Source organism: Cydia pomonella, chromosome 9, assembly GCF_033807575.1.
Source record: "Cydia pomonella isolate Wapato2018A chromosome 9, ilCydPomo1, whole genome shotgun sequence".
Classification (NCBI taxonomy): domain Eukaryota; kingdom Metazoa; phylum Arthropoda; class Insecta; order Lepidoptera; family Tortricidae; genus Cydia; species Cydia pomonella.
Genome location: NC_084711.1, coordinates 4,382,221 through 5,390,367, shown reverse-complemented (window position 1 = coordinate 5,390,367; position 1,008,147 = coordinate 4,382,221). Strand labels below are relative to the sequence as shown.

The 1,008,147-nt window shown below is 37.2% G+C and overlaps 27 protein-coding genes and 2 non-coding genes across 59 annotated transcripts in view; 9 read left to right on the top strand and 20 right to left on the bottom strand.

Moving 5' to 3' along the window:
• LOC133520987 (uncharacterized protein K02A2.6-like) overlaps window positions 1–3,573 on the bottom strand; it is a 3,761-nt gene extending 188 nt beyond the window's left edge. Inside the window, exon 1 of the mRNA XM_061855707.1 lies at window positions 10–3,573. Within this exon, the coding sequence (XP_061711691.1) occupies window positions 10–3,573 (3,564 nt within the window). The remainder of the gene's footprint in view (window positions 1–9) is intronic.
• Window positions 3,574–77,982: 74,409 nt separating this feature from the next.
• On the top strand, window positions 77,983–115,059 carry LOC133521200 (nitric oxide synthase-like protein). Of its 2 annotated transcripts, XM_061856036.1 has the most exons (22): window positions 77,983–78,653; window positions 84,044–84,180; window positions 84,424–84,586; window positions 99,077–99,168; window positions 100,674–100,815; window positions 105,619–105,758; window positions 107,270–107,444; window positions 109,089–109,270; window positions 110,344–110,458; window positions 110,711–110,950; window positions 111,030–111,134; window positions 111,220–111,275; window positions 111,371–111,483; window positions 111,647–111,876; window positions 111,958–112,206; window positions 112,332–112,485; window positions 112,577–112,746; window positions 112,830–113,040; window positions 113,122–113,209; window positions 113,297–113,567; window positions 113,649–113,840; window positions 114,079–115,059. In XM_061856036.1, exons 1-22 carry the CDS (start codon window positions 78,195–78,197, stop codon window positions 114,187–114,189), a joined length of 3,795 nt encoding a protein of 1,264 aa, XP_061712020.1. In that variant the 5' UTR covers window positions 77,983–78,194; the 3' UTR covers window positions 114,190–115,059. The 2 variants fall into 2 exon arrangements, with proteins under 2 accessions (XP_061712020.1, XP_061712018.1); XM_061856034.1 differs by having other exon boundaries at window positions 113,122–113,567.
• A 7,855-nt stretch (window positions 115,060–122,914) lies between these two features.
• On the top strand, window positions 122,915–170,216 carry LOC133521193 (nitric oxide synthase-like). Its single transcript, XM_061856023.1, has 22 exons — window positions 122,915–123,291; window positions 148,459–148,592; window positions 149,800–149,962; window positions 153,346–153,437; window positions 155,649–155,790; window positions 157,463–157,602; window positions 162,007–162,181; window positions 162,587–162,768; window positions 162,971–163,085; window positions 163,361–163,585; window positions 163,931–164,035; window positions 164,739–164,815; window positions 164,912–165,012; window positions 165,096–165,322; window positions 165,463–165,705; window positions 165,790–165,940; window positions 166,224–166,393; window positions 166,472–166,682; window positions 166,773–166,863; window positions 167,061–167,334; window positions 167,951–168,142; window positions 168,618–170,216. Exons 1-22 carry the CDS (start codon window positions 122,992–122,994, stop codon window positions 168,735–168,737), a joined length of 3,630 nt encoding a protein of 1,209 aa, XP_061712007.1. The 5' UTR covers window positions 122,915–122,991; the 3' UTR covers window positions 168,738–170,216.
• On the bottom strand, window positions 170,111–173,495 carry LOC133521199 (cilia- and flagella-associated protein 299-like). Its single transcript, XM_061856033.1, has 4 exons — window positions 173,213–173,495; window positions 172,082–172,259; window positions 171,295–171,492; window positions 170,111–170,396 (listed from the first exon to the last, which is right to left on the bottom strand). Exons 1-4 carry the CDS (start codon window positions 173,380–173,382, stop codon window positions 170,226–170,228), a joined length of 717 nt encoding a protein of 238 aa, XP_061712017.1. The 5' UTR covers window positions 173,383–173,495; the 3' UTR covers window positions 170,111–170,225.
• A 3,152-nt stretch (window positions 173,496–176,647) lies between these two features.
• LOC133521196 (15-hydroxyprostaglandin dehydrogenase [NAD(+)]-like) lies at window positions 176,648–182,536 on the bottom strand. Of its 3 annotated transcripts, XM_061856030.1 has the most exons (5): window positions 180,532–182,531; window positions 180,160–180,393; window positions 179,904–180,077; window positions 179,087–179,244; window positions 176,648–178,290 (listed from the first exon to the last, which is right to left on the bottom strand). In XM_061856030.1, exons 1-5 carry the CDS (start codon window positions 180,628–180,630, stop codon window positions 178,146–178,148), a joined length of 810 nt encoding a protein of 269 aa, XP_061712014.1. In that variant the 5' UTR covers window positions 180,631–182,531; the 3' UTR covers window positions 176,648–178,145. The 3 variants fall into 3 exon arrangements, with proteins under 3 accessions (XP_061712014.1, XP_061712012.1, XP_061712013.1); XM_061856028.1 differs by having other exon boundaries at window positions 180,160–182,533; XM_061856029.1 differs by lacking the exon at window positions 179,087–179,244 and having other exon boundaries at window positions 180,160–182,536.
• An 11,009-nt stretch (window positions 182,537–193,545) lies between these two features.
• LOC133521192 (15-hydroxyprostaglandin dehydrogenase [NAD(+)]-like) lies at window positions 193,546–198,383 on the top strand. 4 transcript variants are annotated; one of them, XM_061856020.1, is made up of 6 exons: window positions 193,546–193,822; window positions 194,469–194,622; window positions 196,620–196,859; window positions 197,235–197,408; window positions 197,817–197,971; window positions 198,202–198,383. In XM_061856020.1, exons 2-6 carry the CDS (start codon window positions 194,527–194,529, stop codon window positions 198,350–198,352), a joined length of 816 nt encoding a protein of 271 aa, XP_061712004.1. In that variant the 5' UTR covers window positions 193,546–193,822; window positions 194,469–194,526; the 3' UTR covers window positions 198,353–198,383. The 4 variants fall into 4 exon arrangements, with proteins under 4 accessions (XP_061712004.1, XP_061712003.1, XP_061712002.1 ...); XM_061856019.1 differs by having other exon boundaries at window positions 194,434–194,622; XM_061856018.1 differs by having other exon boundaries at window positions 194,426–194,622.
• A 1,985-nt stretch (window positions 198,384–200,368) lies between these two features.
• On the bottom strand, window positions 200,369–207,647 carry LOC133521190 (15-hydroxyprostaglandin dehydrogenase [NAD(+)]-like). The gene is made up of 5 exons (XM_061856017.1): window positions 206,767–207,647; window positions 205,563–205,802; window positions 204,411–204,584; window positions 203,240–203,400; window positions 200,369–201,269 (listed from the first exon to the last, which is right to left on the bottom strand). Exons 1-5 carry the CDS (start codon window positions 206,863–206,865, stop codon window positions 201,125–201,127), a joined length of 819 nt encoding a protein of 272 aa, XP_061712001.1. The 5' UTR covers window positions 206,866–207,647; the 3' UTR covers window positions 200,369–201,124.
• Window positions 207,648–211,553: 3,906 nt separating this feature from the next.
• LOC133521189 (15-hydroxyprostaglandin dehydrogenase [NAD(+)]-like) lies at window positions 211,554–222,653 on the bottom strand. The gene is made up of 5 exons (XM_061856016.1): window positions 222,458–222,653; window positions 217,838–218,077; window positions 214,286–214,459; window positions 213,223–213,383; window positions 211,554–211,791 (listed from the first exon to the last, which is right to left on the bottom strand). The coding sequence occupies exons 1-5, from the start codon at window positions 222,554–222,556 to the stop codon at window positions 211,647–211,649; spliced, it is 819 nt and encodes a 272-aa protein (XP_061712000.1). The 5' UTR covers window positions 222,557–222,653; the 3' UTR covers window positions 211,554–211,646.
• Window positions 222,654–233,421: 10,768 nt separating this feature from the next.
• Window positions 233,422–235,602, top strand: LOC133521188 (uncharacterized). Its single transcript, XM_061856015.1, has 2 exons — window positions 233,422–235,206; window positions 235,301–235,602. Exon 1 carries the CDS (start codon window positions 233,603–233,605, stop codon window positions 235,061–235,063), a length of 1,461 nt encoding a protein of 486 aa, XP_061711999.1. The 5' UTR covers window positions 233,422–233,602; the 3' UTR covers window positions 235,064–235,206; window positions 235,301–235,602.
• Window positions 235,603–259,648: 24,046 nt separating this feature from the next.
• On the bottom strand, window positions 259,649–284,445 carry LOC133521194 (annexin B9-like). 3 transcript variants are annotated; one of them, XM_061856024.1, is made up of 9 exons: window positions 284,187–284,445; window positions 283,578–284,054; window positions 272,291–272,467; window positions 268,476–268,680; window positions 266,209–266,288; window positions 264,838–264,910; window positions 263,925–264,098; window positions 263,089–263,270; window positions 259,649–262,272 (listed from the first exon to the last, which is right to left on the bottom strand). In XM_061856024.1, exons 1-9 carry the CDS (start codon window positions 284,202–284,204, stop codon window positions 262,216–262,218), a joined length of 1,443 nt encoding a protein of 480 aa, XP_061712008.1. In that variant the 5' UTR covers window positions 284,205–284,445; the 3' UTR covers window positions 259,649–262,215. The 3 variants fall into 3 exon arrangements, with proteins under 3 accessions (XP_061712008.1, XP_061712010.1, XP_061712009.1); XM_061856026.1 differs by lacking the exon at window positions 283,578–284,054 and having other exon boundaries at window positions 284,187–284,437; XM_061856025.1 differs by lacking the exons at window positions 283,578–284,054; window positions 284,187–284,445 and adding an exon at window positions 282,372–282,725.
• A 1,393-nt stretch (window positions 284,446–285,838) lies between these two features.
• LOC133521187 (vesicle transport protein SEC20) lies at window positions 285,839–289,743 on the top strand. The gene is made up of 5 exons (XM_061856014.1): window positions 285,839–286,046; window positions 286,234–286,406; window positions 286,890–287,047; window positions 287,884–287,987; window positions 288,712–289,743. Exons 1-5 carry the CDS (start codon window positions 285,900–285,902, stop codon window positions 288,874–288,876), a joined length of 747 nt encoding a protein of 248 aa, XP_061711998.1. The 5' UTR covers window positions 285,839–285,899; the 3' UTR covers window positions 288,877–289,743.
• Window positions 289,744–291,178: 1,435 nt separating this feature from the next.
• Window positions 291,179–296,316, bottom strand: LOC133521186 (15-hydroxyprostaglandin dehydrogenase [NAD(+)]-like). The gene is made up of 5 exons (XM_061856013.1): window positions 295,390–296,316; window positions 293,767–294,006; window positions 292,921–293,094; window positions 292,300–292,457; window positions 291,179–291,495 (listed from the first exon to the last, which is right to left on the bottom strand). Exons 1-5 carry the CDS (start codon window positions 295,507–295,509, stop codon window positions 291,351–291,353), a joined length of 837 nt encoding a protein of 278 aa, XP_061711997.1. The 5' UTR covers window positions 295,510–296,316; the 3' UTR covers window positions 291,179–291,350.
• A 28-nt stretch (window positions 296,317–296,344) lies between these two features.
• On the bottom strand, window positions 296,345–303,960 carry LOC133521185 (15-hydroxyprostaglandin dehydrogenase [NAD(+)]-like). The gene is made up of 5 exons (XM_061856012.1): window positions 303,305–303,960; window positions 301,275–301,514; window positions 300,056–300,229; window positions 297,942–298,099; window positions 296,345–296,818 (listed from the first exon to the last, which is right to left on the bottom strand). Exons 1-5 carry the CDS (start codon window positions 303,401–303,403, stop codon window positions 296,674–296,676), a joined length of 816 nt encoding a protein of 271 aa, XP_061711996.1. The 5' UTR covers window positions 303,404–303,960; the 3' UTR covers window positions 296,345–296,673.
• A 1,622-nt stretch (window positions 303,961–305,582) lies between these two features.
• LOC133521198 (15-hydroxyprostaglandin dehydrogenase [NAD(+)]-like) lies at window positions 305,583–313,767 on the bottom strand. Of its 2 annotated transcripts, none has more exons than XM_061856031.1 (6): window positions 313,673–313,767; window positions 311,762–311,890; window positions 308,431–308,670; window positions 307,830–308,003; window positions 307,228–307,385; window positions 305,583–306,146 (listed from the first exon to the last, which is right to left on the bottom strand). In XM_061856031.1, the coding sequence occupies exons 2-6, from the start codon at window positions 311,858–311,860 to the stop codon at window positions 306,002–306,004; spliced, it is 816 nt and encodes a 271-aa protein (XP_061712015.1). In that variant the 5' UTR covers window positions 311,861–311,890; window positions 313,673–313,767; the 3' UTR covers window positions 305,583–306,001. The 2 variants fall into 2 exon arrangements, with proteins under 2 accessions (XP_061712015.1, XP_061712016.1); XM_061856032.1 differs by having other exon boundaries at window positions 311,762–311,887.
• Window positions 313,768–314,324: 557 nt separating this feature from the next.
• Window positions 314,325–317,391, bottom strand: LOC133521195 (odorant receptor 30a-like). The gene is made up of 5 exons (XM_061856027.1): window positions 316,495–317,391; window positions 316,316–316,415; window positions 316,003–316,110; window positions 315,778–315,933; window positions 314,325–315,561 (listed from the first exon to the last, which is right to left on the bottom strand). Exons 1-5 carry the CDS (start codon window positions 317,205–317,207, stop codon window positions 315,508–315,510), a joined length of 1,131 nt encoding a protein of 376 aa, XP_061712011.1. The 5' UTR covers window positions 317,208–317,391; the 3' UTR covers window positions 314,325–315,507.
• A 51-nt stretch (window positions 317,392–317,442) lies between these two features.
• On the bottom strand, window positions 317,443–332,928 carry LOC133520986 (NADPH oxidase 1-like). The gene is made up of 9 exons (XM_061855706.1): window positions 332,925–332,928; window positions 331,182–331,332; window positions 328,355–328,469; window positions 325,886–325,981; window positions 322,171–322,305; window positions 321,444–321,550; window positions 319,024–319,146; window positions 317,852–318,292; window positions 317,443–317,616 (listed from the first exon to the last, which is right to left on the bottom strand). Exons 1-9 carry the CDS (start codon window positions 332,926–332,928, stop codon window positions 317,496–317,498), a joined length of 1,293 nt encoding a protein of 430 aa, XP_061711690.1. The 3' UTR covers window positions 317,443–317,495.
• A 26,467-nt stretch (window positions 332,929–359,395) lies between these two features.
• Window positions 359,396–366,406, top strand: LOC133521180 (protein downstream neighbor of son homolog). Its single transcript, XM_061855999.1, has 10 exons — window positions 359,396–359,641; window positions 359,787–359,902; window positions 361,024–361,216; window positions 361,772–361,905; window positions 362,042–362,267; window positions 362,688–362,838; window positions 363,066–363,295; window positions 363,831–364,034; window positions 364,627–364,816; window positions 366,140–366,406. The coding sequence occupies exons 1-10, from the start codon at window positions 359,558–359,560 to the stop codon at window positions 366,316–366,318; spliced, it is 1,707 nt and encodes a 568-aa protein (XP_061711983.1). The 5' UTR covers window positions 359,396–359,557; the 3' UTR covers window positions 366,319–366,406.
• A 576-nt stretch (window positions 366,407–366,982) lies between these two features.
• LOC133521177 (chromodomain-helicase-DNA-binding protein Mi-2 homolog) lies at window positions 366,983–388,188 on the bottom strand. Of its 4 annotated transcripts, none has more exons than XM_061855993.1 (21): window positions 388,009–388,188; window positions 387,517–387,587; window positions 387,107–387,229; window positions 385,635–385,776; window positions 380,275–380,420; window positions 379,613–379,786; window positions 378,917–379,093; window positions 377,268–378,134; window positions 376,731–376,856; window positions 376,004–376,179; window positions 375,568–375,691; window positions 374,770–374,919; window positions 374,331–374,500; window positions 373,690–373,864; window positions 370,314–373,472; window positions 369,668–369,955; window positions 369,256–369,450; window positions 368,795–368,957; window positions 368,141–368,289; window positions 367,560–367,610; window positions 366,983–367,266 (listed from the first exon to the last, which is right to left on the bottom strand). In XM_061855993.1, the coding sequence occupies exons 1-20, from the start codon at window positions 388,043–388,045 to the stop codon at window positions 367,602–367,604; spliced, it is 6,621 nt and encodes a 2,206-aa protein (XP_061711977.1). In that variant the 5' UTR covers window positions 388,046–388,188; the 3' UTR covers window positions 366,983–367,266; window positions 367,560–367,601. The 4 variants fall into 4 exon arrangements, with proteins under 4 accessions (XP_061711977.1, XP_061711978.1, XP_061711979.1 ...); XM_061855994.1 differs by having other exon boundaries at window positions 377,268–378,119; XM_061855995.1 differs by lacking the exons at window positions 385,635–385,776; window positions 387,107–387,229; window positions 387,517–387,587; window positions 388,009–388,188 and adding an exon at window positions 385,510–385,611.
• A 2,218-nt stretch (window positions 388,189–390,406) lies between these two features.
• Window positions 390,407–393,189, top strand: LOC133521184 (uncharacterized). The gene is made up of 4 exons (XM_061856010.1): window positions 390,407–390,573; window positions 390,721–390,856; window positions 391,253–391,402; window positions 392,968–393,189. The coding sequence occupies exons 1-4, from the start codon at window positions 390,497–390,499 to the stop codon at window positions 393,178–393,180; spliced, it is 576 nt and encodes a 191-aa protein (XP_061711994.1). The 5' UTR covers window positions 390,407–390,496; the 3' UTR covers window positions 393,181–393,189.
• Window positions 393,190–394,093: 904 nt separating this feature from the next.
• LOC133521181 (TRPL translocation defect protein 14) lies at window positions 394,094–431,204 on the bottom strand. Of its 7 annotated transcripts, none has more exons than XM_061856000.1 (10): window positions 430,990–431,203; window positions 430,712–430,779; window positions 430,158–430,195; window positions 429,153–429,190; window positions 422,056–422,142; window positions 401,516–401,644; window positions 399,324–399,460; window positions 397,586–398,133; window positions 397,116–397,321; window positions 394,094–395,935 (listed from the first exon to the last, which is right to left on the bottom strand). In XM_061856000.1, the coding sequence occupies exons 1-10, from the start codon at window positions 431,051–431,053 to the stop codon at window positions 395,727–395,729; spliced, it is 1,524 nt and encodes a 507-aa protein (XP_061711984.1). In that variant the 5' UTR covers window positions 431,054–431,203; the 3' UTR covers window positions 394,094–395,726. The 7 variants fall into 7 exon arrangements, with proteins under 7 accessions (XP_061711984.1, XP_061711987.1, XP_061711991.1 ...); XM_061856005.1 differs by having other exon boundaries at window positions 395,792–395,935; window positions 397,157–397,321; window positions 430,990–431,204; XM_061856001.1 differs by lacking the exon at window positions 394,094–395,935 and adding an exon at window positions 395,942–396,156 and having other exon boundaries at window positions 430,990–431,204.
• A 967-nt stretch (window positions 431,205–432,171) lies between these two features.
• LOC133521183 (DNA repair protein RAD51 homolog 4) lies at window positions 432,172–433,876 on the bottom strand. Its single transcript, XM_061856009.1, has 5 exons — window positions 433,393–433,876; window positions 433,107–433,317; window positions 432,839–433,016; window positions 432,583–432,705; window positions 432,172–432,502 (listed from the first exon to the last, which is right to left on the bottom strand). Exons 1-5 carry the CDS (start codon window positions 433,677–433,679, stop codon window positions 432,249–432,251), a joined length of 1,053 nt encoding a protein of 350 aa, XP_061711993.1. The 5' UTR covers window positions 433,680–433,876; the 3' UTR covers window positions 432,172–432,248.
• Window positions 433,877–433,940: 64 nt separating this feature from the next.
• Window positions 433,941–448,855, top strand: LOC133521178 (FACT complex subunit spt16). Of its 2 annotated transcripts, XM_061855997.1 has the most exons (18): window positions 433,941–434,119; window positions 434,191–434,301; window positions 435,602–435,763; window positions 436,651–436,950; window positions 437,272–437,687; window positions 438,658–438,802; window positions 439,469–439,628; window positions 440,917–440,925; window positions 441,492–441,731; window positions 442,170–442,368; window positions 442,816–443,213; window positions 443,764–443,977; window positions 445,058–445,312; window positions 445,755–445,902; window positions 446,412–446,547; window positions 446,877–447,156; window positions 447,927–448,088; window positions 448,648–448,855. In XM_061855997.1, the coding sequence occupies exons 1-18, from the start codon at window positions 434,054–434,056 to the stop codon at window positions 448,652–448,654; spliced, it is 3,408 nt and encodes a 1,135-aa protein (XP_061711981.1). In that variant the 5' UTR covers window positions 433,941–434,053; the 3' UTR covers window positions 448,655–448,855. The 2 variants fall into 2 exon arrangements, with proteins under 2 accessions (XP_061711981.1, XP_061711982.1); XM_061855998.1 differs by lacking the exon at window positions 440,917–440,925.
• On the bottom strand, window positions 448,836–456,224 carry LOC133521182 (protoheme IX farnesyltransferase, mitochondrial). Its single transcript, XM_061856008.1, has 8 exons — window positions 456,068–456,224; window positions 455,688–455,811; window positions 454,450–454,657; window positions 453,198–453,393; window positions 452,488–452,663; window positions 451,398–451,577; window positions 450,714–450,848; window positions 448,836–449,669 (listed from the first exon to the last, which is right to left on the bottom strand). Exons 2-8 carry the CDS (start codon window positions 455,775–455,777, stop codon window positions 449,431–449,433), a joined length of 1,224 nt encoding a protein of 407 aa, XP_061711992.1. The 5' UTR covers window positions 455,778–455,811; window positions 456,068–456,224; the 3' UTR covers window positions 448,836–449,430.
• A 1,935-nt stretch (window positions 456,225–458,159) lies between these two features.
• Window positions 458,160–480,271, top strand: LOC133520985 (uncharacterized). Its single transcript, XM_061855705.1, has 18 exons — window positions 458,160–458,443; window positions 458,512–458,771; window positions 459,218–459,428; window positions 461,194–461,402; window positions 461,903–462,010; window positions 466,140–466,349; window positions 466,895–467,074; window positions 467,756–467,870; window positions 468,306–468,668; window positions 468,739–468,871; window positions 469,294–469,414; window positions 470,823–471,043; window positions 471,511–471,674; window positions 472,181–472,286; window positions 475,825–475,998; window positions 476,474–476,695; window positions 477,551–477,690; window positions 478,645–480,271. The coding sequence occupies exons 1-18, from the start codon at window positions 458,390–458,392 to the stop codon at window positions 478,765–478,767; spliced, it is 3,114 nt and encodes a 1,037-aa protein (XP_061711689.1). The 5' UTR covers window positions 458,160–458,389; the 3' UTR covers window positions 478,768–480,271.
• Window positions 463,074–463,146, bottom strand: Trnak-cuu (transfer RNA lysine (anticodon CUU)). The gene has a single exon. It is a non-coding gene; the product is annotated as a tRNA-Lys (tRNA).
• On the bottom strand, window positions 463,428–463,500 carry Trnak-cuu (transfer RNA lysine (anticodon CUU)). Its single transcript has one exon. It is a non-coding gene; the product is annotated as a tRNA-Lys (tRNA).
• Window positions 480,272–483,860: 3,589 nt separating the features above from the next.
• Window positions 483,861–901,959, bottom strand: LOC133521156 (rho GTPase-activating protein 23). Of its 12 annotated transcripts, none has more exons than XM_061855949.1 (25): window positions 901,785–901,959; window positions 896,569–896,824; window positions 841,964–842,331; window positions 593,803–593,976; window positions 592,672–592,935; window positions 592,180–592,418; window positions 591,336–591,887; window positions 590,957–591,171; window positions 590,469–590,573; window positions 589,895–589,975; window positions 589,218–589,406; window positions 588,586–588,639; window positions 587,935–588,046; window positions 586,906–586,995; window positions 585,028–585,130; window positions 584,370–584,453; window positions 492,445–492,600; window positions 492,073–492,229; window positions 490,772–490,983; window positions 490,435–490,645; window positions 489,516–489,775; window positions 489,275–489,401; window positions 488,582–488,828; window positions 488,302–488,390; window positions 483,861–487,435 (listed from the first exon to the last, which is right to left on the bottom strand). In XM_061855949.1, the coding sequence occupies exons 2-25, from the start codon at window positions 896,609–896,611 to the stop codon at window positions 486,471–486,473; spliced, it is 5,097 nt and encodes a 1,698-aa protein (XP_061711933.1). In that variant the 5' UTR covers window positions 896,612–896,824; window positions 901,785–901,959; the 3' UTR covers window positions 483,861–486,470. The 12 variants fall into 12 exon arrangements, with proteins under 12 accessions (XP_061711933.1, XP_061711932.1, XP_061711935.1 ...); XM_061855948.1 differs by having other exon boundaries at window positions 896,569–896,697; XM_061855960.1 differs by lacking the exon at window positions 901,785–901,959 and adding an exon at window positions 487,954–488,015 and having other exon boundaries at window positions 487,305–487,435; window positions 896,569–896,935.
• A 53,090-nt stretch (window positions 901,960–955,049) lies between these two features.
• Window positions 955,050–978,743, bottom strand: LOC133521162 (protein scarlet-like). Its single transcript, XM_061855967.1, has 14 exons — window positions 973,846–978,743; window positions 970,768–970,954; window positions 969,809–969,857; window positions 965,546–965,595; window positions 964,296–964,432; window positions 962,233–962,403; window positions 961,773–962,011; window positions 959,899–960,094; window positions 959,515–959,649; window positions 958,946–959,173; window positions 958,452–958,587; window positions 957,985–958,090; window positions 957,591–957,691; window positions 955,050–955,772 (listed from the first exon to the last, which is right to left on the bottom strand). The coding sequence occupies exons 1-14, from the start codon at window positions 973,951–973,953 to the stop codon at window positions 955,597–955,599; spliced, it is 2,019 nt and encodes a 672-aa protein (XP_061711951.1). The 5' UTR covers window positions 973,954–978,743; the 3' UTR covers window positions 955,050–955,596.
• Window positions 978,744–985,683: 6,940 nt separating this feature from the next.
• On the bottom strand, window positions 985,684–1,000,714 carry LOC133521161 (protein white-like). Its single transcript, XM_061855966.1, has 13 exons — window positions 1,000,528–1,000,714; window positions 995,002–995,224; window positions 994,318–994,556; window positions 993,444–993,515; window positions 992,151–992,330; window positions 991,660–991,817; window positions 991,068–991,248; window positions 990,542–990,715; window positions 990,180–990,311; window positions 988,718–988,946; window positions 986,753–986,858; window positions 986,258–986,429; window positions 985,684–985,814 (listed from the first exon to the last, which is right to left on the bottom strand). The coding sequence occupies exons 1-13, from the start codon at window positions 1,000,609–1,000,611 to the stop codon at window positions 985,713–985,715; spliced, it is 2,052 nt and encodes a 683-aa protein (XP_061711950.1). The 5' UTR covers window positions 1,000,612–1,000,714; the 3' UTR covers window positions 985,684–985,712.
• Window positions 1,000,715–1,008,147: the final 7,433 nt, after the last annotated feature.

Here is a 1,008,147-nt window from a genome sequence, read left to right as displayed (position 1 = left end):
TTTCCCTACAGATTGACTTGGTTCAATTGGAGGTATTCCCAGCATAGCAGCCCATTGATTAGAGCTAGGTATTTCAATGATAGTATCATCCTGATAATCAGCATCACTGGTACTATCCATCTCTGTACACTTATCATTATTATCTTCATCTGTTGTACCTTCTCCCCTTATCACTTCATCTTCAGGCAACACTCTGTCAGTTACAGTTGAGTCCTCTGCTGTAGTTTTAATCAATTGATCTATATGTCTGTTTACTAATGAACCATCTGTAGCTTCAACTTGGTAACTAGAAGGACCACCTTTACTAACTACTGTTCCTGGTAACCATTTAGCACCCTTTCCATAATTTCTGTACATAACTTTTTGACCGATGTTACCTTCTCTTCGTTTCACTTGTGCATTTCGATCAATTTGCTGTTCTATATTTTTATGTACTATATTATTGGGATGAATCACGTCCAGCAAAGTACGTAGCTTTCTATTCATAAGTAGTTCAGCCGGGCTTTTGTTTGTTGCCGAGCAAGGAGTGGCTCTCAAACCTAAGAGCATGTTAGTAATCAACACATCCCACGGCAAATTATTCATTTTTCGTAATTTATTTTTCACGGTCTGAACCATCCTTTCAGCTAAACCGTTCGTGGCAGGATGATAAGGTGCAGTCTTAGCATGTTTTATTTTATTAGCCTGAACAAATTGCTCCATTTCTACCGATGTAAATGCTGTGCCGTTATCAGACACAATAGTTTCACATAAACCATGGGTGGCAAACAACCCACGCAAGTGTTTGATGACTGTAGCCGAGCTTGTATTAGGGACCATGAACACTTCAGGCCATCTAGAATAAGAGTCCACAACTATCAGAAAAATCTTTCCTTGGAAGGGTCCCGCAAAATCCATGTGTATTCTAGACCATGGCCTTGTAGGTGTAATCCATTCGTGACTGGTCTTAGGTGGCATGTGCCGATGTTCCAGGCATATGGAACAGTTCCCAATAAGCTTTTCAATTTCTTCATTGAGTTGTGGCCACCAAACATAACTCCTTGCCAGAGCTTTTGTTTGTACAATGCCATTGTGAGTACTATGAAGTACTTGTAAAGTTGCTTTACGCAATGCAGGAGGAATCACCACTCGACAGCCTAATAGTATACAGTCCTCCTGTAGAGATAATTCTGTACGATGAAGCCAATACGGTCGTAACTCGTTGTCGGTTATTTTAGCAGGCCAGCCACGGTATATGTGATTCATGACAGCCGCCAACGTAGTATCTTTTTTTGTTTCTTTTGCTATCTGATCAGCATCAAAAGGGAAGTCTTGAGGTGTTTCCGCTATAAGTAAAATCTCGCTGAGATCTTGTTCTGGTTGGTCAGGCACTGGCTGTGGCCATCTACTTAAACCATCGGCATGTCCGATCTGGGACCCTGGCTTGTAGATTATTTCATAGCTGTGTGCGGTTAAAGCAAGAGCTATTCTCGTTAGTCGAGGTGATATCATGCCAGGCATTGGTTTCTTCGGATCAAAAATACCTAGTAGCGGCTTATGATCTGTCACAATAGTAAAGTGACGTCCGATTAAATAATTATGGAATTTTTGAATGCCAAACATTATCGATGCTGCTTCTTTGTCGAGTTGAGAATAACGCCGTTCATGAATATGTAGCGTCCGCGAGCTCATGGCTATAGGGCGCTCCTGACCGTCGTCCATCACGTGCGCGAGTACTGCGCCCACGCCATATTCCGAGCTGTCACATGTCAGCAATAAACGTTTATTTAAATCATAATGAACTAAAGTCATATCAAATGATAGAAAGTGTTTAGCCTTTTCAAATGCCGTTTGTTCGATCACTGTCCATTTCCACGCTTGAGTTTTGTCGAGCAGTCGATGAAGAGGTTCAAGCATCGTAGCTTTATGTGGTATGAACCTCTCATAGAAGTTGTAAAGACCGAGAAAAGCCTGTAATTCGTGCACGTTTTGCGGTTCTGGAGTGTTTATAATAGCTTCCACTTTACTTGGCGCTGGATGAATACCTACTGCATCAATAACGTATCCAAGGAATTCAACCTTTTGTCTGGCTAACTTACATTTGTTGCGGTTGAGCCGAAGTCCAGCTTTGCCAATACGAGTGAGTACCTCGTCCAGACGTTGCCACATTTCGGAGAGAGTGCGACCCGCTATGATGATGTCGTCTATGAGGACCGCTACCCCCTGAATTCCGGCTAACAATGCTGTCATCAAACGCTGAAAGATACCCGGACTTGCCTTGACTCCAAATGCTAGGCGATGAACCGAGTACAAACCTTTGCAAGTATTCAAAGTAAGTAATTTAGCCGTCGCGTCGTCCACGGTCACCTGTGTGTATGCTCGGTTCAAGTCTAGTGTTGAGAAATACTTGCCCCCTGCAATGGTAGCGAAAACTTCATTAGCAGTCGGCATCGGATAGGTATCCGATTCTGTAGCTTGATTTACCGTACTGCGGTAATCCCCGCACAATCTTATGTCACCTGACTTTTTTATAATGGGTACGACTGGAGTCGCCCATTCAGAAAAAGACACCGGGCGAAGTACCTCTTCGTGGACCAATCTGTCAATCTCTTTTTCGACACGATCTTTAATAGCATATGGTACCGGTCGCGCTTTGATATATTTAGGCGTAGCGCCCGGTTTCACATGAATGGACACTGGTTGGCCTCGGTAAGTACCTAATCCGTCTTTGAATACCTCACTATGTTTCGCAATGATCGTATCCGTATTATGATCGATGTCTAAGTTCAATACACTGTCAATGTTCAGTGAGAAATTAAGCGGTGCAAACCAATCGCGGCCTATAAGGTTAGGGCCTTTACCCTTAGCGACAAAAACATTTAAATCACGAGCAATGCCTTTATACTGCACATGAAGAGTTGTCTGCCCGAGCATCTCGAGGGGCGCGCTCGTCCAAGTGCGCAGCGCGATCGGCGGCTGCCTCAGCGGCGGCCGCGCCAGCGCGCGCCACGTGCGCTCGTTGAGGAGCGAGTAAGCGGCGCCCGTGTCGACTTGCATGCGCTGCAGCGCGCCGTTTAGCGCCACCTGCACGTCGAACGGCGGTACGCGATTGTCCGTGTCCACGTTGTAGATACCACCGATGTACTCATCTTGCTCCTCATCAATGTGTGTGTAGTTAACGGTCCTGTTGCCCCCTTTTTTCTTAGCGAGGCAAATCTTTTCCAGATGTCCTTTCTTCCTACAATAACGACAGATTGCGTTAGCGAAACGACATTCTCCTCCATGGTGATCTCCACATCTGTAGCACAACCTGGTGCTTGTACCGCCGGAAGTGCGCTTGGAATGTACAGCGTTGACATCCATGGGCTCCGGCGTAGTGGACGCCGCCGCCTGCGCGAAGGTGCTGGGCGTCGCGCTCGATGTGGATTCGTCGGAAACGGAGCTACCTATCACGATCATACGAACGTCTTTTTCCGCACTCTCAGACGAAAGTATCGCATCGACAACGTCTTTGTAACTGAGTTTATTCTTTTTTAATAGTTCATATTGCAATTTATGATCGTTCATACCACACACAAGACGGTCGCGTAGCATCCGTTCCAAGTCATTGAAATTACAAAACGAACCAATTTTCCTCAAAGCCGTAATATATTCAGACGCTTTTTCGCCTTGTTTTTGGTCTCGTTTATAAAACTTATATGACATTGATATTTCATTGGGCTTAGGACTGTAATGTTCCGTTAGAATAGTTACAATGTCACTGAATGTCACATCACTAGATTTTTTTGGAGTTATTAACGCTAAACACGTCTCAAACACTTGTGAGCCACACACTGTAAAGAAATTAGCCTTTTTTGCATTGTCCGTATCAACACCATTGGCTTCAAAACAATAGTTTAACCTATCTAGGTAATTTTCCCAACAGTCTGTCTTAGGGTTAAACTCATGAAATTTCACTGATTGTCTTGACATCTTGATAAAAATATATCCACTTTACGTACGTCGCCACTATTACGTCCAATAAAACACTATTTAAATGGAAATAACTTTTAATATGCTAGGAAGCACATATTGACACGACTTACATAGGAATATAAGTGAAGTACCTTCAGTTACTTTTTATCATAGAAAGTAAAAGAGTCTACCCACATCATTACATATATATGACAAGTAGGGTCTAGTGTTATTTGGCTGCGGTTTTCTGTACGGTGGAGATACTTCACCAGGTGGGCTCTGTTTTAGATCTGGAGTAAAATCCGCTGTGCTTTGCCCTACCACACTAAGCGAGACGACATTCACAGTGCCCATACCTCTCTTGAACTAAACTACATTATGAATGGTTACCGTTTGTGAAAAGTTGCAATATCTGCGATACAATATCACTAATATCAGTCTTTACGCATTCGGTATGTAAAATGCATCAAACTCAAGCAGATAAGTGAACTTTTTTTATGTTGCTGTGACCACAAACGTATACACTACAGAAATAAGTAAGCGTACAATATTTTTCTATCGGGCAATAAATATTGCACATCGGTCTTTGGAAAGATATTCGGCAAATTTTGGCTTTAAGAGCGTTGTTCCACACTATTTTTATGATAATAAATAACTCCGACAACGATATATATATATATATATATATATATATATATATATATTCCACCATCGGCTGTATAGGCAGGGTCACTAGCTACTAGGCCAATCCGGTCGTCAAAAAATCTTTGTGATGTTTGTCGTAAGTCTCATAAGATTTCATACCTATTTAAAGTTCACACGTCATCAATTTGACCTCAAACTAAGAAAGTTCATGAAGTGCAGTATTTATTTAATATGAAACTATACTTACTAAATACGATGATTAATGGACGGTTGCCAGTATTAGCAAACCGTCGTAAACAGCCAATTGTCTCTTTCCATTGTTTCTTTCTTTGCCCCGATCTGCAATATTATTCGCAGGATACCATACCTGTACTTAAAACCGACAGAGTTTTGCTATTAAATTCCCGTAAAATTCTTTTACGCCCTCCAGTATTCCCCATATACATTACAATCATATGTCAAGAATCGATTGAACACAAGTCAATATTCTGCGGAACGAGTATTGAGACAAGCAAACGGCATCAGTGTTTGATATGAGATGTAATTTGACTGTCAGCTCCAAACAATCGAAATGAACCTGCCACGTAATGAAAGGCGAGTTTCAATTCTATACATCCGGTTACGATGAAATATGGCTTAATCTTTACAAGAAATGATTGATATTTCTTTAAACAACAGTCTTCTTTTCCAAAGTAGCTCGTCACAAAAAACTAATCGTTTCCTCAACATTCACCAAAATCAGCTCCTACAGTATACACACAGGATTTAAGTTCTAGAGCAGAGCCCAACTGGGGAAGTACCTCCACCTTACAGAAAACCGCATCCAAATAACACTAGACCCTACTCATAGTGTTATGTTTCAGAGCTAAACGAGGGTGCGGAGTAAATATTATAGAGCAAGATCCCAGAGCCGCCAGACCTTACTTATTTTCTCATGAATCAAATGTATGGGATAATGTAGTGTTAGTATGTACTTTTAATCTACATACTTGCTAGATTGGCGCGATGGCCATTTGTCCAATACAAGGTGCTAAATGTAGGTAAAAATAATACTAACTTATCTTAAATTCTCATGGCTGATTTTTATGTAGGTATGTTTTAGAAAATATTGTTAAAATTGATAATCAACATTGCCAGACCATTTCTGCCGGCGGTAAGTTATACCAAACGCTTTAAAGCTGTCAAAAAAATTACTCACTTATAAATCTCCCTCGTAACCTGATATGCACAATTCAACTTTATAGCTTTTGTAGTTTCGGCTATCTCATAATCAGGATTGTACTCGTACTCATAGCGAAACTTATTGTGAGTCTGGCGGTTGGTTGGGCCCCTGCAATTGAGTATCATATATAAAAATCAGAAGTGAGAATAGGTGGTATAGGTAGTTACAATATTTTTTTGACAGCTTTAAAGTGTCTGGTATAAGTTACCGCCGGCGGAAATGGTCTGGCCATGTTGATTACCTATACATTTTTAATAATATTGTCTAAAACATACATAAAAATCAACCATGAGAATTTAAGAAAGGTTAGTAAGTATTATTTTTACCTATCTTTAGCAACTTGTACCGGACAAATGGCCATCGGGCCAATATAGCCCGTATGCAGACATTAAAAGTACATTCTAATACTACATTATTAAGGTCTGGCGGCTCTGGGATCTTGGACTATAAGGACTTTTGTCCTTTAGTATTTTTGTCGAAATCGATTTTTTCTACTCTATTCAGACGCAACCGAAGTTAGAACTTACGATTTTCGACCACAAACACATACGAAAGATTAATACTAATTTTTACGCGCAGCAACGAGCGAGTTTTTTTATTTATTTCTGGCTTTTATTCGGCCACTAAAGTGTAAGAAAGTACCGAGAAAATTTCGCTTTTTGGATCGTTTTTGTTGAATACAAATGTATAGAAACCAGACCGGCTAGCATGAGTTGCGTTCTCGCGCGCGAACAGCATAAAATGTTATACAGGGTTGTAGCAGCTGTATTCAGCATGTAGCCTCGACAGTGAGTCAAGGTGGTTAAACCTTTCACGCTACACGTTTGTAGCATAAGCGCGCTACGTGCCAAGACGCTACAAACGATGCTACGTGTGTGCACGTACTGAAAGGTAACCCTTTGTTTATTTCGTTCCAAAACTGGTTGATGGATTTACAGGCCAATTCTTACGTACACTGACATCAGAATGATATATAAATAATTTGATTTAGTTATCGTGCGTCTCGCCTGCGTCAATACAATATATGTACGGACAAGTACGAGCGAAATGCACGATAACTACCTACACGACATCAGTTAGATGACATTCGGTACCCCTAGTGTAAATTTGATCGACATCATAACGTGACGAACGTGTTTTCGTTAAGTCTCATTTTGTATAGGATTTTGAGTTTCCAAAACGTCCCGCTTGGCGCGCTCTTTCTAAATCCAATACAAAATGAGACTAAACGCAAACGCGTACGTCACGTTTCGAAATCGAATTTATTTACACTAGGGGTACTGATATCAATGTAAGTTCGAAATGGTCTGTTAGTTGTGATTCTTTGTAAAAGATTTGTGAGACATAGCTTCTGATGATATAAAACAAATGCTTTTGAATTGATATATCTACTCTTGGTATTAGGTACGCAAAGTGCGCCTGACTCATATTTAAATATTATAATATATAGATGTGCGCAGAATGTTAGATATGTATTTTTGTAAGTTGCAATTCCGTTTTTGTTTTAAATACTCCGATAACTTTTATTATACAAACACATCCAGATTATGAAATTGCTTTTAATCTCAACTCTTGCTGGAATCAAAATATAATAAATACTGCCAACTTTAATAACGCGAGAGAGAGTTCGTGTCTAATTAAACTTTTTAGCGGCTTGTATTACTATGAGCGGTTTTTATATTGCAATATTTATTCGTCAAAGCAACAAAAAATCTACAAGATAAGAATTTTTTAGTACCTATCAAAATTAAAATTTTATGGTAAATTAAGGTTATAATAGAAAGAGAAATTTAAATTCAATTAAAACGTAATTATTTTAAACACGATTACATTTCCATAAAGTAACAATGCAATTATAGTTTTAATAATATCAATAGTAGATAATAATATACCTTTTTTTATTGTTACCCTTTAGTAAGATGTACGTTGCAATAATTTCATTTTTGGTACAAGCTTTGATTGGTCACTACTTTTCCACAGGCAACTAAATACTCATTGAGACAGTTCTAAAAACCCCAAACACAATTAGGTTGCGATGTTTTATCACAGAGTTCCTATGGCCACCTCCTGTCTCCATCATCAGATCATCTCAATGGTTCCATAATATTGCATTGTCACCCGAATTACCTACATATGTATGCAAATTTTCAGCTCCATCGGAGTACGGGAAGTGGGTCAAATTTAACTTACAAGATTTGAGTACAGTACCCCTAGTGTAAATATTTTCGACAGCGAAACGTGACGTACGCGTTTGCGTTAAGTGTCATTTTGTATGAGATTTTTGACTTTCCAAAACGTCTCGCTTGGCGCGCTGTTCAAAAACCCATACAAAACAAGACTTAACGCAAACGCGTACGTCACGTTTCGCTATCGACTAAATTTACACTAGGGGTACAGATCAGCTTGTAAAATCCAATTGTAATACTTAACTGGCGACCGGATTCGAATTTAAGATAAGTATACGATATGGATCGGATATATCGATGCTAAAAGTGACGTTTTTGTTTGAAGAAACGTCACTTTGGACACTGACATATCCTATTGTAATTCTTAACCTTAAAGTTCGAATCGGGCCGTGGGTTGTAGTGACATGCATTTTTTTTTTCATTTTTTCATAATAAAGTAATATACATTTCATAAAACTCGCCAAACTGTGACGTTTGATGGTGAGGTACGCTAATAACTTAACCTATTTGGGTTAGACACATTTTATAATATGGTTAACTCGTTCGCGTTTTTCCTGTAGACATCGTAAAGTCAAGGGAATCTAAAGCTTATTTTTATGCTGCACCCTGACAGTCGGGAAGTTATAAAGGCTTATTGCACTTCATGTCTTAAGTTCCCTAGACGCACTGGTCTAAAGCGTAACTTCCTCTAAAGTGGCCTTTCTCTTCAATTAATTGTACTTAATTTTATGGATACTGGCCTTAAGCCACTAAAAGCCCATCCGAGTTTCAAACATTAATGATCAAGTCGTGTCCGGTTGCTAACCCTTAAGAAACCCTCAAGATTTAACCAAAGATCGTTTACTCACTAGAAGGTGCATTATGGCGTCACACACTCCATCCCATCAAGTATGCGATCGTGACAGCTGTCAACAGTGTCAGTCCACCCGTGCATGCCATTGATCGCATCATTTAGTAGCATCTCAATTACCTGTTGATTTGTTTACGCACACAGATTTAGTGCATAGTCCAACAACCCGTGTGAGGAGAGCATACGACATTATACATGCTTTATAATTCGGAATGTACTTCATAGATTAAACCTAAAGGAACTTCAATCATTATGAATCGAGGGCCCGTACATTTCATGCCGTTGACGCAATAATGACGTAATTTAACATGCAGGGAGTTTACTTACTTACTGCTGTGGCGTAGCGACCCGAAGTGGATCTTGGCCTCCGACACCAAAGACCGCAATGCTTCTCTGTCCAAAGCCGCTGAAAAATCTGTCCGCTGGAGAGATGAAGTGCAAAAAGACCTTAGCGAACTCGGCGCCGTCGACTGGACAGAAACGGCAGGGAGTTTACAACACTAAAAATTTAGATAACTTACCTTTAGATATTTTTTACGTGAAATACATCGTTAAAAAAATGTATTATGTCGCTCTGTAGCGATAAGGCCATCACCTGTTGTTTACCTCTTCTTAATTTCCTGTATTATTTGTATTGCTCCTGTATTGAGGTGTGCGATAAAGAATATTTGTATCATATTCTATTATTTAATAAACTCTATAATTATTTGGATGACAATAAGATGAAAGTCAGAAGTTTGTGTACTGATTGTCAAGTATCTATATCAGTTAACTAAAGAGGTCGACAAATGATTATTTATTACTTAAATACTAATCATACTCTATGTAACGTGACGTCATTTTTCCGTCAACGGCATGAAATGTACGGACCCTGAATTTATGATAATACCTCAGCCCGGAAGCGGTTCGAATCAGCAACAGAGAATTTTGAGGTTAAAGTGTCAATCGGCCACGTCGACCGTTTGACAAGTAGATAAACAAAGTTTATTAATACAAACAGACAAGTTTAATTCAATCCGGGAAATACCTACTTGAGACTTGAGGCACAGAGTAGATAAAATTATTTACGTACAGATGGCTCACTTCCTTACGTTCGAGATGAACACCAAGAGAGCGTTGAGATGCGCGTTGGGATTATACCGACTATCTAAAGGATTTTAATTAGGTAAATTACCTTTGAATCGCGGGGAGATATTGATTATCGATTTTAAAACAAAAAAAGAATGGTTTCTGAACACTTTCATTATGTATTTCTGTTAAGGGTGCTAACCGCATCATAAAATTCTTAAGCTTACCTACAAAAATACTTCATATTTCTCAAAAACGATGATCAATATTGTGTAATTCAATTTACAGTATTTAATGTGGTGATAAATATCAAATAACCTAAATGTCGATAAAACCATTCGTTCACTACACATCACGATTAGGACTCCATTTATTGAATAAACAAGACAGACACCTGAACCGGTCATCAACACTTAGGTCAAGGAAATTATACATTTATATTGAGTTGATATTTCCATTTCTAAGTACAATGCAGTACGGTACTGAGATGAATTGTAAGCGTGTTGGGAAAGACGTCAGTGCAACAATTTATTAAAGAGATGAAACTGCACGAACTATTTCCACGCTACAGGGGAGATAAGTTACACTTACAAACGGCCCGATTCGAAGAATGAGTTACGATAACGATCAGTTCTGGTTTAGATAAGTTCTCATTTAAATATCGTTTGTATGTCGTATACCTAATTGACAGAAGCAGCTCGATTCGGGCAACCAATGTCACTTTGACCTTAGAAATATCGTAGATAGATCTTATTGGGATCACAGCGGAATCGAAATAAACGTAAATTTTGACAGGTCGTTTAGTTATCGATCTTTTAAAGATCTTTCCAAGATCTTAAACGTGTCTTCATCATTCTTCGAATTACGCCGAAATGCTCATTCCCGCTCTTTCACCGTCTTCTAGTTTGTAAACGGTCACCTTCATTAAATTTATAGCATAAAAACAAAGTTTGCGCAAGTTATGTCTCAAGGTATTTCTTCATTGCAATCAGTAGAAGTTACTGAAAGTTTAAAAGTGTAAAAACTGTTAATTAGCAAATGAATTTGAATTGAAAGAGTTACTTTGAATTTATATAAGATTCTACACTTACTATTTTAATGATAGAAAAAATATAATTGACAAAAAATTTGGTCTATATAAGTAATAAATATCTATACTTACAGAGTGACCTTAGCCATTGGACAAACCCTGAAATCCCACGTAGGGTTACTTCTCAGGAATGCTCTGACGTTAATATTTTTTAATCAGAACAAAAGATAAAAAAATAAATTTTTCGAACAAAAGTTATTTGCAATAATCAACAACAAAAAGAAACACACTGTGTTAATTTTTGACAGTGTTTTTGACAATTTGTTCGAAATATTTGATAATGATGACATTTTTCAAAAGTCAAAAGCTTTATTAGTGTCATAAATAAAAAAGATAATCAAAAAGGTCGAAGTAGGTTCCATACTATCCTTTGAGAATACATACATACAGGCTGCTTCAAAGTAAAAAATGGTAATTTGTTAATTTCTTCGAAACCGCTACACCGGTTGTTATGATACTTTGTACACTGGTTCTAAATACCCTAATGCATATGTACATTTCGCCTTTGTCCAATGGCTAGGGACACCCTGTATATTTCAGCTTAATATAAATAAGAGCGTGCGACTTGCAATCCGGAGGTCGCGCGTTCAAACCCCGACTCATCTATTTTTGGGAACTTGTGTACGAAATATCATTTGATATTTACCAATGGCTTTTCGGTGAAGGAAAACATCGTGAGGAAATCGGACTACTTAATCCCAATACTATAAGGCCTAGTTTACCCTCTGGGTATGAAGGTCAGATGGCAGTCGTCAAAACTAGTGCTTACGACCTCAGGCTCCCATAAGCCATAGAAAACTGTCGGAAAGCGCGAGGAAGATGATGATGACAATAATGACTTAATACGGCCTTTCATAAAATAATTTAGTGTACGTCAACGTGCTAAAGTGTTAACTTATAAGACTAAGTATATGTACATAGATAATTCATGATGTATGCAGTGCGTGATTAACGAAGCTTGGACGCTCAAAATAATATGATTAGGTACTCGGGACTTGCGGCGACAGTGTCTTTGTGAATATAGAAACGTTTCCTTTGTGTCTATTAATTTGTTAATCCCGAAGTGACATAATTAGTATTCAGAAAGAGCAAACCGAGTGATAGGAGGAACAAATGCTATCACTATGTAATAATTTATGAAAATTACTTGAGTAAGGGCCAGTTGCACTAACCACACTTGACAGACTGATCAACGTCAATCAGCAGTGAACTATGAAGCTTCCTAAACAACAAAATTTAGCGAATGTTTATTCGCGATTGTCAGCTTTTGCGAATAACTGACAGGCCGATATTGTCCGGCGAACCAGCGGGCCCCTTTAACGGTGACAGGCGGTTTGGTGCAACTGACTCTAAGTATGTCTTTCTCACATGAATATAATTATAAGTAGACGAAAATACTACAATATCAAACCACTAAAAGAAAGCACATATAAGAATAGATATGACATACGTAGTCGCGGGCAACAGCTTGTATTTTATAACCTTGCTTACTTAATGGGCACTGTAAGTTGAACAAACACATTTCAAATGGGAAAGAAACAAGATGTAACATGCAGATTCTGCCAGGATTCAGAGGAGACTGCAATGGACGTTCTCTGTTCCTTTGGACCACTTATGTCAAAAAAAAGTACCTAGCATGTATTGCAATTGCAACCCTATGAGGTGCAGAAAATTACGGCCCAAAGAATCTGGAATTCCCTGGATTGGACCAATGGGCATTAGTAATGAACTTTATATGGTGGTCACAATAGATCACTGCTTGGTCGACGTGGCACTCAAAGGCTCGTAACACCCTAAAAATAACCTTGCTTATACATAATCATAAAATAGAAGTAGCGAAACACGATCGTGTAGACAATTTACATTACGCGTTCTGTCACTTCATACCATTTAGTTTGCCATATCTCAGAAGATCAACATTGTACGTTACTACATCGACAGTCGTTGATGGCGTCGTCAATTCCGTACGAAGCATTAATTAAGGTTGTGACGTAACTAGGTACTCCCATTAGCATGTGGATCATTTCTGATGCAGATCAAGGGATCGAGATAAGATACAATCATATATTATTTAAATGACTTGACTATTATTTATTTATTTTTATACCTTATTGCACATAAAATATTGAGCACAAACGGAGGACTTAACGCTTTAAGGCATTCTCTACAAGTCAACCACTGGGTCAAAAAGAGACGTTTGTTAAGTGCAGGCTTTGTACTTGAGAATAATTAACCGATATCACTACCTACTCGTACTATTTACAAATTGAGCTTTTCTGATTATGTATAAACTAAAGAAAAATGAATATGAGTCGTATTGTATGAAAATTTTAAACTGAACTCTTTTCTTCGATATTGAGTAAGTAAGCTCTTTTCAATATATGTACTGAGGTGTGTTCATCTAATTTTTAAGATCAAAAATTACTTAAATAGAGGTACAGTCAACTGCAATAATATTTCATACAAAAATATCTGTCACGATTATATGTGTAGCGTAATAAGGCCAATCACATATTTGTGATTGTACTATAGTTATCATAATAATTTTCCTAAAATTAAAGTACACATGAATTTAACCAGCTCCTTTGTAAATCAAATCTTGTTAAACCAATATTTACTTTCATCCGTCAACTCTCAATTAGTCTTTGAGAATTTTTCCCCAAAAGGTAGAACATTGCACTGGCACCGTGTCCGTTTCTAAGCCTTGATTTGCAGTTTGACAGAGATTTGGGTGAAGCTAATGCCAATTTAGTCCAATTTATATTCATGGGCTATAATGACTCGGGTTTTAATAAATCTAATCAGAAGAGCAGACGAGTCAAATGTTGGAGAGAAAGTAAACAGCAGGTGTCACAAGAGATTTGTTGAACTTAATTTACAGACAGGGATATATTTTTTGGGATGACACTACGCCCTTTAAGAAGATAAGGTATATTAGAATAACTTCAAAAGCGAAGTAATTTTGAAAATGACAAATACCTATGAAACCAGAAGCATACCAGATACTGCAAGACTTAGTAAGGCATTTTACTTGTTGGCGCTGTTGCAAGCCACTGTTGTTATAATCTAAAGTGCTTCTAGTTTAGTGCATATTTGCTATTTTCAAATTTACCCAGCATTCGGAATTTCGAAGAAGAACCCAGTGCACCACTTCTCTCTCTCCTGCGGTACTTAGGGCGACCAGACGGTCCTCGGCCATTTGGAACTCCAAAGTACGCCCTCCAGACTACACGATCTTCATCCATCCGGACTATGTACCCAAGCCATCGGAGTCTAGCAGCTTTCGTTTTGGACACCAGATGTTCAGTTCGGACACCAGATCTTGAAAATTGAGTTTACGGTAGCATAATTAATTATTCACCTGTATGCCTTGTACAACCGTTCCACTGAAATTGTGTCAAATGGCGACCGTCCCGTTGTCACATCCTGGGAGAGTCGTCATCTGTTACACCGGATGCTTCAAGAAAATTCGCTTAATTTGCATGCTCTTAAAAAAAGCGGAGGAAAGGTAAGTCCGATTAATTATGTACAGAGATAAGACCTGACTTGAGACGAAGGACGAAGGTATTTGCTTAAAGGTTGCGTTTCGGATTCCTTAAAGGGATTTGGACTAATGATTTGATGATGATTTTTTTCGAGCAGTGACTATAACTCATGCCTAAGTCGATTCTTAGTTTCTTGCCTATATCGGCGGAAAATTTGACGTTATTATGAAAGCTTGCAAGATTTGCCGCCTTGAAAATACGTTCTCCGTCATAAAACTACGGTATATACATAATCTCATAATATTTTATGTTTTTGTATATTCTATGAATAACAATAAGTTTTTTAAAGACACATGCATGCATACATACATGCATAATTCACTTATCAACGTAAGTATCAACCGATCATACTTATACATATTATAATATATTGACTTGATATATTTGACTTAATTTAATTTAATTTAGTTTAAGTGAAACTTTAATCTTACGTTTTAATAATTTAAATGTAATATGATCCTAAGTTGGTCGAAATAAATGAATTTATTATTATGTCTTTCCCATCACGGAACAATGGTGGTGGTGGTGGTGGTGGTGTGGTGGTGGTTGGTTGTTGGTGTTGGTGGTGGTGGAGGCGTGCGCGGAGCCGAAGCCAACGCGTGGCCTCTACGTTTGACACTTTAATGAAATGTAAGGGGTACACCTAGCGGATGTTGCCCTTGCCCGTGTCATGGGACGCACGCAGATGCAAGCCTGCCAGGGTGTAAGGACTATTTCAGAGTTTATGGAATCTAAAACGAACTGGGCTATTGGGTGAAAGCGATGGACTAAATACTGGGCTATGGGATAAAAAACCGGACGCCTGCCTAATAAAACGGTAATCAATTTTATTTCCGGCAGACGGTGACTCGCCCCCACAAGATGGGCCCCCACAAAAAGCGACATCTAGGATGGCTCAAGGGCAACACCGGTGTGAACGGCTCAGGGGTGTCGAGAGATGTACGCCGCTTTTTACCCAGTGGCTGTGAGCAGCCACTGTGCCAACTCGCGTCTTATGCAATTTTTCACTTCCACCCCTGGAGCTTATAGCTCTAACGACTCCACTCTGGCCGGCCGGCTAAGGCAAGCCAGAGGCAGATAATCCTGTCCCACCCACCCTCCTTGCGGGTAACAGAACTCCCCAGGAGCACTCGGGTGCGTGAGGTCGCTACTCCCCAACAGCTCGCCACAAGCTGCCCTGCGTTGACCGATTGCACTGGTAAAACCAGCGGGCGATGGGGTCGTCACATCCCTACGCCTATTATTATTATTATTACAATCACGATTGTGTTCTGAAATATTTCCACGTACATTTTATTATACATACTAATATTATAGTAGAAGTAGACATTGGGTCTATATGCGTGCAAATACATACCATTACCACGCGTGTGCCAACTCGGGATAAGAATACTGATGTTATGATTATTATTAATTTATTACCTTAAGAGCCCCGATTTTAAACATGATATTGAACTTTTTATAGTAGGTAATAGAGGGTTTTCAATTAGCAAAGTATACAGATACATTAATAAACTTCAATAATAAACACCACTTTAGTACTTATTCGTGCCCCGAGTTAGCCCACGAACTCGTGTGTACATTACTAAAAGTATCAATCCAAGTAAGGTAACACGTTAAGTACCTCAAACACTTCATTCAGGTACTTTGTAAGCCCGCCCGTGTACGTTTTCATTCCAAGAGATCCGCACCTGTAGTGTACGACTATTGTAAGTGCACACATAAATAACAATGAAAGCCCAAATGAAGCACTTAAGAGCAATTATTAAGCGATAAATCAAGATTTAGGGATTTTTGTATCTACTCTGAGAGAGAAAATATTTTAAATAGTTTGTGAAAACAAAGTGACAGTGTGTTGTTGTTTATTTGCTCTTTGAAATATGTAGCTTTGAAGTGAGCATAATTTTGCATTATTTTGATATAGGTACAGTCACAAAACTATTAGCTTAGCACCCCTGCATACATATTTGTAGGGTAAGATCCGGGATCTGGGTCGTCGCCTGCTAGAAAGAGGCCTTGACCCCCGCTCTGGATATTTCCTGATGCAAAGGCTATACATCGCATTCCAACGCGGCAACGCAGCGAGCGTAATGGGCACCTTTGCATCGGGGGCAGCCCGGTAGTCAGTAGGTAGGTAGTTATTTTATACATATTTAGTTTATATTTATATTTAGTTCTGATACATTTAGGTTTAGTGATTAAGTTTAGTTTTTAATTAGTTTAGTTTATTTCCGTGAAATAATTAAATATGGATATATAGTTTTTCTGATTGTGCTTATAAATATAAAATAATACACCCATAAAATTAACACAGTAAACAAAAAATCAGAAACGTAAATTACAAATACTTAGGTGCGTGTCTGCTTACAAGATAAATATAGTAGATCAACATTTATTTTTTAACAAATATGCAATAATTTCTAAAGTTACGTAAGTTAAGTAAGTTTATAGAACGCTTATGATAACTAACACGAACCCGCCGCTAAAAAGTCGCCCCATGGTATCGAACTTACGCTCCCATTTTAAAACGATATTCTGAAAAATACAAAAAATATTTTTTAATACAGTTGCTCAAAAAGTGCTACTTTACGTAGCTGTTTAGCATGCTAAAAGTTGGATTACGCCAACTAGTGCTTTTTTACTTTTCCACTTTTTCCAATTCATGACTACTTATTGATGAGTGTTAATGTTAGTTTCCTTTAAAAGTCATAATCAACATAAAAACCTACTGTTAATGTAAAAATAATAAATATGAGCATATTTCATATTTTATTACTTACCTCTTCATCATTATAACACGTTTATTTTTTAATATTGAATATTGAATAACTGTTTTTAATAAGTTGTTGAATGGAACGGAATAGCTGCCGAAACGCCTGTCAAAGCAGAGGCGTTTTTTCTTACTGCAATAATGTTTTAAGTTTCCAAAGGCAACATTCGATATTGTTTTCATACAATTTTAATATACCATACACAAATAATCGTAAATAACGATACTTAGGTATTAATAGTATAATATTTTATATTTACAATTGTTTCTGTTAAAAAGCGCTGGTGGCCTAGCGGTAAGAGCGTGCGACTTGCAATCCGGAGGTCGCGGGTTCAAACCCGGCTCGTACCAATGAGTTTTTCGGAACTTATGTACGAAATATTTATTTGATATTTACCAGTCGCTTTTCGGTGAAGGAAAACATCGTGAGGAAACCGGACTAATCCCAACAAGGCTTAGTTTACCCTCTGGGTTGGGAGGTCAGATGGCAGTCGCTTTCGTAAAAACTAGTGCCTACGCCAAATCTTGGGATTAGTTGTCAAGCGGACCCCAGGCTCCCTTGAGCCGTGGCAAAAATGCCGGGACAACGCGAGGAAGAAGAAGATTTACAATTGTTTCTGTCTTATAGAACATGCATAAAAAAAGTACTTGTTGATTTTCTTATTTTTTCGCAACTGTATTAAAAACGTCGTTCGATACACGTGCGGAAATGCCATTAGGCGAGTGGCAAGATATCTCGGTACTCGTGAAGTAATGATATACTTTCCGCACTAGTATCGAACTACTATTTCTAGTATGACAATTTTTAGCAACAAAAATAAATGACCAGACATTAGTAGATAAATGTTACTAGCATGTTCATGTTATTTCAAAATGTTTTAGTAAAGTAGTTAAGACAGGTTAATCACTGTCAGTTTTGTGATGACAATTAAGCATGAAATCATTAAGGAAATCAACTTTTGCCTTTTTACAACCTTTTATTTAAGTGTTATTTAGTTAGTGTGGGTCAAATCTTTGAAGCTAAATTTGACCCACTTTCCTATTTCTGATTAAGCTGAAATATTGCATACATGTAAATCGATTGTGATGACATGGAGCTGATCTGATGATGGAGAGAGTAGGTGGCCATGGGAATTTTGTGATAAAATAACGCAATTATGGAATATTGCATTGTCACTCGACTTACATATGTATGCAAAGTTTCGGCTCAATCGGAAACCGGGAAGTGGGTCAAATTTAGCTTCCAAGATTTGACCCACACAAACAGATACATACCTACATACCAACAGGGCAAGTAAAATAAAAGTTTTTAGAAACACTTGTTAAATACAAAAAAAAGTGTAAATAAGTGAAATGGACAAAAAGTTTCTGGAGTGGATGTCATGTAAAGTTATTTTGTCGCAACGGAGCGGCGTCCTAGATGCACTTAACTTAAAATATGCAGACAAATTGTTGTCCGACATGACATGAATAGCTGCTTTGTTTTATTCATGTAGTTTTTGTTACTATGTTCTCCAATTTTACAAACTTCAATGAAATGAAATTATTTGCATATGAAATACGAGTAAGATCACTTGATTTGTTAAATACTAGCGCTCCTTGATATTAAAAATATAGCCTAACCGTTTAATATTTAAAATGATAACAACATTATTCAACAGGCAGCGTCAAATACGCAGTAGACCGCAATCGATTTTAATTGACCCCAAACCGATTCAAAGGAATGGTACTATTACGTTACTAAACGGTACTGTGCTAGTTCTACAAGAGGGACATAGGGTAAGATCATAAAAAACCGGCCAAGTGCGAGTCGAACTCACGCATGAAGGGTTCCGTAACATTATCTATAAAAATCCCATTATCTATAAAAATTATCTATAAAAACGGCAAAAAAACATGTCTATCGTAAGCCCCCTTAAATATTTATTTTAATAGAAATACATCATCTGTGGAAATTTCAACTATCTAACTGGTGACAGTGAGGTTCATGAGATACAGCCTGATGACAGGCGGACAGACGGACGGATGAACAGCGGAGTCTTAGTAATAAGGTCCCATTTTTCCCTTTAGGTACGGAACCCTAAAATCTACACTTGATTTGATATTGAATAAGGCATTACTTACTAACACATTAATTTTTATATGTTTTTGTGTTTCAAAACAAATAGTAATTTCTGTGACTATCTTCTGCCTTCATAATACCCTGGTCCTCATATGAGTCGACAGTAATTGACAATACAAAATTAATAGGCCCAAACACGACCGAGTTCTGATGAGTATATTGAGTTCACGTCCTTTCTTCAACTCCATGGTGATACCCTGGACCTCTTCTTGGATGACAGTAACTTGTACAAAACTAATGATCCCAAACACGATGGAATTCTAATGTATATTGAGAGTTCTTATCACCACCCCCTGAAGTCAACGCCACCATGTTACTCTGGACATTACAAAACCAATAAGCCCAAACACGAGGGATTTCTGATGAGTATAAGCAGTTCCCGTAGCGATGTTCTGACTTAAGTTGAGAATTTAAATTTAAGTGCGTCTTCTTGCTCTCAAGAAGAATCTTTCAAACGACTTCAAAATGAAAGCTCGGCACATCATTCTCAATACTAATTGTTTGACCAAACCAAAGGTAAGATCCAAATTCACCTCAGCTCACGAAACATTTTCCCTGTGCATATTTAAGCAACTGCTATTGTATTTCCTTTTGAACACATTTCCTATTTAAATTTTGGACTGGTCGAATTTAAATGAATAAATCTCAACTTTTCTTCTGCTGTAATACTAAAGCCGTGCGATTCTTTTGTATTCGTGCAACTTTTGTAAATTATTTTGGAGCTCCTAATAAAACCAGTGTTTTTAAATTAAAATGAAGCTTTATTTAAGCTACAAGCGCTGTTTGAACGATTTAAGAAAACATGGGTATTGTTTGTTTACGATATAATTTGGCTTTTCAATATAAGCATTATTTTGTACTTTTTCATATTTGCCAACGTTAAAACTTTTTTGTAAACAGTATTAGATATAACAATTATGAATTATGTTAAACTATCATTCTTATAAATTGTTACCCAAAGACAGCAAAATCAAAAAGAAAGGTGAGCAGTATATATCCTACCTATGTATTTCTAATATATTTATATCTTAATTGGGGACGTAGTTATGGTCTACTGTAGAGGCGAAACCAGTGATCCTTTGACCGAAGCGTTAGCGGAGAGACCTCCGCTACCTAACGGAGACCCGTTTTAATTCAGGGAGCAAAATGCTTTCGAATTTCCGGATGTTCTCCTCTACAGGTTGCAATTCTTAACCGATTCTCATGAAATTTTGTGACCAGAATCTATGATTAAGTTGTTTTTTTTATCCATCCCGAATTTTTAAATTCTACTATGGTGCTTAAGCAATATTACTACTATTATGGTGCTTATTACCATTGAGACTTCACTGTGATAATGACTATGTGTGTTTTTAACCTTTACATTTTTCTAAACTTAACGCGAGGTCTAACAGCTCACAGAGCCACTAGTTTATTTAATATGAATTTATTGCTGTATGAAGTTTTTTTTTTCTGTGGGTGCCTTGGTGAGACATTCACAAAGACATCCGAAGCCACATTCGTTTGGTTCCGAGTTACCTCAAGATCTACGGACGTTATAGCCAGTAACTATCTTTAACTTACATTTCACAATCTTCTAATAAGCTTAACTGGTGGTTGGTGGAGTTTTGTAGGAAGTTATATCTGGTAGTTAATTTATTTGTTAATTAGATATCCAATACTTTACTTGGACATTGTTAAACAGGCCCTTATTGTATATACATTTCATTTTATTGTTACATTGTTTTTATCTTAAGAACCTAGTTTACATTTACCGCTCTAGTTAGCCGGCTACACTTCCAATACTTGCTACACTTCCAAAATTTATCGCAATTCAGATAGTTAACACCCATGGCCTATTTCTTGACAGATAAAATATAGAACTATTATAGATTTAAGGTATATACAACATCTGGGGTACGGAATATAAATGAGTATTCCTGATATTTCCCACATACGAGTACGTAAGATTACTAAGCAAGGTATCACGAAATAATCCCCCAATAATTTAGTCATATGGCACGCGTGATCTTTAATATGAGACGGCTTTGAAACAATATAATTACAACTTCGATGGCTCACTACATTATCTAGTCACGAAATATGATTAAAATGGTAAACCGACATGATAGCTGCCGCCCCGGATTTGATTATCTTAGATTACAAACATCCTTGTTAATAAGATTTGTAGTTGGGGATATGATTTTCACACGTTTGCTTATGGAAGTTATGGGTAGGTACTAGGTACTAAGATTGCTCATTCAATAGGTATGTTAATGAACAAAGTAAACTTGCAAACTCGCCTCTTCAACCATGACCTACGGTGCCGAGAAATGGACGCTTCCCTAGATACATTTGTATTGTTTGCAAGTTGGACGATTTATCCTTTGAAATGAGACACAGCGACACGAGTTAAATAAGTGGGAAATGTACGACGGAAACAGATCTGACCAACTCTTCCCGACAAAACGTAGAACCGTGACCGTTTCCTGGCAGTTTCAGCTACGTACAACTGCTTTCAAGCCCGGTAGGTTCATGTTCTTCTCTCTTTTACTGTGCGATAGTGTGAGTGAGATGGATGTGCGTACTCTGGACTGATGTCATGTTTTTGAAACTTAATGTTTTGTGTTTTTAAATAATATAAAAAGTAATCGCTGAGTTCCCTTAAGAATAATATTGCTGATTTTTTAAAATTAATATTTCATACTTTTAGTTTTGTGTGCCAAATTTATTATAATTTTTAAAGTGCATTTTAGACCTATGTTCGTAATTTTTTCTATCGAGTGAAAGTCAAAAACTCAGGATTCAATCATTGAAGACCCTAGATATAGGCCTCAAGATTGCTAATACATTCTTTGGCAACCGTATTTTGATCTAAAAAAGACAACAGGCTTTCAAATTTTGACACCTACAATGAATATAAAGCAATAAAATTGACTTGTAATGTATGGCTGATCAGGTGTCGATGTTTTTTATGGGATAAGCAAATACGTTTTTGCGGGGTTGCTGCCAAAGTAAAAGTTGCTCAGTATGATATATATTTTCACCTAGCATAATTTGGTTAAGGTTTGAAAAAATACTCCGTATTTCTATTTTTCGTTACTAAATTTATAATATTGAACTAGATATCAAAAAGATTTTAAATTGAGATTGCATTGCGATACCGCATTACTGCCACCTTCACTTGTCTGATTGTCTGTCTGTCTGTTTCCTCTTCACTCTCAAACCGCTCGATTTAGATGAATTTTGAGGTCCAGGGACAACCGTAAGGTAGTTTTATAAATCATCATCATAATTCCACGCAAATGAAGTCGTGGGCAGAAGCTAGAACGCCATAACCTCTAATCTCCATACAATGTTTCTCCATTGTGTAAACAGTGTTAGATTATTTCCTCCAACTCTTTTGTTCTGCGGAAGTTTTGTCGCTCTAAGTTTAACAAGACAATGTATTCAAATCTAAAATTATATTCCTACCGTGAATGTGTTGAAATTAAATAGTAGTAATTTTGTTGAAGAAATATTTTGAAGTTATTTCAGCACTGTTTTGAAGCGAGGTTTGAGAACTTGTTCCATGCGTGCCTATCATAGTTTAATCCTGGGATTCGTGAAAGCAAAAAATAATACCAATGAAATGTCAGTTTTGATATGACTGCATCGTAATTGTACTCCCGTATTGTGTTTGTTAGAAAATAGTTTGATTCCTGTTTTTATGATGAAACAAACAATCCAAGCAAGTTAGACAAAGCGAGTTTTTTGAAACAGTACGACGAGGAAGAGTACATTGAAATTGACATCATTTATTTCGGGCATAAAACCCAATAAAAAAGTAAATTTTCAAAATTTTTGTGTACATAGTAACACTAATAAGAGGTTTAATTTTAATTGTACAGTATGGAATCATGTTTATGGATTTATTTTTTTGAAAATGATAATTCATTGCATTTTATTGTCAAAAAGTAATTTAACACTATGAATAGATAGTATTGCCCGTTTTTTAGGGTTCCGTGGGTAAAACGGGACCCTATTACTAAGACTCCGATGTCCGTCCGTCCGTCTGTCTGTCTGTCACCAGGCTATATCTCATGAACCGTGATATCTAGACAGTTGAAATTTTCACAGATGATGTATTTCTGTTGCCGCTATAACAACAAATACTAAAAAGTATGGAGCCCTCGGTGGGCGAGTCCGACTCGCACTTGTCCGGTTTTTATTAAGTACATTTCACAGTTATCAGACAGCTTATAGCGCGTAGCGGCGGCTTTATTTTGCCGTCTTGTTATATCTAAATGTAAAATGTAACCAACAACTTGTGCCAAGGACTGCATAGCAAATTGTTTAGCTCAAACAACATTGCTATTTCACCCGGTCCGCGTCCGTAAAATAAATATGCCAGGTTTGTTTGTTTGAATTACGGTGTTAGTTTATGTGAAGTTGAGTAATATTAACACTTGTTCTACATAAAATTTTACTGTCCAATCAACATTCTGGACGAAACAAAGGAATGAAATAATACAATTTATTATATTATAAACAAAAAAAAAAACAATATTAGGTACAGCCAAAGTCCTAATAGCGTGACTGCTATAGTTATTGGTCACTCCATAGTAATTGGCCACTCTTCACAATTAAATAAGACTTCTATTGCCATGTTTCTTTCTGATTTTAATAAAAATACAACATATTTTACTATAAAAAGAAACAATATTAGGTACAGCCAAAGTCCTAATAGCGTGACTGCTATAGTTATTGGTCACTCCATAGTAATTGGCCACTCTTCACAATTAAATAAGACTTCTATTGCCATGTTTCTTTCTGATTTTAATAAAAATACAACATATTTTACTATAAAAAGAAACAATATTAGGTACAGCCAAAGTCTTAATAGGGTGACTGCTATTAGTTATTGACCATCCATAGTAATTGGCCCCTCTAACACTAACATTAGACTTCTATTGCCTTGTTTCTTTCTGGTTTGTTAAGAGTGGCCAATTAATATGGAGGGGTCAATAACTATAGCAGTCACCTTATAAGGCGGCCAGCATCGTATGGAACCCAGCTGAAAAAACTTACGCTCTGCTTCTGGAAAAAGTCCAAAAAACTTTTCTCAGGTTCCTTTATAAAAAAAACATACGTACTATCCCTTCATATATCCGACTAAATATCTGTTAGGGTCACTTGAGCTCAATTTCCTTGAGGTATGGCGCAATTCTAGCCTTCTCCTTATAACATGCAGCGTCTTACGTGGTGACGCTGACTATCCAGATCTGGAAGCACGAATTGTTCAGATTGCCATCCCATTTGTGCCCAAAACTCTCCTGAGGCCGCGAACTTACAATCTCTAGGCAGTCCCAACCACACGCAATATAGCACACAGAAACTCTCAGGCCGTGCGAGCACTAAGACTCTTGAACCCGCTTCTGTCATGGGCACCAGAAAGTGATATTTTTGCAACTCCCTGGGCAAATATTATGTCGGACATGTCAGATGTATTGTGAAACTCTGGATGTCACTTGAAATTATTATTATGTTTTTGTTATTTCTTGTCTATACTTTGTCTTTTATCAATTAATTTGTATAGTGCCTTAGTTTTCACTGTAATGCTGTACAAATTTTGTATGTAACAATAAAAAAAAATATGTTAGTCAATTTAAAAAAAATGCTATTTTCTAACCATTTGTAATATTTATGTGTGTATCTGTTATAAGTGGCAACTGAAGGTGCATTCACACCACAGTTACTTTTTGTAGAACAAGATGTACAAGTGTTACTGCTACAAAATATTACCATCTGTAGAGACAAAGTTACCTAATGTTACCGTGTTGCACAGTGTTCTAATGCACGTTAAAATATGTGTCAAACACTCTGACATTTACAAAATAATTCAATGATCTCTCTAAAAAAAAAAAAAGTATTCACAAAACCTGAATTTTCAAATGATATCTGTGACGATTTTAATTCCGCGGTAAACGTCGTTAGACTGATATGAAGATGAACCATGATACAATGGATTGTCGTATAACCAAGCTCTCACTAAAACAAACTCAACTAACACATCTCGTTCCGCAATAATACCGCGCACGTTGGATTTACTACCTTCATCTCAGCCCTAAACTTAACTCTAGGCTGATATTCCTTCCGCCTGAGTCAAACCAGTATTATTGTTATCTTGCATCACGCAAAATTGTCATAAAACTCGAGGTCACGCTACAATGGGCCAGGCGAGTATTTGGTAACAGATACATAAAGGCAGCCTGCGGCATAACATGAGTCCAACAACTATTTTATTGTTCCTTCTAATATTAAAATTACTGCCCAAGTTCAGCAATTCACGTAAAGGGGTTACTGGTTTAAATACGCAAACTTTAATACTTCGCTTTTAAATGGTGATCATAGACATCTCCGATTTCAGGAAACTGAATAATCATGTTATACAAACTTTACTTTGACGTTACGCTATACTGTTACTACTGTAAGCTTTTTGGTAGAATGAGTGACGTCATCTGTGTAATTTATCAAGAAAATTTGCAGTAATATTGCCCATGTCAACGGTGCAGCAGTAATGTTGCAAGAGTAACGCTGCTGCAGTCGCCATCCGAATGTAACTTTTCAATTTCAATTTCAATTCCAATGTCGTTTATTTCACACAAGTTTACAGTAAAAAAACTAATTCACTACACGGTAAATATAAAATAAGTACATTTTTTAACAAATTTAGAATTCAAATTCAAATAATACAATAAAAATCTTACAAATAAAACAAATACAGTAGAAATACTAAATCTACACGTGATCATTAATTACTACTCTGAATAAAGTTCAAAGCTGATATGGCGGCTTTGATAATCTATCCTTTAGATTAAATGATGTCATTGTCAATGCACACACGAAATATTAATAGGTTTCAGCCGTTGGGGAATAATGTCAGTTTGTAACAAAAATATTTTCTTATTCAATTATTCTCAACAGTTGTCTATTTTTTAGAAGTGGCTGTAAAATGAACATCATTATTTTTTGTGTTTTTACCCATTACGGAAAAAAGCACTAATGCATGAAATTAAGGTGATTTATAGAAAACCGTGGGGATTCGTTTAAGGACATATTTCGTATCATGATTTGATTAGGAAAAATTAAGATTATTTTTATTGACGCGAAAAAAAAAAACATTTTTTCTATGGGGCAGGTCGTCCAAGTAGGTCAATCCTCCATACAAAGGCCAAATTTTTTTAGCGTATTTTTTTTTCTTGTACTTTTTCCCAATCAGAACACGATATCCGTATTATAATATTCCCTTAAACGGATCCCAACTATTTATGTTACACCTTGTATAATACCTATACCTAATTAAGTTTACGAGTGCTTTCTCCTTCCTCGACTATAATTTATTGCCCAGAAATCACAAATTCAAGCGCACCATTAAAATAATCTCACTAAGCGAATTACTCGCGAACATATTGTATGATTTATGTACTCAGCTTTCATTACTTCCTTAAGCACATAAGCCGGGTAAATATAATCATCATTTTCAGGCTTCGACAAATATACTTATATGGTTCTGTTTACTATAAGCCGCAAGTAATAAAACTAGTATGTTTCGTGATTAATCTTATGACGTTATGCCTTTTTAGAATGGCATGCTCATGTTTATTGTGTAACTACTTGCATTATAGTAGAATAAGGCGTGGTGTGACTATACAAATACAAAAATACAAAATACAAAATTCTTTATTCAACAAAAATACGTAAATTATGATCAAAGGGATGGAGTAAGGGATGTAAGCAAAATAAATGCTTGTGTTGGGAGATACCGCTCGTCCTTTGGTAACTTTTTTTAAGTATAAATATGTTAGGATAACCATATAAACTATTAACTAAACTAAACTAACTAAAGAACTAAAGGAGCGATAATACATTCTCTGAATACAGATAAAGTGCCTTACTGTACTAACAACAAACTATCTTAGAGATAGTATGTGTGTGTGTGTGTGTGTGTGTGTGTGTGTGTGTGTGTGTGTGTGTGTGCGTGCGTGCGTGCGTGCGTGCGTGCGTGCGTGCGTGCGTGCGTGCGTGCGTGCGTGCGTGCGTGCGTGCGTGCGCGCGCGCGTGTGTGTGTGTGTGTGTGTGTGTGTGTGTGTGTGTGTGTGTGTGTGTGAGTAAGTTTCGTAGGGATATCAGAGGTGTAAATATTTTAGTTGTAGTTAGCAAGGGTCGTTAGATCGCTAAGGTTAAACCATGTAATTGAGACCTCGCCTTAACTTTGTGTAATCCGAGAGCTAACTTTTACCTTTTGGTTCACTTGGACGTTCTACTCGGGATAATGAATAGTTGTTTTTTAACTATAGGAAAAATAGAAAATTCGTCTTGACAATAAGGTTTTCAAAATGTTCCTTACTCGGCGGTGAGACAATAACTACCGCTAACGCTATACTAAGCTACTAAAATAAAAGTTGGCAAATAGTTACTTCTATTATAATTATGTACCTTATCATCACATGGCCTTGTTATATCTATCGTACGAATACTAGAATACCTATGTTAACCCCATAACAACCTATGTGCGGTTTTAAAGACCATTGATTATTTAAAGTTGTCCGTAACTCAACGCAAGTACATTGCACAAGCGTCTTTGACCTTGTACCTTTCCCCGGGACACCCTCATTGCCGGCCATGAGATCGACGCTTCGACCAAACATAACACTTCAATAAAACCTGAAGCAAAAAAACGAATATAACTAATATCTGTAAGTATTGACTATTAATAATGAGAGTTCAAGGTATTCTGGTTTGTCCGAAGCTAACTCTCGCGTTGATGATCCTTATTTACCTAAATGTTCCCAGATGTTCATATATACAATTTGGTACTTACGTCATCTATCATGTTGAATGTAGGGTTTTGTCTTGAGTTGTCATATCACGACGTGAGACAACATTAGCTATAATGACGTGAACTAATATGGGATAAGTGAAATGTTTCCTATGGTTTAATTATTGAATATGTAAATTACCTACTGGATTTGAATTTCACTCAAATTATATATTATTCAACAGCATGACAGGGTGCAATTAAACGTTAAAATTGTTGAATACCGGAAATCGGAGTTAGAATAGATGAATTTCAGTTACCATGAACTTCCAAGAAAAAATAGAGTAGATATAATTCCCAAACGTAGATAAACGGCCCGATTCAAAGAATGATTAAGACACGTTTAAGATCTTGGAAAGATCTTTAAAAGATTGATAACTAAACGACATGTCAAAATTGACGTTTATTTCGATTCCGCTGTGATCCCAATAAGATCTATCTACGATATTTCTAACGTCAAAGTGACATTGGTTGCCCGAATCGAGCTGCTTCTGTCAATTATACGACATACAACAGGTATCTAAATGAAAACTTATCGTATTCGTATCTCATTCTTTGAATGAGGCCGTACAAGTATAAAAGCGTACAATTAGTGGTAGTTGCAGCAGATGAAATACGGCGTTTCGTGAATTGAAGATTTTGCTTTGATTTTTTACTACTGAACTTTTCAACAAAAATTTTTTCGAAAACTTTAATAATTATAATTTGTCCGTTACATGATCTCTCTTACATTCAGCGTCTTTGTAATGCATATTCTTTCCAAGTTAATTTTTATTAGTCGCAGCACTGAATTTTTATGAGACACGACAACTTAACGTGGAAAGGTAATCCGAGAATAAGAAAACACTTGGGGAATAAATTTATAACGTCACCCAAAAAAAAATTCTATTTATCATTTACCTCCGGAGATTAATGTGAACTGAGGTTGTATATTACTTTTGTGCCATTAGAATAATATCTAGACAAAGGTAAATATATATGCTTTTCTAAATTCATTTTATGAATTACCTTTTTAAATGAATTTAAGTAACATATTCACTCGTCGGTAATGTTCGAAAATTAAATGGAATATTGGGATTGGCATATTCAGATTGAAATAATACGATAATGATTTGATATTATTTATTTAAATACATTACTTTCACGCCTTTAGTAATTACTAAGTGAAGTATATATTAAACGTGTCTGAAATCGCTTTGATGACACCGAATCGCACTGAAGAGAAAACTTCCGCTAAATACAAAATGCGTTTTCAAAATTGTACTACCTGGGAATCCTGGGATACCCTCCTCCAATTAACACGTTGAACGCCATGGGGGGCACCGGCGACCTCACGAAGTCAACTGCAACACGCCATGGGGGGCACCGGTGACCTCGTGTTAAACCTGTTTTTAAGACGCTATCCTGCGCCGCGTGTAGCAGTTATAAGCAATGCGTTGTATGCAAGGGACCGGCATGGCGCTCGTTAGTAAAACGGTGGCTTGGGACGTGGGTGCAGTTAGTGACATAGTAGATTTGTTGAAAAAATGAAAAAAACAAGGCATTTTTTTCAAATCACAGCTTTAATTCTATAATTTATATAATTAAGTATTTGCAATAATTATATAATTAATAGAAATTAATTTCAATTATCTGGAGATACACGACAATTATCAAAAAATAAGAAAAAATAAATTTCCCAATGCAGACACACACCTGATACATGCATTCCACAAAAAAAAAACATCATAAAAACCCAAAATTAACAAAAATAAACAAAAAACAGCGTATCTTCTTGAACCAGTAGCAGGAATTGCCAAACCAAGCTATTGTCACACAATGCCAAAGCAGTTAAATTTTATATTATAAGCATATTTTAGCGGGTGCGAATGTGACAGTATAATGACCGGCACAGTGACCGGCGTGGCCGGCGGGGGGACCGGCGTGGCGTCATGGTAACGGTTTTTGAAATATGAACTTCACAGCGCCACGGGGGTCATCGGTGACCGCGAGTTTTTTTTTTTATTACTTTTTAACTAAACCTCCAATAACAAAATAAAATAAATATCTATATACATATCAAAGTAATAATTGAATTTACATCAAGTTTTTTTTTAAGAAAAAATGAATATTTTGGTCTGGCGTTTAACGTGTTAAGAGGGGATTTAAATCTTCTCAGGTCAGAGGTGTAGGGTTAGAGCCGGTGTAGCTTTATTTGACGTTCATAAGCGCATCTAATATACCTACTTGAATAATAAGCTATCTTTATCTTATCTTATAATTTGTTAATAATTACTTTTACCGAACCTGTTGCGTCCTCCAGATAATGAGATCAAATATCACCATATATCTTTAAAAACAAACATGCGACATTAAACATGATATAAAAAATACTTACTAACAACAGCTGGAAATAAAATGAACACCAAATCTCGGTAAATGGCGTCGGATTAACTGACGTAAGCTTAAAGATTTCTCAGCAATTTTTCTACCGGTATTGAAGTGCCCACTTTGCTCTTTATCGGTTTATCGTGTATTATTTTGAGAAACATTATTTTGAGGCAAGGGAGTCAGCAATTACTACCTATATTTAACTCGAAAACTGATCCGCATTACGTTAACAGAATTCAGCCATAATATTTAACACTTCAATAAAATATTTGACTTAAAAATAGAAATAAAAATTTCGAAGCGAAAGAAACGGCAATCATTTGCTCACCATTATTTTTGAGAAGATAAACTTGTTGTATTGAGAAAATGTCTTCCGTAACCACAGCTACTGCAAACTAGCAGAAACGTCGGAATGAAGATAAAATAATGAAATTTTATCGAGGTAAACCCGTTAATGTCATTAAATTCTGTTTACAAAACGCGAGAGTTTAAAGTATTATAAAATATACTTGTTTGTATAAATATACTGTTACCTCCTTTACAATATAAAACATTTTAAGCTACTTGATTTAGCACTCCCTGGCCCTGCAATCAATCGTGCGTCCAATGCAGTCCAGTCCACTCAGTCTGTTCAGAGTTCAGTGACATGGGTATCAAATGAGGGTTGGTGCGAAGAATACAAATTTTCTACCCAATTGTTGTGGAAATAATATACGGTTATTTAAAACCTAATAAATATTCATCTGGTACTCAATTGAATCAATCTATAGAAGGACGCAATACATCTTACGTAATGGTAATCCCACACTGGCTGTTATATACATATTTAACGTTAGACAACATTGTGTGACAGGGACAATACATAATAAGACACTCAATATTATCATGTTGCACCTGTCACCTGATGTTATATAACGTCATATAACAGCCAGTGCGGGATAACCATGAGGTAATTAAACTGTCGTACTCCCACTTGCCTATATATATTTTATTCTTACAGTCTATTGAATAAGGAAAAAAAACTAGATATGTTACGAACCTGTGACATTATAACCTTAACTACTCATCACTAACTAATGATCACTTAATACATCTCCAATAATCTTGGTCACAGGTTACTGATATGTGCTTGTAACAAGAAGCCACACAAAGTTGAACCTAATATCTCACAACATTAGGTTGTTTACAAGTTGCTTAAACACGTGTAACCGGCCGCCGAATCTAGTTTCAATTACCGACCTGAGGTAATTTTTCTGCCTCAGTGCTTTGAGGTCGATCCGTTTACCACTAACCGGGTCACTTAACGGATATCAGCTGATAGTTTTTACCACCTATCCTTCAAAAGTAACTATTACCTGCTTCATTAGGATATCAAGGGTACTTTTTGACACTTTAAATACAAATACAAATACTCTATTCGTCGAACATAGGTGTACATAACATGATATTTCATCTAATGGTTATATATTTCCTTGTTCCTCTGTCTTGTACACAAGGGAATACGAAATTATGTTTCATTAATGATATCAATTAGCATGCACCATGCACTAAATTACAATTTACAAATATAAGTGAATGTCTACAAAAACAATTAATTAAATCTACGTGTAATGTCACCATAAAATAACAAGAATAAGTTTTTTTTGTATAATTTCGAGTTTAAAAAAATATTTATGTACAAATCAGTTTTTTCAGGAAGAAATTCATAACAGGAGTATAAAGCCTTCCTGGCCAAAAATACTTTGACAGATTTTTAAATATAGTTACATCACACATTCAGGTAATTTGTTGTACACTCTAGGAGCCATACCGAGAACGCTTTTTTATTAGAATTGATATTTGAAATGAGAAAAGTCCGCTGGCTACTCAAACATTATTTTCTAATCGTTGAAATACTGAGGCCTAAACTATGAAATATAATTAATATATAAATAATGCAAAGCGAATTTTTAATAAAATGCTGCGTTATTAAAACACGAATAAATAAATATCGATTACGAATTAATAATCGTGTAAGTCTAAATTCAATTAAGTATTTCGCCCTCTGAAGAATACTTATCGTTCATTTCCTTATGCACTATTACTATTATATACAGCGTTATATCCGCACAGCAAGATAAGATATCCATCTAACAATTTGGTTCATGTGAAATTATTACCTACTCAAAACTTAAAACAAAGGAAATAAAAACCCAAGCTTGGGATCCTAAGCTCTCTTCATTATTCATGGGTAAGTATAGCAAAGACTCCAACTTTCTTAAACGCGCCTTTTTACCGAGTTCACACAAATTCCAAAAGTTATTAAAATTAGACGAACAAATTCCGGTATTCATTTTAATACTGGAGCAGATTAATTTGGAGGCGATGATTCATTGCCGAGGCAGCCTTAGCGTCTAAATATTAACTAGCTTGTTTGTCTGATTTTAGAAGTTCGTGGAATTTTACTTTAATTCCCAGTTTAATCCAGTAACTAATACGGGAGCGAAATGGGCATAAGATTATTTTAACAATACAACATCTATGACATTGACAGCTTAATTTTGTTTCGAAAACAATGATTGCTAGAGTATTTGCATAAATTTAAAGCTTGTCTTTTTTTTACTATTCTATTCGTTTATAGATATTATATTATAAGCCTATACGGTGTCCCATTGCTGGGCAAAGGCCTCACCCCTCGATTTCCACTCGTCTCGATTTTGAGCAATCTCCGGCCAGTTCACAGACGTAGATATGACCGATTTAGGCGGCCGATTTTGCAAAAATCAACATATTGATAAAAAAAATACCACGTGGAGGTAGTCTATAGACCCAGGCATATTATATGACCCTCCCCACTCCTTATCATCAAACCTGAACCGCATAACAGGCAGTCGAACTCTGACTATCGCTCAGCGCGCAAGTTTCTGTTCTCGACGCTCCAAAATATTGCAAGTTTTCCCAAGTGTTTAATTGGTTTTTTCTGACGTTTTCATAAAGTTTTTTTGATGGATTCCAGTTATTCAGGTAAGAATTTATATATCTCAATAATTTTATATTACATTTTTGACATTTATCATATATTTTGAGCTCGTTAAATATGACCCTTCACAAAATGTTGTTTTTTCATAGATTTTGATTTTCAATGGTATTTTTGTTATACTTCAGGGTGCGTCCCTGTCTTGTATTGTATATGCCAATGCCAAACAGATTACTTAGTCGTCTTTATGGTGTCTCAGAAATTAGCCGCCCCTATGTGGTCTTAGAGGCTTTCAAAGATAACCTATGAAAAAAAAAATATTTTCGCACATTTAAAAAAAAAGTTGTTAATTTAGTTTTATCTTTTTACAGGTGAACCCAGTGCTTCGGGGAGAAAAGTATTTGCTCAAAAATATATTTTTGAGCAAATACAAGAGCAAAATTTGCCAAGTTTAAGTGAAAAGTGCGATTATTATGAAAATTATCTTGTGCTTACCTACGGAACATCGGAAGAGCTCAAAAAATATATAAAACATGAATTTTCTTATGTGAAATCACAAATAAAACAAAGATGACTCCAACCATGCATAAAATTTTGATCCATGGGGGACGCGTAATAGAAAACGCTCTATTACCCATTGGCCAGTTGTCGGAAGAAGCAGCAGAAGCCCGAAATAAACATTTTAGGGCATACCGACAAAATTTTGCAAGGAAATTTTCAAGAGAACAATGTAATTTTGACGTTTTTACTAGACTTTTACTAACATCCGATCCACTCATCAGCAGTATGAGACCAAAAAAGCAATCGCCTTGCAACAAAGCCTTTCTTCCTGAGACCATATATACCAGTGTAGATTTGTGTATATTTTAATTTTGTATTAAATAAATTTAAAATATTTTTTTTTCATCATTTTTTTATATATATTTTTTGTTTATTCAATTCAATTCAATTCAATTCAATAATTTTAATTCAGAAAATAAATTCCATACATTAAAATACAATATAAATTAAGATAAAAATTAAAATTAAAATTATAATTAAATATGTTAGTGACAATGGGTAAATCCTTAAGAACTATGTTAGTAATAAATTGGCCTAATCAAAAAAAAAAATATATTATTTCCCCGCTGTGGTATGGAGCTGCATCCATCGCCTAAGTATCGGGGAGTCCCACCTCTCGGCCAGCGTTTGTAGGATGGTGTTCGTGGAGCCGCGCACACGTTTCATCATCGAGGCGGCCCGCTTCCTGATAACGGCATAAAAGCCATCAATTTGCCGCTCCGCAAACATCACGGAGGCGCTGCAGTGTCGCGGCAGCCCGAACAGCACCCTACACGCATCATTATACTGGACGCGCAAGGCACTGTATGTACGCTGCGTATGTCTGACCCATAGGCTACACGTGTAAAAGGATTGGCAGTACGCCCTGAAAAGGGTTACTTTGACTGCATCAGTACAACGCGCGAACCGCCGGGCCAGCATATTACAACGTACAGCCAGCGCCCTACGTTCCCTCTCTATATCAAGGTTGTCACTTAGGTCATCGGTGACCCAGTGCCCTAAATATTTAAATTGCTGTACCTGCTTTAACGGTGCTCCACACAACCTGACAGGTGGTACATCATGATATGTTTTAGTGCCGGCCTTGAAAACCATGAATTCGCTCTTTACTGTGTTATATTTAAGTCCATAGGTCTCCGCGTATGACTCACAGATGTGCAACATTTTCTGCAACGCACTAATCGAAGGGCTGAGCAACACCATATCATCGGCATAACTGATGTTATTTATGCAAACTCCATCCACTGAGCATCCTAGGTTGGTGTTGCTCAGCTCCTCGATGAGTCGGTTCATGTACAGGTTGAACAGTCGGGGCGAGCTTAACCCACCCTGCCGCACCCCGCACTCCAACCCATACACTTCCGAGTGCGCCCCTGCCCACTTAACATTGTTTTTCTGCCTGCTATACCAGTACCTAATAATGGAAATGACTTCACTAGGTATGTCAGTCTCTTCTTTCATCTTCTGCCATAGCCTATTGTAAGATACCAGGTCGAAAGCCCTTGACAGGTCCAGATAACAGGCAAATACAGGAGTCTTTCTAGCTGTGTAATACTGAACAGTCTGCTTGAGACTCAGGATGGCACTATCTGTGGATAGGCCAGGGCAGAACCCAAATTGAGCATCATGTAACTTTATGTGCCTATCCAAATGTCTGTCAAGCAGCCTGTCCAATATCTTAGCTATAACGTTTGCTAGCGAGATAGGCCTGTAGTTGGACATGTCAGAGGGATCGCCGGTCCTATCTTTTAGAATAGGTACAACAACTGTGTGCATCAGATCATCTGGCAGATAGCAATGACTAAGACACAAATTGAAAAACATAGCCAGGACCCTCGGTAAGTGAACCCCGGCGTACTTCAGGTGCTCGATACTGAGGCTATCCTTACCTGGTGACTTTCCTCTTGCCATCTTTTTAATTACGGAAGATACTTCTTTGGCAGAGAAGGTGACACTGTAATCCTCGGGAGAACTATCAGCGTCGGGCTCCTGCACCGGGGCCACTAGGGGCGACTGAACACGAAAATGACCACGAAAAGCATTCGCAATTTCGATAGGCTCATGACAACCGGCTACGCTCACAGGGGTACCCGGCCTCGGATTTAATTTACTTGTAGCTTTCCAGAAACTAGAAAATTTCCCACACGAGTGATGTTGAGCAATTATTTCCATTTTTATTTTTTGCTCATTGTTTTGGCAGTATTTTAATTTAGACTTAAATATACGCCTGGTCTCACACATATTATTATATATATGACCACTATTAGGTTTCCCACACGATAGCCAATTAAGATAAGAGTGCCGAGCCTCCCTATGAGCGTTACCGACATGTTTATTCCACCCAGTTACATATTTGTGTTTTTTACGAGCAGACGATATTCGAGTATATTCGGCCGCCTCTCTAAGTGTACATGTTATACTGCTATACATATTATCCAGTAATAACTTATGATTATGATTAAAACATCTCTTATTAGCACATTGAATATAATCACTCGGAAAATCAAAGTCCCTGAACTTAGAATTACATAACTCATGATATTTGTCTATTTGTTCCTTGTCTCTGTCACCCCATATCACGCCGTTGTCAATATTATCCGAGCATGGCATTTTAGGTGTTACAGTATTAACATTGCACTCAATACGTAAGGGGTAATGATCTGACCAATAGACGTCCTTTATAACATTAACGTTCACTATAGACTGCCTCGCCGCATTAGTCACAACGCAGTGGTCAAGCCAGCGCCGACACCCGTGCGCATCACTTACAAACGTATAAGTGTCAATAGGTAAAATATCCATATCAACGCACGACCACGATTGCTCTGCACAAAAGTCTAATAGTTCGTGGTTAAATAGCTCACCTGGGTGCGCGTTGAAGTCCCCGAGTATGTAGACTGACTCCACACCACAACTATCAATTATTGCACTTATCTCACTTAAACATTCCGTAAACTCAATAAGATTATCGGCCGACGCGGTAGGCATATACACAGATACAATTAGAATGGAGCGATCATTAAAAACAAGTTTAATAGCGGCTAGCCTTACGCTGTTGCACTTAACCACCGATACACACGGGCACGTAGATTTTCGCCATATAAGAGCAACTCCTCCGTAAGGTCTACCTCTTAGAATGCCAGTAGATGTGTCTACTGCCGAGGTGCCCGTAAACGCGAAGTTATCGTCGATGCCCCCCAGGAAATGTATATCATGAGGCAGCAGCCACGTTTCCTGCAGTGCAATCACATCCGCAGTACGACACAACTTCCTCACGCAGTCCACGGAGCGGATCACATTTTTGCAATTAAAACTAATAAGTTGAATTTTATTGCTATTCATTTTGCTTCAATTATTATTATTATTATTAACCGAACTATTTCACTTTGTTATTATTATTATTATTATTCCGACTGAAATCAACATAACGGCGATATATTACACCGTCTGGCCAAAAGTCCTCCTTTAGGAAAATATCCGCTTTATGCTTCGGGACGTTTATATATATATTTTTTTGTTTTTAATTGACAGAATACAATTGATTTTAGTATAAAACAACGTTTTTACATTTTTTATCCCATTTTGTACCGAATTATACCCTAAAATAATTTTGGCCGCCTAAATCGGTCATATCTACGTCTGTGCAGTTGTTGAGATATGCGTCCAGGTCGTCCCACCATCTCCGTCTACCCGATCCTCACCCGCGCCCCCTTTTGCGGCACCCATACCGTGGTTATTTTGGCCCACCTCTGTGGGTGCATGCGGCAAACATGGCCGGCCCAGTCCCATTTCAGCTTGGCGGTCTTAGCTTCAATAATGCTTGTTTTTGAGCGCAGCGTAGAGTTACGGATTCGGTCAATCCGTTTTACTCCTAGTATGCAGCGCTCCATAGCTCTTTGGCAAACTTTCAATTTGATCTTTTGTGCCTCGGTGAGTGACCACATTTGAGCACCGTAGGTAAGGACAGGCAGAATGCACATGTTGACGAGTTTCCGTTTTAAGGTCAGAGGAAGGTGGCCCTTCATCATCTCCTTAATAGACCAATAGCTCCTTCACGCTTTTTAGATCCGTCTTTCGACTTCTTTATCCTGTCTATTGCGCAAGAAGGCTAATTGGCCCAGTTACTGGTACATTGTCTGCCCGTCTACCTCGACCCCACGTTTTGTGCCGATGGTCATTATTTGCGTCTTGGCCCTGTTCATTGTAAGACCAACTTGAAGGCTTGCTGAGTTTAGGTCTTGGAGCATTACTTGGAGTTCTCGGACTGATGTGAAAAACAGTACAATGTCATTGGCGAACCGGAGATTTGTTAGTCTTCGGTCATCGATGACAATGCCCTTGTTTTCTTGTTTATCGATTATTAAGATTTAACATAAGTTGATTCTAAATATTAGTAACAATAACATGTTGTTATTTATTAAGCATTTCCCTTTTTGAAACAAAAACCCAGGCTAATCGCGAGATCAAGTGTAATTACAAACGAGACGAGACCCATCAAACGTCGAACCGAATCCGTAATTTTGTTCCGCGAAATTAGTAACCCAAACAATTATTGAGACACCTGGAACAAAGGAAATTTCAATGAAAAACGTGTTGTCTGCCCAGTTTTGTTAATTAGATTTTGCCAAAAAGGTATTACTATGACGGCGAAAACAATCACACAAAACAAAATTAAGCACCCAGCTATTTGCACGCAATCTAGTATTTTGTTTTCTGTTATTTATTACTTAATATAAGCACTTTTTTGCCTATGTTAATGAAAAAAGTTCAAATTCTTTATTTACGTGTAACGGAACAAATAATCAATTGAAACCTGTTCGCTGAAAACAAATTGCTTGCCGTGAAAACACTTATTGTAAGCGATTACCAAACCGAAAATATTGGGAACATGTTACCGCCGAAATTCTCATTAATTTGTTCAGGTTTGTTAAGCAGCCAATTCCGCTAGACCCTTGGGGATTGTATTTCGAACACTTTAGTCTCTTATTGCAAATGAAATGGTTGTGTTGTAATAGGTCACAGTGATTGGTCAGACACATGCGAGGAGATCAAAGAAATACGCAGCATTATAGGAGGAGGCGTCAGTTCCGCCAGTCAGGGGTCGTAATTACATTAACATTACACTTTTACACCCTGCTGATTCGCATCACAAGTGTACATTTTACGAGTGTTTTTCCAATGGCTTCTCGAGTCGTACTGTCTTGTGACACCAGTTTATTCATTCTTTAGGTCCGTTTTCCTTTCACGAATTCCCCGGCTATGTATTCCCCCTGCTGAACTTTTCTCACGAGACGTATGGGATACATCATATAATGAGTGTATAAGCATGCAGGAGGAAACGTAACACCTGGAGAAACAAGCGTCCATAAGTTAAAGTAACAGCTCAACGATGGCAATATTTTTTTACTGGCGTAGTCTGAATAATTGCCCAAGTGAGTATGAATTATAATGGATCTTGAGGTTATAGTTACGTAGGTTCGTCCGAGCGTTCGACTGTGTGGCCCTGGCTTAAGCAATAGGAACATGCATTCATAGAGCAAAGGTGATACACATTATGTACATTCATTCTGAATTGCCAGCAAAATAAGTATATACTAAATAAATGAATATTCTTCATGCTGCTAGTCTGAAAATAATGAGCGAGCGTCTGCAACGATGACGTAATTTTGTGTGCTATTTGAACCGTCATCTTGGTTTACGTAAATTATTATTTTACTGATTGTTTCACGCAGCTTTTATCTTTTTTATTTAAGAGAACCGCAGCCCTTTTCAATATTTTTCTCCGTTTTGCTTAATCTTCGACAACCTCTACTGTTATCTAACTATTGGGTTGTTTACCACCCTATGCGATAACAAGTCAGGAACAGATTTACTAACACCCTTTGAGCAGAATCTTAAGCCATGTTGTACAATCTGCACTAAAGCGCTTCTTTCCTAATAACAAAAGATGCCTGTCTAAGAATTTAGGGAGCTCGTACCATTTTCAGCGCTCGCTTTGCATAATGATTTTATAAATCTCTGTAAAAACTAACAGAACGGAGGGTTCTTAAGCCTTATTTGATTTGCTCTGTGACTGACCCATGACTTGTAAATGCCGCTAACGAAATACAAACAGACGCTCGAATCCCGAAACAGATGTCAATCCTTTTAATCCTCCGTTCTCTTTTAATAATAAAGAAAATTAGCTTCATTTTATTTCGCTTAAATCGTAATCTGGTTAGGTTTAATGTCAATACCATTTTGTACCAAAACGAAAAAGGTACTGCGCTTTTAACTGTCTACACAAAATGGGACTTTAATTATACAGTGTTTTCTATTTTTTGTCTTTAATAAACTCAACATTATACGCTCTTAAATTTTTGTATAAGGTCATGAATAAATAATTTATTATCTTCCCTTCCGTATCCATTCCGTGAATTAAGGTAAAATGTTATACAAATTGGTTTAGTCTCAAAATTTTGATAAATGCAATACATTTTTTTTTATTATTAAGATATACTACGGATTTTGACAATCACTTGAGGTTAGTTTGAGACCAAAAAAATGAATTGTTTTACTAATCTATTTATTACGAACCTTGTGAAATAACGGCAGCCATGTTTTGACATTTGGGATGTTACCAGCTGTCAAAAATCAAAGTAAAATTACGTAAGTACAGTCAACAAACCTATTAGACGTAACGAATTTGTATTCAAAAAACAAGTTGGCAGAAAGCGAAGCACAGTTTACACGGCTTGCCACAAAGCCGTATTGAAGGGCAAACAACGCACCGCTTGCTAACGCTCTGCTGCATAAACAAGACATAATTTGCGCAATGGTTTTTTCTTCTGATATTTTAACGACGAAACAATCAAGAGAAGATTCTACGGTTTACTAGTCAGTTCAAATATTCATCAAGCATGTAAAGATAAGATGACAAAAATCTGTTGTGTCTACGTTGATGACGGCATGTGGTCAAAACTAACTGTAAAACAAATTATGTACTAATTAAAAACTACTTATTTACGAACTTTAATAAGGAAGTACTCTTATTGACATAATGACTTTTTTCACTCGAAATAAATACTTTCTAATTTGGTTTGATTATCTTACATGCGTCGTGAATTTCTTCTTGAAAATATATTGAATTTAATTATATCAGGTTATTCAACCCAATACCACATTTATATAATTAAAGTAGTACCAGGAGCTGTATGAAAATTGTCGCTTATTTGTATCCAACTGACGATTCCAAAGTATATAGTAAAACATTACTAGCCCATATAACATTATTATTCTCAGAACATTGTTCTTCTAGTGTGAGGTGGAAACGAGCAAACGCCCTCTTTTCATTTCAACTTGAACGTAATTTTGTTCACTGTCAGTTACGATAAACATTTGTAAACTTTAGAAACAAATGTTAGAAATGAATAAACGAAAGTTCTCTGCTCATTTTTGATCAATAATACGTATTATTCATGTTACTACCCCAGTGGTGATTGGCAAAATTACTTCAACTTGCAACCATGAAGAATGTAAAGAATCTGACGTATAACATCGACACTCAAGATTTATTGATCGTAAAGAACATTGCTCTGTCTCAAATTCTGACGAATGAGGCCATCAGTCTAAACAAAATGGTGCTATAATACGAGTATAGTCCTCCACCCGCATCCTTTTATATTACCTGCCTTCCATAGATAGTTTAGTAAAACTATTTCGTTTTCTCCTCCTTGCGTCAATATCCTGAATATGCTTCAAGAATCAGTTTATCGTATGCAAAGTTTGCTAAGTTCGATCACAGTTCTTAGTTCGGTAAGAGAAACATGATTTTCTATAAGTGTTTCTCTAGTCCCGGTGTTTTTCTTACCCCCACCTGACCTTGTATCACTTTTTCAGACTTCAGACCGTCATATTTTAGTATTTATGGCGTAACTCGTTAACTAACGCACCTATCTATAGTCGATTGTTAACTAAGGGATGAAAGATACCTACCCATTTCTGTCGAGGTAGTTTGCGCTCGAACGTAGTGAAAGCGCCAATACTCCGAGGCTGAAATGGTGCTTTTTAAACACTCTACTTTTCATTTCGAATGCGAGGAAAGTAAATTAAGTGTGCATTAACAAATTACGGCTTAGTATAAACTTCAGTAGTATATCTTGAGGGTTCCTTCATTTAATAATTTAGGTTAAATATCAGTATTTATGGAATAGGGAGTTAATTATCAGAATGGATATTGTACAACAAATCCATTTGAAACCAATTTTTTATTGCTTATCGTAAGAGCAGAAATGTATTATTTTCTGCACACCTTTTAGAACAACAAAGACCCACTTTCAGAGCGTGAGAAATGAAAAAGTATCAAAACTTTACTTAGCAAACTGCAGTAGACAGTAATATTCTAGATGCAGTAACCTTAAGCCTTGGTCCATTTATCTACAAAGCTGCAGGTATATTTGATTGTGGTCCGCAAACTTGCGCTAATGGTTCACAAATGGAACAGTAATTTCCTCCGAATTGAATACTGGAACAACGATGTTGGCGGCGCTTAAAAATTGCAAATCTGAACGAAAATGTTGTTCGGTGGTTTTATTTTTCGGCGTGTTTCATTTGTTTTAAGTTTTAAGTTTATTTAATGGATGTTTAATGACACACGTAGTGTTTTTAAAGTACCACTTGTGCTTTTAATTAAACGAGATAGATAATTTCCATCACATTTTTTATCATATAACTGCCTTGTTTACTCGTAATTTCGTATTTTCGAACCTTCAAGAGTGTTAAGGCACTAATGAAACATATTTATATATATAGAAAAATGAACTATATTTCCACTCATTTATTATTACACTACATTATAGATGTAAAGTTAAAGGTTCGTATACCGTTAGCGCTTGTGGTTAGTTCTGTACTGACATTGAATTGACCCTTTTGACAGACGTCATTATCACTCACTTTCACTCTTTTGTCTATGGCTACCGCGCAGTTAAGCACAATTCTGCCAAAATCGAGTATCGAGCTTCACACGGCTGACATGAGGGAAGCTCATAAGAAGTCCAACATAAAGATATCGGTAATTTGTGTAATACCTGGAAAAAATTACAACGAACACAATTTAACATAAACCACCACCAATTTTGAACCATTTGATCGAAAAATGAGACATTTAAAGCACATGGAGCATTAATAATAATAAAGTGTGCATATGTATTTATAGTTTTATGTTGTTATTAGTCATGAATTTGCTTACGGCGCACATATTTTTTTTGCTATCAGTTAGATAAAAAAGTGAGGCCATATTAGCGGGTAACGGTACGTTAAGTCTTGGCAGACATGAATACAGGTTCCCTGACCTGTTTGTTATTAATCGGTCAATTAAAGAAAATATGATCGGTATTGCCTACTTCGTTTCCACAATCGCACATGGGAGAATTTTTCTTTTTAAAAATATATAATTGCTCGGATGAGCAGACGCGGCCCAATCTAAGTCTAATGATGATACTGGTGTGCCTTTTAGAGAGAGCTCTATTTTTGAAAAACCATGGATGGATGAAAATATTTTGACAGAATTTGTTGTATAACTACGAGAGCTGTGCCTCTAGGTCTGTTTTTTTTTTAATTTTTATAGGAGTTAGAAGCATTTGAAATTTTGTATGAAAACTGTTTTTCGCTCCTAATTTTTATAATAATATAAAAATCGAAAAAAGTCAGAAGTAGGGGCATAGGTATGGTTAATATACATCAAATTACGTAAAAACATTTTCCAAAATGTCAATATCCAGAAAGGAAAATAGGGACTACGTTTGTATGGAGAACCATCCGTCCTCTTTCCTCTTAAGTATTTGTATAATAAATATATCGTTGTCTGAGCACCCACAATACAAGTCTTCTTGGCTTAACGTGGGAAAATTTGTGTAAGAATGTCCCTACAACACTCTTCCTTTTTTTTTTTGTTCTTGTTGTTGTATGCACATATGCTGCAAGTCTACTTTTAAGGAAAATTTCCAGTGTTATATATAACTTTACTAAAAAAGACTGATTGTTTCTTAAATAAATAAATAAAATAATATTTATATATTTTATTTAAGGTAATATTTATATATTTTATTTATTTATTGGACTTCAGAATTAATATTATTGAGCAACAACTTAACTAATAACAAATAGGTTATATTGTGCGACAGAAAGTAAGCTAAAACAATATTAAAAAGTTTAATTATTGGCTAATAATAAAAATAATTAAAAATTTACATACGTTATTGGAATTCCTGTTTAAAAAAAAACTTCTTGTCTAAACAGCTAATTCCGTTCCTTTTCAGTACCCCTAGTGTACATTTAATCGACATCATAACGTGACGAACGCGTTTGCGTTAAGTCTCATTTTGTATAGGATTTTGAGTTTCCAAAACGTCCCGCTTGGCGCGCTCTTTCTAAATCACATACAAAATGAGACTAAACGCAAACGCGTACGTCACGTTTCGAAATCGAATTTATTTACACTAGGGGTACTGGCAGTAAGATAAAAACGAATCATCAAACGGTGAAAGTGCTCGTTTGCCCGATGAAACTTTTATCTCTAGAAAACTTCTGAAATTTGAAACTTATTGGGTACAGTAGTCAGTTAAAATTGCTACGAAGAACGTTAGACGCGTGAAAACCGGCGCATGGGCAGATATGTTTTAGTAAGTAAGTAAGTAATCATTTATTGTCAGATTGTGCATGTCAGTTTACAGATGTAATAATTGTAAGTGCCACAATCAACTGGTATACGGTATATAATGGACTTATTCTTAAAATGTAATAATAACGTACCAATACAAAACGCAAATTTAATAATTGTCAAAAAGACAAAGTCAAGTCAATATTCAGTATAATTTCCATGTCAATCGATCGATTTGTTACTTTCTGAGTAGGGATTGCAAACCGGATTGATTTTCAATCCGGCCGGATCCGGCCGGACTGGATCCGGATTGGTATAGGAATATTTAAGTTAATTAAATAACATATTTTTATAGTTTTTAAATAACTTCTTAACAATAAAATAGAACTTAGTAGTAAAAAGTGTTACAATGTGAATATTACTTTAAAAACAAAATTTGAAATCGGTTTTTTATTATATTGAACTATTTGCAAGTGCTCAAATTTTCGTGTACAATTACAAATTTGATTAGTTTCTAAAGCCTGATGATGGGATGTGGGGTGGAAAATGAAACTTCTTGAAAGGACAAATTTTCGTAACTGTTCCCTGATTGAATTATTTTTAACGTTGACATCCATTCTAGTAACAAAAGAAGATATTTTACTTTTAATGCGCTCCAATATTACCTTGTTCTAATTTTTTGTCCGAGAAAGTCGTGAACTGTATGATGTAAAAAAAAATTACAGAAAAGTATATTGGTCAAATTATAGGTAACGACGACACGACGATCTCATGGGAAAAATAATAGAGTGTAGGATTAAAAACCATCACGGAAAGGGACTTCCTAAGAAAAGTTACATGGATCAAGTAAAGAATTGGCTAGACGTAGAGTAGCACGTATCAGCAGATGAAAAAAACTGCATAAGATTGGATGAAATTGTAAAGACAAAAGATAATCTTTTTAACATTAACCTTCTCTTTAGCATAAATTAAAAATGCCTTCCATGGCATCTCCATCCTTTAATTTTTCCTTCTATTACAGAATTTATGTAATCGTCATATCATGCCACCAATATGAAAGAAGAAGAAGTCTTCTCCTGTTCCCAGTCATCGTCATAATAAATATAGTTTTATCTCACTAAATTTAAACTTTTTCATTCGTTTTCTGTTCTGTTCAACTTCATACCTCTCATGCGTCGCCTTTTCTTCTTCGAAAACGCACAGCGCGTGCTGTATTCAGGCATTATTTTAATTTTACCGAATCCGGTAGCTCCTGAAAAGTGCCGGATCCGGCCGGATTACCGGATCCGCCGAAAAGGATTGCAATCCCTATTTCTAAGAGAAAAATCATTGAGATTGAAAAAACACGTTAACAGAAAAGTTCTTAACTTAGACCAAAACTTTACTTCTCTTATTGCTAATAAAAAAAACATGCAATTATAAGTTAAATTTAATATTAATTAAAAGTTCACCGCTCTCAAGAAAAAGGTCCCCTAAATCACTTATCTAATTTTAGCAAATCATGTCATTTCACCGCCCAGCCCCCGACACTTCGCGACTTAATTACGAAACGGTGTAACTTTAAACGGCACTTACCGTACGCGGGCCATACATTATCACTTCACATGTTTGCGTAACAAGGACCTGCCGCAATACGTATCGGTAAACGCTATGGACTAGAAATGGTATTCATAGTAAGGTCAATACTGGTACAGTCAAGGACTTTAATTGTTGAGCCGTATCGGGTTTACATTGGATATTTTATACCGTTAGTATTAACAACCAAATTAACTTGAAGCTTAGATAGATTAAAGCCTGCGACCGTACTTGTGGTAGAGGGGTAAGTGCGTCTGGCCTTCACATTGGGGCCTGTTTAGTATTTACCTACGCATTCATTAGCGTTTATTGTGAGTTCATACATTTGCTACTTGCTACTTGCCGCACTAAACACTAGACTATTTTTGAAAAAGCCGCGGCTTGAAAGCCAGTTAAACTTACACCACAGCCACAATTACCTCAGTTAGTTCTACGTCAAAGTTCCTTTTTTTATCAGTTTAACGACACAGTTTTCCAGTGCGTCACAGTAAATAGCTATAGGTTTAGTTACAAACTAAGACAGTAAATACACAAATAAATCGTCATTCAGAAACAAGTACACATTTGTAGGGAACAATTTGTACGTTTACCTGATTTAATACTGTAGCTGCATTTTGTTTCTCTCACAAGCCTAGCATTTTTGATAGTAAAAAAAAACAATCAGTATAATGGCTTACTCTGTGATGATTTCCAGACATCGCAATCCCCTTAAAAACATCTTTTCCTTGGCACAAAATAAAAATCTTAAACCAAATTAAAATTTTAATGTATTATCTTCCCTTCTGAACTTTCAAATGTATTAGTCAAATGCACATTATATTTTGTATCCAAATACTTTTTTTTTATTAAAATATAAAAAAAAAGTATTTACATATTTAAGTATTGTTTTTTATTTAAGTATTGACATTTTAAGATGAGGGTCTCTCAGAGTAGGTATATGTGATTTTATAAATAGTTTTATTTTGAGATATTATATCATAAAATTTAGTTAGATATATATAAGGTTTACATCTATATCATTGGGTACCCGTTATCTAATCATATGAAATTCTAGACCCAAATATACCTTTACCTTAAAACTTATTTCTTATTTCGCGCGTATATAACTTAATCAAGAGACAATTGTATCAAAAGAAATACCAGTGTTAGCATCAGCAAAGTTGGGGAAATATTATTGTATTGAAAAAACGCGTACGTATATTATTAGACCAAAATTAACGAAATTCACGAGTAAGAGCGGTTTCGCACTACGTCCGATCCGAATCAGATCCGAACTATTTCTATGGTAAGTTACGCACTAGGTCATCCGATTTCTTTCGGATCTACTACATATTTTCACGGGTTCGGATCGGATTGCTGTGCCCTTGCAGGGCGTCACATGTACTTCTACACTTTCTGTTCCATCTTATGTGATTTGTGATATGCAATAAAGATTTGACTTTGACTTTGACTTTGGATTCGGATCGGACGTAGTGCGAAACCGCTCTTACTCGTGAATTTCGTTATTTTTGGTTACTTTCACGTCCGATTTGTCTTAGCTAGAGGCAGTCTTTATACAGTTATAAAGATTAACTTAAATATATCGGAATCACTCACGCGGTAAATAAAATGGTCATTCAAACTTTGCAAACAATTTTTAATTTTGTCTAGTCACATCTCGCTCGCACTAATACAGCGTGTATTTTTGATAGGACCACATAATCAAAAGGCAGTTAGTTTAGGCTGTAATTAACACACTTTCATGGGTTTTATAAAAAAAGGACGACTTTCATTTTTTCATACAAAATAATTCAACAAGCAATGTATCACTACTTTGTTTTAACTCAAACGTCTCATTAATGACGTGACGTCACAACTGTCACAAGTGATCATGATGTACGAAATACATTGCCGCTCGAAAAAGATTCAAATATTAATTATGCTCCGATAGTGAAGACTAAACTAAAAAAATCTTTCAGAATTGTTTTATAGCACTAAAACCTACGTCTAGTTTAAGTTTGAGGTTATATCAAAAATACATACTTTATATAAGCGATTATAGCATTCAAGCGACATGTACTGCAAAAGATGTCAAAACGCAATCAAATTGAGCTTAACTTGCTAAGTTTCAATGCCGCTCCAGTTTTCAACCGTTGAAACTCATCTTCAACTGTCACCGATCGCGACACATACCTAATACGCCCCCGTTGCAGTGATGAAATACATTAGACGTCCCGGCACATTCGGAGGCGTATCGCGCGTAATGCTGACTAATGGGTGGCGTGTGTAATTATTTCTCGCTCATTAACGGCTACTGCTGACGGCTCAAGTGAGTCGTGATTACGATTACAAGAATACAGAAATGAGAGGTGGTATAATATTTATTAGATCTACCTATATTACTTTGTGAATTTTTGATATATCTATAAAAAAAAAACTAGATGTAGTTTTTAGTGCTATAAAACAATTCTGAAAGATTTTTTGTACTGTAACCTTAAATATCAGAGCATAATTCATTTTTGGAAGTTTTTCGAGCGGCAATGCATTTCGTACATCATGGTTACTTCTCACAATTGTGACGTCGCTTCATTAAATGCGACGTTTTGAGTGAAACATATTGCTTGCTGAATTGTTTTATATGGAAAAATAATAGTTGTCGATCTGTTATAAAACCTAGTAAAGTGTGTTCATTAAAGCCTACACTAACTACGCTTTGATTAGGCGGTCGATTAAAAAATACACGCTGTATAACAATTGTTTTTCTTACTCATCTTATGCTTTACGCCTGAGCCTCCTCTAGTTAGGAATTATTTGAAATCTTCTCATAATATAATCATAAAGTAGAAGTGGAGTAGAGTTGGTAGTAGTAGTAGAAGTAGTAAAACTGTTATTATAAAGTAGTTAGGGGAAAATTAAAAACAAATCATAATACATTTCTTGAAAACCATTTCAGGTCGAAATGAGACGTCACTTAACTCACACGATGTCCGATAACGTATAAAAAATATTTATTTATGATTCAGAATTTTGCGGCTATCGTATTTACACCATTACGCACTAAAGAAATATTTATTTATAAATGTTTTCAGATCTACAAGTAGATAATTATTGTGATGTGTGTGACTTAGTAGTTTTTGTGACTGCTACATAATGAAAAGCATTAAAATACGAGTGTGGTACTTATGAAACGAATGAAATGATCATAATTGTGGCATCAAGCTGAGCGAAGACCTTTTAGCAAAATTTTCTGTTCCTTTATACATACATTAATTTGTGTATAATGATTTATGTTATTTTTGTGCTTTAGGGTACTAGGCTACTAGGTACATCCATATCATAAGCTTCAAAATAAACGAATTAGGGTTCCGTACCTTGACAGGAAAAAACGGAACCCTTATAGGATCACTTTGTTGTCCGTCCGTCCGTCTGTCTGTCTGTCTTTTTTCTCAGGAAAGCGTGGAGGTATCAAACTCGAATTTATATCAAATACTCAGGTCTACTGTCCCTTGGAGCTATGAAAAAATCAAACTTCTAAGCCAACGCAATCAAAAGATACAGCCGTTTATGCCGAAATTTTCCGCAAATTTTCGACACTCGTAAGGGAATCAAATCCTACAGGGTACTTCCCGTGAACTCAGAATTTTGAAATTTGGTACGAAGCAATATCTTATAGCACAGATAAAGGAAACATTGCGGTAACAGTAAATTTTTAGTTACATCATGTAACAAAAATATTTTTAATAATTGATATGACTCGATTGTCGTCATGGGTGAACTTTTACTTATATACCTACAGGTTTGTACGGAATCCTCGGTGCGCGAGTCCGACTCGCACTTGACCGGGTTTTTTTTTATACTTACAAAGACAAACAAAATGTCAAATGGCGGTAAATTATACCTTATTTACGCATCCGTAGTATTTTTTTATTCAGAGACAATCTAGAGTCGGGGGTCGACTGCCACATCGTTCGATATCAAGTAACATGCCAAATCCGTCCAAAAAGTTAGCAACTGACATTTCACTTCGAATAAAATACGTCATCTCGACTGATATTAGAATAGAGCTCAAATCAAATTCCTTTGTTACTCAGAGAAGTTCTAAATTTGAATGTAATTAAAATATCGGCTATCGATAACGCAAAGTAAAAATTACGATTCAACTACAGATGAAAGTTTGTTAATATAGGCCATTAAATAAATAAATAAATATTATAGGACATTATTACACAAATTGACTAAGTCCCACGGTAAGCTCAATAAGGCTTGTGTTGCGGGTACTTAGATAACGATATATATAATATATACATATTTATAAATACTTAAATACATAGAAAATGTCCATGACTCAGGAACAAATTTAATATCCATGCTCATCACACGAATAAATGTCCTTACCAGGATTTGAACCCGGGACCATCGGCTTCATAGGCAGGGTCGCTACCCACTAGGCCAGACCGGTCGTTAAATCATTTCAACGCATCGCTTTTTATATGGATACACGGAGTACACCGCGTTTGTTCAATGTCTGGGCCAACTTCACGAGGAAAATAGGACATACTACTTTTAATAGAATAGTGTGGTAGTGACCATACACTACTCACAAACCAATTATAAACAACAGCATTTTTTAAAGTACCTTAAAGTAAGAAGTATTTATGGTAGATTAATTAAACATATTTTAACATCATATTCATCATGTTTAAACACTAAATATGATAATATTTCGTTATTTACGAAGAAACATTCGAAGACTTTAAAATGGTATTAAAGCCTGAATTGTCGTTTTTTTTTATTTAGACCGTTAAAGGGTTAAGCTAATTATTAAAATTGTAATTGTGACTTAATAAAAAATTACTTATCCTGTTTCTATGGACAAATAGGTTATATTACAATACAGCCAAATCTAACAACAAACAATACTTAGGTACTTTACTAATGCCACAGTCTGAATACTGTCAATACGCCTATCTTAGTCAAACACCCGTTATATAATTTCAGACCATAAACGGATGCACCGATAGCGCCGTTATGAGGTTTAATAACCTTTATTTACTTTTGATTTGTTGAACTCCAGCTCACGTTAGTTCTATTCATATCGCACTGTTCAAGCCACCACAGTATCCTGGCCGCGTATTCCGTAGTGATCGAAACGCAACTGTCACTGTTGCACTATGGAAGAGTGATAGAGAGACACAAAGCGTTTCTTTGTCGTAGCGATAGCGATGTCACCTGGTGTTCAATCATAAAATGCCGTATAAGTCAAAAACGAATACTCCCGGTCTATTGACCACCACCATATTGAATACCCCCGAAACATTGCTCGGACCCGAAATTGTTTTCACGCTTACAATTTGGCGATAGCTAAATAATATTATTGTTAATGCTAATTTATTCATAAAAAAATCTTTTAGGCGTTAATTCCGATATTTGTTGTAGTGAAGTTTACATAATTAAATAGCTTACTAACTACAACATTTACATAATGAGAATTAGTTTCAACCAGTCAGTGTTATTTATCGACTGTGTAATATATATTTTTTTATACTTTCAGGAGGTATGTTTTTGGCAAAAATGTCATCTTCGATACAAGCTTTTATCGCTGACTGTACTTTTCTTTTCGCATGCAACTAATACTCATCGAGACAATTATAACAACCCCAAACACAACTAGTTTGCATTGTTTTATCCCAGAGTTCCCATGAACACCTCCTGTCTCCGTCATCAGATCAGCTCCATACCACCATAATATTCCATTGTCATCCGATTTACATATGAATGCATAATTTCAGCTCAATCCGAAATTGGGAAGTAGGTCAAATTTTGCTTCCAAGGTTGGACCCACACCTAACAAAATAAATAACAGAAAGCTTGTATAAAGAACAAAGCCAAAAGTTCAGAAAGATTTATGTTAAAAGCTCACTTAAAACGTTGTTTACTTCCAAAGAATTTGTGTGCAAAGCTATGCTCTGACCGCAGTCGATCTACTTGCGGTGCACAGCTGCGTAGTGGCTTACTCCGAAATGGCACGCAATTGTGCATTCGGCTCAGTTCGGGGCAGGCCTTGTACAATACATATTTCCTTCGCTTCCCGATCATTGGCGTGTCAGTCGCACCGGCAAATCAGCAACTATGTAACTTTAAAATAATTTGCGTTTTGAATACTTGATACTAAATCTTTAAGACGTCAGTTAAGAGTATAAACCTGCCAAATCCATATTTGAAAACAGATAAATTTTTCGACATTAAAGTTAAAAATAAAAAAAATTCAAAAACGGATTAACCGACGATTAGAAATTTATTCTGATTGTAATAACTGGATTGAATTAGGTTTGGTTTTATTTTTGATATGATCTGTTAACTGACAACAGTGACATTTCTGGTGGAAAAATGTCATCGTCTCTCGTGTCTAATTTACCACCAACTTCAGACGTTGAAACCAAAGGTTGGTAAGAATAAGCTGCCGGATGCTGATAAAAAGTGGTTCAAATTGAGATGTCTAATCCTAACATTTATTCATAGCTAGGTTTACTTTTGGCCAACCATTTTACTTGTTACTCTGTTTAATATTACGTTTGATTGATATATGTGAGGAACTCGTGTCAAAACATTTGAAACGTTGGATTTAAAGCTACAAACTATTTCACAATACACCTGGGGAAACTTCTATAAACAGGTTAGTTGGGCCTCTGTAAGTAAACAGAGGCCCAACAATATGCCTACCAAAATGCTACCAGGGTGGCAATGTCAATATTTTCTCAATATTTACAGTCGCAATGTATGAAATTGGAGATAGAACTTATGATTTAGCGTCCTCTCTTGTAAACCTCACCTTTACAAATGGTTTCATAGCAATAATAATAGTCCTCTCTCTGTGGAATGAGCTCTCTTCCGAAGTTTTCCCGAGCGAGCGGGTTTTTCAAAAAGGGAGTACAGTTTTAAAGTAGTAATGTCCTGGATTTGCAGGCGTCCATAGGCTACGGTGAACGCTTGACATAAAGCGAGTTGCATGCTTGTTTGCCACCGACGTGGTATAAAATAAAAATAATGTAATAACGAAAGAGGCGACGTCGGAAGACTTGCAACTAGACCTGAGTATACGAGTCGTTTGCTCTTAGCAAGCGATGGGATTAGCAGCTCAGTTCTGAGGAACCACAGCACCGCTTGAGTTGAGCTCACTGCGGCTGGAGATAGATACACAATCTGGCTGGATTGCTGGCTTACAATTATCTTCAAACAAGGTGTGAACTTCCATAATTTCCGAGATAATATGCACAATTTAAAACTTACCACTTATTGTTTATCTTTACTATTTCGAAAAAAAACAACGTTTACAAGGTTAAACCTCCAGTGTGTGGCATTAGTAAATCCAATTTCATAAATATTACCTAAATTCCGTTCATCGTAACTTGATCGTGGAGCTAATGTCCTAAAACTAAAATTATATTAATCTAACCCCTATTCTTCTTATAACTATTCAGCGGACAATTAATTAACAGGTGTATTTGAATTGTAGTTATTCGATCTGTTTTCGATATGATAATAATTTGTTGTATGTTTGACGTGTTGTACGTTTTGGATTGAACAAAATGTCACTATTGACGCTGACATATCAGTATCATATCGGAAACAGATCAAATAACTAAAATTCGAATACGCCTACGAATGTATGTTGACATTTGTATTATATACTTAGATAGAATATGTGCCATTAAAAAGTAACATAATAACGCGCGCGCGCCTCTTCGCAGGCTCCTTACTACGTATAACCAACTCTGTACCCACTTAGATATATGTCACCTACCCGAGACTAAATTTAGACGTGCTATCTTAGATTCCTTTAAAACCCCTAATAGAAATTCAGGTTTACTTAATATGGTTATTCTTATTTTTAAACAGCAAAAGAGCTTAAGTTAAAGATTGAATCTGCATCTGAATTTGGCAAGAATGTCCCACGAATGCACATACTTATCTCAGCAAACACTTCATATCTTTTCATTACCTGTTTGTTATATAAGGCATGACGTTATTAACATAGCATACTTTTTCCCGTGTTTAAATAAGCACCTACATAAAATAATTAACTGATTTTTTTGTGCCAACCATTGCATATTTTGGTTGTAATTTTTGTATAATGTCGTTGGCTATGCATTGCCTTAATTTTAATTGTACTACTAAATGTAACATTATATTGTATAGTTATTTGTTATCCCTAAAATGAATAAATAAAATAAACATAAAATAAAATAACATAGATACTGTAGCGGTGATGGCCGAGTGGATATGACGTCCGACTTTCAATCCGGAGGTCGCGGGTTCAAATCCTGGCTCGTACCAATGAGTTTTTCGGTACTTATGTACGAAATATAATTTCATATTTACCATTAGCTTTTCGGTGAAGGAAAACATCGTGAGGAAACTTGCATACATCTTCGATGAAAATCAAAGGTGTATGTGAAATCTCCAATCCGCATTGGGCTAGCGTGAGGACTATAGCCCGAGCCCTCTCGAGCATGAGAGGAGGCCTGTGCCCAGCAGTGGGACGTATATAGGCTGAATTATTATTATTATATTAACATAGATACAGCCTAGGATGTCCAGCGATCAGTACAACTAGGTACTAGTGTCCGACTCGGTTCGAAGAAAAAGCATGTAAAAAAGAAAGTGTGTAACCCCTTCGAGCCACTTTTTTGATACCCGTAACTTTTTTCAGTACAGGCAAGGGTCTTTGGATAAAATATATATATTTACATACAAATACTATTATTAAACAAAATGTACGTAGATTAATTAAATGCATTTAGATTATCGCTAAATAGACTGTAAACCAGCAAAGATAACAAAAGGATTAAATAGGACACAAACTGAAACGAGGAATTAACTTCTTGCCGTATTAGGTTAAATAAATGTTTGTGTCAAATATTTTATAAATAAAATGTCTGCTTCAACTAGTTGCTGCAGAGATAAGATGCATTGTTTGCTTTTTCGTTTTACAAATATTCATTTAGATTAATCTTGTGTACACAATGGATGTATGTATGTATATAATTTATTGTACAGTCAGCAACAAAAGTAGCGGATGAAACAACGCACCAAAAGAATCTGATTTTCCGGAAAAAAATTCTAAATGTAAGTAGATAAATCTCTAAAATTCACGTTTAGAAGTATATACTTTACAGTCTAAATTGTTCTACATATAGAACTATCACTTTTTGTTAAGCTGGTACTGAGTGGTAGATACTTTTGAAGCGTTGTTTCATCCGCTACTTTTGATGCTGACTGTACATATAAATAAAAACACGAAAAATACAGTCACAGAGTAGATGTAGAGAGTGGATGCAGTACGAGTACAAACACATGTCAATTACATTTAGCAACAATTATTTTAAACAAAACTAATTATATATCAAACAGTAGGGCTAAGATGGTCGACTCTTTATCATTTGTCACCATGTCTGTCACGTTCTAACAAATAAGTAAGCGCGAAAGTGACAGGCATAGTGACAAGTGATAAAAATGGAACCATGATGCCACCGCAGATAGAACATCGCGACAGAAAAACAGAAGAGATGACGATTGATTTGGCCTAGTGGGTAGTGACAGTGACCCTGCCTACGTATGAAGCCAATGGTCCCGGGTTCGAATCCCGGTAAGGACATTTATTTGTGTGATGAACACAGATATTTGTTAGTGAGTCATTGTTGTTTTCTATGGATATAAGTATGTATTTATTTATAATATGTATATAGTTGCCTAGCACCCAGAGTACAAGCTTTGCTTTGAATATAAATTATAAAGCCGGTTTTTGTAAATGTGCATTATCAATGAATTCATTCATAATTTCTCCATTCAGTTTCGAAGCGCACCTACCTCGTTTTTGCATGTTAGGTTTTATATAGCTGTAAGTCTTAACATTTATTTTTATTTTTTACATTGTATGTTACTAACACACATATGGGCTGTAAATGCCTGAAATAAAATGATTATTTAATTTAATTTAATTTGGCTAGGTCGATCTGTATAACACTTTGTCCATTTTTTTTTTAATAATGAAGTGTTATGATCATTCAAAAGAACTGCACCTAAAGTTGTCGTTGCTTCGTTAACAATGTGTAGCCATTTTGTACCTATGCAACAAAGCCAACACATTTTCCAATTGATTCACACAAATCGTTTCTTATAGTTTTTCCGATAGTTAGACAACATTAACTCTTAAACAAAAGGTCCACTTTTGATGTTATCTTTTTGAGACAATGTAATGCGAAGATTTTTTCATCGAACAAGCCCTTGGAAGGGCGATACGTGCCTTATCTCAAATCTCACCTCTTGGCACCCGAAATTGCTTATTAATACCCTGACTGCCAATGCGCGAATAATCTGGATGAATTAAATTCTTCTGCATAGTATGGTGTATAAAGATAAAATGCTGTTGACCAACAAAGTGGAATACGTGAGCCGTGGAAAATTTAATTCGACAATGTTCTGCCTCTTTGAAATCTTTCCTAATGGACTGAAAGATACCAAAATGTATTTATCGGGTAAATTCATTATTTTATTAACTGTACCAAACAAATATAATTTTATAGAAAAATATAAAACCTCAATATTTCAACAAGTGATGAACAAGTGGGTAGGTATCTGTTACAATTCAGTCCGTATAATATAATGTGAGAGCCGCTTGAAATAGTACATTACGATACAAGTGCGAAAAATAGGAAATTGGCAATGAGTGGTAATAAATTAAAACACGACCGAAGATGTAAGATGTAGCCCTATTATTAAAGCGTTCAGGCTAATTCAAAAGTACACTGACATCCTAATGATATCTGAATGTCATTTAGTTATCGAGCGTCTCGTCTATCCAATACATGTACGGAAAAGTACGAGCGAAATGTATGACATTATTTCGATGTTACTATGATGTCAGGGCACGTTCGAATTGGCCTGTTCTTCTTTTCCCGGAGGCCAATTCAAACTTACAATGTTATATCTATATGAAATCATTTTAATATCGTTCGCCCGTGCTTCTCACTTGCGCCGATACATGTACGGAAAAATAGGTACGCGACATACACGCGCGAAAACAAAATTGCATAATTTAGACGTCATTATGACATCAAAATATAAGTTCGAATGGGCCTTCTGTACCCGTACCACGAGTCACTTACAGTGTCAACACTGACATATACGCTAACGTCTACGTAATTTACTTTCTATAGATCTCGATCGCACTAATATATCAGTACGAGCGAGATACATAGAAAGTAAGTTACGTAGACGTTAGCGTATATGTCAGTGTTGACACTGTCAGTAACTCGTGGTAAAGGTACTGACTATGGTTGAACACACTGTAGCACTGGGCTAATACAAAATATACTATATTACAAGTTACACTAATTGCCGCAACGAACATGTTAAAAGTAGATCGAATAACATTTGTTTGGTAAAAGATAAATTTATTAAAAAATATATACATTTTTGTAATAAGAATACCTACTTCAAATGTTACTTACTTAGGGTCTCCCCAAACTAGTCGACGCCGTTTCGGCAAATCGCGTACGGAAAAAGCTTTATGTCAGCGCAATAAGAGCGAATAATTCGTAAATCGGCTCGGCCCACGCGAAACGACGTCTTTCGACGGGAAAACGGCGTTTTGCCGTAAAGCTGTTCGCATTCGTACGACGCTGTTTGCAGCCTACCGCACACGTTCGCATTCATAAATCTCCTTATACAGCCGTACGGTGCCGGAAAGAGTTGAACGGCTCCGATCACGGCCGAGTACCTAGGATAAGGACCGGTCAGAGCTGGCGGAAGCCGATCAGCGTCTTCGACGGCCGAACATAGCTGACGACGGCCGAACAGAGCCGATGACGGCCATAATATTTGTAAAACATTTTTGGATTAAATTCACCTTCACTTAATCTATATTGCCACAAAGAATCAACCCACGGTCGCCTCCGCTTTTTCTGGTGTAGGTGCTTTTCTCTTCCAACAAGTAGGCTACGATAAAAATGCTGGTAAGCCTTTTTTTTCCATGCCCGTCTACGTAAAATATCCATCCTCACAGGTTATTATATAATATGTAACAATTACCAAGGAAAATAATCTTACAGGTCTGTTCAATTTCAAACTCAGGTTGTTACTAACGACCAGTCTCCAAAAATGAGATTTACGATTGCCGATCACCCGCTGTCCTACATCTGTTCGTCGGACTCAACGGCTGTACGTGTGCTGTCTGACGTCTCGACGGCAGGACGGAGCACGGGAGAGCCGACCGTCGCTTTACAACTGTTGCGATAGCAAGTCGCAGGCGATCGGGCGTCTCTACGGCCGCAAGGAGGATGAGACTGCTAAACGCAGGTGTCCAACCGCGGAGACGGTCGATCGGCTAAATGCGAATAGTGTGGTGTAAAACACTCGGCGAAAGCCGACTCCGCGTCGACTGGTTTGGGGAGACCCTTAAAGACCACATTCGCACCCGCGGCCTGGTCACGGAAGGGACAAGTGAGTTAGCCATGTTTAGTGTTTCCGACCTCATCCTACGCGTGGAAAACCTATACGGCGAATACGTGGAAGAATTTGCACACGAAAAATGTGTTTTTAGCAACCAGTAAACTTGCTTACAAAGGAAAGTCCTGCGTTTATTGCCAGTTTATGGTAAGCGTTTATACATGAGGAAAATGTACGTACGCATTTGGTTAAAATAAGCGAGAAATAGAAATACATTCACTACCTCACAAACAAAGAACACGTTATGAATGTTATCCAAAAGGAACAATAAGAAAACGCACCGACTAGTAGATCAGTTATGCTAAAAAAAAATCTAAATCTCTATACTTTCGGAGAAACCTAATCTTAAGTCAATTATTGTATATTTGTCATTGATATCAGCTGTACCTTATACAGATAAAATTTGAAAATTTTTTTTTAATATTAACAATTTGGTTTTGCCACGTAGCCATTCATTAAAACATAAAATTCGGCCAAGAGTATGTCGGGCCATGCTCAGTGTAGGGTTCCGTTGCTATCCGTCCGCCATAATAACGTTGTCTTGAACGGAGGATATTAGTAAGTATCATATAAAATCAGCAAAAGGGAGTACCTTCGCGGCGCTTTGTACGTCTTTGTCCTAAGAAGGAAGACTTTTGCGATAACTGCAAAACGGCTTAACCGATCATGTCGCTATTGGGAGCGTGCACGACTGTCACGCAACCTAGTGTCCGCAATTCTAGGGGAAAACGTCAATTCACTACATCTTATAAAACTACTCCAAAACTAAAAACTACTGAACGGATTTTCATACGACTTTCATCTATCAATAGAGTGATTCTTGAGGAAGGCTTAAGTATATAACTTGTTAAGGTTTTGTGTAAATTGTTTGAAATATAACGATGTTGTCGGAAAAAATCACGCTGGCTAGGAGCTTTAATCCAAAACGCTGCCTAATCCGTTTGAGCTATAACAACACAATGTATGATGGGGTTGTTTCTCATTCATAGGTCTACAAAAAAGTCCGCGATGTGAAATGTCTATCTTTTAAGGATAACTTACTATATCCATTCTTAACTTCTAGAAAAAGATCACGTAATATGTGGCATTTGCAAAGCTATTTACATGGATACATTATTAACAATTATCAAAATAAATACATTAGTTATATTAAGCATTTCATACAGATTACAATGGTCCCTTACACCATACAATTTAAATGAATATTTCAGGAGTAATCGTAAATCAAAGTTTCATTTTGAGCCATATAATTGTACGAAATGTTAAAGACGCTATCCGCAGTTAGTTCACATTTTTACCACCTTATGCGCTCGGATCGCTTTACTTACCCCCACCACGCACTTCGCACGGTCCCAATAGATTTCATTGAACGTATTTTACCGAACGTATCGTACTTACCATTACTTTTACGATTGTTTTCATATTATTTGGGCCGATGGTTAAAAGTTCAGTTAGTTTTTCGTTTTCTATATTGTCACCAAGATTGAATTATTTATGCTATACCCAAATGCAGCTTTCTAGCACTAACGATCACGAAGCAAAGCCGACAGACAGATGGACATAGTGAGACTATGTGGGTTCCTAGTACTAGACTACGGTAACCGTAAAAGATACTTCTTTGTTTATCATACATACATACACTGAAATACGCTTTATTTAAAACTTGAGTAAAAATCTCATTTCCCTCAAACATCTGTCATTTTAACAAGACCGTGAAAATATTAAGCACACCATTAATCGCGTCACTTAGAAAGATCGATGATATCTTCGCCGATGAATATTTATGTAAGTAACCTTCGGGATATCTGCCGGATATTAATTAGATCTCGCAGAGCTTATAGAACTATCTGACACTGAAAGTTAACGATGCCAGTGAAACTCGTTTATTGACTATCCGTAGGAGATGAAAGTTCAGAACGATATTTTTTTTTTATATTATATGACATTATTACACAAATTGACTAAGTCCCACAGAAAGCACAATAAGGCTTGTGTTGAGGGTACTTAGACAACGATATATATAAATATTTATAAATACTTAAATACATAGAAAACACCCATGACTCAGGAACAAATATCCATGCTCATCACACGAATAAATGCCCTTACCAGGAATTGAACCCGGAACCATCGGCTTTGTAGGCAGGGTCACTACCCACTAGGCCAGACCGGTCGTCAAAATGCCAGTCTGGTAAATTATGTAGGTAATATTTATTTTAGTAAGAGTAGTTTATGAAATGCTTCTTCTTCCTCGCGTTGCCCCGGCATTTTTTCCACGGCTCATGGGAGCCTAGGGTCCGCTTGGCAACTAATCCCTAAAATTAGCATAGGCTCTAGTTTTTACGAAAGCAACTGCCATCAGACCTTCCAACCCAGAGGGTAAACTAGGCCTTATTGGGATTAGTCCGGTTTCCTCACGATGTTTTCCTTCACCGAAAAGCGACTGGTTTGACGAGTGACTTGGACTGGTACCGCTAGACCACCAGCGCTGTAGCTTTTGAAATACAAGTTTTTTTATGATGTGAGTGTGATGTGTGAGTCCCTAAGCTACTCGCGACAACTATGCGGAGTTGTGCTGACCGCCCGGGACGGTTACCGGGGGGCCAGGCTGATGGTATAAGGATCGGTTGTATCGAAGGGTAGCGTGCTGGACGCGTGCCCACGCTTCGCACCGTTCTAGCCCTTCGAAGGAGTGACAGGAGGTAAGGACCGGGATATGTGCTAGTGCGTCTACCACTACACTGCACCGTCTATCCCTTTTTCGGAAAAGGTAGAGAGACCTCCACCAAAGGTAATGCGCAGGCGCGTGACCACATGCCGCGCGAAAACCAAGGGTGAAGGGGGAAAGGAAGCTCCGGATGCTGGTGCGTGCCCACGCACCGCAAAGTCAGAGTGCAGTGCCCCTAGCAGCCTGTCCGAGACACTCCCGCGTCGACTTGAGTGATCTGTCGATACCCCCCGTCAGGGGGGTATGAGGGGCCGCTACCGCTCCATGGCTGCGGCGGCTGTCGCGGGTCGCTTCCCCACCGACTGGTGGGGTGGTCGTATGGCCGTCGTTTTGGGGACGGTGTGGGTAGCTGGTGTACCTCCCGCGTCGCTGGAAGCGCGCGGCCTTATATACGGATCGGAGCGGTGAGACGCGCGGGGGGCGGACGCCTCTAGTCGGCCGGAGGCCGTGGTGCGGTGCGCTTGCCGCGATGTCGCCTTGCTGCCTTGCATTGTGTGTGCGCTATGAGCGCGTCATCACATGGTTATATATCTTAGGACTTATTGAATGGAAGCACTTTTTAGACTTGGATAGACGAGTACAGTCAGTTGCAGAGAGAGATTACCCCCCTGGATGGACTGATTGTATGCAGGGGGGGGGGGGGGGTCACCTCTCTCTGCATCTGACTGTACATGATGGACGGAGTTCGTCTCATCACCTAGTGTCATAGTTCTGCGAGTCACCGCGCGTCGGAAATTGTTCAAGGTTACCTCTCACATACTTGGCTACGTCGTATATTAATATATATAAGCTCGGAAGGGTGAGGATTTTGGTATCCTTCTGAGATCTTATCCCGAGAATTTTTTGTCAAGTTATGAGGGTTCAAAAACACAACAGAGCGCTTCGAGAAAAGATAGCAAAGAGTAAAGTAAGTATATAGGTACGATAGGTAGTGCCCTTGCGCTTCACTTGGCTCGTCATAGCGAGGGCACTATTACCTTGCCCCCAGATTATTAATGATGATATATATACATAGTGGATATCAGAGGATTATTATAACTAGCTTAAATCTAAAATAGGCCGTTGCGTGGCATTTCGTAGTTGTATCGCATTACGTTGTGCAAGGAAGCCGCCAGCTCTTTGGTCATCAGTTACTTCAACCAAGCGCTTTGCGATTTCTGCAAAAAACTTGTGCGCGCTGGGACCTCATGGACCTAGAGTTTCAACGCCAAATGGTACAAAATGGTACCCTCTACCGAGGCTCTTATATTTATTACGTTTTAAAAATTACAACGCTTTCCGCCGCTGTACCCGCTTTTACTTTAGTCCGTTATAGGCGGGACGGTGCCACTGTGTCGACGCAGGTGGCATCCCACACTAACATCCATCCCCGGCGCCAAGGAACAAAAAACACCCCATCAGGCCTCTTGCCATCATCCCTGATAATGCAAGTCTGGTAATACGGCCCTATTCGAAGAATGAAATACGGAAAAGATAAGATAACGATAAGTTCTGGTTTAGATAAGTTCTCAATTAGATATCGTTTGTATGTCGTATAATTGACAGTAGCAGCACGATTCAGGCAACTAATGTCACTTTGACGTTAAATATCGTAAAAAGATCTTATTGAGATCACAGCAGTATCGAAATAAACGACAATTTTGACATATCGTTTGGTTTTCGATCTTTTCAATCTCTTTCCAAGATCTTAAGCATCTCTTAATCATTCTTCGAATCGGGCCCTATAGCCCTATAGGCGGGACGTTCGAACTTTATCCTTTAGTGGCTATTTATAGTAAGTAGTTACAGAAAAAGTTTGAGCTCGGGATTATTAGACATTTCTGATAACTGCCTCGGCCTACGCCTGATAGATATTTATACCTGATATACACCATGTTTTATTGAATTCCGTTATCTTCGGGGTATGGCTAAGTACGTTGAAGGAAACTCAATAGCGTAGGTAATTTTCTACATCATTATCGTCTCCTAGCCGTTTTTGGCCACAGCGACTGCTTTCTACCGCTTAGAGTCTAGCTGGTGCGCTCTCAGGTGACTGACGTAGGACGTAGCTAATTTTAGCAGCGAATGTGCGGCCACACTCGCTGCAGGACAGCACCCCTCCGACTGATTTATATGTCATGGCCTTAGGTGGTGTGGCCTTTAGCTCTTCACGCTTAGCGTCGAGTACAACTTCAATTGAAACTAAATAGTAATCAATATGTAAACATCAGGCCTTTGTGTTACACTTGCTGTATACGTTCTTAGGGGCCTTATCAAATAAATAAAAAATGATACTTGAAACCCGTTCTGAGCCTTGATTAAACCCCTTTAGATTCCTGATAACATATGACTACAAAAGATAACCACACCCAACCCAACTGCCCAACTGGGGAAGTACCTCCACCTTACAGAAAACCGCAACCAAATAAGTGTTGGGTTCCTGCCGGTGAGTAAGGTTGCCAGAGCTCAACGAGGGGGAGTCGGCAACGCGCATGGAACTCTGGAGTTGCAGGCGTACATAGGCTACGGAGACTGCTTACCATCAGGCGGGCCATATGCTTGTTTGCCACCGGCGTAGTATTAAAAAAAAAACGTAAAATCACCCAACTATGTTCGCTCAGGCGTGAATATTGTTTCTTTGTCGCACGAATTTCTGGGGAAAATTATGAATAAAAAAAACATAAAACGAAGAAAAATCTTTGGAAAGACAACAAGAAAGCGGGTATTGATACCAGTTCTTTGTGAACCAAGATAAGTTGGCAGCGATTTTGATAGCCCAGATGTACGTGTTATTTTAAACGTCAAACTTCTTGGTCTAGTCTGGTCTGGTCTAACTCTAACTCTGATTCAGTTGTACAACACTCCAAAATTATACAGTCGTAATCACAAAAAGGAAGATGGACCAGTGGACCTTTATTTCATTACAACTTCGGTGCACAGCGAATAAAGTCCAAATAGGGTTTTATGACAAATTATCGTTTAGGAAAATACTTTTATTTGTTGTTTATAGCTTTGATAAAATTTATGACCACTTAGGTGGGGATCTCCGCTGGTACGGTTAGGCAAAACAGAGGGACATTATAGCCCATGGAATTGGTACATTTTACCTAACATCAAATGAGGTAGTTCGGTTAGGTATGTTAGTAGTGATGAAATGGTATTAACAAATACAAGTTTTCGACCTCAAAAGCCCTTTGGATCATTGAAAAGTACATGAAAATCGATTAAATTTTAGGACTTTTTTCATTTGTTGTATGTTTTTCCACCAAAATCTGGGAGTTACGGCAAAATAGTCACTATGCACACTTTTAAGAAAAAGAAATTTACGATTAAAGGATGACTCACGCTACACAGTGCCAGGACCGGGCCGGGGCGGACCGGAGCGAGCCGTCACACGGACTTTCAGGAGCGCCACCGTCGCCGGACCGTTCCGGGGCCGGGGCGACCGGGCCATCATCTCTATATTATAGTATCTCTATGCGTTGACACTATCGTTGAGTCTCCGAGCGCGAGACAGGCCGGGCCGGGCTGTCCGAGCTCACCGAGCCGTCCAAATAACGGACTGTTCATGACAAATGTCACAAATGTCAATCATATTGAAAAAATTGGTTCGATGGGAAGCAAGTCGATATAGAAATAAATAATAAAATCAAAATATTGGCCCTGGCTGCCATAATAGCTGATGAAGAGAATACTGCATACTCTGGGCAATTGTGCATTTGGACATTTCGCGACACTTTCGGAAAAAGGAGAATTACACAACATTATGTGAAGAGCTTTATTTCCACATGACCCGAGACTCTTTCGAAGCCACCGTGTTCTCTGCTTAAGGTAATGGAAATACAATGCGTGTATATTGTCTCAAATAATCATGTGCCGAAGCATATTAAACTATTAAAAGGAAAAGGGATGACCGGTTCTCCATACAAACATAGTCCCCATTTTCCTCTCTGGATATTGATATTCCCTTCGTTCTACATCCAATTTTGTAATAGTACATTACGATACAAGTGCGAAAAATAGGAAATTCGAAACAAGTGGCGATAAATTAAAACACGACCGAAGGGAGTGTTTTAAATCGACACGAGTTGCGAATTACTTATTTGCACATGTATCGTACAACGTTTTACAGTACATGGCTCTTTAAATGTTCGACACAGTAACGTAATATGCTAATTTTCGCACTAGTGCGGTAAAGTAGCAACATATGTACTGTAAAAATATTATCCGTAATGGGGACTACGTTTGTATGGAAAAGCGGTCTCGTTTTGAGGTAGGTAACTAGGCAGATTACTTAGAGATTGACTCATCACAAGCTGCCCTAAGTGCTTCTTAGCGAGTAGACAGGCCTATTGTTTTTCAGTATTATTTTCTTCTATTGAGGTGTGCATTTGTGTTGTATTGCAAAAATATATCCGTTGGGGTTCAGTGATACCCGATAGATATTAACCCTGAATCACAAATGATCATTTTGCTTAATGCCGCGTTTTTGCTTTATTTTCTCCCATCAATCCTATCATAGACTTGTTCCGTTTCAGGAATGCATGAAAAACTTAAGTTTAAAAGAGAAGATATTTAAAATGGCTGTTAGGAATACCACAACATTTTAAAGTATCGATATAAGATAATCATCTACAAACATTCAGCTATAGAGAAATACGCGTACACCACTAAGAATGTCGGTGGTGCGCTCTCAAAGTAAAAAAAATAACCTTTAAGTTCGGTACACTAAGATAGAATTGTCTAACAAGTACAAAAAATAAACTACTTACTGGCTTACTTACTTCTTGCGGAAAAGGAATTTTTGATCTATAATACGAGTGGGTTAGGTAGTTGAAATTTACAGTGTGCATTTTATGGTTCCGTAGCCAAAATGGCAAAAACCCTTACAGTTTCGTCATGTCCATCTGTCTGTCTATCTGTCTGTCCGTATGTCACAGCTATTTTACTCAAAAACTATAAGATAACCAAAAGAGAAAAGTGGAAAGTAGGTATTTTTTATACTACGTTGGTGGCCGGCCTGATGGTAAGCTACTACTTAGTTTAGAAGTTCAAATGTATAAAAATATAATTTTTAGGCACGCCATACATGTAACTAAAAGTGAAAAGGTTATTCAAGTAAAAGAGTATTAAATTTAAGATTTTTTGTAAGTACGTGAGATGGCAAAGGAGTCTTGCGTAGCCCGTCATGCTAGCCCGAAATGATATGAACGCTCTGACGTCGGGCTACAGCGGCGGCCTCATATTGAGAAAGTCGGGCGTAGCCCTTGTGCTATGCGTGCTCTAAGGCCGAGGGCCCCCTCATAACAAATGAATCGGGGGTAGCCTTACGTACCTAAGTAGCTTCCTCATACTAAAAAGTCGTGCAGAAGAAGATAACAATATAATTTTTTCAATATGTCAATTCCAGATTTCCTGTGTTTCTTAAATGTATAGTAACATGGCAGCAGTTTTCATCTTTAGGGTTCCGTACCCAAACGGGACCCTATTACTAAGACTCCGCTGTCCGTCCGTCCGTCTGTCACCAGGCTGTATCTCATGAACCGTGATAGACAGTTGAAATTTTCAAAGATGACGTATTTCTGTTGCCACTATAACAACATAGTATTGTGTTCCTGCCGGTGAGTAAGGTTGCCAGAGCTCAACGAGGGGAAGGAGGGTTGTTAGGCTCGGCAACGCGCATATAATTCCTCTGGAGTTGCAGGCGTACATAGGCTATGGAGACTGCTTACCATCAGGTGGGCCGTATGCTTGTTTGCCACCAACGTAGTATATAAAAAACCAAATACTAAAAAAATTACGGAATCACGTTGGGCGAGTCCGACTCGCCCTTGTCCGGTTTTTGTATTTATTCGTAAGCTTGCATTAATTGCCATGGCACTTTAGGCTTAGCTTGTAAGTACAGTCGAGGAAATTGATTCTTTAGCAGTTAACGTGTCACGTTACAATGGACAGCTCTTACCATAAGTATGTACAGCCAAATTTACTTGAACCGCAAGTTGCTAATAAAGAATCAATTTCCGCGACCGTACTAATAGGATATTCTTTGCTAATAGGTCTAATAAATAATATGTTGCGGACTCTTTTCTTAAACCTTTTTACTTGTATACTTTTTACGACATTTGACGCTGTCATGTTATTCAAATAGTAAAATAAATCTGACAAGAGAGAAAATTGTGATCTTATTTACAGAAAGATACTTAATGTGAAAAAATAAGCAAAAATAAGAATGAATGTTTTGTGAGTGTGAAACAATTTTATTTTCTTTGACAAATAGAGCACTGCATTGCATTAACGATTATTATTATTTTAATTTGTATGTCTTTCCCATCACGGAACAATGGTATTCCGGACCTTTGAGAAGCGTGCGCCGAGCCCTAACCTAACGTAGAGGCCCTTTTGACACGTTCATGAAATGTAAGATGTACACCGAGCTGATGCTGCCCTTGCCCATGTCATAGGACGCACGCAGAGGCAGGCCCGACAGGGTGTAAGGACTATTGAGAGTTGTTGGAATCTAAAATAAACTAGGTTATTGTGTGAAAGCGATGGGCTAAACACTGAGCTATGGGATAAAAAACCAGACGCCTGCCTAATAAAACGGTATACAATTTTATTTCCGGCAGACGACACAAAAAGCGACATCTGGGATGGCTCAAGAGTAACACTGGTGTGAGCGGCTCAGGGGTATCGAGAGGCGTGCACCGCTTTCAACCCAGTGGCTGTAACAGCCACTGTGCCAACTCGCGTCTTGCACTTCCACCCTTGGAACTTATAGCTCTAACGACTCCACCCTGGCCGGCCGGCCAAGGCAACCCAGAAGCAGATAATCCTGTCCCACCCACCCTCCTTCGAATGACAGAACTCCCTAGGAACACTCGGGTACGTGAGATCGTTACTCCCTAACTGCATGCCACAAGCTGCCCGAAGTTGACTGATTGCACTGGTAAAATCAGCGGGCTATAGATTATTAGTTTGCAGTTCCTAAAAGCCATTGCTGAAAGGATGTGTAGCTGTCATATACAAAAACAATGGGTAGACAGTCTCAAAGGGTATGTCTTATGATAAATAGTTTCATGCCGCAGTAAAATAATGTGATTTGTAGTATTTAGTTTTAAAATATATTTTTATAATGTGTATGCTAATCTTAAGGTATTTATCTATGGGCCGCTAGTTGCCTGAAATAAATTATGATAGATAGACGGATAGATGGGGTGTTCTAAGAGAAAGTCGCTTTGAAAATGCTTTTGTCTTGTATGGCAGCTTCCTCAATCAACTGCGTAAAGCTCGAGAAAATACTGCCAAAAGGCTAGGCTAGATAATAAGTTTTTATAAAAGAAACATGTCTTATTGTTTAACCCTCGTGTCTTCAAACCCCCGAAACGCTCAAGATTTCCACTTCTCTAAAATACATAACTGTTTTAGCCAAAAATATTAACTGTTGAACTATATTGAAGGCCCGGTTCACATTGAGTGGCTGCACCACTATGCACATACAAAGTTTATTCTAACTGTAACTTTTTTGACCACATTATTTTCAATATTTCTCGATTTTTAGCGAGGTAAAATTTTTTTGATGTCATGTACCAAATAATACAAAAAAGGTACTAAAACTGGGAGTAAGCGTCAGGATGTCAGGACCATGATAGCTATTTATATCGTTATAAATAGCTATCATGGCCCTGACATCCTGACACTTACGATACTACAATACAGTAAGGGCTATAACCTCGAACCACTTCATTAGTTCATCTATTCGCCTCTCTATCACTGCGCGATCTTTCTTTGTGCGAAAGAGAGGCACATAGGCTTCCCCTTCCCCCTGACGAAATTATGCGTTCCACGTCTTAATCATTAATTTAAGAACAATATAACATACGAAGAGTATTATTGTATTATTTCAGTAGTTACAGTAATAATAGGCATAAAATAGGGAATATTACGCAAAACTCTGCGTAGAGGGCGTTACTAACGCACCGCGAAATGGAAAATCTAAATTGTGGTTTCTGCCTCCATCATTCTTGCATATTCGATAGACAGAGAGGCAGATAGGTAACGAAATTTCGTTTCGCGTTAGACCATCTGTAACCAAAACGCCTTGATGCATCAATGCCATAGTGAAAACTTGTCAAAAAACTGTTTAAGGCATAGTATGCATAAGTTACTCTCAGGTTTATAATACATGCTAGTGCTGCTCTCTACAGCCTGAAAAAATGTATGGCCTATCTATTTCAGGAGAATGCATCGTACGCGAGCAGTTAGCAATAATATCGCCAACGACAGATTGCAAATGAAATATAGGCACCTTTATGAGTAATTCAATAACTGCACTGAAATATGATGTTCGTACTCTCTGCAGGCAGATTTACAGAAGATCAGTTGGACTTTAAATTAAGTAAAAGAAATAGTTTCCCGTAATCTACAAATTTATTAACGAGATATTTCATTATATATAACTTCGTACGAAATGAAAAGTAATACGTGGGAATATGAGAAAAAATTAGTATATTTATATTAATTTATAACCTACATGCTCATTAATGAATAATTTTTACAAGCAGTAACATTACTAGATATCTCATTTAATATAATCCGACTAAATTACATTTCCGCAACACCTCCGTATTTCACAAAATAAATCAAGACATTATGCAACTTATATAATTTTGACGTATATATCCGAGTCGCCCGTGTTGCGACCGTTGCGACTTTCATGTAGTAACACCTAACATGGAAAAGTAAATAATAAAGACTGAATCTTCACGGATACCGCGTTGTTCGGGAAATATATATAGGTCAAATAAATACTTAACTAAGTCGCTTGTAATAAACCTTGCGTAGATAGATAGATAGATAGATGTATAAATAGAATACTGTTTATTGGAACACCTCAGTAAAAAGATACAAAAGAAAATAAAAAACAAACAATTGATTAAATGTAGAGGCAGACAACAGGCGGCTACGTAACGACTTATATATACTTATAGTACGTTATTCTTTTGTTATATAATTTATTTCATTGTCAATAATATGATAATCCGACAATATGTACGAAACGGCAGTATTTAGTTCTTAAAGCTCTGCTTCTTCTGAACATTTTTTTATTCCACTTCATTTACTATTAAAATTGTTAACAAATTCTTAGGCAACTTGTCTGGCGCTATCAACTATCTCAAGTAAAATGTGGAGCCAGCGTGACTAAAATAAATATAAGTACTATTTTTTTATTGCTTTCCACAAAACCGGCAATATGTAGAATTGTGTAGCTTTATTTACAGAAATTTGGTTTCATATAGAGATTGGCAGTCATTGTTAATTAACTTCTCTCTGCGCCGAGTAAAATATAACCCGACCAAGTAATGTATTGGCTATACCATCCATATTTAACAAACAAATTTATGACGTTTTGTAACCTTCTTATTTTGGCAAATATATACCGACACATCCGAGCATGCACATTGCGAAGGGTGGTATTCTGGTTTTTCATCTTGGTCCAATGTGTATTTGCGTCTGACATTTTGCTTAATGAGAGAGTGAGACGCAATGCACATTGGACAAAGATCTTAGACTAGTGGAATATCACCCGAAAGGAAGAATTGAGTCACCGGGTGGCCCGGAGGCTCCGGGAAGTCCGATTTTTGCTCATAGCATGACCGGCTAGTCTCCGGTCCGAGCCCGCACCGGGCCACTACAGAGCTCCGGTGATGACGTAATGCTTTCCATAGAAAACGAAGCGCCGGAAGCTCCGGCCCGGCCCTGCCCCTGTGTAGCGTGAGTCAACCTTAATTGTCAAAAAAAATTTCTTAGTAAGCCAAATAGTTCATAAGATACGGCTTCTTTAAAGTTTATAAAATTTTGAAATAACTGTAATTCAAAAAAGGTTGTATCAGCAGCTGTGGTTGCAGGAAAGCCGGACTCAAATGCTCAGCTGTTTGCAACTACAGCAATGGTCAATCGTGCGAGAATATACAGGACCGGAGATGTGTGCCGACATTGAAAAATTCATTGATAATCCACCATCAAATGACAATTTCGACCGGCCTGATCAGGTTGACGAAGAAATGCTATCACACACGCTGGTCCCAAAAGGAGTGCTGTGGATTCAGAGGACCAGCCTGATTCATCAAAGATATACAAGAGATACGAGTTATAACAATTTCCCTCACTGGACTGTATATTATACACACAATGATCCGAAGGGCTTTCGAGGTCGAAAACTTGGATTTGTCATTACTATTTCATCACTACCAATATATATAAAAAACAGAACTACCTCATTTGATGTAAGGCAACACCTCTTTTTTGGTATGATTTTCATGTATTATTATTATTCCCAGAAAAACATCGTATCGTACTTGCAGTTACTTATTTGCAAAAAAGGAAAACATATTATAGTCGTAATGAAGCTATAAATATTAAACAAGGCTTTATCGATATATTTGTACTCCCTGTCATATATCAATTGTTTTCGCCGTAGTGCTACCTAAGGAATTATTTACAAAAACTATTAAGTAAACAATATCTGTTTGTTTATTCCTGAAAATATCAAAATTAAAACGGCACTTTTTACGTCTCATTTGATTAATGAATGTTAGAGTTGTTTTTTGATGTAGATATTCACACTTATCTTAAATTATATTTGTTTCAACCTAAGCCTTTTTAGTTCATTTAAGGTTTATTCAGAAAATTACGCGTCACATTCGAATTGTGATTATTTTTTAAATCATCCATAATTAATAAATAAATAAAATAAATAAATAAATATTATAGGACATTATTACACAAATTGACTAAGTCCCACAGTAAGCTCAATAAGGCTTGTGTTGAGGGTACTTAGACAACGATATATATAATATATAAATATTTATAAATACTTAAATACATAGAAAACACCCATGACTCAGGAACAAATATCCATGCTCATCACACGAATAAATGCCCTTACCAGGATTTGAACCCGGGACCATCAGCTTCGTAATGCAGGGTCACTACCCACTAGGCTAAACCGGTCGTCAAATCCATCATAATACAGTCAATTTTCGGAATCACCTGCGATCCGGAAATGGTTCCAAATTGCTCGAATTCACTTTCAAATTGTCCCAAAGCTTTTATCCTACCAATTAGTGATTGCATAAATAAAATGTAAGTAATTGACAAAGTGTTCGAATTACAAAAATATGCTTGGAGATATTTTTATTCAAGTCTTCTTAAGTTTTGACCGAAAAAAAATAAAAAATGATAAAATTAATTAATATAATAATTCTAATAATATTAGATCTGATATCGTTTTTCATGGGGGCCATCTTGTGGGGGCAAGTCGTCGTCTGCATGAAATCAAATTGTACACCGTTTTATATAGTCCATCGCATCTATCCAATATCCTAGTTCAAAATTCAAAATTCAAAAATTTATTCTGCAAGTAGGCCTCAAGGGCTCTTTTACAAGTCAGTATAACATTATAGTAACATCATATAGTGACATGAAAAATACATAACAACATTTATAAATACAACAGCCAATACCTGGGTAAACATTACATTATAATAATCTTAAAATAAATAATTACTACAATACAATAGAGATGTATAGTCATTTTAGATTCCATCAACTCTTGATATTCCTTTCACCCTGGAGGGTACTGCCTCTGCGTGTGTCCCATAACACGAGGAAGGGCAGTGTCTGTACCTAAGCTAGTACCCCTTCAGAAGGCTACAGCTCACACAGCAATATTGTTGGGTACAGCTCATTAAAGTGTCAAAAGAGACTTTACGTGCTGGCTTCGGCTTCGCGCACGCCTCTAAATGTCAAGAACAACATTGTTCCGTGATGAGTAAAGATCTGACAAGACTGATCAACATAAATAAACACATGGAAATCTATTTAGTTTCTTAACCGTACCTAAAAAAACTGTTAAACGGTTAACAGTTACTGTTTCTTCGTATTTTAAAAAGAATACATTGTGTCCAATATTTAGTTTAAAAAAAAATTATGACAAACCTGCCAGTATTGTATTACGTTACACATGAAAAAGCAGATATCGATGTCACACATTTACTCCACACGGAATGGAAACGTTCGGAAAACATCTCGTTTTAATTCCGCTTTTCTTCCTGACCCTATTCACGAGCGGCGGGTGGCAAATGAGTTCATTGTTTGTCTCAGTCCATTTTTTACTCCCACACAGAGCTAGTTTGAACCGTACAAAGCAAGCTAGGAGACTAAATTTTTGGCAAAATGAGAAAGCTATTTGGAAATTTTCACATTAAAAACACAAAGGGAGAGAAAATATCCGAAAAATTGCGTAGAACTTGAATCTAAATTATGCGCTTTTATTAATATACTGATAACTTTTAAAACATAAATTATGGTAAGTTTATAGAATTGTTATTTTGTGTTAAGCGCGTGTTTTTATAACACGGCACGGTGTAGATAATAAATTATGTTTACTTCCGGCAACATTAGTTAAAAACTAAAAACAATCTGAAGCACAATTCCAAAAAACGCGACTAACTACATTGATGTGCCAGATTTTCTGTAACAATGTAATAATAATATTTATACAAGAGAATCATATGACCAGAGATCACTAGTCAACATGATGAGCGAATTCAAAATGCATGACTTAGTACAAATATTGTTTAAGGCACGTGATAAGAAACCACGAGGGAATTTGTTTGTCCAATGTATGAATAAATATATATTTGATTATGTTGATAACTTAAAGGGTCGATCAAAGTGCAATGAACCTTGGCATTATTTCATTTTGAGCAAATTACACAGTCATGCATAATTTCAATGAAGTACCTAGATCTAAAATGTATGAAATGTAGTAACTAACAGCTGGAAAATGATTCTTTCACAGTTTAGATCGTGTCATTCACAAAGACGCGTGCCTTGATTCGTATTGACATAATATTAAAGGATAGAATTGACAAATCTGCGCGTCATCGTGATTGACACGAACTATGTCACTAATGAGAGCGGCTTGCAGATATGGGATAGTGGGGATCCGTTTAAGTATAATTTTTGTTCTGATTAAGAAAAAGTAGAAAAAAAATTTGGTCTTCATATGGAGGGTTGGCCAAATTGGATCTGCCCCATAGAAAACAAATCCCGTCAATAAATGTTTCCTTCTACCTTTCCCTAATAAGAGCACGATATTGAATAGGTATGCCCTGAAACAGATCCCCATTATTTTTGTTACACCTTGTATTTAGGGGAATTTAAATTATCCTCTCTAAATCTGAGTGCGCTCAACATCGATTACTAAATAATGACATCAATTAATAAACACAAGTGGCTCTCTGACATGCATGTAGACGTTGACGTGGCAAACTAATCCACAAAAAATGATAAAATAAATTTAATATCAGTCACGAACCACATGACGCTTTACGTCATTAGCTACAGTGCCATCTATGTCCGGATAGCGGCAAAACGCTTTTGTAATTTGACCATCAATGGCGTCGATATACCGAATGCTCTCTGATCTATGCGAGTTCTGTTTTCGAGAATATTATTTTTGTGCACGTGCGAGTTGGCTCTACAAATTGTCTATAAAAATAGAGGTTTCCAATGTGTTTTTACAAGTTCTGCAAAGGTGAGTCGCATATTAATAGCCTATATGGACCCGGGTATGTCCTTAACTTACCCTACATCCAAAAGAGGTATGGGCACTGTGAATGTCATCTCGCTTTGTGTGGCAGTGAGCAAAGCCCTACTCGGGAAGTAACTGGTCTCCACCTTACAGCAAACCGCAGCCAAATAACACTAAGCCCAACTCATATTATATGCTTGTTTGCCACCGAAGTAGTAAATTTCATTCATCACATTTCATCTTTCTATGTCCCTTAATCCGCACATGAAGCATAAGGACCCTTTTCTAATGGAAATCCACAAATAACCCCACTAAAATTGAGATGTCAGCTAATATACATTTTTGGTAGTTGAATTTATCCCTCCATATTTTATATGAAAATGAACAAACACTAAACTATTACTATTGCATGCGCCCATTTAGAGAAAGGCTAATGATAAAGTGTCCAAACACCTAAAAGTATTTAATATTATTAATTCTAAAGCACTAATTTAATAACTTTTATGATGTACCTAAAAATCTTCTAAAAGTACCTGAAAAAATGAATTGTTTATTACTTTTGCCTAAAATATATAAACTTACGAGTTACTTTTACTCACAATGACAAGTACAGTGACGTCTGAAAACATCGATATGAAAAATGTGCCAAAAATATGTATACACTACCTTAATATATGGGCAATAAAGTCGTGTATACATTTTTTGGCACTTTTTTCGTATCGATATTTTCAGACATGACCGTACCATTGATTTTAAAAAGTAGGAATACCAAAAATTTTGCAGTTTTTTATGCATTTCCACATACTACATCCATTTTTTTAGACCAATCGAATACTAACTTTTTTGTATATTACACTGGGGACACGTTTATGTTTTTTTTTAATCACTAGTCCTCGGGAATCTGACCAGAAATTACCCAAAATTTGGTAGTAAAAAAAGTAACTGGTATTTTTTTTCTGATAACTATTACGAGTTCATATATTTTAAACGTGACTGGTTATTGTTATTTTAGTTTAGTTGGTGCGCATCGCCAAAAAACTGTTTTACAGATTGGCGAATTTTAATTTGTTAATTAGTATATCTTTTAGTTTTATTTAATATTAGTTTTATTTTATGGCTTGTTTAGTTTTAATTTTATACCTAGTTGATTTTTACAACCCTTATAAATGAACTAATATATTTATATATATATTTTTTTATTTTAATTTATTTCACAAATTACAATCAAACCACGGGCATTATTAGGTTATGTCACTTTTTTTAGTTTTTCGTAAATAACTCGTAAACGGTGGCCCATAGCAAAAAAAATCCTTATTAATAAATAATTTACAATTTTTTTTTTAATAACAAGGTTTGGTACACTTTTTCACTAGGATCAATATTTAAAAATATATTAAAGCGGAAGCCTCTGGAGTTACAGGCGTTCATAGGCTACGGTGACTGCTCACCACCAGGCGGGCTTTATGCATGTTTGCCACCGATGTAGTATATAAAAAAAAATTAAAATAAATTATATGATAAGTTTTTTTATATATTTTCGTTAATAACTCGTACGGTGGTCAATAGCGAAAAATGTTGTTAAACGTAAATAATTTACACAAAATTGTCAATAAAAAAGGTTGAGTACACTTTTAACAAGGATCAGTATTTAAAGAGGGAAAGGTAATTATAATCAATTGTAAGGTTTCTTTTTTGTTTTTCGTAAATAATTGGTAAAGTATGACCCATAACTAGCAAAACGTTTCCTAGACATAAATAATTTACATAAAATTTCCTATAAGAAACATGTGTAGCACTTTTCGATAGGATCAATTTTTAAAAAGAAATTAAAGCGGGAAATTTCATTATAATCAATACTGAGGTATTTTTACATTTTTATTAGATTTAATTTAGTTGTTATATAAAAAATTCTTTAACGTTAAGATATTATCTAAAAATTGACATCAAAATGATAGCGATAATCAATACTAACCTAACTTTTTAGTTTTTGATAAAGAATTCGTAAACGATGGCCCATAGCAAAAACTTATACATAAATAATATACATCAATATTTCCACAAAAAATATTATGACCACTTTTCTCTAGGATCAATATTTAAAATGGTAAGGTAAACGGTAGCCTATTGCAATATATATATATATATGTTTTTTTATGAATCTGTAACTCTACTTCTTCTTTAAAATTTTAGTTAAATAATGAACATAATATTTTCTACAAAAAAGGTTCTCTACACTTTTTCGCTAGGAACAATATATAATGAGATATAAAAGGGGGAAAGTTCATTCGGAAAATGGCGCCCACGTATGAAAAAAGGCAAATACAACAAAAAATTTAAACCATACAATTCAAAGACGTACCCTAAGGTGCAGGCGGCAGTGGGACCTTGCGGAGCTTATGAAAGCTGCCAATGTAGTAAGGGCCGCAAATGAAGGCGAATCGCCTGACTATGCGCATAGTATGCATAAAGCTATAATCCCATTCTTATTTTATCAATAGTTAGTCTCCCCATAGTAAGTACGATTTTATTACTTTTAACGTGCGATCATTTTAACACAAAAATAAATATCGTAGTTCCTACGAGAAATTCGTGCCCCTTTTGAGTATTAAGCAAGATTCTATCCTGCGAGGTCGTTCGTTCCTTTTACGAGATATGATTTAATTGTATTCCCAAAAATCCTTAAAGCGTAAAGAGGTAATCAAAAAAACCTAGGTGCTTATAGAGGATGGTATGATCTGATATATTTATATATCTATGACGTAGCTTACTCATTAACCAATTTAATGCAATCATAACATACAATCGCCATAATGTGAATCACCACGAGCACGTACCGCTAACACAGAACATCTTTGTTGGTGTGACAATATGCAAACAGACCTGGAAGTCCGCAAGATAACTGAACACTTATAAATACGTCGAATATCAACTATTCGAGCACAGTGTATCCTCGCCCATGCGCCTTGCGTACTGTCCAAACGTTTTTCATTACTAACTATTCTACTACCTTTCCTACTAATACTTTCCTAATTGAAAATGGCACCCGGTGTCATTTCCAATACTGATGTCATCCTTAACAATCCTTTGGAAGAAATTTCTTCTGTCCACGGCGAGACTCTAATCAGTGCTCTGATTGCTCAAAAAGAGCTTTCCCCTGAAAAATGTCCCATAGATCATACCAAGCTGATTATCAATGAAGTGTTTAGTGGCGGTAAAGTTGAAAATGGTGTCAAGGTTAATGGAGACGCGAATGAGGCTGAAATGAATGGGAGTGTTCATATCAGCGGTGAGAAAACCTGCCCCATTGACCACACCGATGGTGATGTATTATTGAAAGAGCAAAACGGCGTGAAGAATGATCTAAATGGAACAGTAGTGACTAAACAGGCAACTAAAATGCCGCCTCGTAAAGTTGTAAAACCGAAAGTGTTGAAGAATTTTGAAACTCACGATTATCTTTACGATCGCCTGTATGACAGTGGTTGCCCTATGGCGGTAAGTAAAAATTTAGTACGAAAAAAAAAATAACTACATTAACTTTGTAAACATTATGTTATTTTAACAAAACTTTTTCTTACATAACAGATTTCATCTGATGGTTCACATTATAATATTCCCCTTAACTTAAAATTCTTGGTTTCTTAAAACATTATTCATCATAGCATTAGAAAAATAAATTAATATTCTAAAGAATTTTTGCAATCATCTTTCACCTTAGTTCAACAACAATTTTTCGGCTGCCAAAAAAGTATCAATTTTATTGTTAAACTTTCTCTTTAATATTTTCGATATAATTTGAAACATTGTGTTTCATTGTTTCTAAGTTTCACTCATTCCTTCAAATATCAAATATAATATTACTACATGTACGTCACTTAAACATTAAAATCCTTATTAACATAAGTTTTGTTAAATTGACTATATTATTTGCCGAACAAAAGCAATAACACTACTAAGTAAAATAAATATTTAAACATATGAAACACATTTAGCTTAGATTTCTAGATACGACAGCATGAGCAGCGTTTGGTTCGAGATAACATAACCAACGACATTATGGAACTCATTTCAACTTTGGCAATTAAAGCGTTTTAAGCTAAATATTAACGTTATCTTAAATATTGCTCATTTACTGTATCCTAAGAAATTGTAGTGTCGACATACGTTTACTTTCAATGAAGGGTAATAAACTGGTAATTATGAACACTGAACTTCCTAAGATGTCTTGTCCTTTTGATCGCATAATCGTTGCGTAGAGTAATTTTGAGAACATTATTTGTACCATATACTTACGTTTATTTGTACCTTGTCCATTTATGTCCATTTAAAGGTCTCAAAACAGACCATACTATTGGCGAGAACAGATTGGCGATAAGGCTTGAATTGAGGATTTTTTTCAGTCTTGCCCGTTATAGGGTTATACCTACCGTTTATACAGTATGTCTCCCATCATTGGGCTTTAAATGCAAGGCTCTATTTTACTTACTAAATCGAGTTACTTTTACTATGGGACCAACCCGGAAATCGCGAACTTTTTTTTGGTTTTTCCATAGAAAACACTGACATCCTGATCAGCTAAAATGTATGAAAATGCCAATTTTTTTATCGTGATTTCGGCGTTGGTACCGAAATAAAACTAGCTTAGTGTAGTGAGTAGAATCGAGCCCTGCATCTAAAGCTCCGTGATGTGAGACACCACGTATGACCGAAGAGAATACATTATTAGCGTTTCCAGTCCCTATTCTCTATGTATATGTTATGAACGTACGTTACACTGATTACATTCAACAAGCATGACGGTGTCTCTGATTTTATTACCCCACCGATTTGTGTGTTCCACACGTCAATGTTTACTCCCATATCCAAATAACGCAGAAACCTATTTTCTATACAAACACAAGATTAAAAGAGCTACAACTATGATGGTTTTTGTACTTAGTATTTAAAAAATAAGTATAGGAAAATATGGTCACGTTTTGGTACCTACAACACAGTCTCACTAATGTAAAACCTTTATTTTATTTTTAATGAAGTCAGTATTATTTACTCTGAGCTCACGATGAATATTTTTTTACTCATCTAGAATCCAGTATCATTAAATATTCTAACAATATACTTAAATATCACTGGAAACTTAAAATCGTTCGTATTGCTCTAATAAAACCAACAACATTTCACACCAATAGATGCGGCGCAACTCCTAACTATTGCATTTGGATTGGAAAGATACATTGCGAAGCCTTAGGCGGTTTCGAACTGAGCGGGAATGAATCTCGAACCAAGTTTGTTGGGTAGGCGTAGGCGATAACGCGATATAGGAAATCGAATGTCGCCGCATGATTTAATGGTTGAATATTTTTTGCTATTTGCGATAGATTTAAATACACTGAAAATGTTCCATGCTATAAGATAACAGGTTGAATTTTGAAAAACAGAAAGCTGCACGCTACTTAGGAAGAAATGAGGAAAATAAATTGGCATTCGCTTGTATTGTCTTATTTGTTTTTATGATTCGTCTAGTGGTCTATTACTTAAGGTTGAAAAATCGTACCGCTTTTTTAGATAACAATACGGTTGCCAAAAATGTAATTAGCAATGTTGAGCAATGTATTGGCTGTTGTATTTATAAATGTTGTTATGTATTTTTCATGTCACTATATGATGTTACTATAATGTTGTATTGACTTGTAAAAGAGCCCTTGAGGCCTACTTGCAGAATAAATTTTTGCATTTTGAATTTTGGATTTTCTCTAGGGGTATCAGTGATTCAAATCCCGATGTTTCGACTTTCACTCGATGGACAGAAATCAGGAACATAGGTCGCACGCAATTTTTTAAAATTTGTAAAAATTTATGCACAATAGCTAAAAATATTAAAATTCCTTGTAAAAATTAGTAATTTTTTTGGGGGAACTCTACGATTACTTATTCTTTTTTTAACTTCGAACTATTTAAAATTTGCTCTTGAATTTTAAATAATTCGAAGTTAAAAAAAGAATAATATATCCGCGGCCTCGAGCTCGCACCATCCGTCTCGCTCACTCTTACGCTCAGTGAAGGTGAGAGAAGAACAAGAACCCACGGGGCCTTAACTGGTTTACACATTTGACTTTATTATTTGCTACCAAAAGACAGTAATTTTCAACGACTTGCTATTTATATTATTTGATGTTTTTCGTTTTATATTAACTTTTTATTTTATTTTAGAACATAAATTATAAATTTCTCTGATTCTATAGCCAAAGTCAAGCTGCTCATCACACTGATATTATATTTTCTTTCCAAAAAAAAAAGAAAATATACACATAAATTCTAAGAACTAATAAATCAACAAACATATTAACATAAATTAAATTAAATGAAACAGAGGAGATGATGTCAAACTTAAATTTACACACATTTAAAAAAATATGTCATTATTCATCCGTCAATAATTTTTCTTCGTTTCATACTAAAACGAAAATTTTCGTTCTTTATATCATTCTCAAACGTTTTCCTAAATACCCATTACCTACATTTTGGCCATCTGTCTTTGCGAAGTTACGATGTTTAACATTTAGCTCACGAAACCATATATTTATTGATAGCGTGTGTAATTCCTCTTACCATAATTGGCTGCACAGTATTGGAGATATTCATCTACAAGTAATATACTCGTAAGTATGTATTTATTTATATAAGAGTGCGTTATATCGTCGCCTAATGGGTCAAGTACAAGCTAATGCTTAGTTTGGGGCTAGGTCGGTCTGTGCAAGATTGTCCCCAAACTAGTGTTGGTTAAGACTCAAATCCTTTGAGTCCTCTGTTTTAAGACTCGACTCAGCTTTTCAGACTCTTATAATTAAGACGAAACTCGAGTTCTTTTCAACTTATTAGAGACCCGAGTCTTTTGTAGAGACTTGAGTCCTTTTCGGAGAACTTGTAATTTTATTACAAATAACTTCGAAATGCGTTGTCTTTATGTAAAATTCATGAATGTACATGACATAAATCATACAATAACGCCTATTTCCTTTACTGTTGTTTAGGTAAAACCTATAAAACTGTTGACTGTCTTTATTCGGAGACTCAAGTCCTTTTGAGTTGCGCTTGAAAAAGACTGAATAAAGGACTTGACTCGAGACTTAAGAAGATTTTTAAGCTCCGAGTCTCGTAAAAACAAGTCGAGTTCTTCAATTTAGACTCAAAAGACTTGAGTTCCTACCAACACTATAATTTATGAAATAGATAATAAATACATGTTTGGGGCCCAAACATGTATCTATTATTTATATAATAAATTACAGTTATTGTTTTTAGTCTAATAATATTGGAAGGTGGTTTTAATTTTGTAAGATTCGGAGGAGGCATATTTAGGTTTACTAAATACGATACAAATAACATACGAAACTTGGAGTAGTCTCTTGCTATGTATCGTATTTGTATTTGTTACAAAACATGACATCCCTCTAGTGTTTTTGTTGGTACAGTCATTGTCTCTAATTGTTCCGTCATTTAGAATTCACTTTACATTGTAGATTAGTATTGACAAGCAAATTAGCTTAAACCGTCAATAATTAAGTAAACTATGATCGTACTTGCAAAAATATACTAACTTTGAAAGCGCGTCCAATTATTTTCTTTCAAGTAAAACACAGTATAATTTATCAGCGTTATTGGTTTACGTCTCTGAACTATAATAAGTAATAGTATTCATGCACTATATTATTTTACCATATAAATGGAACTGCATTTAACATTCGAAATGGAATCTGAATAAAATTGTAATACAAACGCTGAACGCATAGTCAATTCTTGTATAATTTATTATAAGAGTTTTGCTTCGAACAGGTTTCTAAAACTATGAATATGGTAGAGAAACTAAATATTTAGATGCCTTACAGGATTTTTTTTTTTTCGTTTCAGGTTGTGGTTTTATTACATGTTTTAACTGTAACATTTTGATTTTCTAAATATGAAAATAATACGACCCAAAAATCTTAAAAGTTTAAAATAAACAACGTTTTAACTATTGTTTGACTGCTTTTTACGGGAAAGCTACAAAAATAAAAATGTATAATAATATCAGTAACAGGTGAACGATTCCAACAATATCATTCATGAAATTGAATTAAGAACCGAATATGGAACGTAGTCGATGTTCGTTGTGTTTAGTAATTTTTTGAATAGATTTCAATCAGTCGCAATGCGGGTCGGTATGGGTTTCTGTATTTGCCTTACTATCGAAAATTGTTAAGCTTACATACATACACCTGATATTTATAGAAGCTCAATCTTGCTCCGAGTAAAGTATATTTGACGATACCTATTCGCTTTCTCAAAGTCAAAGCTTTGATAAGTGAACTTCCGTGAAAACGACAGACGAGAGCCGGAATATTAGTGAAATATTTCTGTGAGTCTTTAACATTCGTTTCCGTAATGCGTATACGCTGCGGCAAATATTGGTACAGTATCGGTTTGAAAATAATGCGTTCTTTAACCAAATATTAGCGATATTGCATGTGAAAGCCATACATATCCATATTAATGAATGGTTAGTGCATTTATTCAAGACATAAATAAAAAATCAATAATTATTATTCTAGGTGATTTTGTGGTCGTGACTGTCAAATATGTTTAAAGATGGTCATCTGGACAAGGTTTCCTATGGAATCGATATGACAATCGTGAAAAACTATGCACCTGGGCCCCTACTTCGGGGCCTTAAGGTGTACTTTAGATTTTTTTTCGCAAATTTATCCCTTGGCACAAATGGTACTGCATTTTTCCTTCACAGTAAAACTTTGCTCGTGAATTGCGTGCAGGCAGTCTTTTAACACTTATTTGATACAATTTAAACTTGAATATGATGATTATAATTTAATTTAATAATTTTGTTGTTACAGCCAACACTATGCAACGAGAAGTCATGTCTGGGCAGCGTCATGGCCATACCTGGCCGCGGGGATGTGCCAAGAGTACCAGAGGAAGTACTCAACGACGCCAAGGACTTCTTTGGCCAATACTTTGCTTCCATCAGAAGGTAATTTTAAACGACTTGACCCCTCGGCCCATACGTACGGGACATACTTAAACGTATGGGACGTTTCGTCAACTTGACTTGAGTAAGGTGTCCATTAGATTTGTTTTCGCGACTTTGCAGTTAGTCCCATGAAGAAATTTGTTTAGTATGACCATCTTAATACATTTTTTACATTCAGGATATCAAGACAGCCCCAAAATCACCCAATATGAAAATACACTCACAAGTATTTTTTTCATACAGGGCAAACACCCCAGCCCACGAAACGCGTTGGAACGCAGTCCAGGAGGAAGTTGCGAAGACCGGCACCTACCAGCTGACCACCACCGAGTTGGTGTTCGGGTGCAAGCTGGCCTGGAGAAACGCCAGCCGGTGCATAGGCAGGATACAGTGGTCTAAACTGCAGGTTCGTACTTATTCTATAACCCAGTGTACTAGGGGCGTGGGAATGTGGTACAGGTGGTGGTAAAAACCGGCACATTACCAACTGACCACCACCGAATCAGCGTTTGGTTCAAAGCTGACCTGGACAAACACCAGTTGGTGCATAGGCAGAATATAGTAGTCTAAATAGCAAGTATATCATATTAGCTATCTGTATCAGTATACCCAGTCTACAGGCATCTACTATCACTTCAAAGTCACCTGAAAAGCAGATGCGGATAGAGGCTGGTAATTCTGTAGCCGGCTGGAAATGCTGTGTGGAAATGCTTCGAAATCATGAACTGTTAATAGCCATGAAGTTGTTTTCAATTCACGAATACTAATTTTAATTGCCTATTCGTTTAATTTATACAACCGCTTACCGCTCCTATGTGTAAAAATATAAATTTGATGACGCGTGAGTAAGAGTAATAATAAAATTCAATAAAATTGTCATATTACAATTTTGTAAACAATTATATTAATAAAATATAATTACTATTTCTATTTACAAATACTTGCAACAAATAAGTAATTTGTGTTATTTATGAGGAAAACACACGCAAAATATTATAAGTCTAACGATGCACTTAGTCCAATGTCAACATACAGGCATCTGACGGAATATCCTTAATGTAATTAGTTCATTACCTCTTATTATCCTTATTACTATAAAATAATAAGGAATAAATAACACTAATTACAATTATTCATTATAAACATTAATTTCAATATTTTTGTATGTCTTTCTCGTATATAATATGGAATACTAATAGTGTCCGGGATATTTGGGAGGAGCCAATGCCAAGACGTAGAGCTGTTTCGAAATTATTTAAATGAAATGTAAGGAGTACACTGAGTCATAGAAAAATAAGAAAGCTTAGAGTGCTCACTCCATAGGTACATAGGTAAAAACTTATGTATAATTAGTTTTAACCAAGCTGTGAGCGAATTTATTTATGATAAACAGACAGAAGTTTTTGTGGCAAAAACGAGTGCTTGAGTGCTTGAAACATCGATAAGTCAGTCATAGATTAATAATTAAAAAATTAAATTCTACTTGTTGTAATTTACCGGGAAATTTCAAGAATGCAAATCAATTACAAATCCGACCATAATTTCTTTATTACATATATTAAGTATTTAAAAATAATAACGTCAACTGTATAATACAGTATCAAAAAATAAGAAAACTACCAATGGGTGTATCAAAGAAGATATCGAACGTGTTGTGTATTTCGCGGTAGCTATCTTTTTAAATATACAATGTTAAAAATATTTATAACGCTAAGGTAACACTAACATCGATAATAAACATGTCGATATTTGATTTTGTCAATCACTTTATTTTGCCACAAAAACTTCGGTTTGGTGATAAAATGTTAGCCTAGTAAGTGCATAATTATTAAGTTTAAGCGTGTTTAAAGCTTTTCAATGACTCATTTTATCGGACAACAATTCCCGTGCTCACAACCGGATGTCTGCCTAATCAAGCAACTTCCATTTATTTAAGTATTTGCTACAAAGTTTTACGTTGCATAAAACTAGCAATTTAAAAACTAATTTCATCTTTGAGAAAAAAGAAGCCAGCCATGCTAAGTAGAACACTCAAATCAATTTACCTTGTTCTTGGTTAGTGGCTCCTAAGTGGCGAGAGCAAAGCAACTAAATGAATTTGCCGACTGTAATGAGAAAACTCCCATTTCGCACTGCAACGGGGAAAAAACATAAGCAATTAACTAGTAGTTCGTATTTGGGTACCGCTGGATTAGGGAAGGACCTTAGGAAAATGTCCAAAGAAAATGTATCGAAGGGTTTTTTTTTCGTACACTCTCTAAAATTATAATTTCGTATGTTGTAACATAATATTATTTTTGTTTTACCTAGCATAAAGGGTTTCATAACGCCATTTTTAGAAGCTTTTATTTAACTTGCAATGTATGTATCTATGTTGTACGGGTTAAATCTTGCAAATTAAATTAGACCAAAGTCCCGGTTTCAGATGAAGCTGAAAATTTTAATACATATGTTAAGTTGGGTGACATTGCAATATTATGGTACCATCAAGCTGATCTGGACAGAAGATCGCCATATGAACTCTGTGATAAAACAACGCAACCTAATTGTGTTTGGGGTTTTAAGAATTGTCTCGATGAGTATTAGTTGCCTGTGGAAAGAAAAGTACAGTCAGCGATAAAAGCTTGTACAAAAAAATATTTTCTAGTCCAAAACTTATTTATTTACCTGCTAGATTACAGCTAACACTCAACCTAGGTGGCAAAATAAATACAGAATAAAATAAATGTTTCGTAAATTTCTTAAAATAAACGACACCCATATATAACTATTAAATAATTACACATAATGATACAAGGCATTAGAGGTAAATTAAATATAATATATACGTGACTTTCGACTAGTATTACTTCAAAGTGTAATTAAATCAAGGCTGTCTGTTATCTCTGTTTGTCTAATCGAGCAGAGTATTTGTCTAAGAAAATTAATCCTCTATAGTTGCTATAACAAAACGTCTCAAATATTGAATTTAAACGGCTTTACTTATCAATCCACCATGATTTACTTTGTTAAGTGAGCAAGCTTAGTTCAAACCGACAAGAAACAATTCAGACAGTAAATAAAAAAACAATTGTTCAGGACGTTTAATGTTTCAAGGAAATCTAGATGGGCTACGGTAGCCACACCAAAAATGAAACACGAGTTGCCGTAAAAGTATTTATTTTTGTTTACCAAACTTCACTTTATTCTAAATCACAAAGCGTAAATTAGAAGGAAACATTTTTGACCGTTAATGCTTATAATGTTATATCTATTAGCTTCAAAAAGAAACAATATTTAGTGGTATAAATTATGTTTTCACATCATCTAATTGGAAAAGGGCTTTTTCTTCCCTGCTAGGAGGAATCAAAGTGGCACTTTTCTGTTCTAGGACATTATTAATAATAGTAATAATGTAGTCTATCTTAACTTTATATGTGTAGTATATGTATTATATTGTATTTTTAATACTTTTTTCTTTATTTTTATATTTTTGCACCACCCGTTAACTTCGTTCGCCATCTCACTATCTGAAGGTTGTCTGGAAGAGATCGCTGTTTAGCGATAAGTCCGCCTGTTGTTACCTACCAATGTGTATATGTTATCAATTTCTGTATCTGTTTTTTATGTAGTGTGCAATAAAGAATTTTATTATTATTATTATCTCTTTATTTATCTTGTGTCTTAGATTAGGCATTTTATAATATGAATATAAAAGTAAAATACAACAAATCATACAAAAATAATACAAAATACATATAAACACATTATAAAAAACCTAACCTAGGGTGCCGCCAGCAGCGGGGCAGGGCCCAAGCTGCCGGTGGTCAGGGCCGCAGAGAGAGGAACCGCCGGACTATCCGCGCCGTGTCCAAGATCACCGCCTTCTGCATCTGACCCTTGATCCAACCACCTAGCGAGAGTCTCTCAAGGTGTTGGTCGAGACTCTTCGCTATGAGACCATTCGCTGAAACGACTATCGGGACAATGATCGTCGAATCAACATCCCACATGGCGGTTATCTCGTGAGCCAAGTCTAGGTACTTACTGGACTTGTCCTTCTCGGCTTTCACGAGATTCTCATCATGGGGGATGGTGATGTCGACGAGCACGGCCCGGCGTTGCGATCGATCTATTATCACGATGTCAGGCTTATTGGCTACAATAGTCCTGTCAGTGATAATAGATCGATCCCAATAAAGCGTGGCACGACCATTTTCGAGAACTGGCGCAGGTGAGTACTTGTAGTACGGTACTTCGCGGTCCACAAGGCCGTATAGAAGAGCAAGTTGCTGGTGAATAATCCTGGCTACGAGATTATGTCTGTGCAAGTACTCGCCGTTAGCAAGATGAGAACAACCGGAAATTATATGCCTGAGTGACTCTCCGGGACGGCGGCATGCCCGACAAATGTCGACCGTACCGTCCTTCAGGATATATTTCCGATAGTTGTTCGTCATCATCACTTCGTCCGCAATTGCACAGGCAAAACCCTCGGTTTCTCCGAAGAGGTCCCCGAATCGTAACCAGTTCACCGACGCGAGCAGGTCCACGTCGGGTCCCGTGAGGGCCTTGTAGAACCGCCCGTGTAGCACCTTACTCTCCCATGCCGCCTTGCGATCCGCAGTACTTAGTACCACAGGTTTGCGCCAGTTCTCGTTTGCCAAGGAGAGCGGCGTGAGGTTCCTGTCTACTGCCACCACATCACGATGCATCCCACACTCGTTGTTAAGGAAATAATTCCTGAGATTGCACACCTCGCGGTTGTGGAGATCTTTGGCGTTTAGGAAGCCTCGACCTCCACACTTCCGTGGGATGTACAATCTCATAACTGACGAGCGTGGGTGTAGCATACGGTGTGTGGTTAGCAGTAGTCGGACCCTCCGATCCAGGGCGTCCAGCTCGGTCTGAGTCCACCTTAGTATGCCAAAGGAGTATGTGAGCAGGGGCATTACCCAGGCGTTGAAGGCTCGCACTTTGTTGCCTCCTGACAAAAGACTGTTAAGGACTTTTGTGAGCCGACTGAAAAAGCGTTCCTTCACCGACTGTCTAATACCCTCATCCTCAATACCCAACGACTGTGACATACCAAGGTATTTGTAGGTTTCTGATTCAGAGATAGATCTGAAAGCCATTGCCTCAGAAAGTTGTAAATTTGTTGAATTTACAACCTTCCCCCGCTGTACATGCATAACTGCACATTTATCGACACCAAACTCCATGTTGATGGCACTACTGAAGACTTCGGTGGTTTTCAGTAGCTCCAACAAGTCTTGGCTATTTGGTGCAAATAATTTGAGGTCATCCATGTACAGAAGGTGAGAAACGACTTCACCCTCTCTCCGAAGCCGGCAACCTAGTCCCGAATCCTTCAGCAGGGTGCTGAGGGGATTCAGAGCTAGGCAGAACCACAGGGGACTCAGACTATCACCCTGGAATATTCCTCGCTCAATCCTTATAAAATCCTGCGGGCCAGGGTGGTCATCCCCGCCTCCTGGTTGACGAAGGACTGTGGTCCACTGCCTCATACACGCGCTTAGGAAGGCTCTTAAAGCTGTATCAACTTTATACAGCTCTAAGACCCTCCCCAGCCATGAGTGAGGCACCGAATCATAGGCCTTCTTGTAGTCAATCCAAGCGGCCGAGAGGGCCCTCCCGTTCCGCCGGACTTGTTGGCAAATGGTCATGTCTATGAGGAGGAGCTCTTTAGTACCACGGGACCCAACCCTACATCCATTTTGAGCAGTGGCCAAAATGTTATTAGCGACAATATGCGCGTTAATTTTTGCTCTCAAAATGGATGTAAGGAGCTTGTAAAGTGTAGGCAAGCACGTGATGGGTCTGTAGTTCTTCGCTTCCGTGGTACTACCGGACTTGTAGAGCAGGAAAGTTACTCCAGTTGTTAGGGAAGGAGGGAGGGAACCAAGCTCGAGGGCTTGTTGGAACTGCGTTGCCAACCGTGAGTGCGAGCACCGAAACCATTTTAGCCAGAAGTTGTGCAATCCGTCCGGTCCAGGACTTTTCCAGTTCTGGACCGTACGGATGGCACAACTTACATCATCGGGGCTGATGGTGATAGCCCCCATAGGTTCGATATTCTCGCACTCACGTTCGACAACGTTTATCCACTCGCCCTCCGTGTGTTCAACGGGCACCGACCAGATGCTACGCCAGAAATCAGTCATGGCAGTAGCATCCGGCAGCCGCACGTCGGACACATGAGGGTCGGTTTCCTCCCACCTTCTGTATACCTTCCTTTGGTCACTTTGAAAAAGACGATTCTGCTGGAATCGGTCCACACGCTCTCCGTAGCGGCGAATACGGTTTGCCCATGCATAGACTTTCTGCTTTAGAAAGTCGATGCGCTCTGTGACATTGGCCATGTAGTCGCGGGGCCTGATATCCGTCCCCGCGAACGCCTGGTTCACAAAGCGCATTACTCGGGGGCGGTTGTTGCCCCCCCTGAAGCAGGTCAGCTTTGCAATGAGAGTCCTAAACGAGGTGATACGTCGCTCGATCCGCGCTTGCCATGCAGGCACACCTCCGACGGTCCTAGGTGCACGTTCAGCGTCCGGAAACTTGACTCGAGCAACACGGCACGCCGCGATGGCTCCGCAGTACATGATCGAGTGCGTATCATCTAAATCTTTACTAGTCCGTATGTGTGGCTCTAGTAAAGCGTTCAGGGCTCCCACTAGCGCTAGGTTGCGTCTATTCATAGGCAGACGTGGTAATCGTGGCCTAGAGTGAGTTGTGGAGCGATACTGCTTAATTGCCTCATCCAAAGTCCTCCTCAGTTGCTCATTAGCAGGGGTGCTCATGCTCTGACTCGCAAAATCCCCCTCGTCGGTACTGAAATCGACCCGCGGCGCCCCCGGTGCCAGGTCGGGTGCGGGCACCGGATCCGGCGTCGTGGCGGGCAGATCCCGCACAGAGGTGGAGGCCGCGCGAGCAGAGAGAGCCTCCAGGCGAAGCCGGTCAAGTGTCGCGTCGTCCAACCGCTTTAACCGTTGAATGACGCGTACCTGATCCGATAGTCGTTGCTCCGACACGGTGATGGTAGGTTCAAGAGCCTGAAACAGAGGCAGTATTCTTGAACGATACGCAGATAATTGTGTTCCCCCCTCTGTAGCCCCATAATAGGCGCGCATGACATTCTCATTAATGGACGGAGACCATCTCATGCGACGCACTATACCACCGGCAGCGGGAGCCGTGGGCGGGGCAGGATGTCCCGCAGGCCCCAAGCGTGCCGGCAGCGGTGGCCGCCCTCGTCGCGCAGGTGGTCGTGGCGGCGGCGGCGGCGGCCCGCTCTCGTCACTGGACCCGTCTGTGTCAGGCGCCGTTGCAAACTCGTCGCCTGACGACGATGTGGACGAGGAACTGGACGAGGCGGGCGGGGGTGGTGGTCGTGCGTTTTTCGAATCCGCTGCACGTGCTCGACTCCTCGTTATCATTGTTTTATACGTTATTTACCGTATATATATTGTGTTGCGTTATGTCATGCAAATGACACGTCAGTGGCGTGCGTATTAATTTGCGTCCCACATGTTTCAGACACATTTTTTTCATGGTTCCACATAATGCGTAGGTGAATTATCCGCTTGTTGGTAAAATACACAATTGGTTAACAATAAAAACGTATAAAAATATATTTTTAGCAATAAAATTTTAACGAGACGTCTGTCATTGTCAGAGCGGTTTTTTTTTTTATTATTATTATTATTATTATTATTGTATGTCTTTCCCATCACGGAACAATGGTGCTCCGGACCTTTGGGAGGCGTGCGCGGAGCCGAAGCCAACACGTAGAGGCCCTTTTGACACTTTAATGAAATGTAAGGGGTACACCTAGCGGATGCTGCCCTTGCCCGTGTCATGGGACGCACGCAGAGGCAGCACCCGCCAGGGTGTAAGGACTATTTGAGGGTTGATGGAATCTAAAATGAACTGGGCTATTGGGTGAAAGCGATGGACTAAATACTGGGCTATGGGATAAAAAACCGGACGCCTGCCTAATAAAACGGTATTCAATTTTATTTCCGTCAGACGGTGACTCGCCCCCACAAGATGGGCCCCCACAAAAAGCGACATCTAGGATGGCTCAAGGGCAACACCGGTGTGAGCGGCTCAGGGGTGTCGAGAGGTGTACGCCGCTTTCTACCCAGTGGCTGCGAGCAGCCACTGTGCCAACTCGCGTCTTATGCAATTTTTCACTTCCACCCCTGGAGCTTATAGCTCTAACGACTCCACTCTGGCCGGCCGGCTAAGGCAAGCCAGAGGCAGAGAATCCTGTCCCACCCACCCTCCTTGCGGCTAACAGAACTCCCCAGGAGCACTCGGGTACGTGAGGTCGCTACTCCCCAACAGCTCGCCACAAGCTGCCCTGCGTTGACTGATTGCACTGGTAAAACCAGCGGGCGATGGGGTCGTCACATCCCTACGCCTTGTTATTAATTATTATTATTATTATTATTATTTATTATTATTTTTGTTTATTGCATACTTTTTTAGCTTTTTAACTTAAATAATATTTTGACCCAGTGGTTGACTGGTAGAGAATGCCTTAAGGCATTAAGTCCACCATCTGTACTTAATATTTTATGTGCAATAAAGTATAAATAAATAGTTTGGAACATAATAATTTCCTCATAGGTGACATGAGAAACAGTATTGTGTCGCATGGTAGCATAATTATTTTCACCTTGTGCGTTAACACTTGTATCCCTCACTACGCTCGGGATTCTATTTTAGTATCCCTCGCTACGCTCAGAATTCTATTAAAGAATCCATCGCTTCGTTCAGGATTCAATGTACGCCCTCGCTGTTAATATCTCATAAAAAAAAAAATAGTAGCATAATTATTTTCACCTTGTGCGTTAACACTTGTATCCCTCACTACGCTCGGGATTATATTTTAGTATCCCTCGCTACGCTCTGAATTCTATTAAAGAATCCATCGCTTCGTTCAGGATTCAATGTACGCCCTCGCTGTTAATATCTCATTAAAAAAAAAATTAAATTTAAATTTTGCTCCCTTGTGAGACAATCTACTATTTAACAACAGTACTTAAGCAAAAGTTGTTATAACATTACCTTATTTAAGATTTTCAAATTTTTATCACAATCAAACTACTGTGTTTATGAGTTCACTTATTAGGATATCCTTTTCCCTTGTTGTATTTTCAAGGGAACCCTGTAAACAGAACGTAATTAGCAGCTTGCCTGCGAGTAACAATATTATTTTGTGACAAAATAAACTATGATGTTACCGCAATTTCCACCCGGATCTAACACGAGTTTTTTTTGTGTACGAGTTATGAGCACAGCTACTTGCAAGTAGAAATGTTTAGATACAATCATAGTTTTATGAGTTTTACATATCGAAGATAGTGGACTAGCGGCGGTATCATGGTCGCCTTTTTATCACTTGTCATGTCATGCGTCACTTTTGCACTTACGTACTTGTTAGAACATGACAGGCGTGATGACAGATGATAAAACACCGACGATCTTAATTAGCCCTACAGGTTGACAGAGCCATGGTAATAACCATATATATACTCGTATTTGGAATGTCAAAGGCGAAAAATCAATCCAATGTAAAGGTGTGACAATATCTTAGATGACAACTAGATTGAGGATTTATATAACACAGAATCGCTCAGTTAACCACGGACATGCATCGAATATGTGACCGCAGCCGATATTGCTTTGCAAAAATTCATGTCAATAAGCATCTCCTACAATGCTGCTGAACAATTTAATTGATGCGGATAATTATTTTTATTTATCGCTATTTACCTGTGTGGCCTAGTGGGTAGTGACTTAAGTGACTCTACCTGAAGACGATGCCGATGGTCCCGGATTCGTATCCTGGTAAGGGCATTTATTTGTTTGATGAGCACAAATATTTGTTCCTGAGTCATGGCTGTTTTCTATGTATTGAAGTATTTATAAATAATATAATAATTGCTGGGCACAGGCCTCCTCTCATGTGCGAGAGGGCTCGGGCTATAGTCCCCACGCTATCCCAATGCGGATTGGGGACTTCACATACACCTTTGAATTTCTTCGCAGATGTATGCAGGTTTCCTCATGATGTTTCCCTTCACCGAGAAGCTAGTGGTAAATATCAAATGATATTTCGTGTATAAGTATTTATAAATATTTATACCTTATTTATATCGTTGCCTGAGTACCCACAACACAAGCCTTATTATTAAGCTTACTGTGGGACTAACTCAATTTGCGTAATAATGTCCTTTATTATTTATTTATTTATTTTAGTAAAATTTCATCTAAAAGTACCTATGAAAAGTTTATATTTTCCAAATTAGCATCCCAATTGGCTTTTAACAATATTAATTCATCCATTCACTTCCATTCACTCAATCGGCTGTGGTTAAAAGCTTAAATGAGCGTTCCAGGGCTTAGTGTTAAGTCGTCGACATGATAGCGAGCGATTTGTAATTACCGCTCATGATTGCCGCTAATCGGACCGATTTGATGGATTTTGTAGTGCCTATTTCGGCGAGCGAATTAGTGATTAAGCGAAGTAAAAACGCAGCATTGCGTTAATAATCATCTTTTCTTCTTTTTTGTTTATATGGTAAAGCAGATATTACCTTGCTTTCTTTATCATTAGGTACAGATATTTCTTAAGTATTTTTGGTGAAACATGTTGTTTTAAAATGCTCATTTGCCCAGCAGTGGGATAATAATATAATGATTATACCAAGCCTACGTGTAAATACATCATATGTATATCCACTGGGATAATACAAAACAGACACTTAGAAACTAATGTAGTCAGTATTTCCTTTTACATAATTTATTATATATTATTTATTATAACAATACTATGCTAAGTAGCTATGTAATCTTGCGCAAGCGCGGGTAAACAGAATCCGATCACCTAACGGGTGAACTTCGATTAGGGTCCCCTAGAATGCAAGTGAAGACTGAGATTTTTAATATATACATATGTACTTCACAGACCGGCGTATAAATATTTGCGGTAATCGTAGTTGAAACATTGGGACCGTGGTGCCCAAGTGCGCACACAAAATAATTTGGCAGCTCTCAAAAAAAATCATTGTATTCACCGAGGACCGTATGGCTGGCTCGTTCCTTGGCATAGCGATCCAAAACGGGAACGCAGCAAGCCGTTTGTAGGAATCAGACTTGGGTGATCTAGCGTAATAAAAACATTCGACTAAGTCACAGTGTGTTTATTTTTCGAGGTATTAGTTTAAAATTTGTAGGCAGTTTCAATTTTAAGCTAATTTGTGAATAATTATTTAATATAAACCCATTTTAATTTGTAACAAAAATCAGAATAGGCCCCCAAATCCACCGCGTCGTAATAAAATCGTCGTTAATTTAACCAACGTGCACTTGACGTGATGAGCTCGGCGGCGATCAAATATTTACTCACTATTAGCCACTTCACTGAGCTAGAACGATTTAACGTAAGTCGTAAACTACAATCATTTTAATAGATTCAATAGATACATTCATATGAATAAACGTTTTGAAATGATAAAATACTAGAGGGACAAAAAACTGTTATGAAAGATGATTCGGAAGTTAACCCCATACTAATAATATACACAATACAAAAAAGCTGTTTACGAAATACAAAGCTAAAAGGTTTATGAATTATAAGCTTAAATCGACAACAAGAAATTTTCCTTTGACAAGAAATAAGAAAATATATAATCATTAATATTATTAACTGTCATTACACCGTGAACAGGAAGTTTAAGCTCAGGAGCGACCTTCCCTAATTTATTTACTTGTGATAGGTCTGATTGATCAGGCTGCTGCACGGTTTGTTGGACCTATGTGCGTGCAAAGCATAAAAAATACAATTTCGTTTGTTGAAATGGTGTGTTCTTATTCAGGGTTGAATGGATTAGAATCCTACAAACTATTTAACTAGTGATGTTTATTTTGATTAGAATTATATTCAATATCTTTAATGTGTTATTAAAAAAAACGCTTGTACAGTATAACAAGTCCTTCATAATCGTTTATCCTAATCTGTCATTTTGACATTTGTGTTTGTTAGAAAGAGACAAAAATTAACAGATATTTGCTAAGTTTTATGATACTATGGTATATAATTAAGTAGATTAGGCAGAATTGCTAAGAGCTAATATAAGTGCACCACGTTTGCTGAAAATGTTTCGTTGATCAACATTCCATTTAGGGCGAGAAACTCGCGCTATCAATCGCGGGAACCCCAAAGTTGGTTATTTCAGCTGACGTTGCTTTAATTACATCACATATTATTTGTGAATCCGCTACTTATATGTCAAGTAAGAACATAAGTAGGGCACAATAAAGCAATACACAATTATCATAGTTTAGGTTCGTGTAATTCGTTTTAAGGACAATATTTCCTTTAAACGACACTATATCTGTCAAGGATTTTAGTGTTATATATTTGTTATAAACTGAAATAGATATCATACACTAAAGAAAAAAGTGACCAAGTCCACTGGTGGCCGAGGATGGAATTGAACCCGTGTCTTCAGCTTACGTGGCTATTGTCCTAACCATTAGACCGACCGGCCACATTGGTTGCCGTTAATCCAATTATTTATTTATTTGCAAAAATACAGTAACAAAAGGTGTTAGAACTATTCAGGTACAATGTATATTAAATTTTGCTTGCAAGCAAGCGTGCAAATATAATGTCAAACCTAAGCATGAAATAACTAAATTGTAATTAAGACATTAACGTAAATAGTTAGAAAATTATAAAAAAATTAAAACGTCAGTCAGTTGCCATAAAACAATAAAAATTATTCGAAATAATCAGGAGAAAATAAAATTATAATAAATTAGAAAAAATTGCATAGTCGAAAATAATAAATTAAAATAAAAAAAATTTAATGCTATAAAAACATTTGTGAAGCAACCAGTTTGTTGATTTTAGACTAAACTCATTATCTTATAGCAGCTTTAGTGTTCTGGTAAATGGTTAAAAATCTTTATGCACATGTTGTATACGTTTCTTTCGTACATGGCCTTATTAGAAACTGGTTTAAGCATACGAGACAGTTTTTTGACGAGTCTGCATTGGAGTAATCTCGTGTCTCTGTATGAAAAAATATTGGTGGGTTTTTATGAATATACAATTTATTTAAATATACATTGGGAGTATTTGTATTTTTTTTAAATACCAATACACAACTATCATTATGTCTCCTCTTGCAAATAACCCACATGCACTTTTATCTTAACGATTCGTCCCAATTTCTCTGGTGTATGCTATCTTTGAAAGGCTAGGCGCCTTTGACCAACTCTATAGGCGAGCAGTGTATGCTTGCACTTCCTATACCAATCCTTTACTGTATTACGGTATAGCGAGAAAGATGGTGGTTATATATTTGCATAGATTGTACACATATGACTTGCCGAATATCCTACTAGACAATAGTGAACTTTTTATTTGTTATTATTTTTTATTTGTATTACCTAATTAATAATATGTGTTCCATCCTAGATTTAAATTATTTGGGTATTTTCAAAACTAAATAGTCTAAAGCTTAACGAAAAGTACAACTATTCCCGCGACTCTTCCACATGTATTTCAGGTAAATTCGCTAACGGGTTAAAGAGTAAAAGTAAACCAGTCACGTTAAATATTGACACAAGCACAGTTCATTGGAGAGCGTACGTTAGTCTGCTCACGGGAGCACACTCAATTATCCTTTGCCGATTTCTTTGCATTTCCACTTGCAAGTTGAGTAACGATCAAAGTGCTTGTTAAGATTAGCTAGCTTACAGCGCGGCTTACGTGGGCGATGACTCGCGAATGCGACGCGGCGCGGCGTGGCGCGGCTCGGCGGCCCAACGGCATTCGGAGATCGCCCACGTAGGACACTTCCATAGGTATCAAAGGATTTGAATTCACCCGCGCCGCTCCGCACCGCGCCGCGCCGTTTCGCGTTCGCTTAGGTAAGACACTGCCTTAAGGCCCCGTAGAATCGTATTCTTGGAGTATTCCTATCTGTGCCCGCCCCACGTGACCACCGCCATACAAGAGGCGGGCACAGATGGGAATGATTTGTATGTAGCGCCTAGGGAATACACCGTGTTCTTCTCTCACTCTCACTGAGCGTAAGCGTAATATCATGTTTTTAAATTCTAATTTGTTGTTAGTTTAAAAAAAGTAATCGCTGCATGGGTTCCCTCGAAAATAAAATTACGCATTTTTATAGAAGCAGTTTTCATATTTTTAGCTTTTGTGCATAAATTGTTACAAAATTTTAAAGTACGTTCTAGATCTATTTTCCTGATATTTTCTAATGAGTAAAAGTCAAAAAATCAGGATTCAAAATGATGTTCCTAAAAAAACTCTGGTCTCAGAACCTACGGCACGTTAAGAGGAAATTATACCACGCGATCGTCCATAGAAAAAGAGGTTTTCTCACTTCTAAATATTTTCCATTTTCCATGATGTTTTAGTATGTTATTGACACAATAAAAATCTAGATTTAAAAGGTTTCCTTTTTTTTTCAAAATTTGCAATACAATTTTTTTTAAGTGAAGCCTATAATGTTGAATATATTATGCTGAAGCGATCAAATCAAAGTGATTTGTCAAGAATTAGTTAGTGGAAAACGTTTTCTTCCAAAATGGAAGTTTTATAGAAAAAGTACCGTTATTTCGCTAGGATCGCAAATCTATCCTTCCCTCTTCAGAACATTGCGTATTTTTTTTATGTGAATCAAAATAATATAAGTAATATGTAAAATTTAGACACTCATTTTTAGTCACAAATTGTATTTCTGGTCCCATTTTTATATTTGAACAAACAAGGCAAAACATCAATCGCAGTGACTTTACATTATGAATTAAAGAAGTTCATTTTCTAAAGTATTAAAATTTTTCCCAACAGGTTTTCGACTGTCGACAAGTGACAACCACAAGTGGGATGTTTGAAGCGCTGTGCAACCACATCAAATACAGCACCAACAAGGGCAACATTAGGTTCGTTTTCACAAGCTTTTATTTAACTTGCCCTGTTAGTTTAGTGTGAGCCAAATCTTGGAAGCTAAATTTGACCCACTTCCTGATTTCCAATTGAGCTTCAATTTTGCATACCTTCATATGTAAATCGGGTGACAATGCAATATTATGATGACAAGGAGATGATCTGATGATGGAGACAGGAGGTGTCCATGAGAATGGGAACTCAGTGATAAAGCAAGGCAAATTAATTGTGTTTGGGGTTATTAGAATTGTCTCGGTGAGTATTAGGTGGTGGAAAGTATAGTACAGTCAGCGAGATAAGCTTGTTTTTTTTTCAAACACTTATAATTAACTTATTTTACTATAAAACAGGCGTTGTCAATCTTTTAATAAACCATGCTAAACAGTACACATTTCTAATACCTACAAATAACGGTTACTTCTATGAAACCATTTCTTTTCGAAAAACTAAAAATTGCGCAACATCGTTAAAAGCAACGTATTTAAATAGCGAGCCAAAGGTTGTAGTAGGAAAATTAACTCAATATGAATACTTTTCCTTTCCATTTGCTTTGCTTATAAAAAAACACCAGACTTCTATAGACTTGATCTAAGTTTAGGTTATTTTGATTTCACGTTATATGAACTTAGTTTTTGTGCACTATGGGACCTACTGAATTCTCGTCAAAGTGCTAATTAAAATGAATTGACTACCATTTATTATTTTATCATATGGTAAGCACATCACACTTGTTACGTTAGTAACTTGAATGAGCTGCCAGGTTAACTTACCAGGAAAAAACTATTTTATTGTGCCGATGGCTTCGACTTGTTATGACAAGCAGGGTTTCCAGGTTCCACTCATTAAGAAACAAGGAAGTTTAGGTCAGAAAATAAGAACAATGAACGTGTAATCTTCCCCCCTAAATACCTACTACTTACTCATTATTAATGGGGTATTACGAGTACAAATTACAATGCAAGCAAATGCTAAGTACGTTGTTAATATTCAAATCAAAGGTTTCATCATATGATGTACAGTGAGCTGCGAAATTGCATGGAGAAATGATGAATTAATTTATTGATAAAGTCGTCATGCACTTTTACTGCTGATGGTATAGTGTATAAGTATATCTGATCAATTCCCAGTTGAGTATTTTATGAAAATGTCGATAAGATAAATGCAAAGAGAATTTCAGCTCGACCAAAATAAAAGTAAAAACTACACTACGTGTAGATTTAATTAAAATTCAACTGAACAAGCTCGTTTTAGACTTTTCTTTATCTCGATTCACGTATAACTTACGTATTTACTTTTACTCAAAACTAAATCGATTTAACTTTCGTTTATATTACAACACGTACGCTGTTTTGATTTACTTTACGACTGATTTCTCAAAATCATATTATTTGCTATTGAAATTGAACTTTACGTAATACGCCGCAAGGTCGATATATTAACAAATACGAGATATGTGACAGCAATTGTCGTTGAGGTATTCTATACCCGTAGATATTCCCAGGTCCGCCATCACGGTGTTCCCGCAGCGAACGGACGGGCAGCACGACTACAGAATATGGAACAGCCAGCTGATCAGCTACGCGGGCTATAAGCAGCCAGACGGCACCGTGCTGGGCGACCCGATGCACTGCGAATTCACTGAGGTGAGTTTATAGCTGTATAAAAGTATTATGGCTTTGCCTCTCGAGACTAAGGTCGTCGTTTGTGTCTCGGACTTGACTTTTGTAGGAAACTTTTTTACATGTTTAATGCCTTATATTCTCTGAAATATGGGTATTTTATGATGCTAATTAGTTAGAAAGTATCAATATTAATTTTTATTGCAATACCGATTGTTTCTGAGCGTCGATATAAACAATACGAAATATTACAACGCACATTGAATATATGAAATATTTAATTGAATATCTCATGGAAAACTAATTTGTATTACTTATTGAACCCTATTAGGAAATGACAAAAGTACAAAAACAAAATACTTAGTGACCATTGTAGCTCATAAAATACTGCGTTTCGGGAACCAGGTATGGTCCTATCCCAAAAATCATGCCTTAAAAGTGTGAAAAGGGAGATGGAATTCTGTATGAGTAATCAATACCCGCTGAACCGATTTAGATGAAATCTACTTCTACACCCATGATTTAGTTGAAAATGATACAAAACTTGACTTAGACCGTAATTTAAATTAAAATAGTTATTAATAACAATGTCTTACAATACAACTAGCTACAAAAACATATCTACAGTCTGAATCAATTATTAAGCCTACATCACAAAAAAGATTGACACAATAACACATCGCATCCTCTAACACCTGAAAGCAATTAATCGAGACAAGCGCTTTAATTGCTTCAGCAAAAAATATCGATTTAAAATCGAAACACTTTCAAAACTGCAATTTAAATTAATCTTTTATTGAAACATTTTTAGCATTGCATTTTACGCGATTTAATTATAACGTAGCATTTCCTTTAAATAGTTAGGGTATAGGGACATACCTATTTATTACTTTATGACGTTTGGTTATGAATCCACAACAAAATACATATTAGGTAATAAAGGTAAACTTCAATGACACAAACTCTGTAGCCAACTACTAAGAGATCACCGCAAAAATCAAAAATATTTATTTTGCTTAAAACATTTAAGAGGTCATAAAAAAAATATTATTTTAAGCTCTCATGTCACTAACAAAACTACTCTATTCTCGCCATTAAAACTGTTGCATATTAATGCCGATATTGCCACTTGAACTTAAGAGGCTGTCAATACCTAAAGCGCGCACACTATCTATTTGACCTGGGCAAGGGAATAATAAAAAAAATATTTAAATAAAAAAAGTGGATTATTAGTGTAATATTTTACTCAATAGCGGTTTAGATATAAATGTTTTGAAATTGTGATCTTAATTGCAGACCCATAAGTCAAAACAATAAAGACATAGAACCGTTTAATTGTGATTTTAAGACCAATCTTTGCAATTATTTTCTATCGAGCCGATTTCGTTCAATCATGTATCGAGTACAACCACGGTCTTTGAAATATAATTAATATGAACATATATTTTTCTTACTTGACTAAAACAAATATTCTTTCTTAAAAAACTGTTTAAGTAACATCAATTTCAAGGACATTGGGTGTTGACAGCCTCTTAAGGATTCTACTTGGGGAAGTACAGAATACCTTCCTTTAAATTCGTCAGCCCTTCTTGCATCAACGTTTTACGTCAATTTATTTAGGTAAGCCCCCTATATAAGCCCTTATTTTAACAATGATTTTTCTACGTCAATTAAAACAACACTTTTTCATGCGAAACTAACATTATGCGGTTAAGTCGTCATAATCAATAAGAAAAAAATAACGATTTGTTTCATTGGGATTTCTGGTTTGTGACTTACAGGTATCTACAGTTGAACGTTTTACGTTTAAAATGTTTTCCAGGTGGGACGGTTTCAAAGACAAGTGCGAGTCATACTCGCCCACCGAGGGTTCCGTACAAATTTAGCTTATTTTTTTATATTATTTTTTACAAATTTATAATTTTCAGATTTTCTTCTGTATTTGTACTGTAAGACAAAGTTACTTGCCAAATTTCATAGTTCTAGATCAACGGGAAGTACCCTATAAATTTTGATTCCCCTGAGAGTGTCCAAATATACGTTTTTCTACTCGTCGACTGTAATGGTTGAATTAAGATTTCGTATACCAAACTATAATTGCGTAATTTTCATGTATGGGCTCCCACTCAACTATAAGATTCCTTTCGATACGCTGTAGTCAACTGACAAAAAATTCTTTCCGGTGGCGAATGCACTAGTCCCAAAACGCACTATTAGTCAATACACTCTAATTTCGAAAGCCCCTCTTCTCATAAGAAACTAGGCCCCAAAACACCATATTTCCAAAAGGGCCCATTCTAGATTTACACCAGAACCATTGCTAACTAGTCCCAAAATACACCTTTCCCAAAATACCCCAAATTGTGTTTACCTACAGGTGCCTACAGGTAGCGAAATACTTTAATCTCATAATGCATAGTTCTCAAAACACTCTAGTCCTAAAATACCCTTTTTTTTTCGCATGTCTCTTTGTAATTGCTTTCAGTCGTTACCGTTACCCGTTTGACGCCAAGAGTCGTTTTTGCAAAAACAGTTTTTATTGAAATATTAGTTTGAGCTATATGAAGCTGTTTAAAAACTTCTTGGCCGCTTTCAGTTGTAATTGAACAAAACTTTAATCTCTCACCCATAGACACTTGCTATCAAAAATAATTCAGGCCATATAAGTTCGTCATTTTGAAAGCAATAACAAAGAGACATGCGGAAATAAAAGCAAAAAATAGGGTATTTTGGGACTAGAGTGTTTTGAGAACTATGCATAATGAGATTAAAGTATTTAGCCGCCTACAGGTGAACACAATTTCCTATTGAGGCATAATACCCTAAAAATTATATATCTGTTTCAATACATGCATGACGTTAACATTTCTGAACCTCTTATTCCAGTAATGTCAATATAGACGCCGCCTAACCGAGTTCAACAAGTCGTTAAACACGAATAACATATCATATACGATCCAGGTTTTATATTCCCGATACGCCCTTAATATCTCCAAAGAAAACATGCTCGATTTATGTCAACATTATTATGGAGCAAATAGAAAACATAAATCTTATTCGGGCATAGAGGCATACATTAATAATCAGCCATAAAGCTTTGGCAGTTTTTTGGCATTAAGTATAAAACATGGACAAATAAAATAGGAGATGAACATAATGAACAACGAAAGTGAATTAAATATGTATATCAACGAAAATAAGCTTTGGTACTCAGTGAAAATTCCTAAAGGCTTATAGTTTTTTTTTGTTTAAAGTTTAGTGTCTGTCAAAACTTTCTTGAGTTCCAAATTCTACTTCTACCAATTATTACCAATAAAGATTTTCATTTTCAACCCAGCCGCGACATTATTTGTTCCTGGTTATAACCAATTAACTTACTCAATAAGTATTACGTACCTACAAAAGTTCTTATTTTATTAGGTGTCAATTATTTTATGAATTCAAATTATATTATGAATTATGACATATCATACTGCACTTATAATTAATTAATATAAATTAATATTGATAAAATAATTGCCTAACAATTTTGCGGTAAAAGTAATAAAAATTGCTTACGAGTATTTATATATAATTCTACATGTATAAAAGTTTAAAGGAAATAATATTTCCTGTTTCTTGTTGTAATTAATTACCGTACTGAAATAATTAACAAATAAGGTAAATACTTAAACAATAATTCAGACTCAGATTTGTTTTTCACCGAGTTAGTTATTAGTTTTTTGTATGCAATTTATAAGGAAACAATAAAATTGTGTAGGTATACATTTATAATGCACACTGAATTTATTAAAGATGCACGAAAACTATAGGTAACTTGTTTTTATATGAAATCTACTGAACATATATTCTCGTGAATTAAACTTTCATTCATTCATTTATTCATTCAATACTTTGTGGATAAAAATATTGCTTGAAAACTTCATTTCTATCGCTAATAAATACATAAATAATTAATCATATTAGTTTCCATCTGCGTGCAAAAACATGATACGTTCTATCGAAACCACACTATCTAGATAATGGCTAGCCATTGTTTGCGGTATAAATAAATCACTCTATACACCGTGTTTTTTGATTTGCGTTAACTTCGGGGGTGCATTCCTGAGCTTAAATTGAGTAACTTTCTCAAAGATACCGATATTCTAACTAACTCCATTTCGGAGATAATCAATCATATTTTTTTATATTATAAGGCCCTTACGAGCGTGTACACTTGCCTTAGGGCCTGTTTACTTATTGATTAGTGTTTAGAGTTAAATAATAACCGCAATACTATTTGCAAATACCTATACTTATAAATTTTTTTTTGACGACCTGTCTGGCCTTGTGACGACATATCTGGCCTAGTGGGTAGTGATGCATTTAACGCCGATGGTTCCAGGTTCGAATCTCGGTAAGAGCATTCATTTGTGTGATGAGAATGAATATTTCTTCCTGAGTTATGAATGTTTATCATGTATGTATGTATGTATGTATGTTTAGTATGTTTATCGTCGCTTGTCGATCTGTGTAAGATTGTCTCCAAATATTATAGTAAAAACAAAAGTAGCTGTATCCGTAAGCTGCACTTCACTAGCAAATTTCAAGCAAAAGTTATCTGTTTAGCGAAAATGACAAAAGACGTCAGCATTGTTAAGCGACTAACTTAAACAACCTATTAGTTGCTATAAAACGTGGCCAGGCTTTGGCATAGCGTCTCATTTTAAACTTGCTAATTAAACCCTTAGGGCTTCATTAACCGCTCCCCGGTCTCCTTTAACAGACTATAACCACCCGGATTTCCCAGGAATAATATGCAATATTAACTTTAAAAAATTGTTCCAGCTTTGCCTGAAACTGGGCTGGAAGCCACCTAGAACGGCTTGGGATATTTTGCCCTTGGTACTGTCCGCCAATGGGAAAGACCCCGATTACTTTGAGATCCCCAGAGAACTCATCATGGAGATTCACATGACCCATCCGACGTAAGTATGTTGTATTCTATGAATAAGCACATTTAAGGTCAAATACGAGTACATGCAGAAAATATGAGTAACATGATTGTTGCTCAGTTCTCTATTAAGTACAGACTAAATATTTTAGTCAAAAAATTACATGTAATGGAATCTAACCAGCGTCCTATGCTATCGCGGCAGGTGCCTAAGCTCCTCGGCCACCCAGGTCGCGATGGTATGGGTCGAAATTTTCTATGTACCCCCAGAAAAAGCAGAAATTAAAATAATTTCATGAAATTAGTTTAATTTGTTTATAATAATATAAATATATCTGGTCTAAAATATTACTAATTATATTGCAGATATATAGTTTTTAGTGCTACTATATGTAGATTCTATCTAAATCTCTCAGATATGATAGTAAAAAAATGCCCTTGCTGTGAAAAAAGGTTTAATAAACTCGCAAACTCTATGGAAGCATCTATGGAGTGCGTATTGGCATAATAGAAAACAAATTTTCTTCTAAATCGCAACAAGGCCTATTTAGATGCCTCCATGGAAATAAAATGCCGGATTTGCATACACGATGTACGATTTACGACAGCAAACTATGTATTACACGGCTACTCACGAGCAACACGTCGCCCTATCGCCTTCCATCACAGATTTATGCCAACATAAAAAGTCGGGGAATGCATATTGTGCCTCACGAGTAAAGGCCTGCAAATAGGCGAAAAGAGCGGCCTGCCCATACAGAGCAGATTGCTTATCGTAAAACTGTGGTCCAGTGATCTCCAATCTGCGTTTATGGCCTATAAATCTGTGCCCATTCAATAATCTATTGCTTTGATTATAATGTTATCGGGTGTTAATGCAAGTATAAATTGCGCGATATCTCATAATTGAGTGTTCGGCCGTAAGTGAAAAGAGGCACATATTTTCGAGGTTAACAAGGTTATCTTCTTGAACATTTGGCATAGCCGTTATGGTTATTTGAGTTTCATTACTCTAGTGAGTAGTGACTAATACGGATTCTCTTTGTGATTAAATGTTGATAGATTTTTTGATAGTCTTCGGTTTTAATTAGGAGTTTCATCTGATCCACATTGCATAGGTAACCTGCTTTTAGCGATTAAATGTAATTCGATTTCCCTTAGGCATTTTCTAAGCCGTTTTTCCGTCTTACACGCGGAAATCGTTCCAAATGCCTTATTTATCCCTTCTAAATCTTATTAAGCGCGTTTTAAAATACGACAGAAATACTCTTGTTGCACATTTTAGAATTAAAGCACAGAAAATATAACATATGAATGCTTAAATGATATATGTACGTAGAGGAAGGTTCCTAAGTAAACAACAGCGGTCATCTTGCTAATTAACGATATATTCTAAACAACAAATTACATATATCCTTCCGTCACTAATATCAATAACTCACAATGACAGACTTGTGGATTGGAACGTTTGTGCGTAACTACGTCCTAATATCAAAATGCAAACATCTAACCACTAATTGCACTAACGAAATGTAATTGGCGCAGGTACGAATGGTTTGAAGAGCTAAATCTGCGCTGGTATGCGCTACCCGCGGTATCGAGCATGCGTTTCGACTGCGGCGGCATCGAGTTCACCGCGAATGCTTTCAACGGCTGGTACATGAGCACGGAGATCGGTTGCAGGAATTTTTGTGATGTCAACCGGCTTAATATGCTTGAGGTAATTTTTAGAATGCCATACGCAGTAAACGCACCCAACTGTAGATAAGACCTACAGTTGGGTGCGTTTACTTATGTTACAGTTGCCTGATGCCACATAGAAATAAAGATTTGTTCCCATAAAAGGTCTCATTTTTGCGATATTGGCGACCATCACTTTTATATCCTAGCACTTCGCACATAACCAATACACGTAAAATAATCGTCAAACCTCGCTTACTGCTATATAGAAATATATATAGACACGATGTCTATATGTATTTTTCTGATCATTTTATGGCAAGCTAAGTAGCGGAATAATAAAAGTTAAAAGAAGCTTGTTGATGTAGCTAAAATAGTATTATAGATGTATAAGTTGGTACTTAGAATGCCTACGTAAAAATACATAAATATAATTATGACACTGGGGATTGAGTCTCTGTATTTTCACAGCCCGTGTCTTTGATTATCACACGAATAGTCCAAATATTTCGAAATCTCCTAATGTTTGTAATGTTAAAAAGAACCTAATTTTTGTTTCCTGAGTATGTATGTATATTTAGGTATTACTTTTGTTTTAAGATACGAGCATATTATATTACAGGTAAATATTTAACTATTTCTCCCTATTATTCAGAAAACGATATAATCGTTAACAGCAATCACGTCGGGATAAGCAACAGACGTGACCGGACCCTTGCAGTAATAAAATCACATAAACGGGCGTGAGGTTATTAGCTTGTAAGGAACCATGACTACGTTCCCAACACGTTTTGAAATACGTGAAACTTTGATCTTATTGTTGAAGCTTATCCCTTTTATTCCAACGCATAATAGTTCATTACACGTGAAACTTCACCTGCTTTACTTACAATAGGGAGCGGCAATGAATATTGTTAATGGAATACTCATTTCCCGAACTTGGAAAAAGTTTTACCTAAGTAGGTAAAATACAAACAAAGCAGTGTAAAGTAAAGTTTTTTTTTTGTTTTACCTACTTATAGTCGTACATAAATATTAGAAAATACCGGCGCCTATATTACCAATTTGCAATGGCACCTAACACAGAATTTGGGTCGCTAGCTTAACGACGGTAGAGAGCGTTAATTTTTACTTATTGGACCAGCAACGTACGATGAATTGTCAATTTCAGGTGATTTTGTCGGCGTGGTAAAACAGGGGCCAGGTATTCCAACTAAGATTGCGGTTTTGAAAGGTCTTGACTCGAGATTGAGCCCTCCTTTCTTCTCTAACGAGTTTCTCAGAACTTATGTTCAAACATTTTATATTTACTTATCTCTGTTCGGTAAAAGATAACATCTCGAGAAATCTTTCATACACCTTCAAAAACCATAATACATCTTGAGATTTAAAGCCTGTGAGAGGTCAGCATCTCGAGTATTATTTAAAATGTATTTTCTTTGTTATTTACTGATTGAAAATGTATTATTTTTTCTTTAAGCTTCTTTTTGACGTGTAATGTTAGTTTGCATTTTAGAATATGAATATGTAGCAGTGGGATTGAGACTATGCTGGTGATAATGCTAAATTTATAAAAATATGTTTCAAAAGATGCGAAATATTTTTGGAGAAATATTATTACTTCGCTAATATGCCTTGTTCCAAACTGCAATAAAATTGTAATAAACGTTTTTTTTTATATCAGATAGTGGCCCAGAAAATGGGATGTGACACCAGAACGCCAGTGACCTTGTGGAAAGACAAGGCTCTAGTGGAAGTGAACGTGGCCGTGCTTCATAGCTTCCAGCAGCATAATGCCACCATCGTCGACCACCACACTGCTTCTGAGAGCTTCATCAAGCATCTTGACAATGAAAACCGATTACGGTAAGAAATTCACGGTCTAAGTATAATATTTGAATTCGTTTCGGTTGTAACAAATTTGTATGACTACTTCCGTATAAAATCATAATGAACTCGTTTTTTAGTTTCTTTTTGTTATCAGTAAAAAGGCAATATAATATTACACTGTCGATATAAGTATATTCTCACATAGTCATTTTTTTTTAATTTAAATTATAATATTATTAAGGCAAAGTGTTAACTAAAGCAAAGTCAATTGTTGATTATGTTTAACAATTATAACGATGACGCGAGAATACTTAAGTAATACGTTACATTCAACACTTAATTTTTTCTACACGATTTCCGGATTCTAAATATCCGTATATCCGTCTATTATGTAGGCCTCAAAATGACCTCGCTAGTAAACACAGAAGAATCCGCGGTTTCACTTAACTCCAGCCATCGCACTGTTTTAAAACTATAAATCTGTCATTATGGTTGTCCTTGCAGTCTTGAGAACTGAGCCAACTATAAACAAAATAACATTATGCACATGTTCACGGACCGACATGTAAACATAATGTCGTGTGATCGTCTTGATTGAGAATTATATTTGAATCCGGCTCCCATGGAACAATTAATAGTTTATAAGTATAATTCACACCTTGTTCGGTTTTTATGACTGGATATGACTTACCGGCCGCGAAATGTGCTAATTAATACCTACAAATTTTAAAAGTGATAAATCATTACTTTTCTGTTACTTAAAAAATGGAAGCGATCAAAGAATACGAAAATTTCACAACATGCCATGAAATTAGTTTTATTGAAAATTGTTTATTGCTTTTTAAAACTTATTTTCTTAAACTACTGGGTTACAATACGCAATTCTACTATTCAAATGAAATTTTACTATACCATAATAACTTTGAAATAAAAAAATCCTCTCCGTACAATTGTCAAATTGAACTTTACTGTGAACACCTCATCTTTTTTGCGTTTTCAGGATTGGTCTCTTAACAAAGAATTCTCACAGTAATAAGTACAATCGCGTATATATAACTTATGTGATCTAAAAAATTACACCCCGTATATCATGAATATTTTTGCTGCAGATCGGGATGTCCAGCGGATTGGATATGGATCGTTCCGCCGATGTCGTCATCCATCACACCGGTATTTCATCAGGAGATGGCGCTATATTATCTCAGGCCTTCCTACGAATATCAGGTCTGTCTCCAGTTATTTTAGAAATCGCTTTTCATATGTACGTTTGCTTGAAGTTTCACTTAAACATTTAACACAATTACCTGAAACTATATTTATGAGCCCATTTCCTAATCAGAAATAAACGTTAATCACTTCCTAACATACATTTAACCTCGACGTAGTTAAAAACGCCAATCCCTCCACTATCTTGTTTGATTAAGAAACAAAAGCTTGCCAACAATTCACCTATTAACCTCCATCTGCGTAAATTAGGAACCAGCGTGGAAGACCCATCAGTGGCAGAAGTCAAAGCCAATCACCGGTAAAAGGCCGATAAACAGAAAGTTCCACTTTAAGCAGATAGCTCGAGCTGTCAAATTTACATCCAAACTGTTCGGCCGGGCGCTTTCGAAGAGGATTAAGGCGACGGTTTTGTATGCGACCGAGACCGGCAAATCTGAGCAATACGCCAAGGAGTTAGGAGTCATATTTGGACATGCCTTCAACGCTCAGGTACTTTGTTTGTTTGCTAACTAGATAAAGTTGTAGTGAAACACCGCAGTAGCTAACTTCAGAACTTGTTTTGTTTTAGGTCCATTGCATGGCAGACTATGATATAACCTCAATAGAGCACGAGGCCCTTTTGTTAGTTGTTACATCTACTTTTGGAAATGGTGATCCCCCAGAAAACGGTGTGGTAAGTAACATTTTAAATCACAGCAGCGTGTTGTCTCCACTTCAGATTTACATTATATACCTATATGTATAAATTTTACTTCTAGGCTTTCGGAGAACATCTTTGCGAGATATTGTACGCAGATCAAGTTGAAGATGCCGGGTAAGAATCAGCACAACATAAGTATAATACCTATATTCAAATCTTAGCATTGGTAATATCGCAAAAGAAAATAATATCATTTTTACATATTTTAGGGCTCAAAACATGCCGACACCAAAGTCTTTCATTAAGGCTAACAGCCAAATGGAATTGCAAAAAATTACGGTGGGGAATCCCAAACAGTTGAATCGATTGGAATCACTTAAAGGTAAGATACTGATGACTAGCACTATTACAAATTACAATAGCCCAGTCCATTTTTTATTATTGTACATAGGTAACATTAACTTCACTTATTTGATGAATAAATGTTGTATAATCACAAGTAATATCGTACATTTGGTTAAACAAAAACTTCACGATTGTTTTAGGAAGCGCCACTGACACGGTGTCCATTGATAGTTTTGGGCCACTCAGCAATGTTCGTTTTGCTGTGTTCGCTCTGGGTTCGAGCGCATATCCCAATTTCTGTAATTTTGGAAAATATGTGGACAAACTGCTGGGTGACCTCGGTGGCGAGAGGATCCACGACGTGGCCACTGGTGACGAGATGTGTGGACAGGATCAGGCATTTAGAAAATGGGCTTCCAGTGTGTTTAATGTAAGTATTTGTTCGTTTCGAGTTTATACCATATTAAAATTAAAAGGATAATTTAACTTATTAATATTTACTTATTTGTAGGTTGCTTGTGAGACGTTCTGCTTGGATGACGACGAAACACTACAAGAAGCAAAGAGAGCGCTAGGAACGGTGGCACTGAGTGAGCAAACTGTTCGGTTTACACATCCAGAAAACAAACCACCTACTTTGACAGTTGCGCTACAGTCGACTCTAAACAGACAACTTCTGACGTGTGTTGTTAGGGCCAATAAAGATTTGGGCGATGAATCAGCTGAAAGATCTACTATCTTCATTGAGATGGAACCAAAGGTAGGTAATTGAACAACATTGCAATTGTTATTTAAATTGCGATTGAAATTGAAAAAACTTGCTGTATTAGTGGCACGTAAAATTTGTCAATTGTTCGTTTTATAGCAATCAATTGCTGCTTTCAGGATGAAATCAAGTACGACCCTGGAGACCACGTTGGGATAATTGCTTGCAATCGTAAGGAACTGGTGGATAGTTTGTTAGCACGTTTAAAAGACATAGATGATTACGACGAAGCATTGCAGCTACAGCTTATGAAGGAAACGCATACATCAGCTGGTAAGATAACTCACGCAAATCAACAAGAAAAAAAAAAACAAAAAAAAAACTATTATACTAAATATTTTAACCACTTTAACCGTCTTTTTAGGACCGGTAAAATCTTGGGAGCCACATGAAAGATTGCCAATAGTTAGTGTGAGACAGCTGTTCACACGCTTTCTAGACATCACTACTCCTCCAACCACGATACTTTTACAGTATTTGGCGACAACCTGTGAGAATGAGGATGAGAGAACACAGCTCAACTTATTAGCCACTGTAAGTAAACAGTCTTGTGATATAAGTTTATTTCCTTGATCGATGTCATTTGATCTTTAAGTGATTTTATGCTTTTTGTCTAGGATCCTGGAGCATATGAAGATTGGCGGCACTTCCACTTCCCTACATTGGCTGAAGTATTGGAACAGTTTCCTTCAGCTAGACCAAGCGCATCCCTATTGGCTGCCCTGTTGTCACCTCTGCAACCGAGATTTTATTCCATATCGTCTTCACCTATTGCGCATCCCAAACGATTGCATCTTACAGTGGCTGTTGTTACATACAGAACTCAAGGTGAAAATTTGTATCAATCTTATGATGATTTAAAAGTTTTGACATTTTACAAAAGTATTTATTAATTACATTTGTTAACAGAGGGCGAAGGTCCTGTTCACTACGGCGTTTGCTCCAACTACCTTATGGACCGAAAGCCTGGTGATGAAGTGTACTTGTTTATTAGAAGGTATTTTTTTATCTTTAAATCCCGGTTATTTTCATTAAACTCACTGAGTTTACTCAATGAAAATATTAACCAAATATTTATTTCCAGCGCGCCAAACTTCCATCTTCCCGAGGACTTGTCAGTTCCATTAATTCTCATCGGGCCTGGTACTGGTATTGCACCTTTCCGTGGCTTCTGGCACCATCGAAGAGCACTACTTAACTCTCGCACTCGCAGTAACACTGGCCCTGTTTGGCTTTTCTTTGGGTGTAGAACGAGGACTATGGACCTGTATCGAGAAGAAAAGGAACAAGCTTTGAGAGACAATGTCCTTACCAAAGTGTTCCTTGCTTTATCACGGGAAAAGAACATTCCAAAGGTATTATAACGGTCACACTTTTGAATATGTAATTAATTGTTATTTTTTTAGTCCTTTTTTAATTGTGTTTTTTTAATGTAGATGTACGTTCAAGAGCTAGCTGAAAAAGAAGGACAGGAAATTCACGATTTATTAATAAACCGGGGAGCGCACTTTTACGTGTGCGGTGACTGCAAAATGGCCGAGGACGTCAATCAAAAGCTCAAAGGAATCATAATGAAGTACAGCAATATGACTAAAGATCAAGTTCAAAGCTTCATGTTTAAGTTAAAGGTTAGTAAATTCCTGTAACAAAATTTAATATCATTTAATGATATTGCTTAAGTTGATACGAAACGATATTAAAACACTTATCCAATATCAATAAGGAAAACAACAAATCGTTTTAGAAATATCGTTCTAGATAGGTATACAAATCTGTGAAATATCGCATTGGTGATGATAATGCATTAACCATTCGAGACATTACATGTGTTTTTTTGTCGAGATAAACTGACTTATATGCTTTAAGGAGGAGAACCGCTACCACGAAGACATCTTCGGCATCACGCTCCGTACAGCCGAGGTGCACAGCGCGTCGCGGGAGTCGGCACGGCGCAACCGAGTTGCCGCGCAACCCTGACGCCGGTCCTCTCGTTTTCGACCCAACTCGCTCATCTAGCAAGTACTCCCCACGACTAACAACAACTATGTTATTGCTATATCATACTTCAGTCCTTTACTAAGTACAAGCATTGATGAGTCAAATATACCAAATCAAAAATATATGAAAATTTTAACGGTGTAAAGTTTATATTCACACCAGTGATTGTGAGAAATTAAATTCTTTATAAAACTCCATTAATACAACGTATAACATATAACTGATCTAATTGCTAAATCTGATAGCATTTAATAATAGCTCATGAGGGCTTCGACGTGGCTAATTAACCTGTTCTCTGATTTGGCATCTTCTTGTGTATTATTTTTATGTTCAATTTGCAATTGTGTAGGTAATTTTGGTCATTTCAAACCCACTGAGATTTTAAAGAAAAATCTTTCATGGGTTTTTCTAACTTACTTATTTGGAATGTCAATGGGGAAAAGACCGTCTATAAGGGAAGATCGTCTACAAACTAACTAGTTTCGTCGCTTTTAACTCCTGAGTTTGTACACATACTCCACTTACAGAAGGTAGGTAAAGTAAAAGGAGTGGAGCTTTTTCTTTCTGACCATGTCTGAGCGACGGGCTAGCCTAACGGAACTGCCCGCGTAGCCAACGTGCATATCGTTCTCGCTCAGTGGCGGACGAAACGCAACTGTCATCGTCGCACTAATATGGAAGAGTGATAAAGAGAGATAACTACGCTACGCTACGTAGCGCTAACAATTGGCATTGGCAATCGTTAACGCTTCTTAGCGTAGCGTAGTTATCGCTCTCTCTCATTTCGTTTGCTACGGAGCGTTAACGATTGTCAAGTTGGCTACGGTCCCTCGTCAGCATAGCCAGATCTAAAATCTAAAAAGATCTAAAATTGATATCATACACAAAGTTTTATATAACGAACGTTTAATTCATTTTACTGTTTTGCTATCAGATGAGCTGAAATTTTAGTTTGCGTCAATTATAATTATAAATACCAGAGAAACATCTAAATAACAAGTTTCGGTCAAACGTTTTAATGATCTCTATTTAAATAGGTTGTGCAAAATGAGAAATATACTTACTTAGTGTAAAATCCTATATTGCATTATAATTTACCTTGATTGCAATTATTCATGTGATTGTCACTTGGTTTGCTAAATTGTAGCAATAAATGACCAGTTACCATGTCTAAGTGAAATTGTAATATTTTGGAATTAAGTAAAGCAGGGTGTCTGTAAATGAATAACGCACAATGCATTATATTTTCTATATTTTTAAAAAGCTATCTACTACTCTAATTAATAATGATCTATAAACATTGGTAGAACATGAACGTTATTTACTCGTAATATTTCAATGAAATAAAGTGTTTCAAGCTAAAATTTTGTCCAATATACAATACTATGCTTGCATTTAATTTAGAATATTAAAAGACAAGCTATATTTTTCACCTTTTCTCCGTAGATAGAATAATACAACGATACTTATATTTTAAGCAGATCTTACTAGTTTTTAAGTTTTGTACAGATTATTATATTAATTTATTAATTACTATGTATGTAAATAAAAGTAAGTTAAATTTTATATTTTAAGTGTACATTATTTCAGCGGTCAGGGCTTATTCATGTTTTTTGTCGCAATTCATAATACATTGTTAATTAATTGAAAGAAATATTTTATATCTTAAAATAATAATAGTACATACTGTTTAATAATCATGGTTGTTGAAAAATATCAAAAGTGGTCATTGCCAATAATCTTATAAAAATATCACGTCAAAACTTATAAAATAGTTATAGGTATAGATCGTGTCATTCACGAAGACGCGCGCCTTGACTTATAGTCATGTTATTAAAGGTTAGATTTGACAAATCTGCGCGTTATCGTAGATGACACGAATTATAGTTACTGACTACTTTTGGCATTTATTTTCACATGGCGATTTAAAAACTTGACTAACTTTAATAATTGCGACAATTTGTCTCCATTCTGTGGTATTCCAAAAAATGTTCTGTCCTTTTATGCTAGGTGTGAGTGTTGAATTTGTGATCTTGTAAACTAGATGTAAGAAATGTATTCATATTTTCTATTATTCATGTTCCAAGAATTTAATATACAAATAAAATCTTTTTCTGATACCTAATATTTCTATATTAGAATAAAAATCCTAATTATATCTTATTATTGTAATAACGGGATATTTACAAATAACTGAGTTCATATCTTATAATAGAGTGCACGAATAAAATAATAATAATGTTACTGTCTAAATCATATCACGCAAATGTTAAATATAATTATGCACTATTTGAAATAATAAAGACTAAACATGTTACGCTGTCGAGTATTAAACTTGAATTTCAATACATTTGTCTGTAATTGATCAAATAAAGTTCCTTCATATTCGAAAATACCCACATTGTTTCATTCTCTTACCCTAAGCTTTCATTTTAATTAGTTATCCATCGAATTTTGTACATTCCTACATACATTTATCTCCTAAGGATCAACCCATGTTCTTTTAAACCGCAAAAATAGGAAATGAATTGACTATTTAATTAGAACTAGAGTTGCAAAGGCACAAACGATTAATGACTTTTAGCTCTTGCTTCAGAGTGTGGATTCTCAAGTAAACTTCATAATGCAAGTGCCCCGAAGCCCAAGGCATAGTATATTATATGCTTTTGAAAAGCACATTTAACAGGTACTTTAGCATTCAATACATACTACGTACACTACTGACCATTCCTATCAAAGTTTCTGACAAACCGTTACTTTTTTTTCTTCAAAATAGTACAGATCATCTTTCTCGCGTTGTCCTGGCATTTTGTCATGACTTATGGGAGCCTGGGTCTGCTTGGGAACAATTGCCGTCAAAATAGTACAAAATTATTTTTTAATTCAAAAATCTTGTGGATGAAGCTTGAATGAAGGAATACCATGGAAACTAATGCTTTATAAGAGGAAGTCTTGCACTCCGTTATTCATCTCTTTAAGGTAAAAAATAAGGAAACCCGTATTTCTCATCGAGTTTGTTAATATTCTGAAACGGGATTTTCCCTACATATTACTAAATAGACGTCTTCGTTAGATGCAACTCATAATGTCTCATTCTCAAGAAAACGTTATCGTATAATTCATAATTACTTATTCTATTAATAACGTACATTGAGTAAATGAGGTTAAAGATCTAGGCGTAAATATCGACAATGACCTGCAATTAACTCACCTCACTTTCACCTAATCAGCTTTGGGACATATTCTTTCGATGTCCAGACCGTCGAACGCATTCCTTTAACTTATTCTCAATATCTTCCAACCAAACTTTGTACGCGAAGAACCGAGATCTTGTAAGAGCATGCAAAAGTTATAATGAGAAGTACTCTGATATCGATATGTGGACCCGTCGGAAGACCGGCCCCTTATTCACCACAAGAGCGACAATTGTCAAGCGACAGGTGACATATTACAATTTTATAAAATATTTTCTATAGAAATGCTTACAAACTTGACAGGCATTTGCTATAATTGTATGTACTACGATTATGTTGTGAACCAAGAATGATTTTTTCTAGTCGAGATATATCTGTAGAATTGTCGGTGCATCTTGATATGAGGTTAAAGCTGTGTCGAATTGCGTGACAATTGTAGTATTGTAGTACTTAGATTATTATTGTTACTGTGAATATTTTTTGATAAAATACATTTACTTATTGCTATTTGAGTTAACTATTTTTAATTATTTGATACATTCCCTATGTTTAGTCGTTACAATTGTTTTCTACAGTTATCGCACCTATCAGCGTGGTTAAACCGATCATTCTATCATATTTTGTGACAATTGTCGTACCTGTCACCGATGTGAAATTGGGGCCAGCGCTATCCCAGCCAGGCTAGCACCATGCTGAGTCGGGGCGATTTCGTGGCTTATATGTTATGTTTTGTTACTTGTTGTTTTCTTCTTTTATTTTGCCACGAATAAACGCTCTCTATTCTACTCTATATATTTAATTCGGCCTTACCTAAGTTGGTTTCCGCAATTAAGAAAATAAATAAATAATGTTAATAAAAAAGTAGTAAATATTAGATCAAATGATTTGTATTCTGTAAAATAACGAGCTGCATGTAAATTACGTATAAGTAATGTATACCGTATTTTTTTTGCCGTTGTTGAAGTTTAATAATCTCACCTAAACCTACTTTACAAAATCATAGAAGTTGAGCCAAATTGTACCTATAACTTTGGTTCGAGTAACAAAAAATGTTATTATTCTATAAGTGGAAACTGCTATGTCTTGTATGTGTTCTAAATGTGTTTAAACGTATGTATTATTTTTCGGTCTTTGTTTTCGAAAAATAAATGAAAAACCCGAAACGAATTCAGTATCCTTACCACGAGTTTGACACTGACATAATTATTCGCTAGCGACTGGGTAAACTCACTCACAATGCATCTCCCTCGTACTGGCATGGGTGCAAGCGAGATGCACTCCATTTGAGCTGAGTCATAGAACTCATGATGAGGGTACAGGGAGATTAAATCCAATTGTGATAAGGAAAAAGATATGATTATATGTATATTAAAATACATATTTTTTTATTAGGAACCAAGCTTCAAATTTCGAAGTTTCTAAAAAACTATTTTTGTGCAACGTCAGTGACAAACATACATACATACAAGTCTAAGAGCAAACAGTTCCCAAACTCTGTGACGCCTGCAAAATGACTTTTAGAAACATTTTACAATATTGGTGACATTACACTTAAAGCACGTTTACATTCTTAATAAAATACATTTCAACATAAAATTAATATGAATTGGTTTTATACAAATATATTTAAAAATTACTTACCTAAAAGTTAATTGTACTCTGATAAAAAAATTAATAAAATCTTAAGGTCAAATTTTAAGAATAAATATACAGATGAAACCTACATCCTACATTTGTCCTGTTTTGAATTTTAATGTGCAAATGTTATTTGCTTTATATTATTGAGACGATTACCAGATCAGAGATACTCGTATATCTTGCCATCGAACCTTTTCAAGGCATATTATTCTTTTGATGTAAGGTTCGAAACCTTACCATCACAGTATAGGTAAAACATAATTTTGTGAGAAGTCATATTACCCATTATGCTTAACGATATTTCACTTCGCGCCTTATCTGGGGGCACGGTAGTGTTCTCGCCAAGAGCAAAGCAAAGCGCAAAGGCACTATACCTACCTTTTCTCGAAACGATTCGGTGTTTTTATGAACCCTCATAACTTGGGTTTGGATTATACTTCATAAACAAAATTCTCGAGATATTATGATGATGAGATTTTATTGATATCTAAAAAGCTCCGATTTCATCACTGACTCACTGATAATCATCAAAACTCTTAGGATACTACTTGAAGCTAGTATTAGTACACAAACAACAAAAAAATCTATAACTTGGAACTTTTACCCCTTAACCCCTGTAACTAGGGATGGAAGTTTGTATCAGACTTCTGAATGTTGATGCTAGAGGTCTAAAAACTGATTTAGCCTCAAAAAAAAAAGAAAAAATAATAACTGAACAATTTTTTTTAGTCATAACTCACTAAGCAACTTAAATTCATAAAGAAGTGAAATCCTGCCAAGACCATTGTCACGTAAAATGTGCCAACAATCATTACCAGAATATGTGGCTTTGCCGTTTCTTTACTTCAAGAAATAGGTATTGTATGACAGAAAATAATGAAGAGTAAATAAATTTTTCACCTCAAGCCAATATGACGAGAGCAAAACAACCAAGCCACATATTTTGTTAAGGTGTAGAGTTTGCGAAGTTAGGGCTTGTAGAGTTACCAGCTAAGCTTTACATGAGAGCTGATAATTGTTTGACAATGCTAGCCATATGGTCTCATCTTGGCAACATTTTAAATGAAAATGTTTTTGTCGATGATATTGTTATCATACAGTATTATAATATTGATATTATTTATCAACCTGGTTATAGTATTTTGAAATATGAATCATTACTTTTAAAAATATCTTATTCAACCATTATGTGTACCTACACAATAATAACGTAAACAAATTTAGGCACTATAAGAAAGTATAAATTAAATACTATTGCTGGTCTTATATAGGTATAATAAAAAGAAACCTCATTTTATAGAACATGCTAAGTGAGAATACATTCACAAAAACTATAAATAACAAATAATACTCTTAAATAATATACTTATACACGACGGCGTCATTAATATTCAAGAGCACTATTTTTACATGTGTATTCCAAACGAATGTTATTTCTAAATATTATTTCATATTTACTTTGGCAGCATTTCAGTAAAGAAAAATATCATAAATATCGTACCTAATTAACAAATCCTAGTTTCATCTTTGTCTTAGTAGGTCAGATGTTAATCGCTTTTGTAAAAGAGCTCCGTCAATTTTTACAAATCCAAATATGTAGTGTGTGATTCTTTAGAATTGTTCAGTGAACTGAAAAAGAGTACCTTATAGCTTTTTGGAAAAATTTACAAATTTGATGTTTTAGAATAATATGCAGTAAGATGTAGATTGTACAAGTAAACGCCTGTTTGTACAAAATTCACATACTTATACATTTGCAATGAATAATTGTCAAAACAAATACTGCTCGAATTCTTCCGAACATAACTGCGGGCGTTTTCTATTCTTATCGGCAACCCGCATTTAGCTGTTCAACGGCCTTATTTGATAACTGTAAATTCCAATAATAAATCATATTCAAAAGGAAATCAGGTATCATCCCGCTAATCTGTGAAGATTGTTATTATCTCGTTCAAACACGATTGCAGCCAGATTCTGATTATAGACCAGAGCAAAACGTGACCATGATAGTCAGTAGGTAAACAATCGGTCTCTTTGGGATTGTGGAAGTGAAAGGAAAATATGTATTTGTTTTAAAAGGTTGTTTAACATCTCGTGCTAATATTGGTGGTTCGAAAAGCGGAATCTTCAGCGTTGCGAGGGTTTTAAGGCAAAAGGGTTAAACGGAATTTGCTGACGAGTGAAACACAACTTTTTTTACTATTATAATGATAATACTAACTGTAGAACATTACAAATCAAATCTAAATGAACGCTATTAAATATGTATCCTTCAAAATCATAATTTAAAAGTCTATACAGGGGAACATGAGGACACAACTTTAAATTTGCATCAACTTGTTTTTCCACTCTTGTGGATAAAGAGAGCCTTCACGAGCTGGCGTGATGAAAAATATATTATTTGAACTCTGTACAAGACGTTGTTGTAGATGTAGTTTAATCTTATAAGAACTGAAATAGTTTGTTTATATGTAATTATTAGGCATCGGAGTTTTTATCGCACGGTAAGACTAATAGCGAGCTATGGAGTCGACATTAGCAATAAAATTCAACTCATATTCATACTCTTACTCATCCATCTATTTAATTACTAATTTTAATTTTATAGTCAAAGACAAGAATATTAACGAGTTTGTTAACGATCCTTTAATTTTTTCTTTCAGGATACAAATATAACAAATAAGAATAATGACCATTTTTTTGTATTGATTAATTTATATTCATATTATTTTTACCTCTTTTAATAAACAAATTCGTTTTTTTATGAATGTTTTTAATATAATTAATACAAACATGATCATTATTCTTATTTGTCCTATTTATATATTCAAAGATAAAATTATAGGATCGTTTATAAACTAGTCAACGTTCTTGTCCATGATTATAAAAATAAAATCAATAATTAAATAGATCAATGAGTTTGAATATGAGTTGAATTTTATTGCTAATGTCGACTCCATAGCTCGCTATTAGTCTTACCATGCGATAAAAACTCCGATGCCTAGTAATTATTATTTAAATTAGTAAGTTTTCTATCAACATAAATAATGTTTCGCCTTTTAGCAAAAATAAAACACTATGGAAAGACCTCTAAGTTCACCCGTTCGATGATTATAGTTGTTAGATTTGTAGCTGGCCCCCAACGGCTTATCTTTTGTCCATTGTTAACTAAAACGGCGCGTGCCACTACCTGCAAAAAAGGGCCCGGTGACTTTAACCGGTTATTTAATTACACCTCCTATAGTAATTAAAATAAGATTCAAAATGAACAAATGGAAAAATAATTTGCGATTCCTTGTGTGGTCCCTATACGGTTACTGAGTGCCGGCGAGTCGAACGCTACCGAGCCAGTCTAAAATGTGTCCTCGATATGCGTAACAAAGGCGCGTTATCGGAGACCATAACTACACTGGTTTTTTGAGTGTTGTACTAGCCCGCGCTCAGGTGCCAATTAGAATTATAAGCCCTTTTTTTTTGCAGGTTTTAGTTAACAATAGACAAAAGATTAGCCGCTTCGGGCCAGCTACAAATCGAACGACTATACACACTACGTACACACTTATTCGAACAGGCGCATTAGATAGTCGCATGGGCGCACTTATCTAACACAAACCAGATTTTAAGAGAGTATAGAAACAAAACTATTCGATAATATAAAACATTTAAAATACAACATCTATACTAAAATCAAACCATCAATATGGTTGTCCATATGCCTCAATTTTTTTTCCCTAATCGATCATGATAAAGTTCCAGTGCAGTTCCGTCGAGTACTACGTAACTAGTGACGTTACAACTTGTTGATATTTTTTGCGCTGTTTATAATGACGGCGTTGCCGAGACAACGTCCACTCAGTATGGCTCCGAACGCCGGCAAGCATATATACTATGACCGAGTCAAACATCTTTCAGTTTAAGATATTCACACGTGCGGACGGTGTCTAAATAAATGTCAAATCCATTACTTTGCTGTGGTAAGGGTCACTTGGCCCTGCATGACTCGGAGAAAGAGACGTTAAAAACAATTAAAAAAACGGAAAAAAAATCGGCTAACAAAATGGAACACGTCGTTAACGGGAATCATATTCCCGCGGTTTGTCCCTTCAGTGGTAATAGTGCTGAAAATGTGAATGACAAGAGAAATTTGCGAGTGAAATTGAACCAGCCAATGAAGCTGCGAAATTATTTGGACAACTCGTTGCAGACCTTAGATACACTGCATACCAGGGAAAATGATATCGCTCTCATTGTAAGTATTTTAATAAAAGTATTTTTGTTTGCTTTTAGTTTTAAAAAATACTGATGAGAACAGAAGTTATTGATGGATGGTTATTAATCGCTAGTACTACAACTTCACATAATATAGGCACTAGTGTTTTTATATACTTATATGTATATTTAAGAAGTGCTACAAGTATTAAAATATATTAAATCTCTTAATGTACACTTAAGAATATATTTGCAATCTCGTTAGAATAGTGAGGTCATTTTAGTGAGGAAAAGCCGGCAAAATATTTGTATACATATGGTATGTCTTGTGATCACGATAATTTGTTTAACAAATAACATAAACATAGGTTGACAGGTGCCATGCGCACTAACATTTAAACAGTGTTGTTTTACAATAATCGGAAAGAGCAAAACGATATAATAGCTATGGACAAGTATTTGTGATTAGTAATAATGTTAAGCAAGTTTAGGTACCTTTAAATAGTGACGAATAAACCTGTTTTCTTCAAAAGTATTTGTAACTAAATTCGAGTAAAAACAAGAATCGTATACTCGTACTCATACTCATACTCATAATATTTATTGCATATCACATTGTATCTAAACCTATTACATAGAATTGTATACAAGATGACACCCTGTAGGGCGCAGCAAACAGTTTATTCAAGAGGAGATCGACTTGTTTGTACAATATATTATATAATTATTATTTATTTATAATTATTATATAATTATTATTTTATATATATATGTGCATGTGTCATTTATGTTCATTGTAGTTATAGATGCAACTAAATAAGAAACAAATCAAATGATTATATAAAAAAAATGATTTGTGTTTAGTGTTTTTAATTAGTCACACTAATGTGTAAGTACAAATTATAAACTGCTTTACTTAACTGTCATATGACTAAACAAAAAGTGACCCCCTCCGATGGCCGAGGCCAGAATGAAACTGGCGTCTTAAGTAAACTGATAAATTGCGGAGTTCTGATCTGAGGCAACAAACATAAAAAATAATAAAAAGACATACCACAGGATTGAGAACGTCCTTTAGGGATTTTGGAGTCGGTTAAAAACACAATCACTTGGGATACAACGCTTTTATTTTACTGCACACATATATGTCAAACATTTGACTGATCTACATTCCGGTTTGCGCTACTTTTTTCCTAAAAAAATAAACGACCGTGTCAAATTCTTGCCACAAATCACCGACCTGATGATTCGTGTAATAATAGATCATAAAATATATTTAGGCATGACGAAACACTACCGAAAATCTATAAAAAACGGTCACAGCCGCGGTCCATCAAAAGGTGATGTAATGCTAATCATTGTGCCTAATCACATTGTTATTATCGACTTGTCAAATCTGAGTCTCGTGTTTATGGCAACGTGAACTAATTTATGAGAACACTATTTGACACGTGCAAATTAGTATTGCGATGGTATGAAAAAATGATGGTTAGGAATATGGTAGTTCATGGTCATGGTGTACATTCTCCATAGTAGTCTAATCTAGTTACAATCGTAATACGTAGTAGTCATAGTCAATCAAACCCACGATATCCAGTTCGAATGGGGTATGTACGTGTATTTATATGGACATATTTTTACTTTACTGTTATGTTACTTAAAAGTTCATTTTTTGTTAAATAAGTAACTTGCCATATTTAATTATGTAGAAAAAATAACTTAAAAAAAAGTTCAATAACTAATTAGCATTGTAAGTTAGCTAGTTACTTACATATAATTATAATTAGTTAAGAATAGCATTCTAAAATTATATTATAGGTTATTTTTATTTTTAGCGCTGAATATAACTTTGTATGAAAGAGCGTATACCTCCTAACACAAGGTTTAAATTTAACTTAAAAGGAGGATTCGGCCTATGACTGTAAACATTTGTTAAAAATAAATAATTTTGAATATCAGGAAGCACGAATTTTCAATACAAAAAGGAAGTTGATGCTAGGTACGAGTATTTGTAGAGAAATTTATTATAAAGATGTAAAAAAAACGAGCATTAAATCTGCTGAGTCGATTGTGATAATTGAAATTTTTAATCAAACTACAACTAATTAAAAAAAAATCTTTGGCTTCGATTATTTTTAACTTTGTTGTTTTTTTGGCTCTAGAGCCGTATCCAAAAAATTAAAAACCTTACTCGAAACATTTCATTTGTGGTAAGAGCGATATATACTGCGAGTTATCTCAAATCAATTTCAATACAGGTAGATTTGAATGCGGCTACTTTTACGTAATAAGAATAAAATATTATATCTATATTTACGACTAGATGAAATATTTTCCATGACCGATGAAGTGCTTTTTAAACATAAAACATACATTATTAGTAATATTTTATTCATCTTCTAGAAGTAATATTAACAATAATTTTCTTGTCACTGTAAGTAATAGATGAATAAGTGGGCGTAGTTTATTACGCATACATAGAATACATACTTTTAGTAAGTAATCATTATTAAGCATAATTCTACTAGCACTTTAACTTCTAGCCACCCAGAGACCTATAAAAGGTCTTCCATTCCATTCAATTGTGAATTTTGATTTTGACAGATCAAAATAAATTTATACTTTAAGGCTAATGTTCTTATCTGAACTTAGCACATATTAATTACATTATTCTTGGCAAGTTTTGATGTACGTACATACGTAACCTAATTACAAACTGCAAAATTTTCATTTGATCAGCTGGTATTCACTTTTAAAGTTTCCGAATTGAAAATGTCAATGTGTCACTAATGTATATGTGACTGCAGCCGGAAAAATGTTTCACTTTGTCGCTTGCCATAAGGACGAGATTCGCTTGTATCTTTATACGAATAACCTGAGTAGGCATCCTTATTGCAAGCAACAAAGTGGGACGTTTGCCGGCCGCGGTAACTAATTAGCTTTTTATTCTGTAGAATTTGTATGTCTACTCTACAGGAAATACGTAAAAGAGTTCGCACATTATTTCCACTTAAACCAATAGCAGTTATTTAACCCTACTTCATAGGTCTATTAAGTACTTAATACATTATCATATGTGGATATGAAGGTGCAGTTAATTAGATAGCTAACCTTCATTTTTTTTCCAAAATAAGCCAGGCGTGAAAACATCTCTTAACATTTACTTGATGAATAATTCGCAGAGGGGTGTGAGACGACGTATGAAGCAATTTAATAGCCCGTGACTTGAGTCCGCAGCAAACTCGACAGAATTTTACCTTTCCATACAAACGGAGTTTCGTTCTCATTTTAAAACTACGTGTTTGATTGTAATGTTGTAATGAAACTTTGCACATAATTGGCATCAGGTCTTTCAAGGCCTTTAATTAATTTATCCAGTACCATTATTCCCTTTATTTCATTTTCTTTTTTTACGTTACATTTTTTACAATATATATATAAAAGTAAAATATAAAAACACTTACAAAACAATACAAAAGATATAAACACATTATAAAAAAACCTAACCTAGGGTGCCGCCAGCAGCGGAGGAATCGCCGGACTATCCGCGCCGTGTCCAAGATCACCGCCTTCTGCATCAGACCCTTGATCCAACCACCTAGCGAGAGTCTATCAAGGTGTTGGTCGAGACTCTTCGCTATGAGACCGCTCGCTGAAACGACTATCAGGACAATGATCATCGAATCAACATCCCACGTGGTATCCATGCAGTACCATTATTATTATTATATTGTGTATTAGTGTGTCCAGCTTATAAAACAAATGAAATAGAGCAAAAACAAATTTTGTATGATAAACTTAAATTCGCTAAATTTTTTACAATGGTATTTGAAGCTTTATAAACTAATTACAGGCATAGATATACCTTATACTATTGTAAGTACAGAGTTTCAGAGCAATCTAGTTAGTTGTCTTAAAAAGCGAGCGTAACTACGTTTGTATAGAGAACCGAGCTTCCTGCGAACTCTTAAACCAGCATGGTTCACTAAAAGCCCGTTTCGTATTTTTCTTATATTATTTATTGACAATAACAATATACATAATGGATATATACAGATGATTACTATAACTAGCTTATATCTAAAATAGGCCCTTGAGGCATTGTACCAAGGGTGCTGGCGGCATTTCCTCGTTGTATCGCAATACTGATACGTTGTGCCAGGAAGTCGCCAGCTCTTCGATCACCAGTTACGTCAACCAGACGTTTCGCGATTTCTCCAAAAAACTTGTGCGCGCTGGGACCCCATGGACCTAGAGTTTTCTTATATTAGTTTTTATTATTATATATAGTACAAATGAAAACTTCGATTAACCCTGTACACAAAGCATGAAAGATAAATCTTGAAGAAGTTTCATCAAAGCATCAGTACCCCTAGTGTAAATATTTTCGTCAGCAAAACGTGACGTACGCGTTTGCGTTAAGTGTCATTTTGTATGAGATTTTTGACTTTCCAAAACGTCCCGCTTGGCGCGCTGTTCAAAAACCCATACAAAATGAGACTTAACGCAAACGCGTACGTCACGTTTCGCTATCGACTAAATTTACACTAGGGGTACAGGTCCTCCATACTAAATGATGTTTTATAGATACTACACTTTTTTATATAAATTATCTTATTTTTATCGATATATTTATTTGAGAAGTTCTCTCAATGGGTTCCAAGTTATTAGTTTAATAAAAAGGAGACAAAGAGTTATGAAATAACCAATTCAGGACCTTCTTCTTTTTAATGTCAGTTAAAAAACAGCTAACAAAAGATTTTTGATAGTTATCTCGTTTTGAAACACAATGATGCAGATAAATTGCACCCAACCGCGAACAACTTAGAAGTGAACTTTTAATATACTCGCTCTCCAAGTTATGGATCAGGAAACAGAAAAGCAAAAACTAGACATATTGTTAAATGTAGGTTTCTTAAAAAACTCAGCCGTGCAGAAAAGGATGATTGGTAAACGTCTGAATAAAAAACACCGTTTTCCTGTATTGGTTACAAACCTTTGGCATTTTGTATCATACCTTTTTTTGTACTATATAATAAAACCGGCCAAATGCGAGTGGGACTTGCCCACCGAGGGTTCCGTACTTTTTAATATTTTATGTTATAGCGGCAACTGTGAAAATTTTCACTTTCTAACTATCACGGTTCATGAGGTACAGCCTGGCGATAGACGGACAGACAGACGAACGGACGGCCGGATGGACAGCGGAGTCTTAGTAATAGGGTTCCGGTAGGGTCGTGGGGTAAAGTATATTTGGGTTTATGCGTACAAGTTTTATCATCCGTTTGTATACTTTAATGTATTTTTTATATTGTAAACGTCAAACATTTAATAAATTATGGCGTTTAATTAATACTTGCACAGGCTGGGTTATCAAAATCTCTGCCAACTTAGCTTGGTCTGATCTAGCTGTGATTGCAACTCCATAAGAAGCATGAAGAACATGCATTATAATTATCATGATAAAGCTCAAGAGCATGTTAAGAATTTAAGATACCAACCAATTACTTAGGACATTATATTCATATAAAATGGTCTTTGCTTTGAAATCATAAGGTATATCATGCCTAAATATTGACAACGTTTAATAAACAAAAACAAACATTACTACTTCTTAAAGTCTACATTTCGGCATTATGATCAAAGTTAATAATGACGGGAAGTAGTTGTGTCCACTAATGTATTATTTACGTGCAGAACACCGATAAAAATGTTTTCGTGGATTACCGGCGACTAAGGCAAACTTAACTTAGAGGCTAATTCTGATTTCACAATTATAAGGTTTCGATACTGCTTTGAGTCGTGTTATCAGGCATCTCACGTGCAAGATTAAATGTGAGTGAAATGCCTTATGAGACTATTCCTGTTTACATTTCATCAGCACCGACCAACCTTAAGCCCCATGTAGACCGGTTCAAGAACTAGCATGCGATTTATGCTACAATTTGGTATTTGGTCGATCGATTTTTTTGTACACTGATATTTTACATTGTATCATTGTATCTAATATTTGAGTAATATTATAGACAAGTTCATGAACAGTCTAAATGGGGCCTTATCGGCTAATGCTGATTCGTGCTCACGATCAAGGTCATATCAAAACAAAATAAAAGCCATATCAAATTGTTAAAAAGAATTGGGCTCCTAGAAGTTGTAAGTAAATACTAAACTAGTTCCAAGCGACTTTGAGTAAACTATTCCTTTATAACATAGAATAGCTAACAGTTGCGTAACCTCTTCGCAAACAGGATCATTATTCCTTTGCTATTCTAATAAATTATTTAGTTTACAAGTCGGTATTAGGTGTTTCATCTTCAGTCTAGTAAATTATTCAATTTATAAGTTCAAATTGACCAGACTCATAGGTCATACATATAATATAATAATATTAAATTTTAATTACACGCTTTATTTGGAAGGAGTTATTCTTGTATTTATTTATTTTTTACTCTTTATCTATTTCCAAATAATAATAATTTGTTATAGTGAAATTACCTTGGAAATTTTATTAGTAAACAAAATATCAGCTGCAGCATTCTCTCGTTCTACTACAATTGAGACCTGTTGAACGAGGTACCATCCTTTGCCATAGGACCGCTTTCCAATCAGGCTGCGACCCTCACAGCCTGTAAAATTTTATGAACCTTTTCTAGGCAACAAGATAGTCTTGATATAGTGATTTAACGATTTTTTATGCGAAATAAATTCTAAATAGGACAGTCGCATATGACACAATGGCAAACAGGGACCATCGGTATTTGACTTCATTTGCTTCGCACACATTTATGTTATTTGGAATAATATTGATGCTGCATTTTAATGACTGAGATGATATTGTAGAATAACCTTCGGCGGTAGGTAGTAGAGATTAGAGTAGGTAAATATAGATACAGTATATTTTGCGTAAGACTAAAAATTTTATTGTAGAATTATGGTGATTTATAGACTTTTAGATAGTTATTTTTTACTCGTATTCTAATCGAAAAAGCTTGTGTTTCTGAGTAGAAATAACATAAAAATATCCCTAAATTGTACAAACAGCAATTCTTTAACTGTCCATAGGTGGACCTTATGCCCTTTGTAATAAGGTCCACCGATGGATATTTAACAGTGTGGGCGATGGTACAACCACAGACCACCTCAACAAGTAGACGGAGCACATAAGACAATCGCGGTCACTACACAGAAGCGCTCCCATACAAATTTAGTATGGGACCACGACCGCTTAATTTAGTTGCGAGTGTTGCGACAGGTACGACCACTACTCAAGTAATTGAAAAATACTTACAAAACTTAAGCTTTATGAGTATTCCTAGGCTGTCATAATAAAAAAAGGTGTAGAATACAACTTAGTTATGCTGCTCAAATAGTAGCATATTATAAGTAAAATTGCACCTATGCGTAGTGACCTCGTGCTCGTTGTAAACGCTTCGTAATGCGGTGTCTGTATAGTCTGTGTATACAACGCAAAATTAAATGGCCTAGGTATCGATATTTTGTATAGTCTATCAACATGTAGAATATCCTAAAGAATCACTCTGTATTATAAAACCATTATTAGTACATTGATAAATTACCAATATAATTAATTGTTTGCAAACAAAAACGCCAAAGCAATCTCACGTCTTTTATTCATTATCAAACGGATTTAAACCTTGTCAAAAACTTACTCAACCAATTCATATGCAATGTAGTTATTAAGCAAAAATGGACTTAATATCAATGAAAAGCCTTTGGAAGATCAGCAATAAAATGGTCGGTGGGTGAGAAATACATGCTCTAACATATCGTATGGGACCACTTTGATTGAACCACGGTTGATGGTTAATGTTTTTGACTTTTTCGCTTTAGATTCATCAACCCGCATCAGGTATTCTCGGCTTCAAAGGCCTTATCTCGACGCTAAATATACTTTTTATGTCAACAAGCGTGTATGTCAATTGATCATCAAAATAATGTCATGTCATCACTTATCAGCACTCACAGGTAACTTCACGCCCTGATTAAATGTAAACAATATTAGAGTTTGGGCGTACATTAGCTAAACAAAATAGGCTTATTATGTCCGGAAGAGGTCAACTAGCTCTATAGAGTGCCAGGGTCAATTAATGTCAATTTTAAAAAATCTTAACGAAGTTTGGTGGCCATTGCATTGAATAGGTTTGAAATGTAAAACGTTTACAAAATTAATGTGTAAGTACAACCCAATTGTCTTTTTCCATCCTTATGAATCAAATTTAAAAAGGTATTTCTTATCTTTTCCTTGACTCATATTTGCTCTTGTACTTTTAAATGAATATTTGTTCCTCTACCCAAATTACTTTATATTGTTAAGTTAAGACACTCATTAGTAAGGTCCATATAGGAGAATAGAGTAAACAAAGTTTTTGGAATAGGAAAACGCATACAGAAAGACTTACTCATTCCTAATAGGAATAGACAATACAACACAAAAATACAAATGGATGCATACCTCAATACAAGGTCCATATTAGAGTAAACAAAGTTTTTGGAATAGGAAAACGCCTACCGAAAGACAAACTCACCTCATAGGAATAGAATAGGTTACAATACAATACAAAATCACTTTATTGCACACCTCAATACAAGAACATAATACATAAAATACATCAACGCAGACAGAGGTAAACAGGACGTCTTATCGCTAAAAGCGATCTCTTCCAGGCAAAGTGATACATTCATTTAGCGACCTTGGCCTATGTGTAAACCAGGATTCCAATTAATTTCAATTGCAGTGATGCTGACATAAGCGACTATGATAGACACATTCCGCGCTAAGCAATCGACTGTGGTTGACTCTAATTTGTTTAGAAAATGTCTAAAACGTCATTGTTTGTCGATTATACTCTGTTACCGGTGCGCTGACTAGGATGATATTAGGAGTGACTGGCGATACGAATCAAAAAAAGACAAAGTGGTATTTACGTCCATATAGTTCACCATCGCATGCATTTGTTTCTTCGCCGAAATTTATAGTTCAACGTACTTCCCTGCACTCGTCTGTGAGAAAAGATATTTTTTATAAGTCAATAAAGAAGATTAATATAGGCCGAAGGTTGAAAATTATTCAACGGAATGATTTCTATCGACAACTCCTAAAGTCAATTAATCAAGCTGTCAAGCGACAGTATATCTATGAGCAATACAAATACTCTGTATTACTCAGTTGTTTGTATATTGTTATGTATTGGGACCGTGCGAAGTGCATGGTGGGGGTAAGTAAAATGATGACAGCGCATAAGGTGGTAAAAATGTGAACTAATTACGTGATCTTTTTCTAGAAGTTACGAATATGTATAGTAAGTTATCCTTAAAAGATAGACATTTAACATCACGGACTTTTTTGTAGACCTATGAATGAGAAACAACCCCACCATACATTGTATTGTTATAGCTCAAACGGATTAGGCAGCGTTTTCGATTAAGGCTCCTAGCCAGCGTGATTTTTTCCGACAACATCGTTATATTTCAAACAATTTACCCAAAACCTCAACAAGTTATATACTTAAGCCTTCCTCAAGAATCACTCTATTGATAGATGAAAGTCGTATGAAAATCCGTTCAGTAGTTTTTAGTTTTGGAGTAGTTTTATAAGATGTAGTGAATTGACGTTTTCCCCTAGACTTGCGGACACTAGGTTGCGTGACAGTCGTGCACGCTCCCAATACCCGAATAGATAAATATAGAACACATATTTTGATAATTACTTTTTATTTTTTATACATTATAAAACCGGCTCAGTATCAATGCAATGTCAATTCATTTCACACCAATATACTTTAACGATATACGGTATAATAGTTTTATAAATTATATCGTCATAATTTTCATACGAACAGAGAAGGTATGAATCATCAAGTGACCGTAGATTATTTTTCATCGCACTTGCTCGTATTAGTCGTAGGTAATGCGATCCGTAAATCCTGTAATGTATTTTTTCATTTCTGATGCTCTAAAAGTGGGTCGTTGTTGTTCTACAAAGTGTGCAGAAAATGATGCGTTTCTGCTCTAGCACACTACTCACTGCATTTTCGCATTTTTTCTGCTCTAGCACACTACTCACTGCATTTTTTGCTACTCTAGCTCACTGTATTTTCCAAGTACGGTTTTTTTCTTTTTTTTACAATAGGCAATTAAAGTTTGATTTTAAATGGATTATTAACTCCCCATTCCATAAATAACTATATTTTTACGTAAAGTACCCTCAAGAAATACTACTGAAGTTTATACTTATCCGTGTTTTTTTAATGAAAAATTTGCGTGTTTAACTCGGGTGAAAGCCACCATTTCAGTCTCGGACTATTGGTGCTTCTACTACGCTCGTGCGCCAAACAACCTCAACAGACTCTTGGTTAACAATCTACTATTTCATCACACATGCTGCGATGCTATTCGTAAATCCTAAATTTTGACCTAGGGCTCTAATGTATATATAATGTCGTGTATGTAATGTACGTAAGAAATTTTATTTATTTCTCCCTTTTCCTCACAAGTGTAATGAAAAATATTGTGTGTGTACCGGACAGTATATGAGTTGCGAACTTGCCTTCGGCTTCGGGCTTCAATTCACACTCGTTCGTGAATTCTTGTTTAACGCTCGTTATACGCAATGTAGGTACAGTCAGCATCAAAAGTAGCGGATGAAACAACGCGCCAAAAGTATCTGATATTCCGGATAACTTTACCAAATATAGATAAATTTCTAAAATTCACGCTCAAAAGTATATCTTTTACAGTCTTAGTTGTTCTATATTAAAGACATCACTTTTTGTTAAGCCGTTACAGAATGGTAGATACTTATGAAACGTTATTTGATCCGCTACTTTTGATGCTGACTGTACTATTACAGTAATTACTGTTTACAAATGTCTAGGAATCTGCAGTTGTACTGTGGTCAAGTTCGCAATGTCATGTAATCAATTAACTATACTAACATAAGAGCAAGACACGTCGAGTAGTCACGACGTTTTGTTTTAAAAATACATCCGAAATGCAACTCTATTTTCATCAAAATAAGTACCTACTTGACTTTTAAACACAGTGTTATCACTGCTAGATCTGCATGGCGAACCAGTATTATACATTTAATACACATAGGTATATCCGACATAACATTTACTACTAATCCCTGATAGTAAATGTGCATAAACGTTTGAAGGGATCAAAGAATCACTGGAATACTCCAAGTATTTATGAAGAATAGGGACTGAGTTACACTATTCTGATAGCGACGGACCTGTTGCTGTCTCCACAGAAAAAACTCACTTTTTAGTTAATATGGGCATATGATCGGTGGATTATGATCTTCGTACCATTAGACAGCCCTTGTATGTAGGCTAATACAGCAACACCATCCTGAATGTCATTAGTGATAAGTCGGATTGCCCCATTATGCGGTACTGGGTACTACCTGGTTTCGGCAAATACCTAAATTATATTAAATGTTTGGATTTAAGATATGTTTTAATGATATGTATCTAATATTTGCAATAAAGTGTTTTTTTTTATACTGTGATATTATAAAAACACTTCTAGAGGAAAATATCATTGCCTTATTTTATTGTTGTAAAAATATAATACGTACGTCCCACTAAAACGTATGTCAAAATGTTCATACTAATGAGTACCTATCGTCTAAATGATAATTCATATTCCAGGCACACGAAGTCTTTTCAACCTTCAAACCTTTGTCCAGCGTTTGACGGAAATAATCATGCATAATGTGTTGACATTGATATGCTCAGGTTGTTAAGTTGGCATTATATTGACGAGTTCATGTGATTTATTCTTTTTTGAAAATGTGTAGTGCAATTGTAGTGCTTGCAGAAAGAATAAAAAGGTCAAATACGGCGTTGTCTGAATAAAAGATATCCTTTGACTGACTACTCGTAATCACATCTATATCATTAGTAATGTCACAAGCTTTCAAGACATCTCGACTAGAGTCTGTGCGGAATGAGAAGAGTCGTGGAAAGTGTGGGGCCCGATACAATCCACGACTCTTCTCTTTCCGAACAGACTCTAGTGTCTCTTTAGGTTTCAGTTGCAACGCCTACGCCTACCCAAAGCCATTAGAGCGAGAGGAGCCTCAACTGTGTGTCACGTGTGTATACATTATGGACGATGCAGGTTGTGGAAAGCGGATTGGTTGCGCTTTAAGTGAACAGAGAGTGCCCTGCGCATTATGCATGTGTATCGGGTTGTCTGTTTACTTGCGGTAGAGGCACAAGAACTGTCTAGATGAAGAATATTTACATGTCACTAGGAGTAATATATGTTTTTTTTTTTAATTATAAAAGTTTCTTAATTAATGACAATGACAATTCACAGACTTTCGATGAATAGCAATTTTAAACATTTTGATGTTATCCTCGTTTATTTCTCAATCAGAATACCTAAGAGTATTTGGTAAATCCCATTTCTTTCTGAAGATTACAAGGCATGAGGTCGATTTTAATTTAACGATTCGGTACGGTTTTCAATTGGTTTTGATATGACCTTGACGCTCGTCTTGGTGATTGGCGAGCACTCACACACGCCTTTTACTTCATTTCGCATGCACCACTCGGCGTGAGCTATCTTGATGGGCGTATCGAAACCGTAACGCGTTGTTAAATCGGAATCGGATAAAATAGACGCCCAATAAATGTACCTAACCATTGTTGTAATTTGTGATACTTTACAGTTCTATTGTACCGATTCGGTGTCAAGGCAAGGGAAAAAATCACAATGCCACTATTCGGTGCTTTAACCATTACTTTAGTACCAACAATTTATATCAATTATACCATATACATCAATGTAAATAAATTTAGAGTGAATACTCTAATCATTCTCCATATCAGTAGATATGGAGCCATTTTTATACTACGAATAATATTCAATATTTAGGGATTTTGCTGATTTGTTTCACTTATAAGTTGATGATTTTAAATATTGACAGATTCTTCAAAAGAGTTTTTACTAATACACCTTGGAATTTCCTGCAGACGGATTTGGCTGCATTGACCTATATGAACTACTACTTAGCGCTCTGATCATAAATTCCATCTAAATGGTCAAAAACGTTGAAATCGAAAAGAATAACAAGACTAACAAAATAAAACATAGTAGGTCGGTATTATTATGAGCTGCTTTTTGCGGCAATGGGCTATTTTTTTCAATTATCATTTTTATCAAAGTTTCCTTAAACCGCCAGACATTTTACTCAGTATCGGCAACCGTCTGTACCCACGTGCAAATTCCTCGTACCAATAAATTAATAATAACTCACTAACAAGCCGTTCGGAAACTCGTGCGTATTTAACTTGAACGTTTGCTACAGGCCCGCTTTGTTATTAAATTAACACGTGAAGTTCTCACGGCCGTCAGACGACGCCTAAAAGTACTTTATCATCGTTATGCCAACCACCGTCACCAAAGACGAGTCAATAATAAAGACTATCAATTTAAATGCAGTCATTCACTCCCATCTGATATCACAACCTTATTTCCTAAGCTAACGGGCGGGAACAGTCTGTGTCAACCCGACCGCAGCCTTATACCTACTTCTTTGAATTCGAAATGTTGTCTACGTGTTAGTTTGGTCTGCATACTCCTTTCATAATGTCCGAAGTTACTAATCATCAATCATCAAATTGCATGTATCTCAATCCAGGTATAAACATGAACCTTTTCTTATTCTTGAATTGTAAAATAGGTATCTTTATTTACATTTATAGTTTTTCTCGTTGACCTGCACGACATATAAATGTACTTGTACTGCTGATCTGCCGCGCGATACATTCCTAAACTAGTGCGGGAGGGAGGGAGAACTCAAGATGGCGAATCTTATCCCATGCCTGAGAAAGACTGGTATGTAGTATTTATGAGTCATCATTAAGTTATGGTCATCATTGTTGTGTACACGGTGTCGGGTTTAGTATGGATCAAACGAAAGCTAATCAGTTTCGACCAATCTGTACGTTCAGCAAAAGTCTATCGTTTTGGAGACACCTTGTAGTAATAAAATTAATATAAAGTTTACAGTTCTTATTAATTATTCGTCTCTGGTAATACGTTCCATGTTACGTTAATGAAGGGCAGAAAATTGGCCCTTGTGGTTAGATATAGGTATGTATAGTATTGACACAAGTTATTTAAATAACTTCATACATCAAACACCATACCTTAAATTATGCTTAAATGGTCACTAAATATTTAATTTCACACGGTACTTTAATTTAATTACTTGAATAAATATCCGAGTATAATCTAGATTAACGCATGTGAACTTTGATCAGAAGTTAACAAACGTTTACTAATCTGCTCGAATTTATCATACCTAATGTAAAATGGTAAATATTTAGGAAACAATATCACCCATAACCCATTACAGTCTTTAGTAAAGAAATTGAAAAGGTCAATACAATAACAGTTTTGAATGTTTCACGGTTATTTTCACTAGACTTAAATCTACCGGGATATAAAACAATATAAAAGGTAATCACGGTTTATATCCCAGTCGATTTAAATCTAGTAGGGTCAATACAAATGTCACATTTTATTTAATAACAAATTTACTATCAATATTTAAAGCTTATAATCATAGTTCGACGTATTTCGAACTGTGTCGAGGATGAAAATCCCGTCTTTACAACGGATGGTTGACCAGTATGATATACCGACTACCGGTTTTTAACTATTCATATAAACTATAATTTCTAATTATTATATTATACATTTGAAAACCTCCAACGTAATGAACCAATTTTGATAAAACATTTAAGAACCACCGCTAGAAACCTGCTTTCCAAAAAAAAAACCGCACCTTCACATAACTGTCAAGTTTTTAACACTCCTTTTTTTGCAGTAGGGCTAAGATGCTTTTTATCATTTGTCACCATACCTGACGTTCTAATAAGTAAGTAAGGGCGAAAGTGACGGGCATAGTGACAAGTGATAAAAATGGAACCATGCTGCCACTGGATCTGGGTTTATAAATACCATTTAGCTAACCTAAAAACATAAGTAGCTGCGCTAAATTTATTGAGATGATTGTGCGATACATAACTGGATTTCGACTTGCTTAGAAAAACAATTTTAATTTATGTGAGAACACGATCAATCTATTTTTACGAAATCAGATTAATCGCTAAAATATACCAGAAACTTATTAACTTGTGTACCAAACGCAAATATTATTTATTCATAAACCACTAATGGGTTTTTTAAAACTAATATAAAATAGTTCACGGTTATATGCTTAATTACATCATATCAACGCGTTGGGAATACTTATTTTATTAAGTTAAGTATATATAAATTATTAAATCTATCTGTTCGACTTCATAATTATACACAGCAATTTTGCATGGCCCTACACCCAAGTAGCGAAGCGTCCAGCGAACTTGATTCCCGACTTGTAAGTTTTCAGAATCTTGAGTGGGTAATTTTTTGAAAAGGGAAAAGAGGTCCAACTTGCATACGATTATTTTTCAGTTTCCGCTACTACTTTATCTAGTCCTGCGGCGGTATCATGTTTCCATTTTTATCACTTGTCACTATGCCCGTCACTTTCGCACTAACATACTTGTTAGAACGTGACAGGCATGGTGACTAATGATAAAGAGACGACCATCTTAGCCCTACTGTATTGTATTTTTTATTATGCTTAATTTATAATAAACTTACTGGCGTGAGTATATCAGTCATAAAAAATTCAATTCCCTAGAATTGTTATTATTTTATGTGACATACTAACACTGTTTTTTTTTATACCACGACGGTGGCAAACAAGTATACGACCCGCCTGATGGTATGCAGTCACCGTAGCCTATGGACGCCTGCAACACCAGAGGCATTACATGCGCGTTGCCGACCCTTTAAAAACCTGTACACTCTTTTTTGAAGAACCCCATACTGTAGCCCCTCGGGAAAACCTCGAATAATATATATATATATGCTTATTTAATGTCGTTTACTTTATATACATATTATCAACACGAAAATAGCGTTTATTTTTCGAACAGCTTAACTGGTATCGCGGGCCAAACGGCGTATCCATATTACCATTTCTACTTGACATCCCGCGGTGTGGCATCCAAAACCGGAATCACTAATTATGTCCTAACTGGCACCTATAGATATCGAAACAACTATCATATTTTTCACTTTTAACTTCAACCTTTAAATAGCATGACAGTCCTAATACTTACATGAAATGTTCAATAAAGAACCAGTTATCCAATAAGTATCTATTAAGCTGATTGGCAATCTCATAATTATATTTTTTCTACCCCAGTGCTCTTATTTGTCGATTAAATGACTGCCAGTTGATCGAAATGAACTTCATAAGAAGTACAGCGCGCGGCGCGGCGCCCCGCCGAGCTCCGGGCTCCGGCCCCCCCTGTCTGAAGAATCATACAAGCAATGCTCTTAGGTGTATATTAAGCAACTGTTCTTCTAGGCAAAGATCTTAAAACCAACATTTACTTTGATTTTATTTATAAGTGTAGGTGTAATAGTACATTATGATACAAGTGTGCTAAGTTGGCCACTACACACGAGGCGATATTGTGCGCGCGAGCTTTAAGCGAGCGCGCAATAATAAAGCCGATGTGGGTAATGACCAATGCACACGCGTTTCATACGTCGTTTTTCAACACACTTGCGAGAAAAAAAAACAAAACTTATAAATTAGTTTAGTAAAAGTACAATTTTCAAACTGTAAGCCACCAGTCTGAACATCGAATAATTACCCCAAGGCGTGCTGGGCTTGTAGGCACTTATTCGCCAGTTCATTGAAGTAAGCTACCAACACGGTTTCCAAGAAAGAATGGACGTTTTTGCTGATCTTCCATTGAATAAAAGTTTCATATGCCGCCAAATATTTTTCACCAGATTTTGATGGTAAAAGGCTATCGTTCTCGGCTCCTCCCTCTATTAGTATCCAGCTTCAAATGACATTTTCGTCAATATATAAACTAAAAACATGCAGAACTATTCCAATTTCACGACAAATACGAAAAATGGCAGGCGCGTTTTATTTTACGCACGATTCCAATGCGCGCGCAAGGCAAAGGCGCGAACGAAATCGACAAACAGCCAATTTAAAAAAAGCTAATATTTTCGTATTTCTATTCGACGGATGGAGATCAAATCGGTTAAATGTTATGTTTATTCATTAATGTAATTTAAGAGATAATCTAATCTATAAATTATGTGTGGTGTGATAAAAACCTCTTTGAACTAACATTTTAAACCAGATAGTTAGTCAAAAAAATGTATTACTCGACCAAATGAAAAAGGCTTCGTTACTCAGTCGGATAATATAATGAAAAAGCACGAGTGTTCTAATATACTGAAAAAGCACGCGTGTTTATCTAGGATTATGAGCCAAAAATAGGTGGAATAAAAACGTCGTTTTTAACAAGTGTCTTCAAAAAATATTGTGTGCAACGCTACATAATTAATAATACATAAATAATAATAATAAATAAATATTATAGGACATTATTACACAAATTGACTAAGTCCCACAGTAAGCTCAATAAGGCTTGTGTTAAGGGTACTTAGACAACGATATATATAATATATAAATATTTATAAATACTTAAATACATAGAAAACACCCATGACTCAGGAACAAATATCCATACTCATCACACGAATAAATGCCCTTACCAGGACTTGAACCCGGGACCATCAGCTTTAGGCAGGGTCACTACCCACTAGGCCAAACCGGTCGTCATAATTAGGTCTTAAAATTCTCGGGCCTGTCCTTATAAAACTAAACTTCGTTTCGTTCTGTTCCTTTTAAGATCCCCTATTCTTGTAATGTACCTGTTGCACAAAATACCATATGTTTAGTTTTCCCTAATTAATATTTACTATTGCTAACTAATAACCGTAATTTATTGAGGAATTTTAGATAATATTATTTTATAATATAAAACGAGTAATACTCGTAGTATTAAATAATTTATATTATAAAATAATTGGTCGGAAAATACCTCAGTATTATACCTACATCAGCTCTTCCCCGTAACAATATAATATGTTATATTTACATAATTTGTAAGACACTCGGGACCGTATTCGGAAACATAGAATATAATACCCACTTGATGTCAATGACAAAGGGATTCATGGAAGGAAGCTTTATTTTTAAATAGTTTTATTATAAACTGATATGCGCTTGAACTTATTATTAATTTAAAATTTCATGAACGGACATCTTACTAATTGCGCCAGCTTTATCAAGCAGTACACGTGTGTGTACGTATCATATGTACAATAATTATTCTGTATAATTTTATTCAATCTATATTGTTTCTGAATCGAGCAACGGCAACAGGTTTCGTTTACAAAGTCAAGACCACCAAGTTCGAAGTAACGGAGTTGCTTATGACGTCACGCAAAGCGATCAACCAATCAGCGGCCGGCTCGAGACGGATACGGGAAATACCCTGCGTCCGCGCAACAGTATCAGCTAAACAATGAGCGGCTTTCCAACTTAAAAAATCTAATATAGATCTGATAATGACTTGACATTACTCTCTGCTTAGTGCAGCTGGCTTGCGCCTATACAGCGTGTAATTTTGACAACCGTATTTAATCTTTAATGAACACACTTTAATTTTTCCATATTAAATAATTGATCATGCAATGTATTATTTATTATTTTGTTTTAACTGAAAACATCGCATTCAATGACGCGACGTCACAAGTGTCACAAGTGACTATGATGTGCGGACTACACTGCCTCTCGATTTTCAAAAATTTATTAAGCTTTGATAGTTAAAACTAAATTTAAAAAATCTTTCAGAATCGTTTTGAAGCACTAAAAACTACTTCTAGTTTAAGTTTGCAGTTATATAAAAAATACACACTTTATAGGAGTGCACGCGAAATGATCTGCCAATAATTTCAAATCTATATCAAAACAAGTTTAGATTTTAAGCTCGAATGCCACTGAATGCCTTCTAATTCGATCAAGATAAGAACTCTGTGAAATTTCCTCACCCGGACTTCATTTAAAATTAGATCGATGACAAGTCGTTCACCTTGTATTAGTCATGCTGTACGCACAATTATAAAATAGCGTTCATAATTAGGCAGTGCCCGTACTCAAGTTGCGGCGTTTGAGGAGCTAAGCTCTTTCTAAAAAACTAGGCAAAGTTGATAGTGGAACTGGAAATATATGGTTTATTTATTTATTTTATTTATTTAAATATGAAACAAACGGCCATACAAAAAATATTATTACAGATTCTTCTCTTAATCTAGACCTTATAGTTTCCATTTTGTTAAACATATCTTTATATGGAACAACAAAAAGTACCTATCTTCGTTTAGATTCAGCTAAATAGTAAGAGGTTACACAGAATTTGAGAAATCACATTTACAAAACACTCAGTGAAAAGCACAATGTAAAACACGTTATACGTTTTTAACAATTTTTGAATAATTATTAAACATCGACAAACATAACATATAATAATACTTTAAAATATCGACAGATCGCGTTAAGATTTATATGCTACTAGTCTTGAATATTGTTTTCAATGAACTTATGGTACAATTAAATATGTCTACATTTCTTACAATGTTATTATCATTATTGAGTGCACATGCTCGTTTAATAAACATATTTTTAATAAACTTTATACTTGAGTCTCAGGTTCAGGAATAATTTTACCTACATACTTAGATATGTAGGTAAAATAATGGATTCCGTGGCAAAATGTAGCAGAGGGTATTTAGAGCATACAACATACTCAGAATTTCTCTGCGGAATTGTATCAGAGTAGAGTCACAGGAAAACTAATATGACCGACATAGCTAGTAGAATCGTGATAATGGGCTGTGGGCATGTTGCATGTAAGCTAGTACTATAATAATAAATAAATATATATGATTGTGTAAAGCTGACCAAGTACTGGAAAAGGTTTGAAGGGTATTGGAGGAGGCAAATATCTAGAAAGAACGATTTCGTCGGATACGTAATGATTGACTAGTACTTCTATCTCTGTATGAAACCTCTCTTCGACGCGAACTCATTTACAAATTATCATTTAATTTTACATCAATTAGCCAAAAATACGAATATACGACCTTAATAATACTTAATTATGCTTAATAAACACATATTTATGCTGAATTGGTCGCACAATTACATGGTACAAGAATGTTCAATAGTTGAACCATATTTTAGGGTTCCGTAGCCAAAATGGCAAAAACAGAACCTTTATACTAGTTTCAGCATGTCCGTCTGTCCGTACGTCACAGCCATTTTACTTGAAAACCGTAAGATATATTTTAAAGAAATTTGAAACGTCGGTAAGTGTATTATGTGAGCTGATTCTTAGTTTAGAAGCAAAAATCATTAGTTTTAGGGGCGGCACTCCACACATGTAACAAAAAGTTAAAAAAGATCAAGTAAAATCGACGTGTGGCATCATTTGATAGGTCTTTAAAGATAACAATAAAGGCCTTACTTAAGCAGCCGAACGATAACAACGGGTTTTGATTCAGTGAACAGGTTTGGAAATAATCGCTCCGAATGTCAAAATATTGTGTTTTATATTGTATGAAGAAACTGAACCCTCTTTTATGAGAACCACTCCCACTGCCCCTTTTTATTTTAGTTTCATGGTTATCAAGCTATCCAACGACAAGAAAAATAAAACCACTTGGGCTCAGTCTGCCCTTTACTTCGATGTAATAAGAAACTTTTTTTAGCATAGTGCAGCCACTAATGAATTTCTGGACACAAGCTTGTATATTACTTGTTTCTTGGTCGCAACTTCACAACTAACAGGCAAAAGGTCCAGCAAGAATAGTCAGAGCAATATGTAGGAATAATTAAGATATCATATAAGTAGATTATATATAGACTTGGAGAATTTAACAACTAGAGACGCCTTGTCTGTAATTTTCTGTACAAAACAGTCTGCCGATTTCTGCGCGGGAGGGGCACGTCAAATAGCCATGTCAGATAAACGTCAGTCCATACAATACATATGACCATTGACCGAGGTTTCCAACAGAGGGGTAGAGGGGGGGGGGCTCTTAAAGGGGACTTCGGTTGTTAAATCTTCTAAGTCGAACTATGAAGGCATTATTAAGTTAGATCATCATCTCCTTCTTATACACGATGTAAGAGATCTTGCTAAGATGTCTACTCAGTTTTACCAAGCTGATATCATAGGCGATAAATCAACTCGTAGATTTGACATCTTAATAGAACACTACTGAGCATAAAATATGTTAAAATATTTTAGTATAATGGCGAAGGTAATCATTAAACCAACAACAACATAATCAACGTTATCTGCTACGCGTTTTGTTTGCGGTGCGTTACCACAAAATGCTTTTAACTAGGAGATTAAAATGTAATCGACATACAATATTGCACTCAATATTAATTTACGTAAATTGTAAGCTAGAAAGGTACTTTTATTAAACTTTGTACTTAGTTGTTTATAAATAAAATAAAAAATAAAAATATTTTTATTCAGTAGCTTAAAAAACAAATTACAATATCTATAAGTGAGAAAACACTTGTGCTAAGAGAGCACCGCTCTTCCACGCGGTTAATTTAGAGTAACTTAGATGTAGAAAGTATGTTAAACTATAGAAAAGTAACAGATACCTAACAACATTTTTTCATTTACAAAATTTTTAACAAGACACTATTATGATACAAGAGATGCATTGGGTACTTAATATAAAATAGACGTGTGTGTGTGTGTGTGTATGTGTGTGTGCGTGCGTGCGTGCGCGCGCGTGTGTGTGTGTGTGTGTGTGTGTGTGTGTGTGTGTATGTGTGTGTGTGTTTACCTGCCGTACTACAAGAAATCAATAAATTTACTCTAGATAACACTACGAGCATGTTTCTTTTTCCTGTATTTGAGGACAGCTATGTCTTTAATCATCTCTTAATAAAATAATATTAAACCTTCTTGATAAACCAATATTAATTATTCTTGATGTCTAATGACTAGTTGGTGCCTTTGCCAATTCTTGGGGTGAGATTGCCAAGCGAACGCCAGAGGACCTACCGCGAAAATCTAAAATTCTTTAGCTGCTTCTCTCTTACATATTCGTGGGATAGAGAGGCAGGTGACGAACTTTCAATTGTTCGATCTTTGCGGTAGACCTTATGCTCAAGTGAGCCTTAGCAAAATGCCGGGCAACGCTAAGCAGATGATAACTCTTCTTGGTTTTATTCACCAGTATCATTCTACAAATCTATTATTATTACAGCAATCGTGTAGCAGTTGTCGAAAATTTACATTAACCATAATTACTTATCGATAGGGGTTCGAAGGCATTGTGTCTCCGACTACGCGTGTAATCAAGCTTCTCGGCTTCAATGAGTCTATGTATGTATGCCGGTAATATGTACGTTACGTGACGTATTGTTGGATAGATATGGGCCGGGTGATCAATTGCGGCCAGGTAGTTATACCGTTATACTTAAGATGCTCCTCATGCGGTTCGATTTTATGTTAATGTTACTGGTTTAGTATTTACGATGTGGTTAATTATTATTATTTTCTTTATTCATTCAATATCTTAGGTTAGGATTTTTTATAATATGGATATAAAAGTAAAATATAAAAACACTTACAAATCAATACAAAAGATATAAACACATTATAAAAAACCTAACCTAGGGTGCCGCCAGCAGCGGGGCAGGGCCCAAGCTGCCGGTGGTCAGGGCCGCAGAGAGAGGAACCGACGCACTATACGCGCCGTGTCCAAAATTATTATTATTATTAAATCGTTTATATCAGCTAAAGCCCATAAAAGTGTTAGTATAACACAAAACAACTTACAAGACCATTGTTAGTACATACAGAAATCAGAAAAACCGGAGGAGCATAAAAATAATAAAATGTTATAATGTTAAGCTGATGGTCCCGGGTTCAAATCCTGGTAAGGGCATTTATTCGTGTGATGAGCATGGATATTTGTTCCTGAGTCATGGGTGTTTTCTATGTATTTAAGTATTTATAAATATTTATATATTATATATATCGTTGTCTAAGTACCTTCAACACAAGCCTTATTGAGCTTACTGTGGGACTTAGTCAATTTGTGTAATAATGTCCTATAATATTTATTTATTATTATTATTTATTAATACCTTAAGGTCTGTTTTTGTATTTAATAAACCTACATACTACTTTGATGTTTAGCGGTTTGCTACTAGAATAATAAATATGGTATATTTAAAAAATAACTGCTACCAGTCAATTAGTACCCATTTTACTCATAAATATATCTAATTACTTGATTTAGGTGTATGGATAACTTAAACAAAATTTATCTTATCTTGGTCTACATATATTGGTTTAGACTGAAATTTAAATAAGCTGTAAATTATTCAAATGATTACAAAGATTTAAATATAATAGGTACGAATTCATATATGTGGTGGTTATAAATTAGCTTCCGATATTTTAAGAGATGGTACTTATCATTAACACAATTAAGTTTAAATAGAAATAAAGAAAACATTTCGTATGATATTCTTGTTTTTATTTACCGAACAATATAAATAAATTATTAATCATCCTAAAAATAATCATCGTGTGCATTCATTGTGCATTTAAATGATGCTTAACAATTTCCGTCATGTCAACAATTTTATCAACGTGAAGTGGCCAGTAAGTAAGTAAGAGTAAGGTAAAAGAGGTTCTAGAATCTGTTCAATGAGGTCTTATTTAATTATCTCATTAACAAAGTGTGTTAAGTAGCAATTTTTTTTTAAGCATTAAACCTATTATGTTTCATACTTAAATATGTTCCAGGAGATGAATACTATCAGCTTTAAAAATATTGGTTACTAATTTGTTAGCACCTGATACAGTGTGTATTTTTGATATAACCACAAACTTAAACTAGACGTAGGTTTTAGTGCTATAAAACAATTTTGAAAGATATTTTTAATTTAGTCTTAACTACCAGAGCATATTTTTTTAACGATAATATTTCGAGCGGCAATGTAACTCGCACATCATTGTCACTTGTGACAGTTATGACGTCACGTGACGTATTTAATTAAATGCGACATTTTGAGTTAAAACATAGTACTGATACATTGCTTGCTGTATTATTTTGTATAGAAAAATAAAAGTCGTCCATTTTTTCTAAAATCTATGAAAGTGTGTTCATTCAAGCCTTAACTAACTGCCCTTTGATTATGCAGTTGTATCAAAAATACACGCTGTATAAACTTGGAACTTAAGTACCATATCAATATCACAAAATATTTTCAGTAATTTGTTTTTTGTATTTTCATTCATTGGCGAAACAGTATTTAGTAAAGTATTTTTCAGTAAAACAGACACAGAATTATGCGTTAGTTATGTTTGTGATACCGCTTTTATAATTCTCTACTTACTCGTATTGCATTTCACATACAGCATAAATGAATATCTTTACGTAAGTGTATCAGACCTTTATAAAATCAAACAAATTTAATATTAACTACGGTTTTCGAACTATTAAGTGATAAAATTGCACACCCAATTTCATCATCTAATTGTAAGCCTGTGGCCAGTAGTGGGATGTATATTGGACTGAAGTAATGTTGAATGACATAGGTATTCGTAAATTAATAACAGTTCATCGAACAGGTAGGTAGCAGCTAACTCAACAAAAAATATTACAATGGATCTACGAATAATTATATCAAGGTCCGTCTTTTTTTCTTTCGTTTTTGCGAGATTGAGTTAAGCATAGCGTGTGATGCAAAGGGAATGATAATTGATCAGTAGTCAGCTATTAATGGTAGAGTTATAATTTCTCAATTAAAACATGCTTTTAAAGGTCCATACCTACCTACCCATTTACCCTAACGTTTTTATTCTCTAAGAATAATAACTACTTAAGAGTTTAGTAACCTGTTTGTGATCGTCACTACCGGCCTAGGTGTCAATAAAGTCATACGGCTACGTCTGAAAATGAAGATACGGACGACAATATGTAAACACCTTAATATAGCACGTGTATTTTTGATACGACCGAATAACCAAAGGGTAGTTGGTTAGAGCTTTAATGGACACACTTCGATTGGTTTTGTAAATGGGCATTAAAGTTGTGTAACTAGAGTATACATATTTTTGGAACTGTGTTCGTATCGATATTTTTAGACGTGACTGTACATTTACATTTACTTGGTACATTTTAGGAGTCCCGCTGCACTCGCGTCGTGTGCTCGGGCAGCGTCATCGACATCCCGCGGCCCGACGCCGTGCGCACCCCCGACGAGATCTACTGCGACGCCGAAAAGTTCTTCAAGGAATACTACGCGTCAATACGCAGGTACGGATCAACATTGATAACCCTAAGCCACTAGAAAATACACTAGGGTAAATCAATTTTTTTTTTATTTCTCCTTCCCATTTTCCAACACACAAGAGGACAACTCTTAAAACTCTCAATCTCGATATTGAAATTTAACAAAAATGTTTTTTGTGGTAGTTATAAGCCCTTTGAGCGTGATGAAATATTTCTTCTAACAAACTGGGCCCCTACTATCCCTTGGACAACGGAACAGAATAACAACAAAAAATGTTGATTCCGGTATATAATGTTGGTTTGGCCTAGTGGGTAGTGACCCTGCCTACGAAGCTGATGGTCCCGGGTTCAAATCCTGGTGACGAGCATGGATATTTGTTCCTGAGTCATGGGTGTTTTCTATGTATTTAAGTATTTATAAATATTTATATATTATATATATCGTTGTCTAAGTACCCTCAATACAAGCCTTATTGAGGTTACTGTGGGACTTAGTCAATTTGTGTAATAATGTCCTATAATATTTATATTTATTTGTTATTATTTATTTATATAGGGGTGGATCAAAGTCAAATCAAGCACATCGTATTATGGTGTTATTAGTGTTGAAAAGTTAACTATAAAAAAAATTAATACCGTCACTAGTTTAAGAACCTTTGTTAAGAACTCAATCTTGAAACGTTGTAATATGTATGCATCTTTTTGCTTGACAACAGTATAAGCTAGTTTTTTTCGCAAGCGATAACTTCAAAATAAATCGTTTGGGAAACGATGCATTTGACAAATCTTTGACGAAATTCGGACAGTATACAAAAGTGACACCCACTGAAATGTACTCAGCCTTATTCATGCCTTAAGCCATCCTAGTGCAATATAGTGCAATATATTCTATGATAATATGTTCCAAATGCAGTAATGCATCCATGAGTGTACAATCTGTGCATGTGTCACACGTGTGCATCAGCTTCAATTTCAACTCTAAATTGAGATGAGATGGAATAACGTGCGTTCAAAATATTTTCACAAGCTTTTTTCCATTAAAACACTGCTAAAGATAAAAGCAAAAACTTAAAAGAAACAGTGCGAAACGTTGCGGAAAAGCTATTATTTGCATAGTGATTAAAATACGTTTTATGAAACCATTTGCAGCCGTTATTCACTCTTTCAACTTTAAAATCACGTGTACAAGGTTTTAATTACTTTGATAGTTAATAATGTTATATGTTTGCAGAGAAAATTCGGATGCGCACATGACTAGGCTGCAGGAAGTTAAGGCGCAGTTGGAAACAAAAGGCACGTACAATTTGAAGAGCCCTGAACTGGTGTACGCGACAAAGCTAGCATGGAGAAACGCGACGCGATGTATTGGCCGGATACAATGGAAGAAATTGCAGGTTAATATGATTTTATTTAAAATAAATAACACAGATTAAAAAAAATCATTCGTTTCATATTTAGTCATTTCGACTCCTAACATTGAGTGCGAAAGAACGGTTGGAACTAATAATTTTCCAAAATTGCGAAATTTCAACATGGAAACATTTCGGACACTTCTCATATTTTTGTATCGGATTCAAAATCTTGCCATCTCCAAAGTTTACTTTATTTCCTGCGTAATTTTCCTAAAATTTCAGGGAAATTTTTCAACTAAATTTAAATTAAAAATTTTCAGCAACTTGTATATTTGTAGTTAGAACGTTGTTATAGACTAATATTACATTTAATACGATTACTGCCCCCACCTAAGCAGAATATTATTGCCATCATTTTATAAATTACAAATACGCGTATGCATTTTTCTAAAGTATATTCCGGGCAAGTAAACTTCGTATACTTCAAAAGTATGTAAATTGGGTTGAATAAAAAACCATGTCACGGCAATTTTTCCTTTATTTATTTTTCTCAATCAATACGAGATTGTGAGTAGAAATAATCAAAAAATTTGGATATACCTAATGTAAATGATACATTTTTATTATTATAAACATTAATTATACACTTTCTTCCGAACACCCATACATTATTATTAGTTCGATTCGACTCACTCATGCTCGATATAGTTACGATTTGAACGGCATTCCAGGTTACTAAGGGTTCTGAGGGGAACCCGAGAACCACAAGAACCGCAAATCATGACAACCGGGCTGATACGTGATGCCTTTATAAGCTATCAGAGGGCCTACCACGAACAATTTATTTCTACCGTTCGTGTATTTACCTGTCTATCGCTTGAAATGCAAGTATGACATATGCAGATAACGAAATTTCCAATTCCGATTTTTGCGGCCTGGCCCTTATAGCCATGGTACTTATACTCGATTTGATCTCAACATTTGTTACATGCACTTGCCTGCCTTGTACCTAATTTGTATTTTAGTACGTTACTAAACATGTGCGCAGTTTATGCAAACCTCCACAAAATAGATAATGCGGCATACGTAAATAAGGCGGACTCTCTAGTAAACCAGATACTTGAGGAACAAAAACATTTATTTATATATCTGTTCCTTTTTTATAGACATTAATCATTATGCCTACATACACACTAATCATCCGGGGATTCCTAGAGGAAACGAAGAAATAAATCTTCTTAAATTTTGCTTACAGGTATAGCGAGAATACAAAACGTAATTCGATTTCTGTCTCTTTTTAAGTCCCGGCATATCACGTAATGCAGATAATTTTATCGTTGTCATTCATAATTTACAAAAACCTAAATTTTCAAACATTCGTGTCGTGTCTTGCTTTGACTGGCGCCGATTTCCTTTGGACATAAACAAGGTAACGTTTGAAATGTAAATTACTTTAGGGATTTAAAAATGGGATTGTTTTAACATCGTTTTTTTTTCGTACTCGTTGAATTCAGAGAGGCAATCTGCACTTCGTGAACAGAAATAATAGAGCGTTGATGATGTCTCTACAGCGTTTTCATCCAAATAAAAAAGAGCTATCGTAGTTCATAATCATAAATTCTTTGGTTTTCGTTCAGCCGGAGCCATGTTTGAATACAAGTAGCGTGAAGAAACGCATTGGGGGTAAAGGTATATTAAAATTTTAAGAAAAAGAAGTAAAGATACGTGCGTTTTGTAAAATACAGGGTGAAATAGTTGATTGACCATACGATGAGGGGTGAATATACTGAATATGTGGATCATACTGAACAACTTTTACTATGGGGCCAGCCACGAATTCGCGAAATAAATCAGCTGTTTCATAGAAAACATGGACATGTGATTCACCAAAATGTATGAGACAGCAGATTTTTTTTACAATTTCGGGGTTGGTTCCATAGAAATAGTTGTTCAGTACCCCTAGTGTAAATAAATTCGATTTCGAAACGTGACGTACGCGTTTGCGTTTAGTCTCATTTTGTATTGGATTTAGAAAGAGCGCGCCAAGCGGGACGTTTTGGAAACTCAAAATCCTATACAAAATGAGACTTAACGTAAACGCGTTCGTCACGTTATGATGTCGATCAAATTTACACTAGGGGTACAGAATCACCTACATATCCACTCCTCGGCGTATGGTCCAACATAACAATTTCAAAGTTCTGAAAGTGTATAATTTACACCCAAAAATCGAGATACACGAACTATTGAAATATTATAATTGGTCTGATGATATATTCTGAACAATTAATTAGATTTTTTTTTTATTAGCATAAATTTTACATTATGATCAAAAAGGTTAAAATACAAATTGAAAAATTTTAGGGTAGAAAGAGGGGTTTCAATCCATTTGTGGATTAATTAGATTGGTGCTAGTTGTTTACTTTTAACTGGAATTTTAGGTGCGCTTAAACCGTAAATATAAACCAACTTATTCGTAATATTTCTTTGAGTTCACCGCAAAGAACACATGTAAACTTTTAATTAGGGTTACAAAGTTAAAGACCGGCGTCAACTTATAACGAGCCTGAGATGGGACGCCATTTGTATCACGTTAGGTTTAAAATGGGACATTTTGTAGGTACTTATTAACTTTTTATGAGATTTCGTAATCAAACTGACTGTAAACTAGCTTCAAAGTTTAGTGAGGCTATAAAAAACATTGTGAGCTCACTGCTCTTATTATACTTCTTTTAATTAAGAGGAACTGCTTTCAACCAACCTTACCTGTACTATGATTTTTGAGGAGGTGGACAACCGCTTTTCCATACAAAAGTAGTCCTCCCTAGATGTTCACAAAACGAAAAACATTTTTACACAATTTGATCTATAATTGGTACCATAGCAATGTCCTTTGTTTGAATTTTCTCAATTTTTTGACTATTATTAGATTTAGGAGCGTAAATAAAAAATCATAGAACGATAAAATAAACGAAGGGGCATAGCTGTGGTTATTATACAATAAATTGTGTAATAGTACGTTATAGTGCCAATTACATCCACACTCCTCCAGGCCTAATATCAAACGATATCGGGCTCGATATCGGAAAGTGTGGATGTAATTGGCGCTTATGATACAAGTGCGAAAAGTAGGAATTCGAAACGAGTGGCGATAAATTCGACACAAGTTGCGGATTACCTTTACGCACGTGTATCGTATAACGTTGTACAGTTCATATTGTCCTTTTAATTCCGCACATGTATCGTAATATAATTTTCCATAATGTCAATATCCCGGAAGGAAAATGGGGACTACGTTTGGATGGAGAAGCGCTCGTCCACTATCCTCTTAATACTGTCACGACTCCGCTGAGCTTATTTTAACTCGAATAAATATCATGAGAAAAAATAAACAATGTAACATTACAAAACCTTTATTTTTCCAGGTCTTCGATTGTAGAGAAGTAACAACTGCAAAAGGAATGTTCGAGGCGCTTTGTACGCATATCAAATACGCGACGAATAAAGGAAATATCCGGTATGAACTCCATTCATCTGATCCAATGTCAGAGCTCACAAATCACTTCTACATCTAAAGATGCCGAACGGAGATCATGATAAAACGCCATGCTGAGATAAAAAAATGTGATAGTATCGAATTGGGCCGTAATACCTTTTATTGCAAGCGTGTTACCGTTTTATACCAAGGTGACTAGTTTATCAGTGTAGGTATTCGTAATGGTGAACAATCGTTTCACAAACAACAATTGACAAATACTCAGTTTACAAACAAAGTTTGACAAAATAATGATTTCTAAAATCGTTTTATAAATTTATTTACTAACTTATTTTAGAAAAGATGTAACTGACAAAAAGCTTTATTTTAAAATATTCATCGAAAAGCGATCCTATAATCTTTTTAATTTTTATTTTAAAAATGCAAAAGATGTCTACTTAAACGTACTAGTTAGGGAGGCGAGGTAGCTAAATGGCGTAATTCAACGGCGCCGTCGAGACCTATCAAAATCGAAAGATAAAATAATTTCGAAAAGAAAAGCTCTTATGGTAAAAACCATTATAGCGGTGGGTTTGGCGTGTACGGTTTTTCAAAAATGTTAAAAAAAACAGTTACTTGGGCATTCTCGAGCGCGTCAGATATTCATACTACGTATGCCCCAAGTGCCTCTGATAACAACGGTATACTAATCTGCCGCTTTGCGTGGTGGGGGTAGGAATTTAAAGTAGTCAAAAATGCAAAAATAAAAAAACACTCGAGCGCGTCAGATTTTCGGAAGGGGTGTTAAGTAGGCCCCAAGGATGCTCCCTTTAAAAAAACTGACAATTTCGGCGTGACGATAAGTTACGATGAATTTTTGAAAATGCAAAAAAAAAAAGTTTTTTTGAAATACTCGAGCGCGTCAGATTTTCATAGGGGAGGTTTATCTCGGTATCCTGAAAGCATATTTTCTTAATCTGACAAAAATGTTGGTGGGTTCTCTTAATCTGACCGAAAAAGGTTTTTTGGTTTCTTTTTTTTCCTTTCTTTCTCCTAGATAAAACGGGGATTTTAAGAATGACAATAAAGCGATAGATGCAACCAACGTACGGTACGTCCAAAAAACAATTTGAGGATCAACAGGCTATTGAATAATATACATACATGAAACTGTACATGTTAATAATACTTTTGTATACAGATACGCGTAACTTTTTCCGAACCCACGAAAATTGTCGAGAAGCTTTAACACCCTCAGTTTTCGAGATATACTCAAAAAACCGGGAGTTTGAGTTTTTATGATGCTTCAAGTCAAAAAGTTTTAACTTTGGACAAAAATGTAAAGAGACCTTTTTTGTGTAAAATAAAATTACCTTTTTTGTTTATTTAACCTTTTTTTTGTAAAATGTATCGTTCGCGACTTATATGCCGCAACGCGTTTTTCGGAAGACGAAATGGCTCCTCCACACTTCCGGTCATGCGGAAACCGGCAGATTTTGTATTTTTAGTAAGTTTTAGATTATATTCTTCAAAATAAAAAAATAAAAAATAGCGCTCGAGAATGCCGGATTAACGTTTTTTTTTTACAAGTTCGCGACCCTATAACTCGGCGGCGTCAAGGACTTATCGTCAGATTAGTTAAATTTAGTCTTAAAACACTAAAATCAACCCCCAATATCTTAATCTGACGCGCTCGAGTATTTCAGACTATCGATTTTTTTTTTTACTAATCTGATCGTCTATCCTAGGCGCGCGTCACTACATATACTAAATACTTTACAAGGTTGTTCTATTAGGTCTAAGGTATCTCTCATATCTTAAACTGCCACGCTCGAGTATTACCGAAAATTCCCCTATTCGCCTCCCTTCCTATACCTATTGTTTGGTAAAAACTTTGGGAAATCATTACCTACTGGGTTAGGTTACGTTAGAACTGCGCCTCTCAAACTTAACCTTATCAATCGAATGTCTCACAATTTTATTTTGTGATTTTGAAAAATTGTTATTTGATCGAACATATGACATAACCTTTTCTAAACGAAATTTTAACATCATAATCGCTTACAAATTAGAGCTATGTAATGTCATTAGCTTGGTTACCTTGTCTTTACGTACGGTATATTAACTGTATAAGCATTACCAGTTAAATATGATAATAAGTACTATGATTATTGTAATTTTTGCAATCATGGGTTTCAAAGATCGTGAATGATCACCCGTCATTACATAAAACTCCTTATCATCTGTCAACAGATCGGCAATCACCATTTTTCCCCAACGCACAGACGGCATGCATGACTACAGGATATGGAACCCACAGCTCATCAACTACGCGGGCTACGTGCAAGAAGACGGATCAGTCTTAGGCGACCCTGGCAGAGTCGAATTCACAAATGTAAGTAAAACACTCAAGGCATTTTCTGTGGGCAATCTTATTTACGGATGCTATATAGTACAAATAGTTACAATACGTCTGCGGGATGGAGCATTTTCTCTGTTTTTTAACTCTTAGCTATACTTTGCAAGGTGAATATAATATAATTATATTATAACGAGCAACTTTTACTATGGAGTAGGATGGTTGCGAATAACCTTGCCTGTTTGACAGATTTTTGCAAATCAGATGTCGATATACATATTAATATAGATTTGGCGACTTTGGCCATCACCATCTATTTGATGCTGACTGCACAAATCTTGAAATCCCGAAACAAGATCTCTTTAAGATATACTTGCAACTGGAGATACTATCTATAGAGAATGAGCTCAAAGAATCAGATCAATTCTTAAAAATAGTTGCTTACTCTACGCAGTGCCAAACAAATGAACGCTACGATGTTACCGTTGTTATCCATTGTTTACCTGCGAATTGAGCGTATCCTATAAATATAGGTCATTAATTCAAAACTAATAGTTCGCCCCGAACTGAGAACTCGTGGTTCACCAAACATTATATAGAGTAGATTCATAGACATCAATTTAACTTTTGACACGATTAAATAAAAATATGGAAATTCAAGATGGCTGCGGTTTATTTTATAATTTCGACTACGGATTTTTGTTACGCCTTTCAGATCCTCATACATCAATTTTCATTATGATTATTCTCTTCGCTTCGCTCGCTCGTAGAATAAAACTTAAAACTATTACATTTAGGCTGTTGAATAGATAAAAGAGGAACCGGCAAAATGAGCTGGTGGACCTAAGTCGATTAGATGCGGTTGTAGACGAGTCAAATTCACGGATGTGATCTAATCAACGTGGTCATTTCCTAGCCAATGTGGTTCGGGATTAGGAAATGAACCGAAATAGGAATTTCCATTTCGCCGGCTTCGCACGACTAATCATTTGACCAGTGATTGTAGTGTACGTTTCACGTACACTGTTAGTCCTGACCATACTATGGGAATTAAAAAAAGTTATACCGTTGTTAAGTAATTTATGACAAATTCGTTGCATAGATGCTCCCATGAACTTGGTTATAAGTACCTACAGTTGAATTCACAAACATCTTTACAAGCCAACATTCCAAAAATATATTTACACGCCTCTAAGACACTGGTAATAAGCTCGTTTAAAGATATTTTTGGAACGTTTGGCTTGTAAAGACGTTTGTGAACTCGACCTTCATTAGATCTCACAAGTCACAACTTTTTAGGTGCGAGACTTTTTATTTTTTTATATTTTATTTGTTACGTTTTTGATGGAATGTTTTTTAAGCAATAAGTGGAGGGTATGGGATTAGTTACTTAGTTTCATTAACGTTCCATCTAGTTTATATTATATGTTGTCTCTGAAAGTGATTGTTTGTAAAAACTTGATCCATATTGCATAAAAAACCTGAAGGTTCAAAATTGGTAAATCTTTATTTTTAGAATGTGTATATTAGTAAACATTGACTTAAACACTCACTCAAACGGCAAAGAGCCAAAATCTGTTCAACATTTGTACACGTCATCCGTCTATCCCACGAGATTTAACCGCCAATTATACTTAAAAATTAACTTTAACTTCAGTTTTGTTAACTTGTCATCAAAAACTCAAGTTTATTTTTAAATTTCGATTAGATCTGCATAAAGCTGGGATGGAAGCCGCCATACACGATGTGGGACATTTTGCCGCTGGTGCTGCAGGCCGACGGCAAAGAGCCAGAGTTCTTCGATTTACCCCGGGATATTGTATTGGAAGTCCAGATGGAACATCCTGAGTAAGTACGAGTATTATATCAACCCCCATATTCATTTAAACTAGTATAATGAGAATTCCTAATACTAGTCAAAGTTTCCTTTCTAGAACAGTTAAAACGAATTTTTATAAAATAAAAAAACAGTTTTTATGCCATCACGGTCACATCACCTACTTTTTTAGCTCTATTCTATTTATTATATTGAAAGTGTCTAAATATACGTGTTTTTCTAATAATTCTCTGGTACTTTATTTCGTACATGGTGTGAAATAATTTATTTTAATAAATACAAGAAAAATCCCTATTAGTGTACAGCGAGCCTGACAGAAAATACATAAAGGCAATATAACTAAAGAGAATTTGAAATAGAGGTGGACTGTCAAAGAAGAAGAGTTAATTTACTGGCATTTTTAGACACATGATTAAAAGTTTTAAAACGCCATTTGTCTGTCTGTCTTTGATCCTTATTCTTTGACTGATATGTGTTAAATTTGTTAAATATGAATAAGTGGCGCCATCTTACCGGGCATAACCCAAAGGTTGTGGCGCCGCCACTCGAGATGATGCCGCCATAACTTTGGCGTTTGATCTAAGTATTAGATGGCGCCACTTTTTGATATTTAACAAAATAAAAGCGGCCAAGTGCGAGTCGGACTCGCGCATGAAGGGTTCCGTACCATTTAAGGCGTATTAAAAAAAAATCTACTTGCTAGATCTTGTTCAACATTTTACCACTTTGGACACACATTTTACCACTTTGGAACTGTCTCTCGCGCAAACTATTCAGTTTAGAAAAAAATGATGTTAGGAACCTAAATATCATTTTTGAAGACCTATCCATAGATACCCCACACGTATGGGTTTGATGAAAAAAATTTTTTTTTAATTTATTGACGTATTAAAAAAAAACTATTCACTAGATCTCGTTCAAACCAATTTTCGGTGGAAGTTTGCATGGTAATGTATATCATATATTTTTTTTAGATTTTTCATTCTGTTATTTTAGAAGTTACAGGGGGGGGACACACATTTTTTCACTTTGGAAGTGTCTCTCGCGCAAACTATTCAGTTTAGAAAAAAATGATATTAGAAACCTAAATATCATTTTTGAAGACCTATCCATAGATACCCCACACGTATGGGTTTGATGAAAAAAATTTTTTTTTTAAATTTTTATGACGTATTAAAAAAAAACTACTTACTAGATCTCGTTCGAACCAATTTTCGGTGGAAGTTTGCATGGCAATGTATATCATATATTTTTTTTAGATTTTTCATTCTGTTATTTTAGAAGTTACAGGGGGGGGGACACACATTTTTTCACTTTGGAAGTGTCTCTCGCGCAAACTATTCAGTTTAGAAAAAAATGATATTAGAAACCTAAATATCATTTTTGAAGACCTATCCATAGATACCCCACACGTATGGGTTTGATGAAAAATTTTTTTTTTTTAATTTTTATGACGTATTAAAAAAAAACTACTTACTAGATCTCGTTCGAACCAATTTTCGGTGGAAGTTTGCATGGCAATGTATATCATATTTTTTTTTTAGATTTTTCATTCTGTTATTTTAGAAGTTACGGGGGGGGGGACACACTTTTTACCACTTTGGAAGTGTCTCTCGCGCAAACTTTTCAGTTTAGAAAAAAATGATATTAGAAACCTCAATATCATTTTTAAAGACCTATCCATAGATACCCCACACGTATGAGTTTGATGAAAAAAGATTTTTTGAGTTTCAGTTCTAAGTATGGGGAACCCCCAAAATTTATTGTTTTTTTTCTATTTTTGTGTGAACATCATAATGCGGTTCATAGAATACATCTACTTACCAAGTTTGAACAGTATAGCTTTTATAGTTTCGGAAAAAAGTGGCTGTGACAGAATCGGACAGACAGACGGACATGACGAATCTATAAGGGTTCCGTTTTTTGCCATTTGGCTACGGAACCCTAAAAAGGATAAGGATCAAAGTCAAATGGCGCCCTAAAAGTTTGGATCATGTGTCGAAAGATGACAGTAAAACTGTAGCTCAATGTTTTCTTTGTTAATCCACCACTATTACAAATTCTCTTTGATATAACTAGACTAACGTAAAGGCAATATAAGGAGACTGCAAAGAATACGTGTTCATACCTACATACTATATTTATTTTGCTTTTCTATCTGTTTAATCGTATTGCATAATGTTGGACAGAAACAAATAACTATAAATATACATTAAGTCTTGTCAGTCACTTTATTGCCGACATAAATTAAACCTATTATTTTAAATAGTTACAGGTACTTACAAAGTTGTTACCTAATTTTCATACCTGATGAAACAGAATAATGAAATGATAATTTATTGATGTGTAGGAAGATGAATACCGTATAATGTTATACTACCGAGAAGTAATCGGTTGATTGTATATTTTATGGATCAATGATCATAAAGGGGAACGTCATTGTTCTACATGGGTGATGTGTAAGACATTACGTATTGATGTCAAACGTAGGCGAAATGACGATGGGATAACACACGGGATACGCGTACGTAAATAAACTTGGTAATTAAATTGACGTTAGAAAGGTGATTCAGAAATTAATTTTGTAGATGTTTTCTTTTACAAGATTCCGCGTATGTCCGTACTGTAAACAAACACATTTCTATGGTAATTATCCAGATTCGTGAGTACGTGGGTACATTCATTCAAATGCTGGCATTTAATTTTAAATTGAATGAATTGCATAGACTTCTGTGGGTACTTCGTTTGTTATCTCGTAAAACACTTACTACTCTTCTTTCTCGAACATGAGCGTGAGTTCGTCACACTTATATTAATAGAGCAACGGCCCGATTGGAAGAATGAGATACGATAACGATAAGTTCTGGTTTAGATAAGTTTTCATTTAGATATCGTTTGTATGTCGTATAATTGACAGAAGCAGCTCGATTCGGGCAATCAATGCCGCAATTATTGGGATCACAGCGGAATCGAAATAAATGTCAATTTTGACATGTCGTTAAGTTATCGATCTTTTAAAGATCTTTCCAAGATCTTAAACGTGTCTTAATCATTCTTTGAATCAGGCCGCAAGTTGTTTTATCTGTTTTGAATTAAAAATATAATTCCAATTACACTACATGATAAGTTACAAGCTTTCATGAACCGAGCCACTGATGTTATCCCGCAAGGAAACACTCCCGTACCCTTCCGCAAACCGCACCGCAGATTGCCCGATGTTCCCCATTGGCATACCTTTGATACAAACTTTACATACCTATCAAATGCCGCTAATATGTTTGTGACACTGACTTGAAACATTTCTCAATTTGTACATAGATAAAGCGTTACTCATGATATTTTTTTAAGAAATATACTTTACTCTTTTAAATTTGGCATGGTCGTAGTAATTTATAATCCGATGATTTCTGGAACTCGGGGGCTAATTCCACTTTACATTGTGACATTAAAATGATATCTAAATATCAGTAGCGCGGGCATTTCACTTGTACCTTATCTGTTTTGACGCAAGCAAGACGCACGGGCGACTGATTTAAATATCATTAAGATAAAATAGGCCTCCCGGTCTAATTGTAGGCATGCATGAAAACGAAGTCATCGCCTACGCTAGAATATAGGTAGGTACTGGATAAAAAGCTCAGCTCAGTCTCTATTCAAACATTGATTGGGAAATAAACGTAGATAGTTAGAGAAACGCTGCTAGAATTTTACGATCTTTATTCTAAAGTGCATTACGTGAGACAAACCACGATGAAGAAAGAGATATTGTGTTTATCATATTCCAAGAAAATAACATTTCAAGTTCAATGACACCAACAACAACATGCTTCTCAATGTTTTTAGAAGACAAGCACTAATAATACCTCTTTTGTATATACTTACATCTGCCCATTTGACGTACTTACTAACCCTCTTTGAAAAACAGTAAGAACTTAATTTTGGCAAACGAAACATCGGAGAACACGTTTTCGGAACATCCCCGCCTGCCCGAGATATGATGTTTCGCAGTCTATTTATCAAGGTAATATTTCCGTACATGTTCGAGAAAAATAATATTACCTGCTGTTGAACCTTATATGCTGTCCCTTAATGTATATAAGGCGAGCCGAGGTCGACATGTAAATTTATCGATTTAAGTTTCTATTGAGGTAACTTTATGCAATTGTGCATGAGGAGTGGCACCACGCGCGGGGTTACATGCTTTTATCAGATGGTTGTAATTGTGCAGTAAAATTAGTTTTATTTATATGGTAAATATATATAGGGTGGCATTTTTCCCTTTTGATGCATATTACATTTTATAGTCTATCACACTCAATTCTATGAACGGGAACTTTACCTAACTATACTAAGTATTCTCCCTACAGATTTTAAAGTCCTTTTTTAAATGTTATTATTAATTTGTACTTTCCCAGATTGGACTGGTTCAAAGAGCTCGGCCTGCGCTGGTACGCGCTGCCTGCCGTCGCCAACATGAGACTGGACTGCGGAGGCATCGAGTTCACCGCCACCGCGTTCAACGGCTGGTACATGGGCACCGAGATCGGCTGCCGCAACTTCTGCGACGCCAGCCGCTTAAATATATTGGAAGTGCGTATATGTTTTTGAACACTATACTTCTATTAACCTGCAATAGACACTGTAATGTCATGAAGAATTGAATCTTAGTAACAGGAATAATTATGACCCGGACGTTTGGACAACGTTTAAGGAAATTTGCAGAGTGGATACTCGTGTCATGGATGATCAGCGCATGCAGGAAAGATTTCGCTAGAGTGTTAATCGAATTTAATGGAATCTTAAATTCACTAGGCTATTGGTTTATAGGCGGGACTAACTACCTACTGGGCTATCGGGTATAAAACCAGATATTAGCCTTTACCAAAAGTTATTACATTTTTATTGCAATCCAACCAGCAATTGACTCTTGGCTCTAAGCTATTCCTCTTTATTCGTAACTTTCGTGCTTGTCTTAAAATGTATACAAATTCGCAGAAAGTAGCGCTGAAAATGGGCCTCGAGACTACTTCGGCGGTATCCCTGTGGAAAGACCAGGCAGTGGTGGAGATCAACAAAGCCGTGTTGCACAGTTTCCACAGGGACATCGTGTCCATCGTGGATCACCATTCTGCCTCCGAGCAGTTTATGAAGCATTTGGAAAACGAAAACAAGGCTAGGTTGGTTAAATCTATTTCTAAACCAAATAATGTGTGGAACAATTTAAAGTGAACTTAAGCCTAAATATTATCCCATAAAAGAACTCCCATATTTTAAGCATATACTTAGACTTTGACTTTGTGGTTTTCCTTCGTGTTTACTGGGTCTTTATTTGAAATAACTTTGTGTTTGTTTGTAAGGTAATCTATATTATTTTTTCAGGGGTGGGTGCCCAGCTGACTGGGTCTGGATTGTTCCTCCGCTTTCATCGTCCTTAACACAAGTGTTTCACCAAGAAATGGCTAATTATTACATGAAACCGTCTTACGAGTATCAAGTAAGTTAACGCTTTATCAATTTACTTTAAAGTTGAAAATACATATTAAGGATCGAACTCCTTAGTGCAACGGAAGCTTTTGTGCAGGCTATGGCCAGAAATCAGCACTTATAGTAAAACTTATCTATAAACTCGGTTTATCTTTGTAACAGCTTTGTCAACGCCAGCTTCGTGCTAAATTATTTATAAGCCAATTTTATGGAAATTATGTTACGTTAAACCAATGTATTTTTTGTTTTTCTTATCCTCATTACACTATCCTATTTTTTACGTAGACTGATCCTTGGAAAAAATACAATTGGGAAAAATCAGGAGAAAAGCCACATCGAAAATTCCACTTCAAGCAAATAGCACGAGCCGTCAAGTTCACGTCCAAACTGTTCACCACGGCGTTGTCTCGTCGCGTCAAGGTCACCATTCTCTATGCCACAGAGACAGGCAAATCTGAACAATATGCCAAAGAATTAGGGACTATATTTGGACACGCTTTTAATGCTCAGGTGAGTTGGCACTAATTTGTAAACTGTTACAAATTGAATTGTTCGCCGTAAACGAAGCTTAAAATTTTATGTTTGACCTTACGTACGTAATCCTTATTATAACGATGGCATTATGTAAGTCTACAAATGGTCCCTTCAGTGCACAGGTGTGTAACCATTAGTATGGAACATAATCCGCTCATTGTACTATTTAATAGTAGTAGGTCAAAACTATAAAATAGAGATCCTCTCAGAAAGTTGTTGATGATACGGTTGGCTGACTGGTCATTACTAATAAGTTTATAACGAAAATTAAATTTGATAAATAAGGGACAGCTCATAATTATGATTGGTAATTTTTTCTAGGTTTTCGCTATGGATGAATATGACATGTTCTCCATTGAACACGAAACGCTGATTTTGATCGTTACCTCAACATTCGGTAATGGAGAACCTCCTGCGAATGGCCAGGTAAAAATAACATATTTTTTTAAATTAAACTTAACGCGTCTTAATTTTACTCTCACTTTTACCTCAAAAGTAAACAACATAATTAATCAAGGTTAACGTAAGTATAGTGTTCGAGTGGAGAAGACGCCGCCCCTCGTCTTCTTTCTTTGCTCAGCAGTGGAACACTATATTTTAATAATTTTTACAGTACATATGGTGCTACTTTACCGCACTAGTGCGAAAATTAGCATATTACGTTACTATGTCGAACATTTAAAGGGCCATATGTACTGTAAAACATTGTACGATACATGTGCGAATAGGTAATTCGCAACTCGTGTCGATTTAAAACACTCCCTTCGGTCGTTTATCACCACTCGTTTCGAATTTCCTATTTTTCGCACTTGTATCTTAATGTACTATTAAGTGTCCCTATTTATTGCTATTTTAACTGTGTACGTTATTTAAATAATTTTATTGTAATATGGATCATAAAGTTATAAAGATCAGAAGTTTCTGTAATAAAGAATAGAATATGAATATGAATATGAATATAGTAGGCTAAGAAAAAGAAAATGTAAGTCTACCAAAATGCTAATTATTTTCGATGAAAGGAGTTTCATTGATTTCAATAATTAGACCATTAAAAATTGGATGTAATGTTTACAAAATATTAACCTAGTGTAAACTTTCAATTACTTAACGTGAATTCTTTGTTTTACAGGATTTTATAGACCATCTTTTCCAAATGCAAAACATGGAAAATGAACTAGATGGCTCTCAAAGCGCTCCCAGCCCAGGGTAAATATTATACAAAATATTAAATAAATGATTTACTTCGATCTATAACATTACGACCCGACCATCAAGCATTCTAACATGTTTCTTTTTTGACAGTTTCAGAACACCAACACCAAAATCTTTAATGAGAACTAACAGCGTCATGTCACCTCCACCGACATGCAAAAGACCTCTTTCGCGCGTGGAATCCAATAGAAGTAAGAAATATTATGTTAAGGCTTTTATAAGCTTAGGATATTTAAACAAGGGTTGTTTTATATCTTTACATTTTTACACACAGGTACAACCGGAGACTCATCTCTCGAACATCTTGGTCCGTTGAGTAATGTCAGCTTCGCAGTGTTTGGTCTGGGATCCAGCGCATATCCCAAGTTTGCGAATTTTGCCAAAACTGTCGACAGAGTTTTGGGTGAATTGGGAGGAGAAAGGATCTTGGAAATTGCCACTGGTGATGAAATGTTTGCACAAGAACAAGAGTTTCGTGCTTGGTCTTCTAAAATATTCCAGGTATACCTCGTTGTATACGTGTAAAAATAAAAGTAATTTAAGGACTAAAGTTGATCCTGACATTTGAAACTTGAAACACTCAGTTTCCATATACCTAGAATTATAAATATTAATTATTTACTAACATCAAATAATTGTAGGTTGCTGCCGAAACATTCTGCGTAGAAGAAACTATGCTAATGGATGCCAAAAACGCAATTTCTAAACTGCCGCTAACCGAAGAAACCGTCAGATTCGGAAAACCATCTACGACTGTATCTATGAAGCAGGCCCTTGAGAGTACCTATAAAAGACAAGTTATTCCTAGTATGGTCAAGAAAATCAAACGTCTAGGCGATCACACTGAAGACCGAGAAACCATATTTGTAGATATGCAGCCAAGAGTAAGTTCATTCATATAATAACCCTTTTAATTAAAATTAGAAAATACCATGTTTATAAATAATACAATTTTTATAATCTTTCAGGATGAAGTCAAATACGACCCAGGAGATCATCTTGGAGTTATGCCTTGCAACCGTGAAGAAATTGTAAACTCGGTGTTAAAAAGACTAAAAGAGACCGACTTCGACGTCCCTGTACAACTGCAAATGATGAAGGAAACACTTTCGCCTCTTGGTAAGACCAGACGTTAACTTGTACCGTAAAACCACTTAACTATAGTCCAGTACTACAACTGTGGTCCATAAAGTTTACAATGAAATATCAATACCAATCTTATTTTTGGTGTTGTCTGGGTTTTTTCTTCGATTTATGAAAATATTGTGCTTAAGAAGAAATTAAATTCAATTTTGTTGGAAGGTTTTGAACTATAGTTGGATTGATTTAAAATAGAAAAACGAAATGTATGAACATACGTATTCATAGAGTTAATTAATAATAACTAAGATCCATTTTATAGGTTCATCAAAGACGTGGGAGAAACATGAACGCATACCCGCCGTGTCTATCCGAGACCTGTTTACTCGTTTCCTAGACATAACAACTCCACCACCTACAACTGTTTTGAAGTACTTAGCCAAAGCTTGTTCTGACGAAAAAGACACGTTGAAAATAAATGAGCTAATTCTGGTAAGACATCTTAAAGCAAAGCCTATAAATTATTCTCTTTTTTTGGGAAATAGAATTATTTATTATTTTTTATTTCAGGATTCTGAAAAGTATGACGAATGGAAGCATTTCAACGTCCCCCATTTAGGGGAAGTTTTAGAGGAGTTGCCATCTTGCAAGCCTCAGGGTTCACTTCTAGCAGCGCTTCTGCCTACCTTACAACCAAGATTCTATTCTATTTCTTCGTCGCCACTCGCGCACCCGAAACATATACATCTCACTGTAGCTATCGTATTTTACAAAGTTCGAAGTAAGTTCTTATTTACCCAACGCTAGTAATGCACTCTGACTGCTCTTATCAGCTCATCGTAATTTTCATTAATTTCTTGTTATATTTCAGATGGTGAAGGTCCAGTCCATTACGGAGTTTGCTCAAACTATTTAAAGAATCTCAAAGAAAATAAGGACGAAATATTCGTTTTTATAAGACGGTAAGATGCTGTTTCCAAAAAAAGAATATAATACTTATAGTGCAGTGTAAATCCTTGGCGGATACAACCATATTTTTAATACCTACCTGGTAGTTGTAGGTATGGTTACATGAAGGAACTAAAATAATATAGCTTTAATTATGTTAAGAAGAGTTAACATTACGGAATCAATCCAATTTTTATTTTTATATTTACAGTGCACCAAACTTCCATTTGCCAAAGAGCTTGTCGGTACCTCTCATCTTAATTGGGCCCGGTTCTGGTATCGCCCCACTGAGAGGATTCTGGCATCACAGAAAATACCAAATAAAGGAACTAAGTAAAAAGGAGAAGATCGGACAAGTTTGGTTATTCTTCGGGTGTCGAACTAAGGGAATGGATATATACAGAGTTGAAAAGGAACAAGCTGTTAGAGAAGGGACTCTTAACAGAGTGTTCTTGGCTCTTTCAAGAGAAGCAAAGAAGGACAAGGTTATCTATTAACTGTATTTGAACTTTTTGTCTTTCCCATTATGAATATCTGGCATTTTTTCTCTTTATATTGTAAACCGAACACACTATTTGTAGCCATGATCTTACTCGTACTCTGGTTGTCTCGCACATTCGGGTTACATTGACTCTGGAGGGTAACTTTGTAAACAGGATTCATTCAGATTCGGTTTTATTATTGCATTGAAATTATGTCATCTGGTACTTATAGTTAACCATCCACATTTTTTTATATTTTATTAGACCCTTGCATTTTTCGTTTGGGGCAAAGCTACCTTTTGTCGGGTCTAAGTAATCTGACGGCTGGTATTTGGACACAACATAGCGTGTTAAATAGTAGTAGCGATTCGATAATTAATATAATAAAATAGTTAAAACCGTCGGCACAATAGCTTAAGTCACACCATTTAAATTATGAAAGCAATTTCCTTCCCCGAAATAGACTCTTAAAGAACAATCTCTTAAAGGGTTGTCAACATGGAGTTACAAGCGGTCATAGGCATCGGTAACCGCTTACCATTGGGCGGGCGTATACTTTGTTGCCACTGACGTAATATTAAAAGAAGGTATCACTTCAATAACAAACATTTTATTGCAGAAATACGTCCAAGACCACTTAAGAGAGGAGGGACAAGCAATAACCAGAATGCTCATGGAGGAGGGCGGACACTTCTATGTGTGTGGAGACTGCAAGATGGCGGAAGAGGTGCAACAGACGTTGAAGCAGATACTGCAACAGCACACCAACTTCTCGGAGCTCGAGGCGGAACATTTCATAATGAGCTTAATGGTAACTTGTTTCACAAAGTACATTTTTACGCTCATTCTTTAAGTACGGTTTTAGAATATGGGCACTTTAGTACTCAGTCGTATAAACTTTAAGCGTTGTAGAACGAGTTCTTTCCTTTTAACGACAAATTATACTCGAAATTCAAGATGCCTATTATCAGATTATGCCTTCCACTCCAATTCATAATTTAATTGAAATGTTTTACCGAAAACAAACACTGGAAATAATCATCAACATTTTTGATGTTCAGAAGTTTCAATACTACTTCTAATGTAATATGTACTTATCAAATTTTACTACATAAATTATAGGTACTGGGCATGTCGTTTGTGATTTGAATCTAACTAAAACCATCAAACTGTTTGATATTTTCACACTGTATTTAACTGTGCGATGGCTCATAATTTTCCGCGAATGCACAATTTTGTATCTTATTATGATTACAAGTGAACTAAATTTTCCGTATTCATTTCAGGACGATAACCGATACCATGAAGACATATTCGGCATCGTTTTACGAACGGCAGAGGTGAAGAATGCTTCCAGGGAAACCGCTAGAAGAACCCGACTGGAATCAGGACAATCTCAATGTTAAAATCAATTTTGATTTAGCTAATTTATCATTTTAACTAACTAACACGCCGCAAAGTTCAAGTTGTGATAAGGGAACAAATTTTAAGCATGGGGAATCAAAGATTGTATTTAGTTTACAAATTGATTCAGAGAAATTCTATGGTATGCATTTAGATATAGAAAAGCGATATTGGTACAACAGCTTTTCGCTTACCTACTGATTAATTGGTATTTAATGGAATAAATAGGATAGATGATATTGACTCGGCGTAACTTCCTATTCCACTTTGGGAAGTTGGGAACACGAAGGTAATATGGCAAGTTATTCCAGCCACGACAAAATTCAGTGACGGACCAATAAAAAAGTTTTTATGTAATTTTTAAGTTTTTAATTGTTTATTACTTCTTATATTTAATTCTTGAAATTAATTTTTTAAATAGTATTTTATGCAGTATTAATAATGAAATTGTTTACACTGTACATTAAAAGGTCTCCTTCAGTATTTTTTTAAATATCCTTGCTTAGCAAAAATCGCAATTTGTTTTTGTAATTGGAGAATTGATTGAAATCTTAATTTGACTACATTAAATGTGTCGTACTGTTGTAATTTAAAATATAAATTAGTATCTTATTATTTAACATAATTAAGGGACGTTTACTTAGATTTATACATATTTATTAAGTGCTTTATTTTATTGCAATGACTGAAAAGCGTGAAGCAAGCCAAATAAATACTGTTACGGTGTAGACATACCTACACATTGTGTATCTAACATTACTCACAGTTCATTCATTATGTACACAGACAATAACACGTATGTGCGTAGCAATGTACCTACTCGAAACACAGGCTACGTGACAGAACTACAAAAGTTTGTAACAGTTGTAAATAAGTACCTAGACCGTCTTCAAAAAAGAAGTTTCTGCGCGAATTCAATATGAACACCAGGGACCCTAGCCAATCGTATGCAGTAAATGGCATATTGCCTAGGCCCTCACTGCGCCACGGTCTTGCAAAAGTTGCGTTGCTGTGCGAACGAACGTAGCCTTTACAGTTCGTGTCATCCACGATGACGCGCAGATTTGTCAAATCTAACCTTTAATAACATAACAATACGCGTCAAGGCACGCGTCTTCGTGAATCACACGATCTTTATGTCTTCAAAATGATTGTGTTAAACTTACACTAAGGCCCAGGACTGTAGTATAATTAATAACTGCAAAAAATTAACATGGAATGATAATGGACAATGTACGTTTCCTAGGTATATTAAGTTGAGAAAAGAGAAAAAAAGCCCGTATGAAAATGTATGACATGCTCAGCTTGTCATTTCGTGAATATTGTTTTCAATGACAAACATAAAAGGAACTGTTGTATTTAGAGATAAAACATATTAAAACGTTAGATTATTTATTTGTAAATCTTTAAAATTATTTTTGATAAACTTGAGTAGTTTGGTAAAAATACATTTTTGATTAAGAATAAAACTGTACCCAGTAGCCAGTTGTTTAACTCTTTCTCCTGACTACATGGTCGTAAATCTCAATTTGTGTGTATCTTGGGGAAAAGATCCTCTGCTTCATGGTGTTTTGCCCGGGGTCCTGCTGAGGGTCTGGCCAGATGATCTTGTGGTCGTGTCTGTTTTGGAACAGCAGCCCTTTTTCCGGGTCCATTATAGGCTAAAAAGGAGGAATCTAGTTCATATTTGATGATCAAACGAACTTCTTGAAGTGAAGTTCGATCGATATTATATGAGTCAATAAGATATGCGATTTTTGCGAACATGCAAGAGCTTTTTCTCTCTGGGAACGCCGGATTATTAGAAAAACTCTGACGCCACATGGAAAAATAAACCCTTAAATGTTACTCTTTGTACGTGTATATTTCATAGTATTACGTATAAATATGCAATTAGGTTGCGTTTAAATAGCTGCGTTCTTTGAGCAAACGAAAGGTTATTTTATTCTTCAATTAAATGAAAACAAAGCAATAATGTACATAGACGTACAAACGTTTGCTTTGAAGATCTTTTTGCCTTCTTTTTTATTTACCTACTTATTGAAACTAGTAAGTACTTGCAAGTTGTTACTAAATTGGTTTTCCGCAGAGAGAAAGAACCATATGTGTCCCCTTATTACCATAGTTGCATTAAAATGAAAATAATGGCATTTGCATTGTCCATAAACTAAATCTGCATGAAGGTATACCTATAATTCAGAATCAATATAGCACCCCGTTATTCTGCTAGCAGAATGCCAAAGATGGGACATTTAACTCACTAGCGGTAGTTGAGCACCACCAAATGTCGCCACAAAAAAACAGCCTCAAGTTCTTGTTCACTTACCTTACAATTTCGGTTCGAGCTTTTATTAAACTTTGGAACGCCAAGAACAAAAGGCGTCGTTACTAGTCGTGCCCACAGCGCCAAGGACAACAACTATAAGTGTTATGGCGGACGCTGTCAAAGTAACCTTCACACTTTCGATTAAGGTTTACATTAGCTCTCGTGCGCCCGGGAGCTTGGCGTTTGAGTGATGTTTGTGTTTATGACATGAAGCGTTCAAAGGGTTAACTTACCTTATAATTCCTGCTCATGTTGCTCCTGACAGTACCATGACGCCAATGGTAGTAACCTAGGTCACTATCCCTCGGCCACAGCATCTTGTTGGCTCTGAAGAATGGGACCCAGTTCTCCGATATAAGCCGGTGCGCGTAGTCAATATAGCCGGAAATTTCGAAACCGCCCTTTGTAAAATGCCGGATGAATATGATTGACTGTTGAATAACAAACGCAAGTCAGGAATCGTTTATAAAAGTAAGCTGAGGTTTGGCTTATACGTAGCTCCCCTTGTACACGTGCCATCATGATATTTTTAACTCTAAGGTTTAATATAAGTCTCGACACGATTCCATAACGTCGGATATGAACATCTGACCAAAATTATATTTTAACATAACGGTAATTAATAGTAAATTATCTGTGTAACAAACTGACTCGTATTTCTATAATTTTTCGTTCCCGAGATTCAGAAAGTGCATAAGGTCGGATTTCATGATTTTCTTTATTTTCGTGAAGCCAAAAGGCTTATTTTCACTTCCGTCTCTTTCCATACTTTTTCCTTTCGACTGTTAAATGTTGTGGTTGGCGCTAAGTGACTTGAGATTTTATACATCTAAAGTGTAAGCACATTGTGAGGTGTGTTTCAGTAGATACGACGTTTTACCTATAATTTTAGTAATAATACTACGTTTTGGATCTGAACTTGAGACCTTATAACTAAAATATTGAACGTGTTGAGTGTAAGCATGTCAAAATACGATACACGATACATATACGATAGGGCTAAAATTTCAAATTCCATACCTGCAGTATTCCAAGCCGATTGGCTCTCTCCCGAACTGCCAGCTCACGGTTGAAGGGATCACTGACATCGGCTCCCTCGCTAGCCAGCACGTACGGTTTCACCGTTGGGTATACGATCTCGTGGATCACTGCGCGCCGCTGGTTGAACTCTTTCTCTGATAGGGTGTCGCCATTAGCTCTAAGGATAAAAACGGTTAATTTTCCTTGATTATCTTCAACTTATTCCTTTAATTTTGTCAAAAGCGCCTGCAAAAAAATAATCCAACACGTCTCTCTGGTGTTTTAGCAAGAAATTTATAACACAAACGCTTTGAGTGGATTATTAATAAATCGCTTTTTTTTTTCGGTTTTTAATAACATACAAATGATTCAAATATGTACCAAGTATTCTGAAATAAGATTGAAGTATTATAGTAATAATGAAATACCTTTGAAATAGAGAAATCTTTGTCACTTATTGGAAAATATAGAAATTCCAATACTAGGTATTTGATTTGCACTGTTTGTTATTTTCAGTTTTATTGCGAATGTAGTGTCGAAAGGAAAAAGACTCAAATTTGTTGGTTTATCTTTATCGTTTACTACAATATCGCCACATCATCTCACTCACTCCGATTATTACGTAAAAGGCACGTATATATCTGCTAAATTAAAACCATGAAGGGTTTAAATTATATTGTTAATATACTTAATACTTTACATCGTTCAACATCGAGAGAAATGTGCAAATGATACCAAGTGGCTTATCAGCAGGACCTCGCCCGTTGATAGTTACTTTTCACCAATATTTAGCGTCGCACAGAAAAACTAGTTCGTAAAAACAAGTGTCTACGACAATCGTTGGGATTGGTTGCCAAGCGGACCCCAGGCTCCCATAAGCCATGGCAAAAATGCCGGGACAACGCGAGAAAGATGATAATTGCGTCTAACAGCCCTGCATTGTAAACCTCGACAAAAGTTCTTATCGAATCTCCGTCTTTTTCTAGATATAATAATGTTGTTAAATACCGTGTCACCAGCCTACATACATGTAAGCCTAAGAAATTACGTTATTAATTGTTTCACCTTTGGCAGACCATAGTAGTCGGAGAGGATACCTATATATTATACTACTCTTTGATAGGATGTTACCTATATCCCAAAGCAGCAACAGTACGAGAAGTCGTTATGCTCCTGAGGTTTCTCAGATCCGCTATCTCTATTAAGGAGTCCAAGTAGTCCTCCCAAGACTCGAAGGCCAGCAGCCGCCTGTCGGCCTCCACGGCCACAGGATACTCATTCTTCTTCTCCGCCATCGCCATGATTGTTATTTTTTATAAAAGTATTTAAAAATAAGTTAAAAAATAATAATTGTAACTACAGGAATATGAACAGTCGATAAACCATGATTGACGGTTGACGTTAAACGTAAAATGTAAATTTAATGGATTAAAAAGTTGTTGTCGCTGGTAAATAAAAAAGTTTTATATTGTCTTTTCATAATGATACTTTGAATTTGCTTGGAACTCTATCATGGGCCGATAAAAAGTTAAAATACTTAGAGTTAATCTCGTAAAAACCCGTATTAAGTGAAAACGCGTTTTCACTAGTTAATACTAGTTTTCGCAAAGTGCCTCAGTGAAAACTAGTTTTTATTGGAATTTTTCAGCGAAAAATATGTAGTTTTTTTACAAAATGAGGTCTATAAATTAAAGGTTCACACGGCAGTCGCACTTTTCCCGCCTTGGTGAAAACTAGTTTTCAATAATAGTTTTGATTAGGAAAAACGCGCTTTCACTAGTCCACGGTAGTCTGCTATCGAAGCGAGGACGAGCGTGTTTGGTTAACGGTTAGCCGTGACCAAACAGCGCCAACAAATTAATTATCGCTTGGGTTCAATTGAGGTACGGCGCAATTCCAGCCTCCTCCGTATAACGTGCAGTGTCTTACATGGTGACGCTGACTGTCCAGATCTGGTAGCACGAATTGTTCAGATTACCATCCCATTTGTGCCAAAACTCTCCTGAGGCCGCGAACTTACAATCTCTTGGCGGTCCCAACCACACGCACTGTACAGAAACCCTCAGGCCGTGCGAGCACTAAGACTCTTGAACCCGCTTCTGTCATCGGCACCAGAAAGTGATATTTTTGCAACTCCCTGAGCAAATATATGTCGGACATGTCAGATGTATTGTGAAACTCTGAATGTCACTTGAAATTATTACGTTCCTGTTATTTCTTGTGTATACTTTGTCTTTTATCGATTAATTTGTATAGTCCCTTAGTTTTCACTGTAATGCTGTACAAATTTTGTATGTAACGATAAATAATAATGCATCCTCACATATCTCTGGTGGAAACGCAGCCTAAGTACCACGTCAAAATAGCATATGCCCACCAAAGCTGGTGGGCAACAATGTGTTTTTGTTATATTGTCAGCAATTTTAAAACGTAGGTATTTTTAATTTCCTTGCATTACATATGTTCTGTCCCTCACGGCCATAGGTACTTACTTCCGTTTCGCCAGAGATTGGGCGTAGGCACTAGTGTTTCACGAAAGTGACTGATCTCCCAACTCAGAAGGGGAAACTAGACCTTATTGAGATAAGTCCGGTTTCGTCACGATGTTTTCCTACAGCGGAAAGCGACTGGTAAATATCAAATTATATAATACACAAATTCCGAAAAACTCATTAGTTAGAGCCAGAGTCTGAAGCCACGACCTCCAGATTGAAAATTATTTCACTAACTAGTATTTACCAGACAACGTGAACGCCACATTGACGCCCATAGTCTAACGGCCCAATTCGAAGAATGATTAAGACACGTCTAAGATCTTGGAAAGATCTTTAAAAGATAACTATAAACGGCATGTAAAATTGACGTTTATTTCGATTCCGCTGTGATCCCCATAAGATCTACGATATTTCTAACGTCAAAGTGACATTGGTTGCCCGAATCGAGCTGCTTCTGTCAATTATACGACATGCCAACGATACCTAAATGAGAACTTATCTAACCCAGAACTTATCGTTATCGTATTTCATTCTACGAATCGGGCCGAAACGAAAGGCCGGACGCAGCTGAGCCGAAAACGCGTGTTTTGTTCAAGTGTAAAATTAGTATTACTACATTCACTACCCGTTCTGTCAAACAGATTTCGGTTAGGAAACAATGAAACCCTATTTTCATGCCGCACGTTTAAAACTTTATGTCACATCCTAATACGTTATTGAGTCCACAAATATTTCAACTCTACTCAAATTGGCATTTTGAAACTGTTAGAGGTATTACCGACCAAATTCAAGTAGCATCAAACTATTTCCAATACACGCAATCTCAGGAATAGTTTGTGGGTGAAGTATGTCCTCTGTTTAAAGCTGCTTAGAGTGAACAGAGTACTGATCCTCTTAGGACAGACGTTATGTACTTATGGTATAAGGACGGTGACCACGCGCACGATTTTCTAAGAAATTACCTTTTGTTAGAGGTCCCTTAAATAGGGAGTAGAATATTTTACTTTAATGTTTAGTCAGTGGGGACCAGGGGGCCTACCGGGAAAATCGAAATACGAACATTGCGGGGATCTCTCTCTTTTACTCTCACTAAGGCGTAATTAGAGTGACTGAGAAAAATGCCCACAATTGACGAACTTCGATTTTCGCGGTAGGCCACCTGGACCTTTCAGACGGCCTCGGCTCCGTTCGGTTTAGCGTTGCTACGAGCAGTTATTAGGGTTGGGAAGACTTGATGTTCGTTTGCGTGCAAAACCACAGATAAGATAATGACTTGAAACATGACAACCCTAAATAGCCGAAAGGGATAGTGCCATACATTACATAGGGACAACATGATTAATCCCTGAATCGCTGAAAATCGCGCACAATGCGCTGAACGTCAAATAAAGCTACACCGGCTCTAACTACACCTCTGACCCGCGAAGATTTAAATCCGTCCTAAATTGGAGGAGGGTATCCCTATATGGAACCGGCAAGAAACTCGGCGGGACACATTTTTTTAAAACATTACATCTTATAATTAACATGCATTAAATAAACAAATACAAATTTCAAATCGCCTTCGGTTTTGTAGGAAGTTTCATTTCGGTACGGTAGTACTATTATTTATTATGTGGTTTAGTTAATAAGTATTAAAACTTATTACATTCTGACCTAAACAAAAAATTACCAATACGAGTAGTAAACTTTAACAACCTTTTTCAAACGTAGTGTTTTAAAAACTGTCTGGTCTTTAGTTTACCTTTTTAATAAAATTGTCAGTGCCAATATATGACTCGCTCGCGATGGAATCGCGAATAAATAAATAGGACGTAGTAATTGTATGCTCTTTGCGAATAAAAGTTAGTGATGTTATTCAGTGATGATTATCTTTGACTCGCTAATGTGAGTAGTACAAATAATCCAAGAATAATCAATACTAAGTGGTGATATTTTAATTGATAAAAATATAAATAACAAGAATTTGTGGTGCAATAAATTAGTGATGGACAATAATGTTTGGCAGTGGAAATTCAATTACATGTGACGTACACGTACATACGACAACTGTCTAAACAAAACAACCACATCCATCCATGTAAGTCAGTATTTATTCATATAAAATACACCTATTAAGCTAATAAAGTGATTACACACTTATATTCTAAACTCAACGCTGCAGTTAATTAGACATAAAAAAACACATTTTTCATTTTGAGTTTAGTCCTACTCATTACTTGGTCACATCAGGTCAAAGAGGTTTCTTAAGGCTACTTCAGTGCGTTAGGCTTGTTACTGGCCCCAGCTGTTGCACAAAAGGTCACTGGTCAGCATATACCTACATCAAACCTCACGTCGGAGTCCCTGTACGTACAGTGGAACTAAGCTGACGAATCTAATTCATACTTATAATCTCGATATGGGATAATGGTGTGAAAGGCACGAATTGTTCCTTTATGTAAGATCCCCGCCGCGTCGGAGCGCATTTTCAATGTGCCTGTACATTGTATATGGCAGAAGCGATGGAATCCATCTGGACCCGTACGCGTCCGTGAGCAGCCGACCGGATTGCGGCCGTATAAATGTGCAATGCGCTCCGACTCCGCCCGTTCGGTCGGAATCGTACTTTAGTCTGTTTAATAGTAATTTAAATAATTTACCTATACAATAACACGCGACTTAATTCCGCTGGGACAGTACATATATATATTATACTCGTATAATTTATATATATTGCCATTCAAAATACCGAGTTATCCACTAAAACGTTCCCCTGAGTACTTCGACCGTATCTCCAAAATTCACCAAAATTAAGAAGCAAATCGACTCCACACGTAATGGTGCGCAGGTAATTTTTCCGATTGCTATTGAAGTGGCTGTCGAACGCCGGGTGTATTCAAAATAAACTCAACATATTGCCCCAGTGTAGTACCCGCGTAATTCGTTTCTGCTTGCGGTTAATTTTTAGGGAAACATTTTTCCTGAGAGGGTCCTCGAATTTATTTGAAGCGTCAGCTTTAAATGTATCTAAAAGACGTTTTTTCCTTAGGTAAAAGCATATATGGTTCGTTATTTGATTAATACTAATTTCTGTTACCGCAATTATTAAAATTGGAACTTAACGATCGCAGGATCGGTAAATCGGTATAATGTTAAATACAAAACATTTGCTTTAACTGTACTTTTGCTGATTGGCTTATAATTTTATATATATATTTTTACAATTTTAGTACAGAATAGAATCAGGTATATAATCAAATCTGAAAAAGAAGTAGTCACGAGGAAGGTGGCTGCCGAGGAAGAGAAAAGTGTGGACTGAACGAAGATGTAGTGACAAAATTGTGAAAGGGATGTTGAGATGGTGTGGACACGTGGAAAGTATGAGTAAAATAAGGCTAGCAAAGAGAGTGTATAAGGAATAAGTAGAAGCGGAAGCTGGAAGGGGTACCTAGACCTTAGCGGACTTTCTCTGATCAAATCGGGGGGTACTTTTTATTCAACAGCGTACCCATTAACCTATACTTAGTCTTCTTGGAGGGTGTTAAGGACACATCTCACGACTTTAAATCTTCTCAGCGTTAAAAGGGCTAATTGTATTCGCCAAGGATCTGGTATGCTCGGACGACGTTGTCGGTGATGTCTCGTTCGGGCAGATCGCGCGTGGCCAGCCACGTGCTGCCGCTGGCTCCTTGCTTGTACGCCGACACCAAGCCCACGGCCGCGGACTCTATTCTGAAAATTGTTCACTACTTCAATAATGCTATTCAATTTTATCAGGCGCTGACTTTTTATAATAAGGAAACAACAATAGGTACATTTGTTTTCTTTAATTGGTACATTTTAACCACCACAATATATCAAACATCGTGAGGTCATGTCAGAATATTTCTGCCTGGCACAACATCGACCAATACGTCGGGATAGCCAAATAATACGACTTAAATGTTTTATTCATAAATACGGGTAATAGTATCGCAAGAACAATAACCAAATCTTCCGTGGTCGTAACAATTGCCTTGAAGCTTCAAACTGCTGTTGAAAATACCTTGAAGATTGCTCATGTTGATTGGTGCATGCGAAATAATGTGAAAGTCGTGCGTGAGATGCGCGCCAATTACAATGACGGTGGTCAAGGTTTAATCAATCCCAATTCAACACCGTAACGAGTTGTTGATTCTGAATCGGTCTCCCGTACTTCATTTGAGATACACGCGTTTTGAAAGTATCGGGGCAGGAGCAGCGTACAAACTGATGAACTACGTACATTTCCAATCATTTCTAGTCCGCAGCGCACTTTCAAGTTTAAAGTTTAATCTCGGCGCCCTAACCTTGCTTGGCTATTCAAAATAGATAAGTACATGGTGACTAGAATTGCCACACGGTGCCCCTCTTTTCTGTCTACGGCGCACCAAGGCGCCACGGCACGCAGTTTGGGAACCTCTAACGTAGATAATTAATGCTCGCGTTCCGCGCAGCGAGATAAACTTTCGCAAGCAGCCTTAGACGCCATTATGATCTTATTAACTACCTCTGGTGGGTTTTTGTAGCCAGCGCTCCAGCAAGAATCTCTGGCGAAATGTTTTTATCCAACGAGCCCAGTTTGGTAGGCTTAACCAACTCAGTAGCTGTAGGTCCAAAACATACAGTCAACAATCGTACGCCTGTTTTCGCGAAGTATTTTTCTTTCTGTAAGTTAATCATTAGTTAAATTTAAACAGGTTTTCATTTTATACCAGTCAGCCAGTTACAATTGTGGGTTACCATTGTAAAAAATCAATTAGCATAAGTTTTAAATGAATAAATATTATCTTATATTATTTTTACTTATATAATTATGTAATGGATGGTTAAACAATCCCAATCAACATAAGGTCTAATTATTTTGATACACAAGGTAGCGGAAGCAAATAAGGCTCACTATGTAGCTAACGATAGCTGATAACATTCTCCAAACGGAAAAGTAATAAGTTTTAGTCAACATATTAATTTTTTATGTAAGCTTTTCTTGCTGACTGTACTTTTCTTACCACAGGCAACTAATACTCAACTAGACAATTCTAAAAACCCCAAACATAATCAGGTTGCGTTGTTTAATTACACAATGCCTAATATGGTCACAGTGCCTGATCTGATAATGGAGACAGGATCCATTATCAGATCAGTTCGATGGTACCATAATATTGCATTGTCACCCAACTTACGTATGTATGCAAATTTTCAATGCAATCGGAAATGGGTCTAATTTAGCTTTTAAGATTACACCCACGCTATAACTAAAAAACTTCTATACAAAGACTTCAAGACAAAGATTTCATCACCAAGTCCACAGAATTACTGTCACTTACCCCGATACAGTTACTGAACTGTAGTACTGCAGCCTTTGTACCAAAATATACAGGCATCAAAGAACTCTGCTTAAGCGCCGCTGTCGAAGAGACGTTTATGATAGTCCCCCCTTTGCCGCCTTCGTCTACTCTCATCAGTTCCAATGCCTTCAATGTGCTCGTTACTAGAGCAGTCTGAAAATAGTATACGCCTTTCATAAAAAGAATTGCAACTTAAAGCATTACATTTTACAAACATAATAAGAAAAGTACATACCACATTAATTTCGATTTCCTTCCTATAAACGTTATCATTCATAATTGCCGCGTTGTTGATTACCACATCAATATTCCCTTGTTCTTTTACCAGTGAGTCGAATGCGGTGATCAGCTGATTGTCATTTGTCACGTCGCACTGATAAAACGTCGTCTTGCCGGACCCATACTTTGTGTTAAGTTCATATTGAAGAGCCTTGCCAGATGTCTCGTCCACGTCAAGAACGGCTATATGCTGTAGACCAAAGATAAAATTGTTTAGTGTAAACGGATCTCGGACTGAGTAGTCGATTGCTTCTCGTTTTATCGCCACAGATCGCCTTAGAAATATTGAGCGGTTCATTGAAATATGTTGACACAATATATGTCCTACCTTAGCCCCCTCCTCGAGCACTAACCGCACCACACAGGCTCCGATGCCGTTGGCGGCCCCGGTGATCATCACTATTTTATTCCGCCACTCATACGACATCTTAGCAAGAAAATAAGCTTAATACTAACAGAATTGCTACAAAGTCAGTAACACCTGTGTCAATATTATAAAAACGTGTATACTTTTCTCACCCTATTTTTAGCTGGCATTAGTGTTGGTAGGAACTCGAGTCTTTTGAGTCTGAATTGAAGAACTCGACTCGTTTTTACGAAACTCGGTGCTTAAAAAACTTCCGAGTTTTTAAGTCCCGAGGCGAGTCATTTATTGAGTCTTTTTGTAAGAGAGCTCAAAATTACTCGAGCCTCCGAAAAAAGACTCCTTCAACAATTTCATAGGTTTAACCTAAATAAAAGTCAAGTCATTATGCGTTGTTGTATTATTTGTGTGCCTAATCCACGAATATTACTTAAAGATAAAGCATTAAGAAATTTTGTAAACAACAAAAAAAAGAGTTCTCGGAAAAGGACTCAAGTACACAAAACCTACAAAAGACTCGAGTCTCTAAGAAGTTGAAAAGAACTTAGACTTAGTATGTGAGTCTGAAAAACTGAGTCGAGTTTCAAAGCAGAGGACTCAAAGAACTCGCAACGTTTTCATTGCAACGTAGCTATGCCGTTCTGTATGTCTCCTTAATAATGAGTAACTACATGTTTTTTTCTGTCGATGACGATATATAATATGAAAACGTATTGATACCGTCGCCATTTTTAATCGGTCGAAGAGATCAGAACGGAAAATAAACACATGCTTTTTGTGTTTTGTGTGGCATGGCCACGTGGCCGCTACTGTATATATTTTTTTATTTTATTTTATTTTATTCGGAAAACCAACAGCTTAAGTAAACTAAAACTAGGTTAACATAAATATGTATCAAGGAAGTCAATTACAGGTTTCCACAGATAGGATACAAAAGGTAGTCATATTACAGGTTAGCACAAAATTAAAGACTTTACAAACGCCAAAACATGCTATGAGAAAAGAAAGAAGTAATTTGTTTCTTATTTAAATCAATAATTAAAATTAAACCTATCTATGCTAATCTTCTGCAGGCCGGGGAGCTAAGAAACTAGATGCCATGAGGTTTTTAATTATAGCAGGTTTCATTAGATGTAAATCCAGTTGATCGTTACTATGACATAGTTCATTCATTGACGTCGGAGCTCGGACAAAGTATGAATTTTGACGATAGTTGGTTTTGGTCGGTGGAAGTGACAAAGGTCGGTAGTGTCTAGATGAAGCTATTTTTACTTAAGTAGACTAAGTCAGTGATTTTTCTTCTCAAATCTAGGGGAAGAAAATGGTGTCTTACGCACCTATCACGATAACACAAGTCTGTAGTTTTAGTTTTGAATTGAAGGAATTTTAAAAACTTTCTTTGAATGGACTCAATTCGTTTATTCGTAACAAGGATTCCACACAACGGATACATATTCGAGGATAGATCGCACAAACGAGCAGTATAATACTTTTATAGGCTTTACTTTTTTAAATTTTGATGTTGATCTCATGATAAAGCCTAGAGACCTGGAAGGCTTTCTGTACTATTTTGTTTATATGGTTATCAAATAGAAGCTTGGGGTCTTGATAAAGACCTAAATCTCTGGTTGAATGAGAATTGGCGATGCTAGTCGAGTTAAGTGTGTAGTTGAACAAGATTGGGTTGGGTTTGCGAGTAAACGACATGGTATGACACTTTGCAACATTAAGGTCTAATCTGTTTTCGATACAGTATTTAGAAAATCTATTTAGGTCATCCTGTAATAACAAGCAGTCGTTAACATTCTTAACAGCTCTATATATTTTAGTGTCATCAGCATAAAGAAGAAGAAAAGATAAAGAATAATGATAGTACCGTTACTTGAGCCAACTATATGCTATATGGTAGGCCCTCAGGCGTGGTCCTGGTATGCTCCAACCTTTAGACGATACGTGATACCCTATTTAAGACATATATTATAGCATTAGGGTCTCCCCAAACCATTCCAACCAACTCCCCAAAGAATTGGGGGTTGAAGCCGGGAATGATCTACTGGATCTACAAGGCGGTCATACTACCCAGGGTGCTATATGGGGCCGTGGTATGGTGGCATAGGGCCCATATCAAAGAATACCAAAGAGACCTAACCAAAGTACAGAGATTAGCGTGTCTAATGATGACGGGGGCCATGAGAACGACCCCGACACACGCGATGGAGGTAATGTTAGGTTTGAAGCCACTCTGGATTGAGGTAGAGAAAAGAGCCACAGAACAGTGGTACAGAATGAAAGCATGTAAAGAATGGAGAGGAAGCTGCGTGGACAAAAGGCACGCGCTGATACAAAGAGAGGCACTATCAAGATTTGAGATGTTGATGGCAAACAATGACCTTATAAAAAGGCAGGAGATATTTGACAAGAAGTACAGGGTACATATAGGAGAGAGAGACAACTGGAAAGTGGAAGTCAGACACCCAACGACAATCTGCTTCACGGATGGCTCGAGAAGAAGCTCAACGAAACTAGCAGGAGCGGGCATTGTGATCCCTAAACTGGGAGAGAAAGTATCAATATCATTGGGTAGATATGCGAGCGTGTTCCAAGCTGAGGTATGTGCAATAGCGCGCTGTGCACGTATAATCAAAGAGAGCGTGAAGCAAGAGGGTGCTGTTGTAATATATACCGACAGCCAGGCAGCACTGAAGGCACTGAAGAAAGTATCAGTCACCTCCGCTCTCGTGAGAGAATGCAGAGAGGAGCTAAACTCGATAGGCAAGCAAAGAAGTGTCACGGTGGCATGGGTGCCGGGGCACCAGGGAGTAACAGGGAACGAGAAAGCGGACGAGCTGGCGAGGATGGGGGCGGAGACGGAATACATGGGTCCGGAACCGGCTCTACCTATGTCAGCGGATGTCACGAAGGGAGTTATAGAAAAGGTAAAAGAAATGGAAGCACAGAGAGAATGGGAAGAAGAGACTAGCTGCAGACAGTCCAAGATGATGGTCAAGGGCATTGACCACAAAAGAACTAGGTATCTTCTGAAACTAGGTAAGAGCAGTCTGAGAATACTGACAGGTATCATTACTGGTCATAATACTCTCAACAGACATCTTAAGGTAATGAAAATAAACAGAGACGCCTCCTGTCCACACTGTGGTAAGGAGGAAACTAGCTTTCACCTACTAGCAGAATGTATTATGTACGCGGCACTGCGATATAATATATTCGGTAGAGATTCACTAATAGAAAATGAACTAAAGGACGTCGAACTTAAAGATGTCCTTCTGTTCTGCAGGAAAACAAGAAGATTTGAGGAGATTGGTATGGGAATGCCGCCGGGACAGTAACCTGCAGCTCCAACTACAGGGAACTGGGCTGAATGAACGCAACATGCGATCGACAGCCCGCCTGCTTCCGGCCGGGCGTCCCTACACTACATCTACATCTACATCTCCCCAAACCAGTCGACGCGGAGTCGGCTTTCGCCGAGTGTTTTACACCACACTATTCGCATTTAGCCGATCGACCGTCTCCGCGGTTGGACACCTGCGTTTAGCAGTCTCATCCTCCTTGCGGCCGTAGAGACGCCCGATCGCCTGCGACTTGCTATCGCAACAGTTGTAAAGCGACGGTCGGCTCTCCCGTGCTCCGTCCTGCCGTCGAGACGTCAGAGAGCACACGTACAGCCGTTGAGTCCGACGAACAGATGTAGGACAGCGGGTGATCGGCAATCGTAAATCTCATTTTTGGAGACTGGTTGTTAGTAACAACCTGAGTTTGAAATTGAACAGACCTGTAAGATTATTTTCCTTGGTAATAATTAATAACCTGTGATGATGGATATTTTACGTAGACGGGCATGGAAAAAAAGGTTCACCAGCATTTTTATCGTAGCCTACTTGTTGGAAGAGCTAGAACAGCAGCAAAAGCGGAGGCGACCGTGGGTTGATTCTTTGTGGCAATATAGATTAAGTGAAGGTGAATTTAATTTACGATATCCTCGTTTGTGACTCGATCCAAAAATGTTTTACGATTATTATGGAATGACCGCAACAAAATTTGACTTCTTATTGGATTTGCTAAGACGAACACTTCAAAAACAGAACACAAAATTAATGTGGGTTATTACCCACAAACACAAATACAAATACAAACGCATCAGTAGCTACTTCGGCCGTCATCGGCTCTGTTCGGCCGTCGTCAGCTATGTTCGGCCGTCGAAGACGCTGAACGGCTTCCGACAGCTCTGACCGGTCCTTATCGTAGGCACTCGGCCGTGATCGGAGCCGTTCAATTCTTTCCGGCACCGTACGGCGGTATAAGGAGATTTATGAATGCGAACGTGTGCGGTAGGCTGCAAACAGCGTCGTACGAATGCGAACAGCTTTACGGCAAAACGCCGTTTTCCCGTCGAAAGACGTCGTTTCGCGTGGGCCGAGCCGATTTACGACTTATTCGCTCTTATTGCGTTGACATAAAGCTTTTTCCGTACGCGATTTGCCGAAACGGCGTCGACTAGTTTGGGGAGACCCTTATACTCGTATATTATATACTTTACAGTACATATGGGGCTACTTTATAGCACTAGTGCGAGAAGTAGCATATTACGTTACTGTGTCGAACATTTAAAGGGCCATATGTACTGTAAAACGCTGTACGATACATGTGCGAATAGGTAATTCGCAACTCGTGTCGATTTAAAACACTCCCTTCGGTCGTGTTTTAATTTATCGCCACTCGTTTCGAATTTCCTATTTTTCGCACTTGTATCGTAATGTACTATTTCCTACTCCTCTACTGTTATCTGTCATTTATGCATTCATTAACACGAATATAAGAACATACATAAAAGGTTTCAAGAAAAGTCTATATTGTCTATTCCTCATAAAAGCTCTTGTGCTTTTAATCGCTATAACGTTACTGCGATGAATGGCTACCAACCTAACAAAACCAAAACGAATACAGTTTTAAACTAAGTGCATTGCTGCCAACTTACAAAATATTCATTTGGTTACACAGTAAAAATAATTACTTCATAAGTCAGAAACACGCATGTGACACCCGTAATATAGCAACACCCATAGACTACGAAGACCGCTTAGCATTGCTTGTTAGTCTCCGTAGGCTACGGTGGCCAAAATTGAGAAAAAACTATCCAAAAATTTAATTTAGTAAGTAGCAACTAGCAAGTACCAGGGCCTCATGAGTTACGAGGTGTCGCTGACCGGCCGGCCGCGGCCCGGGGCGGGCTGGGCGCGTAACAAGGTATGCTCGCTCGTCTTGGCTATATACTTTTGCTTTGTTTACTTAAATTAAGATTTATTTTTGTTGACTCGTAGGAAAAATATTGTATGCAACGTTGTATAAGTAGGTCAAAAAAAGCTCGTGGCGTATTCCTTTACAATGTTCGCCTACGCCTTCGGCTCCGGCTCACATTGTAACTCACGCCACTCGCCTTTTTTGACCCTTCTTATACAACTGTTGCATAAAATACTATACCGTATTTTTCTCAAACTCCGTTAATTTCGGGGTACATTTAAGGAAACTAAATGCCATAGTTCATTTTATAAAAGTTTTTTTTATTTTTTTTATAAAAAGTAATTAAATGCTTCATATATAGTAGTAACATCGGTACAGTCGACTCTCGGTTATTCGAAACTCGAAGGACTTTTAAAATATTACGAATTATAGAGAGTTTGAAATATCAAATCGTTCGAAATTTTTTAGAGAAAAAATATAAAATTGCGTATTATTAAGTTATAGGTATTGGTGTTAAATACATCTCTCCATGCCTTGACAATCAGTAAAAGTCAAGCATTTATACTTTTTAGGACTCATAACTAACACAAACTTTTGATTTGTATACGTAACTAACGAAAGAGTATCTGAAACTAAACTAAGCAAACAAATTAGTGCGGAAGTGTGTGGCAAACTAATAATTACAGTAACAATTAACAAATGCTCATGCCACGATGATACATGTCTAAACATGACAATTTGAATTGTCGAGTGTTTGACGCCTATGAGTTCGAATTAACGCATCGTTTTGTTACGTAGCGATGATTTTTTGTTCGAATTAACAAGTGCTTAAAAATGTATTGACTTTTTTCGAAATATCAAGAGATGTCCTAGGGAACTCGTGATAACTTCGAATTATAGAGAGGTTCGAATTATCGCGGGCTTGAAGTAACGAGAGTCGACCGTATTATATTATATTTAACTTAACCAAACAATTCAAAACTTTGATATATCAATATCATTTCGAACATCAAGTCGTCAAAGATTTTTAATGTCAAAGATGCGCAGGGCGTTTTTCAAGACATCACAATTATGCGACTGACCGGGCAACATCCCGTGTGCCTTGGAGCCTAAAGGGCTGTCTCGTACTGATGGCAAAAGGCTGGACGGACTTACGTTTGTTCCATGGCAAAAGGGTCGGTGCCTCTTGTCAATGTTGGCCGAACGTTAATTAGAATTGAACATACTTATTGAAAATTAACCATTACAAATTTAACCGTACATTGTAACCGTCCATTACGGTTAACGGTTTAATTTTTAATGGTTAATTTTTCATATTTTCAATTCTAATTAACGTTCGGCCAACACTGCCTCTTGTAAGACGCCCGTGTATCAGCACGTTTGCACTGTCCCACCTTAGCCTCACGCTTAGATCTACTGGGTCAGCCACGGAATATGCGGCCAAATTCAAACACGCTAAGTACTGTGCCCTGGAACCAATATATGATTTTGTGCCAATTTCCCTAACAACAGAACACACAACAGAACAGAACAGAACAGGGAACAGAGGCTAAAGCTTTTGTATAGGAACTTGGTCGCCGACTTAGGAACAGGGGCTGTAATCAACGCTCCGGGTCGTATCTGGTGCAGGGGATTTCATTGGCTATACAACGTGGAAACGTTGCTAGCATAATGGGAAATTTTGGACCGGATGAGATTCGGGGTGCTCCTTTTTAAATGAAATGACTTTGTATTGAAAATGACGATGCCTGTTGCTGATTTATGGTTGTATCCTCCTGACGAACCCTGCGTTACGGGTATAAAATTGTCATTATTTAAAAAAAGCTTCATTTTGATTTTTAAAAAAAGTTTTATATTCGAACTTTGTCCATCTGAGATAGTACTTGCGTTAAGTAGCAAATGTATACCAACACATGCTAATCATTAATCAATCAATCAAGTGTACACGCTCGTTGGGGCCTTATCAGATAAAACATAATTATATATTATCTCCAAAATGGAGTTAATTAAGACACCGATGTCTTTGATATTTTATAAGTTACTTAATTTAAGCCGAGGAATGCACCCTTGAAATTAATAGACTTTGAAAAAAACACGGTGCATAATTTGGACAGAAAAAAATCTGTTTTATTTTTAAATGACCAGATTATACATAGGTCATCACTTCCGTATAAAAAAGTTATAGGAGAAAAATATCGAAGTAGAATAAAATAAAATTATATATCATATAAAATTATAAATAAAATAAAAAGTTATAAGAACCTGCCCTCTATAAGGCGAAACGAATAACCTCGTTAACACGAAGTTTTTGGCGTTTTTCTTGAGATGCGTGTTATCGAGGTTCCACTGTATATAATATATGACGGAGGACGAGACGGTCGATGAGGCATGTTGGACTCATCAGACATTGTGAGCGCATAAGGTAGGTGCGGGCAAGATGAAACATTCAAGAAACAATCAAGTGAGTTTATAATTCGACAATAATTACAAAATAATTCACTAGGTACGAAACGTAATACTGTTCCTGGCCTGATACGTCTGCACGCCAGGCAATCTGAGCAAATAATGACCGCTCCGGTCCAGTACACCTGGTTTTGTGCATCCCCCTCCACCGGTCGTGCACGAACGTCAGGCCAGACTCAGTAGAAGCACGCCAATACTGCGCTTGCGTTTCGTTGTCAATTGAGGATCCGTACTAATGACTTCCCGACACGGCCATCCTACGGGACACACGTCCCTGTGTGTTAGCCTGTAACAAAATAGCAAGCACAGTATCACAGAGTTCGGTCATTCCTGACCCAACATATGGGGTGTTATAATTGAAACTTCATGGAAATTTATCTTTAATTAATTTAATCCATACAAAAACAATTCGTGCCTCAGAGCTTTACAGACTACTAATTTACATCTTAAAATGCGGATTTGAAAAGTACTGCAACTCACAACAACGATTAAGTTCTACATGTGATCTGGCTACACTTAGCCCGGCAACTTCCAGTTGCACTCACTTAATGCGCGTCCCCCAAGGACCGCCAAGTCTTTCCCTAGACTCCATGGTTTCCCACGAAACCCGACCTCCGCCAGAGCTGATGGCCTACCGCGTACTCACGGTCTACTAAGTAAGTAGATACCGATTTCTACCGAGCTACGGCTACACATCAACCTCTGGTACGGTCCGATCATCATGTAAACATAATCTTAGTTATCAGATTCCTCATCGTCTGAACCAACTTCTAAATCAACTTCCATTTCGTCTGTTAAGCTCTGATCCCCTGGCATCTTCCTCAATCTATCGTGAGCGTATTTGTTAGTACGTCTCGAATTCAGTGATTTCAGGTTATAGCGATCGCCGGCTAATACCTCTATAACCTGAAATGGACCTTTAAACTTAGGATCTAACTTAGATTGATTTCGCTCTTCATTCTTTAGTAAAACAAAATCTCCGACTGAAAATTTATTGAGTCTTGCCTTCGTTTTATCAAATCTTTGTTTTTCGTAAGATGCTGCACTCTCTATACTACTAGCCGCCTGGTTTCTAACTCTATCTAAATCTACCTCAGTATCTACTTCATCACAAGTCATCATAGCCAATGGACGTGCTACCTTGCCTATGAAAAGCTCCAATGGGCTTGCTTTTGTCGTACGATTAACGGTACAATTGATCGCGAGCTGGACTTCCCCTAATGAATCTTGCCAAGAACGGTTATCGCTTGTTTCGACAGTTGTCAGCATGGATTTCAAAACCGACATAACGCGTTCCACTTGACCGTTTGCACGGGAAGACCCTGTCGCTATGAGATGCAAGTTAATATTATTAGAATCACAAAATTCCTTAAACTCCTTGCTTGCAAAGCAACGACCCTGATCGGCAATGATACGCGTTGGTGCCCCAAATAATGCTACGCTTTCTTTAACAGCCCGGATACTATTCTTGCTATCAATATTTTTGCTGTGAAACAAGAGGACATATTTTGTAAATGCGTCAATCAATACGAAGACGTACTCCTTAACATCATTTTTGCCACTTAACTTGCCAGTAGCATCTACATGTATAGTATGCCATGGCGTGGTCACTTTAGGGATTGGGTGCAATTGAGCTTGAATTTTTCCGGATTGCGATTTTGCAACTTTACAAGTGACGCAATTATCGACAAATTTCTTTACGTATCGAGACATTCCATCAAACCAATAATAATTGTACAGCTTTTCTAAAGTTTTGTCATAACCAAGGTGGATAAGAGACTCATGGATGTTACTAACTACCGACCATTTGAGAGCCCTAGGAAGGATCGGTAAGCATTTTGTCCGGCCGTTGCGCTGAATTTTGCGATATAGGAGACCTGCACGTATCTCGTAGGTATTTGCAACCTCGCCATTCATCTCACCACTGTTGAAATCTAAAACGAGCTTACAGATATCGCTATCTCGTTTTTGTTCAGCCAAAAGCCAATTGTCAGGCAGTTCAGTGATGTTAATACGTCTTTGTTCTACTTTACTGAACCCTTTCCCTACAGCTTTATCTAACCCTACTTGAGAGGAGTGGGGGTTTTCGACATCAGGTTGAGTCAACGGCAAAAGGTTCCGAGAGAAGAAATCTGCGTGTGCCATATCTTTTCCTTTGTTATAGACAACGTTAAAATCAAAACACTGTAAGTAAGCCCACCACCTGTGGACTCGCGGCGTCAAGTCAATCTTTTTACTAGAGCATTTGAGAGAATTGCAGTCTGTCACTACAGTGAACTTACGACCGTGTAGGTATTGCCGGAAATACTTCACTGCGTTGACAACCGCCAAAGTCCCAAGCTCATAACTATGATACCGCGATTCCGCAGGACTGGTTCGTTTACTATAATATGCGACAACGCGACGTTTTCCTTCTACTATTTGAAATAGTATGGCACCATAGCCCTCTGAGCTCGCGTCTGTATGTAATTCAATCGCATACTGAGGGTCAAAGATCATTAAAACCGGTTCTTTAGTTAAAATTGAGATAATTGTCTGGCGAATATTTTCGTGACGATCTTGCCAAACAAATGGAACCTTTGCTGCTGTCAGTTTATAAAGTGGCCCCATAATACTGGAGAATTTTGGTACGAATTGCCGGAAGTAGGTCGCTAATCCTATGAATTGCCTTAACTGGGATACGCTCGTCGGTGGAGGCAGAGAGGAAAGTGCCTCAACCTTACGACGATTTGGCCTAATCTCTCCTGCTTTAACTTCATAGCCCAAAAACTCAAGTTCGGTTTTCAGAAACGAGCACTTTTTCAGGTTTAATGAGAATCCGGCTTTAGCTAATTTATCCAAAACTATACTCAGTCTTTCAAGCCCTTCTTCGACAGTTTCAGACATGATCAAAATGTCATCTACGTAGACAATGACATAGGTGTTTACTAAGTCACCTAAGGCTTTCACTATTGCTCTCTGAAAGACCGAAATTGAATTCCTGAGCCCAAACGGCATTGTAAGGTAATCATACTGCCCGTCAGGTGTTATAAAAGACGTGCGCTGAATAGAATCTTCAGAATTGATCGGAATAAGATGAAAACCGGAGGCACAATCTAGTTTGGTAAAGTACTGCGCACCGTGTAAACGGGAGATTTGGTCTGAAATTAGTGGTAATGGATATCGGTCCGACACGGTATTCCTATTCAGCTCCCTATAATCTACAACTAACCTATCAGATCCATCACGCTTCTTGACCAAAAGAGCTGGACTCGCAAAAGGTGAACTACTAGGTCGAATTATATTCGCATGTAACAACTCATCTACTCGCTCGCGCATTACTTTTCTTTCCTCTGGACTAAGACGATATGGTCGCCTTTGCACAGTTAAGTTAGGATCAATTAAACGAATTTCAAGCTCTCCCGTTGTTACTCGAGTTTTAGGCATACCGGTTATAAAATAATCCGAATAACGATTTAAAACTTTAAGAAGCTCATGTTTTTGTTCTTGAGGGATGTCAGTATCTACAACCGTAATATCATTTGATAAAAGTTGATTAGTCATTAAGACATCACTACTAGTTATCGAATTCAGCGAGGGTAGTTCAAGCTTATCAACCTTGACTTTAAAAATGTTGAACTGTGTTGCAGTCATAATAACACCAAACCCTTGATGTAAAATCTCACGTCCTATCATGATGTCACTACGTAAACAAACGTCAGGCAAAACGTGCAATAAAGTTTCAATCAGGTGGTTGACAATGTTTACAACACATGAAACCTGTTCGCTACTTGAAACACTTGATTGACTGATACCTTTTAAACTAACAACATTGTGCTCACGTTTTCCACAAAATTTAGATGCTATACTTTCTTTTACTAGTGAGCACTCTGCACCGGAATCAAAATGAAAAGTAAAACACTGACCTTGATGGTTCAAAATCCCGCCCGGAGGGTCCACGCTGCACACGTCGACACGAAGCTCCTTGTTAGTCGTCGCAGCTGCGCCTCCTCCGCTGGTGCAGCGGCTTGCTATGTGGCCCGTTGTACCGCATTTGAAACAGACGATAGTGCTCGATGTGGTTTTTTGTTGATTAGGCTTCGTCACTGTGGCAGGGTGTTGTGAGTTCACAGGTTTAGCTTTTCCATCCTTTTTACGATGTAGACAATCCGATTGTTTATGTCCATTCTTACCGCAATGAAAGCATTTGATTGCGGTGGAAACCTTCATACGTTTGCTGTCGAATCCCTTATGATCACCACCAGCATAGAATTTGCGTTTCAGATAGGTAAACGCCTGTAGCTCTTGTTGCAAATGTTGACGATTATTTATCTCCGTCGTAAATGCCAATCGTTGTAATCGTGTATCAAATTGTGCCAGATGTGCGAGCGTTTGTGACACAGCGATTTGTTCGACAGTAGCATTTTTCCAACGATTAAGCAGTGACGTCATCACTCGACTCCCGTAGGCCGCTAAGGTCTCGTTTTCTTTAGGTTTATCCGAGTTAAGATTTATCAGGGTACCCGCAGTTGTTTCAGGGCACACAAATCTAGCCACAAACAACTCCTTGAATTGTGGCCAGGTCATGCCCGCATAAGATATCTGGGATAACCACGCCGAAGCCGCTCCCTTCAAGGCTTTACTTATTACAACAATCAATTGCCCCCCTTCCACAGGGTTGTCGGCGAAACACAAGTCGGCTGTTGCACACCACGACTGTGCATCCACATCGGTCTTGTCAGGGTCGAATTCCGGGAGATTCACATGTTTGTCAGAACGCTGAGGCTTATTAAGAGCCTCAATTAATGCTTTCATGTTAGAATTTTGCATTTCAAATAAAAGCCGCCAATTTTGATCATCACTTCGTACACTTCGCGTTCCATCTTCGCGCTCGATGGCCCGCTCTAATCCCACATCTGATGACGGAGGACGAGACGGTCGATGAGGCATGTTGGACTCATCAGACATTGTGAGCGCATAAGGTAGGTGCGGGCAAGATGAAACATTCAAGAAACAATCAACTGAGTTTATAATTCGACAATAATTACAAAATAATTCACTAGGTACGAAACGTAATACTGTTCCTGGCCTGATACGTCTGCACGCCAGGCAATCTGAGCAAATAATGACCGCTCCGGTCCAGTACACCTGGTTTTGTGCATCCCCCTCCACCGGTCGTGCACGAACGTCAGGCCAGACTCAGTAGAAGCACGCCAATACTGCGCTTGCGTTTCGTTGTCAATTGAGGATCCGTACTAATGACTTCCCGACATATACATATTTACTAGGCCAATTGAATGTGTTAGACGTGCCATCGCTTTCGCTTAAAAATGTTATCATGGTATATATCACCTCCAATGAAGTAGATAAAACTCATATTTGTTATTTACTGATTCTAAATCTAATCTATTTGGCTTACTTATTATTATATGACGAAGGATTGATCTAGTTGTATTTTGCACACGGAGCAAGAAAATTGTGAGTTGTTGTCATGAGTGAAAAATATTTTTTTATATACAACGTAGGTGGCAAACAAGCATAGGGCCGCCTGATGGTAAGCAGTCACCGTAGACTAAGAACGCCTGTAACACCAGAGATATTACATGCGCGTTGCCGACCCTTTAAAAACCTGTACACTTCTTTTTTGTGGAACCCCATACTGTAACCCCTCGGGAAAACCTCGGCAGGAAGCTCATTCCACAGCCGAAGCGTCCACGGGAGTAAATTTTTCTTAAACCGCACAGTACGCGACCATTTAGGTTCTAGGGTGTGAGGATGAACACGCTGCCGACGGCGAGCGGTGCGGTGATAGAAAGCGGCCGTTGGCATCATGTCAAACAATATAACCTCCATCATAAAAATATCATAACCTCCTAGATCCTAGAGACTTTGATGTTCTAGGAATCCTTATACGTGCGTCATATTCGTCTCTTTGTCTGCACTTCTTCAGCTTAGCCCAGTGGTAGTTAGGTAATACTAGAAAAACTATTTTTTTTTCGCTGCAATCCTTTAGTGTCGTTGGATAGGTATTTCAAATACATTAAAAATCTTTATATGTGCTTTTTTTTTTGTAAACATGTTTTTGGAATTCTATCCGCTCTAACGTTTGAACAAGAAAGACTTTCAATTAAAACTTTTATTAATATAATCGGCTAAGTTGTATAGGGCCTGGGAGGTTACAGTGAAAATCAAAATCCAAGTCGTCGAAGGGGTTCTCGAATATAATACCCTGATACCGACGTAAAATCAAAGATCAAGATGAATGACCTTGAAGACAAGGTAGTGTTAATCACCGGCGGGGCCAGCGGCGTCGGCTCTGGCGTCGTAAGACTACTAATGGAAGAAAAAGTTCAGGTAATATAACAATTCATGTAAATTAGCTAGACAATGACAACACAATCCCATTGCATAGTCATAACGGAACGTTGCCGATACGAGTATACCTATAAAACGCGCTTAAATGTTCGATACCCTACGGCAAGCAACATACCTAACTTAAGCCATTTTAATTTTACCGGAGAGAGGATTTTGACCAGATCGTCGGCCCATCCTGTGGCCCTCCCACGCTGCTCTGTTGTCACTACGTACTCTCTAGTCTCTACTCCTCCGTCGTCCTTGATCGCTACTCAAGAACCTTTCTGCCCCCACGGCCGCAATGTGCCCTGCCCATTGTCATTTAAGGATTGTAACTCTGAGCTATGTCGAAAACTCTAGTTCACCTGCGGATCTCATCATTACTGATTCGATTCCACAGAGAAACTCCAAGCATAGCTAGCTCCATTGCCCTTTGAGTGGTTTCCCGGAGAGTGCGACTTGTTAATGTGGAGATTACAGTCAATTATTTTTTTTAGTATTGCATTAGGTACGATCAACTGCAATAACTTTTTTTATCCGAAATAAAATCATTTTATTATTATTATTATTAATAATATGTTAAACAACGAAGATTGCGAGTCATCACAAATTCAGGTTTAAATAAATGGCAAAATCTAAACCAGCTTGTCATGAAATCGTAAGCAGGAACAATCAGCTAATGACCTCCAATCAGTTTTAGTAGTTCTACGGCTGTAGCAGGGTAATATTAACTGTTTGAACTTCACTGCAATGTAGTTCTCATATCGGCCGATAAGATAACCAATCTCTAGTTTACAAAACTATAATCTGACACAACACAATATTACATGACTTGCTCCTATGGTATCCGTTATTTTTGTGAGTCCTTGTTCGTTGTATTTACTCTGGTTCAAACAACGCTTAGTTATGTTAACCTTTCGTCTACCAAATGTGGATATTACCGGCCAAACCAAGCCAAATACATTTGTCAACATTTTGAGAAAAAACGTAGGTATCCCCTGTCTACCGCGGCCGGATCTCCGTGCAGTATTTTGAGTCCCATATTTGTCACTTAAGTAGATTACCAGTCTTTTACAATTACAATTTTAACATCGGAGATAAATGGATGAAGGAATGGAATTCCAACCTGCCTACAACTTGCAGCGACTACAATCCCACTGAAAGGCCCAAAGGCTTCTCGGCCCCAAGACGCGAATGGTGCCAGCTTAATAGACTTCGCACAGAGCACGGCCGATCTGGCGATTTCATGTTTAGGTGTGGATGGAAAAACACCCCGGAATGCGATTGCGGAGCGCCTATACAACCTATCCACCATATTATTAACGAGTGCCCGAACCGAATGTACCCTGGTGACCCTCTGGACTTAATAGCGTTTAGTGAGAACGCAGCCCAATGGGTAAAGAACCTAGATATAAATCTGTAAAAATAAAACTGTAGAACGACTCATAATCATAATGCCATACGAATAAATAAATTACCAGTCTTGATACTCGCAGTCGAAAAGCAGCATTATTTACATCAAAATACGTGTATACGGTATATATGGGTATATACGATAATCTCCGGCCTCGGTAGATAGAGGAGTGCTTTTATGGACAGTAGGTATCGTAGACGACACTTTAATATGTAAAGTCACTTAAAAAACGATATAAAAAACCGTGACCATAACTATCTTTTCTTACCTAATAATCAAGATGTAATACGGACCGATTCTAAAAATGATTAAGACACGTTTAAGATCTTGGAAAGACCTTTAAAAGATCTATAACTAAACGACATGTCAAAATTGACGTTTATTTTGATTCCGCTGTGATCCCAATAAGATCTATCCACGATATTCCTAACGTCAAAGTGTCATTGGTTGCCCGAATCGAGCTGCTTCTGTCAATTATACGACATACAAACCATATCTAAATGAGAACTTATCTAAACCAGAACTTATCATTATCGTATTGCATTCTTCGAATCGAGCCGTTAAACACCTACGTATATTTCAGCATGTAGCCATACTAGATATAGCCAAAGATGCTGGTGAAGCTTTCCAAGACGAATTGAACGCGAAGTACGGGCCCGACAAAGTGAAGTTCCACCTGTGTGACATCACCGATGAAGAAGTGTTCTTGCTCATCATGGCCGAGGTCAAGAACACACGTGGCCACATTGACGTGGTGATCAACAATGCCGCGATCATGAATGACAGCTGGCAGACTTATAAGAAGGAAATATCTATTAATGTGGTGAGTACCTAGATTTCATATTCAATATCTATTTATTTTCCGCTGACCCTAAGTCCACCTGTCTATCTTATTAACACCATCAAGCTAATCTTAATGAAAGTGATTAAGGACACCTATGTTGGCGACGCTGGGAACTGTACCAACACGACGCATCCGGATATCCGGTATCCTATTGTATTGTACTAATTTCCATCATCGGCCTTGGACCCATTTCTAGAACGGTATATTAGTAGTTATAATATTAGTCCAAGAACTGTCAAATCGTATGGGTTACCATGACAACACACTAATAATATTAGACTCATACTGTTCGAGAAGGTACCCTGGAGGGCGGACTAATATTTGTCATAATCTTGACCAACAACTGTTTCTCAGATGGCTCTCGTAACCGGTTCTCTTCGAGCCTTGGAAATGATGCGTCGCGATGAAGGTGGGAAGGGTGGCACCATCATCAACATGTCATCCGTGGTCGCACTGTGTCAGCATCCAACGCTGCCAGTCTACTGGGCTACCAAGAGCGCGGTCCTGCAGTTCAGCAACTGCCTTGGAGTGAGTGCACATAGCCCGACTTTCTATTGCCACTACATCGGATTCCCGCTTAGACTTAAGTATACACTCATCATCCGATATATACGATCAGCCAAGGGGCTCAAAAATATGTAAACATGGACTTTAATGTCATGGTAATAGAGGCTTTGTTCACATATTTGTGAACACCTTGGTCGCTCCAATATATCTGATGGTGACTGGACTACACTTAATTCTGCCAGATATGACAAACTTGAGCGTATTTTGAGACACCTAAAGTCTACAGAAAATAATATTAGGTAAAAATCTACATTCAATGGGGGGAATTAACCCATTTTAATATAAATTTGCGTTCTTCAAAATGACAAAAAGATGTATGTATAGAAACGGTAGTTTCAATTAAAATCGCATTCTACATCCTACTTTCAGATGGAGGAGCACTACAGCAGATCGGGCGTACGAGTGATTACTGTATGCCTAGGCGTTACCGATACGGGCCTACTCAAGCCGCAGAAAACAGGCCGCTTCGACAAGTATTACGATGCTCAATACGGGGAAGCATTTCCCACGATGAGATTACAGAAGTAAGCACTAAATATTTTTAGATCAAGATTTCAGAGACAGCTTAAACAAAAGTGATGCTGTACTTTGCTGATGCTGCGCTGTAACGCTGTGCAATGAGAGTTCTGTTGATTGGTCAAATCTAAAGTATGTTAAGTCAAAACGATATTATAAAATATCTAGATTAAAGAGGAGGTTAGTATAGACAATATTAATGTGTGAAAAACCTAGATTTGTATTGTTTTATTTTCAGAATGGAATCAGCAGCCAAAGGAATTGTGGAAGCCTACAAACGCGGAGAGAGCGGCAGTACCTGGTTGGCTACACGAGATGAGCCCGTTAAAGATATCACTGGGGATATCAGGAAGGCCTATGACATACTCGCTGTACATGCCATGCCATAATTTTTAATTGCAATAAAATGTTTTATCTTAATGCTCTTTTTATAGCATAGAAGTAAATAGTTCGCGAATTTGCTTTGTCTATTATGACGAGCAAATAAGTATGTGTATTTTTTACAACAGGTACATAATAAGTGTTCTTAAAATTCAATAGCCGAAGTTACAAAACGAGACGAAGTCATGTTTTGTAAATACAGGCCCAAAAATTAAAGATCTTAGTATGTACCAAAATCGAAGTAAATACCTATGGAGATACAAGAGTAAACCAAATTTGTTTTGTAAATATATATATGCATACAAGTTAGTCTTTAAAGTAACAACTGTTGTACTATACATTATTTAATTTACAGAATGAAGTGCTGGAGTAAAAAAAAAACAATATAATGCTTGTAATTGTGATACGGGCGATTTTCCGCAACTCGACGACTGGCGCCTATTTTGCGTAAAATATAACCCATCAAAAACAATACTTGTCAAAAAAACCAAGTCTCGCAACTCAGTTGTTCTGCGGTAAAAAGTTGTGAGATCCATGTAATACCAAGTCGGTTATTAATTTATTCAGTCTCTACTTAAGCGACTTTCTGTCTTAATACGTCCAGTCTCTAAGACCACGATCGTGGTCCATAACAATTGAAAATCAATTGTGTCTGGAATCTCCGTACTCGAAGCATTAAGTTGTTACGTAATGATTAACAGCATCTTATAGTGACGCATATCAATATTAAAATTCTTTAATGTTTTATATAAATATATTGAGACTTGGCCATCGCACTAAATAATTGAATTTACATGTGTTTCCAGGCGATTGAATTTACACATGTTTTCAGGCGATGGCCAAGTCTCAATATATTTATATAAAACATTAAAGAATTTTAATATTGATATGCGTCACTATAAGATGCTGTTAATTATTACGTAACAACTTAATGCTTCGAGTACGGAGATTCCAGACACAATTGATTTTCAATTGTTATGGACCACGATCGTGGTCTTAGAGACTGGACGTATTAAGACAGAAAGTCGCTTAAGTAGAGACTGAATAAATTAATAACCGACTTGGTATTACATGGATCTCACAACTTTTTACCGCAGAACAACTGAGTTGCGAGACTTGGTTTTTTTGACAAGTATTGTTTTTGATGGGATCTCATTTCTTTTTGTATTTTGTAGACAGTTCTACTTTTTTCCTTTTCGGTACCTTCTACTTATTGTATATATGTATATCTACCAGCAACGAATTTTCTTAAAGCCCTCTCTCTGACTTATGAACTTTTTTTCATGACAGGAATACCCATTTTTTTGCTCGATTTGGCAGGGGCACTACCATGCGCCTATATTTATATGGGACTAGCTTAAACCCGCGGCTTCGCACGCAATAATAATAACTGCCGTAAAACATAAATAAAACATCGTTACGAATAAAGCCAATATTGAAAAATTTAACTGAAGACTTGGCTGTATGGGCTTAATTTTTTTTTGCGGTCTTTTCTAGATTTTTTAGTTTTTCCTTGATTCATACACCAAACACTACTTATATTCCAAATTTGAAGCTTCTAGGTCTGCTAGAAGTGCCTTAGAATTTTGATGATCGGTGAGTCAGTGAGTGACAAAATTAAGAAATTTGACCCGTTATAATTCTTAAAATACTGGTTCAAATTGAATGAAATTTGAAATATACCGTGTCTTTACAATGCCTGCATGGTTACTGAAAATTTCAGTCTTCTAGTTTTATCCACAACGAAGTTACAGGGGGTCGAAAATGGTCTGAATTGCTTCGAGAAAAGGATGGTACGGCCGTGATGCTTTTTTGCTCGACTTGGTGGGGGCACTGCCGTGCCCCCAGATGCTTATAAGTTATTTGAAATAAGTCAATGTTGTCAATGAAACATTTTTTAATGTAATCGGTAAAATTACGTTTTTGGAAAACAAATTAAGTGAGCACTTATGGTGCTTTACGCACACAACAAACAGTAATTTACATTCTGTATATTGTGAAAAAGATCAAGTAATAAAGATATATATTTTAAAATTCGTGTAATTAACTAAAAAGTAAACGCAATTACAAAAAGCTGTTTTGGATTGGCGTACCTATGTGAGATATATTTCAGATACTTAAGTCCATAAATACAGGTACTTTTTAAAACGCAATAATAGTTATTTGTTTTACAAAGAAACACAAACTTTTTCACCGCACCAACACGAGGAATCTACTAACTATGAAATACCAAAAAAAAAAATGAAATCAAATTCAAATGAACATAATAAAAAAATAATCATTCAAAGTCATTATTTAAAAGTCCATTCTCCTACGAGTAGCTAACATAAGGAAACAACTCAAAATTTGCATCTGATTACTTTGCCCCACATGTGGATAAAATGCAACTTTCTCATTCGTTTAGCCTTTTCGTAGTGCCTTTACCAGTTGGTGTGGTGAACATTCTATTTTTTTAATTATTTCTGCCTCGCTCAGCTAAACTGTGCAATGAACTGTCGCCTACGGTATTTCCGAACCGATACGACCTTCACACATTCAAGAAAAGAGCGTACTCCCATCTTAAATCCGGCAACGCACTTACAACCCCTCTGGTGTTGCAGGTGTCCCTGGGCGGCGGTAATCACTTCCCATCAGGTGATCCGTCTGCTCGTTTGCCTCCTCTATCATATGTAAAGTCACGTACCTAGTTTCTTTTACTTAGGCAAGAAAAATAGTATGAGGATTCCCTTCAAATGTTCCTTCTCTTGTCCCAATGTTTGTCTTACTCCATCTAAACATATTTAATTGAATTCGCCAAGAATCTGGTATGCGCGGACGACGTTGTCGGTGATGTCTCGTACGGGCAGGTCGCGCGTGGCCAGCCACGTGCTGCCGCTGGCTCCTTGCTTGTACGCCGACACCACGCCCGCTGCCGCCGACTCTGTCCTGAAAATGGTTTTATACTGCATTGATGCTATTTCATTCTATCAGGCGCTTAGAGTTTATAGAATAAGAAAACAACAATAGGTACATTCGTTTGTTGGGTACAACGCACCACATTGTATTGACTGTAAAAATCGGAGGCGTAACTTAACTTGGCGGACATAACTTTGTGGTGGTCGTGGACAGTGGCGGTCTTTGGGGGTGGCGAGCGGGGCAGTTGCCCGGCGCCTCGCGCAATCGCAACAAGCCGCGTGAAAAGTGCTCGAGTAAGCGTATTTAAAAAGGATTCAAAGGGGTTGTGGCACATTGCAATCTCAGCGAAATTACTTCCAATTGAGGAAAGCAATAAGATACGTCCAGTACACGTTCATAAACAGACTTCAAGATTTCAAAACTTTTTTTTAAATGTTTGTTACATCATAACTCCGTCATTTCTGAATCGATTTTGAAAATTATTTCTTTGATTGAATTTGTTTATATACAGATTGGTCCCGTTTTTGTCAAAACTCAGTTCTGATGATGGGATCCATGAGGAATCGAGGGAACTCTTCAAATGTGAAAGGCATACATATAATGATTTTTGTATTTTCATCTACAAATCAAGCATTTACATTTTAAAAAGTGACATTTGATGAAGTGGAACTGCTGATGCTGATCAGAATGGAACTCTTCAACGACGCATAGTTCACGTTTGGCGATCTGTCGCCTTCGCTGTGTTTGTTAAGCAAATTAGATTTTCGAGACAAATATTTGTCAAGTTCGAGTTCTGACGACGGGGTTCATGAGGAATCGAGGTAACTCCTCAAATGTTAAAGGCATGTATATAGTTATCTCAGTATTTTCATCAACAAATCAAGCATATGAACAAATTCATATGAAACATTACACAATGACGTCACAGTCAACTCACCTACTTTTTTATACTTCTATCCTATTTATTATATTATATAGAACTTGTGTTTAAAAATAACTGCTCTCTATGTTTTCCTAATAATTATCTGGTGCTTTATTTCATGCATGGTGTGAAATAATTTATTCTAAATACAGTCGAATACCCTATTGTGGGTATCTTACCAGTCAAATCATCATAAAGGTCATAGGGCCAATCTGAAATGTGTCAAGGTGGGTGCAGTGACAAAAAAATCACTTTACCTCCTTTTTTACATAATTAGGCGTAGGTCTTTTTAGTTTTTAATTCTCTCTCTCTCGTAGGTCTTTTTAAGTCTTTTTAATTTCATTGTATGAAACCCAAAATCAACAATCTTCTTTCTTTCACCCGGTCTCCCTCATTGAAGTCGTTTTTTTTTTCTTAACAATTATTTATAAATCCGATGGTTACCGCTTAGTATTAATAAGTTGTTTAGGGATCTATTCTTTACAAAAATGCAGATAAACTGAAGGCCATACAACAAACAACAACAAAACATAACTTTTAACATAAAAATGAACTGACTTGACAGAACAGTTTAAAATTCCATCAATGTAAATAGGTACTTATAGTATCATCAGCAGTACCGCTTCACCGAATGATAATTTCGGAGTGTAAACACAAAAGTAATTATAAAAAATATATGTATACGTATATGCTTTATTCGTACATAGAAGAGAAGCACGAGAAATGCAGTTACAGAGTAGATAAGTAAATTAAATAACACAAAGTCGAACAAATTAATCTTTGAGGTTTTGGGGTCAAATGTATGACTATAAAAAAACGCTGTTAATATATGCATTTCAATGAATAATTAAGTCAATATTTTCTATGAACCAACGACCCCAAGGTTAGCACCAAAGTGGAGATGTTCAGTATAACCCGCCAACATTTTTAAAATCATCATAATCATAATATCGTTTATTGCACCATGGCAAAAAGTTGTTCCAAAAAATACAAAGTAAGTACCACATGGACCCCAAAAGGGTGTTGCAAACCAACCCGTATGTTATATAGAAGTATAATATTATATTGGATTACTTACTTCTGAATATACAGTTTCGCTTCGAACGCTTCAGACATGAACTTCGGCGTAACGTTTTTGTCGAGGGATCCCAGTTTGGTTGATTTAACCAGCTCAGTGGCCGTTGCTCCAAAACACACCGTCACCACTCGCACGCCTGTTTGCGCGAAGTATTCCTCTTTCTGGAAATTGTTTTTGAGTTAGAAAAAATATACCATCTGTCATTGTCACAATAACATGGATATCTGATAAGCCGAGCCTCATTCAAGTCTAGTTGTTTTTATTACACCTTCTGTCTACGGCGTCATTTTAACTGTCATTCAATTTACATAGTAGTCTATCTTTTCACAAACAATTGACAAACATTCATGTTACAATTTTTTTTGTCAAAATTATGATTCTTGAGTAAATACGAATACCTAATATTCCGGCTCATTTCTCACGGAAGAAAACATGAAACTGAGATGCATGTAGCTTTTGTAACCAAAAAAACCGACCAAGTGCGAGTTGGACTCGCGCACCGAGGGTTCCGTACAAACCTGTCGGTATATAAATAAGTTCACCCATCACGACAATCCAGTCATATCAATTATTAAAAATATTTTTATTATATGATGTAACTAAAAATTTACGGTTTTCGCAATTTTTAAACGGCTGTATCTATTGATTGCGTTGGCTTAGAAGTTTGATTTTTTTACAGCTCCAATGGACAGTAGACTTGAGTATTTGATATCCACTCACGTGCTTGATATTTTTCAGTGACTTATATTATTATTACAAAATAAGGGTGACAGCTGGTAGCTACATCTACCAAAAGCATGTGAGTGGTTATAAATTCCAGCTTGATACCTCCACGCGCTCCTTAGAAAAAGGGTCTTAACTAACAGACAGACGGACGGACGGACAACAAAGTGATCCTATAAGGGTTCCGGTTTTTCCTTTCGAGGTACGAAACCCTAAAAATTGAAGTAGTTTCTACTTCAACTTCTCAAGTTGTTGTTAAATTATATTAATAGAATAAGAGTGAAACTCGGGTAAACCCAGCTCTCTCACTGCGTTCGAGCGCAAAACTACCTCGACTGAAATGGGTGCGTTTCATCCCTTACTTAACATCTCCTACTTATGTGACATTCATTGTTATATCTATTGGCATTGTGCTATCTACACTTATTATACCTACTTATACACTTACCCCGATGCAGTTACTGAACTGTAAAACAGCAGCCTTAGTACCAGCATATATGGGTACCCAGTGAGACTGCGACAGCGCTGTTACCGAGGAGATATTTATGACGGTTCCTCCTTTGCCACCTCCGTCTACTCTCATCGACTCCAAAGCTTTCAATGTGCTTGTTATAAGAGCAGTCTGAAAATAATAAATCATTTTAAAAGCACCTTTTCTTTGTGATTTATTTTGTCCAAAAATGTCACATGCACGCAATATAATCGACAAAAGCAGCTTCCTACAAAGTTTCTTCAGCTTTTTATATATTGTATATGTGTAAGTATATATATATATTGTATATTTATTAGTGTATTAGGTATTGTTTTAATACTTATATAAGTAGTATGTAGTGTGTTTGTATTTAATAGTCTCCATATTTAGCTCCTTGCACTACCTGTTGACTTTTGTATGAGTTCTAAATTTTGTCTCCTAAAGGTTTTCTGGAAGAGATCGCTTTTTAGCGATGAGACCGCCTGTTGTTACTTGGTACTTGAAATTATGAAGTTTACTTTAACAACATACCTAATGGAACGTACCTAAGCCATAAAAAAAACACTTATTAGCATTTTAACGCTATGGGTATGTACGACAGCTCAAGACGCTTTTAATGATTCAAAATTTCACTCGAGATAAAACAAAAGGTAACATAGCCAAGGTACTATATATGGTTACCGTGTCGCATATTTACGGAATTTAATTTTGCCGCAACAGCAGATGGGTCATTCTAAAAAATCTCATTCCTCTGGCCATACCTATTCGCAAATTCCCAGGAGATGCTGCTTTATTATCATCTCGTTATTTTTTGGCGACTGTGAAACCAGTGCGTAGTTCCATTACAACCATAACAGCTGAATCTCTTGGAAATTCGCGAATAGGTATAGCCAAGGGAATGAGATTGCTGTAGCCAGATACAATGTCATTATTTTCAAGATAATAGTTTGTTGAACGTATGAGAAAGACAACACGCGTTTTGATTTAAAATAAAATAAAAATTTACTTATAAGAAGATACTCAGGGCTTTGATATGAAAGTTACCATTTTTTTGATAGGTACAGTGTATTGTCATGCCATATTATAAGCTTGTATATTTGAAAAAAAACAAAAGTTATCTGTTCTTACCACGTTGATATCGATCTCTTTCTTGTAAACATTAGGAGTATCATTCATAATTCCCGCATTGTTGATGACCACATCGATAATCCCCTGTTCTTTCACCAGAGAGTCGAACGCTGTGAACAGCTGATCGTCATTGGTCACGTCGCAGCGGTGGAACTTCGCTTTGCCGGGCCCGTGCTTTGAGTTAATTTCATCTTGGAGAGGCACACCAGACGTCTCGTCTACGTCGAGAATGGCAATGTGCTGTGGGCCAAATAATATTTGTACATAAATATCTAAATATATACACGGTGTATCACGAGGAACGCGAAAAATTTAACCACGCTTTTCTGAGGCCAAAAGAAGGAAAAAATGTTATATGAGTTTAGGTCAATTTCGGCATTTTTTTTTTCCATATATAAATCTACATAAAAATCAAATATTATTAGTAAACCTGTCATTTGTAATGATTTATTTTTTCGTATAACCTAGTTAATGTAAAGTGTCATTTCTCAATTTTGTACATCTATCAATAAGGATAAATAAACTTCAATTACCCCTCTCAAAGCTAAAACTAGTTACATCCAGCCCTCACTATATGTTAATTAAAATATACAACCACTTACCGAACTCCCTAAAAAATATTGAAAAATTACCGATGTTTAATAAAAATTTAAAAACCTTTTTAGTCAGCAAATGTTATTATAGTGTACATGAATTTTTGAATGATAAATTTGATTAATAATGTTAATATATGCATGTTAGTTTTAAGTATATTGCTGTGCCCTTGCAGGGTGTCACATATGAACCCACCTACTTATAAGCTCCACCTAATAATGTGTAATGTGATATGCAATAAACATTTTGAATTTGAATTTGAATTTGAGGATATAGACCGCGGGCCAGGAGCATATTTCGTCAGTCATCGCCTTCTGGCTGATACTTTTTCAGATGATAGTTTAGATGCTGTTTAAAACTAAAAAAAACAGTCAGCCCGTTCTATCGCGGTGGAATAACCGTCAGCTGTAAAATTAACATTTAAAAAATATGCGTCTTACCACTTTATGTGCGGCAAAGTATGCGTAATGTGTAAATTGCGTAATCCGTTGATGGCTTTTCGATGGCTTGACGAGCCACTTAAGTATTATATAAAAAAATATAAATGCACTCAATTGGGCGAAAGATGAAAACTTTGATAACAGAAATTGACAGTAAAACCTCGACATACCTTTGCACCTTCCTCGAGGACCTGACGCACCACGGCCGCTCCAATGCCGTTTGCGGCCCCCGTGATCAAAACAACTTTGTCCTTCCACTCGTACGACATCCTGCGTCTAAACACAACACAAAACTAACAAAAAATTGCTTTACTACATATCATTATCTTGCCATTATCATTACGTTGGGGAGGGAGGCCTAAAGTGGGTAAGGTCAGGAAGATGGCCTAAAAGTTTTAGTTTTGAATTTATTTTACAAACAAATTTTATTCTACTTGACAGAAGAGTTATCCAATTTCTAAGATAAAACTACCTAATAGTTATTAATAAAAAAAAGGGACTCGCCGAGAATCCGCTTCTCCCTACCCCCTAGCTAACCCAAAGCGGGTAATTACTACAAACGAGGAGAATTTAATCACAAAACTATTTTTTTTACTTTAGTTGTACTTGTTTATATTTATACAAATAATGAACTTAGACCTATTTTATCAGCCTATAGCAGGTGTGGCCAACAGGTCGATCGCGATCGACTGGTCGATCGCGACTGTTAGTCCAGTCGATTGTGGCAAGGCAAAAAATATAAATACGTAGACCAGTTTCATTGAAGGTTTCAAGAAGTATGTAATTGGTAGATCGCACAGGGTTTCGTTAGTAAACAGGAGATCTTGGGTCTAATCAAGTTGGCCACCCCTGGGCCCTATAGCATTTTTTTTTGTTCTGACTTTGGTAGATTAGCCAATGTCAAGTTGTAATGGTATTAAAAGTTAGGGAAACTAGGAATTAGGAAGTACGGATAAGACGAAAATTTGGAAAGGGAAGGATTGGATTTACTGTAATATATATAATTATAATTAATATAATTATTATATACTATATTTTAATATCATTCATTTCTAGAAATAACTATCGCAAATTAAGGGTATTTCTTTGCAAATTCACATAAACGTCTCAATGAAAATCGTATCCGTTTATTTTTAAATTTTGGACCCATGGTTCAAAAGCTAGACGGCCGCACATTTATTTTCCTTACGAAAATATTCATTTTATCATAATATAATTCTTATAGACCCCATTTTTTTGAAAGACCTATCCAACGACACCCCGAACTATAGGGTTGAAGTGAAAAAAAATCATCCCCACCTAACCTCCTCCATACCCTATTGTTTTTTTATTTTTATTTTACTACATTGCCGGATTGATTAATTTATATATCCATGCCAAATTGCAGTTTTTAGCACTAACGATCACGGAACAGATGGACATGGCAAAACTATAAGGGTAGGAACCCTTGACTTACGGAACCCTAAAAACTCATGAGTGTTCACATAATATTTCCATATGCATACTTTGTCAATAATCGCACTTAATTTGCTAAAACAGCGCCTACCCGCTTTAGGCTCCTCTCCCCTAATGTAACGTAGTCACTGACACATTAGACAATCATCAGATCCTAGCAGATAAGATGTCTGCCCTTGTACCAAAATTACTTTTTAATAATAACCTGTAATACATAAATAAATAAAATATGATACTTATCATAGCTCCTTATTCATGACCTTCACTATGCAGTGTATAAGTCGGCGGGCGATCGTAAGATCAGGTAGATCGCAATGATCCTGTAATTTTTTGAAGATAGTCACATTAAGCCAATAGGTACGTAGGATAGATTGCTTCAGATGCCCGAAGGGCAAACTGTCCAGAAATAGGAGCCCCGTACGCGGCGGCGGCGGTCCATCGACTCAGGGAACGAGGCAAAGATCACATAATATGTATATTGTATGCTTCATCATCAAATTAAATACGTTAGTTATATTAAGCATTTCATACAGATTATAGGAGTTATCGTAAATTAAAAAATCCATTTCGAGCATATAACTTGTATGAAATGTTTAAGACGCTAACCTTCGTTAGTGCCCATTTTTACCATGACGTGCGCTGCGAACGCTTTACTCTATTCTGTGCGGAAAGAGAAGAGTCGTGAAATCCAAGGGAACCCATACTTTTGCTTTCGCACGTAGCATCGTTCTCGAAATTTCAGTCAGTATCATTATAATACACAGCCACCCTTATTTGTGTATGATAAGGATGATCCGAAAACACTGAGCATGTTCAGTCTGCTGCAGAGATAGTTCACTCCCCTTCCCCCCTGAAAACAAATTTCTATGCAGGGGGTTATATATAAGAGAATAATTGTAATAAAGAAATATTTTTTGTACACCCGGATTTAATCGAATTTATTTATTAGCTTAATGTAAATTTTTGTTCGTCACTAATGTACACAAAAAAATTATCTTCCAATATTATCAGTACACAAAAGTCGAATCTTAATTTGAATCATACAACTTTGTATACTCTTTGTTTGTGAATGTGATGGAGATAAGATATCATCATTCATGACTTTAAAATGTTATTGTACAGTTAAACAAATTAAATTACGGAAGCATATCGCAATGACAATACCAGACAATACTAAACAATATTACTCCTTGAGATAAGTTTTCTGAGTAACTGCAGATGTAAGATGTATGTAAAACGTCTCTTATAGTTATAAGTCCAAACTCGGGGTTTGCCAGAGAGCCATGGAGCGCAGCATATTAGGTGTTAAACTAAGCGATCGCATCCGGAACACCACGCTGCGCTCTAAAACTCAGATTATAGATGTAGCTCGAAAAGTGGCCAAGTTAAAGTGGGACTGGGCTGGGCATGTCTGCCGCATGCCGAATGACTTGTGGGCCAAGATAACCACGGATTGGGTGCCCCACGAGTCAAACCGGGGATCTGGCAGACCTCGTCGGCGATGGCGGGATAACTTAGACTCCTTTTTGAGGGACTGGTCGGTCGTTGCTCAAAACCGGGATGAGTGGAAGAAGAGGGGGGAGGCCTTTGCCCAGCAGTGGGACACAATGGGCTCGTTATAATAATATAATATAATAGTTATAAGATAAATTGTACATGCCTACATAGACTGTAAAGAAGTATGTATGTATAAGTATACTAGCTTTTATGCATAGAATTAGTATATTCATAAACTACCATATTAAATTCCACCCCCGTTTTCAACTCCTTAACGGATGGATTCCGGGACGAAAACTATCCTATGTCCTTCTCCGGGACTTTAAATATTTCAATACGAAATGTCATCTAAATCCGTCCAGCGGTTCAAGTGTGAAGAAGTAACTTTCTCATTAACAATAGTAGTAGATCCACATGCTGCCCACCTAGTTTTAAGTGTAAAAATGTGTATAGATTGTATGTGATTATGGAATAAACGAATTCTGAAATAAACTTATATGAATGAATTAATTATAAACAAAGCCCGGATGACGGGAGAAATTGTGTGTTAACGTCTCAATAGTGCGAGGACACACATTTTATAAGTCGATGTCGATTAAAAAAGCACGATGTACTGGACCACCGTTATGAAATTCAGTAAAATTGACTGTTTGTATCTTTTTAGTATTTGATGTAATATAAAATTAACATTTATTCTAAATTTTCCGATTTTAAACTTCTTTGCCGTGGTGTATAATCCATTGCAGCCAACACGTAGTATCTTCTTAGTACTTTGTGCAGTCAACTTAAGGACCGTTCTAAATATACTGTAGTAGTCGGGGCTTTAAATAATTCATAGTGTTTATGAATTACTTTTGTACTACGCAGTTCCACTTCTTTCCAGATATCAAATTATTTAAGATTTTAAAAGTTCAAACGCCAACGTTTGATATTTATTGTGAATAACTTTACCTTGAGGATGAAAACGTACCTAATCTTGACAAGTGCACTTTTGGACGATATTTAAACTGATTGACTTGAATCAATGTCAGATAGCGGTTGTTTATAATGGCGATAAGCAAATATGATATGAAAGAGGGTTGTAAGTTATGAGAAAAGTATCTATTTAGAACTGTCACTCTCATTTTACTATTACGATCATTCCCGTGATAATAATATCGTATGTATTTTTTATTTTATTTTTTATACTACGTCGGTGGCAAACAAGCATACGGCCCGCCTGATGGTAAGCAGTCTCCGTAGCCTATGTACGCCTGCAACTCCAGAGGAAATTAATTATTTTTTTGTAATTAGTTAACTGAAATAATACATAATGTAATATTGCCTGTAGTAATATTGTGTAACAACTTGGCATGTAAGATAATGAGTTTGATCAATAAATTTCTAATTAAAAATTGTTCGTATGTATGTCGATAGAGTAGTCGATATTTAATTAAGCACTAAGAAAAGTGCATCTTTGCTTCTGTCATCCGGGCTTTGATTATAAATTAGCATTCAATAAAATTCCTAAATATTATATAAAATACCGAATACCGAGAGGGTTGCCAGTAACTTTTTTTTTTCTAAACTCTTCTATTTTTTCTTTGTTTCAATATAAAAATGCTGTACATTTTACTTACTTAACATAACAGAAAGCAGCCTAGCCTTCAGCCAGCCGGCAGCTGACCATGATTAGTAAGTAAGAAAATATTCTTTATTGCACCAACCATTATACATTTTTCATACATGTAAAGCTACAAATATATTTTAAAGGAAAATAGAACCAGGTAACAACAGGCGGTCTAATCGCTAAAAAGCGCTCTCTTCCAGACAATCTTTAGGGAGCAGGAAATAACTTAATACCTAAAATAAAGCAGGCAGCTAAATCGTAGGGCAGTTAAATCAGGAATAAAAGTACCCACCGAGTAAGTACCTTGGTAGTTAGATAGGGTAGGTGTGACGGTCGGGATTAAAGCTTAGTTTTAATGTCCCAATACGAGGAACTCATATACTCAATGAAACACGATTAAAACTTAAAACTACTAAATAATGTTTTATTTAAATCTTATAAGTAAGTCTAATACATATGTATTTAATCATATTTGCTTAATTCAAAGAGTTAGTTGAATTCGCCAAGGATCTGGTATGCGCGGACGACGTTGTCGGTGATGTCTCGTACGGGCAGGTCACGCGTGGCCAGCCACGTGCTGCCGCTGGCTCCTTGCTTGTATGCCGACACCACGCCCGCCGCCGCCGACTCTGTCCTGCAAAACATGTGTTGACTATGAAGACATGAGTCAGCGTAACTTGGTGGTGGTCCCGGTAAGTTTATGAAAGCAATAATCTCATAGTAATTGTTGTTGTAATCACACTCGACAATTCATTCATCTGATGGCTACCCCTAAATATATGTCTGTGGAATCTTGATCGTTGCGAGGTTTTCCAGGCCCGAGGGTTAAAACTTAACGCTGGAGTCAATGGAGTAGTTTATCGGTGGCGTCTACTAAAGACAATCGGTAATTTCCCCAACAAAAAACATCCTTTTACGACGAGGCGGGAGGTGGCTTTCGCATAGTATAAAATACTACCTATATGCAGCGATACAGAAAATTTTACTCAACCACTAGCAATTAACCGAAAAGTATATCTGTAACTGTAATGTATTTAACACAGGTATTTAACTACTTATATGGAATATAAATGTTAATATAGAGCCAACCTCGAAAACCTGCAAAAACAAATTTTATGATGTCAATATTACATTGCATTAGGTTTATTTATTTCTTAATATTAAATTACAAAATAAATTATTTTAAGCTAATATACGAGTACACCGTGTTTTTTTTGTTTCCGTTAATATCAAGGGTGCATTCCTGAGCTTAAATTAAGTAAATTTCTCAAAGACTCTAATTAACTCCATTTCAGAGATAATCAATTAAAAAAAATCTTATAAGGCCCTTACGAGCGTATACACTGGCCTTAGGGCCCGTTTACATATTGATTAGTGTTAAGTACGAGTGTATACATTTGCTACTAAACGTAAGTAGATAGTACTTACGTATGATTTATGTACGAAATGACATTGATATGTCACCGTTTTCAATTATTTAGATGAATTAAATGTAATGCCCGTGTTACAGCAACGCTATATGCAGCATTTAATTACTTTTTATAGAATTAAAAAAATATAATGTTTTTTGCATAATTAACTATGCATTAAGCATTTAGTTTCCTTAAACGTACTTACCCATACCCCGTAATTAACGGAATTCAATAAAAACGCAGTGTATAGTAAACATAAACACCCCTATGATAGCACCAGTCATGGTATACCAATCCAGTGCAATAAGTATTTATCATTAGTTTTTAAACACTGGCAACATTTTTCCATAAAATAAGAGCCACACTCGCTGCTTAAGTTTGATTATTCATTTTTATTTTGTTTGTTTTAAAATGAATGGCGCCTTTCTGACCATGACTGGAGCATAAATTTTTCATTAAATACATCGAAAACACAAAGGACGATAGGACATTCAACTTTTAATGCATAAAGCGTTAGAAATTTTACAGGTGTCGGTGAAATATCAAAAAAGACTCCAAATTTTCCCTTAAGTAAATGTCCCATAATTGGTGCCGTTAACATATATGCATTTATATATAATCATCAACTATTTATTATATATTGCACTACTTACTTCTGAATGTGCAATTTCGTTTCAAAAATGCCTGACACGAACTCTGGCGTAACGTTCTTATCGAGGGATCCCACTTTGGATGGTTGAACCAGCTCAGTGGCCGTGGCTCCAAAACACACCGTCACCACTCGCACGCCTGTTTGCGCGAAGTATTCCTCTTTCTGGAAATTGATATAGTTGTAAAAAAATTGCATCTGTCATTATAAACACAAATACTCTTATCCAAGTCTATAAGTTTTTAACCCACCTTCCGTCTGCGGCCAACTGCGGCCTCTGGTCAGCTATACGAGTATGACACAAATAGGTTAGATCAGTGGTGGGCAAAGTACGGCCCGCGGGTCAGCTCAAGCCCGCGCAAGGGGCTTTATCCGGCCCGCCGCCGGTCCTTCGAAATACTCGCGACGTAACGGTTTCAAACCAAAATGCATTTTATCTGCAGTTCCGGACCTCCTAGGTTTTTTATTTATTTTCTGGCCCCCCATGGAGAAAGTTTGCCCACCACTGGGTTAGATATTACTTCAAATAATTTATTTAATAATCAGATTTTTAATAGTAGGCGCAACTAAATCATCTCAAAAGTACAGGGGACGAACTATTAAGATATGAACACTCGAAATCGAAATCAATGGTCAGGTGAGGCCAACCCAATCGAGTGGTCAAAAATAGTCGCATGTTATAAATTTTCACGACTTTTTCGTATGAACTTTGTAATACGTATTTTTTACTTCACTCGTAAGACCGCACTACCAATAACTAGTATAAAATTGACGCGCGGGCGCTTGTAGCTCAGCAGTAACCGTAGCTGGTCGCGTAGCCAACGTGCTAATCGTTCGCTCCGTAGTATATCGTAGTCATCTCTCTCTATCACTCTTCCATATTAGTGGGACAGTAACAGTTGTGTTTCGTTCGCAATGGAGCGACGATTGGCACGTTGGCTACGCGGGCTGAGCAGTAGCCCCCAAATATTTTTCATTTACTAATTCATGTATCAAAATGTAACATGCCCATAAAATTATTATATGTAACATTCATTGTTTTATTTATACAAAAAAAATATACTCACCCCGATGCAGTTACTGAACTGTAAAACAGCAGACTTAGTAGCAAAATATATGGGTAATAAGGGAGACTGCGCCAGCCCAGCTATTGAGGAGATATTTATAACGGTTCCTCCTTTACCACCTCCGTCTACTCTCATCAACTCCAAGGCTTTTAATGTGCTTGTTACAAGAGCAGTCTGAAAAAAAATCAAAATCAGAATCGTCTCGAGGATATTATTTGTATTTTACTGATTAATGCTGTTTAAAGTAGGGCTCGCGGTCATGTCCGGGTTTCGTGTACACGTGTTCGGTACCCGTTTTCTAACTTAACGTACACGGTTTTCTGACCCGTTCTACACGTGTAGTCGGGTTCACATGTAATTAAGATCCGTGTATCCGTGTACCCATGTACACGGCGAAACAGAGCTTAAATACACGCGGGTCTAACCCATCCTTGCCGTGTAGCGTAAATTAATGTCATGTTTAGCTCTACATAAAACATAGATTCAGGTTCAGAAGCTCCGATTGTTTAACAGTTTTATCGGATTTTCAATGTGAAAGATACCACTACATTACTGTTACTATCTTGGAAGGGTATCTTTCTTTAGTTAGTTGTTTATTGTCGTAGAATAACATGCACAGATAAAATAAAGACCATACCGCTCGTGCGTCGCTCCTTTTGTTATTTATACGACGCGTTATACCACTTCTACCTGAGCCTTGTTAGATTTACTGAGATTACGTTGCAATTAATACAATTAAAATGTTGCTAACTACGATTACAAACATCTTGAGGTAATAAATTATGTTTTATTATATATATGTTTATTATCAGACGTTAAAATAAAATGGAGTCCATATAAGTTGAACGGAACGAGGATCTCATTGATGTTTACACATCGATAGAAACACTATTTTGCAATTTATACGCTTTTCATTTTTTTAACAATAAAGTTTATAACGACAAATTAACAGTAAACCACAATTTAAAACAAACAACAAAACAAAAACTAATAATAAAACAACAAAACGGTACGCTTAACGTAAAAAGGCTAGTAGTTATCCAACTGACCAAGCGGCGAACTGGAGTCTAACTAGTTCTATGAGATACATTATAAATCTTAGGCATACATATTATTCATTGTTTGCTGTCTCTGCCATTAGTAAAATGCTTTTTAGTGCCGCGCGACAACAAATCAATGGAATAATCCTACCTTAAGTGTTAGTTGTTGTATTTTTTTGCAGATGTGTTGAGCTTATCACAAAGAGGTAAGACCAAAAGCGCCAACGCATGTTGTAAAAACAACACGTTCTTTTGAATGAAACACCTGCACTTTGTTTATTATCCATGTCATGTATTTTGTTTTGCACAGGATATGGCCATTTAAAATACTTTTTTCCACTTTATTATTACCCCGTTTGTGGTAGTTTCAGTAAGCATAACTATCTATATACTTTTGTCTTAGTCGTCGATAATATTTATAAATTTAGATTTCATTGTTATAAAATGCATGTACCTACTAAGACTTAAGAAATATTGAAAGCCCTAATAGGGTATCATGTAACTACCTACCTCAAATTGTATAATGAGCATGATTGCAATATTATAAAGAACAGGTTTCATTATCAAAAAACTACATCAATGAAGAAAGTGATATCAATGAAGTCAGCGGTTGCTAAGATATTCTTAGTATTAATCTCATTTAGAGTAAAGCAAAACATATGAATTATTGAAACAAAGTCTACGTACCTACTTATTATTGACATTACCAATCAATCCGGTAAAACTGCAAAGTAATCGAATGTTACTAATCTCTCTTATATTCAATTGTATCTCTTCATAGCACAAAAGCTACAAGATGATTTAAACAACTTAGTCAGCTACTGTGAAATAAATAATTTGTTTCTTAACTTAGATAAATGCAATGTTATCACCTTCTCAAAAAAGAAAAATGTAATTAATTATTCTTACAACTTATCGGGTAACACCTTAAATAGAGTAGCCGAAATTAGAGATCTTGGTGTGATTATGGATAGCAAACTTACTTTTATCCCACATATTGATAAAATGCTGACAAAATCATATAAACAGTTAGGATTCATAATGCGTGTTGGGAAACCATTTAAAAGCCGCTTGACATATAAAATTCTCTACAATAGTTTTGTGCGTAGTCACCTTGAATTTTCTTGCTCAGTGTGGAAACCTTTTTACAAAGTACACATCGACAGAATTGAGCGACTTCAAAAAATATTTATTAAATCACTGTGCTTCAGGACTGGACTAGCTTATACTGCTGACTATACCGATACCTGTAAACGTTTAAATATTCAAACTCTTAGTGACCGTCGAGATTCCACTGATTCCGTTTTGCTTTTTAAGATTTTCCATTCACAATTAGAAGCCCCTACTCTTTTACATAAAATCTGTTTTAGAGTTCCGCGAAGACGTGAGCGCTGTTGTCGTAAAAGAAACTTATTTTTTATTCCATTCAGCAGGACTGGTTACGATGGGAATGTATTTATCAAACGCGCATGTAAACTTTTTAATGAGAATCAAAAACTTAATGATTTAGACATTTTTAACTGTTCACTAACACAACTTAAGAATGCATTTAAATATTGATTATAACTGGAATTTGTTATTTGCTTAAATTTAATGTATTACGAGACTACGATGTATATGTAACTTATTTTCTGCAGACTTATCAAATCACTGATTTACATATTTCAAGTATTTGTTATTATAAAATACATATTTAAGTATTTTTGTTTTTTTTAATAGCCGGTCCGTGGCTATTAAAAAAAACAAAAATGTTTATATTTTATTTCTACATATGAAACTATAGGTCTATTTTTTGTCTATAAGTTTTGATCAAAAATTGTGTATGACTGTTTGTTTCTAAATAAATAGAAAAAAAAAAAAAAAAACTCTGCTACACGAAAATGAAGGGTCGAACCCGCGGGTAAATAAGATCCGTTATTTCGTGTATCTGTGTACCCGTGTGCCCGTGTACATGGGCACCCGTGTAAACGTTTCTGAATCCGTGCGGGTTCGTGTAGTTCGGGTTCTTAGTACCGCCGGGCTTAAGAACACGGGTACCTGTGTCAGCGTGTAACACGTGTATCGGGAGCACTAGTTTAAAGTGAACTAACCTAGAAGCGTACAGCTAATGAAGAATTAGTCTTGAAACGCATAAAATCGCACCCGGCAATTCATCGTAGATCTTTGTAAAGTCTAACTGTGTCACACTTTAATAGAAGCAACTACAGAACAACGTCATACTCTACGAGCACATTTTTTAACATTGGCGAAATCATCATCAATTTGATGGAAGCCAGTTTTAAAAGAAGAATAAGTTACAAGGTTAATATAAATGTATACCTTCAAATGAAGTGACTCATATAATATCGAACGAACTTCACTTCAAGAAGTTCGTTTGATAATCAAGTATATAAACAAGATGATCCGTGTCGAAATTATTTACAACATTATTTACACTGATAAAATTACACATGCTTCGAAATTTAAAGCTGAATATTTTAAATAAGAACAAAACTAGTGGGCATGTTCTTACCACATTGATTTCGATCTCCTTCCTGTAGACACCAGAGGCATCATTCATAATTGCCGCATTGTTGATGACCACATCGATATTCCCTTGTTCTTTCACCAGGGATTCGAACGCTGCGAACAGCTGATCGTCATTGGTCACGTCGCAGCGGTGGAGCTTCGTTTTGCCGGGCCCGTGCTTTGAGTTAAGTTCATCTTGGAGAGCCACGCCAGACTTCTCGTCTACGTCGAGAATGGCAACGTGCTGTAGGACAACGAAAAAATGTGTTAAGATAAATATAGCCACAAACGGTTTGTTTAAATAATCTTTGGCAAAACAAAATAGGATTGACTTCATATAGATTATAGTCATATAGATTACCCTGTCTGGCAATAATTTTATTAATGGCCATATAGATACCTAAATCCTAATCCTAAAATAAATTGTCGATAACTGCGAAACGATTATCGCGTCTATCCTACGGATTATCGATAGGAACTTTAGCATGTAAACTGATTTTAAAAAAAAACAAGTTGCTGCTTGCATTGTTAGTGCCTACCTGCCTACCTACAGGAATACGATAGCTAGACCCATTTCTTTCATATGTTTAGTTGATGAAATACAAAAAAGGCGGCCAAAAACCTTCATACGACATGAACAAGTATGTCCTTTTAATAACAAAAGGCTAGTTTTTTGGAAAAATAGTATAAATTGCTCAACCGTTCATGTTCAAAACTACGTAGTAAGTATTTATTAATAATTAATGAAAGTATATGTTTCCTTAAATATTAAAAAAAATTATACGGCCAGTTCAAAAGTTCGAAGGGAAACCATTTTTTTGGAATTTCGAATCGTTTACTTTTTTCAGAAGACTTGATTTCACTCGATCAAAATTTTTTTTGAAACCTTAAAGTATATTTTAACATATATCTAGGTTGACAAAGATGGACTGTCAAACTTCAAAAGTGAGACCAAAAATGAAATGCAAGTGCATGTGAGATAACCGACCGTTACCGGTTTGGATTTGGACTACTATTATTTGTCCTAATATGTTACTCCCTAATATATTATTTATCCAAATGGTAACTTTTCCTACTTTTGAATATCCTAATATTATGCTTTTGGCAATAGTTTGTTTTCTTAGTACAGTCGGGTCGGGGGTAGAGGCTCGCAGTTCTAGCCTAACCTACTATTCTCCAAAAAAAATCGTTTAACCTAACATACTCTTCTGGCAACAATTCTTTTTTGAGAGGTTGCTAGTCTAACTTACTTCCCTTCTCGTGACCAACACTTTGGAGCTTCTTGGTCTAAGTTTAAAATCGAACTTAAACTTCGGGTGGACTATTGAGTCCAGGGCTAAAACTGTTGCCGAAAAACTTGCTGTCCTATTTAAAGTGAAGCGGTATTTCACGCCGAATCGGCTTCTCTCCCTATACCAAGCACAGGTCCTCTCGTGCATAAAGTACTGCTGCCACCTATGGAATGGTTCCGAAATATGACCGCGAGCTGGCTACCCTAGACTCGATAGAGCGTCGGGCTCATAGACTCTTTGGCGATGACCCATCTATCAAGTCAAAATTAATACAGAGCCTTGAGATTCGGCGTCGAGTCGCTAGCTTATCGGTGTTCTATCAGGTACATTTCGGTGAGTGCGCACAGGAACTGCACGACCTGATCCGACCTTCCCCTTTCCATCATCGGACATCCAGGCACGGGGAGCGAATGCACCCGTTCGTTGTAAACGTTCTATTTCTTCGCACGAAACGATTTGGCCCCTCTTTTTTGGTACGGACGGCTAAAGAATGGAATGCGCTCCCGCCATCTGTATTCCCTGATAAATATGACCTAGGTCTCTTAGCAAGAGTAAACCGATGAACTTCATCTTAGGACCTGTCTTCACTTTCCATCAGGTGACTAGGGCTAATCGCCGATCAGTTTATAATAGTAAAAAAAAAAAACTTAACCTACATTTCGTTTTATAGGGGTCGCAGTTCTGACCTAACCTATTACTCTACTGGCAACAATTCGTTTTCGTGAAGGTCGCAGTTCTAACTTAATCTAACATACTCTTCTGGCAACAATTGCTTCTGGCGTGCACTGCTAGGTCTCGGCAGAATACCAGCGCTGCGGCAGAAATGCTGCAGCACATGCTGAGTCGGCGCCTTTTCTCGAATACACAGTCACGACAAAAAAATCCTAGTACCTACCTAGTTAGTAGTTAGTTTCTTTAGTATAGTAGACCTAAGTTTTAGTTTTATTTTTATTATGTTTGTTATTTTTTTGTCACGAGAATGTTTTTGAAATAAAGTTTTTATCTATATCTATCTAACAATTCGTTTTTTGTGGGGGTGGCAGTTCTAACTTACAATACACTACAATATAACTACTTACAATACAATACATTACCGTTACATTGGGGCTTTGGAGCAGGCAACAATTTGGCACACAAAATGAGACTATTGTTTGTTACGGCAAAAATGCTTAAGTCTAATATGTTTTAGGACAATCAATACAACATTATGGCAAATAATCATTATGGCTATTGAACATTGGGGCAATATATATATATATATATATATATATATATATATATATATATATATATATATATATACATATACCCATTAAGCAAAATAGTTGAGTACAAAAGTTTTAATGAAAACCTATGTTAATTTAACGAAAATTAGTATTTTGATCATTATGGTAACAATGTTTAGGACAACAGAATATAATGGCTTCAATTACGCTATGGCAAGTGACTGTTATTTTAATTGATCAAAGTCATCGAAGTTATATACCTATTAGGACAAAACGGTTAGGGCTAGTGCTTTTAGGACAAAAGTTATTAGTAATGTCGAGAGAGACCCTTCCGAGAGCGCTCGGTCAGGGAGAACCCTGGCTTACCTTCATTGGCCGTCCAGAGAGAAATGTCATAGAGCTATATGCTCCAGGAAGGAGTGAAAGTAAATCGGGTATCGTACGAGTAGTTTAAATTTAAAATTAAATTAAGCAATTTAATTTACAATATATAATCTATCTTTAAAAAAGTACAACAATCGTTATTATTTTTATTCGGTTATGAAAGTTAATATTTCTTGTGGAGAAATAATTATATATGAATATACTGACAAGATATTGATACTAGTCATATGAAAAATTAGTCAAGCTTAGCGCATCAATTAAGGTTTTTAAAACGAACTAGGGTAAAGGCACCAGTGCTCAGCCATGCACCAGTGGGCAGCCTTTCTTGCTTATTTTTGCTTGTAAATATAATTTTTTTTCAGATTTTCATGCCAAAAGTAGGTGTTATTATAGATTGATAAAGTATGAATTGAAAAGTAAATTAATTTTTAAAAGAATTGTCTAGCATAAACCACAACACTACTTCAAAGAAGTGCTGTCTTCTGACATGAAGGGATATGTGATATGCGCCATTTTTTTTGGAGCATCACATGGTATTTTGATCAGACGTTAGCAGCCGATATGTGATTTTTTTTTAATGTACACTATTTCACATAATTAATACTTAAATTATCTGGAAAAAGTAAAAATATAATATAAATCCATATTAAAATAACATTTTTAAGGGGGCTGCCTATTGGGAACTACTTTTTTGTACAAAATCCAATAGTCAGCCACCTCTGGCCGACTACTGGGTTTAGGGCAGTAATTTTAAAAAGGTCGTAAACCCAGAAGTCAGCCGAGGGAGGCTGACCATAGGTTTCAAGATTTTTTATTATTTTCAAATGCAATGTAAGTCGTTAATTCAAGCACCTTTAAATATTTACATTACTATGATTTTATTTGATTAAAATACATCTAATACCCAGTAGTCATCCTGTGGCTGACCACTGGACACTGAAATCACGGAACTCAGAACCCAATAGTCAGCCGTTAAAATGGCAGGGGGCTGATTACTGGCAAAAAATCCCTTTCATTATATTTAATGAAATATTTCCAAAAGCTTAATTAAATTACGTTTTATTCTTTATAAAAATTAAACTTTATTAAATTATTGAAGAGTAAAAACATTCATCATCAAATCACAGCCGTCTCGCTTACGCTTAGTGAAAGTGCGAGAAGAACTTGTACTTGTAGCAGTTTTTATGGTTTAAAAAAATATATATTCTACACAATAAAAATCCATCAGCCTCCGTTATAAATATGTACATGTGTTAAAATTCATACACGGTCAGTGTAACTGTGTAACCTAATTATGAGGTTATGAAATGTATAACTTTACTGACGTATTAAAACCGGTTCGTAAAATTACGCATACATCTTGCTATATCAAGGAGGTTTTATAATCAAAAACAATAACAAACACTCCTACTAAAAGAAAAAGGAAATATGTTTGTGATTGAACTACAACAGGCAACTAGTACTCATCGAAATAATTATAACACACGCAAACTCTCTATCATCAGATCAGCTCGATGGTACTAAAAAAATATACATCAAATTTTTAGCTTCATCGGAAACCAGGAAGTGGATCAAATTTAGCTTGCAAGATTAGACCTGTTCAAACCATAAATACTTTGTGATTGTAAGTGTACAATGTAAGTTAAAAAAAAAAACCTTGTAAAAAGATCGTATCAATATGAAAACGTAAAAACCTAAACACTACAAAAAACCTCGACTTACCTCAGCACCTTTCTCAAGAACCTGTCTCACCACGGCCGCTCCAATGCCGTTCGCGGCCCCCGTGATCAAAACAACTTTGTCCTTCCACTCGTACGACATCCTGCGTCTAATTCCAATACAATACTAACATAGAATCGCTTTAACTATCATTAACTATCTGAATTCTTGTCATTAGATGATGTAGTGTAGTCATACCTATTATCATCAGGTCATATCGGATAATATGTTTGCCTTTGTTACCACAATACTTTTTAATCACCAGTCTTATTGTGGGCTTTATCGGGTGCAAACAATGTCTGCACCCGATAAAGCACACAATAAGACGACGACGGAAGACGTGTTGACGAATATATACTCGTCATATGGTGCTTATCATTACCAATACCGTCTTTACCATAAGGGCACACGGGGCCGTACCCAGGGCCTCAATCCTCAGAGGGCCCCGAAGAGACTAGGTTTTACTGTGGCCTACAAGCACTGTAGTTTGTATGGTGTAATACATAGATATAATGATTTGAGATGTAATACAATTCTCATGATGATTTAATTGTATTTTTCGGAGGAATAAATTACATGAAAAAAAATTGGGCCTAACATTAACATAAGTTCTTTTTACCGTTCAAACGAGCGTTGTATTATTATGTGTTCAAAACGCGGAATTGCATCGCTCTCGCACAAAATTATTTCAAATAATCTAAGACTTAATCAAACGTCAAACTTTGTCGTAGGAAGTGGCAATTGAATTTAGTATTCACGCTTTAAGAATTAACAAGAGAAGTGTGATACCATCGGATGCTACATTGTTCGTACCCACAATAACCCAGCCGCTAACCTTTCCATTTCAATAACAGTTCGTACAATAAGCTACTCATAAATTCAAACAGATTCCTTCAATATCCCGTCCGCTGCTGAGTCCTCACCGCGGGCATAATAAAATATTATGTATATCGAAACAAACTTATCCTTGCAGCGGCCAAAAGTGAAACTAAAGTGGACATATGTAAATTTTATGCGTGCTCTTGACCTACAGCGACACTCGCGTAGCTTGAAATAAGTTTGTCTGTAGAGACCTTCTCCCTCAGCCAGTTACCCGAAACTACTAAATCATTCTGAAACCAATTTTTCAATACATATTGTATAATTTAAAAGTGGTACCAAAACGCTTATTATTTTCGTAGTCGACATCTAGCATCGAGTAGCGAAACTCTCAGTACTGCTACTCGACAATAGATATCGCGGCAATAAAAAAGTCTAATGCTCAACGATTTTCAGCTAATTTTATAACCAGAGTAAGCGTAGGAGTTGAAAATAGAGTTCCGGTTACTCTGGTGACTACGAAAATAATAGTATTTTTGGTAACAAAACCGTTGTGAGCACTCTTGGTATTCTTAATTCTCTTTGCTAATGTAGATGGTTTGATGAAGAAATACCATAAAATCGGGATTTTAATAGTGGTTTTTCACCTGTATAACTAACTGTAACCATGGCAACAAGTGACACTAAAAAGTTGATTCGTCCTCCTAATAAAATAACGTTACGTCACGCCATAGCCAATATTGTTTTAATGACAGGAACATTTTAACCTAATTTTAAAACCACCCTACTTTTAGTCAACACAAAGGCCCAAGGCCGGTTATTTAATAAACTTTGTTAAAAGTATTAATTGGAATTCTTTCAAAATATTATAGGAAAAAAATTGTTTGCGAAGCAGATAATAATTACTTAAAATTGGACAAAGTATCACGAGGCGAGTCAAAAATAAACGGGTACTGGGTAGTGACCTTCCCTATGAAGCCGATGGTCCTGGGTTCGAATCCCGGTAAGGGCATTTATTTATGTAATGAACACGGATATTTGTACCTGAGTCATAGGTGTTTCCTATGTATTTAAGTATTTATATATTATATATATCGTTGTCTGAGTACCCACAACACAAGCCGACCAACGCTAATGCAACATTTTTATAAAATGAAAAAATGAGATATGAAAACAGTGTTATTATATTGTTAGCCTTGTGCCATTTTAAGGATTGATTATTTTCGTTGCATTTTTTTCCATAACTATTTTTTACTATAATGAAAACAACTAAAACGGCTCCAGAAATGACATAGTATCCTAAGTATCCTAACCTTTCGCGACAAATATTATACGAATCGCTCTGTTGTTTACTTGCGTTCCTATTCTTATCGGAACAACATGCCTCCGGCACTTTTAGCCCCGATCTCCCCTACTCAATAATGAAGAACGATTTGGGTATAAAAAATACAATTACATTTCCAATAATACAATTTTCCCCATTTATATTACAAAGCAGCACTCGGTTGGACACCCATTGTTCCGCCAATTTTATTAGTTATCTAAATACCTTTTTTGCTAAAATAATATTGAAATGATAGTCTTCCGGTTTGAGCGCAATCTTGATAGGTAACCTCGTGATTAATTCCCTTGTTTTTTGCTCATTAATATTATTTAAAGTTTAATATGTGGTAGTGTGCAGTTATTGGAGAAAACGCATTTAACTACCATTTTGGAGTCAACTGCCGGTAGTCCACGTGCTACTCGTAAAGTTCAGCTATCGCTTCACAAGAGCTAATAAAATCACCGTACACTGTCTTGTACTAACTAAAATTACAATTTTATTTTAGTCGTATTTAAAGCTCCTAATACCTTGATACTGGCGAAAGAGTCCCACTGGACTGAAGCCATAATTTTATAAGAATGAATGAATGAATATTGAAATGATACTTAATCCACAATATTTTTTTACAAATCCACTTTAAATATCCCAAAACAATAGGCGATTGAAAAAGATTTATTTATTTATACTTTATTGCACATAAAATATTAAGCACAAATGGCGGACTTAATGCCTTAAGGCATTCTCTACCAGTCAACCACTGGGTCAAAAAGAGAAAAGATATGAAAGATATTCACCCCATTATTGTTGCGCATAACCATAGTAACTTGGAAGTCAATTATGAAATTTATCAATTTTATCATTCCACATCTTGTGTCAAGGAATTCACATTCTAACACTTGCTTCGAAGATCTTTTCTGCGATTTGGGGCCTGTTTCAGAATGTTCAAGTAAAGTCCAGATAAGCTACTTGTAACTTATCTGACGAATAAAGTCATCATTCGTGTTTCACAATCTTCAAATAAGCTTAAGGTAGACAAAGTGCTAAGTTTTGCAGGAGGTTTTATCTGGCAGTTAATCTAATCTCTTCTTCCTCGCGTTGTTCCGGCATTTTGCCACGGCTCATGGGAGCCTGGGGTCCGCTTGACTACTAATCTAATCCCAAGATTTGGCGTAGGCACTAGTTTTTATGAAAACGATTGCCATTTGACCTTCCAACCCAGCGGGTAAACTAGGCCCTGTTGGGATTAGTCCGGTATCCTCACGATGTTTTCCTTCACCGAAAAGCGACTGTACATAAGTTCCGAAAAACTCATTGGTACGAGCCGGGGTTTGAACCCGCGACCTCCGGATTGCAAGTCGCACGTTCTTACCGCTAGGCCACCAGCGCTATTGGTAGTTAATCTAATATTAATTAGAATAATTAGCTAATTAGGTATCCAGTACTTAACATTGACATTGTGAAACAGGCCCTTTATCATAGTCAAATAAGTAATAGTTTGTAATTTATTCGCAACGCTTAACAATAATGTTATGGATTAGTAGGATTGTTTACTAGGGTATCGATGTTTGAGTGTTTAAACGAGAAAAGTTATATTACACTTTTTACACCGAAGAATTGCAGGAATATGCTAATGCTTTAATAAAATCTCCCTCAGATTTTACAACAACTGGAAATTATTACAATGCAGAGCGTTCGTCGGTATTGGAGCAGAAACGGTGTGAGATAAAACTGCAGGCGTTTTCCAATATACCATGAAGCACAATGCTAAAATAAAATAAGCTAAGAAAAGAAACTACGAAAGGGTTTGTAGACGGTTTTGCCTTATAGACGGTTTCCCTTTGACATTTCTCGACTAAGATTACCACCAAATGTACAACGCGGCAAACTTGTTTCAATATCATTACTTTCCCCGGGAACTTTGCCTATTTCCCGCTCCCGGTGTTGCAGGACAGCGGGCGAATGCAAAATGTCGCAAAATTATTTGTCAACGTTGTGTGGTTGACCGACGCGGGTTTCGCGTTGGTAGAATAGGGAAAATCCTCAAGTGAAGCTTGCTGTGTACTTATAATTAAAATTTGTTTGTTTCTGTTGATTTGTTTCTTTTAATTAAATGTGTTTTAATTAAATTGTGGTAGGTTCATTCACATTCATTTTGCAAAGTGATAAAAAGCACTTAAGTATATTAAATAAGTTACCATTATTTCCGGCTATAACATTATTACATAAATCTAATCAATTAGTGAAATTTGTCATATTTTTAAAGAAAGGGTTAAAGCTTAGCAATCTACGTCTGCATATTATCATGAATGGTCTACCGTAGGTAACCGTTGAAACTTCTGAGCTAATCTTGGTAAAAGAGATTTCAATCATTATATTTGACAAAGTAATGTTCATGCTTTCAGGTAAGCTTAACCATTAGACCGCCAAAGACGCCCACAGACGCGCACCGTTATAGCCCAATAATCAGCCCTCCTGCATTCCGACAAAGTTCAGGACGGCGCGCTGCATACGATAGACGTAATCTTTAAAGGGCAAAGCTGGCTTGCACGCATGATCTTGGTGTGTGACTGACTTTTTTGATCCACTATGACGTATGGCGTTCAAAGCGCTAAGATGTGTGCATCTTAAGCCGACGATGATAAAAGAGGTAGAAGTTGGCAAAGGTAGATTGAGGACACAACACAATAGCCGATGTGCCTCGGCACACATGAAATTCAATACAAAACTGTTATTGCACACCTCATACATTTTAAATACGAGTAATTTAGTGTATAGGTTGTTTGATCTAAGTATATCCGTTCTACATGCTTTTATTAACTAACCAGTATGTTTTTTGTACTGGCGGAATTTTTCCCTGCATTATAGTAAATATGTTATGCCTAAGTGGAATGAGCAAAAACATAGATGACTCTATAATTCTTATCGCTCCCGACGACTTTTTCCAAACAAATTATCCTATTTGAATAAAAATTATATTAAGGTATAAAACAATCTAAAAATCCCCTCTAAATCCGAGCGAGTTGGCAATTCCCGCATTGTTTTCAAGAATTGTTATGAAAACAATAAAAATTACACAAAATAAAGAGAATGTCTAGAGTTTTTGCCTCTCGTCAGAACTCTAAGCGTAAATAGTAGGTAATAGATAAGTACATATTTTCTTATAGTGCTAATTATACAACATTCTTCACAAAATTAACGGGATAAAATTTATTAAAGGACAGTTTGAATAACATTCATACAAAGTGCCCCGTTCTCCTTGCAAGAAAACTTAATAGAAAAAAAACTACTTTTGTAATATTTGACCTTGTATAGCTTTTGGTCTAGACACGGGATTTTTTGTGACTTTTGAGACATCTTTTAGAACTATAATAAACACGTAAATAAGTTTCCAATTATATCTCTCTCCTCTTATTATTTCTATCTCGCATTCCGAGATGAAACCTTTTACATATTTGACTGGGTCAATAAGTTACTATGGTATAATGGTTGAACCTTTAAAAGGTAAATATGTCACATCGATGCTATATTATAGTATGACTGTACTACACAAATAACTAAAACTTTCACGATTTCAGTGGTTTACAAACACTCGTATATGTGTTTCCAGCACCCCCGTAAGTCTACTTAATGATACTCGCCTCACGGCACCTTTCAAAACTATTTATTTATAGAATTTCTGGCTTAATAACTGTACCGAAACCGAGATCAGGCTTATCCTGGTTTGAAGTTTAGTGAATGAGACTTATTCCGATTACTTACAGAGAACGGGCTCAAATATTCCTGTGAAACAATATCTGATTAGCTATCTATTATTGCAAATCTAAAGTTAAACTGGTTTTAGTTACACTGGTTTTCCAAGAACTCTCGTCCCGAGAACGCCAATATCCTTTCTACAAGCGATACGCGGCCAGTGCTGACCAAGCTTGAGTTGAATATTATTTTGCATTCAACTTCGTCACGGTTCAAATCGGTCAGACTCTGCCCTGAGGTGCTATTATTTGAATTCAAATCGGTCCAAGTGCTTTGAATTGAGATATATTTAAACATTTCTATTTATAACTTTGACCAAATTGAACGTTTTCTTCTGCTATCAAATAAATTCATAGTATTTCTTAGTTAACATCAATTACACAGCACAATACTGATATTTGCTGATAGGTACTATTTGTAAATTATTTACTTATATCTGACTAAATTTGGATATTTCAATGTTTACGTTTATTTGTTGATCAATCACGTAACACTGTTAACTGGGAATAAGACTCCTGGAATTCATGCCCTAAACGAATAAAATGCAATGGAGGCTAAAATTGTGAATCTGACGTTGGTGTTAGAAAATATATCTATAAAAATCGCGAACGGATTCCAGGGTACGTAGTGATTTACACACTGCAACTTCAACATTGAAATAACAGATGAGATTTGAACTCCTAACAAATGCAAGTGTAAATCAGGGGAAACTTTCAACCACGAGAGTTCGTGCGGCGGATTGTCGACGACAGCCAACTTAGAGGATGGGTGACAGGTGAATGGGATTCACTAGTTAAACTCGGCTCATATAACACCGTGCCGAGCCAGACGTGTCTCTAAAATAAACAGCATGCCACTCAACCAATAAGTGTTAATTGCAAAATTAATACCATACGAAACAGGGAATTTTAATTAATATTATTTCCTACTATTTATGTTGTTTACGTACATTCCAGAGTACATGGTAATTTACAAACTACAATTTACCGTGCAGTGAAATAACAAATGAAATGTGAACTCAGAACTAAGGTTTAACAGCGAGAGTTCGCACGGTAGATTGCCGATCACAGGCAACTTTGAGGATGGGTGACAGGTAAATGGGATTCACTAGTTAAGTTAAGGGTGGCACATATTACACCCCATACCAAACCCGCCACGGTTATATAATATCTCAATGAACAGGATAAGAGCCTGTTTCTGACCACGCTTCTGCCCACCCCGCCAATAAGTTTTTCGTTCGTTTAAAATTAACCTCAAACGCTCTTATTCTCTGAACGAAAAATATGTATTTAGTTCATTCTAATCATGTTGCTGGCCTAGCAACTTCTGCTGCGAACTATACCATACGTAACAAGATACTTAATGTTATTTAGCTGTTAAATTGATGGGTTATTCCCACTAGTTACCACCAAGTTGTTACCAGTGGTAACTACTGGGATTTTTTTCCTCCTTTTACCACTGGTAACTACTGGGAAAAAAAATCCCACTAGTTACCACCACAATTTGGTTAGCGTTCAATACTAATAAAAACAGTCTAAATATAGAGTGATTTAATCAATAATAAATTAAAAGTCGAATTCATTATAAGTTAACTAGTTATTCTTTTAATTACAAGTCGATTACTGTTTCAATAAATTGCCTAAAAAGTGATCAAAAATAGTCGATCTTTGACTGATTTGTTTGTTTGTTCGTATAATTGTAACGTTATTTATTGAAACGGACCTTATTCTCGATGGCGCTTACGCCATTATCAGCGATGCTCCTATATAAATACAACGCTGCGCTACGCAGTGCAGCGTAAGCGCCCTCGATAAAAGATCCAGGTTTCATAGATAACGTCACAATTAATTCAATTTACAATTAATAAGATAAATTTTAATCAAACGTTAATTTTTCTTTAACTTTTAATTTTATGCACTTGCACCGGCTTTCATATTTTTGATCACTTTTAAAGCAGTTAACTGAAACACTAATCGACTTATAACCAGGGGTCGGACAAAAAGTGCGGATGACGTAAAAATGACGTACTTAATCTTGCACACAGGATGATGTTTGAGTTTGTATTTAAACTTCCGTGTGACATGTAGTAACAAAGTAGTATTAATGAAGTAACAAAATAATCGTAAATAAATCCATGGAATTAATAATACAGGTGGTAGGGTGATGTAGTGAATAAAATAAATTTCACGAAACTTGTTACCATAAGGTATAATTATTTGAAATTAGTTAGAACAAGTCTGTGGGATCCTCAGATAAATAGGTTTAATAGTCAAAAGTGGGAACAGTAGGTAAGATTAGCAGTATACGTGTTTGTCACGTACCTCCAAAAACGGAAAATTGCCACAATATTCGAGTAAAGATGACATTTTAGAGCGTTTTCTTATATATTAGTAAATATAATCGTGAGGATACAATAGCTAAACAATAACGAAGTCAATTTATTGTTCAGTCAGCGTCAAATACTTCGTAGCAGTCAAAGTAGCCAAATAGTTCGGTACACCATATATTTAGTATGGTGTACCGAACTATTTGGCCACTTTGACTGCTACGAAGTATTTGACGCTGACTGTTCATCTGATTGACAATGTGTCAGTCAAAAACGTACTTACTCATTTCAAGTGGCGATATCGTTTAATAAAGAGGTCAATAAAGAGATTGATAAATGATACGTGATAATTGTTTATGAAAATCAAAAATACTATTTGAAATCATCCTATAAGTGGTTTGACGTCATTCGCACTTTTTGTCCGACCCCTGCTTATAACTATTTATTAAAGTACTCTTTATGTATACTTTACTATTTCTACTGTTTTTATTAGTATTGAACTCTAACAAAATTTTGGTGGTAACTACTGGCAAAAATGTAGTTACCACTGGTAACAACTTGGTGGTAACTAGTGGGAATAACCCAAATTGACAGATACATAACTAATCCTGAAACATTCTTACATAAGAACTAAAAGAGTACTCGCAATGATATTGGCATACATAATTGATATTTAGCCTGTGTCTAAGTCACATTTTTTGAGTAAGTAAGCCGTTATATAGATAATTTACGTCGTAATTAAGACTAAACCAAATCGCAACGTAGGTTTCGTCAAAATAAAATAATATTGATTTTATTAATCAACTTTTTAGTCTCGTTAAAACATTGTGTTAAAACACAATGCGTAAGTATTTTGTTGTGTTCTGACATAAATCATTCAAAATTGCATATATGGCTAACTCAGAAAGAAATGGCTGACCCAGTACCAGGGCTATAATCGCGAAAATCGAAGTTCGTCATTTTCGAGCATTTTTTCTGTCACCCTAATACATCTTAATCAGAGTAAAAGAGAAAGATCCCCGCAATTTGAGAATTTCGGTTTCCGAGATAGGCTCCCAGTAACTCTACTCGTAGCTGGTAACGGTGTAACAGGTACGTCATCCCTAACCAGATTAAAGCTACCAGATCCATTTAGTGACATATGTTTACCAAGTTAATGTCGATGTATTTAATATTATTTGAAGCAGGGCTATTTTTTAATACTACGACGGTGGCAAACAAGCATACGGCCCGCCAGGTGGTAAGCAGTCTCCGTAGACTATGAGTAGGGTCTAGTATTATTTGGCTGCGGTTTTCTGTAAGGTGGAGGTACTTCCCCAGTTGGACTCTGCTCTAGATCTGGAATGGCATCCGCTGTGCTGTGCCCTACCACACAAAGCGAGACACTAAATCGTGTTCTCCTATCCGTTTTTGGCCACAGCGACTGCGTTCTGCCGCTGAGCTGAGAGCGTCGCTGGTACGCTCTCAGGTAACTGATATAGCCAATTTTTGCAGCGAATGTGCGACCACTCTCGCTGCGGTCAGCACCCCTCCGACATAATTGTTAAGTATGGTCAAGGCGGTCTGGCCTTTAGCTCGTCGCGCTTAGCGTCGAGTTATGTGTACGAATAGTGAAATTTTAAATCAGAAAATCCTTACAATGTATTAAATTTAAAAAAAAACATCAATAACACTGATACGTATAATATATGGAAATCGTACCAAAAAAGAGGTGTTGCCTTACATCAAATGAGGTAGTTCTGTTTTATATATATATTGGTAGTGATGAAATAGTAATGACAAATCCAAGTTTTCTACTTCGAAAGCCCTCCGGATCATTGCGTGTATAATATACAGTACAGTAAGGTATTTTTTTCATATCTCTTTATATCTTTGATGGACCAGGCTCTCCATCCACAGCACTCCTTTTGGAGCCAGCGTGTGTGGTAGCATTTCTTCAACAACCTGATCACACAGATCGAAATCGTCATCTGATGGTGGATCATCAATGAATGTCTTTTAATGTTGTTATTTTTTAATGTCGGCACACATCTCAGGTCTGGTATTTTCTCGCAGGATTGACCATTACAGTAGTTGCAAGCAGCTGAGCCTTGAATCCTGCTTTCCTGCAACCACAACTGCTGGTAAAACTTTTTTTTTCAGTTACAGTTGGTTCAACATTTCTCGGGTGTCTTGGCTGAAGGTCTATGCTGGGTGACGTTTGGGCTACCTCCCAGGAGGTGACCCTTATGACGCCCAGCATTGGAACTTCTACCGAGAAAACACGCTGTCTCCAAAGCGACCGAGCGGGTGGGCAGGTTGCGGATAGCCCCTTAGTCCTGATAAGGACCCGGACAATGGAGGTTGAACCCGAGCAAATCCCAACTCGTGGTACAACTCCTCATGAACCATTCCCAAATCCTTAAAAATGGGTCTTAGCAAGGCACTCTTTAAGCCGCCGCCTCGCGTGGACACACTTCTGACGCATCGACCGGGGAACCAGACGTTACTCTCCTAAAATCCGGTAAGAGACTTGTTCTTAGACCGGATGAAGGGAGACAACGTCAAGGGGCCAAGGTCGATACAGCGGAAAGGTGTCCTGCACGGGGAGGCTCGGAGATTGAGGGCCATGAAAACGACCCATTTATCCCTTCCTATAAACCCCCAATTTACCCATAAAACCTTACCCAGACCAACCCTCCTGTCCCCCCTTCCCATATTAATCCATTTATCCACATCCCCCCTTCCTGGAGGAGAAAACCTCGACTCCAAAAACCCTAATCCAAGGTGTAACTGATCGTGCCGATGGATGCGTGGCTGAGAGGGAGCTCAGTCGCGAACGATAGGCCTCGGGTACCGGGCGAAACCCGTTGTAATATAGCCTTGTCTACGCAAGCGGGGCTCTGCGTAGTACTGACCCTTTATATCCCTAGCTACTCGTGGGAACCATATGTATAGCAATAAATCAAAAAAAATAATCAATAAAAACCAACAAAACCAAACGACCTCCTTAGATGAGACGGCACATGCTGAAGCACTAAGGGGGGCGAAACAAATAGAGAGCGGGAAGGCTAAGGAGGAGCCATCGAAGCTGGAGAGGCCGCTGAAAGCCGGGGTACCTATCGGAACCCCAGCCCAGGTGACTAAGCCAGAGACGATGGAGCTTTCAACAGCTGGACCCTCGACTGACAAAACGATGGCGGCTGAGAGTGGGACGACACCTGTTGAACCCTCGAAGCAGGTCATAGATCCCGGCTGGGAGATCAGGTGCAAACCAAGAGGGAAGCCTGCCCAGACCGAAGAAGACGCACCTATGCGGAAAAAACTTTCGCAGAGGAAGAGGCAGCGGCTCCAAAAGCGAAGAGAAGCAGAAAGCCGCTCCTCTGGAAACAAACAGGAGGTTGACGCCCCGGAGGGACAGGGCGAGGGAGCGACGACCCCTGCGGAACAAACCCAGGCAAAGAAGAAACCAGAAGGGAAAGCCAAGAGGGCACGCCTGGATGAAACCATATCCCCCAGAGGCGACCACAAAAAACAACGGACAGACGCCACCTCGGGGAACAGAGAACTACCCTCCTCCTATGCGGCGGCAGCAGCATCAGATCTGACGGTGGCGATTACCAATAACCGCACGGGCAGACTGACGCAGCAAGATGCTGCAGAGGTGGAGAAGAAGATCGGGGACGCTATCTTCCAAGCAGCCATCGAAACCGATCTGGACACCGCAGCGGAGGCCCCAGCGTTCTCAGGTAGACCCAGTTTTGTGGATGGGTACCTGAAGCTGTGGTGCCAGGACGCGAACACCAAGGCGTGGCTGATGAAGTGGCTGGAGTCGGCCACCCTTCAGAACGGAGACCAGCTCGTTGGAAAGAGGGAGGACGAGATGGTCCGGAACACTAGGTGCGGTATCCTGATCCCGTCCCTGGAAGACAACCTCACCAAAATAGGCAGGGTCCTCAACTTCCAGAACCCGTGGGCCATGGTGAGGAAGTGGACACTCCACCAGGCGATCCCCCTGAAGAAAAGGGCCTGTACCCTACTCCTGGTGGGAATACCTGAAGACGTTGTTCCTGCTGTGATGGAAAAGGGAAGAAGACTGAACTACCTGTGTGGGACAGTCTACATCCGTTTCCAGCACGGCGGAGGACGCTTCAGAGATTCTCCACCGGAGAAAAACGCAACAGAGGCGAACACTGACGGAGGGGAGAACAAATCTGCAGAGCACGCGCCTGAAAAGAACACCCCCTCTGCAATGGACACCGACTGCGCGGAACCACACACCTCAGACATCGAGGAAGGCATTTTGCTGGACTCTGAGGACGAGGATGGTCTACCAAAGGGGATCAGTCTCCTGGACCTAAAGGGAAAGGCAGCGGAAGGGATATCCCCAGATGGCGCCTTCCCACTGTAAGGTCCTCCAGGTTAACCTCCAGCACAGCGAATCTGCAACGGCTCAACTTCGAAGATGGCTGGAGGTTAACCCAACATCCATAGCCCTGATTCAAGAGCCGTGGATCAGGAACACACGCATAAACGGCCTTGGTAATACCGGAGGTAATTTATTTTACAATACACATTTCAAACCAAGATCTTGCATATACATATCTCGTAACATAATGGCACAACCACTAACTCAATTCTGTTCCAGAGACGTGTGTGCCATAAAACTCCTCAGAACACAAAACTCAAGTCTACCGGAGATAGTCCTGGCGTCCACCTACATGGCGGCGGAGGACGAACCACCTCCAGTGGAGATGAACAACCTCATACGCTACTGCGAACGAGAAAGGCTCGAGCTGGTCATATCTGCAGACTGCAACGGCCATCACAACCTATGGGGAATGGAAACCAACAACAAAAGAGGTAACGATATTGTTGAATACCTTATGTCAACTAACCTAGATATATTAAACACAGGATCCAAACCAACTTTTGTCACTCGTAGGTATACTAATACTGTCAGACAGTAAATCAGTACTACAAGCGCTATGCAGCGACAAAATGAACTCAGAGCTCATACTCGAATGTCATCGAAGCCTCACGGAAGTGAGCAAAGAAGGCAACAAAGTAACAATTCAATGGATAAAGGGGCATAGTGGATCAAGAGGAAACGATGCAGCGGACGAACTGGCCAGGAAAGGCTCAGAAACGACGGCATATGGACCCGAGCCCATCATACCCCTACCAATATCCTATATACACAACCAGCTAGACCTACATCACAGACAACTGCACAATAAATACTGGAATGAAATGGACACATGCAGGCAGACCAAGGATTTCCTACCGGAACTGAACCACAAACTCACCAAAATACTACTGAAAACACCTCGACACCAACTACGTAAAATAGTAGGATTAATTACAGGACATAACACACTTAACAAACACCTACACAATATGGGTAAAACAGACAGCCCCATGTGCAGAGCGTGCATGGAAGAAGAAGAAACAACAAAACATATTCTCCTAGACTGCAAACAGGTAGAAGTATACAGGAACAAATACCTAGGGAATCCGTGCACACTAGGAGAGGCAATTAGCAGCCTGAAAACTTTGCTAGGCTTCGTGGAGGAGCTGGGGTGGTTAGAGTAGCGCTACCTCGTTTCACGCAAAATAGGCACAATGGTTGTCGAGTTGCGGAAAATGCCCAGAAGCACTAACTAACTAACTAACTGGTTCAACATTTTGCAAACCTCTGTGAAGCCGAATTTTAGAAACTATTTGGCTTACTAAGACTAAACGAATAATAAACGAATTTTAATTTTAATTTAATTTAAACTATTGACAATTAATTGCAAATTTTATCTTTTTAAAAGTATGCATATTGACTTTTGCCATAAATACCGTTCTTGGTGGTAAATTTCTACATAAACTGAAAAAGTCCTCAAATTTAATGGATTTCCATGTACTTTACAATGATCCCAAGAGCGTTGGAGGTGGAAAACTTTGATTTGTTATTACCAACATATAAGAATAACAGAACTATAGTAAACACCCCTATAATGGAACAGGTACCAGTTATGGTATGGTATAGACAATTCCTGTAAAACAAGTATTTACCATCAGTTTTTAATCGCTGGCAACATTTTACCATAAACAAGAGCCAAAGAGCTGCTTAAGTTTAATTTTTCATTGATAATTATTTGTTTGAAAATGAATGGCGCCATACATCCCGTGACTGGAGCAAAAAACCACAGTTTTAATTCGATAATAATATTGAAACCAATTGCAGTAGCTTTCATAAAATACATATACAACATAAAGGACGAATTGGACATTCAACTTTTAAAGCGTAAAGCGATAGAAATTTTATAGGTGTCGGTGAAAAATCAAAAATACTCTAAATTTTCTCTTAAGTGTCCCATGATTGGTGCCGTTAACATACCTCAATGTTAGGTAAAATGTACCAACTCTATTATGGGTTATTAGCAGCAATCAGTCAATCTATTCATCGTAAAAGTTATAAAAACACTAAACTATACATAACTCTTCATTGTTTTGCGACCTCTGATTCACAACGACCTCCATAAAAAACAGATAAAACTAGTTACATTTATCCTAGTAATCCTAGTACCGAACATAACATTTAAATTTCGTTTATTCCAAACTTTATATTCGTAATAAAAATAAGCTAAACGTGTATCTATCAAAAGTTAAGTAGTAATATTAAGGTAATATAACTGTAGAATATAGAAGATATAGAATACCTCGGATAGTTCGCACTCTTGCTTTTAGTCAGGAATGTGAAAATGGCATTAAGTACTATTACAAATAACTTTACCGTATGTTTCTTTTTTTGCATTCGTAATAAATGCAGGCAATATAATTGTCTATAATATTTGCGCAAATAAAGCTTGACTTTCTCTCTAAGAATTCTGTAAGACACAGACGATGATTTACGGAAACCCGTCTGTTCGAGCTGATATGAAATATGTTTAGTTTGTTGTTCAAATCACTCCAAAGATGTCGTTGTTTCCAACGCAAACTAGATAATAGTAGTATGTATTACTTAGAGCATATATAAGACGATGTCATATCTCAATAAATGATTGGGATCGTAGCAACATCCTTAAACACCGCCATTAGGTATACCTATATAAGCCGTTCTCCTGTGGTGTGTAGTATGTTTTCGGTTGTAAAACCTCGATTAAGAAAAACTGACCTATTTTTTAAATCTGAATACACCCACCAATGTCCCACCTGCCCTTTACAATCACAGTAGCAAATATTTTATATTTATGCAATACGCTTGGCGTGGGCAGTTTATCAACCGGTTCAATTCGGCCCCGAATAAATCATTGCCATCGCCGTGTTTGCGCTCTTAATTAAGGTTTCCTGCAAATTGTAAAAATATTGTTTACTTAGTTAGCAAAGGGCTTGGACATCTGGCATCTCTTTTCATTTAGAACTGTGTCAAAGCATGGTATTTTAGGTGTAAGCTATTTATAGTAATTAACTTAACTTAAATAGGTATTATTACCGAAAGATCAAGTCGTAGGAACAAATAATTGCTAAGCATGAGCATATGAGACAATATCAAAGAAAGGACTTTATCAAGCGGACTTGCCATGTTAGAATTAAAATAATATTTAACATAAAATAAGGTTTGAATCTCACCCTTAATAAAAGGTAATGCATCCACTTTAATGAAATAAAATTTAAAAAGTTAGATTCAGAAAGAAACGTTTCGATTTGTAATTCAAACGAGTTCAAAGAGTACCTACAATCAAATGTTAATAAAATAACGTTTTCATTATTAACGCTGGATCGTTTTTCTCGTGGTCCTCTCCGAGGGTCTCCATAAATTAGAACGTGTGAAAAGCTCTCGCCCTTATAAAAATAATACGAGGCCTTACAACAAGGAGCTACGAATGCTGTGATTTATTTGCATATACTCATTATACCTAGACAGAAAATGACAATTTTTATTATTTTAATTTGTATTATTTTGCTTGGGTTTGCTTTCACTGCCGTGTAGTGGGATGTGTGTCACACGCGTTCCATATTGTTTTAAAACATTACATTGGGTTTTGCTAAAAAGCCATAAAAACTATGCAAAAACCTTACCTATTCACAGGCGATTGCAGCCAAAAAACGTCTGAGCACAGTCGTCCCAAGGGATATAATCTCTAAAACATTCGTCGTGTCAAACACACAAGTAGCCCCTCGCCCTAATTTCATACTACCGTCTCTGTTCCGTGGGGATAAAATCATAGCTCACCGATTTTATAGAAATCAATAACGTAAAATAAAATTGAAAGGTCTGTTACCCAACATATGTTACCTTCATAATTACCTTCTAATATTACGTGGACAACATTTCCAGCAGTGTTTTCCCCGAGGCAAATAAACTGAAAACATGGGGACAGCTGCATGATTTGCGAGTCTATTTGCCGTTCATAGATAAATAGCCTGCGACAGGCGACTCTGTGATAGATTCCCGCGTTTGTCAACTTGTCAACCGTAGTAATTCCTGTTAGCTATTCGGTATGTGGACTAAATTCAGTACGATTTAGAGTTCAGGCACACACACGAATGTAAATTTTGATTTTAAACTCAGGATACAAGAGCGTCCTAGTACTTATTTTCTTAACACTGTAATTCATTATGAAGAAGATTAGGAGAGTATACCGTACATTGAAAGCTTATCTCACTCGAACCTGGAGCAGCCTTATAGACGAAATACTGTCAAATAATTTGACATGGACAAAGTGCCAAAAATATGTACTTAATGTATGGGCTAGAAGGTCAGTATTTTGGCATATTGTCTGTGTCTACTTTAACTGCATTTCTGTAGTTAGGTAGGAGTTTTTAGTGCAGAGCGCAGGTTTCTTGATGGCCTAAACTTTGCTAAAACTACCGAGGATGATATCTATTGTTGTGCGTTGTGCGGGACCGGCGGCGTTTCTTTATTAACATGCTCGAGGACGGCCTTTTTTCTAAAAAAATATAATCCAAAGCGATTTATTTACATATTATCGCGCACTTTGTTGTGCAAGATATAATTGTAGGTGACTGTACCTATGATCATTTGTATTAGACATTCCTACCGTAACAAAATAAAGTAAAAGTCAACAAAATGTTTTGGGCACTTCTTACCTCTAGGATCTTCTATATAGCGGGTTGTTTTCACAAATAAATAATGGAAGGAAGAGCTTATCCCACTCGCAGTTATCCCAAAACACGTATTGTTTAAACAGCAACTACGTGATGTGCCCGGAACCGAAGAATTAAGCTTGCTGGTGAATTATGGCTCTTAACTAAGTTAGGGTAGGGTCCGTTTTCAAATGAAGGGAGGTAAAGGGTTTTGTTTGAGGACAGGAAGCTAAGTATTATGTTGACAATTGACCGCGAATGTGTTTATAATCCGTTATAAGTAAGTGTTTGGAATGTTTGGATACGTTTCCTGTATGTTTAAGTTCAGGTGACTTAAAAATGTTTTAATATTCCATCATTTAAACAATTATATTTGACTAAGGGCCTGTTTCACAATGTCCAAGTAAAGTATTGGATAGCTAATTAACAAATAAATTACGTTTCGAACAAAATATTAAAAAGAATCCCATTCTTTTTCTATTTTTCAAGAATCTTCTCCTTACAGTAACACCACTGTATATATCCATAATAAATAATTAATTAATATTGTGCTCATCACACAAATAAATGCCCTTACTGGGATTCGAACCCAGGACCATCGGCTTCATAGGCAGATAGTCACTACCCACTATAACTCTGTATCTTTAGGTATTTAAATAAAAGTATACAAAATCTACCCTCAAATGGCTCCTTAAGCTAGTTGAGGGTAGATAAAAAATTACATGATCAATAGATTAAAGTCAGGTCGTTTAGTGACAGATCCAGGTGGCTTTGTATCTGGTTAGTTAAGCAATAAATGTTATATCTACCCGAAAATATACAAATCGTTTGTTTACTTTTATTTAAATACCTAAAGATACAGAGTATAGGCCAGACCAGTCGTCAAATTTATGCATAATGTTATTGAAAATAAAATACGTTTTAATTAAAGAATCTCTTAACAAATACTAACAGGAGATTTATTCAGATAAATGGATCTGTAGATAATTGCTAAAAATAGTCACATTTGTCACTGTATCCCTCGGCCGATACCGAATCGGTTTGCGGTGGGCGCCAATTAATGATTGGTTAGGGCTGCTTGGTACAATCGGCGACATAAGCAGCGAAGCGGGTGAGGTGTTCAAGATGACCTGCTCGTGTTCTTATTCTTTTGACAGTAAAGTTGTGTTCGGATCGTTCTGCACACTTCGCTTGTACAGCAACTTCTGTTACCGACTGTATTGTGTAGACCTACTGATGCGAAAAAGTAGGATCATGTCTTATGTCCTAATGATAAATTGGAAGCACTCATAATATTAATAATAACTTTGTTAAAGCATACAAGGGGCCCACAGATTACCAGTTCGCCTGATGATATTAGTATAGATCGTGTCATTCACGACGATCCGTGCCTTGACTCGTATTGTCATGTTATTAAAGGTTAGATTTGACAAATCTGCGCGTCATCGTGGATGACACGAACTATATGTCAGTTAATGGCAAAAGGTCCACTAACAGTTCTCTTTCAAGTTTCGGCCTAACGACTAATACGAACCGAGAGTGTGTGGCCGCTTGATGCTTCTGGTCAGTGTCGACAGATATCGGTCGGACATTTCGTGGTCTTGGGGCGAAAACTGACGACTCACAAATGCTAGTGTAGTCGCGGAGGCGGCAGCAGGTCATTGCCGGCACACATTAATCGCTTAAAATGTGTGTACACGTTATTGGCCTGGGACGTCGGGCCGCCCGGACCAGAGACTACAGGCAGACTTTATACATAACTATTATTATTAGCTCTTTATTCATCTTTCTTCTTAGGTGACGAGGTATTTTACAATATTGATATAAAATATGTATAAAATAAAAGTTAAATGTAAATATTGATACCTACATTCAATTTAGTTCAAATATATAAGACATACAGTTTTACTTATTAAAAAAGAAAGGAACTGGAGGAAAAGAATTAGGGGGAACCCTCTACTTCCTCTAACTTCTGAACCATGAGGCCAAAAAATATAAAAAAATGTTGGAAGTATACTCTTGGCCGATTTTTTTTATATTTGGTCCGCAGGTGACTAAGCTTGCTTATTCTAAACAAAAATTGAGATATGATGAATAAATAGGAAAAAACAACGTTTTCTTCAATCGTCTATTTTTTGTCTCTCTGTTAACTTAAACACCCTGTAGCTCCTAAAGTATTGATCGTAGAGTAAAAATAAACATCACCAAATAGGGAATTTCATGGTAAAACTTTTATCCGTAGTAATCCGTAGAATCACAAACGCTCACTTATGGAGAATAACCGGACAAGCACCCGTACATAAGGAGATCCAAACGCGCAAATGGCATTGGATAGGGCATATCCTCAGGAAGCCTGACACCCACCTATCCAAGGTGGCCCTGACCTGGAAGATGCCCGGAAAACGGAAACATGGTCGCCCTAAATTTACTTGGCGCCGTTCCGTGGAGCAAGAGTTGGGTGTATTGGGGATGGGGTGGGAGGAGGTTACCCAAGCTGCCCAGGACCGGAGTCAGTGGAAGAAAATGGTTCGAGCCCTACACCCCAGCAGGGGGTAACAGGATGAAAAGAAAAGAAGAATCCGTAGAATGAATTACACACGGTTGCGTCGCCAGTTCCATTTTCTTTGAACTTGGCTGGACACGCTACCGCGTGTCTAGATTACCCATGGTTAACTGACCATGGGTAATTCAAGTATGTTGCCATTAGTATATGTTTCAGGAGCTCACGGAGGGCGGAAAACCAATAATGAAATCAAGCCAATGTTGTCAGCGAGTGTACATTTTCCTCTTTTTAATTACCTATGTCAAAATCTTACTTTCCTCGTCAACTGTCAACCCAATAATTACATACCCAAACTGACAGACTAAATTAAGCGGAAATCGAATAAAGCGTATTTTTAAGGGACACCATCAAGCCGTATCGCATTTCATCAATATTCACCCTTAATATTAAGGAACAAGGGTTAATATCGTGTGGTTTAATAAGGGAAAGTAAAAGTTTCCGGTGTTTGCGAAGTCGTTGTTTCTACAAGTCGCCGTAGAGCGCTCGGCAAATACGACGGCCACAATACCGTTTAGACGTTATTCTAGATTATTGTTAATAGCTTGTGATATTACAATCTTTAGAATTGATTTTTAAATTCCGTGTATGGATGCCAGGTCACATTCGAACAATGCATTAAACCGATATGACGACAATAAAGGGCATATTTAAAACGTAAATAATTAAGACTAATCATGATTGTGAGATTATATGGTTTCTTTCAAACCAGAAGATATGTACAAAACCTTACTTTAATTATTATTTATTAGCTCTGCCACGTCTAATAAACGTCACAGTCAGTGGAACACTAATTTCATTCCTTACCGCATTTTAGTGTGATAAAATGTATCAAACTACGGCGGCAGCATGGTTCCATTTTTATCACTTGTCACTATGCGCGTCACTTTTGCACTTACTTACCTACTTGTTAGAACGTGACAAGCATGGTGACAAATGATAAAGAGCCGACCATCTTAGCCCTACTGTTGTTCCAATCGCTGTCAGGGCTTTTATGTCTGGTGACTTTGTCCACGAGGCACAAATAAAATTAACTATTTCTAACAAAGGCCCGCATATGTATTAATTAGTAGCAATTTATTAGCAAAATTTGACGGTTCACCGGTGGCGAAATATATCTCGAATTATTTATAGACTACATGACAATTTTTTATTAATGGTATCAATCGATGAGGTTTATTTATGGGACCCAGTTTTTAAAGCAATACAAAAGTCAGAAATGATAGTCAAAGTCCGACAGTCTTACTTCACTCGCGAAACGCTCCTAACAAAATGATAAGTAATCGTGACGTCACGGTCACTGAGAGGCCATCTTGTACTTTGAAGTATAGAAAACAATAAAATTGCGATTTTGTCGGTGAAATATTGCGTTCATGTGTATAGTTGCTATAAAGTCTTTTTTGGATAAAATGTATCCCACTACCCTGTTTGCAGATGACATATCTCATGTCATAGGTACCATGTAATAATGAAGCCAGCCTGCGTAACTTACTGGATTTCTAGTTAGCTGAACATAACTTACTGGTAAATTTGTCAAAAACCAAGCTTATCGAATTTAGGCCATACAACAACGACGTGCCTTAAATTTATTATATTTATAAAATATAAAATTAGAATTGCTGTACCCTTGCAGAGTCCATGACATTGTACTAAAAAATATATTGTAACACCTTTATGTAACAACGTGGAAATGCAATACATAATAAACAATGTAAGGCATCGAATTGGTACCCTTACTTTATTCATTTTCGGAGGTTAAAAAAACTTAAATTTTGAAAATTTCAGGTCCTGCATTGTTTTATCATTTTCATATATTATTTTGATATCCACTTTAAATTTTGCAATAGATTGCTTATTTGCTATTTAAGTATTTTAAGTACTAGATTTTGTTATAAAATACAACATATCATCATCCCTATTAGAACATATCGAAGTTAGCTTCTATTCCAAGCAAAATTACTTACATTCGTAGAGACGTAAGTGTAATAATATTTCGATGAATTTAAGTCTTTCAAAACTTGCGTCGTAAAGCAAATATCCCTCAAGACATTTTTATTGTGCTTTCCACACCACTTCCCGCTTTTCAGGTGTAATTCGAAGCGTATTGGGCAAATATGACGGGATTTACTAAAGTAAAAATGCTGCTGTTTAAATATAACTATAAGTTTAAGTATAATTAATAGTACATTACTATACAAGTGCGAATTACCTATTCGCACATGTATCGTACAACGTTTTACAGTACATATGGCCCTTTAAATGTTCGACATAGTCACGTAATATACTAATTATTGCACTAGTGCGGTAAAGTAGCACCATATGTACTGTAATAGTACATATTGCAGAGGCGGGGAAAGAGCAAATCGCGGATGAGTTTCGATTTTGTTTTCGACGACGCGAAGCGGAGTCCGACCAAGAAGACGAATCCACGAATTGCTGTTCCTGCCGAGGCATATATATACATAGTGCTTTTCTCCAAACATGTGAGGAAATAAGGATTTTTCATTTTTTCTATGGACAAGTTTCTACTCGAACGTCTTGGATATAATAGAGAAAAAAACACAGTACAATAATTAATGCTCTCTTATCTATCAGTCATCTGTAGGACAACACATATGTGGGCGCTGCCGGTTCAACAAGTGCAACTTATGAAAAAAGAAAACAAAATTTATTTGCATTCAACTACATAACCAAAATGTCATGAACATTAAAAAAAAATCGAAACAGTCGAAACGCAATATGAATACGAGCACTTGCAATTTATATGACCCTATCTCTGTCTACTTACAATATTAGAATTTACCATTGTATTACTGCTGTTCTATAGTTTCTAATGGTTCGAACTTGTGAAGGGGTGTTGATGAAATTATCTATCCTGCACAAATATTTGACAACCCATCGCTGCCCAATTATTTAGGCAGTCACTTAAAAAAAATTAAACGTACGATCTATGATAAACTGATAAATAAGCGCAAAAAGGTCCACACTTTAAACTTATTTTTAAAGATACTTTTCAGCAAACTTGTTCGAAAATATTTTTCTCGTTCAGACACTAGAGGCCCGATTTCGAATCGTTAAGATACGTCAAAATTTTCCTAAAGATACGATATGGATTGGATATGTCAGTGTCATGTGACGTTTTTTTTATCGTATCTTTAGCAAATGTTTGACGTATTTTAAAGTTCGAATCGGGCCGTAGGGCACCAGAAAATTGTGATTATTTTTTTAAGTATCTTCCCAACTTACAACCGGCGACACCTACATCTACCATCTACACGCTATTTTCTTGCGCGAGAGAATAGTCCGAAATATTCTTACACGCTGGTCAGAATGCCCGTCTCACAAGTCTATATCACATTTGTCAGGCAATCCCTTCCTTCCCGACCTTTATTAACGTACTTACGAACTATTGTTTGACGCATTTGTTGCATATTTGTTATAATTTACAGCGAGGGTCACGGACTGGATTGTTATACAAGTTCGGGACGTGGCCCAGAGTTTAAATTAACAACTTCCGACTCCGCGGCATGCCGCTGACGTGTTCCTTTCAATTTGTTATTATAATAATCTTTTGTGTTTGCTTTTATTTTGATGATACTTGAAAAGTAACCGTAATTTTTAAGTGAACAAAGACATTCATCTTAAGTTGTTTTTTTACATATTTTATTTACAATAACAGTTTAATAGATATATACAGTGGTGTTACTGTAACTAGCTTAAATCTAAAATAGGCCCTTGAGGCATTGTACCAAGGATGCTGGCGGCATTTGCTCGTTGTATCGCAATGCTGATACGTTGTGCGAGGAAGCCGCCAGCTCTTCCAGACGCTTCGCGATTTCTGCCAAAAACTTATGCGCACTGGGACCCCATGGACCTAGAGTTTCAACGCCAAATGATACAAAATGTTACTCTCTATCTATATTTTTTTTATTTATTACGTTTTCTTTATTAAGTTGTTTTGGATATAAAACCTGATTAAATAATTAATTACTAGGTATTTATAGGTAGTAACCTATACGTAATAACGAGGTATAAATTCATATAAGTATGTAATATTCATGGTTTAGTACAGTATTCCACAGAAATAACGTTACGATTAGTTAAACAATTCAAATCATAATAACTTGTATGTTTATAAAAAAACATAGTTTTTTTTGTTATTAATACATTTTTGGAATATAAGGAGAAAACCAATAAAAACATATTGAACAAGAAATTATAAATATTTTAACAAGTATATGATTTTGCAGTAATAATTTAGAAGTTTTTCGAAAACGCGCCTAATAAATACACAGAACAGCTACTGTAAACTCAACTAATGAACTATAACATTGCATTTTCCACATTAAAGGATTTATTATTATATATTCGTTCAACACGTTAGCATACGTCAACGTTCGCACTCACTGGGAATAAATTAATTACAGATTCAGTGAATGCGAAAGCAAATATGACGGGATGGATTGCCAATAATGTAAATGAAACGCAATTAAACTGCGTCCAGTGGAATATAATACAAATACGTAAATCACTATAAATGTAGGTACGGCTTAAAAACAAAACTACCCTGAGACACAGACATATTAAATATATTAAAACGGGTCACTCACGTATTTTAAGTCGATGACGCTCGACATGTTTCACTCCGCACCGAGGAGTGCCAGTCAACGCAAGCTCCTGACGACACTTCTCGGTACGAAGTGAAACATGTCGAGCGTTTTCGACTTAAAATACGTACGTGACCTGTTTAATATATTTAATATGTATGTACAGTCAGCATCAAAAGTAGCGGATCAAACAAGGTTTCAAAAGTACCATTCTGTAACAGCTTAACAAAATGTGATGGTTCTATATGTAGAACAATTAAGACGGTAAAAGATATACTTTTGAATGTAAATTTTAGAGATTTTTCTATATTTGGAAAAGTTATCCAGAATATCAGATACTTTTGGCGTGTTGTTTCATCCGCTACTTTTGATGCTGACTGTACCTACGGCTACTATGAGTCGTGTGTTTATTACTTACCGCAGTGGATATATATTCTCGGACTTACTATTTATATTTACTACTTGTTGGAAAGTACAAGACGAATGTCTTTTTCTTAGGTAAATAATAATAACCTTATATATACGATACTTCTTAGGGAAGCCAATTATAAGTCTCCCGGTTTTTTCTTATAGATTATTTTCGATAACCTTTTTAGGGGATTCGAAAACGGCAAATCAAAATCAATAAAACTGATAAAGTAGGTACGTTTTTGAATAGAACAATTTAATTAAAATTATTACTTAAATAAAAGAATATGAAAATACTCTTGAAAAGAAAAAAATCACGAACATAGGTCTAAATCTAAAATGCACTTTAGAAATTGTTAACAAATTTTGTACAAAAGCTAAAAATATTGAAATCGCTTCTAATAATCAGTAAAATCATGTTTAAGGGAATTCAATGATTACTTTTTTATTTCACCGTACAAAAAATTTAAATTAAAAAACATGATATCCGTGCTCCCGGGCACGCACATCCATCTCTCTCACGTTTACACTCAGTGGGAGGGAGAGAAGAATACGAACTTACTAACGTTATCCAGAAACATGGACATTACACAGTCGAGATAAAGGTAGAGATTTAATAACTGAGGAAATGTGTCTTATTACACAACTCTTGAAAATTTACCCCAATTTTGGGTCTAAAATTTGATTCATCAAGAACCAGGGTCGATTACCAGTTGGAAAGTTTTTCAATTTTGACTTGTGACGTCACTTGATGTCACTAACTTAAACAAGCAAATTGTGATTTTACTCAAGGTAAAGCCTTCTTTGAACATGTCTAAGTTAAATAAACGTTTTACTTTAGTTTTTAGTTTTTCCTTACCTATTTACACTTCTGTAGGTGCACACCAACTTAAATAGTCAAATGTATATTTCTTATAGTTACCTACCATTTTTTTGATTACTTGCTGACGACCGCCTAAGTTTTGCCACCTCCTATGCCTACATAATTTTAGAAATGTTGACACCTTATGATTTTAAACCAATATTCATTTAAATTGATAGTACTCGTAAATAAGCGAAAAACTTAACAAATCGACAAAAATAAAAATAAAAATAAATGTCACATATTTAGAAAGAACATGTCATTTGACACATAATACTTAATGGAACCGAAGTTAAAATTATACTGTGAGCGCTATAAGTCAAATTTTAATAATATTTAATACTATACGAATGAAATGTATACCTTATGCGGTGCCTACGCTTGTTTACCAACTAAGGCTAGGGTTTCGATACGTTAGAAATTTAGCTAACATTTGTTAGTTTTAGATCGAGTATCGATCAAGATTTTCAAAAATCTTAAGATCATTTTCGCAACACCTAAAAAGAGCTTTCGTTACAACCAAAATAACTGTCATTAAGTACAGTCAACTCAATTTCATGCATCAAGCGTGACCTCGGGCCTAGTCAAAATTTGATAGAAACCGCCAACCGTGTCACGTGACTTATCTGTCATCCCGCCCATTTCTTTTTGCTCCTCTACACGATGGCCCATCGTAGGCCAGTCCAAGGGACGCATTTATGCGTTAGAAGGAGCAAGTAATATTGCTATCTCATTCCACCACATAGCTGCGTCCCTTAGACTGGCCTGCGCTGGGCCATCGTGTAGAGGAGCCCTTTTTCGTATGCCGTTTGTCGATCTTGGGTAGACCCTCTGTATGTTGTCGCGCCAGTTGCGGTAAGAAGGGCTAAAAGTGCAGATGCGAATATTAGCAAAAATATCAAGATTTTTCAGAGGACTCCAACCGGTAACCCTATGCCTAGCCTCCGACTTGATCTTATTATAATCTAAATACCTAACGGGAGCACGGCCCGAGGCCAAGCTCCGAGCGTAAGAGGTTTGTCCAAAATGCAAATACTCAGAGACTGCGGCACAATAGCTGCCGGCTGCTATTCAAGCGATCCAATCACTAAATTCTGGTTGCAAATTTAATGCATGAATTTCATATTTACGTATAAATTACCAGAAATAAGTTAGTATGTTGATAATATGTTCGTTATTCCAAAAAATATGTCGTTTTAACAAAATTTAAAGTTGCGTAAGAATGTTCTTTTGTACGAATTCTTACTAAACTTTAGTCCTATAGTTGAATTTTTATAAGCTGACCGTTTATCAGAAACGAGTTATTTATAGCCTTTAACTAAACCTAAACCATTTAATATTTTAGTTATTTGAATTTCTAATTTGTTTCGTTGTTTGTGAAAAATCTACGCTTATCTGTTTTTTAGGGTTCCGTAGTCAACTAGGAATTATTTTTTTTAGGGTACCTCCCCTACACGTAAATTGGGGGTGAAAATTTGCTTCAACCCTACAGTGTGCGGTATCGTTGGAAAGGTCTCTCAAAACTAATAGGGGTCTTTAACAAACATTTTTTGATAAAGTGAATATATTCGGAGATAATCGCTCCGAAAGAAAAAAAAAATGTGTCCCCCCCCCCTCTAACTTTTGAACCATAGGTCCAAAAAATATGAAAAAGTCGTGGAAGTAGAGCTTAAGAAATACATTAAATGAAAACTATAGCGGACATGATCAGTTAGCTGATTTTGAGTTATCGCAAAAAGTTTCCCCTTCATAGTAAAAAGACTTACTTACTTTAATAAGGTAATAATACTGATTATGCAAATTTGCCTATTTGTTTAACTCGGGTGAAAGGTACCGTTTCATCCCTTGGTTAACAATTTACTATACTTCAAGCTCCAGTTTAGCTTATTGTGACGGAAGAGTAACTACGGAACCCTACACTGAGCGTGGCCCGACATGCTCTTGCCCGGTTTTTATGTTTAATTAACTTTGAAAGTAAGGGGAGACTTTCAAGTGTTTTATTTTAACACCTCACAGTTTTCAAGTCGTTTACTTCTTAACGTAAAAAGGCCAGAATATCTTCTATTCTATTGGTAGAAACAAAAGAGTAAGTATTCTAAAACGACTTGCCGTGAATGTATATACCTAATACTTTTCAACCAATGTTTCCATCCGTAAATCTGTCAATGACTCGCCAATAGTCAACAAACATTCAATTTGCGTACCCCTAGTACATTTGACTGAGAAGTGACCACAATTTCGCTTGCTTAATCCCATAAAGAAGCACTACGTAAAACACTACTTTTGAATTTGAATCATAAGTTAACGTACATAAGGTTGAAATGAACAATAGACCTACTTGTAAATCGGCCTCTGTATTATTAACAGTGCGCTTTGTTTTTTGTACGACGTGTTTGTTTCCTCAATACAACCTCTCCAACTTTCAGCCAACTTTTTGTAAAAACAAATGAAATAGGTCACGCTATTGTACGGGCGTGTTCTAGGTCTCTTGTTTAATAGGTCATCTCATTATGTGACCTGTGAGTGAAGAGTGACTCTTTTACTTGCCTCCTTGTTGTTTAATCAGATGGTTTAAGAAAATGTTTGGTTACTCATTATTAGCCCCCTTACTACTTAGTATCCGCTACAAAGAGTTTTCGCAACGCACGGATAATAATGGTACAGTCACGTCTGAAAATATCGATACGAACAAAGTCCTAAAAATATGCACACACCCATATATTAAGGTGTATACATATTTTTGGCACTTTATCGTCCGTATATATATTTTCAGACGTGACCGTATCATCCACGATATGACACTCATAGATCGCCTGCCCGCGTAGCCAACGTGCCAATCTTTAACGCTCCGTAGCGTAGCGTAGTCATCTCTCTCTATCACTCTTCTATATTACTGCGACAGTGACAGTTGCGTTTCGTTCGCTACAGAGCGTTAACGATTGGCATGTTGGCTGACATTGTAATATTAAGTATTAAGAATGTGGCTATATTTATGACGATTGACGAGGCCGCGTGATGCGGCTAACGCAAAATTGTTGTCTTTACGATATTTATTTATTATACCTTTAAAGGAGTAATTCTTGTATATATCTCTTTATATAATTCTTGTATACGTCTTATACCTGGGAAAACGCGCATTTTTGAGTTTTTATATTATTATTTTACGCCGGGCGTCCATACCCAAAATGACGCGTGGAGCCGAAGACCTATGTTCAGCGCGGAATAAAATGTACATAAAAATAATTAAGATACTTTCTGTAATCAAAGACTTTTTGATTAAAAATTTCCCCCTGTTTAATAATATTCTATTCAAATTTCTTAAATATTAATACTTTTTGAGATATTGCCGAACAAGGAAGTATATTATTTTTTCCGCCTTTTTGTAGTCTACAACTTTTGAAATTTTTTGTGTGCACACGTATTTTTAGGAGTAGTATCTCTATTTCATATAAAAAATAAAAAAAAATAAAAAATATTGCTTATTTGACAGTCGGCAGCTGCCACACAGTATAAAGATGTCGCACGTGATCGACATCGCTTGTATTTCACCTACCATCAACTTCGCATATACATAAATATAGTATTTTTCAAACACGACGGGTAGGGTAACAGGTGTCATTTCCATACAATTTATAACCTTAAAACGCCAAATATCGTAAAATTGTATTGAAATGACATCTGTCAGCGAAGCCTTCCTGTTTGAAAAATACTATAATAGCCAAGTATGGTCACAAGCAACATTTTCAACAAAAGTAATTTTTCGGAGCTTCTTTTGCGCTATATCTCTATCTCCTGTCGCAAATTTAGCGCGACGCGCGATATTTTTTGTTTTCTACAGACACATTTCATTTTCAATAACTAAACTAGTAGTCTCTTATTTCAAGTTATTACGATCTTCTACGCGATGGACCGACCTTTGAAAAATAGTGACGAAGTCACACGTGGTCGAGTCATCGAGTCCACTGACAACGCTATCGAACATCAGAAATGGAGAGACATCGCACGGGAAAGTTTTGAAGTCCAACATCAAAACCGGAAATAAAGACAAGCCATGTAGGTCATCCAAAACAGCCACGATGCGCATGCGACACGAGTGTACAACGGAGAAGAAGATAATGTTTATATTCCAATTTTATAAAACATTACTACATATATGACAATAATATCATGTATATACGTGTTCAGATTTACACCGGCACGAGTAACGCATAAAATGATTTGCGTTCGTAATCCGTAACGATTGTCAAGTGTTTCTTTAGTGACGCCGTATTATGCTTTAATACATTTCGTCAGCAATTTACTCGGCTTTGTGAGTAACAGTACATATTAAGCTAAAACAGTAGGGACCGGATATTTTAAAGACCGTTATGTAAATGCAAAAGAAATTAAACAATTTCATATTCTAATTATTACTTTATAGTTATTTAGAGGAAAAGAGGTACTTTCCTTGCCTTGTTGAATTCATAGTGTAATAAGCAATTAAAAAAAATGTTTAGCACCTTCATTCTGTATAACAGTGTTCATTTGGTTACATAAGGATAGCATATGTATACAAGCCGGACCATGACGTTTATAACGTTGTCCAGTGAGATCTTTGCTACCATCTTGTTTCGAACAAATTAAAATCTCAGGAACTTAAAATGTTTTTAATTAAAATTATGACGAAGTAGCAAACACCAACATTGTTCTCTCTAACTGCGTATGTAGTTTGCACTTTTTAATTTCATAGCGGCAACGCCAACAAATTTTAAAACCATATCCGGAGGCCGATTCAGATTTTCAAATTGTTACGGGGTTGATTGGTTTTGATATAGCCTTCAGATCACTCACGCATATAGGTGTAATTGAAATGAAGTCAAATAAATATTGAAAACCTGATTGTTACAAATCTGGACATTCTCCATCCTACCATTAAAATAAGACGTCCCAAAAAGTCCGTTCCTTTACGTCGCGTTTTAGTGTGAAAAAAATTTCACTTGTATATGTGCGTGACTTAGTGGAAACTAAAATTTTTTTAGCTTCATGATTGAATATGCTAGTAGAACCACCAGGATCTATGAGAATCGAGACTGTAATATTTCTTTTAAACAAAGCTCTAATGACGATCGGCAAGGACATATCAAACCATACCAAATGGTTAAGCCTGAATCGGGCTACTGATTCATCTTACTGTAAAGCTGTGTTTACTATGTCCATACTGAACGTGTATCAGTTTTAATTAATGCGATTCGCGGAGTTGTCTCGTATGTTGCTATAAATTGTGTTGTAAACGTTCGTAGCAGCGGTATATCAACACACTAAGGGCGCCTACGCGTGCTCCGGTGCTACGGCGCTACAGGCGTTAGGGGCAGTGCATACTGGGGAGGAATCCGAATGTGTTTTCAATATCGTTTAATCCCAGTTGCTAAGGATTGATTAATGACATTTTTCATTAGTCGTTCACGTAATAAATTGTCAGGATTTCCTTATAAAGTAATTCAGCACGCAATGTATCATTAGATCATTACATAGTTTTTTTTTAATTCAAAACGTCGCACTTGCTGATTCGAACTTTAAGATACGTCAAAAATTTGCTAAAGATACCAATATGGATTGCATATGTCAGTGTCAAAAGTGACGTTTCTTCAAACAAAAACGTCACGTTTGATACTGAAATATCCGATCCATATCATATATTTAGCAAATTTTTGACGTATCTTAAAGTTCGAATCGGCCCGACAGTTGTGACGTCGCGTGAGCAAGTTTTGACGTCGGCCCGTGTCTCAAATGATGACTACGAACGCAATACAGTGCGGCTCGAAAAAAAAATGTAATAACAGGTATACGCGGACGACATTTGAGTGACAATTATATTATTTTTAACACATTCGCGGGTTCTTTGTTCGTAGGCGCTTTTCATACTTACGGTTTACATGTTTTCGGCTACGCTCGTAGCGCATAACTCGCGCTGGCACTGAATGTGTTAAATACAAACATTGGAAAAGATAATATTGTTAATGTCATTCTTACTGATTGTATATACTAGAATTTAGTCCACTAACACATCCGACGAAGCACCATACAGCCAAAGCCTTAAAGCATGTAAACACACACGCAATTTGGTAGTGAATATTTTGTTTACTCATTAGTGGTGACGTGAATCAAGTTAACGAGCGTGTGGAAGAGCCCTTAGCCAAACATCTTCGATAATACGGGAATTTTGTTCGCCACAATATTCTGGCTGCTGAGACAGTCAATTTCCTTTCTGTTTTAACTTTGCTTTTTGTTTGAACTCTTTTGTGATACGTATTCGAGAATTTTATGCGTGTTCCCAATGAATGGGAAATACTTCATCAAACAGATGAGTGTAAATATAGAAGCAAACAGAACACGGGGTCAATTCAATCAAACAAGCAAATAAAAACCAAAAAGCATATTCTTCTACATTTATTCATGCGATATTTTTACGTTTAATAGCAAACCGCTACTTCGTCGGACTTTGAAAGTGCTAATTACAAACGGTAAGAACCAAGGAAGCCGATTCTGGAACAATTTCATATGGTTTTCATCTTAATTTGATACGACCATGAGTCGGCGTGTGCAGCTGCACCAACCACGAAATAAAATCAGAATTCGTATCATCAGGCATCTCGCTCTGAGGTACTTATTGGTGCGCGTGAGATAATTACACGACTGACGGTCAAATCAAAATAAGACGAAAGCTATATCTAATTGTTCAATCAAAATCGACTTTTATTAAGTTCTTTTAAAAACAATCCCTGTCATTACCGCGCTTGAAGCTTCCAAGAAAGTCTGTATCTTGTTACCCTCCTTATTAAAGCAGCCGGCAGTAACTGATTGGTGCATTTTGTTTGCATATCCGATGCCTCATTCATCAAGCCCGGTGTTTCTTTGATGAAATTTTTATTATACTTGCGACGATCCATCACTAATGTCGAGAAGAATTTGGAAGCACAATTGAATTTCTTAAGGTACTCAAAGACTGGATTTTCACTTCCATTTTCACAGTATTTTCCATTTCGAAGTAGGGAATTTGAAACCGCTAAACTTCAGATATATGTATTTATTTTATTTTGTTTCAACTTGGGAAACAAACAGGTAAAATAGTACAACTAAATAATTAATTAAACAATTTACAGCGAAAACTGTTCCCACTTATTGAATAATATGTTGCCCAGACAAGACATATATAGAACTCTAAAAAAATTAGCTATCGGGCTTCCTAATAAAGTTTTCTTTTTACTTTATTCCAAACGGCGGTTTGTTCAGGCGTTTAGTAGATGTTTATGCAAAACCAGTAGGTACTTAATTATTTGTTTTGTATGATTAATGAGCTACGAGCTCTGGGAATAATTAATTAACGTTTATTTCAAGCAGGTAAACGAAATGAGCGGGAGAAAGAAACGTTAGCAATACGTGGAATGTACCATTGTACCTATGTACTGACATTTCTGCCGACTAAAACCTCGAAATAAGTAAATTCTAACAAGTGTTTATTATTATTTTGATTAATATGTATTTAGGCGTTACAAAGTTAAGATTTATCTCCTAAAAAGATAATAATTTCACGGCTTTATTTTCCCCTGGTATGCAACCATCAGGCTTAGAATTTGGAACATGCTCTTGAATGTGCACTATCGCGTCATTTTACGACGGGCACTATTTCGTACTGTACGACATTTTATTGTTGCTGCGCGGTATATGCTTACAGTATGGCGGAAATAAATCAAAACTTTGACCTGATTAGTTGCTTTTGTTGGATTCCAGTAACTTTAGAAAAAAATCCTTAAATAGATGAAGTATTGTCGATAAGGAATGCTCGCATTAGCAGGCGCAAAAGTTAAACGGACCGGAAGGTTAAGTTTAAACGGACGACCTTGGGATGAATTCGTACCTATGCAACATTGCTGATGTTGCAAAAATCAAAACTGTTTGTTTTTTACTGATCATAAACTATGTATGTATATGTATGTATGTATATACTTTATTGTACATAGAAATAAAAACACGAAAAACACAGTTACAGAGTAAATTAAATACAACAAAGGCGAACTTATCCCTGTATGGGATCTCTTCCAGTAAACCTTTGAGGAAATGAGTAAAACAGAAGTAACGGTGAATGAATGACAAACACAAACAAAAGTGTACAATCACTGAAATTAATGAAATGCACGTTTTGAATACACATTGATACCAATATACATAGATAGAAAAATAACCATAAAATAATGCATACATATATATATATATATATATATATATATATATATATATATATAAATAAAAATAAATAAATATTCAATATACACCGTGTTTTTTTTGATTTGCGTTAATTTCGAGGGTGCATTCCTGAGCTTAAATTAAGTAACTTTCTCGAAGATACCGATATTCTAACTAACTCCATTTCGGAGATAATCAATCATAATTTTTTATATTATAAGGCCCTTACGAGCGTGTACACTTGCTTTAGGACCTGTTTACTTATTAGTTAGTGTTTAGTGCGAGTTCATACATTTGCTACTAAACGTACGTACTATCTCGGACGATCGATGTTAGAAATGACATTGATATGTCACAGTTTTCAATTGTTTGGTTGAGTTAAATGTAATGCCCGTGTTACAACAACGCTATATGCAACATTTAGTTACTTTTTATAAAAATAAAAATAGTAAAAAAAAAACAAAAAAAAATATTTTTTTTGAAAATTAACTATGCCATTTAGTTTCCTTAAACGTACTTACCGAAACCCCGGAGTTAACGCAATTCAATAAAAACACGGTGTATAATATAAATAAATATGAATTCGAACCAGAAAAGTAAAGGAAATTAAAAAAGTAGAAGTACTCAATGGAACTAGGAGGTCGTAACCAAAGTATCGGAAAGCCACAATTTTTTAAGCTTCTCCTTGACTATGCACTTCGTCTCCTAATTTTAATCCGGCAAAGTCAACCATGCAGTCCACTTTTGAGAAAAGTATTTTTAGAGACACTTTTGCGAACAGTGCACAGGCTTTGTCTCTTATCATAGATCCATCTAATTATGAGTAGCAACATTAGGGTCCCTGCGTTTACCTGCAATATCTACTGATCATAAGGTAGGTTTTTATTTATTTTTGTATAAAAAATATCGAAAAAAATCATTTCATTCTCAATTGAACATGACGGAAATTAAAATGTGACTTTGGGAATCCAATTCATTTAAAATTGTTACGTCTCCTCCTTTCATTTTTCATTTTAAATTTTTTCATTTTACAAAGGCGAACTTATCCCTATAAGTGATCTCTATCCTTGTTTCATCATAATCAACTGGCAACGAATATGGCGGTATTAGCATTCCCTTGGTTAACAATTTACCACACGTATTATCGTAAATCGGCTTAATACCCGTCCCGCATTACCGTGATTCCATGCCATTCCATGCACTCCGCGGAACGATGGAGCATACAAAGTCAGCAGTCGTACGGGTGGAGTAATTAACTTGCCAACTAATTGTAATTTCTCTCCCGCTTCGTAAATAACGCTTGATTTGTTGTGTGGCGCTTTAAGTTATTCCGGTTATGTTGTTCGTTGGTATAAAATTGTGGAATAGGTAATTAAGGCTTACTTGGCTTCATTTAATACCTATAGGTCGGGAATATCGATGTTTAAATAATTAACATTGTTAATTAATGTTGGTAATTAGTAATCGAGTAATGGCTAAATTTCTAATGGATTTTTTAGAGTTCCTTGGACAACAATGTCTGTCCGTCCATGATCAGTGATTTTACGTTATTACCAGAAAGCTGCAATTTGGTAAGGGTACACATTTTAATCACGTCGACAAAATGCTAAAACAAAAATTAGAAAAAAACAACGGGTTGAACTCCGGGAGTGCCGGCAGAAGTGAATACTTCATTATCGTTGTGCATTTTCGATATTTTGGAATGGTTAGGGAATAATTTTGCACGAATTGCTTTATCAGTAGGTATATGCAGAGCGCCGCTAAAGAAGTTTTCACTTCAAAAATTGGGTACCTAATACCTCCCATGCCTGTAAAATGGGAGTGTTTTTTTTTTTCGCTCCAATCCTAGTGTTTGCTATCGGTACGGTATGATAGGTACTTCACAACTAATCTTAGGAGCCTTCAAATAAAAAAGGCCGATATGGATTCCTTTCTACAATAAGTACAAAAGCTCAATAGACTGTTCAAAAAAATTCTTGCGTGCCATGCATTTCAGATGTTGCCGTTCGCGTTTAAGTTACCACCAGCTTCTCGATAAGTACAAATTACTCAACTTACAAAGCCGACGCCTCCGTCTGGACGCGATGGTCCTATATTTTTTTTTTGCAATGTAATTAATAAGATTAGTTTTAAGTATAAGTACTTATAGTATAAGAATAAATTGCTGTGCCCTTACAGGGTCTGTATTCAATGTAATATATGAGCAATAAAGATGTTATGAGTATAACCTCTGCCATAACAAATTCGACTGTCCCAGCCTGACCGGGGCTATTTGCTACCGTGTACCGACGCGGGCTCGGAAGCGCGCTGCTCGCAAGCACCAGCTGTTTGCGGACTCGCGTTGCCGCACCCATGCTGGAGAACGTGATCCCCTATACAGGCTGGTTAAGTGTTACAATTTGTATTTTAATGAAATTGACATTTTCAAGATGTCTGACAATATGTATAAGAAGAATGTGATTCAGTTGCTTCAAACAAAACATTACTAAAAGTCGCCCCGGTGGACCTTGCCGTTTTTACTCGCTCCTTAAAATGTATCTATACAAAACTACTTCTGCTAACTCGATAATTAATTTGTTACTGTATCTATAAACCTATGTTGTAACCGTAGCTGTGTTAATTTTAGCTTTATATCCTTCATATTGTTACCTTGCGCTATATATTGTAGATTTATCAGTAGATTATCTACTTAGTAATCTGTGGACGATGTTGTTTGTCTCACACTTTATTATTCTTTGTATTCTATTTTTGTGTCTAAACCTGTGTGTTATTGTTTTTTTGTCCCAAAACAAAAGAAAAAAAAAGTCCAAATAATCAATCGGTCACCTATCAAAATAATTGCTTCCGTTTCAAGCCACAATCATTGTTACTTTGCTGTGTCAACAGGTTTATTGACTAGTGTCTCTGTCTGCTGTAGACCTTGCGATAAACTTATTTCGAAGTATTTTAATTTACATTATATAAAAATAAAAATATTTCGTCAAGCCGTTATCACAGCGGACTCATAATGGTCTTAGCGCCATATACCCTAATGGTAATTCATTTCTTTGGTAAAATTTCCGCCATTTTGAACTTTAAAAAAAATAACGACATAAAATCAATGTATTTAACTATCGAAACTGCTCACAACATTTCACGAGAGAAATGAGACTTGTAGATGAGAACAGCCAGACATACGAAAGCATTTTACCCAAGCTGAAACGGAGACCTTCGCTTTTGCTCGGTCAATAAAACGAATAATAATGTTCTCATTAGACCATTTATTAAATAGGCACATGACCAATTTAAGTGTATACTTAAACATTTTATAGCAATAATATTTGAGAAATGTTGGCCACATGTACTATTTTATTTTTAAGCCAGTCACATTGAAGCAGTATATAGTATAAAATTACTTGTACTTATGTCTAAAGGCGTGCTCTTAAGGCCGATACAGACGGACTACAACCCGACTGCAATTTGTATGGGAACTGCAGTCGGGTTGCCGTCAGTACCGGCCCTTAGCATGGAGGTGGGCTGTAGAAGAGTACGATATCTGAATACAAGAGATTTGTGTTTTTAACGTAAAGTATATTCGACATACATGATCATGATCATAACTGATTGTATGTTGTAGTAGTACATTTACAATCAATCCATCGTGTATGTCCATAGCCAAATATGCCTAATGTAGTCAAACACAAATAATCTTAATCGTTAGTGGCGAAACGGTTTAATTTGTAATCAATCGCACATCGCTTGTATTCAGGATATCTATGGTATAAATGCTTGACAATATGAAAGGAATAACATCAATTAATAAGAATTTACGATTGACACGACAATTGACAGGAACTGGTGTTTGTTAACAATAAATTTTTATTTTTTAATTTGTTTGTTAAGAAGAAATCTGTGGCAAATATTTATTCGAATCTTGATTTTATATTTGTGAGATTATGTTTAATGTTTCAATATTCAATTTAAGCAAGGCAAATCAGAAAAAAATATTTAATTAAAAGAATGAAGCTTATCAAAATACAATGTATAATTTTACAAGGTTAAAAACAACTAATGATATAAACTGAGAGGTTCATTATCATTACCAATATTAATGAAATATAATGACAGATGTTTTGTTGAACAGTTTGGCAATAGGTACCGTGCGCGTTGAAGGGTCTGCCATCTTGTGGCCTGAATTGGAACCATAAACATGTACATTTACACGTCACGTGTTTTCTTGTGCATAGTAGATTCTGCCATCTTTTGGGCTACATCGGAACAATAAATATCACATTTACGCCTCGCGCCAAAAATCTGACAGCTCCCGTGCTGCCTCCTACAGTTCATGCACGCTCCCTATAACGGTAATAGTACCTACCTAAGCTATAGCTTATTCAATATGTATATGTATTCCTCATTCTCTTTAAGGTTCGCTGGAAGAGATCCCTTAAGGGATATATTTTCACCCTAGTACTTTTTGTTTATGATGTACTTTTATAAAATAGGTTTATAAGAAATATGTACGATTTTAAATAATAATTAATGAAAGAAAAGATATTAGTAGTCTTTCAAAATAACATTTTGCATAGAATTCAATATATACTCGTTTTCAGCTCATTATTTTATTTATGTATTGTTTTTATTATTGTATTTATGTGTCCTGCTTGAGCTTTAATTGTAAACGGAGTCATACTCATGAGCCTATTTTTATACTCGACGGAGCAGTTACATATAACCAGTCATAGTTCGAGTAAAAGTTGTAAATATATATAACACTTCGAAATATCATACAGTAGTGGCAAATAATTCATCATATTTTTCACATGCATTTGCATTTTTTTTTGTAACTTCTCAAAACCGGCTGTAGCGATTTCGGTGAAATTTACAATATTCCCTATATTGAAACGTATGAAAACGACTATTCGTACAACCTAGGGTACATTTTTAAATCATTAGTTTGCCCGAGTTTTCGCGGTAGCCCGTAAATTGAGTATTCAATTATAATAAAAGGTAATAATTCGATTTAATTTTCAAACCAGAGGTAAACGAAGGCGAAACATCGATACATCTAAGTTTTATTGTTGGTAAGATTCGCTTTTGAGTGTTTTCAAATAAGAAATTCAATATTTATAACACAGGTACATTCATTGGTGTGTGTAAGTCCCCAATCCGCATTGCCTGTTGCCACGTGCAGTGGGACGTAGGTGTATACATTTAAGGTCGCGATGATGATCATTCTTTATATGATATAGAAGTCTAATTTCTTAATTATCGAATGAATGCTTTCATAAAAATAGCAATATGATGGATTTTTTGTCGCTATTGTATATACATATAGGTAATACGAAGGCACATAAATTGAGGCAACGCGATAAAGTTTCTTTTATGTCAAAAGACAGCGATAAATAATTCAAAAATGTTTAAAATTAATAGTAAAATCACGTTTACTTTAATATTCTATAAAATAGCTATATATGTAATAAAATTATAGCGACAAACTAAGTTTTGCAAAATTTTAATTTGTATAAATATTTATAAAAACAACAAATATAATTATTCTTTAATGCCCTGCAAAAGCAGAAAAGATTACCATACAGATATAAATATATAATATAATATTACGTACGAAAATTAAGATGAAATTTAATTTAAAGTACGCAATAGAAAATCATTCGAAGATGTACTTATCATTGAGATTCTAGTAATACAGCAAATTTTTGAAGATTATTAAATCAATAAGGCTTCCGTAGACGCTAGAAGTACAAAGGTACAACATACAGATGTTTTTATTTAAAAAAATGATGCTTAATAAGTAGGTTTGTTTGAGATTAATACAAGCCGAGCAGGCCCAGGAGAGTTTTCTTGTAGTGCCCAGAGCAATCACCCTGAAAAAAAAACGTAAATAATATGATTAGTTGATAACTTGCACAAAATTTGTTTTCCCACAACTATCGGTCATGGCTAATGACGGATTGGATAGACGATGCAATACCCTACACAAACACCTACTTTCTACAGTTCCTAGACTAATTCTAAGATTATTTTCCAACACATACAAGAGTCGGTTTGTGAACGCGTTGGCTTTACAAAAAAAAACGTTTTATGTACCTTAATTTCTTAAGAAGTTTATGGGTATAACTAAATATATACCGTCAGGTGACAACCAAAATTCACTAAACTAAAATCAATTATTACTAGTAAATTTCACTATGGCTCGTAAATTGTGGTAGTAATTAGTGACTTTTGGTTGTTACCTGACGATATATTTTGGTCTTAAATATTGTATCTGAAGACGTACCAAGTTCGACCTCACAGCTCGTGGCCATGCCTCGAATAAGCTAATTTTTGACATTAATTTTGAGCATCTATTAAACACAAAAAGATGGTTGTATCGACTTTTTAAATATTGTTTTGCAGTTGCAGTTGCATCTAATGGCATTGCTTACTTTATGCACCCATAAAAAAACCTGTATTTGCCAAAAGGAAAAAGAAATACTATATAACATAAGCGACACTGATATGACGTATCACACGTCTCCGCCATATTGTACGTTATATTCAATAAGAGCCAGTTGCATCAACCACAATTACCGGACTGATCAACGTCACTGAGCAGTGAACGCTTTAACGGTGACTTTGGTGTAAACGACCCTAAGATTTATGAACTTCTATAACACTGACTTCTCTTCTCCTGATCTCACCTCGATCCAGCTCTGCAGCGTCTCGCCGTACTTGGCCTGGAACATGTCGGAGATGTCCCCCAGGTCGACCTCGCAGCGCGTCACCATGATGCGGATGAGCTGGCGGTCGTTGGTGCCCATGCCCTTCATCGACTTGTGCAGCCGCTCGGCGAAGAACAGCGGCTTGTTGCGGACCACTTTCACTGCACACACAAATTGGGAGGTTAGTTTCACATTCAAAGCATGGTCTGACTAGATTCTTGACGTCGTCATCCATCTTCAGAAAATTTTTTTTTGAACGGGACATCAATTCGAGGAATGCTTTCGCTTTTTGGTTTCAGCTGTCGTGTCCACCGACCCACTGATAGAAAAGCTTGCATCTCAATACTATCTCTAGGAGTTTTTCTTCGAACTTCGAATTCATAACTAATTAATTCTTAGAGGCATTTTTTCACAAAATATCCAAAGTAACAGAACATTAATATTGTAACTATTTTATCGATCTTTTAGACAGTCTACATTGGATACGGACGGTATATGGCGATGTCCCCCCGCACACAAAAAGAGAACTCAGCCTTGATGACGTCGTCGATATCATAGCCAGTCAGGAACTGGTACTGAAAAATGGCGGCCAGCTGCGCGAACGAGCGTGATTAGAAGTATGTAGAGCGTTCCGCATACTATTAGCGCGTACAGCCTTTTCCATATAGCCAGAGAATTCAACCTTGAAGGTGTCGTCGATGTCGTGGCCGGTGAGGAACTGGTACTCTTGGAAGATGACGGCCTGCTACGAAAACGACCCAACCAATACCAAGAGAAGAAGAAACCAATAGAAGACGAGTATTAGTTGCACTTACCGATAGCGCGAAGAGCTTTCTCCATATCGCCCGAGAACTCAGCCTTGATGGCGTCGTCGATGTCGTGGCCGGTGAGGAACTGGTACTCTTGGAAGATGGCGGCCAGCTGCGAGAACGAGCGCGAACACAGGACGGCGTTGAACACCGACTCGTCCGTGCCGAGTCGCAGCTCGCCTGTAACGTCAGGTACAGGTCAGTATTGTATGTGCAGTAAGTAGGTTCAGAAAACTTGAGTTTAAAAAAAGTCGTAGCGCCTTTTTGGGTCACAATACGACTGCCATAAATTTAACTAGCAATTTTGAGGCCTTTCTCGAGGGACAATCGATTCGAATCCTGAGTTTTTGACTTTCGTCGATATAAAATATGAAAATTGATTATAAAAATCGGCAAAATTATATTTGAAGGAACTTATCGGTTACTGTTTTTTTTATTTAAACGTATTTATAAAAAAAAAAAAAAAAACTTGATATCCGCGCTTCCGGGCACGCGCATCCATCTCGCTCACGCTTTAGCTCAGCGAGAGTGAGAGAAGAACACGGACTAGCATGCCTTAATTTACAGCAGACTTAATATGGATGGCTTTATCCTTATGCTAAGTGTGCAATTTTAACACCATGCTATTGAAAGAGACAGACACTGTCTTACACACTGTCCCGTAGACATCTACGATCATCATATTCATATTATAAATTGCGTTACCACGTAATAAACACATGTCACTTCTTAAACCTGTGATTGAAGAAAACATACACTGTCATCTCGTACAGGAGCACGTATCATAGAGAGTAAGAAGTGGTTTCAAAATATGAGTACAAATTAATCAAATGTTAATTATTACTCAAATCATACGTCAAAGTCAATCAAACCATGGGTTCAACTTAATATGAGGGTCATTAGAAGAGAACAGACATACCGGCTTGTAGCAAGCTCCTGGCATCCTCTCTCGCTCTATCTTGGTTTACGTGGAACTCCTCAGACCTGTTGCCCTGCAAATAAAATACATCGGTATGTTTCATTATCTTACTAACAATAATATCTGGCTTACTTAAATCTACATGATGAGAAACTAAAATGAAAAAATCGGTAGGAGGCAGATAAATTGCTTGAAGGAACCACGTCACCGCTTTTCTTGATAAAAATACGTATTCGGTTAGTACCAAAATCTATTTCAAGAAATATATATATTTATTTGTAGTTTTACATGTATGTAAAATGTATAATTGTTGGTGCAATAAAGAATATTTACTTACTTACTTACTTATATTTATTTTGTACCAGATAATAAATCAATACGATATATAGATACTATACAATATATGTGTACTTGTAGTACCGTCAAGGTTAGGTTAGGTTAATATACCATATATTATGTAGGTATCGTTAAACAAATCACTTTAATTATGTTCCGGGTCATTCCACGACAAGAGTAAAGCAAGTTACAATTCCATTGCGTGCAATTTTTTTTATCCCTATACATATATATTGAGACTAACGTAAATTTGTGTCATTAATTTAAAAAACACGAAATCATCTCGCGTTACTTTTCCGTGGAATCACCCTTCCGGTTATCAGTATCAATTTACGATGACTCAAATATAATGGGGATGAATATTTACAAACATAAATTTCATCATCCGACTTAAACGGGAGCAACTTCGTCATCAGCTCGACAGCTAGCGAGTCATAATGCGTCACGAGGTGATTCCGATCTTAATCATCGTGTTTGGCATTGACTTTTTATTTGTTCTTTTTTTTATTTACATTATCAACGCTGTGACGCAAGTGACGCAATCATTTTATGCCGTACAACACCATTTTTTCAGCTGTCAGACTCGGGGGCACGATTTTTTTCTTAAGGGGCCCACTGATTAACAATCCGCCGGACGGTATCGGCCTGTCAGTTGTTCGGAACTGTCAACTTTTTGTTCTAACTGACAGGCCGATACCGTCCGGCGGACTGTTAATCAGTGGCCCCCTTTACACTTTACACATCTTATACAACAATGAATCTTTGATCGAAGTAGATAAGTCTTCCAATTTGTACTTCATAAAATAATAAATATTCTAACTTTAATTGAGGAAAGAGTTAAAATACATAATAAATTTCCGTATAATAATGTGGAAGTATTTGTGGTAACGTTTTCGAATTGATTTGGGCCCTTGACTTGATTTGACTTTAGGGACTTATTAGAATTTCAACAAAAAATTGGTCAGTGGCACTAAGCACAGAAACTAGTACAGTAAAGTTTTCATCACTACCGAGTGTAGTTTACGATATTCTTACCATGCTCAGCGAGGTCATTAGCCTCTTGAAGTTTCCAGACGTGTCTCCGCGGAGGTCGTCTTCCAATAGAGTTCCGTACACTGTAAAAAAAAAAGATTAATTGAAGTGCTTGGCCATGAAGCGCGTTTATCTAGTCAACAAGTCTATTACATAATTAGTCGTCGCCTAGATCTGATACTATGGACATCTTTTGAGTGTTTCCATAGTCTACCATTTGATTCCTGATTTGGTTTCTGATCAACTGATACCTATTTGCTGCAATGCTTGGCAATAACTGGTTTGGATAAATAATTAATAAGTAAAATATAACTTGAGTAAGTAGGTAATGCAAACAACTACATACGTAAGATAACAACATGATAAGAAAATAACGAAAAGAAACCTCCCGTTTTTCAGTTATTATCATATAATATTTTAAATTTTAACTAATAAATGCATGGTTATTTATTATTTAATTTAATTAATTTAATTTAAGTATTTTATTAATTTTCGTGTGCAATATGTCTAATGTTTTAATTATGAAAATTATACTCATGCGAGTTATTAATAAATTATATCAAGTATAATGAATGTCTATTATCAAGTTACCCCACGTCAGCTCACCCTGTTACACTTATCAATATTAGGTAAATAAAGTAACCCAGCGATATCTAAATGGGGTAATGCTATCCATTATCTGTAATTAAGCCTACACCGTTTCGCAAGATGGAAGATAACATGACAAAATAAGTTCACATATCATACGTCTTAGTTCTGCGGCGGTCGGAAGCAATTCATTAAGAGCAGGAGCAACGGGCCGAGGACAAACTAGAGTTTCACACAATTTTAATAGTGTTACAGTCATCAGGAGGTGATGCTTAATTTGTTCTATAGGAGAACAGGGGGCCTAGCCAAGATGACAATCCTTGATAGTAAACGACAATCGAAACTTTAATAATGTATGGAAAAATCACGGAACTTTTGGTAGCATCTGTCATTTCGATACATTTTCTCTTGGCGTTGTCGATGTACGATTTTCATTTTGGCTAAGCCCCCAGAAGACGTATAACTTAAGTTTTATTCCCTGGCCGATCACGCATCGACTAACGCGTAAATCGTCTGTAATAGACGCAAAGGAAAATGATGATGATACTCCCAATCATCTTTATAAATCACGTGCCTACATACACATGCATTTACATGATGACGTCACTCAATCTAATTTTGATTGGGAATACGTGGTACTAGCACATCGAAGGGAAATTTAGTAGGAAGTAAGGGAAAACAATCAGAAACGTTATAATATGAACATTCAGATTCACTCCAATGCCGAAAATTACGCTTCAGTATCCCCAAAGTTTGAGAACAGGAAAAGGCAAATAACTGGAATTTATTAACGTGGAATAACTATTTTTTCCTTGTATAACCAAGTATCACTTATGATAAGTATAATGGTGTGCAGATTATGTTTACCATTCTGTACGCGTTACTGTTTCTTGCTGACTATATTTAAAACGCTACGTCGTGCTACAACTGTGTTCTAACCTTGATGCTTGTTTTAAGCACAGGTTTACTGAAATATGCTGTTACTAGGATATCATTGCAATATAATAAGCGCAAAGAATATGGTTTGCAACTGCTGTAGTGGTATTGTAGCAAATAATCATATTGTTTGACCCAACCCGTACCTACTGTAACACAGGAGGAAATAAGGATTGATAATTCCATAAATAAATTGTGCAAAATTTTGCATGTTGTCATGTGATTATTATGAATGTGTACAGAGACATTATAGGCTTATTTATTTAATAATTAAAAACGAAACGAACGAACATAAAAAACGAATCTACGATCAAATCAAATTCAAGTCGGTTGTTGCGTGTCTATTCCATTCGTAATATCGATCATTTGAGTTTGACATGGTTGTTAACTGTTGTAAATGACATTGTTATGGCCTAAAAAAAACAATAACTCATCACGAATAGAAGTAGGAGGCTCAGGATATCCTCGCGTGTCAGAGCAAGAGAACCGCGCTAAAACAAATACCAGCGTTGGAGTAAAATACTGATGTCAATGAACTTACATGACAATGCAGGTAATGATTTTAAAAGTCACTCGATTCTCGGCACCTGCGCCCTTTTCATTAAGCCTAAAATTTCAGGTCCTCTTACGTCTCTGAATTTTACTACCTAAAATTACATTAAGTGCCCGATCTCGACATGGGCTCGCTTCCTACGGTATCAGAAGTGGGATAGGTGAATACCGCCACGAGAAAGTTACATACTCACTGGCATTATAAGCCTGCTTGATGACCTGGATCTCATGGTTGGACATGGTGCACATGACCTCGATGAGCACGTCCTCATCCGTGCCGATGCCGGCCACGGCGTCATGGAGCTCTTTGGCGTAGAACTGAGGCAGTGGAGTCATCAAGGCCACTAGGATGTCTTCGAACTTGCCGCTGGTTTCGCTCTTCAGGTCTGAGATTAGGTCCTGGAAAGAGGATAGACAAACGTTAAGTAGATTGCATAAAATTGTTGCAATTTTAACACTTTACGAGTAATCGGAGTAATGGACCCGGGTATGTCCTTAAACTACGTCCAAAAGCTAAATATTGGCACTGTTAATGTCGTCTCGCTTTGTGTGCTAGAGCACAACAGCGGATGTCATTCCAGAAATAAAACAGAGCCCAACTGGGGAAGTACCTCCATCTTACAGAATACCGCAGCCAAATAACACTAATACTGAGTAGGGACTCAGTATTGTGTTCCTGCCGGTAAGGTTGTCAGACCTCACCGAAGATGCGGAGTGTTAGGGTCGGCAACGCGCGTAACACCTCTGGCGTTGCAGGCGTCCATAGGCTATGAAGACTGCTTAACACTTGGAGGATTTAACAACTGGAGACGCCTTGTCTGTAATTTTCTGTACAAAACAGTCTGCCGATTTTTGCGGGGGAGGAGCACGTCAAATGTATGACTATTTGTACGTAACGTACAAATAGCCATGTCAGATAAACGCCAGTCCGTACAATAGATATGAGCATTGGCCGAGGTTTTCGACAGAGGGGTAAGATCTTAAAGGCCACTCCAGTTGTTAAATTCTCCAAGGCTTAACATCAGGCGGGCCGTATGCTTGTTTGTAAAAATCGGACAGGAAAAGATTTAAAATAAGAGATCAACAGGATTCAAAATACGATTATGTAGTGACCAAGCATTCCCAACCGCTTTTGTGTTCTACAGTGGCAAAAATCTGTCTGTAAATGTAAATTTATTTGACAGATTGGATATTTTTTATGATTTAATATAAACGTCTAATTATGGCAGCCAAATCACAACAGTCAAGTAGGCCTCCAATTGCTTATAAATTAAATATTTCTACTATAGTTTAATACAAAGTAACTTAAGTAACGATCTCATGCTAATACAAATTTCATACAATATATAGTAATTTTCCAATAATATAATAGAATCAGAACCAATAGAATCACTTCATTTCTTTTCCTCGCCCAGCGTGTCGTGATTCTATTGGTTCTTAACAAACACATCCCTCGCTACGCATCCTCGCGCATCTCTGGTGTAAACACAGCATAAAGAAGCCAAGTAATGCATTACATTATTCATTACTAGGTATGAAAATTATTTCTACCTGAACCAGTAGCCCCAGAAAGAATTGATTTGTAAAGGTTTATACTAATTATACATTTAGCTTGTTATGGTTAATTAGATAATTAGTAACATTGACTCAAAACACGCCCAATTTCTAATACATGAATAGTTCATAATGGTAACCCAGTTCTAACAAAATGTCGTATCAAACCGGGTTGGCAAGCAGAATCAAATAGTAAAAAAAATAAAACTGGCTTCGTGACCAAAGAGTAAAGTAAGTATATAGGTATTCGTGACTTTCTTTCTTTGCCGTTGTAACGACAAAGCAATTCAAGATGGCCACCGAGCGGGAAAAAAAGGTTTAATCACTTTTCATAATAACAATCAGTAGTTACTTATAACTTTTCCTTGACTAGAGTTCAGTATTGATTCATCAACGTCTCATACATTATGAAGCGAAAGTCTTTGGACGCATGCCAAACTATTTGAATGTTTTCTTGGTAATACTATTGTGCGTGTCTCCCATGAAAGTAAAATGGAACCCTGGGATCGATGAAACGTTACGAGTACGTTATTTGAACCGTTTGTTGGACTATTAAGTTCAATTAGGTTAATTGGGAACCGTAATTAAAACTTAATGTGCATAACGTAAGGGAAGGTCATAATTTAAAAATTATACTGATTAAATTCTTAAACTTTTAAAGAATTGGCGAAGGGCATAAATATAGATTAATAGTACGTGTCGGTGTCACGCCTATTTCGGCTAACACACCTACATTTCCGGTTTGTATTTATATCATCTCTTATTATGACGCAATCGACAAATTTAAAGTGTGGTGTTCCTTCCGTAAAGCCGACACAAGAACACAAACAGAGATAGAATCCCCGTTTTTTTTATCAACTATTATCATGAATCGTTTCCGCGCCTATATAATAAAGAATAATAGGAATTGCTGCTAAGGTTGGGGCGTATGTCAACGACCACTGTAATAAACAGCGGTATTTAGATAAACGAACGGTATTTAAATGCATTACCTAGGGACATTACTCGTAAAACTAATGTCCGAAAGACTCGACAAGTCTTGAAGTGAATGCGACTAATACGTACAGAAAAGAAAGGCTCTCTTTTGTTGTAATTAAAAAAACAACCACGTGCGCGCAGCCAACGTCGACGACTATTTTTTGAGCACGAAGGTCGCATTTATTCTTCATAGACGAGCCCGAAACAGAGAATAACCACGCTTTTGACGACCGGTCTGGCCTAGTAGGTAGTGACCCTGCCTATGAAGCCGATGGTCCCGGGTTCAAATCCTGGTAAGGGCATTTATTCGTGTGATGAGCACGAATATTTGTTCCTGAGTCATGGGTGTTTTCTATGTATTTAAGTATTTATACATACTTATATATATCGTTGTCTAAGTACCCTCGACACAAACCTCATTGAGCTTACTGTTGGCCTTAGTCAATTTGTGTAATAATGTCCTATTATATTTATATTTATTTATTTATATTTATGACAGCAGAATAACAGAACCAGCTTTGTCCACATTCACAGATGGTGCTGACTTGGCTTCTATATGTATATGACTCAATTCCTAATTTAATGATCGTCTCATCAATCGATCATGACTATGATCACTCCCTAGTACTGCTTTTCTCTCCATAAACAGTACCGAAACTGGGAAATCTGATACACTACCGGGATCATTGTGTACCTACCTAGTCATGACTGGTTTCAACGACGCGTTGTCGCTGCTAGATGCTCGTACTACTGAACGAAAAATAACTGAACATGAGCACCTAAATGATGGCCTTCTATTTCCAAAAGCTTGCAGCAAACGAAGACCCCTCATTGTCATAATGGCCGAGTGGACCTAAGTAAGCCGAGTTGACTGTATCTCGAAAGGTGGTGGACGAAGACGCGTCGCCGTCATGATAGCCAAGTGTTAATGAACCCAACAGCTGACTTCATTGAATTGCGTTTCTGCTAACGGGATTGTAGTGCTTGTACTCTTACCTTTCCGTACAGCACAGCGTCTTGAACTCAAACGCAATGCGCAGCCACCGCTCGTTACTGCGGCGTGTGAGCATACCTGGATGATAGCCTTCTCGTTCGATCCGAAGCCATTCATATACTGTGCATAATAATAGTGAATGAGGACGTGTCGCTGTCATGATGGCCAAATGTTAATAAACCCAGCATCGGAATTCGTTGGATTGCGTGTCTGCTAACGGGATTGTGAGTGCTTGTATCCTTACCTTTCCGTACAGCGTCTTAAACTCAAACGCAATGCGCAGCCGCTGGTCGTTGCCGACGCGTGAGCACCTGGATGATGGCCTTCTCGTCCGATCCGAAGCCCTTCATATACTGTGCATAATAATAGTGAACGAGGACGCGTGACGCGTCGCTGTCATGATGGCCAAATGTTAATAAACCCAGCATCGGAATGCATTGGATTGCGTCTCTGCTAAAGGGATTTTAGTGTTAGTACTCTTACCTTTCCGTACAGCGTCTTGAACTCAAACGCAATGCGCAGCCGCTGTTCGTTGCTGCGGCGCGTGAGCACCTGGATGATGGCCTTCTCGTCCGTTCCGAAGCCCTTCATCGCCTTGCGAAGCACGGCCGCGTCCTCGCGGGGGTCGAAGGGGTTTACGGGGACCACCGTGGGTTTTGACTGAAATAATTGGAATGTTTTAGGAGGTGACATAATTTTATTAAAACAAATATAAGCTTAAATATTGTAACAATGAGTGTTCGTTAGGCATAAAAGATTCGTTAATTTATCACCATCTTACATGAATAACACTGAAAGGGCTTTTTGATATTGTTATATTGTTTCCGTCAAAACAGGAAGAAATACCCCTTTAGTTAGTATATAGAGAAGTAGAGGTAGGTGTGCTTTATGATTATTAATGTACACAGTTAGTTAGTGTATAAATTTAGGATAAAAAAATTAGTTCTTATTGTATTTTTTTTACAACTCTGGAAACGTTTTTAAAATTTACCTTAACTCACGTTTATTTATTTTTACTTTATATTATCATCACATTTGCCTATAGGTACAGTCAGCTGCAGGGAGAGATGACACCCCTGCATATAATCAGTCTATGCAGGGGGGTCACCTCTCTCTGCATCTGACTGTACCTATACTTTTACCTATTTCACGTAAGTAGCTAGAAAATACATCTATCTACACTAATAGTATGTGAGCGTAGATAGAGACTACAATGAATACGGTCCAATGACTCATTTATTGCCACATAGATAAATGATCTCCAAACAAAACTCCCAATAAGGAAAATTTTCATCCTTACAGCCGTATATTTAAGGTATTAATTTAAACAACATAGTATTCAAGGTCAGAGTTAGTAGGCCTTTGTTGTTTGGTGCCGACAGCCAAGGTGAGGGTCAAACCTGTGCAGTGTAAACAGATCCTTAGGCCTAGTACCTACAGGTAATGGGGACTGATTTTATGTTATTTGATTTAGAGGGGGACAGGGGTCGGCTAACTGCGGCTCGCGAGCCACATGCCACTCTTTGGAGGTACAACTACGGCTTTTCAAATCACTCAGGCTTCAAACCAAACATTAAAACCAACATTCAGCTCTTTCAAAAACTAGCGATTTCAACTGCAGATGGTTTTTATTCTTAAAAGTTTGGCGACCCCTAGTGTAGGATAATGTGCTTAGGATGGTATTCCACCTATACAATTTCTTAGTCTAATGTGCATTGCATCTCACTCTCTCATTAAGAAATTGAGCACACACATTGGACCAAGAAATTGGACAGGCAGAATACCATCCTTAGACATCTTATTGTGGCATGTATGGGACTGAGAGGTGAAATCAAACACAAGTGCTTACTCGCGAGCGTCTGTATTGTAACTAACTCAACATACATCGTCAACTTATGTATATCTATATCTTACACTACTACACACACCTCATCTGGGGGGTTGTTGAGAAAAAAAAAATTGATGTAAATTAATTTTTTTTTTTATATAAAACTATGTATACACTATCAAACATTTTGTTTTATTTAAAGAAATCTAAACATATCGATAGTACAACAAAACACAATTATGAAATATGTTCACATAAAGTCAAACTATTAATGTTAACACAACATGACAAAAAAAAAGAGCAGTGACACATGAGTCACTGGTTAAAAATCTTAGTCCTATTTTTATGAACAAGATCGATCTTACCATCTATTTCTAACTTAACATTTACTCCATCGTCCTCAATCACTTTAAAAGGTCCTTTAAAAAGATTATCAATTTTTTTTCCAGTTTCTGACTTAATCAAAACTAGATCATCCTTTTTATAAGTCACTGAGTTAGATAACTTATCATAATATTGTTTTCGTAATTCCTTAGATTTTAACAAATTTTCCTTGGCATCCTTATGAGCTATTTGTAGTCTGTATTTTAATTCTAGAGCATAATTATCGGGATTATACAGTGGTTGTACAGTTTTAATCAGATTACTAGGGATTTGACATTTCTTTCCGAAAACCAATTCAAATGGGGTATACTTTGTAATTGAATGTACTGTTGTATTGTATGCAAAGCAAGCTCCATGTGTCCGGGTGACCATCGCACTGAATTCTCATAAAAGCGGCTAAATGTTTGTGCATATTTTCCAAAGCACCTATTGATTGGTGGTGATAAGCGGTCGAATTAATCTTATTTATTTTTAGTAACTTACATACTTCTTCCATAGTGGATGACATAAACTCGGTACCTCGGTCCGTTGATATCATACCTGGAATACCGTATCTTAATATAAAATTACTAACTAGAGTTTTTGCTACGCTAATCGCATCCTTGCGTGGCAATGGGTAAGCTTCAATGTATTTCGTTAGCTCGCATTGTAACGTTAGAATGTACTTATTACCTTTTGTATCGGTGTCTAGCGGTCCAAGCAAGTCGAGGTATATTTTCTCGAATGCTGACGACGCTGTTGTCGTGATAACCATAGGTTGTCGTATATTTTTAGAGTACTTTGTTACTTGACATTTACTGCATTTTTTCACGAAGTCTCTGACGTCACTCTCTAAAGTTGACCAATAATATTTAGACTTGATGTTACTAACCATTCGGCGAACGCCGGCATGTCCGCTGGTTGGTAGTAAATGATAGTCGTTAATGATAACTCGTCTTTCGTCTTTGTCATCTATTCGGATTATATTTCCTAGGATTTTTATTCGCGGTCCGGACCAGTCTTTCATCGTTTTTATTTCATTTAACAATGTTTTTATAAATAACGCGTTTTTATCATTTTTTACCATACATAACTCGTCTATATTTATATTTCTACAGTAATCACTCAACATATTCACAAATACGGCTCGCGTGAAATGAGACATATAGTTAAGGTTTATGTAGAGACGTTTTTTATCCCTTGCGTACGCGAAACAATCTTTTTCTCTAGTTATTAACTTATTTTTTCTTAATTTTCTTAACTCGTGTTCTGATTCAAACAACATTTCTATTGAGTCATTAGGTTTTCTTAATATTTCCGCAATTCTCGGCTGATCAGACCTTGAATTCTCGGGTATACTAAGATCTCCTACACTCTCGTCACACAACTCCTCCTCTTGCCTCAACTTTTTACTCTGTTTCCTTGTCATAACTGTAACTTGTTCGCTCATACTTTTTAATTCGTCGGACGAAATTGAAATTCTACTTAACGCGTCTGCCACTACGTTCGAACTTCCTTTTATGTATACTATTTTATAGTCATATTCCTCTAATTGCAATCTAAATTTAATTAATCTACTTGACGGATCCTTCATGCTGAATAGGTATAAGAGTGGTCTGTGGTCCGTCATTATTGTGAACTGTTTTCCAAATAAATAAGGTCTAAAATAGCGTACACTCCAGACGATTGCTAAAAGCTCCTTTTGAATGACAGGGTAATTTAACTCGGCTTTATTCAAGGGTCTACTAGCATAAGCTATAGGTCTCTGATCTTTGTTACATAGTACCGAACCGATTGACCTTGAGGATGCATCTGTTTTCAAAATGTACTCATTTTCTGATGAAAAATCTGGGTATTGTAAGATAGGGGGAGTAATAAGTTTCTCTTTTAATTTATTAAACGAATTTTGGCATTCCTCTGTCCATTGAAATGGTATATTTTTCCTACATAATTTGTTCAATGGTAATGTTATTTCTGCGAAATTTGGAATAAATTTCCTATAGTAGTTGCAAAAGGCTACGAATCTCCTAACTTCATCACTGTTTGTTGGTGTTGGGTAATTCTCTAAAACTTTAGTTTTTTGCGGATCTGGTAACACGCCTTCCGCTGATACTACATGCCCTAAATAAAGTAGTTGTTTTTTCAGAAAATCACATTTTTGTGGGTTTACTCTCAAGTTGACCTTACGTAATCTTTCTAATACGTCGATTAAGTTTCTATTGTGTTGGTCCATGTTTCTGCCGAAAACAACTAGATCGTCCATGTAAATAAAACACTTTTCATATGAAAGTCCTGACATTGCTATTGACATTACCCGGGAAAATGCACTGGCGCTGATTTTGAGGCCAATTGGGAGCCTTTTCATACGGAATTGACCTTGACCTGATGAAAACGAAGTTATATTCCTACTGTCTTCGTCCAATGCTGTTTGATAATAAGACTGCTGTAAATCAAGATGGCTAAAATATATTGCACCTGACAGAGAATCTAAAATATCGGTAATATTTGGCAGTGGAAATTTATCGTCCTGGATAACATTGTTTACTTTTCGGTAGTCGATGACTAAACGCCATTTCTTTGTATTGTTGTCAGACTTTTTCGGTACTAATAGTATCGGACTATTCCAATCGCTTTTAGATTCTTCAATTATATCGTCTTTAATCATTTGATCGACTTGCCTATTAACCTCCGATTTCATTGACGCTGGCAACCTATACGGTTTCGTATATATGGGTTTCGTGTCCGGTTTCACAGTGATACTTTGGGTCGATACATTCGTAGTTCCTAATTTATCCCCATCTAAATAAAAAACATCGGCGTATTTGGCACATATTGACTCTATAAGTTTTCTGTCTTCGTCATTTAAATGATTTAACTTTAAAGACGACAATAACCTTTTAACCCTTTCTACTCCGTTGTCGCATTTTTGAAAGTTACAAATGTTATAATCACTCAAATTATCTAAAATAGGTTCAAAAATAGGTAATTTTATGTTTTCGTCACTTGTATTTAAAATTCGCACTGGTATTCTACTTTGCTTAACTCTACTTATACTTCCCGCCAAAAATACATTTTCGGCCAATTTTTCGGAGTTTATAACGTAATCCTTTCCTAAATCGAATGATTTTACTTTAATTAAATGTATAGACTCACTTCTCGCTGGCAAAGATAAACAAGTTTCGTTTTCATTACTTCTTTGTATTCGTAACACACACCTTTGATTTCCATAATGCAAAGTAAGCTCGTCCTTTGTTAAGTCTATGATCGCATTATAAGTTCGCATGAAGTCTAAACCAAGTACTCCGTCCGCATGACACGGCATATCCTGATCTTGCAAAACGTGAAACCTATGCCTAATCTGTATCGTATTTCCGTCATGTAAAGTCACGTCCGCCACTTGTTTACTAGTAATACTGCCACCTACTCCTGATATAATAGTACCCTTCTCATATATCTGCGATTCTGTGGGAACGTTACTTTGTTGTAAAATTGATATACTTGCGCCATTGTCAATCATAAGAATAAGATTTTTTCCACCTACAGTAAAATTTACATAGTCTAATCCGTCACATATAGTTAAAACTTTATGCTCGAAAAAACTGAACTCTGTCTGTCTCGTCACTTGTCGAACTATGAGGGGTCTGCGGCTCGTGTGTATATGTATACACGTTTCCGCGGTGTCCACGACTCCTGCGAGTACTGGGATGTCCCCTAAAATTCGTACGTTGTCCACGGCCCCTGTGAAAATTATTACTAGGTACAGTACCTCTATTAGTGGGATAGCGTGGTATCCATGGGCTGTGGTAGGCTCTGGCTCGATTGGGTTGGTAGCTGGTGGGCCCGCGCCCACGCCGGCCGTAGCGCTGTGGCTGCTGGAAACTTCTTCTGTAGCCGTAGTTCATGTTCATGACTACTGGCTCGGGCTGGGGTCGCGCCAGCTCCTCGTCTTGGGCAGCTCTGACAGCTTCTTTTAATTCTGTGTATTCTCGGGCTGCTAAAATGGTACTAAGACGGCGGTTTCTCAAACCGTCCGTGAATTTCTTTATAGCTAAGGACTCGTTGATTGGTCTAAGGACATCGCGCGCCTCGGGCTTCCCGTCGGCTTGCGCTATCGTTAGGCCAATGAACAACTCCTCGATCTTATCACCATATTGAGTAATAGACATATCGCGCTGTGTTATGTTATTTAATTGTTCAAGTAAAGAGACTGCGGATTTCTTCGGCAACAAATATTTTTGTAGATCAGTCACTAAATCGACAACAGTTTCATAACTCGATTTAAGTTTTAGTTGCGCAATTTTATTAATTCTTGTTTTAAGGACAAATGAAATTAGTAATTTTTTCTCGCAATTTTCGTTCAATATACTGTCTAGCATTTCAATACCGGAGATCATTTTTTCCACGGTCTCCTCCTTGCCGTCCAAAATAGGTATTAAGCTGTTCGCTTCTTTTATTTCGAATTTTTTCTCCATTTTAATTGGTTTTTTCGGTTACACACTCTAAGACTTTATATTGTAAAATTTTACTATAAGCTTTATCTATTTTTTCACATAATAATTCTAAAATATAACACTCCTCGGACTCAGACAGATCATCTAAATTAACAGAAGTGATTAAAGATCGGTAGTCCTCATATATCAACTGTGCATTGTCAATTTTTTCCTGACCTTGTTTTAGTTGCCTTCTAGCCTCGCCTAATTTTCGTAGGTATATGCGTATATTTTCTAACTTATTATATATAGTCTGTAATTCTAAATTCATACCCTTAACATTTCCGACGCTTTTCACTCCCGACACTTTTCACTTCACACACACACACTATACGTAGAACGCCGCGCTTTCATCCACCGCTTATGCGCCTTCCTCCTCGTCGTCCTTGGCCGGAACTGACTTCCTCATGGACAGCCTAGCTTGCAATCGTGCCCAAACTTCTCTCCTGACTTCTTTGTGTATGTATTTTTGCTGTGCCTTCTTGAAAAACTTGTACAGGACGCAGCAACCGATGAGGGCGAGTACGACGAAAAGAACGCTTATAAGGATGTTATTGACCTTTGTGTGATGCTCGCTCGTGCCCGTCGCATCATTCGATCCAACCGCATTCTGGGTGATCACAACCTCTTTCTCCTCCTGTTTGCTGTATCCTTGCCCCATCACGCCTGAGTTACTGTATTTTTTCTACACGAAAATTGTCCATAATCGTATTAATAGTCTGCAGTACTGTCGCTTACGCAGCCCATATTGTAATAATCACGCTAACACTGAGGCGGCGAAAACGCTGACACTAACATCGTGCGGCCCGGCGGAGCCCGCGCTCGAGGTCACGGTCGCCATGTGGCATGTATGGGACTGAGAGGTGAAATCAAACACAAGTGCTTACTCGCGAGCGTCTGTATTGTAACTAACTCAACATACATCGTCAACTTATGTATATCTATATCTTACACTACTACACACACCTCATTATATACTCATTATGGTAACCAGTGTCATAACAGGTCATGGACTATTTAACAAACATCTTTTCACAACAGGTGTCACAGACAGTCCCCTGTGCCGAGGATGCATGGAGACAGAAGAAACAGCCTCTCACGTGGTGCTGGAATGCAGCGGAGTGACTCCATACAGGGCTAAACATCTCGGATCTCCGAGAGACCTCCCCGAGGTCCTACTTAACATGAAAGGTTTGATAGGATTCCTCGAGGAGCTGGGCTGGCAGGACTAGCCCACCCCCAACATTTCACGCAAAATAGGCGCAAGTCGTCGAGTTGCGGAAAATCGCCCGAATACAATACAATACTCATTATGTCATCAATAAACTAGCCGATGGATTCCTTAGACTGGGTATTATTGCTAAGGAATTGCATTTTAAAATAATTTTCTCAATAGGAAAATTACATAAACTATCTGCTAATTAATGTTAAATTAAATCATTGATGGAAGGAAATGGAAAGACGAGTTAATTACAGATTCAGCAGGCTTAGCACAGGAGCGCTGCGACAGTATCTCGCCCGCGAGATAGACTACCCGTCTCTTTGTAACTGTACTAATTAGGAAGGGACGAGTAGACTTGTACTGTCGCGACGCTCCTGTGCTAATACAGATCAATGAGTAAATCCCCGAAGTTACCACTATCCAGATCGAATCAACTAGAGCAGATTAGCAAGAAATAAAATCCCATTAGTCACACGCCAACAACTCCTACGTAATCGTTTGTGATAACTATACTTGGTTGATTCAACCGGAAAATCCCTTATTTGGCAGGAAAGGAGAAGAATATTGAGGGGACAATAACGACTGTTTGTGGTGATAATCGAGAAAGATGCGTTTGTAATCTTTATCATTTGTTACAAGTAGACAACCATTTTTTTTTATTCGGCGATTAACCCTAGTCACACCTAATGAAAAGTGAAGACAGAGGGCCTATGATGGAGCTCACCGGTTCAGTAATAGCTTATTCACTCTTACTTTAAAGAGGCCGAGTCAATTCATTCAGTCCGATGTGGTTTGATATTACCTAGCTATCTTTAAATTTATCATATTAATTAATAAATTAATGTACCTAATTACTATTTGGGTAAGTAAACATCGGACCACTTAACTGATTGACGAGTGTATTAGGTATATATATAACAAGACTACCAAGTACTTAGCGTTATGTAATTATAAATTGCAATTGCTGTAATTAATAGTTATATTTGTGATTGGTATAATGACTTTTATATTTAAATACTTTGAACTCCATATGTCGTTCAACAATGCGGCAGACCAGCAGACGTAGGTATGACAACTACTTAGAAAATTGCATAATATAGCGTGATGAATAGTCGTCTTGGTGACGACCAGCCTATGTATATACGAATTTTTTTCTCAACTAATCCATTCAAATCGGACCCTTTGATTCATAACATACATATAAGTAATCAAGGGTCAGACTTGTACTGGTTGGCAGTAGCGTTGCCTTCTGCAAGTGTTATGAACAATCCAGTGTTTGTACAAGAAATGTCGCAGATAATGTCAAGTGGCTGTTAGGTAGATAAGTAAGTACTATACTATTATAGAGATACATATATTACAGATAACAAGATTCATGTTGTAATAACCTATTATCCGATAATCTTGTTTGTACTCGAAACTTTCGCGATAAGATGAAAAGAGTAAATCGTTTTTAAAAATGTAGGCACCGACCTGCCCAAAAATGTTCACTTAGACCAATTTTTGGTTGACATAATATATATCATGTCTTGATGCATTAAGTCCTATCTTTATACACTCTACGGATACATTATAAGAGTATTCATCATCAGGCCTTGAGCATCTTTACAGATGATTCAAGCAGCATCTATGATCTAGCGTCAGCGCCGCTCGTATAGTAAACATAACATGGAAAGACAGGGTTACTAACGAAACTGTGCTGAAGGTAGCTCGGCTTCCTAGCATTACCGCGCTACTCAAATGGAGACGCTTGCGGTGGCTAGGGCATGTGCAGCGTATGGACAGTGCTCGTTTGCCCAGACAGACTATGCTGAGCCAAATTGCATTAGGCAAACGCAACGTGGGACGCCCATTACTTCGCTTTAAGGACTGCGTAAAGCGCGACATGGTTGCATGCAACAAACCGCGTTGAGTGGAGGAACGGCCTTTTAAGAGGTCGCAAAGCCCATGATAGGTCCTGGTTTCAAGACTTGGCCCGAAAACGGGCAATAAAACACAAGCTCGATGAGGGTCGCCCCGGTGCGGACCCTCAGTTTATTTGCCATAAATTTGGGCGATTATGCCGTTCAAGAATCGGTTTATATAAGAGTATTAATGAAGTCTATTTGACCGCGGCCGTCAAAACGTCCCACTTTATTGCTTTCCATAAGGATGTCTTGTCTGGATATTCATATAAAAATACAAGCAAATCTCGTTCTTATGGCAAGCGCCAAAATGAGACGTTTTGCCAGCCGCGGTTACATATTCATTATTGACATTTTGATGTCACCCGAATTCAGAAACTTTAAAAAAGAATACCAGCTGGTCAAATTAAAAGTTCGTTATTTGTAATAAAGATGATTAATGCCATTTACTACTTATTTACTTTTCAAATGTTGAGCAATATAACATATTTGCCTTGGAAAGCATATTTGGATAGATACACTAGGTATACGCGTCTACCTTTGAGGATTTCTTATCGCATCCTTAATAAGCCTTTTAATTTAGCAACAGAGGAAAGGCAAGAAAGAGCGTTATACACCAATATATCGGCCGCATTTCTTTCTAAAGTGACAAATAAAGTAAGGCATGACCATTTAAACCAAATATCAGGAGACTGCAGATAGTCAACAGCGATGTTTCTCAAATCCTACAAGAACAAAAACAGAACAGAACAAGTACCTTATAACGAAATGACTTGAACCCACGCCGTACGCCAATTGTCGCTCTATAGGCACTACGCATACTTGAATTTGATGTAACAGAGGACATATCAATAAACCGCACTGACTTTCACTATTGATACTTTTCTCTACCAAAACCAATCAATAACATCACACTACTTGAACAAGTGTTAAACTTCTCAAGGTTTGGACAAAAAGGTTTCTATTAAGTTTGAATCGGCTACATCCATTGTAGCGGGGGCCAGAGTTGAGACTGAATTATTGACTCGGTGATAAGTGTACAGTGGAGATGAAGTGAGCATAACAATGTAATTGCAGTCAACTACTTCTTGAATAGAGCTGACCATGTATTCCTATAGCTAACTGAGTGTTGGCAAACCATCTTACTGTGACCTAATCATCCATAACAACTACAAGTAACTAGAAATCACTATTATTTTGGTAACTTGTGTGTTCAACTCGCATGTACGCTGTGCCTCACTTGCCTGATATGTCATTTGAATAAGTCCTGTATGCTTGTAGGTATTCTACATGTTAGTCAGAGTTCTCCAAGTCACATGTGGCTAGTTATCGCTTGTAGTGTTCAATGAAATCCAATTGTTAATATTAATTGCAATTATTTGTAAGATCTCTTAATTCATTTGGAACCATAATAGTTATAAACATAAGCTGGTTGAAGTAGGTATTAAACCTTGGGAAAAGAATGTGGGTATGACTAAACTATGCTATGTGGGTATGAGCTCCTGGATTTTCACATTTCACTACTTAAATCAGAAGTTTTATACGGGCTTAATAAACTATTTGTGTAACATTTTATAATAATGTGAAAGTTAGTTACAATGATAGAATGAAATTAAAAATTATCAGCACATTAAATAATTATGTTCTAAAAATTTCTGATTACATTAGGAAAAGTAAATATAATACATTGATGTGTGTAATTAATTACAGGATAACATTCCGCCAAAAACAACTGATAAGAGCAATGGAAATGATTAATGTAAATACAAAATTTTATATTTTCAACTATAAAAGAAAAATTTCAAAGGAAATTATTTAAAGATAAAACAAACTTAACCCAGTTTTCATTGCTCTTGCATATAAATAAGTAATAAAAAGCCCTTGTTTTGCTTATCACAAATAGAAAAAGCCATCAAATAAATGAAAGAATGAAAAAGAGGTGATAATAAGACAAACAACATACCTTTGGTGTTGGTACTGAGCTTGATTGACCATAAGCATGTTGACTATGTGGCTGAGAGTGACTTTGAGCGTACCCCTGTTGCACTTGGGGTTTTTGGGCAGCTGGCGTGTAGCCTTGGTAAGCACTAGGGTACACTTGGGCACTTGGGTACCCTTGAGTGGCACTGGGATACCCCTGATTGGCATTTTGGTGGCCATGGGTAGCACCTGGGTATCCCTGATTGGCAGTAGGATAACCTCCTGGTTGTGGGTACCCAGTTTGAGCAGATGTTGGATATTGAGCATTAGACTGTGGGTAACCGGGTTGCCCTGTGGACTGGGGATATCCAGTGTTAGACTGAGGGTACCCTGAAGGTGGTGCCGGGTACCCCATGGTTGGCATGCCAGGCATAGGCATAGGATTGCCGAACGACTGCGGAGCGGCATTGTTAAATCCTATATTATGCATATACTGCTGCTGAGGATATCCCGATTGGCCCTTGAAATGAAATGAAAAAGTAACTTTAATGCAATCCAGTTCTAAACGTGACCTTCATTCATTGTGATAAACATAACAAGACTCGTTTCAATAACTAGAGCCAAGGGAAAGTTGATAAACCTAGGTACTTACTTGCTGGTAGGGATTCATTTTGGATACAAAAAGCACTTAGGTCCGCACTTCTAAAAAGCACTTGTTAAACTATCGTAACGGAATGAGGCTTATTTAAGAAATTTCGACACAATTACTTCCCGCGATTTTTCCGGTAATTCGGTACGTGTCGTGGGTTTCACCGAAGCCGCTTTTGTGACGTGTGACGAGATTATACGTTTTGTCTAGTGATTCACAAGACTTCTTTGGTTGTCATCCAACTTGTAGTATTCTACAAGCAAGTAAAGCCTGTTTGTCAATGAAATAAGATTTGTTTTATTTTAACATCAGAACCTGTTTGGATTTGTCAGAAAAATGACGTCATGGTGAATGTTCGTTCGAAAATCAACAAACATAATTTAAAAAAATGTAGGTGCGTTACTCAGAGATTTTTATTTACTCAAATAAATTACAGTAAGAAAATAAAAACTTAAAGATACTTAAACATATTACAGACTAAATTAAATAATAAAAAAGAAAGAAAATTAAAGGTTGTCTGGAAGAGATCGCTTTTTAGCATAAGACCAAAGAGTAAAGTAAGTATATAGGAAAAGAGAGCCCTCTTTAAGCATTGTAAGGAAACTAATTTTTGAAGCGCTATCTTTATTTTGTATCCGAAACTAGCTATGTATGTGTTCTTGCACATATACATTATGCATCTGTATATGTAGGTACTTTCGTACTACATAATTATTAGGTCTACTTGGGCCGTTTACAAGTTAATTTTTTGTTTGTTTTCTTGGAACTTTCATAGTTTTTTTGTTTACAAGATATCAAACAAAATACTAACTTGTAAGCCGCCCAAGTAGATAATCATCGTTTGTTTTCATCGCTGCATGAGCGCTAAGGAGGACGGTATTTTCTTCTTACCTTCGAAAATATCTAAACCTCCCTGCATTGCCTGGAAGACTATTAAAATCCACCTTCAGGTTTTGTAACATTGAAACTATTGGAATTCTAATTTCCCTATTTGAATTTAACTCGTGTTTAATGCTTGCTCCGATTTTACTCTGCTCTGCGCTTTAAAATTAATAGAGAAATAATAAGTTCATATAAATCATATATTTGTTTACATTTTTCGACAGTAAACAACAGTTGCTATATAACAACATTATGAATTAAGATAGGTCTTGACATACGAGGTATATGCAACCTTCTTAAAGTTGTATTCATGCCTTTAAATTGTACCAATTTTATGCTGACATCAGGGCGGCTACCGGGAAAATCGAAATTCGTCAATTGCGGGCATTTTTCTCTGTCACTCTAATTACGTTTTAGTGAGAGTAAAAGAGAAAGATGCCCGCAATTTGCGAATTTTGGTTTTCGCGGTAGGCCCCCTGGTGATGTAGTTTGCACAATCGGTAGTCAACTTTAAGCAAAAGTAGGTTATCGGATCACATTAATAGAAATCGCCGCTATCTTTACTATATTATATATATATATATATATTATATTTCTAAGTGTCGCCCCCCTGGAATACAATACTCACTGTTCCTCATGCCTGCATTGTTGTTTTTTTTTTTAAGAATGGCTTACACTATTAATTCTGAACGTAGCCCCACAACAAATGACATTATAGCTGTCAGTTGATATTGTTGACAGTTCAATATAGATTGACGTGTGATTTTTGTACTATTGGGTATTGGACTGAGATTGGGCTTTATAATTACTAAAAAGTATTTTTTTATTAATGAAATGCACAAAATGAATATTAAACCTGATTTAAGCAGCATTGATAGTTATCAAAAACTATTTTCTAAGTTAGATAACCCTGACGTGGTTTTTCAAAATTTTGTAAAGAAGTTGGCCAAATATCACTTTCAGGTCAAAGCTACAATACAGGTAAGAACCGAGTTATTTTAACATTATTTTTACCTCAATAAATAATTCACATCACAAAGTTTAATACCCTTAATTTTCTTTAGATTGAATTTGCCTGGAATCTTTTGTATTTTAATGTTTCTTTAAATATATGAAATTTTATTTCTCTTTCTTTTTCTAATCCTTTACGCTTATTTTGTATTTTCAGGATATATTAGAATGTAGAGAATCCATGGAGGCGTTGAGTGAGCTCAATGAAAAGGGTCGGGCAAAGATAAATCTATTGAGAGATGAAATAGAAAATATGGAATTATATGGGAAGGAAGCCTCTGATGATAAATATACTGCGGAACTGGCTTCCCAGAGGCAACAGCTGGCTATGTATGTGTTTTATACCTACCAATGTATCATAACTTGCTTGGTGACCACAGTGAGTGAACACATTTGGGTGGTCTTGAATTTGCTTAATTGGCCTACTTTAATAACTTAGTTCTGACAAAGACAATTTTTTCCCTTAGAATTAAAAGATTTTATAGTATCTATGCTCTTTTTGTAGAATCTATGCTCAAATCTTGGTACTATGTAGCCGAGCAAATTATGCAATCCACTAAAATGCAACTGACAAGGTTCTAAGATGAGGAAATAGTTCAATCTCATAATATTATAATAATGACTCTTTTAAAATAGGTTGTTTTTATCCCGTTGTCTGGCAAACTTCTGCAGTGGTAATGCAAAATTGAAAGTTAATTAATTGACAGAAGTTTAAAATTCCAACAATTCAAAATGATGTTTGCCAGGTAAAGGGTTCATTGATTGCACTTTTTTTTAAATATATTTCAACTTTACATATATCTTTTATTACAGCCTTCTTAAAGAGTTCAAAGATGCCAACATTTCTAGCATGTTTGCAATAGAGAAGGCTCAGCGGGAGGAGCTGCTCAAGCCGCCAGAAGGAGATGAATCAGCTCTTAGAAACAGAAAGAAAAAAGTTGACCGTGATGCATTGCTTGAAAAATCTTCAGGTATGTCTTACACTCTCAAAAAATGTTTTTTTCATAACTAGGACCATGTGCATTTAGCCTTGCAGTCTACCTTTGGCCTTAACCAGAACTTAAACTTGACATATTGTACAAATGTATTTATTTAGCCTATTTATTCCACTCTTAAGAAACATTTTCAGTTTACACATTAATTTCTGCCATTCCATTTATGGTTGTTGGCACTTAAGATGCGTAACGAACGGGCGCTTACGACAAGGAATTTTGTGAATTGACCTGCCTGTGCCTATTTCTGTCGCATTGCATGCACATAATTATATTGCTATCCTGATCGCACAGTGTAATTTCAAATCAACATTAACACCTGGCCTTATGAGCGGGACAGCAATATGATTATTAAACAAGTGCGATAAAGATAGGAACAGGTGGGTCACAATGTACGAAATTCTTTAAGTGCTAAGCGTCCATTCTTTAGCACCGCAATAGTATTGGAACATCGTTAATAATAGCGTAGAATGAAACGCCATATTTATACACTATAAATTGTCTCTCAATCTGGTGTGCCAGTTGGCAAAGGCCTTCTCCAAGGATTTCCACTGTTGTCGGTCTTGGGTAGTTACCAAAACTTCTTGAATCTGTCTTGTCACGCATTAAGTGCCCTGTCCATCTCCACTTCTGTTGGGCAAGTCAATGTAGTGGAGATGGACAGACTCATTGTAAAAATAAATAAGTATGAAGGAAGGTTTTAATTATATATTGTCCTGTTCTTCTTTTCTCTTTTCAGTAACACTAGCAATTAGCATGCCTTTGGATCCTGTTTTGACTTCAATCATTCTCTAGGAATTTTGTTTTTATTTCAGGTGTGACTGAGCAGCTGCTACAAATCAGCAGACAGTTAGCTGACACAACACAAAGAAGTCAGAATACGCTCGACAGTTTAGTTTCATCCAGTTCTACTGTTCATGTAGGTGCAAGTTATTGTTGTCCAGTCCGTGTTGTAGGTAGTTGGTTTTTATGTGAATAATCATCACATCCATGTGTCTGATAACCATACATCGGGGTTTTCGGTGCGGGAATGTTTTACACTAGCCAAAAAAGAGGTAAAAACTATAAAAACTGATAGTATTTTAATATTTCTAAGCACATTTGGAGCTTACTGTCTATTTTTAATTCATAGTTTGGTAATTATTTTACAATAAACAAAGTTATAAATACGCAATAACATTCCCGCACCGAAAACCCTGATGTATGCTGATAACACATTGATCCGGATCCGCATCCGGTTCGGTGTGTAAGCTAGACAGCGCTATGCACATATATGTATAGCGATGTTTCGCTTGCACACTGGAGCAGCGTCAGGATCCGCATTTAACGTGAAGGCCGCCTTAAGTAAACCTCAGCATAGTGCATTCCACAGCCGTAGCCGGAGCAATAAAATTTCCTTTGAAACCGCATATATAACCAGCAGTATATAATAATGGTATTTATTAGAAAACTAACAATCTCTTGTTTGACTGTACAAGTTTACATGTAGGTCTACATTTTAAAGCTAGTTTGTAATTGACAGGTGGATTTTGTCGATTTGATTTATATCTGTCAATCACAAACAACACAAAATTATATTTGATGTTATTGTATTGTATATTGGTAAATACATTGTATGACCATGACCAATTGTGTTATTGCAGGGAACACAATCAGAGCTTCAGAACACAGCGGGATCTATATCAGAATCTAGCAAGCTGTTGAAGAAATACGGACGCAGGGAGTTCACAGACAAACTCATTATGTTCTTTGCATTCCTTTTTTTCTTGGCTGTGTGTCTATACATCGTTCAGAAGAGACTGTTTTAGTTTTAACATGCCATGACTGGTACTATACTGTTTTATAGACAAATGAACAATTTTGGTACTATACTGTATAGACAGACTGTGATTAGACAAATGAAAAATGGATAGCTTATGTTTTATGTTGTTTTTACAGCTGAGCATATGAGTGACTTAGATTAGCACGAACCGTGTTTTTTTTTTCTCGGGACCTTAGAGGAATTTTGTAGTATTTACTGTTTGTTATTGTTTATTTGTCTATGATTGTAAGTCTAGACATGGAGAAATAAGTAAGGATAGAGTACATCATCATACATCAGTTTTCTTACCAGAACGCGGGTTATTTCGTAGTCGACATCTAGCGTCGAGTAGTGGATTTATCAGTACCGCTACTTGACACCGAGTCACGGGTGTCGCGACTAACGGAAAATGTATTGCTGAAACAATTTACAACTAATATTACAAGCAGAAGTTGAAAACAGAGTTCCGGTTAATTCAGTTACATTATTAGCTGAAAATTGTTGAGCATTTGACTTTTTGTTCGTCGCGACACCTATTGTTAAGTAGCAGTACCTACTGATAAATTCGTTACTTGGCGCTAGATGTCGACTAGGAAAATAACCCTCGTTTTTGTAAGAAAACTATGTATGGAGTTATAGCACTCTATCCTTACTTATTTCTATATAGATGTATAGGTGAAGATGATGCTGATGGACGACTGTATTTAAAATATTTAATGTGTGCTTGTAGAATGTATTTTTTCCAGCATTTGCTGAATTGTTTATATAATGGACTGCTATTTTAATTTGTAATGATTATTATGCCTAAGTTTTGCAATTTATTTGTAAATATTTTGTAAATATAGGTCATTTAAATAAAATATGTTTGAAAGGATTTTCATTTTCTTTTTACAATTTTAAATAGAGTTACCAAGTTACACGCTAGATGGTGCTCGTCCGATTGAAAAACATCGCGCTATTACGGATTAATGACATCGACTACATACAGTTGTGCTTTAGTATTTTATGCAACAGTTGTATAAGAAGGGTCAAAAAAGGCGAGTGGCGTGAGTTACAATGTGAGCCGGAGCCGAAGGCGTAGGCGAACATTGTAAAGGAATAAGCCACGAGAATTTTTTGACCTACTTGTACAACGTTGCATACAATATTTTTCCTACGAGTCAACAAAAATAAATCTTAATTTAGGTAAACAAATTACAGCAAAAGTATATAGCCAAGACGCGCGAGCATACCTTGTTACGCGCCCAGCCCGCCCCGGGCCGCGGCCGGCCGGTCCGCGACACCTCCTCGTAACTCATGAGACCCTGGTACTTGCTACTTGCAAAATTAATTTTTTGGACAGTTTTTTCTCAATTTTAGCCACCGTAGCCTACGGAGACTAACAAGCAACGCTAAGCGGTCTTCGTAGTCTATGGGTGTTGCTATATTACGGGTGTCACATGCGTGTTTCTGACTTATGAAGTAATTATTTTTACTATGCAACCAAATGAATATTTTGTACGTTGGCAGCAATGCACTTAGTTTAAAACTGTATTCGTTTTGGTTTTGTTAGGTTGGTAGCCATTAATCGCAGTAACATTATAGCTTATAAAAGCACAAGAGCTTTTATGAGGAATAGACAATATAGACTTTTCTTGAAACCTTTTATGTATGTTCTTATATTCGTGTTAATTATGAAAGGTGGAGGTAAGGAAAGAAATCTCCATATACCAAAAAGTGTCATCAAAAAACCTTAAATAGGTGGCGCTACAATACCTAGAGTACTTGAACAAAAAATCAAATCATAGACAGCGCACTTCACTCCGTCAATAACGCCGAGGTTCTTAGCTACTCTAGCGCTACTGTGGAGATATTTGGAACTATTATTTATAGCTAACAGCTGGACACTTTTGCAACAGTTCTACCATAAGAGATGTCACTCCTCTTAATTCCACACTCCATAGTGTTAATGAATGCATAAATGACAGATAACAGTAGAGGAGTAGGAAATAGTATTTTATGCAACAGTTGTATAAGAAGGGTCAAAAAAGGCGAGTGGCGTGAGTTACAACTGTATTCGTTTTGATTTTGTTAGGTTGGTAGCCATTAATCGCAGTAACGTTATAGCTTATAAAAGCACAAGAGCTTTTATGAGGAATAGACAATATAGACTTTTCTTGAAATCTTTTATGTATGTTCTTATATTCGTGTTATTGAATGCATAAATGACAGATAACAGTAGAGTAGGAAAAATTTATAATACAACTTTTTATTTAGGTACATAATTAATAAACGAATATATAACCCTGCATTCTCTGTGGATAGCTTCCAAATTTCCGGTTTTTTTTTCACTGTATTTAACTAATTTGAATTTACGAACCCCACTGATTTGATTGCTTACCTACATATATGTACACCCAGCTGCAAAAGGGCATGGCCACTTTATGAATAAATTCCTTTCACAATGCGTCCATGCAATTTTGCAGCTCGCTATAGATGCGATCAAATATGTTCGCCGAAGATCTCATAAGCCCTATTGACGTTGTCTGTTATGTCCTTGGCGGGGAGGTCCCGAGTAGCGACCCAGGTGCTTCCACTGGAGCCTTTCTTGTACGCATCGATCACACCCTGGGCTGCTGATTCCATCCTGTAAACAGTAAAATGTAAGAATGTCACAAATCTAACCAATTTTTATGACAAGCGTTAGTGTGGTTATTTGGCTGAGTAATTATGGTAAAATAACTATTTAAAATAAACGTTATTATACAAAATTTATACGAAATCAAAAATCTTGCCGTTCCTATATTTACCCCGAAACCCCATGGGGTAATTTCCAATTACGCGGAGGAAATGGAGACACTGAAGATTTTCAATCTAGAGACAATGTTCAGGTTTTTTACATCAAGACATACCGATTACAAAATTAAAAACTATTTCAAGTTCAATCAGTATGTGATAGCAAAGAGAATTTGAAATAGAGGTGGATTATCAAAGAAAACTTTGTACCCACGGTAAATTTACTGCCATCTTTCGACACATGATTAAAACTTTTAGAACGCCATTTGACTTTGATCCTTATTCTTTCACTGATGTGTGTTAAATTAGTTAAATATCAAAAAGTGGCGCCTCTCGATGAGCTACATTCATAAACTTAATATTGATACACCCAGTCAAAGAAGAAACTTTGCGTTCGATTTGTTTTACACTGCTTGTGTATTACTATTGGTGACACGATACTCCATTCAGATGAATTGCACTCGTCGTTGACAGGACTTTTATCCTTCATCGTCACATTACCTTGGAACGTGCCTAAATTTCACACGCTGATGATTTCGGCAAAGCCCACACAGTTTCACCGGAACCAGTCTTTCTTCAATATACCTTTAGGAAATTACAATAGACAGAACCTATTTTGAACCTATAGAATATAGTGAGTGCTTAAGGTACGTACCGTTGTAAAGGGAATTCGTGAATTACGTTGGAGACGCTTTCGCCATCCACGTTCTTGTCGAGCGATCCTAGCTTCTGACCGCTGAGGAGACTAGTGTCGGTGGCTCCAAAACACATTGCCAGGACGCGGACGCCCGTCTTCTCGTAGTAGTCCTCTTTCTGAAATTATTTTTACGTAAGGTATGAAGAATAGGCACCTAAACGGTCTTGGCGGTCGTAAAATGTTGGCGGAGAAGGGAAAAAAATAAGCTGGACAAAGAAAATCACAAACGAAAAAGAGTAGATAAAGGGAAAGCAGAAACTACCTACATTAGAAAAGGATATCTCTGACTAGTCTCACCACTGATTATCGTGACTTCGATGGAAGCGTTGCAATAAGCTTCTCCAAATGAAGAATCAGCAGCAGTCTAAAATTCTGTCTTCTTAAACACCAGCTGGCTTGTTCTCCAAAATATTATGGTTTTGTCACAAAAGCTGAGAACGCCTAGGCCTAGGCCGGTGCACCGCGGCCCCATCCCGCCAAGATGGCATCGGATCAAGAGCGTGATGGACGTGTGACACGACGCGCATGCGCATCCGAGCAGTGTGACAGTACATAGACATTTATAAAAAAAATACATACGCCTATACAGTTGCTGAACTGGATAACAGCTGCCTTGGTGGCCCAGTAGATGGGCATGACGGACCTCTGGCAAAGGCCGGCGATAGAAGCTATGTTGATGACGGTACCACCTTTACCGCCTTCGTCTATACGCATCAGCTCTAGGGCTTTCAAGGTGCTGGTGATCAGAGCAGTCTGGAAGTATATTATGTAAATAAGTTTGGTTTGAATAATGGCAACTAACAGACAATAGCAAGAATTACTAGCAGCCTGAGAATTTCGTGGTCGGAGGTTCAAACCAACGGGTTTCTTAGATCGTAAGTAAGAAAACTACGAAATATGGGTATCATCTTATCTAGTTCGGATTCCTACCTATTAAAAAAATAATAAAAACAAATAAATATTATAGAACATTATTACACCAATTGACTAAGTCCCACAGTAAGCTCAATAAAGCTTGTGTTGAGGGTACTTAGACAACGATATATATAATATATAAATAATTATAAATACTTAAATACATATAAAACACCCATGACTCAGGAACAAATATCCATGCTCATCACACGAGTAAATGCCCTTACCAGGATTTTAACCCGGGACCATCGGCTTCATAGGCAGGGTCACTACCCACTAGGCCAGACCGATCGTCACCGTTATATTAACTTAATAATCCTTTAACCCATACTCATACTCATTTATTCATAAGGTCAATTTACATAACCATACGCAGACTTCAACCACTCCGTAGCCAATGATAATCGGACCTGTGGAGCGCGAAATCCGACTCACATTGAGGTAAGTATTCGGTTAATTTTGAATTCCCGTTTGAATTTACACACAATGAGAGTCTTAAACAGGACTTACCACGTTAATCGAAATTTCTTTCTTATACACGTGTGGGGCATCGTTCATGATGCCAGCATTATTGACTACCAGGTCGAGGCCCCCATGGCCCACTACGACGGACTGGAACGCTGCGAACAGCTGATCGTCGTTCGTGACGTCGCACTGGTAGAACTTGCTCTTATTGGCGCCATATTCAGCGTTTAATTCGTTTTGGAACGCTGTTCCTCTAGTCTCATCGATGTCCAGAATGGCGACGTGCTGCGAAGTATTTTTAAATTTGCTAAGTATTCAGTTGGGAAAAATGTAGAGTCAATGCTAGGAAGATGATGATCACGTAACTTGACTCAAAACACAAAAGGTTGTGTGGGTCGACTCCTCGGTGCTCGATAGTTGTAATGACTATGATTAAGAAAAAATATTATATCACTTTGTCATCTGTGTATATGCTCCAGCCTTTAGTCCGTGGTCTACACGACAAAAAATGCGATTTACGGCAAATGATAATGATGGAATTTCCTTTTGCACAGTTGCTCCTTTTGACTCACATATTGATTTAGAATTGGGAGCCAATCGAATTCTTAATGCAATTATTTCCCAAAATTTTTGTAAAAAGAAAATATTTCTGATATTTAATTGATATGAAAAGGTATCATAAATATAAAACATAAAATAAAAATGTAATATTAAAATTTGGCGTTTAATTTGTCGAATAATACCTATATTTTTTATTTATTTTAATATATATAATACAAAAGTAATAATTTCATGAATAACCTTAATATTCCTCTTTACAAATACAATGTACTTATAAATATTAGTCCATAAATGTTTTTTCCCTTTCATTTACTCGATAATGATACCAAACTTAATACAGAAACCTACACAGGTGCTTTCTTTAAGTTACGAACGATTGTATGAGACAAATAACCCCCTCCCCCTTTGCCACGGTGCCAAAAATCAAGGTGGTTCTCCTTTCTAAAATGATCTAAGAGTTCTACGGACTGTCTACGCAAAAGGGTATCTCATCATTATCAAAACCAAATAGCGTAAGTCGCAGAGCTGTAGCTCACATCGATCGTTGTAACCTATTCAGCTTGTGGTCAAAAGTGCCCCCCCCCCCCCCAAGTCAAAATTTCGATTGACTCCCCTTCCTAAATCAATTTGTGAATCAACAGGCCGTATAGGTAATTAGGTAAGTGTAGACCAAGGACCTAACAAAAATACGGCAGATCAATGAGAGCAACACATTCGTCGATATTCTTAGCTCTATACAAGCACTAATTATGTTGCAGTTCGAATATGGTCCGAATACCTGTCTTTGTTTACGAACCGAATCTTAACCGATGAGGTGATGCAGATAAACACGTAAGTAGATAGCCACGCAATCGTTGTTGTTCTAGCTGCCAGTTTTAGTTCTAGGTTTGGAATTTGAGAACAATATACCAATAATTTTTTATGGAGTGAGAAACAAATCCCTCAATATTTGACACCTAAATAGTTTGTGAACATATTTAAAATTCAACTATAAAACGAAAACATCAGATAACGAAAGAGATAAGCAATTTTATTTGTTTCCTAACTTTAATTATCTAATCTGTAGGTTTTTAATCCCATTAGCAAAGTTCTCCTCACACCACCTACCTTCGCTCCTTCAGCCAGCAGCAGCCTCACCATCCCTGCGCCCACGCCGTTAGCGGCGCCCGTTACAAGCGCGACCTTGCTGTTCAAGTCGTGCGCCATGCTGCGTGCGCGCCGCTTCATGAACTGCTACTGAATGCGCAAGATGTCTAATATTTTTACAATCTAATCTAATACGCACAATCACCTGATTGATAAATTTGGGTAAGTGCGTGTCGGAAAGCAAAGGTTGTTATTTACATTACACGACGTATCTACTTGACCGAGACGGGTAATTATGTAAGAATAACATTATGCACTTTCCGAAATAGAGTTCCGAAGTGTGGATGTTGTCGGTACCAATCGGAAATGTTTCACAAAATTTTCTTTTCGCTAGTTAATGTTTCCGACAGTTGTAGGAAAATTAGTTTTAGAAATGAACCGGAACTACCTACCCTACCCAAGGGAAGGTGTATCTATAATATATCTTCGATGGGAATAGATTTTAAATAGTTAGGTACATGTACCGATATGTACCAAGACGCAATTCCAAGAATCTAAGGTTCTTTTGAATTTAATCTTTAAATTCGTGGGTGTATCATCTTTTTCTTATCACTCGAACCATCAAACTGGTGACCGAAGAAAATGCTCGAGTTGCTTAAGAAAACACCCAAATCACCATACACGAGCCTTTAAAAAATAAGGAGTTCCCTCAATTCCTCATGGATCCCATCATCAGATCAGAACCAAATTAAAATGGGACCAACTTGGAGGTAACTCCATTCAAACAAAAAAAGAATTAAGTACTAAAATCGGATCACGGGTGTCGGAGTAATCGGAGAATAATAATAATAACCACAACCGAATACAGAACCTCCTCCTTCTATGAAATTGAAGTCGGTTTAAAAAATCTGAATCGCGCTATTAAAAGTTAATAACACCGACTCATAGGTATTAGGTATTAGTTATTTGTAAGAACACCTTCGTCTTACACGCAAATGGGAAAAACAATTAGAGGCTAATAGAATGCTGAAACTTCTTAAAATTAAATAATTAATGTTTTTTACCGAAATTACTTTATTTATCTTAAAATAAAACGAATATATTTAAAACTATTTATTTAAATAATTAAATAAATAACATTAAACCCTGTAACCTCCGTGTGTCGTTTTCAGCTTTCACGATTTAGACACTTATTTTAACTAAATAGGATTTATAATCCTCACTTAATTTGGTTCCCTAACTTTATGAATGAATTCCATTCCTATATGTCCATACAATTTTGCAGCTCTAGCTCGCTGTATGCGGTCAAATATCTTCGCCCAAGATGTCATATGCTCTATTGATATTATCAGTAATGTCCATGGCGGGGAGGTCCCGAGTAGCGATCCAGGTGCTACCACTACAGCCTTTCTTGTACGCATCGATCACACCCTGGGCTGCTGATTCCACCCTGTAAACAGATGGGCAAATTCAATAAACACGGTGTCGCTTTCAGTGCGGATCACACCCAGTGGCAGATTTGCCCTACGCCCCAGTAGGCCTGGGCCTAGGGTGGCCCAATATTATGGGCAGCTACCCATATGGTAGCTAAAAATGGGGCGGCTAGTACTTACTACAGGCCCTGAGGCCTAGGACGGCCAACACTGCAAGTGCGCCACACCTACGTAGGCCAAATAGGCCAATCATAGGGAAAAGTGGGGGAATTGAAAACGCTTAACTTCCAACGCTCTAAAATAATATAAAAATGTCACAAATAGAGACAGTTTGGTTATCTGGCTAACTAATTTAAATAAAATAAGTATTTACAATAAACGCTATCATACAAAATTCGGACTATATTAAAAACCTTCCCGTTCCTATTTACCTACCCGAAACTTCCGTAGTACTTACTATCCGTAGCTTCCGAATCTTACAGGCACATTAAGGCCTCTTTATGTTTGTGTTAAATATACTCTAGATTTTGTGTGCAATTAGAAGTACTATATATGTCACTGTTCCCAATTACCCGCCGTTCCCAATTCCCATACCTACCCCTATCATTTAACCCGCAGTATCTATATGCAGCCTGGCCTAAAGCAAGTTTCATTCATAACTTTATCATGTCACGCTAACTGTGATAGGTATATTCAAAGTCATCCAGTCAGATTCGTCTCCTTCCAGGCTGGTATCCATTATGCTCGATGTGCTCAATAGAGAACAGGAGCATCTAGATGCTTAGACCCTTTGACCCAGCGCTCGTTGTGCGAATCTTCAACGATCTGAAGCTTACAATGATAAACTTAATATTGATCCCCCGAGTCTAAGAATAGACTTTGCCTTCGATTTATATTTTACCGCTTGTATAATTATGGGTGATGCTCAATTCAGATGAATTGTTTGGCATGATGCCGATGGTTGCTCTGCACCGCTCATCGTTGATAGGACATTCATCCTTCATCGTCACACCTTGGAATGTGCCTAAATGTCACGCGCGGTGTGGTTGTGCGAACCAGTCTTACTTCAATATTTTTTTAGGAAATCACAATAGGTTGGGTTAGAGAATATATGTAGTAAGTACTTAAGGTTGTACGTACCGTTGTAAAGGGAATTCGTTAATTACGCTGGAGACGCTTTCGCCATCCACGTTCTTGTCGAGCGATCCCAGCTTCTGACCGCTGAGGAGACTAGTGTCGGTGGCTCCAAAACACATTGCCAGGACGCGGACGCCCGTCTTCTCGTAGTAGTCCTCTTTCTGAAATATTTTTTACGTAAGGTATGAATAATAGGAAAGTACCTAACGGTCTTCAAATGTTGGCGACGAAGGGAAAATAAGCTGGACAAAGAAAACCATAAACGAAGAAGAGTCGATACAGGGAGAGCAGAAACTATAATGCTTAACGTTTGTTTACCTGTTTTTATTTTTATCATAAGTAAGTTATAAGCCTGGTAATGTCGTCTCGAAGTTTAGTAGAGAAGGTACCTTACGGTGGAGTGATTGAAAATTCCCAAAAAGAACTAGTCAATATGGTAAAAGAAGATTGGTAGGGAAGTGTATTAGCTAATAAGTTCGTGTAATACTAAAAACTCTATACTTATGGACAACAAAGTCTAAAATACAAAAAAAAAAATATTTATTTTATTCAACTATTTAACTAACTAATGTGGCTGTAGCGCACGCCACGTATAAGCATTCGGAAAGAAAATAATAATAATTTCAGTTCTATGCTTAGTAACGAATTTTGTGACACTATAAATGCCAAAATTCATGACTATGTGTTTAAAACACCAAATCCAAGTAGCCTGCTATTATCCCAAAGTCCAAAAAAAAATCTCCATATGATTCAGTTGCATGCATGGCCATAGGATTTCTGAAAAAGCGGCCAAGTGCGAGTCGGACTTGCTCATGAAGGGTTCCGTACTATTTATGACGTATTAAAAAAAACTACTTACTAGATCTCGTTCAAACCAATTTTCAGTGGAAGTTTGCATGGCAATGTATATCATATATTTTTTTTAGATTTTTCATTCTGTTATTTTAGAAGTTACGGGGGGGGGGGGGGGGGGGCACATTTTACCATTTTGGAAGTGTCTCTCGCGCAAACTATTCAGTTTAGAATAAAATGATATTAGAAACCTCAATATCATTTTAAAGACCTATCCATAGATACCCCACACGTATGGGTTTGATGAAAAATGTTTTTTTGAGTTTCAGTTCTAAGTATGGGGAACCCCCAAAATTTATTGTTTTTTTTCTATTTTTGTGTAAAAATCCTAATGCGGTTCATAGAATACATCTACTTACCAAGTTTGAACAGTATAGCTCTTATAGTTTGGGAAAAAAGTGGCTGTGACATAATCGGACAGACAGACGGACATGACGAATCTATAAGGGTTCCGTTTTTTGCCATTTGGCTACGGAACCCTGAAAATGCCAGTGCCAATACACGACGCATTGCCATTGGTAATATATGAGGTAATCGAACCTCAAAGCCGCTTGTCTTCTATAGCAACCATAATAAATAATTATTGACGGTTGATACCACCTTAACTCCAAAATATCATTAAGTAGTACTATTATTTATTCTGTGTACAATAAAAGCAAAAAATATTCAATTTTGTGGTTTAACATAAACTATCAGAAATAACATTTTCACCTCTAAATCTGTATCGTTTTCTAAGAAATAAATTTAAAACTTGCAATCAATCGTGAAAATTAAACAAAACTTTATTTTTAAGAAATTGATTGGTATCACATAAATCGATCGATAGGTATCAAATGTTTCGATTAATCGAATATAGCAACCATAACCGTAGTATTATTAATTAAAATGAACTATGTAACTTATTTCAGCAACATAGTTTTTAGGTAAACTTAAAATGTTTGTTTCGTAAAATTACTCATATTACAACATTACTTTCAACAAATAATAGCTCCGTAACTACACAAATCAGGAGGCCGATTTTTTGTGTTATCGATTACTGGGATATGCTTAACTCCATCCCAACCATATGGTACCTTCACCCATGGAACCTCACATTTATCATCGGTTATGAGTGTAAACCCGCTAAATCCATTTTTGACATTTATTTATTTTTAGCTTTAATGTCTATAAAAATACATAAAAATTTGTCTGTTTTCAAAAATGGATTTATTAGGAATAGTAGGTATACCTACACTCTTAACCAACGTTATATAAAAAATACATACACCGATACAGTTGCTGAACTGGATAACAGCTGTCTTGGTGGCGCAGTAGATGGGCATGACGGACATCTGGTAAAGGCCGGCTATAGAAGCTATGTTGATGACGGTACCACCTTTACCGCCTTCGTCTGTACGCATCAGCTCTAGGGCTGTCAAGGTGCTGGTGATCAGAGCAGTCTGGAAGTATATTATATAACTAAGTTTGAATAACGGCAACTAACATACAATAGCGAGAAGTACTAGCAGCTGAGAATTTCGTTGTCAATGTTCGAACCAACGGGTTTCTTAGAGCGTAAGTTAGAAAACTACGAAATATGAGCAGGCGTGGCGCACTGCTTTGGAACGGATCATTTTTTATGCATTTTTATATAGCTTGGATAGATTTTGAATTAGGTAAATTACCTATGTATTTTATATTTCCTGTAGTAATACAGACGACTGCAGCAGTATTGCAGCACGACAATACTGCGGACTGCATTACTTGCGGACAGCATGGAGTACACTCTCTGCTCTGCTGCCGACTGTTACTGTCTGTACTGCTGCTGCAAAATGTCAAAATCGACATCGACGAGCAGCAGCTTTACTGCTACAAATGTCAGATGGGCCGCAAGTAATGCAGTCCGCAGTATTGTTGTGCTGCAATTCTGCTGCAGTCTATGCTTTAATATATGTTAACCTAGTAAGTTAAACATAACATAATAATAGATGACGTTACTCCCTTCGGATGGTGTCAACCCTAACGGTAGTCACGCTCATACCACGCCTTTCGAAAGAGCTCGATCCAATTAGCAACGTTTAGGCACGTTCGGTATACCTAAACTGGGTTTTTTTATATAGTGACGAACCTTCTATACGTAGTACTATTATGTATTAGTGATATGATTATCATCTGATCTAGTTCGGATTTCGTTTCGACCTATTACATTTTAACTTCTTCTTCCCTGTCGTATCCTCATGGCTGAGGGACATGACGACTGTGGACACTCTTCACCAGTGCTCTCCAAGCCGCTCTATCTCTGACATTTCTGTCCGCCCAACGAATGGCCATACGTGGCCATTTTAACTTAACGATCCTTTAATCACACGCAGAGTCCAACCACTCCGTAGTCAATGATAATCGGACTTGTGGAACGCGAATCCGACTCACATTGAGGTAAGTATTCGGTTAATTTTGAATTCTCGTTTGAGTTTACCAAAAATGAGCGCCTTAAACAGGACTTACCACGTTAATCGAAATTTCTTTCTTATACACGTGCGGGGCATCGTTCATGATGCCAGCATTGTTGACTACCAGGTCGAGGCCCCCATGGCCCGCTACGACGGACTGGAACGCTGCGAACAGCTGATCATCGTTCGTGACGTCGCACTGGTAGAACTTGCTCTTATTGGCGCCATATTCAGCGTTTAACTCGTTTTGAAACGCAGTTCCACTAGTCTCATCGATGTCCAGAATGGCGACGTGCTGCGAAGTATTATTCATTTTTAAATGAGATAACATTTAGCAAAATAGAAGGAATTGTTATGTAACATGACCCTTAGAAAGTAAGTCATAATGCTGTAAGGTGAATTACCCCTAAGATAAAATCCTGCCATACATTTTAGCGCATGTGACAAATAAAAAATACAACTGATGGCAAAATGCGATAAGGTAAAAACTAAAAACCAACCGATAATAAATAAATGCGCAAATTTTGCTATTTTTTTTTAACTTATTTAGAAACCAAACCTTCATATAAACATATCAAAAATGCAATACAAAAGATGTAAGGCAACAAAAGGAAAATACAACAAAAAGATCTTGAGGTTCACTGAAATAAATAAAATTATAGCTAATGCATGTTTATATCAGATAAAAAAATAACTGTTATCTGTACTTTAGGTACTAAAACAACTTGCGTTTATCTATATTTTAAGAGCGATTTCTATAGTAAAGTTGACTACCGATTGTGCAAACTACATCACCAGATGTCATCATAAAATTGGTACAATTTAAAGGCATGAATACAACATTAAGAAGGTTGCATATACATCGTATGTCAAGACCTATCTTTATTCATAATGTTGTTACCTAGCAACTGTTGTTTACTGTCAAAAAATGTAAACAGAGATTATTGATATGGACTTATTATTTCTCTATTAATTTAGAAGTGCAGAGCAAAGCAGAGTAAAATCGGAGCAAGCATTAAGCACGAGTCAAAGTCAAATAAGCAAGTTAGAATCTCAATAGTTAAAATAGAGGTTTAAAATTTTAACACTGATTCAAGGCCGGCATTGCCTTGATTGCCATATTTTTGATTTTCCAACGTGTCAGATATATACTTAGGCGGTCCAACTACCATCGGATGTATTTTCTTTCACAGTAGATAGATATTTATGCCAGGTCAGAGTAATCACATAATTTTGATTTTCATGAGTAATCAAATATTTTTAAGCGACCCGATTCGATATTTATGCGGATACATTATGTTTTTGCCGGCCACAAAGCATCACATATTTGTACGAAGGTTGTTTCGTCATATATTTATAGCTCCAATGGAAGATCAGATATTTTTGCACGGCTGCCCACAGTCATATATTTATGCTGGTGACTGTACACAAAAATGAACAAAGTTAAAAAGAAGAACAATTCATGTACTTACAACAGCTAGTCTTGCTTTACTATAAAGTGTCTCTTTGGATTCCATTCTTTTAAAACCTTCCTACATAATATTAGGTCTACTTGGGCGACTTACAAGTTAATATTTTGTTTGATATCTTGTAAACAAAACTATGAAAGTTACAAGAAATCAAATAAAAACAACTTGTAAACCGCCCAAATAGACCTAATATTATGTAGTATAAAAGTACCTACACACACGGATGCATACGTAGATGTGCACGCACACATACATAGCTAGTTTCGGATACAAATTAGAGATAGCGCTTTGAAATTAGTTACCTTAAAATGTTTCAAGAGGGCTCTCTTTTCCTATACCTAATATACTTATTTACTTTTTGGTAAACATACAGCATGCAGTAACATAACTCTCCGCAGGCGGTATACTCGTATCGACTAATAAGTAGTTAAACTCATAATAGCATACGTTATGGAAAATCTCCCGTACCCGTATCTGCCAAAGTAAACGGTTGTGCCCCCCCACTGCCACAAAATTCCTCAATATTTGACACCAAAATATTGCCTCGGATAAAAATGGATCGCTATATAATCTGTAGGTTTTTAACCATTAGCAAGGTTTTTATCATACCACCTACCTTCACTCCTTCAGCTAGCAGCAGCCTCACCAACCCCGCGCCCACGCCGTTAGCGGCGCCCGTTACAAACGCGACCTTGCCGTTTAACTCGTGCGCCATGCTGCGTGCGCGCCGCTTCGCGAACTGCTGAAGGCGCTAGATGTCTAATATTTTTACAATCTAATCTAATACGCACAATCACCTGATTGATAAATTTGAGTAAGTGCGTGTCGGAAAGCAAAGATTGTTTTTTACATTACACGACGTATCTACTTGACCGAAACGGGTAATTAGCAGGTCCCACTCTGACAGTAGCTCCAACACCATCCTGACTACCCTGAGCTTCTTCGCTGAGCGCTTGGACGGCCTTATGACAAAACACTGGGTAGAAATAATCACTGGCCAAACAAATTGATGATTATTACCTAGTGTCGCTAATAATAATGCGTAATTTGTATGATAAATAAATAATTATTGTTACATAATATATATAATAATTATGTTTGTAGCGTATCTAGTAATTAGTTTTAGTGTTAATGTATTTTTTATATCATTTTATTTTGTAATGTGATGTAATATATTATTATATTACTTATTTATTTATTAATATAATATGGGTTTTTAGACATGAAATGAATGATTTTTTTTTTTTTTTTTAATAGTAGCGTAACGTGAAAACTGAAAAGTGGCGTTGTTTTGTGTCGGAGGCCAAGTCTCATTTTGGGGCGCTGAGCCAACGGAGTAAGTAAGCAGTAGTATCACGTAGTTTAACATTTCTTCTAACAAAATATGCTACTGTTGTCGCCTGGCTGACAGCTGACAAATTAAGAACAAAAAAGTTGATCCACCCACCTTATAATTGGCTAAATCATAAAAGTAGACAACCCAAAATGAATATGTTATCATATTAATATTTTGGTTCCTATAGGTATCGTTCACATCGAGTTAAGGCCTATATCCCTCAATAATATTATATGAACTACCATTTAGCTCAGCTTAACACATTCTCTGCCAGCGACCCACTAAGTAGGCGGGTTCTCTGTTTGTAGACGCTTTTCGCTGCGTACGGTTTTACACACGTACGTCACTCGTAGCTCGTAGCGCGTAGCTCTGGCACTGAACGTGTTAAAAGTTAGTTAGCTAGTTACTAATTCGAAATCACCCTAACTCCGTATCTATTTAAAGATTATAAATATGATAATTAGTATTAATATGATAATTATAAGTCTTGATTTATTACATGGAAACCATTATCTATTTTGTTGTTGTATTTTGTTATATGGGGTTTGTCATCTCATCATATGCTAATCAAATTCCGAAAACTTTTTGATATGAAAACGGCAAACACGTCAAATCGGCCTATAATATGATACAATATAATACATCTGCCGACCTAGCACAAGTGAAAATCGCTTGCGCTACGACAACGAAACGCTTTGTGTCTCTCTATCACTCTTCCATATTAGTGCGACAGTGACAGTTGCGTTTTATTCCCTACGGAGCAGAAGCGATTGGCATGTTGGCTACGCGGCCTGACCGCTTAGAATGATTTTTGTTTTGCGACAACGCAAGTCATGCTAAATTTAGGGAAATATCGAAAACAATAAAGGTTTATTATCGTGGCGTTGTATAATAAGTAATAAGGGGTCTGATCTTCTTCGTTGCGATTGTCTCTGGGGAACATATACAGCACCTTGCGTATCTTCATAATAACATCGTAATTTCGAACATCTCTGAAATATAAAGGAAGTATCAGTTGAGATGAGGTTTTATTAGAAATGTAAGAGCGATATAACAGTTGGGGCCAAGTTGGGGCTGATTGTGAGACTTAATTTGTCACCGAATAAAAAGAAAACTATGCTGGTTGAGTGACACGCGTGAAAAAAGTCTTTATTTACCACCGTTTGACGTTCAGTTTATTATTTTATGTCACTTACTTTACTCTTTTATCATGTCGCTGTTTGTGTTGTTCTTTAGAAACTGACTATCGCATCGCAACACTTTCGTGTAAAATGAGCGATTAATTACTTACTGCTTGACTAATCATTGTATTATGAGCGAGCTACATTTCGTTCTAACGATGCCGCCATACCTTTGGCCTTTGATCTATTAGACGGCACCACTTTTTCATATTTAACAATTTTCCATAATGTGATATGAAGTGATTAGTTTTAAAATATATTTTTATAATGTGTGTGTTAGTTTTAAGGTATTTATTTATAGGCCACTAGTTGCCTGAAATAAAGGTTTTATTTCATTTTAAATACATATCAGTGAAAGGATAAAGATCAAAGTCAAATGGCGTTCTAAAAGTTTTAATCATGTTTCGATAGATGCCAGTAAATTTACATCGGCTACAATGTTTTCTTTGACAATTTACCTCTATTTCAAATTCTCTTTGGTATTAGGTACAGTTTTTTTAGTTACCAAAGAACACCTTCGTTTTACACGCAAATGATAAAAACAATTAGAGGGCAATATAATGCTGAAACATCTTAAAATTAAATAATTAATGTAATTTACCGAATAACTAAAACTATTTATTTACATAATTAACTGTAACCTCCGTGTGTCACTTTCAGCCTTCACGATTTTGATACTTAATTTGACTAAATAGGATTTATAATTATAATCCACACTTAATTTAGTTGCCTAACTTTATGAATGAATTCCATTCATAATATGTTCATACAATTTTGCAGCTCGCTGTACATGCGGTCAAATATGTTCGCCCAAGATCTCATAGGCCCTATTAACGTTGTCAGTAATGTCCATCGCGGGGAGGTCCCGAGTAGCAATCCAGGTGCTTCCACTAGAGCCTTTCTTGTACGCATCGATCACACTCTGGGCTGCTGATTCCATCCTGTAAACAGATGGGCAAATTCAATAAACGGTGCCGCTTTCAGTAAGCGTCATATCATACGATACGAGGGCCAATTAGTGAGGACATAAAGTAAATGGTTTCGCTAAAACAAATGTACATACTGTGCGGGACTATAGCCATACCACTAGTTGACACTGTTAGGCGCTAGAAGAAAAAATATTATTTAATATTCGGCGTCCTCTCAAGGCGGCTGTACTGATTTTTCTTTAATAAAACAAGTGTACGCAGTTTGTGAAGGGCAAGAGAATCTACCGATATGCCAGTTTAAAAAATCCGGCCTGTATCCTAAGCTACACGGTGTTCTGAATCATCAGTACTTAAACCCATAACCCTACTTTCTGGTGAAGTCGCAGTCGAGTAAAATGTGTGTGTGTGTGTGATTGGGATAGATCATGTACAAATGTTTAGACAAAAGTCGAATTCATATTCTTCCGGGTTTCCTATTAAGAGAATGTCCCTTGGAAGTGTATAAATAAGCACTAAACCTAGATTCAGCAAGTATTTTCTATAACAAGATGTATTTTTTCGCAATGATGTCTAGGACTTTTTTGTGTAGAATTTAATAAGCTTTAATGTTGTATGTTTTCCTAGATAACGTAGATTTAGAGTAAAATACAGATTTCTCCAGGATGGCTGCGATTCCTCGAGGTCCCCAAATGGCGTGGACATGAAAAAGGGGCCTTTGATTTACTCACCTACCAAATTTCAGGACTGTTCCAGAAATTTCGAGGTTTGTTATATTCCGATTGCGCTATATATACTTATCGAAAACTAAGTGGCCAGTCAAGTCGTAAATCATTGGTATCTTTTTTGCACTTGCGCGGCCTTATGGAGCGGCACTCGCAACAGTAGTGCAGGTAGTATTACGAGTGAAAGGTACCTGGGGGCCTAGCCATGTTGACAATCCTACATTGAAATGTATATGGATGACAGACGCTACCAAAAGCACACACACACACACACATTATTTAAGTTTGGATTGGTGTATTCTATCAACCATTGTCATCTGAGCTTGGCCGCCACTTAGTGCTGCGGTAAATATAGTGCTTAAGGTACGTACCGTTGTACATGGGATTCGTAAATGAAGCTAGAGATGTTTTCGCCAGCCATGTTCTTGTCGAGTGAACCCAGCTTCTGACCGCTGATGAGACTGGTGTCGGTGGCTCCAAAACAAATCGCCAGGACGCGGACGCCAGTCTTCTCGTAGTAGTCCTCTTTCTGAAATTGTTATTATGTAGGTGTCAAAAATACATATAAAACTAGTCTTGGCAGTCTTAAGAGTATTATCGGATAATGGAAAAATAAGATGGACCAAGAAAATCACAAACGAAAAAGAGTAGATAAAGGGAAAGCAAAATAGATGAGATGAGAATGTCTCTCACTGGTCTCGCTTCTGACTATCGTGACTTCGTTGGAAGAGTTGCAAAAGGCTTTTCTAAATGCAGCATCAGCATTCAGCATCTGGAATTCTATATCTTACTCACCTACTTGCTCATTCCGTTGTTCCTTAAAAGTGTATGGTTTCGTCACATAAGTGCGGGACGCGAGTCCCTACGCCTGTGCACCGCGCACCCTCGGCCTGTCTAAGAGGGACCGGATCGACAGCATAATGTAACCTTTACAGTTACTTACATAGTACAGATACGTAAACAAAATACATACACCGATACAGTTGCTGAACTGGATAACGGCCGCCTTGGTGGCCCAGTAGATGGGCATGACGGAAAACTGGCAAAGGCCGGCGACAGAAGCTATGTTTATGACGGTGCCTCCTTTACCGCCTTCGTCTGTGCGCATCAGCTCTAGGGCTTTCAAGGTGCTCGTGATCAGAGCAGTCTGGAAGTGGATATAGGAGTATATATTATATATATATTTTAGTAATGGTAACTAGCAGACAATATAAAAGAGGGTGCAGTTCTGTATATAGAACTAGTGAACCTAGAACACTTCGATGTCCTAGAATGCTAATATTTGCTATGAATTGATTTATAGGGCTATACAAAGATCAGAAAAACTTTAACCCTCCATCCCCTAATAAATCTATGGCCAAGCCATATTTTTAAACCAATGTGTACCTCTTTCGGTTAGTAAAGCCAGGGTTTAGGGGCTTGGCTTTTGCTGAGATCCGATAACTTTTTTACAGTAAAAGCTAGTGAGTCTTTGCCGACAATTTTACATTAAATATTTTTAGTGGGATTACATTTTAACTAAATGAGCCTCCGTAGTGGAACATGCTTTGGTTTACCCACAACGAGCGACTTACCACGTTAATCGAAATTTCTTTCTTATACACGTGCGGGCCATCGTTCATGATACCAGCATTGTTGACTACCAGGTCGAGGCCCCCGTGGCCCGCTACGACGGACTGGAACGCTGCGAACAGCTGATCGTCGTTCGTGACGTCGCACTGGTAGAACTTGCTCTTATGGGCGCCATATTCAGCGTTTAACTCGTTTTGGAACGCAGTTCCCCTGGTCTCATCGATGTCCAGAATGGCGACGTGCTGCGAAGTATTATTCAATTTTAAATGAGATTACATTTAGCAAAATACAAGGTATTGTTATGTAACTTGAGCCTTAGAAAGTAAGTCATCATGCTGTAAGGTGAATTACCCCTAAGATAAAATCCTGCCATACATATTAGCCCATTTGACAAATAAAAAAATACAAGTCATGGTAAAATGCGCTTAGGAAATAACCAACCGATAATAAATGCGAAAATTTTGCTAATTTTTAAGTATATAACGTATTTATTTTATTTATTATTTCATTAGGTACCTAAGAATTACCTAACTCAAAGATCAGTTTCATTGGTCGATAACTCAGTCGACATACAGCATGCGATGCGGTTACTCCCCGCAGGCGGTATATCGCTTAATACTCGTAAGTAGTGAAATTCATAATAGCATAGATACGTTATGGAAAGTCTCCCTATCCACCAATGAAACTGAGCAGGTCAGCCGAGCCTTGCAGGTCAAGTCTATCTATATAATCCTATTGGATTTAAAATGCGACCGCATACCTACTTCAATTTTCCGCAACTATATTTTTATTGGTTTTTCAACCAATTTTAACCTTAGTAAAAAAACGTGAAACAACTTCACAATGACGCTATCTACAGTAATGCGAAAGATAATAAATATTTCGACGCGGCATTTAAAGTATTTAAACCTAGAATCAGCCTCATTCTGATTATCAATCGCAGTCCATATGGCATTATTACAAGTAGGTACGAGTAAGATGCTGTGTGGGTTGTGTATTAGTGAGACCTACTTTATATTTTTATCTACACACATATCATATCATGTCATATCATAAACCCTCTATGATGCCTTCAAAATCCGTAAATAATGGCCAACATTATGATAAACTGTTTTGTTACACATTACGATAAATTGCTTCATAACTACATCAAAATCGATTTGGTTATGATTTCAAATTTGGAACATCCCTGTAAAAAAAAGCAATTCCATTTGACCTCTATTCTAATATCAGTCGAGATGCCTTTTTGTTCGAAATGAAATGTCAATTGCATACAATTTTGACATATCTCGCATATTAGTTTGTATCGAATGATACAGAAATAGGCCCCCGACTCTAGTTTGTCTCTGAATTAAAAAAAACTACGAATGCGTGACATGCGTGAAGAAAGTTTTAATAAAAATATTTCGGTGACGCCACCACATATCCGCGAGTTCCGCCAAGAGAGCAACGATACCCTGTAATTTGAGTTAGTGAATTTATCATAAAAAGTGTGTAGTGTATATGTGTGTAGATAAAATAGTGTATGTAACTGTACATAAGTAATTAAGCATTAAAACACTCGTGTATTTTAATGCCTTTTATTATGTCGCGGTCACATAAACTACTATTATGAATGCGAATTTGTTTTGAGAATGTGTTTATCTTAAACCATATTGTTTGTTTTCTTTCGCCCAATCTTGTATTTAAATTAACTATTTACTGATAAATCGAACACACGACTGGCTAGGGTCACGCTCACGTCCGGCATTTCGTGTTTTTTAATTAAGCTATCAGAGGATAGTGTTGTTACGCAAAAACTTCCAATTTAAATAAAATTGGGTATCGTGTAGTTGAGGGCATTATATGTTTTTCATTATATTATGAACAGGCTCGTTCAAGGGGTTATGGAGCCAAGACGGCTAAAAAGCTATTTATGGGGGTTCTTTGCTATTCTGGTGATTTTATTTGCAAGAAAGTAAGGTCGAGTTTGGTATCAAAATAATATTATAAATGTGTAAACCGAGCACTTTTAGCTGGGTTTACAGATTTATAATATTGTTTTTAAAACCACTTTAAATAGAAAGATAAAAATTAAGTACAAAGTTGGAACATCCTATAATGTAGGTCAGTGGTTCCCAAAGTTGGTCCCTGGGCTCCGAGGCTCCGACCCATCTAACAAAAACTATTGAATTCGGGACCCACCTCTTGGCTGCCTTAAAAAGGGGGCATAAAGTTTGATAACGCTCAGATAGCTCGATCGGTCGGAACGTCGTCTTATTTTTCAGGGCTCACTCAATATTTGCTCGCGGCCCTCCAATGGGTCGTGACCCATAGTTTGGGAAATGCTAATGTAGATATTTGGCATTTGACAATTTGAGGTGTATTGTCACTTTTGGCCTATGCTCTAGTAGAAGGCGCCACTTTTTGATATTTATCAAATTTAACACATATCAGTGAAAGAATAAGGATCAAAATCAAATAGCGTTCTGTATGTAATTGCATGGTTTCTATAGTAATCTAAATTGTATTTTTTTCTTATTTAATGCGTGTTAACTATAAGATGTAATGTTTTGAAAAGATGTGTCCCGCCTAGTTTCTTGGCGGTCTATATTGGAATACCCTCCTCCAATTGAGAGGGGATTTAAATCTTAAGAGCCAATGTAGCTTTATTTGACGTTCATAAGCGCATTGTAATATGCCTACTTGAATAATAAAATATTTTTATCTTATCTTTATCGTTCAAAAGTTTTAATCATATGTCGAAAGATGGCAGTAAATTTACTGTGGCTACAAAGTTTACTTTGACAATCCATCTCAATTTCAAATTCTCTTTGCTCAGATACAATTTAATTTAATCTCTATGGTGACTAAAATCTATCAGTTAAGGGCTCCATAGACCTTGCAATAAACACAGACTTGTCCTAGATAATAAGTTTTATGTAAACCTTCATGGCCCTTTGCGCACGCATGGTTTCCGATCCGGTTCCGACTAAGTAGGTGCAACAAATTCAATCGCTCTATATAATTTTTGGCGAATCGCGAGTTCTCAGTTCGGGGCGAACTACTAAGTATTTATGTTAGTGTGGACACCATCATGAATTCAGCTCGCCGATCCCACTTGATTTGATTTTAAGATTTTGTCCGATCAAATCAGTAAATCAGGAGGAGCGGGTGCAAAAATGTCAAATGGTTTGAGGTTTGGTTGGTTGATGGTTTTTCATTTTCGAGCGCTCAACTTTCACCACTTTAAAATTGTTGATTAAATTTTGCAGTGTGGAAGGTCAATCAGATGTCTGGATAGGCCTTGTAATCCGAGGACCCCATTAGCAATGGTCTCCTCACACTACCTACCTTCGCTCCTTCAGCCAGCAGCAGCCTCACCATCCCCGCGCCCACGCCGTTAGCGGCGCCCGTCACAAGCGCGACTTTGCCGTTCAAATCGTGCGCCATGCTGCGTGTGCGCCGCTCCGCAAACTGCTGCTGAATGCGCAAGATGTCGAACATTTTTACAATCTAATACTGCAATCACCCAATTGATAAATTCGGGCAAGTGCGAGTCGGAAAGCAAGGGAACGTTAAATTTACACATGGCATCATCCACTTGACAGAAACGCGATTGTGCTTTTGAGAGATTCTCACTTATCTCGAGAAATACTTGATAGACATTAAAAGGACAGAAAGTATAGTCGGCAATAAAAGTGTGTAGCAAAAAAATATTTTTGAAAGTCACTTGTTTCAATTTGGACTGATGCAAACTAATATGACCGAAACCTATCATATCATATCATTTATTCGTTGTAAAGTCATGTTCATAGTAAATCAAGATGTTATACAATAAAAATACAAGTCAGACCGTGACACCCTGTAAGGGCACACAACATTAACTTAAAAACTAAACAAAACAAGTCTTCTCATTTAAAAATAACAATTAATAATATTTAAAAAAAAACATGTTATAAACTATCGTCACCTATTGCGCCTATTCACATAGGGCAGTTTCAGACTAGCGTTTTATACGAACATACGCGAACGTGTAACCTCGTATAAAACGTAGGGAAAAGTAACGCGCGCGTAAGCTCATAAAAACCAATTGAATGAATCAGTGGCTACATCTTAGGCTCTGTTGTCGCTTTCCACCAATGAGACTAGAGTCAATCGTTGATCAGTCAATAAAATAATAAATAAAAACGATAATTTAGGCATTTAAAATTAATACGAGCGTGAAATAACTTAATGCTAATATGAAAAAACTACATGAAGATAAGCATGTATGAGAATTTACGACGACGTAGGTACCTACAAGTGAAAACTTGCTCTAAGTATGAAAAACAAGTTGTGATGAAGATCTAATACCCTAATGCGCAATTATATTACAATTAGTTTGAATTAAAGGATACCATTTCCAACCCGAATGTCGGAACAAGTAAAACGGTAGTGCAAGGCTCTTCCGAATGACCCTGCTATATATGTATGTTCTTGCAATGTCCTGACATTACCTAGGCCGAATTTCACGCCGTACGGATGCTTAATCAATGTTGCGTTATCGTTGCGTTACTAGTTGTTATTTACTTAGGAGTGTTGTATATAGCTAACACATACGAGGTAAATTCAGTAGATTATTTTATTTTATAAGATATACCAACAGTACATAAACAAAGTTAGTAAAGTAAAATAAAATAGCGAAAAATTGTACATAATCTTTTTTATTGGAAACAATTTTATACAGATTTATCATCATCATGATCATATCAGCCTTTTATCACCAACTGCTCACACTGCTGAGCAGGCCTCTCTTCCAGTACGCCACATTATGCAGATTACTTATGTATCAGAACATTTTTTACTATAGTCCACCGTTTAAGAGTTATTTACTAATAAAAGGGACCTTCCCCTCTACCCGTTAGCCCAACCCCCATCCATCAGTACTTTCATTATGTTTCAGGCACCTTTATCTACAACTGTGCCAAAATTCGCTTATACACGAATTATTTCCCCCAATTTTCCTTTGTTTGGTGGCCTAAGAAGCATTGAAGTGCAGTAAATTTAGAACTAAAGGTATACTAGCTACTGGCTTGGCTACAGCAGTAAAGTCAATTAAAATTGATCAAAGCTCATTAACTGATCGTTCCTGCTGACCCTGCATGTTTATGATTGCTCATAAGAAGATTATAACTGGAAGACCTGAGATTGTGATAACTCGTACTGCACTAAAGAAATAGCACTAACATTCCAAAATACCATATTTCAATGTTAAGTACCTACTCGTCCGTTGTAAATCGTACCAACAGGGCATTAAGTACGATTCCCACCGAAGGGGTGGACGGAGTCGGCGCGCATTTCACGTTTGAGCCCCGCAAGCCGGTCGGCTCCTCGCGGACGCGACCGGCTCCGGACGAACGCCATCGCTTCTGCCACACATAACGTAGGTATGGACACATTTAAAATGGGAATAGAACAGTGTATGAAACTGTACATAATTAGACATTAAAATACTCGTGTAATCCTTTTATGAAACTCATTTCATTCGTTTCATAAACCGTGTTTTAATGCCTTTAAATGTTGATTTATCGGGTTTGACCTCTCAGCCAGAGTAAAGTAAGTATATAGGTAAAGAGAGCCCTCTCGAAGCATTTTAGGGAAACTCATTTGAAAGCGCTATCTCTGATTTCATCCCCAACATAAGTATGTATGTTTGCGTGCACAACTACATTTGCATCCGTGCGTATACTTTCGTTCTACATAATATTAGGTCTAGTTGGTCGGTTTAGAAGTATTTTTTTGTTTGGTTTCTTGTAAGAACATTGGTTACTAGAAATCGAACAAAAAAATTACTTGTAAACCTCCCAAGTAGACCTAATACTATGTAGAGAAAAATTTAAAAGGATGAAATGAAAATTAAAAAAAAACCTAATAGTAACGTAAGTAGATATGTTTATTGCTTTCAATTTGGTATACAAGATAGTAGTAGAGTATTAGGTGTAAAGTACTTGCAGTTCCTAATCTCGTTGGAATTGTTCTTCTTTTTAGCCTTGTTCATCTTTGTGCACAAAGCTGCATTAGCCTCATCTTCTGTGACTTATGTATCTCAGTCTGACTTTGAGTTCGCATAACTGACTTGCCAGGTTCTCAACTGAGCGTGCCTTCTTTGACATTGACAGCTAACTGGATTTGAATTCAAGATATTCCGGAGGTAGTGTCTAGGATCTTGCACATTAGGAGACTGGGGTAATTTCGTCCAGCTCTGTATCTCTGTAAGCAGTTGGCTCCAGATATTCTTTAAAATTGACACATGGGTAATGATGTCGTGATTCGGGTCATTCTTGTAGCTGATGAATTTCAGGCAAAGGTCGTATGTCTTGTCTACGCACGTATCTCATACCATACTCGTAGATGCGTTCTAGTTTGCCTAAGATTTCTTTCGTGTAATCAAATCGCACAAATCTTTGCAGATTGTATCATCTTCTTACCTTCGAGCCTCCCGGCATCGGCATTACCTTGAGGACTATTAAAATTTGGAACCTCCAGGTTTTGTAAAAGAGTCTAATTTCCCTATTTGAATCTACTGGAGTTTATGCTTGCTCCATTTTTACTCAGCTACAACTTTTAAATTAATAGAGAACAAATAAGCTCTTGAAATCTGTTTACGACGTTTATTTATTTTTGATTGACAGCAAACAACAGTTGCTAGGCATATTATAAATAAAGAAAGGTCTTGACAAACGAGGTATATACAACCTTCTTGGTGTTGTATTCATGCCTTAAAATTATATCCATGTGTAGTGACATCTAGTGATGTAGTTAACATAATTAGAAGTCAACTTTACGCAAAAGTAGGGTCTCTGGAATTAATTAACACTTCAACTTCAATCAACAGAAATCGCTATCATCTTTACTAACTTTAACTATATTGCAAGTGTCATCCCCCTGCTCTCAGCCCTCGATTTAGAATTTTCGAATGCAACTTGAGAAGAGCCAAGATGAGAATCATGTAGTTATATTGATACTATTTTATATTTTTTAATGTGAACCTTACCACAGGCACTGATCTACATACATTTATTTATAAGTGCAACTACATTTTAGAAGTATTTATTCGCTTAAGCGACAACGTCGTTTAATACGGCGAAAATGGAGTACCCGTTGTACAGCGTCTGAAAACGATAAAATAATACCATTTCTTGTAAAACAGTTTGCAAACCCAAATTATGACCACAAGGGTGGTGATAATTGGATGAGGTTACTTATAGACTTCTTATAATATTTGCAATTGTTTTTTTCGGCTTGTGTATATTAAGGAGAATCTGCGGCCAGAGAGAAAATGATTCCAATCCAATCGCGTTATTTACACGATCGCGGTTATGCCTTACCTGACTGTAAGTCTGTATAGACATGGCGACCATGCCTCCAGCACTTAAATACAGCGGTTTCTGGGCTACTCTCAGGAGGATTACCAAATCTTTCTGCAGGTCCAATGGCCATGATATCCACGAAGATTCGTATGCCGCCAATGCAAGATTTCCACTCTATAATAAAAACACAGATGCAGGCTTTGTGCAGGTGAATAGCATTTAACAACCAAACAAAGTACCAACCTGAATAATCATCTCATTACCCAAATAACAGTAAATGTAAGCGTTCATCAGAGCAACACACAAAAAGGCAAAGAAAGTAGCCAACAGAGTTTTTTGCTCGAATCCTATCTGAAACAATTATAGAAAGAAATATATTTTCAGAGGAGTATTCTTTTTTTTATATGGACCGAAATAGAAGGTTTGCCTGCCTCGTATTTATAAGACGACCCCGTTGACGCTGCGCTGTCAATATTACACTGCTGATGTAATCTCTTCCTTTCCTATCAACCAATATTTGATTTAGGTGTCTATCACTATCATGGCAGGTACCTACCATTGTGGCCATCAGAGCATTGAGACACAATTCTAAAGTGACCGCTAAGTTCTGGATCAAGAAATACTCTTCGAAAATTTTATTCATATCTTGAGTGTACCTGTGAAATTTTGCATTCATATAAGTTTGTTATATTTTATCATGATTCTAAACTACAGTAACTAAACTAAACAACTTACCCCATCAACCGAACATGTTTTTTCACAATATTTTTAAATTCTTCTCTCACAGCCCTTTCAGTCATAGAAGTGAATTCCAGCGACCTGATCCTTTCTTGCAATTCCACCAGCTGGTCACACAAGTACATTATCAAGCTACAGACTATACCTTGCATTGCTATAGCTCGCCAAATCACTGGTACCACAAAGGTAATGGCCAACAGTTGAGATGCCGTCAACAAATTCATCTTGCTTTCCATCGGATCGAAAGGCATCCAAGCCTCTACAGACAATTCGTTGTGATACAAAGCTAAAGCACTAAACGCACCTACTATAGATGTACTCAATCCAGTTACGACTGTGATGATCATCAACATCATCTTTTTACGCTCTTCAGTTAACTGATCGCCTGAATTGACAATCTCCGAAATGAGAATCTCAACTTGCCTGCGTTTCCAAACGAAAATACCCACTTTTGCGACAAAATTATATGCTACCAGGCACTTGTCCAAATTGGTCATGAGCAGAACTACATCATCTTTTATTTGATAGGTCCCGATGCCACTAGTAATCAAGAAAATAATTGACAGTACATGCGTAATATTTTCGTAAATTTTGTACAGAGATGGGTGCGTTTTGGCCCAAGCATCGTCAGGCCATAATCCAACAAGAAACAAATATTTCAAATTATAAGCAAAGAAATCATCGCTCAGCTCTAAAAGTGAACCAAACATCTTGAAAGTCTTTTAACTTGTAGATTGAAATCAAATCGATTTGAATACAAATTGTCTTGCAATTTTAGTTAGTATAAGTTTTAATTTGACTTTTACTAAGTTTAATGCACTAGGCAGTTAACTGTATAACTCGGCGAAAGCTCATGAAGGTCAAGAATAACTGCTCCATAAGTACTCAATTAGAAAAGTTTAATATTGGCTTGGTTTTGTGGTTAGTAGAAAAAAGGGAAACTGCTTTCATTAAACAATTTTAATAGCATTTCAATACAAATGTAAGCACAATACTTATCAAGAGAAACCTTCGTGTACGAATGTAAATTTTGTTTTGCCTCTTGAGTTCTGTTTACATTTGTTTCTTAACAATTTTACTAATTTCTTTGGTCCACAGCAATATAAGTTTAGGTGATCCCTGTAAACAAATACAACATAAGTATTATTTTGTCATACCGGAGGAACATTCATTTTGTTTCGTCAGGGTTTTATAATAAACATTTGAAGTCGTAATAAATATTGAATAAGTTTAAACGACGAAAAAATATATTGAGTTGAATCAGAGGGCCATCAGTGTCCTAACAATTAACGAAATTTTCAATTAGTATTTTACGTAATAGAGAGTATTCTTAACTTCTTAAGTTGGAACTTACTCTGGGTATAGATGCACCCAAGAATCAAACAGTTGATCCCAATGAGGCCTGCCTCGCCTCACCCTGCACGCCAAATGGGGAAACTCTTTTGCTATACTATAATCTTCACTTACTCCTTTCGTATCATTATGTAAATAATCTCGTCTCTTTATATTCGGAGTGAGAAGAGTCGCTTTGTCATTTGTAACTACACGAGTTAGAGAGCTTTTTTCGTCGAGCAGTACAACGTGTGTTGAAATTTGATCTTTATTTGTATTAAGATTTGGTGCGTTTTGGACTGTACTCGTAACGTAGAGTTGTAAATGCAGCCGGTCAGGTTTGTTGGCATTTCTGAGTTCCATGAGGGTTTTGGTGGCGAGCTCTGTGACCCATGTCAGTTCTTTTTCGTGTCGTACTATCCATAATAAGTGAATTCGTCCGGGTAAGCGACTTCTTGGATTCCTGAAACAACGAAAATTGGATAGAGAAGAGACAATGTGGCACCGACTTAGACTGGAAAATAGGTATGTAGAATAGAATAGAATAAATAATAGAAAATATTTATTCGGGCAAAATAAAAGAAAAAAACAACACGTAACAAACTGATAGGTACCAGTATCATCATAATTGTAAAAAAAAACGCTCGGCTCGAATCAGGCGCAGATAAATCTCCAGCACCATGCTGAGTCGGGACCATATTGTGCCTTATATTTTATGTTTTGTTAGTAATAAAGTAGATCTACTTTATTATTTTATTAATGTTGATAAAAATGTGTGCTCACCCAATCATTAAATATAAAATGAGAAACAACAGGATAGGGGAGACTAACTACCTATATATACCAATACATGTAACGTGTTTTGTAGCTTTTAATTTTAAGACATTATAATTATTTTCTATAATATGTATGCGAGTTTTAAGATATATCTATGGGCCTGTTGCCTGAAATGAAGATTTTTCATTTCATTTCAATGGTACAGTCGCCATCAGATATATCGGAGCGGCCAAGGCGCTCACAAATATCTGAACACGCACTCTATTGTCGAGGCGTTGTTCAGATATTTTTGAGCACCTCGGCCGCTCCGATATATCTGATCGCGACTGTACGTAATGTAATAGGTAATGTCGCAAAATATAAACCACGCCTGTATCTCTGGTACGATATCTTTATAAAATATAGAACAGTTCTTACAGCAGCATGTGGTGCAGCAGCGCCACGAAGGGAGTGACGCCGACGCCCGCCGCCACGCACACCGCCACGCGCCGCCGCCGCGCCGCCTCCATGGGCGACGAGAACGGGCCGTCCACTAGGATACTGCAATCATACGAGTGTGAGTTGAACGGCCCAGGTCAGAATGAAACTTTGTAGGGTTTGACTTCAGAAATACCAATTTTGTATGAGAGGCACGACATTAGTGATACTGAAATATTTATTTAACATCTTGTAACTTAGGTACCCTATGTTGAACAAATAAAATCTTAAATTTACGATACTTAATTAAGGCAATGCCCTATAATCTATATTAACACACCGTAAAATTTACAAAGCGCTAAAATGTTATACTAAAAATAATAATTGAGTCAACAATACGGTTAAGGTAAGGTGGGTCAAGATAGAATGGTTTATTATTAATGAAATGAGTAGTGTTGTATTGGAATTACCATAAAACAAAGTATAAAGGTTTGTATTGGACAATTGTACATTAGGGGTTAGAGCAAATAATTGACTTTCCTTTTTCATATACTCCGCTAACGGGTAAAAAAACCTTGTGATTAAAAAAACTAGAGGAAGTTGGAATAGTGACTGGTTAAAATCGATATAGTTTCTAAAACCGTGTACATATGGATATACTTACTGTACGTTATTGATGATGGGCAATAGATAGGTATTCGAATTCAAACATTAAAAACTCAACATTGTTTGTTGTCTAAATCATCCTTAAATAAAGGAGATTTTTTTTGCTAAACATGTATTTTACTCTTACCCCGCCAGAATAATGCAGTTGACATTAAGGTATTTTTTGATATGAAAAACTACATACATCTTATACCATGTTTTCGTTCTGGGTAACGACGAAAACGTGTTATAAATGATGAACAACAACCTCATTTAGATTTAATAAACGAAATCAAATTTAAAAATCTCAGTTATTATTCGTAACTTTTATGATAGAAGTTACAGAACAGACCATGGGGTAAGATTGAAAATCGTCTAGTAAATAACGATAATACCACCATTGGCAAAATTCGGCCGTAGCACATGATTTCGCTCTTCAAGTGAGAATTGACCACTGATCTACGGGCCCCAACTAAATGGCAGTTGTAACAATGATGCCAGCACTAAAAATATTACACGTGATTCAGAATCACGGATGACTTTTTACCTTATTCCTGTTTTCAACTTTCCCCACCTTACCTTACAAAAGAATAAACAAAAAGAATAAACAAAATTCAATTAACCCTTCGCGCCTACAGTTTTTTGTCGCCTTATTCTACAGACGGAAACGGCTTACCGAAACTATATATAACTTTAGAAGGTACGAGTAGTAAGGTAGGAGTTTAAGCTCCATTTTATTTATTTAAGATAAATCATTATCCACAAATTAATATACAGGGTTATTTTTGAGCAGTGAGCCATACGGTAATATAAGTTGCGAAAAGTTCCCAAAAAAATGTTAGTGAAAATGTGTTATACATTTTATTATATTTTTCAATTTGTAGCCGCTTTTTGAAATCCGAACATTCTACACGTGCTTAGTCACCCTAAGGTCCGGTTCAGACGTCGCTCCGAAGTTGAGCGAGACAACGCTATACGCGTATTAAGGGACGTCCCGCTCGCACGTCGGAGTAATGTGAGGTACTACCTATTGCACATTTAAGGAGTGCGCTAGCTCATACTGATTTTCCTTAGCGTTGGTCACAGATGCACTTGATAAGCAAGTGGACTCACATTAAAACATAACAAACAAGGCGTTTGCGATGTCCTAATTGGCTAAGATTCTAGCATCCCTTCCTAGTGTATCCATAGTCATACTATTGCACAAATCGAAACAAACGAATACATTGACTTTTTTTATTTTTGATGGATAAAAATGTCAAAAAAACTTTTAAAAAAGTACCACTTTTTTATGTGTTTGCTGATCTATAATGACATATTCATATATGGCTTACTGCTCAAAAATAACCCTGTTAAAGGAACAGAAAATTATGCTAAAAGGTCTTCACTCAACTTGATGCTACGAAATAAGCTAGGACACACTACTAACACTAAAGCTAGAATTAGGTGATACTAATATCCAAGGAAACATAACATAACATATTTGTGTTATTTTCTCAAGGTGCACTGCACAGTGGGGGGAAACCACAACCACAACTAAGATAATCACTTGAATTTTGACAACCCTAAATAGCCTAAAGGGATAGTGCCATACATTAGAAAGGGACAGCATGATTCGTCCTTGAATTGCTGTCAAACTTCGGTTTTGTAGGAAGTTTTCTTTCTGTACGGTAGTATTATTTTTTATTATGTCACTAAACGTACTGTTGTGTATAAAGTGATACCTAGGTATAAAATAAATATGCACATACGTAGTTGCGATAACACAAATTCACCTGAGATTGTTTGGTCCGTTCTGCAACAGTAGCCTCTCTAACGCCTCAGTCCAATCGCCCTTTACTCTAATCCAAACAATAAAATTTCTCTGACTAGATGTAGGAACCTGTAACATAATAGTACATTACGATACAAGTGCGAAAAATAGGAAATTCGAAACGAGTGGCGATAAATTAAAACACGACCGAAGGGACTGTTTTAAATCGACACGAGTTGCGAATTACCTATTCGCACATGTATCGTACAACGTTTTACAGTACATATGGCCCTTTAAATGTTCGACACAGTAACGTAATATGCTACTTCTCGCACTAGTGCTATAAAGTAGCCCCATATGTACTGTAAAATAAACATTTGATCCCCAATAAGTTTAAAATATTTAAGAATTTGTACATCATACATATGTGATATTAAAATGAATAACACTCGATTAAAATTCGTTTCACGTTTTGGGTCCAGGTTACGTGATATAAATAAATTATTTTTTTGCACGTTGCCGGATTAAGCGTTAAAAATCAGAAGAGTTAAATCAGAATAAAAAAATTAAAGATTTTTTTATTCGCGTACGGAACTCCTATATAATCTAAGTTTGTAGGTGGTTATCAGTGCTAGGAATCCCTAGGAAATATACAATTAAAGTAGGCATTAACCACATATCGCTAAATCCGAGCAAAGAGCAAACAGATGACTACAGAGAACAGAAGTGTTTGGCTACTCAGTACTTACTTTAACAACAGTAAACGGGTGCCATTCGAGGCGGGAGATGTCCGGACACTGCAGCAGGACGTACTGACCCGCGCGGCAGCTGAAGTTATCGTAACCCAGGGTCAGGCTGAGCGTGCGCCCTGCCATGTGCGCTACCTGAAAAATATGTCCGATATTCTTAACAACTGTTCAAATAGATGACTCATACGCAGATTAAGCTCCTAACGTGTAGGTTCGCATAGTTTGGTAGATATTGAAGCTTAGTTTAGATTTTGTCTTATTTATAGTTTAGTTATAGTCGGATTTAGTGTAATACCTATTAAGACCTTCATTTGTCTTTTCTGTTCCCCAAATTTAATATTGGTGACACTACTTCACTTTACTGGCTTAGAGATCCAAAAAGAATCTGAAGCTGAGGCACTGCCCTATTCTGCTCCACTTCACGCCAGTTGGTTACTCCGAGGGCGGACAGGACTTTTAGGACTTCGTCACTCCAGCGGTATCTGGGACGCCCGGACGGACGTTTTCCACCCGGGTGCCCCTCATACGCTCTTCTCACAGCTTGATCCTCTCCCATTATCTCCAGGTGACCAAGCCAGCGAAGTAGTGTTGCTTTAATCTCGACAATTACGAGTATATACTTAATATTGGACACTGCCATCAACTCTAGCTCCCTATTCTTCCTGCGCCTCCAATCTTCACCTCTGATCGGTCCCGTAATCTTCCGCCAGATTTTTCTCTCCGCCACTAACAGCTTACCTTCTTCTTTCTGAGTCAGAGTCCAAGCTTGATCTAATTACTGTCTAGGTAGGATATTAAACTTGACTCTCATTTACCTGAATTGAATTTGAATATGACTGTACACCTCACTAGCAAAATATCAACCTACAACATAGTTGCGGTATTGGTTTAGTTATTATTTAGTACCTAACGGGTACCTAACAATTTATCTATCTCTGACGCACGTATTTTAGGTACCTAATACCGCAGCGCAGACTTTTCCTCATTGCCTAGGACCTACTCGAAACTGGTCAAAAAACCGAACAGAAGCGTCAGGCTATTAAATCAAAATCAATAAACGAAACGCTAAGTTTCATATATTAATAATTTGCATATCTTTACATATGACTTATGACTATAATGCTTAGAGCGATTCACTGTTGTCCCAAAAAGAAAAGGAATTGCAACCTTTCGCATCACCTACCCCCACTTATTGGGACAAAATTGTAATAATTTAGGTTTAATTTCCGTCAATATTTTCAAAGCGGCTTCCTGTTCTACGAAGCATTAATATTTATCCACATACCATACCGGCGTCTGTATTCCTGACCAATATTATCTCAGACATTAGAACAGAGCGTAGTACACATGTATCATAATTTAGTTTTCTTTAGTAAAGTAAGAAACCATTTCGGGTACATCCACTTAATCTTAATTTTAATAAATGCTTATAATAACTAAATTTATGACGGTAGGTATATATAAAAAAACTTCATTTTATTGTTTCCAATATCGTACCTAAATAGCAGTAAAGTGGTGGGAAATTATTCTTAATTTATTTAAGCTACTCTACAAACACAAAGAGCGTAATAGAATTAAATGCACTTCCAGTTTCATTGTTACCACTGTTTCCTTACACTACTGGGAAAATAGCACTTTACCCCATAAGCGCTTTTGTTGATCGAAAGTCACACGACTAATTCATTTTCATAACTTTTAAAATCCAATATTAATGCGATTTCAATTTAATATCACGATCCAGAAGCCATACAATGTATTGAGATCTACGTAGTTGGGGATTATGCAAAGTTTAATCGGTTAGTGGACCAAATCGCGGAACGTTTGCGACTGATGGCGGGATAACTGCCTGAAGCTGCATTCACACTTTCAATATCTGATAATGATTTGACATGTATATAACATTGTTTAAATTAAACATGAACTAGTAATTATGGCGGTCGGCGTCAAGCAAGCCCGCTTGAGCTTTAACTTCGGAGCGTGTGTTCTGTTGTGGGATTCTAGTGCTTTTAACTCGCGCTTATTTGCTGGTTGAAGTGCGAAACAGAGAATTGAATCATATGCATATGAAATCAGTAAAAAAAACATAATTTGAATGCCGCTCCTGTATATTCACCAAGTAGTTTGTAGGTTCCGTGTCATGGGGCTATTAGGAACAAAGAGAATTATTGGTCTGTATTGGTATTTGTATGAATCTATGAATATTTTTGGCAGTCGCCATAATCAGACAAATATTGCGATGGTCGAAGTTAATAATTCTTTTCAGGCGAGATAATTTTATGAAACGGTAACCGTGAAACGTAGTAAATCTCACAATATTAGTAAGGAATAATACTGAATCAGAGGCTAGTAAATAATTAAATATAGAAGATTCACAACCTCCACACAACACTGAACACTGCATGCGGCATGCAGGCATGCAGCATGCCTCATCATTATTGTAGATGGGCTATTCACTATTTTTGTATTTTATTAGCTTTGGGTGTTACGTTACGAAGCCTGTAGATACTGCTATTTGTTACATCGAGCCTGACCACATGCATAGGCCCAAAAGTACAATTAAAGTATGAGACTTATTTATTACCGACATATTGACCAGTATTGTAACTATTTGGCTTGGTGCCGACTTCAAACATATGAGTTCAGAAATGACAGAGTTCCGAGGTAACAAATTTCTCCCCCTTTTTGAAGTCGGTTAAAATGCGTCACTAAATACAAATTGACCCGAATTTAATACTTTTAATTAATTTGCTACTGTATTACTGACTAGACATACCTAAACCCCGTCGTGTTAGCAAAGTCTAGTCTACCTCCAGCGGATTAAGCTTTAATTGCCCCCCAGTGTAACTGGCATGGCGGCTCATACACTTTATCAAAATAATGCCGGCAACAGCACCATTTATTTACTAATTTCATTTAGACTATGTACGATTATTTATGAATATTAATTGCTCGATAAATTGTGCCGTAATGTTGCGCCGTGGATTTTTAAAAACATATTTCTATTAAGTATTGGAGGTAGGTAATAAATTTATATTATGCATTAAGTATTCTGATGCTGCTTTACGCCGACAAATAGCAATATTATATAAAACACGAGCAAAGCGAGTGTTTCACAGCCAGTCGATTTAGAGATTTCCTTATTGTTGCCGTTTAACCTTATAAAAGAAGGGTTTTGTGAACCATAGATTTGCTTTGGCAAGTTTGGCAGGATTGGTCCTTAGGATGGATTTAAGAAGTGGGGCCAACAAGATTTTCGATGTAATTTTTTAGTAGCTAGTGTAAGTTAAAACGCATTACGAATATTAAAATTTCAAGAATCTTTGAAATCGGAAAAACCTGCAGGGAAAAGTAGAATGATCCTTCTGATTTCTAATTAGGTACTCATTTCTTTTCTGCGCGTTTTACAAATTATCATGATACGTATCATGTGGGTAAAAACTCCAAAAGATGTAGCATTTTTCAGCGACAGTTTTCATAATACAGCTCATGTTCTTAAATACAATCCGGGCTATACGGAAAGAAGCCATCTACTTTCAGGCACATCTCTAACCCGCTAAGGGCCACTTTTTAACTGACAGGTCGATATCCTCCGGTGAACTGGTGAACTGGCCCACTGGCCCCTTTAGTGGGCTAACCATGGAACGCGTAGGTGGCCCTAACATCCGCGGTCCTTCTTTTAAACAATATTGATTGTAGACATTGTTTTATGACTCACCTGTATAATGTCCACTCTCGCTCGGTTTCTGGACAAAACCCGCCACAGGAGATCAAGGAAAAAACACGAAAGAGGAAAGGCCATCCAAATCCAAGTCTGAAATTAAAATAGAAAAGATTCATATAAAAAAAGTTTCTTAATTACTGATAACAAATCATTATTTATTTAAATCCTAGTGTTTAAACTTAGTAGACGGGACGGGACGTGCACAGCGGTGTTTATGTTAAATGGCTGCTCTACACGATGGCCCAGCGCAGGCCAGTCCAATATGCGTTAGAGGGAGTAGGTGATATTGCTATCTCATTCCACCGCATAGCTGCGTCCCTTAGGCCTTAGACTGGCCTACGCTGGGCCACGTGTAGAGGAGCCCAAAAGATGAACGTTGAAAACAATACACTCCTGTTTTGGGCAGTCCGTGTAACAAATGCAAAAGTATCCGAGCGGCCTCAGTGCCCTACTCAAATCTGAGAACACATCCGAGGTAAACGCAAAGACGGGAGATGAGAGTAAAATAGTACAGTCAGCCTTCAATAGTAGCAGGTGAAACAACGCGCCGAAAGTATCTACTCTACCACCCTCGAACACTTCCAAATATAAATATTTCTTGTTCAAAATATCTGCAACAGTTTTATTTCTAAATATAAAGTTTTTTGTTGGAATAAATACTAAATAGTAAGACAGAATGGTAGGTACTTTTGACGCATAATCTGAACGAATAATACTAAATTACAACTAAACTTTTGTATTAACGGAAACTGCGTAATCTAGGTGCTTAAGTTCAAGTTAGTTCAGAAACTAAGAACATTTAGGCCAAGAAGGTCCCAGACAAAAGCTATTAGGGACTAAGTTTCGAAACATTTCCCTTTCCATTACCTTAATTTTGTCTAGCACGCACCAAGAATACATTTCTACGTGTACGAGGGTAGTGTAAAGTTATAGGTACTACTACTACGGTACGGCTACTAGGGTTTACTATTTACGCGCTTCATAATGTTGAGCGATGTCATTTGTAAATTAAAAAACAAACACCTTTTTCTTTAAATCAAACTTTACTTGGGCTGTGGGCCTGAAAGGACATTGTCAAATGGCATTATAGTACAGTACAAACATACATATATTATAATATATATGGGCCTATTATAAAGCCCAATGCCGAAATGCAACAGTTAATAGCATTTTTGATCGATTCGCCATTTAAAATAACTATACGAGGACACGGATGAATAATTTTAATGGGAGGCGTGGTAGGAACCATCACCATGTCTAACGCTGGTATTCCTATTCCTTTAAGAGCACAATCCTCTATAGGCCATTAAAGTGTTAACTCTACTGATTCTTAGGATACCTTCCCAATGAGGCGGAGATGAGAGTAGACGTGCGGGAATCAACCAATAGCATTGGTTGTAATCTGGACGAAGAAAAGATGTATCATTTTTTTTCTTTTACCACCCAAAAGTGGTCCCATTGAAAAAAAATTACGGTACACCTCCGCCTTTGGGCCTTACGTATGTGTACCAAATTTAAATAGAAGCGTTCTTTAGTTCCGGAGCAAATTGACTGTAACAGAAAGCGTTTGGTAAGCAATGGCACTAAGAACGCTGCTCCAAAGTCCATAGGACGAGCTATTATTGAAAACCGTAACTAATTTGACCAAAATAGTTCCAAGACCGTTTTACTGCAATCACAAGAATTGAACTAGGTGCAGTTAATAATTTGATTAGTTGAAAGCACTATAAACGGCATTGTGAGAAGCATAATTTCACACCTGCAGCCTATGCGTTAACTATACGCAAAAGGCTTACAACGCTCTACGCGTGCAATTTAACAATGCTTACAGGGTTCTGATGGGGTTGCCTCGTTTCTGTAGCGCCTCGGGGATGTTTGCCGATGCCGGAATAGATGGATTCCATGCCATCATGCAAAAGAGGTGTGCTTCAACCTCGAACGGATACGGGACAGCACCAATAGATTCTTGAGCGTTGTCTCAGAAACGGGGATAGCCCCCTAATGAGACAGCTCCCTTATGTAATGGGTCATAGGCTAAATTAATCTTGTTATTATTATTATTATTTTTAATTGTATTATTTACTTTTAAATAATATTAATTCTAATTTTAAGTACTTTGTAGTAATAATGCTAACCCCGATGGACTTACGCCTGAAAACCCCGATTTTAATTTATTTATAATTTAAGGCAAATCACTAATACACCGCTGCCTTCGTGAGCGGCGCGACATACTAAGTTTTTGGTTTTTCATGTTGTTGCTTCATCACAGAGTTCCTATGGTCACCTCCATCATCAGATCACGTCGATAGTAACATAATATTGCATCGTCACCCATTGTAAATAGATAAATATGTATTGAGATGACAGCTGTCACCGTACCCAAGCTACCTATGCAAAAAAATACTATACTAAAAATTAAAGCGACTTCCAAAGTAAATATTGGTATTTTTCAATAACACTCACCGTTGACTGTATAGGTACGAAAATAGGAGAATCCCCGGAGGAGTTATACGTATTATTAGTTTCATAGTCGTAATTCAGTCTTTCTTCTGGCAGTAACTCTCTTTTCAGCACGCCGCTGAAAACAAAAGTGATCTCACTGAGAATGTTCAAACAAACTTAACACTGAGTGCTGCAGAGAAACATTCAATAAATAATTTACTGAAATGTAAATATGTTATACTAACAGTGCTGCCTATTTCGGCATCGAAACACTACATACTACATATATCAAAAAGCTACATGTATGTTACAATAAGGACTAAGTGTGACCACGTGCGTCGTACGTGTGAACAATAGATGTCTTCATATCTTCAGTGAATATAAAACAAGTAGGTTACCATTAAATTAAGTCGCATATTTTATTTAAATTATTTCGACTATCGTAAATATTTTAAGTTCTTATAAAACCATACAGTTTTTAAAGACCTGAATCGAATGATGTGCCACAAGTTAATCTTCGCCTATTTTTATTTTACATGTAGATAGATACATATTTTTCATCACACTTGCTCGAAAAAGATCTTATTTCATTCAAGGCCTATATTGTTCCCGTAGTAGTTATGGATTGTCAAAAAAACTGTCTGTGCCTTCGATGCCTAACGTGTCAAAATATGACTGTTTGTATTTAAGAATAAGTCCGCTTAAAAATTAGTTTTTCTTCGTAAGTGCGGTGAAAAACATTGTGTAACTCTGGGGGTAAGAATATTGCAAACTCGGGTCTTTCATTCCCTCCAGCCTGCGGCTGTTGGGAAGGTAATTTTGCTTCCAAAATTTCACTTACCCCCCTCGTTGCACAATTTAATGTACTATTAAGTCCTCTTTTAAAGTATTGTATAGTACCTCCGGTAAATATTACGTGCGATATAGTAAATTAAAATAACCGGCCAAGAGCATGTCGGGCCACGCTCAGTGTAGGGTTCCGTAGTTACTCTTCCGTCACAATAAGCTAAACTGGAGCTTAAAGTATAGTAAATTGTTAACCAAGGGATGAAACGGTACCTTTCACCTGAGTTAAACAAATAGGCAAATTTGCATAATCAGTACCTAATTAAAATAAGTCTTTTTACTATGAAGGGAAAACTTTTTGCGATAACTCAAAAACAGCTAAACTGATCATGTCCGCTATAGTTTTCATTTAATGTCTTTCTTAAGCTCTACTTTCACGATTTTTTTCATATTTTTTGGACCTATTTCAATTCTGCAATTTCCTATACCTATATTTCCTTATATTACACTATTGATAGGTATTATGTACCTATTTACCCTAAAAGTAAAATTAACACACATTGCATAAGGTCAAGCATCAATTTATTTATTAGGAATTACTTATGTAGTTACCCAGTTTTTGATCTCTCTATTTATTGTAACACATCAATGGATTCCAGTTAAAATTATGAAATAAGCCTTTATTAAGGTCATGGCATTGCGTAAGAGGATTTAATACTTGGGCGCATAGTTGACAACGAGCGTTAACGAACGTTCGAATTCGAATGATTCGACAGTAGGCATTGATTGACGTGTAACTTAAAAACGTTGGAATCAGTGACACGTAAAATAACAATATAAAATAACAATAAACCCCTGTAGATTTTTATAAGAATAAAACATCTATTAGTCACTATTTGTGAGAAATAAGTACTGTAAGTACTAAGGACCACATGGTAAAGTTACCGCGGCAGGTACCACGTAACAATTTGATGTCGACGCAAAAGCTTGTACTTCTACATTATTATAAAAGATGACCTTAAAATATGCACACAACACATTAAACGGCAAGTACTTAGAGCTGGTGCGTCCACCAGAACACATGGTAGAGCCATCAATGTACAGTCAGCTGCAGAGACAGTTGACCCCCTGCAAACAAATTTATATTCAAGGGGTCAGTAATCTCTGCAGCTGACTGTACACTGCGTAACACTAAATAAGAAAACACACATAGCATCCTAAACAATGCGTGAAAGCAAGTTGGATGGTGCATATTTACTTAACCACTGCAGTGCTGCGCTCCATATAATAAATAAATAATAATAAATATTGTAGGACATTATTACACAATTTGACTAAGCCTCACAGTAAGCTCAATAAGGCTTGTGTTGAGGGTACTGAGACAACGATATATATAAGTATGTATAAATACTTAAATACATAGAAAACACCCATGACTGAGGAACAAATATCCATGGTCATCACACGAGTAAATGCCCTTACCAGGATTTGAACCCGGGACCACCGGCTTCGTAATTCAAAATTCAAAAATAAACACTTTAGATAAGTACTAACATTGACATGTAATTTTGGTTATTGTATTATACTATAAATAAAATATACTATTATATTAATTATGGTTGTCGTTTGTTATAATTTATGATACTAGTTGGTGGAAATAAAAATGAATTAATAAAATTTTCTCATAAATGGACGGCAAACTCGATTTTGCTGGTTAAAAATAGGTCGCGAAGTGCATAGTTTAAGGTCAGTCAAAAATTAAAAAGTCATAAACATTTGCAGTCAATTTCGGGACTGCAATGTTGCATACAAATTCCATTTATTTGTCGAGTTCCTAACTTTTTGAAAAGTTGAGTTGGTCATATCAAAAGAAGGCATAGGTCCATTAAACAGCCAAACAGATGATCAGTACTTATTATTCTCTGCTCCCAACGTCGTCCGTTTAAAAAGAATCCTCGGCCAGCAAGTAGCTCGTTCAGAGCCTCGACAGCAACGTAGGTACTATTAATTTATAACGATTTGCTAGCAATATTATAACCATTCATCTGATATAAAAGCCTACCTTAACGGATGAACTATCAGCAGAACCATAAATGGCAAGTAGAGCTGATGCGTGTACCAAAACCAGTTGTAGAGGCGCCTCCGTACCACTCGTAGCGACGTCAGGCCCATGGAGACAGTGATGACTAGCATGGCTGCACCAGTAAGGCCTGCTGGGTAGACATGCGCGAAACAGTGCTTCAAAAAGTAATGCTATATCACATCACTTTTTCGAAAACGTAATGTTACACTGAGATATCACATCACTTATCACTCGAAACGAAACATTTACCCGAACGAATACAGCGCGCGGGCGCGCGCGTGATGGCAACATCACACTCATCACAGTCATCACAGTACTAACTACATTATGCAGCGAGTGTTAGGACACTTAGGACTCTAGGGCGTATCATATCGGCGCGTCGATCTATTACGCATTGCGTTTTGTCACCGCCATGTGATAGATCGTTTTTGTTAATGTTTTTATTTTTATAGTCGTAAAATATGCATCATAGATAAAAAATAAAAGAAAATATCTGTTAATTAATGAGATAACGCCATCGAGAGTCACTAGGTAGTATTTTTATTTGGGTATATCAATAAAATTATGATATGATACTGATACGAGAATGTACTGTAAACACTAGTGTTTACAGTACCTATTAAATTAAAGATAAATAAGAAACTTCACTCGTGCTTAATTTAGTTTGCCGCGAAAGTCAACCAAACCAAACATTTCACAACAATAATAAACAGTAAATACGTTTTTGTTCGTCAAATTCAAACTCGCAAGCGAATTATCATTTAGCCGCATCCTTATAGGTAAAATACTAAAAACATTGTAAGCTCTATGGTAACGCATTACAGTTTTAAATCGATTGCAGGTGCAAAAATCCGTTATCGTATCAATTTAATGAAATTTGCAATAACTCAAATGCGACTCCTACCGACCGGCCGAGCGGACCGATCCGAAGTGTTCCGAAAGCATTGCGGAATGAGAGCGAGCGAGCAGTGAGTGCGGGTGCAAGCGGGATAGCAAAGTAATGATAGCATGGCAAACAAACATCACACATCACACCATTACGTCTCATTGCTCATTATACATTACGCGGATTGTACTTGAACGGACCTTTCGTACCGACTACCGGCGCGTCAATCTATATTGATGCTTTACGAGTTTACGCGCGTTTCGGCCAGTCATGTGCTCGAGTGATGTTTGAAGTAATGCTTGGTTTCTCGGAGTGATGCGTAATGCAACATTACGCGTTTGAGTGATATCTCATTTGTGATGTTACGCGCATTACTTACACATGTCTACTTGGTTTCTCGGAGTGATGCGTAATGCAACATTACGCGTTTGAGTGATATCTCATTTGTGATGTTACGCGCATTACTTACACATGTCTACCGGCCGAGCGGACCGATCCGAAGTGTTCCGAAAGCATTGCGGAATGAGAGCGAGCGAGCAGTGAGTGCGGGTGCAAGCGGGATAGCAAAGTAATGATAGCATGGCAAACAAACATCACACATCACACCATTACGTCTCATTGCTCATTATACATTACGCGGATTGTACTTGAACGGACCTTTCGTACCGACTACCGGCGCGTCAATCTATATTGATGCTTTACGAGTTTACGCGCGTTTCGGCCAGTCATGTGCTCGAGTGATGTTTGAAGTAATGCTTGGTTTCTCGGAGTGATGCGTAATGCAACATTACGCGTTTGAGTGATATCTCATTTGTGATGTTACGCGCATTACTTACACATGTCTAAAGGATAGACCCGAAGGAAAATTAAATTAATTGTCTAAAAATATATTTTCACACAAAACATCGGAACTTCTCCGAGAACGTTTCTTATTCACAGTTGTCTCACGGCCAAAAAGGCGTGTTCAGGCCAGTCTGTCCAGTGGTCATAACTCTCAAGAACAAGATACTTTTTTGCATGTAGGTCTGAGAGAAGGTTCTTTATTCTACAAACTACTGAATAGGTACTTACACAGTACCTAGCCTACCTTCCTATACGAGCCGTAGGTAATATTTCAAACGGGTAATTTTTCAAAACCTATTTTAAGATGTCTTCTATTACGTCATATCATATGTGATGTGTTCGGACTTTGGAGTAATCTCCGAACGTTCTTCCTTAAGAGGCCTTATTCCTACAGACGAGCGTATTTTGTAAAATGCTTCCTTTTTCATTCAAGATTACGACGTAACTATTAGTATTTATTCAAAAACTGATAACGTACTTAAATAATCGTTTCCTAAACTAGGGGCTCCAACAGTTCAAATTTTCATTTTCTCTTTTAAACCTCTTTTTTAATGAGGTTTTTTGGGAGTCTTTTCCAAATTTTGCAGTGAGATGTGGCGTTTCGGTTCTCAATTTTGCTATAAACAAGAATCATTTGGTACATGAATGACTACAATTTGATTCAACATATCTCGTACGAGGGGCTGGAATGATTAACAATCGAAGATTCTTTTGAAAAAACTGATAAAATACCTTCCGAGTTTTCTTCATTTTTTTGGCGAAAACAGGGTTTTATTATATTTTATTTCCGAAAATTGTACGCATATTTTGCTTTAAAAATAATATTATAGCAAACTGTAACTTTATGTTAACCTATAAAAAAAAAATCGTAACTATGGGACCTACATTGCCGTAAATTTATATTTTTTTAAAACACGTATAAATCACGCAGCAGCGACGCCCCGCTCTCAGTCCGCGCGGAGCGCGCTTAGAGGACGGACCTGTGCTCGATTGTCAGGCATTCGTTGCGATCGTAATCACCTACGGAGTTCCGAGAAGTGCTATATACTGCGATTAGAAAATCTTAATAAAAGTTCATTTTTTACAGTATGCCTAACAGACTCGCTTATTGATGGATTTTCAGTGTTACTTTTTTTTTAATACTAAGTCGGTGGCAAACAAGCATACGGCCCGCATAAGTACGCCTGCAACTCCAGAGGAGTTACTAGACATGCGCGAAACAGTGCTTCAAAAAGTAATGCTATATCACATCACTTTTTCGAAAACGTAATGTTACACTGAGATATCACATCACTTATCACTCGAAACGAAACATTTACCCGAACGAATACAGCGCGCGGGCGCGCGCGTGATGGCAACATCACACTCATCACAGTCATCACAGTACTAACTACATTATGCAGCGAGTGTTAGGACACTTAGGACTCTAGGGCGTATCATATCGGCGCGTCGATCTATTACGCATTGCGTTTTGTCACCGCCATGTGATAGATCGTTTTTGTTAATGTTTTTATTTTTATAGTCGTAAAATATGCATCATAGATAAAAAATAAAAGAAAATATCTGTTAATTAATGAGATAACGCCATCGAGAGTCACTAGGTAGTATTTTTATTTGGGTATATCAATAAAATTATGATATGATACTGATACGAGAATGTACTGTAAACACTAGTGTTTACAGTACCTATTAAATTAAAGATAAATAAGAAACTTCACTCGTGCTTAATTTAGTTTGCCGCGAAAGTCAACCAAACCAAACATTTCACAACAATAATAAACAGTAAATACGTTTTTGTTCGTCAAATTCAAACTCGCAAGCGAATTATCATTTAGCCGCATCCTTATAGGTAAAATACTAAAAACATTGTAAGCTCTATGGTAACGCATTACAGTTTTAAATCGATTGCAGGTGCAAAAATCCGTTATCGTATCAATTTAATGAAATTTGCAATAACTCAAATGCGACTCCTACCGACCGGCCGAGCGGACCGATCCGAAGTGTTCCGAAAGCATTGCGGAATGAGAGCGAGCGAGCAGTGAGTGCGGGTGCAAGCGGGATAGCAAAGTAATGATAGCATGGCAAACAAACATCACACATCACACCATTACGTCTCATTGCTCATTATACATTACGCGGATTGTACTTGAACGGACCTTTCGTACCGACTACCGGCGCGTCAATCTATATTGATGCTTTACGAGTTTACGCGCGTTTCGGCCAGTCATGTGCTCGAGTGATGTTTGAAGTAATGCTTGGTTTCTCGGAGTGATGCGTAATGCAACATTACGCGTTTGAGTGATATCTCATTTGTGATGTTACGCGCATTACTTACACATGTCTAGGAGTTACATGCGCGTTGCCGACCCTAACCCCCTCCCGCCCCTCGTTGAGCTCTGGCAACCTTACTCACCGGCAGGAACACAACACTATGAGTAAGGTCTAGTGTTATTTGGCTGCGATTTTCTGAAAAACGCATTTTCACTTGAAATTACGTTAGGGTTTGCATTATTATTTTTGACCCGGATGAAGTCCAAGTTCTCATGATGGAGTCAGGAGTTGGTCACCAGAACTCCTAATCTAATAATTATAATCCCATCGTGTTTGGGCTCAAAAGATTTGCCCTGACGAACACCATCGATCTAGATGAGGTCCAGGGTCTCATGATGGAGTCAGGAGTTGGTCACTAGAACTCCTAATCTACTCATTATAATTCCATCGTGTTTGGGCTCAACAGAGTTGCCCTGACGAGCACCTTCAATCTAGATGAGGTCCAGGGTCTCATGATGGAGTCAGGAGCTGGTCACCAGAACTCCTAATCTACTCATCATAACTCCATCGTGTTTGGGTTCAATAGAGTTGCCCTGACGAGCACCATCAATCTAGATGAAGTCCAGGGTCTCATGATGGAGTCAGGAGTTGGTCACCATAATTCCTAATCTACTCATCATAACTCCATCGTGTTTGGGTTTAATAGAGTTGCCCTGACGAGCACCATCAATCTAGATGAGGTCCAGGGTCTCATGATGGAGTCAGGAGCTGGTCACCAGAACTCCTAATCTACTCATCATAACTCCATCGTGTTTGGGCTCAATAGATTTGCCCTGACGAGCATCATCAATCTAGATAAAGTCCAGGGTCTCATGATGGAGTCAGGAGTTGGTCACTAGAACTCCTAATCTACTCATTATAATTCCAACGTGTTTGGGCTCAAAAGATTTGCCCTGATGAGCACCATCGATCTAGATGAGGTCCAGGGTCTCATGATGGAGTCAGGAGTTGGTCACGAGAACTCCTAATCTACTCATCATAACTCCATCGTGTTTGGGCTCAATAGATTTGCCCTGATGAACACCATCGATCTAGATGAGGTCCAGGGTCTCATGATGGAGTCAGGAGTTGGTCACCAGAACTCCTAAACTACTCATCATAACCTCATCGTGTTTGGGCTCAATAGATTTGCCCTGACGAGCATCATCAATCTAGATAAAGTCCAGGGTCTCATGATGGAGTCAGAAGTTGGTCACTAGAACTCCTAATCTACTCATTATAATTCCAACGTTCCAATTGAACCCAAACACGATGGAGTTATGATGAGTAGATTAGGAATTATGGTGACCAACTCCTGACTCCATCATGAGACCCTGGACTTCATCTAGATCGATGGTACTCGTCAGAGCAAATCTTTTGAGCCCAAACACGATGGAATTATAATGAGTAGATTAGGAGTTCTAGTGACCAACTCCTGACTCCATCATGAGACCCTGAACATCATCTAGATTGATGGTGCTCGTGAGGGCAAATCTATTGAGCCCAAACACGATGGAGTTATGATGAGTAGATTAGGAATTATGGTGACCAACTCCTGACTCCATCATGAGACCCTGGACTTCATCTAGATCGATGATACTCGTCAGGGCAAATCTTTTGAGCCCAAACACGATGGAATTATAATGAGTAGATTAGGAGTTCTGGTGACCAACTCCTGACTCCATCATGAGACCCTGGACTTCATCTAGATCGATGGTACTCGTCAGGGCAAATCTTTTGAGCCCAAACACGATGGAATTATAATGAGTAGATTAGGAGTTCTAGTGACCAACTCCTGACTCCATCATGAGACCCTGAACATCATCTAGATTGGTGGTGCTCGTGAGGGCAAATCTATTGAGCCCAAACACGATGGAGTTATGATGAGTAGATTAGGAATTATGGTGACCAACTCCTGACTCCATCATGAGACCCTGGACTTCATCTAGATCGATGGTACTCGTCAGGGCAAATCTTTTGAGCCCAAACACGATGGAATTATAATGAGTAGATTAGGAGTTCTGGTGACCAACTCCTGACTCCATCATGAGACCCTGGACTTCATTTAGATCGATGGTACTCGTCAGGGCAAATCTATTGAGCTCAAATACGATGGAATTATAATGAGTAGATTAGGAGTTCTAGTGACCTACTCCTGACTCCATCATGAGACCCTGGACTTCATCTAGATTGATGGTGCTCATCAGGGTAAATCTATTGAGCCCAAACTCGATGGAGTTATGATGAGTAAATTAGGAGTTCTGGGGAGTTCTGGTGACCAACTCCTGACTCCGTCATGAGATCCTGGACCTCATCTAGATCGATGGTGTTCGTCAGGGCAAATCTTTTGAGCCCAAGCACGATGGAATTATAATGAGTAGATTAGGAGTTCTGGTGACCAACTCCTGACTCCATCATAAGAACCTGGATGGACTTCATTCGGGTCAAAAATAATAATACAAACCCTAACGTGATTTCAAATAACACTGAAACTCTATAGCACTAATGTGCGCAAACGATTGGCATCTTGACTAGGCAGCATGGGTGAGTAGCCACCATGCCAATCGATACGACAACGAAACACTATCTGTCTCTCTCTCGTACTAATATGCACAAACGATTGGCATCTTGGCTGGGCAGCATGGGTGCGTAGCCAACATGCCAAACGTTTACGATACGACAAGGAAACACTATCTGTCTCTCTATCGCACTAATATGCGCAATCGATTGGCTTCTTGGCTAGGTATCATGGGTGCGTAGCCAACATGCCAATCGTTTACGATACGACAGCGAAACACTACTCTCTCTCTATCGCACTAATATACGCAAACGATTGGTATTTTGGCTAGGCACTAAGCAAGTGTGTGGCCAACATGCCAATCGTTTACGATACGACAACGAAACACTATCTGTCTCTCTATCGCACTAATATACTTTATTTATACCTGCAGTCATTTACTAACTTCTTCATTTTCCATTGGTGTGAAAGAGACAGAATAAAGAGCAAGCGTTATAGTACACTCTGTAGTCTGTACACTTAGTAGTAGTGTACATAAAAAAAAAACTACTGTGCATATACAATAAAATAAAGAGTGCCCATATGATATCATATGACACTAAAATTAATGTTGCTTGAAATTATATTGAAAACTATCAAGATTATTCTAGTCTGTATTGAAACGCGCGTCGCGTTGCCGGCGCTCGCGTACCGAGCGCCAACGCCATCTATCGAGCGTTATTTCGTGAAATCGGAGAACGCTCCAAGGATTAAGGGCTCTTAATTTACACGTACAGTCACCATCAAAAGTAGCGGATCAAACAAGGTTTCAAAAGTATCTACCATTCTGTAAAAGCTTAACGAAATGTGGTGGTTCTATAGGTAGAACAATGAAGACGTTAAAAGATATACTTTGGAACGTAAATTTTATGGATTTATCAATATTTGGAAAAGATATCCGGAATATCAGATACTTTTGGAGCGTTGTTTCATCCGCTACTATTGATGCTGACTCTACCTAGGTAGCTAGTGTAAAATACCGTTTTAGGTTTTTAGGAGCTACTGTCGGTCAGGGGCAATGTGGAGTAACCTCAGTATTAGAACTCATATAATAAACTTTTATTCCGTAGGTCAGAGCTCGGCAAACTTTTGAGAAGAGCGAGAATTTAGAAATGACTAGTTTATGGAGGCTCAAATAGCTCCGACTGATGTTTTCACTACACCAGCTCGTAAAGCCTCTCTTGACAGTTCACATACTGATGAGAAAGTTGCATTTTATCCACAACAGTGGATAATTAGATGTAAATTTTGAGTTGTTTCCTATGTTGGTTGGTAAAATTTATAAATATTTAGTAACGTTCATTTGGATTATTTGATGTTTTACAGTCTGTATTTTCCTCGCGTTGGTGTGGTGAAAAATGTAGTGGCTCGGTGACAAAATTTATTTAACCCTCGTGCCTGAAACCCTCGCAACGCTCGAGATTCACTTTACGAACCACTTGCTACGCTCGTGGTCCAATTTTAGTATCTTTCGCTTGCTCGGGTATCAATATTTAGCATTAACACGAGCAGTTAAACAACAATTTGTAAAAGAAACAAATTTTTCAGTAGTCTCATTAAGGATACAAAGTGTGATTTTTTTAGGCCGCGGCTTGCCGCCCCTGTAATACCTGTAGGTAATACCTACTAGATCGAAACAATGTTTTAAATAAAGCTTATAAATGGTGGTAAATATATAAGGTACTACCCCAGTACCATGAATTCGAAAGGCGAAAGTAAACATTATGGCTCCTTAAAGTTCAAATCGCCTCCGACGGCGGTATATTACCTAAAACCTTGTCCTATGTAAAGTAAAGTAAAGTAAAGTAAATCATTTATTTTGCCAAACATTATGTGTAGTTGGTGGATTACAAAGTTATTCAGTATCAATAATGTTTGTACCTTAATTTAGGCATGCAAAAGTTTAATTACATATTTACCTAAAACTAAACTATTATAACATTATTATACATTATCTATTTACAATACAAACGCAATACTTATTATTTACTTTTATAACATTGCCTAGTACTACTAATAGGTACTGGTATTTATTTACTGTACACACTGTTTTGTCCATGTCCAGTTAAGGTGGTTCGATTTTCATACAAAAAACAATCGCTATTAATTAATTAATTACACAATATTATTACATAAATAGTTGCGCATCTATCTACTTTCGAATATTCATTTGCGCTAAATTAATAGAAAAACTTTGTTTCATACAGAAATCATGCAATAATCAACGTTATATTTTTATAAATTTTACTCATGTGTGTGTGACAAATGTCGTGTACAAATACATTGCGGCGTTGCCACTCCATGCCTCGGCCGGCCATCGGCGCGACGTTGCGATGTTTGACGCGTTTATAGCTGACTTTGTCGACACTGACACTCAGTGTGACCAGGCGTACGATAATTGTCGTACATGTACGATAATTTGGGCCCCGGTATGACGTAATGTTCCAAAGAGCATTATCGTACACTAAAGTACTATACTTTCAGCCCTTGGATGATGCCACCTTAAAACTCTAGTAATTTGAAGCAAAATATGACACTTTCTCTCAGAAATAGGCTAAAATTAGTATCTTTTGGGTGTTCGGCTCCTTGGTGTAAGTTTAAAGTTTAAAATGTCACAATTTCCTGTATACCGTTTGAGTCTATCCCAAAAATACACAAACATAAACAGATCTTTTGCGCAATTTAGACGAAAATTGTCTTTTTTTTATTATTAATTGGAAATTTAAGCTTATTTTGCTAGACATTTTTAGGGGCTGCCTTTTTGATTGGCGTACGATATTTTTTTCAACGGTACAATAATATTGACACTCAAGTACGATAATTCTCTTCCGCTCACCTGGCAACACTGCTGAAACTTGACAGGACTTGGGGGCCTACCGCGAAAACCTAAATTCGCAAATTGCGGGGATCTTTCTTTTACTCTCACTAAGACGTAATTAGAGTGACAGAGAAAAATGCCCGAAATTGACGAATTTCGATTTTCCCGGTAGCCGCTCTGGTGCTTGAGGTACTTGATAGAAAACAACGCTGCCGCATGTTCTGAATTGTGATTTTATGTGTTTTTGGATTGAAAATGATAGCAACGTCTAAATCAAGTTACAAAAATCATCGATATTCTGGTCCGCGAAAAACCAGGAAAAGTGTAACTGTAATTGGAGTCTACAAAAATGACCAATTCATAGAAAATATGACCTAGAAACTAGTTCACTTTTATAAAACTCAATTTTGCCCGAGATTGTACTTAGGCGAATACCTAAGGGAGCTAAGTGTATTGATCTTGAATAATTAGTTGGCTAATACATATATGACTCCAACATGATATGGACATTTACATCATAACTATTATACTTAGTTGGTTACTAAGTTCTGTTACTCGATTTCTTTCTTTCTTCCTAGCGTTGTCCCAGCATATTGCCACGGCTCAATGGAGCTTGGGGTCCGCTTTGACAACTAATCCCAAGATTTGGCGTAGGCACTAGTTTTTACGAAAGCCACTGCCATCTGACCTTCCAACCCAGAGGGTAAAACTAAGCCTTTTTGGGATTAGTCCAGTTTCCTCACGATGTTTTCCTTCACCGAAAAGCGACTGGTAAATATCAAATGATATCTGTTCTGAAGTTCTGTTACTCGATTTGCAACCTCTTTATTTCCGTTAAAACAAATGCTACCGAAAAAATAAAAAATGACATAATGTGGTGGATTTGTGAGCTATAATTATATACCACACATAACGCTTATCTCGTCGTATCTATAATGAATTGGGGCCTAAAAGAGAATCGTATTCCAATTTTTTGAAACGCTTGTATTACTTTCTATATTAACTAAAAGTTGCCTTAAAATTCAGCTTTTATACTAAAAACGGCTTTAAATATGTTAAATTAACAAAATATATTTTGACAGATGCTTTCGCGCCCAAGACGCTCTTTGAAAATTGTTGACGTCACAGTTTATGGTTTGACACATAACTACATACATACGTAGAAGATACGAACTGTCAACTGATATTTGTCATTTGTTGTTAATCGCCTAACTGTCAACAGTGTCAATCCGAGAGTTGTGACGTCATCAGAATCTTCAATGACGTTTCGAGTTTGGTCACGTGATGTGTGCCAAAAGTTATTTTAAATTCAATTTTTATAAAAATATGGTCATTACAGGTCCCCTAAAAGCAGTTTAACATGTTCTTATAATCCAAAAGAATTTATTTGGATACAATTATGCCCTAAGATTTGTAGATGGAAACAACCCTATTGCGTTGCACAAATGTGGGCACCCGCCAAACATGATTTTGGGTGTGTCATACTCAGGGCTAACACAGATTCATTTCTGTGAAAAAAGTGTGAAAACCGGAAACTGGAAACCGTTCTCGAACCAATAGTGAAGCCCTTAAGTCACACCCTATTTCAAAACCAGCCATGGATCTTTGAACAGGACTCAGCTCCTGCACATAAGGCAAAAACAACTCAAGCCTGGTTTCGAAGGAACAAAATTGACTTTATTGCCCACGAAGACTGGCCGTCCTCCAGCCCGGACCTTAAGCCCCTGGATTATGCCATATAGCAGGTTATTGAGGAGAAAGCCTGTGCTAAATCCACACAAATCTTAACTCCCTCAAGCGGGCCATAGTTAAGACAGTGACGGAATTAGACATGACAATCGTGCGTGCCGCTATTGATGACTGGCCTCGTCGTTTGAGGGCCTGTGTCAAAGCCAGAGGAGGCGATTTTGAATGATATTGTCATATGTAATTCCTGATTTTGTGTACTTCATTTTAATATATACTTTTTTAAACTTTCGTTGGTATATTTTATGTAGATAAAGATTATTGCAGTAACAGAATTTAATAACCAACTAGGTAGAAAATAAATTGGATATGATGTGATCCGTTGAATGAAATTGACAATAAATAAAATAAATAAATAATTTTCTATCTCTAGGCATTGTGTGAAACTTCTAGTTGTGTCAAAATATCGGGAAATCAATAATATAAACAAACATGGTAAATATCTCATTTCTTTTTATAATGGTTATAAATAGAAGGCCATGCAATTATGTAACTCACTGTAATTTAATTTAATGTATCGTAAAAAAATGTTTTAATTATTCTACTGTAAAATAGTACCTACTTTTTTAAAGGCTGGGCAGTAAGGGATTGCTTTAATTTTAGAACAAAACAGCGTTTTTTTTTTTTAAAAATACCGGAAAATCTGACTTACAAATTTAGACTTTCTTAGGTTCATTCTACTTAGAATCTTCTCCACCCTAGCATTAAAAAAAGATATCCTAAAATATCCATACCATTACGTCACATTTTAGTGTGAAAGAAATTACAATGTAAAACTAAAATTTCAATACAAATTTTCGGGTTTTTTTAGCACGAGGATTGATTATGCTAGTGATTCTGAGTTGGAAGAACCCAAAAATATCATGATGTGTGAGAATCAGATTTTTAATATTTTCATGGAAAACGCTCATATTTCTCATAAAATAATTTAATAATAATAGGTACTTGATAATACTGATAACAAAAAAATTTCTAATGAGTCTCGAACCCACATCCTATTGCATGTATTTCCACGTACATACCGCAACGCCATTGAAGCTTACTCACGCTGTGCCAAATTGTCTACTACATGGATCCCAGTAAGACTGTTTCAATGTGTGAGTGATACTTAGAAATAGAGTCAAGAAACATTCTGTCGACATTAAGGGGTAGTTTTTGTACAATGAAGTGTTCAATGTTTGTTGTAATAGTTCAATATTTATTTAAAGAGTGCGCTAAATATAATTTACAGTATAGAAATACCAAGACTACTCCACAAAAAAATTAAAACTCAAAATTTGCAATTGTGGCGCCATCTAGTGAGGTTTAAGCTTTGGGTAACCTAGTCGAACCACCTTAACACTCATTGGCTTTACATGTAAGAAATTCGGATACTGAGTAAAAATTTTTTTGCCTAGCCATTTATGGAATACTTTTTGGAACTGATTTATTGGAAGACCAGCTATACAAGACGGTAACTTATTATACAGTGTGATTGCCATTCCCATTACATTATTACGATAAAAAGCAGTTTGGCTTTTACATCCAATTAATTTGTGTAATCTATTGCTTCGGGCAGATGGATTACTCTCAGCCACCGTTTTAAATAGTTCTGGGTGTTTTTTGACAAATATGCACATTTCCGAAATATACATAGAGGGCAAAGGAAGAATGTTAAGCTTTTCAAATATTGGCTTACATGAATGTCTTCTTTTTAGGTTGCCTAATGCTCGTATACATTTCTTTTGAGCCTTAAAAGCTCTGTCTATAGATACCGAGTTTCCCCATATAATTATACCATATCGTAGCACAGATGACACATATCCATGGTACGCTTTAAGAGCTGTCTCTAAGGACGCAATTTTCTTAATTTTATTATGCTATAAGATACATTTATATATATATGTACCTAACCTACCCAACCCCTTACGTTTTACGATTTTCTCCGGTATATTTACCTATAGACCAGCGGTTGAACAAAAATGGGTTTCGATAATATTAAAGTTTTTTCTTTTTTGATATGTCATTGGGAGTATGTTAAATAATACTTTGGTAAAAAGTTAGAAATTTTAAGGTTGAGCTTTCGGTTATATTTAAATATTTTAATTTTTGCTAATAACTAAGTAAATATAGAATTAAAGTTACAGAAAACTTTAGCATATCGAATAACACTTCAATTTATGTACAATTTTCAGTTTTTAGAAATCTGGAACAGCTGCTTTCTGGTAAACGTAAAAACACGAGTTATTTTGTAAATATAGAATTAGAGTTGCTGATATTGCAAAATTACGATATTATCGATCAACTTAGTATTCTAGTAAAAAGTTAGACATGTAGACAATGTGCTTGTCTAGATATTGATTTCAGGTTAAGCAGTATAGCTAATATTGAATTAAAGTTTGTAGAGTTAATAATAATCGATCATCAACAATGATCTCAGTTACTAAACAAAAATTTAGAAATATAAAATCACGGCGACACTCATTACTGATATGTATGCATTCCTTGCTTATATAAATACGTTAAGTTTCAAACGCGCGGCAAGTTTGCGCGCGCCGCGCGCTGTGGCAGGAGGCAGCGAACAACGGTAGTGGGGAGCGGGGTGCCCTTGACTGCGTTTACGGTCCATCAAAAAAATTCCTAAAGCGTGTTTTAAATTAATAGCAATAGAAAATTGTTATTTTGTTGTTACTATAATAGGTATTGCCCGCGGTTTCGTTCACGTAGAATTCGTTATCGCGTTACATGAATATTATTTATTTATTTAAACTTTATTGCACAAACAAAAAAAAACACAAATGGCGGACTTAATGCCAAAAGGCATTCTCTACCAGTCAACCATTGGGTCAAATAGAGACAAAAAAAAACACATTCTCATACAGATGACCACCCTTCCTTGTACCATTTTAAAAGCCAGTTGCAGCTTTTCTTTCCCGATTTTTTTCAGATGTTTGGACTTGGTATTTTCCTCGCGATAGTTATTTGTTTTAAGGGGAATGTTGTTGTTAACCGCTAATGCTAATATTGATAACCGATAGTTATATAGAGATACGTTATAAGGTATATGCACCCTCATGTTATTTATTTCTGATAAGAAATAAATGTAAGACAAAATTCACAGTGATACATTTCAAGTAGGTTGCCTTGTAAGATTGCGTACGGATAGTTTTTTTGTTTGTTATTTCATCGTATGATATATCAAATGAAAGCTTATTTGAAAGTTGCCGTATTAAAAAAGTTGGTCCAGTTAATGGTCGCCTAGATTAACCGATTTTTATATAAAATGTAGGCAACCATGGACTGGACCAACTTGTTAAAAAGGCAACCTAGTACAGTTAGTAATATAGTACCTGGGCGACCGAGCTTTGCTCGGTTATAACTATTTATTGTAATATGGTGGTGATAATCTACATAAACATAAAAAGTTAAATGTGAACTGACAATTATTATTATTTACAATCTAATTTAACCTTACAGCACTTGTCACAGATTAACGCCATCTATTGTCGATTTCTCTTATTACATAGATCTTTTTTTTTACTAAATTAAACTTGTGTAAAACAATAAAAATTAAAAAATTATATATAAACTTGAACATATAAAAAAAAACAAAAGTTAATCACCGGGCGAGATTCGAACCCGTAACACTCGTTTAGCAGTCCGCGTCTTAACCCGCTGGACCAGACGGACACTGGCCGGCAACACGAAATTAGTGACCATATTCTGCGTCGAAAGAAAAACGCATGAAAACTCGAAAACACGCGTTTTCCCAAACATAAGACTAATCTAGATAGATTGTATACCCTCAAAAACCCCCTATATACCAAATTTCAGCGAAATCGTTAGAGCCGTTTCCGAGATCACAGAAATATATATATATATACAAGAATTGCTCGTTTAAAGGTATAAGATAAAATAACTTTTCTTTTGATATATCATGTGACGTTTTCGTTTACACACTAAAAGCACAGTGTAAAAAGTAACAGTGGGCCGACGCCTTTGATGTTTGCGTAAATGCCGACACCGCTCAAGGTCTCCGTACCTACCTAGGGTTATCACAGACTTACACAACTGCCCAAAAGAGGATGGAAATGTTTTTAGTTTTCATGTTGTATGATGTATGTGTACTAATTTTACAAATGACGTCCATTTTGGAAATAAAGATGGCGGACGTCACTTTTTTGAAAAAGTCGTCATGGGTGTTATTTTCTGGGTTTTTAGGGGTGTGGATTTCAAAAATGGCATCTATTTTGAAAATAAATATGGCGGACGCTACTTTTTGAAATGGGTGTCGATGTGTGTAGCCGTGATATCAACCACCTTTAATTCTAAAATGGTCTCTATTTTTGAAATCTGCACCAACAAGAACCGCCAAAATTGACGTCATTTTTGTAATTGGAACCCCGAGGAACCTCGGAGATGACACCCATATCGATTTTTAAGAAAAATTAATGTCCGCCATCTTGGATTTCAAAATAGACGTCATTTTCGTAATCGGAATCCCGAGGAACCTCGGATATGACACCCATATCGACTTTTAAGAAAAAATAATTTCCGCCATCTTGGATTTCAAAATGAACGTCATTTTCGTAATCGGATCCCCGAGGAACCTCGGAGATGACACCCATATCGATTTTTAAGAAAAATTAATGTCCGCCATCTTGGATTTCAAAATAGACGTCATTTTCGTAATCGAAATCCCGAGGAACCTCGGATATGACACCCATATCGACTTTTAAGAAAAAATAATTTCCGCCATCTTGGATTTCAAAATGAACGTCATTTTCGTAATCGGAACCCCGAGGAACCTCGGAGATGACACCCATATCGATTTTTAAGAAAAATTAATGTCCGCCATCTTGGATTTCAAAATAGACGTCATTTTCGTAATCGAAATCCCGAGGAACCTCGGATATGACACCCATATCGACTTAAGAAAAAATAAATTCCGCCATCTTGGATTTCAAAATGAACGTCATTTTCGTAATCGGATCCCCGAGGAACCTCGGAGATGACACCCATATCGATTTTTAAGAAAAAATAATGTTCGCCATCTTGGATTGCAAAATGGACGTCATTTTCGTAATCGGAACCTCGAAGAACCTCGGAGATGACACCCATACCGATTTTTAAGAAAAATGAATGTCCGCCATCTTGGGTTCCATAATGGATGTCATTTTCGTAATCGGCACCCTGAGGACTTTCAAAAATAATGAAAACATCAAATACTACATGATACATATACAAACAGAAGCAAGAAACAATTTCTTGCTTTTTAAAGTCTTAAAATACTCATAATTTCTTAAAATAAGTTATAAAACATGTCCGCCATTTTGAATTTGAAAATTGATATCATAATTATGATATATTTTTGTTTACACTGAGACAAATAATTAGCACATGTCGTATGAAATATTTTAATTGTGTGTTTTTTTTATTTTTTTTTATACTATGTCGGTGGCAAACAAGCATACGGCCTGCCTGATGGTAAGCAGTATCCGTAGCCTATGTACGCCTGCAACTCCAGAGGAGTTACATGCGCGTTGCCGACCCTAACACCCTCCCACCCCTCGTTGAGCTCTGGCAACCTTACTCACCGGCAGGAACACAACACTATGAGTAGGGTCTAGTGTTATTTGGCTGCGATTTTCTGTAAGGTGGAGGTACTTCCCCAGTTGGGTTCTGCTCTAGAGCTGGAATGACATCCGCTGTGCTGTGCCCTACCACACAGAGCCAGATGACATTTACAATGCCCATACCTCTCTTATAATGCCTGTGCTAAAAATGTGATTGCGAACTACCTGCAATAACTATACAGTACCTGGGCGACCGAGCTTTGCTCGGTTATAACTAACTATTTATTGTAATATGGTGGTGTATAGCTGATAATCTTAACTACATTCTTTTACTAAATTAAACTTGTCTAAAACAATAAAAATTAAAAAATTATATATAATATTGAACATATAAAAAAAAAACAAAAGTTAGTCACCAGGCGAGATTCGAACCCGTAACACTCGTTTAGCAGTCCGCGTCTTAACCTGCTGGACCAGACGGACAGTGGCCGGCAACACGAAATTAGCGACCATATTCTGCGTCGAAAGAAAAACGCATGAAAACTCGAAAACACGCGTTTTCCCAAACATAAGACTAATCTAGATCGATTGTTTACCCCCAAAAACCGCCATATACCAAATTTCAGCAAAATCGTTAGAGCCGTTTCCGAGATCCCGGAAATATATATATACAAGAATTGCTCGTTTAAAGGTATAAGATAATTAGGCATTAAAACACTCGTGTGATCTTTTTAAGAAACTCACTTCGTTCGTTTCCTAAACCCACACTCGTGTATTTTAATGCCTTTTATTATGTAGCAGTAACATAAACTACTAATATATGTTGAAAGTAAGTACAGGCGGCTAACACAATGGTAACAAAAGACAAAAGTTTTGAAAATGTAATTTTCATCATCGTCACTTGGCTGTACATTTGAGGGCCTATCGCGAACCACGTTCGACGTGTTACCTCTCTGTCGCACTTGTAAATTCGTACGTAAGTATGACAGGGAGGCAACACGTCGAACGTGGTTCGCGGTAAGCCCTCTGATGCCACCTCCATTAGTCTTTTGTACGCCGGTATAGCCTTCGACTCAATGTATAATCTACACTTTTTATGGAAACGTAGTTCCTCCTTCCCGTAGAAATATTTAACTTTCCCATCACCAAGAAAGATTATTTGCTCGCTGTTATTAGCTGCTCAATTCCTCGTTTTTTCTCTGTTACTAAGTCAGTACAGTAGACATATCAAACATTTTTCACTTATTTTGAAGTCATAATAACTTTTATTCTATAATTAAATTCATGTAATGTCCGCATCTAATTTATGTGCACGATAAACAAACAAATGAATGATTTGAAAGAAAAGACAAACAGCGCTTGCGAAGCTGAGCGGGGGGCGCGGGCGGGGCGAGGTATCTATCGCTCACTAGGTCGGCTACGATAGGCTCCCGCGCGCCGAGCCGACATGTTGACGGACCAGCGCGGCGTGGTTATGAATTTCGCGCCTTTTTAAGTTGATTTTACTATTACAATGCAAGCTACACACAGATATTTCTTACTTTCCATAAAATGGCTGCATATATTATTTTATAGTAATAGACTTATCTCTACGGACTTTAATTCAATATTAGATCTTACAGGACAAAAAACGCATATTAATTGTAAAGCACATATCTTTTTCTTCTAATTTTTTGCCTTGCCTATTAACTTAAGAATTTAGATATGATATTGTGGATTTTTCAAACTTTAATTCAATATTGACAAAATAATAAGCTAATTTGAGTTTGACAAAGTAGCACGTTGATTTTTTTTCTAAAAATTTGATAGCATAAAGCCTCATACATATTATAAAAGACGATGCTTAAATTTTGTACTTTAATTCAATATTCAAAATTCATCAATAAAAATACATAAATACCCTATTTATATCTAACGCTCGTTCTAAATTTTCTTCATATATTACAAATATGCTTAAAAATATGTCCCATACCAGATAAACATCACTTTTCACTCTTTAGAATTATCGAAACTTATAGGGCAAAAATCCGGTCCCACTATTGGTCTACTACTCATAATAGTCGTAATCACCGACGCTATGATGAATGAAATGAATAAAACCATTTATGCGCGTAATTAATATCAATCAATATTTAATTTTGCTGACAAAATGAGTACCTATTAGAGATGTTCCGAACCGAATATTCGGTAATTATTCCATATTCAGCATATTCTACACGTTTTTCAATGTTCGTATTCTGTTGAATTATTCGGTTAAAGTATTTGTCTTGTTTCCGCACTGTACGAGTAAACAGATTCAAAATTCAAAACTCAACAATCCAAATATATAAAAAATATTCTGCAATTAGGCCTCAAGGGCCCTTTTACAAGTCAATACAACATTTATAGTAACATCGTATAGTGACATGAAAAATAAATATAATCATTTATAAATACAACAGCCAATACCTGGGTAAACATTACATTATTTAGGAGGTGAACATATCAAAAGCCCCCGGTCGTAGACCTTGAGCCAGGGGGAAGAGGAGGTTTGAAGATCCCATTTTTCGATTTTTCTTCTTTGTATCTTGGAAACTTTGCATCTTAACGACATGACTACTCACACATAACGAAAGATGATTAAATTATCTACAAGTATAAGTTTGTCAAGATTCTCGATATCTTGTATAGTTTTCTCTCTTGAAAGTTTATTTGAGGCTCTCAATTTTATCTTTAGACAGGACATAAGATAGATTTATTTGAAAAATCATCCCTTAAAGGTGTGAAATGGGGTGTGGGGCGAATTCGCTTCTTCGCCGAAGCTGAATTCTTGAGGTTAATACTGTTTAAATTTAGGTTGAAGTCATATTTGGTATAATTTTCAACTAAATCAAAGATGTAGACCATCCCAAATTCCATCTAAATCAATTCAACGGTTATTGATTCTCCATACAAACTTCCATCCCACTTTTTACACCCTCAAAAGATGATTTTGGTTATAAAAAATGTCCTGTCCCGGGACTCAAACTATCTCTATACCAAATTTAAGCGTGAAGAGGAGTTTAATTATATTTGTTTTTACTTCAGAATGGTGTCAGTAATGTGATACCATAAATGAATTCAACACCCCCGATTTATACGAAAACGATAATACCAAAAACCGCCTAGCAGCTAGCGGGGACTATTAATATGTTCTCCTCCTAATAACTAGTCCAAAGTTACGAAAATTGTAATCCAGGCATTTCCCTTTAGTTATAACTTTTTTTGAGCAGTCGTTGCCTGGCCTAAAGCTACTTATGCAAATATGAGAATGTATAAATAACTCCTAAGTACTCATTGTTACAATTTACGCTACAACATACAGAATGAAAGGATACTTAATTAAATATGAAACTTACAGGCTTGAAAGTTGCCTTTTTCAGTAAAACAATTCAAATCAAAGTACATTAACCTAAATTTGAACATTCTTAGACATCAAGACAGGAAACGTCCTTTCGCAATAATGCATAATACATTGCCGGTTTTATAGGTGTTCTTATTATTATGTGTATACTGAGGTGTATGCGTCATTGAATACTGTGAAAGGTCGCTGGCGTCACCGTGCGATTCTTGGAAAGATGACCGATTTACAAGTGTGAGGGCCTACCGCTAGGACCGAAGTTCGCAAATTGCGGGCATCTTTCTCTGTCACTCTGATTACGCCTTAATTGAAGTAAGATAGAAAGATGCCGGCAAATTTTCGAACTTCGGTATTCGCGGTAGGCCCTCAGGAGTCTGACTGAACTGCTGCGAGTTTTTTTATTTAGTTAAAGATTTAATTTTGTTCTATTAACTAAATTCACGCATTGGTGGACAGTCGATGCAGAGACAGATACCATATATGTACCTGATATATCTACCTACCCTATGTACCTACCAATATATTATATTGTTTGGCGTAGTGTCCATTAACGTAAAAAGTTACAATAAATTCAAAATTAACTTACCAAAAAAAAGCGCCTCATTAAAAATTCGTAAAAAACACGGAGTATTGTTGCCATTGTACAACAATTATGCCCATTAATTTTGCAGTAATTAAACTTAATCATCACATTTTAATTTATTTCCAATTTTGTCTTTTAAGTTTTCCCCGCGCATTTGTTTTTTAGAGTTTGCGTGTGTCGACGTTGAATTCCATTGTGAAGTTTAAATTTCAACCAGCGTGTGATAACGTCCGGCCAATGAGTGCCGTACGGCGGACACGAGCGGCGATGGCGGCGGGACTCGCGAACTGAAATGCGCTGAGATTCGGTAGGTCATCTCATCTCGCGACATTATTCATAAACACAGCTTTATGTAAGGGCGATTTGCACAGTGGGTTGCGCACGGCCTACCGTTCACTTGCCAGAAGATTGAATATCCACATGACAGCAAACTAACTAGGTAGGATACCCCTTACTAATAATTGCTAATATCTAACATAAGTAATAGGTACTGTTCTGTTATAATTACCTATAAATAAATAATATCTTTCAAGTGCTATCCGGCGCATGTGATGGTACCTATTGCACGAATCAAAACAAGCAAATAGATTATCCATATTTTATGTTTTTGTTGGAAAAAAATTACAAAAACTAAAAAAAAGTGGCACTTTTCTTTTCACAAATTAAAACAGACTGTTAAAGGTTATGGCAGGCTAAATAAAGCTTCAAGACTTATATTTTTACAATCTCCGAGTCGTGCTCTACAACCACTATATGGAAGCCAATCAGTAGGAAATTTGATAAAATTAGGCCCCCGTGGTTCTATTTCTAAAGCCGGTCAAACAAGTTTGTCAGCAGAAAAAGACGCGAATTTCTAATTTTCTATGGAACGATAACCATACTACGCAACTTTTGCTATGGGACCAATCCTGAAATCACAAAAAATTGGTTCTCCCATAGCCTCCTGAGAATTAGAGAGAATTAGAAAAAATAAGGGCAAACGATTGGTGGAAGTTCGTAAAAGGACAAGAACACTCGAAAGCTCTAATCAAAGGGTTCAACAGCAAAACTGCTAGGGAGCTTCCAGGGCTCAAAAGACACAAAGCCTGCGCAGTGACCAGAATATTGACTGGACACTGTAAGTTGAACAAACACAAACACACAGAAACAAGATGCGAGATGCAGGTTCTGCCGTGAGTCAGAGGAGACTGCAATGCACATTCTCTGTTCCTGTGGACCACTAATGTCAAAAAGAAGTACCCACTCAGGGCGGCACGTACTGCAACCCTATGAGGTACAGAACATTACGGCTCAAAGAATCTGGAATTTCAGCATCTGGCATCAGTAATGAACTTTATAGGGCTGTCACAATAATAATAACAATAGCCTCCTTAGACCCGGGAAGAAGTTTTTTTTTGTAAGTATTTAAATTTGGAACCTTTCGTTTTTAGGGTTGAGATTTTTTTTGCCGGATTTATAGATAATAGTACGGAACCCTTCGTGCGCGAGTCCGTACTTGGCCGGTTTTTACAAATACAAATACGTTTATTTCATTACTTTTTACAGCAGTTCATAGGTACAAATATGTATTTTTTTTATTTTTTTTAATACTACGTCGGTGGCAAACAAGCATACGGCCCGCCTGATGGTAAGCAGTCTCCGTAGCCTATGTACGCCTGCAACTCCAGAGGAGTTACATGCGCGTTGCCGACCCTAAATCCCCCCCCCCCCCCCCTCGTTGAGCTCTGACAACCTAACTCACCGGCAGGAACACAACACTATGAGTAATAGGGTCTAGTGTTATTAGGTAATAAGTATTTATCTCAACAATGTGCAACAATTTGATTGTGTAAGTAATGAAAAAGGTGCGGGTAGAGTTTGCTGGATTTAAACCCGCCCTTGGTCAGCTAATTGAAGAGGTATCGGTAATCGGTATTATTTATGATATAGAAGGTAAACAAGCAAACGGATCGCCTCTTAGTAAGCGATTACCTGCACCCGCAACACCAGATTTATTCCATAAAAGTTCAGAATAGATTGTGAAATATGTACAAAAATTTTACGCGGGGTCTCAGGAGAATAGAAAACATAAAAATCAATCAATCAATTTTTCGTGTTATGATGGCTCCATCAAGGTGTTAATGATTCTGCCATGTCGAGGTTGGATAAGACCTTATCATATTACGGCCATACACAGTGTTCGGTGGAGTATCCGATCAATCTGCAAAGAAATACAAATTACCACTAACTAACAAGACATCAGTCTGATCAACCGAAATGTATAACAGTGTCATAATGACACTGTCATACATTTCGTACGTGTACGACAGTGTGATAATGGCACTGTCACACTCACATGAAAAAACACCTTGTATACATTATATGTGTTTCCGAAAACACAACATTTGATTGAAGAAGCTATTCGAGTTTTATGCCATAAATTATGAAAATGCCTCTTACCGTAGTATTTCTTCGATGATTTTGTTACCTTAAACGTCCCAGCAGTGTTGACCGCGTGAAAAAACACCTCTTGATAAGCACGCCGTCATCCTACTAATTTCATAGCATTTGAGTTACGCCATATTGAATGACGAGAATTTTAATTTCCGATTAGAAATTTTCAAATACTTAAGTAAAAGTGATTAAAAAGTGTTGTGTCGACTTTCTCAAGAGAGATGAACGAAGATGCAACTGAAAATCGAGGTAAGAGCGAGGTTTCTGACCAGTCGGACGTAGAAATTTTGATCGTTGCCTCGGACGAGGAACGGTCGGTCCGACAGAATTCGAATTATTTCGATGGTCAGAATGAGAGTTCTCGCTCGTCTTCGGAAGGCGAAGAGGACTCCACATCGCTTCCACCTAATAAGCGTAGAAAATTTAGTTCAGACCGTCGGTTTGAGGCTTTGGAAAAGCAAATGACGTATTTATCAGGTTGCTTGTCACAACTGCCTCAATATTTGACAAATATGAATAACGACAAAACAGCTCAGGCTGCATCGGACAATTTAGCATCTAGTGGACCAGGAACGAGTTCCTCAAACCAATATTTAGTTAAACCTGGTTCAAACAAAATAAACCTAGGTACACTGAACACAGACTTTGATGAGAAAAAGATAATAGCGCCAGCAAAGGAGGAGAGACTAGAAGAATTAAAAGAATTACAACATTTTAATACCCAAGGTTGGAAGGGAATGAGATATAAGAAAACTTTGCATGAATTTTTAGCCACCCCAGGCTTTGAAAACCTGAAAATAAATGAAGAACTACTCCACTTTGGAACAATCAAAGATTATTTGGCAGGAACTGAGAACCTTTTGGCGGGCCTAACTAATGCAAATTTAGAGCACAGAGAACTGTTACAACAAGGTCTACAGGAAATATTGAACTGGTCAGAAAGAAATCCAGAGCTAAACTCTAATTCATTATTTGAGAAAATGATGAAACTCCTGGGACCTGGCTCACCTGTCCAAAAATGTTCAGAAAAAATAATGCAAATAATCTGTGGAAAGCGGGGAGAATGCATTGAAATAAGAAGAGAAAGAATTCTCAAAGAAATGCAGAACAGCAATCTGAAAGCTACCTTAAGAAACATTCCACCTAGTACAGAACATCTATTTGACAAAGAAAAACTACTACCAGTGACCCAATCACTAGGAGGGCTCCAAACTTGGCTTAACAAGCCCACATATTTAAAAGAGAAACAGTACAAAGGAGAACATTCCAAAAAACCTAACCGGTATTCTCATAAAAATTCTGGGAAAGAGAATAAAAATAAAACAATGGACCAGAATACTTTTCGGAAAAGGAAAATTTTCAGAAGCAAGAAAAATGGATCTGATGAATCTAATAAAAATAAATGACTATACCAAGACAGAGACATTCAGGGGAGGCTGTTTAATGCACAAAGCTCACATATGGAAACAACTAGGTGCCAATCCAGTAATTATGAATATAATAACAAAGGGGCGAATACCATTCACCCAAAAACCTCCGCTGATACAATTTACCAAGAATTTGATAGAAAAATACACAACCAAAACATCACCAACAATGACCATGATTATAGAGGACCTGAAAGCTCAGGATATCCTGGAGATACCTCCATCACTGGACAGAGGATTTATGTCAAAAATGTTTTTAAGAAAGAAATCAGACGGAAGTATGAGACCAATATTCGATCTAAGAGGCCTCAATCGGTTCATAACAACAAAACACTTCCAGTTGATATCTCCCATAGACATCTCAAAATTCCTGCAGAAAAACGACTGGATGACAAAAATAGACTTGTCACAAGCTTACTTTCATCTTCCAATTGCTGTAAGCCACCGTCGTTTCCTCAGGATCTGTTACAACAATCAAGTTCTGCAACTAAAGGCACTGCCGTTCGGGCTGTGCTCAGCCCCACGGACCTTTGCAACAGTGTCAAACTGGATAGCAGAAATTCTACGAGCAAAAGGCATAAGGACAATTGTATACCTGGACGATTTTTTAATTGCCAACCAAAACAAAGGTCTGTTAGCAACCCAGATAACACAAGTCTTACAGATCTTAAAAGAACTGGGTTGGCAAATAAATTTCAAGAAATCAGTTCTAATGCCCAGCCAAACAATAGAATATTTGGGACTAGTCTGGAAAACTCAGGAAGGAACCTTAGCTTTGCCACAAGAAAAAATCAAGAAAACAAAAGATATATTACAGAAGACTTTAAAGTCAGGAAAGATTACTCTAAGAGGAGCACAGAGTTTACTTGGCCTCCTAAACTTTGCCAGTATAACGACGCCGCTAGGTCGTCTACACTGTCGCCAGATGCAGAGATTCTTGAGAAAATTCAACAAAAAATCCAGAACAAAGAAAATGGTTCCAATCCCTGCAAAGAAAGAATTAATCTGGTGGCTAGACGCCATAGGGAGCAGCTCAACAACAATGTTCAAAAAAGAGGTAACACACTTTTTGACAACAGACGCAGCGGATGCGGGCTGGGGAGCTCATCTCAACGACCACTACTTAACAGGACATTGGACAAATCACCAAAAGACATGGCACTCCAACATGAAGGAACTATATGCTGTATATGGAGCAATAAAAAGGAAAAGTCAGATCCTGAAAAATACACACATATTAGTCCAGTCCGACAACCGAACTCTAGTAGCACATATCAGAAACGAAGGAGGGACAAGGTCCCTAACCTTACTGGAACTGACATCAAACCTTCTAGTGCTAGCCGAACATCTGAATATAACACTATCAGCGGCATACCTTCCGGGAAGGTACAACGGCATAGCCGACCGCTTATCAAGGAACAAACCAGTGCCGGAATGGCACCTGTTGCCCCAGGCTGCGGAAGCCATATTCAAAAGGTGGGGTGTGCCCGTCATCGACCTGTTCGCGTCGGAAAGAGCGAAAGTCGTAGCGCAGTACGTAACCTGGGACTCGCGCGATGGGTCCGCAGCTTTCTGCGACGCATTCAGTCGGAGTTGGAATTACAAATTGGCCTGGGTATTTCCACCACCGAACCTAATTCCAAGAGTCCTCCAACATCTGAATACAGCAAAGGGCACGTTCATTGTGTTAGCTCCAATGTGGACTCAGTGTTTCTGGCTAGCAGACCTACAGGCACGAGCCTTGACAGAACCATATGTGCTGGAGAACTTACACAGCAACCTAATCGACTTGACAACAGGCAGATCGCCGACCCAGGTGAACAACATAAAACTCCAAGCATGGAAAATTGGGGGTGGGCTGACCAGGTCGCTCACTGGTCTGCATCAGAGAGACAACTCCTCAGAAAGAGCTGGAGAGACTCGACCCTGACAACTTACAAAGCTCCAATCAATAGATGGACTACATGGTGCAGACTAAATAATATAGACCCTAAATCACCTAAGGGAAATGACCTAGCTAGATTCCTTGCTAAACTCCATCTTGAGGATCATTTGGCTTACAGAACCATACTGCTGCATAAATCAGCAATTATAACTTACTCAGCAGCAGAAGAATTGACAAAAAACTTCTTTGTACAACAAGTGCTAAAAGCCATATCAATCATGAGACCTATAGAGAGAAAAGAAAAAATTTGGGACACAGAAATAATATTCAATTGGCTCAAAGAAACTCCTAATTCAGGAACACTTTTTGAAGTATCAAGAAGAACTGCAATCATCTTGTTACTAGCTTCTGGTCGAAGAGTACATGACCTTACACTACTAGATATAGCAGAAGAGAATCTAATAGAAAAATTGGATAAGAGCCTGATTCTATGGCCAAAATTTGGGTCAAAAACAGATAACGCCAACGCAAGGCAATCAGGATGGCTATTGAAACAACATTCAGACTTGAGACTATGCCCAGTAAAACATGTAAAAGAACTGATCAATGTAACCCTGAATAGGAGACTATCTGAAAATACAGATATCAATAGTCTCTTTATATCAATTACAGGGAAAGTAAAATCTGCTACCAGGACTCAGATAGCAGGATGGATAAGAACAATTTTTAAAGAAATAGACATTAACGCCCCTCCAGGTAGCATTAGAGCAGCAGTAGCCTCTAGAAGCTACTCGGAACAGCAACCTATAGAAGAAATATTAAAAAGAGGTAACTGGAGGAGTGCGGCAACTTTTAAGAAACATTATTGCCGGGTAGTGGAAAAGACAAATACAGCTACCCAAGTAGACCATTTGGCAAAACAATTTCTAGAAGTATAAAGGTTACTCTAGAAATTTAACTATTATTCGATTGATTATTTAATATGATTGTAATCATTGTACCTTATTCTCATAGATAGTTAATGAACACTAACATCTAGTGAATTAGAAGTTTTGTTTTTAATTTTTACTTCGATCTCAACTGTTCGAATAAAGAAATAAAAAGTACTATTGAAATTAGTAATAAAAATATTTTGTTAAAAATATAATATTATAATAAAATATAATATAACATAACCATGTTATAATAATAATGTTGTGCAAACATAAAAATTTAATCTCTATATTTAAAGGGCTATTGCTACTGAGTATACAGGTTGATTACATATATATAAAAGGTGTGATTAGATACAATTGTTTTATTAAGACTGATCACATAGCATTTAAGTTCCCATTTTGTCACCAGCAGAGAACAAACAGGTCTTCAATCAAATGTTGTGTTTTCGGAAACACATATAATGAAGCTGTTTTGCACTCCAACAAAACAGCTATTATGTGTGTGGAGAAAACACAACATTGCAGCAAGCTTCTTGCTGGTGATTGACAAGACTATGAAATTAGTAGGATGACGGCGTGCTTATCAAGAGGTGTTTTTTCACGCGGTCAACACTGCTGGGACGTTTAAGGTAACAAAATCATCGAAGAAATACTACGGTAAGAGGCATTTTCATAATTTATGGCATAAAACTCGAATAGCTTCTTCAATCAAATGTTGTGTTTTCTCCACACACATAATAGCTGTTTTGTTGGAGTGCAAAACAGCTTCATTTTAAAATTTATACTTTTGTCCTGGCAATGGCAGCTATGGATGTCAATTTGTCAAATGGCAACCCAGTCTTTGCTTTGACAGCCAAGAGCCAAGAAGATGCGTGTTTCTATTGTTTTCTTTATCCGTCCTATTTTTTTAAATAAAGCGGCGGCTTTTAGTATTCGGCCTAATTAACCATGTTTTAGTAACGTGATATACAGTAACATCTAATTTAAAGATAAGGAAAATGAATCCGCCTCCATCGCCATGGAAAAGGCCCAGCGAAGTTATGCAGCTGCACAAGCTGAAAAAACGAAAATTAGCTTTACAGGTATAAAATTACACTTAATATTATATATCTTATCTCACGGTTCATTTCGCTATTGTATTGTTTTAATAGGTGTATTATTTTGATGTACACGCATGCCCCTAATACAGTGGTGTTTGTTTATTATTATTCATGTTGTCTAACGCAGGAACGCATGAAACACCCTTCAGTATCGTCTAGTGAGGAACCCAGTAGTCAAGAAACCAGTGCCTTAGATTTTTCAAGGCTCCTAGAAGGAGACAAAAGGAAAAACCCATTTTCAAAGTAAGTTCATGCTGTTTCTAGGCTTAAATTAGATTTGATTGCTTCTATCCTATAAGATATTGACCGTGTAAAGTATACTATTCTACCTTTTCAGACTGAACTTTCCATGACATGTTTTGTCTTAATCAGCTCAGACATTTATGTAACATCCTTATATTTACTGGAAATTAATGATAGTAATATCTAATCAAAGTCTGTCTCAAAATGGTGTTAGACACATTATATTGTTTATATGGAGACTCACAGAACATAGTGTCCTTGGACTTAATTATACTATAATGCTATTCTATAAATAAATAACATGACTTGTTTTAACACCCTTTCTATGAATCTTATTTGGAAACAAGTTGCGCTGGCCTTAACTTACTAATAATTATAAAATGTTTTGTGTACATCTGAACAGATGGAATGTTTACCATCTATGTTTTGTTAAAGTGTATCGGCAGATTTTATTTTACTGTAATATGTTTAAATACCCTCTATGTCGTTAGTTCTTTCGCTAATTTCATGCAAAATAAATGTATTTGTGTAGTTTTAAGTTCTCATGTAAGTAAATTGTCAAATTCTTATTGAGAATAAAGAAATTTAAACCTACCTTATTCAACAGGGTACTAACTCAACTCTAACATTAAAATAAAGCATTGTAAATTTTGGCATCATGTATCTTGATTTATCTCAGCAACTACAAAATTTGTGAAAGTATTTGGTGAACTGGTTAGTCATGGCATCAAGTTCATTTCTGTAGTTGCCTAATTTTAAACAAACATTTTTACTGGACAGCCAAATGGTACAAATTCAGGCCTCTAATTTTTCCATGTAGATTAGTCTAAACACACTTAAATTCTGTAGTTGTGATTTTTGATTAATTCGTGTTTTTTTTTTTACTTTAAACAGTAAAACCTGTTTTGCTGCATACAACCTTATAGAATAAAGCAAATTCACTACTCGCAAAGTATCAGGGTGAGCGCGGGTTTCAGGAAGCAAGCAAGCACCTTAACCTCATTTTGTCACACTGAAGTAGACGGAGAAAGATTACATGAACCTTAGTCAATTGAAAAACAGGTCATGCTACTAATCACATTAACCTTTGACCATTTTATCATGATACATTCTTCTTACAGGTCAAATCCTCAGCAGACTAAAAAGGCAAAAACTGACTTTGCAGAACTAGACGAATCAAATGACAAAACACTGTTTGCTCTTTTAAAACTACCTGCAAAGGTAGAGAAGGTGCCACAGGAGTTGGACACTAACAAGCTATCTACATTCTCAAATCTATTGCAAAAGTTCACAGCAGAACATTCTGTAGAACCGGTAAGTACACCCATGTTTTTATTGAATTCCGTTAACTTTGGGGTATCAGTATGTTGATAAAAAAAATTGTTTAGTAATGTAATGTTGCATATAGTGTTGTTGTAACATGGGCATTACATTTAACTTAACCAAACAATTGACATATCAATGTCATTTCGAATACCGATCATCCAAGATAGTATTTACGTTTAGCAGCAAATGTATGAACTCGTACTAAACACTAATCAATATGTAAACAGGCCCTAAGGCAAGTGTACACGCTCGTAAGGGCCTTATGAGACAAAAAATAATCATTAATTATCTCCAAAATGGACTTAATTAAAATACTCGTGTCTTGGACAAAGTTACTTAATTTAAGCTTAGGGATGCACCCTTGAAATTAACGGAAATAAAAAAACATGGTGTATAATCTTGTATCCTACTGTGAATTAAAGTAAACACATTTTTTTAAATATATGATTGAGTGGTTGAGAAATTGACCCCGTTTCATTGTTCTTCAGTGTATTACCATACTTGATTATATAAATTATACTTAGTGGTCATCCAAACTTTTAGGATATTGCTGTAAAGAAGTGCAAGCACCTGCCAATAGACTGGGCGCTCAAGTCAAAGCTTAGGTTAATGTCACCAAAGCCTTTTGCGTGGACCGCAAAACTGAAAGCCAGTGAAGAGGCATCTGGGATCACAGGGTATGCAGTTACATATATATTTTTATTTTTAAGAAAGTTAAGGTATGGTTTTTCATTGCATTTCTACTAATGTCATTATTTATCAATGTAATGTTCTCTTAAGAATCTGTAGATATCATGCACTGCATTATATCAGGTTCGTCCGCTGCCTCGACACAACCACCTCATCCACTCTAGACACCTCACCGCGGGCGCGCTTTCACCAGACATGTCTCTACTGGCAACATCCGCAACTCCCATGGCTAGAGTTGTTCCCCCGATCATCGGGCCGTGTATCTGCTACCAGCTTTCTGGCCGGCAATGAAGAAGTCAAGCAGGCACTGCATACCGAGTGGACCGAGAGCTTCAGATCACTTTTTCAGGTGAGAAAGACTGTTTCGATGATATAGACCAGGGGTCTCCAAACCCCGGCCCGCGAACACCCTATGCGACAGTCAACATTCCAACCCGCGGGAGGTTGCGAAACGGATAATCTCAGACTCCAGCGGTGGCATCACGGTTCCATTTATATCACTTGTCACTATGCCCGTCACTTTCGCACTTACATACTTGTTAGAACGTGACAGGCATGGTGACAAATGATAAAGAGCCGACCATCATAGCCCTACAGGCAGTCTAAAACTTTATAAAGTGGATGATAAAAGTTCACATCAAAACTGATTTTAAATTAAATAAATAAGGAGACAGAGAAATTCTGTTACAAACATTTTTCAGTGTTGTGTTCAATGTTCCATGGTTCGAAAGGTTTAGAATTTTATAATTTAAACAATAACTTGTTACAGTTGCTACGCGCACGCCACTGCCCATACTTCTACGTATGTGCGAATACTTTTACGTGTTTATTTCGCGCCGCTGGACTGTGCGGCGTGTCCGAGCCTTGCGCGCTCATCAGCCCTACCACGAGGGGCTTCAGGCAGACGCTGCGACAAGAAGGTGAGACTAGAACACGTTCTTATCAAACTCTACATAACTATAAAATTTATGAAGTTGACTTTAAAAAATAACAATATAAAAATGCTTCCCAACCTTGCTTTAAGTGCAGATATTTTTGAAAATTGTGATGTGAACATTTTGATCCTTTTAGTTACTTCTGCTGCTAATGAAACAAGATGGACTTAAAAATAGAGCAAAGCGATTAACCAAATTATCTTTTCTTACAGACGTAGAATTTACAATGCCACTCCGCCCTGACAAAAAGCGGCTAAACACATCAGACGAAGACCGGCCAAAGAACTCCTCGTTCGACAGCTGCTATGACACGATGGACGACACTAATGTGAAACAAGAGGCTCAGGAGCAGGAGGAAGGGTCGGGGGACGAGGATCCTGATGCGTTCCTGTCGCAATTGGGTTTGGAGGCAGAGATGCTAAATAGGATTAATAACCAGCAGGTTCGTGTTTTGTCTCCGATTTCTAAGTATCACTGAACATCAGCGTCGCGAAACCTGCCATTTGGATTATTCCGTGATGAGTGATTTCCATTGTGTGTTTATTGTATCGTGCTAATAAAGATCTTCCTACGCTGCTATCTAGAGTAAATTGACAGCAACTGGCAATAATGTTTATACGGGCATAGTTATGTAAAATACGAATTAGACATCGTAGGACTACGAAAATAAAACTAAATATGTGGTTATAAAAGCTGTTCTCTATTTGTGTTATACCAGTGGTTCCTAACCTGGGGGTAATTACCCCCGTGGGGGTAAAACTGGTATTTCACGGGGGTAATAAGCTTAATTAAAGATAACAAAGATTAAACCTATAAGAAAGACTATTGATGATTATTGGGAGGGGTAAAATCAGGATCCCTATTTAGTCTTAGGGGTAACCGGACTGAAAAGGTTAGGAATCACTGTGTTATACTTTCCGTCTTCTTATCGAAGTAACGCGTTAAGGACGATATTTAGTGTAGTGCATTATTTTCAGGCGCGCATCGTCCACACCGCCGAGAGCAGCGTGGACAGCGCGGCCGAGTCGCTGGTGTTCGCGCGCGGCGCCGACGCGCAGGCGCTGTTCAACTTCCTGCTCAACTGCAAGAGCATCGTCGCGGCCACCGGCCCGCTCGCCGGCGTGCCGCCCACCTTGCTAGCGCCCACCGCCTTCCATGGGGGCACGCTACAGTCGCTAAACGTAAAGAAAATAATACAACTACGTAACCAGCCTAATAGTTCGCGCCTGGAAACGAAGAAGCGCTGTTCAAGTTCCTACTCAGCTGCAAGTCTATTATCAGCCACCACCAACTGCGTTTCATGGAGGATGGAGGGACACTAGTTGCTCAAAGTATGAAAAACAATTCTTAAAATCTGGCCAAACTAGTAGGTACGGTACATGATACGATAAACGAAAATTATTATGTGAATAACCACTACATAATACTACTAATTATAACTACAGCTCTCGAAGAAAAATTATGCTCTCCAGAGGCTGCCGTTTACTACAGTTTTGCTGTCTACCATTCTCCAATTCTCCCTCAATTGCTCAAAGGTTAACTGGGAGAGACCCCCGAAAGGAATAAGTACGCCTTGTACAAATGATGTGTGTTTTTTTCTACAATAAAGTGTTTTACTGATGGTGAAAGTGAACTTTCAGATATGTTTCACACCATTTTTCCAATGTGGCACCATGTTTCAAAATGTCATTGAGGTTCCTGTCTCAAAAAAAGAAGTCACTCCGCTCCAGTCGCTATAAGTCGCTAATTAATAGTATCATGTTTTGTGTTTAGGTCCGCGAAAGTGTCCTACACTCGGACAACAAGAAGTACTTCTCGATCGAGCTGCGCGGGCCCATCCTGCCGAGCACAGTCCACTCCCTGTTCGACGTGCTCAAGGACTCCGGCGCGCAGTTCAGCGCCACCTTCGCGCATCATTCGCCGACGGTCGCTTTTTCGTGGGCGGCCAAGGCCATCGCGCAAGGTGACCCTTCCATAAGCTATGATAATCTGAAAACAACTCTATTGTTATGGGAATAAGATTGTAACATAGAGTTAGACGAAGCTAATTTGGCATATTTTGATAGCCCAGGCTGTGCAAGTGTTATTTAAAAACTTTAAACTTTTACCTCTCGTAATAAGACAACAACCATCGATAACCCAGTTTAGGCGGCATCTATTTACATGGTTAAAAGAAAAATGTTTTTATACAATGAATGAATTTTTAGAATCTGATAACGAAGAATAACATGTAATCCTTATTTACTTATGCTATTTAACATGAACAATATGATTGAAATTTGTAGTATAATGTTGTATTAATTTTTAAATCATTTCATGTTTGTAAGTATACTAAATATAGTTGTTAGTGTGTATAAAAAAAATTTGCATGCTTATTATTAGCTAAGTGTGTGATCTAATTTTACATATGTAAAGATGACCATTAATGTTTACCACACTTAATGCAAATAAATATATTTAATTTTAATTTAAACTTCTATGAAATGATGACATTTAAATAACACTTGCACAGTCTGGGCTATCAAAATCACTGCCAACTTAGCTTGGTCTTAGTTGGTGTTCATAAACATCTATGCCAATGGTTGCGACAACTGGAGCGATATTTTATCCAAGATAGACCTAAAACTCGCAAAAATAAAGTTAGACCAAGTTGGCAGCGATTTTGATAGCCCAGACTGTGCAAGTGTTCTTTTAAAAGTTTTTAATAACACTTGCACTGTCTGGGCTATCAAAATCGCTGCCAACTTAGCTTGGTCTAATAGGGAGTATTACTGCAATGTTCTGCCGCACTAGCACCTTTCGTAAACCATAGAGTGACTTATACATACTGTGCCTTAAACTGTTTGACAAATTTTCATAGATAATAAAATTGACATTGATGCATCAAGGCGGTTTGTTTACAAAGTGCCTACCGGGAAACGCGAAAATCGAAATGTAGTTAACTGCCTCTTCATCGCTCAAATATGCAAGAGTGATAGAGGTTAGATAACGAACTTTCCATTTTCTTGTTTCGCGGTAGACCCTCAGATTGTGATGGATTGTGGTAGTGGCGCCCGCTACGCAGAGTTCCGCGTAATATTCCCTATTTTAGTCAGTTCTGATTATGACCTGACAAAAATGGAGTTTTTTTTAATTAAGTATGCCTTGCTTTATCTTATAAACGTCGTTGACATTTTTCCACTCCGTGACTTTTGTGGTATTCTAGTCTCATTATTGTTTACCTACACAAGTTTTATCTCGGTTTTTAATTCGTTGAACAACGCATTGACATTATTTACATTTACAGATGAGTCTTCAAAGGAGAATGAGCCCAACCACTTCGCCAAAGCCTTCAACAAGGAGAACTTATCAGACTGCGGGATCAGCGAAGAGATGTTGCAGCACTTCTGTTCCTCGGACCCCAGCATAGTCAAGCCGCTGGACAGCGTCAAGTATAACGCCGAAGACAATACTTACACGTGGTGACCTGTTTCTTAATGATTTATTTTTGACTGACTGATTTTTGTGTGAATTGTATTGAAATTATCATGAATGTAATATATTTTTGTACAAATTACTTCGTTTCTTTTGCAAGTACTCTTAAGGCAGCTGGATTATTTTTAACTGATCAATCTTTTGGCTATAAAATGCAAACTGTAGCAGGTCAGCACAACAGGATATAGGCAAAATTCGTTCAGATGGTCGGCTTTTACAAGATTCATATAGAATATAATTTAAATACCTGTAATTGTCATAGCAAGGCAGTATAGATAGAGCAGTATTCAATAAATAACTCTTGATTAACGTTGTAATACAATCTCTATGTACCAAAAAGTGTCTGTCAAAAAACCGTAAATAGGTGGCGTTACAATACCTAGAATTATGGAAGGTAGAATCAATCAATTTTTCGTGTTATGGCTCCATCAAGGTGTTGATGATTCTGCCAAGGTAGAGTCCAGGAATAAAATCTCCATAGGCAGAACTGTTGCAAAAGTGTCCAGCTGTCAGCTATAAATAATAGTTCCAAATCTCTCCAGAGTAGCGCTAGTAGCTAAGAACCTAGGCGTTATTGACGGAGTGAAGTGCGCTGTCTATGATTATATTTTTTTCTCAATATAATTGTTAAGACAAGTTAAATAATACAAGAGTATCACTTAATAATATGATTTATTCATTTCTCATTTTTGGTAAATCAAAAATAATGAATTCATAAAACAAAAATTCCACAATCACTTATTACATAATATAATATTATCGACAACATACAGGTCAGGATGAAATAAATAGTATTGTGAGTCTGTCAAAACGCCATACAATATGTTACCTAACGCATAATGCACTAATCACTATAGTTATCACTTCAACCCAATATGGAACAGGAATCTTGGAAAGCTTACATCTAGAATATTTATCTATTCGACCATAATTTGCTCACTGAAACAAAAAAACTTTGTTAGAATTCTTTAATAGAATAAAAATAATGAAAGTACACTTGCCACCCTAAACATAATTACAATATATATATATATATATATATATTTCACTTAATTGGTCGGAAAAATAAGTAACATATTATAACAAAAAACAAACAAAGATTTTATACTTTCGATATAAATAAATTGTACAATTCAATTTGATTTTGTAATTAGGTATTGCAGTATTCTGGGTGGCGGTACATTTTTGTGAAAAAAAAAACTATTTATATCATATAATTGTGTGATAATTACCTGAATTGGCCAATTTGATTGCGGTGGATAAGTTACGCGGGTTTATGATTTCTGTAAAAGAAAGTTTCATGTTAGCATTACCCATATCATTTCGTCAACTATCAAAAAGGGATTTCGATGATATTACTTGTGTTCGGTCAAGCGTTAATAATTGTTTTAAATATTATAAATACAAAAGTTACTCTGTTACCTCTTGACGTTTAAACTGTGGATCCGATTTATATGAAAATTGATACGGTGACTGTCTTGAGTCCCAGAGAAAGACGTGTGATAGTTTTTGCTGTGGAAATTTTCATTCTACGCAGACGAACTGCGAGAAAAAGCTTATGCAATTATATATTGAATCTTATATATTATTAAGTTCAATATATGTTACATAAGTCATAGTTGCATAAGTCCATATTGGATACGGTAAAGTGCCGATACACTTGAGCATTCACTCGAGCACAACATCGAGAATACGCAGTTTTTAAGCAGATTCGGCGTATTTTTCGACGAATACATGCTTCTCTTCGAGAACGCTCATTGCAAATGAAGTCTCCAGTTTATCAGCAGCATAGATATTGAGTGGTGGTAGTTACGTTGGAGCCGGAGGAGGCGCCGGCGGGCTGGCCGGGCACGGAGTACTGCGGCCGGAAGTTGGCGAAGTTGGCCGCCGCCGCCGCCGCCGGCGCGAAGCCCGGCAGCGCGCCCGCCGCCGCGAACCCGGGGGGGAACGCCGCCATTTGCGCTGGTACAAGAGAGGCGTTGGAATTAAAACGTAGCCTGGTTATAACACTTAAATCATGTGTGTGTTCTGTTTTATTATCATTCAAACTGTGATATATTTTTAAATACTTGACATGTAAAATAACATTGCTTTTACCAATAAATGTCTGAGTACTTCGACAACTGCCAAGACTTCCAAGAATATCTTTAAAGTTGCAAGCACATTTTGCATAGCAGTCGTAGTATAACCATTTTTGAGTTATCTTCGCAGAACTTGCAATATGCGAAAAAAACTCAACAAATTTTGGCCATTTTAAGACAATCACTTTTACAGCAAATTACAAGTTTCCGAGATCTTTCCATAATCGTCAGGTTACAAGAGAACCTCACTAATTACTAAAAAATAAACAAAAATCGCTATCGCTCGAATAAGCAATAGAAAAACAGGTCCTGGGAGGTCCAGGATTAGTAGGCCCCCTTAGCTGTTTACTGTCCATGTAAAAGAAATAGTGTTAGATGTGAGTTACCGGCGGGCACGGGGTTGCCGGCGGTGGCGGCGAGGCGGGACAGGATGGAGCGCTCCGACATCTGCAGGCGCTGCGCCACCGGCGGGATGCGCGCCAGCGTGGCCGGCAGCCGCGACACGTCCGACTTCATGTCCGACAGCAGCTCCTCCAGCTGGTTCAGCACCTGCCCGAACACATACGTACAATATACAGACGCTGACAAAATAGAGATTGTCAATCAAGTAGATAGGAGGCTAGCGACCCCAAGGACTACAGTATGGGGTTCATCAAAAACGGAGTGTACAGGATTTTTAAAGGGTCGGCAACCCGCATGTAATAATGTGATTAATGGTGATTAATCATTTAACATGTGGGGAATAATGGTATATAATATCAATATTTCCCACATGTTAAATGATTAATCACCTCAAAAGTGACGAGAGTATCTACAAGAAATGAAGTCAGGGGTGTAAAGCACGTACCTTGTGCAGCACGGCGTTGGCCGGCTTGTTGCCGGCGAGCGACTCCTTGCTGAGGTGCTGGTGCGACTCGGCGAGGCACTCCACCTCGGCGAAGCGCGCGTTCAGCGACATGGCGGGGTGGTTCGGGTCCTGCGTCAGGTTCAGGTACGCCGCTCGCCGGAGTTGCTCCTCGATTACCAGCGCTTGCTCCAACAGCTAAGAAGAAATATATAACAAAGATTACATAATATTCTAAGATGTTCTGTTTGTTCTGCTAAAGACTATCGAGACCATCGAGAAGCTAATAAATAATTGTATAATTTATCTACCAATCTCACCTTAACCTTCACTTGACCTTATTCTTGATCTGCAAGATTCCTTCAGAACGAGTCTTAAACAATCAAGTAGGTAAAGTATATACAGAAGGAGTCACCTTAAACCTCCTCGCTAGGAACTTGTTCTTGATCTCGAGGAAGTTTCCTTTGCCGACATCCATCTTGAAGGGCTCGTTGATGATGGCGAAGCGCAGGTCGTTCTGGATGTCCTGCCAGCGGCCGTAGCCGTGCGTGACGATGCCGGCGAGCAGCCAGTAGTCGTGGCGGCGGTGCCAGATCTCGTACTCGCGGCCGGGCGCGGCGGCGCGCTCCTCGTTGAGCCACAGCGTGTGCAGCTCCGTGAAGCCGCCGTCGGCGATGTTGAACATGAACTTGCGTCGCTCCACCTGGGTACATAAATTAACGAATATTAACTAACTTACTCTTACATGCGACAATCCGCTTTGAACAAATCTTGAGCTAAATGTAAGCTAAAAACTTCTATTGAGCGCTCGAGCTAGGTGATTTGCTCGGAATCCATATACATCTTGAGAGGATTTAAATCCTCAAAGGAGGTTTAAGCAGATCCCCCATGTTTAATATATCACGCTAAGAGCTGAGAACCGCGATAGTCACTCTGGATAGACACTCGCTTAGCATATTGTTTCACAATATTTTATCTCTTCTTGCGACCTCTACAATCGCTATTGTAGACGTAATCTGATATAAAATTAGTATTAAAAGTAAGTTCTCTTTACTACTAACCTTGAGATCCTCCTCCTCCTTGACCAGCACGACATCATCATCGTCGTCATCCTTCTTCTCATCTTTGCTCGGTTTCTCGGAGGCCTCAGAGTCCGCCTTCTCGCTCTTCTTGTCATCCTCCTTCTTATCGTCCTCTTTCGGCTCCTCCTTAGGCTTCTCCTTCTCAGCTTCATTTTGACCTTCCTCTTTAACCTCCTCCTTTTTCTCCTCCTCCTTAGGAGGCTCCTCGTCGACGGACATGCGACGCTCCGGCTCGGCTTTAGCCTCAGCCGGCTCTTCCTTAGGAGTTTCTTTTTCTGCAGATTTCTCGCGCTCCTCTTTGTCACTGGTGTCCATCGGCTCGTCTTTAGGTTCCTTTTCAGGTTTTTCCTCCTTCGGCGTTTCTTCTTTTTCTTTGTCGGCGCTTTCGACAGCGGGAGCGGCCGCCGACGACGGCGCAGGTGAAGGCGCGGCGGAAGTGATAGGCGTGGCGGTGGAGGGAGCGGGGCTCGGAGCGGCACTTTCACCGGCGGCTCCTGCAATCTTCACCGGCTCCACCGGTTTGCGGATAAGTTCTGGCATGCTGTAGTAACCGTTGATGTGCTCGAACTCCTGCACCTTCTTCCTTATCAAGCTCATGACGCCGATCCTCGTCAGCACGTGCTGCCGCGACAGGCCCTCGCGAGGCACACCGTCGGCGAATGTTTCCGCGTTATCCGCACCGGGCTCGCACAGATGCCGCATAAACAGTGACACGTAAGCCTTGAAGTTCCTTTCGGATTTGCCTCGGAGATCGCGCACTAGCCATTGCGAGTTGAACGCGTCCTGGGGCGGCATGCCGTATCGCATGATGGCGTTGAGGAAGGACTTCCTTTGGCGAGCGTTGAAGCCGAGAACTTCCATGTTTCCTCCGACGCGAGCGAGCAGCGGCGGCAGCGGCCGGTCGCGCTCCTCCCGTCTCTCGAGGCGTCGCTTGCTGCGGCGACTGAGCAGATCTCCGTTGTCATTCTTCTCATCGAAATCGTCATCTTCCTTATCGTCCTCGCTGCCCTGGGAAAAGTCAGAGTTGTAATCCGAGCCGTTCTCCTGCCACGTCGAGTCCTCCCTGTTCTCTGTTTGCGCGACGCTGCCGTCGTTGTAGTTGACCTGTTTGCGCACTCGTTTGCCTTTGCCGAGTGTTCGCGCCTGGTCTTCCTGGTGCTGCTCGTAATGGTGCCGGAGCAGTTTAATCCAGTACGCCGGGTCGGTGTTCTCTGCTTCCTGTTTGATAATCTCCGTGTCAACTTCCTCCTCGTTTTCGCCTTCCTTTGTGGAGTAGCTGGCCACTTTGAAGGAACTGAGATATTCGTTAGCCCATGATTCCTTCGATTCGATACCCTCCTTTGATCGATCGAGCAGATCTGATACTGCTTTATCGTCGTAATGGATGGCTTCTTCTTTGCCCTCATCTTCTTTGAATAACTCTTCGGTACCAAATCGGAGAATATCGTCCAACTCCTGTTTGGTGAAGTTGGCGCCTTTGCCGCCCATGCCAGGGCGTACGACCAAGTGAGTCAACATCATCTTCCTCTTGGCGACCTGTGTGACTCGCTCCTCGACACTGTTGCGTGTGACGAAGCGGTAGATCATCACTTTGTTCGCTTGACCGATACGATGGGCACGGGAGAACGCCTGGATGTCGTTGTGAGGATTCCAATCGGAGTCGTAAATGATGACAGTGTCGGCGGTGGCCAAATTGATACCCAGACCACCTGCTCTCGTGGACAGCAAGAACACGAACTGTTGGGCGCCTGGAGCGTTGAACCTATCGATGGCTTCCTGACGGGTGGGTCCAGTGATGCCGCCGTCGATTCTCTCATACTTGTAACCAGTGCCTTCTAAAAAGTCTTCGAGGATATCCAACATTTTTGTCATCTGTGAGAAAATAAGAACTCTGTGGCCTTGCTCCTTGAGCTTCTGCAACATTTTAGCCAAAAGAACGAGTTTTCCCGAAGCCTTGATTAGAGCAGACGTGTCGTAGTTTCCGTGAGCTCCTAGCGGCGCTTCTTCGGCCGCCACGGGGAAGAGATAAGGATGGTTGCAGCATTTCTTCAAATCCATCATCACGTTCAACAGAGACACTGTTTGACCTCCACTCTTCGGGTTTAGAGCTTCGTAATTCCTCGTCAAAATGTATTTATAATATTTCTTCTGCATGGGAGATAGCTCGACGCGCACGATGAACTCTGACTTGGTGGGCATGTTCTTCAGCACGTCGGCTTTAAGTCGTCGCAGCATATGCGGCCCCAGCATTTCGTGAAGCCTCTTGACTTGCTCCTCTTTCGAAACGTCTGCGAACTCGTTCTGGAACGCGGCGAGTTCGTTAAATTTGTCCTTGTTCAAGAAATTCAAAAGATGGAACAACTCCTCGAGATTGTTCTGAAGGGGAGTACCAGTGAGCAAAAGTTTGTAGTTGATGTGGTAGCCAGCGAGCAGCCTGAAGAATTTAGACTGGTTGCTCTTTAGTCTGTGGGCTTCGTCGACGACTAGCACGGCCCAGTCGATGGAGCCGAGACACGTAGCGTCGATTGAGATCAATTCGTACGAAGTCAGCAAGACATTAAATTTGACCTGAGACTTAATTTTTGACGGTCTGCCGCCTCTATTAGCGCCATCGTCGAACGTCAACTCGTTCTCTCTAATGACCGCTCTCGAATCCTTGTCACCGACGTAAGTGATGCAGTATAGATCCGGCGCCCACAGTTCGAATTCTCTCTCCCAATTGATGATGGTGGAGAGAGGGACCGAGACCAAGAACGGCCCCTTGCAGTGTCCCTCCTTGAAGAGGGAGTAGAGGAAGGTGACGGTCTGGATGGTCTTGCCGAGCCCCATCTCGTCGGCGAGGATGGTGTCGATGCCCTGGCCCCAGGAGTAGCGCAGCCAGTTGAGCCCCTCCAGCTGGTAGGGGTGCAGCTGCATGCCGGTCTCGTAGAGGAAGGGCGGCTGCTCCTCGTACTTCTTGTTGAGGTTGGAGACGGGCTTGTCGGGCGGCGGGCAGTACTTGTGGCCGGCCACCTTCACCTGCTGGCCGCTGCTGCTCTCGTCGTCGTCGATGGGGTCGCGGGTCTTGCTCTTGCGCCCGGCTTTCTTGCCTTTGCTTCCCTTCGATTTGCCTTCCGAAGTGATGTAGGAACGCATATCCTGCAATCAAAAATACGTTAGTCAACATAGCCGAAGCGAAATCGAACTCCTATATTCCCTAACGCTTATCGATGAAATATTAATGTCTCACTAAATAATGGGACTTAATAATCGTTTTTAGAAGCCAACGCGTTTTGTGCGTTATGGTGACGGTAACAGTTAGTCTCGGTACGGTACGGTAAAATTTATCTGGAGTGAACGGAATGAACATACTAACCTGATAATACTCGACGGCCTGCTTGAGGCCCACGATATCGGCGTGCTCGGACTCCCAGGTGGCCTGGTCGTAGGACAGGTCGCGCCACTTCACCAGGAAGTACGTAGTGCCGTCGCGGCTCGTGCGGTGGTTGATCACGCGGTGCACGATCAGCCATTCCGGCTTCACGCCGTATCTGGACAACAAACATCTCAATTCAAAACACTACTTTTGTAAGATAAACGAGAATTTTTTTGCCAGATCTAGCGAATGCGCCGCTAGTCTACCGTTACGGCCCGGCGACGACGGCCATAGATGAGACCATAGGTCGGATCGCTGTCGTGGCGTGCAGTCGTGGCCGGACCGCTGGCCAGGTCCACACAGATCTAGCTACCTCGCACGGAAATTGCCGCGAGAAACGACTAAATTTTTGTAGCTATAAACGTGTCTCGTCCAAGGCATTGAACTATTGGCAAATAGTTCGCTTTGCGTTAGGATCACTAACTGCTCACGTGTACTTCGAGCAATTGTATGCTCATTTGCCGCCAAAACTTTATTGACTACTATCCTGCCGTTGGAATCCTCTCTTGAAACGCTTGTATCGTTCGATTAGCTCACCTAGCGGCTCTTCTTGCTTCAGTGGTTCATCCTTGTCTACTAACCTGTAGTATTTCTCCTCCAGTGCCTTCTCGTCGGAATCCTGGCCTTGCTTGCTCTTGATGCGCTTGTATCGGCCATCTTGTTCGTCGAGCGGCTCTTCAAGTTTCGGCGGTTCCTCCGTGTCGTATTTGCGCATGTAGTAACGATACATCAGTGGATGGAACACATCCAACTGTGAACAGAATTTGATTCAATTAATCAATGGTAAAAAAACTTAATATCATCCTATTATGGCAATATATTATTTCAACTAGGTAGATAAGTTTTTGAGCCATTAAGAATAAGAGAAGGTTGTAATAAAGACTATTGCCAAATTTTGAGATTTTATACGGAAATTCAACAACCAATAATAAAGCGAGAACAGGCATCAATAACTTTCCGGCCTCTATTACTTGCAAATAAGGTTTGCTTTCGCTTGTCCTATTATTTATTACAGTATACCTGCAATTCTGAGATCCAGCTGCAGTGCCAGTAGGAGCGGTCGTGCCACTTGACGAAGAACTCTCGTTCCCGCGGCGCCTTGGACTTGGCCGAGTGCTCCTTCCAGCGCCATGTTAGGATCTTGTTTACTTTGCCGTCTATTGGAGGACACTGCAAATAAAAAATAACTTGTCACAACATTACTGGATGAACGATATATATTTATAAATAAAATAAAAGATGTTATTCGGTATTAGAACAATAAATGATGCCAAGGTATTTAAAGAGTACATTGAATCGAAAAAACAATGCTGAAACGCATACACACTATGCTTGCTGGCATAAAAAATTAATAGATTTACAAAACCTAGCGATAAATGATAATTCGGGCTAATGTTGCGCCGATTCCTACGATAATAACTATTAAATAAAATAAACCCCTATGCATTATGCCAAAATCTTCATTGTATGTATGCTCTTCAAACTGCTGAATCGATTTTTATCAAACATAGCTAAGAATCACCGTAAAGAAAACCGCATCGAAATCGGTCCGTTGGAGAGCTACAATGCTACAGACAGACACACACACATTGGCATGAAACTTATAACATCCTCTTTTTGCGTTGGGGGTTAAAATAGACTTGTAAATTGTGAACGATTGAGGAGTGATTTTTATGACAATCCTTGACACAGCGTTAATCATAATCATCTGCTCAACCTTACCCCCTTTTCTTGAGAAAGCACTTCCTTTTAGTAGTAGTCTATCAAACAGTTCATCCGGTTCAAGGAAAAGCTTGACAGAAATGGGCATATACTCACACTGCACCGCGGACATTTCCACTCCCCGTCCGGCACCTCCTCGAGCGGTGGGTTGAGACAGAAGCGATGGTAGGCCGACGGGCACGAGTCGCAGCAGAGCAGTTCGCCGCCGTCCTTGCAAATTCTGTGTAAGATCATCAGTACTTTTAGAAAAGTAAAATTGTATATCTCACATACTACAATAAATTACAGTCGAATTGGGCAGACTGGGCAATTGAATCGAATAGAATGTTTGTATCTGGGACAGAAAAAGAGTTGTCATATTAGAATTGTATATATGTAACTTATGTATTTTGGGGTAAATCTTGCAAGCTAAAATAGACCCCCTTCCCATTATTCGATTGAGCTGAAACAAAGAAGGGCAAACTAAAAACTAATGGCGCAACTCGTGTCGTGTCGCAGATAATGTCGCTTTGTTGGTACTGTTGATACAGACCTGCAGAACTCCTGATGCTCGTCGTCGTCGTCCTGGTCCTGGTTGCCCTCGGCCTCGCAGTGCGGGCACGACCAGCGGCCCTCGGGCGTCTCCTCCAGCTCGGGCTCCAGGCACACCAAGTGGTAGGCGCGCGGGCACGTGTCGCAGAGGATGATCTCGCCGCCTTGTTGGCACACCTGTTGGTGAACATTGTGTCATGTTAGAACGCCACGCCTATCGTTTGAGGCGCGTTATCGTGAATCTTGTCGGTCTTGTCGGAATGCACAAAGATTGATATTGGGGTGAAGTCAGTTGACGACTTTAACGGACAAAGGGTTAAAGCAGGGGAAAACTTAAAAACGAAGGTAAAATTCAGTCTAGAGGAACAGAATACTAATTACTTTGCAGTGGAATAAATTCGGCAAAAGCACAGACAGACTAAAATTTAGTCTAAAAGACAGCTAATGATAGTCAGTAAAAAAAACGGCGAATGTAAATAAAATTACTAGGAAATTTTTGTGAAAAGCTACTGCTAAATAATCATATGATAAATCACAAGGAAGGCTTTTTATTTTAATGTTAAGGCTTTAAGGCCCCTTACTAATTTGACGGTGTGGAATCCATGCAGTACACAGCACTTCTTCCTTATTGGCGCGGATGGGACTGCTTCCTCGCCTCTGCAGCAGCGCTTGTGATACTGATACCTTATCGTCAAGTCAGTGGGGTCAAGTATGACTATAAATGTTACCTCGCAATAGTCCTGGTGCTCCTGCTCGCCCTCCGCGCCGTCGGGGAACTTGTTGGTGGTCTTTAGCTTGTTCCTCTTCTTCTTGCTCTTGTTTCCAATCTTGGTCTTGGCTTTCTTCTTTGGCGCCTGTAAATTAATGTGTCATTTATAAACATTTTGCAGCAGTTATCTAGCAGAGAATGCCCTTTGTCATAAAATTCGTAATTCTTACATTTACCTATCATGTACAAACGAAATAAATTAAACACAGGAAATTAAGGAGAGATGGGAGATATAGAAGTCTTGTTCAAATTTACGATTATCTACAGTATAACAATTATTAACAATTCGTAAACTTTATTGCAAAGTTTTAAGGTTCACCAATGGTACGAAAGTAGTGGGGCACAAGCATCCGTCCATGGCACAATACTCTCTGACTGTCAATCAGTACATAATCTGCCGCCGTGGAGTGAGGTTGTTCAATTCGGGGCTAGGTATTGCGTGGCCATTCTTTCTGAAATATTATTACTTGTTGTGTGCTGGTGGTAGTGTACATACCGGCGTGCCGTCGTCAGCAGGCGCGGCGGCGTCCTCGGCGGCGGCGGGCGCGGGCGCGGGCTTGGGCTCCTCGGCCTCGGCCAGCATCTGCTCGAACTGCTCGTCCGACTCCGAGTTGTGTGCTGGTGGTAGTGTACATACCGGCGTGCCGTCGTCAGCAGGCGCGGCGGCGTCCTCGGCGGCGGCGGGCGCGGGCGCGGGCTTGGGCTCCTCGGCCTCGGCCAGCATCTGCTCGAACTGCTCGTCCGACTCAGAGTTGTGTGCTGGTGGTAGTGTACATACCGGCGTGCCGTCGTCAGCAGGCGCGGCGGCGTCCTCGGCGGCGGCGGGCGCGGGCGCGGGCTTGGGCTCCTCGGCCTCGGCCAGCATCTGCTCGAACTGCTCGTCCGACTCCGAGTTGTGTGCTGGTGGTAGTGTACATACCGGCGTGCCGTCGTCAGCAGGCGCGGCGGCGTCCTCGGCGGCGGCGGGCGCGGGCGCGGGCTTGGGCTCCTCGGCCTCGGCCAGCATCTGCTCGAACTGCTCGTCCGACTCAGAGTTGTGTGCTGGTGGTAGTGTACATACCGGCGTGCCGTCGTCAGCAGGCGCGGCGGCGTCCTCGGCGGCGGCGGGCGCGGGCGCGGGCTTGGGCTCCTCGGCCTCGGCCAGCATCTGCTCGAACTGCTCGTCCGACTCAGAGTTGTGTGCTGGTGGTAGTGTACATACCGGCGTGCCGTCGTCAGCAGGCGCGGCGGCGTCCTCGGCGGCGGCGGGCGCGGGCGCGGGCTTGGGCTCCTCGGCCTCGGCCAGCATCTGCTCGAACTCCGCGTCCGACTCCGAGTTGGCCCCCGCGCTGCCCTCGGGGTCCTCCTCCTGTGATGAATGTATCTAAATAATTTGGGGAAAGCGTTAAGTATTGTTTGTAAGAACTGGTTCGACCACCACACGTTATTAGCTGTATAAAAAAGCGAATTGTCCACCACCGTGCAAATTTCGTCCTGAAAAGCGTCAAATGAAAGCGTAAATTGCAATATTTAAGTATGGATGAGTCAAAATTATTTTCGTTGTTTTGTTTCTGACCACTCTGTCACGTTTGTATATCTTCTATCAAATAAATAAAAAGAAGTCGTGTGCTATTGTATGTCTTTCTAGCTGTAGATTATATTTTACCTGAGAAAAATTAAAAACAAAATTTCATCTCATACAAACTCCATTCCGTCACATTTTTTGGTGACAAAAACAAGACAATGAAAAGAATTTTGACCTACATCTTATAAGAATGCAGATTAAATAAATAGTCATGATGGTCATGAAAATTATTTAACAAAACTTTTTTTTTAGCATCATAATTTTTTTATTTTTTTTTAAACCAATTGATATTTTTGTAGGTTCGAGAAAGCCGTATATACAATTCAAATTAAAATGGGTTTGGATTAGTTGAGCAAGTAGTATAGCCGACAAGACAAGCCGATAAGATATAAATACATGTATTTATACTGGCCTATAAACAATAAATCCGTTTTTCGAAGTTCAGAGTTAGCTTTATCCGACTACACTTCTATCTTAGCAATAATTGACTGACAGATGTAAAGATTGCAAATTAAACTGATATCGCGGTAGGCCCTCTGTGACTACAGTGTCAACATGAAGTACTATGCACGCGTACTCACGCTGCTGGTCCGCTTGCGCTTGCTGAACTTGATCTTCAAGGTGGGTACTTTGGGCTTGCGGCCGGGCTTGCCGCGCGCGGCGTGCTTGGCCTTGCGGCCGCGCTTGCGCGGCGCCGGCGTGCCGTCGCTGTCCGCCTCCTCCTCCTCCTCCTCCACGTCGTCCACCTTTTCGTCGTTCTGACGTAAAACACGAGTTGTTAATACCAAACACCTTTTTGAAAAATTCCTTCTTAGAATAAATAACAAATGATCCTTTCACCATGGAACTAAGAACGCTTGGAGCCTCGTCGTTGAGACAGGGTTGCGATTTGATAAGCTGCCGATTTCGCACGCACACATACTAAATTATAAGGTTTAACCCATTCTAAGAAATGAGAATGAGTTACTGTGTTTTAAACCGACGTGTTTTAAAATCATACTTTTGTGTTTGCGGCGTCGTATCTGTGTGTTCTTAGGTCATTGCTTTTACCTATTCAAGGGGCTATTTAACAAAATAGTAACCGCTCCGAAGCCATCGTTTCGCACATTCGCATTGTCTCACTCGTTTGTCTGGGCTGGCTCATTCGAATCATGAGTGGTCAATCAAGCAAGTGATCTAAGTCACTCACTCGTGAACGAAACATGTCTACTAGGTTGATCTGTGTAAGTTGTCCTTGTCCCCTAATATTGATTTATTTATTATTATTATTTATTTACCTTTGGTTCCTTAGGCGGACGTCCAGCCCTAGCTTTAGGCACGTAGTCGGAGGCCGTGGACGTGTTGGTGTTCTCCTCGGAGCCCATGTTGGAGCCGCCGCCCAGGTTGGGGTTGCTCTCGCAGAACAGGCGCCATTTGGCGGCTACCAGCATCATCAGTTTCGAAACTGGCACCTAATAAACATATAATTATGTTATTAAGGGTCGGTCAAGGTGGGATGGGTTAGGGTTAAGGCTTGTTTACACTTTGCGAAGCAATTGCAGGTGAGAAAAATGGGGGTTTAGAGATGGATGACTTCAAGAAATTGTCTATTGACTCTATAGTGTGTATTTTTTATAGAGATATCAGTCAGAGTAGGCAGTGGTTATTTAAAAGTCACAACTTCGCTGATACGCGTTAATACACGAAAACAAGCGCTTTAGTGTAAAAAAAAATGCGGACTCCAGATTTATTTAGGATAAAATTAACCCTTTATAAGGCATAAGGGTGTCAGGAATTATGCAAAATCGAACCCTATCAGTTTGAAATAAAGTTCAAAGTCAGATGGGAAATATATATCCTCTGCCTTAATGCTTAACGAATTATTGTGTCTCCTCGGGAAAAACCAGTTTCAGTAATGTTTAGAACACATTCTAGTAGAAATAAACATAATAATAATGACCTTAGGATTCTCTTTAACCAGCAATGGTCGGACATGCTGCTGGAAAAGCTTGTAGGACGTCAAGTTCTCGAAGTCCGCGTCTGTGTACTGAATGTCCACGTCTGAGAGTTCGAACGAGGAGCAAACTTCCTCGACTGTCGGCATGCCTGCAAAATAAAAGCATTTTAGATGCCATAAAATTGAAACATGCCAGAATGAAATAATTATTTGTTTTACAAGGGGGAAAAGTTGTTGTTTAACCGCTCGTGCTAATATTGATGCCCGAGCAAGCGAAAGATTCCAAAATTGAACTACAAGCGTAGCGAGTGGTTCGAAAAGTGGAATCTTGAGCGTTGTAGGGTTTCAAGGCACGAGGGTTAAACAAATTTTGTCTCCGAGTGAAACACAAAATTTCTCACCACACCAACGCGAGGAAAATACTAACTATGAAATACCAAAAAAATCAAACCAATGAAAATCCAAATGAACGTAATAAAACATTCATTCAAAATCATCATTTAAAAGTCACTTCTGCCAGCTAACATAAAGAAACAATTCAAAATTTGCATCTGAATACTTTGCCCCGATTTGCCTTTTCGCGTTCTCATTAGCTTTTGACCAATCAAGAGGGCCATTACCAGTTAGTGCGGTGAAAACAATATTACTACTAGTTGGCTGCCATCAGTTCGGGGTTCCCCAGATTCGCCCTTGTTGAATGCCTAGTAGAAGCGAACGGGTAAAATCCAGAAAATTTTGGTCAGAGATATTCCTACGATTTTATTTTGATCAACTAAAGATAAAATTGTGAAAAACTATTAGGCAAATTGGCGTTTTGTATGGAGAACTTTACGAATTTAGATTTTTCATACAATGAATTTTGTGGATTATTTTGTGATGGCATTTTCAAACCAAAAAAAATTTTGCCAATAATCTGAGACATTTTTAAGGCACATTTTCTATCTCATATATTTTTTAATCTGTCCCGTCAGAAAAATATAAGTCATTTAAATACTCGAGCCGACAGCACATGAAAAGAGCTGTTTTCAGGGCGGTATTCTGAATGCATAAAACAATAAAAGTAGCAAACAATTGTATGTATAATCGTTGTTATGTTGTGACTAATGAAATTAGAAAATACTTCGAAGTTACTGTTAAAATAAATAAACTATGACATGACTAATACTTGTGAACAAAAACGCCAATTTCATAGGTAATGACCCAATAGGGAGCGTGCATGAACTGTAGGAGGCAGCACATTTTTGGCGCGAGGCGTAAATGTGATGTTTTTGTTCCGATGTAGCCCACAAGATGGCAGAACCTACTATGCGCAAGAAAACAGGTGACGTGTACATGTGCATGTTTATGGTTCCGATTCAGGCCACAAGATGGCAGACCCTCCAACGCGCACGGTCCCTATAGTTAGTTGCGTAACTGACAAAAATATGTTTTAACTTTAACAGCTGTCCATTTAGAAACCGACGTAAATTAACAGGTACTTAAGAAGCAACTTAGGAAGTCGATGAAGCCAATTTTTTAATGGCCGAGCGAAGCGAATGTCACAGCTTGGGCAGAAACGCTTTCGCATGTCTACTCGTAGCTGATATACACGTGGTTGCATTTCTCAGCCGATTTTAGTGAAATTATGCGAGCCGAGGGCGGATAACGTTATTACGAATACGGTATTTCGATTTTCGTGTTTTGCGGTATGATTATTAGGATTTTTGTCGCTTTCGTTTTTTTTATAGTGCCTGGGGTTCGCAAGATCTACATTAGTATTATATTATAACAAGTTTTATTTTACCCGATAAATTAGACAATGCACCAAAATTAAAAACTTAATGCTTGTTCCTATTTTGATATTCCAAAAGTTAATCAACTTTTTCAATCCCTAATGATACATAAACTCTAATGAAACTTTCGTTTCGATTATATTGTTTTTGTCAAAAAAAAAAAGTGAGCATCCCAGCCAGTGAGAGCGTGGAGGCTACGCGGGTACAATACCAACGCTCTATAATTGTTACTTTAGTCTCGTCGCGCGAGGTCGATGACCCCGACCTTCGTACGCCAATACTTCCATTAGGTTACATTGCGGGAGCGAATCGGTCATCATAATTGCTATCTAATGTTGGGTGAAATGGTATTTGGTATGATGGGAAAATAATTGTGTTTGATTTTAGTAAACATACGCAAACTATCCTGTTGTATGAAGGAGCATGGATTATAGTAATATCTCAAATCATTAGTGATCAAATCAAACCGAACTAACAAAAAAGACCACAGAGGACCAGCACTGCGGTATTTATCACCAAAGCATATGCTTTGTAGCCATTATAGCAGTGCCAATATTTCTTTTATAGTTACTCCTTTTTTTTGCTGATGTGCTATCAAATTTTGTGTAAAATATTATTTTAAGAATTACCCAGTATCTAGTTTTAAGTGTTTAGTGAGTAAGTTCTTTTTTGTAACTGAAGTGGCGCTGTATGTAGGTTTTTACAATAAATGTATTTCTATCCTATTCTAAAGACAACATGGTTGTGAGTACTAGAATCTTCAGAATTAAGCTTCAAAATGTTATTACTATTACATACACCAGCTGTGCAACAACTATGCACGACGTCTCTCTGCCCAATGTCTTTTGAAAATATATTAAAGCAAAACAGAAAATGTGAAATTTTCAACTGTTTCATTTAACTTTTTTTTTAATTCATTAATTTTCTTTGTTTTTAACCCCCAAAAAGAGGGGTGTTATATGTTTGAAGCTTATGTCTGTCTGTCTTTGGCATGATAGCTCTCCAACCGATGAACCAATTTCGATGCTTTTTTTTCCTTGCGGTGCTTCTTAGCTATGTTTGATCTCTTTTCCAAAATGATGTTAAGGCATTTTTGGCCTATAGAGTAGGGGTCCGCTACTTGGTAGGCCAACCCTTATTATAACATACATAGTATATAAATTAGGGATGTACGGACTAGTCGGGAACCAGAATATCCGGCCACATTTGTAGCCAGCGATTAGTCGGCCGGCAAAAAGGGTCGATTAGTCGGCACTTCATAAGTGACAGAAAAGCTGGACAAAAAGAAATTATTAGCCATACCATAAACTTCATGCCTATTTCAATCAAATGCCTATTTAAGGTACGTAAGAAAAGTTATGTTCATATAATTGACCATTTAGCCGCTTTAGTATGTCCGGCTGGCGGGCGTTTTCCTCTAGAGGTCGCATTTCTCTACCGAGTCTTGTGCAATTTTTTGAGCAGGTTTTATAATTAAATAATTTGTTTTGTTTATTCAGTATTGAATTTTATTTTTATATGATTCTTTTACTGAGCCATTAGTCATATGAAAGTCAGGTAGTTTTGTCACCGCAGACCGGATAATATTTCCTAGTTGATTACAATTACAATCGTAATATTGCAGTACGCATTGTATACAGAACGGGCAGGTTTCTGTAAAGTAAGTACTTAGTTTTATTTCAATGTGAATAGTTTTTTTATGCTGCTTGGACTTACGGTACTAAAATATCGACATTACAAAACACGGGTCTCTTAAAGAAAATCTGTGTTGCTCAAAGGGCTATGGAGAGAGAGTTTTGCAGCAATGAATTTTCCTGCGAGAATAAAGACACGAAAATAAGACCATCCGCAAGGAAACCGTTAATATTATTGCAAAATTTAGGGATGGAGCAAATTGCTCGTAGAGCCGCTGACTACAGGGAATGGGTTCTTGACTGGTGAATACGTACGGGAAATAAAACCTTGCAAATGCCCTCAACAAGCAAAATAAATGAATGATAGAAATTGAACGAGGATCCTTTGAACCTGCAGAGTACACCTCGTCGTCGATTACTCTGTTCGTGTGTAAAGGACCATTACAAATCATGAATTAAGCATTGTTAATACCTAGGTTTTATTTACGTACAAACTACCTACCTATTTAAGAAAGTTTGAATCATTCACACCAAAGATAGAATAATAATTATTAAACTAGACTGTTCTGCTTTATTTCCCCAGGTATAGACAGTTTATCGAGACGGGAAATAATATTTTAATATAATAATATTTAAAAAGTAAGTAATCACAGTACAAATTATGTTTATAATATACACGTTGTAACACGAGGAACCCGAAAGATTTTAACCACGCACTTCCGAGGCCAAATGAGAACCTCCTCCTTTTTTGAAGTCGGTTAAAAAGGAAAAAAATGTTATATGAGTTTAAGTAAAATTTCGCCTAAATGTTTAATGTATTTACTTTAACATTTATTAGTGGCACTATCAGGCCGTGATGGGTATGCGATCGATGTGGAAAGAAATGCCGCGCTGCTATAGGACTTTATAGCCACCAACGGCGATGCCCAGCCCCATAAACCCAGCGCCGCAACAAGCATCTACAACAGATGGTGTGGCCAATGATGATATCAGGCCGCAATAATACCACACGAAACTTCAAGAATTGACATGGGCTATATCAAACACAGATCATTTATTTAATAGATGGACTTAGTGCTAGAGCATGATTGCTAACAGACTGATTTAGTGCTAGAGCATGATTGCTAAGGCTGCTAATTTCAGTTGTGACTAGGTTTATAACCTATAGTCATCAATTATTGATTGCCAGAGGGGGTGGACCTACTATAATATAAATACAAAATGGTCTAAGCGTTCCAGGACTCAACTAAGTCATCGGCTCGTGATTAGCAAAAAGAGCACCTAACATGGTGATATTGTGGTCTTCGCCAACGGTTTATGGAGCACAGTGAGTAGACGTCCATGGTATCAATTCACCATAGCCAGGTGCAGCATGCATAGAGGGTGTAGTGTTGTGCTTGCTGCCAAGGCCCTTGCACATCCTTAGCAGGCACTTCAACCAAGATCATGCATCAACTCACCAGAGTCCGAGTCAGATGCAGCAGGTGTAGAGGGTGTAGTGTTTGCCTGCCGCGGACCTTGCGCGTTTTCATGCTTGTTATAACATTTAGCAGTCACTTCAACCAAGATCATGCATCAACTCACCAGAGCCCGAGTCAGACGCAGCAGGTGTAGAGGGTGTAGTGTGTGCCTGCCGCGGACCTTGCGCGATTTCTTGCTTGTCATAACATTTAGCAGTCACTTCAACCAAGATCAAGCATCAACTAACCAGAGCCCGAGTCAGACGCAGCAGGTGTACAGAGTATAGTGTGTGCCTGCCGCGGATCTTGCGCGATTTCTTGCTTGTCATAACATTTAGCAGTCACTTCAATCAAGATCAAGCATTAACTCACCAGAGCCCGAGTCAGACGCAGCAGGTGTAGAGGACGTAGTGTTGTGCCTGCCGCGGACCTTGCGCGATTTCTTGCTTGTCATAACATTTAGCAGTCACTTCAACCAAGATCAAGCATCAACTCACCAGAGCCCGAGTCAGACGCAGCAGGTGTAGAGGGCGTAGTGTTGTGCCTGCCGCGGCCCTTGCGAGATTTCTTGCTTGTCATAGCACTTAGCGCATAGTCACTGTCACCTTCTGCTTCAATCTCTAACCCAAACTCGTCATCCTGGACAAACATACAAGCCCTCATTAATTCTATTTGATAGTAGTTCTTGGATCTTTAATGTGTGTGCTTTTACTGACTGTACATATGTATGTGACGCGTGCCTTGGCTAATGAATAAATGAATAATCAAAATTCAATGCAAAACTTAAAACCTCAGTTGTTTTTTGATTGTCAATTTAAATCCTTAGGACCCCAGGGATAACATTTATATTTAAAATGATATACTTCTTTAAAAAAAACACAGATGGTTTACAAAATTACTTAATAAAATATAGAAAAATATTAAGTGTAACTCGATTTAATTATTAAATCATCAGATATAGATCATGCACTCTAACACTTTGATAATAGAGGCGTGTTCTGCTTTGCGAGTGCCTTAGCTGCTCCCAATATATCTGATGAGTACAGGGTGCAAGTAAAACTTTAAGTTCGCCCGTTTTTTATTAACCTCATTTCAGCAAACCAGAAATATCTATGAGATCATCTTTACATATTCTAGTCTAGAGGACCAATGAAGGTAACTAGATGCAGCCTTGAAAACTTGTAAGATTTCAACTGAATTAATGTTCATGCTAATAAAACCTATGTTATATTTGTGGCTAAGCCTTTTGTACTGTAAAGCTTTTCAAATGTTTCCTTGTTATGTTTATCTGAAATAATGACATAACAGGGGCTATTGAAATATAAAGGTAATAAGTATAAGGATAATTAGTACTTTTACTGGGTTAGCTTGCCTAATTAACTTTGCTTGATCTTTAATGTAATTGAAAAATTAATACAATGTTGTTTTTGTTCATTAAAGAGGTTTAACATATTAAAATATTTCAGCAAAAGCCAATATTATTCACCAATGACTTATAAAACCAATTAAGTAACTGAAAAAAATAAGTTTGATGTCCCTTTTTCATCACATGGATTACAAAATGTGAATGATTGTGTTTTCAAACTCATTTACATTAAACAAAAACATCTGAAGAATGAGAAAAAATATGCAGGTAGTTTATAATAACCTGGATTAATATATAATATTATTTATTTAAATAAATACTGAACAATCTTACACAAATCAACCTAGTGCCACAGCAAGCTCAAACAAGGCTTGTGTCTTGGGTACTAGACAACAATATAATCTGTGACAAACATGCAAATAAGTGCCCTTACCAGGATTCAAACCCAGAACCTCCTGCTTCATAGGCAGGTTCACTACCAACTAGGGTAGGAGGCCTTTAAGTTACATCAGTACTCCAGAAATGATATAGAATTGATATGTTGTTTAACTTCTATACCAACAAATTTGCAGGCAGCAGCTAGTCTATATATAAAGTACTTACATCTTCACTCTCATTCTTTCGCTTCTTCTTTTTCTTTCTGCCCTTTTTGTCTTCTCCACGGGCCTTTCTTTTCTTCCCCTTTTTCTTCTTTCTGCCATCTTCTGGAGAGTATTCATCATCCTCCTAGGGAAAGGTTATTTTATTTTGTTTACAAAATGGAAGTAAAGATGTGAAAAATATGCACATTGTTGGTTTTGTAGAATGGCATTATGCCTCATCAGCGGTTTTAAAAATATATAAATGATGTTAACTAGGTCTTATACTGTAAATACTATTTATCAGTAAATCCATGGATCTCTCTAATCACCTTCTGAAGATGCCAACAGTGTTATCAAGCAATTGTGTTTACAAATAAACCAATGCTGGCCATAAATGAAATGTATTTAGAGAGCCTACAATTAACCTCATACCTTAGGTGGTGCTTCATCACTTTCCCCAGAATTTTCATTCTGACCTTCACCTTCCTCCACGTCCTCGTCACCTAAAACGAAATAAAATAAACTGGTCAAACCACTGCTACCATGCTTACCACCTGTCCCGCACCGGCAAACCCACGAGAACCAAGTATTTTCCGAAACACGCGCGCTCCTAGCGGTTAAGGTCACTAATCCCTTTGTTTGGCGGCGTCCATTTTGTTAAGTAGTAATGAGCAGAATTGCATGTTCTTTTCTGTCACGAACTGCCACTCACAAAATATTTACAACCCACCGAAAACAATTACACCATTAAACTGCACTATTAGATCTTTTAAGTACACATACTGTCGTTTGTTGCTGTTTGTTTTAACACTTTAATTCGAAAGCCAAAATCTTCAAATTTTTAATTGCCTATACCGCAAGTAAACACATGATACCGCTATTCGCGGCTTACCTATGACATGCTAATAGATATTCAACGTTTACCTGCAAATGAACCGTCTACTTCATCATCTGAAGCCATTTAGGACAATATTTAACACAAGCAGGGATAAGATTAGAGATTTAGGTCTAGAAAAGATAGAGGACGCGCAGTTTCGCGACAAATGGTAATTAATTCAGAAATTGATGCCGCCTTCACTACGAGGAGAAGACTGACACTATTTGCTATCTCGCTTGCGCAAGAAAAAGAAGAAATTTTAGGAATGCCACATGAAGTATAATAAAATCTACTATTCTGCAGAAAGTAGTAGTTTTAAAGCGATAATAACAAAAAGAGAAGGTTGTGACAGGCAGGCGGAGTAGAGCATAATTATGAAATATCTGTACTAGAGACGCACCGGATATTCAGTTACTTTCCGGTATCCGGCCTTTTTTATAAACCGACTTCAAAAAAAGGAGGTTAATATTCGGCCGGATAATGTAATAATATAATATAGCCCTTATTTCTCATATATACATTTTATTTTCATTGGGGAACGCAGTGTCAGACAAAGGCCTCCTCCTGCTCTTTCCAGTGTGTCTTATCCTTTGCTTTGCGGGTTCAAGTATGTCCAGCCACTTTGGCAATATCATCAACCCACCTTTGCTTCGGGCGGTGGGCTCTCGCTTATCTTGACGTGGGTGAAGATAAGCGACCATCCCACCGCCCGTCAAATCAAGCAATGTTACTATCCGGCCGGATACCGGATAGTAACAATGCTTGATTTTGGGTTGGGGTAAACAAATGTAATCTGAAAAATAGTCACGATTATAATCTAAGTCATCGTTTATACTATAAAAATCCACACGTAACATTTACGTTACACTTCCAACGTATTATTTGTTTAATAGCAAGATATGCGAGCGCACATAATAACATGATAAAACTCGTTTCAAACCTAGAAATGAGTCTGCGCGAACGTTCACTACAAAACATGTCAAAATCTGCACGACGCGCACCTGCAAAATTCAAAATGTTCCAAAATATTCGGCGGCCGCATCTCCGAATATTCGGCCGGCGGTCAGGCCGAACATCCAGTATTCGGTATCTGGCCAAACAACTATCCGTTGCATCTCTAAGTTCGTCTGTAATTCTGTAATGGACTCTTGGCTCTTTAAACCTCACCGATATTATATGCGATTTTTGATACATTGCATTTGATCGATGGTTTGAATATAAATATCCTCAGTAATCGGCAATGTTTCGAAAATCTGCGAAAACCACATGCAACGCGGTATCGTTCGAGGACTTCCATCCATATATCAAGAGGCCTATCGCATCAATTCATCAACCTTTCTTCTTGTGCTGTATTTCTTGCATGTTCGAGAGATATCTAGACATTGGTGGTTACAGCCTAGCCTTCAGTTTAGGTTAAAGCGCGATGTCGAGGTCTGCATTCTCTTTTTAAACTTTACTTTGTTCTTTTTAATTCCACCTTGGTCTATTTCTAACGCACATCTGTAAGAAATATATGTACAGTACAGACAGAGATTACATGTTACGACCTTAAAAAAGGCTTCATATTTGGACCTTGGCCTGTTAAATCGATGAAGGACAGTCATAAAGCATAAAAAAACTTCTTGTGAAATTTTTTGCTTCTACCTACTTAGATCAGCTGCACTTCGTTTAACTACTTATATCTCGTTCCATACTTAGAAAAACCCCGCGCACTTGCAAATTCGAGTTTTGAACTCAGAAATTAAAGAAAATTTCTAGATTCAAAAGCAAAAAAAATACCCTAGGTATCACAAAGAAAGAGTCCATAAGTTATTTTGTTCGTAAACAAATCTTTCTACATGTTTTACTGAAACCGGAACAAAAGCATTAGGACTTACTAAATACATGCTTACTTAATTGCTTATACATATAGTTTGGCCCTGTCTAATATCAAACATATCGACTTATAGAGAATCATACCGTCTTTCTCTTACACTAGTACTAGCTCCTAAAAATTTGGGATGGTTATAATTTTTTTTTTCTTCTTATTTACCGAGAAATCGGTCTTGTTGTACCATGTTTAAAAAAATAAACAAATTGCCATCATACTTTTTTTTTGTAATAGAAACTACCAAAGAAACTGAGTTTTTTACTGTGGTATTACTTTGTTTATAAAGGTGTCTACAGATTATCGTACCGGACCACAACCTTGGTGTGGTGCGGCACACGCATCGATAGTGTGTATTGCGTAAGGTGGTCGCCGTACGTGCGTTAAGGAAAAAGCTATAAGTTAGAGCGACAGAGATATTTTACAAGGTCCCTGTCTGGTGCGGTAGTCTGTTAAGGCTTTAACACTTTTTTTAATATTATTTTCACCTGTAGGTTGGCAAGAATTATTTCATTTTATTTTCTCAACCATTCATTATTTCATTTTATACGCGACCTCTCTAGGACGCCTAATATTATCTGTACAAGTGTGCACGAACGAGAAATGAAGCATAAACAAATCACAAGCTCGTGAAGCTTGCATGAATTAAATGTTAAAATTTTGTGAAAATGAACGCTTTACTAGATTACGGTACGTCTTCGTCGGGGAGTTCTGATGAGGATAACGAAGAATCTCCAGACGAAAAGTGAGTATTCAATGCATGCCCTCTTGCACAATCTTGAAATCTTCATGCTTTCGTAATATCTATTGTTGCTGAATTTTTATAGACAATTAGACATGCATGGACTATGAACATCAAATTTTTAGTTTAGGCGTTAATGTTTTTTTGTAGACCTGAGGATGCTTCCAAACCAAAGTTACCAAAACCAGCTCTTGGAGAGAGCTCGCTACATACCTCTGTATTCTCGAACCCATTCGTCGAAGCTGAATTAGCTAAGGCAGCGATATTGGAGAAACATGTCAAAATGGTATATGTTGACTTTCTATTGCTTTTAAAACTAGGAGATTTTGTAAAGAAATCCACCTAAAACTACAGCCAAAATTAAACCTTCACAACTTCATGTAAAAGTAGACAGAGTTATGTTTGTTTTTTTCACAATATTATATATGCTCTTCTTATTTACAAATATGATGAAAGTTTTCTTTTAGTGTAACATTTAATCTTTAAAGTGATTTAATCTTATACGATTTTTAAACATTATTCAATTATAGAAGCGGTACTTAATCGCGTATTAAGTTTTAATTTTACCATCGACTTTTTCCCGTTTCTATAATTTAATCTTTATAAAAATAGGTCAAATGTAGGAAAACTTTGTATCTAATTGTGCATACAATCGTCAAGTACATAGGCCATGACTGTTAAGGTTCCAGGTAAAGACAACACACAGATGATCAACGGCAAAAAGATATGCTGGAACTACCGGAAAGGCAGGTGTCGGTTTGGACACAACTGCAAATATGCACATGATTCTGATATTCAGAAAACGGCTGAGGAACTACAGGCAGAAAAACAGGTAAAGAAACTTGGAACTACATATTATAATTCATCCCTCAAGCCCTCGAATGCCGGAACATGGATCCATGTATGAGGAAACTCTTAGATAAATCTTCCTCTTTATCACTTGCATATGCAAGAGTGATAGAGAAGCAAATAACGAAATCTAAATTTTTGTGTTACATGGAAGGCCCTCATTCTTAGTTTTCTTTTTATACCGTGTCAGTAGCAAATAAGCATACGGCCCGCCTGATGGTAAGCAGTCTTATGATGATTTGCAGGGGCCCTTGCAGATACATTTCAACCCATAGGAATCTTTTGTGCAAAATGGTAAGATGTCACCGTAGCCTATGGCCAGCTGCAACTCTATAGGTGTTACATGCGCGTATAGTCTGTGCTAGTGGCGCCATCTATGCAGAATTTTGTGTAATATTCCCTAGTGCTTTGCTTTCGGGAATTGCAGTTTGCCAACTTCTACTACTATATGAACAAAGTCATGGGAAAAGCTAATTAACTTATTAACCTTACACAAAGACAAATGTGTATCCATTCAAAATATTGCTTTACACACCTTTAACACCCCTACTTTCAGCCTTTTGGCAGAGGGAATATATTTCCCACATGATTTTGAACTGTTACAATTTTTGACACCCTTATAAAATGCCTTATAAAAGTTTAACACCTGCAATTTACAATGATTTCAACTTTTGTGCAGATAAATCTATACTTCCAGTCGCAATGAAGTATATCAGAGTGGCCCAAGTGCTAATGTATATCTGAACATCAACATCTTAAAAATGATTTTTTTTTTCATATATTTCTGAATATTTTGGCCACTAATATATCTAATGGCTACTGTAACTATTTTTAGTCTTTTCTGTATAGGGTCAGCTAACCTAACTCTGCAGCGTGTTTGATAGCAGTGTGGAAGTAATGTCAATTTATCATTAACAGCAAACTCCTATGAAATTATGACATTTAACACATTCACTGCCGGGAACCCACCTGGTGGGCGCTCGTGAACCGCTGGGCGGGTTGTTTTGTACGCAGCTATAGACCACCGGTTTCTGGGGTAGTGCGCGTTTTTTGTCTGGCAGTGAAAGTGTTAAAATAACACTTGCACACTCTGTAGTAGCTTAGCCTGACCGGTAGTTTTCCACATTATAAAGCAAAAGAGAAGCATATGATTATTAGATTTTTATATGTATATGCATTTTGTCCATTATTGGCATGGCCTAGTAAGGCAGATTAGTCACCGCAATAACTCTTCACAAGCTCACAAACTATTTTTATACTTAGTACATTTGGTGCTGCTTTTCCGCACTAATGCGTAAATTAGCGCATTATGTAACTATGTCGAAAATTTAAATGGTCATATGTACTGTAAAACGTTGTATGATACATGTGCGAATAGGTAATTCGCAACTCGTGTCGATTTAAAACACTCCCTTCGGTCCTGTTTTAATTTATCATCACTCGTTGCGAATTTCCTATTTTCTGAACTTGTATCGTAATTAACTCTAGTACCATACTGTTACTCTTTCTCACCACATGCTATGTCAAAACCGAATTCTTTCATTTCAGAAATTGAAAACAGTTGTTTGCGAAAGTTCAGGGACAATGACCTCTGTTCCGCCACCACAGGTGGTTTTTGATAACGAGGAAGATACTTGGGAGGGTGAAGCAGACAGGAAAAAGCTGAAGAGACCTGGCCTCAGCCAGGGTATAGTGCCAGGCAAGAAAGTCATAAAAATGTACAAAGAACAAAAAATTCGGGATAGCATTAAAAAGTCTTGAATACAATAACTCCTTTTACTTATTTCCATTTTTATAGGCAATCCTGCAAGCGTATTATGGATGGTTTGAATATACTTACTCACTCATTGGCTTTATCCACGTGATAAAACAACTGTCACTTAACGCCGCGGGATAGAAAGCGACGGACACCGTTTTATCACGCTGTCACGTAGACAAGAACGACCGTCATATGCGTGCAGATATAGCCGGTCAAATCAGATAGGTAGATAACAAAATGCCGCTAAAAACCAAAAGAATACTGTACAAAACAGCAAACGTGGTATTTGTTTGTGGGCTTTAAACAAATACCACCTTAACAAGTTGCACACTACCGAAATGCGTATGCTACGATGGTCAACTGGTGTCACACTTGGATAAGATCCGAAATGAGTACATTAGGGGAAGTTTTAGAGTCGCACCAATAATCGACAAAGCCAAAGAAAAACGCCGTAGATGGTACGGCCAGTCGGCCACGTCCAAAGACGCGAAGAAGTCCACCCGGTAAAACTGGCCTTGAACCTGCCTGTAACCCAGCCACGCAGCCATGGAAGACCACCCGCCGACTTCTGACGACAGTCGAAAGAGACCTTAAAGAGGCTCAAATTTACAAAAACGCCGCACGAAATCCTGCACAGTGGAGGATGCGGATGAGGAGGGCCGACCCCAAGTAAATGGGACTAGCAGTCTAGGGAAGAAGGTACTTAACAACTTGGCGGTAACTAAAAGCTGCACTTTTTTAGCTGTAGTGGGAATAACTCATTTTGTCATTGCAAATGTCATGCGGAGTTAACTTTGTCTGCCTTTATCATATAATTGTTATTCAATCAATGGATCTTGATAAAATTATAATTTATAATTAAATTTATCCAAAATAAAAAATGGATCTTGGTTTTGGGTATAAATAAAAACAAAGTTTCAAGGTCGCATTTCTCTTTAATGAAGAAGATAAAATGCAGATAGACATGCAATTTAGAGTTTTTACGTCCAAAAAGCTTACAAGATATATTTACTTGGCGTTAGATTTTACAGCCAACATTGGTGGTATATTTATCAATCGTAAAATTACATAGCACAGCCATCTAGATAGCCTGGACCGTGGCCAAGCTCCGGGCTGAGCAGAATCCGTTGAGAGTAATACTCACATCTTAATTAATTATAAATTACACTAGTGACGGTTTCAATACTTTTTAAATTACTATAAAACGATCTTCATTTGATTCCGACACAACAAAAATATCTTTAGACGACATCAATTTCTACATCAATTACTTACTATGCCACACAATAGTAACTCTGTCTGTCATAAAAATAAATTATCTAGCATATGAATTTCATTGGTAAAAAGGCCACTATAATTATTAGGGGTGTATTTGTACCTTTTCTGATTGGAGTTCACGTTGGACCCCTAAAACGATTTCAAGTTAAACATTCTACAGTCACGTTACAACACCAAGACATATAAATTTACTAGTCAATCTACAAATTAAGTTTAATGATGGTGTTCTGATTTCATATAAAATTTAATTTTATTCGAGTTTGCCTTTTTGATAAGTCTTACAGTAGTCCAAGATCCCAGAGCAAGAGAACTTATTTTCTCATTAATAAAATGTATGGGATAATATAGTGTTAGTATGTACTTTTAATGTCTGTATACTTGCTATATTGGCCCGACGGTCATTTCTCCGGTACAAGGTGTTAAAGGTTGGTAAAATGAATAGTAACTTTTCTTAATCATGGTTGATTTTTATGTAAGTATGTTTTAGAAACTATTGTTAAAAATTGATAGTCAACATTGCCAGACCATTTCCGCCGGCGGTAACTTTATCCTGACTCATTCAAGCTTCAAAAAAGAAATTACTTATATTCTCACTCTTGATTTTTATATATGACACTTAGGGAACTATCACAAACCATTTTGTAAGTAGTCAGACCAATTGGAGGGGTCCAACCATCCCCCAGACCCACATAAAGTTTCGTTAGGTCTGGGGGATGGTTGGGCCTCTCCAATTGATGTGGCTACTTACAAAATGTAATAGTAATAGTTCCCTGTTCTGGCGGCTCTAGGATCTTGATCTATAACAAAAAAACAAATGTTATATAGTATCAGGTAAAATAAAACCTAAAATACTTCACAATAATCTAAACCGCAACAATACTAAGCACATAATATTATTGCAATAATTAAGTACTAACAGTTTATTTGCATGTCATAGATGATATAAACACGAAATATATTCAAATATACAACTTGTTGTAAAGGCACAAACAATATGAAACAGTTAAGCTATGTCTTAAGTATCCTGAGTCACTTTAAGTGCATTGGGTATTTCATTTGATACATATTTTCTATAAAAAATAGTTTCATTTGGCAATTTATACAATTATAAATTCATAACGAATAAGTACACGTTTTATACATCACGGGTTTCAATAGTACTGTTTCTTCAAATATTTTAAGTTTCCGCCTTAGTACAGTTTAGCATCGAGAAGTGGAAAAAAGATATTCCTAAAATTACCTAGTATACATAGAGGTACGTAAAGGCGATTTAAATCTTAACAGCAACCTTTTTAGGAATCTTTGGTGACGGGAGATCCATGGAGTGGCCGTCGAGGGAGTTCCCGAGGTGGCCGTTCACACTCTCGCCACACCCGTTGACCTTAGCATGCCCGTTCAACTTTTCACCGTGCCCATTGACTTTACACGCATGCCCATTGAGCTTGTCAGCGTGACCATTCAACGACCACTTATCCTGCCCTGATAAACCAAAAGAAAACCACGTTTAACCCCTCGCACTCTCATCTGAACACTGGCGGAATAATGTTAGTCACATCGTATCGAACACTACAGTTTCTAATGTTTACTATCACTTGGTTTGTGTTTGTTAGTTGCCGCTCCTAAATTCGTGTTGTCCAAATTAGAGGTATCGGTCGAATTGATATCGGACAACTTATGTCCCAGAATAACAGCTTTCGAATCTGTAAAATTACGCGTCTTTAATATTTAAAGGGCGCCGTCGCGGGGCAAGAGGAAGCTCACTTGCACGACACTCACTACGGTGCGGGACATTGGAAAGTGCTACAAAATATAAATTGAATTAGGAAATATAAAATTTGTCTATGAACTAATGCTCTACACTAATGTGACTAGCTAATCTATCACAATTACGCCAGTGTTAAGATTCTATGTTTCTATAATATGATCATGCAAACATACGAGTAACACTATATTAAATTAAGGGCGAAGTTTTTAACCCGAAAATAGAACATTTGTCATTTTTAATGTCGACTTTCAGGACCGTCGAGTTACTCAAACTCAACCTCGGGAAATCATGAAAACATATTTGGAATAATAGGGAATATAAGAGTAATAATTTCTCAGCAATATATGCCTGGCAACTCAACTACAGACGTCTCGCACTAGAAGGAAACTAGGAGTAAATCAGCTATAGTCAAAAGCCTTTCACATATTGCTGTAAAATATGGTCCAAACGGGTGGAATTCAATTTCAGAGTGATGAAAAAACATCGCTTTTATGATGAATACTATCACAATAGAACTAGAGTAGAGAGCGTTTATTCGTGGCAAAATAAAAGAAGAAAACAAAACAAGTAACATAACATATAAGCCACGAAATGGTCCCGACTCAGCGTGGTGCCAGCCTGGCTGGGCCAGTGCTGGTCTTCCTTCTGGTGCCTATTATTACACAGTTCTACATGAATCATATTTGCTTACTATATTGCCACGTTTGTTACAAATGTTTTTTTTTTCTATATTATTTGGTTAGGTTTGAGTGACATTTTATCTAAGTGAAAAATCTGAATTCCAACCGAATGCACCTCAAAATGGATTTTTAAATTAAGGATGGAGGATGGCATAGGATATGAAAATTTGTAAATGGCAACATAGGATGATATAAAAGCACATAAATAACTCACCATGGCACTCAGTGCCCGCGTCTTTTTGGCCCGCATAGTACCTTTTCGAGGTCTTCCAGTCTTCCTTGAGCGAGAGGTTGTACATGGAGAAGGCGGGGTCGCCCGTCACCTCGCGCTCGATGGCCAGGAACTTGGGCAGCGTGGCCAGCAGCGAGTCCTGGTCGTACGCCGCGCTGTACGTCTCCAGCAGCACCAGGCCGCGGCACCTGCAACGTTACAATGTCTTTTAACAAGCGTTACTTATGAAAAACGAAAAAATGAATATAAAAATATATACAACCTAAGTACTAATCTATCACTACGAAGTCAAGCCCATGCCAAAATTTACCTGTATAAAGCTGAGCTGCTATTTTTGTTCGAGGTCGTAAATAATAAGACTCTAAATAACAACAATTTTATTGTCATTAATGCATATATACTAGTATGAATACGTAAACATATTTGACAGAGATAATAGAACGACAAATCACCTCGGGTGAGTGGGCTGCCTGTAGATGTCCAGCTGGTAGTACTGATTGTTGAAGATGAAGCACCGGCGTTTCTTGAAGATAGTGAAGTGGGCGTCGTCGCGCTGCGGCAGCATGTTCAAGTAGTCTCTGTGCGTGAGCTGCGTCCGCACCTCCACGGACTGCCCGTTGCTGGGATGGAACTTCCGAAGCGTGTGAATGTACGACCAGTGGCCTTTCTGTCCGCGCTTGCGGAGCCTGACTTGGGCTTTACGGACATCGCTCTGCAAGTAGTTATGAACGACGTCGAAGTCTTGGAAGGCGGGGAACTCCGAGTCCGGCGGGAGGGGCCCCTTGACGAGGAACTTGCGTTTCTTGGAGTTGACGTTGAGCCGGTCCCCGGTCTCGATGCCGATCTTTTGGCAGACGCAGGCGATGAGTCGGTTCATCTTTTTGTCGAAGTCTGTGGAGTTGTCGATGACGTCGAAGTAGGGGTGGCCGATCCAGGCGGCGGCCGCGTTGTAGTCCAGCTCTCTCGCCAGCTCCACGCCCTCCGAGCGGCACGCGTGGTCCTGTAAACAAACAACACTTCTGTTTACATATGCATGTGTTGAGTGACTCATGACGTACGTAGAGTCATACTTTGTTTTTATAATTTGCAACCTTGAAACGAGACATCACGATATGGTTATCTTCACGTGGTCATGATGTGAAAAAGTCGACAAGACTTTATCGCCGGGAAAATGGCTATAAGCCAACGATATGTCAATGTCACATTAGGTGGAAACATTGCTTGCGTTTTTCACAGGCACAGCTTGAATCATACGATCTGATAAGACTAAACTTATCTAGGGGCTACCGTAATTGGCATATACTGCGTTTGTATAACTATACAGAGATTCCTAATATTTGCCGTTTTACGAAGCACAGTTTCTGTAAATGTAATAAAAAATATTTATTACATTTTTAAGTATCAGTATTTATCTTATTATACTTTAATTATTTTTCTATGTAAACTATACATAAACTTATCACGCCATCTCTTATCGCAATATTTATTTTGATAAAAAATCCATTCCCTTTCCACACAATGGGGTTTTTCTCACTGATTGTTGGTACAATTGGCCTTCGAAGAGGCTTAAGTCTATTTTCAATTATCAATATTATCATAAATCGGAATGTTTCGGATTTGCTTATCTTGTCCCGCTAAGGGAGGATTATTTGTGTTATGAATGTTATGATAATTTTATCAAGAAAAGCGCTATGGAGTGCGCTAAGTGCATATAACATTTGGCGTACTAAAGCGAACATATTTATAGTTAGAACATAGAAACATTAATAACCAAGTCTAAGAAACATTTGCTAATTGATATAATGACAAAGAAAGAGCTATATAACAGAGGCATGCTAAGTTATACAATGAGGGTAAACTCTGTTGAACATTAAACAGAGCCTGGGACTCGAAAGTGCTAAACATAACACAGACTAAATTAATTTTGAACAAGCAGCAACGTCTGCGAACGATGCTATTAATAGGATCATTCGTAGACGCTTCTGCTTGCTAAAAAATAAATAAATTAGAATATATTTAAAGTGTAAAAATTACTGCCTTGGGTGAGACTTGAACTTACTGCCTCTGGATCGATATTCCAGCGCTCTGCGAACTGAGCCACCAAGACCTCATCCATAGCTAGCAAGCTTTTCACTTTTAAATTTATTCTAAGCTTAATAACACGGACTGTATAAATATTTTTCTCATTACCTCAGTAGAGTAGAAGTCTTCAGCCCCATTAGCAGCGGAGACCATGTGCACAATGTGGTTGTACCGGTTGTCTCGCAGCTCCACGCTGTTCCAGCTGTTGGCGTTCAGCATCGCCTCCCACTTCTCCTTTGATATAACTGAAATTAAACAATGGTCGATTAGAATACGCTGGTATAGATGTTTCCAAGCTCCGGCCGTTGATTTTTAATCCGCGAAAGGGTTACGGGAGAGTCGAAGGCCTGGTGCCCTCGAGTTACTATTACTAGTAGAACCATAAAGTAGTAAGTTTCATGGACAAATTAGTAGGTACAGAAATGAGCTATCTAAAGAAGTGTGGTTGAAAAACAATTGCGCGTAAATGTGGCAAGTTATGTCATGTCTGGTTCATGGTTAGATTTAATTTGTATACACAACTGACACGCACTGTACTGCTCCACACAGCACATTTCTCGTTGAGATGACATAGTCAGAAAAAAAAACCGCTGTCTTATGTATGTACCTATTTATTCTTTCTAAACATTGTTTTTACCCATTCGTTGGAAATGTCATATTAATAGCTTGAATTGAATACTTCGGATTTTCATACACAACGGCCTATCCTAATATAAACAAAACCTTGTTTCCCCTTATTTCGGATTTCCGTTTACCAATCAGTTTGTTATTCACCACAACATTGTTTGCTATAATAATTAACCGAAATACTTAACTGGGAATCCCCGGCATCTTTATGCTTACCGCATGATTATTGGCTACACAATCACTTACAGGAAAATACCGTCAAGTCAAGTAGATTAGAGTCGCTTTCGTAAATCAAATGCCTACATCAGGGAAGCCGGGCGGTCCCTGGGCTTCTTGAGAATGCCACCGGATGGAAATCCCGTCCCACTGTATGCAACATAGCTATGTCTTGCGATTTTATTATGCCTTTTTTGAGATCAGGAAGGCGATGCTAGTTCTATAATCTTGTAATGAAACGGTTATGCAATGGATATTCTCTGTTGATTCTTCAACCAGAAATGCGATTGTTGACAGCTAACAGATATCTATATATAACAAGATATCACTATCTGATAGGCCTCCAGTGTTAAGGAGTGTATGTCTTTTAAATAATGCAAACTCAAAAGTGAAAAGATTGGCACCCCTCACAAGTCCATATGCTGTCTGTCATTATTGTTTGATACAATTGCTGAAACGAGCATCAGTGGGCACGTGTGTGCATCGGCAGAGCAACCGGCCAGTCGATAACCGGTTCCATCCTGACGACCTTGAACCGATGATTTAATAAATATTTGGGAACAATCTTACATAAGTCGGCCTAGTCCAACTCCCGGCTTTACATTCCGAGTAGTACATCAAAAAAATATCAGTAAAATATTGGCTGTTATTATGGAAAGTAAACTATAATATGTTGGCGCTAGGGTAAACATTATTGTGACGCTATTTAAAAAGCGAACAAGTAAAACCATATAAGGTAGCATCTTAAAATAGCGACAAAACAAGTGGACATGATCACGCCAGAACTACATGAACAATTGCAGACATATAACCGACATTTGTGACTTTAAAGTCGTAATTTGTTAAATGGGATTTTGTTTTATCAGTTGTAATGCATGTGTTTGCTCTTGTTGAATCATACCTATAAGTTTAGGTATGTTTGTTATGCATATATGGTGAGGTAACGATATTATTATAAAACAAAAACGCGATATTCTTCTAATTCCCCTTCCAATGGTTAAGATATTAAATATATCTAATAGATTCACTTTACAACCCGCGTCATAATCATACTGAACATCACAAGCACTTCAGTATACCTTATCACTTTACTGTTTAGTCTAGTCGTACCCATACAAGGAAGCTCTGCAAGACACTTCCAGTATATTTAAAGATCAACTATAATTAATAAGTGGTGAACGGTGTTGTTGGTTACACATACTGTACACAGTGTTTAAAATACTTTATATTTATTCCTTTCTTGTAGTGACTGTTTGTTTACCTAAATAAATAATAATAATAAAAAAACTATGTAGAATATGTAGGTATGGTTTGATTTCTATATGCAGTCTATTAATTGTGTTACTTTAACACTTACAATTTCATGTCAGTATGTTTTGGTCTATATCGACTATATTTCAGTTTCATATTCGACAGTCTTGGAAAGCAAGGCTTGAGACCTCGATTAAGACACTTACATGCACTCGCGTCCATAGCTCCCCTATCGCAGATGATCAGACAATTCCTCTGACACGTCCTGCCCAGTTCGAAGAATGTGTTCTCGATCTGAATCATGGTCTTCAGTAGGTTCTCTTGGAATTTTGTCGCTGTAACAAAGAAATATACTTTTAAAAATGGGGAAAATGTGATGGATGGTCGACGCACAGATTTCATTAATGGGAATGGTAGAATTGCGTTCGTTTTGTCAGGTTTGGGTTTAGGTTATGCGTATCGGAGATAGTTGTTTGTCAGATTCAGATACAAGAACTATCCTGTGCTGTGTAAGATCTTGGTCTCCCAGCAGTGACGCTGCGTGATCCGTCAGAGGGTCACACATTCTATAGATATACCTTGTGCCTAGTAGTCTAGTAAGCAGTTTACGGTGTTAACTTAACTGTCGGGATGCCAAGCTCTAAGAAATTGAATCATGGAAATAACAGGCTGCGTCCGAAAAGACTCCTGACCTATTGAAGACCTCTTATATGCTCATAATGTTGGAAGAAAAGTTTTTAATTGTATATTTAATTTAAGCTCCGTTAATTTTTCTTTTACACAAATATACATTTATTTGAAAGACGTGCAGGACGTATCTAGAAATTGAAATGTATAACACTAATGGCAGTAATGGCGTTTGAATAAAAGCCAAATCACAATGAGTGTTTCAAATGCGGCAATTACAATGGAAATAAGGTGGTATTCCCTTGCCAAGACACCATACACTCGTAGCTGGATTCTAATGTTTTAGCAACCTAAAATCTTCTGACGGGTAGGGAGATAATGGATCAACAGTTATTGGACCAGAGTTTATAGCTAACATAAAACATATGTTGTTTTCTAACAATGTTTCAATCGGAAATGGTTCAATGAAAGAGCGTAGCCGTGTTTTCAAGGAAAAGCGGCCCTTCCACGTAAAATCCTTAGAGTATTTTTTTTTTTAAATTAAAAGCCCCCTTTAATAAAAGTATTATTTCCTGTAAGTTGCAATTCAATCACTTAAGAGGTTACAATGTGCAAAAACTTTTTTTGCGACTTACTTATTTGGTATGCGTATAGGATACCTTATCCTTTATTTTTGTGTTTTCTAGTATGAAGTACCAACTATATTATTTAGAAAAAAAAATATTGTAGACCTTTATACACCGTGTTTTTATTGAATTGCGTTAACTCCGGGGTTTCGGTAAGTACGTTTAAGGAAACTAAATGGCATAGTTAATTTTCAAAAAAAATATTTTTTTTTGTTTTTTTTTTACTATTTTTATTTTTATAAAAAGTAACTAAATGTTGCATATAGCGTTGTTGTAACACGGGCATTACATTTAACTCAACCAAACAATTGAAAACTGTGACATATCAATGTCATTTCTAACATCGATCGTCCGAGATAGTACGTACGTTTAGTAGCAAATGTATGAACTCGCACTAAACACTAACTAATAAGTAAACAGGTCCTAAAGCAAGTGTACACGCTCGTAAGGGCCTTATAATATAAAAATTTATGATTGATTATCTCCGAAATGGAGTTAGTTAGAATATCGGTATCTTTGAGAAAGTTACTTAATTTAAGCTCAGGAATGCACCCTCGAAATTAACGCAAATCAAAAAAAACACGGTGTATAATAACGTACGTAACGAAGAACTGTTGGTGTCGCTCTTCTAGAAAACAAGAAAAAAAACTGAAGTTTTATTTCCTCCAAGATTTTTTAAATAAAAATAAAATATTAATTAAAGAATATATGAGTATCTATATAGAGATTACCATACCAAAAATTTAAGTAAATCGCATTAGCCAGTGTGGGTTTTTTTATTATTTATAAAAAGTCTGCAGGACTACACAATCAGTAAATGTTAAAGAATCGTTCACCATCATATTAAGTATGGACACCCATGGACACCCAACAACACAAAGACACAATACAACACAATTATATAACAAAGATTAAACCTCTTTAACCGTTATGCCAGCACTTTGATTATGAAGAAAATAAAATGTCACACTTGAATGAGATACGACTTTTCAAAAGGCTTCGATGACCTTCAATTTGCACGTCACCATGATGTCACGTTCCCGTCTTACGAATTTTCAATCTGTCGGTCACGTGACCCTTGACGGGAGTTTAACATTTTTTCCCCATCACAAAAAGTGCACAGCGCCGCTAATGAAGTTTTCACTTCAAAAAAATACTGTAAACATATCGGGGAAAGGCCGCTTTTCTATGAAAACACGGCTACGCTCTTTCCGAGGCAAACACAGTCTCGCAAACAATGGCAAATATAGTAGTGACCCTTTAACTTTTGAATATTCTTAGTCTCTCAGTCATCGGACTTTTGTAAATTCCAAAAAGTGAATGTACCAAGAGGCAAGATCCTTACCGTCTTCCGAATGAACTGTAACAAGTCATGTTTAGAAAACTAAACTGATTTTCGCAGCGGATCCTTCGGGAGCCGCACAAAAAATACCTAATACAATAGTTTCAGATATCAGTGTCGGCATTCCTCCAATTCTAAACACGATGAATCGTAATCCAAGGCAATATCAGGAATAATTCTGTACAAATTATTGCCAATATGTGGTCTATATTAGCTGCCAATAAACGGATGTTTTGAGCTGCAAACAGCGTGATGGATAGATAAACTGTAGAGCAAACATGATAAATGAATAGTCTTGTTTCCTTGCAAGTGTGCATATACATTATACACGGTGCTATATGAGGAACCCGAAAGATTTTAACCACGTACTTCTGAGGCCAAAAGAAGGAAAAAAATGTATACTTATGAGTTTCAGTAAATTTCGCAAAAAAAATTTTTTTTATTATTTTTTTTCTAATTTTGAACGTATTTGTAGATAAAAAGTTAATGGTATGGTAAAACTGGCACTGAAAATAATTTCTGACGATTTTTTTTGTAAAAACTAGTTCTTGCAAAGGTTACTTGTCACTTTTTGACATCTATCAATAAGGATATTTAGACTACGCCCCATAATGGCATCATCGCGATCAAAAAGGCGTTTTGCACTAAGTTACGATAAGATGTTTTTTTTTTACACTGGTATTAACTCTGAAACTAGGCGAAATCCAGAAAAGTTTATATGACATTCTAGTCTCTAAATGTGATCAGTAATACACTGTCAAAATCTTTCGGTTTCCTCATGTAGCACCGTGTATACATAGTGTTAAGGGACACAAGCAATGTGGCAAATGATGATATGGCACATATAATTACATATTTTACAAACGGCGTGTGCTACATAGAGGCTGGAGCCGAACTGCATTACGCATCTGGTGCGATTCATGCTGACATAGTGTCATTAAGTAACTAAATCAGAAGTAAAATAGTGACGTGCATATTAGAATCATATAACGTGCAATCGCATACCTAACTTTGTAATACTAGCCTTTATCGCTATGTGTATACAATATCTCTTGCTCAACACAAATTCCATCTGTAATAGATTTTTCCCGCTCATATTTCGTTTAGTCATGAAATTATTCATTTATCCCTTAGTCAGGTGTGCATGTAATCATACAATTACCAGTATACCCCCCCCCCCCCCCCCCAATAATGGCCGTAATATTATCCACTTTATTGAATTTGCGGAACCGGTCACGTTTTACAGAAACGTGGGAGACTTATATCTATACTTATTTGCAGAATCGTTTGTAAATCGACTCTAAGTGACCTACATGTGCTTAATGCTACATCCTATGGCAGATATAAGTATCCTTACTTACCCCGCGGGTCCTTAAACTACACCCAACGGAGAGGAATGGGCACTGTAAATGTCATCTCGCTTTGTGTGGTAGGGCACAGTACAGCGGATGTCATTCCAGATCTAGAGCAGAGCCCAACTGGGGAAGTAGCTCCACCTTACAGAAAACCGCAACCAAATAACACTAGACCCTACTCATAGTGTTGTGTTTCTGCCGGTGAGTAAGGTTGTCAGAGTTCAACGAGGGTGCGCAGTGTTAGGGTCAGCAACGCGCATGTAACTCCCCCGGAGTTGTCCCGCCCATGATGGCGACTCTCAATGCCACTGTGCGAGCAGGGCAGCAATATAAATATGCGCGTGCGATAGAGAGGAACAGGCGGGTCAACGTACGAAATTCTTCTTGCTTAGCGTCCGTACTTTAGTCCAGGGAGCTAAATTCGCTGGACTCCTTCTACACTTCTCTAGTTGAGAAGTACTGATATCCAAGACGAGAATAATGTACTGCACAGTTGCCATTAAGTGCATAAATACCTAAACAGTTTAATTTACTAGCATTGACAAAGCAATTGTAGGTATAGTGATGTAGTGTAGGGTTGGTCTGGTCTCCATCCATTTATGAGCAACACCATAATTTGTGTTGACTCTGTCTAATTAAGAGGAATTGTTTCGTTCGCTAGTACTTGTAAACATAAAAATAGTTTTCCTACAATTGCAAAGCAAATGAAGAACTGAGTTTTATAAAGGAAGGGAGCAACTAATAGGAAAAGTTGCCGCAACTAAGTGCTGAGTAATCTATTGCAGTGTGTTCACCCCAATGGGGTGAAGGATCGCAGGCATTTTGCCAGTATAGCGTCTTATAATTCTGTCCTTTTGCCTCCAATGATTCGCAAATGGAAGCAACGATCTAGTTGATTTACATGTTCATGCTCATAACTGTATTTAATCTTGTAACTTCGTGCCAAATAGGAGCTAGTCCACTGGCTACATATTTAATACCTTTAATAAAATTACCACCCAACAAACTCAACTTGCAGTTCCTCATATATTTTGGAAATGCGATATACAGAGATATATATTTTGTATGAGTCAAGTTTTTGTAGTATGACCTATATATTCAATTCACCCTGTAAATGATTGCAGGTTACTTGCACAAAATTTACACCTGTATTATTAAATACGATACGACTGCGGGATTTACTCTAAATCTTGTTCTCAAATGTTTAAGGATATACATACAATTTAAAATTTACAAAACTTAAGGAACACGTTTTTTTAATGTTTTTTTTTATTGAAACAATACTTTATATCCATATAGCCTTTGCTCTATGTTTAAAAGATTAAGTACACATATCCAACATACATAAATATCAAACCAACATTACCAGATAGTTACAGATTACAGAGTTGATATAAAACCGGCATAATCGAGTAATATCGTTACGCATTCGCATATTTAAACAAAACCACGTGCGCAGTGACGCAAACGCCGAGCGCGTCGCGGAACGCATTATCACCTACAAATCACCGGTAACGACCAACACACCATGCTTGCCATACTTGCTTATGCCAAAATTCACAGGCCAACGACAAATCGCGACACAATACGACGTCGTAGATGTACGTTTTGGAACTATTTGATTAGGAAGCGTATTCAGGTTTGTTAAATACGATACCAACTTAATACAATCAATCTCACTCATGATTAGCGATGGGCAATTTTTGAAACATTTCACATATTTCCTTAATGGTGACATATTTCAACTGTTGAAAATTACATAATTGACAGGAAATGTTTTTTATAGAAATGTTACCGTATAAATTTCACTTAAATTTCATGCAGCCTTTCCGCTACTTCTGACATCAGTAGGACGGATTGTTATCGGAAAATTCGACAATATGTGACAGTTGACAGTAGACGCGTGGCTAAAGGGTAATCGTACCCGGTTGTTATACTATGGACGGAAGTTCAAGACCACGTTAGGTACGCTACGCCTTTTTTCTTTTTTTTTAACATATTTGCTATTTGTTTTGTTTTGTTTCGTATATGTATATTAAATTTATTTTATATTAATCTCTCATACATAAAATTTCATTTTACTTTCTGTTATTCGTTATCCTAATACACCATAATATTCGTAATGTCTTTATTAAGCATTATAGACTCCGCTTGACGTTTCTTTTTATTTGGCATGCTGTTAGTTCCGATTAAAATAATTGTGAACAGTTTTGTTTGAGACAGTAAAGCAGGCCGAGCTTTAAGAATTTTTTTACGTTAACATATATAGCAAAGTCGCCCCGCTCCGTCTATCTGTTTGCTAAATACTCCAAAACCAAGAAAAATTAAAAGAAATATAAGCGAAATTTTCCATTTGAAACTTACAGGAACTTATATGAAATTTAAGTGTAAGTTTCACGTAGGAAACTTACAAGCTGCCCATCACTACTCATGATACATATAATGATATTTCAGTATCATAATATTTTGAAAATCTGAATAGGTAACACCTAGACGTGAAAATCTTATACGTACTTTAGATTTTCTGTAAAGTATCTTTAAAAAAGAAAACTGCTACAATTATATGTAAAATCGTAGGTATCTTTATATATCATTTTAAAGGTGAAATGACCTAGGGAGAAGTAACTATTGCAACAAGAATATATGAATGACCAGCCAAAATAAATATATGTAGAGGAATGTATAAAATTATCCAAAACACTCAACATAACGGGGTCACATTTATCGCCTCCCTTAAAGTGAACGTATGTTGAATGATTCGACCTCTACAGACACCATTTCATCTATTCGCACTTAGTCACCGTTGGCTAGATATCTATGACGTCCGATCTATTTTGCAGCCAATTCAATATAACATTCAGTGATAACTGATCGGAAGACAACAATGACCATAATTAAAACCCGTCTTTACAGTTACAAAAACAAATGAAGCGTGGTGACGAGTATGATCAATTGCAAAATATCTTATTAATGTATCTGTTGCCAACTAATTGAAATGTAAAAAGAGGCGTAGCACATTAGAATGAATGTCTAACGATTACTCGTGTGTACTGGTTACAAGTGATAACATAATTGAAAATCTCGAGCGATCTCGTTTCTGTAAGACGATTCCCATTTCAGCTTGATTAACAGGGCGTCGTCACCCATTGTGGATCGTAATGGTTTTGTCACCACGCCAACGAACTCACATACATACAGTGATTATGTTCGTATGCAATCACACACACATCTTAGAACTGGGAAATTATTTTAATCTCGCTGTCGAGCCAAAGGCTCTGACCAAACTTAAGTCGTTGAAATGTTTGTGGCTAAGTTAGAAGACGTCGCCAATAACCTCAAAGGGTTCATGTCATTCAGAGGTTTGTTGAGTTTTTGCCTTAGAAAAAAATGCGATGGCTCAATGTCCAGGGTGCAACTGAGAAGCAGGAAAGGGGACTAAGGACTAACTAACGGGACGTAGCAGAGGGCCTATCGCGAACACCGAAGTTCGCAAATTGCGGGCATCCCTTGTCTTTAACTCCAATTAAGGCGTAATTAGAGTGACGGAGAAAGATGTACGCAATTCGCGAATTTCGGTGCTCGCGGTGCGGTAGGCCCTCAAAGTAAGGAGGACGATATGTCTGCTCAAGAAATGAACCCAAGCTCAACCCGTGAAAATACAGAGCTCGAGATGTTATTCCTATCGCTCCATGAGTGCCTCTCCTCAGACGAGCGAAGATGATGAGCACCTCGAGACACGTACCAACGATGCGTTTATTTACTTTTTTTATACTACGTCGGTGGCAAACAAGCATACGGCCCGCCTGATGGTAAGCAGTCTCCGTAGCCTATGTACGCCTGCAACTCCAGAGGAGTTACATGCATGCATGCATGTTTATACTTAGAAATCATACTTATGTCTACTGTTTTGTCTCGAATGCCAAGTTGACAAGCTCTATGATTGGAGTTTGCCTTTCTTCCAAGAATTTGCCTTAAATATGAAATATATATAGTGTAGTAATGGGCGGTTTTGACATGACACGAGAGAGATTTAAATGACTATTAATGAGAGGAAGCGCGTCGTTCCATTATCATCGTAGCCAAAATCGTAAAATGCTCGGACAAGAATATTTATACAATTTACTCTCTATTGCAAGGGATTACGGTGCAAAAGTAATAGTATTTTTTTATGTATATACTTGTAATTAGCAGAAGTTTTGGCACTTCCGACAACTCATTAGCGACCCTTTAATACATTAAAAGAAAGTCATGCTAATACCTAAGATAATATACGTAAGTATGGATAACATGGTGTGGCGCTGTTGACAATAATATATGTTTTTTTTTTCCTGTTCCTGTGGATTAATTGGTAAGCCGCAATAATTAAAAATATATATTTAAAATAGTCAGAAAAATACAAACAAAACAATAATTATTGTTGTGGTTTCAATGGTTTTTGACTTAGCAGAAGCTAGCCTGAATTATGATATTTACATGATATTCAGTACATAATTTCTGTAAAACTCATTGGTTAAGGTGGTTCGATTTTCATACAAAAAACAATCGCTATTTATTAATTAATTACACAATATTATTACATAAATAGTTGCGCATCTATCTACTTTCGAATATTCATTTGCGCTAAATTAATAGAAAAACTTTGTTTCATACAGAAATCATGCAATAATCAACGTTATATTTTTATAAATTTTACTCATGTGTGTGTGACAAATGTCGTGTACAAATACATTGCGGCGTTGCCACTCCATGCCTCGGCCGGCCATCGGCGCGACGTTGCGATGTTTGACGCGTTTATAGCTGACTTTGTCGACACTGACACTCAGTGTGACCAGGCGTAGGATAATTGTCGTACATGTACGATAATTTGGGCCCCGGTATGACGTAATGTTCCAAAGAGCATTATCGTACACTAAAGTACTATACTTTCAGCCCTTGGATGATGCCACCTTAAAACTCTAGTAATTTGAAGCAAAATATAACACTTTCTCTCAGAAATAGGCTAAAATTAGTATCTTTTGGGTGTTCGGCTCCTTGGTGTAAGTTTAAAATGTCACAATTTCCTGTATACCGTTTGAGTCTATCCCAAAAATACACAAACATAAACAGATTTTTTGCGCAATTTAGAGGAAAATTGTCTTTTTTTTTATTATTAATTGGAAATTTAAGCTTATTTTGCTAGACATTTTTAGGGGCTGCCTTTTTGATTGGCGTACGATATTTTTTTCAACGATACAATAATATTGACACTCAAGTACGATAATTCTCTTCCGCTCACCTGGCAACACTGCTGAAACTTGACAGGACCTGGGGGCCTACCGCGAAAACCTAAATTCGCAAATTGCGGGGATCTTTCTCTTTTACTCTCACTAAGACGTAATTAGAGTGACAGAGAAAAATGCCCGAAATTGACGAATTTCGATTTTCCCGGTAGCCGCTCTGGTGCTTGAGGTACTTGATAGAAAACAACGCTGCCGCATGTTCTGAATTGTGATTTTATGTGTTTTTGGATTGAAAATGATAGCAACGTCTAAATCAAGTTACAAAAATCATCGATATTCTGGTCCGCGAAAAACCAGGAAAAGTGTAACTGTAATTGGAGTCTACAAAAATGACCAATTCATAGAAAATATGACCTAGAAACTAGTTCACTTTTATAAAACTCAATTTTGCCCGAGATTGTACTTAGGCGAATACCTAAGGGAGCTAAGTGTATTGATCTTGAATAATTAGTTGGCTAATGCATATATGACTCCAACATGATATGGACATTTACATCATAACTATTATACCTAGTTGGTTACTAAGTTCTGTTACTCGATTTCTTTCTTTCTTCCTAGCGTTGTCCCAGCATATTGCCACGGCTCAATGGAGCTTGGGGTCCGCTTTGACAACTAATCCCAAGATTTGGCGTAGGCACTAGTTTTTACGAAAGCCACTGCCATCTGACCTTCCAACCCAGAGGGTAAAACTAAGCCTTGTTGGGATTAGTCCAGTTTCCTCACGATGTTTTCCTTCACCGAAAAGCGACTGGTAAATATCAAATGATATCTGTTCTGAAGTTCTGTTACTCGATTTGCAACCTCTTTATTTCCGTTAAAACAAATGCTACCGAAAAAATAAAAAATGACATAATGTGGTGGATTTGTGAGCTATAATTATATACCACACATAACGCTTATCTCGTCGTATCTATAATGAATTGGGGCCTAAAAGAGAATCGTATTCCAATTTTTTGAAACGCTTGTATTACTTTCTATATTAACTAAAAGTTGCCTTAAAATTCAGCTTTTATACTAAAATGGATTTAAATATGTTAAATTAACAAAATATATTTTGACAGATGCTTTCGCGCCCAAAACGCTCTTTGAAAATTGTTGACGTCACAGTTTATGGTTTGACACATAACTACATACATACGTAGAAGATACGAACTGTCAACTGATATTTGTCATTTGTTGTTAATCGCCTAACTGTCAACAGTGTCAATCCGAGAGTTGTGACGTCATCAGAATCTTCAATGACGTTTCGAGTTTGGTCACGTGATGTGTGACAAAAGTTATTTTAAATTAAATTTTTATAAAAATATGGTCATTACAGGCCCCCTAAAAGCAGTTTAACATGTTCTTATAATCCAAAAGAATTTATTGGGATACAATTATGCCCCAAGATTTGTAGATGGAAACAACCCTATTGCGTTGCACAAATGTGGGCACCCGCCAAACATGATTTTGGGTGTGTCATACTCAGGGCTAACACAGATTCATTTCTGTGAAAAAAGTGTGAAAACCGGAAACTGGAAACCGTTCTCGAACCAATAGTGAAGCCCTTAAGCCACACCCTATTTCAAAACCAGCCATGGATCTTTGAACAGGACTCAGCTCCTGCACATAAGGCAAAAACAACTCAAGCCTGATTTCGAAGGAACAAAATTGACTTTATTGCCCACGAAGACTGGCCGTCCTCCAGCCCGGACCTTAAGCCCCTGGATTATGCCATATAGCAGGTTATTGAGGAGAAAGCCTGTTAAAAAAAAAAAAATTAAAACAAGAAATATTACTTTGCTAATCCGCGAGAAAATAACGTGTTAGTCAATCAGTGCTAACCCGTTATACTTACTTGCGTATTTTTACATGCAATTAATTATGAGAAAGCCTGTGCTAAACCCTACACAAATCTTAACTCCCTCAAGCGGGCCATAGTTTAAGACAGTGACGGAATTAGACATGACAATCGTGCGTGCCGCTATTGATGACTGGCCTCGTCGTTTGAGGGCCTGTGTCAAAGCCAGAGGAGGCGATTTTGAATGATATTGTCATATGTAATTCCTGATTTTGTGTACTTCATTTTAATATATACTTTTTTAAACTTTCGTTGGTATATTTTATGTAGATAAAGATTATTGCAGTAACAGAATTTAATAACCAACTAGGTAGAAAATAAATTGGATATGATATGATCCGTTGAATGAAATTGACAATAAATAAAATAAATAAATAATTTTCTATCTCTAGGCATTGTGTGAAACTTCTAGTTGTGTCAAAATATCGGGAAATCAATAATATAAACAAACATGGTAAATATCTCATTTCTTTTTATAATGGTTATAAATAGAAGGCCATGCAATTTTGTAACTCACTGTAATTTAATTAAATGTATCGTAAAAAAATGTTTTAATTCTACTGTAAAATAGTGTTTTTAAAGGCTGGGCAGTAAGGGATTGCTTTAATTTTAGAACAAAACAGCGTTTTTTTTTAAAAAAATTCCGGAAAATCTGACTTACAAATTTAGACTTTCTTAGGTTCATTCTACTTAGAATCTTCTCCACCCTAGCATTAAAAAAAGATATCCTAAAATATCCATACCATTACATCACATTTTAGTGTGAAAGAAATTACAATGTAAAACTAAAATTTCAATACAAATTTTCGGGTTTTTTTAGCACGAGGATTGATTATGCTAGTGATTCTGAGTTGGAAGAACCCAAAAATATCATGATGTGTGAGAATCAGATTTTTAATATTTTTATGGAAAACGCTCATATTTCTCATAAAATAATTTAATAATAATAGGTACTTGATAATACTGATAACAAAAAATTTTCTAATGAGTCTCGAACCCACATCCTCTTGCATGTATTTCCACGTACATACCGCAACGCCATTGAAGCCTACTCACGCTGTGCCAAATTGTCTACTACAAGGATCCCAGTAAGACTGTTTCAATGTGTGAGTGATACTTAGAAATAGAGTCAAGAAACATTCTGTCGACATTAAGGGGTAGTTTTTGTACAATGAAGTGTTTCAATGTTTGTTGTAATAGTTCAATATTTATTTAAAGAGTGCGCTAAATATAATTTACAGTATAGAAATACCAAGACTACTCAACAAAAAAATTAAAACTCAAAATTTGCAATTGTGGCGCCATCTAGTGAGGTTTAAGCTTTGGGTAACCTAGTCGAACCACCTTAAAGGCCAGCATTCGCAGACACGACCTTAGATAACTTACGTATTGTTATGCTTTCGTTGAAATATCTCATCTCGTTAAAAGAGACTCTACATCGACAGATATGTAGTCTGCAGCGCTAATTATTGGCAGCATGCATTCTAGAAAAATCTTATAACATGGTGCCGACATGTGTCGAAATACGATTGTCATGTGACAAGTAGAGGCTAACATTATTTCGAGCATTCTTCGATATGTTTTCAAAGTCCGCGGGCGCGGCCGTGATGTCTGCTCGAGTTTTATTTTCAGCCACCTTGCCAATGAACTCCGAACAACGGATCTTATTAAATGATCGAGTTACATAATCTCATAATCTGTAAATAGTTTTTGTGTAGTATTACTAGTATTAAGTGTGACTTTAATTTTGCCAAAATTCTACTTACACATGCATCGGATGGAATCAAAATAACACGAATATTTGGATGCAACCAGATCAGATCGGGCTAACACTCAATGCTTTGGAGGGCAATCTCACATTAGAAACAACTTATAAGTATTTAAGGGGTATCTAACGTCGATAATGAAATATAATTACGCAAAGGTGGCAAAACAGAATGCCTCGGGAGAGGAGATAAGACTTCGAAAGACGTTCTATGACCACAGACTTCCTTCTCTTTCAGAGCCGTTTAAAAATTATAACTAATTGACAAATTGAGAGTAACTGTAGCTAAACTTAGTACCTACGTGTAGGATCATAAGATTCAAAAGTTTAAGTACACGGAAACACAGACGTGACACATTGAGAACGACGTTTTTATGCCGAAGAAAAAAATGCGAATATATATTAATGAAATAAAGAAGAAGAAACAGTTAAATGCTCCGTGCCGAGACGTCGGACGTCAGCTGCGTAATAGATTCAAGTAGAGATTTACGAGGCATTGAAAACAATCGTAACATTTTATTTACATTCTATATGCTACGATCAGTATTCGAACAGAATCGTAAAATTTTGCGATGGAAATTGCAGTGATTTTGATTCATAAATATGATTTAGTCTAACGTTATACTGACTTGTGTACAGGGATTTATATTAATTAATAGTTATTTTAAAGAGCTAAGTAAACGTTTGTTTTATTTATGGGCACATAATAATGCTATAGAACACTCATATAACAGCGTCAGAATTATATCTAAAGCGCTAAGTTAACATTGACAATATCGTTGATAACCGTGACCGTGAACTTTTTCAGGCATCCGCCATTGCAACGTACCTACACAATACGGTGACTACATACATAATTATATTACTTGTCTGTTTTACGAAAGTGCGTCATGCAATTCTACAGATTATTACGAGATAGGTTATTGTAAAATGGCGGAAGAAATTAGAAATCTTTATCATTCAGCTGTGCACTTCTAAGGATTGGCAGCCTTTGAAGGAAAATACAATTTCCTGCTTCCTATAAAAAGTTTTCCTGTTCGAGAAACGATTTGGCGATTTTAATTTAACGAAATAAAGGAAACAACGATTGAAAGGCCAGGAAATTCTTAGAGCATGTATTCAATAAAAACAAAATGGAATGAGGCAATGAAAAATCAATTCATGTTCAATTATTTAGTCAGTCGTATTTCAGGATCAGACCTAGAAAAGGTCAGGGTTAGAGTATCAGAGAAAATAAGGTTGTTTTTGTTTGAAAGGACAAAGCCAGCGTACTAGATTATTGATAGTGTTTCTAAAGGTCGAACGTTACTTTCGTACCAAGGACGAGACTATATGAAAGTTTTACGAATACGTATCGCAATCAAACACAATCCATTACGAGCTTGAATGTGCCGGCGTGGCTATAACCTTAAAATATTATGATGGGACCAACAACAGCGGTTTATCACTTTAGTGGCTAGTTCAAACTGGATCGAAGTCCAGTCCAGGCAGTATTCATAACGCTTGTAGATGGAACCAATATGAGTGTGCTATGCGATAATTCGTAGTTATAACGAATTTTGAGACCAAGTTATACTAGGTACGACCACACATTCTAGTCAAAATATATTTTGTGAAATACATAGCGTGCAGGTCACTGTTATCTTTGAGTAATCTCTGCGTGAGTTATGTTATGATATTTATGAGTACCTATTAATACTGATTACAAAGTTAGAATGTCGATGACACGTATTTGAACCAAAACGCAATCTCAACACGCAGACATCTTAATTATACCAGCAAACAGTGTCAAAAAAGTTTGCGATTATCATGAAGATATCATGAAGAAGATATCAACGAAGAGGTCGTTGGATACAATTCGAAATTGTAATCAGTTGGAGGTGTTTATTTTTCAGTAATACGAATAGGAAAAACAAAATATTTAAAGCGAATACCTAATAAAATATTAAAGTCAAATGAAAACGAAGCAGAGCGTAATTTATACGGACATGTCGCGTGTTTTGATTCCGTTAGAGTCAAATTATCGTCAACTTTCGTGCATTGTTCGAGTTCCATTACTGGAAGTAAATTACCCACAATGGCTAAGTTATTACAGCTTAGGTAAATACAAACATTGGTATAATTTGCATCGATCGTTTATTATCTACCTACTGTATCATTTGGGGTTTGAGCAATCAATCAATTTGTGGATGTAACCACTTTAATTAATTAGGGTTGGATAAACATGTTATCAGTTAAGTAATTAATGTACACTCAAGAAAAATACATTTTCTGCCCTTCGGGCGGAAAAATAATATGCGCACCGCGGGAGGAATCGTAGGACATTCCATCCCGCGTGTTTGCTTTACACGCGGCACGCAATGTCCTACTTTTCCTACCTTAGGACACAAATAACTATTTCCTGATTAAATACCACATTAGAGATGAGACTCGATGGAAATCGGTATATTGATTGAGAATTTTCTGGACCATCTTAAGCATTAAATTATATAAGGTGCTAACCTACCGATATTTTAAGAGATGGTACTTTGCATTAAAACAATCAACTTTAAAATATAAATTTCTCATGTTTTCTTATATTTTTTTTGTTTTTATTTCATTTACCTACCGAACATAAAAATAAATTATAATTCTATCTAAAAATAATCATCGTGTGCTTTTAACTGACAAGATGTTTAATACTTTCTGTCAGGTCAACAATTGTTTGTGTTAAATATTATTAATATTATTATCAACGTGTGACATGATTTATCAACGCAACGTTAAGTGGCCAGTTAAGTGTTAGGTAAAAAAGGTTCTTGAAACTGTTTAATTATCTCATTAACAGGATGTTTTTACTTAGCAAATTAGTTCCAAATAAACATAATGAAACCTAAAACCTATAATGTTTCGTAATTAAATATACTTCAGAAGCCGAGGACTATGAGATGCAAAAATATTGGTAGCTTATTTGTTAGCACTTTATAATTATATATTATTAACCAAAACGAACTTGGAACAAGTAGGTAGATATTTTCATCAAGTTGAGGATAAGAGCACGACGGTCCGAGGACTACCCACATGGTTCTCCACCACGTCAAACGGAACTACGGATGGACGGTCATAACGTTTGATGTCGACGAACGAAGACTGCAAATGTACTCTAAACATTATGGGCAGCCAGCAACGACGTCAATGATTTTGAAATTACAATTGCTCTCAATGGAGTAAGCTCAGACGGGAGGCCGGACGGATATTCGTGAATATGAATTAGTTTGGCAAAGTTCCTATGGACATTGGCCTGAGCCACACGCCTCCGATGACGTATGAGGGACGATTTTGTACCAAGTATTAAGACGTATTATTACAGCCTATGGGTAATTAAAGTTAATTAGCAAGTCGAGCGTTACAGCAGAGCCAATTAGATTAAATACGTCGGCAGTATTTTTTCTGTTATCTGCATGTTTTGACGTAATTTGGTCAAGTACCTAAGTAGGTATTACATACTTTGTATACGGGTGTACAGTATTAGGTTTTATCATCCAACAACTTATAATACCAATTTCTATCCCTTTAGATTAGGTATTAAGTTCGCTATCCCTACACTCAAGAAGCATGTCTCTCTGCAGTTCATCAGAATTATGAACGAAGCAGGTTTTACAATTACGATTGTATGTCATGCGAGCGGATTACGGCAGTATTAACCCATTCATTGCCGAAGACGCGAATTCGCGTCCTATGTATGTGTAATCGTAATGCCGAGGACGCGATTTCGCGTCCTCGAGTTATTTGTTTTTTTTTGCTAGAAAACAACTGTACTTAAATGCTGATACCAAAATGTTACTTTATTTATGAAGGATAATATTATACTATTGCTGGTTTTTGGATTCAGTGCATCTGTAATTTTCATAATTCTTATCTCGGATGCCGAAGACGCGAATTCGCGTCCCATGTTATGTGTAATCGTTATGCCGAGGACGCGATTTCGCGTCCTCGAGTTGTGTTTTTTTTTGCTAGAAAACAACTGTACTTAAATGCTGATACCAAAATGTTACTTTATTTATGAAGGATAATATTATACTGTTGCTGGTTTTTAGATTCAGTGCATTTGTAATTTTCATAATTCTTATCTCGGATGCCGAAGACGCGAATTCACGTCCGATCGTAATTCCGGGGTCGCGATTTCGCGGCCTCGTTTTTAGGGTTCCGTAGCCAAATGGCAAAAAACGGAACCCTTATAGATTCGTCATGTCCGTCTGTCTGTCCGATTCTGTCACAGCCACTTTTTTCCGAAACTATAAGAGCTGTACTGTTCAAACTTAGTAAGTGGATGTATTCTATGAACCGCATTAAGATTTTCACACAAAAATAGAAAAAAAAACAATAAATTTTGGGGGTTCCCCATACTTAGAACTGAAACTCAAAAAATCTTTTTTCATCAAACCCATACGTGTGGGGTATCTATGGATAGGTCTTCAAAAATGATATTGAGGTTTCTAATATCATTTTTTTCTAAAATGAATAGTTTGCGCGAGAGACACTTCCAAAGTGGTAAAATGTGTGTCCCCCCCCCCCCCCCGTAACTTCTAAAATAACAGAATGAAAAATCTAAAAAAAATATATGATATACATTGCTATGTAAACTTCCACCGAATATTGGTTTGAACGAGATCTAGTAAGTAGTTTTTTTTTTAAACGTCATGAAATTTAAAAAAAAAAATTTTTTTCATCATACCCATACGTGTGGGGTATCTATGGATAGGTCTTCAAAAATGATATTATGGTTTCTAATATCATTTTTTTCTAAACTGAATAGTTTGCGCGAGAGAACCTTCCAAAGTGAAAAAAAGTGTGTCCCCCCCCCCCCCCCTGTAACTTCTAAAATAACAGAATGAAAAATCTAAAAAAAATATATGATTTACATTACCATGCAAACTTCCACCGAAAATTGGTTTGAACGAGATCTAGTGAGTAGTTTTTTTTTTTAATACGTCATAAAATTTAAAAAAAAAATTTTTCAACAAACATATACGTGTGGGGTATCTATGGATAGGTCTTCAAAAATGATATTTAGGTTCCTAATATCATTTTTTTCTAAACTGAATAGTTTGCGCGAGAGACACTTCCAAAGTGGTAAAATGTGTGTCCAAAGTGGTAAAATGTTGAACAAGATCTAGTAAGAAGATTTTTTTATAATACGTCTTAAATTGTACGGAACCCTTCATGCGCGAGTCCGACTCGCACTTGGCCGCTTTTTTTACTAGAAAACAACTATTTATTTATTTTTTGAAGGAGAATATTATACTTCGGTTTTTGGATTCAGTGCATTTGTAATTTAGAAAAAATAGTTTTTGCTAGAAAAACACTTATTTAAAAAAACTTATAAGGCTATATGCAAATTTTTATCTATCTGTTAAAAATTAAACTAAATTGTTTACATAACCAATTTTAATATAACAACACTATTACATTACAAATCAATATGTAGTTTTATTTCGTCAATCTCGTTCATATTTATTCAATACCTCTTCTATTTCTTTGAAACAATCCAGTAAGTACTCTCCAGGAATGTTTTCCAAACGCTTCCTTATAGCCACTGCAATCACATTTCGTCTACATGGACAAGAACACATGCGTTGACTTGCCTCTTCATTAATTGCGTGTGGTGTTGTCGTATCCTTCTCTTGAGGGATGCTGTCTTCATCATCGCTTGGGAAAGGTCTCGTTCGCAATATCCAATTTGTTTTTTTTATAACGACCATCATGTTGCCTATGTCTAAAGCTTTACGAACATCATTATCTAAAATCAGCAAAATATTAGAATATAGAATAGAAACAAGTAAAAAAATGTGTTTGGAAGTGTAACATATATAAACGAACTCTACTAAGTAGCAAACCAATTTGCATAATGAGAACTCTATTCTATGTGCTATATATACGTACGAACGTTATATACTAATAATCATTGTGAAAATATATAAATATATATATATTCCGTCAAACGGTCGTAAATGCAACCCTGCATAATGTGGTTATAAAAAATTAACAAGAAATTGTTCAAGTTTGTTATTGATTTTGTAACTCTGCCTACCGCAATTCGGGCATAAAGGCACAAGATTATGTATGTGTAGTGTATGTTATAATTATAACGTAATAATACTTATAATGTATGCACGTATTATAAATAAATAACTATACATAAAGAAAAGGTTTCCAACCAGTGATGTTTTTAAATATTGATACTAATTTGCAAAAACATGATATTAATCTAATTACTAATAATATATACCTATATCTATCTATTATCAATAACTGAACTGCTAAATATTTCATAAAACAATATCAAAATACTTACCATTTTTGTCCATTATCTAAACACTTGCTTTAAACACTTTCTTTAACTTTTATAATCTTACTAAAAACCATTAAAAACTCATATACGTCTGAAGTATACGGCCGTCACGTCTATACTGAATACGTTTTCGACAAAAACTGTTTTTAGGCGCAAAAATTTCACTTACGATGCCGAAAACGCGAAATTGCGTCCTTGACAACGTAATGCCGCGGACGCGAATTCGCGCCCTTGAAATAGGTTAACCTAATGCCGCGGACGCGAACTCGCGTCCATGAAATGTTAACGTAATGCCGCGGACGCGAATTCGCGTCGTCGCGTGGAAGGCGGCGGCACTGCGTGATGAGTAAAAATATGAGGCGTCGGCAATGAATGGGTTAAGTACCTAGTATGGTTAAGTCGTAAAACTTCAATTATCTACAATGTAAGCCTGTCTGTTTTCTAACAATTAACACCTGTAACTTATCAAATTTTAGCGTAACGACTACGACTAATGATCAATCCATTAGGCGACTCGTGGATAACTAATACAAGTAATAAAACACGTGTCACATGTGAGAACAAAGGCGTCGTTAATGATGATGACAGAAATACTGACTATAATGAGCGGACATGGACACCGAATCCCAGTAGCCGACAATGCTAAGACGCATCGTTGGTATTCATTTACAGAGCATAGAATTACGTTAGGAGTCTTCGCAAGTTCGCACATGATTTCTTGTAGTTATGCAATCATGGTTATATAATTGAAGAATTATATTATATACCCTCCCTGACTAACTGTAGCCCATCCACCCTTTGCCCGGCGTCGTCCGAAAAAGTTGAGCGATTACACAATTAGAAAAAGATACGAAATCAGTGCAATATGCAGTATTTATTCCTAATTGGAAGTCAGCGCATCTCCACATCCAATTAGGTTCCCACAGTGATGCCGCACAGATCTTTTACCGCTAATTCTAAGGGTTATAATCAAGCAGTGGTATTGCGTTAAGCACTGGTGGCCTAGCGGTAAGAGCGTGCGACTTGCAATCCGGAGGTCGCGGGTTCAAACCCCGGCTCGTACCAATGAGTTTTTCGGAACTTATGTACGAAATATCATTTGATATTTACCAGTCGCTTTTCGGTGAAGGAAAACATCGTGAGGAAACCGGACTAATCCCAACAAGGCCTAGATTACCCTCTGGGTTGGGAGGTCAGATGGCAGTCGCTTTCGTAAAAACTAGTGCCTACGCCAAATCTTGGGATTAGTTGTCAAGCGGACCCCAGGCTCCCTTGAGCCGTGGCAAAATGCCGGGACAACGCGAGGAAGAAGAAGAGTGGTATTGCATTAAGCCGAACCTAATATAAAAGACACTTAGAGCTATTTCTTTCTTGTTTTTTAGAAGTATATAAAAACTGCTCACATGTCTTAGGTATATGATGAAATGAGCTGCTGTATGATACGACTGCAAGAAGAAATAGTGTGCGATGCAATTACTCATCCGTAACATGATTAGATTACTCGAATCTAGCTCTTAATAAATGGTTTGGATTTAAGACTGATATGGCTTAGCTCGTTACGGGTTCCAAGTTCCAACTCACCGCTGTTACCCTGGGTGGCCTGGGCCACAGCCGCGGCGGTGCAACGTTTGCAAGCCGTCTGGCATACTTCGCCTGTAACACTTCGAGCTACAACATCATTAATAAAGATACATTCTGAAGTCCAGTGACATGAAAAGTAAAATAAGCTATGGTTTCTGTCCAAAAAAAAATTTAGTTCTAATTGCTTGCAGTAGTTTTTTGCGTCATAATTGGAAATTACTGATAGGAGCGTTCACAATTAAAGTACTTATACTTGATGGAGCTGTATTGTTTATACAGTTACTACGACTACTCAATCATCGGGTACACCAAAATTTTTAATTAGATTGTAAGATTGCGTGATGCAAATTGTTTTCCACCATACGGAAAACCTTTAAGTATAATTGAACATCGCGAACATCGTAAAATAAGACTATACAGACAGAGATGATAATAAACTGAAAATAAGCTTTAAACTTAGATTTGTTCAGAAGTTAAAAGTCTACCGTTAAATGATAGGTATATGTATGTATATGTACCGACAACAAATGTAGCTCGAAAGCTTATTATAGGAATCAAGCGCAAGGTCCCTCAACTGTATCAGATTGCGAAACTGATAAAAGGCCAGAAAAAGTAAACATTTTGTTAATAATACAAATTGATTCTTTTTGTTACGTTGATTGACCACGTTTTCATTTAGTCTAATAGTTCTATGCAGGCTGCGCAACCTTCATTACTTCAACCAATTTTATGTCAATAACCCCATTATTATACGATGACATTTCTCAATACCTATTGCGTGTCCTTTTGTTTACAACCTCGTTAAGAACTCAAGAATGCCTGAAGGCAGAATTCTTAAAGAACTTAAATCATATTTTTAACGGTATTTACGTACCTATAATATATACCTAGGTTTACCAATAGTTTCAAATGAAAACGATTCTTCTGTTATGCTAATACGTAACGTGCGTCACAATCACAATGCACAAAATCTAAATATAGAGTGAAAGATAAACACATACATAACTACCCCCACAAACCCATACGTCTGACAGACGGAAGTGGAGAACATTGATAACAACACTAATATCAACGCAAATAGTGATTTTACAGAACTAAGTGAAAGAGTAGTAAGTGACTATGGTGCTTGATGAATGATGATAGTCAAAAGATTAGATACATTTTGACGACAAAAAAAGTATTTTTGGCAACGCGCGTCGTTTACACGTTAAGTTACTGTTTATATTAACGCTAATTCAAATATACTAATATGAGGATAAATAAACTTTGAGGATCTTGACGCTGCTGTACTAGTAAATAGAGCTGATACATTTATTGCCAACAGTATCTAGCATGGATTTACGAGTAATAAATGGGGATCAGATGGGGGAGCCATAAACAATGCTTTATTGCTTTTATTCAGTCAGACAAAACCAGTCTCTTAATCCCAAGAATATCTATCTATTACGGATTTGACGAAAGTATCAGGTACCTAATATCAAATCGTAATATTCAATCAAAACTGATATTACAAAAATGGTACATCTTCTGGAATCTAGATAAAGGCTAGCTGAGGATAGGAAATGGGAATAAGTATCCTGTTCGAGTTTCTATAGTCACCAGTGAGCGAAGATGATATCAAACCATATTTTCTTAGCTTTCCTATTATATCAATTTGTCGTTATTCCTTTCATAAAATACTTAGTCATTTATAATTAATTCCGCATGGATTTCACGTCTTTTGATACGCTCCACCTCGACACATAAATACAACGATCCGTAATCAAAGTAACTTCAAGCCGAATAAAACTTTACAAAGGTAATGTAACGTAAAAACAACGCCTGACTGAAGCTTATGTATGCTCCAATATGCTCGGCTCGGGCATAGGGGAGCGTGAAACAACGCGAGGAAGTTTGTAATTATTAATCACTCTTGACGTGTTTGCGTCGGTTGAAGTTTGTCGTGGTAGATTTAAAATGAAAAATATTATATTCAAAGAGGTTCCCTCGGATATTTGATCACGCTCATTTCCTTATTTTATAGCTAGTTTCGCAAAATAAAAGACGTACTTAGTTTGTTTAGGTCAGAGTTGACTGGCGTCACTTTTAATAGGTATGTTCTACAACGCGCTTTCAATATTAATTTCATGTATAAAATAGATTTTTGGCAAGACATAACGTTACGATGAATGGCATGCGTCCCGATGGTTTTAAAAAACATAATTGCGGGATTGGATGCGAAGAACGCGCAAGGCGAAGGGAAAAAATCATTGTAGCTGAGGATGCAACCGGGTGTAAACACATATGCACCCTAGATCAATCGCAAAGCAGGGCATGTATAAATAGCTAGGGACATTATTGTACCCATTCTCATTTGAAATGTCAGTGATAGTATTTGGAGCTCAACCGTTGGACACTACGTGATACCAAGGCGCCCTGGCGCCCTCGATGATGGAATGGCATGTCCGATGTATTGATTTAGTATGTGTGATTTATGTTATGTTGCAATGTAATCAAGAGAAGTGCCTTTTTTGTAATATTTTTTTATAACGGCTGATGAGCCTGAAATAATTTATTGATTGGCGGGTGTCCATGTCAGGTGATAATGTAGATCAAATATTAAATTCTGAGTTTTAATTGTAATTTTCTCCATAAAAACCAGAGTTGCGAGAACGCTAAAGCGAGTTTTAGTTCGGTTTTCTCAACAGGTATAAAGAATCGTGAAAGCAGGAAACCCTGTAAATGAGATTACCTATCGAAGAAGCGCGCAATTCAATCTCCGCTTAACAATTCCATTATTGTCCGCCGTGCTTGCAACATTTTATTTCAAGACACGCCGTGAACGTGACCATGAGCGTCACACACGCACACATACACGCTCACGTGAAAACATGGAAGCCCCGTAACTATCCCGCAAACCATCGAGGCTAGTTCTATTTTTATAAGAAGATTACGATGGAAAATGTATTATTCAAAAGAGGGTGTGGGGTGTTGGAGATTTCCAGGGTTGCAGGGCGCGAGCTAAAGTGCTTCGATGCATTTTATAAATGTAAAGTGATAGGTATTAGTTCTAAGCGCTATTCCATGTTTATGTCAGTGAATGCTAATATTTATTCTCGAGTAAAATTGCTCTTGTTTATGTAAACAACTCGGATTTTCTACCCTTTGCTATATTCCGCGTGACGAATACGAGTAAGTAATGTGGGTGGATACTATACCGCAGAACCGCAGATTCGTATGATTACCACCAGTTTGACACTGACATATTCTCTAGCGTGTGCGTGATTTACTTTCTAAATCTAAGATACGGTATAAGAAATACCACCACATCTGTTAGTTATTAGTGATAAGAAATAAATGATAGATAGATAATATTCACATTGACACATTGCAAATAGCTTGCCTGGTTAAATCGCGTACGGAAAGTATTACATATTTTTTTTATCTACTTCCCTCATTTGTTATTTAAAAAGCGTACACTAGTTACGCGAATATACCCAACATAATTGTGAATTAGGACTCTAATTCTTTCAAAAACGATTTCTTTTAACAAGTTTTAAATGCACCGTAGAGAATGCCTCATGGCATTAAGTTCGCCTTTTGTACATTAAGTTTTTCTTTTGTGCAATAAAGTTTAAATAAATAAATAATTGAAAAAGTAAGAGTTGCCTGATGCTTCCCTCTCTGCCCTCGCTTAAAAACAAAATAATTAAGGCATGACCTGAATAATTGATTGCTTAAGTTTCTACTAATTTCATTGAAACATCTTTGTTTTAACTGTAAGGCTGTATGAAATTCCTTTAAATATAAATAGTTTTAATTAAGAAGCTGGATTTGGAACATTTTACTCAAAGAAAGATCGTGTCTCCAGGTTTCAAAGGTTAATTAAGATTCTGAATTGTGAACCCTAATTGGGTCAGAAGCCATTGATCCTCGACGCTAATCTCCGTTAGATGACGTAAAAATATAATGTACCTAAATCTTAACAATTTTGATTTATATTACTTTGTAATACGAAAATGTATACATATTTTTGACGTCGGCGTATAATGCTGGCAATCTCTTCGGAACAGCTAGCTGAGAATAGTCTGATGAGACGGGAACCGAAATAAAACGGCTAACAATTGTGGATTATACGCAGAATTGCGTCACATAAGATAACTCGGGTCTTTATTACTGGTAAATGTATTTCTTCGGCCGTTTACTGGAGAATTATAGGTATGAGGATTGTAAACGTTAACTAGAAAAATATACCTACATATTAGGATTTATAACAAACAGTAACGACTAGAAAAAAATAGCTAGGAAACTTAGGGGAATCTGTAACCATTTTCATACTCTTCGTTATCTTTTGTTAAACTCACTGGCGTCGTGTGTCGCTCATTAGGAAAGCATATGTATATCTATAATAGGTACTTATAAATTGTATTATAATTTTTGAGTCTCGAGTTTGTGAAATAGGTTTATGATGACGCACAACATATAAGACACTTCTTCCTTTAAATTAAAAATGTATTTGGCTACGACCGTTATACGCTAAACGTCATATTATAATGAAGTCAACTAGACTTCGGCCTTTATGACTTGGCAATGCAAGAGATGAAATCGAAACTGGGAGGATACTATTGAGAATACGTATGAATTATATCTCTTATCTATAAGGTTATAAGCTATAATAACATGAACAACGAGTTCCACGTTCTTAACTGATATAGGCAGGCTCGTGGAGGGGTTATCGTATAACCAAAATACTTTAATTGAGTCTGAGACAAAGTGTGACATCGATATCTATAAGGGAAGGCAAGATAGTGCTGTGGTAATAGTAATATAATAGCACAACAGAGGTGTTCCTATAAACGCTTACAGAAAACGCGCGAAGCGAACGCACCAAAGAAACTGTGACCTAACGAACCGTATACGACCATGCGTAACCGGAGAGCGCAGTTATGCTAGTTGATCTCCTTAGTCACTCGCTTGACGTTTGGAATAAAACCCTTGCAAATGACTTTACGGACAGTGGACAGACTTATCATTATCCAAAAATAATATAGTATACGTAGTAAACGGGTCAGTATTTCGCAATATAAATGCAATTACCGACTTGGCACAGAGAATGGCCGCTACCCATCCCATGTCACATGTCTGTAACGTCTTAAGTTCGTGGTATGGACTGTACTAGGTCTCTTAGCAATTTTACTTGTGGCTTTAATTAACACTTTACACGTAAACGTAATGTGCTAAAATAAAGCGTGACTTAAGGACTGATTGTAGACTTCATAAATACAGTTGTCTCATCACTTAGCTTCTGGCATACCAGAATAACTGTGACTTCGAGATCTGTAATATCTATGCGAAATCAGTAACCGTACTTACACTGGTTACTGGTTAGCTGAAGGTATTTTATGTAGTAGGAAAGCGATAGTGACCTAAGTTGAACTGACCTGATTGACGCATAGTATTCAGATTCACGTCAATGACAAACGTAAGAGTAGAGCAGCATGCAAAAAATATCTGTGCCACAAAATAGAGGTCATTGAAAACGGATATTATTAACGTAAAGTAGGTAGGTACTCTTAGAAAAGCAGCTGCAATTGCTTGTAAGAATTTAGAAACGCGTTCTCCAATCTTACATCGTTAAATTATGCGAAGGGTAAACCTTCTTATTGATCGAAAGGGAGGAAAATGACATTGGGAATCAACACTCGTTGACATTGCGCACCGAGGATAATTCAAGGGTCACTGTATAATTTAATAAATAGTATAAATATATAGCCCAGTTTCTCTGACTACAGAAAAAGAACAAAGAATGTAGGGACCTAGTTAAGTTATACTACTCATACCTAATATACTCGTAGAAGTTTATCGAGGCACGTTTTTAAAGATAAAGATAAATTTAAAACTTGAATAAGACTTTCGAAACTTCTCTAATTACGAATTGACTCTTGCATTGGTCGGCCTTATCAACGATTTGATCTCGAGGCTCGCCGAACAAGGGTCATTGACTTTGATTTGAATATCAAATATCCAATGCGTATTTTATGCAAATGGCAGCTCTCCATGATCAAGGTCGTCTATGGTTACGTAGCTCCTTTAAGTTTTCGAGAAAAACTATAGTCGGTCAAACAAGTTTGTCAGTAGAAAAAGGCGCGAATATCAAATTTTCTACGGAACGATAACCCATAACGCCTACTTTTTTTTTAAATTTGCCGCTTTTGTCTACTGACGGAAATGGCTTAACAGACTATATTTCTGGTGAGAAGGTGATGTGATAGGTAAAGGATGACGTATTAAATAGCGATAGCGCTTATCCATGATCAACGTACAATTTTGGAGGGAAACTATTTCGGGCGGGAGGGCGTGACAATGCCGCGAAAAATCTTGTGATTTATCTTGGCAAGTTCTTAGTAAACAATGAACTGTAGTATTTCCGGCCGGCATTTCACAATTCACATGAAAGACTAAGGTATTAGTAAATAATTAAGATTGGTAGAGTTCCAAAGACAACAGAACACAGATTCCTGTCGTTTTATTTAATAAATGAAATGAGTTTTTTATTGTTATGCAGATATAACTACTAGCAACTGTAACTTAGCTGGTACCTTCCCTACGTAACGAAAGTACATACCTATTAACTCTTCATAGCATCTTACAACGAATCTGAATTAATACCAATTGTTCAGTACAATATTCACAAGAACATGAGCGTGACTGTGACAAACAGAAACATGATTGACTAATAAACAAGTTTGTTAGACAACCTTTTACTGTTTTAGAATCATACTTTAGGATCCTTGGAAAGTAGGTTTTTCTATGCACCTAGTAAGTACATATTCAAGTTGTTTTTTCATGGTATGATTAATTACTTTTGTAAGAAATTAAAAACAAAAAAATAGCTTTATGAACAGTCTGGCAAACAATGTTATCACAAATAGGTACAATAAAGTACGTCGTTTTAATGAATTTGATAAATTTTATTAACTTTGATAGCCTGTCGCGCCTAAATGGTATAAGCACAGTCAAAGAATTTAATTTCTGAACCATTTTGTACCTTGTCACAGTGAAAATCAATATGAAGGACCTCATACTATTGTCTTATAAGTGTAATAAAATTAACTTACCTTCATCTGGCGTGAGATCTGCAAACTTCACCCCTCCACTGTAAATAAAAGAGACACATAAAATTTCGATATATTCATGGACTTATTAGACTGTTTTGTTTATGTATAAATTATATTTAATAATATTCCCAACATTATTGAGCAAGCATACAAAATTATAACAGGGGATGATTCACAAATCACCATCTGTTGGTAATATTGTATACCGGCATCGGCAGAAATAAACTCAAAATACAGTAAAGTGAACCATTTTTATTGCAGTCCAAATATGCATTAAATCAGTGCATTGTTTTAATGTTTGGGTTTCAAACTTGAATAACAGTAAAACTAACATTTAACATGACATTTAGATTAAAATTAATATTAGGTATAAGTAGATTTCAAATCCTTAAATAAGAGAACATAATCATTTTATGTTCTGTTTGCATAAATCAAGTTTTATGCAAACAAAATACAAAATGATTATGTTCTGTTTGCATAAAACTTGTTTCTTGTTTATGTATTACTAGCTACAAAACAAACAAATAATAGGCAATTACGGAAAATGAAGCTGTCCTTGGCACTTGATATACTTTAATGACTCAATGATTACACAGTATTCAATATGATAAAAGTAGCCTATCTACTTAATTCACTATCAATATTGCTATTGCATTAACACAATGAATACTATAGAAAACAAAGCGCTAAAATAATTAATTGTTCTTAGAAACCAATTTCCAAAGATTTATTAGTTGTGAAATTTTCAGCAAAGGCAACAAATTGCTGATATGTATTTGCATCTTTTTGGCAGTAGTGTCTTGTTAACAACTGACAATTAGTTACCTATTGCTTCAAAACAACACAATTATTTAGCCTCATGGAATACCTTATCAAGTTGAATTGAGAACCATTTTGGAAATTATTAGAAAAGAGACAAATGTTCAATTTTGAAACCCAAAGCATACATTTCGCGATTTTCGCGTAACATGCACTGTATCAATTTGTGTAGGTTACACTTCGTACCTGAGGAGGACGGTAGCCGTTTCCGGCACCCGGAACACCTGCAAATAAACACAACGTGGATCGACGATCTTTGTGGATCCCCAAATGGAGAAGCCAAAACCACATGACCTATGCAGCCACATTTACAGACAATACAAATTCAACTGTCTATTGTATGCAATAGCAGTTGGCCTGTTACAAAGATTAAATTTCGAATTTTTATAACATAATCAATAAAGAGATGCACCAAATAATTGGGAACTTTGTTATAAATTAGGAATAAAGAATTTGTGCTTACGATAATATTAAACAGAGGTGCAATACGAATACGTCATTAATTTTTATTCTTAAAAATAACTTGGCACATCTCTGTTGAAAAATTTCTAAAGAATTAATGACACTATTTCTATAGTTACTATTGACAGAAACTTTAAAAATGATTAATACATCTGAGTTGTAACAATTAAATTTTGTTCACATAACTAAGGTAACCTTGATTTTAATTGCTAAATGACAAATATAGCAAGCAAAGAAATAAATAAAAATAAAACAAATTGAGTGTATTAAATGCTCACCTTCCATCCCAAGTTCTCGAAGAATGTACATAGACGAGACTGTCCGGTAGTTTTGCCGCCACAGGGTCCTAAAATATTTCATGAAATGGTTTCAATTAGGAGAATAGGAGCTCCACGTGTTGCTTTTAAATTTAACTTTACCGAGGGGCAACTACCCCTGACCTGATATACCTAAAAATCACTGAGATATTGCCAACCCACTGTACTGTAACTTAAGAAACAAAATAATTACAACATGAAATATATATAAATTAGGCTAAATTAAATACGACACTCACCTCCAGTAAGTACTAGCTTATAGACGATTTTCTGCGTCTGGTTCGCCATTTTGTGTAAGCACATTAATATGGATTTAAATTAAATTACAGGACTATTGTTACTAAACACATAAATATCATAAAAATATTGAATTTACAAAAGTGTTAAAAGCCATCACAGTACGACACGCAGCGCCTGTCAGGCGTGCGAAAATAAAATGAATGAGATTATGAGCAGCAAGCGAGGTGAATGAATGAAGAAGTCTATTGTCTATGTAAATGTAAAACTATCCAACGACTACAATTGATTTTTCCAAAGATAGTGTACACGATACATAATTTTTATTGAAAATAAAGGGTTTGATACACAATAAACCATTGTCATATATATCTAAGAACGTGCCTTACGGGTACTAATAATAGAGCTAATTCAGCGGTGCCACTCACGAATTCGAGCCAATCGTGCAGTCTAAGTACGCTTTTGTTTCAAGTTCTAAGTACCTTGCATAGCTTGCATATCATATACTATACTGAAACACCCAACCAAAGAGCATATAATCACTACGTATTGTTATTACATAAGTGTCATACATCATTTTCATTTGACATATTAACGAAAGAGATGCAACTACCGCAACTTTACAGAAAACACATTAGGTTTGTTTTGATATTATGTATCAATTTTTATCTTGCACAATGAAAACATAAAATATGCAACTATATTTTATGACAACCTTTTATTTACTTTCACCTGTCCCGTTGTCTGTAATGACTGTAATCAAATCTTGCAAGTTGATCCATTTCCCGGTTTCCGATAAAACTGAAAATTTGCTTACATATGTAAGTCGGGTGACATTCAATATTACGGTATCATCGAGTTGATCTGATAATGGAGACAGGAAGTGGCTATAAGAACACAAGGCAACCTAATTGTGTTTGACGTTGTTAAGTGTCTCAATAGCCGGGTCCACACAGAGCGAGCATACGGGCGAGGAAATTTACTCACGCCCGATACGGCCAGTGTAGACGTGCCTCGGCCAAGGCGGCGTGCGCTTTTTCCTCGCCCGTGCGCGTCGTCTCGGCCAAGGCACGTCTACACTGGCCGTATTGTGCGTGAGGAAATTGCCTAGCGCGTATGCTCGCTCTGTGTGGACCCAGCTAATGAGTTTTAGTTATCTGTGGAAGGAAAAGTAAAGTCCGCGATAAGAGATTGTTCCAAAAAATGAAATTTTTGCCAAACACTTATTTTATTCGTAATAATACTACCTTATAAGCTAGACTTACACACATCCGGTAACACCTAAATTATTTAACATAACAGTACAACAATTGCTACTTCTATCTGAGAGTTGACTATTGTTTATCACAGTTATATTTAAACGGATATGAGAAAACTCATCATTAGAATTTCTCTCTTGTTTATCTATGAACAAAATCATCATTGGGATTGTTTGCCAGTATTTACCAAGGCAACGGTTTCTTTTCTCATTGTAATGAGTTTCTTTCATATATGAAGTAGCCTGTTCCCCATCATCTAAAACAAAATAAACGAAAAACCTATGGCTAACATTTTTTTTAAATATGTTTAAAGATAATACAAGCCAAGGGATATACCTTCCAGATCAGCAGTTTCTTGGTCCACCCATCGTGTTTGTATGTTCACACAAAAAACGGCTAAGTTGAAGTGTTTGCCCAAGTATCTTGCATAATTTACAAAGGTGTTCAAAAACGATAAACCTGGAAATAATTTATTCATAATAAAGAAATGACTAAAAATTTCAGTTTAAGTAAATAGTTTTCAGCCTCTATTTGCTTATGCATCTGAATGTTAGGATATTAGGAGCATTAGCAAAAATAAAAATCATCTTACCAACTTTATTATCATCATCAAGGTACTGAAATATCAGCGAAGGCAATGAATCTATTATAACAAGAACTAAGTTTTCAATGCATATTGTCTTGTTTTTAAGTTTCTTGAGGAAATCCAATAGCTCTTCCATTGTCCATACATGGACTATTTTTAATTTGATCATTATCAATGCCATTTCCTGAAATAAGTTGAAAATGTTGTGTATTACACTAGAGGGTCTGTAAAACTGCTTTTGAGATAATATTAATGGTACAAATTTTATAAATACCTTATGTGAATAGCCACAAGCATCTAATATCTTCTGTACCCTCACAGCAGAGAAGTCTCCTTTCGTATCTATATAAAGTACACTACCCTCAGAATTCCTCACACAGTTTATGGCTAGTTGTAGGCACAATTGTGTTTTTCCTGAATCAGCTAGACCACACAACTCAGTAATATAGCCTATTGGTATCCCACCGCCTGTAGCAGTATCTAAACTGGGGAAAAAACAAAACTGTAAGACAAGGATAGCATTTCTTAAAACAAATGAATAATAGAAAATAATAATTTACCTGAGAATACCAGTGTTTAAACATTTTCTTTTATCTAAAGTATCAAGTTTTAATGAACCAAGGTTTATTAAAGGAGCCGCATATTTGTTTAAAATAGCGTTTCTTATGTCCAAGACTTGAGGGAGAGTTAATTTTGTGAGAGTTGATAACTTTCCTGCATCCTCCTGTAGAAACTCTAAAATTGTAGTAATGCGATTTTGTGACAAAGTTTTTAACACGCTCCCAGATAAGTAAGCATGCTCCTCGACTTTTAACCTTTGCATTTTACCAATATTTTCTGCTTTCATAAAAAAAAAACACTTTTTCCTTTATTAATTCAAAATTATTTTCAGTTTTCAAAATTCAAATGTTTTGTTTTCCTTATTTGACACTGACAGTGACAGTTCCATTCAAATACCACAGTTAATGCTCGTTTCCATTATATTGTTCTATTAAAATCAATTTAAACAACATCACCAATAAACAGTCGAACGAGATGTGAACGAAACGAGTCTGTCTTTTGCTATTGGTAGTATTGATAAAAGATCACCGCTCTAATCCCGCCGACGCCCGCCATTTGTGTTTGCTGTCAAAAACATAGACGGATGTCGTGAATATTTTATAGAGAGATCGAAACATAATTTAGATATTCTTATAAGTTTATAATTTAGTTTTTATCACCATGTCTTTAACGCTCGATAAAGACGCATTTTTTCGACGTATGAAAAAACTGTATTCTGCGTGGAAGGTGGGTTACATTTCGTGTGTTCCAAAATACAACGTTTTCGGTAAGATTTAAACAAATTATCTATTTTACAGAGTGCTGCAGCCGACTCAAAAAGTGAAGATGCTTTGGGAAAAGTTGATTGTATCGTCTCATGCGTTGGAGTTGACGAGGAAACACTTTACAGCAAGTCTACGGCATTACAGGTTTGCTATTTGGCTGGCTTCTTTTCATTGTATTTAGAAATTGCGTCGTAGGATTAAGGTTACCTAGCTGAATGCGCAGTTAGTACTCAAATTTAGTTATTTAAATACTATTTTTTCTCTTATAAAATGGTGTGAAAAAACTTGTGCGCGAAAGCCTATTGCGCACGTGCCTTCTCTGTTCTGCAGCTGACAAACCGTAGCGTGAGACAGAGATGGCGCATTTGAGCTTGAAAATTCAGTAAACAATAAACATGTAAAAACCAACACTACAGATTCTAATTCTCTCAGTGCCTTTAATTTCAATAATTTGTTATTTATAGTGCTAATAAGTAAGTAAGGATTAACATAGGTTATTTTAAATATAAAGAAAGGTCTGAAAAAAGCATAGTTTTAGGGAAACTAGTAACCTCAGATCTCTTAGGAGTCAAAATCTTTGAATTAAATTGACATGTACATTATATCAGAGCGCCCGAGGTGCAAAAAATATCAGAGTGCCCGAGGTGCAAAAAAATATCTGAAAACTCACTTTAACGCCTTGACATTAGAGGCATGCTCAGATATTACTGAGCGCCTTGACTGCTCTGATATATCTGATGGTGACTATACAAAGAATATATTTGCAAAAAAGTCTGAAAATACAAATTTGTGTTCTCAATTCCCAAAATTTTTACAAAAAACAGAATATGTGCTATTCAAAATAGAGGATTTTCACTCAAACTTGTCTGGGCGAGATACAAACTTTTTAAAAATAGTAAAATTATTAAATAACCACTCAGTCACATGGAAAAATGCTAGTGTTTCATACACTTGCATTTTTCCACTTGCCTAGAAAGGAAATCCTAACACACAGTATTAGCTGCTAAATAATGCGGTTATCACACAGATGTGAGTCTGCAGTTTGCACATTGCTCCAGTGTATGAGTGAGACATCACTATATGCTTATATAGTTATGTCCTGCTTGGCATAAAACCTTCACCCTTAATATGGCATGGAAACGATACAATACAAATATTATTTATTGCTCACCAATATCAAAAGAAACATGACAAACAAATTAAGCATATAAATTAAATTATAGTAGAAGGTGGTCTTAGTCCTAAAGTGATCTCATCCAGACCACCTTTGTAATGGATAAAAAAAAATACTTATCCTCATAAGATCTAATCCTAACCCAACTAGATTAAGACCTATAAAAAATGTAAAGTAGCTCACCTTATCTTCCTAATTCAATCCAATGCCGTACCTACCACAATAAGTATCTATAAAATTACTAAAAAACGAACTTATTTCATTTTACAGACTTGGCTTTTTGGCTATGAGCTGCCAGACACAATCACAGTCCTCACAGAGGATGCTATGTGTTTTCTGGCCAGCAAGAAGAAAATTGACTTCCTCAAACCCATAGAGAATGCTAAAGAAGACTCAGATCTACCTCCAGCTAAGTTACTTGTGAGAGACAGAGTAAGTTTTCATTATCATTTATTCTAGTTTGTAAGGCTTTAAATTCACAATTTATATCACAAAGGATGAAAGTCTTTAAAATTAGCTTGTTTCCACATCTCAAAAGGAAACCTTATAGGATCATTTTGTTATGCATCTGTCCATACGCCTGTCAACACCCTTTATCTTGGGAACTTGTGGTGGTATCGAGTTAAAATTAAAACCAGCCCCTTCAAGCTGTGGATAAATTAAACTCCTAAGTTAACCTAAGAAAAAATATACTGCCGTTTATTCCGCAAAAAACGTATATTTCGACACTCTCAAGGGAATCAAAATTTATAGGATACTTCCCATTGACATGGAGCTATAAAATTTGGCTAGTAATATCGTCTTTAAGTACAGGGACAAATCTGAAAACTATAAATTTATCTTCTTCTGCTTTCCATCCTGTTACCCCCTACTGGGTTGTAGGGCTTGAACCATTTTCTTCCACTAACTCCGGTCCTGGGCAGCTTGGGTAACCTCCCACCCCATCCCCAATACACCCAACTCTTTCTCCAAGGAACGGCGCCAAGTAGATTTAGGGCGACCATGTTTCCGTTTTCCGGGCATCTTCCAGGTCAGGGCCACCTTGGATAGGTGGGTGTCAGGCTTCCTGAGGATATGCCCAATCCAATGCCATTTGCGCGTTTGGATCTCCTTATGTAAGGGTAAATTTATAAATAAAAAAATTGATTTGTACATTTATAAAAAATATATAAATTTGTTTGGTACTGTACCCTCGGTGGGCGGGTCCGAATCGCACTTTTTAAACCCAACTCCAGCAACGCAGTAAATACAAATAGTGAAATTGTTATTTTGGATGACTAAATATTCCTTTAACAAATATGTCGTAATTCTCTCTACAGACAGATAAAGACAAAGAAAACATCAACAAACTTATACAGGAGATGAAAAAATCTAAAAATGGCAAAACAGTAGGTCTATTTGTCAAAGATAATTTCCCCGGAGAATTCTGTGAAAGCTGGAAAGCGGCACTGAAAGCTGAGAAGTTTGAGAATGTGGATGTCAGCGCATCATTCGCTAATCTCATGGCTACAAAGGAGGATTCTGAGATCATCACAGTTAAGAAAGCATGTCTGGTCACAGTTGATGTGTTTACGAAGTATTTAAAAGACCAAATCATGGAAATTATTGACTCAGACAAGGTGAGATGTTAAGAAAATCACTATTGTTAATTTGTGAAAGAATCAGGTTTTAAAATTTTACTGGGAAGGAAATTTTTCACTGGGAATCAAATCAGAAAATCTAGAAGTTGCAAATACCTTTTAAGTGAATGGGAATTCTTTAGTGTAGTGGTGGTTGAGTGCATAAAAGCTGTTGATTTTTATAAACGAACTAATTTAAAGTTTTCTTTATATTAATGCTACCTTTTTTGTGTTTTTAAATTCAATAATCTTTACACAACAGTGTAGAAAAGTGCTAATTATTCAAGTCATTCAATTCTAATAAAACTACCATATTCACAGAAAGTAAAACATTCAAAACTAGCTGAAGGTGTCGAAGCTGCAATATCAGACAAGAAATACGTCACAGGCGTCGACACGAGCCAAGTGGACATGTGCTACCCCGCCATCATACAATCCGGAGGCCACTACAGTCTCAAATTCAGTGCAGTCTCTGACAAAAACCATCTACACTTCGGTGCAATAGTATGCTCTCTAGGCGCTAGATATAAATCTTACTGCTCTAACATTATCCGTACGTTGCTGGTCAATCCCTCGGATGAGATTCAGAGCAATTATAACTTTTTGTTGAATTTGGAAGAGGAGGTTATGAAGAAATTAGTGGCTGGGGCGAAGTTGTCGGCGGTTTATGAGGCCGGGCTGGAACTGGCCAAGAAAGAGAAGCCGAATTTGGTTGATAATCTTACAAAATCCTTTGGGTAAGTAAACCATAAATATGTTGAGGTAAGGAGCTTCTGTAGCTAGGGTATTGTGAGTGATACGAGATTTAGAGATGTAATGAATATTTATTTAGGTAACCGTGTTACTTATATACTAATTTGTAGACATGCAACAAACATACTGAGCACATAAGAAAGAAATAGACAGAATGTAAGTATGCTGGAAAAAGGGTAGTTGAGATTAACGTAATTTAGATCGACCTACCTATAAAAATAACAAATGGTTTCCATAAGAGAGACAGAGACAGAGCATTGACGTAAACTAAATGGGTAGTTTGGAATGAGCTGATGTAGGTACCCTTCACTGAAATCATGATAATATAGAGAGAGACAGAATAAATATATGAAAAGGGTATTTGGGAACGAGCGTATTTCAGTTTACCTCACACTTTACATATCACTCATGTGTAAATGTTTATGCGGCCATAAAAATTACTTTGACTTTTTTCGATTTGGTTCTGTCAACTCTATTTTAAGACCGCAGTGCTGACGTTCCCACAAAAACATAGGTGACAGTATTTGGTACTTTTCAGTGCCCTATTAGTTACACATTCAAATGGGGTTGGCAACTGTCTAAGGTGTGCATAGATGGCGCCAGCATAGCTTTTCCCTGTCACTAGTTTTTTGTTATGAGATTTGGCTTTAATCTTTATAAGGCATAAGGGCGTCAGGAATTATACAAAATTGAACCCTATCACTTTAAAATAAAGTTAAAAAACGGGTGGGAAATATATTCCCTCTGCTTTTTATAAGCTTAAAGTGCCCTTTAAACTTAACTTTTATGTGCATACAGGCCACAGAATAAAAAAAAAAAAAAAACAATATTCTGACTCAATTCTAGGGAATGCCAGGAAAACCTATGCTGGCGCCATCTCTAAAACACTTCAACCTGTCCACCCCATATATACCTCCTTCTCTTCACTTAGCTAAGTTTCTTTTTTTGTTCTAGATTTTCAATGGGTATAGAATTTCGAGAAAGCTCCATCGTCATCGGTCCCAAGACGAATGTAGTAGCTAAAAAGGGCATGGTGTTCAACATCAACATTGGCCTTTCCAATCTCACAAACAGTGCCGCCACTGATAAAGAAGGAAAGGTAATTATAACACTTATTATTAATCCCTTAACTCCCAGCACTTAAAAATTTAAAAATCCTAATTTTCAGGCGCTTTTTTATTTATCAAAAACATACATTTTGAATGAAATCGCGCGACTCACATGTTGGCATATTGATCGTAAATGATCTTTGGAACTGAAAAATTCTGAACTGGGTAGGCGTTACGTACGTTACACTACGTTTACACTTGTGGCCTTCCTATTCTTCCAATTCCTGCTCAATGCCGGATTTAGAGGTCTGGAGGCCTCGGGCAATAAAGGTGTGGAGGCCCCCTGGCCCCAAATTTTTTCCAAAAAAAATGGTAAATTTACCGAATTCTCTATTGTGGGGGGCCCCTCTTTTGTGGAGGCCCGGGGCAGTAGCCCCAGTTGCCCTCCCCTAAATCCGGCCCTGTTCCTGCTCATGCTACTGCCCGAGGTTGCCGTCTCCTCGTAGGCTAGTTTTCAAGCTACTTCTGCGTCAAGCGACATGTGTATAGTTTACCCTTTGCTTGTGTAGCAAATTGTGAACGGCGTATTACGCGTTGGCTGATGGATTCTTGAGAAATTTCCAACAGTGGACGTTTTTCTGGATTAAGCAGTAAGACTATTGCGTAGTTACAACATTCTGAAGTAGATTCTTAAAACACCTATTATCGCTTTGCAGACATATGCGTTGTTTATCGGAGACACGGTCCTTGTGAATGAAGAACAACCAGCCTCCCTACTCACACAGTCGAAGAAGAAAATCAAGAACATTGGTATCTTCCTCAAGGATGATGATGAGGACGAGGAAGATGAGAAGGAAAACAAAACGGAGATACTTGGTGAGTGGCGTTTAGGTTGTGTGTGTGGCTTATTATGGTTTAGGCCAGTGGTTCTTAACCTTTCATGCTGCCAAATAGGTAGGTCCACACAGAATAAGCCGCCTCGTGAGGGAATTCGTGAATCAGCTTGGGCTGTGTAAACGCAAAGAGAATTTGAAATAGAGGTGGGTTTAAAAAAAAAAATGTTGCCACAGTATTACTTCCATCTTTTGACACATGATTGAAACTTTTAGAACGCCATTTGACTTTGATCCTTATTCTTTCACTGATATGTGATAAATTGGTTAAATATCAAAAAGTGGCGCCATTTGGAGTATCGAGACAACCCATTCTGGTTTAACGATACTTTTTGATCAAATATTCTGTAATTGTGATTTATCTCTGATAAAAAATAAAATAAAACGCACTCGCAGCCCCAATGCCTTGGGCGAGGCACGTCTCTACACACCGAGTACTCTGCTACGCGCGGCAATTTCCACGCGAGGCGGCTCGTTCTGTGTGACTATTCACTTGTTTGTGATTCGTAATCAAGATTCGCCCAAAAATTCGTAAAAAATTTAAACAAAGTGGTCAAAACACTGCGCATAACCAAACCTCGAATGAATTGTAATCATAGATGATATATTTCACTACCAATTGTTTGGATGAATACCTTAGACAAATAAAATCAACAAAGGGTTGTTTTGTTTGTAAATGCGCTGACCACTTTGTTTAGTGGTCCATGGATGGTTGCGCTTTAGAACCACTGGTTTAGGCAATACACATCTGTGACTCTCACGCAAAAGGTACGGTTGTCGATTGTCTGTCTATCAGGATGGTTTCTAATTGCATCTTAACGCTTGTAGCATTATTTTACACTGACAATCGGTACCTTTTGCCTTACAATGACACAATAGCTGAGGCTTAAACTTGGATACACATATAGCAAAAGTTGTTGTGTTCTAATTTCCTTTGTAGCAAACTTTTCGCCTCGTATTACAAGAAGAGACACATGTCAATTTGGCATTTTAATTTGAACAATTTGCGTAACAAAACAATACGTTTCGTGTCCACGACGTGATTGCCAAAACGAAATTTTTAATTTAAGTGTTTTCTATAATGTTTTATATGCTTGTTTCTCGTATCAGTTTTCAGTTAATTACCGGAAAAACTGTTTATATCGATATGATTAACGGTTTAGGGGTTGTATTGTAGCGTTAACATATATTGTTAAACATTGTGCATTGCATTAACTAAGCTGTGTGATTTATACTGTTTTATTTACTTACATGCAATCATGGATGGATAGAGAACGGAGGTGAGTTTCTCGACCTATACTACAAACCCCGTATTAGCATGAGTCAGCTGCTCGGCGTGAAACCCATTGAATTCCAACATGCATACTTAGTACTCCATTCCATAACAAACTCAAGAGCAATGAACCTGGTTCAGTTCGTGTGGTTATTTCCATACAAAATTACTATTTTCTCGGTTTTAGTGTGTTAATGTTAAGACCCACCGAGTATCAATGTAACCAAAAATCATCAGAGCCTTTCCTAAGGGCTCATTTAGATTGTGCGAGAACTCGCCAATTTCATTACATTGCGGTATTTGATCGGTCGGCTGAATTGGATGTAACCTCAATAGTCCGCAATGTAACTAAAATTGCATGCGAGTTCGCGCGACGTCTAAATGAGCCCTAAGTCCAGAAGAGATATCATTCCAATTTTTTATATCAGATTAGAAATAAAGCACGATTATGACTTTTACTTCTCCTGCCACAGACTTGAAACAGCCTTTAGTAATATCAGTTTTCAATTGCCTTTTTTCATTGCTTCTGATTCCACTACGGCAGCAAATATTAATTTAACAAACAAATTACAGGCAGAGGCAAACGCACAGCCGTCATCGAGTCCAAGCTCCGAACGGAACATTCTTCAGAGGAAAAACGTAAAGAGCATCAAAGGGAGCTCGCGATCGCTCTCAACGAGAAAGCGAAAGAGCGTCTAGCGAAGCAATCCGGTGGGAAGGATAATGAGAAGATACGAAAGAGTACGGTGTCATATAAGAGTGTCAGTCAGATGCCGAGAGAGAATGAAGTCAAGGAGCTCAAACTTTACGTTGGTAAGTACATCTTTTAACATTTTTACAATTGATTTTCGACTTAATCAATAACTGAACGAGTTCGGAATGAGGTGAAGGAGCTCAGACATTACGTTGGTAAGAATGGTAACTTATGTGATTTCCGTGGCAATAGTTTCGGTAAATATTGCTTGCCCAGTTTTTGAGCTTAGAATAGTTGATGTTTTAATCGTAATTGTGGGCAATATATATTATCCACGAGTAGAAAGATCATTAATTTGTCTGATATATGTTTCGAAATTTGAGGCAAATGTTTTGAAAGACGGCGGCGCACTCGGGCGAGGAAAACGCGTGCGCCGCCTCGGCCGAGGCACGTCTACACTGGCCGTATTGTGGGTGAGGAAGTTGCCTCGCGCGTATGCTCACTCTGTGTGGACTTACATATTCCGTGTAGTTTATTGAGCATCTTTATTTTTACAGATCGCAAATACGAAACGGTAATCCTGCCCGTGTTTGGCGTGCCCGTACCATTCCACATCTCCACCATCAAAAACATCTCCCAGTCCGTAGAAGGCGACTACACATACCTGCGTATCAACTTCTTCCATCCCGGCGCCACTATGGGGAGGAATGAGGGCGGGAACTACGCGCAGCCTGATGCCACATTCGTTAAAGAAGTGTAAGTACCTAGTCATATAGGCGAGTCCAACAGGAATTACTGCGTGAAGCAGCGCAATCTGTGTAGATGTACCTCCAAGGCATTGCTTTTCTCGCAGCAATTTCCTCGGGAGGCAATTCATTCTGTGTGGGTCCACTAGCTTTATACCAAGATTTCCCTAACAAGCCCTCTACTCCGCTTTGTATCTAAGGCCGCGGTCTCAGCGGCGGCCAGCAAGTACTCGCGTATAGCGATGAGTGAGTTTTTAGTTAGGCGGGTCCACACAGAGCGAGCATACGCGCGAGGAAATTTCCTCGCGCACAAAACGACCAGTGTAGACGTGCCTCGGCCGAGGCGGCGCGCTGAGGCGAGGAAAACGCGCGTGCGACTATACGTAAGATTAATTTTCATAATTATTCATTTTGTTTAGGAAAACAACATCCATTAATATTTTTTTTTTAATTTCAGCACATACCGCAGCACAAACACGAAAGAACCCGGCGAAATCTCCCCACCATCAGCCAATCTCAACACCGGTTTCCGACTCATCAAAGAAGTGCAAAAGAAATTCAAAACAAGAGAGGCAGAAGAACGCGAAAAGGAAGACTTGGTCAAACAAGACACGCTGGTACTATCACAGAGCAAAGGAAACCCGAAATTAAAGGACTTGTACATAAGACCGAATATAGTTACTAAGAGAATGAGTGGATCACTCGAAGCTCATACAAATGGATTCAGATTTACTTCAGTGAGAGGAGACAAAGTGGATATCTTATATAATAATATAAAGAATGCGTTCTTCCAACCGTGTGATGGAGAAATGATCATATTGCTACATTTCCATTTGAAACATGCTATTATGTTCGGTAAGAAACAATTGCACTAGGTACTTTTGCATAAAGCTCTCAAGAAAGGGCAAATACGAATATAGCTTGGCCTTCAGACCGATCTTTTGTCATGTCTACCTAAGCTTTTTGGTGCAAAGGGTACAGGCACAAAAGGCTAGAGAAATACTTATTACCGAAATAATTATCTTTGGACAAGTTTTGGGTTAATACAACGGCACTACGATGTATTTTCAACCCCTTAGCCATACTCTGCATCATCACCGACGTCAGGTCAACTGATAATATGAAGCCATAATTTCTCCGCTATTTCGGAGTGAGTTCTCCTCGCACATTATAGCGAAGTGGCCTAAGGGTGGTATTCCACTTGTCCAATTTCTTGGTCCATTTGGTATTTGCATCTCACATTTTGCTTAATCAGAGAGTGAGACGCAATGCACATTAGACCAGGAAATTGGACAGGTGGAATACCACCCTTACTAATTACTCTTAATCTTACTCAAAATCAAGTTTTATAAATGGGAAAACAATTAGGACCTCGTGAGTTATCGCCTATTATTTCTATTTCCAGGTAAAAAGAAACACGTGGACGTACAATTCTACACAGAAGTTGGTGAGATCACAACCGATCTCGGCAAACACCAACACATGCACGACCGCGACGACTTGGCGGCCGAACAGAGCGAGAGGGAACTACGGCACAAGCTTAAAGTCGCGTTCAAGAGCTTTTGTGAGAGGGTGGAGAATATGACCAAGCAGGAGATTGAATTTGATACGCCATTCAGGTGAGCAGCTACCTCTTTAAAATGTATGCTGAGAAAATGTAAGTAAAAAAAGGATTATTTTGGCGTGTAACATGCCCGTTTGTAATAAAGAAAACCAGAGTTACGGCATACGCTGAAGGTCGATTTTAAGACTTTTTTCAAGTCTTCACATTTTGATCATATTCTGAAGTTTTCGAAGATCTTATATCACATATATCTAGATGATAAATCTTTGACTGCCACTGCCATTATCCTCCGTGCACGTTACGCTGTCAGACTTTGACTGTTAATGCAGATGTTGAAGAAGGTCATGTTGCGGAAAGTTTCCAAGTTAAAAATTATAGAAAAATTCGATTATTAGCTGTGGTTACTACCACGCGGCCGGAGTAAGAATTGTAGAGCGTCATCTACTTATATACACGGTGTAATATGAGGAACCCGAAAGATTTTAACATTGTATTCCTGATCACAGTTAAAGAATAAAATGTCATATATTTTATCTGGAATTTGCCTAGTTTCAGAGTTAATACCAATAAAAAAAACATCTTCGCATTGTTACTTATTGCAAAACGCCTTTTTGATAGCGATGGTGCCATTATGGGGGGTCTCCGGGAAATTTTACAAAAAAAAAAACGTTTTTTGGGGAAATTTACATAAACTCACAACATTCTTTCTTTTTTTTTGTCTTAGAATTGCGTGCATATTTGCAATGTCTGTCAGATTTGCAGCTACAATATGATACTAATAGTATTAGTTGTGTTTCTGGTTACATGAACTGCATACGAAGCCATATATGGCGGCTATGATTTTCAACTTTATTGAAAATGGTTAAAGTTCAAATTTTAACAATAGTTATTTGTGTCCCAAGGGAGGAAAAGTAGGAAATTGCGTGCTGCGGGTAAAATTGTCACCTGACCGAAGGCGAGGGTGGCAAACACGCGGGATGGAATGTCCTACGTTTCCTCCCGTGGTGCGCATACTATTTTTCCGCCTATTATTGGCAGAAAATATATTTTATTACATGCGGTAAGGGGAAATAACGAGTATTTGTTACGGAGAAGTGAGTTTGAATGTGTAGTAAGAGGTAGTATCGTTGGGCAGAGAGCTGGGGTTCCCGGGCGCGCCGTTCCGCAGCACGGTGCTGCTGCAGCCCACGTCGGGCGCGCTCGTCAACCTCACCGAGTGGCCGCCCTTCGTCATCGCGCTCGAGGACGTCGAGCTCGTGCACTTCGAGCGCGTGCAGTTCCACCTCAAGAACTTCGACATGGTCTTCGTCTTCAAGGACTACGCCAAGAAGGTGGCCATGGTCAACGCCGTGCCGATGAACATGCTGGACCATGTCAAGGAGTGGCTCAAGTGAGTAGCTCTTCTTTATGTGGCCTTTCTTTTAATCCGAGCGGCTCGATATCGGCCAGCCAAAAATCTACCTTAAAATTTTAATTTAAAATTAAACTATGACCCATTTTGCTAACCGGATATCCGATTTTTTAATTTAAGGGGCTACTTTAGTAATTTTAATATAATCATAGAGTTTTAAATGTTTGCAGAAAAAAGTCAGAAGCGTCAAGTATTTTAAAATTTATTTTTATTTACCAAGATTTGCACTTCAGCTTGTAGACCATGCCGTTTTGATCGCCAGGTCTTCTGGGGACAACAATTTTTCTTTACTCCTATGATAGCTTTTTGCGATAGACCCTGCCATATTCTGTGTTTAAAAGAGGAAAATAATGAATAAAGAATAGAAAATGAACATACAGGAAAAAAAATCTTTATTATCAAAACTAATGTATGTTTCCAGTTCTTGCGACATTCGCTATTCGGAGGGCATCCAATCTCTCAACTGGACCAAAGTAATGAAGACCATCACGGACGACATCGAGGGCTTCTTCGACAACGGTGGCTGGTCCTTCCTCGACCCTGAGTCGGATGAAGAAGGTGCTGCGCAAGTGAGTATCGACCCTAAGATCTGTTGTCTCGACCACCAGGGCAGCCATTTGAATATATGTAGAATTAAACTACTGAATAAAAGGTTCAATTTCCTTTGATTCTAAGGTAAGGTAAGGCGCGCCTCAACTCCAGAACACAATGCGCACGCTTTTACTTTCCTCACAACACGTCTTTAGATAATTTAAAACTTCGTTTACTTAGCGACTTCTACGATACATGATTCTTCTATTGATACCTACTTATTAATTAAACTACTGAATAAAAGGTTCAATTTCATTTGATTCTAAGGTAAGGTAAGGCGCGCCTCAACTCTAGAACACAATGCGCACGCTTTTACTTTCCTCACAACACGTCTTTAGATAATTTAAAACTTCGTTTACTTAGCGACTTCTACGATACATGATTCTTCTATTGATACCTACTTATTAATTAAAACAAATAGTGTTGGCTGTTTTTGGGACCTGATTGTATCTTTCAACATAACTAAACCTTCGTATGTGTGTTACAGAAAGCGGACGAGGATTCAGAAGAAGAGGACGATGCATACGAGCCGACCGACGTCGAATCGGAGGAGGAATCCGATGATGATTCCGAGTACGACTCCGAAGCGTCCGACGTGTCCGACGGCTCCAGTGAAGGCGACGGTAGGATTACCACCGTAGAACTACTATCTACTACGCATACTTCATTTTGGTCCTGATTTTACGACCGCTTACAATATTATTTTCTCTAGCATTTACTTGTCTTCATCTCAACATTTGAGAATAAGACTTCAAAATCCAGTTCAACATTTCAAATAAATTTTCTGCCGACACGACATCGCAACGTTAGGGAGAATATCGGATGAAATAAAGCCCAAAATCTACCTGCGCCTTATTGCTCTGTTCAGTCAGACATTATATCAAATTAAAACAGCGTAAATTGAACAATGAAATACCACCTGTATTCTAAATATATTATGTAAATGTTACAGAAGAAGAAGAGGAATCCGGCAAAGACTGGTCAGATTTAGAGCGCGAAGCCGCCGAGGAAGACAAGAAGGAACGCAACTACGACCGCGGCGACGCCGAATTCGACCGCAAGCGCAAGGGCGGCCGCGACATGTCGCGCTACGACGACAAGAAGTCCAAGCACGACAAGAACCACAAGAGTTCCAGCTCGAACCACAAGAGTTCCAGCTCGAATCACAAGAGTTCCAGCTCTAACCACAAGAGCTCGAGCCATAAGAGCCCGTCGAAACATAGTAGCAGCAGGTAAGGTTCAAATTAAACCTTATACTTTACTAGCTTCGGCCCGCGACTTCGTCTGCGTGGGATGGTGATGATTATTGTTACCTTCCTCGGGGCTCAAACTATCTACATACCAAATTTCATCTTAATTGGTTCAGTGGTTAAAAGGGCGTGAAGAGGTAACAGACAGTTACCTCCCCATTTATAATATTAACACATTCACTGCCGGGAACCCACCTGGTGGGCGCTCGTGAACTTTGTTCAGATGCCGGACAACCCGCTGGGCGGGTTGTTTTGTACGCAGCTATAGACCACTGGTTTCTGGGGTAGTGCACCGTTTTTTGTCTGGCAGTGAATGTGTTAATAGGGATTATACCATACGAAGATATGATACGGATATACGGACGAAGCCGCGATATTTCGCATTGCGGCAATGACATCTTCAACTTATTAGAATTTATCATATATTATTCCTCTTACGAGTATTTATTATTATTGTATCAGGCCTCGACTTTATAGGCACGTCCATTCCGAACTCGCTCGGCGCTGCATATTTTATTAGGTTGGATATTGCAAAACATCGTCTTTTAGGTGGATACTAAGCTGATAACATATTGTAGCCTTTTGCGAGCAAGTTTATGATGATGTGTTCAACCAAATATAAGGCCTTTTCTAAAGAACCTATTTCAGTATTATCTCATTATGCATGTTTCGATTATGAACGCGACCAGTTAACCCCTAAACAGTACAGTCAGAAACTAATACACTAAGAAATATGTACATGTAATTTCCAGTCCATCAAAGAACCGCGACAAGCACCACAAGTCGTCGCACCACGAGCGCGACCACAAGTCGAGCAGCCACAAGTCCAACGGCGACAGCAAGCGCCACTCCGGCGACCGCCACAAGCGCTCCCGCGACGACTCGCGCGAGGAACGCAGCTCCAAAAAGCAAAAGTGAGCACTACTTTTATATTAATTTTGTATTTATCTAACAAACCTACAAGGTTTGAAATAAAGAAACCGTCAAAGCTTTTAATCCTAAAACTTCACACAAACGTCAAATTCATTGGCACGTAAAGTTAATACGAGCTAGCAAATATGAACCTTATTTGAAAGCATGAAGGTTGCTTTGGCAGCGTACGCCATACAATGTTCTTGGCTAAGGTTCTTTTAAAATAATTCTACGGATTACACTCACGTATTTTTAGTCACTCGCGCGACATACGCGAATACGTGAGTGTAATCCGTAGAATTATTTTGATGTTAGTATGTCTCACGACAGTTTAAATTCGATTAAGGTTCTTTTGTTATTAACCGTTTGAACACCATCTGTTAAACCCAAGAACGTCATGCACACGCCAATAAATCTATCTAGATTATAGCATAAACTAGCCAATATAATCCGTAGTGTCCTTGGCGCCACGTGCACTTCTTACGATGCCTTAAGGGTTCCTGACGTTCAATGTGTTAATCTTCAGTTAGCGTTATTATAATGGCATATTGCTTGTTTCAGGAAATAAGAAGCTAAAACTATCTCGAGTAGCGGAGTTAAACGGGTCTCAATCCACGCACGACTCGCGTCTTAATTAATTTTAACTGTTAGTTTACCATGTCCGTCTGTATGTTCAAAATCAGGTTGCCTGTTTGTATGTATGTAGATCAATTCGATTCCATTACGTTAATTTATAAAAACACTTGAAATAAATGTAAGATTTTATTATCATCATGTTTTATTTCTCTGTCAATGACGCGCGAAAAATAAATAACAATAAGTTAGTCTAACAAATCTCGTTAACTGATTTATTAACTTATCACAAGCGCACTAAATTCTCATAATTAATTGTACATTATTTACAGTAAAAATACTTGTCTACAGCTTTGTAGATTAAATATATTCAGAACACGGAATTTTGTAGTTCGGTTCAAACACAATCTGGCATCAAGGACTAAGAATAAAGAACAAAATATCTACCAGCGTCCACTGTTAACTATGTCTACAATGAAGTGTAGAAGTTAGAATTTTTATATAGTTCTATAGAGTTAGTAGTAACAGCCAATTATCGTCACGTAACAACAATGTCGCTCATCTCTTTCTGTACTGCAAAAAAAGTCGAGATGGCAAGGTAAATCGCAGTTACGCTAAGTCTTCTGTCCTCGGAGCGCACTTAGCGTAACGTTCTTCACCTATCTATTTTAATTTAGATAAGTAAAGATTTAAATCTGGTGCAAAACATCCACGTCAATTATAATAACTTCTACAAATGTATTAATAACCTCACTAAAAAAATCCGTGTTCTTATTTGTCTAAGTCCGTCTCCTGAGCGGCTACGACCGGCCCTCGTGGTATAACCGTGATTCCTGGCAATTTATTAACATCTATATTCTTTACGGTGTCCTTCTGGTCCTGTCCTTCGCCAGCGCTCCAATACTTCTTATTGACTAACATTAGTAACATCAGTGCTGGTAGGTGTATCAGAGAGAACCTGAACAGTTTTCTGGAACTACCGCTGTCGGATTTTTTGTAGAATTCATAGGCTGAAACAAAAAAAAAACTCCATATTAAAAGGAGCAAAAAATGTTCTCGACAATAGTCTTGTGGAAACAATGTTGGGCACTTTATGTGGTATTCTAAGTTACATCTACTGCTTATTGGTTTTGCTTCTACTGCGAGTTGGTTCACAAGTAGCGAATTATAATTAGGGTACGTATTTTTAAAGATCCAAAATAAGTCGAAGTATATCCGTAATTTATTTAATAAAGCAATCAACTGATGAAAGGCATCGGCCGCTACTACAAAGCTTGCCAACAAAAACTGTCGTGAGTTATTGGCAAAGGGCCGATAAGGAACCTTGGTCGTTGTTGAATTTTGCTACCTAAGTCAAGACATCTATCATCGATATCACATCGCAAAGTATGTAGCACATGTATGAAACACGTGTCGGGCTAATGTATGACTTTTAATTTCTCATCTGTAATGTAAAATATTTCATTGCGAATAAATGAGCAGTTCACATAGTCAACATTCTGTACAGTATAACTAAATTTATTCTAAGGATTATAATGACAAGACTACTATAGATTGTAAAGTAAACAATATCTATAGTATAGATATTGTTTACTTTACGTATCGCACGCTAGATGGTGTTGTACAATGTAGTAAAATTCCTGAATCACGCTATTAAGATTTTTCTTGGTATAGTGGCACCAGACTCGTAGATATTCATTTACTTTATAAATCACTCGTGGGATGGCGCTGTACGAGGTGATAAAAATTCTGAATCGCGCTATTAAGATTTTATTTTAGATAATGATAACAGACTCATTTAATTTACTCATCGCACGCTAGATGGCGCTGATCCGTGTTGTAAACATCTTGAATCGCGCAATCTAGATATTTCTTGGGATAATGACCCCAGACCACTTTCAATTTAATTATCATACTGTACGATAGATGGCGCTACTAAGTGAAAATCACGCTAAACTACTTACTTGAGACAAGAGGCAAGTTATGGTGACCATGCAGCTTTCGCGCTTATGACATAAACCATATGGTTCAATTCAGCAGTTATGAAAACATACCTAAGTACATAAAGTAGACGTTGAGGGGCAATGACTCCAACGCGAACCACGTATTTGTGACGCCGAGGTAAGAGGATGCGAGGCACGTTGCGGTGATCACGCCGGTGTGTCGGAGGGCCACTCTTCTGCATAATGCTGTAATAATACAATATCAAAAGAATCACTTTGAGGTAGCCTTTCCAAAACATCGATTAACCTTTTGACCGCCAAAGACGTCATATGACGCGCGCGGCTACAGCCCAATATCAACCTTCATGCGTACCGACAAGGTTCACGATTACGCGCCGCGTACGATAGGCGTGGCGTTCAAAAGGTTAAAGATGCAGGTTAACCTCGTTTGCCTTCTTGAAAAGTTAAAAGATATTTTCTTAAGTAAATTATGTAATAGGTATGAGTAAGTAGGTTTAGTCAAAAATGACCGAAGTCCTAATTTGCGAATCGAGCAGTCTGCCCAGTGCAGACTGGTAAAATAATGATAACATCTTGCCAAAATCCGTGAGAGCCACCATTCTATTCAGGGTAAGAGATTCCAGAAATTAGCGTTGAAGAAGGAAACAGTGGCAAAAACATCAATCACCGTTGAAACATTCGCAAATTTTTATTGTATTGGAAATTTCATACCTAGTTCACAGTCGATTGTCATTAAATAGTGGTTGGTGCAACTGACCCTAAGTAAAATCTCACCAGGGTCCGTGACCGCCATCATCCTATAGCCGGCGCGGGAGTAGTCGGGGCGCAGGTTCCAGGACAGCGCGTTGAAGTGCGGGAACTGCCACGAGTACAGCACCGCGCCCAGCAGCAGCGCGCCCGCGTCCAGCGAGCCCGCGCAGCCCGCCCAGCCCATCAGCGGCGGGATCGCGCCCACTGAGAGTACAACATACGTTATACGCCTCGGTAGCAGCTCGGTCTGTGTGAACGTGCCTAGCTCGAGGCAAACGCACTAGCGGCCGCAATGCCTCGGGCGAGGTACAGTCACTGACTCCCCCTGCATAGAACTTTGTTTGCAGGGTGAGACGTAGGTCAACTATCTATGCAGCTGACTCTACGTCTAGTGTAGATCCGCTTTTTAGGGTGAAAAATTAATGTAAGAATTGGCCAACCTGGTCTGGATTTGTACGAAAATAGGCGTATCCACACAGAGCGAAAATACGCGCGAAGCTATTTCCTCGCGCACAAAACGGTCACGCGCGTATTGCTCGCCCGAGCGCGACCTTGTCCGAGCCGATCGGTGTCGGTTTTTCGGCATAATCAAAGGCGTCTCAGACGTATGCTACGCGCCAGTGTGGACGTGTTTGTTTATGGTGCGCGAGGTTATTTTGTTTGTACATACATCAAAAGTTGAACATGACAACGTTGGAAAAAAAAAAAACGAGTGTCGCACTTTGTCGCGTCCTTATTTTCTTTTGAATTGCTTAATAAATGGAAGGCAAGCTACTGCAGTCATTACGTGCGGCGCAATTTTGAACAGCTGACTGAGTGACGCCATCTTGTCGAGCAAATTGGCTCGGATGAGGCAAACGTGCCGAGTCAAAAGTTACATGAGCACGCAGCCGCGTGGGGCCCGGCCTGTGCCGCGCGAGGATATTTCCTCGCGAGGCTGCTCGCTCTGTGTGGACACGCCTAATGACAAATGGATTCAGCAGATTGAATAGTCATTTGGTCTGCCTAACTGTCGGTTCATCATTTGAAATAGAGAAATTCTGACATTTTACTTTAATCTTAACTATCTTAAGCATAGGATGCAAGCGAGATGTTTATTATCCGCCTAACTAACCCACAGATCCCAGCCAAGTGTTAAGTATGGACATCCGCTTCATCGGCGTGTAGACCGACGTGTAGAGTATGAGGTTTCCGGCGCCCAGCGCAGCCGTCAAAGGGTTGACGCCGAAGTAGAGTAAGCTGAGACCAGTCGTGCTTGTGATAGCCGCGAAACCCACTGCGTGTATTGGCCTGTAAAGTTTTGACATCAGTACCAAAACATAAATTAATTATCACTGAAGCTCTAATAAGCACTATCCACCTTATATAGTCAATAATAATCCTTCTTTGTTTCAAGTTTTAAGATTCAAAATATTCTTTATGCATGTAGGCTTAGCAACCAGCACTTATGAATAGTCTATTAATAAATAAAATTTTATTTTAACCTAGATCAAAGATCTGCCAATTTACTGCCATCTTTCGACACATGATTAAAACTTTTATAACGCCATTTGACTTTGATCCTTAATCTTTCACTGATGTGTTAAATATGTTAAATATCAATAAGTGGCGCCAACTTACCAAGCACAGGCCAAAGTTATGGCGCCATCGCTCGAAAAGATGCTGCCATACCTTTGGCACCTAGTGGAACTGGTTTACGGTGTTCTTATAAGGTGACTTTGTATAGACAGTGCGTATAGACACTGTTGGCCTTCTTGTTTTATTCGTCCATATGCTACTAGGAATGAAAGGTTATTTACGTTAAGACAGAGCTTAGTAACTTACTCTAACAGCCCCTTGACTAGCACTCTATTCTTGGTCCTGGACATCTGCGCGTCGAACGGTACTTCGTGGAACTGATTGATGGAGTTGGCGGCGGCGGACACGAGCCCGGTGCCCGCGGCGCACAGCACGAACGTGGTCGGGCAGAACGGCGCCGGCGCCAGCGCGTAGCCCGCCATTGATGTCATTACTACTAGAGCTGCAACACCCAATCATATGTTGGGTTATAATGTAGTTACAAGAAAATCTAAAAATTGTCTATTCCCAACAGTAAGGAATTTATTTTGACAATATTTTAATTTTCGGGTACAGATAAGACAAATTAGAACTAGATCTGTGTATAACCTGCTAGGCAAGAAAAAAAAGTATGCCCTCTTTTATTAGTAATACAGATAAAAACACACAAAACAGTTAAAGGTATGGTCGCCCAAAATTTACTTGGCGCCGTTCCATGGAGCAGTATTGTGTATTGGGGATGAGGTGGGAGGAGGTTATCCAAGCTGCCCAGGACCAGAGTCAGTGGAAGAAAGTGGTTTGAGACCTACAGCCCTGCAGGGGGTAGCAGGATGAAAAGAATAAGACAAATAAATTTAGGTAGACAAAGCAATACCCTTGTATTTCTTTAACCCCTTTAACAATTAATCAAAATATGAAATAAAATATGTTCAAACTTACACAAAATGACAGAATATTTGATTAGAATGACTAATTAACATTATCTAATCATATTCTTTAAGCATATGGATTTAGTCTAGTTACTTAGATAATTATATATATACTCTCCCGGCCGGTTTCGACCACGGCGACTGTTTCAGCTCCGTCGAATACGTTGGTGTGCTCGCAAGTGGCTCGCGTAGCCGATTTTATTTGCGAAGACCCGTGCACACGACGGGCAAGAAAGCACACCATTCACGTAATTGTACGTAATAGCCGCTGGTGGGCGGTCTTTCAGCTCATCCCGTCTGACATCGAGTTCCACAAGTCGACGGGATTCAAAATCACTGGTTTGCTTAACTACGAAAGATCTCCACACAGGGCGGTCGGCCGCCTGCTTCTCCCACAGAAACGGGTCAATGTTGCAGCTCTTCATGTGGCGCTTAAGCACATCTTTATACCTGAGCAGTTGCCCGCCGTGCTTTCGCTTGCCCTCCTCCAGCTCCGAGTAAAAGATGCGCTTAGCCACCCGTCCCTCAGCCATCCTTGAAACGTGGCCGCCCCAACGAAGATAATAATACTAATTAAAAACAATACTTACATGTTAATCTAAACTTAGACAGCATCATACAATACTGGCCAACATTGTTGGTCCTGTCATGAGCCGGTGTCTCCTTCCACACTCGAGTGTCCTCATTCTTAGCCTTCTTCGCTGGAGTTGCGGTCTGACTCTGTGTAGTGAGCGGCAGTTTACTGTGCCAACTGGTTGATGTTGATATTCGAACCAGCTGCTGTGATAAGGTGCCATTCTGAAAATAAAAATAGATTTTGTTTGAATAAGCCTATACTAAAAGCAAACCAGGACTGGAACCTCAAGTGGCATTTGAGCTTTCTCTGGCAAAAATGTTGAAGGGTGTGCTGCTCATGCATCAGCCTCCACAGCCACCAAATCCGTTGTGTAAATAGCAATGCATAAATCGTCTGCAATAGAAGCAAAGGCCTAATAAAGCCAATAGAAGATAACCAGAGTTGATGTGAGTTGAAATGTTAAGCAGAAAAAAACAAGCGACAGCTAAAGGAATGGTTGATTTATCATGTTTTCTATGAATACTTTACATAAGCATGTGAAACAAATATGTAGTTTTAGTTCAATTATTAGTTAAGTAGCAAATATAATATTGTATACCTGAAATTGTATTCCATCCTCAAATAATAAATGATTTATATTCTATTCTATTCAATGATTTAAGTATACAAAAAACAAATGCAAATTCTCAAAACAAAGATTCAAAATACAATGGAACATGAGGCTTTTTTATAGGTCTCAGGGTGGCTAGAGGGTAAATTTCTATAATAGGTGTAAACAAAGTGAAAGAATGCTATCAGATGATTGAAAGAACATAGATTTATATAAGGCTTGTTTAAGTTAGATAAGAAAAAAAATAATAATTAGGAATGCATGTTGAGTGTTTTTACATTCCATATCCTGTGCAACCTGAGCCCCATTACTAAGCCTTCACTGTCCAACTTTCTGTCCGCGGGCAATAGTTTTTTTTACAGAATGTGTACTTCTACACATAAAGATGATTATTGTTTGTAATGTATCAAGCTATCAGAAGTCTTCATTTTGTGTGGTTTCTTGATGGTTTCATAATACAAGCAAGTATAAATAAACAGGTAAAGTTAACACTTTATTTAAGTATGTGTTATTCAATTACATCAATAGGAATTTTCCTTATGTCATATTGCAAGTATTGTAAGAATAAGTATGTTATGGTCCAGGAAATTAAAACGGCAATGTAGATTATTTATCCAATTAATATGATTCATATTACTTACACCTATTTTCATGAGCACAGACTTAGTAGACATTCCGGCCACTCCATGCTTAAGGCAGTAGGTGCAATGTAGCACCTTTATATAAGACATGTTGCCCTTTTTAACAATTCTTCACGTCAACATCCTGAAAAATAATAAAGTTTCAAACTAATGCAGACTGCTAACAGCAATTAACAAACCCTCACGGGAGTAATCTCGAGTTCTCAACACAATAGTGCGACTAGGCTTATGTACATTGGGATCATATTTATGCTTTGATCATAGCTTCGTAAATAAATGAAACAATAATAGTAAAACCAATCGATAAACATAGCGATGGAACACACTACACACATTCACTTGCACAAATTGTTAATAAGACGTTAAATATTATTTCTTACTTATAAAGAATTATGCGACAATTAAGATTTTATATAATATAGTCCTTGTAATCAATTTTTAAAAAAGTTACAGGAAAAATTGATTTTATAAACATTTGAGGTTATTTAGGTAATCATGAAGGACGAGGGCAACACGATAAGAAAAACGTCACAAAATTCGTGACAGATGAAGCTTCAAAAATTTGTATGAAAACAAATAAACTGCATTGCTACCAACTAATAGAAAAAAAAATACCATAGTTAAAACACACACACTTACTCGATTAACAACAACATTGACTGAAAGCTAAAAAAATGGCAACATTCAAAAGGTTCGTAGTGATACCACTTAAGTTTTCCTTGATTTTAGGTAATTACTCAGCTACAACGGGGTAAAATCCTTGATCAAAAGCATTTGCTCTTTTTCATGTTCAGTGTACCAGTACTTTTTCAGAAATATTTGAATGTAGTTAGAGTCAAACCAAGTATTTTAAACATCAAACTTGGATGACGTTTACTGAATTCTTGCAACGTCTGAGCGATCAAAATCGCTGCCAACTTACCTTGGTCTGACTCTACGTTGTTAATTATCCGATAGCATAGCATGGTTATCGGTCTAGGAGCATGGGAGACATGTACGCCAAAGTTGGAGGGCGCAACAATGGTTATCAAAGTCAGATGGGTGGGCACGGGCTGGGAGTTTGCAACGAGAATGGAGAAAGGTTCTAGGAAATAGAGGAAATGTGAAAAGTTGAGCGCGAGCCATTGTTTCAAATCCTACCTCTCTTACTTGAAGCGGCGAATGATAATCCGTATGACAGTTCCTCGAATTCGCTTTTGGATAGACTTAATTTAAGAAATTGGTTTTTAACCGTACTTTAATTACTAAATTTATTACAAAAAAATGTGTTAAAGTACAAAAAAAAGTTGCTCAATACAAAAATGAATAGGGTTGTTTCCAATTTTTTGAAACGCTTGTATTACGTTCTATATTAACTAAAAGTCCAAAATCCTAAAATTTGTCCTAAAATTCAACTTTTATACTAATAACGGCTTTAAATATGTTAAATTAACAAAATATATTTTGACATATGCTTTGGCGCCCAAAACGCTCTTTGAAAATTGTGTGACGTCACAGTTTACGGTTTGACATATAACTACGTACACACGTAGAAGATACGAACTGTCAACTGACATTTGTCATTTGTTAGGTGATAATATTTAAACTATTTATTGACAAGTTAATAAAAAAAAAAATATAAGTAATACAATTAACTAAACTAAAACTACTATATAAAACTAAAAATCTAAATCTAAAATGGGCCCCCGTGGCAAGGTACCGAGGATGCTGGCAGCATTTCCTCGCTGGATCGCTATGCTCAAGCGTTGGGCGAGGAAGCTGCCAGCTCTCTTATCCCCGGTCCCATCCACCAGCCGTTTCGCCAATTGCCGGTATAGGCCCTGCGCTGCGGGGCCCCACGGAGGCCACGGACCAAGAGTCTCGACTCCAAATGCAACAAAGTTGTAGTTGGTGTCGAGACTCCCGTATTTGCGCTTTTTGAGCGCCTCTGCCGCTTCCGCCGCCGCGCCGGCTTTGTGTGTAGTACCGTGGAGGTGGGAAGGTGCCAGCGTGTCAACACAAGTTGCGTCCCACACGAGCACACGTCCCATCCTCCACGGAATCAAAGACATCCCGTCTGGTCTCTTGCCATCGTCTCTGGCAATACCGGCAGGCTCCAGTATAGCCGGAACGTTGACGGTGGCAAGTGACCGACGGATTATGTCGTTAAGAAAATTGTTGTTTACCGCCTAACTGTCAACAGTGTCAATCCGAGAGTTGTGACGTCATCAGAATCTTCAATGACTTTTCGAGTTTGGTTACGTGACGTTTGCCAAAAGATATTTTAAATTCAATATTTACAAAAATATGGTCATTACAGGTCCCCTAAAAGTAGTTTAACATGTTCTTATAATCCAAAAGGATTTATTCGGATACAATTCTGCCCTAAGATTTGTAGATGGAAACAACCCTATTGTCATGGGGATCATCTTTGGCCGCGTCGAGTATAGTATAACCTACTCTTCATAACCACATTCTTCGGGAGTTTATACACTCGAGTAGGGTAACATTTCCGTTTTGTTTTTATTTTGATTCGATTGCGATTCGAACACGGAAGTAGTTGATTTGTTTCTCGGTTCCGTTCGTACTGCATCGTATGAACTCGTTGACGAGAGTATTGTGAAATGTCTAATTGTTTTTTTCGAACAAGAGTATGATAATGAATGTCTAAATTATGGTGATAAACCGTTTAGATCCGGAATAAGGAAACTAAATCCCTAAATATGGCCTCGAGGGGAGACAAAGGGAATGGAAATGGCGAGGAGCAGATTGTGGAGGTAATTGTTGGCCTAGATTTTGTTGAACAGTTAGGGGATGTGTTTTACGAGTTTGGGTATGTTTGTAGACGTTGGCGGAGGTGTTCCGCTGCTTCATCTGTATGGAAAAGCTGGTGGACGCGCACCTGTGTCCGCACTGCTCGAAGCTGTGCTGTTATGCTTGCGTTCGGCGGTGGCTGACGGAGCAGCGCTCGCAGTGCCCTCACTGCCGCGCCTCCCTACACCTACATGAGCTGGTCAACTGCCGCTGGGTGGAAGAGGTCACGCAGCAGATAGAGACTATGCAACAGACCAACTCTGCCACGCAGAGGGAGAGCTTTAGAGATAGGTTAGTAAACAACTGTTGTTGCTATGGAATAATTTGCAATCAGTTAGACTAGTTAGTGTGAAAGGAATTGCGTTATTTTTATCCTTGACCTTTGTTTACAATGCAGAAAGATGGAATCTTATTGTTTACTATTGGAATAATGAGAAGTAGTTGATTGATAATCTTTAGTAGTTGTTACCATTGCAAAACCCAACAATTAAGTATATGATCATATTGTCAATTAGGTACAGTAAGACTCAGTTTAAAAATTATAAAAACAGAACCATTTGTCCTTTTTTTACAGTAATATATTTCATAAAATTGACTACAATATTCATGCTTATCTTAAATTAATTATAATTAGCAGCATAAGACTGGTGTGATAGAAAAGTGAATAAACAACTTATGAAAACAACAACTTAACTAGTTAGAATAATTTTAATATATACTATATGTATCATTTTTAGATGCCCAACACATCAAGAGAAACTCACAGTGTACTGTTGGACTTGCCGTCGGTGTATCTGCCACCAGTGTGCACTGTGGGGTGGCACCCATTCCGGCCACACATTCAAGCCCCTGGAGGAGGTTTATGAGCAACATGTGACTCAGATCCGCGATGAGGTGTCGCAGCTGAGACGAAGGCTCATGGAGCTTATTAGTTTAGTTCAAGATGTGGTAAGTGATTTTCTAATTAATAAATCATGTGCTAATGAAAAAATAATCATATGGTAGTTAGTCTGTGATTAAAAAAAAGAAAGCAAGAAATTATAGTAAACAATTTTTATGTGACATACATTACCGAATCTGAAATGCTTAAACTGATTTATCCGTGTGTTATGACTTAGCTAAAATTCTTGTTACTCTTAATTCCTTTTATAACATAAGTCTGTACACAGCGGGAAGAAGTTGATAACTCATGAGATAAAATTGAAGTAATTTGAATTTAAAATAGAATTACATAAGGTTCAAAGTTCTTCAATTTTACATCTCGAGTTATCAACTTCTTCTCGCCATGTACGGAATTTATATGCTTGTTGAAATTCCTACAGACATCAATTTTATACTACAACAAATAGTTATAGTTCGTAAGAGCTACTGAGATGGAGTGGATGGACTCACATCTGCCAAGTAGCAGTAGCACTGTTTAAAATCGCAGTCATATGTGTTTCTTTTCATTTATTTCTTGCTTTGTGTGTGTACACAGAGGTGTTTTTTAAATCACACTTAATTAGCTGGGTCCACACAGAGCGAGCATACGCGTGAGGCAACTTCCTCACGCCCAATACGGCCAGTGTAGAGGTGCCTCGGGCGATGCCGCGCACTTGGGCGAGGAAAACCCGGCCCGGCTATTCCTATGTTCTAGCTAGCCAAACTACATACACACAAAATTAGTAGACCTAATAAATGTTGGAAACAGTGATTGAAACTTTCAGCCAAATAATTGATTTGATGAGTATAGTTGATGACATTTTTTTTTTTTAAAGATTGATGTAAATGTATTTTGCCAACTGTTATATTCTTTCCTTCGTAAGTATAAAGAATTGTAAGTTAAGCAAATATATTTTTGGCAAATCTTTTGTGTTAAGCAGAAGCTACTCTCTCTGACCTTGTGACCCCCTTAGAGAATGCATTGTGCTGTGCATGCACAAACATACATTTATATTTGGCAAGGATGTCACTTAGCTGTGGGAAAGTTTGTGACTTTAAATTTTGGTACAAAATGTACAAATATTTTAAATGACATTTGATAACATAATTAATTAATATCTCATAAATATCACCATGGAGGTCTAAATATCTTAGCCAGAAAATGAATTTAAGTTTAATATTTAAAATTAAATATTGAAGTGCTGGTGGCCTAGCGGTAAGAGCGTGCGACTTGCAATACGGAGGTCGCGGGTTCAAACCCTGGCTCATACCAATGAGTTTTTCGGAACTTACATACGAAATATCATTTGATATTTACCAGTCGCTTTTCGGTGAAGGAAAACATCGTGAGGACTAATCCCAATAAGGCCTAGTTTACCCTCTGGGTTGAAAGGTCAGATGGCAGACGCTTTCGTAAAAACTAGTGCCTACGCCAATTCTCGGGATTTGTTGCCAAGCGGACCCCAGGCTCCCATGAGCCGTGGCAAAATGCCGGGACAACGCGAGGAAGAAAGAAAAGAATTTAGAATTAATATTGATTTTCATTTTTGACCCAATATGGAATCATTCTGAGCAAGGATATACATTTTGTAATAACATACAACATTTTATATAAATATCAAGGAATGTTTTGAGAACTTTAAGACATGTTGCAAGAAACAATTGTGGGACCTGCAACAAAGAGTAATTTCACGACTTTATTATAGCAAATAAGGAAATATTATATGGTTAAAATATACAAAAATAATTTCTTGTTACTAGAAATAGGTAAATCTGTTTTCTGTCCCGTTAGGAGCGGAACGTAGAATCAGTCCGAGCTGCCAAAGACGAGCGCGTTCGCGAAATTCGCAACGCCGTCGAACTTATGATTTCCCGCCTGGACTCTGCGCTCAAGGCCAAGCTGCTCACGCTGATGGGCCAGAAGAACAGTCTCACACAGGAGACTGAGCAGCTTGAGCATTTGCTGCAGGAGATTGAGCATCAGCTACATGCTAGTACTAGGTATAGTCACTTACTGTAATATGATGTTAGGAAGGTTTTATAAATAATTCACACACTGACTGTAGTGACTGTACAAGGAGGATTTAAAATAAAATTTCGATTCTAACTAGAGTTTGTAAAGATAAAGACTTAATCGCATATGTATGGGACTTATAGGCTTGAAAATTATCCCCGTTTCGAAGCAGCTTTGTCTTCATGGTTTCAAAGACAATGCCAAATGTGGTGTTTTGTCAAGATGTTGGGAATACCATGTTGTATTTCCATCGGTTCGATTGCCTCGGAAACTACATGTTATGTTCTATATGTGTATGTGTCACTCTCTCATTCATTATTGAGTATTCTAATGAATGGTAAAATAAGGATATGAACTACATTCATAAATTTAACATAAACATTTTTGTCACGTAACCTAATTAGGACAAACATTTCATTAGCATAATCATTTCTAATCATTTACGCAATCATTAGATTCCAATGCTATAGCTATATGTTTCCAACAGGTCTGAACTAATAGCTAAGAGTAGCGACCTGTCGAAGATGATTCACCAAGTGCGCAAGAAACCTATGGCGAGCTTTGTCACTGCCCCAGTTCCCGCGGATTTCCATAGGTAAGTTCTGTTATGTAAGCAAGTTAAAAAAACTTTTTTTTCGGAAGTATTGTAACTAAAATTTGCATTGTTTTTTTTCGAAATAAATTTGAAAAATACGAGCCGAAACTAATTTAGTGAACCAGTGTTGTCACATACAATTTTGCCGAAGTGGTAGAACAGGGTGCAAAAATAGGTAGAAATGGGTGGTTTTAAAATAAAAAACAGGTAGATGTACCACTCAATAGCAAGTACATTTTTATGATTAAAAATGTGTAAATATACAATTTTTCAAATTATTTATTAGTCTTTAATATTGTAAACAAAAATGAGGATTTCCATTGTTTGTAGGTAATGAATCTGCTTGTATAATCTGTTTCTTTGGCAAGTTTTCATTACATCGAATCTAAATTCGGTAGAAATTAAGTAATGTTCCATCACATGTATTGAGAATTACTTACAATTGTACCATTTTGAAAAATAGGTAGATTTCAGGCCGAGGGAGGTAGATAGGTAGAACGCAGGCAAAATAGGTAGATCTACCCAAAAGTTGGTAGATGTGACAACACTGTAGTGAACTATTCGTAAACTTGTTTTTTTCCGTTCGCTAGTTTAGTAAACTTGGTAGCGCGATGTAGGATTCTCGATTTCTCGCGACACGGAACAACACCATCTAGTGCGAGATTCATGAATTAAAGAAATTGCATTCGTTTGAGGTCATTATCCCGAGAAAAATATTAATAGCGCGATTCAGAATTTTTATTACTTGGAACAGCGCCATCTAGTGTGCTATTCGCGCTCGCTCATAAACTAAACAAATAATATTTCAATATCATTTATTTCAGTCATTATTACACGAAGTGTTGATAGCGCGATGCTGGATTTTCACTAAATAGGGCAGCGCCATCCTTTAGGGTTAAGGTCATTTACAAGAGAATTCTTGATAGCGCGAATCAGGATTTTTACCTTACTAAATAGAAAAATATACAAAACAAATATTTTGCTGTATTTAGTTTGCTGGGGTCATTACATTATGTTATTATCCCCATTTATCTTCATTTTGGTAAAGAAGGAAAAAAAGATGCGCCCAACGTGGGGCTCGAACCCACGACCCTGAGATTAAGAGTCTCATGCTCTACCGACTGAGCTAGCCGGGCTGATAAGGGTTACGACGAAATTCGTATTCAGGGACGTTGCGCCCATTTACCTAATAGTGTTGAGCTTCTCTGGAATATCTTGTTTCTTAACTTTGTGAAATAAAAGTAAAAACGTTTTATTTAATAAGACATACTATAATTTTGTTTCAAAGATTCAAGTTATTCAAATCATTAGACTTGTATTTTGCAATTTTGTAAAGCATCTGTTCTATAAAAATTAAACGTACAATCGTGTTTGAAAAAGTGAAGTCTCTCTTATAGTATAAGGATACAAAAAAACGCGCCCAACGTGGGGCTCGAACCCACGACCCTGAGATTAAGAGTCTCATGCTCTACCGACTGAGCTAGCCGGGCTGTTGGGTAAGATGACGAAATTAGCCACTGTTTATGTTACGTCACTCAAGATTTTTGGAACAGATGTAAAAAACTGTCTATGCTTCGAGGGGCAAACCAATTTTAATAGGCAGAGCTTAGAGTAATAACACTAATAATTTATTTACAAGTAATAATAATATTATGTACTTTTAAAATTATATTTGACTCAATGGCTATTTGAGCCATGTTCTTTCACTGATATGTGTTAAATATCAAACGGTGTCGCCATCTACTCGAGTATACACCAAAGGTATATCGCCATCTGTTCGAGCATACATTTTTCTTGATTTTTCGAGACATGATTTTTTTCTTAGACTTTATTTATCTTATACGGAGTTATATACACCGTGTTTTTTTTAATCCGTTAATTTCAAGGATGCATTTCTGAGCTTAAATTAAGCAACTTTCACAAAGACACCGGTATTTGCTTGCTTTAGAGCCTGTTTACATATTGATTAAATAAATAATGTTATGTATTACAAAAAAAAAAACACAAAAAATAAATACAAAATAATTACAAAAAAATAAATAGATAAATAGATACAAATTATTACACAAATTGACTAGGCCCCACAGTAAGCTCATTAAGGCTTGTGTTGTAGGTATTTAGACAACGATATATATAATATATAAATATTTATAAATACTTAAATACATAGAAAACACCCATGACTCAGGAACAAATATCTGTGTTCATCACACAAATAAATGCCCTTACCAGGATTTGAACCTGGAACCATCGGCTTCATAGGCAGGGTCACTCACTACCCACTATTTTGAATTGATCAGTGTTTAGTACGAGTGTATACATTTGCTACTTAACGTAAGTACTATCTCGGACGATTGATGTTCGAAATGACATTGATATGTCACAGTTTTCAATTGTTTGGTTGAACTAAATGTCATGCCCGTGTTACAACAACGCTATATGCAACATTTAATTACTTTTTACAAAAATAAAAAATATTATTAAAAAAACTTTTTTTTTTAAATTAGCCATTTAGTTTCCTTAAACGTACTTATCCATACTCCGGTGTTAACGGAATACGTACTTATCCATACCCCGGTGTTAACGGAATTCAATAAAAACACGGTGTATATCTTTGGTAAGAACAAATGGGTAGGTACGGTTAAAATTATCTCTTGCGACCTTGACGCTTGTCACGCGACATACGTGCGTATGAACCGAATTTAATACTGGTAAATAAAATTTCTGTTGTCACGCGAATTTTGTTCACGATAATCAAATCAAAAAATGTAAGTATAGAAAGTGTCAAAGTTGTCAAGGAGAGGAATGCAAAGATTTGTGGTAGGTATGTTTTTCTGTCGTTGAGGTTTTTAAGTTAGCTTACGAGTATAATCTTTGGTCATTTCAAAACTTCCAAACTAGCTTAATTATTTACTGATTTGTTAGCCGTAAATGGTTATTAGAAAAAAAACTTGCTCGAAAAAAATTGAATCCAAAATACAACAAATGGGCCTGTGTCTTTTATTTAAAACCATTTTTGCATAGTAATTCATACATTACTGTTTATTTATGTCTAGTACCAAACAATAGTAGGCAAGTAGGTAGCAACATTCAGCGTCCGATAATTAAATAGATCGGTGTGCGTGTCCTATAGCGAGAAAACGCCCTCCCTTTCGTCCCAGAATAATACGTATATTATACATATTTATACATGCGTATGTAGCGTAGTGCAAGAAGGCCTTTTAGGTGGTAGTATTTATGGCTTTGTAATAAGGTGCTAAATAGTAGCTGCATGTCTGTGACTGTTGAATTTAATAGGCATCATAAATAACATATTCTATCATTTATGTAATTTTCAAGCAAATGATAGATATGCAATCCGAAATAGTTCTTATCGATAACTGACGTATAGGTAAAAAACTTAAGTAAGTCACATGTTATATGTAGTTGTGACGTGTTCGAATAGACATTTGTTTTGTTTGTGTGTCTTTTAAACATGTATTGTCTATTCGAACACGCCACAACTACATACAACAGGTGACTTACTTAAGTTTTTTACCTATACCTTTAGTATATCGTTCGATACCAACTAACATGCGAGATATGTTGAATTTGTATGCAATTGAAATGGCATTTCGAATAAAACGTCATCTCGAGTGATATTAGAATAGAGGTCAAATCAATTGCTTTTTTTCAGAGATGTTCGAAGTTTGATGTAATTACAACATTTTCACAGATTAGAAATTTGTTGTAACAAAACCGTTTATCGTAATGTTGGTTATTATTTACGGGCTTACGTGGCACACGGCAAGCGGGGACCAAACCATGATAAATTATATAAGATATTATAGAGTAACGCAAGAGACATCGTCATCTGAACATGCGCAAAAAATGGGTCATTTATCAATTTCGAGCCACATCAGTCAGCTCTGTGCCCAAGCGAAATTTGATTATTCAGCGAGCTGAAGTGGGACTGGGCGGGACACGTTTGCCGTATGCCAGGTGACTCGTAGCTCGTAGGCTAAATCAACTACCAATCGGTTCCCACAAAATCGAACCGGTGGTCACGGCAAACCTGACAGGAACTAACTTGAAAACGTTTCTTTTAAATTCACAATAAGTATTAGTACAGTTTGTCTGTGTTAAACAGCGAGATCGTCCCGAGCTACGACAGCAGCACCTTCCCGCTGACCAACTTCACGCAACTCCAGCACGCGGCCGCACCCGTTTATTCTGCCCCTCTCCACGTCAACGGGCTATGTTGGCGTTTGAAGGTGTACCCGGACGGCAATGGTGTTGTACGAGGGAACTACCTGTCTGTGTTCTTGGAGCTGAGCGCTGGACTGCCAGAGACTTCCAAGTGAGTGGCCTTGAGCTTTTGTGATTCTATGAGAAACTAGCAATATATTCTGCACCTCTACGTCAACGAGCTATGTTGGCGACTGACTGTGTACTCGAATGGAAATTGTGTTGTACGAGGGAACTACCTGTCTCTGTTCTTGGAGCTCGGCGCTAGTTTACCGGAGACTTGCAAGTGAGTTCTAGCAGACTTTTGGAGTGGTGTGGTGCTGTGCGCCTCTGCACGTCAACCGACTTTGCTGCCGTGTGAATGGCGTAGTGCGAGGAAATTATTTGTCTGTTATGTGTTCTAGGAGCTCGGTGCTGGCCTACCGGAGACCTTCAAGTGAGTTGGCCTTGCATTTTGACATTCTATGAAAATCTTACAACTACTGAGAACTGACTGGGAACTTCCTACATGTGTTCTTGGAGCTGAGAGATGGCCCGCCGGAGACCTCCGTGCGGTATCACCTTACATTATTAGTACCTACGACTCGATTCTGGCGTTACCAATCCATGTTTAAAAAAAATTCGGGGGCCATGAATATTTTATTTATTTGTTCGTAGATACGAGTACCGAGTGGAGATGCTCCACCAAGTCTCCCGCGACCCGTCCAAGAACATCGTCCGCGAGTTCGCGTCCGACTTCGAGGTCGGCGAGTGCTGGGGCTACAACCGGTTCTTCCGACTGGACCTACTAGCTAGTGAAGGATACCTTAACCCCGACACCGATACCCTTATTCTGAGGTATGTGTTACGAATTACTGTAGTATCTTATCGAAAAACGTTGCATGCGAGTTGTCCGATTTCGAGGTTGGTGAGAGTTGGGGCTACAACCGGTTGTTCCGATAAGATCTGCTGGCTAGAGAGGGGTATCTCAACCCTAATGCCCTCATACTGACATACCTCAGTCTTATCCATTATACATAATTACATATATAGGCAAAGTGTCCCTCAAAACGTATGCGATTGGTCCCTCTTTGAATAAGTGGAAGAAAAGTTGGTACAAGATGACGCGGTAATATAACCTCTATATAAAAATCCAATTAGAAAGATTTTAGATATATCACAACATTTTGATTGGCAAACTTTTCAAAATGGGAACTTCCCCCAAACTCATGAGAAATTTTGCAAAGTTTCTATGAACTTTCCCAACTTTTTACTTTTTGCAACTTGTACAGTCCGCATCAAAAGTAGCGGATCAAATAACGCTTCATAAGTATCTACCATTCTGTAAAAGCTTAACAAAAAGTGATGTGTTTAATATACAACAACAAAGATTGTAAAATATATACTTTTGAACGCGAATTCTAGAAATTTTTCTGTATTTGAAAAAGTTATCCGGAATATCAGATACTATTGGCGCGTAATTTCATCCGCTACTTTTGATGCTGACTGTACATCTGTATACAAGACTATATTGGACAGGTTCCAAGTGCGGCCGCCGACGTTCTACCAACGTTGCCGCGACCAGCAGTGGTACATCAACCAGCTCATCAACATGCGCAGCCAGCACATCCTACAAATTAACGATCTCAAAGAGGTTAGTTTCATTACAACTACGAGGTGTGAATCTTTACACAGTGCAGCTTGATAATTAAAATCTTACTCTTAATGCGACAACGTCTAAAACATGACCCTTCTGTCGCATTTTTTCCTAAACAGAACAATTCATTCATTACTGTTAAGCGCTGATTTATGTCAATTTAAGGGCGGATTTAATAATCCATTTTATTATATCGATGTTCGAGAAAATACAAGGATTGTAAGACAAAGGTCGTACAAGTTGTACAGCGTCAGATTTTATGGGAAGAAGCAGTATTTTAATAGAACATGACACAGCATATTACGTCAACTGGCATCAAGACCTTCCGCTGCTTCCCAAGGATTCATTGTCTAAGAAACCTTAACACGAAAGAAGACAAACGCGTTATGAAGTGTTCTACATTCCAATGTTTACCAATTGTTTTCCTTCCAGCGTCTGTCACTCGAAATGTCCCGCAACTCAATGGCGGCGACCCGCGCTCCAACAACCGCTACTCCAGCGGCGCAGGCCTCCGACACCGACAACCCGGCGCAGAACAAGCCCGTCGACGGCAACGCCGTCAGCGACGCTCTACTATTCGCTGGACAGTGGAAATACTCGCCGCACGCAACTGTCAGTGGCCAGCGGCTTATGAGTCCAGGTTTGTTGACAACAAGCTTCCGACGACCGCGGCTCCAACTGCCTAGGCTACCCACACCGACAACCCGGCACAGAACAAGCCCGTCGACGGCAACGCCGTCAGCGACGCTCTACTATTCGCTGGACAGTGGAAATACTCGCCGCACGCAACTGTCAGTGGCCAGCGGCTTATGAGTCCAGGTTTGTTGACAACAAGCTTCCGACGACCGCGGCTCCAACTGCCTAGGCTACCCACAACGACAACCCGGCGCAGAACAAGCCCGTCGACGGCAACGCCGTCAGCGACGCTCTACTATTCGCTGGACAGTGGAAATACTCGCCGCACGCAACTGTCAGTGGCCAGCGGCTTATGAGTCCAGGTTTGTTGACAACAAGCTTCCGACGACCGCGGCTCCAACTGCCTAGGCTACCCACAACGACAACCCGGCGCAGAACAAGCCCGTCGACGGCAACGCCGTCAGCGACGCTCTACTATTTGACAAATTTGCGCGTCATCGTAGATAACACGAACTATATCTGTTTTCTATTCAATCCAAGTTAGAAATATAATGAAATAAATAGTAATATACGTGTTATCTTTTGTCTAGTTTACTTTTAGTTTTTTTAGGAATAAATCTTTGATTTATTGTAGTTTATTTATTTAATTTATTGCATGTTTGAGAAAAGCACTACATACCTCGGCGTGAAAAGGGGTTGCCGGCCTCGATAACTATCCTATCCTGTCTATATGTACTCGGCCGGCAACCCTTTCCCGGCTTCTGTAGTAATGTCCTATTATCAGGATCCCTGACACCGGTGCTGTTCGAAGAGTCCCGTAACAACGACGTCCAGTCCGCCGGCGCGTGCGGTTACGGCGACTACGGCGACCGCCGTCTGCCCGTCAACTTGCCGTCCACTTCCAGGTATTGTACGATATAAAATACAACATGGGGTCTAATAGTAAATCATACAACTAAAGGCATAAAGCGACCCAATCGCGCGACAATTTTTCGGCCCGAGCGAAAGCGAGGCCCGATATAGTTTGAGGATAAAATGGGGCATTTATGCCCGAGTTATATACTCCGCCCTTCACTTAAATTGCGAGGAAAATATACAGAAATATCCAATATCTTTTTCACGCCACTGTTCGGAAATGTGGCAATATGATGTAAAACCTGCTGTAGCACCTGAACCACCACTACTACAATGTTTCATTGTTATCACCATCTGTCATTGGTGATCATTGTTATCACCATCTGTCAGTGGTGATCATTGTTATCACCATCTGTCATTGGTGATCATTGTTATCATCATCTGTCATTGGTACAAGTAAAAGGTCTTTTTATTTGGCGCAAGTTTTTTCTTCAAAAATAAAATTAGGTTATTTATTTACTCGTATAAAAAAAGAAACGTCAAAATTAAGGCGTTTTTACTTTTGTAGCTGTTTGTGGTTTTTTAGCAAAAACGCTTCTAAGCTTAGAGTTGGTTTGAAGCAAACAACAGAAAAACGCCTCTTAAAAGTGATAAAAAAGTAAAAAAGGCGGGATTGGAAAATACTTACTGAATTGGATAGTGTAAATTGTGTTTGATTAAAAAATACAAGAAACACGTATCTACGCTATAAAAATGAGTTCTTCTAGTGAAGAAAATATAAATGTTCCTGACAAAAATACATCCTTTCTTTCAACAATTGTCTTCACGCCAATAGTATATATATTTATTCTATTAAAGTTATGCAAATATTTTCTTATTTCCTCGCAGTAGTCGTGAAAAGCACTATGTAATCCTCCGCCGTATACGCTTAAGATGGACTCGTATTATTAACTAATTAATTAACTAACTAACGTAACTAACGTGTCGGCCCTCAAACTCACTTGTCAATCTTTCAGCGGTTTTCCGTCCCCTCTTACAATGTCCTATAGTTTATTTTACCGTACTACGTCGAATAAATATTCAAGACTAAAAAATCATACTCGGGCCGGTCGGGGGCGCGCCGGCCATCAGCTGCAGCAGTGGCAGTTTGTATGGTAGAAATAGTATTTTATTGCTAAGCCAATAAGGGTCATTATAGGTGATTTTATAAACCACAATGTTATTTTGACGAGCATGAGAAGTGAAAATTTATGTATTTATTAGGATCCCCGATGCTGGTATTATTGGGAGAGGCCTGCAACTACGACGTGTCCGACAATCTATTACATTTCTTAGTATCTGTCCTCTTTTTTTTTGTCATAATTGAATGTCAGTAATTATTCATAAAAAATTAGGGAAGGTCTTCTGAGGAAGCGTTCAGGTTTATTTATAATAGGTGCCGAGTGTTTGTTGGTCCAGGTCGGCGAACTCCCTGGGCTGCAGCGGCGGCGGCGGCGGCGGCGGCGGGGGCGGCGCGGACAGCATGGCGCTGGTGAGCCTGCACACGCTGCTGAGCGCCGCCGCGCCGCCGCGCGCGCCCGAGCGCGTGCCCAGCCGGCTGCCGCGCCAGCACCCTCACCCGCACGCGCACCCGCACCCGCACGCGCACCCGCACCCGCCCAGCAAGGGGGACCTCGCTAGTGAGTAGCCCACTCACTTACATCCTGACAGTAACCACGAGCGATAATGTTTTACAACCGCCTGACCCAGTCACTCCCACTACTACTAAACCTGCATATCATACTTTGTCCAATCGTGTCGTGGCGGCTTGGAACCGTTCACCGGATAGTGTTGGGACTGCTCCCTCGGTTATTGTGTTTAAAAACAGATTGGATTAGTAAATATGTGAAGTTTTGGAAAGTGCGTCTAATTTACCTCGTAAGGTTCGATTACATGCGGGACAGGTAAAACTAAATAATATTGTAAATAGAAGGATAGCTCTAGTAACAGTTTGACCGCCAGAGACGTCAAGTGACGGGTGTGTGATGAAGGTTGATATTGGGCTATAAGAGTAGACAGTTTCAGCCAGTGTGATTCTGAAGTTCACGATGACGCGCCGAACACGATAAGCGTGGCGTTCAAAGAGCTAACTTACGTTTTGTCACAGCAGTGGCCTCAGTGCCGGTGTCGGAAGCCCCGCACACGGAAGCGGCGCTGTGCGCGTCGATGTCGTCGCCCGAGCTGAACGCGGGCGCGGGCCCGGAGCCGGCGCCCGAGCCGCGCGAGCCGCCCGCGCCGCCGCTCGCCTCCGAGTCCAGCAGCGACGCGGGGGTCAGTACCACAAGTGCATATAGTGTACTCGGCCTCCCTCCTAGACAGCGCTACACACGTTTACCAATAGAATCTTCTTTACTTTAGTGCTATAGCAAACACAAACACAAATTCTCAGTCAGTAAGAACCAGGAAAATTATACTCGTCCCTTTCTTTTGAATGCTAGTATCCTAGCGTAATACAAACACATTGTGATTCTCTCGATATTAGACCGCGGGCTCACCGCCTGCGGGCAGCGGGACGGTGAGCAGCTTTCGTCTAAAGCAAGTTCATTAAAGTCTACATTTCGATGGAGTTGCTCCTGATTTTAATTCCTGACTTATATACCGAGTAGCTATCATTTACCCTACAAACATCAAAATAAGTACACATTTTTAAAATGTTCTTGTTCTTTTCACGCAAAATTTCATAAGCCGGTTGATGCGAAAACCTTGATGGTGAGTCGATGGGGATTAGATTACTGGAAAAGCGCTTTAACTTATAATTCTGCATATATTTTCCATAGGACCTGATGTTCAGCGAACTGGAAGTGTTCACGGATGAAAACAATCCATGTCACGCAGACGACAACTCCAACGAGGAGAACGACGTCGACGAAGAAACCATGTCGGGTAAGAATAGCTTTAAGAGTATTTTAACGCGTCATCAGTTCATTTCAGGTATGATTCTGTTCCACTCCGCCTTTTTGTGGAGTAACGCCTTTTTCTGACGTATGTTACCAAATGTTACCGTGTTGCACAGTGTTACTTCACTAAACTGCGGGGTTGATGGATGCACCTTTAAGAAGAGATTATGTGTATTTTAGCCCTTATTCTGAACCTTCCCCTTTGTAATCCGGAGGTTATAAAACCCTCATCCTTTTCCGATCTATAGCCACAGAGCAACAATAACTTAAATGAATCTCCCGGTTCCTCACTTCGCTTCGCTCATCGCGTATGCTCCACTATAAGTTTTAGAGTCGTTCCACGAATACGATTACGATAGGCTTTATTAATCAGATTTATTTTATTTATTATTACTTTGTTTAAATATAAGCCGAAATATGCCAGGTAATATTGAACGGGCTATCATAGTTGTAAATCCAGGCGTCAATCAGAGTACAGTTTGCCCTTTTAGAAAGGTAATTTTCTGTAAAAAAAACTAAACTTTATTACGAATATGTATCCGTTCAGCTCATGGCCCCAAGGCCATTCGGGTAACCTGGTGGGGCTATTTTGTATTTGGTATCTAGACTCATCTCGCTCAGATAAAACAAAGAAGAACTCCTACAGAAGTAATGAATTAATAATAAGAAAACCAAATATTATCTCCATTAAAAATAGCTTTTTATGGTATTTATTAGAATAGAAAAAACAGAGGTTCTTAATAATTTAATTAGTTTTTTATTCGGATTTATAGTTTTTTTTTTTTACTTCACTTTTATTATATACTAACCTCTTTGATTATTATAAGAGTTAGGAGAGAAAACAAATTCCTCCAAAATTTTTAAAAGCTTCTACCTTTTATGATAAGTAAAAAAATCGAATGAAACTGCATAATAATATTTTATATAATGTCCACCCAAAGAGGAAAATAGGGACTACGTTTGTATAGAGAAACGGTCTCAAAGAAAGCGCCTCGCTACTAGACAATTAGATATTTGTTTCGCGAGACTATACCTAAACTAGTAGTCTGGCATACACGGAGCGCGGAGGGGAGTAACCGGGGGAATCATAGTCGTCGCGTCCTTAATCCTAACCTTCCTTCCTCCCCTCCCCTCCCAGACGCGTCGTCGGGCACGGGCACGTCGTGCAGCTGGTGCGCGGAGCAGCCGCGCCGCGTGTACTGCGCCTACCGCCACCGCCGCCGCGCGCAGCCCTACTCTGCGCGCCGCCAGCGCCCGCAGCAGGACCAATAGACCAATACACACCTGGACCTCGAGACTCCCACCGTCGCTAAATCACGCCGATAGACGCTACCAAGGCAGATTCCCACCGTCACCGTCCGATATCGTGACAATGGGAGACACGTGAATTCAGAGTAATCTGCCTTCTACCCGCGACTTTGTCTGCGTCAATCCTCGTTTCCACCTCTTTGAAGAATGATTTCCGGGATAAAAACTATCCTATTTCCTTTCCCTGGACTCAAACTACCTACTTTATCTAATCTAAATTGTTTCAGCATTTTAAGCCCGAAAACGTTGTTTCTTGACAGAACGAGGCAATTTCGCTGTTGAAATATTATTAGCGATGTATGAAAAGTCAGAAACGCCTGGGAGTTAGAGGTCTTATATTTGGAAGTGCTGGAGTTGAGGGGTTAAATAATGACATCTCGAAGCTACAAGATTGCCAAGCCTCAGCGGAGAAAAAAATACATTTGCGTAGAGACCGATAGTTTTATATAATCGGCTTATTTATCGCGCTGAATGGTCAGTAGAAAGCTACAGCTATGCCCTGGACTTAATATGCGGTCGAATGGCGAGGCGACTAGCGAGATAAATTATTTTTATTGGCATGCAGAGGTTTGGTAAACGTGTAATGCCACAGAAATACACGTTTAAATAGGCGTTAACAATTATAGTCCGATCAATATTATCTGGCAATTGCAAAACTGATTATACTATTCTAACATCTAAAATCGATTTAACAATTGTTTTATGAAGCACAGGTAACGAGGAGGTCACTGTGTTATATTATATGATTTTTAATTTCGGTAACTTATTAGAAAGTTAAATTATTTTAGTTAAAAAACAAAGTATTGAATAATTTCTGTTAAAGAATTTTAAATGCTAGTTTCTAACGGCTTATTGTATTAAAGAGGTATATTTAATGGTAAACACCTCCTAAGCGATGTTTTTAAAAAAAATCCTCTGAGGACGCTATTAAATGCTCTAATTTCCGTTACCCCTAGTATGCTCTCGCGCTGATGAATGTCGAACTATTTTAAACCCTTGGTTGTACAAAGTACATGGCAAAGGTGAAATATTTACAAGCATTTATCATTGCTTAAGTATATTAGAAACGAAAGATGGTCCTCCAAGTTTCAATTAAAAATATAATTGAAGAATTGTTTTTACTGTATTTTTTTACTAAACTGTTACATATCTAAATAAATTAGTATGCCAAATTTCCAAAAAATGACTGCAAACATTTTACATCACCGCTACTCCATATAAAAATGAAATGTGAGGGGTATAATACTGTTTAAGTTGATTATTATGTTTGATGAAGAATCCCAACAAATATATCAGACTATCCGACTAAGCCATAGAATTAAGAAGACGTGGTCGTCCATAAAAAAAGAGTAAACGTTTTTCCACTTCTAAATATTTTCCATTTTCCATGATATTGACACAATGATAAACTAGGTTCATAGGTTTCCTTTTTTCCAAGTTTGCGACACAATTTTTTATTTTGTTAAAAAAAATTAAACCTATAAACCTAAAAAATATTATGCTGAAGCGATCGACATCAAATTCAAAGTGATTTGTTGAGATTTAGTTGGTGGAAAACGTTTTCTCCCGAAATGGAATTTCATAGAAAAAGTACCGTTATTTCGCTAGGATCGCAAAGCTACTCTGTCCTCTTAAATATATTTGATGGTATGTGTTGGATAGTAAATAATTAGTTGTTATTTCCAAGTGGTGAAAAATACCGTTAATCTTATAAATACGATATTAATAACATGCTAGTTTTATTTTACTTGCTATGCTTAAAGTAGGTACCTACATTGCTAGTGAGTATTATTCAATGGTTTCTAATTTATTTCATACTGTTATGTACAGTCACTTGTAACTGATGTCTGACTCTTATTGCGCTACAAATAAGACTGTGTCAGATATTTTTGTGGCCTTCGTAATGTAACATATTATTATAAGTGACTGCACTTATACCATAACGATTATATCCTTTATTTATTTCGTTTGTTAAGTTAGGCTTTTACAATATTCTTATTAAAATAACATTATTTTTACTTGTATATGCAATTTATTTTAGAACCGAGGAAAATAAACCGATAGAAAATTTTGCTAAATGGTTGTATACCTACATCTGTTCTCTGCAGGATTCTTTCTGTCAAAATAATATCTATATTTTTCAACCCTACTAAAACAACGTTATTAAAATTCTGGTTTTTGTGCCCGTCATATACTCATTCGTCGTATTCGTACAGGTGAGAACGATATCGAAGGCGCCTGCGCGCTCCCGACGGCCGCCAGCTCCGAAATAATCAGCAGACTCCTGTGCGCCGTGCACGGCGTGCCCGAGGCGCGCCACGACGACCAGGCCACGGACATGCTGCTCCTCAACCTGATGCGGATGAACGGCCTGACCAAGTCTAAACATAGTGAGTTGTGTATTATTACTTGGACATGTTATACGGACAACGTAAATGAGTAGAATTTTGCGAAAAAAATAAGTGAATTTCATCTCGCTAAAATTTAAAGCAGCAGCCTGACCGGGAAACTATCGTCTATAATATAAGACTAACCCCCTTATTCATAAACGTGTACTAAAGTTACGATGCCGCTAATAATCGTTTGTCCCTTTCCATCATACCAATACGTCGGAAAGGGACAGACGATTATTAGCGGCATCGTAACTTTAGTACACGTTTATGAATAAGGGGGTAAATATGTAACGTTCTATCAGTCGTTTTGTAACATAGCGAATTTTCATATAGTTTCAAAGCCTCAACACGCCTATATGGGAAACACTTAGTCGTATGTTGAGTTCACGAGTGCACGAAATCCAAGAAAATATATGAGCACATTTTTTGAAACGTATGCGATTGGCCGATTGTAAAATGATTCCTTTTTCAGGTCCGAAATCCACGTCCGAGTTCACGGACCCCGTCCCCACGTCGGACACGTCGACGAAGCGGCACTGGGCGGGCGCGCGCGGCGCCGGCCCCGCCCCCTCCGCCCCCGTCGGCCCCGCCCCCTCCCCCTCCGCCGCCGCCCGCCCGCGCGCCCGCCGCCCGCCGCGCCCGCCCAGCTCGCCCGGCCAGCTGCGGCGCGTCGCTGACTCCAGGCCGACTTGCGGTAATACTAGCAAAAAGTTACACATACCCATCTCGGACGGTTCCCCTATTTTTTTTGTTGGCATATTTTTTTTTGTAATAATTCTATTCTGCATAATAACTTTTTTGGCAGAAATAAATTTGCCGAATGTTTCGAAATTCACGACTACATAAAGCTGTTGGATGTGGGCAGCCCTTCCGCCCTCGCGTGACGGAGCACGGTCACTACACTCGGCTCCGCAGCTTCGGCTTGCTGATGGCCTTCGGCTCGCAGCCTCAGCCGCTCGCCTCGCTCGTTCCCGCGCTCTGTCCGGAGGGCTGCCCTCCCTCCGCGCCTCCGTTTTCGCAATTGCTCTCTAGGGGTAGGACAGACAAGACCACGTGGATAGTAGGGTGCTTTGATTCAGTTTTAGATGACCTTGACATTTTGGTGACCTTTTGATTTAACGGGCATGAAAAATGAATAAATGGAATATTGTTTATTTCCTTATCAAGCATTGTTTACAAATTGCCATCAGTGGTTGGGACTTCCTTTTGTGTGAATGAAACCTGTATCAGTATGCCCCGCTCCTTCTTCGCAAATCAGTTTTAAAAACGGCTTATCATTTAATTATTTCCCATTACAAACCGACGCTTTAATTTTAATATTCGTCGAAAAACAGTTTTGCCAAATAGGTTATGCCAGATGAGTTTCGGGTCACGGAAGTTATGCCAAATGGACGGAACCCATCTCAGACACGTCAACGAAGCGTAACTAAGCTCCCACTTCTACGCCCGCATCGATGAACCGAGCGCTTACATTTTTTGATCGCCGGCTGGCAAACATTATATAGTTTTAGCGCGGCTGATTGTTTAGTTATATTGTGTTCTACTGCAGGAGCGGTGGGATGTTTCCTGAGCCCGCCGGGCACGCCCGAGCGCGCGCAGCCGTCGCCCGCGAGCAGCGACTACAGCTGGCCGTGCGTCGGCTCGCCCACGGAAATAGTCACTAACGTCGACTCCATGCTCGACTACAATGTGAGTACTTTCGCTAGTAGTCTGTAGCTTGCTTAAAATGATTTTTTTTATGCTCTAGTGTAAACTCATCTATGAAAACCTATATTAATACGTTGACCAAACAACCTATACCCACCCATCTACGTATACGGTACCTATATTGACTTGACAATCGAGTCCAAAACTTTATAATCTTAACTATGTAATAGAGGTGTATTGTCAATGTAGCGACGTAATTTTGCTGCCATCTTTCGACACATAATTAAAACTTTTAGAACGCCATTTGACTTTTATCCTTATTCTTTTACGGATATGAGTTAAATTTGTTAAATATCAAAAAGTGGCGCCATCTTAATATATAGATCTAACAAATTGAACACATATCCATGAAAGAATAAGGATCAAAGTCAAATGGCGTTCTAAAAGTTTTAATTATGTGTTGAAAGATGGTAGTAAATTTACGTCGCTACAATGTTTTCTTTGATAATACACCTTTTTTTCAAACTCTCTTTGCTATAACATACGCATGTAATATTCATGTATACTTTCTTCGCAATCACTAATAAAAATAAAGTCTACCAAAAATACCCATTTTATGCTCGACCTTTTTCTTTCTCGTATTTTCATGACTGGGGGCCGCGACCGCATGAGTTCGTTGTTTTGTGCACACATTTTGTACGATTTTCTGCGTTTCTAATAATAAGCCCTGGCAGGCCTTCTTTACAATGTCTACGCAGCGGGTCGGTGGATGTGCACTACCCCGTCCTCCATCCACCATGCCAACTACAATGCGCTGTTCAAAGTTATTCGACTCGCAACTAATTTTCGATTTTCTTTGAACGCCACGCCCATCGTGTGCGGTCCGTCATCGTGAACCTTGTTGAAATGCACGAAGGACGACTTTGGCGGTCAAAAGGATATTTGCTGCTTTGGATAAAATGTCTTGTTATCTACAATTATTTATTTCGTTTCCAGGACACAATCTTCGACATCCTCCTGAACAGCCTGTCCATCTCGTCGCCGTGCGAGGCGCGGCCCGCCACGCCGCCCGTGGCGCCGTGGTGCCCGCCGCCGCACAAGGACGCCGACGCCGAGTGACGGCGGCGCCGCCGCGGCCGCGAGTACCAACACTGACATGTCGCTCATTACCTTGATATCTCTGACATCTTCCTAAATACTGTCGCCGTGCGAGGCGCGGCCCGCCACGCCGCCCGTGGCGCCGTGGTGCCCGCCGCGGCACACAGTGCCAACTCTGACTGATGGGCCAGTACTTCTGCCTACTGGGAAACCCCTTTTGCACAGATTAGAAAGAGAAAGGGCAGTTCTCGCCCGCTACTCGACTATAAGCTTATGGGTCTATAGCGTTGTTTGGCTAGTACGTCTGCTTATCGAACGAATCGCGACTCCTTGAATATCGATTTCGATTCGAAAGTGGTGGGTAGATTTTTTCGCCCGCTGTTTGAGTATTTTAGCAACCGATGGGGGTTAAAATTGGCGTTTATTCTACGTCCGCGATTTTCTACTTGTAGGATTAGCAAAAGAGTCTAAAGAATGAGAAAAACTGGAACTTAGGCGCTATCAGTCAACTTCTTAGCGTTGTTTTGTTAGACAATTCGCTAAGCAAACATGCTGTGAATTTTGTACTCATAGAGGGTACTGCCCAGTTGTTTAATAAAATTGTAAACCCTTAGCACATATAGTTAACATTTGTACAAAAATATTAGATTCTTTATAATTCTGGGTAAGTACCCTTTATAGATAATTAAAAATAGTGAAAGAAATACGCACATGCGGCATGGAAAGTTACAAAACGGTCCGGTTACGCTAAAATGGCAATTTGTTATCGATTTGCTAATTGAGGTTGATTTACCCAATAAAACAAAAAAAAAAATAGATCAATATTCTTAAAATAATGATCAATGTTTGAATGAAGCCACGCTATGTAAACTACGGTATTCTTGGTTTGCGTTGCTAAGTTTAGTCGTAATTAGAAAGAAGAGTTACAAAGCTAAGGGTGATATTTCACCTGTCCTATTTCTGAGTCCAGTTTGTATTTGCGTCTCACATTTCGCTTAATGAGAGAGCGAGACGCAATGCATATTGAACCAAGAAATTGGACAGGTGGAATACCACCATCAAGGTTTATGGTGTAATAAGTCCAAGGCGCTCCAAGTGCACCTAATGTCCGTGTAGTCTATGTGGAATTGTTTTGTTGATGGTTTTCTGTAGTGATGCTTTCTTTCGTGGAAGTATTTCTCATATACAGACGCTGAATGTTGCAAATATGTTAGTGTATCACTTGTTTCGAATTTGTAATCGATATGGATACAAATGTCGTGTCCGTTAATACTCGGCTTTGAAAACATTGTTCAAGACTATCCTTGCATTTCAGATAGCATTTTAAAGACGACCGCCTGACAGTTAGCTGTTGGAGCGAAGTAATCATAAACGTATGGTAACGGTAGTCGCCTCGTGTGACTGCTTCATACCATCATATTCGTTGCTTTCCCTCGTTTGTTGAGGTCGTGCGTTCGCGGTGCATACTCAGTAGCTTAATATAAGCAAAAAGAATTTGAAATAGAGGTGGATTGTCACAGTAAATTTACTGCCATCTTTCGACACATGATTAAAACTCTCGAAAAGATGCCGCCATATCTTAGGCTTATACTTTTTGATATTTAACAAATTCAACACATATTCGTGAAAAAATAAAGATCGAAGACAAATGGCGTTCTAAAAGTTTTAATCATGTGTCGAAAGATGGCAGTACATTTTATACTGTGGCTATAAATATTACTTTGACAATCCACCTCTATCTCAAATTATCTTTGATATAAAGGTATGAATCGACGTTCTCGATGACTAGTGATTCACGGTATTATAGTGTATTTTGTATGAGTTTACTCGACGGAGCTAAGACTGCGCGATGTGTAGCGAAAATAAATATTTTGTTATGGGCATTTGTTAGAAGACTCAAAATTGTAAAAGATCTCTGTTTATTCTAATTGAATAGTATTTCAGTATGATTCTAGTAAAGTTGATTATAAATTATATATTTTTTAATAATACGAGTTTAATAATGTATTTGAATTATACACTGAATATAAAAATGGTAATTGTCCGAAAATGATTGGTGGTATTTGTTATATTAAGTGGTTAGATAGACAATTGATATTTTAACTGTAGCCCTATTGCTTGTATCCCAAATGTTTATTTAATTTGGGTCCTTCGCAAGGTTTCTTTAGGTATATAATAGGTCTAATTGCAATTTAGTGTGAAGCAGAATTAATGTAAAATTTTAAGGAAGCTTATTTACTCATATTAATTGGTGTCTACAACATTGTGTACCAAAATTAACTTGACAAGAGTCAGAAGGTCCTCGTAAATTCATAATACCTTTTAAACATCTGTTACAGTTTTGGTGATTTGTTCAATTTGCTATAAAAAAATCTCCAAATTCAAATTTTATTTCATTGGTATCCTATTTAAGGCCAATCAGGTTGGTATTTTTTATACACAGAAAATATTATGTATGGTCAACCAGTTTTAACTCGGGGCCCATTTGAATCTTGACAATCTCATGACTTCGACAATTCGAAAACCTCGATTACATACATAATTTATGTGAACAATCTTCGAGGGATCTCATTGATATACTGCCAAACATTGTATACTCTCACTACAACAGTTCAAGTATCAAGGGTTTGATGGAGAGGTAACGCAAGAATTGTTTGATTCAAAGTGGCCAAGTGTTGAAATTGTTTGACTTACTGATAGCTTGATATTCAGGGATTTTGCAGTAAGGGTATAAGTAGATATTTTGTAAGGCCGATAGTTTTGTCAAATTTTGTGCAAGAGTAACATAAAGGTATAATTTGAATGTTACAATTATAGCCATTTCTTGGAATTCTTTTCCTTCCACGTTTCCTCCTGGCTTGACGTACTTAGAACTGACTTGATTTGATGTACTTGAGTACAGTAGAATTATTAATGACATAAAAACCTGACATAATTATCGGCCGTCACGGTATTTAAAAACAGAATTTATAGTCAATATTCAGTAAATAGTTGTTAGTTTAGTTAAATGATTCGACTGAAAAGTTCAAACGCGTGTGATCCTAATGATTATTGTAGGTGGATGGTATGGCTTCGTATGAACTTGACTTTTCTGTGTGGATGTATTGAGACTGCAATAATGATAATTATCTATTAACTGTTTTATACTACAGCTGTTATGTTCTGTCCTGAGGGTCAACCCAAGATGACAATCGGATACAAACAAACGCTAAACGAATAGAAAAAATATATTGGGATAGATTTTACGAAAAGTCAGGTATTTCCATATATTATCAATCAATTTTTCGTGTTATGGCTCCATCAAGGTGTTGATGATTCTGCCAATGTCGAGGTTGGATAAGACACGGCTAGTATATGAATCTTATTACGGTCATAGACTTATTCAAGTTCCGATTGGCGTTTTCTAACAATGTCATCTTGACAAGGCCTTCTGATATCGTATTAGCTCAGCTTTTCAGTTCCCCTTTGCACCACCACTTATTTGAATAAGAATTGAAGTTTTGATCTAAGCTGTCATTGTCTTATTTTGAAATTCCAGTTCTTAGTGGGCGACTGAGCTAAATGCGAGTTGTGCGTAAGTGAAGCTGATTGTACAAAATATTTTGAATGGTTTCTTTAACGTTAACAAAATTATTACTACCTGTTGTAAGTTGCAGTGGCATGATGAATACATTACTTATGAGTTATGAGTGTATGCAGTGGATTGCTTAATAAAACAATGATAACTTATTTATGTCTTTTGATTTTATGTATTATTTTATTAACTTTGTTTTCTACTTTACCCGTTTTTTGGCTAGGAAGAGTAGGAAGTAGTTCACGGAATTTCTTTAAAAGAGTGATTTTTTTAATGTCGAATTACCATTTGATGTGGTTTGTTTTGTTTACTCAGTAATGCCAAAGATACGGAAGGTGGAGATATTCCACACTCCATAGCCAAAGAGAATTGAGTATAGAGGCGTATTGTCAAAATAGTACTCAACGAAATTTACTGCCATCGTTCGAAACAGGACTAAAACTCTTAGAATGACAGGCTATTTGACCCATCTTCTTTCACTGATATAGGTATGTGTTTAAAAATCAAACGGTGTCGCCATCTACTCGAGTATAGGCCAACGCTATATCACTATCTATTCGAACATTGTTCTTTTTCGTTCTTTCATTTTCGAGGCACGTTTTTTTCTTATTTCGTTATTTATCATACCAAAGAGAATTCGAAATAGAGGTGGATTGTCAAAGAAAACTTTGTATCAACAGTAAATTTACTGCCATCTTTCGACACATGATTCAAACTATTAGAACGCTATTTGAATTTGATCCTTATTCTTTCACTGATATGTGTTAAATGTCAAAGTGGCGCCATCTAGATCAAAGGCCATCTCTCTACTCTGAAACTCTGCGTAGGGGGCCCCACCACCACAATCGATCACAATCTGAGATTTCTACCGCGAAACAAGAAACTCAAAATATCGTTATCCAACCTCTCTGTCACTCTTGCATATTCGTGCTCTGAGGAAAGAAATCTCCATATACCAAAAAGTGTCATCAAAAAACCTTGAATAGGTGGCGCTACAATACTAAGAGTACTTGAACAAAAAAAACAAATCATAGACAGCGCACTTCACTCCGACAATAACGCCTAGGTTCTTAGCTACTCTAGCGCTACTCTGGAGATATTTGGAGCTATTATTTATAGCTGACAGCTGGACACTTTTGCAACAGTTCTACCATAAGAGATTTAACTCTTTTTAATCCACACTCCATAATTCGCGCGATAAAGAGGCAGATAACTAAATTTCTTGGTCTTTGTGAACAAACCGCCTTGATGCATCAATGTCATATTTTATTATTTGTGAAAATTGTCAAATATATAAGTTACTTTATGGTTTACGATATGTGCTAGTACTGCACTCTGGCGGCAGGACATTGCAGTAATACCTCCTATTTACTCACTGATATGAGCTCGTGTTGTCATAAGAAATATAGCGTTATTCCCTTTCACTGCAATACTGCGACGATGTATCATTTCATCGCGCTACGGCGCACAACTACAAAACACGGCACACTGTGAAAGCGATATGCTACGCTTAATTGCTTAGGTTAGAAAGGAAACAAAGTTCTAAATTGATTCAGTATTTTATTCCATTGCTCCAAAATATACACAATGACAATGAATATTGTAACGTGAATCAGACCACGTTTGCAAAATGTCTTACGGTGTTTACTTGAATTTTATAGCTGATTACACGAAGGACATGAATTAGATTACTTGAATACAATTCTCTTGCAAGCAGACACTCGAGCGAGACATGTCTTTTATATGTATGTACCTAACGTAACGAGGAGGCGGGACCGCCGGTCGGCGCCGTCCGTCCGACCCGACCCGGTCCGGTCCAGTCCCGTCCCGGACGGTCCGACCGGGCCGCCCCGACCCGCCCCTACCGCCATCTACCGTCTACTTACAATATGACGCAGTTACAATTAGTAAATTCACTGTTCCTACATTAAAAGATATATTTACAAATAAAACTTTAAAGGAACGCTTTGCAAACATTCAACAAACTTGAGATCGCCTTAACGTAAAGATGGTATAAAATTTTCAAAATAGTTAATGAACGAAAGTCTAAAACATCATTTTGCCGATGTATTATGTACAAAATATAATTACAATTTTAAAAGAAATTGCGCCAAATCACGTTTTACAGCTTTCGCAAATAAATAACAATCGAATTTAGCCTAAAATACTTCTCTTTGATAAACAAAACAATAAAAAATAATTGCATTCAACAAAGCTAAGATAACAAATTTAATATAAATTAATCATAAAAGAAATGTACAATTTATACAAAGCTAGAGAATCACTTTTATTATTATCACTGTAGGAGTGTTACGTCGGTTAGTCGATACGGGCGGGCGCGCGGCCCGGCCGCTGTCACACGGAGAGCGCGCCCGGCGCCCGGCGGCAACCCGGAGCCGGGACACGCGCAATGCATCCACTATTTACAATACAAGTCGCACTTTGTAATATTAAAAACTAAGTCAAAGTTTTACAATTTCTAATTCCAATAGTCAGCTAAAATATTTGATTAGGTACATAATTTCGTTACAGAGGAGACGGGTCTACTAGGTAACTTTATTAAAAAGAATCTATTTAAATCTGAGAATTGTGCATAATAAGTCAAATCCGCTAAAACTATTGCAAAGGCAAGTAGGTGATGTATGCTTTTATTTATTTTTATAATTCCTTCCAATAATCGCTATCAATATAACTCGACGAGTACCTATTATGTAATTCTTACCGATAACGCTTAAAGTTACGTGGTGTTATAGTAGTCTGGTCACATGTTCACCCGATCGGGCACATATACTTAAACTAATGTACGCCTGGGCGTTGTATCTAAATAACATTCATTGTATGTATGTACTATCTACTACTAGCACTAATATTAGTTTTATTATGCTCGTTTGCACTATCACGGCGTCTGCAAGCGCCCCACAAGACTCCGTACAGAGTAGTTCTTAACCTACACAGGGAGTACTATTCAAGTATGTCGGGGGCGCAGCGACGCCACAAGGTACAGTGCGTATTGCCTCGATATGGTGAGTAACTCAGTAGTTCGTTGATACATATTCCTTCCATTCCTTTCAGAGTCGCGCCTTCACTCTATTATGCTCCTCGCATTCTCAAAATTGACGATTTCCTTATCATTCTTTGGCATTATTTAGTGAGCTTAATTTTCTATTGGGGCAATGCCACGTTTAGTAGTACGCACCATAATTTTATAAGCTACGTTCGGAGCAAGAAATGTTACACTCCATCAAGCCAAGCATGGCACTGCCCCAATGCCCGCCGCTGCTAGCCGTCCTTTGGTGATTAAGAACCCCGTTTTCTTTGTTTGATTCTTGATCGTTGAGGGGCGGCTAGCTGTTGCAGCATTCGCCTTCATTTGTTTCTTTTCTTAAACATTTTTTCCTATTCAAGTACCTAAATTGTATTGCACTGTACGATTTAATTTTTTCAATGAGTAAATACGTTGTCCTATATATCTCATATACAATTTTAACTTATGTCTTTGTTACATCAATATAAGTTTTGAATATTTTTATTACTTATGAATGATTTTTCGATATAATATAATGTAAATGACTTTTGAGTATTAGCTTTTTATTTCATACTATAATATATATAATTATATATTTTTGTGACCTAATCTATTCAGTCAATTGAGTCGAATCAAAATAATAGCCTCTCTCGATGCGAAAGTTCCTGTTAGTAGAAGATATAAAATATGGTAGGTACTGCATGTAATCAGATTTTAAAACATATATTTTCTTGATTTCCGGTACCCAAATTTTTGATTCACCCACTTCATTAGAAAAAAAACTACTTAGATATAAAATAAACAGCACCACCCGAACAATAGGCACCCATTGTAGAGTCCAGTTAGCGAAGAAACGATGTACTTCGAAGCCCATTCATCATACGATATTTAAGTCCATAGACGACTTAATATCTAGAAACGGCTTAATGTTTTTGTCGAAACCCGTCCCCCGCCGGCGCCGAGTGCGGCCGGGGTCTCACTTCTGTCTTTACCGAAAACGCTAGTTCGGCACAAAATATTTACAACCGATGCAGTTCCCGAAATCGATTTCGACCTGCGAAAGTCCGCAGCATCGATGACAAGCCGTGCGCGGTGGGCGGTCCTTTACAAGGAGTGCGCCTCGTGTCAGACGTGGCTCTCGAGCGGCGGGCGCGGCGGCGGCACGAGCGGCGCGGGCCAGGCGCCCGGCGCGGCGCTGAGGTCGGGCGACGACGTGCGCGTGTGGCGCGCGCTCCAGCCGTCCTTGTCGAAGTCCTTCGTGCCGCCCACGGTGTGGCGGCGCTTGATGCCGCGCTCCGGCATGCCGTTCTTGCGCTTCAGCTTGGTCGAGCGCCACGCGCCCTCGCGCCTTCGCACGATGTTCCACTCGCCCTTCTCGAGCTTGCTCAGCCGCTCGCCCTTGTTGAGCGACTCGGAGCGCTGCAGACGCGACTCCACGCGGCAGTTGAGGCTCTCGGAGCGCAGCACGCGCGCCTCGCTCCGCTCCGGATCCCTGTTCAGAGACTCAGACCGTTTCAGCTTGGAGCAATCTACGTCTTTTTCGCTGTCGTTTTCGAGCGCGGCGCTGTTGCGCTTCACGCACTCCGGGTTAGACAGACGCAGGCCGTTTTTGTAAGCGGAGGGGTAAAGCAGCCGGTCGATGGTCTTGTCGTTGTCGGGCATCGTTTCGGACACCTGCGAGCGGGTATCGACGTCCTTCTCGTCCTCGGTGCTGCGGGCCTCGTCGTTCTTTTTTGGAATGATGCAGTTCTCCTTCTCCGAGTCGTCGTCCCCCGCGGCGCGGGCGCGGCGGCGCGGGCACGGCCAGCGCGCGTCGGGCTCGTCGCTGGAGGAGGAGGAGTGGCGCAGGTCGCGCGCGAGCCACGCGGCCTTCAGCTCCTGCGCGCGCGCGCCGGGCGACGCGCGCTCCTCGCGCTCGCTGTGCTCGGACGGCGAGCTCGACGACGACTTGCCCGACGGCATCTCGAGCTCGTCCGGCTCGGGCTCGTCCGCGTACGGGATGCTGCCGTCGTCCAGCGGCGACGAGTTGTTCAGCGTGCGCAGCTTCTGGTCGAACGTGCTCGTCAGAGACGACACCAAATCTCCGGCTCCTACGACAAGTCAAGTTAAAAGTTAGTTACGTCAAATCAGCCAGTATTTGGAGATTTAGTAAAGAGAAGATATATTTAGACGACTCGTTCGTCTAGAGGTACCTTCGGACACGAATATTGAAGCGTGTTAATGTTGCACGTTAAGAGCGTGACAATGAAGTGAGATGATCGTCGATATGGACATGAATGGCGGTCGCTCGATCGTTGGATGCTCGAGCATGAAGCCGTGCTGTCAGCAGCCGTCGGTTCTAAGCGTTAGTTTTTTATCGGAGCCGCTATTTGTTCGCATGATCCATCGATTAACTGGCCTCGACAACTTGTTAACTTCACCTGACTTCTCCCAACGGAAGGTAAATCTGTTATTAATGAAATCATTGGTTGCGTGAGAGCTGGCAGTGGAGTTAACTGTTTTTGCAAGAAATTCAGCGGAGATGCGAACAAATCGCCCGTGTTAACGGAGCCGAATGCGTACACGCAGCACGCACACACTTGCAACACGCACGCTCACATTCCTATACCTTTTAATGTGGACAAAAGAAAGGGAATGCTGTGTCTACTCTCTGACGTCAGTACTGCACACCTAGTGGAGCAAATAGTAGATAGTTTTTATTGACTGGACAAAAGGAATCAGTGGATATGGCCAAGTGAAACCCAATTGAATGTAAAGGAGCTGCGAGCTTGTTTAGGGATACTCTTTCAATTACAATGGATTGCTCAATATCATGACACTTTTAGGACAAATGCTTTGCTCTTATAACAAGATTTGTTGTTTCAAAATGAATGTATTTTACCATTAAGAAATCCTTTTTCCACTGATAGGTAATCGAATACTACGCTCTTTGTCTCCCTACAATTGAAATGCTTACCATCGATGGAGAAGCTCTGTAGCGTGTGTGTGTGCCGCGAGAGCTCTTGGCGACCGCGGCCCAACACTGATATGGACTCCATCTCCACTCTGAAAACACACAACAAGTTAGTAAAACAAAATCAGTTGCGATGTTTATTAAATCCAAATAGCGTTTTGATTTCGAAATTTAAGTCTGGCAGCATATTCTACTTTAGGATAATAAGGTTGATGATAAAAGTGATATAAGCCGGTTATTCAGAATCTGAACACGGTTGAAGACATTAACTGAAGGTACTAACTTGTTGCCTCCCTGGTTGAACGTATGCGGCAGGCCGTCGTAGTCGGCGAGGGTGGTGGTGAGGTGCGCGGGCGGCGACGTGAGCGGCGAGCTGGGCGGTGAGGCGCCCGGCGACGCCTCGGGCCGCTTCTCGGCCTCCGCCCACTTCTTGCTGTCCGACGACGGCTTCGACCGCGGCTTGCGCTGGATCTTGCGGTTCGCCGCTGAGATGATCGAGGATACGATGTCGCGGGTTGACACGTCTTTTCCTGCATAAATGATGATGATTATAAGTTTTATTCGTGGGTTCCACGACGTCCGATAGTTGCAGCATTATTCACAAGTCTCTCCAAATCAATGTCCGTGTTCGATTGTCTTAAAAACGGCTTTTTTCTGAAGGAAATTTTGCGCGTAGGTAGTTATAATAGAGAGAGAGAAATTAGCACAGGTATCTATGGCAGAAAATAGCTCCCAGAAAAAATAATTCCGGAGGGAAGACGATTTCTTAGAAATGATACGTGTGAGGCATATGGGACAAGCTGAAATAAAATAGTGAAGATAGACGACATCCAGGCAAGAATGGATGAGTCTAGGGATTTTCCGCTGAACGTTAAGATGCTCAAGATGAATTGTCTTGTTAATAAGTGACTAGTGAATGATTACCGCGGATGTTGGGTTTGGCAAAGGTGATTGGCTGGGAGCCATATTGGGTTACCTTCGATCTTTTTGACGTTGTGGATGAGGAGGTCGCGAGAGGGCGCGGGGGCCGGGGACAGCTCCTCCGCCGTCGTCGGGGGTTCCACTGGGGGCTCGCCTTCCTCCTCTTCAAAATACCAGTCATACTGCAAAAATAAACGATAATAAGGCCGAATGCCGGATAAGAAGTAAAAAAATATATACGTCAGTCATTAGGTACTTAAAATATTTATGTAAAGGTGAAAATACGCGGGACTTACGTGAGACAGAAAAGACTCGATGATGCGGCACTGACTGGACATGTCATTGACCATTGCGAGCATGTCGTCGCTGGCGGCGCGCACCAACGTTGGCCCAAACACGATGGCCAAGTTTCGCGCTTCCATCTTGTTGTGTGACGAGTGCGCGACGACTTTCCGCAAATGTTGGATCAGGTACTTGAGTGTTTCGTAGTGAGCCTCGGGCAGAGCGTGGACTAGACGGCGTAACTCCCGAGCTCTCTCCGGTGAGCGATCGGCCGCTGAAAAGACAAGTAAAGAGTTCTAGAAAAATCCAGATTTTCAATTGCTGGTAAAGTAAACTAAACACTTGTCGAGTGATATCCCGGTTTCAGACGCACCATTCATCACCACTTGCGGTAGGTACTAACAATAACTCGACTCGCTACAGCTAAGATGAAAAGCCGAGGCTCATTGCCAACAATTTGGTAAAATTAATGAGAGTTTGGATAGAAACATTTTCATTAGGTTTCGACGAACTTCTGAAGAGTGCATGCAAAGAATAATTTGTTGCCAGTTGCAAAAATTCCGGTACAATATACACGACCGTAAACTCTTTAGAAGTCGTTTGGATATTTTTTTATTTTATTTGTAGGTGGATATCTTAATTGAGCTCTTAATTGCAAGAAGACATCTGGCATTACGGTTGGTCAACAAGTGAGCTCTCCTTCAAAATAATTAATAATTTAGGGCACACGTGTCAGTCGGCTGTTAGGAATCAAACACAACGAATCTAATACCTAACCATCCAATGCAAAAACATATGTATAAGACCAAACTGATATCTACTAAAGCTCGGCGACACTCTCGTTGGTGTTGATGTGCCACCGAATAGAAACCTGTTAACGGACAGATTTATCCAAATAGGGTCACATGTTTACTAATCGTGCTTTATTCTTACCAATAAAAGCGGGATACATGTCAGCCGTGAGCAGCGGATCAGGCAGCCGCCTCAGATATGCCTTGAGCAGACTGGAGGCGACGTGCACATCCGCCCACCGCGGGTCGCCCTCCGGCGGAGGTTCGCCGCGGTCCAGCGCGGCCGCAAGTGCCGCTACGCCGGCTGCATTGCCTGGCACGCGATACACGCCTACTGTGCGAAGACCGAAGGCCTGCGGATGACAAAAAAATGCTGATGATTAAGAACAACCTATTCGTCGAACAACACTGCAAATTTCTACAAAACAACTTTTCCACTTGTGAAACAAATAACTATTGTGTGCGGTACTGGTACATACCTCCACAGCATGTGCTGGTAGCGTGACCGCTCGCGGCACCAGCGGGTGCTCCGGGTCGGTGGGGCAGCGCTCGAGTGGCGCGCCGAGCCACCCCGAGGCCGGCGCGGGCACGGCTGCGGCGCCACCGCCGTGCATGCGACGGAGCTGCTTCGCCATGCGGCCCTTCCATGTTTTGTTCTTCGGCGATGATGGAAGGGTTGGCGTTGGTGGTCCTTAGGAATTAAGGAACATTAAGGTATATGGTTGGAGATTTGGCGCCATTATCTCTGAAAAGGCGGCATTAATCAAGCCAGCGAAACGCTGACTCGGTCACCGGCTTATAATCCAGGCCATGTATGGTGGAGTAAGATTATGAATATAGGCTTTATTGACAAGAAGCATGGGCCAGAATTTGGTGGCAGAGGTTTATTGTATTTTAGGTATATTAGGTAAAAGTAAAATTTAATTGAATGATTAACATCGTCGTGTTCGTCACACTATCCCATCCAAATTCAATGCGAAACTAGGCTGATTGGCTATTAGATTTTTAAATCCAATATTGATGACGCTGACATGATGTAGCGAACCCGAAGCAGTAGCTAAGGATGCCACTGTCCATAGTCTAAATAATGAGAGAGACTGCTGTTCATAAGTTCACCTTAGCAAGCAGTTATTGCCCAGAACTGCCTGCTAAGGTTAACTTTGCCGTTCCTTCGAGATTGCCGCGCCCTGGTGTCTACAAGCTGTTCAAAGATAGGCTAAGAAAATCTAACCTGGGGCGCAACTTGCCGCTATCTAGGTTTTATCAAACTTACAACCATCTCCCGAACTCCTTGGAGGCAGATATACTTGGTAACAGCCGTATAGATTTTAAAAGAAAAGTGCTGAAGCATTTCAGCTCCCAGGACTCCGAGAGACGGTAATGTGCCTGCAACGGTTAGACTGCAACGTTTATATTGTATTTTCATCTCCTTCGTTTTTCTTCTTAAAATATGTTAATAATATGCTACTTCGTCTCTTTTCTGTCGCAAAATGCAAATTAATTAATTCAATTAACATAATTTCCTGCTAAGTATTTTTTTGATATTTGTTAAATTTTGGTTAAATTTTATTTATTAAGTCTAAATATCCTACTGTACTTATATTGTTTGTCCTAAGATTATGGAATAAGCTGTGGTTACCAATAATTGGACAAACATCTACCCTTAATGTTATGTAACCTACAGATTATTTTTTCATCACAATATAGACTCACAAATAACAAATACACAAATATATTTACAGATTATTGTTGGTAATCCTAAAAAAAAAAAAAAACTTACCGGTAGGCGACCTGTTGCGGCCGATCTTCTTGCTGCGCTGCGGTGGCAGCGGCGAAGGGCAGTCGGGCTGTGCGGGCGCGGTCTCCGCCGGCGGCGGCTCAGCCGAGTGCCGGCGTAGCGCCGCCAGCCAGCGCTGGGCGTCTTCTGGGCCCTCCGCCTGTTACACAACGTATGGTCATTTTGGTGCACTATTTATGTTTTTTTTAGTCTAATAACACACATGGTTAGAAAACACAAATTGTGTTTTTGTTTGTTGTTTCTGTTTTTAAAACTTTTACAATTTATTCGATCATAATACGATCGGGCACGGTCGGTGAGTGAAAAACTTGCACGACATCAAGAACTGTCTAACTGTTAGTCTATGAAGCTTACCTGTAGCAGCAGCTCAGCGCCGGCGGCGGTGGTGACGCGCACGACGTGTTTTCGCTTTGTATAGTCATCGGCTAACGCCGCCAGAGAGTACCGCATGTCGAGAGTGTCGCGCGAGCTCTCCGCGCCCGGTGTGGATCCGCTCACTGCGCCAGGGCTCTGCAACAATGAAACAACAGATAAGTAAGGGAACACCAGACATTTAATGTATGCGTCTTTCTTTTTCTGATGGTTTGGGATTTAGATTTGGAATTCGGGTCTAAATTAGACAAACGTCGCAAATGACACACAATTGCTGGGCGGAAACCTACATGCAGACACTAAGTATAGATATATTCAAAGAACTATTAGTTTATGATTACTTATCTCAACTGTCATTAATGCTTTTAAAATTACGCCCAAAAACAAGTTATCATCCAATCTACTCACGTACTCACGGATCTAATCTAAAAAGTTCACTTTCACCCCTAATTACAGGTACCGTGCTGAATAGACGTGAATCAGACAAGTGCTCGAGATTCGGCGCTATTATCTCTGAAAAGGCGGCATTAATCAAGCGAGCGAAACGCTGACTCGGTCACCGGCTTATTAACCGAAAAATATAAAGGCCAAGTGCGTGTCGCGTGTGAGGTTTCTTACTCTGAATTAAATATCTTTCCGTTAGATGCTCCGATAAAAGTGACTTTCGGAGTTTTTCCCTGTCGCACTAATATTTGTTGACGGTTCTGGACATTTGCCACTTTACCGTCTGTTTGTATAATAATAATGTAATAGCTGAAGAAGACGAGCTTAAATGTAAGAAGTAGATCTGATACTGATGTTGAGCAGAAGAGACTATTCGCACTGCAGAGAAAATTTACTCTAAATTATGTACTCTAATGCACGTAATTAGTAACGTAATAAGTAATAATCATTTAGGATTTCTTCTTAATTACTTTTAAATTCAAGTGCTCTGAGAAGTGTAAGGAGTTTAAAGTAGATAGAAACAAATAAGTAAATGTTGTAGGTAGCCAAATAACGTTTTTAATACGGAATTAAGGAACCCTAATAGCTGGCGGCGCCTACACTCGGTTAAAGATGAATAGATGCTTTGTTTTTCACGGTAAGTAGCTTACGAGTATTTGTCTATTTGCGCCCGAGGCCGGGCTGCAGTGCAGGAAATCGAAAGTGCAAACGACCGAATGCGGTCGCGGTCGCGTCTTCCGCGGACCTCCGCTGATACCGATCAGTATAATTACAAATATATTTCATGTGACGGATATAAATGGCCCTTTCGTTTTAGACGGCCTTTAACTCAATAACAATGCTTGAAACAAACGACTCTAACTTGCTTTATATTATTTCGTATTTTTTAATTTTTAACAGTGAAAGCCGTCAAAAAAAAGCGTATTAAAGTCGTCAAAGTTAAATGATATACTCTCGATAATGGCTTAACCTTTCGTGAGCTGATATACCTTTCGAGCATATCTATCTCATTGTTAACGTGAGAAGAAATCGCGATCATCATTTGACAGCTACATTAGCAGTGTTGACATTGTCTACCTGTTAAAAGACGATTCGGTAATGACCAGCTCATGAAACTTGTAACAAAGAGATTTCTATTTTGCGGATTTTGTTAGAAAGTTACCGATGATCACACTCTCGGTGAAAATACAAAAGGACTTGCAATTGAATTTTGTCGAACGACACACATACTCTTTCATAAAATAAAACATGTGTTTTTGGTGACGACATTACACGATCGTAACCTATTCATATGAGTGCAATTAGCAGGTCAGCGGCGCGTCGTCAGAACTCAGAAGTGGGACGCTGACGTAACGAGCGTCGAGCGTCGGCGAGGACCGCGCACCTCCGCAGGAAACGCACTAACTAGTGGCAAATTAGCAGGGACCCTTAACGAGCATACTACACTTGGGTACATTAAACCTAATGCAAGACTCTGACCGCAATCATTATGTAGAAAGTAAACGAAAGAAATTTGAAACTAGCTAAAGCAATTGACCTGATAGATAGATATCTAGGCAGGAGTGGCGCCCGAAGCGTCGATATGTAATAACATGTTACTTCTAGGTCAATTGCCTGTACCTTCAAATGATAGTAATTGTGAGACACTATAACGCCTCCATCCATATTACCTATATGAGAGAATTGCACGACTCTTAATGGTTTAACGATGTCTTCAAGTTGGTTTTAATTGATTTAGTGTCTCGCCGTCTACGCCGGATGGGGTCTGTCTCAAAACACGCTTTATTGGGAACTTAATTGCTTTCTCAGCAATTCAGTTTTAATTAAGCCGTCATTTCCATAGATTGGAAACTAACCTAAGTCAATATTATAGATGTCACGACAAGGAGAATGAGCTTCCTGTCGAGGTTTTCTCATGGAAGTTTAGAATGGAGAATGAGGTTCTTCACAAAATGAGTTTGTACTGTTAAGGTGTTTTAAATGCCGGCAACTCGTATGTGCCCCCCTGAGTTCAGAATCATAACCAATGGCTTGTTTGCATTTTTTTTATACTACGTCGGTAGCAAACAAGCATACGGCCCGCCTGATCGTAAGCAGTATCCGTAGCCTATTTAGAATAAATTAAAAATACGGTCTTGGTACAGTCAGCGTCAAATACTTTGTAGCAACCAAAGTAGCCAAATAGTTCGGTACACCATATATTTAGTATGGTGTACCGAACTATTTGGCTACTTTGACTGCTGCAAAGTATTTGACGCTGACTGTACACCAAAAAAATATAAAACTGAAAACTGATATATATATTTGAGTTTTACACAGACCCTAAATATATGTTTGTTTATGTCGGTTGTTATTTTCGTTGCACACAATAAATAGGCTGTCAAGAATATCACAACAGTGGGAGTACGCGTCCGAGAAGGTACCTACACTACTTCTGTTTTAATTGCTTTGACGAAACAAATGACAATTTCAGTGTTTATAAGCTCACCAGTAAATCTGTGTACCAGAGCGTCATGACTTGGCTACCGTCCACAAGCGTCAGAAGTCACAATACATCGCGGCCTTTATTTCTCGTTCTGCACAATATGCACTCGCAGCCGGCACTCCCAAGCCCCTCACTGCATCCAGGAGATTCACACGAAAACACTACCGGCAATAAACGCGGGCAACAGCCTAAACTTCCGAAATATCGTCGATGATTGACACGGATCGGTTCGAAAGTGTTCCGTTATTACTCACTGTAAATCATTCGGCACTGGCAGTTATCACGATTAAAATATCGATGCGTGAAACGGTAATGAAATTGAATTTCCGGAAGCGCGAGTGCAGAGTGCGGGCGGGCGGCGCGCGCGCGTCTGAAGGACTGCGCGCCGGAGAAAGTGATCCCGCGCAGACTCCGCGCCGTCTGCCAAATCGCCGTTTTCACGGTTCGGAAATTGATGGCTTTTTCCGGACAGTTCACTCACCACGTTGGTTGCATGTTGCACTTATATTGCTCAGTTCTCACATAGGTACATGTGCTTAACGTTTTTATTTGATCTACGTAATTAAAATTATAGTCATCACAAACATAAAGAAAATGATTCGGATAGACTGTATGAATATCGTTTTTGAGGGGTGAATCTAAAATTGGTATATTTCCAACGTTAATACTCTATAATTTTTGATTGAAACACAAAATACAACACAACATTTAATTTACAAGTTTGTTTATTGAAAATCAACTTTCAGTCGTAGTTTTCATTTTGAGTTCGTTTCTTTGTTGTAATTTATGGTCAGCCGCGAACGACCGTCGCGGTCATAAATTCATCCGCAGCGAACGATACCGATTTGTCATACTTTTCCTCTGCCACCAGCAATTGAGAGAGTTCAACTTTTTTCACTACACGCTCGACTGCAATAAAATTGTTCGAGAAATTGACGCTTAATTAGATAAAAACTTCAGGCAAAGATCTCGCAATTGCTTGCCAAGTTTCATGTATTTTTTTCCCCCAAAATTTTATTTCAAATAGTTTTCAGTGGCATCTGGAGAAAAGAAATCATCAGTTATTCCTGCACGATTTTCGGAGAATTCTTAAGATTGTGGAAAAACTCGTAGTATGTATTTAAATTTACAAATGCGTGACAGACTCCTGAATCCTATGACGACAGTGAAATGCCTAATTCATGCCAATTTCATTCGAAGAAATATTTAGTAGGTATCTGATTTCAGAGATGGTCAAAAGGTTTTTCCAACTATGAAAACCGTTATATTCGGTTTTCCTTGATATTTAGTGCTAGTTGTACAGTCAGCGTCAAATACTTTGTAGCAACCAAAGTAGCCAAATAGTTCGGTACACCATATATTTAGTATGGTGTACCGAACTATTTGGCCACTTTGACTGCTACAAAGTATTTGACGCTGACTGTACACCTGGATAAGTGAGTAAACTTTACTAGCTTAAATTCACTCATTTTAGATTTTTCTTCCGTAACACGGCAAGTGCACGGTAGCTGAGTCACGGTTCATAGACATTCTTACACAATAACAAACACAAATTATGTGCTTATGTGTGTAACACATCACACAGAGGTCAATAGTCACGGTGTAGCTAAATGTCATTTCACATAGATTAAGAAATAAAATTACAGCGAAAAGTCTCCTTTTCAAATAAGACTGTAATAGTTTCTAGAAACTTAAGCACTCACTTAAGCACTGATTTACAGTCGTAACTTGCTTTCTGAAGTTGCGAAAATAGTTGGACACTTACAAAGTCATAAAATATTGGAAAACGCCGCCGCGTACCTACTTATTTACTTCCTAATATATTTCGGACAACAGACGAAGACGATTGACGGCGAAGTGAATAGCCCATTAAGTCACCATTACTTGGACATTTTCAACGACGCTTTCTTTGAAATAAGTAACTTATTTCCGTAATATTTGCATTTGTATTTTACGTAACTATTGCGGCACTTCGCTCTGCACTATGGGCTGACATTTTATCTAATTGAAAGCGCTTAGTGCCGAATGAACAATAAAACTTTGCTACAATCGGATGACTCAACGCCGTTTTACGACTGCAGAAGTGGTCTGGAAGGCTTCGCTATATTAATTTTGGTAAATATGAGTCACCGCATTGCGTAATGCGCTAGAAAGCCTGTAGGCTGCTTAAGAGTGCTATTTTGCGTGAAAGATCGTCATAGATATCTTCTGTAATCGATTGTGCATTGCATAAGGTATAACCTAGACTGCGTTTTGTAATTTTAGTATTACTTTTATTTCAGGCTAGAGTAAGTGGAGCAACGTCCTGTAGACAGCCGCTTAAGTGACTATGATTCATAGAGCTTCACTGTCGCAACAGCAAGTAGGTGGGTAATTAAACACGTTAGTTAGCATACACTAAATGTTAGAGAAAACATCGATACTTGGAAAATACTGAAGGCTTTACAAGGAACAGCTTGCGCAACCTGTGTACTTTGTGCTTACAACGTGCGAGTTGTATGAACGCATCCGGCTCTCGTGGACGAGGATAGTCTGAAGTATACAGAACACAGAAGCCAGACGTCCTGATATCGCCGGGTTGCGTCAGGTGCGCACGTCACGATCGCATTTGGGTCAGATTCTTCATACAATCATAGTTTATAGCCTATTTTTGTTTTATAAGAACGTTATGAGATAACGTAACGGCAGTGGCTAAATCATACTTCAATGCAGATAACATTGGGCTTTTTAGCAAACCTTAGCGTATTTTTAACCATGAAGCCGCGTCCTTGGCCTAATACTTTGGAAAACTACACCTTACTCGGCTTACTCGGATTGAAAAATAAAAAGCTATGTCATATTATATATTTATGCTCATTACATGCAATTAACTGTCAGACACAGATAAAATCATTTATGACCCAAATATATGATAACAAGTGTCAAAACAGACCACTTGAAGACTCTTTCGTCAAGTAAATTCAATTAACGTCCACACTTGTGACACATTACGCATTAGTCAGTACACTGTATGGTCTGCCACGTTCGACGCCCCGTCGATTGCATAAATTGCATTACTCATAATACCATACACTGTCTGTCAGTTGCCAGTAAAATTAGATTTGCCCACAAACAGTCTAAAAATAACGCAAGTAACGTGGGTTTACTACTACGAGAATCGCAAATGTAGGTAAGCATTAATTGAATAATCATCAAAGACAGGTTAAGTAGAGGTAGGCAAAGAAGCTTATTACGCTTGTTATTAAGGCCAAGCTTTGATGTAAATATGATTATATGATTAATACACGTAATAACGTCAAAATCGGTCATTGGCACGGTTGTTTCGAACGATAACTACAATTTACGATAAAACCCTAATTGTATTCAGAATTTGACGTTATGCTATGCAATGTCATTACATCAGTGTCATTTTTGACATTAATTTGATTGTTACAAGCAAGTTACATGTCGATTCACGATGTAAGGAAAAATATTCTTCCTAAAATTTCAATAACGACATAGAATCAATTTGTACATAGTACCTATAGTATTTTTCACATAGCTTGGGTAAGGTAACAACTGTTATTTTGTCTATTTTGAATATTTTGTGTTTCAAGGATATGGATTGGACAGCTATCCCGGCTATGTGAAAAAATGCTATAAACAAAACATGACAATTTGTTTTTTATGCGGTACTTAAGAAATTGAGGCGATCACTGATAGCCTCTTTTCATGTAGGTATTCTTATTAGTATTATTTAGCTAGTAAAACGATAGCGTTGTGCAACGTGCCGCATGTTAATCACCACGTTGCCCCACTTCCAGCTTTGTAATTTTAAATGCCGAAAATAATTTATTATTACGTTTTCAGAACAAACATACTGTACATCAGGTCACGGATAAAAATAACTCAAGTGTGAAGTTTAGTGTCATTGTATAATGCGTGAAAGAAAATACTCTAACGCGGGCTATGCTTTGTGCGCCTGTGGCGGCCGGCACCAGCAAGCTATGGGACGTCGTCATACTTGAGGCGGGAACAAATGGAAATACGCCTATGGAACAGATTTATTACTGGCAATATCAAATAATATCCAAATTTGAGGTCACAAAAGTCTTCTCCACTTTTCCAGGAATATGTACCCATTGCACTTACTAAAAGTCGGTATCAGGTATTCTAATGTATGACAATGGATGTTTTGCAAATATTTATGACTACATTTCCATACTGTCACCACACATACACAGTATAGAAGATAGCGTGTGCGCGTTGCTAGGCGCAGCGAAGCGTGCGCCGGCGACCCCGAAACGCATCATTCGCGCTTCACCGGAACAGATCTCTCGGATGCTTGTGTAGCTTTGATGTCTCTATTGATTACATGTATCCGTTTATAGGCAGTGTCAGTACCAATGGTACAACTGTTTCTTACACATTTAAGCATTTGATAGCTTTTATTCATGCTCTAATTCGGCGCATCATTGATCCGTGAAAGTTTTAATCTTTGCCCTCATCATCAACGTATCAGCCCAAAGATGTCCACAGCTGGGCGCAAGCTTCCTTTCATTATACAAGAGGGTGTAGGGATATGGGGACTATAGTTTGCCCTATATGGATTAGAATTGTTTTTGTAATGAATTTATACATTCAGAAACAACAGGCACTTTGTTGAACTGCGAGTGTGTGTGTTTGTAAGTTAGAAAGTAGGTACTCAGTTATGTTTAGCAATGCAAAAGCAAGTAGGTACCCACTATTCAGCATCCACATCCTTCTCGCACTGTTTGTTTCCGTCGATCATTGTAATCAGACACCTGGCATGAATCATGGATCCGCGGCCGAAATAAATATGCAATTAGGTGTAGAAAGTAAACAATAATTGGCAATGCATTCGGCCCACTCAGGGCTTTCATGCGGAAACGACTGGAAGCGGTGGGTGTGATTGTCTTGCCGATTATGTATCTGCATTGTGCGGTTAGGGTTATGGAGTAATACCGATTAACATAATCGATGTAGGCATGACGAAAGGTTAAAAATCCCATGACTTTAAAATCTAAAAGCTCGACGCTAATTTTGGCAGCACAATGGATGCAAAGATTCGAAATAAAAAATACAGTGCAAATTTGCGCCAGTAGACGTTTTTAGTTCCATTTATTCGAAATGGTGGACAGTGGAAATGGGAAAGGTAAACTATAGACTAACCACAGATAGTTGTCAATGAGTAATAAATCATTAGCGCCCTGTAATACGTAACCTACGTATTACAGAGCTACGTGTTATAGAGTCATCTTGATTCCATTAAATGCTCGATTTAAAATTTTGATAAACATTTTAAGTAGATGTTCTTAAACGCTTAGGATTTTATATGTATGTTGTCATTTAAATCAAATATCAACGAAGTTCCGTGGTATTTGTAAAAACAAACGAGATATTATCGATCTTTTATAAAAAAGAGTTCTATTTCGGGAATCAAATCAAACATTCGAATTTCTAAGTGAGTTCACGACCTTTTTACAACTTTTGATATTATGCTTAGAATATACAAATACTTTTTAGACTTAGTCCGTGATTTTGAATAGGTATGTAAATACTTCTTTGAATATCATTACTAAATATGCAAATACTTTTTCAATTTGCGTTTCTTTCCTTATTCGCTTCCAGTAAATATATTTCCTAGGCAGGACGTTCACCCCGGCTGCGGACGGACGCGTTGCACTGCGTCCACGCATAGCATAGACAAGTGATGGTGGGATAAACGATAAAGCCCGGACTCACTGCTGAATACCGAGCATGGCGAGTAGCCCAGCCTGCGTACACGTTTGGCACGATCGAGATCGTATCAACGTAGAATGTAGAATGCAACATTTAAATGTAGGCAGTAGTAAAAAGGAACTTATACTTTAATAGTTGTATGGTAATAAAGTTTCGATAGATTCTTAGTAGATTATACGAGTAGATGACAAAATAATCGGTAATAGAATTAAATCTGAACTAGTGATGGGCAGTGAAACTTACACTTAAATTTCATGTATGTTACTGTAAGTTTCAAATGGAAAATTTCGCTTATATTTCTTTTAATTTTTCTTAGTTTTCGAGTTTTTAGCGGACAGACAGATAGACGCGGCGGGGCGACTTTGCTATATAATATATTTAGATAAAGAATTTGTTAAAGATCTGCCTGCTTTACTGTCTCAAAATTGGGCACATTTTTTTTATTGGAACGAACAGCCTGCCAAATAGAATAAAACGTCAAGCGGAGTCTATAATGCTCAATAAAGACATTACGAATATTATGGTGTATTAGGATAACGAATAAGAAAGAGTAAAATGAAATTTCATATATGAGAGATTAAAATGCAATAATTATGTCTAATACACACATGAAGCAAAACAAGTAGCAAATATGCTTAAAACATTGAAAAAAAGGCGCAGCGTAGCGTGCACTTGAACTTACGTCCATTGTATAATAAGCGGGTGCGATTACCCCTTAGCCATGCGGCTACTGTCATATGTTCTCGAATTTTCCGATCACAATCCGTCCAACTGACGTCATGAGTAGCGGAAAAGATGCATGAATTTTAAGTGAAATTTATGCAGTAACATTTCTATCAGTAACATTTCTTGTCAATTATGTAATTTTCAAAAGTTGAAATATGTCACCGTTAAGGAAATACGTGAAATGTTTCAGAAATTGCCCATCGCTAATCTGAACACACTAACAGGATAACCATTTGATATATTTATTATTAACTTTTACGACAGGACAACAACCTCAGATCTTAGTAACTATTCCTCATTCTTAGACAGTGAGGCTACTTATAGAAATGTCCGCAGTGTTTTTTCCTCCAGGTAAGAAATGTAGCTGCTACTTCCCGGACCAGCGGTAACTGTAGACGTCCTGTTACACGCACTTTGCAATTTATATTTAATATCTTACAAAGGATCTGTTTTTATGGATATTGCGGTATTCTATTATGTAGCGAGAATCTTCGCGCTACTCTTGAGCTACAGGTACCATTTTTCAAGTATTATTTGTCTTAAAAATGTAATCGTTCTGGAAAATCATAACTGAGTTCCAAATTTGTGTCTTCAAAATGCACGTGCGTATAGATATGTTGTGGGACATTTCTATGTAATTTGAGAATACGGAAGTCAATATTAATAAAGCGCATAATCTGTCGAGAGTATATGTACCATCGCCCATACTGTTATCGTTTATCCATACCTTAATACAAAAGGCACAAGGTCCACCAATGGATATTTAAAGTGTTGCTGTTTGCACCAACTATAAAATCATTAAATTAAATGACGCAGTGAGAAACATAAAATAAATCGCACGACAGGTTATCGATGAAGAAATCGATGAAGAAAAACACCGTTAACACCATTAAATAAGTTTATAACCAAAATTACCATAAATGTTACATTGTCAGTCTTATATTCAATCAATCAGTTAACGGATGTTTAACCTAAAGTCACTATAAACTATAGGTACGTTCAAAATGTCATTCATAAATCCTCAATAATCACGATAGGTTGAAGATCCGTTCTTTAGTGGAGCTTTCTTTGTCTTTACTCGTTTACGCTAATAACGTAAATAACTCGTTTTCTTACATGCCATGCACAGTAAACTAACGTGTAGAACACACACAAATCCGTTGCAATTATTTACGCAATGTTTTTCCACGCATCCGTAATTTAAAACAAATGAACACAAATAGTGCACATAACGTGCACGCCGCATCGCAGACACTCGGTCTGGCGGATCCGCCATATTGCACACTTCAAATAAAAGAACATGAAATCCTCAAACAACCAGCTTATATTTAAAACTAAATGTTCTAAACCTTAAGATCGAAACTCCAACATACTTGATTCGAGACGTAACCCATTTTAACCCTGTAAACGCGATAACACTCGTTTAAACCAAATGCATCAAACAGAATGACCATTTATTTAATTAATACTTTAAAGTGCATATGTTACGGTTTAAATTGGGATGACATAGTTAATCGATGAAGTTCATTTTAGCACTAAAGGATGATCGGGCCATATGGCCGTTGATCATTTTATGGTTCGCCGTATTTGCTTGCTCTTGCAATTGCTTGAGAGCTGTTTGTTTGGTTTTGATTGAATTTACTGCCATATGTAAGTATCTGCGTTAATATTGGTAATCGAGTAGTTAAATCTGCTTCGCCCTTATTTTTCTGGAAATAATTCCTGGTAGATAAGTCACTGCCAAAGATCTGAATCTTAAATTACATCATTTTATCGCCATGACAGTCAGGATATAACTGCTACATTGTAGAAAAAAGCATGAGTGAAAAAATGAGCAATATTATGACAAAATTGGTTGGTTAGGTATTAAATATTAGCCTACGACAATTCCATTCATTGAATTATTAATGCTCTGCACCACGAAGTGCAAACCAATCAACCGCGACTACCGCTATTCCCTTGTTCACAATGCAATTAAAGAAAAAGTAGCGGAAATTTCATAGCTGTCCGAGTGTCCGCTATGGTACAAAACATGGTCTAATAGACTTTAATGGCGTGTACATTTTCATCGGCTCTCGCGCCGGCATCCGTTCCAGGAACGCGCGGCCCGCGGGTTGCTCTGACAGAGGGAAGGACAGACGGATAGACGCACAATGTACAATGGAGTGATGGACGGACGCGGCGGAAGACGGCGACATCGACAACCACGGTGGGGGCCACTGATGATGCTTGATAAAATGCCCCGCGATTGTCATTTGTTTTGCGGATCTTGCTCTCCGCTTCAGGGCTAGGAAACCGGTATTTTGGTCTAAGGTATCTGCAATTGGGCTACTGTTGTATCTGATTTCAGAGTCTAAACGTTCTGGTGATTTAGTTAATCTTTAGTTGAGAGATAATTCTAAAAGCCAATAAACGAAACAAGTTTATTAGATTACTGTGATTGCCCTTTGGAATTAATGTTATCGCTGTTCAATTAAAATAAATAACCTTAAAGGCTCGTTAGCCGCCACCGAGTCCATTACAGTCCCACAATTTGTTGTTCCAATCTAATTTCTAACTCGACTTATCAAAACCAGTATTAGGTCAATGGCAGATACATAATTCTGACAGGGCGTTTTCGAAATAGCTGGATCTGAGTTAAGAAACACTTAGGAGGCGATGCCAAAGAAATCACCAATAAAATGTAGTAATTTGAGTGACGTTTGTTTACAACAAGCGGCGTCAGAGTTGCAAAATAGAAAATCGACAAGTCTCATGGCGTCCGATTAAATTATGCATTAAGTATGCATAAGGCTGAAATACTCTTATGACGTTTTGGAGTTGGGGGTTTGTATGGCGCGTACGCATAACGCCGCCAGCCGAGGAAAGCTATAGAATTTCGTAACGAACGCAAATATCGTAATGGCTCTGATTGACAATCCGATTGGTTTTGGTCAAGCGGCAAGCTAGCTGTGAAGGTGATAAACACTTAGTTAACTCTTGTACCGTATAATAATTCTCTTAAAATGTTTGGTTTCGAAATGATTCTGTAATCCTTTTAGTAGGCAAATCTGTTGCCGGATTTTACTAAACGGTTTAACAAAATCTATTTCATATAAAGACAATGTTTTGTACGTGGTGTGTATGTAATTGTTTAAGCCAATAGGATAAAAAAATATTATAAAATTATAAAAGTTACCTAATTAGCAAAAAAGTGAGTGGTACAATATTTTAAATCTTTTATCATTCATTAAATGCACAAGTAGGTAAATATCTACCTGCTGATGAGTACAGTGAATGATTATACCAATCAGTAAGGCAGATGGTAGGTAATCAAGAAGTTCTTTAAGAACAGATAGTAGGCAAGCGCAAAAAACCCATTATTTTCTCCTTAATGAGATGCCACCATGTGAGGTAAGCTTACTATTAAAACTCGGTCGACTTCCACTTGAGAGGGCTGGTAGATTTAAAAAAATGGAAATAATAAATAATTAAATGGGCTTCGTAGCTTCGTATTTCTAATATCATATATTCTAATTTAAGAAATCAAACAGCTTAGCATGACTTGAGTTGTTGCCTGCAACTCCATATGTCAAGCGCGCGCGACAGCGCAAGACGTGGTAAGCGGCCATAAATATAAGAACAATCTTATTTTACGTTATCTGAATAAACGTACGTTATCTAATTAACGCGAGTTCGTATTTAGGAGTGCAACCATAAGCAGACGCGATGCACATAGGCGTCCGACTCTAATTGATTTGCGATTCGATACTCGGAAGGCTGCACCAGCGCAAGCCGTTTGAATGCAAACAGTATAAGCATTATGAAACCAATCGCAGTGTCATGTGTCGTGACATAACGCAGGTCACCGAAGGCGGCTGACAAAATAAGAAAAACGTTATGTAGGCGAACGTTTGACAAAATTACTATAAATAATAAAAGTCTGATAGTAACGATCGTGTTTCTCAATACCCAACTAAATAAATGAGCAGCTACACCGCTCGTGGCATTTAGAGCACTCTAGATCAGATAAATAAAATCAATATGTACGCTGGCTAAACGAGAGCAGTTTACACGCTGTCATCGCAACTTGCAGTTTTCGAACTCAAACCTTAATATTTCAAAATGGATGATTGTGATTACGCAAGCCGCTTGGGAACAATATCGTGCGAACTTCCCGTGTAATATCGATGCTCGATCTGTTCGCTAATCTATTCCTGAAACCTAAAAGCGATCAGTCGAGAGAATAAATTATGGCATCGCCTAGCTATCGTGCGTTGAAAAATAGTCAAGAGAGGTGAGGCAAGAGTTATTCGATCTTCATTTTCTCAGCGACAGTAATGGATTGCTACTGATAAGTATGCCATTAGGAGTCTGTGGGAAACATCGAAACTTGCTGCAATGGCGTAACTGCAAGCGGTGCATGCCGCCACCGCTACGTTATGAATAATATACTGTCACCAATTTAGATAGTGAATCACGAAGGGGTGCATACGAAATTCAGCATACTAAGGCCCGTTGGCACGCGTGCGGTAACAATAAAATAACTAACAATACAATTTCTACCTCAAACTATTCAAGGATGAATACCGATTGCGTGCCTTTGCAGGATCATTAGCAGGTGGATCACGCGCGTGCGCCGCCGCTATGGCGTCATATCCTCCACTGAATTGGTCTGACAATTAATAAAAGAATTGCGCGCGAAGGCAGCGCTATGTTCGGTAATGGACGGCAGTTTTTGACGCGATGAGCTTTCCGAAGACGGAACGGCAGCAAAAAAGATAGCAACGTCACTGTTGCGAACCGGCACTGCTTCGTGTTTTTGAGTAAGTATTTTGGTTGGTATTTTAATACATAATTATAATCCATCACTGACATGTTTTAGGAACCCATGGACATCCTTGTTAACTTTAAAAAAACTACACGCACCGCGGGGTATTTTACAAGAGGCGAGACGAAAGAGATTTTTGTGAAGCAATAAAATTTTTGATAACAGCCTATCCAAAAGTAACTATTTGATTTGTTATCCCATTTTCACGACAAGGAGTAATAAGATTCGGACTAGAATGAATAGCGAGAACGTTCAAGTTTCATCAACAATCCTGTTACCATTCGGAATACCTTATAGAATTTAAAGGGTAAAGGTCGGATTCCGGATAAAAAATCTGCGCATTCTTCGTCATCAATTGGGCTTGAGTACAATGGGACAAAAATGAGCCTTATACGGAGTCGAGTGCGTAGTTAGGACTTGCGTGACGTCACTCAGTCCTGTCACCGAGGACTTATCCCGGCTATCATCTCGCATCCATTATGCGCGAATAGACATGTGACCTTCGTAGGCAGTATGCAAGGCCGCGTGAGCTTTCCTTTTAAATGATGAACAATAATTATTGACTATCGCTAGCTCTCCCGAACGTCAATTGTTTTCAGGTGGCCGTGTCTTCTCAGTTCATTCTCAATCAGTATAAAACTCAAATATCATTGTGAGATTGTTTGGCAAAGACAAGAAACGTCTATCTTCGTATTGTACGCTCAGGCCTGCGTTAAACATCATGTTGTATAGAAGATTTATACGCTTTGTGGCTCGACGTTGACGAATATATTTGTCGTTAAACGATGAAACAAATACTCGCTTCTGATTAACAGCGTATTGTGATGGCACGAGATGCCGACGCACAACAATACCCCTGAGCAAAGTTATTACGATGCAACACTGTTGTCAATTACTTTCACTAGAAATAATTGTGCCGCTTTCAATATTTAATAAGCAAGGTCATCGTCCACTGAGGGATTTTCTCTAGAATTAATTATTTTGAGGTATTAACACCTCAAAATTTGAATAAAATTAATGAAAACCAAACATTCGTCGGCAATTTAAGGAAAATGTCTAAAATCGTAATAAGCTCTGTAAAAAGCGTCGGGGCATCGACCTTTTTCATTTTCTTAAAGGCATTACAAATTGCTTTGGGTTTTCTGTGAGGAGAACATGAAGGGAGTCGGAAAAAGAAAGTTAAGTATACCCTATTACCGATAATGTTACAAATACCTTTAAGAAAATTAGTATGTATTTTATAACTAGGTACGACTAATCAAAAGATTGGGTACATTTTGTCGTTTAAAAATATAAAATTTCAAGTGTTCATAACATTTGAAATTATTTCAAAATAGTAAATTGCTAGGAGCCAATACGAGAAAATGCTCAAAAAACTATTTAAATTAATAGTAAACGTGCTCATCTCATGGTAAAGCATTGGGATCACCACTAGTGAGTCTCGAATTGGCGCTATTACTTATGTTACACCTACTTATGTACACGTCGACGTAAAGCAGCCGCCTATCACGGAAGCCTCGGCCCTTAAGTGCAGGTCGCAAACACCGAACTGTCGTGTAAGCAAGTCATAAGGACATGTGGCTGAGCAGTGAGCACTAACACTCGAGTGTTCGTCTGAGAGCACCCTTTGTACAACCCTGTGTTAACATCCAAGGGAACAATGCACTAATAATTCTTCAGTGTGTACGTAGTTACGATCTTTTTATTGCACGATCGTGCAGCACAGGGACGTGACTGTGAAAGATAATAGTGAAGGAGGAAAGAATATACGTGAAATAAGTGGAGTAAGATTCTTCTTGCGGTAACAAAGAGTCCATTTTCGCATGGTTCGTGTATACCGCAATTTACAGTTTACAGGCGATTGTTTCTTAAAAACATGTATATCTTTTGTCGCATATGCTGTAAAAGGAAAAAGAACCTTAAACATATCTAGATTTAGTGGTAATAGTGAACTAAAAAAAAACCTTAACACAAACGTGTATTTTATCTATTCTATCGGCAGAAGCACGGAATCAAACTTTCCCTGCCGAACAATGACTTGTCACTGGCGTTTCCTCAATAACTTAATAAATAATAACGAACATAATTAACATATTATTCCCCATTCAATAAGATTTTCGCATCATTTGTTTAAGTGAAACATTAGGGTTACACATGTAAGGCTTGCGCCACTGCTAACTAGGCCGTAATAATGCTCCTACCATCTTGAAACAATATGTCGTATAAGAGTTAGTTGGAGTGTGTACATACGCCTTTTTTAGTAGGAAAAGTAATGCGTCGAAAACCACGCTAACTACGTTGTGCAACGTACACATCTAGGCTCAAACCACAATCTGAAGTTACTCGGAACCGCACAGTCAGTACAATGGTTACATATAAATGGACATCTGACCAATAGCTTCTGTTGATGTGGAAATCTCCCTCATATTGAATGGACGAATTCTGGTCTGCGGTCGAATGTGAATTTCACAAGGAATATGTGTCTAATAATGTGTTATTAGTTAGCAGTTGTGAGCTCGTGGGATACTTATTAATTGTATGGTATTATAGTTAGCGGTCTCATTAGAGTAGTGTAGCATTCAACAGCGGACGTTAGCGCTCATTACAAGCTAGTTTAACTACATATTAACCAGTTGAAGTATTACAAAAAGTTTGTAGAAGTGGAGCATGTGTAACCGTTGTATTGACCTTAAATTCAAATGATCGTAGACCTGCTTTCTCTATAATAACTGAAAATAAAACCCCTTAAGACGTGTCTTTCCCACGAACCCTTTCATATTGTACTGATGACTGCGACCGCGAATAAATCCTTGAATGAAGCTATATATAGGTATTTATGTAATATAAAAATAGATATCTTATATCGTAACAAGATAACGACATGCCATATTGAATGTACAAAGCTGGATAAACGTTTCCAATTTGGCTTGAAAAAAAAGTTAATTTATCTTGAAAATATCAAGGGTCACAAACGTTGTTAAGTCGGTCGAGTTCGAAGATAGCAGTTTCAATCATTGGCTTTTATGGGGGTCAAAAGCAGAGATAAGATCGGAAAGACACACCTGGAGCCTTTTTAATATGCAAATATTGTGGTTACGACCATACAAATAGGACCAAATCGGGTTTATTGTGTACGTATTTACAGTTCGATATTGATTTCCTACAAATAAACGTTGTTCATACGCCATATTATTTTTTATTTTATTTTATACTACGTCGGTGACAAACAAGCATAAGGCACGCCTGATGGTAAGCAGTCTCCATCGCCTATGGACGCCTGCAACACCTCTGGTGTTACATGCGCGTTGCCGACCCTAACACTCCGCAAACCCGTTGAGCTCTGGCAACCTTACTCCCCGGCAGAAACTTACTCACTTTTGGACGTAGTTTAAGGATAATTTCCGATAAGATGATATTTGTAAAACGTGTTCAAAATATTGACAACACTCGCATTAAAATATAGATATGAATCTTTGGTGTTACCAAACACGGAACATTTGCTTATCGATATCCTGGAATTTTGATTGTTTGCGTTTTAATACATATTTGCTGTGTCTTTGCGTCGTGTTAAAAATAAAAAAAACTTGACCAGGCCTAGAGGATATTTAAGAGTGGCATACTTTCCATGATAAGCGAGTAAAGCGAGTCAGTTGAAAAATATTATCTCCACAGCGTGCCTTGCACACAATGGGTGTGCAACACTTATAGAGCTATTAGCAACTATTATCATCACTTTCGCTGAAATCAACACTGAATATTGCAAAATTCTCGAAACAATGGGTGTGAGATGATACAAGACAATGCTTATCTGGATATGATACAGTGGGATCATTTGTTACTTTTTTGGCATGGAAAGCAATGCGTGGATCGTATTGTGTTTTTTGTTTCTTAAAAAACACAAACGTGTCTCGAGAAGGTAGTGGGTGTCGATTGCTATTTCATATGTTTGTTAGTTCGATGTTAACTATACATAGGTTTTATCGCCGAAGTATCGCATGACAGCCATCAAAGTGAGCATGGTTGGAGATCAAAAAGAGAGGGCAATCGTAATGCACGCGTTAATGGCACCGCTATTGTTTTGATGTTAGGAGCAGCTGAAGCGGCTGCCACTTTCACTTGCACCTATAATTTGAAACGAGATGAACCGACCGAGACTATTTTGATTCATTCCACATGGAAGTGATGCTTGTTTCCTTTGATGGGTCCTTACAGGTTTTACTCGCATAAAAGTATGCTCCTTGATATTTCACTAATAAAACTAATTAAGAATAAATACAATAAATAAGTTACAGGTTATTGCTTAATTCAAATATGTGTTTCACATTGCCGCCACGCAGTCTGCTTTTGTGTCTGTCAGTGTTAAGTATCATGGCTATCTGTTGCTACCGTTAAAAGCAGGAAAACCGCGAGATCCGAGCGCGGAAAATGAATGTTTACAACATCGTTAAGTTTATTATGGAGACGTTAAAAAACTCACGTCAGCCCCGCGGCCGGATCCGTTAATTACACGCGTATGAAAACATAAACAGTTCCTCAACGAACCTTGACATATTAGTTTTACTGGTGCGTGGGATACGATTTTATTTATATGCACTCGGTTCAAAATTAACGTCTCGTTAGGCACGGATGAACGGGCGTCGCTTGCATTTATTTTAGATGCAATAAATTGTATGAGGTATATAGTATTTACCAACCAAGGCAACAACTAGGTCCGTAGACTTCAGAAATATAGATATAATTGCTACAAAAATAGAATGATGCTTACAAAAGAAGCATAATATATAAGGATTAAGTGATAGTGTATTTACCACGCTGAGGAATAATTCTGTTTTTACAGTCTAAAGTTGCCTGAGCTGAATTTCCAAATGTACGTTACTACTTGCCGGTATAGAATGTGTTGTTCTAATACATTATTCTTCTAGGTGACCTGTCTGGCCTAGTGGGTAGTGCGGTCTATGAGGCCGATGGTCCCGCCCGGGTTGAAAACCTGGTAAGGGCATTTATTCTTGTGATGAGCACAGATATTTGTTCCTGAGTCATGGGTGTTTTCTATGTATTTAAGTATTTATATATTATATATATCGTTGTCTAACATTTCACAACACAAGCCTTATTGAGCTTAATGTGGGACTTAGTTAATTTGTGTAATAATGTCCTATAAAAAAATCTAATTAATAAATTGAAGCAACGAGGTCCTAATTTAAGCACTAATGCACGATGAACAAGGTTTCTAGAACGTACACATTTACTTTGCAAGTGCGTTTATATTGCAGCAATTCAAAAGAGTTCACTATGTTTGCGCTACACTGCCTCGATGGTAATGTGCAATTAAATTCATTATTACTGTATTTGTAAAACTCCTCAATCGAAGTGGTTATCGTATGCAAATGCAATTAGTACCTAACAATAGTAAGAGCTTAGTTTTTAAGCAATTAAAGCTCGTTTATTCAAGAAAACAAATTACCACTCCGGGACTTACGAGGTTACGTGTTAATATTAATAGTCAGCGTTTGCAACATTTAATCATTTTGTAGATAGAATCAAACAATACACCTACGGATGTTATGTTTCCTTCCGAAATGAAAAATTTAGAACAGGGCGAGCCTTCGTTTGAATCCTCACCTAGATAATAGAGCTTAAATACGTTTATAATTTCGCAAATTACGTAAACGGTCTCGGGCACTTGACGCTCGAGATGTTAGAACCAGTTCCCGGACCAGTTTCGCCGCGAGCAAGGTCCCGACATAGACCCGAGACTCCAGCGCCGGCGCCGAACGTTGCCACCGACCCGTTCTAGGCTCAGACACTAGTGAGAATTTTTGCACCTATCTCTTTTTGCGACTTTTGAAATAATTATCTTTAAAATCAAAAATGTCTCTTCTTTCTAAGATTATTAGAAAGAACGTATTTTATGTCGTAGTTCTGGAAAAAAAATGTTAACTTACAGCACTCTGAAGGGTGGCAAGCCTTGTTTTATAATTTCTTTTGATTCACTTCTATATTAAACACAAAGAAAAAACGAGGAAGAACAAACGTGTGCAGAAATGTTTAGCGGTATCTCAAGCTATTCGTCATTCTTTTTTTTTTGCAAAACGGATAAAACAAAATGGCCGACTTTACGACGCGATTAACCGCAGCTAAATACCGACACAGGGCCGATGAAAACATGAGATACGTCTCGGAAGCTCCATGAACTTAATAATGCGAATTTACGTTTTCGGACATAATAAAAATACTGTGTGGTTTTTGTCTGACACGATAAATCGGTCGCCGCTGCATTATTCATATCTTTTCGTATGTGAAGGCAATAATAACCCAGTATTCCCTTTTATATGTGCGAAATGTTCCATGTAATTATCGAAGTTTGCCGGAGTACGTAACGAATAATGGTAATTTTGTGTAACAGCTGTTTTACAGTGCAACACATGCTTAGAGCTCTATAAAATTGCTCATTAGTTTGTTTTACGACTATTAGGAGCAATAAAATAATCGATAAATATAAAGTAAGATACCTCCTTGTTAAAATTGTCTTAGATTTTAAGCCTCATTACGTCATTTTCATTATGTAATACAATGATTAATGAACAAATTATACTAAACCACGCCGCAGCTCATGCAACCTTCTATTATAGGTATAAACAAAAGTTTTATTTTGCAAGCTATTGAATGGAGCATGTCTTAATAAAAATCCTTTGTATCAAGACAGATGTTATTATTTCATTAAATCGCTGTTTCAACAGTGCTCCAAACAAAGGAACTTTCCTCCAACAGATATAATTTAATACAAATATGGTTTATGCATATATTAAAGCGTCAGTTCGTGTATCTAAACCAGCGTGTACACTAAGAAAGCAAACCCCGACTTGAGTTGCTAGTTGCTCTGCTAGCTATATAATATAGGGGAGGGAAGCCACACGGGGTCGAATGTCGGTAGGGGTGTATTCTCGTGAGCGCCGCGTGTCCAGCGCGTGGTGTAACTCTATGACGAGTGACGTGACGTAAGGGGTGGCTGAGCTTGTTGTTACGGCATATAGGCATTTCTAACGCTTGACGGTTTTTAACATCTGTTTTTCATTAGTATTAAGTACCTACATATTAATGTTTTATAGCGGCATGTGGTCACATGCGGGATCTTTTTACGCGTCTTGATTTTACCGACGCAAAAATTACAGCTGATATAAACTTACATTAAATATCACCCGATTCTTAGAACTCGATATAGGAATATAGTCCTAATTTTCCCCTCACTATTTATATTACGTATCCTTATTCTACTTTAGTTTTCGTTCATGCCCAATCCGGAGTCATTACGCAAGTAGGCCGCAGATTCTTACAACCGTAGATCCTTTCTATAAATAAACAAAATGCTATAAATTACGATTATTATAACGCCCCCGTTATCTTTACAAGGAACAATATGCTGTATAATTTACGGCATCTAATAACATTTGGGCCCTACTGGGCTATAAAGGTTATATTAACACCAGACGAGACTTAACAGGGAAGTTGTTAACCTAGTAAAGTTTACCTCGCTTATACAGCATTGTACTTGCAGTTTATAGCGGCTACATCAAGTTTAATGTGACATAATCTTCGCAAGGTACGGGGCATCAAGTTAATTAACTTAGATGGACATTAAATGTTTGAAAGTCAAATATTTGGGTCACTTTAGCTACATTTGAGACGCGCTCGAAGTTAGATAATTTTGATAGTGAAAAGTAATTAATGAAAGAATTTGAAAATTAAAATATTTTAACTGACTAAGGGCCACTTGCACCATCCAGGGTTAGCCACTAACTCGGGGTTAACCGTTAACACAGGGTTAAATGGTACTCCCCCCGCGGGTTGCCCACCTTGTCGTGGTGGAGGGGCTTAGTAGCCGTGGCTTGGTCACCCACGGTGAAGCGAAGAGGCAACCAGGGCCGGCCTGTTTGAGGTGCGGGCTGGCCCGAGGAGGACGCTCCAAGTGGGCTTGATGAGCCCGCTTGTGACGCGCTGGAGGTGGACCGTCGAGGAAGAGGAGTGTCGGTATTGCGGTGAGCCGTTCTCCCTATCCTCGACGGCCGAGGTGGGATCGCAGGGGAAGAGGCGTGATGGTATCACGATGCGCCACTCTCCCTATCCCCTGCGACCTTGGCGGGGCCGTTCCGCAGTAGCGGCGTTGGTGGGGCTGCAGAGGAAGAGGAGTGTCGGTATTACGGTGTGCCGTTCTCCCTGTCCTCTGCAGCCGAGTTTGTGGTTTGCGGCAGAACCATGGACCTCATCTGCCGCCGGGCGCTGGGAGTTTTCTGGCGCCCGTGGCCTCCTTGTGGCGGGCTCGGGGGGGTCCGCTACACTGCAGGACGGAGGCCGAGGAGGAAGGCGCGTCGAACCATCTGGCGCGCCTAGCGTGAAGGGCCTTCGGGCATTTGCGAGGGAGCCGCTCGCGGGCGGCTGCCGCCGGTGGGGTCGCGGATGAGTGCGCAAGCGTTCCCGTAACCCCACCAATAAGGCGGCGAGGTGACATATGGGGGGTTTTTAGTGGGTATACCGTCGGCCTCATTAGCCTGGACGGGAGTCCCACATAACCACTCGGGTCGCCCCCCGCACCCGGGTGGTATGCGGAATGCATTTTCCCCCCTAGAAAAAAAAAAAAAAAAAAAAAAAAAAAAAAAAAAAAAAAAAAAAAAAAAAAAAAAAAAAAAAAAAAAGGGTTAAATGGTACTGGTAATTCCGGGCTTAACCGGTTAACCCCAGTTAGTGGCTACCTCTGGATGGCGTAAGTGGCTCTAAGAATATGTACTTGTATGCTCTAATATTGCGGAATTAAAACGAACTAATATAGCAATCATCAATCATCATCATTCTCTTAAACCAATTACTGCCAGAGGCTTTAAAACAACGTTCTACCAGAGTATTATTTATTTACACGCGAAAAGACTGATTCTCATTAAGCTTGATAAATAAAGTCGATTTACCTACACCAAAAAGTAAAGCGAAAATGACAATAATAAATCACCGAATTCACACAAGTAATTTCAGACTTATTTTTTGCCGTGAGCGAGTTTTTGCTTGACAACAGCAAAGTTGATAGGTAGAGATTGCCTTGTGGCATTAAGTTCGGCCTTTGTACCATAAGTTTTATGAAGGAAGCGATTTGTATATATTTTGTATGTTCAGAATGGTAACAGTAAAAGAAAACAACATTCCATATTTGTTAAATATTTCGTCCGTGCCTACGTTACCTTCGTATGTATCTCACTACAAGTAAAGCCAGATTTCTATTAATAAATATTTTTGCTTAATTATTGTCTGGGATTGGGACTGGTCGGTCGTAGCTCAAAACCGGGATGAGTGGAAGAAGAGGGGGGAGGCCTTTGCCCAGCAGTGGGACACAATGGGCTCGTTATAATATAATATAATATATAATAATTATTGTCAAAATAGCTTTAAAAGCTTCGTAAGGTATAATGATTACGGTTTGGGGTTTTTATAAAAGGCAGTAGAGTTTCAAATGGTTGGCAACTTTGCGTTTGTATTGATTTGCAGTTCATAGGATGCGATAGCGCCTGCCACTGCCACCAAACAATCTGTAAGCTTGTTTACCAATCACATAGTATTAAAAAAAGGTATTTAAGCTCTTAAACTCGAGGTTAACTTTAAAAGTTTGCAATGACATTCATACAAAATTAAAACTTCCACATAAACACTCACCCTGAAATTATATTCATAGTTCATCTGATTTTTTTATATAATACATAAACTAACCGATGCTGTCTATTTGTCAAATAAAGTAACAAGTATAATCGTATTGAAAGATCTTACCCACGATCCAGTGGAGCCCCAGCGCTTAAGCCTCTTCCCGAAAATGGTTTGACACTGTGACAGGCACGACACGGACGCGGCCGGCTGTATTTTACCACCGAAGTCCCTGTCCAATGTCATCTTATACCACCAACACAATCACTGTCAACGTTCACACACAAATCTTACATATATGAAGTAAATCTCAGATGATCGTCTTTTTTTACCAAATGTCGTAAGTTATTTTTGGTTGTTTATTTGATAGTCTTTTGTTTAATGAGATAGTCTTTTTGTTATTATCTTTTCGCGTAGCAAACACGTTTCAGCGCGCTAGCACGATTCGCGCCTCGGGGTGCGTGCGCTCGTGTCGGCGTCGCGGCGACGAGTGGCGAGCGGCCGCACGGCGGGAAACTCGCCCGCCCGCCCTGCCAACTGGGGCGGCTTTTTCGCACGCTTACTGGAATCGTATTAGTGTCGTATAGGTGTCGGGATTGACGTAATGACGTCGGTTTTGAGATGGAAAGAGCTATATTCTAGGTGGATTATTTATGCTTAAAAACCAAATTGGTTTTGAGCTAAAGTTACTCACGATCCGTCTGGTAGTCATATTTGTGTTTATAATTTTATAACTCGTAACCAAGGACTACTATTAAGTAAGTTGTACTACTAAACTTAACTAAATATTTATATGATTACAGTCTTAACTGGTTACTTAAAGGTCAGTTTCATATATGCGCTGGAGGGGCTACCACAAGCCTATCGTGACGGGCTCAGGGTAACCCGGGACGCAGGTCCTTATTTGAATTTTATTGTTATTTAAATTTTAGGATGTTATTTAATTTGATTTAATTTTATTTTAATTTAATTTAATTCTTTTTGTAATGTGTAAATGTATAATGTATATGGAAATGATTTTCTGGAATAAATTTCATTCATTCATTCATTCATTCATTCATATACGTAATGTCAGCTGCAATCACATTTTTCATTGGACGGAGGAAATTGTTAACAAGAAAGAAACATTTCCGTCTCCATTACTTTTGTACTGGAGGTAATGTTACCATCCGTACCGCCACGGCACTAAGGCCAGTTTTAAAATTCGAATTAAATGCTCAACTTGTGACCTGCAAGCGTACGAGCTCTGAGGAATTGTAGGTCGCCATTTTATTTAAAGATGTACACTACACTTTTATCAATTTTTTTTTTTTTTTTTCTATTTTTTCATTGGCAATGGTAACGGAATGGAAATAAAATACTGTTTTTCTCCTATTAAGATTGAAACAGCTCGTATAGCTGAGTATAAATAACATAAAAAATATCCAAATAAAAAAAATGAAGTGTACAACTTTAAATAAATTAGCCCTGGTGCCCCTTTTTCCCTTACACTCAGGCATCATTATCATTACATGTTGAATATCTTCAGAGCTCGTGCGCATACCGTAAAAAGATCTAGGATAATAAAAAACGCTATAACAAACACGTGCAAAGAAGGAAAAACATCAGCTACATTTAACCATACACCTAATCTGACATTTCAACAAACATAAAGCCTTAATGGAAACCACCCTAACAGATAATTAACATTTACGGACCTTTTCACTTGGCGATAGTAACCGCGGTCGCAGGACACGCCCCTTCCGGAAATAGCCCGCGGATTGCCCACATCCGGCCGGGGATGGCACGTGCCTGATGTATTGGCAATGTGCACAGATCACTTGTTGAAGAATGAGCATCTATAATACCGTGTAAGGGCTTGATACCTATTCCAAGGAATTAAATAAACTGCTCATTGAAAATATCAAATAGCTACATGCATGCTTATAATAATAATAATCCAGCCTATACACGTCCTACTGCTGGGCACCGGCCTCTCATCCACGAGAGGGCTTGGGCTATAGATCCCCACGCTAGCCCAATGTGGGTTGGGGACTTCACATACACCTTTGAAATTCTTCGTGGAGCAGGTTTACTCACAATCTTTTCCTTCACCGAAATGCTAGTGATAAATATCAAATGATACATACATATTACATAAGTATATAATTTATTATACCAGCCTAACATAACTGCATGCTTTCCTTTTTTTCTACTAACAATAGAACAGATAAGTCACGATATGTAAAATTCACATTAATATTAAGTGAGAATTGAACGCGGCGCGCCAACAAACTGGTTACTCCAGTTTGGCGTATTTATTGTACCTAACTGTGTAATTGTTTTACATGTATACACAAATTAATTAATTAATAATTCATTTTAATCCAGGTTAGTGCCATAGTAACTGGTGTTGAGTCCCTGTTATTCGCGTATTTCACGCATATTAGTTAGAAGATGAACTACTCTAAATAAAACTACTTGGGGCTTGTGCACAAATCACGCGAGGTTTTATCGGCTACTTTTTGACCCCCCCCCCCCCCCCCCCCCCTTCCCCTTGGTGATATTTGGTGATGTTCTTGGTTACCCTTCCCACATAACCTCACGTGTATTTTTTTGGAAGCTTTTCATTCGACTTAATTACAAGATAAATAGTAATGTATATAGTAAATCTTGTTTATTTTTCGATTTTCGTTATGAATGTGATGATATTTTCGTAAAATAGACTCGCTGTTTTGAAGAGTGAAGATTTATGTTTAACGAAACCGAGAAATCTCATGTGGTAGGTATTTTTTCTTAGTTTTGTTCACTGTAGAAAAATACACGTGAGGTCTTCTTATACCCCCCCTCCCCCAAGGTGATATCTCGTGATTTTTTCGTCCCCTTCTCCTATCGAACCTCGCGTGATTTGTGCACAAGCCCTTGGGTAAGACGACTCCCATCATGCATAGGTCAATCAATAAAACAAAACAACAACGAAACCAGATATATTAAAACACATTCCATGCATCTGACTAGTGCCGCACGTGGCATAGTGATATAAGAAGAACTCTAGTATACGATTCTAGTATAAGAGTTTCTTACATACTTTAGAGGTATAACTAATGCGAAATCTAAGGGGGGTAATCTATGACAATATCCAAGCCATGCCAATATGCCAATATTATTAACGACTAATCGCAACTGGAGCGAGCTAGGAATTAATTGTATCGTTAATGACGAGGCGGGATTACAAAAGGTTTTTAAATTAAATATCTATCCTAGATTGAAGGTATTGTAATGTTTTTACACTCATTTGAATAAGGGGATTCATGCAAAAAATCCCGTTTTTAATCCCGTAATTTATTTATTCAATATTTATTACACAAAAGATACATCTTTCGAAAAACGGACGTTCTCTACCACCAGTTAACTGTTACCCAAGATTATCAGAGTAAAATTATATTTTAGAAATCAATCGTACCACGTCTCAGAACGAAGATATCTGATATATTTTCTTTGATACCTACATGGAAATACAGCGACGCATTTACGGGAATTCAATATTCGCACATCAAAATTCCTGCCGAACCAGCCGGTCTCCCATTTCCCTCCACCTGACATTGGGCAAGCGATGCACAAATTCAGCCGATACCCGATAACGGTGAATTGTGTTGTTGTTGTTTGCGAAACATAATGGACGGAATGGAATGGCATTTATATTAATTAATGGCTTCAGCGGAGCATTCGGTGCTAATTAACTTGATCAGATAAAACGGAAACTGTCGAAATTTTCCGGGGAACGACCTTCGGAGTAGCTGTGTAGTTTAGTGCGTATACTTAACTTGACAAGCTAATCTACTTGTTGAGGTTCGAAGACGAGCAAATATAAAGAGTTCCGTGTTAGAAGTACAACATTCATTCGTTTCACTTATTTTATACAGTAGTTTAATAAATGTAAAATTGAAAGTCAATCTAGAAATTAGTAAGTAAAGGCCAGGCCCCAGATAGTACATGTATGAATCCAGGTGTTGTATGTATAAGGTAGTCAGGAAGAGATCGCTCTTTTCTTCTTTGTAAATGTTATTTTGAGGTTGTGCAATACTGAGGATTTGTATTGTATAAATGCCAATAACTCTGGATCTTAAACCTAATAGGATAGGTACCTATTAAACGAGTCACATTCGTGACAGGAACAGTCAATACCATGTCACATCAATCTTTAATCACTTAAAATTCATAGTCCACAGGTACTGCTCGTGGGTAAGCCGTTATGGCGCGTCCTCACATTCATCAGAGTATTGACAAAGAGGAAAACGCGTGTTAGTTATAAGGCCACACACCTATGCTTTGGCTTTATAATTCGGTCTGAGAAGATTATAGATGCTTTGTTATAATCTCTATAACTGAAAAAGCTTTCTGTTCTTTATAGCGTAAAATAGTATGTAAATGCAAAATCTCATTATTTATATCATTATAGTATTTGAATGTCAAAAAAGCGTCCTTTCGTGCCAAGGGCAACTTATTCCGACGAGACAGTTCACGCCTAGGCTCATCTTAATCAAGATTACAGTGGAATCCATCACGATACAATTACACTAATAAAAAGCCAGTGTTATGGCATTAGATGGGCGCCGCGATTGCGAAATGGCGCGAGGTCGCCCATTAATTTGGATTCGCCTTGTGATTGTTTAATGATTACGTTATTTCGCTTCCTCCAACAACACAACACCTGCTGAATAATATTTTTAATACGTTCTGTAAAGAAAATAGTACATTCTTTTACTCACAATTAATACATTACAACATTGTAAATGTTAGTATTTGTGCCCACTTTTATCTCCAACACTAATTTATATACCTACCTAAACATAATTTTTTTAAACCCTTATTATTAAATTACTTCCAAGTTTACACCTACTCATAAAAATTAAGCTAAATAAAAATACTTTATGAGCATTTCTTACCCTACAGAATGTTTAATAAAAATTCTTTAACAAATTGTCATGTTTCAAACGTGAAAAGATTATCGGAAAACTGTACCCCTAGTGTAAATTTTATCGACATCATAACGTGACGAACGCGTTTGCGTTAAGTCTCATTTTGTATAGGATTTTGAGTTTACAAAACGTCCCGCTTGGCGCGCTGTTTCTAAATCACATACAAAATGAGACTAAACGCAAACGCGTACGTCACGTTTCGAAATCGAATTTATTTACACTAGGGGTACTGAACAATACAAATTGCGTATCGGTAATTAGAAACTTGTTCTCAGATACGGCGTTGTTTTTTTTTACTGCTTTACGATACTACAGACTTTTTACCAGAATCGCAAATAAGACAGGATGTTTCTCGATGTAAAGTAAAGTAAATCATATCGAATACACATTGATGGATTGAAATATTATATTCGTATCAGTTTTAGGAGTAATTTCTTTTGAATTATATTTACTTACTCAGCCCCATATACGCAAGAGATGCCCCATTTACGGTTGATTTTGAGAAACAAAACAGAGTTTCATTTTTGCCAAAATTTTCCTCAACCTAAATCTTATTACAGATTCTTGTTGTTTCTTAATACGATCCATGACTTCAAAGAATTTTCTTCAAGCAGTACCTACTTATATAAGTATGCATTTAGTATTCTTTTAGCGCTAACTTCAGAAGCTCATTTAGTAAATATTTATGTAAATAGGCTTATAACAAATATCTTTGGCAGGCAATCAAGATAGGCAAATTAAGGTAACTGTAACTGTACTACAGTAAATTAACAACTCTTGCTTATAATTAGCCATGATTTAGATGAACATTATAATTAATAGTTATGGTTAAACCGGGATTTAAGTTGAAGTGTGCGGTTGATTATAATGATGATGACAGTGAATTAACGATTTGAACTTATCGCTTACGAGTGTAAATGAAACACGTTCTGATATTTAAATCGTTACCAAATCAGAATGTTACATTAATTAGACAAACCATAAGAGTTAATACACTGTTTAATTTTTAATACTATAGTAGTCATAATTCGTTTTATACCAGTTATTTACGTGCATCACATTAACGTGTGACACGGGATATTCATTGTTACCTTACGCGTTACTGTCACGACGCCATCCGTTACTTGTCTGTATTTTGTATCGTCTTTATATGAAGTTGGATTCCGCCTTTTCTATATTAACATTATTTATCTCTAGGTTCGTGGATCTACAGTACAATGTAACCGTTCGGTCACGAGCGTGCTTGAAGCGTGAGCAAAGCCTAGGCCTTGTTTAGGTTAAGCTAGACGGCGCGGCGCGTGGGAGGCCTAGGTCACGGGCCCACGCCGCACCTGCTTCAACCAACTACGGCTTTTCCAAAACAGCTTAAATCTATTTCATTTGATAATTCAAAATGTTCCTTACAAAGTCTACTAAAGTTACAATTTCGAAGAAGAGTCACGGACTACATAAGCGGTTTCGGAAAGTTCTGAACTTTAAAATTCATGGGTTTCTTAAGGTATTGTAATACAGTCAGGTTGTTAGAATGCTGCAAGGTCTAACAGTTTCTGACGAGGGGATAGTTTAGTAGGAATCTGTTTAAATCATAGAAACTGCTACACTTCCAAATATAAGAACTTTTGGAGAAAATAGAGATGTTGGACAAACATATTAGAAAGGCTGTAAATTTGCATCAATCTAATTTGTTATTATAGTTGTAATCATATTATGATTACCACTGCCAAAAACTTCAACAAAAAAAAACAAATGATATTGAAAATTAAGCTATAAAACAATAAATTATAGTTTTCGGTCGCGGCAAGGCGTGTATGCGAGTAACAGTAGACATATATCACGGCACGTCACAACGTTTTCCACGTGGAGTATAAATAAAGTAGACATATAAACGTACGATAAATATCACTAACGCGCCTTTAACTGTGTTTTGTCTTATTTTGACCGCTGATTAATTATTATACGAGATTTTTCACAAGTCGGGCATTTGGACTGATAATAATGCGGAACAAAATGTTTAAGTTTCATTTTGACACTTTCCTAAAATAAACATGACTTTGATTAAAAACTATTTTAGATTAATTCGAATCGATTAAGAGCGCTTTGTTGTAACTCGTCTCTAACAATCGTATATTTCAAGTCGTTATTGATGTCCATATTTATTAGACGTGTGATTCGTCATTGTCACACGAACGCATACCTACTAGTTTCTATGTCTATGGACATGGAGGCTTATTCTGATGATGAAAACAGGTTAAGAAGTTAATCTGGGTCTATTATATCTTCTTCAACAAGAAAGGTCAGATCAAATTCATAACCTGTTGTTACTATCAGAATAAGCCTCATGGTGCATATTATGCATAAATTTGTTCAATGTGAATTTATTGATGCGATACCTACTGTATTTGTATTATGTTTGATTATTTCATAGTTAATTACTTTAATGTTAATTTCGCAGCATTTCAGGGGCAACCGTGATTTTTTCGTAATGAAGGGACTAAAAAATATTTAGAAAAATAATTGTCTGTAATACCTTCATACCATTATAACACAAACCTCCTTTCCCCATTCGATACCCATTCGATACTTTACTACCCTGAATATTTGTTGTCCAGTGATACAAACAATTCACTAAATTGTAACAGACCTACGCCTAGCAACTATCCAAATGTAACTCAAACCTTCCCGACCTTCTGCAAACCTTGTTATCACTTCCAAACCGGCACATCCGAGAATAACAATATAATTTTAAAACGGCTTCCCACTGACGTAGATTTTAAAAATAGGATCAACATTTATTAGTGACAAGGTCCCGGTATGCAGGTGCGTGACATCACGATGTAACACTGGTGTTTAGAAGAAAAAGTACTAACTATCTATGAATTCCGAGTTACGTACTTCCTTCCTCTTATGAGTAGCAAGGCGGAACGAAATGTGGGCTAGGCATACAGATCTAAGTTACCTTCCAGACCAGCATTGGTAGCATAGTACTCGCAAAGGATTCAGATGTATTACCTGTAACAAAATTAACAACTTGTTAAATACATATTAATTTGAAAAAGTGCGACTTATAAAATATTGCATTGCTTCCTTGCTTTCTAAATTTGGGATAAAACAATCAAATTAATTTTCTCAAACTTAATCGTCCGTGTCCATAAACTTTCTCTGCTAACCCCCTTATTCATAAACGTCTACTAAAGTTGACAAGCCGCTAATAATCGTGTGTCCCTTTCCATCATACAAATACGTCGGAAAGGGACAAACGATTATTAGCGGTTTGTCAACTTTAGCAGACGTTTATGGATAAGGGGAATGTTTACGAAATGTAGGCAACATCGAACATCAATCCACATTGATTTCGTGTGCAGTCAATAGTTTACCTACTTTACATTGTGTGTTTTTTTTAAGTCCTTTAATTTCAAGGGTCAATCCTGAGCTTTAATTATATAACTTTCTCAAAGAAACCGGTACTCTAATAAGGCCCCTACGAGCGTGTACGCGTGGCCCTCTTTACATATTGATTAGTGTTTAGTATGAGTTCATACATTTGCTACTAAACGCAAGTACTATCCCGGACGATCGATATTCGAAATGTCATTGATATGACACAGTTTTCAATTGCTTGGTGGATTTAAACATACTGTCCGTGTTACCATCTTCTTCCTCGCTCATGGGAGCCTGGGGTCCGCTTGACAATGAATCCCCAGAATTGGCGTAGGCACTAGTACTAGTTTTTACGAAAGCGACTGCAATCTGACCTTCCAACCCACAATGGAATAAACTAAGCCTTATTGGGGGGATTAGTCCGGTTTCCTCACGATGTTTTCCTTCACCGAAAAGCGACTGGTAAATATCAAATGATATTTCGTACATTAGTTCCTAAAAACTCATTGGTACGAACCGGGGATAGAACCCGCGACCTCCGGATTGAAAGTCGCACGCTCTTACCGCTAGGCCACCAGCGCTTCACTGTCCGTGTTACAATAACGCTATTAATTACTTTTATAAAAAAAAAAAAAAAAAATTACTATGCCATTCAGTTTCCTTAAACGTAAATAATCATACCCCGATATTAATGGAGTTAAAAAACCGTGTATAAATTAAAATTATATTATCTTTTAAAGGAACCAATGTCAGAAAAATATTAAACAAATGACGTTAAAGAGTTCATATTCATATATCAAGACTATCAGGAGAATACGTCGTAGTTATATTATACCTATATGTGTTAAATGTGGCTATTGCAAAAAAAAAATCTGATCAAAGCAAAAAAGAAAGATTTATAGACCACAGGAATAAGATGCAAGTTTAAGTAATGTCTGGTTTGACAGTGTTTTATCTTATCCGTCTTGGATCTTGCCACTGACTGCACTGACGCACATCGAAAGCTGTCGGAAATTGGTTTCAACGAACGCTTGCTAAGCCTTGAAATTATATAGAGAGCTTTCAAGAAAGCTCGTGAAATATTTTTAAATTCATATTGCACGTTGCAGGTGTGCTAGTTATTTTAAAGAGTCATCGTTCAGGAATATAGGATGAGAAATACTATCTATAGATTTATAGGTGTATATTCTCATGTACACCTATTAGCTAAAAAAATTATATAACATTGAAAAATATTATAGCACCCTAGAAACAAAAAAAACAAGGGCCTGATACCTCGTTTGTTTTGGATCCCGTTATCACGCAGATACGGTATACAGATGAAATGAAAATAAAGCCATACAACTGACTGCATGTCACGATATACAGTGTGCGCATTTTAGTAGGGTAAGTAAATAATGTATATCTTAGTAGGGTATGTATAGCTTAGTCCTAAAATTGTTTTAAGGACCTATAGACGGCGATCACCAAGAACAGTCTTATCTTGAAAGTTCTTAACGGATGTTTTTTTTGAGATATCATGTTAAATAAACTTGTGAAACTATATAAAAATCATTAATATCATCATTAAAACAGACTAATGGAATGAAGACGTGTCTTTAGGGCAAGAAGCTGGCTGTTAGTGTTCGTGTACACGAATACCTAATGTTCCGATTTATTAATTAAATAGATTTGAAAATGTTAGTTGCGTTTTCTGTAAACGAAATAGGCTTATGATTATTACTTAAATAAATATAAGATGCTTTGTGGTAACTTCGAAAGCTGGATAATTTGGAAAATTGCTAATAACTATATATCGTGTCATCTATTTCTTTAAACTTTATTGCACACACAAAGAAAGATGTACAAATGGCGAAGTTAATGCCAAAAGGCATTCTCTACCAGTCAACGATTGGGTCTAACAGAGACATTGGTGTATGTTGGTGCAGGAAAAAATAATAACAAATAATAACGACGACGACGACGTATGCATTGACTCGTATTCTCATGTTATTAAAGGTTAGATTTGACAATTCTGCGCGTCGTCGTGGACGACAAGAACTATACTAAACTAAACCAAAAGCACATAAGTGTTGCTAAAGTATGAAGTGCTTCTCGTTCAGTAGATATTAGCCATATTCAAAATAAACAATCGAAATTACTCTAGTGCACTTTATTACATAAATGATTAGCTTACCTCAATTACTTATTTCACATGTTCATCCTGTATACACCTATTGATTGAACATGAATTCTCATATTACAGGTACTAGTACCAGTACCTACGAAATAAGCGAGACGAAGGACATACTAAATGTCAAAGGTGAAATCATATCGTGGCATGAAGACGCGCCGCTTGTCGTTGTCTCAAGGATGTCTGCTTAGAGGAACAAATTGTATTTAATAATATTGGGCTATATTGTCAATCTGGAAGTGTACGTAAGGTCAAGGAGAACGAGTGAGGTGACAATGGACGTGGTCGCAGATTATAATTTATGTTTTGAAAGGGTCTCGTTCATGTCATATCAATTTGGTTAAGACTAATAAGTACTTTAGGGCTCTCAATTTTATCGGCCGCTAACATCCGAAACGCTTAAAAATCCTGTTACTAGGTAGTATTATTAGGTTCTTCTGAAAATTTTGTATTGTAAGACTGTTATAAAGTTTATTATTCCGTTATTTACATCGGACGATTTTGATTGTTTAAATAATGCAGGTTTGTTAAATTTGGTGTGTATTTTTTTATATTAAACCAGCATGTGAATAGATTTCCTGGGCAGGGATCGGAAACCGGTATTTTTTGTATGGGAACGAAAACGGTATTTTTTCGTTCTTTGTTAATTATTTCCTTTCTAATTGGGCAATCTAATAATACGAAGTCGTTATCTAAAAACACAACCGAGTCCTATATTTAGAGTATAAAATAAACCGAAATATATGTGTATTTCAAAGTTTTTCCAAAAAACCGGTTCCGATCCCTGTTCTTGGGGAAGAAACAGCTTGTGGGCAAACTTGGTATTTTCCTCTGCATAGAAATTCAAAGATGTGTGTTAAGAGCCCTTAATCCTTGGAGCGTTCTCCGATTTCACGAAATAACGCTCGATAGATGGCGTTGGCGCTCGGTACGCGAGCGCCGGCAACGCGACGCGCGTTTCAATGCAGACTAGAATAATCTTGATAGTTTTCAATATAATTTCAAGCAACATTAATTTTAGTGTTATATGATATCATATGGGCACTCTTTATTTTATTTTATATGCACAGTAGTTTTTTTTATGTACACTACTACTAAGTGTACAGACTACAGAGTGTACTATAACCCTTGCTCTTTATTCTGTCTCTTTCACACCAATGGAAAATGAAGACGTTAGTAAATGACTGCAGGTATAAATAAAGTATATTAGTGCGATAGAGAGACAGATAGTGTTTCGTTGTCGTATCGTAAACTATTGGCATGTTGGCCACACACTTGCTTGGTGCCTAGCCAAAATACCAATCGTTTGCGTATATTAGTGCGATAGAGAGACAGTAGTGTTTCGTTGTCGTATCGTAAACGATTGGCATGTTGGCTACGCACCCATGATACCTAGCCAAGAAGCCAATCGATTGCGCATATTAGTGCGATAGAGAGACAGATAGTGTTTCCTTGTCGTATCGTAAACGTTTGGCATGTTGGCTACGCACCCATGCTGCCCAGCCAAGATGCCAATTGTTTGTGCATATTAGTACGAGAGAGAGACAGATAGTGTTTCGTTGTCGTATCGATTGGCATGGTGGCTACGCACCCATGCTGCCTAGTCAAGATGCCAATCGTTTGCGCACATTAGTGCTATAGAGTTTCAGTGTTATTTGAAATCACGTTAGGGTTTGTATTATTATTTATGACCCGAATGAAGTCCATCCAGGTTCTTATGATGGAGTCAGGAGTTGGTCACCAGAACTCCTAATCTACTCATTATAATTCCATCGTGCTTGGGCTCAAAAGATTTGCCCTGACGAACACCATCGATCTAGATGAGGTCCAGGGTCTCATGACGGAGTCAGGAGTTGGTCACCAGAACTCCCCAGAACTCCTAATCTACTCATCATAACTCCATCGAGTTTGGGCTCAATAGATTTACCCTGATGAGCACCATCAATCTAGATGAAGTCCAGGGTCTCATGATGGAGTCAGGAGTAGGTCACTAGAACTCCTAATCTACTCATTATAATTCCATCGTGTTTGGGCTCAAAAGATTTGCCCTGACGAGTACCATCGATCTAGATGAAGTCCAGGGTCTCATGATGGAGTCAGGAGTTGGTCACCATAATTCCTAATCTACTCATCATAACTCCATCGTGTTTGGGCTCAATAGATTTGCCCTCACGAGCACCATCAATCTAGATGATGTTCAGGGTCTCATGATGGAGTCAGGAGTTGGTCACTAGAACTCCTAATCTACTCATTATAATTCCATCGTGTTTGGGCTCAAAAGATTTGCCCTGACGAGTACCATCGATCTAGATGAAGTCCAGGGTCTCATGATGGAGTCAGGAGTTGGTCACCAGAACTCGTAATCTATTTATCATAACTCCATCGTGTTTGGGCTCAATAGATTTACCCCGACAAGCACCATCAAATTACCATTATGATGAATAGATTAGGAGTTCTGGTGACCAACTCCTGAGTCCATCACGAGACCCTCAACTTAATCTAGATCGATGATACTCGTCAGGGCAAATCTTTTGAGCCCAAACACGATGGAGTTATGATGAATAGAATAGGAGTTCTGGTGACCAACTCCTGAGTCCATCATGAGACCCTGGACCTGATCTAGATTGATGGTGCTCGTCAGGGCAACTCTATTGAGCCCAAACACGATGGAGTTATGATGAGTAGATTAGGAGTTCTGGTGACCAACTCCTGACTCCATCATGAGACCCTGGACCTCATCTAGGTCGATGGTGCTCGTCATGGCAAATCTCATGAGCCCAAACACGTTGGAATTATAATGAGTAGATTAGGAGTTCTAGTGACCAACTCCTGACTCCATCATGAGACCCTGGACTTTATCTAGATTGATGATGCTCGTCAGGGCAAATCTATTGAGCCCAAACACGATGAGGTTATGATGAGTAGTTTAGGAGTTCTGGTGACCAACTCCTGACTCCATCATGAGACCCTGGACATCATCTAGATCGATGGTGTTCATCAGGGCAAATCTATTGAGCCCAAACACGATGGAGTTATGATGAGTAGATTAGGAGTTCTAGTGACCAACTCCTGACTCCATCATGAGACCCTGGACCTCATCTAGGTCGATGATGTTCGTTAGGGCAAATCTATTGAGCCCAAACACGATGGAGTTATGATGAGTAGATTAGGAGTTCTGGTGACCAACTCCTGACTCCATCATGAGACCCTGGGCCTCATCTAGATCTATGGTGCTCGTCAGGGCAAATCTTTTGAGCCAAAATACGATGGAATTATAATGAGTAGATTAGGAGTTCTAGTGACCAACTCCTGACTCCATCATGAGACCCTGGACTTTATCTAGATTGATGGTGCTCGTCAGGGCAAATCTATTGAGCCCAAACACGATGGCGTTATGATAAGTAGATTAAGAGTCCTGGTGACCAACTCCTGACTCCATCATGAGACCCTGGACCTCATCTAGATCGATGGTGTTCGTCAGGGCAAATCTTTTGAGCCCAAACACGATGGGATTATAATGAGTAGATTAGGAGTTCTGGTGACCAACTCCTGACTCCATCATGAGAACTTGGACTTCATCCGGGTCAAAAATAATAATGCAAATGCAAACCCTAACGTAATTTCAAGTAAAAATGCATTTTTCAGAAAATCGCAGCCAAATAACACTAGACCCTACTCATAGTGTTGTGTTCCTGCCGGTGAGTAAGGTTGCCAGAGCTCAACGAGGGGTGGGAGGGGGTTAGAGTCGGCAACGCGCATGTAACTCCTCTGGAGTTGCAGGCGTACATAGGCTACGGATACTGCTTACCATCAGGCGGGCCGTAAGCTTGTTTGCCACCGACGTAGTATAAAAAAAAGGACCACTGAAAATCCATCAATAAGCGAGAGTCTGTTAAGCATAGTGTAAAAAATGAACTTTTATTAAGATTTTCTAATCGTAGTATATAGCACTTCTCGGAACTCCGTAGCTGATTACGATCGCAACGAATGCCTGACAATCGAGCACAGGTCCGTCCTCTAAGCGCGCTCCGCGCGGACTGAGAGCGGGGCGTCGCGGCTGCGTGATTTATACGTGTTTTAAAAAAATATAAATTTACGGCAATGTAGGTCCCATAGTTATGATTTTTTTTTTATAGGTTAACATAAAGTTACAGTTTGCTATAATATTATTTTTAAAGCAAAATATGCGTACAATTTGCGGAAAAAATATATAATAAAACCCTGTTTTCGCCAAAGAAATGAAGAAAACTCGGAAGGTATTTTATCAGTTTTTTCAAATGAATCTTCGATTGTTAATCATTCCAGCCCCTCGTACGAGATATGTTGAATCAAATTGTAGTCATTCATGTACCAAATGATTCTTGTTTACAGCAAAATTGAGAACCGAAACGCCACATCTCACTGCAAAATTTGGAAAAGTCTCCCAAAAAAACTCATTAAAAAAGAGGTTTAAAAGAGAAAATGAAAATTTGAACTGTTGGAGCCGCTAGTTTAGGAAACGATTATTTAAGTACGTTACCAGTTTTTGAATAAATACTAATAGTTACGTCGTAATCTTGAATGAAAAAGGAAGCATTTTACAAAATACGCTCGTCTGTAGGAATAAGGACTCTTAAGTCTTTAAATCAATTCAAGCTGTGTAATACCTACCTATATTTACATATTTCAAACGGTGCCCAGCAGTTCGACATATATCGATTTTGGCCATCTTTAGGTCCGTTAGGTGTTGTCAATTACCTCTGATGTACACCTATGACTACAACTTCATTCTAACGCCTACTACCTATCAACGTAATGTTATGTTATACAATTATGTTTCAATTATTTTATGGATTTCAACCCTCCTTTTTATACAATTAGGTTAATTTTGTGTCTTCTTCAGCGACGTAGATCCCGAGAAAGGTTAATTGAAGGGCCCTAGCAGCCTTTATTGAATTATAAACTGACGTATTTCAGCCAATAGAATCTGAGATATGTAGGACAGGCAAAATGAGGTTCGACGGAAAATTCAATTTCACTTTGGAACTTTCCAGGAAACACGGAGATTGAATGTCAAAGGGGGATTCGGTTAATTTTGGCAAGAGAGTAAGTTAACATAATTATGATCCGTGTGTATTTTATCAGTCTCATTTATTTGTGTACCCCCCAAATGATAAGTAAGGGTTTTTAGGTCATATGATATAAATTTTTCAACTTGAGGTGTTGTGAGATTTGCCGTGTTATTATTATTTTTATTTACTTTTTTCTCCTTTATTTTGTCCTATGGAGTCCGTAGATATGAATAAGAAGGAAAAGTTAATGTAATTTCGACATTAGGTACCACGAGATGAAGCCAAGGAAGCTGTATAAGAGTGATGTTGACGTCACGTGCAACCTGTAGAAAAATGTTTTCAATGTTTCACGTTTTCGTAAACGAGAGCTGCACGTGGTCTCAACAACAAACGAAAGAAATTTGACAACGTGACCGCCGCACACTATGGACATTTTTTAATTCTATATTTCGTAGTTTTTCTCCATATGAGCCCCGATTGACGCTCGTCTGGTAAAAGCATTTTCATTGGTTTTCCCATCTCTAAGGAAAAATATTTAATAAGAAAATTTAATACCGTTTACTAGAACTAACAGTTTCATTTTGCATAAAAATATTCTACACTTGTAAAATTTTAATACAATAAATACCAATTTCATGAAGGAATTCAATTATTTGATTTCTTTATCAAATCATTTCTTATTTACAATATTTACCCATGTGCGTTACTACAAGTTACTATCTGAATTAAATCGTAAGGGAGCTATTCGCGATGGAATGTTTTAATGGTAGTCGATTGTTTTATGCTGTGAAATGTAGGTACTATCCGTTTTGCTATATAAAAATCCAGTAGAAATATCGTGGTTTACTTTAAGTGTTCCGATCCATTCACGCTTTATCGCTGATAACGCCCAGAACATTGCGTAAGTTGGATTTTTTTAAGCGTACAACTAATACTTGTACAATACTCATCATCGTCGCCAGCATCGCATGGCAGCTCATGTCCCACTTGACGGACACAGTGGCGATCTAACCGCGCGTAACTCGCGTAACGTCCAGCGCAACGCGCGCAATTATTTTTACTCGCGAATGTAGGTTACACGTAAACAATAAACAGTCAAAATAGACATATATTTTTAACGCACTTTGGTTTTTGTTGAATAGATAAACTAGTTTGTGACAGACTCACGTGTCACAGGCGGGTGGGGTTAAATGTAGGGGAAATGGTTATGTCTATTCGCATAATTTAGCATGCGTCTTCAATGTAGAACTGGAGCCTTGCGCTTCGCACCATTGGGTTTGCTCTCCTTGCAATCCAGCAATTCAAAACTGAAAGAAAATTTTGTAATGTTTTTACTTTATTTACGACTCATCTTCGAGGGTTGTGCGATAAAAACAGTCAGAATTTTGTGATACATAGTACCTTATCAGATTTTTCAACTTATTCAACAGTATTCTGATATTGATAGACTCAAATGTGATTTTTAATTCAATGAAAAATGTTTTCATTGTTAGACTAATTCATTGAGCCACTTTTTTGCAATAATTAATAAAAGCCACACTGGAACTTGACGCAAGTTAATAGGCACAAACGCAGTGACAAGCCTTGATGTTTATTAAGCACCAATGTGGCTTAGCTTTGATACTGTAACGCAACACAAAATGTCAAAACTATTCTTTATAATCAATTTACTGAGATTTTAATCTCATTACGTAGCTTAGATAACACGGACTAAAATATTACAGCGACACAAGTAAAGGGGTCAAGTTTGTTTCACAAGCTTCCAAATATCGAGTGCGCTTGTATGCTAATGCATTGTGCAAGCGCGTGGGCGATCGGATCAGGAAGCGATTGGATCGGACACAGCCGTTATGTAACGATTTATCTGATAAGGAATACGAATGCGAATCTGAGTTTAAGTTTGAGGCTTAGATTCGCATTTCTCGAAAATAGAAACGCTTTGAAGGCTATCAGATTTCATATGCGCTTTGATGTAACCACGGATCCAAGTATTTACTAGGTAACTATTATCGTAAAAAAATATCATTGGTACAGTGAGCTGTGAAATTGCATGGATGGAGAAATAATGAATGAATTCATTGATAAAGTCGCCATGCACTTTTACGGCTGATGGTACATACATACAAGCAAGGTTGTTACAATGTCAAATTGACAGCTATAGGTAATATTCAAGTTCCATGGCTACTCCACTTAGAGACACAGAAATATATCTACTTTGATACTTTCATATAACAAAATCGCTGCATGAACGGAACGTTACAAAAACCGAATTGCCATCTATATTAAACTGGCTATCATCTGTTTTCAATTGAACATTACAACGAAAAGCATCCAAATGAAAAGATTATCATCTTCACCAGCAAGTTCTACAAAAGTTCCTATATTTACGCATCGGATGAGTTCCGCGAGACACGGTAATCCTCCGGCCTTCGAGTAGGTATGGCGCGATCTTCACACGGAAGATTCCCTATCCAAAGTTTGTTTTTCTTGTCAATAAAGTATTTATTACTATTTGCGTAAAATTATATAAACGTAGAAACGAATTATTTTTATCAGTCTTAAACTTCATAGACGCCTTTGTTTAAAAATAAAATCCAAACAAATGTTTACGACTACTTAGACTAGACATGTAGTAAGTTTAACAAACGTAAACTTCGTTATATATTTTTAGAAGTATATTAAACAGAGCGCTGTTACCATAAGATATGATGTAACGCACAAATCTTAACACATCTGCCAAGAAGTGTGAGAACACGTTCACATATTTTTGATGGCAACCGTGCTGTACAAATTATTAGCCGCACTTCAAAGGAATGCTTGCATTTAAAACTCTCGTATGGACTTGATTCTTGATTGATGACTGGGCTAAAATATCTGAGAGTGCGGATTGCATAAAACGTGGTCGCGAAAAAGCCGACTGTCGCTGACAGCTTTAATGACGAGATGAGTGATGCAATGATATGATTAACCGATTAACGACTCTCGTGAATCGTAATCGATTTAACAGTCGGTTCAAGTTCGAGTGCTGTCGCGTGGGCTCATTGCGAAGCCTTGGGGCTATAGGTTATGTTTTTTCGAGTTCCAATAGCCTCACTACACGCGAATGAATTCAAAATAATTAGGATCTATTTGCTTTTGCTTTTAATAAATTAGATGTAACAATATTATACATATCATGTTGTACTTAAAATATTCGAGGTGCATTAACGTCATGTTAAACTGTTATCAGGAACTATATGGAGTAGGCGTTAGTAGTGATGGGCAGCATGTAAGTTTCCAATGTGAAACTTAGACTTAAATTTCATGTAAGTTTTTTAAATTTTCTCGGTTTTCAAGTTTTTATCGAACAGACATAGGCGCGGCGCGGCGAGGCGACTTATAATATATCATGTAGTGTAGGTATAAAATATGTTTAATATATTCATACGAAGCAAAACAAATAGCTGATATGTTTAAAAAAAACAGGACTAGTGCGAGTCGGACTCGCCCACCGAGGGTTCCGTACTTTTTAGTATTTGTTGTTATAGCGGCAACAGAAATACATCATCTGTGAAAATTTCAACTGTCTAGCTATCACGGTTCATGAGATACAGCCTGGTGACAGACGGACGGACGGACGGACAGCGGAGTCTTAGTAATAGGGTCCCGTTTTACCCTTTGGGTAAGGAACCCTAAAAATGAAACGAAAGGAAATAGGGGCAACGTAACGTGGTCTTGAACTTCCGTCCATCGTATAACAACCGGGTATGCCCTTATAGCCACGCGGCTACTGTCATCTAACTTCGAATTTTTCGATAACAATCCGTTCTACTGACGTTAGAAGTAGCGGATAGGTTCCATGAAATTTAAGTGAAATTTAGTCGGTAACATTTCTATCAGAAACAATTCCTGTCAATTATGTAATTTACAACAGTTGAAATATGTCACCGTTAAGGAAATATGTGAAATTGCCCATCGGTAGGCGTTAGCGAATATGTCAGTTTGACACTGCTAAGGCAGTCGTGGTAAGGCTACTTAATTTACGTTTTTGTTAATAAAGGTATAAAAGAAGCTCAATAATAATCAAAACATCAACATATCTAAAATAAACCGTTAGTTAGGGACTCTATGTAACTAATTTACGTGGTCTGACGAAAATGATCGTTAGATCGGGCGAACACGAGGCAAGCACTCTCATTTAAATCCAGACAGTTTTGCAATCAAGAAGGAGATTTAGAACTAAGCTTTCTAATTTGAACTTTACAGTCGCGTTTCATTTAAAAATCCAACCTTTTTAAAAACAAAATTACGTTTTATTGCGCAAGCGATAAATGTACAAGATAGGATTCGCATATACGAGTAGGCAAATCATTCCTAATCCCCTTTTCTTATTAAAGTAACAATAAATAACTTAGTTAAACGTATCTATTTAAAGATCGAAAGCCAAAACACTCGCAAATCTTATGTGACAACTTAAACACCTTCAGTAAAACTCATCGCAGTTTTATTGCAATAACGAAATGAAACAAATGACACTCGCTCGTAAACATGTATTTGCGAATGCTTTGTCTTTATCGAATAAAGACTTAACACTTCATACGTTTCATCAGAGACGGGTAAATAAAACAGATTGTCAATCAAGTGAAGCCGTTCCTCATCAAAGTTTTACATGACGATCTCACGTACTAGGCGACCTAGACTTTTCCATAGAGCTTTGAACTCTGCTTAACACTTGGGGAAACGGAGACCGTGACAGACAATGGAGCGCTGTCTACAACAATGATGCGACATATATAACTTTGTATGGAGACTACCAGCATTCTTTATTATACAAACGTCTCAACTCTGAATTTAAATGTGACTGTAAATTACCATGTGGTTTTAAGAAGCATCTTGATTCGATGATTTTCAGTGTTATGTTTCAAATTAAATTAATTGCCCTTTGCATGTACAGATGTGTTCTTGTGTCTGCAGGTCTTGTGTCTTTGTTTCATTTTTAGCCGAATACGGGAAGGGCATTAAAATTCAACAGTATGTTTATGTCTTGTATTCCACCGAGGCGCCGGAACTACTGAGCCTATTTTGATGCTCGAGTGGGGTTTTCTTAATTGATTAGTCTTTAAACCCATTATGAGAATGGCTACTTTTTTTACTGTTTTTAAAATTGAGATGGTTTCTCTAAACCCTTATAGTTTTTTATCGTTTTATTTGAATGAGTATCGGGATAAGAACAGTAGAGCTAATTACTTACAGTAAGAAAAACGGCTTGCAGATTTGCTTTTGTTTAAGAAACCAAATACCACAAGAATATTATTCTTAGAATAATAGAAGGTCGTCTTTATAATAAAATGATCATTAATCCTTGACATTCTATCCTCTTGAACCCTAGACCGTAAATTCAATTCCGCATTCCGCGGGCATATTCTTTCAAAATGAAATTGCGGTGTAAGGGTCGCGTGGCCCTGGCCAAAGGTGCTATTTTCGTCCTTAATTGCCTGAAAACCCCTAATTGTTTTGTGGTGACGTCACAGGTCAGTTGATCCAGTATTTAGCCAGCAGTGTCGTGGAATTATCCGTTCTAGTTACGCCTACGTGGCACCTTTTGGGTCTGACGTTGCAGCACAGTAAATGAAACTTGCGAACCTCTTATCTCCGTGGAGGAAAAGATAAGAGATTTGCGACCTTAGCTATTATCAGATAAGTCACATAATTCTTATCTCGTTTAAGCGGATTAATAGGTTTACGACTTTAACCGATGACTTGTCTTTAACTCTAGTGGTAATCTACTCCTGTAATTATCGTATTAAACTATCCCACCAGAATCTCTGACGTCAAAGGATACATGTTATCATTACGACATTACTTTAGTACCCTTTAATAAGCCCGTACGTGCCCTTTATTATTATTATTGCTTACGTGCCTAGTTAATTTAGGATAATTATCAGTGCCTGGGTGTCAACATTTTTAATTGCCAAACCAGTTCTTTTGAAAAAATGTTTGGTGTCTTTATTTCAAGTTACAAGTTTGAATCTTGGATAAATGTTATTTTTTCTTTTATAATTGTAAAAGGGCAGATAAATAAACAGTCACTTTTGAACGTCAGACAGTCTAAAAGTTTATAATTTATAAATACACTGCATTTGTTGTAAAAGCCCTACATTGACGTCATAGCATTTCACAGGTTGGACAAATAGGAGTCTAGGACAGAAATAAGATCTGAAACACATTTAGCTAGTACAAAATTAACGTCTATTTCTGCGTATTTCAGTTAGATTTTTATTCTTTTCGGTGGCCGTAATTTGATGAATGTGAAGTCTAAAAATAGATTTGTTTGCAAAGGTATTAATTTGACCTATTTTAATTAAAATTGGAAGTTACATAACATTTTTCAATAGGAATATTCGTGCTGTTACCAAAATCTGTTCTAATTAAAAGTTTAGTAGTAGATGAATGTTTGTTTTTTTATTGTTTATTTTTATTGTTTAATGTTTATTTATTTGTGTTTTCATTTTTGTTTATTGACACGGCTAGATACTTTAAATGTTGACAAATATGTTATAAATAATCAACAGTATGAAAGTTACCATATCCCATACCTTAATTAGTATACTTAAAAAACACATTCTAATTCAAGCAATTAGGTACCTACCCTACATGAATTGCTCCAGCGTATTTTGAGAGAAAGTTTCCAAATTATTACTTCATAAAATACTAATTTGGATTTATCTTCACTCAAGAGCAATGATTCTTACAAGATGATACAGATACCCGTATCCATTGCTTTTGAATATGTCAAAATCTAGAATTACAGACTAAACTACCAAACAGTAGGTAGTACAAGTATCCACCAAACTCAGATTTTCTGCTCGAGTTATTTGGAGTAACATACGCGTATACAATCGTGTAAGTATATGCAAAGGAAACACATGAGTAAAACATAAAGATAATAACGAACTCCAATTGTACGAACAAGTGAGGTCAACGACAAGTAGAACACAATAAGTTAAGAAAACAAAGTTATTACTTCGACAGATACACAAGTAGGCAGAGGTGAATCCTCTCTGAATTCTCATTCATGTAAAGCCCCATTAAGCCTTTTATTTAAGTTATACATTTGTATACAGTTGTGTGGCAATTTACGAGGTGAAAGGGATAAATAGCCCACGCGGGTTACTTCGTAAATTCAAAGCTTTTAGGCTATTTTTATATTCAAAATATTATCCGTTGTTAAAGATAATTAATGAGAGATAAACAACATTGAGTTGATACGTATGTAATTTTATATGTATATGAATTCTTATAGTTTTATGATTTTAGCAGTGTGTGTCAAGGTATTAAACCATTTTTAATAATTTTATGGTGGACCATAAATATGAAATATTTTACCGACGCTGCATGTTTTACTCTTCCAGATCCGGATAATAACCTCCTTTTCGGACACATACGATAGACACCCATGCCTGCAATTAAAAATATGGCCTACTAGCTCCGTGTGTTTGATTCGTTCAGGTATCATTTTCACATGCGTAGGTATGGTACTTATAAATAAACATAAACTTTTAATAAATACGATTTATAAATGACATTATTTATGATATTATAAGAGTAGACGGTCGTTAACACACTATCCGATTTAAGTGACAGAAATTACAACTCGACGATTTGCGATAATGATAATGCATCCATTTACCTATATTGCACCTTATTACTTATGCAGAGAAAATTTAACGGTACTGCGATGTGCTTAAGAGGAATATTATGCACAAAAATCCCTATTCCTTAGATACTTTATATTAACGGTTTAAAGATCTAACTCGTAACCTCGTAGTGAGCTAGTGACCAATATCATCAGAGATTTGTGACTCGTCAAATGAATATTGTCGATTACCATTTGTCTATAACCGATAATTTACTGATGAAAAATTCCACAACAACGCATTTAATCTACGGATTGTAGTTTATGTACTATCTTCTATTGTGCAATAAAGAACAAGTAAATAAATAGTGGAAGAAGCTAGGAAGCGAAAGGATCACATTTCAACATTAACCCGTATGCTGAGAAGGGAATCAGAATGTAGGTTTATAGTTTGTAAGAAGCAGCGACGCTAAGCCCGTTCGCTGAAATCGTAAAGTAATAAATCCAGAACGGAATTATGCATATAATCCAGGCATGCCTATCCGTTTTGATCTGCGATTAATTACCTTTGGACTCTAAGTTGTTTATATCTTGGTGCCAGCTTTGAATCTCGCGCGATAATTTAGCGTGAGCGTGTCTCTGCAAGATAAAAATGCATTTACAGATAAAAGGACAACCGAGAGCGTTTTCACTGTTGCGTTTAGGCTCCATAAATGACAATAAACGCGTCCTAAAAGAGTGTGGAGACAGTAAATCTCAGTCATTTCGAATGAGCTGTGTTGTGAGCTAGCCGTCCAGGAACAGGAAACGTTTTATTTACAGGTCGATGTCGCTTGCATTGTCCGCGGCAAAGATAGCATTTTTCCCGCTCCGCTCTAAATTCTAATTGTTTTCTTTGTTACGTCCGCACTTTAAATTAATGTCAGTGGGTCACTCGCTCCCTACCTTTTCTTCTTATTTCGAAACATTCTGAAAATTGCGTTGATTTCGCACTAAGACGTCCTCAATTTATTGCTGGTCCTTTTCACACGAAAATCAAAAGTTTTTGTAGGGCGGATGCCTCGGGTTGAGTAATCGTGATTCAGAAATTGTTTTCAGATAAAATTATTTTAGTTCACGAGTATCTACATTTTTGTGGCCAGGCCTAATTAGCGGTTGAAGACACCGAACTATAATTACCAATGTTGGGACGCCTATAACAAACATTGTTAATTTAGGATGAGCAAATAGCGAGCTTTATAAATAGATATCGTGTTGCAAAATGTCTGGCCGAGTTATGTCAGAAAGTCTGAGCGCGGGGGCATGTCGCGGTGTTAACGCCCGCGGGCTGTCATCACAATAACACACGATCATGGTTACACGTAGTTCCCAAACGTTGTACATGCCATGCCAACGTTATCAACGAAAAGAAGCCATGGCTCTAAACGAACACTATGTTTTCAGAAAAATGGAGCGCTTTGATGAATAAATTGTTTCAGGTAAACTGTTCTATTTCGGGCGCAACACGTGGCATTCAAATACGCCGTGTACATAAAAAATTTGGGTGCGGAGAAGGCGTGCTTCCTAAAGAGACTAGTGAAAACACGCCCCCGCGCGACGCCTAATTATTACCACCACACTGTGATTCTCATTCACTGTACTGTATAATTTAATAACAAAATGCAAATTTAACCGTTATAAATAGACGCCGCTCGCGAAATTAGAATAAATGGATAATAAATCCCTCCAGTACTCAAGCTCTGTTATACTTGTCCAAGCACTAAACTAGATACTCTATTGCCTGTTAACAAGAGTCTGTTGCAAATTCTCGTATAATCTAAAACGAGGATTGGATGCACTTACTAAAACGTTTATTGTTTTGTTAATATTAAGTTGGGTCATGGTTATTAGCAAAGAATAGTTGGCTTTTATTACTTAATCAAAGAAAACTACGAATGAACTACTAGAAATTATAAGTTCTTTTGTAACAACACAGATGCGCATAGATGAAATTCGAGTTGCATCAGTCAGTGGTGTATAATTTGGACTGTTTGTGTTATAAAATGCTGGTACATTGATCAGCGTGCGGTCCGATTCGCACTCGCAGCCTAAACATTGAATCAGTCGCCGGGATTGACGTCAACGCTGCAAATGTTGCAATGGTTTGTGTACATAATTTGTTCTATATTTCGTGCTTCAAAAACACCATGCATTCAAAATGTTCATTGCAGTAATACTCTCTTCAAATAATTACAAAGGTAAACATAAGGGTAAAATTATAGAAGTCTAGAGAGAAACGTTTAGAAGACCTAATTGTTTAGGTATCAGTTACGTAGAATTTATAGACCATAAAATTGAATCAGGTCGCATGTAATAAAGTATTAGTCCAGTAGGTGACCAAGCACAGCGATCACAATAGCATTTAAATGGGTCTCTATCGTCTGGCCGTAAAACGCGGTAGATAAACATTTTCTCGTAACAAAGTGATACCCACTCAATAAATGTCACTAATCCCCTTCTAATTTACTCATAATTAGTACATAAACCGACAACGTAAACAGAAGAGAGGGAAACGGGTCGATGGATCGTTTAACGAGTGTTTTAATGTTGTTATTTTTGTTTGGCTTGGGTTGCGAGAGGTTTACGGCGGCGGCCGGGTTACGTCAGGATATGTTACGACGAGCCCAACTCAATTAGGATTTGAAGGACTCTGGAGTCTGAATTGGGCTCGGTAACCACACGGTGAGCTCAAAACGGTAAATCCTCCTACTTCTCCTCCTCGCAATCGAAATAGCATACGTACTTCGAGTTGCAAATCATGCACATTTGAATTCTGTACGCTGCTAGACAGAAACTGCATTAAATATAGAAACTTGACGGTCTGTAGTCCCAGAAGACAATATAACTTGTGTTATAGCAACAACTCTAAGTAACTAAGACTGACCTTTTAAGACGAAGAGATACCTCATAATAACTTACCCGTATTCGAAGGACGCTAAATTAGGCCAAGTTCCATGAGTAATAAACTATTAATGCCGGAAAGTTCTGCTCTCCATCACTGTCATCAAGTTCGTGGTTAGTTCCAGTTTCGGCTAGAGCAGCTTCTAGTGACAGGCGTCGAACATGATGGAGCAGTGTGGGAAGTGGAACCCTGGTCTAAATTTAGAACTATGCTCTATCAATCGAAATCGGGTATATAGGCTAAAGGTGTTCAGTTAGCCTAACGTTATGAAATTTGAATAACAATGCTTTACATTTTTGCAATGTAGGTACATAGTTTTATTTGTGAAATCGAGTCATAAACGCATTTAGAAAGAAGTAAAATATTTAATATGTATTCTCATAAAATTTTACATTGTTTAAAAAGAAAATTGTATTTCTAAATTTGACCAGCGTTACACGTCCAATAGCTATCGCGGTAACCGAAGGCTATGTAATTAAAAGCTAATTCATTTTGAAAAATATCGTGTACCTAATGATCTAAGTTATGTTGAACGTAGGTAACTATCGTTACAGTTTGTAAGTAAAGAGCTTTGCAGTAGCAAGAGAGATTAACCCAAACAGACCTACTTTGGATTTGCGTATTGTGAAAAAAAAACCCGTTGAAAATCAAATTAAATATTGTGATAATTTGGAAATTAGTTCATGATTACGAATTGATTAGTGATACTTTATAGTACAATTTTATAATACAATATAAAAGAATAATAAAATAAATTTATACGGAACCCTCGGTGGGTGAGTCCGCTTCGTACTTGTCCGGTTTTTTTTCAAATACCTAGTCAATTTTGTCAAAAATTGTCAGATGCTTCATAATTTTAATTATCTTGCCGTTATCACGTCATTTACACGATTATTTCGCTCTAGAGAACCGGCAGCGGCGTACGCTGCTTATTATGCCACAAGAGCTGACGGCGAAAGTTTATTAGATTTTTTTCAGCATACTAATAAAAACCTCTTGTCACAAATACATGCCCTATAATCACGCCTTTAGTTTTCAGAAGTAACCAACTCGTCGGAAAGTTCACGATTGAACGAATCCGAGTATACTTCGCCTTATTACCGATTCATCGCAATTGATGCCTCATTTAAACTGGGTTACGATAATATTGTAGGATTTAAGTCGCCCGATGAGAGCTCGAATCGCACTCACAATGTACTGCCATGTATTTACAGCTATATTGCACAATTTTTCTTTTTCTTCTTAAGAAATTCGGCTTACGCTTTGTTGAAATGAGTAATAGGTAGTTATGGAAAAAATCCATACAATATTTTACAGTAGAAACATGTTTTTGATTTTTATTTCAGGACTGGGATCGAACCAACCTTTTCTACATTCGAGGCAGATGCCATAACCACCAGTATGGCTGTGAAGGAATTATCTGGGGGCACGGTAGTGTAGCGAAGCGAAGCACATGGGCACTACGTACGGTTTCTCGAAGCGCTTCGTCGTTTTTTTTTTGAACCCTCATAACATTTTTTTTGTATGACTATATTTTGTGAAAGTTTTAGTATTAAATTTGATCTATGAATTATATTCATTAGTATTATATATGGAATAATATTTACAACATCAATAAATTGCTCTGATAATTAGATTAAGATAATTATATGTAATACTGTCTTACTATTCATAAGTGCTTGTTGCTAGGCCTACATGAATAAAGTATATTTGAATTGAATTGAATAACCATACATCGGGGTTTTTGGTGCGGGAATGTTTTACACTAGCCAAAAAATGGGTAAAAACTGTAGAAACTGAGACTATTTTAACATTTCTAAGCACATTTGAAGCTTATTGCCTATTTTTAATTCATAGTTTGGTAATTATTTTACAATAAACAAAGTTATAAATATACGAAAACATTCCCGCACCAAAAACCCCGATGTATGCTCATAACTTGGGTTTGGATAATACCAGATGAACAAAATTCTCAAGATATCATGCAATAGTGGACTTATTAATCATATAAAGATTGCATTATATATCTCTCTTATGCTTTATATTTTATTTATCTAAATAAACCCGATTTCGTTCCCGACTCACTCACTGATGATCATTTAAAACACTTAGGGTAATTCCTAAAATCCTAGAAAGCTGAAAACAAGCCACATATTTTGACTAAGGTCTAGAGTTTGTGAACATTGTATAGCTAGAAGCTTGGCTCTACCATGAGATCTGATAACTTTTTTCGTCTTGGCAACGTTTTACATGAAAATGTTTTTGGTGGGATTCACATTTTCTTCAGAAATTTTAGTTTCTGATTTATACGGGGTGTACTATGTAGGTGATACAAAATATACATACGCGACTGTATTCATTGCTGTAAGCAACTTTCGTTATGAGAACAACCCTGAAATTGCAAAAAAAACATGTTATTTATACTAAAATTGTATGGAGACAAGGACTTTTTGTGATTTAAAAGTTAAAACTGCTATAGTAAATGTTAATGTGAGTAGTTGTTGAAGTTAAAAGAGTAGGTACCTGGTACAATCGCGTATACAAATATCTTGTATCACTTAAAAATTACACCCAGTATATTAGTGTGACTTCTTAAAAACACAAATCCAAATATACTAGTATATTAAAATCATTCGATTTGTATCCAATTAGTTTCTGAGAACACAATGTTCGTAAACAATTTTAAACACTCAATATTATTATTATATTAGCTAAGTCATTGATTCAAACGTATTCATTAAATCTATACGCGCCTATCAGCGACGTCCATCAAAATATTCAGTAGGCGAAATGTAAATGAGCCAACATTTACGAGTAAACCTCAAGGATCGCAGTGAACGGCTCTCCAAAATATTACAATAAAGTTCCAACTACATATATGTATGTATGAATCTGATTAACGTTCTTCTTTGTTGATATAACCATTAGAGAATTTAATTACTCTCGGTTTAATTTAATTTAAACACGTCTTATTTAAATAAAATAAAATATTCGCATATGTGTCTAGCAGGTAGGTACCAGGTACAGGTAGAATTTATGATTGAAAATACTTGTACTTTTTGACCAAAATTATTTTACTAATATTCGAACATGAAAGAAGGTATTCGACAATTTCGCTATTTGGCTTATAATTAATAAGTGGCATAAGTTTAAGGCCATTAAGGCCAACATCATGTTCCTGTAAATTATTTTGCTGAAATGAGGAAATTTAAGAAAACGTGTCGACACGTGTTAATACAGAATGCACTCTAAAGCGCATATCTCTCGCATTACTCTCCGGATTTAATCTTAAAAGACGTAAAACACTTTTCTCTTTAAACACTTAGAGCGTTTTTAAAATCAGCCCCAAATGACTGCATTAGCTGAGCAAGAATGCGTTACGAGAATAAAAATATTGTTCGAGAAAGCATTTTCGGGAAATCGGCTGTAAAAGTTGTCAAGTTCAGTATTTATAGGGTTCGGCGGCAGGTCGCGACACTAATTGGATTTATCACACCGTCTGTCTGTCACACTTTGACCAGTCTAAATATATCTATACCAGTTTCGGTAGTTTGGAGTGTGGTTGACTCTTTGAAAATAATTGAATAATGTCCTGTGAACGTGGTCTACATAAGAGTATGCTTTAGTACTGATCAAGTATATAACTATATTCAATTATACGAGTATATTATTTAGTATGTCAATATTAAGTTTTAAACAGCCAAATTTGTATAATAGCATACGAAAGGTTAAGGGTCGCTGGAGCTTTAAAAAAAAATTAAGACCTGATTCTCACAGATTCTAGTGTTTTTGGGTTCTACAACTCAGAATCACTAGCCTAATATTATGCAATCCTGATGCTTTAAAAAATGTCCAAAATATTGGTATGGAAATTGTAATTTCCACTACGTCACGCTCATACAAGTAAAAAATATTCACACTTAAAACGTGACGTAATGGAACGGACATTTTGAGACATATTTTTTAATGATATAGGATGGAGAATGCTAACGATTCTGAGTAGAATGCGCCCAAGAAAGTCCAGCTTTGTAAGAATCAGGTTTTCAATATCTATTTTAGAAAACACCCGGCTATCGCTGGAACTGCTTATGGAGAAGACTGCATTTTGACCGTAACTAATTTTGATAAAAAATACAGAAGCTTCTACATAATTGAAAATCATGCATCCATTGCATGTAAGGTACATAGTACATTAAATTAATTGTTACAGAAAAAATTATGACTTTTCAAGAGTTTCCTAAACGTATATTCCAGCGACTGGATAGTACCGTAAGGGTAAACACCCTTAGATACTACGTTTACTTTGGTTCATTAGGTAAAATGTTTGATGTTGGGTATCAACTTTACTTTGTATTTCAACATAAACATACAATACAAACATAAGTAGTAAATATTTAAATTATATTCAAACTTCACCCGAGATTAGGATATTGTTCCCCTTCTAAGCATCAAACTTAACAAGAGCGGTTAATTAATGAATTTGTTTTGTTAACCTAAACAATTCCGTAAGCAAAATTTGGTAATTACAAACAAGTTAGTCGAAAGTCATTGGCCTGAATCCTATGCAAATATCGTCTGATCAAATATTGTTTAACAATCCTCGCAGGTCGTGACCTCAGGATGACAAGGCATTGACGAGAGAACTAGCTTTAGCCGGCGGTTTCACATTTAGATTTGAAACTTCAATTATCATCAGTTCATGTGTTCTAACTTTACAAGCCCTAATTAAAGACCTGCGAACCGCACCCCTGCTGCCGCTGCGGAGGCCCCGTTGAAGCCCTCGGACACCATGGACTATACTGCCAGTCGAGTGCGGGCCGAAATTTCAGGCACGCGGCGCTCAATGATTTGATCCGCAGAGCTCTCGGCACAGTCAATATACCGGCAACCCTCGAACCAGCTGGCTTGTCAGCGGCGGACGGGAAACGACCCGATGGATGCTCGCTTGTACCTTGGTTTTTGGGGCGACCCTTGGCATGGGATGTGACCTGCGTGGATACATTGGCTCCGTCCCACGTCCAGGGCTCGTCCCGAAAACCGGGGACGGCTGCAGAAGACGCCCAACTTAACAAGTGCCGCAAATATGCATTTTTAAAAAACAATTACATATTTGCAGCACTTGCAGTTTAAACCTTTGGGCCGTGGTCATCGGACACCAAACAAGTCGTGAAAGAAATCTCTCACAAACTTGTGTGGGTGTCCGGCGATCTTCGTGCGCGGGAATATTTCGCTCAGCGGCTAAGTCTGGCAATTCAACGGGGAAATGCAGCAAGCGTTCTGGGGGCGACTCTAATGTAATCCAATTTAATATACCTAATCTTGACGTGTAATTAATAAATAAAAATTAGATAGCCCTAATTTCACAAACTCTACACCTTAGTCAAAATATGTGGCTTGGTCGTTTCGTTACTACAAGAAATATTGTATAACACAACAGTAATGAACAGTGAATACATTTTACACGTTACGCCCATATGATGGTAGCGAAACGGCCTAGTCACATATTTTGACTAAGGTGACAGTTTTTGAAGTAGTAGGCTTGTAGAGTTAGAAGCTTGGCACTACATGAGATCTGATAACTTTTTGACAGTGCGAGCCTTAAGGTTTCGGAATATAACATTTTAGGTATTGTGTAACCATCTCAATGGTTACTCGGTGTAGTTGTCGTTGCCGAGTTCGGCCAATCAAGTGATATACCTATACACCAACCATCTTACTGTACGTTTGTGAGAATTTTGTTTATCTGAGATAATCCCAATTCCAAACCCAAGTTATAAGGGTTCAAAAAAAAAACGCCAAAGCGCTTCGAGAAAAGGTAGGTGCCCTTGCGCTTCGCATGGCTCGCCCTGCCTACGGTGCCCCCAGATGTTTACCCTTTTAGAATTTAAACCGCAGACATACTGACTTGTAAAATAATATTAGGAAGGATGGTATGACTTAACAGGAAAGATGAACAAAGATGAACGGGTGAGTGAACTTTATAGAGCAAATTCAAAAGCTTTTCATAAAGTTATGTCGATACAAACTTAATCAAGTTTCAGACAACCTGAAACTTGCGGCATTGTTTTAGCCGATTAAATATGCCGATCAATTGAAATTTAAAGGCATAATAGCAAAACTGTTTTTGTTATCTTTTACGGCACATTTTCTGGGTGAATTTCAAAAATAGACGTGTTTAAGGACTTGGTTAGTCTTAAGTTCCACTGTGTTACGATAATTAAGCAGCTTATATTTAAGCTACATGCATGAAAGTGTGGTAGGGTATGCTACGCTATATAAACTTTTATCTGTAAGAATTAAGTACAATCAAATATTTATTAATTGTGTGAGATGAAGTCTAAGACAATTTCGTGCTCCAAATTTGAGATGGCACGGGACGGCGGTACGTTATTCATTATGATAAAATTTACCGTTTGACAATTCAGTGACCAATTCGGCTGTTAAACTAGCGGGTAAATTTTATCTTAGACTGCACCTCTCATTACAATCAATAACCCTTTGGTACAAAATATAATACAATACAATTTACATAGTTAATTTTCGTAATACAATAACAACGCTTAATTACATTTTTTTTAAACTTAGCCACATATAAACATGAATTTTACATGCGGTAATAAAGATATTATTTTCAGTGAGAGCTATAGAAAAATATTTAAGCTTAGCTTACCTATTTCAAGTCATGAGTTACCAACATTGTCTAAGGTACTTAAGTTTAAATGTATTATTAACATATGAACATTTTAAACAAGAAGGAAACGGGGTGGCAAGAACCGACGGCAGTTGCGTGGGATCCATGTTCGTTAAAACTTTGCTCATCACTTCACAAATTTCTGGTAACGGGCTAAGCTTACTGATCCCATTAGTACTAGTTACACTTTACATTTTGTAACCAGATAGAGCAATCCGACTTTTACTGACTTCTCAGCCTGGAATTCTTCTTGCGGAATTTGAAAAGATGCGTAGGAAAATATGTAAATATGAATACACCCATGAAGTCCGGTTTCTCAAGCGGAATAACAACCGCCTATAGAAATATCCCTTTCATCGCTACATCGTTACGCGTTTCCAAAAATAGTTCAGAAATGGATGTGACTTAAAAACGGCATCTGAAAATCGACAACCCCTATCCTCCGAGTCACGGTTAGGACCCTAATAAAAATCAGATTAGTTTACCTTCAGAAGCTCGCACCCAACTCAATCGTGCGTCACAAAAAGCGACCTTGTTATGTAAAAAATATAGTTGACATTTGAAAATAATGGAATACTCTGTTGTGTGAAAGATAGAAAACAGCTCAAGGTCCGAGAAGCCTCGGAAAGCCCTCGACGATAAAAGCTCGGCAGGATAATAATAAGGTTATCGAGAGGTTTTATTGAATACCTTTCATAGGAATTGGCGATAAGTAACATAGTTTATTTACGAAAGGTTATTTTGCGATCGCGGTATAGGCTTACAGACATTTGGTTTGGGTTGAAAATCTTTATTTAGATGCCATTCCAATGAAAAAGCTAGGAAGGGCGTTACTAATCTATTCTGTCTCTATTCCCAAAAGGTTGAAAGGTCCCGCTCACAGACCGGAGCGACGTGCGAATTCGCATATAATGTGTAAATCGCCTTAACCTTAACCATATAACCCAAATGTCCTCAGGATATTTACAAATTTGTAAATAACCTAACGACGTATTTATATTACGGACGATAGGGTGTTGCTTATTTCGTCGAAGTAAACATTTTCTACGTCTCACCCCCTTAATGTAGTCTCTGCCATTAAAAAACCAATGTAGTTAGGTATATTTTTTTCCGAATTTTTTGTTACGTTATAGAGGTCTCTACCGAATTTTGAAAATATGGACCCTTCATGCTACGAAGTTTTATTATTCAAGTTTTTTACTTTGTGGGACGACAAATCGTTAAGTATTAAAGTGCGTTTCAACATAAAATAACACCCCTATTTTAGGCGTTCTGAATATTGATTTAGCGGTGAGTACTCCTGTATTACATCTTATATCAAATATAACATTTAGGGCCACTTGCACCAATCACTAACACGGGGTTAACCAGTTAAACCTGGAGTTACTATGGTTACCAGTACAATTTGACACTGGGTTAACAGTTTAACAGGTTAACCCCGGGTTTGTGGAATGGTGCAAGTGGCCCTTACTAGCTTTGATATACATTGACTCATTGTCTTATTAAAACGAAAAAGGAAAAAAAACTTGTATGCACTATGTCCAAAAGTGCGGTAGCGACCTTTAAAACGTGACTGAAAATTCAGAAAATAAAACTACATTATTTTTTAAATGGCAGAGACTGCACTAAGGCGGTGAGACGTAGAAATTTTTAACTTCGATGAAATAAACAACACCCTAAGGTGCGGAGCTCGAGAGCACTATGCGCAAACATCAAGAAAATACCCATTTGTATATTGCATTTCAGTATTTTCGTAGCAGGCTATTTTAAGCAACTCTTTACAGTTTGTCATAACACTATTATGTTGCCACACGTGCCAACTGTGAGGCTAACTAAAACAAACCGGGCTTTACTATACAAACTACTAACTAGCGAAAGTTCGAGAATCACTGTCAAAGTTTTGATACGTGGAGTGAATGAGCGTAGACTAAAAGGTCATTGCAGCGTGCGATGTGCAACGATCATAGTATAGGAAATCGAATGAACTAGTGTACCAAACTACCTGTCAGATTACGGAATATACGAGAGACCTGACAAAACTACATATTTATGTATATTATAATATTTTAGGGACTCCTTTGACACTGTAGTTTATTGTATGGAAATTTCAGTTCAACGTTTTTACAATACTCTCAAATATTATTTTTTTGTGTGGCAACAAGTAATTGAAGTAGCAACAATACCTAATTACCTATAATTATTTCAAATTGAAATAAAAAACTGAATTTATGGATTAAAAATGGTTGAAATATGTTTATAAAAATAGTTATGATTTATTACTAACACTGTATGGACCAAGGTCTGAAATAAATGATTTTTATTTTATTTTTAACATATATGGGAAATTATTCCATGAACTACAGTAATTGCTCTCTCAGTATGGATTTGTTCTAGGGGTCATTTCGAGGTTGGTTCTCTTCCTGTATATAGGTAGTTTTGGTTAAGTTTAATAACATTATTGTCCGCGGTTTCTCCCTGCTGGGTTTTCCCCAAGTCGGGCGCGGGAAATCTGGCGTGACACTCTTTGAAAGCCTGCATTTCAGGGAAATAAATATCTTAACAAAAACCGAACACAACAGCCTAGCATCTGCAAAATATATATGATAACCTGTTAAGATGGATTCAAGACAACGATTTTAAATAGGATACCGCAAGGACAAAGGAGGTCGCAAGCCTAGCGGTAAGGGCATGCGATTTTCAATTCGGGTGTCGTGTGTTCAAAGTATACATATAACTACAAACCCCGGCTCGTAACTATGAGTTTTTCGGAATTTATGAACGAAATATCATTAGATTCGCTTGTCGGTCAAAGGAATACATCGTGAAGAAACCGGACTAATCCCAATAAGACTTAGTTTTGCCTAAGAGTTGGAAGTTCAGATGGCCGTCGTTTTCGTAAACTAGAGCCCACGCCAAATCTCGGAATTAGTTGCCATTCCCGGATTCCATGACAAAGGCAAAACTTCCATGCAGGCGACGCACGTTACGTACATGCTATGCTAGCGAAGCAAACTCGTGGCAAGGCTTACTGTACGTAGTCCTTAGGTAACTTAGGGAAGTTCTGTACAGAAACAAACTGCACATAATTTTCCAATAGGTTCCTGTGGCTGCTATTTACAGGCGGGCTTGACCCTGGCGGGCGGGCCCTGTGACTTATAAAAATAGTCAGCAATTGGTACCTTACAACCCCATTACTGTACCGGAATCGCCTGGCTAACCATGGCTGATTCGCGCCGTAACACATTACATAGCCACGGCAGTCTTTTAAAGAGTTCATACGTGGTGGATACAACTACAATTACGTATGTAAAGTTGTATGCTGACATTGATTGGAAGGTTATTTGCATTTGTTCTGATATTTGACAACAATCTGATTCAACCGTACAGTCGAATTAAAAACAAAAAGCATGTCGGGCCATGCTCATTGTAGGGTTTCATAGTTACTATACGGGCAAAACAGGCCAAATGGGGCTATTATCATGTACATTACAAGCTTAAGAGAGCTACCTCATTGGTGGAGGCACATTTTCTTTCGGAGCGATTATTTAAAAAAAAATGGTTGCTTTTTCGTTTTGATTGACCTGTCCAACGATACCCCACACTGCTGGGTTAAAGCAAAAAAAAATAAAAAAAACATTTTGTATGGGAGGTCTCATACATTTTTTTAGTTTTTATTTTTACCGTTCTGATGGCGACAGAATGCAGCATGCTTAATGTATTCAATTGTAAATTGCAGCTTTATAGCAGTAACGATCACGGAGCAAAGCCGCGGACGGACAGACGGACATAGCGAATCTATAAGATTAAATAAATAAAGGTTTCTAGGTCACTACGAAACCCTAAAAACACAGCGTAATGGAATCATAGTCAAGCGACATGTTGATTTTTTTTCAATTCAATCAACTTTATTTAGATTACAGTAAGTTAAAGACAAAAACTTTCATGCAAATGTAAAAAATCCTTCAAATGATGGCCACCAAAACATTGCATTAAATCTACATAAGTAATTAACTGAGTGAACCTAAACAAACACGACCGCGGTTCGGACTATTCCAGTCTCGCTATAATTAGCCCAAGCCCTCTGATTATAATTTATGCGTTTGCGATTCGGCATTATTTATAGCTGTCAGTGGGCACTCGACAAAACATTTGGGAGGACTTTCTGAACCCTCGTCCAAATTTGTATTTTCAAACGAACCTTTGTCTATAAAGGTGTAGTGACGTATGCAGCGTATATATGAGCGTCAATGACCCTCGAAGAAAATTCGTTATTATTGAGTAAATTATATTGCAGAGAGTAAAAAATAGCACCTTATTATTTTCTTCAATAATAATACCTTTCTTGATAGTAAATGTAAGGTATTATTAACTTTTTTCTTATTTCCGTTACAACGTTGAACAAACAACAAAAACTTTTAATTGGAAAAGTTTTTAAAAATTCCTGCAATTCCTTCAGAATATTACATTATTAACCTAGGGATGAAATGGTGCCTTTCGCTAGAATTAAACACTCTACTTTTCATTTCGAATACGAGGAAAGTAAAATACATGTGTGCATTAAGAAAACATGGCTAAGTATAAACTTCAGTAGTATTTCTTGAGAGTACTTTAAAAACACAACAACACAAATTGTACAACAAATCCATTTAAAACCAAAATATTAATTTCTATAAAAATTCAAGCAATTATTGTCGTGTCTTATAGCGGACGGCGAGTTATTACTGTATTGTTTTTTACTTTTTTTAAACATGTATCCACTAAGAAAAACACAAACAGCCAATTAATGTAGCCGCGGGCCGCGTCTACACGACCCGATCAGCATCATTTCAAGCTATAGGATAGAGTCGTGTATGATCGTGTAAATACTGCTTAGTAAAATATATTATTTTATGTTTTTTAAGGATCTCATGCGTGCAAATACGGCTTATATTGCACAATTATATTGAATGAGCGAATATTGAATGGTACTAAATGGCAGAATAGTTGTGCCTTTAACCTTTAAAAAATAATTAAAGAGGGAATTGTTTTTGACGGTTTTTGATGTGAAGGTTCGATTTGAGTGCTGGTTGATGTTTAAATTATGATTATTTTACCTGATTTCCTCGCATGTTTGGGGAAAAGCACTACATATATATGCCTCGGCAGGAACAGCAATTCGTGGATTCGTCTACATTGTCGAAATCGAAACTCATCCACGAATTGCCCTTTCCCGGCCTCTGCAATAATATACTATTCAAGCCACTGTTCGGAAATCTGGCAATAGATAGTCTAAAACTAAACTGGAAAGTAGGCAATAGCTGTAGTACCTGAACCAACACTACTATAATGTTTCATTGTTATGATCATCTGTCATTGGTGATCATTGTTATCATCGTCTGTCATTGGTGATGGTAGAAGGTCTTTTTTTGGCGCAAATTTTTCCTTTAAAAAATAAATTTGTTATTTATAGGACCAATTACTTGTTAAAAAAAGAAACGTCAAAAACATTCAGTTCACTCTTAAGGCGTTTTTACTTTTGTAGCTGTTTATGGTTTTTTAGCAAAAACGCTTCTACATTTAGAGTCGATTTGAAGCAAACAACAGAAAAACGCCTCTTAAAAGTGATAAAAAAGTAAAAAAGGCGGGATCGGAAAATACTTACTGAATTGGATAGTGTAAATTGTGTTTGACTAAAAAATATAGGAAACACGTATCTTTTTATAAAAATGAGTTCTTCTAGTAAAGAAAATATAAATGTTCCTGGCAAAAATACATAACTATCTTTAAAATTAATTTCTATTTAATATTAATTTGTATTAAAGTACTAATAGTTATGCAAATGTTTTCTTATTTCATTGCAGTAGTCGTGAAAAGCACTATGTATGTAATGCTTCGGCCGGAAACGCTAAAGATGGACTCGTATTATTTGAGGGCCTCTACTAACGTGTCGGCTCTCAAACTCACTCGTCCATCTTTGAGCGGTTTTCCGGCCTCTCCTAAAATGTACTATTAAAGTAGTCCAATATCCAAAGACTGACTATTTATTGTCTACTGTCGACGTCAGGAAAAAATATCGACATTTCAGGAAAGTCTCCAAAATTATATTAAAAGATAGTGACAACGTTTTTTTTGACAGGTTTTATCCTACTCTCGACGCAGTAAACAAATCTCTCACTCATCATATTACCGACTATCGAAAACACGTCTCTACTTCCGTAATATACTTTTGTTCGTGGAAGTTTAAAGTACTATACAATGAAATGTTAAAAGCGCATCTGAGAAAAATGCTATAAATCACAAGATGAAGTATTAATACCAAGAACCGTAAAAATACTACAGCCACCAACGTCGTTTCGTAAATAGATGGTTTACTTTTAAGAACGAGATGTTTCCAGGCAATCACCTTAAAAGTTAGAGAAATAAGAAAGCTTACTTATTTGTCTATGGTCCGAAGAAAACCGGATTAGAATCAGATCCAGCTAAGCTTATTTTCAGACAAAACAATTTTCTAACACCTACCTATATTGACATTATCGACAACAGTGAACTTCGGAAAAGCGAGTACAGTCGACCTCCTAAATATGTATACATTTCTTCACCTTAATCCGTTGCAATAAGGTGATATAAATTATACATATTTATGAACTCGACTGTACTTTGAGTGAAATACCTAAATTTCATTATACCTCATTCATTGTAGGTCGAAACAATGATTTATTGCGCGCTAAAGCTGCCTATGACGTCACATCAACTTGGGCTATTATAATTGTTATTAAGTTACTCGGGAACAGCTGAAATGTTCTGTTTATGTAATAAATTGATCGGCGTATTTGCAATTTAGGTCAAACTTACAGGTAAAATAGCGCTTTACGCACGGTTGCTAATAACTAAAAGGTATTTCAGTAAGCCTATACTTATATATTATCAAAAACGTTTCTTTTTCTAAGAATATCGAATAACTTACGTGTTACGAATTCACATTTCTTTATTCCTTCAAAAAGCTTACCTGCAACAGAAAAATACAATACTTATAAAATAGTTAAATGAACAAACGTACTTATCAAAAATTATAGTAGTTTATGTAACTGTTATGAAAGGCATTAAATTTCATAATAGGATCACTCTAGTGTTTTAATTATGAACAGTTACATACATTGCCCTATCAACACACATATTATAAGCTCCCTATGATGTGTTTATGCATGTTACTATTGGGATTGCGGCATCGTTGCTATGTCGCGGATATGGTAGCTGCTCTGAAAAATCGCTCGTTAAATATACTCTAATTGATCGAGTGATAATTGAACGCTCATTATATACGAAATCGGTCAGTTTCTAAACAAGAAATATAATAATTATTGCGACAGTATAAACCAAAGGTCTAATGGCGGTATATATTATTTTTCATGAATTTCACGCAACTGTAGTTTTTTTTTAATTGGGAGACAAAACTAGAATCAGCCCCGCAGGACAACCAATATGCCATATCGTTCGACATTAACGATCTGGCTTACTAGGTGACCCTGCCTATGAAGCCAGGCATTTATTATTATTAATACTGGATCCGTGTGAATAGCTTTGCAAATGCCACTTATCATGTAATCTTTTTCGAGAAGTTAAGAATGGGTATAGTTTCTATTTTCCTCCGTGAGCTTCTACGGATTATCGTCTTATCTATTGTTTAAAAACCGCAAAGGCGCGTGCCACTATGAAAAAATGGTCAAGCCGCATAGGTAGCATTTATTGAATTACTACTCTATTGAGCACGGAATAAGATTCATTATGAACTAATACAGAATTCTAACAGAATAGCTGTCTGATCTCTATTGGTGCGTCTAAGGTAGGCGACTAAACGCTCTCAAACCAGCTTAACTTGTGACACTGCGATCCGAAACAAAGATACGTATTCGAAGACCTCGCTTGCACTGGTAATGCGAGCGCACGGCTAGCTAGCGCCAAGGAAGCAATGTTATGTTTCTCGAGGAGCAGGTAAAAAACAGGGCCGGATTTTCACACAAATATATTTGGGTGGTTTTACGAAATAACGCTAACTCTTCTGACTTCTAACAAACTGACACTGTTTGTATGGTTTGCTTGAAAGAGTTAGCGTGATTTGACTCTAAACGATATGCATATTTTGTGTTATATTTATTTATTTGATGCATACACTATTATGTATATGTTACTTATTTTTTTGTTGACTCATAATATAAATTTGTATAAATGTTTTATATCGACCGGGAATATCGACCCGACTATCATGAACAAGGGGACCGACCTTCCTAGGAAACTATGGTGTCGCTTAAACCGCTTAAGAACCGGGCACGGACGATGCAACTTCTTCCGGCATAAGTGGGGTTGGAGAGACTCCGCGCTATGCGACTGCGGCATCGAGGACCAGACTATGGAGCACATCATCCAGCGGTGCCCACTCCGCGCATACTCGGGTAGCCCGGTTGATCTATTAGACTTGACGCCCGATGCTGTGCAATGGTTGCAAAACTTGGATGTTGCCTTATAAATAATACTGTATATGTATAATTTTGCCTATGTGACTATATCGCCATACGATTAAATAAATAAATAACCAATTTGCATAAAAGCTTAACAAGTTACATATATACCTACCCCTTCCTCAAGAATCACTATTGATAAATGAAAGTGGTATGAAAATCCGTTAAGTAGTTTTTAGTTTTGGAGCGGGTTTATAAGATGTAGTGAATTGATGTTTTCCTCTAGAGATGGAGAGAGGTCAGTCGTGCACATAGCCAATAGAGGTCAAATCATCAAAAAATCCTTTGTTTTGTTGTTCAGAGATGTTCGAAATTTTAATGTCTTTATAAATCAATTTGATGTTATTATTATAACTTTTAGTCCTCTGCGTGTCCAGTACAAGTCCTTCAGAGTTTTGTTGGGACTGCCCTGTGACGACGTGTGCGGGTCAGCACAAACACTCTCCTGAAGATGATTGCGGAAAGGATTGATAGCCCTCTTATCACTCATTGGATGTCAATGCATGTTCGAACCAATGAGCATTTTTTTTACTAACATTAACGTTTATTTTTAAGGTTATATTTTTTCTTTGATACTAATGTTGTCTTATAGACAAAAATATGGATACCTGGTGTCTAAAATAAATATTTTCATTTCATTATAAAATTTTCACAGATAGTAAATTTGTTCGACCAAACAGTTTATCTTTACGCTTGCTCTAATTTGCGGATTTTGAACGCATCATAGAACGTTTATGTTATGTGTGGTAAACTGTAGATAAACTAATTTTATCATGGATATGACTTGTCAGTGTTAGGGTCTGTTTCTCAAGTCTAAGTCTAAAGTTTATTCGTCAGATAAGCGGCAAGTAGCTTATTCAGGACTTTACTTGGACATTATGAAACTGAACCTTAGTGACATATGGTTGAAGAAATCAAACACAAATCCAAATCATAGTGATTACAATCAGAATAAGCTTCTTGGTATTCTTATGCTTCAGTAATTTTCCTCTAATCTTGTGTGTCCTCTGATAGACAATATGCTGACGTGAAAAACTGTACTTTCCACGCATCCAAGAAAAAGGTATTTTGTTGAAACTTAATACCTACGTCACAGACAACACAGCAAGACATCTTTCATTAATTAACGTTATGAGAAGCGGACAACAGGGCACGCAGTGTTTACGACAATGGGGAAGATTCCTTTGTTTATCAAATATCTATGAATATTCCTTATGTATAACTAATATTATATCATTGATATTTTGGGGCTAATTAGTTTAGTCACAAAATAATACTAGAGTCAAATCAAGATAAGTTGGCAGCGATTTTGACAGCCCAGATAATCCAAGTGTTATTCTAAACGTCAAACTTCTATGAAAATTGGACGTTTACTTTCCACTTGTACAGGCTGGGCTATCAAAATTGCTGCCAACTTAGGTTATGTTCTATTCGATGGCGCCACTTTTTGATTTTTAACAAATTCAACACATATCCGTGAAAGAATAAGGATCAAAGTCAAATTCTAAAAGTTTTAATCATGTGTCGAAAGATGACAGTAACTTTACTGCAAAGTTTTCTTTGACAATCCACCTCTATTTCAAATTATCTTTTTGGGGCTTGCATTCAGCAGAAACCAATGAATTCGAATATTAAAAATATCTCGCATATGTACTCGCGGTACCTACTAAATATATATTTAAATGAATTGAATTACAATACATCAAATTGTCCCGCTCGTGTAAGAAACAGGTTGGCCGTATGCTTGTTTGCCACCGACGTGGTATACGAGCAGTAAGTATTTATAGCTCAGAACGTTTTTCTCCATTAAGTCGGTTTAATTTTGTTTGAAAACCCAATTAATACCTTTCAAATTAATTACAAAACTAGTTAAGTAAATTTGCTGAGGCTTGCCGTCGCTGCTTGTGCCAAAAACTCCCGGTGGCCTAATTAAGTTCTCATTACGCTCCCGCCACCGATCTCATTTCCCTCCCACAGCCACTTCCGTTTTAATACTCCCTGTTAGAAGAGCTACGTCATCAATATCTGTACAATATTTCAACTTCTGATATTACCTATTATGGAACTCTACTATCAGTAAATATAGCGGAAAATCATCGGTCATCCAGCTATTAGACAAGCTTGAGACTTGATCACACGCCATACTTATCTTTATGCGCAATCAAATTTAAGATTACTAGATACTGCTATTAAGAGGAAAGGGGGCGGCCGTTTCTTCATACAAACGTAGCCCCCATTTTCCTCTCTGGAAAATATTTTTACATAATTTGTTGTGTATTAACCATAGCCCTACGTATGACTTTTTTAGATTTTTTTTATTATTATAAAAATTTGGAGCCATAACAGATTTCATACACCTTTTCACTAGTAAATGCTCCTAATTAACTCTTATAATAATTAAAAATTCAAAAAAATATCAAACGTAGTGGCATAGCTGTGGTTCATACTTTAACAAATTGTGTCAAAATATTTTCAATAATGTTAATATCCAGAGAGGAAAATGAGAACTACGTTTGTATGAAAAGATGATTTCCCGCGGGTCCTCCACTTTCGTCTTAAATAAACAGAAAGTCTAACATTTAATATAATATAATAAGTTTCACCACCATCGTCAACTTTCTTAGCAGGGTTGGAAGTCGCGTTCAGTCGGATATAATATTCTTCCTTGTCGACGTAACTTTTCCGATTCGAAAAGTACACGTAATGATATTTCACTGATAACTACCTTGGAGATAGCTGACGTTGATTTATACTGTAATTAGGCCGTTCACGCTTAGAGGAAGTAACCAAAAGCGTATTGTCTTCATCGGCCGCGCAACCGCACAGTTATGAGCATAATATTTACAAAGGGGAAGACGGTCACCGTCTCACTGGGTCGGCTAGACGATCCATTTACTTCAAACACTAAGCAAAAATGCTGAAAGGATCCATCTATTCGATTACGGTCTTTCTGCTCACATATCAAGGGGAGTTCTGGCCGCAGCTAACCAATATGATAATTTTGCCGAAACGGAATCGCTCATATGATCCACTCCGGAAAACACTTGCGCGAGGAAGTGAATTTAAAACATATCGCGTTTACGCTTCGCAAAGGTGCGGTCATTTTTATAAAACGGTTTCCTGGTCCATTATGGAGATAGATAAACACTTTACGAGATTTTCGGCGCATCGTGTGAAGCATATTTTATTGGCGGATCGGCCAGGCTTTCTTCGATTGTTATGTTACCTATACCAGTTTCTTCATATAACATATACACTCTTGAGCAATATAAAATGGATCAGTTTGTATAGAATATTTATACAAAATGACTTAGTTTCATTCCTTTTGAGTGTACGTATTAACACAAACACTGCGCTGACATGGATTGTTTACTACGGTGATTCAGACGCGAGTGATGAACACTGGAGATTAATGTTTCGATCAAGATTTTACGTCATCAGTCCGTCATCTAAAGAAAAAGGACCCATGCATTTAGTTAGTAGCGTAAGATAGGCCCTTTTATACTGATACAGTATTACGCCAGTGCGAGGGACAGCATGCCGATTTGATTAATGGTTTCAGAGTAATTACGCAATGACCCAAAATCGATTGCGTCCAGCCTGTCAACCCTTGTGGGTGACCTTTTCTTTGTAAACAGCCCCGATTTTAGGTCAGCCGTGGCCAGGTTTTGGGGCTAGAGGAAAATTTGTCTTGCGCCGCGGGGGTGGACAGGATACATCTGAAAAATGCGTAGTAAAACTAATGGCGGCATGTTACGTCCGGACACACGATATCACGTAGTAAAAAGAACAGTAAACCTAATACGAGTACGTAATTAAAGTATATCTATGTTAACTGTCTAATACACTGCCTAATTGTGACATATTTTTATGTTACACACGCCACTAATTTTACTCGAGCCTCACTGGAGATCAACATGTTGCGTTGACAATATACCTACTAAGCCGAGGTTTTCCCGAGGGGCTACAGTATGGGGTTCTTCAAAAAAGGAGTGTACAGGTTTTTAAAGGGTCGGCAACGCGCATGTAATGCCTCTGGTGTTGCAGGCGTCCATAGGCTACGGTGACTGCTTACCATCAGGCGGGCCGTATGCTTGTTTGCCACCGTCGTGGTATAAAAAAAAAAAGCCATATTTTTTATCAAAATTATTTTCTTATTGGTTTTGTGTTCTCTTATATTTAATTTGTATCATCATCATCTTGCTCGCGTTGTCCCGGCATTTGGCCATGGTTCACGGGAGCCTTAAGTCCGCTTGGCAACTAATCCCAAGAATTGGCGTAGATACTAGGTTTTACGAAAGCGATTGCCATTTGATCTTCCAACCAGAGGGTAAACTAGGCCTTATTGGGGATAGTCCGGTTTCCTCACGATGTTTTCCTTCACCGAAAAGTGACTGGTAAACGTCAAATGATATTTCGTACATAATTTCCGAAAAAGTCATTGGTACGAGCCGGGGTTTGAACCTGCGACCTTCAGATTGCAAGTCTCACTCTCTTACCGCTAGGCCACTAGCGTTTTTTCTTATATTTAATTTTAATGTTTTACAATAAAGGGAGCTAAAAGTACAAAAAAAAATCAAATCAAATCAACCCTCTCCACAGTTTAGTACTCTAGACGCCACAAAAGTGTCACGCCGCGGCCCGAAGTGGGTCTTCGGAGATTTATTCGGCGATGTAGGCTGCGGAAACGACTCTAATAGTTCCTTATTGTACTATCACCCCATGTGCTTTTGAAAATTCATGTAATTCTACACCTTGTTCTTAAGCAATAAAGTACTCGTTCGAAATAGCTTTAAGATGCACATACGGTCGACATGCTAAGCCAGTCGACCCACTCTCGCAAGTGTTTGTTTTGACACCCGGCCCGTTAATACTTGATTCGATTCAAGGTTAACAAAGAGTGATTGGGTGAGAGCAAACTCTTTTTTGTACTAAACTCTCTCTACTAACTTAATTGGTTTTCATTTTTTATTTCTTGTTAGTAGCTGCTTCTTTGTAGGTGCTATTTGTTGTGTTATGCGTCATAGTTACTGAATATGTCTTCGTCTTCGCTTCGTTCGCGCAGAAGTTGCTAATCTCACTCGTTTATAAACTTCCTCCCAACTATTTTATTAACGCAGGGATTTAAGATAAGGAAAAAAAATACTATCTCGATATCAAATGTCATCTTATTTAAGTAGGTACCTACTAAAATATAGGACGATTTCGCAAAAATATTGTTGCGGTAAAAACATCCGATTCCACTTTTAAATTATAATCAAATTTTCGTTAAAAGCTAAGAAAATACATTGATCTTTTTCGCAATGTAGTCATTTGTTTGGCGAAATAAGTCAAGGGAAACACCCGAATCTGTCAGGCGGACACGCTAGAATTAGGTAACAAATGAAACGTTAATCTCTCGCGAAATTGAATAATCCGTTACAGAATCTAAAGTAATAGGTTGAGATAAATGGGTCGTTGACGCAAATATGCGTCCTGGAAAGTCAAGAAAGGCAAGACGATGAGGGCACGCAGGAATGCGGTTGCCCGACGTAAGCCGCTTAATAACTCAAACTTATGACAACTGAGATCAAAATATATATTAAGTGATAATTTTATGCAGAGGTTACGTGCCTGTGTTTTCCTCGGTATTAAAAGCTCTTTGTTTATATGCTAATTAGACTTAAAGGCAAATATTTTGTTTTTAATTAGTCTACGTAGGTGTTAAATTATGTCAGGTGTGCTAGAGAAGCTCTCGAACTTAAAGGGTAATTGAATAATTATTAATAACATTTGACAATCTAACTTTTCCCCAACACAATACCTTAATTAAAAAATATTTTTAGATACTGTGATTGTATAATGCGGCACCTTGACTGTGTCATGACCGCTACTATGTGAATGTTATTGTAATAGGAGCTGTTTCGCTTTCTGTTTTTATTCCACTAGCACTTAGTTTTTAATAATTATTGTTACTAACCATTATGGGCTATTGTTGTATTTTAAATAAATAAATTGATGTTCGATATAATTTAAAACTTCCAATGGAGAAATTCCTTAGTCTTTGTTCTCGTCAGTTGGAAATTTCCTGTTTCTCGATAATCAAACACTTACAGAATCTAGACGGCCCCTGTGTAAACATTTGGTCTGCCAAATAGTGAGCATTGTTTAGTGTTCTATTCAGAATTTGTATTTCCTTAGCGTTTTTGAATTTGGTTTAGATTAAATACTGAACATCTATAGAGCTAAGAATATAATGAGTTAAGTTTTTAAACCTATATTTGACGTAAATATTTTTGTTAAATTGTCATCGCTATAGCTCCTCGTTGGCGAGGTAATTAATTAAACCTACTAAACAAATGAAACACAAGATGAAAAACAAAACAATAAAGTAAAGCCCGGGCACGCGCCTGGCACACGAGTGGAAATGTTACAACGTCGTCCTTCAGATCTGGGGCAATGCCTGTTGACGGGTTTTCGATCTAAAGGACACCATGTAGTTACGTGAATAAAAGATGTGTTTTATCCAAAAAGTAAGTTTGTTTCTTTTAGGAAATTAAAGATCAGCTAGTGATTGATATTCTGCAGCTTACCTACTCTCCGAAATTAGAAGCGCTCTGGTGGAATGCACATAATAAATTAAGGGCTACTTGAACCATCCAGGGCTAGTCACTAACTCTGGGTGAACCGGTTAAACCCGTAGTTACCAGTACCATTTAACCCTGTGTTAACGGTTAACTCCGAGTTAATGGCTATGGCTAACCCTGGTTTGGTGCAAGTGGTTCTAAGAGGCTATTGGGCTGCAAATGAATATTTAGCTTAACTTACACTACTCTCTTAAAATTCTGAAAAAAGCAGATCTTATGATACTTTTGCATATTAGTAATAGGTAAATAATGTGATAAATAAAACGAGGTTATCGCTTATTTTCTCCATAACAACAAAGGCTAAAAGGACTGTAATTTGAAGCTAACAAGCATGAAAGCCTAGAGAGGGTAACTAAACGATTAGATTAGAGCGTTTTTAGGACAACCCCTGTTGATTCTATGTCAACCCAAATAGCGGCGTAATACGTTACGACACGAGTGACACAAAAAGCGGAGTGGAAAACATCTATTCCAGGCGGTGTTTCCCGAAAAATTCGTAGCGATAAAGAAATTGGTCCGCACTCGTATCTTGATGTGCCGGAATTTGCGTAGAAAAACATAACTACTTACATATAACGAATATATACTTGTGCCGATGCCAAAGAAAAATAAAAAGCAAACCAATCAAAAGCTATAGCCAAGGGTTGGCGGACAATACTTTCAATTACATTGCTTACAATTGATTAATTTCAAATAAAGACTCTTATATGAGATAAATATATAGAAAAGTCTTTACTGTCAACTATTACTGAGCTGTTACCTTATTGCGTATAATCAGTTTAACTAGATCTTTATTCACAACTGAATAGTATATTGTAAATTTCGGGATGAAATGGTGCTTTACACTCGAGTTAAATACTCTACTTTTTATTTCGAATACGAGGAAAATAAAAACCTGTGCATTTAAAAAAACACGGATAAATATAAACCTCAGCAGTACCTCTTGGTATCGTTCTTTATGGAATGGGGAGTTAAGTATCGGAATGAAAACATTTTAATTGCCTATCGTAATAAAAAAAAAGAAAAAAAAACGTAGAAATTACAGTGTTCTAGAGCAGTAACGCATCATTTTCTTTGCACTTTTTAGAACAACAACGAGCCATTCTCAGAGCAGAAACGAAATGGATCTATAGTTGTGCTCCAGCTGCGCTCCAACTCATTTTCAATGATCACTCCTAGACATTGGATGGGATGGGCCCAGAAGTTCGCTTTTCACGCGAAAAATATTAATCTAATTCTATCTAGTAAGGTGCGAGGCCGATGTTGACGGCACGTGTCCACTGGCTATATAACTACTTGATTTGATAGCACATTGTCCCTTCCTGCGTAACATTCTGGTTTTCTCTTTTCCGTCGAAAACATTAAAAAAAAATATGTAGAGAGGCAATTTTCGATGAATGGAAGCGGGCTTACGCGATCATTCCATCGAGCTATTTTCGTCCGTGAATTGTCATTCCATTCGAGTCCGTTACATATTGCGATTATTCAATGTTACGTATTCGAAGCGAATTCAGAATAATTGATGGACACGCGAAACCCATTAAATTGTGTACACACAATTTCGGTACGATGTGTGTATAAATATTCCTGCAACTCTATTTAAATTAATGATAAATAATAGGCAAATGGCTTTATAATCGCAAGGTTTCATATAATTTCTCGTTTTTTATCCTCATAATTACATGGAATTGTTTTATCAGTTTTCCTGTTGTATGCCGACTAAAAATAATTCGATATGTGAATTGTTTTTTGTCATATAGATAAAGACAGCAATATCCTATATAATTTGTATTTATTTTATTCTTATTGTATTATATTATAAAGCTGCGTCTCTAAATGGGTTCATTTTTCGTAGACGTAAATTGTATGTGACCCAGATTGCAAACAAGGTTAAACTTAGTTTCTTTACAATGTTCTAAATTTTCAGACGAGACACCTAAATTAATCAAAGTTAAGGACAAAGTAAGAACGTTCTTAAAATAGATTCGTTAAGACCAAGTTTATACATGAACAAATAAGTTAAATTTCAACATTAAAGACTTGACGAAAGTTTACCTTACTTTCTTTACGGAAACAAACGTGCCCAGGACAATCCAATTAAAACAATACGGGAACCATTACGGCGTGAGTGTTTATTCTAAAGACAATAAGGTGTCGAAATAAGATTTGAATGTAGGTTAAACCTCCAGAGCACCTAAGTCATTTTGGAGTGTCGAGGCGCAAATTACTCATTTCAGAAGAACGGGGCCGAGAGGAGTCGTTCAGATGAAAATGGGTCGCGGAGGCCGCGAATTCGAACCCTCTTTGCGGTCTGTTAACGGCGATATAATAACTTCTTGAGATTTCTTTTTAATACACACACACGTGAATCATGCTCCTCATTAAGCGAGCGCAAAGCCCCTTTCAGTTTGGGCAAAAATGCTTGAGTATCGTAATCTGTTCCGCTGTTCTCCTCTACTGGTTACATTTCTCAAACAATTCCCGTGAAATTTTGTTAGCAGGATTGATAATGATGTAGATTTTTTTTCTTGTTTCAGTCTTTGGAAAATGTTCAAAACAGCTGGGTGTCTAAAGATGAGAGAGAGCCACTATATTCAACCTTGCATCCTTGATAATATGGATTTCGTTATGTTCACAATTAAGGGATACCTGTCTGAATGCATAATTTTGTATTTTAAGCTTATTTGTTAACAGCATACTTGATTGTATTCGTAGAAGTCTTGAAAGCTTCCCAATATATTGTTAGAAGTTACGAGTACGTCATGAATTTGGCAATAATTTGAATAGGACAAAGGTCGAAATCTCTAGAGGAACCACCGTCATCTTTGAAAACTTGTTTAATTTGTAATAAAGTCTTATTTTACTCACACTCTCAGACTCTACGAAAATATGTTCGAGGGAAACATAAAAGCCTATAAAAATAAAGCGCTTACATAAGTAAGTACTTACTTTTGTGGAAAAATAAACCCTCATAGAGAAAACAGTATCACGAGTGAGGTTTTTTATCTATCCCTTTCCAGGGCAGAATCTCTAATTAAAAGTGGGGAGAATATGAAACCCCACTATTATTTATGCATTTTAAGAAGAGTTACTCTAGTATCAACATTTTAGTTAGCCTAGCATGAATGGCAGGAGGAATGACGTAACCTATCGTTAGATTCCTCCTGATCTGCAAATATACCTCCAGTATTTTATGAAATCAAATCAAAATATTTCATCTGCTGCCGAAACTAATGAGCGGGCTTCAAGAAAACTTCAGTAGGTTAGTAATTAATACACCGGTGTCATGGAATACAAATGAGTTTCGAAGATCTCGATGATGACATAATAATGTTACAAACATTATAACGGAGATAACAATATAATGCTACCTTCGGTTCACGTAATATATGGCACAAACTTCGGAACAACTTTCAATAAGTATTTAGAGCTTAAGTTCAAAATTGGGTCGCGAGCTCGCAACCTTCGGTCGAGTCGCTCGGAGCTTATTAAAGCTCAATTAATAACGACATACATTTTTATCGTACGTAATATCTTTACAAACTTCCTGGCAATTCGTCGAACGCCGTGATTTAGTTGCAAGTCTCCTTAACAAATCGCTACACTTCGCGAAGTGGAAAAATGTAGGCCGGCATTTCTCAATGCTCCGCACAGGGTTAAGCCGTACAGGCCACTAAGTAGCTTGCTCGCTAATAGTCCGTTGTAAATATAAACTATAGCTAGACACTGAAATCTGACCACCTTAGTGTGTAAATACATTCGAACCGTGACCCACATTGTGTGTATTTTCATAGTAATTCAAACATGTTTTATATAAGCTTTTATAATGGCTATCGGTCCGATCGTCGGAAGAATTTTTTCACAAGAATTTAATAAAGCTGCGGTCTCGGGTATTGCGATGCTCCGGTCAGTCTATTGTCTTAACACTCCGCCGTTAACCCGCTTCGATGCTTCTTGCAATATCGACAACCGCCAACGACACAATAAACTCCACTTAACGACTCCAATTTAATCTTTAGAGCGAATAATTTAAAGCGAAACGTGTTATTATTGATAGATAAAGTAGCGATTACTTGTTGATGGCCGCGGCATATGTATTTTCGGGCAACTCGAGGGCCCCGTTCGCACCCTATGGCACCCGCGCCACACACGACGTCGCCGATTACGCAAAATCGAAACACCGCCCTCAAATTAAGTAGCCGCCGCCGTCACTGCTTAACGACCTGCCTCAACGCCGTAGGAAGTGATTCTTGTTTATTTTAATAATTGCCATGACAGGAAGTCGGAACCGGCCGCGGGCCCGCGAAGACGGCGCGTTTAATAAGAGGGCGCGCCTCACACGTTCTCCAAAATAAAGCAATTTGACCGGCGACAGGCGATTTTGTCGGGCTGATGGACGGGCGTCGGCCAAGAAGCCATTTTGAACTTTAAACTGTACAGTTTACGGCGTCGAGTGCCCATCGATAATCCGATGCAGTTCGACGCCTAATTGACACATCTTCGAAATCGGATCGCATGTTCGTTAAAATGACATTTATATTTTGTGGAATTATGAGGTGACAGCTATTGATGGTTATCGCGGCGCGTTCACCCTGACACTGAAGGTGAAAGCCCTCTCGTTGTCAAGTACAGATAATTGAAAAACGAAATAGATTGAATGTCGTTGCCAAGGAATCGTCGGGCGTTCGGCGATAACTTTCCGGCGGCGGCTTTTCACCCCAAGATTTTTAAATTTATTCCACGTGACGTGTCACGTTTAGTTCGCACCTATTTACTTTATGATGATTTGGTTTTATAGCAGGAAGCAGATTGTTTCAAGTTGTAGAGAGAGTAATGTTAACATATTAGAAGACTTATTTCTGTTGGGTTTCTAGAGCGGACAAGGCGGAGCCGGGTTGGTGTCTCCAAGGCCGGACACTATAAATAGTTCTCGTCCCACCGCTCAAGCTCAGGCCGTCCTGCCAGGTCCTAACTCTAGTTAAGCCTCTTTTTGTTCTTGATTTAATTTTATAGGACGCTGCGGCTACACGTGTACACTGTAAGGCCTGGTTAACAAAGGACCAGTAGTTATTATTACTTTACTTTACTTAGGTACAATTCTACTGGCAATCCCATTAATATTTGGGTTTATTAACCTGTATGGTCAGTGGTAGTGTATTGTTCAAACGACGCCATTTATACTTGAATTGGCAAATAAGATAATGATGTGAAAATTCACATGGCATAAGTAGGACAGTATTGTCCACCGAGGTCACTAATAAATTATCTTTCACTTATTATACAGATATTAATAAATGGTTAAATCCAAAAAACATAATTATCTGTAAAATATTTTTAATAGATAAGACAGTGCTGAATTGAAAGTTTAAATCTAAGTAAATAAAACTGATGAAAACCCTTCAGAATAAATACCTATCCAGTTATATTTAAGCATTCACGAAAATGTCAACAAATTCAGCATAATTCGAACTTTGCGCTTTAACCCATATGTGACATATGAAAAGCTACTTTTGGACCTTAACTAGTTTGCAACTAAAATACCAAGAGAAACATTAATTCAGTTTTAATTTAAAGCGTCAGGTGGTTTCGCCAGTTTGCGTTTGAACTCTGGCTAGCGCTTTGACAGCGCTGCACTTTAATATAAATCGCCTGCAGCAAAAGCTCGTTTAAAAATAGAAGTGGAAACACCAGATAATAAAATGTTACAGCGAATATCAATTCCACTTTTAATCCGGTGTCAACTTTTCTATTATCGCTTAGGGATTTGACGGGAGTCGGGTTTATTTCTATTTACGTTTGTACATAATACTTAGCTGGATTTGTGTGGGGTAAAACACACTATACCGGATGGGGCCTATAACAGGAGCAAACAAACAATTGGCGAAGTGCGAGTCGGACTCGCGCACGACGGGTTCCGTACCATTATATAAAGATAACTTTATTGTATGAGAGCTTAAATATTTATTTTATTCTGTTTTTAGTATTTGTTGTTATAGCGGCAACAAAAATACATATTCTGTTCAACTGATGGCTAACTATCACGGTTCATGAGATACAGCCTGGTGACAGACGGACGGATGAACAGCGGAGTCTCAGTAATAGGGTCCCGTTTGATCCTTTGGGTACGGAACCCTAATAATGACATTTAAAAATAACTTTTCTTCTGATTTTTAGTACGATTTAAAGTTTATTCTAAGGCGCAATGTATTCCGATATTATGTTTATGTTTAAAGCGTGACAAGCAACGTCAATTATAATGATGATGGCGTACATTGAAGATATTTAATTTGTATAAAAATCGGAAATCTATAGACTTCATAAGTTTTTGAACAAAAGTGTCGCCGTTTGAGGAGTACAATCTATGTTTTAATTATTTGCTCGTGTTACAGACCTCACCCGGTATAATACAGTGTGGATTGGTGTGCATCAGGCATGTACTGTACGAGTATGTCTAGCTTTTAATCCAAACCTAACCGCTAAACGGATTAAGACGGAATCTCTCCGTAAAGACAAAAGGACAAAAGATGTATTTTCTCCTAAATGATAAACGTGTTTGTCACAGCTATTTTCAGTTTATTGTCATTGAGTTAACGTTATTTTGACGCGTTTATTTCCAACAACAATGGATCCACTATGTAACAAAGCGGTTATTTCTGCTGAGGTCGCGTACCTACGCCAAAATTCCTTGCACCTGGCTGGCATTGGCCGATGACGCGCAACACAATGGCTGCCAGGATGGCTATCGAGGCATCAACGCGTCATCGATACACCACCACCACCATACCTGTGCTGCTGACTGCTACCCTCTCTCTATCAAAATAAAGCCTATTTTCATTAATCAGTAGTTAAGGTAACTTGGCGGTTAAGCGTCCGATTGATCGACGCCCGCGCACTCACTGCCATTTTAGGACTTTCCCTGTAAGCCGTGAACAATCCATCCTTTTTTTGTAGTAACGCTTCATTAGCTACTTGAAATATTTAATGAAGTAAGCGGAGTTGACTTTTTTCCTTGTATTTCTTCAGCGAATAATATTTTTCATTGTTAGTAGATCTGATTCAAATTAATTTATTTTCATCCCAGTTAATTTTATATAACAGGTAATTTTCTAGTTATAATATATATTTCCAAAACTAAGTCACTTCTATTATTCCTCATTGTTTTTGAATCTCTAATATTCCATAAACACTCGCTAAATCCGAAGTATGTATTTTGTATTGATTATTAATGGGGACGTGTGATCATTTTCCAATGTTCAATTTACTATTTTTCTACGCTCAGAGAACCATCGATCAAGCGCAAAGGTTTTCAATTACAAGTCCGATTGTAACTCTCAAGCCGCGATTGTTTATCGCGATCCTGCCGCGCCGGCGCAGGCTCGCGTGCGAAAAGGGAATTAGCGATATAAGGATTATATTGAAACTGATATTTTATTTTACAACTTTTAATGCTTTATTCATGTGACAAATGATGAAGAGTAACATCATTAAAAATGAAATGCTAATCAGATGCGATCTACACAGGAAAAACTCCTGTGTAGATCGCATCTGATTAGCATTTATATTTATATAATCATAAAGAAAAGTAAGTTCAGGCCTCATTATTTAGTTCAAAATTGTCTAAAAACTCGTATTTCAAAAAACATACAATAGAAAACTATTTGGCAGCTTAAGATTCTACATTTCGCAAAAGAAAAATGTAGTTAAGTATGACAAATAATTTAACGCTTGAATCGAAAATATTTTATTTATTGAACCTAAATCATCGTTCCTTGATGACTTGACAACTATACGGCGGATTATCAACATCATATGGGCAAATTTTTATATGTATTACCTACCATCTCTAAAAATAGCAAATTACGTTTTTACGACTTGAGCTTACAATTTTCATACCTCCCTTGTTTCACACAATATTTTTCATCGCACTTGCTAAGAAAAAAATAATGTTTAAAGCGAAACTAGTGTTAATAATAGTGACGTATTAAATGTACCGAAGGGGGTCCATCCAAAAATTAAATTAAAATGTCTATTAATAAAATCTAAATTCCAATAATCTAAATAAATACGAATAATTCAAAAGTAATTAATTATAATTAAGTATAATTCATTCCAATTATGTTAAATTTACTAGTGCATAAATATTCAATAACTATTAATTTATATTACTTAAGTCAAATCGAATGGTAACGGACTGAATGGAACGTTATTATTGTATTTTTTTTTGCATGGATAAATAAAGCTTTATTATTATTAAATGTATGTACCTCCCTATTTTTTTTGCTGTGTCTGCCGCTAAACCTGAGTGATATTGCATGGATAAATAAAGCTTTATTATTATTAAATGTATGTACCTCCCTATTTTTTTTGCTGTGTCTGCCGCTAAACCTGAGTGAAATTGCATGGATAAATAAAGCTTTATTATTATTAAATGTATGTACCTCCCTATTTTTTTTGCTGTGTCTGCCGCTAAACCTGAGTGAAATTGCATGGATAAATAAAGCTTTGTTATTATTAAATGTATGTACCTCCCTATTTTTTTTTGCTGTGTCTGCCGCTAAACCTGAGTGAAATTGCATGGATAAATAAAGCTTTGTTATTATTAAATGTATGTACCTCCCTATTTTTTTTTGCTGTGTCTGCCGCTAAACCTGAGTGAAATTGCATGGATAAATAAAGCTTTATTATTATTAAATGTATGTACCTCCCTATTTTTTTTTGCTGTGTCTGCCGCTAAACCTGAGTGAAATTGCATGGATAAATAAAGCTTTATTATTATTAAATGTATGTACCTCCCTATTTTTTTTTGCTTTGTCTGCCGCTAAACCTGCGTGAAATGAACAAGTGTGATGAAAAGTAACAAAGGTATGCTACATGTCGCAAGCAAGAATGCAACAACCATACCGTGACTGGAAGTGTTGGGTTTTGAAATCAGAATCAGGCTGGATCAGCGGTGCGATGGCGATGGCGCGGTGCGCATATTACACGGTACAGCGGACCATTAAAGGCCCGTGTATAGTTTAAAATAAAATAAAAAATAAATAAATATATATATATATATTTTTTTTAATATTATAGGACATTATTACACAAATTGGCTAAGTCCCACAGTAAGCTCAATAAGGCTTGTGTTGTAGGTACCTAGACAACGATATATATAATATATTATATATTATAATTATAAATACTTAAATACATATAAACACCCATGACTCAGAAACAAATATCCGTGTTTATCACACAAATATATGCTCTTACCAGGATTTGAACCCGGGACCATCAGCTTCATAGGCAGGGTCACTACCCACTAGGCTAGACCGGTCGTCGAAAGTTTATGTCAAAGATAATTATGTCGTAAATGTGCACCTTGCTCCAATTGTAATAAGGTGAAAAATGTAAGTCTACTGGCTCAATTGCATAAATACACTTTTTCGTGTGCAATTATGTTTACACTATAAGGGTAATCCGAGGTATTAATTATCAAATCTGTCTTAACTTTACTTGTCTTAAATTTATCACGAGTAGGCGAAGCATACAAGTATTGGCAGTTCGGCGATATAAAATATAACCACAGTATTTTATGAGCTGCTTTTCTTATATAGTAACGTGTAGACAAGACTATAAAGTACCGTAATAAATATATACACACGGTTCTTTTTGTAAGACGGAGCACGTAAACATTTTAAACAAAGAATTAATAAGGTTTTTCTTTCCGCCTGGATACATACTAAAAGCATTATGATTTAAGTGTCTATTCCATTTATCCCTGCGTAGACCGTCAACGCTGCGCAAACTAATCAATATCGGCTCTAAAAATCAGTATGCGCATTAAGATAATGAAAAATACTTGACCGACAGCCAAAACGGAGTAATAAATCCATTTATAACAATCGCAAGCTCGTACTTCCTTCGGCCTTAACCTTGGATAATAAATCTTAACGTTTCCAAATAAGGTTTAGTTTTGATTGTGGCGAGGTTTTTTTTATACAGATGCGTGAAAGTGAGGAGGTGAAATGTATGCGAGTGCAATTTTCATATATTAGTCGAAGCCGGAGGCGAGACGCTCCTCGCGCGGTTGACCTTGAAGACCTGTTGCCATAGACTTTTATAAGCGATAGCGACTGCTCAAGAATAAAAAACTTGTTAACAAATTGTTGGTATATAAGAGGAGAAATGTACGCAAAAGTTGTTTCCGGTCTTCCGAAAAAATAAAACAATGACAGGCTAAACAGTCACCTAATTTTTTAATAAATGTCACCGTTGCTGTCTTTACATAAGGTTGAGGCTGCCAACCATTGGCGGGGCGCCTACAAATGGATAGTTTACCCTATTATAAATTCCCACATAAAACACGCTGAAGATAAAAATTCCTACTGTTTTCGGTTTCCGCGATTTGTACATTACGTATATTGAATGTGATTACCCCGAGGTTAGAAGTTTTAAGTTCTTTTCAGCACGCGCAGCAGCAGCAAGCAAAGGGCTGACTGCTGACAGTGCTAACTGTCGGCTCGATTCGAAGAATGATTAAGATACGTTTAAGATCTTGGAAAGATCTTTAAAAATTGAAAATATTTCATGTAATGACATATCAATTTTGTTGTAATTTACAAACATGTCCAATAAATGGTGGTTTTCGTGATTGATTAAGCATAATGTTTATTCATATTAATATTTTTTCGAGAATAATTTGAATGATAACCTCCCCAATGTGAAACATATGTATTAAGAGAGGTCATTTGAAAGAGTTTAGTGGTTAACAATTTAGTTTAGACTAGTAACAATAAAATATCGTATATGAGCTTTTGTGATGTTATTTAATAGTGATTCAATTATTATTTTTAATTTATATTGTCGGTCCGTATTGTGGTGCAAACACACAAGAGTTGTGACACTAAAAAAACGCGATAGAACCGATATAATATTTTAATTTTAATATTACTACGAGTGTTACGCAAATACAAATGTCGTCTGGCCGGTCAATCTGATTATAATTTGTTTTTCTTTTGTTATAAATTTTATAATACTAGCGAGTCCAGTGGCGGTGCCCAAGTACATCAACACATTTTCCAATCGGTTGACTGCAATTAAATGAGGTGCTTAACGTATTAAACATGTCAACAATATAACTTACTAGGCGGACGTTTTCGATTCCATTTCCTACATATTTCGATGTTGCCGGCTATACTACCCAAAGCATGGACAATGTGTGGGAGTCGGGAGATAGCCAGCTTCTGAGCGATTTATTACCAACTCATACAAGTTACAAGAGGTACTTATGCAGAAAGACCGTGGAAAATATGTAAAGGGTCAATCTATTGACACATACGTTTATATCTTTAATTGTCTCATCTTATTGTAAGTCCCGGTTGCATTTTCAGCTAATATTATTTCGGAGCCTTTTCCGACTTTAACTGTTGCGATATCCACTTTTATATCACCATTGACTTTCATTAAGTAATATGTCAAAAAAACATCTTTAATTGAAGAACAATCACGGTCATAACATAAACCTTGTATTTTCTTTCAGTTTTCATTCGCCTGTAACACAATCATCTTTAAAACACAAGGTTTAAAAGACAAGGTTTGAGAAGAAAATTATTAATAAAGTTCCATGCTAATAAACGTGTATTTACTTAGAATGCAATAAATGTTTATTGATACTTTGAGATTTCGTTAAGTGTCAAGTTAATAAATATGTATTCGTAACGCGGCTCTTATTTACCTAATTGATATTATGCAAATCCAACTAGTAACTTTACTGCATTCTACACTTTGATGAAAAACTGAGTCCATAACTGTTGCTTGATTTGTTTAAATAGTTTGTGTTAAACCGTTGCATTTTATTGTTGTTGATTTACTTAATTAAGTTTGACAGCTATATTATCGATTAATGAATGTTTGTGCAACTATGTATATTTTCAAGCAAAAAGGATCCAAAACACGAGTGGTATGGATACAAATGCAAGCAAATAAAATAATTCATGCATATTTATTTAGATTATTCATTGCGAAAGGAGCAAGGAAATGCCGTCGGACCGCATCGCGTGGATCCGAATAATATACGTATGCCAGTTACTTGAAGGCATTACGACATTATTTTGCAACCAAGTGTAGTTTATAGGAATATGTGTTTAACAATTAACATTATTGCCTTCGGTGAAATGAATCAAACGCAGCTCTGCTTTATGCGAAAGCATTACTATAAACGTGATGTCTTACTCCTGTAGAATTCATGATCTGTACCTAGATGTGTTTAGTAATAGGCGTTTGAGGGCAAAACGAAGGGTATATTTACATATAGAACAGATAAAACCTGAATGTACCTACTCTTACACGATTTAATACAAAACAAATACATTATATTTCATGCCAACTTTCATGAAAATTTTCATTTAAGACGTGTTTTAAAAGAAAGCAATTAAGGTCAATAAAATATTCAAAATAAACTTGATAATGACATTTTATATGAGTCAGCCAGCCAAGTTGCCAGAGCCTAATGAAGTGCCCAATAAAAACCCAGGCGTTATAGACGATTCGCTTCCGATAAGTTCGTTTATGTACACGGCGCAATTAAATGGTTGGTTAAATAAAAACACGTGTAGAATATGAATGTGCTGGTTCTGGAAAACAATAAACGATGTCAACATTAAGGAGAAGAGATCGTAAATTAAACACACTTTAAGGCGGACCACGTACCATTCTACCACCACACGGGACTGTAAGTAATACAATAAACTAAAAATTTTAGCATCATAACAAAAAATGTCTTTTAGGAAAAGCTGTTGGCAATATTTTGGGTATTGTTAAGTAGCTCTATTACTGTAATGTTTAAGAGCCCATCAACGTGCTCACTAGCGGCACTGCTAAATAATTGTGATTATTTAAATTCAACGATAGGTATTTAAAAAAGAGGGCCGCTACGTACTGTATTTCGTTTATACATCATAAGAGTTTTTACGTTGCTGGATTCGTCAATCTAGGCGTTCAAACTTAAAACGGCCGTTTTTGTTTTGAGTTCGTAGATCGACGAATCGAGCAACATAAAAACCTCCCTTTTTAGGATTCCGTACCCAAAGGGTCAAACGGGACCCTATTACTTAGACTTCACTGTCCGTCCGTCCATCCGTCTGTCACCAGGCTGTATCTCATGAACCGTGATAGTTAGACTATTGAAATTTTCACAGATGATGTATTTCTGTTGCCGCTATAACAACCAATACTAAAAACAGAATAAAATAAATATTTAAGCCCCCCCCCCCCCCACAACAAACATATTTTTTTTGCCGTTTTTATAAATAATGGTACGGAACCCTTCGTGCGCGAGTCAGACTCGCACTTGGCTAGTTTTTTAAAATATCTATCGTTAAATTTAAACAATCACAATTATTTTACAGTGGCGCTAGTGGGCACGTTGATGGGCTCTTAATGAGTCATATTTTGTGCATGTTTCTAAATAGTGTATTGAGGTAAAGCTTTTCTGAATAAATGTCAGTATTTACGCAGTATATTCGTATTGTCTACTTGCTGCCCTACTTCCCGCCCCACATGGCGACGTTCCCATGAGCGATGTCGGGTTCGGAAGTCGGAAGTGCAACCGCGCACTTTAAATTATAAATACACGAGCATAGTAATTTGTTAAAAACCTAGCGTACCGAATTTGCTACAAAAACACAAATAGGAAATGCCCTCGCATTTAGCTCCACTTCGATCACAATTTCTCGATATAATACGAGTATCTACCTGATATATTTTACTTCAGTTCATTTCCAACATGATTTAACATACAAAGGGGCTTTCAGATTGCCCTTTATCGATTTTAATTTCATACTACATATATTTCAGTTATAGTTATGACAGATTTATGATGTTGTTTCATTACAAGTACCAACCGAAGCTAAACTAGCAAGGATTTTGAATAGGAGAAAATATTTGCAAACATATGTCACCGTTTAATGTATGTCAGAACTTTCTCCTATAACTTCCTATCTTAGAAGATTAAAATTGCAGTTGACTGGCATAACGTTATAAATGCTCCAGTACTAACGTCTTCATTTCCAAGAAAGTCTCAATCGGTTAGTAGCTTCGTGAAAGTGCAATAAACGTACATTTACACTATTTTGATTTTTATTACCCTGGCTACAAGGCTGTGCATAGAAACTAAATAGATATCAGCCAGTGCGTTAATAGTACTGGGAAATAGATGAACTTAATAGAGATGTAGGACGTATTTCGCAGAAGAGACATGTCCTTTGATAGTTAATGGTTAAAATAAATCGTGCAGGAAATGTGTGTCTACGGAGGCGTGTTTATTTTTACGATACTTGGCTATGGATAATAGGCAGGTTTAATTTAATAGTTGATTTCAATTTTGGTCAGGATTACGCCTATTTACCACCTACCGTCATTAGATATCCGCTTTTCATTCACCTGTCTTTTCCTCTGACGCTGACGCTTTATGATTAAATCATGGCTATTTATAGATATTGTGATCCTTGGGGAAAATTCTTGGCCGAATCTATCAGCTATATTTTCAATGGAGCCATTTGGAACCTAGTTCACCTCGCCATTGCCGATAAGTCCAATCAAGAGGAAATAAATCTTGGTATAAGGAAAATCACAAAGATATAGAGTAAAATGGACGCGCAACTTGCGCTCGAGTTTAATCGTTCAATCGACGTGACATTTACGTCGGCTTTTTCGAAAGGACGTTGCGCCAAAAATATATCACTTCAAGATTTATGGGCTGACGTGAAAACGGATGAGTGACGTTGGCAACAGCCTTCTGCGGCCGCCGGCGTGCGCGTGCGACAATCGCTCTTCAACTGCGCCTTTCTCGACTTTTCCCGGATATAGAAGTAAGTAAGACGCATAATTATTGATTAATTAAACTAGTCAATAAAAACCTTAAGAAAAAATAAATGATACGGAATCCTCGTTGTGCGGTCCGGTTGTGGTTGTTTTACTGGTTTTATTAATTGTTTTCGTATCATTCATATTATATTTTTAAAAGATTATATTATAAAGGGTGTAGCAGGATAGCCTAGGAAAAATTGCCCCCAGCGATTTTGGGCCGAAACTGTAATCAAACGATGCCTTTTGGGGAGGTTATACTCTGCACAAAGTTTCATCCCTCTGTTACCTCCTGGGGGTGAAAAACACCCGATTAACCTAAACTATGAAAGTGACGAATTTCAAATTTCGTACAAATATTAATAAGACTAAAAGCTATGTGCTAAAAAAATATTAACCCCCTAACCATTGAAATTCTTGTAAAAAAAACAAAAATAAAAAAAGAATCAACCTGTATATCAAGTTTGGCTCATGGTACCACACCATTTTTTATTTCAAAAATGAACCAGTTTATATTCTACATGATACAAAAGTTTCATGGACCTACTCCAGAAGGAACATTGCGAAATTAATATGTATTGGCTCTTTGGTGCGTACTATTCATTGAACTCCCACTAAGAGCCTTGCATTATTAATAAACAATGGCTTGCGATCGGACCGCAGGCGCTGCTCGTGCCCGATTTGAAAAAGGTGGGGATAAAGAAGTATGAATCAAACTCATTTGTATTTATAAAAACATTTTTAGGGTTCCGTAGTCAACTAGGAACCCTTATAGTTTCGCCATGTCCGCCTGCCTGTCTGTCTGTCTGTCTGTCGGAGGCTTTGCTCCGTGATCGTTAGTGCTAGAATGCTGAAATTTAGCATGGATATATAAACCAATAAAGCCGACAAAGTCGTACAATAAAATCTAAAAATTTAATTTTTTTGAGGGTACCTCCCCTACACGTAAAGTGGGGGTGAATTTTTGTTTTTTGCTTCATTCCTACAGTGTGGGGTATCGTTGGAAAGGTATTTCAAAACTAATAAGGGTCTTCAGCAAACATTTTTTAATTAAGTGAATATATTCGGAGATAATCGCTCCGAAAGAAAAAAAAAATAGTCCCCCCCCCTCTAACTTTTGAACCATAGGTCCAAAAAAAATTAAAAAAATCGTGGAAGTAGAGCTTAAGAAAGACATTAAATGAAAACTATAGCGGGCATGATCAGTTTAGCTGTTTTTGAGTTATCGCAAAAAGTTTCCCCTTCATAGTAAAAAGACATACTTTAATTAGGTACTGATTATGCAAATTTGCCTATTTGTTTAACTCACGTGAAAGGTACCGTTTCATCCCTTGGTTAACAATTTACTATACTTTAAGCTCCAGTTTAGCTTATTGTGACGGAAGAGTAACTACGGAACCCTACACTGAGCGTGGCCCGACATGCTCTTGGCCGGTTTTTTTAAATTATTTTGTTTTCGGGTCCGAGACGTTGCGTATTAAGCATGATACGAGTATAATGATTAGTAGCTACGAAATAGTACGTTTATTTTAATTTCGCAATGTTCCTTCTGGAGTAGGTCCATGAAACTTTTATATAATATAGAATATAAATTGGTACATTTTTGAAAAAAAAAAAAATGGTGTGTGTACCATGAGCCAAACTTGAGATCCATGTACAAATGAGTTTGATTCATTCTTCTTTATCCCCACCTTTTTCAAATCGGGCACGAGCAGCGGTCCGATCGCAAGCCATTGTTTATTAATAATGCAAGGCTCTTAGTGGGAGTTCAATGAATAGTACGCACCAAAGAGCCAATACATATTAATTTCGCAATGTTCCTTCTGGAGTAGGTCCATGAAACTTTTGTATCATGTAGAATATAAACTGGTTCATTTTTGAAAAAAAAAAATGGTGTGGTACCATGAGCCAAACTTGATATACAGGTTGATTCTTTTTTTATTTTTGTTTTTTTTTTTACAAGAATTTCAATGGTTAGGGGGTTAATATTTTTTTAGCACATAGCTTTTAGTCTTATTAATATTTGTACGAAATTTGAAATTCGTCACTTTCATAGTTTAGGAAAAAATAATTAAAACAGTTTTGGGGTTAATCGGGTTTTTTTCACCCCCAGGGGGTAACAGAGGGATGAAACTTTGTGCAGAGTATAACCTCCCCAAAAGGCATCGTTTGATTACAGTTTTGGCCCAAAATCGCTGGGGGCAATTTTTCCTAGGCTATCCTGCTACACCCTTTGATTGCTTTGCTTATATATTTATACTAAAACGGGACTTTATCGTGTGCACTACTTTTTCATTATTTTATTTTGGCGTTGAGAACGTGACATAGGTAGGTTCTGTTGGTCGCAGGCAGATAGGCGAGGAATTGTATAAATACCTTCTAAATATGTGCTTATATTTAGTATTTTTTGCTTTGATTATTGTCACTTGTAATTTGAATTTAATTTTCCTTTAATTTTATAACGGGAAATTGGTTTTAACAACAAGGGACACAGGTAAGAGTCTCAATTCGTTACAAAGAAACAGTGCGACAATGAATTATCAGAAGCGACAACGGTTTGTAAACTTTATAAACGCGTTGACGTGCGAGTGGGCGGTGCGAGCTTCATTCACATCCACTAATGTTATTATTAGGACAAGTACTTTAAACTTTTATGAATGGCTGCTTTCAATGGTGTGATATCGGATTTTCATTGATAAATATTTGAATTTTTAAGGATAATTTTGGTAATTATTACTGATTTTGCAATAGACAACAGTTCGGAAGACAGATTAAATTACTATCGAAAGTAATCCCTAGGTCAGGGATTGTAAAACCCGAGCCGTATGCAGTTCTTTGTAGGTACAATTGCGGCTCTTTAATTAACCCAAAAAAATTATCACTTGAAATTTCTTAGATCCCTGAAATCAACATTTGCGGCTGTTCGAGCTTCCTAAAACTGGTAATTTCTATTGCTGTTGGCTCTTTTTACCATAAGTTTGCTAGGCCCTGACCTAGGTACAGGTATTGGTAAGTTTACGAGCGCTGATGGTCTTCACTCGTTTGCCTTAAAATACACAAGGTTACTGTACTAACCCTGGTTCTCGATATGCTTCAAAGCATTTTCCAGCATTAAAAAAAAAAACCAATGCGATACCGGCCTTCGTTTCACAGCTCTCTTATCTAATATGTATTTTCGTAAGGAAGTCCGTTTGTCACAGTCGGTTGCCACCGGCGCGCTGCCCAGGTGCGCGGGCGCATATGGCTCGCTGCCTTATCTTAGATCAATACAATTGGGATGGTTCCTAATTAACGCTGGTCACGTTGGAATTTACTATTATGTTTTAATTATTTGGCAACGGATTCGACAGCGGGTAGCTGGAGTAAGTGAATATTGTTGGGGGTTATTTTGATTATTGCCCTTCAAGCTTATTGTTTTTTTTTATATACTTCGTCGTTGGCAAACAAGCATAAGGCCCGCCTGATGGTAAGCCGTCTCCGTAGCCTATGTACGCTTGAAACTCCAGAGGAGTTACATGCGCGTTGCCGACCCTAACAACCCTCCCGCCCCTCGTTGAGCTCTGGCAACCTTACTCACCGGCAGAAACAACACTATGAGTAGGATCTAGTGTTATTTGGCTGCGGTTTTCAGTTGGGCTCTGCTCTAGATCTGCAATGACAGCCGCTGTGCTATGCCCTACCACACAAAGCGAGATGACATTCACAATGCCCATACCTCTCTTGTGGACGTAGTTTTATGGACGTACCCGGGTCCTACACCGTGTTACCTTTTATTAATGCTTTTAGAGTATGCGATGACGCATATTAGAATAAAAATAGTCCCAAAATAAGGTGTAATCCAATCCATTAGGGTAAAAAATGCGCCCGTGACCATTTACGATTTTACCGCAGTGTAAGAATAAATTAATTAAATGATATTACGACTAAATGGGTAGAGGAAAAACCAAGTTCAAATATATTCCGAGAAAGCTACTACGCAAGCTACATTTACTGCGTAATATATATTACACGTTCCGTATCGTAAACAGTTTTCCATTAAAAGCGCCGTGGTTTGAAAATATTTGCCCTTTACACACTTCATGACCTTTACCTACAATATTGTCCCATTTGATTAAAAACCCTATTCTGATAGCGCTTAGGTTGACTTTAGGAAATACACAAAATGCTACGAAATATTATAGGATAGCTAACGCAGGTAAATAGGGAAAACTTAGGTATAAGTAAATTCTAATTCCATTACAAAAAACTTCGAAGTAAATTCTAATTCCACTACAAAAATTTGTGTCTGTTGTCGCTGCGATGGTTGTTATCAATTTAAATAAAATACTTGATGTGTGCAAAAATTGGGACCACTAAAGTTCACAATTACTTTTATTTTCTTAAGTAATTCATTGTCGTCGCTTTTAGTTCGTCCACTACGCCTGACACAAATAGCTGAATTTTTCATTGATTTCTCGAAAAAAATCTGCGCCCATAATCCTTAATGGCTTAGGAATCCTAGAAACACAAAGTATACGTAAGTAGTCACGATATGCAGTTTGACGCACGAAATTCATGGGTTTTCCGACCACAATGCTATTTCCACTTTTCGTCGAAAACTTTACAGATAATTTTACAAGTCTAGAGCCACCGCAAGATTTAACGATTGGTTAGCTGAAAGATTAACGTTGTCATAAAAACGTGTGCAATTTATATTAATAAGTCCCACGTGAAAATAAATTACGATGTAACTCTTGAAGTAAAATAAAATATTTAAAAAATGAGATATCTTTTGCAATAAAATTAATCACCAAGAGATTATTTACGAGTCCAAGTATAAATATAATAATCTTTACGAGATACTAAATATTTATTCGTATTAGAGCACCGTAGGAAGGCTTACCTTCTGCAATACATGAGTGCCATTGCGTCTTTGGTTTTCCCATCACATCCAGTCATTTTATAAATGGGTTCAATCTAAAACTATCCCGCATTCTCTATTGTATTACATACCTACACAAAAATAAATCACGCATAAGTATAAGCAGCTATTAGTTAAGTACGCAGCTCATACCAATCAGTTCCTTACAAAATATGGCATTCTCTTGGGTGAGGGAAACGTCGTTAGGAAACGTGACTTACCCCAAACATGCCTTCCATCTGGGTTGCCCGGTCAGAGATTTGGAAAAGCGGAATCCGAGCTCGTTTACGAAGCAAAGGGGAGCGCTAAGATCAGCGGATAGATAACTGATACCTAGTATATACACTAACCTGGCTAGGATGATGTCTGTAGAGATGCAGCTTGGTCCCGTGCAGCACCGCCCACTCCTGCTTCCATGATCGGTCGCTCGCGCGCTGAAAACGATTCTTATTTAATAAAAGGGTAAACTAGTGTATTTATATTCGGTGTTTTTTTTGCTTTTTCTGGATTTATTGGTGTTCCGTTTTACCTTTGCGAAATGTTTCTACGCAAACCAGCTTTTTAGGTAGATTATTTTAATAACATTAGGTAAGTGCTAGACTTTTTATCGTCATTAAGAACAAAACCATATATGATACCGAACAAGAATATGCAGGAGACAATTATAGGGCGCCTAATCTTTTCTAATACGCCTGTCATGGTCTTGCCGGCTGCTATAATCTGAAAATGCTCATGATGATTGATGAAAAAGTTGCATGTTTAGATAAAAGATTTCAACCCCTAACTGCATCTAATAAACAATATTTTGTTGAAATTTGAACTTTAATAGCTGTCAATAGAGTTGAATATCATATCCGCCATGTATGGCTTCGCATGCGATAAAGGGTTAAGAGTCCTTTACTTACTGACCGCCATCTTTACAAATCTTCTGATTGTTTCTATACTGCATTCGTCCATATCCCTGTTCAAGATTGTCACACATAATATTAACTAATGAAAAGTTCTCACCTTCCCATTGCTAACTACCATCTTGATCTGCACATTCCCTTGCACGTCTCCTTCGATCGCCTCTTCGGCGCTCTCGCTTGTTCCCTCCCCCTTCTTCTCAGGGCTGCCCCAAACAAAACAAATATTTATTATTCATGCTAACGAAAAGTTTATTCACAAGCATGACTTTTAGATAAAGCTAATGCATGTTTTATTTAAGACAACTGTAAAAAAACATTACAGTGTAGTATGATTTTTTTTATATTATACAGTCTTGTTACAGTTGAATGTATGCGTTTGATCTTGCGATTGACATTTTTATTTCTTATTAAACAGATTTTTCTGGTAAATCCTTTGTCGATAATTTGGATTTATAATAAAATAACGTTAAGGTTTAGTAGGATTATCTAAGGAAGTTAATACAAATACATGTATGAAATAAACATATACTTAGGTCAAAATTTTTAATTAACTAGATATATACAAAGAGTGTGTAGTTATAAATTTTAGATCTAAACATAAAACAACTAACAACACAACGACCATGCTACACAAGTAATAGGTACTAAAACAAATAAATACAATACTCAGTCTTCATACGTATATCTATGCATATCAATCACTTGCAAGTTTAATGTCTAAAACACATGTATTCAAAGTTAGTCTATGGTTGACAAATGATTATCAATTTGATTTTCGACTTTAACACAAATAAAATAAAGTCAATATTTAAAATACGAATCCGAATCGAAAATTGATTGTTATGTTAACTTTGTAAAAACCATATGTCAAGCACAAACTAATGATTGTAAAACATTCAGGGCCGGATTTCTGCCTGCAAGGCCCGGGCCTAGGGACCCAGAGAACCTAGCAAATGGTTTTTAAATGTAGAAGAGGGCTCCCCTAAATACTAGGTGCCATACTGAGTGCCTAGGAACCTAAATCCGGGCCTGAACGCATCAGCATTGTAAAGGATTTTTGACAGCATTTCAGTAGCCAGTTACGTAGAATATTGAGCTAAAAATTGAGTAAGTACTATATTCCTACATCGTAGTACTTCTGATATAAAATACTCAAAAGCAAACAATCATTCAGTCATGCGCACAAATTTACTTCATGCTGTTCAAGTACTAAATGAATTTGTTGTGTTTTTGTTTTTAAATTGGTCTATGGTAGTTAAAAGTTGAATGTTTAAGTGTGTGGCTTTAATTTAGGGCAGAAATAAAATGAAAATACACCTTACATAAATAATTGTGATTTACTGTTTCTTTCAAGTAGGTAGTTCTCATTTCATTTTATTGGAAGTAGGTGGATGCAGGTGCCTAAACTGTGCATTGAGTTCAGACATAAGCTACAATACTACTATAGTAGGTATTCTAGATACGAAGCTAATTTTAATGTCCTTATTTAATTAGCTTACTATCTACACAGAGCTAGACATGTGTTCGTAAATATTTCTAACGAAACTGAACACCGCTAGCATACCAAGGATCCCGAGCGTACCTACGTGACCTGGCAGCATTAATAACTAGCGTATTTTCACTTTAATTTCTGTTGGTTATCTAATGAGTCGCAGAACGAGATTAAGGGTGCCTTTCGACCAGAGATGTGCTATGCTTGCTATGCTATGTTTTCATACATTTGAAACGCAGCTCCAACTACAGCTACGTTTCAAATGTATGAAAACATAGCATAGCAAGCATAGCACATCTCTGGTCGAAAGGCACCCTAAGGCTTGACCGAGATCAAATACGGATGCTCCCAGCATCCATGGGGCCACATCACCACTCAAAAGGCCAACTAGCAGCGCCATCTGTTGCTGTAAATGTGAACTATGCAAACATTGTCATAAGCGCCACCTAGCGTCGGCCGTCGGGACCGCGGTGTCATGCGACGTACCGCATCGGGAGCGACGCGTGGGGGTCGAAAATGCGCAGCAGCGGCGTAATGTCTTCGGTGAACCGAGGAGGGCGCCACTTGCGGTATACACTGTTTTTGTTTGAACCCAACTTTAATTTTACCTATTTGTTGTTATTTTGCTGTTGTAGATTTTGTTGTGTTGAACAATTGCGAGTTCCGAAAAAGAAACTGGGATAAAATAACAGTGTACGAAAAACTAAAAAAATGGCTGAATTTTTCGGATAGAAAAGCAATTTTTTTCGGATTTCGCACTGCTTTGTTTTATCTTCATATTGTAACACTTGTTCAATCACTAGACTGATTTTCGATCGGGAAATAAAGTAATCGAATATATTAGTTGCAATCAGACAAAAGAAATAACGAATTAATTGGAATGGCGACTAGGAAAATAACTTAGTTAAAAAGATTGAAAAATCAGTCTTCAGTGATAAATATGGTGTTTTTGTTATGTACATACTATTTACTACAATATTGGGATTATAACATTGGTTATATACTATCTAAGACATAACATAGACATAGCAATAAATGTATCTACAATTCAATTATGGAGTAGTTACAAAAACTACAAGATAACATAAACTAAAAGGACAATATAAGTTATTGACGGACAATGACAATGTATTCTACATCTTGCACTGATAAAATAATGTTAGAATCATTACATAAATATATAAATTGCAGGGCTCATACTGGGTATGGAGGTAATTAGTAAGTACATAGTTGAAATATTACTGCCAAATTACTACAAGAAATTGCTTTGTAATAAAATAATAGTAATACATAATTTGTACGTTGTATAAATTCTTTCCTCATGAAAATACCACGATATTCTGATTAGAAAAATATTTAATTTCAAAATGTGCAATAGGTACTTTTTACTGTGTCTCAGTCACATACGCGTGAAAAAAGAAAGATCACGTTCGCTCTCTTTCGCGCGCATTACGAGTATTATCGTCTTGAGGCAGAAACCATAGGAGATAGATGTGAGCGTGGATCGGAACTTACCTCCTCAAAGCGTGATGGTCGGCGTCGGGCTCCGGATCACTGTCCAGGTGGAGCCGGTCTCCCCACGTGGCCTTCAGGTAGGACACGCGGCGCATCGCGCGCTCCTCCTCTGCTGACAAGTAATTAAAACAAATAACTATGGGTATTAGTAAAACATACATCGTGTAAAAAATCAAGATACATTTCAAAACTAAATAAATGATTGAAACATAAATATAACCTCAGAGCACTGTACATGTTACGTTAGAATTTTTTTAAAATATGTAGGTATAATATGCCTACTAAAATCATTTTAAAAACAACAATCACATTAGTTTTGAATGTAAACAATAGTAGTAAGAGACCCTCTATCTAAATCTTGCAAATTATCTAATCTGTACTCAGATTACAAGTACTCTACAAGCGATTACTTTTGTCAAATTAGTAACGAGCTATTGGTATCGTAAAATTTTTTTTTTTTTTTTTTTTTTTTTTTTTTTTTTTTTTTTTTTTTTTTTTTTTTTTTTTTTTATAACGATAGGCAAGCGTTTGACCACGATCTCACCTGATGGTAAGTGATGATGCGGTCTACGGTGGAGCACGCTTACCTATGAGATACCTATTTACCCTAGCCTTGAAGACAATTCTAGACAATTTGTTTAAAATACTGACCACCAAGTTGAGCATCTTTCTTCTGTCTCCGAGTCACCAAGTCGTCAGCAAAACCTGTCGACGGAACACTCGTTTAGGGACAAATCGTGCAACATTCGACACCATTAGTACACCGATGATCACGAACGATTAGTCGACATTAGTAGCACACCTAGAAGCACACTCATCATTCCGTTAGTATGAAGAGAAGGTTAAACCGGTCGCTCCCTCCCGAGTTTCAAAGAAGTGTCCAGAGGAAAGACACAGTTTTGAAGCTTGTCCTTCAAAATGTTGGTAAATTGTTATTTTGATTTGATGGCAAGTTTAGTTTATAGTTTTTGTAAAAGTGATCTTTAATATTAGTTTAGGTGTCTAAGAATTTGACATACTGGTTGCGTCCCGTTTGTCCTCCGTTATGACAAATTCTTAAGTTTACTAAGATAAACGAGCCCATTAGGTTTTATGTATGCGAAGAACACACCAAACTCAAGCTAAGCAGATGAATATCTGGTTCGTAATGCGACTCAGGTAGCACCGTCCTCACTTGCCATCGGATCAATCGAACGGTTTGTTAATTTTGCAACCCAGCGAGCGTTAATCAGAGGGAGCGAGAGCATTCCGAGAAGAAGGGTCAGCGTGTTGTTGGGCGGGACCTGAGTCGGCGGGCGTGCTGGGCGTGGGCGAGGGCTCGGCCGAGCCGGCGGCGGCGGCGGCGGCGGCGGGCGGCGCCAGGCTCAGCTGCGTGGGCCGCACGGCCGCGCCCGCGCCGGGCAGCGACACCCGGTTCATGGCCTCCATTTGCTCCCTGTTCAGCCCCATACGTCTCTTCGCGTGACTGCCATCTTGGAGCGTAACAGTGCTATTAGAGGTGCTTCAAGCTCCGCGTGTCGGTATGCTACGTTGTGCTGCGTTTTTATTACGACTGACAGATTTGCCACTGATCATTCAATATCGAACGCCTGCTAAAGGTATCCGCTGTTACTTCCACATGTCGTAGCGACACCGGCGCTTCCTAGCCTTGTCCCCTTGGACGTAAATGTTCGTATACGCGAATGTTAAATCAGATGCTATAAGAACTTATACGCGATAGCCCAAGGACGATCCACTCCGGGCTTGTACTCGTAAGCACACATAAAGCTTGGAATTGCATTTCAGAAATGAAAAACGCAGCACAACTTCGGTCATTAGTTTGATAATCGTTTCATTAGCATACTTACCCATGAAAAAAAATACACGATTATCGTTCTTATTGTGATGTACAAATTAAAAGTGAGGTGAAGTGAAAAGTGTTGTGTTTAGTATGGGATAATGTTTTGTTAAAGATTATTACCTGTGGCATGATGTCTTCTAATAGGTAATCCTTCACTGCCTGTACTGTTTGACCTTGTTCGCATTTGAACCTTTTCTGTTTCTGCAATAAAGTAAAATGATGTTGCTTTAAAACTGTTTAAAGTTTCTTCTAGTGAACTACGACATTTCAAGCTGCAAGTTCAGCTGCAGCTAACGCTATTTCAAATAACCTGAAAATATTTTAGGATCATTTACTCCAGTAAGAGTTTATTTATTTTGCTCGGAGCTACAGTGTTGCTGGTAAAGTTCGTTGTTGAAACCTCTTACCAAACCTAACCATAGATAGATTAGATTGATACCCAATATATATCATATATTTTTATTATACATTCGTATATAGTAAGGACGCTATGCACGAAGAATTTCGTATGATGATCCCCCATCTCCTATCTCTATTACACGCGCGTAATTATATTGCTACCCCGCTCGCGCTGCGGGTAGTGGCGGGTATACGAAATTAGTCTAACTTCTTTATTTATTTATTTATTTATTTATACGAAATTAGTCTAACTTAGATAGTATTAAATGAATGAATATTAGAAATAGATAGTTACCGGGAACATATTTTTCAGGTGGCGGACAATGTAGGTATTTACTGCCGGTGATCATCAACTGGTTTCCTGACAAGCTGCCGCCGAGTGATAATTCATGCTCTAACTCTGAAATAAAAAATAAGAAACTGTAATTAGCAATTTTTTTTAAAGACAGCATAATATCTCGATCGAATATTCAGGCACAGGTACATTCACAATGGTGGACCCATTCTGGCTAAATATCTGAAAGATTGTGTGTGTGATTGGAAATCAGAGTCCCTCTGGGAGTATTGGTTCGTATCCTACCGACTGCGCCAGGCTATATAATGGGACGCGTAAGTCAAAGCCACCAGTTCAAGATAAATACCAATTTATTTAAATCCAGGAATCCATATATAACGATTCCATATATATCCACAGCTTAAATATATCTAATCTAGTTATATAATGTTAATAAAAACTACCTACAAATTTCTACCTAACTCATACCTATTGTTTTTAAATCTTACCTTGTTGAGGTTGTACGTCGAGCGACCTGGCTTCTCTCCTGGACGCCCTGGTCTCAAACTCCTTCCTCCGCAGCGCGACGCTGGGCTCGAGCCGCGTCGCGGACATGCGAGCCAGCTCGCTGCGAGCCACCTCCGTGCGCCGCTCGCCGCCTCCGCGCGCCTCCTCGAGCTGCCGAGTCCTAGCCGTCACTAGCTGGAGTTCGGGCACTGGATATCTGGAACGGAGAGATGCGGTTAAGGTTAGAGAGGAGATTTTAGAAGATATGGAATAAAATGAATTTTGACACACTTGTCTCCTCACTAGGTAGACGATAAAGTTGCTAGAAGAATTATAATGGTTGGAAGAAATGTTTTATTTTACGAACACGAATATCTTTACCTGCTATCCGGATTACTCGTCGATGCCGCCTCCTGATACTCAGGAGAAGATCCATTATTCATCGACCCATTATTGCTTGGCGTCGTCTCCTGTATCTTCGAAAGTGTTGCCACAAATTGACTCTTGTCCTGTTTTAGCCTCTGTTTGTCATTTGGAGTTCCGTTAACTTCCCCGTAGCCGCTGTACGTTCCGCTGTCAACGCTCGCTGAGCAATCATCTCTTTTAATTTCTTGTGGGGGTAACGAGGGTGGGGGAGATGCCGCGAGAGGCGGGGAAGAAGGAGGAGGCCACGCAGGCTTCTGTAACTTCTGTGGCCTCGCGTAGAACTCTTTTTGTTTTATGGGCGGTGGGACGTCGGGGGTGACCCAACCGGTGGGTTGGCTCGGTCGTCTGAGGAAAGCCTCTTTCTGTTCGAGACTCTTTCGTATTCGGGATAGGATAATCGAGTCGTCTAGTTCTCTGCCGGTTAGGGTTGAGTTCGAGTCGAAGGAGCCGAGGCTGTCTTTGCTTTCTGTGGCCGATGATGGTAGCGATGTGTCTGATTCTCTCCTACTGTAACAAGAACAATGATTATAAGCAACTGAGTCTTGTAGGTTATTCTATTATGTAAAAAAAAAATTACAAACATCTATGACATTACACAAGCAATGACCAAAATAGTACTGAGAGTCTGGAATACACATGTTACAAACAATTTGTAGCTCTTTTCCGGTTAAGATGCGCCTCCCGGCTGTATAAATCATCAGACACAAGAAACCACCAGGCACTCCTGGAGAACTCGAGACTGCGTCATCTGACTATAAGCGATTACCAACAGAGTAAATTATGTAAGCAATATTTTTACCTATCATGCAACAAATGGTGGGGTGTAGTGGGTAGCCGCGGCACGTCATATCGCGAGGGCGCGAGCGATGCCACGCTTGCGTACTCCGGGTCCTCCCGCTGCGGCGCCTGCGGGGCCGGCAGAGCGGCCCTCGGCCTTCGGTACGCGTCGAACAGGCGGGACTCGTGCTCGGTTATCGGCGCCGGCATTTCAATGTGCCGCTGGTTCGATTCAGGGTTGTAGGCGGCTTCACTGAAATACTAGAAGAAAAGAAACGTTATTATTGTTATCAATTATACCTACAAGTATTTTTTAAAGCATGATTGTTCAACTAAAGCTTCTGCACAAGCGTCAGATAGAGTAAGAGAGTCTTTCTCTGTTACAGTGACATTCATAATAAGAACGAGGATATATATCGACCTCAATGATTTGCCCTTGATTGCCAACACAATATCCCCCAGAGAATATGTATCTGTAAAACTAATGAAAACGAGTCATAACTAGTTAACTTACCCTCTGCAACAGATCGTGGTCTCTCGGCACAACCGTCAGCCTGAGCGAGAAGGGCTCCCGCTGCGCCAGCTGGACGACCCTCGCATAGGGCGCGCGGCTGCGGCCGCAGGCCACCGGCTCCCCGTTGACGGCCAGCACGCGGTCGCCCGCGCGTAGCCCCGCCGCGGCCGCCGGCCCGCCCGGCCGCACGGACCTTACGAAGATCGTGTCCATGGGAGCGCCGACCGCGCCCACCGCGAGGTGGCGCGCATCCTCGTACAACTCCTGGAAGCGGGTTGAAGTATATTATTGACGACGCAGTTAAGGATCTTAGTAAGTATATAATTCTCTTTCGACGATGTTTTATAGATAGGACTTGCAAATTAATGCCTTATAAACTTTGTTAAATATAAACGTCCGAGTATTTGTCACTAACCCAGTACATGTCAACTTCATACTTAATTTGTTGTCAATAGAGGTGAGCAGGGTGTCATCCATTGGGCTTTAACACGTCGAGCCTTAGGAAATTTACCTTATATGACCCTAGCTTGCATTGTATTAGGTTGATATATTATAAAGGAAGTATACAAATAAGCTTAGAATAAATTTAAAAGTGGAAAAATTACTGTCTTGGGTGAGACTTGAACTCACGGCCTTTGGATCGATACTCCAGCGCTCTGCCAGCTGAGCCACCAAGATCTCATCCATAGGCAGCAAATCTTCCACCATATAGGTCTAGGGTTAATTTAGTATACAAATAGTTTTGTAACGTTAGGGCATTGGCTGTCTGCATTGTGCAATGATAAGTTAAAATAATAAGTAAGACTAGCAGAGGAAAAGACAGTTACGCCGAATAGAACACCAATTTGCGCCCTTTGTCATCCCCGGCAAGCATCGAACCAACCTTTTAAAAATTATCATATCGGGTCTATCACGAATTTATTTTGTCGCCTACATTTATTTCTAATGTTTCGTCGCAGATTACTCCGGTCGTGGTCTATGAGCGTGGTAACTAATGTCCCAGAAAAATGTCACAACAGAGATTTGTGGAACTAACCCAACGAAAAGCTCGAATAAATTCGCGATAGACCCGATATACTTAATTTAGTTTTAATATGTCTTCAAAACGCAAAAGTTTTAAATGGTACCAACCTGCAATGAATCCGGCGGGTAGACGACCAGGTGCCGCAAGGTGAACCCGAATCCGTGACGGGCGTCGGGCCGCTGGATGACGATGGTGCGCGGCGCGGCGGCGAGCGAGGCGGGCGGCGCGGGCGCAGACGTGGGCGCGGGCAGGGCCAGCGGGGGGTGCGCGACCGGTGGTGGCTAGGGACAAAGGACATATTCAGATTAATAAAATTCATGTGTTATTTAGGTTTTTATTACCGACAGTTAAAAAGGATATAAGCGAACGTCCGTGCCACGGCGGTAATGGCAAACGACAGTAAATCAACGGCAATTAAACAATATATAATAAGTGTTTTTTTTATTAAAAGTGTCTATGACTTTGCGTTATTCATGAAGTTAAACAGGGAAGTTGACAAGCATGAATAGGGATATAGATTAAATTATGACGTAAGCCGATTCGATGACTTATAAAATACAAGTTTTTTTTCAAAGTTCTTGGCAAAAAATTATATTACATCTTCCTTTTTTTTCATATAAAATATACCTAATGCAACTGCGTAATATAGATCATAAAAGAACGTGGCCAGTTGACCCTTGATTCAAAAAAACAAACTATTTAGGGATAAGTAAAAAAAAGGCCCAATAACAATTAAGGTATTGTATTCGTGTTACGCGCAACCGCGTATTGTTATCTAACAATGATAAATAATGTCCGCTGAGGAATTGTTTTTTCAAATATTTAAAGGTTTTTCTAGTCACATATTAGGTTTGATAACAAAATAGTCATGGTCACTTTGTTCATGATTGTGTATTTTAGAAAATGATTACATCATATAATAATCTTATTTGTTTTAGGTAAACACTAATACAAGCGGTTCGCATACATTTTCACGGCTTTGTTACAGGCAATATACGGCTTTAATTTTAAGGGCCTGTTTCACAAAGTCTGAGTAAAGTTTTGGATAGCTAATTAACAAGTAAATGAACTGCCAGATAAAACTACCTTAAGGTGAAAAGGTTTTTATCTACCAGTTGAGCTTTTTTGAAGATTCTGAAACGCCAAAGATGACTTTATTCGTCAGATAAGTGGCAAGTTGCTAATTCAGAACTTAACTTGGACATTGTGAAATAAGCTCTTGTCTACTATTTTTACAATAATTATGACTAAATACAATCTGTACCTACAAATAGCTACATAAATGTAAAAGTCAAGAGGAAATTGCATGTCGGCACATAAAATCTTCCTACCCATTCCGCATCACAATAATCCTTTTCACAGGCGTCAAACAACACCCAGTCTCAATAGAACTATCTCCCTTGAATAAGAGGATATAAGTTAGTTCTTGAAGTACGTCACTTACGTCGTTCTTTGGGTGTTATAATCGGTGCTACTGCAAAGTACAAGTCCTGGGCTGTTCTCATTGCCTTCCGACCAGTCGCATTAAGGAAACCAGTGTGAGGGTGATCTCAAGATCGGTAACAATTTTGTGTAAACAACTTGTAGATAGGCACTTCGCGTGAAAAGCAACAGGAATACAAGTAACACGACCAGCTTATCAAAACAGGTACGGGAACTAATTTACCGCGGAGTGACACCGGCAGTCACAACTCGAAAAGCGAATGGCGGATGTCATAAATATAGAGCTGCTACATCTTTGGAGTTACTAATCTACTGGCAGATTCTGATGAGGGAAGATTAACGATGCCTTGGTTAACGAAGAAATATAATATACTAGTTTTATGGCTGCACTGTTGTGGCATGGGGTTTAATTGTAGGAATGTTTGTAAATCAGAGTAACTGATAGGTGGATAGTAGGAGCGAAAAATTTAGTCTGCTTTTGGCTTTTATCGTTTATGTAACTCAGGGATTAGGGTTCGAACTGATGTCCAATTAAGTCAGATGAATGTCGTAAATGCCTTTTATATGGGTTACAAAAAGAGCAATAAGTAGCAAGGACTTTCAGTCCAGTCTTATTGAGCTTACTGTGAGTCTAGGGCGATTTGTGTACAATTATCAAATTATAGTTATTAACAAAATATCCACAGGGTTACTGCTTAAACACCAGTACCTGGGCGACCGAGCTTTGCTCGGTTATAACTATTTATTGTAATATGGTGGTCTATAGGTGATAATCTTAACTACATTTTTTTACTAAATTAATCTTGTCTAAAACAATAAAAATTTAAAAATTATATATAAACTTGAACATATAAAAAAAAAACAAAAGTTAGTTCACCGGGCGAGATTCGAACCCGTAACAATCGTTTAGCAGTCCGCATCTTAACCCGCTGGACCAGACGGACAGTGACCGGCAACACGAAATTAGCGACCATATTCTGCGTCGAAAGAAAAACGCATGAAAACTCGAAAACACGCGTTTTCCCAAACATAAGACTAATCTAGATAGATTGTATACCCCCAAAAACCCCCATATACCAAATTTCAGCGAAATCGTTAGAGCCGTTTCCGAGATCACAGAAATATATATACATATATATATATATACAAGAATTGCTCGTTTAAAGGTATAAGATATAGCCGTAGCCAAGTTAATCAAATCTGATGCCATGATCAAGAGAGTGAGGCAATAAATCAAACTTTGATATTTTATGGACCGCTTCCGATGCAGCATGCGGCAAACCGTCTGTGATGGTGTTCGTAAGTAAAGATGTATTAAGAAAATCTTACAGTTCTCAGATGACTCCGATATTAAAATAATATAGCGAGGTGAACACACAAGACCACATCCCTAGCACGCAGCTTTACGCCCACGCCCGTCAACGCGTATGATAGCTCGGATAAATAGCGGATCAGACGCTAATCGCACTAATGAAGCGGATTGTACACCACTTTAAATATCTCTACACATTTGCATCTTATTTCCCCATAATAAGGCGAAAACTGTTTACATATATTTGACGACCGTAACGACACATGCCTAGCCTCAACCCGTCTCATAAGGCATTAAGTACGGAACCCGTATATTGTTACATCGTTCTTCGTTTCCATAGTTGTGTAGAATAGCGACGACTGCATTTCCTCGTCATAAAAACTATTTTTAAAGTCGTATGATCAGTGAATCGAATTGTAAACGTACATTTTATAAATAGAAACCTCGTCTTTACACCTTCGCAATAAGGACGATTTATAAATATTTACATGAAAGGATGTATCCGTGGCAAGGATATTTCTTTTGAAATGGAGCGAGTGTCCTTTACGATGACGGTTCTGTATTAACCACGGTCGGGATTATTTTAATAAGCCTTGACGTTGTCAGTTCGTTAAGTCTACTTCAACTCCCATCGGATACGCCAGAATAAGGAGAATCTAATGTGTGCTTTCAAATAAAAGTTTATAAACCCTTATAACTAAAATGTATAAAGTATATAATTGCTTGTAATGGTATTAGGTACCTACTTACATGTACTCGTACTTTATTTATTATTATTAAACAAACAACAAAGGTTCCATTTTATAAAGATATCCCGCAAAACTGTTATAACAGTTTGTCTGCAGGAATCGTAATAAACTAATATTATAAGATTTATGAGTAGTTAAACATTAAGGCAGTGAATTTAGTAGATATATTTTGTGTACATATATTATGTCGTGGCCACTGGCCAGATCATTTTAATCATTTCATGACATTTCGTTTTATAAATGGTCACTTCATGACATGGTTTATTTATGTATTCAATCTTTATTGCACAAAAGAAAAACTCATCGTACAAAAGGCAGACTTAATGCAAAGCATTCTCTACGAGTATGATTACGTTAGGTTTAATTTTTTCATGATGTGGCCAAGCGATCACAACAATACACATTTGAAACAGTCGGCCCTAGAAATATTAACAAAGAAGTGCAATGCTAACTATCAGTCGCTTTGCAAATTTACAAAGATATTACTTACACTCAAGTGATATTAACATTTTCACAAAAACATATAATTTGCATGGAATTGCAGGGGAATAGTTTAAAAAATAATACTATGCGTAATACCACGTCTAGGAAGCGCCTTAATGAAACTACTGACAGACATAAAAATCCAGATAACGCATCGAAGCCGCACAATCGCTGCGTATAAAGTACGAGTGGAGTCGAGTTACAGCGATTACGGCGCGATCAGATTCACTCTTTCCGGCTTTGTGGGGTTACTTCTTACAGCTGCCTGTGGCTCAGGGCAGTGATTAAGAGGGTAGCGGGCGACCATACAAACGTAGGTCGTCCTCATTTTCCTCTCTGGACGACATTATGAAAAATATTTTTACTCCACTTCATTCTACCTCTCTCTATTGCCCTTTAGCGATAAGATTGCCTGTTGTCTGCCTCTATCATTAATGAATTGTTTTTCTTGAGACTGTATCTTTTACACAGGTGTACCAATATACCCCCTTAGTCATAAAACGTTACCTGCCTGATTTAGTTAAATTATGTTTTATCCCTTTTTTACAAATACATAACTCAAAATTACAGATAAATACAAACGATTCCTAGCAAATTCAGGCCAGTAATGCGTTTATGAATAACACCATAAGAGTATTCTATCTATCTACCTATCTATATTCATCTATTTTTACTTTAGTTCATTCTTCTGAAGAAAAATTTATTACGAGGGTTAAAGTTGAAACCATGTGCCGGTTACACCATAATAAAATAATAACTTTCGTTGAAAATGTTAATAAAGCAAGTGTCATAGTGGTATTATTAGTGTCATAGTGGTAGGAATTGCAGTTATAACTATGTGCTTAATTTTGTTAAATATATGGTGTCATCTCATCGGAAGATCAGCGCTCGATGTCGCCAGCAACACGATGAGCCCATTTTGTGCTACTTTTTCTTTGTAGGTACGTTACGTTTTTCTTAAATGTATTTGAGATCTTTTGTGATAGTATCTACGAAAAAAATATTTCTATTCTAATAATATTATAAGTGTTATTTACAAAATGAACGTAACTTACAGGATACATCCACGTTTTAATCGCATAACTCCCATTAGCATGCAGATATTACTGATAGAACGTAATGATGGCAACATGCGCATGCTATTTCCTCGTTCAGAACCTCGTAAATCATGTAACTTGACAACAAATTACCTTGCCGGGTCAGCCTTTGACTAGTAATAGGTATTTAAATTTACTGCCCAAGTGCCCAGCGTCAACAGTTTAGCGGGGTCGTAAACTTTATTTTATTGATATGATTAGTTTCTGTATATATCTTTATCTCTTGATAAAATATTAATTTACTTATTGCAGTGCTGATTAATTCCTAGGCTTAGACAACATTATTTTAACGGATTCACTGAGCCCTAATAAATCAATTTTCACCACACCAGCTGGTAAAGGCTCTCAAGATTTATCAAGCCCCCTTGTAAAACAAATAACTATTTATATATTTTAAGCTTTATTGCACATCAAAAAAGGTACAAATGGCGGACTTAATGCCTCATGGCCTTCTCTACCAGTTTAGAAACAATCAAGTAATACAGAACTATTCTTATTTTTCTAAGAAATTGTATCAGTAGTCGAGTAACCAAAAGTCGGTTGCTGATTAACACACGGAGAATAAGTGATTACACACATATTAAGCCTCTGACTGTTATACCAAAAGGTCTCCGAACTCTTAAAACTTTTTTTTATTTTAAAGTAATCAACTCAAATCAGAGATTGTGGCATTGCATTGCATATACATAAGAGCGAGTTCGTGTTAAGTCGTACGTGTGTATATCCAGGAATAATTAAACAATAAACAAACGTTAGCCTCCAGGGACAATTTTCCAACGACACAGCAGCAGTTCCAATGCGAAAGTCCTATAAAATGCTTAACAATATTACCTGTGATAATATCTTCGCGATTACATCCCATGAAACTTTCCTCCGCGTCGGTAATTATGTAAAACGGTTATGCTAAGTAAGTCCGCGGGGCGCAATGTACTTAAAAAAACGCTAAATGGCTGATAAGGACTGTGTTTGGTCCGAGTACGGCTAGCCGGGGATCAGAATAACACGCCTACTGCAAATTGCATGCATTTTAAATAGCACGATCGACCTACAAATTTTTTGTTATAACTGTGATGCCGTTAGGGTTGTCAACTTGTTACGGATAATTGATAATGATAGGTATGACTTGTGCAGTCGTTCATAAGAAACGACAACAATCTATAAATTTTACATTAAAAATGTCAGTTACAAAAAAAAAAAGATGCATTCTGGCTAACTTGGGATTTGAAGACACATTTTTCGATGCCGGTCCAACTAAGATGTTTAAAATGTGTCCATATTTTTTTTACTAAATTTATGTTATTTATTTATTTTAACATTGCCTACGAGAAATCTTGGGATTAGTTGTCAAGCGGACCCCAGACTCCCATGAGCCGTGGCAAGATGCCTGGACAACGCGAGGAAGAAGAGATATTTATTTTAACATTGGAATCAGGCGATATCATCATCCTCCTCCTCGCGTTTGTCCCGTACTGGACGGGGTCCGCTTTCTTACTTTTCTCCTTCCACTTCGCTCTATCCTAGACGTCGTTTTCCGCTAGCCCACAGGCGTTTAAATCTTTGGCGGTGACATTTGGCAAACGCTGCCTTGGTTTGCCCCTCCTGTTTAGGCCTGGTAAGGCAAAGCTAAGGGCTTTGTTGCCTACGTATTCTGGCGGCCTTCTTTTGACATGCCCAAACCACCTCAGCCGACTTTCTTGGAGCTTATCGGCGACGTTTCTCACTCCGAGGTTACCACGGATATGTTCGTTTTGAACCCTGTCAATCCTGGAGACGCCTGACATCCACCATCTTCTTTTCTGCCACATGGATGGCTTGGACATGTCGCTGGGTCACTGGCCATATTTCGCTGCCATAAGTAAGGACCGATCTTATGATGGTCTGGTACACTAGGACTTTCATTTTTATCGGTATTTTAGTGTCGCAGGTCACACCAGTCACCTCTCTCCAGTTTAACCAGGCGGCCTCAATCCTGTGTTGAATGTTGGTCTCCAATGAATCAGGTAATACATATAAATTTCATAAAATTATAAAATAAACAATATTTTGGCGAGTGATCGGCGTGAAGGCATTATTTATTTGTATCATGACAAAGTTTTACTTTTTACAACATTGGAGCAACCCTCAGCGTGAACTCGTAAAAATTTATCGCCCACTAAATGTCCGGAGTCTGTAATCTCAACAATCTCAGTTCAGGCACAAAAACTAGAGCTAAGAAAGGAAACGTTATTTCACCACTTAAGTAATTTATTTCTAGAGTCAAATAAGTATCAACTTTGTTGCTAGTAAGTTTCTTTACTGGTAATTAAATAACAGTAAACCCTCCATTTTGTTCCTTGGTAACGTAAATAACGTTCATGACTATCCGTCACGTGTGTATGACAGCGGTAAGTTGGTTACAATCTTACCTAAAATTACGCCCGAATGCCAGACGAGAAACATTTTTTTATTTACCCTGACAGCAACACACTTTTCTTATCCTAGCAATGATCATTTAACTACGTATAAAGTGAAACCTGGATGATTGAAATCTCAAGAGACCGGCAAATTTGTGTCAATTAAAGAGTGTATTTTATTTATAGAGGTCGTACCAAATAATAGAGGTTAATAAAGTTGTCTCATTTATAGCGGTAATACTCGTTAACGACGGTTCTCACGTTTGATTTCATTTATAGAGGTTTTTTTCAACGTCTCATTTTCACCAGACTTTATTTACTGGATCCTGATTCATTACGATCAGCCGATCACTCTCTACACAGATAATGTAAAACACTAAGCATTCGCGTAGTCCATGATACGGCTTCTAATCACTACTTGATAGACGGATTGATTTAACGCCAGGAAGCTAGTAGGGGCCCAGTAATGCGCAGTCAAACATTCACTTGCCTTAATTGGACAAGCGGTGATAGGACCGGAGGAATGCTATCGACGCAGTACAACTAAACAGTATTTTGATTAGGTTTAAAAAAATAATATACTTGTTGAACTTTCCTCAGCATTATGATGGTTTGAAGTCTAAAGCGAACAGTACAATTATCCTTGCAATTGTATTTTTTTATAGATGCAAATGAAAAGACGAGGGTATTTTAAATCAAAGGGTCAGTATTACTATGATAAGCTTAGAAAGCTTATTTTACTTTTACTAGTTACAAAATAGTTATTTACGATACAAGTGCGAAAAATAGGAAATTCGTAACGAGTGTTGCGAATTACCTATTCGCACAAGTATCGTACAACGTTTTACAGTACATATGACCATTTACATTTTCGACATAGTTACATAATACGCTAATTTACGCACTAGTGCGGGAATGAGCACTTTCCGTGCATATGTCGAAACTTTAATTTATTTTTTTTATTCATTTTTCAAATATTATAGGTTTTTACAACGTCTAATTTTCACCAGACTTTATTAACTGGATACTGATTCATTACTATCAGCCGTTCACTCTCCACACAGATAATGTAAATACCATATGTACGGTAAAACGTTGTACGATACACGTGTGAATAGGTAATTCGCAACTCGTGTCGATTTATCACCACTCGTTGCGAATTTCTTATTTTTTGCACTTGTATCGTAAAGAACTATTCTACAATACTAAACGTCTGGCTACTAATTGTCAATGTACTGCTCATGATCTACAACCTGTGTCTAAGTCGTATTAATATTATTGGTCGCCTGATTGGCCAGATTTCTAGGGTTTAATAAGTTTTGGAGCTGACGCCATAATATTGCAATTGTAGCATTGCTGACAGGTAATAACTGTTTATTGGTTGTCAATAAATCTAGCGAGATTCCTACCAAGCTCATTTGAAATACAATCGTTTGTGATAAAATCAAATGTAACAGATTCTTGTATTTTTATTTTGAATGTGTTTGAATAATATGATTTAAATAAATAATAAATGTACTTGAATTGTTTATCTTTCGTCAAATATAATGAGTTTTTAAACATAAAGGAACGCAATGTTTTATTTTAAACATATTTCAAATGTCCGCAATAAAACAGATTAATTCATCATTGACATATAATTTTAAAATAGTTTCAGCTATTTTATTATTTTACATTGTGACTATCGTGAGGAAACCTGCATACATCTGCGAAAAATTCAAAGGTGTATGTGAAGTCCCCAATCCGCATTGGGCTAGCGTGGGGACTATAGCCCGAGCCCTCTCGCACATGAGAGGAGGCCTGTGCCCAGCAATGGGACGTATATAGGCTGAATTATTATTATTATTTATTTTTATTTTATTATTGTTACCTACAATACTAGAATTAGTATGATAATAGCAAAGTTTGACATATTATTTTTGGCTTAACACAACCAGCCCTAAAAGCTAACAGTGATAATTTTAGAACTAGATGCACAAAGCCCACTCTCCACGGTGACGCAACTCCATGCACCGCAAAATGGCACTAAAATAAACTGAACGACCTTGAGGCACGTGTCACTACTACTCTGTCGTTATTCAGGTGAACTAGAACCAAAAAAGGCAAAAATATCACGTTTCCTACTGTACTAAATGGCCTGAGGCGTGACATTTGATCTGTTATTTCACAGTACCGATTAAAATATTGAGGCACAAAATCCTGTGTAACAGTATGATTCTGTTTCGAGACCTAAAATGTTAATCTAATCGGACATAAAGAATTAGCGATTTCAGCAAACACGCCCTGTGATGAAGGTGTATTTGTGACGGTTCTTTTTTTTTTAGATCTTTTTTACAATGGCTGGGATGGCAATGGGAGCCAAGATGACAATCTTACATCGTCAAATGCCGATAGAAAAGAAATAAAAACCGGACAAGTGCGAGTCGGACGGGCCCACCGAGGGTTCCGTACTTTTTAGTATTTGTTGTTATAGCGGCAACAGAAATATATCATCTGTGAAAATTTCAACTGTCTCGCTATCACGGTTCATGAGATACAGCCTGGTGACAGACGGACGGACGGACAGCAAAGTCTTAGTAATAGGGTCCCGCTTTACCCTTTAGGTACGGAACCCTAAAAACGTATCCGAATGACGGATAAAACGAAGTCACGTGTTTATTTCCTAACATTTATTTCACTTTCGATTAGTGTTTTCTATCATCGATTACCTATCTAGAGCCCCAGGGGTCTCCTAACTAAGGCTAGGCGCAAGCCCTTAGTTATATGTAGTTACTTTAGGCCTGTGGAAAGGAAGCGGCAGAATCAAAGGCCAAGGCCAATAATACAGCGCGGCCAGTGCGCGAAACGGAAGCGGAGAGCAGAAGGCCTAGCCTAGCTGTGGCTCTGGGTAAAAAAGGTTGGAGACCCCTGCCTAACACCGTGGTCTACGGTTAACGCCTTCAACCTGCAGCACAGCGTATAAACGCTTTAAGCAACGTGAGACTTAAGAGTCTAACTGCATTTAGTAGACAATAGGAAAGCATATAAATATAAGGCATACAGTCTTTTCAAATTGTTGCGCCCGCCGCAAAATTGCAAGTTTGTGCAATCCATTGTTCCTATTTTGATTTGTGCAATAAACTAAGATTACATACTCGTATGACTTACGATTTTAGGTTGAGATAATAGGTCTTTTGATGTTAATGGCTATTGGTAATTTTTATGAGGCTTCGTTGTGTTTCATAATGGCAATTAGCTATTATATTCAATCGTTTGGCTGAAGTAATCCGTAATTTTAAACCGTTAAAAATGCGAAAAAACATAAAGAAAGTCGTAATACAATAACAGTTAAGTAATTTTAAGAGAAGTATTGTTTTTCTATGCATTTGATAAATTCCGGTTAAAAACAACACATTAGGTACCCGTTTTTACATTGCAAAACCTTGCAATTAAAATTAATTAATTGCAGGTTAGCACTGATTGACGACTAGCACGTTATCTTTTCGTGGATAAGCAAAGTATTTTACAGTACATATGGTGCTACTTTACCGAACTAGTGCGAAAATTAGCATTACGTTACTGTGTCGAAAATTTAAAGGGCCATATGTACTGTAAAACGTATAACGATACATGTGCGAATAGGTAATTCGCAACTCGTGTCGATTTAAAACACTCCCTTCGGTCGTGTTTTAATTTATCGCCACTCGTTTCGAATTTCCTATTTTTCGCACTTGTATCGCAATGTACTATTTCACACTTGCTCGAAAATGATCTTATTTCATGCAGGTGTACTGAAGGACAAAGGCCTATTTCTCTCTAAAAAAAGCTATAACTCCCTAGAGAGTTAGTTTTTTTTAAATTATGTAATTTATTCATCCAAACCAAGTAGCATAGATGAGATTTAATTTTAAAATTCTGACGTTTATAGTTTAATATTTTTGTTAATGTTTAAAAATATTTAATTTGATTAATTTAACAGCCGTTTAAAATATTTCTACATCATTTTCAATCGTGGCTGAATGCCGAATAGGTCTGTGCCTTCGAAACTTAACCTGTCAAGAAATTACAAAATGGCGGACAAATGAATGATATGTCACCGTATTTAAGAATTATTGCGCTTAAAATTTAGTTTTTTCTTCGCAAGTGTGATGAAAAACATTGTTTGTAACTCCGGGGGTGGTAAAATTAAAGACTTGAGTTTGCAATATTCTTATGCAAACTCAAGTCTTTAATTCCCTCCAGCCTGCGGCTTTCGGGAATTACCACCCTCGTATCCAGAATTTCACTTACCCCCCTCGTTGCACAATGTACTATTTTTTTTGTTTTAATTGCAAAACCTGATGTTTGTGAACATGTGCTTTTTATGTAATAAACATTAGTAATTTTATTCTCATTTTTTTATATTTTCACAAAAATAAGGCCCCTATTACATTTCATTACACTGTTGTCAGTATGTTCTATGAAGCTAGACAATCTAATGTCGCAACAGCCAGCGTGTCGCCGCCGTCTGCTCCTCCTTATAAGGCCCGAACTTAGCCCGACCTTCGGCCGACTAGAGCCGTATTTAAACTTTTAAAATGACTATTTGATTTTATATTGATTTACATTAGTAGTAGTAATGACTGACACAGCTAAGATATGTCAAATCAATAATAATTGAAGTTTGGATTGTTCAAGTTCGAATCTGGCTCTTTGTGACCCCTCTTTTTTATGTGATAGTCAGCAAACGAGTAGACGAGCCGCCTAATGGGAAGTGGTCACCGTCGCCCATGGACATAAGCAGCATCGGAGGCGCCACTTAAGCGTTGCCGACCCATGAGAACCCTGAATACCCGCATCTTGACTAACCCCATGCCGTAGTGCAAAGGAAATACCTCATAAGTTAACTCATTCCACATTCTGCACGTCCTGGGAAAAAACGATCGAAATGCCCGCTTATTCTCGGTGTGCCACGTATCTAAGAAGTGAGAATGAGTCAAAAAGTTTTGTTTTCCCAGTTGCATGCAAAAAGATCTCAGGTAGTCTGCCGCTGTACGCTAGTTTTTACGATAGCGACTTAAGCAGCGGAAAATAAGACGAGGAGGAAAAACCTCAAGATTAAAAGTTTTTTTTTCCCCAAGAGACTCATAGAAATTGGCCTTTTTCATCGCTCTAAAGTGTAGACAATCTTAGGTTCTTTCATAACAGCCAGCGTGTCGCCTGAGCGGCCGCATCTCCTTATAAGGCCCGGACTTAGCCCGACCTTCAGCCGTCGGCGGCCGAAGCTAATTACGTAGGTAATTCTACATAAAAAATAACATATCATCAAAGACAGGTAAATGTTACCTGTCTTTGATGTTACGTTAGAAAAAAACGTCCAAAAAACGTTAGAAACGCCTTCGAACGCGAAAAGCGACTTGATCCGGAAAAACTTCTTTAGTAAAATTACAAAACAGAATTTGATTTTAAAACGGCTTTAGTAAATTTCGGAAATGGGTGCAAGCGGAGATCAAAGCGCAGTAACTAGCTGAGTTAAGTTAATGACTACTAATATTATGAATGAGAAAGGACCTGTATGTCTGCCTGTCTGTTACCTATTCACATTTAACCGCTGAACCGATTTAGATGAAATTTGGTATGGAGATAGTTTGAGACCCAAGGAAAAACGTAGGATAGTTTTTATCCACCATCGCACTATGGGGCGAATCGAAGAAAAAGCGGGCATTAGTACTATTTTGCGAAAAACGTATTTAAAAAAAAATACTATTTGATTGAAAATGATACGGAGAACAATAAATGTGGTATAACATTTTACAAAAGAAGGCATATTTAATTAAAGCAGAAAAAAAAATGATTTTTTTGTATGGGTCCCAAATTTAGGTACCCTATTTCAAGGATACTATAGGGTCTATCACCCTGTCTTTTAACCTTCAGGATATTATTTTCCTACTTTTATAGAGTACGAAATGACAAATAGCCTAGTTTTGTAGGCGCCCGTTTTCTTGCTTAGTCCAGTCAAAAAGTCATCAAATACGGATATTTTTCTTAATGCTTTTTTTGAAAACTTATGACGGTTTTCAATACGGTTCGGAATTTCTTCGATTCGCCCCATAGTGCATCGTCTTTATTCCACGCAGACAAAGTCGCAGGGAAAAGCTAATAGTAAATAATTGAAAAAAAAAAAATGGAGGGCCTATGTACATTTGCGCGATTCGTTGTACAATATGTTACGGCTCCGAAAACGCAACCAAGTAACGCCACGCATGAAACTCAATTGTCATTCTTTATTATAATATTGTCTCTGATATCACGGAAGCTTCGACAAGACAGCGACACGCCAATAAATTCAGAGATGACATACTCGAATTGCAATTACTCAGTATATACATGATATACTGCATGTTTTAAGTTTTAATATTCATTTTCCATTTACTTACGCTGTTGGCGCGTGTTTTTAAGTGGTAAACAAATAATAGGGGATAATGAGGTGTCGCTTTAATTTAATTATGTTCTCGGTGCAAGGAAATGTAGAGCCGAAAGTGGCGGCCACTTTTCGGGGACTATATTCGTGACTTCCGTTAAATATTGTATGTTCGATACCAAACTTTATATGTACTTAACTACCTTTTAATTTATCTTTGCAAGTTTAACTGAACACACATCTAATGAATTCCAGGCGAATGCGCCGCGAGGGCACAGCACAGTGGATGTCATTCCAGATCTAGAGCAGAGCCCAATTGGACAGTACCTCCACCTTACAGAAAACCGCAGCCAAATAACACTAGACCCTACTCATAGTGTTGTGTTCCTGCCGGTGAGTAAGGTTGCCAGAGTTCAACGAGGGTGCGGAGTGTTAGGGTCGGCAACGCGCATGTAACTCATCTGGAGTTGCAGGCGTCCATAAGCTACGGATACTGCTTACCATCAGGAGGGCCATATGCTTTTTTGCCACTGACGTAGTATATAAAAAAACATAATTGCGTATTAAATATTTGCGTAGGTATTTAATTTATTTGTAATGCACTAATAAAACACGATGCGTTTTCGATATTCCTCGTATTTTCTTTCCGGAAGGTGTTACACGTTAAACTGGCAAATTACCCCTCGTTCAGTCGTTAACCTGGAATTTATTTATCGTAAAGTTTTATAGCCGTTTGATTTACAGCTTATTTGATAAACTCTATTGGATATTTATTTAACTAAGTGGAATATTTACAAATTTGAGGCAATAAGTATTTTATTTTCAAAGTTGTTTAACAACAAACATTTAAGAAGAAACCAGTCAAATATTAAAAATAAACCAAAAAGAAATATTACTTACACAAATGTCTCACTACTTAGGGGTCTAACTACATTAAATTTATATAAATAAGCCAAAATATTTGGATTATACTGTGGAAAAAAGTCAGACACTTGACGCTATTTTTTAAAACTTCTGATAAAGCTAAGAAGCCGATATAATTTGACATGATAACATTTGATAACTTCACATTACATTCAACAGTTTATAACACAGATTAGAGAAGTAGACCTTCTTGTGGAATGCTCCTGTAGATCAAACTCTAAAATAATGATCAACCACGTTATCAAGCATTACGTTCTCTTTTTCAGCCGGGACAAAACCCTTCACCACAAACCTTTGGTCGTAACAAGAGTGTTTCCAGTGGTCGTCAATCACCGATCCCGCTCGGTAACTGTTTTCTACAAGAGATTGTTAATAACTGTGGGAGAGATCTTATCACTAAATTGATCTGGTTTCCAATCGCTGGCGCAGGGCTTAAGAATTGCCGTGGAAAAATTGCTTTACTATTTGCAATTTTAGTAGCTACTTCTATCGGTTTGTAACCTACATTTGACGTAATTGTAGAATTAAGTAGCCTCACTAACTAGAATTCCTCTCGGTATAGAAGTCAAGAATTAAAGGACAAACCTAATAAATACTCAGAACCCCTTCTTATCTATATTTTATTTTTGCTTTAATTTATATTTGCATTTTTTAGAGGGCCCAGAATTAGAAACTAAGAGTTCCGAAACTGCTACTATACTATTTAAAAAATAATCTTAGTGATTGTATTCCTATTCTCCTCCCACATTACATTGTAAGAACAGGGCGCAAGAAAATTTGCGTGCGTTAAATTCACAGGTCAGCAAATGCACTATTAAGGATATTAACGTGCGTTGTATGCGTCTTAATATCGCTAATCGCGAGTAATGCGTGTGAACCTAAACATAAAGGATGCCCCGAGTTTCTTGGCAAATCGTTTTGCAATTATGGCCCGGCTTTCCCTGGGGCATGGCCGATTGGCCGCTAATAGATCATTAGAACGATTCAGGTTATTTTCCTCAGATTTTGTAGTAAAGAACACATATTCTTTCACGGCATTGATGGACTGGTTATTTTTGTTACCAGTTTTATAGATCAGTGGAATAGCTTTTTTATGTGAATGAAAAATAAAATTAACTACGAACAGTGATTAAAAAATGTAAGATAGCTACCAGCTTCTACTGTTTTTATGTTGTGTTGTAGCGTTATGTATGCAAAAATGCAATTCCATTTTGAATGACAACAAAAACAATGGCATTGTATTACCTACTTATATAAAAAAGGTCTCAGTAAACTACGGTTGCACTTGGCCATGAACACACCGTCATTACCGGTCGTAAACGCCGACCGCACAGCGTTTGCGTAAAAACCAATAATCAGCTGGCGACTTTCGATTTCCACCAATCCCGTGTCGGCTCTCACTGCCGATTAGCTGTCATTTGCCGCTCTGTCATTATTTTGATTATAGAACGTTCGTATGTGACGATCGCACCGATTGAACACTGGGTTGCTTTAATTAGGGAGTTAGATCAGTTAGAACACCAGATGTGGTTGGATCAAGATTGCGCTCATTCTTAATGTGGCAAGACATCTCAGAACCACACAAGTAAACCTACTAGATTCTACTTTATGTGGCAAGTTAACTGTCTGACTGAGTTAACATGTAATGGTCTTTAATTAACTATCAGAAGTTAATGCGTTTTACATATACCTATTGTATACTAAGTACACGCGGTAACTAGATGATATCTACAGGTTGGTGTTTCAACGTTTAGCTACTTTGCAAGTTAACAATGATGAGTGTAGGGCAACTTTGTAGATTTAAGTTTCCTTTACATTAAATTGTTCCTGCTAAAATTTAATTTCATACTGTAGTTTAGTAGACCGAATACTTTACTAGCGTGAGTCTAATGATCGAGCAAAATGAGATTTTCTACAGATAAAAATAAATGCATGTGCATTATGAGAATGACTTAATACTAGACGCTATGAAAGTTTTAATTCTCAAATGCCACTTAATGTCAATATCAATCACTGTAAGTGAGTAGTTTGATCATAAATTGTACAGTGATTATGTCTGAGATTTATAACAATATATTTACGAACATTACTCGCGTTATTACAATTGGATAAGGTGCAAAATTGAAAAGATATCTGACACGTCTACTGTATCTTTTTTGTGTTTAATGATATAGGAGGCAAAAGAGCAGACGGATCGCCTGATGGTAAGCAATCACCGCCGCCTATGGACAAACACCAGAGGGGTTGAAAGTGCGTTGCCGCCCTTATAAAATTATAAATGTATAAATTTATAAGTATGTAGCCAGAATAGCCAGATGTATTAACAATAAAATATAATTAACAAAACTACAAATAACTTGCCTTTAAAAAAACCCTACGGTTCCACTGTTTCCGATTTTATAACCAAATCACTTCCAGTCACTTACGAATTAAGTACGCCACCGCCACGTTCAATATCCACTAATTATCATTTTACACTGTTCGACACTTAATTTACTACACATTATTGTCGCTACAAGGAAACTATATTTAACTCACAGAATCTTGTACTCGCAGGGCCCGAATTGACAACATTTATCGTGTAGCAAATCAATGTAGATTTCTGTCTGGGTCGCAGATTAAATAAGTTATTAGCGGGACAGCCAGTCACTTTATTAACCACTCGCAATCACTATCTGATAACGTCAATTACTTCTAGTACGGCCACAAAAATATCTATACACTTTAGAACTTTATGGCAAAGGGATACAGTACAAATATACATACGAATTTATATATACGGCTGTAGCAGCAATATCAAATGGTTATTATCAAGGGAATTGATTTTATTAGTGAAATTTATCTAGGTAAGGATGTAGATACGAGTAGGTACATAAGTGGACATGTTGTTAGTACACGATGTCTACTTATGCATTTTATCGACAGTGCTGTATTAACTACACATCTAGTATATAAATACATACTAAACACTAATTTGTTTCAATGGTATAACAGGACCAGGACAATGACAATATGAAATATTAAGAATAAGAATGATTTAATGGGGTACATTTGTAGATAATAATCCTAATACAATTAATTGGTATCCGTTACCCGTTTCGGGTATGCAATACTTAATTAACTTATTAATTAAACTTAAATATCAAATTCACAAAGTTGAGCAGAAACATGCTTTAGGACTCAACTAAGAAAACCTTAAAGAATCAATTTTGGAATCCTTTATAGCGAATATGAAAAATCAGTGACGAAAAATTAATAAAATATTAAAAATTATCCAGTTTGTATATAAAATAAAATACATATCCACAACGCAGGCTACGTCTGGTGTCCACAAAAGCAAATCAGCAACATGTTTCGTCCAAAACAAACCAACGATGATATCCGCAACAGGCTTCGTCAAAATCAGCGTCACATAGGAACAGTTAATTTTTTACATTCGGATAGCCCAAACAGTTTGCGTGAGCAAAGATTCATCAGTGAAACGTTTCACAGTAACGAGACCAGTCGTAATGATCTCGGAATGACAGGCACGCGTTGACTGCATGTCACTCTTGTAGTACATAGACTGCCCGTACATGTAATATGCGAGTGCAATTTCCTTTAAATCTCAGTCATTTACACTGAACGTGAGAGCTTGTTAGATTCTGCTGTGACACTGCAAATGGGATATGTATGTACTTCGTTTAGTAGATTTATGGGAATCGTATGTGCGTTCGTAGTAAGTACCATGTATACGGAAAGGTACTTTACAAACAGGTAATGTGTTTTCTGCTTTGCCCTAAGGGTGGGGGGTTCAGAATGTCTCATGGCATATTAAGTTCGCCTTTTGTATTAGTGAAGTGCCTAATAAAGTGAAAATAAATCCTAACTACAAAACTACCGAACCCGCTCTCAGTGATTTTGGTAATTTTGTTAAATAGAGTGTAATATGTAGTTTTGCAATAAATTGTCGGATGAAAACTGAAGTGAGGCTTGCTGAATAAAGCGAAAAACCATCGACATAAAGAATTTGATAGCATAAATAAGCTATCGTGTCATTTATTTTTGTTTCCCGCGAATCAGAAATCAACCTATCTAGCGACAGTGTAAACAGCAATCTGTGTGATATCTAGGAAACATACCAGTTTCCATATCTCGCGCTGGACAGTGGACGTCGGGCGTAATCTCATTAGCGACAGTTGACAGTCGCGTAATGACGCGCAGTCACACCAAACTGTCATTAGCCAGTGAAAACGAAAGCCTACTACTAGTCTGATAGAATGTCGTACGGGAAAAGGGAAAATAAAACGTGATTTAAAGTGGTGTATAGACGGCAATTCTTCCTTCCTTTATTGAAAATGATAAATAATGCCGAAAACGGAGCTGCTACGTTAGAATAGAGGTTTTATTGCCTGTCGTGTCTTGCGTCACTTTCGCACTTACAGACTTGTTAGAATGGGACAGTCCTAGTGGTGGTGATAGACGATTTGTTGACAGTTGATGATGGTCAATACTATGATGATGGTTAACTAACACTATCTCTATTGTTTTGTTACACTTCTACTAACCAATGATATGGATAATGTGACTGAGATAAAGTTTTAAATTCCAAAAATAATACTCGGGTGTATGATACGCGCCTAAATATGAGATATCTTGTACCTACTTCATTATTACCTATCTACATGTTATCATAACACGTTGTAGAAGGAATAAATATTTGAACGCAATTTAACATTGTTCGTTCTAGCCAAAAATTAAGCAAAACTTGTAATATGGGTTCTAGGCGAAAATGTACATCACAAAATCGATTAATTATTTATCGTTACGCGTAGGAAATATCGTTTGTCTACCTGTGTGTATATGTAGATGATAAAATAGATGCTTTATTTATGACTAAAAACTTTCTGATCGGATGCCACAAACATACAAATCATTAGCCTCGCCTTAAGGTAGACTAAAGATGTGTAATTTATAAATACTTTAAAATAAAATCATTGAATAAGTCTTTGTCCCAAATTAAGCTATCTTCTACTCACAGACCATCTCAGTTTCATGAGCGGTATAATAACCATAGCTGCATAGTTCTGCCTACAGGCTCGTACTTCAATCGAGTACCTATGTATGTACCTAAAATTAAGTAACATATCCAGCCTAGATCGAAGGCGTACTGGGCCTAGTCTCGTCACTGTCAATCACAGTGATTTATGTGTTCTGTTAACACTTTCTACTTGTCCGTGCGACGGGGAAGGACGACGACCCATATACGCGCCGTCACGGGAGATGTCAGAGTTATGAAGCGTGTGACAGTTACAATGGAACATTTAAAAAAGTTGTAAGTTAATTCATCAATTTGGTAATGACCGAGCTTTGTTCGGAATTCAGTTATGTGCATATCTACCCCGGGAATTTAGATGCTGGAACAATTTTGTGTGTAAACTATTTTTTAAACCTTATTTATTTAGACGTCACATAGATATCAACACTGCCTTGATAGTTGTACAGCAATCATTCACATGCGTATTGGCGCAAATAAAGTACTTTTTTTACAAAGTTTTATGAATTCTCACTAGCGTCAAACGTTCGCACACCGATACCTCGGGGTATGGCCCACATGTGCCGTGAAAAGTCAATAAAACAGACGTTGGCTAACTAGAATGTAACTTAGCTAAATGGAACTTAGAGATATTTAGAATAATACAATTTTTTTTAAACCTTACAGAATGAAAACTGCGCCATCTGTTGATTTTTTTAACATAAGGTAGGCACGATTCATATCTGAATATAATTGCGTCTAGGCTTAAGCTGCTTGCTATTAATAAAAATCGTAATAATACTTTGTATTACACGTATACTATCTAGCTTGTCAACATGTCATGATAAACTGCACAATATGACAGTGTTTGTAAACAAAAATGAAACATAATTCAAAACTTCCCTTGCGACCAATAAAATACATATAGTAAAATTACAAAATGTACAGTCAGCACCAAAATTAGCGGATCAAATAACGTTTCATAAGTATCTACCATTCTGTAACAGCTTAACAAAAAGTGATGTCTTTAATATAGAACCATAAAACTTTGTACCAACCAAGACTGTAAAAGATATACTTTTGAGCGCGAATTTTAGAAATTTATCTATATTTCGAAAAGTTATCCGGAATGTCAGATACTTTTGGCGCGTGGTTTCATCCGCTACTTTTGATGCTGGCTGTACTATTCACAATAAACAAATTTTACAGTTGATATCGAAATAGTGTTTATATTCCGAGTAATATAATTTAGATTATGAAATATACCCACAACTGTATTTCACTTATGAAATATAGTTTCCGGGATCGCAATTAGCATGGACAATAAAGTATTAGAAAACGTCCTTGCCATAAACATAAATTATACGCTGGACACGCTTTAAATTATGAGCATCGTTCATGAAGGTACTCGTGCAGTTGACAATAATTTAACATTGTACAGTCACCTGCAATTCTTATCTTAGACAATGAATCGGAATCTACATATCTGGCACAATCTTAAATTTTGTATTTTTGTTTATGGCTAGCCACCCGCCCCGGCTTCGCACGGGTTACACAAAACCTTAACAAATTATACAACTAAACCTACCTCAAGAATCATTCTATCGATTGGTAAAAACCGCATGAAAATCGAGTTTTCGAGTTTATCGCGAACATTATACACACCGACAGACGCGGCTTGGGACTTTATTTTATAAGATGTTAGTGATCAAATGAACAGACGAATCACCGGATTATAAGCAATTATCGTCGCCCATGGACACCGACAACACCAGACATTTGCAATTGTAGCACAGTGAGATACAGATCTAAGAGAACATAAAAAATAAAGAACCTTTCTTACAAATTTACTGATTATATTTTTGTTGTTAATAGAACTAGTTCTATAGCTCTTGAGTTTTTATGTTTTTTTTTTTAATTTTGTGAAATAGGTGTTTTTATTCAAATAACACATAAGTAGCCAGTATTCTATGTTGTCACTGTAGTCACTTCTACGATTCCTAAGGCGAATATGAGAGAAACGCAATTGGAAAAGCCTTGTTTGCTCTTTAAAAGCAGTATCTACGTATATTCTAGTGATTAAGATGCTAAAAGCTGATCCCAGGCTCCATTAGGGGAAGATGAGGCACCGAGTTGCAAGTTCTGGGAAGTTTGAAAATAGCTAGATAACTTTAAAGGTAACAAAGGAAATTTTCAAGTGGAAAATTTAGATTCCGATACAAAAATATAAAAAGATTCAGAATTTTTCCACGTAGAAATTCCACAATTTTTTAACATTCCAACGGCACATCAGTAAGGAGAAGTAAACTTGTAGCTGATGTTACCAACGCCGACTCGCGCGCACATGATGGATTCGCAGATAGCGTCTCTCCGTGATAAACGCCCGGCGATGTTTCAACTTCGCGCTTCATTAACATTTAGAAATGCGCCCATTTCCCGCCAGTGAATCACGCGCATATAATCCACAGTAGTCTCAACTATAGGTATGTGTCGAGCAGTTCAAAAAGGGGCCTAGCCTACAATTCCTAAAAAGATCACTAGAGTAATAATATAAAACGTTTGACGACCGGTCTGGCCTAGTGGGTAGTGACCCTGCCTATGAAGCCGATGGTCCCGGGTTCAAATCCTGGTAAGGGCATTTATTCGTGTGATGAGCATGGATATTATTTTGTTCCTGAGTCATGGGTGTTTTCTATTTATTTAAGTATTTATAAATATTTATATATTATATATATCGTTGTCTAAGTACTTGCTTACACAAGCCTTATTGAGCTTGCTGTGGGACTTAGTCAATTTGTGTAACCATGTCCTATAATATAAAAAAAAAAAGTATTTTAGGGTTTTAGGCATGTAAGTCAACATTACCATAGGGTGATAGTATTACTGACTACTCTTTTGTCTCCTTTCATACAAAATAAAAGTACAACATATAGCCTTTATGGTCTTCGACTATCACATTTATCAGTTACATGGTTGGTACCGTAAGTAACGTACTTTTTTTCAATTTTACACTTTTGTAGCTAGGTAAAGATCTGTCATTCTGTGAAATCAAAATGGCCACCCGCATTTAACCCATTGCATCAGGTACTGCATACTGCGCTCGCGCCTCCGAAAATACCCAAAGTTGACACACATAAATAATATTAGCGGTGTAAATAGAATTTCAGTTAACGTCCGACTCCACTGAGTGACGTACGCAGTTTACGATGAGTGCTATTACAGGCCCTGTGTTCTATTCTCGTTGAATGTGCAATAGCAAGTCGGGTTCCTAGTCGACTTAGTTTATCATTCCGAAATCTCAAAAATACAGGCAATCTGATGTCTAAAAACAAATAAAATTTTGAATCATAAGCTCACCAGTCAATTATGTTTTAATGAAGAATAAATTATAGGTACAACAGCTATATGTACTTCAAAAGCGGAGTAATTTAGAAAATTGGAAATATCTACTAAAGTACTTTCTACTGTAGCAGCAGCGTAAGTGTTGCCAAAGTATGAAGTGCTACTAGTTTAGTAGATATTAGCAATTTTCAAAATTACTCCGCATTCGAAATTAATCCAAAGCATTGTAAACAAAATTATATACAATCAAATAGAATTTTACTCAGAAGGTTCCCTGAGAAGACCTCTTTGCTTTATCGCAGTTAGTCACATAGTAAACACGTTGTTTCTCTCAACACACAGATTTAAGATCGTTAATTTGTGAAAGAAAGCTTACAGAGGAATGCTCTTATAAATACTTCGGAGCCTACCTTGAAAAACAAAAATATACATTTCGTATTTGCCTCTCTATTGCTCGAATATGCGAAGAGTGAAAAGGGACAGATAAAGAAATTACGATTTTCGTTGTAGGCCCTCTGGTCTGCCCTAGATGACACGGTTGTTGGGTAATGACAGACTGACTTATCGGTTTTTCACGCGTCTGTTGCATTGCATACGATATTTGTATTTTTTGCAGATTGAAATGAATGATGTCTGATTTTTTAAATGATATTGTATCAGATTTTGCCAACTAACTCACCGAATATGGTTTTTTAATATTTTATTTCCCTATACTTATGTGTAATAAGCTAATAAGACCTTTTGTGTATTAAGAGCCATGTCTAGTTGTGGGACGTATGGTGGTTTAATGATTCGCCAAATCCAAAACTACATACTTTTCGAAAATCATGATGTCCGGGTTGATTCAAAGCAATCAAATTTAATTTACATGAACCAATACCTATATATATTTAGCAAATAAATAGCGCTGATATGGCGGATGCACTTCTCCACAAACATTAGATAGCCATATTATCGATATCGTTATATAATTATGACGTTTATTATCGGGCAGAACTGCCTCCACTATAGGCTAGGAACCATCATACATATATTATTGACGATTAAAACTTTCCCTGCAAAGAACTCGCTAGCTTTAAAGGATTTGAAGAGCTTCTAAATACCCGGAAAACACTCAATCGGCAAACCGGTATCATTTTGTCACATCACTAGCCACCGAGACGAAAGTGAGTTCGTGCGTAACAGCACTTCGGAATCAATATCGTGTGATCGTAAATTCTCGAAATACCGCCCCGGGTTCGGGTCCGGGCGTGAACTGTGTAACGCAATTGGCGCGGTTATATTCAGACATGACAAAACCCTCTTTAGAAAAATAAGGTCGTAAGTGCGAAAAACGGGAAAAAACCTTAAGCTGCATCTGAAAGAAGGTTATTTTTTTTAACCTACTTCCGAGGAGAATGTACCCTTTATTATTCTTATAAAATGGAGACCTAGAATTCCTTTAAAGTTTTGATTTTTTTCTATCAAAAATACGAGTTCTGTTTATTAAAAAATATATTACAATGTTTGTCACGTTTGTTTTTGAAGTGAAAACTTCTTTAGCGGCGCTGTGCACTTTTTGTGATGGGGAAAAATGTGAAACTCGCGTCAGGGTCACGTGACCGTCAGATTGAAAATTCGTAAGACGGACACTTGACATCATGGTGACGTGCAAATTGAATGTCATCGAAGCCTGGTTACTTTTGAAAAATCGAATCTCATTCAAGTGTGACATTTTATTTTCTTCATAATCAAAGTGCTGTCATAACGGTTAAAGAGGTTTAATATTTGTTAATTGTGTTGTATTGTATCTTTGTGTTGTAAGGGTCTCCATGATTGTAGATACTCAATCATTTTTTCTTACCAAAAAGTTAAATATCAGAAAAGAAGCGTGATTGTTTTAAGTACTTACTTATTTCATTAATATTTACTGATTGTGTAGGCTGTAGACCTGCTCACGTCTCATAAATTACTATGTATATGTTATATATTAACACTAAAATTCGCATTTCAAAATATCTTCCACACTCAAATTTTTTTACGTAGGTATAATAGAGAATTATCTCTTTTTATAAAACTGCTACACAATTTCTCCAAAATATCAAAAATGCACAACGTTAATATTCAAGTTTTCACTTCTGCCGGCACTCCCGGAGTGCAACCCGATTTTTTTTATTATTTGAAAATGTAGCACAAATTATTAATTTATTTTGTATGTAAAACTGAGAACACATTTTTTATAAATAGCTCTCGTGCTTATGAGTAGAAAGAAAGAACCAAAATGAGTCAGTTTTTCGAAAAAAAAGTAAATGGTCCACTTTTTGAAAAGCTTCCTACACAATAAACTGTAAGTAGTTTAACTGGTATTTGTCAATTTGACATGGTTCCATGATGGCCCAGGGCTGCGTTTCGCCGAGTGTACACCTCACGCTATTATGTGCGTAATAGCTTTTGCCACTGGACATTTTACAAATATCGTGACACCTCGTCACGCCACGAATATGTATCTACTGTTTTTATAACACACATTGCGAAAGAGAAGGATGATAATCGAAGAGTATTGTGTAAACAAAGTCTTTGCTTGGAGACGTCTGGATGGTTTAGATTCGGTTGAAGAAATAATACAAAAATCTCTAGCGACAGCACGATAGTAATATCATTTGGTAAAATATAACAGTGTTTTTTTGCAAACAAGGAATAAGGATGTAAATACTGCGTCCACAATAAGCTCATAAAATACAATTATACTTAACGTTCCACCAGCCTTTTGAGCGCGCCACATTGTCTCTCAAGAATCTCGAGATGAATTACCTGAAACCAAGAACAACAACGTAAGTGCTTCGCTAATTGGATGAAGTGTTGGGTATAAGGGCGTAACTGCGATACACAGACCACCTCAACTACTAGACGGAGCACATGCGACAATAGTTTACTATGGCAGCCCAACCGCTTATTTTAGGTGCGCTTACAAATACGACCAGTGTTCGTGTAAATTAAAAATATTTACAAAAAGTAAGCTTTAGGGGTTGATTAAATGCGCCCACTAGCTGGCACGGGTGCACGGAGCGGGCGCACGCACGCGGGTGTCATTTGTAGTTAAAATCCGTCGCATATGTCCGCACCAGCTAGAGTTGCTCATACTATTTTTCGTTAACCCGCTCACCCGCTCCGTGCAACCGCGCCAGCTAGCGGACGCCCTTAGTATAAAATGATGGAGAATACAACGTAGTTGTGTTGTTAGAATCGTAGCATTTTACAAGTAAAATTTTCACCCGTGTGACCTCGTGGTCTTTGTAAACGCTTCATAACGCGGTGTCTGTGTAGTCTGTGCTGCGAACTAAAGGGCAGCCTCGTTGCCCTCGCTAATGGCTAATTGCGCGTTGCGCCACAGTGGCCACACATTACTGGCCTCTACTCTCAAACCCTTCTATTTTGTAATTCAAAAGATTATAGAACAAAGTCACAAGTGCACTTAGGGCGTTTTTTATGAAGGAATAATGTGCGTGGATTACGAAAAACGGATGATTAATGTGATTATTGTTATTGTCGTTTGTTATTGGCCTTGACGTGTGATTATTGTATAAAATTATTGTTGTAATAAACAACACGTGGACTATTACAAAAAACTATCTACAACAGGAAACGAAATATACAAAACTTAATGTCAGTTATGTAACAATAATATTATAGAATTTCGCAATAAAATAAATCAATACAACATTACTCCCGATAACACTACTTTGAGCTAACAACGATTGTCGTTTTATAGCATCATAATAAGTAATAACATAAAACCCACGTACAGAAATACACTTCGTAATAAGTAAGAAATTAGCTATTTTAAAAATAGCGTTGCACAATATAACACGTCGACATTTCAGCACTTTATTTTTCACATACTATCGTGTATTGCTTAATAATATGCATCCTATAGGTAATATAATATTGTTGCTTTAAATGAGTTAAATATTACCTCATTGAGAGCTTTATATATATTTCCGGTCATTTCTTTAAAATATGCTCATTTTAAACTACCTACTCTTAGTTGATTAATTGTAACTATTATGTAAAAAGTTAAAAGTAGTGGATTTTATCTCGTAATAAGAATATAAAAATTCTCATTTGTAATAAACAACATTGCGAATAAGTCTGTGTGAATTCCAAGTCAATCAGAAGTACTAAAAGGGGTGTCCGCTTGTAAAAATAAAGGTAGAATAATAACTATCATTAATGGCGCAAAAGTGCAGTGATTGCAGAATATTCCCTCAGCTCTCAAAACGTACCTTATTACCCTACATTAAATTAAATTGCATGCACACATAAACACTCAGCGCATTACACGGAAACTCACTTAGCTCGCTCAGTGTAAACGGCTTTTACGCTAACCTTAAGAAATTATATTTAGAAAAGTTATTCGGCATAATTTCTGCGACATTTTGTTATTCAGGTCACCGGAATTATTTGTGCCATATATTTAGGTTTAGATGTCAACGTCATTCAAAGGAGTAAGTTCTGAAGATTTTTTTTTTAATAAACTTTGAGTAATTGAAAAGTGTCTGAAAGCTTGTTTGTAACATATTATGATGATCTAGTTTTAAGAAAAATCTTTAAATATATATTTCATAGAAATAATTCCAGTGACTTCAATTTCCATTACAAATAAATCAGGTCAGATCTGCAAAATCTATTGAAATAAATTTTGTAATGCATTATTCACTCTATTTCAATGATTATGCATCATTATAAACGGTCCAATTCAGTCTAGCACATAACTGACGTAATATCCAAAACAAGACTAGATACCTACAGTTCATTCACATGCCCACGCTGAGCTCATTCAATCCTTCATACTATGCCTAGCCCAAAACGACGTATATTCAGTATAACAGATTCAAAAGAGCACACTAATTAGATCTTAACTTTTATTGCAATAAGGTTGACATAAGGTCGCATCTGCCGTCCTGAAATGTCACTTACGACCTGTTAACGCAAAGCGACACACAGCATATTATGTTGCAGACGCACCACTTCTTAATGAATTAATGCCCCTACATTAATGTCAAATAGCCCATTCGCGGGTGGAATGCGGAATGACTCCCGGCAATTGATATTATCCACTTAGCAAGAGCTTCTGTTGATATGTTAAGGATGTGGTGCAAACTTTAGTTGTAATCGAGCGTAATGTAGGTACATAATTTAATAAAATTTTCATTCAAGTGCGGTGAACGTTGTAAATTAGTTTTTTGACGAGATTATCTGGTCATACGTAACATAATGTTTGTTCTAGATTTTTCTTTTTCCATATTTAATTGGCACAATATTGAGTTGTGTGGTAAACAGGTACAGGTACAGGTACATGCATTTGCTGTGTTTCGTTTCGTGCCATGTTTTATTACAGGTTTGGACAGCCATCATCCGTATGAAATAGCTTTTACCAATCACCAATTTCAAGACCCTCAATAGCTATGATATCGGGCCCAATAGCCTGTTAATGTTCGATCGCTGTATGTCATGACTTGCGACACTGACAGGACAGCGTCTGCGCAACGTATGTCGCAACGCGATCCAGCGCCATCTAACAACTTAATAGAATAGCAGCGATTGCACCGACACATGAGGGCACTGTTGAGAACACTACCCGAGTCTCTGATGGACATGAGAGCATATTGCTCCTGTAATATTGTGTTACTTCAGGGCTTAAGCGCAGACTAAGATGGATGAGTTCCTATTGCAGCTACTATCTTATCTTTGTAAAATTGAATTTTGAATACTTATTATGAATTTGAAGAAGAAGATTCCGTGATGGTTCGGTAAATCGTTTTATAATTTATTAAGCTACAACACTAAAATAACACTGCTTCTATATTGATTGAGAAGTAAAGAAGATAACCCCATTTCTTAGTAGCTGTTGTCGTAAGGTACAGGGCAAACAGTAAGCTTGTTGGCGATATGTCAACACGATTGGTCTTTATACGGCATATGACCTGACCACGTATAAAGCCATCGTTAAGGCTTAACGAACCTTAATACGCTGCGATCGTTAGAATCGATTTGACATCCTACGAGGTTATGAAATGTTATCAAACCTTTATTCAATAAAGACGCCGTCCCTAACAATAGTTTTACAATGGGCGTCAACTAAATCTCAGTCCGTGTACTTTCAACCGAACACAGAAGTCGTAAAACGTTACGAGCAAGGAATCTAGGGCGGATTAACGCTGTTAAAACCGAAACGTTGCGTCAACGCATCAGGAGAAAGTGACGCACGGGCATTATCCCGAACAAAGCGACACCTGTGTTCCTATTTCGAAATTAACTTGAAAATGGAACCTATCGACTCACGAACGCCAAACGCCGAAATGAAAAACGCAGTATGATTGTACGAGTTTGAAATAGACGTACAGCCTTTTAAGTAAGGACGACAGAACAACGCTTCGATGCGATGGTCGTAACTTAAAGCTTAGAAAGCAAAATCCTAGCTGCCCTTCGGATCGAATGCCGTAAATAACGGCGTCTAGCCATTATCCGTCTTTACTCCAGATTCTGACATGACACTAATTCGCATTGTTGCTAAGAGTGAGATATTACTGAAAGAAGCGGTGATTTATGCTAACAGAATGGTTTCGCAATTGGTTAAGTTTTGTAATTTTAAAATGGCTTTTGAGATACCTCTTGAAAGTGCTCTTTTATCGTTTATTTTTATGCTTTTCAAAATACTTTAAAATAAATATGAACAAACACGCAGTTAGTATTTATTACAGCATTACCTTCAGGAACGGCAATCCTCTACGAAGGGCGTCTGACAGTCTTTTATTGAGGCAACCGTATCTAATTGACGTCAATCCGTCTCGATGTATTTCAGAAGTCTAATGGTAATGGTGAGTAACACAGACCGACAAATAAAACACTCGACACCGTTTCAAGTCCGCTGGGATAATCAGTAGGATTTGTTCAATGAAGACATTATTGAGTCCGAATTTACGCAGGTTACATATTACACCTACTTACTCGTTTTGCTGACGAAGATATATTTACAAAGAAATTTATGAGACTTGTCAAAGTGGAGAGCGATAAAAGCTGATGTCACCCACAAATATAATGATTAGCGATATAAGATCTAGTTCATAAGGAAGACTGATATCTTAATATGTAATTATAAACATTTATAAACGGCGAGAAGATTATGATTACGAGTCTTGACATTACGATAACAATAAAATGGAAAATATACTCATAATTAAAAAAAAACGACTCGATTACTGAATAATTTGCTTGTTATGGATTATTAATTATTGCCTGCTTTTTAAATTGCGTTGCGCATATTCTAAACCGTTTTTAACGTAAAACAACAAAGTTCTATGTTAAACTAACCGCTGCGTACAGTTGACTACGTTTTACATCAGTTTGAAACCCTCACAAATCACGATAAATCTATTCGACTAACCTATATCGCTTAACATCAGAGGCGTGAGAGACATCACAGAAGTGTCGCATTACGCACAGATTCCTGGGGATTACGCGTAACGAAACGTAATAAAATATAACATAACGACGCTTGCGCAACTGTGGGGCAACTTGAACTTTAAAATGGTCAATGTCACAACGAAGATGGGACCAAAAAGCCGTTGACATACGTTAATGTGGGACGAGGTGCGTGATGTCGGTGTCAATCGATTTTTATTTTGATGGTATTGATTTCACGCGGCTAGGTATTTTACTTGACGAGTTGTTTGTGACATTTGGAAAAAATCTTCTTGATGGTGCCTTGTCGATAAACTTTATCGATGTTGTGTCGATTGTTGAATTTATGGAATATGTGTATTGTACCCTGCACATATATCCTATTTTTAGGAGTCAATAGTTAGTGAAATAGGCCGCGAATTATATACGACCGTATTGTCATAGATTTTTTGTGATATTTTCGTGAGAAAAGTTTACTAGATCATACAACATCAACATCAAAGCATAAAACAGCCTTGGTAAAAGTCCTCAGCAAGAAATTAATAAGGTAAGTTAAATTATTCGTATTTTCTGTGGTCCTGCACTACATCTATCGAGATCAAAATGTATTTATTATTTCATACAGCGTGATGCTGATGACACTCGAGTATAATTCAAGTATGTGCGCGCGTAACTCTACCTTCGGAAGTCATTTTTTCACACACCATCATCCGAGTAACTGAATCGTGCGTGAGTTCAACATCCTCGAGCCGAGCGATCCACGCTTCTGAAACAATTGCTTGTGACAGCTCGATTCGTCACTGTTTTTGTGAAACGACGTGACTGAACATCGTGCGCTTTACGATGAAAACGACTTAAGTGACAGTAACATGTCATTGAACACTCAATCTAATTATAAATACACATAAATATATTTTGCGGTGTCTAAAGTTATGTATAATAGTGACAGCTTCACAGTTAGTGTGTCATATTTAGATCTAAAGAGCGTAATCCACCTATTGCGTATATGTAGATTTCGTTAAATTGTAATGTATAACAATAGTACAATTAAATTTTGTAGGGATTACATTCATTCAGTTCTCATTAATTAATTACGATGAAATTAACATTACTTGTCTGCTTACGAGAAAAGGGGACGGCCGCTTCGCCATACAAACGTAGCCCCCAGGCCCCATTTTCCTGTCTGTCATTATAGAAAATATTTTTACATAATTTGATGTACATTAACTGTTGCTATGATGAAGCTATGATAAAAATTAGGAGCAAAAACAGATTTCATATATTTTGTTAAACGTTCCTTTAATAAAAATCTCGCTCTTTAAAATTCGAAAAAAATCAAGCGCATAGGTTGAACTATAAAAAATTGTGTCGAAATAATTTCAATAATGTTAATATTCAGAGAGGGAAATGAGGACTACATTTGTATTAAAAGGCGATTTCGTAGGAGTCCTCCACTTTCGTCTTAATTGCTCGAAGGTTAGTTTATTGCGTAGAAGCCGACAAGAGTCCAAGTGTACCTATAATTATTTTAGGCAGAGGCGTGTACTGCGTAGTTATTGCTACTTAGCTTCAAAGGCGGATTGGATACGCATTCCGCGAGAAGAGATTAGGTAAGGTTAGTTATGATTTACAGCTCGCTGAAATAGAATTTATGCTTACATAAAATTCTGTCAAAACCGCATATCCGTTATTTGTGCGAGAATGACGTCCTATATGTCCCCGACGTCGATACAAATGTATTTTTATTGCATCTTAGATATCAATTTTCATTTTTTTCATTTACCTGAACTTTAATTTAGTGTATTATCGTGTATTTGAATGAGTTTTTTTTAGGTTTTTTAGTAGGTAGCTACCGTTTTCGAATTATAGCAATTAAAGTAGATTTTTGTAATCTTTGCTAGTATGGTTGCCTTTCCAATCAAAATTAATAAGGTTATTCATGAACAAGCTACGTTTTGGCGATGATTGACGTTATCTGTATTCTATATTCGCGATAGCTACATTTCTAAAAATATCGAGCTTGTTAGCATACGTAACATCCAATTATTTTGATCGATGCGGAATATCAGTGAAAATCACCTAGCATTTGTTAAAGAGTAGGCGTCAATCAGCTGTTAGGTCCCAAGGTCGGCACGGCCGTCTCTCCGCTGGCTCGGGTCCAAGCAAATGTCTACGGACGCTGATTCATGGTTCGGTCTGGAAATGTAGCTGTCACTGTGCCCACCAGCTTTGAGCTGGGATTATCTTCGCTTAAAGAAATTCGGGAGTATCACTATAGTCGGACATTTGAGCTGGGAGTATCTTCGCTTATAGACTGATACTTTGTCAGATGATAGTTGAGATGCTGTTTTAAACTAAAAAAACCATCAGCCGGTTCTATCGCGGTGGAATGACCGTCAGCTGTAAAATTGACATGGTAAAAATATGCGTCTTACAACTGTATGTGCGGCAAAGTATGCGTAATGTGTAAATTGCGTAATCTGTTGATGGCTTTTCAGGCGTTTACGCCTGATGAAATGCTACATGCAAAGTTTCATGAATTGTTATGGACTTGTATTGGACTTCAATACGTTGAAACGGGTTAGTATCACCTAGTTAATGTCTAGGTAGGTATATATGACTACTAGACTGGCCTAGTGGGTAGTGACGCTGTCTATGAAGCTGATGTTCCTGGGTTCGAATCCCAGTAAGGGCATGTGTTTGGTCATGAGACATGATGCTATGTATTTAAGTATTTGTATAATTATATATATCGCTATCTGAGTGAGTACCCACAAAACAAGCCTTCTTGACCTTTCCGTGCGACTTCGTCAATTTGTGTAAGAATTTCCCTATAATATTTATTTATGTATATAATTAGATTTAACCAGACCTGGTTACATGCAACAAAAAGTCATTCGCAAGATTTCACGAGAAAAACATTTTCTGAATAAATTGTTTTATAACACCAAGCATCGTTAAAGGCATCTAACAATACTCGTAATGCATGTATCGGAGGTTATCTAACCTCTAAAGACCATCTGGCTCGCGAAAGCCCACATACTCACCCCCAATATCCATAAGACATAACCGCCAAGCAAGTGACATCGATATGTGTCGTATTGGAACCGTTGGCACTAGTGCTGAATATGTATGCTGATCAAATACAACCGGTGGAGATAGACTAAAAAGGGCAAGTATTTTAATGTCTACATTACGCGTCCAACGTCACCGGGTCAAGTGTAGGGATGCGATGTAATAAATTGGCGATTCTATCTGTTTTAACAAGATTTGCGATGTATAATACCCACAACATAGGCCTTATTGAGCTTATTGCGGTATTAGGTCAATTTCCGTAAGAATGTCCCATCATGTTTATTATTTATTTGTTATCTTATTGCATGTCATGTCTGAATGATGGTTTTCTTAAAGATATCTTTACCAGATTTTAGATCTGCCAATATTAATTATATTGTTAAATAGGTTAATGAGTAAAGCATAATATGCATACATATAATTAGTATTTAGCATGTGTTTTCCTTCCTGGTATTCTGCATGATTCTTATCAATTCAATACTCTTGTTTGTTTTTATATTTGATGTGTGCACGACAGATTTAATAATTATACATGTTGGAACTTCCAAAAAGCAAGATATCTAAAGTGTGACGAATTTAATATTGTAAATAAATATGTTTAAAGAATTATTTCCTAGGTTAAAAAATGGACGCGGGACATCCTACTAATGCGGACTTGTTCTTGATCTAGACGAATTACATAAGTTCGTAAGAGGAAAATATGTAGATAATTTTGCTCGGGGCAAGGGATCATAGGGTTCCCTACAAGTGTTTCTTTCGTCCCAGTGTTTCTCTTACCCCGTCTAACCTTAGAGGTCCTTTTCCAAAAATATCATCATTATATCAGCAGAATTTGCAGCCAATTTTAAACAAATATAAGTCAACAAAAATAAGGTGTAAAGCTTGAATATCACGTTAATCCGAAAAACAATCTGTATGTTCAGAGATTGAGCACATCTCTAAAGCGCGTATAAGGGCAGATCAGTGTTGTAAATTACGCGCGCCACGGAATGCTCGTTACATGTGCACTTGACACAGAACAGCCACTTAATGGCTCGACATGTAGGTATGTAACTGAGATCAATACCGAACATGTTTTTTATGCAGGTAGAGTTTCTGTTGGATTAATTACACCTACTATAAGGTGAAATATTGAGACCTGTTATAATAATTAAATAGGAAATTTGATTGAGTTGTAAGTATGGTATGTCGTAAGTAAGTCGGTAAGTATATCTGCCCTGGAGCCAATGTACGACTTTGTTTCAGTTGCAGTTGAGACTGCGGGACCTTGGGCGTTGCACTAGTTGCCTGATATAAAGATTTTCATTTCATATCATTTTCATTTTTGGAGGCGAAGGACTTCGTAGGTGATTTGGGTCGGCGGCTGAGGGAGAGGGGGTGCGGCCCTCGGTCCGGATCGTGCCTGGTCCAACAGATGGCCATTCAGCGTGGTAACGCTGCCAGTGTGATGGAGACATTTGAGCCAGGTACGATTCGTGACGGTTATTTTAAATTATTGTTTACTGACGGTTATTTTAAGCCTGTTGCGGATATCATCATTGGTTTGTTTGGAACGTAGCATGTTGCTGATTTGCATCTGAGGCCACCTGACGAAGTCTGCGTTGCGGATAATTTACATACTAATTGGATTATTTTTAAAGTTGTGGTAATAAGAATTTGTTGGTATGTAGTGCTTGTCGTTGTAAATTTATTCATTTCTCATAGGGATCATTATCATAACGTGACTTACTCTTTACACAGTTTGAGTCAAAACATTGCCGGTATCACCAGTATTAAATAATCAAATGTTTACGAGTATAATCGCTTACATATATTATCGCTGTCCATAGCATATATTAACACTCTGGAGATACTGAATAACATATTCACAATATATTACAAGCACTCATTCATTGATGTCTTAACAATAATATCGAATGCCTATTATGCTAATACTGTGCGCGGGCGTTCGGTATCTGATTGAATTAGCAATAAAGATCACCTTCCATAGACTCCACATTGTCAACAATATCGCTTGCTTTATGCAATGCTTTTATAAAGCGACTTTGGATATGTACGAAGCACCACACACGCTATGTCACCAGTCACCACGCACGCCATGATAATACTGTGGTAGTAGGTATGGAGTTTGTATGGCGAGAACTGGGAATTCCCGGTTCCGGTACTGTATTTGTATAGACAACCGTACCGGGACTCACTCCGTCTGATGTAGTGTATTAAAGCTTTACGCGCAAAGTCACACATCTCAGTTTTATCCTATAATATCTGGGAAACCGAGCATTGCTCGGAAAACATATAAAAACTCGGAAATGCGCGTTTTCCCTGAGATAAGACCTAGCTAGATCGATTTTTCGCCCCCGAAAACCTCCATATAGAAAACTTCATCGAAATCGTTAGAGCCGTTTCCGAGATCCCTGAAATATGTATATAAATATACAAGAATTGCTCATTTAAAGGTATAAGATATATGTATATTTACAAAAACAGCCTATTTTTGTAGCTCGAACTCAGTTATTGTTGATACTTCTAATTAACACTCGCATAGTTCGTAAACTAAAGGCAACTAATATAAGCGATTAGCCTCAAAATTTAGTAGGTATTACTATATTAAGCTCATTTAAACGGTGCAATGATTATCAGTTCATTCGTATTTGATCAAACAACTGAATCAGACTAAATATAGCGAAACTTGCTATCGAGTACTCGATTTTGATAATCAGCCCAGAACGTGAATGCTTAGTAAGCGCGTCTTTTTTTCATATGTGCTCCGTCTATCTAGTGAGTGATCTGTGATTAGCAAGCACTACTACTACTGTACTCTTACGCAAGGGGTCGATGACCCGCGAACTTGAACTGTCATTTTTTGTTCCTAATTTAAAATCTATTTCAATAAGGTCGCAAGTGGAGGACTATAACGGTGACCCTTAGGCAAAATGTGTCGTTTTGTCGTTGGTCACTAGAGCAATATTAGCATAAACATGTATACATAAATCGTCTTTACTTACCATCAACAAAGCGGTGATTTTCGTCTATGTATTTAAGAGACATACGCCTTTTAAACATGCGCGGAAATTTGGTTTAAATGTTAATGCGGAATGATGAATTGCTAATGGGATCGCAACAAATATTCGGATATATTTTTTCTTGTGTCTAAGTAATGATACGAGTGTTAAGCTCTTTTGATGTAGATGATGTCATGTTTAATATGCGTATTATTATTCTTGTGGTATTTTCATGGATTAAATTGTAGCAGTAGGTAATTTTATTCGGAAGGAAAGTTTATTAGTTACGGTCACATATTAATTCAGTGTCACATCACTGTGCCTAGCCAAGATTACAATCGTCGATAGAAAACGCCAATCAAAACTTTAATAACGAATGGAAATAGTCACATGAATTTTCGTAGCATTTGTCATCCCGATACATTTGTTTCATTTAGCGTTTGTCGATAATGTAATATTGCCTAAACACCCTGAAGAGTGACACGGCGTATGAGAAAGAGACCAGCGCACGATATGTGTACGATAAATGCAGACAATTGCTGATCATCTAAAGGGGCCCACTGATTACTAGTTCGCCGGACGATATCGGCCTGTCAGTTATTCGCCATTGTCAGCTTTTGCGAATAATTGGTCCTCTTCGTTCTGTCTTTCCATTCCTTGTGTTGTCTTCATTTCAGGGCAAATGATGGCGTAGATCACTTGTTTTGCAGTTCGGTAAAAAATAATCGTAGATTGCATTTTGCCTCTGGCAAGTCGTCTTTTGGCCCAACATGCTCAGACGTAGCCCTACCTAATCACGCATGCTACATTAAGCTCTCATTTACATACGATTAATTTAGCCCTATTAATTGGACACATTTAAAGCCAATTACGTAAGAACCTTAACGGAGACTTAAGACGAATGGCGCGCGATGGCACCTGATAACGTCAATTAAGCTGCAACACATGTCTTTGCCCATTAATAGGCTTTATCTCTTTGCAATACGGTTCATGAGTGATCAATCAATTAAGCCGTACATATGCGACGATCAATCTTGCCTGGTTATCACACATGCAGGGAGAGTGTTACATAAAGTACAGGCATTTTATGGGTACGATCGCGTAATGAATTTCTCTTGTTTACACTTCATTTGATTAAAGACGAGATGATGATGTGAAGCGGCCATTAAGGTACGTCCAGATGTAGGGAGTGTGCTCGGGAAGATATTTTATTTTTATTTTATAATTTGGTATTTATAATATTAGTAGATTTTTATTAACAATTATTACAACACAGGTTATTACGTATATTTCCGTTTCATCGTTATTAGCAATGTTTATGATTATGACCATGGTCAAGGAAGGAAAAATGTCTATTATTGATAATACCTACTTCAATAAGGATAATAAATGCGAAACCGAAGGCTAACTATATAAACATAATTGGAATAAAAAATAACAAGACAGCCTGGAGCGCTATAAAATTATTACCCCATTTAAAACTTCATTACTACATAAATGTTGTCTAGCGTAAAAAACGGATGCACAGTTAAGGCAAGAGTAGCTGAATTGTCACGTGTTAGCCGTGATTTGTACTATCATTAACAAGAATTATATTACCATCTGTCATGCAATATTATTCGATTCTCAACCATCACATGTCAGTAACAAAGTTGCGTTTTCTGCACGCGTGCTAGGGAATAGAGGTGTCAGTAAAGTACACTAGGTTTGCCTATTACAGCCAAACCGGTGGCCGGCAATTGGCAACTTTACTTCAAGCCTGATTGATGGATAGACTGGAGGCGAAACCAGGTGCTGCTCAATAGATTTCTAGAGAAACTGTTTACTTTTCTCGACATGTGAGGCCTATTGGCTCTTAGGGTAATAAATTCAGGTTGCAGTATCGATCCTATTAACTAATCATTGACCTCAATCTTTGACTTCATTAAACCTGGAATAATCTAAACTAACCCATTAGAACTAAACTACATATAAGTAGCTTTCAAAATTCAAAAAAACTATGAATTATACGATGAATAGATACGTATAATACACAAAGGAACACATGTTCTCTACTCATACTACGGGCCATAAAGAATCCTTGAAAAGAAAAGAAATAAATTGTTTACTCTCGAAGTATCCAAGTCGGAACTAAATATCTGACTTCATTCATAAATGGGAAACACAATACTCATCTCAGCCAGCAAAAAGTTCGTCTCCAGAGGGGAAATTATCTGTGATATCGTATATCAAACGCCATTGGAGCGAGTGGCCAGAAAGAAAGCTAATCTGTGTTGTCAAACGGTGGCAACTAATGTCATGTTTTGATTAAAAGCGACAAGATGCAGCGGGAGTCGGATTACGATCTGAACGGCGGATGGGAAGTGAATGATCGTGGTAATGATACTGTTGATTTGACATTATAATTTTAAATAAAATAGGTGTGTTCTTTGTATTGCGTACATGTGCAATCCTTCAACCTCATACATCTATATTTTTACAATACGTTAGATTTTATTATTTTTGGAATTATGTATTTTTAGCAGGACCAAAGTAATTATACCGAGACTTTTTTACTTCACAACATTTTATTTATAAGCGGGTTTAATCAGTAACATATTTTTTTCTCAATGCACTGACAGTGATCCTCAATGATTCCATAATCATCATCTCTGAGTTAGTCGTCGATTGTCCTTCAAACTGGTAGAGTAATTTCGATCTTTAATTTTAGTCTTGGACTTTGCTGTTAGATATTATCAGATCGGTTTTATGAATTTGAAAGTAGCCCTATTGCTGCAGTCATTACTAGGTTGCTAGCTACAGATTTCTTCTCTCCAACGAGCCTACAAGACATTCATCACATTATCCCGTCCACTGAATCGCTTTCCTCTTATTACTTGTAAGAGTGGTTGGAAAGTAGGTCGGATAAGAGCGTCAGATGTCGTACCTTCAGCCCTATATGGGCAGTCGGTTTCCGATCTTCGGAGGCACTAGGTTTGTATGTTTTTATGTGAAACGATGAGGAAAATATTATATCGACAGATAAGGAGCTATCTGAAGATTTTATTACTATTATGGGAAAGTTCGCAAAGTTTCTCGCGAATATAATAAGTGTCAGCGATAATTTGTAGCTTATGACTAACCATTAGTTACGTAAAAGTAATAAAATCAATTTTAGTGTTGTACTTGGTTATGACGACGAGCGTGGGTAGTTATCGATAAACATCATCCCATCTCGTAATGCGTGTCGTGGCTCAGCTTCGACGCAGATACCCATCGTAAACATAATCGATCGTAAATCACTTATTCAACTTTGTTTAGACATTATTCATTAAGCGCTTTATCGCGTACTAAACAGTCGTTTTACGGCTGAGAATTAGCCATAAACGAGCGACTGTAAACGACTAAACCTATTTGTTTTCCGCTTGTGATTTTCGCAAGATCGTAATATCAATCTTCTATATAGAAATTACGCAAGCCAATCCCATAGAGGAAATTAACAGCCGATTATAAATAAAACAGTAAATTTACGCTCATTCAAATCGTTATCGCACGCATTCGCTTATTTAGCAAACTCTAATTGGCGGAGACGTAAACTGACTAACTGAAAGGCGTAAGTATCCGCCTTGTTAAGCTTATGAATCCTTTTGGATCTGCACGCAAATCTAACCTTTATAACCGGTAGATTTAATAAGATTTGTTCGAAGGTAGCTCAAACTGTTTACATACGCATTTCGAAATAACCTGGCGGTAGATCAAAGATAGCGGAGCAGACGCAATTAATGAGTTATTAAGGGCGCCCGCAGGCGAATAGCGGCAGCCAAATCGCCCGGAAAAATAGCTTTATTAGCGCAATTGCGTGTGACAGTGCGCATATAAATTGTGAGAAGGAATTAACAAGGTATCGATTAGCGACAACAATTATCGTTAGTCGAGGAACCGGTGCGAATGTAACGGGGACAGCACTAATCTTGCTTTCTTAGAGTGTATTTGTTTTTATAATACGAGTGTGTACCTACGTCCATGTACTTAGCAAGGAGTAATAAACACTTTATTGCACGAAATTATAAAGTGTTTATTAGGTACGAGTTACAGCAGATATACATTTGAAAGTACAAAAGCGAACTCATCCCTCTGACGGATCTCTTCCAGCTAAACTCAAAAAGTAACTAAAATCAATACCTAAAAACTAATTTTATCGTAGCATAGGTCTCTGAGGGTACTAAACAATCATAAGCGATAACAACTTAACAATGGAAAAAATTCGTTTTAAAATATCGAACAGGTACAGAAAAGATAAAGAGAGTGAAAAACGACAACTTTTGACAAGATACTTGCCCCTGTTGATCTGTTCTTCATATGATGCAACAGTTTTGTGATTATGATTATCCAAAAAGACATCCACCCATACACACACCCAGCCAGTAACATGCCTGCTCCGGACTAGCCGTCATATCAGGGGACGAAATTTTATGGGGAGTGACACGCTTTGGGATGGGGAAGGGATAATTATATTGATTCGGCTATTCAGCCTAACCCCAATTTTGTAATTATGTTTTTTTTTCCTAGCCTAGTTTAGTGTTCCACTTGCTGGGCAAAAACCTCTCCCCTTGATCTCCACGACTTCCGATCTAGTGCCTCTTCCGGCCAGTTGTTGAGGAAGGTGTCTAAGTCGTCCCACCATCTCCGGCTGGGCCTACCGCGTCCGGGCCCCTCTTCTGACATCCAATTGGTATAGTTGTTAGAAACCTGAAAAAAAAGGGCCCGGTCACTTTAACCGGTTATTTAATTACAACTCCTATGGTAATTGAAATAAGATTCAAAATGAACAAATGGAAAAATAATTTGCGATTTCTTGTGTGGTCCCTATACGGTTACTGAGTGCCGGCGAGTCGAACGCTACGGAACCAGTCTAAAATGTGTCCTCGATATTCGTAACAAAGGCGCGTTATCGGAGAGCACACCTACACTGGTTTTTTAAGCGTTGGACTAGCCCGCGCTCAGGTGCCAATTAAAATTATACGACCCTTTTTTTTGCAGGTAGTGGCACGCGCCGTTCTAGTTAACAAATAGACAAATGATAAGCCGTTGGGGGGCAGCTACAAATCTAACGACTATAACAACACTAACCCACCTGTCTGGATGCATGCGGCCGGCCCAGTCCCATTTCAGCCTAAGTAGTAGCCTAGTAGTAGTTAATTATGATTATCTCTACTAATATTATAAATGCAAAAGTAATTCTGTTCGTCTTTTACCTATTCACGTTTAAACCCCTGAACCGATTTAGAAGAAATTTGGTATAGAGATGGAATAGTTTTTATCCATCGTCATCATCATTCCACACAGGCGAAGTCGCAGGCAGAAGCCTGAATTAAAAAAATCACACTGCCACTAAACACTGTCGATATAGGCCACTGTCGATATAGCTAATGCGTCCCGCTGATAAAACCTTTCCTCGCCAACGGCTCTAGATATGGCTCTACTCTAGTTCTCGTGCTAGCAAATTGATTTGCTGCTATCGCACCCGTCACAACTTCAATTCCGTTTGATCGCCCATCGTTCACAACGGAGAAGTAATGTCATCCATTAATTGTGCATCTAGTATGGGTTAGCTCGACTTACCGGCTTTCGACATGACAACATATAACTAAGGGTAACATCACAACATTACCCTAAATGATTATTTCTTAAAATGTGGAAAAGATCGGCATATACAATTTTTGGTTGGGAATTATTGTATTTGTATATACATACTTCGCTCAGACATCGCAAGAAAGGAGGAGCTTCGCTCCTTCTGCTCAACCAACCTTGGCGGAGTATGTGACGAAACAGTTAAGAACTAAGTTAGTACAAACGAAAGACTTAAAAGCGACGAAAGAGCTTGTAGACGATCTTACCCACATCTACATCAAGTATTTCGACTTTTACGTTAAAATTCATAATCATGCATGATTATACATCATGGTCCTGTTTGAATTTCTGTAAGAGCAGGGGGTAACAATGTGTTTTACTTCTAGTTAGATAGAAATACATATTTACTTTTATTTTATTACGTCTTCATTCTACTGACCGACAGTGACGTGACATTAAATCCATACAAGTCTGTTTTTTCTAGAAAAAAAGTAAACATACTATTGTTTTTGCTATAAGGTCAAATAGTCTTTATCCCTAAAAACCCATGATTAAGCTCCTAGTCAATATCAGTGTAACTTAATAGTGTGTTAAATATTCATAATCAAATATTTCTTAATTTGTAGCTGGATCACACACGAATAAGGCCCGCGTGTTACGTCAACAGTGCGCAGCGGACCCCGAAATTACAACAGTCGGACCGAAACCAATGCATAATCGTTATTCACTACCAATTCCATTATTTTTTACTCTGTTCTACTTCTTGTATTGGAATTCGCGAAACAACATTGTACCCGTACCCATATTTATGATGTTTTTACAATGGCGTCGCCAAACATGTTCGTAGATTAGCGGGGGGTATTTTGTCGTATATTTTGTTAATATATTACAAAGGTAAAACGGTGGACACGGATTTTAGAACTGCTTCACTACGATTTATTCGCGAAATGGCAGTTACATAATGATATTGAATCAATATTTTATATTATACGAAGTGTTAAGGGATTTAATTAAGTACTTTAAGAGGCCAACTTGGTTTAGCGAAATGCCGATATAAATAAAATGTCGTGTCATCATACCATTTCCAAAAACATTCCTCGCGCTCGAACGTAAAAACAACTTTTTGCCGTCTCATAAAAAAAAACACTCTCCGAGCAGATCGATGGTATACTCAATGAGGCTTCGCTAGTAAAAACTATTGTACTCTAGGTTCAATGACACTCTACTACCATGATTCATAGCCATCTGACTATCTTCATTTATCTCCATTTGGAAACAGAATGGCTACATAGGAACACCATAAAAAACCTAATCAATTTTAATGATGTTTTCGGTACATGCCCTTATGTTTTTGCGAGGTTTTTTACCACTAGCCGTTCCAAGGTTGGTTCCGTGACTTCGGACATGCGGTCACGATCGAGTAGAGCTTCTAATCACGAGCATTTTATATTAATTAATATACGTTTTGTTGGTTTCCGCTACTCCTTTCTTTATACACTATGAATTTACTTCTATGTTTTTTATGACAGATATTTCCTGTTGATCTTAATATGTATTAATAAGTTTAAATCTAAGGCTATTTAGAATAATTATACAATGTGTTTGTCTACGTATAGTGGAGCCGTTAACCACGTATAGTACGATGAATTTTATCGACAAATCACCCCCCATACCTATGTTTTTTCTCAACTATTTTAAAACTGCACCCTTTCAAAGTTTTATGGCACTAAACATGACTGCCCTTGGTTAATGTACCATTATCTGTCCATTTGCACCTCCCCAAGCTAAGATACAGTACGATATTAGCACAATGCAAAATAAACACGTTTTATTAAGGAAATATCAGCGACATGTCTCACATTTTTAAATATATATATTAGCTTACGCACTCTTCCAGTAAGTCCTTCACTGAAGTTTAATGTGCTCAATATGAGTCTTCCAATTTAAATGAGTGTCTATTTTAACACCAAGAAAGCCAGCACCCGTAATTTCTTCAATAGGAGTCCCTGCGTCAGATATATCTAATGGAATTGGTGGAGTTTTATAATGCCTAAATTGAATCAGTTTTGTTTTACTAAGATTCACTTTAAGATTTAGAGTATCAAGCCATTCTAGAATTGTTCTAAGGCTGCGCTTAATATTACTGTTTATATCTTCATCCATGTTATCACTTGAGAATAATATAGTCGCATCATCCGCGAACATAACACATGGCTCTTCAATTTGATTAGGAAGTTCGTTTAAATAAATAAGGAAAAGAAGTGGACCCAACACACTTCCCTGAGGTACACCCAGTAAAATCTTTTCAAATGTAGATTGTTTATGCTCAATTGTTTTGTTTTGTCTATCGTAATGTTCGATAAGCACAGCTTGTTCTATATTAGTTAAATAGCTGTTGAATAATTGCAATGCGTTCAAACTCCAATGCGCTCTAGTTGCTGTAAAAGTATGTTTCACGAAGACTACTAGGTTACATTCGACAAATCTATATAAATAAGGTCTTCTTACTCGCTTTGTCACAAAATTTTGCCACGATTCATGGGAGCCTGGGGTCCGCTTGACGAAAGCGACTGCCATCTGACCTTCCAACCCAGAGGGTAAACTAGGCCTTATTGGGATTAGCCCGTTTTTCTCACGATGTTTTCCGTCACCGAAAAGCGACTGGTAAATATTAAATTATATTTCGTGCATAAGTTCCGAAAAACTCATTGGTACGAGCCGGGGTTTGAAACCGCGACCTCCGGATTGAAAGTCCCTCGCTCTTACCGCTAGGCCACCAGCGCTTCTACTAGATAAATAAGGTACAAGGCAATAATTAAGGCATTTCAATTAATTCCTTTAATAACCAACCATAGAAATTTTGCATCATTATATGTTCTATAGATTGACACTTATTATGTAGAGAGTATGATACGAGAGACAATTGCCAACAATGGTTTAGACGATGAATGATAATTGGCCACTACGAGTATGATACGCGGATACAATGATCATTAAAAAGGTGTGACATCACGCGTCAAATTGTCTAGCGGTCCCGAACAATGACTTGATTGATCGAATGAGCTTTCAAATGCCCGCCATTTTGAAAATGGTGATATTGTAATGAATGAATACAAAATTGTGGCCATGTCTTGGTAATTTTTTAGCCATCAATCTCTTTGGTGCTATGGTTTTCGATCGTCTGAGAAACAAAACTAAAAGAACACAGGTTGTTTTAAAAGTAATATAGATTACCGCCAAGCTAAGCTAACTCTGCAGCATTTTTGACAGCACAGAGTGTGCAAGTGTTATTATATACGTCAAACTTCTATGATATTATGACTCTAGTTAAGAGTTTATTTACCCTAAAATATGTAGTCTAAAATCCACGTGGAAGAAAGAACTGCTTCCTCAAACAACAGCGGAAAAGAGACATTCGTACCTAAGGAGGATAGTAGATAGTCAGGGAAAGTGTACTCAGAGTAGAAATACAAATTTTCTAACCCTCACATCATACGTGTATTTCTAGATATGCGATTTCGATTGCCCCATCCATGGCCGCCATACTGACCTTATAAGAATTTGTCCGGTTCGCAAATTATTTCACATAAACACACCCTTTTCAAAACCCCTGCATTAAATTTCAAACTCCATGAACTATACCGAATTTCAAATAATTACTTTCGTGAAACATCGCAATACAAAGTGACCCTTATTGTTAGAGCATCAGATAACAAAGTTGAACGAGGTGCAGGTAATTATGGAGCCATTTCGAGTATTGTGTTAGGGCCGACGACAATGGGAGAGTATGTGGTAATGACGGTGGATAATTCTGTGGCGGGGTGTCGCAACAAATCACTTTCTTTTATTCATAAAAGCTGCGGCTACCCACGAATTGAACGGACTAGAACATCAACAGTGATGAGAAGTTGATATAATACTATGAACTATGAGCTTGAACATATACTCGTATCCGTTATTTCACGGAACAAAAGGTGAATAAATATGTAATTAAATGCCGTCATGGCATGGAACACCAATGTAAATCCGGAGTCATTAAATTATGTAAAATAGGCACCGTAGACACTCATATTAATTACGAGGAAAATTTTGTTGTAATTAGTACAAACTCGCACGAATTTTGTTGTAATTAGTACCAAGTTGCACAAATTAAAAGTCTTAATTGCAATGAATTCGTCCACGTACGTTAGTACGACTGTCAACTAGGATATTAGAATATGTACTTAACATCACTGCGTAAAATAATATTTTATACAATCGCGATATAATAGGGAGCTTTTCAGTCGAGTACCGTGTTCAGGCCACGAAGATTGCTGAGTTGCCTAAGTGAGGTACGAGATTGAAAAGCTTGATTATATCACTATTTTATACAATACTCTTTCTACGATTCATCTAAATTAATACTTTTTTTACTATAAAACCTACATAATTAATGAAAATTGGTAAGTAGTACAGTAGTCTTTTCTATGGGAGCGTGGCGACACGTGATCGGTAATTTTTTTTTTATAGCTGACTACAGCGTATCGAAATGAATCTTATAGTTGAGTCGGGAGCCCATACATGAAAGTACTCAATTATAGTTTGACCATTACAGTCGACGAGTAGAAAAAGTTATATTTTGTAACGCCAGGGTTTCTAGAAATAGTCAACTGCTATTTATACATAAGCCTAGTTACTAATTTGCATTTCCATCTTCTATATAGATACACCCGTCTCATTTTAATAGGTCCTACAATGACCACCGAAGATAACATATCGTGGTTTATGTCATTTCGCAAAGCTGATGCCGCCTTATTTACACCTGCCAGTATTCTGTCATTAGGCAAATAGCCGGTTTGAATATCCTGAGTAGGAACAATTCCCATTCGATTGGGTTTGCTGAATGCATAATAAAATAATAATAAGCATCGGAGGCTGTTCTAGATGTGTACATCGAGTTTGACCGCCTTGGACCCTTTAAAAAGAAAGTGGCACGGAAGAGGTTATTCCTTATAATAGGATTTTAATATCGGTTCTAAATTATACAATTAATTGCGGTACAAGAGTCGTTGATGGAAGTGGGCGATAGCGCAAAGGAAGTCGGTTTTCTATTAATCTTCTCAGATCGGGTTTATTTCAATATTTCAAACCGTGTACATAATTGTTTATCGATCTCTATGAAAAGGTGATAAACAAACCATTTCTCTGAAGTTTATAAAAGCGAAATTTTATAAATATCTCAAGAGTTCATTGCCCCGGCCACGTGGCAGCGCGTAAACAAATGTTTTACATGGTACAAATTAATAACATTTCGAGCAGGAAACCCTTGAGATGTTAAATATAGGGCCTTGCGCAGACGCCGCGGCGCGTTGCGTGCGCGAATGTTTATATCGATAGACACGGACTTTTGAGTTGTGAAGAAAACTGTTCAAAAATACCATTAAGTTTACTGAACTTTGTTCGTGTACTTAATTTAATTTTAAACATACAATGTAACGGACTGGAAATGTTTTGTTAGTAAGGTTTTATTTTCCCACTGCGTGACTATAATTGTATTTTCTATCCGGGCTAAGCCTTACTATTAACGTGAAAGTATTTTTGTGCAAGCATGTATTTGAACACGATATTACGCAACAATGACTGTAAGACTATAAGATGAGGAGTACAACACATAGAAAAGGTGTGATAATTATTATTAGACGGTTCAAGGTTATCCATCGCCATTCAACGTGGCAACGCGGCTAGCGTTATGGGTACCTTTGCGCCGGGGACAACTCGGGGGGGTCTTTTTGACTAGACTTAAGTTAGTCTTAAATTTTGTTTTTTTTTTGTTTATTTTAAAATATACTTTGTTCTTAGTTATTAGACGGAACTTATATTTTAGATATCATTTACAAATCGGAAAGTAACCGCCTCAGCGGGGCTGCAATTTTTTTTTTTCATTGTGCCCAAATTTGTCCAGGATTCCTCGATACACATTACGATCTACGAGTACATACGCTCAGCACTCAGCTTCAGTCCATTAGCGTTTACCTGCAAACAAACGACAGACATTAGTTCACATCAAATTGTTAAAAAATACAATGTATATCATTAGGAATGGGCTACGAATAAAATTATTGCTTCATGCACGAGGCGTGAACACTCACAAGAGCAAGCATAATAAGTATTGTAATTATTTTAAGTAAGTAAATAACAAGATTATTGGGTTTACATGAAGTAAAATGTACTTAATCTACTTATTGTAATTTCCGCTAACATGATTAGGTATACTTATATATGTTGTATTAAATAAAACAAATGAAAATGACTCTTGCTAGAATTGTATATTTTATGAAGCGTATCGTATTAAACAAAGATGAACTGTTTATATTGTTAAGGTAAATTGCATATCGTCTTACCTATACTTTTTAGAAATCCAGTTTGGATGTCAATTCTACTGTCGTATCATATACAGGCGTTGGGGATTCCCATCATCAGCAATTAGAGTTGTCGATAGAAATTGGTCTGTCAGTTAAATGTATTGAGATAGTAGTCACTGTAGTCAATGAGTGGTTCTTTAAATATATCAAAAAGGAGGCTGGCAGAGGAAGCACGCAGCCCCTTAGAAGGTAGGGCTTGATATTTGGAAATTTTTAACTGGGATTGAAATATTTTAAAGGAAGTCGGCCGGAGGCAGCTAACTAATAAGGTGCGTGTAACTTCGAAGGCAGGATAGTTTTGATAATGGCAAATATCTACTAAAATTTCTACAACAGTGGCAACAGTACTAGTAAGTAAGCAAATTAGTGGTGTTGCATAGGAAAATTTCACCTCACTCAACATGACACTCTGGAAATTATACAAAATACACAGATGATAGGAAAAGAATATAATGAAAAAACAATAAATTCCAGAAATACAATACCCCTGTGTGTGTCCCAAGATAGAAAAAAAACTAATATGAAAAGTAAAAAAACTCAAAATGAAACAAAAAATACATATGAAATAAATTTTAATGAGCACATAGAGGTTAAAAACTTTGATGTTGCAGTGATTCATCTGACTTCGCAGCAACAATGTGAAATAGATAAACCGATTAGCAAATATAAAGCAACTTTTACAAAAGATAAGTTTGATATAGGTACAGCAAGATATTATGAGACACACATTACTTACAAATAGATAAATACTGTGGAAATATAACAACAGGTATCACAGCTATTACAAAAAAAATAAATTATAAATCCTATAGTTCTTTTTACTAGCTCCAGTAACATTAACCAGGTTGTGTATAGATTTTCTCATTTATTTATTTAGATTTTTGAGATCTATGCCTCGGTAAGCGTTGCAGTAGCGTAAGTGTTGCTAAAATATGAAGTGCAGGTTTTATAGGTATTTGTCACTTTCGCTACGGTACGCTTTCGAAGTTACCCCAATGCACCTAAAATAGGCCCTCAATATATACGGACTAGACTAAATCCAGCAACCTGCTGAAGCTGCGTGGGAAAGGGTCAGTGTCGGAGCCCTCGGAGCGCCGCCGGCCGGCGCCGCCGCTCCGGAAGCGAGGGACGTGCCGCGCATTGCTGTTTTATGGCCCATATCCTCACGCGACCTCGCTTGAGGATCTTGAAGATATTAAATGTTTACGGTAAGTACCTAGTTGGATGTCTGGAAGCTATGTTCATACAATCACACGACCTAGCCGACTAGAGAGGATCAACGAGGGCTTTCAATTTATTTACACGTAAGTTTAACTGAGGGAATACATATTCACTGGCACAGCTTTATGAATCAATTCTTCGAGCCTTCCAGCAACTGTACATAACAAAAAAATTAAATTAATTTTTTGTGTAGGTAAGTAAATGTCTCTGGAAATTCATGCCCAATACCCTCGCGCAACCTAGTCATCTCCAGGGGATCACCAAGACATTTAATTTAGTTTTTCCATAAGTAATCTGCTGTCTAGCAGTTTTATTGCGTATATTGTCATTGTCAAGCAATCTAGCAAACTGCTAACAACGCCAACGACTCACACGATTATGCCAATTTTTTGAGGATACGTTATCCTTTGACACGAATATGAACGTTCATTCGAAATGCCTTTTATTTAAGTTTTTTGTATATCCAAGGGGAGGTAATTTTTTGGGTCGTACTGAATTAAACAGAATCAAACCCCTTGATAACTCCCATTCAACAAGCGACTTAAATCTCTACATATGTATCGAAATATTCAAAATCATTACAACGCTAACTCAATACTTCTTGTTGTTCAACAATGGAGTTATAGTCCTTAAGGGGAGTACCGAAAAAAAAACTGTAAACTTCAAATGAAAAAAAAAAAACTGATGCGATTGAGAACAAACTAAAGTTTATAGAACAACTACAATAAAAAGCGACTTTTAATTTAGATAATTGTAAGTTTTTTATTTATTATTTTTTCTATAGGAGTGATAGGCAGCTTTTTCCAAGCACATTCAGTGGCAGCTTTTTACGGACCCGTTTATAATATTTGCCTGCTTTAGCCCATCACCTGCTGGAATTGTTAATGTTTTTTGGCTGTTTCATTCTTCTCATTTAATACACTTTTGATTTGAGCCCAATAATAGTCGAGAAAACGACACTGCAGGACGTTTGGAGCTCTTACTCTATCCTATGTTAACTACCAAATGCGAATTTTGTACGCAGGAAATTGTATGATTTTCGGCTTGGCCTAGAATTAAGTAACACACATTTTTTGTAACTTTAGCTATCCTAACTTTCGTACGTAGTACTGAACTGACTTTCATCGTAGTTTGTTGCATTTTAGCCGCATATCTACCCCAGTTTTTACGATAATTATGACAGGTATGCTTCGTTATCGCAAATTCTATTAGCAATCTTTGTGATGGGCTCAGGGTCACTTGTTCCTAGAGATCTGCCGCTTCGAGGCTTCTGTTCAAGAAACAAGATACTAAATTAGTTATTTATTCTTAAACTTCCAGGTAATTTTTAGTGTTTCGAAATCAGGCATGTAGGATGTTGCAAATTTTCTTGCTATTTGGAAAAGACCAATTTTCAATGATCTCTTCTCTTTACCAGTGTAAATTCGAACAGCGTAAAACCAGAATTGTTTATATTGCAATATATACTCGTAATATAATAATAAGACTTTATATCGCGGTAAGAAAGTCATAGTAATCTTGCTCAGAAACAAAATTACAGCGGCTTGAAATTTACAGTTTTTTTTTTCGGTACAGGCCTTATTAACTGCTTTATAATTCGTGTAGTTTATTCTGTGGCTGTTATTAGTTTAGTACTATGTACATAAAGTGGCACTAAATAATCTTCTTTAGTACTACTATTTAATATCATATATTCACGCAATTGTGCTAATTCAAAATTTCATCGATTTTGTTTCTCAAAGTTACTAGTTTACCGCCTTGTTCCCCCTATCTGTGTAATTCTATTATGTGACGCACAAAATATGTATATCAGCTATGAGATACGTTTCTCAGCCCATAATCTCCGTGATACTGTAGAAAATCTGACTCGGATATACGCCCACGGTCCGCGTATAGGTTTTTTTCTATGACACTGTCTCTTTACCTGTAGCATTATACTGTCCAGGTGAAGATTTACAACAGTATGAAAGGGCTTATTTTCAATCAACCGCACAGCAATAAAGTATCCGCTACCAACACCACTGATTTACATACATTCTAGCAATACAGGATATGCAAACTTTATAGCTCTTTTGGCATCCGCATAAGCTTCATTTTCCTTTATTATAAGCGCCTTTATTTGCATATCGATTGATTTAGTTAAGAAATGCAGGTCGAAGAAGTCTTTACGTGTATAAGATTATGGAGCATTATAGCATGTCTTGGAGGCATTCATAAGTCTGCTGCTCCAGGCATGGACGTGCATATCTTTTGATCTCCCAAGTGCAGGGGAGTCATTCCGATCACCAAGCGCGGGCAAGCTGTTCGCTCAGACCAACTTTACGGTTGATCTCCGATTATGCATAGTTATTACGGATCTCAAAGTCACTTTACGCTAGCAAGCCCTAGATCTGGACTCGCGTGCACTCGCGCATAGAATGCAATATGCGGAGTGAATTCATTAGTGGCCGGTACATTGAATGTGTGTAAATAGAGCGGAAGCTCTATACTTAAGCCGGTGTGATAGCTTGCGATGTTAATAATAGTATGGCGATTTGTTTTATTTACCGCTGTTTGATAGTTTAAGATTGTATGATTTAGAATGAGCGGTGGCACTAGATATAGATTGTTGCCAGTTTACATTGGTTGGAAATAAATTTGTATTGCAAAATAATATTGTTATTCGTCTTAATTACATTAACTAAGTTCCTTTCGTCAGGACGATCCAGTTTAACATTTGTTAATTTGTATCTTTACGTAACATCCGCATGTTTACATGGTTATTAATGTGTCATTCATGTTAATGGAATTTGTACGCATATGTATATTAACATGGGTTTTCCATAAAGTTAACAAATTAACAATGATATATTAACTTTATAAACGCAACAAAGATTAGTAATGGTCATTAAAAACAATTACAGAAGTCGCTCTAATTACTAATATTAACATCGGGTCAATTATTAAGTAAGAGCTCTAAAAGCATATTAAAACAAACCCAGACAATGTAACTAGAAAAAAGAATCCAGAATAAAATCCACGGTAGGTATTAAAAGGAATACTCAGCGCCGCATGAATATAAAATCTTTGCAAAGCCTACAGTGCTAGCAAAACGAAATCGACACGTCTCGCTCTCTGGCTGTTCCTCGTTAAAAATGCAACTGTGAAAAAATGCATCATCATTTTAAAAATAGAATCGCGAACGCCTGCCAGCACTCTTTTGTGCTATCTCTCGAGAACTTCTATTATTTCCATTTTACCGAGCTTTCGCCTCGGAGTGAAACAGTATAAGGGAGATCTCAGATTTCCATAAACGTTACCGATTTAATGGTCACATTTACATCGGTGTGGAGGCGATATGCTTGTTAAGAGATAGGAGTCAGGGTACTGAAGAGTCTCTGGGTGCGAGACAAGTGGTCAGAGGGGCAACGACCCGCCTTGTCGTAGGTCGCTATAAAAATATTGTTCGGTGATGTCAGCCTTACTCAAGTAATGTTGTTTTAGGCGCTACGACACTCTTATGAGGTCAAATCTGTTGCTCTAAATAGATATGAGCTGTTCTTTTATTAAATATAAAAGTCATATCAACGTTTTGTAATATAAAAGTAGAACAGGCGAACAGCTAAGACTGGCTTATTACTTAAGCGTTTATTAAAAATATTTTTTTTGTAGAAATTGCAGTATGCTTTGCAGGACTTCTACCAAATAACTAAAAATGCTGTCAATGTTTATAGCTAGTCAACAATGTGTCTATGAAAGTTGAATACTTGAAAAGCATCGATGTTTAGTCCGATTTACTGTCTAATTTCGGTATGATAACACTTTACCAAACCAAATACGGTACAAACATTAAGGTTTGAGTGGCATTTCAAACCTTTAAAGGGTAACAGTTGGACACCATCACAAACAAACCACTTTTGTTTTAACACTTACGGTGATAACACAGGACATTATATGACGTTCATATGAACATGTTTTGAAATGCTCTCGACAATAACACTCAGAGATAAACCTAAAACATCGACAATGGGACGCAATTTGGTGGACGAGCCAGCAATACAAATAGTCGTTAATCCTCGGAATGAGATTACGGCACCATTTGCGTCATAGGGGGGACTGGGGGAAGAGGAAGGTCATTAACACCCTGGTGTGTCGAAATACGGCCATAAGTTTTGTATGTCACTATGATAGTATAAACAGGTGCTGATCGCCGAAGTAAAGAAAGAAAAGATATATACTTTGTTAATTTTTTTACTAGCCTCATATAGTGTCCCACTGCTGGGCAAAGGCCTTCCCTCTTTTCGTCCATAATTTATTTGTTAATATTATACAATATCAACTAATTTAAAGAAGGTCGTATTCAAACGCAAAATATAGGTCAGTACATTGAAAAGTTTTCACAGTTCATTGGTTTTATAGGGTTTTCAGCTCTAGTCAGGGGTACACCTTTTTCGTTGAACTCATGATTGCGTAGTTAAAAGAGTGAATATACTTTTACTATGGACCCCATCTTATACATCTTACAAGACTTGAGGCAGGCCCTTGGGGTCTGAATTTACTCATAGCAAATAAAATCTAAGGATAAATAAACAATAAACAAAAAAGGTTACCACTGCTCTTGATTAATATCGCATCATTTTTTGCCGTTTGTCTGAAAAAACGAGCAGTAAAACAGCAGTAAATTCAAGTCGATTAAGCTACATCTCAATAAATAGTCATAAGTTAGTTTACAGCATGTTTACGGCATCGTTTAATAATAATGAAGAAGCTCATATTACACTGCTGTTAAATGCTGCACAGTGCACAAACTAATGGTCAAGTTATCCTACAGAACCGGACCGTTTGAGTTAAAAGCTGCGACATTAATATATCCATATTAAGGACCTTATCACTATAGGAATACAGTACAATAATTAATATAAATGTAATACTGACTGCTCCTAATAAATTCAAGTAAATAAAAACAATAACAATAACTCATGTCTTCATCTCAGCAGGTGATATATATATATATAGAAAAATATATGAAATAATAGCAGATGGCAAAAGAAGCTGCTGGGTGCAAATAAATAAATGATGGTAGTAAAACTTGGGTTTGTAATAATAGTCTATGAAAATAGTGTTTTTCAATTAATAATTAATTACGCAAATTAAGCTGTGTTTTTTATTAGTGATGCCTGTGTAAAATTAAATTAAAGTATAGAATAAATATATAATGATTAATAAAATAATGACTTGTTAGTTCCAACAGGACACCTTTTTAAAGATTTATTATAAGTACATTTAAATAAATATGTAAGTACCTCTATAAGAACTTGCTGCACGGGAATAGTATTCTACGGTTTTACGCAATTAATTCTAAGACAAATACCATTAACAATGTGTTGTAAGTACGTGCGAAGAAATCCGTATAAACCTGCAAGTTTGAGACACGAAAGTAAGAGGCCCTTGTTCAGACTGGCAACCTTAATGGTAGCTATCCCTCACCAGTCCAATGGACATTAATATGCAAGTGCTTTAATTAAAAACGTAATTAACTAGCTGGGTCCGAGAGCCCTTCGCAGTTCGTTGTTTTAAGGTATTTAATTGGGTAAAAAAGCATTGTTGGTGCAGTTTTTAAGTAACTACCCAATCTGTGGGTTGAAGCGTGAACGTCATCGTAATTAACGAAATGTCAGTAAAAACAGGTGAATTGCTTTATTTTTAACCAACTTCAAAAAATTCGTAAAACGATTTTCAAAATTTTTTTTTTAATCGAACGGGTATAACCCAGAGATGGTCCCGTTGGCACCAAGTCGGGGTCTGATGATGGGATCTTGGAGAAATCGAGGGAACTCTTCAAATGTTATAGGTACATGTATGGCGCTTTTGGTAATTTTTATTTGAAGTCGGTTTTATTTTTTGTTAATTATAGGTTTAGTTATGAAGTTTAACCAGCGTGACGTTTGTTTTGTAAAATGCAATAGATTTCTCACACTTTGAATTATTTATTTATTTCATTTCTTAGTTTTTTCATGTACAATTTTTTTTATGAAACTAGTGGTTATTTTTTGTAAAAAAATGAAGATTTTAATAATAATATAACAATTATAGTAAGATTAAAAACGAAATCAACAGTTCGCGCCGCCTTCAATATTAAATGTTGTACATTTCCCCTCTAACGGGCATGTGACAAGAGTCTACAAGTGCCATTGTGCACAATAGGCCCCTTTGACATTACAGCACCCTTTAGTAAAGACCATCTTAAATATTACCCTTGAAACGTATTCAGTAAAGTGCGCCCACTGTGCTTTGCCATACCGCCTTTGTTGTGTATCGAATTGAATACACTTTCTTTATTATTATGGCACTAAAAAGTAAAGTAGGTAGATATTGAAAACAGTTGGCAAAGGGCCTCGTTTTTTATTACCACTACCGATTTTGTAACTATATCTAGTAAGTACGCATAGAAAAAATTTGTCATGGCCGCCGTATTACAAAATGTCATTAACTCATTAATATGTCAAATCAAACCAAGAAAAAATATACAAGTAACATCTATGAGACTTTAAGTACCACAAAAAAACCCCTAACCCCTGAAGTGGTTGTTGTGCATCTGTTTTTTGTATCGCATTAGAACATCAATCAACACGTACCAAATTACAAACAGAATGGCCGCCAACGGACATTTACCGGGAGCCCATACAAACATTTTATAAAAAGAACACAGGACTTCCAACCTACCAGTAAAAGGTACATACCACTGGGCTGATACCTAGAATCGTTATATTTAATTGCGATAACCAAATCGAGTAACATTAAAAAGTTGTCGTATACATTTGGATTATAATTGGTGTAAGCTGGTACTAGATGCCTGTCGCATATGAATTTTCTATGAAACATGACTTACCTAATATAACGTGTAGTTGATGCGATTTATATTTTTCTTAGACGAGTTAGAAAAATTCCGGTTTAAACCGTTAATGTTACTAGATCATAACTAGGGAAGTGTCCAAATAAAGGAAGTGATTTTTTCATGCTCCATGCCACGCCTCATTGGACCGCCGTAAAGAAAACGTTCTTCGTTATTTTGCTTTAACCGACTTGGTAGTCAATTTTTATTTGTCTTTGAAGGTAGACCATTACATTACCTACCCTTTAAATCAGAGGTTCCAAACCTTTTTTCTTCTCTTCTTTGCCTCTAGTTAATTCGAATATTATTTTTTCACATATGTCTGAAATATAATATAGAATAAAAAATAAAAACTTCACAAAAATTAGTCGTATAAACTTACTCGTATAAAAAAATACGTTAAAAGAAAACAGTAGTTATAATTACTATCGCTTAATGCTTATTTATAGAAACAGTTCACACTCACTCAATCACACACTGTGACTCACTGGTTCCAAGCTAATGAGGTTTCTGTATTTAATGAATGGCTAAAGTAAACTTTGATCCGTTGTAATAAGGTCCGACAATTGTCGTAGGGCATAATTCTATAAGGCAATAAATAATAATGGATCGTCTTCGACCTTCGCGAGTTAGTCAGTGTCTGCTGTTACCAACCAACAAAAGGCAATATCGATATGGGTGTCTAAAAGAATAAACATATTGAGATCGGCGCTTACTTCTCGAACCACTACTTTATTATCGGAGAATCAATTATAATAGCGTAAGCGCCAATGCCCTTAAGATTCGCTTTTACGTGGAAATACACATAAATTATATGATATGCATTTAGTATGCTCCTAGGCCTCACAGGCTCTTTTTTGGATGTCAAAAGTTGAATTTATAGAATATTACAGTAATTTATGGGATGGAAGGTGACATCTGCATTGCAGCAATGCTGAATGGAATGTATTTACCGAGACTTCAGTTTGCACATCAATTTGGTACCAGTTATAAAATAAAAAAAATATGACAATATGACAAGGGACCTGAATGATGTACAGCGATAAGTATTAAATGCTGCGATGCGCGTGTAATTCAAACAGGGCTACAGGAAAAAAGTTACAGCTGCAGAATTTCCTGTTTTATTTCTACTTTTCGAAGCTAATTATTTTTATTAAAGCAACTGCAATTTTTATCACATAACTTTTTACCGGGGGATTAAAAGTACATACTCCAAAAACGATGAAATAAAATATACCTACAGAATATACAGAAACTTCAGAAGTGGTTTTTGCTCTAAAAATGATATCGTGTGCGTAACTAAGCCACGTAATTTTAGATTTACACGCGAGTGAAAAAAGGTTGCCGGCAGGTGCAGCGGTGCATTACCTTGTTGCGATTCCATCATTTCAAACCGTTTAGGTATTGCGGGTGCACATTATACCCCATCTAATAATTTATAGGTCGCACAATTTATATCTACAAATTTAAAAACAGATTGAAGACATACGTAAAAAAATGCAAAACAGGGCTAAATGAGATTGCACTCACCGAATGAACGGTCGTACTGTAAATCTTGAGAAGAGGCCCAAGTCATCATGACATACTCCAGATTTACTATAGCTATTTTTAACCAAATCTTATCCATGGATCTATGAACACTATAAGTAGTTATTGCGATAAAGCTTCGATAAAAGCGATCACTTCAAGCCCTCGGGCGCGAGTCTGTGCTACCGATGATAAAAATGACGTGACCGATTTTTTTTCCCATCCACCGGTTAACTTGTATGGCATTACCTTTGGCTTATAATTTCACGACCGTTACTGACGCAACTTATTGTGTATCCATATTGACTAATGATTAACCTTTTTCAGCGAATTCGAATCGTCGAATGAAAATTATCGGATGACAAGTTGCTTTTAATATTAAATACCGTTTTCCGTGAGCTGTATCCATTGTTTTCGGCAAAGTCGCTAGTACATAATGTTAAATGGGTCGCTACGACGTATGATAAATACGTGTATCATAATATATATGTAGGTACTATAAGATGTACACTTTACCTATATTTTATACGAGTAGTAATAGTAATAAATACTCAGTATATAAAAATAGCCCCTTCAGTACAAGTTATGATTTTATGACTTAAAGATTGTAGGTATTGAAGTACCGGGCTTTTCTATTTTATGTTGAGTTTTTTGGTTTTTAATTCTATATAATTTGCGCGAAAAGTAAGCTTGTATTCAGATTTTTGACGATACGTTACTAAATGTGGGAATCAATTAAATATAAAACCCGAAAAAATCTTTACAGAGCTGTCACTTCATTCATATTTCGGACATTATTACGCAACGCAAACCACCCGTCAAAAGCTGCGTAAGAGCAGGTGCGCAGGCGCCGCTAATTGCACGCAAAATGGCTTCATTGACGTTAATGTGGCAATTAGCCTTAACATAACACTGATAATTGGAGATTAATTTAATCGAGAGTATAAAATTGTTCATTGTATAGTTGCGGCACTTGCGGCAGCGGTGCAGTGATCCGTTGCTTGATATAGTTTATATAAGCTGACGGCAACGTGATATTGACGATTATAAATTTTCGGTAAAGAAATCAGGGTGTCCGTTTCGATTCATAAGCAGTTTCTGCCAGTAGCATCTCCCAGGACTAACACTTCAGGGCGTCAAGAAGTTCACGAAAGTTAGGAATAGAAACCGATGTTTTGTCGATAGTGGTGGAATGTCAAACATTACATTATTCGTTTGGCAACCCGGAGAAAATTCGGACTTTCTCGTTCTCGTTTTAAGATAGGCAACCTGGTCCCATGGAAATTATACAAAGATATCTATTTACGTGACTTAACTCCGTTTCTGTTAAAATAACAATCTCACTCCCAAATTATCAATTAAAAGATTTATATTTCACACCCTTGTAAATATGAACCCTTTAAACGTCATGTCAAACGCATGTGGACGAGCCTCCCACCGATCCATTGATACGAGCTTCACAACCAAACGTGCGCGCGCGCCGTGACTCATGCTCTGAATTGATGAGATCAGCATTGTCAATCATCGTTCGTTTTGTTTCGTGGGACTGGGCTTCTGTATGTTTGATTTAGTTTTAAATTAATACAAGCAATATAGACAATGTAAGTGATGAAAGTTGTGCTATGAAAAGGCTTATTAAACAATTATCAGGGACTTATGAGTACAGTAAGAACTGTAGAAAACAAAAGAGGATAATGAACTCTGCAATAGATGATAATTTCAGGAATGTGCATTATAAATAATGGCCAAAATTATGAATGTTTCATATTAACTCAGCCGGATTAGTACCATCTCCAAACTTTTCTGAAGTACCCTACCTACCTACCATTCTGGAGTACAAATTAAGTACATCATTGTGAAGCATGTAATACCTCAATACTACAACACTATAATAGATGTTATGAATGAGTTGCGGAAAGCAGTTTATTATTTATTAATCTAAAAAGGAAGTTTCATAATACCCAGTGCAATTTCACAGCAGACTGAATATTCAACAATAAAATCAGTGAAAGCGGGGTTAGCATGGCGGGTGAAGTGCATTACAGTTATCTAAATTAACTACTTTACTTTGTTGCTCATTCGTTATTACGCGGACAATGAGAGTGTGCTAGAGTTAACGCCGTAGAAAATTAATTTGTCAGAGTCGAACGCAGTTAACAACGTTTTTCATGTTGTCAGGCAGGCTTAATCGTTTCAATAGAGAAAGGAGAAAATACTGTGGAGAGTAATAAGCCTACTATACTTAAAATTGAAATAGTCGTTTAAACTTGAATAGTTATTGTTTGATACTTTACATTCAATAATGTATAACCTTTTCCTTATTTTCTAAGAACCTCATATGTATGTCCGGCAATTTCTATGGCCACATGTTATGGTAATGTCAGATATTATGCTGATTTTTAGCAACAAAGGTAATATTATAATATGCTACAGTGCTATCCACCGTATTATCGCTAAAACAATGTGCTAAGACTAGGCAGAGATATCCATCCTAAAATAATTTCTAACTTGAAGAATTCAAAGGCACCGATTTAACATTATGAAGCTGGTTAGAAATGTTGTACAGAAATATCTTTCTCAGTAATCGTTATAACGAATACAGCTGGAACGTCGGTGATAGTATCGTCCATGTCCAGAATTTCTGTAACATACTTTGTAACATGGCATAAGTTATCTAGACATCTTCTGACCATATATTTGTTGGGCAGTGGACATGGCATGAACATCTAACTTATTCTCTAGATTTGTAAATCTACAACTTAGATCTAAGATTAAATAGATGATATAATGTTAAAATGTTATTGAGTTAACACCACACAGTAAAGCAGGTCGTCCCAAAAAACTAGTCAAGGGTATGCAAGTCAATACAAAGTTACTACGATATGGCTATGGAGGTTGAACCGGAATGTCTTGCTCAACAAAAATGGCACTGCCAATTTAATAAAAACTTATTCAGGTGTCCGCAATCGACAGCAAGAAATAATCATTTATTCAAGCTTCATTTTAACATGATAACCGACATATTCTTATTTATATATAGATTGCTTTAGAACAACATGAATATGGCACAATATTGATATTAATTGGACTCAAAATAGATCGGCGGAGGCGCAATGATAATTAATGTGTAGTTTGTATATACGCGAAACTGGAATAACGATATATCGTTGCGATACTAAAATAAGATGAACTTAAGATTCTTGACAATAGGTTCTTAAGACGTTGTCTTTAGGTCTTATTCGGTGGTAATAACAAGTCTGTATTAAGTGTGCAATATGGTTATTAATTCTCATCAGCGTGGCGTGGAAGCGTCTGGCGCCTTAGATTAAGTGTTTACTGTTTAGTATGGATTTAGGTGACACGTTGTAAATTGTCTATATCTTAAAGGACACGAATTAATTTGGATGTAATTATTTTGCATCTATTCTGTGAAGCACGACTTGGAATTAGTCATTTGTAATAGGTATTATTTAAGTTATTCCAAATAATAAGGCGAACATTTTAAAATTTACGGTTGTCGTTCAGATATGGAAAATACTAAAGGCAATCTAGTATTGTTTTGCAAACTAAAATTACAATAATATAATTAAATCAATCAAACAATCGTTTATTGATAACAAGCGTTACACGTCATTTAAAATTTTCTGTTTAGCACACTTTATATACCAAGAAAGAATCAATTCAAGAATCAACTTACATATACTATCAAATTAAATTATAGGACATCATTAAATTGTAAAGTATTGAATTAATGTCACAGGCATTTGGAATATTATATTAATCAATTCCATTTATAAATTCATCTACTGAGTAAAAAGCTTTCTCTATTAAGTACTCCTTGAGCTTGGTTATAAATATGGTGTCAGACATTTCAACCAATTTCAAGTCATTGGGCAAATGGTTGTAAATTTTGGGACCTATGTACCACACACATTGCCCTGATTTTTTTAGTCCGTGTCTATTTGAGAGAATATTATATCCATGACGATAACTTGGACCACGCATTCTGAATTCCTCGAGACTCCTACGCACAACTTTTGCCACTTCTAATATATAAAGACCTGGAATTGTTATTACTTTTAATGTCCGAAAAAGGTTACGGGCAGGCGTATCCCAGTAAAAGTAAAGTTCTGAGAAAAGATATACTGGTAAATAAAGTGGCACAAATGTGCCAATGGTACGTGTTAATGTCAATAGAACTAGGATACTCATAAAAATACTCGATTGACAAAAAACCCGTAACAGTTGTTTTAACAGTTGCTGAACAAGTATTTTATTTGTGTACAGGAAATTATTTGTGAGGGAAATTTCCTACCAATAAACCTGTTGCAAAAAGTGGAACGAATTGACTTAATACATAAAAATCTATTGTTTATGATGAAATGTTCATACATGTATGCAACAGTGTCGTCAGTTTTATTACCGGATTGATCAATCGTCGTGCTATTAAAAAGTGTAGTGTTTTATAAATGACCGACATCAACATTAATCGACAGTTAGAAATTAAAACTTGTAGTTAAAATAATTAATTACTTATTATACATTTCCTTGGCCATATTAGGTACTTTCCTAATTATAGAATTAGTAAAGAATAATATTATGAAACATCACATTCCATGTAATGATTTACTAAGCATTAACTGAAGAGAACCATAGACGCTCAGTTAATATTAATTCCACGTATAGAATTTCAGTTCTGTTTAAACTATGTCAAAAGTATTAGTCACGTATCTTAAAACCATACTTGGGCAATCCTTTCAAAGTCATGTAATTATTTAGGCGATTTCAAAATGAACATCCGATTACGTTTCCATGTTTGTGTCCAATGATTCATCAGGTACCTGTTGACCAGCATAAAAAAAACGTATGCAAAAGATGTTATAACATTAACAGAGAGTCTATTATCGCGTGGATCGGAATATAGATAAGTTGGTGAGGCGAGGCGCACACGTGGTCACGCGTGATGCAAACGTTACCCGCGAAAACGTGCCCATCACGCCCGTTTGTGGTGCGGGCTTAAAATCATAACATGACAAGTGTTGTGGTCATCGTGCATTGAAAAATTATTATATACTGCAGGTATGTAGTTATACACGTCACTCTACAGTACTGTTTTTTATAATAATATGTTTATAAGACAGAAAATCTAAAAGCGTGGGATTGAGGTTTCTAAGTTGTGTACACTACATATGAAGAAAATAACAATTCAGTAATATCCAGTAAACTATTTAAAAATTATGAATACACCCACGAGAGAATGTGCTTTTGAATTAACATAACAACGTTAATCGTTAACTAATTGCGCAAATTTGGTTTTACGATGAATTGGTTCAACGACCGCGATGTTTTGTAAATTAAAATTAGGCAAAAGGAGAACAAAAAAGGCTCATGCGTAATAATTAGCTACTTGTCAAACAGAGCTGAACCGCGCGCGCGGAAGTTGGAAACTCAACGACCACTTTAATGGTAATTTTGTTAGGTTAGGCTAAACATGGGTGTACTAAAGTACTATTGGAAACGTTTAGACGTAAGTTATTAATAATATAATAATAAATATTTTCGACACCGAACATGTCTTCAAAATACTATGTCAAAAAGTAACTTATGATAGACTCAACACTGACAAATATGCAGAAAACCACATTGCAAATTTCATTTTGGTTTAGAAAGGTTGATAGCCTGCAGGATGAAACCTCAACAATACCCCCAAGAAGAAAAGTATACTCTTCCTGAAATATCAGAATAAGGAAAAAAAGGTACGAATCTATTCCTATACAAGGATAGCAACGATATCCTAAAATGAATTTCTGGCTAGAAAAGCTAGAACTGAACATGTGGTAGGAGCAACGAACGGAAAGCGTAGGTATCTGTATCCTACACGTGGTTATATAAAATACTGAACAGCGAAGCCGAACGGCTAAACGCAACTGTTTCGTGTTATTCGGAACTGAATGTTAAAACATGCTAATGTAGCCCGTATAAATAGTAAAAGTCACTATTCTTTATAAATGACTGTTTGGCGTAATTTGTAGGGCATTCAGGTGGAAAGGTGAGCTGGTAAAGTGAATTTAGATTATTGGGAACGCTTTTGTACATGTCGACTATTCAAATATCTCGCAATACCGCAAGGCGACCTTCTAAGTCCATAATATTATGTCACTGTCTAAAGAAAGTTTAAATAAATACCGGACAAGTACATATTATCATAACCAAAGTGTTGTTCCATACTCATTTAAATACGTAATATGAAAAGTAGGAAGCCTCGCTATTAAGTTATATAATAAGCTTAAACTATTCGTGTTTTGTCGTAACTGCTTTTAATTGTTGTTTTTGGACAGTATAATGCGGAGGGCGGCTAGGCGGCACCAATACTTGCACGTTATTTACCATGGCCATTTCATTAAGGAAGAGCCACGTCATTCTGCATTGATATCACAGTGCAGGGACAATGAGAGTAACTTATCCGGCTGGATACACAGTATACAAGTAGATATTCCCGTGCCGTCATGTTCGCTCTCGTCCACGTCGCTGCTTATACTGGTATCGTACCCGTGAAATCCTGAGGTTCTGAGGGCCTAACGCGAATATCGAAACACGAAATTTCGTTATCTGTCTCACTATCGTTAAAAAATGCAAGAGGCAGATAACGAAATTTCGTGTTTCGGCTTTTGCAGTAGGCCCTCTGACAAGCGTATACATGTACTTACGCTTGTTTGTAAATGTAAGGTGTGTAAGGTACTCTATTCTACTCTAGTGATACTCCAGTGCAACGACTCCTCGTAACACCGGTTGCACAATACCGTGTGTTGGGAACTTTAATTTGCCGAGAGTCCGATAGAGGCTTCACTCGGTTGAAAATTAATTATTTTGACGCTGTCAGCGGTCGATATAACAACATTGGTAACGAGATTCCATGATCAGATTACGATTGCGTATTGTAAATAACAATTAAAACTCATCAAGTTAGGCAACGAAGAGTTGAACAAACTTACTGAATGCATATGAAGAAGTAATAAATTAAATGCGTTGGACATTAAAAAAGAATAATGTTTCCCTTTATGCGACGTTGACGACAACGCAAAGTACGTAGAGGTTCTGAATAGAAATGAAAATGTAACAAAAGTTCAATGAACTTGAAGCCATTCATCATAATCGCGTAAACGCTATCCGATTCAACCACAGCTATTCAATGGGACTGCAGATCGACGACCTTTAAGGAAAAGGTAAAAACGATAAAAAAATCTCGAATAGCCCCATTAATCATGAAAGGTTCTATAAACACTTCTATTCAGAATTTCATCCAAACACTTTCGCTAAAGAAATAATCGCTATCGTAAATCATTACGTTTATATTAGAAATTGTTAGAATTTGTTTTTACTAACACGTCGGTTTTGCGTGGTATTATATGAAATGAAGAAATTGCGAACAAATTAAGTAAAACAAAGGATATAATACCTATAAGGACTAAGGAGTATAAGGTTTACATCTTTCTATATAGACTTGGGCGATTGTTCAAAATAAAGCTTAAAACAAATATATTAAGCGGCAACGTTACTGGTTGTAAAGTAGGACCAATAGTGTATATGTAACTGTATACAGTATATATCATATATATGCTGCGTAATTGAGTTTAATAATACAGCTTTCGACAGCCACACTAACAATAACGAAATTGTCTTTTTGCTGAACGCGTAAGTCAAGAATGCCACTGTCCTGACTCACAAGCCAATAGATTTCGTGGTGAATACAAATGGCCCAAAATAAAACAAGCGACACATTACGTGACTCATAAATGCAAGTTAGCATGACATTTTAAATATAGTAAGTAGCTTAATCCCCGTCGTGTTTTGTAATGTGGAGAGAATCTTAAAGATGCAGAGACCTTGCTAGAATGAGCTTATTTGTCAAAGGCGAGAAATAAATGTCGGCAATCAGGTGATAAGGCCTGATCATGCTTTATACATGTCCACGTAAAGCAATTTATTTGTATATACTCGTACTGAGTATTTCTGGCCATGGACATCTACATAATTAAACGATCGAACTTTTAAACTGAACTACATTTGGTCTACAATATTTTGGAATCACTTCTTACTACTATTATTTGGGTGCTGTTCCAATATTATAGTAACTACTATTGTGTTTAATATAACAACACGGGATTGTTTGTTTCTAAATAAATATTAACCGTAAGACTCGTAAATAGCCTTCGATGACCTTTATATTTGCAATAAGGCCAATAAGGCAAATATTCAGTTTAAAGTATGTACGATAGTACACTAAAAACTCTCATTGATATTAGTTCTTCTTCCTCCTTGACTTATTTTGTCTTTACTTGGGGTCGGTCTTGCTTGTCCATTTCCTCAATAATCAACGATTTTTGGCTATTTCAGCGTCTGTATTTTTACATCTTTCATGTCTTTTTCGACTGTCGTTAGTGGCAGATGGTCTTCGACTCCCTCGTTTCTGGGTCAGCATATTTAAGGCTAACTTGACTATATGATCTTTTGGGCGACGTAGAATATGCCCGTACCACCGGAGACGATTTTCATCGATAAAAATTAACCAGAGCAATTCAAGATAGAACAAAACGTACATATTTATTTTACACCCCAAAGCCAAGAAGCATCCACATTTAACAAAAATAAAATAAAAATGCTTTATTTCAGACCTGTTTACGTGATCCATATTTTATTTAGTTACACGCAAAACTTAATAGCTACGTTACTATGAAAATAAAACTAAACTATATCTATTGATCTATAACTATAACATTACTTTGCCCTGCCAATGACAACCTCAACCCAGTATTTACTTTTATGTTAATTGAAATTCAGATCGTACTGTACGATACAGCGCAATAAAATCATTTCGAAACTTATTAAATCTGATAAAGGACATTGTTCCTGATTTCAGTGGACTGATAACCTCTGCCTTCAGTTTTTTTACATTCCGTAATCATTTGGCAACAATACGGAGTGGAGAGGTGAACGACCTCGTTACGCGCAGTATTGTGCAAAAATTGACTCGCAAACCTGCATTGTTCAAAATTTCGACGCTGTGAACTACTTTGTGCATTTGTGAAATATACCTGTAACAAAAATGCATAGTAATAAATAAAACGCTCAAATGACATAAACTAGTTAACTTAATTCTATGAATATCTACAAGACTTTGAACTAAGTCCTATTTTAAGCCATGCTGAAAATTATTGCATTTTATTTTGTTCATATTAGAAATTATTCAAATGCCTTGTTTATTTAAACCAAAATACGGTTCTAAGAAAATATATTATGAATCGTCTTTAGAAATATCATAATTCCCAAAATACGGGTTTTGCTCACAGTAAACAAAATATTATTCAGAAACCACAGTATAGTGAGATAATTCTTATCACATCTCATTGTTACTAAACAAAACATAAACGGGAATTTCATGAATGAAATCACATGTTTGCGCTTTGAAGACCAAAACAAAACACTCATTCATGGTTGCATCATCTTCCTCGATCTTCAAATGTTTAATAGATCTGGCAATATGGCGGAGGAAGTAATAAGCTAAACTTAGACATGAATCGAGATAGCTTAGCCTGAATCCAAATGCTAGTAATCTTCATACATTTATTATGTAAGCATGTAGTTATGTACTAAAAATAACACTCCTGGCCAATCAGTGAACCCCGTATTTTTGCATGAATACTATTGATGTCTGTAAACTGCAAGTTTCTATGAATGAATAGGTAAATGTACTTTTGGCGGCATAGTTCATTTATTGCTAGTTGTGAATGGAATACATATAGGTTGCGTAAGTGGAATTCTATCACATCAACCTGTGCAAACAAACTGTTTGACATACATATTTTTAATTTTCACGACATTTTTGGTTAATCAATTTGCAACTCGTAAGATGACTAAGAATATATACTTTGTCAGTAGGAGTAGGAGATCGATCCTTCGCTCCTATTTTTTTTTTGCCGACTTTTCCTATTGACAAAGCTGGCTTGCCAGACTATAGTTAATGACTAAATACGAGTGTACACACGTTAAAACACTCAATAGCATACTGTCCGTACTACATGAGGTAATGTTTATAACGATACTCGCTGTTTAAGCGGGCACTTAAGACGATTAGTGTCAATTTGCAATGCGTAAACGCCAGCTTCCTACCCAGTGGGCCATACCTTGTAAACTTACACATACGGCTGAGAGACTTGAGAGTAAAATCATATTTATTCAGTTGCAAATATTCTCATGAACTGGTCATTTGCCAAAAGTAGGTAGGTACCACAACTAAGACAGGAAAAATAGTAGAAAAATATCTACTATGCTTTTCCCGTTCGTGGCGGCCAGACACGAATGGATAACCAGGATTAAAAGTCTTAATATATGTTGAATGAAATCTTACATGCGTGGGTGAGGTAAGTCAAAACATCGTCGTAGTTCGTTTTGACTACAATAATTTATAGAGATCCAAGATTAGTAATCCCACGGCGTAAACTAAACGAATCCGAAAATATACAAGCTGAACAAGCTACCTAAATCACGACGGTCCACAATTTATAGTTGGCAGAGGATCTATTTTCGCGCAAGGGCCATCGCAACGTGACCAGAATTTCCTTATTCGCTGATGCAATCACTATAAATAGAAAGAATACCTAAGATATCTAAGGATAACAATTGTTATCTCGACAGTGACACAGTATAGGTACAATTACAGTAACTTAGCTCCGAACATCAGGAATTCTCCTTAGTCGTTTAAATCACCGATAAGACGATTGCTCGTCTTTACTTATTCATATTATCTTTTTGCATTTTTTAGAACGATTTTTTCTGCTCTAAGCAGCAGAATAGACGTTTTTGAGGAACTGAGGTGGCCCTTATAGCATATATTGTTACTTGTATTCTGTTAACTACTCTTTCAAGAAGGTACATCTGATTGAAGATGGATTACTCTGTATAATTCGACTCTGTTAGTGGCGTAACGGAGGATTCCGAATAACTGTTTACCAAGCGCGATACAATCTGCATCACTTATTATACTTTTACTTACAATCATTTTGTCTGTCGAAACAGAATGCTTTTCAATTGTTTCTGGTACATTTTGCAATTATTGAAATGATTTTGCTGTCAAGTATGCACCGCGGGTCATTATTAAAGATAGTACTTACAGTTAGCGTTAAATGTATAGAGACTATCGAAAGGGCTAAATATATTGAAACATTTCTTTGTTACCATAGGAATAAGGATGCCGATGAACTTGCAAAGGAGAAAATGAAGAAAATTTTTATTTGGACTACAACGCAGTTGTTGAGGATGCAAGAGAGGTTAACGCCAGAGCCACTAGAGACAGAAAGACACAGAGTAATAACAGGGTCGGATAAGCGATAAGCCCTTGAGAATTTTTAATTCAAACGTGTTTTGATAGTCATTAAAACTGAATACTACCTTAAAGTTCTTTGTCGTCACTTATCTTAGACAGCATTCATGTCAGCTTAATGCATCCAATTCTCACTATTGTGCGACTATGCCAGTAATTAATGTGGAGTTGTTGAGTAAACAAATATACGCCGAGTTGTCAGCGAGTTGGGCTGCGCCTGCGACTGCAAGTCACCGTGCACAAAAGAATTGTTTAATGGACACGATTTTGGACGATCAATTTTGGACAGGAAAGGTACAAGTCATGAGCGGTAAAATAGTCCAATATATTACTTAGATTAAAAAATATAGTTTACAAAAGTAAAGGCAAAGGCTGTCCATGGCTATTCAACGCGGGATGCCGCGAGCGTTATGAGCACTTTGGCACCGGATGAAACCAAGTGTTTTTTCTATAGTTGTAGTGCTTTTTTCTTCAAAATGTGTATGTTTGATATTAAGGAATTATAGTACAGTCCGCTGCAGAGATATCCGACCCCCTCACCCCTGCAAACAAATTTATATGCAGGGTGGTCAACTTCTCTGCAGCGGACTCTACATATTTATTAATATTTAAACAAAAAATAATATATGTAACCGACAACTACCGATAACAGAAACAGTAGGGATTAAAAAAATCGATAGTGAACCTATATTTGGCTATGATTGAATAGGAACTGCTATCATCACGTTCAATTGCCCTATCAGTAATTGAATTAGGTAGGTATATTGTAATTTCACGTGTCGCAAGATAATAAATTACAGATTTTTCTAGTAATTCTCGAAAACGCACGTCGCACTGCACGATTTAACGGGACATGTGTTTGCTGCTTGAAAAATATATAACTGTAGGGTTTTCTTAGGTAATTCAAAAGGTTGGTGAGCTATTATGGTTGACTATGGTGTGATATGGTGACATGCTTTTTGTAATAAATGTTATTATGCTCAGTTAGTAAAAACTAAACAAACTATAGGTATAGTCAGCATGAAACAACGCGCCAAAAGTATCTGATATTCCGGATAACTTTTCCAACTATAGATAAATTTCTAAAATTCGCGCTCAAAAGTATATCTAGTTGTTCTATATTAAAGACATCACTTTTTGTTAAGCTTTTACAGAATGAAACTTATGAAACGTTATTTGATCCGCTGCTTTTGATGCTGAATGTACAACCTAACCAATCGTCTAAAAGGTATGTGACTATAGTTAGGGTTGTCATAAATATTCGGAACTGATGCGGGACGATGGGGTAGTAGTGGCGGTAGTAATGCAAATCCACAATTCACAAAGCTTTACTTCTATATCACTTTGTACAAACTGGTTACATAGAGATGATTGTGACCATTTATGTAGTTATTCTACAGCGGTACAGAAATACGTGACAAAACCGGGACGCGTTACTTAAATACGGTGACAGTCCTGTATATACGGGAAGAATGACAACCCTAACTATAGTAAGGCTAACTCCTTTAGCGTCTTTCACCGACGATTCGCATAGCTTGCACCACTCGATACACATCTCGATTCCGTACGTTACGAAACCTCACGATACGATCGCAGTTCCGATGACTTTGCTCTTCAATTGGATAATAAAACTACGCTTACGTAAACAAAGCTTGTCGAACTTTCTTCGAACCAGATCTCACCGCGGTGCTCCAGATATTCTTGACATTCTACTGGTTCCTTATCAGGTTATATTTGTATGGGGCTAGCTGACGGACCATTATATAAGCACATACAAGCCATCAAAATAGTAATTCGTCTTTGTCGGTTTCTCTAACTTTCAGACTAAGTATTTTTGGCTAAGACGTGAGTCTACTTAGTAAATCAAAAGCATTTTTTCATAGAGAAGTCTTTTGTGCAGTTTTTCACTCCCCATATGGGGCCATAAAAATGACTCGGAGACTTGCAAGGAGTCAACATGCCTTTACTGTGGTTAGGCAATTGTTTGTGTTCACTTGTCTCACAACTAAATGATTGATTTGTTTTTATTAATCACGTAACACGAAACTGAGACTATTGTATGTGTCATGTTCAATGTTACACGTATTTATATCAAACACAACGACTTCTTTATTTCATACAATTACATCTAATTGTCGGTGTGGCAACGTTATTACAATTTCTTAAACACGTATTTATTTATTTTGTTGGCCGATAAAGGGTTCAGTATGCAATTTGAAATACGTAACGTAATACGGTAACGATATTAACCACTATAGGTCAAAACCGTTACTGCATTTTCGCTTACTTCCCTGACTAATTTGTCATTAGTTTATAAAAGCTTCAGAATGTACGTTTAATGTGTTTATCTTAAAAACTACATGTTTTCCTTCCTACTCTGTAATTTTCTTATTATATATAGTACGTAATATAAAAAGATTTAAAAAATTCTCCGAAAACTGCTAAATATATGATAGCACGTACGATATTTCACTTTAGGTTGATGTTTTTGTTTAGGTTGATATTTGGCAAGTGATAGGTGACGCTTAACTTTTCTAAGAAAAATAAAAATAAAAACATAACTTATTAAAATCAAACTTCTCTTAAGGGTCTAGAAGTTGGACCAGTTCATTTAATTCATTTCGCATTTCGCGCGGAATTCGCGGATCAGTTTTGACACTTTCTACGCGAACTATTCGTTGTTTCTGCAATTCTGCATGTATTAGAAGTGCCACGCTCGCGCACAGGAGCCGGTCGTGAGTCACGCAGACAATACACGTTAATTGTTACATTCGCATGCCCGATGCGGGGTGATCGCTCGGAGAACACACGTTGCTTCGGTTTCTTTGATGTCGACGATGATAAAAGCGCGAATCTGATGCATGTATGTATGAATTGTTGTTATTTTCTCGCAGGGACTTTCATCTTAATAATAACCTTGGTACACGCTGACATGTTTGCAATCTGTAGTTACCAGTTTTAAAAAAGTCAGCATTAACATGCACGTATGTAATTATTCTCGCACTGATGACATTCTTTCACAAAGACACATCTTTGTTGTTTACAGCACCATTCGCTAACATTTAGCGAGGTTATATTGTTAGTTGTGTAGCTGTAACACTACTATAAAACAATTGTAAACACATTACGCTTAACATGCATGTACGTATATATTATTAAACGAAAATAATACTGTTTACATAACACCAGTAACTGAAGGTTGTGACGTAAGAGAATTAATGGACAGTGGATCGTTATTGACAATGCTATCTACCTCAGCATGCCCAAGTAATGTGCTCCTTCTGATTATTAATGTTCTGTGATAAACCACGTGGATGATGCCAAAGGTTATTTTGATAGTGGAGGGTTACGTGAAATACTCGCATAAGCGTAATATTATAAATATTCTGACGACTGAAAGCATAAATCTTATACGCCCAAAGATATTGCCATGCAAAATGAATTCGTATCCAGGTGACATAAGTTATGTTCTTCTATACCAAAAAAATCGGACGTCAACATATAATAATTTCTGTTTTGACATACTGTAGTTCGGATAAAACTTAATGATAGCAATGAAAGTTTTATTGTTTTCGCTATTTAAGATTTCAACGTCATCTCATAAATTCATAATGTAGTAAAATTTATTTAATTTCCGACAAGATATTTCTCAGAAAGAAACTACGACAGTCGAAATACTAGTGTAATGACGACCAGTTTGGCCCAGTGGGTAGTGACCCTGCCTACGAAGCCGATGGTCCCGGGTTCAAATCCTGGTAAGGGCATTTATTCGTGTGATGAGCATGGATATTTGTTCCTGAGTCATGGGTGTTTTCTATGTATTTAAGTATTTATCAATATTTATATATTATATATATCGTTGTCTAAGTACCCTCAACACAAGCCTTATTGAGCTTACTGTGGGACTTAGTCAATTTGTGTACTAATGTCCTATAATATTTATTTATTTATTTATTTATTTATTTATAATGACGTTTCTTAAAAATGACGAAAATTTTTAGATTTTTCTAGAGTCTGAAGTGAAGGATATGTATTTTTAATACTACGTTGTTGGCGAACAAGCATACGGCCCGCCTGATGATAAGCAGTCTCCGTAGCCTATGTACGCCTACAACTCCAGAGGAGTTACATGCGCGTTGCCGACCCTTGTAGGGTCTAGTGTTATTTGGCTGCGGTTTTCTGTAAGGTGGAGGTACTTCCCCAGTTGGGCTCTGCTCTAGATCTGGAATGGCATCCGCTATGCTGTTCCCTACCACACAAAGCGAGATGACATTCACAATGCCCATACCTCTCTTATGTAATATAACTTACAATAAGTAAGTCTCATCCTGTAAATTAAATAGTCCTATGCCTTCGCACACAACATTTACCTTTTTCTGCTTTTCTCTCTCGACTCGCGTGTTGAATGCATAGTTTTTTGATAAACAATTGCGTTTCTTCTTCTTACCAAGAATTTAAAAATCATACCCAATAATCTGTGGCTATTAAATGTCCATGTAACTGATGATTATTTTAAACTGGTTATTTTTGTCTAAAGTTTGCTTACCCCTGCACTAGACGTTTTGTTGCAGCCTTTGCCGCACAGCAAACGACCCGCGCACGATTTTAGGTCAAGGCAGCGCCAGGGATCGCAGATCATTACAAATTGCGCGAGCGATCCGGAACAAAGGTTACCCTAATGCCACCATGACATATTCTTGGTAAGATGGGCCCGCTTTTGTAATAAATGAGGGACAAGTTCATGCTTCTTAAGCTTTGTTAATGTCAAAGACTTGTATTTATGGACTTGATCTATTTATACGCAAAGTTTATAAGCGGTTGCGAATTGCGAAGATAATTGAGAGGCAGAAATGAAGATCTATTAAAGGATGTCTCGTGTGACAATTGTCTAGAGCATTAATTAAGTACGATAATGGTGATATGGTCAAATAGATCAGTTAAAGATGGTGCAGATATCATTTTAACTGCAAAAAATGCTAAATATTGACTAACATGAGGTATAAATAATATATCAAAAGAAGGCGTTTAAATAATAGGTACCTATATTTCTTTTTGCAGATGTTAGTCCCGCAACTCAATTAGCCGCATACCTATAGAACTATGTACTTCGCGATTAATATTTTAAGGAGATGCTACACAAATATTGCGGGACATAAAAGCGAGTTCTTTATTAAGCCTTTGTTAATATATTCACTGCACATTGATTTGGCACAACTTAGAAGCTTTTTTCCTTCGTTTGTATGTACATATTTAGTAAGATAACTGAAAGGTTATACATATCTATCATTAGCTTCTTCATACGTAGCTAGATACTACTTATGTACATTTAGGTCACATTTACAAAGTTCAAGATATTCTAAACAATCTAGGTCGTAGCATGACAGCTCAAATCTACATCAAAGCCCTAAAATTACGATGCCGCCGGCGTCAGCATTTTAATGCTAGATTTGGCTAGATTGCTAGTTTTCGCAATGCTAAACCTTGCATGTAATAAACCTGAGTCTGAGCAATCAGTCGCTTAGATTGCTGGATAATAGTGGCCGTGGGAATAATAATTGAAAACTATGGGAATGGTCAGTATGGCTGTTCAAAACGACGACCGAACGGACAGCACATAGAAAAGACCTTTGTTTTGGAAACAAGTATGCGTTACCACAGGTCCGAGTTATATTGGATTTTCAACGCTTTGTTTTATTAATTGCCCTTTGGTTGTGAGATCGGATTTACGGTAGCGTTGGAAAAGTTGAATGGAAACGATAATATTGATTCTAGGAAGATTTGTTGATAGGAAAGAACAATAGTGGACGTTAGACAGCGTCGTGGTTTCATACAAAATGTTGACCTACATGCTTTTGGAGTGATGAATGGCTACAATTCAAGTGTAAATCAATATCAATATAATCAACGATAGAGTTTGCACCGAATGAACTGGGTAATTTTACAAGAAACAAACCGCGTCTCTTGGTTTCGTTTGCGTTTTTTCTTGATGCCTCTGAAATTTATTTTTCTCAGTTACTTGCCTCCGCCGTTAGCCGACCCCTGTTTTTATCGAGATCGAAAAGGTATTTAATTTATATGTAGTAGTTATTTTACTAGGTATGAGTATAAAAAGTTAAATTTAGAGTACATAGTCTGTTCTTTTTTACATGTACCTTAGGTGAAAACCTATATTTGCCAGGTAAAGATTCCTAGGTGTTTCTGTTCCCGTCAATTAAAGCAAGCTGTTTACTGGGCGCTTTTGGACTCGATTCAATGCTAACTGGTTGCAGTCCAAATATTTACGTAGCCAGTGTTGGAGGATGTTTGCAAACTCCCGTATTTCGGTTTCGGGAAACATTGGCTTCTAATTGAGGGCACATTTAAATAGAGTTAATGAGGAATTCAGGAACGAAATTGATATGTCTACAATTTTTTTTTTAAATAAACGTATCCAGAATTGTGAAATTTATTATTACCGTTCTACTTTTTAACACTACCACCAGACATGTGTCTGAAAATAATCTTAATAGAAAAACAAGTAAAGCTAGCGCAATAACTGCGAAAAAATACTTGTACATCATTATAACAACAGGATACAAACGATGATTCACAGACAATACTATATCCAGACAAAAGTATCCGTACGTTTTTACCCCACTGACGGTGTCCCTGTTATTTTAAAACGCACTGATCCATGGGAACGTGACAACAGGTGATGTAGCATGTGCAGTCACGGCGCTCGAGCACCGAGGGTTCTACCACTTGCATGCCGTAACATTATCGATAATAACCTTTATGTGAATGCAGTAAGAACCGCTACGTATCGATAGAGTGTGTCAATTCGTACAGACCGTTATGGAAAAGAGCCTAAGCGTGTACAGTTTTTAATTTACATTCGTGTTTTAAGCGGGTAAAAGGAAGATCGAGACGGGCACAGTAGGGTGTGCGGCGGACTGTGTCCTCAGAGGAGGTTATGCTAAGGCATGCTGAATGCGGTGGAGATATTTTTGCTTTGATGTTATATGAACAGTTGTCGCGATAAATTCCAATTGCAACCCCTGTGACGTAAATATAAATTCACGCTAGATAGTTTTACTACCTGAATATACATTGTGTGTATGATTCGGAATATAATCATAAATTTTGACGTATCGTACATCGGAAGCTACCCCATAGAGAGTTATCCCCTAAAAAGTTACCCCACGTCATTCCATGTGTCGCGATCAAGCTATTAAGGATGACAGTCGGCGCTGTGACGAATGGGAAATATTGAAGCTAAATCCAATAACAAGATAGAATACAATATATCCCCGTTTATAAAACAATTTATTTTGTTACCTATAATATACGTTATAATCTTTGAAGAAAAAATAATACGTACGAGTTTGTAGCTGTAATGAGAATAACAGTGAACCCACATTCGAGAATTTCTGTTTTGCCCTATGGTTGACTGGTAGAGAATGCCTTAAGGCATTTAGTCCGCCATTTGTACTTATTTTTATTGTGCTATAAAGTTCAAATAAATAAACAGTGTTTAAAACGTTTAATACCAGAATTTATTGCAGCTTGTTCAGAATATGATGATCATTTATAAAAGACTTTTTATAAAGTTAGATGATACGAGTTCCCGTGAGCTAAAAAAAATAATGGTTTAATTTAATTGAAATAAAAACGTAAGTTAGTTAAATTGTATACTAATAGATGAAAAATGCATTGATGCAATCGCTTAAAATATTGACTTAAAGGCCAGACAGAGCTCGATATACCATCATAAATAATGCGTTGCACAATTTAGCAGATGTCAAGTCCTAGCGTTACCAATGATGAGCTCATATGCGTACAATGAAATCACCAATTAAATCATAATGCAATCACGTATCCTGCAACCAGTAATTAGTTTGTATAAGCAAATATCGGAATGTGGTAAACAGCGGGAGTATGTTTGCCGTGGTGTGGGCAGAACTGATTATACAATAAGTATTGATTAATGGTTGTGTGAAATATACGTTAAATAATAATTATTAAATAGGCATTATATTATTAGCCACCGAAGTATGGCCAAAACTCAACGCATAAGGCACGTTGCGTCGGTCGTTAAACTGAGTTGTCAAATGTCATAATATAGTAAAGTAATTGCAGAGCATGTCTGTAGTGAAGGCCATACACTAAAGAATGATAAGGCATGCACTGTCCATACATTTCTGTGTAAATGTGTGGAAGCACTTTTGTGATTGCGCTACACAATAGCGCCATAAACGTATTGGGTCGATTTTGAAATATGCGCGAGTAATTTTCGTTTTTAGTGCAATACTCAGCTTGCTCGTGAGAATCCAAATAAAACATGGCTAGACGCATCAGGGGAGCGGTGCCGATCTCCGCCCTCGCGCACAATGCACAATACGCATGCGCTATACCGGTGCATAATAACGTCAATCAGAACAAAAATGTCGTAAAGACCAAAGTGTCAAAACAGGGTGATTCGAATCGTCTTTCCTGATTTATTAACGACTGCCGTTTTAATATAATACAGTTAACAAATAAAAAATATTTTTAATAATTCTATTTAATTATAGATATTTTATTTACAAGTAATCTCAGATTAGTGACATGATAGGCAGGGACATAACTGTGCGATGAGATGAGATGAATAAAATATGCGAAAAACTCATTTGTCTATATTTCGTAATAATTAAGTTATCAATACTGAAGCTACAAACTTTGTCACCTATGATAATGTTCCCTTTAGTATTCTTTATAATAACTTCTTTTCATTTCTGACCTCGTTTCAAGTGTGGCCCTGTATAACAAGCGCGTACGCTTCTTTAAAACCAGGGCACCAGAATATTTTATTCCACTTTTTATTTCCAACAAAAGCCGTTGCACAAAACAATTGACCCACGAATCGCCCCTGTTCCACTGTCTTTGTCATTCGCAGCGTGTGCAAGGGGGACGACTGTAGTGTCTGTTGTAGAACGATTGAATAAGAGGCTGGGTTACGCTTTATGGTCTACAACAAAGAGGTGACGAAATTAATCATCGCTGGTCGAAGTGTCATTTCTGCTTTGTGTAATATTTTTAGTAACCTCAAAATCATTCAATTTATTTGGGTCAGCTTGATGTATTTCAATTTTAGTGTTGCCTGAAAATATTGTTCAGTAATATACTCAAGTTGAATCGCTCCTATTCGCTTACATAATTTCGTTTTACAATATTTTTTTTTTAAATCAAACTTATATTACACTTATGTCTGCCTATTTACGCCTTTCTTTGTATTTTTTTTTATAATTAGTAGAGCTATCAAGGAGTAGTAGGTTTCATAGATAACGTGAATAATCGATATCGATGAACTGAAGCATATAATACCGAGAAATGCAATTGCACTTTAATCTTAAATCGTTCAACTGGTTTTCAGTTCATTGATTACGCATTTCATTCATTCAAAATCCAGCTCATTCTCACGGAACGAACCGCTCACATACAGAATCAGCAAAATCACATTTTCCGCACACTAATAAACACATCAGTTGCACATACAGCACACGCTACACACACGTGCCGGGCACGCGTAGCGACCCTTTGGTCCTCTGCCCTCCGGCCTCTAAGAGGGGGCCTCCTGGGTTTTTATTGTGTACAGATACTGGAGGTACGATTATGCGTGTATCTGTTATCTCTGCCCGATGGATGGTAGATTAAAAGTGGTTGTAAAAATGGTATTGGTTTTCTGTACTCGCGGTCATTGCATAAATAAAAAAATAATACCTACATAGTAATTTTAAATAGTCTCTGCCACCCTTCAAAATGTTTAATGCTTAAGTTTAATCTATTAAGTTTCATTTGGGGCTTGTGCTTACGTGGCTTAAGATTAGGTCTAGGCTAAATATAGATACTTACATAATAAGTATATATAGATACATTCTCTTGCAATTCAGCTATCATTTAATTTATTATTCAAAAATCAGATTTAAATTTACGTGTTACGGTTAGGTACTGATTATTGTGTCTAGAAGATTATCAAATAAAAAAGGATGATAAATCCGAAGACAAAATGACAATTTTCTCCATTTATTTGGGGTAAACCACGGGTAAACAAATCAACAAGTTATTGCGTAATATAACAATAAAGATTCTATGATTTACGCTCATCCTCGCCGACAGTTCTGAAATACCGGATTTATAAAATCACATTACAAGCCCGTAAAGGGCCCAGGCGGACGTTACCAGTTACCACGTTATAAATTTTCCTTCGCCATTGTACTGTAATAGGCAATAAATTGACACCCTGTATGGTTAGGATAGGCAACCCTTTATTTAAATCCTATTTCTAAACTTTTCATTTATTCTAAAAGGGCGTATCTATACAAAGGAAACCAATAATTTAATATCTTCTTTGCCCGGACAGTGATTCCTCCATATGCCTCTGTAGATTTTGTATGGGAAAAATGTTGCACGCTCTTAACTCATTCGACTACACAACACATTTTGAACCTTATTGCATTTGCTTACAGTCTAAATCATCATACATTTATATTTAGCTTTGTGAATGTTACTTTTTAACGTGCATAAAAGGGAGATGCAGTTTTAATATGGAATATTACGGGCGATGCAATTTATTGCAACGCGAGGGGCAGGGGGAAATGATCGATTTGCTTTTGAATTAACATTACAATCGAAATCCAGCTTTGAAAAAGGGGTGAGCACTTTCGGTTGTGAATTATATTGATTTCCCTTTGCAAAAATTTTAAAAGCACCTGACGCGTCGATTAGTCTAAAATTCGTCGTCTAGCCCTCAATGCATCGTGTAGGTTTTTGGTTCATTTGATTTTCAAGTTGTTGATGTTCCGGGTTCGATTCCCCGTTGAACACGCTGATCACGCTAATCGGTGCACAGTGCGCCGGCGCAGCGGAAGCGTGATCCGCATGCAATTAAACCGCATCCTGTGTTAACTGTAACCATGCCATGTTATTGTAGCTGCCTTCAAAACTTGTGTACGGTCAAGAATCAAGAACAATGGAAAAGGGTACAGGTTATATAGAAATTACAAGGCTTTCGTGTCCTAATTGCTCTAAGCTTGACTGGTGTATATGTAGATAGGCATGTTAAACTATTAATTCATTTTGTATGGGTGTAAGATGACGTATTACTGTGTGAAAGAAAGTACATATTTTAGTTTGCGACTTTGCGTCTTTCACTTTATTTACTGTTTTTTGTTGTAGCCCATAGGCAGGTTTAACCAGGTGATAATAAATAAGAAAAAATAAAGTTAAATCCATTCTTGAGATATTGACCTGAATAGATTTTCCCGCCAATTTTCAAACAGAATACCCACAATTGAATTTGAATATCACACAAGAACCTTTTATTGTAAATAACACCAATACCACGATTGAGTCACTTTAAATCTAGGTAAGTGTAGAAATGCTGCAGATTCTTTGGGTCACTGAGCAAATGGCAATGGCCCTAATCGACTTCAATGATCGTCAGCGGCGGTTACAGCTCAAATATTTAGTCTATTTTGACAAGTGAGTCTTTGGCTCGTTCACTAATATTTCCTTAACATCCCTTACAAGAACTTTAAACAATCAAACCTACCTAACTACCTTTGACATTAATATGATAGCCACTATCGACCTCCCTAACAGCCTTTGATCTGAGTACTTACTCGCATTTACCTAGCAACCTTGAAAGTGATGTGATATGTAACATAGATACGAACTAATAATGTGACATATCATTTGGTAATAACGTAAGGTTGCGCTCCAGTAATCACGAGGTTAGATCGATAAAGCTTTGTCTGTGTCTACTATAGAAAGTTATCGAATATCTTATCGGATCGGACATAAACAGACAGTGAGTCAGATCAAGCAAGTGCCAACAATGTCGTATGCCGTAGTGCTGCGGTTAATGTTCACTAACTGTAATATGTACCTCGAACCTCAAATCTTACATATAGGTAACTCAAATACATATTGTTAAGTCACATGTTATATGAAGTGGCATTACTATCGTAAATGGAGTCATTGTAGTTGACAATTTTTATTAGTGAAATCGTAACCAATATCCATTGTAAGACTTAGCTCACCGCAAAATCTTAACTTTAGATGATATAAGCAGAACTGGAAGATATGTTGAATCGTACACAATACACTTTGTCATTACTTCTACGTGTATGTTTAGCCGTAGCTCAAACGTTGTAGTACTACGAGTGAAGATAACGAAACATAAACAATTCTCTATTAATGAAAGCAAGTGATGAGCGCTGTTTCGTAACTCTGTTTAGTATAGGTGACGTCAAACAAACGTAACTGATTACTCCGTGGAAAATTTACCTTGACAATAATGCTTTAACTAGTAGTGTAACTCTTACAAGTATTAACAATTCATTTGAATATGCATTGGTTGGTACTGATAAAAGTACTTGTGATTAACCTATCAACCAATTGATTGTCACTAAGAAGAACCAGTTATTGGCTTCTATTTACTGATGTAGGAGTCACTAGTGCTGCCTTTAAATGAAGTACAAGGTGCCAATGATGGATAAATAGCAGGTAAATTTACTCTATCAAATAGACCAAACTTTGAATGGCATCATTAAAAAGGAGATACCGTTGAAAATTAAATATAGATTGATTCACGGAAGTTGGTGTGGATTTTATATGAAAATTTTGATATTTCAGTATCATTTTCGTGCCAGCTGTTATGAATCAACCTATACTTACCTCAAAAATAGCCCTCCGTACGCAACACTAACAGTCTGAGTAAGTTGGCGACTTGGCGACCTCAGCAGCCGTGACCTGCCTCCGAGCTCCGGGCAGAGGAATCGCGTTCACGAGCGAACAGAGCACTCACCTACATACTATGATGAGATAATAACGCCTCACTAACTCACTCGACAATTGTTTCATTTTAAACTCTGTGAAATTGTAGGAGTAAAGTGACATTTATCGGTAACTTTAATGACATGATGACAAGAGTGAAATACCTAATATTTTATTGCCAGGATTTCACATTTCAGCTAGTGTAAATAGTTAGCTTAGTATTAAAGAACATCGCATCATCACGTTACTTTTTCAAAATTCAAATTATTCAGTGGCGTGTCAAAATTAGCCACAAGTTGTTGTATGACAAACTTCCGTTTCTCATTAAAATGAATTATGAAGCTAACGAACCAATACGTTCATTATGTGCAATTTTGATAGTTGCTAACGATTAGCTCCTACTTTATTCTATTCACTGCCAAATTCTTAAATCGTCTGAACGACGCAAAGTTAAGTTTTTTGTGAAAGAAGGAAAGAACTATTACATATACAGTGGAACCTTGATAACACAAATCTCAAGGGAAATGTCTCATGCAAGAGTGATGCTTCGTGTCAACGAGGTTTCGTCTTATAGAGGGCATAGACTTAGGTAGGTTCTTATAGGTTTTTGTTCGTCTTAAAGAGGTTTCGAGTTACAGAGGTAAAACGCATGAAAATTTTTTTTTAATATACTACGTCGGTGGCAAACAAGCATACGGCCCGCCTGATGGTAAGCAGTCTCCGTAGCCTATGTAGTGTTAAACATTTCGAGTTATGGAGGTTTTGGGCTTTGAAGGGAAGAGAATGGTATTTTATTTCGTGTTAACGATGTTTTCGGCTTATTGAGGTTCCACAGTATATGCAAAAAGTTCTACGAACTAATATTTCTGATTGTCCGATAACGTTTTATCAACTGATAAGTACATAGTTTATCGTGCAGCTTATTGTTCAATGCTGTAAAAAAAGATGTATCATCTCACAATCAAATTGTGGGTATCAAATGGGCGAGTGGTAAAAATGAAGACTAGTTGGAGACAAATAATGAAACATTTTCGTAAAAGCTTCAGACAGGGCATACGTTAATTAATTAGAAGAAGAAAAAATCTGTACAATAAAAATAGGTAGGAGATCTCAGCCTCCATCAGAAAGAAAAAAAATCTGTACAATAAAAATAGGTAGGATATCTCAGCACCCAGCATTCACATAAGCGCAACCTCTAAAGGGACTGAAGTGAATAGTTACATTTTAAAAAGAGAAAAAAGAAAGATCCGCACCAATTCAAAGGGCAAGCGCATATGTTTTTTACATCAACTGGGGAGTGCATACAATTTTACTATCTCTTGAACAGCCTTCATTGTGACTCGACATGTTGCTTGAACAAAAAAACTTTCTGTTGAAAATGGAATGTAAATTCTCAGACTATTAACATATTGGTTCCACTTCAACGTCTTTGTCATCAATCAAATGTTACAATGTTCTGATTAGCATCTCGAATACTTTTCAAACAGCTATCTAAAACTGTGCCTTACGATCGAGGCATATAATTTACCCCAAATGTAGGCGCAAATAATTACAATGCGGTTAAAACGGAACATTTTTTGCGTCGCCAAAGGTTGACGACCGTTTCGGGGAAGCGGATTACATTGGCTAAGGCCCGTTCATCTAAAGCGTGTTCTTTGTACTTTGAGAGGTACTTGAGATGTCATAATTCTTCCTAAGATGTAATGTAAATGGTGTAGCCAACGATAATCCATTTTAGCTATGATTTTTCGTATCCGTTCTTGTAAGTTTGGAGAGCATCCAAGAAAGTCCAGTGCGTGGGTTTAGCGTGGCGTTAGTAGATACTTGATTGTGGCAGATACATTTTATGTTCGGAGTGGTAAAATAAAAGCATTGACATAGATAATTTTGTACACTGATATTGTTCTTACGTATAAAGTTTTGTCTTCTTTATATCCTTCCAAAATTAAAGCCATTCTTCAATAACCCGGCTCTAGCGCAGCCGGGTAAAAAAATTAAGAGATAAGAAGAATTATTATTCTGATGTATCATATGACATATTTCATTTGTACAGACCGATTCTTATGTTGATCGAGCAAACCTTGAAATTTGGTTTACCATTCCACGCGTTATAACTCATGAAACACATTTGAATCCATTTTGCAAGTTATTGTTTCTTCAATATGCACAGATCAGAAATCTCTAGCATGCAAATGAACAAACTGTGAATCAAGTACGTTGCAAATCCAACTCGCATATAATGTGAAACCATAGAAGCTAGCATCAAAAGACTTGATGAACTAAACAGCCATTCAAACATACTCTGTATTCATTCCATTCATTACCCAAAGGAACTTTAATGCCCATGCGCGAAGTGGGTCGCTCCCTCGAGTTTCATGTCCAGAAGATTTTAAATCTTATCAGAAAGCAGCAGAGTCTTAGTTGCACTGTCAAGTTGAAACATCTTAATAAAACAAGTTTAATTAAATGAAACTTTAGTAATGTTATGACGGAGTTTGTCGTAACTCTGGATGTTCATGCAGCAGTCAGTTCGTCTTGCAGCGAGACAGGTATCAAGTTACTATTTTAAGCTGTTTACTGCATATAATATTAAATGGTTTTACGAATACGGTTTCACTGAAATGTTTAATTATTGTATTTTTTTTTATTATGGTACAAACTAAATATTAGTTAGCAGACTTTAAAAATAATAAATAGGAGGTAATTACACAAGCTCCATTGACGCAGTCAAACCAAGGATCAAGGTTCGCTTAAGGCGTAGGGTAGGGCAAGGGCAAGGGCAACTTGATTCCTCCTTAAATCCGGATTCTCAAATTGAAAGCGTTTGTAGCATAGTCAATAGATTTGTGTATGTGTTAAGTAGGTTAAGACGCACTGCCACCATGGAAGCGACCTTGGCTGCTTACCATGGTTATGTTAGCTCTCAACTAAGATACGGACCTATTCTGTGGGGTAACTATACAAACATTGGAAGGGCGTTCATAGCCCAAAAGAAATGTCTGAGGGCTATATTTGGTGTGGCCCCAGACGAATCATGTAAACCCATTTTTATAAAACTAAATATATTACCCCTGGCCTTGTTTATATATTTTAGAGGTTTGCGTCTTTGTTAAAATACACATGTATCTTTTTAAGACGGCTAAAGAAGTATACCCTCGAAACACTAGAAACCCCGAAAGACTGGCACATAATTACGTTCCAAGGACTTCGTTTTTCTCAAAGCAGTGCTATATAATGTGTATATTTTTTTTTAACAAGTTGCCGGAAATTCAACGGCTACCTTTTAATAGCTTTCGAAAAAATGTTGCAGAACTGTTGCGGAAAAAACAGTACTATAATGTAGGGACGTTTCTTTTAGACAACATAATTAAAAATAAAGTAAATCTAATAAAAATTGACATCAAATTATTGTTTCTGGTTATTAGTTAATTATTTTATTATTTATATTTGACATTATATTTCAATTCAATTTTATATGGTTATGCACCCCCTTCTTTATTTTATTTTTTACTTCTGATCTGAAGGCGTTGTAAATTATTTATTAAATTATGTTGTTGTTTTAGGTATGATTGTAAATAAAATTGCATTCTCCATACAAACCTTGTGCAAGTTTTATTCGTTAGTTTTGGCACTTTTAGCATTTTATTTAATTTTTTGCTTGTATATATTGGATATACTCAGAACTTGATGTAGAAATTTTTATTAATAAAAAAAAATACAAAAAAATAAATACTACATCAAGCCCTAGCAAACAGAAAAATAAGCATAATAATAATAATTGAGCCTATATATGTCCCACAGCTGGGCACAGGCCTCCTCTCATGCGCGAGAGGGCTCGGGCTATAGTCCCCACGCTAGCCCAATGCGGATTGGGGACTTCACATACACCTTTGAATTTCGTCGCAGATGTATGCAGGTTTCCTCACGATGTTTTCCTTCACCGAAAAGCTAGTGGTAAATATCAAATGATATTTCGTACATAAGTTCCGAAAAAACTCATTGGTACGAGCCAGGATTTGAACCCGCGACCTCCGGATTGAAAGTCGGACGTCATATCCACTCGGCCACCACCGCTTTTTTAAAATAAGCATATTCACCAAAAATAATAACTGTAGCGCAAACACAAACGAAGAAAAAGGAATAAAGTTTGTATGGAAAGAGCTTGCCCTACCCTTCGCCTCTTCCTCTTCGATCTTAAAATAAAGAGTCATAAGGCACGCAATCGAAATATACAACTCAGGAAGTCACATTTCAAACGAGAAGTCATCCAGGTTCTTGATTCAGTATTGTTGTATGAATGTAGGCAAGGCCGCGGGCGTGCGCTAGAGTTATAAATCAACATCAGTGGAGAGGCAAGTAATTTGTTTATTCAAATGCTCCCGTATCATTTGGAGCCCGCATGTCATCGGCTCGACATTCAGCGAATTGAATAATTGGAAGTAGAGAACCTCGTGACTTTCATCTGTTTTCAATAACGAGTTATCGTTTGTAATTTCCATGATGGATACGACGATAGGAAACGTGCATTGCCTGCAAATACAGGGACATTGTGCTTCTTCTGGATAAAAGAAACAATCGAGCGTCGAAGAAACTTTGTGTATGTGATTACGTTGCTACACAATCCTAGTTATTTTCTGCGATATCGGGATTCCCCGTACGGTTGCTATTGCTATATTCAATGTTGGGTATATCTACAGTGCCATATGCAAAAATAAACATGTAAACTTGCTAACGAACCCTTTTTGAATATTCGTAGACATTATGACACCGTCAGTTTTGCCGCAATTTTTCGAATCTCAAAACCTTCTCAGCAAGAAATATTAGGGCCAAGGTGCTAGAAATGGGTAGGGGTGAGTAAATACTTAATATTTACTCAAAGCATCCGATAAATACCCGTATTTACTCATTTAGGTGGGTAAAAATGATAGCTAACAAAATATAAAAATAAAAAAAAATATGAAGTAAATTGTTTTTTTAGGGTTGTTGCCAAATGGCAAAAAACGGAACCCTTATAGATTCGTCATGTCCGTCTGTCTGTCCGTTTTTGTCACAGCCACTTTTTTCCGAAACTATAAGAATTATACTGTTCAAAGTTGGTAAGTAGATGTATTCTATGAACCGCATTAAGATTTTCACACAAAAGTAGAAAAAAAAAAACAATAAATTTTTGGGGCTCCACATACTTAAATCTGAAACTCAAATTTTTTTTTTTCATCAAACCCATACGTGTGGGTTATCTATGGATAGGTTTCGTGGATAGGTACGATATTGAGGTTTCTAATATCATTTTTTTCTAAACTGAATAGTTTGCGCGAGGGACACTTCAGAGGGATAAAATGTGTGTGCCCCCCCCCCCCCTGTAACTTGTAAAATAAGAGAATATTAAACCTAAAAAAATATATGATGTACATTACTATGCAAACTTCCACCGAAAATTTGTTTTTTTTTACGGAATCCATAAGGGTCCCGTTTTTTGCCATTTGACTACGGAACCCTAAAAATCATAGGACGCTTAATTTAAAAAAAAGGTACTCGTCAGTGAGAGGTAATTTGTGATAATGCTTAGTTAACAATTTGGTTTTAAATAAGAAGGTATGTATTTACATTGAAATATGTGACTTAAGTTCTATCGATGTTCTAAATAACTGCATGCCGCGCAAAAGTGCGTGTTTACGCTGCACCTAAGACCTTTTAGGGTTTTTTGAGGGAAGCTCAAAAAGGCTCAAACGATCATGTTCAAAGTATTTTTAGTACTACTCTATTCTACGGGTAATTTCTCGATATTTTTTGATGTTTTTTTACTTAGGTTCGAAATTTATAGAGGGATAAACATTATTTCAGCCTTTAGAAACGATTTTTTTTTTCAAAAGCATTCAGTGTACTCATAGGAATTCACCTTTCTTAGTACCTTGACGGTCTAAATTTCACCTCAAGCGTCAAATGATTGATCGTTAGTATTTTCGAACCGAATTGACAGCCGGTCCGTCACTGACCGTCACTGTCAAGTGAACACTCACAGGCCAAGGGCGAATACTCGACCTTGTATATGTCTTGGTTGAAGCTGAGCTTTCATATGTATATGTCGGTGGCCTATCGTAAGATCAGGCAGATCGTAATGTTACTGGGTAACGTTTTAACGGTAGTCACATTAAGGTAGGATTGCTTGGTTAGGTTGCTTCAGATGCCCAAAGGGCAAACTGTCCAGAAATAGGAGCCCCGTCGACTCAGGGAACGAAACAAAGCTTTTCACATTTCACGATCTGCCTGATCTTACGATCGGCCGCTGACATCTTATATCTTGACATTTTTGTATAGAAGAATCCAAAGTCTCATGGGTTAGGATTTTGTGCAATGCATATGGCCTAACCTTATTTCTAGAAGTTAGTTATTTGCTGCCAAATTATGGTCTTAAAGAAGCGATTCAATGACCAATGTAAAATATGAAAATTGAGATGCCTTGTGTGAAACAAGGAACTAAAACACGAATAGAATACGATTACCTAAGAGAGATCAGAGAAATCGGCATTTCTGATGATTTTTATAGGCGAATATCATAAAAATAATAACATAATAACAGCATTATGTAACGTCCTCGGCGTGAAACTCCTAATTAATGATCAATATAATTAAGCTATCGTAAAAGTATTTCACTGAGAATTAATAAACATATTAGTAAAACTGGTAATTAATTGGTAATCAAATATCTAACATAAACACGCTGAGACACGTGACTCATCGCCGTTGCCCAAGGACAGTTCCAAAATTAGAGCACCATCGCAAAACATACAACCATGTCAAAGCCGACACTGTTAGCCAGCAACGGGTTTCACCCCCCGCTACGCTCGTGTTAATTGCCAGTGTCGTGAGAGTGTCGTGTCGCTGTCGTGACCGACGAGGCCAACACGACACGACAACCCACCGACATCGATATAAATGAGTTTGCGGTTCATGCGATCATTACACGGTATCGAGCCCTTCGAACACGAGACACGGCCGGGCCGTAGATTCGTGGTATTCGAGTTCAAAAGTCAGGAGTTAACTAAGGGAACGTGTTGATTTATCCTCCCCGACACCAACAGCGACGGTGTTTGTACAGAAAATTTAACATTTGTAATACTGGTTTAATTTTAGGTTAGCCACAACGTATTTTAGCGCAGATGCACTTTTAGTTACAAAACACGAGAGCACCGTAAGATATTCAAGCATAAATCTTAAGTACCTACATTTGTCATGACTTCATGAGACGTGATGAATTTGCTGATGATTTTACTAGAGCCGCGCTAATGATCTACATGCATTTCCTAGAACCTTGTGAACTACATTTTGTTAAAATGAAAAGAGTTTGTGACTCAGGTAAACATATCAAGAGGAAAAGTCTTGTGAAATTTCTTGAATTAATAATATTGTTCTTATTCGTAAGTTTGCATAACAACTCGAAATGTGAATTGTAACATTAAAACAAAAATGATAATACTCGCTTAAATAAAGTTTTCACTACAGAGCACAGAATGCGGAAGGCAAAATGACCATGTCTACATTGGCCATTTAGAAATATTTTGTCCCCAAAATACTGCGGTATTTATCGCTAACTACGGGTACTAGTGTCAAATAACCGATACACGACTTGCCAGAGTTTGCGGAAATGCTACATGTCCTGCATCGAAGTGATGAGCGCAACTACTGCCTAGCACCAGATATGGAGTCGGCAATACTGGGTTAATTAATGAATAATGGATGCACTGCAATATTTCACGAGTTTCTCCAATCCTGCCTGTGGGTGTACGATGAGCAATCGAGGAAGCGATGATTTGTGATTTAGATGTATGTGACTTATGGTCCATAAACATGTCAGCTACAGACGAGGCTAATAAACATTGTGTCTAATAAAGCAAAGTTATTCGCGAACAAACACTAACTTACATCCATCGCGACATCGCCAGAGTATCAAGAATTCTGCTAATGCGGTCTTGAAGTTCGCTCGCCCCCACAAAAAGGAAATTTCTCTATTTTCTCGCAGCTAATCTGTTCGTAGAAAAATCTTTATGTGTTTTTAATTAATTGCTTAGCACTCACATTGCTGGAACACTGCACGAAAACGCACTCTATTCCGAAACGGATACAGGCCACTCAAGCAATTAATCGGCCGAGTTGCAGTGTCAGGTAAATTAATTTCTGCCTTAGGAACTTACAGCTCGCCTTAATTTACAAGGGTTATTCGCATGCTAGTAAGGCGGTGCAGGTTGCGACACCTTTCGCCGTGAGTGCACTAATATGGGGAGGGCCAGCTGCCGTTTTTTCAATGATACCATAAAAGAGCTCGTGCGCCTCACCTGGACTAGCCAGGTTTTTGCGTTGCATTGTAAGATCGCGATATAAAATCTCGTATCAAAAACGATGGCAAAAAACGAAAGTAACATTAGAAGGTAATGGCGAATGTAAACTTCAACTTGCACTTTCTAGTAACTAAGAGCATTGACAAGCCTAATGTTGAGTGACTGAAGTAAAAGAAAGTTGAGTGTTTGTAAACTTACACAAATGCTCGATGAATGTTATTTACATTGTTACGAGCGTTAAGTTACGAGCCAAGAATGGTGAGAACGATAACAGTAGACAATCAATTGTGCAAACAGTTTGTGTGTTCGCGACAAACCGCTAATCGTCTGCTCTAATGTATTCCCGCGTTAGTTTGATCATCTCTCAGATAAAAGTTTATTGATATAACAAACGTACCAATTTTGAATAGTTCTATGTATGTATGTCTTTGAATTTACTGTCACAAGGGAGACTAAGGAAACAAGTCAGCGAGTGTCAATTACCTAGCCTAGAAACCCTTTACATTTTTTCTCCATGTATGTAATAGAAACCAGGGTAGACTTTCTCGGAAGCGGTTTAGAAGCATTTAACACACATTCCCGGTTTAAGGGGCTGCCACGGCTTGTTATTACCGAGAACCTGGATTATGATTAACTTTACCGTTAAAACACGCCGCCTAAGTGACTGGGGCATAAATGTCACGACATTTAAATATCTAGACCGCGATACAACGCCATTACCGACAGGGATTTAGACGCGTTTTCAAGCCTTTTTAAAAAGCCATTAGACTGTGATCGATCGGCTTGGATATTAGACAACGGTGCAAACCTGATTACTAAATAACTCAGCCTCCATAAATCATATGACAAATCAATTTATTTATAGTTATAAATCTATTCCATTAAAGCATCGTAATAAATCTAGTAAAACGGTTATTTCGTTCTTCAACATCCAGCGTAATACATTCACCCCAATAAAATAGACAAGGCATTATAGTAAGTAATTAGCAGTTTCCTCTCTATGTTCACGATTAATTGAAATTACATATTAAAATGCTGCCATCGGTTTGGCCTTTTATGGTATTCTGTCTGTCGTTTTGGGATGTGTGTTCGCCAGGCAGCATTCCGAATGAAACCTGCCAATTACGCAGGATGGAAACACTGGGACGGTTTTTTATCCCATGAAAACCGTTATTCAACTTCGACAATGGTAAAAGACCAGTTCTTGCTTCCATATACGAATCATCTTGTTCCGATTTTCTAGCACCATCACACTTGTCCACTTTTTCGTCCGGCCCGTGGCCCTACACCGCGTGACATTTTGGTGTCAATGCAGCACTAAAATGTTAAGTGCATTTTATTCGGAAGAGCGCCATATTGTCTGTTTAACTTGTGCGCATTGTCGTCGGTTCGACGTTTTTACCGATAACCGACCTCTTAACCAATATTTACAGTCATTAAATCTTTAGCCAAAACAAATGAGACCTCAATAGTTTTTGTGCCTCGGCAAACGAATTAATTGCAAATAATTATTCAACGCGAACCAAATGAGGTAAAGCTGGGAGATTGATTTGCCGAAACTAAAACGGACACAAGGCTGTTCACGGATTAAACGAAATTGCGACTCGATATGGGATCAGAAAGTGAAACCAAATCGGTATCTAATTAGTGCGATTAGTCAAGCCTGAATAGGTCGTCCGGCTGTGCCCGGTCACCATGAATTTCTCGCTTCACTTTTTTGGCGACATGACATGAATAATTAAGCATTATTTTGGTAGAGCGAGCGCATTGTTCGACAGCTGCTGGCCTCATGACATCAATAAATATCGTTGTTCACAATGTGCACTCCGAATTCGTATAGCTTCTTCTATTGTGTCAATATTGATTTAGCAAGACGACGACTGAAGAACATTAAATGCATTTCTTTTCAAATGAGGACTAACAAAAGACTCGGTTGACCAATCGGAAACTGTCGGAGATTACTTTTGTTTAGTCGCTGCGAGTAATTATCCGCTTACAAAATAAAGGCTGAGGTTACGAAAACGAAACGAGAGCCGGCATAACACACGAGTGTAAACGGCTCATAGAAACTATTAATAAACGTAACAATGAGTTGCCTCGCATTTGACGCGAGCGGCACCCGCGTCATAGCCACGGCCGTCACTCGTAAAACTAATTTCAGTCCCAGCACCAAGAGAGCCGGCACGCTGCAACTGCTGAGAAATACGGCAGAACACGGGGCTGCACCTAAATACACCGCAAGGTTACAGATTTAGTTGCACGTCCGAAACTCCCAGATGCAAAACGTGTCACCATAAACTTGCTAACAAGTTATTTTCACCGCAACTGCAATGTGAACAGCATAAATATAGCGTTATGGGCGTCCGACATCGGGTCAAGCACCGTTACCACTGCAAATGACGCGATTTTATTCAGCAAATACAACTCGCGTCTGCCCCAAGCTCGATTGTAAAAGTGGATCAAACCTTGGCATCCGTGATGTCCTGGCAACAGGCCAACCTCCTCCGATTGAATGAGTGACGATTCGCAAAGACGAAAAAACAGGGGTAGACAGTCACGTTCGATCTATTTCTGGGAGGTCGAATTTTTTGAAGCGCTCCCTGAGTCAGTGGCGCCGGCACTTGAAAATTTAAAGCTAGAGAAATGCATACGCCTGCTAGATAAGGATGGCACTCGGCGTATTTCAGTATTCGTGATGTAAGCAAATGTTCGTTAATAGTTGGGTTTGTTTTGGACTTGACCAGTGAGGTAAAGGCCCCTTGTGGGAGTCACGTACGCGGCACGCTGTCTGACGGAATCGCCGATAAGAATTAATCGGCAGCAAGAGTCAAGAGTTATCATTTGTCATCAGATAGAAAGATATCTTTTTCCCGTGTAGAGTAGTTAATTCGATTCCAGAATTAGTAATCTTACTCAGCGATAAATATGGATAACGTCGAGCAATATATATATATATTTGTTTATTAAACAGAGAAGACTGCTAGCGAAGATATTCGACTTTTTCTCCTTTCAGTAGTATTGTAGTTGTACACAAAAAAATTGCACCTCTTTAATAATGTTCTGCTAATTACTATATAGAGTACACAACCTACTTATTTAGGTTTTGTTTTAAATTATATCTGAGAAACATTTGGTCCTAAATGCGTGTGATGCGAGTTTGCGCAATCCAAGGAGGTGTGCATACGTTTTGGGAGCCTTGGGATCTCCCCAAAAAAAATATATCTATATTTTCCCTTGGATTGCCAAACCACTCGACGTAGAAGGAACCCACCATCAATTTTAATGGCACTAACAGCAAGGGTTTCCCGGGCTACAGTATTCTTCAGTTCAGGGGTTCTTCAAAAAATGAGTGTACAGGTTATTTAAAGGGTCAGCAACGCGCATGTAAAATTTATGGAGTTGCAGGCATCCTTAAGCTACGGCCACTGCTTACCGTCATATGCTTGTTTGCCACCGACGTGGTATTAAAAAAAGGTTTAGTGGATCAGACACTGGTGAAAAGGCATTTTCGGATTTTAACATGATCTTACCAAAAATAAATAAATTCAAAATGGCGGCTATTTTTTACGATTTAGACTACGATTTTATATTAAGGTACCTTTCGGGTACACAGAACATCAATTTTCATCATGATTAATGCAATTTTTTTCGTCGGACGTCTGGGATTTTTTTCGAGCTACAAGAGGAAAATAGGACTGCGCATATTTGGATTACACGCATTTAGGACCAAATGAAGTTATTAAAACGATTTCCAGCTTGCTGGGAATAAATTCTTCGAAAAAATCTAATTTTTATTTGCCACAAGTCAGTTTTTAAGAAATCCTTTTGTTTTATTTTATTCGATTCAATCGCTTACATTAAGTTGGTATACATTAAATTTTTTAATTGGCATTATCCAGAACTTGTATTTAGGTCGCATCATCCGACATGGTTCGATGTTGACGCCCATTAAGCGAAACAATAAAACGCTTTGTATCGGATTAACAGGCTGATATAAGAGTAACACAACTAAACAACGCAGAGATAAGCTTGTAGTTCGTAATTGTGCCCTTGAAACTACGAGATAACGAGCCTTAGATAATAACAGACTTCGTCTATATTGACCTTGACTCAGACAGCACAAAAATGATTAAGGTGTAACTGTGTGAAAAAAAGGTGCGTATGTTGCAATCTGTTAATTACGTTTAGCACAGAGACTGATCTAAATAATGTCTGCAATCCCGTTATTAATTTAAGATAAGGTAAAAAACAATAAATTTTCTCGGGTAGGTTTTGATGTTACAAACAAAGTAAAAATAAGAAATAGCGAACATAGCGTGTCGACAAATACGATTGTGCAGCGATAACGCTCTAGCATCGGTGATGACTTCGTTCTATGCGTGTTTTATAATGTTGAAATTATTGAAATTTCAATCATCATTGTAATGTATGTAGGCATCTAACTATGAGTCGATTTACCGTTATGAATGATAAGTAAGTTAACTATAATATAGCATAGCCGGACAATTAAACAATAGTTGAGAATTAAGACAATAGAATCACGCAGCTTGAAAACACAGACTGTTATTGGCGATGAACAATAAGGTAAACCGTTTTTATGCTAAGTAGGAAATTTCTATCTATATTACGGGTAGGTACACACCTATGTAAATTGAGCGCAGTCATCGATGCATGCATTGGTCACTTGATGTTTAATGCTTTTGGTCCTTTGAACCGGATTAAAACGAAAAAAAGGAGTATACAGGAATATTCCCAACTGTCTGATAAAGCTATAAAATCGCAGCAGAAATAGGAATGGGACGTACTAATAATATAAATATCAGGCAGGCGGAACAGAACGACCCGATAAGCGGCAAAGCTGCAGATAAGCCTGAAAAACATCAGTTTTATAGCTGTTTTGTAAATTTACATTCGATTCGATTTGCATTCGAGGGTTTAGATTTCGCTCACCTTAGCAGCGGGGATGTTGGCGTTCATCCAACTGTGAATTCGGACGCTTTGGCTGTCGCCGAAACTCGTGCACCGACAAATTCTTCAGAACATGAGAGTTTATCCCTTCAACACAAGCACACAAAAACTAAGCACGTTAACACAATCGGTTTGGCTTCTTGAAAAACACTATAGAACCAAAAATGGTCTTTCACATCACGTCAAATATTTGCGCAGTCACAGGTGTACGCCTCGAAATCGGAGCATCAGTCGCCGGTAACACGTGCGCTCTCGACGGCTAGCCGCGAACAACAGAAGATACGCGAGCGCGTGGCGCTACGCCCCTCCACGACCGCTGTACGCACCGAGCACAGCGAGACTGACGGACCGCAGTCCCGACCCGAAGGCCCCAAGCATCTTCCCAACCCCAACCGAACCCTGCCACTTCCTTCCACAGACAATTTTTTACCCTAATAAAAACACGAACATCGCAACCCGTGCAGGACAACTTTACGTTTTAGTCGTGGAATCCAACCGCTTTTTCCGTCGCCCAAGTAATTATTCACGCCTTTTACGACGCGTAAACAGTAATCTATTCCATTATTCTCATGTGAATGTAATATAAAATAGGGCTTGTAATTATGCATAATATGCCGATAAATTAGAACAAGTTTAAGCGTGGTTTATTGATAGATGTCACCGGTGGCATGAAAGTAAAATTACCAATGGTACAGGTTAGTGGACCATTGGTCAATGACCTGCATATCGTTTTTGATACGAGATCAGTAGGGCTAAGATAGTCGGCTCTTTATCATTTGTCACCATGCCTGTCACGTTCTAACAAGTATGTAAGCGCGAAAGTGACGGGCATAGTGACAAGTGATAAAAATGGAACCATGCTACCACCTGACCGCTGTACGGCATTTTATGAAAAAAATTAAGGGTTTTCCCGTTACGTCGTCATCATGATAAAGGTCTATAGTGAATAGGTTGTAACTAAATGAGAAAGTGTGCCACATCCTGAAACTGAGTTAATGGATGGGTAATGACGGGCGTCAGTGCCGCTAGGCGCTAGGATCACGTAGGAGCAACGGTACCCGCCGTCTGCCACGATATGCATGCTCGACGCTTATTTGAATAATCGCAGCACACGGCAGAGTTTCAAGAACAACCGAAGGGGGTAGATGACTAAGTATAAGGTTTCTAAACAAATTAGGCCGCTTCATTCGATAATAAACTCATCGACACAAACATTGGATGTTTGTGCTGCTTCATAAATGGAAGAGCATTGCAAGTCTTTGATTTAATAGCTAATTTTCTTATCTCTATGATTCACCGATTATCGGCCACGCCAAAGGAAATCTTAATTATAATGTTGGCGAGGAATCCAAGCGGGCAGAATGCATCGTCTGACTTGAAACGATTGAAACGATAATGTCTTCCATAGACGAGAGATGCATGAAAGCAGATACAATTAAATAGGAATCCAGAGGACCCGGTCACATCGCCGCGTATTAATCACTGGTTACTTGACCAAAATTGGAGTTGTTCAACTTCGCAACATCCTGATGGTGTGAAGGTGTGTATGTATTTGTCCGGTTGTTCGCGGTGATGTCGTTTGAAGTGCTCTTGAGAGCATTCGGTGGATGCAGAGTATTCTATCTCGTTACATAGTTTGCTACGTTGTGTAGACCAATTATTGCTTTATTACGCGGAGGCACGAACACGAATGCATACTCGCTCGGACTTTCGTCGTTCTTCATTCAAAATTTTATTACTTTATTAGCTGCTTTATGGGCTATGGATGACGATTTGCCACACGAGTGATTAGATAAGATTGTTTTTTATACATATTCTAATATGATGTTTATGGCTTCAGTATATTCGAATGTTAAAGTCTTACGTTTCGAAAATAATTGATCATAAAACTTTACAGCTTAGGCTTTGGAATAATGAAGCATAAAATTTTAGCTGTTTATTCTTTTCCTCTTATTTAATCCGACTTACTGCTTGTTGTATATTGTGCCTGTATTAACATAAAGTAACTTTTACATGCGATCGCGCCCTGTAAAGTAAACAGTACCGTTGCAGAAACCCTTTAAAAACCGATTTTTGTCGTGCGATGGTAACTTTCTCCCATTGTTTTATCGAAGGTGTCGAGTCGCGATTTATCGGGCACGCATCGTTTGACAACGGCGACACGACGCGGGAATCGAACCCAAGACGCTAACAAAGGCATAAACAAGTTTCTCCACGACCCTACCGCGGATTAATGAAGCTTTTCAATAGGAAAGAATAAAACTTGCGGGAATAAAACCCTTACTTCTATCTTCGCTCAAAAAGGCAGTAAGAATATTAATGTTTCATAAAGTCTTAGTACCTTTCAGATTCAAAATACTAAAAGATCGAGAGGAGGGATTTGTATTAAAGCAGCTACCAATGACGCATATAAATAGACCAACGAGACTTTATTGTATTCTTTATTAAGGCTAGTTGCAAGAAACCCACACACAACCTTCGGAGAGAAACAAGAGCAAGTCTAGACCTTTCGCAACGACATTTCAAACTTAACCGTCGTTCGGTTCCATTTTCGAAACGGAAATAGCATATCACGTAGCGGCGATAATGTCACCAATTAATAGAACTTGTGCTAGCGCGTAGCATTAAAACAAACAAGTTTGAATCAAGAGCTCTCTAACACTTATAGAACCAGAAATTATACCTAGTTGTAATATGATGGTCCCCCTGCAGTGTGGATTTCTTTGAACATAGCTCTCCTATTACGCTATCTGAGCGAAGACCGTCTGAAGGCTAGAGAACCATTATATGCGTGAATAACGCTTGTGCATAGTTTTTTACTGGTTAGAAGTCATACTGGTACGTTTAAGCTATCGACTTGGTAAGCAATTGCAACGAGACCCCTGAAGTCGCGGTAGGAACATTTATTTCCCCAGCTAATTGATTTTGCATACACTAACGAATCGCGGAAATATATACGGATCCACGATTAGGTCACATCTGTGACATTTGCGACTTGTAAATAAAGGTAAATAATTGACAGCGGCTTGGTCCGACCCAAGAGCTGCATTTGTTGTGTTAATTTTGTACTTGTTTCAAAGCAGTCGTAGCAGTCGAGTAGTTTTTAACTTCCTGAGAAGCATACAAGGAAGACTTACTTTTATTACCCATTACCCCAAAAATTACAATGATAATTTTTTTTTCAATCCCAAGAGCCACACGCCATGTAAATTGTACACTCTCCCTTGGTTGATTAATTGAAAATTATTGTAACCGATTTTTGAATCCACGATTCTATATCGAAATAGTTATTTGTGCAACAAGAGAGGAAAGTTGTTTTTTCTTACGAGGGACTCAAAAACACGAGACGTAAAATAACTTTGCTCTCGTGTGACACATACAATTTTTCACCTCAGTATCGAGAACATAAAAAAATCAACATCAAGTAAAGTTAACTGTAAAGTGCACTGACTTTATTACTAAACATTTTGTTTAAATATTTTTCATTTTAAATATACATTTGAAACTATTTCTTAAGAATTATAAAATTTGGTTAATTTGTGAGTTTTCGAACGTGTTACTTGTTAGCGGAGTATAGGGGGTCTACTATGAAAAAAGAATGTCGAACTATTAATCGACCTATTCCTGTCACTTTTTGTTTTCTTAACGAATATAAAGGGATAGCGAATGAAGTTCAAATACGTATTTAGAATTTGTAATAGACCCCGAAGTATGAAGTGGTAGTTCATGGCCGTCACTAAATTAAAAAGCTACTTTGTCTGACTCCCTGGGGTGACGAAAGTAGACTTGTCGAGCTGCTGAAGTAAAAATAAAATAAATGAATATCTATTCTTTAGCCAGATTTCGTCAACTCTTAATTTCATTAACCTTCGCGTCGGTTTTCCAATTAGCCCGTATCTCGAGCCGGGCGCATCCGAGCGTGCCTCACGACCGCTCCCGCGCACGCAGAGCCTGTGGCGTCATCGAGCGACTTTTCTGTAGTTAAGTAGATACCAGGGCAACCAAAGTTGAGTTTCTATCCACATCGAAAATTTCGAGATTTTTTATTTACCAGTCGTCAGTTTGTAAATTAGCTCATATCTCGAAAGCGCTTCCATCCTAGGCGTCATGAAGCCGATTTTCTGTTGTTAGGCAAAACCCTAGGATCCAAAATAATCTAACTATATGAAAGTTTCGACACCTTAAATTTTTTGACCTCGTGTCAGCTTGTAAATTATAGCTCTTGTCTCAAAAGTGCTTATGCACACGATGCTATTCTCGAGTGGTTTTTATATCAGTAAAGGTACGATATATCATATCAGTGCAAGTCTCCCCTAAAAAAAACCACATCGCACTGGTTATAAGTGTAAAGTAAGCCCCTGAAAAGATGAATAAACAAGATGTTGTTCTTACCATGTGAGTGAATGATGTTTGTTAATTTGACAATATACACGACCCTACATTACAATAGTAGGTATAGGCAGTAAACTGTAAAAATAAATCTTGAGTTATACAACAACTCAAAAACAATAACTTAAGATTTATTTGTCATCTCGCAAACCTGCAACAAGCCAAAATATCTAGAAGCGAAAGTAGTGCTGTAATAATATATAAATTTAACAAGTTTTTTTTAATAGACGCAGGATACATTTATCACTACTTATTGCAATAAAACATTATTATCTATTACATAAAGATATATCACAGCGCACCAAACTGTTGTGACAGTGGACTTTTTACTCGGTTCAGCTAGAGTATCTTTGAAATTTATTGAAGCAAACTACGGTCACTGACACATGTGGCATCCACACTTTGTTCCTCGAAACTATAATGTCATATATGAATTTGCGATCCCTAAAGGCTTTTGTATTCTGGTTAGACTATTAGGTGAACAGTGTAGTATGTGGTTAACTTATCTCTAGGTGCAGTCAAGTGTAAAAATATGGGTGTACACGTCTTACTCAAAAATATGTTCCATAGAATCTTATTCCAGTGTAATAAGAGCGTAGTACCATATTTATGAGACGATTCTCTCGATACATGTTTTTGCAGCTGACTGTAGATACGCCTCTCTGACGTGAAGTGCACCATCGTAGACTGAGTTACTGACTGTCGGTTAACCTTCTTCAATCAAGATACCTACGTCCGACAAGTCCTTATAATACTGTAGTTACGGGAATTTTAAATTAGCAAATAGCCTACTATTTGGCTTATTTATGTCATAAGAGCAGTGGGGTGACACTCCTCCTTTCGGGCATTCTTGGCTCCGTTCGGCGCAGCATTTCTCCGAGCAATTATTAGGGTTGGCACAACTTGACGTCCCTATGGGTGCACGACCACAGATAAGATAATGACTTAAATTTTGATAACCCTAAATAGCCGAAAGGGATAGTGCCAAGGGACAGCATGATTCGTCGTTTCTGTACGGTAGTACTATTATTTATTCTGTGATTATAGATAGAATACGTTTTGAGAAACATACATACTAACGTATAAACCGTGTATAATTTTCGTAAATTTACAAAAAACTAGTTTCCTAAAATAGATGTCATGTTTCCTAGAACATATTTTTCTTGCTCAAGTTGAATGTTACAGTGGATTGAACGACGAATGTTTTTGTATCCTTCGTACTCTTCAAAAGTATAACTAGTAAACGGTTAGCCATTTGCTTATTCAAATCCCGCTTGCCTACAGCCCTACTTGCTGTATAGAAAAGCGAATAGGTACTTATGTTAGGGCACCGACTGTACTATCACACATTCAAATATGACAACGATACGGCCTCAAGCTGCGAGCACTAGACGTCTGCCCTTGACGCTTGGGCTATATATTACAGCCTTACGTCCACTGAGACGATTAATTTTGCACCAGTCAACCTGAATCACTATAAAGACGGTATAAATTTTGAATCAAAATAAAATCACATAGCAATTTATTCGCCAAAGAAATTGGTTGAAAATAAGCTGTAAAATTTACCCGAGGCCTTGGATCGGGTTTCTCACTTTCGATTGAGCGGAACTGAGTCACCGCTAATTGGTCTTAAGTTTAAGCTGGCTGCACACTCTTGGCGACATCCAACAATACAATACAAATCCTCTTTATTGCACAAACTCTGCATTTAATAAAATTTGCATATATTATTTATGTAAATCAAGGTGTTGAACATGTATGTGTATAGGAAGCTTAACGTAACAACTTGGGGGACTCGTTAAGTATAAAAATGTCTTTAATCAGCTGACAGTTCAAAAAATATACTGACAACTGTGTTAGCTTTTAAAACTGGAACTTAACAGCAAATAATGAGCCGCGATATTTCTGAAGAAACCTTTCATAGACGGAAGTCAATAGATCAAAGAAGGTTATGTTAATGTTATTTTAGGTGTGACCTAAAGTACTCTACTCTAATTTATTTGATAAATTCCTTTCAAAGTTCACTGTGCTAGTTCTCAAAATTGTACACATTGCAACCTACACCCTGTTATTTATTTACGTTGGTTTACAAGCATTTGAATAGTTGAACGATGCCAAATACTTAACAGCCTACGAGATGAGTGTTTGGCAAGTCATTTGAACTAGCAATAAGTGGCATCATAACACATGCACTCGAGTTCGCGTGAGTATTTACTTAATGCTTTTTACGGTTTATGCTAATACTGCACACTTGGCTGTTGTGTTGGCGTAAACATGACTGCGTCAATTCTTTATTTAAGAATGCAACACCAGAGCTGCAATGACTAAGAGCTAATCCGAATGTGCTGCCGGCTTAGGATGCGCCTTTGATTAAAGCATTTCCGAATCATGGATACGTGTTGGTCGTGTTGAGATGTGCAACTACGAGCATTTTTATTGCGAGGCAAAGACACAGCGGCGGCGATACAATATTTGTCTATTGATATTGGAATATTTCTAGGTCCAGGGATGGTTTGAACGGTGAAAAAATATGGAACGAATGCGAGGAAAACAGTAAAAACAATAATGATATATTCCCATACAAACTGTTCCTATGACGACGTGTTCAATACGTATTTCTGCATGTTTGCTCTGATCAACATGAAAATTGATATCTGAGGATCCTAGGGGACCTTTATAATGAATCTGTCAAAATGAAACATATGCCCGTCATCTCCATCTTGGATGTCTGCATTGTTTCCCTGATCATAATGAAAATCGATATCTAAGGATCCGAGCGGTCCATCATTATGATTCTGAGGTCAAATTGGGTAATTACGCCCGACATCTTGAATATCTCCATTTTCGCTCTTGAAAATTTTGACAATTGAGAAGTACCTACTTATTGTAAACTTCATTCAGTCAATAATGCATGTAAAAACTTTTGATCCTCAGTAAATATTTATTATATGTGTTTGAATATTTTGGCTGTATACAATAGTTTCAAATATAAAAACAATAATTTCTCGTATTCCGGTGTCTATTTTATGACTAATAATTATAGTGATTCGAAAACTAAACACGTTCTTTATCGCTATCGTATCGCTAAAGTAGTTTGGCCTTGATAATGCATATATTATCAGTGACATGTAAAGCGGAAAAAATCTGATCTCCTTTTTCGAGGCAACATTTTGAGACAGTTGCAATCAACTATTATTAATCTTACAAAGATATGTTGGGTAAGAATCTTACCGACTCAGGGTAAAAGGAACATACTTTATTTCGCTACGAGCAAGAGGGGCAGTATGAGAATTCCCTACAAGTGTTTTTCGTGCCCCAATGTTTCACTTGTCCTATCTAACCTTATTATGTAGTTAGTAGAAGTTTTATAAGTCAATTTACATTTCTTTCTTCTGTTATAAAAACACAATACGAACAAGACGACAAACGAGAAGACAAATAAACAATGCTTCCCTACGTAGTTCTCTTCATGTTCAGGTCCAAGGAAAATATGAATTAAAACTTTGGGATCTGTATATAGAGTAGAGCCTATCTGCCTACGGTGATGTTAGTGATACAGTCGTATCATTAACTAGGTATAGAAGAATTAACTACATACTTACAACATGCACTATGAATCCATTTGCATACCTGTAATCAGAAACATTTATATTAAAATACGTCGCATTTATTTTAAACTATACTAGTTTACGATTACAATAAATCATTGCTGATCAATGATCATCAATGCCCTCCGGCAGTTTGCATTCAATGCTTTCAATTTCAAATTCCAAAAACAAACATTCAGTAACAATAACGAAGCAATAATTCATTGCTGTTTACAATTTAACGGTCATATTACTTAAAAATTTCCACAATATCCCTAAAGTTGCATAACGTCTTGATTAAACCGAATCGAGAGCGTTCGCGTTTCTAATCAATTCAAATTTTGATTTATGCCGATAATCCATTCATAATTTATGTGTAATTAAGTGTGTCGTCATTGGCCACCCATTCTTGGATGAGGAGCAATTAAATTATGTAACCGGACTAATTTGATACCAATTTTAATTAGAGAATGGTCACTGCGTCTGCTGCGCGGAATATGAGTTGATCGAAGTTTAAACGAAATAGTGTAGCCAACTTTAATTTATTACGGCACTGGCATACCCGAATAGCGACAGTGTATATTATTTCTTACTTTATTTTAAATTGTTTAGTAAAAATATCCCACTAAAAATATTTTCATGTAAAGCGTTGCCAAGAGATCATAGGGCTCGCACTGGCAAAAATGAGATCATATGTATCTGTAGCTTCTATTTCTATTGGCTCAAACTTAACAAACTCTACTCCTTAGTCAAAATGTGTGGCTTGGCCCTAGTGCGGCGAGATTAACACAATCTTTTAAGTGATCACACGAACTATTTTCGAACGTAACAAACCCTTTTGTCACAAAAAAAGTCATACATATCAATTAAAAAAATTAACTTTTTATTTTTTTATAAAAAGTTAATTTTTTAATACGATATTTTTTTACGTAGCTACTCCCTATATCATTCTCTATACTTGTGTGTGGTGTTTTGATTTACGCATGGAGATGTTTGTACGTGGCGTGGGAAGGACACGAGTCGCGTCGCTCCATATTGAAATGCAAATTCGTATATGTTCAGAAGCAAAGTACTGGGAGTTATATTTGCTCACTGGATACATAGTTTTATATCTCTTGACATGAATGATCAGAACAGGGTAAGCCGATAGCGACCGCATTGACATTGAGACGGTTGAAAGTCACTTAAATTGATTCGAAGCAAGAATAAATTGATCTCAAAAGTTTTATCCAGAGTTCTCTTTACAGAAACAAGAATTAACTTGACAGTTCGCAGTATAGCAAAGGTCTTGACTGACTTAAATATTGGCCATATGTCAAGATCAATTTTCAATTCGAATAACAAAACTAAACTGTGAAGCAAGTTAACCACTAACATCACGAGTTGTTGAAAAAAAGTCATCACAAATATCATACAAATAATGTAAAGGTATTCAATATTTAATCACCAATGTCGACTTTGATTGACGCTGACGAGTCATGGTGTCATTGACTGAATACGGAACCCAAACGTCAAATTGATCAACGTCAGTTAACAGTAACCCATACTTACAGTTAAGTATCCATAAATATCCGTAATTTCATCAGTCTCACGAAATTAGCCGAGATCCTCGTTAACTGACTCGTAATGTACTTTTTATGGCGTATTATTTATCTTATTGGGCGTTACGTGTGTGCAGTTGTCAGGAAGTATAAATATGTTTATGTCATAAATTATAACAGCAAAATTCGTTCAATATTTGGATACCTAGGCGTTATTTCAATTTAATTTTTAATCAATGTATCTCGTGAGACTGTACAACTTGTAGATCAAAGAAAATGATAAAGACCTTTATCCTAAGTAAGCGTTGTACGATGTAACGGACTTTTATTAAGTAGGTCAATATAAAAATATCATGATATATTTCTGAAGCCGATTGACAACACAGTAAAACAAAGGAAAATAATTGCTATTACGGAATAACTGATGTTGCAATGGTGCTTAACCAAGATGCCAATCTGTCTCTCTATCGCACTAATGTACCTAAGAGTGATAGAGAGACAGGAAGCGTTTCGTTGTCGTAGCGCAAACGAGGCATCTTGGCTAGGCCCCAAGGAAACTTGTCGATAACTCAAGTAGGTATGGAAAATAGACAAGTGACGAAGACGTCCTGGAGCTATTGTTCCAATCCCCAGACAGCTCGAAACACATGTAAATAAGCACCAACCAGCCAGCTACATGCAGCCATATTGTTCATGAATAAACGATTTAAAACCATTCCGACATTTTCCAGTTTTGATTTACGTCGGCCGACGTGTCCTTGGCCCGGACCCTATGTTTAAAACAGTTGGCAAAAAAAGTTGTCAAGTTTGTTTAACAAAATTCTTGGGTTTCGAGGATAACCGATGAAAATGTCGCAGGCCGAAAAGCAAACTATAATGGTCAAGGTCCCTTTGTGACTTAAGATGAGTAAAAGATGAACAACCCAAATTGAGTTTTATTGTTTCTACATACAGATCATAATAGAGCAAATATAAGTAGGATATTTTTTTTTGTAAACCATAACATATGCACATGCCGGGAATAGCTACGGACTCATATTTTGCAATACGCATTCCTTTTCGAGTAACCGAAACAAATATTTTGGAACTAAGATTCGTCAGGGCTTTTAAATAAAATTACATTCCCGTTACCATAAATTAAACTTCTTTATATGAAACAAGGTTTTTACCCAATAACAATATAATAACTTAACTAGGGATTGCATTTCTGTATACGTTAAATGGGCAAAGAATTCATTCTCAATTATTGAGCAGTTCACCGAAACATACTGCGCGCGTAAGATCACCGATTAATCAGAATACTTAATTGGCCTTTTTATTGACTACTCGTGCCCATTATAAAGTTTTTGTTCGAGACACGCTCAGTCGGTCGGGCAATAAAACCGTTTTATGATATTAAAATCATATGGGATTGGCCCCGATTAAGGTAAAGGAAAAGGGCTATTAAGCTTGTTTTATTGCAAACAAATACATTTTAATTGGCGGATATGGCGACAATTGGCTTTTGTAAAATTTGCAGTCGCGATATCCGAGTATTGATAGAACGCGCACGCTCGGGGTCGCGTGATATGCCAGCGGGCGCAGCATCGCGCCGCCATCTCCTCCACAACTCTTATTGTTTTTAATTGATTACGACAAAAGATACATGCTTTTAGCGCATTCGCGTGTTCATAAAACACCGCGAACGCTACACGTTAAGATAAGCGTAATTCGAATCGGCATCCATCAGTCTTAAGTAGCCGCTCGTTACAAATTACCGCAATGAGCCATCATCTCGGTCGATAAATCAAGTCTCACGGTTTTCGACAATTTCCCTTAATTGGTCTCGTTACCCAATCGCGTGCGGCGTGATCTCGCGATACCGTGTGTGGCCGCCCTTTGCCCAAATCAGCGGGGTGATCTCGGCGACACTGACCGGACACGAGAAGTAATTAGCGCCTCGGACCACACACCGGCACCCGACATCGGGCACTTTCATCCTCGCCCGAGCCTCTGGGTCGCGTGAATCACGATCCGCGGATGCAAATGTATTACCAACAGCACCCGGTTGACAACGATATAAAATAACCCGCCGGGTGTAACTAAGACGGTAACATGACAGGAACAGTGTTGCGAGGAATTTTATTCCGTTAGCTAGCGCCAACGCCTGCGAGGTGTTTTCGCTCGGCGGGCGCAGGGTCCGGTTGTAATTTGTAATATAAATCATCGGAAGACACGCCGCTGACGCAACAATGCGTCGAATTAGAATAAATTGCATAATTGGCCTCAAATTTATCAGTGAAAGTGAGGAATCGTCGCACGACGAATGTGTAATACCGGACTAATGACTGTACCGCCGGATTGTGCTCCTGAGCCGTAGAAAGCTTGCATTATTTATGAACAGATGAAACCATTGTCGGCCGCGATGAGTGATTTACAATGATGTCCGCCGCGGATCGGATAGTTAATTACAGACGCCTTTCTTTAATACGCCGCTGTACCTAACGACAAATTAAGCTTAATCAAAGAGTAATAAGGTCCATAATTGTTTTATAATTAAATCAATACTGCGATTATACCTTCGCATATTCCACCAAGGTTCGTGACGCTTTCGGTAATTTCTAATAATGATTCCTTGTCAGTGATTAATAGGCGTACCGTTGATTAGTTCCGTATTTAGCTTCCTCTTTATTAATATTTATTATATTTATTAAAGAAATTATGTCCTACATAGAGAAATGGTTTAGGACGATATTTCGAATATGTATGTATTGTTGATGAATACTATTTGTATCGAAGGCCACAATTGTCCCAATGAAACCCAATGCGGAGATAAGCTATTGCACGCAGATACATAAAGTCAGTGCGCTTGTTTTCAAGATCATCTAGTACGCAAACGCACGCGTGGGAACACTGCTTTGTTCAATAAGACATGTGTGAAATCTTGCGGTTGACTCGTGATCGAAATAAAATAATGACGTTACACCATAGTGAACGAAGTTTATTAAGATACGAGGCCAGATAAAGGGAATGTAAAGAGAGAAAAACCAAATTTGTTTTGGCCCTGTAATTACCTACTTGCTATCGTTTTGAAATCCAGAGGTTCTATTGCAAAATAATAAGCATTGTTGGAACGTTGCATGTCAAAAGGGCGATTTCGTATTAAAAGTTTATCTTGGCTAGTTAATAATGGGCTTGCATGATCACGCGACCTAAACAAATGAAGGGGTCATTCTGATTTGGTCAATCCCCGAGAGAGAAAAAGTTCATGTCAAACGTGATTGGCTGCGGGTATCATTATCACAATTTAAATTATTACAATCCTCATTACCTAGTTCAAAATAATTAGCAGGTACTGGAAGGTTTGTAGCATCAAATTTGTGTTTCTTTTGACCTGGTTATGAAACTAAACGTTTGTGAACGCATATCTTAGTACTATTATTGGATCGAAGGCAAGCTATGGTGGTATATATGTATGATGTCGGCCATTCTAAGTGTTCTACATAAGTTTTTGGACACTTTTTCGTAAAATGCATATTTTAAATACTTGGCCAATGATTTCATTTTCTGTTGTGATGGAGAAAGAGGCTTAATTGGGCTATTAATTCCGATAGTTTTGTTCAATAAATGACTACTGCAAATATTCTAAATCACAGTAACTCAGTGGTCCTTGATTGTCTCCCGATTTGTATAAAAATAAGGCATTTACCACTGGAATACCATATTTTTACATTAATTTTCGTCAACAAATTCATATTCTTTGGTTCAGGGAGAATTTGGGTATAAGTAAATTTTATTACACGTATGTCATGCTCCTAGGCACGTTCAATTTTATTAAAAAAAAAACATGTTCATTTATCATCTACTTACCTAAAATATTATAATAATTTAACTTTGCAAATACTCAAAATTTATTTGTAAGTACATTAGTACTTACATAAAAGCCAAAATTAATTTAGCATTTCTTAATGGCAACTTCCCGGAAATCACAGCCGAGTTTCTTATTCATGTTAGCTTCTGTTGATTAGCATAACTATTTGCCGTAATAAATAGTGTGACCATTTACAAAAGTAAGGTAATACCTTACCAGCACGATGATGGCGTAACGGTCAATACTTTTACCAATTTTGGTCTGTCTGTCTATCTCCCAGCCTTACGTAATAGTATTCCTCTTCCAAATATAGTCCCACTGACGAGAGCAGGGCATGAAGTGCCTTATACCGCAGATCAATAGCAGCATACCTTTAATGGATTATTTAATTAGCTGCGTCAGTAATTTGCGCTAAACTGCATCGGTAAATTAATAAATAAAAAATGATTATGCTTCCTTGAAATTATATTTCGTGATTTTTTTTTCATGACATAATATGATAATCTATGGGTAACAAATTTATACATTTGTTTGTATTAATTTGGTGATACTGATAGATCAACTGTACATAATATTATAAGTACTTAAAGTGAATTTTATCGTTTTTAGTCTAAAGTCAAGTTAGATCTAATACGAGTTCATACAAGAAATTCTGGAGCTCGGCGTATCTATAAGTACCTATTCAAATTTTACCCAAACATTTAAACAGGACAATTTTTCTTAATATGTGGCATTCATTAAAAGTTTTTGAACCCTCTCGCTAAATATTTATTCTAGAATTAACTTCTATGAAATTATGACGTTTAAATAACACTTGCACAGTCTGGGCTATCAAAATCGCTGCCAACTTAGCTTGGTCTAACTCTAGCAGTATAAGATGGGAGATGCTCTAGGAGATGCGAATCCATTAAAAATGGGGTCAAATGTGCAGCAATGTAAGGCACGCCACGCATGCGGACGGCAATCGAGATCCGTCGTTATCGTCATGTTCCACGAATTAGCGTCGCTCCGGTCGATAAGCTGACGAGGCGACTGCCCGGTCATATATCGTGATGCCTAAGGAATACAACAACCAAACATACATCTAGGTCAAATAATATCACTATATTACTGACTATAAATCTCTTCCGAACTCCACGCTCCACAGACAAGTTAATATTTTCGCAAAGCAATAACCGTGGCAAAAACTTTTAGCGCGCAATCGCCTTTCAAATCTTATGATTTACAGCGAAAAATACTAGAGGACGAAGTCGCGTTCCAACTGGGGCACACAAAAACTTCTGTGTGCGAATGTTTGTACTGTTGACGTCAAAGATATGTAAACATTTTTGGCTTTATTACAAAGGAATAAGGTGTAACAATATAAACATCTTATTGATGCCGGTAGTATAATTTTAACATCTCCAGGTAACACGGAGTTTTGCGTCCTTTCTAGCGGCGCGGGTGGCTCGAAAGTCGAAACATTAATTTTGTTTGCACCGCCACGATTTTAATTGCTACTCAATTGATAACATTAATACGAATCCAGTTGTGTAACTCGATTTATGGTTATTGGTTACAACCGTGGAAATCGATGAGCGTTTTTAAGAACCGTGCATTTTTGATTTGATAGTTTAGTTTACCAAGAATTGAATGATAGTGGATATAAATTTCGTGGTGTTAACAAAATTTGGAAATTTTAATAATACCTGTAGGTACATAGATGCAAAGATGAAACAATGTACGAAGCAAAAGAGAATTTAAATACGTGCAATAAACAGAGAAAGTGTGAAAAAGGACATTCTACACGCCCATTTCTCGAACGGTATTAGTCTAATATTACCTATTAGTATGTTGCCATGGTGGCCAATACGACTTGACAGGGGCCCATTTCTCGAAAGGTATTAGTCTAATATTATTAGTGTGTTGCCATGGTGGCCAATACGACTTGACAGGGGCCCATTTCTCGAAAGGTATTAGTCTAATATTATTAGTGTGTTGCCATGGTGGCCAATACGACTTGACAGGGGCCCATTTCTCGAAAGGTATTAGTCTAATATTATTAGTGTGTTGCCATGGTGGCCAATACGATTTGACAGTTAACTAATAATATTAGTCTAATACCGTTCGAGAAATGGGCCCCAGTTCGTGGACTAATAATATTAGTCTAATACCGTTCGAGAAATGGGCCCCAGTTCGTGGACTAATAATATGAGTCTAATACCGTTCGAGAAATGGGCCCCAGTTCGTGGACTAATAATATTAGTCTAATACCGTTCGAAAAATGAGCTCCAGCCGCAGCAGCAGTAATCTGCAACATCTATGACCTAAAGTAGAGTTCATTTCTTCGTGATCTCGCACTTTTTGTGGATAGCCATAATTTTGTCAACAGTTTATATACTTAAACCGTTTTGATATCAATATCAAAAGGTAAAGACACGGGTGAACCTCATAAATAAGTTGGCTGGGACTTCGTGAGATTCTCGAACTGATGTTCTGCGGACATCTTCTATGGCCCTTGTATATTCTCTGGCGGAATACTGTGCGCCAGTGTGGTATAAAAGCGCTCATACCAGCAAAGTGGATGTTCAGCTAAACCGAGTCATGCGAACGATATCTGGCAGCTTGCTACCTACCCCAAACCGATAGCTCCCCGTGCTATCGCACATTGCTCCTCCGGACATCAGAAGAACTCAGGCTGCTGCACGAGAATGGGATAAATCATCCACACAGGCACTACCGAAAGAGAGATGCCGGACCACCTTCCTCGAGCGCGCCTTCCATCCCGCAAACCTATTTGTTCTGACTACCAGCTACAGGGCCAAGAGCCATTTGTTTCCGCGGAGTGGAGAAAGCAGTGGCAATGGCAAGAAGAAGATGGTGACTCCAATATAGACCCCACTAAACTGCCGACTAGGCTTTAAAGAACAACGGGAGATTTGGGTCACTATAAACCATATCCGAACGGGAGTGGGACGCTGCAATCACAACCTCCACAGATGGGGAATTTCGCCGACAGCAGCCTGTGACTGTGGGGAGCCTATCCAAACAATCCCTCACATCGTAGAGAAATGTCCCAAGAGGCGGTTTGCCGGAGGCATGCAAGACCTGTTAGCCCTCACAGCAGATGCAAGGGATTGGCTGCGTAATTTAAATGTAAAATTATAATTATATGTATATTTCTTATTTGTGTAAATAACATCGTAAATCTTCATTAAGGAAAAGCCATACGATATAATAATAATTAATTACTAGTTAAAACTAATTTTAATTATTAACATTTCAATGAAAACAACCATCGTTAAACTTTTAGGTTATACATAAAATGCAAAAAAATCTGTCATATTTGTTTACGTTATTTGTCTTTTCTATTTAACTCCACTTCATCTCCACTTTAATATGTGTTTTGTACTTTTATAGACCTAACGCACCGCAACTGTTTATATTGAATAGCTATTAAATAGTGGTGGTTACAGAAAGCATAAAAAGGTTAACTACAGATTTCCTTTAGCAGAATTAATGTTTGTGTTCCTGAGATGTATTTAAGAAGTGGAGGCACCCAGAGCAAATTTTCAGCGTCGGCGACTTCTGAGGTTAATAATTGCCTAAGTTTGGGTTCTAAGTTCGGTGTCCTTTTTAACGACGTATCTAGATATCATCAAAATCGATACGGCAGTGATTGACTTCCCAAATACCCATACGAATTTCCACCTCAATTTTCACAACCTTAAGGGATGATTTTTGGGATAAAAACTATCCCATGTTCTTTCCCGGCACTCAAACTATCTCATTACCAATTTTTAACTATATTGGTTCAGGTGTTTATAGAATCAACAACCAATGCGCCGAGACACTTTCGAGGTTGAACATGAATTGCCCTATTTTATCCCGACATGCATTTGTCTGCGGTAAAGGTTCTTGTCATAGATCCCGCTGACCGATCGCGGCTGACCTTAAGGGCTATATCGAAATTAAGCGTGACACGGCGGCAGCCCACACAGCTCGCTTGCGCCATACCTCGTGTCTACCGGGTTCGATATCCGGCGTAGACAATACGTCTACGATTTATTTTATAATTTGATATCAATTTTGTAGTGACTGGTTGGTGCAATAAAATTGTTAGATCACGCTACGGGTTCAGAGGTTGCCAGTTTGACTCCGGCAGAAGGAAACACCCGTATCCGCAATTCTGGAATAGTCAAAACAAAACGAAAAAAAAAACGCTCTTAATACTTCACAGGTCCGTAAGACAAAATAGTACATTGTGCAACGAGGGGGGCAAGTGAAATTTTGGATACGAGGGTGGTAATTCCCGACAGCTGAAGGCTGGAGGGAATTAAAGACCCGAGTTTGCAATATTCTTACCCCGGAGTTACACACAATGTTTTTCATCACACTTGTGAAGAAAAAACTAAATTTTAAGCTTATCACAAAAAGACATGTCAAAAATTTGTCAGCCATTTTGTATATTCTTGACAGGTTAGGTATCGAAGGCACAGACCTATTCGGCATTCAGCCACGATTGAAAATTATGTAAAAATATTTTAAACGGCTGTTAAATTAATCGAATTAAATAATTTTAAACATGAACAAAAATATTAAATTATAAACGTCATTATTTTAAAAGTAAACTTACATGGTTCGTATGAATTAGTGACAGAACTTTGTCCTTCAGTACACCTGCATGAAATAAGATCTTTTTCGAACAAGTGTGATGAAAAATATTTTTAAAATCTTTCCTAACGTATGATAATCAGCATTCAAAGATTTTCTCTAAATGTAGCTACATACTTACCACTCAACTTACTCTTTTACTTGTGATCAACGTATTTTTTTATAATCGATGTAAATTGATCCTAATTCCATTATTTAAGGATTAAAAGCTTCATATGTAAATTACCAATGTATAATTTTTGGTGCAATAAATAATATTTTACTTACTTACTTACCAACATCGGTACGATATAAAAAAATAATAATAGATAAGTAATGTTTAATTCGAAAAATAATAATATGCGTTTTCCCATTAGCTGTAAAGTGACGTGTAAAAAACCTATATTTTATCAATAAACATTTGATTGATTGATTGATTGAAACAATACGAAACAGAAATCGTATAAAACGGTTACTACATACTCGTATGTAAGTACAATCAAAGAAATAAAATAATACAACAGAATTTTCATGCTGTTCTTGAAACCGGTACCGCGAGACGCCAGTCAAACATTTCGATTACTTCAGTTTACTTCGCGGCTATCAAAATATGACTCAACACGACTAATGTACTGCACCAACGTTTAAAAAAAATCACTAACTGCTTATGAATATCCAACTCTCTGCCAATTACATAATGTCTAAATTTGAAAGACCTCGCGATTGGTAATGCGATTACACGGTATCGATTAAAGATCACCCACACAATCTGTCATACAATATCTGTACGGCAAACCGTGGCAAAGCCGGCGTTTTGTACGCGTTTATGTAATCCCGAATAGATTATTATACTGATTATTGCAATTGATATAAACATTTGAAATTGCTATGATCTTCGTATTATTTTAACTAGGTGGGTTACTGTACAGTAATACCCCGCTTTACGCGAGAGATGCGTTCCAGGGAAAATCGCGTAAAGCGAATTTCGCGTATATCGGGGACTTTTAATAAAGTACCAAATTTAGGATCAAACCGCTTTTATTAGAAAATTGTTTACATTTCACTCAGGAAATTACAATAAAACCGCTTTTAAAAAAGAAATTTTAACATTAAAAAAAATACATAATAAAGTCCTATTTTTTAGTAAAATAACAGTCTACCTATTGTTTTCTGAGTGGCTTTTTACTTCCGATCATCTTCCGATCCATCAAAATTTCTTCATAACTTGCAACACTGTTTTTTATTGCTTAACGTATTGATGAAATATCCACATTACGATTTACGATCCATACTTTCCAACATGTTCAAACCGGAATATATTTTTGACAACGCTTCCTGGATAACACTTGATGACAGAACTGGATCTTCGACCTTGATCCATGGGCTGCATGAGTGATGCAGTATTTGGTGGCAGGTACATCAATTGAACTTCTAAATCTCGCGGAGAATCCAAAGTTGGTGGATGTCCAGGAGCGTTATCCAGGAGCAACAGCACTTTCCGTGGAAGTCCATTTCTGACGCAGTAATCTTTGACTTCTGGGCAGAAACATGTGTTCAACCAGTCTGTGAAAACTTCTCTGGTCACCCACGCCTTTCGATTTGATCGCCAAAATACTGGTAGAGTGATCTTATTCGTGCCTCTCATTGCACGCGGTGTTTCTGACTGATAAACCAGCAACGGTTTTAGCTTGAAATCCCCAGTAGCATTACCTCCTAGAAGAAGAGTAAGCCGAACGCCCAATAACGTAATAATACTCGTACTTACAGTTACAAGGTAGATTACCATCCGAGGTGGCGCGATGTGTCACGGCCAAGTAAATAACCAATCAGATACTATCAATCCAGTGACCAATAGTGCAATCGCGTAAAGCGGGGCAATTTAGCGCGAAAATCTAAAAACCGCGTTATAGCGAATCCGCGTTATCCGGGGTCGCGTAAAGCGGGGTATTACTGTAATTGCATTCGTCTTGATTACAAGTACATTTGACCCTTGACCGTGTATATAGTGAAATTAGTGATTGCATTCTAAAGTTACTCAGTTCAGCTGAGGGGGCTATATTTGGTAACAAAGCGTGAGGTTGTCGCTTCGATCCTGTAACGTGCCAATATGTTTCATGGAATCCTTGTTACAGAATAATGTCTTTTGATATTTCCTTTTGGATATAAGAAATCAAGAGTAGAGGTATGGAAAGTTCCTAATTCTTGAAGGCGAGCGTGGTGACTGTAGTTTTAATACATTTATCGATACGCGAGATAAGTTTTGTGCCTAGTTTTAACATATATTTACGTAAACTTTGAAAATTAAGAACAGTCAGATCAGAAATAATGGTGTACTGTTCATAACATTTCCAAAGTTGTTGCGCTAGGCTAGCTATGGGTCAAACATCTTGATTTTGTAGTCAATTCTGTAATATTATCATCAAGTTGTTAGCATGTGCCTTACAAGTTTCAACACCTCTCTAATTGTCATGCGAAGTCTTTAGTGCATGCCGATGTGCAAATGAGATAACAGTTAGGTAATATACCGTTTAGAAGAATTTCCAAGTATGCATGTTAATCAAAATATCGACAACGCGCAAGTCACACGCCAAGAGTTGAAATACTTGAAATCGTCCATAAGGGATGCTAACCGTTTATATTTAGGCGGATAGTAAGTAATTTTGTTAGCCACTGAAGTGGTATAAAAAATATAAAAATATATTCAGTATTAAGAAACCGCAGTAAGCTCGTTTCACCATACAGAAGATGTAGTTACGCTCTTATTTTAAAATGACTAGCTAGATTGCTCTGAAAATTTGTACTTAAAAGTTACAATAGGATAAGGTATATGTATGTACGCCTGTAATAAGTTTATGTAGCTTCAGATACCATAGTTAAAAAATACAACGTAATCAAGTTTTTCGTACAAAACTTGTTTTTGCTCTATTTCCTTTGTTTTAGAAGCTGGAGCAATATAAATTAATTACAGGCATAGATATACCTCATATCATTGTATGTGCATAGTTTCACTAAATTCAATACTTTATTGATAAAATAAAATTTCAGACACATGTGTGACATTGTCATTACAATCTAATCCAACACGTAGTTTTAAAATGAGAACGAAACTCCGTTTGTATAAGAAGGTAAAATTCGGCTGAGCTTGCTGCGGACTCTTAAGACATATTGCCAAAATAATAATTAATATAGGAGAAGGTCAAAGAGTGATATCAAACACAATTGTTATATTATCTGGTCATGTTACATGGAGCAGGCTTAGTGAAATACAAGGACCGAAGGAAAACACTGCTCTTTGACATGAATACCCTAGGGGCAATTCGTCTAATACATTCGTCCGACGCGTAAGGCAAAAGGTCATGTACCTAATGTTTATCTTTAGGTCTACTATAATCTCATATTATGTCTCACGTAGATGTGCCTAAAGCCCCATTTAGGCGGTTTATTATTATTTAGTCGATCTACTGAATTCATTGTACTCTATATTAAGCAATGTATCGAATATCACAAGCAATTTCTTGAACCGTCTAGAAGGGGTTAATAAAATAAAATAAAATAAATATAAATAAAATATAATAAATATAATATTGTGTCTGTGAATGTAGGTTTCATAACGGTTTTGCAACACCTACTTTTTCGATTAACTTCTCTATTTCCGCTACCCAAAGGTTGCCTGGAAGAGATCGCTTTTTAGCGATAAGACCGCCTGTTGTCTGCCTCTAAATTTAATCAATTGTATATTTTTACTGAGGTGTGCCAATAAAGAGTATTCTATCTATCTATCTATACGAAATAAAAAATATTACTTACTTTATAAACTGTACAGCTAGATGGGGTAGTTAATTATCTGTAAAATGCAATATTCTCGTAGGTATAAAAAATCACCCTCGTAAACTTTTATTAAAGGTATAATAATACATTCATACACTGTACATAGTTCATCCTTAGTTATTCAAAGTTCAGACCGGTCGGTTCGAGAGTGAAAGGACGCGCACACGCGCCATATCAAATTAGTTGTGGAAATCTACATATCGCCGCTTCGGCGCGAACGCGAAATTACCGCGACGACAGCGAAAGTGTGAATATGATCATCTCATATATTATATCAATACCACGATTTTTAGCAATCACGTTGAATAAGCGGAATGACGTAAGCGACCGAACACTAATACTACCTACTTCAAGACGACAACAAGATCTAATTCAACAGAACATTCAGACGATTTCACATAATTTAGTAATTTGATATCATTAGTTAAGCGGTTTGGACTTTATTCGATTCAGATATATTTATTATTAGGAGTAACACAATTCTATATTTAATATAAATATCAACGATTTCTCTCAAACCTGTTTAAAAAGGTGACATAAACTGTACATGTTTTTTCTGAGACTGAACTAAACATTCTGCATTGCCAATATTTTTTGCTGGCAGCGCTTATTACAATTAATTTTCCCCGCGTTTTTGTTAAGTTTGATTTTTATATTATTATTTTTTTTTGCCAGAGCATCGTAAAAGAAACGATTCAATCAACCAAGTTGTTCGTCATAAAAACCTTGCAAACAGTTTTCTTGCAATCTTTAACACCATAAAATGAATTGCGCAGCTGTATAAATGTATAGTACATTCTGAGCAAAAAATACGTATTAAGGAAAAAAAGGAACACCTCGTTTTTCTTTACACTGCATCAGTAATGCCACCCAAAGCGTATAATTTCCGATCGACATCTACATGCAAAATCATTGTTTCCTTCACTTGCACCAATCGTAGATCAACGATAATATATTGCGCTTCCAAAACCGCTCACCGATTAAGATGTCTTTGTACCGCGGAACTCGAAAACAATAAAGATCGAGATAAATATCTCGATTAAAATAATCGGACTGGCCTTTAGCCCGATCCGTCATTCGAATATTGTCCGTTTATCGTCTTTAATTCCCATCTCACTTACATTGCACCTATAAATATGACCTTTATTTCGTTTGTTGCAGTAGTCATTTTTCGTTGAATTGTGCGGGTAAGATGCGCGTTTACGAAAGTGAGTGTAGATATATCTATATTCAGGCTGAAAAAAATGACGTGCGTCAAAGTCCATATAAGGCCCGCTGGCGGGCGCTGACAGAAAAATTGCTAGGCCGCGAGTACCCCCATTGTTCCATGAAACAAGACGTATCGAGGATGATTTCACTTTTCTTTCGCATGCACGTCAGATTTATGATGTTATGGTTTTGTAATTTATGTCTTAATGTCGGTGCAGGATAATGTCGCTTTTTATTATCTTTTGAGACGATAAAATAAATGCATCAGATAATTGTAGGTAGTAATAATTGCAGGCCAGGCCAGGAAATAAACCATTGCCTGAAGTATAATAATAAGACTAAGAGACAGAACATTTCTGTTCCGGCCGTGACATGTAGGGGAAGGAGTGGTTAGTTTTATTAATCAAAATGATTAAAAAGACAACAAATATTTTGATTATAATTTCAGGTCATGATCGCAAAAACCTCGCGACACACCTCTTGTCAACTAACGGATACATCAAAAATTATGGCGCATACATCCGATTTTTTATTGACTTTAATATAATATATTAATTTATTTTCTTAATAGCTAGTCTACAGTGTGTAAATTCAATACGGGCGAATATATAAACGGTGTTTAGTAAAGGTTTTATTACAGGACCTACAATGAAAATATCAACCATACAAACTAATACGGCCCGCAATGTAAAGTAACACACAAGTATCTCGTCGTAATGTCATGTCATGTTATGTCGTGTAATGTTTGCAGTACATTGCTGCTCGGTAAATTTTCAAAATTTAATTATTGGGTCATGATTACACGGGTAAATTCTATGTATGTCTGGTTTGATTTATTGCCCGTATTGGATTTACACACTGTATCTATATGTTGATTACGCAATTTACGGCGTGTTTTGTTTCATTCGTATCATTTGCATTTTTTCGACACACATATCATAAACCCTCTATGATGCTTTCAAAATCCGCAACTACTTAACGGCCAGCATTAAGATAAACTGTTTTGTTCCAATCAATTTTTTATCGCGTAATTATAATATCTAAATCTATATTAATTATATTTAAATATACGAGTACTTAGAACATCTCTGAGAAATGAGCAATTTGATTTGACCTCTATTCTAATATCGTCCTGATGACGTTTTATTCGAAATGAAATATCAATTGCAAACAACTTCGACAAATCTCGTATGTATCGAAACGATATGGCGATCGGCCGCCAACTGTAGTTTGTCTCTGATGCATGACATGTGTGAAAAAAGTTTTCATTTGCCGCCGTTTGACGTACAGTTTATATTTTAATTCGTTTGTAAGTATAAAATTAATATTTTTTGCTGTTTTTAAACTATCTATAGCCAAACTTTCGTGTAAATTGAGCAAAAAATATTTACGCGAGGTTCTCCAGAGAGTAACGATGCCTCAATGCCAGCTGTAACATGCAGTTAGTGAATACATCATAGAGAGTTTATAAAATGTGTGTAGATAACTGTACTTAATAGAAATTAATATACGAGTGTGGGTTTAAGAAACGAACGAAGTGAGAATGCTTTTAATTATGTACCTAGCTGTCACATAAACTACTATTAAAATACAAGGTCTAGTTTTATTAAAAGAATTAGATATAGTTGTTAAGAATAACAGCACCCGTCCATTAACTACCCCACATTTCGGGCTAATAAAACGAGATCTTTACCAACAATGAGTTTCACGGCTTAGTTTTCTCCGAGCCGGTTCTGCCTATTCTGCCGTTTCAGCCCACCAGTGGGCGTCAGTTTAATTGAACAAGCGTTCGCCCACGGGGGTGACTATAGTCTGACTCAGCGATAGTGACGTTATTGCTTGTCACCGGCACCTTTTGATCCAGCCTAATTGAGAAATGATCCCGCGGACGGTCCAAGAAGTTCAGACGTCATCGAAAGGTTGCCATTTTTAAGGGTAGGAATGGAATGATTCGCACGCTTTTGGTATGCCTCCGTACTTCCGTAGCTGTAGTTGGTACTGTTGGTAGTTGGTTGGCAGCGACTGGGCAGGTGTTCCAAGAGCTCGCAAGTTCGAGTCTTGCCGGAGGTGGTGAATTTTTCCAATTTTATTTTAATATAAAAACTTGATTCTTATAAACTAAAAATTAAACATAAAAAAAACCCCTAACGCAATGATACGGATGAACCGATTTAGATAAAGCATGTCTAAGAACCAACGCTAGAAAACCTGCTTGCACATTTAATAAAGAAACGCATACAAATTGGACACTGACAGACACACACACTTAACGGTCAAACTTACTACACCCCTGTTGCGTCGGGGGTTAAGTCGGTCTTAAACCACTAGCTAAAACTTTAGTGGTCAAGAGAGGCATATATAGTGCGATGAGCAGATGCCATGAGAAACTCCTCATCATTGGGGAAGGCGTAACTAATAGACCATTTACTTTAACTTCGGCATCGGCACTCAAGCGCATGTCCCACCGGAAACCGGTCACCGTGGTCTGGACACTTCACACACAGAGGTCTTACGAAAACGTGTGACGACCCATAATACGGCAGGTCACTACACCTAGTCCTAGACTCTCACTATCATACTTACCTTCAAGAATACTGCAAGTCTGCAGACAAATAGTCCTAAAGTGTATTGGAATAACTGCAAAAGCGGGATAGTTTGGAAAATAGCAAATATCTAGTAATCTAGAAGCACATTCTAATATAGCAACAGGAAGATGATGCCTTGGTAAGCATTGCAGTAGCATAAAACTTGCTAATGTATAAAATGCTTCTAGTTTTATAGAAATTTGCCATATTCCAAATTATCGCGCTTTCGAAGTTGACCCGATGCACCTTATAAATTTTTACCAGCTTTTTTATTTAACTTGCCGTGTTAGTATGTTATTTTGTTAGTGTCAAATCTTGGAAGCTAAATATGACCCACTTCCCGATTTCCGATATGTAAATCGGATGACAATGCAATATTATGATGACATGGAGCTGATTTGATGATGGAGACAGGAGGTGGCCATGGGAACTCTGTGGAAAGAAAAGTACAGTCAGCGATAACAGCTTGAAAATATTTTTTTTAACCTAAAACTTATTTACTTTACAGCATGTAGGTACAACAAAGTTAGTATACTTACGTTATTGGGAATACGAATGAATTGCAGTCCCCCATTTGGCCACTGACCATGGTTGGGTTTTGCATTCGACCGAATTCATAATTACATATTGTATGCAAAACAACTACTCCTCTGATTTATCGGCTCGCCTTAAATCGGATCCGGGTGCCCCATATATTTAAGGCAAATTATTTTTCTTATCTGTATATTTCCTTGTTATTATATGGAAAATATATTGATTATTATGAATATGATTAAATCTTTAATTTTCGCATATTTTATAAATGAAAATTATTTTAATTGCCAATTTCATTACACCCCAATCTCATCTACTGAAAACAATTAGCGGTAACTTGGTCTATAGTGAACGCTACTTTTATGGTTAGTTGTTTTTATAGGTAACTTTAAAAAAACATACATTTTTTACTAATCAATTTTGACTACATTAAAGAAGTAGAGATAGAGATACGAATCGTGTAGAATTAAGACATACGTAAATAACTAAAACGTTTAGTAATACCAAATATTTGATTGTAGAATAGAGGTAAAGTTTAAGAAAAACCGTGCTTCGGAGTAGTAATAGACAGCCGAAATATATGGCGTTTTACTGTGCCATATGTTTTGTAGTCACTGAATTGTTAAACTTCAACTTATGTCAACCAAATTTACCGCGTAATATACGGAGCCGCACTACTAATACTGTGCCATCTCAATTAGCTGTCAAATTCGAAGCAAGAAATTGTCATGGACTTTAATATATCTCACAAAATCAATGAGACTTCGGCCAAGATTTAAGGTTCAAGACTACTGATGTGCCGTCGGTCTTAGTATCTAAACTATCTAGGTAAATATTCATATTTTCTGCAATTTACACAGCTGTATTCAACACAAACACAAAATGTGTTAGAGTTTTTCAGAACACGTAGACACGCGCGATGATTATCGCCGTCCGAGTGCTTTCTACCATCCATTACTGCTGTACTAATATGAAGGTAATCTGTTTGCTTTATATTGATATTGCTATTTGCACTTACACCTGTCGTGCGCAATGAGAGAAATGAGTCGCTATTAATTCATTTATCTTTACTTACATTGTAAACTAGCTATTCCAGCGGAAACTGCAGCGTGGGAAGGCCACCAACAAAGTGGTTCGCCAATCGCAGAGAATCAGGTGAAGATGTTGGGGACCCTTGTTGTAGCAATGGAAATCTTTCAGCTAATATGATGAGAAGACAGAAGATTGTAGATGGAACACTGTGTGTGATCAATCAAAGAGTTTGCGTTCCAAAATTCAACTCAGAGCGCACCTGACTCAACTAAATTTAGCATTGCTATAGAATCTATGATGCCGTAAGAATGTTTTGGGAAAAATACTGCTGTATTAGTTATGCTGAATCGCGTTTTGCCGCTTTATAGCGCTGCAAAACCATGTCGTATCCAGTAAGAAACGATTGTACTGATCACAAACAAAATATATTTCAAACGTAAAAAAATATTGCGATAAACACAATTAGGTACCGTAGGCGATAGGTGCGATGGCTATAATTCTAAAGAGATTTACAAGTTTCCTAGTTCAATATTAACAATAACTTCCTATTTTAAAAAAGTGGTCAGCGCTTGGACGTTGTCCTTTCAATTTCATCTTCTTCGTATAGTTAAATTAATTTAGGTCCATTGCAACGAAATTAATAACTATAATCTATAACGTTTTCGGCACTGACTGACACATACTGACTGTTTGTGCCAAAATAAAGAGAAAATAATAACCCAGTTACCTACAATTGTGATTCAATTTTGCAAATAAGTGTCATGAATAATTTCCATTAAATTCGAGCGCTATGATTGCTAAACCATTACGACTATAATGCAAAGTGATGGTAGTTAAACATTGAACATAATATTTATCCATACTAACTCGTAAGTTCAACCTCGATAGATAAGTATAGGTTAGTGTGATCTCATTTAGACGTAAAAGTAAAGCGGAATGTGTTTACCGTTACAGTACGTAACAGTTACCCAAAAACATATGAAATAAGTATACTGTACTCTACCTACAGTCATTCCATTATCACACTAACTTATTTTGATTTTAGGTAATCTGAAGATCTAGTTTGCGAATATGTTTTTCGAAACTATTCCATTTTGTGACTACATATATCATTTTGATATACGAGTATACTTATACTCGTATCCCATTTTAAAGTGGATGAATATTTAATTTAAAATTACGTGTGTTTGACGCAAAGGGTTGTTTCAAGTTTTTCGACAAAAAATGCGCAAGTGACTGCTATTAAACTTATCAATACATATACGACTTGGCACACGTGGACTTATTTCCCTATTTTATTTCAACCCTTTTTTACCCTATTAGGGGATGAATTTTCAAAAGCACTAAACATATTTTCTCCTTACCTCATATCGTCCTCGTTACAAACTTTCCACCCACTTAGGAAATAATTTTTGAAAACGCTGAAATCACTTTGATTGTATTGTTATAGTGTCTTCCAACGAAGTTTCAAGTGCCTCACTCACAAAAAGTTCCCTTCCCGGTACAAACTTTCCGTGTACTTTATGTCGTTTTAGCACATTAGATTCCAGGTATATTGTACCTGGAATCTAATGTGCTAATTTCAACTTTCTATTTTTTGTAGCTTTGGCTCTGCGTTGATTGGTCAGTCAGTCAGGACATACGCATATATAAAGATTTTTCGTCCCAGAAATAAACACTTGATTATTATTTAGATTTTTTTTTTAACAGATTCGGAAAATAAAGTCCAGCCCTGCCGCGAAAAAATTTCCAATACCTAAAGCAAAACTTTGTTTTATTATTTGAAACACCCAGAAAAATACATATAAATGAACAGTTGAAATATATGCCCTTTCCATTTAATGGGCCTGCTCAAAGTAACCACATCAACAATCTCAGGTTTTGCCAGTGGACCGCAGCCCGCGTTTATTCCTGGCTCTAAGTTCTCACAACTACAAAGGATTGTTTATTTTTACATCGATTCGCGTTGCTTTGAATTATGACTTATTCAGGGAATAAACTATTCCATCCAATTACTAACAGTCAACTCTGAACAAGAGTTTCCAAAAACATGTCAAGCAATCCACAGATAAAAGAGCTCGATCCAATCCATTAATATTCAGAAAAATATAGTTTCCTACTAACAAATTTACAGCTCAATTTGAGGGGCAAATTAATACTAAAATTAGATTGGGATATAAGGAAGCGTGAAACGGCGAGGCGTATCGTAAATCGGGGGACATCAAAGCTTGCGCGGGCGCACTGCGGGGACACTTGAGCACAGATAAATCTAAGCATAGGTTGCAATGGATGATCCACCATTTGGTGACAAAACAATTAATGTGCGTAGTGCACATTTAGTGTAAGTACGAGTATGTGATTTAAACATATTAATTTTTTTCCGGGATAAATTAACATAAAATATATGAAAAAAGGGTCTCCTAGACCCATATGGTGGGAAAATTTGCTGGCTATGGATGAGGTCTTGGTGGCTCAGTTGGCAGAGCGCTGGAGTATCGATCCAAACTTTCACTTTTAAATTTATTCTAAGGTTGATGAAATATATTATACAAAATACATAATAAAACGTTTGGGAAACCAAGTCTTAAAATGACAAGCTGCTGTTTAATGCGTATGACCAGTAGCGCTGCGTGTCTGCGTACCCGCATTTATTATTATTACTACCAACCCTCCCCCCCCTCTACATTATCCTATCCTTCCGAATAGTTTATGTCAATTTGTCAAATCTAACCTTTAACATCATGACAATATGAGCCAAGGCACGCGTCGACGAGAATGACACGATCTATACGTGTTTACAAACGAGTCGATACATGCACTGTCATTAAGATATATGTCTGGGCTTACCGCGAACCACGTTCGACGTGTTGCCTCCCTGTCATACTTACGTAAGAATTTACAAGTGCGACAGAGAGGCAACACGTCGAACGTGGTTCGCGGTAGGCCCTCTGGGCTTGAAGCGTAACGTGTGACGTGAGTGACATAACGCGTGGGCCCAGACTGTTTATAAACATTTGGATAAACACGAGTAAGTACGTCTTAAACCACTTTCGATATGCAAATGAACAACACTATTAAATGTAAATTGTTTTAAGAAGCGCCAAGCACTTAGGCGACGAAGTTGCTAATGGAGGGATAGGACCATAACTGACCATTGGCCATACTGGCACAATGGTGACTGGTAATGATAATGTTTACAGAGGCCAGGTTAAAGTGGTTGTTTATTTACATGTTTAGATTAAAATGCAAACGATTAGTACCTGTTTAAGTGCTAATCCTTTCTTATTAGAATGTATTTTGTTAAGGAAAATTACCGCTCCAAACGACCGGCTAGTGTGTGCTATATTCTGATCAGATTTTTGTAACATCGACGTATCTCTTTTTGCGTATTTTGCAATGAAGCTTTTCTAGTTTTTTTTTTTTATAATTATTTATAAAAATGCCGGGTTGTAGCGAACATGCTCCTTATTTGTGTATTATAGCTTATTCACAATATCTTCAATGATTTTACTCCATTATGTTACGTAGTTATTATAGCGTCATTTTGTGCATATGATCATTTTTTACTAGTTATCGTTTTGACACACTTTCCTGCATCCTTATACCATAGGTCTTCCTTATTTGTATAACTTTTACGCATGTATCTGACGATACCTAAGCTAAGCAACCAATGTAAGGATCAAGCATGCCTTCCTCAATCCATTTCGTCATGTTTCGTAACTAAAAATGTCACTAGAGCCTAGAATCGTTCAACCTGTTTGTATCCTGTCTATATTTAACGCCACTAAAAGCCATTAGGAAACATTAAATAAATAGATAAAAGCGAGTCCAGTACCGCACAGATGGCTAGGAGAGATAATCTGGGCTCATCTAGATACAAACTTAAATGTCACTGCGCAGCCCGTGAAAGCAAGGCAAAATGGCAGCGGCAATTTCTCTTGTCATTTTGCAAATGAGTTTTGCACATCATTTAGAAATTCAATCTGCTGCTGAAATGAAGTATACTAGCCGGTATTTCCATATTAGCTAGGAATTGGTTAGGTACTAAACAGATTTAACTAATACAAAACAGTAAGATAAGAAAATTGAAATATAACATTTTGATTTTTGATAAATATCTTTATCAAAAATCAAAATGTGTTTATGTTTGACAAGAACCACATAAAGCTCCCCTAAAACCTTCTAAAAATTGATATAACTTTTAAAGTTGTGACAAAATGCGCATTTACTAATATGGCTATTTACTGGAGTGTGATGGTGTCGCCGCGAAAACTTACATTTTCCGCATTTCGCTTTTCTCACCAAGCTAAAAGCGTCCAAAACATTTGCGATAGTCACACAGCCATAGATCGTGTTATTCACGAAGACGCGTGACTTGACTTGAATGTCGTGTTATTAAAGGTTAGATTTGACAAATCTACGCGTCATCGTGGATGACATGAACGGTTTAAAAACGTTCGGGAAAACGGGCGTCTTTCCGCTGCACATAATGAAAGTTAACAATATGTTAACAATAAGAAAGTTTTTTTGTATTGCATTGTTGATATGTTTATACGACTGTTTGGTTTCTAAATAAATAAAAAAAAAAATGGCCAAATTTTACTAAAGCGTTCATCGTATAGCTTTTAGAACGTAGAAGGCTTAAAACAGAAAAGAAAAAACGAGAAGTCACAAAACCTTAACTCACACTAAAAAAAGTTTTTGTCCAACTTATATTATATGTGGTTATTATACTAACAAAATTAACATTAATTAAACTCAAGAATTGCGATATACATAGAACCAGAATATGGCTTATGCACATAAGCCGATCAATATGCAGACCCATATCATACGGTCATTCAAACCAAATCTAGATTTCACCACTGCATCTTAATAACATTATCTATCTTAGGCAACTGAAACTAGTTTTTTAAAATTAATAATCAACTGTCAACCTTCATATTTAATTTAAATTATGTATATTAATCTCTTGGGAATTGCTACTAAAAGGTGAGGTCAATCAAGTTGGTATAAAATTTATAGCCTGCTGTAGGCTTAGCACAGGAGCGCCGCAACAGAATTTCGCGCGCGAGATGAACTAAATGTCTTTCCTAACTGTATTAATTAGTGAGGGACGGGTAGCCTGTCTCTCGCACGAGATACTGACGTTAATATGTGCTGATGAAGACTTTTGAGTACCTTTCAGTGAATGTCAAATACTTACTAGACAGTAGATAACACAGCAGTGACCAAGTTGTCTCGTATTTTAATTAAAGATCGATGAAATTCCATTCAAAAGGGACATTTTTAAGCTACATCGTTATTAGAGACAGAGAGAAAAGCGATTTAGAAGCAAAAATTAAATATTGTATTCTTACGTAACTTAGTGACTTTTAAAGTAGTATCATCATTAGATGTAAGTACCTGTAAAAAAACAATGATAAAATGAACAACCAATGTAAGACGTCATTAGTATAAAAATGGGGTAGGTATGGTACGTGAGTAAAACGGATGTCTTATTTTCACACCCAGGTTTGACAGGTGCAATTTAAAGGACTTAAGTAAGTTACACTGGTACTCTTTAAAACCGGGGTGTTAAAATTTAAAATAAGACATCCGTTTCAGTCACGTAACGTTACGTTTAGTGAAGTCGATGCCGATAAAATAATGAAACTCCACATCACCGTTATGTAATATTTTAATATAATATTCGTTTTTTATAATAAAATGAACTAAATTAATATTTGTATTAATTTTAATGATTGTCAGAATAAAGTCAGTGTCAGATGTCGGATATTATAGTCAAAATAATTTTCGTTGTCTTGTAAATAGCTAGAAATATATGCAAAGCAAAAGCATTCGACTTTTTAATGATGAGTCATATTTGTTATCATGATTTACAAATTGCTTGCTATCGATAACACTTCAGTCGATATTTAATTAATCACTAGCACTGGTATGTTTTTGCCTTCGAAAAAGCGAGCTTCACTTATTTTCCAAACATTGATTTGTTTCTCAGTCTTGATTTTCCTTGATTTGAACGCGTACGCGCAAACGCTGCCCAACGCTGAATAATACCCGTATTGGGCAGGTATAACGCGAGTCACCCTTTGATTGCATCAGGATCGCACATAATGTAACATTATTACGACAAGTGACAGTGAAACCCGAGGTACTTAATGAGCCATTTCGCATTTTAGTCGTGTGAATAAGTACATTTGCACCTTTCTCTCGTGCTTTACGATATTGACGAGCTTCTTGCTTAATAGCAACTTCCAATGAGGTTTCTATTATGTCTCAAGTCTCAATAACATACTGATAGGAATGGCAATGTGATAGCAGAAAGTGAAGATCTGATCTTGTACATTACTGTTTATGAAACACAAGTTTCATTAGACCCTAGGTAAATGTATAATTCCAAGTCAAAATAAGTAGGCATCTGCTATTTAAAGCTATAATTGTCGTCTGTGAATTTCTTTATATTAACCGTGTTTTTAGCGGGAGATACTTAGTGAAAATTTTCGCAAAAAGATAAGAACTACGACTACTTATTCATGAAATTTTAAGTAACTCGACCGATATTACCTACATATAATTTACAGACCAACATAATTATGTAATACTCATCGTCTCTACTTAATTTATTTTAAATAATGAATCTGTTACCTTAGTCTAGTAATTATATACTTAGCGCCTCGACTCCCGAATAAGCGAGTGTACCAGATAGTATATTTACTAAAATAATAAATATGGCGGTGTTGTCCCAGAGCCGCGAGTTCTTACCTCGTCTAAGGCGGGGATTATGAATATTTTGGATAGCAGACTTCTCTGCCGAATAAAAAAAAAGTATAAATTGTATACTTATTAGTTTTTAAAATATAGGAATTGTAAAGCAATATGTTGCGCAACAAGAACTGTACGCACAGTTTACAGGTCTTTAAGCGGTGTAACCCGGAAACGGCGTTATTCATACTATTCATAGTTCTGTGGGCCGGCGCTCGCGCTGCCGACTCTCACACAGAAAGTCTTAAGTCACATACTATTACTGTGAAAATATGACCTTTCCCATTTCAAGGTAGTATAACCTTTCCACAGCTTTAGATATTAATGCTTGCGCGTTACTCTGACGAACTGGAGATGCTATAACTCATGGTAAAGATCGTTTTGGTACTATGTTACGTCGGAAACAACTTAGTTGTGTCGGATGATATCATATGCTTAGTAAATTAGTTGTACATAGTCCCCATATAGTATACTGTTCAATGATATATTTTGAATTTGTGTTGTTAGTTGTTTTTAGGAAATACTTTACATTTGTATGATTTATTCAAACCGAAAACATACTTAATAAATAACAAAATTAGAATAAAATGTAACATAAAATTAAAAGTACCCCTAATATCTACTAAAACTAATAAAACAATCAAGGGTGACCTAACCTAATAATAATATTTTATATTAGGCATAATGTTAGCCTTGTGGTCTAATATTTATATTCGGATAGGTCGCACGGTCCGACCGTCGACCGATGCGGAAGGTTTGCCATTTATAAGACCACTGGGTACTGGCCTTTTTAAAACGATAGCGTCATCATTTTTACATAACAGGCAAAAATGTAAAGTTCCAAGTATGGCTAATACCTATGTTGTTGTATTTCAATAACGACAGATAGTAAATATAATATATCGTTTGATTAGCGTATCATATTTCCTACAAGTCAGCTACCCTTTGATCTCCGTAGACGGTTAACTACTCAATAATTAAAGCCATATCTCAACAAAATCAATAAAAGCAAACGTGATACAATATCTCCGATTAAAATAAATTGCATCAAATCCCAGCCTCCCAGTTTAAGTGGTCACTAATCGCCTCAACGCAGGCCCACAGTAAATCAACATCGAGTGCTCGGTACCTGTCTTTTAGCTAAGTAATATTTATGTGGTAGCTTCGCGTATATTGCCAAAGGAACCTGGGAACTTAATCGCATTATGCTCTTTAGTTGTGAGTTATGATTTTGGTAGGATATGTGCTTTGGTCGGTTGTGAAAATGAATTTGAGGCGATAGTTATGAGCGGTATACATATATCGTGTCATTCACGAAGACGCGTGCCTTGACTGTATTCTCACGTTAAAAAGGTTAGATTTGACAAATCTGCGCATCATCGTGGATTTCACAAGCTATATGCTTTCTTTGTGATATTGTTTTATTGTTTTATTGTGTTATCTATTCTGATATGATAAATAATAGCAATAAAAAAATGCAAAAATGAAGTGGAATATTTCAATCGAGCTTCGTAAACGATCGTACCTTTCCTCCTTTAGCTGACCGACCTAATCAGATAAAGAAAAACACTATAAGTATATTATTATGTTAATATATATTATTAATATATTTTTCATTGGAATCGGATAAATCTTACAACAGGTTATACGACTTGTACCTCTGTCTTGTACACACACACGGACAGCTACAAAATTCATTCATAAAGTGGATATACACTTTTGCAGCTCGCTGTATTTATAGGTTGCTGTAAGTATTTTAATGAGCCTTTGCATATAAATGATTAATATTTTCAAAATATTTTTATTTTATTTTATATATATTCATAAGCCATAAATTGTACGTGATGATGTTATGCAATGCAAAGAAAATAATTACAATTTTACCCAGAGGGTGTAGAGGGTGCTCCTTATCTTGTGGACAGTTTATATAATATATAATATAATAATAATAATAAATTCTTTATTTCAAGTTTAAAAACTCATACAATACAATTAAATAAATAAAACAATAACATAAAATTAAACATAAATTGAAGCAGATGCTATAGACAGATCCTTTGTTATATACATTCATATATTATTTACCATTTTCATCCAGGTGCACGGCTGTCCAGTGCTTTTGGATCTTATTGCTCGGCTATTGCTTAATAATATTCGCTTAAGCTATAGGGACATAACTCATAACAAATTGTTTAAGTGCTGTCAAAGGCGAACTACCCCTTAATACAAACAGAGATGAAAATGCAGGACAATACCTGCACTCCAGTTCCACAACTTTCATAAAGGGGTGTGCCTCGTTCCAACTGAATGTAATTTGCAGAAATACATTACAAATTAGCTTGTTTACATTACGAGCACAGCGCCATATCATTGCAACTATTAAGTAAGAAAACAGAAATATGGGCTCCATTTGAATTGCAATTGCTCACGAGCAATATAATATATTTTATTGAACGTGGAGCCGCATACACGTTAAAGAAAATTTAACACATAGGTTAAATAAAAGTTATTGTAATCAGAATACGCCTCACAGAATGACGCTTATATTGCAGCATTTAATTTTCTATATCACACTAAGTTAGAGATAATTAAAATCACGTTTGTTTTGTATAGGTCTCTAGATAAGAAATTATTACATTATTTATTAATGTAGCGATTATTCGCTTGAGATATAGCTTGCTCACATACAAACGGACAGATGGACTGCTGATGATGCTTTGCAATAAATTATCAACATCAAAAAGAGCGTAAAGACATGCGCCACGACAGTATATGACTTGCGATTAACGTCGTGCCTGAACTCAACTGGGAGTTGGTTAGGAGTTGTATATATAGTAATTGACAATCGGAACTCGACGACAAACGTGCTAACGCCATCTATAATACAGCCAGTTACAGTATTGTGGCACGACGTAGTCAATAACAGAGGAGACCCTACAAACATTTACGAGTACGAGTACATTTATTGCGCATCCTATGAATTTCTCAAGGATGAGATGTTGCATGTTGAGTAAACATGCAACAAATTTTATCCAAATATTTAACCTATAATTTGTTTGAAGTTATACTAAGCGTAACATATATTGCCAATGTACGTAAGTACAGATATGAAGTCTCTGCATTGCGGAAGGGTAGCAATATTTACTGTAACGGCGTGTACGCAACGATATCGGCTGGAAACAGGAAACACGATGCACGGTGCTATTCCTATTGCCTACCAAGTACTTACATGAAAGATGCCGGCTCAAAAAAAATACTTTTTTATATTTAATATATTTTGATGTCAATACATTAGTTATAACAAATATCGGGAAATGTTAATCGAATGGGCTTGCACTTACACTCGCATCGTTAAAACTTATCCAGACGCTTACGAAAACAGAAGGACCAATTTGGGTGCACTTTCAAACTAAACCCTGAGGCTATTATAAAAATATACTGATTTGACTGACCTGGCCATTACAAAGGCAGCGATCTGGATGATACCACGTCGGACACTTGACGGAAATTGGCGTCTATCATCTAGTATATTAATTAGCTAACGTAGTTAATATGTTCACTACGTCTATTATTGCTACTCTTGTCAACCCGTAACAAAATGGCAAATAGTATCTCTATGTCACATTACGGTGGTAAGTCTAAAATATCGACTCGCCTGCACACGAGCAAAGTTAAAGGTGCTGGTCATCCGCGCGGACCGGCGCCTGAATATTTCCGGGTAGTCGTCGTATAGCTATGCAATCCTGAAGTATCACGCACATGTTCGTATTTAATAATAAGGCAGCTGACTAAATATTGGCAAATATTCAAATATCAGGCTTTGCTAGGCAGAGCTGTGCTTAAACCTATATTCTTACTGCTTTGCCACGGTTGTATCTTATAACTAGGATTTAGTGAAGTTAGACTTATGCCTAAATTTTCAGTTCCTGTTGTTCAACGGTTCCTAATTTCTATAATATAATCATTTTTAATTTTTATTTATTTGGTGATCCAACAGCTGTGACTTTAACATAGAAAAATATAGTAGATACAGGAAGCCAATTATAGGAAGTCACAGGTAGTGACATAATACTTTACATAATTATAGGAATATATTTTGAAAGGAGACTTGTCAGGGATTTTCTTATGAATAAAAGTGGCAGCCACCGTGAGTAAAACAAAGAAAAAGCAATAGACCTGTCAATACACGATCCCACTATGTATGGGGTACCAGCCACTGATTCACTAGCATGATATTGCGCCGCAAAAGAGAATAATTTATCGACATTTCGTGAACATCGTATTTACATCGAAAGAGAAGATTTAACGTGTAATTGTTAAAGGTTAATTTATAATGTATTCATGCGTCTTGTGTTCGTTGTTAACAGTAAAGTATGTTGCGGTTTAAGTTTATTTATATGTAGTATGACAAATTAAAACGTACGGAACGGACGACCATCAAATAAAATGACAGAAAATCAATCAGCAACTTTAATAAAATAAACCACACCAACCTATCAAAATTAAATTAAATTATTTGTTGGGAACGCTCGCCTATGTAACACAATTATTACTGCATTATTTAAAAACATTAGTGTGTGTACATACAAAAAGCAATATAAATTTTATTTTAACGTGAGTTATGTAGGTATTGACTTATCGATCTATGCAACATCGCGCGTCGGTCCGGCACGCACTTGCCTCCATCATTCTTACACAACAGACAATACAAGTTCATAGAACAGCGTCAAGGAAATCAATATACAACTCAGTCGGATTGAGATATCGGCTGCACGCACGAAAAGCCAACTGATTAAACCAATGGCCAGCTTTCACCGAGATTGTATGCAAACTGGCGTCATTTAAATAAACAGGACATAAATTTTCCGCAAGGCAGAATCATGCCCAGATATGCTACCGTATTCCGCCTAAAAGGATTTTAAGATAATGTGTTAAAATCACAATTTATAAAACTTTATCGGATCATATTGATAAAACTTCATTAATGTACGATTTTGGACTTGTGTAATAAAATTCGAAATCTGTTCTTTTTGGTCATTGCTTACTCGTAAATTAATGTATCCGTTGAGTTTTTTAAATTTTAGAATGATACTTACATTTAGCTACTTTGTAATAAAGGTGCTAAATGTTTTTGAATCAGTAGAGACATTTTCACAGTAGTAATTTACACATTAAGTATTCTAAATGAATGTTTATATAACACGCTTTTACTAGTAAAGTACCTAAGGACGTCTAATACGTCTATAAAATATAGATTAATCAAATTACGAATTACCTAAGATATTCCCATACCACTACTAGTTACATTATTGACCACACCCACAGCTTCTAATTACTTGGTATAATTAATACTTACTTGACTGTTTATTTACTATCAAAGAAAGTCTGGACCTGCAGAAAATAATTACAAAACAGTTAATTTAATAATTAGCAAAGCCAATGTTTCAAAGAATGACTGAAAATGTAACTCTATCTAGAACTCTAATATAATTTTCATTATAAATTGACTAATAATGCCAACTCCGTATTTCATAGAAGCTCGGAATACTCACATCTGCAATATAAGAAGTTACTAGTTAGTATTGGTTTTGTAGTAGTGTAGTATCTAGTAATTTTGTAGAATGGTTACCACGATACAAGCCATAGCATGGTACCAAATTACAAAGAAATCGGATTAGTACTTTGGCTGTAATAAAATAAAAATGATTTAATTTTTTTTAAACCTGAAGCATTTGAGGCTAAATTTTGGGTGAAAGCGCTACATATATATATATATATATATATATATATATATATATATATATATATATATATATATATATATAGGTTAATAATCCAGTAAAACGAAATTATTTTTTTCGCTAAGGGCAGTTTAGCCATGCTTACCCGGCTATACCCTTTGTCCAGATTCAAACCGGACCTATGGCAAGCTGAATTGAAGCTACGGCTACTTCATAGCTGGTCAGCGAGTCCAAGACATCCGGATGCATATAGTCCGAGCCTTATCGTAACAGTTATTAGTTAATGACACTGCCGCCCGATTAAAACAAGTTCGACAAATTGATACCATGTCGCTCCCACGTTTAAGGCCGCGACTGTTCTATACATATTTGTGTCAAAAACCAGTTATATTGATTGCAACCACTTTGAGCGAAACGCTTAACTTATTAGCGTTATCAATTCCGTATTAATCACTGATGCCGCTGACCGAATGATGGTCATAAGTCATGAAGAAAGCGATAGTTGTTTGTGTCCGTTCGGTAGCCATTGATTTGTGCCTTCTGGTCCTTTGGGCTGGTTATTATTATAGTTGGGCGTAAAGCTACTTCAAGATTAAAGTGTCAAAATTTGTAGTAAGTTAATTATTCTGGTTTTTAATAACAATGAATGAACTACTAATATTTTGCATAATGTTATAACAGACATGCGATAGAAAACATCAAGTTGTAATAAGGAATCAAAATGATGCTACAATCAACAGTGACTTTTTCATTTGAATATATATTGTGTAACAAAAGGAAATTTGAAAATTAGCATTTAACTGCTACTTTTAAAATATGTGATACCTATGCTTGAGCAGCCAAGCGTAAAATCTTTAAAAGCATCATGCAAATTGCGTTTACATTCTAATTATAAGAGTCAAAGTAAGGCCGAAGTAATATATACACTTATATATAAAGAAACACATCATCTTTCTGGCCTGCGTCAAGAAGTGGGACGTATAGGCTCATCATGATGAATAAAGGTCGTTCATCCTTATACCTCGGGTCCTAAACGGTCCCGCACTGAGTGTCTTGCCGCAGTAAGGGTTCTTTTAGAAATAAGTCTACCGGTATAGGGTGGACAAGGCACACGTGGTACTTCTGGAGTTAAAAGAGTATATATACCTATACTCTCGCGGTAACTGCTTAGGATCAGGAGGACCCGTACGCTTTAGAATCTACCTTAAAATTAAGTCATAATTTTAGGCAGTGTCAAGTGGACTGGACCGTACAATGTCGTGACATAGCCACCGAAAAGGATGCGAGTTCTTGACATTCCTCAGACTTTCGCTTTCACGGTGGAATCTAAGGCCATTCCTTACTCAGCCACGCGCTAATAATAGACCAAGTTTATCCCCCAATCTTTTTGGTTATCTCTCCGTCGGGTCACTTATAGAACGTTTAAGTTGTTTAATGCCGTTGAAGTTTACTAGCGAATGGATTAGATTAGTGGATTCCGTTCTGATTGTTTTGTTTGAAAATTGCTGCTTAGGTAGTAAAACAAACTATAACGAAAAAGGCAAGATAGTTGTTTTTCGATAATGGTGCGTATAATTTTGTATTGGTAAGGCCGTGTTTCTGTTATGTATCTGTTATGTGTATGTACAAATAGTAAACCGCCGGAAATTTAATAAATGGAGGCTTACAAAAGTAAACTGACTAACGAAAGCCTTTTATATCAGTTCAAGTGTGTATTCCTGACAATGACAAAGCACCATGCGCAATGCTCTTAAAAAGGCAGTCACTTGGCTACTTTGAGACGCCCGTTTTGACAATTTATTTATAGCTCGCCATGCTTTAGTTAATATCCCGTAATAAACTATTACAAAATGCCGTTTACGACTTGAGTGTCTATTTCAACTATTGTTGGCTACTGGTTGCGCAAGCAAAACCGTATGGCGACGTATGATGGTGATGTATGGTTTGGTGTTGTGTGCTTGACGTTGATTATCTTGACTTTAAATGTAATTTATCGCTAAAGTAATGAAATACAAATAATAAGTAAAGGGTACAGAAAGTATTTACAAAAACAAGAACACCTCGGGTCAGGAATAACATTACAATCGATCATCTTTTTGCTTTTTTCGATCCAAAATGGTAATAGTCTGTTAATTACTGCCAAAGCTTGACTTAGGATCTTTGAATTTCAATTTATTAAAAGTCAGTTTCACTAGATACGAGTATTACGTTGGGTCTTCCTTCTTAATAACATTTGTGTTGTATGTAGTCACAAACGAATTCTTCGTTCCTATTAATTCACATTTTTTCACTTAGCAAGTAGTCCGCATACATAAATACTAGGTGTTTCCAATACTAAAGAACAGGAAATACACCATTCCTTTGTACTTCTACACTACGTAAATAAATTCAGTCTAAAAAAATCATATTTGTCTACTTAGTCGTAGTTCACAGAATCTGCCCACAGCTGTATTGTTGGTTCGGAGAACTCATCTTGAGCCGAAGATCACACGCAGGAAAAAGAATCGTGACGACATTTTCTACTACAAAACTAAATATAAACTGCATAATTGTTTATATTTAGTTTTGTACTCAAATCATCAAACACTTTTCTAAAATAATAAACTTGTAATCGATTCTTAAACACTTTGTTTACGTTTTTGTTTTAATGTGAAAATGATGATTTCATAATAGCAATTAGTGACGAAGTTTTACCATAGAAATAGTAAAGAAAGTTTTAATAATTTCCGAATTAATGTGTCGAAGTCACTTAAGTTTCATTTCATTTCATCGTAACAAAGAACACACCTATTCTCGATAGTTTACACAACACTGTCTAGACACGTCATGAGCTGTCACTGTTATCAATCAGATGAATAACGTCGTACGTGCCAAACATATCAGAACTTTCCTTCTTGTGGTCCTTGGCTTCAATGATGCGATGGCATAATTACGATCACCTAATACTAGAAATACTATGTATTAGGTGATCGTCAATAACTCAGTTATATGAACGAGTATTATGATAGATACTCGTTGTCCCTTTCAGTTTTCGTAAGATAAAAGATGAAAAGCGACAGCGCAATACGGAACTGGAGAAATAAAATTATTTCACAGCACACATAATAAATTATTTCGTACTCTTTTGTTGCTTTATATTTGAGTGCAGGTAATTCAATAAACAATCAGTAAGCTATCTCCAATACGTCCATATATCATCGAGAAGTAAAATCGACAGACGCGGAAACGTTCAGGGCATAAATAATAAAATCACTTTAAAAGTCATCTTATTTCATGTCCCGCGCGTGTGTTTTAATAACTGATGGTAATATTATGCGTAGTCAATTTCGGGTGGGTGGTCGAACCGAGGCCACAATGCGAGCCCATGGAAAATACATTACTTTCATATTAGGTAAGTCAGGATTCAACTGTCGGTCATCGGCTGTTTCTTGGGAGCCGCTACGGTTGACGTATTTTTGGGGTGATTCAGAAGTCGGATGGACTATTCAGGTATTTTATTTACTCACATCACATAGTACCATTATTATTTAAGTACGGAAATTAATATAACATAATAATTCAGACCATCTACACCGTCCCACTGTTCGACACATCAGACCTCCACTTGTGCACGAGACTGATTAGGCTACAGGCCAAAGCGGGTTGGGGACTATATACATACACCTCTTGGCCACGCAGCCAACGTGTCAATCGTTAACGCTCCGTAGCCAACAAATGCAACTGTGACTGTTGCACTAATATGAAAGAGTGATAAAGAGAGATGACCACGCTATGCTATGGAGCGTTAACAATTGGCACGAAGGCTAAGCACCCCGAATTTCTTCGTGGCTGTGTTTCACACTCACGGTGCATACCTTCATCGAAAAACGACCGATAATCTAATTCTATTTAACTAACTTTTGAAGTCATAAGAGGCTAATGTAAGAGACACGGTAGATGCTATTAGCTAATTAACACGAAAAGTTCATAAGCATATCGTAAACTGCTGAAGGATCTCAAAACTAATTTAGCGTAGACTGAGGAGTGCGTGAGAGTCACTTTCGCTGTCCTTATAGTCCCGCGCATCGTGTCTGGCCCTTTTCGGTTCTTCCGTATATAGAAGCGCGGTTGATATGGTTTTGATAATTATACCGTGGTTTACTAGAAAGTTGGTGGTCATATGCTACATTAGGTATGCAATTTCATGTTTTATATTGCATACTTTCAATTAACATTTACCTGATACAATTGTATACATTCCACCAATACGTTCATTAAAACCTATTGTTGACAGTAAGTATTAGTAGGTACTTACAGTTTTATACACCTGTTTTTATTTTCAGTGGTATAAAATTTAACAAGGTATTTTTATTCATGATTTTAAAGTGAAAAACACGAAGTGAAAACATAAACGTTAGATTTTTTCTAGGATCTCATTCAAAATTTGTAAGCTCATATATTGTTCATCTAAACTCCTGTTCCGTTTCTAAAATCCAGTTTCAATTCACTTGCTCGTTACTTAGTATATTGATATGCAATTAATTGTTTCCTGTATCATGGAGGTAAGTAGTTATAGGTATCTAAGTAGCCAGCCCAAGCAGAGGAAATATATAGAAAAAGGAAACTATAACATCAATGTGTATGTGCTGGATTTTTGATTAACAAATACCTATTAGTTACCTAGCAACAAAATACATAAGGTATGTATTCATTTGATTAAAATCGCGCACATATCATATTTGGTAAGCGCATCAACGTTATGCACAGATTACGAATATTAATGCAATATGTAAACGCATTAATAACTGCAATCTGCACGTGGATATTAAATTTACTGTCACATTACTCTAATGTACGCCATAACGCAGGCTTTCGCATTGAATTCATCATAAAATTTGATTGCCTTCGCTTTCACTGCCCTTTAGAGGTGCGTGGACATGATGTCACTGGCTCCTATTTAGGACTGACGATTTGCTCCGGCAACCTTAGCGTGGAATTTAATAGCGTTTCTCACGGCTGTAGATTTTAATCAGTGCTTTGTTCTTACAAACTTTGTGATTTCAATAAGGGCTTCCTGAATGAGCAGCATAATATGCCACGCGAGTTTGTTGCGACATATCAAAGAAGACTTAAGGCATCCTGTTCCACATTTGGGTTAAATAAATACACGAATTGTACCTATGTGTGTTTGTAAATGTGCCTTACCTTATTCCTTGGTGAAATGCAGGCATTCAGTTCTTCGAATTCCAAATACCAGAATGCTTAGGTAGGTACTTTTTTGCTTTAACTTAATAACTAATCACCCATCGCTTAATCACCATCCCTCTTTAAATGTTTAAGAAAAACTTGAATTCCAGCTAAAGTAAGTTCTCAGATACGTAACAACGAATTTAGCTGTCGTGGTCTAAAGAGCTTATATTTGTTTGAAAGTTACACGATCCTTCGGTAAGGAACACAAGAGCGTCAGTACCAATCCCATTATTATTTGCGTATTTATTTGTTTTGCAATTGCAATACGTGACTTATATGCCGTGGCGCCAACATCTTGTCATCGGTAAAAAGTTGTTTGCTACAAATGCTTCGCAAAAACTTGATCGATCTCCCGCTGAGAACAATGTAATAGATACGACTATCTTCAGAACAATGGCAGGTAAGTACAAAATCACACGGCGCAATAGTTTTATTTCACAAAGGTCAACGGTGCAGGTGAAAAAGTTCATGGTAGATGCAAAATTGGATGGCATTTGCTATGCAGATTCGATTGGTAAAACAAAAGCGGATTTGTAAGACCTTAAAATTTGTATCCTTGCTTAACTATTAGACCACGCTTTTAAATAGAGAGATATTAAACTTCAAGGCAAGACAAAGGTAACTTTTGAACAGGAGGAATTAAATATTAAACTTTAGAAAGTAGTGAAATTTATGTACATTGTTCACTTAAACCGTATCCAAGTACCATAGGTATACCTTCTACGTGGTATGAAAATTTGGAAACCCGAAAAAACAGAATTCGACTGTTTACTGCAATGATTGAAAAACATGTACTACATTTTTCGAAATTAAATATAAAAACAGTCATTGCTTCCTTTTAGTAACTATTTGAGCGGAAGGGTTATATATTAAAATTCAAAAGATGCAGTCCGCGTTATAAGCTTTTGCATGAGAACGAGACGTGTCATAGGTAAATTTACAGCCTTACTAGAAATATACATATTATAATGGAGTGACGCTGACGTCATTGCAAAGCCTCAATTAATATTTTTAGCCACCGTGGCAACTTGGCACGACTTATTTTAATACCGATCTATTGAACGTTACACGGAAGTCCTAATAAGTGCTCCCTCAGACGATAGATCGGAGATAACGACGTTGAATGTCTATATATTTGATTGGATAATGCAATTTAATTATCGTACATTAAACCTGTAATCACGGCGCTGAGTGACTTGTCTAATAAAATGCCTGAAGCATTTAATGAGTTGGAAGTAGAAACGTGGAATCGTTTGATTTACGTTTATAGCGAGTTGAATTATGATTCGTTTCGAAGGGAAAAGTTGGTCGTTAAGGATATTTACGATAATAAATAAGCATGGATTTTTTGAGTATAATAGTAGATAATGCATACAGGTAATTTATAAATGTAAAACTCAACCAAAAACTAAAAAATGTAATCCCCATAAATATAATTTTCTCAACTGAATCGTATAAGTAGTTAACGGCACTTCAATCTATGGAGCTTAATTTAAGCATTTTTATGCATTTTAGGGATGTACAAAAAATGGCAATTCGTAGTAACAGGCTTTAACGAATATCATCGAAAAAGATCAATAAAAATGGCGCGAAACACACAAACTGGTCGTTCGATATTCAAAATTGGAGCGAATCGGAATACCAAAGTGTTTTGTTTATGGTCATTGTGCAAGCGCATGCACGTCGAACAACGAAAACCTTTTTTCTCTCGTTACACTGGCAACAATGGGTCAAGTAAATGGATGTGGTTAAACTCCACGTCAAAGAGATGTACACGTTTTAGCCTTATTACAATGGGAAAAGGTGCAAATGTGTAAGCAAATTTTCGACATCGACGGACCAAGTAGGACGCAGTCCGAACGTTGTTTTATGCTGTAGGTATCTGCCCTTTAATTTCGATTTTATCGCGGAAGTTTTTTGTGATAAAGAATATAAAATAAACGTGAATGTGTTTACATACATACTAATTTACGTCAAGGAATCTGAAATGTATCTCTTTATTGGCTGAGGATAGATGGAATTCTTTGTTTTTTTTTTGCGATATCCGAAAAACTTAACTTTTTATTTTTCTTTATTTACTTCATACGTGGAAAACCAACCTTCAACATTTCTACAAACTATGTACAAGATTTTTGCGACAAATTCAATATCGTTCATGACAGCCAAAACGGTTTTCGAAAGAAAAGATCGACCAATACCAATTCCAAAATGAAATATTAAATATAATAAATGAAAAGAAGTACGCCGTTTTACTTGACATGAGCAAGTCATACGACTAAGTGACACACCAAATTATTTTGAATATACTACATCAATTAGAAGTTCGTGGCTATGCTCATGATTGGGTTTCATCATATTTGAAAAATCGTAAGCAAATTGTAGAAGTCGAGTATCACGATTTCGAAAAAAATATGATCAGTGTTGTTAGATCTAGTAACCAAATAAGAAATAATTCTATACCACAAGGTAGCGTGTTAGGATGTATCTTATTTTTGTTATACATAAATGACTTACCTAATGTTTTGTATCATAAGTGCATCCTCTACGCAGACGACATAACTGCCGTTATTAAGTGTAGCAATAGGGAAGATTTAGACATACAGTTACAACTATTTTTTGACCAGATAACAAATTGGTTTAGTGATTATAATCTTATGCTAAACGTTTCTAAGACATAGTTGATCCAGATTATACCTCGTCAAAAAAACCCTTAAACATTGAGTATGTCTACAATAATAATCAAATAGCAACGGTTAGCTCATGTTCTCTATTAGGAGTTGAGATCGACTCTGGACAAAACTGGAAAGCCCACATAGAAAAAGTATCGGGAAAACTGGCTAGGTTTACATTTGCACTTTGTGAATTAAAAAATGTACAAATTTACATACCACCACTATTGCATACTATGCTTATGCTCATTCATTGTTACGCTATGGTCTTATATTATGGGGCAACAGCGTGCATGTTGATAGCGCATTTAAACTCCAAAAAAGATGCATAAGGATTTTAGTAAATATTAGTAGTATGGAAAGTTGTAGACCACATTTTATTCGTTTGAAAATTTTAACTTTAGCTTCAATTATATTTTTGAACTGTGTAAATTTGTAGGTAAGGAATAATCAACAGCTATTTAGGCAAGCAAAAGACGATTGTAGTTTGTGTCAAAACCTGAGAAATACAGATAGGCTAGTAAGCTCGTTCACTAGATTACAAATTGTTAGTGCAGGCACACATCATATATGTGTAAACATTTACAATAAGCTACCAGAACATATAAAAAAAATAGAAACAAGGACTTTGTTTTTAAAAAAGCTTAAAGGTTTACTTGTTACCAATTGTTTTTATTATTAAGTAATGAATACTATAACTTTAATGAGTCTAAATAATCATTTTAAGAGCCTATAAATATGTAAACTTTCTGCATGATAGATGTTGTAGATATTGCATGCTACATTTTTATTTTATAAGTACATAATATGACGACTGGTTTGGCCTAGTGGGTAGTGACCCTGCTCACGAAGCTGATGGTCCCGGGTTCAAATCCTGGTAAGGGCGTGTATTTGTGTGATGAGCATGGATATTTGTTCCTAAGTCATGGGTGTTTTCTATGTATTTAAGTATTTATATATATTTATATATTATATATATCGTCGTCTAAGCACCCTCAACACAAGCCTTATTGAGCTTACTGTGGAACTTAGTCAATTTGTGTAATAATGTCCTCAATTATTTATTTATTTATAATAATGCAGTGCCCTGACAGGGTTTGTGGTAAACGTACTGTTTTCTAGCTATAAGACCTAATATTGTATACCCACAAAAGCAATCAATAAATTAATTATAAATTATGAATTACAATATAATTTACAGTACTTATGGTGCTACTTCACCGCACTAGTGTGATAATTAGCACATTACTTACGTAACTATGTCAAAAATTTATAGGGCCATATGTACTGTGAAATGTTGTACGATACATGTACGAATAGGCATTTCGCAACTCGTGTCGATTTAAAACACTCTCTTCGGTCGTGTTTTACTAAACCGCACCCGAACCTGCGAGCTGCGCTTGTTCACATAAAGCTATTTTATTAAAATAAAATTCTGTACTTGCTTGCCAATTTAGAGTAATGAGAACAATGTTCTCATTTGATAATAAAAAGGTCCTCTAAACCAGATGCGACAAAGGTGTCATCTTAAAAATGTCGGGTGTCTGCATTTTATCTCGTGATCAGACTAACTATGCAGCTGCTCTGCAGTTGTCTAAAAATTCTTAACTTTTATTTCAAAAATAGTTTGTTATACATGTTTTTTTTTAAACCTAGCGGTATAAGTGCAAAAATCTTCGTCTAGACGTAGTGAGAAAGACGGGTCCCAGACAACTTTGATCCCGGATAATGTAAGGTTCCAGGGGAATAAGAATTGGAAGATTCCTAAGCCTTCAAGCGTGCACAGAATTACCGACACTACCAAGTATTACGTTTGGATAGGTATTACACACAAATTTTATCTACATACATATGTGCATGTCTAATGATATGCAAAATTCAAGGTGTTTGAAACCCTATACCGAACTCTATCTTTTTGATTTGACTATAAAAGATAGTGCAATGTGATTAAGATAAAATTGGTATAAGCACTTTTGAGGAAGAACTTAATAAAGCTTCTTCCATAAAGCGGACGAGCTAGGTCGATTTCAACCACCATATCGGTACACCACCGTATGGCTAGCTTGACAACTTTCAAAACTACGTGGATTATAGGATGAGCCGCAATTGATGACAAGTGTTCATGTTAAAATACAGTAACAGAATATTCACGTTTTACCATAGGTAAAAAAAGTAATTGACATCATAAATGTCGATAACATTGATATATATATAAAGACGTGTCTTACGGGCAATAAAAATGGGGCCAGTCGTGCGGTCTAACGCTATAACGCATTTGGTTGATGAGTTCGCATCACGCGCGCGATTGGTCGCAACTAGTTGCGTTAGACCGCACGATTAGCTAGAATTTGTGAGTGACACCACTGAACTAGCACCATTCTTAGTGCCCGTAAGGCCTGTCCTTAAATATATGTCAATGATCGATAAGATGTTTTATATTTCGGTTGGCTAACCATAATTAAGTATAAGTGCATTAGTTTAAGGTTCATATCGTTAGTTATTACTGTAATTAAGATTTTCCGCTTACCATCAATAAAATAATTACAAAACAAACTGGATCATACCTGTAACAAAAACGGACACATCAGTAATTTACCGAGAAAATTACAATTCTCTAAGAAATTGACACCAACATTATGATTTTATTTATGATATGTATTTAAGGACCCATCAATTACATTTGTATGCGTACTCTTATGCGTGCATGTTATCTTATTGCCAACAAATAAATATCGCGACCAGTACCAGGTTTTGCTAAAAAAGAATAAACTTGAAATAAGACCAAACGATCTTATTCTACTAGAACCAGTCCCCGCATTTAAATTCTTGGTGTACTTTCGTTGGAACTATTTCATTGTCCTTTTGTGTAGATGCATCTTAGATACAAGCTTTATTTAAAGGGAAAGGTGGATTCAAAGAATCCATGTCTTGCAGATAGTGGGGTACAATAAATTGTCTGATGAGTGTTTAGAATTGTGAAGGCTGGATAAGTACTTTAAGTGTTATACGTAAGTACGTATATTATATGGCCTATTTTATTTAGGGATTTTATAATAATAGTTTTACGAGTATTATCGTGGATATACATTTCGTTTCTTCGTAAAATGATCTTACAAGATTTTGTTTAAAGTAATTTGTAAAAGATAAAGTTCTGTTTCTGTTATAAATATCTAATACATATCGAACAATCTAGTCTAGTTTTTGATTGGGGATAGGACTTTACACACTATACCTGATTTCATTGGTCTGAAGTAATAATTTTCACCACACAAGCAGCACCAGCACGCAAAGGCTTTCAATGTTTCTACTTCAAAAACTGATGAGAGAGTGGAATGGAAATTATGAGTGGTTTCCTGGCTGGTGGATGAGTCATGATTTTGAATGATAAATATTTAATAGCGTTCATTTGGAATTGAATTGTAATGTTTTACAGTTAGAATACGGTGTATTTTATCTAGCAATTTGTAGATACAACATTTCGCTGTGAAAAAAGCAATATCACGCTCTTTTATCGATAAGAGAGTCGAGAAATAACAACACTGCATATATCGCGGCTAAGCAATTCATCTCGCCTCTCGACAAATCCTTTACCGATCGTCGGGCGGGGATAAATCACGAGATATCGGTCGTGACAAACGGCCACGGACCGCTGGCGATGAAGTGAGAAGGAGTGCGCTCAGATGGAAGATTTGGCTTTCGAATGTTATTGTACAATAGGATGTACAATAGTTTTCTTACATTTTGCAAATTAAGTGACTAAAACGATTCACTGCTATAAAACATGGGATATTTAAAGAAATGCGTTTAGAGGGACTTGAACCCGCTACCTACTGGGATGCCTACCTGTTCAGTTGCTCGCAAGGAACGAAATATTAATCGACTTTTAGTGAATGTCCAGGAGATGACCAGGTGGAGAGGTTGTTGAGCTACCCTAGCCCCTCACAATCAAAACAAATCAGGCTTTTTAAAAGGTTTTCCTTAACCTTGCCAATAGCGTCGGGATTTTATTGGCTCTGTTACTTACCACCGAGGGTATAAGGAGAAATATCGGCATTTTCCAGGCCTATATAGAGTATATACATTATTGATATACCTTAGTATACAGGTATTGATATACCGAGTTTTGCGATTTCGGGGTAGGTCCCATAGTAAAAGTTGCTCAGTATGACCTATGCATATATTAACCCCGTAAACTATGGCAGGTGACTACATAAATACCCTGTATGTAGTAAGTAAGTAAGTACCTAAGTAAGTAAATATTCTTTATTGTGCACCATACAGCAGCAGCTGATTCGCTAAATGTTATTTCTTATTGTTTCATTAGGTCCCCAGGGATTTGACAGTTAATAAATGCCATATCACATTCGCACAACTTCAATATTTACCCAATGCGCTTATAGTTTCGCTGCGCAGGAGCTGGCCTGTTATTCCCAATGTCAACCGAACATTCGACGCACGGAAGCCTGTAATCATAGGATCTTCCACCACGTAAGTTCGGTCAACTATTGGTCTTCTTAAGATTATGGATGTTTCTGCGATTCGCAGAAATGTATGACATAGTAAAAGTTGTTCAGTATCACCTACATATTCACCACCCCTCAGCGTATGGTCAGACATAACCAGACATAGAAATCCGTGGGGCAAAATTGTTTGACAAGTAGGGAGTTCTTGTATCGATAAACTCAACTATCGACGCTAGTTCTATATACTAGTGATCACTCAAGGGTTTGCTTGTAAAAATATGTTTTTATTAAGAGTAAAAAAATAATTTAATGATAACTCCATGTACTCTTCTTCGTTTTTAAGACAAGACAAGTCAATTTTATAATTTTACTCATCCCCAATTTTTTTCTTCGTGAATGTCCCATTTACTATTGTTAAAGTAAACGACCAGAATTTGTCCCATATTTTCGGACGTTAAGCGTCTCCGTTTTGGCTGATAAATCCATTTCAGCTGGCTAAAAGATTTTTCAATTTCTGTAGAGGTTATAGGGGCTAGCTTTAGCTTAGATACTATTACTCGGTCCCGCTTTAATCAGCTCAAAATTAAAAACTTATAAGTTGTATAGGGCCTACGTATTGATTTGTTTGAGGCGAATGCTCGTCTGCTATCGATTAACGCTGGAAACAGCATCCAGCGCGTGCGCTAATGCGACAGACAGTAATACTACCCTGTTAATCCAAAAGGTCTTATCTTCAACATTCACAAATGTGATTTAAGGTCTTTTCGACTAGGTTGGTAGAATGTCGCGCCCCTGTGGGTCGGCTGCTTGTTTGACACAGATCTACTGTCTGGAGTAATTGGGGCTTCATGTCTGGCCATCGGTTTAGCATATGTAACATTTCAAAAAAAGATTGTTACTAGTAACACAGAAAATAGACTTGTTAACTATGTGTTCATATCAAGATAGAGGACGGTTTTCTAAGTTGTAAACTTACGCAGATGGTGCTGAAATCGTTTAGAAACAAAACATATCATTAGATATGTCAACTGCCACTTTTGGTTGCACTGGGAACACATATAATCCATGGGTTTTGGGCCTCAATAAAATTAATACTTACCAATATTTTGCATTATCAGGGTTTTCCGGAAGAAAATAAAATTTCAAAGACATGTTTGGTGTTTATAGTCTCAAGTCAAACTTCGCACATTTAAACTGAATACCTCAGGCGACAAGCGTAATTGTACAAAAAACTAAATTTAATAAGCTTATTAGACAATCCGTTAGAAAATAGGATCACGTAATAAATTACACGAGTACTACAAAAACTTCTTACGAAACTCGACCGATCTCTTAACAAATATTGTATGTTCCTAAGACATTATTTTGTAAAATAAACTCTATTGTGTACATTTGTAAGTTATTAATCGATAGCATAAAAATCGTAAGATAAGTTGTTTAGTAAGTTACTAGCAAATTATGTTTTGCGCACGTTCGCGTGTAGCTGTTTTTGGGCAATTCAATTTGCTGCTGCAAATTGTTCGTTATGTTTATTGGACGGAGGTAAATATATTATGTTAGGTAATTTACGCTGAGTAAGGGTGCTTAATCAAAATGTTTGGATACAATCGTAGATGGTAGCAAACAAAGTAAAGCTTATTAAAAAAGAAATTTATTGACCAAAGTTAAGCTGTCATGAGTTATACTAACACCTATATGGTTTAATTGACGTGTTTTTAGTCACTCGCGCGACATATTTTGGAGGGCCTAGGTCTCCTTTTTCAAGCACTAACAGTGCGAGTAGCGTTCACGATGGCCGCGCTTCGCGTACCGCTACACGCTCGCGTACTGCTTTGAGCTCTAGTCAGACTTCTATAGTTATTCTAGTTCGTTGGCTTAAGTATATAACTTAAGCCCCGGATGAACTTCCAACGCTGGCGAGACCTCGCGCCGAGGCTGGTCAAAATTCGAAAGTACCCCCAAACCAATATGCGATACCATCAACATTTAATTAACCAAGTCAACGTGACACACGTGGCCTCTTTTAAAATTCTCCACTATATTTATTATGTGTGTACAGTGTGTTTATTTTCCCAAGTTACTTACAAGTTTAAGACAAAAAATAACCACATTGGACCTTGGAAAGTCAGTTCTAAAAGTGGGATTCCACGGATATTGTTTTTTTAAACATATTAGGACATCGTAGTAACTAAACATAAATTTAGTTTTCTAAACGAGGAAATGCTGCCAGCATCTACGGCACCATCCCCCCACGGTAAATGAAATGGGGGTATATACGGTAGCCGGACAATTTCTGATAAGAGCAATAGGGAAATAACGTATACCTTTATTGGTACTTCTTAGAAGAAAGTGTCCTAACATTTTTTCCTCTTATGATTTCAAACTTTTGTCACAATAAAAGAGTACAAAACTTATCTCCGTTAGGTTTTAAAATTGGATACCGATCAGCATGCCGCTCTTGTGTGCGAGCGTAACAGTATTACTGTCTTACCGGACATCATACCGGAGCGGTGTCCGGATCCGCATTAAGATGACTTTCGGATGGCAACTGCAGCTGCATTAGGGTCAAGGAGGGAACAGTGACTCGGTAGGAAATAGCGGATACGGCGGGTACACTAGCTCAAGCCATATAAGCGCGGGTTGAGCCACTGTACCTGGCTATTTTCTACCGAGCCACTGTTCCCTCCTTGACCCTACTGTAGTGGCATTACTGCTGTGGCCTTAACGCGGGCGCTATCACTTACAATTTACTTACTAAAATGACAGATTGAACTTTTAACCAACGATTCCGTGTCAAACACAAAAGCTGTCACTCGGACGCCACGTCACCAGTGTTTATTTTTTTTAAATCTTTATTAAATAAAGGGGTTTTATCATGTTTGATGATGTCACCACCATTGTTACAAATCAAAATCATAATTTTACCGTTGCTTAATTCCTAAATTGACAAGTTTGTACAAATCCGAAGTGTTAAAACTGAAATTGGACTTTATGCACAATGCCTATTTGCACTTAACTGCTTTAGGTCTATGTTGCTCTGTAGTCTGTGACGGATTAATCCGTTTTTGGCGTTGGACCTACGGCACGGATATATCCTTCGTTGGCGTCAAAAGGGTTAAATCCCGGCAGTAACACGGAATCGCTCGGAACAGATCAAGGAAATTGACACACGTCAACGCTGCAGAACTAATTCGCTGCAGTTGTCATCTGGACGCCACCTTCATTATGATAACTGTTTAAGAAATCCCGTTTACTATCATACTGAAGTATTATGTTTACTGCGTTATTAAAGCTTGATAATGAGGGCTGATTTATAGTCTTGTCGTTCTGAGGAAGTGGTTCAGGTCACTGGTGCAGTATGATGTCATGGAGTTGATAGCGATCGCGAAAAAATTGACCGGGGACTTGGTTGAAGTGGGACTGATATTTCAAAACTTAAGTATAGTTCCATTTTTGCTTGTAATTGTTGTGATTTTGTTTTTCTTTAATGAGCAATTAACTGTATTGGTTTATAAGAAACATGTACCGTTTGTGCCCAAATAAAACTAGGGGTGTTATAAGTTTGACCTGTGTGTTTCTGTCTGGATGTCAGTCTGTGGCACTGTAGCTCTTAAACGGTTGAACTGATTTGAATGTTTTTTTTAATGAAATTTCTAGCGGTGCTAGGTATTAGATATATTTTATCAAAATCCATTCACTGCGTTTTTACAATTTAATAGATTATAGTATACAAAAACGCTTATATTTACAACAAATATTATATATAACTTTGTGTATTTTTTTATTTATTTTTATTTTATTGGATTTTTATTTTATTTATCTTCATTAAATGTCTATTTAGGTCTAAGAAGGTAGTAAGATTGCTGCAGGTATCCCGTGCCAACTATACTGGTATAATAAGGGAGAAGGCGGTCATAGGAACTCTAAAATATGTACTCAACAAGGAATTGGTCTGCCAATACGCGTCGGCGAGATAAATAGGTAGCTTAGTGATAAAAAAACAAATCTATACTTATGTTAAACCCAGCTTCCACATGTTAAACCCAGTTACGAACGTTAATGGTTTTGCAGATACCGTCAAAAACAAATAGGCTAATAAATAATAAGTGTAAGTCACCTTATTACGCACGCTATGGCGCTATTTCCATGGAAAGGGAACTCCATATCTAGCATATTTGTTACTAAATGCAAACATTATGCAATTGAAGATAAGAGTCCAAGAAACTCTCACTTGTCTCCGCGTTGGACAGAAGCATTACAGCATCAGCTGTGTCCTTTGCTAAATGGACAGACTCCATCTCGTAGAGTCCGCATTAGGAAAAAACGCCCTTGTTAAAGATCGGCCACACCGCTGCTCATCGTATACGCCACGCCGTAGCGTGCCTCATGCGAAACTACGACGCGTCAGCGTATTTTGTTCAGCGGTGTGGGTATGGAAGGCATGCGATAAAATCGTGACGCTTATCGCATGTCACTGCGATTCCGTACCGAAACCGTATTCTGAGCAGTTGTTAAGTGGGTAAACCACTCTGTTGCAGTTCGGAATATTCTACTCCAACAAGTTTTCTACCCCGGAAGTCAACTTTAGTAATTTTTTACTTTAAAGGCTTGCACCATACGTAATCGACTAATAAATCAACGTTAACATGGTGGCCGCGGTTGTCATACCATTGAGAACTGTCAAAATTCTCATATCGGAAAAATCGAACATGCTATGATGACTTGTTACAAGATACTTTATTGACGAAATTTTATTTTATCAATAAATTATTGAATTGAATTCATTAATTTGCACGCAGTTAGTTAACGAGGAGGTAACTGAAATGATGGATCGCGGGCGCGCTGTCATACTTAGGAAGATACGCTATCGCGTAATCGTAAAATGGTCTTCTTACCTGTATGCATCATGTAGAAGTAAGTGGTCTGTAGATAAACGGCTAACATTTAAATTGGCCGAACAATGGGCAGCACCTGTTTCTGTATCGTATCGCTAGCGATATCACCATCTGCGATCAGATCGATTGTCTGGCGCGCGCACAGTTAAGCCTACGTTACACTGTACAGGTTGGTGAGTGTGCTAGTCAAGTGGCTGTCTTAAGCCTGTTCGTAGGACTTTTCCATCAATACTATGATGATTTAATCATCGTCCATCAAAGTGCGACACTTCGTAAGTAGCTCTTAGGATAGATACGTGAGTAACAGCCACGGCCGCATAATTATGTGACAGTGACAGACCTGAACCATAACCTGACGGAAATAAGTGTTTCTTTTGTTGACATCGGCAAAATTAGTTAAAATGAACATACCAGGGCAACTGAAGAACCGCCAGCCTAGCCAAGGTGACAATCGCTATCGCTTCGACAACAAATCGCTTTGTGTCTCTCTTTCACTCTGCCATATTAGTGCGACAGTAACAGTTGCGTTTCGATCACTAAGGAGCGTAAGCGATTTGCATGTTGGCTACGCGGCCTGTACAGCTAAAAGTACTAAAATATCAGATAGAAAATATCAGGCTACAAGATGTTGAATTTCATCAACAAGATGTAACATATGACTTCACTTGTCCTGTGTGTTGTTGTGCCATATTCGTGCTATTTACATTCCTTTCCTTATATTTCTATATGTTACATATATTAGTACCAGTTAAGTAGCCGGCATCTCAAAATGTTGCCGATGCAAAACTATTGCATGCAATGCAACGTGCAAGTGAAGACAGTAACTTTCCACTGTCACGGCAGAAGCTCGCGCTGCCGACAGGCGTTAACTGGCCAGTGTATATTGCTCGTGTTGGAAGTAAATACCTCCAGCTTTTCACCCTGCTCCGAGCTGTCCATTTATTTTAGTGATGCGGCGTTGAACTTTGCGGATTGTGGGAAATATGTGGTATTTTACAAAGTACGAGTATACAGAACCAATTAAAATTCGATAAAAAGATGTTTAATTAACTTGAATTATTTATGCTCTCTGAAAGGAGTTTACAGGCTAGAGCTAAATAATTAGAGAGGCGTATAACAGAGTACTCTCTCCGGGCGGGTGTTGTGCCTGGGGACCGAAGTCGACTGAGAGTTGGTCAAAAGTTGTATATATAGTAACTGACATTCGGAACTCCGTAATGTAGGGTTCTAGTTAATTGCGATCTAGTTTGCTAACGCCATCTGTTAGAACATTGTGGCATGACGTTGGCAGTGGCAGAGGAGACGCCACAGATTCAAAATACCTATTACCTGCTTGTATGAGATCGGGCTTCACCAGACTATGTAATCAAGGAACTGATGAATGTTAAACATGGCAGCGGCAGCTCTGAGTCAAATTGTGCCTGTGCTGTGTGCAAAACGAAAAATTTGTAAGAGTTTCATATTATTTAAAATTACGATGACGTTGAAAAAGGGTGTGTAATGTTTGGTATAATTTTTTTTTGTATATATTCATTCGATATAACATCATTTGGTATATTTTTAAGGGTATAATCATTCATTACATATAATTAACATTTAATATAACAACAAAATAAATACACTTATTTTGTATATTCATCATTACGTATAACGTTTATTTCGTATATACTACATTTGATATAACACTTATTTATTATAACAATCATATGGTATAATTAACTTTTAATATACAACTCATATTATCTAACGAACTAGCAGTATAAAAATTAGAGATGGTCAAAAGCCGCAAAAAAGCAAGAATAATCAAATAGGAAGATGAATTACTGCGAGCAATGGCTTCTAATTTAAGTTTAAAATGATATTGCAAAGTTGAATGTAAAAAATATACTTATTTTTTGTATACATTGCGCTTTGTTTAACCACCTTAAACTAATTTATATCATTTTCTGTAGGGATCATAGTTCTAACCTAACCTAACCTATTTTTCTGATAGCAATCCGTTTCTTTAGGGGTCACAGTTCAAACCTAACCTACATTTGTGATAGCAGTTCGTTTCTTTAGGGTTCACAGTATAGTTCTAACCTACCCAATTTTTCTTGTATTAAATTTGGAATTATATCTCTTAATACATTATATAAAAAATAGTTATTCTCACTGTGCTTTAGATGAAATTAGCGTTATACCATTTGATTATTATAAATGTTATTTATTTATTTAATCTTTATTGCACAATACATGAAGGTACAAATGGCGGACTTAATGCCTTAAGGCATTCTCTACCAGTCAACCAATGGGTTAAACCAGAAAGATTAAGTAGGTGCAGTGTCTTTTAAAGTAAATGAATTTGTAACCGAGGCTATATATATTATTCGATATAATGATCATTATAAGAGACAATAATTATACATAATGTGTAAGTATATATAATTTGTTGTTATGTCAAACAATAATTAATCAAATGAGCGTTATTGCAACTAATATTATATCAAAAAAATATAGCGATCGATACGCACCCGTTGAAAAACGGTCCAAACAAGCCTAATCTACAACAAAAAGTGAAGGTACTACCAATTTTTGTAGACACAAAAACACAGTTTCCGGAGCCTCTGCATATTTAGAAACCAAAGTTTATCAAATACCTGTATCCATCATCATTCGGCACCACTAATGAGAGAAAGGATTTAAAATACTTTACATAATAGTTAGGAGAGAGGATAAAGAAGAAATAAAATGGATGTCTCTAAAACTGGAATGTATATTAATGGACTAACTAATCGCCGGAAGAGGCGCGTACTACTGTCAATGTATTAATCAATTAATTAAGGCAGACCGTACTATCGAAACACGAGAGTGACTTTCTAGCGAGTGGTAAAAACGATAGAAGTCGAACTTAGGATAATTCGACTTGACTAATAAATATTAGTATACTTGGAGTATTTATTTATTTAAATACAGTGAAATATTACACCAAATCACTTACACGCTAGAAAAACAGATAATTGTCATGAAAATTAGATACAAAAAACATGCAACCAAATAAAATGTAAAAATAATAATAATTACAAATCAACAATAAATACAAGTCAACTAATTACAATAATTAGAATTCAGAAAGAGTTCAGCGGTGTTGAATAAGTAAGTATGCTAAACTATCAGCGAATGTAGGCATGTACGTACTGAGCGATCATTAGGTAAATGTTATGTATTATTGATAATGCCAAAAATATACCTATCCCATGTACTATCTACTGATAATAGCATGAGTTCATGATACCTAGAATAACTAGATCCTAATCGTATTTTCAAGGGAATACAGATGCAAAAAGCAAGTTCCAATCTTTAGCTGTAATTTCTACAAAATATATAAACTATTAGCAGAATTATTTTACAGAAAACTGGCAACCCGTAGCGAAGACATTCATGAACTCTTTAAGGGGCTCCCGCGGCTTTCATCGATTTTTGACAAGTTTTGAGTCGTTACTCCTACATTTGCACTACAGATAGAATTATAAGACAAACAGCTGTAGGTTCTTCAATCTTTTACTTCCATTCTGGTCTGCCGGATTTGGAAAGATATCAATATTTTTTTTTTATGATTTTTTAAACATAGTTTAAAAACACGTTTTTCGACACTCTATTGCTGTGAAGTATCTTACATATACGAAATCTACATATTTGGGTTCGTCTTTGACGTGTCTAAAATGATTGATGTAGCACATCTGAGATATATGTGATGTATTTTGGGAATGCTGCAAGTAATTTGTGTCACACACATTTTTAAACTTAGTGCTTTAGGAATGTGACTATTTCAGCGAGGGCAGCATGATTGTATTTTAATCACCTGTCACGTTCGCACTTACATACTTGTTAGGTTGTAACAGGCGTTAAAAATGCGACCGTGCTTAAATAGCCCGCAGGACTATCAGATTCATAGATAAACCAACTTTTAAAAAATTACGTAGTTAAGTAGTAGGGGACGGTATATTAAGCAATTCGCGTTTTGACCAAACATGTTTTATTTTGCCTAAAGCCGGTATCGAGAGGAAGTATAGTGACACGAGATTACCACGCTCGATTTATGTAATCTGTTTTATTATACGTATTTGTCAGGAAATAAAGAATAATAATATAAATTTCTTGCCAAGGTGTATTTAATCAACATATTTTAAGCAGATGAAATCTTACATTGTTGCACTGAAATCGCTTTTTTACTTAATTGGACAGAGGAAAAGGAGATATACAAGTGAAACAAATACACATTTTATAAAAAAAAGTAATGTCTTAAAAATCTAAAAGCAGTAATAAAAAGTAAATTAATTAGACACTTCATGGGTGACAATAATTGTGGCGCAGAACAGGGCTCGGTGCATTATTGAATATGTACTTACGGGATTCAACTACTATTTACTTTTTTAATTAATTTTTGTAAAAATGGATCATATATAATAGTAGATAGATCTGTTCTTATGCTGTGGGAACTTGTATTGTGTAAATTAAGTTGGGCAATTTTTTTTTTATAATTTATTACATTTCTATAAGTGAGAACCTGTAATTGGCTCTGTAATTCTATTGTAAGTTCTAGATATTTTTAGCGCTGTTGGTTTTCCATATACTAAAATAAAATAAAATAAAATATTAGGTCTGCTTAAGTTTAAAGACGTGTAAAAAAACCCACTAAAACACACACACTTACACTTATTACTTTTACACTGCGACTAAAAAATAATTTCATAAAATATATAGATATTGTTTTTATGACTTGTTTTTTTGTATTGTTACCAATAAAGTTATGTTTCTCAAAATTATTTGTTGTTTTGAACAGGTTGAGGAAAGAAAACATTAAAAATTGCTTCGTGATTTGAGAAACGTATCATCTGAAGTGACTGACATTATACAAATGTTTACTATACATACATCGATATCAACAAAAAATATATAATGAAATCAGATAGATAAGAAATCCACCCAAGTGCTTCGCTATATAGCAATAAACAACTCCGATTTCTACTGAATTCCAGCTACTTAAGTCTTAGAAATTAACATACTAGCTTCGATTGTTCAACCTGGTACGTATTTCAGCAAAAAAAGTGACATTAAAGCCTTTAAGCGAACAAAAGGAGTGAAAGCGTATTAAGAACTCGGTTCGCGTAGCGTCAACAGACAAATTAACTGCCATGCAATAAAATTAGCAAGAATCCAATGAATGATTTACGATTTGGTTTAAACCTGGTGAAATTCTATAGGTAGTTAGGTCGATGGTTTAGCTTTCTAGGTTCTCATTATTACAGGAAAATGCATAAAATATAACATCAAGATGCCGATTTAATTCGATTTATGAGAATTATGACCAGATAGAAGTTTTTGAGGCACAAACGAGTGTTTGAGAAAATGAAACATAAATAAATCTGTTATCGATAAGTCAGTCTTAGATTAATAATAAAAAGATCTAACTTCTACTTGCTGTAAATTACCGAGAAATTTCAAGACTGCAAATCAATTACAAATCAGTACATACTTTTTTTATGACATATAGCTAGTACTTAATAATTAACGTAAACTATAGTATACAGTACCAAAAATAATAGAAAACTACCAATATATCAAAGAAGATATCGAACGTATTTTGTATTCCGCGGTAGCTATCTTCTTATACAATGTTAAAAAATATCTATAACGTCAAGGTAACATCGATAACAGACATGTCGATTTTTCATTTTGTCAATCACTTTATTTGGCCACAAAAACTTCTATGTCTGATAAACCTGTTCAAGCAAAATATCCTAAACGACGACAACGGCTGCAATAGTGCGTTCATTTGAACGTAAAATGCACAATTGCCCTTTCATAACTGCGTTTATACCTACACAAAATTTATTGAAAATGACAAGTTCAAATGTTTTAATAGGTAGAGTTTTGTGACAAAATAGCTATTTTAAATGAAATTTAGTAAAATAACATAATAATTTAATAATTTACCAGCTTATAATAAATTATGGACATTCTTCGCTACATAACTAATTATTGTCACACTATAGAAGGAATGTTTTTTTTTACAAATGTATAACGTATGAACTATGAACACATTATTTGCATCCATTTATTTGCTGACCGTCTCCAGTGACGAGAGTTCAAAGAATATTGACCTCGGCCCAAATATTCTCGTCAGACAACAATAAACAACCTATCCTAGATAGTAATTATCTTGCCCCAAAACATCACCATGATGTCTGACGTCGTATCACAATTTAACACTTCGTAGCTTTCATGAGTCAAATCTACTCAATACTTTCCTGGACTGTGCATTTTGCAAACGTAACTTTGTTTACTAGGTCTTATAGTTCATTTTTAATAAAAACTTGAATAGAGATACGATGTAGCAAAAGTAGTGAATAGATATCATATCGTGTACAACTTGAACGATATTAATTATTATCTGCCATTGGTCTTCGCTATCTACGTTTTTTTCTTTGACGTCTACTACTAATGTTGGAATTTAGAGATCGATAAATTTTGACGCAGTCAGGGTCAAACGAGAGTTAGTTGACATATCTGAAGAACAAAATATAAATAATCGTGATTAAAAAAATGAAAATAACAATTCTGTCATATTAGAAATCATCGCATTAGCAGACAAAAAGCAATGCACAAGACAAACGTACATAAGGTTATTAAGATACGTACGTACGTTGTCTTGTAAAGATTAATCTTTACAGATACTTTATTGACATAATACTCGTAGATATATACAGAGGTATTACTCGTACTATTCATAAGTAACTTAAATTTAAAATAGGCCCTTTTTGGTTTATTTCAAATCAGATTCATGGGAGTCGTAGGGAATCAAACAAATGGTAAGTTTTAAGTTAGCATAAATTGCACATAATAATAAAAAAAAACAACAATAAAAAAAAACTGTGTGATATTGATATGCTATACTGTATTTCTTTAGATATTTAACAAAATGTAAACAAACCACAATATGGTATTTTATTAGGCAAGAATAGTCAAGTCAACTTACAGACGTTTTACTACGTAATATTACTTAAGTAATACTTACTCAACGTAACAATCAAGCTGCTAAAATTGTGCTATTTTGCTAATAGGAATATATCGGAATTATTTGATTTATGAATAGTTTAGTAAGTTTTGTAATACTTGTTATTGGCCCTATAATTCGTTTTTTTTTTGTATTAGAAAAAAAATAAGCGATCTTGACGTGTCTTTTTATTGCAAAAAATATATATTTGTAGTAACAAAAATGTAACATTTATAAATCTTTCAAAAGTAATAGTTACTAATTTTTTTAATAAAAAGACACGTCAAGATTATTTACCTTTTTTCAAGGCAAAAAAAAGGAAGTATAGTAATGAACCTAAATCGAGACGAATTTTCCAGACATTTGAAGGTCATATCTTCAGAAGGTCTTATCAAAAGTTTCAAAACATGTAAATCGGTTGAAGCCAGAACGATAGGGGACGTATTAAGGCATTTTTTTTATTTGGTTGGTTAATTAATAAATGTTTTAAGTACCTGAAAATGTAAATAACAATTCTGTCATATTAGAAATCAGAAATCATCGCATTAGCAGACAAAAAGCAATGTATGTATTTAACTGCCTAATGAAATACATGGGACACATCACGTGTTACACGCGTGTTAATTTTTACTTATCACAAGAGATCTATTTCTCGAGTTTTCGAGGCGAGTTTTTTTTCCCGCCTCGACGAAGGACAAATTTATCGAGATTTCTCGCCTCGAGAATCCTCGAGCAGAAACCCTAGTTGTGCGAGGAAACCGCTAGTTCTTCGGTCACCAGTTATGACAACCAGACGGCTCGCGATCTCTGCAAAAAACTTGCGCGCGCGCGCGCACGCTAACCTTTAATCTTGTGTCATCGCTCTTCATCATAGTTTCTAACCATTAAGAGAAAAAGTATCGCATAGCGCATTACCTTTTTTACATTATTTTAACCAAGTAAGTAGTGTGTGTTTGCTGTTGATTTTGAATTGAATCCGCCGTTTTTAATAATCATTTAAACTCTCACGGTTAAACATAGATCGCGTCTGTAATGCAACAAAAAGTTTAATAATGGCTTATATTATTTCGACCACTTCATCAGAAACATTATAGAAGGGAAAATAAATGGAAGGAGAGGAAGGGGAAGACCAAGAAAAAGTTATATGAGCCAAGTAAAGGAGCATGTGGGAGCCGTGTCGTACCAGGACATTAAAGGGCTGGCATCGGATCGACCAAGGGGGAGACAACTTCAAGAAGAGCCCTGCTCTTAAATTAAAGAAGAGAGATATTATTTCGGACAAAAAATGGCTTATAGTACTCGTACATCTATGCAAATCTATAACTAAAATGCCATAGGAATATTTTGTTATTGGTGTGAAATATTTATAAATTCAGAGATGGGGAAAAATTTGAATGGACAATAACGTTTTAAAATTAACAAAATCATTTGCGACGTCATACTTAAAAGGCGCGCGATGTCGCCTGGCTTAATGGTCGAGGAGTTGTTTTATACATACAATGATTATATACTTACATAGCTGTTTCTATTCCAATAATTTTAAAACACTATCTTGTCTTCGTATACATATTTATGTAGGTACATCATAAAACATTTCAACTGCTATTACCCTTAAAACCTAATTGTTACAAAGGTAGCAAAATATTTTTCCATAATAAGTCAGAAAACTAGCACAACATCTCTGAATGACCAACAAAGGCTTGTTATAATAATCTTGGCAAATCGCGCTTTCGCTTCACTTGACGTATTTTGGCAACTTTTTACATTTTATTATGTTACCTAACGAGGCTAGATAGGCGGGTTCCATGATTATTACGATAATTTTGCATGGCCAGTAGACATTGTCAAAAATATGTATATATTCTTCGCCTTATTGAGATCACATAAGGTCCAAAATGTAGATTTGTCTTTCATGTTCAGGCCACGTACTTTAGTGTTTCGAGTGGTTATTGCTTAGGTTTTATGATACTTTCCTCAACCAGTGATAAAATTTATGAGTTAATCTTATTAGGTTCCTACCTTGGTTGATTGCAAACAGATTTCTCTTTCACTGTGCAAACATTGAAGTTATTATGATATCTAAAACTTTAGTTACAAAATATAATACGATTAAAATGAAAACAAATTCTTAAAATGTTGAGATGGTCCAAAATATCCGTCTGAAAATCATAATATCTCTATGAATTTAATTTTTACAATATTATGTAGTTATGAATCTTCTATTTTTAAATACTCCCACACGAGGCGATATTATTAAGTATGTATTCCTCTTGATTCTAGAATCATAATGTACCTATTTAACAGCACATCCTGATTCTATCCTGCTATATTTACGAACCTATTTGTAGCAACATCGCAGTCTTCCTTCAATAAACTCCACGGTTTAGCTTGGACACCCTAAGTCGACAAGGGCATTTAGACGTGGAATCTAATCGTAGTAGAAATAAGGCTATGGCAATAAGGCCTTTTAAATACTTATTTTGTGACTCTAGATATTCATATAGTACTTTAGTAAATATATACCAACTTATATATTATTGACTATCAAGTCACCTCTGTTAAGAAACTGTCTAGATTCTCAGTCCATACTTTGTACACTATGTACATTAGGCTTAACGGAGATAGTGGCGCATTTACACGGGTATCAGTTCTGAATGCGTAGGCGTAGCAAACGATAAATTGACGGCAAACGGCGCGGAAATGGATGAACGCAGGTATTCACAACTGTTCCGTAGTGTAAACCCGTGTAACATGGCTTATTAGACCAGGCCGGGGCCGGGCCGGAGCTTGCGGCGCTTCGTTTTCTATGGAAAGCACCACGTGATCACCGATCAGCCGCCATAAAAAATGACGTGTCGGACGCCTCGGCCCGGGCCCGGCCCGGTCTAGCATGAATTATTGTTAAGGCAAATCGAACTGAAAACATGATGTCATTTCCCGTGGGTCGCTTGCGCTAATTCATGTATGGACAAGACAAGTCCGAGGGAAATTGACGCGCGAATCATAACTTTATGACATCATTTAGATATAAATTTGATGTCAAGTGTAATTTCGAAGTAGCCTCCATGTTAATAATTAAATGTAACCAATTTACCTAACAATAAATAAAAAAATTTGCCATTTAGATATTTATAGTTCAATCAATTTTTTTTAGTAATGGCACGTGCCGCGCGAATGCAGAAAACGCTGCTGTGATGATAACCCTGGGTACTGGAGGCTTAGGTCACTTTTTCTTTCGTATATGACTTCAATTTCGAACTAAAGCGTTCTGGCTGGTCGCCTTGCATTTCCTTCACTTGCCCGTGCTCTGCAAGCGATTGAAAAGACATTCAAGATTTGTTGTACCAAAAGCAAAACGGGGTTTAGAATACTTTTTTTTTTTTTTTTTTTTTTTTTTTTTTTTTTTTTTTTTTTTTTTTTTTTTTTTTTTTTTTCTAGCCTATCTTGTGTCCCACTGCTGGGCAAAGGCCTCCCCTTTTTTCCGCCACTCATCACGGTTTGAAGTATGTTCCCGCCAGTCTCTGCAAAAAGCGTCGAGGTCATCCCGCCATCTCTTTTTTGGTCTGCCTCTGCCCCGGCTAATCTGCGGTATCCATTCGGTAGCCAATTTGGCCCACCGATCCGGGTGCATACGGCAGACGTGTCCTGCCCAACCCCACTTAAGCTTAGCGGCCTTAACACCCACATCTATAATACCAGTTCTGGAGCGCAGTTCGGTGTTCCTAACTCGATCGGTTCTCCGAACTCCTAGTATGCTGCGCTCCATTGCTCGCTGGCAAATCTTGAGTCGGGACTTCTGGGCTTCCGTTAATGACCAAGATTGGGCGCCGTAGGTTAGGATAGGCAGGATACACATGTCGACGAGTTTGCGCTTTAGTGTCAGTGGAAGGTTGCCCTTCATTAGTGCCTTCATGGACCAGAAGCTCTTCCAGGCATTTTCGATGCGTCGGTCGATTTCTTTAGACTGCCTGTCATCGAAGGATGCTATCTGGCCCAAGTATATGTATTCGTCGACATATTGGATATCCTGCCCATCAACCTTGACTCCACGTTTCGCGCCATTGGTCATTAACTGGGTTTTGGCCCTGTTCATTTCGAGTCCGACTTCAAGACTTGCCGTGCTAAGGTCTTGTAGCATTTGTTCTAGATGGGGTGCAGTGTGGGAGAACAAAACTATGTCGTCGGCAAAACGCAGGTTAGTTAACCTTTTGCCGTCGACGTCAATGCCCATTCTTTCCCACTTGGTCGCTAGCTTTTGGAAAATCTGTTGTAAGCACGAGGTGAACAATTTCGGAGATAGCGGGTCGCCTTGCTTGACTCCCTTTTCAATGCGAATTTTAGGGCCAGGAACATGTAATTTAATGCTTGCTGTGCTTTGCCGATAAATGGTTCCAACGAGTTCAACATATGCATTGTCGATACGTTGCTCACGCATTGCGGAGAATACAGCAGAATGCTTGACACTGTCAAACGCTTTGCTGTAATCTACGAAAGCCAGGTATAGTGGTATTTTGAACTCGTTAGACTTTTCCATTATTTGATTTATGCTGTGAAGGTGATCTGTAGTGGAAAAACTTGGACGGAAACCGGCTTGTTCTGGGGGCTGGTGTTTATCAAGCAGGGGGGCTATTCTATTTTCGATAACTTTAATAAATAATTTATAAATATGAGATATTAGGCTGATAGGTCTATAATTTCCGATGTCTGATTTGTCACCTTTCTTATGAAGGAGAATTATATTTGAGTGGCAAAAATCTTGGGGCAAACGACCAGAGTACAAGATGGAGTTAAAAAAAGTTTAGAATACTAATAATAATATAATATTGTTGTTTAAATTAGAAATATTTCTATCTTCAGTAAGATATTCTGTTCCGTAAAATGGTGTTATGGGTTAATGACTGGGGTGTAACTTGATAGTCTTCGGGGAAACTGTTTGAGGTTGGAGGTCAAAGTACCAATGCTGTTCTGCTTAAGCTGAACATTTCCTGAACCATAATGCTTTCAATTAATACTATGTTACGCTTGCAATATAATAAATCTATAGGCTGATAAAGTTACCACTGTTAGAATTTCGTCATGTTAAACGATACGGCTATTAATTTATAAACACAAAAAGTACATCAATGTGTCGTGATTGTGATAAAAAATAACAATTATAATTGTGTGTTAAAAAAATATACAATTGTTACTTATTTCATATAAATCACTATTATATATATATATATATATATATATATATATATATATATATATATATATATATATATAAGTACAAAAAATGGCTTTGTATATATGATTGAGAATATTTGTAGCACGAGAACTAATGATTTGTGTGCTACTCTGCAGCGGCGCCACCACAATGACAATTAATGAATTATATGATGAAATGATGTACCTAAAACGTACATCATGTACCTATAATGTTAATGGCTGTACCTGTACTAGGGAGCGAAATAATACGCATTGAAAGTGGCGCCGCTGGGGAGCATACTCTGCAGCGGCGCCACTTAGTACACACAGATAAAAATGATATTAGCTATTGTTGTCTTATGTAAATTGATGTACTACTGCTATTTGTTACGTACGTATCGAAAATAATCATAAAATCATTAATTAGTGACTTTATTAACTTCTATTAATTCCGCATTCCGTGAGAGTCAGGATGACGGGTGGACCTGAGCGAATTTCAACGAAATATTTATAAACATGTTCTGTGTACCTCAGTGTACCTTTAACAGAAACCAGTGTACCTCTCCCTAAAACGAGGTATTTAACAAAAAAGGTCCACCCACCATTCTGACGTCCGGATGGCGGGTGGACGTATTTAATTTGCTTTATGTCACCCAAAATGTATGTGGTTATACTGTACCTCTAGTGTACCTTCAATAGAAACAAGTGTACTTCTCCTTAATGGACCTATTGTTGGGCGTAACTTATTTTGGGAAGAGATACAGCTATCTTTATTTAAGGTTGGACCCGGGTACGTCCTTAAACTACGTCCACAAGAGAGGTATGGGCATTGTGAATGTCATCTCGCTCTGTGTGGTAGGGCACAGCACAGCGGATGCCATTATAGATCTAGAGCAGAGCCCAACTGGGCAAGTAACTCCACCTTACAGAAAATCGCAGCCAAATAACACTAGACCCTACTCATAGTGTTGTGTTCCTGCCGGTGCGTAAGGTTGCCAGAGCTCAACGAGGGGCGGGAGGGGGTTAGGGTTAGCAACGCGCATGTAACTCCTCTGGAGTTGCAGGCGCACATAGGCTAGGGATACTGCTTACAATCAGGCGGGCCGTATGCTTGTTTGCAACCGACGTAGTATAAAAAAAAGGTACACTGAGGAACACTAGAGGTACAATGTTTATAAATATTCCGTTGCAATACGCCGAAGTTCACCCGCCAACCTGACGTCAGGTTGCGCGTGGACCTTTTTTGTTAATAATCTCGTTTTAGGGAGAGGAACACTGGGTTCTGTTAAAGGTACACTGAGGTACACAGAAGGTATAATATGTTTATAAATATTTCGTTGAAATTCGCTTAGTATGCTCACCGAACGCGGAATTAATGAAAGTAAATAAAATCACTAATTAATAATTTTAATGATTATTTTCAATACGTACGTAACAAACAGCAGTAGTACATCAATTTACATAAGAAAAAAATAGCATATACCATTTCTATCTATGTGTACAACGTGGCGCCGCTGCAGAGTATGCTCCCCAGTGGCGCCACTTTCAATGCGTATTATTTCGCTCCCTAGTACAGGTACAGCCATAAACATTATAGGTACATGATGTACGTTTTAGGTACATCATTTCATCATATGATTTATTAATTTTCATTATGGTGGCGCCGCTGCAGAGTAGTACACAATGATTTCTTAATTTCTTAAAAATGCTATAATTTAATGTTATTTCTAAGCCACGCCAAAGAAGGAATACGCCACTTCTGTCCGCCTTTACCTTGCGCTGCGCCAGCGCACAGCTAAACGTCCAGACGTCGCTCTGAGCTTGATGCAGTGCGTATTACGGCCTGGAAAATCGCATTGTGATTATACGGTAAATTGTATCTTTGATAAACTATCGCTAGAAATGTGTTCGATTGTAAGCGATATCGATGAGTGTTTCTGAACCACATTTCCTACACTATTTTCATATTTTTTTATAGTTGAAAAAAAAAGAATTATATTTTGACAAACAGCACCATAAGTTTGGAAGTAACCTATAACGAATAAAGCCATTACATGTTAAGTAATTATATTTACAAATACATATGCCAGTTCCTTAGAGTACCTACTTCCACAGACCACCACTGCGTCTGCGGAATAGCGGTTATGAACCACCGAGAGATGTTTTTCTCGCCTTATATACGAGCATTTCCCTTTAAAGTTATGTATAAGTTAATGATACCTAAATACTAAAGAGAAAACGCCTAGACAATTTATAGGAACTTATTCATCGAGCTTTTAACAGTTCTTAAGTTCGTTTTATGTTGTGTTTAGGTTCATTTGATAGGCTAATAAAGATACAAAAACATTATTTATGTTCTAACCTCGAGTATATATGTAATCAAACAACGACCATTCTGATTCATAATTGAGACATAATAATTTAATAGTATTTTAAAATTACATTAGCACCTAAAGAACGAGTTTAATTGCCCTGCCGAAGGCTACAATGCATTTTGTTGTTACTTCTTACATACGTCTATTACTACTATTTAGTTTACGATTGTTATCTTTTTAAAAAGTTACTGGTATACTTACCTATACATTTTTGACCTCGATTCGGTGTCATTATGTTATAATCTGTATCTAAATTAGCAGTTAATACAGTTAGGCAACACAAAAACTAGAAGTACGCCGATATAGTTTCGCCTTAATCGATAGACTTGATCGATATTACTCGATACACTTGATTCGCTTCGATAAAATCTACAAAGTTGACCGTATAATCGGTGGTACTATAATAATTATACAACATTATAGTCGAGTAATGGCTTAATCAAGACGTAGAAAGCTCGATATTGAAACTTTTATGCAATAAATTAAAGCAGTCACAATTCGTTTCTTACATAAGGAATTCTATCAAAAGCGATCGACATTAATGATCGGGAAACGGCCATTAATTATTTAAGTTAGTCAATATTTTGCATGTTCTGAGACAGTTAAATTATTTACATATATGACAGTCATAATAATTATGTAAATAAAGGTTTCTAAAAGTTAATAATTGTAATTATTCAAGCATAAAAAATCCGAAGCCAGTTTCGCAAATAGTAAATTTCACGCTAGTTAATTTGATGAAAGATTATAAAACTTTCAAGCATTAAATTTGGAAACTTGGGGAACGCAACATCTACTGTCGACTAGTCTGAACAAATTTCCTCAGACCAACAAAAACTAGTAAAGTAATAACCGACCCAAACACGTTACGCAAACAGCCTTAAATGTAACAAGCAATGTTGATTCATCTATAAGTGAGTCTAATAATTCATAGCCAATTTGCAACTTCCTCGTGTTCTGATGAGGTGGGCTTTCTCGCGAGTGGGCGAAACAACCGGCGTAATTAATGCAACTGCACTCAGCTGAGCATCGGCAGAAATCGCCGATACAAATAAATATGAACGCGTGAGAAAGGACGGAGAAATTTTGTGGTGCAAAGAAGGAAAATTCGCGTTTTAATGACTCCTCTTTCACTCTCAGATTTGCGAAATACAAGGTCGGTAAATATGGCATTGAAGCGAAATTTACGATAACCAATGTCTGTTTCAGCGGTAATTAATGAATCACTAATATCAAAATTGTATTAAGACGAGTAGGTATCACGAAAGGCATTATTGATGGTCTATGTCTAGACCATTTTTTGAGCATCCAGCTAGTAATATTAATGTCAGACCGATTTCTTATTGTCAAATCAGTGAAGCACCTACGAAAAGGATAGACAAGACGATACAAGTTTCATACATCAGGACTTAGTGAATTTGGTAAGAACTATGTAACGAACAACCGTCATTAGTCTACAAAATTCTGAAAATAAATGTCAAATTAATCTCGATTACTATCTAGCCATATTGAGCGAAGACCTTAAGGATAAAATATTAACCTTCAATGGGATACACAATAAGATCATAAATCTTATGAAGGCGTAAACAATGACACTTATCAATCTATAATCCTAACTTTTATAGCTTTATTAAATCATCACTAAAAACTGATTGACAAGCTAAGCGTGTTGCCCCCGTTTCACACCTGTCTGATTCTGGGTGTAAAAACATAATTGACTTAATGTTCGCTTGGATTGATTATGGTGTGGAAATGTCATTGAGCACGAAGTAACTACGCGTGCCAAATCATGTTTATTTTAATTTCGTATGTTTTTATCGGATACGTTTATAATGGCTTGTACTTGGTATTTTAACTAACTCACGATGTTTTTGTGCTATTATTAAGCTGTCCTTGGAGCTTGGGATTTAAGTAGATGAAATTCGGTTCGTACACAGATACTTTGAGTGCCGGAGAACACACAAAGAACAATTATCCAGGAATCATCTATTAAAACACTACTTAATAGTGAGAGTGGCTTAGGTGGTTATTGGGAGAGAAATTAATAAAATCTAAACTACTTGTTAAAGTCTACAGGAAGCTATAAACAACGTAACTTATACCATACACGATAATGAAAGTGTTAGTGTTGAATAATAAAAGAAACGAATGAACGTAATGACTAGACTAGGTTTTCTGCGCCTTCCTTTTGCCATTTGTATTTCTTATACAAAGTGAAAATTGAAAAATCCAGTACCTAATCACAGATTAATCTTGAATTTAAGCGGTCTCATAACTTTTATAGACGTTACAACCCGCCTCACATGTCATTTACTAGATTTCTTTCACCAAGAACCAATTACGTGTATAACTCGGCTCATTATCGCAAAAATCAAGTTTACTTTTACTACTTTTAAATACTACTTTACAAAGCTATCACAATCATAAGTGCCTAGTGTTTTATAGTTTTCGTAACTATTACTCAGGTATAACATACAAGTATTCATTAGCTCTAGATTAGTCTTAATACAGGTACTTAGGTACAAGTAAGTTGTATAACTATCACTAAGTACGTGTACTTACGTCGTAACGTAACTCACCATAACTGGATGATAACTAGATACAGTGCCTTACTATACGTAAATATAGATATAGTGGTAATGTCAATTATAGAATTGATACAATGACTCATGCTCATTACTTATAGTCATATTTCATTTATGCATAAACTAGATTTTGGCTCCGACTTCGTCTGCGTGGCATAATGATAATAATCGATAAAAAATGTTCTTCCCCTTGTAAAGTTTATCTAAATCGTTTCAGCGGTTTAAGCGTGAAAAGTTAACAGACATATTGATTTGTGACCGCTTTTGGGACAACTGGAAGCCCACAAGAGTTTTATTACAAATAAAATTTGTGTAAGTATGTTAATGACATAATGAAAAACTAGGTTTATAGGTTTCCTTTTTGTAAGTTTGTAAAACAAACAATTTTTTTTATTGAAAAAAGCGAAACCTATAAAACTAGACTATATTATGCTGAAGCGATCGACATCAAAATCAAAGTGATTTGTTAAGATTTAGTTAGTGGAAAACGTTTTTTCCGAAATGGAATTTCATAGAGAAAGTACATACCCTTATTTCGCTAAGATCGCAAAGCTATTCTTCCCTCTTAAAGACATATTCGGTGCCATGTGCTAATTGGGAAAAAGTTGAAAAAAAAAGGCGCAAAATATTTGTGGCATTTGAATGGAGGGTTAGCCAGCCATTTTCTTCTACTTTTTCCTAATCAAAGCACAATAACGAATATACCCTTAAACGGATCCCCACTATTTTTGTTACACCATATATTAGTAGGGATTTATTAGCTCAACCCGTGGCAGCTTGTAACGTATAATAAAGCCACTAGAATACTGTAAAATTCTGTTAAATATCTATTATGATTTGTGATATGATGAATATATATCCCATAATCCAACCGGTGACCTGGGCCATAGCCGCGAAAATCGAAGTTCGTCAATTGCGGGCATTTTTCTTGGTCACTCTAATTACGTCTGAGTGAAAGTAAAAGACAAAGATCACCGCAATTTGCGAATTTCGATTTTCGCGGTAGGCCCCCTGAATGGCACAGAAACTTGGATTAATCAAGGATTAAAACACTTTAAGAGCCCAAGGGTTCCTAAAGCGAATATCAGTGTCATGAAAGTAATGCAATTTCCCTGCCTGGCTTCAGAGAATAATATCCAACCATTTGAAACTTACCGGTCGGTAGGTGCCAGGTCAATTTGTATAGATAACTCACCTGCTGACCTTTGGTAGCGCGATCGAACCTTTTATGGCTGTCTCGTTATCTGCTCGATCTCAAGATTCTCCAGCGACTCCGACCATGCCATTTACTGTATTCATTAGAAATCATAATTAAAAGAGAAATCAACCCATGTCCCATTAGCATGAATGGATTAGATAATGATATGCTATAGGTCACTTTATTAAATATAAGTACCTAGTATAAGCAGATACCTAGATAGACTGGGAAATATTGAATTCCCGCATATGATACATAAGTATAATATAATCCCAACGTAAGTTTGTTTGAATATTTCTAGGCACGTTTATGAAAGACTCATTAAACATCTATTTTACCACTATTACTCAGATCACAATACAATCAATTTATTACCCCATACTGTGCATCCAACAAATGTCCAAATATATCACCAATAATATCGGATGATCGCAAAAACTTTTCGCCTCGGACATTCCCATCTTAGTCATTTTTCCTTGTCAAGAATCATAACATTCTCAGATAGAATCGACTCGGACTCTCTATAAGGAGTTATTACTTTTATTGTTTCTAACAAGACACATTTAGGACTTATTTGGGGAAGTGACTTGTTTTGAATACAAACAATGGAATCAGGGTTTTACCAAGGATCAGACACGAATTGACATTCGCAAAGTGTATTTACAAATTACGGCTGAAATTGTTGTAGATTACAGTAAGTTATGCAAAAAAAAAATATTTACTTACTTCCGATAATATTTCAGCTTTGATATATTTGATCCAATAAAGAATGTTACTTTAACTTGAATTATGTAATGTGTTGCTTTGGGAAAGATATCCACTGGTCTAGGGACACTGACACATTATTACAAGAAAACCTTGATAGCGCGGTTGAATCTATCCTGATTTTCCATGCATTGCATTAAGATAATTCGTACACAAAACATGCCGCCTTTGCTACTGTCATATTACTTACATACGGGATAAAGCTAAACAACAATAATTATATCCTCTTTACGTGGGGTCTTTCGATAGTGAACGTGTTAAACTAGTGGCACCAAGACGCGACTTCCTAAAAGTTTGGAATTATTATGTAACACTGCCAATAAATTGCTTAATTGCATAAGTTTCGTCTATTCCTGAACAACCGTTTCTTAGCACGATCATTAATTAGCAGAAATGTTAAACCGGAGAGGTGGTGAAAGCATTGTTACAAGTTGACCCAGGCTAGGAGGCACAATGGTGGTGGGAAGTACGTAGGAGGCGTGGGTAGGTACTGTGCATAATTATCGAGACCAGCGTACAGAGAACCACCCTCCTAATCACCTCCAAACGTTCACAGGGAACACAGGAGATGTTAAAAGACCAATTTACAGCGGTAGCAATTTAGTAAAGGAACGAAACACCGTTAATTTGTCCCGGATGGAAATCATCGCGTTATCCATGAAATCGATTCGTATTTGTCTTATATACAATGTTTAGGATAACCGAAACTGTAAATTATTTATTTTTCCTCAGTTCTAAATTGAGTGATCATTTAGGGCAGGTCAAATTAATGGCATGCCAGCTTGAGGGTCGGTTGCACCAAACCGTCTGTCACAGTTAAAAGCGTTCGCTAAATTTTATTTTATGGGAAGTTTCATAGATTTCTGCTGTGTGACGTTGATTAGTCTGTTAACTGTGTGGTTGGTGCAATTGGCTCTGAGTTGATTGTCTTACTGTTAAAATCGCCTATAGATTAATCAAATTAAGATGTATATATTGTGATAGAATATGCCACGAATTACCAAAATGAAGACAAATTTTATTTTTTGATGGTGACCGGCTTACTTAAAAGACCTTTTAAGGATTGAGCTATCAAACAAAATCGGTCGGTAATGATTTTAAGGTAACATCATAAAACACTTAGATACAATTTAATTGACTGTTTCTTTTTTCGAATATCGTTTATATATGTAGATGTAATTATTAGTTGCAGAATGCAGACCCAGATAAAGAAACGCGGTCGCGCAATGCAGATTTTTACGTCAGTCAGACTGAAGTCTGAGATGACTCGTTACGATATCGATAGCCAGGAGGATTACGTTGTATAACAACACGCAACACACTGCTGACCATTGTTAAACCTTAAGCCATTGCAATAGAGTTCATGAATGGTTAGTCAACTGTATCGACGATGGTATAACCGATGCCCCGCTCAGATAAGCATAAGATCCAGTCGTGGGCGTCTCCAAAAGCTGACAAGCTTGCAATACAATCAGTATGTTGACTTTATGCAAATTCTAGAATTGTGATTTTGGATCCTTTGTTTTAGGCTTACTATGGTCACGCCTAACTCGCGATGCAGAGATTAAGTGAGGTATCTTCACAATGACGTGACGCGTTGCTTCAATTAGATGAAATGGCAACACACGACTTTATGGACATGTTGCTTATTACATCTGGGCAAAGGCCTCCTAATTTCTCGACTGATCACTATTTTGTGTTGTATCTGGCTACTCTTTTAAGGAGTCCAGTTCATCCGTCCATCGCCGACGGGGTCTGTCAGATCCCCGATTCGAATTTTCGGGCTCTTAGGTTGATAAAAATACAGATCTTATATTTATTTTATTACATGTGTTTTTGATCATTTGTACCTAGGTATTTCTGATATTCGAATCCATATAAGTATTTGAGTAAAAAATATGCTTAAGAGGAAAGGCATGCTAAGTTTGATTATTGTAAAATTTAGGAGCGAAAAACCGATTTCATACAAATTTCGAAATGCTTCTAACTCTTATACTAATTAAAAATTTAAAAAAATCAACGGTAGGGGCATAGCTGTAGTTGATAATGTTGATATACGACAAATTATGTCAAAATATTTTCAATAATGTAATATCCAGAGTGGAAAATGAGGACTACGTTTGTATGAAAAGGCGATTTCGCTCGGGTCCACTTTCGTATTAAAAGCATTACAACTGTTAAAAATTATATATTTTGTCTGCTAATTCTAAACGAATATGGATGTCAAATATGGACTTCTTGCGTCTATAGAGGCTCTCTTTGTTGCTAAAGATATTTCTACCTGTGTTCATTTCCTGGGTCAGCAATCTAAAGTTTGCAAATGTCAAGGTACTGTCTAAAATTACTCGTCTGTGTTCCGGCGCGGAAATGACCGAATATCGAACGGAATTGGTGCGAAACGGCGGCGTGCGAAATGGGAACACGCCGTGATTTATCATTATACTGACATCTTAATAAAATGAAAGCAGAAATAGTACATTACTATAGAGGACGGGAAACGAAGGGTTGCAGGCCAAGTAAAAACGGCCGGCAACCCCGTTTCTCGCCTAGATTTGTATAGTGCTTTTCTCAACCTTGCATTGAAAAAAAAAATAGGATGATGATGATGATGATTGTCCTAATGTGCTAAGTTATTCTGTGCGTGGGGTATTGAAGGGGAACGAAAATGTAATTATTTTGGCGCTACGACGCACGCCATTACGCTTTTTTTTCTTTTACTTTCTTTCCTTTTTCTTTTTTTTTTCTATCATTACTTTAGAATTATTGAACGGGGAACGAAAATTTTATTATTTTTGCGCTACGACGCACGGTTTAGGAGATACAGCCTTATAAAGATTTCTGCATGACTGAAAAAAAAAACTTATGGGGCTGTATCTCCTAAACCGTGCGTCGTAGCGCAAAAAGAATCAAATTTTCGTTTCCCTTTAGGAGACCCTGAAATAATATTTAACAAACACAAAAAAGAAAAAACAAAAAAAAAAAAACAAAAAAAAAAGCATCATGACAGAATTTTGCTTATAGGTTTTTTATGGTTGAATGCCAAGACGTGTTATAATTTGACGTTAAAAACAAAAGAAGGTTGCCTTACAGGCCTAGGTGTGCAAGGCTGTATGAAATTCCTTTACATATCATCTTCACTCATCTCACCTGATATGTAGTATTTCCGGACCTAATTTGAAATAAGTCATGTCAACATTTCATTGCAAGTTTAAGAAAAAAAAAATGTTGCCTGGATTCAAGTGTCTGTTAAATATTTAATTGCCGGAATCATTACCTGAAACAAATGTAAAAAAAATATTACATTATTATGAATGTTTTTCTTCATTTTCATTTACAACTTTTTTAAGACGAAATCTAAATTCTCATATTTTTTGACGCCCACTTGAAGTCAAATTGTTGATGTTAGTAGCAATGCATTTCGATCGCTCTTATTATCTTGGAGCTAGATTCTTTGCAAGTGATGTCAAAGCCAGAAAAAAATAAGATAGAAACGTAATTTTCAAATAATTTAATTGTACCGAAACCCTTGTAGAAAAACCCTGTTGTCTGTTTTACTGCTAAAATCAACTATATAATTACCTGTTTATGTCGTAGGCGAAATCTATCCTCGACACCAAATTGGAAACAAAAACGTGAATATTAAGTTACACGTATACACGTCAAGCACCCCTCAACCTTGCATCGAGTGTGAACTTGACTCGCGGAAAACGTAAGGGCGCCATTTGGTTCCAAGGGCGAGGTTAAGTTCAAGGTGCTATACCTACCAATATAGATTACCCTCTATAGATTCTAAAAAGTAGTATCTGATAACGAGCGGTGGTATGTGGTAGTCAAGTGTGGCAGTCAGTGGTGTAGTAGTAAATGCCCCTGCTCCTATTCTTAGGATTATGTTGTCAAAGGCCGTGGCAAAAGCCGAAACAACTATGTAGAAATAATTTATTATATACCTAGGGCAGTAAATAACGAAATGTCTTTATTATGTACTGGCCGAGGTGTGCATCATGTGTGTATACTACTTTTCTGTTCGACGGAGCCGGAAAGCAGCAACTTCATTAAGCGCAGTGGGTTGAAGTTGAAGCTTTCCTGCCGAAGGGCAGAAATATGTCTTAAGTAAAAATAAGCGGATAAATTGAGCGGTTGAAATATCGAACAAGCGCTTGGTTCTTTTATGCGATAAATGCTATTTTACATCAGATTCTTAATCTAATGACACTACATTGTTTTACGCGGTAAACGCAGCGGTAAGCGCATTGTCATTTTTCCCACACGTCGTTCATTGCATGCGTTCAACGCTGCGTTTATCGCATAAAACAACCGCGCGCTTTAGTTAGGGAGGGCGTAATTACGAGTTACATGCTTCATCTATATGGTTTGACATCTGTGCTTACCAAATAATCAATATGACTATAGGTACTATTTCCTATCAATTCTTACAGTTTTCGCTGTAAGGTCTACTTTGGCTTGACGTATTACGTGGTAGCTTTGGAGTCATTAGATCGATTTCTTTGACTGTAACTGTTATTCGTTCTTATGAATTTTTGATTTTAATGAGTTTTGTCGTTGAAGTTACGTTTAAAAATTATTCGAGTAAAATTTACTAGGCTACACTATCTGCATTACTGGACCAAGGCCAAAGGTCAAAGGAATTAGGCCTAGTGCTTACTAAGAAGCCTTTGGGATTGCCCTCACTGCCTCTTTTGCTCAGTAGTTTGCTTAAAAAGAGTCACAAAATATTCATATTTGGCGAGACAGCCTTCAATCCTCGTTGATTACGGAGGTCAGGTCAGGGGTGTCACAAATAGCTTAAAGAGCTCGGGTGATAAGGCTCACATGAAACAGTAATAAGTTCACTTTTAGATTATAGGTCAGCGGTATTTAATGCCCCATCAGTTTTACCCTGCTAAGAATGAATTTCTCTCGTGAATCCATACAGTTGTCACTGTAACTAATGAAACGGTTCCACCAATGGTTAGGACGAGTCATGAGAGTTGGTATCATTTGGTCGCCTTTGCCTATTTTTGTTCCATGACTTCCATGGGACATAAGTGTATTAAAAAGGAACCGTTCACTTCTATAATTGAGCGCAGCAGTGAGTGGACTCAATTTAATCCTGACAACATACAAAGTTGTTCCTGGTCTCGAGGTCACAATGCATTGGTTTGCCAGAAAACTCATTCGCTTGCCTTCAATAATCGGGGATTCACGGCAAGGTCGGCGAGTCAAGGCCACAGGGTCAGGGTAGAAAAGTGGGGTAGAGTGGGGTTAGACTGAAAATAAGCCGTGTAGGAGTGACGCAATCTGGTTATGAGGAAACGGCACGCTAACTTTTATATGTGTAAGTACTATAGCAATGATTCTGGGTTCTGTCTCTGTCTTTCAGAGAAATTTCTGTAAATACAGTAGGTTATATTCATCAAAACAGATTATGTAGTTTAGCTGTAAAAGGCAACCGATAGGCAGAAGAAAATAATTGTTAGTAGTACAAAGATAGTCTTCGATTCAGCATATACACCAAGCTGTTAATAAAACTATACATAAGTTACGACCATTAAATGTTTAAACGTTTCCTTTGTACTTTTTACAGCAATTAACTACGCACGTATACGTAAGTTATACCAATAACTATGATAATTAAAATTCGATTGTAAACATGAATGGAGCAAAAAACTCACATCGTAAATACAATGGACGTCGGCCCTGGTGGCTGGATTTATTAATATTACATACTTCGTTAAGTATTTCATGTAATGCACGGTACAATTAAAGTTACAGTAATTTAACTTGCCAACCCAACAGCCAGTCAACCATTCTACAGTCAGCATCAATAGTAGCGGATGAAACAACGCGCCAATAGTATCTGATATTCGAGATAACTTTTCTAAATATAGATAAATCTCTAAAATTTACATTCAAAAGTATATCTTTTACAGTCTTAATTGTTCTACATATAGAACTATCACTTTTTGTTAAATTATTACAGAATGGTAGATACTTTTGAGACCTTGTTTGATCCGCTACTTTTGATGCTGACTGTACCAACGATAGAAATGTGCTCCAGCCGCAACACGCAATAAACAAAAATGATAAATCTACATTATGAGTTTTCAAGTCGCTGGTTGGTACACTTTCTTTGTTTATATGAGATTCATTTACAATACACCAGAATAAAACTAAACTTAAATGTACAATATAATCTTTCTAAGTTTTTAATTACATTACCTATTTTTCGTTATCTATGGACGGAACGTCGTGGCTATTCAAAAATGTGCCGTCGACGTAAAGTTACGTCGATATAAATCAAATTAAGACTTATTCCACTTACGTCAACTGCCACTCAGGTCAGATTTTTTTTCCAGTACAATTTTGACGGCCAACGAGTTAAGGCACTGTTTGAGACAGTTATTGTGTTGATATCGTGATTTAAATCGTAATGTTTTCGGTCAATAGCTTCCGTCAGATTGTTGGCGGGTACTTTGTTGAAATTAATTGCTAGTTATATTTGATGGGCTGATGGTTAAGTTGGAACATTGAAAAGTAGTGTATATCTGTATATGACTTATCACTCTTATCAGAACCATCTAGACAAAAACACACATTTTAAAAAAAACACACACACTACTTCCATTGCTAAAACCAGACCTACAATATTCTGCAATACTTAGCGCATCTTAGTCTGTCTATACCGATGGTCAATACGGCCCGCCTGGTGGTAAGCAGTCTCCGTAGCCTATGGACGCCTGCAACTCCAGAGGACTTACATGCGCGTTGCCGACCCTAACACTCCGCACCCTCGTTGAGCTCTAAAATCACCTATACGTTTTATTTCCGCTAAGTTGTTTATTTATATAGGCCATCTCTCGCAGGCCACAACAATTTGCATCACAGTAAATATAGGAATGTTACCCTCCCCCCCCCCAAAGTTTGAAACAAATAAAACTATACATAAGTCCCCCCCCCCCCCAAAATTTGGAACATTTGAGTTAAACATGTGACCAGTTTTGTATCTCCCAAAACTACGCCTGAGCCGGTCGTGATCGATTTATAAAGGCATTAAAAAGTATAATTAAGGTATACAATTAACTCCGATTAAAATGTTGAAATAATTGGCCCAACATTAGCAACAATGTTGCAGTATGGATTGCCTTCTACTTGTCGCGCTTGTAAATGTACGACCCGTTGTGAATTATTGCCACACACTTGACGGTCCGAGATGAATTATATCGATCCGGGCTGCCATTATTTTCGATACTAAAGGTAACATTCGGATTACAACTGTAGCTGCATTACTTTTGCGACATTATTGCTGCGGCGTTTATGCTTTTACAAGGTGAAATTGTTATGTTTGACCATACGCTGAGGGGTGGATATGTAGGTTATACTATACATTTTTTACTATGGGGCCAACCCCGAAATCGCGAAAAAATAATCTGCTATCTCATACATTTTGGTGAATTACATGGCAAATGTGTTGGCCCCATAGTAAAAGTTGTTCAGTATGACCCATATATTCACCCCTCAGCGTATGGTCAAACATAACAATCAGCATCACTGCTGCGACTATGATATTTAATCCGTCATTCATTTCATCAAGGACAGTGACGGCGCCCGCGACAATGCCGCAGCAGTAATATCACGACAGTAATTTAGACGCAGTCGCCATCCCAATTTCACCTTAAGAGGAATTAAGAGTATTAAGGTAGAGCAAAATATCCTCATCATCTCTCATAAATTTGCAACCCAAGTAAAAATTGCAGACACAAAGGTAGAAAGAAGTTAATATTCACTTTAGAACACGAGCCATACAGATAAAGCTGAGCCCCTAGTGTAAATTTATTCTATTTTGTGACGTGACGAACGCGTTTGCGTTAAGTCTCATTTAGTATGGGATTTAGAAACAGTGCGCCAAACGGAACGTTTTGGAAACTCAAAATCCCATACAAAATGAGACTTAACGCAAACGAGATCGTCACGTTACGCCATAGAATAAATTTACACTAGGGGTACAGTTCTAGTTTTTTTAATTCTACATAGTGGCAAACTAACATACAACCTGCCTGATGGAAAACGTGTGCAACTGCAGAAAAGAAATTATATGTTCAATAAAAAACCTTCAGTTCCGTCTGTTTAAAATAAACTTTTCTTTTCCTTGGTCGTACATTGATAGGTAAAATTAATTGTCATCGCTCAAAGTACTGTTGACGATGGTGAACCTTTTATATGTATCTTATATGTCAAAACTGAAAATTCTTATATAATGCCACATCATCGGACAATTCACTGTACCTTAACAGCGAAATAAAGACATGGAATGCAAAAAAGTTACCGAAACGTATTCGAAATTATGAATTGGGAAACAATGGGCAATGCAAATTGCACTCGCTTTTGTTTTTATGAATTCTGCTCCTTTTATTTATAGTCAGCGTGTATTTCCGAGGTCAAAAATATGGATACATTTTACCGTTTTATTACAATGAAATAAGGTACAAAAGCGTACAGAAATATTTGTGACTTTACATACATTTGGAGCATTCAAAAGATGAAATGTATTTTTATTGTGGCTTGGTAAAGTCGAAAGCGTTCGTAAATTTACGCGTACCACACAGTCCAATTTTGGTTTGTGGTGATTTCAAAGAATGCATATAGTCCGACTCACATGCTTTTGGTGCTACTATTGCTACATCGGGTAAATAAATGTCCTGTTTTCGGTAAAAAAATATAAGAGGAGAAAAATGCCAATTCTTTTAATAATCTAAAATAGAGTCGTCTACATGGTCACAAAAATGGTCGTCAAAATGGTTTAGGTTTCAACAAAAAACAAAAACATTTAAAAAATCGAATTGGCGGTACATGATCGACATTGTCAAGGTTGTGTATCAATCGATCTCTACTTTATGGGTTAAGCGATAAATAACTAAGTTACATAAAAATACGCCGTGCAAATGCAAAGCTATCTGTTTTTTTATGTGCCGAATGTCCTGGCGCCGAGAAGATAACGGCCCACTTGAACCAGCCATTTTTACTATCGAACATTAAAACACCATTAAAATATGGAACTAATAGTGTTCCAAAAACAAGTCATTGACCCAAAATGGGTTATCAAATGATTCATAAAGGTTGCGTCATATTTGCACTCAACCTTTCACTGCACTATATGCAGGCAATCATTTAAGCTATTAGTCGAATTTCGTGCTGACGGCGGGTGAAAGCGGCTACCGGGCTTGAAGGCGGTTAAAGGCATGAACGGGAGCGGGGACAATGGACATTTGAATATCTGTTCAATAATAAAAAAAATCATATCTAACGGCAGAAGACGTTTGAATAATTCGCAGTTGGAGCATTAGAATCTTATGAGATGCGCCCAGGCGCCGGAAAATGCTGCAGAGGACAGCGTTCAAAAAATTCGTTGGACAGAGGGTTTTGATAGCTTATGCGTTCGGTGCTCTAGTTATCTCAGAAAACGCTTATCATTCGTGAAATGGAACTGCTGATAAAGCTCAAAACGAAACTTCACGACACGTTTGTATTTAGAAAAAGTCCCTGGGTTTACGTACATCTGTGCGGATGCGATTGCCGCGTGACCTTTCAAGCCAGAGAAGAAACTATTGGGGTTAAGTAGGCTATTGGGGTAAGTGGGCCCGTTTGTTCGAGAAAAACAAGTCATATAAATACAAATAGGTAGTGCTTGTGACTTGCGCGTCGCGAGCGCGTGCTACGCTCCAGCCCGCGATGCTTATCGCCTATTTATGGCTGCATTAACTTGTAAAAACCCTATAATTTCGCTTCTCAATTGCGCGGTGAAAAATGTCCCCGGGCCGGCACGCACGTAGATAATCTCGATGATTCGTCTATCGATACGGCGGTCGATACTATCGCTGCTTTACGCGGTTTATAAAGCGAGCGCTTTTGTGTGGAAGCTTATCAAAGTGTGATTTAATGTGCCTGCAGGTGTATTTGAAAGTTAAATCCATTTATTTTCCTAAATACGGGAAGAGTGAACTCTTGAAGGATTTGACTGGATAATAGCTTAATTTAATTGCTTTTTCGGCAGCAGTTTTAGCTAACAAGTTACCGTAAAAAAAAGTTGATACACACTTTTATTGCCGACTGTACTTTCGCTCCTTTGCATGTCTATCAAGTACTTCTCCAGATCTTTCTAATGAGTCTAAACTAAACGTAACTTTGTTTTTTCCATCGAGGAATTTCCTTTATTGGCTACCTTCCGACTGCATCATCAGATCAGCTCCATGTTAGCATATAAAAAAATATATATTAGGGGACATCTTACACAGATCAACATAGCCCCAAACTAAGCAAAGCTTGTACTATGGGTACTAGGCGACGATATACATACTTGTTTAGATAAATATATACATATAGAAAACACCCATGACTCATGCACAAATATCTGTGTTCATCACACAAATAAATGCAGTTACCGGGATCCGAACCCAGGACCATCGGCTTGATTAGGCCAGACCGCGCGGTCGTCATATTACGGCATTGTCATCGGATAACGGAATGCCAAATTTCAGCTCAATTAGACACTAGGAGGTGATTCAAATTTAAGTAACAAAATTTGAAGTTCATATATGTCCAAATAAAATATACGTATAGTGAAGCTAAACAGAAGTGTGTAATAAAAAGCCGGAGTACAGCACGACCTACTACAGTGTTAGACGTGCCAGAATACGTATATAAAAATATATTTGATATTTAATTGATAATTAATCAAATTTAGCATTTAAACCATTGTCTCTAGACAATTCGTCATAGAATTTTCATTTCTCATTGTATTTATAATGAACGAAAGCATCGTCGAGGTCGTGAAAGCGCATTTCCCCTGTAAGGTGCTGTTAAATCAAAGGCGTGCGTGAAAAATAAAACCTAGATGCAAATCTACGCCTAACATAAATCTTACAGACAATGGCAAAGAAACGGAAACGGTTAATGTAAAATGCAGCCAAGCGAAGAGCCAGGGCACACAGTAAAAGTCAGAAGGAACTTCCTATTGGTTTCGTAGAACTGGAGAATAATGAAATCAAGAGAGTGCCAGTCGAAATGCTCCATGTGCCTAAGGACCCTTATTTGATAGAAAGCCACATATTTACTTCATGGCTATATCCTTACAGTAAATTACACAGTTGTATTGCCTTTTTTTGAATTCTGGACCAAACAAATATATTAGAAATTTGAATCTTTTAAAAAATAATTATGAGGTAAAACTTAATAAAATTTGGTAATATTACCCAAGCAGGTTCCAATTACAAATGCATTTCCTTAATTTTCTAAGGCCCCGTTTCACAATGTCCAAGTAAAGTATTGGATAGCTAATAAACAAATAAATTAACTGTCAGATAAAACTAACTTAAGTTGTAAAGGAATTTATCTACCAGTTAACCCTGTTCCTGGCCGCACTAATCTACTAGGATTTCCCAAAAAAAAAAAACAAATATATTCCAATTAATCCAGCTTTGATGATTCAAGTCTTATTTTCTAAAAGTGCAATCTAATTAGATCCTTAAATCGGAATACTAAAGTTAAAATTCTATTGGCGCGTATATGGTCGATAAATCGTACTATGCCTGGAAAAGGATTAAGCTTATTTAAAAATTGTGAAACGCCAACGATGACTTTATTCCTCAGATAATAACAAATAGCTTATTCAGGACTTTACTTGACATTGTAAAACAGGCCTAAGATTAAATATTTATGTATACTTTAATTTATTTGCATCATAGATGGCATAATTACGAGCATTAGAATAGAATTTCTTTATCTGCCAGAACACGTATGGTACAAGATAACAACAGAAAAGGTTTTACACGTATCAGTACGACATGCGACATTTCGGGTAACCAGCGGCGGTGTCATCGTCGCATTTTTATCACTTGTCATGACATGTGATAAAAATGCGACGATGACATGACGTACGACACGACGACGTGCGAAAGTGACGTATGACATCGCACTTACATACTTATTAGAACGTGACAGGCATAATGACAGATGATTAAACACCGACCATCTTAGCCCTACAGGGTTAGGTTTCGTTTGACATTTTATTTCGTGTTAACAGGTTTTCGTTTTGTCGAGGCTCCAATACATTAATCAATTTACTGTCGATCGCAAAACAATCTGCGATATCTCGGAGCCACCGTCACGCACTACGTGTCTGGACGAACTTAAACGAAGCGAGCGGATATAAATCAAGCGATGAAAGCTCGTGGGAGTCCGCCGACTTCCTGGCCCGCCTACGGTTCACGATACACTTGTCAATGGGGGTAAAGGATTTGTTAACTGTTCAATGATATTGAAGGATTGTGAAATTGAGCGTAAATTTCATAGATCCTTTTGATCGTGTAACGGTACGTACCAATGTTATTAACCCATTTTAGGCTTGTAAATTCAAATCCAAACAACGTTGGCGTCATGGACTATTTAAAATCCCTCTTAAGGTTTTGCGGATGGCTATTTAAAACTTTTGTGGATGAAATTATCTCAAATCGAAAAGGTTTATTACAAGAGATTTAGTTAAAAAAATGTTTAATGTGCATGAAACATATTTAATAATTACCTATTTACGAAAAAGAAGTATCTAATAAGGGTATGTTTTTTAAGACAAGTAATCTTGGTATTTATGAAACGTAATTCCGCTAATATTTCCTTCTAAACATCAATGGAACACAACAACGAGCGCCCACAAGCAGTAGCGTGCAACCTTAGAAGATAAAATATACCCTACACTCAGCTTTGAGCTTTAATTAGGTGTCAGCAGGAAATGAGGATATTGATATACGGACGCCGATGCTGAGGATAAGGAAGGAATCTAACTTTCATAGGCTAGGCAGGTGTATTGTGTTATATACACTTGCAGTAAGATGAGCTTATCTGTAGTTGAGTAATTATAAAGGTATGTTCACACCAATGGTCATGCACTTACATCTTGCGTCTTTGAGTCATCTTCCATTAAGTGCATGCCCAGACCTATGCTAACACGTGGATGGACTAATACATGCATAAGTGTAACTATAAGTAGTTATATGTAAGTATGACTTTAAAAAAGATGAATATTGAAAACTTTGTGTGTAAATACTCTATGATTGTATTGTTAACATCCAGGATTATATATGTACGAGGAAGATTAGCCGTTCAAGCTGGAATCTCTAATGGAAGTTCCAGCAAATCTAAAAAAAAACTAAAGAAAAGAATACGGTGCAGAAGCGCTTGTGATCCGATCATAATCATACTTTAAGATGACTCGAATCGAAACGTGTTAAGACAAACCTATGTACGGCCGAGTACACATCAAACCAACGAGTTAGTCGTATAAATATTTTTTGGAACGTTGGTTTTTAAAGATGTTTGTGAACTCGACTGTACAACGCCTTGTCATGAATCATATTTCAAGTACATAGGTAGTTAGCTCATATTAACATGCAATATAACTAAAGATTTTAAAACACAACATTTATATCGTATCTGGGCTGAAACTAACCAAACATTTAGCGAACAGGTGGTCGGTGTGGACCCAGTTTTGACCTCTCAACCTTAGATAGTATTTCTACTCAAGCGCTATTTTATTCAAATCCGTTATCTATCATACTTAATTCCTTATTTGAAAGTCGATTACAAACAACATGTCGTAATATACATAATTTCATACATTTTCCTTTCAAGAATTTCACTGCAATTCAACTGACCTTTAGTATAACTTATGTCTTTGGAATAAGATTCACGTATTGTCGGTTAACAATGTGGACGATGTAAGTGAATGTTGCGAAGATTGGCATCAAGGGCAACGGGAAAGGGAGCGCGATAGGGTCAGGAGTGAGTTCTCACTAGAAAAGGCGGGCAGATAACAAAAAGCGCTGAGAACTGATACGTATCATTGAAGTAGTAAGAGACACAAATAAATTGAATAATGGTAGTTTCCATACATACTTGTCTTCCTCAACATTGTTAGATTGGAGTCGCATTACAGTTTAACTATTTTGTAAGACACTTAGAACTGTACCCCTAGTGTAAATATTTTCGACAGCGAAACGTGACGTACGCGTTTGCGTTAAGTGTCATTTTGTATGAGATTTTTGACTTTCCAAAACGTCCCGCTTGGCGCGCTGTTCAAAAACCCATACAAAATGAGACTTAACGCAAACGCGTACGTCACGTTTCGCTATCGACTAAATTTACTGTACCTAACATCTCCACCATTTCAATTATTTCACATCATAATTCTTTATGGCTGTAGATTCTGACCAATTATGATGTTCTTCCAATTATAACGGTTAAGGACCACGTACAGCTTGCTTTCTTGATGGTACCAGAGCACTTGCTAGTAATATTTCGTCTCGTGCACCTGTTATTGACTATTGTATGTCAAAATAGGCACGAACAACGAGCTGCAAAAGTGCATACAATGGAATTCCTTCATAAATTGAGTATGTAATTATGCAGCTGTGGGTACCAAAATAAATAAACAATCGTTTGCTACTTGCGGAAAATTAACAAAACTAGTGTACTCATTGTAAAATACATTTATTAGTTTTAGGTAGCACATCAAAAACAAAAAATACCAGTGAAAAAGTTGTGCCCAACCCGTGTTCCGGGTACTTACGAGCTGACCTACTAGTGAAACTGTGAATTCGGAACGAGTGAAGATCGTTTTACCCGCGTGAGATAAGACTCGGAATTTCGCGGTTCATTTTGACATAGATAAGGCAGTGACAAGGATAATTGAATTTTACGGTTAACTTTTATTTATGAGTGAACTAACCAAAATGTCTTAAATTATAATTCTTTTTCTGACTGATAAGAAGCCATAATGGTGGAATAGCTAAAGCAATAGGTGCTATTACGCAAAATCAAAATGAAATGAAAGTGAGATTACTTAAGTAAAACGTAAAGCACAGACAACAATAGTTTTCTCCAACCAAATTAGTAACAATCGCGTCTAAATCACTGTACATCGTTTAACACTTAAGCTATCAAAATATCTAGCGAATTGCCGCTTCCCTCACTTCCTGAACGGTGAACTCATTTGAGATCTACCTCAATGTAGAAAGACGCTAGGGTAAAGCTTTTAGTGGACAGTTTTTACTGATCAGTTTTCACTATCAATTGAAACTGATATTTTTTATCGTGTAATGGGTAGAAAAAATATTTGATGTAATGCCCACGGTTGCTGTTAAATTAAGTTTCATTTCTCCACTACCTAAAGGTTGTCTGGAAGAGATCGCTCTCTTCATGTATTATATGTGTTTTCATGTACATTTTTTCTGAGGTTATGCAATAAAGAGGATTGTATTGTAATGTATTGTATTGTTGCTTTCTCTTTCTGCCTCCGCATCTCCTGCTGTTGGATGTTCATCCTCAAATCAGAACCTAAATGTTCACGCACTCCGCAGTTTCAGAAAAAAAATTCGCGAATGTTTGGGCTGTGGGATTTCAAGGGAAGGTTATCTTAAGGGTACGGGGTTCTTCAAAAAAGGTGTGCAAGCACAAGTTTCTCAAGGGATACTAACACGTATGTCTCTAGAGATATGACATACATATTACTCGTGTATTTCACTAAAATACCTTAATTATTTTAATGAAATTGGTCAGTTCTTATTTTCGTAAAAAAATCTTCAACATGATAAATATACACGTTATTCAGTTATGTGCACCAACAAAGTTCCCAATGGCACCTGCTCTTTGTACCTACTTAGCATTCTTATTCGATGCTGACGAAAGTATCCATTTGCAATAATTTGCATAAGGAAGTCAGATAATGCCACCGGGGTGGTCGCTAGACAAATAAAACCACCCATTGGAACCGACGCTAATATCTCGTAAGGAAATATAAAATCTAGCCCAGATCGTTTACATATGATTTCAAATGGTTGTTATTGAATAATAATAGGGCTTTGCGTTTATTCAAGCTATATTAAGTTCGCAAATCTCATTGAATGTGGAAGTCGTGTTTCATTTCTAGCTTAATGTCTTTACTTGAAACGTAAACACGGTAAACTATGGGGCATTTACCCACAACGGGGGTATTTACACTAATACTGAGTTACGAGTAACGTGAATAGAACATAATGTTCGAACGCAATGAGTAAGATATTAGAATAGGCTGTTGTAAGCGAACTATTTATTATTAGGGTTATTGGTTGTGAAGTGGACGGTAATTTAACAAATTTTTGTTTTATCCATATGGCTGTCTGTACAAATAGAAGATTAAATAAAACAGTATCAGAATCATCTAACAGTGTGTTTAACCTCTTCTCTGAACGCATATGAGAAGGATCCTCAGCAATTTTTTTTGATAACAACTTTTTGTACTCTATACAATTTTTTTCCGAGGTTGGATTTGAACCCACACTCATGAAAGATTTTTTTATGACCCATTTTGAGCAAAAAATGGGGGAATCTTTTCAACATTAATAATGTTTGCCAGCTAAGCAGAATTTTAATCAGATTGTTCTTAATATGTAGGGAACACATAACTGATAGTTTTATTTGTTATCTGTTTATAATATGTATCAGTTGTCTAAAATTTAAGTAAACAACGGAAACTGAAAACTGGTAGGGCTTTCAGTTTCCGCTTTAAGTCAATACCGCTTTGAGGCAATTTGGACCTAGGAGTGCTCAGAGATAGCAACGGAGATTATTCATTGTGTCCTATTCTGTACTACCGCATTAATATACACGATTCAAAATAAAGCCCCTAGGTCTTTAAATTTTTAGGGTTCATAGCCCGTTAATTCGTACATTGTTTTTCCGGCCCAAGATTTCATAGAAATCTAACTCTCCTGCAAATCAAGCAAACTAGTTCTACTCAAACGGAGGTCAGTATTATCAATGCCCCATAAATTATATTGATTTAACACCACACGGCGATTGCACATATCAGCCACAATAGCAAATTTCAATTCGACAATGCAAATCGGAATATCGATCGGGGTAATAAATAAAGTCGTACATATAAAATCGGTAGCGACTACTGTCGACATAATAAGGTTATTTATGGGTTCGGTTTATCTGGTGGCCGTCGTACGAGCCGGGGAAAACAATAGGACAGCACTGGACGTTGGACAAGTAGGCTGAGGAATAAGGAGTTTGTAAGGTATTTCAATTGGAAAAGATAAAATAGTTTTAACAGCATTATTGTTGCAGATATGGAAAAAGTTGTTCCATTTTTGTAGACAGCCAGTATTGTAAGATGTATTTGTTTGAAAACTAACGTCATAAAGATACACAAGAGACAAAAGGAAAACAATATTTTTTAGACATCGCGTTCGTTTTAGTTTAGGTTGGTCATTAGCAAACACACTTAGTTTTAAGCTTAGAAAGGTGGTCCACGAGGTTGTAGTAACCAAGATAAACACTTCCTTCTTAAGGTTATGAAATAGCACTTACAATTACTACCTAATGAGTACTGTAATATTATTACAAAACACTCAAGTATATTCAAAGGACGCCATTTGGTTTAAATCGCTAAATAACTGTATCTATTTTATCGCTCATTGCAGGTTTACTTCTGCGATCAAACTTTTGTCTGGGTGAATTCACGAAAAGTTACATAACCACTCACATGCTTCATATTTTTCAGTGACTTCTATTATTATAATAAAATAAGGGCGACAGCTGGTAACTACAGTTACCAAAAGCAAGTGAGTGGATAACAGCTATGAGAATAAAACCGGATCATTTTTGTTTATGTATAATATTATAAGATTAGGTATCTAATTTTCTAGAGTAGTTAATACTGTGAATTGCAAAAGTTTCCTCCGTTCCGTCACAGCACTAACAGGTAACGTGGTTAGGCTGCATAGCTGCATTGCATCAAATTAGGCAGAGCTCTCTCATAATTGCGCGCATCAAAACTTTAACAGAAAGACATACACCAGACATTTATATTATCTTGACCTAAAATACAATGTGGCCTCAAATACAGCAACAGATTTTTTCCGAAGATTCCAAGACCTAATAGGTGAAAAAAGTGATACAAGGTTTAGGCAATAAGTTTCTGTTGCGACATACTTAGTAGTTTTTCTAAATCAACTGCGCATTCAATTTTAAGGCAAATTTCACTACTTGCTGTCAATTGTCAATTTACAGTTTAACAATCTATCTCAACCATCTCGAAAAAAGATTAATAAACATACTATGAGTAAACATCAATAAGTAAAATTTATTTTTCTGCTACCAAAAAATATAAAACATTGCCATCGGAAATAACTGATATTAGTCACAATAATTGTCATAAAAATGTATACTGACTATATTGAATATAATTAGCGCGCAGATCTCGGGGGCATCAGTAACAAGTAATCATTAACCTTCCCACTTAACGCGGAAATGACGTAACGTGTTTAGGGCTCATTTAAGCAATTTCCTCCTTATCATACGTTGAAAGATAGTGTTTTATGCGCCGTGTCCGTCATTAGATAATGTAGCTATAAAGAAAATTGCCGGCTGCGCCCACGCAAGTAAATATTCCTTCGTTGACCGAGAATTGGGTCCGCATTCAGAAACAAATTCAATGAATTGAGTAAAACCTTTTGTCCAAAATTTTACTTTGATTACCGACTGTACGAGTAGTACTCTTGTCTTGAAACAGACATCTTAAATGGTACTTACAAAACTTAAGTTAAATTCTGTTTGGTTGCATTGGTTTATTATAAATATAATTCCTATGGCCATTTTTCGATATCCATTATTAGGCCAACATGATGGTACAATAGGAAGGTCCACTGTCTAATAAAACCGATGTTAGAATATTATGTGTAGGTTGTCTGGGTGATGATGTTGATGTGTGATCTTATGATCTATCACACATCAACATAATCAACCATCGCATAGATGTGTTAATCAATCAACTCACTCAATGTTACGACAAGCCAAACGAGCAACCCGAAGGGACACCTGCCGCCAATACAATTTAGATAGTATTCCCAATCGAATCGCGCAATTCAGAATGAAACCCTCCGGTCGCTCCGAGCATTGCTCTTTTGTTTGCAAGATTTTCTCCTCTATTCTGCTACACGTAGATACATTGATTTACTTAGATTTATGGACTCCGGTAATGGTTATGATGAATGGATTCAGGCTTAGTGGTTATACGTAGATATCACGCTTTTCATAAATAATTTTACACATAGAGTTTGCACAATTACATATATTATTAGATGCTTATATTAATAATGTGCAAACATAATTTAGAAATTAATAACTTTTGTTTTGCTAAAAATATAAGTTATATAGGTAATGATATGTCTTACTAACATGTTTAAAGTAGATGATGACAATGAGGTGATAGAAATGGCTTATAACTACGTCAAAAATGCCTTTTTGGTATATTTTAATACAATGAGATCAGGGTTTTAAGAGTTGTGCAGAAAAGCGCAACGAGTGACACTAAACAGTTTATTTATTTTATTTTATATTGACCTGACGGTTGGTACTACGTGTTACAAAATAAACGAAAACAAGTGAAATCGAATTCCCCTTATCGCTGCAACATAACATCAGTCAACGTAAACAGTCTGAGATATCCCGATATCCCAGTCGTGGCCGGCTGAATCAATAGCGCGCGATCGTGCGCAAAGTGGGCGTTTAACCTCTGACAGCATATGTTGCCATTGGGTTGGCGCAGACGCTTCGGGGTCTCAGGTAAGCCACATTAATGTGATCTCATCATTGGCCACAGCATCTTTGCAGATGATAGTTACAACGACTAAAGTATTTTATTAGCTGTATAATCAAATAGCCGATCGGTAATTCTTGGCGCATCAAATGATGCGAAATAAACAATTTACTTCCTATCTACTGCTTAATTGCTTTCATGCACTGAATGGCTGAAATTAAAAATGCCCGAAATATCAAATGGACCAGGTTACCAGTGCAAGAGGCGAGTTAGATTTCTGCCACACAGCTAAGTTAGACATCTGCCACACATTACTACGTTCTGAGACGGCCCCCAAATAATTAGTGTTCCGTACTTAAGTGTTTCACGGAACACAACACTACCGCTACTGTGCCACGCTTACTAAGGCATCTTGGTTACCAACTGTTGCTAAAGTACAAATAGTTTAGTAGACATTTGCCATTTACAAAATTACCCCACTTTCGAAGTGATCCCATGCACGTTTCCTACAACATGAAACCTACCTTCGTATGCGACAACCTAACTAGCCTTTTATGCGACCATATACTAGTTCGTCTGAGCCTTCGATTTGCTCTTACTCGATGGGCAATGGGAACAACAAGCGCTGCGCAGGCGCAGCACGCGTTAAGCCATCGATCAATGCGCTATCGCTAAATTAACCTAATATAGCCACTGCGACCCTATTCGGATGTTTTAATGACAGCTAATGACATAACCCTGATTTAAATCTTTATGATTTTTATACATTATTATTTACGCGATTAAGTCCCGCTTTCGTAAATATAATAGCTAGGGATATAACAGAATTTGTTTCTTCTCAATATTATCACGAGGTCTAAGGATATTAATGATTACGAAAAATGATTGGACATACTAATACTCGTGAGCGCTTGTACTGCCCCAGTAACATAAATCAATGGATTTGTAAACTTTAATTGTTTGGAGCGTTGTACAATTGATATCAATATATATACTTAGTAGTAGTAGTAGTAAAACACTTTATTGTACAGAAAGAAACATAAAACAGGAAAGAACATACATCATTTGTACAAAGGCGAACTTATCCCTTTCAGGAATCTCTTCCAGTTAACTTTTGAGCAATTTAGCAGTTCTCTTTAGTCAAAATAATGTTGTCAACAAACTTCTGTGAAGTAGCGTCCTATAGAAGACCTGGGGGCCTAGCCAAGATGACAATCGTTGACAGAAACGAAAAGAAACGCTATCATTTCCATACATTATTTACGTTTAACATAGCGTTTCATTTCGTTGTCTGCAAACGGAAAATTTTAGTATTTGCATGTCTATGTATTATCTTTCTAACAATCTGACAAATATCGTTGCTAGAGATTCATACAAAAAAAATCGAGTTATCACGAGCTGCCATTTATCCTTCTTGAATATGAACCGCTCTAATATAGCCATGCTGTGACACCTGAGGAGAAATTTTCATGTTTTGTGAGACATAACATAACATTTAACGCCTAGCGTGACCGCGATAATGACATACATCGTGTATCGCCGCCATCTGACATGCAGGTTTGACTAAATCGATATTATTTTCCTACAAGGCACACACATTGTTGTTTTAGATAGTGATGTGTAGTGAAAGCAGATAATGTAACGTGGCTATATTATTTTAAGCTAATCGTGGCGATAGTCATAATGAAACATAAGTACGTATAAAAATGAAATAATTACTAATGAGGTTTAGGTCTAAATGTTAATTATTCGTTCAACAGTTGAAAATGTTGAAATCGATCAAATAATGCTTCGTACGTCACACATTTATGTAGATGGGCTCAAAATCCTAACGAGCTTTAACCAAGTGTTACTGTCGGTATAACGAATAAATAATGATACGAGTATATATATACATAGGTTTCATTTATATATTCAGTCAAATCACAGCAAAACGCGGACTGCCCTTTTCTCTATTGCATCTACAACCGTCTTAAAATCAAGAATGTACATAAAAGTAAATAATTCATTAAATGCAAAGAACAAGATGAACAATGATTCTAAGCCATTGCATTGTGAAACCCATCATACTTATTTGACATTACCCATTGGGTCACCGTAAACCAATGTGACGCGTACAAATCGGCTGTGCAGCTCGCGTCACGGACGCCAATTTAGACCCCGACCCAATCGCTGACCCCACAGACATATATACAGTCAAAAGATTTAATTTGTGGCCCATTTCTTACCTTATCACAGTAACAACAATAAGTGGTCTCCAGCGACTTTCATGTTGTTTGTCACTGTGACAAGGTACGAAATGGACAAATTAAATCTTTTAACTGTATCTATCTCAAGAAAGCTCATAAGGATTTTAAAATTATTCATATGATACTAATATCAGTGCCTCGTCCGCTCACATATTGTATAGGTGGACCATATCAAATCAATACGATAATTTCAGATGATTACGCTCCTATTTTTAGATATTTGAGTGCTTACACTCACACTTTGTAAAATAGATTAATTGCTTCTTCGCATTTCCTTTTAAATAAAAACTCTTTTCAGAGATTCTAGTTATTTTTTTATTTGTCCGATTATATTCCAACTTTAAATCATGAATAAAATGGAAACAATATATTGTAAAATGAGAATGGCCACTTCCACCTTGTATGAACATCCATTGCCTATCTTTGAAAAGTGCGCTTCTACATTCACATGCTTGCTGTTGCGCTATTTTTCGTTAACATTTAATACAGCGCCCTTTTTTTGTACCTTTTTTGATGTGCAATAAAGTTTAAACAAATAATAAAGCGCCCTTCAAGAATTGCTATGGAATTTACTACACAATTCTGACATGAAGCGTGAGTTCTTCTTAAGTTTGTAGTTTGTAGTGGCATCTATTTAGGCATATATCTGTGGCTGACCCCACGTCATAGGAATCGTGATGCTCAGCCATTATTTGCATGTCGATCGAAGCTGTTAAATTTATAGTACACGTGAGACTGCCTGGGTATTGTCAATGCTGTCACGAGTGGGGAGAATCGAATCGGGTCTACGTGGACCAGTGTAAGGTGACATCTGAAAGGGGCCTCGTCAAGTGACAATGGGTTACACATGCAATAAACACGTCGCAATTTATGGCAACATTTTTGTCATATTATCAGAAAAAAATATATTGCCCTAATATATATTAACCACTTTTATTTATTTTTTTCTTATAATACATTAATGAGAAAATGAAGAACTATATACTTAAATGCATTTTTACGGCGTAAATAACATACTTAACACTTAATTGATTATGATTTTTTTCATACATTTTGAGGCAGGTGCTTGCTTTTTATGTGAGGTGTATTTACATTTATTTTCCCAATTTAGAAGTTTCTAGGGTACAATCAATAGCAGGTTTTTTAGAAAAAATTGAATCTCACAGGATGAAGAATAGATTAACATCTTCCGAATACTTCACAAGCGAAACTTAAATAATGCATGGAAATGATCACGTTACTTTTCATCTGTTAACGTGATACATTTTAGGCCGTAAATCACCTAAAAGAGGATAAACGCGCAAACCTGAAGCGCCATTAATTTCATTAGGCGGCGACCTGTATGGCCTAGTGGATAGTGACCCTGTCTATGAAGCCGATGGTCCCGGGTTCAACTTCAAATCCTGGTAAGGGCATTTATTTGTGTGATGATCACGGAAACCTGAGTCATGGGTGTTTCTGTGTTTTTGTATTTGTATACAGGGCGTCCCAAGACTATGGGACACCAAGGGAAAGTACCTTAAATATCGTAGATAGGATATTTTGCTGAAAGAGGACGTAACGTTATTTTTAAAAGTCAGTAACTCTGCATTTAAAGATTTTCTAAGAATTACTTGCTTCGTCTGGGATTCGATCAGACTTAATAATTTTCTTGAAATTTGACTCAAACATTTTACGTTGTTCCTTTCTTTTGAAATACTATGATACTTAAGAAGAATTATTATTTTTTGTCCATTCTTTCGATTGGCATCATAAAAATAGGCGTGATTTTTTTTCACATTTAAGTCGGTTCGATTCCTAGGCGAAGCAAGTAATTCTTAGATAACATAAAGTCTTCTTTCAGCAAAATATCCTATCTACGATATTTAAGGTACTTTCCCCTGATGTCCCGTAGACATGGGACGCCCTGTATATCGTTGTCTAAAGTACCCAAAACACTGGCTTGAGCTTACTGTCAATTTGTCAATCTGTTAATGCCCAATTTTTTTTTTGTGAGTGGTCTTACACTTGCAGCACTCGCGCGTACTCGTCGCGCGTTTGTAATGCCAGGATTGGGCGGAAGCGCACCTTTAGCCGATGATAGTGTTGTACCACGTAAATCATTGGCAATGTCTGCTTTGTATTGAGAAAGTCGGGATTATAGTAAGAGGTGGTATTTACTCTCGAGCTACTTGGACGTTAACGAAATTGGTACTTGTTATTTTTGCGACCCTAGAGGGTGGTCTTTAAACGCTTTGATAGGTATATATATACTAAAGGACTAAAATTCAATTTATCCCACTGATTTTCGGTTGATGTCACTGTGGACACATATAGGAAAAAGAATGTTAGGAATGAATGTTGATGGACGGAGAGCGGATGGTAGACCCAAAAAACGATGGATGGATTGTGTGAAAGAGGATATGAGAAAGAAAGGCGTGAGTGCTGACGAAAGATAGAGGAGAATGGTAGAGAAGAACATGTTGTGCCGACCCCACATAACGTGGGATAAGGGCAGGAAGAAGAAGAAGAAGAAGTCACTGTGGACACAAGAGTTCGCAGCTTCCTCGCTCAATGAATAAGGTGTCGGCTTACGTGAACGAATAACTCGTGAACGCGAGTTCAATCCTTTGATACTTATGGAAGTGTCCTACGTGGGCGATCTCGTTGTGCCGTTGGGCCGCCGCGCCGCGCCGCGTCGCATCGCGAGTTATTGGCTCACGTAAGCCACTGCGTAAGCATGGCGATTCAGCGAGGAATGCTGCCAGCATGTTTGGCACTATGGTTCAGTTAGATTTTGATTAGTAGTTTTAATTAGGTAAAATAGTAAAAGATTATTGTATTTGTACATTATGCTGACTTTTGATTCAATAAATAATCATATTTATCCCACTGTATAATATGTACGCAAATTTATATGTTGAACTTTTTCTTTAGGCACGTCTACTAAAATTGTGAATAAGGAAGTAGACCACTAATTCGAGTGATGATTTATTAAATGTTTCCCGTATTCATGAAGTTAAATGAAACTCCTTAATATATGCAAATTCGGTTTTAATATATATAGGTATCCAGAGACTTGAGACTACGAGTTGGTGAATTAGAGCCCTATGACAGATAAATAAAGGCTGACGTGAAGCTGTTTATGTCCTGTTCTTTATGTCGCAACTTATTCTACCATGTGACAGCAATACATTGTACAACAGACCGGTTTCTTTTACTGACAACTAATTAAAGTGCAATGAGCTTCATAAATTAACAAGTCCAGCTCAATGTATTGATGTCTTAATAAAGTAACAAATCTACGACGATAAACTATGACATCGAATCGCTGTAAAGTTTTTTCCACTTGGTAGCGAGAATCGTAACTTGAGACTCACAGAAATTGCCTAAGAACCACCAAGTGAATTTGCTCGACGTCGTTGTTGCTGCAGCGTCGAGTGTGACAAACAAATGTAAGGCGACACAGGCGTACGTTTAATGTTGACGTTCGGATGTCAACTGCAGCTGCATAACTGCGTCGTTGAAATCAAACGTTAGACCGTCATTGTAAAGACCGTCTTGTAAGTTTTTCGCTTGACGTTGCAAATACGCGGTGCGTTGACGTCAAGCGCATTCGCTCGGTTTTGTGACCTGAGAATGGAAACGACTAAAAATGTGGTGTGATAATTGAATTGAAAAAATAAGGGTAAATTTACTTTAATTTTAAATTGCTATAAAAAGCTATATCATTAGAATGTGGCGAAAGTAGCTCGTTCTCTTTGTGTTAGTTTTACTCTTCCACTGACTTTTGAACAACGCGCCAATCCAGTATAACCGGGTCACTATCTTGCAAAAACTGCCGACCTAATGAAGCGAAAAGCCTGACAAGGGAACAAGGGGACGTAAGACAAGGAGACAGTGCGTCACTCAAGATGACGCCTTGATATAGAACTAGTTTCAACTACGCGTAGTTTCCAGTAGGCCAATTAAAGACTTTCGCTGTTGAAGTTTAGGGGTGAGACCTAATGGAGGCCAAATATAACTTATTATTTGATATAAATAATTTTGACATCACTTGTAGTACACCTCGTGTGTAATTATACGAGCATATTTCTCGTACCAGTCGTACCTATGTACTCGTATAATATTGGTGTGAGTAAATCGATCCAAGCCATCGGGTGAGATCAAAAATTCTCGTATATGTAAAGTGCGAACATTCCGGTTTAAGAAAAGTTTTAGATTAAGACATCTTTATTTATTTCCTATTCTTCTTCTTCCTCGCATTGTCCCGGCATTTTGCCACGGCTCATGGGAGCCTGGGGTCCGCTTGACAACTAACCCCAAGATTTGACGTCGGCACTAGTTTTTACGAAAGCGACTGCCATCTGACCTTCCAACCCAGAGGGTAAACTAGGCCTTGTTGGGATTAGTCCGGTTTCCTCACGATGTTTTCCTTCACCGAAAAGCGACTGGTAAATATCAAATGATATTTCGTACATAAGTTCGAAAATCTCATAGGTACGAGCCGGGTTTGAACCCGCGACCTCCGGATTGCAAGTCGCACGCTCTTACCGCTAGGCTACCAGCGCTTCCAGCTTATTTATTTCCTATTACTCTTTCATATATTAGGTGATCAAAAATCGGGTGTTCAACCCTCGGTTTCGAAAAAAATAAAGTACGTAACGTACAAATAGCCATGTGACATAAACGTCAGTCCATACAATACATATGACCACTGGCCGAGGTTTTCAACAGGGGGGCTCTTAAAGGCGACTCCGGTTACATATGCCTTTTTTTTTTTTGTTGACGGAGTGGGAATGCACGCACGGTGTGTGGGACTCGCCACTCCTTTCCCCTCTCCAGGGAAGAGGGGGGGAGAATTTAGCCCTACCCACTAAACCCACTCCGGCGTTTCACCCTCTTTGCCGTTAATGAGGGGCGCACTGGGATCGATGATGACATTCACCACGGCGCCCTCCGGCAGCCCCGGCTTAACGCCAGGGCACCCTCACAATGGAGGGGGGGATCAGAAACGCGTGATCCTCCGCCCCCCGACGACGTCTGTGCAATGCGGGTCCAGTGCCCGCTGGCCCTAAGGCTCGAGGCGAGCATGCGCTCTCTGCCTTTGGCCCTGCCGCCTGCGACGGAGAGGAATCGCGTCAGCAGACGTTTCTCGCTCCCTCTCCGCCTTCTCCTTCTGCGACATGACTTCTTCGCAGAAGGAGGCCACCGCTTCCCAATTCCTCTCGCTACCCAGCATCGCCGCTATTATGCTGTGTAGCGAGAGGTCTATAACCCCCGTCGCCGCCCTAAGGGCCGCTCTTTCCACGGCCCAGCGGTTGCACTCCTCTAGAGTGTGCTGGGCCGTGTCGTCCATCGCACCACATTCATGGCACTGGGGCCCCGGCTCCCTCTGTATTTTGTGCAGGTAGTGCCCGAAACAACCGTGTCCGGACACCACCTGCGTTACCCTAAATGTAAGGGCCCCCTTTCTTCTGCCCAACCACTCGTCCATTACTGGGAGGATAGCCCCTATGGTTCGGGTTCCATAATGGCTATCCTCCAAGGCATCCCTCCACCTTTGCCTCAGGCGCTCCGCGGCTGCTCGGGCCAATCTCTCTGCCTCCTCCGCATCTGTGGGCTCCCCGCGCCTCCTGGCCTCCACCCTCGCCCGGTATCTTTCAGCCAGCACCCCTGCGTCTAGTTCCCACGCCGGGGTGCCGGCAAGGAGGCATATCGCTGCGTGAGAGGTGGTGCGGTAGGCCCTCACCATCCTCTGGGCCACGTACCTCTGCGGCCGACGGAGCAGTGCCTTCGCGCGTCTCGTCAGCCGTCCGGCCCAAATTGGTGCTCCGTAGAGCGCCATGCTCCGGACTACCCCCGCATAGAGCCGCCTACATGGGGCATTCGGTCCCGCCAGATTAGGCAACAGGCGGCCCAGAGCCGAGGCAGCACCCACGAGACGAGGAGCCAGTCTCGCAAAGTGCTCCTCAAAATTCCACTTTCTGTCCAGGACAAGGCCCAAGTACTTAATGTGGGCGTTGACCTGGACAGATTCACCCCCAACCCTCACTACGGTGTCCTCCGGCAGCTGCCCCCACCCCCTTGTTCGCCCGAGGACCATGGCCTCAGTCTTCGGCAGGGCGACCCGAAGCCCCAGGAGTCCTATGCGCTGCACTGTAAGCTCGGTGGCCACCGCCTCCTGAGAACCTCTTCCAGCTCCTTTCCCCGCACGGCCACTAGTGTGTCGTCCGCATAACACACGGTGATCATGCGGGGAAGCTGCACCCCTCGGAGCACCCAATCGTAACCGAGGTTCCACAGGAGGGGACCAAGGACAGACCCCTGCGGAACCCCGCACGCCATAGCCCTCGCGCCCCGGATACCCCTTTGCTCATAGAGCACTAGCCGCCCCGTCAGGTAGTGCTCTACAACACGCCTCAAGTAATGAGGCACTCCGTGGTAACGGAGTGCTTCCCCAATGACTGTGTAGGGGAGGGACCCGAACGCGTTGGCGATGTCCAGGGACACCGCCACCACTCCCTCCCTCTGGCCTGCCGCAAGCACCCCGAAATCCCTCAACGCGGCCACCGCGTCTATAGTAGACCGCCCCCTACGGAACCCGAACTGGTTGTCATGTAAGTTCGGGCCCGTTTCCACTAGGTGCTGCTGAATACGGGAAGCCAGGATTCGCTCGAAGAGCTTCCCGACCTCGTCCAACAGCACGATGGGGCGGTAACCAGCGGGAGTGTCTGCTGGGCGCCCCTCCTTACGCAGCAGGCACAGTCGCCCCTCCTTCTAGCATCCCGGGAAGCGCCCCTCCTCGAGGCAGTCCTCCAGGAGGGATCTGAGGCGGTTCCCTAGATGCTTGAGTGCCAAGAAAAGCACTTTTCCTGGCACTCCGTCTGGTCCCGGCGCTTTGCGCGTGGTTCTGACCCTGTTCATGGCCCACTCCAGCTCGTCATCTGTGATTGGGGGGGGGGACAACGATCGGTTCCACCGGGTCCGCTGCTGGGGGAGCCATAGGCGGGACGAAGGTTGGCGCCTCCGGAAACAGGCCTTCAACCACTCTCCGGAGGAGTTCTGGCTCCATGGAGTCCATGGGTGAGGCGCTCCGCAATTTGTTGCGCACCATTCTGTATGGGCGTCCCCATGGGTCCCTATTGAGGGTTGCCAAGAACTCCTCCCACCCCTCGTTCTTCGCCTTCTTAATGGCCTGCTGGAGGGCCCGCTTCTTGTCCGCCAACGCAGTGCGGAGAAGTTCCTCCTCCTCAGCGGTGTGCCTCCTTCTTCGGCACCGCGTGTAGGCCCGCCGGGCGTTATTGGCGGCCGTGCGTAGGACGGCGATCTCCGGGGTCCACCAGTAGACTTGTTTCTTGCCCCGGGCAGGCCGGGCCCGGGGCATGGAAGCGTCACAGACTGTCTCCAGGGACCTTCTGAAGTGGGCGGCCCTCTCATCGATACCTCTTGGGGCTGTCTGGGGAGAGTTCCACGCCTCGATGATGGCAGTCTCTTCCGCCATTTCTCTGTCGAAGCGGGCCAACGACCATCTTGGGAACCTCCCTCTCCCGGCCCGTCGGTTATCAGGACTGGGCGACGTGGCCCTCTGCAGTGGGGAGACCCTCATGCGGATATATAAATGATCCGAGAGGGTCTCTTCGTCTTCTAGTACTCGCCACTCGGAAACGCGCGCTGCCAGGTCGCGGGTCGCAAAAGATAGGTCGACTATAGACCCCCCATTCCAGCGAACGCACGTCTGCGCGTTGCCGCAGTTGAGCAGAACCAAGCCCGCCGCCGCCGCCCAAACCTCAACCTCGGCCCCTCTGGGTTCGGTATTTGGGGAGCCCCATGCTCGGCTCTTGGCGTTGAAGTCTCCCAGGATCAGGATTGGCGCCTGGCCAGCCCTTCTCTCCACCCCCTCCAGGTCCTCCAGGAAGCGCTGGAAGGCAATCGGCGGCAAATTGGGGGAAAAGTACACCCCGACTACTATAATTCCCTTCCATTTAGCCGCCACGAATCCCTCCTCTCTCTCTCCATGCTCATGAGGACTTCCCCCGACGCCGGAGCCACCAGCGCCACCCGGCCATCTCTAGACCCTACCCAGTTGGGCCGAGGAGGGACAACGTAGGGCTCCGCCACCGCAGCCAGTGCAACTCCCCACTCCGCCCGGTTACATATGCCTACCGAGCGCGGGCGACCCGAAGTTCCCAAGAACCGGCAAGTGTTATCAGTTCTGCATCTTGTGTGTTAAATCTAGCAATTTTAGCATCTTAGTAACTATTGTAGCAACTTGAGTTTTTATACTTGTCGGTATACGAGTACGGCTTCTAAGCTCAAAATCACGAATTCATGACCATTAGTTTCAAGTACCTAATCGTTAGGAAAGAATTTAGTAAGAAAAAAATTCAATTGTCTAATCTGGACTATTTCTGATTATATCTTATAGATACATTTAATCTTGAACATAGAATTACTTGTTAACATCTAACTAAGAAATTAAATTTGCAGAACTGATGTTTGTAGGTACGGGTAAAGTGTATATTCTTGACTTTTGTAGCCACGTAATGAAAAGGCATTCAAAATCCATTAAGCCAATTATAAATTCAAGCAAATCATCGCACAGAGCGTAAAAGCGACAAAATAAATACGCAGATTCTATGTGGTATAAACCACAAACTTTCTACAAGTCGTTTTATATACGTTTTATAGGAATACAATTAGGTTCTCGCAAATCATATTATGACAGACGTACATTTCGTTTGAGGTCCGTTGTTTTAAATGCTTTACCTGAAACAAAGAACAAATATCATCACTATCATCAGTAAATAAATAATAAACATCGATTTAATTACATATTCATTTTATTCCTTTTTTATGTTATAGGAGGCAAACGAGCAGACCTCCTTCTTTTTGACAATCACTTGTGCTACGACTCGACTATGACAACGAAACGCTTTGTATCTCTATATCTCTCGACAGTGACAGTTGCGTTTCGTTAGCTACGGAGCGTAAACTATTGGCATGTTGGCTACGCACCCTGTTTTGGTTTATGGATTTTGTACAGACAGTAGTTACAAGAAGCAAACGGTAGTTTGACAGTTTTGAATGATTGTGCGTCGAAATATCGGGAGCTCAAAAACAATATAAAAGGTAATAATCACGGTTTATATCCCAGTCGATTTAAGTCTAATGTACCGTTTGTGCCTAAACAAACACTGAAATTTACACCTTAAGAACGATTATGAAATACATTACCTACAAAATTTATGATCAAAACTCCCAAATTGTTATTTGTTGAAGACATTGAATGAATAAGGTGTTTCCATGCAGCCGTTGCCAAAACGTATCGAGAAAACCGTAAATCGCTATCGCTCATCGCTCTCGGTGATCCCTTGCGCCGGTCGAGAGAGCGGAAGCGCGTCATCCACTCAGACGAGATGGCAAGCGATACTAATTCATAATTAGTAGCGTTACCGACCACGGCGCCTGAAGAGCCACGGAAGACATTTCAAGACATTTCGCGAATTAACTATTACTAGTCGAAAATATTTCAATACAGCAAGAAAATAAATTCAATACATTTTAAGTTTTACTGTACAGTATTTTATCAGCAACCCCAAGCACAAAAAACCGGTCAAGTGCGAGTTCGTTTACCTCGCGCACCGAGGGTTCCGTACAAACTTTCAATTTTCTCATGAAAGACTTTTGACCAGAAGTATACTATTAGTATAATTGTGTACAGCGCCATCTATGGGCGAATTGGCTAACTAATTTGTGCGATCTATATGTATGTTGGTTTTTCAGGGATAATTCTTTATCAAGTGAACCAATTGCAATAATTTTTATTTCGTTTGAAAGATGGTGCCTTTAGTGTAACTTCAACTATAATAAACACCCGCAAACAGGATTAAATTGCAAATTAAATTACAAAATGTTTTTTGGTAATTAAAAAAAAAAAACCTATCAAGATAGAGGTCTGATTTAATTTTTCTTGTAATCTTTATGATAATGTTATTATTATGTAAAAAAATCATAATTTTTCATTCGTAAACTTTGGAGATAAGGGGGGAGGAATGGTATTTTTTCCACATTTTCCTTCATAAGTCAATTTTTTTTTCACTATGAAAAAGAAATAAAAATTGTTTTGTAATGTTTAATTGGAGCTCTTTCAAATGATACCTCACTTGGCCTAGTAACTAAACTTTGAAATTTTGCCCCCTCTTTATATTGAGATTTTTTTATAATTAATAAAAAAAAAAATTATACTTCCAATATGCTTGGGTTAGCGTTATTCATTACTATTCCAAATTTCAAATCGATAGCTTAAGTACTTCTCGAGATATTTAGCAATGTGACAGACGGACGGACGGACGGACAGAGTCGCACCATAAGGGTTCCTTTTGTACCTTTTTGGTACGGAACCCTAAAAGGCAGATTTATGGTTACAGCACTAGATTACTCACTACTTGTACTTAAGCCAATGAAATAAAGCAATCAAGTGTAAGTCGATATAAAGAGTGATAAATACCTAATTTGAAGTGTGTGAAGAAAATATTGTGTACAAATGATTTACTTAGAGACTTTTTTGTTTCGCCACCCTTACGTCTTAATAGGTTTGATTGGTTCTCACTTTAAGTGTGAGAGCACTTGGAGTGCCTTAATAGTTTTTGTCATTACATTCATTAGCCACTGTTATTTTTTACACGTAACAAATATAATTACTTCTCTGCATTTACAGCCAGATACTTGTGAATCAACAGCCGCGAGCTCCACTTCAATATATCAAGCGCAACTAATTGGACATATCCTTTAACCTACGCGACAGATCGAAGTCAACGTTTGGCAACCGGAATGTTTCACCAGGGACACCAGGGTGCCTCGCCAAGGTGACAATAGCTTCCGCTACGACAACGAAACGCTTTGTCTCTCTGACTCTTCCATATTAGTGCGACAGTGACAGTTTCGTTTCGTTCGCTACGGAGCGTAAACGATTCGCATGTTGGCACGGTGATCAGTGGACATGCGAGATTGGTACAAATCTACTAGATTTACAGTAATAGTCAGCCAAACTATTAGCACCCCTGCCATGAGTACGACTGCGTTTACTGCTGCTGCGTTTTAACGAGTAGGTACGCTTTTCTATATTTTTGATGATTGGATTTTTTTACTTACAATATTATTTAAGTGAAGTTTATAGTAAATTTTTAATTAACGTTATGGCCTGTTCACATCTATTTCAGTAGCATTCCAGTCTAGTCATCGAATATCAGCACTGAACTGGATCGAATTGTTTACATTAATTTCAGTCATGTTTACCATCCAGCGAATTTATGGAGACTGTTACAAAAAAAACAACACGTTATCACTATTGAATGTTTAATGCAGCACTGGATTGACGGTCTACGTTATTCCAGTGGTGCTGGATTGGGCGAGCTGGAATCATGGTCGGTTCACATTATTCCAGTAGCATTCCAGTCCAGCAATCCAATCCAGTGCTGGAATGCTACTGGAATAATGTGAACCGACACTGGAATGCACTGGAATGTACCCATTCCAGTGAGCATTCCAGTCCAGTGACTGGAGAGACCGTCAACTTTTCATTCCAGCTAACCCAATCCAGCACCACTGGAATAGTGTGAACAGCCATTCCAGTTGCATTCCAGTATTGGATTGAACGTTGAACGGTGAATACGAGATTATTGTTTTTGGGGACAAGTTCCAAATTTTGATTAATAATGAAATTGAGTGAGGACCAAACTCTTCATTTTGTCTCTTTGTACAGAGAACATGCATGTCTCTGGGACATCACGTCGGATTTTTATAAAAACCGAGATATGCGCCAATCTGCCCTCCAAAAAATTCGCGAATAAATGCAAATAGAATGCAACTCTGAATAATGTATCACTTCGCTGGATATTGTTAGAAATTAATGATAACAACTCTTCAAAGTCTTGTTGAGTCATTCTCATTGCCAATCTGTATTCTGAGGGATCTTCTGACGCCAGCTGTCCCAAAAGCATTGTTGAGCCTCCTTTTATGTTTCTCTCGCTTATCCAATTTCTCATCCAAATCCTATTGCCCCGTTTAAATTCTTCTACTAAATCATTTACTTCTTGTAACAGTAGTAAATGAGCAGTTTTTAAACAATTTTTGAGTTTCTTTTTAGAAATCATTGTCACCAATGTGTTACCAATCCAGCTACTCTTAAAAGACTGGAATAATGTGAACGATATGCTCCAGTCCAGCACTGGACTGGATTAGCCCGCTGGATCACTGGACTGGAATAATGTGAACTGGGCATCATATGTAGAACATCATTCCAGTCACTGGACTGGAATGTTTACTGGATATTCCAGTGCCGGTTCAATTATTCCAGTAGTATTCCAGCGCTGGATTCAATCACTGGACTGGAATGCCACTGGAATAGATTTGAACCGGGCATTGAGTAATGCAGACGAATAATAAATAAAAAATCAATGTGATTCAACTTCCTTTTTCTTATTACCCAACTTCGTCAGAAGGAGGGTAATGTTTTTCGTGGGTATGTATATATGTCCTTATTTTGGCACGCCCTAGAGCCCAAGTGACTGGACGGTTTCTAATATATGAGGTGTCGTTGAATTCGTCAGAATTGTGGTAGTGAGCATAATGACATAGGCTATAGGTATAAATTTTGAAAATGGCGTCCGCAAATGACAAAAAGGGGCCTCCCCCTTTTTGTCATTTGCGGTTTTGTTGTTTTCTTTACCATAGCAATATGAGTATGAAATGAAAGCTCGTGAAAATATCATTTCAAAAATATACAGGGTGTAAGTTTAGTCATCTGCAATATTTTCGTGGTGAATATACTAGCATAGATCAACTGACCACCTTTACTATGGGACCAACCCCAAAAACGCGAAATAAAAATTGACTCTCCGATACATTTTGACAGTTAATTTTTTTTCGCGATTTCGAAGTTTTATTTTTATAATAATAATTCCTGTTATTGACTGCTATTGCTATTATATTGCACATAGCTGCAACTTGAAAATGAGGGCGAACACTTAAAATATCATTACCAATATACTGACTTACTAAATTGATATCGAAACGCTATTTATGCCATTAGGTAACAAAGCAAATATTCAGACAGCGATGATTTAACTATTAACACAGAACTCAACGGTTACATCACACTGATCAGGTTCACTCGTCAAAACGTCTGTCAGATGTAATTGTAATTGAATTAACATTTCGATTGTACGGTATTATGATATGTTTTCCATCTTAATCATCGGCGCCGATTCAAATACCAAGAGGCGAGTGGCAACTAGATGGGCTAAAAGTAAAGACTTTAGACCATCTGTTTAATCCAGAAGGGCTAGAGTCAGAACAAGCTAACTCAGCAGCGATTTTCATAGCAGACTGTGTGTATTATTTTAAACGTCGAACTTCTATTATGGCTCTTCTACACGATGGCCTAGCACTGGACCAGCGAGATGGCCATGCGATGGGTGAGAGCACGCACTATGGAATGGGCCATGTGTGGATCATACGCACCATCGATCGCTGGCCCGCTACCTTTGATGTGCGGACGAAAACCCGACACCTTAGCCATCCCGCCGCGCCATAAGCCATCCTACACTACTACCCTCTCTACACGCTGGCCCATCTTAGTAGGCCAGTATGATGGCCCATCGTGTAGAGGAGCCATTACACAGTAGGTACGAGCTATCAAAATCGCTGCCGATTTAGCTTGGTCTGACTCTAGTTCTTATATCTTATATTGTTTATATATTTTATCTGTTTGTTTGAATGCGTACATACGCACTATAAAGCACCAACATTTTACTGTAATAGATTATTCAAAACATCGTGAAATGTAATGTAATACACCGCGGATGTACCGCAGGAGATGCATTCATATTTTCAAAACATAATACTAATTTAATATTAATCTGTAGAGGTGCATCTTGCTCGGATTTCATACATTGATGCAAAAGGGCTCAGTAATATCGAATCAAAATCATATTTTTCAAACCAGAATGCGGCTTAATAGGTCTCTTGATGAAGAAATCTATTAACCTGTCCGGTGCTCGCGGCGACTGAAGCATGAAGAATGTTCACTATTTATTAGCCATGGTTTAAATTAATTAAAGCTTGTAAGGTAGCGTTTACACTGGAGTACGGTAAACCAGCGATTGATAATAATGTTTGTTTCGTTCGCTGTGGTAAATAAGGTATACCTAAGTACTAGTACTATAAGGTTAGAGTACATAACTTTTTACAAGTTACAAGCTTTTACTTAACTTGCAATGTATTTATCTATGTAACTAATAGGTTTGTATTGTATGGGTCAAATCTTGCAAGTTAAATTTAACCCACTTCCCGGTTTCCGATGAAGCTGAAAAGTTGCATACATATATAAGTCGGGTGACAATGCAATATTATGGCATCATCGAGCTGATCTGGTGATGGAGACAGGAGGTGGCCTGGCCATGGGAACTCTGTGATAAAATTATGTTTGGGGTTTTTAGATTTATCTCAATGAGTATCAGTTGCCTGTGAAAAGAAAAGTAGGTACAGTCAGCGATAAAATCTTGTACCAAGAATGAAATTTATGCCATAAACTTATTGACCATTCCATAATGCTTAATTGACATATTTCAATTCAATCACTATCAGCAAAGACCCTGTCAAATTTAGTAGTGAAATACTGGTCATAATCTCCTCCTTTTACTTCACCGAACAGTCGCCTTCAGATATATCCGTGTGGCCAAGACGCTCACAAATATCTAAACCTCTAACAAAAACACGCCTCTATTGTCAAGGTGTTAGAATGCGTGCTCAGGTATTTTTTAGCACCTCAGCCGCTACGATATATCTGATGGCGACTGAACAACGGAAAGCATAAGGTTAAATTTATCTTATTATTTGTCAGGCATAGTTTAAACTGTCGCTGATTAAAATAAATGTTATCATTAGATTATCCTATACATAAACTTCAATTAAATTTGCTAAATAAGAGATAAGCAAAATTACACCGCGGATTGCAACTATGTACGAGTATCACATTGTGTTATGCAAATCGTTTGGGAATTGTTGTATGCCGATTGCAAAATTATTCAAATTATCCTAATATTTGTATTTTTATTGTTCCGTACCTCACAAGGAAAAAACTGAACCCTTATAGGATCACATTGTTGTCCGTCCGTCCGTCCGACTGTCAAGACCCTTTATCTCGAGAACGCGTGGAGGTATCTAGTTGATATTAAAAACCATATTACTCAGGTCTATGGTCCCTTGAAGCTGTGAAAAAATGAAACTTCTAAGGTAACCTAAAAACGGCCATATCTTCCGTTTATGCCACAAAAACGTATATTTTATCACTTCCAAGGGAATCAAAAATACATACATACTTTCCGTTAACCTAGAACTATGAAATTTGGCAACAAATTTCATACACTACAAATACAGGGAAAAATATCAAAATATAACTTATAAAAAAAGTTAATTTGTACGGAATCCTCGGTGGGCGAGTCCGACTCGCACTTGTCCGGTTTTTTAAATAAGAAAAGTAAAACTGAAGAAGGCGCTTGCAACACTGTGTTACAGTGTAGCATGCAAATAAGTTCGGAAGCGATCGGCAAACTTTATGTATCCGGATTGTAAACATAATTTAAATATGGACACCAGCGGGAGCTTGGACCAAGGCGTCGATGTATTGTTTATGAAGGTTGTGAAGCTTATAATACTTGGATACAATGTGTTCAATTACAGAGGCAAAATTAAATCTGAATTTCATTTAAAAGGTGTCACTATTTCAACTATGGGACCGGGACACGTCCTACGCCGTAAAAAACATTTTTTTCGCAATACTTTCTAATGACCAATGACATTGAACATAATTGCACTAATTGCAGTTCCGGTCGCCTTTTTTAAAAAATTGTGACAGGCTATCTTCTACATTTTAGACCTGTGGATTCAACAGATGATGTAAACATGTGTTAATCTCAAGACCATTTTTCGTGATACCTTTAAAAAAACATAATATGGTTCATAATAAAGTATCTTAAACGTACGTGCTGGGTCAAATCGCAAACGCCAGGAGACCAGTTGGACGCCCTAAGCTTAGATTCAAGGACTGCTGCAAGATATTCAACCACACAATTCGGAATCTTAGGCTGAAATGAGACCAGAGTGGCATCTAGATTTCAAAGCGGGTGAGGTGGGTGGGTGTAGACAAACATGACAAGGACTGCTTCAGGCAGAAAAGACTCTGTGCTGCTAGACCTCCCTTGGACTCTCGTCATGTTTGTGATTACTGTGGCAGAAGATGCCGCTCTGGTATTGGATTCTTCAGTCATTGCAGACGTTGCAATCAACCTCCCCGCAACACCTGATGTTACCCGACGCTGCAACGATCATCTGCTATAGATGTATTGGCAAATAATATAAGCGTACGAAGGCATCGCTTGAACGGTTTGATTTGTAAACACAGAATGGAGCCCTAGAAAGTTGCAATATTTCACGACATAGCTCCGTTTATTAATAAATAGGCTGTAGAGGGTCAGGAGAAAGATCGCATCCGTTCGCTTGGTTGATCTAATCAATCTTCACCTGGACGAATTGGAACCGTTCCAGGCTTGCCTCGTCTACCTACTGGTTTACGTCATTTTATCTTGTCTGAATGAGATTTTTTTTAACTAATTATTGAAAGCCTACCAGTTAGTTGAGAGGTTATAATTTTTCATCGAATATATGGGTAATAAAATAATGTTAACGAGGTATCTTTAACTATGATAAGCATAAACTTTGACAAGCCACGTTGTCGTAAAAAGTAAGTTACCCTTTATATTTCCAAAATACTAGCCTGTTGTATGTATATGCGGAACTTTGCTTACGTCACTTTCGCGATATAAAGGAAAGTTATACATCCATTTAACCCCTTGTCATTTACTTTTTCCGCTGTCGTACTTGTTGAGTTGCACTCAACTTATCTTTCTGCTACTTTTAAGGCATCTATTAACAGCTCAATGACCCAAACTACAATCGAGAGTAAACCAAAATAAAGTCCTCTTGATCGGTCTTATGATTGTTAAAAATGCCTCAAACTCTCCAATGTCCATTTAAGGCGTGAACAGTACAAGACTATTTTGCATACCTGTTCCCTTTATGCTGCCGTTGTGTAAACACTGCCATTACAGACGCGATAAACATAACAAAGATAATAATCTCTGCTTGAAAAATCGATATTTTTATTGATTATAACCGAACCGATACCATCATCGGATGACTCAACGGCCTTAAAAGAATATTGTGACCAAAAGATACGTTTTTTTGGGAAAGACTTGTTAACAGATTTCCATAACTATTAGCAAAGCAGTAAGTTGGTTAATAAAATGTACAAATGGCCTTGCGTATTTACATAACAAAATCTCTCGACCCATTGAAAAGCTTTACAGAGGGTTCGAAGTACATTTTATTGAAAAGCTCCTAAAGTTAAAAACCTACTTGCTGCTTGAAACGGAATTGATAACCAAATTAACCAACCAAAGATGAAAATCCTGACACAATGGAGGTGAACCTTTCCCAATGTACATTCTTAGTGACGTATAATACGTAGCGTTTTAAACATAATTCTGTTGCATTAATATATTTCACTTTTACATACTTACTCATAAGTTTAGGTATGATTAATCACTTATAATATCAGTAAAATTTTCAAAAGATATAATTATTATTGACTTAAGTATCCGATCCTACCTATGAAGCTCAAAAAAGTACTACAATTTTTTTTGTTTATTACTTTCCTCACATCGACATCGAACATGTATGGTCACCAAAATGCCATAAAGATAATTGCAAATAATTCGCGTCACATATTGTTCGGTGCAGGAAGCCCATTTCGAGAGGGAAGGCATTATCGTGCCATCACGTTAAAAGCAGACCGTGTGTTATCATACCCTGTGCGAGTGCAAATTTCGACGTCTCTGGAGAACCAGTGTAAAACGATCTTGAGATAAAATCGAAACTCACGTGCGAAATATCATTTAGGTTTATCAGTAGCTTTACGGTAATAACATTGTGATGTGGTCAGACTTATCCTTAAGTTTCCTCTGGAAAGGTCAGTCATTTTGTGTTCTTGGAATCGGGTCGCAAAAGCGGCTTTCGACCTCCTTTATAATGCAATTGGGTAAGTGCTAAGATGACGAGAAGGCTAGATGAATATACATAATTAATCAGTGGCGCTTCCCTTGCCTGGCCGTACGCACTCGTAGGTATAATAGGTATACCAACCTGGATGTGTAATCAACGATTTTACTTAGGTAAGCTTGAGCACTTACCTGACAACCCCAGAAAATATTAGTCATAATAAAGAGTAGCGCTTTTCATTATTTTAGTGCGTGTAAAGTTTGGCGTAATTGTTGTTAAAGAAAATCTTCAAACGGTGCGTATTTTTTAGACAGGTCGCCTAGCTGTGCTGAACTTTCGAGTAGGTACACAACTTGCAAACGTAACTAGGAAAGATAGCAGATTTAATGAAATTGAACATTGAGCAAGATTAATGTACCAGCTGTCTCAGTAGCTCGCGATAACGGACACGGCAAGCATTTTTTACGCACCGTGTCAAACACGAAAGTTCAATCGGAATCGATTTACATAATCGAATTATAACATTAATCATCGAGTTTCCTGCTCATTGAATCGGAAGTACGCTTAGCTTGTCAGTATCAATTTACTACGATGTATGGTGTAGAAAATATGAAAAGGACACAGAGCGTTTGTACGGGACTAATTAAGACATATACATAGGTACCCACACGAAGTTACGAACTAGTAGTACTCTAATATATATGTGAGAATCGTTAAAAAATATGTATAACGCAAGTAAGTTTATAATTTTGGTTACTTTATTCAGTGAATTTAACTTTTATTTGTCGATAAATGCAAAACTAAACTTAATTTGTTGAGATATCTTTACCAACGGTACTGTAAATACACTATTGCGGCGGTGTTGAAACTTTATGCAGTCGCCTTGTTACGACCGGGCGTCTAAAATCAGAAGCCAATAACTAACTCGTAATCAATCCCAATTAACCTTCAATATAATGGTTATTGTGTAAGTTCAGGCGCGTAGTTTAAGGTAATGTGGATGAACAGCTTTGTTCAGAAAAAAATACTTCGTCTGCCCTGTGGGTAGGTACCCACCCACTATCTATTTATTTGCTTAAATTAGTTAAACTCGTATTAGAGCGGCAAACTCGTATATAGTCATATATACGATACACATTTGCTTATGTATTAGCAAGGACAGTCTTTCGCTAAACAATATATTTCTTGTGTATTTTCAATAGCTGCTAGACTAATAACTCTTGGTCTATTTTCAAAGATTTTAGAACTGGGAACGCGTTACGCAATTATAAAACATGAAATGTACTTAAAGGAAGAAGTTTTTTTTTTTTTTCAGATTTGAATAAGCAGGCTTAAGTTTTAATACCATTTTTAAACTGTAGGGGATCAATGTTGCTTAAAAATACTTTACGACTTCTCAAAAGAAAATCCCTCTCGTAATAATTGTAATAAACGTCTCGGATTTCATTTTCAGAGATTATGTACCAATCTTAATGGTTTATATACATTTATAACAATCATAAACGTAATGCGATAATACGTACGGTAAGAAGGTGTTATTTTATTACGATATTAGTATACCACGGGGGGTCTATTCGAGTCGTAAGAAACACGTGATTTTGTCACCATTGTGTCGACATTTCTTACACGTCAATCGAAAAAAAGCACACAAAATAGACATATTATTACTTAAGTAGCAGCTACAACGAGAGGTAGCTAGAGTTAGACCAAGATAAGTCTGCAATGATTTTGATAGCATACGCAGTGCAAGCGTTATTTATCAGTTATAATTTCATAGAAGTTGGAAGTGCTATCAAAATCGTTGCAAACTTGTCTTGGTCTAACTCAAGCTTTGCATACAAACTTCTATGCAGGGTACCTTCTCTCTGCATCTGACTGTACATCAACAAAACCTCGAACTCCGACAAAATATCGTAACTAACAATGAAGATTAAAAGCATGTAAGCAATAAAAAATAAATGTTCCTTAACTTGCCATAGCCCGCAAAAATAAACGAACACAAGCAGTGACACGAGTATGCAATTAGAAATGATATAATTTGATATTATCGATATCATAGACGTGTGCGCGAACTAGTGAGGTCCTCGTGATTGGAAGTGACTCAACGCAATCAGCCGGCAACTCAATAGGACTGTGGTACACTAAAGATATATTTTCATATATGGAGAAGATTTGTAAAAGGTAAGATATAAAACTATACAAAGAATTTTTAGATAAGATGCCCAATGCTGCTTTCTATCACGGTATCGTTCGTATATGGCAGGTCATTCGTTCTCATAACCTGGAATCTTAAGGGCGCGTATTCACTATAAATATTTTTGTTCTTTGGTATACGGTTTACGGGAAAAATTAAGACAGCGTGTACTTTTTTTATACTATGCTGGTGGCAAACAAGCATACGGCCCGCATACTACTACACCCACTTACATATACTTAGCATTACGAAGCTCCTAACTCTGGTTCATTTAACTTAATATCTTCGTTCAGGCGTGACTATTATTTTATATATTGATATGATATAAATGAAAGCAAAACCTCAGAAAAAACGAAAAAGATCATTGGTATTTAAACGTCTTAACGCTTAAACCACAGAACCGATTTTGATGATATTTTCTAAGGGGATGGTAGTATGAGTTCCGGGGAATGACATGGATGGTTTTTATCACGGAAATCTTAGTTTTACGTAGACGCGGGCAGAAAGTAGCAAGTCTATAAATATTTATATTGTGTCTATAAATAGTTGATATTGTGTAACTATTTTGGACGTGTAATTACTTTTATCAATAAATATATGAATATGAATATGAAGGTATTAAGTAGCACTAGCACTGCATCCACTGGCAAACTGGCTCACGTCTAATCCTATTATGCAAGAGAATCGCACAGAACCAATAATTCGATCCGATCCGATGACCGATTTCTAATTCGATTGTAATTGCGTTGTATTATCGATCGCGAATAATGGTGAGCGACGTGAATGGGTATCGCAATCCGCTACTCGAATAATCCTGCTAATGTTATTCATGAGAAAGTATGTTTGGGTGTTTAGAGGTTTGTTGTTTAACAGTGTATAAATGTAAACGTACGAGTATGAATGCATATGGAGTAATTATAGCATGGAAGATTAAAAACTTAGATTTAAATATTTTTTGGAGTTAAATAGGAAAGGAATACGTGCGTATTAAGTTTTATTTCAACGATGTCGCGGACAGAAGCTGACTTATGCTCAGTTATTATTGTGAACTGATTCATGGTTTATGTTGTAGCAGCAGGCATCGAACGTAAGGTATTCTCTACAAATCAACACATAGTCGGCAATATTTAGATATGATAAGGCCATAATTATAAGGTGGAGGTAAGGAATGAAATCTCCATGTACCAAAAAGTGTCATCAAAAAACCTTAAATAGGTGGCGCTACAATACCTAGAATACTTGAAAAAAAAAAACAAATAACGTCAATAACGCCTAGGTTCTTAGCTACTCTGCGCTACTCCGGAGAGATTTGGAACTATTATTTATGGCTGACAACTGGACACTTTTGCAACAGTTCTACCATAAGAGATTTTTTCACTCCTTTTAATTCTACATTCCATAGCCATAATAATACTCATAGTAAAATATCATGTAATATTTGTTTATAGTACCAACACATTTCCTCGTTAAACGATGACATAAAGTGACGTTAAAGATTTCCGCGTTAGAATTTACGCGTCACTTAAGCACTGAGCACTGCCTTAACGATGTCTTACAATAGTTACAATTTTGCTACAAAATGTTAACATACAATTTCTGAACGTCACTATCGACATGCAAACATCAAAATCCTATCTTCTTATAAATTTATGAAAATATAGACTTTATTATACATAGCGTAAAGTTTCAATTACAGAAACTACGCAGAACTAGAAACGACATTATGGAGTTAATATTACGAATAAGCCTTCATCGCAAAATAACCAATAGAAATTCCTAAATCGTGTTGACAAATCGACTCTGCCCTTACAACCTCATATCAGTTATAAAATTATATTGAAATATGTGCTTTGACTATTACAGGGTAAGGTGCATTTTTCAATTCTTGAATTGAATGACATAGGAGTTTTAAGAAGTAAACAAGAAAGCAAGTACAAATAGTCCTCTCGCGTCATTACCCTTTTGATTTATCGTTGGCCAATCGTCGTCTAAGCAAATTTCTCGTTGGATGTTTTCAATTGCTTTCTCTCGGATGGAACGTTTAAGGGGAATCCCTTAGGACTTTATAGTAAGCGTTTCTGCTTAACCCTTTGAACGCTGTACGTCATAAACCAAAACGTCACTAACACGCCAAGTCACGAGCGCAAGCGAGCTAATGTAAATCTTACTTGAAAGTGTGAAGGGTACTTTGACAACGTACCCCATAACATAACACTTTAAGTGTGTTCATGTTGCTGTGGATACGAATAGTTACAACACTTTTAGGTGTTCTTGGCGTTCATGCAGAAGGTTAAAAAGCAGACGTATCACAATATAATTATTTCGAAAAGCCCAACAATAACGACTTTCATCAACGCTTGACGAAGATGACGGAGAAATCCTCTAATAGTACAAAAGCGTTTAGCGTTAATAGAGGCTTGCGGGATCAAAGTTGACTGCTGCATTAGCATAATCGGTATGAGATTCATTATATTTCGTCACTTCATTTTTCAGATATAATTTTATATTAACCATGTAGTTTCCCTATTGTACAGATAGCATCGCACACATTTAAGAGTAACTATTTTGATTAAAACTGTGAAAACCAATTTCCGCCCACTTCCGCTTACTGGTTACCTGCGTGCGGCGACCGCTGCGCTCTTCATTCTTTATTTGTGCGTGGTAGCGTCCACACCTCGGTCTAGTTGCCGAACACTTCGGCACAAGACCACATTTTTTATAACGATCTTCGTTGCCTACTATGGTGTTAGCTGTGAGATTTCATTGAATTCGTTGTGCAATATACATATATTTGTTTTTAAAATCGTTGTGCAATCCTTCAACTTGAAGGACATACATACATCCTGGAGGTTAGTCGAGAACTAACACGATGGAAAAAATCATCCTGGAGGTTGGTCGTGAACCAACACGAAGGAAAGTCTGTTCGTATTTCGAACACCGATTTCGCCCGGGGGTTGGTCGTGAACCAACACGAAGGTATAAGATCGGATAACGCACAACGAAACAAAGGAATAAATCATCCTGGGGGTTGGTCGTGAACCAACACGAAGGAAAGTCTGTTCGTATTTCGAACACCGATTTCGCCCGGCGCGGCGATTGGTCGTGAACCAAAAGATCGGATAACGCACAACGCACAACGAAACAAAGGGCCTAGACATTCATATTGGTGCATTTTTCATAATACCCATATATTTTGTGGGAAGTTTATTGCCTTAAAAATGGGAATCATGTTGTGTTATAGAGCCGTGGGAGGCTTTCTTTTTATTTGGTTTTAGATGGCCCAACACTTAAAATATATCCAAATTTTACTCACACCTAACCCATAGTACGGTATTAAATGAAAAATGAAGTATGAATCCCCGCCCATAGGTTGAATGTAAATCAACAAGTGACTCACAAATGTTGTATTTAACACAATAGTACATTGTTTTTATACTTTACTACCCACATAAATATAATACTAATACAGTGGGTAGGTATAACTTGTCTCTAAAAGTGGGAATTGCTACGTGTACCTACATCACGTCACAGTATTATTTAAAGTATATTATTTCTGACGTACAATATTTAAACTCTTATATGTCATAAAAGACCTGTAATGGATTTGAAAGCAATTTCTAAACTTAATCTTGATAAAATATCTTGTTAATATGTATAGTGGTGCCCTGACAGTGCATACATTTTGGTGTCGATTTTTAAATCATTATGATATGCAGAAACATTCATAAATCGAACTATAAAAATATGGCTACATACGTCAATAATGTTATGGGCAACTTTGGTTTACTCCTATATTAAATCGCATAAAAAAGAGTCGACCAAATGAATACTTATATCAAAATATACCTATTTATAATATCAGTTTTAGGAATTTTTATTTCTCAAAATAACAAAACTTGATATAAATGAGTAATTGTCATGGTCGCTCATAGGCGATGCCAGTAAGTACTTATTATCTGTTTGAAAATTAGATTTTTTCTTAAAGTTATACCGGATAATTAATTCAATTGAATCATTGAATTATAATAAGTACACTTACTTCAATTGAATTAGAGGAAGACGAGTTTTTTCATCACAATTTACTAGAACAATTTGCAAGAGCTCAGTGTCAAGCACCACTAGAGTACCATCCATCTGAGTTAATCAGAATATGGTTTTCTCTTCATTTTGGCGAGTTGCACATATTAAGATATTTTGTTCGCATCTCTCACAGACATTGAGTGTTTATTTTTATGGTTGTAAATAATCGGTAACTAGGTAAATACCTATTCATATATTTATTTAATTGTATTAAAACAACAAGACGATTACCCTCTGATTATCCTTTAAAGGATTACCCCTCAGATTACTACTTAAATAACTAAATAATTAATTAGGTAATAGAAATGGTATAAAATAAATAAATAAATGTATGGTTCAACTCTCATGTGTCTGTCGCGGTACTCTTTCAGCCATTGCGATGGTACTATGCAATACGTTCACTAGACTTAAAACACTCGAAACGGTTATGCAATATGTTTTTGCTAAGTTTGAAATATATGTACATATACATTTAGTATCTGTAATCTAATTATACTACTGTATAATTAATATAGTCATTCATAAAATTAAGACCGAATCACTAAATATAATATTTGTTTTCTAAACTCGCAATACAACCACAGTAGCAATACATTTTTTTTATTTTATTATGCCAATTATTCTATAAGTGTATTTTTTAAACATTATAAAAATATACAACATTACGTCTATGTCTTTCGTTACCGACAGAGCGAATATTTGGATAAAATAAAAATAGAGGGCATTTGAGATTTGATGCTTAATACGTGAAAAACTATGGATTGTTATCGTGGTTGATTGCTGTGCTAGTTTAGTTTGCGCTGAGAGAATAGCAGCTACAGCACCGATATTTGTGCAAATATGGTCAATCGTGTCATGCTGTCATTAATATTTAATAAAAGAAAAAAGGTCATCTTATTTATCTTTATTCGAATGAAAAGACTTGTCACATGGAGTCATGTACATATGTTTATTAAGCTAATTACTGATCATGTATGTTGTACGCTGACTTTACCTACTCAGGTTTAACTGGTTATTATTAACTTAGCACCGTAATACGAGTAGCTCGAATATACATTAGGTATATAAAATTAATTTATAAATATATTCCGATGTCATTAATGGGCCTTGGCCCATGCCCTATTTATTATATGCAATATGAGCGCAATAATAAACATTTGAATTTGGGTAAATTATAATGTTATATAAGAAATAACTTCGAAAGTTGAGTAGTAGTTATAGTAGCCTTATAAATTTATTTTTTCATAACTTAACCGAAAGCATATGGAATTATGCACGTTCATATATTTCAAGAACATGATGGATTTTTGCATTTGATAAAATCCAAAATATATTTCTTCTTGAATAGATCAGAGATTTTAATGCATTTTAATGACGTTAGACACGTTTTGGAGAAAATAAAATAAAAAACTATTATTTTTAAATTAAAAATCTTAAAACGCGCTAGGCCGCGTGAGTCTTTGTATCTACAAAGACTCGTTGTGTCACTATTCGTTCAGCAGGAGCTGCTGTAAGCCGACATGCGTGTGCATGAGCCTAATAACTGAATTTTCTCATTGTCGCCATCTGCTCAATGAATACAACGTATCCTACCCTGTCTGGAGGTAACGCTGGGTTGTATCGTTGACATAAATTACGTCTTATTTTAGTTATTATTACTCTTAGACGAGTCTGAAGTTGATATCAATAGTAGTACCGCCTGTCTTCTTTAATTCCGTATCGCGGACAAGGACCGCTAGTGAACTTTCATACATTCATAAATGGACGTTTTATGAATTAATTCTACTTTTTGAAATCGAATTAAACCGAATGTAAAGTAGACCACAAAGTGTATAGAATCTTAGTGAATTATGTTTCATTGTGAACAACAAATTGAAACGGGATTATTAGGCTTTGTTTTGATATCCTAATAGGTGTATTAAAATATAAAATATATATATATATATATGTATCATGTGTACATACCTAATATGTACTTTTTATTTTGAACCTACATACCTAAAGTTTCTTTATGCTTTGAAACAAGGCTTCATAACTCAATTGCCACAGTATACTTGTGTATAGTACACATATTATGTCCTGAACTTGGTCTGCAGTCTACGCAGGTGGGCTACTCTGCGTTCGATACAGTGATAATAACTTCAATTACTTGATGGCTTAAAACACAACCCATTACACAGTTGTTCGCTAAAGCATTGATTTAATTTTGGTTCAGTTTCATTTACCATACTTCTGGATTTCTTTAGCAGTCAATTAAAATAGTATCATGTGTTTTCATAAAAAAGGATCATCAGATCGTTTTCTTTTATTATAGAATTGGTTAAAGTTAAACGACTGAAATAAGATTTTAAATAATATAACTCAAAACATCAAAATATGGTATATTTGGGACACTAACTTAATACAACTGATGAAAATAAATCTCTAGAAATTGAAAATAAATAAATTCTAATCAAAATAAATCTTTAGCACAAGAAAATAAATAAATTCTAGCCATATATAGATGGCGATTAACTTATAATCTAATAATTTGAAACATTAAACTATAATATGAATATCTCATACCAAGGATACTTTATATGAGTAACGGCCTAACTGCAAATACAGTAGTTCAGATAAATAAAAAATAAATAAAAATACTAAATATTTCGGTTTATCACCATGGTTAACATTAACAAATAATTTTCACCCGAATGACTTATTTTACTTCGGACTAAGATAGATATATGTTTTTAGTGTCTCACTATGATGTTTTTAATAATATATTTCTAACGTTAGTACGGTGTATACGTAACGTACAGTAAATAAAATAAAATCCTGCGGTCATTGGCATGGCATATAAATTGGGAAGTTTTTTTCTCTGTTTGGGACGTCCCGGCGTCCATGTGCTAGTTAGGAGGAACGTCTTAACTTAAACCAGATCCTCAGACAGCCAAAGCTTTCGGCTTATTTCAACCAAAACTTATATCTCTAAACATCTACATGGTTAATATAAAATTATATCTGAAAAATGAAGTGACGAAATATAATTGATGATCAAACGAACTTCTTGAAGTGAAGTTCGATCGATATTATATGAGTCACTTCATTTGAAGATATAATATAAGGTCCCACCCACCCTAGAGCCCTGATACAAGTTTTGGTTCCTGCCTTCTCTAAAAATAATGAAGAGCGCAGCGGTCGCCGCACGCAGGTAACCAGTAAGCGGAAGTGGGCGGAAATTGGTTTTCACAGTTTTAATCAAAATAGTTACTCTTAAATGTGTGCGATGCTATCTGTACAATAGGGAAACTACATGGTTAATATAAAATTATATCTTCAAATGAAGTGACTCATATAATATCGATCGAACTTCACTTCAAGAAGTTCGTTTGATCATCAATTATAGGCTCGTTGCCATTGTCGCGGACGATACGTCAAAATTGGTCTACGTCTGTGATTGTTATTTGGATATTAGATATATTTACAAATCTGAAAAAAAAGTTTGCATTTTGTAAATGGAAAATATCGTTCCCGATACATAAAAATGATAACTTTCCGAAATTATTCCATGTTGAAATTTAGTCAATTTAGAAACTTTTCGAGAGAGAGACACAGAGTGAGAGAGCTAGACTATACTTTATAGATATATCATGCGGTCCCATTAAACAAATTACTGTCGGAAATGTGGACACTCTGAAACAATCAAATGTAGGTTTTATCAGGCGTCCATGTTCACGGAACGGACGTTATGCAAAATTAAACGCAATTGCATAATCTAACTCTACCAACGAAAAAAAATATCTTTTACAATATGAAGAATAACAATTTGGATAAAGAATGTAGATTTTCGACTTGTTTAGATTCCCGTTTCCTTTTTAATATATATACTACGTCGGTGACAAGCAAGCATACGGTCTGCCTGATAGTAAGTATAGTCCGCGTAGCCTATGTACGCCTGTAACTCCTGAACTCCTTTGCCTTGAGTTGCCTTGTTGAGCGTTGTTTCTTGATTATTCGCCTTTTCCACCATCGTTATTTAAGTAATCAAATCATAAACTAATCAATTTGTTCATTAAACCGTTAACCACTATTTATATGTCATACTACAACCATCGCTCATACTATACAGTAGTTTAATGGACAACCTAATTAATTTATATGGTAATAAAATAGACATGTTTATAGATAGATCATGCGCGTGCATTGCGCACGCACAGCCGTCAGCTGTCAATCGGCGCGTGGGTGGTGATCGCATGGCAATGGAAAGTGCTAATTCATGGTGGATTTACACTTAGGGCTAAAGGTACAGGTAATTTTAAATGAGTAAGACGCGAAAGGTGTGTTGATGGGCTTTTAATAATTAATCGAAAGTTTAATAGCTATTAGAATCTATAGACATAGACATAACTTTCATGACAAGAGCCAAAGGATCAAATTACTGAGGACAAAAACAGTCAATGGTAAAGATCTTTATTTTTCGATTTAGGCGTGTAACAATGCACGTACTTATTCAATTATTCGTTTTAAGTGTAATCTAGTTAAATTGAATTGTAGCCTCTTGATAGTCCTAAATCTTACAAACAAAATTAAAATAAATATTATTATTATTATTTATTATTTTATTTGATACACTAGCAGCTCTTGGAGCTGATGCGTGTATATCGCAGCAGGTTGTTGGTGATTGTAGGGACATTCTTACACAAATTGACCAAGTCCCACGGTAAGCTCAAGAAAGCTTGTATGGTGGACACTCAGACAACGATATATTCCATGACCCAGCAACAAATATCTGTGCTCTTCACACAAATACGTGCCCTTACCGGGATTCGAACTCATGACCATCGGCTTCATAAGCAGTAGTAGGGGGGTATTATTACTACTTAACATGGTCGTATTGGACGTGTATGGATATTTCTGATGCAATATCTGCCTTGATATATATTTCATTATCCAGATTGTTACTATAATATCTGATTATGTTATATGACGACAGACTAACATAGTCTGTATCAGCCGTGTATCGATATTTCTGACAGAATATTTGCTTTGATATATCCGAAGCACAGAGCGGAAGTAGCAGGGTCATCAGGATGTTATTGTTAAAAAGGATACCCAAATAGGCACGATGAAAAGGAACAGGATATTTATCTAGTTAAAACGTAAAATCCGTCATCACATGTAAATAAATGTATGTATAAGGGTATTGCCTCCTATGACATGATACTTCGTTTATTTAAATGCGTACGTACAGGCTAAAGTAGTACTTGCGTAGAATTTTATGTGCAATGTATATTTCCACTAACTATGATCCTGACAAACCTCTTTCGCTTCCTTCTCTTTCATAACAATCCTAATACCAGGGATCGGAACCGGTTTTTTGCAAAAACATCGAAATAACCATATATTTCGGTTTATTTTATACTCAAAATGTAGGACTCAGTTGTGTTTTTAGATAACGACTTCGTATTATTAGATTGCCCGATTAGGAATGAAATAATTAACAAGGAACGAAAAAATACCGTTTTCGTTCCCATACAAAAAATACCGGTTTCCGATCCCTGCCTAATACAGCACGCTCGCCGGTTTAGGGTGCTCTTGACCTGGCCTTTCTCTAATAGCTAAACAATTAAACTGTGACAGATACTTTTGGCACATTGGTTTTTACGCTTTTGATGCTGAGTAGGGATATAACCCTGTTTTTATATACTTGTTTTGTTTTAAAAATTGCAATTTTCCTCTGGAACGGGAACAGTCCTAATAAAAAAAACTTGTATCGCGATAAACTTACCTACTAGAAAATAAAAAAATACTTTTTCATCGTCTACGTTTACAGAGTTCAGTAACTCTACTTAACTGAAAACCGATACTCTTTATTCCGACGTCTCGATCGAAAAAGCAAAAGAATTACACTCATTACAAGCGCACTAACAGCGTTTTGCTTCTGAACAGCAGTATTGCGTACGAGTTTATTTTTAAAGTCCACCAGTAGTCGGTAATCCTGGTGTCCTGTTTCGAAAATATTGGGTTTCCTGGACGCTTTTTGACGTACAAATAAAGATAGTTGTTTGCTTTTTTAATATTTTTTACTTTTTTTTCAACTATATAGAGGAAATTTTAATATGTAGGTAGGTATGTCGTACAAGTTTCTAAATAATCACAGTTTTGCTTCTACTACAACAGGAACAGCGCGGAAAGAGTTGGTACTTTTGGGTAATAATGGTTGCGATGTAGGTAACAAAGGTTTACAAATTTATCTCGTTTTGACATCACTCGTAGTGCATCTCGAAAGATCAAGATACAATCAAGACGAAATGAGTAGAAAGATGTTTTAAATATTCACGCCACCCATACAAATATTTTCACCTCAAAGAAGCTATCTCACATACAATGCCAAAGCATGTCTAGCAATTTCGAACTAGAAAGAGTAATAACCATTTATTTCCCCATTTGAATTTATGTTCGCATCACAATTCTCAAATGACATTCGTAACTTTAACAAAATACTGGAGTCAAAAGATCATGAAAACCAGTATACCTACGTGCGTTCTCGAAGTTAGTGCGCATATTTGTTACCGTGGCGTGAAAACGTCTCACTTTCTCGCTTGCCATAATAAGGACGCCTTGTCAGGTTATTCGTATAAACATACAAGCAAATCTCGTCCTTATGGCAGGCGACAAAGTGGGACGTTTCGCCGGCCACTGTCACATTTATCAGGTTAAGGATCTTTGAGTCACATCACACGCCGCCGCCATACAATTAAAGTTACGCTCGCATTTTAAAACGACGTTCTGAAATAAGGTGACATTTGACATGAGGATAGAGTAAGACGAAGCTATTAAGGGGGCGATTTTGATAGCTCAGACAGTGCAATCGCTGCCAACTTGCTTGGTCTAACTCTATATATTTCGTTGGTAAAAATTGTAATACAAAGAAATTAAGGCGACTAGAAGTTTTATATAGAAAACTGCCCATTTTATTTGTAAGTGTATACCAATTATCAGCAACGAAAACTAGTAGGAACCAGCACCCCTAGTGTAAATATTTTCGACAGCGAAACGTGACGTACGCGTTTGCGTTAAGTGTCATTTTGTATGAGATTTTTGACTTTCCAAAACGTCCCGCTTGGCGCGCTGTTCAAAAACCCATACAAAATGAGACTTAACGCAAACGCGTACGTCACGTTTCGCTATCAACTAAATTTACACTAGGGGTACTGATATAGATATAGGTATGTTATTACGTATTATTATTTATTATTATTTTGGTTTTTGAGTCTTTGTTGATGCTATTACGTAAATGTCATGTCAAGTTTCATGTACTTCAAGCATGTCGTTTTAAAATAAGATCGAACCTTCGAATGTATGATAGCGGCTTTTTGGCGGCGGATTCGTGTGACTCAAGGTACCTTGACACTGGTTAGTATGAGTGCTCAACTCGCTTACGCTTGGTGAGCAATATGGGCAGTGCATCAAGATGAGTCTGAAATGATGACAAGGGTATGGTGAAAGCTCAAATATTCTAAATTCTAAAAATTATTTTGCAAGTAGGCCTCAAGGCTGCTTTTACAAGTCAATACAACATTTATAGTAACATGAATAATACATAACAATTAACAACATTTATAAATACAACAGCCAAATACCTGGGGCATTACGGTACACACTGGGACATTACGGTCACAAGTTTCTGACAAAATTAAAGACGATTATCGTTCGATGTATCTCATTCAAAAGATGGTAATAAATACATCTTCGCTGCACGAACTGGGCGCATGCCCACCATTACAGATGTACAAAAAAATTAAAGTTTTTGGAAATTTCTGGGAAATTTCACAGGAAATAAGGAAAACTTTCACTTTTCATTCCTATCCAAAAATATAACATGTTTTTGCAATTTCTGAAACTTTTCGACGACACATCAGTACCCGCGCGCGGTCTAAGGCGGCGGAAAAGTCGGCCGCGGTCCGTGATATACGCCGGGCAATTGATTCTCGAAACGGATCGAAATAGGACCGTAATCGGCTTAAATTTACGCAAGTGAACAATTTAAAATATTCTGAATATGTTTGAATCTTGCTGTTTATTTCGCAGTGACTCATCATTGTGACAATTTCATCATGCCCATAGTTAAGAGGGGAGTTACGTGGAATATTGCTCAGACAATGTTTGTATAGTTACAATAAAGAAGCTAATGTTACGCTGTAAGAAATTACCTTATTTTTGACCTTACCCATAAACGTCTTTAACATTAGAGGCGTCATTATGTTTTCTTTAAAAATTTGAACACCCCTTTCTGTAGTTTTGCAGGATTATTGGCATTTGTTATAAATAACTGGCTAACCATGCCATTTGAATAGTCGAATGTGCCCTCTTAGCCCTTTTACCTTTAGCACAATAGCTGGCACGCGCAGGCGCAGGTGATAATAATGAATCGGTCAGTGCGCAGTAAATCAGAGGCGCCCGCGGCCGCCCGACTCGGCGAAAGCGACAACCATCGTAGGGTTACCAGCAGACCGGCTAGCATGAGTTGCGTTCTCGCGCGCAACACCATACTTGAAGTCGCGCGAGATGTATGGAGTTGCGCGCGATAACGCAACTCATGCTAGCAGGTTTGATGTAGTAGGTCTACCGTTTAACTAAGAAGTTATTCTTATGATGGTTAGCTACGGACCAATTTAACGCTTGGGAGCATGAAGCTGATTTGAATTATGTTACGTAAGAAAAAATTCAATACATCTATATCTAGTTTTAGTACCAAAAATCAGCTACCTTCTACTAGAAAAACGTCTGAGATAGGTGGTCATTGTCAAACAATTCCTGAATTGCGTTTGCACCTCCTTCTGCTCTCGCTAAGGCGCTCATATTTTACTAGATTGTAAAACGGACAAAATTTCCAGTATCTCAATATTTTATTTATCCAAAATTCCTAACATTTCTGAATATCGACCACAATCCTGACAAAACACCAAAATTTCTGACATCTGGTAACCCTAATGTAGATTAGTGTGTATTCTCATTCGTTACGCGAGCGCAGATAATTCGAGTTTTTGAAATAACCAGTTTAACGTGACCTCCAGATTTTTAGTATACCTGTGTAATAATTCAGTGCACTTAAAACTGGTTCGCCTCACTCCAACTACTCTAACTAGTCAGTGTTTTGTAAAGCGGTAGGAATGAAATCTATGGTGTGTGCTGTGGCCAACTTTTGGAGGATAAATTAAACTTAGGTACTATTCGTACAATAACTCAATCCTACTTGAAATCAACCATATATAACATCAACATCGTGGATCTACAAGCAAGTAGTACAAGTATATTTCCTCATGAAAACACACTTCCACGGCTAAATGATTATATCTCGCGGAAACCTACGCGCAATAAATTAAAGGTGATGTTAAAAATAAGAAAAAATGTAGAATCTCACACGATGTTTAGCAATAAATCGTAAAGTAATGTGAAATGTCATTGCCTAGCCCATAACATCTGTTAGCGCTGCAAATTGAACCTCGATTCGTGTCGGATTGTTGACAGAAGAGTTTATTTGGCTTGGATTGCATTGACGTTACAGTTATTTCTGCTTCGTTGTTAGGTAGTTACATTTGAAAACTTAAAAAAAAATGTTTTTTTATTAATCCTGCACTTTTAAAAAACTATCTAAACTTTATTCACTTTCATTTTTAAGATACTTTAAATATCTGTTATTTATGATTTTCCAGTCCATCGAATTCATCCAACTAATAAATGTCAAATGCTATCAAAATCATGACTAGGTAAATATTGCGTTTATATTGATGTTTGTAACATAAGTTACGTTTTTGGAAAACTTCTTTAGCGGCGCTGTGCACTTTTTGTGATGGGGAAAAAATGTTAAACTCGCGACAGGTCACGTGACCGACGGATTCGTCAGATTGAAAATTCGTAAGACGGACACGTGACCTAATCGAAAAACTCCATGATGGTTCTAGTAATGATGATGGTGTAAGAGTCGTTGAAATTATGGATGGAAGTTGATTTTTCTGAGAGATAAACTTTTTAATGTTAAATAATTGTAATAGTTCTGAAGTGTTAAATTTTTTATGTAATATAAATTGTCATGTTTGCGTACGATACCGCAATAAATGAATATTGTATTTTACCACATAAATAATAGTAAGTACTTTTATACTGATAATTAAAGCAATTCCTGCAAAATTATTCCCTAACCATTCCAAAATATCAAAAATGCACAACGGTAATATTTTTCACTTCTGCCGGCACTCCCACAATGCAAACCGTTGTTTTTTTTTACTCCTCAGAACCTCTAGCATGGTCGCCCCAGCGATAACGCTGCTGCCGTCAGCCGTAGAATCCAACCGACGAATTATTGCAAAGGGAATTGCAAAGATCTCGATGCACTTTCTACCGCGAGCTTATTGGGCGGTAATAAGCTATTTTTCAATTGCAGTCGGCGATTTGATGCCTTTCTCGGATTGCCTTCGCGGTTGTGAAATTGAGTCGAGCTTCCTTGTTCGCGGGTTTTAGTAAATCATTGGTTGCGAGTTTCGCTGTCAATATTGTTTGGTAAGACGGGTTTCGGTGGCGCAAGCACATGGGAGCACATTGGGTGAAAAATATTAGAAGGAAAAGTGATGAGTGAACATTGTGCACTTTTGGTTATTAAAATGGTTATGATCTTGGTTGTATTTAAATTTAATTTCGCATGGATTTAGACGATTTTGCTCGTTTTTATAAAGAAACCTCCTTTTTTTGACGTTAATAAGCGCATTGTAATATAGCTACTTGAAAAATAAACTCTTTATTTTTAATAAATTAATTATTATTAAAACCTATTTAACTCCAGAGGGCTCTGGTAGATACCATCAAATGTTTTGAAAGTTAATGTACGAATACAGACTAAATTGCACACTTTATACTATCCCTGCGATCTCGCCATAGATAAAAGTAGAACTCGAGTTTCATTTGTTACGATGTTGTGACAAAACGCACGCGGCGGCTGACAATTGAAAAACGCGCTTGTTTTTTTAACAGATGGACTCATGGGTTACATAAACATTTAAAAGGTTAATACACCCACTAATGGTAACACAACAAATAATATCAATAGTCCGACAATCTAATCCATTGTGTGCCCCGCGTAGGTGTAGCCAGGCTTATTAATACGCCCCATTTGAATTCATTACATCGACTTCGGTTCGATTCAAATGCTGACAAAGTGATATTTCAGTGACGCGAAGAGTAATGGTAAGTGGGTACTAAAGACCCACCTATAAGTTGCCGTCGGTGCGGAGTCTGTTTCATATTTAAATGAAGAATTATAAGTTACTGAGTTGAAATATCACTTCTAGATCTTATTGTTCATCCAAAATTAAAAATTCTAAGTTCAAAGTTCTTTATTTGCATACATGTTGTACAATACAAGTCTTAAATAACAGTTATATGGATCAAACATGCGCCCTGCAAGGGCATAGCAACCAATATATGTGACTTAATCTCAAAGTAAGATGTACGAGACTCCTTATTAATCTTTAGATATGTATTTCTAGTGAGCCTAGTCTATCATCTAGGAAAATCTATCACTAAGCTTAGCTCAGTCCTCTGTCCGTCGTCTGGTTTTATTTTATATCTTTTTTTTTAATACTACGTCGGCGGCAAACAAGCATACGGCCCGCCTGATGGTAAGCAGTCTCCGTAGCCTATGTACGCCTGCAACTCCAGAGGAATCACATGCGCGTTGCCAGCCCTAACAACCCTCCCTCCCCTCGTTGAGCCCTGGCAACCTTACTCACCAGCAGGAACACAACACTATGAGTTGGGTCTAGTGTTATTTGGCTGCGGTTTTATGTAAGGTGGAGGTACTTCCCCAGTTGGGCTCTGCTCTAGATCTGGAATGACATCCGCTGTGCTGTGCCCTACCACACAAAGGGAGATGAAATTCACAATGCCCATACCTCTCTTGTGGACGTAGTTTAAGGACGTACCCGGGTCCAATATTTCTGTTGCAATTTTCAGGACAATGTATCTGTTGCAATATTCAGGACAATGTAGTGACAATTATTTCAATCAGCGTAAAGCTAAGGTTCCTCAATTACATTCACGGAACAACATCATGTAATTTGCTCCTACAGTAGGCTGAATTTTAATTGGCAGAGATTCTCCTGATTCCTCAACGCAATTATGTACTAACAGCGACAAGTACACTAACTGGGAATTTATTCTGACTCATTTCACTTGGCAGATGCAGGTGAGTCGAACTCTCAAAGTATACAAATTAAAACAAAATAAAACATTGTCTTATATTTTTGTAGACAAACCGTTTCAGATAAGAGTTGCTTGAGTAGAGAAAAGTTTGGACAAGTCCTTTTGTCAAAAAGGGACAGAAAGAAAGTTAAGAGTGAAGCTGAGGATCACGGGGAACACAAAAAAATAATAATGTAAAAAATGGCGAGTTTTACAGAGAGAGGACTCTTGATAAAAAAAAATTGAAGGAAAAAATAACGTTAATATTGTGGATTACTTTCAAAGTACAAAAGTCATTCGTTGGACAATGCATTCATTTTTATAACAAGTTACCTGACGATGCTTTAAGATTACCCTTGCCAGCTCTTAAGAATTACTTTAAAAAGTCATTCATGTTGAAGGTTTATTACAGAGTCGAGGACTACTTGACAGACAAACATGCATGGTCCAAACCAGAAACTGTAAAAACAAGTAGCAATTAAAATCACTGTGTTCTGTGTATATGTAAAATTATTGTATAGGTGACACAGCTCAGGTAAGAACCAAATATTGTTTGTAGGTATAGCAATCTGTCATATTTATATAATGTATATACTCATTTCTTTATTAATTTTATTTTTCTTTTCCCTTTGTAAGAATTCGATATGTTTTCTGAAAGAGCTACGTATTTGTATGATTTGATATGACATATAAATATATATTTTATTATCAAATTTCTACAAAGAAAAGTAGCAACTGTATGTAATTGCATGATTTCTATAGTAATCTAAATTGTATTTTTTTTTCTTATTTAATGCATGTTAATTATAAGATGTAATGTTTTGAAAAAATGTGTCCCGCAGAGTTTCTTGCCGGTCCATATTGGGATACCCTCCTCCAATTGAGAGGGGATTTAAATCTTCTCGGGTCAGAGGTGTAGGGTTAGAGCCGGCGTATTAGCTTTATTTGACGTTCATAAGCGTATTGTAACATGCCTACTTGAATAATAAACTATTTTTATCTTTATCTTTACTGGTCCAGATCCTATCAGTTTACAAATATCTATACCAAACCCCTGTTGTCAAGACCTTAAAGTTCGTTTTCAGAATTTTTTTGAGCATCTTGGCCGCTCTGATATATATGAAGACGACTGTATACGTAGCTATTCTCTATTATAATATTCCAGTTATATATTTACTTGGTTAGTAGTAATAAAGTTAGACACATTGGTGCTTCTGTAAGTTCGGCTCGGAAATAAAGCTTAGTGGCAATTTCACACTGTAGGGTGTTACAGAAACACGGTACGGACGACATTGCTCCGGGACGCTTTCGCCATGCACCTTGATAATCGTCACAAATTATTTAACCGGTAATTATGAAATAATTACTTTATTACTTCCATGTAGGTAAATAGGCCGTCTTGTTAGGCTGATTGTTAGAAAGCAAGGCGGTCTATAAAAAAAGGCACATGTCGCTTCATGTAGAATTATACGGTGTTAATTAAGATAATTTGTTGATACACTTAAGAGCAATAAACACAAATAGCGTGGTTCATTAACGCGGCACAAGCCTCAATTGCCTATTAATCGTTCATCTTTACCAGTAATTTTGACTTAGATATATTTTAGGTACTTTTAGGACTTAGGTATTTTTAAGGAAGGGATAAACATAAATAACTAATTGAAGCTTTTAAATTGTTATGAATAAGGGGGTGAGGTTGGTAGCAATGGTAGCACATTAAGTCTTCAAGCTCAGCGTTTGCCGATCCAGTTACTACCATACTCAAACGTATTATTGAATCAGCCGTGTACTTTGCACTACATAAGACGCTCTAGTATTCTTTTGTATATACTAAAAGTTTAAAATCACCAGAGTACTATAAAACTTGTCCCTTAGTCCAATGGGACTAAGGGACAAGTTTTATGTCTGTTTTTTTGGGAGAGGTAGACTAATGAAGTCTACCTCTCTTGGTAAAGTATCGTGAGTAAATCGAGGCATCGATTTACTCACAAACAATTGCAGTGCAATATAAGCACGACAAACGGTCGTCGAATGTCTGATTGCCTGTCAGATGCAGGAGCACGTACAGTGAGGTACAAATAAAAATTGCTATTTAACTTATTTCAACACATCATGTGCCCATTTAATTCGTTAAATAAACATCTACTTGAAATTTAAATTTCATATATCGTACTGATGTATGTACCTATGTAAATTTACTTGCAATGAATACTCAATAATATTCGCCAACAATATAATCGTATTTTAATTACTTACAAGTAATTATTGTTAGTTTAGTATATAACGTATGTTAGCTATTTTAGTTTAAAGTACCTGGGTGACCGAGCTTTGCTCGGTTATAACTATTTATTGATGTAATGTATAGGTGATAATCTTAACTACATTTTTTTACTAAATTAAACTTGTCTAAAACAATAAAAATTAAAAAATTATATATAAACTTGAACATATAAAAAAAAACAAGTTAGTCAGCGGGCGAGATTCGAACTCGGAACACTCGTTTAGCAGTCCGCGTCTTAACCCGCTGGACCTGACGGACAGTGGCCGGCAACACGAAATTAGCGACCATATTCTGCGTCGAAAGAAAAACGCATGAAAACTCGAAAACACGCGTTTTCCCAAACATATGACTAATCTAGATAGATTGTATACCCCCAAAAACCCCCATATACCAAATTTCAGCGAAATCGTTAGAGCCGTTTCCGAGATCACAGAAATATATATACATATATATATACAAGAATTGCTCGTTTAAAGGTATAAGATTTAGTTTTCCATGTTTTAAAGGTAATATACTCTTACAATTTATCTTTTTTATATAGTTAAGTATATCAAAAAATATGAGTATATTTATGTAGGTATGCAATACCTGCACGTAACTGTACTTTTACACATTGTGCCACGCAGTAGGTCAACACATTAGTCCAGTCCAGGCCATACATTCCAGTTGCCCAATGAATGCTCTGATTAAACTCACCAGTATACAATTTACGAAGTATACCTCGAGATCCGTAACAAAAAAGTGCTGTCAGAGAGCGACCTTATTCTTACTCACTCGACCTTCGACTCTATAAGCGTGTGGAATAACCCCCTGCCCTTATGTGGGTCACAGATTCAATATCGAGAGATAAGTCCGCGCCAGATGAGAGCTGCCAATTAAAAAGGTTAAATAGAAATTTTAATTAATTTTGACGAGATTAAGCAACGCGTACTGATTGCATTGTTGATTCCATATTGATAGGCTGAGAGTAAAACGATTTATCGTGTGAAGAATGATGGCGATTTGCTGATAAAATAAATAATATTGGTGTTGTTTTGAAAGTGGACAGAAAGAGACAATCAGTATTACTATGTCAAATTCGAACATTTTCGTTCGTTCTCATGACTTATACATACAGAACTATTAAGGTATGGAATAGGCCTCGCTAATCTTATCTAAATCCGATTTGGCTATTTATTTACTGAATCTCTTAACAGGTTTAAATTAGGAATTAATCAATACACGGCCAGCCGAGCAGTCAAAAAAATAAACAACCAGTTTGACAAAACATAGAGCGATATATACCTACCTGGTATGAATAACATAAGTTTTAGGAAAAAAAATCATTTGGTACAAGCTTTTGTCGCTGACTGTACTTTTCCCACTACAGGCAACTACTCGTAATACTTATCCAGATAATTCTAAAAACTCTGAACACGATTAGGTTGCGTTGTTTTATCACAGAGTTCCTATAGCCACCTACTGTCTTCATCATCAGATGATGATGAAGAGCTCGATGGTACCATGATATTGCATTGTCACCCGACTTACATATGTATGCAAATTTTCAGCTCAATCGGAAATCGTAATTTTGCTTCCAAGATTTGACCCACACTAACTAACAAACAAACTGACATACTAACAGGGCAAGTTGAATAAAAGCTTGTAATATACTACGTCGGTGGCAAACAAGCATAACCCCCGCTTGATGGTAAGCAGTCTCCGTGGCCTATGTACATCTGCAACCTGCAACCCCAGAGGAGTTCCATGCGCGTTGCCGACCCTATCACTCCGCACCCTTGTTGAGCTCTGGCAACCGTACTCTCACAATGCCCATACCTCTCTTTTGGACGTAGTTTAATGACGTACCCGGGCCCAAGATTATAATAAAAGAGATTGTTGTCATAAAAGAGGGAACGTTAATCAAAGAACTATTTATTTCTTAAGTGTAAGTCTTAATTGGTCATTTTATGACCAAAGTTGATGCTTTCTGGAAACTTGATGGGCATTTAGAAAGGCATCTCAAAATTGGCAAAATAAAACAGTGAAAACAGCCGGAACTGACCGAAATTGGGCCGGGGGAGCTGTTCCAATATCTTTACCGAGAATTGGCGAATACATGGCTCAGGTCAACCTGTATTTGCCATGTGCGAAGGAAATGTAGCGAGGAACTAAAAACGTTGATAGAATTTAACTTTTATACTACATGAGATGTCGTTTATCCAGATAGCGCTAGATTACCCTTTGAGTCTTGGCCTCCTCTACCTTTCTCCAGTTGTCACAACATCAAGCAGTCCAACCGCGTAAGGTTGTTGTATAGTATTTTCTGTTGTGTATTCCATCTTCTTATTCTGACTGATTTTGGAACACTTGTACCAGGCATTCTACCTCGTTAGTTTCAATTATTGGGAGTTGCGTTAGACGTCCATGTCGCCTTATTGGGTTTTTGCACCTTTTGTGTATGCATAGTTGTTAATTATCTCTAGGTCTAAAAGTGAACTTATTTCACTTGCGCTCGCACATCAAAGGGAACACCCAGGTCCCTCAAAGGTTTTAGGCCAAGGCCCGACTCCGCCCAGTCTGGCCGCGTCATTAGTGTGTGGAGGGCCCTTTATTTGGGTCAGCCAGATTTCAAACACATGATGTTTAGTGCCGCTTTAATGACGGAGATTTCGCGTGAAAGATTACCTCGTAATTGAGTTGGTTGGCTATTCCAGGACTGGAGAATACAGCGTAGGCCTCACACAAACTTGACCGGCAATTTGGTGAAGTTCATAATTACCAGAGCCCGGAATTCTCGTAGCATTTTTGAGCTGTCATAGGGACTTCTCGTTTATCGGCTTCCGATTATACATAAATATGTAAATCGATAAATACAAAATACAATATGTAAAATATGATTACGAGTAGAAGTAAACAACATGCGTCGTATCGCGAATTAGCGATCTCTTGGAGATAACCTTAGGATACCAACTTTTAGGAAATTATAAATAGAAATTGAAATAAGAATATTTTATTGTTTCTTGTAAATAATTTGTGGACTGCTTATGCCTTTAAAACATTTTTCGAAAGAAATTGCAACGAGAATTGCTATCGACCCTAATGATATCTCTATCTAACATTTTTAGCCACTCAAAAGTTATCTAAAAGAGATCGCTCTTTAGCGATAAGACCGCCTGTTGTTTACCTTAACTTTTAATCTTCTTTGATATTTTGTGTTGTGTTTTATAATGTATCAATAAAATATGTATATCGGAACTATCGGAAGTCGATAAACGAGAATTCCCTATGTCAGCTCAAAAGTGCTACGAGAATTCCGGGCTCTGATAATTATACACTAGAGTCCGTCTAATCTAACTACATCGACCTGAACAGAATAAAGTGAGGAAGTGTCATTATAAAACGTAATATTTTCATGGCAATTTTACATTAATGATGATATGCCACACATTGTCATTGCAAATTCCATGCAGAGATAGCTTGTTCTGACTCTAATATAAATATTTCAAGCTCCCTTTCTTTTTATGTGGAAGAAATAAGCCTGGATTCACTGCTGGTATATTATGGACAATCGAGTTTTATTATTATTTTATCAAAACTTATCATGTGATTTCATGCGTCAATTGTTTATGAGACATAACATTCAGTCAGTCAAAGTGAAACGCAGCTAATTTGTATGTAAGAAAAAGACAATGATTCACAAAGAAGATTTGCGATCACGTGTAAAGTATAATGATTTACAAGACACGTTTTTCGCGTGGCGCCAACGCATTTGTTCCCAATGCTCGGCGCGGGCGTATGATAATTATGCTCCGACAAACCAGTCTACTGTGATACTTCAAAAAATAATAAGAATGCATGCTGATGTGAAAATTTCAAAGAGTACCAAAAAAATTTAGGAAAGATGTCAGAAATTTCCGAAAAATATACAGAAACTAAATGAATTTCTCAATATAAAAAGTTGTCCATCGAAAATTTAGAGAAATATAGTGTTTCCCATCGACACCTCAAAAAATTCCACAAAAGCTTGAGGCGGCGCTCTAAAAATTCCATAGGCAAATTTTGAAAGCTTTCCATCGTCACCTCTAAAGCGGTGGCGGCGCATCAAATAATTTCGTAGGCAAGTCAGCGTTAATTTTATCTGAAGGAAAAATGCTTTCTGGAAATTTGACAAGCCTGTGGGAAGCCTTTGAGGTACCGGCGCCAACTAAAAACCTGGCGTTTCCTGTGACCAATCGCAACAACACCCAGAACAATGTGTTGTATAACAGTGAGTCACATCTATCGCTTTCGTATCGATCGCGAACATGCCGTATCATCGTCAACAGATCATCATTAGCATACATGCGGTCGTAGAAGAATGGACTCGCCCACTCGCCATGTCGCTGGCAAAACAATCGAAAGTTTGACAAAGACTCGATAAACATCCTGGAAATGATCGCGCAATACATTTGTCGTCAAGCTCACCATACTTATTAACCTATCGAATGAGCTAATGGTTTTACGGATACTGGAAAGCGATATGTAAATGTACTACATACCTATACGAGGCCTGGATGTTAGTGAGATGACGATATGAGTTGTGCTGGTGTCCGACTTTATTACCTACATATAACATGAGTATCACATGATTATCCACCTGGTTTCTTGAGCTTAATAGTCGCCTCCAAACCTCCCCTTATAGCGACCCCTTTCCTCACACAAAGTTTACCTTAAGTTCATATTAGCCTCACTGGATCACTGTTCACTCTGAGTACTGATAACGTTGGTCACAATATACTAGAGACACATCATTATTCTAATAACACCATAAGAACGTTCTTGACTTGATCTAAAAGCAAATATCACTGCCGCGTCGATCTGTTCGCACACAACCCCCTTTTTCCTACTGTCGTTCTCATCTACCCTCTCACCTTCCCTCAAAAAATCCCAATAATCTCGAAGCGGTTACTTAAGTTAAACGTGACTACTAGCGCCATCTACTCCATGACGTTGGCAAATATTAGCGGGTTCGCAATACGTTGGCGACACTCCCGCCCAGAAAGAAAATGCTACTCTTAATTGAAATTAGATGTCTATAGGCAAACATATAAATAAATCAACAACTAGATAATAAGAACACTTGTGTTTTCACAATGTGTTTTCTCGAACCGCATGGTTCACCCTTTGCGTCGTGAATCGGCACGGCCTGAGACTTTGTGCAATTTCTGATGACGTTACAGAAATGTGCTGAGACACTGCGTTTCTGAGATCGATCCAATCGTGCATCTGGTCTGAGTTGAGTTGTGATTGTGAGTGATCTGTCTTGAGCTGATAAAGAACAGGATTCTGAGTCTGGTCTGAGCATTCATCAATGTTTGTGCTGAGCCAAATAATAACAGGATCCTAAGACTGATCTGAATATTGATCAATTTCCGTGCTAAACTGATTGAAAGCAGGATTCTGAAACTGGTGTGAGCGTCCATCGATGTCTGAGCTAAGCTGAGTGGGATCACGGCTGCGACCTGTCATATTTGGTCCATTACTGGTCTCTCCGTCAACCCATGACCAATGTTATTTCTTACACTCCAGCGCGTACGGTTCTCGATTGCTCCGAGCAGTCTCTAGTTGCAATTCAGGTCACGAGAAGAGACCGCGTCATGCGGCCCATGTGTCAGAGAGTGGCAATGCGATCTGATATCAAATATCGGTATTATTAAACAGTGAGAGCTCCGTTCGCGATAGGTTTATCCCATCTGTAACTACCATCTGTGATTCGCTCTGTCACTTTGTCACTTTGCTCTTTTGACATCGTTATTAACATAATAACCTATTTCACCACTTCAAGTGTCACAACTATTACTACAACAGACGTAAACAACTGTAACTGTTTTGAACACTGCGACGACCGCGAGAACGAAAAGAACATACGTTTTTTATATGCAATGATAGTTACCACACAGACAAATGCGGCCATCTTATCCGAACTGGTGTATGTAACCTAAATTCCCACTACTTCTCTTTACTGAATATTACTCGCAGTAATCTACTATGTTAAGTATTCGCTTTAAATCTATTCGCTTATCCATTAAGGCCACTGTTGACATGTCCATCTCTGGGTGCACCCACTTCATGTCCGGCAGCCCTCCCCAGCCAAGGGAGAATCACGCTATTTTTATATAATCACAAATCAGAATGTAAAATAGAATCTATTTACAACTCGACCACACTCCTTTTTTTATGCTAATTGGACATTCAACAGACTTGTCAAATCAGGCTCCCACTTCGAACCGTCAAATCCAAAACAAGTGATGTGATATTCTAGGCACCTTTTCTTACCGTTCATTTCGATTTATCAAGCAGATATTGAGTCAAAATGAACTCTGTTTTTTTTGTTTGCAAAGTGGTTTTTATTCTTCTTATCATTCTCTGGTGCGTTTATATCGCGCCTGGTGTGAAATAATCTAGTTTAAATATGTTGGGACAGTCAAGTTGTCAGCAACAGTTTTAAAAGTATTATATCGCGTCCGTGATTTTATTCACGTCGATTTACGCATAAACATTTTTGCCACACTTTATTCTGTCTAAATTGAGCTACACTGATACCGCCTTTGGGGGGTGGATGCTGGCGAGTACCTCGGTATTAATTCAACGCATTCAAAATGCTTTTCTTTTCTGTTTCTTGCCGTTCTCACATCACACCATTTTTAAACCGTTATAACCTATTAAATATGTCTGCCAGACCTACCTTACACTTTGCATCATTGCTTTTTGGAGTCATTCGCGATTAACAGCCGTCTTATCTATTTGAAAAACTTAAGATTTCGAAGGGTCATATACGTGGTGTCCTCAGGCTTAACGGCACGCAACACAGTAAGTCCGCTTTTCGTGGCAGCTTTCGATATGTTTACTCTTTGATTACATCCCCGTGCACATGCATCAGTCCTGCTAAGGATGGTAGAAACAGCAATACATATACTGTACATCCGAGGTACCGATCCATCTTCCTCATTCCGATCAGATCTTAAATTAAGCAAAATATCGCCAGCCTTCCGCACCACAGTGTTTTAACTGCTGTGTCCATCAAATTGACCCAATCTGTTTCTTTTATTCACGAATAATCACTTCACAACTTTAACAACCATGCGAGACATATAGATGGGTACTCAGTAGCAAATTCTCAACGTGTGCCAATTAATAAAGAATACAGTGGGTGCGGCGTATACTCTTTAAGGCTTTGCGCTTTATTGACTTCGCATTCGCAAAGGCTTTTGATTTCTTGAACTGGAGTTAAATGTTCAGAGTTATGAGAAATGGGGATACCGTAACACGTAATCCTTTTATAGTTGAACGAGGAGTGCAACTGTTCACTGAGATCTGTGAATAGACAATGAGTATAGGAAGGTTGTGAGGGTGATGTCCAAGTTGGTGGCCAACTAATCAATAAACTCAGTTTTGCAGATGACATGACTATATTAGGTTAAGTGTCCGTGGAAAATGAATTTCGGTTCTGCTACAAAAGATTGGGTATGCCAGTAATGAGTCCATTTTCAGGATGCAGATCCATACCTTATGATCAATAGAAATGAGACGAAGATGATGCATGTCGATCTTCCTTGTAAAATTAAGAGAATCAATGAATTGCACGATCTTGAGGCAAGTTGTTGGTTTACTTGGTATTTTAAATAAGTGATGATGGCATCTGCGACTAAAAGGTGATCAGAAGAGCTCATGTGGCCAAAGCTGCGGTGAAACGACTCGCCAGGATATGCATATGGAATAACATAAAACAAGGATCAGACTAATGCGGGCGCCTTGGTTTCTCGATCATATTCTTTACATGTCCGAAACCTAGACCATTGAAACTGAAACCTATCATAGGACAGATGCATTTGAGATATGATGCTGGCGAAGAAAGCTTGAACGTTACTACGGTGCAACTGCTTCAACTCTTGACAAACTCGACATCACCGAGGTTATCCACTGTTAGTACCCATAGCGTTCTTAGTTTCTTCGGCTATCGAGGCCGAACCAAGAAAGGAAGAGCCAAGGAAGCGTAGGGATGGACGTATGGTCACACGTCGTTGGGCGAACAGAATAACATTAAAGATAAATCCACATTACAGGCTAGCATACACCGCCCAAGAAAGAGCGGCTTCGAGTGCACTGGTGAAGAACCACACAGGACAGGTGTCCACAGTGACTTATGACGATACGGCAACGAATAAGACTTTGATAAATCTGTCTTGTGACTATTGCTACTGTAGGAGTCGTACATAAAACAATTAAGGCTCCTCTTCCCGCAAAATACCGTAAAACTAAGTTATTCAGAACCATATTTTATATTAAACATTGATACTTTCTGAGCAGCAAAAAACATATAACAATCTACAAGATATGACCAACGATATATTTTTCTGGAAATCTATTTTAATTTACACAACTATATTTCTTTCAGTTAGATCGGTATTACTTCTGCAAAAATATGGAACTTTACAATCATTCTCACAAGACACTATAAAATGATTTGGTTTTCTTGCTTTTTGCAATTTCATAAAACTATGCCTCAATTTCTAAAAACAATAAGCCTAAATTCCGCCTAGATTCCTACCATTACCCCCCTCTGCGGAGGCAGTGCGAGGCAAGTCGTATTGCTAGACGGACCTGTGCTGCATTGCACGCGCGAGCAAGCGATATTCTATTTCGAACGCATAGCTCTGCGCGCTCGATCTTTTGCAGTGGGTGGTGCGGTGAGGGGTATAAAGCTCCGCCCACACGCGCGAGGTCATTGGCGTCGAGTGCAGCCTTAACACTACGATATTTCACGGCAATATTAAAATGAATCAAGAAAGATATCGAACTTCCTTATATGACATCTGATTCTAATTGTGATTATGATTCTTGGGATCATAGTGTAGCTCCAGTCTGTATTTCAATCCGATTAAATCTGATAAACAAGCTAACAAGCTGAGGTGTCCCGATCAATTATTATCAATAATTATTTGGCTTATGATTAATCTCTTCCTTTTAAAGGTTTAATGGTCTGAGCTTTTGCATACTAAAATAATTAATAATTAAGTCCTTTTTATTGTTTCTAAAGATGATATTATACAAAATAGATGATATTATATCTGAATTACTTCTGTCATTACATTTATTAAAATAACACAATACTTGAGAAATTCTGATCTTATTCAGAAATGTATCCACCATGGTCTTCTACCGCCTTTGTAATTATTACTATGAGTATGAAGGTTGAAGGTACTTAATATGTACATCTACGACGAGTAGACTCGATTGAGTTGGCGACATCAATTAACATCTACTGCTCGATTCCACTTTCATTTAACAAAATTAAAATAGTTTTGCATGGCTAGTGACTATTCTTTAAATTATCTACCACTCCCTTACCTGTTTTTGTTGGAATAAAATACATAATAAAGAAACCACTAGCCCATTCAATTAGTATGCAATTCATTTGAAGTCTTCTCAATAATAATATATTTTTAACCCTAGGTTTGGGTCATCGCATGTACATGACATAGATACATACACAATTCAGAAGTTAAGTTAATATTTATCTAATTAGTTTATATCAAATCGCTAATCTGTGACTGTCCACACTATGAATCAATGGTTGAATAATAATAGGAAGTCCTTATACCTATAGGGTATGGCTTAGGTGCAAACATATATATTATAATAGCCTGGTGGCTTATAGTAAACAGTTTTGCGTTTGCAATTTACTGTTATACAAGTTGATATTTATTGATTCTCTGATGACAATCTCTAGATTGGAATGTTAATTGGGATTGAATCAAGATACTGTGCTGAGTTACATGAACAGAAAAAGTAAGTGAATATTATTTAAACATAATATTTATATTCGGCAGTTCTTTATTCGTTTACAATCCTTTTAACCGTTTATTTTTTAGGACAGCAATATCATGCATGCCAACTGTTAAATCTAGCGAGAGCCCCATATTGGCAGTTTGCTGGTGCCATTGGAGTGGCTGCGCGATTCTGATTGGGTCTCAATGATGGTCCTGGTCCTTTGAGTTTGGGTAGCCATGTACATATTATGACATCAAATTGTAATCTGATTTCAAGTGCCTCCTGCATTTTCATTAAGGCACGTTACAGGTTACTACATCTAAATGATACCTATAACTTCTAAGAAACCAACCCGTACCAATACCTTACAACTGTAACAACAAACAACAATGAGGCAAGACATTCCTTAACATCTCTTATGTTATGAGTGGTTCTAGTCCTTCAAACGAAGTGAAAGGGTTGATTTCCAATTTTGAATTACACGCAATGCGAATGCTTCTGATTTTAGCTTAGTGAAGATATGGATGCGCAAAACATACGATTATAATAGCCTAGTTTGGTTGTTTGGAAGATGTCGCTCTTCAGCGATAAGACCGCTTGTTGTGCACCATAGTTTGAGTTATGTGCTTAATCTGTATGTTATTTTCGTTTTTATATTGGTGAGCAACAAAGAATATTTGTACTGTATTATTTTATTAATCTTGATAAAATAAATTTTGTTTCATTCTAAGAGAATATTTATGGATCATATAAGTATATCGAACGAATGTTAAATCTGGTTCCTACCTAATACGTTAAATATGATACATTCGTTTTCTAAAAAGACACGCAGTATAAATTGTTTCCATCCACCACGCACACTTGCGCACACGACGAGTCAAATCAGGGCTGAGCTGATAATTTGTGATAAAGCGGATATTCTGCAAGCAATGCGTGTTATACAAAAGCATCATTCATAAGAGATTATGGTCCTTTTCACAAAATGTTATAAACACCAATATAACTAGATCCCGAAGTTACAGAAAATATACCAAATCGGGGGTCAGACCTAAACTGGTTTGTAAGCAACAACAGTCGGCAAGGCATTATATCACTATCCGCATGATAAATAAACTTTAAATTTGATACTATTAACTATAACAACTATTCCGCCAAACAGAACAATGAATGAGAGATTTTGATTCTTATTATTTTAATATTAAAATGTTAATTATTTTGTTAATGAATTGTTGATCAACAGCATGAGTTGAATCTGTGATAAAGTCGCTGTTTGAAAGGATGTATCCTGGATCACAACACAAATTGACCAGCAAATTTTAATTCAAAATGTCGTAAATGTTTATTAGTGCATGATTTTATTTAATTTATATCAAAGATTGGTCAGGCAACTAAATCTAAACACGTAGGTAAAGTACCTTGTCCCCTACATAATCAAATATAAATATCAAAATTAACATAACGTATAGGTACCTAAATATAGATTATAGTTAAACCTCTTGTTTAACTTAAACTTAGGTTTGAGCAGTTTGACCTGTTAGGTATGAGCAGGTATGGTAATGGCACCATTCATTAGACATTTAAGAGAACAATTGGATAATTGCTGACACTTCACCGATAATTGAAAAATTTCTACCGCTTTGGGCGTTAAAATTTGAGTTGAATGTCCTTTCACCTTTTATTATTTTCGACATGTTTAATGAAATATGTAGTTAGGTACTTGGTTTCAATATAATGAAATGTGAGACTTAAGAGTTCTAAGGCTCTTGTTGAAGGTAAAATGTTACTAAGTCAGTGTTTAAAAACTGATGATAAATACTTGTTTTATAGGATTTATAGTAAACACGAATTACGAATGTTTACTGAGACTTACCTGATTCATAAATGATTACTGATTACCTTTTATTATTCAGTAGAGATAACTATATTTTCTGATGTGACAATCTTTGCCACTCTCTCATTCTTTTAACATAGAAATGTTGAATCTGTTTAGTAACGTCACATATAATCATGAGCGTAAAAGTAAAATCTTGAGCGTTGCGAGTGTTTCAAGGCACGTGAGTTGAAAACAAACTTTGCTGCTCTGGTAAAACATAAACATTTTTATCACATCAATTATTGTCAAATACTGGTTCTAAAACATAAAAATTTAAATATTTATATCATTCAAAACCATAACATGAAATTCCATTCCATTCCACTGCTTATAGCTGCTATAGGGCTAATAAACACACTGTTTTCAAAGATTAAAGAGAGCTTTTTAATTCAGACTACCCTTTGTCGCAAAATATTAATAATCGTGAAAGTATGTATTTATATATCTGCTTTTTATAAACTATATTATGATACCTACTGACACTTGCAATCTCTTGTATATCAAAGAGCAAGAATGTTCAGTTAAAATGTATGTAGGTACTCACTCAATTGCCTATGTGCTCAGGTGAACCACTAACATTCGCCTGCTGAATACCTTTTTGGTAGAAATAATATAAATATGGGCTTCATGGTTGAAATAAAACATTAAATTGAATTAAATAAACCAAATATTGTAGCTCTTTAGTTGTACGCGCGTAAATAAATTGACTTTTCATATGTTAGAGATAAATATATGTTACTTTTGATGATGATAACAGTGCATGTGAATAAAAATTCCCAGCATGCTCCACCATGTCGTCAAGCTCACCATACTTATTAACCTATCGAATGAGCTAATGGTTTTACGGATACTGGAAAGCGATATGTAAATGTACTACATACCTATACGAGGCCTGGATGTTAGTGAGATGACGATATGAGTTGTGCTGGTGTCCGACTTTATTACCTACATATAACATGAGTATCACATGATTATCCACCTGGTTTCTTGAGCTTAATAGTCGCCTCCAAACCTCCCCTTATAGCGACCCCTTTCCTCACACAAAGTTTACCTTAAGTTCATATTAGCCTCACTGGATCACTGTTCACTCTGAGTACTGATAACGTTGGTCACAATATACTAGAGACACATCATTATTCTAATAACACCATAAGAACGTTCTTGACTTGATCTAAAAGCAAATATCACTGCCGCGTCGATCTGTTCGCACACAACCCCCTTTTTCCTACTGTCGTTCTCATCTACCCTCTCACCTTCCCTCAAAAAATCCCAATAATCTCGAAGCGGTTACTTAAGTTAAACGTGACTACTAGCGCCATCTACTCCATGACGTTGGCAAATATTAGCGGGTTCGCAATACGTTGGCGACAACATTAGTGCAAGCATTTAATTGGTAAATTGAAATCAAAATATATTATGATGCCGCGGAGTTAGAGCAATAGCATACAGTAGAGAGAACTGTTAAACTTACATTTTAACGTACAGTAACATTTTAACAACTTCGAAATTTAAACCCCTAAACGGACATGAACCGCATTTAATGGACCGGTTTACAGGTTAACATTAAATTTAACTGAACTATCAAATTTGGTAAATAATTATATCGGTAACGATAGCGAAATTTTGAAACAGCCAGTCCTTAGATTACGATCAATTGGTGCCATGATTCCACCCAACAAAAGGAAATCCTAGTAAGCAGACATATGGTAATACCATGACGTGTGGGACATCGATAGATATATGGACATACATGCTGAAAGCAGATACCATTGTTAAAATGCAAAAAAAAAAATCGCAGTCAAAAAAGTGCGTAAGACAACATCAAAATGCATTCAAAGTGTCCGTAAAAGGCGAGGCGGGTTTTGCTCCATTTTTGCGCATGAACTGCCGTATATCTGATGTCCGTTACGAATTAAACCGGCTACCGTATTACGAACGTGGCTACCAGGGAGTTTATTCCAAATGTTTGTCGAGCGCAGAGTCGGTCACGCTGACAAAACCAGTGAAAATAAATACATAATTTCTAGGAATTATTGGAGAAGTGTAGCAAATTGAAAGTGTAAAAAATTGTAAAGCAATTATGTTTCAATTTTTTTTTCGAGTTATGTACCTACGAATAAAGTACTTAAAAAGGAGTTTACTTGGGGCACCCGACTTCACACTAACTTTTGACGTAAGCATTTTATGTTGCAAAATATTTCACACACACTATTTATAACAGAAATATTAGTTTCCCATTGAAACCTGTCTTATGTATATAGTAGGCGAAAAATTAAGTGAACCAAAAAACTTAACATTAATTTCAAAGTAAAGACCATTGGTGTCGAAAAAAAGTTTCATTTACCAAAAAACGTGTCGATATCATCCTAGAAATGCAAAGTATCATAACTAGTTATTCCCGTTTTATGGACGAGACGAGGCGTGCGGCAAAGCACTTCACACCTTTTGCATTCGTAAAGATAAAGTTTTATGATCAATCGGCTCAATTTATATTTCAGAGAGCACATTTTCTTATTGACTGGCGAAAGTGCTAATTATCTGTTGGGAAAATGACAACTCGTGCTCGACGTGGTATAAATATGAACTTTCCTGAGCTCACATGTTCATAATAGTAGGTATCTCGCAACTGTCTAATAACTGTGTCACTAACAAACCACTAGGCGGTCGCTACTCTCACGCAACCACTAGGCGGTCGATACTACAGCTAATATCCTTCTTCACAAAGTGTGAAAGTTCAATTGGCTACTTGCGAGTTTTTTTGTAAATAATGTCAAACAATTTTGATTTTCCTGAGGATCAAATGTCTATTTAGGACTCATGGCATTTCAGCAACACAAAGGTCAGAAATGAGAGTTCGCACTCGACGATTGAAACGCCTCTGACAAAATGATAAGGTGATGTGACGTCACACTTTATAAGTCTGTCCTAAATGTATGGAAGATAAAGGAAATTGCCATTTTGACCCTGAAATATTGCGTTTATGTGTATAGTTGTCATACAATTTATTTTTCAATAAAATGTAAGGAATCGAATGGTACCATTTTCTTTTCTATGTTTGAAAGACAAAAAAAATTTTTTTTCGAGGTTTCGGAGCGTTGTATTTTTTATAATCTCAATATAAGTAATTTTTTAAATTTCACTTTTTTAACTAAATTTAATAATGAATGGTTCATTTTTATCTATTTAACTAAATTTTGTTATAATATTCAACATGTGTCAAGTACCCAATTATAAACGTCATATTTTCACAATATACTTTCACACTCTTGTCACTGCAGCGGCGCAGAATTAAGCACTAACACTAGTTAGTCACTAACACGGTGGACTCGCATGCGCCCGATTGGAATGACAACAGTAAGCCGGTAGACGCAGTTTATGCGATAAAAATTCGCGAGAAAAGTAATACCCTCGCATTAAAAAGCTCAGCATTGTTATTAACTTTTAACAGACTATTCCGTTCTCCCCGTTGGATTCGCGGCATGAAAGTTTTGCAAATAACGTTACAAAATGGCAATGTTCGTATTATATTTTTAGTGAACTTACGTAGATGTTTATATTTTGTTATGGCTGTTATGAAGTATTGCTGCTTACGTCCTATTTAGTTCCGGTTTTATCTGGCTGCTGGAAAAAGGAATGTACGAGTATGTAAACAATATTTTTCGAACGCATATGTTTTTAGTAGATACCTACATATTAAGTAGAGTATCTTGTTCATTTTTAAGTGCAGCGATCTTGATGGTTTAACGTAACATATATAAAAATGAGGTTAGTCTCAATTGTAAAGAGGTAGGTACCTAGGTAAATTGTAGTTCAATTTATTCTTTTTATTTTTAATGTATAACGAAGAGGCCGCAAAAAACTTTCAGATACTTTTTGCGTAAGCTAACTTAGGCGTATAGTCTAATTTGAATTCGATCTGGATTAGATATAGGGATCGAATTCATATCCTATAATTAAAATTAGAATACGTCTGTTAGTAAGTGTAAACTAGACCTACCTGAATATCTCTCCTTTGCTGCGGCATCCTCATCACCTGCTGGCCGCCATGACCTTGAGGCACTGGTGCAGGCATCCTCGGCTGCGGGGGCGCGACGTGCCTATGCACTGGAGGGGGCGGTGGAACAGCAGGTCTAGGACCTTGGATGATCACGGTCGGGCACAGAGGATGCGGCCTCCGCTCCGACCACTCGACCAACGCCAGGTGTTCGGAGGGTCTGATGAGGCGTGGGGGAGCGGGAAGGTTGGCAGGGGAGTCGGGGGGGAAGGTGCGCGGGCGCGGGTCCGGCGGCCGCGCGGGCTGCCGCGGCGGCGGCGCGGGCGCGCGCCGCGCCCGAGCCTCCTCGTCGGCCATTGGTGCGCGCCAATCTGTTAACAATGACAGTTTCTTGTTTAGTGAGCGTATGTACTTATAGTTTATGTTAACATAACACAATAAACCATCAGAAAATATAAAGCAATGTTTAACTTCGAAACGAGTTGCTTGAGTTCAATAGGTACCTAAGTATGACAATGACAAGTAATTAAATATCTACCTACGTTCAAGCACGCACGGTCTTGCAATTGAAATTTTACGATCAAGGGATTCAAGGATTACAACCATAACCATCAGCGTTCCCTGAGGAGATTACTATCTGAATACAATGCAAGTTCTAATTTTAACAACCTTACCTAATTCAAGTCTCGATAAGTTTCCACATAGATCAAAGCTAACCAAATCTAACCTAACCTAAAACTTGTATGTCTCACATTAAGCTTAATAGTTTCCTTGTTAACCTAGACCTACCTACCTGCTCCAAAACTACTGACGAATTACACGATGTAGAAACTGTAAACGGTGCGTGTGCAATAGCAATAAAATCGTGCGACATGACAGGTGGATCATAAAAAAATACTAAATAAACTTTGGGCTATTAAAACATTCCCCTGAGCACTGAATAAACAAGACACTCCAGTTCAAGTAGGGAGCGATTGACTAGTAATTGTTTGAGTTCGAAATAACGATGTATCATGCTATCCCCGTACCAATCTAACGAGGGGTGTAGATTATAGCGTACCTATTTTAAATCACGTCTTCGCTTCAAGAACTATAGAATATAATAAACCTCGTGGGTATACCTATACCTACGAGGTTTATTATATTCTATAGTTCGTGATTTAAAATACGCTTAATACTTAAGGCCAGTTGCATCAACCACAGCAACAGACTAATCAACGTCACGCAGCAGCGATCTGTGAAACCTCCCGTACAATAATATTTTGCGTACGCTTTAACGGTGACAGACAGTTTACTGCAACCAACCCTTAGTAGATTATTTTCTTCACATTTCAAATAGCACAGGATTTGAACGCAATCACATTTGATAATCTTGTATTGGCACATAAAAAAAACAATACATATTTGAATATGAAATAAGATAGAGAAATAATTGAGTTATAAGTACTTAGGTAAGGGTTAATTAAAATTTGAATTAAATTAAATAATAATTTATTACCGAATTAAATTTCCATAGTATATTAGTAACTTATTAATATACTTAACCTATGTTTACATTTACTATTTTTGGAAAGAGGAAAAACATTTTAATTGCTTTCTAAAAGAACCTGTAGTTTGAATGACGCATTTTTTTAGAAAATCAAATTTAACAATATAACCAGATTTAAAAAAAATAACATTTTTGCTAAAAAAATATATATTATTATATTAAAGATAGCGCCATCTATGCATTGAGCGTGGAACTCGGTGAGCGTGCACGTGGCTGCGAGTTTCCCGCGCTGCACCGGGCGACACTGCGTCTGCGGCGAGCGGTTTTGGAAACCGGATTGCTCGCGGCTTTGAACTCGGCAGGTTCGAATTTTAGCCGTTAACGTAACTTTTTTGGTTTTCTGTTTTCCTGTTACGTGTATAAAAGGTTTCCTATCGTAATCCTGACTCATGGAGAAGTGATAGTAAAATTATTAAAGGTACATTTCTAGACCTTTGGAGCCCACGGCTTGCATGAATTTGAACTTTCAAAACTGAAAACTGTACAAATACAGGTAATTTTAAGTGTTAAAAATGTTGTCCAACTATTTAAGACATGTTGACATGCAAAACATGCCAAAAGTAATATTTTTCCATAGATTACACAACTTTTAGCAATGTCTCATCCCATCCGAGCAATTTCTTCCTTCATATTGAATAAAACATGAAACGCCTACCGTAGCGAGCTCTGCTATTTATTAGTTCGAGAGCAGTTTTCTTAAATCATGTTGCCCAGTGGATTTGCATAATAGTGGAATTGCAATCGATTTTAATCTAAGGAAAAACTAATTAAAACTTTTTCGTTAAGGTATAACCATATTAATTAAATTGCTATGAGGTCTTGAATGTTTTTAGAGGATAACTTAGCGCATATTGTTAATTTTATTATATGTATTTCAATGTTTTACACCATGAAGTACCTAAGCATTTTCAATGGAAAGAAAAGTTTTTAGCGTTCTAATTGACAAACACTCTGTGTTCAGTCAAAAATGCCTTTGAATAACGTCGTTTGACGACTATATCCCAAATTTTGAGGCTCCACAATTAACGCCAAAGCTTGTTTAACCTGTACGCTCACATTGTTCGATAGCGCGAGAACTACTAGTGCATGAGCACGAAAGGAAGTAAGTTTTTACACGTTTTGAATAGGATATGACTTTTCAACGGGATAGCAAGGATAGCAGTGAATGGAAGGGTTGGAAGGACAGGTTGAACCGGAGGAATTAATTACGTGCTAATTAACCGATTCCTGCTGGAACTAGTTTGTGTTTTATGGCGACAGACGGGTGGTGCTGACTGACACGACCGTCTAAGGTGCTGCCCTCTTTGCATAATTTAAGTGCGTTACGTATACTTAAAAGTAGGTAGAAACTTAACTATATATACTGAAGATATGGCGATAAATGGGAGCACTTCCGGGTCTGTCCATCTATCATAAGAAATGTTGAAAAAGATGTGCCATTACAGTACTTACGCCACACGCGCTATTAAAATTCAACAGCGTTTAACGCCAGTCGCACAAAGTTGAAGGGAAGAAAGGCCTTAAAAGGAATAGCCAATTACTCATGCTATAGAGATACCGAAATCATTTTTGTCGAAGCATATACAGTCTAAAATCCTCGAATGTCTAAAATGACATAGATGGACCAAATAATGTAGCATTCTCAAAATAAGTGTACACTTTCCAAAACTGCTTATTGACAGTCCGTTTAAAATCAATCAATCAGTTCAATATTTTTCTCGTATTGGTTACAAGGTGAATAACCTTTTAACCATGACGAACTCCTAAACAAACTGTACAACGATATCTATTCTAATCTACAAACAAGAGATAGCAGAACCGATAAAACAAACGTTAAAGAAAACCGATGCAGCAAATAAACTATTTACCTCAAACGTAAATAACTCGCAGAGTTCAGTCACTGCCCACACTTGAATGGAACAAAGGCTTCGATCTTAAACACAATGTAACCAGCAATTTATAAACCGATAACCAATACAACTTAACGATCACAAAGAAAACACTGCGATTGCAAAGGAAATTACGAGTAGAAGGAGCTCGCGCGATGCAATATGCGTCATTGCTATGACAACACTGTGGACGGTTTTTCGCTCCAAAACGAACGCATGCGCTTTGCGATGTATACAACCTTTTTAATGCCACTCCGACACTATGATTTGAGACTTATTGGCTTAAGGATAGGACTCATTCTTGTTTTTTTTACAAAATCGACTGCTTAAGGGTCGCGTGCTCTGCCCCACGCAATTTGATTCTGATAGTAGCCTGCGGTAGCAATTTTCCTTTATTATTAATATGTATACGCGAATATATAGCTCAAAGGGGGAAATGTTTGCCTTTTCCTTCGTACGAGTTTTCTTACTCTCGGCTCGTGAAAATGAGCTTTTCACAGAAATTCGGCTGGGGAGGTGAAGCGAGACTTTGAATGGGTAATTTCTAACAGAGTTAATACTGGTCCCTGTAGATAAGAAAATAAGGGCAGATCAAAGACTGTAAATTAAGATTGTCTATGCATTTTAATGAGATGTAGAAAAAATACTAATGCTGGTAGGGTAGAGGGATTTGACTAGGGACGTCCCCCTGGGGTTTGGAAATCATAATTGAGTTAAGATAAACATTGTTACATCAGTGACTCTATTCATAGGCAAAACTTAATTTTAAAATAACATTGAAAAAAAAAATACACACAAGATGCTCATAAAAATCTGAATACAACTCTATTATCAAGGCGTCAAATACTTGTTCAGATACTTTTGAGCACTATTGTACAATACTACAGTCTACTAGTGTAAACTCCATTACTCCATAAAACGTCGAAATTTTTTTGGCTTCAGTTGGTTACTTTAATAATACCTTAACCTTTAATATTACAACACTCAATAACGTCAAAAATTATCCGGTCCCTTGATTGTCGCTATACACGGTGTTTCACGAGGAACCCGATAGATTTTAATAGTCTATTCCTGATCATAATTAAAGACTAACATGTCCTATAAACTTTTCTGGAATTCCCTGGTTTGAGAGTTAATGCCAATTGAAAAAAAAAAAAACATTTTTATTGTTACTTAGTGTTAAACCGCTTTTTTATGGCAATGTTGCTACTATGGGACTTAGTCTAAATAAATCATCATTGGTAGATGTAAAAAATGACAAATAACACTATGCAAATACTTGGTATCAGTACAATCTGAATCTCTTCAAGGCTAGAGTAAATAGATATCTCATATTAGGTAAGCGTGCTCCACCGTAGACCGCATCCCCACTTACCATCAGGTGTGATCGTGGTCAAACGCCTCCTTATAAGGTAAGGAAAGTAAAAAAATCATTTTAAATGACAGATTTACTAATAATATATGTACAAAGACATAAAGGATGAAAAAAAATCAACATTTTTTTTTATCTAAACTCATATAAAAAATTTTCCTTCTCTTACCCTCCGAAATGCGTGGTTAAAATCTTTCAGGTTCCTGGCATATTTTTGTATCTCGCTTCCGTCCTGAGAGGTCCGACAAATTTTATCTCAAGCAAAAAAAAAGTGACAATGGTACCACAAAAACGCAAAACTGTTAACTTGTTAATGAACCAGATTCAAGCGGAAAATGTATGGGTCATAAATTTTGAATACAATAACGTGCTCCCACAACAATAAAATTCGGTTGTTATATTTTTTTTCGACTAATAAGATGTTATTAAGATAACTTTTTCACTGTTCCGAGTAAATGTAACAGTTTCTCGAAACATGTTTTTTTTTGTTTATGAATAAGAGGCTTAAGGAAATGCATTTTGAAATGCCGTAACCTTTTCAACATCCTGTGTTTGTGGTTTTAACTTTGAATCTGACTTGATCGGAGTATTTTGGCCTTGGTTTATATTTAACACAGTATTGTATTTAAAAAAATATAGAAGATATTGGAATTGATCGCTTGTTCTATTCACAGAAATGTTTTTAAGTGCGACGTGTAAATGAATCTATCGAAAATTGTAAGGTTTTAAATTTTAACAGGTTAAACAGTAACTCCTCTTTATGCTGGACTGAACGGTCAAATAAACGACAGGCAGATGGCCATGCAACGACTGCAAAACACATTTCTGTAGTTCTAAATTAGGATGAAGCTCTAAATCGGATATTCGGAAAAACTTGGAATTATGTATCAAAACGTCAATAAAAATAATAATAGCCACTTACTGAACAAACAACGTGAAAGCAGTTTTACGATATGAATATATCATAAAATTATTTTATTGTTTTTTTATGCGACCACGTAATTTATTTGCAATTTTGCGTTTTTCTAATGCAAAAATGTTTCCTGGTTATCGATTATTATTTTAATGACTAAAACATAAGAAATTATATAAATAATTGAATTCGTGTAAACGTAATTAACGTATTAATTCGTATAAACCTATACAATAAACTTACACGCAGGTATCTTCCTTTGAACTAATTTTAATTTCTGAGGCCTACCGACCGCAGCCCCACTGTGAAATATGCTTAATTATTTATGTCCGACACACCACACATAGATTTATAGATATTATCGGCCCTTCGCGACATAATGATAGGACAAAAACTGTCATTATAACGTATGTAAAGCGTTCCTTTCTTTTTGGAAACGAGAAAAAAACAGTGTATTATGACCTCGTAGTCTGTATCAACTATATGTAATCGAATAGAGCATTTATATTGGTTTATGCATTCGAATCGCCTGCGCTAGGTGAGCGAACACCCTAGATAATTATGGACAATCGTAGGCACGCACAATCTACAGGCAATAATAATCCTTCAGTCGTTATAATAGGAACTTTGTAGACACAGTGCAAGGGTAGGTAGGGACCACCCCGGAGCTACGTGCGGTGAATACCATATCGGCGAAGGGTTGATGTATTGCTATTGGTGAATATTTGAAGACTACACGGGAAGAATGTTTAGTAAATTGCGTCGTGCGTGTATTTCGACATGTCGTTCCGTGTAAAAAGGGGGCTTTGGGGCGCAATGTTAATCACCGTTATGCCAGTGCAACAGTGTTGCTTCGCATTTTTTTACTGAATAACTGGTGATATTTTTATGTTTTGCTGTAAATTCAACAGTTGATAGGATAGAGTGTTACTAGAGTCTGAGCCTAATAACTTTATCGACACATACCACACTTCCCAACTAGCAAAGTAGTCATATAAGATTGAGCTTATTCAGCTAATAAATCATATAAAAGTCATGTAGACGTGAATTATACAGCACATGTCGTATAAAGCCAGCTTATGCAGCTTTTTAGTTACTCAGCATATCAGTCATGTAAGCAAGTCGAGTAAACGTTTACTCGACTTGATTATATGACTAATAAGTCATATAAGAAATGCTGAATAAGTCACTTTTTTACGTGGCTTATATGACTATTTAGTCGAGTAACAGTGACTTATATATCTGACTTACGACATGTCAAGTGCAGTCGAGTAAAAGCAATGTAGTTTGCTATTATATGACATCATGTAACTTATACAGCACAATAGCTATATATGTTACATGCTGTCATATAAACGCGAATTATAGAACATGTTATATATGAGTATCTTATTCAGCGATTTAGATATTGCTGAATAACTTACCTCTACCTGATGCTCATGTGACTATTTGGTCGAGTAATGACATTTTATATGCCTTTATTGGAGCAGAATTAAACGTAGTCGAGTAAATGATACAACTTTGCTATTATACCACTATTTAGTATAAATGCTACCTTTTTATGACTGTTATAGCTCTTAAACATCATTTAAAGACATCCGACACGTTATTTGGATATAAACATTTAGTATATGAAAATGGATTGGATTAAATGGAAAAACATGAAAAAGACCGGTGGATACAAGAGGAAAATGAAAAAGAAGCGGCAATCTATTATCGCCAATTTAAAAACTACTCTTACGCAAGGAATTTCGGTAAACCGAAGTGAAGTGACAAGTGCTAATTTTTCAAGTGGTTCCGTAGAAATAACAAATGTGACCGAAAACAAAACTAGTACTGCAGAGTCGGAAAACATGCACGTTGATGTTGGTGGCGTTATAGAAGATAGCTCCGTACAGGAAATGGAACTCCAATTCAATGCTGATGAGAGCAGTGGATCCGAAGATTTGGATGATTTGGGGATGATTGTCAGTATTGTCAGTATTCACACAAAACTCACATTCCTCTAATGGATAGTGATCATATATAGCGTACTCTGAACAGTTTGGGCACCAGAAAAAAATGGTGTCGTGTAGATTTTTTATATTATTGTCCGATATAATAAAATGTGTGGGATCAATTGTCAACGGGGACGTTGAGTATCCGCATCCAATACACATCGAAGACAAAATGAAATGAGTCTCGCTCCAAGGCCACTGTACATCAGTATCACTCCACAATTGATCTTCTTTTCTTAAAAAACAGTCCACATCAGCTACAATGACCATATTTCACGGTGCTACTTGTCTCTAGAAATAAAATACTAAAATCTGTAAAAAGGTTTTTTCAGAAACTTTAACGAACCCTAAAATATGTCCGACAAAATATGTATAATGGCGCTTTGACCGCTAAACTTGCTATATAAGATGCGATTATATAGCTTATAACTGGATAAATGCCGTATAACCGCGGCGTTCAAGAAAATCATCAATATTAATTAAATTTATATTTAATTAACTAAGAATTATAGTGGGGCATTAAATATTTACTATTAAACATAGTTTACTTCATCAATAAACTTACCTTCGCAATACATTTCTACCATACGCCGACGTTCTGAGCATTCTTAATAAAAACATGTAACATCATGGCTGACTAATAAAGAAAATACTTACCGTCAAGACTTATTAAGACGAATTCCTTTTTTAGTAGTATCGAGTTATATTCTATTGTTTAGTAGCCTAGGATGCGATTACTCCACAAATATGTCATATAAATGGAAGTTACAGATCAGTTCAGTCATATTTAAGTCATGTAATTTGCTAATATACAGCTAAATTGTCATAAGATAGTCACGTCGGTGGTTATTATAAGATCTATAAGTGGCGGTGATTGCAGTTAAACAACTTTTATATGACTGAAATGCTGAATAAAATGGGCCCAAATCGCGTCATATAAACGTAATGATTTCGTAATGATGACTAATAGTAAGAGCTAAAAGGATACCGCAGAAACGTTGCCGCAACCATTATATGACGAAATTTTGCTAGTTGGGTTGATGTAGCTTAACCGAAACCAAAATTGTCTTTTACTTTCGGGAATAAAAATAAGTTCCCAATTTTTTACATTACATTACATTGCAAAGCAGAAAACATCAGACATACATTAGTTGCTTACAATAATGGAAAATTAATTGCCAATAACGAATCGTGTAGATCAATTTCACCTTGAGTATAAATAACATGATGTTGCTTTTAAATACTGAAGTTTCTCAACGATAATGACATGTGGTGTAAACGCTATTGGAGTACGGCTTTCACTTAACAACAATGATAGATTTTTTGTCAAATCGATCTCTCTACGCATTTTACTGCGAATAGCATAAAAACTGTTTGATTTGCATTTTGATAGAGCCTTTGTTGGGCTTTCCCCGTGTCATAACAGCGTTTAAAAGGCGAAAGCTGAACGCATTATTATATGGCGATGGCGCCCACATAATTGTGTACAAGGTGCCAACAGCAATATAATTAGATGGTCTTTGATAGGCCCTCTCTCAATGCAATAAGGTTTACTTATGGGTAGTTAACGAGTAGACTAAAAGCAATTTGCTATTTTATTAACTTTTCGCACCATCACTCAATCAGTCCCTGTGACTCTCTTATTTGGTTTTGTGAATGAGAAACCAATAAGCCCATTATATGCTCAAAACACGTAGCTACTTAGTTAAAATTAGTTTTTTAAATTTATATAACAAATGTCTCATAAAAAATAATCGGCTTTGTAAAACCTACCTAAGATTTGAATTAGTTTGAGTCGATGCCCGGTAAATTAAGGTTCGCTGACGACTACCTTTAGCTTGAAAGCAAAAATATATCATGCAATATGGGAGCAAGCAATATTTTAGTTAGCTCTTACCGAGTACAATAATATGCGTTTCAAATCGTAATACAAATGTTAAGAGCAAATTTAACGGATTTTACTGACTTAAACTACATGAATGACGAATATTATCTTAATGAGCCATGTGAAAAAAACGCATCTCGTCCTTTAACGGTAAACGCAAAGTGCGTTAAGTGAAATCGATGGTGGCGCGGATAAACGCATCCGCGTCGGCGCGACAAAGCTGTCGCGTCGCGGCCATATTAACATCTCACGCGCGACAGATGTCGCGATACGAGGCTTCGTTGGAAAATAAGTAGTTAAGGTCACCACTATTCGTGTGACAAACTATCGGCTATAAATAAATATAATAAAATAAATAGCCTTTTATTTCCCGCTAATTAATGCAAATAATCGGCTATACTTACTTTATTATTTGTCAATATTTAAACATAACTTATTAATAATAAAAACCGAAGCCTATGTCAGAAGCTTGATTGATGGTAGCTAACGGGAACAAAGAAACGTTGTAAATTAAATTAATCACAGATAATATGGAAATTTGAATACCGGAAGCTGAGGTCACTTTGTCATTTTGACAGTTGTTTTATTTTAGAAAGTGCTTAGACAAACCTTTATTCATATAGTTTGTATGCTAAGAACCTTAAGTAAACAAATATGGATGCGAATGATGGTCAGATAAGGGCACATCCACGCGTGAAAATCGTCAGTGCGTTGCGATCGCGACGCGATACGAAAACTTCACGTACGACCTTAATACTCGGCTTTCTCCAGATGATAAAATTTTTATGTCGGCGTTGACAAACCTGCTGCGTAAGGATAATGTCCCAATTTGAGTTGGCACTTCAGTTTTAATATCCGTTCCCCGTTATAAACTGATAATCAGCGGACTGCGATTGATTTGCTATTATTACTGACAGTTGGAAGCTGCTTGGATATGTAGAATTCTCCCAGTGCATTGCAAAGTCACATACTTAAATGTTATCAATACGTATTATACAGATGATTTTAAAGTACAGAAAAAGAATAAACGTGTGACTCGCTCATCTAAAAAAGTAAAATTGTATCAACCTGCAGCCAAAAACTATTATGGTCGGAGAACCCAAGAATACTTAATCCCAAAAATTTACAATGAATACCCAATATTGCTAGATATCCCTAAATTAAAAATAGGTAGCCTGAAAGAAAAATTTAAAGAAATATTAATAGACAGATAAAGCATGAATAGTAAATTAAATACCTAACATTAATATTAGTATCATAAAATAACTTCATATAAATCAACTATTGTAGTGCCTCTTGCCACTTGTGTTGTAAAAATATAACGAGTTGTTAGTTTATAACCAAACGTAGTAATTAGCGTTAAGGTAGTTTTTTACGCACCGCTGTGCTCCTGTCCCGCGCCCGCGCCACCAGTGTTGAGTCACCAATCCTACGTTATACCTACTTCATAATTGTAATACCTACATAAAAAATGGCCATGCCGGGACGGTAGGACAGTGCAAAATTATGTACCTTTTTATAAGTATAACGAGCGAGCTCATCGCCAACAAACTGTCTCGCAGTTTGGCGAATATTTTGTTTTGTGGTACACATATTTTATATTTTAATGTTATAATAAATAAAAAAAAATGTCAGTTTTTGTACGGACAATGTTACAATATTAAATGAACAAGTATTAAATGAACTAACCTTTATTGGGTTTATTTTTACATTATAATTCATTCCAAATTTTACGAATACTTGCCAAACAGCTAAATGCTCATAAGATCGACTTAAGGACATCAACTCGTAAGATTCAAGTGAAATTTGTTGAACTGAACACGAGTGACGGAAGTCGAATCTAGAATCAGCTTCAGTCTAGCGAAATGCATAATGCAGTAAAAGTAGGGGCGTAAACCTGCTTTAAAAGCCTATTTCTCTTCAGATGTCTCTCAAGAGTGTCCTGGACATTATGTTAAATTATCCGACAGTGACAAACAGTTATGATCATGGAAACACCTACGGTTTAGGAATTATTCATTGGTTGAGTCTAAACTACCATCTCTGTTTAGACAGTGGAAATGGTCTGTATAAATCAAAACACATACGTTGTAAAGATGACAAAGTATGAATTTATTCGCCGGTTTTATCTGGTATTGTTAAACCATATTGTTGTTGAGGCAGTTGTTTAGTGGATTAAATGCTTGCGCTTACATCAAGCTCAAACCGCTAAGCGATAAAAAAAACTCTAAATTATGTGTCTAAACAAACCATCCCTCATGTGTGCAGCAAGTATTCTATCTTACTAATGGATATTATTCTGATCAAAATGAAAAGATAAAGATAAAAATATCTCTAACACTATTCGTTACGTTTACAAACAAAAACCCACTTTCCAACCATCGCACCACAAGGCATCACTGTATTTCATCGCGCGAAAACATTACCCAGATCAGTTCCTTCTCGCTTTCCAGTCTATTATTCGGAAATAACGAAATTGCAAAATCGTTGGGATCCCATGACGATTCCGCTGAGTAGATGCAGCGATTGCACGGCCAAGAATCGAAGCTGTGCCCTTTCTCTCAGCAACAAATAAGTCGGGATGCGACGTGATTTACTTATTCAAATCCGATCCCTCAGATGCCGGTCACGTCTTCGGTAATTGAGGCACGAACTGGAGGTGTTGCTGATCTGTGATCTCTAGCTTTACACTAGTTATTAACTTGTGAATAAGCATTAGATTGGGATTGTGAAAGCTGTATTTGCATGTATGTTGTTCGAAGATCTTTAATATGACTTAATGACTAAATGCATCATAAATATAAAGTGCTCTATATACCTATTAGAAGTACGAATGCAATTCCCCTGCCGTTTTTAACGGTACGGTATCTTACAGATAAAAAAAAATGGAAATAGTACTTGGCACGACCGTTGTATACAGTAGCTAAGTAATACCTAATCGTTCGATCTAGTGAGGACCGTTTGGCTCACATCAACGACTCCACAAAACTAAACAAAAACGGTCGATCATATACTAGCACAATCGGATTAAGACCAACCTCGAAATCTCTAGAACAGTCATGAAATTTGGTATGTATATAAATTAAAGACCCCTTTTTCATGCCCACACCATTTGACATTTGGGGACGTCGAGGAATCGCAGCCATCTTCGAAAATGTGTAACTTCCAGGAGAAATTCGCGTTTTACTATAAATAAACATTCTTTATGAAAATATAGTGTAAGGCAGCATTAAAGCTTATTAAATTCTGCACAAAAAAGTCCTGGATATCTTTGCGGAAAAAAATACATCTTGTTATAGCCCTAAAAGGTTTTCCTCCGTTCATTTTAGTAATTTTGTATTGCGTAGCACTCGTGTACTAATTATGGATCTACTGATGTCTATTTTATTGAAATCCGCTAAATAGTTTAGGCGCTAGAAGAAAAATGATTTAATATTCGGAGTCCTCTCATGGCGGTTGGTTAAATTTTTCTGTAATAAAATAAATGTAAACAAGTTGAGAAGGGTAAGAGGAATCTACCGGTACGTCATTTTTAAAAATCCGTCCCGTACCCTAAGCTACAGGATGTACGGAATCATCAGTACTTAAACCCATAACCCTACTTTCTGGTTAAGTCGCAATCGAGTAAAATGTTAATATTCGGGTAGATCACGTACAAATGTACATATAGTTAAAAGTGGAATTCATATTCCTCCGAGTTTCCTATTAAGACAATGTCCCCTGGAAGTGTATAACCGTTAAACTTAGATTCAGCAAGTAATTTCTATAACAAGATGTATTTTTTCCGCAAAGATATCCAGAACTTTTTGTGCAGAATTTAATAAGCTTTAATGTTGCCTTACACTATACTTTCATAAAGAATGTAGAATTAGAGTAAAACGCGAATTTCTCCTGGATGGTACACATTTTCGAAGATGGCTGCGATTCCTCGAGGTCCCCAAATGTCAAATGGTGTGGGCATGAAAAAGGGGCCTTTAGTTTATATACATACCAAATTTTATGACTGTTCTAGAGATTTCGAGGTTGGTCTTAATCCGATTGTGCTATACGTATTTTATACATACACATGTTTCATTTTGTTGACACGTCACCATTGCCTACATGCAGTTGATTGGTAGATATGTTACGGAGAACAAAGAAAAGTACAAAGTAAAGAGAGGCATTTCCGTAATTGCCCAAATTGGTTTCCAACAAGAAAATTGCTGCGCGGTTTTTTCCCTAATCACATGTCCAATTGCCCTTTGAAGTTCACAGGTTACACATTTCCTTGTTTAATACAACGCAATTTCCATAGCAATTGATTATTTTGAAATACGTAACCCTGTAATATTAGAGAAGTAACACCCGAGGCAGTGCACACGTACTGATGAGCGTTGCGTTGAGGTGATTGCTTAAAGTTCAGTCACGACATGGATAATTTGCAAGTTTTGACATTTGATTGTACGATTGCATTGTAGATAGCGCTAGAATTGCCTTCCGCCTGCGGTGCTGAAGACTAGGTACCCTGCTGATTGCCGGATTTCTACATGATCAGTGGGTTAAGGTGTATTAAATTAGATATCGACGGTGTTGAAATTGAATAACAATGCTGATGAAACTGAATGCAACTAGGTGTTGAGTTTCTACACTACTCCAGGTGAATAGTTGTCGGTAACCAGGTACAGTGAGCTGCGAAATTGCATGGAGAAATTATGAATGAAATCATTGATAAATTCGCCATGCACTTTGACGGCTGATGGTACAGTCGTCAGATATATTACGACACTTACTTACTAACGTTTACTTTAACGTCTTGATAATAGAGGCTTTGTTCAGTTATTTGTGAACACATTACCCGTTCCGATATATCTGATGGGAACGGTACCAACTTAAAATCTTTGCAGGTTGCCTATACATATTTTTACAAGAAAGCAGTTATTGGCTTTACGAAAAAAAATCATCTTCTTTGTAAATTAAAAACCAAAGAGACCCATCTATCAGCTTATTAGGTTCCACAAAACTATAACAAGTATGATTATATTAATTATTGCTATTAAACTTATTTCTTATACACAATAATCTGTCATCTCTTCCACATACATTTTCTCCGCCGTTTCCCACAACTTAACTTCACAATACAGTCGAAACGCGCCTACTCAAAATTTGCATTTTGTTATTCCCTATTTCAAACAATAGCTCCAGCGGGCCCACGTGTCTTCCAAATCACCATGTCCTGTCATTACATGCCCGGTATATGAGGTTATATTCCAATCGCTCGCCGAAAGCAAACGAGTCCATAGTTTAGCCAAACAAATTTATGTTTGGCTATTGAAATACACAAGAGTATCACATACACTGGTTTATCTAAAAGCTTAATTTGCCTGCGCTCGAATAGCAATGGGAAAACACTGTCTGTACGCTTTTGTGACAACCCTAACAAATACTACATTATGTGATTAGGACGTTTCAAAGGCCCCCGACCCCAGCCTCATTAGCATTAAAACGAAAGGGTTGCGCATTTAAAGCCTGACAAATGACTAGTTTAATTTGTAATTCCAATAAAAACATTGTAGACTAAAAGGAGCTCGATCAATCATGAAAGTATATGCAAAATTTATGCAGTTTCTATTGATTAGTGTTGCATGCCCAAGATGGGTAGAGAAAAATAATCGTGATGCGATAAGCTGGAGCCATGTTGAGACTTATCATAAAGCATGTTTATCGTTTTTCTGTCACGTTTGTTTGTTTTAGTTATAGCGTCGGAAGCCGTGTATTCAAATTAGAAGTGCTCAATCCTAAAACTAACCGGTATACATGATATATTGCGAAACATGATCATGATCCGATCGGAAAAGTAACCACTACATTTCTTATTTTTTCTGTGGTTGCAGTTGAGTGATTTTTATAATAAACGGACAGACAGACGGACTTGATGAATCTATAAGGGTTCCGTTTTTTGCCATTTGGCTACGGAACCCTAAAAAGGACAGTATTACACAGATAAGGAACTCAAGTCTGTTAAGTCTAAATTGAAGAACTCGGCTCGTTGTTACGAGACTCAGAGCTTAAAAAACTTCTGAGTCTTTTAAGTCCCGAGTCGAGTCCTTTATTGAGACTTTTTTAAGCGCAACTCAAAAGGACTCGAGTCTCCGAATAAAGACTCAGTCAACAATTTTATAGGTTTTACCTAAACTACAGTAAAGAAAATAGGCGTTATTGTATGACTTATGTTATATATACATCTATGAATTTTACATGACAACGCATTTTGAAGTTATTTGTAAAAAAAATACAAGTTCTCCGAAAAGGACTCAAGTCTCTACAAACGAAAAGTGAAAAGAACTCGAGTTTCGTCTTAATTATAAGAGTCTGAAAAACGAGTCTAGTCTTAAAGCAGATGACTCAAGTCTTAACCAACACTAAGTCCCATAGCCAACAATATTTATGATAGAACAAGTAATAATAAGAAGTTAGGGCTGAAATTGATTAGTTTGCATGTAGAAATTAAGGGATTGTAGAATGGTTGTGGGAAACCAACCCGCTAATAGCTTTCGATTGCAATTATCTTAAGTGTTAAAAGCGTAGCATTCCGTAAGATATCAGAGTACTCTAAGTTCATGGTTGCTATTTACTAACATGGTTGTTATTCGTGTAGGAGCTCCCGAAAATCCAATTACGAAAAGAGATGAAATGTTGTACAATTCACAAAAGAAAAAGTTCAGTGCGGTCGCAGTGTTTATTATTTATACTCATTTGTATGTCTTTCCCTATCTCGGGATCATGGGGTCCTGGACCTTTGGGAGGAGTGCGTGGGGCTGAAGCCAACATCGTAAAGCCCTTTAAGACAAGTTAGCAAGCAAGAGCGTCGGAAAGCTTAGTTTATAAATAATTTATAAAAACGATGACTAGTTAAAACTACTCATAACCCTAGCTTATACTGGCTTTTTAACAAAGAATTATTCTTTCTGCATGCTTGGCAAATAGCAGCCTTGGTCGAATACAAACCGGCGCGGGCGCGCCGTTCCCGTTATAACAGCTGACTCGCGAAACAATTATCAACTTGTGCAGGATACCTAATGGGATACACCTGCAGCTTAGTTTGTGCTGCGTTATTAATTCTAGCTTCGAACATGGTTTATGATAGTAGCGTACTTATAGGTATTCATCGTTAAATTTATTATCTAAAGTCGTGTAAAATACAAATGGCTAAGCATCAACCAACACTATGATATATTGAGTAAAGAAGGAAGTAATAATGCACTATAATGGCACGACAACATATAAGTCAATCTTGAAACATTCAAAACGAAGTAGGTAAACGTTACTTTTAATGCTGAAAAGTTACTTTAAAAAAAGTTACGTTAAAAACAGTAAAGACCTAAACTGTTGTTATTATTAAATACCTACATTAATATTGGGGTTAATCTTACAACACAACGATTGACCTTGCCCCAAACGGCCCAAATCTAAGCCAATAATATATATTAGTTATAAACTTGGCCTTAGGATTCGCACCGGGGACATCTAGCTTCGTAGGCAACCCACTAGGTTAAGAGGTCGTTTATTGAGAAGCAACTCAGCTTTGCGATTGTAAGTAGACCTTCTTGTCAAGGCGTTAATGATCTTGTATCAACTGAAGATGCGTGTTGTTTAGATAGAAGTTGTTTATATTAACAACATTATGTAGGTACCTACAATTGCGAGAGAAATTGATGAAGAAACGTTCGACAATAACATATTTAATAGAACAATAAAGGCAGTGAGTGGAGTCCGAAATCGATCGCTATCTAAATTCGCTACATGTAGCGCGTCGATCAGACGACGTCTCGAGTAACTAACATCGGTTGGTTCACAAAAATAAGTATGTAAGGACTAACTTCTGCACGCGACTGAGTCTGTGTAAAATTAGTATTTCTATATATCAGTTCCATAGTAAACTACACGACTTATTATTACCTTAAGGGACGAAATCCGGGATCGAAACTATTCTATGTCCTTTCCCGGGGCTCGAACTATCTCTATACCAAATTTCATAAATACGAGTAAGTTCAGCGATTAAAGCGTGAATAACCCAAATTACTTTAACACCCTAGCCTGCAACCGGCTATGTTCACACTCTTCCTTAAGAGGAGAGAGAGACAGTATAATTATTAAAAATATTTCAAAAGAATATCTCATATTTATTTTCTACCTTAATGACGACCCGTTCTTGGTGAATTTATTTATACAATTGAAATTTAAAAACTTTAGTCATTTTAAATGAATTATTAATTGTCACATGTTTTTCCTATGTATATAAAGTAAGACAAACCGACAATCACAATATAAATTCCTAAGAATTTACCACGCGTAGTTTTAAGTGAAATTGTATATTGTGAGATAAATAAATCATATCATATCATATCATATCATAAAAATACGTTAAAAAGTTCGAAACTGAAGAACCAGCTACTTTTATTTGGCCAATACTGTAATCAATGAAGTTTTTTATATTTGTGTCTTTGCTTCCTTGCCTCTTTTAAAGGTAATACTAAAACGACCAACGATCATGGATTGCGTTTTTTTCTATGTAAATGAAAAAAACCAGCTTCCTCTTTTTTTGTTTTAAATAAAAGAATTATTTATTTATACATTTTTTTTTTTTAATTTATTTAGGAAACAAACAGTCACATATTAATTTATATAAGCTTAAGTGATAACAAACAGACCTTTAGTTCCATTTATTTATGCTAATGCTTTATTCGCGAATAGCCACCTATACAAAGTGAACTATCAGTAGTTAGCTAGCGCATATGCCTTCTATTTTCAAAAGGGCGTAAGTAAAGTATTTTTGCTATACCCGATGCCTCATTTACAGCCCGCAGTACAACAATCAGATAGCAATGATGTCTAATGAAGCTGTAAGAGTTGTAGAGCCGTAATGAGCGTCGTTAGGGCGCATCCGATTGCCGACTAGCTTCCAAGGTGCAAAGGTGCAGAGATTAGGAGCATACGGTATATGTTATGTATGAATCTTTATAAGCCAGGAACTAGTCTAGAAGATTCGAGATGTTAAAATACATCATTGAGATGTATTTTTAAAAAGGACTATGCTTTACGGGTCATGGTTTTAGACAAACGTTAAAAATATAGTTGAAGCTATCGTTTTCTATGTTTTCGGGGGTACGGATTTTGAAAATTATGACAAATTTGGAATCCAAGATGGCTGAAAACGGCTGAACCAATTTTAATGATTTTGGGTTTGTTGAATTAATATTTCGTTTATTTAGTTTTTTAGCGATAAGACCTCTGTTGTTACCTGATTCTATTTTCCTTTAAAATTCATTTGTAGTTTTACATGTAAGTATGTAAAATGTATAATTGTTGGTGCAATAAAGAATATTTACTTACTTACTTACTGTCATTTTTCAATCCGAAATGGCTGACATGTTTTTTTTTGTAACAACGTTATGGATATCGTTCTCTAGGTTGTAGGGGGTGCGGATTTCGAAAATAATGACATTCATTGACTGAGGCGGAACAAAGTTCGACGCGATCGCTAATTATCACAGATAACAAATTTGTTGTAACAAAACAGTTTATCGTAATGTTCGCCATTATTTACGGGTTTTGAAGGCATCATAGACGGATTATGATATGTGTGTAGATAAAATATATGAAAATCTTTGTTATATTAAACAGATTATGCTTTAAAAGCTATACTTTTAAACAAACTATACCTACGTACTATTATTCCGAGCAATGGGCATCTTACTATAGGGCAGCACTGTTCTTATTCACATTGATAGTTAACCTTGTGTTTAGTTCAAAAACTACATACGTATTTTAATATAGGTAAGCCAGAAGTTAATGCATCTTGTATAACTTTTATATTTATTAAAATTCATAATAAGTGGCCTACTCGAACATCTCGAACTCAAGTGCCCACTTTATACGCAAAACAAGACAATCTCCCAAGTATACTCAAGCACAAACAATGCGACGCCCACGCGCCGCATACCAATTTACTTTCCAAACCTCACATCTCATCTCAATGCCATCTTGAAAACTAGACCTTATACTGATATCATCAAGGTTGCTTTTACCAATTAAGAGTTGGTTGAATACGTTACTGCGAGGGTATGGTGATACTGGCTCCCTCGTAATCCTGGCGAACCCCGCAGATAATGCTTATTTGCATGTATAAGCTACAGGCTTAGTTTATGTAACTACGGTGTGGGATTACATAATATTTCAGATATCTATAATATATATGTTTATTCGTTTCGCAGGATTGCGTTTCAGCCAAAAGGCTTTTCGCGGATCTTAATTTTTCCATAGATGTCAATATTCTTCTACATTCTAATTATGTATCATGTTATGAACTTTACATGGTTTTCATTAAGCAATGAGAGTGTCGTGAAATAGGAATAACTATTATATTAGCTAATTAGCTGTCGCCGATAAACAGGAAACGTAAAGAAACCTTGCGTTCATTTTCATAAACATCATGTGCAAACCGTTTCTTGATTGAATAAACTATAACGCATCTAATAATCTATTTAAATTCTATAGTATTGGTACATAATAAGTATATGTGTATTAGAAGATTAATAGACCTTTTTATTACGATTGTCCTTATCAAAAGTCGTAAATTTAACGGAATATAGACGTGATACTTAGCATTCATAATTTATACGTCTACCAAGTCTTATCTTACCCACGCCATACATATATCGAAGAAACCAGGGTGACTCACCAAACTGAGGACATTAAATGCACTTGCCCCGAATATGGACTGTATTACCTGCGAATTAATTCTGGAAGAGACTGTACTCAACGGATATTTTTGTATGGGAATTAGGTAGATTGGAATACTTAATAAACAAAACCAAATTAGCACCATGTAACAAAAAACAACAAAGTTCGGTTACTTCAACTTCAAACTTCAAAAATCGTTTATTCAAGTAGGCTTAAAAATAAGCACTTTTGACAAGTCAGTATACAAAAAATAAAATATATCTATATATAACAAACATTCATTGGATTTTAAACAAGAAATAAATAAATATTGCGAATTATGCGAGCAATACCTATACATGAGGGTGAAATTGTTGTTTGACCATACGAGGAGGAGTGGAGGGAGTGGTGGAGTCGAGGAAATAATACTTATGTAGGTCACCCTGAACCACTTTTAGTATGGGGCCGACCCAGAAATTTCGAAAAAAAATCTGCAATTTCATACATTTCGGTGAATCACAACGTCCATGTTTTCTATGGAACAACTGGACTTTTTCCGCGATTTCGGGGTTGGCCCCATAGTATAAGTTGTTCAGTATGACCCACATATTCACCCCTCAGCTCAGCGTATGGTCGAACATATAATAATTTCATCATCATAAGTATCATCAGAAACCGTCACCGCTTTGTATGACATGGAGGACTATACTAAATTTACGCTTAGGCATCAGGTAACATTAAACCTTGCTTTATTATTAAGGTTTGTAACGTTCAAGAGCGTAGGTACTTCCATTTTAAAGGCCGGCAACGCACTTCCAACCCTTTTGGTGTTGCGGGTCCATGGGGCGACGGCGTTGTGATTCGTCCGCTTGTTTGCCTCCTATATCATAGAAATAACCTAAATGTCAACAACGGAACTCTGATCTCTACCACACGTCAAATTATACGTAGCCTCTTCCAGAAACTATACGTCTCGAGCGTTGCACCCCTGTGCAAGGGTGCATCCTCGCAAGGGTGCAACCCTACTGGGGTGCAAGTTGGCTCAACTCGGCGTCGCCAAGATAAATGTGCGTTCATCGGCTTAATTAACAAGGGGGAGTAATTAATAATTTTGTTGCCTCGCTATTTGCATTATGGAGTTATTGGTATCTAAGTGCCATCGTTCACATTTTTAACTGATAATTCGTAAACATTATTGCAAAGATATGAGGACAGTTAAGTTTTTTCAGTATCCGAACTAGTATTTTTATTGCATTCATTCATGTTATACAGATATACAGATGATAATATTACAATAAGAGCTTTAATTCAAACATGAATCCCTTAAAGACATCGCAACTATTCTTATTTGATAAGTAAGAACTAAAAAGTAATATTTAATGTGAGTCTATGTATTTGTGTTAGTGTGTTTTCATTGCAAGCTTTTATTTAACTTGCCCTGTTAGTGTGTACATTAATTTGTTATTATCTTGTCTTCGTCTCTTAGATTTAAAAATATGTTTTACTAATGTAGTTATGTCCAGAGCAACTTGCAAACCTACTCACACCAGTATTTTAGCGCTGAAGAAGGGTAAATCTTGGAAGCTAAATTTTAACCAATTCCCAATTTCCGATTGAGCTGAAACTTTGCATACATATGTAAATCGGATGACAATGCAATATTACGATGACATGGAGAGCTGATCTCATGATGGAGATAGGAGATGGCCATTGGAACTCTGCGATAAAACAACGCAAACTTAAGTGCTTGGTGTTGTTAGAATTGTCTTGGTGAGTATTAGTTGTACGTGGAAAGGAAAGTACAGTCAGCGATAAAAGCTTGCACCAATTTTTTTTTTTTTTTGCTAAACCCTAATTAATAGTCTCCATTTCTTTATTTTTGTTTTAACAGTTTGTCATTTAAATTTTCTTACTTATTTATGAGAGTACCACGAACTTCACAGAAAATATTGCTAAAGTAATGTTTCTATAAAACCATGGACGTAATTATTAGTTTTTTAAAGAAAGATTATTAAAGATCATACAAGTATAAGTAGATATGTAAGTTATAATTATTTCTAGGTACAAAAAGTTAATTTGTACGAATACAACAAGGGTGTTTCTGCACTGTCCGTGACACCAGCGGTGGCATCATGGTTCCATTTTTATCACTTGTCACTAGGGCCGTCACTTTCGCGCTTACATACATAAGCGATAAAGAGCCAACCAACTTAGCCGTACAGGTTAGTTAAAATTTAAGTTAACAAATATACTTCATATACCTAGATAACAAACTTAACTACCTATAATTTGTTGTAACTTAATCATTGTAATTTCATTAAAAAATAATAACAGATGTACCTACAACATACCCTAAATAGAACGTTATATTGATGAGTTATTTTAATCAAGGGTTAACGAAGCCGTGCGTGCCCGATCGGTAATCATTTCAATTTTCATAAAACACTTTATAACCCCTCTTTATTGGGGATATGAACTCACTGACCACTCACCCACAGGCCATTCGGACAAATCAGCTATATCCACACTAGTGAGCTTCCATGTTCATCTTCCTTTAACATAATTAAATAATACAGCGTATATACGTCCCACTGCTAGCCACAGGCATCCTCTTAATGCGCGAGAAATACGATAGCCCAATGCGGATTGGAGACTTCATCTACACCTTTGAATTTCTCCGCAGATGTATGTAAGTTTCTTCACGATGATTTCCTTCACAGAAAAGCTAGTGGTAAATATCAAATGATATTTCGTATATAAGTTCCGAAAACATCATTCGTATGAGCCAGGATTTGCACCCGCGACCTCCGAATTGAAAGTCAGACATCATAACCACGCGGTCAGCACCGCTTTGGCATACCTAAATACTATGTGTCAATACATATTTATCAAAACGCCTATAAATCAAAAAGTTACTAACTTTTATCTCAGAATACCACATTCCCAATATGACTAAATCGCAAATATTAAATCAACGTGGTGTCATGGGTATCACCAAAAATTTAACATTTAATTTAAATATACACTGGCTGATTGCTTAGTTTGATAGATCGACTAGAATAAAAAATAAAAAAGATTGATTATTATTTCTAAATACAAATTGCCAATTTGACATTTTAAGTGAGACTGAAAGATTATACTCGTAGTACAAATAAGGGGAAAATAATGTGAAACATAAGTATCCACGATGAAACCCAATATAAATAGACTAACTATGAATAATGGCCTCTGGTGTGGGCATAGCTTTACAGAAAGCCGTAAAATAATGCTAATCAATGAGTTTTAGTGGTACGGGATAGCTTTTTAATAGTTTTATTTCCCGCGCGAGTACTTAAGTATTGGATGATTTTGCTATTTGAACATCTTCAATGTTGCTATTTTTATGTAACGAGTTTTAATATATCATATACAAGCAAAGTCAACAACATCCACAGGTAAAAAGTTGCGTCTATGTGACACATTTATTCGAGGACGTTCTGAGGTAACAATTAATTTAAAAATTAAAAACCTCGACCATTGCAAATGATTTCAAAATGGATGGTTTATTTATGTTTTTTGTTATAAAAAGAATCTAGGAACACAAGTCATATTAGAAACGTTTAAGATAATCACCACTCTTTCCTCAATCACGACTTTTTGTGGTCGAGAGAAACAAGTCAATGTCTCGAAATGCGGTCGAAAAACCGCGATCTGGTAATAAACCCGCCTACAGTCGGAACCTACGCGAAACAAACAAATCAGTAGGAATTTATCAAAACATCGCCGTATAGAAATAATAATTCTCGTTTTACCATATAATTTTTTTAGTTTGTAACAAATTTGGCAAAGTAATAGAATCACTTCAGTTCTGTCTGTTCCTTAATCTTATTCTGAATTATCTAGCTAGTTGCCAAAACAAAAAAATATACGAGTCGCTAGCATTATTTTACGAATATGTTTAACTTATATGAATGAATATAAAGACAATCACCAACAATTTTAAAACTCAGAATCTCCTAACAGTTTAAGCTTAGTGACAAAATTTGCTAATAAAACACTGAGCAAAAAATCTGCATTTCAAAGTAAACAACATCAAGTCGTAGACTGTGGTCCAAATCGGGTGTTGAATGCCCGTTGCCAATCACGAGGATCGCTATTTGTGAAGCTTTAGATAAATTAAATAGATATAGACTCGACGCAGGGCTATCAGAAGCCGGAACAATGAAATGATAGGATTTTTTTATACAGTCAGTGCAAATTATTATATTCCACCCCTGAATATAGACGGTAGAATAGGTATATAGGTCATCGAAATTGTGTGGAAAAAAACCGCTCATAGATTATGGGGCCAGTTACCTATATACAAATTAACTCTATTTGATTTAAATGGCTGTTCTTATTTTTGCGCGTACAATCACTATCGAGAATCAATCACCCTTTCCAATCATACGAAGAAATCTTTATCAGTTTATAAAAGCAATTCATTATATCCACAACAGTGAAGACGATTGTAACAAGTAGAGGTAAAAAATAAAGAAATAAATCCCGGGTCTGTGGAAGTGACTGCAGAAAAATTTGGATAAACCGAATGCACCTACATATTTTTTTGCAGAACTGGCAACCCTAGGTGGACGCAACTGGCAATTTGGCCCAATTAGGACTGAGCGGAGAAAGCACAGATACGATCCTCTCGCGTTTACGATGGCAACACTCGGCTCTGATGGAAAATGCTGCTACATTTAGATTGAAAACGAAAATAAGCTTTCGTTTCGAAAGATCGTTATAGTTTTGTTCGGTAACGGTTATTTTCATGAATATGTTAGAGAATTTAAATCAAAAGTTACGTTTTTTAGCAAGAGAAAATTAGTGAATCTAAGTCTACAAATATGTGACCGCGGCTGGCAATACGTTCCGCTTTGTCAAGTTATTCGCATAAAGATAAAAGAAAATCTCCTCCTTATGGCAAGCGATAAAGTGGGAAGTTTTGCCGGCCGGTCACATAAATAGGTATAGCTATTGCTCTGTTGGGTGAGTAAGGACAGTTCTCAAATTATAAGTTGTTACTAAGATTTACATATTAACTTCACATGCTATTATATGGCTAAATGTTGAACAAACATCTTTAATTTACTTTACTACTTACTTACGTACTTTTTACGCCACAAACCTCTACCTGTCGTATGTTGCAACACTCATCACGACTTCTGAAATGCTTACCTGAAATTAAAAAAAAAACGCCGACATTAAAACAAATAGGTAAGTATGTATGAATAGTATGTATTATATTCCTTACTGTGTACAAAAAAAAACCTATGTAGATAACAATAAGCATTGTCGTACAAATCTATTCAACCAACTAAATATAAGTGGCAAGATGACAGGCCACTATCAATACCAAACGATAGAATTTATTTTATAACCTTCATTTGACCCGTTTCGTCGATTTTGTGATGAGACAAAAACAATCACAAAATCTTCGCAATATATAAATATGCAATGTGTTGTGCAACTAGCATATGTGTGTTAAATTGTTTGTTTAAATAAGAACAACAATAACATTGATTACAGACCCTTGTGTAAAACACAATCAAGATGTGGCACAGCTGTAAATTTAAGTGGGTTCAAGCGAATAACGTCAGCGGGCCATCACAAAGCAATAATGCCGTGTCCAAATGCAAGTAAGCGATAAAAGTAAATAAAACAAACAAAAATACGCGCAACGGTTCAGGTGAGCGACATGTATGTGCGATTTACTGCGCGTTTTTCGCGTGGTACAAATCACAAGCTGAAGCGTATTTTGGTAATGGTCGTTGTTATCGCGTTCGACCAGAGGTGCAAATGCGTACCGTACACTTAATTCTAACACCGCCGTTTCTAACACCGCGTGACAATAACAGGCGATGGCTTATGTTGTTTTTATAGATGTGATAAAATCAACCACCGGCAATAATATCCTGCACAACAAAGCGCAAAAGTATACAGCACGCCCTTCTGGCTCTTGAAATAAGATTGCTACGGATATTTTTGGACGATTATTATACGCCAGTGACGCAAAAATACGCATAAGGCAAAAGAAAAATAAAATCTGTGCTAATAATATTATACCTTTGAACATAAACACAGTTAAAACGTCTCAATTTCATAATAAAGGCAGTAACAATTTACGTCAGTGCACAACTTATCGTTACGTGCATGATTTCTCCTTAACCGTTACCTATCTCAACTATTCATATTCTACACTAGCAGCAAAAGCACAGCAAAAAGCTTATGTGGCGCAGTAAAAGGCTTATGCCGACATTTTTTTTTATTCTTCTACGACGATTAGCAAGGTCAAGCACCTTTTAATTTAATAGCTAGTCATAGTAGATTTAATTAAATAGGCTACCCCTGTAACGCGCGCTCATTAAACTATTCAGGATTGTTATTCCAAACGCTGGTTTAGTGTAGGCGATTGGAACGCTCAGGCACTACCAGTAAGAGTATAAATGCGTTCTCTAGTTAACCCTTTCAACGCCACACCTATAGTGTGCCGTACGACACCCTGAACCTTGTCGGAATGCACGAGGTTGATTCTGGGTCAGTTGACGTCTTTGGCGGTTAAAGGGTTAAAAGCCATCGGCAAAAACGGAGTAAATACGGAATCAGCTTGCCACTTCAACTATTTTTTGTTAAACCTAAAACCATCAACAATCCATGCACTACAGTCGACTTTAATAAAGATATCGCGCGTGTGAACGAATTGGACTGTTTAAAAGGTCTTCAAGTAGGTAATAACATAAATATAGATCACACGTTACGATGAAAAAATTCGTGATCTTCGTGACGGGTTACGAAGAGAATTAGCTGATTATATTTAATATGTAAAGTATGTACGACATCACAATATCTTTTTTTTAAGTTCCAAAAAGAAGTTTCAGAAAATTTTCAAAGCAAATAAAGGAGTTTCATTTTGGAAATGGGCTATTTTTATCCTCATACAAAAAAAATTAACACGATCCCGAATTTTTTCCATGTGGAAATTTCGCAATTTTGGAAACTTCTCGTCAGCACATCAGTATTGCTAAGTACTAAATTAGACAGCCTAGCATGACTTGCGCTCGATATATGAGTAACGCGCGAGAACGCAAATCATGCTAGGCGGTCTGAAAGTCATAGTTACACTGGCTTATTAGTTAAGCGTTTGAGCATATGTTTAGGAATAGCAAAACGGGTTCCGGAATGTGTGCAATAAACTAAATTGAGGAAACACTAATAACCCGGCCCATATTCCGCACCTCCCAATAAGTACTAATTATTTCCATTTTACGATCGCCGATCTGTGAAAAAAAATAATAATAACATGTTTTGAATATTACTGGCTTACAAACTATCTGCCGGTGGTAGGCATGAAGGCATGTGCCTTTAAACAGAAATTGTGGTTCCTCATCATTATAATGTGTTTCAGATAACTTTTAAGTTCGTCACTAGCTTCTGAATTAAAACGTCAGAAACCAGTCGCTACCGTGAAATTATTTTTTAACCCTCAGTGCAAAAAGTGGGGTGTTTGTTTGCCAATGTCTGAGTGATGACAAACGGATGGACCGATTTCAAACCCCTTTATATGCCTTGCAGTGGTTCTTAGCCATGTTTGATAAACAACGATTCAGCAGTTTGAAGAGTATACGCTCTTTTCCAAAATGATGTAAAGGTAAAGCATTTTTGGCATAAAATAATTTAAAATCTTATGAGTAGCATAGAGGTTTTAATAGTACATTACGAAAACACGACCGAAGGGAGTGTTTTAAATCGACACGAGTTGCGGTTTACCTATTCGCACATGTATCGTCCAACGTTTTACAGTACATATGGCGTTTTAAATTTTCGATGTAGTTACGTAATGTGCTATCTATCGCACTAGTGCGGTAAAGTAGCACCATATGTACTGTACTAGTACATTATGATACAAGTGTGTTAAGTTGGACATTACACACGAGGCGATATTGTGCGCGCGAGCTGTAAGCGAGCGCGCAATAAGAAAGCCGATGTGGGTAATGACCAATGCACACGCGTTTTATACGACGTTTTTCAACACACTTGCGAGGAAAAAACTTATAAATTAGTTTTTTTTTGTCAAAAAAGGTAAATTATAATTTTCAAAATGGTGGCTTACAGTTTTAACATCGAATAATTGCACCAAAGCGTGCTGGGCTTGTAGGCACTTATTCGCCAGTTCATTGAAGTAAGCTACCAACACGTTTTCCAAGAAAGACTGGACGTTTTTGCTGATTTCTATTGAATAAAAGTTTCATACGCCGCCTATTATTTTTCACCCGATTTTGATGGTAAAAGGCTATCGTTCTTGGCTCTTGCCTCTATTAGTATTACTGGCAGCGTCAATTTTATGGCGCGTTATTTTTTTTACGCACGATTCCAATGCGCGCGCAAGGCAAAGGCGCGAACGAAATCGACAAACAGCCATAAAAAAATGTAAAAAGCTAATATTTTCGTATTTCTATTCTACGGATAGAGATCAAATCGATAAAATGTTATGTTTATTCATTAATGTAATTTACGAGATAATTTAATCTATAAATTGTTTGGTGTGATAAACCCTCTTTGAACTAACATTTGAAACCTAATAGTTGGTTAAAAAAATGTATTACTCGACCAAATTAAGAAGATTCCGTTTCCATGCGTATTATTAGCAATCAGTTACCTTCTTAACTCAGTCGGATAATATAATGAAAAAGCACGAGTGTTATAAATGTTATAATATACTGAAAAAGCACGCGTGTTTAATATCTGGGATTATGAGCCAGAAATCGGTGGAATAAAAACGTCGTTTTGAGCAAGTGTGTTGAAAATTAAATAAAAATAATCTGAGATATGATTGTCATTATTCAATTTTTTAAGTTCATGAGTAGAATAAAATTCTACCTACATGATCATAAGAATTTTAAAGACAATGGTGACTCATAACTATGTATAGGCACTCATGAGTCAAAATTATCTGAAATTCTCTCCTATACGTAACGCATACTTCAAACACTTAAGTGTAAACGTGAGAACAGTTAAATAAAACTGCAAAATATTGATTAACGGCATTCCACGACAAATAACAGTTTAGGTAATTCTCATCCGCTAATAATATCTAACCTGCAGTGCAAACATAATGCATGAATGAATTTAGTTTTTTACGTTGTATGTATTTATACAAACAACTCGGTAACCGCCGTAAAACTATTTTTGGTTGTATCATGTTTATTCAATCTGGCACTGCTGTCAACGACTGATGTTAATGTCGTTTTATGATCCACTAATTATAAGGTCTACAGTTTAATTAAGTCGTTGAAGTTAAAGTGTATATGTATATGTGTTGTGTATGTGTGTTTGTGTGTGTGTTATAATTGTTATAATGTGTATGTTAGTTTTAAGGTATTTATTTATGGGCCAGTAGTTGCCTGAAATAAAGATTTTAATTTATCATTTCATTTTGAATATGGTTACATACAGACTGGTTGAAGTTATAGCTGCATGAAGCTGATTTGTATTAAGTTATATGTAATATATATGTTAAAGCAGATTCGCTTTCCGTATAGATTTTTGTACATTTGGTCCGCCTGTTGCTATCTCTATTGCATGGACATACTTATATTGCTGTCTCGCACATGATGCCGGTTGTCAGTGTCACTGTGCGAGCTTGACAGCAATATAATTATGCGAGGGCAATAGAGATAGCAACAGGTCACCGCGCAACTTAATTTCCAACCGCCTGAAATGAGTTTACCTAGAGTAGACTTTTAGTTTCTCTTTACTCCTGAGTACTCACAACAATCCGTAAAATGTTGCTAAATATGTTATTAAGATTTTAACATAGGTGAATCTAATCCTGAAAACAACAAATAGTATCGATAACACAAACTGAAATATCAGAAATAGGTCGACAAGCCGACTGCCTTGGAGACGACAACGTCTCTCACTGGCCGTTCCGTTATCATGTTGGGAAGTTATCGGTTGCATCTCCGAAGCGGACGAACGAACCACTAAATGTAATCTTATCGCAGATTGCTTCTTGCGACAGAGAAATTTAATGGTAACTTTGGCACAAGAATTGATGAACTATGAAAGAACCAGGAATAATAAAAATAGCACAGCTTACATTTTCTCAAGGGATTTGAAGTAATAATGAAGAAGCTTTTATTAAGACTTTTAGGCAAAAGTTTCATTTTTGGTACAAGCTTTTATCGCTGACTGTACTTTTCGTTCCACATGCAACTAATACTCATCGAGACAATTCTAAAAACAACTCGATGGTACCATAATATTGTATTGTCACCTGACTTACATGTGCAAATTTTCAGCTTCATTGGAAGTCGGGAAGTGAGTCAAATTTAACTTGCAAGATTTGACCCGTACATACATAACTACATAGGTACATTGCAAGTTAAATAAACGCCTGTAAAAAGTAACTCTCTTATTCATAAAACTTCTGATTGTTTTTAACAAACAGATATTTTAAAATAACGCTGTACCTATGTACGTACGCTATACAATTTATACAAATAAAGCCATACGTACCTAAGTAATAGATTTAGATAATCAGCAATTTAATACTTTCGAGTATTATTTGTTACAAAAATTACAAAGTTTACAAACATCCAAAAGCATTGTACAACCGGCTCCAGAGCAAAGGAACAAGGTCCAGCAAAGGTGTCCGACCAGTCCGATTTCAGACTTTTTATCGCGCAAATAAAGGCTTGACAGATATTACTTATTTATTAATCCTACAGGTATCCAAGCTCCACTGAACAAAGCATATCTTTCAATAGTGTTTAATGCCTCAGTCACGAGGATGACATCACTACATAAAAACTGACACCACGTGTGCTGCCTGCGGGCGTAATTGCTCCGCGATGTCTAAATAACATATTTTTGCATCGCTGCCCGTGAATTTGCTACTCGATTTGAGTTAGAAATAGTACCCACTGTAATAGCACCAGTTTCTTGCAAAGTACCTAGATAATTTTACTGGTTAAAAATGATTTTACAGCCACACAGAGAATTTAAATAAAAAAAAGTAACATATTAATGCATATTTAAAACAAACTACACAACGGAATTGTAATAAATGTGAATTTGTTTACCAAACATCGTTCATTATTAGAACACTAGATGCTGTATATTATAACTAATAAACTAATAATGAACGATGTTTGATAAACAAATATATATTTCTCGGAAATAATCGCTTCGAAAAAAATACACATGTGTCCCACTCTGCCAACTTTTGAACCATGAGTCCAAAATATATCAAATTATTATCATGAACGATAAGCTTAAAGACGTGAATGAAAACAATAGCAAACATTACCGGGCGTTTTTGAGATTTGGCTAAAAGTCTTTCCTTCATACTAAAAATATGTACAAGTGCAATCTGACTGAATATATGTATACATATTTTATACCACGACGGTGGTAAATAAGCATATGGACGCCTGCAACTCCAGAGGTGTTACATGCGCGTTCCCGACCCTTTAATAATTTGTACACTTCTTTTTTGAAGAACCTCATACTGTAGATACTCGGGAACACCTCGGCAGATTAGCTCATTCCATAGCCGAAGCGTCCGCGGGAGGAAGTTCCTCTTAAACCGCACAGTGCGCGACAATTTAGGTTCTAAAATATTTTCTGATTATTTTTATACAATCCTGGTTTTCTCAAGACAGCAATATTTTCTTACACCTTCTTCATAGAATATGGAAACCCTACTTGTATTAAGTACCACGCGTTTACATACAGGGTAGTTCCTATAACAAATCGAGTACCTAAACTCAACATCATTGAAAACCGGTCACTTTGAATACAATTACTATACAGAGTAACCCATTTCCATTGCTCTTGTTTGTAGTATAAATCAACGCAAGGGTAAACGACCGCTAACCAAACGAATATCAATAAAGCCGTGCACACACGAGGTGCTAATTTATCGGCTCTCGAGTGGCCTCAGCGATACCAATGCCAAGGCTGTCAAATGTCAGGAAGTGACGAATGGTGATGAATGTTTAAAGTACATTAACTCGAATCCGGTTCCAATTTAGGACACTGGGCTCGGTAAAACACCTTGGTGATGTCAGTTGAGACAGTTCACCTTTTTCAGCAGCAGAACTTTCTAAGGACCTGGTATTCAAATTGAACTGAACACAAGCTTGTTGTTGAGCGTGTGCAAGAGGCCAATTCGAACGTACATTTTGATACCTAAAAAGTGGACCACGTTTTTTATTACTTAAATTTTCCGCGTGCATTTCGCATTAAAGAAAAACGTACAAAGAAGAGCCACGAAATGGTCTTATCGTATACGTATCAAGTTTAAATTGGCGTCCAGATCATTTTTAACGCCCGGGGGCCTAGCCAAGATGCCAATCGGTATTATAGCGCAAAGGATAGGCATCTCGGCTAGGCACCCTGGGCCGCTCAGCTATTTCAGTTACTAACTGATATTGCTTTTTTTATGATATGATTTTCAATTTGCACCTTATTCGATTGGTAATGTCACAGCTTGTACAGTCAGCATCAAAAGTAGCGGATGAAACAACGCGCCAAAAGTATGTGATATTCCGGATAACTTTTCCAAATATAGATAAATTTCTAAAATTCGCGTTCAATACTATATCTTTTACAGTATTAGTTGTTTTATATTAAAGACATCACTGTGTGTTAAGCTTTTACAGAATGGTAGATACTTATGAAGCGTTATTTGATCCGCTACTTTTGATGCTGACTGTACGTTATAAAAAAACTAAACCAAAAATTACACATTTCTGTACCTACAGAACACAACATTTCATAAAACATTTTAGTTCCAGAGGACCATTCAAACCGACCTCCAAAGTTAACCAGAGCAAAAAGACAAACGTATACAGTCACGTCTAAATAAGTTTTTGTAAGATAAACATTAATTATCGGCACAATGGCGCGAGTACAGTCCGCCAACAAAAGCATACGTGATTATTGCCCAAAGTGATTTGCATAAAAAGTTAATTGTGATACCGACAACAACAAGTGTTTTTGTCTGGGTTTCATCATCGGTTGTATTTAGATCGATGTTGTTGTTCGGTAAACACCAATGATAAACACCTACTCTTATTTTAATACATATGCATATCTATTCGCAAATACATAAATGCATATACCGCATATACGCTAAGTCTAGGTCACAAAACGAAGGAATAAACGGTGAAATAATTCGTGTATAAGCGAATTTTGGCATAGTTGTAGATAAAGGTACTTTACATAACATACTGAAAGTACTGATGGATGGGGGTGGCGCTAACGGGTAGGGGCGGGTTTAATTTAAAGGTCCCTTATTTAGTTTTTCTTAAATAACTCGTTTAATTACTCGTTAAATCAAAAAATTTCGTTTGGTGGGCTATGAAGTATCTGGAGGTTTTCAGAAATAAATGTACCCGTTTTGTCTTAATTATCCTTAATTTTCCATACAAAATTTATTAGTCAGTTTTGTAACGCTCCATACAACATGTATGGTTAACTGCGTTACAAAACTGACAATTAAAAGTGTGACACTTTTTTTATTGCTTATATCGTTAGTGCTCGTGATTCTTGAGTAGAAATAACCCAAAATTTGTTAGGTTATTAAAAATAGTACAGGGTACTTTTTTCAGAGAGTGCCCATCTATCTTACTTCATTCTCTACAAAAAGTACTTCTCTAGGGCCTATATATTATGTTTATGTTCCACATCTGGGCACATTTTAAAACCCCTTTATATAAGGGTTTGAGCTATAGCCACCACGATAACCTCGAAGATGTAGGCAGCTTTATATGCATCGTTTTTCTTCACCAAAAAGCAATTGGTAAAAATTAATATATAAATGTTTTAGTTTCGTACGTAAGTTTCTAAGAACTCATTGGTACGGACTGCGGTTACAAGCATAACCATCGCTTTAGAAGCTGCACGCTATTCGGCTACCAAGTACTTTAGGTACGAAGGAACATAGTGTTTTGACCTCTAACCTCTTTGTTACTACTACTAGCAGAATCACAAATACTGTTTGAAGAATTAAGTTAAGGATTAGTTTACTCCGCTGACTTCGTGGTAATACCTTGCCAAATTTACAAGTCCATCATATACGGTAGTCACCAATATAAACACACACATTTAATGATACAAAGATCACAAGTGATAGAACACTACTCACAGAAGCGATTAGTAGCGATCACAGCCCTATCGAACAGATCATAAATCATACGTACCTCCATTGTTTCGCACGACATCGTACATCAAACAAACATACACAATAATATGTACCTCTCACACGTATCTCAGCGTAACTTCCCACGAGTTTTGTTTAGATACAAAAACGACAAACATGTTTACATTTTCTAGCATTCATATATCCTTTCGATCTAGCGACTCTGTCAAGCCGAAAAGACTTAAGTTAGACGTGTACTTTCATATAAAATCGGACGGATGCGGAGCATCAAAGCCTTTTTTTAGAAAATCGGTAATAATTGCGTACGCGCACATGGTACATATATTTTCATAAGAACCGAAATTTGTAGATTGATTTTGAATTGAAGTCATCCTCATTGTTATAGCTAAGCTAAAAAGGTCTTATGTTAATAAAATACTATAGAAAGATAGGGTTTAGAATGGCTTAGGAGTATTTTACGATATTCAGCCAACTAAACATAAACAAAGCCGAAGCGTAGACATCTTACGACTCTTACGAGCTATTGTGTGACATCGGATGAGAAGATTTAAACACTGCATATTTACTTATGTGTCATTTACGTGGATTATGTGACAGCTGTACACATTTAAGTAACATAAATTCCAGAATAAGAAATATGATCCAATTTATGTATAACTGTACAGGTATCTTTCTATCGTAATGTCAGAGCATTTAAAAAGGTACAAAAAACAACATGAAGTAAAAAAAAAAAAATTCGTTGCATAGCAGCTTGGATACTAAGTAAAATAATTATATTAAATAAGAAAACAACAAAAGTAATTAAATAGAAAAGAGTTGCCAAATTTTTTAGGTGCTTACTACATATGTGTAGTAAAAGTGTACATTGAATAAATGACACTCTACGAGTATCTATACCTAATTAATAAATACAGCTATATTCCCATATATATTAAATTAACTCCTAGATATAATAAATTAGTATCCTGTACTACAGGTATCATTTATCCCTGTTTATATTTACTATAGAATTAGACAATAATTAAACTAAAGCCAATTAATCAGTTATCAACCCAGAATCGCAACGGAACGGCCTTCAGCTCCCGGCCTCGAGTCATGTAAACCACTAGAATAGTAGGTAACTAAATCTCAAACGCTAATGTCCACGTTGTAAAGAGGGGGCTACCGCAAATGTTAACATTTTACATGTTTTGACCAAAGGCAAATTCCATGAAAAATCACACGGAAACCACATTTGCAAGGGCAGACTCCAACCAAAACCGTAACAGTTTAAAGCTGGCTCGATAGTAAATTATTTATTTATTTAAAACTTTATTACACAAAAGAAAAACTTAATGTACAAAAGGCGAACTTAATGCCATGAGGCATTCTCTACCAGTCAACCTTAGGGCACAGCAGAAAAGATTGCAAAGCAAAGATGGCAAAGTAGAATAATCACGAAAACATGTTTATTTCTAGTTTATTTTCAATTGTATATCATTAATTTCCCTGCATATCATAGCAGTATTATAGTAGTATCGTAGTAGCCGAGGGATCTAACGAGCAAAATTTAAACAGAAGTATATTTTCAGAGTAATTGAAATAAAAGGTAAAACCCCGCATGGTAATCATGTCTTCCATGACAAGTATGGCGCGGTGCGCCATGTTTAGTTAATTTCTAATTTACTGGCTTTACGCCCCCTCTTAAGATTGTTGGTGTTCGTAACAAAGATCTCGAACGCTAATGATCGAGCGACCGCCGACTAACTGGCTATTAATACTATGCAAGCCATCCATCAACGTGAAATACGACGGGGGACAAATTAATGTGGACAGGTAAAACCACTAGAAAATTTAAAACAGTGCTGAATTTTTAGGAGAAAATTAAATAAAAAATAGAAAAGTAAAGATGTGTGTATATATGTTTTTTCATAGCCTACATTGTGTCCCACTGCTGGGCAAAGGCCTCCCCTGTCTTCCGCCACTCGTCACGGCTTTGTATATAAAGTATATAACGTGTATATAAGTCCAAACCATCAGAAACTTATGAATATAAAAGTCTGTACTATAAGTACACGAGAACCAATTCGTTTTAAAAAGTAAAGTGTAATTTTTTGTGCTTTGAAACTTTTACACGTTCGTGAACGGGGTAAATAATAAACAAAATTCGTAAATAACCTGCTCTTTTTATTATGAAGTGGTTTAAAAAGGAACAAAAATAGCAAAAACAAAGATTGAGCGCAAAATAATATTTGTTAGTAAAGACACCTGCGCTCTCTAAGTACAATTTAAATAAAAGAAAACAATACAATAATCTATATCACTACGAAACGAGCAAGTCATCAATCATGCGTGGAACGAAACGTTGCATTACTCTAGTTAAAAACAAATCAGGCCGAACCCGAAGGGCTGACATCACAAGGTCAGCGCTAAGAGCTGCTTCACACGACTTGTGCGATGCGGTAAAGTTTTGCTCACGATTGACTGTCTACTTCGACGATGATGAATTGTTAACAATGTGTTTGCATTAATCTGGTGTTCACAAATCAGGTCGAAACGTTTAAGGGCTGATACAAGGTCAACTATAAGAGGTGTTTGACACGATTGTTTAACGAAAACTTTTGTAAGATAATGGATAGCTCACGAAAGTATGTCTACATAAATAGGTGATGATGAATCGTTATATTATGTATGGTTGTTTCATTATATACCTATATATGTAGCTAGTTATAAATACCTACGGTAACACTTCATTTTGGTTACGAGTTACGACTCAATGTCTACCTAAGGACACGTATTCTTGATTAAAGTGACTAAGTATTATAAGTCAACAAATGCGAATTTAGGTTCAGATATATATTTTTTGGCATAATACTCTTAAAAAAATTAATTGGAGGTAATCATTGTATATTTAACCCCTAAAATCTACTTGCACAAAAAATACCTAAATACATGTTCCCGCAATCAAAGTGAACTTGATGGAAATATATTTCATTATACCTCTACTTGTATATTATCAATTACATATTAGGATATCTAATTAATCAACAAAGTTTGTTTTCGTTTCAGTTTCAATATGCTTTCATTTTGGTTTTTTAACCTTTAACCATGCACCGTAACACCGTCCCAAATTTTACCACAATTGTATGTATACTTATAATAACAATTAAACATATTATTTGAATGTTCCTACCCATTTTACATTTCATTACTTTTGATTGGTTGTATATTGTTGTTTTTGTTTGCCATTTTGTTGTGTTTGCTCGTTACTTATTTTCTACTCTTTTCCTCAAAGGTTGACTGGAAGAGATCCCACATAGGGATAAGTTCGCCTTTGTTGTATTTAATTATCTTTGTAACTATTTTTTCGTATTTGTTTTTCTATGTACAGTCGAGGAAACTGATTATATACCAGTCTGTGGTTCAGGTAAATTAGGTTGAACATACTTATGCTAAGAGCTAGATATCCAATAGTAAAGTGAACCGTAATCTGCTAAAGAATCAATTTCGTCGACCGTACAATCCTTCTTCCTCGCGTTGTCCCGGCATTTTGCCACGGCTCATGGGAGCCTGGGGTCCGCTTGATAACTAATCCCAAGATTTGGCGTAGGCACTAGTTTTTACGAAAGCGACTGCCATCTGACCTTCCAACCCAGAGGGTAAACTAGGCCCGGTTGGGATTAGTCCGGTTTCCTCAAGATGTTTTCCTTCACCGAAAAGCGACTGGTAAATATATCAAATGATGGTAAATCCGGGTTTGAATCCGCGACCTCCGGATTGCAAGTCGCACGCTCTTGTCACTAGGCCACCAGCGCTTCTGGAAGAATATAAATACAAAGAAAGAATAATACTGAAGAATATACATATAGGTACATATTTTAACATTATTTGTGTATTAATTAGTTATATCACAGACACTTAGTAAACCAATAATATTTTTTCTACTTTTCATAATCGCAGCTCGGACTCGGACGAAAGTGTGGGAGGGCATTATCATCGTGCGAGAGGCGCGACCTTGTTTCTCTACGCATGCGTCAGAGTCGTCAACTCCTCACAATGCGTAAGAGACGTTTTAGTGTTTGCTTATGATGCAACTCTAGTAAAGTGTGTGTATTATGTTTCAATAAAGTAGTATGAAAAGTAAAGGTAAACTGTAGAAAATTCCAGATTTTTTCTATGGGTATCTCTCGCGGCGTTGCGTCTCGTCGCGTGGCCAGTGATCAATCAATATGAAAGTCGCTAGGGACATACTTTGTGTCAGTTGAAGACACAGGGCCCTCGCTAGGGATACGGGCGACCCTGTGCCCGTGGTGACATTTGCGAATGTTTGGTTTGATTTATGCGATGCCGGGTCCGGCATCACCATCAGACGAACAATGATGATGCTCAGTTTTTGAGACCCGGCGTTGGTAATGTGTTTGAGCTTTGATGGACCCATGGTCCCCGCATTGGGTACGGGCAGCCATGGGCCCTGGTTGATATTCGTGAGTTGGTTATTTGAGATTTGTGTTGCGAAAGTTGTTATTTTTGTTGAAGATAAGATGATTTGAAAGTTGTAGAGATTTTATTTTGAAGGTAGGTTTGCTTGATTTGTTATAGGGTTGTTATGATATGTTTGTTTGGTTTAAGTTGGTTATTCGAAAGGGGACCGCAGTAGTTATTGATAAAATTCTCGTCGGACGCTGCTGCCCATCCGTCGGTGCTCCCTTAGTCGGCTTTTACGACACCCACGGGACGAGATGGGGTGGTGCTATTCTAAACGCCGGCACCACACGGCGGGCTAGGGACATACTATTGTCACTAACAAGGTATGAAATGGTACTGATATTACATTTTTTTATCGCACCGACATTACGCTAACGTAGATATACGGCGAAACGTATAGTAGTGTGTATTACCTGAAACAAAAAAGATTTTATTAAAAAACCGTTCTTCGAGAAATATAAGACTATGTTAGCTTAGGTTAGGTTATCCTATACTATTAGGTTACGCTAATATTCAGAATTAGATGATTGCGTTTGTCATCATTTATTTTCATGGTTGATTTCGATTATGAATTTGACTGTAAATAAGCAACTACGGAAAATAGCCCCTTAAAGTAAAGTTGCAGTAAGAAAATACTTTGTGCCTAGTTGCCTACCTACCTACCTTTCAAATTTGCATCAAAGTATAAAGGCATGATGTCAGTTATAAAATATCGCGGTAAGATAACTCTACATAAGAGGAGCAATCACCGCAACAATTGTAACAACAACAACTGTTGCAACCATTGCAATCATTTCTGGAGCATTCCATCACGCGCCGCCCCGAGCTGCGCTCGACAGCCAAGCGATGCTAACAAAAACCCAAAATCTACTCCTCTCTTACACTCAATCATGCTGAAACAAAAGCAACTGTATATCATGCACAATAAAGTTCATATTTAACATTAATGCGAGGATATACGAGTTTCTGAAAGTAAACAGGTGAAAATGCCCACTAAATTACACCAGACATATAAATTGTGGAACGGAACGTTAAACGTTACAGTTATGAGTTCCAGGATTTGAACAGATTTGTTCAGTTCATAGTATTGGAAATGTTCGTTTTCCGTTGAATTTCTATCCATAACTGACATTAGTTTCCTTATCACTTCGTATTTATTTTTTACCCAAATATTCCAAATAGAATTGTCAAATGAATAAAAGAATACTTTGACTATTTTAAATCCCAATCCCTTATCGTCAAGTTGGTCAGCAGAAGTTAATCGACAGAGTTTGCATGATTTTGTTTTAATTAACTTAATTAAAATTTGATTATGAAATCGTATTCTGAGAGGTCCTTTCATGCCCGTCATATGATATCAAACGTTTGTTTATTAATTACAACAAGAAGATGTTTCAAGTTCTTAACGTCAATCACGATGAATGTAATGGAGATGTACCATTCCTAATTAAAATATCGTGGCGTAATATTTGTTTGAAAGCACCATCGATAATAGCTTACCATTACGTCAGCTTTTGTGTTGTAAATCATTGTGTTTTTATCGTATTTGGCGATGGAATACTTTAATGAGGCTCTGACGGACAGGACTATTGTAGTAAAATTACATATTCACACTCTAGCGCACACTTATTAAATGTCGAGGTAAATTGAGGTTACATTATTACGCCGTCTGCTGGCTTGGTAAATAGTAAATCATATATACCTACAAAGCGTTAAAATAATATAGTTCTATCTTTATCTGCACACTGTCTTAGACTACTAACTGGTAAGCCAATACCTATTTTTGTTTACAGTTAATAAGTTTTTATTGCATTGTCACCCGACTTACATATGTATGCAAATTTTCAGCTTCATCGGACACCGGAAAGTGGGTCTTTAACTTGCAAGATTTGTCCCATACATACTGACAGGGCATGTTAAATAAAAGCTTGTAGAAATAGATTAGAGTCATCATTCGCTTGCCCTTATCCCATTCATTTGGGGTCGGTCGGCGCAGCATGTCTTTTTCTTCCATATCTTTCTGTCACCCGTCATCTCATCATTCACTTGCGTTCATTTCATGTCATCTCTCACACAATCCATCCACCTTTTCCTAGGTTTTCCTCTCCCATTCCATCTCTCCACATTCATTCGTAATACCTTTCTCGTCACATGACTTTCATCCCTCCGCATCACATGCCCATTCCACGCTAGGCGATTCGCTCTTACTTTATCTATTATAGGTGCAACTTTCAGGCTTCCTCTTATATACTCATATGCAGTTTAGTTTCAGCCATGTTAATTGCATATTTAACTTTACGGATGAATTTTTAATTTGCTCGAAAATTTCGTGACAGTATAATTACCAAACAAACAACCCCTCGTGTAAATTTATTCGATAGCGTGCCGTAACGTACGCATTTGCGTTAAGTCTCATTTTGTATAGGATTTAGAAACAGCGCGCCAAGCGGGACGTTTTGGAAACCCAAAATCCCATACAAAATGAGACAACGCAAACCCGTACGTCACGTTTCGCTATCGAATAAATTTGCACTAGGGGTACAGTTTTCGTGACACTTTATTTCAACTTTAAACTAATATTTCATGGAAAACTAATGATCTTAACTGTAAAGGAAGCATCAAATAAGCTTCTTTAATAGTCAGAAATTGGAAAGATATAAAGATAAGGCGCGCAGCGCGAAACTTGTGATGGAAGATATGGCCTCCGCGCGGGGTTTAAACACGTTTTCGTGTTTTTTTTTTCTCCATCCAGCCAACTTTCTTGGTTGAAGTCTGTTCTTGCACATATAGCCGAGTCTCCGTGTGAATATTTTCAACGCATTATAAGCCCGACCAGAAATATATGATCATTGTCAAGAGGGCGCTGTTATTCTCATGTATAGGGTGACAGTTCAGTTTAGTATAAAAAATGTAGTCACAATGAAATTCCGCAATAGGACGCGTGATCATATATTACTTACTCGTCAGGCTTTACCTTGAAAAAAAGCGGCCAAGTGCGAGTCGGACTCGCCCATGAAGGGTTCCGTACCATTTATGACGTATTAAAAAAAACTACTTATTAGATCTCGTTCAAACTAATTTTCGGTGGAAGTTTGCATGGTAATGTACGTTATATATTTTTTAGATTTATCATTCTCTTATTTTAGAAGTTACAGGGGGGGGGGGGGGCGACACATTTTACCACTTTGGATGTGTCTCTCGCGCAAACTATTCAGTTTAGAAAAAAATGATATTAGAAACCTCAATATCATTTTTGAAGACCTATCCTATATATAGAATACATCTACTTTGAACAAGTATAGTTCTTATAGTTTCGGAAAAAAGTGGCTGTGACATAAACGGACAGACAGACGGACATGACGAATCCATAAAACGGCTACGGAACCCTAAAAAGCAAAATTCCATATAGAAACCTAGCGTAGCAGTATGTCATGTGATATAGTACGAGTAAAACGTTGTCACATTCAATATATAATTACTACTCATATTGTAAGAAACATTGCCAAAACTGATAACATAATTTCCAACCGAGTTAGCCAACTCATATCACAACGCTCAAAACGGTCCAAAACTGGAGCACAGCTTCTACCATCAAAATAAAAAACTTTTAAAATAAGAACGCTCTACCACACATTGTGTAGGACTACTCGAGAATTTTTGGCGCGAAACTTGCTTTACGTTTTTTTTTCCTGCAATGCGTGGGTTCAACGGCATTATAAATTAAGTCATCAGTATTTTTATGGTCGCGTTCGCAATAGGTTCCTTATTTTTTTTATCTGTGGTAGTTTATTGTGACCCCAGGATGTAGGACCACGATTACTGATTAGTGTACAAAGAACAATTGTTAGTACTTAAGATAAGAAAAATTGTACCTACAAGCATCGAACTATAAAGGACAACTAATCACTGCCTTTTTTTGCCGTTCGATTTAGGTTTAGTCTTATGCTGAGATAGTTTTTTTTTATGTAGTTATAGATATATATTTATTTTGTATGTTTATGTATGAAATAGATTGTACAAAGTAACCGTTTCTTACAAGGCACTAACACCACCTTTAAGTACATTAAGTACATTTCCATTTAAGTACATGTACAGTTTAAGTACAGCGATAAATACCCTTTTGATCGTAACTATTCGTAACATGTATAGTAGACCGTGGCCAATCGGATCATAGGGCGAATCGGATCAGACCAAAAATTCTGTTGATACTTATTTAAAATATTTTTTATGACTGGCATCGCAGGCTAAGAGCAGAGACGCACTGTACAATTTTAGTGTGCTCATATCAGTGTAATATTTCAAATAGGTATCAAAGGATTTTTCATCTTGATCCGATTCACCCTGTAATCCAATTCGTCTTGGTCTACCCTACCTGTTGATTAAAAAACAAGGACTAAGTTTTTATACCTATTGTTTTATTGTGTTTTTAATTCCTCGATCGGTCCATCCAGCCCACGTGTCGTGAAGTGAGTCACAGATGGACATTATAACATCTTATATTCACCTAAGATACCGGAGACCTAAAAGTTAAATACGCGTATTATGCTTCTTGACATTATTATGATGAATCGTCACTAAATCATAAATATAGGTACCTATATCACCAGACTAGAAGCGTATTTAGAGTTTAAAAATAGTACACAAAAAGGAAATCAATCTCCGTGCGTTTTACACTAACGGATGGAAAGGGTCTGAAAGTTCTATTGATATCACAATTTTAAAACCTAAATATGGCTACTAGTTTATTTATGCACCCGCTTCGCCATGTTTAAGCACCCTAGAGCCTATAAACAAGTCGGAACAAGAGCAAATGTTAACACCCCGGTAATTGCGATTAAATATCACGACTAAATGGTGCACGATCGTTTCCTTCACGATTGTCCAAATGTCATGGCGTGTGTGGCATTACGCCAATTTGATTATTGACCTTTGCGTTGCGTTAATATGCTCCAGATTTGTTTATGAACAGTCATTGACTTGTTTTTTTGTATTTCAGAGAGGGCGTAAAGTCAGGAAGTTAGAAGGAAAAGGAAGATATGGCGCACCGCGCGAATCTTGCGCTTGTAGTAGATAACTATGGCCGTTCCACAAGTTTTTAGCTCAATTACTCTGAAAATATACTTATTACATACTTTTATTTAAAAGTTGGCTAAGAGTGTAAACCTGCCAAATCCATATTGAAAACAGAGAAATTTGTAGGTACCTATTTTTATACACATTAAGGTTAAAAATTAATAAATTTCAAGAATGGATTTAGCAGGTTTACACTCTTAACCGACGATAATTAAAACTGAAAATATTTAAATTAATATTAAATATGTTTTTACTATGTTTTCATCGAGCCAACTTTAGCCTTTTAAGTTAATATAGTCTAGTATCCATGTAAATTTTTCCATATGATTAAGGGCAAATTATAAATCATTAAAACCTGTAAAATTCAATATAAAAAGTGCATTTTTTCATTACCCCCTCTTCATACAGCTCCGAGAGATTGACAACTTTGTTGCATCTTATATACAACTACGAGAACAATTTCGCGCTATTCAAACTTAAAAAAATTATCATTTTGACATTACCAGCAGCATATCTCGCCATAAGTAATATATAAGTACGAGCGAGATGCATTGTGAGCATTGTCAAAATGAGATCAATTGGGAACGTTCATATGCTACTTCGTATGTAGCGCAATGCTTATTGAAAAGTGGATGAAATAAAGAAGCAAAAATGTTAATAGGAAAGGTAAGTAAGGTGCATAACAAGTAAGTTAATATTTTTATTTCAATGTTTAAGCAATATATACGATTTAATAAATAAAAATATAAGAATTATTACATTATAGAAATGGGACTTAATCGTATTAAGTTTCAAATTTACCTCCGAAATTATAAAAATATAATAATGTAAAAAAATCGTGAAAGTTTAAATGAGTGTTTTGAAAAATCTAACCAGTAAGGAATATGAGTACTATAAGTAGGTATCTAAAATTATGACCTATCAGAAGCACAATATTAATAAAAAAAAGTTTACAAGCTTTTATCGCTGACTGTACCTTGCTTTTCACAGGCAACTAATACTCATTGAAATAATTCTAAAAACCCCAGACACAATTAGGTTGCGTTGTTTTATAACAGAGTTCCTGTGGCTACCTCCTGCCTCCATCATCAGATCAGCTCGATGGTACCATAATATTGCATTGTCATCCGACATCCATATGTATGCAAATTTTCAGCTTCATTGGAAACCGGGAAGTGGGTCAAATTTAACTTGCAAGATTTGATTACAGACCGACACAGACAATGGGACAGGTGAAACTAAATAAAAGCTTGTAAAAAAGATTACCGCGACTGGATAAATAATAGTTTTACCTGTCAAATTATGAGTGTCAAATTGTCATGTTGTCTGTATGTTGAGATTCATTAGGAGAGTAAAATTAAATTTCAAAATATGTAGGTCATTGTCATCCCAAAAATAAATTAAGAGTAGAGAACATTACACATATTTTGAACTATCTCTAGAATTAAACATACATATAATGTATTACTAAGTTACATAGAGATTTAAAAAAAAAACTGATATTAAGTAACATAGGTAGAGTTAAAAAAATCCTGATAGGTCTACCACTTATCTTAGGCGGTTTATGATGAAGTAAGTAACTTACCTTCAACCAGTACGTATTAGCTGACCATAATAACCTAAGTCAGTGGTTCCCAAAGTTGCCTGGGTGCCGACCCACCTAACAAAAACTACCAAATACGGAACCCACCTCTTAGCCATCCAAAAAAGGGGACATAAAATATTATGAGTACGCTCTGATTCGCTAGTTCTAATTAATAGCGAGTCGAAGAAATACTCAATGGTGTCTTATTTGTTCTCGCTGTGGAGTTTGTTATTTTTTTTTTAATTTATTTAGAAAACAAACAGCCTTTTACAAATATATTTAAAATAAATGAACTAAAAATAGGCCTAAAGTTTCCTACATTACTAAGAAAACTATTACATAGAAATGTAAATTACGCAATTATAAATTACCGGTTTAGTTGTGTACTACATGCAAGTAAGGTAAGAAAACATACAAAAGTATGAAAAATATGACTGGAACCAAATTTCAAGAAAACAAAATTTGCCGAACTTTGTTCTTGAACACGGACAAACTATGAACAAAAATATCTATATCGTTAAGAGATTCATTATACAAATAACAAGTGCGCCTAAAGAAAGAGTTTTTAGCATACTGTGTGCCACAGGAGGAAATAGAAAATGTGGGTTTAGAACGTGAGTGGTATCGAGAGATTTTGAAGGAAACGCTATCTAATAAAAGGTTAGAATCTATGTGATTTCTCATAATTTTAAATAAAAATAATACATCTAGATATGCTCTTCTTTTCTCCAACGGAGGGAGACTATGTCTAGCTGCTGACGAAAAATAATCACAGTTATAGCGGCCGGTTCTGTAATCAAGGGACTTACAAAAAAAAATCTGAATCCTTTCAAGTCGTGACTTATGAATGCCAAAATGTGGGCTCCAAACAACACTGCCAAACTCCAAAATACTACGGACGAAAGAGTAATACAAAACTTTTAACGTGAATGTACTTTTGAATGGTTTACTTAAACGCAAAATCATACCTAATTTTTTATATGCTCTCGCTACAATATTATCTATGTGTTCAACAAAGGAGAGTTTAGCATCCAGAGTAATCCCTAAATCTCGGATCGACGACACCCGTGAGACACTGCTACCAGCTAACTTATAATCGAAAGTTATAGGATTATGTTTACGGGAAAATGTGATAGTGTAGCATTTCTCAGCGTTTAGAATTAAGTGATTTCGCTGACAATAGTCCTCAAATTGTGACAAATCGGATTGTAACGCAACACAATCATCATAATTCCTAATAGTCTTATATATTTTTGTGTCGTCTGCATAAAGTATGTGTGATGAAGACTGAAAGATAGTATCAATATCATTTACATATAAGACATTACATTTTTATCATAAATATTGTTTAGCGAGTCAAGCTTTTTCATTTCTTCACCGAAATAGGCATAAAAGTTATGTTTTCACAATCATAAGTGGAAATTGCAGACATTCATCTTTGTTTGTACTTGGTTTTTTTGGGGCCCACTCGATATTCGCTCGCGACCCACCAATGGGTCCTCGAGACCTATAGTTTGGGAAATGCTGACCTAAGTTATTAAGTAAATGGGAGAATCAACTTTTTAGCGTCACTCGTTGCCATGGTTACGATTAGTTGTCCAGGGGACAAAAGCTCATTGAAATACTGATTTTATGGTACTTAAATGTATTAAACTTGCGTTTTTGTGGTCGTTATAACCAATGTCCATAATGGGCCCCCTACTAAGCATGTTAATAGAACGGCATACAACGTCTCTTCAAACAAACTGTGCCACTGTTGTCCCTTGGACAACGGGACACGATAACAAAACAAAAAAAGTTGATTCACCCAAATTCAAACTTTGCTTTAAGAAAGATCATGATCTACATAGCACACTTAAAGCTGTCATTAAAACGATATTTTCACAATACATTAAAGCATAAGATCGGAACGCGCTTAAAGGTAAGGTCATCGTTAACATAAGATCGTGGTACCAAGATCAAGTATACGAGTAGAAGGTTATCGATCGCTAATGGTTTCTTACATCTTATATTTTATTTACTACATATAAAAAGTGGACACCACCACTTAACCACTTGTCTGTGTATGATAAGAATCCTGACCAAATTTTAGTCATCTTTTAGCATTTTTTAGAGGACCATTTTTATTAGGGTTCCGTAAATCCGTACCTTAAAGGTAAAAACAGGAGCCCTTACTAAGACTACTGTCCGTCTGTCGGTTACCAGGCTTTATCTCATGAACCGTGAAAACTAGGCAGTTGAAATTTTCACTGATGATGTATTTCTGTTGCTGCTATAACAAATACTAAAAACAGATTCAATAAATATTTAAGTGGGGCTCCCACACAACAAACATGATTTTGCAGTTTTTTGCGTAATAATAGTACGGAACCCTTCGTGCGCGAGTCCGACTCGCACTTGATTGGTTTTCTTCTGCTCTTTTCAGCACAACCGAGGTTTGAACCCACGTTTTTTAACCAATACACTCATATGAAAGGTTAAGTCGCAAGCGAATAGTGCACGACTAACATATTTTCATAAATGTTAAGGTATTTTTATTGTAATGGTTGATTCAAAATTACTTACTACTCTTAACTGAACGGCAGAGCATACTCGTACTATGTTGCAGTAAGGAATACAAGAAAATCGGAGTAAAAACCTACAAGAATTTACGATACGCTGCCAAAAGACCAAAATAAAGTGACAAAAATACAAGTACCACGAACTGAAAAAAATAAGCCGAATGAAAGGTACAATATACTTATAGAGAATGCACCAAAATTTTGTCTATTATTAAGAGGAGCCCCTTCCCACATTTGAGAATTTTAGGCAAATATCTCCGACGCGTTGAAGAGGGCGGCTCCTAAAATTAGTGCGATATGGACAACTGCAACTTATAGGGGAAGAATCCTGCATAAAAGTCTCATAAATTAAGGTTCTAGATATTTTCCCCCTCCAAAACTTATCCAATCATAACGAAATTTTGGGAACGGAATGACAAAGAAATTATCTGTGTCTGACTATTTTGATTTTTGCATTTATTGTTGCCCATTTTGTACCTACGCGCCTTTTTGAAGGCGCCTGTTTACGGCGCATTTATTTGGCCGTATCAGCACTTTAAAGTAACCTAGTTCTTGAAAAACAAGAACATCAAGAAAGCAAAGCGTACAGACACATGTAATGATATTTAACTCATATAATAAAAAAATATTCATCGAGGGTCAAAATCCAGACATGCCAATGTCGAGAACCATTTAAAAAAAAATCCACATAGACTCATTCATTATTATCAGTAATAAATCTTTTTCGAGACATGCGCAGTTGATTATAATCTCCTTATCTTTCATTAAACTTCTTAGCTGACATTGCCGCAAGAGCTAACTGTGACAAAGTTGCAGTTTAATTAATCCCATCCATGCAACGGTACATACATGTAAGGCCAATGTTCGTTCAACTTGCTTTCATTTACATAGTAGCAATTAAAGAGGTAAGTAAGATTACTCATATCCTGTGTCATTTAGTTTAAATAGGGTCAAGATCGCCGTGTTCATAAACAAATAATTTATTGTGCTTGAGTTAAATTAATAAAGTGCATTGAAAGTGATAAAAGTCACGCGGTGTGGAGGTTTTGTCGAGAAATATGATTACTGAGGCATTAATATGCTTTTAATATGGTATCGCTGTTGCAAAAATGGTGAGAAGAGTCTAATATTTTATTATAATTCATGAACTTTGTATGTGATATACCACATATTATCTCTATCTTTAAATACATTTATTCAGAGACCATCATTTTATAGCCGTAACACAGGCTTCGTCGGGTGAACACAAACTCATAATCAGCCCCAGGCTTCGTCACATTACAATACAGCGGTAAAATCTGCAACAGGCTTCGTCCACTTACTCTAAAAGTATACATTATAAAAACCCTACGCATTAAAAACACCCTTTAACTCACCGCCGGCTGGCCGCATTTCCCCGTTAAATGGTGATGAAATTCTTTGAGTAAAATACTGACCAGCCCTTTGGTTTTAGGTATATCTATATATGTATTATATCTTTATATATAATATGCGTTTATGTAAATATAATACAAAGAACATTTGGCTAACCTGACAACGCTAGCTAACAATTACCGACTCGTCCATTTTTCTACCGTTCAACTAAAATAAGTCGATATTTTTCCCCGACATGTTGACCTGAAATCTATTGTTGGTCCACCTTAACAAATCATGCAGTTATAGCGGTTTGTTTAAACTTCCCGCGAGTCAAAACACTCTCAAGAGAGTCCCACTACGGCTGATTTGTGGCCATTTTGTGACGTCAATTGGCAGGAACACAACCAAGTCCTAAATCAGCAACGCTCGAGTAAGACTAAGAACACCCAAAATTGATGGGTAATAAAAATGTATTGGATGAAAAACTGGGATTAAACGGTTGGAGCAAAAATGGGATTCGGCACGTTCAATTATCAATATTCAAATTCTTCTGCAGTTATTAAACTTAAAATGTTATTCAAAATAGCATTTTCTGCGCGGTAGCGGGTACAGCCAAACGAAATGCCTGCAATAGAATGGATATGCAATAATGCTGTCACGCATCGTGTGCCCGCCTTACGACTTTGAAGATAAAATATGACGTACGGTGCATTAGGGTAACTTAGAAACTTGCAAATCACTGTCTGTGTGTATGTATGTTCGTGATAAACTTAAAAACTACTGAACGGATTTTCATGCGGGTTTCACCTGTTAATAGTGATACTTGAGGAAGGTGTAGGTTTAATTTGTTGAGGTTTTGTGTAACCCATGCGAAGGCAGAACGGGTCGCAAGTATCTAATAAACCATAAGTTTGACGACCGGTCTGGCCTAGTGGGCAGTTACCCTGCCTATGAAGCCGATGGTCCTGGATTCGGATCCCGGATATTTGTTCCTGCGTCATGGATGTTTTCTTTGTATTTAAGTATATTATTTATTTATTTATACTTTATTACACATAAAATATTACGTACAAATGGTGGACTTCAAGAAGAAGTGGTGGAATTCAAGGCATTCTCTACCAGTCAACCACTGGGCCAAAAAGAGACGTGTGTTAGGTGCAGGCTTTGTACTTGAGAATAATTAACCGATATCACTACCTACTACTTACAAATATATATATCATTATCGTTTCGTGTATTATATATATCATTGTCTGCATACCCGCAACCCACAACAAAAGCCTTCTTGAGCTTACCGTACTTCGTCAATTTGTGTAAGAATGTCCCTATAATATTTACATACATACATATAATCACGCCTATTTCCTGAAGGGGTTGGCAGAGACCACGGATTTCCACTTGCTACGATCCTGACATACCTTTTTCGCTTTATAATATTTATTTATTTATAAGCGCTTTCAACTGTAGCAACAGTTAGCAAGATGACTAGGTATGCGTTGTAGTAGCGTAAGTTTTGCCAAGGTATAAAGTGCTTCTGGTTTAGTAGATAATAGTGGTTTTTAAAATTACCCCGCTCTCAAAGTCAGCCCAATGCACCTCAGGTATATTTAATTGCCATTATCTCAAGAAAAAATAATATTAATCAAATGTAAATAACACATAAGAGAAACTTTAGTTCTCAATGTGAAAAATGATAGATATATGACGAGCATCGTACAGAAGAAGGTACGCGTACCTATAAGTGTTTAAATCCCCAATTCACACAACCCACAGAGCCAACACCAATCTGCACATTACCACGCTCACCGACAATAGAGTAGTGTATCGGCACGTTAATTGCCCACACAATGCATCCACTCTGCATCGCCTTCCCAAGGCAAAGTGCAGTAACTAGCATTAAACTACAATACGATACTGCGTTGTTTGTTCTGACACTCAGCCCGACCTTGCTGCTTAGATCACGATTCTGCACACCTGCAGTCTGCAGTTAGAGATGGCTACATCGAATAGGTTATTCGATTATTTTGTGTTTATAAATAATTGATTACGTCTAAGAAAACGATTAGTATTAGATAGTCAATCGATAAACTAAACCAAAACCATGAATCATCGAAACCATTATTTTCTTATAAACCTTAATTGATTATTTTCTTCAGAAAATATATTACTACTCGATAAATCGATTAAGTTCAAATCAGAAAAAAAATATATTTATAAACTGTATTTAGGGCCATGAGTTTAATTTTTACTTAACAAAACCAATCCTGTCCAAGCAAATGATAGGAAGGTCTACCCAGCAGTTAATCAAAGGAAGCTACAAATCGATATACCGAAAGCTTTTTAGATGAATCGATATCAAAAAATTAATTTCCCATCCCTATCGGCCGTGCTATAGAAATCTGCTGTAACCACTTAATGCAAATTTCTCATAAGCCGTTATCAAAATATAATAATTGCATTATTTTTTTCATAATAAGTATTCGTTAAGAACTGAGCATAGAACAATAAATAACCTTGATAGTTAATGATTAGATAAGATATAGAAAATTACATTATTTGTCAAACCTTGCGGTTAGTGAAAGGGTGGTTGTGTAACTGAAATAATAGTATCGTTATCAGATTTTGCAAGACACTTGGTAGCACCACATAATAAGACAAGTTAAATGACCTTAATATTAACTAGGTGCTATACAAATATTTGTAACATTGTTATTGCGTGTCAGAGTATTTGTTTATGTTTACTAATTTGAACTAGGTATGTACCTGTTTAGTAAAAAAAACCTGAAATAACTTTGTTATCCTTGGAGGTATTTCTTGGCCTGGATACGAAAATACGAACTATATAATATCTGATGTTGCTTTGTATATTTGCAACTCCGCCGCAATTTTCTCTGCAGGTGGCTGTACCTACTTCTTTAGTGTTTTACTAAAACGTTTTATAAGTAAACGCATATCATACGAAAATAATTCTCAAAATGCGACTTACATACTCGTTAAGCAAAATAACAACTTACCAACCTGACTTACTGCCTTTTTCATCTAAACTTTGTTATCGTACATCGGATCATTTACGCATGATACTTGTATCAGTCATAAAAAATTGTGCTATTTCGAACCTTATTACCAAGACATACGTTCCAAAAAGTGTAGGTACATATTATACACGACTATGCCAAACTTGACATTGACCCCCGGGTCAGATCTGCGATTGCATTGTGCTGCAAGTTGCGAAATTCGTACCAGTGTTAATGGTAAATGTCAATCGGAGCTAACGTACTAACAGCATCACAACATTGAACACCCGTAGACCTTACGCAGTTCTAATAAGGTTTACGAATGGTCAATAAATAGAGTCGATGATGGTAATAATGGTATTTGAGATGACGGGCCGTGAGTAATACACAGGCAAGTATATACGTGTTTGATCAATATAATAGATGGGTACAGTTGGCATCAAATGTACAGTACACTTAGTTGCCTTCCATTTTGTTATATTAAAAGCAGCTATAACGAATGCGATTCAAGATTTAAAGAAAATCAGAAGAATTCCTGCCCTCAAAACGCATTAGGTGGATAAAAGAACATTTATAACATCTTAAAAGCTCTTATTCACACATTAAAATACCATTACTCTTGGTCCTGTCTGTCGATTTGAGTGTATCTATTATTGAACAGGTTAAAAACCTGTTAAGTAGTATTTTTTTATTTAACAAGAGCCGAACTATAGCCGGTTAGTATTTTTTTTTAATTTCGTTCGGCTGCGGCAACGGCTATTATTACTATAGCTATAAATTGTCAATTGGGTTTAAACTTTAAGATTTACAAATAACTACGGCTATCACCGTAAGTACCGCCGTAGAGTTTCCTTATGTAATATATTTATTTAAAATCTATGGCAAAATATGATTCTTGTAGGACTGTACCTACCATGCAAAGTTCAGTCAGTTTAGTACCATCAGTTTCCGATCTTGTATTAAAATTATTGATGATTTTTATAATTTGCATTTCGACTATGTTTTTCCTTAATTAGTTCTTATAGACTAATTTTAAAGGTTGTGATTTAACTCCTAGAAGTATTCGTACAATACAGTAGACCACTTAAATATTTGGTAGGAATGTATTGTTATTGTAAATATATAATAATATCCATTATGTATAGTGTAATTGTAAATAGATGTAATTTAAAAAAAAATTGATTATGGAATACGTACAAAATTAGTACGCAGGGTCAATTGATATTACAATAATTTTCCACATTGCGCAGCAAATATTCATTGACTGCATTCAAGATTCGTTGTAGGTATATATTGCATAACAAATACGCCAATAACGATCGAGACTGACGTGCATAAAACTCAAAACAAGCATGCAATTTAAAAAGTAATTACGTAAAATGTTTACCCTTCATAATAAAGCCAGCGGGGTCAAAGCACCCATCAGAGTTTAGTATAACAAAATGGCGGACGAAAAAAAACGCAAATTATTACTTAAACGTTAATTCATCACGGAACCACGCCCAGAGCCCGGTCGTGACCCAAAGAGTTCCTGTTAGACGAAATAAATAGGTATTCAGCGAGAATTTCTATGAGCAAAAATACTTCAGATACTTTATGTGCGCACACCCACCTAATTGGATAGTTGGATCAAACTGTGGCTTGTGATAATAAATCTTGAACGCTCAGCAAGATCGAAGTAGCGGTCGATGTGTAGAAAAAAATTGCGTTTGAACACTGCGTACAACGATTGCTGGCTGATACTTCGCGCTAAAGATATATATTTGTCAAAGATAGATGAAGGAAGCAAAATCCATTCCTTAGCAGTCATCATCAAGAATAACGAGGATTAAATGGTAAGTAGGTATATCGACAACGTTTCTTTCGTTCCCTAGGTCTGTCTGGAAGTCCTAAATAGGCAATTACAGCCCTTAGATAGATGCATGAAGTGCTGCTAAGGTCTCCTGAAATTAAGACTTTGTTATGACGATATGAATTCTTAATTTAAAGTGAATTTATTTATGACTGAGTTCATGCATCTAAAGGAAAGGAAGGAAATTTAATCAAAGTATATCTAAAACTTACCTGTATAGATCTTGTACAGCGAATCGAGCAATCCTTGCATCATTTTGATCACTTTTCACTTCACCACCACAAACACATGTAATGACTAGTCAGCCAAGGCTAGCATGGCCGAGTATTCCACGTCTAATTCTACAATGAGGTTAATATTATTCACACGGTTACAATTAAGCATAGTTAAATGATGACAACGTTTCATTCGCGCATGTTCGCGGGACGAATACATTCGTTCCACCTGTCTGTAAGACCTGTCCTGTTCCTTCTCGAGGCGAGTTGCAAAAACAATAGTATTTGTCTGTTATTGACCTGTGGTTTTATCTTACTTTAAGGTCAACAAACAACACTACTTAGGTATATCTAATTAATGTCTTTTATTTTACTTTCACTAAAGACACACCTTGTTTATTTATTATTATTCTAATTTTGGTATAGTTCGTTTCAGGCCTTTTTAAAATATACACCGTGTTTTTTTTGATTTGCGTTAATTTCGAGGGTGCATTCCTGAGCTTAAATAAAGTAACTTTCTCAAAGATACCGATATTCTAACTAACTCCATTTCGGAGATAATCAATCATTAATTTTTATCTTATAAGACCCTTACAAGCGTGTACACTTGCCTTAGGGCCTGTTTACTTATTGATTAGTGTTTAGTGCGAGTTCATACATTTGCTACTAAACGTAAGTACTATCTCGGACGATCGACGTTCGAAATGACATTGATATGTCACAGTTTTCAATTGTTTGGTTGAGTTAAATGTAATGCCCGTGTTACAACAACGCTATATGCAACATTTAGTTACTTTTTATAAAAATAAAAATAGTAAAAAAAAAAAAACAAAAAAAAAAAATTTTTTTTGAAAATTAACTATGCCATTTAGTTTCCTTAAACGTACTTACCGAAACCCCGGAGTTAACGCAATTCAATAAAAACACGGTGTATATTGCATAAATGATAACAAAAAAATTATATTGAACAAAAGACAGACTTAATACTCTACCCGTCAATGTTCAGAACTTCAGATAGAGCAGCTAAATTGCGTTCACTTACTTTGATCCCCATTTCTCGAATTTCTCTATTCTTTCCCCTCGTATATTTAAGAGGCTGTCAATAGTGTCAATACCTAAAGCGCGCACACTGTCTATTTGTATCGGAGTAAATGAGACAGCACTGTCGCATGTTACTGGGCCTGGGCAAGGGAATAATAAGAAAAATATTTAAATAAAAAAAAGTGGATTATTAGTGTAATATTTTACTCATTCACGGTTTAGATATAAATGTTTTGAAATTGTGATTTTAATTGCAGACCCATAATTCAAAACAATAAAGACATAAAACCGTTTAATAGTGATTTTAAGACCAATCTTTGCAATTATTTTCTATCGAGCCGATTTCGTTCAATCGTGTATCGAGTACAACCACGGTCTTTGAAATTAAATTAATATGAACATATATTTTTCTTAAAAAACTGTTTAAGTAACATCAATTTCAAGGACATTGGGTGTTGACAGCCTCTTAATTGGACATTTATCGCTTACAAATAAACAAATCTAGTTTTTTTTTAATTATGTAAAATTTTCACACCTTCCTGGTTCGGAGAAGCCAAAAACAAATTAAAATATAAATTTCCGTATGGTAAAACACGCATTCGATTATGCTGTACCGTCCGCAGAAGAGGCTACACGAGCCAGGTGTTCGAAATTATCTGATCACGCTTTTACGCTCTTAATAATAAAGCGGTATTGAGGTCAAATAAATAATAAATATTATAGGGACAATCGTACACTGTTGACCAGCCAGTTTAGCACCTATTCACAAACTAAGTAAAGCCTGTTCTATGGATTCTAGGCGACGATATACATACTCGTACTTATATATAGATAAATATATGTATACTCGGATACATAGATAACATCAAAAGACTCAAGAATAATTCGTGCTGAACACAAATAAATACCTTTACCAGGATTCGAACCTAGGACCTCCAGCTTCGTACGTCACTACCAATTAGGCTAGGAGGCCGTTGAAAGCCGCGGGCCAGGAGCATATATCGTCAGTCATTTCCAATCTTTGTCAGATGATAATTTAAATGCTATGGTGAATTTAAAAAAAATGTCAGCCGGTTGTATCGCGGTGGAAAGACCGTCAGTCACCAACGGAGTGGCAGCTGATGTCCACGATGGATCATCATACATAACCGTTAACCACTTTACGAGTTTTCACCGGTCATGATGCGATTGGTGGTGATGAAGCGATTGGTCATCGAAATCTGTTCCTGACTCGCGGTCTATTAAATATTAAGTAGTTGGAACACCTCACCCGCTTAGCTACTTCTGCTTCTGACTGTACGAGGTTTTTGACCTTCGGATAGACAGTACAGTGGCCAAATTGAAGTAACGGTAACGAATGCCGGGATCGTTATCATCAATCAGTTTTGCGTAACTATTTGTTAGCAATTACACTCGGACAGTCAGTCTAAGTGGGTCTGTGCTTACAGTTACAGACAGAAAAAAAAACTAGCCACAATTGGAGCCAAGTTTGAAACAAAGCTAACGTCTGACAATAAATGCGTCCGCAGTTCGCAGATCTCTTCACAATAAAGCACTTTCTTCTTACTAACGTACGGTGCTCAGAAAGTGACGTGCCTCTATTTTATCTCGTCGTTATCGACACGATATGCTAACCATAAACCGCCTGCGGCACTTGAAAGTCTAAAAAGGAAAAGTTACGAAATACCGACATGGAAAATGTAGGTTTATCATAAGCCCAATACTAACACAAGGTCATCTGTTAACGTAACGTCGAAAAACGCCCACACGGCCCGTAAATACGGAACTGACCAAGTCGAAGCCGGCGTGACGTACGGTAGAACAGGAATAATTGGAGCATGTGGGAGCTTCCTAAAGGTTTTACCCGTAGACTGTCTCCTATAGAACCCGCAGTATGAAACGCAACGACAAGCGGTTACCACTTTTATAATTGTAATCAATCACTAGGAAGTCAATTTTATAATATATAATTTTGTACAATACTAATACAACTTTCTGACATAATATATATATTGTTACAATATATATTGATACGACAGTTTTCAACATTGAGTAGGTATAGTTCTAAGTGGTCCGCAACAATAGACGGGCTTAGAGTGAATTTGTTCTTAGTTCTATTTTGGCACATTCTTAATTCCCATATCCACTGTCCTGTTTGATCGTCATTCCTATGTAGTCACCTTAACATAGTTTAGGAATTGTATGCTGAAAACATGGCGTCGTGGAAGATTTAAAAAATGACGACATCATCTTGAAAGTAATACTGCGTCACAAGCTATGTTACACATTTTATAATAGAACTGTCCATGTTAACCTATAGAACTTTGTTTGTTTACATTTGTAGTTTAGATGTTACAGTTTTTAGGTCTAAAAGTCTAAACCGCCAAAATTTGCCAAATGGATGCTCATTTTTCGTCAACCAACTGTCAATCGGATCACCAGATCACCACTGTCGTGCATACCTGTAAAACTGTGACATGTTACTTTATAAAACGAAATTCAGTTCAATGACCTGGATGCAACTGAGATGAGCAACTCTCATATTAAATTATGGAAAAAGGCGTTTTATATACTCAATCTAACTGGGTAAGTCTATGGTTAAATCTTAATTTCACTGCCGATACACAAACTTGTAATTAAGTCTACTTAGTTATAAGCGGTGCATTGATTGAACAAGGTGGTGGTTGATAGATTCATTATTGCGGGGGGCCTAAAACAAAATTTAGATTAAGACGCAATTAGTATAACTATGAAGCTTTTTAAAAGCTTTGATAAAACGAGGGTGAATCACTACTGTTTAAAGTAATCTATACAAAGCACTTTAAAGTTAAAACGTCCTTTACTTCTTCAATAAGAAAAAAAACTTGAGCGTCATCATAATTTAAGCTCGTTTGTCTTCATCATGTGAGACATCATGAGTGTTGGTTTTTCAGACAGTGTGTGCCTACTTTGATACATTACTATGTATTTCAAAGGAGGTCACAAGACAATTAGAATGCGACCAACATCATTAAGTTCTGTCGGTGACATGTACAAAAAACACAAATAAAGATGGCAATAAAACTGTACGGATTTAAGAGCTAATACATAATTCAATGTCGTTTTAAATCCCGCAAATGGAAAGTCCAATAAAAAAGCCACTTTCTTTTCAGAGGACATAATTAACATGATACGTTTTAAGTTCATATAACTCTTAAAGCGACGTCTGGTTGAATAGGTAAATGTGACAATAGGTCATTAATAAAACAGACAAAGGCGGCAACGGTACCTACGTTAAAATTTGCCGTGAAGTCTGAATATTAAAAACATGCCAATGGCAAGGTGATGTAGACACTAATGAGACACCGACGATGTACAGTAAAATTAGCCACACATGAAAGCCGTTGCGAAATCAATGGAAAGAAGAACAAAGACGCCATTGAAGGTTAGAAAATCGTAATGAACAGTATTCGTTTTCCTTGCTTATTTATTAATCGTGAAATATTGCTTGCCATCAGCCGACTATGCGACAGTTAAGACTTGATTATGTTTTTGATTCATATCTATGACATTATGTGTTTCCTTAAACATAACGTAATGGAGTTCTCCAAAACCTGTAGATTTTAATAAGGTAGACTCTGCTCATGTAAAGTGCGTGAGATACAGAGAAATGTAAACAAAGCGCGTATTTTTTTTTCTTGCTTGTCTTTTCTTTTAACAACAAAAAACATTATCCAACCTGAAAGTTGAAAAACTATTTTTTCATTATTTAAATATATCGTTCGTTGTATATCATGCGCTTATTGTCCAGTAGACAACATTACTGACATACTTGACCGTCTCGGTGTATTTGCGTACGTACTTCTCGTTTTACTCAGGAAACTAACGACAGACCAAATTAGACTTTCAAATACACAAACCGAACGTACATAAATCAAGAAACGTCGCGAAATATAAACGAAGAACGTAAACAATACCAAGTTAATGTGAAACTTAATGGTTATGATGGGCCCATTCATTAGACTGAATTGAAATTTCAAAAATAAATCACTTGACAGGCATTTCGCAAGCGGCGCGAACAGTAACTCATATTTTCTTAAATTGAAAGTGACACGTCTGCTCTCAATCAGTCGGGTGACAGCGTAAAGATCTTAGTGACTTTATTAAATCAGTAGAAATAAAAACATCAATACATTTTTAAGATGGTAAAGTTTCGACCGGCACTTGATTAGAATCACATAGCACACCGCTAGATCACAAGACCACTCGCGTCGTTTATCGATCGATGTACTCATAGATCGTCATATCGATCGTGTTTCGGAAGCGCGTCCGCGCCGTCCGCGGTGTGCCGCTTCGCGGCCGCCACTGAAACGTTCCCGGATTATTTATAAATTCAGAGACAGGGGGTCGTAGAATTTGCAAGACGTCGTGGTATGCCGGCTAATGACTGCATCAGCTCGCGCCGGAAGCAAGGTTTAGTGGCTTAAGTGTCAGGCCGGATGGACTAAACACTTGGGACACTTTTTGATTTGCTTTCCTGTGTGGAAACTGATATATGCAGACAACTTTAAGTCTTGCGGGAACTAAACCACTAAGCCGACATTGCAGGAATATTTTCAAAAAACCAGGAGAACGTGTAGAAGGTTTTGTCGAAAGATTGAGCTACGCAGATTACTGGACTCGTTACCTGGGTATCGCCTGTCAAAGATTCCAGAAAGTTGTACTCAAATTCCGACCACACTTTTAACTAATTAGAGCGCGAAGTATTTTCCGCTGGCCCTGGCCGTCGCCCACCTGAACACCTGTAATGATTTTAAAACGCTGCGTGCAGTGGACGTTCCAAAGCTCGTAAGCCTTTTTTAATATACGACACAGAACAGGTGTTTTTGATGTTCTCTAATCGTTGCGATGTCGCACAAACCCAAAAGAACCTATGAACTATTAACTCGTCAAACCTTATAGTATTTTGTATCATCACAACCATAATCCGCGGTTGACACCAAGTTCGATCGTAGGCGTGTATTTCGATGCCTACTCATTAGTTTTGTAATAAATTCAGTACAGATTTGACCTTAAAGGTTTAATGGACATGTTGAAATATGGCTAGTTTTTAAAATTCTTAGGCGGAGGCGATAATAAAAGGTTACAAACATTCAATTGATAATGTGCGTGGTATTCAATAAGTCAATTTTAAATTGAAATGATCAGATTACTGCGCTAATGATCACTATTAAAGACTTTATTGTGACCGGCATGAATGATGACCAAAAATTGGTACGTAACTGCAACTTAGTAATTCTCAATACCACGTCCCTATTTCATCTAATAATGATAATGACTACAAGAATTTCATAATTTATTTATCTGACATGAATTGCAAGATTATAGGTATTATACCTATAGTATATACTACCTAGCCTACCTACGTTGTTCTCATTCTTTCTTGCAATCGACATGAGTGATGACTAATTACGCGACTTGAGTAAACAACAATTTTCGTCCACAGCCAACCGTTACACGCCTCTAGCCTTGAGAATAGACATAACTTCACAAAAAAATCCTCGAAAAATGTCACCGTGACTCACGTGCCGGTGTACAACAAAAGATTCGACGTTTGGCAACGATGTTTGCAATTCGGTTTCTAGACAAATAACAGCTAAATTTAAAGCAATGAACGTTCGAGTAAGCCGCGAGTTGAGAAACACTACATCAAAGTATTCGCATCGATGAGTGAGCATAAAGTTTTGGAATGACATGAACATGTTTTAATTTCGAAGCGTCGCTATAAAGTTATTTTCGGACGCTTCCGTAATGATCGTTAGTACGACGACGCCTGCATCTGTTTCAATGAAGAAAGTACATTTAACTACGGCCACCTTCGTGACATCTATTGCTACTAAAACTTCCGTGCTACCGTTCGTTGTTTTTGTTATTTCTGTTATCTATTTAAACTTAAACCTCGTATAAGTGTGACAAGATTCAGCAATGGGTATGACTTAAAAGGGCAAACCTTACAGAGCCTACCTATATTTATGAAATCTTGGATTATACTGCACTACAAGTATGTAGTTACATTGTACCTTCAGTGTACCTCTGTAAACCTTTACTTATCCCTAAAACGAGCTATGATCAAACTAAGGTCCACCCGCACCTGACGTCAGGTTGGCTGGTGGACCTTAGTTTGATCATAGCTCGTTTTAGGGATAAGTAAACTGATTTCTATTAAAGGTTTACAGAGGTACACTGAAGGTACAATATAACTGCATACATTTAGTGCAGTATAATGCAAGATTTCATAGGTTCACCCGCCAGCCTGACGTCAGAATGGCGGGTGGACCTTTTTTGTTAAATATCTTATTTGAGGGAGAGATACACTTGATTATATTAAAGGTACACTGAGGTACACCGAAGATACAATATGTTTATAAATGTTTCGTTCAATTTTGCTAAGGTCCATCCGCCATCCTGACGCTCACTGAAACAAAACACGTGAATTGCTCACGCGCGTCTGCGATTTGACAGACAACTTGTGTTGGCCCAATGGCAAAAGATAACTCATCCCGTAGCTCCAGTTCCTGAAACTAACAGCTGTCGGCTCGGCGGTTTCTATTGTGGACTTTATGGGTCGTAAAGAGTGGCTAAAATTATATCAGATGAAATCTGTTGTGTATGATCCAGAGTCGTCGTTGCGCAATTTGTTGAACTACCCTAAAACTTATACGGAAGTTCATACCACTTCTGTTTAGATAAGATTTAAGAAGAAAATTCACTTCCTTATGACATAGTACTCACACTTAACTGTGTATTTGGATGTTAGAAGTCAGTGCAATGAATGATGCCACAACGGGACGTCATGATGCACCATGTGGGGCACGGGCCTGTCTGCGCTTACACCGTGTCAACGTCATACATGATGGATCGAATACCATCGCCGGTATCAAGCAAATGACATACTTCGCATACAATATAACTGTAATGTCAATTCTTATAAAGCTATTCAAATATTTTGAACAGAAAACAGAATATAACGTAGGTAATTTGGGTGGGACGTAGTTGGATGTACATAGCAAAATGTGACCGTCTTAGTAATACATTTTAAAAACATACAGGTCATAGAGTCATAATGTCTCATTGATTAGTCATCATTATCTTCAAATATATGTAAGACTAGGATGAGGAGGCATACTCGTATTTATTAGAGCTGTCGACGTGTTTAAATTTAATTAATATGTAAGATAATAAAATTAATAAACTGGAAAAATAATGTATCAGGTACTGTAGGTTTATTCGTTCTATCTTTTAAATGAATAGGAATAAATAAAACCCAATTCCTAAAACATACTCTCAATTAGTACAAAACAATGGACACAAACTATGTTTAAATAAATCAGAGCGTTGAGAAGTGGCCAACCGTGGCCGAGGAATTGTCAAAACGCGTGCCAAAACGCCAATTCCATACAGAAAAAGACATGCAAACTATCCATTTGAAGACCTTAACATCTGGTAACAAGGTTCACAAATGGTTAATTGTCGTTAGACGTCATGGGCATTGTGACAATCGCCTATAAGCCCTTGGTTATGTAAATCATCTGTACCATTTTTCCATGGGGAACAAGAAAGATCGTCGCAGATTATATAAAATCTGATATTAGTAGGAGTAAGCGTACAGGAGGAGCAAATATCATCGCCAAAGATTTAAACGTCTCTGGGTTAGCTGAAGATGATGTCTAGGATAGGATTGAAGGAAGTGGAAGGAGAAAAGCAGGAAAGCGGACCCGGTCATAGTACAGGGCAAACGCTAGGGAGTTATTATTAGAATTAGTTAAGCGTTACACAAATCGAATCAAATAACGTAGGAAAAGCTTTTGGCTAGAGTTGTTATATTAATTGAAGAGTGCAGAATTTCGGGAATATTACCAGAGACAGCTACTATCAAAATATACAGAAATTGCTGTTTTCTTTTGGTAGCCAATCCAATCGGTTCTCCGACAGCTCGATAAGTTAAAATAACATGGGACAATTACACACATCAGAGATAAAATCCTTTGAAAACATTAAGATACCACAGTACCACATTGCCACTACCACTCAATTGTATCAAGACCACGTAACAATAATAAACATGTAGGAAAGCAAACACATTTCATCAGAGCAAGAACTCGTGCAAAATGTACCAGATCATTGGCGTGAGATCAGACAAACTTAATTCTCACTTCGCCATGTAAACATAAAGGAATTCACATTGCTCGCGCGAGCGTTGGCAAGCCGAGATTTTAAAAATCAGAAGTAACATGGCCTAGAAATTCGTTGCAACTATGGGCAATCAGAGAACGTCATTATACTGGTCCCCCTTTTCTAAACCAACCAACTAAACGATTACAATTATATTCTAATATGTCTTTGCCGTGTTTAACCGCATGTCGAATACTACATCTTTTTGCATTTTCTTTGAAAACGATTTTTTCTGATCCATACAGAACAACCTAGTTTTGAATCCACGATTTTTGACCACCACACACATAATTATGAAAACTTTAAACGTCCATATAGGTCATACAACAATGCTATTTTAAGGGGTTTGTTTACATATATCGGAAGTCGTCTTTTCGGTAGCCAACCGCATTAACAGATTAGGGACAAATAACGAAAAATCATCCGAGGTTAGCTGTACTATAGGTACCTGTATAGGCGTTACAGATTTTTTTATACCGTGTTGTTGGCAAACAAGCATACGGCCTGCCGGGTGGTAAGCGGCCACCGTAGCCTATTGACGCCTGCATCTTCATGTTACATACGCATTGCAGACCATTTAAAAATCTGTCTACACCTTTTTTAAAGAACCCCACACTGTGGTCCCTCGAGAAAACCTCGGCAGGGAAGCTCGGCATTCCACAGCCGGAGCATCCCCGGGAGGAAACATTACAGCTTTACTGGTTCCTAGCAAAAGTTCTCGCGTCTTAATGATGGGAATACAAATTTCCACTCAATTCTAAAAGGATATAAGCCACAACAAATTACAATAAAGAAGCGCCCTTTTGTACGGCGTAAGCAGATACCTAAGCGAAATGTGAATATCGTAGTGATGGATGCCGTGTTTACAATTGTTTACGTAGGGCAGTGTGTTTCTTGGCCAATGTAAACATCGCAGTCAGACTAATAGTGTAAACTCTCGGTTATTCGATAAGATCTCGAGTTGCTATGTGGTTATGTCGTAATATGGTGTGATATGGTGTAATAACAGATGTCTATTTCAATTTTAAAATCTCTACTTGATTTACCGTCGATTTGATATTATAGTAGAAGTATCAGGGGGCCTACCGCGAAAACCGAAATTCGCAAATTGTGGCAATCTTTCTCTTTTATTCTCACTAAGACGTAATTAGAGTGACAGCGAAAAATGCCCGCAATTGACGAATTTCGATTTTCGCGGTTATAGCCCAGATGACCTTTTCGGTTTGGGTTGTGTTGGAATGAAAAAAGGAAAAATATATAATAGTATCAGGTATATTCGATGTTGTCATTTTGGAAAAATAAAGCTTCTTTTGCAGTTAAGTATTTTGTATTAAACTTAAAAATTATTAATTACTTATATTTTAACATGTTTATTACTCCCATTTATTGCTATTTAACATTCATGAGATGATATTGTTTTATTTTCAAATGCCGCTTCTGAGCATTGTTATCGTTGTCAGCCTCGACTCTCCTGCGGTCCTCATTGCTATCTCGCAAAAAAATTCAAGTATTAAGTAAATTCGTTTTATTCCAGTAAGGACAATTGATAATTCTAGTTACAGAATATCAGTAAATAACAGTTGTAGCGGATATTCGTCGACGGGAACAATTCAGCGCGTTTCCTCCGTGATCTCATCAAATTTTACCGTTTGCGTATATTTGGGTCATTTCAATCGAGTGCTCTTTACTTACGGCGCCGACGTGAAACTGAAGTGGGATTCGAATTTTTAAATCTGATTTTCATTTGACATTATGCGGTTCGTCTCGATCGTACTTATACTTATATTGTTGTGAGCGAAATGTACGCCGTGTAATTTTAATTAAATAGCAAAACAAGATCAAAATTATAAAATCGAATGTCACTCCTGCGAACTGCGAAGGTACAAATCGCCCTTTTTACGCCAACTGATGTTTGTAATGGTCAGCCAAGTAGAACCTCACGAAAGTAATCGACTTACTTTCGTAAGGCCCACATATTCAAAATTTTCCTATTTTTAGTCAAACTTAAAGTAGCAAAATTTACTGAAAAGTACACTAGATAACTACTTGAAGACACAGGACTTACCGCAAAAACCTAAATTATGTAATGTGCGAGAAAGGATCCGTTAACATTTTTTTCATATCAGAAACCTGCGAACACACCAGAAGAACCCTACGCGTCTGGATGAAGTTAGGCTAGTTAAAACCCTAGCTGGTATTATTTACACTCACATTGAACTTTAAATCATCCGTAATTAAGATCCTCAGGATCAATGAAAATGTAAACCCGACACAATTTCCAGACACGAGGGCATCCACCCTCCGTCGCCACAATGGTGCGCGTGCGTCTTTATTAGCCATGAATGGCGACGTCGTAAACAATTCAAAATAGACTGGACTGCTCTTCCTGTTGCTTAGCCGAGACGAGTATTCGCTTTGGGTCGACCAGTATATTCGACATTCTGATAGTACTTCGTACATACGTTTTTTCGTCTAGCAGATGACAATTCAGGTGATTTTGATTTAGATGTCGTTTTTTTTTGTTATATTTAGATATCATTTGGCGAATAGAGAGTTCCCTATTATGTACAATATAAGCACAATTTTAGCGTATGTCGTGTTTATTCCACCCAGAATGGGGAGCTCTTCAACCTTATTAAATTTTATCAAAATCTGTCGATTTTTTTTAAATCGGGCCAGTTTTTTTGTGTTTTAGTTGCTTCCTAATGAAGGTATACTTTAACTACGTTACTATACTTAGGGCCAGTTTCACAATGTCCAATTAAAGTATTGGATAGCTAATTAACAAATAAATTAACTGCCAGATAAAACTACCTTAGCACTTTATCTACCAGTTAAGCGTATTTGAAGATTGTGACACGCCAACGACGACTTTATTCGTCAGATAAGTGGCAAGTAGCTTATTCAGGACTTAACTTCGACATTGTGAAAAAGGACCTTAGTTATCTTTCTGGGTGGTTATTTTGTTGTGTGGTTTATGGTAGGGACTTAGGGAGGTATATGTGTCAAAATTTACAAGTATACTGGTTAGTTAAACGCATAAAGTTGCCTGTGTTCAGTACATGGCGGTTGAGGGTTATGTTGGTTATACTTATACACGAGTATGGAGTTACAGCTCTATCAGCTTTTCCACTTCATTGCTCGCTGTTTAGAAGCCATTGTAATTGCGATTTACAGCTCCAGCAATTATGTCGCATAAATATCTAGGAAATGATATAGGAGACGCTAAACACGAGGTTTTATAGCTTTCTGGCGCATTTACATTATTCTACCTAACCTGGTTAATTTTCTTGCTCTTGGTCGTTTGTTTTCAAACAAGTTACCTAGTAGAATGTATACACCGTGGGCTCGAGTAACCCGATAGATTTTAACCTCGCATCCTGAGGTCATAAGGGGCAAAAACTGATACACGAGTTTCGGCAAAATTCGGCAAAATAAATATTTGTGTGTGTGTTTTCTGCACACGATGACTGCTACGACGTTTTCGGTAAAAATAATAGAACTTAGTAATAAATAATTACCTAATTATTTGGAAAATTAAATATCTGCCAAATTAAATGAATCCTTATGGAAAAAAAATGCTATAGGTAAGGTCAATGTGGATAAGACCGGTTACTAGCTTTTTGCCGCTTTTAACTCTTGCGTTTTTACTCCAGTAGAACAGGAGGAAAGATCTTTCTCTCTAACTGTGTCCGAGGGACGAACATATACGAAATTACAAATAAAATAAGTTTTTGGCAAAAAAATCATTTTTGGTACAAGCTTTTATCGCTGACTGTACTTTTCTTTCCACAGGCAACTAATACTCATCGAGACAATTGTAAAAACCTCAAACACATCTAGGTTACGTTGTTTCATCACAGAGTTCCTATGGCCACTTCCTGTCTCCATCATCAGATCATCTCGATGGTGCAATATTATTGCATTGTCACCCGACTTACATATATATGCAAATTTTTAGCTTCATCGGAAACCGGGAAGTGGGTCAAATTTAATTTGGAAGATTTGATTACAGACCGACACACAGACAACGGGACAGGTGAAACTAAAAAGTTTTTGGCAAAAATTTCATTTTTGGTACAAGCTTTTATCGCTGACTGTACTTTTCTTTCCACAAGTAACTAACTAATACTCATCGAGACAATTCTAAAAACCCCAAACACAATTAGGTTACGTTGTTTTATCACACAGTTCCTATGGCCACCTCCTGTCTCCATCATCAGATCATCTCGATGGTACCATAATATTGCATTGTCACCCGACTTACATATGTATGCAAATTTTCAGCTTCATCGGAAACCGGGAAGTGGGTTAAATTTAACTTGCAAGATTTGATTACAAACAGACAACGGTCAGGTGAAAGTAAATAAAAGCTTGTAAATACGACATTTTCTTGCCCTATGACGGTCTTACCTCCAAGAAATTTAATATGCTGGTCTTCTCCATGTTGACCTTTCTGATCATATATTTTATCTTTTAAATATATTTTTTCCTGCATTGAGTAGGTACCTAAATGTACGCAATTTATTACTTACTATTACTTCTAGTATCTTTCCAAAATCCTCACAAAAACTGTCCGTCTTACCTGAAAAGAACAACACAATAAGTAAACATAATGCAACGGATACACCAGGCTTTATCACGTGTCAATTGCTTTATTGCATTTCTGGCATGCATGCATCCTGCTCCCACAGACAAACGTGTCATGTGCAAGACTAGGATAGAAGGCACGGCACGAGACAGATAAGCTGTTTGCGGGACGCTATCTTAGTGGGTCAGAGATAAGACTGGTAAAAATCTACAAAGATTTATTTGTACACTCATATTATGCATTATGCAACAACTGGACTGGAGGGATTTTAGTTAGGGTACATCCTTAGGGTCTCCCCAAACTAGTCGACGCCGTTTCGGCAAATCGCGTACGGAAAAAGCTTTATGTCAACGCAATAAGAGCGAATAAGTCGTAAATCGGCTCGGCCCACGCGAAACGACGTCTTTCGACGGGAAAACGGCGTTTTGCCGTAAAGCTGTTCGCATTCGTACGACGCTGTTTGCAGCCTACCGCACACGTTCGCATTCATAAATCTCCTTATACCGCCGTACGGTGCCGGAAAGAGTTGAACGGCTCCGATCACGGCCGAGTACCTACGATAAGGACCGGTCAGAGCTGGCGGAAGCCGATTAGCGTCTTCGACGGCCGAACATAGCTGACGACGGCCGAACAGAGCCGATGACGGCCATAATAATCGTAAAACATTTTTGGATCGAGTCTCAAACGAGGATATCGTAAATTAAATTCACCTTCACTTAATCTATATAGTATATATATAGTTAGTACTTAACCTAGAATAATTTAGTACATACTTAACCTAGACTTTATGTATTGTTTGTATTGTTTTTCTTTGTATCATCATGTTTTGGCAATAAAGTGTTTTGATTTGATTTGATTTGATTTGATCTATATTGCCACAAAGAATCAACCCACGGTCGCCTCCGCTTTTGCTGCTGTTCTAGCTCTTCCAACAAGTAGGCTACGATAAAAATGCTGGTAAGCCTTTTTTTCCATGCCCGTCTACGTAAAATATCCATCATCACAGGTTATTATATAATATGTAACAATTACCAAGGAAAATAATCTTACAGGTCTGTTCAATTTCAAACTCAGGTTGTTACTAATAACCAGTCTCCAAAAATGAGATTTACGATTGCCGATCACCCGCTGTCCTACATCTGTTCGTCGGACTCAACGGCTGTACGTGTGCTGTCTGACGTCTCGACGGCAGGACGGAGCACGGGAGAGCCGACCGTCGCTTTACAACTGTTGCGATAGCAAGTCGCAGGCGATCGGGCGTCTCTACGGCCGCAAGGAGGATGAGACTGCTAAACGCAGGTGTCCAACCGCGGAGACGGTCGATCGGCTAAATGCGAATAGTGTGGTGTAAAACACTCGGCGAAAGCCGACTCCGCGTCGACTGGTTTGGGGAGACCCTAGAGTGGAACTTCCATACTACTTCGTATTCGTAAGACTGCGAACAGTGCCGCGTCGCATGGCATTTTCATGTAAGAATCCGCGAGTAATAGGCCCAACTTATTACGAACGTCTACCCGCCGAATTAAGAACTGAAATATCTGACGAAGCATTTGAACGTCAATTGAGGAACTTTTTATTGTAAAACCCATTATATTCAGTGGATGAATACATGGAATTAAAATTATAATAACTGTTTAACATTATACATAGTTTATGTAAAATTGATTAAAGATGACATTTGTTCTAGACTATTATTAATTATTACTGCTCTTATTTTTAATGACGATCATTATGTGATATCTACTACGAGTAAATAATGTAAATATTTAGTTTGACATGTATTCCATTATTTCTTTTTAGTTTCCTGTTTCCTTTGCTTCGTAGTTTTAAATTAGACGGTAATTTCTAATTTGTTTTTTTTTTTCATATAAAGTCTGTTTTTTTATGGTAGAGGAGGCAAACGAGCAGACGGATCACCTGATGGTAAGCGATTACCGCCGCCCATGGACAGCTGCAACACCAGAGGGGTTGTAAGTGCGTTGCCGGTATTTAAGCTGGGAGTACGCTCTTTTCTTTTAGGATAAAAAAATAGACTTTAGATTAACATAAGAATAATTTATATTGTAATTTATCGTTATGAAAATAAATAAATCTAAATCTATTGAAGATCAAGCAGTAGCTGATTTTGCTTTTGTAATTTCGTGTAATGGGTCACTGAAATTGTAAGGATGTATTGATTTTAATGAGGAAAAATAGCTTATAGGCCAGCATTTTCCAATCCATTGCCGCGATGCCCGCGATCATGCATTGCATTGATGCATTGGTCGCGATCCATTGGCGGGTCGCGAGCGAAAATTGAGTGGGACAAAAAGCTCTCTAGTGCACTAGAAAACACACAAGTACATCTTCTAGAATAGTCCCGAAATCTACGAGTAGATATTGCTAAGTTCTGAGCTTAGCATCCCAGCTAATGCAGGTCTGATACCTAGCACCTCAGCAGTTCTGTATAGCCAGTTCCGTTTAAATCCGTTGCATAATAAAATATCCACGTATATATTTAGAAATACACCTGTCCTGCTGAACTTTATCCCGCCGCAATTCACAGTTTTAGTGTAACTCGGCACTTCATAAAACAGGAATTGTGCCAAATGCGCCGCGATACATTCGGCATCAAGCCTTTGGCGAGATGTTGTGCCTTTTCTTGATTTTTCTTCATACCCGAATAGCAGTGTATTCAAAAGAATACTTGCTCTCGTAATGTCTTTGACTAATTTTTTCTCATCAAGCATCTTGTGAGCTAGCTTAATAATGCTAATCTCGAAATCAAGGACCTTTTCTTTGTACAATTTATTTCACGCTATTCCACTCATGATGACTTGCCTGAGTGCAACAAATGCGCAAGTATTTCTGTTGTTTATTTTTCGAGTAGATTTTCACGGGAGCGCAGAAATTCTCATTGTGAAAAATGGGCAATTTGCTATTTGATAATTTGCCACTCTGGGCACGGGTCCAAGTATATTGGCTTTCGCCTTTTTTTGAATTCGGTATTTGCCAACCCCCGCCAGTCTTCATTCTCGTTCCACAACTTTCTCTTTTGAGGCGTGTCAATGTCACGGGTATCTTGAGGAGCATCGGTGGAAATTGTTTTTTCAATCACCCCTGCGATTTCTAACAAAGAATCGGATATTTGATCTTGGGAAATATCATGTTCCGAAGAGAAAGTGAAAAGCTCATCGTCTTGACATGGCGTTGTCGGACACTGACCAGAGTGACCGAGAATGGCTGCTGATGCTTGAAGCCAAGTCCCTCACATTGGAATCTTCGATGTCATCACCTGGACATGGCATTTCCGGAAACTGTTCAAGTGGGCGGGGTAGACGAGGTTCGCAGCTGCTTAACGATAAGTCGGTCTCATTGGAAGCTTCGATGACTCTACCTTCCAAGTACTCCAAATGATCGAGAACAAACTTGTCTATTCGCTTGGGTAATTTATAGGAAAGGACTCAATTTTTTCGATAGTTAAATTCGCTTTGCACCGAGGAAGATGTTTGTTGGGAAGATCTTTGAACCTCTGCCAACAAGTTCTTTCATTATGCCTGTGAACATAGGAACATAAGGAAGCAATTTCTTTCTGAGCCAGCTTGCAAAATGCGGATTGTAACAGGTGTTAATTACAGAACCGATTTTTTTATTTTGCGCCTATTTATGAATCTTGGAGGAACAAGAATTCCAATCAGTAGCTTGCACGAACTCTTCATCGCAGGAGATTCCGTCATCGACTACGAAATCGTCATCAAAATTACTCTCATGCATTTCCAGTATGTCGTAAGAAATCCTCTCAATGGCGTCATTTAGTATTTCCATCGACTACTGCGCCGGAATATCGGCACTGAGAAATTAACAGCTAAAATTTTTCAATTTTCATTCTAGAAGACATAACTGTATGTATTCCAGCGTGCTAGGGAGTGACTATCCAGAACTGCTGAGATGCTGGGTGTCAGACTTGCATTGGCTTAGACGTTCGCTCAAAACTAAATGCTAAGTTTATTTTTAACAAGCAAACACGTCTGCAAACGATGCTATTAAGCTTAGAATAAATTTAAAAGTGGAAGAATTACTCTGGAGTATCGATCCAGAGGCCGTGAGTTCAAGTCTCACCCAAGGCAGTAATTTTTCCACTTTTAAATTTATTCTAAGCTTAAATGCTAAGTTTTTTCTAAACTCGATTTTTAGACTATTTCGAACAAAAATCCTTCAAAACTTTTTCAGTTTTCATTCTAGAAGATAAAACTGTGTGTATTCTAGTGCACTAGGGAACTGCATAGCTATCCAGAACTGCTGATATGCTGGCTGTCAAACCTGCGATTTTACTCAACCTGAGCTTCAATTAGAATATCCCATCTAAATATATAAAAGAAACTGACTGACTGACTGACATATCAACGCACAGCCTAAACCGCTGGTTCTAGAGATTTCAAATTTGGCACCTAGGTTCTTTACAAGGTCTAGGGATGCACTAAGAAAGGATTTTTCAATATCCCCCCCTAAGGGGGTGAAATGGGGGTCCAAAGTTTGTATGGGGAAACAAGGTTAGTTAGACTATTATATTCGAAACTTTACACGAGTATTCCTAACGATAAATGAGTGAACACGTGTTTCAGGTTTTTTGAGAATTCAACCCCTAAAAGGGGGAAATACTGTGATAAGTCTAAAAATCAACATGAGTATTATTTCTATGGTTTATCGGGTCGCTGATTACGAAAATAACAACGATTGTAAAACCTAACGAGGTGGACTACATATGAATTTAATAAACTACATATGAATGAATGGTACTATATATGAATTTATTATTCTTACTTAACAATAACATTGAATTATTTATAGCAAACCTCCACAGCACGAGTAATATTTACTTTTAATCGACCTGACCGATTTGTCAACGCTACCTTAAACTCATTCTGGAAATCAATTAAACAAATAATAACATTATTTATTTGACTTATCAGACACGCATTTTGGTCACAAGGGCGCGCAAGTGAACTTTACAATAAGATTTAATTATAACGATTAATTTATGCAACAAAGAGCGAGTATTGGTTACTCACACCTGTTAATTTATTTCTATTTGGTGACATTGAATCATGAACCTTATTTGGTTATGACTGAGGTTGTATTTAAAACGGGTAAAATTAGATAAATGTTCGATAAAGTACGAAACACAAGCTGGGGTGTTGTTCCAGACGCCTATATTGGGCTGGTAATTTGATCGCTCCGGGACACCAGTTTAAGTGCGTAGTCCCACCACAATAACTTGTCGCAGACCTCGAGGTTGCAGTGTTCACTGGCTGGTTAGAGAGTTGGACTTGGTTGGCAATGGGAATGGTGCCAGACGACTAGGTTAAAATATCGCGTGCTGCGTAAGTCGGGGGCGATCGTGTAAAGAGCGATAGATTGAATAATTTACACCGCTTGCCTGACCGAGTGGCCTAAAGCAAACTTAATCGAATAACTAATAATACCCAACCTTGTGTTGTAGTTACGTTTGAAGTTTTCTTAGATACTTCCTTGTTGCTTTATTAACTGGCGGCCCGATTCGAAGAATGATTAAGACACGTTTAAGATCTTGGAAAGATCTTTAGAAGATCGATAACTAAATGACATGTCAAAATTGACGTTTATTTCGATTCGGCTGTGATCCCAATAAGATCTATCTACGATATTTTTTTTAACGTCAAAGTGACATTGGTTGCCCGAATCGAGCTGCTTCTGTCAATTATACGACATACAAACGATATCTAAATGAGAACTTATCCAAACCAGAACTTATCGTTATCGTATCTCATCCTTCGAATCGTGGAATATTTAAAGGGCCTTTTTCGAAGTCGGTTCTCAAAACATTTATCCGATTTTACTTATGTAGACGAGCATCGAAAATCAATAATATAGTAGGTATTCGGGTAGTTTGAAAAACCTTCATGGCTGATCAGATGACGCTGATACAATATGTATTGTATTTTAGTTAAATAACCCTAATGTTTTAAGTAACACCTAAAGTTTAAGTATCAATGTTACTATTTTTAAGCCGACTTAATCTTAAGATGTATGGCTTATAAAATAAATAAGATAAAAAAAAAAAAATTCATAAAAAAGTGAAAAAGAAAAGTATAAGTTTAGACTTAGAAATTATTTAGACATTATAATCACGTAAATAAACATAGTAGTAAAATTATGATATCGAATACACTTATGAGTCTTATGACAGTTATGACGCCTTCGCGGACTCATTCGAAAGCGCATATCGCCCGCTGCGTTGACCCACCCGTATATCGCTATAGCAGAATATTGTATGTACAACTGCAAATACGTAACACTTCAATTTTATCACAATGGATTAAGGTGAGTAATCGTACACATAGTTTTGAACGCCTCTATAGACGGCTCATTCTTAGTGCTCGTATGCCATATGTTTGAACTCAGATTACGGGGCAACCTTTCTGGACTATTGTTCTTGGCGTTGCCCAACGGAATCCGATGTCTCCATCGAGTGTTAGACTGTGTATGATCCAGACACCGATATGAGAATAATTGAGTTGTGGCGCCTTTGAAACATTATAATACAAAATTATACTTTGTTTATTTTAGCATTAGAAAAAGGGTAAACAATTTTGACGTATCTTTTTATTGAAAAACGTTTTTTTTTTTTTTCAAAAGTCACTAATACTTATGAAACTAAAATAAATGGAGATATATGTCCTTGCCACATAATTGTTACTGTGCACTTATTTTTCAATAAAGGGACACGTCAAAATCGCTGGACTTGTTTCTAACGCTTGATAAAGTATAAATAAGCCCCGTTTTCACTATAGGTAAACATATTTGTTTAGTAACCAGGTTTATAAATAATGTTTCGTAATGAGTACTATACATTTCCTGAGAAACATTGTTTGCCAACGCCGTTTATAAACAAAATTGTAGTGAATACACGCCCTAATAACTAAGGCATATGACGTTACGTTGACGTTGACGTTCAACGTTAATGAATATAGTTTGTGTCATCCACGATGACGCGCAGATTTGTCAATCGCTCTACTGTTATCTGTGATTTATACATTCATGAACACTAATATAAGAACATACATAATAGGTTTGAAGAATAGTCTATATTGTCTGTTCTTCATAACGGCACTTGTGCTTTAGAAATGCGAAAACGTTACTGCGATTAATGGCTACAAGTGCTGTTATGAGGAATAGACAATATAGACTTGTACCAACCTGACAAAATCAAAATGAATACAGCTTCAAACTAAGTGTTTTGCTGCCAGCTTAAATTATATTCATTAGGTTGTATAGTAGAAACCATTTCTTCGTAAGTCAGAAACGCGCATGTGACACCCTTTATATAGCAACATCCATAGATTACAAAGACCGCTTAGCGTTGCTTGTTAGCCTCCATAGGCTACTGTGGCCAAAATCGAGAAGATTTTTTATTTAACAAATTAAAGTGTAACATAAATAAATAGCTGATATGTGAAGAGAGAGAATTAAACTATAAGTGACTTAATCAAACATAAAGTCACAAAATAAAAGAGTTGCTGTAAACAAACCTAATGCCGAGTTCACACACACGTATTTGCTTAAAGATACAATTACATTAGAATTCAAAGAAATCTAACATAAACCCAACAGTTTGTCAAACTATCGGTTTACGATCGACTAATACCGATTTATTTGAATCGTAAAACATGTTTATAACACAATCGTGACGTTTATAAAAGTTGTCGATTATTTTTTTAACACCGCACGTTTCGGCCATTTGTATACCGTTAAGTTGTTTTATTATTCTATCAGAATACAATATAGGAGATAGTAGTCGGTATGGGGAACTGGATTTGTAAAAAGTTAACAGTTATGCCATAGCTGCTAGACGCCTGTAGTGCAGGAGGTCGCAAAAAATTGACTCTATAATAGAAAGTATTTCTTATAAAGAGATTTTGAATGGTATTTATTTAAGTGTTAACTTTGACGTGATAATATCAGAGGTTAGAGAGATTAGATTTAATTTGAAGAACGTATAGGAATGATAATAACAGGCTATATAAAGTTTGTCGAAAAGAGCGCTGACGCACATCTGAGCGAGTCTTTGAACAAGTTGTAACATAATTTGAGCTTACAGCAAATATAATTTAACAAAGGTACCAGCCATTATGATATGAGTGGTATAAAGACATTTGTATTTTCGTGTGTTGAGCATGGATGTTCGTTTCTGAGTCATCGGTGTTTTCTATGTATTTAAGTACAAATATAATCATATATATCGTTGTCTAAGTGACCACAACACAAGCCTAATTGAGCTTACATTGAGACTTAGTCAATTTGTGGAATAATGTTATATAATATTTATTTATTGGCGCACCGCGAATTCCATAGCAAATCGTACTTCGCTACGCTTGCGATGTCTCATTTTCTGGTTGTTATGTTAAAAAATCTCTAGTCACATATTGTATCCTACGTCAAATTATACAGCCGTTTAACCACACCACGTCAACCAACCCCGTGGCCCCATCATACGTCGAGGTGCGAAAGGTCAGCGGGCGGTCAGCGCAAACTTTTCTCTCCATTTAGGGCCGGAGAGAGCGCCACACCCTGAGCCGTATCTACACATATGCCTTCACTTTATTAATCAGTGATATCTATGCCGATAGAGATAGCTTTCTTCACACCTTGTTGAGCTGCTTATTTAAGCTTAATCAACAGATCTATGAAAACCTTTCTATACTTACATAGCTATGACTGGACTTTCTGGATTTATATGACTAGTTAATATTAAATTAACATGTATTTCTTTGAAAATATGACAGATGAAACACAATAGCCACTTTAATGTGAGGTATAGGAAAATAAAAACATGAAACTAAAACTAAGTATTGAAGCTTTTTACTGCATGGGCATCGATGATTTTTGATCTTAAGATTTGTGGATTGTCTCAAAGTTCAATTCTAGGTTCCTTTTTGTTTTGGTGTACGAGTATATATTTGCATTCTAGATGACACTTCTTTATTACTAATGTAATACATAATTTATCGTTATGATAGTATTTTTCAAGATTTGGCGTTACAATATAAATAACGCTATATCTTGATATAAAATCACAAGAGGCCTTGAAGGTAAAACATTATAACAATAAATATTTGTTCAAGTACCGTATGATCAGAACAGGTAAATAAATAAGTTCTAATTCTATTCTAACGTGGTATCGAAGGTTGAATCATTATTTTCCTGCCAATGCAATCCTGGGCAAGGCTTGTTTTGGTTTATAGCAATTCATAATATGGAACTATCAAACTATACCTACACAATATTTACATGCAAGTTTTGAGGTACTTACTTGCATTCAAATATTGTGCATGCAAACATTAAACAGATAACGTTAAAGTGACGTCACAAAATTTGTGACTCCCTCTGCCCCTTGTCACAACATGACACATTTTCTTGGATGGCCCCTAAGAAGATTAATGATATTCTGTGATAGTGGTACCTATTTTCCTTTTAAAGAATCAAATAAGCAGTCTTTGCGAGAAGATTGTCTAAGGTTCACAGCTGAAATTTGTCCACAATTCCCAAGTTATTTCATAAGCCTCGTAAAATTCTTACTATATTGTACATCTACCACTTACCTACTAGTATCTCAAGCGGTTGGTAAAAAAGTTGCGCGGATAATTAAAGTAGAAGGTATCTGAGTTTTGGGGACAAAACTATAGTTTACAATTTTATACATAGATCACATTTTTACTTCCTAACAAAACACTGTCAAGTTCACTTCAACTTTGTTGTTGTCGAATAGTATGAATTTTTAGGCCTCAGACCCCAACCTCCTCAGACGACCAAAATTCATGTTCTTTTATGCGGTCGGTCAGCTCCTGTGTTAGGCACGTGGCATAGAACAATGTCCTTTAAAAAGCAACTGTATCGTGATATCGTTAAAATCTATGTAATAATATGAGCGCTCGCCTATACTGAGGTGGCCGATCGGCCTACATTACCAAAACACGTTACATGTACATAGATTTGAACGTTAATACTATCATGATATTCATGATACAGTTGCTTTTTAAACGACATTGTTGCTTTGCCACGTGCCTAACACGGAAGTTGACCGCTAGCATAAAAGAAACAATGGCTTTTGTTTAACAGATTAGGGCTGAAAATCATTTCAGAAAATTCATACTATAGAAGTATACAAATCAGCTTCATGCAGCCAAGTTTTCAATCAGTCCGTAGTGGACCATAATATCTTGGCCACTTTAATTATAGCAATATTTATGGAACCCCCAACCCTCGCCCGCAACAGACCGGCATTATTAACGGCCCAGGAATTTACAAACATTGCCGCAGCCATATTTGTGTAATGTATCGGAATAATCAATTATCAGACATGGCTACGTGCGCCGTTGTTGGGCCTGCAGTTTGCACGGCGCTTGCATTTGCCTGATATACTTAACGATAGAATAGAAGTAGAGTGACGTTCAATAGAAATTCCAAATAATGTTAACAAATATTTGTTGAATTTGAAAAACTGTTTATAAAGCGTTTCACAGCTAAGCGTTATTTTATTGCCCAATGGTTAACGCGAAAACAAATGATTACACTGTGTCTCAAATTTTGCATTAACTTCTTGTTATTGTGAATTGCAATTTTTCCATTGCACTCACATGCCTCATGATTCCACCTATACTACTTACTTGAATTGAACGTTCGCAGTTAACAGTTTTCCCTTAGGTATGTAATTATGACATTTATAACTTGTAACTAAATTCATTAAATTTGGTCCGGGCAATAAAAAATCGTATTGTTTCGACTTTTTATACAGAATTACTTATATCTATTATGATTTACTATACATACATGAAGGTCAAAATTGCGCGGTAAACATTTGCAAAAATATCCTTAATTAAATTAAACATTACCCAAATAGTTAAGAAAGGTATTCCGTCAAATGTGAATAAATGGATTTTGTACCCGGCTGCATGACATCAAAGACCAACGAATCGCAATGTTGTAATTGTCAAGTTTGGACCACCCCGGTGGGACCGAGCCCCAATCCGAGATTGTACAAGTACGTATAAACTATTCCCTGAGCTGCGCTCGATTTATTCTCTAAGGCCCGAGCTGGGTGCATCTACTGACTACATTGATTTATTTTAGTAAATTAGACCCACTTCCCATTATAGGTATAGAGCAAGTAGGTAGGGAGCTGAAACATCACATATATATGTAAGTTGGATGACAATGCTAATTATGTAATTATGGTACCATCGAGCTGATCTGATGATGGACACAGAAGGTAGGCATACGAATTCTGTGATAAAACAACGCATCCCAATTGTGTTTGGGTTTGTTACAATTGTCTCGATGAGTATTAATTGCCTATTGAAATAAAAGTAGTCAGCGATAAAAGCTTGTATCAAAAATTAAATTTTTGACAATAAAATATATTATTACGAGTAGGTATTAAGCAGAATACTAATAATTTTGTGTTAAGCAGACACAACTAACGAAAAAAATTCATCGAAAATTACCAAGAAAAAAATAGTTATGGGAAAAAAATAAAATTCGCATTGTTTTTCTATTAGACCAAAATATGGTTGTTTTCAACTTCAATTCCAATATCTCTCTTCAATTTGTAAACATATTCTGGAAAATAAACGATTCTTTGTACCACACCACACTCATGGCAATGTTGCAAAAATTGTTAACGTTTTAGACCACCCCAGTGGGCTTACGAATACGAACACGAAACCGAGATCGTATGAACTATTCCCGGAGTTGCGTTCCAATTTACGTCTAACAACCTACACCTGTAGGGCTAAGGTGTTCGGCTATTTATTATTTGTCACCATGCCTGTCACGTTCTAACAAGTATATAAGCGCGAAAGTGACGGGCATAGTGACAGGTGATAAAAATGGAACCAAGCTGCCACCGCTGAAGCCTTACTGCGAAAATCGAAAATGGAAATTTCTTCAGCTTCTATCGCTAGAATATGCATACACGCTAGAGAGGCAGATAACGAAATTACATTTTTGTTTTTCGCGGCAGGTCCTCTGGTGCTTCTACCACACCAATTTTTGTCATTATAATTTTAATCCGGTAAATAAATTATGAAGATCAAGGCCAGTTAGAAAATACATATGTACTTAGTATTTTTAATTTAAGCATTCTGTATAGCTAACCAAGAAACTATGATTTGCTGTTGTCCTGCTTTAACAAGCCAAAGTAATACTTAGTTTTAAGAATATATATATAAAACAGCGTTAAATCTAATCAATTCAAGTAGTCAATAACTGGTATAAAATAATTATGAAGATATTCCCAAAGGAAACAACGCAACACAAATCAATACGTTCTGCCATTTACTAACTAATTAAATTTCGTATTAAACTTCTAAATCGATTGGATGAAAAATATGAAACCCATAACTTTAAAAGCCTCCGTATTTAAATCTTACGCGACATAAAATAAACCTTGACTCGGTAAAAATAAAGTTCTAAGTTAATAATGGACTAAAAGTAAAGGTTCTGAGAACAAATGTATCCATATCAACCTCTCGATTTGTGCATTATAATATAGGCGTCCTAGGATATAATTAAAGATTTTATGTCCACTCTTTATTGTTTATTTTATCGCCTTAAATATGAGTATATTTTATTAAATTTTAGTGCGTATTATGTTACTAGCCAGAGAGTTTACTCAGAGAAGCTATACTATATACTATAAGTTTTATATCTACTAGTAATTTTATGTCGTATCATAGCTGGGTGCCACTTCAACTAACCAAGCAAGAGGAATATATATTATGACAGAAATTACGACTATCCTAAACAAAAACTTATTGAGATTGGATATTATTAAGAGCCTATGCTATGTTCCTTTATTACAATCAGATTAATATTAACACCTAGATTTATTAATAGCACAACATAATATTACAGTATCCATTACATATGCGTCAATTTACAAGAACCCATACTTATGTTAGTTATGTTATGTTAAATAAAATGACGTCTGTGGTATAATTTTTTTGTTTCATCTAAGAATACTCCGAAGTAATTTAATATTATTATAACTTCTGCTGAAAACTGGCTTTCATTGATACCACACAAATACACAAGCATTTGAGTCAAAAACCAAACCCGGCGAAGGCTGACATGCGGTCTCCTTTTGGTATAATGCCTTTAATAAACATGAGCCTGTTGAAATTTTTCGTAAATTGCTCACCCAAGTCAAAGATGAAGTCATTTTCGGCATGCTTTTAAAATTGTCGTCGATAAAAAATATTAATCATGTGCCGAGAAATAATAATGGTAAAATAAATCGGCCAGGGACGTTGAACGTGAAATAATACGTATTATAATGTACATAAATTAAAGATTATTGTTAAAACTTGTATTACAAAATGTAGGTGAGGACTGACTTGTTAACGGGCTTTTCTCGGCACGCCATCTTAATTTTAAGAATTAAAGGTGTCACTGTCACTACATATAATTATGTCGACATAGGTGTACAATCAGCAATACTATCCGCTTAGCACCTTTGCATACAAACTTCTCTGCAGGCTCTGCAGCTGACTGTACCTAGTGTACCTCAATTGTGGAAAATATCCAATGAGTTGGAAAAGGTCTCAGGTAAATATTCATAAAAAAATAAAAGAAGTTTACATTTTGTAAATGAGAAATGTCTTATCTAAGTACACCAACATTAGCTACGGGAAACATTCCGTTGGCACATTATTTGTCAACACCGTATTGGTTTAAGACGATCAGACGAAGTTCTATGTCCAAGCCTTAATAGCGATAAAACGTAATTAGTCTTTCTTGGGCTAGGAGCCTGGGTCGATGGGACACCCAACCCGGTCGGCAGGAATTGTTTCATACATATAGATTTTTCTGTTCGAAGCATTCTACTTAATCTGACTCAGTGTCGATAATACGGTGCATCTTAAAGTAAAATTATCAACGTTACTTCTTTCGAGTTTCAAGTAATTTGTTTCATCTATTCCTGATACGCTTAGTGGCAAAATAATTAAAAATGCACTTCAATGTAAGTGACCGACCGAAAAGGAATGAAACTTCGCCGAAACCTGTGAATTGGTGAAGCAACAAGTAAATCGATTCCGCTAATTTCCGAGAACAGTAAGCATTTGTTTCGACATTCTTCGTAAATTACAACAGAGCAAACAAAACATCTTCGTGTGCGATACATTGCACACGTCATTAATTCTTACTTAAGGCGTATAGTGTCGTGAAACTTTGAGTTACCAGCAGATGTAAAAAGATGAACTATACAATAAGTACCTACATATGTGCAGGTTGCAGAAATTTCCAAAAACTTGGAAAAGTTTTCGGATGTTTCAGGAATTTTCCACATAAAATAAAGGAAGCTTTCATTTTGGAAATGAAAAATTTCGATACCCATACAAAAATATTTGAAGGTTCTAAAGTTTTTCCTTGTGGATATTTCGCTTTACAAAAGTTGCTTGTATAAAATGTATGACAGTTCTCTATGGGATAACAACCGCCGCCAAATTATACGTTGATCAGTTCGTTGAAAGTCTTTGTACCTTCTGAACTCTTAAATATGAATTTTCACTGGTATGCACTAATAGCACAAGTTTACTTAGTATACGCCTCACTTTAACAGCATGAGCTAAGAAATTAGATACCTACACGTGGCCTAAAAAATGCAAGCGAAAGTCAAATTGTACATTAACGGATTGATATGTAAAATAAGAACATTATAATACCCGAAAACGAGTTGTGCTTAAACCGCGAAGCCTTGAAATTGATCCAACCGCATCATAGGTGTGCATGTCAACATTGTCAACCCACATTTGTTGATAGGTATTATTTTTCGTCAAGATTGGCTGTGTATTCTCATTACATACAGAGGCGAAGTTCCGGCAAATCTACAGATGTGCGAGTTGCGGAAAGTTAGGAGAGGCCGTGGAGAGGTGCGACGCGCCCATAACCATCCCAGGCCCGTCCGCGCGCCTAGGTGGTATAACAAATGTATATATGCATATCATAATTATATGCGGAACGCATTTCCCCTATTAAAAAAAAAAGTCGTGGAGAGGAAAGGCCGTGCTCCTTGAACGCGGTTGGCAAAGGCTTTTGTGTCTCACTCAACTAAATTGGTCCTAAAATAACATAAAGACTACTAGAAACAATAACTTGTTTGTATCAAAACTGGACCCTAATAGTCTCTGCTGCCTACTATTCGTTGCACGATTCCTTAAGTAAAAAGTATGTAGTTTATACATTCATACTCGGACTCAAACTCAACAAAAATATGCATGTGATATACCTAATATACCTATGAATGAATGAATGAATGAATGAAATTTAATCCAGAAAATTATTTCCATATACATTATGAATTAAACTATGAATTAGACTATGAATACTATTTAATTATTAAGTAAATTATTCTTAATAAAATTTTATTGTAATTTTGATATAACGTGTAAAATTATTATTTTATAAATAAATACATTAAAATGAAATTGGATTACTTTTAAAAATAGAATTAAGTACTGAAAATCAGATAGCATTCAACTCTTTGAGCCGCCTCCGCTCGGTGAGTAGTTGGAATGACTATTTTTTTTTATAAATTAGCACAAGAACCTTATTACGATTCAATAAAGTCCATATTCATTTGTTAATAAAAAGTGGAGTGGTCAGTAGAGTATTAAGTCCAAATGCGACATGTTGATAATTAGATGTTTGCAAGTACTGACGTGGTGGTAATAGATTTTCTTAAGTACGCTCTAAAGCAATAAAAACGGGGTATTTTATTGAAAACTAAATACTAAATGATGTAAATTCATGGCTTTCAAGTGTATCCCACTATTAGCATTTGCTTGACCGAGTACCAAGTAGTAAGACCAAAAATGGACTTGTTAGCAAACATTACTTGGCCATAAAAAATCAATTAGATATGTAAGACTAGTTTTAGTCTGCGTGTTTGCATCATAGAATTAGTCATACCACATTTTAAGTAGGTACTAGTTCTGAGACCAATATGGCCAGAGATATAAATAATTAAGTATAAAGCTAAAAGAAGCTAAGTCTCATAGAGCGCTAACCAATAAGTTTCTAACATTGTCATTTATCACCGTTTACCGCGATAGTTACTCATGAAATGAAATACAATTTTGTATAACTAGCTAGATATTGCATGTTGTGATTTTGACGGAGGTGAATACATTTTTCACCACCTCCGCTCGTTAAGGCTCTCTTCATTCTTTAAAAGCTGATGAAAAAGTTGCATTTTATCTAATAAAGTGGCAAAGTAAACTGATGTAAAATTTGATTTGTTTTGTCATGTAGGCTGGTAGAATTGACTTCTAGGTGATGATTGAGAATGGTAAATAAATATTTGATAGGGTTCGTTTGGAATTGATTAATAATATTTATTTTATTTTTTCTCAAAGGTTAGCTGGAAGAGATCCCTTTTAGGGATAAGTTCGCCTTTGTACGTAACATATTTTTTTTGTTTTGTCTGTTTTATGTTAACCTGTTTATGTGCAATAAAGTGACATACATACATACATTTTAGAGTTAGTACTTTCACGTTGGTGTGTCATCATCATCACACAAATTTTGTGATTCACTCAGTAGCAAATTTTGGACGCCGGTGCAATCCGGAGGTCGCGGGTTCAAACCGCGGCTCGTACCAATGACTTTTTCGGAACTTATGTACGAAATATAATTTGATATTTACCAGTCGCTTTTCGGGTGAAGGAAAGCATCGTGAGGAAACCGGACTAATCGCAATAAGGCCTGGTTTACCCTCTGGGTTGGAAGGTCTGATGGCAGTAGCTTTTGTAAAAACCGGCCAAGTGCGAGTCGGACTCGCACAGGAAGGATTCAGTACCATTATCTATAAAAACGGTCACCCATCCAAGTACTGAACCCGCACGACGTTGCTTAATTTCGGTGATTGGATGAAAACCTCGAGATTGGAAAGACATATTTATTTTATTCTGTTTTTAGTATTTGTTGTTATAGCGGCAACAGAAATACATAATCTGTAGAAATTTCAACTGGCTAACTATCGCGGTTCATGAGATACAGCCTGGTGACAGACGGACGGACGGACGGACAGCGAAGTCTCAGTAATAGGGTCCTGTTTGACCCTTTGGGTACGGAACCCTAAAAACTATTGCCTACGCCAATTCTAGGGATTAGTTGCCAAGCGGACCCCAGGTTGCCATGAGCCGTGAGGCCGTGACAAAATGCCGAGACAACGCGAGGAAGATGATCCGGTAGCAAATTTTGTTCAACCCTCGTGACTAAACCCTCGCAACACTCAAAATTCCACTTTCCAAACCACTCGCTACGCTCGTGGTTAAATTTTGGAATGACACTATCTATACAAGGCAAAAGCGTATCAGAAATTACGCAAAACTGAACTCTTTCACTTTGTAACAAAGTTTCAAAATATATTCTAATAATAAGAAATCTATGGGTTTTTATATCTACGAGTAAATATATACCTTACTTGTGAGAAAAGGCCATGGCCTTATGGTGGGAACACACTACACAAATAGGATAGTACCTACTGATAGTAGCAACTTTCCAAAAATCCCCAAAACTGTGTCCGTCTTACCTGAAAATAATAACACAATCATTAAATAAAATACAACGTGAAAATTTGATATACGAAACAAAATTTACAATTTAATACGCACTTTTATTAAATAACCGTAATTTATAATCATCAAAGTTTATAATAATAAGGCGATACCAATTGCCCACATTTCTTATCTTGAATAAATAAGAATTCATTTCATTTCTCCAATCAATTTGTTCAAACAAACATAATGGGTCATTTGGCGATTACCCCGCAGATATAAATATATTAAATATCAATTTCATTATTTCTATAGTCAAAACAAATACTAAGTTCTGGCCGTACGAATATATTCGTTATTAACGCGAAATGAGCGAGAAAAGCTATCAGAACAAACCGACGTAAGACCTCCATATCGGTGACATTTATGCTTTACCTACTGGAGACTGGAGAGGTCACTTAGAGCGTTTCGATATCGGATGAGCCGTGGATAAACAGCCATTAAAGAGTGCCCTATGGCCTAAAGTTATTTATTTTTGTATGGGCGACAATAATTATTCATAAAATTGATCAATAAATATAAAAAGGCACTTATTAAATTTTCCTTTTTAGGGTTCCGTAGCCAAATGGCATAAAACGGAACCCTTATAGTTTCGCCATGTCCGTCTGTCTGTCTGTCTGTCTGTCTGTCTGTCTGTCTGTCTGTCTGTCTGTCTGTCTGTCCGAGGCTTTGCTCCGTGGTCGTTAGTGCTAGAAAGCTGAAATTAGGCATGGATATATAAATCAATAAAGCCGACAAAGTCGTACAATAAAATCTAAAAATTTAATTTTTTTTAGGGTACCTCCCTTACACGTAAAGTGGGGGTGAATTTTTTTTTTCGCTTCAACCCTAGAGTGTGGGGTATCGTTGGAAAGGTCTTTCAAAACTAATAGGGGTTTTCAAGAAACATTTTTTGATAAAGTGAATATATTCGGAGTAAATCGCTCCGAAAGAAAAAAAAAATGTGTCCCCCCCCCCTCTAACTTTTGAACCATAGGTCCAAAAAATATGAAAAAAATCGTGGAAGTAGAGCTTAAGAAAGACATTAAATGAAAACTATAGCGGACATGATCACTTTAGCTGTTTTTGAGTTATAGCAAAAAGTTTTCCCTTCATAGTAAAAAGACTTACTTTAATTAGGTACTGATTATGCAAATTTGCCTATTTGTTTAACTCGGGTGAAAGGTACCGTGTCATCCCTTGGTTAACAATTTACTATACTTTAAGCTCCAGTTTAGCTTATTGTGACGGAAGAGTAACTACGGAACCCTACACTGAGCGTGGCCCGACATGCTCTTGGCCGGTTATTTATGGTCATATCGGACAATGTGAAACCGCTTTCAGGCGTTGGTATCCGGTTGTTACCATATAGGTAAAACGTAGGTAAAGCCCCTCTTCCATGTGGGTGTGTACATTTACAAAAACACATATAATAAATTAATTGACATTGATAACAATGATTGCTCTTCATGACATTTAAATTATAAGTGGACAAGATTAATGAAAGCTCTTAGCTAAGTAATTTATGTATCCGCAAACTTTAGGCTACTAAATTACGTAAGCTGGCCATACACAATTGGGTTTGCCTGCACAGTTGAACTGCACAGTCGAAGCTAGTTGGAAACTTGACAGTCGAATGTGACATACGCTACGTTTTACCTGTGCAGTTGGCAAAACTGCGCAGGCGTATCCTAATGTCAGGCAAAAACCAGCGTGCTAGATATAAATCTGATCTGAGGGCCTAGCCACGATGCTAATAGTACATTGACTAAGGCCAAACGAATAAATGTACCGGGATCACTATTTCCATACATTATTTATGTTTTGATTGTCGTTTTCTATCAACATTTGGCAGCTTGGCAAATGTGGGCCTACCCCCACACTTAATACTGCTTATGAAGCCAGAGATCGAAATAAGCGAAGTAGCTATATCCACAAGTGGACTTAAAAATGTTTTGTGAATACCTAGATATTAGACGTTGTCAATGACTTGTTATCGTTACGTTGGTTTCATGAGTCGTAAAATGAAAATGTTTCTAATTACTTATAACGTTTACAGCAAGGTGATCTTGATACTTAAGCAGAGATTGTAATAAAATGACTCTGTAATTGATTTATTACAAGAATCAAATAGAATCTCGCAGATCTCTAAAATCGACCATAAGCTATTTATTACTTAACACTCCGTATAATAATTCAGCCTGCATTATCCCACATGACTCAAAAGCAAGACACGGATTGTCAAGAAAGACATTGAGCCATTAAAATTGGTTCTGTTTCAGTGGACTGGCTAATAAATAGGCTAACTTTATTACGTCGATAGTTCGATACCAATGTTGGATTGCTTTTAGTGGATTGTTTATAACACTAGGTCTAGGAAGGTTTGGTTATTAACCCTATGGAAACCCTGTATTAACTAAGGTCTGTTTTTTTATTCCGTAGACTAAAATGACGTTTGATATGTAAGACATGCTATTTCTTACTACCATATGAAATGTCATTTTAGTCTACGGAATAAAAAAACAGAATATAAGTACATCTCGACGTCCTCACGTTGTTCCGGCCTTTTACCGCGGCTCGTGGGAGCCTGAATGGTTTACTGCTACGGTTGGAAAAGAAGACCTCTATCTTTCAGATCAAACGAGAAAACCAAAGGGTTTCAGTTACCTCCTAACAAGTCACGGCCGTTGTAATTATTTACAACATGAGTGGGGTTGGAAGGACTCTCCGCTCTGCGAGTGCAGCGAAGAAGAACAAACCATTGAGCTCATATTTCGGCGCTGCCATCTTCACTTCTATCCTGGCCCAGCTGAGGATCTAGATGCCTTGACACCCGACGTAGTTACCTGGCTTAACAACCTCAAAGCTGTACTCTGATTTCCTCAACATGATGATTAAATAAATAGGGGTCTAATCCAAACCATTGGCGTATGTAGATGACAGAATCTGAAAAAGAAACTTAAAACTAATACTTACCTATACTTATATCTATATATACCTTTTTTACTTACCTATTTTGTATGATGATGTACTTCTTATATAAATAAATCTATACTTACGCATTGAATAGTGAGCACGAGCGACATGCAACGTTATATATACATACATAGATGCATACGTACCTGTATCGAAGCCAAATCAGTTGCTAACTGACCACTGTCACACACAGACGCTGTCCCTCGCGGCCGCTATAACTATTTCATTTTCGTATACCTACTTGTTTTTCTCCTGCTACTCTTCTTCCCTGCACCCTTTTCACCATCTATAGTCTACAGCGTATGCATTCGTTTTTACGAAAGCGACAGCCATCTGACCTTCCAACACAGAGGGCAAACTATGCATTATTAGTCCGGTTTCCTAACGATGTTTTCCTTCGCCAAAAAGCGACCGGTAATATCGTACATAAGTTCCGAAAAACTTATTGGGACTAGCCGGGTTTTGATTTTTTGAACCCGCAACCTGCGGATTGAAAGTCGCACGTACAACAGTGAAAAAGTGAAAGAAAACCTACTGGCCACCAATCACACGACCTTGTGGTTATTGTATGGCCGTGTCACGGTGCCGGGTCGTAGGCGCATCGGAAAAGCGAGAGCGCATACTTTAACTTTGGCGTGTGAATGGACCATTAGTTACTGTTGTCATTACACCCGCTATAATAACTACTAACCCTTCAGGTCAGTGATCCCCTGCCCTGGTATAAAAATGGATGCTAACTTTCAATTTTGTGGGTTTAAAAGACAAAAAAGTCAAGTCCACCACTATGCACGCCCCTTTGGTTGAAAACTTCTACTTTAAGTATAGGTAACATTCTTGAAAATTTAAGTTTGAAGCTGAATGGTGTCGGGTCGCAGGCGCTTCGGAAAAGCGAGAGCGCATACTTTAACATTGGCATGTGAAGGGACCATCAGTTACTGTTATTAGACCCACTTTTCTGCGCCTGGTGGTGTAAAAAGAGGGTCCCCACTTTCAATTTTGCGGATAGAAAAGACTAAAAAAAATCAAGTCCACCACATTGCGCGCCACATTCGTTGAGAACTTCGATTTCAGGTACCTATCTATAGGTACATTCTTGAAGATAACAGTTTTGAATGATTCACGGTTAGTTTCACTAGACTTAAATCGACCGGGATATAAACCGTGATTACCTTTTATATTGTTTTTATTGATCGGTCAATCGGTTTATATCCCGGTCGATTTAACTCTAGTGATTCTTGAAATTTTCAATTTATATGGAAATAAATCCAGAAAAACACCTTCTGGCTTAAAAGCAACTGCCTACCAGAGCAGTACCTATAGTCACTTTAATTATGGTGACCTAATGCCACTTACTGTTTTCATAATACATAACATAACATAACATAGGTTAGGTTTAAGTACTAACTAAAGAACGCAAAATTTAATAGGACCCCAAATTATGGGTTAAAAGCAAAGAATTACTATGAACTAGTTCTTAAATCAGTGGAATACGGACAACACGGCCGCCATTAAAATCAAAACACCTTCTTAAACCCATCAAACTCCAGCTGTGAACCACAGAGCATTTAAAATGATGAATTATTACAATTTGATGAACGAGAAGTCATCGAACTCTCAAAATGGAGGCACAATAGACACTATCAGATCTAGTCAGAATCGTATCAAACTCTTACTTTCTAAAGCTCGCATCACGAACCATAAAATCGTTGGAAGATTATTCTTAGGCTATAAAGCTAAGGTTTAAATTTGATTGGCAAGGTTAAGGGATAATAAAAGGTTGTGAAGAGTAAACATTTGTATTGGCTTTCTACGCAAGTGGGCAATTCACGGCGTTCGATAAATGGAGGTATTGTGCTGGTATCGCTTTGAGATTGCATCGGAAGGATGTGCGGCGACTGATAATATATACGAATAGTTTATGGTCTGGTGCCACTATTATCCATGATATAATACTATTTTATCCTACTTTATATATTAATAAAATCAGATACATAATTAAATATAGCCTGAAACGAATATATGGCTACCGCCAGATCAATATAGTGATAGTGAGTAAGCAGTTATTATATTACATAATCAATAATCATCTTTATTCATTTAGCAACACATTAAAAACAGGTTCAACTTTTTTTTAACTTGAACTTGCAATGTCTTTGTTCGCTTGTTCCTTAAACTACTTGTCCTTGAGATATTCATTGAGATAAATTTAGCATCAGTACCTATCTGCAGAAGTACAGAACTTCGGTGACAATGTAATGTTATGGTAATGGTACCAATGGTCTGATAGTATAGACCCAAGGAAAGGAACTCTGCGACAAAGCAACACTTCTACGTTTCAAAGTTACAATCTTTACTGCAAACTGATAATATCCCGATAAACTGAATATTATTTACAAGAATTGCTCCTTTCATGTTTCTAAGTTATCTTGTTATATGGTAATAAGCAAATTTAATTATAACCGTATCGCAAGAGTAAATTGTAACTCAGACTCGAATTGCAAAGCGATATTCGACCCCGCAAGTAACCGTAGGTACGTATAGTGTTCAGTGTTGGAACCAAACCTTCATTTCTCAAAAAGTAGAAAGTTGACTTTACGCAATCGTGTAAAAAATAACCATCGTTTATTTTTGGTAATGGACTCTTTTAAACTTTACTTGAAGCTAAAGACGGAATTAAAGTTATTTATGTCGTTTTTTCGCATTTTAATGGAACTAATTTCCGACCTCCAAGTTGATTTCTTTATCAAGAAAAGACAGTATAAATTAAATATTTACTGAATAAATTCAGTAGTTTTATATCTAAATAATGCATTCTCTGAAAGCTTTATAAAAGCAGTTACAATGTCATTAATATAATAAATGTGTGGCAGATACTTTTTTGCTCGATTTCATCCGCTACTATTGATGCTGAATGTATATGTATGTATACAACTACACAATATATGTAGTGAAAAATTTGTCAATAGTATAGTTCGTGTCATCAGCGATGACGCGCAGATTTGTCAAATCTAACCTTTAATAACATGACAATACGAGTCAAGGCACGCGTCTTCATGAATGACACGATCTGTAACTTTTAAATACTGAGAATTGCGACTGCGACCCTAAACAAACAGTGCGCCAAATTGTTTCGAATGCCCCATAACCAAGTATGACAGGTCACCCACGGATTTCAAAGACCTCACTACTTATGGAATGCTAAATTTATTTTATTAATTGCATGTAAGTATAAAAAATACAGCGTAAACTAGCCACACAATAAATAAATAATACCAACCAATAAACGATAAAGCAATTCAAAAAGTTCAATCCAATTACATGGTCATAAACCCTCATGAGATCGCATCTCGCACCGTCAGAAGCTCCAGCACCGTTACCTCGTGATGTACCCTGATAGAGCTTTTAACGTTGACACGGGGAATAATGACAGATCAGATAACATCGAACAAGACTGACCCAATTCTGGATCTGATCGTGAGCTAGAATCGAGGATCGTAAAAAAAACTGTGGTCAACAAAAAACGACTAGGTACTTATTGAGATTACACGATTGAGACTGAGACAATATGTAACCTTCTCAATCAAATGGTAACCACATTTTCGCTTGCCATAAGGACGATCTGACAGGTTTTTCGTAATATACAAGCAAATTTCGTCTTTATGGTAAACGTAAAAGCGATCCTGACTGAAACTTTAGTCATCTTTTATGCATTTTTTTTTTTCGAGAATGATTTTCTATACAGCAAAAGCACAACTGAGGTTTGAATCCACAATGTTTGACCACCACTCACATTTTAAGAAAGTTTAAATGATGTCTCGTCTTCAGAAAATCATCCCATTCTTTGTTCCAGTTATAAATAAGACAACACACAACGAGTGAATTTATGCATACCTATATTTTATAGATTTCCGCCATAAAGGCTGTTAATGGCAGGCAAGTACCTAGCTAGAAACTATGACACCCTTTTATTTATTGAGAAAGAGCAGTAGGTATTTACGTTATCAGTATCACTTTATTATACGGGTATACGCATAAAGATACAAGGTTAAACCTATATGCATAATAGATTTTTTGCATTTTGATTGCCGTCTAATCGCCAACCTCTCGTCTCCTGTCTCTTTAGAGTATGCAGATACCTAGTAATGCCTAATATGTATTCCTAGCCACGTATTGCTCACATACTACCAACTGCAAACGTTATCTCGGTCATATAAAGGTAACGCGAGACGAACGATAATGCCAGTGCATCGCACCCACACACGTGTATGTTTAATTCGTACAATATGTACTGCACTAGCGCTCATGTTTCTGTTTGCACCACGAAATAGGAAACCATTTTAAATACATTATTATTCGTGATTGAAATATTATAATTTATTGATGATATGACAAACGGCAAAGAGCAGTAACGGATGAAAAAGACATGCCGCGCTTCAAAATTAAGAAATACAAAATATTAGTGATAAATATACAATAACATTGAGAATGCGGCGTTATGGTAACGACTCAGCATGGTGCCTCCTCGATGCTGATCTTCTATGTGAATTGAATTTGTTACGCGAATACGAGACACTGCTAATGATGCCTTAGTACCATCAGTCATTACCATCGGAGATACGGTCAATTAACCATTGGTAAACCTTATTCGTCAATACATATCCATCCGCTTATTTGACGAGTAGTAGGTGAAAGGGTGGATACTACCTAAAGTCCTAAACCGTCCAAGCAATTGGTAAAAAAAATAAGTTTACCTGGTGCCCAGCTTGACGCAAGTCAGTTACAACCGCTTCCAATCACAGAGTTCATTAATTTAATTACAATATTTAAGGTCGTAGACGTTGGCATATGTAAACAATCCGATATCACGGTAAAAAATATGCTGTTGATGGTAAACTTTTCCAACAACTGCATTCCAACAACTGCATTCGCAAAATTGTGTAAACAAATATTAAATCCGGAGTTAGTTTGACAATTGTGACATAAACATGTTGGTTTTCTTCTAGTGACAATGAGACGTTTTTAAAAAGAGGTTGAACCCACTTATAATTATTCATTTTATTTTGGGTAAGTATGTATTATTTAAAATGGTATGAACTGTTGTACTAATTTAGCTACTAATTTCTAGTTTGTGTTGTATCTACTAATTGTATGGGTTCTGGGGTTGTTTACACTTCTAATAAATTTAACATGCAGTTTTTAGAGGCAGTTATAGTGCTCAAATTTACTCTTATTTTTTCTATAATATTTGTGGTCCTATAAAATGTAATACTATTACAAAAACATAAATATCTAGTCGGTAATCAAGTAACCATTACTAAGCACTATTCCAAGGTGCAGTTTCTTTAAGGCTACCGTGTTGAGGTTGTAAACAGATCATTATTCAACAACACGCAACGACGCCAGTAGGGCAGCAATCATACAAATATTTCTAATTTACATTCCACCGACGGCGTTTAGTACAGTAATAACCGTTTGCAAACGACTCGGGTTAAAGTGTTGAAGCTTTGTTATAAATAAAAGATACTAGATAGATAATAGATGATTATTTTCTTCTATTAAGGATAGTCTAAAGACCGACAGAAGGAGAGTAGGCCTTCAATTACAGGACCTTAAAAGTAGTTTTATTTATTTTAAATAATTATTTTTAATTGACATTCTTATTATTATTATTTGAATGTAAATCTATAAGTGCTTAAGTTAAACTTTACACAACGGTTTGTAACAAGTTACCTACTTCTGAAAGATTAAAATTTGGAAACCAATGTTGTCCTCGTAATACTCCATGGCTTGAGTAAAATTAAGCAGTCTCAAAGTAATACGCTGGATCTTATCATAAAAAAAAACAAGTGTAGCCTCTTGCGCCTCTTGGAATGCTGCTCCAATCACAGATCAAACTTAAAGTGGTTAGCCTGTACTGATCAGTTAGCTTTTTAAATTCCGCTCATATCACACCTGCCTTCCTTAAAGTCTGATGAAATTCTTGGAAAGCAACCACCGACCAGTTCATACAAAGTTATTAAACGCTGCAACACAAGGCATATTGCTTATAACTACAACTGGATTTATAATGCTAATTAAAGAGTTTACGCATTTGTCATGCGCATATATCTATCGAGTGTAAAAGGATTTCAAATGACTCCATAAGTCACTGCCATTCTGCACTTAATGGAATAGTATTAAGATTGAAATTGCAATAATTTCTAAACGCTGGATATGCGGTTGAATTTTTTAAATATATGCGTTGTGACAAATGCACTGATAGTTCCGGCCATGAGTTGTCGTTATTCCGAAGCCACCGATAGTGCATGTTCGATTAATGTTTTTACGAAGATAGCGTTGGAATCTATACGCGACTATGCTCCACAGAAGTATGGGCTTTAGTAGTAAAGGATTTAAGTTCTTCTGTATGCAAATTAGCTAAAACTGTAGCCCGGCTACATATTTTTTAGTGCCTAAGCATCTGCGTTAGGGAATTTTAGTATTTATAGTATAAATAAATAGTGTATGAAGCAGATTTTGAATCAAACTTTAACCGTCCGATGTTATCCGACTCAGCCGAGGATACATTGGACATGTGATAAAAAAAAAAAAAGTGCCTATCAAAGAAAGATAATCAGAATCGTTACGCATGTTAATAAAATATTTGTCTGTTGTAAGGGTAGGTCAAAAACATGGTGAATGGATCTGAGTGATCATTGAAAACAAAGACAAAGCAAAGTTTCAGAGCCGTACTAAGGAACTACTAAAACACAAATAGTACTACATACTAGTCGACATTGTCGGAATGCGGCGCCCATCAGATGTCGAATGATATTAAAGTGGGTCGGCTGATGAAGGCAGCGATTGAAAAGGAAGGTAAATGAAGCTCATTCATGGTAAATAGCTTTCAAACACTATCATAGGGTTCATCTAAATCGCAATGGGGCATTGCGAATGATTTCGCGGGTTAAGCGAATGTTGAAGATTTTTTCCTCAATTAATTGCATTTGCATTTCGTAGGCTTACCTATTTAATTTGGTCCTAATTTGAATTTGTTAATGGCAAAAGGTTCGACGCAATTTTTATTACTGGAAGTCTGTGTTAAAATGTCCAACTTTAAAACACACGCACGCCTAATAAGGTAAGTAATAAACCTTAATGTCAACCGCAATACAGTAAACACTCATTAATAAACTACGTGTCGAATTAAGGAGAAATCAATAATTGTGGTGCCATCTTCAAGATAAACGGAGTTTAATGTAAAGGGTAATTACCAAAAAACATGACGATGTCTGGCACGTTTGTAATAATAACGGACGGGCCAGGGCGAGCCACGCCACAGTTAAAAGTTCGCAGTTTTTCGACTGGATTCACATGATACTTAAAAGTAGACTTTTTGCTTGTCGATATATATGTCGTGGCCAGATCTTAGAATTGATCATTTCACGATGTGGCAAATATTTCATGAAATAATCAGTTGGCCACATCATCAATAAGTCAAACCTAACCTAACAATATCATGAACTGATCAATTCTAAAATATGATTTCATGAAATTATCATAATCTATGATCTGGCCACGACATGTTGTATACTGTTTATTGCTTTGGGCTTCGCTCTACAAGTACTTACTTGTCTTGTGTCATGTAAACAAACGTGACGTTCCAACAATACGATTCATAGACAACCTAAACATCGTAATGTCAGAAGATCCGTTCGTTACTGGGATTATTGATGAAAATCTTATTAAAAATGATATTTTTCAGTTGTTATTTGGTTGATTTCAATACTATGCGAGTTTCTTTAAGTATACAATAACATTTAAGTAATGATCATTGTGTAATTCCAGAGAAAGGTGTGATAATGTCTTCGAGAAGTTTCCGTTTACATGACACTTTTAGTTGCCGTTAGCTAATCTAAAATTGACGTATTTATTTGAATGTGAATAAAGAGTTTTAGCTATTGTATTGTTTATTATCACGTCCATACCTACGTGTGTCAGTGGTTAGTGGTTCTATAGGAAACTATACGTACCAAACCTTATTTCTCTATGACCAAACCATGCTTGGTTATATCTGGAAATCAATAACCAAGGTACTGGATATAATGTCTCCACTGCACTCGCGAAGAAGCAGTCAAGGCTGAGACGCGCGTGAGTTGCGTACAATATGGAGCATTGTTAGATCTCACGCGATTTTTGCACAATATGAATTTTAACTTTAACGGTTAAAATGCCCGAAATAAATATGTTCACGAGGGTAGAGCTGGTTTAATTGTAATGTAAGCAAAAAAAAAGGGTCCCTTATAATTAGTTCCTCACAATTCGTGTGCAAATTATCATCGGTCATTTTGTTTGTAAAAATTACAAAACTATAATTATAATTTGGCTTAGTGTGTTCTACCTTGAATCCTATCCGTAATACTAGTAGGTACTGTTCCTTCCCAGTACTGGATATTAGTTTGGTAAGCATTAACATAGGTAAGTCATTGATCCGCAAAGATGTAGGTATCCGCGATAGTGCTTAAAATAATGCTACATATAAAATGAACTGAGATACGTTTACGTTGTTTTTATCAAAAGATGCTCTTAATTGATTCAAGCACAATCTCAGCTGACCTGGACATGGAACGATAGCAGATCTGACCCCTGCCATGAATATTGATCAGGCGCATTAATATGGCCGCGGCGACCTTAATTATATCTGTTTACTGTATGCACAGACATGCGCGGGCGACTGCTACTGACTTGGCATTATATATGGCGTAGGTGCTCGCGAGTCGGGTTCTTTACTGAACCAATAACTGCTGAGCTCAAAGTCAGTAATAATTTTAGGTAGTCAAAGAACACACGATACTGGTTTGACTATGTACTCGTACTACCCTGTACTCTGTAAGCTATTGCAATGATTACCCTATTTAGACTGATACAGCTTTACTTAAGTAGTTTGTATAATAAATTGCATTTTTAAAAGGTGGTAATGGTAAGTATACACATGAAAGAAATGTATTGACGTGGCTACAAGTACTTAACAAAAGTCTAATAAGCATCTTTAATTGTTTATGTTTTGTAGGCTTGCACAATTTATGGAACAAGCCACTGAACTCCTAAATCATCGTATGTAGGTAAGATCACAAATAAGTTAATTGCATTATTATTGATAGTGGATTTTATTGCACATTATGTTGATTATATTACTTGACTGACTGTTTGCAAGGGTTAAGCGTTTTAAGCCAACACTTACAAAATGTCATAAGGACTGAGGGCCTACCGCGAACACCGAAGTTCGCAAATTGTGGGCATCTATCTCCAATTATATTAGTTTTCACAAATGATGTTACTATACTCGGGCGCACCCACTTTGTCAGTAGAAAAAGGCGGCTTTAACAAATGTAGGCGAGAAGAGTTGACTTCCCGTAGAAAATTTGAATTCAACGCCTTTTTCTACTGACAACGTGGGTGTGTTTAAGTATATCTACCACAGCCAACCGACACTTGGACGATGCACTGTCAAATGTTTAAATAATTAGGTGTCCAAGCTGTGTTTAAATTAAACGTATGGTATGTAGCTGGCATGCCTCGTCTCGTTCCGAAGTAGCCTGAATAGACTGTCCTCATACCATGCATAGATGCATACTCATCAAAAGCGAAGAACTACTTAGGAGCATACCATCCGCAGCTAGTCATGCTTAATAAGGCCGTCTTAATTGCTACGTAAATCTGTATAAGCCTTAATTGCTAGTAATTTTCGCTGACACGAGGATACTCCAGTCAAGGAGGTATTTAATGCCTCACATTTAAAATATTTTATGAGATAGTTGTCCTGCTAAATTACTTTAGATATTTCTGAATTCCTTCTGGCATCTTTTTTCTGATGAAACTCTGTTCCTTAGGAGTCAAAAAGAAGCATTACTTTTGGCGATACGTATTGCAACCTTATGAGGTACAGAACATGACCCAAAGAATATGGAATTTCCTAGATTCAACGAACTTTAGTAATTGAATTAATTATTATTGGGAGCCTATAGTGTCCCACTGCTGGGCAAAGGCCTCTCCCCACTTTTTCCAGTTTTCCCGATCTTGAGCAGTCTGGCCATTACTTTAAAAAGGAGTCTAATTCGTCTCGCCATCGCCGACGTGATCTGCCAGATCCTCGTCTTGAGCAGGGCTGCCACTCTGTGGCGATCTTAGCCCACAGCTTACTCGGCATGCGGCAGACGTGCCCAGCCGAGTCTCACTTTAGGTTGGCCGCTTTCCACACTACGTCGACTACCGGCCCGATTCGACGAATAATTAAGACACGTTTAAGATCTTGGAAAGATCGATGACTAAACGACATGTCAAAATTGACGTTTATTTCGATTTCGCTGTGATCCCAATAAGATCTATCTACGATATTTCGAACGTCAAAGTGACATTGGTTGCCCGAATCGAGCTGCTTCAATTATACGACATATAAACGATATCTAAATGAGAACTTATCTAAACCAGTAGGGCTAATATGGTTGGCTCTTTATCATTTGTCACCATGCCTGTCACGTTCTAACAAGTATGTGAGCGTGAAAGTGACGGGCATAGTGACAAGTGATAAAAATGGAACCATGCTGCTACCGCAGCGGTGGCAGCATGGTTCCATTTTTATCACTATGTCCTTGTCATCATGCCCGTCACTTTCGCGCTTATATCGACATGGTGACAAAAAATAAAGCGCCGACCATTATAGCTCTAAAGAACTTATCGTTATCGTATCTTATTCTTCGAATCGGGCCGTACATTTGTTCTGGAGGGCAGCGTAGTGTTCCGGATACGATCCGTCAACAATATTAATGAATAATCCCCACACCACGACAATCGGAGTAAAGCTCAGACCGAATATTAGCGAGTGTGTCACAGCCGCTGCTAACGGTACACATTAACTAAGCAGGCCTTATAAAGGAGCTCGTCGCTCGCCAAACGCGGCGCGGATGATTTTATGTCCGAGTCCAATGTCTCGTTCGTTCTTTAAAAGGAGTGTGGACAAATTATTAGATAGATATGCGTTTCTGATAAATATGTTTACAGATGTATCATAAACTACATGTTAGACAATACTTTAGTAGTCCGGACATATACTCCGCGTACGAACTGGACGCTATGTTCAGCTATCAGATCCCCTAATAATGCCCTTTTCACTTCAGTCCTTTACATGCGTTTTTATGATGTACTCGTAGCTAATGTGAGTTACGTTAAGAGTCCTCACCTCAGCAAGCTCGGTTCTCCATACAAACGTCATTACGCTCTCATTTTAAAACGCCTAGCTAGATTGGTCTGAAACTTTGTACTTACAATATGATAATGCCTGTGTATGTAACGTAATAAGATACCGTAATTAATAAAATACGGCAAATTAATTTGTTTCATACGAAATTTATTTTTGCTCTATTTCTGTTGTTTTATAAATCTTGAGCTATAAAAACTCATTACAGGCATAAAATTTCATTACAATCTATAACGTAGTTTTAAAATGAGAACGACACTGTATTGGAAGGTGAAATTCGGCCGAGCTTGCTTAGTTACTTACTCCTAATATGTATTTTACATTTTGTATTTTTTTGTTTATTCTTTTGCCGCTAACTAAAACAATCCTTATTCCAACTGAATAAAATGTATTGAAGGTTATTTCATTTCAAAGGACAACTTGTGACAGTTGTTACAAACATTGTTAACAAACTCTTAAATGTACAGTGTCTAAACTAAACTAATTTACGTGTAATTTCGCCTGGTCCAATTACTCGTTCACACTTCCTCGTTAGAAAGGACGTATTTCTCTCCCGACAATGTCAGCAGACTACCTCCTTTAGATTCAACAGAGTTTACAAAAACTCACATCGTCACGCTCGCGCTCTTAGACTTCTCTAGCTACTTCACCGCCGTTGTAAATTGTAATATACGACGATACGCCTTATACGATTTTTAATCGAAATTATCTTTCATTTTTATTCCCCTTAATCGATTTTTTTATACTCGTAATTCACCCCAATTGCCGGTACTCAAAAAAAATGTTACTGAAATGAGCATCCGCGTCACAGTTCGCGTTCTCATACTTTTCTATAATACAACGTATGAGTGGTCGCTATTGGTTATTATACTGAAGGTACGAGTATCGCGTATCAGGCGGCATAAGATATATCTGTAACTAACCTTAAAGCCATTTTAGGCTAAGGCTTATTCTCATAGTTTCAGTTTTGGATGGTCATTAGTATATTACAACCATGTCAGAAGTAATTAATATTTTTTAACACACAATAAACATTGCAAGTTAGATATAATCTTATAGGTAAACCCCAGAGTAGTCGTGGCAGAGGCAGACCAAGAAAGAGATGGAGGGAAAACTTGGCTACGTTTCAGCGGAATTGGCGGATCTTATTCAGCCAGGGAGGATTGGAAAGCGAGAGGGGAGGCCTTTGCCCAGCACTGGGACACACAAATAGGCTAATAAAAAAAAGGTAAATTTTATGATCCATCTAGTACGTTACGATCTGTAGACGTATTTCTACCCCGACAATAGCACAATGGAACAGGTTTTATTTATTGGCGGCAGCATTAGCTGACATTGTTCAGCGTTACCGGGTACTTGTTACCGGGCGTAAACGTGTTATAGCTGTCCTATAAAACACACATTCGTTTGAGAGTAATCATACTATCTACCGCTTATCTCAGGTTAAAGAAGACGACTTTGATAGCTTTAGGAGATTAGTGGAATAATACTTCAGCAGTTGATGTTATCGCACTAGATTTAATCAAAAATTGACAAAAAAATATACCCAAACAAATATATAAATAACATTTATACAAAAATGGAATAAAAAAGGAACTTAAAACAAACTAAAAAAGGAAACTTAGCTCAGATGGCAGAGCATTGGGCTAGTGATCCAATGGTCTGCCCTGGGACCTGTAAACCAGTGGTGTGGGGAGGTACGAGACCGGGGTGACTTGTTAGCTCCGCAAGAAATAAACCAGCGGCGAATGGAGCTGCAACAAGAGGCGGTTAACGAGTGGCTGCGGTGGCGTGAACGGCCGAGGGCTAGTGTCCAACCCGTCCTTCATGAATGGTTTGAAAGGTATTTCGGGGTTCTCACATTCCGGTTCTCACAGGTGCTGTCGCGGGACATGGTTGTTTCGGTAAGTACCTGCACGAACAAGTCGGAAGAGAGCCGACCCCGGAATGCCACGAGTACGGAGCCCGCAATGACTCAGCCTAGCACACACTAGCTGAGTGCCCGGTATGGGGCGTTGAAAGAGAAGATAGCCCGAGTGGGGCAAGATCTGTCGTTACCAGCCGTAGTGCAGGATATGCTGTCCAGTGAAGAGGTGTGGCAGACGATGCTGGATTTCTCTGAGTACGTCATGGCCAAAAATGAGGAGGCAGAGCGCGAGCGGGAGATCCAAGCTGAGGCTCGCCCAATGCGCCGCCGTAGAACGGGACGCAGGCGTGCTGCGCACGACATAGACCTCCGGGTGGCAGAGACGGGGGCGTCTGTCACCCATAGGAAAAAGGTCCTCGGGTTGGAGGGTATGTCATGTGTTCGGACACGTCCTTAATAGTGGCTAGTATTTTACCCGGTGACGGGTCATAATAGGCAGCTGCTGGTGGGGTTGCGGATAATTGACGCCTCGTGCCCGTGACTCCACCCTAAAGGTAGAGAGATGAACACCCCAGGTTTTTTAGTGAGTAGAAACCTCCCATATCTCTCATCTTTTGATGCTTTTTCCTGGGCAACAAAACAAAACAGAATAAAAGTGATCCAATGGTCGCGCGTTCAAGTACTTATCCCAAGACAGTAAATTTTACCACTTTTAAATTTGCATTAAAGCATCGTTCGCCGACGTTTCTGCTTGATATACCTAACATTAATTTAAGGAACATAAAATACCAAATAGACAAAAAATATATAAAATATAGACTAAATACAACCTCAATACAGGTTGGTCGGTAAAGAAGTTGTGCGGTGGATTTCTAATAGAAGGAATCCAGTTGAATTTTGGAACTTGAAATAGTATTTTATATCCTATCCACTAGTTTAAATATAACAATATAGCTTCAAGCAACCCCCCATTCAACCAGTCCGTACCTGAAAGCACCACGTGATCACCGACCAGCTGTCATAGAAAACGACGTACCGGACGGCTCCGGGCCGGTCTAACGTGAGTCATCCTTAATGTCTTACCAACCACATCAGTTAAAAGAGAGACCTATAGTAACGATTCGATTTACGTCTTGAAACGTTCAGGAAGCCGGCGAATTGATTAAAATTAACAAAAAAATCACAATTCGTGGAATCGTGTGTGAATCATTGAATAAATCAATTCGATCCACGCTATCAATTTACTGATTTACAAGTCGGTCAAGACGGTCAAGTGCGAGTTAGAATCGTGCATCGCGGGTACTGGTACATGATTTGTTATTTTCTTGAGATGAAATAGAAGGCATTCCCAATTTTTAATATTTTTTGCTATGCATATTCTGATAGCTTTAGTTTTTGTTATACTTCTTCTGTGACTTAAACTGTGTGTATTTCTGTGACTTAAAGCAATCTCCCATTGCGATACACCAAAAGTCTATGTATCAATGCATGAAAATATGACATTTATTATAATCAGTGTTGTCCGAATGTTAATTAGAATTGAAAATATTGAAAATTAACCATTACAAATTGGACCGTAAACTGTAACCGTCCGTTATATTAATCCGTTGTTGTGTGTCCGTTTTGGTATTAATGGTTAATTTTCAATAATGGATAATAATGGCCTCTGACACTCCCTAACTTTTGTGCAAAGTTATCTTAGACGGACTGTACTTGTATTACGATTACAAAAATAAAGGTCAGACTGGCAGTTTAGTAATACAAATATGATTCTGTTTGCACATTTGCACCCTTCTTTTCGAGCACGGAACTCTAAAACGGCCCACAAAAGGTTTCGGCTGCACTCGCGGACGGTGATTCACAGTCACTCGATAGCGATCGGGCTTCGTCTGTGGCTTGCGAGCTTACGTTACACCACACTAAATACATAACTCCATGTAATACGCCATTTACGTCCGCATGACGCACTATTAATAGCCTTTACTACGCTTTATTGCGCTTTTGGCATTTGAGAATCAAATTATTACCCATGTTCAATTCTCAGAAGCTAAGTTTAATCTTCCGAATACTGCGTGATGAAGAGAAGCCGATAGATGGAAATCATACAATCCAAATTTAAATAACTCGGTTAACTATGTTTTTCAGTTATGAGGAAACAACTAGGGACACACGTCTCCAGTTGATTTTTCATTATATAAAACTCCATCACCTATTTCAACACCGGACGTCCAGGACAGACATAAGGATGGACAATGGACATCACGCGGGACCGGCGGGAGGATTGAAAGATTAATTTCGGTATAAGTATCCTTACTTTGTCGTCGTATCATTAATAAATATCCTTGTAAGATCGATTTCTCCTAAAGCAAATTGTTAATTAGCGTAATTTTCTCCCGGCGTCTATATTCCGTTATATACTATAAAGAAACCTTCAACAAACATATTAGATACCAGTGACCTTTTAATTAGGCCCGCCCACCACTTCTTATCAGGTGAGACTAGGTCAATCACTGTCTGCCTGCAACACAAATCCGCTTTTGGCATTTTGTCTCCAAGTTCGGCACAGAAAAAGTCCATCGCGATGACGCAACCGGCGCCGAGGGTCCAATAAAGACTTGTTATGCTGAATTTTACTGGAGCATTGCACTGCACCGTTGCAGGGTAATTAGAGTTCGATGCCCTCGGCCACAATAGCTAGTGCTGAAATACCAATACAGCATACTGGGAAGTGATTTCAGCAAGGTACTAAAGTAACACAGTTTACAGCTCTCAGAGTTCCTGATACTAACATTAACAGTGCCAGATTGTGACTAGAAATATTTACCCTTATTTAGCGGTTGAATAAAGGGTAGTAAAAAAAATTTAAATAAAAGAATAAAGGGCGGGGTTTTGTTTTATGCGTTAAACGCGATGCGTTTGCTTCACACTTATTTTACATTAGATAATCTAATGGCCGGCATGGTCGGCCTGAGGAGATGGCGTTAGCGGGACGAACTGGACGCATTTCTTAGCAAGTGGACGGACGCCGCAGTTAATCGGGAAGATTGGAAGTCTAGGGCCTCCCCCTAGACTTCCAATCCCTTTGCCCAGTAGCCTATACAGTTGGACACTATATAGGCTCTTAAAAAATTCGAATGGCACTTTGTTTTACGCGGTAAACGCAGCGATAAGCGCATTGTCGTTTTTCCTACATTATGTAAAACAACCGGGCTCTTTCTCATACAGGTCAGGTTTACCTATTTCAATTCCATTAGCAAACTCTTATCTCTAATGGTATGTATCCTGTTTTTTATTTTATTTATAAAGATAAAAGTTCAACATAGGTACATAATATGATATGATCTAACATCTAACATAATAATATTTTGTCATCCAGAGTATATATTTATCTTAGACCACAAGGGTTTGGAGGCACAATATTTCATAATACGAAAGTATAATAAGCGGGAATGAAGCCCTGTTTTCTTTTGCGAATGCCTCCGTTTTAAAAACCACACAAAGAATAGTTGCCTCGAGTGCACGCGTTATCTTGCAGTGGGACCTTCGCGACTAAACAATAGATCTTTTGTGTTTCTCTTCCCATTCTGTGGGCCAAATAACAAGATAGTAATTTACGTTGTACCTACACCATTTGCGATTATACGTATTCAGAAAATTATAGGCCAAGCAAAGTAAGTACCTATAAATGTTATGTTAGAAATGAAATATTAAAGACGTGCACGCACAGATAACTATTATCATAATCATATTATATTGTCCATTATCATAATTCTTGAAGATGCATGTCTAATAAGTAAAGTTCATGAGCCATGAGTCTAAACGATATTAAACATAGGTACTACTTTTGGCTTTTCTCTAATTCTCACTTTTTTACTTTAAAGATAGTTCCTCTTACGTAATATGGAATTGATTTAAGTTAAGATTCAATAAATTGGCTCCAAGCGCAGCTTAGCCCGTCATATGGTAAAGTGCATCGGCATTCGACTGTCAGGCTAGAGCGAGTATTGTCCGAGGCCTACCTTTATTTTCACTGCTTACAAAACAAAGTCATTACATCGATTATTACGGGTGATCTCTGTGTACACGTGGTTGTTATAGAAGTGTAGGTCACAATAATACAAGTTGGTGAGAAGGAACTGGTCGGTAAGTTAAGGGAAAAAACGGTCCAGCTTTTTGTTGCACTGCGTGAGACAACGCGGCGACTCTTAACGATATCAAACCAGTTCCACTTTTCATCGCGTCATGCCAAATCTGGTAGTAAATACTTCCACACTCTGTTTGTTCTCACGATTTTTTACGGACGACTTGTAACGCTTTACCGTTAATGATCGATTGAGGAATAATTGACCAAAAAACGTCCAACGTCGCGCATCATTATAACTATCATATGTTAACGTAATTATATACTTTCACTTGTCCGTCGCTGATGCCATAGTAATTGACTCCGACGAGCGAAAAATTATTCACAACATAATGTGGACGTAACTAAAAAAAATCATGCAAGACTTTCCTTTCACCTTCATGGAATGTAACCTGCTAATTATCCAACGTATCATAATTCTTCCTCAAGCAGCGAACAAATAGGCATTGAGAAAACACTAGATCTTAAGTACACGTTTAGTTAAGCATATTGAACAGTCAAGCGCCATTAGACAGAGCTCAACTAAAATATGACTCAATTTCACGGTCAGTTTTTTATAAATAGCCAGCTAAGGCACTGACATCTAACAGGAAATGGTCAGCAAATGTTTCTGTAGTGAACTCAGACGAGATACCTAATTCCAAATGCTTGTCGAAAACAAGAAAGTCGAGCACTAAGATGAACTAGTACACTAGTTGGCCTTAGTAGATAGGGTACACCCTATTATAAGACAGTTACACATACTCGTATATTTTACTTTATCTCGAAATATTTATAGTCCCTGTTACTCGACGACTACTTTAACAGTGTATAATATATAAATACATTTTCTAAGTATGCCTGGGCACTGGCACTGGCGCACGATCTACCGTATAAAAACCTATTGACATCGTATGTTCAAAAATCGTATCGATGTCAAAGATAGACTTCTTAGATATAGTATGTACCTTTCTTGAGATCTTGCGCTGATTTAAGTATCGACACGTTCTCAAAAAAAGTACAACCCTACGGCTCGCATTTTTTTTTTTCAAATTAGAAGTTATAACATGCTATGCACATCCCGAAAGCCGTTCACCTTACATTGGTTGGTCTGACGTTGTGTTGTGTGTAACGGGAATGCACACAGGTCGTGATCAATCTCGATCTCCGACCACCTTGCACCGACGGAGACTGATTAGCAATGGCGCAATCGAGATGCAGCTAAAAACACTACCATTTGCTTGTGAAGAAATCTGATGTGATCATTTACCTTCAAGGTTCCGAGATAAGTAATCGTCCAATCATTGTTATCAGTGATGGTATCAACTGTTTGTAATTTTCAAACACCTTTTAAAATGAAATTTCCTGTATTGATTTGGCTGTTTTGTTCCTCTGTTTCAAACAAACAGACAGTAGTACAGCAAACTGTTTTACCACGGAACACTGACAATTTCCTGTCCATTTCTGGATCGATAAGTAATTAACAAGAATATTTATTGTTGGACCCGCAATGTACGGCTAAAAGTCACTGTCGAGTCATTCGAACAGGGGCTGGATCCGTAACCCTAAATTGCAATCAAGTTAGGTATCTTGGCAGAGTTAGAGAAGAAATCACTTCCTACCTAGCGTATCAAACTAAGCGTATTTTATATCTAGACTTTAGTCTTGTCGCTGGTACTATTTCTGTGAACTTCCCAAACATTTGTGTCTCTATGTATCTCTTTCATTAGTAAAAGAAAAAATAGTTTCAATATGTTTGCGCAAAAACATACGACCATGTGAATTATCCGCCTCAAAGTATTTAAAAGGAGTATAGAAGTGGTCTGCAAAACTAGTGTCCTTTTTTGCCCCGCAAATGAACTCGGTTGCCACCGGGCACCAGCAGGGTAAGTATTATACTTAATTATACTAGTTAGACTGGTTAAAACGGAAATCTAGGTAAGCAGGCACTGATTTAATGAATCGTATCCGTACTTGTCGCGCCGGCCGACAAGACTCTGGTCTAGCCTCATTAAGCAAAATCCTTAGGCACCATCCCACCGGTTCAGCCTTAATTGGACTGACTGAACTGAACTTCATATTGAAATGGCTATTTTGAGATTATTTGAAATACGGAAACTTGGGTCGAAGTCTTAAGAAACGTTTAAACCCATTATAGATTTAAATCATAGAATACATCATAGCATAAGGAGCATTATTTTGGAGTTTGCACTGAGGACCAATTTTCCATATTGAGTAATACATTGATCACACGGGGCCAATTAATGAGACAATCCACTTAAGCTAGAGATAAGTCTGCAACGATTTTGATAGCACACGCAGTGCAAGTGTTATTTATACATGATAATTTCATAGAAGTTTGAAGTTTAAAATAACAGTTGCACTGCGTGTGCTATCAAAATCATTGCAGACTTAGTTTGTTCCAACTCCATTCAGTATCGTCTGAAAGATTTCAATTTTATAAAGAAATATTTCTATTTTAAAGCCTGCATTGCCTTTGCTCACTGGATTAACCTGGTTATTGGATCCCTGTAAAAATATGTATACAAGACTTTATTGCCCATGTATTAAGGTAGTGTATACATATTTTTGGCATATTTTTCGTATCGATATTTTCAGACGTGACTGTACAACGCGTGGAACGTATATTGAAATTAATTGGTGGATATCGTGACTCGAGGTCAGAAGGGCGTGTGAGATGTTTGGACAGTTATTGATGGCGAATGAAACTTGCCAAGGCAAGTAAGCATGCTTCTGAGTTCAAACTTCATTCGTACAGGTCTAGCAGTGTATTTTGAAGTTTCTAATTAGATTAACCTAGGTTGAATTGGACTGATTTGTACATGAACGCAGAGTATTCACAGTAAATTGCGTGGCAAAAATTTGGCATTTAGCTGTACGGTCGATCTGCAAATTCTCCAATACAAATGAGCATCTGTGAAGTAAGTCCGTCTATTTGTGGACTTTGGCGCCTTTCATGGATATTGCATACATGGAACGGGCGGAATTTGACCATATCATATTATATTAGGAGCTTTACAGGAGGACGTTCGAAGATTATAAAACGGTTATTAAGGCCACCAACACTAGCGTCTTTTGAGCCTTGGCGTCGACACTTGGGAGACGCTAGTGTCATAGTGTGGGGATGGATATGATCTGTTAGCTGTCAAAAGTGACATTTCTGTTCGAGATTATAGATATGGAAGGTAGAGGCAAGGAACAGACTCTCTATATACCAAAAAGTGTTCGACAAATAACCATAAATATGTGACGCTACAATACTTGAAAAAAAAATCTAATCATAGCGCACTTCACTCCGTTAATAACGCCTAGGTTCTTAGCTACTCTAGCGCTACTCTGGAGAGATTTGGAACTATTATTTATAGCTGACAGCTGGACACTTTTGCAACAGTTCTGCCTAAGGAAATTCTGTACTTGCCTCTACCTTCCATAATTATAGAGATCGAATTGTCATCCAGGTTTTATTTAATTATCTTCTACATGGCTTGTTGGGTATTTTCAGACATTTCTTATAGGTATATTGTCTCAACTACTTCTAGATTACTTTTAAGAAACGATAGAAATAAATATAGCTACCTGGCATATGTATATAAAAAACAACAGGCGCGGATAGGTGTCCGTCATCTATTTGTTCATCATTTGCTGTGTCATGAGCTCATGTTGCAAAAAACCAGCGCTGCATAGTTGCGGTCGGTGCGCTATTTCGCCTGACGTCATTGGAAACCAAACACCATATCTAGAGTGGTTTTATCGGGATGATAACGGTACGGTGATAGGAAACGTTTTAGCCGGGCGAACATGGAGGTCAATCCGTGATAAGGACGGAAGAATTATCAGTGGGTGTGGGGGAATTAGAGTGCTGCAGTTTGACTCCTGATTATCGACGTTTTGTCAAGATTTTAGTCTGTTTTAGATAATATTTGCCAGTGACAGAAATGTAACAAATCCATTTTTAATACCTATAACTCACCGGCATAACAGCATTATCCTCTCGAGGTTTCCATGTTTAGGATTCTCCGTTTCTTCTAAGGTTTTAAATCAGAGTACCCGTGTTTTTGGTTAATTCTAGATATTTTTTGAGTAAATCTTCCATATAAACGAAATCAAGATGATAAAGATAAAGGATTCAAGTCAGAGCATTATAAAGAAAGAAAATACATTTATTCCATAGAGCACACATACAGAAGACAAAATGAAATAAATAAGATAAAAAGAAAAATATAAGAACAACAATACAAAGAAAAACAGATCAAATTACCTATTACGAGGAGTACCTACCCTACCTACCTATATTTTAAGTCCGTAATCGGTATACAGTAGTGTAGTCAAACTCAATGTTTTGGTCGGGGTTTTGAAACTTAACAATCATTCAAATAAAAAGTTTTATCCTCTCCGTGAATAGGTACACAGGACCGAAATGCAATTGATGCATAATTAACCGCAATAAACATACGACATTCAATTCACTATTGTAATGACTACCGTTAATAATGTCAACATGTAACCGGTCCCATTAGCATATATTCGTATTGTTTAGCCACAACAACATATTAACCCAATAAATGTTAAATTACTTGCTTCCGTGAGCGCATTATCAATAATAGAACGCTGCCGCGTTGGTACACAAAACGATTTGGGTAATGGTAATGAAGGACGGGTCCTTTGGTTTTGGTTTTAGTCGTTTTCGTTTTATCCCCCGCTTCACATTCCCGCGCCCGCGCAAGGCGCGCAACGGTCGCTTCTTCAACTTCTACATCGCATCTTAAACTTTAAAGGAGTTCTGTGCCTTTTAAAGTAATTTAAAGTCACTATTTGGAGATAAAAGTGGTTTGTTGATGTAAAGAATTGCTAAGAAATTTAAAAAGTTTCTAGAAGTATGTATTTGATAACAAATAGAACTAGATAAAATATAAGCTGCAGTTATTGAGGGTATCAATAGTTAAAATTAGGTAAACATTAATAACTAAGTAAATCCAAACTTGTTATCACTAGCTGTCAAAAACTTTGTCTTACTAACCGTATGACTCGGCGCAGTCGCTCACAATCCAAGCTGCATTTTAACCTCAAAAGCACCTAAAGCACGAACACAACACTAGAAGGTCACGGTTATGTCACGTTGCATAATATCACAAAGCTTCGACACCGGCAATCGCATGGGATTTACTAAAAACAATACACGGCCGAGGATACTGTTATCATAAACACACCAGTACACAGTTCGATGCACGAATCAACAAACTAAAAGAATACGCGTCTGAGAGTCCATCAGAGCGCATATTTGTACTAATTATTGAACGTGAGTAGCACCAGTGTGGACTCGATGTCATAAGTAGTGTGCAGTTTACGATAAAACATGTCACGGCTGCGCTGCACTCCGCCTGACACGACGAATATGGCGGATGAATTTGAACTATACTACGCTTGCGCCAGTTGCGCCGGCCGACCGCAGCCCGGCAGGTAGCAAAAAAAAAACACGGGCGTTCCGAACGCCATCTAACGATGGATGCCGGAACTTGACGCAAGTACTTGAGGAGAACTAGTTCTGATAACTTAGTTACGGTTCCAGATGGCGACTGAGTTGCGCAACTTCAAGTAATATTGTAACAACTCCTTGCTATCTCACATGTTGATCACGATGGCAGCACATGTCTTTGTATGTTCGTAAAATTGATCCCAAAATGCTCTGATCTTAAGGCCCTGTGGGTTCAGGTCGGTCCCACTTTCACTGTGCGGAAGCGTGAGCGAGACGGCTCTGCCTACCCGGGATCGCGGATATCAATGCTTATGAATTTAATTTTTTGTTAAATTTAACAAATTTGGATTTTTTTTCTTTCGTTCTCTCTCACACCGTCCATATAGAACCATTAGAACCCCCCGTTGCCATTTTTTTAATAATATGCTTTTAACGAAATAATTAAAGTATTATTAGTAGTAAAGGAGTGCAAAATGCTAAATTTGAAGTTACTCGAGCTTAAAAAACTTGATGTTAAAAAAACATTCATTCAGACATCTTCTAACTGTGATATGATATCGTTTGAACCCGTTGGTCGATATTGGTCTACTTAATGGCGTTCTACGCAGTAGGGACGAAAAAGTTTACAAATAAAAAAACTAGGAATAGATTTTTTTTAATTACCGTAAACCTACACAACTATAGTCCAATACTGCAACTATGGTCCACAAGTTCGAAAGGAAATTAAGTATCTATACCAATGTTCCTTTTGGTTTACTCCTAGTTTTACCTTCCATTTATAAACATCCTTGCCTTAGAACTACAAAAATATAGTAGAATACACACCTGAACGAGAAAAATTTAGTTTATTTGTGGACCATAGTTGAGAGCTTTGGACTATAGTTGGGTGGTTTTACGGTATCTTTAAAAAATTTAATCATCATGCTCCACATTATCGTCAGATTAAGATTTCACACGACTGGGACATCAATCTGAACCTTTCTGTATAGTAATCTCAAACGCATCTTTCAAAATGGCAGTTTTTTTGTTTTTTTGCAACTTTGTGACACTGCCATTTGCAATATTTGCATACGGATCGCTGAAGTCGTCAGATTATTGAAATAGACACATTTGTGAAGTCCTCTTAACATCCCCTTTGAAAATGTGACGCGCTCGAGTAATATTTTTTACCTTTATTCTACCGGCTGTCACAAATATTTATGCAGTGGTAAGCTTTTTGCTGAATATGTAAAATGAGATTAGGCCTGTGTCCAGCGTCCAGCAGTGCGTCATGTTATGAAAACTGGTGATGGGAATAATATGTAACCAGGTTTTTTTAATAAAATAAATATTTACTTATATAAATTACATAAGTAAATTTATTAAATATATTATGTACATCACACATTGGAGTTAAAATTATTAATAGACACCATTAAAATTAAAAACAAAACAATATAGTCTATTGAATCAGAATATTTCATCGTTTAGCATTCATTTCGGATCAACAAGAGCAATACTTCTACTAATGCCGACGGAAAGTTCATTAAAATTCGAAATATTCTACTTTGAAATATATCATGTACTTTCATATATATATGAACTTATGAAGGAATTTTAAGCTGTCTCTCTGAAAGGTCTCGAGAAATAGATAAACGTTTTATCTTATCTTATAGTCTTTCAAGCTAATTCCGTCAGTAGAAAAAGCAGCAATTTTATAAAATGTAGGCGGGAAGTTTTAGCGTCCCATAGAAAAAAATTAATTTCGCGCCTTTTTCTAATGGCAAAGTGGTTTGACCGGCTTAAATATATTATAAGTGGGAGTTCGTGCAGCCGTAGGCACTCCTTAAACATCTCGTAACAATTGGGGACTTAACAGAGATATAAGGGAACTAATATTATTTCCGCCTCGTCCGATGCCTCAAAGCCAGCAACGCGAGGAGGTGGAAGGCGAGGTACAGCACGGCGAGTGCGATGACGTCCGTCCAGAAGTGTGAGGTGGTGAAGTCGTACACGTTGAGGACCTCGTCGCCCGTGCTGAGGCACGGCGTACCGGACTCAGTTGGGGAGCAAGCTGGAGCAACAAGTTTAAGATTAACAATTATCCAATAAATTCAAGTCTCAGTTGAAGAACCCTTGGTGTATGGATCTGTCGCAGCTATCTGGTTAAATCAGCTAGCCGACTGCCAATTTAATGCCTAGGCCGATAGTTAATACACTAGAATCATTCCACGTATAACAAGTTGTCGTATTGAAAGACAGCCCTTTAAAAACCACCGAACCAGTCTGTTCATTCAGTTAAGTGATTGAAATGCAATTAAAAATCTTAAAGAAATAAAACAACATAAAACACGAGAAAAGAAGAAGAAGAAGAGGAAGAGAAAAGAAGAGATTTGCTAAAACAAGAGTTATAGTACCTATATATGAGTATGTACATGTATGTATGTGTGTCTTATATGTTTGTATTTCTGTGATATATATGTAGTTAATAAGTATATAAGTTTGCTTTTCTTTTTAATTCGTTGACTTTTTTTCTCTCTCTCTGCACCAATTGTATCGTGTCTCTGTTTGGCCCTATGGTTGACTGGTAGAGAATACCATTTGGCATCAAGTCTGCCATTTGTACATTGTTGTATATATTTTGTGCGATAAAGGTTCAATAAAATACATAAATAAAATAAAATAAATAAGTAATAAATAAACCCACAGTAAAATAAATAATTAATAAATAAATCTGCAGTAAAATAAATAAATAATTATAATAACTAAATACTATACCATAACGCCCTGACCTAACCTCATAAATTCATCAATGTCCAATTTAACTAAATGACTATACATGACTTTCAGCTTGCGATAAATGACTTCACTGGTTGTTCTTCAGCCATTTAATTAGATACCGGTGTTTAATGACGGGTTAGGCGTCTAATGAGCTGGATAATTTAACCAGTTAGCTGCGACATATCAAGAAGTTTGTTAATTTTATGAACTTGAATCGGTATTCGTCACTACGTTTACAATCAAAAGTTTTATTTTTAGATTTAATGATAAGTACCTAGATCGCCAAAATAAAAAAATAACCTTTGAACGTATAGGTATAAGGTAAGGTGGGTTAAGACTATCACCGGGACAAGACAAACACTTGTATGGAATCCTCATACTGTTTGTCTTGCCCCGAGCATAATAAACTATGTTCGTCTTACCCCACCTTACCTTAGGTTAATCTAAAGCGCTGCTTTTAAAAGGAGAACAAATGAATTCGGAGTCTAATCGGCTGATCTAGTCTATGGACAGTTCTCAACAAGTTGAATGGAGTAATGCCTTTCTAATACGTATCTTCCATATAAACTACCTGCATTGGTTCCTTTGTTACATTTTATCCCATCGGGAAACCCCCAAGTTAGCGCCGTCTTTACCTGTTTTTTTTTATAAATGAAACAAACAACTGATAACGGAGGTGTTAAATAGCTGATAAGCTTTTTGTGCTTGGTGTTAAAGCAATAACTCTTGGATTGTAAAGCAATTACATAATTCTCTTACACGATAATGAGGGAAAGGATTGTGTTTTAGAAGAACTTGGAGCTGATCCAAATATTGTATGTAGCTAATGTAGCGTTATCCGAACCTCAACACTTAATTTATTGCCTTTTTTTATCCTTCGACACCATTTGTGCCTATTATACATTTTAACTTATCAAATCTCCGCCACCTACACCGACGCGTTTATTAAATGTGGGCCCGTCTTTAGGTCACTACGTATACCTATGACAAAATCGAATGACGCCTTATATTTATTAAATAAGTTTAGTTTATACAGACTTACAACCGGTTCTGAACTTAATAACTACAGATGTTACTGGAATAATAGTGAAGTTAGACAAGTTTATCTTACTTATGTTGCTAACGCCATCCCACTGCAGTATGCTCATGGCTTCGTTTGAGTACATAAGCCACGACAAATGCCGAATCCAGGATATGTATTTAGGTATTGTACTGAAATAAAAGAAAAGTAATTATTACATAATAATGATTGCTACTTTCACATGTATAATCTTGTAAAATTGTCAAAAGCAACCAACACATTTTTAGAAAACTGATGTGAGCATTTGCACAATATTAAGTTGAGATTTGAGATTGAGACCCCTATGAAGCATTTTGTTTGCATTTAGTCGGGAATGTCGGGATATGTATTTTAGTGAAACTACAATATTACTTAAGTACATGGAATTGAAGCTGGCATATTGTCAAGATGACACTAGAATACGTTTTAGTGCAAAGAACAATACCTTAGTTTGATGAAGATGCCAGACGTCATCATGAGACAGTAGTCGAAAGGCACGAGGTAGGCAATGGCGACAGGCATCGAGCCGAAAGCGCATGAGAAGAACGATCCTACAAATCAAACTTTTAATTCTATTTTTTTACACAAGTGGGCAAAGGCAACTCGAGCAAACGAAAAATCCTAAAATTGACCTGAGAGTTGCGAGGGTTAAAACCCTCTTAGAATTCTAAATGACGTATCGCGAACAATAATCTGAGGACCTACCCAAGTTGACAACTCTTTGTGCCGTAGCGAATAATACGCCAATGTCTCGTCTCTTTCATATTAGTGCGATAGAAAGAAAGAAGAATTTCGTTCGCTACGGCGCAATCGATTGTCACCTTAGCTAAGGCCCCTGTTCCTTTCGGGCTCAAGCATAATTGGCCAACATAAGTTAAGCTGATTCAATAACGTTTCGGTGCTTTGCCTTACCGCAAGCAATAGCAACGTTGAGCACCAGTATGGACAGGAATATGGTGAAGCCGAAGGCGTAGACTGTAGCACGAAGCCCCGCGATCCAGTACACCACCAGCGTGAACAGGGATGGCTCAACGACCAAACCTGGGAACTGCAAAGATAAGTAATATATGGAATACCTTTGGTATCGGAGAAACAAGCACTAGAAGAAAGTTAAACCTTGTAAGTTGGACTACGCGTCCTTAAATGTGGTGTTGTTAGCTTAATAAGGACAATAATACAGGAAGATTCCCGTAAAGATTGTCGTCTTTGGGTGGTTTTAACAATCTCACGCATCGCTTCTTAGATTCGTTGGGTTTGTTTTTAATAAGTGCGAGACAAAATCCTTAGTACTTTACTTTTGAAAGAGATGACGTGTGGCAATGCAGTCTTCACGATAAGTTTACGCTTATTATGGTCTTCAGTAATACGGGAATATTGGCCTAATGGTTGGGTATCGAGACACTTACCAACGCAATCATCCTCGCTATATAATACTCAGGTGTCGAGTACAACCCCGCTCTGATTTCTCTATGGAACAACGGGAACTCCTCAGGGAACATGTGAAGGACTGAATACATGGGGCTGAAGGTGTTCTCTGCAATAATGATGAAGAGGGCACCCTGCACGTCTTGGACCCCGGCTTGTGTCAGGCGTGCTGTGCCGAGGAAACAGACGCCGGCGGTGAAGGCTATTGCCTGAAATTTAAGTGTTAGATCAATCAATAATTTGTACATGCTGTTCGGATTATACCATCGGTTCGGATTTGTAGGATGGTTGCGATTTTATCAGAGGCAACACAACATGGCGTGCACCCAGAAAACCAGGTGAGCACGTGCGAGGTGCAAATAAAGTTACTATTAAAATAAATTAAATTAACATAAAAGGACAAGTACTCAATATACTCAAATAAGGGGTTAAGTTTAGATTAGAGTCCGTCTATGTTAAGTCTACCATCTATAACGGCTTATTTAGTATATACTTGGCATAGCTCTAACATTGGCGTACAATATTAACGTAGCCGAACTGTCAAACTTACCAGTTTTTGTATAATTCGTATAAACTGGACTCTCGGATCTCGGATGACGATCAGCGCATATCGGTACACAAGCCACATAATTTTCGTGAAGAAAAATGGTGGCTTGAAGTTTTCCTTACTTAGTTTCTTTCTAGCCTGAAACAAGAATAAAAAAGTTTATCGTACTCGATTTTGACTTTTTAAATTAACCAATTACAAACAATATTTGAATCGAGTCCACAATGTCTATCAACCACCAACTAAGTTTTCCTCATACTTACAATGTGGGATTTGGGGGCAATTGTTGATATTGAATTTCGCTAAACTAGAGCACCATGATTCAAGTGCTCTAGTGAACCTGCCTCGGACGTTCGCGACTATGCATAAATCATTTGATCAACGAACCTGATCCTCATGGTCCATAAGGTGAAACTCCAAGTGTATCTCCATGTCTAATTCTTTAGCGGCGTCGCTGACTGCAAACCGATCACAGATACTCTTCACCGCCTGCCGTGAGGCCTCCTCTGAGCCAGGTGTCATCGCCAGAACCTTTATGAAGTAGTCCGTCGGATTGTACGTGATGGGGCAGTGGTAGCCCAAACTAGAAATTAAAAGGGCAATTATTCTCCTCAGCTACAAAGCAGTTGATGAGTTTTGACTACATCTTAATCGGTGTAAAATACAGCTTGGAAGCGATTCTTTGAACACCATTTGCTAAACAATAAATCACTTTCATTTTATGAAGGATATCATCTCAAGTTATTCTACTCATTGTGTAAATTATTTTTCCGGGATGATGAGTCTAACAGTCTTCTGTGTTACAAATATGTTACAATTTATTTTAGATTTAATTTAGTCATATTTTACTTATAGTTTACATTATAATTTTTTTTATTAATTCTAATATGTTTTTATATCATAATTGTATTTCTTTGTAATCATTTGAATAAAAATCATATGTTAGAAAAATGTAGGTCTTATACAATGCAGAAAACTTTTCAGAAATAGTAGGTTGTTAACCAAGGGAAGAAAGGCACTACTTTCCTATATCAAACTTGTTCAAGTCATTTTCAAAGAAACGCATCTAATATAAACTTTTCATTCGGACGACTGTCCTTTCAAACCGATTGTAAACGTAAAGGGCTTTCTCACAAGAACTCAGGATGTTCTATTAGGGTCAGTAGTCGGTCCAGATCATTTAAATGCATCGAGTCAATTGTATTCGATTATAGTACGGTATTAGACAGATCTATTATCAGGACTCTGATATCATAGACAACATATGTCTTTTGGCCGTAACATGCAAAATACCTATAAATTGATTAATTTATTTAAACTTTATTGCATAAATCAATAAATACTGCGAACTTAATGCCATAAGGGATTCATTAGTCGATCATATAAACTTTTGGGTGCAGAATTATATGTAGGGCGCCAACATGAGAAAAGACGAAGTAAAAACTTAATGAATAATGTATACCTACTTACCTAAATACTAAAGTCTTACTTATGCTCTAGATAAAGTCAAGCTTAATATTAATCGGAAGGCTGGCTTATAATCTAGCTTGAACTAGATTTAATGCTAATGGCATCTTGATGGATTGGATATATCACTCGCTCCATTGGGAGCATAATTAAGTTTTTTTTTGTTTAACGAAAAATACTAAGCATTGTAAACATGTCTTGGTTTATTGCTTTAAAAAAGTAGAATCTTCATTCCTGAAAACCTGTTCTCTACAGTGTTGAATATTTACACTAATTACGCCCATAAATAGAATAAACTTGTTTTCAACTTGAACATAACGGACGTCGGTCAACTAATTTTCTGAAATGGGAAAGGCCGATGCTATATCATAGATGGCACTCTCAAAGATTGGTACCTTCTTTTATATGAAATTTAACATCGGTCAAAGTCAATTGTAGAATAGGGCAAGAACCCTAATTATATATTTTTTAAAGTTCATGACACACGTAGCACTCCAAAAAGCTTAGGTCAAAAGCGTAATTTTTCTTAAACTATATTAAATTAAGTATCATTTCTTAAATAGTAGATCGTGGATCGTGTTTACGTATCAGACAACGTATATTTCAAAAGAAGTGAGCACTCGTTTTGCAGTATTTTCTCGCCAAATAGCACCAGTTTGTCAAGCAGTGCTACCAGCTCCGAAGAAGGCTGGTGAATAGCGAATATGTCTCCCTCTGCGTGATTCAAGCATATAGTGGAGACAACAACTATAAATTACTGTTCTTCTGCAAAACCCAATTGGAAGGCATCGTACCTTTCAAAAAAAGTGAGCGCTCCTTTCGCACTGCCTGCGTACGCCACTCTTCCCTCCGCTAATAACACTAGTTTGTCAAACAGCGCTACCAGCTCTGAAGAAGGCTGGTGGATGGTGCATATGACGGTCTTCCCCTGTGCAGCGCTGGCTCGCAGTAGAGATACCAACTTCTGCGCTGAGAAGGAATCCAGGCCCGTGGTGGGCTCATCGCAGAAGAGGAGACCAGGGTCTGTTAGAAGCTGAAATATTACAATAAGTGTTGAATACATGGCAAATTTGCATAAGTTACTGACAGTTGTTGTCAGGTACTGAGTTAATATTTCAATATTAACTCGGTAGTTTTCTTTACATCTGCCATTCGGAGGTTAGATACCTCTTGGTAACAACAATAAATAAATAAGCAATAAAAACAAAGCTCTATTGCTGAGTTATGTGTCAATTATCTATCTCGTCTCAGTACCTCAGTAGCGAAGGATAGTCTCTTCCGCTCCCCTCCGGATAGAGTCTTCTGTCCATCAAGGCCTCCGATGCGTGTAAACCGCGACTTGTATAGCGCCAGCTGACGCAGAAGTTGGTTTACTCGACGTTTCCGAGCGATGGAGGAGGTGCGCCGGTCCATACGTAGTCGGGCCTGAGAGATATACAAGATGTAGCAATAATAGAAGAAAAAAAAATTTCACGCAAAAAAATTTTTTTTTATGGGGCAGGTCGTTCAAGTCGGCCAAACCTTCATATAATGGTCAAACATTTCTCACGTCAATTTTTTTTATACAGTTGCTCAAAAAGTGCTGCTTTATGTAGCTGTTTAGCTCTCGAAAAGTTGGTTTTGCGAACTAGTGCTTTTTACTTTTCCAACATTTTCAAATTTATTTTTGACCGTAATCCAATACAGTCCGTTCACACCAAAGCGTTTCGATGTCTTAAAACTTTGCGCGACGTAATAAACAACGTCAAAGAAATAAAATTACACGCTATAGATTTAGACTAAAGAGATAGGGCACTGAATGTATCAGCGATTATGTGGCGGAGTTAAAGAAGGCAGCCCGGTTTCGTAAATTTGAGTCTAATTTGAACATTAATCTGCGGGACCAGTTTGTTAGTGGTATCAGAAGCGATCAGATTAGACGTTTGTTTGCAGAAGATGAAGATTTTAGCTTCTCAGACGCAGTTTAAGAAAGCGACGACTTTAAAGGCGGCATATAAAGATACAATAACAAATAAACATTTTATTTGTAAAATATTTATTTGTTATTGTATAAATAAAATGTTATTTCACTCTAACATTATTTTAAAATTATTATATTTATTTATTTTCACTTAAAATTTTGTTGTATCAAAATAGTTCAACTTTAAATTGCAACGGTGAGAGTGTTTTTGCAGTGTAAATTAATCATCGCTGAACGTAGTGTATAGTGCTGAATTAACAATATCATTAAAGTTCAAGGGAATGTTCGTAAATGTAGTCAATATTTTATTGTAATTTTTTTCGCAAATGTATTAAAAAACGACGTTCAATGTACGTGTGCAAGTGTCATTATTTACTTGTTCCGTGTCTTTTATGAGCCGTAGGCGAAATCTCGCGACTCGTGAGTAATAACACACTTTGCATACTTGTATTGAAATGTACTATTTCTTCTACTTTTTCCTAATCAGGGCTAGGGCTAAGATGGTCGGTTTTTTTATCATGTGTCATCATGCCTGTTACGTTCTAACAAGTATGTAAGTGCGAAAGTTACGCATGACGTAATAAGTGCCACACTCGATAAAAATGCGACCATGATACCGCCACAGAACACGCTATTTTTGTTACATTCTGTAGAGTTATACTGCATGTTATATTAATGAATATAATTATTTGGAATTGTAATTTCAATTAGGTGTTGTAGGTACAAACATTTATAGAACAAAAAAATATACGTACGCCGTAGATACTGTATTTGTATTCGTATTAAATATTCATGGCGTAATAAAAATATAACGTGCTTAGGTACTTATAAAGTATAAATAATGACTTAATGATTGACAATGATAACACTATTTTGTTGTAAAGGACATCGTATTGTATCGGACAAATAGGTGAAATACAGTGCTGTTCGAAAAATGCACATATTTAATTTAAGAATTAGGTGACTTATTGTTTAATGAGTAAGCGTAAAACAAATATTTTTATTCTATGTTGTATGTATGTATGTTCGTTATCAGATTGCTGCTGTCTGCGCCTATATTTATTTTATTTCTTAATTTTGATATTTATCTCAGACTTAGTTCTTCTTGTTAACCTGTTTAAGAGTCATTAGCCTCTTAGAAATTAAGTTAAAATTTGACTATCTCAAGCTATGTTCGCCTATTTTAGTACAATTATATTTAAGAAGGAAAGGAGGGTATGCTCAGCCCATTATAGATGTTTTATCCACAAAGAGCCTTTAAATTTCTAAATACAAAAAAAATTCGGTATCGCTTTTTGGCTGTCAAAAATCTATTCGAGAGTCGAGGGGTTAAAAAAGGACAATAATGATATCGTACCATGACATTTAGATGTTCGATGACCGTCAAATTGTCTACGAACAACTCATCTTGATGCATGTAACCGCTGTGTCGGTGCATAAAGTCTCCGACGGGCCGCCCGTTCATGGCTATCTCTCCGTCAACTATTGTGCCCACTGTGGGAGGGAAAATACATATTAGAAACATGAATATTAATGCGAATCCCAACACTATCTCTCTATAACAGGGGTCGGCAAACCGCGACTCGCAAGCTGAATGCGGCTCTTCAAGTTATCCAAAAAAATTATAATTAGTGTTCTTAGACTACTGAAACATAATTTGCGGTTCCTGTCCCTGAAAAGTTTGCCGATCCCTGCTCTAGAATATTATCACCACTCGTGTTCGGCACGAGAAAGACCCTTTCTTGTTTGTATTGCATGACAGAAAACTAGAAAAGCTGTCTCGCGTGTCTATCGTATAGGGTATGGTAAATATTGGTTTTGTGACTCGCCAAAACACTTGCCAAAGCTAGTATTAAATATTAAAGTCGGCGTTGATGAACGAGATAATATCAAATGTGAATTAAATTAATGTATCGTAATTGATTTCGAAATCAAACTTCATTTTTAGGGTTCCGTACCCAAACGATAAAACGGGACCCTATTACTAAGACTCCGCTGTCCGTCCGTCTGTCTGTCTGCCCGTCTGTCACCAGGCTGTATCTCATGAACCGTAATAGTTAGACATGAAATTTTTACAGATGATGTATTTCTGTTGCCGCTATAAGAACAAATACTGTAAAACAAAATAAAATACATATTTAAGGGGGCTCCAATGCAACAAACGTGATTTTTTTGCCGTTTTTATAGACACGGTACGGAACCCTTCGTGCGCGAGTCCGACTCGCACTTGGCCGGTTTTATTTATGACCAATTTATACTTTTTGTGTGCATTAGCGTATTTTATGCTCTGCATAATAATGAACTGTTGACAGATGTATTAACATTTAACATATTTTGCATAATCTGCTTTTCATAAGTAAATATTGATAGTGATTTAGGCACAAATAATAAGTTTATATTGTTATTTTAGCAAGGATAACTAAAGATGGGCATCCACCAAAGCCATTGGAGGTAGTGGAGCGTTAAGAGGATGCGTTCCCATTTGTGCATGGTTTAATAATAGTATTTGTTAGCTATATTTTTCCTGGTGCACCTTCCTTCGTTCAGCTTTGGTGGATGCTCACCCTAGAAGGTTGGAAGATACTTATGTATATTTTTTTGTTTTACCTGGACTCCGGTGCGCTAACGCACTCATTAATGTAGTTTTTCCGGCGCCACTGCAATAAATGCTTAGATTTAATCACATGTAATATAAAAAGTATTGTGTAAAATAAGCAAATGAGATAATTAAGCACCAATTTAATGAAGCAAAAACAAGTTCGATGTTAGTTGGTTGGTAAAATTGGGCCCGGAAAATAAGTACCTACTAAAGTTATGAATTTGAAAATATTATAAAGTTAGGTATTTCAAATCAAATAGGACAAAATATATGGGCCAATAATTTAACTTCAAAAATGATTGGAAATGATGGTGGTGGCTGTGGTATGCCTCGAAGCCATGATGCCAAGTAGTCCTAGTGTTGCTGGCAGCAGTGTTTTATTTTTATTTTTTTATACTACGTTGGTGGCAAACACGCATACGGCCCGCCTGATGGTAAGCAGTTGCCTGATGCCGCCTGATGGTGACAAATTGCATGGGTGTTGGCCAAATTGAATTGAATTTGTAATGATTAATGGTCAATTCTAGTTAACGTTCGGCCAACACTGGCTGGCAGCATTTCTCAGTACAATTTTTTAAATTGCTTTGTTTATTGACACTTGAGACGTTATATAATCTCACAAGACAAAAATCATTATCTACTGTCTTTTTGGCATCTCCAATAAATAAAAAATAACTGATGGAAATCTAAGGCACCTTTATTTTCAATGCCTTAATTGATGAAATGGGGAGAGCAGTTAAATAAAAATTTACATTTCTGTCAGATAAATTAGTATATATTTACAGTTTTAATTTATTTATTTGAGACTCATCTAATATTACATAGCTGTATGCAGAAATAAGTAAATTAATAAAAAGTGTTTGTCAGCTTCCATACAGCACTGAGTGAGTAATTTTAGTCATCATTTGCTTGTAGATGCCAGTTTTTATATTATTTAGAACAATAATGATGACGCACGTAGCGTTGCATAAAAGATTTTTTATTTTATTAATTTACTTTCTTCAGAAAACAATTTTAAGATTTTTTGCGTAGGCCGGCTTTTTAGAAAGCGCCTACACCGCACGTCAATCAATCGGTCGGCGATAACGGCTGGTAAGCCATGAAACCCTATACAGCCGATAGAATGTTCCGTTTCCACACTGCTGGCTGGAAACTTAACACAGTACCTTGCAAACAGTACTTTGACTTAAAGGATGACACACACTAGACCGGGCCGGGCCCGGGCCGAGGCGTCCGACACGTCATTTTCTATGGCGGCTGATCGGTGATCACGTGATGCTTTCCATAGAAACCGAAGCGACGGAAGCTCCGGCCCGGCCCCGGCCCGGTCTAGCGTCTCGTTAGAACGGTCCGGGTCTCGAGGCATCTGACACTTCGGTTTCTTATAGAAAGCATCACGTGATCACCGATCAGCCATCATAACAAACGAAGTGTCGAAAGCCTCGGACCCTGCAGACCGTTCTAGCGTGGCGTGAGTCATCCTTTAAATTGTGTTTTATATTCCAGATACTAAAATGACAGTTATATTGGGCCAATCTACTACACCAATCTGATGTTTTGTTTTGAATTTGATGACCGGTCTGGCCTAGTGGGTAGCTGTGTTGGCCGGACGTTAATTGCAATTAACCATTATAAATTGAACCGTAACCGTAACGGTTTACGGTTCAATTTGTAATGGTTAATGGTCACTAATTTTTAATTGCATTAACGTTAAACATAGCCAATAACAGATGTCCACAAAAGTACAACTAACATGCAATAACTAAGTGGAAACAAGTGATTACAAAAGAAAAGAGTTAAAAAGCACTTTATACAAAGTAGATATGGCTTGTGTAACACTTTACTTTAGCCAATTTGTGTGATAATTCCCATATTATTTATTTATTTAAGTCAAAATTGCATTGCGCAGGTTGAGTAGTCATTGGCAATCGGAATTAGTATCTGGAATAACAACAGAACCACGTATGAGCATCCACACCATAAGTCATGGTACTGTTTAATTAATTCACTGTGGTCAATAGACAGCGAATAGTAGCCCCATGTCGCTTTATTCAAGTATGACAAAACTAAGTAGTCGATAGTATAGATGTCGCTTTATTCAAGTGTAAAAAACGAAATATAATATACCTATCAATAAATGTATTGATAGGCAAGCATCCTTGGTACAATGCCTCAAGGGCCTATTTTAGATATAAGCTAGTTATAGTAATCCTCTGTATATATCCATTATGTATATTGTTATTGTAAATAAATCTCCTTCCTCAATGTATTGATATATAGGACAATACGTAATAAAACCTTAAGAGGAAAAAGTGAACCAGCTTCTCAATATAAATTTAGTCCCGATTTCCCTCTCTGGATATTGACATCATGAAAAATATAGTCTGTCATGCCATTTCCGGTTCGAGCGCCATCTTGATAGTCACGTGTCTATTGACCGCTTATTATGACGACCGGTTTGGCCCAGTGGGTAGTCACCCTGCCTACGAAGCTGATGGTCCCGGGTTCAAATCCTGGTAAGGGCATTTGTTCGTGTGATGAGCATGGATATTTGTTCCTGAGTCATGGGTGTTTTCTATGTATTTAAGTATTTATAAATATTTATATATTATATATATCGTTGTCTAAGTACCCTCAACACAAGCCTTATTGAGCTTACTGTGGGATTTAGTCAATTTGTGTAATAATGTCCTATAAATATTTATTTATTATTTATTTATTTATTATACAGTAAACTAATGTGGTAGTGTGCAGTGAATGGAGATTAATCTTGTAACGCGTTTAACCACCATTTTGGAGTCAACGGCCGGTAGTCCACGTGCTACTTATAAAGTCCAGCTATCGCTTTACAAGAGCTAATAAAATCACCGACATCACCGTAGGGTAGACCGGGGACAATAGAAACACGTCATGATTGAAACAAGTCAAATTTCTCGAAAACTATAATACCTACGCGTCTGACGTAACACTCGGAACACGCGGTTGGCCATGTTTGAATCCTTGGCCAGTAGCGCTCGAGCGCCGGTGCGAGACGGGAGTGTCCACGAGCCAAACCAGTTTTTCGCGGTAAAAAGTAAGTATTTGTGCTCTCGTATATTTTCTTATAACTTCTTTTACTCTTGTATTTTGACTAATCAAATTATTTTGGTGTTATAGTTAGGAATAAACGAATGTTTTTAATGGTCGTTGATCAGCGTTCGAGTCTTTTTTATACATAATATTTGACCTTGAAGTGAAAAACGTGGTGTGGGGACGATAGAAACAACTTGCTTGTGGACGATTGAAACGTTTCAATCGTCCTCGTGTTTTAATCGTCCCCAAAAGTAACCGACTTCAAAATATAAGGTTCTGTATTCGATGCACATGTTTATTCTATTAATGTTGACATTTATTACAAGCGTTTATTACAATTTATACTGATTATTTTATTGCGTCTATTATTTCATTTTACATCCCGATGTCTGCAACACTCGTTGTCACAGAGTGTGTGGGAATGGTTATGATTGAAACATTGTTATAGTTGAAACAAGCACTTTTGTATGAAACATAATTATGCTTGTTTTCTGCGATTCTATATCGTTATATCTTATAATTGCATTGAAACTACTTTGGTTAAGGTAAATTTAAAAGGTAGCAGCGACAAAGACAACTAAAAGTCGTATTTTCTTTTTTTTTTCTCAAGTTTTTTAGTCGAGATGTTCAGATGCTCATAAATTGAGAAATTTTTATGTTATGCTTGCGGACTTTTGCTGACCTCATTGTATGCCGAGGTAGTGATGAAAAAAATTAAAACAGATATAAGTACTTTCATTGTGCCGAAGATATTTGAGTGTTTCAATTGACCTCACATAGTGTTTCAATTGACACTCATGTGAGGTCAATTGAACCATCCTGCCCCATTCTCTTTATTACATTATTGTCAAAAAACTATGGATTATAGACCATCCAAATACATTTTATTTAGGAACCAGATAACTAACCTTGAAATATTTTGAGCGTAGATCTTTCTACTCATCAAAATATAACGATCACAGGCGGTTAAAGGTCTACCCTACACTGTCTTGTACTAACCGTACAATTTTAATCATATTTAAAACTCCTAATACCTTGACACTGGCGAAATGGAAGCCATTTAATTTTAAAAGAATGAATGATAAAGGTGGTCCAAACAGTCGAAATTTTGTGTGGTGTAATAAATTTATGACCTCTTAGTTAGGACCTGATAGCGCAGTAATAGTAACCGAGATTTAATTACCTCATTGATCACTTACCTGGGTCCCATTAATGCCACCAGCGAGCCCGGTTTTGCAATGCCGCTCACTGTACAAATAAAAAGAACCACATTGGTTAATGGTTTCAATTACGAATGGCGCTGAGCTTCGTATGCAGGGGGGCGCCTTTTGAATTTCGAACGCTTGATTTCGTCACTCGAAAGACTGGAAAGCGAAATGCTATTTTTGAAATACGAGCGATATAAATTAGGAATCTAGTGGTATTGGCCACTTGTTTTCAATTCTATTAGTACTTCAGTTTCGTCTTAATAACGGACAGTAGTAGAAACTACTCTGTGTGTACTGCCATTAGCTCGTAGCGCTACGTCGTAGCCGATAGCATTTTTACCGCTAGATAGCCGAACAATAAAATTGACCGACAACGAATCGACAAGTTACCATTTCAAGCTAACGGCCCGATTCGAAGAATGATATACGATAACGATAAGTTCTGGTTTAGATAAGTTCTCATTTAGATATCGTTTGTATGTCATATAATTGACAGAAGCAGCTCGATTCCGGCAACCAATGTCACTTTGACGTTAGAAATATCGTAGATAGATCTTATTGGGATCACAGCGGAATGGAAATAAACGTCAATGTTTAGCTATCGATTTTTCCAAGATCTGAAACGTGGCTTAATCATTCTTTGAAGCGGGCCGTAAGTGTGTTAAATTATCAGCTCCTTGGTTTTATCAGAAATATGTAAAAATAGCGTCACATAACCGACACTAGCGATGTCATCTAACGAGAATTCACGATAATCAGTTCAACTTATAAAGGGTCTTCTTATGTCTTGCGGTTTGTTGTAGATACACGTGAAAAAACTAGTAAATTCTGTCTGGTTTGGCTTTAAACTATTTCATATACACGGATAGGTCTAGCAACTCTAGCGTGCAGGGCGGCGGCGGCCTCCACCCCGGGGAATAAGCTAGTATTTCGGCCTAGAAGATACTAACCATTATTGACTAATCGTTTGAGGTTGCCATCCTTCAGCTTGGTGTGCACGGAAAGGTCCCGCCACACGAGCGTGCAGGGCGGCGGCGAGTGTGGCGACCCCAGCACCGCCTCAACCTCGGGGAACAGGGGCTCGTACTTCGATCTGGAGATCCCATTGTCTATGTACACGTCGGCTGACGTCAGCTCCTGTTCAGAAAATTGTTTTAGAAGCGATTATTTAATTGACAAAATTGATATTGCTAACCCTAAAAATGACACTCACATGCCAAGGTCGTGGGTAATACATACATCGTCAAAACTAAAGCTGTAGTTGTGTAATGGAAAGTTAGTTCAATGTTTACTACATAACGCATGCATTTGAAAATGGCACTAATTTACCGCCCTATTGCGGTAACTAGCGGTAACTATACGTGCGTATGTCGAAAATTTAAAGGGCCTTATGTACTGTAAACCGTTGTACAATATATGTGCGAACAGGTTATTCGTAACTAGTGTCGATTAAACACTCCCTTCGATCGTATTTTAATTTATCGCCACTCGTTGCAAATTTCCTACTTTTCACACTTGTGTCGTAATGTACCTACTATTATTTTCGATAGTCTAAATTAATAACGGACCCTATAAAACGTTATTTGAGGAATAAAACATTCGTAAAACATAAATCGTAACGTAATACGGTTCATGAACAATCTTCGACTTAAAACTTAGCGAGTGACCCATTTTAATATAAGTAAAGTTTTGTTTTATTTATTTAATTAATTTAATTTAAATAACTGGCTACAAAAGCGTCCGGATAGTTTCTCCATGGATTTACCTCAATACCGCTCGCTCCAATTCACTTGGGTGTGAATGGATGGTATGAATCGATATATCATTGCACACACAATTGCAATCCTATCGTGGTGTCTCTGAGCCAAATTACGATGTCGATGCGGAACATCAATTTTATTAGCCTTTTAGAAAAATGCCAACCGTCATCGAATAGGTTATGGTCAGATGATCCAACTGGCGTTCTAGTACTTACTCTAGTAGAACTTAGTAGTTTACAAGCTCGACTCAAACACCTGGACCAAAAACGTCTTCAGCGGAAGCCTCGACCTAAGCCCTCCTACGCATACACATATAACGATCAAGGACAGCTTTATTGTTCATAGTGCGATCGGACATTTAAAACTAAGTTCGGTTTTGCGAGTCATTATGAACCTTACCTATACGTGCTCATCAGAGACAACTGTAAAAGGTCGCCGTTGTCGGACACGACATGGAGGACTATATACATATATATATATATATATATAAGTAGCATAAGCTATAGCTGGTCATAGACACTAGCGTATGCCTGCGCCGTTTTATCAAGTACACAGGCAAACGGAGCGTGTGTGGTATTCGACTGTGCAGTTTCCTATACAGCTTTACCTGTGCAGTTGAACTGCACAGGCAAAACGGAGCGTGTGTGGTATTCGACTGTGCAGTTTCCTATACAGCTTTACCTGTGCAGTTGAACTGCACAGGCAAAACGGAGCGTGTGTGGTATTCGACTGTGCAGTTTCCTATACAGCTTTACCTGCGCAGTTGAACTGTACAGGCAAAACTGCGCAGGCGTACCCTAGTGTGTATGGCCAGCTATAGCTTGTGCCACTTATATATATATATGTATATAGTTCTCCATGTTGTGTCCGACAAAGGCGACCTTTTGCAATTGCCTCTGATGAATCCTTTTACAATCTTACAAATGTGAAATGATAACATGATTCTCACATACCAGTCTGATCTAGATATTCAGTGTCTGGGACAGCGTTACCTTAAGGTCTGCGGTTTAATCCAAACACACTTTCATACCAAGATCAATAATATCAGTTACAGTGTCGTGTTTGCGAACCTTTCCGGTCACTTTGAAAACTGTTAATTATTTTTAAACTCTATTGCAAGGGGGGAGAGTTTAATATATTTCACTTCCTTGCTCTTCTTTCTTTTATGCACATGCGTACTTTATAACGGTTCATATGTATATTCTTGTCTTTAACTAACTTTGTCTCACTTTTGCGAACTGTTATGAAGCAACCCTTACCGTTTTAACCAAAGGATATTTTACTGTGAGCAGGCGCAACTATTCTGAAAATAACTAAATAATTGTTTGGCAAAAACGTCTTGTCAGAGCACAGGCAGAAATGATCATACCTACTGTATTTTTCTTATGCTAGTTTTATAACCCCAAAAAGAGAAAATAGTATAGTTTTATATGTTCTCATATTCCTGACAAAAATGGTTTGCCCGACTAAGTATCTTAGATATCGTCACATAGTTGTAAAAGCACTAGGTTTCCGTATTCAATTAATTCTAATACTATTTTTAAATCTGTTTTAAATCAGTGACGAGTATTTTATGATAGCGTTGAAACATAAAATGTATTTGAATTAGGGGGACCGGTTTGAAATTATTCGTCAACTAATGGCGTTCAACCTTATAACAATCGTTACAGAAAATTATGTCATGGTTTCATTAAAATTAAAGTTCTCATGATCAATGAAAATATTAAAATGCTCTTCAGGAAACTTGAAAACAATCGTTTTCATGAGAGTTTTCTTGCGTTTTTGGTTAATAGCCGCTTAAGATGTAATCTATCGACTTTGCGATCTAACCAAAAACTTGGAACCTTTTCTAATAATTGACAATAATAATTGTTTTACAAGGAGGCAAAGTTGTTGTTTAACCACTCGTGCTAATAAATATTGATACCCGAGCTAGCGAAAGATTCCAAAATTGAAGTGGTATCTTGAGCGTTGCTAGTGTTTCAAGGCACGAGGGTTAAACAAAACTTTGCATCCGAGTAAACACAAAAAATTCCACCACACCAACACGAGGAAAATACTTACTATGAAATACCAAAAACTTCAAACCAAATCAAATCCAAATGTACATAATAAAACATGTATCATTCAAAATCATCATTTTAAAGTCAATTCTACTAAATAACATAAGGAAACAACTCAAAATTTTCATATGCAACTTTCTCATCAGTTTTTGAACAATCAATAGGGCCTTTACCAGTGGTGAAAATAAAGTAAGTAGGTACTTACATAGGAATCATCACCGAGCGATGAGGGGTTCGACGTATTGTTAGTGGTCGCTATCACAGAGTTCTTCCTGGCCACTACACCGTCGCCACTTCCAGACTTTTTGCTCATTTTACATTTATTTTTAAAAACAATTCCAAATTTAAATTATAAACCCGCGCGTAAACATTTTACTGACGCCTTTTCGCGGTGCGCGCGGCGAGTCCAGCCGACCGCGGAGGTTTGACATTAGTCAATGCGTTAGAAAAGGATAGCTAGCGTGATAGAGTAAGATGAGATTAGTTTTATTAGTGCAGTCTATAAACGTGATAATGGAAGTTGGAAAACTTGTTACGAATTACGAAAGTGTTTTCATCAAGTTTGATGTCTGTTTGCTGTGCTTGTTACGATTGTTTGATCTGGAATGTCTTTGAAATTCGGGATAATTTATCACAGTTTTAGGAAATTTTGTAGCCTACATAGTTGAAATGATGAAAGAACATTGAACCTGTCGTGATGTAGTTATCAAAATATTATTACGTATACTATATACTGTACTAGTAAGTAGTACGTACTAAGTTATGTAGTGGGAAAACTTTGTCATGTAGATTAATTGAAAAGATAATTTGTGTTCCCAGTAGATGTGGCTTTGCGTAGATTTTATTATTTTGAGTATATTCTATAATTCCAAAATTTCTTTTGGGGACAATTGTAATTTAATTCATTTTAAATATATAGAAGAAAATGTGAAACATATTCTACTTATAAAAATAATTGTATAATTCGTGGTTCCAAATGACATAAAAAAATAACAATAGCTTCTGGAACTCAATACAATTTGAAATCCCCATCTGTACACAAATCTCATGGGTCTTGTAATATTATAATGTAAATAGTTTGTTCCTTCAATCAATTAAATAAATAATACCGGAATAGTACGAGTCTGACTCGCCCATCGAGGGTTCCGTACTTTTTAGTATTTCTTGTTATAGCGGCAACAGAAATACATAACATCTTTTTACCTATTTTTAATATTTTCATGTTATTTTATGTTATAGTGCGACTATACCTACTTCAAATTTGCATGCTACACTAAGCAGAGTATGGTTGAACTAAAATATATTATTGTACACCTTTGTAAACCCATATTCAGCAAATAAATAAATACAAATACAAATAATCTATGAAAGTTTCAACTGTCTAGACTTCACTATCACGGTTCATGAGATACAGCCTGGTGACAGACGGACGGACTGTGGAGTCTTATCATTAGTAATAGGGTCCCGTTTTACCTATTTGGGTACGGAACCCTAAAAAAGATAATGTAGCCATTATGTATATCTCTTATAGGGAGCGTGCATGAACTGTAGGAGGCAGCACAGGAGCCGTCAGATTTTTGGCGCGAGGCGTAAATGTGATGTTTTTTGTTCCGATGTAGCCCACAAGATGGCAGAACCTACTATGCACAAGAAAACACGTGACGTGTACATGTGCATGTTTATGCTTCCGATTCAGGCAACAAGATGGCCGACCCTCCAACGCACACGGTCCCTATACAAAGTATCAAAGGCTAGCAAGATATATTCGGAACATGCGCAGAAACATGCGCATTATACAGGTTTTCAGGAAATGCATAATGTCAAAGTGTCAAGTGCATATGACTAGTAGAGCTTACGGTAAACATGTCTGCCAAATAGTGTTTACTATATTGCATGTGTTATTTACACATCAAGACGACATACAATGTAAGTTAGTACATGTTTACAGGCTTAAATATGTTTTTAAATATGAAATTAAACCGTTTGTCAACACTAGTTGTACTCAAAATAAGTAATCTAGTTCAGAGAGCAATAACTGATAATTTGGTTAACAGATGAAGGGGAATGCTGAATAATTTATTTACATTAGGTATCTGGGGTTAAATTATTGAGTCATATTGAAATATTTATCCATCATAACTAACCTTTAAGAGGGAAGTACCTACACTACGTGATCGTCCATACAAAAGAAGAAAACATTTATCACTTCTAAACATTTTCCATTCTCCATGATTTTTAGTATGTTATTCACACAATGAAAAACTAGGTTTTCCTTTTTTTCAAAATTTACATTTTTTTTTAAAGCGAAACCTATTAACCTAAAATATATTACGCTGAAGCGATCGACATCAGAATTTAGTTAGTGCAAAACGTTTTCTCCCGAAACTATATTAAAGCTATATTCTTCCCTCTTAAGCCGAGAAAGGTAGGTATCTCATATAGTATTTAGTTTTTCAAGTATGATATAGGAGGCAAACGAGCAGGCGATTGCCTGATGATAAGTAATTACCGTCCTCTATGGACACCTGCACATTGGTGTAAGTGCGTTTCTGACCTTTAAGATGGGAGTACGCTGTCTTGAAGGTCGTATCGGTAGGGAATGCAAACCGGTTTTAACCGAAACCGAAAAAACCGGTCAAAACCGGTTTTTTGACGGAAACCCAAAACCGGGTTTTTAGAATTTGAAAAAACCGGTATCGGTTTTATTCGGTTTTTTTATTTATCTAAGTTGCATGTTTTATTCATTATAAGGGTATAAATCGGTCCTAAACCGGTTGAATCGACATCAAATCAAATAATGTGGTGTTGTGTTAGTTTGATCATTTGTAACGCTAAATGAATTTTTACAGTACAAAATACGGAAGATTTAAATAATATAAAGTACTGGCAGTGGCAGGACATCCGTGCTGGTGTACGAATTTTATAGTAGTACTTTTTAATAAACATGGGTATATAATTTTATTATGCGATGCGCTGTAGAAAAATTCCACGTAATCAATTATATCAATGGCAGCTTTAGAGTCTTTTGTTGGTTCGGTGATAACGACTTACCGACAACCTTTTTTGTATCTTTCGCACTAATAGGAAAGGGTAGTTCAAACCCTAAAGAATGGAAACCTGTGTTTGCCCAGTTTAAGCTAACACCATCAGTTTCTAATTGACTTTTTGAGAAGAAACACGTGACGTGAATAGGGTTGTTTCCATCTACAAATCTTTGGGCAGAATTGTATCCCAATAAATTCTTTTGGATTATAAGAACATGTTAAACTACTTTTAGGGGACCTGTAATGACCATATTTTTGTAAATATTGAATTTAAAATATCTTTTGGCACACGTCACGTGACCAAACTCGAAACGTCTTTGAAGATTCTGATGACGTCACAACTCTCGGATTGACACTGTTGACAGTTAGGCGATAAACAACAAATGACAAATGTCAGTTCACAGTTCGTATCTTCTACGTGTGTATGAAGTTATGTGTCAAACCGTAAACTGTGACGTCACACAATTTTCAAAGAGCGTTATGGGCGCGAAAGCATCTGTCAAAATATATTTTGTTAATTTAACATATTTAAAGCCGTTTTTAGTATAAAAGTTGAATTTTAGGGCAACTTTTAGTTAATATAGAACGTAATACAAGCGTTTCAAAAAATTGGAAATAACCCTATTATCTATTTTATTGTTCTTTTTATGCTCTTTTTACGTAAAATGTTAGTAAAGATGACAACTATTTATAAACAAACTCCAATCAAAACTAGGTGTATCGGGGCGACAGATGAGGCGAAAAGTCGCGTTCAAGTTTCGATAACTTACCGTATGCACTTGTACTTTAGCTAGGTGTCCAGGTATGTACCAGATTTCAACCGTTACATAACTGCCAAACACCCGGCATGGAGACACCCACCATTGCTCAGTGACCCGTCTGGTATCAGTTACCGAAGCCCGCCAACCGCCAAAACTCCCGTCCACGCCAATCAGCCGGATCCACGCCCAGGCCTAATTGGATCGAACTGTTCGAATTTGGAAGCGCCGTATTGGTTTTCATGGTTCGGTTATCAAGCCGGTTGGGTTTCAGGAATTTTAGGTGGAGCTACGCTGGTTCAAACCAAAGGAATCTAATTTTACCTTACCTTAAAGTTGTCTGGAAGAGATCGCTTACAGCGATAAGTCCGATGCTACCTATATTTACATTGTGAATGTGTTTTGGATTTCATTATCTTGATGGTGCAATAAAGAATATTTACAGTTTAAGGCCCTATAGGTTCGTATTCTTCTCTCACTCTCACTGAGCGTAAGCGTAAGCGAGAGGGATGTTCGTGCTCCGGACTGCGGATATCATGTTTGTAAATTTTAATTTATTCTCAGTTTTAACAAAGAAGAGTAATCTATGAGTTCCCTCAACAATAAACGAAGACAAGAAATTTTACGGTGACAGACGATTGGGTGTAACCGACCCTTAGGGTTCACAGTTGCCTTTTCTGTTCCCAAATCGTAAAGTTACGAATATGTAATGTTATCATTTGAACCACCTACAAATAAAAACAAACTAAAACATAAAAAAATTCAAAGGAAAAGTAAGCAAAAACGAATTCAAATAATACTTGTAACGTAATATCATAGTTTATTAGACAAATATTTTAAGTAAGGTTACTCAGTATATTTGAACAATTAGTTATCAGTTTCAACATAATTTTGAAACTCAAATTTAAAATAAATTAGTGCTCATACATCACTTTTCATTTGTTTCTAACGAGAGTCTATTAATTATTCTAAAAGTAGTAGCTAGGTAATTTGCATTTTTAATAACTTACCCAAGTTGCATGATTCATTACTCATTTATTAATGATATTTAACAACAGAACTGCGGCGCCGAGGTCGTTTAGTCTAGCTAGTTCATTGATAACCACTTAACAATTCGGGGAAACAAAAGGAAGGCCTGACTCCACCAAGGCTGCATTCTGAGTCAAATTAAAAGTTCACAGCAAGCTCGCCATACAAACGGAGTTTCGTTCTCATTTTACAACTACGTGTTGGATTGTTATGAAACTTTGCACATACAATGACAAGAGGTATATCTATGTCAGTAATCAATCAGTTTATATATCTCCAGCTTATAAAACAAACGAAATAGAGCAAAAACAAGATCTGTAAGAAAAAAAAATCCCTGTATTTTTAGAACTATGTACTGTATTGTACTGTATGTACTGTACTCTGCTAGTCATTTTAATTTAAAGGGGCTCCCTGCGGTTTTCATCGATTTTTGACAAGTTTTGAGTCGTTACTCCTACATTTGCACTACAGATAGAATTATATGACAAACGGCTTCTTAAATCTTTTATCTCCATTCTTGTCTGCCGGATTTTGAAAGAAATTAATACTTATTTTTTTATGATTTTTATAAACATTGTCTAAACAAACACTATTTTCGTTACTAGATTGCTATGAAGGATCTTACATATACGTAATCTACATATTTGGGTTCGTCTTTGACGTCGCTAAAAATTTGTCAGAGATTTTAATTTTAAATTAGTTAACAAATAAATTATGACCAGAAAACCAGTTATTTGGCCTAAAATTCTTCAACTTTGATGCCAAATATCTCGAAGATTATGAACCCCGAAGTAAATATCGGACACTATACTGCTTATAGTCATTGCTGTTAATATAATAAGCTACAAAAAGCATTAGAAAACTAAGGGTTTCAGATCGAAGGTCATTGGCGATAGGGACTCCCTTAAACTGAGAACGTAACCACGTTTGTATAGAAAAGCGAGCTTCCTGCGGGCTCTTAAGCATAAGTTGAAATTGTTCCTTGATGTTTTACTTATAGTTTTCTTAAATAAGATGTTTTTGATCTCGCAAAATAAAGGCGTAGTTTAAAAAACCTTGTGAGTAATTATTTAAAAATATCTTGTTTTCAAATCGATTATCTGGAAAAAGAATAGTTAAAAAAATAGTCATTTTGCCATAGGTACCCTTTTAATGTCCATGATCTGTTATATTTTGTAACAACTTTATGAATTTTAACTCAAAAATGATTCCACTGTAAAACTAATTTATTTAATCATGCAAGTGCATAAATTAAAACACTCGCTTCGGTCGTGTTTTAAACCGACACGAGTTGTGTACATGTATCGTACAACATTTTTCAACACACTTGCTCAAAACGACGTTTTTATTTCACCGATTTTTGGCTCGTAATCCTGGATATTAAACACGCGTGCTTTTCCAGTATATTATAACACTCGTGCTTTCTCATTATATTATCCGACTGAGTTAAGAATGTAACTGATTGCTAATAATATACATGGAAACGGAGCCTTCTTAATTTGGTCGAGTAATACATTTTTATTAACCAACTACGAGTATTAGGTTTCAAATGTTAGTTTAGAGAGGTTTTATCACACCAAACATAATTTATAGATTAAATTACATTAATGAATAAACATAACATTTTATCGTTTTATTCTGGTTTTACTACCTTTTTAAAATAACTGCCTCAAACCCAGTAGTCAGCCGGGGGAGGCTGACTATTGGATTTAATACAAAAAAGTAGTTCCCAATAATCAGCCCCCTTAAAAATGTTACTTTAATATGGATTTATATATTTTTTTACTTATTTCAGATATATTAAGTATTAATTATGTGAAGAAGTCCCCATTCTTATAACAAAACATCACAATTTGGCTGCTAACGTCTTATCAAAATACCATGTGACACTCCAAAAAAAATGGCGGATATCACATAACCCATCATGTCAGAAGACAGCACTTTGAAGTAGTGTTGTGGTTCATGCTAGACAATTATTTTATAAAGTAAGCTATTTTTCAATTAATAGTTTATCAGTCTATATAATATCACCTACTTTTGGAATGAAAATTAGAAAAACTTTGATTATTACAACCAAAAATAAGCAAGAAAGGCTGACCACTTTCGCATGGCTGAGCACTGGTGCCTTTACCCTACTAATAGAGGCAAGAGCCGAGAACGGAAGCCTTTTACCATCAAAATCGGGTGAAAAACAATTGGCGGCATATGAAACTTTTATTCAATGGAGAATCAGCAAAAACGCCCAGTCTTTCTTGGAAAACGTGTTGGTGTGCCTACAAGCCCAGCACGCTTTGGTGCAATTATTCGATGTTAATCACCATTATGAAAATTGTACTTTTACCGTTTTGACAAAAGAAACCGAATTTATAAGTTTTGTTTTTCCTTGCAAGTGTGTTGAAAAACGTCGTATGAAACGCGTGTGCATTGGTCATTACCCACATCGGCTTTCTTTTTGCGCGCTCGCTTACAGCTCGCGCGCACAATATCGCATCGTGTGTATTGCCCAACTTAGCACACTTGTATCATAATGTACTATTACAGTACCTATGGCTACTGTAAATATTTTTGAATGAATGGCAATGGAATTGTGTCTAGTCTTAGGCGTACTTTAAAATTCTTCCAGAATTGTTTTACGGTCATTGACTGCTGCATCAATAGCGCCTTTGAGACCGGTTGACGACTTCATATCAATTTGGAATTTGGAGATAAATCATTCAATTTAAAGATACTGACGATCCGTAGCCGTCATAAAGTAAGTTTATGCTTCCGTAACTTGACATCATATCCTGCTTTGACGTTAGGGTACCTTCAGTCAGAACACGAGTCCCGTGCATTATCGAACTGAGGAAGGGTAAGTAAGTAAGTAAGTACAGCTAAATAAAATGGCCCACCTATTACGCTGTGTTGAAAGATGGGGGCAAGCGGGGCTTTCCTACAAATTCCTCGGAGATTGTATTTGACTATTTGTACCATAGAACCCAAAGTACCCTAAGCTTTGATAGTACAGTGAACCGAGTAGATGACGCACCAGGTTCAATCACCTACCGCGAAAACCGAAATTCGTAAATTGCGGGATCTTTCTCTTTTACTCTCACTAAGACGTAATTAGAGTGACAAAGAAGAATGCCCGCAATTGACGAACTACGATTTTCGCGGTTATGGCACTGGTACCAAGTTAGATCGATAGATAGATAGAAGTTAAAATAGTCCCTCTCGCTGTCGAGACTTCGGGATGCTGGTGCGCCGAGGGTAAATCCCTCCTCCGGGACCTGGGTCGTCGCCTGCTAGAAAGAGGCCTTGATCCCCGCTCCGGGTTTTTCCTGATGCAAAAGCTGTTCATCGCAATTCAACGCGGGAACGCAGCGAGCGTGATGGGTACCTTTACGTCGGGGCTAGCCTAGGGCTCGTATCAGTACGTAGGTACTTATTTTATAGATATTTCGTTTATATTTAAGTTCAGATACTTAAGTTCAAGTTAAGTGATTCAGTTAAGTTTTTAATTAGTTTTATGTTTAATTAAAAATATTATGTAGTGAGAATATGGTAAAGGTATTATTTTTTTCCTAATGTGCGTATTGTTACCTACCTTTCGTATCTAAGACGGGTCTAAATTATTCGTTTAAGTATGTTTAATCTAGTATCAGTATTCCTGAGTAGGTTATGTAAATAGAAAAGTCAAGTCTTTTATTTTATTGTCACATTCTTTGTCACGCAGATTGTTTTGTGACGACTATGTTTTGTTGTGAAAGTAAATTCTACATTTGGTGGTTTCCAATATTTATACTGATCTGATGTTGATCTTCTACGAGCCAACCAAAAAGTATTTCGTAATTTTAAGGATATGACCAACATATAATAAAAGTATATATTATATGTTGGTCATAATAAAAAATAAAAATATAACCAACATGTAATTTGTAGAACCTTATTATTATTATTTATTTATTATTTATTTTTATTTTTCAGACATCCACTAAATACCTATACTATAATCTTTTGACCCAGGCGACCCAGGTACGCTCTTTTTACGTTCCGATCTTCGTCCATTCTCTCAAGGTGGCCTAACCAACGGAGTCTGTGGGCTTTACTTTCCAGCAGGAGGACGTCCTATCGGACGCCCTAGGTATCGCTGGAGCGACATGGTGGAGGCGGATCTGCGAGCTTCGAGTCGACAATTGGCGAGAGGTCGCACAGGACCGAGAAAAGTGGCGCTGTCTTGTGTCGGAGGCCAAGTCTCATTTTGGGTCGCTGAGCCAACGGAGTAAGTAAGTAAGTAAGTAAGTATAATCTTTTGAGCTTAGAATGTCCCACTGCTTGGCACACAGCTCAGAGGCTTCCCTCTTATTCTTCCACCTGTCCTGATTTTGAGCATTTCCAGTCTTTTTTTAAGACGTTAAGCTCATCTGGCCATATCCGAAGATATAATATGGGATGTGCTATGTATATGGTATATATCCGCTAAATATTACAATAATTGTTGTTTTTGTACAAATATATACTTCGAATATTCTGATGCAGAAGGATAAGCGATGAATGTTATCAAGAATTAAATGAATACTAGTGTCATTGGTATAAAGATGACGGTTATTGCGCAATCATGTAATATCCATTGAACACCAGGAACCCGTAAAGGAGTCCTCAGTTAATGCAACAACGCCTGTTTGTACAGTAAGCATCAAAAGAAGCAGTTTTTAGCAGTTTTTTTATCACTAACCTAGTTACATTTCATTTTTCATGTATATAATTATATTTCATTCCAATCACAATACTGTTTACATACCTATAGTATAGTAACATGAAAATTAAAAAAAAAGTATTATAAAAAACAAAAACCCAACTGCAAACTAAAAAAGAGGAAAACAAGCCCAACAAGAATATTGTTGTTGATAGTAATTAAGTATCGCAGGCGGGGACCAACAGAGGGTTACTTATAGTCATTTTGTTTCTTGGTCCCGCCTGCGATACTTACCATCAACAACAATATTCTTGTGGGGCTTGTTTTCCTCTTTTTTAGTGTGCAATCGGGTTTTTTTTTATAATAATCAATTTTTTTTATTTATAACTTTTTAGTTACCCCCAAAAAAAAACCCCACTCCCGTGATCAAGACGAATCTAACGATACCTCATACATCAAAATCCATCAAGCCGTTTAGGCTACAGGAGGCCACAAAGAAACAGACATACATACATACATACTCGTACATACACTCGAAAAACAATACCCTCCTCCCTTTGGCAGTCAGGTAAAAAAGTAACAACAAACGAATTCAGTACCTCCTCCTTCTAGTAAGAAGTTCTAGTAAAAATAATGTAATTTATCTACTACGCTATTGAGACTCACTTGTGTCTGGCCCGTATATAGAAGCTTTCATGAAAGCTGTAAAAGGCACTTCCACTTGCACGAGTGCGTGACATTTCTGGATAGGCAAGTGACGGACAAAAGACTTATTTAACCTGCCTAATATAAATCCGTTGTACAGTCAGCTTCAAATACTTTGTAGCAGTCAAAGTGGCCAAATAGTTCGGTACACCATACTAAATATATGGTGTACCGAACTATTTGGCTACTTTGGTTGCTACAAAGTATTTGACGCTGACTGTACCTAACATAACCAAACCCCGTTATCTTATCACTGTTGCAGTTTGTTGAAAATAAGGGTATGCAAAAATATATACCCTTAATTTACCTAACCTACCAACTAAATTCACAACTTCGCTTGGCACTACCTGCACTGTCTAGGCTGTCAAAATTGATGATAACTTATCTTGGTCTGACTATATCACGTTCATGGGTGTTTAATAATTCAACATTTAGGATTTTCAATTTGCTTTAGTTTAGCTAATTTCCGTAAGATTTAAATTATAAGGCGTAAATGTTAGGTGAAGTTAAAGTAGTTTAGATTTTTTTTTGTTTTAAACTATTTTTATACCGATCTGTTTATTGTTAATTTAATAAATAGGTATCTATTATAATGCAATGTATTGGGAATTTCGTTTTGTCAAGCGACGTCAGTTACAATGATTATGGCGTACATTGAAGAAAAATATATAATTTTTATCAAAAATAGGTAGTCTGAAGACTAATAATTTTTAAAAGTTACTGAACAAAAGATCCGTTTGAGCAGTACAACCTTTGTTTTAATTATTTGCTCGTGTTTGGAAGTACCAAGCTAACCGTTCATGTATACGCAGACCCTGCTAAAGAAATACATATTCGTAGATACACACTGGGTAAGACATGAAATACGAGCTGTAATTTAGAGAGCAGAAAGCGGGCCCACCCGGTATTCTTACTAGGTGTGTTTTACCAAAGCCTCTAGAGCCGATTTCGATGTAGGGTTTTTATTGGCCCGTGTAACATAGTTGGTACAACACACACCTACCTAAAATTTTAACCAAACTAAAGAACCTTTGTCTTTATAGTTTTTTTGGCGATACTTATTACAACTTAATGGAAGGTCTAATAGTGTTTGAGAGGTCAATAACAAAATAAATACTTTAGGCAAAAGTTTATTACAAACATTATAACAAATATTTATTACACACTTTTCTCTTACTTAATATACCTACACAAATGAAAACAGCTTCAAAATCTTACGAATTATATTAAGTCTTTTAATGTCTAATTAAAAAAATACTGGTGTACAAAATTTTAAGCAAAAATATAATTATCTATACAGTTTTAGTAAATATCAACTTATTTTGTTAATAATTACCCTATATTATATTTTGTAGTCGACCTTAGGTTTAAATGACATAATTATACATGTTTGGAAATAATTAAATTTAATCAAAATGTAACAAAAACTTCTATCTTATGATTGATAATATTGTGTACCTACCTACATATATAAATAAAATTATGGCATTTCAACACAAATTCTTCGTAAATATACACACGTGAATAGTTCTAACTAAAATGACCTTAATAGTTCAAATTAAAATTTATCAAGCAACTAACTGGAACATTTAAGAAAATATATTATAGTCAATTAGCTATATTTTTTATTTTTATCAATTATCTACACTTTTTCCTTTCCCTTGCTTATGTTTCAAAGAGCGTAAGCTACTCTATTGTATTACTCATATCCACTACTCCAAGCAATATTATTTAAAAAAAAATTGACTCAACTTTTAAAATATTTCCCTTAAAAATATAAATAACATTATTTACCGGCTGAGCATACATTATTTACATTATTTCATAATAACCAAGACAGCTATACGCCTACAAAGTGACTTCACTTCGTTCTCCTCGCTCGTATAAGTAGAGCGATGTAGGCGAGCAGGCGGAACCCGATGAACAGAAGCACCATGTTGACTACGTCGAAGGTAAAGTCGTCCTGGGGGAGAATTGAATATGAATAAAATATTAAAACAGGAAGGTAATGAGTTAAAAAAGCTGTCTAGTGCTACGAGATACAAGTTCCAATTTGTATATCGATAAACACAACCTACAATAGTTCGGACATTTCTAAATAGCCGAATTATTCCGATATCACGTAATGTCTCGTCGTTATCTTCTGAGTCATCGTTAAAGTGTAATTAATTGATATTCTTATTTATAACAAATTTTAAAATCTTATGAAATATGACAACGCGATACACGACAGATACTAGAACAACGAAAGGTTCTGAAAAACACTAGATCTGCGTCTCCAGCATAATTTCTCTCGAAAACTTTTAATTCATGAAAGAGATGGAGTTCTTGCAAAATACAAGCTAGCCACCGAGGTCCACCAGAACTATCTTGTATAATATGCTGCCCAGTGCACATCAGACACACCTCTGAAAAGCTGAGCGTCTCCAGTACGACTTCGCCCGAAGCCGGACACGTGAAGTTCTCCCTCGTGCACGCGATGGAGTCCACGCCGGCCCACTGGTTGACCAGCAGCGCCTCGTTGCCGTACCGGAACCAGGATAAGTAGGATATCCAGCCCAGGTACGGGGGCACTGACCTGTGAATGAAGAAATGATTAGAAACTAACAACCTACCTAATAAATAATAGAAAGGCGATTAACAACCATTTTTTTTTGATGAGGTTTATTGTGAGATAATAATGGATGTGTGTTGTGTGGTGTTAATATTCTATTTTTCCGTGTGCTCTGGTTTAAGCAAGTTTTACAAAAATTATCATGACCATCACGGCAATATTAGTTTTAAGAGATCCATACAGTAAATGCTGAAACTTGAGACGGCAATTTTTGGAGACTAAAAACACGTAGATCACAAAGTTCTGTCAAATGTTCATGAATTTCTTTACTAACTCTCATGACTTACCCCGAGTTGAGGAAGAACCCCCCAAATAGCATGAAGGGGATGATGATCGGAGGCCCCACGGAGGCAGCCATGCTCACGCTGCTGCTCGCACATGAGATAAGGTAACCTGCGGAAGAGTATGCTAATGAAGAACTAAATTCTACATATGTAAACTGCTTAATGTGAAAATTTAAGCACCTTACCTACTTATTAATAGAAGTTGAAAAGTGCTAATATTAATAAAAGGAAAATATTAGAAAACTATTCCGACGGAACCGAGTAGTTGTTTAATAAATTGATAGATTGATATATAAGTCAATAAAAAATGTCACAAGAGGCAACTCATTTATATGCACTCACTAAAACTACACCACCGTTACCATCTTTAAAGACCATCAAAACTTTAATGTATCAAGTTATGCAAATGTTATTGAAGCATTAAAATCCAAATTCTTGTCTTAGTTAGTTCCGTCAGAATCTGAGGCGACATTGCATTCGGCCGTGGAAAGTCGAGAATAAAGGGCGAGCCGCCGATATAGAGTATCAAGATATTTGAGCTCTTGCGGTTTATAGAAATTCGCTGCACAGTTGGATGTCAAGCAACCATCATAATTAATAACATTGCTATAGAAAGCTAGGCCTTATTCTTAAGTGATTATGACAATTATTTTAAATTACAATAATACTGTTAACTTTGTTAAACGGAGGCCTATTGTGATGAAAGATAGATGTACTGTGACGTAATTTATAGAGCGAGACAAAGATGTGGCTCCTGGTGTATCAATTTTCATATTTGATTTGATGACATGCCGATACAAATGTTGCGCAAGTAATTATGTTAACCTAAACGTTTCTTTTGGATTTACACGTGTTTGCTACTATTCAAGTAATTTTAAGATCTATATTTATCTTATTAAATAAATCGTCCGTGATTGACCAGAAACGTAAAAGACTTTCAGATAGAGCTTCATTCAGGCCGTTCGAGAAATTTCATGCGATTTTCGATATAACTACAAAGTACAATGAATTCAGTCGATCGACCAAGTAACGAAAATCGCATGTAAGTTCTTGAGCCGTCTAAGTGGGGCTTTAAGTCGCCGACCTACGGGATGGAGATGGCACATGCACAAGAAGAAAAATTATGACAAATTATACTATAAATGTAATCAAATATGAAAAAATAGTGAAAATATAAAAATGTTATTGAAAAAAATGGATTGTAATATAATAATATAAAACATATTTCCAATAAAGGTACCTAGTAAATACCTAGGTTTTTCAATTGTCCACTTAAATAAATATTAACTTATGCAATACGTAGGTAACATTTATATTTCAAATAATTCGAAAAAACAAGAACATATTTTTAATATACCTAATTCAATGGATTTTTTTATTTTTGCCACCAAATAGGTTTAATGAGTAACGCCTATTATTATAATACTTCCTGGAACAACTTTTTACAATTATTATATAATGCGTTTGTCTATTATTATAGTGGAGCTAATTAAGTAGTTAAAACTCTATTAAAATAAGACTCATCCTACTAATGTTGCACAATCATTTCATGTAATGTTACATTCGACGCCAGTTTGTAGTCACATTATATTTCTGTATATGAATATGACAACATCAGAAAACCTTGATTTAACTCTAGGCACAAATAACGGTATTTTCCCATATGTGACCGCCGGAAAAAGTTGTAAATAAATACCTACATAGTTTCATACTTACCGGTGAAAACAAGCTGTGGGAATAACCTAGTGCCAATCCAAAAAACTTACCAAACGACATAGCAACATTCGTGATGAGCGCCGGTAGCCCAGACGCAATGGAAAGCCTCTCCGGCGCTGGGTTGAGCCAGATCATGTAACACGTGGTTGTAGTGAACACCGCCGGTATGGTGGCGAACACTGGTGCTTCTACGAGAGTCTTCAATAGAAAATACTCTGTACGAATAGACGAGGTAAAATCTAAAACACTTACCAAACGACGTAGCAACATTCGTAATAAGCGCCGCCAATCCTGACGCTATAAAGAACCGCTCCGGCGCCGGGTTGAGCCCAATCATATAATACGCGATGGTGGTGAACACCAACGGTATCGTGGCAAACACTGGTGCTTCGGCTAAAGTCTTCGATAGGAAGTAGACGTCGGCGCGGTACATGCCGTTGTGATGCTCGCGGATGAAGATGGGCAGCTCGGAGCAGAATACCTGATAGAAGATTGAGGTGTAAATATTTCTGTTAGCTGTAGTGTAATAGCAGTTACTAGGTAATTGAAACTCGTTGGTCATTTGTCTCAAAAATACTTAAGGACGCAATCTAATGATAGACATAATTTTTAAATATTTGAACGGCAAATGCAAAATATCTCCTAATGGTCATTTACCATGAAATGCAAATAGTTAATCATAAGAATTAAGATTAGACGTATTTGTCATATAGGAGCGAGCTACATTTGCATATCCACATTTTTCTTAAAATTTGGATAAATCAATACTTATTTAATTAGGCTAATCTTTTCGCATCTTGCATAAATAACTATAAATTATGTAAGTAGCGATATGGTCTGCCTCCAGTAACTGTATGCGTGTGTGTAAGATATATGTGTATTTTGCAATGAGTGTGTGCTGTTTGTATATCAAAAATGCTAATTTTATTGGTGCAAAATATTCAAATTCCATCAAAGAAAAAACGAGTTCGATAAACTACGCTAAAAATAAACCTTCCTATGTAGAGCATCACATCGTCATGATAAAACCTGTCAACCGAACATGTGACGTAAAAGCCTTGCTAACGAATACTCAGAACTTAATGACACCAATTAAATTAGGAGAATTTTAATTGCAATGAGCTTCTTTAAGTGGTTGTTTAGGTAATCAATGGACAAAGCAAATAAAATAGAATTTGAGAAATGTACTGATATTCAAGTTATATTTAAGAGGTGATTAAGGTAGTAGGGTACATAAGTAGGTAATTTTAGCTGCTTCAATTATTGCTCGGAAAGCAATTAAGAAAGTCAGAGCCAGTATGCGATAGATAAATTGGTACTAATTGATATTGGTGTTTAGTTGTACAACAGCGGGTCCAAAATGGCTAGAGACAGCCCAAGATAGAGAGAAGTGAAATAGCTTGGGGGAGGCTTTTACCCGAAAGGGGCCCACATATTTTTTAAGTCAAATTTTAAGTTAAATTATTTTATTTAAATTACTATATTTATTTTGTTTAAAGTATGTGTGGAACAAATAAAGCTCTTTATTATTATTATATTAGTTGTACAACACGTCATTGTTTGTGGGATCATGAATATTATTAATGTACGACATTATATCAAGGAAGTTACAAATACAAGTACATTTGTAAATGTGACATAAAATTGATGACGATGTCAAGAAAGTGATGCCAATGATGAAAAACATGACAATAATACTGATCACATTACTTACATTAATGACAGCGAAGATGTTCTGGAAGGTCATGTTGGTGAGAAACATGAAAATGGCTCCATTGATGTTCATGACACCGTCCTGGTCCAAATTTTGGCCAAAGTAGATCACACCGATCAGTATGGACACCATCTGAACAATATGTTACTTATCAATATCACCTCAGCGTAATAAGCGCTTAAAGAGAAAATAGTGTCAGCAATATTGCTATGTTTTTAACAGTAAAAAAAAAGTTTAAAATAACAAACACTTATTGATTTAGAACTAGAGTCAGAAGATGTAGTGAAGGCAAATGTTATTTTAAAATAGAAAATATTCGTAATGAAAATTATATCATCAGAAAATTATGAAGGTATACTCACAATGGTCTGTAGAAACCGCACTTTGATAAGCATGGGTTCCTTAGTAACTGAAAGCCATGATCGCCAAAGTACAGCGCGGAACTGTGCCCACCATGATACTTTATATGGAGAGCGGCGCGAGCGCAGACTTGGCGTTGACCATGCTGAGTCCGTCCAGCCTGAAGAAATCTTGCGCTGTTTTGGGGGAGTTGTAGAATCGTTAGTAAACTACATATTGAGAACATGCACTTTAATAGCCGTTGAGTACGATAGTTATTTGATCCAATACTTCTTAAACAAAACAACTTATAGATTTATGTATTTGATTGTTTTGTTTAAGTAGCAAATTCTTACACTCGTATAGCTAATTAAAATTATGTGTCATTAAGGGAACCTTTTATCATCTTAAGTAGTTACCTACTAAAAAAAGATTACTCCAACTTAAAGTTTGAGCGTGACAAATGCAATGCAAATTATGGAGGGCTAATGCACTTTAAATAGTTAGAAAATATTTAGGCACACATTCATTGGGATAGAGGAAATTCACCTCGTGCAACAATGCATTTTCGGCCTCAGCAGCTATTTGGCACCCCAGTTCAGACTTGGCGAACGCCGTACACACTGTGTCCACAGTGTGCCGGGTCGCCTCTTCCCTGCCTGGCACTCCGGCCAGGATTTGGATGAAGTGGTCTGCGGGGTTGTAGTTGGCTGGACACGCCGCTCCTAACCTGGTGGGCAGAAGACAATAATTACCGCTCTACGTTAATTTTCCATTTACTAATTAAAAGGTCTTTAATTCCCGTAAATTTAGGAATTTAAAAAAATCTTTCTACCACACCGTAACGAAAAATTCGTTTTATGAAAAAATTGCTAAAAATACAAAATAAACTTAAACATATCAACATAACTTTTACTGGACTCGAAACCGAAATATCAAGCATGCATGTTTTCTTTCTAATAAGTAGGTACATACCTAATATTTTTGTAGCATATTTAGACTAGTAAGAGAGAAGGCTAAATGGAAAATTTCATAATCTTTACCCTCCCCAAGTCACAATCGCTTATAGAAAATGCCAATCAACATTACATATGGAACTGAAGTAACTTTTCCTTCCCATCTATTTCATAAATACACTTACTCCTTAAAGAAGTCCGTGGCCTGGTCAGGCGAGCCGAGGAATGCGACGCGTCCGTCCGCCATAATGAGAAGCTTGTCGAACATCGCGTATAGCTCCGAAGACGGTTGGTGGATCGTACACACCACTGTCTTGCCCTTCTGTGCCAGACCCTTCAACACCTTAACGAAGAAAAACATTTAGGATTAAAATAATGTATTCAATAATTTAACATATCTGTTTTGTATCTAATAATTTAGCAAGGATCATCAGAAAAGTGCGATTCATTATGGATTTTAAAGACCCATGTCGACGTTTCTTGTATGAATAATTGAAATTAATTTTATTTGCAATCATCATCCAGATATTCGCTGGCGAAGACGTGCCGGTTAAACGGCTACTTCCTAATTCCTAAACTAATTCCTCCCATAGCAGTTTTTAAGCTACCTTGTCTGCTGATAAACGGTTGGTTACAAAGGAAGATTTGAATGGGTACACGAACTGAAAGAACAAACCTGGATGACATTCTGAGCCATGAAAGAATCAAGGCCGGAGGTAGGTTCATCGCAGAACATCAGGGGCGGGTCCGTAAGGACTTCGCTGGCGAAGGACAGACGTTTCATCTCGCCACCTGATATGCCCTTTAAGCGTCCTGGTATGCCGATGACGGTGTTCTGGCACTTTGATAAAGCTAGCTGCAAAGGAAACAATAATTATAGTGGGCGCTTAAGATATGTTTTTCGTTTCCATGTGTATATCTTTCTTGGTTTGGAATATTAATTTCTATGTGAATTGTAATGTATACTGACAAATAGGTTAGATTGCAATTTATAAAAGTGTTAACTTAATTGACTTCTAAATTTTAGCGCGTAGATACCTAAATTAGTTAATAACCTATGTTAGCTTCGAGCAACACTGGCTTCCGACACGTGGGAAAGGAGGCGCCTAAGCGATATCTTACCGAACAAATCATTCTGCCATTTTTTGCGGGGGAAACGTGCACACAGTCGCACTTCTCACTCACTACATACAAAATCCAATCTGTAATGACGACACAGATACATAGAAAATGACACACGTCAAAGACAAATCTTGCACACCTCGATCTCTTTTTGTGTACGGACGAGTCACAATATGCACCGCCATAGGTCTAATACCTATGCTTTGGCAGAGGGGAAATGGTATGAATGCCGTTTCCCTTCCCTGTGTTGCTCGAAGTATGTTAGTGTTTAGTTTTAATTTTATAAAATGTATATGTATCTTAGTCTATAAGATATTTGTAATATGGGCCTTGTTGCCTTAATCAAATTTTGATTCTGTAATATTATCTGTTAATAAAAGTAATAAAAAGTACGGTATATACATATATATATAGATATTTTAACCAATAAATCTTCATTAAATTAAAACCAAAGAAAGCTCCAAAAGCATAACCATTTAGTTGAACTCGTCAGGCGCTTAACGGATTACGTAGCTAAAACCGGTTCTATCAAAATGCATTTACATAGCTTTCCCTAATCTCTAAACTTACTATGGTAAAAAGATTTCAGTGTATCAAATTAATAAACTTCACAAAGCACGATAATATTGCTTAGAATAATTTACTTTAGACGCGAGTACATGTATTCATTTGTTTTGTTAATTAAGCACATTTTGAATAGGTACAACACAACCCTGACAGCCCAAGCTTAAAACACAATGTAAGCCTATTGTCCCTCTAATAAAGATAATCTAGTTTACGTAATAAGATAAGTACCTAGATCTTTTTTGGAAGGTGTTGTGGGGTATTGAAGAGTATCATTCCTTACCTCTTGAATGACTTCTCCAACTCTGCGCATACGTTGCGCGTATGGTATGTGACGATCCATTCTTACTAAAGCCTGTTGGAAGAAATCAAATTAAAACCATATTGAATCATCTCAATACAAAATGATTTAAACAAAATTCTCAAGTTGCTTGTCTTTCGTCTCGCATTAGCAGAATATAATTCCAGACATAAATAATTTGTAAGTACCTACGTAATGTTATGCAATGCAAGACAACGATTAGTAGATACTGATTAATATCTCTTGGATTTAATTAATAGCTCAATAGGTCGAAATCATGTGTCGGAGTCATTGGTTCGTTTTAAAATTAAACGCAACATTTATGTACCTCTTTAGAGTTAGACAAAGATAACTCTGCAACGATTTTGACAGCATAAACTATGCAAGTGTTATTTAAATACGTCTTAGTTTCTTATTTTCATAGACGTTTAAAATAACACTTGCATAGTGCACTGTATCAAAATTATTGCAGATTTATCTTGGTCTAACTCTACTGGAATGTCGGACTTTATAGTTACATATAATTGATAATTCACCTGAAACATCAATTGCTCTCTAAGAATGAACTCCCATGGAAATACGAGTACATATACAAAGATCCTACACGTATGAAGACCACACTGCCTTGGGGTATAGCCAAGATGACAAGTGTACATCGACAAACGCCAAACGAGTAGATAAATGTATTAGGATGACATACGTTACGAATAGTCACGTGACAAATTTTCCTACGATATTTAAATTTCGATTGGCGTATTCTACCAACGATTGTCACCTTGGATTGGCGCTCTGTGGCTGTTTGTAGTTACTTGACGGTCAGTGTGCTGAAAAGGAATATAGGACTAATAAATCTTACTTGAAACACTAGATGCTCTCTAACAGTCAGCGTGCCAATAAACAAATCCTGTTGCTGCACATACGCCGACAGCGCCGTCAGCGCTTCAGGGGTAGCTGGCTGACCATTCAGAGCTCTTGTACCACTGGATACCACTCCCCCATTAGTGCGGAAGGTTAATGTGTTCAGGAGAGTGGTCTTGCCGGCGCCCGAGGAACCCATGAGAGCGAGGAGCTCGCCGGGATACGCGGCGCCGTTTACTAAACATAAGGTAACAACATGGTGGGATAGATATTGGATTTTCTATCAAAAGCAAAAGTAAACTGATAAAGGTATGAAAACTAATTTATTTATAAGCGAGTAAAGTGAGAAGGCATGTGGCCTCGTGTTTAAAAGTAGGTACTTTTAATTAATAAAAAGTATAAGATTATATGTTATAACGCTTCACGAGAATTAAAAAAAAACGCAGCCTGCATAGAGTATCAATGCGTTAACATATGGTACGTTTGGGCTTACATTAAGCGTGGTAAAAATGGTAAAATCTTGTCAATTCACTTGCCATGCATGTCTTCTAATCTATAGTGATAATTTGATAAAGTTACAAATTAATTCAGATTCTATGACCCCACGAGATTTTATTTAAAAGGAAAGTAACTTGAAATAGCTAATCACATTTGCGTATCGGACAAAAAAAATGGTACCCACCATTCTTCAACAACTGTTTCCTCTGCTGGAACATGCGATCATTAGACCCCTTCCAGAAGTTCCAGAACCTTCTGCTCCTGGACCTGTTTTCTGTGGCGAAGGCGTTGATGTCCGCCCAGGTGTACGTGACCTTTTCCACAGCGCCGATGGCCCCATAGTTGCGCTGTGGGATGGTGAGAGACACTTCTCCTCCGCTCACTCGAGGTTCAGGGGTATTGGAGTCCTGGTTAGGGAAAAAAAGAATAGTTAAAATATTTAATACTTTCAAGCACTGATCTTCTACCACGAGTTTACCGGATCGTATTATTACCTAATAGGTGGTTTAAAAGTATAGTGATAACGGTCATCCACTTCTTCACACAAACGTAGTTCTCACTTCCCTATCTTGTCATTAAAGTTATAGAAAATATTTTTACATAATTTGATGTAGGTATATTAATCACAGTTATGCTCCGTCGTTCTTCCAAAAATTTATATTACGTTCCTAACTTCCTAGCTCTTTAAATAGTCAAAAAAATCAAAATAGTTGTGAATATTATACATCAGATCAGATTGTGTATTTTTTTTTACTATAACAAAAAACTGAGACTATGTTTGCATGGAGAATCGGTCGTTAAGTTTCCCCTTAATATAAGGTCTGTGCCCACCAGTGGGACATATAGGACATATAGTGTATAGGCAGATTTTTTTTTATTAAGTCTGTAAAGCCCGGCAAGCAATCATCACATACCCTGTTTACACGTATGTTTGAACGACTACACTCTTCGAATAATGATTATAAAGTATTAGGTGACATAAAGAAGAGATGCACTCGTATTGTTACATTGCCGTCAAGCTCGCACAGTGACATTGAGAACAATATAATTATGCGAGTGAAAAAGAAATGTCAACAGGCGGGTACGAAAATCTATATGGAAAGCGTCTCTGCTTTAGATCCAAATAAATTCAGTAAATTACCATTCGTGCTCCTTCTGAAAAAGCCTTATTTAAATAAGATAAGAACTTATCTCCATAATTTATAGGTAGTGATTTAACTTACTCAATGTACTTTTAAAGTCGCACCATGTTTTAATACAATAATAAAATAAAGAAATTTAATTTCTAAGTGACTCAGTATTCTCAATCAGGTAAAATATTCTATTTAAAGCTCGTACACAATTAGTGTCCGTAATTTCATAGGTAAAACCTACCATCAAACACAAAACAAAAGAATCTAGAATCAATCAAAGAAGCGTTCAATTAAAGAAAACAGAATATATAATTGCTGCTTGTACGAGCATTAAAGTTGACAGTGTTGAATGAATCCGTCGAAATCGCCCTGTGAACGAGAAGTTTCTACCGTTAGAACTTCCCCCTTTTTTATCCGTCTTTTAAACATTATGTAAATACTAAATTATGCAACACTGTGGCGCAGAAAATTGCCTTATGAGCATTTTCCACATTACCAAGCAGGGGGCTGTCGCGAATTTGACACCGTGTGGGGCCTATTTTCTTTACAAAAAAGAGCTTATCTGCTATAGCTTAACTAACTAACATAAGCCTTTTTCTTGTCAATACATTTATACATACGTTCAGTACAACTTTGTACAGGGGATCAAGCGAAATTCGACTTTATGTCAAATTCGTAAGCATCTTCTGAGACGCAGATAAGGTTCTCGCGGAATATCTCGACCCAACACGGACTTAAAGAAGCCACAAAAGTTTTGGATTAACAATAGCATGGATAACGTAGGTATCATTAATAATTTACTGACATTTAATACAACTAACGACGTAATTTTTAGCTTCGACTAAGTAGTTATCGCCCAAGGTAGATATAATTTTACTACCATGTGACACATACTGCTTTTCACATCATCTATGAGGAAGTTATCATATTTTAAAATACTATTTAAGCTAAAATAATAGTTTGCCAAAAAACACAAAAATATAGTGTCCTAGAACAGTAAAGTGCCACTGATCCCTCCTAGCGCTCCTAGCAGTGAAGAAACGTGACTCTTTGACCCCCCTAACAGTAACAAAAAGCCCTTATCGGAATAGGTGATGTGAAAAATTTGGCTCCTGGGCGTTAAAAATAAGCAAAGGTATTAATTTTTACAAGTAAGGTTGCCAGAGCTCAACGAGGGGGGTGGGGTTAGGGTCGGCAACGCGCATGTAACTCCTCTGGAGTTACAGGTGTACATAGGCTACGGAGACTGCTTAACATCAGGCAGGCCGTATGCTTGTTTGCCACCGACGTAGTATAAAAAAAAATACAGGAGAAACAAGGCAATAGGAGTCTTAATTGTTAAGAGTGGCCAATAACTGTAGCAGTCACCCTACTATAATAATACTGTAAAAGGTAAAAACCCGCGCGACGGCCATATCTTCCCTCGCACTTTCGCGTGGCGCGCCATGTTTGGTTCCTTCTAATTTCCTGGCTTTACGCCCCATCTTAATCTCAGTGCTTCTCGCTTCTACCATTAAGAGTAATATTTTCAATCCTAAAAACTCGTCCGTCAGAAGATACGGTCAAGTAGCAAAACCAAATAAAAACAAAACACACACACCTATCAAGAATCCCACAAGGAATCCACTTGTAACATTTATAGGGTGTTAATTACCGGATGGGATTAGGGCCGGTATCGGTTTCGGTTCCGGGCCCGGTATCGGGTGGCACGTGATACCGGTAGCTGTCTCACACCCGCAGCGGAGACTTTTGACCCGAAAACTTACGACGGAACTGAGCTATTATAGAAATTTAAACGGTTTTTTATTTTTATAGCTTGTTTATCTTTTGCGGGAGGCTAAAAAGCATTCGACCCGCCCGGTTCGAAAAAGTTCCCGTTAACCTTATGATTACCGGTATTCCCAAGGGTGTCAGGGTTCTTATGTGTGTACCTATACTTACATAGTACTCATAATTATATTTGTTTAATGTAAATAACTCAAACGGCTGGCTTTGTAAGATACCTAATCAACTTGATTTCAATATCAATCAGCGCGTCGTACTCGCACAAATAGATACAGTATAAATAAATATTATGGGACATTAAGTCCCACAGTAAGCTCAATAAAGCTTGTGTTGAGAGTACTTAAACAACGATATATATAATATATACATATTTATAAATACTTAAATACATAGAAAACACCCATGACTCAGGAACAAATATCCATGTTCATCACACGAATAAATGCCCTTACCAGGATTTGAACCCGGGTCCATCGGCTTCGTAGGCAGGGTCACTACCCACTAGGCCAGACCGGATAATCTGAAAAGATATTTTGGTCTAAGCTGTTAAATAAAAGGCGTTGTTTCTTTTGTGCACGGCGTTGGCTACCTAATTATTCATTAAATTGTCTTTTAAATGAGCTTGATCCTGAGTGTTCTTGTCCTTGATTCTGTGTGTTTAAAATCAATTTATTATAATCACCACAAGTCTGAATGCGTCTCCAACGAATCTATCCTAAACCTGTTCTATAAAAATAGACAACCGTTACAACATAAAAAGGTTTTAAGTAATTATTACTTAGGCACTTGTAAGTGCCTAAAGTGCCTAATTAAAGATGCCTGGAACTATGTACGTATAGCGACGAATTTAACGCTTCAGCCTACTTAGTCGGTAATATTAAGTAGGTTTCCGCGACTCGGATTAAGGCTCTAAGTAGCACTTAATTTGGGTTAGCAATATAGGTAGCTCCAGCTCTGTGTTGATGAATCAGTCAGCCAGTCAGTAAGATACACGCATCTATGGCCACTTTGGTCGTTACTATCTCTTTGATGCTGACTGTACCTGCAGGCGCCATCAGATATATCACACGCCTCAGTGTTCAGATCTTATTGAACACCTCGGTCGCTCTGATAAATGATGGCAACTGAATTTACATTTTTCTATTTATATTATTGTCGCCTTCTTCACTTTTGATATGTAGCATGTCATGCCATTTTAACTTACAAATTTTTATTTTTTCATACCAAACTTGTTTTTGCTCTATTTCTTTGCTGTAGCTATATAAACCAATTACAGACAAAGATATACCTCATGTCATTGTATGTGCATGTTTCATTACAATCCAACAACAACGTGTACTTTTAAAATGAGAACTAAACTCCGTTTGTATGGGGAAGGTGAAATTCGGCTGAGCTTGCTGCGGAGTCTTTAAAGGGATTTATTTATCTACGTAACTATCCTAGCTGCAGATAGCATCTTGCAGGATATGACCCATTGCAGTGAATAGGAGCAATTGATCGAATTGGAGTTTGGATATAGGCCTGAGGATATCGGCTCGATCTATTTAATAATTGGGTTATTAGTACGTTATGATAGCTGTGAGATTCATTGTTTGGATTAGATACATAGAATATTATACTATCTCATAATTTGTCAGTTTATCTCAATTGTGGTAACTTGTTTGAATCTATAGGTACTTAGGTATTTTCTCATCGTTATTTACATATTAATCTGAATAGGCCCGTTGCTAAGATAATTTATGTAATTTTTTTACTAAGAAAATTTTAGCGTCTACTTACCTATACCTGTAGCCCTAATACAATTACTTAAGATGCGGTATGGTGGTTTACCCCGGCCATGGCTATGAAGATGACTTAGTTAGCAGTTTTTAGTTTAAATCCTGGCATGAATGTGTGATGATTTCGATTACATTTTTGTATTTAGTTAAGTAAATAAAAATTAAAAGCTAAACCTCTTGTCTGTCTATGATAACTGATAAGCTGCTGTAGCTTCCGAGGTTACCCATGATTTTTGACTTCCGCACACATGAAAAGTTATACTATATTTCGTCCCAAAACTAACTTTTACTAAATTAAAAAAACACCATAAAACTACAACCTAAAAACATACAATTTCAATGGGAACTTATTTTTAGGCAGTGAAGTTAAATAAAAAGGTCACTAACTAGTCGCCCGTAGAGCATCGGAAGGCTTTTCGAAACCCGACGGACCGGTGCACATCAAACGTGTTTTTACATATTTTCTTCTAATTCGGCCAGTGTTTAACGATTGCTTCACTTCACTGTTGGAGGTTTCCATGTGTTTAAAGAATTCAGTAGGTTGCGCCGAACGGCCGGAACAGGTTGAATTAAGTAACATGGCAAGTTTTTTCAAACGTTAGCCATCCGTATTGAAGAGAATATGTATGAATTATTTTTAAACCCCGAAAAGGCCAAATAAACACTGGAAAATTTCAAGAGCTAAGTGGCTAAAATTTCGCACTGCACTTCCTAGTGAGTTTTAGGGGCTGGTCATCCTTATTTTCGAATATGAATTTGGTTTCAGTGAGTAGTACTTATAAATTTTGGAGATGAAAATGTAGTTTATGAACTAGCGAGTTCAACGCGTTGCATTTTCTTAAATAAATAAGTTTTCTAAAGTTTCTCTTTCAGGAGTACTCAAATTAGATTTCACAGATCTATCACACTTTTTATTCGTATAAATAAAAATATTATGTTGATGGATAAAATATAATTTTTTACACATCTATTTTATATACTTTGCAGTCTAGTAATTTTTCGAAAGGTAGTTACCTGTGGCGAAGCGTTGTAAGTGACCCGCTGATGTTCAGCTGAAGATGAAATCAGAGGCTCATGCTCTTCAGCACCAACTGTCATTTTTACTAAAATGAGAACTTATAATCCAAATTTGATTATTAAAATCACCCAATGTTTATATCACGAGCACTTCACAATATTTGTTTTGTTTTTAAGGTAGCGAGCGCGCGCGGCCGACGGTGAGTCGAAATGATGGCGCGCAACCGTTGCCTAATCAACCAAGCGCCAAGCAATGTAACTCCGGGCAAACAGCTCCGCTATTTGTTCCCCACGGCACCCTGACAACCTGATAATGATAACATTTGCAAACAAGAATGGCATTATGCAAGTGGGCAAAATTAGTAATGAAATTTTAATGAAACAATTAGTCTCGTATGTAAATGTTTATTCAAGTAAAATCATATTTGAGATAGCAAATAATTAATCGGTACATTATTTTATACAATATGTTTATGAATATCTTTTATTTTCTGCGTTACTCGTATGATTATAAATGACACATGACAAAGGAACTATTGTATGTAGACTTGAGATGTTTCATGAACCTTAACAATAATATGCTTTAGCAATATGGCTATCATACTCCTCTTTATATTGTAAACTTACTGTCTAGGTAATTCACAATGACATTGCGTTAACATACATTTATTCATTCATTTATAATATTATTTGGTGAATTACTTACTATGAATAACCCTTGGGATTTCTCTCCCAGTCTCGACATTATTTCGTAGTAATCGTTACCTTGAACGTGACGCGGGGCGGGGAAGGTTTTATAAACTTAAAACCATAGAGTATAATTAGTCTCGACTGAATTTGAAACCCTGTATATTTCACTACAATAATTATTCAGTACTATTTTGAATTCTGACTCGGCACTACAGATAATTTGCTAGACCACTGGGCCATCCCCGCTCCGCCGCCAAGTTCCATAACCCATAAACGAAAGCTATCTCGACCATGCTTAATCATATTTATAAATAAAATAACGGTATTATTTACATTGCACAAACGAAATTCATGTCTGTAATCGTATTAAAACTATAGGTAAACGTATGAGATATTTAGCACTACATAGGAAGCATTCCGGGTTATATAGTCTATGAGTCTGTTAATATTATGGCTAAACCGACGGTGACACGATGCGGGACCGTCGAAGCTATTGTAACTATGTATATGACTGCCATTATCCAATAATCTCAAGACGTGCATAATTCGTTATATTTTATGATTATACTATAAATTCATGGAATTATTTATTAATGTATTAATATGTAATCGGGTGTAGATACTATGGTATGTATAGTCTAAGCTAATAGTATTGTTTAGAGTCTATATCTGGCGAGTAGGCTAGTTCGAATTGGAGTTTTTGTTCATCTCACTATAATTATTGCTTATTTATTTATTAGCGGTAAATAGGCTTACGGCGGCGTATTGAGAGTTAAATATCAACTATAAAATATAGCATTACTGCTCTTCTATTGTAAGATACGGAAGGTAATGGTAATACGGAAGTACGCGGTGGCTTTGTCTGACTTTTGATTTCTATTCTAACGATTAGGTTACATTCACGAAAAACCGGTAACACAATTGTGATCGATACACATTTTGTTTCAAAATACAAAAATTCAAGTCTTAGTCATTCGTACATGCTATAAATTATATCATATTTTATATCCTATGTTCTTTGAATACGTACTCGGCTAGTCGTGACAAGTAAACTGTGATGTTTCAGAGTCAAATACTTGGTATATTATGCAGAGCAAACTCTCACAATCTAGGTAATTATACTAGGAATAAAACGTAACTCGCTAAGACGCCACTCAAAATGTTCAACGTTAATATTATAACATAAATTACAGCAGTCAGTGTCAGATTATTAAACGTGTGCTTGCCGCGGCAAGCATATCTGGCGTATATATATATATATATATATATATATATATATATATGTGAAAGGTCATTCAATTTTCAAATACTGATATGTCGGGTATGCTTAACGCGACAGTTTGTGTTGTCAGAGGACCAACTTACTGCTACTATTATTCCTACGTGAATGCGATGCTAAATGGCAGTTAACAATGGACTACTACGCTATAGTATATATTTTGAGCTTAATTGTATTTTCAACTTGAATATAGGACTAAAATCGTAAGTGCATCCCGAAATGCCGGCTAAAAGCTTTCAGACTAGCGTTATTTGCGTTATAAACGTGTGTTACATTTTGCGTACTTATGATGGCTTAGGTGTCCGCTCGAATTAATGCGAGTTACATACGAGCCATACGAGCGCGTCAACTCTAAAGGGGCCCTCTGATTACCAGTTCGTCGGACATATCGGCCTGTCAGTTATTGGCAAAAGCTGACAGTCGCGAATAACTGACAGGCCGATATCGTCCGGCGAACTGGTAATCAGTGGGCCCCTTAACACAAAACCCATGGACATTTCAATTTCAATTTTTTGTTTCATCATGTCACGCGATTAACGTTCAATACAATGCTCTTATGAACGCAAAAAAGGACAAGTCTGAAAGCTTTTCTGATCGGTAGGTAGTTCACGTTCAGTACCGTAAGGTTTACTGATCTAGTGAAACCACAACCGCAGCGTTCTCATTACAAGCGTTCCTCTAGACGCCAGACGGTGTCTATAGCGGCGGCTTCACCGCAAACAACTCATAATATCATATATAACATTATTAGTCACTGCAAATTATTTTCATTATTTAGTGAATTCAACTGAAATTATTAATACATTATTATACTGTGATTTATAGAATAATTGAGGTTATTATGAACACCAAATTAGACTCGCTAGAACGCCATTGACATCTATTAATATACCAATAAAAATTATAATTATCAACGTTTATATTGTCCAAATAATTCTCAAAAGAAACACTTGTAAGGAATTATCTTGCTCCGAGCAAAATAATCTGTTCCTCTTACACATGACCTTACAGTAAGGTTTAGTTTGCTCTCTAAAAAACATTTAACGGTTAGCGCAAGCTAGACGTATATGGCGTTCCAAATTAAGTCGTTACTCAGTAAAACACTATTCTTCTGACACCGCTGTTCAACGGCAATATGATGTCGGCAAACAAGTGCTTTTACCACGTACTAATATAAAAACGCTGACTGATATGTTATCATTAGATTGAGGTAATATTGAATGCATCTACTGTCTTTTATCGTTTGGCTCAGAATTAGCAATGACATTCAACACATGCCAAGCAATGAATAATTTTTTTGGGGTTAACCCTTTTTTTAATTGGCATAAATTCTCAGAGACCATTTATAAAAAATACCTAATAATATTAGAATTATTACGTTGGAAAACTTCTAATATTATCAAATTAATATTTAATATGAAATGAGCTCCTAAAATCAATATACGGCATTCAGCCTAAATAATATTTCAGCTAATACAACTACATATATAATCACAAAAACCTTTTCCTCAAGACACAGTAAATGCGGTTGCTTTTTTGAACCATTAATTGATAAACAATTGCCGAACGTGACGTGGGTATTCGACGAATCCATCAATTAAATACACTGACGTGGAACATTAACGCTAATTTGCTAAGTGTTGTAGTAACTTAAATCTAAAGTACAGTGAAACCTGGATAATTTAACCCTAAATAAATATTGTGTGACATTATTACACAAATAGACTAAGTCCCACAGAAGGCTCAATATGGCTAGTGTTGGAGGTACTTAGACAACGATATGTATAATATATGTATAAATACTTAAATACATAGAAAACAATGCCATGACTCAGGAACAAATATCCATGCTCATCAAGCGAATAAATGCCCTTACCAGGATTTGAACACGGGACCATCGGCTTTATAGGCAGGGTCACTACCCACTAAGCCAGATAGATCGTCAATTTGCTGCCGGTTCCATAATTTCAATTATAGAGATTTTTTTTTACTAAAGGACTGAGACCGGCCACTTGTCTGCAATTATTAAAGTTTTCCTAATTATCTAGGTTTCACTGTGCGTCGGTAAGGCATATTCGTATCAGTAATCGACGTTTAGTAAACTAAGGCGTCCCATTCAGTGCTAAATTTCATTATTTTAGTGATCTAAGTTGAGCTAACTGGTCACACTACCAGTTAAGATATTTGTTAATAAGTTACCTTCTGCTAGTCACTGACATAGATCGAGTCATTCACGATGACGCGCGAATTTGACAATTCTAACTTTTAATGGCATGACAATACGAACCAAGGCACGTGCCCTCGTGAATGATACGATCTATATATACATAATACGGTATATCTCGTTCGATTATAAGCGTCGAGAAATACATAGTCGCAAGACTATTTTATCTATAAATTTTAACTGGACTAAGCCCACGAGAGCTATAATGAGCTCAATCGGCCAAAAATTATGTTTAGATAACAATAATTCGTCAACAAAACAAAGATTGTTTTCCTACAGATCGATGTACCAAACTGGCATGAATGAATGAACTAATATTAGTTCTATCTATAACTGTGAATCATACCAAGTACCATTCATTTAAATTCTTTTCATTCAATTTCATTCTATTAACAGATGCCAGTTATAGTGAACCTTACAACATTTTGACAGAAGATATAGTTCGTGTCATACACGATGACGCACAGATTTGTCAAATCTAACCTTTAATAATATGATATTACGAGTCACGAGCGTCAAGACACGAACTATAAACGTTTAGTGTCAATGGCAACGACAAGGATAGCACTAATAGTAACAGCAACACTTAAGAGGGGGCATGAAGTCAGGACATTTGAGAGAACTTTTTACCTTTTATCCAGTGATCGCGGGATGCAACACCGCGGTACATCAAACTAGTAGTATGGATACGCCTTTAAGCCCCCGATACCTTTTAAACTGCTCGAGTAAAAACCCTTTGTAGTGTAGATAACATATAAAATATATGACATTAAATAAGCAGTTATCGAGGTCATTCACCCCGAATGACAACCAAAACCGCGATGACTGCTTTAAGTAATAATAATAAGTATTTAAATGAATAAAGGATATTAATAAATATATATAAATACTTAAATACATAGAAAACACCCATGACTCAGGAACAAATATCCACGGTCATCACACAAATAAATGCCTTTACCGGGTTTCGAACCCGGTACATCGGCTTCATAGGCACAGTCATTACTCACTAAGCCAGACAGGTCATCTTGACCTTTCCGTTTGAGTTTTTTCATAGCATTTTCTCGCGATTAAACCGTGTAAAAATTCAAATTAAAAATTACAATTTTGTGTCAGCCCCCTCTTAAATTATGGTGGACCTTATATCTTCGCAATAAGGTTTAGATTGATCAGTTAACAGTTTGGACGATGGTACAGTCAGCATAACGATTAGCCTAGCACCCCTGCATACAAACATGCAAAAGTATTAAGCGAATAGTTTTGCTGACTGTACATGTTTTATAAATCCTTGTCGTCGTAAAAATTCTAGTAGTCTAGCTATTAAAATACATTGTCATTTCACTATGGCCCAGTGGCACGAACAACAATCGGCGGACTGATCGAAGAACTCTGAAACTCCCCATACAATACAATTTAGGGAACGTTTTGACAGTGACAGACGGTTAGGTGCGACCCTTAAAATAATACAAGTGACGGGGGCGAACTAAGACAATTGAAATAATGCGAGTGATTAGTGAGTTCGCGTTAGTACACCACACCATGAGGTAGCCTGATGTTATAAAAAACTTAAAAATAGCTTCTCACCCTAAATCGATACTTACATTATAATCGATATAATACTGCTAAAACTATGATAAATCCCCTTCGAAAACATACAGGGTGCGAACACCGCTAGGCCTCAACTGAGAAGATTCCTGCGTCTCTTTAGTTTTAACAGTGCAATCACCCTGTATTAGTCAGGGACATTTAAAAAAGCTAGTAGGTGCAAAAATTACGTCTATAATGCATGATTTATATAGTTAATGGCGTAACAATATACAACGAGAGGAGCCCGGCCGCAGCGGTCCGTACATCGCCATACTTTCCTTCCCTTTACGAAAACATTTCACTAGAGTACACAAACTCTTAATAACTACATGAAAAACGAAATTTTGATCCGAATTCCTAAACCTAAAAGTTTTATCTGATATTTGACCTAAATAGAAACCGCGCGGTGTCGGGTGTCCGCCGCATTTGCCACATGAACTACTAACACTAACTCCAAACATAGTCACTAGTTAAGGCCAGAGCATACCGGCTGCGTGTGCGTAGAAGTGCACGCGTTTGCTAAAGAGCCTTGAACGCACACGTAACGCAAGCTGTGTGCCATGTTTTATAAGGATCTGTATATTACAACGCGCACTGAGCGCTATGAGCACGCATCCGATGTGCACAGGCCTTTAATCGTCTCCTGATCTCGCGTCGTTATCACAGCCTATTGACCGCTGCGACCCGCCGAATCGACTTCAATACTCCGCCTAACTTTCTACATTCGACGGGTCGATTAAGCGAATTTTTGGGCTCCTCTGCTCCTATAACTACATAATATACTTTTGTTACGTTATCGAAATTGTGATGAACGACAAGCATACACTCTTGGCCTTTAAAAAATGCAATATTTTGATACAATCGAAGTCGTTTCGAAAACGTAACAAAACATGTAACAGACGTTAAAGATATGCTCGCCGCAGTTCCAGTCCATCGATTATAACGATAATTACAATTAAAATAAAGTCTACTTTCCCACGCACCCATACAATTTCGCTATTCACGTAAAAAACGCAACCAGCCCGAATGCTAAACGTTGAATATTTATCTATATATCCTCTTTCCTCGCACTTAAGTATGACTGCGGCGAACATTATGCTCTTTAACTAAGTAGTTACTGTGAAGAATTGAGCACGCATGTGGCCACCTCTACTATTATCAACGTATACAAATGGGTACTTTGAAAAGGGATATTTTGAAGGATATTCTGAAGATAATTTGTTATTAATTCCATATACTATAATTTCTTCCTAAGCCTCTTTATTGATTTTCTAAATTTCCTAGGCCAATTTATTATTCCTTTTACAACGGTGATAAGACTTATTAGTCTTACAAACGCAACTTATGAAACTTATTAGTTTCAATACACTTAAGGCGACACCTGGGGCCCATTTCTCGAACGGTATTACGAACTGTTAAATCGTATTACTTTCCATGGCAACACACTAATAATATTAGAGTTATACCGTTCGAGGAATAGGCCCTTGGAACTATGGAAAGTAGAGGTAAGGAATACACTCTCCATAGGCAAAACTGATGCAAAAGTGTCCAGCTGTCAGCTATAAATAATAGGTCCGAATCTCGCCAGAGTAGCGCTAGAGTAGCTAAGAACGTAGGCGATATTGGCGGAGTGAAGTGCGCTGTCTATGACTAGATTTCTTTTTCAAGTATTCTAGGTATTGTAGCGCAACATAATTATTTAAGGTTTTTTGACAGACACTTTTTGGTACATGGAGATTCTATTCCTTACCTCTTCATTCCAGACCTGGAGCGCTCCTTAAATCATTAGGTAGTATATTATTTGGGAATTTGAATGTTGAAGAATTAAAACGTGAAC

Coding starts and splice junctions, on each gene's coding strand:
- LOC133521184 (XM_061856010.1), top strand. CDS start 390,497: ATGAACGCTTTACTAGATTACGGTACGTCTTCGTCGGGGAGTTCTGAT. Junction 390,574..390,720: donor GAAGAATCTCCAGACGAAAA/GTGAGTATTCAA, acceptor GTTTTTTTGTAG/ACCTGAGGATGCTTCCAAAC. Junction 391,403..392,967: donor AACTACAGGCAGAAAAACAG/GTAAAGAAACTT, acceptor CTTTCATTTCAG/AAATTGAAAACAGTTGTTTG.
- LOC133520985 (XM_061855705.1), top strand. CDS start 458,390: ATGGCCTCGAGGGGAGACAAAGGGAATGGAAATGGCGAGGAGCAGATT. Junction 469,415..470,822: donor AACTTGCCGTCCACTTCCAG/GTATTGTACGAT, acceptor TTGTTGGTCCAG/GTCGGCGAACTCCCTGGGCT. Junction 475,999..476,473: donor CCTGACCAAGTCTAAACATA/GTGAGTTGTGTA, acceptor TTCCTTTTTCAG/GTCCGAAATCCACGTCCGAG.
- LOC133521189 (XM_061856016.1), bottom strand. CDS start 222,556: ATGTCGTACGAGTGGAAGGACAAAGTTGTTTTGATCACGGGGGCCGCG. Junction 213,384..214,285: donor AGTTCAGTAACTGCATCGGG/GTGAGTATATTT, acceptor ATCAATTTCCAG/AAAGAGGAATACTTCGCGCA. Junction 211,792..213,222: donor ACGAAATTGCACATTCAGAA/GTAAGTAGTGCA, acceptor CATGTTTTGCAG/GACAGAGTCGGCGGCGGCGG.
- LOC133521185 (XM_061856012.1), bottom strand. CDS start 303,403: ATGGCGCACGAGTTAAACGGCAAGGTCGCGTTTGTAACGGGCGCCGCT. Junction 300,230..301,274: donor AAGAAATTTCGATTAACGTG/GTAAGTCCTGTT, acceptor ATATACTTCCAG/ACTGCTCTGATCACCAGCAC. Junction 296,819..297,941: donor AACGAATTCCCTTTACAACG/GTACGTACAACC, acceptor ATCTGTTTACAG/GGTGGAATCAGCAGCCCAGG.
- LOC133521180 (XM_061855999.1), top strand. CDS start 359,558: ATGAATCCGCCTCCATCGCCATGGAAAAGGCCCAGCGAAGTTATGCAG. Junction 362,268..362,687: donor GCTTCAGATCACTTTTTCAG/GTGAGAAAGACT, acceptor AACTTGTTACAG/TTGCTACGCGCACGCCACTG. Junction 364,035..364,626: donor GCACGCTACAGTCGCTAAAC/GTAAAGAAAATA, acceptor TTTTGTGTTTAG/GTCCGCGAAAGTGTCCTACA.
- LOC133521177 (XM_061855993.1), bottom strand. CDS start 388,045: ATGGCTTCAGATGATGAAGTAGACGGTTCATTTGCAG. Junction 376,857..377,267: donor CTGCTGACGACGGCACGCCG/GTATGTACACTA, acceptor ATTAATTTACAG/GCGCCAAAGAAGAAAGCCAA. Junction 373,865..374,330: donor CTGGAGGAGAAATACTACAG/GTTAGTAGACAA, acceptor TTTGTTGTCCAG/ATACGGCGTGAAGCCGGAAT.
- LOC133521178 (XM_061855997.1), top strand. CDS start 434,054: ATGTCTTTAACGCTCGATAAAGACGCATTTTTTCGACGTATGAAAAAA. Junction 446,548..446,876: donor CGGCTCCAGTGAAGGCGACG/GTAGGATTACCA, acceptor TAAATGTTACAG/AAGAAGAAGAGGAATCCGGC. Junction 447,157..447,926: donor TCGAAACATAGTAGCAGCAG/GTAAGGTTCAAA, acceptor TGTAATTTCCAG/TCCATCAAAGAACCGCGACA.
- LOC133521195 (XM_061856027.1), bottom strand. CDS start 317,207: ATGTTTGGTTCACTTTTAGAGCTGAGCGATGATTTCTTTGCTTATAAT. Junction 316,416..316,494: donor AAACATGTTCGGTTGATGGG/GTAAGTTGTTTA, acceptor AAAATTTCACAG/GTACACTCAAGATATGAATA. Junction 315,934..316,002: donor GTAATGAGATGATTATTCAG/GTTGGTACTTTG, acceptor TTTTTATTATAG/AGTGGAAATCTTGCATTGGC.
- LOC133521190 (XM_061856017.1), bottom strand. CDS start 206,865: ATGTCGTACGAGTGGAAGGACAAAGTTGTTTTGATCACGGGGGCCGCA. Junction 204,585..205,562: donor AAGAGATCGATATCAACGTG/GTAAGAACAGAT, acceptor TATTATTTTCAG/ACTGCTCTTATAACAAGCAC. Junction 201,270..203,239: donor GCGAAACTGTATATTCAGAA/GTAAGTAATCCA, acceptor AACCATTTTCAG/GACAGAGTCGGCGGCAGCGG.
- LOC133521200 (XM_061856034.1), top strand. CDS start 78,195: ATGGCACCCGGTGTCATTTCCAATACTGATGTCATCCTTAACAATCCT. Junction 84,181..84,423: donor TACTTTGCTTCCATCAGAAG/GTAATTTTAAAC, acceptor TTTTTCATACAG/GGCAAACACCCCAGCCCACG. Junction 110,951..111,029: donor GACATGCCTTCAACGCTCAG/GTACTTTGTTTG, acceptor GTTTTGTTTTAG/GTCCATTGCATGGCAGACTA.
- LOC133521192 (XM_061856020.1), top strand. CDS start 194,527: ATGAATGACCTTGAAGACAAGGTAGTGTTAATCACCGGCGGGGCCAGC. Junction 197,409..197,816: donor AGTTCAGCAACTGCCTTGGA/GTGAGTGCACAT, acceptor TCCTACTTTCAG/ATGGAGGAGCACTACAGCAG. Junction 197,972..198,201: donor CCCACGATGAGATTACAGAA/GTAAGCACTAAA, acceptor TTTTATTTTCAG/AATGGAATCAGCAGCCAAAG.
- LOC133521181 (XM_061856000.1), bottom strand. CDS start 431,053: ATGTGCTTACACAAAATGGCGAACCAGACGCAGAAAATCGTCTATAAG. Junction 430,196..430,711: donor TCGAGAACTTGGGATGGAAG/GTGAGCATTTAA, acceptor GTTTATTTGCAG/GTGTTCCGGGTGCCGGAAAC. Junction 398,134..399,323: donor AAGACTTCTACTCTACTGAG/GTAATGAGAAAA, acceptor GTTTGTTTACAG/GACCACGCGTGCCGCTCGGA.
- LOC133521162 (XM_061855967.1), bottom strand. CDS start 973,953: ATGAGCAAAAAGTCTGGAAGTGGCGACGGTGTAGTGGCCAGGAAGAAC. Junction 959,650..959,898: donor TTATGGACCATGAGGATCAG/GTTCGTTGATCA, acceptor TTCTTGTTTCAG/GCTAGAAAGAAACTAAGTAA. Junction 955,773..957,590: donor GGATGGCGTTAGCAACATAA/GTAAGATAAACT, acceptor TTGTTGCTCCAG/CTTGCTCCCCAACTGAGTCC.
- LOC133521182 (XM_061856008.1), bottom strand. CDS start 455,777: ATGTCTTATATAAAGGTGCTACATTGCACCTACTGCCTTAAGCATGGA. Junction 453,394..454,449: donor GTCTAAGTTTAGATTAACAT/GTAAGTATTGTT, acceptor TGGGTGTTGCAG/CTCTAGTAGTAATGACATCA. Junction 449,670..450,713: donor CGTCTACTTTATGTACTTAG/GTATGTTTTCAT, acceptor TTTTTGTTTCAG/CCTATGAATTCTACAAAAAA.
- LOC133520986 (XM_061855706.1), bottom strand. Junction 328,470..331,181: donor CTGATAGTTCATCCGTTAAG/GTAGGCTTTTAT, acceptor TTTTGTTTTCAG/CGGCGTGCTGAAAAGAGAGT. Junction 321,551..322,170: donor ACCCGTTTACTGTTGTTAAA/GTAAGTACTGAG, acceptor ATTATGTTACAG/GTTCCTACATCTAGTCAGAG.
- LOC133521194 (XM_061856024.1), bottom strand. Junction 268,681..272,290: donor TCAAGACGCTGTACGGAAAG/GTAAGAGTACTA, acceptor TCCTCTTTCCAG/GACCTAATCTCAGACCTGAA. Junction 266,289..268,475: donor CAAGCAGGCTTATAATGCCA/GTGAGTATGTAA, acceptor TTTTTTTTACAG/TGTACGGAACTCTATTGGAA.
- LOC133521156 (XM_061855949.1), bottom strand. CDS start 896,611: ATGATGCAAGGATTGCTCGATTCGCTGTACAAGATCTATACAG. Junction 589,407..589,894: donor TAGAAGACATCATGCCACAG/GTAATAATCTTT, acceptor TTACGCTCCAAG/ATGGCAGTCACGCGAAGAGA. Junction 586,996..587,934: donor GACCATCACGCTTTGAGGAG/GTAAGTTCCGAT, acceptor AAACAAAAACAG/TGTATACCGCAAGTGGCGCC.
- LOC133521187 (XM_061856014.1), top strand. CDS start 285,900: ATGCACAAAATGAATATTAAACCTGATTTAAGCAGCATTGATAGTTAT. Junction 286,047..286,233: donor AGGTCAAAGCTACAATACAG/GTAAGAACCGAG, acceptor TTGTATTTTCAG/GATATATTAGAATGTAGAGA. Junction 287,048..287,883: donor ATTGCTTGAAAAATCTTCAG/GTATGTCTTACA, acceptor TTTTTATTTCAG/GTGTGACTGAGCAGCTGCTA.
- LOC133521186 (XM_061856013.1), bottom strand. CDS start 295,509: ATGAAGCGGCGCGCACGCAGCATGGCGCACGACTTGAACAGCAAGGTC. Junction 294,007..295,389: donor TGCTGGCTGAAGGAGCGAAG/GTAGGTGGTGTG, acceptor AATACTTCGCAG/CACGTCGCCATTCTGGACAT. Junction 292,458..292,920: donor AGTTCAGCAACTGTATAGGC/GTATGTATTTTT, acceptor AAATAATTTCAG/AAAGAGGACTACTACGAGAA.
- LOC133521188 (XM_061856015.1), top strand. CDS start 233,603: ATGTATAGCAATAAATCAAAAAAAATAATCAATAAAAACCAACAAAAC.
- LOC133521199 (XM_061856033.1), bottom strand. CDS start 173,382: ATGGCGATGGCGGAGAAGAAGAATGAGTATCCTGTGGCCGTGGAGGCC. Junction 172,260..173,212: donor GTTGCTGCTTTGGGATATAG/GTAACATCCTAT, acceptor TTTTATCCTTAG/AGCTAATGGCGACACCCTAT. Junction 171,493..172,081: donor ATCGGCTTGGAATACTGCAG/GTATGGAATTTG, acceptor GTTATTCAACAG/TCAATCATATTCATCCGGCA.
- LOC133521196 (XM_061856028.1), bottom strand. CDS start 180,630: ATGTCGTATGAGTGGCGGAATAAAATAGTGATGATCACCGGGGCCGCC. Junction 180,078..180,159: donor AGGAAATCGAAATTAATGTG/GTATGTACTTTT, acceptor TACTATTTTCAG/ACTGCTCTAGTAACGAGCAC. Junction 179,245..179,903: donor AGTTCAGTAACTGTATCGGG/GTAAGTGACAGT, acceptor ATTAACTTACAG/AAAGAAAAATACTTCGCGAA.
- LOC133521161 (XM_061855966.1), bottom strand. CDS start 1,000,611: ATGACAGTTGGTGCTGAAGAGCATGAGCCTCTGATTTCATCTTCAGCT. Junction 991,818..992,150: donor TGGCTCAGAATGTCATCCAG/GTTTGTTCTTTC, acceptor TTCTTCGTTAAG/GTGTTGAAGGGTCTGGCACA. Junction 985,815..986,257: donor AGACGCTCAGCTTTTCAGAG/GTGTGTCTGATG, acceptor ATTCTCCCCCAG/GACGACTTTACCTTCGACGT.
- LOC133521183 (XM_061856009.1), bottom strand. CDS start 433,679: ATGAAAGCAGAAAATATTGGTAAAATGCAAAGGTTAAAAGTCGAGGAG. Junction 433,017..433,106: donor CTTGTGGCTATTCACATAAG/GTATTTATAAAA, acceptor AACTTATTTCAG/GAAATGGCATTGATAATGAT. Junction 432,706..432,838: donor TGATGATGATAATAAAGTTG/GTAAGATGATTT, acceptor AATTATTTCCAG/GTTTATCGTTTTTGAACACC.
- LOC133521193 (XM_061856023.1), top strand. CDS start 122,992: ATGTCAAATCCATTACTTTGCTGTGGTAAGGGTCACTTGGCCCTGCAT. Junction 123,292..148,458: donor AAAATGATATCGCTCTCATT/GTAAGTATTTTA, acceptor GGTACATTTTAG/GAGTCCCGCTGCACTCGCGT. Junction 163,086..163,360: donor AACCGTCTTACGAGTATCAA/GTAAGTTAACGC, acceptor TTTTTTACGTAG/ACTGATCCTTGGAAAAAATA.
- LOC133521198 (XM_061856031.1), bottom strand. CDS start 311,860: ATGGCGCACGATTTGAACGGCAAAGTCGCGCTTGTGACGGGCGCCGCT. Junction 307,386..307,829: donor AGTTCAGCAACTGTATCGGT/GTATGTATTTTG, acceptor TAACAATTTCAG/AAAGAGGACTACTACGAGAA. Junction 306,147..307,227: donor TACGAATCCCATGTACAACG/GTACGTACCTTA, acceptor ATCTGTTTACAG/GATGGAATCAGCAGCCCAGA.